The sequence below is a fragment of the Dunckerocampus dactyliophorus genome, chromosome 7 (genome assembly GCF_027744805.1).
Source record: "Dunckerocampus dactyliophorus isolate RoL2022-P2 chromosome 7, RoL_Ddac_1.1, whole genome shotgun sequence".
Classification (NCBI taxonomy): domain Eukaryota; kingdom Metazoa; phylum Chordata; class Actinopteri; order Syngnathiformes; family Syngnathidae; genus Dunckerocampus; species Dunckerocampus dactyliophorus.
In genome coordinates, this window is record NC_072825.1 from 7383821 (window position 1) to 8386495 (window position 1002675).

Here is a 1002675-nt window from a genome sequence, read left to right on the forward strand (position 1 = left end):
TACGAAGTGATTTCTACATTTTATTGTCCACATGTAACATTGGAACGCGAAAAGTGATTTTTGTTAAATGATGAATGTCCCACCAGGTCCAGCAGATGGTGCTATAGTTAAAGTAAAAGGTCTCTTTGGATTATTATTACCGTTATCATTGAAGCAAATCAAAGCATATAAAAACAAGTGCTTTGTAGCAAAATCAACATAAAAATCCACAATTAATTTCAAGGATACTGAAATGAGTAGCATTTAAACCAATGTAACACTAAACTATACAGGAAAAATGCTGCTTGTTCTCATTTTTATTATTGATTGCTTGATTTTACAGTCAATCAAAATGATTCAACCCTCTATTGTAAAGTCCAATTCTTTGCATATTTAAATTGACGAGTAATTTCCAGTGCACCTGCCTATTAAATAGGACAGCAGTGATTTTCATGTGAAAATCAGGCCGTAGAAATATCTTATAGTCCTGATCATTATTGTTCTTGTTACCACAACCACTCGGCGGACTCTGAGCACAGGGGAAAAAGCAGGTACGTTTGCACAATCGCTGCATCACAGTATTGTCCAAATACTTGGATGATCGGAAATTGAGACCGGGCTCAGAATGTTCCTGAAGATCAGCTTTCCGAGCAGGTCCCAACTGGTCTATGAACAAAAGAGCAGATAGGAGGAGGTGATGTAATATTTAAAAAGACTTTTTCTTCCACCCAGGCTGTCAGCAACAATGCGATGCAGTGTGGTGGAGTGCCATCATTATATATTTGAAGTTATTGTATAATATTTACATGATATTCTTCAAATGTCTCTCGTGTTCCCTCGGCTGTGTGTTCATTTCCGATACTGTCTTAATCCTTGAAGAGACATCTTGAGGACATTTTGTGCAATATTTTTTTTGTTATTATTATCAAGCCGTTTTGGCTGTGTTGATTGAATATCAGATGCATTTGCTATTTTTAAACATTAAACTTCTGTTCCAAAATTAGCCTAAAACGGCAATGCTACACAAAAAGCTGCACCTTGAAAATGTTCCATTGAAAACCATTGTAAATGGCATCTTTGATCCCACGTTTATCATCCAATCCACTTTATTTATACAGCACATTTTATAAACACTGTTTCCAAAGTGCTGCACAGACTATTCAAACCATAAATAATAAGTACAAGTACAAATTACTACAGTCAAAATTAAAAGAGGTAATAAAAAAAAGAAACTTAAAAGTAAAATATTTTTTAAAGTATTTAAAAAACAGAAGTAAAAACGATAAAAGGAATAAATACAAGAAGTAGGTAAAAAAAATAAAACAAAATAAAAAACTAAAATAAATAAAACCATTTAAAACTAAAAAAAGAATAAAAGACACAGAGGACCACGCGACTCACACTGAGTTAAAAGCCAGAGAATAAAAGTGGATTTGATCACAACATAAACTAATGCAATGCTTTCATGGGAACTCATTCAATCCCAGCCTTTTTCAATGCAAACGACACTCCATGCTCTCTCACTTCCTCCTTGCTCTCACTTGAAACTGCATGAAACGTTACCGCTTTTATTGTGCACTCGCGTCATCACCTCTTTTTGTCTTTATTTGGTAAATATGCCTTTGGAATTGAATGAGATAAGATTTCAGTTTGGACAACTGGCTTTCAATTGTAAATGTTTACATACAAGGCAAAAGATGTACTCTATGTGTGCGATGTATGCATTTGTGTTTTTAGTTTTTACTTAATTAAAAATACTGGCCTTTAAAACGTTAAAACCAAAATATAATTCATGTTTGATATTCAACCTGAAATAGTTTTAACAAGACAAGCAAAAATGGTCAACTTATGGTTTGGTTTTGTGTCCTAAAATGACTTTTGGTTTCATGTTTTGGGGCTTTTTGTTGTAGGTCTCGTATAGAGCCGACCCTACCCAATGAGGTGAAATTTTATCTTGCACCCCCCTCCATCAGCGTTTACATATGCTTACAAAAGACACTGAATGGTATTGTTCTTACATTTGTCTTTCATTTGTAAGATATTACAAATTTACGAAATACAAATAAATACCAAAAAATCTGAAATACATGATTAACTACATGTCAACCGCTGACAGGCGACAGAGCTGACTCCCGGTTCCTGTTTCCATGTGTTAATAAGCGCTAACAAGGATGTTTTGTATTTATTTATATGCATTTTGCAATTCTTTTCGGCATGTAAAACTATACTTGTAAAGCTATACAAACATGTTTTATGTTCACATTTTTGGCTTTCTTGAACATTTAATTGGATTTATGTTAATTTCTTATGGGAAAAGTCAAACCTTCTGGAGGAGATTAATGAAGCTGACCAATGTTCCACTGTAATAATACTATAATGGATATGGTTTCTTTCCCTCGATGTTTGCTGCCCCCTAGCGGCCACAGCAACCTTAGCCTCCTCCAGTACGTTGTTGCCTAACGGGGTCTATGTTTTTGAAATAAAAGGTGTATTTTGCCAACCCTTCTGAACGAAGATTGAGTGGAGATGAATTGCAGTGTGGCTATGTAGGTGTGGAGCTTATCTACATAAAAAACAAGGAAAGGAGTAGAGTTTTGTGTTTTTTGGTTTCTTTATTCACTTTTATTCACCCTAGACAGCAGCATGGTGGATAAAGCTACATGCTAACAAGCAAATAGTGGCAGATGACAGCATGACTCAGAAAGCACCACCACGGTTTTAAAAAAAGTGTTTGAAATGAAGGACTTGCATTTTGGGTGCATTGATGGTGGGTTCGCCATGTTTGGCCCACTGCGTTCATGTATTTACAACAAAGTGTAGAAAATAGGAAGTGATGACGTGTCAAGATTAGTAAGAGAGCAAAGCTGTAAGTGAAGGCTAGATCAGTAACTCTCAACTTCCTCCTTTCCAGGGTTCTGAGATATCACAGACCCTCTCGAAGTCTCTTTTTAAATAGTGGTGGTCTCCTTGACCTTCTCAATCATGGTGTCGAACTTCTGGCGAATCTGAGTGGCGAGCGGGGAGAAGAGCTCGGTCAGCTCGTCGATCTTGCCCTCCAGGGAGGTGCGCAGCTCCTCGGCGGTGGCCTCCAGCTGGGTCCTGAGACCCTCGGCTTGGCTCTCCAGCTGCTGGCCCAGACCCACGGCCTGGCTCTGCAGCATGGTGGAAATGTCGCTCAGCTTTTGGGAGGCAGTGTCGCCGGCCTGCTGGACGTAGGGCTCCACCTTCTGCCTGACAGTATCCAGGTTCTGGGAGGTGCGGGACTGGATCTCGCCCAGGTAGGTGGCCACGATGCTGTTTTGATAGATGGTTAGCTTTCACATTGAGCAGAAGCGTTCATCTTTGAAAAGCTGAAATCCATCTTACTTGCGGATGTCTTCAGTGTCCTTGTTGAGGCGCTTTCTCAGCTTGTGGGTGTAGGAGCTGATGCGGCCGCGCACGTCGCCGGAGTTCTGCTCCACCATGGACTTCAGCTCACCCAGGTACTCGGTACTGCGCTCCTTGGCGTCCAGCATGTCCTTCTGCAGCCTGTTGGCCAGCAGCTGCAGGTCGGTGGTCAACTGACCTGTGGAGGCGGTGGCATAGGGGCCCAGCTTGGCCTGGATGTCGTCTTTGTACGCTACCAGCTCGGACATGGTGTCGGTGATCAGGGTGCTGCGGGTAGAAGAAAAGTGAGAAGGTACATCTACAATGTATCCTGCCTGGCATCCTCATGCGCTGCAGGTACCACTGGTGCTACTCCAGCTAAATATTTCAATACAATTATATTAGAGACATATGAAATCATTATTATAGTAATACTGTAGGAAGAATAAATAAGTCATTATAATAATAATAATAACAAAATAAATAATAATGAAATTACAGTATTTTACCTGCAACTAGAAGCCCTAAATATTTAAATATAATTATATTAGATACATATGAAATAATTACTATAATAATAAAAATAAATAATAACATAATTCTACCTGAGTAGAATCATAAATATTTAAATACAATTGTATTAGAGAAAAATAAAACAATTACTTTAATAACAATAATAAAAAATAATTTTGTCAATAATAAAATTTGTCAATAATATATTCATATTCATTTAATATGTTATTTATTATTATTATTATTAAAAAGAATAATAAAACAATTCTACATGGAAGTAGAAGGCATAAATATTACAATACAATAATACATGAAATATTAAAGACATTAAATAAATACTATAATATTGATAATAAATAAAAAATAAATGATTTAAAAAAACAAAAATAACAATGATAAAATAAACCTGCCAGTCAAAGCCACATATTTTAGGCTAAACTGCAATGGAAAGTGTAGTGTAGTGTAGTGTAGTGTAGTGTAGTGTAGTGTAGTGTAGTGTAGTGGGACCAAGCAGGGTATTTTTTAGGTGGTGCCTGCAATGCGCTCTCAGACTTTTTCAGGTTGAAGGCAGGAAGTAGGACCCAAACTTTGTAAAATATGTTTGGACATAAAGAAACATTAAGGACGGCTGAGGACATCAATATGATAGCCAACATTTAACTTTGATAACAACAAACCAGTCAAAGTTTCTATCCATTTTGGGTCCTTGACCCTAAGTTTGGGAAGGCCTGCTTGAACACACCACTGATAGTGCTATCAGTGACTCTCAATACTAGTTAACCAAGTAGTTAGTCTACTGTTATGACTGCTATTTTACAATATGTTTGTTACTGTGTGTTAGTCAGATGGACTTACTCAAGCTCTCTGTTGAGCTGAGAGGTCTTGATGGTCTGCACCACGCCATCGGCCTTCTGGTTCAGCTCAGAGACGTACTGCCAGAAGCGCTCCACACCCTCCTCCCAGTTCCTTGGGGTGGCATCGGCCTGGCGCACCACACGGGCGTTGCAGCCTGTGATGGGCCACCGTAGATATATGTGTTAGATATGTGTTGATGTAGCATGTGTTTATTTCCACATGTAACAAACATACCAGTGATGACTGCCAGGGCGAGGACGAGAGCTACGGCCTTCATGGTTGTTGCAGACACGAACACCTGGGAAGAAATCAACAGATGAATAACTACTTCTTCTTTTTTCCATATCGTTTCCTCCTCATCTTACCTGAAGTGATAGAAGTTTCTCCGTGTTCCCCCAACAGTGGCTCCCACCTTTTATAGGCTCGCTGAGGCAGGGGAGGGGTTGCCATGAGGGGGGCGTGGCTAGTTATCGTTGCATCCTGCTGCCTTCTCTCCTTTCCTTCCAAGCATGTTTATGCACTGTCTGCGTGGACAAAGAAGGTTAAAGGTTGCACGTACGGTGCGGGGTAAAGAAAAATGACAACTTAAGATATAAAATTAAGACACGCTCGTCAATCAGGCATTTTTGCAAAGTAGCAATTCACAATATAAAGTACTTTCTCTTTTTTTAAAAATGACCTGAAAAATGAAGACTTGTAGCAATATTATGATGCGTAATAAAATAATATAAATGAAAACAGGAACAAAAAAGCATGTATAAAAACATACAGTTCAATGAATGAAACATGAAACATTTTCACAGTATAATTCACAGTATAGTTATCCAACATAACATTAATAATTATGGACAAAATAATTACTTAAAAATTTAGCTCAAATTGGAGATACAACTACTAGGGGCACACTGAGCAGAAAGAAATGATAAAATCAATACTTTTTGTATTATGTGTATTATATTTCTGTATATGTCATAAAACAGCTTATAATTAAAAAAAATGGAACAAAACAAAGCATGAATTAAAAAAAGTGCACACAAAGATATCTGTTCAAACTGTGAATCAAAGAAAATGCAACATGAAACATTTTACATTATTTAATTCAAAATGATAAATAATAGTAATAATAATACATAATATTAATATAACCATCATCATCGTCTACAAAAATTTATACCAAATTGGGAATAAATGTATTTGTAGTACCTAATTAAAAATAAATAAATACAAATGGGAGCAGAAGTGGAATTAAAATGTCTATATGTATGTATAGAAATATATTTATTAGAGGTGGGAATCTCTGGCCACATCACGATTCGATGCAGTTACGATTCAGAGGCTTGCATGCGATGATAAAACGATTATCACTGCGTCTCCAAGCATCTTTTTTTGTGATAAACACTTTTTTCATATTCCTTATTTTTTTTTCACTATTTAATTTCTTTTTTACTCACAGTGTACTACTAAAACAAAGCATATTTGCAATGATCCACAATTCAAATAAACATGAAACAGATGAATTTACTTCCATTATCTTTTAATAATTGGAAGGTGAATTGGAAGGTCTACCAACATATTTCCCATTGCACAGAACCAACAGGAAAAGTAAAGCGCACCAGTAGCAGCATGTATAAAATGAACAAACTTAGGCATATTCTGAGTAACCAACACAAAAAATCTGCCGTTATTCACAAATAAATAGTAGACTTCTGAATACAAACTAAAATCCTGAGCATAGAATCTCTGACAAAATAATCTTTTTGCCGTATAGCAAAGTCAAAAACAGCTTTCATACAAAATATAGATTTCTGTACCAGCGGCTCTCAGACAAGAATAATGCTTGCAGACGTCAGTTTATTATGAATAACCAAAAAAGCTAGGCTGCCGTTATTCACAAATAGTGTCAGTGAAATAACGTTCCGATGGAACGTTGTATCTGGGTTCCAAAGTGCGCCATAAATCATGAAAGCCCTGCTTCTCAACAACCAAATACGGACCCAAATCCTTCACAATAAAGGTTGCAACTGACTTTGTCATTCGCGTCGCCTTTTCCGAGTTGGGTGGAAAATTAGTTATCACCTGCTCGATGGTTCTCTGGTTGGCAGCAACCTCAGCTGGTTGTTTTTCCTCCTGGTTCGGGTGGAAATGTGCTATGTGGTTTCTCATATTTGTGGTGTTCCCAAAATATTTGAAGCTTGTGTGACAAAGCTTGCATATTGTCTGTGAAAGCCAAATACGTGAAAGCCAAAGTGCTTCCAGACTCGCTTTAAATCCAGCAGGTGCAGGTCGGAGTTCACGCTCAGCCATTCCGGTAGCGTCTTCCACTTAGGTCTTTTTGTTCTGTTTTTTTTTTTTTTGTTCCGTCAGCATTGATTTTTGACGTTTATGAATCGATAATAATCGTCAACGTCCGCATCATGGTGCATCTAATTATACAGTATATGTAATTATGATATAATTATATATTATGTATAATTATTAATGAAAGAAAATGTATCTACACTAATGTGAATCTAATTAAAAAATGGGTCCAAGATGCAATTGCAAAAGTAGTAAGAAGGCACATGCTTTACTACTAAAGCACTCTTTTTTTTTTAGTTTATGTACCTCATATTATATTGTATAATGGTAATTGTTGCCTTAATGTTGCAAGTATGTTTTAATGCATGTATTTTTGTTCATGTATCTCGCTGTTAAACACAATATTGGGCTTAATGCAGCTTCTTTTCTATCCTTCAGCAGGCAGAGGACTCCCCCGATGCCAAAAGGCCACTTGGAGCTCCGCGGGTGTTAAATCTCCCCAACATTTGATCATCAGCATCACTAAAACAAGTACCGTAAGTGTTTTCATGTGAATAGGAACACTCGTAACAGCAGGATGTCAAGTCTTGGCTTTTTTTCAAATGTAAATGTTGCCGTCGACACTTCGGCTCTTTGGCCCAGACGCGCACCTCCCTCCCCCGGAGAGCACTTTGGGGTTTTAGGCACCAAAGAGCACGTTCTGTATTGAAGTAGCACTACACAGTAACTTGGAACACACGGGAAGGAAGTATTGGCCCAGTATAGTTTGACTTGACGGACGTTTACACAGCTGAACTGAGATGATCAAACTACACTAAATAACCATTTCTAAAAAATGTTCAATATTGCTGTGTGTCATCGCCGCTGAGAACCTTAAAATAGTTGGGTACATCATGACTGTTAAAATGGTACTGTTGCAAAGTCGCTTACTTTATTTTGTTTTCACATATGCAATGCTTTTGTTCACTTCCTGTATTGCAAATGCGCTCCTGCTGCTTTGAAATACGTCGGAAAATGGCAAGGTAGCATCATAATGTGGTAAAAAAGTTCACCACAACTACTTCATATGAGAATTATGATCAATGTTAAGTATAAAATAGGCATAACACAACATAGTAGGATGCCGTACGGTAAATGAACTCACGAGAATGAAGCGTTAATAAAAAGTGTAGCGGTGATCAGACATCGCATTGACCAATAAAATAGACAGGACAGGACAGGACATAGTTGGACATCACTTTGTTAAAGTGTGCTTTTTTTGCAAACATTTACATTTAATTTATTTTGATTACATTTTATTCCGAGCTACAGTTCAGGTGTGTGTCATGTGTGTCATGTGTCGTCATGTGTCGTCATGTGTGTCATGTGTGTCATGTGTCTATGTGTCGCGGTCCTTGCCCTTTGAGACTTTGAGATGTTTCTGAACAGGAGCAAAGATTAGTTGAGTTGGTACTCAGTGTGAGGCGTGATAAGACGTGATAAGCTGCTGTAGTGCTCAGGGCGGGGGTCGACCACTGTTACGTCAAACTCCACACACGCCCCCAGTTGCAGTTGTTGTATTGTACTGACTAACTGACTTGTACGTATTTCTCTACATCGGTGGGCTCGATAGCGTGTGTTGTTTTGATCCTGCAGAGGAAATGAAAGTGTCTTTCACAACGCCGACGTGCGGACAAATGGGGAAGGGAGGGGGTGCTGGGAAGTGAGAGAGTCATGACAGTAAAATGTCTGACGAAGTTAAATTGGGACAAAAACAAAGCATGTCAGGAGGGAGCGTGTGCAAAGGCTCGCCTGAGCTAGCGTGTTTTTTGTTGATAGAACGCTGGATGACGTTAGCCTCACCGTCCGTGGTGGGTTTTAGGACGAGTCAGCGAGGTTATTGCCGTTTAAAAGTTCTTCAGTCCTCTGAGTCACAGATTCCATCTTGTCTGTCATTTGAAATCTCAGCTAGATTTGTGTCACTGCTTCTGCCAAGTTAACCACGGTTCAATGAAACGAAAATACACCCTTTAAAGCTGGAGAAGGAACGGCTTGTGCTTGGTTTTTGGTTTTCAGCATTTCTATTGTTGTGCAAGTGTAAAAACGAGTTAACCACCTTAAAATGTAAAAAAAAAATTAATAACACGCCCCCTTGACGCTGGCGTGTTTGTGCTTTAAATGCGCTTATAGGCCCCTCCTTCATTTAAAATAAAGTGACGTGAAATCAATTCAAAGAAAAAGCAAAATGCATACAGTCATACAGCCACCCTCCCCAACCAAGAACACACAATTCCCCCCAAAAAACAACCCTCCCGAGTAGATAATGGGCATCAATGATGTCATGACAGGAAGACGCGTGTCACATGTCAACGCTATGCTGCTCAAAGTATTATTTTTCCCACAGGATGTAATGGATGCACAAAGTCAGTAGCAGTTATTTTATTTTTAACTCATTCAATACCAAAGACGTATTTATACTTGGTTTTTGGGTTTTTTTGCACGAGAGGCAAAAAGAGACGATGACTCAACTGCACACTGGTAGATGTCACTTGTAGAGCGGTTTTAAGCCATTAAAAACAGCCACAAGATGGCAGAGGTGCATTTGATAAGAGCTGGGCGTTTGAATTTGAATGGAAAAAACATACATGACAGCAAGGAGGAAGAGGAAGAGCATGGAGGAGTGTAGCGTGCAGAAGGTTACGCATTGTAGGGAAATTTTAACGCACGTACACACACACACACACACACACACGCAGTTCAGTTGAACAAATGTGAAAATTGTAAATAGTTCATGGAGTTATATTTGCAAATAATTGTTCTTTTGATGTAAACAACACCTTTTTGTGTTGTTTATGTTTTAGTATAGTCGTTTATATATTTGAGCGCTCACAAAAGCAAAATATTTGTGTCAAAGTGAAAGTTATACTTGAAATGTATCTTTTTTAGATCCTTTTTTAGTCAGCAACTGATATTTTCCTGAAACTTACCTATGTTCTACTGCTGATTACTAAACGATGGAAAAAGGTAGAAACAAACTTTCTTTCTTGGTAGGTTCCACGTTTATAGAACCATAGAACACAGCATTCTGTGTGCCTTGGAAGATCAGTGAAAATCGTCTAAAATGGCCGGTAATGAAGGGGTTGTCTTTTGAAAAACGTCTGGGATTGAATGAGTTAATTGTACCTGCATGGCAGGAAGGGGTCTTTCTGTTTCTTTGATTATCATCACAGTTTTCCTTCGGTTGTTGCTGGACCAGCCAGGACACCTCGCATAATGTTGTGGGCGTTAGGTAATTGTTGAGATATTTTTTTTTGTACAGACTTCAAACTGTCAGGGAGATGCTGCAGCTTGGATACACTCTGTACAGTAGAACGTTTATTTTCCTCTTGCTCGCTGGGATAATGTTGTTCCGAAAGCAGCTGGAGGCGGGACAGAGGAATGTTGTTTGCCGCTGTGTAGCGCAGTGTGGGAGCAATCAGCCACGCCAGCCAGGCAGCAGGGATTGGTGGCACAAAATAGACCCAAGAAAGGTGCAAACAGGATGTGTTCATCAACGTTCCGCACGGGAAGAACATGTCCTGTCCAGTCCTTCAAGATGTGGCAAGACTCCTGCTCCGACACAACAAAACCTCAGCTTTTTTTTTTTTTTTTTTAGTTTGTGCTTAAAGGAACTTGTCAGCATGCAACAAATAGGAACAGGAACATTTACCAGTATTCTTTGCTCACTAGGTGGCAGTCATGAGTACAGTCTTCTTTGAGTCGCTGTCCACAGAAAAACATGAGCAAAAAAAGGACTATCATAAAATTCCGAATGTAAAGGTTGTAAAAATGGGAATTTCTACAAAACTGTCAGAAAGGTTGCACAAAAACATGCAATTTCAGCAAATCGTTTAAAACTTTAGCACAGGGGCGTCCAAAATTCAAAACATTTTACAAGAAAACTACAAAAGAGAAACAAAAATGGAAAAATCTGCAGTAATTCCAATAAAGTCAAAATATTTAGAGAAAAAAGTGTAGAGGAAGTTTAGAGGAAAAAGTTGTAATTTTAAGAAAGTAAATAAAGTCCTAATATTACGAAGAACAAAAATGTCATTTTAGTAGCATAAAGTTGAAATATTAAAGAAAAAAAATATTTTTTTTTAAGTCGTGATATTATGAGAAGCAAAACAACATTAATGTTGTAACTTTGTCGAAAATTAGGCTGCAGAAAAAAAAATTCATATTGTAACCAGAATATAATGAAAATATTATGGGAATGAAGTCATAACAAGAAAAAACAACAGAAATGGGGGAAAAAAGCTGTCATTTTCCAAGAATAAAGTCAAATTTTAGAGAATAAACAAATAAACCAGCGTGTAACCCACCTCTTGCCTGAAAACAGCTTGGATAGGCTCCAGCATACCCCCACCACCCTCACGAGGACAAGCGGTATAGAAAATGGATGGATGGATGGATGGATGGATGGATGGAAATTGTCCATAGGTATGAATGTGAGTGTGAATGGTTGTTTGTCTATATGTGCCCTGTGACTGGCTGGCGACAAGTCCAGGGTGTACCCCGCCTCTCGCCCGAAAACACCTGGGATAGGCTCCAGCATACCCAAGCAACCCTAGTGAAGCTAAGCGGTACAGAAAACGGATGGGTGGATCAACTTGTAATATTTTGAAGAAAAATGTCATTCTAGTAGCATAGCGTTGAAATGTTAAAGGGATAGTTGGGATTTTTTTTTATATTTTACTTGATGAGAAACAAAGCAAAATAAAGTTGCACATTTTTGGAAAATGAAGTTGGGCAAAAAGTTTTAATACTATGGTAATAAAGTAATACTAGTAATACTATGAACAGAAACTTTAGGAATATTATTTAAGAAGAAAATTGAAATATTACAACAGCAAAAATAGGAAAAAAAAAAAAGAGCAAAGACTGAAGTCATACCAATGATGGTAAAATGGTAAATGACCTCTCACTCGTACAGCGTTTTCCACCTCCAAGACACTGAAAGGGCTTTGCCACTGTTAGCACATTTCCTCCTGCTGACACAGCATCGCAGCAACTGGGGGTTCAGCATCTTGCCCAAGAATATACTTTTACAACGCCGACATGCAGGTTTTTCTTGAAATATATGTAAGTTGTAAGCATATCTACTTGTGTTGCTTTACAAAATATCTAAGTGGCCCTTGCATCCTTTCATTTTTCAGTACGTGGCCCTTGATGGCAAAAGAACTTGAACTTTGTTCAACTATTACAAAAGGATTGACTCTGCATGTTTTTGGCTTTTGTGTTAGCTGCTCAGTATCTAGTCACCACATGTCGCACATGGAAGGAAAATGGGGGGTTTGGTTCGTGTGTGGGGGGGTCTGCCAAGGATTGTTGGGCTTAAGTGGCCACGCTGTCAATACACTTGTAGTTTAACTGGAGGGTTTCTCCATTAACAAATGCCACCAAATAGATCACAATTTTTGTTTGTTATCAGGCTGCTTCCGAGATATTCTAATTCAGGAGTGGACCGTACCATTAACTCCGTTTGGCGTTTACTAACTAACCAACCAACACATAAAAAGACAACTTGTCACCATGCGGTTTTGTGCTTGGTGGGGGTCGGAAGTCACAAGTCAGATTGTTTTTTGAACACTTTATTTAAATAGCGATGGAAGACTGCTTGGTGGTCACAGACCTAAAACGGAGTACAAATGTAAATGTTTCCATGAACATTAGTAAATACTGATGAGCTAGTGTCACCCCCTGTTGACAAACTATGAGAATTGCATGCTCATGTTTCAGTTTGTAGCTGACTTAGTTGGTTTTAACGAAGGACTCGTAGAGGGCGATCAGACGGGCCTGGAGGTCCTGGGCGTAGGGGTCCAGGGTCTCCCTCAACTCGCCGACGTAAGGGGTGGCCAGGTCTTTCACCTGCTGGGCTCTCTGGGTCAGCTCCATCTGGACCTTCTCAGCCAGGGGGGTCACACTCTCCTTGAAGGTCAGCAGGTGCTGGTCCACCTTCTGCTTCAGGTCGGCGGTGTGGGGTCCGAACTGAGCCTGCAGATCAGCCACGTTCTGCTCCAGGTTGGTCCTCAGCTCGTCGCTCCTCTTCAGCAGCTCGATCTTCAGGGTCTCAGCATCCATGGTGAGGATTTGGTTGATCTCGGCCTGGAGCTGCTCCACCCTCTGCTGGACCTGGACTCTCATGGTCTCGGTGTAGGGCTCCAGCCGATCGCGCACGCTGCTCAGCTCCATGGTCACACGCTCTTTCAGCAGGTCGGCCTCAGTGCTCACTTTGGCGATCAGCTCCTTGGCGACGGGGGGCAGCTGCTCGTGCAGGGTGACAGCGTACTGGTTGGCTACGTCGGTACCTTCAGCCAGACGAGCGCTGCAGGAAAAGGAGAAAGGATCGTGAGAGGACACATCCCCTCAGCCTTAAATGACGTCCCAAGCGTGCTGTACCTCATGTCCTGTCCGAACTGAGACTTCTTGATCATTTGGAGGGTGTCTTCAGCGGTCTGGGTGGCCTTGGCTACGTACTCCCAGAAGGCATCAGTCAGAACCTCCAGCTGAGGCTTGGGGGCATCAGCGTAGAAGAGGTTGGCATTGCAGCCTGAAGCATGGAGATGACAAACATGAGAAGTGCCAACGGCGCCAGAAAAAAACGAATGCTACAGAATTGTGCCACAAAAGTGTCTCTGGTGTTGCTCTTAGGGGTCCTACACCCCAAGGTGGAACTCATTTCCTCTCATGGACCATTTTAAAGTAGCAAAATTTGGAATTCAACCAAAACTTAGAAAAGTACAAGATATACTCGTCACAAAACTGTAAAATCCTTCGAAATTCTGCCACTTTTCTCCTACGAAAGGGTCTCTGGACTTTGGAGTCAAAACCACCTGCTGAATGATCAGTTCAAAAAGGCTTCAAGGATGAACTCTACACCTGTTTGGCTTTTTCGTTTAACCTTTTCACATTGATTACTTCAAAAGGTGGACCAGCCCCAATGAGGGGTGTTAGCGAAGATGTAGCAGAGGTTTAATTAGAACAAAAACGGAATCTTTCAGAATTATGTACAAAATACCAAAGAATCGACTACCTCGTACATGACAGTGAACCCACAAAATCTGTACAGGTTGTATGTGATCTATGGCATCTGTACGTTGGACAGAGCGTTACAGTGGCTAAAGTACACATTAGCGCTTGTGAGAGACACACACTCAGTGTGAGACAAATACCACTCATTGGCATTAAAGCTGCAGACACAAAACAGTGTGTTCCCACTGTGTGTGTACTAAAAGCACTCCAGCATCAAGGTGAGGTTTTGGACATTTCCAATACACAAATGGGTGTCATTGACTCACCAGTGAAGAGGGCCAGAACCAGCACAGCAAGGACCTTCATGGTTGTTGGATCTATATAAAAAAAGATGACAAGCAGGTTAGCGTGTGCATTTAGCAGGCGGAAAGTGTCTTGTCTTACCTGTGAGAGTATCTGCGAGTGAACTCTGCAGTGCTACTGCTCAGCTGATGCTCTCCTCCAGCTTTTATAGCCAAGCGGACGCTAATGATCCCAAAGTCCAGGTGCTTGTTGCCTCGCTGTCACTCAGCCCCGCTATCTTCATTGATGTCCTCCTCACACATACAGTATGCAGCACCACATTCAGCACGTATGCTGTCATCATTGCTTTGCTGTTCATGGAACGTTTGATTCTGTCCATTTTTACTAGAATTCTTTTTTTTTAATCCGTAATGACTTGTGATGTACCGTCACAGCGCGCCAGCTAACACAGCCAGAAATGCATACATTCTCCTTCTGGGTCAAAGTTCCAATGACGGTCCCAATGAGTCAGTCGGCCCAAAGGTCAGCAGACCGTGCCACCGTCAGCCACTCAAGTAGGAACACTGGTGACATCAACACACTTTGTCCCCTAATTCAAACCCATACGGCAAACAAGTTTGATTCTCATTCTTCTTGGTGTTTGTTAGGAGAAGAAAGGCGGGTTTTCTTAGTGACGCTGACAGATTGATTGCAAGATACAAGAGGAGTGAGCCATAGTGAGCCATGGTCGCCATTTAGCTAGCTATTTGGCATGGAAACCCATATTATCATTCTAAGTTTCATATTAGATATCTAGTACAAAAATGTGCATTTCCTTATTGCCATCTTGGCACGTGTTTCCACGATCGAACGTCTTTTGTGTTTTTGGCTGTTTATTTTCATCCATGTCATTGCTTGTGTTTCCCCCGGTCTTGGTCGAGGAAAGATAGTCGGGACGGTTAGTGGTAGAAGCGCCCTCGGGTGATACGCATTCAGTCCCCAAACATTCCTTTTTCTGAGGCACAGCATCCAAACAACCTGTCCTCGAAATGTGCCGAACGCAACACTGAAGAATCTGACACTGCAAATGTGAACAGGCTTACTCAGTGTCCTCAAGTGTTCGAGCAAAAGCCTGCCACACAATGAGCAGGTGCAAAATTCCCAATATATAGACCAGCAACGGAAAATCAACAAACAATACATTCTGTTCCATGCATTTCATTGGTAGTTCCGGGTGGGAGGGTTCTTGAGGCTAAGTCATTTCCTCTGTCTTCTACAGTCACCAAAAGAAGACTGGTTTTAGTGACGAAAAGTGTACAAAACTGTAAATATGCTAACATCCGAGCACACGTCTAACACAAGAATATGCCTTTAAATGTTATTTTCATATCAAGATTAACATGAGCACTTGAGTTTTTTGTTTTGTTTTCCAGCAGTTCACTTTTGTTTTCAACTTGAGAGACAATTCACGTACAAAAAGAAGTGGTTTGACATGACTCACCTGATTATTTAAACGTTAAAGGTTATTAAAAACTTTATGATGGCCACACACACAACTATTTTGTGGTGTTTTCTGCTCTACCCCGTCTCTCACTTTTGTCTCATAGGTAACAAAACGAATCAACACTTTTGTTGCCTTTGCTGCTGTTATTTATCTGTTTTCTTGTTTGTGTTTTTACAATGTGCTGTGCCATTTTGATATTTTCAAAAGGGGCCCCAGGCTGCAGTTTGGGCACCCATGGTCTTGACTAATTGGAGGTTTAATTTGGCGTATTTCATATGTGGAGTCTTCAATTTTCTACCATAACAGTTCCATCAAGAAGGCCGTAAGACGAGCTGGTCTCAACCCTGTTTCAAAGTCCAGTGGTACCAAAATAATAAAAATCGTGCATTATCTGGCCGCCATTTGCGCCCAATGATTGCTATATCCTAAGTGCCTTTTATTTGCCCTAACTACAGCAATCTTTGCTTTTGGATATAAAGAGGAAAAAGCTGCTGTCATCCGTTAAAGTCATTTATTCCAAAGATGGCTAGTACAGGTATGTGTTGTGCGCAACCTCAGTGGTCATGTGACCTATTTGTGACAACATGGCAGGGACTCCTGGACTTTGCCTCCTGGTGTACAACCGTCATGAATGCTCAGTATATATGCACACACACACTCACAGCAGCAGTACACCCTCACACACGCTGTAGCGCAACAAAGTGCGGGTGAGGACTTTGCAGGCCCAGAAGAAGCGTGCATGCAAACTGCACTTCAACTAACAATTCCCTTTTGTTTTTCCAGCAAGACGCAATCATGAGGATCTTTGTGGTGCTCGCTTTTGCTGTGTTCTCTGGTAAGTCTCAAACTCTGTAACACTTTGATGTCATTTTTAACAACAATAATACTCATCAAACATCTCCATGCTTCAGGCTGCAATGCCAACCTCTTCTCTGCCGACGCTCCCAAGCCTCAGCTGGAGGTCCTGACCGACGCCTTCTGGGACTATATCGCCAAGGCCACCCAGACGGCTGACGACACCCTGCAGATGATGAAAAAGTCACAGTTTGGAGAGGAAGTCAAGTAAGCGCCGATAACAACTGTGTTACAGTATCAGTTCACGATATTGATATTTTACAGGAGTTGAATTGTTGTTTTTGAACCAATACAGAATGTCTCCCCCAGCTGGCGCTATTTAATGCAGTATCGAAATGGGAGACTTGATAAAAAAATAGGCCAAGCCCATGTGCAAAAAAAACATTTTTCTCCGTTTAACTATTATTTGTTACATTTACGTTTAAATATTATACATTTGTGTACTTCAATTACAGGTTGCAATGTATCAGTTTTATGTATTGTGATTGCGATACTGTTTATCATGGCCAAATGCATTTGTCAAAAAAAACAAAACAATGTATATATTGTTTAAAAAAACTATATATATATATATATATATATATATATATATATATATACAGTATATAAATTACACAGATAGGTACCGTCCTTTCTTACAGTGCATCAATTACTGTAATCCAGGGATGCTCCAATCAGGGTTTTATGCTGTCGATTTATTTATGATGAGTGCTATTGGCCCGTGGTGCTGTGTAAGGGGGAAAGTTAGTACAATTCCAAGGTCCCCTGACTTCCAGGGGGCCCACAATTTTTTTTTTTAAAAAAGGGACGGAAGGACCAACATGATTTTTTTCCCATGGGGCCCAGAATTCCTGGTTGCACCCCTGCTATTGGCTACATGACATGAAAAAGGGAACCATAAAATCAACGTCATTTAGACAAAAACATATTTGACTTAGTTTTTCAAGAGAACATATATCACTCGTGAAACTTACACAGGATGAGGCGCCTTCTTTAAGGAGTTTGGATGTGAGAGTACTTAGTTTGATGGCTTTCTAGCAGACTGCCAGGTATCAGGCAGCGGGGCTCCCAGTGAAAAAGGCTGGTCATCTAGTCCCATCAATTCAATTCTTTTTCGGGTTATTTGCTTAGCCTTCTGTCATGCACATACGGGCGAGTGTTGACCAGCATTGGCTACATTCAGTGTTAAAAGGCATTTATGGACATATGCCGATCACGTGCTTTTCATGGAAATCGGCAGATATTGATCGCTGGCAGATTAACTGGAGCACCTCTACTGTAATCCAACTGATATTGTTATAACATTCTCCTTCGGTGGACTAATGCCATCTCATTGATCCATCTTGTAGCACTCGTCTGGCTGAGAGTGCCGACATGGCTAGCAGGTACGCAAGCACTCTGAAGGAGAAGCTTCCCACAGCAGCCCATGGTCTGATGACCAAGATCAGCTCCGAGGCAGACGTCTTGAGGAACGTTCTGAGCCAGGAGCTGAGCTCTGTCAGGCAGAAGCTGGAGCCTTACACCGAGGAGATGAAATCCCAGATCCAGCAGAGGGTGGAGCAGCTCAAGCAGGAGCTCGCCCCCTACGCCGACACCCTGGATTCAGACGCCCTGAGAGCGACCATCATGCAGAGGAGCGAGGAGTTGAAGGCCAGCCTGGAGCTGAGTGTCAGGCAGCTGCAGCACCAGATGGGACCCTACACCGACGATCTGAGGGAGAAGGTGGACCAGCACCTGGTCAACTTCCAAGACAGCATCGCCCCCATGGCTCACAACCTCCAGCAGGAGCTGAGCCAGGGAGCCCACCTGGTGCAGCGGATGGTGGCCCCCTATGCTGAAGACCTGAAAGAAAAGCTAGACCCATTGGCCCAGGACCTCCAGGAAAAGCTCATGGCCCTCTACCAGTCCTTTGCCCGCGGCATGTAAAAGTCAACCAAAAGTTAGAAACGTGAAACCTCATCAAATAAATATCTGAATTGTACACTACGTAATATTGTATATGTATATTACTAAGCTCAATTACTCAACTATTTATTGTTTGTATTGCCTTTTCAACATGAATAAACACAATTCTCATCAAACAAAAATGTCACACAGCTCTACTCTTTTCTACACAAATACCGCTTTCATATTTAAATTTCTATGGTTATCATCACACCTTCCCTCGTTGCCATCACCGCTGCCCTTCTACAGAAGCATCACAAAAATCAACAAAAAACAAACTGAATCATAACTTTTAGAAATAATGTAAATACAAAAAAGGTGTTATAAGAGAGGAGTTGTGCTTTCTCTCTGGGAGGCAAGTCTTATTATTTTGACTCCACGGGCTTCGTCCTGACATGTTGTGCACTACACAACAGTTCCTCCTGTTCCTCCCACGGGCATCACATTGTTGACTTTATCCAACTTGTCACGGCTCGCCGTCAATCCACACGCAGCACTCGCTGTCGGCAAGCAGGGCAAACAGTCAGCAACACCGATGACCAATAGGTCTATTATTACGGATTTGTGCCAGAAGCTCAGACGTTATTTGCAGCCAGTTTGTTTTTCAGGGTCAATACAGTTAGTCGTAAACATGTGGTCTTGTTGTGACGCTGTCTGCGTCCAACGTGGAAGGTCAGAGTCCAATGACACTGCTGCACACTCACATGAAAACAGAACAGCAAAAGACTTCTGCTCCTTGAAATTTATCTAGTTTATTCTCGCTCTAACTCACGAGCTGCTGCAGTTTTTTATGTTGCGCATCAGAATAGCAAATAAGAATCCTGACGGTTGAAGTGATATCGTTTTATCAACTATAAATGGAAAGTAAAGTTTAGGGACTGCAACATTGCTTTTTGTACTCATTTGACATTAATATCATATAAGGACACAAAAACATTGTGGGATTATGGTTCATGGTTCAGGGTGGGTTAGGGTTGTGGGGAGAGGATTGGGATTATGGTTTAGGATGGGGGTCAGTTTTAGGACTGGATGAAAAGGGGTTTTGGTCACCTGAGAGTTGGGGGTTATGGTTAGGGTAGGTTAGGGATTATAGTAGGGTCAGGTTTAGGATTTGGACATTAAGATTGGGATTAGGGTCAGGAGTAGGTTAGGTTTAGAGTAGTGGGCTCGGTTGGGCGAGGGCTAAGGAACAGAGTTCCAACAGGTGGTCAGGTTAGCTTTCGTGCCTTTGTAAAGGCCACATTTGTACTTTCCCTAGAAAATGTACAGCGTAATTGCAAGAGTCAACCACAAACAAGACTGATGTGATGTCACGTCACCATGCTCCGACATGTCTTGCCCTCTTGAAGGACTAATCACAACATCAATGCCATAAGGCATCGTAAAAGAAAGCCACGGGCCACTTTCTAATCCCCGAGCCAAGATGGATGTCTGTGATCCAGCAGCAAGGGAGGAGGGGGTGGTTGTTTTTGTCCCAGTGCGCTCTTTGAACAAGATGCGTCTTGTTTGCTCCATTTTCTAGCGATGGATCTGACTCCTTTGGATGTAGATAAGAGTTTGTAAGTGGACGACTGTGGTCTGGCTGTAATCAGCAGATGACCAGATACTCTCTTGTTGTTTTGCCTTGTTTGAGCTGGAGCCCAGACAGGATGATTACTGGATGTGGATATGTTCCAAACAGAACATGAGGCAAAAAAAGGTCACTGTAGCATTCACAAGTTTCACAAGACAATGAAGCTGCTGCCATGATTCAAAATGTGTCACAAAGATTCCTATTCTAGATGTTTTTAAACATGCAATCTCTGCGGTCAACTATCTACAGTAGGGGAGGGTTTATGTGGTTTATTGTCTCTTAGCATTCTTGCATTAGGCAGAACTCCAGGAAAGCTGCCTTGTTGCACTTAGTTGATTGTTTAGTTGTCAGTGTTGCTCGTGGTATAGTTGGTGGGTGGTTAGACTAAAACCTCAATATGAGAACTTGTGGTTTTTCCTGTTTATCGTCTATGGTGCCTGACAGGGGCAAACACACAGCAACGTCCAAACACTCCAAACAGAAATGATCCAAAATCCAAAACACACAAACACCATGAAACAAATGCAACCGGAAAAATGCTGCACATACCAACGACACACACAAGCCCTGAAAACAAAACAGAACAAAATGGAGGTTAGGCTACAAAGGGTGCCTAACTTAAAGACTTAAAGGGCCCCTGACCCCCAAAAAAAGTTTGAAAAAAACAATAACAAAATGAAAGTACTCACTTAATAAAACAGTTGTGTCCTACTGTCGTCAGATAAATAAACAACTATGAAACAGGAGTGAAGTGGTGACTTTGACACAATTTTGACATGCAGCCCCATTTGTACCGCCGCCATCTTGGTTCTGGTGTCACGAGCAGGACACGTCCAAGGAACTAGATGCAAACAAACAGCAAAGCCAAGAAAGTGACATATTCACTACAATAACACATTCAATGGTATTGTGTTGTGATGACTATGATATAAACACACAAAAAATTGGCCGCAAGTATGTTTTTTTGACTATCAGTGACACTGACAGCTCAAAGCACACTACAAAATACAATATGAGTGAGCAGTGATTGCTTATTATCTAGCCCTGGCATGAAGCCCATACTATTACTCTAAGAGTCTTAGAATAATACTTGTAAAAAAATATGGATTTACGTACTGAAAGTGACAGATCGACTGCAAGATAGGCTAGTAAGCCAAGTGACAGTGGTCCATGTTTAGCTAGTAATTCATGTCAAGAATACTTCCCGGCAACCAGGTTAAAAAAAACACTGCCATGAACACACGCAAATAAAGTGACATATTCACAACAACAACAACAACATTCACTGATAGTGCTGTGATGAGTATCACTGCCAGTGATAGCCATCGACAGTTACAGTATCAGCTCGGTCTATGCACGCTGCACATAGCTGAGGACAAGTGACAGCGATTGTTGTTTAGCTAGCAATTTGGCATGAAAACCCATATTATTATTCTAAAATTCATAGTGACGCTGCAATCAAAGACGACCTTTTGGATTTATTGTTGCACTCTACAACATATACCACACTCGCGGCCCATTGCGTCACCAAGCCAGTTACTAATCAACAAGATTCAAGATTCAAGAGAGTTTTATTGTCATGTGCATGGTAAAACAGCAGTTATACCATGCAATGAAAATCTTATTCTGTTCATTCTCCCAAGAAAAGAAAGAAAACACAAGAAAGAATAAGAACATAAGAAACTTAAACATATATACCAATAAATTAAGCAACAACAAAAAGAAGAGACATTAATACAAATAAATATACAAATAAATAAGTAAATAAATAAATAAATGTGCTATGAGTGTGTGTTGTGTGCGGCGTTTGTGAGTGCTTCGTTGAGAAGCCTGATGGCCTGTGGGTAAAAGCTGTTTGCATGCATTAGCCCAGCACTACGCTGGCTACTATAGAGAATATTAGTAGAAAAACAGTGGTTTGACTTACTGCCACCATGCCACACCTTTCCACCTTTCCACAGTTTGGTTTGGTTTGGTTTAGTTTATTTGAACATGAAGGTTACAATGGAATACATCTCATGAGTCATTTTTTTTTTCACAGTTCCACATGTCCAAAAGGAGTAGGAAGAAGCAAAGCTTATTTAATCCTACCCCTCATCCAATCTACGTCTTGTACAGTACATGTTGTTCACTTCCTGCATTCCATGTCATGTTTTCAGTGATAGTCAGAATAACACATAATAGATAACGGTAAGATAGCCCTCCCCCCCAAAAAAGAAAAAGAAAAAAGTTATATATATATATATATATATATATATATATATTTTTTTTTTTTAAATATATATATATACATGTATATATATATACACATACACATACATTAATAATAATAATAATAATGATGACAATACTAAATAAATAAATAAAAAAGAACAAAGCTTTTTTTTAAAACACAACAAAGAAAATTATTTTAAAAAAAAAAATTTAAAAAAAAAAATAATATAACAAACCTGACAGAACAATCAGGACTCTGCCTTGTATTTAGTAAACACCAACTGCTTGTATTGTTTTTTGAATGTGCTCATCTCTGTACTTTGTTTGAGTTCCTTGCTCAATCCGTTCCATAGTTTAATTCCACACACGGAAATGCTGTGGGTTTTCAGCGTAGTTCTCGTGTATAAATGTTTTAAGTTTCATTTTCCTCTAAGATCATATTTCTCTTATTTATTTTCTCTGATTGAAAAATACTTTATTAGGTTTTTGGGTAACGAGCTGTTATTAACTTTATACATTATTTTAGCGGTTTGAAAGAATACTAAATCTGCAAATTTTAATATCTGTGATTTTAAAAATAAAGGGTTTGTATGTTCTCTATACTTGGCTTTATGAATGATCCTCACCCATCTTTTTTGCAGTACAATGAGTGAATGAAGATTGCTTTTGTAATTATTTCCCCATATCTCCACACAATACATGAAATATGGTAATACTGAGGAACAGTACAGAGTGTGGAGTGATTTATGATCAGGAACATATTTGGCTTTATTCAATATAGAAATATTTCTCGCCACCTTTTGTTGTATATATTTAATATGAGATTTCCAGCTTATTTTTTCATCTATTACAACCCCAAGGAATTTATATTCTTCCACTTTTTCAATATCCACTCCATTAATTTGTATTTGGTCGTACGTGTCCTTTCTACTATTACCAAATAGCATTATTTTAGTTTTACTTAAATTCAGAGATAATCTGTTCTCAGAGATAATCTGTTCTTGTCAAACCAGTTGAACGTCTTTTGACTTTTTATTTCCATTGACGGGTCAGTATCGAAACAATTGTCCCTTGAAGTTTGCCGATATGCCGAAGCATCTGAATGGTGTCCTTTGGAAATATGAACAAGCTTCCTCTGTGTGTTCCAGCAAAAGCTCCTCCTTTTCCAGTCTCTGGTAACGGACGGTAAAAATGTCAACATTTGAGCACACATTAAACACAGGACATATGACACAGGTCAATGTTATTTTTCACAGCGAAAATAATAAGATCAACATGTGTTTTGGTGTCACGAACCCTTCAAAACATAACATTTTACAGTATTATAAACGTTAAGTCTTTCACAAAGACGTAAAGAAAATGTACCTTTTCATTCTACCAACTTTCTTGTGGGTATCTCATGCATGTTTTTAAAGACTGATATAGCTAAAGTCTGGTGCCCTCAGTAGCCTGGCTAACTGGCTTGTTCAGAAATTGCAGCATGTCTCTACATGCATGTGTTTTGGAGGTTTGTATGTGCTTTTGGCATTTGCTTTCAATCCTGCAGCACTTATGTGCGGCATTTTTCAATGGCAGCATTTCCCCATTGCATGCATTGTATGGTTTGTGTTTTTGGTTTTGTATCATTTCAGTGTTTGGAGCATTTGTATGTTGACACAGCCTCTGCAATCAAACTTCAAATGAAATGTGAGTTTACAGTTGGACAAAACAGAAGGCTACATTGCCACCTAGCGGTGATGAGCTAAAAGTGCACAGCAACGTCTTACAATTAAGGCCATAAAATTCAATTTTATCATTTTGATCACACCACCCTATAAATATGCAAAAAAAATACTTTATAATATTCTTCTTTCACATTTACTATCATGAATAAAAGAGACATTAAGTAAAAATATAAAATAATTTAAATAAATAAATGATAATTACAATTATTTTAAAAATAGGTATTTTACTTATTAATATTTGATTGTTTTGTTTACTTTCTCTGGTTACGGTAAATAAGCATCGTCTTGTCTACATTCTGCAACAACATGGCCTGTGAAATACTCACCTATGACTGACACAGTGAAAAAAACTGGCAAGACAGTGATTGCAGTAGTCATGTGACACATCATCGTTGCACGTGGGGAGGTGTTTATGCATGCGCGAACCTACCGTTGTCTGTGACTCCTCCCCCGGGACCTCTCGCACCCTATGGAAGAACCATACTCCTACAAGTCGACGTAATGATGCTGTGCAAACTGATGTAATCAACGAGTAAAGTCCTCAAGTTGTACTTCCTGATGTTTCAAACACGTGATTGAATCTTTTAACATTTTCACATAGCACCATGGGAACATGTTGAAAGGGTATGAAAGACATGGCAGACAAATAGTAAATTCTTTTTTTCTTCTATGCTGACAGACGTCCAGACGGGACTATTGTGGCAAAAAACAGTAACCCCACACAGACAGACAACATCCATCATCGTCTGCTGTTGTGCTCATTTCAGCGTCTTTTTGTGCAGTGGTCATAATGGACGTTATGTAACCAGAAATACACTTGATGTTGACCCCAGATTAGACGCTTGTGACGAGTGTGCTAAAGGTTCTTTACGCTTTTATGTTCCATTTGATTTCCTTCGCCACATTGAACACAAATTTAAAGTTGTGCCGTGATGTGAGCATCATCAGAGGATGAACTCCCTTTTGCTTTTTGTGGCTTTTTTTTGAGACACGTAAGAAGGTGCAGACTCAAGAGAAGATGAACATGAAAAGACAAGAGGTGGACACAAAGCAGCTCTGCCATTGCTGCTCTAATGGTTTAAAGCAGGGGTGTCCAAACTTTTACCACCAAGGGCCACATACAAAAAAATGACAGGAAAGGGCCGCTTTGATAGCAGGACATATTAGAAACGTAGTTCCGGTTAGTTAGTGGGGCCACTTAAGTCAAAAGATTGGCTTCACAGCCATCTTCACCACGTAAAAAACAATGGACAAGCGAGAGCGCGCAGTGATACAACAAAAGAAAGTAACACTGCCCGATTGTGAGGTCGGATTTTTTCTAGGAGGCATTTTTGTCAAGCAAATATATATATAAATCCATCAATCCATTTTCTATACCACTTCATCCTCATTAGGGTCGCAGGGGCATGCTGGAGCCTATATATATATACAGTCAAACTTGTCTATAGCGGCCACTAGAGGGAGTCTGCAAAAGTGGCCGCTATAGACAGGTGGCCTCTATAGACAGGTTGGCGTCCAGTTTGAATGTTGACCAGTAGAGGGAAAAAAAAGAAAAAAAAAAGGGAAAAAATAATAATAATGTTGACCAGTAGATGGCACTGCGGACTGCTGATAAAAGTTGTACAGCACTACTAGGCTTGTTATTATCATGGTTCATGATTTTAATCCTGAACATGCATGAGTCAAACAGTAGCACATCACATAGTAAAATTCACAATTTTGCATGTCCAAAAAGGAGTAGGAAGAAGCAAAGCTTATTTAATCCTACCCCTCATCAGTTTCACATCAGTGAAATTCATTGTTATTGTTTATCGATACAACTACAACTACAAAAATCCAAACTATCCCTTTCAGGTACGGTGGATGCATTTGCTCCTTCATGTTTACGGCAAATGCAGTTCAATGCGATTGATGCACCTGGCAACCATGTTGGTAAGCTTGCGATGATTTAAAATGACTTACATTTATCAAGTTTTTAAATGTGCTCGTGCTAGCGGTAGTGTTGTTTGTGTAGACTGGGAAATTGCCCACCTTGTTTATATATGCGTTGAAGTCTGATGAAAGCATAATTTAGCACAATGAAAGAAACACATGTGGAAAAAAGGAAGGGTTTGGCTGGTATTTGTTGCCTTTGTACTTTACAATGTTACACTACAATGGCAGCCATCACCTTCACCTGGCTTAGCAATCATCACCATTATCTCTGCAGCAGCCTCATCAAGCAAACCCTTGTAGGACTTACATAACGCAAGTCAGGATTTAGAGCCTGATAATCACTCTTTTTCTGCATCTTTTATAACTCTAGGCTGTATGAAGGTGAATACTTATCAAATTTAAGCATATCTGGAGATATTTATGCAATGATGGAGAGTATGGCCTACGTTGATCGACAACCATCTCAAAGTGTGCAGAACGATTAGGCAGCTTCTTTTCCTCAGTCAAAGTACGGTTAGAGTTAGTTTAAGGGTGGGGTTAGGATTAGAGTTTGAGTTAGAGTAGGTTTGGGGTTTAGTGTTCAGGGTATGATTAGGGTTAAGATTACACTGCAAAAATTGAATTTCAAGAAAGTAAAAAATGTTCAACCATTTTTTTTTCTAAAAACAAAAAATATTATTTCAAAAATGAGTTCCTTTTTCTAATAACAAGCTAAAAACATTATTTCGATTATTCTTCAACAACAGATTAATATATACAGTCATGGAAATTAGACCACCTTTCTTCAGTTTCTTGTTCATTTTAATGCCTGATACAACTAAAGGTACCTTTGTTTGGACAAAAAGAACAATGACAACAAAATTGCTCATTTTTTGGCAGTACAATGCTATAGCTATTCATTTAAGAACTTCAGTGATTTTGGTTATTATCAAGAAAACCAAGGAAGTTGCTAAATATCAGCTCTTAAATTAAACTCTTATAAGCTATATTTGTTATCATCATTATATTTGTCCTAACAAATGTACCTTTAGTTGTACCAAACATTAAAATGGATCAATAAACTGAAGAAACAAGGGTGGTCTAATTGTATTTGTTTTAAATTAAGAATAAAACAGGTTTCTAAACTTTTTATTTTTGAGAATGGACTCACACACAGAAAATATATGTACACTGCAAAAACTACATTTCAAGAAAGTAAAAAAAGTCCCATTTCTTAAATATTTGCTGATTTCGGGCCAATGGGAAGGCTGCACAGCAAATTTCATAGAGCGTACCAAGATTTATTATATTAAATCTAGTCATAAAATCTGTGTAAATGTGTAAATTTATTCAACTTGATTCAAGAAAATATTACTCTCTATTTATCTAGTTTATAAATCTAAAAACTAGTGAATTTACATTCAAATCATGCCAAAAAAGAATTCTGATAGTGTTTGTGACAATAGGTTTTCCTAAATTTAGTGAATTTTAGGTACAATCACACTTTTTTCTTTTTAAATAAAGAAGTTCCATCCATATAATTTGCTTCATGCTTGTTGAAAAGCTCAGACCAGCGAAGAAACAACCAACATGACAAGAAGAGATGTTAACTGTCCGGTGGATGAGTGGATAGCATATTGGCCTCACAATAGATAACCCATGTTCAAATCTCTGTCCGAACACCTCTGTGTGGAACGCGCACACTCCCCCCATGGGTATTCTCTTCCCCGTAGTTATGAATGGTTGTTTGTCTATAGGAAATTCTAAGAATACTCCTCCATCTAGAATGTGCTTAAATCTACCCTCAAAAAAGCTAATTTTATCTCAATTTACAAATCTTATAAGAGCATCTGGCATACTTCTTACCTTGTAATAAGAACATTTTTACTTAAATGTAGCTATCTGACTAAGAACAACTTGCTTCTTTTCGGACTCATTGTATTCCTAACAGTCACAAGAAAAATATTCGACTTATAAGAATTCTAGCCAAGCAACTTTTACCCCATTGGCAGAATTTTTTGCTTGAAATAAGAAAAGTTGTCTCGTTGTAATATAATTTGGGCTTCTTTCAAGTGTGGCTGTTCGGGATTGGATAAAATCAAAATAACAATCTGATGTCTGTATTTTAATAAACACAAATTCCTGGCCACTACATGAAGAAATACAATATTTTGTTTCCCGTGATGGTTGTTTTGTTTCCCAATTTTGTCCACAGTCACAGGTTTACACATACGATACTTAACCACAAAGATCTTTATTACCATAAACAAAACAATGAACACAATATTTCCCAAATCTTGACAAGTGCATTGATGGAAAAGTCTGTTTGAGCCATCTCGATACTGACACTTTTGCTTTTTAAACTTGTATCGATACTTTCTGTTGTGGTCACGGATCATTTAAGTTGGATAGGTGATGTCTACATGTGAGTTTGGAATGTTTTGGACATTGTGTGCCTTTCAACAGGTGCATATGACAAAAGATGTAATGATGCAGGGAGCATTACAGGAGGCCTTATAAGTTCTCCTCCAGTCCGTTTGGACAATCAAGAAAGCAGAGGTGATTGAGGTAAGGTGGCAGATAATTATAACAAACTGCATCACATTAAATGATGAATGTACTTTAGTGCAGATCAATGAGTTCTCGTGAGTTTGTTTAATTTAGACTTCTAAAGATGAAAGGCTTCATTTTCCTACTGGTGAACATGGTCGTTTCAACAGGCTCGCCTGTACTCACAGTAAGATTTTGTGCTACTTTATTCCAATAGAATGACACAGTTACATTTAATTGCCTCTGATACATTACAAAAATTGACTTTGAACAGATTCCATCAATGATCGTGGGTAAGTAATATTGTTTTTATTTCTAAAGTTATATTTCTTTACCTATATTTTGAGTGCAGTTATTTCATAAATTACCTAGGGATTTGTATGTACATATATATATATACAGTATATATCTTATTTTTGTTTTAAAATAAATGTCGCATTCATCTATTTATTTACATAAAATGAAGTGATTTTTAAAAAAAAATTGTAAGTTGTTCATCTCTTAATGTTTTTTTTTGTTAACATTATTAAATCTGAACATATACTGTAAATATTTACACCGTTATGGGAAAAAATGATTAGACCACCATTGTTTCTTCAGTTTATTGATCCATTTTAATGTTTGGTACAACTAAAGTTACATTTGTTAGGACAAATATAATGATGATAACAAATATAGCTTATAAGAGTTTAATTTAAGAGCTGATATCTAGCAACATCCTTGGTTTTCTTGATGATAACCAATATCACTTAAGTTCTTACATGAATAGCTATAGCATTGCACTGCAAAAAATGTAACTCTTATGAGCTATTTTTGTTGTTATTGTTATATTTGTCCAAACAAAGGTACCTTTAGTTGTATCAGGCATTAAAATGAACAAGAAACTGAAGACACAATTGTGGTCTAATCATTTTTTCCATGACTGTATATACAGATCACACACTTGAATATATATATAAATACACACACACACACACGCCACTATCTGTATATGTGGTTTTTAGTTTTCAAATATATTTGCTAATATGTGTGCTTTAATCAAATCTCATCTTGTGTATTTTTTTGTAGAAATGGGTGAAGAGAAAGACATTACGGAAGCAAACAAGGGTAAAGTTGACATTTTCAACGCTCAGTTTAACCCAGAAACCATCTTCCAACCAAACATTAAATATTGACATTTATCCTATTTTCCTTAGACTTACAGAATGATGACATTGTGGTGAGTTTATCATTTAGCAATTTTTTACGATCATTTTCTCAATTGTTGTGTCCTCTTGTTATTGCTGTTGGCCACAGCAAATACAAAGGAGTGCTATTAATTCTGAGAGTCGGTTGTGGACTTCTCCAGTCCCTTATGTTCTGGATAAAGGCCTTGGTAAATATTGTTTTCTCTTTAAATTACCCACAACAGATACCATGTGACAAAACTATGTAAACAGTCCTCCACACAGCAAAAATATTACAATTCTTTAACTACAAAATGCAATTTAATAGTTTAACTTTTTTGGTTGTTTTTTGGGTTGGTTTTTTTTGGAAGATATGAATGCCAAAGGAGTCACCCTTCGAGCTTTTGAGCAGTTCAGGCTCAAGTCATGCATTGACTTCAAGCCCAGGGATTCTGAGAAATACTACATTTCTGTGAAAAAACTCATTGGGTAAGATTTCTCTGTATGTTCTTCATGTTTATTACTATTTCTCATTGATGAAATGCACCTGTTACAACAAACGCATAAAATATGATTTGCCTCTTTGCTGTTTATTTTTCAGTCCCCTTTTTAATAGTAAAATTGTATTTACTGTATATTGTTACAATGCTAATAACTTGCAGCTGTATTTTAATACACCATACGGACTTGCCATAAATGCATCAACATGATATTGCCCCTTCCTGACCTTGTAGCTGTTACTCGTATGTGGGGCGGATAGCGGCCAATGGACAGGACCTCTCCATCGGACAATACTGTGATGGAATTTCCACGGTGGAACATGAGTTTCTTCACGCCCTTGGATTTTACCACGAACAAGGAAGAGAGGACCGAGACCACTATGTGACCATTGCATTTGAAAACATCCAAAAAGGTTCCACTTTTTTAAAAATCAGATTTCTTCTAAAAAATACTGTATGAAATGGACACCCTGAGAAGACGGTAAATGGTGATAACGATATAATAAGTAAGGCTTTATGTATCTAACACAGGTTATGAGAACAATTTCCAAAAAGAGAAGAACAGCATCACCCAGGGAGTCCCTTATGACTACTGGTCCGTGATGCATTATGGGAAAAATGCATTCAGTAATGGAAACGGCTCAACAATTATCACCAACGACCCCACCTTCCAGGATGTGATCGGCCAACGACTGGAGATGAGTCACAGGGATGTGCAGGAGCTAAACATGCTCTACAAGTGCAGTACGTAGCTAACTTTAGCTATTGTTGGAGATTAAATTCTCCACAACCTCCTGAAGGTCAAAGGACCACTTTGAAAAATTAATTAAGCCAATTTCACCTCCCCCTTGCGTGTTGTTTAACATTCAACATTAATAAGCGGGATATTTTCGTAGTTAGAGCATAGAAAACCCGTATACTGGTTTTAATATTATTAGAGCGCTGTGAACATGAAATAATACCCCAAAACTCACATTTACATCTCCTATTATTCTTTGCTTACATCACATCGCGCAGGCTAGGGGATCTCTGCAGGGACACTACAGACTGCAAAATGCAAAATTGCCGTTGATGTCACACAACTAATTTATTGATACAAAATCTGACCACCTGTCCTTAACCTCACCTGTGTGTGCACTCACCTCCACAGACTCCAGCATTTCCTTCTTGATGTACTGTGGCTTTGTGGATGGCGCCATGTGTGAGATGACTAAGTGCTCTCAGAGTGGACTCAAAGGCTGGCAAATGATGTCCCAGGTTGCCGGCGGTCCCAGCTCTGACCACACCGGTCTGCCCAGTGGTGGGTCACACTGTAAGACCAAAATAAAGCTAAAAAATAGTTTACAGTGAAATGCACTCACCTGTATTGGCTCTCATTAAATGATAATGTTGTAGGTATGCAGCCAGGTTACTTCATGCATGCCAGCACGGCGTCAGGCAAGGAAGGGGACTCTGCTTGGCTGGAGACCCGCAGGGTAAGACCCAGCAGGGAATGTCACATCCAGTGCCTCCAGTTTTATTACCACCACACTGGGAGTCAGTCGGACCAGCTGAACATTTGGATGAGGGAGTTCGACCATGAGGACGATGTGACAGGACGTCTCAGCCTGGTGGGACAGATCACTGGTAAGAAATACAGATGAAAATAACATTACATTTACATCATAAATCATCAGTAAACCAAAAATCATGCACGGTATCTCCAATTGTTACATTATTTAAAAAAATGTTTTATGGGATAAAATAATTATATTTCATATTTTTTCTCTCAAATTTGGATTTGTGGGATTCAAGCCCAAAACACAATGACATTTTTTTAACCTCACACAATTTAGAGATACCTGCTTTATTTGCCAATATCAATATTTACAATGATTTCATAATTCAAGTTTGAGAAAAAAGTGAAGTAAATTTTGTGAAACATAAATATATTCAGGATTTACAAACATATTTTTGTTAAAATAATTTGAATAATTATAATTGTGTGTGCAACACAATATGTACTTACTTATAGAGAGCTGTACTGCCCTACAAAGTTTAGGAAGGACAAACTAAGACATACTTAAAGAAGGAAACTACTCCCAAAACGGCACAATAAGGATTATGGGACACAATACTTAGCAGTTTGTTTTGAATGGAACTGGTACTCTGGATTATACATAAAACATAAATATGAAACTTCTGCCCCCAGGTACCACAACATCTCATTGGCAGATCCAACATGTCTCCCTGAACGGCAACAAGCATTTCCAGGTGGAGTTTCAAGTCCGGAAAGGTGCAGGGAAATCTGGAGGCGGCTTCTCCCTCGATGACATCAACCTGTCAGAGACAGAGTGCCCTCATGTGACGCTGCAGATCAATGACATGGAGAAGCTTCTCAGCAGCAGCTTGTTTGGAACCACCATATACAGCCCCAGGCAGTACTCAAGTGGGGGCTACTCTTACCGCATAGGAACCTCACTCTATAAAACATACATCGGGGTGTTTATGCAGCTCTTGAACGGAACTCGTGACGACAAGCTGGAGTGGCCTTGCCCCCATCGACAGATGACGGCCCAAATGATCGATCAGAACCCCGAAATCCAGCTGCAAATGTCAAAGCAGAGAAGCCTGACCTCTGACCCGAACATGACGTATCCGAATGGTGAGTTCCAAAAACATAAGACTAGGGTAGTTCACGTCAGTAGACCTATGCCAAGGCCCAACAGCTCTAAACGCTCCACAGTGGATCACCGCTATTCACGTGGGTTACTTTCAAAGACCCAACCCTCCCATTATATGCCTCTCACGGTTATTAAAGGTATTTTAAAATTCTGTTTTCCATATTTATTAAACACTCTGAGTGGAATTTGCATGTTCTCCCCGTGAATGTGTGGGTTTCCTCCCACACGTGCAAAAACATACATGTTAGGTTAATCGGTGACTGTAAAAATTGCCCATAGGTATGAATGTGAGTGTGAAAGGTGGTTTGTCTATATGTGCCCTGTGATTGGCTGGCGACCAGTCCAGGGTGTACCCTGGCTCTCGGCCAAAGTCAGCTGGGATAGGCTCCAACATACCCCCGCGACCCTAGTGAGGATGAAGCCGCAGAGAAAATAAATGAATATTTAAGAAACAATTACAGGCACATACTATACTGTATTGTATTTACACAGGGTGGAGTTATACAACAAAACGTCTTAAAGCATCTTCCTGCTGCAAAATGTGAATTGACTTGTGAGACGCTCCCTGCAGATGATGCCATCAAGCCACTTTCAATTTAAGTTACCATAATACAACCTGTATTACTTAAAATTTAAGATTAAAGAAAAATTTAAGAAAAAAAAGAGTAAAGAAATCAGTGACTGTGGGGGATCAGATGCCAAACTGAAAACATGCGGGGGATTGTATCCGATGCTGTTCCATTCCATTCCTGTAGGTGGCAGTCATAGTATATGGGAAGCTTCTTTCACAGTAGCTCTCTCTGCTGAATGTCATGGCTAACTGTTCCATTTGGCCCCAATGTCAGTAGCCTGTTAAAAAACAAAACAAAACAAATTTAACAATGTTTTTCATAATTACACTAAACAACTACCTAGAATAGTACTTTCTAGTTTATCTAAGACTAATGAATGGATAGACCATTCATGTTAAAAAAAAAAAGAAAATCTGCACTTTTATCCAGATTTGCACCAAAGTTTAAGAGGTTCTTTTGCTGATTCATGTACCACTAACTAAATAATCTCTGATATAGAATAGTTTTTTAAAAAATCCACCAATGTATTTCACAAATTAGCCAGTAGCTAGTTTGTTAATAACAAACTAGCAAAAATATTAAAATATACTGTATATATTTGTCAAGACTCACACAAAAATAGGTGCACTGACTAGCTAGTAACGAGCTACTACAAAAATCAGCGCCAATAAATCAAGTACTTGCTCATAATTTCTCATATATTGTATGAACAGGCACATACGTTTGGGACAACCCCCATAAGAATGGCTTCACAGATGTCGATGAGAACAATAAGACAATCTTCGTCAGTCGGAAGCTCGGCTGGTCCTACTTTGCCACTTTGGAACAAATGAAGACCAGAGACTTCCTCAAGGGAGGAAGCGTCGTTTTGAGCTTCAGCTTCGAAGGCAGGCCAACGTCTTCTTTTTTGGAGTTCACTGTACTCTAAGTACCACTAATGCAAAAACAATCTTTTTTTTGTTAGACATTTCTCCTCTGGTGGGTGGACATTCTCTGCCATGTCCCAAAGTTGGACCAGTGGCCATCACACATCCTCCTAAGGACCAGGATGAAGCACCATGTTCTTCACGGTAGGTAGGGCATTGTTGGAGCGTACACTCACAGTTTCATGATGATAATGTTTTTCCACAGCATTGCAACCACCACCACCTCCACAAGGTATTTAAATTTCACACACGCACAATGATTCATTTGTTGCTACTATGACACAAAAATATTAAAAATAGAAATATTTTTTTCATGACATTATTCTCATAAAACTTTAGTACAATTATGAAATTTCACATACTATGGCCTTGTCATAAAATGCCAAAAATGGTAGCTTTGTCACTATATTACATTATTATTAAATTATATTTCTCTGTAAAAAAAACTAAAAAACTTTAAATTATAGTTTGTCTCACGACTTCAAGTAAATTTAAGAATTGTTTTGTTTTTATAATGACTTTGTTAAATTATGAATAATTACTGCCAATATGAATTTCTTGCCTTAATATATTACAATTTCATTCTGATTAAATTACTTTTCTCACAAAATAAAAACTTTCTTCTAAAACTTCCCCAAAATGAAATTTTTCCCCTCATATTACAACTTTTTTCCCTCCATAAAAATAACATAATATATATGGAATAACATTTTCTTGTAATACTATTGCTTTATTGTTGATAAATTATGGCTTTATCCACCTTTTTAATCAACTGTTTTCTAGTAGTAATGACTGGCATATTAAAAGGTTTTATCATAAGTGTATTATGTTTCTTTCATAATATTATTAAGCAAAATTAGGACATTTCTCTTATGACTTTCTTGTAAAATGACTTTTCCCCTGCAAAAATGACAACTATTTTCTTGTGAATTTTATTCTGTTAAATAACTTTTCTCAAAGTTTTCTTGTAAAATTACGACTTATTTGTGTAATATTGCTTTACTCTGATAAAATTATAACTTCATTCTTGTAAAATGACAATTTGTATCATATTCAAATAATTATAACGCTGTTTCATGCAGCGTTGCAACCACCACCACCCCACTTCCTGTCACCACAGATGACCCAAGGTATTTACAACACATTTACATAATATTGCATCATATTAGTATACATGCATACTTACATTACATGACTAATATTTTCCAGAGAACCCACAACCCTTCCTGTTCCTCTCTCCACAGACGACAAAAGGTACGGAGATGTCAATTTTACATGGCCTTTTCACAGCACCTTGTAGCTAACAGCAATACCATCTCTGAACTCCTAACACATTTAATAATGGAATTTACATGTAAAAGTGTTATTTAAACATCTATTACACGAAATGCAGAAAATATAAATAAATATATCAAGGAGTGCGTTTTTAATGCGCAAACTACACGTACAGAAGTGCTAGGCTCTCATTAGCAGCATGCTAACCTTTGCATCTTAGCTAATAATGGCATTTCAATTGGAATCTATTCCGATGGCCGTTGAAACCTCGTAAATTGCTGCCGACATTGCAATTTCCGTTCCCATTGAACCCAAGTCTCTGGTTGGTTGGTTGGTTGGTTTAATTTATTTCGAACACGCATATGTCCGAAAAGGAGTAGGAAGAAGCAGAGCTTATTTAATCCTACCCCCTCTTCAGAGCACATCAATTGCTAATGCATGTGTTTACATACAAACACGTGCATACACAAGTAGGCACATTTTTACATTTACAGTATACAGGTACACAAATTATAAAAAAAAAAAAAGTTTTTTTTTTCCCCCCTTTCTCCATTTTTTCCTCCTTCTCCTTCCCTTTTCCCTTTCTATTTATCCTGTCCTTTCTCTCCTGTTGATATCCACATCGTCTTTAGTGTTGCACTGCTAGTGACGCTGGGTTTGTATACAAGAGTTCCTTTTATTAATTATGTCGAGGTTGTGGAATGTAGTCCTTCTCTGTCTTGTAGGGTGTTTCCTCCATTATGCTTGTTATCATAGTAATATAATGTTTAATATGCATCCAGATCACTGATATCTTGGACAACAAGCACTCTTGCGACTCCTGGACTTCCTTTTAGTTTGATGTAGATTTTCCCGTTAGTGCTCCAAGTGTTTTGAATCTTTCCTTGCTTCCTCAGGTCTCGTGCTTTCTTGGCAATGTCGGAATTGCGTTTTGTGAGATGCTCATTCATGTAGACGTTGGTTCCTCTTAGCTTCTTTCCCTGTTTCAGCAGTGCAGTTTTGGATTCCCTGTTGGTGAACTTAATGATGACAGGTGTGGTGTTGTTCCGGCCATGGAGTGGGACGCAAGTGTCAATACTGTCGACATCCACCTCCTTCGAGTGTAGGAAGTTAGCAATCTGCTGCTTTATTGAAGGAACATCTCTTGACTTGGGTGTGATTTGGAGCCCTGTGAGGACCACATCATTCATTCGTGCCATCTGATCCATCTCGTCAATGAAGTTTTTAATTTGCTCCTTGATATTCTCCTTTGCTTCTTTCTCTTCCTCAAGGGTGGTGCAAAAGTCAGCATTATCCTTCAATAGTGCCTTGATTTCATCCTGTAGAATGTTGATATCATTGCATAATGCTCTATTTTCTTCCCTGGGGTCTTTAGCGTCCTTAAGATCAGTACATGAGGTGGCTTCCATATGGTTTATAGCCTCCTTGAGAACAGTGCGCAAGGCAGCGTTAACTTCCAATAAAGCCCTGATATCATCCTGCAGAGCCCTAACATCCTTGCAAAATGCTGTATTTTCTTTACGGTTTATCGCTTCCTGAAGAGCAGAGCGCAAGGCAGCATTGTCATTCAACAGTACCTTAATGTCGTCCTGCAGAGCCTTGAAATCTTCCACTGGGTATTTAACCTCCTTAAGAGCGGCACCCAGGTCTGCATTTTCATCTTGCAACTTCTTGACCTCTTTTCTTAGTTTTTTGATATACTTGTTCTGTGCTCTATTTTCTTCCATAATGTTTGTGATTGACTTACTCTGTACTCTATTTTCTGCCATAATGTTTGTGATACCATTCCTTATCACTGCATTTGAAGCTGAATGTTTCTCTGCCATTGAATGCAGTTTCTCAATTGCTTGCATTATTTGTGGTAGAGTGATCTCTCTACCCTCGAGGAACTCCTTGGAAGCCTTCTTAAACTCCAGGTATCCTGGAAAAAGGGCTTCTATTTTTATGTCCATGTCAGAGCCTGAATCATTTTCCTCTTCGAGTTCAGAGCCAGTATCATTTTCCTTTGTGTTTGACATTGTTGCTAAGCAACCTCTTTGAACTTCAGCAGTTCGCTAATTAGCTAGACTTGCTAGCAGGTATCAATACTTGTATCTGTATCTCTCGACTCTCCAATTTAAAGGAATTCAGATGGGGGATTCAGCCATCAGCGCTGATCCTGTGCTCATGAAGTGTTGTCAGGAAAGCACCAAAATAGTTAAAATTTCCAGTATCATCAACAGAGCTCCTGCCATACACGTCCTTCCCCGTCAAGGGGAAAAAAAAAAAAAAGTTCTAATCAACTAAATCAATGTATGTTCAGTTTAAACACTTTCACTCACCTGACATTTATGCAAGAACGATGACTGTTGATAAATGCCTCTGTCAGCTGAATTATCGATTAAGTTTTGACGACTCCCAATATCACACTGGTCTCTACTGGTAAGAGGACGTAACTGCAACAGCAGCACTACATTGAAAAACACTATAGGTAATAATACAGTGCTGTAAAAAAGTTGATTATTTTAAGAAAATCCAAACAATACTAATTTTGGAGAGAATCAGAACAGCTTGGTTAGTGGAAATAAAAATATTTCATTCTAGAGTGTGAGGGTGTACCAAATTAAGTGTCCCGCTGCTGTTACACTATCTACTACATACTGTATGTATCCAAATAATGATTTCATTGTATGTATGGAGGTAATAAACATACTTTTACATACATTAGAAAGTAATCTACTTGTATATATGTTTCTCCCACTGCAGCATTTTTGGCTTCTGTCCCGGCATGGCATCATCCCCGGCCCTCATCTTCTTGTTGATCCTGATGCTTGTAATGCATTGATGGGCAGTTGGCACAGTGAAATAAATGTATCTGAGAAAAGGACACCTACCTGCAATATGACAGCGTTTTGGTGGAGGAAGTCTTGATTTTTCATGCAATCTTACAAGCATTTTGCTCTTGCTAATCAGCCATCTTTGAGAGTCTTTACAATTCAAAGGCAACCACTCTGTGACCTACAAAGAGGAGTACACTGCATTAAAAAAGTAATCACATTTATTTCCATCCATCACATATGATCACCATATATTATGTCTAACCACTGTTTGATTTTCACATCACGTTCTCATGCATCGCCCCGATGCCTTTCCGACATACATCTCGCTAACCTCCTGTTTTTGTTTTTTCTTTTGTTGTTTTTTTTTTTTTTAAATACGCCATGAAGTAAAGACATTTGTGCTACACAATGTAGGCATGGCTCGGCCAGTCCTGGCTTCTTGGTGGTTGTCCTTGTCCCTCAGGTCTTCCCCCAGAAATCACAGTAGTAAAAGAGAGTCTCTGAACATAATGTTGGGAAAAACTCAGTCCAGGTTCCTGTGTGTCTTCTCCGTGCCTGTCCAAGCTGAGGCCCGCAAGCTGGCTCCTGGGGGAGGGGGGACAGGGCAGCCTTAAACCTCTCTAACCGATAGTGACACTGAAGCCACACTGGAACTTGTTCTTGCGGTGGTTGAGGAAAGCTCCCAGAGCCAGAGTGAGGGGCAGGGGTAGTAATTTCTTCTCCAGGGTGGCCCCCACCACCCAGTTGCTATCAACAGAACCTGGAGGAGGTACAAGAGGATGGGAAACCATATTTCTGCTGCATCGTTCACATAACTAGTTGCTACGCTACTTACCTTTAAACAGCAAGTTAGCTTTGGGCAGGTCCAGCTGGTAGCCCAAAGATGTTGTAGTGTCCTGCATCCTTGTGCTGGCTTCAAACTCTACTCCTACTTGCAACTGTATAGGATGCAAAACAAGTCAAACATCTTCCATATACGTAGTGTACGCAGCGTTGAGAACCGGTAAGCCAACCTACCTGATCGTTGGCTTTATGATAATAAGTAGCGTGGCATCCTGCTCCTCCCAGAGTCAGCGTGGCAATGTAATTGTTACCTGAGAACAATGGAAATAATCTACTTGCATATCATCTACAATATATATATATATTTTGTTAACATCATGAAAACAAAGCCAAACATCACAAAACTAGATACAACTTATACTTAGTGTGAAAGTATTTGCCCCCTTCCTGATTTGTTATTTTTATGGCATGTTTGTCACACTTAAATGTTTCAGATCAAACAACTTGAAATATTAGTCAATGACAACACAGCTGAACACAAAGTGCAGTTTTAAATCAAACATTTAAGTGTGATAAACGTGCAAAAAAATGAGAAATCAGGAAGGGGGCAAACATTTTCACACCACTGTATATGAATATGAACTTATTCTTCCAAATGATGACTTTAGACTGCTTGGAATATTATGACGTTTCTATAAAACTCTAATTTATCTCATAAAACAGCATTTTTTTCTATGTATGTTTTATGTATATTCTGGAAAATTACAACTTTCCTCATTGCTTAGTTTTCTTCTTTTATTGCCTTAAGGCTACAAGATTTCCCTCATAATATTGTGACCTTATTCAGTCGACATTTTTCTTGTAATTTAAACCATAATGATGGTGAAATTTAAACTTTTTTTTCCTCATAATAGAACGACTTTTACTTGGAAAATGCTGACTTTTCTGTAACAGGGTTTAAAATTTTATTATCATAAAAGTTTTTCCTCCATTCTTGTAAAATGCCAACTTTAGTCACTTTACTCACATTAAATTGCAACTTATTCTCAAAAATAACATTTCGGAAAAATCTAAATTTTTGTTGTAGTATTCCAACTTTATTTAATCCTAAAATAGAAGTTTTCTCTCATAATATACAACTTGTTTTTCTTTTAAAACTTACAGGGGGATAAAAGCTCTTTAACAACAACTTTATTGTAATAAAATAAAGTCTTTATTTTTGTAAAATGTAAATTTTACTCTGAAAAATCACGACTACTCACATAAAATGATTTTTTAAAAATATTACATAATTTAAACATTCTAATTTTATTCTCATTAAATGTCAATTTTCATATGAAAAATGAAAGCTTTTTCTTGTATTACATATATAAATTCATTTTAGTTTTGTTTGACCTAGTGAGGATAAGTGGCATAGAAAATGGACGGATAGTTTTGTTTGAATACTTCTTCATAAAAACACTTGCTGGGTGTGATGGAGTACTTTCGACAGGGTGTCATTTACCTGTGTACCTGCCCAAGAAGGAGGTAACTGTTCCTTCCTCGCCTGGTCTCTGGTGGTATACAAGCTCACCACCCAGAGCTAACGAAGGTGTAATAGACTGGAGATAGTGTGCCACGACAATGCCTGAAGAAAACAAAACGGGAAAGTTAGCTTTCAAGACAAGTAGCAGCAGCCCAAAAGGTATTCAAAGGACAAAAGAATCCAACCTGAGCCTACGAGTATATCAGGGTTCCCCAGCGTCACAGCGGAGGTGAAGTCAGCACCACGGTACTCCATGTCACACTGCCAGTTCACAAACTTATGCTGCTGAGTCTGGAAAACAAACAAACCAACCATAAGTGACTAAACTTGTTAAAACATTGTAAGACGCTGTATGTGTATATTACCTGGATGGCTATTTTGGAGCGGACGGCTGTGCTAAGCTGATGGATGATTTGAGCATTAAGGCTCCCCGTGTTATCCATATCACCCACCATGACAGGGAATGACTGAAGGGAGTAAAATGGAGTTCAGCTTGGGAAACAGTCATCTAAAAATTGCCACTAGCAGTCCAACAAAAAGGATACCTCTGCTGGTCCCGTCTGTTTAGTGCCTACGTAGGTGGACCCAAATCGATAGCCAGAGTCCCCCAGTGTGCTGAGGGTGATGGTATGGCTGACCTGGAAGTGGTTACTCAAGCCCTTGTTAACAACTAGCCGCACACCTTCCATCTGTATAGGAAAAACCTCTGAAACAGAACAGGATGAGGACTGTTTGAGGCTGGAGCAGATTAATTACATTTCCATTATTTCCACTGGAACAACTTGGAAGTCAATCTGCATCACAGAACGGATGGTGTAGATCTAATGAACAGGAATTAATTTGTTTTTACACTTGTATGAGCGTTTGTAACATTAAATATGGCATAAACCCACTGTAGAATGGGGACAGGTTGACCCTGGAACAGATTAGTTAGTTCCATGATTTCCTGTTCGAAATAGTTTTTAAATCAAAACAGATGGAAAATGCATCGTTTTCAAATGTAGAAGCACCACTGTAACTTGACAGTACTCACACAAATGAGGTGGTCTTTACCTTTACATTTGCGATGGCACTCTTCATACGTGCCCGGGTTCGGGAGTGGAGACTCTGTCGCGTCCGTGATCTGCAGCTCGGACGAAGATGATGACAACGACTGAGGGACCGAGGACACTGAGGGCATGGTGAACCCCGGGGGTACTGAAACCAACCCCGGGACCCCTTGACCGCCACCAGCCTTGGCCGGGGTGGGACTGGGGGAGGCGGCAGCCAGCACACTGCCCATACTCTGAGAATTTAACAGACTGAAAGATAAAAAGTCAGCAGAGGATAAATGGCTTGGTGTCACACAGTAGGCAGTATATACAACTAAAATCAAAGGAGTTAATCCTTTAAAAGCTTCATTAGAAATGTAAACGCGCTGGCATTCACTCTGCACACAATTCCTCAAAGGGCAGTTAGCTAAGGAAACATTAGCACAAGGGAGCTGGCTGTCCATGCAGTTAACAGTGTAGCGGCTTGGCTTAAGCTAAGGCCCAATTTTGTCAGTTACTTGCAAGTATAAGTGAACCACACTGGTAGACGTTCATACAATTTAATTTATAGGTTGTTACTGAAGTCCCACGTATTGGTATGGCCACGGGTTAACACCCACAATAACTAATTTAACCCCAAGCGGCTAACGCTAGTTAGCATTAGCAAACTAGCTAGCTAGCTAGCTACCTGGAAAGGAAGCCATGTGGAGTCCGACCGAGAGCCCTGCGCCTGAATTTACAATTACCGGCGATGCAGTCTACAATGGTTGTTCATTCAAAACAAGCAGCTATTATTTTTTACGAAGCTACAAGAGGAAATCCATGATTAATCTACTCACGGTAACGTCTTGGTTCCAGCAGGGGGAAAGGGGGGGGTCAGCACCGGTAAAGTTCACCACAAGCGTCTGTGTCCGGAGTTGTGACAAGTGCCCGCCCACTTCCTGTATTAGTGTCGCTGATTGGTTCTTTTCGAGCCTATTTCTAAGACCATTGGCTGAAAGCGCGTCAGGGGTCGGCCCACTTGTCTTGACGTCACAGCGTTGGGGGTCATTCGCTTATGGGTAGTTTCATTCAATCTTCGCTGAATGACATTCCAAGGGTACGTCTGGATTTTTTTTTTTTGGGGGGGGGGTTACTGCGCATTTAAATATAAAACAAATCTGTTAAACTTTATTGTATTTTAAGCAACACGTTTGACCTTACAAAATTTCTGATGTTAAACAGCAAGACAGGATCAATGAAGAGCAGTTGTCACCAACCTTTTTGAGACCAAGATCCCCAGTCTCGGCCATGAACCTGCACGAGATCGACCACCCCCCCAAACAAGCGGGATATATACATATATATATGTATACATATACATATATATGTATATATATATATATATACATATAAATATATATGTATATATATATATACATATATGTATATACTGTATATACATATATATATATATATATACATACATACGTATATACATATGTATATATGTATATATATACATATACATACACATATATGCATATATATATGTATATACTGTATATATACATATATATACATTAAATTAGTCTCAGAGATCACACAATAGTGCATTGGAAGTATGTTGGCCAAACTCTAGCCATGATGCTGGAATTTATGTCACAAATGCATTATAATAGGACTAAGTGGATTGCTGTATTTTTTTTTTAATCATTTTTGCTGTTTTTTAAATCTTATGTGTCTGCAGTGATGCAATGACAAATGAGCCACGGGCAGCAGATGGCCCCTGAGCTACACTTTGGGCACCCCTACTTTTATTTCTTGGTCCGGGTTGGTATTGTGGCTTCACGAGCAAACCACAACTATGTATTTGGCTTGTGGGCTCATTGTAGTGGACGAGCGATACAGATTGAGGAGAGAGGGGCTGGTCAATGCACTACAATAGTCAGCACTTAACGAGTGGCGTCGTCGTGGCTCAAAGACTTTTTTGGAGGTGCACATCAACGGAGTTATATATGTGCCCTAACTTTGAGGTAGCAAAGGCAGACTTTAAGCCCTATTAACGTGCAATCATTACTATTGTGTGCGCAAGCAAGTCGCTGCAGCTATGTCACTCCCTCCCTCTCTCGCTCGACCTTTTTGTTAACGCGGGGGGCGAGTCGGTGCAGGAGGCGAGACGGTGTACTAGTGTACTTACGGGGCTCGCGGGTTACTGCCTGGATAGTGGCGAGAAGTACGGTCGTGTTCAGTGGACAAAATGCGTGCCTGTTGGTCGCTCTCCGGGAGGTGAGGGCACGGATATAATTTTTTTTTCAAATGTTCTCGCGATCGACCGGAAAAGTCCCAAAAATCGGGTTGGCGACTACTCATGTTGAGGGATATTACAAAAATACTGTACACACACTGGCCAGAATGTTGGCTACATCTGTGCAATCTAATGAGCCACCACAATACCTCATGTAGCTATTAAACATCACAGCTATGAACATATTTTTAATACTTCATATGTCAAAATATTTTTTGACAGCTCTTGATCCTGTGAAAATGTACCTAATGGGAAAAAAACAAGGACGTCTAAAGCTCATGTGATTTTTATTTTGGGCATTGGCATTGACACCATACAGAAAATAAACCTTTGCCATTCTCTTTCACACTGTGGAATAACTTTTGGTCATGACCCTTCATAATTGAACATTCTAAAGGGCAGTTAGACAGCGCCCATGCTGGTGCTAGCTGGTATTGTACTTGGCCAAACAAAGAAATCCCACTTTTGAAATGAAAAAGCTGAAAAGAAATTGTATTTTAAAAAGTCATTTTTTACGATTCTTCTAAGAAATCAAGATTGTTCATCGAGATAAAGCCTTTTTTTTTTAATTAATAAAGGTCTCTGTAAAGATTTGGAAAAATGTCGCCCAAAAAAAAAAGTCAAAATGGTCCTCGTTTGATAAAAAGAAAAAAAATGACAAAACTTGGAGATATCATTTTGTTGGACAGTGACAATATGGTTGATATTACCACATCCAGCAATCATGCCAAGGAGTGCTTCCACTGTGAGAAGAGGTTGTGTTGAAGTCTTACATGTCAGGTGATGAAATATGAAAGGAGAAAAACCTGGTGATGCGTGATACACAAACAGAGTAGGTAACTGCAGTAAACAAAGCGAAAAAAAGTGACATTGGACAATCTTCACATGGTGTCTTGAGCCAAATATTTGCCATGCTAGTTGCCATCAGTTATTCCTGGGGAAAAAAACAAAAAACAGATTTAGAATGAGAAAGCAATTGTTGGCCACTCAAGTGCTGAGAGGCTCTGAGTTGTTGTGCTGGCTGAAGCGAGCAAACCATGACCTTTCACCTCTAAAACCTGTAAAACTCCACCTAATCTTCTTGATGCTAGAGGATACGGTACATTATCACTTGTAGTACACGCGCTCCATTGGACTAGATCACTTTGGCGTGTTAATACGCTGGACTGAAGGGCCAACAAAATGCTCTTAGTCCATCTTCACAGGAGACGAGTGTCATTGCCGTAAAGTTACGTGACATCATTCCTAATTAAAGTGAAAACAACACCTTGCCAAGTTGTCAGTGAGACAGCTTTACATTGGAAGGGCATTGGCTGTTACTGTCAGCTAAACATACTTGTGGTTTAAAAGATCCCATATTCTACCATTCTTTTCATTTCATTTTTTCCCCGTTTTAAATTAGTCTCAGCGATCACACAATAGTGCATTGGAAGTATGTTGGCTAAAATCTAGCCATAATGCTGGAATTTATGTCACAAATGCATTATAATAGGACTAAGTGGATTGCAACTACAACTCTGTACAGTAGATGACAACAGTGCAAAGGGACAGGCACATGGTTATCAAACAGAACGACGGTCTTACTCATGGTACAAACCAAACAAACAGCACAACACCTAACAGGTAAGTTGATACACAACAATCAACTAACACTACCCTGCAACCCAACACCACAAGTAGTCCTGAGATGTCCTGTGGGAAGTATTGAACAGGAGGAGAAACGTTCACAACACCGGCATAGTTACAGTAATGCATGTAACTTAACGGTCTTGTGAGCTACAGTGCTAACATTACATTTAAACAGAATCATCAAGCTCAGTTAGCCCAGTTGCTAAAGAAAGACAAAATGCTTTCAGCTCCCACATCTGTAGCTGACTGACAGATAGTTGGAAGAGTTTCAGGCTTTATTTTAAGATCTGTAGCAAAGCCTGATTTTTGCTTTTTTTAACGAGGCTGTCTTCTGCCAAGTGGTGGGTGTACATATACATGGGGCGTGCTCATTGAGCTAGGAGCAGGTCAGAAGCGGAGCAGTACCACGTCCATGAGAAAGGAACTTCAAAAGCAACAGTCTGAGCACCTCTTCTATCAAAATTAGAGCAAACAAGTGAAGGAGATGGTATATTCTTATGTTTGGTGCTCATAGACACATATTAGTATTAGAACATCATTAAAAAGTCAGTTTTGCATGATAGCGGACCTAGTTTCTGGCTTGATTGAGAAAATGGGCAGGTGTGCAAAGTTCTCATTGAAAAATGCATACGAAAAAGGACTTGGGCGCTATTCCCCTAAAGAAACGTACCACATTTACTCAGGCTGGAGCAAGTTTGGTATTATTGGGTTCATTGTTGCCATGATGGTGGTGGTTGTGGTGGTGGTGGTCGTCGTCGTCGTCTTCTGGGTCCACAGAGTGAAACTCGGCAACATAAAGGCTCTTATCAATGTTGCTAGGGATGGGCTTTATGTCGGTGACCAGCTGGTCCTCGACGCTCTTCAGGGTGTGGCGGTCTTCCGAAGTTATCAGATTGATGGCTAGACCGAAGTGACCAAAGCGCCCTGAGAGAAACTGAATTAATAATCTATGACCTAATAGAGGCTGGTAGAAGTAAGCTGCTTGATCTTCACCTGATCTTCCAATACGATGCAAGTAGGTCTCTGCACTTTTGGGAAAGTCAAAGTTGATGACCACGTTGACCGCCTGGATGTCAATTCCTCGAGTGAACAGGTCTGCAAGGCAAAGCATTTATCATTAACAGCCAATTTGAGGAATGCACAATGAATTCCTTCGTCACACCTGTGCAGACCAGGTTCCTGCACAGTCCATTCCTGAAGTCGTGAAACACGCGGTTCCTGTACTCCTGCATCATCCTGGCATGGATGTAGAAGCACGAGTATCCCAGTTGGGTGATTTTTTTGGCCAGAAGCTCCACCCTCTGAGTGGAGTTACAGAATATGATGGACTGATTGATCTGAAGCTGTAGAAGAAACAGATTAAAGCCTTTGTATGATTTTTAACTTACATTATTTAATTTATTTACATAGACTCTGTCATGTCAAACCTGCCAATAGCAAACTGGTTGAATACCTTTTTACCATGCAATTTTCCACTAGCTTTTCCAATAAAACAGTACTGTAATGTGCCACGAGAGAGGTTGCAGTGCTAAAGCCTTACCCTAGAAAATAGTGTATTGAGACAGTGGACCTTTTGCCTTTCAGTCACGTAAGCATAATACTGAGTGATGCCCTTCAAGGTCAGCTCCTCCATCAGGTTGATCTCATACGGTTTCTGCAAGTGTTTGCTCTGGAGGCAAATAATACATTCAGATTTTTAAATCTGGTTATCTGTACTTTTAAGTCATCGTCATGTCAAATTTTACCATGAATGTTTGCACACTGATGGGGAAGGTCGCAGAATAAAGCAGAATCTGCCGATTTCTCGGTAGGAAGCCGATAATCTCTTCGATGATGACCACAAAATCTTGAGAGAGGAGCTTATCTGCCTAGAAGTTTGAATAATTAAAACAATGTAAAGAAGCACAAAATGTAGAACAAGAAAAGTCAAATCCTACCTCATCCATCACCATCATCTGTGTCTTATCAACTTTAGCCACACCCTTCTTCATCAGGTCCAGTATTCTTCCTGGTGTGGCAATCACTACATGCACTTTTTGTTCAAAAACAGACACAAGCATATTACTGTAAATGCTCCAATTAATGCCTCTATTCAATTAACTACCAAAGCCCCAATAACTGCCGGGGTCTCCACTTGGCCCCGGGTAAAAACGTTTCCACTAACAGCTGTACCTGTGACCAACCTCCTGAACTAGGGTTTAACTAAAGCCACAAGATGGCAGTAGCTGCATTTGAAGTATCACTACACACTCTCGTCTGTCCATTGTTGTGTGTGTGTGTGTGTGTGTGTGTGTGTGTGTGTGTGTGCGTTCCAGTGTTTACATGCGCGGATGGAGACCGCTGCAAAACCGGACAGGCGAGAGCGCGTAGTGATATGAACGGAGAGAGGAGATAACGCTGAGCAACTGAGAGGTCTGACTTTTTTGTTAGCAACGGTTTTGTGATGCAAATGTCTTACTCTTTTGAACGCATATTGTTTTGCGTAGCAAAACGCTTAACTTAAGAGACTCCAGAAACTAACCAGAACTACGTTCCTCCTCACCGAAATCCGACCAGAGCTCCGATCACGGAACAAAGTCGGGGGTAAGTCACCGTTGATACACTACGCTACACATAGGTGAACAAATACCCTGCTATAATTTCAGCATTTACAGAATACAACGAAAGGCATCCGATGCAACTAAAGCCTTAGGGTGGCCATAATAGACACGTGGTGCTCTCTGCAGTTGAGTTAATGCATGCCTGCTGTCACTATATTGGGAGTAGTGTGCCAAGAACAAAACTCATACGGGCACCTGAAATGTTCACATTTTATTCACTTAAGATTTTGAATAAATTCAATCTCTGCATGAAGCTAACTTATTGGACTATTTTCTACTACATAATCAATTTGTGGATCGGTGCCAAAATTTAAAGGGAGGAGTGCCTCCCCCTTATTAACTCACTCAATACCAATCATGTATTTATACGTTTTTATAAACCCAAACACGTATTTATACATCTTTTACATTTCTTGCGCAAGAGGCAAAATGAGGTGGTGACGCAAGTGCACCCTAATAGATGTCACTGTTAGTTTTAAGCCATAAAAACGGCCACAAGGTGGTTGACGTGCATTTGATAAGAGCTCGGCATGGATCATTTGCATGTATTAAGACACTTGACAGCAAAGAGAAAGTGAGAGAGCATGGAGGAGTGTGCGTGCAGAAGGTTACACACTGTAGGAAATTTTAATGCATGCACGCGCACACACAATTTAGTTCCACACGTGAAATTTGTAAATGGTTCATAAGTGTCATATTTGCAAATTGTTATTTTGATGTCAAACAACCCTTTTTTGCATTGTTTATGTTGTGGTATAATTAAATATTTGAGATGTCACAAAAGCAAAAAAATTGTGTCAAAGTGAAAGTTATGCTTGAAATGTATCTTTTCACAAAAACTGCTTTTCTCCCTTTTCTTGTTTGGAAATGATATTTTCCTGAAACTTACCTATCTTCTACTGCTGATTACTAAAGACCAATAAAAGGTTGAAACAAACTTTTTTTTCTGATGAAAGACGAGAGTCTCATCTTTCCTTCGGTAGGTTCCATGTTTATATAGCCATAAAACACTATATTTTGTGTGCCTTCATTCAAAATAGTCTAAAATGGCCAGTACTGTAGGGTTTGTCGTTTGAAAAATGTCTGGGACTGAATGAGAAACAAACCTAGGGTGATATATCAAAAACTGTAGGCATTTTTAAGTACACAAACAAAAGTCTTATTATGAATATAGAAGCCATTGTTAGACATGCCTGTGTCATCTAGGCGCATGATGTCATCCCTCAGGTTGGTACCCCCGGTGGTAGCCATGACCTTGATTCCCCCAAGGTGCTTGCTGAGTTGAATACTGATCTGGCTCACTTGCAGAGCCAACTCTCTCGTGGGCACTATAACTAAGGCTAGATTGAGACACAAGTGGGAGGGCTGATGAAATGTGAGGGTTGATGACACGTGTGGTAAATGGTTAGTCCATTGTTCATCATGATTTTTATTTTTATTTATAAAAGGCTTGAGCAGAGGAGGAAACACACTGACCTTGAATGTGATCCTTTCTCAGGTCTATCCTCTCCAAGAGAGGAATGAGGTAGGCGCCACTTTTTCCCGTTCCATTTTTGGCACGAGCTAGGATATCTCTGCCCGACAAGGCAATGGGGATGCTCTCCTCCTATATGATAATTTAATATCATGATTCAAGTTCACTTCAGGGGCATTTAAATCTATTGAGCTTTAATACAAAAAGAAAACTATTAAATTGTTGATAATGTACATGTAGCATGAAAAAAACTTTCAAAAATTACGTAAGTCATTTTTTCCCAGTAGTTTGTGCGTAATTCTGCTGACCAACTAACAAAACAAACAAAACCGGTGAAAAATATACAATGTCAAGTCCAGTTAAAAATACCATCAACAAACCCAAAAAGTACAGCGATTTTAATATCCAAATGTACCTGAATAGGGGACGGCTTTTCCCATCCCATTTCAAAGATGCCCATGAGAAGTTCCCTCTTGAGGCAGTAGTCTTCAAATTCGTTTCCTTTGGTTGAAGTCACATCCTGTGAAAAAGCAGAAAACAGTCAGTGAAGTTGTCCAGCCAGAATGCACAGATAGCGTTAAAATCTGCATATATTGTATTTATATACTGCTGCTGCTCATTCTCGATGCCTGATGTAAAATATGCACACAATGTAGACATATTTAAAAATGTTTTAATACAGTCTGCTTCTACTGTCCAGTTTGCTGCTGTAAACCAGAAATTTCTTCAAATGTGGAGACAAAGGCCTTATTGAGTTTTCTAAATGTCATGCAGTCTTAAATTTGGAAAACATTAGCTTTTCTATTTTTTTAAATAATGTTTAAAAAAAATATATATATATATAACGGCACATAGAGCTACTTTACCGATGTTTTCATTCGGTTGTCTTTTGGAGGAAGTTCCAGGCACTTTTTCCAATCATCTCCAAACCTTTTTTTTTCCAAGTAAAAAGATCAAAGAAACACAAAGATAACGGATTAAAAATAATCATTCATATCAACCATATTTGCCATAAATTAGAAAACAGTTTCTATAGATATATTTAATATCATATTTAATTGATGCCACCCACTGTTGCATGCATTACAATGTGTAGGAAATTGCTTAGTGGTCATGCCCCAAAAAAAACTCAATTTAGCTGAAGGTGTGATTAAGTGAGATACTTCAAAAAGGGACAGAATAAGAGAATGGATGTCTTACTTAATACCCCTGCTAGTCTGAGGAATACTGCTCCTTTTGGGGGGCTGCTGCCTCCCACTGAATCCCGACTGTGGAGGAGCTGCAGCAAGCTTGGTTAGTTCTGCGAGTTGCCCATTTGCAGCTTTGTTCAAGGCCTGCATCGCTGCAGGGTTTGCTGTCCTTGCTGTAGCCATGTTGCCAATATTCTCTACAGTGATTTTTGTCCCTGATCTCTGAAGCTGTAGAAACTAAAATAATAAAAACTGCACTGCTCTTTGTGACTATCTGGCAACAGGACCCTTGAAAAGAAGAGCCCTGTGTGTGAATTATGTTTATTTACAAGCTATTGCTCCAAAAAAGGAGAAATGAACATTCATATGAATAAATAAATAACCGGACATACATGATAATGTTTAATTTAGGGTGTTTATCTAAAAGGTCATCTTATCTTTGCAGAAAATATCAATCCTGTTCATTGGTGTATGTTACACTGTGGTGTCTTGAGTGCTTAATACATTCATGTGCCAATGGCAGAAATCTTGAGTTCTTTGTTTGCACTGCTCTGTTTTAGTCTATATTGTTCCACCTGGATTCTTTTCACATTATATGTTGAGGGGAGTCTGGAAAGTGCTTCAACTCCAGGTTATCTGTCATGTAAACAAATCAGACGTAGTGTGTTAAAGACAACTCACAAAGTAACTCAAGTACAACTATACGTTCTCAGTGCGACTGTGATGTTATGCTGATGTCTAAACGACGTCAGATACTAGTCGTCAACGTGTTAACATTGGAAGTACATGAAAGTCATAGCTGCCAGTGTATGCTAATGTTCATTAACACGCTGCTGTCAAGTGAAAGTAGACAAACTTTTTTTTTATTAAAACTTGAAATGTCGCAACGCCTAGTTTTAACCCTCCAGTGAGCGAGCGAGTAATGACGAACTCGGTCTTGCTTGTGGAGACGCTTTAATACTGATCATTTATTTAAAAATATGTAAGTAAACTTCTCAACTTTTGTGCCAACTTTTCCTAGCTGAACGAGTTAGCATAGTATGGACGCTGTGTTCAGCTAGCAGCTCACTCGAGTTCGGTCGCCTTACCTTAAGTTTGCTACATCCAGTCAAACAACGATATTTTTGGTTGTTATGCTGTTTAACGTTACATGTGTAGCGTTAAAGTATATATATTTTTTCGGAGGTAAAAAAAAATACCGTCTTTTTTTCCTGCCTTTGGAGAAATCCACTAGAGTTAATAATAACGCTCTATTGTCTTTTCTTTCAAATTATTGACAATTCAACATGGCTGCGCGCTCGCTTTTGGATTGGTCGGTTACTTCGAGGGCGGGGCAACATGTGACCAATCAGATGGCAGCTTTCTTGTTTATGCCTTTACGTTGACCAGTACAATATTTGCAAAATCAGCACACGTAATAAAAAATATATTTTAATACTTTTGACAAACACACAGATTAAAAAAAACGAAAAAACAACTAATGCAAAAAAGTTCCGTCACTTAGTCTCATCATCATCATCATCAGGTCAGTGGTCCATCAACTTTCACTGGAATTACTGTAGATCCAAATCTATGCTTTGTCCACTGTCATTGGGCTACTACATCCACATAGAAACAACAGTAGTTGCTGTTTTAAGGCCAGTTAGGGTCCTGTATTTCCAGATACAGTATAGTCTTTTTTGTTGCAGGTTTGGCAGTGTGGATTTAGTTTCCTGTTGCACAGCACAACTACGCTAGTAAAATGGAAATGGAAGCGTGGATGGAGTCTCTGGGGAGTGCGGGACGGCGTGCTGTATCGTCGACGGTGAACAACCTCGGCTTCGTGATGGGTAGGATACTAAAATTAAAAAAAAATAATAAAAAAATAAATTGAGTTTTTTAAACACTTTTGCACGAATACACACTCACCGCCCACAACATTAGGTACACCTGGTCATTATACAGTAATGCGGTCCATAATGAGTTATTACAGTTCTACACATGCAATACATTACTTTTACCATTTTGGAAGAAGTTGCTCTTATGTGGCGACCTGGTGATGTGCTGCTCTTGAAGTCTTATCGGCCTTGTCCCCCTCCCTCGCAGAATATCTGCTATCTGCAAAAAAAAAGCACCATTCATGTTTGACCGCCAGATGGCGGAATAAACTCATCACTACAGTCCATTTGTTTTTCAGTTAAGTGCCAGTCCTGTGATTGACAGGTGTCATCTTTCACCCGTCAAGCAGAGAGAGGATGGATTATAACAAACAGGCCTCCTCCATTAATGAGGTGAGTATGCCCACTCCCTCACCTTCTTGTTCTTGGCCACCATCAACGGCGTGTCGTTGTGGTAGTTCTTGAGGCTGCTGTCGGCTCCATTCTTCAGCAGCAGGCGCACCATGTCCGCCTGGCCCCGGCCGCAGGCACTGTGCAGGGCTGTGTTGCCGCTGTATGACGGCCTGTTGACATCGCAACCACTCTGTGTGAAGTAAAAGCAGCACAGGGGGACTCAGCTACATTGCGTGTTGTATATAGAGTATGTACCGTACCGTATAGCAAAACAGCGGTGACTGCGCTGCGGCCAAGGTGGGGCAGTGCCCTACCACATCTAGAAGATAGTGCTGTTTTCCCTTCTGTTCAATAAATATCTTATCACCTAGTTTTACAATCCCCGTAGTGCTGTTTTTTATTACGTCTGCAGATCTGGATTAAAATGTGGTTCGAAGAATATATTTACACTCAATTTACATAGCGGCCTAGTGGGGCAGTGATCCACCAGATGGAGCTGGCCTTTTGCTCCAAATGTGTATTTTATAGTTAATGCAGAGTGGTGATTAAATTGCACGGTTTTGGTGCAGGTGTGTCCCAAGAAAAGTATTTTCATTTTTTGCTGTTACAGTCCGATCGGATTGTGGACAAGTGGGGCAGTAACCCAACATGTCAGATCCAGCAGATGTGTCACTACTGCTCTGCCTTTACTAAGACGCATTTTATACTTAATACAGAGTGATATACGTTGATCAAATAATGTAGGTCACCACAATGCAGCCCTCGGTCGTGCATTCTGCTAGCACCGTTGTTTTTTGTTCCGGTGCTCCCTTTGTTTTAACACATTAAAGACTATTTGTGAACTCACCTTGGTCCTCTGCATCTTGGAATCCAAAAGTCCAGTGTTGTACACACACATCGTCACAATAACTTGAGTCATTTCCTTAATTAGTTAGCTATTTAGCTAAATTGATTGAATAGATTTAGGTGTAGAGCTATATTTAGGTGTATCAAGAAATGTATTTGGACTTTTTGCTATTATGGGCCACTTGCACTGGGGCCGAGGGAGGCAGTGACCCACCAGATGGCAGCATTTGTCTTTATGAATATGTATTTTATAGTTACTACAGAATCAGTGTATCTCAAAATTACCGTAGTCATTTGCGTAACTTTGTTAGTTAGCTATTCAGTTAGTTTTGGTGCAGATCTGGATAAAGGTGTGGGTCATGGAATATTCTTTTACTTTTGGTGTTGTGGTCCACTTGTATTGGGGCCAGGGCAGGCAGTGAGCCACCAAATCCAGCAACTGGCACAGTGTTGAATGTAGCTTGCTGTGTGTGGCTGTGTGGCTATGCCACCTCCAGGCCTGGAGTGGAACAGTATTGCCTGGCAGGACCTGCATAGGCTTGTTCGACCAGTATTTGCACTTTTAAGTCAAATTATTTGTTGTGTTTGAACATTCTGGCATCTGATTCTGAAGATGAGAACACAAATAAATAGAATCATTTTCGTCTAGAAATGAGTCATCGCTCTTCCCACACCATCTCGTACCTCAATGAGGAAGTGGACCATCTCTGCATTGTTGCTTTCCACCGCTAGAATAAGTGGACTCTGCCCACTTTTGATGTCCTAATGAAGCCGGGAAAATACATGATGGGAAAAGCTATCACGGGATGGTAGATTGTAAGTAAACTGTGTGGTGAGTCAGTCTCTGACCATTGTGTTGATGTCAGCGCCTGCGTCCAGCAGCATTGTGGATAAATCAGTGTGGCTCCGTATCACAGCCACATGGAGGGGGCTCAGACCTGATGGCGAAAGTTCAAATGTGAACATACAGTGGAACCTCAGAGAATGCTACAGTGATATACAGGAAATGCGTCCTGACCCTCGTAGTTCCTCATCTCCAGGCATGTGGATGATGAGGGCAGCGAGAGCACCACAGACAGACAGCCTCGGTGGTTGTACTCGCAGCAGAGGTGCATCGCCGTCTGGCCGTTTCGGTCCAAAGCAGAGGGGTCTGCCCCGGCCCTCAGCAGAGCGTCCACCATGTTCACTTGCTGGGTTATCACTGCCAGGTGAAGAGGGGTCTGTGGAGAGGGGCATAAAGACCTTTACAGTAGGAATGACACTGTTTTCACAGTGTTACCTATCACTTCATGCTAAACAGTGGTTCACATTTATACCACCCTTCCTGACTTCCTATTCCTTAGCACTTTCGATAGTTTAGTTTTAATGCTATCCAACCATCCTTTTTCTATACTTCTTGACCTCACTAGGGTCGTGGGTATGCTGGAGCTTATGCCAGCTGTCTTCAGGCGAGAGGCAGGGTACACCTTGAACTGGTCATTAATGCTATCTAATAATAATAATAACTTGGATACTAAAAGGCCGGATATCCTGAGGGACAAGCTAGAACGTTCAGGGATGGACCATCACCTTGCATTCTGAATTGTGGACTACCTCACCAACCGCACACAGTATGTGAGGATACGAGACTGTTCTCTGCAGTGTAAAGGCCCACCAGGAAACGGTACTGGCACCGTTCCTCTTCACCCTCTACACTGCTGACTTTTCCCACCTACAGAAGTTCTCTGACGATCGTCAGACGGGGACAACCGGTCGTATAGAGACCTCATTCAGGACTTTGTGAACTGGTGCCTGCGAAACCACCTCCTGATAAATGCCAACAAGACCAAGGAAGTGGTTGTGGACTTTCGTCAGCGCCCCCACACCCCCTCATCACCAGTGAACACCCAGGGAAGGGACACTGAGATGGTGACATTGCTTTGCTTCCATAGAACACCAGTGTAATGCCACTCTACTGCACTGTTTTCTTGCTCAGCAATTAAAAGGTCAGACACATAATTATGCCTGCCTGTTGATAAACAACATGAGTAGAAATCAGTATTGGCCAAAAAGAGAATAAAGCATAGACAAATACAGCACTTGTACAGTATGACTCTACTGAGGGCAACTTAAGCAATGTAGGATATTCCTGTGTGTCATCCTGCTGATAATTCAGTAAACACACTCATGTTTACATAAAGTAGCCATTCACTTGTAAAGGGAAGTCCTTCATGTGGACTTTTTAATGTTTTATTTTTATAGCTCATATATGTGCAGGTTGCTCAAACAGCAACCAGGAAGGCATCGTTATCTCCTAGTTTCACTTTTGGTCTTTGGCCTTACTTGACTGTAGGTGTGTGTTTTCCACCTACAGTACACTATAGGACAACACTATAGAAACCAAACGTGGATATACTGGACTTAAGAGTAGTCAGTGTGCATCTTGTATAGCGATATAGATTCACTGAAAATGAAAATGAAATGAAATGAAAATGAGTCAACACACACCTAGGCCTGTCACAATAATCGATAAATCAATTAATCGAACTATGTAAAAAAAAACAAAAAACAGGTCGATAATTATGACACCCTTGATAAATTGACATGTACAGTATGCTTGTGTTTCACCTGCTCGTCTCTCTGCCACACAGGCTGGATGACAAGAGGGTTCACTCTGCATCTGTCTGTGCACATTGCTTCTATATTGAAATGAACAGAGAGAGTGGGCCTTCATCTCATTTTAAACAGAATGAACACGGTGAGTGCGTGAACACCGACGGCACGGACAGTTTTCTCAACTGGGGAAAAAAAAACTACCGATGCAGGTGCCTCGGGCAGCGGAGCCTTCGTCCCGACAGTAACGCTTACTGAGGCGTTTGGTCAGCAAATATAAACAAAACAGTGCAAAATGGTGCGCTCTCACAATCAGCGTCGCTGGCTACATTGCAAAAATATACGTATAGGCAACTTCTGGGTCGAGCTAATGTCTCACACAGGTACACCGTACACTATACTTGAGTACCACCTAGTGGTTCAAATGTGAAGGACACCTGTCATGACAAAAAAAAAATGGTTAAAAAAAAGTTTTCCGATAAAATCGATTATCGACGATAATTTGTAGCACAATTACCGACCAGCAAAATTTGTTATTGCGACAGGCCTACACACACCCATTATCGTCTAAGTAACTGGCAGCACAAGCAAGTACACACTTAACATGTCCGACTTGTATGCTTGGTGTGAATATTTTGCTTTAGCACCACTGTTATCTACCACTGCCTTAATCTTCTTTGGCATGGAATTCAGCAGAGCTACACAGCTTGTTCCTGGATGTGAGCGGGTGTACTGACTTTTGTTGGATACTGTGTAACAGCCTTTTCAGATGCTTTTTTTGTTGTCAGTGAAACGTAGTTCCATCTAAACTGAACATGAAGAAATTGTGTTTTCTAAGCAGGGCAAAGTCTATGTCCTTCCAGTAAAAACAATAAAGGAATTGAGAGCCTCCTTATGGTCTTAATCCAATAATGCTGTTGCATCTCAGCTTCTGTTTCCTTGAAACATGTGACTCATTCATGAGCACACACACTGCCATCACTGATATGTAATCGCGGTTTATTGTTATAGACAACCTAGTCACATACTGACATCCTGACCTCATGCAACAGGGAATCAAGCAGGAGTGACGAACTGACCCCTCCCACTACATAATTAGGCCTTTTAGGACCTTCAAAATAGACCTCAGGCTTCCTGTAAAAAGCCTTCAGTGTGTGACTAAAACAAAACTGGAGCATCGATAAGAGGAAGCGTGTGTGCGTTTGTGTGTGTGTGTGTGTGTGTGTGTGTGAGAGAGAAAGCTGGAGAGCAGAGAGTCCGTCATAGCGAGGGGAAAATCCCTCGTCTTTCCCTGATTGTGTACTCTTGCATTCCTTGGAGATGAGAGGGAGAACATCAGTGAGAGCGGAAGCAATGAAAAACAGCCCCGAGGCTTCAGGCAGTGCCGAACAGACAACACAGATTGTCCTCCTCGTTCTGCTGCACAAATAAACTTTGGTGCATGTTGACATTTGGCTGGATAGCATCAGGCAGTTACTGACTTTTGACTCTAGTCGATAAAATAGTGACTTTGTGATAGAGACACAAAAACAGAGAGATGTGCAGGCAGGGAAAGTCCCTGTCAACCACCCCGTGAACCTCAGGTATGTTATGAAACAGGCCTAAGCAAGAAGAGGAGAGGGGAGGGCGGGGTGGTGGTCATGTGACTTCCCGGAACGAGGATATCAAAGTGCACGTGTGCATGCATGCTCACGAAAAATACAAGAATAAAAACAACACAATGGAGTGCATATCTTCACTTGTTTTGTCTTGATATATTTGAATAAAATATATATTCATTTATTATATTAATAGTCATACATTTTTTTCCATTTCATTTCTCATTGCATTCGCACCCATTTGTCGTCAGATTTGTGCAACTTGGGGTCCACGGTCTATTTTTTTTTCTTTTTCCTGGGTTTAGCAAGCACGGCTTGAGCACATGATGCCTTATAGGTCAGATCCGTTCTATAAATCAGTCAGGCACAGCAGCATATCATGCATTGTCTTGACTGAAGAGCCTTCAACAGTGACATCAAAATTATGTAAAATATTTTAATTAATATATGATTCATTATACTAATTACATTTATTCATAAATACAAATATTTTCATTTATATAACTTTAACAAACTAATATAGAATATATTAATATATATGTATACACTAATTAAATTTATTAATAAATAAAAATATTTTCCACAGTCTTTTTCTATGTCTTTCTGAGTTCCGCAAGGCAAGCAGCATATACACATTTATAGCATGAACATGTGACACAAGAACAGCACCTCTATTCGTCAGATTTGCTTGAAATTTTAGGCGGGTGTTCCCTTTCTCCTCCTCCCCAGTTCAGCGAGGCATAGCAGCATATCATGCACTTTCTTGACTAAAGAAGCACATCTCTGTGATCGTGACACCAAACTGCAACTATTACATTTGCTGTGTTGTATTTTATGTGTATTTTATAGTACTAAATACAGTATACACATTTACTTTCTTGAGAAATGTTGATTTGTTAGTCAAATAAAATGAAATAAAATAATGCAGGTGTTGCTAATATTGTGGCAAGTGAGTCATTATCGCTGTCATTCTTCAATGTACCTATAAATAATGTGCAAATTTTGTGGATGACTTTCATCTGAAGTTCATGATCAACAGTGGCCTCCCCGAGGGATGTCGTCCCTCAGGCTGCAAGCACACGTGTGTGTATGCGTCTGTGTGCATGTGTGAAGCACTGCACTGACTGCACGGCAAGTGTGGGAGTATCAAACAGCTGCCATACTGTAGTTGTTCAGGGGCAGTCGAGTACTTGCAGTATTGTTCATGAAGGGCACCGATAGTAACACTCTGTCAAAAAGCTCCATGTGCACAACCACAGAAAGTCAGGATTGCTAAGCAGTATTGGAAATATTTATATTCTTTTCGGCTACATTTGTCCGATATAAGTGACATTACAAATTGTTTGCGTTTTTTTTAAATAGCCAAAACACAACAGGAATGCGGTATACGTGCTAAGTCTGCTCGCGTGCAGAGTGTCGTCATACCAAGTTAGCGTGTGAGAAAATAAATGTTTGTTGGGGCGGACAGGATGTCATTGAACCAACAGCAATGTGAAAAGGTAACACCAAGTGCTATTTGGGGTAAGTAAGAGACGTCTGTGAGGTGAAACCCCGACACCATTAAGCTCTGCAAGCTCCAGGTTGGGGTCTCTGAAAAGATGCAAAACAACCCGTGATAGTTGGATTTTAGTAGGGCTTTTGTTACCTTGTTGGCCTTATAGCCAAAACAAAATGATGGCATTGCTAAAAGAGGCAATAAAATCCCTTATGTTTATGTAACCGGAAAAGCATCAAAATAAGTTACCGTTTTCCAAAATAAGCCCACTCAGACAGGTCAAGCTTAGCGACGCTAAACATGTGACGCTAGCATAATGATGTGGCACGCGTGCCACATCATTATGCGATATCGATCTGTGCATATTTTTTTCCAATGTCTTCCCAAGTTAAGTGAGGCATGCGACAGCCCACAACAAGCAGCATATCATGCACTGTCTCAACTGAAAAAGCAAAAAAACCGACATTTTCATCGACTTCTACACACCCGGTTTACCTACTTCTTCCATAGTTTGATCTCATGACATAAAAACAGCGCCTCTATTTGTCAGGTTTGTTCTAAATTTCAACTATCCTCTTCTCCCTGATTCTTACAAGGCATAGCAGCATGTCATGCACTCTCTTGACTAAAGACGTGACATCCAAGTACAAGTTTCACATGTTGTTTTTATTTTCTACATTTAATTTTGACTTTACTTTAAAAATGACATTTTTAAAAGATTAGCAACATGTCAGGCACTGTCTTTGCTAAATAAGAGACAGCAAAGTACAACTTTCGCATGTCGTTTTTATATACGGTAGTTAATTTATTTTCCATGTTTTATTTGGATTTTACGATAAAAATGAACATTTTAAAAACACAGCAGCATGTCATGCGCTGCCTTGACAAAAAAGTGACATAAAAGTACAACTTTCACATGGTGATTTTATCTAGTTACTGTATTGCCTACATTTTATTTTGATTATATGCTAAAAATAAAAAAAAATGTAAAAAGTACAAAATGAAATTAAAAGAAGAGACATCAAATATCCATTTTGAAACGACACTTATCAACGTCTTCTATGGTCTGATTACATGACGCAAGAACAGCGCATTTATTTGTCATTTATTCATTTTTCTTTACAGCATATCATGCAGTGTCTTGACTAAAAAAGCTTAGCTCCGTGACAGCAGTGTCAAAGTAGGACTGGTTTCGTTCCGTAATTGAAAACCCAGCTTACTTGAAAAAGCGTTATTCAGTAGGATTTTCTGAACGCAGGTCTGAACGCAAAAACTACTCAACAGATTTCCACGAAACTTTGCAGACACATTCAATTTTGGTGCAGCTCCGGATAAAGGTGTGTATTTTTTTTCACCATATGACTCAGCGAGCGAGAGCGCGTCGGGTGCTATTTAAATATGGTTCCTTGTTGGCTACATAAAGTTAATGATGGCCACTGTTAAGCGAGGCAGGAGTTGAAAGGCTCAATGATTTTTCTCTTTCATAATATGGTAATTTCCTTAAAAAAAACCTCCTGAAATTTCCATTCAAAGATAAGGAAAGCAACATCAAATACAGGAAAGCGCTTACGATTCTTCGCAGCAATAGTGCGATAAGGGTTGTGGCGAGTACAGGTGGTCAAAGTCACCAAAAAAGGTAACTTCCACTGAAAAATGACGAGTCGTTTTGACCATGAGACAATGTGCGAGCAGAACACGAGGCAGAGCAGGAAACTGAGCTACTTCCTCTTTCATTCTTCTCCATGTCAGCTTCATTAAAAGGGTGAGGCAGGGGAATGTGGTTTACCTGCTGCGGCTGCATGGACACAACATGCATCATGTTGCGTTCGTGGATATGGAGCTGAAATGTATGAACCGAAATGTAACAACAAAAGCAGGATCATTCAAAAGGGCCAGATTCAAAATACAAACATGCACAGTGGAACCCGCTTAATTCGATCACAAGAGCTTTTCTCACCGTTAAATTTGAGACCCAAAGGAGTCGTTGACACAAAAAATTGCTAACTTCCTCATTACAGTGGACACCCCCACAGTCGCCATTCTCAATTCACAGCCCCGCAATGTTGCGGATGCATCGGGTTTTACCTGACGAAGGTTGTTGTAGATGTCGAGGGTTCTTCCCGCCCACAGCAGGAGATGGATCAGTTGGCTGACAAGAGCCAGCTCTCCGTGCACCACCGCTATGTGGAGAGCTCTGCAATAAAGGAAACAATTAAGCATGCAAATCCGTGTATTTCTCTCATAATCTTAAAGCTACGAGGTGTAGGCTGCAGCTTTAATTGAACACGTGCATATTTTCGGAACAATACTCGCCACTGAAACATTAGAAAGACTGTAGAACACAAGTGACAAATTTTCAATCACCATCCATCCACCCATCTTCTATGCCGCTTATCCTCACGCGGGTCGCGGGCATGCCGGAGCCTATCCCAATTTAGAGTCGCCAATTAACCTAACATGCATGTTTTTGGAATACGGGAGGAAACCGGAGTACCCGGAGAAAACCCACGCAAGCACGGGGAGAACATCCAAACTCCACACAGAGATGCCCAACGGAGATTGGAACCCAGGTCTTCCCGATCTCCTGACTGTGTAGCCAACATGCTAACCACTTCAGTCCTATTTTGCAGGCAAGGGGACTTTACTGAGTAAAACATGGAAACATTCTGTGTCGCTATTTGAACCTGCTCTAGGATTTGATATGAAGAGTGCACTAATTTGTAGAAAACTGACATATTCTGGGGGTAACCTGGGGGAAAAAATAGTTTTTCAGGATTTTTCTCGAAAACTACACTGTTATTCATGAAAAACTCACCGTATAAGCCGCTACTTTCTTCTCACGCGTTGAACCCTGCGGCTTGCACAGTGATGAGGCTAATTTAGCGTGCAGCTTCTGGAGGTAGTGATGTGGACGAGTCAAGTGGAAGCTAAAATCGTGTTTTGATGTCTTTTGCAGGGATGCAGGGATGATAAGTGGGGGTTTAAGTGGGGTTTTACTTGTTTTTTTGTGGGGTTTTGTTCACCTAGGTCCTAGTACATTTAGTAGAAAACTGACATATATGGGGAATACTTGGAAAAGCATTGTTTATTTTGTGGAGTTTTCTCCAAAAAGTGCATTGTAATTTTTAGAAAACTGACATTTTTTCGGGTTGAATTTGAAAAGAAATACTTAGAAGGATTTTGTATGAAAAAAGGGTGCTATAAGTTGCCAAAAATGTATCTATTTTGCTTGAAAAAGCTTTGTCGAGTATGAATTTGTCTGAAAAGGTACTTTTTTATGAGCTAGGTTTATTTTGTTGAGAAGTGTACTGCTGTTAGTAGAAAACTTTTAGGGGTTACTTGGAAAATAAATGCATATTTATTTAGTAGCGCTCTCTTTAAAAAGTACTGTTACTAGCAGAAAATATATGTGGGGCTTTACTTTTTAAAAAAACATGTTTTTGTAAGATTTGGTTCAAAAAATGCAATGTAATTGTTACAAAACTCACATATTTGGGGGTTACTTGAAAAAAGGTTTTTATTATGTAGGATTTTGTACACAAGTGTCCTATTGTTAGTAAAAAACTGAGATATCGTGGGGGTAGCTTAGAAAAACTATATTTTGTAGGATTTTGTATGAAAAAAGGGCACTCGTCCGTAAAATGTACGTGAAAAAGACGTTGTATAAAAAGTGCAGGGCAAGCCTTGTTATAGTAGTTATTGATCATAACAAGAGGCAAGCAAGCGTTTGGAAGCAACGTATCTCTTTAAGCGACAACATTTCAAAAGCCTATCACCAACAAAGGGGGACTCCAGCCTGGTACATTTCGCTCAGTAGACTACAATTTTTGGGCAAAAGGCAGGAAGGTGACGAGGCAGCACACCTGTTGAGAAGCACTTTGCCGTTATTTCAATTATTTTCTCTTTTTCTTGCAGCGGCTTCCAGTAAGACTCACACGGGTTTTCACGTCACTTCCTGCCGCCGCTGAGCTGACAATGGCCGCGTTCTGTCTGTGAAATCCATCTATTTCGCTTGAGAAGGGGTTTTTCTTCGGCAGGTTGGCTCAGTCATAAACTGCCACACGACGACATTGTGCAACAGGAAGCAGTTGACGTTTCTTGTGAATTTCTTAAAAGCGGGCCTTGCGCAGAGAACACACAGGACATCTTAAAACGATGAGAGCACATTTAGTCAGTAGATGTAACATATCGATAGTTGCAAATAGGAAGTGTGAGCAAAATGAAGGGAGGGGACCTCGGCAGCGGCAAAGAAAAGCAGAAGATGGTACAATTTATTGAAAAGAGGGAGTGCGGAGCTTCTTGCAGCTGGTACTCGTTCCTGTAACTGAGCTCATCACAGCTGAGGAGATGTGTATCAGCTGCTCATATTTACTGTACGTGCTGTCAGCTGGACTTCACTTCAACATCTTTGCTCTCATAAGCCATGAAATGTGTCCATCGGTTTTTACCATAGGAAGGAATGCAGAGTGAATGAGTCCTCATATGCCGAATAACAATATAGGCAACGTTTTAAGTAACAATTTTACATTTAAAAAGAGGTCAACCACTCGATGATACAACTGCAGTAAGATGCCTGAGAGACATAATGGAGTGTGCATAAAAGGTCAGTTCCCCCCAGGATTTCACAGGCCTGTTTTGAGATGGATGCAGCCTTAAATACCCGACTTCCCCAAAATGGTGTTTGTTTGCAATCAAATTATCAGAGAAAGTGTAACTATAATAATTATAAAAGGGAAATTTGTGGCAGAATAAGCAATTCATGAACGAATATAAAGAAGAAAAAGACTGAGAAAAAGGATCTCACCAACACGGCTCTATTATACACAGGCTTTACTCAGCCACAACAAAGTACTCCTGTGGGGAAAATACTAAAAATGTTATCTCAGCCTTCACATGAGAGAAATAAAAATAAAAGGAAAGACTTTCACAGTTAAAAATCATGGACGCTCAACTGTTAAACTATGCAAGTACTCTTGTTGGACATTGCTACAGTCACGACACTTTCTACACCAGCTGTACACTGACTATTCTAAAGTATATCCAAGTATATCCAACCATAAAAATGGTTGCGGGGTGAGAAACTGTATATGCACATAGAGTATGTTCAATATCGTCTTTATTCATATCTTTACATCTCCTAACCAGCAGTTATCTACAGCGTGTTCCATCTGCTGCCATTTTTACACACGTGACCAGTTCACACAAATGTGTGCATCGTTTGGAAAAAGAACACCACCAATTGTCCACAGTCTGCTCTGTCGCCCGCAAGTTGCAGACATGCTCTGTGTACGTTTTGCGGCTGTTGATGATCACTTTTTGTTTATCTTCCACCACATTGCACTAAGTGTTCCCCAGCTTTCATTGAGAACATCGGGGAACCGTTGAAGGCAATTTATAGAGGTGATTTTTGTTGGTAAATGAGAAATGATGAGGTATTATCATCACACGTCCACATCTCTGTCAATGTAAACAAGGAAGCGAGGACTTGGGTGGGCCATGCAAGGACACATTTGATTGGTTAGACCGTTGCCGTGTGCGCTCCAGCGCTACTCTGGGACAAATTCGACTGATGATTGGCCAAAATGTACGGGAAAGTTGTGGGATTTGGACACATTTGCGCTTAAATTCCCGGGATTTGTTGAATTTGCAAGATTGCAAGATTGTGAAATCCTGGAGGGTCTGATAAGTGCACCCACATGTTTTAGGTTCCATTTGTGGTTCTATGGTTACCATCATGGGTTTTCCGATTTGCCTTCACTGGTAATCTTTTGTGGTGGGATCACAAAAAAGTCAAAGAAAAAGCTAAACTCATTACTGGGGTTATTATGAATACATCAGGAGTGTCCACACGTTTTCCTCTGAGGGCCGCATACAGAAAAATGGAAGAATGCTGTATCACTGTATTCCGATCAACCGTTGGACGGGACTTACGAAAAGTGGATTTCATCCCCAAAAATCACACCTCTTGATTCTACCTCCATCCATACGTCTCATTTTCTGTTAAGGCGAAACTGCCTCTAGTTCCTGGAAGTGGGGCAGACCACAGCCACAGATTCAGCCCAGAGTCGCAGCAAACGAGAGTCCCCGGCGAGCCGCATGAACGCAGCGTCACACAGACTCAGCATCACAAGGCAGCGGTATCCTGTCGGTGTGTTGATCACAACACTCGATGATGAGATTAAAGCCTTAAACGCACACTGTGGTCTGACGAGCAGCGGAACGCTGAGCCAAGTTGCCAGTAAGCAGAAAGCATACTTAGACAAGCACAATGACAAGAAATGAACAGCAGTGATTTTTCGTTGATATTGTGGTGGACAGTTAATACACACAAATGCAATACCATGTGACCGCTCATATACCATAGATGTTGGTATTATAGCCTGGCTGTTTATTTACCGAAACTGCAAAGAGGATGGGGTGTTCATTGGGGGACGTCGTTTCTGACATGTGAAAAGCCATTGTGTGTTGTGCAATCGCACAATGATTGCACAACATAAGCAGCAACAGAACCAATGTTATAACAGCAGCATAAGGAGCAAACTGCTCAGTACCACTGATGAGTTCATTGTGAACAACAGTAGGGCAAGTGTAACACAGCAGCTCACATTTTAAAGCGCATGCAGAGGTATATAAAGCTGCTGGACGCTTCAAATCCAGCTACTGCCATCTTGTGGAGTTAATGACACAATTAAGGCTGTCTAATGATTAAAAATTTGAATCAGATTAATCACAGTTTTTAAATTAATTAATCATGATTAATCACCATAAGCGGCTATGTATGAAATATGCCCATTTTTACTGTATTTAATTAACAGAAAGATAAATGACAGGACAGGATTAGATGTATTTGTATGGATGAACAGCTCCAAATGAAGTGAATATGTCAATCAAGCTAAAAGATACCCCACAAGTCTAAAAATCTATTTGTCTAACACGAGTCTCTTTAATAGTAGCAGAACACTTTCAACCGTGTTATTATGAGCAATGAGGGGTTGCGTTCAAAGACATCATGTAATTTAAGGTAAATTTAGATTTTTTTCAGTGTATTTTCCAGCATACTTAAATGTAGCATATTGTAATGAGAATGAGGGAGTGTCGTTCCCAGGATGAATGGACTAGAGACGTGCGTGAGTTGGAGATACGTACAGTATATGAGGTTGGAATTGTACTGCTGTTGATGTGTTCAGGTCAGAATGAAGTTATAAAAGAGCGTCAGACTGTGTGTGACTGTGTGGGGACGCGCCGCTGTGATTCCGTCTGCAGTCATAACCGAGAGGCTTGCTTGCTCTGGTGCGCATGCGTTAATTACACTAAAAAAACATCCATCCATCCATTTTCTATGCCGTTTATCCTCATGAGGGTCACAGGGGTATGCTGGAGCCTATCCCAGCTGACTTTGGGCGAGAGGCGGGGTACACCCTGGACTGGTCGCCAGCCAATCGCATGGTCCATATAGACGAACAACCATTCACCCTCACATTAATGCCAGTGTTTTCTGACCTAGCGCTGGCTCAGCTTATTAGATCTACACAGCAGATGGCGACATAAAGACCTCAGCTAGAAATGCACAATGACAGCATAGTGTTATTTTCTAACCTGAGGGAATAAAGCCTCTAAAAGTGCTCAAAAACTCTGGAATTCGCCTTGACCGCAGAACTGCAATTGGTTGCCCTTTTTTCCGTACACTGCCCCTAGCGTTTTGGCAGAGAATTGCAAGTCACATGCTCATATAACAGGATCGAGACGCCATCAGAAGAGCCTTCGGACGGGTTGCCGACATAAGCGGGTTCCACTGAAGTATAAGATTACATCTGGTTGTGCAGAATCAGCAAAGGCTCAAGAAAATCCAATTCCAGTCAATTTTGTAGCTTCACTCTATCACGGTTTTTCAAAGATATATTAATAAATCATGCTGTTTTGTGGTTGAATACAGACAAATATGCATCTTTAAACAAATGTTACCTACTTATTTTCCTCAATTAAGCATTAAAACGGCTAAATGAAGTAAAATACATTAATAAGGCATTCAAAAGGCGCATTCAGACATTGATAAACTGTACCCTTATATACTGGTCACTCGGGGCCCCTAGAATGTTACTGTAACAATCAGTGAGGCACATAAATGTCACACTTGATCGCAGGGACAACAGGCTTTTATTTCAGGTTTGAATTATCTCACAAAAGGCACACTAATCCACAATAAAAATCCCCAATAAAAACACGAACTCCTCTACTACCCATGCAAAGCTGAAACTCAACTCTGAAACCTTGACCTCACTTCCTGTCCGCCTCTCTTTGAGGTCTCTCTCTTTCAGGAAACACATTTATTGCAACACACACAAGCACGAGTCTTATTTCATCTTAAATGGCTTACAGTATTTACTCCTATTTTGTCTACTATACTGGGTATCATAAGTGTAAAGGTGACTATAGGGGTGTTATTTCATGTCTTGAGGGCTCTAATAACGTTAAAAAACATACTTAGAAGGTCGCAAACAGGCATTCTATGCTCTAACTACAAAGATATTCCATTTAAAGTCATCCCTCGTTTATAGTGATAAGTGAATTTCCACGAAGTAGGTTTCAATATTAATAAATGGAATATTTTCGTTGTTAGAGCATAGAAAACCTGTTTGTGACTTTCTAACTACGATTTTTACCATTATTAGAGCCCTGTAGACATGAAATAACACTCGTATACAGTAGTCACCTTTAAACTCACATTATTTTTTGTTTAAACCACATTCCAGAGGCTACGGGATTACTGCTGGGACATAACAGACAATTGCTGCTAGCATAGCAAGCTACCGAGCTAACTTGTTAGCCTCTCCAATTTTGTTATTCTAAACTTAAAGTGTTTCAAATGGAGTGAAGAAGAAGGACAAAGTAAGAAGCCAAAAACTTACCACTTCCACACAGAATGAGAGGAGAACCTTTTTTTCCAGTCTGTCATGTCGAGTATGCCACGGCTGACTCCATGCAGTGTTCATGTAATGTAATGTAACGTCATGTCTCATCAATGTAACATCATTGACACCTGGTGACCAAACCTACAAATACTGTAACTTGTCTTTCAATATTTTGGGACTAATAATAGTCTATAGTGAACCACAAAACAGCAATCATTTATTAATTAATACATTTTTGAAAAGCCGTGATAGCATTAGGGAGCGTTATTAGACTGTGATGTAGCGAGGAATCCTACTTTGTGGAAATTCAGTTATCACGGTCAGGTCTGGAACCAATTAACCACAATACATGAGAGATTACCGTAAATGGCAATGAAAGTGTGCATATAAATGAATAAACGCATGACCGATGCCATCGAGCATCCTCTGACTTGTCATGAAGACGCTCTAAACGACAGAAAGGAAGAAGAAGCTGATAAAGAAAGAAAAAGAGAGCGAGAGAGCGGTAAATGAGGAAGTGAGGAGCGGATGTTTGGGTTTTTCGGGGCCCATTCATTTAAAAAGGCCCATATACAGTAGACAAAAGGAGCGAGGCGCAGACACCAGAGAAAAACCACACTCATGTTTGGCACTCCACATTCTTGCTTTTCCCGACACAGAGGGGTCGCATTGACGCAAGTCAAGACGCACGGTGGCTGTCAACGTTATGCACGCACACCCAACAATAACGTGTGTGCATGCAAATACTGTGTGTGTGTGTGTGTGTGTGTGTGTGTGTGTGCTTTGGGGTTTATCACGGTGCAGGATTCTCACAAATTCAACTTCTAGCAAGGGGCAAACATGGTAGAAGGTTGCAGGTGTTCCTCTGTTGCATCGAGAAACCCGAGCACCCTAAACATGTGCTGCAACTTCTACGTAGGATTTCATTTATTCATGACGTATTAACACTCTGGAGACATTTACTAAAAATTCCTAATCACCTTTCGTACGTGGCGCATCAAGTCTTGGTGCCCAGAATGTTTGCAATATTTTTTAACAAAGATCATGTCTGTTGTGTTAAAATGCTAGTCTGAAGACATTTGCTTTAATTTAAAAAATGAAGTTTATATATTTGTTGTCCTGACACTGCACTAGATATTTGCGACACTTTTTTAGCAATATTCTATGTCTATTGCTTTTAGTTTTTAAGTTATTTACTGCCATTTTTAATTAAATAATTCTATTCCTGCACTGAAAGGGATTGGCTATATATATTTTTTACATTATTTCTATTATCCTTCTGCATTGAAATACTACACTGAGGATGTTTCCAGCATTTTTAAATATGAATTTATGATTTTACACTTGTGTTGCATTGAAATACAACTGTAAAGATACTATGGTTATTGCTACAATGTTGAAATGGCCCACAGGAAAGACTCAACGTAAAATAATTTTGCAGGTACTAATGAGTATTAATTGAATGCAATCCCTAAAAACAAGAAAATAATTGAAAAGAAACAAAAATGATTGAACTCAGTGTGGCTAATCGAAGATTTGTCTCAAGTTTGTATGAACATTTTTTCTATACATTTTGCACACACTCTGTTTATAGTCACGTGACTTAGAGATTTCAGTTAGTGTGTGGGTGGATGTAACAAAAAGGCTTGAGAAAAAGAGTAACACACCTCAATGGGTGTGAGGCAACGTCAGCAACCGGGATACCTTTTTATGACTCTATCTGCTGCACAGCCAGGTGAGTCATGTGACAACAATGCAATGAAGATGTTCACTCGTGATAATTTGATATCATGCGATTCTTTCGCTTTGTCGTATTTTCTACGCCACCAGAGACGGTTCCCAGTCATGGCAACGAGGAAAAACATGATGATAACCGTAGAACTTATTGCGACATAGGAAAGTCTGGCTACTCAGTCCAATATGACCTATACAGTTCATTCAGTATCAATTACCAAGCAAATGCTGGTGCAAATAAACATATTATAAAGTGCACAACCCTTAGCAATTCAAGTAATACCGAAGAAACACCTTCCTGTTCCCTCACCACTACGCGTCTTTATTGGGTGCCTTCAAAGGGCGAGTAGTTTTACTTTTAGTGTTATTATACAGTGGTTAACTCTGTTTTACATTTGAATGAATGTTAAGAATGCTGAAATGTTCATTAAAACTAAAACTATGTACAGTTAATAAAGGTTTTACAATGGCGACAGTTTGACTTTGGACGTTTTTTTTTAATTAAAAAAATGACATTTAATTATTTCCTGTGAGGGAAAAAAAATTTAAATTATTTTTTAAAAATGAAAAATATAAATAATAAAATAAACTATATTGAATCCCTTGGCTGTGAGATAAATAGAGAATAACATACAGTATGTGTCCATCAAGCGGGGGTATGCTGGAGCCTATCCCAGCTGACTTCGGGCGAGAGGCGGGGTACACCCTGGACTGGTCACCAGCCAATCACAGGGCACATATAGACAACCAACCATTCACACTCACATTCATACCTATGGACAATTTAGAGTCGCCAATTAACCTAACATGCATGTTTTTGGAATGTGGGAGGAAACCGGAGCACCCGGAGAAAACCCACACACGCACGGGGAGAACATGCAAACTCCACACAGAGATGCCCAAGCGGAGAGTCGAACCAGATCTTCCCGATCTCCTGACTGTGTGGCCAACATGCTAACCACTAGGCCACCATGCGAGCATACGCATCTTAAAGTATAAATATACTACCCCAATATTACATTCTCTTAAGGACTGATTTGATTGTCTTTTTTTTTTTTTTACGCTAACGATAACATAGCTAAAACTGAATTCCATAGTTCGATGTGATCATTTTGCAGCTAGCATATTGACTTTGAGATTTTACAAATGCAATCATGAAAAGGTGAAACACTGTGTCGAGGTTTATCTTAAAAGTAATTAAAACAATCTCTACATACGTGTCCCCATCCTCATCTTGCCGTGTAGCTCGTGCCAGCAGGTTTTGGGTGGGATAGAGCCCAGGGTGGTTGACCTCGGAGTTCAGACAGCACACTGGGTAGTGACCTGAGAGACGAGGGGGAGAATTAAGCATGCACATCAGTGTACCGGTAGCATTTCATCTCATATTGAGTTGATCCAGAGAGCTAATTTAGTCAGATGGGGAATCGCTGACTGGACATTTTCTCAATAAAGACTGCATGTGTGCTGCGTGAGGCCCTGAAGGCACCGCCACAAGCCACGTGCCAAAATGACCAAGGAGGAAACACTTTTCTAGTGAATTTCGGCAGTTCTTCAAGTGTACTCACCGTACACAACGTTAGGTACACCTGAGGTCGAATACAAGACGTCTGTCAAAAATGGTGCCTTTCCAAAGACAATAACCAAAGTAAAGAAAATACTAGCAGCACCTCCACAAGTACAGGAGATGGACCTCGGATTACGAACGAGTTCCATCTCTAGACTGTGATATGGAAGTCGCGTTTTAGTGTAATTCAGAACTTACACCTTTAGACCGAAATTAACTCCTAAGTCGCTCACGCTCTACAAAATACAGTCATAAAAACATTCAATACAAGAATGAAATGAAGCAGTCATAAAAAGAGAACAACTCCTTTGCTTTTATATCTTAAGATACTGTCCCAGGGAAGTCTGGGAAGATAACCGCCTCCCACCTCCTCCTCCCAGATGTCCTTGTAACAGTGCACAAAATCCATGACCCCTCCAGCATTCAATAATCTTTATCCTCAACGGTGGTCGCGACAGTCAGTTGGGACCAAAAGAGAGGCCAATATTGGATGGCGTTCCTCCTCTCTCTGAGCTTTTTACGATGCTCATCAGACCGGGAATCAAACGCGCCAATTGCACGAGAGGAAGCAGCGTGTACCGTTACACCACCAGGGCTCGTAAAACAAAATAAAATTAAAATACAAAAATAAAACAAAATTTGATAGAAAAAATATTAACTCCAATAACAATTAGAACAATAAAAAAGTCAAATCCAGTTAATTAATTTCTAAAAACTAAAAATGTTCAATAAACACTGGAATGAAACAAAGAGGGGACAGTGTTGACATTCTGGCAAGTTTGTGCCTCAAAAAATGTTATCATTTTACAGGCAGGGAACCAAATTTGGTTACTTTGCATTGAAATTGTACCCCTGCTCAGACCCCTGTCATCAATTGATGTCCCTCGGGGTACTGTCCACACCGTTGTACCACATAAGGATAGTTACTGGACTCAAATATGTCTGATTTGTGTCTTTTTCTGGGCTAAAAAGGTAGTAACAAAACAAGTAACGAACAATTTGAGGGTACTACCACCCTAACAGGCCAATAGACTGAATGTTCTGAGTGTATAATGCATTGGACAGCCAATCAGAAAGTAAATCTTAATAACACTTTATAATGAGATTAACAAAGGCTATTGTATGGGATATAGCATGTGGTAAGGCTGGTATGTGAACGAGTGTCATATCATGGGTGGTGAGTGTCAATACTCACTGTAAGCCAACGAGGGCAAGATGCGGATGGGACAAGCAAGATTACTCCTTGCAGCCTCCTCAGCCTGCATTGGGGTTACCAGAGCAACGCCCAGTCCCCCATGGGTGGTGTTCTCCAGCCCGCCTGAGTCACTCTCCTGGTCCGGCTCGGCAGTGCCTCTCGCTGGGGAGTGCCGGTCCGCTCGCCCCGCTCCTCCTGACGCTTGTGTCCGCTCCTCCAGCTCCGCAGCGATGGGCCGTTTCCGAAAAGGAAGCCGATGAGAGGCTTCGTCCGCCGGACGTTTGCGAGTTGAGCTCGCCGGGACGAGTGTTTGTGAAGTATCCGCTCCGGAGCGCGATGGGGGCGCAGGGGAGGCTGCAACCGGCTCTCTCCGGCATACTCTTCTGAAATCCCGCGCCACATCGACAGCTGTAAAGCCACCGTTCCCCCGCTGACTGGTACTCAGATCCAGCGGCGCAGCGGCAACCGAGCCCCGGTCACCGTCCATTGCCATGGCCCTCGGCATCAACCGGGGGCGAGGCGTGCTGGTCAAAGCTCTCAGGTGAGTGTCGGTGCTCAGTGGAAGTCTGGTGGCATCAAACCGGATAAATTAACTGGCAAATCCGATCCCCATTCACAAAAATCCCGTTCCGGCCTTTGGCGTGTGGTTTTTAAGATATCGAACTCAATAATTTTAAGTGCAAAAACAGCGGTTTGTCTGCAGATTGCATCTTTGCGCATCGCAGTGGTTTGCATGTAGTCTGCAGCTGCTTATCTGCTCTTCATCATTGCCTTCCCTTTAAACTGAAAGTGAACGATTATAACTCTCTAGGGCAATTTATACGTGTGCGTGTGTGCGTGTGTGCGCGCGCTGGGGGGAGTACAGACAGTGTGTATATTGCTAACTCGTGTGGTAGCAAATGCATACAAGTTGTGAACTCAACTAACTTTAAGATGGCGAATGAGAGAAGTAACAGTAAAATATAAACGACATCACCAACAAAATGCATTAGAAATTCTATAGGGAGTAGTAACAATAATGCACTGTATGAATAAGATGGGAAACACGCAATGAAATAGGGTTTCCTCATTTACTCAACTGCAGAGAGTACCAGGAGTCTATTAAGGCTAATGTGGGGATGTGTTTATTTATGCAAACATTAATGTCACATGAAATATTTTTTTTTCTTAAATAATGAACTAATAAATACATTATGCAAAAATACTTAGTTATAATGTGTTTTAATACATATTGCACTATAATATGTATTATATAAATATAACATCTAACAAATTCTTGATCAAACGCTATATTTGTAGTGATCTCTTCATTCTTTTTCGGGGGGCAATATCCAAATGTTTAGCAGGCTTCAATCGGCGTTGCTTCAACTTCAGCTTTACAGATGCCGTTGTCACGTTCTCGGTGTGGTTTGGACCCCAATATGCAGAGACGAAGCCACGGAGTGCAAAAGGTAAGGGTACTTTAATTACATAAGCAGGAGAAACAAAAGGCGACAGAGGAAAGGCTCTGTGACAAAAGTGCAAGTACAGGTAAGTAAATTGTTTAAGTTACCGCACTGACTTGGAGACGAGAAGCATGGATAGCAAAGACAATAATAATGAACCAGCGCCGCACATTCGAACGCACTGGCCTTTTATCTGCCATTAATGTTAATTGGCCGCAGGTGCGCGGCCACCGGGCGAGAAGCGGCTGCCTCTTCCTCCCCGGAGAAGGCACAGCCCGCCAAAATAAGAGCGCAGGACAAGGAACACTCGTTCCCGTCCTGCAGAACGTCACAGTATCCCCCCCCCACAAAACGGATACCAGACGTTTCAAATGTTCAAGAATACCAGGGTGGGTGGAGGGAGGCTCGGCGGAGGGTCGCTGGGCTTGAACGCCCCCCACCATGGGACGAACGGCAAAGCCGGGCCAGCCTCCCCACCGCCGGCGAGAAGGTGTCCGGTGGCGACGATGGGTCGTACGATGGTACAGCCGGCGAGCGTGGCAGGCGAGGGAGTCCCATGAGAGGCGTATGGGGCGGCAGGCTCCGCGGCGACGAGGTGGGAGGCGGCCAGGGCGGCCGGCTCCGCGGCGACGAGGTGGGAGGCGGCCAGGGCGGCCGGCTCCGCGGCGATGAAGTGGGGGGCGGCCGGGTCCGTGTGACGGCTTGGTCTCGGCCGGAGGCGAAGGCGGAGCCACGGAGGACGAAGGCTTGCTCTCAGCAGGAGAAACAGCTGCGGAGGACGGAGGCTTACTTTCTGCCGCAGGTGGAGCCAGAACCAGAGGTGATCCCACCTCGGCCCCGCGTGGAAGGATAGCGGGCACCGGAGGTGGCCTGACCTCGGTCTGGCGAACTGTCGTCCCTGCGGCCCGCTCCGGAAGCAGCTGTGCGGCTGAGAGTGCACCGCCGACCATAGCCCCCCCCTCAAGGGACGGATTCCAGACGTCCGTAAGAGAGCCAGAAGGGTGGAGAGGGGGCTGGAGGTGGGCCTTGCATCCGACCACCTGGTTGCGCTGAGCAATGCGGGTCCTCAACTCCCGGAGGCGCTCCATGATCCCTCCGGGTGCCTCGTAGTCCCGCAGTCTACGCTCGTGCCGAGCGGTGATCTCGCGAAGACTGCGGAGCACAGTCTCTGCGGGGGTCAGTTCTGGCTGGTTCATTCTGTCACGTTCTCGGTGTGGTTTGGACCCCAATATGCAGAGACGAAGCCACGGAGTGCAAAAGGTAAGGGTACTTTAATTACATAAGCAGGAGAAACAAAAGGCGACAGAGGAAAGGCTCTGTGACAAAAGTGCAAGTACAGGTAAGTAAATTGTTTAAGTTACCGCACTGACTTGGAGACGAGAAGCATGGATAGCAAAGACAATAATAATGAACCAGCGCCGCACATTCGAACGCACTGGCCTTTTATCTGCCATTAATGTTAATTGGCCGCAGGTGCGCGGCCACCGGGCGAGAAGCGGCTGCCTCTTCCTCCCCGGAGAAGGCACAGCCCGCCAAAATAAGAGCGCAGGACAAGGAACACTCGTTCCCGTCCTGCAGAACGTCACAGCCGTGCCTCAAAGGACTGTGTCGGTCATACCGTCGTAAAAGTAATAAGAGCCACCTCTCAGTACCCACGTTATTTTTCAACCTGAGGTTCATGCATCACAACAATCCATGAAAACATAAAAGAACCTGAATATTTAAAAGAGAAATTGTGCCAGGGTAGGCTTTTGAACGTCCACTAAAAGGATTCAATTGGATTATTAATCCGTTAAAAGTAAAGGCTTACACTGATTTCGAGGGGAGATTGTGTCCATGTTTTAATGTTGTGTATCAGGTCAGTCAGATGCTGTAATTCCTAAACGTCCATCCATCCGTTTTGTGCAGCGCTAGTCCTCAATATAGGGTCAGCTCATTCTACAGTATGTAAATCACATTTAATGGCCTTTTATTTCCACCCCGCTTATTCCCTTCAAGCAGACTTGATGTTTTGCTACTTTCTAATGAAATTGGTGCTCGACAAAAGTGTAACATTGGACTCAACTTTGCTGGTCTGTAGGAGCTGTGGGTGATGCGGGGCCTTCACATGGAGCCGCGTCATCAATGCCGTGCATTGTCTTGTGGCCTTAAGGGTGGTCATGTGCCGCCAGGCTGAAGATGCATAAATAGTAGAAGTTGATCAAATGAAAACAAGATTCATATACACCCACCCACACACACACACACACACACACACGCACGCACACACACGCACACACATCTCCTAATGGAACTCCTCCCACTTAAGAGGTTGGACTTTACCCAGGGCCAATTTGGGACTTTCCTCTTGCCACTGAAGTGTGGTGTAAGTCATCGATTGTCAACGTTTGCTGTCTAAAGTCCCTAAAACATCCTGACAGCACACAAAAAGTTATAAGAATGCACCTTCTTCCTGACTGGACACCGCACACACGCACACATCAGACAGTTTACGGCATGATAACTAACACGCAGACTGTTTAGCACATCAATGTATACATCTATAGGACTTTTGTCACTATCATGGCAACTCGTCGACATGACTGATAACTGCAACAGGGGTCAATTGAGCGCGTCCTGTCACAAAACAATGAAACGAGGCCCCCTTGTGGTAGGAAAATGTTAGAGCCATTTAAAACCCAGCTGCGAGATTTTAAAGCGCTCATGACACCAAAAATGTCTGGAAAAAACAGCAACAAAATGAAAGCACTCGCTTAATAAAACATTTTTGTCATACTGCTGTGAAAGGTAAATAAAGAACTGTGAAATAGGAGTGAAATGAAGTGGTGATTTTCACACAAGCGAGTTTTCTTTCTTTTTTTTAAATTTTTGACTAGCAAGAACACTATCCATCCATCCATCCATCTTTTATGCCGCTTCTCCTCATTTAACTTTGAATGTCACTGTGCATAATATAGCTGAGGTAGCAGAGGTCAAAGATCAACCGAACTTCATTCAGCTTTTAGGGGTTTGTTTTTCGTAAACTCAATGAGGCCCTCTTGTGGTAAGATAGCAAATGTGCAGGTAGTCCTAAACTATGGTACAGCACGGTGTCATTTTGGCAACCAAAGACAGCATTATTATTGCACAGGTCTGCCTGAGATTGGCCACAATAAAAGGCCACTCCAAAATGTGCAGTTTAACTGTATTGAGGGTGGTCCTGAGGGGTCCGAAAACCAGTCAGTATCCGCTATGACCACCATTTGTCTCTGATACCATCTACGCCAATCCATAGCATCTCAAACACACGCAATGGGTGACACGTCGGCTGAGTATGATGGCCATGCAAGCAATGGGATGTTTTCAGTTTCCGGATCCTTGCAACACGAGGCCGTGCATTACCACGCTGCAACATGAGGTGGTGCTTGTGGATGAATGACACAACAAAAGGCCGAAGGCTCTCGTCACAGTATCAATGTGCATTCAAAATGCTAGCAATCAATGTGTTCTATTGATGGCATTTTGAAGATAGCCAGCATGTTTGGGATGCTCTGGATCGGTGTATACGGTATGTCAGGCAAGTGGTGGTCACACCAGATACTGACTGGTGTTCGGACCCCTCCGGACCGCCCCCCAATACAGTTAAACGTCACATTTTGGAGTGGCCTTTTATGGTGGCCAACCTAAGGCACACCTGTGAAATAATCATGCTGTATAATCAGCATCTTGACACGCCACACCTGTGAGGTGGATAGGTTATGGATCATGAATGATCAATGCTCACTAACGCAGATTTAGACAGATTTGTGAACAATATTTGAGAGCGCTGGGCCTTTTGTGTTCATAGAAAAAGTTTTACATCTTTGAGCTCAGCTCATGAAAAAGGGGAGCAAAAACAAAAGTGTTGCGTTTATATTTTTGTTGAGTATAGAATTTTGGAAATAGCTCCTGTCATTATATTGCGCAGGTGTAACCAATGTTGTGGCCTTCATAAAGATTTAAGAGAAGTTACATGTTAGTGTTGGTTAAAACACACAACTGCTTTAAACATATTACCGAAAACGATGTGCAGCAACAGATTGTAAAACTGTAAAAACGGCAAAACCATTGTTATTGGTTTCTAAACGACAGAGAGCACAGGTGCTGGACTTGGATATCTACCTCCACAAACATCCTGTTTGCTTCACGTACACTTGCTTTCATTTTCAGTAAGTGGTTTTCATGCAGCCCTTCCCCTTTTTTTCAGCGCGTGCTTGCTTGTTTGCCTCGTTGCAGCAAAGAAACCAAACCAGTTAGTCAGGCTACAAGAGGAAAGCCAGTGGCTCTGATCGCACGCACACACACACACACACACACACACACACACACACACACACACACACACACACACACACACACACACACACACACACACACACACACAAACACACACGCTCAAAGGTAGCACTAGGGAAAAGGAAAGAACTAAGAAAGACAAGATTTTGGCCAGTGGCGTGGAACGTGTTGTGAGTATGACGTCTCGGATCTCCTATACCCTCCTGCTGTGCACTGACACTACCTGACTACCGACTGTTCCAAATGAGATGATTAGCAGGGGTTAATATGCTACCTACTGTATTGGGAAACAGGGCGTTATTTTTGCAAGTACATTTGGTCTGAGTGCGCTTTTTTGTTAATTTATTAATTTTTTTTTACAAGAGGCTGTAAATGCAAGTGATGCTCAATTGAGATGCTGTTCAACAGATGTGTTGTGTGTGGACGATGGAATACCCTAGGAGGACATTTCTAAGGCGACAGGGACAAAACTTTCTAAATCTTGTGTTTTAAGTTTGATTTTGTAAACATTTTTGATGATTTTTTTTTCATTTCTTTGTGATATTTTATATTGTTTGTATATAAATGAATAATAATTATTATTTTAACTATTCAATTATTACAAAATTAATTATTTTATTATAAAAACAAATTATTTTGCTTTTATATACATTATTATATTATTCTATTATAGATAATTACATGATTTACTGTATTTATTTATCATACACATTTAAGATTGTTGCTGTTTTTTAACAGGCAATTCATTAAATGAGATATTGCTTTTGTATTTGTGCACATTAAAGTATTCTGTGGGGACAAGGCCACTATACCACACATTTTTTATGGTTATCAATATTTTTTCATTGCCTACTGAATGATGGGGTTTGTTTTGGCCACCCACTTAAGTTGTGAAATGTTGTTTCTAGTGTGATTTGGAAAAAAACAACAAAAAAACGGTAAACAGAGATACTGTAGGACTCACATTCAGCATCACAAGGACCGTATCAAACACACCGAAACAGTGTCATCATGGCCACGGCCAGCTCAGAAGACGACAAGTGCCAGCGTCCTACCTGTGGAGACCACCGCCTGGTCAACAAAGCTCTCAGAAGGCTGGACAAGCTCCATGAGTTGTGCACGGACCCCCGGCTGGGCCTCAGGAGCAGCCCGCCATACCTTCCCGAGCTGGTACCGGACACAGCGTCTCTGCTCAGACGGGTCTGGGAGCCCTACCGAGGCCTCGGGGTGGCGCTGGGCCGGGCCCCTGGCGGAGAGGAGGCCACGTACTTGAGGCTCCATGTGAGGAACCTGCTGGATAAGACGGACAGGGCCTTGCTGCTGTTTAAAGACGGGAGGGAGAAGATGTTTGATGAGGCATCAAGCTGCAGGTAAGAATAATAATGATCATGATCATCAGTAATTTGGTCATACGACAGCTGCCACAATTACAGTCCCACCGAGTCACTGAGCATCAACTGATGAATGCACCCTATTTGTCAAGCAATCTGAGAATATGTTTTTGTGTTTTGTTTCTTTCTCAGAAGGAACTTGACCAAGATGTCCTTGCTCTTCAGTCATATGCTGTGGGAACTCAAGGCCATCTTTCCCGGAGAACTGTACCACGGAGACACCTACAAGGTGATGAAAAAGGAAGCACAGGGGTTTTGGAGGACGACTTTTGGCAACAAGTGAGACATCTTTGTTTTTATCTTTGAGGTCTTTTTAGGCTCTATGTGACACTCCTATGTCATGGACTTACAGGTGCATCGTGCAGTGGAGTATCTTTGCAGAGCGGCTGAGGAGAGCACACTCCTTTGAGGAGGGCATGGAGTCCATGGCGCTGAAGTCCACCATCGATCTCACCTGCAACGACCACATCTCCATCTTCGAATTTGACATCTTCACCAGGCTTTTTCAGGTAACACTCACAACGCATTTTCTCATCCTTCATATAAATGCACTAGAACTTCAGTAACTAAACCAGTACAGGTCAGTACAGTAAGCATGCAAGTTAATAAGACACTATTAATAAGACAACTGAAAAACATTACTCGTGCTCGGGTGTTGGGTCACTTCACATAAAGACTACAAGCAGCTAGTTTCCATGTCATTTTTCTTTTCTTATTACTGTCAAGTTAGCCATGTTGTACTGAGCAGCTGGGATGTCTCGTGCGACATTGTGTACAATATGGATTTCAGGCATACAGTGCTGTGAAAAACTGTCTGGGCCATGCCATAATAATACAAAGTTTCATTTAAAAACTGCATTTTGTGTTCAGTTGTGTTGTCATTGACTAATATTTAAAATTGGTTGATGATCTGAAACATCTAAGTGTGACAAACAAGCAAAAAAATAAGAAATCAGGGAGGGGGCAAACCCTTTGAACACTACTGCATGATGTCATACTATTTATGTAAATGACGCAGCCTACATATCTCACTGAACTGAACTGAACTGTACTTAAAAATAATGGAGCCTTCTGATCTCTGACATCTCCCCTACCCTCCGTCTTCTAGCCCTGGAGCTCCCTCCTGAGGAACTGGAACCAGCTAGCAGTGAGCCATCCAGGCTACATGGCCTTCCTCACCTACAACCAGGCTGTAGCTCGCCTGGAACACTACCTGCACAGACCTGGAAGGTGACCACCAGGACGACACAAGAGTGTACTTTACTTGTGGTATTGTGTATTGAACCCTGACCTTTCCTCAGCTACATCTTCCGTCTGAGCTGTACCAGAATGGGCCAGTGGGCTATAGGTCATGTGACCAACGAAGGCTCCATCGTGCAGACCATCCCCGAGAATACGCCTCTCGCCCAATCGCTCCTGCGCGGCTTCAACGATGGCTGGTTGGTTTTGAGCAGTTTTATGTGTGTGTGTGTGTGTGTGTGTGTGTGTGTTTGGGGCGTTTCTCTGAGCACCGTGCGTGTGTTACTTATGTTTTTTCCAGCTACTTGTACCCTGATGGCCGTGAGGTGAACCCTGACCTTACCACCCTGCATGAGCCAGGCCACAAGGGGAAAGTCAAGGTCACACAAGTAGGTGGACTTTATATACAGTAACCCCTGGTTCATCGCGGTTAATTGGTTCCAGACCCGACCGTGATAAGTGAATTTCAGCAAAGTAGGATTCCTTACAGTATTTATAAATCAAATATTTTCATAGTTAGAGAAAAGAAGCCTGTTTCCATGTCATGTGTCGGCACTCAAGTCGACTCCAGCTTGTTGTTACTCACCGTCCTGCGTTGTCATGTTGACCAGGAGCAGTATGATCTTTACTGTGAGGCGGGCACCTCCTTCCAGCTGTGCAAGATCTGTGCAGAGAAGGACAAAGACACTCGCATTCAGCCTTGCGGTCATCTGCTGTGCCAGCGCTGCCTTACCAGCTGGCTGGTATGAGCATGCATTCAGTGAATCAGTCACTGCTCACGGTACCATATGCCCACCTGTATTACTGTATATTCCTTTCACGACATGACATTTAGCAGAAGTCAGCAGGCCACACGTGTCCGTATTGCCGCTGCGACATCAGAGGCACCCAGCCTGTTGACATCGAGCCCTATGTACTTGAATGCAAGGAGGAAGAGGAGGACATCTCTGCACTGAGGAAGGTTTGTGTGTGGCACCAATAGTATCAAAGCAGCAATGATGGACACCTGTGTGTTACCTGGTAGGTGCCAGCGGGTGGAGTCACTCAGCAATGATGAGAATGTCTCTGGGCGACTGGGACCGCCCGTGCCTTCTTCCTCATCTGCATTCCAAAAGGTACGTTTCCGGCCTCAGAAAAGACTAATTTCATGATTAGCAAGGTGTGTCTGCTTATGGACACAGTACAGTACAGTATCATGAAAGTAGTTTTAATTAAGGGTTATTCATTGTCAGTAAAAAATAAATGATGTGTGTTTCTGTGTATAGATGCAGAGAGTTCATCTGATCTCGAGTATGGATGAACACTAAAGTACATCAACGGGTCGGAGAATTCTTCGAATGGATCTCATAAAATTTTCAAATTTACCCGATTCATGTACAGTATACAGTATATTGTGTAAAATACTTCAGCTTTGAATAAATAATTCCAGACATTTTGCTGCGTGTTTCGCTGAGAATGTCACTCACTCACTGAGGCCCCTTACTGTTGAGGGAGCTAAGTGCTGTTAATTATACCGCAGATTACGCACTGACTGAATCTGCTGTATAATTAACAGCACTGAGCTCCCTGAACAGAAGTGTTTGTTCATTTCAGAGCTATTAAAAGAGAGTTGGGTTTTTAAGTGACAGTTTTCTATGTAGTCACAAGAATAATACACTAATAACGTCACAGAAAGTTTGTGAATTAGCGACGAATGATGAACAAAGTAATTAAAAGTACATACAATTGAAATATTAAAATAGATGAATAAGTCTAATTTCTGTTAAATTTATGAAATAAAATTATTAAATGACAAGTAATTTAATTAAAGTTATATTTAATGAAATCAAATTAATTTTAATATTAAACATAAATAAAATATAATCATTATAGTTAATCAACTACAACAACAAATCCTAGTTAATCATACAGTAGGTTATAAATAATCCAGTCTCATAAATATTGTCTCTTCATACTGGCTAATTACAGTTTTATTTGAATTTGAGATAACATGACTTAATATATTACATTATAGCCAATTTAAATGAACATGAATATACAGTAATTAACTGGCTATTTGAAATTCCCATCCACACCCACTGATTTCAGCACCATGTGACTATCTAATTCAACAATCAGGAGGTGTAAGCTGCCTTGCTGTTTGACAAGTTCACTGGAACAAAGTATATGTTTCAAGGATTATTTATTCATTATTTTGTTCAGCACTACAGATGGAAGCTCAAGTGCAAGACTGAATGTCTTGGATGACTTAGTAGTTGGCCATGGTGCGCTCCAGCCAATCGTTGAAGATGCAAACCTAAAATCGGGGACAGAAAAGAGTTTAATTTTGGACAATAACAGTCGAGTATTGTTGGATGGCTATGGTCTTTTTACCTTGGCATAAACACCGGGGTGGTCCTTCTCAGCACATCCGTATCCCCAGGACACAACACCCTGCAGCTCATTGTTGCAAACCACGGGGCCACCAGAGTCACCCTGACATCACAAAGTTACTGTAAGTCTTTGACCCGAGTTCTTCTAAAAACCAGGAAGCTCATTTGGGAAAAGGTAACAGAGCTCTGATTTCAAATACCTGGCAAGAGTCCTTGCCTCCCTCCAGGTATCCAGCACAGAACATAGACTTGGTGATCATGCCGGGGTAGGAGTTCTTGCAGTCACGGTCTGACAGGATGGGGATGTCCAGGCACTGAAGCTTGTTCTTGTCAGCGGCTGCGAAGGACCACGAATTCCGATGAAACTCAAGACTGATGCAGAAACAATGTCTACATGTTGCACAGCGACTCACTGGAGCTCATGGTGTTGCCCCATCCAGAGACTTTGCACATGGTGCCGGCAGGGGCGCAGCTGGTGGGCAGGGCCACGGGCTGAACGTACTGGTTGAGGGTGGCGGGCTCGCTGAGCTTGATCAGCATGATGTCATTGTCGATGTTGTAAGAGCTGTAGTTGGGGTGGCGGATGACGCGGGAGGACCTGATGAACTGCTCCTTTCCCTCATTGACCTTGATGTTGTGCTCTCCGAGACGCACCTCGACGCGGCTGGAAGAGTGTTCCAGGTTTAAAATCATATGACCTGACTTTTTGTAAAGCGTGGTTATGGAATCGGTAGGTTACGTACGACTTGTAGCAGTGAGCGGCGGACACCACCCAGTTCTCATTGACGAGGGAGCCTCCGCAGAAGTGGTAGCCGGAGTTCAGAGACACCTGATGGGGCTGGGAGTAGGGCTTGCACTCATACCCTCCGACGATCTTGTCGTCCTCCGTGGCAACTGGAATCACACGTTGGGGTGGTTACTTCTTGAAAACAATGGGATGGGCAGAAATTTTGCTGATGCGTCACTGGGAAGAATCAGTCGATGATCCATGGCCAACAGATCATTCATCCATTTTCCATACCGCTTATTCTGTCCAGGGTTGGCAGGGGCTGTCCTTGTCCTGGACTAGTCATCATTAAATCATGAATCTCGTAGTGTGCAGGTATCTGCTGTGTGAACCACTACAACTAGCAAAGGTTTGCCTGTAGATCAGTGGTCGAATGGATGCAAATATATTAACGACCGAAATTTGCCAGCCAGGCAACCCTCACTCTATTCGCTTTCCAGTCCGGTCTTACAACTTTATATAATATTACAACTCTTAGTTCAATTTGGTCCGAAAGAAAACTTCTCTCGTCTTGTTGAGTTTCTACAACGGCCCGCTTAGCAGCAGAATAGTAACATTCCTACATTACTTGGTACTTCTTTGGTCTAACATAATACTTATTATTAAAAACGGATTCATCATGCATATCTCTCATATTCTGCTCAGTTGCAGGGAATCCAACAGGAACATCAACAGGAGGTGTGTCACACTCACAAGCAGCTCCGATGAGCAGAACGAAGACCAGAGACCTCATGGTTGCTGAGTGATCGTGTCGATGAGAGGACCTTAGCTGGAGGTACGCTTTATATCTGCTGTAGAGGGGGCACTGCCCTCCTCCATGGCGCATCCTCACTGGTCAGTGGAGAGCCAATCACTGGAGGAGGATGTTAGGATGAGGCGATTCACAAGCTATCTGTGGAAAACCAAGGGTTGTGTTTTGCTTTGTATCAGTTTTTATTAAACCATCCTAGAGGTTGAGTGTCAAGATTGACACAGTCAGAGACTGTCTATCCCCAAAGCCTCTCTTTTACATTTACTGTAAGAATTCATCTAAAATTAAGGTTTACTATTTCTAGAAGGAACCTATTTTTTGTAAAAGGTTTGCTCGAGTGTTTGTGATTGGTCAGACCAACGCCGTATCACCTGTTTGATTAGATATCTCAACAGGTGGTCGTTTCACAGGACACTGTAGCTCAAGTATCTTGAAAAAACAACAATCTTGGAAAAACAAATCGAGAACGAGGTCATTTCTAAATTGCATTAGTAACAGGGCACTTTGCAGTGGTGACAACTGAACACAAGACAACCAAAAACTGACAAGATTGTTTTTGGGGGGAACAAGAAGACTTAAAAGGATAGTTTGTATTTTTTGACATGAAGTTGTACGACATCCTCATCAGCAGTGTAGTGCATTGACATTGACTTACCCCTCACTTCGTTCCGTGAGCCGAGTTCCGATCGGATTTCGGTGATGAGGAACTTAGTTCGGCTGAACTACACATGTGTAAACATTGTGGAACACATACACAAAAATGGACGCGAAGTGATACGACGGTAGAGAAAGTAACGCCGAGGGATTGTGAGGTCTGATTTTTTCGAGAAGGCATTTTTGTGATGCAAATGTATTACTCTTTTGAACGCATATTGCTTTGACAATCCAAACTCTTTACTTAAGTGGCAACTAACCGGAACTATGTTCCTCATCACCGAAATCCACCCAGAACTCTGCTCACGGGACAAAGTGGGGGGTAAGTCACTGTTGATGCACTACACTGATGGGGATGTCATACAAAAAAAAATCAATACAATGCAAGACAATACCATACAATACAAAAAAAATTCAGAACTATCCCTTTAAAAAGACAGAATGTAATGTTGCATTTGTACATCAAGAAAATCAGCATTACAACTAGTCTAGTAGGATCCAATAGTAAATATGTGTACAAAAAGTACTGTAACTGTCTGATTATGGTCAGATATTAGAAGTCTTGTTTTGTAGTGGCAGTATCTAAGCACATGGAGCAAAAAATCAACATCTGAGTTGTGAACGGGCCATCTGTACAGCCAAGTGTCAAGGTCAACCAATGCAGAAACACATCCAGAGATAAATGTATCGTAACTGCTAAATGCAAACCCTTATAGAACCTGCAAGGTGTCCTGGTCTTTCTCCTTCAGATTGGTGAACTCTAAGCATGTACTTAAAAATATTTAATGTGTCAAGTGGATTTTGGACCCACTTAGCAATGATCGTACAAATCACAAAAACAATGTTTGTGCTTTACCTCACCCCGCCCATAACAACTTTTCCAGAATTCTAATTGGTCGCATGCAACCTTGAAGGGGCGTTTCTAAAGTTGAGACAGATCGGCACTGTCCCATATAAACCGAACCTCAATCTCCAAGTCCTCATCGACAGGATCACTCAGCAACCATGAGGTGTCTGGTCTTTGTTCTGCTCATCGGAGCTGCTTGTGAGTAAAACTTTCTCCACTTGTCGTAGGAAAGCCTTCACCTGGTTGATTGGTTGGATGTTTTCCAGTTGCCACGGAGGACGACAAGATCGTCGGAGGGTATGAGTGCAAGCCCTACTCCCAGCCCCATCAGGTGTCTCTGAACTCCGGCTACCACTTCTGCGGAGGCTCCCTCGTCAATGAGAATTGGGTGGTGTCCGCCGCTCACTGCTACAAGTCGTACGTAACCTACCGATTCCATAACCACGCCTTACAAAAAGTCAGGTCATATGATTTTAAACCTGGAACACTCTTCCAGCCGCGTCGAGGTGCGTCTCGGAGAGCACAACATCAAGGTCACTGAGGGAAAGGAGCAGTTCATCAGGTCCTCCCGCGTCATCCGCCACCCCAACTACAGCTCTTACAACATCGACAATGACATCATGCTGATCAAGCTCAGCGAGCCCGCCACCCTCAACCAGTACGTTCAGCCCGTGGCCCTGCCCACCAGCTGCGCCCCTGCCGGCACCATGTGCAAAGTCTCTGGATGGGGCAACACCATGAGCTCCAGTGAGTGACAGCTGCATTTGGTCACATGATACTACCCTAGTTTTTGGGTCATCCTGTTCACTAACACACTAATGTTGCATTTTCAAACGATCTTTTACTGCTTTATCTTCCGTGTTCTAGCCGCCGACAGGAACAAGCTGCAGTGCCTGGACATCCCTATCCTCTCCCAGCAGGACTGTGACAACTCCTACCCCGGCATGATCACCGATTCCATGTTCTGCGCCGGATACCTGGAGGGTGGCAAGGACTCCTGCCAGGTAACGGAACTTCTCAGACTTACTGAACCATTTTGAATTACTGTGAAAAGTTGAGGGTTAACCGTTTGTATCCTCTTCCTATCAGGGTGACTCTGGTGGCCCCGTGGTGTGCAACGATGAGCTTCAGGGCGTTGTGTCCTGGGGATATGGATGTGCCGAGAAGGACCATCCTGGTGTCTACGCCAAGGTATGGCAAAACACACTGGACAGATGAACTAATTAATCAATCAGGGGTTGGAGAAGACCCCTTAGTTCCAACCTGAATCTTAATTCTTCATCTTAACAAGATGTTTTGGACAATATTATGCTTCTAACTTTGTGGGAACACTTCAGGGACGGGCATGTACTGTTCCCTGTGTTCAGAGCACTGTCTGAGACTTAAAGAATGTAGTCAAGATGTTCCAAAGTTCTTTTCAGGACTTCCTACAAGAGCTGAGTGCATACTCATTCCACTTAATCTAGGTGTAGTAGAAAGCTCTCCCAATACTTCAGTCCACTTTTAAGCAAAGTTCTTTACAAAAGATAAGTGAATATTTCAAGTAAACAAACTTTCTTCTTGACACACAGGTCTGCATTTTCAACGACTGGCTTGAGCGCACCATGTCCCGCTATTAAACCCGATCCTTTGATCCAGAACGCATGCCTCATTAACACCGTTGTACCTCCTGGAGAACTGTTGTAGACCTTCAACATGCAACAACTTTCCATTTGTACAAATAAAGGCAGAAAAATGACTCATGTGAAGTTTCTATGCTATATTTTTATCCCAGCTGCATCTCACCACTGCTCTCACATCACACATCATCATCTGGTCAAGGCCAAAACCGAGTGGTCACTATTTCATGCATAAGGGTCCAAGTCAAGTTCAGAAAGACGTTTACAACCAAAGTGTTTTTTTGTGGCCAAACTGAACAGCTCTATCGATGTAAAAAAAAACAACAACTCAGCACTCCTTTAAATGAAAAAGTTTTCCAATCAGCACCATAGTGGGACTTTTATTGGTCTGCAGGACCACAGGTGAGTCTTAATGGCCGGCAGCCAGTCAATAAAAAAGCCTCCTAGCGTCCAATCCAGTCCAATTGTATCCCTGCCAAAAATTTTAAAGTAGTTGTTTCGCAAACTTTTACGACTCAAAATGAGAAACTTGATGTTCCCTATGGCTCAAACTTAGAACAAGAACAGCATTCGAATCATTTCATTTCAACACCAATCATCAACTCTTTAAAAACTGTCTGGCATTCTGTTTGGGATTTTCTCAAAAATAATCATACCAAACAAAATGCATTATACAACCCCAAAATACTGTTTTGTGTGAAAGTTGCTGTAGTCCATGCCCATGGAGGCTAATGCTAACTATCGTGTTGGTTAGTATCAGTTTTAATTGGCTACAGGGTTGGTATAGGTTGTGGACAACATGATACTGTATGTCATTACCAAATAATCAATATTTGATTTTGTGTGGTTTGAATAAACAGCTATTAAAACCATTAAAATATCCTGGTTTTGATTTGCGTTTTTAATCTGGCATGTAGTGACGTGTGAAGTTGAAGTGTTTTTATTCACTTCACTGAACAGGAGAAACAGGATTAGCCGCTCAAAGATGAGACACTTTTTCTTGCACGTTTTGTGTTGTGTTGTTTGATTGTAAATAGTTAGAAATTTGCATGCAGAGATTTGACCTTGTCTATTGAGACGGGTCTTTGTATTTCATAATATATTAATTAAAATAGATTTTTTTGTCGCCGTTCATTGAGGATTTAAATAAATCAATACACATAATTTGGGAATAAATTAAGACAAAAAAGTCTCAGGAGCCACTTTGGGAGCCGAAAGAGCCGCCTCTTTTTCGTGAGCCTAGCCAAAAAACGGGCTCTCTATAAAGAGCCGAAATTTACATCATTTACCTCATCAATTTGACGTAACACTCACTTACTCCAATGTAATTGGTTTAGCCATCTGTCCATCAACATTGTCGCTTCTCCACTATTATCAATTCGAGTTTTTTAAAACCTAGCAACAGAAGACTGATCTGATTGGGAAGAAGTTAAAAAAAACAGTAGCGGAAGTCGTGTCACTTAGGATAAAAAAAAGATTAAATAAAGGAAAAGAGAGCTAAAATTGTTTGCATTTTGGATGGCTCGTAGAAGAGAATTCCTGAATGTGTCAGCAAATACGTAATTGTAACTTTTTAAACATGTTTTTAAAACATTTAATTATTTTCTGATAAATATAAACAATTGCAGATACAATAATTCACGTTATAAAAATCGCTAGTAGCAAGACTAAACTTGTTTTTATATGCGGAACCTTTACTCCCATGTTATGTTTTTCAACACGAACACATTGGTTGGCGAGCCGTCAATGTCACATGAGCTAAACTATACCTTGTTTAATGATATCAAGGATTGCATTTACACATATGTTTTTGTTTGTTACTGTATTTAAGTAATTGTGTATTTATCTTTAAAAAAAAACGCCTTTCGTGCATTCGATCCACTTTAATTTGCAGACTGGATGCGAAACTAAGAGGACGACAAGATGCGCATCACTTTGCAAATGTTGATCTCCCATGGCCGAGTGGCCAGAAGAATGGGTATGGGACCCAAATCCCGGATCGACATGCTTCGAAACATCTTGACCGGGCTGGTCCGGCACGAGAGGATAGAAACCACGGCGGCCCGGGCTGATGAAGTCCGCTTTTACGCCGAGAAGGTGACGACAACTCTTGCTAGCTAGCAAAGCTAATGAAGCTAATGCATCGGTCTCAATGTTGACAACGTAAACGGTTGTGGTTTAATATTACATTTTTTACTTCACAGAATATATTGTATCAGTTAAAAACTGGACAACTTGAAGAATTACTTACATAATTATCTTAATAAACAGTTGTAGTACGTATGGGACCACCTATGTGGCAAACTGAGTAAAATATAGACCTTTTGGGAACTCAAGGACACCGTACAAAGTGTATGAATAACGTGAAACTTCGGATGAAAATCCCTTATAGTTTTCAAAAATGTGTATACCACGGTTGTAGTAGTACAAAACGTATTTTGAAGTGCATAAAAGATAACACGAAACATGTATCTGTACATTTACAACATATTTACATGAAAAGCCTGCAATGAGGTATTCTAAAAACGACAACAAAAGATTTAAGCATATTTGTCATGTTCTTCCGCAGATAGTTATTTCCATGTAGAGCCGCAAACTATGAATTCAAATTAAAGCATACACTTATGAGCAAAACAGTCGTTAAATCTGTTTCAATACTAAAACTTGACATTGTTTAGACAAATAAGGTTGTGTCCGTGCTGTACTAGAAACACATCCAACTGTGTACAACTAACCGAATAATGTTTGTGTTTTATCAGCTGATTGACTACGCTAAAAAAGGAGACACGGATGAGAAGGCGATGAAAATGGCCACTTTTTGGCTGACGGTCAGTGTGGACAACTTAACACTGCAAGCTTCTTTTAGTCTACCTCTAATCAAGTATTTCATATTCATCACCTCTGCAGGAGAAGGATCTGGTCCCCAAGCTCTTCAAGGTCCTGGCTCCGCGGTTCGAGCCCTACTCCAACGCCTACACGCGCATGGCTCGCATCCCCAACAGACAGAACCTGGACCGGGCCCAGATGGCTGTGCTGGAGTACAAAGGCAACCCTTTACCTCCTCTTTATCCCGTCAAGAAAAAGAATGAACTGACTCTCATCAACCAGCTCCTCAAAGCCTACAAGGAGGAGAAGCAGCAGTTAGCAACAAATGCACACTGATGGATCAACCAAAACATGGAAGTATGAATGGACTCTTTAAAAAATGATAATAAATATTTCCCAACTCAAACAACACATTGTCACCGTATTTCCTCAAACCCCAGTGAAAACATGTTGCCCAGGAAAAAAAAGCAGCAAGCGTTAACTTTAAAACAACAAAGTTTCAGAAAGTAAGTTACTAGGTGTCGCCTCACGGTGGCGCCAAAACTCCTGTACCACCTGAACTGTGTAGTTTTCCAGTCAAAAGTATGAAATAAATGACTTTGACAAAGTCAGTATGTAGTGTTCAATAATATTTTTTTTAATTAAAAGGAGGTACCTACAATTTTTGTTGAGTTTCTTTTACCTGAAGTACCAAGAAAAAATATTTGTAATTTTTTAAAAACATTTTCATTGGACACATTTTCTTTTGTCTCTTCGAAGGTTTTTTTTTCGCGACTATTTCTCAGCAAAACCCCATTTTTAATTGTTGTGGAAGCCCGTTCAAACAAACAAACAAAATATTGCAGTAAGGTTATAATTTTCAGATTGAAAGTCGAAACCATGTGCTAAAAAGTCCTAATTATGACTTGGGAATTTTTTTTTTTCCAGTGGCGGAATGGGCTTCCATAAATTGTTACTCATTGATTGCAAAAAAAAAATGAGTGCTTTTTCTGGATTAGTTTATCATTTTACCACATGAATTTAAATTGCAAGTTCTAATTTCCAAGCCATTTTCCCTTTAAAGCCACTTAATCTATTCCAGGGTCAACTATCACCATTCTAAAACCTTGATAATTAACTGTACAGGCATTGTGTGAATGTTTCTATGTTACTGTCATACAAGTATCAATAGATGGGTTAACCAGTCTATAGTAACAGCAAACAAATTAAAATAAAGTAAAAAAACAAACACTCACCCTTTGAAGACGACTCAGACACGTAATGGAGAAAGAACAGGAAACAACATTTATTGGCAAACTTCTATTTCCAGTTCTATGGTTATCATCACACTTCTATGATGGTTTGAACTCCCAAGTTTAACACATTAAAAAGAATGAAGAAACAGACAAGGAGGCCTATAATAAAAGATGTTTTTTTATTAGTATTTTGGCAAAAAAGGTGTTTATCTACAGCATATTTGACACCATTAAAATGCATTTGAACAGTGCTTCAGTGATGTGCTCTTAACCGCGTCGCTCGGAAGAAGCTTACAAAGCTGTGCTCTTCTCTGTCATGCATCTTACATCGTTAATCATCTCCTTGTGTGTGTTCAAATGCACGTCGTCATGCACACAGTTGAAGCAGTGACCCAGTGGAGAATGCTCTATTCATGGCAAGATCAGACAAAAGTGGCAGACATGCCAAATATACTATACATCATTAGACGTGACATCACAGCTAACCACAACAAGTCTTCATTCAAATACAGTATCAACTTTTGGACTCGTGTGTCCTATCATGTAGTGCTGAGGGTGTCCAAAAATTGAAGGATACAATGGAGAGCTTGAGGGGTGGGGGCACTTTTGTGCATTTTGTGCACCGATATAGGTCAGTGTGTACTAATCAACAGTCATGGAAAAAAATATTAGACCAACTAAACAACTAAAGGTACATTTGTTAGTACAAATATGATGATGATAAATTGTGCGCATAAGAGTTGAATTTAAGAGCTGATATCGAGCAACTTCCATGGTTTTCTTAATAACCAAAATCACTTAAGTTCTTACATGAATAGCTACAGCATTGTACTGCCAAAAAATTCAACTCTTATGAGCTATTTTTGTTGTCATTGCTATATTTGTCCAAACAAAGTCTAATAATTTCTTCCATGACTGTATTTGCTATCTTCGCGTTACAAAGCAAATTAGTATAACATCTAATAATTTATCTCATTCATAATTTTCAAATATTCAATTATAGACAACACTTATATGGATATACAATATTATATACTTAAATAAATTATATGTTTTGCAAAAAACAAACAAAACTGCACTTTGGACACCCCTGATGGTGTAGTTGTACAACCAACTACAGTTGGGACAAAAAAATATTGTGATACCAAAACCGATACGCCCAAGATATCAATACTGTCCACTGCTCTTGACATGTGTTACTTTCTAATATGATGTGTTCTTATAAAACACTTGATAAGTGGTGAATCCACCTCTGAATAAAATTTGTATTGAACAAATCTGCTTCTCATTGGACTGGAAAAGTGTATTTTTGTATTAGCTTTTTAAAATTCTTTAATCATGACCTATGCAATGTTTCCCAGGTGAGCCGCTGCAAATAGATTTGGCGCTACCCGTTCGTCCTCGCTCATGATGGGACTGTCTGTGACTGTAGCTTGTCATTCCAACTCCCTACAGTAGATGGCATTGTAACACGTCTGAACACGCCTCACAGGCACCTGCTCTGCCAGATAACAGAAGGAGGGATCTGTGTTTTAGTGAGGATTCAGACCCCTCATTATATCCTTTTTCAAAAAAAGCGACTCGCAACAAACCTAGTGACGAGGCTTTTGGCGGCTCTGACATGAAAGCACGTATCGCTCGTCTTAAAGGAAAACTGCACTTTTTTGGGGGGGAATTTTGCCCATCAGCCACACTCCTCATGTGAGACATCAACACACGTCTTTCACTCTTCTCTGCATTTTGAAGGTATAAAACAGCTAAAAATAGGCAGCTAAGAATGCACGTTATGGGGCACAACTATTCCGCCAAAAAGCCTTCTGAAAAAAACTCCAAAAACCGCCAGCGATGCTCCCTTTACATAATGTGACCTGCATATTAACAAAGCTACAGCGACACTGTTACACCGAAGAACTACTTTACTGGAGTAGTGACACCTCGCCACACCAGACAGGCTAGCTACTAGCCGGCTAGCAACTAGCTTCACCACACACTCGCTCACAATGCCTCAGGCCACTACCGAAGGGTAACGCTACATATTGGAGCTGCCGTCACTGCTGTTGTGTTTTTGTATTTGAGTTTGGAAAAGTTAACGCTAGGTGTAGGCGTTTGTTTCTATGTTGCTATGTGAAATCAATACGGCTAGGAAGGACGCATACTGTATTCCATGTTTCAGTATCATGAATGTGCCTTCTACTACGTGGTCACAGAATGAACATAAAACCATAAAACCTTGTTTGAGGTTTCTGGAGGTGTTTTAATAGCGGTCTCTGAAGGCGGAATATGTTTGCCATTACGTGCCTCTTTTTAGCTGTTTTTGTATCTTTAGAAACCACAGACAAGAGAATGACGTGTGTTTATGTCTCACATAAGGCTTATGGATGATGGGCACAATTCCAAAAAAGTGCAGGTTTCCTTTAAAGCACTTCTTGTTTGTGACATTGAAAAAAAACAACAAAAAGAAGCGACAGAAGAAATTACAGTGGAACCTTGTTAGCATCATTAATCCCTTCCAGAACCGAAATGGACGCTAGCTTAATCAATTTTTTTCCATAAGAAATAACGTAAACCCCAATTAATCTATTCCACAAAGCCAAAAATGTTAACACAAATCACGTTTTTATAGTTTTACAGTTACAGTTTTACATGTACAAAATTCAAAATGAATATAAATATATATAAATGATGAATGAAAGAGATAACATTTAAGGTTACTTTGACCTTAACTGAAGACATGATTCTTAACATGAGTGTTCCCAAAGACACAATGTGGCAGCAAAATTAACACAGAAACCACCTTCCTGTTTTGCCATGAGTTACTTCTTGAACTCAGTAGTGTTTCTCGCCTCAATACTGTATCTCAAAATGGAGCCAAAGAAGTTGCAAGTGCCAGCATTTTCATAAAAAAAAAAGGTGAGAAACACTTTTGAATTCAAGGAATAACTCACGACTCAACAGGGAGATGGTGTAAGTGGGGGGTGTCTCGCTGCCACGTGGTGTGTTTGGGAGCAGTCGTCTTCCATGAAGGTGAAAGTAATATTTATTTAACCTTTTCATTCATCATTTATATGCATTTAGAATTGTTGTATGCATGCAAAACTGTAACTAAAAAACTCTAAAAACGTGTTTTGTGTTCATTTTTGAGAGTCGATCGCTGTTGACATAGACGGGCAACGTAACTTCCGGCTCTAGTTGCTATTTTGTTCGCGAGCTAATAGTTTGCTAACAAGGTGGGAAGTTTTCTGATAAAAATATATATATATTAAGTATACAGATGGACTCATGCAGTGTATTAATAACACAACAAGACGTGTGCGATGTTGTACGCTAACGGGAGAATGCAGGCAAACCGAGGAAAAAGCGTGTCGTCAATTTTCGACATTAACCAAAAAGCAAGTTAACCGAGGTGGATGCTACCCGGGGTTCCACTGTAAATTTGTAATTCTAAACATACTTTTTTTGTTTTTTATGTTGTTTTTTTTTACTCACTTTTTGTAAATGCGTCAATGCAAATTTGGCGATTACGTCAACACCACCGCCAACAGATTGCAGTCCTGTGGGAAACACTGCTATGCTAAACGTTCAAGGCAACGGTTTGTACAAGATTTCCCTTCTTCAATGACATCGATCTCCATTTTCCAATATGTCGATTATCACAAAATCGCTGCAACGTTGACAAAATATCACAGCAATATCTACTCTGTCATTCGTAATACCAGCATGTTTAGGGATCACAAAGAATCACCACACTGTATTACCACAGCTTTGCTTACTTTGTGGTGTATTTGGAATCTTTCTGTTCATTTCTATTATGAAAGGTCGCTGTTATCATTAATAAAGTGGGATGAGCAACTGCATTGATCATATCACTCGTCTCAGTAGCACATCAGGAGTGTATTTACATGATAATAATAGACTGTAAGTACAGTATGCACGTGGAATAGGCGTCTAGCCATGGTAGTAAGCAGTCTCTTGGGGTGACGTCATCACAAATAAACAAGACAGGAACATTAAAGTGCTCCATGCAGGACACACAAAATGTACACTCGTGTTGGCATTTTTTTTTTAACAGATTTTTTTGTAATAGCTTATTGTTAGAAAAACAGAAATATGAGTTCAGTTTGAAGACTTACAAATACTTAACAGGGCTCCAGACTGCGACTAAACGGTCGCATTTTCGACTAAATTATGAGACATTGCGAGTTAATTTTTCATCTACTCGCGCATGTGCGAACAAATAAACGTACGTGTAGACAAGGGACGTCCCGTATTACCGTGAGAATGAAAAATAGTCTGTCAAATGTGGAGTGAATTGACGACAGCTTGTCACAGTCTAAGCCTATCGATGCCAGCGTGTGTAATCGCTCACGCTTGACTCGCATTGCAGTTTGACTATTCTACCATCTTTGTTTACACATTTTGCCTGGCTCCACTGTCTCTCTGGCGGCAGCTAGCTAGCTAGCTTGCTATAATTAGCCATCTAGTCTGTGGTCTACGGACTCCAAATGTGACTTTTGTTTTTTTTTTTAAACCACAGTGACATGTTGTCTTTAAAACTAACAAGCGATGCGGTTCGTACAGAGCCCGTTTTTGTCCCACAGGGAAGCTACGATGCCTATCACATTCATGGGGTACATGCTAACTTACTTTTTAAAAGTGTCACTTAACAACCTTGCTCTCGTTACCATTATAACAATTATCTCTTGTCTTCAAAACACTAGTTGTGTGTCCAAGTTGTCCACCATAAACACGTAGTGTGTCCTCCTGAACTACCAGTAGCTCGCCAACTGATCAGTTGAGTAGCTCATCAGAGAATGTTTGTTTCTACTCTTAGTATTTATTATAACTGTTCAATTCAGACATGATGCCTGTATCTAATGACACATGAGCGCACTGTTAGAGTGGACAGTCACATAAAACACAAATAGCTAGTGCTGGAAGTTGGATACGCCTGCTCTATAATAAACCTGGACACTCAATTTATACTGTTTTATATAAAGCATGGCAGATTTATATAAGAACGATATTTAAATTGCTATGTCATTATGCTGATTGTGTTATTTTAAACAAAATAATACATTATTAAACAATTAACTTCCCATGTATTAGTATTACTCTAAAACAGGCATCAAATTAAATTCAGGTTTGTGTCAAATAGTATAACATTTGTTTGTTGTCGTTTATTGTTTGAGCATTTACCAGTAATACAGTGAAAATGAGAGTAAATATGAATATTTTGGTGTGCACCCCTACATTTTCTGCTTGCTCTCCTAAAATTTTAAGCTTGGGGCCACTGTTCTACTAGTAAAAAAAGGTAGTCTGGAGCCCTGCTTATGTTGTGTTTTTAAATGAAAGACAAGGTTCACTAAGTCACGCAAGACATTCTAAAGCCTTTTGTTACACTTAAAACGACACACTCTGCCTACTTCAAGGCCAGACAAGCTAATATTTGAATTTTATTTGTCTATCTAATGGATTTTAAGTCCAAAAAACAGTATCATTTGATTTTAGCTGACATTTTCAGATGCTACACTCGCTAGCATTAGCCGCCATTAGTAAAGAGCTTTGTAGTGCTCAGACTCAAACACTTTTAATCACTAAAACATTAAATATTATGCTATGCTCATTTTCTTGGGAATATCAAGGGCCACTTGTGGGATAAAGTGACATCTTTGGGGCTTTTAGCTAATGTTAGCTCGTTAGCAAGACCAGAAATGCGATCGTTTGAATTAAGGCTTCATTATTGTAAGAATACTGATTCCAGTAACTTCCACATCACCTGTGTCCTTGTGCCGTTACGCATTCGTACATTCACAAACGTCTCCACGCCCTAAAAGCAACATTCCAGACAGAATTAGGCGGCTATTGTATCAGTAAGCTAGTTTTATATTGTCATCCTGGACAGAACAATGGAAGTGTATTGCATGTTGCTAATATGGCATGGAGCGGATTTATGGATGGGAATTACAATACAAACATGCTTTTTTTCCTTTTTTTTTCATTTTTCTAAGGAGTACCGTAAGAGACGATTTACATTTACACATCATCGTCAAATCAATGCGGAATAACCAGCTGCGATGAAGGCGCATAAGAATATAAATGAACACACTTCCATAACAGTATAAATATCTATGCTTTTATCAAAACATAAAAAAGTAAAATGTGATGGCATTATTTTTGTTTTTGATGGTTACAGCACCGAAATGAAAAATGACACAGAGTGGGAGCTCTGTCAGGTTTAAGCTATTTACAATCTGTGGAAAAAGCAAATTTTTTCCCCCCTGCTATGCTTGGCTATCATTCTATTGCTGCGACCGCGTCCACTCGGTCGTCTGTCTCCCTCTACTGGTCAAATATTTATTGCTTCTTCTACACATGCCATCAATCGGGACATTTCATGTGCTCCTTAAGGACAATTTCCCATCTTTGTCCATCTCTTGTGTCTTTTATTTTGTACTCACACCATCTTGACCTCCTTCGTCCATCTTCCTTGGTGCCATCTCACGCCTTGGATCCAAACGCTCCTCCTCCTCCGCTCTGCATGCTGAAGTACTCGGTGAAGGACGGGAGGCGGACGGGTAGAGGTGGTGAGCGTGCAGCCGGACGAGGCGGGATGGGTGGTGGCGGCGGCGGCGGCAAAATGGCTGCCAGGTCGGCTGCGGCAGTGGTGGTGATGATCTTCTGCTCGCTGTTCCTTGGCACCTCTGGGACTTTTCGGGCCACCGTCTCCTCCACCGTCTTTACGGGATCCTGGAGATGAAGATGGCGTGTTATGACACATGACATCCCATGACATCACATGTCCACTCACTGATTGGATGGAGAACAGCTCGGTGAAGTTGGGCTGGGAGTCTCCCAGGAAGGAACCATTCCCGTAGGCATGGTGAGGAAAGCTCTCCACCCCCTCGCCTCCTTTTGGACTGGACAGGAGGATCCCTATCTGGGACGTCCGCACATGGTACGGGAAGTTCTTGTTGGCCGCCGATGGTCGTGTTATGACCTAGGAGATTATAAATGTATGCCAATCAATCTGAATTACCGTAATTATGGCTTAAAAACTACTTTTCCTACGATGCTTAGAGTGCAGCTTCAGGATGTAGTGACGTGGGCGAGCGAAGTGGAAGCTAATTTTACATATTGAAGTCTTATGCAGCAATCTCTGACAAATCTTAAATAAGTTTGATCAAGTGTAGAATTACTACAGCTTCTGTTTGGACTACTCGGACTGCCAACCATCCACTGTCACCAAGGGGTTGCTAAAGGCAGGACTACGGTGTGATGAAGAGCTTTAGCTAAAGCTAAATGGCTAATGGCTCGAGACAAAAGTGACACAAAGACAGACAATGAAAGAGAAACAGAGAGACTGACAAAGTGTGGGACGAAGGAATGATGGGGCATGCTGAAGAAGACAACTTTAGTGGTTTTAGTTCCAAGGAGGATGGCGATGAATGACATTTCTGGTAGGCTACGGTTTAAATAACCATGTTAGATGCAATGTTCGGCACTGTTTAACTTCCCGTCTTATATGTGCTGTTGTGTTGTTGTAATCAAAAGTTGGAAAAAATCTTTGTGTAACATCTTTCTGTCTACTAAATATCCCATCTTATGACATGGACGCCTGCGGCTTATATATCTACTTTTTTTCTCATTACATCTTTTTTTCTCTTTAAATTCAGTGGATGCGGCTTACAAACCTCTATAGTCCGGAAACTATGCTAATTGTAGTTTATGGTTCTAGACGACCACAATGTGATTAAAGGTTCCCTATGCAAAAGTGACTTTTTAATGTGATATGTGTTCTATGGGCACCAAACATGAGAAAAAGCCATCATCTCTCTCACTTGCCTGCTTCACTTTTCAGAGAAGAGGCGATCAAACGCTCGCTTTTGTTGAGGCTTTGTCATGCCATCATGAAGGAAATATTTTCCTCATGGACATGATACCTCTGGTATCAAGGGCCACTTGTGGGATAAAGTGACATCTTTGGTGACATGATTTTGACATGACATCAAAGTGACATGATACCGCGCATACATGATACCTCATGTATGCGCCCACCACTTAAAAAAAAAGAGGCTTCGCTACACATCTTAAAACAAAACCATCTTTCTTAGCATCAAAGGTACGCACCAGGAAGACGATGTGAGCGTAGAGGTGGATGCCAAGCTGAATGCCGTTGACGATCTTCTCCCGGGCCCAACGAGGGATGCCAAAGTTGGCGATGAGAGCCATCACCGGCACGGCAAAGAACCTGATGGAAGAGGAAGAAGTACAGGAAGCATTCCGGCTACTTAAAGACAGTAAGAATACAATGGAACACCTCAACGTCCAACGCCCCCCAGGTCGTAAAAATCCCAAACATTTCCAAACATTTCATGGAAAATACGCCTCTAAAGTTGGTAGTTCAAGTAAGTTCAAGATGCTCTCTCAAGATGCACAATGTCACACGAGCAGTTCAGCGACAGCGCTCTGATTTGTGCTTTTTCTTTCGTTTTTTTTTGCAAGACTTATTCCAAATGGACTTCAACAGTGGGTGTTGAGAATATATACAAGAAGTTAGCAGAAACGCATTCAAAGCATTAACACTTCACAGTTAAAAGTGTGATGCTTTGTTGTTTTTTTGTGACAGTCAAAAACAAAACGAGATATGTGAGGCACATCTGAGACGCGACTCTCCTTTGCATTACGCCTATGTCACTTGCCATTGCAGTCAAGTCTGAGTGTTTATTTCTGTATAGCGGTTAACTTATTTTTACACTTAAACATTGCATATACAGTTAAAGGATTGACAGTTTAACCCTGCACCAGATTATTTCTATTTCCATTATTTCTTATGGAATTCAAACAAGTCAGACTTTAAGGGCTGCAGTGTGAATATTTTCTTCTGGCTGTGTACAGTACAAAGCAATGGAAATTAACTTGAATCAACGCCCCCCCAAAATCAATAAAGTGGGAGCACAGAAGAAGAGTCCTCAAAGAGATGAATTGAGGGTATTTCCCCACCCGTGTCTGAGGACTCACCATAGGGTATAGGTGGTGAAGAAGGGGACGTAGAAGGGCTGCTTTTCGGGGTAGTGCTTGAGGGAGACCAGCACGGCGTAACAGAACCACACGTAGGCCAGCAGCTGCAGGCCCATCAGCCCGTAGCCGGCCGGGCTGTCGTAGGCGTACAGAACCTCTCCCGGATCAAAGAACTGAAGGATGAAAAACACACATTCATTTCGAGGCTAAGCATTCTAATCTGAGGCCCAATTACCAAAGATGGAAGTTTCATGGTTCGGCTGTGACTGTGTGACACTGACACTGCCCCCCGCCCCCCCACCCCATCCTTACGCACACATCTCGGTCATGTGCTGGTACCAGATTGCATTTCACAGTCCAGTGACTGGAGAGCGCTTCTGGGTTACCTGCTGCTACATAATGCATTGGCCCGACAGCTCGCCTTTGAGCTTCTTGCCATCCAACCAACCAATCAAGCGCAGCCTGTTGAGTTCTAGACTGCATTTTGGAGTCTTGGTGCCGGTGTAACCCAGTTTGTCTTATTTTTAGTGGGAGCTCCCCAGAGTATGGAGCTTTTTCCTTTGCAGAAGGAGGAGAATGACTACAGGGCTCCATGGTTATATATAGCTGGAACACTTCCAGAACCATAATCCCACTGGACCATTACTGTGTTGTATGCCGAGACCGTGCTCCACTGTCCCAATACATGGCACTGTGCTTTATCTACACGCACGTGCAACACTTCTGGGTGTTATTAATTCATCGCCTCATATGCCAAACAGTGGAGTCCTCTCTAAATCTTCACACATGCAGCATAATTAATGAGGGTCTATCTCAGTAAGGCTGCGGTTCAGATGGTTTGCTCCGTCTATGAGTCCGAATGTCAAAAGTTATTAAATGAGCAACAAATAATAGAAAACGATGCGTCAGCAGCAACAACAACAGCAGCTGCTCTCCCAACCATCAGTTTTTAATTTGGGGATTATCTTTCACTTGAGTCAACAAACCCTTGAGGAATTTGTACTACAGTACAACACTGCAACATTTAGCAGTTTGTAAAGAATCAACGAATCATGAAGACCTCATACTTGTAGCACACGTTTTAAATGGGAAGGATGAAGTACTGTGCTGGATTCATTCATGTAATAGAATAGCTGCCCTTTCAAAATGAATATTGTTGTCTTTAAAAGGGAGAAGAGCATCTGATAATCCTGGTTTTCCATCTTGATACAGTAATCCCTTGCCACGCCGCGCTTTGAATTTCCCAGTTTCACTCTTACGGTTTTTCAAAAATATATGAATTACCGCTGTTTCGTGGTGTTTGGGGCATATTTTCCTTATATTTTTGGCCTAAATTAAGCACTTTCAAGAATGAAAATGCCTAAATGAACTACAGTACAAATACAGTGCTGCCTTGGTTAACGTCATTAATCCGTTCCAAGGTCCGACTCAAACTAAAACAGACGAACCAAAGCAAATTTTCCCAAAGAAAATAATGTATATCCAATTAATCTGTTCCAGACACCCAAAAATGTTAACACAAAAAAACAACAATGATAGTTGTACATGCAGAAATGAATGAATGAATGAATGAATGAATGAATGAACAAGTTTTGTTGGAAAAAAACCCACAAAATCACCAGTTAACAAAATAACACAAAATAAACACAGTATTCTTGCAACCACAATTTGCAAAAATGTAAAAAATATATAAAACTAAATATCAACATTCTAGAACCAATAAACATGTTCCTTGCCGTTTGTTTTATATACAAAATGGGAAAAAAAAACAACCGCTGGGGGCAGTGACTTTGAGGAAGTGCGCCGGCGAGGGCTCCTTATAAGGTGTCTGGTGACGTGTACTATGTTTGACTCTGGATGCCGTGAACAGAAAAATGAGTGTTATGGATGTAAAATGAGACAGGCTGAAACATTGAGTGTCACCCTCGATACGCCGCCGAGTTGATAAACTGTTGCGTGGTAACCGGAGTAGATGTGTATGCATGTATGTGTGTGCACCGCAGCCGATGACGGAGCCACTCCGTCATTTACATACCTCTGACATGACGACAGTCTTCTCTGTAAGCCATAAAATTCTTGAACGTATTTTGTTACGTTGTGTATTTCTCTCGCAGGAATTCTGATATAAACAAACGCTGTTGTCCTAAAATGACGCCCACGGCCCACGATGCATTGCGCAATCACATGCAAGTATTGCAAGATTTCGTCTTAGGCGTATGATCCAAGATGGCGGCGTAAACAAACCGGATGTTATTTTGGACACTAAACAAGGGGGCAAAAATGTCAGCAAAATTTTTGGATGTTAGCCGAAAAACGTTCTAACCAAGCTGGACTTTAACCAAGGTAGCACTGTATAAGGCATTCAGAAGACATACAGTAGTCAAAGAAGTTGTGATTTGCAGTGTTCTACACTGGTCATTAGGTGTCAGTAATGTTACACTGACGAGACAATAGCCACTGCAGGACGTACTGTACAGAAACCGGAAGTAAAAAAGGAACAACAACAAGGAAATCTCACAATGCGTGTGGGATTATTATGTCTTGTTTATGCCTTATACGTCTAATTTTCTCTTATTATGTCTACTATATTGGGTAATACGAGTGTAAAGGCAACCATGGGAATGTTATTTAATGTCTAGAGGGCTCTAATAATGTTAAAACACTTATTTAGAAGGTTCTAACTATGAAAATATATAAATAAGGAATAATTAAATTTAGAAATAAGGAATCCTACTTTGTAGAAAAAAATGAGGGATTACTGTATACTGTATTGACCTGAATATAAGACAACCCCTCTTTTTCAAAACAAATCAAATACAAAATGAATCTTTGTTATTTATTGTTAAAGACAGCAGTTTGAAATACATTTTAGAGGTTCCAAAGTAGTGTATTGTGAATGTGTTGTCTACTGCAATTTAAACAGTTGAAAAGTGCTTTTAGTGAGCCCTAATGGGAGGACGGCGTTTTGTATGTCTGTAGTTTTAATGATAATGAGTTGGGTATGAATGTGAGTGTGAATGGTTGTTTGTCTATATGTGCCCCGCGATTGGCTGGCCACCAGTCCAGAGTGTACCCCGCCTGTCGCCTGAAGTCAGCTGGGATAGGCTCCAGCATGCCCCTGTGACCCTAATGAGGAGTAGCGGCATAGAAAATGGATGGATGGAGTTGTGTTTGTCCACTTGTCTCCAACAGTGTGTGCGCTATTGTGAACTTTTTACACTAACTCTGTACTTGTCCACTGCAAGATGCCATATATCACATACAATAATGTATCATTAAGGAGTGGGACAGGAGGACACAAATAGCTATGTGAGCTACGGTGTTAAAATAACACTCACATTTTAACAGCAACATCATACTAGATTAGCTTATTCGCTGAAGTTAAACAAAATGATCAAACTTAAAGCTCCCACATCTGTAGTTGGCAGAACGGCAGGCTTTATTTTAAGCGGTGTAGTGAAGCCTGTTTATTTAAAAACTTTTTACAAAGATGTCCTATGTGAAGAGGTGGACGTATACATGGGGCAGGCTCATTTAGGTAGAGGCATGTCAAAAAAGACTTGAAAACATGCAACTTCATAAGTGACCGTTTTGAGTGCCTCTTCACTCAAAAGTGGAGAAAAAATAGGAGGGAAATGTTAGATTGTAGAGACTGTATGCTGTAGGGACACATATTACTGTTAGGACATCATTAAAAAGTCCCTTTTGCACAATAAGGATCGTTAATGATCGTCATGATTGATGGTGGTGCACGAGTCATGTAGTGTGCTGCTCATGTACCTCAGCCTCGTAGATGAAGAGGATGACGTAGGTGATGGTGTAGACAGTCATGTAGATGCTCAGCTTCACTGAGCCGCTGTGACTGATCCTTGCCCTAACAAACACAAAGGGGGTCAAAGTTCAGCCATCAGTTAGGCCGCAATAAAGACAGAGAGGACACATTTACAGTTATACATGTTTAGGGAAGGGAAGGAGGACACATTGAGATTAACAGTCAAGCAAAAGCAGTTGTTCATGCCACACAACAGGACTGCTTGGCTCACATTCCATGAATCAAAAACGCACCACTATTAGAGCCCTGTTTCCTTAAAGCAGGCTTCGGCAACCTTTAGCATCAAAAGAGCCATTTTGCTTCCTCTTCCAGTAAAAAAAAAAAAAATAGTCTGGAGCCGCAAAACATTACACAGCTTATAAACATGTCAAAGTTGTAATCTTTTTTAAATGTTACAGCAACAAAATTAAACAAATAAAAAGGGCAGCAAGCACAAGTAGGCTTACTCTGAAATCATTTAAATGCCTTTTTCAGTGGTTCCCATATTTGTTTAAAATTAAAACAAAATGTAGACAACTTTATCATTAAAAAGCTCAGAGTTCACATTTTTGCATACGAGTGTTGTTTGCTCAATAGCGTTTATGCCTGTGCTGAATTGCCATCAATAACCATTCTATTGAGCCTGTCCTTGACCGTCTTTGCAGAGAGAGGCATTCTTTCAATTTCTGAATCATTTCTTGTTTATTTTTTAATTAGAAGAATAGATGCTCTGAACGATTTATGAACGATTCTTTCACGTATTCTCTGTGAACGGCTTCCCCCTCCTTACGATCTCAGCCCAGTGCATCCCAGTGTTGCCAACTTGGCCATTTTTTCGCTAAATCTGGCCACTTTCCAAACCCTCTTGGTGATTTATTTTCCCAAAAGCGACTGGTGACAAATGTAGGTACTGGTATTTAGAGACGTAAAAGTGAAAAAACGTATTGTTCTGCAGTCGCAAGCGGGGTGACACCGTCAGCTCCCACAGCACACTATCCGACTCTCCCGGAGTCACCACCTTGGCGATTAGCGTGTCACGGGCTCCGAACACATAGCTACAGGGTGCTTCTCGTTATAAAAATTCTATAGTTTTATTTTACTGTTCAGTAACTTGCTTCAGACTCAACTCCAAACTCGGTCAACTTTTTTCTCTCCAGTGAGACTCACCACATATACTAGCCTACCTCCCCATCCCTTGCTCATCCAATCAGCAGTCAGAACGCAGTCTAGATGCATTCACGGACTTGCGGTGAGTCGGATATTTCAAATTGTTGAGGGGGTTGTCGAACAGATAGTAAACACAACAACATTACTTAACACCCCCTCACCTGGTGACAGTGAAACCTTTGCCCAACAGTATAAGCATGAGGAGGAACACCAGGAAACTGACGGAGAAAAGTAATTTCCCTGGAGGGACAGAGAAGAGACATAGTGAGATGACATGAGGGTAATTAGACTGGAAATGGAAAAAAATAAATAAATCAGGCCACTGCACACACTCACACAAAGAAATACATGATCCTCGATACATGACAGAACAAAAAAAACTATTGGGACTGCCTGCCATGACACCTACAGGAAGTGAAAATGGAAGATATTATGGAGTTGGCTGCAATAATAGATTCCACTCTTTTGGGAAGACTTAACAAGATTTATGAGTGTGTCTGGGGATTTATGCCCATTCATCCAGGCCATGTACATACAAACAGAAGATTTGGGCCTTTTATCCATGTCTGAAACATTTTGGGGTGGTGGTGGTGGTGGTGGTGGTGGTGGGGGGGGGGGGGGGGGGGGGGGGGGGTCTTTAAACAACATCACAAGTGTGAGCTGTTACTGCATTTTAAATATTTTCACAGCAGAACATGTCCATGTTTGTTTATATTTCACAACAGTAATCCTCATTTATCACCGTTAATTGGTTCCAGACATGATCGTGATCAGTGAATTTCCACAAAGTAGGATTCATTTTTTATACGTGGAATATTTTCACAGTTAGAGCGTAGAAAACTTGTTTGTGACCTAAATATTTTTCTAACATTAGTAGAACCCTATAGACATGAACTAACACCTCTATAGTCACATTTTCACTCGTATTACCCAGTATAGTGGATAGATTAAGAGTAAACAAGCCATTTAAAACATAAATAAGACTCATGCTCAGGGAAGCTGAGTGGCAGGCAAAGTCACTTCCTGTCCGCCCGTGTTCAGAGCGTGACAGATATTACTGACCTTGAAGTGGGGAAGATACAGTACATTCTTTTTTTTTTTTTTTAAATACAATGGACCTTCACAGTCCAACCATCCTTTTGTGTGCGCTTTCTGGGAATATTTTGAAGAGTGCATGTAGGAATTTACATCCATTCATTCAGGTCATGTGCATACAAAAAGGTATTTTAAAAACTTGTAACTATTTTTTATGCTTTTTGGTTTTTTGTCCAGCTGTAAAACAGTTTTTGAGATTTTTTTGAGGGGGTGTTATCTGATTTCACAGTGTGATTTCAGTGCTTTGTGCACTGATTTTATTTTCTGTAAGTGCAGGGTACAGTGGTGTACAGTGTGGTGTGGTGTACAGTGTGGTGTGGTGTCAAAAAGTGTTTGCCCCCTTCCTGATTTCTTTTTTTTCCGTATGTTTGTCAAAAAAATCCAAACTTACATGACCCTGTGTGAAAAAGTGATTGCCCCCTAAACCTATTAACTGGTTGGGCCACCCTTAGCAGCAACAGCTGTAATCAAGTGTTAGCGATAACTTGCAATGAGTCTCTTCCAGCGCTGTGGAAGAATTTTGGCCCCCTCGTCTTTGCAGAATTGTTGTAATTCAGCCACATTGGAGGGTTTTCCAGTATGAACCACCATGCCACGGGTCATCCACAGCATCTCTTTTTCACACAGGGCCATGTAGGTTTGGATTTTTTTTCTCTCAATAATAAAAAGTTTCATTTAAAAAGTGCATTTTGTGTTCAGTTGTGTTGTCATTGAATAATATTTAAATTTGTTTGATGATCTGAAACATTGAAGTGTGACAAACATACAATAAAATAAGAAATCAGGAAGGGGGCAAACACTTTTTCACACCATAGTAAAAATACAATGGAACTTTCACAGCCCAACCTTCTGGAAAGATTTTATACAAGATTTATGAGCATGTCTGTGGGCATTCATCCAGGCCATGTCCATATAAATGGTATTTTGAAAAATGTTTATTTTTATGTTTTTGGCCTTTTGTCAAGAAAAACAGTTTTAATGTCGCAATTGGACACAATTATCTCATGATTAACATTTAATAGCAGAACATGTCAAATAATATGTGCACCAATTTAATTTTGTGCAATGACAGATATAACTGCGTATTTTTTGCACAACTAATCAAATGCCTTTTTTCTTGTTTTGAATGGGTAAATAGCACTTTTTATAGTACTTAATTCCATTATGTATGCAGGTTTGACTGGGCACAGACTGACCAGAGAATTATATATATTTTTCAATACAGTAGGACCCAAAAGTGATACAATTTTGAATTTAAGCAACATTTTCTGCATCTTCACTCCCAGAGGCAGTAACGGGGGAGGAGGAGGGCTCACCGAGTATTTTCAGACTGCCGTTGCCGACTCCATCCTGTGCGTAGAGGCCCCAGTAGACACAGTGGAACAAGAGGCTGAGCACTGGAGAGCAGAGAAGATGTAGAGCACAGAGAAAGAAGGTGAGGACGTAGGACGAACAATAGGGTTCAAACAGCAGTGGTGTGGGGGGGTGCATGGGAAGTGATTTAAAGAGGGGACAGAGGTGAGATAAGGAAGGAGAAAGAGATGAGCACAGCTGGTCATTGTGCTTTGCTGAGCACTGTGTAGCACACAGAGGATTTCAGAAGATAAGATCTCTGCTGCTTGAGTGTGGATTACTGCGGGCGTGCACTCATTGTCATCCTGCAGCAGGAGCACATCTTCAAGCATGAAACACTTCCTATTGTGTGTGTGTGTGTGCGCACTCACCCTCTACACCTGCAGCCGTCATAAACATTTTGTAGGTTGTGTGAAAAAGCTGTCTCCCCTTCAAATTGTCTGCAGAGGAAACACATAAAGGCACGAGGTGATGGCAGTGTGTTTATGTGGACTAACGAAGAAAAAAAAAAGGAAAGAATGAGCTGTGCTAACAGATGGCGGCGCAGAGAGAGTGAGGCGCGACAATGAGAAGCTGGCAGATCGACGGGGAGTGAACGTTACATTAGCATACATCCATCTCGCAGCTCTTCTTCGCTCATCTGTGAGAAGATGCATATTTTACAACCTAAAGAAGCTGCAGGGGAGAATTTACAGGTGGGAAGCAGGTCGTAAACATTCATGTGCGCCTGCGGCGGGCAAGTGTACGTGATTTTGTGTCCTTTGGGTACCTTTACAAAACGACGACAATCTAGTAAAGGTGGGAATGTTTCACATCCAGGTGTTCACAGGTAAAAACAACTACAAAACGCTGTAATATGCATGCCAGGCCACCTGTTGGCGACGCAAAACCGCCTTTGATATGTGGTTGCTACGCCATGTGACTACACTAGAGACATTACAAATGCATTGCTGTAGATGACCACAATGTACCCCACAAGAAATCTTCTAGTTTTCCCCCATTCATTTTATTAAACAAGTTGCTCAACCTAGTGGGGAAATGGTGGAATTATAATCATCAACACACACAAAAAGCACGTCAAAACTATGAATCCAATCTATTTCAGTGGGATATAACAACAATGTTATCTTCTGCTCTTCTAAATCAAGTATCGTGTGAATGACTAAAAGTCAAATTTAGCTAAACTACAAAGACAGCAGATTAGATCTTCCGATGATATGGAAATCACCACAGTGTTTGGACCATGAGGTGCAAATTCCCCTGCTAGGATAGCAGGGAACATTTTCAATCCTCAGCTGCATCAACTTTCCAGATAAAAACTATGCCGAGTCACTAACAATAAAACAACAGGATGTCACTGTTGGTAGTAAAAATAAATAAATAATCGGAATACATTGCTGTTCACCTGAGGTGCGGATTGCATCACTGAAATGTTCCATTTAGTTGTTCATGTCGTCTTCAAATGAGACTGGAGCTTTATCCTTGACCTTGGCATCTTTCACTTACGGCTTTTAAGGCGACATGAAAGGATGATTCTTGCGAAATGACATTTGAAAAATGGAGGTTTGACCTGAGCCAGTGACTCCATCTGCAAGGGAAGTGCATGTGATCTAAATGAGAGCTCAAGAGCAACTATTGCAATAAACTAATGAAAAATTGTATTATATTTTAAAAGCCATTTTAAAAGGGTATTCACAACTATATTAAGTTTAGGTTACATTTTGTTCATAATGTGTTAGGTCATGAGCAAGAATAAGGCATAAGCCAAGGAAGAACCCATTTGGTGCAGAACTGGGTAAAGGTGCATCTCAAGTAATTCATTTTAATTTTAGCTCTTACAATCTACTGGTACTTAAATTGGGGCCAAGTGAGGTAGTGACGTACCAGCTATAAAATGTTAAAAATGTTTCTCCATGTAGAAGTTAGCAAGAATTTGTTAACGACCATTACCGCCAACTACAGGACTGGCATGGAACAGTACTGCACGGCACTTCAAATAGCTGAGACAGACAGTCAATCAGTATCGTATTATCATTGTTGTTACAATTATTATCTTGTTATTATTATTATGGACACTATTTTTGTAGCCATTCTAGTCCTGCTGTGGTTGTTGTTGTCTCTCTCTGGTCTTGTCCCCAAAAACCTCCACAGAAGTTAAGTATACTTCACAAATGTAAATACAGAAGGTTTACAACATGAAGCGAACCACCGGTTGCATTCGAGAACAAGGCAGTCAGATTACCGCCACCTACAGTACTGGAGTGGAACAAAACGACTGTAATCCGGATTGTTTGGCCTTGTTGGAGGTCTACTGAGTGCCATTCTAGGTCGCTATATTCTAACTACTGGAGGAGAGGGCTCCATTTCTTATCGCATCCCGTGAGGCCAGCAGGCTTACAAGCATTCTGCAAAGCATCCTTCACCAGCAATTAAAAATTTAAATTGAACCGATATGAAAACAACCTTTTTCTCCTCCATTGTGCTTTCTAAAATCTTTCTAAATAGCAAAAGTGCTGTTCTGTTCTAAATAGCAAAAGTGCTGCTCGTTTCATGACTACAAAGCTCTTTAGCAGCGTACGGGGAGGAGAACATGAGAAGCTACTCTGATGCCATCAAGAAAACATGCTGCTGTTGTAATAGACTAAGGCAATGGCACTTACTGACAGGTACTTACAGGCAAAGTAGCAGGAGAGCAGGAACACCATGGAGAAGATGACCAGGAAGGTGATGTCGGTCTCCAGGATTCCTGAAGGAATAAGCCATGAGATGAGGTAAGGAACAGAAATAGAATCATTAATGAGTGAGGAACAGGTGAGGTGACAGAGTCAATGAGGAGTAGAAGGAGGAGAGAATGACAAAAAATACAGCTGATCGCGCTACTCTTCTCAGTTCAGCTGTTGTCATTAATTCATGTAGCTGTCTGGTCATTATCATCATTTGTCCACTTCAGTGCGCTTTATTGGCTCTGCTAAGTGGCACCTAGCTTGTGTTGTGGCCGATTCACACGGTATTCGTTCTCTCTTACCAAACTCATCTGCGGAGAAGTGCTGCGTCCAGAAAGACTGGCCGTTGGTCAGTTTCATCTCATATTCTAGCTGCAGGCCATCGCCCTGCACAGAAGAGAGTGGGTCTAAGTCAGCCGTGACAGGCTGCAGAATAGCAAAAACAGTTAAAACGTGATCTTGATGTACACAGACATCCATGGGGTCTTCATTTCACTGTGACTGTAAATGACATCTGTGGCACCTTCAATGGGTTGTTCTCAAGATGTACTGGAAGACATGCTAGCATACAGTGCCCTCCATGAGAACTGGAACAGTGAAGTCAATTCCTTTATTTTTGCTGCTGAAAACATTTGAGTTTGACATTAAAATATGAATATGAGACCAAAGATCAATAGTTCAGCTTTTATTTCCAGGTACAGTATTTACATTTGGATTGGATGCACAACTTAGAAGACAGCACCAACCCACCCATTTGCCATGTGAGCAAAAGTATTGGCTGATGTGTATTTTGTTACCCAGGTGTGTCCTATTACATTGTTTAATCGAGCAATAAATAGCACTGGCCGCAGGGTGGTCTAGTGGTTAGCCCGTTGGCCACACAGTCACAGTCTGGAGATCGGGAAGACCTGGGTTCGATTCTGTGTGGGGTTTGCATGTTCTCCCCGTGCGTGTGTGGGTTTTCTCCAGGTACTCCGGTTTCCTCCCACATTCCAAAAACATGCATGTTAGGTTAATTGGAGACTCTAAATTGTCCATAGGTATGAATGTGAGTGGTTGTCTATATGTGCCCTGCAATTGGTTGGCGACCAGAGGGTGTGCCCCGCCTCTCACCCGAAGTCAGCTGAGATAGGCTCCAGCATACCCCCGCGACTCTAACAAGGAGAAGCGGTATAGAAAATGGATGGATGGATAAATAGCACTGAATGTCTACACTCCATTTCAGATTGGGTAGGGTAGACTGAATTTAGTGGTAAAAACAACATGAAAACAAGCTTGACAAACAAGCAATTATGAATCTGAGAGAAGGTGGAAAGTCAATCAGAACCTTGGTCCTAGCCACATTTGGAATGTGCTGCAGAAAGAAACCACTGGTGTACCAAGTAACAGACGTAGAACAGGTAGAGAGCTATAAGTAATCGACCGGTAGCTCACGATTGACGTAATGGGCATCCCTGCTTAAGACCCTAAAACAACTGTTGGTGATATCAGCAACAACCTGCAGAGGGCAGGAGTGAAGATATCACTATCCATTGTTCATAGAAGAGATCCAATACTTGTGGAGGGCACTGTACCTGGTTGAAAATGGTCAGGATTGTACATAAAAAATATTTTAAAAAATAGCTTCTTTTTTATTCACCGTCAACAGCTCCCAGTGATTTAGCATCAAAAACCTGTAGAGTGCTTTTCAAGCTGCTCCTGCTTCCTCCAGACTCACGAGTCACCACTATGCAGCTCTAACGTTCTACTACCTTCAAACACTTGTCGCTTTAGATCTGCTATCATGTATCATAACACACTGACTTTTCGAAACATCCCTATACACAGACAACCATGCCCCTTTAAGAGTTCTGTGTGATTGCGCCATGTTGGCGGCGAGCCCTCCAGCACGTCTGCTGTGTGGAATCCCGCAGGTGTGGACGAAGTTAGCGCATACCAAAAAAATAAAGACATCCGAGAGGCTCAGTTTTCAGTTAAACTGACACAAAAGACTTGGAGGCAAGAGTGGATGGATCATAACCATAGCAACTGCCTCCACTATCAGCGGTCAACAAAATCAATAATCACACAAAGGGCACGGCGTGTGATAGACACAAGAGGCAAAGGCAGCAGGCATGAAGATGAAGAATCACAACATTACAGTCAAAATCAAAATGTAGGTAGTCCAGTATCCTCACATTTCAAGGCCTTCTTGGTTCCTCAAGGAGCTCATTTAGTTTCATTACTGCTAATTCAGCTCGTGATAAAAAGCAGAAGTTGATTACAGCCAATCAAATATGACTCCGTCTGTCGAACAGACCAAAAGCATAAACATAAACCTGCCGGATGGAACCTAACGTCTACTTTTCCTTAGATGAACTTTGCTTATACTTGAATCGTGACCGCCGGAGGTCATTTGAATTTTACTTCTAACGATATAATGGTCTTCACATTGGATGGCACGCTGATGATTTACAGCTCTAAGGGTTGCTGCTATAATAAATCAAGTGTAATGGGCGAAAAGTTAATTGATGATCACCGTCACATTTTTGCATTTTCTGCATTAATCCATCTTGGTATTGATGGCATTGTGGCATTGTAGATGGCATTGTAGAGCTACTTTAGCAACAAAGTAGGGGAACAGAGGAAAAGAAATGCTGCAAGATGGTTGGACAGGTGGAAGAAAACAATTATACACATGTAGAGAGTAAATATGGGATGGCATGAAGAAGAGCGGTGACAAAGAGTTGAAAGACAACAAGATACAGTCAAAGATGGTGAGTGACAGAGAAAGCCAGAACATACAGTATGAGCAAAATTGTAAAAAATAAAAATGGGGAATTTGGCCGATTGACTCAGTGTGAGCATGTTTCCAAAAGTGGCTTTTATATACGAGTCCAAGAGCATTAAGCAGCAGGTCTATTAGCGGAATCTGGCGTGACACTATACGCCACTCTGCTGGAAGCATCTATTCTGATCACATCATGCCTTCGCCTGCACCAAAATAAACAAGGACACTTGGAAGCACACTGGAATGATAAGCAGGTGCACTGCAACTGCAGACACAGCCATAGGAGGGGACTCGAACCCACGGCCAAGTCGACTTGGATGCCGCACACTCAACTATGAATAAAGTAATAATGATATGGAGATCAAGAAGATTTGATTGGGTTTGATCTATCATTATTATAAATATAATGCACTGAAAACATACCACAATTAAAAACCAGTTTTAAAATGTACTACAATAATTATCCGGGGATAACATTTTATATTTAATTACCACTAAGGTAACAATTACTTCCTGGTTGACCTCCCGTAGGAAATACAGGCAAACCTGTCTTAGCGGCCACCTTTATAGAAGGGCCACCTGCCTATAGCAGCCACTGAAAAATCCCCCCCAGCAAATTTACATGTTATAGACCCTGTGTATAGCAGTCACCTGTCCAACGAAGCCAGCAGCCACCCATTTTGTCTCCCTTGGTCAATATCTGACTGCATATAGCAGCCAAATTACCAACTCAAGTAGAAGCTTCATGCACAAAAAAGTTTTGTTTTTCAATCAATGAATGCGTCGTGTGTAGACTTTAATTACTGAGTCCTAGCTCAGTCACACTCATTCACAAGATCCACACAAACTGTCAGTTGTTCCACATAAAAAAGCCATCTTCTTTTGAGCTTGCTATTTCCTGGTCAAACATGTAACTTTAAGAGCATTTGCACCAAAACATTACCGCAAAGTAGGCTGGGAACAGGACGTGCTCCCAGCGACGCTACAATAAAAAAAAAACATATGCTAGCATGCATGCGGCAGCGGGAGCAAAACTGAGTTCGGTTGTACTTAACTGAAATATTTTATCAGTTATCAGTTATTATTAAGCCTCTAGCTTCCTTTTAGTAAGTAAAAACCTTGGCTATGATTGCACTACATTGTCATGTAGACCTACAAAGTACACTTGGAAGAACAAGAGGTGAATAAATGTATTGCAACTGATGTGAAACTGATGAGGGGTAGGATTAAATAAGCTTTGCTTCTTCCTACTCCTTTTTGGACATGCAAAATTGTGAATTGTACTATGTGATGTGCTACTGTTTGACTCATGCATGTTCAGGATTAAAACCATGAACCATGATAATAACAAGCCTAGCAGTGCTGTACAACTTTTATCAGCAGCCCGCAGTGCCATCTGGTCAACATTATTATTATTATTTTTTTCCCTTTTTTTTTCTTTTTTTTCCTCTACTGGTCAACATTCAAACTGGACGCCAACCTGTCTATAGAGGCCACCTGTCTATAGCGGCCACTTTTGCAGACTCCCTCTAGTGGCCGCTATAGATAAGTTTGACTGTACTGGAAATGGCATTCATCTGTTCTAGAGTCAGCACATTTGCTAACACTACAGGCAATGTTTTAAGTAACATTTTGACATTTTTAACTGCTATACAAGTGTAAAAATAAGTGAGTTATTGAAGTTATAGAAAAAGTGCCATACTTATTTGAAACATTTTGTCTCTGTGTGTGTGGGGAAAAAAAATCTAGCTAATCCCTGGATGCATGCTGAACTCAGGTCTCGCAACATCATATTAAGTTTTTGTACAACTTTTGAGGCAGAGGAGTTGTACATTAAAGGTTCCCATATAATATTAAACCCATGAGGGCTAGTATAACCATTGTCTTAACTGACAATCGCAAATCAAAGTGGAATAAATTAATATAAGGTTGACTTGATAAACTGAATACTGTTATCTTATTACAGTGATACCTCGTTAACATCCACCCTGGTTAGTGCGTTTTTCGGTTAACATCCAAAATTTATGCAAACATTTTCTTTTGGTTTGCATTTCCCCGCCTGGTTAGCGTGAAATATGGCGCGCATAACAAACTGTTGTGTTTGTGCTTGGTTTCTTTACGCAGCCATCTTGGCCCAAGACAAAATATCAGCACACTTGGTTCACACTGTACTATGGTAGCCTGTTCAGGCACAAAAGTGGCCAAACAATGGACCCTCTGCGTTGATGACTCCTGCCCATACATTTTTTTCATTAAGTGTGACAAATAAGCCTCTATGAGTCCAAAGAAGGTTGCGAGTGACAGCAACATCCCAAAGAGGGTGAAGACCACTATTGAATTCAAGAAGGAAGTCATGGCAAAGTTCCAAGATAGCGTCCATGTTGCTGATTTTGCCGGGATGTACTAGCAGCCCTCATCAACAAAAAGTACCATCCTGAAGAATAACAACATAATCAAGCTAACGTTGCAAAAGAAGTAACGGTGTGAATCAACGGCTAGAGGGAGCTAGCGGGAGCTAGCGGGAGACACTGTTTCAGAGGCGAGGCTGCTGCATGCAGATATAACAACGACAACGCCTGCAACGAGTGAGTCTGTTGACGAATTTAAGGCAAGCAGAAGCTGTTTTGAAAATTAAAAATAAATTAATGCAAGGGCCGCACGGTTGTCTAGTGGTTAGCACGTTGGCCAACACAGTAACAGCTTGGAGATCGGGAAGACCTGGGTTCGATTCTCCCCTGGGCATTTCTGTGTGGAGTTTGCATGTTCTCCCCGTGTGCGCGTGAGTTTTCTCCGGGTACTCTGGTTTCCTCCCACATTCCAAAAACATGCATGTTAGGTTAATTGGTGACTCTAAATTGCCCATAGGTATGAATGTGAGTGTGAATGGTTGTTTGTCTATATGTGCCCTGCGATTGGCTGGGCTGCCTGTCGCCCGAAGTCATGCCCCCGTGACGCTAATGAGGAAGAAGCGGTATAGAAAATGGATGGATGGATGGAAATTAATGCAAAACTGTGCATGTTAAAAAGTAATTAACAGACCTCTCTGCATAGATTTTTTTTGTGCCACGAGTGCAGTAACAGTTAAAAAAAGATACTTTTATTTGTAATTTTTAATTATTTTGCATCATTTTATGCATGTAAAACTATAATTATTGTCTATAAAATGTGTTCCATCTAAAACTTTTAGAGTGTCTGTAATGGATTAATTGGACTGACAGTATTTTCTACGGGAAAACTTGCCTTGGTTAGAGTCTATTTTGGTTTGAGTCGGACCTTTTGGAATGGATTAATGATGTTAACCAAGGCACCACTGCATCTTCATTCCTGCATACTTGGCATCCACTTTCGTCCAACATTACTAGTCGTTTGGTAACTTTGTGCATAAGTGTCAGCGTCAGTGACAGTGTCAGCCAGGGTTCAATATATTTGCTGCTACATTAGAGGACATCCATTCCAGTTCTCCAATGTTGTTTGCTACAAAAATATGGAAGCGCATACGGGGGATGAGTGGGGGATAAATTTAAGCTGATGTTGAATCTAAATCCATTGCGAGCCAGCATAAAAAGACGCCGGGAAACACGCAGTGATTCAAGCAGAAGCCTCCTCGGGGTGCGCTGGGTGTATATTTTCTGCCTTCGCTTTCCTGGGAATGCTTCCTCCAGAAATACATCTGCAAAGCTTGGTATTGCAATTGCCCAAACGGTGACTCTTCTGAGAAGATGCTACATGATTTTATGGGCTTTCAATGCTGAATATAGCAGACCATCAGAACCACAAACACTGTTTAATAAAAACAATTAGAAACAGTGGAACCACAACTCTAAATGCATGGTGGTAGATGACCACAATGTATCCGACCAAGCATCCTCCAATTGTTTATGCAACTGTGCATACAGTACAAATGGTACATATTGCTGTAAAAGTGCTGGTCATTTTGCAGGTAGCTGTCACTTACTGGACAAGCACTCTTGTAGGCGTGGGTGGAGGTCAGAGGTCAGCACTTACCCCGCACTTACTGAGAGCGATGTACCACCACCTCTCCCTCACCGAGCGAAAACTACGGCCGCCCACGCAGCTCAGGACCTCCTCCTCGCCGTCTCCTTCCACCTGGGAGTGATGTGGGAGATAGAGAGGATGCCGTCATCCCCACAGGATACATCACTTTTCACCGCTGAGGCGCTGATTTAATCGCAGCGGGTTGAGAGCTTGACGCGTGAAGATGGAAACATATTTCACACATCCCAAAAATAGCCTAAAATGTGGCAACGAGATCTACAGAGTGCCAGATCTGTCACACTTCGCTCTGTGATAAACAAATAAGATATGCTGTTTATTGAATACCGGTACATGAGACATGTCTTTTATTTTTTAAGGATGAAGATCGAGGCAGCTTATTTTGAATGCTAGTTTTTCAGTTTGGAGCAGTTGGTTTCACTTTAAAAAGGTATTCTCAACACAACAGTTAGCATGAGATACACTAAGAAAAAAAAAAAACAATCGAGGTGAACGATGGTTATTAGCCACAGTAAAAGATTTTATTTTTTTAAATGTTATTTTATAATTTAAAAAAATCATTTACATATACATTTATTGATTTTGTAAAAAGTCAAAAGTAATTATATATATAATTATCAATATTATCAATATTTCACCTTTCCCCGTTACACAAAGTTTCTTTTATTTGGGTTTAAATTTATTACTACAATGTGCCGTGGACCGATAACAAACAAGCCACTAGCCACAAAAGGCCCCTGGGCCCCACTTTGGACGCCCCTGCTTTTATAGCTCTTTGCCAGGGTTGAGTGCATTACATGACGTCAACTCTGTGTGTTTAGATGTCAAATGTGCCCATGCACGGATGGCTTAGTGTGAGTGCACCATTAGGGCAGCTAGAAAACAATGTCGCAGCAAAGTGATACTGTGTGAAATATTGCGGTCTCCAGAGCTAAGCCCACGTTAGCATGTATGTCTTTTCATGCCGTGTATCATACAGCAGGTCTATAAGTAGTACGCTGTGGAAATGCATCAATAGTGTGAAGAGCCGTGGCGTTAATTCCCTTATGAATCAACAACAGCAAATATCAAACTACTCTGCATCTTTTTTGCACAATACTGGAAAGATGAAACTATGTCTAGTGATAAATAAAAGCATTGATGTCATCATCTATAGCAGTAATTAACTATGGAGGCAGTATCTCCAATGTAATAGACTAATATCACATCGACCACTCCTATGCTAATCAATACACATTTATTACAAGCTGTGAAATGGACTTGATAAATGAGGCACTAAAAACATGTGCTTGCCTCTGTAAGAGAGGAGAGAATTTCATAGCTAGAAAGCTGCTGCTTCATGGATGACATGAAAATCAATAGGGATTCTTGCGCTTACCACACATCCCGACCAGGTGTAGCGGGTGGTGAGGTTGATGACCTGGTTGTTCTCAGGCCTCAGCACCGCCTCCTTCTGGTAGCAGTTCTGATGCAGATGGACGATAATACAAATGAATAAATATATAAATCGTATCCGCTCGCCCTCATTATGTGCACTTCGCACTACATGCATGATAGAAACTGTAGGATAATATTGGTTTCATAACTTGTTAGCTGAGTGAGTAACTATTTATTTCAAGTAGATTTTAGAAGAACTGTTTATTTGATGTTTATTGACTGAATTATTAAGTGAGTGCCCTAATGTAAGTACAGCATAAATATAACTGTTTTATGATTAACTGAGTGAGTGATTACAAGTAGTTTGTAGAAATAATGCTTAATAAACAATTGGCTGAGTAGATGGACAATTGTTTAAGTGTGTCAAAGGTCAAACAGAAATAGTGCGACCTCACACATAGTGTACAATCAGCGAAGGCCAGCCGAGGCCAGCAGCCAGATATGGGAACAAAAACATAGTCAAAATAAGCCTTGAGACAGACTGGGAAGTATGTGCTGTTTGTGTAAGACAACAAGTCAGCTTTTATTTCCAGGTACAGTATTTAATAATAATCGGAGCTTTCACAAGTCAGTGAAAGCTCCGATTATCACCTGCTGGCGTCACACAACTCCGGGAGAAAGTTATCTTTGGAGGGACGGGCACCAATGGTCTGAAGAAAACAGACCATAAAAAGGGAGAAGGGACTATCGATCGGGACCTGTCTCTCTTCCTTCGGCGAGGGGGATTCAAAACTGCAAATTCTATTTTGTCTGATTTATTTTTCAACACATTTTGTAAATTTTGCGGCCACTTTTTGTAAATCTAATACCACTTTGTGAGTCTTCTCTCCTTCTCATAACTGGAGATTAACTAAAAAATAAATTGGCTTAATTAATTTTCTAAAGTGGTCCTTTTGACCTTTAGTAGGTTGCGGAGAATTTCATCTCCAACAACACTTACATACAGATAGGAAAAGATGGCGACATTACAAAACAAATAACGCCAACATAATTTTACACTGGCAAAAGCTGTTGAGAACTACTTTCAATTTAGCTGTGCACTGCTGCATAATGCATTTAAAATGAAATGATCACGTAGCTAATGCTGCTGACAATAACAAGCCTTTTAATTATCTGTTTCTGCTTTATGATTCCGCCCACTCATGTTGCACCGTGCAGCAACAATACGACAATAGAATGTGATCCCGTGCAGGCTGGGTGGTGGTATTAATAGTGTTATTGATTGCCAGGCAGGAAAAAATCCTCCCCACGCAGTGGGTCGTCGATACAATATAACCGCCCATAATTGAAAAATGTCAACGTCAGCGGGATGGAACAGAACAGCTTTCTTTTAAAGCTGCTTGTTTTAAGGTTGCTTGTTAGCGTGTTTTTCGGTTAGCATTGAAAATGTATGCCACAATTTTGCCTTGGTTTGCGTGGATTCTCCGGTTAGTGTACAATATGGCACACGGTTTGTTGTGCGTCCAGCTGTTTTTATGTATTTTTTCCAATCACAAAATGTTCCTTGTTAGCATCCTATTGGCTACCTTACAAAATGGCAACTGGAACTGTAAGCACGCCTATGATGTCATCAGCAGTTGACTCTAAAAAAATGTTACTGCAAAACATGTTTTTATAGTTTTACAGTTATAGTTTTACATGCTTAAAACAATTTTAAATGCATATAAATGAGGAATGAAAGGGATAAATGAAAGTTCAAAGTTACCTTTACCTTCAAAGAAGATGTGACTGCTCCCAAAAACACCATGTGGCAGAGAGATCATCCACCGCCACCGTCTTGTTTTCAGTCATGTCACAAATCACATCTTCATTGAACATAAAAGCTTAAATGTTCATTTATCCCTTTCGTTCATCATTTGTATGGATTTATATGAATTTCATATTGTTTTTTGCATGTAAAACCATAGTTGTAAAACTATAAAAACATGTTTTGCGTTAACATTTTTTATTTTTTGGAACAAATTAATTGGATTAACTATTCCCTTCTGGTTAGAGTCCGAACAAATTTATGATGCTAACCAAGATTCCACTGTAATCTAAAAATATATATATTTAAATTATCAAATTAAATAGTACCCGTGACCCTAATGAGGATAAGCGGCATCGAAAATGAATGGATCAATGGAAATAAAATAGTATTACATTAGATTAAATAAAGTTTAAAATACACATATTTTACAAATTATTTTTTAAGTCTTAGGAAACCCATAGGAAAGAACTAAAAGAGACTTATTTAAAATGTTATACAAAATATGATTAGAAATACTGTATATCAGATTTAGTTTCAAAAATACATGTTAAAAATATAAATTAAAAATAAGAAATTTGATATTTTTTTAAATGTTCTTAAAGTGTACTAAATTCGTCTCAACAAAATGAACAGACTTTTAAAAAAATTGCTGTGTATTTACTCATCCAAAAAAATGTTGTTAAATTATAAATCAGATAAATTCCTAATTTTCTTGGCTAATAGCGTGCCACATGTCAGGCATATCTCACCTTTTCAGGCCTCTTGTACACAGCTGGCCACTGAGAAGCGTCGTCAAAGTAGAGTAATATGTTCTGACAGCAGCGAGACTGCACAGAGGGATGTAGAAGGGATGGGGGTGCGGGGTCGGACAGAGAGAGAGAAAGGAAGATATTAGAAGCCAGGCAAGTGAAGGATGCACAAGGATCACAGAGGAGGCAGCTAGAGATTTAAATAACAAAAAAATGTCCCACAAGTCTGCAGGGCTAAAAAGAGATGAGAAGTGACATTCTAAACGAGAGAGGAAAAACACAACAGTGGAACAGAGGAATGCGGCGGCAGGGAGGAAGAGGAGGGGAAGGGGGAAAGGAGGAAGACACAATGGGTACAGCCAGAGGAAGGAACGAAGGAAGGAATGAAGGAGGAGAGCCTCAGTTGACATGAGGTAAAAGGAAGGGAAGAACTAGTGAATAATCACAGATAGTGAAGTGTGACAGTGACTTGAATGAAAATGAACAAAACACACACATACGCACATAGGCACATACACTTCCAAATGTGTCACGTTACCTTCGGATAACGGAACCGGAAGTCCAGGCGTCCAAAGTCGGTAAGGAAGCAGAAGCGAGTGAGGAAAACCCAGTCCTGTGGTGAAGATAGGCAATCAAGTGTCAGAAAATATTGCCAATTACCTTCCTCAGGAAATTCTGAAGAACTGACGAGAAGAGTAATACCATCAAAAATGGCCATACAATTCGAAATTAGAGCAAAATATTACTAAAGGTGCTGCAACTCTATGCTCCAAACTGCAATTTCTTCAACCAAAAAAGAATAACGCCACCACCAGCTAACATATGTTACCAATTGTGGTTTAAAAGAATACTGTATGTAACTGAATGTGCAGTATGTATCTTATGTATTATGTACTGTATATACACTCCTGATCAAAATCTTAAGACCAGTTGAAAAATTGCAAGAATTTACATTTTGCACATTTGGATCTCAATGAGGTTTAAAGTAGAGCTACAATATGCAAAAACAAGAAGGGGGAGTGAGACAAAAAACATTTGGAACTTGTAATTGAAAAAAGCAACAAAAAAAATGAAATAGGTTGTTTATCACCAGATCAAAAGTTTAAGACCACAGGCTATAAAAGCCAAAATCTGCTCAAAATGTTAATTTTCTGTCAGGCATTCACACTGTCATGCCCTCCTGATGGCGAAAGCTAAGAAGCTTTCTCTTTTTGAACGTGGTCGGATTGTCGAGCTGCATAAGCAAGGCCTCCCGCGGCGTGCCATTGCTGCTGAGTTTGGGCGCAGTAAGACGGTTATTTTACATTTTTTGAAGGATCCTGAGCATTATGGAACAAAAAAGTCAAGTGCTACACCCAAAAAAATCACCACAAGACACAGGGTGGTCTGCGACCCAAATTAATGCCATTACTGCTGCTGACTGCTGCGCAATAACCATGAGACGGCATATGCGGGAAAAGGGTTTTGAAAGTCGAATTGAAAGTCCTCGTCTCCTTCAACGCCACAAAACTGCCTGTTTAGACTTTGCCAGGGAGCATCAAACATGAGAAATTGAAAGGTGAAAAAAGATGAGAAAAAATGCAACCTTGACAGTCCAGATGGCTTCCAACGTTACTGGCATGACAAGGAGATCCCACCTGAGATGTTTTCTACCCGGCACAGTGGAGGGGCGTCCATCATGATCTGGGGTGCTTTTTCATTCAGCGGAACACTGGAGCTTCAGGTGGTGCGGGGTCGTCAAACGTGCAGATGTTGCAGCGGGCATCCCTCATGACTGAGGGCCCTTGTCTGTGTGGTAACAGCTGGGTTTTTCAACAGGACAACGCTGCAGTTCACAATGCTCGCTTGACCAAGGACTTCTTCAGGGAGAATAACATCACTCTTTTGGATCATCCTGCATGTTCCCCTCATTTAAATCCCATAGAGAACATTTGGGGATGGATGGCAAGGGAAGGTTATAAAAATGGCCATCAGTTCCATACAGTTGATGCCCTTCATGAAGCCATCTTCACCACTTGGAGCAACGTTCCCACCGGCCTCCTGGAAACACTCGCATCGAGCATGCCTAAACACATTTTTGAAGTGATTAACAAGAACAGTGAAGCTACTCACTACCGAGTCCTACTGAGAAAACTTTTTGTTCTGGTTTGGAGAGTTTTTTGTTATTTTTTGAGCGATGGTCTTAAACTTTTGATCAGCTGATAAACAGCCTATTTCAGTTTAATTGTTGTTTTCAATAAATTACTTTTTCAAAATGCTTTTTGTCTCACTCCCCCTTCTTGCTCCTGCGTATTGTAGCTCTACTTAAAACCTACAAAATGCTCATTCTAGCAAGTAAGTATCGGACGATTTCTGCGAAAAAGCACGGTATCTGCATATGTGATGCTTGCTTTATAACGGCAATCACCTCCACCGATCATCTCCGCCCCTATAGCGACCGTCTCCCGCCCACTTTCCCTTCACAAAGCCAAAACAAGCATGGCTGCCGTGTGGGACTTACCTGTCGTTGTGAGAGTGATATAGGTTTTGCACCCTGCAAAACATGCCACGAATAATGGCTCGCCAGGGTGGCTCGTTAAAAAGCTTTAGTTTGGTACAGCATTTGGGGGGCGGCCACTTGGCAGGGTGTGGTGAGTTTTCGAGGCTCACGATGTGATCATTGGTCGGGCGGCGGCTAATGTAGCCAAAACCCTGGACACTCGCACATGTATATGTATGTGTGTAGATATATATATATATATATATACACACACACACACACACACACACACACACACACATGAAGGTTCCTGTTCTATGGCTTTCACTACATTTTCCCACATATTGTCATCACTACTATGTTGTTAGCACACAAACAAAGTCAAAAAAGCCCAAGAAAAAACAAAACTCACAAGATTTGGTGAAGTCTTGTGTGATGTCATGCATGATAATGGGTGGAAGTTGAAGTTTTGCATATTTTTCCTGAAAATTTTAGTTAGACTGTTGGGGCATTGATCCCGTATAGGTATATACTGTATTACACATCAAATACTTTTAACAAATATATAACAACGTGGCAATTTATTTCCGTCCAGTGTACAGATAAAGCTGTAAAAGTTGGATGACATTATGATGATTTTATGTTGATGCAACTCCTACTTCCCTCCGAGCTAAACTTGACTCTCCACATTGTGGACAGCACAGCAGCGGCATGCACACATGCACACATGTTTTAGCAACACACCTAGTGGGCCTCCTCCAGGGCTCAAACGTGCTTCTCCTTCCTCACTTATTAAAAGTGGCCTAAAGGCCGGTTGCTATGAACTCCTGAGCCTCGGCCAACACCCTGTGCACTATTATACAGTAATTACCTCTGGCCGGCTACATAAACAAGCAGTGTAATTTCAGTGCTGAGAAGTGAAGTGCAACGGAGAGCAGTGTGGCGTCGCCAGTTTCGCATCCATACATCAACTTGAACAAAACCGCCGCCGTAACTCAGCCACTGCCTGCCAGCTAGCTTCATCCCCGGGAACTTTCAGCTTATAATTCAAACTCTATAAGTCACAGGAGCCCCTCCCTGAGGTCCTGTGACCCCCCCCTTGTCCCCACATGTTGTTCAGGGCAATGCTTTAAGTCCGCAGCCGTGACAACCAAGGTGGAACCGAGCCAGAATCCCCAGAGAGACGGCAGCAGACGGGGGTGGTCTGTTGGTGGATATCATTTAAGTCATCGCTGGGGCCGCATCTGTTTGCCGCCTGCTTGTTGTCATGGCAACAGCAGCATGCCTTAGCTTCGCCGCTGCTATGGACACGGCAAAAAGGCAGAGGCGGTCATTAACGACGCACCAACAATTTTGTTTGGTGAAGCTCTCGTTTGTACATTTGTCTTTCTAACATAGCTCAGCTCACACTGAACAATGGCCTGAAGAGTACTTTAATGATTTCACTTCCTTTTTGGCCAAATAGGCCCTTTCTTTGAGCCTTAAAACACACAGACTCACGAGGATACCACATAACATGAGCTTATTTCATCATGCATACTTTTCTATAGGTTTTGACATTTCCTCCATACGTAAGGTACAGGTGTGGCATAATTATTACATTACTATTATAATTACTATTTATTATTATTGTTACTACTAGATGTCTAGATTTTATAAGAAAAAAAATGGAATTGTTCTGAGAATAAGGTTGTCAAATTAGGAGAAAAAACTGTCACATAATCAGCAGTATTTAATCCAAAACAAGAATAACGTCATAATATATAAAACAATGTCAAAATAATTCGGAATGTTGTGAGGCTGAAGTAACATTGTTATGAGAATACAGTTGGAATGTTACCAGTATGAAGTTGTAATGTTACAAGAATGAAGTCGCAATGATACGACTTTAAAGTTGCCACATTACAGGAAGAAAGTTCCAATGTTATGAGTACAAAGTCATAATGTTGCTACAAACATCGCAAATTTAGAAATGGTAATGATAATTTAATTTACTTTGAACATGGATAGATATTACATTGCAATACATTACGTTACAATTCACAATTCCACAAAAGTGTCCAAATGAAAGAAGCAAATTGGATTTAGTCCCACCTGCTCTCTGTTTCACATCAATTGCCAATACATTTGTTCACTTCCTGTATTCCAAATGCACCCTTTACCAATTCAAAATAACATAAGAAAATGATAAGGCAGTATAAAAGTGTGTTACAATAGGAGTTGATGTTTGTAAATCAATATCAATAAATTATAACATTCATGATAAATAAATAATAAATACAGGTATGTAATAAGTGATGAAAACTGGAGTTGACAGAAACATTGTTCAATGATGAATGAGTACTGAGAAATGAGAAATAAGTACGTAGTCAGAGCAAGCGTGTTTTGACATAGATTTGTATGTACACAGTGGTTCAGGATTCTTCTTCCTTATATTTGTAAACATCAACTGTACTGTTTCTTGAAATGGCTCACTGAGTTCTTTACTCACTACGCTCCACAATTTGATTCCGCATACTGATATGCTGACATCTTTTAGCATTGTTTGCACGTATAATAGTTTTAAGTTTAATTTTGTTGGGAAGAATTGTATTACGTGTTTGGGTAGCAGGTCATTGTTTGCTTTATGTACAATTTCAGCATTTGAAAGCTACCACATCAGCAAATTTTAATAATTGTGATTTTAGGAATAAAGGTTTTGTGTGTTCTTTATAACCGGCACTGTGAATTACCCTAACTGACCTTTTTTGTAGTACAGTTAGTGAGTGAAATGTAATGTAATATTATTTCCCATATCGCCACACAGTAACTTGGAGTGATTGAGTATGTGATGAGTGATGAGTATGGAGTGATTTTTCGTCCAGAACAACTTTGTTCAGCTCATTTGTATTTGTGCATAAACATTTGTGCATAACATGATTTTAGTTTTACTTAGGTTCAGGGATATACAATTGTTGGAAACAGTTGGAATGTTACAAGAAGTCATATTTTTTAGAGTAAAGTTATAATATTACAAGAAAAAAAGTCATAACTTTGCGAGAAAAACCTTGTAATGTAATGAGAATAATGTTTTAATTTTACTAGCTTACGCTGCAATGTTGTGAGCATAAAGTCATAATGTTACAAACTTAAAGTCGTAATGTTTTGTGTCTAATCGTGCTGTTACAAAAATGAAATTCCAATGTCATTAGAGTCATAATGTTGATAAACCATCATTTCTGAAAAAGTTTCTAATGTTACAAGACGTGTCATGTTTTTTGGGAGGAAAGTTGTAACATTACAAGAATAAAGTTGTAATTTTTCGAGAAAAACATTGTAATGTTACGAGAATCAAGTTTTCATGTTACCAGATTAAGTTGCAATGTTACGAGTATAAAATCATCACGTTGCAGGGATTGTTATAACCGTTTCCAGCAAGTTACAATAAAGTGGTAATAATATGAAAAAAATGTCAGTTGTGAGAATGTTAAAAAGCTGTGAAGAGTCGGAGTAAAGACTGTAAAGTAATTTTATTATTTTGAGTAAAGTCGTAATAATAAAGTAATGATACAGGAATAGTCATATCAGCTAAAAATATACAGGTATAATGAGAAAAATTCTGCAAACTATTTTTTCCCCATTTGCCTATGCGGCATAGATGGTAGTGTTCCGCCTAGCAACAAGTGGTCTGGTCAATTTGGCAAAATCAGGAAAAGGAATTTGATCTGTTGTTAAGAGTTTTTGTAATGAAGCCTTTTTTCTTTTCTTTTTTTTTAATAACCTTTATAAATAACAAACAAGTACTCAATAAAGTTATACAAATAACAGAAACCAAAGAACATGGCCAGGGGTTACATCAAATAAAAACATTTAAGTCAAAACAAATAGTTACTGTTTTGAGAGCCTTTTTTGTCAGATTTGGTTATAAGTTGATTATATTGTTCAACATATTTGAGGGAAAAAAATTTAATTGGGTTTTTTACTGCTATATTTGCATTTGTGGGTGAAAAAATTGGCCAAAATAATCAATAGATTTATACAAAAAAAAAGCCTTTTCTTCTTCCTTAGATCTCCTATGAAAGCAAAAAACATTTTCCCACAGCAAAACAAAGTCCTTGAAGATGCGATCAATAATGCATCTGCTGAAATCCTTCCACAGCTTTTTGGAGTGTGGACAATGCCAGAAAAGATGTAAAACAGCTTTCTGGGTAGTCCACAGAAAAAGAGTAGCCCGTATTAATCTCTCTCCAAAATTTGGTCATGTAGTGATTAGCAGGATAGTATTTGTGGATAATTCTGAAAGATACTTCCCTGACCTTGTTAGTGATGAGGTACCGTACTTGTGAGGAATCATCCATACCTTATCCCAGACAATGTCATACACAAAGCCATTCCAGTAAGATATTACATGTGAGGTACAGACAACATCTTTGTCAAGTAAGGCACTTAAGTGGCTATTATTTTTAAGAGAATGTGAAAAACATATCCTTCCGATAGGTGAGTCAGTTGGGTCACGCAGAGAAACCGAAGGGAGTGGAAGGTCAGGAAGCTTTCTAAAAAGCATCAAAGTACCTGAAGGGATAGCATCAAAAACTATGGCAAATTTCTTGGGGGGTACTGGAAAAGTATATGTACCGTAGATAGAAATTGTTTATAAGAAAACAGGAGTCCCTCTGCGTTAAACAGCTGACCCACCAAAGTAGGGTAATGTTGTTAGGAACCCATCTTTCAAAAAAAAAAAAGAGACTTATATTTATATAAAATGTTTCTATTATTCCAAATAAGGTACCTACGGAGTGAGAAGTTATGTTTGCAAATTAGAGACCAAGATAAAGTAACTTGACTATGGAAAGCTGCTAATTTCACAGGACGTTTGTCTACATCATAATTTCACTTCAGAATAAATTTTAAACCACCAAAAAGAGAGAACATTTTTGTAATGAAGCCTTGCAAGTATTCCATGTCTCTCGTGACATCACACTTTTATTGTGAGGACATTTCTCTTTGTGGGGACATTTTGGCATTTGGACACCCAAGAAAAATGCTTGGATGAGCTCCTCTGAAATTGACCTCACCCTTTTGAACTGAACTCTGGATGAGGTTTCTACTGACTCCTCTTTGTAGTCTTATTTTCCAGGGGTCCCTGTCTGTATGTGTGTGTGTGTGTGTGTATACGAATGTGTGCACGCTCATGTGTTCAACGTGCCCCCCATTAATCAAGCACTACGCCTTGATGCCGTATCCAGTCGATTTAGCATCATTTCGTTTTCTCGCTTTCCTCCCTCACAATCTGTCCTTTCATCTCCTCTGTGCCGTTCGCTCCCCCCTCTCTCTCCAGATGCCCGTTTGCTTGCTACGCCTCATTAACAATTAATTACCAATCAGCTAGTCGAGTCACCCCTGGACCGCCGGGCCCTTCAATGATTCATTAGTTAGGGATACACAACACTGCAGCACATAAACACACACAGCGGAAAACACATGAGCGCACAACATAAAACACACACACTTCGTTCTTCACACTGAAGTCAACAGACGACACATGAAAGCACTCCTTCAAACACACAGATTTGTCTTATCATAACACGCTCATTAAAAAGAGATGCAGGGATTGAAATGTTGGCTTGTGCGCACTTTGATGACAAATTGAAGGCTTTTCAGCACCTTTCAAAAAAAGTGCTCTGGCAGGATCTGCCAGAGCTGGCATATTTTTAAGGTAGGACATGACGATAATGAAGTCTGCAAGTCCCATTTTACAGCATCAGCCTATTAAAATGCACAAATATTGCATTGCTGCATTCAGTCAGTCCGCCAGCGTGAGTGATGGACTTCTTTCTCAAGAGTTATTGATGATGGCGTCACTTTTTAAATTAGGAGGGGAAAAACCTACTTTCAAAGGTGTGCCTTCATTTTCATGCATTTGCAAAGCACAAACACCTGAATGGTCTTCTTGGTGAAAGACATATGAACTTACAGCCTTAAATGCACCACTGATACGGCTTTAAAGTCATGTTGTTGTTATTAAGCTTTCTGCATCATTGTGTGTTTTATATTTGACTTGATTACGGAGCCACCACGGGAGCTGAGCTATAAAATAACCCAGTTAAAGTAGGAAGTAGGAATTATGTGAGCAGCTACAAGAATAACGTCATAATGCTTCTGGAAAAAGTCAATGTTACGAGAATAACGTTGTAGTGTGACACTTAAAACTAACGCTAAAATTGTCGCAATACTACTAGACAAAAAAAGATACGTGAATAAAGTTAAAATAAGAAAAACAACTAAATGATACAAGTATCGAGTTTCTTGGGGCGAAAAGTCATAATACGATGAAAAAAACGTTGCAATGTTATGAGAATATTTGGAATGTTAAGAGGAAAACAAATCCTACTTTTTTTAAAAGGTAATGCAAAAAGAATATTGTGAGAATAAAGTCGGGATATTATAAGAATAGCCATATTTTTAAGATGACGTAATCACAAGACCAAAGTCAGAATGTTCAAGAGTATAAAAACGAGAGGGGAAAAAAAAATTGTACGCTTACGAGAATAGTTGGATTTTTTGTGCAAGGTCTTAATATTATGCAAATAAAAGTCCAAGCAAAAGTTCAAAGAAGACTTTTCAGGGGCTACAATCGCAATAAGAGAAAGGCTGTGATGTTATTAGCAGTGATGGTTCTAGCTTCAATGGCACCCATAGCAAGAAACTGCCACTGTTTTTGTTTTTGTTTTTTTTCATTTAAGTCATACTTTTCAAAGGCAATATTACAAAAAAAGTTGCAGGATATAATGTCAAGAGACTTGCATTCTTCGGAGAAAAAAACTCAATACAATAGTTACAAAAGTTGTCATTTTAGTTCTGTTTTAGAACAAGCTGGATCAATGACACAAGAGACGGCCGCCGCTTTTAAAATAGCAATCTAAAGACCTAACTAGTTAGCCTCCAATTATTGTATTTTAATTTAAGAATGGGTTTGAAACTGAGTGGGGAAAAAAGACAAAGTAAGAAGCCAAAACAGAATGGGAGAACTTTTTTTCACTAGTCATGTCGGACTTTGCATCCGTGGCTGCAAGTTAAGGTAATGCAATGTAAGGAAATGTCTCATCAATGTAACATTACTGATGCCTAGTGACCAGAATACCACACATGGCTTGTCCTACAATATTTTTGGACTAATAATAGGTTAATGTCAACCACAAAACGGTGCTCATTAATTAATTCATTTTAGAAAAACGCAATAAGAGTGAGGGAACGATCAGGTCAAAACATTAAGAGAAAAAAGGTTTACAAGAATAAACTCGTAATATTATGAGGAAAATTAGGAAAATATTATGGAAATCATGCCATAATATTACAAGAACAAAATTTACAAAGATTACTTAAGAAGAAAGCTTAAATATTTGGGAAAAAAAAAGAGCAAAGTTCATACTAATACATTTTTTCCACCTATATCACAAAGTGGAGATGCAGTTTTTTCTTGAAATATACAGTATATTACTTCTTAGCATATTTACATGTGTTGGTTTACCAAATACCAGTGGCTCTTGCACCCGTCTTCAGTATATGGCCCTAGAAACCGTTTGGACACCCCTGATATATGTAAATCCAGATAGTCTCAAAAATCACTTGGAACTATCTGAACAGTATGATTTCTATTTTACGTTAACCTATTTTCAATCCTAGCACTCCCAAATAAATCATTCTGTACAGGTCCCCAATTCATCTTTGCTCTGAAAGCAGCCCCTTTACCCACTGTCCCTCTTAGGCCCGCCTCCCTAAAGAGACACTTGTTTCTGATTTGCCAGCTTCCAGAAGCCTTCAGGCGGGCACTCTGCAGCTTGTTTTATGCACACTGACCCTGCACCTTGACCCTGTTTTTAAGGGTCTCTGCTGTCTGACGCTCATCGGATTACTGCAAGTGGAGAAGTCTCAGCTAAAGTGAGGAGATCATGTTTCGTCCCAGCTAGCCTGACAAGGATGAGGGAGATTGTGGAGATTGTCCTCTGAGACAATGGCAGCTAGGATGTTGCGTTACAGCAGCAAAGTGTGTCCACATTCCTACAGCTCCAGCTTTGTTGACAACATAAGCAGAAGTTTTTTCTGTCTCCCTGCCAAGATTTTCCCTGCTGGACACAAAACTGCGACCTTCCCCAGACCTTAACTCTCGCAACTGCCGCTCAATGGGACATTTTATCAGCGCCTACGCACACCATGAGCCACTTAGGCTAATTGTCAACATCGACCAGTAAAGCCCAGTCGGCCACACTGATGCCTTTGGATAACTTTGTTGTTTGCAGCATATGCGCGCTTGCCGGGGGAAATGGCGCGAGACAAAGTCACAACATCATGAAGTCGACTCAGGATGACTCGCACGACGTCAAGGGATGGCAGCGCGTCTTTTAGTGAGTGTGCTAATGTTAGACAGAAGCCAATAGGAGCTGGTAGCGGGTGACCTTGGGGCAGGGGCGTATGAGCAAGACTGATACACATACAGACGCATGCACGCACATAGAATATGCCAATGTGCAGTGCCGCCTGGTGGTATTGAAGGAGCTGCGTTTTGCTTTTCTCCCGAAATGATCCATGACGCGTTCAGGGACGTGGGGAAGGAAAAAAGCCAGCGAATAAATTTAGGCACTTTTTTCCCCCCTTCAATCTAATGAATGCAAAGCCAACTAATCTGGGTCCTTTCATATGAAGACACATTCATTAAGAGCTCTGAAATTCCTCATTTTGTCGCTGGGGCGGTTCATTTACTGAAATGCAGAAACTGTCAGGCGTTTATTAGAGGCGAGGCCTTTATTTTTATAAATGCCTTTTTGTTAGTTTTTTTTTGTTGTTGCTCTGATGTCACCACAAACAGTACAATGGACAGGAGCATTACTCAATTGCAGAGGGTATCAGGCGTTTATTGAGGGAGCGTGGGGAGGGGGTTATTTTTACAAATGCGTTTTTATATTCAAATTATTTTTTGCTCATTTTTCCACAGCTACCGTATTTCCACATACAGTGGGAACATTCATTCATATGAAATTTTACGATTAAAGGGTTATTGCATTTTTCCACAAATAATGCTTGATTCAAATTACATATTACAATATAACTTGCATTATAGAAAATATTATAATAATATACATATATATATTTTGGCAGTTTTTCACGACTGTTGCATTTGTCCCACATGGAATAAATCCTTTCCTTGTGTTTCCTGATCATTTAAAGTGGCAAAGGCAGCTTTACAGATGCCATGTCTGCTGTGCATTATTGTCAAGACATCTCATGGTGGTTTTATCCACAGTACGTGTAATTACAACCACTTCGTGGGGAAAGAAGGAGACGCCTATTTGCAGAGCGGTGTTTATGTTTTTTTAGTTAAAGCACCAAGCATCTATTTGAGAAAATATGTTATATTAGTGAGACAGTCTTACTGCTTGAGCAGTGCTGCAGATTCAGTGTTGTGTTCAAGGACATCTCACCGGTCGTGATGGATGGATGCAGCGTGTGATACAGCCCATCCATCCATCCATCCATCCATCCATCCTGGATCACGCCATCGTCTGGGGGAGGGGGTGCTCAAACTGGTAAATGTCGCATTCTTAATTTAGTCAGCGCGTGTCAGCACTGTAAGTTTTCTGGTCGGGATTAAATTGTGTGTTGGTTGTCGCCTGCCTAATACATTGTGTGCTTTGCATTGTTGTAGCTCAGCAGGTGATGCACACACAGGCTGGTTATCTCCAAGTACAGCCATGTTTTTTGGTTTTTCCTGGCTGCTAGATCAAATACTGGCAAGATACTGGAAGCTGAGGATAGTGCAAAAATATCCTCATTTAAAAACAATATTCTAGTTCCAATAGCAAGGCTGTTTGTGCAGACAGCCCCACTGAGTTCATTGTAACAACAACATACAGTATACAGCATATACAATCACAACATAACAACACAGGCAATTAAGTCTAGAAGTTTGTGAGCAATGCACAGAACCAAGGTATGACCACAAGCTGACACAGCAGGGATTGACTATCTGGGCCTTGGCAGAGGTTTGGAACTCTATTAAGTGCTCATTTATTTACATTTTGTATTAGCCACTTTCCGCAAAGGCAACTATAGTATGTATTTCCTCCTATAGGTCATGGTTGGGAGCCTTTTGCTCAACTGCACAGAGTACCAGCTGTTTATCGGGGGTAAGGCATTTTCTCAGGGTGAGGCTTTTATTTTTACAAATGCATTTTGTATAATAATGTTATATAAAAATATAATAGTAATACATAAAATGATTATTTTCCTTTATGTCCAAATGTCTATTCAAGGTGGGGCATTTATCAGGCAATTAACTGAGGCAGAGTCCACTATTTGAGGAACCGCGGTGTCCATTAGGGGTAATTAGGGGTAACTAGAGTCCTACGCAGAACACACAACCTCATCAAGGACAGCACACATCCACAACACTCATTATTCACACTCCTACCGTCAGGCAGACGCTACAGGAGTTTGAAGTCCAGGACCACAAGACTGGCAAACAGCTTTTACCCACAGGCCATCAGGCTCCTCAACGAAGCACTCACACACGCCGCACGCAACACACACACACACAGCACTTTATTTATTTATTTATTTATTTGTATTAATGTCTCTTCTGTTGTTGTTGCTTAATTTATTGGTATATACAGTATGTTTATGTTTCTTATGTTCTTATTCTTTCTTGTGTTTTCTTTCTTTTCTTGGGAGAATGAACAGAATAAGATTTTTATTGCATAGTATAACTGCTGTTTTACCATGCACATGACAATAAAACTCTCTTGAATCTAATGTATGTATTAGGGCGGAGGCATTTCTTTCTGCAAATACATGTTTATAGTTGTATATATACACACACTTGGCATTAGTAATACATAGTTATGTTTAACTTTATACTCTATTTGAGGTTGGGCATCTTCTCAAGTGGACAACACATACAGCAATGAATTGAAGCACAGCTTCTATTAGAACAGAGGTCACTATTAAAAGATCTGTAGTATGTGGACACACATTTCTGAACAGCAGGCATTTATTCGGGTTAAGGCATTTAATATTCTGATTTATAAGCATTTATTTAGACCAACACATTTTGCAATAACATGGACTAATACTAGAGATAAAGTCACTTAATTTCTCTGAGGGTTAAATTTGAGATGCGGCGTTCATTCATTCAAGTGGTCGCCCATGAATCAGGAAGTGGCATCTCTTAAGAGCAAAAGCCACTATTGTCAACTGTTAATGTCAACACTAACAGCGTAGGAGAAAGGCATTTATTATTTTCATTATCAGTAATTTAGACTAATGCATTTAATAAGTAACAAATAATAGTAGAAAAGTAATACAGGGATTGTTTTTCCCCCCGAGGACAAATAAGGAGGCATCTATATGACGTGCGGCGTTTATTTATTGAAGTGGTTGTTGATTAAATTGGGGTGAGGCGTCTATTAGAGCAGTTTCCTACATTTCTAGGAGTAAGGCATTTATCATTTTTGATTTCTTAAAATTCAGACACGTATTTCAGAATATCAAATAATAGCAGTAATAGTCATAAAACATCAATTTACTGTTGTTGTTTGAGGTTGGGGTATTTATTTATTAAAGCAATGCACATTGCTCAAGGGCACAAGCAGCAAGCTGTCCCTATTTACATGTGGGTTTTTTTCAGTATTCACCACTGCGGCAGGTCTCGAACCTCTGACCACGGAATCTGGACACCACGTGAGCGGCAAATGCAACTTAATGGGAGTCACGTGTCGCACACCTGTAACCGGTCTCATGTCGGCCATGATTATAATGACGACGATGATGATGATAACGTTAAAAAGACGATTCAGAGCCTGCCTTGGATAATGGCAGCGGCGGAAAGAAGCGAACACACGCCTCCGAGGACACACCAGCGTACGTGGCGCACTAAAATGAGGAATAATGTGTTTTTAAATGGCGACAGATGCAAATAACTTAACGCGAACGGAACGGAGCACCTGCGTATCACTCCTCCATCGTCATGGCAGGTGGCAAATAAATAACAACAAGAGATATGCTAATATCGATAATAATATGCAACACTCACCTCTTTGGTGTCCACGACACCTTTGACGTATTTGCCGAGGACTGTGTCCACGCAGAGGACACTGGACATCGCTGCCAGACACAGGAGTCTCCCTCCGACGACCCGCGCCTCCATCTTTCTCTCTCCCACGCCAAGGCTCTTCTGAGCTCCGGGCAGCCTCCGAGCTGGTGTCCGGACGGGAGCGCGCACAGGGCGAGAGAGAGCGCTCGGCGCGTTCACGTAGCACCCCTCCAGCACAAATTAAAAATGCCAAAAGATGTTCTTTGAACACCATTTAGTGCTGTTTCGTAGGATAAGACAATGGGATTAAAAATAGGATAAAAATGATTAAATAAGTGTGTGGATGCTACGTGAAAAGCACACACAATGTTAATTTGATAAAACATGCATTTGTCTGTTTTCGCCTGTTTTAAAGACAGCTTTGTCATTTTTCAAATTATCCAAACTAGGTGGCCTTTTTTTTACCCTTTGGGGGACACCGTATTCTTCATCCGCCATGTAAGTGGGGCACAAGGTTTGTCTGTCTTTGTTTTAGCTAGTTTTAATGACAGCATGTGAAAGCATTGCCATTTCTCGACTCACTCAACTCCGTGGCTAGCTTGGGATTTTGTGGGACTGTCATGACTGACACGTCTCTTCAACATTGCGTGAAAGTCACGAACAATCCCTTAGGATTGGCAGACCGGTGTGGTGGTTCCCCTTTTCAAGAAGGGTGACAGGAGGGTGTGTTCCAACTACCCAGGAATCACACTCCTCAGCCTCCCGGGGAAGTCTACTCCAGGGTGTGAGAGAGAAGGGCACCGCCATTCGTCGAAACTCAGCTACAAGAGGTGCAATGTGGTTGTCGTCCTGGCCGTGGAACACTGGACCAGCTTTACACACTTGCAAGGAGGGTACTGGAAAGGTGGGAGTTTGCCCAACCGGTTCACAGGTGCTTTCTGGAGTCGGAAAAGGCATTTGACTGCCTCTCATGATGTCCTGTGGAGGATGCTCAAGGAGTACGGGATTGGTGGCATGCTACTATGTGCCATTTGGTCCTTGTACAACCAAAGCAGGAGCCTGGTTCACAGTGCCAGCAGTAAGTCGAGCCTGTTCCCGCTGAATGTTGGCCTCCGGCAACGCTGCCCTTTGTCACCGATTCTGTTCATAATTTTATTGGACAGAATTTCTAGGTGCATCCAAGATGTTGAGGGTGTCCAGTTTAGGGGCCTTAGGATTTCATCTCTTGCTATTTCTAGATGATGTGGTCTTGGATGGCCTCCTCAGGCTGTGACCTTCAGCGTTTACTGGGGCGGTTCACAGCTGAGTGTGAAGATTCGGGGATGAGACTCAGCACCTCCAAATCTGAGGCCGTGCTTCTCAGATGGAGAAGGGTTGAGAGTGAGGTCTTGCCCCAGGTGGAGCAGTTCAGGTATCTCAGGGTCTTGTTCACGAGTGAGGGAAGGCTGGAGCACGAAAACGACAGGCAGATCAGGGCAGCATCCGCAGTAATGCGGTCACTATACTAGACAGTCGTGGTGAAGAAAGAGCTGAGCCGGACGGCAAAGCTCTCGATTTACCGGTCGATCTATGCTCATACCCTCACCCTATGGCCATGAGCTTTGGGTCATGACCGAAAGAGCAAGATCGTAGAGACGAGTGGCCGAAATGACTTTCCTCTGTAGGATGGCGGGACTCACCCTCGAACATCTGGTTGGTGCTCAAGACTAGAACCACTGCTCCTTCACATCGAGAGGAGCCAGTTGAGGTGGCTTGGGCATCTAGTCCAGATGCCTCCGAGATCTAGGACACGCTGGAGAGATTACATCTCACAGCTGGCCTGGGAATGCCTCAACTGCAAGAAGTGGCTGGAGACCAGTGTAGACTTCCTTACTGAGTGTGCTGCTGCCGCAACCCGGAGGTAGAAGAAAATGGATGGCGGATTAACTTGGGCCATATCAAATACTAGTACGTAGTCATGTCATGAGCCTTTTTGACTCTTTAGGGCAGGGGTGTCCAAACTTTTTCCACTGAGGGTCACATGAAAAAAGAAAGGATGTAAGTGCCACTTGATATTTTGTAAACCAACACATGTAAATATGCTGAGAAGTTACGTATATTTGATATACTGTAGGTGGAAAAGCACATCAGGATGAATTCCGCTCTTTATTTCCCATTTTTGCTGTTGTTTTTTCCAACATTTTTTTTCAAATATTTAAACTTTCTTCAGGTACATTTTCTTCTGGTAATATTATGACTTTATTACAATAATATTTTGACTTTATTCCCATATTATAACTTTCCCAAACCAAATTTTCCAAAAATTACAACTTTGTTTTGTTTGTTTCGTATAATATTGCAACTTAAAAAAAAAAACTTCAATATTTCACTAAAATGACATCTTTATAATATTACGAGTTTATTCTTGTAAAATGGCACGTTTTTTTCTCGTTAGAATACAACCTTTTTGTCTTAATATTTAGAATTTATTCTCATAAAATAACAGCTGAGTTTTTGACTTTTGTTTTTCTTTGTTCAATTCTATTTTTAGAATGTGCCACAGGCCGTGCTTTGGACACCCCTGCTTTAGGGCCACCATGTTTCTTACTGCACAATGCGAAAGAGACACAGTAGGGTTGTTTGTCTGTTTTAGCTTGTTTTAAAGGCAGTACATGAAAGCATCCCCATTTTCTAGACTAACTCAACCTCGGTAGCTCGCCGGGGCCATTTCAAATAGTTGCCTACTGAGCCTTTTTTACCCTTCAAGGCCACCGTACAGCTGTTTGTTTTTCTTGTAGCTTGTTTGAACTGTAATACATTAAAGCATCAGCATTTCTCAATTAATTCAGACAAGGCGGCTAGCTCAGGCTGTGTCAAATATTTGCATATTGAGTGACTTTTGCCCTTTAGGACTCCCGTATTTCTTACTTGGAAATTCAAGACAGACACATTAGATTTGTTTGTCTTTGTTTTAGCTTGTCATCATAATCGCCATTTCTGAACTAATTCGGACCTCGTCAATTCACTGCAAAATGAGACTTTAGGGTCAGTCAGTGCATTTCTTGCTTGATCATGCAAAGAGACATGAGGTTTGTTTGTGCATCAACACAGAATGCAAATGTACTGATACATAAATGTAGAGGAACAAATCTCAAATCAACACGAACATGCACTCATATATAAGCAATCCAAAGTGTACAGTATCAAATATTTTTTTGTACACCCGAGTGTGGTTGGATACATTTATTTTTTGACACAAATCAACAAAGACATTCAGAGTATGAAACCTGCAAAGAATCAAACCTGATGAACAGCTCCTTAGATAAAAATATCTACACAGATTATACAATGGTAAAAATACATGTCTTTTATATTTTTTAATTCACAGGTTTGCACTTGTGGTGTTTATGGGGAAAAAAGACGTTACTTAAATACAGCTCTATTTTTCCAGTCTATGGCTTGTTTGTTTACACCCTGATTAGCATGTTGCTATTAGCAGCATGTAAATAAAGGAAATTAAGTGAATTAGCAGCTGTGTTTTTACACTAAAACAGATGAACAGGAAAACCGGTCCCAACATTGCGATCTGTGGTCTTTGGTTCTGATTCAGTCCTATGACGCAGAACGTCTTCATTAGTTGAATTGATTCTGGTCCAGCAGCAATGACCTCCTTTGAGGGACGACTGATTTTGAATAAGATCGGACTCTGGGTTGCTAAAGAAAGTGGGCCTCAAATGTCACATCGGCAGGAAATGAGGCAATTTTCAGTATTCAAACTATTTCCTTGTCAAGCAACGTCAAAGTCAAGCAAGAACCCCAATAACTTTAGAAAAACATGTGCTCTAAGACGTGTGCCGTAGCTGGGGTCAAAGATCAGAAAATAAAATCATCATTCCACCGGTCTCTAACGCTGGACTAGAGTTTCATGGTAGTTTTGCAGCATGTCGACATCAGGGTTGAACCGAGGGGGAGGGGAGGGGGGGGACGACAACAGGAAGTTCAGGCAATATGCGGATCAGCAGCATTAAACAATGAAAACACTGACTCAACTAATCGACTGAGTGAAATGTTCTGACCACTAATGCGCGTTTAAAATTGAATGTCTGACTGTCAACTCAAAGACGTTCTGTCTGTAGGCTTGAAATGCTAATGCTAAATACAATGCTAACAACGAAGCAACACATCTTGTGCGTTGATCTGTGCTGGAAACTACAAAGAATGATGTATAAAGACATAACCGACACGCAATCATAACGTGATGCGCGTATACCGCTTATCCTCTTTGCGCAAGAGGGGAGAAGTACAATTACGCGAGATCACAAACCAGTTATGATGAATGGCAGGGCAAAAAAAAAAAAATATCGCAACAAAATGCATTGTTACCGTATCAATAAATCAGCTGATATCGATACTATTAACGTCCATGACGATGATGACGAATATTACCGTATTTGCCAGAATATACAACGGTATTTTTTTCCATAAAATAAGATTGCGAAAGACAGGTTGTCCCATATTCGGGTCCATACACCACTTTCAAATACTTTGCAGTAAATACACTTTGAAAAGCGTTCTAACAAAGTGCATTTTTCTCTTAAATTAAGATTCCTATTTTTTTCTCTCGATACAGCCGTCCCTTGTTTATATCCGTTAACTGATTCCAGAATCGACCACCATATGTGAATTTCTGCAAAGTAGGACCCAATTTTTAAAAACGGAATATGTTCATAGTTAGAGCATAGAAAACTCGTCTATGACTTTTTAAATACTGCTTTTACCTCCACCAAGAGCAGTGCAAGCGCAGCGTGGAAGTTATGTTTTTGCCGGTGTTTATGTGTTTGTTTGTGTTCAAAATAACTTTAAAAAGTTCTGATTGGATTTGGATGACATTTTCCGGAATGGGATATGGGATATGGAAGAACTCATTAAATTTAGGAGGTGATCCGGATCACCGTCTGGAATTAAAGGATTCTTTAACATTGCGATTCTTTAACATTTTCGGCTTTTTTGCATATAACTCCACAAAAAAAGGTCAGAGAACAAAAACACAGGACAAGTTTCCAACAGGTTCCACAAAATATCAAAGACTGATATTAGGACATTATTATAAGTAGGATTTTTATTTTGGTGAGAATCAAAATATGGGGAGCACTATGGCGCTTGGCAGAGGTCTGCACTCTCCGAGTGCTTCTCTAGTTAATATTAGATGTTAGAGACGGCCGCTGCTAGCATAGCAAGCTATCAAGCTCACCAGTTTACTTATTCTAAACTTAAGAAAGTGTTTCGTACAGAGTGGGGAAGAAGGACAAAGTAAGAAGCCAAAAATGGACCACTTCCACATGGAATGGGAGGAGAACTTTTTTTTTTTCCACTCGATCAAGTCGGACATGTCATGGCTGACTCCATGCAGTGCTAAGGTGACCAGAATACTGCATATACAGACCTTTTCCAAAAAATTTGAATGTCATGGAAAAGTTGTTTAATTTCCAAAATTCCATTCAAAAAGTTTAACTTTAGTAGTAGTACTAGTAGTAGTAGTACTTTATTAATCCCACAGCAGGGAAATCCACTTGTTATAGCAGCAAGCAAGATACACAAGTAAAGAATGCATAGTGACATAGTGAATACAACATGGTTCAGGTGGTGCAGGTGTTGTGGAGCCTGACAGCGGTCGGTATGAAGGACCATACATAGATTATAGATTCAGGGCCCACAATTTAAACGATTTCAAGTGTTTATTTGTTTATTTTTACGTAATTTGGCCTTCCAGCTCACTAAACCCACGAAAACAGGAATTCCAAAAATTTGAATACTGTGAAGAAATCAGCCCAAATTTTGCAGGGCATGAATGTTTTAAACTGAGTGTCACACACTAATCATCTACTAAACTCAAATCACCTGCACAGGCTTCCCCAGGTGTCATTAAATTGCTTCAGTTTGGTTCAATTGTCTCAGTTGGGTTCAATATGGGGAAGACTGCAGACATGACAACTGGCCAGAAGACCATCATTGATACCCTCCATAGGATGGGTAAGCCACAAAAGTTCATAGCTAAGGAGGCTGGTTGTTCACACGGTGCTGTGTCCAAGCATATCAATGGAAAGTCTAGAGGAAGGGAAAAATGTGGCAGGAGAAGATGCACCAGCAAAAGAGATGACCGTGGGCTTCAGCGGATTATCAAACAGGGAAGATTCAAGAATCTGGCAGAGATCCAGAAAGAGTGGAATGAGGCGGGAGTCACAGCTTCAAAAACCACCACATTCAGACGCATCCGGGAGATGGGCTACAACTGTCGGGTTCCTTGGGTCAAGCCACTTGTGAACCTGAGCCAACGTAGGAAGCGTCTCCACTGGGCCAAGGAGAAGAAGGACTGGACTGTTGGCCAGTGGTCCAAGGTCCTCTTTTCCGATGAAAGCAAAGTGTGCCTTTCATTTGGGAATCAAGTTCCAAGGGTTTGGAGGAAGACGGGTGAGGAACAGAACCCAAGCTGCCTGAGGTCCAGTGTGAAATATCCACAGTCCGTCATGATTTGGGGTGCAATGTCCGGTGCAGGTGTTGGTAAACTCTGCTTTCTTAAATCCAAGATCACCGCAACAGTCTACCAGAATGTTTTAGAGGACTTCATGATTCCTTCTGCTGAGGATCTGTATGGAGATGCAGATTTCATCTTCCAGCAGGACCTGGCCCCTGCCCATACCGCCAGAAGCACCAAAACCTGGTTTGATGCCCATGCCATCACAGTGCTTGACTGGCCAGCCAACCCACTGGACCTAAACCCCATTGAAAATCTATGGGGTATTCTCAAGAGGAAAATGAGGGGCACCAGACCCAACAACAAAGAAGAGCTGACAGCAAGCATCAAGGAAATCTGGGCTTCCATAACTCCCAGGCAATGCCACAGGCTGATTGCTTCAATGCCACGTGGCATCAAGGCAGTGATTAAGGCAAAGGGATTCCCAACCAAGTATTGAAGATTGACTTATCGTTTTGAAAGTACCATATTTTGATTGATTTGATGTGATCCTAATTTCTTTCTTTTTTTTCCTGCAAAAACTGAGAAGTAAATGGTGATTTCTTCACAGTATTCTAATTTTTTGAATTCCTGTTTTCGTGTGTTTTATGAGCTGGAAGCCCAAATTATGTAAAAATAAACTTGAACACTTGAAATCGTTTAAATTGTGGGCCCTGAATCTATAATATATGAAAGTTTAACTTTTTGAATGGAATTATGGAAAGTAAACAACTTTTCCATGACATTCAAATTTTTTGGAAAGCGTCTGTACTGTAACTTGCCTTTCAATATTTTTTGACTAATAACAGGCCACAGTCAACCATGAAAAAGAAATCATTTCTAATTAATTCATTTTTGAAAAAACGCACTAGAGTGAGGGAACAATGTTTGAACCGCGATTTAGCGAGGGATGACTTTATATCAAGTGCTGTATCGCGATATTAGCATTGGCATAATTTTCACAGTAGTATTGTATCGCAGCTTACTCAACTGAGAGTCCCACCCTATTGTCGTACGACAGTTTAAGAGCTGACACTTTGGTTTTCACAAACGACACCTGACATGACGAGAAATCTACTTTTCTAGTACAATTGAGTCACAATCGTACTTAATTGACAGTGTACACCCAGCTTAAATGAAACAAAAATATGCTTGAGTTTGGTCGTTTGAGCAGCAGGCGATGATTAAAGTGCTAGTACAGCCTCAGTGCAATCGACGTGGTAGGTTCAGGCACCAGGCGAGGACGGACAAAATAACCAAAAATTTCTACAAGCCCTAAAGCCGCTCGCAAACATCAAACAAACCACAGCAAAAGTGCAAGAAGGCGCAACCTTGAGGCCTAGCGCGCTAGAGAGGATGAAAAAAAGCTCAGTCTTCCTCCTCTTTGACGGTGCTGCCTTTCTTTATCAATCCGACAGGGAAATGTTGCGGTAAATATTTCAGGCTGACACAAGCGAGCGCCGTCTAATCCGCTATAGTAAGTCTTCGACTGCTGAAAATCCCTCTCCTCTGTAGCACTTCGGCTAAATCATTCCCCCCTCCATCACTCGAACCTGAAAGACGCCACCCTGCAGTGTGCAGTCTATCGCCACCATTGTTGGCAGTTACAGAAAGCCCCCCCACCACAAAACAATTTTTGTGCTTCTGTTGCAAAACACTCCCAAAAGGCGTGACCTCAAGTTATTGGATGCGGCTTGGAATAAGAGGACTGTGGAGAGGGAACCAGCAGCAAGGGCCCGTGCAATCTCTTTCCTTGGTCAGGGTCCTCAAGCATCAACACTTGGGATTTGTGTGAACAGCACGTCAGGCACGAAATCGGTCGTGTTGACAGAAGTGCGACTTTGACACACTGCGTGCAGTGTGAAGGAGCAGTAAGAAGCAGCCAGGGATTGTGCGGCTGAGGAAAGTGTGAAAATATACTCTTTAGCGTCTTGCCGCTGACACTGAAATACTCAAGGTTCCAAAATGCATTACTTGCATTTATAATAACCGGTGTGGGTAAATATTGTATGAACTAATATTACAGTATGTACTCATTTACCAGCAGAGCACTTGGTCCTTAAGTTCTGAGCACATTCAAATTGTGGAATCAACAGCATGTGGATTAACTACTAAATACATACAGCAAATAGAAAATAGGGTGCTACAGCAAATGATTACCAGGAAATAAAACTTCAGAGCAGCCTCTCCATCTGTTACACTTTTGTTCTAAAGTTGGGTTAATCCAATTTGGCCACGAGTCAACAGTGTTAGTGTCAACAACGGGAGCTGTATTGACGGCAAACGGGAGTAATGGAGAGAGCACAATGCACAGTTATCAAGTGTGATTTGGAGAGACTCTCCACCAGGACAAGGGGCCATTCAGATTGCAATGATTTGACAAAGGAGGGTTTTATCTGATTAGCGGCCTCAGTGAATGATGAATCACACGTCAACGTTTTCGACTTGGAGAAATCATCCACGGTGCCCTGTGTAGGCGAGTGCTGAGCTATGTTTAAAAAAAATCCCTACTGCTACATTACAATTACTCATGGATGACTACGTTATAGTTGCAGTATGGCTTTCATACAAGAATGCCATTGTTTTAAAGCAGAGGAAGAATTCCTCATCATTGTCAATTGCGTTCTCCTTCTGGTATAAGCATTTGCTTGCCTAAATTTCACACACAGAAATTACGCATAACTGTCGCATCAGAGCCGTAACAGCAGACGCGGTGTTTATCTATATTTATCTATAGCGATATTGGGCTTTCACACAGCAACAATGGGATAAATTCAATGAGAATGTGAATACTTGTTGGACAGCGACAATTGCTTTCAACACATGGTGTTAAACTTTGCACCCTGGTCCCAGAATTGCAGAATAAACTTACACACAGGTATTGTCCCGCCTCTGTTACGGCTCTGATTCCACCCCATTCCGTGTCATTGCCATTTATACAGAATAGCAACAGGTGGCAAAAAAATCTGGCCTTTACAGGCAGGTTGAAAGGGGCTTTTGTCTCTGGTGATCTTTACTGCTTGTATGAACTAGAGTCTTATAATATAAGTTTATCTAAGCCTCCACACCCCCAATGTCAGTGCTGCCTTGAGCCACAGTTACAAAATCTTCAGTCGTTTTAGCCCCAACCCCTTCGTCCAGCTCACCTCCGTCAAAGAGGGTAGCGGCATCCTCGGAGGGGGCCAGCATGCCCCTGTCGGTCCGTTCCAGCTTGCGGTGCTTGCGCGGCTCCGGGGGCGTCTCCTCTTGGGTGAAGACGGCGCGGATTCGCTCTGCGCACACATCGCCAGCCTCCCTGGTCTCCCTGGAGAGCTGTGATAGGCTGAGGAAGCCGTGGGGGAGGTCGTCCACCACGCACAGCGTGACAGGCTGCCCGATGTTCCTCAGGCGCTTGGCAAACATCACAGAGTCATCCAGCATGGGGTCCAGAGCACAAGCCTGAGAAGGGAAGGTGGTGGTGGGAGGGGGTGATGAAAAGCACATTCAGATTCCCTGCAGACGTGTCAAGCATCTCAATGAAGGGATGAAGAGAAGGAAGCCAAGTGGCCATCTCTCTTTTGTCCAAGCCATGTTTACCTACTCGCTGAGTCACTGGAGCCATTTTGAAAGGGACAAACAACATCTTCTAGGCTTGTTTGTTGGTTAGTTTACTACAACTTGTTGTTTGCAGTTTTTGATATTATTATAGAGTTTACGTGTTTTTATGATCGGCAAGTATTCTCCCAAAGATGCTCCTATTCAACTTTACACATTAACAAATTACAAAATGTGACATTGGGACACATCTAGTAAGTCACATAGCTGTCTCCACACAGCATCAGGTAATCCTTCACAGTGTGTAGGGACGTGGTTTTAAACATGCTGTACCACTGGAATTCAGACTGTTAACATCCATAGGTGTTGCTGTTTTGATTAGCGACTGATAACTATATCAGCATGCAAGCGATGACGTGCCGGATATCCGGATATCGATAAGAAAGCCTCTAGTCATCTGTGCAGGCCACTTTATGGAAATCCATACACATTGCTAATATTCTTGCAAATATATGCAGACAGTGTAATGGGGACATTAGCAGATTTGAATAGATTAGAAAGTGGGGGCTGCTAGCTGTGTCGTTAGTCCCTTCCAGTTATTCAAGCTCTGTAATGCACAGACAGCTAACACAAATTATCCAAATGGGTGATAAACGTCTAGCCTTTGTCTATGTAAGTGTGCTGGAACTCTTCCAGCTGGTGCATCTCTCTCGCTTACCACGATGTGAACAGGCGGAAGAGCTTTCAGCATGCTATCTGGGGCCAGCAGAGGGGAGCAGAACGGGTCCTTTACCACCGGCGAACTGTGCAACTTCATCTCAGAAAGCTGCTGCGAGCGCAGGGGCTCAAAGCCCATCGGGAACTCAGATCCCTCCTCGCCACCAGGAGGTGGTATTGCCACGGAAGGCAGGTCGTCAGACGGGGGGGAATCAGGTTCATTTGAGATGGAGAAGTTGACTTCTTCAGGCTGCATAAAGAGTGTAAAGTGTCAGTCAGTAAACAAGGCACGGAACACTTGTCAGACACATTTATATATTTGTTATTCATATATTTATCAGAGTCGTCTCCAACTGCAGGTTCTGACGGTATGTATTAGTTTCTTAAGCTAACTCTTCTACTCCGGAACTGCTGTACACAAAGGGGTGAAAATGTGTCAAAATGTGCACATCTACTCTTATACTATTATTTTCCTGACAAATACACCACTTGGTGGTGCTGTTATTAAACCCGATCAGTCAAATTGACATGAAAATTCTCACACAGCTCAATGTGCTCCATAAAACCCCCACTGTAACTTAGGGCGTAATGGTGTTTCATCCACTCACCACACTTTTAGGAGAGTGACAAGCTCATGCTTGTCAAAGTTGAGCAAGATTGGTTGAATAACACCATTTGCATCATGTTTATGAAACGTTTTTTACGTATTATTAGGATATACTGTGGTTAACGTCACAACACATTATTCATTATTCTGCTACAACCACAATTTGCAAAAATGTAAAAAAAATATGTATATCAAACTAAATACCAACGCTTAATACAGAAAACAAAAAACAAACAACAGCTGCTGCCGGCAGCGACGCCACGGAAGTGCGCTGGCAAGGTTATGTGTGCTATGTTTGATTTCCTGCCGCGAACATGCCACGGTAAGTTGAATGCTTGTTTTGTTGTTGAAACAGAAAGTGTCACCCTTGATGCGCTGCCGGGCTGATAGATTGTCACGCTGGAACCAGAGATGTGTCCGCATGTATGTGTGTGCACCGCCACCTCTGAAATGACGACGGTCTTCTCTCTAAGCCGTAAAATTCATAGGTCTTGCACCCTTGTCTTGGTACAGTCCATTGCCGTTCTCTTTGTGCGGTCCATGTATTTTGTTATGTTGTGTATCTCTCTCGAGCGCAGAAAATCTGTTATCAACAAACGCTGATGCTCTAAAATGACCCCGACGGCCCACAATAATCACATGCAAGTATCACAAGATTTCGTCTTTGTCGTGTGATCCAAGATGGCAGCGTAGACAAACCGGACAGTATTTTGGACGCTCAACAAACGAAGGAATTTTAGCAAAAATTTGGCTGTTAACCGATAAACATGCTAACCGGGGCTGACATTAACCGGGGTACCACTGTATGTGTTACATGAATGCTTGAATGTCTTTTAAAGCATTTTGACCACAACCAATAGAGGGCACTACAAATCCATGCTCAATTGGTTGTTGTTCCTGCAGTTCTAATTCTTTGATTACCGGTAATAAAAAACCTGTCAGCATCCTTTTATCTCTTTAAAAGGTCTACTCCATCAAGACAAAATTAAACAGGTTGCAGTGTGACCTACAGTGCGTTCAGAGAGGAGGGGCGCACAGTGGGAGGTGGAATTATGAATTCCCAGGTCCTGGCATGTCTGGCTCTTCCCAGATAATTTCCCAGTGTGGAAGTTTGAGGGCTCCGAGGGCACCGTGGGGTCCACGTGAGGAGAAGAGACTGACGTCTCTGACACGCTCTTCCTCACCGCATCTGAGACAAGGAAACAGAAATTCAATTGTAGCCTTAAAGTGGCGCCATTATAAATTAACTGCGGGGGTGTCAGCTAGTTAAGGGGTCACTGGGGAAATTTATGGTTGCGGTAATGAACAATTACTGTCAAAAGACCGTCTGTTCTGGTGAGGTGAATTGATATGAATGGATTTACAAGAGTGAAAAGCAACAGGGAGAAGATAAGTGGACCCTCATATGCTCACGCACACGCGCACACACACACACACACACACACACACACACACACACACACACAAAGTACACTTTATGTACAGTGCTTTACCAGTGGCTTGTCCAGACTCTGCATCCGTGCTGGGGGGGTTGGCAGCTCTGTTTGAGTCCAGTAAAGCATGGATCCAGTTGGACGCTCCCTGTCGGAAGTCTCGCAGCAGCAGTGCCGTGTCCCTCCGCATCATGCTGAGTGTGCTCACCTTCTCCACCTGCTTCTCCGTCTGCGGCTCATTACCTGGACCAAGAGACGAGGGATGGGGCATTAGATTAATGAGGAAGGGGTAGGGAGATTTAACATAAAAGGTGGAAACGTAATAAAAAAAAAGGTGCAATAGTAAACAAATGTGCTGATTCAATGCCGCCAGAGGCAATTTGTTATTGTTTGTACAGATAACAACAAGGAGGAAATAAAAAAGTAATAGTTATTGGCGGTAAACAAAGTAAAGACAATATCCCTGATAGGCTTAATTAACTTAGTCGTCTGCTATTGTCCCACACTTTCAAACAAACGTTTCTGCGGGTCCTGATTATTTACATGCCGCAATAAGCACATTTCGAGAATAATATAAATGCTAATAAGGAGACTTGCTGGTTTTACAAGCACAACCCTTGATAAGGAAGAAATTATTTAACTTTGACGAGGGCAGACACACCTCTTTGTGATGAATATGACCATTAAAACTAAAAGGAAGGGCGATATGTCCATTGTTCATCAAGTAAAACTGGTACAGGAAGTTGAAGATGTTACAACTGGTTCACATCATGCAGAATCACTTAAAAAACGAAGAATACAAAACTGTATCCTGTAGTAGGACACGCACCTGCATAGGCACTGAGACACTTGGAGAGCACACTGAGCGGCAGCAGGGGGTCCATGAGGGTGAGCAGACGGGAGGGTGAGGCGTAGGCGGTCAGCAAGGTGGCCGGGTAGGCAGCCACAATGCCATCTGGCATTCGAACGCCGTAGGCCGCGGCACGCAATGACGTCGTCACGCACAGGTTTCCTCCTGCACTGTCGCCCACCAGACACACTTTCTCGCCGGTCCAGCCTGGAAGAATTGCGGGGCGTGTTTCTTGGTGGCTGGATTATGAGCACCACAAAGGTGCTAAAAACAACATAAAAAGTCTTTTTCTGTGTAAAACAGAAACATCTATGTGCTGTTGTGTCTCCCTTGTGGCTAAAATCTGCCTTCCTACTAAAACATCTCACAGAAATCACTATTTGACACGGCGTGCTTAAGCGGGCCCATCCCATTTGCATCCAAATAACCTGCATTTTTCTCTGCCTAACTGCTCAATCCAATGAGATCCAATAGCAGAACTTCATGCAGCATTTCTCTCTTTTAATACTCCCATATGATACTATTTTTCGACAATTTTAAAGAAGTCTCATGGGGCCCACAATAATGGCCTTGGAGTGTGCTGGCTAAAATCTACCCTTAATGCTGAAATTTAGCTGACTGAGGACAGTTGGCAGGTGGTAGGCTTCATTCTAGGATGTGTAGCGAAGCCTGATTTTTATAGGCTTTCCTCCGCAAAGTGGTGGCCGTATATATGCAGGTGGAGTCGCATGTACATGAGGAGTGATGTTCTTGAAAACCTTGACCTTTACAACTTACCGCTTGTGCGCCTCTCACAAAAGTGGAGCAAACAGGTGAGGGATATGATAACATTTTTCTCACTTTTGGTGCTCTCAGGACACGTATTACTGTTAGAACATCGCGAAAAAATATTTGTACTTTTGCATAACAGGTGACCTCTAAAGATAATCACAATCAAAACAGTATTATTGTCTTTGTAAATGCTCTGTAAGTGTAGAACTACAAGTGATTTTTATATAGAGAGGTTAAGCGTGTCGTAGGGTGTGTAATGCAAGTACCTAGTAGGTGGTGGTTTCTCAGTGCCCAGCAGTACGCATAGAAGCACTCCTCCAGCGCCCGTGGAAAGGGAGCCTCGGGTGCCAGGGAGTAGTCCACTGACAGAATGGGGACGCCAAGGTCCTGGGACCAGCTCTTGAGATAGGGCTGCACAAGACAACAACACAAGGGTATGGAGGCGGGTGAATTGAATAAAAGGCTAAAGTTTCAAAGGGAATATTTAATATGCAGTTACAGCAATGAGAGGCAACAGCTGCCACAATAAAGAGGAAGAAAGGGATGAGCAGGGGGTGGTGACAAAGTTATGGAGGATAAAAGTTATGAAAAATACTCGTCCCTGTGATGTTGTGCGTCTGCTTTCCGGCTTACTGTCTAGACAAAGGATCACTGGCCCTCTCGGTCACCTCAATTTTCTCTTGTGTGCGTCATTACCAAAAGACTTTCTCGTGTCCTCATTTGGTAGGGGAAAGACAAAAGTGTTGTTCGGACATCAAGGCTTGTCAAGAGAGTATTTTTTTTTCCCCATGTCAGGCCAAGTTTGGTGCATCTATAGTTTAGTGTCACCTCGACAACTGCTGACTCAGACGCTCCAAAACTCAGCGGTGCCGTTGTGAGACTCCCGCTGTCATAATAAATAAGCTCAATCAACTGAGGGTGTGTGGTCAGCAGAGGTGCTCCTAAAACCAGTTCATCAAATTGTGTGTGCGCACCTTTTGACACAGCTCTTGTACTGGATCACACTAAACAGTGCTAGTGTACCTAATGAAGTGTCCATTGCACGTGCACTGTCAATCATGTGTGAACGACAGTCAGTGCTGTAGTCTGCAGTGAGTGTCAACATGTGTCAGAGTCTATGAGCAGCTCTGCCAGTCAAAGCAAGCTCATCACCTACAAGCATGAAGGGAGCAAAACTAATGGCCCACTCGTCAGAGATAAGGGACGCACTGGAGTGTTAGTGTCCGCCCATGGATGGTAAATTTTTCATGAGTGCAGAAACTATTGTGGGGCACACACTTCCTGCCAACAACAAAAAAGCACACAAACACACACATCGAAAGCACCCCATCCCACATCTGTTCTTTAACGGTGCACAAATGGAGCTGCGAGGGACTCAAAAGTGAGATGAAGTCATTCATTTTCAATGTGAGTCAGCATCACTGAGCAGCCAACACCAGAGCAGCTGTTGTATCTTGACCAGGTGTCAGAACGCGAGTCCGGGCAACTTTGTAGGGTAAAAGAGCGATGACCTGCCAACCTGGCCAAATGTAGTTACCTCAGAGAGAGCAATCATGGGGCAGAGATGCCTCTCCTCTTGTTGGGTGTTTGTTCTTTACATACTTAGGTCTAGGAGAACATAAATGAGGTACTACAAAGCTTGGAGAGAGAAAGGAAAGCCGGTTCTTTGTTAATTCAGAACGACAGCGTTACTAAGCCTCTCCTCGGACAGCTCCCTTCTCATCCGCTGGTTGCTTTTGCAGAACCAGGAAATTGTCTTGCGCCACATCATCCAACTGCTGGCGAACACGACAACACAAGGAAGCCAAAAACAGTCTTCTCTCTACCACTGCACAGTCCTCTATTTACATATGGCGACACAAAGCGCAAGGAAAGAGCATTTAGAGGATTTATAGCATTTCCTTAAATAAAGGCCTCCACTCTAATAAGCATCTAGCATTCACTGTAGTTGAGCAAATACAGGTGGCTCTTAATCATTTAGAATGTCGTGCAAAGGCTAATCCATTTCAGGTTTCAGTTCTACTCAGACGAAAAGACCATCTAAAGCAGGGGTCTCAAACTCAATTTCACTGGAGGCCAGTGGAGGTAGAGTCTGGGTGACGCTGGGCCGCAATCAAGTATTGGGCGTAGGGCTGGAAATCTCAGAGTACGTCACGATACTATACAATTCACAATACATCCATGTGATAACACCACTGTTAGTTCAGTGTTGGTGTTCACTTGCCCCTGTAAGTATGTAAGTAACACTAAGCTTGCCCGGATGTTGCGGGCTGCAGTTACACCACTCTTTGATGTCCAGTCGCGGGCCGCAAGATACGATTTGGTGGGCTGCAAATGGCCCGCAGGCCGCGAGTTTGAGACCCCTGATCTAAAGCCACAGGAGGCCTCCTCTGTTAATTTGTTGATTACAGTGAATCCAGTAGTTCACAAAATTGAACTTTTTCACAATATGTGTCAATTTGACACAATTATGAACATTCAATTTTAGGATTTCTCCATTATTATACCCATCCCTAGCTTTTAGTATGTCAAAATAGGCACTTAATCCAATAAACATGGCTGTTTATAAATAAAACGTCGGTTGGAGACAAGAAGCACTAAACAACCAATGAGAGAATAGAAGTAAGGTGAGTAAGACAGGACTCATTGGAGAATAATCAGATTAACCACGCATTACATGTAAGAGTATTAAATAACATCTTATTCCACATGGATGCTGATGAATGCATTTTAGTTGTTTTCGCATGCCAACATAGAAAACAACAAAGTGCAACAAAATCTTTGCTCTTGTGGTCAGGGTTAGGAAAACCTGGAAAAAACCTGGAAAAATCTCACCTCGTGGGATTTGGATGTCTGAGCCACAAAGCCTCCCCCGTGGAAGTGGATGAGGAGGCAGGGGGATGAAGGCAGATGCTTGGTCTTCAGACCCAGTGAAAGGGAGATGGAGCCTGCCTCGGAGCGGGTGAGAGCCAACAGCGTCGGACTGTCCTGGAGAGAGCAGATAGACAAGAAATGACAATCAATTTTGCAGACCAAACAATGGGAATGTCTATAACTTTAGAGCATCACATTATGACAGATAACGACACTGAAAAGGCTCAACATTATAAACAGAGCTGCTTTTACTGCAAGTGTTAGGGCCCCATAGAGAGTAGGAATGGCTACTGTAGCTGTTATACACCTGCATGAACACACTAATTCTCACTGTGTAATGCAAACAAGGAGCGCTGATGAGGCTGCTATTTTGTTTTTAGCGAGATGAATGACTTAGAGGTGTTTGCCGAATTGCTTGTCTGGTTACATGCCAGGCTCCAAACAAGCAGGATGAGCAGAGAAAACGAAAGAGAGGCAGAGTCAAAAAAAAAGTGACAGTGACACCGATGAAGGCAAAACAGCGCGAGAGAGCGAACGATAAGGACAGGGATTTACATTTGGGACAAACTGTCGCATTACTGAGAAGCACGCCAAAGCTTTGCTGCTAAGAAAAAAATAAAAAGTTGAAATATTACGAATCAATTGAATTTGCAGGCATGCCTGAGAAGACCCAGTGGAAAAAAACAGAGTTAAACTAGGTCAGACAACAAATATTTAGTTCAAATGAAATCATGCAAGTCTTTTCATTGAATTTTCCACTGCGCCACCACGCCATGAACAGAATGGCAATACAAGTACCTGTCCTTCCCGTAAGTCATAGGAGATGAGTCTCATCTGAACAGGAGCGGTGCCGATGTGCGCTGATGGTGGCGCTATGGTCACGGAGGCTGTGTGGTTGGCTGCGAGAGGGAGGTCAAAGGACACAGGAGGCACAGAGAGCGCTCGGTTCACCTTGACTGTAACAGAGGTCATACTGGCGAGGCTCTGCATGGAGGAGAAATAAGACAAGGAAAAAAGGGGCTTGTGAGTTACACTGCAAGTCAGGTCACTGGAGGGAGAAAGAGAAACCAGATGAATAAATCATGAACTCTGCAGAATAAATTGAATTCTACTCTATTATTACTAACAGCCTGTCGGCGAAAACGCATAATGATAGAAAGGCTGCTTTTATCAGCAGAAGGAAAAGTATGTCTGATATGGTTTTAATATTAGAACAAGGCAGTACACTGATCATGTGTGCATGGGTCAGCAACGACAACATTTCTACTGCCAAACTGTGAAATCCACGTAATGAAGTAGAACGAGGGTCTCCTGTTCTAATGGCTTCTCTACATGCGGCTGTTGACCATGATAAATTTGATCCAACAGAAGCACTTGCAATGTAACATTAAGGAGTGGGACAGGAGGACACAAAGTTTGGCAAGACTAGCACAGCTTTGGGAGCTGCAGTGCTAACATTACACTGACATTTTAACAGCAACATCATGCTAGGTTAGCCTATTGGCTGAAGAAAAACAAACGGATCAAACTTAGAGCTCCCTCAAGATTAATTTTAAGATGTGTAGTGAAGTATGTCTTTTTCTTTTTTGTCATCCTCCATGAAATGGTGGACGTATACATGGGGCAGGCTCATCTAGCTGGGGCAGATCAGAGGAGGCATCATGTGCACAAGGGAGGAGGGTTTTTCCTCCCTGATGTGAAGACAACGCGGAACTTCAAAAGCAACCGTATCGGTGCCTCTTCCCTGAAAAGTGGAGCAAACAAGTGAGGGAGATGATAAATTTTTCACGCATTTGGTGCTCATAAACAGGCTCTGGGGACACATATTACTGTTAGATGGTCAAACTTTTGCGTAATAAGGGAACTTTAATTGCGAGAGGTCGTGGCGAGCCCAGTGGGCATTGTGCAGTGGAACAGGGGCAATAGAAAGGTGTGTGTGTGTGAGAGACTGCTCACCGAAAGCACTTCAGTCTCAGTAATGTTCCAGAAAGTCTTCCAGAAATGGACATCAAGGTTCTGAGTGATGCGCTCAAATTCTGCCCCTCTCAACTCTGGATCGATGGCGTACTTGCCTGACGTAAAAAGGGAGCTGGCTGCTACACCTAAAGGGGTGGACGTGAGACAAGACGAGGCAACACAAGGAAATCAATGTCAGAGCATTTGCGTTGCAGTGTGTTTGGGAGATGGGAAGTAACTGGGGAATAAAACTAATCAACAGAGATAAATAAAGGCTCAGAGAGAACCAGGAGAAGAAAGGAGGGAATACGGGGTACACAGTGAGTGCAAATAAAACTCATTTAGGTGGGAGAATAGATGGGTAGAAAGATAATCATGAGAAACACGCCAAGTCTTAGAACTGTGTCTAAAAGCCTGAACAAACAATGTTTTACTGACTCACAGCACTGCAAACTTATCACCATATAAATGTTTTATGTCTACGCTGCTCATGCAACATTGAAACCAAAGCATTTCAGTGTATAGCACTTTGATACAGCCTTGCCTCAAGTGTTTTGCAAGGATGGACAGTAAATCACAAGAATTTGTACGTAAAATATGATATACTGTATTTACATAAACTATTTTTACAAGAGTGCAGGCTTCTACATGGACGAGTAAAAAGGTACTAAAAGGTTCATCAACCCTCAGTTCACTTGAGAACTACAAAGAAAGGGTGAGGGTGATCACTACCTAGTACACTCACCATAGGGTGCAATACCTCCTGCCTCCACTGTAGTGCAGCAGAGAGCACAGCAAATACAGTGAGAGTTTAATTATCTTGTTTAAAACATGAAATTTTGTTGATTGTACGCTGAGATTCATGTCTTCATTTTAATCTTCAATACAAAAACACTTAACATTTTAACAGTGTGTGACAGTGACATAATTTCTCAACAAATTTGACCTCAATCCAAGACCTAAATCGGGTAACCGATTTAAACTTCTTTTAAGACGTCGGCTCACAAAAATTTTCCTGCAACAAGAACTCAGGACAGATGAGTACTGCCAGAGGATCATTGCACTTCGGGTGTGTTCACAATTGCCATTTAGTAAGTTTGTTTGGTTATGTGTGAATACAGTCCAGAAGAAAAAGGACTGGACCAAAACAGGGGAATCAAGACCAAGTGTGAACGCCAACTGCACTGACCAGACATGGCGTCACCAAAAGAGACGGTAACCAGGCAATGCATAGCAAAACCCCACAGAAAGCGGAATGAAAATCATCAAAAACCAAAATTTCAATGTCAGCCCAGAAGCATAAATACAGTAGTTAAACATACCTCCTCTTTTCAACAAAAGGGGTCATTTTGCTCATTAGGTGAATTTGTCGGGAACACAGTCTCCTTGCAACACATCTGGGGACGTTTTTGACGTATTAACATAATGTAATAAATTATAATCCTCATTGTCACATCTCAGCCGGTAAAATGTCAGCTGGTATAAATGTGCCATAAAAAGGAAGGTCTTATGATAGTATGCGACCTGGATGGGTGCGTTTTGAATACATTTTGGTTGCGTGAGCTTGTCGGACAATGGACAGCAATGTCACACACGCCCATTTATGCATATAAATGAAACAGTTATTTGGTCCGCTGACAAAAATGAAAAATACAATTGTAAATTGTAGCAAACCATTTTGCACTAAAGTATCTTTTTAACATTTTTTAATTACACACAAAATCATCACCTGCTCATAATCACTAGCGGTGCACGCTTTGTTATATTCTATAATATTTCTATGGCACTTCTGCTCTGATGACATGCAGTATATCAGCATACATATGCAAATTCAAAGGAGATGCGAATGTCAAGTTAGTAGTAGTAGTAGTCAAGTATAAATGTTTCATGAAGCCTCCTTCTTGTGTTTACAAAATTGAAAATCTTACACAGGGCCGCTGGCTAGCACTTATCATTCCAAAGGATGAAAGAGTGTACCATCCATCTAACATAAAGCACTGAAAAAAACGTGAAAGGAGGGGTCAAGGCGCACTGTGGAGGAGGCGAGGCCAGAATGAGAAGAGAAGGGCCTATGAATGACAATGAAGACGATGCTGACCTATTCCCGACTGATGCCGTCTGTAGTTCTCTCCAAAGGCCACAAGTCCTATGGCTATGGTCTGCAGAGAGGGCCGGATGGCTGGCGTGAACTATTGGGAGGAGATGGAGAAGGACAAAAGCAGTCAACGGTGACCTTTTCAGTGCAATAATCACACTTTCATGTTGAAAAAGCAAGCAAGAACAGCTTATGAGAGACAGATGATGTTCTAACTACAGTACATCATAAGGACACTATAAGATTGTATTTTTTTATGTCAGCGTACCCCTAGTGGTAAACGAGCAAATTGCAGTGGGTACATGGAACCATTTAATAAATTATTTCCAATATGGTAAGTAAATATTCTAAGTCATTTCACATTAAGCCAGACAATAAAATGGAACGTGTGCGCTAGAACTAGTTTCCCCAGAGAGACAATAACCTGTGGCACAGTTGCTCCAAAATCATAACAGCTGTGTTACATTCTACTTTTGGAGAATTACCAACACAAATGAGTGGTATAACAAAAAGGCTCTGGGGGTACACAAAGAAGGTTGGGAAACACTGTTCTAGGTAACTAGGAAATTAGGAAATTTTGGGCCTTCGATGAAGAAAACAATGAAATTTCACAGAATTTCATGTCTGTGCATTCCTGTGTGAGCAAATGTACTGTGGCTTTGACTTAGTGGATTATTGGCAGTGTCTGGTTATTTTTATTGTGCTGTTATAAGTAATGGTATAATAAGTAATAAGTTATAGTAATATAATAATAAGTTATAAGTAATGGTATGGGCCCAACAGCTACAGAACATGCAAGGAAGGAATCAGTAAACGATGATACTGAGTAAAAAAAAAAAAAAAAGATGAGGATGTCCCACCACAAACAAATCCAAGCGTATATACAAGTGTATCGTGCAGCCAAGTTTTTGGTTTACATTTAACTTGAAGCTTTGAGGTCAAACCTATGCAGCATATTTCCTTTCACGCTTTTGCATCTTAACTTAGTCTCACACACAGTTCTTCAATACCGCCCCACCTGAAATCCCAGGCAGCGGCCGTAGAAGCAGCCCTTGTGCATGGAGCTGTATTCGCGTACGAAGCTCTCGCTGAGGCCGCACTCGTCCTGGAAGAAGAGTTCACCGTGGCTGTTATCATGCAGCATCCGCTGGGCCAAGTAGAGCAGCGCCCGCAGCTGGCATAGAGCATTGCAGTACGCCTCCATCTCGCCGGCGTTGTGGGCGACACGGAAGAAGATGCTGCGGCGGTTGGCGGTGATGTAGCGCCCCTTGTGGATGATGTGAAGAAGGCAGCAACGCACCACCTTGAAAAGGTGGAGCATACATTGCATTTCATTTTCTGTCGTTTGATCAGTCCATAAAACATTTTCCAACATGCTTTTGGGGCTTCTTGTTTATACGTTTGTTCAATATTTTCTGACTTTCTATGATCACTTCCATATCGACTATATTTCTAATAGTTTTGGAAGTATTCTTAGATAAGATTACATTACATTACATTTATTGGTCCCTTTTGTTTGCCCCCTTAGGGGAATTAAGGTTCCAGTAGCAGCAACACTGCAGCATTCAGGACAATAATAGCATCAAAGCACACAAATAAAAATAAAAGGAAAAAAACAAAGTAGAATAAACAGCTTTGAAAATACCACAAAAAATATATAAAGCAAAAGACAAAATATTGCACATTAAGGGTGTAATGGTACAGCATTCTCATGGTTCCGTATGTACATCAGTATTAAGATCCCGTTTTGGTTCATTTTCGGCACAGTAAGCGTATAAAATACATGCCATAAAACTACTTGGCCAATAACTATCTTAAATAAAAAATAAATAAATGATATACTATATCTATATAATATAAAGTTATTAGATGTATAATGCATGTTGTACATGTATAATTTACAAGTGAAACAAGTAAGTACAGTAGTAAGGGCTTGAAAAGTGTTAAGGATTATTTTATTATTTTATTCTTAGTAAATGAAAGTTCCTCATTGGCTGAATGTAGCATTCATAGTTCCATCTTGTAGATGAACAAAGCCACCTCACTGTTTCGTTTATGATTACAGAGTAACACTTCCTGTCTAATTTTCAGTGTTCAGTGCTCCTCCCCATCTTCTATCTCTGTCTCTTGTCCTCCTTCCTTATACAGTATGATGGCAGGGGGGACAAAGACAGAGGAGTTTTTATTCTCCCACAAATGTACCAGGTAAAATAAAGGGTCAAGCCATCACTAACTCCTTAATTTAGGGATGCTCCGATCGATCGGCCACGATCAATATCGGCCGTTTTCCGTAAAAAACATGTGATCTACTACATGTCTGCCGTGTCATGTAGGGTTGCCAACAAAATGACGCGTGTCGTATTGAGCTTGACACAGGCCAATCGATGCCAGCATGTTTGATCACTCCCTTGCCAAACCTATCTTCGTTCGACGATTGTTGCATCTTTCTATACTTCCTCTGCCTAGCTGTCACTGGCTGTATTTTGCATTGATGGCAGCCAGCTAGATCCGCCTAGCTTCTGGTTTTCTGACTCCAAATGTGACTTTTTACCACAGTCACATTTTGTTTTTAAAACGTTTTTTAAACCGCAATGCGGTTAATTCGGAGCTCGTATTTGTGCCATGGGGAAGCCACAAGTAGACATCACATTCATAGAGTACGTACTAACTTTTTCAAGTGTCACTGAACAACTTTACTCTCTTGTTGTCATTATATTAATTAGGTCTTGTTTAATGAACATAAACACAGTGTGTCCAGCCGTATGATAGTGATACTATGACGGGGGTGTCCTATCTCACCAGCTGATTTTGAGTAGCTCACGGGTCAAAAGGGTCAGAGAATATTTGCGTCAACTCTTTGTAGTTTTTTTATTATAACTGTCAAAGTCAGACTTTATGCCTTTAGATAGTGCCAAATGAGTGCAAAATAGCATAAAGACGATGGCCACACTAAGTGGAGATGCGCTTGGTAAATAAAGTAGTGTACAATTGAAATGTTGCCAGTCATTAATAAAACACAAATAGTTGACAGCTCTAATACTGATGAAAGTTGGAGACCCCTGAAACCTGGACAATGAATTTATTCTGTTTTAAATTGAGCAGAACAGATTTCAATTTACCGGTAATAAAGATATTTATTTGTATTATTTTATTATGTTAATTTTGTTATCTTGAGCTAAAAACTAATTATTGAACAGGTTTTTCCCCATGTAGTCGTATTACTTCAAAACATACATCAAATTAAATTCAAGTTTGTGTCAAATCGTACAAAAATTGTTCCACACAAGCACTCAGCGGTGCCCCTGATGAATAGCACTCATCATAAATAAGTATTGGAATCCGCATTATAAAACCCTGATCGGAGCATCCCTACTTTAATGGCATCATGATTTGGGGTGTCCCGATACGATATTGATATTGGATATCTGTCCGATATCAGTAAAAAAAAAAATTCTATCGGATTATATGGGCCTGTATCTAAAATCTTTGATACGCCGATACAAGCGGTCCATTCCAAACGCCGTGCCAGCACTTTTATCTAGCAGCAGCCCTTGTATTTGGCATGCAGCACCCATGTAATCACAACAGCTTGCGCTTGCGTGTTTTTAGCAAAGTGTAGGAGTGATGTCAGCCGTGTGCCTGTGTTTTTCCGTTTAAGTCCGAACAAGATGTCGCAGCTGAGTGCAAGACTTGTCATGCACACATTTGCAGTGGTGACACAGAACAGGGGAAGTGTATGTAATACGACCAATCTCAGAACGCATTTGAAGAAGGATTTTCACAACACCCCCACAGCTTCCTGAAACATCCACCACCACTGTTTGCAAAACGTTAGAAACTACCACAGGATGGCAAAAAGTCACTGACTGCAAGAGAAAAGAGCCCACCCATGCCAGTGGTGAGTAATGTTGGGTTTAACGCTTCAATGAGCACCTCGAGCCTCACTACATGATGCCCATTGTCGATAAAACTATACACCAGATGCATCAAGGAGTAAATGGGTCAGTTTTTCTCATACATACTGTTGCTGGCTATTATGCTCCGAGTAATATCACTTGATCACACCTTTTCTAACATTCCACGGTACTGAACAAGTATGTATAATCTGTACTGACATCGGATTGGATCAATATCGTTATCGGCCGATATTCAAGGCTGCAATATCGAAATCGGACCAGAAGTGAAAAAGTTGTATCGGGACTGCCCTAATCATGATAACAAAGAAGAACAATCTGGGACTGATTAAAGAATTAAAGATGAATTTGGTAAGTTTGAAGTTTGGGGGGAAAATGGGTTGATGAGCGTAAAAGTTGTTGTAGGCTGTAGGCTGCAGCCTGCGAAGGTCATGATGTTTCATCAATAACTGTGGGTGATAAAATACAGTGCTGCTGCAGGAATTTATCTAACCTGATTTGTAACATAAAATCAATCCGCAAAACAAATGGGCCGACCTTGAAACAAAGGCATATGAATCCAAAGAGAGATTTCTCACAGCGAATGTGTTGCAGTAATGTGGAATGCTCCGACAGACAAATGTATCCTGCATCTTACCTTCACTAGTGAGCGATAGCCGTTGGCGGGTATGTGGGGGTCAAAGTCAAAATGGTGGTAGACAGCCGCAAAGCCAGAGATGACAGGCTCCAGACTGCGAGCGTGCTCCTGGATCAGCTTCATGGTGTCCACCAGGCGCCTGGCAGCGTCACTCTGTGGCCCTTTGGCTCCTCCTGAGAAGAAGGAGGCATTCTCCTCGCAGACGTTGTATAGGGCCACAAAAACCGCCTTGGTATCCATCACTGGAGAGGTCAAAACAAATAGAGAAAGCAAAAGTCGAACTGGGAACATCGCGCTACAAAGTGTTAGGCAGTCATTCTCAAATAGTGGGGCAGACCCACTGGGAGCACTTTCAATGTCAGTGCAGACCTGCCAACATGAACAAATTTGTCGTAATTAACATGCAAATTGACTATTGAATACACTTGTATGCTTCACAGCTCTCCACTTTGTTGCATTTTTCTGGGTTCAGTTTTAGTTTGTACAGTACAGATAAATAAATAGATATTAGCAGTTTCTGAACAGTATTTCAAATCGGGGGGGGGGTGCATGAAAATATTTCCGTCCATCGGTGGGGGCATGACCGCAAATCATTGAGAGCCACTGGTGTAAGCCAACGCTTCTAATCCTGAACTTTTGCACGTAAAATGGGGGAAAATATGTCAAAACATGCACCCCTACTGTGTTGTCTTTTAATGTGTATGCTAGTATGTCTTACCAAGCATTTTGACCGCAACCATTTAGAAAAACCCCGGACCACACCCCGTTACAGGGTATATCCCACCAAATGTGGCTAGAGGCTACAATGTAGTCGAAGCAGAAACAAACAGCTGTGCAGGAAAGGAGGTCAGAGGCCCCGCTACAGGGTAAAAACAAATCATGCAGGGTCAAAAACATCAAAACAAGTACTAATTTGTAGGGATGCTCCGATCGATCGGCCACCAATCAACATCGGCTGATTTCCGGGAAAAATCATGTGATCGGCATATGCCAATAAATGCCTTTCAGTGGCAATCACAAAAGCCGATCACCTGTGGCTAGTACTATTACAGCTCGCAGCCATCCAAGCGTGCAGTGCAGTGTCTCGCCCTAACTAACTTGGGCAGCGTCCTCCTCTCACTTTGTTTCAATGTGCAAGCGTGCCAAAACAAAAACAATCATGTCTGCTATGTGGAACTTAACTGCCAACACATGCCATAAAAACTATCTTGCAGGCGTAGCCCCTTAAAAAGCTTTAATTTAATACGGCATTTGAAGAACAAACACGTCACGGAGCATGGTGAGTTTTCAAGGCTCACGGTGTGATCAGTCAAACGGCAGCTAACGCAGTCATGTATATGTGCGTGAAAGTCAGACGGCTAAGCAAATAACCAAAAAAAACAACTGAATTCATTGGACCAGATGAGCCTCTCAGCTGTGGAAGACACCAGGTTCGCAGAGTGCTCTCTCACTTACCTGGAGTCCTGTTAGAGCTCCACCAATGTCCTCTCACATCCAAAGTCTACTTAAAGAAGGCATTGCATCCTCTAAGTTTCACGAGTGATATATGTTCTCTTGAAAAAGTAACTAAAATGTTTTTGTCTAAATTAAGGTGATTTTATTTTACTTTTTCATGTCATATAGCCAGTAGCAGGGGTGCAGCCCGTCCCCACTCATTATTTAATTACTCACTTTTTTTTAGTAATTACCTATTTTTTGTGTCCCATGGTAGTCAAGGGACCTTGGAATTGTTCTGACTTTTCCCCTTTGTACGGCACCACACGTCAATAGCACTGATCAGACATAAATTGAAAAAATGCATAATTAATCCATGTAATCCGTATCGTATTGACTAATTTCAGTCTTGGATGATTGGCCTTGGAGTCGGCAGCATAAAACCTGAACAGAGCATCCTAATAATCAGAGCCCCAAAGGGATGTGAAAATGGATAAAGCAGATACACATCTGGGAAGTGTTTTGCGTCTATGCCACGTAGCATCGCTTTGATCCCTAATGATCCCACACAGAGCTATCCAGGATCGATTTCCACAACACTACACTCTGGGGAATTCTTTGTAACCTTAAATTCCCTCATGAAAAAAAAGCGTCCTATACATTGATTAGCTATGTTTAATCAGTAGGCTACAGTAGTGAAGACAGAGTGGTATAGAAAATGGATGGGTGTTAAATACCATGCCACAGAGGTATTTCTCAAATATTAGGGAAACCTGCCACAAGCCAAACAGTTATTTCTATTCACAATCAACACAAAGACCTTTTTGTCTGTGCACATGTGGGGATGGTGTCTAGCCTGCAGTCAATGTTCCTACTGGTATCAGAGGCTTTCTGGCGGTGGGTTGAGAGACATACTGTAAGCGTGTGGTTATTTGGCTTGGCTGATTTGTTGCAGAGACGCGGTCAAGTCCATCCCTCCAACAGTAATCCTGCAATGCTTAATGGAGCGGGTTGGGGCCTGCCTTGCTGTGGAGGGAACACGCATATATTGACATTTGCAGTCATCCCATGATTTCACACAAACATTACATTATTCACCTCACCAGTCTACTGGGATTTTGTAGTGTTGCCATCATAGAACTTTAAAACTTCCATTAACTGAACATGCAATGTTTTAAGCAGCATTTTAACATACAAGTGTAGAGAAAAAAAAGTGAACCACGATTAATATTAATCCAGGGTTGTCATCATGTCCATATTACCCTTGGCATAAAATTATTATTAATTAGATATATTAGATATTATTAATTAGAGTGTCACCTTTGATGTTAAGATGTATGTTTTGTTAAGATAACTTAACATATATCAGCCTACATTGGATTGGTTTTCACATCTTTAATGTACAAAATTTACCAAAAAAGCACCCTCTGCATCCTTCAGTTTTTCGGTATGCAGCCCTAAGTGGAAAAAGTCTGGCCACCCCTGTGTACATACACTGTAAACAATTGCGGTAAATGTACGGCCATTTTCCAACAGTAATAAACTGTATTAACGTAATATGGTTTTATACTGTAGTTTGCAATGCATTGTGGGTTGTTCAACGTGAAGCAGTAGCACACAGGTCTTAAACAGTATGTTACTGTGATAAATTACAGTAAGCTACAGTCTTTTTTACATTTGCTGCGGGAAAGTTCTCCTGTCAGAGCATTGCAGACGTGTTGCTACACACGAGCAAAGAGTCCTGCTTCTTTGCTTGCCAACCACCAATAAACAACAACAAGTAGAAGACATCTTCAGGACTTCGAAGTCCGGCTTCTTCTGTATCCATCGAATGGTGCGGCTACAAATAACAAAAAAAAAAAAAATCGAGCTGTTGCTCAGCAAGTTGTTTAGCTAGTGAGTGTGTTATCTTTATTTATTTCTTAATTTTTTGCATTTTACTTTCATATGGTTAACTTTTGGAACTGTTGCCCTTCATTCATGCGAGCAGTCACGCTAGCACAGCCAAGCAATGCCAGCAAGGTTATGATGGGCACGTCTTTGAGCTAGAAAGTATTTACATCTAGCAGAATGGTTAAGGGATTAGGACTAAATTACAGTTGGTGGGTGATAAAACAGTGAAATGACTAACAGAGATGATGTGGTGAGTTTTATTTTACTTTCTGCCACGTTTGAATGGAGTTTGCCATGCAAACTGCAATTAAGGCAAGTAGGCTAACATTAATCCTTGTTGGGTAAAACAACTTTTACTTGAGGTGTAACCATTTTTGTAATGATTAGACTGTGGATATTGATGCAAAACATAACATCTTTCACTGACGGGAGAGTTGGGAAGGAGTGCTTCTGCTGCAGAGATCTTACTCAAAGGTAAACAAATTGTGTGACAACATCAGGCAAATGCCAATGTCACAATAACCAAGAAAATGTCAAACTTTAAGAGGATGTACTGTTGCAGCTTTTCTGTTAAAGAGACACTTGTTAAATTTTTTATTTTTTTTTAAAGCAACCGGTGCAGTTTTGTTTAACCTAAAAATAAGCCTCTTGTGTTCATTCATTGTTTGTAGAGTAAAAACCTTTTATTATTTATGTGAAACTTGGTCCGGTTTTCTTTTAAATGCACTTTAGGTGTGAAGATAATTTAGTTGTATTGAAAGAACAGAGTGGTGTGCAGGGTTTCATTGCATTTCATATTCATATAAGCTAGTCTGTTTGATGCAATGTAAGGCAAAATGAGGTTCGGACCTTCGCTGTGAAAAAAATTGCATAAACAGACCTTACTCAATTTTAACTCAAGACCCCTGTTATAGACTATTCTGATTCAGGCGCTTCATTGGTATCAATCCGGAGAGAGGCTGAAAGAACAGAGGAAAGGGTGCCTCCAAGAAGGCGGGTATGATGGTCCAGTTAAGGTAGGCGTCTCCACACTACTGAAGAAGCAACCATGTTGTAGTCAATATGTATTCTTTACACTGTATTCTTTACTTGCGTATCTTGCTTGCTGCTGTAACAAGTGAATTTCCCCGCTGTGGGATAAATAAAGTACAAATACAATACAAGAACCTGATGGACTTTCAATGGGACTTCATATAGGTCAGTGAGCTTTGTTGTTCTGACAAGATGACATTACAACATTAAACCATAAAAGACTGATATTTTCAACTTTAGAAGCACCTAATAATGTTATTGTATTGCATTGTGTGTTATGAGTGTGTTATGATGATGGCCAAAATTCCAAAAAAGTGCACTTTTCCTTTAAGACTATGTTCTATGTTCTGCAAGTTCTCTATTTCATCTCCAAATGTTTCTTTCTCCTCGAAAACTATTGACACATGTCTATAATCACTGTAACCATCCTCTGTCTCGTACCCCACCATGTTTTTTTACCCGAGTGAGAGTACCTTGTTGGAACAACCCAGATGACATCACTTCTGGAAATGAGGCTGAGCTGCGAGAGCTAGCTCGTCATGGCTGGTGCCATCAACTATGAATGTCATTTCTGTGAGTTTAACGTTATCTTTCAAACCCCGATCTTGCAACTGTCTTGTGTATGTGTATTTTCATAATGGTCATTTTCTAAATCTTGGAAAAGGTGTGTTTTACAAATGTTACTGATACTTAGGATCAAGTGTTCTTCGTGATGCATATTTGCAAACAGCAGAATCAATTGGAGTCAATTTAGATATAGATCATTTAAACAGCCTGTTGAGAGCACAAACACACTACTCACATAATTTTGAAGTTTGTGTTAGTCTGTACTACAGTAGTCTGTACGTCTGTATTAGTCTGGAAACAGTTAGAGTATCGTTTGTTGTCTTTTCATGTTTGGTAAATATTCATGTTGACACTGCCTGTTTAAATAAACATTTGTGTGATTTATACCTTTTGTACGTAGTTTATCGATTACTTAGCATAGGTTTAACAACTTTAATTTTGATTGTAGTAAAAATTTACATTTTAGACATTCTAAAGTGCCGAGTCACTGTGTTATGCCTGTCAAGAGTAAAGAGTGAAAATTTACATTGAGGAAAAACCATGTCGGGGTCAAAAAGATAACTTCTGGGGTGTTTTTTGTGCTCTCCAGATAGTGCAGGGCAGTGAAAAAGTGTACAAATATGTGGAAAAAAGTGCAAAAATTGTAAGTGTAAAAAGACGTCACCGGCAAAGTAAACCATAAAAATACTAAACGTTCTACCTTGGCTTTGTCATGTATGGTGACGCGATACTAGAACACCGCTAATACACAGAAGTACTGAGAGTTATTACAGCTTTGAATGTGAGTCCACTTGTTGAGGTTGGAGTGTTGTAAAAAAATAGCCACAAAAAGCCAAAGAATAAGCAAAATCTTTTAACGCGCCCTGGCTCGCTGAGAGCTTCCCCTACACGCCCAAGTCTCACATGACTAAAAGGTTTGGTCAAATTCCACTGTGCAAGTTTAGGGGTGCTGGACGTTAAGAAACTGCTCTGTGTTAGTTTTATCTCATGATTAAGCAAAAAATAAACATGGGATGACGTCAGGAGCAAAAAATTTTGAACTAGGCATGACTGTGACACACTCGAACCAATTCTGCCCCAAACCCATCCATCCATTTTTTATGCTGCTTGTCCTGTGGGTCACGAGGCTATTGCCTATCCCATCTGACTTTGGCCGCAATTTACCCACAAACCAAAATCCAAATTACATTGCTTGATTGGCAGAACCGCCACTAAAAAAAAAAACCTTGACCAAGGCAAGGCAGGACAATTGGTCTACATATGCTCATATTAAGTGTAAATTTTGAACCTCTGCTGCACAAAATGATACACACTTCTCATTCGAACTATGGTCAGAAACAGTGTTGACCCAGGGTTATTGTCAAATATTATAATGCTTCATTTTTATTGGTGCTAATTTAGTAGGTGTACAACTGGCGTCTCTACTGCAGCTAATAACGTAACGAACGCACCAAAACACCTCTTTGTTTATCAGTTATACAGCTTTTGTATGGCAGTGTTTCCCAACCTTCATTGAGCCAAGACACATATTTTACATATGAAAAATCTCACAGCACACAACCAAACAAAAATGTTGTATGACTGGCAAAAGGCGGATACACAGGTTAATTACAGCATGTATACCTTCTGCCACCTGGAATGGAAGACCATTTAATATACTGTATGTGGCTTACATAAACAGATTAACAAACATACATTATTTGTAGTTGTAAATAAATAATAACTTTATTTATAACTAAATTAAGTGAAACTGGATCATTTCTGCACATCTCTTGATCTCTTATACAAACACTGCTGTGACGCGGCGCTGCGGTTGGGAATCACTGTTGTGAGGGATCTCAGGTGGACCTAATGTTGTGGTCACTAAGTGCAAGAGCAAACTGTACATTTGTGGTCAGCAGACAACTGAATATCTTAAAGGGGTAGTTCAGATTTTTTAACATGAAGTTGTAGTGTAGTCAGCAGTAGTTGTAGTCAGCAGTGTAGTCCATCAACAGTGACTTACCCCGCACTTGTCGGATTTCGGTGATGAGAAACGTGGTGCCTCCTCGAAAAAAATCAGACCTCACAAATCGCTCGGCTTTACTTTCTCTGACGTCGTATTAATGCACGCTATCGGATGTCCATTGCTCTGTATGTGATGAGAATGGCTGCGACCCTCGCATCTTCATCCTCTGTGGAACACATAGGTAAACAAGATGGCTGCAACGTTGCGGCGGATGTATCTTCGTCACACACACAACAATGGAAAGCCAATAGCACGCATTAATATGTCAGAGAAAGTAAAGCCGAGTGATTTGTGGTCTTGATTTTTTTCGAGGAGGCATTTTTGTCATGCATAGGCATTACTCCTTCGAACGCATACCGTTTTGAGAAGCCAAAGTCTTCACTTATGTAACCCCAATAACTAACCAGAACTACGTTTCTCATCACCAAAATCCGACCACAACTCCCCTCACGGGACCGAGTGCGGGGTAAATCACGGTTGATGGACTACACTGCTGATGTCATACAACTTCATGTCAAAAAATCCGAACTATCTCTTGAAGCTGCCCTTGATTTCTTTGGCATAAAAAAAATGAATGACAGCCAGTGTTATACAGTCCTATAAAACCATATTACACACATTTAAGGACTTCAATGCTCCAATTAGTGTGGCCATTTAGCGTAGCATACTAACACTGTGACACTAGAAGCATTAAAAAAAAAAAAAAAAAAAAACAAATGTTTACCAGCATCCGGATTCAAGCTTCTGTCCTTGTCTGTGTCCTCTCTTGTGAGCGTGGAGGAGAAACAGAGAATGAGTGAATGAGAGCGAGCAAGCGAGACACACACGAGGAAGGGATGGCCCACAGGGAAGAGATAGAAAGGATGGATGGGGGAGGCTTTCCTGGTCTGCACTCCCTTCGTATGCGAGTCGACTTGTCAGAAAATTCCCAAAGACAATGAGCTCTCTTCGTACGTGTCTTCTCAGCTCTGTCCCCAATGCTGCTTTTAAAAGTTGCCTGGACCAAAGATCTCAGACACATTCGTCATTGGTAGCTCGCCGCACGTGACTCCCTTTGACATTAAACCCAATTGGCAGATGACATTGTTTTGGGGGTGGGAGGACAAGCCAGTGAAGAGGCCATAAAAACAATCCGCTTGTTTTCCCTCACATTGTGCCCTCTGTTCTCCATTCAGTCATCCTTCACCACAAAGAAACACCTTCAGATATGACATTTCATAGCCATTAAATGGTCATTTAGAGCAGTGATTCCTAAGCACTGTGCCACAGGAAATTATCCAATTTCAGTAAATTGGTCTGGAAATGTGCATTTATTTACTACAAATAGGCCTGTCACTGTCACGATAACACATTTTTAATTAATTGTTCTACAAATTATTGTCGATAATCGATATTATTTACAACAAATTGGATCGGATCAAAAACCAAAAAATGCGTATCGGCAAGAGCTTTTAAATAAATTAAACAAACAAACAACATAAACCAAAAAAAAGACAAAAAATCAATAATAAAATAGACTCAGTCTCTTTGAGCAAAAATTGCACTTCTCAATAATAACCAAAAACAATAAAAAAATAGACCTCTATTAAGAAAAAAAACACTCCAATAAAAAAAAAACACACACACGGTTGTGTAGTGTTATGTGTGTTGGCGGAATAAAAAGCAGTGTTTTTGATGCCCTTCAACAAGTGCTGTTTGTGACATGTACTGTACATTCTCCCAGGCAATTTGTACTCCAAATGTTGGCTTTTCAACTGTATTGAAAGGATGCATTTCTTTTGCAATGTAATGAGCAACACTGTCCGTGAGCGCGCACCATTTTGGGCTCTTTCGTTCTTATATTTACTTTGCAGATCAAACGTCTCAGTAAATGTTGACTGTCAGGAAGAAGGCTCTGCATCCGGCTGTGGCATCCGGCTTGGAAACCATGGCTTTTGTGCGTTTGCTCGCTAACTGCTAGCACTGTGTCTGTTTATACACTCACTAGTAGCCCCGCCTCCACAAAGAGGCTGAATGAGAAGACGGTTCACTCTCTTTGTTCATTCCACTATAGAACCAATGTGCACAGACACATGCAGAGTGAACCCTCTTGTCATCGATGAAAACAAACAGGCATATATGCAAATGTCAATTTATCAAGGCGGCAAAATTATCAACTTTTCATCGTTTCAAAGTACAAGCCTAAGTACAAATAATGAATCTTTGTTCATCTATCAATGTCCGTGATGCATAGTGATAGGCAGAACAATTAACTTTTCTTCCACTAGATGGGAAAAGATACACAAGTAATATGTGAATCCACCTGTTGCCATTCAACGAACAGAGTAAGTCATGGCAAGTTTGAAATCTTTGTTACTAAAAGGTTAGGGGCGTCTCGATCCAACATTGATGTCTGATATGGGGCCGATATCAGCAATAAAACGAGTATCGGATTATATCGGCCTGCATCTATATCTCTTTTATAGGCACTCCAATACGAGCACTCCACACCCGCATGTCATCAAGCAGCGGCCACAGACAGAGCCCACGTGATCACGACAACGTGTGCTAACGTGTTTAGCATGCAATAGGACGATTTTATTAAAGTCCGAAAAAGATGTTGCAGCTGTGTGCAACACTTGTCATGCACTAGTTTCCCATGGTGGCACTGCACCGGAAAAGTTTAATACAACCAAACTCATCGCACAGTTCTAGGGCACCGAGGCTGAAACATCCGCCGCTGATTGACACATTTGCAAAGCCTGAGAAACTCCCACGAGACAACAAGAAGTCATTCGCTGTAACAGAAAAGACTACCAGCCCCTGTCGGTGGTGAGTAAAGTCGGGTGTAATTGAACCTCGCTATATTATGCCTAGCCACTACATTATGGATAAAACTATACCCCACACGTGTAAGGAAGTAAATAGGTCAGTTTTTCCTCATACCTACTGTTGCTGATTATTGTTCTCTGTTTGAGTAAAAACACTCGATCAAGCCTTTAGTAACATTCCATACAACAAAGTAAGTAATAAAAGTAAGTATGATTCGTGATTATATCAGATTGATGTTGGTATCGGCCCATATTCAATGCTGTAATATCGGTATCGGACCGGAAGTTAAAAAGTTGTAAAGGTTTGGAAACACCACTGCAGTCCTTTGAATTTACAGTTTTTAGGCGGGGAGATACCAAAAAAAATTCCTATGTTTTGGTACCACACCACAGCGGTACGGTACCTGGAGGGTAGAGTGAAACATAACGCATTCTTTTGAATGACTGACAGTTCATCACCGCACGCTGCAACAACGAGAAAACAAAACAAGCATAGGTGATATTTGTTATGTTTGTGAGGAAGACCAGGGGCCAAGTGTGGACAAATAGAAAAGTTCAGTTTACAGTGTGAATCCAGGCTGAAGGCATGAACCTTCACCCACTTAAAGAGGTACGTGCATGCACAAAAACACACACAAGAGGAAAAACTTCCAGTTCTGCTGTAAACTAAAAGTGACAGCTCTGTTTCAGTGCCAGCTGGTGAGTTTGTTTATTAGGCCTATTTTTTTCTCTCAATAAGTAAAAACGCAGGTGAATATTAGAATACAAACTCTATTTAGCGATTATAAGAGCAGCATTATCCTTATCCTAATTTCATTATGTCTTACAAAGCCTAGCCTGGTTATTTTCTTTATACAGCACATGTGATGGCACATTATTAAAACTTTTAATGTCGTACAATTTGATGAACCAAATGCTGCCAGAAACATACACCTCTATCATCATCCATGACGTCGCCAAAGACTTCAGCTCCGTGAGCATGTACAGCAGCAGTGCCCGAAGTGTGGGCCAGGGTCACTTTTGCCCTACGTTTTTTTGGTTTTTTTTTGACACATTCTAAACATAAAATAAAAAAAAAAAAAATCACAAATCAAACTTCAGTCAAGGGCGTACAGTCAAACCTCGGTTTACATACTGTACACCCCAGGTTTTCATATGACTCGGTTTTCTTAGAAAATTTTGGCAAAAAATTTGCCTGTTTTCGCACGCTGTCTCAATTTTCATACCATATTGCACCTAACAAACTAGTCCATTTGCACTGTACTGTATCATTCTGCAAAATCCAGTACCCAAGTTGACTCTCTGTCTGTGCATTTTTTAGTGGGCGTGAGTGCCTGCACCATGGGACCAAAGAAAGTTTTTTGTAAAACAATAATTATTTTCTATTAAATTTATTTTTTGTTAATATTTTTGGATGTCTGGAACAGATTAATTGGATTTGGAAAAATTGCCTCGGTTTTCGTACGTTTTGGTTTTCGCCTGACCTTTTGGATAGACTTAATGACGAAAACCGGAGTTTGTAAGCGTGACAGTTGAAAAGCTGAAATGCCAAAGTTTACTTCAAAAAGCTTATAGACAAAGTTTGGACACCCCGATATAAAGATTTAACCTGTGCGTTTTTTGTGACGTTGCCACAGAAAGCTACCAGTGATGGCACTGAAAAGTGTAACCATAGAACTGTACTTTATTGCGCAGCAGGAGGGTAGCATCAAAAAATGGTACACACATACTTCTGCCTCATGAATCAATTACAAAAATCTCAACATGCTATTTGTTAGTGATTGGTCAACATGAAAACCAACAACTCCTCCTTTTGACCTCCGTTTCTGTCCCCATGCACCCAAAACGTGTATGAGGCTTTCCAGACACCTGATCCTCTGCGAGCGTTACAACCATAGGTGGTGGATCTGGGGGGGTGGGAGTCGGGGGCAGAGACAGCTTTAAAAATAGCCAAGGTTGAGTGTTGCATAGGCAAGAGGAAGAGTGTACAGCAGAGACAAAAAGCAGTGACCCCTGTCCCAGACATGCACACATAAGTCCAACCTGAACAACAGGAAACACGCAACAATGGCCGTATGCACACACTCCAACAACACAGTTACACACAACTTTATAATGCTTTTGACGGGGGAGGGGGGCATTTAACAGCATTGCATCAGGGGCACAGTAGCAGCGGAATACAATACAATTAGACGATTACAAAGTGTGTAGCAGTCAAAAACAAGAACCGGGTTTGTAAAACAAACAACAACAATAAAAGCAGATTTATTTAGAGCAAAAAGTATCAGTTTTACGTCGAATCTCAATAAAAGATCATGACTCTAACGTAAGCAACACAGTCAAGACACTAAGTGGCTGTCCCTAAAGACAAGATCATCCAAATGGGTGATAAATAATGTTGTGTGCAGGGTCTAATACAGCATTTACATGAGAGAGAACACATGAATGTTGATGGACAAAAGTACTGAAACACATGGACATTACACCGACAGCAGAAAATATGGAGTGTAGCAACCATAGAACCAGAATGGAAGTCGCTGCGACGTCTGTCCTGGCTGTTCAGTAAAATATAGGTAAACTGACATCAATAATAATTAAAAAAGGAATTTAATTCAGTCTTGATGTGAAGACACTACAGGTGTCACGACACACTCTGTTCAGATTGGGTCTACGAGGTCGAGATGAGACAAGATTTTACTTTTAAGAAAGAACAATGAAAAAATATATTTATATATTCCAGTCTACTAATGTGATTTCTATGTTATAGTCTTCTGCACTCTGTTAGTATGCTACTGGCACTGTCTCCACCCACCGAGACAAACAGACGGTATGACTGACAAAAGGGCTCACTCTGTTCGTGCGGTCGTTCTGGGGAACAAACGCTCCAAGGTGCTGAAAGCAATGCACAGAGTGAACCCTCTTCCTGCCTTTTTGGAAGCATGAGAAGTGGAAAACAGACACGCATGCATCTGGCAGTATCTTGAGTCTGGCAAAATTATCGAGTTCATTGAATGATTAATGTGTTTATTAGCATCCCAAACCTAGTGCCCACAAGACATTTTTTTTCTGAACAAGAAATCTTGTCACGTTTTTATCTTGCGAGATATTGTGACACCCCTCGAAGACACCCACCTGCCAGGCACATGCAATAATTAATCTCCCACTGCATGTTTTGCATTTTTCAACCTTTGATTACTTCTATTACTTTAAAGAATGTTAAAAAGCACAATGCATGACTCATATTCAGCAATCCCCCCCTTTCACCACTTCCTTAAACACCACATGCCTGTTACGCAAGACGTCATTTTATTTTCTTAATTCTTTAATTTACTTCCTGATGACGGCAGCTTGCCCCCGGAAGAGATTAATTCATATTCAACGAGGAGCATGTTTCGAAACAGAACAGATCAAAGGACAACTAGCATTCCAAGGCCTTTGGGGTCCACTCTATGTATTTTTGGAGTGTTTGAAGTTGCTGCGACACGGGAGAGCCGTACATGTGCCTCTGTCCGAGCTGCTCAGTACAATGTACAAGTAGTCCTGGGGTTACAAACAATTGAGTCAGAACTTACACCTAAATTAACTCACTCACACTGTATAGAGAACACATGAAGAAAAAATAAAATAATGTAATAAAAACACTAAATACAAGAATTAAATGAAACGGTAATAAAAAGAGAACAACTTCTTACTTTTATCCCTGTGGTTGACTTGCAGGTCTTTCTACCTTCTTAAAATATTGTCACAGGATAGTCTGGAAGGATAGCCTCCCAGATCTCCTTGTAACAAGCGCACGGAATCCATGACCCCTCTAGCACTGATTAGCATTGAATAATCTCTATCCTGAATGATGGTCACAACAGTTGAGTGGTTGGGATCAAAAGCACGACCAATATTGTGGGCATGTTTCGTCTCTCTGACATGTTTTCTTTGGCGCACTGTCGCTTAGAAGGCATAATAAATTAGTAGTAGTTAACTAACAACCGACGTTCTTTCTCAGTGTAGCTTATTATGCTGATAGTGTGACCGTGGAACAGATGACTTTCCAATGAATAATGTGGTAATTCATATCATTAAGGGTGAATAAACAACTGTACAATAACGCTGCTGACTTACTTTTACACTTTTATAATTACTATTTGGCTGTGCTGCCACCTGGAACAAATGACTCACATGTGCCTCCCGCCTGAGACTTGCATTTGAGTCAACATATAAAAATGCATAGTCCTACTTAATCACATGGACTAGAATGAAATCAATGAGTGTACTGTTTACGACGCACATCCCGTCTCTCTGCCTTGACGTCACACATATCTACAGTATGTACCACAGACCAACATCACTATGACTAACAATGTACACATTCGCACAACCCACATGAATCTTAAGTCTATTTTTAATTTTCTAAATAGGAATAATAGTGATGTACCTGCTCAGGTGACTCCTGTCAGTGTCGGTGGCTGAAAGCAGGGACAAAAACGTTTAAAGGTTGCGCATAAAATCCTGAGTGACTATTCTATCTAGCAACTAATTGGACAGTGTGATGGGATGTCATTAGCATGGAGGGAAAAGAGAGCCTCTTGCCTCACATAATTCATAACATTAAAGCATTCCTGTGAGAGAATAGGCTAACATTACAACAGTTTTGATGTCTGGAGCTAAGCGGCTAACGGGGCAGCTTAAAGCCTGCCTGTGTTGTTAGCTGCTCCGCCAAGCTAGCAAGGAGGCGCTGGACGGAAAGAGGGGATGACAGCTGCAACTAAGAGTAGACGTCATACAGAAAGACCAAAAAACGGCGACACACACATGAGCTCACGACTCACCCACTGGAGCCTCTTTTTGTTTGGACGAGCGTCTCCCGTTAACACCTTTGTCAAATCTGGCGCTCCCGCCGCCCTTCTTGCTCGACGCCATGTTCGCCCACATTTGTTTACGCTCAAGTTTCCTAGTGAACATACCTGCCTAGCTGAGCCCAAGCACCGCCCATAGCGGGTACGGTAGCCAATGGGGGAGAGTGTCGAGGCCGTAGAAGCCAATCACAACATACTGTGGGTTGGACAAAGAACTGCGTTCAATGCGAAATGGTAGATGTACTCTGAGTACTATGACCGTGGCAGTATGAGTCAAGAAAGGTCGTTGTCTGTTATTTATTGAAAGGCATATGTTCTAAACATTCTGCACGTATTTTACAGATGGCTCACTTTGTGATAGAGAGCAGCCAGACATACAGTATGGACGTTATTGACAAATTGATTACTAAAATGCATTGGTTGAAGGCAACCGGGATCTCCCACTTAAATGATAGCAAAACATATGTATGCATTAAAGCATCTACGTGATATGCAGGCACTTAATTTAACCACAACAATAAACACATTTTCTTAATCCCCTCTTGTTTTTGTCTCTTCCTTTCCATTTAAGGGTTCTCCAGCTCGACTTCCTCTGCCACATTGTTGAGCACATCCTGGTAGGGGCCCGCTCCTACATTGGAGCGATCGATCTGATCGTACATTGCGCAACAGTCATCCAGATTGAGGCCCTGGGGATGAAAAAGTTAAGAGAGGATAGGCAATATAAGTTGTCACTGCAAAGACAAAGTACACGTTGAGAAAATGAGCCCAGATCTAAAAATTTTAGGTTAAATTAATGTTTGGTCTTATTCCTTTGACCTGCTAAAAGCTATTCAACCAAAGTACTGAAATTAGTATTTCAATAAGTGTAGATTTTTTACATTTTGATCATTGTTTTTATAATTGCATCAATACTTTTTGCATCAACACAACTAAATTGTTTCAGATCTGAAAACCTTTCATCACGGCCTTTAATTTGAGATATAACTTGATGTGGTTTGCTCGGAATACATTTCAGACCTCATGGACATGTTTGACATTGCTCGGGTATTGACCTTTGACCCTTACCTTTGTTTTTTGACTGGCTAAAAGCTCTGATAAAAGAAAGAACGTATATGGTGAATATGATGTGTTTTTTCGTGCCAGTTTGTAAGCGTGACATTAGAAAAACAACTGTTGCAGATACTGTAGAACAGGGGTGTCCAAACTTTTTCCTGCAAGGGCCACTTTGATATTTAGTAAACCAACACATAGAGATATGCTAAGAAGTTAAATGTAGCTCAAGAAAAAACTGCATTTCACCTTTGTAATATGGGTGAAATGCTACTAAAAATGACGTGTAATACGAGTTTATTCTTGTAAACTTGCAACTTTTGTTCTTCATTCGTTTATGACTTTTTTCTTAATATTTTGACTTTATTGTCATAGAATTACAGTTGTTTTTTTTTCCATTTCCACAATAAGGTATTTTTTCTTTATTTCAACAGCGTTACCAAAATGATATTTTTCCTCATTTTACAACTTTTTTCTCATTAGAAATCATTTTTTTCTCTTAATATTTTGAATTTAGTCTGGTCACATTTCTGCTGTGGATTTTTTCTCTATAATTTTCCAAATATTTAAACTTTCTTTCTTATATTTTTACTTTATTTCTATGTTATAAATTTTCCCTCAACCTAATTTTCCAAAAATCAGAACTTTAGTCATTGTTTTTGGCTTAAAAAAAAAAATCTAACTTTTTTCTTCAATATTTCAACTTCATGCTACTAAAATGACATTTTTCCTCATACTATTACTTTATTCTTGTGAAATTATGTTTTTTTTTTCCTTGCTAGATTCCAACTCTTCTTTTAATATTTTGACTTTTGATTGATTTTCCCATTTTTGCTGCTGTTTTTTTTTTTTTTATTAGTTTCCTTGTTAAATTACATTTTTAGACTGTGCTGCGGGCCGATAAAATCACAGCTGCGGGCCGCACTTTGGACACCCCTGCTGTAGACCAAGACAAAAGCAGATACTGTGTTTCGAACTTTAGATAGAAGTTTAATGAGCTAATCCGTAATGTCGTATCGACACGACGATTACAAATGCGGGCAGCCCTCATCACGACCTTTGACTTGAGGTATGACTCGTTGTGGTTTCTTACAAATTATTTTCCACCTGATGTTGGCTTCTGCACAAAAGTCGTATTCTGCACGTGCATTCCGTATTGTATCAAAAAATCCCCACCTGATAGATGTTCTCCACTTCTCTCTTTGCCGTTGTCTTCTGCAGCGCATGGAGTTTCTTTGACTGACATAAGGAGAAGTCACGTTGAGATTCTTCATTTAAAACATGCTGAACGCAGTCCCAGTGTAGGTAAGATGTGCTAATGCAATCAATGCAGTAAGCAGAGTCAAAAGTTTAGAGACATTATTACTTATTTTCTTTGAAATATAAATGAAAGTACAAATACGTTTTCATTGTCTTTTTTTTAATTTCACCTTTTTACTGCTTATTATTTTCCTAATAACACAAATAAAAACTACAGGTACAGTATGTTATTTTCATTCTCATATTTTATTTATATTTTAATTTCATTACATTTTTGTTTATTATTTTCTTCATAAAAATACAACTATGTAATTTTCATGCAATTTTTTGTTTTCATTTTTTCTATTTTCTTTTGATTTTATTTTTGTAATTTTTTAAAATTCTCATTAATAAAAATACAAAGAATTTAATTAACATAATTTCTTGTCATTTTTCATTTAGATTAATATTTTAATTGAATTTAAATTTAATTATTTTTGTTTATTTATGTTTTATAAAAATACAAATATTAAGTTATATTCATGCATTTTTTTAAATTTTAATATCTTTCTATTTTCATTTGATTTCATTTTTGTTGTTTTTAATTGTCATTATCAATCAAAAATACAGATAGAAATTATTCTTAATGTTAATATTATTGGTTATGAATTTTAGTATTCTCATATTAAATACAAAAAATAAAACAAAAATACCATTGTTATTTTCAGTGTTGCCCGTATTCTTCAAAATGTATTCATTTTAATTGTAGATTATGCTTGCAGGCTTATAAAAAACAACAAGATTCAACCCGCAAATAGCCCCTGTGCAGAGCATGTTGACTCATATTGATAAATTCTGGAATTTATCCATGACTTCACATTCAATTTGTACCAAAAAAGCAGTCCTCTGACCTTGAGGAGGAGTGTGACTGAAGGCACCAGGATGCACAGAAAGAGCAACAGTCCCTCTGCGATCAGGATGTCGTTTTTGGTCTTTTCGCTAAGGTTAATTGTCTTCTCCAGCGGCTCTATAAGACGCACAAATCAAAAAAACTTGGTAAAAGTGCAGTTTCAAGACTCCGAGAGACGTTCAGTACTTTGAGATTTGTTGCCAGATTGCTTCATAATGCAACGATTTAGACCAAGGTCCATAATACCACAGCAATGAATGAACAATTGCTAGTTATGTAAGGCTTATCGCATGCATAATCCCCTCAGCAGTTTTATTGCTTGTTTCACATCTGCACTCAATTAGGTTAGGATAGAAAAGAGTCACTCCTGTGTTGATCAGTCTGTGAAAGGAAAGCACCAGTCTGGACAACACATGAGTTCAATGAGCTGCCACCGCCACTCCTCCATAGCATGACTTTAACAAGATTTATGTCTTATGAGGCGTTAGCGCCGCTTAGACTTGTTTGTTTTGCACGCCGGCTTACCATAGACCTGGAGGTAGGTGCCGTGCGTTAAGACGTCAGCGCCATTGAGCCAACAGCGGTACAGCCCGCTGTCGCTGAGCCGGGCCGAGGCCAGTTTCAGGGTGCCGCAGGTCACGCTGGAGTGGATTTTGTTCCCCACGGTCACCAGGTCTGACACGTTCACCGGATGCGGGCCCGTGGTGCCGTCGTGCCTCAGCCAGGTGGTTTGGACGGAGTCCTTGTCGGACCTGTAGCAGCACTCTAGGACGGCCGTGTGAAAGAGCTTGACCCTCAGCCAAGGCCTGTCCGCCTCCAAGGTCACCTCCCCACTGGCAAAGACCACTACACAGGCACAAGCGCACTATATTTTGTTCATCCATTCACTAGATAGATCAGTGAAACAGCTTACGACATTTCACAAAATCCCGTGACCCTTTTTGGCACCTGACCCTCAGTTTGGAAACCCTCCACTGAATGATGGAGTGAGCTGAACAACCGTGCCATTTCTCCCAGACAATCAGCAAAAAAAGGCAGTAATACTGAAAATGGATTTAGTTAAGGGCACTGTTTTTTTAACGTGCGCACATCCTGTGTGGCCCTTGGCCGACGCCATAGTTTGAGGAACCGCAGTATAACTTTGTTTTTCAGAGAGGTTGTGTACCACAAATACGCACATTAGCGCTCAGTAAGGTCATCAGCTTTGACATTTACGCATTCCCACATAGTATCAGCATTTGGGAGCAAATATGAGGTGAGAGAAAAAGGATAAAAACACAGTACAGTAGTCTATCTGTGCAGCCCGGGAGAATGTAGAAGGTGCGTTCAAGGACCGTCAACCCGTGGGACAAATCGCCGGTTGCATTAAACATTCAAAAACTGCCTAACTGTATGTTATTTTTGAAAAAAACAATGGCCCACATTTCCAAAATTGCAATCCCGTTACATAAAATTTGACGTAGTTATTGTAGTTGCGCATCAAATCGTTTACCACAAAGAGATTTACATCCTTACTTACTATAGATTAAAACTTATTTTTATCTGCCATTAATTATAAGTTAACTGGACAAAATATGATTAATTACGATTAAGTACTTTCATTGATTGACAGCCCTAGTAAAAAAAAAAAATCTTATAATGAACTTCACTATTATAACGTCTTGATGTATCTGAAATATAGTATCTGTAGTATAAAATACACTGAAAAATACACTAGAAACATAATGAAAAATACATATAATGGAATAAAAGATACATCTTTATTACAACTGTACTAATTAAAATAAAATAAATATATTATAAAATGCCACCATGTGACTTCTTGCCAATAAGTGAAGTTGACAGTAATGTTGTAATCATTTCAAAAATATTATATCCTATATTTCATTTTTATAAATAAAAAACAAAAACAAAAAATAGTGTACCATTTGATTTTTCTGTAAATATATTTTAATGATTTATCTGTATAATAAAATGTATTCTAAAAATATATAAACATAATGGACAATAAATATAATGGGAAGTCAGCTGGGATAGGCTCCAGCATGCCCCCGCGACCCTAAAGAGGAGAAGCGGTACACAGGTAGAAAATGGACGGATGGATGGACTAAAGGACACATCTTTATAACAAATACCACGTGACTTCTAGACAACCAGTAAAGTTGATAATAATTCAAACCATATTCTGTTTTATTTTTTATAGATGTAATATTAGAAAGTGTTAAATCAGCCAATCAGCAAATGTAATAATGACCATTGCATAATTTAATGTAATATATTTTAATGACATATCTGTATTATAAATTACATAATATAAAAAAACTTTACAAATAATGGAAATAAATATACTGCAATGAAAAATATATACAGTATATATTTATTACAACTGTTTAATTCATTAAAATTGTAAAAAAAATTTAATTAAAAAAATATTGTAACTTGCCACTATGTGACTTCTGGCCAATTAGTGACACTGATAATAATGGAAGTATGTAAAATGCAAAAATATAAATATTAGCGTGCCATATGATATTCTAAGCCACTCAGAAAATGTAACAATTACTTTTTCTTTTTTATGTTATATCAGTTTTATAAATGATTTTTCAAAATAATGTAAAAATACGATTCTATTATTCATGCACTATACCATGTGATTTCGTTTCATTGCACGCTTCTCCAACAGTGTAACTTTGAATAGGTGTCGTGGCCACTAAAGAGCCTTTTCTAGTTCTAGTGTACATGTGCGTGTTTTCTGATTATACGGTAACTGACTTTTAAATGACCTTATATGGTCATTGTAGCATTGGTCTAACAATACATGGCTCACTATACATTATGGCAGACAAGGGAGATGTGCTTCAGTGGGGCGGGACGCAAGAATTCAATACGCTTCAAAAACAAGCACACATATGACAAAGGCAAACCAACAAGAACACAAAATGTGATCGTTCCATATTGTTTTAACTATTATTATCATTATTGAACAATTATTATAATCAAGAATAAATAAAAGGTGACTTACCAGCCATGCTGCAGATGATAAAAACATGAATCGTTGCCATGTTGTGTATTAAAATATCCTCAAAAAGATCAAACGGTCCTTTACGTGAAATGATCACTTGTGGCTGTGTGCAGTGTAGTGACACAACGTTGTCTTGTTGTTCACCGTCAGGATTCACGCTTCAGTGGGTTTGTTGCATTTGCATAAACAAAAAAGCTCATCTAATAATGAAAATATCATGGTTTTTACAATAACATATTTTCTAATCTACAGTAGCAAAACATAGCATAACATCACAGAACATAACTTGCTATAACAACATGACATAGCATAGCGGTAGATAGCATAACATAACATAGCATAGCATAATATTTGTGGACTATAATTGTCCGATAGTGGTGTAAAAAAGTGTTTGATTTCTTATTGTTTTGCATGTTTGTCACAGCCACATTGGAGGGTTTTCCAGCATGAAGCGCCTTTTTAAGGTCATGCCGTCACAAACAGATGGCCGGATATTCTCTTTCAGAATTTTTTGGCAGACAGCAGAATTCACGGTTCTATTTATCACAGCAAATCTTCCAGGTCCTGAAGCAGCACACTACCACCACCACATTTTACTGTTGGTATGATGCTCTTTCTGAAATGCGCTGTTACGCCACATGGGACACACATCTTCCAAAAAGTCCACCTTTTGTCTCATCAGACCACAGAGTATTTTCCCAAAGGTCTTGGGGATCATTGAGATGTTTTCTCGCAAAATTGAGATTTTGTTCAGCAGTGGTTTTCGTCTTGGAACTCTGCCATGCAGGCCGTTTTAGCCAAGTGTCTCTCTTATGGTGGAGTCATGAACACGGACCTTAACTGAGGCAAGTGAGGCCTGCAGTTGTTTGGATGTTGTTGTGGGGTCTTTTGTGACCTGCTTGGATGAGTCATTGCTGTGCTCTTGAGGTAATTTTGGTTGGCTGGCCCCAGTGGGGGCCGGGGGCAATCACTTTTTCATACTTGGCCATGTAGGTTTGAATTTTTGTTTTTTTTTTGTTTGATGACCTGAAACATTTAAGTGTGACAAACACGCAAAACAATAAGAAATCAGGAAGGGTGCAAACACTTTTTCCACACCAATGTATGTGAATACTGTATGAGATTTGGTCAATGCCTGACAAGTAACATAGTTATTTGACCTTTGACAGCAGAATGTCACTTCAGGAGTCATGCAATGCTGAATTTAATAAATATACATACACATAAGTAAAATACACCTCTGAAGTCACATGCGGCTCTTTTCGCCAATTATGTATGATCTGCATCATGGATGGCATCATGCAAGATAGTGAAAACATGCAAGGCATTAAACAATGTAAAGAAGCACATATGTCATTATAATGCTGTTACTATTAACGGCTATATTTTTTGCTTTTTCCTTTGGCTTTTTGTGTCACACTGATTCCCATCAGCTGGACCAGACTTATGGACAAAATTGTAATAAGTGCACCTCTCAAATCAGCAAGTAAAGAAAAAAAAGTGCTTATTTTTGAGGCTTTTTGTCATATTTGACTGTTCAAAACAGGTGGCAGCCCCAACAAACGGTATCATAAGACGAACAACGTCGACGCACCAGTTGAAATGGAGTGTTTTGTTGTTTTTACAATGCACTGTTTACACTGGTTAGAGTCAAGAATTTAAAAAAGTGACATGCATGAGAGGCGTCTCTGCAGTGGGACTCATCATTTTGTCATCCATCACTGATGTTGATAGTTCATTTCTAAAATTAAATTTCTAAAATTAAATTTCATTATTTCATTAATTTGTATTAAGTTTTAATTAAACTTTGACTTAATTCATTTATTACTATTATTTGTTATCAATAAAATAATTATAATTAATATATATTATACTGTATAAAAATAATATTTATTAAAAAAAAATATAGTATTGCACAAGTGAGGGACACCTTTGTCATAGCATCATTAAAGTTAACATACATTAAAGTGTTTTATTGTTTTCATGTTGGGCGTCTTTTTACGCTTAACTCAGTGGTTAACTCATTTCTACACTTGCAGAACGTTAAAATGTTACTAAAAAGATTGCCAGCATAGTTAATACGGCTTTTATAAGAGGCTCTTTTACCCAGGAAAAGATTCTTTCTATATCCATTAGCTCCTACATGCAAATGTGATCCAAATTTAAAAATCAGATGTACGAAACAAAGCAAGTATTTCCCTGGTAAGTCATGGAAATAATAAACTGTTGACTCTTTGGTGTAAAATGGCAAAACAGATGTACTTATTTCCCCAATTTATTTTTAAAAAAAGAGCTAAAAACACACACACACACACACACACACACCCACACACACACACACACACACAACGTACCACATTTTTTTTCCCTTAAGTACACATCATTGATCAGCCTCAGTAAAATCACAACCCAAAATACACATTATATTTCTTGCTTGCATATTCATTTGCTAGTAGATAGCTACAGAAAGCCTATAGGACAAGGAGCGGTGTCTCTTTTTGAAATAGAATACAAGGAAGCCGCTGACTAAATTCTAATGTAAGCCACTTGGAAGTCATTGTGTGTTACATTAGAAGGCATATCTTGTTTTTTCATCAACCAGACGGCCCCCTATAGAATGTTTAACTGTGAAGAAAACAGCTTCACAGAGCAAAGCAAGGCACCAGTCTGATCACGTGTTCTGTACATTTGCATCATGGATACAACTGGACCAGAGAGACGGAGTAGGACCTCTAATACTTTTCTTGGATCGAGATCATCTTCTTTAAATGTATTGCATATGTTCTGATCATAAAGCTGAACAGCATTCAGAGTTTTTTGCACTTGAACTCCCAAAGCTTGTTTGTAAAATTCAGTCTTGCTCAGTCTCTCTCCCCGTATCACCTCAAAGCACTGGACATATTTGTTTTTTTTGGGAAAAACAATGACAAAAAGTTCCATTTCGGCAAAGTGTAGTAGCGATCAAAAGCTTAGGCGCACTTTCTCATGTTATTTCACGGGTCTGAACCTTTGACTGGTAGTAAACCAAATGAAAGGCATGAAAACCACGCAAGTCCACTTTTATTACAACTCGTTTAACATAATATGTGTACAACCAAAGAAAACGCTCTCTACCAAAGATGAGCAAAGCTACATTTCTGTCTTACTTGTGGTATCTTTTTAGGAAATATTTTTGCTGCAGTAATAATTGACTTCAAACAGCCGCTAGTAGCCTGTGATTGTTTTCCACTCCTGGACCGCAGCACACAAAAAGGGTGACCGTTTGTCAAAGCCCCTACTGTCTTATCTATTTTTCAGACAACGGCGCCACATGGTGGCACACTAAGTGGGATTGACTTGAATGATGTCTATAAAACACCTACTGTAACGTTAGGGTGTTGAGACGAATCGCCACGAAATTTGGAACACTGGACACGTGTGTGTGTGTAAAATTTGAGCAAGATTGGTTGAAAAACATGGCCGCCTTCAAGCAAAATCGACAGGGGCGTTACTTGGCAGCCCGTGTAATTGTCCGAAAGTCACTGATCACTTGTCTATTGATGATAAAACTTTGAGGATATCTGTATTACATGTATGCTAGCATTTATTACAACGCATTTTGACCACCACCCAAAGCGGCCGCCACAAATAGTGGCACCAAAAATGTACTCATTTCATACTGATGACTACTGATAGTCTAGAAGGGACTTATTGTTGGTATACCACTAAAATAAGTTCATTTAATCAAAACAAGCATGGTGATTTTGCTTTTTTGTTGTTTTTACTACTTTTACTGGGCATAATAATCATGAAGTGTGTGATTACTTGTGTATTGGCGCCAGGGAGTGCACCACGTGGCTCCAACCAGCGGAGGCGCTGTTGATTCAGTCTCAAAAGTTGGCTGGCTGCGGAAAAACAGAACGTGGGGTTTGCTCCTAAATGACACAGACGTGGAAGCGGGAGTTCTGAACATTCAGAGAAAAATGAACACTCAATTAATCAACTAATATCGGTATTGTTTAGACCAGTCAAGTACTCATCCCGAATTTGGCCATTTTGTAGTTGTAGTTTGCAGAGGAGGAAGGAGCAGGCACGGCGTATCTAACAATAACAACAATAAAAACAATAATAATAACAAAGCTTAATTAATGAGGTTTTGGTCCTGCATGCACGGCCATGGTTTAAGAGATTATATTGTCATACATGCATTTGCTGTGTAAAAATAAAGGACTAGTGAACTGTTTCTAAGGCCACTTTTAAGATGATCTTATCACCCATGTCAACTAGCGCAGCACTGGGTCCCCTCCAGTGTATCTGTATGTCTTTTGAGTTTGTCCTTATTTGGTAATCACCTACTCTCACATGTTCCACATTTATTCTAACAATCTAAATCTCACCACAATCATCTCTGCTGCTGCTCAGTCGCTCGCGTCACGTTCTATGTTAGCCTTCATCTCTCATTGGGGGCCCAGTGTTCCAGGAGGCCGCTATACTGGAGGGGGGTGGGGGGTAACCCAAAAATAGGAATAAATAACAGTAAATACAAACAATAAGTCTCCATTATTAACAGCTTTTTTCTGCAACTATTTATAAATGTTTTCCAAGTGATCTCATTATTACAATAATTAAAAAAAACCTTGTAACACACATATGCACGGTAGCCCTCAAAAACTATTGAAGAATAGAGTAAAAGTGTGTGTTTTAACAACAAAAAAAAGTGCATTTCTGTTGTACTTTGGCATAGAAATAACAGCAGGAAGTTAATAGTTTTACATTGGCTTCCCAAGGCAAACTTTTCATGTACTTTTTGGCAATAATGTTGTGCACATGTGTCTTACAACAACTACATCTTATGAAGGCAGCATGTCTTGCAGAGTATTGCTTTTTTTTGGCACCTCTCTGCAAGAAAAAACAACATCCCACTCGCTTTTTTTCTTCTTTGTAATCCTTTCTCTAACAAGCATACGCGCACACACACACAAACACACGCGCACACACACACACACACACGCGCATCCCACGTTCCATCAGTGAACCACTGCACTGGCCGCAAAAACGATTTTCCTCTACAGCGTGTTCTTTTGACGGGTGAGCTTGAGGAAGTTCCTGGAAAGCACTCCAAACCAGCACCTTTAAAAGTTTAAATCAGAGAACAGGAAAAGACTGTAAAGTGAAATGTCAATAATAATAATAATGATGTCAATAATAGTAATCAAAATGCTTCTAGAAGTTAGTGCTACCCAACTTTGCTCCAACACCACCTAGAAAATGTTTTAATGTGTTCTCACACTCCTCTAAAAAGTAAAACAGCGGAAATACTAAATTGGGACATCTCTGAGGCCCTACATGTTGGAACTTTCTGAAAAAAAGTCGCACAAAACTATGGACCTCAGTAGGAGTGTCTTGCGGCACCCCTACTTATTAGTATACATTTCATGATCACTTGGGATTTTTTTTCTTCCAGTTATTCATCCTTACTATTATTATTCATCAAGACATTAATTACATTTTAGAATAAAATTTAAGAAAAAATTAATTTAACACAGCCCAAATCAGCATTTTTCTTAATTAAAAAAAGAAATGTTCTACTTAATAAAGACAAACATTATTTTTATAATTATAAATTATTAAAAGAATATTTTGAATATTATAAAGGCTACAATTAATTAAAGAAGGCCAGGATCATAATTAAAGATTGTTCTGATTATCTTAAAGGTCATGATTAATTAAGCACAACCAGCAAAGGGGGATAAGGGCCACACTGAGAAAAAAAAAGAATAAATGTTAGCAAGCTATAACACTAATAGTAACTATTTGCCTGTCATGTATAACACAAAGCTGAGATGTAGGTTGGGTTTTTTTTGATAAAGAAAAGGTAAAAAAAAAAACCCCAAAAAACCCCTACAATTGATCTGAAGTGGCCGACATGTTATGAAATATTCTATCTGACTGCTTGCCCTTACCAAGTGGCCAGCAGGTGGCATGATGGCGTCTCAGGCAAAGTTGCCGCCTTCCAGCGAGAACTTGGACAGGGCCTCCTGCAGCCTGTGGTGTTCCTCTTCTACGGTCTGCAACACATCAATAGTACCTTGAAAGGCTACAACACACACACACACACACAGACATGACGCACCCTCTTATATCCTCTTTGTCTCCCCTTGACACTTTTCTTGACATCCCATGGCCAGACGCTGACATAATAGCCATTTTCAGACAATTTCACAAGGCAATCTTCAGCAGTAATAACAGTAGTGCGTGTGTGTTAAATGTTTTTCTGCTGTTATGTGTCCAAAGCCTGCTCCTTACTTAAGATATCTCCAGTCAGAAATCCTAAACGGTCACCTGACCCTACCTGGAGTCTCTTTATTTGCTCCTCCAGACTGAGGAGCCTCCGACACACTTCCGCCATCCTCTCGTGGGACAGCACCAGCCGGGCGCTCTCTGAGGTCAGACTGTCCTCGTCTGCCTTCACTCCGCCGCCTTCCTTCTCTTCCTCCAGGCCTTGCTCTGTGATCTGACCTTCTTCTGTGGACAGGAACAGTCCATTAGCTTGATTCTGACCAGTACTAGAAACCCATTCTAGGTCGCACTCACACTAGTTGTGTAGTAAAAATCTGATTTTTTGTAGCATCTCACTAAATAAAATCTATTAATTTTGTGTTTAAACACAACTGTTTTTCTTTACTTTTCTCAAGCTGCTGCTGTGCCTCCCCTAAAGTCTTCTAGCGCCTCCCAAAAGAATGCTTGCCTCGCACTTTCAAATCCCCTGATATCAATAACTCTGCCAGCCAATTATTAACAATAACTGCCAGCCTAGAACAAATATAATCTAACGAGAATATAGCCGCCCCTCGCTATATCGTGGTTCGATTATCACTCCATCGCTATATTGAGGTTTTTCATGGTAGACTATGGTCTATTTATAAGTCAGAACATATTGAAATGCTGGTGATATGCAGTATTCTGGTCACTGGGTGGCAGTAATGACACAAAACATTAAGACGTTACATTACCTTAACACTGCATGAAGTCAGCCATGGCATGTTCGACATGACAGAGTGAAAAAACTTCTCCACCCATTCCGTGTGGAGGTGGTAAGTTTTTGGCTTCTTAAGTTTAGAAAAAATTAATTCGAGGTTAACTGGTTAGCTCGCTAGCGGCCGTCTCGAGTCCCTGCAGCATAAGAGTTGAGCTATGTGTTGTAAAAATAGAGTGTAAAGGTGACTCTAGGCTTGTTATTTCATGTCTACAGGGCTCTAATAATGTTAAAAACCATATTTAGAGAGTCATAAACAAGTTTTCTATGCTCTAAGAAAATATTCAATTTATTAACATTGAATCCTATATCACGGAAACCCATTTATCGTGGTCCGGTCTGGAACCAATTAACCACTATAAACGAAGTAAAGTCATAAAAATACCTCAATAAAGTCAAACTATTATGTAATTAAAGCCAAAATAGCACAATATCTAATGTTACAAAAAATTGTTGCATGTACAGTAGTTTTTGCCGCTTGTGGTCACATACAGAAGTGTGTGCGTGTGTATTTATATTTATACAAAATGAGCAAGATTTTACAGTAATACAAAAATCTAATTTTATTTAGGGGGGTATTTTTCCTCTAAATCATATTTCTCATGCATTTACTTAAAAACAAATCTCCACAAAATGTCACTCTTTTTAACAAAAATATGAGGACAGTGTTGTAATATTTAATTTGGAATAAGCCAGAAACCTTGGAAAGTGCTCAAGTAATTAAGTAATCATAATTTAAGTATTCATTTGTCTTCATTGTGGCCTTTATATGATGGGAATAACCAGAAAGACACACAATCAGGGAAAAAATTCAGGCAAATTGTGTTAATAACAATAAAATAATATAGTACAGTACACATATACTGTACAACATATAGTATGTAAAAACATTTGAGTGAAGCACAGTGTGACTACATTGATCATATTTTGAATACATTAAGTTCAGAGGACTTTCCAAAAACTGAAATGGCCACACCTGATTAGAAAAAGGTTGCCTACCACTAAATAAAACTCACATCATTCTGAAATAAAGCAAATACCTGTTGATTGACAGCTATCCATTTCTAGACTGGGCTCATCTCCGTTCTCATCATCTGGCTGAGAGTCCTCCGACAGACTGATGCTCCCGACCAGCAGCCTTTTCAGCACCGTGACTAACAGATGAGATGCGTTCAGTAATGATGTTAAAGAAAACAAACTAGCACAAGGAAGAAGATGTTTCACCTTCATCCAGAGCGTTGCCAGCCACCTTCTCCTGATCGCTGTTGGAGTGGCCCAGCAAGTCAAAGCCTTTGTCCGACAGGAAGTCGATCAGTGAGTGCCTCGGATCGGACGATTTCTCATCTGTCAAGCTGTCCTTATCTCGATCTGCAGGCGCAAAAGATGGGAGGATCGAACCAAAACAAAAAACTACAACAATGCGGACTGTCAGTGGAGTGTCAAGCTGATAAAACGCTGTCTCACCGCCGCTATTTTTCAAACCTCCGTTCTCTGTGGGGCTCAGGGGAGCTGTCAGCCTGACAAGAGAGAGAAGGGGCCACTTTCAGATGACTGATGGATCGACATACACGCACGCACGCACGCACGCACGCACGCACGCACGCACGCACACACACACACACACACACACACACACACACACACACACACACACACACACACAGACACAGACACAGACACAGTTACCCTGAGTGACTGAATGGAGCCCCTCCGCTTCCAGGAGGCAGCGTCAGCCTCATGGGCGCTCCACTCTTCTTCAGATCATCCACTGCCGACTTGATCACATTAGTCCACCTGTTAAAAAGACACACGCGCACGCACACACACACACACACACACACACATACAGTGTTCTTTTAGAAAGAGTTTTACTATTTTCAAGATGTGTTATTGAGAGTGGTTAACTTCTTTTGACACCTGTTTACGCAATAAGATTGGGGGGGGGGCAGTCATTATCACTGAGTGTGACTGAGCTTTGTGTTTTTTTGTTTTACTAGTTAAATATTTGTGGTTCATTTCCTTTTACGCTTGTATGACAGTTAAGCATGTTAAAAAAAAATAAGACGTGTTGCTACTCACCTTCGCATTAAACTTAAGACTGAGAGTGACTCAGTTGTGCGCGTGTTTTACTTAGGTTTTAATATCTATGGTTAACTTCTTTTTACACTTATAACAAAATAAAGCCTCACCTTATATTTACATGAAAGATAACTGTTTTATTGTTTCACTAATTGTGGTGGTTAACTTATTGTTACACTTATGTGACTGTTACTTGTTTTGGCCTAATAGATTGTTCTGATGGCAAAGTGAGGGCACACGAAGACGGCGGCTCACATGCTCGTGCATGGGCTCTGACTTTCTTTTCGATGCCAACTTATTTCCTAGCTTATTCGACATATTTTAATGTTGCATTTTTTTCCATGCTTACTGTAAATACAGAATAAAGTTTACTTCTCCGTAAAGTGTGTGTAAAGGTTAACGGCCACCATTAAAGTCAGCTCACATTTCTGCAAAAGAGTGCACGGACAATAAAGGGCATGTTCGTTTTACAAAATTGGGAGAATCCACAATGTACATTTCAAATTCCAAGTGCGGCCAGGGGGGCCATTTGCGGCTCACAGCTCATTGTTATTTTATCAAATTTTTTTATTCCTGAAAATTGGGAGGGCCGGGGGTATGTCTTCTTGTTAAAATACTACTATAAAATTTATCTGCACAGTCAACAAAATGTTTTCTGGGGGTGACAGTTTGACCCCGGAACCGATTAGTTCTATCTCCATTATTTCCTATGGGAGAAATTGTTTCACACACTCACAATTTCCTCTCGCCAACAGACTGAGCGACAAGCTCATAGATCTGAGCGCCGCTGTCCCAGGTGAATATCACGTAAAAGGCCTTTCGATCTGGAAAGTAACGTACATGAGAGCGAGATTTGGATGCCACACCGTGATGCTGTGTGTGTGTGTGTTGCTAACCTGTGGCCACCTCGCGTAGGAAAACAGAGTCCAGCTTGATGATGGGACTCAGCATCTGCTTGCCCTCCTGTACCGCGATGTTGCTCTTGCTCTGACACTTGAGGACCATCTTGTCATCCTGCCTCTGCAGGAGAACCAGCAGGTCTCCCAGCAGGACACACTGGACCTCTGGATAGGACACAGCAACGTGACAAAACACAGTGAATACTACAACTATGAGAACAGCACTATAGGGCATTTTTGTCTGGACACAGTAAAATGTGACATGAGACATGACATGCTAAAGTCTTAAGCCACCCTTGGAAGTGTTGTTTTTGGGAGGGTATAATGACCAAACCGGCATGTATAATTAGATTCTCATAGTAGAGACCTCCGCCAAGGCCGAACTGTTAACAAAAGGGACAAAAATATTGTGGATCGTTGTATTTGTGCTTGATTGTCCATCTGCTTGTTAGCTGGCAGGCTACTTCCTGGTTTATGGAGAATGACAAACACACAGCTACTCCCATTATGATTCTGGCGGTTTGAAGGGATTCCTGTACTTGCAACAAAATGAGGAGCACCAAGCTTTTCATAGAAATCAATCCACAAATCCATATTTTGTCCATAATCCCCCTAACTGTCTGTGTCCTACTTTTGACTGCTGCATTAAAACACCTCAGCTAGTACTATCTGCAATGTGTGCATTTACCAAAAGCCTTCTCCTTGGTAACCTTCCAAGTCAGAGGACCTTCATACAGCATCTTCTTCTGTGTCAGGTCGATGTTCTAGCAAAGGCAGATGGAGGATAATGAATTAGACATCTCTTCTAAGAACAATAACAATAACTAGAATGAGGAAGAGATGATTTCTTTGTGTGTTAGCGTAACAGCACTACCTTATATTCAGTGTAAAGCTCATTACTGGGCTTGAGTCCTGATGTGTCTAGTCTACGCTGGTAGTCCTTCAGAATCTGCACAAAGAGAAAAAAGAAGTAGAAGTTTTTCCTTAAATAACACTAAAAAGTACCCTATCCCAGCTGACTTCGGGCGAGTGGCGGGGTACACACCAAAGCATACTGTATCATGTTGAGAAATTAGAATTTCTCACCAGGAGGTTCTCCATCACTTTGACCTCCTCGTTGACATGGTTGAGGATCTTTCTGCAGCATTCTGCACTCTGATGGATTCGCTCCTTCTCATTTGGATCCTCTGTGGTGCAGAACAATAAGAAATCTTTAATAGTAATGCCAAGATTGTGGTTGTGTGTCATTTGGAAGTTTCACAAACCCAAGGCCCTCCCAAATCGAGTTGACAAAGTAGAGTGGGGACACACACCTGTGTTTTTAGCAATGTTCTCCAGCAGCAGTGGATACTTTGTGAGCCTCTGCATCTCAAAGGGAATGATGTCCTTCAGTTGAAGCCTCCGGCACTGAGGCTTGCTCTCCGCCTCCTGCCATGAAAGCGTGTTTAGGAACTTGCGACTACTTCTTCTGTCACCTCGTTATGTGTGCGTGGTACCTGGATGAAAGAGTTAAAGCGGGGCTCTTTCTTCTGTCGGCTCTTGATCTGGTCCAGAGCCCACGACTGGTGACTGCAGAAGCGGGCCGTCAGTTTCTGGAACCACTCGCCTTCCGTGCCCTCAAACTGCAACACACAAGTAAACAAACAAACAAGAGTCATCTTATAACTAATGGCTAGAAATGTGTGGTTGTAGACAGCAACCATGTGTAGAACCGGGCATCCTCCAATAGTTCATTATACCATACCATACCAAGGATGGGCATTATACTACATTAATGGATTAATGAATGAATTAATTCATATTTATTATTTTTATATTATTAATTAATTAATATTTTGTCTTTTTTTTTTTTTTTTACTATTAATTCTAGCATAACGTCTGCTTCCATGCCAGTGTTGAATTGAGCAATAATTTGAATGTCATTAAAATTCACAAAAATACAACTATATAACACTATTTCTTCATATGAGAGACAAAATAAACACATAAACGACATAAAATAATGTGAAAAGAGCAGAGTAACAAAGATTGACGAAAAGAGGTGATGGCTTATGCCTCGTTTACACTAGCACGCCATTTTGTCCCCGCAGTGACAATGAGTAAATTGGTCGTAAACAGGAGTGAAGGATGTGTAAACTGTGTGGGGCCAAAATGTTTTAATTTTCAAAATCCACACATAACTTCCGTGAACTTGTTGTCAATGCAACGTGAACGTGCACTGCAACCTATGTGCAAACAATGCAGGCAGTGCGTATCAAAGCGTGCCTTTGCGTGTCTTGAATGGGTACCTTTTTCACCACCTTTTGGAGCAAGACGGGGGGAATTCTCAAGTAATTTCTGTAGCCTCTTGGATCTTCCTTGTAATTTTCTGTTCATAAGTGATCATAGTACCCAAAGCAATGTCTTTTAGTCAGCAATTCCCGCTCCCACACTGTCCGTGCGCCTTTTTTTTTTCTAGTTTATTGCCTCCTTCCTGCTTTTTGCACAATTTCTGCAGCTGCGAGAAAATATAACCCTACCTTTCTTTTTTGCATGAGCTTCTTCTCTGGAGTGCAGTATCTTGTAGGTCCCTTGCCATGCGGGACCCAACGAGACCAAATAATGCCAGGACAGCTTCACGAATGCGGGAAATGGTGGTGACAATGCCTACCCATGCCGGAACAATGCGCGTCGCACGTACTATTGTTGTGCACTAGACGTCAGCAGTACTTGACAAGGTGTAAATAAGTCATGCAGGAGTGTGGTAATTTTGTGCCAATGGGCACCATTTTTGGTCACGAATTGCGTGCCAAGTGCATAATTTACGTGTAAACAGAACCCAAACAGTGTGCAAACTAGTCTTCACACTTTTCTGGCTTTGCATAAATTAAAAAAATAAATGACACGCATTGCCATGGGATAATGTGGAGGCAAAATGCGTGCAAGTGTAAACGCCACTTTATTCTGTTGAGTACTGTAAAACATTTTAAATGTTAAATTTTAAACTTTAGTATGAGGGACCAAATAAATACATGTATAACTGACAAAAAAAAATGTAAACATTTAAAAAAATCGAGGTTGACGAAAGAGCAGCAAAGAAGAAAGACTGTAATGGCTCACTCTGTTGAGTACTGTGGTGCTGATGGACTTGACGATAAAGTTGTCCTCCAGACGCAGTTTCTTCAGGTTCTCGTAGAAGTGATCTACACAAAAGACAAAAATAAGATTTATTGATATGTTCAAAGAAATTGCATGTTTGTGACTTGAGACACACTCACAGTGCATTTCAATGATCTCATCCAGGTTGGGGAAGATGGCAGCCAGCTCTGTGGCGGTCAGCAGCTCCTCCCTCTCTAAAGGCTTAGAGAAGATCATCTGAAGGACACTTAGCATGCGCACGTGGGCATGCTCTGTGGCAAACAACTCTGAGGGGTGGAAAAAGAAGAAGAAATAAGCTTAGTTAACACAAATAAATAATACATTTGCCATCCTCCTCACCGTTGATGACCTCCTGCCTCTTCGTCTCCTTCTTGCTGAGGCTGGACAGAGCTTCCTGGGAGGCCAGCTCCCTCCAGTTGGGCGGGTCCTGCTCAAACTCCAAGAGGCGCGGCTCCATCTCCTCGGGCTGAGGGGCGGGGCTGGCAGGGGAGGAGCCGGAGCCCTCTGGAACTTGAACGGGTCCTTCATTGCTGAGGCAACAAGAAAAGCAGGCGTGGTAAATAAACGATCTTCAACCGCCTCTACACCTTTTTGGTAGACCTTCGGCCTCATGTCTGCCCCTGCTGTGCATCTTACGAATGTGGGTTGAGCGCCGCCGCTATGGTTGACATGGTGGAAGGCAGCTGCAGGTCAACGTCACTACGAGAGCGGGACTGTTTGGCCCGGGATGAACCGCGACGGCGAGAGGGGTGTCGATCCATGCGAGCGCTCTCGCTACGCGTTACCTTCTTACTGTGGGTGCAAGGGACGCAGGTGGACAGAACGGAAAAATGGACGAGACGGTAAGAGGAAGAACATGGAAAAAGTGCGTAAAAGAAATTCAAGAAAGGAAGGAAAGTCATTCATTTGAATTGAGAATTACAGAAGAAGAAGAGAAATGACAGAAATAATAGGCATGCATACTTGTTAGACAAGAGTGTAGTTTGTGTACTCATCAATAAACATCCACTAACAATATTCCAGGGAAACAATACTTAGCTCGTGGTTGTGTTACTCAAAGACTGTATGTGTGTGTGTGTGTGTGTGTGCGTGTGCATGTGTGCGCATGTGTTGTGTGCCTGCAGCATGTCCACGACTCAGCCAAGGCGCCAAGACCCACCTTGTCTTCCGTCTGTGGAAACACGGGAACACCACATTACACAATCTCAGCTGCGAGGCACACTTCCGACAGGTTGCACTCGACAGCTCTAGCGTAAACACGGCCGAACATGGAACTGCACACGCCATTGATGCACAAAACACGAGCAGCAAGAACACATTTAAAACACAACCTTAATAAACTAACTTTTTATTGCAAAAAATGTACAGTGGAGCCTCTAAAGTTGATTATTTCGGATTTAGATTTAATTTTTCCCATAGAAAATCATGGAAATAGAAAAAGTACTGAAGACTAAATGCCGGTTTTCTTTTCACTGTACAATAATCCCTCATTCATCGCGATTAATTGGTTCCAGACAGGACTGTGATAAGTGCATTTCCACAAAGTTTGATTCCTTATTTATAAATTGAAAATATTTTTGTAGTTGGAGCATAGAAAACCCGTTTACGACCTTCTAAATACATTTTTTAACATTATGAGCCGGATACTCGTTCTCATCCCTCGTCGTAAGAGTACAGTACAACTATCTTTACTAGGAATTTGATTAGGAATTATTGTAGTGAGATAATTCACACATGCACTAAAAACCTGTTGTTCCAGCAGTCACGTCTGGTGTTGTGTCCCACCGAACATTACAGAAACATTACTGACACCAGTGTAGAATACTGCATATCATTCACAGCGTCTTTGAATGCCTCTTCTGAATGCCTTCTAAAAGTATTTTAGTTCATTTAATAATTTTTATGCTTGAAAAATGCTTACTTTAGGCAGAAATATGTAAAATTTGCTTAAATATGCATATTTATGACGAGTAATAATAGGCCATATTCAACAACAAAACAGCATGATTTATTCATTAATATATTTTTGAAAAAACGTGAGCGAGTGAAGCTGCTAAATTCGAACCGTGAAGTGGCGAGGGATGACTAAGATAGATTTTTTCCCTTTTATTATTGTTGTACAATTGACTTTTACTGCGAATGAGGTTAGTGGCTCAGTTAAATGCAAAGAAGAATAAAATAATAATAAAATACAAAAAAACACAGAAGAACAATCAAAAATAAAATAAAATGGAAAAATATTAATGTAAGAAAAATATTAGATGTGTATATATTGTATATAAAATATATACAAATAAACATTTTAACAATTATACACAAGAGTATGCTAAACAATACACAGGAGTGTCACTAAAAAACTAACAGTGACTTTGCCAAGGGCTGTACTGCAATGTGTGATGTGCAAATTTGTATGTTATTTAGATTCTTGTGTTTGTAGTCACATAGATATACATGGTAGTGTCATCATTTTAAATAGCGAAATACATGGGTGTGTGCATTTCAGGAGGTGAGGAAATTTAGTATTTGTCAATTTTCTTCATTGACTTGTTTTACAATTTCATTGAACTTTAGAGGTTCCACTGTATACAAGAGCAACACTTAACATTAGCCTCTTTGACAAGGAACGACAAACTCCAAGTATGCTCAGCTGATGCCGGTATGTGGTAGAAAATCAGTAACCAGCTCATCAATAATCAGGCTGCTAAGAACACGTCAACCCCTTGCACACACAGTGCAGTATGATTGTGTATGAAACAAGTTGCACAAACAGGCAAGATAAACTGCAGTGAAGCTCTGCTTCAAACATGAGGAGCGTCAGGACAGCAAACACACAAGTGGGACAAAAGCCTCCAATAAATGGAAAAAAAGGTGTGAAGGAAAGAGAGAAGGCTGGATGTCGTTTTTCTTGGGGTATTTCCGGCCTTTGTTTGCTAGCGAGCGACGGGCAGCATGACAAAAAGCTAGCACACAGCAGGGACAGACAGCTGGGGTGAGGAGTTTTACCAGGCCCCCCCCCCCAGGGCTAAGGACCACACACATTATTCCTAATCATAAATTCATTAAAATGCTGTTGAAACACTACAATACATTGCAATTATACATTCTCATTTATTCTAATCTTCTCTTACCTGTCTTTCTCCAGGGTCTCCTCTGCGAGGACGTCACTGGTCGAGAAGGGTTCCCCGGTGGCCAGCGAGCCTCCAAGACCAACTGGGGACACGTCGCCCCGGTCGGATAAGATTGGTGGCTCTAAACGGTTGCTAGAAAAACCTGGAATGTTATATAAGACAATCATTTTTACTCCAAGATCTCTCCAGGTCACGGGTATATGTGAGTGACAAGAAGAAAAGCTCAGACTCCTTGAAATTGGAAAGTAAACATTTGGTGTGACCCGCCTGTTTGGATTTATATATCTCTGGACCCCGAATATAAGACAATTCATTTTTCTAGGGAAAAGACTGCTAAATCTTTGGCAGCTAAAATTTGGCTAATACATACAAGATATTTTAGCTCCGTCCCCTGATCGTGAGCAATGCTGTCAACTTTAAGGACCTTTTGTGCTTACCATCAGAGTGCAAGGACTCGGGGCTGTTGCTAATGCTGGCGTTGCCGCCTGAGCCATCCGTGATCTCTAATGTCGGCAGGGGGGTGGAGCCTCCGCTGGACCCCGACTTCCTGCTGGGGAGAGAGGGCGCCACGGGGTCGACAAAGGAGCCTCGGGAGGGTGCGGGACCTTTACGCTCCTGACTGCCTTTCTCCGCTAGAGAGGAGGTTGAGCGACATGATGAAGCGCAAACACACCAACGAGCAAAAAAAAAAAAGAGAGGGAGCTGGCGAGTGTGGTGTCATGTGAGGAGGGGTTAGTTTGGTTTGAGGGGTGAGCAACTCAAATTACAACCAAACAATCACTCAACAACCAACACATCCCTTGTAGTCTGATTAGGGACATGCAGACATGCTTCTGGATTGATTAGTAGGGTCTGACTATTCTTATACACAGGTGCAGAGGGAGGTGGGGTTTGGGGGGGGGGGGGGGCACTAGTACCTTCAGCTTCCATTTTAGGTTTGATCTCAGCTGTAACAGGAAAGGGCAGGACAACAAACTGTCACAAACAACTTAATGCTTGACCTAAAGAGGGCAGTCAGGTGTTTGTGGCGTACGTACGGGTGCCTGCAATCCAGCTGGGGATGCCCGGAAATCCCCCCCTGGGCTTGGTCTTGGTGGACTCATCCTTCTTATTCTTAGGACAGAAATAATGTCACGTTAAATGCACTAAAACAAAGAAGAGAGTAGTTTGCATGCAGACTTCTACCTTGACCAGCTGTCTGCGGAAGAAGCCTCCACGGGACTTCTTACTGTCCACCGCCCTGGTCTTCACCCCCAGGTGCTTCATGTAGTAGGCCACCGCCGAGAAGATGGACTGGCTGTAGAACACAACATTTAAACCAGTGAATGACGTATATACTCCATTTTGTAGTCACATTATTTATGGACTGCATGGAGTACCAGGCATCTACTAGGCATTTATTCAGGAGGAGGCATCTGCTTGAGGTGTGGTGTTTACAGAATTTATTCAGATGGAATGACGCATCAGGTGATTAATTGGGGCACAGTTTCTATTATGTGACACTAAGTAACGGATTTGGGTGTAAAAAAAATAAATAAGACGACATATACTGTAGAAACGACGAGCTACAGATCGGAATCAGCCCTTTTTCTGCCAATGGGACTATTACGTCAAAAGGACAGATGCAATATCGCCCGTCAATGTGAGCCTGATTTCATTGGAATACATGGTTGTATGATGAGTACGCAATTGCATCTACCCAAACGACACACCCACCGTGAAGGAAAAAAATCCCCTGCAGTAAATACAGTACAAATACACAGTGAGAGCATTAAATATGGTCTAAATCTGGCCCATAAGGGGTGCATAGACCAGGGTTATTCGGCAGACCAGGGTTATTCGGCAGAGGAAATTGCAAGGAGATTTGAGTGGAGGAGCAGCAGCTGCCACAAAATAATAAAAAACCTCTTTTTTCGACCAGCTTTCCTAATTTCAGTTATGCTTAAAGGCAACATGAATAACGTGCATTCTGGGCGTGTGCACATGGCGATTGTTTGAGGTGTTCAATCAGAATCGGGCATTTAGAGCCGCAGTGTAAACGCAACCTTAGAGTAGATGAAATATGGTATTTGAAATGATCACATGACTGATGACTTGATACGCTCATTCTGACAATCTAAACTATTGTCTCACTGGGTGGTGCAATGCTAAGGGGTTGAGGCTTGAAAGGGGGGAGGGGACAAAATTATGACAGGAGCAGAAGAAAAAGTTGCAACGAGGAGGATCCTCGAGGTACATTTGCACACACTGCACTCCTTTTGTCAAATCACCACAGAGATTACAGTCTGAACAAAAGCAACGTTTTGTTTATGTCCATGGGAACACAACATTTAGACAACAATGCAACTAACGCTGACTTTTTGGTGTCCTTGAGCCAAATTTGTGCAGTGTGACCACACCCAAGCTTAAGAAAAGCATGCAAATCACCCCCGAAACGTTCTTCATAAATGTTTATAAAAGAAAAAACACATTTAACTCACCATTTTTCCTCATCCGAGACGATAGTGGGTCTGAAATGGAAGCATAGGTGATTATTAAAGCGGATTAAAACCCAACATTGCCACACTCACCTCTTCCTTTTAAGTAGCATTTTTCCCTTCTTGCGTGCGAATGATTAGTATTAATGCTAATTGTGTTTTGGGCCGGTGGAACCTAAAGTGACTACGCTTGGCCTGATCCAACTCAAAACTGACTGCTGTGTTATTTTGTTCAGAGCAGAAGCTATTGAACATATTCTAATATTTGCTGAAAAAGAAAAAAAAAAAAGAAAAAAAAATTAACAAAGGTGCAAATGCATCCAAAGCAGCACTTTTAATAAATGTACAACTGAACCAAATTTAAAAAATGTGAAAATTTGTCCAGAAAATTAAATATGCATTAGGATAGGCAGAGTTTCCGTCTCTGGTAAGTGTCTTCTGCAGGCATCCGACGTCAAGAATGCGCCAGCGCAAGCGGAAATGCTATTTAACTACTTTTGAGTCTGATGCAACATGCAGGCAAGACTGTGGAAACACGACACTCATGTTTTGTTATAAACATAAAGGGTGGGAGGGCTTTCCCCGGGATTTCCCTGCACAATCCAATCAAACGGCTCCGTTGGTGTTCTATCACTGGGAGGGAGGAGGAGACGGCGGCTTTGACAGGATGTGGTGTGGAGGGGTGAGCGGGGCCAACATGTGAGGGAATAAAGAGGTGACTGTCTGATGATACAAGGATTTGTTTGTGATGAAGAAGAGCTGAATGACTGACTTAGCAGGGTGTTCACAACATGCTTGAAGTCATGGTGGAAGCCATTTGTGCACTCCTTTATTTAGCTATGAAGTGATAAAGTTGCATGGTAAACAACACTTAAATGCGCCACTATCACCCTCTAATTGTGTGTGAACCAGTAGATACCCAGCATTGACAACCCCTGCCCCGCTTCTCCCTGCCCATTTCTGCTCTCGTCTGCAGCGGGACCCCCGCCAAGCGAGCCAGCCTTCCGCCAGCTGGCCGGATGCCAATGGAGAGACTTCTTGCCAGCGTGGCACTGCATCCGACTTTCTCCTTCTCGGGCCTCGCTGGTTACTTCAGCCCTTTTATAATCGTCTAAATCTGCTGCTGAATGCGTGTCACAATGCCTCTCATGTGACTGATTATTGCAAGATTAACAAAACGTCTCGACTTTTTTGGCCTTTTCATCTGTTTTGTTAAGACTGGAAAATGAAACCTATCTTTGAAGGTTTTTTCCCTTGTCTTTATAAAAAATTGGTCATCTGAAATGGAGTGTTTTATCTTGGTCTTTTTTTCCAAAGTACATCTACACATTGAAGAAAACTTTACGTTACATTGCACGAGACCTCAGCTGGGCACGTTTTGCTTTTTTATTGGCTTTTTGTGTACTTTTTGCAATATTTAGTCCCATAAGATGGACCGTCAGTATGGACAATGTCATGCTAGATGTCGGCGTACCACAAGATAGAGAGTGAAGAATACATTCTATGGTTTTTCTTTGGCCTTTGGGGTTCTTTTTGCAACATTTATTTCTATAAGTTGGACTAGCGTCATGGATAATGTCATGCTAGATGTCAGCATGACATGATTTCAAATCAGCAAGCAAAGGGTATAATTCTTTGCTTTGACATTGTCGTTTTGTATGCCTATAGGATGGGCCGCCGTGATGGACAATGTCGTGCTAGATATTAGTGTACTTCAAGAGACTATAAATCAGAAAGCAAAGCATACATTATTTGCTAAAACCTGTTAATCTTCTAAATACAATTAACTTTATTAGAGCCCCTCTAGACATGAACTAACACCCCTGTAGTTACCATTACACTTGTATTACCCAATATAGTACAGATAATAACAGAAAATAAGCCATTTATGACATAATTAAGACTTATGCTTGTATGTGCTGTTGTAAATGTGTTCTAGGGCTAGGGGAGCTGAGTGGTGAGGGGACAGGAAGTGACATCGGGGGTTAAGAGTTGAGTTTTAGCTTTGTGTGGGTTACAGCAGTAAGAGTAACCCATGTATAATTGTGATTAGTGTGCCTGTAGTGAGATAATTCAAACCTGAAATAAAAGCCTGTTGTTCCAGCGATCAAGTCTGATGCTTGTGTGTCTCACTGAACATTATAGTAACATTACGGACACCTGGTGACCAGTGCAGAATACTACATATTATCGCAATGTATTTGAATGCGTCTTCTGAATCTCATATACGGCATTTTATTTTAGTTCATTTGGCTATTTTTATCCTTGAAAATGCATAATTTAGGCAAAAAATAAATTTGTAAAAAGCAGCTTGAATATGCTATATATATATATATATATATATATATATATATATATATATATATATATATATATATATATATATATATATATATATATTTTTTTTTTACTAATAATAGGCCATATTCAACCATGAAACAGTTTGATTTGGCGGAAGACATTGGATATCGTGCATGTGTACCTAATGAAATGTCCATTTATACACAGCGATGCTCATGGTAGTAGTGCAGTATGTACAGTACAAAAACAATAACACTCACTGCGTCTCAGACATTTTGTCAAGCAGGTTCTCGGCGACAGACTTCTCCTTCATCTCCATGGGGATTCGGTCGGTGGGATAATGGTTTTCCACGTCGATCAGCTCAGCCTCGTTGGGTGTCATTCCCATCATCCTCTTCTGCCTGTGCAGGGGCGATGGTGCAAGATGGTGAAAGGACAGCACGGTAGTTTTCTCAACGAAAGAACAATTCCCACCTGAAGTCTTCCAGCTGTTTGGCCACTTCAACGGCCTGCATAAACTGGACCTCGTAGGCAAAACGTCTTTGGACGTCTTCAGACAGCATATCCGGGCGGGTCCGGTCTAAAGAGAAGAACAGTGTGTCACAAACATGGTGCATGTTTATAATAATAGAAATAATGACCGGGATAATTACTTACCAAGTTCAAGGGCCATCACAGGTGGCAGTGTAACTCTGAGGATCTGTAAGAAAAAGATAATACAGTCATAATATTATAATTGCCAATAGTGTGTAATACAGTAAGTAAATACAGGAGCTAATGTCAGTGCAGTAACGGCAAATCACCACAAGGGGTCATTTCAACATCATAAATGTTCTTCTATGGGCAGGAAGACAGTTGTCTCCAGGTGAAGGTTGACAAGAAAATAATGGAGTTTTAAAAAGAAACAACAACAACAAGAACAAGAGGGGTTTTCCCACCATCCAAAAAGGAAACAAAACAGTTGGATAGCTGACTCACAGCTGACTGCGGTGAGGATCTGGATAAAGGCGCAGATTACACCCATAGCAATTTATTGTCACTTTTTGTCAGTTTGAGCCACTGAAGACCTATAGTCTCTTTGACACAAAATGCTAAAGCAGGATTTTTCCCACCCTTTTTGTTCTGTATGAAACAGCACCGGACTTGGAGAGACAAATTTGTTCTGGCAACATTCTGCCTTCAGAGGTAGTATCAGAGTTGTAACAGAGGTGGGAGACTGCTGAAGGGAACTCCACAATGCCAGGACAGGGCTTTGAAGCTTAACACCCGAAACTCAGTTTGGTGAAAGCTATTGTCGCTGTGTGAAAGCGCACACAGCTATGGCAATATACGGAACCGATGCTGCATTTTAGTGGAGATGTTTGTGTGAAATAAGCTTATACTATCAAGGTTACAATTTTCTGAATTGATTTTTATTGACTGTGTGTACTGTCCATTTTTGTCCTTCTCTTCTACTTACTGCCCCTTTGTCCATGAAGGTGTTGTAGAACTCCACAAACTGTTTCTTGGTTTCTTTGGCATTGAGGTTCTTCAAGAGGTCAGCATGGAGGTAACACAGCTGAGAGAGGACAGACACATAGCGATGATGGGATATTTAAACAGAACAGCAACTGTGTGGGATAGTGGAAACACAAGCAAGCCACCTCTCAGCACTAAAAACCATGATGATGAAGTACTCTTGACTAATGTAGGTGTCTTAGTGTACACTGCCCTGAGAAAGGGGATGTGGTGTGTTAGGTGGAAAGAGGGTGTCACTGTGCTTGGGCGGATCACTTCTGTGTCAGCAAATGTCAGTAGGAACTTACAATGCAGTTTCATGCCTTCTCAAAAGCCAAAAGCTACACATACAGTAGGTATGGTGTATTTCCCTTATCATGGCCTCCATTCTGCCATAGAGACCTTGTCTTTTATTAAATGCTGGGTGCCACTTTCAGTTGAAACAAACAATAAAAGTTATTTTGACTTCTTTCCACCATTGTCTTGATGATTTTAAGCGCAGATAAAAATGTTTGCATTACAAATGCGTTCCCCCCCAAAAAATTATACTACAGTAATCCCTCATTTATCACGGTTAATTGGTTCCAGATTGGTGAATTTCCACGAAGTAGGAGTTATTTATGTCAAAAATTTAACTTTACATTTTTTTATATTATAAAGTTTGTTTATAAAATAAATGCCACCCTAATTAATTGTACAATATATTATTTTAACTAAGCATTTGTAATTATTTTTATATAAATCTTCCTCTCAATGGATTGTACTGTATCTCATTTCAAGCATTAATACATTCATTTAAATGTTTAGTATTGGTATACAAATGGGTGTGTAAAAATAAGAGTAGCCTACTGTACATTTTTAACTAAGCTTTAGTATGTTTTTTTTTTTAAATATACCAAGAAATATAATAACTATGATAAAAATGCATGCGCTTTTTAAAAAGTAAACATGTAGCCCCCAGAAAAGACCATGCCTCTAATAGGCATCCGGTCCTCTCTGCAGTTGAAATAATAAAATAAGCCTTTCCCACTATATGTTTACTAGGACCATGCAAATGTTTAATTAGACAATAGGTCTCACCAGTGGAGCAGGGTCAAACTGGAGGATGACATGTTGCATAAAAACCAGCAGGTGGGTCGGTCGATCCTTCAGAAGCTCAATGCTGCTGAAACACTTGCACTGGTCCTCCACCACCTGGCAGAATTAGGAGTGTGGTTAAAACTGAAGATGACAAAGACCAGGCTGGCATGATGGTGCATTCCGGTGCCGCTGGGGCGACTCACATCATTCAGATCATTCTCAAAGTCCTCGTCCTCAGCCCCGATGATGCTCATGGCTGGGTCTGAGCACTGAGCCCCAAACACACCCTGCTGCGGACACAAGAGAGAATGAGAGAAATTAAGCTCCCAGTGTTCTAAAAAACAGCATGTGTAAAAGCCGTGTTTCCACCTGGCGGTCTAAAAAATCCCAAAGAATTGAACACAAATCACAATCTCGATTCACACTAATGATGACAATAAAAGAAAAGAACTTAATGAGCTGCATCACAAACAAATGCTGCCGTTTTAGACAAGGACTCGCGCTGCGCTGTCGTTGGCATGATGGCAGACACTTCCTCCTCACTCTTCCCTTCCAGCGAACCTCGCCAGCCAGTGTGAGCTGGCTCTACTGCCCTGGACGGCGAGGGCCGCTGCCTATCATTCATGATCTTGTGGGATTAATTAATTATGAAATCTGAAAGAATCTGAATCTCAGTGCTAAGCAGGAAAATTGTGATTCACATTTTTTTGCAGAATAGCGCAGCCCTGCAATGTAATTTTCCATTAGCGTACATCCCTTGCAACCCCGTTGGGCATGTGTTTATTATTATTTTTATCTTGCATGTTTAATGTTAGAGGGTGAAAAGATGAACAAATACCCCCCCCCCTTAAAAAGACTAACAATGTCTTTTTCTCCTATTATCATCTATTTCGGTTTGGAGGTTGACCAAATGATGCCTTCTTTTCCGTCTGATTTTGGGTTGGAGTAATTAAATAATAATGCACTCGGGACACAGGCAAGGCTCTCTATAGGACACGGTCCTGGGTCTCAATTCATAATTACACTCAATGCTTGCCCTTCACTTTAATCCACGAATGACAGGAAAAAGATCGGACAGGGTGACAAATTCACCTCCCTGCAACCTCCTTGCCCCCCTTCCGTACAAATCTGCTGTCAAAAAAACAACACATAGCTTCTTTTATGCAGGGACGCAAGACGCACAGCCGCCTCATGTGTACTGCAACAACTACGCTGTGATTATTTACAAACCAGATCAGTGAAACGAACCAGGAAAAGCAACCTACGGGAACAAAGCAGCTATTATTAACTCACTTCTACAGCCATATTACCTCATATCAAAACGTATGAAGATCGTTCAGTTACCTCCAAGACTTTCTTGCTGGACCGTGAGATTCGACGCTACGGACCGAGCAAGACAAGCCTTTTGTGGTAAGGTCAAGAGCCTGCAGGTCAAGTGTGTGTTTGTTTTTATAAAAGACTTCCCAAGTGGTTCAAGTTCATTACAGCTCTAATTGTGTCATAGAGAATCTACAACACTGAGTAGGAGGGCAGCTTATGCAGACTACAACAGCAAAAACACTGTGGATTAGTCATGTTATGCTGTACAGTGGATCCCACAAATATGTGACAATACAGGCCAAATGTACAGCATACATGTACCATTTTTAAAACAAAGCCCAAAAATGTTACATGTTTATGTCTTTATGCTTCAACTGATGATGTTTTTTCATCAAGCGTTGAGATTTCAGACTTTATTCGGCTGTCCTTGAACGTACCATAGTTACTGTGAAACGTAAAGGTGAAACATACATAATTTCTACACTGTGACTTCAATTCCATCAGCTCATCGATTATCAATCATCTAATAAATACAAAACACTCTTGTAGCAAATGTTGATGTAAAAGCAGAGGAGAAGGTCAATGTCAATCTAGCGGGAGGGTGTAGAGAGGGAGCGAGCGCTCCAAGCAGTGTGTCAAAAATTGATATTTTTATGGGTGTCTCAATTACTTGCATTTTTCGCCATTCATGTGTGGTCCCAAAAGTAACCTCCACAAAAAGCAGAGATCTACCGTATGTCAAAATGGACGGTGGAAACTCTAAAGTTGAACAACTCTGAGATTGTACATTTAGAAATTTGACCAAAATTCTTGAGAAAAAGTCTCTTACGTCACACAAAAGTGAAGAACAGTCTTGCTAGATCGTGGTGTGCATCATAAAACTTGAACTGTGCACGCACTTATTCCAAAAGATGGAACAAGGGGCATTGGGAGAACTGCATGAGGAGAGAACGGATGTTTCATGAATGCAAAGCAATTAATGTCGTAGCCTTTTAATGTTAGTATTGGTTAGCTTATTTTTACAATTGCAATAGCAGTTTATCAATAGTGGTGGGAATAACATACAGTGGGTCAACTGCGATGAATTCCGTCGATTGTGTGGCATTGATTGTCGATTAATTGAGTCATGAAGCAGTTGAACTAAAATGGGGTGCGCTACTTGGTTGCAACCAGCAGGGGCGCTGTTAATTTAGTGGTCACACAGATGCTGTCTAAAGAAGCACAACATGCCGTAAGCTAATAGGAATGTAAGCCACAATAAAAGACCTTGACTATTTTTTTTAATCTAAAAAAAATAAAATAACAATGACTCGATTAAATGATTGTGATTTTTACCATAGTCCATCAAGGAAGTGAAATTAAATTGCTAGTTAAGAATATTAAAATTAAAGCATTGTACAGTTTTTGGTGGTAACAGTTTGACTTTGGAACAGATTATTTCTATTTCCATGTTTTCTTAGGAGAAAAACAGTTTCAAAACAGGTTGGAGAACTGTCCCAGTCAACTTCAGAGGTTCCACTGCAGGGAAAGTGCTGCTTTACAGTCGAATAGAATAGAATAGAATAGAATAGAATAAAATACAGAATTGAACAAGCCTTTATTAGCCTCACCATGGGAAAATGGAAGAATGAGGAAGGAAGGCGTCTAAGTGTGAATGCAGTATGCAAGCAGCAGGCAGCCAGGAGGGATGACAAATGCTTTCGGGTCAAGGTGAGTTCTTCTACAGGCCCAAGCAAGCCAGCCATAGAAAGCCCTCTAAACCAAGCCATCGACCGAGAGGGAAATAATGAATTCATTCATGGTCATTTGCAGTGAGCTGTGGGTTGACACAAGGCCAGTTTTGGTACGACGTGCGTGGGAGGGGGTTAACCAAACAGAGGCGTCGGCGTCCTTGTATTAAACTGAGGACTGAATGCTGAGAACTGGAGCTGAGTATGGCGAAGCTATTAGTAATGCTGCTGTTGAAAAAGAAATACAAGAGTAACATGAAAAATAAATAAGTGGACACTAATTGACTGCAGTCCTGTAGCTGGCAGTAACGCACAGTACACTGTAGAAATCAGCTATGTAGGTGTGACAATCAAACCTTGGTTTTTCAACAAAAAAGTTTGGCCAAAAGTTTGTACACTGTCTCGGTTATTGTACAACATTACACGTAACAAACATGTCCGTTTGCCCTGTAGTGTATCATTCCGTGGAATCGAGTGCCCAAACAAAGTACCCTACGTGTTGCTGACACGCTGTCCGTGCATGTTTTATTGAGTGCGACTGCTAAATAACCCGTCATGGGGACAAAGAACATTGTGAGTGCCAGCAGTTTGATAAAAAAGGTGAGAAACACTACTAAACTCATCATAAAGGGCGAAGGTGGCATGCACATTTTGCAAAGATAACTTGGAGTGTCGCAACATCTCGTGTCACAAGATCGTAAGAATAAAATGTGACAGGATTTCTCATTCAGAAAAAAATGTCTCGTCGGCCCTAAGCACGGGACGATAATAAATCAATTAATCACACACATAAAAATGAACTACAGAATTTTGCCTGCCTCAATATACTGCCATGTGCATGCGTGTCTGTTTTCCTCGTCTCTCGCCTCCAAAAAGACAGGAAGAGAGTTCACTCTGTGCATTGCTTTCAGCACCTTGGAGCGTTTGTTCCATAGAACAACAAAGTGATCGGAGTGAGCCCTTTTGTAACTCATGTCTGTGTCGCGGTGGGTGGAGGCAGGGCCGGTAGCACACATACTGAGTGCAGAAGAGTGTAACATAGTAGGAATTAAATTAGTAGATTGCAATATATTTTTATGTATTTTTATGAAATAAATGACAAAAGTAAATAAAGTGGAACCTTGTTTAGCATGTGCCCTGGTCAGCGTGTTTTTCGATTAACGTCAAAACTTTACGCCAAAATTTTGTTTGTGTACATTTTCGGGTTAGCAAACAATATGCTATGCTTGTTCTTGTGTTACTAATACACTGCATGAGTCGAGCTGTGGTCCTAATGTATTTTTAGCACAAAACGTCCTTGTTAGCAGCTTATTAGCTTGCTAATACATGGAAACAGGAACTGGAAGTCAACTCTGTCGCCTGTCTATGATGTCATCAGCGATAGATTCTGTAGTTATTTACTAACTAACAAGGTTACGCAGCTACGCCACAAACCTCTGCTTTGTTTTGGATCACGGCTGCAAAATAACCCACGGTGGAGTGAAAGAAAGTTGCAAGTACCAGCATTTTGACAATGTAGGTGAGAAACACTATTGAATTCAAGAAATATCACGAAGGTGGTGTTTGAGTGAATCTCGCTGCCACATCACTGTCTTCAATCAAGGTAAAAGGGACATTAAATGTTCATTTATCCCTTTCATTCCTCATTTATAGTAGGAATGCTCCCATCGATCGGCCACCGTATCAGCCGATTTCCGTAAAAAACATGTGATCGGCATATGCCGATAAATGCCTTTCAAAGTCGATCACAATAACCAATCGCCTGCATGTCTGCTGTGTCACGTAGGGTTGAAAACACCCGTATTGAGCAGACAAGGCACGCACTTTGTCCGGTATTGCCGCAAGAATCAACACTAGTCTGTAAAAAATAGTTTGAAAATAGTCAAATAGTTTGAAACGTGATCGGTATCTGTATCAGTATTGGCCAATCTCACACGTGGATGATCGGTATTGGAATCGGCAGCATAAAACCCTGATCGCAGCATCCCTAATTTATGTGCATTTTGATGTGTTTTCTGCATACAAAACTATAAAAATGTGTTTTGTGTTAACTTTTTGGGTTTTGTGGAACGCAGTAAATGGATTTACATGATTTCTTATGGGAAACATTGATTCGGTTAGAGTAAGTTTCGTTCAGAGTCGGACCTTCTGGAACAGATTCATGAGGCTAACAGAGGTTCCACTGTACAAAAACAGACTTTTGCCTCACACAAAGTCAGCCAGTTTGTTTAATTAACAAATTCTTCTATAACTCCGGACAATTCAAGCATTTTGAGTCAGATATCGTTCAAAAGCATCAGCGCTCATGCTCTTATATGGGGAAACAATGGCTAAACAATTGAAGAATAATATTACAATGGACAATAAACACAAATAAAAAAATATCAATATATAGGACGAAGTGGGGGAAAGTGGGGGGAAAAGTCACTGTTGATGCTGATGGGGATGTCATACAACTTCATGTCAAAAAAATCCAAACTATCCCTTTAAAAAAAAGCAAAAACAAGATTGCTGCTGATACGCTCCCCCTGTTTAGCAACGGATTTACTAATAATCAGCTCTGCGCCACTTCAGACCACATGCATCATCACATGCAAACCAATCAGAATGTTTCAAAATTAGGTACACCTGCACAATCAAATGACCTGCAGGAACAAAACAATGACGACAGCAAACAAAAAACATAGCTCTCTTTCACTCCAAGGTCATTTATTCACATGTATACTGCACAACACTGCAGCAACAGAACCAGCATTGTAACGAGCAAACTGTTCAGCCAGCGTTAATACCACTGTTGAGTTTATTGTAAAAATAATAATAATCATCATTTTTTTAAAAACAGCACGGCAAGTATAACACATGATTTTCACACCACCAGCATATTACAGCTCATACAGAGGTAAATAAAGCTGCTGGCCACTCATGATACTTCAAATGCAGTTAGTGCAAACTTATGGTGTTAATTAAAAAAAATAAAAATACATGAGGAGGTTGCCTACAGCCAGAGATGTTAATGCCAATGTTATTGGCGTTGTAGACTAAGCACCCAGCAACTGCAGGAAACTTGTTGTTTAAATGAAAAGAGGTGTTAACTGGAGCATTTACAGTAAATATATTTTTATAGGCATAATTTTGCATTGGACTCAGTAGGTGTTGCTAATATTGTGGCTTTACATTCTGTGGTGTGTGGACTTCCTGTCATCCTATTGTGTGTAAAAGGTGAACAACTGTGACGCATGTGTTAAGCAAGTGAGAAGTGGAGGTCGTCTGGGAGGTCAAAAGGGGGTTGAAGTTGGTAAGGTCAACTACAATCCAGTAGGAGGGGGAGCATGTGGCACAGCTCAGACAACAAATGGAGACGAGGGTTGTTTGTAACAGGCCCCTCTTGTCTCTCAGTTAGCTTAGCCGTGTTAGCTTTGGCTCTTCACAAGTAGCAGGATGTGGTTAAGAAAGGACAGCAACGTTTTTCCAAATAGAGCAGAGCATCCCAGAGGAGATCAGCAGTGGTGCTCCAGAGACTTTGTCCCAAAAACCTCCCCATCACACCTACTCCTCCTCCTCATGGCCGCCCAGCACATTCCAGCGCTTACGAAGTGTCAGGTGGCATCAATCTAATGATAGCCATCAAGCGTACGTGCTTCTGTATGTGTGTGTGAGAGAGTTTAAGACTCGCCACGTATGTGGGAGGGGGCCATTCCTGTGTGATGGTTGTGTTATATGACAACTGGTCTTTACAACACAGCATTCCTCCCTGACCGGGCCGCAGTCCAACACTATTTAGGAAGCAATAGAACAAAAGGGTATCTGATTAAATGCATGTGTCTCTACTGTTAAGACAAAGGAGCAGATCTGAAGCATCCACCTAAAAGACGACTACCAGTGGGTAAAAGTTACTTATACAGGAAGTGAAAAGAGCTAACAATAGATTACCCCGCCCCCTTGTGACTTTAACAGCTTCCACTTTTGGGGGAGTGTGGCTCAGTGGGACGTTTGTGTCCATTTGTGAGGTCAGAGGTCACCGATGTTAGACCTGGCTATCACATATCATCTCTTTTGTAGTTCATCAAAGGTGATGGGCTTCTTCTACACCAAAATCAACCAAGCATGCCTTTGCTATGGGGACTGGGTACAAAAAGACATAGAATTAAGAAACTTTGGGTCTAGTCCAGCGGTTCTCAATTATGTTCTGTCATGCCCACTTGGGATAGAAATGTTTTCGCACCCCCCGATTTGAAATACTATTGAGAAACTGATCTATTTATTTAACTGCACTGTACAGGCTGAATAAACCGTATACTATATGCAATGTCTTGAAAGTGCTTGATTATAAACACAACTGAGTGTAATTAGGTAAATAAAATGTAATATTTTTACATTCATCACTGTATGTTGTACATTTAATGTTTTATAATGTTTAAACAAACGTATGCAGCATGTAATAGGTAATAAAACATGCTTTCATAGGTCGTTCGTGATGACAGTCTAGGACTATGGTTCTCAATTATTTTCCGTCATGCCCCCACTGGGGACAGAATTGTTTTCCGCCCCCCCTCACCCCCATTTGAAATACTATTGAGAAACTAATAATATCTAGTTATTTATCTGTACTGTACAGACTGAAATCAGAACTGAAACCAGCAAAATGCAACAAAATGGAGAGCAGTGAAGCATACAAGCGTATTCAAGAGTCAAACAGCATGACGAGCACGACAAATTCATAAATGTTGGCAGGCCTGCTCTAATACTGAAAGTCCTCCCTGCTTCACCCCCCCGACAGTTCACCGCGCCCCCGCCAAATGTCCTACAAATTATTGTCGATAATCGATTATTGACAACAATTTTTTAGACCACTTTTTAATTAATTATGTGGCATAATAATGCGAGTACATCGTATCAAAAGCAATTAACTTTAATTTGTCAAGAGTATTTAACATTGTAATTGGAATGTCAACAACTTTTAAATAAAATAAACAAAAAAAAAGACAAAACACCAATGAAACACCAATGAAAATAAAATTGACTCTCAGTCTCTTTTAGCAGAAATTGCACTGAAATAAAAATCACAATCATAACCAAAAACAAGAAAAAATAAACCCTGTCTGTCTGTTTCTATTAAGAAAAAAACACAGTCCAATAAAACGCACACACACACCAATAAAAACTATAAATAAAATATAGTATCAAGTCTCTGTAAATAAAACTGCACTTGAATAAATAATGAACAATGGGTATTATTCCTTAACAGGAAGGCTCAACATGTAGTGAAGTGTGCACCATTTTGTGCTGTTTTGTTTATATTTACTTAGCCCACCAAACTCCTCAGTAAGCGTTGACTGTCGGGACAAAGGCTCTGCTGCACCTCCAGCGGTAGTTTTTTTTTTTCCCCGGTTGGGAAAACTGGACAGGATGGTTGTGGTTTATGTGCACATGCAAGTGGCTCGTATTCCCCTTCTTCATGGTCACTACTTTCCAATAAATGGGACATAAAGGTTCGTCTGTGTTCATGCGTTCAACCTGTTCATTCTGCTGAAAGTGAAATAGTCCCACACTGGGGCTGTGGCATTTGGCTTACAAACCATCGCTTTTGTGCCTTCATTCATATATTTCCGTTCACTTGCTCATCCGTTCCCGTCTGGATGTAACTATTTACTAATCCCGACTGCCAGGTGCTACACCGTGAACCTCGAGAACTCACCTTACTCCATCGAGTGTTTGTTCTTCAAATGGCGTACTAAATTAAAGCAATTTAATGTGCTACCCTCGTAAGATATTTTTTGTGGAATGTGTTGCAGGATGCAAACTTTACATCACGCTCACAAATAGCAGATGAAACTTTCATGCGGCAGACATGTTCGTTTTGGTTTGTGGCCACACGCCTGCGCAGTGTGAAGGAGGGGAAGAAGAGGAGGGGCACACTACCCAAAACATTATTAGAGCCGGGCACTACACTGCACACAGGGATCTCTGCAGGCTGCAAGCTGCAATAGTATGCAATAGTATGAGCCACAGGTGATCGGGATTGAAAGGCATTGATCGACATTGCATTGCTTTTCCACGGAAATCGGCCAATACTGATCGGTGGCCAATCAATACATCTAACTCATTTTTACAATCTCCTCTCTGAGCACCAACCTTGGAGGAGTTTGCGCATCCCGATGAGCCTTGGAGCTAAGTTGTCGGGGGGCTTTTATGCCCCTGGTAGGGCCACCCATGACAAACAGCTCTTAGGTGAGGGATCAGACAAAGCGTAGCTCAAATAGACCCCGATGATGAGTAAGACAGACGCAGGTCACCGGGGCCCTCCTCTGGAGCCAGGCCTGGAGGTGAGGCACGATGGCGAGTGTCTGGTGGCCGGGCCTATACCTATTGGCCTTTACCGTTGGTTTTTGTCAGTCTACATGCTGCCCCCCTATGCTGGTAAATTCAAGCACATGGACAGTTGGAACTAGTGGTAGTTTTGAGTGACAATGCAAAAGTGACTTTTTAATGATGTTATGACAGTACTGTGTCCCTACAGAGCTAATTAATGAGCACCAAAACATGAGAAAAAAATCTATAATCTCCCTCACTTTTTAGAGAAAAGGCACTCAGAGGGTTGCTTGCTTTTCATGATGTCATTAAGGATGTCATGAAAAACCTCCTCATGGACATGATACCACCTGTGGCCTGCTTCCAGCTAGATGAGCCCACCCCATGTAAACACCACCACTTCACCAATTCACAAAGGACAGCTTTGTAAAAACAAAAAAGGCTTCGCTACACATCTTCAAATTAAGTTTCGAGATTTGTCAACTAGCCGTCAGTCAGCTACAGATGTGGGAGCTGGAAATTTGATCAAATTGTTTTTCTTCAGCAAAAAGGCTACCCTAGCCTGACATTGCTATTAAAATGTGAGTGTGATGTTAGTACTGTAGTTCACTTAGCTATGCTAGTGTTGCTAACATTTGCGCCCTCGGGTCTCACTCCTTAACATTACATTGTTGTATGTGATGTACGGCATCTGTTATGCTTTACAAAGCCAGCACAGTTACAGTGTAATATTGTATTATAAGGGCCCTCCTTATAATGCACTCCTTGGGGTGGAAGGTGGCAAAATGGGGGATGGAAGCGGGAGGCACACAGACAGGAAGTGGGTGTAATTTCCTGAGGAAGCTATCAGAGCCATTTCCTATGAGCGCCATCAGATTGAGAAAGGGAAAAGCCAGACAGAAGGAATGGAAGAGGGTGGAAGAAATACGAGGTGGAAAGAGCAGGAGCTTGCTAACACACCATGGTGTATAGTTTGCGGCGTTGAATTGAGCGCTTCTCGACCTCTGGGACCCACATGCAGAAGGTGACAGGAGAACAAAACATGCTGATGAACAAAAGAAGAGAGTGTGAGGTAGAGATCGACCGATACGGGTTTTTCAGGACCGATGCAGATACCAATTATTAGCAGTTAAGGAAGCCAATAACTGATATTCATTTGCAGTAACAAATTGACGTAAAAAAGTTGAATAATGCAAACACTTAACTTTGTTTAACTGCCTAAAGCATTTTTATTTAACCAAACAAACCGCTTCAGATTGGCTCTGCCACTAATGCGTGACTGTGGCTTACTTAACCAATCAGATGGCGCCGTGGTTGGAGCAATGCTGAAGACTGAAGTCGCAGCCGGCAGGAGTGAGAGAGAGGCGCGGCTGCATCTGAGCCAAAATAACAGAGTCTTAAATAGATTTCTTGATATCGGCTCATCGGATTTAAATAAAGGCCGATACCGATATACGTCAAAATTCCAGATATCGGCGGCCGATAATTGGGGTCGACCATGAGTGTGAAGAGGAGGGAACTTATTTTAACGAACTAAGGTGGTACACACAAAAATCGCTACCCTGGCTGCTCAGTACAATATGGCATAATAATAATAATAATAATAATAATAATAATAATAATACTTGATGTCATCAGCTAATTTGTGTAATTGACCATAACGCATGTGCACGTAATTTTTATGGAGACTGTGGTAGACAAGTGAGCAAAAAACATGAAAAGCAAAACAAATATGTTTTGAAATACAAATTAACTTTCTTCTGTCCCTTCTTTGCAACATTGACCCCTCCTGCTACATCTTCTTATTCCCACGCAGACCAGGTGCGTATGAGTCGTGTTAAGAAGCAGAGCTAGGATGCCATCTCCTGTATGGAGTTGGAACGACAAGCTACATTCAGTCCAATTATACAAAACAATTTGTGGTGGTCCAAATTTATTAATGTAGCGGAAACATCGTGTCATTCACAGGCCATCAAAGAATTAGTTATTAGTACCTTTAGTTTGGTTAACTTCTTTTTACACTTGGATGACAGTTAAGAATGTTACGATGAGACTTAAAAAATTGCATGTACTGTTAATAAAGTTGTTATGATGTTGAAAGATTGATTCAGAAACGTATTATTTGTATTCCCACTATTTCCTATGGAGAAAGTTTGTTATATGAACAAATAGTTTTACCACCTTCCACGACCTTCACTATGTTTTATAGCTTCTTGGACTTGCGGACTTGGGTGGGGGGTGGGTGGGTGTAGGCGACCCCCATAGACTAAACAAGAGCGAGGGAAGCCGAGGGGGCCTCGCAGACAAGAGAGAAGGTGGAGAAATTAAGGGGGGACGCATGGCAGCAGGAAATGAAAAACAAGAGGGGGGTAAAAACAGAGGAAAAATCACATTTAGCCTGAACAAAAAGGAAGCCTTTGAACGCGAACAATGTTCACTTCAAACTTGCACCTCCTCCCACTAAATGCTTCCACTCGTGATGAACAAATGGTTTTTGGCTGCAGCTGGCTGAGGTGACGTAAGCTAACACCTCGGTGAAAACACACACTGCAGTCTTCTGTTAATGTCTTTATGTTGAAGCGTGCAGTCACAAAGACACGGTTACATAAGAGGAAGGCTCAACTTATGTCCACAAATGTAAGCCACAGTGCCTTAAACGTGTAACGCAAGATTCCTTTTCTACACAATGCATGCATAGACTAACACTACTATTGCAACACAACACTACACACGCAACTTTGAAAAATGCACAAATTGCATGCAAAATATTTTGTCATGAATAGGAATACGTACTTGTAGTACTGTGCATTGATTTGACATAGTAAACAGTAAATAGTAGGACACAGTAAGCAAGCAACTATTGAAGAACCCATGACACTAGTGAGAATCAATGGAACCCTCCACCCTCAGGAGACATAATGGTACTGTCCATTCAATCGTCATCCTCCATGAAGCAGGTCACCTGGAAGTTAACAAACAGAATTTGGAAGCTAGCATTTTGTTCTACCAATGTAGGGCCCTATGAAAGCCGTTTAATTTTTTCCCAAATTCCATTTTAATTTTTTAGAATTCCGCTTTTTACATTTTACGCTTATTTTTTTTTTTTACCAGCATAGAGTGTGTGCTTTATGGGTTAGCGAATAAAACGTCTGTTAATTAAATGCAAAAATCCTTACATTTATTGATGCAATGCATCAATGGACAATTTTGCCCAGTAATTGAGAAGTGGACGTAGCCTGGCTAGCTTTTCTAATGGGGCGTCCGACTCTGCACACAATGTTACAAAATCTTCAACAAACTGTAATGCCCGTGTTTGTGATTCAGGAAGGTGTGGTCACCAATGCAATTCCAACTGCATATGTAAGTTTTGCTTTTTGGCACACTTATTTTGTTTACAGTTAGACGACATGGGCCAAATGACGCTCTTATTTTGAAGGCTATAAGTGTGTGTGTGTGTTGAGAATGTCTGCAAGACGAGCTGAGTGCAAGAATAAATGGGCTTCTGGTCTTTTTTCACTCAGAACCTGCATGTCGTCAACAGGCATCATAAAACGCTCCTTACGTTAAAGCGGTAAAACACAACACCGTGAAAATACACACACATCAACCGCACTAGCATGCTAAACTAAGCTAACCCCGCTAGCTTCCATTCACGCTCTGTAAGAGGAGGTTCCGCCAACTTTCGCCCCCGTGTTTATCGCCATTTCAACATGTTTAGTTCAGAAGGAGACGGTTTTGTGTTGGTAATGAGATTCCCCACATGAACGTTCCTTCTCCTCACAATGACAGCATTTCATTCACATCATGTCCATTTCCGCAAGTAAATTCCGTTTTTATTGGCCAGTTCTACGATTCCGTCCGCACTTCCGTTAATGCAGAAATCATAGGGCCCTACCAATGTGGCCTTGGTGGAGGTCTGCTCTCTCCCGAGAGACGTGTGAGTTGACATATGGTCATTAGAGCACTGATTTGCTAGCTAGGAGGCTGTTTCCTGGTTCATGGTGTATGATGAACAGATGCAAGGTACCATTATGATTCTTTTGGTGGTAGACAGGCCCAGTTTCCCAAAGGAGGGGCTCATGCTTTGTTTCAGAATGTCACAGTGCATGTTGGAATTTGTTTCAGTGAATGAACCGCAGCAACCAGGTGCTGACAGCACTCATGCAGCTCCAGCCCAATGCTAGACTGTAGCCCAGACACAGTTATCTTGTTACTCACTTGTGTTGTCAGCTATTTAGACAATAATGGCTGTGTTGAATAATTTCATTGGACAGTAAATCCATACTGCTATAGAAGCTGTACACTGACTATTATAAAGTACATCCAAGTTTACATTCTACTGTATTGTCGATTGAGAAGAATATATACAGTAATAAATATTCTTGCTTGAGTATACAAAAGGGTACAGCTAACTGACTACTAACGGCTGTGCAGCTTGATTTAAATGCAACGCTTTCAATGAAGAAACGAGGAGCAACAGAACATCTTTCAAAAGGGGCAGCTGTTTCCGGTCTGCCGACTTGAGGGTTCTGCTCCGGCTCAGTGAACGATGTAGCAGAGAGCAAAGGCTGAGGCGGTGTATGGTCAGCTGCAGGGATTTCAACAAAAAAAGTGTTGCTTGGAAAGGAATGGAAGGCTCTGTGATCCTAGTAGATTTTTCTCACGTTTGGTGCTCATAAACAGGTTCTAGAGACTTATGTTACTGTTAAAACATCAAGAAAAAAATCACTTTTGCATAACGGGGGACCTATGTCCTCTATTTATTTAGGTCCAGTAGTTGACGCTTACGACCAAGCTGATATCCAGCACTGCAATACTATAAAACAATTTTTCTTGTACAGACAACACAATGTTCTACTAGGAGTGGGAATCTTTGGCCACCTCACGATTCCATGTGATTACGTTTAAGAAGCCTGCGATGTGATGATAAAACAATTATCTGTGCATTTTTTTAAAATCTTTTTTTTAATGCATAACTTTTTCTATATATAATTTCTTTTTTACTCACAGTGTACTACTAAAACAAAGCATATTTGCAACGATCCACAATTCAAATAAACATGAAACAGATGAATTTACTTCCATTATCTTTTAATAATTGGAAGGTGAATTGGAAGGTCTACCAACATATTTCCCATTGCACAGAACCAACAGGAAAAGTAAAGCGCACCAGTAGCAGCATGTATAAAATGAACAAACTTAGGCATATTCTGAGTAACCAACATAAACAAAATCTGCCATTGTTCACAAATAAATAGTAGACTTCTGAATTCAAACTAAAATCCTGAGCATAGACTCTCTGACAAAATAATATTTTTGCTGTATAGCAAAGTCAAAAACAGCTTTCATACAAAATATAGATTTCTGTACCAGCGGCTCTCAGACAAGAATAATGCTTGCAGACGTCAGTATATTATGAATAACCAAAAAAGCCAGGCTGCTCTTTTTCACAATTAGTGTCAGTGAAATAACATTGTGATGGGACGTTGTATCTGGGTTCCAACGTGCATAACAAAGTACAAAAGCCCTGCTTCTCAACAACCGAATACAGACCCAAATCCTTCACAATAAAGGTGACTGACGCGAATGACTTTGTCGCTTTTTCTGAGTTGGGTGGAAAATTAGTTATCACCTGCTCGTTGGTTCTCTGGTTGGCAGGAACCTCAGCTGGTTGTTTTTCCTCCTGGTTCAGGTGGAAACGTGCTATGTGGTTTCTCATATTTGTGGTGTTCCCAAAATATTTGAAGCTTGTGTGACAAAACTTGCATATTGTCTGGCTCTTGCCCAGCTAATTTTTACCTTCAACTACGGAAAGCCAAAGTGCTTCCAGACGCTCGCTTTAAATCCAGAGGATGCGGGTCGGAGTTTACTCTCAACCATCCTGGTACCGTTGTCACTGCGCAATCAGTCCCGGAAACGCAATCGGTTCCACACATGTGCAAGACTTACGTCAAGGCCTCCTTTAGCAAATTTTTACGACAGCGTTTTTGCAACGTCACGTGGTGTGGTAGTTATTATTTTTTTTGAATGTATGAACATAAATGGTAAATAGCCATACTTCATATATGTAATATATTGGGGCTTGTTTTATTAGTGATTATTATTCAAAGAGTTTGTTAGTATGCTGATGTTTCTATCGTCTTATGACCTCAACGGAGCTACGTAAACAGAATAAAACACATAAAGTGCAGTTATATTTGAAACAACCAAAAGCAGAGTGCAATGATGGATTAATGTAGAGGATTCAGCTAGATTATTATTTTTTTATATATACGGAGAAATACCATCCATCCAAACATATCTTTTATCTGTATTTTTTCAGTGGCAAAAAAAAATTAATATGGAACCGGGAAAAGAGGGCTTATAAATTATCCACTTGCACCATGGATATGATACAGTAAAAGGAAAAATAAAAAGAAGATTGATTATGTTGTAATTTTTCAAATCTTATTAAAGTTTTTGGGTGTGTATGGGGGGGGGTGACGTTTATTGCTGCCATAAAATAGATCGACTGATGGCGTACATTACACATGACTAACGTGACTGCCGAGCGGATGTAGGAGTGTTCTGCACATGCATAAAACCGGTTGCGTTTCCGGGACGGATTGCGCAGTGACAAGCATCTTATACTTAGATGCACCACCATATACTGTCCAGGTGGCACTTCCGCTTTCCCTCTTTTCGTTCCGCTTTTTTTAATCCGTCAGCATCGATTATTGACATTTCTGAATTGATTAATAATCGTCAATGTCCGCATCGCGATGCATCTAAGATTCGATTATTTCCCCCCACCCCTATGTTCTACTTATACTGTATAATCCTGTCTGCAAGCAACCCAAGGGGGAGGACTACTACAGCTATGGCGTCCCTCAGAGGGGTAGGAGGGGGGGTGGCGGCGGTGACCTGATTGTGGATACGGCTGCCCGACGCGAGTCAAGCCAATGCATGCTGTTGGTTCAGCGAGGTAAAAGGGGCAACATGACAGCGGCTGGAGCGGCACACAAAGGGCAAAGTTATCCCAGAAATCTCACCGCCGCTGCTGCTGCTGCTCTGACAGCCAGCAAACAACAGTCATGGAGGGGAGGCAAGCCGGGCAACAGGGAATGCACTACTTGGCTGCAACCAGCAGAGGCGCTGTTAATTGAAATAGTTGGCTGTCTAAAGAAGACCACAACACGACGTTAGAAATGGGAAGTTGGACTACTATGGCACAACTCTTCCAAGCATTATTCTGCACCGGCATACAAACAGGAGTTCAGAACAAACGTCAAAGAGTATTATTACATTAGCAGTCTCCTATAGTCGCCAGGCATGTGGTCTAAAAAAAGCCAATAACTGGCAGGGTTTCTAGTTAGAAAGACGTAAAAAAAAACATTGGCATTAACAGCTGTGGCTGTAGTAAACCTCCTTTTTTTGATAAACTCCACAACATGAGTGGTCAACATCCAGCAGCTTTATCTACCTCTGCATGCACTTAAAATGTCGAGAAACTCATGTGTGTTACAAATGTCGTACTGTTGTTTACAGTGAACACATCAGCGTTATTAATGCTGGCTGAGCAGTTTGCTCCTTGTCGCTATTACAACATTGGTTCTGTTGCTGCCATGTTGTGCAATACACTTCTTAATAAATAATTTTACATTATTAAAGTTTTTAAAAAAAATGGCAAGTTGATGAATATACAAATGAGTTTTCAAACTTGGGAAGTATCAGCCTCTCTCCAATTATCGTGTGCTCTTAATTAACACCCCATTCACATCCAGGCACCAATATACTGCTCAATACAACACACCGGCATGGAAACAGGAGTTCAGAACAAATGTGGCAATCAAAAATGAGTATTATTATGCTTGCAAATGCAGCGTATTTTAACCTCTGGCACCTTCAGTGCTAACAAACAAAGTGCGCTCTTGTGCAGGAAGGGAGGGAGAAGCCTGGGCACCACAGTGATGCATTCATGGCAGTCAGACAAGGGCCAATTATGTCATTTATCGAGTATTACATTGGCAGCTAAAATACAATTAGTTTTTTTTTGTCATGGCTTCACCTTCAAAAACAAATGTTGGATTCTTGCAACCATCATATGCTATTTATTACTTCTCTTTTGGCTAAAGAGGTTCACTAAGCTTCTCTTCAGATGATTCCCCGTTATTTGACGCCCCTTTCCAAATGTTTTCTATGAGACGGAACAGCAATTAAAAAAAAACAAAAACATTCAACTTAATTCAGCCTCATTTTCTCTCTACTGCGCCAACTCATCGACCCCCCGACTCCACTCTACTCCAACCCCCTCTTCCCTCCCTACATAGAGGTCAATGGCTGCATGGAAACATTTGATAGGCCAGGAGCAATCGACTGGCATGGGCTGGCAGTTCAACTAACTACTTCCGTGTGTGTGTGTGTACGTGTGTGCGTGTGTGTGTGTGTGTGTGTGGAGCACTAATTGCTGAGGCTAAACACAAAGACCACTAGTATACGGGACTCAGTATACTCAGTTGTTTATTTGTAAGACAGCGGCTTGTGTGCCTGGAGTTCATTTTATTTTATCTGTCAGTGGAGTTAGCAAATAGTCTAAGTACTAGGTTCCCACAGTGGGGTACACGTACCCCCAGGGGTATGCCAATCGTCATTGGGGGTACATGAATAAAAATGAAAAACAATTAGCGTCGAACACTCACAATTACGAGAGTGCCTGAACGCCTCATTGCAGAGCGCACCTTCCTAGCAGAAAGAAGGAAGGCGATACGGCATGAAGCTCTTCATTGCTCTGTGCGAGTTATATGAATAAGTAAGTTTGATGATTCTGTTGTGTACTAAGAGTGGTTAATCTTGACGGTTTAATTTATATTGGTGTTCCAATCCCCGCACTGTGAAAACCTGTCAAAGTATGTGCCTGTCAGGATGAGAGAGTGGCGATTCCCCTGAAAATGAGGCTTTATCGCCACTTGTATGTATTTTTGTACTTTGGATACTGCTTTATCATGTTTGTTCAACTTTCCCTTTCAATTTGGTATCAAATTAATGTGCAGATTTAAATAATAGCGCTTACAAGTGGACAAAAGTCAAGCTCAAGTTCAACCCATTCAAAAGGGAAGGATCCCGACATCCGGCTGAAATAAAAGATGTAGGACGAATGCTTCGATACTTTATTCATCTCCAAGATGAATTTATCAGTGCTCATGTCATACTTTTATCAAAATTTGACCAATGCACAATACAAATTTTTGAACCAGAATTATTTAGTATAAAATGAATTAACCAATTAATCCTAATGATTGAATTTATTGAAATGTAAAAAGTGTGCAGCAGAAGGTGGCAAATGACTTCGAGTCAAATGTCTGAAGGGGTACACGATCTGGTCTAAGTCATTTTTGCGATTGCCAACACTACATCACTCCCCTAGTGCATTTCCACAAGGGGAGGGAAACAATATCAATATCCTGGTGTATTGTATCAGCGCAAGCTTCAAATACAATCAATATCATAGCTGTCCGACATGCTTTATAATGATTTTTACCTGTTAATATGATGCAAATTTATTTATTATCCTATATTGTTATCACTGCATAGCTGAAGGACCAATGAGAGCAAGTTTTATTACCTATTACATACTACATAGGTTTGTTGAAACATTATAAAACGTTACATGTACAACATGCAGTGATGAATGTAAAAATATTACTTTTTATTTACCGCATTACTCTTAGTTGTGTTTATAATCATGCACTTCCAAGACATTACATACAGAATACGATGTATAAAGGAAACTGGTCTTCAAATACAGTAACACGAGGAAGTACAGTCATCTCTCGCTCCATCGCAGTTCGAACATCGCCCCTTCATTCTATCACAATTTTGCAAAAAATTATTAATTAATAAACGATTGCTGTTTTGTGGTTGACTTTTATTAGTCTGTAAAATGCATATTTAAAGAAATGTTACATATTCTTGGGCTAAATTAAGCATTTTCAAGCATAAAAATGTTTGGATCTGGAACAACTTAACCACGATAAATGAGGGATGACTATACGACCAAATGTTTGACTGGTACTTGATATCAATTATTGCTCTAGCACGACATTATTAGAATAATATCTTGCAACACTATTGTATAGTGGGGTATCCAAAGTGCGGCCAGCAGCTTGTTGTTTCTTGGCCTAAAAATCAGGGCTGTCAAAAACAGCATTAACGCCGGTAACTTATTTATTTCATTAATTACATTAACATTTTTAGCATCATTAACGCATGCGCATCATGTCAAGTCGCATCTCTCAGTTATGAGGGCAGATGGAGCCACAATGGCGTCCGCCCAGAGTCACACAGAGGCTGCCGCTCTTTCATAACTTTATTCTGACATCAACAGCAGTGCAATTCCAACTATTAATCTCCAAGAGAAATTGTATCTCCAACTCACAAACACGTCTCTAGTCAGCTCGTCCTGGGAACGACACTTCCTCATTCTCATTAGACGACAGCGAGATGGATTCACTCACACTCCGAAAATTACGTCTTTATTGTACGTGTATGTGTAGTCTATAAACAGAAAAAGTGGATATTCTTATCTCTCACTCACGTAACCCTTAATGCGGAAGTACAATTTAGCCTGTTGTTCTCCATTTTATCGTTATTGCTATAACTTCCCTTTGAAGATGAAAAGTCTGTTCTTGGTCTCTGATTTTATAAAATAAATTTCCCCTCAAAAATGCAACTTATAGTCCAGTGCGACTTATATATGTTTTTTTCCGTCTTCATTTCAGCTGGTGCGACTTATAGTGTGGAAAATACGGTCATTGTGTTTCTGTTCATAAAATACAGCAAAAATTTGTATATTTCACATGTAGTGGCAAATGTAGATTAATCATGATTAATTCAATTGAAAACTGTGATTAATTTGATCAAAAATTGTAATCATTTAACAACCGTATTAAAAATATAATATTTTATAAAAATAAAATGAAAAATGGCCCACCCCATAACATTCCAAAGGAGCACTAGGGCTTCACTCAAAGCAAAACAACAACAAATAAGCAAAAGGTTATGAGAAAAAGTTTAAATGTTGAATGTTAGATATCACACAAATACAAATCTGTATTTTCTTTGCTATGTGTAACACGAAGCTAAGTGAGTTTTTTCCTTAAATATATTTAATTGCTTGGCATATTTTGCCTTACATTGGATTTTTTGTGCGTTTAATAGCCAATAAAAAAGGTAAAAAACATCAACATTTTGAACTGATCTTTAATGTATTACTTTTTGGTACTCTCCTGTTCGGATCGGTATCTCAAGGGTGGCACTGGACAAGAACAGTCCGTTGATTGCTCAATCGTCACTTTTTTTTAGACATTCAACCAATTTTCTCTACTAGTTTTTATATTACTGGAAGCAGACTTTTCAATAGTGTGTATGTACACATTTGGTTCTCTGGAGAGCCTGCCCAGTCATCAAGTATGAAATTAAACGACAAAGTCATTTTTATGTTAGCTGCTTATGTAAGAAAATGTGTCAGATTGACGATTAACATCCATCCATCCATTGTCTATACCGCTTCTCCTTTTTTAGGGTCGCGGGTGACGATTAACAATCAGGCTAATTTACAATGTCTTAAGTGTCATCTAGGAATATCTAGGAACTGTTTCAATCTGTGGAAAAAAAATCACAATATGACTCATTTGCATGTCGAAATTACATGATTCTCAAACAGCGTTTTTCCAAAATATACACTTTCTCTGCAGGAACATCAAAGGCAAAGGCTAAAAAAAGCAATGATGTGGAAATGATGCCACGGCGTTGCCTCAAAGCGCTCTCTCATCATTTCTACTCCGTTTTTGTGCACGTTTCGACTTAACAGCACAACGTGGAACAGATGAAATGTTAACCATATGCGCCCACATATCCTGCCTACTACATTGGCCCATTTACAATTATAACAATATGCATTCAGGCAGAACTTCCTGAGGGGCTGCATTCTCTAGTTGTTAGCATTAATAAGTTGCTGGTGCTACAAGTATTATGTCCTAGTGTCCTCAGCAAAGTCTCCTCCGAGTGCGACCTTCCACCCCATGTCACACCAGCACAAGAGTAAACATCCATCTATGAAGTCTGGCTTTTTTTCCAGCGCTCCTTCAATGAATGACTTCATTCTCTTGTTGCCGCTCTCACTCGCATCAGCTCGCCCGATCCTCCGCCTCGAGTCTCAGCAGGCTAGACTGGAGTAAGTCTTTCCATGTTGCTGCTTTTCCACCAGCGAGACGGACAGGTGACGAGACGAGGATGGAGAGAACTAGAAAGCCACAAAATGGCATCGAAAACGCTGAAATGAGCTTCTGTGAAGTACTCTGAGGTCTCATGTGACCTCATGCATGAGGTTTTGCATGACTTGAGGCATATTTCCCCCCCAAAAAATTCTAACTATCGACTTCAGAGGTTCCACTGTACAGTTATATATATATATACACCCAAGTACTGCACTGTTGCCTTACACTTAGCTAGACTCACTGGCAAGGATATAAAGCGAGTTGGCCAACCTTCGGCTCATGGGCCATTTACGGTCCGCGAGAGCATTTAATCCAGCCCACCATGCAATTCAAAACAAAAATGAAACCTTAGAAGACAACACAAATGATCATAACATATTATAATAATGTGTTTTCACCCCATTTCACCCACTCAGCTCATCGAGGAGTCATCAGCAGACCTCAAAAGACCAGAAGAAGAGTGTCTGCCTCTGCTTATCTTCCCCCTGTTCATCACTCCACCATCAAGCCAGAGAAGAATACCTGCGATAGCTTTGAAGTCCAAGCCCAACTGCAGTAAATTATTAGCTCGCCTGCGAACGAAGCGCCTCGGGACACCCCCTGGCTGTTCCACGCTAACAGAGTTGATACCTCTCATACAGAAAGGCTGTTTATGCTAACGGTGGGCCAGTTTATGACACGGACCTCCGGTCTAACAACGAGAGACAGAAAGAGAGAGAGAAGTGCCATTAAACAAGACAACATTCCTTTAAAAGGAAGACAAGGTCGCCTTTGGGCTCCACACAAGTCTGCACTTGTTAAAATGTGGGCAGCTCCCTTTGCTCCACCTTTGAGAGCTATGACTGAATGGCAAGGCCATTTATAGCACAGGCACTAATTAGTATATTAATTTCTGATTTGACAGATGGACTAATATAATTAAAATAAATGGAAAATCATAACATATAAAGTACACAAATTATCATAAATTATGTCAGTGTTGTTATCATATCACAATTTTAAAGTGATCTACAGTGATATTAATTGAACACAGCAGATTCCTGAGAGGAAACACTCACTAATCAATAAAACAGACGCTATGAGCTAAAATTATTAAAATAATAATTAAAAAAATATTATCCAGATTATTATACATTATTTCAGTACCAGTGACATTAATTGTACACTGCAGCTTCCTGGGAGGAAACACACACAAGCAATAAAACCCTCACCAATCAATAACATACAGACACTACTTATTGATCATGTCTGCATGAGGAGGCTGGGGGAAGGCCGGGGGTGGGGGGGCAGTTTACATGTTGCACCATTGCAATGCATCATATAATGACGAGCTGTCACAGCACGTTAACAAAAATATCAACAAAACAACCACAACGAAATTACGTGTTCAAAAGTGAGGTATTCAATGTTGCTATTTCCGATTATTTTTAGGGAGGCTTGAAAGCAACACGACCATTGCACTCAAACAAACGACACAAACACGCACACACAACTCGACTATACATACGAGAGTCATTTTACCCCTACACCACCTCCACGTAACTAAAATTATTTCACTTAAGTATTAAGTAATGAAAAGACAAATTAAACTTGCCATGGGTTATTTTATTGAAAAAGCCGCAACTGATGAGGCGATATAGTGCGGCGAGCTGCGGTCGAGACTTGTCATGAATTTGTCGGTTTAAAAAGTACACCTCCGCGGTTACTTTACTGTTTTTTTAAACACTCAAGTCACACATGTTGTGGCGATCCATGCAGTCCACGGGGGGGGTAATGTTTGAAAGCTTTACTCACCAACAAAGAGGGCGAAAACGTCAGGCAGGAGCGTCAAAATAAGGTTTCCTGATCGAAAGTTGTCGTGTGTCAGTAAAGTGAAGTGAGCGGAGTGATGTGGGGGTGAGGGGGGGAGTAAAGAAAAAAAAAAAAAAAACATTGTACGCGGAAGTACACGAGAAGCTACCGTGAGCGCACCAAATAAACCACAAAATGTTTCAATAAAAATAATGTGAATCATGAATATAATCTTTTTAAAACTGGAAATGTTGTACACATTTTAAGTTTGATTTTTATTTTTACGTTTGTAAGACTTAAAATGCTGCTTGCTTCCGCATTGTGTCGCACACAAATCCGTCCCCATTTACTCTACACTCTGCCGGTCCAAAATGATGTATTTTAAAAAAGCGACCTCCTTAAGCATTATCTTGCACCCACGTGTCATTATGCTGCATACTAAGCGCCCTGTTTAACAATGATTGATTTAGTGATGATACCTAAGTAAATTGTCTCGTTACACAACTTCATTTTGGCACGTAAAAATTGCAACTTTAGTGCATGTCTCCCTTAAAGTCTTTACTTTATACTTTATCATTTCACGCCCATTATGTCAGCCTGACAGGATAACGACCTTTAATGGCGCCATAAAGCGCATTTTATCCGCTCTTAGATCAAAGCAACGTTACTTTAAAAGCCTTGGGTTGCCTACGTGTTTTGTGTGTTCTGTCTCCCCTGCGTGGATAAACTAGCACATAACAGGCACGTGAACATAATCGCAGTCTGATATAAACTTTGCTCCAAATACTGTATATTGACTTCAAACAGAAACATATGGAAATTAATGTAAAAGTGAAGTTTAAAGTTGTAGCTTGCAGTTAACGGAAGTGTCTGTAATCATTTTGCCTTCTCTTGTAGCACAATTAACCAAAATGTGTGATATATCTGTACCGTATACTTTATATTGAATAAGGACAATTTGATGTATTTACCGCTGTATGTTACTATCTTTTACATTATTTAAGTTATTTTTTTTTTATCAATTCCTTTCAGGAAATCATATATTTTCTGTATATTCATATTTCAATAACGTACAATAACTTAAATGTACAGTAGTAAGTGTTACACTTCTGTTTTTATTTGCATAATATATTATATTATACGACCTTAATACTTTCTAATTGTTGCATCTACTTTTGCTCATTTGTATAGTTTTGGATACACAGTTATACTGTACACAGTACACATTTACAATAGTCTGAACATATTTTTAAAATTTTACATTGCTAATTTTTTCTACTGTTGTGCTGCAATTAAATGTATTAGTTATTTAATAAAATATAAAAGTAACATTTCAAAAGTAAAACAGAAAATATTTCTTTTTAAGCTTTATTTTATTTATTAAAAAAAAAAAAACACTTAAGCCCAAATATAAAAATGGTGAAATAATCATAAATATGACAATTCTGATCTATTCATGAAACAATAAAGTAAAAAAAAACAACAACTTACAAGACAACAAGCGTGTGATATCCAGAATAATAGTTTATTGCTTTTCAAGATACTAATCTTTGTCTTCTTTTTTCCCCCCACCTTTTTTTGCACCTTCCATGTGACTTCTTTACAGTAAAAACAAAGCATGTCGGATGTGTACACACACACGGAGAGAAGAGACAGTATTTACAGCTGTTCGTGTGTCCACGTGGAGACGTCCCGAAGCGACAAATGAGATTCACATTATGAACTTTTACAGCAGAGATTTGACTGGCCGTGAAGCGCTACAAGGTGGTTTAGTGGGGGAATAAAATACAAAAATAAACAAATAAACAAACAAATAAATAAATAAATAAATAAATGAATACATAAATATGTGTCTTTTCGCTGAAAGGGACAACACGCATTGATTGAGAAATAAATAAATAAGTACATAAATAATGAATGCAAAGACCAATATATTTCACATTTGACTAATTACAGTACTGTTACACTGGATGAATGCTAATTATAAAAATAAGTCTACCAGCATATTTTGTACTCCCAAAAGTGTTTGGAGAGTAGAGAGGACATTTTGAGAAAAAAAAAAAAAAGACCAAAGGGCCCAATTAAAACAATCCCAATAAGCTCACGGTAGAAAAAAACACTTTGTGTGTGAATAATTTAAAACTGTGATACACATCAGCTTTCTTTTTTTTTTTTTTACATTTTAAATACGGAATAAAGTCACAACGATACGGCTAACTCTTATCATCATAGACAAGTAATAATTAAATGTGATGTACACCATATTAAAATATATATACACACGGAAATATTCATACAAATTCTTTACATTTCTGCTCTTCTTTTCTTTCCTTCATTTAAAACTCACATCTTTACACTGTTAAAAATGTGATTTAAATTCAAGTCAATGAAGAAACGATGTGTAGTACAGGATTTCAAAGCGCAGAAGTAGGCTGAATGCGCCACCAGGTGGCAGTATTGCACCGTGTCTTGTTAATCAATGGAGGATCTGTTTTGTTTGTGCTCTTGTCATTTCCTTTAAGTGACTGCGAACAAAGTCACGTAGATTGAGACCGTTTGAGGTGGAAAAAAGTTTGCATGAAAAGCACACACGTGCTTATGGTGTTTGTAAAGAGAAGAAAATGAGAGCACACACACCATAGAAGAAGAAGTATTAGCTGTGGATCATCTTTAGGGTCTCTGTCTCCCTGTGTCTCTCATGCAAAGAAGCCACAGCGGGGGCAAGCGAGGGTGTGAGAGCAGGGGGTGCAGGAGTGATGGGCATCAGGGTCTTCAGGGGGTGGGGGGACACAGACGAGATGGGAGGCAGTATAGCTGTCTTCTTCCCATCCAGCACCGTCTGCGGCCGTCCCCCCAGGCGAGCCTCCTTGGCTGTGGTGAAATCCTGCTCGTTGTCCGAGCTGCAGTCACTCAGGTCTGTGATCTCCAGGTCCGAGTCTGACTCGGGGTCCTGCTTCACGCTCCCCCGCCTCTCCGTGGGGCTCTGACGGCCCACCCCGGCGACGAGGCCCACGTTCAAGCCCGAGCCCGGGGGTGTGACATCCGCCCTTTCCCCCAAAGACGCCCCGTTGCTGATGTCTGCACGCCCCAGCGTCAGGCTCCCCGGGTAGGAAGGCAGGCCCAGTCTGCCCAGCTGGCCCCCTGCCGTGCCGTTTGTCCCGCCGGTGTGCCCTGCTGCTCCTCTCTCGCCCGCCTCCCCCGGGGGGAGCAAGCTGGCGAAGGGGTGAGGCAGCTGGGACAGGCTGCTCTGCAAGGGGCCGGGGTAGAACTGGGAGGGGTAGAGGGAGGCGGGGGGCAGTTTGGGGCAGTTGTTGAGCGAGAAGGCCCCCGGGAGGTAGGGGTTGAAGCCCCAGGGGTAGTCAAAGGGTGGGTTGCGAGGGTAGGGGCCCAGCAGAGATGGGGGCTTGGAGTAACAGGGGGCGGCTACAGGACAGGACAGAGGAGACATGGAGGTTAGCTTGGCTCAAGAGGTCTTCACATAAAACATGTCATCATGTTCACTGATTCTACTCAGTGGCAGCAGCAATTCTAATTAAGGAGCCATAGGGGGCGCTTTAGACACGTCACAGGTCAATCATGCAAACTGTGCAAGTTTGTAGTTTTTTGTGTAATATTACAACTTTATTCCCTAACATTTTGATTTTTTATGGTAATATCCATCCATCCATCCATCCATCTTCTATGCCGCTTATCCTCACTAGGGTCGTGGGTATGCTGGAGTCTATCCCAGTTGACTTCGGGCGAGAGGCGGGGTACACCCTGGACGGGTCGCCAGCCAATCGCAGGGCACATATAGACAAACAACCATTCACACTCACATTCATACCTATGGACAATTTAGAGTTGCCAGTTAACATAACATGCATGTTTTTGGAATGTGGGAGGAAACCAGAGCACCCGGAGAAAACCCACGCAAGCACGGTAATATTTCCTGGTAATATTACAGTTTTATTCCCTAAACCTTTCTGGTAATATCATGACTTTATTATTCTAAAATTAAGGTTGGTTTTCCTGATAATAGTACAACTTAAGTCCTTAACATTTAGGCTTTCTTCTAGTAATATTATGACTTTATGATCATAACATTTTGATTTTTCTTTCATGGTAATATTACATTCCCTAAAAATGAGACTTTTTTTCTGCTAATATTATGACTTTATTATTAGAAAAAATATGCTTTTTTTCCTTTGGTAATATTACAACTTTATTCCCCAGCGTGTTTTATCTTCTTAATGTAATGTTATGACTTTATTATCATTAAATTAGGTTTGTCTTACTAATATTATGATTTGTTTGATAAAGTTCCCATTTTATACTATTACAGAAATGTTAAAACTTTTTTAAATGTTTTTTTTTTAATGCAAATTCACACAGGATCCTTTTTTTGTTGAAAATTTGTAATTATTAAACCATTTTTTAGTCCATTTGTTTGTTAATTACCAGGGTACTTTCTGGTTCATGAAGGATGAAGTAAAAAAAAATTAACCTAAGCGTATGAATTTCTGTAATAACAAAAAAAGCCTTGCATTTGACTCAGTGTGTGCTGGGATGTTGTTTATATTTAATGAACAAACAAAAGCATCCCCCTACCAGCCCAGGGAGGCAGACTTCCTTCCAGCTGACAACCAACTCACTCCCAGATTCCCCCTTCTTTTTCTTCTTCTTTCCTCTCTGCTAGCCCGCTCCTCGCCCTGCTCTGCGTCGTTATTTACTATGCGGGGCTAATTTGACAGTGTGTGTGTGTGTGTGTGTGTGTGTGTGTGTGTGTGTGTGTGTGTGTGCGCGGAGTAGCTGGCAGACACATGAATATTGAATCAGTCAGACGGGCCCGCTCACTTGCTTATGAAAACACAGTAATGGGCGCCCACAGGCCACAAACTGAAGCCTGCACCCTCAATTAGGACCTTCCTGCCTGAGAAGGGATTAGGGCGGCGGGGACACATGGGAGGGAGAAGAGAAGAAGGAAGGAATAAGACCTGAGGACAAACTGTGGAAGGAGGGAAGGAAAGGGGGAGGTCTCGTTAGTGCATCTGTTTGCACACTCTTGCTCTCTTGTTAGCTGTCATGGACGCCAAGCAGCAAGGCAAGACACTGGAGTGACCTCACTTTCCTTCCACTTGTTTTGGACCAGCGCCGCCTATGTATAATTCACAAGCCGACCGCTGCAGGCTGCAAGTGGGACAGCCATCTCTCCTATTTCCTTTAACAATAAATGCTCACGCCCGCCCGCTTCCTCATTCCTCCTGCTTCCTCTCTGCTGCGGCCATTGTTTCCTGACCTTACTCCGCCACGTGTAAGCCAGGACTTACCCCAGGCCTTTTTTCCCCTCCACTAATTTTTCCGCAACCTGCTCACCTGAACTGAGGAAAGGAAATGTGTCCAGTCTGAGCTTGTCTCCTTCCGGCGCCGGCGCTGTTGTCCCCCGATCACACAGGGATGAGGCTCTGCCAGAGTCTGGCAAGCGGGGAAACAGGGACTGTACAGCCTAGAAGATGGAGGAATACCGTGAAAAAGTGCACAACACAGAGTGCTCCTTCAAAAAAGCACTGGTGACATGTCGACAGCAAGCACCCCTGCCAAGTGTGGTGATGCAAGCGGGGACACAGCGGAGGAAAGGACGGGATGGGAAAAATAATGGTACATTTTGACAAGTTTTCACCCCTTTTGTGCCCAACATTTTGGTTCTGACTGACAAAAGTAATCGCTCAACTGTCCCAAAAAAGACACACTTGGTCATAGTTTTAATCCAGGGAGAAATGGACGTTCTAACGTGTGTCGTTCACTTAACGCGGGAAAGAATGATGTTGCATTTTTTTATTTTCATCAGAAGCAATAAGAAAATTGTTTAATAGCAAATTATTTCACAAAAGCACACAACACCACGACTGCTGTTATGCTAATTTAGCATGTGAAACGTAAAAAAAAAATCTTTTCACAGTCATCAGTCTGTGCTAGTGCTTCTCAAATAGTGGGCAGGGCCCCCCTTGGGGGCATGCAGTGAGGTGCTGGGGGAGTGTGAGAGGCAGGGGTTTTTACAGTAATCCCTCGTTTATCGCGGTTAATTGGTTCCAGACTTCACCCGATAAGTGAATTACCGCAAAGTCGGATTCTTCCTTTATAAATCAAATATTTTCGTACTTAGAGCATAGAAAATCTGTTTACGACATTCTAAATACATTTTTTAACATTATTAGAGCCCTTTAGACATGAAGTAACATCCCTATGGTCACCTTCAACCAGTATTAACAAATATAATAGACATAATAATACAAATAATAAATATATAGACTCATACATGTATTAGCACTGGGAGAATTCCTTGTTCTTACTTGGATGGTCTTTTGTCTCGTCAGTGTAACATAATGTAACATTACTGATATGATACTACATATCAAGTGTCTCTCAATGTATGGAGGAGCGATGCAGATTGAGGAGAGAGGGGCTGGTAAATGCGCTACCGGTCAGCCCTTAACGAGCGGCGTTGATTTTTGGAGTTGCACGTCTGTGTTTGTTTCTTAACTTTGAGGTAGCAAAGGTAGACTTTGAGCCCTATTAATGTGCAATAATTCCTGTTGTGCGCGCAGGTACATCGCTGCAGCGCTCTATCACTCCCGCCCTCTCTCGACCTTCTTGCTAGAGCGGTGTGGCGAGTCGGTGTACGAGGCGAGCCGGTGTACTAGTGTTCCTCCAGCCGGGTTTTGGGGACTGTGCTCCTTGCTGTGGCTCGCAGGTTGCTGCCTGGATACCGGCGAGGCGTACGGGCGTGTTCAGTGGACAAAATGCGTGCGTGTTGATCACTCTCAGGGATTTTTTCAAAATGTTCTCGCGATCGACCGGCAAAGTCCCAAAGATCGGCTTGTGGCTCACGATCGATGGGTTGGCGACCCCAGCTGTATACTACAGTATATATATATATATATATTAGGGATGCTCTGATCAGGGTTTTATGCTGCCGATTCCAATACCAATCATCCATGAGTGAAATCAGCCGATACCAATCACATAGATAAAGTGTACATTTTTGAATTTACTATTAGCTACATGATATGAAAAGGGAAAACATATTTGACTTACTTTTTCAAGAGAACATATATCGCTGGTGAAACTTTCAGTCTCTTTCAGGAGACTTTGGATGCGAGAGCACACAGCTTGATGACACTCCAGCAGGAACCCGCCGCCAACGAAAGCCGGCCATCAAGTCCGACGAATCAAACCACTTTTCAGGCTATCAGCCTTAGACTGCCACGCACACACGAGCGAGTGTCCAGCGTTTGGCCGCATAGCCGCCGCCCAACTGATTATCACATTGCGAGCCTCGAAAACTCACCACACCCCGCCAAGTGCTCGCCCCCCAGGTGCCGCACCAAACTAAAGCCTTTTAACGTGCCACCCCGGCGAGATATTGTTCGTGGCATGTTTTGCAGGGTGCAAAATTGATATGACTCTCACAAACGACAGGTAAGTTCCACACGGCAGACATGATTGTTTTGGCTTTGGCACGCCTGCACAGTGTGAGGGAAAGTAAGCGGGAGACGCTCGCTACAGGCTGCATGCTGCAATAGTACAAGCCACAAGTGATTGCCTTTTGTGATCGGCGTTGAAAGGCATTTATCGGCATATGCCGATCACGTGTTTTTTCACAAAAATTGGCCGATTCTGACTGGTGGCCGTGCAATCAGAGCACCCCTACTATATACTATAGTATACTTTACACTTCTTCAAGGGTGGCGAGTCTGTTAGTGTATTAATTCATGCTTGAGTGATGCTGGTGCCTGCAATTCATACAGTTGTTTGTACAGATAAATAAATAAATACAGGTTCTCAATAGTATAGTATTCAAATCGGGGGGCATAACAGAAAATAATTGAGCACTGCATTATGTCATCATCGAGGAATGGCGGAGGCGTAGCCTAAAGAGGAGCTACGAGTTCAGGCAGTGAATGACGATACTCGTTAAAAACATAACAAAACATGTTTGATTGGTTGTTTTAGCATTGGCTGCATCCAAAAAAAAGTGTGGCTTACATGTCGACAGCGAGCGTCCTGCAGTGCGTGATGCAAGCGGGGACACAGTGGAGGCAAGGACAGGACACAAAGGACTGCCATGGGAATGGGGAGAACACATTTGAGGCTCCAAAGGATAAACGAGGAGGGAAGCGGGAAAGATGGCGGGAGATGTGGGGTGAGATCTGAGGGGGGGGTGACAGTCAGTCAGGATGTAGGGCAAAAAAAAAAGTCACCAGGGAGAAGGAGATGAGGTGAAACAAATGGAACAGATGAATCTGGGGTACCACGGGGGACGAAGGGGGGATTTTTCTGGTGTGTGGATCAATAGTAGTGTCACCCCAACTTTGAAAGACTGTACTCCCCGAGCTGCGAGATCTGCGTTTGCTTAACAAACCGCATTAACAACCCGTCCATTGATCTGATCTGACGCGACCCCGCTTTCATTTTTTTCCGATCAATGACACATGGATACGCCACCGAAGATGGGGCGGGGGGATGAGAGAGACAGTCAAGGGATAACGTCGTCTTTGGGAGAGGCGGCTTTAAGGACGAGTTAAAGCCTCCTCTCCCCACGACCTTAAGACAAGTGATGGATGACACTCTGCTCCTGTACTTTTAACTTGGCCGCACTCTGGAGATCATCAGTCACACGGGTACTTTAGATCCGTGTTCATGTGGAGTTTTGTTGCTTTTACTCCTGAGGGAATGGCGTGTGAATGCTGTCGCTAAAGTGAAATGTCAATGAAACAAATGATGTGAGGGCTGTAGTACATCACAACCTATCATAGCAGTCCCCAGCCTCTTTCGCACAGAGGTCCCGCAAAAATGACAAATCAGACTCGATAGAGCGCATGGTGTTCTCATTTTTCTACCAGTGTAAATGACATTTGTGGCGCCCCCTATTGGTTGTGGTTACAATGCTTAGAAATACGTGGTCACATACATGTAATACATATAACCTCCAACTTTTATTGGTCAATGACTTACGGACAGTTTGTTGAGGCGTTTTGTGAGGTCTGATTTTTTTTGAGGAGGCGTTTTTATGATGTAAATGTATTACTCTTTTGAACGCATATTGTTTTGAGAAGCCAAACTCTTTACTTAAATGACCCCAGCAACTAAGCGGAACTACGTTCTTCATCACCAAAATCTGACCAGAAATGGACTTAGGAGACCAGGTGGGGTAATTTGCTGTTAATGGACTACACTGCTGATGGGGGTGTCATACAGCTTCATGTCAAAAAATCCAAACTATCCCTTTAAGGAGATGTTTTTAAAGACAAACAGTATTTAGACATTTATCATGCTGTTCTGTCGACCATCCATGGCAACATATATTTCACCGTAGGACACCGTCTGACGTAAATCTTTAGACGGCGCAGGGGGACAGAGCCTTAAGTCCCATCAGTGCCCCTCCAAAAACGTTTTGCTTGATGGCGGCCATGTTTTTCAGCCAGTCTTGCTCAGATTTGACACACAGGTAAAGGTTAATCTAAAAGGTTAGCAACAAATAGTAAATTTCCCCGCTGTGGGATAAATAAAGTACAAATACATATTTTGTGATGATTTGGCTAGGCAAAAGTTACAGCGGGTGTTTTTTGAGCTGTGCGAGAAGTCTCAAGTCCATCCAATGTACGGGGTTTTAAGAACATCACCACCGTGTAGTGTATTTGTCTGAAAAATAATAGCTTAGGATACACCGTAGGGGTGCATGTTTTCACACATTTTCACACGTTTTACACGATGGGATGTCATCATTTTTTCAAATGACTAAGTTTGCATTAGATCTGCTTACACAAAAAGTCCAACATTTCAGTTGCAACTTTCTTTGGCTTCATTTTGGGTTACAGTATTGGGGTGTTTTTAAGTGTTGGTGTTCTAATCTGGAGAGAAATGCCCGGGATAATTTACATGGATTTATATGGCATTACATGACATTATGATTCTCATTATTCATATATTCATCCAGGTAGCAGCTAGCTGCTCACTCAAATGGCAAAACCATATGAGAGGAATGGATTTTTGTTTGAATTAAATCTGTTTTTTTTTTAATAGAAAATGTTTGAAAAACAGAAACAGCATGTCTGTTTTGGCTGACTTTTCCATCCTAATTACTTTGCATGTAAATGACATTTTTACAGCACTGTGTTTGGAAATGATTTAACATGAACATGTCGTGTTTACCTCTGGGCTGCAGTCCGGTGCCGTGGAGCCCCCGTTGAAGTGGTTCTGGGCTAGGAAGAAGGGCGAGTTGGCCATGTCCAGGATGGGGTAGTTGACCAGCACCACCTTGCTGAAGTTAAACTTGTAGGTGAAGCGCTTCCCTTTGGTTTTGTGCAAAATACGCTTGTTGTAGTAATACCTGCAACACAGAGGGGAGGAAATCGAATGAGGGATAAAGGATAGAGGAACACGAAGAGGAAACCGGGGAGGGAAAGCTTAACATAACACTAGTATCAAGGTTTCAGATTTAACGGAAATGAATTAGTAAACAAGTTGAGTGCTGCAGGCTGAGAGCTATGCTGATTTCCCACTCTTTTTAATACGTCCCCTCCCTCCTCAGATCAATTTATGCCCGAAAGCCTTCGTTCAATACAATATCAACCATTTTTAGTGGGAAGTTAGATTTAGCTGCTAGAAACAGAAGTTAGATGAAAGAACGTGTAAAGAGGAACACTCCTGACGGAGAATTCTGAATTTGGACAGCTACTTGAAAAAAAAAATTAAAATGCCCCTGACGTACTAGACGTCAGTTCAATGGTTTACATTAGATCAGGGGTGTCCAAAGTGCAGCCCGAGGGCCATTTGTGGCTGTGGGCTGTTGAAATATTAAAGAAAAAAAAAATCGTAATATTGTGAAAAACAAACAAAAGAAATGAAATTGGACATTTTGGAAAATTAGGTTGCGGAAAATGTTATTATATTATGAGAATAAAGTCAAAATATTAGAATAAAGTCATAATTGTACAAAAAATACATAGATTATTTAAGCATAAATTTTAAATATTGGAAAAACAAACAATAGCAAAAATGGGAAAAAAAGAGCAAAGACCGAAGTTCATACTAATAATACGCTTTTTGACATTATACTGTATCACAAAGCTGAGATGCAGTTTTTTCTTGAAATCCAGTGGAATATTGGTTAGCATCATTATTTCATTCCAGAAGGTCTGACTCTAACTGAAACGGACGCTAACCGAATCAATTTTTCCCATAAGAAATAATGTAAATCCAGTGAATCCGTTCCAGAAATCCAAAAATGCTGACACAAAACACATTTTAATAGTTTTACAATTATAGCTTGACATGCAGAAAACAATTTGAAATGCATATAAATACGTATAAATGATGGTTGAAAAGGATAAATGAACATTTAAGGTTACTTTGACCTTCATTGAACACGTGATTGTTGACCTGCTGTCTCCGAAGACACGGTGTGGCAGTGAGTTCAACCACCACCACTTTTCTGTTTTGACAGTTGTTTCTTGAATAGTGTTTCCCACCTCAATACTGTAACCCAAAAGTGCCAGCATTTTGAGAAAGAAGTTGAGAAACACTATTGAATTCAAGAAATACCTCATGACAAAACAGGAAGATGGCGTCCGTGTGGTTTCTCGCTGCCACATCGTGTCTTTGGGAACAGTAGTCTACAATGAAGGTAATAATTGTTGTCATAGTTGACATTTATGTGCATTTATATGCATTTAGAATTGTTTTATGCATGTAAAACTATAATTATAAAACAATAAAAACATGTTTTGTGATAACATTTTTGAGTCAACAGCTGCTGACATCGTAGACGGGCGACGTAACTTCCGGTTGCCGTTTTGTTTGGATGCTAACAAGGAAAGACCTTTTCTGACAAAAAATATATATAAAATACAGATGGACTCACGCAGTTTATTAATAACACAAGACACGAGCCATGTTGTACGCTAACCGGAGGATGCACGCAAACCGAGGCAAAATTCTGGCGTAATTTTGACACTGACCACTTCTTTTTACACTTGTTAAAAATGACAGTTAAAAATGCTAAAAATGAGAGTGAGGTTCACCTGCAATGCAAGTCACCTTTGCGTTAGGCCTTCATCACTCACATTAAAGGCTGTTTTACTGTATTTGTTTTTACTCTTAAACAGTGTTTAACGTCTTTTTACACTTGCAGTTAAGAGAGCTAAAATATTACTTGAAAACTTGCCTGTAGGTTTAATAAAGATTTTATGATGGTCATAGTTAGACCCCGGAATGGATTATTTCTAATTGGACAAAATTCAAACACTTTAGTGTTTAGAGGTTCCACCGTATGCTAACTAGGGTCCTATAAAAGGGTTAACTGTCAACATTTGAACATCACATCATATGCAGAGTGTCAGTCAAACAAACAAAAGAATAGGAGAGATGCGGGGGTCTCCGTGGTAACAACTTCAGGCGTGCCCCCAGTGGGCATGTCAGCTTCCTGTGCCACCCACTGTGGTGTGTGTCTGCTTGCCACCTGGCTCTGGTGATAGAGCTCAGGTGCGAAGAAACCCAAAAATCCAGCAGATGCAGTTGAATAGTGGCGACACGTTGTTTTCAATTTCCCTTTGTTCCTTGAAAGCTCAGCACAAATTATGCGCACACACAGATCAGCACGTATGTATCTGCGCTACGTGTGTTTTGCTTTGCATGGCAATGCTGCTGCGGCCCTTAATTGAGCAATTAAGTGAGGCTAATTAAGAAGGCTAATTGAGGCCCCAGCCAATTCATAACAATTAGAGTCTGACGACAACCCCCATTAGCAAGAGGCCACAGGAAAGCAAAAGGAGGAGAAGGCGGAGTATAAGACCATTTGGGATAACTACGACACACTTGATGATGTGGCGTGATGTGTTTAGAAAATGTAACAAGTTGGAAGAAGTTTCAGCGACTTCACATGTTTCGAAATCCTTATTGAATGTCTTTGTGGTGAGGGGCTGCTCTGTGAACTTTCCATTAAGATGTCTGATGGCTGATAAGCAGCAATTGAGGCATATAGACATTCCCCAAGCGAAGGTTCCAAACGTTATCTCTTCATATTTACGAGCACCATGTAAACATGTCAGTTGATGTAGTGGCACAGTGGAAGGTGTCTTTAGCATGTCTGCCTCACCGCAAAAAGGTTCTGGATTTGAATCTTAGGCTTAGACTGGGGATATCCAAACGTTTTCCAGTGCGCGCCGCATAGTGAAAAATGAAAGGATGCAAGAGCCACTTTTATATCCTGTAAACCACGTGTGTCAAACTCAGGCCCGGGGGCCAAATCTGGCCGGACTCTTTGGAAAATAGCCTCATGGACCTTATCAAACAAAGTGCTTACAGCAATCTGTATAATTAAGCGATTCCTTCTCTGGCATTTGAATTTTAAAATTGGAAACAATAATGTATACAGCACGAAATTCACAACCATTCCTAATAAGGGTGCCAGATTCAGACCATAAGTCTAAATTAAAAACGGCAGCGCTTTAACTATTACACCCTGTCTGGTCAAAATAACACCTGAAAGAGGCATAAGACAGTCAAAAGTGATCATTTTAACTAGAACAAAGCATGCTGGGAAATGTGTAATCGGCCAATTCCACAGCTGCAAACTCTTCCGGGTTACACATCTCACGGATTGTGATGTTTCTGTGTTGATAGAAAATACTGTAGCTTTTGCCCGGACATTGAGAGAATGACAAAGAGGTGGTCGAGCAACAATCACTTTGTTGAAAAAAACAACCATGCCAAAACAACCATAGTTGTACATCCTCGGACTATCGGAAAGCAGGAATGGATGGACACAAAACAATGCACATTTCCCTCATCCATCCATCCATTTTCTATACCGCTTATCCTCATTAGGGTTGCGGGGTATGCTGGAGCCTATCCCAGCTGACTTCGGGCGACAGGCGGGGTACACCCTGGACTGGTCGCCAGCCAATGGCAGGGCACATATAGACAAACAACCATTCACACTCACATTCATACCTATGGGCAATTTAGAGTCGCCAATTAACCTAACATGCACGTTTTTGGAATGTGGGAGGAAACCGGAGTACCCTGAGAAAAACCGAAAAATCTGACCATACCAACCACTATGTTTTCAGCCTGGATTATTGGGGCATGTCCTGTCATGTTGGCAACTCCAAACACAGCATCTGTGTGTGTGTGCACTGATGATGCATACTGTATGACTGTGCTACATTCACCAGTTATGTTGCTTAAAAGGACAAGAAGGTTTTAATTCTTTCAATATGCAGAAATATACAAGTGTTGAAAATTTCAGGATAAATAATAAGAAAGATACAAAGTTGAGGGGTGGGGTGGGGGTAATGTCCAATTCGGCCCACAACCTGAAGTAGACTAACCTGAAGTAGACAACCTGAAGTACACCGCTGTTGTAAACCAACACATGTAGATAAGATAAGAAGTTATATACTGTATATTTCAGGTAAAACCTGCACCTCAGCTTTGTGATGTAGGTGAAAAAGGTTATTATTAATGTTAACTTACCTCTTTTGCTTCCCCCCCATTTTTGCTGTTTTTTTTAAACGTTCCAAATATTCAACTCTCTTTGTACATTTTCTTTTCTGATATTATGACTTTATTCGCATACTATTTTGACTTTATTCCCATAATATACCTTTTCCCCCAACCTAATTTTCCAAAAAATTACAACTTTATTTTGTTGTTTCTCAGAATATTACGACTTTTAAAAAATAACCTATTTTTTCTTTAGTATGTCAACTCAATGCTACTAACATGTCAATATTTTTCCTCATAGTATTAGAAGTTTATTCCCGTAAAAATTTGACTTTTTTTGTCATTAGAATACGACTTTTTTCTCTTAATATTTTGACTTTATTCTCAAACAATTTCAGCTGTTTTTTCCATTTCTGCAGTTGTTTTTTTAACCAAAAAATCCAACTATTTCAACTTTCCTCTTGTAAATGTCATCAGTTGTAATTATATATTTAATATGAATGTTATATAATGTATTTACAGTGATTATAACCCTTGACTCCTATTGTACCTCATTGTCACACTGCCTTATCATTTTCCTATGTATTTTTGTCAAAGAGTACAGGAAGTACAGGAAGTACAGGAAGTGAACAAATGTATTGCCGTTGATGTGAAACAGAAAGCGGGGTAAGATTAAATAAGCTTTGCTTCTTCCTACTTCTTTTCGGACATGTGGAAGTGTGGATTGTACTATGTGATGTACTCCAATGTAACTGCTATGCATGTTCAAAATAAATGAAACAATTAACATTACAATTACTATTAACATTACCATTATCATACATTTTCTTCTGGTAATTATTACTTTATTCCTATAATAATTTGACTTTATTCTCATAACTAACCGACATTACTATTAGAACTTTTTCCGCAACCTGTTTTTCCCCAAATTACCACTTTATCCATTGTTTTGTTTGTTTCTCATAATACTGTGACGTTTAAAAATAATAATAAAAATAAGACGTGTCCAGTTCGTCTCAATGTGTTTAGGAATGCTGGAATGCTGTAAATGAATATTCGGTTCATGGAGGACGACAAGGAGGAATATGTTTCAACAAGGATACAAAAATGCGACAGCCTAACGGCGCCAGGACAAGCCACGATCAGAGGGGCAAGTTTGTCCATTTTCAACCCACAGCTCGTTCGTTACCGACCCTTGACATATTCCAAAAATCCAATTAATTAATTATTAGTTAGATATAGTATTAGATATTACACTGATAGCAAGAATTAGCTACTAATTGTCCATAAGTCCTTGACTATTGGTCTAATAATTATACAACTTTGAGGATATTTGTATTTCATGTACTGTACTGTATGCTAGCATGTCCTCCAAAGAATTTTGAGCAAAACCCACAAATGTCATGTACGTACAATGAGTTGGGATAGGCTCCAGCTTGAAAAGGATAAGTGGTAGAAAATGAATGCATGAATGATAGCAGCATACCTCAGTGCCCTGCTCAACTTGTCATAGTTCATGTGAGGTTTGCACTTCCTGATCCCCCACAGTCGGGCCACCTCATCCGGGTCCTTGATGACAAACTCGCCGTAGTCGCCCTGCCAGGCGATCACCCCCTGGTACTCCTCCTTCTGCAGCAGCTCCAGGATGAAGTGCCACAGCTGGATCTGCCTGGATCCGGGGCTCGACTCCGGCTTGTAGGCCCAGTCCGGGAAGGCGAACCCTGCACCAGAGAGGAACGGGGGTTAAGAGGCATGTCGTTTATCCCCATCGCTTGCCACTGGGGATGAGGAGGGAGGGGCGTGGGGGGAGGACACTGTCCAGATGACTGATGAGTGATGAAGGTGAGGGATGATGTGTTTAATATCACAGCGCGTGCCTTGAGCTATGTTAGCGTGCGCTAGTGCCCTCTAGGCTGCACAGATTGGTCAGGTGGGTGATGACACGTCTCTGGGAGAGATGTGATTGATGCTGCGGCGCAAACACGCCAGCCTTAAAGCTGCCCGTTTGCACATCACACATGATGCTTTAACTCATGGAACAATCAAAGTAGCCTTGAAGAGCAGTCGATACGACTATACGAACTTGAGGAGAGGGCAGACCTCCACCAAAGGCAAACAATGCTAGTTTGGATCAGCACCAATGGAGAGCTGCTTTTTGCAATGTTTTTTTATATTGAATGCAGAGCAGTGATTCAAATCAAATCTGTTTTGTCTTCAGCCTATGGGGCAGTCAAAAACAAACGGTCAGGCAATTCATTTTTTCTAACACATATTATTTTGATTGTGACATAAATTATTTTAGATTGTGGTTTTACTTTTCATTGTATTATTTTAAATAATTTATATTTAATTAATTCATTTTTAGCATTTATAAATTATGGTTTATTTGTAAGACAATGTTGTTAATTATTTTAAAATGATTTATTACATAGAAAAAGATGTTATTTTATTTTTTCATCACAATATAACAACATTCAATATTTATTTTTTGCCTTTTGAAATGTGTCGCATTGTTTCAAGTTATCTATTCCATTCAAAAATAAATAAATATGATTTTAAAAATATTCTGTATGTTATATGTTAAAAAAAATAAAATGTTGTTATATTATGATTAAAAACAAAATAAAATAATCTTCTGCGACAAATTTCGGTTGAAATTTTCTGTTGAAATTACTAATAAACAACCGATAATATGGAATGCTACCCCTTTGTTGGAAATTATTTAGGATTACTTTAAAATGATTTTGTATTTTATTTTATTATAGAAAATTATTTATATTATTTTTTTTGTTGTTTTTTTTACCCAAAAATATATATGGTTAATCATTTTTAAACTATGACATGAAAAAACATTCACAACATTTCTAAATGATTTTGTCATTTCATATTTCATGTATACTTTTCAAATCATATTTATTATTTTTTTCCTGGAATCGATTACCCAAAACAATACCACAGATTTCTGTTGAAATCTGTCCAATAGTTGTAATGCTAATAACTAATAAACGATCGATAATATGAAGTACTGCCCCCTTGGCAGAAGCAACAAACTACAACCAGAATGAATTAAGTGTGTTTTTTTTATATTTTATATTTTAGTTGTGGGTCTACACACTTTAAAGCCTCCTCCAAATATAAATCCTGCTAATTGCCGTCAGTCGTCTAATTGGGACTTGGGGTACTCACCTGGCGTCCAGAGGGCGGGCACCGGGGGGAGCAGCAGATCGCTGACGCAGTTACAGTCCATGCCTCTGCAACACCTTCAACACAAACACATGAAAAACATGATGAGTTTTTGCATTAAAACACACAAGTTGCAGCAAAGGGCTGTAGAGTGTGAACTTGACTGAAAATCTTCCTCGGGGGGAGGACTTGAAAACGGAGGTGAAGGCCAAAGATTCAGAACCGTACCTGGTATTGACATGAAATACGGCAAGGTTATGTTTTTTTTCTTGTAGCAATCAGGTGTTTGATGGATGCAATCCTGCGTTAGCCACCTGAGGCTGAGCGTGATGCAACGCTCTGGATCCACACATGCATCGATAAACAGCCAGAGTACACTTGAAAAGCACGTTAAACTTTAATTTGATTTAATAAGTATTCTTGCACAAAGTACAACTGTGGTATACAACTTTGTTGATCTGCCAGATATTCCACATACTGCAACATGTGCAGAAAGGAACTTTTTAAGACTTGGAGTATGGAAACGTTTCTGTTGCAAATGAGAAATATGTAGTAGCTTAAAACTTGTAGACAATATGTACTCCGAAATTGCACGTGGTAGTTTATTTAAAAGCACAATTGATGGAGTCACAGCTTTGTGTGATAATTAAGTTCAATTATGCAACATGGCATATATACTCACAACCAAACATAATGAAACAAAGTTGTTTTTTTTCTGTTTCTATTTATTTTGCTATTTTTTTCCAAACCTCAATAAGAAAGGCACGAACAAAAAGCATTATCATGAAAATTTCCACACGAAATGTAAGTTTGATTTGAATGTGCAAACTTCTGCAGTGACGCCAAAAGTTGGCAGGCCCGGATGTAAGAAAAATTAGTGGACATGGAGCGCTAGCATTGCTTTTTGTCATAAAATTAGTAAGTAGTTTAGGTGTACTGTTGTCACAAAAAATGACCAAAAAATGATTTGAACATTTGTATAAAAAAAAGTAAATATTTAAACAATATTTTCATATTATGCTGAATTCAAGTTATTCTCAGTTTTTCAATTTTGATTTATTTTGCTATTTTGTAGGAAACACAGCACAAAAATGAAACAGTTAATTTTATTTCAATGTGCAAACGTCCGCAGTGATGCGTTCACAAAAGTTGGCAGGCTCTGATGCCAAAAAATCCTAGACATGGAACGCAAGCACTGCTATTACATCATAAAATTAGTAAGTAGCTTAGGTGCATAGTTTTCACAAAAAAATATATTACAAAAAAGGAACAAAAAAATGATTTGAACATTTGTAAAGAAATCTAAATATTTCAACAATTGCAAATATTCTATTTTCAAACTGTATTGTGCTGAATTCCAGTTATTATTTTGTATTTAGTTACCAATTTTGTAGAAAACTCAACACAAAAATGAAACAGTACATCTTATTTGAATGTGCAAACTTCCGCAGTGATGCATTCACATAAATTGGCAGCGCCCCAACGCCAAACAATGTACTTGACTTGGAGCGCAAGCGTCCCTATTCATACTGAAATCATTTTCACAAAAGAATCCTTGACAAGTACCAAAAATATTTATATAGTAACAACAATGAACATTGGTTACAAAAAAAATCTCATTATCCATCCATCCATTTTCTATGTCGCTTCTCCTCATTAGGGTCGCGGGGCCATGCTGGAGCCTATCCCAATTGACTTCGGGCAACAGGCGGGGTACACCCTGGACTGGTTGCCAGCCAATCGCAGGGCACATATAGACAAACAACCATTCACACTCACATTCATACCTATGGACACTTTAGAGTCACCAATTAACCTAACATGCATGTTTTTGGAATGTGGGAGGAAACCGGAGTACCCGGAGAAAACCCACACACGCACGGGGAGAACATGCAAACTCCACACAGAGATGCCCAATGGAGATTCGAACCCAGGTCTTCCCGATCTCCAGACTGTGAATGTGTGGCCAACATGCTAACCACTGGACCACCGTGCGGCAAAAATCTCATTATGAAAATTAAAAAAAAAAAAAAGTATTTTCAATTAATGACGATGATAAACAGTTCGTCCGGGAATGTACTGTATGTATTTTGGTTGTTTTTTGGTATGAAATTTTATAATTTAATTAATTAATTTTATAATTTAAAAGCAGATGGGTTTACTGACGCTACATTTTTTAGCAGAAAATCCTGCAAAATTCTAAAATTCCCCAGCTTAAAAGTAACAGTTGAATTCCAGTATATACTGTATATCCCATCACAAGTTTGCTCGTGTCTGAATGAGACAGCGTTGGCTTGGAGGTGCTCCCATTTCAATGAGCGAATGGCTAATCACAATACTAATGATGTTGCCCACATACTACGTAGATGTCCACAGGCACAGCAGAGGAGGGTTACGGCGTGACCCTGACTGGTCGTGCGGTCGACACATGGTGACTTTTCATCAAGGGTGGCTTTACAAAGCTGTCGTGAAAAAGAAGAAGAAGAAGAAGAAGAAGAAGAAGAAGAAGAAGAAGAAGAAGATGCCCTGCTGCTCTACTTCTTCTTCTGCTATCTTTAATGCTGCCCTCTCCATCGCTCCCTTCACTCTTCCTTCTGCCTCTATTTAATTATGCTCTGTGAATTTGGGATTTTTCCCTCCAGCATTGAAATGGAACGTGAATTATTAAGGTGTGTTTGTATAAATTATTATTGCTAACTCCAGGCACTTCTCTCTCTCTTTTGAGAGACTCCATCTCTCCACCCGCTCCTGGCCTTTGGATGGTAGAAACTTTCTCTCTTTATCTTTGCTGGTTTTCATGCCGCTCCTGAATCCGCCTTCCTCTTATTTCTCTTTTTGTTGTCTTTCTACCATTCCTTGTTTATTGTGTCCCTTCTTCGGCTTGCACTGTCCCTTAATGAGTCACTGGAAGGGATGTAATGCCATTTTATCTTCACCTTTCACAAACCCAAGACCAGGACAGACCACTCAATGCAAGTCTGCGGTATACACACTTATTGCAGCTATACAGTTCTGACAATAGGGGGCACCTTTTTATCTCTTCAGTGCAGGGCCTTCATCATACACAAGATGTTTGATGCATCTCTGACCTCGCAAAGCTAAGTTATTAGCGTCGCATGCTTTATGACGAGTCATCACACTTTGCCTACATGCAATGACCTAAACTGATAATCTTGGTAACTTGGCTTGTTCCATCTGTCTCGTATACGTGGTTCAAGTTTGGTAACAATCGGAGAAAATCTGTAGGAGTAGCATAGTTTGGAAGGACCTCTGGAAATGTCTGCATTAGCTGACGCGTGCGCTCACACTGAGCGTTCTGTGCAACGCATGGACACACTTAATACCTACAAGCCCATTCATCTGACTAGTGTGAGTCCTCTAAGTTGATATAATCCACGAAGTCGTAAGGAACGCTTCAGTAATACAGTGCTGCGTAATGGCACCCGTACGCCTGAATCTTCTCGAGCAGTGTGTGTGCCATAAAATGGCAGCTTCAAACCAAAATGTCAGACTTCCGTGTGTTTTATTATAGTCATGATAGACATGTTTACCAAATTTCATGCTGTTAAGTGAACCTTGCTTCGGGGGCGGAATCATTTCCAGACCCATTCGGGAGGGCGCTACAGAGCATTTATCGGTGTACGGCGATGTCGTGTATGTCACAAAGTATGGCCTTCACATTAAAATGCTGCGTAACGTCCCACTGAAGGCCGCTGTGTGACCGAGCCTTGAAATAAAAAGCCTCCCATTTGAGGTCGTATTCTGTGCGTTTCCCGTCTCCCCTGTGGGCCGCAGGTCATCACTACAGCATCATGCCTTTCATTTTCCGTGTTTTCCGGGTAGGATTCCCGCAGTAAATACCCTCACCTCCTCCGCACCCCCTCTTCTCTATACACCCTACACAGGTGAATCCTCCTTTCTTCATTCCCTCCCACTTCCCGCTCACCTCACCAGTGTTTCCTCTGCCATTCCTTTCAAGCCCCACCCACCCACACCCCGGCCCGCCCCCCCGATACGTGTTTTGCGTCGGCGCAGTAATTTTCTGTTTGATTTCGGAGGTAATGCATTTTTTACAAATCAAAGAGGAAGCAAGGCAACCACCCCCCCTTCTCCTCGCTCCATCCACCCCTCCCTCACCTCCTCCTCCGCCCATCCCACCCTCTCGCCCCCCCCAGGCCAGAGAGGAGATAAAGGAGCCCCCATCATTTCCTTGTTAGTTTTGATTTGGCCAGCGCAGGGCTTTCAAGTTCCCCCCATCACCCCCAGAAACATTATAACTAGCAGCCCAGGGAATAGCGCTGCTCGTGCGCGTGCTCCTCGTGCACATGCCTTACATGCACCGACTGTTAGATGCACATGACACACTGACTGACTGGAAGTGTTGCGTGCAAATACAAAAACATACTCAGGTAGCTGACACACACACACACACATAAAATAAAGACGTGGAGCCCATCGATAGTGACTGAATCAATACGGCAAGAGAGCACTACTTTGTTTGCTAAAAAAGATGCCGGCACGCTGATAGAGCAACAAAAGCAAGAAGGCATTTCATTGGACGCCATAGTCCATAATAACAAAAGGGCCTTTCTCCCTCACCTAAACTCCAGCGAGGGTGATGGATCACACCTTGACAACACTGCGCTGACTGTACACACTAAACTCTTCACTTTCCAGCGTAAAAGGGAGTGAACAGTCACGCTCCCACACGTGTTGCTCTCAACATTTGAGGAGGAAGTGCTCTTGAATCCTCCACAAACATGTAACATCTCAACAGCCCCTAAAACCACGACAGTGAATGTGATTAATAATTGTATTATATTCACGTACAGCAGTCCATCATCTACAATTATTATTGCCTCTAATTGGTAACAAAAAATGTTTACATTTTTTTTTTGTACTTGTAATACTTGTAATAATTGTAAATTATCAATTTGTAAAAAAAAAAAAAATGGTGATGATTTGGACACCACACGATTTTCAGGTATCAGTACATAATTAGCGCTTTATTCATGTGGAGTAATTTGGCCCCACAGCCTAGCTTCTTTGCGGTTTGTGTTCGAAGCAAAACAGAAGGCTTTCAAGGCTCTTTCCACGCTAATTAACCAGTGCGATGGCAGCAGACACAAAAGCTAACCACTTCTATTGGATTTGCAAAGTTCCTGTACTTTGTCTGTCCATCTTCTATGGCGCTTATCCTCACGCGGGTCACAGGTATGCTGGAGCCTATCCCAGCTGATTTTCGGTCGCCAGCCAATGGCAGGGCACATATAGACAAACAACCATTCACACTCACATTCATACCTATGGACAATTTAGAGTCGCCAATTAACCTAACATGCATGTTTTGGGAATGTGGGAGGAAACCGGAGTGCCGGGAGAAAACTCACATACGCACGGGGAGAACATGCAAACTCCACACAGAGATGTCCAAGCGGAGATTCGAACCCAGATTTTCCTGACTGTGTGGCCAACATGCTAACCACGAGGCCACCGTGCGGCCCTGTAGCAGAAATTGTGTGAGTATTTTGCAAACAGCGCATCAATCATGACTTCCACTGCAAATCATTTTAGAGGATGCAATTACAGCTAATACAGGGGAAACCTTGGTTAACGTCTGCCCTGGTTAGTGTGCTTTTCAGTTAACGTCGAACATTTTCTTTCCTCCCTTAATAATAAAAAGTTTCATTTAAAAACTCCATTTTGTGTCAAGTTGTGTTGTGACTGACTAATATTTAAATTTGTTCGATGCTCTGAAAAAAAAAAAAATCCATCTATGCTGCATATATTGCATGTTTTGATGACGAGTGAGTGGGAGTGAATTCTAACACAGCAACAAGTCAGTCAACTTGCAGACAATGTTTGCATTGGGGTTCTTGTGACCTATACAGCAAAGTGCAATACATTCCTACATAAAAATACACATGCATATTTTGAAGTGGACATTATCGCCAGAAGGCTTTTAACAGCTGGAGAGAATGGATTTAAAAAACACACACACAAAAGAAATAGCCTGGCTCTTGTCCTCTTGGAGGCGTTGCAAAGCCTTGTCGTAATGATGTAAACATGTCATTTTTCTGGAATAAACTGTATGAAATGTACTTTTACGGACAAAATTATTGGCACGCTGTCCCCTGCTATACGACACACACTGCTCTACAGCATTTGTGTTATGCTTGTCTACCCGGAGCAGATGCACAAAAACAAGTCGAGAGAACCCATGCCCAAAAATACACAGCAAGTGTGCCCTTTTCATTTGAAGTTGGTACACGCACACTTGTCAAGCAGTGGGGCTTTGGGTACGGGATTGTACAACGCTGTATTACTCCAGCTTTCCTCACATTGTGACTATTTTGGATGAATTTTTGGGGTTTTTGTGGGTTTTTTTATGCAGGATGACACCACTCAAACAAACCGGACTTGACGTGTCAAGTGTGCCCAGGATTGTATGGATGTGTATGGATCGCCTGTGTGTGTGAGTGAAGCCCTAAATCTCTCAGGTCTTCTTGCGATGTCTGAGTTTTTCTTGTATGTTTAAAAAAAGATATTTGTCAGGTGACATCATGCGTGTTTGAAAGAATGCTCCGTCTGATGTCAGGTTTTACAAGTGGGCCCGGTGGAACAAAGGTTAGTGGGCCATTCAGGGAACATTACGTTTAAAGAAGGAAAGAGTGATGGGTCACCGTATAAAAACATAAACTATGAAGTCGGCCTCTCCCACTTTGCCTTTGCAGCACATGAAACGAATTCTGTGCATGTGTCTCATCTTTTTTTTTTTTTTTTGGTTGCCCCATCTTTTCTTTTCTTGCCTCTCGCCCCGTCTTTCCCCCTCTTCTCTCTGTTCCTCTCGCTGGTTAGCTCTGACACACTGCTGTGCCTCGGGGTGCAAGAACAGAGGGACTCTGCGATGGGTTTGTTAGAGGAGGAGAGACGAGGAGGAAGAGAAGCTTGTCCTTCCCCATGTAAAAGACAGCTTTGGAATACGCAATATTGTGTTCACTGGAGCTAATTTGTTGCAATATAAATCACTTTGACAGAAAATACCTCATGTACACAAAATAAAATCATTTTCGTCCAATGATAGTTCATGAAAAGCCAGGAAGGCGGGACTTAAGGTTGAAAATTAGACAATTTTTTGACAATTATCATCAAGTCTCAAACACAATACGTTTCCAGTACACAATAGTACTAGTATTGTGCACTTTATCCACTTTTTACATGTAAAATGTAAGTCTACAGCATATACCATATACAACAACATAACTTTAAGGAGTGGGACAGGAAGAAAAAAGCCAAAAGACAGAGCCAAAATGGGACGCTTGGCAATATTCATTGGGTTGCTAAATGTCAGTTAAAAGCTGTTTTTAAGATTACATTGAGGAGTTGGACAGGAGGACACAAACATTAGCAACACTAGCATAGCTACTGTATGTGAGCTACAGTGCTAACATTGCAGTCACATTTGAACAGCAACATCATGTTAGGTTAGCCTATACTCGCTGAAGAAGAAGAAAATGACCAAACTTACAAAATGTTAGCAGTAACACTTCATGACAATGAAGTTTCCGTGGTAGTAGATAGCAGTTTCTCTCCAAACACAGGCCAAATAAATCCATGTTATGGCGACTATCTCTATCTTCAGATGTATTCATGCTTTAGCAAGCTCTGGCTAAATGCCGAGACTCATATGAAGGGGCTTTGTTAGCAGAATCATGAAATAATAAGAGCTTGCTTATGATATTTTAGGTGCTTATGATATAATTGCTACTGTAAATGTATTGTAAATGTGGTTTTCAAACTCTCCAAGATGGAGATATTCAGCTCCAGTTGTCATTATCATGTGTCTTTTGAAGGGTATGTTCATTTAGCGCTTAAAAAAAAAAAAACTCACCAAGCGGCTGTCAATTTCAGATTTACCGGCTTAGATTTATTTTCCAACATGACCGTTTATACAATTTCGAGCAGCCATCTCAAAAAGGGAGACATCGTGTCCCATCTTGGCTCCTCTCAAAATGTCTGACCCATTCCACCCGAAAACGTTCCTGGGATTTTTTTTTTTTTTTGCAGTTATTTATTAAACAGTCGCATCCAGACAGGAATCGCTCACTGGGTGCAGACGTTGTAATACACACGGCACACCTACGTGTGGCGCTGTAAACAGACACACAGATGGAACCACGTGACACACCGAACTATAGAATAAAAAAAGTCTGTCATCTTCCGCTTGGCTGGCTTGTCTCCACTTAGGATGAAATGGAATTACTTCTGTGGGTCATTTTGGAGAAGAAGACAACAAAATATCAGGTGAACGTCGACTGGGGTGAGCCAAAGTTGTTGACTTGTCGGCTAGTCACTTCGGGTCACGTGACGTCACCGGGGTGGCGACGGTGCTTGCTTGTCTACACAGAAACGACAAGCCAGCGGGATCAGATTTTCCCACTCTGGAAGCAATTTTCAAAAAATACCGTTTCAGGACACCCAGAACTCCGTTTCCTTGTGGATGAAAGGCTGAAATGATCAAATACTTTGTCGTTTTGACCTGTAAATACTCATTGTCCCGCTCGGATCAAAAAGGGTGGTTCTCCTTTGATGTCCCCATTTGGCTCAGGTTTACATGGCAACACATCCTGTACTGATTCGTCCTAAGCCGATCGGGAGACGTTTAGAGGTCGTAAATACCTCTGAACTAGTGTGATGGTTGACTGTATTGTGCGTGATACTTTCAAGCTGAACATTTTACAATTCTATCCTGCAGGGGTCAGGAACCTTTTTGGCTAAGAGAGCCATGAAAAACACATATTTTAAAATGTATTTCCATGAGAGCATGTCATGTTTTTTTACACTGAATACAACTAAATGGAAAAGACCAGTCATTTTAGAATATAATAAGCCTCTAAATGTAATCTTTTTAATAACATTGTTATACTGAAGCTATCCAATAATAAATAAAATACTTCTTACCATTAATGCGACTTCTGGTGCTGCATGGTTTTGCACCGTACTCTGTATCTTTCTTTCTTTTCGCCATCTTCTTCATCAAAAGGGTTGGCTCTGCGGAATTAGCTAGCTGGCTAATTCACTGAAGGAGAGACGTTTACTTCTTGTCATCTCAATGACACAAGGCGAATGCCACAGTCCATGTGGAGGCGCAGCAGAGCCTTCGTCCCGACAGTCAACGCTTACTGAGGCGTTTGATCGGCAAAGTAAATATAAAGCGAAACAGCGCAAAATGGTGCGCGCTCACAGGCAGTTTTGCTCGCTACATTGCAAAAGAAATGCAACCTTTCAATACGGTTGAAAAGCCGACATTTCGGGAAATGTTAGAAATGTTTGACAGACAGTACGAATTGCCTGGGAGAACGTACGAGTCACAAACACCAGTTGTTGAAAGACATCGGAAACATTGCATTTTATTCCGCCAACACAGATATGTTGTCCAGCTCAAATATGACCCCCTACATTAGTTTAACAATACACTACATAACCGTGTGTGTGTGTGTGGTTTTTACCGGAGTGTTGTTTTTCCTTAGCACAGACAGGGTCTATTTTTTTATAGTTTTTGCTTATTTTTGAGATTTTTATTTAAATTCAATTTTTGCTAAAAGAGACTGTATCCATTTTATTTTCATTTAGTTTTTTTTTGGTCTTTTTTGTTTGTTTAATTTACTTTATTATGCTATTTGTTTGTTTAATTTATTTAAAAGCTCTTGACATTCCAATCACAATGTTAAATACTATTGAGAAATTAAAGTATACGATTTACTCTCATTATATTGCCATAAAATTAATGAAAAAATTGTCTCAAAAAATGTTGTCAATAATATCAATTATCGACAATAATTTGTAGGATAATTATCATCCAGAAAATTTTGTTATCGCGACAGGCCTAGTGCACAGGAATGTAATCCACACATTCGTTGTTTGTCCTTAAACGTGACTGGACGTTAATAGATGCATTCAATGAGGCAGATTCAAAGGGAAAATATGCTGTCTTTGCCTGGAATTACATAATAACGATCACGTTAGTTGAATACTTTGCATTGGGACCCATTTTACTCAACACATTCACTGAAAATCTCAAGTATTTTCAAGTCATCAGACTAAAGCCAAGTCCTGAGTCACTGAGGCCAAAGTCCAACTCACGTTGCAAGTCTTTGATCATATTGTCAAGTCCAAAGTCATCGAAATTGTGACTCGACTCTGACTCGAGTCCACACCTCTGGTAGTTAGCATACAAACATAACTACTATATGCCTTCAATGTTAATACCTAAAATACTGCAATTTGTCTACTAACACAAGCAAAAAAACCTCATGGAGATTATCTGTAGCTATGGATGTATACATGTTTTTTAAGCTAGCTTGAGCAAAATGGCAAGGAGTTTTTGGACATTTTAGCCAAGGAAACGCCTTTGTTCACAAAGATTTCGGTAGCAGTAACATAAAATGAGAATCACAATTTCCAAACACAATCGGGGTACTTGTTTTCAGCTAGTTTGAACTACAGAGTCTGAGCATGTCCTCTTATCTTGCTTTATGTCTTTCAATAATGAAAGCAAACAATTTCTCTATAAAACAGCAATAAGTACTTTATTCTGTGGACTATTTTTAACTGGTGATTACCAGGGCAACAGGTGATTACAAGCCTGGAGCGAGCCTTGAGCTGCGTGGCGGAAATACAGTTTTAGCATAATTCCGCATATATCGCAGCGTAATTTGTTACCGGCGAGCTAAAGCAGTAAAGTTTCAAGTGAGTGCTGCTCACAACACAATTTGAGACTTTCCTGGAAGGAGGAGAAGTCCAACAAGTTGACGAGGAGGTGAGCATCGAGGAGGATGTATTAGTAGTACATATCGTATGGATGGCGGGTGAAAAAAAAAAATAAGGAAAAGACGGGGGTAACAGGATGAAGAAGAACGTATCAATCGATACGGTTAAATTATTCATCGTCATTAATTATCGATCGCTCTCCGTTGCCGGCTCGTCCGCCGCGCGCCAGAGTTGAAAGGAGGGAAAGCGCGCTTTAATAAAACCTGCTCGGGCCTCATTGTTTCATGTCCTGCGGCTAAAAAAAGCTCGAGTTTAGTTTGGCCAAACGCGCGCACACACACCCGAGTAAAAAAAAAAAAAAAAATGCTTTAGGGAGGCAGAGGCGCGTGCACGCTGTTGACTGGGCGGCGGCGTCTCGTGCAGATCAATAAGGGATCAATGGCTCACGCTGACTAATAGTCAGAGAGAGCCTTTGATCTCAGGGCTGAGAGATCAAAACGTGCACCAGAGCAGAGGAAGAAGACGGCGAGCTGACCTTCCACAGTTTTGGTTGGTTGGCTAACTGGACACTCATTTCACACAGACAGGGCAAAACTGTCAAATCAGAGTCATTTACAGTGCCCGCTAAACTCATTTAATACGTATTTATACCTCTTTTTGCACGAGAGGCAAAAAGAGGTGATGATGCAACTCAACACTAATGCATTACCGTTTCAGAGCACTTTTAAGCCATAAAAACGGCCACAAGGTGGCAGAGGTGCATTTGATAAGAGCTCGGCAGGGTCACACATGACAGGGGGGAGGAAATGAGAGAGCGTGGAGGAGTGTAGCATGCAAAAGGGTACACATGGCAGGGAAATTTTAGCGCATGCACTCGCACACACATAGTTCAGTTCTAAATGTGACAATGTAAATAGTTGATGGTGTTATATTGCTCAATAAATTGTTATTTTGATGTAAAACAACCCCTTTTTTGTGTCGTTTATGTTGGTTTCGTTATTTAGATATTTGAGCTGTCACAAATGCAAAAAACATTTGTGTCATGGTGAAAGATATGCTTGAAATGTATCTTTTCACATAAAGATGCACTGTTTTTCCCCCTTTTTTAGTCGGGAACTGATATTTTCCTGAAGCTAACCTCTGTTCTAAAGCTGATACAGAACCATGTGACACCAAAACTATAGAAAACGAAAGAACGCATGCGCATCAAGTCCGTAGCCTCCCGATTTCCAAGGCTTGTCTAGACTGACGAAGAAGTGGAATTACTACTGTGAGTCATTGTGGAGTGGAAGACAAAATATATCAAGACAACGTCGACTGGGGTGAGTAATGCCAGTCATAGTACTTAGATATACTACCCACAAGAAGGTAGGGATATTTCAGATACATGTCAGGGTGAACCTAGGATGTACTACTGCTTTTGTCACTTCTGGTCACGTGACGGTGGCATCATCATTTACAGAAAGTAACTGTTTGTTTGTCTACGTGGCAACGACAAGCTGGCATTTTCAGATTTTCCCACTCTGGAAGCCGTTGTCAAAAAAACCAAAACAATTTCAGGGCACCATGAATGCCGTTTCTGTGTGGATGAAAGGTTGAAATGATCAAATATTTTGCCATTTTGACTTGAAAACGTTACAGTGTGGACAGCCCCTTAGCCTTTTATACAGAACTCAGTTTGGCAATGGTGTGCGGTTTCACACAGCGACAGGCATGAAATCTCACACCAGATATCAGGACACAGCTGCCTGCTTGTATAAAATAAGAAGCGTAACATAGAAAGGACGGCATATGTGGCCCTGTCCACACGGGACCACACTGTCCCGGATTAGTAAATAGCTGCATCCAGATGGGAACGGATCACTGAGTGAAAAGGATGTAATACACAAGGCACGCCTACGTGTGGTGCTGTGAATAGACACGCAGACAGAACCACGTGACACACTATACTGTAGAAGAATACTTAAGACACAGTGGAATTACATGTGCGTCATTTTGGGAGTAGAAGGCAAGAAAATACCTGCGGTGAGTCATGACACTGGAAATATTCAGATATTATGTTGGCTTGTCGTCAAAGCTCACTCTTGCTCACATGACGGCAATGGGTCGCCGTCATCGTCGTTTTAAAAAAGCAGCGGATTGCTCGTCTATATGGAAACTACGAGCCGGTGTTTTCAGATTGTCCCTCTCTGCCAGCCGTTTTCAAAAAATATTGTTTTAGGCCACCCAGAACGCCGTTTCCATGTGGATGAGAGGCTGAAATGATGAAATTGAAGTTTTCCGTTTTGACCTGCAAACGTTTCCGTGTGGATAGCCTCTGTGTCAAAGGGACTTGTGTGAAGCCACAACAGTGTTGTGAAGTCAATCCGGGAATTTTCCGGATGGGAGGTGGTACGAGGGGTAACAGAGGCATGAAGGGAATTTAACACTCACTTCTCCCACTCTGTTGTGTTGAAAGCAATTGTTGCTGGCGTCACACACCACATGCTGACAAGAAGCTGAGTTGCTCTGGTATCACAGAGACAAAGCAATATCCCGTTTTGGGCCTCTTTCATACAGAAAAACAGGAAATTGCTTTCCACACCAACACAAATTTCCAGAATCAGCTAAATGCCAATTGCTGCTTTGTGGAATACCCTCACATAAAGGCACTGTTCCGCCTGTGTTGTGGCTGTAATTCTACATCTGAAGGCAGAAAGTCAACTGTTTGAAAAGGTGGAAAAATGCCAGCTACGTCGAGGCATCACTTGGCTGCTCGCACTGTGCAGTCCTGCAGATGGCAGTCATGTACGTTTTCAAGCTATTGCCAATTGTCAGACAAATTCAAGACAAAGAAGACATTCTGTGGATTTGGAATTCTATTAAATGCCCAAAACAAACCAGTATTTGTATTTTTTACTGTTTACTTTTGTTTAGGCATATCAAACATGTCCCTTTACACTCCAAAACCCATGCTTCAGTATATGACCATAACCTGATTCCATGTGGGGTTTTTTTTCTTCCCCTGAACTAGGCCACGTGGGAGAACAAAAAAAAAAATCACAATTGTCACACTTGTATTGTGAATGCAGCTCACTTTATTTTATTTTTTTTTACTTTTTCTAACAAGGTGACGCATTGACAACTAGGGAACCATCTGTTGTTTCCACAGAACAGATGAGTGTCCTGTGGGCTCAACTTCACGCCTGTAGAGAGCTCATTTTGGGGGTCAACGGTGGGGGCGGTTTGTCATACAATAAAATGAGAATGGAGGAACAATACAGAAGCTACACCACCTTTTGACTGTTAGTACAAACATAGTCAGTAAAACAGCTACACAGTACACCACAAATATACAGTATCTCAGTCTTCATCCCTCCCCTCCCCATCCGGCACGGCCCCTCTAGTCAGTGAGTTACTCCCTCTATCGCTCTCACTTCCCAAATTAACCACTCAAGAAGTCACCACCGACTCAATCAATAGCTCATACATAAAACCTGCTATAATCGCTCCCCCACCCTCCTTTTCTCCTAACCCTCCTCTGACGCTCCTCTTACTTGCTCCCTTTTTAAATGATTCCGTACATAATCACCATTTAAAACAACAAAACTATTTTCATCATAAGCTCAAATTTACACCCTGGCAGCAAAGGATCCTCCAAAATAAAAGTCCTGCAAAATAGGCATATGTGCAGTGGAGCCTTAGAAAGGTCGGAAATCACCCAAAAACATGCCCCAAAATAAACACAAGAATGTCGCCCAGGAGTGTGTTTTGCTTTGTCTTTGGCTTTTTGTGTTACCGGTGTTTTTGTGTTACAAGGGTATGAGGGTAATGACAAGCAAAAAAAACAAACATGTAAATGACTGTGGTGTAAAGGGGATTGAGAAGCAACACAAATAGCAGTGGCATCTCTGTCCCGGCTGCTCAGTAAAATATGGTCTAAGCCAACAACAATATTAAAAGAAGGCTAATAATACAAAACTTCGACAAATGTCCTGAGACGTCAGCTCAGTGAGCGTCTAACTGCACAAGTTTTTCTTAGGCTTTTTTGTATTTTATTTTAAGTGATGACGTCACAGCATGGGACCAGTAATGGCAAAGCCGATAAGTGTAATGGTAACCATAGAGCCAGAAATGGAGCTTATTGTTATGTAGAGGGGATTAAGTAGCGACAAAAATAGTGCTGGTGTCTCTGTCCCGGCTGCTCAGTGCGATATGGTTGAAATGACAATATTAACAATAACAAAAAGAGGACTAATAATCCAAAAGTTCAGCAAATGTCCTGAGACTTCAGCTCAGTGAACATCTAACTGCAAAGTCTCTGTCCATACAATCCTTGACATGGAAATTAGCCACTGAGTTAAGTCAATGGTAATAATAATAATAATAATAATAATAAACACACATCATCAAACATATGGGTGAGTATAAACTGTACTGTTTTCATGTCTTCTTACTAAAAGCAGCTATTTTGACACTTGCAAACAATCATTATGTAAAAAAAATAAGCCTAAACAGTTGGTAAAAGTTTTGGAATGGCGGCCTGGAATGGATTATTTCTATTTATAGAAGTTCCTATGGGAAAAAATACAATTAAAGCACATTATACGTCAGGGATGGGAAAAATGCGGGCTTGCATCATCATTTCTGGTGCGTCCGTGTCGCATGTTGCACTAATCTTCCGGTCTTCGAACGTGCCGATTTAATCGATTCAATAAAATTCTATTGATGGAGATTTATGAACATTTTCAACATTTACCGAAGCGGAATCTTTCCCTAGCAAACTAAGGTTGCTTGAAGTGGAGCTACATGAAGAAAAGCAAATGTCTGAGCGAGTCTGAGAGCGAGGTCACCTGATGCTAACGTCGTGATAATTCCGCATCTCCCACGCTTTGGCAAAAACCCTTCAGGGACGTGCTAATTGTGCAGCATCTGTGCAGTGTGGCTATGGTTTTCTTTAAGGGTGTCCAGCCAGAATGGAGCCAGGACTGCGTTACATAGTAAAAGACATCAATATTGCATTATCTCATGTTTAACTGGGAGACATCCATTGTTTGTGGGGCCTTAAAGATATTGTATGACCACTAGAGACAGAAATGTAGGAGTGGGAAAAAAAAAAGACATAGAATTTTAAAAAATGCTAAGGCCTCCTCCTCCTCTGGCCGCTTCTTCTTCTTCTACTCTGCCTGTCTCTCCAAAGTCTTTGATTCATCCGTACAGTTTGATCTGTGAGAGAGCGAGTTTTGTAAACACATTTTTCACGATCATATAGCCACGGGCAAGGGGAGCGTGAGTGAGGCGCCGAGGAAGAAGAAGAAGAAGAAGAAGAAGAAGAAGATGCTCACAGAGGGAGAGAGAGGGTGAGGGACGTTTAATGAGGGGGGGTGGGAGACAGACTGACAGAAAATGCAAGGATAGTGAGACACACATAGAGACACACACCCTGTGGAGCTCAGATTGATAGTTTGGGCTCGAGCAAAGCATCACAGGGGTTGATGTAATGCGAAGCAACAATGACAAAAAAAAGAAAAGTTGTCCTCATCATGCAAGGGAGAGGGGGTGACATTAGGGTGCATTTCCTAATGTCACATGACAAGAAAAATAAAACACATTAAAAAAATACCTACACCTGTATTTGGATATTTATTGTTTTCTATTATGCTGCGTTTCGTGCGCTTCCACACTTCCGGTTGTCATTTTGAGTGCATAAGTGTGTTCACACTGAGAAGGACGACAAAATGCAGTGCATCGTCGGTACCCGGATGTTGCACTCAACACCTCCCAAATGGTGAGCGTGCAGCGATGGAGCCTAACCACACTCAATCATCGCCACCCAGAGGAGGAGGGACTAACTCAAGTGGTTGCAATTCACAATTAAAAGGGAGAGTAGAAGAAGAGCCGCACGGTGGTCTAGTGGTTAGCACGTTGGCCAACACAGTAACAGTCTGGAGATCGGGAAGACCTGGGTTCGATTCTCCCTTGGGCATTTCTGTGTGGAGTTTGCATGTTCTCCCCGTGTGCATGTGGGTTTTCTCCGGGTACTCCGGCTTCCTCCCACATTCCCAAAAACATGCAGGTGAGGTTAATTGGCGACTCTAAATTGTCCATAGGTATGAATGTGAGTGTGAATGGTTGTTTGTCTATATATATAGACTGTCAAAATTTGTGCTCTCCGAAACAAAGTACGCAGTGTACATAGTGTAGTATTGAAGTGGTGGAAGTGTGCCATTTGAAACACAGCTAATATTAATTTACATCTTAATGGCAGTGATTTGGTGTGAGTAGGCATGGTTGGGTCAGGGGCACTTCAAGGGTTTGAGAAGAAAGGAGAAAACAAATGGACAAGGGAAGGTGACGTTGCACTTCCTAATGTGACATGACGACGTCACTTACAGTAGGTTGGGAGACAGAACACTGCTATTAAGTTTTGGCATTGAAAATAAACAATGCAGAATAAAATGCATCGACACTGAAAAAAAGCACTGGCACTGAAAAAGATTTAATCGACACTTTCATTCATTTTAAAATGCCTTCATTTGGATATTTTTATGTTAAGGGTTTTTCAACGTCAGTGTTCAGATTTTTCAGATCTTTTTCCAGTGCCTTTCGTAAATTTACAGTAATTTCACGAGTGCCACTGCAATCAACTCCCTGCTTTGTACAACTTTATGTTATTCAGTTCCAACTTAATGGCAGTGATTTGGCAAGCATGTTGGACGAGAGCGGCTAGCGTGAAAGCGCTTCGAGGCTTTGAGAAGAAAGGAAAAAATAACTAAAGCGAGGAGGGAAGGTGATAGGACGACACTATGGGAGGCAGAACACTGCCATTGAGTTTTGGCATTGAAAATAAACATTTTGCATCGTGGAAAAAAATGTATTGACATTGGACGAGGTACTGAAAAAGGTTCCCTTTTTATATAAAACGTAGACACACACATAAAAATACTTTGTTGTGTGCTTTTAGTCTTATTTTTCCCTTCATGTCCACTTTTTATAGTGTACATTGTTAATTACCAGGTTTTGACTTTTGCAGTTTTATTTTATTCAGTTCCAAAGGAATGGCAGTGATTTGATGTGGTGCAGGGGGGGCCTAGCAGGAGCAGGAAATCAGGAAAGTTCATCTTAATGTCATCTTATTTAGCTAAGTTAAGTGGCTACTTTCTATGTGTCCACGTGCTGGAGATCGTGTGCGTGGGTTTCTGTTCCGCCAAAAATTGGCAGATGTTTTTGTGTTATTATTATTAGGCTACAGTTGCTTTAGCCACATTATACTGAGCAGCCAGGACAGAGAGCAGTGTACATTGTATGCTGGAGCCTATCCCAGCTGTCTTCGGGTGAGAGGCGCGGTACGCCCTGGACTGGTTGCCAGCTAAACTTTACAATTACCCAATACAGTATCACAATACAGTGATGCAAGCCAGTTAAGACATAAATAAAACTTGTGCTCTTGTGTGTCAGTTAAGACGTTCCAGATGTGTGGAGGACAGGAAGTGACGTCGGGGGTTCAGAGTTGAGTTTTAGCTTGGCATGGGTTACAGCCGCAACAGTAGCCTGCGTTATTATTATGATTGTTACTATTACGATTTATTATGTCATGATTACTGCTCCTGTTGTGAGATAATTCAAACCTGCAATAAAAGCCTATTGTTCCGGCGATCAAGTCTGGGGCTCGTCTCACGCCTAGACAAGCCACACCTAGCAACCAGTGTAGAATACTACATATGCGCCTTAATGTGTTGTATTTGTGTTTTAGTTCATGTATTACCATGTTTATGCTTGAAAATGCTTAGTTTAGACAAACAATACGCATAATTTGTTAAAATATGCATGTATTTGTAACTAACACTTGTCCTGTTTGTCATCACTATGAAAGGGAAATCTGAAGACATCGAAATATGTATAATTATATATGGATAATATTGTTTTTTTTTTCAAACGTCTGTGTTTCATTTTTCAATTTGTTTCAGTGTCACTACAACTTTTTAGGACAATTCCAACATTTATTTTCAATGCCTAAATGTAATGGCAGTGTTCTGGCTTCATTGTTGCTGCAGGATGAGGAACCAATAACTTAAAAATAACTACATTTTTTTTAAAAAGTGGTGACGAATACAATTGCAAAAAAGCTCACTTTCTTTTCTTAAAACTTCTTTTTTATCATGCTGCAACTGCTAATTCGTTTTAAGAGGATCGGGAGGATGAAGAACGATGGTCCCTCAAGTCAAATTGAACACAGAAAGCCCGTCCATCCATCTTCTATGTCGCTTATCCTCACTGGAGTCACGGGTGTGCTGGAGCCTATCCTAGCTTCCTTCCACGTTCCAAATACATGCATGTTAGGTTAATTGGCGACTCTATGTGTACCCCACCTCTTGCCCAAAGTTAGCTGGGATAGGCTCCAGCATACTCCTGCAATCCTAGTGAGATAAGCAGCATAGAATATGGATGGATGTGTATCTTGTCTATAATCAATCTACAAAAAACTTTTATTGTTGTAATAATAATAACAACAACAACAACAATAATAATAATGCCTTGTGTTTGGATGCAGGCTTTACATTTTAAGTGTTTGTTTTCCTAAAAGATCTTGCAAAACTCCCAAGCGTCCTTCGTTAAAAAAATGGATTTTCCTTTCATTTTTTCCTTCCTTACATTTCTCCCCTTTGTAACTTAGTCTGTTGCTTTTAAGTAGGAAGAGTTATAGCTGGAAGCGGGAAAGTCATTGTATGTGTGCATGTGTGTGTGATGCAGCGTTTCCTCTTCCTCGCTTCTCTCAGTCTTTTTTTTTTTTTCCTGTTTGGGGAATTTGTTGCGAGCGTCCACAAACACATTGCAAACACCCGCCGGCCCAGCGCCATCGATTTCTAATTAGACGGCAGGATAATCGTTGCAGAGAGATGGAAAAGAGGAGAGGGAGAGATAGAGCGAGAGAGATGGCGAGGGGCCCGGATATATAAATATATAAACGAATTAAGAGACCGGATTAATTGAATGAATATGAGCGTTCTTTAAAAAAACAAAAAAACAATGTTGCATAAAAAGTCGGCCCACGCAGCATCTATAAAATATTACTAAAGTAGGCCCGTTATTATAAAAGCATAATAAGTACAACATATGACTATAAAAATGTTGGACTTGAACCAACTTTGCAGCCTCCTCCTCTCGTTGACTTTAATTAAGGTTTCATCATCCTCTTTGCAGGAGCTCGCACCCGAGGCTAGGTGCATGCACACGCTTTCATGATGCTCCGTCTCTCATCCATGCTCCCCATCCATCCATCCATCCATTCATCATCCCACCTTCTCCTCCTCAAGGCTCACCTCTCATCTTTTCTGCCTCTTCACGTCGCCGCCCCTCTCTCTGACCACTCCGGCGTATTGGGGTAGCTAATTCAAACGTTGCCCTCGCCTTATGCGTTCATGCCCTTTCATTAGTGATTCGTTACGGATGCACTTTTTAGGCAATTTGTCACAATTTCCAAAAACCCAACGGTCGGTGAACGCATCCTGGACGGTTCGTTAGGTACAGACCTGCACAATTTAATTAACAAAACTGCTTTTGCAAAGATGATAATGTTCACTTTTGCGCTATGCTTATTTATTTTACTTTCTTTTGTGATTTATATCATAGTTGGAGCTGTTTCTAATGTTTTGCACATTCCCATGCAGGGAAACAAGCAGGAAGGAGGAGGGTTATAAATCTACTCTGTTTTCATATTGAAACAAAAGGATGAAACATCTGATTAGTCTAATCGGTTTGCTAATACATTGATTAGCTTTTTCTTCCTGTATTTCTATCCTGTAGTTCTCCAGAGATTGAACTTAACTTTCTATGCACTCTGGAGGCATTATTTTTATTATTATAAGGAATGAAAACTTGCTTCTTAATATGAATAATACTGCAAATAACAATGCTAACTTGGATTCATTTTTGTTTATTTCAGTTCTTCTATTAAAATTGGCCCTCAAAGCCAGTTGATTTAAATAAAATTAATTGGGTGACCTTCATCATAATAATAATAATTATTATTATGTGACATGTTTTAAAATTAATTAAACAACCAAAATAATCATTATTTTTGTAAAGGCAGAATTTTTGGAAACAGCTCTTATTAGACGGTGCAGACGCATCTAATTTTGTGTAATTCCGGCGAGACGGCCCAGAAAAGCGTGGGGCGGGTAAAGCAAAGTGAACAGAGTTATGCTCAAGTGTGGTCGGTCTCAGCATGACGCATCCTGGTGGTTGAAATACTTTTAAAACACTTACAGTGGTAACCGGATTTGAGGCCTTGTGGGGTTAACAGCTTGATGAAATCCAAGTGGGTGCGCTGGGAGCAGAGAGGTGAGCGCTCCCATACAAATTGCCAATGATAGAGAGCGAGAGAATGGGAAGCTGTGCCATCACAAACCATAAACCCTATCACTCACATAGCAAACAGGTGCAGACTGCACCTGTTACCCTAAGATACACCACAACTATCATTATCACCACTATCATTGCTAGTGTAGCAGTGACGGCGCTTCTAGCGCCCCCAACTGGGCTGGAGTACGATACAGGTACAGTATATATGACTAAAGACCTTTGTGGTACCCCCTACGCCGTAGGGGTGTCAAACTCATTTTCATTGAGGGCCACATCGCCGTTATGGCTGCCCTCAGAGGGCCACTAGTAAGTGTCAGTTTTTATGAATTTAAATATGAATATAACCTCATAATATTATTAAAGTTGCCCATGCATTAGATTATTATATTTTTACTAACAAATTGATGGATAACTTGCTTCGAAATGAGAAGTGTAGTGAGAATGTCATGGTGACAAGCAGACATTCAAGTATTTGTTTTTGAGAAATGCTTGGAATATCTTGCTGCATGATTAGATAATACTGACGTTTGGAAGAACCGCATGCAGTGCAATTTTTCTGTCAAAATAACACATCAAATACATTTAGAAGGGCAGAGGTGAAGTGCATTATTGACATGCATTATTCCAAGGGTTTCGTGGGCCGCATAAAATGATGTGGCGGGGCCTTGTGTTTGACACTTGTGCCCTACGGCTTGTGGTCAGCATGCTTTGGAAGATGTGAACAAACACGTAATACAGATATCCTCAATCAAATTGTCAGTGACTTATTAGTGGCTAAATTCAAAGACACTTTGCTTAACGGCAGACGTGTTTTCGTGCTTGTTAGCCCCCAGAAAGGTGTGTACCAAATTTTGGTACACACTGGACTCATTTGGGGTTTAATAATAACGCCACCATGTGGTGCATTTGTCACAAACAGGCAACACAGTATGTGGTGCATGTTTTGAAACCTCTTCAACCTTTTGTGTGTAGCGGTCCAGAGGCAGTCGGGGTGTCCTAATTTTTTCCTAATCATGTCAATAAATTGGAATATTGTGCAAAAGTTATTTGATTCAGACTAAGAGAGCAATTAAAGGCTGAGGACGTTATGCAGTACATTTGCAGATTAGAGCGCAACACCGGTAGTTTACAATATAGAACTTTTTTTTTTTTTTTTACAATTTTTCATACTGAATGTTTTTTTTTTTAGCTTTAAGCAATAATCATGAAAATGATTTACAGATTAAGAAATACATTCTTGAAATATTTCACTCTGCGTAGACAGTCTATGAAATACTGTATAAGTGTTTCACGTTTGAATTCAACTGAAATAAATTAACTTTTCAACGATGTGCTACTTTCTGGAGATATACCTGTATATTTTGAGCATTTGTGACTTCCCTGTTGCATTTGTCTTTCGAATTGTATGCCTTAAGTTTCCAACCCCTGGTTTAAACCACTACATCCCTTCTGAATCTTAATTCTTCATTTTTTTAGTAAGGACTTTTCGACGTCTGTATACCGTAATCCCTCACCACATCGCAGATCAATTTTCACAACTTCACTCTATCACGGTTTTTAAAAACTAAATAAATTAATAAATCACGCTGTTTCATGGTTGAATATGGTCTAATAGTAAAATAAATGCATATTTAAACAAGTTTTACATATTCTTAGCATTTTCAAGCATAAAAATGGTTAAATGAAGTAAAAAACAAATACACTAAGTCTCCAACCAGCGAACACAATTGGTTCCAGACGACCGTTCTGAAGTCGAATTGTTCTTAAGTCGGGGAAAAGGTACATATACAGTATATGCGTATGTATGTAAATATGAGTTTGGATGCAGTAGTAATATTAAAACGAGGATAATTAATGAAAAAAACAATAATAAAAGTGATATAATAATACGTAATGATAAATGTTATTTACCTTTGAAGAGGAGTGGTCGAGCATACGTCGTTGTGGTGGAGTTGGAGGAGGAGATATTGAAAAAAAGGACTCTTCTAAAAGAGGTAGTGTTCTGTGGGTGGTGTAGAATTAAGCAGGCCTATTAACTCTTCATAAACTTTAATCACACGCTCTGTCCGGGTTGTATCATACAGCTACAATTTAGCTTTCTCTCCCCAGCGGCTTCCTGTACCTGTTGGTCCCATTAGCAGTGTCACAGTGCATTCTACTGGTCTAGCATGTAGTAGTATAAATAATGGAGTTACTGTACTAAAAGGCAAAATACATGAAAAAATAGACCAGTCGGATTGTGTTTGTATCTCCGAAAGTTCGTATGTCGGATGTTCGTAAGTTGGGGACCTAGTGTACAAGGCATTAAACGATGCGTTCAAATTGTGAATGTTTTATTGTACACTGGTCACTAGGTGTCACTGTTATTGTTATTTTCATGTTCGACGAGACAAGCACTTGGCTTTTATTGCATGTTTGGATTATCTCACAGCATAACAATAACATAATAATGGTGATAATAACAACCATAATATAATAATATTACAATCATCTATACCGCTTATCCTCACTCGGGAGGCAAGGGCCTATCCCAGCTGACTTTGGGCGAGAGGCGGGGTAGTGGTTGCCAGCCAATCGCAGGGCACATACTGTACATACAAACAACCATTCACACATGGACAATTTAAAGTCGCCAGTTTACCTAACATGCATGTTTGTGTAACGTGGGAGTACCGGACAAAATGCACGCACGCACGGGGAGAACATGCAAACGCCACACAGAGATGCCCAATGGAGATTTGAACCCAGATCTTCCAGATCTCCTGACTGTGTGGCCAACATGCTAACCATTAGGCTACCGTGCACGGCTGTATCCCATGCAAGCTAAAACTTAATTCTGAACCCCTGAAGTCCCTTTTGGTCCTCCACACATCCAGAACACATTTACAGCCGCACACACGAGCAAGTCTTAAGTCTTATGTCTCTGTTATTTTCTGTGATTATATCTACTACATTGGGTAATATGAGTGTAAAGGTGACTAAATGGGTGTTATCCCAGGTCTAGAGGGCTCTAATAATATTAGAAATCGTATTTAGAAGGTCGTGAACAAGAATCTGTGTTCTAACTATGAAAATATTCCATTTATAATGAAGGAATCCGACTTCTCGGAAATTTACTTATCGGTCTGGAACCAATTATCTGCGATAAATGAGGTATTCCTGTACTTTGGGGGAACAGTTTGGGGTTTACCCTTTTCTTTTGCAGCATTAGCACAGTGAGGTCCATAAAGGCGTGTTAGGATGAGTTTGGTGTGGCAGAAGTCCAGCAAACACCTCGACTGGAGATTGTGTCATAGCCAGGCCCAATATCAGTGACCTCTGACCTCACAAAGCCCCACAGACACGCATAGTGCCAATACTTTTGCAAAAAAAAAAACATCAAATGAATTTCGATCAGATTGTAATGGAGCTGCAACCTCCATCGTGATATCCTCTATTTGTTATCAATGTCTATTGCATCAAGTCGCTAATATCTCCTCATTGCATCCAGACGTCATGGATTTTTTCCTATCCAAACAACCAGTACCTCATATTGTACATCCACATGCTTACACACACAAAACACAGAAAATTCAATCTCTTCCCCTCGCGACGCCTCATACACAGACACAGAATCAAATGCACACACGTTGTGTCAAATCGAATCTCCCCCTCAGTGCGTGGTACACCTGCTGCGGCGGCGCATAATGCGGCGCATACAGTGCGAATGTGCGATGACGGATTACTGAATTAGAGCAATAATGACAAGTGACACTTGTGTTACCGCTCCCTGAGCCACTGCAGAGAGCGCCGGGGGTGTAAATAAAGAACAGACCCATGAGGGGGAGGAAGAGGAGGCGGGGGACATGAGTGGGAGTGGAACAATGAGACAGGAGACGACGGAAGTCATGGAGATGGATTTGGGAATTTTTCCAGCTTATTCTCACTGAAGTAAATAAGCTTCACGCGAGTGAAACTTCACACGTCCACACCCTTGTTTCCAGGGTGACTGATGATGTTGGAAATCCACAATAGAGCCGTAGATTACATGTGTGGCTTATCCACGCCTTTTTTCTGACTCACTCGCAAGTCTCAGGAGCCTTCGAGCAGGGTTATGATGACATCGACCTTCCCGAGACAATGTCTGTCAAATACGGCGTTGAAAAGTGTCTTGTATCAGTCGACTCACACAGAGGTCAACATCAGAGCCGTGAAAGTGGATGCAGCATGCTTGTGCCTTGTACACAGAACCCAGCAAATGTGTGCACTTTCACACAGTGACGTGACATCCCACGATCAGAAGCTTTGAGAAGCGAGTCGCAGGTGTTAAACATCACAACCCTGTCCCGGCATTACACACATACCCCATTTGGTGACAGTGGCGTTTACACAGAAAAAAGACAGCTTCGGCATTTGATATATAACCCATTGAAGTGGGATATTACAGCAACTGTGTGTGCTTTCACACAGCGGCACGGCAACGTTTTCAACACTACAGCACGAGAGAAGTGAGTGTCCGGTAATCAACCCACGTCCCAGTCCCGGCATTGCAGAATATCCTAACAGACGGCCTTCCTGCCTGCTACGGTTCTAATACCACCTCTAAGGTGGAAAATTGCCGGTTCGATTTCATTCCCCCATTCTGTGTCTGTCATTTTTACAGGACATTCACACAGAAAAATCGTATTGGCTTTCTTCCGTTTATAAACAATATGCACTTTCACACAACAACATCCTGCCACAGAGGCATCCCGCCACCAGATAATTAGATGATGCTCTGATGTGTTGTCAAGTAGCAACAATTGCTTTCACCAAAACGGGCAGGATAAGTGAGTATTGGGATATCCTTACACACAGGTGGGTATTCAGGCTCTGATACTACCTCTGAAAGTCGACATGTTCCCTCATTTTGTGTTGGTGCTGTTTATATAAAATGGTGACGCGTAAAAAGATGGCTTTTATAGGCTGTACAAAAACTATTATCTCTAATGCCATCGACTGTAAAGGTACTGATTGATGAGGTTCTAGCAGCACTCTGTTGGATCACGCCACATAAAGGTAACCCCTTTAGCCAGAATCTAACGTGCTGTGTTCACACTTTATGAATTTACATGAAAAGTAGAGCAGGGTCATTTGTAAGCGTTGTCGACTGGGGCGGTGTATCTGCAGGATGTGCCCCCCTGCCGACCCACCACCACCCACCCCTTTTTCACCTTGATGGGGCCGGGTCTCCACAGGCCTGCGTTGAGTATAGTAAACCATGCCAAATGAGGAAGAGGAGGCGCAATCCTCGCCGGGATGGCATGAATAAATCAGCACACCACCCGGTTGGTGCATTTGTAGTGGGGCAAAGAACGACTACACACATGCGGCAGGGATTCAAACACCGACGGTGGCTGTCGGGCTTGTACTCGGGGCTGATTTCAAACGCCGACGGTGGCTGTCGGGCTTGTTCTTGGGGCTGATTTAATGCAGCGTACATCAGTGAGAATATTCCTGTTGGCGCTTTGTCAGGGCTGTCAACGGGTGCTTGTGTTTGTCTCCTAATGGACAATCACGGGGGGGATACGAGGCTGCCAAGGAACAGCGGGGCCTCGCTTGCACAGGGACTGGGGCAAATGTTGGGATAGTTAGGGAAGAGGCAGCACAAGGGGAAGGAAGACAGAAAGAAATATTGACAAAGGGAAGATACACACATAAGTCACCCACCTGCAACCTGCCTGCTGTGGGTATTTTATAGAGCCGCTCTGCGCCGGCGGAACAGCATGACAGGCCAGTTCCTTCAAGGGAAAATATGGCCCCCGCTCCCGCCTCGCACCGTGCTATCACTCGTGTTTTCTGTCCACGGCGCCCGATATCATTCTGTCACTATACACGCCAGGCTCTTTTTTCCATCATCCCCCCATTTCTTTCCTCCCCCGTCTCCCGCCTTTTATTGGCGCCCTACATCGCACCTGTCATGTTCCCCTCCCTCCTTTCTATCCATCTTCTTGTCGCTCTCTTAATCCCCTCTCATTTGCTACCCCAACCCACACTGAGCCATCACCCCCACTACCATGTTTCTCTTCCTGCTTCCGAGTGCTGCCCCATTTCCGCTTCCTTCATTCATCCCGACTCGTTCCGGCCCACTTATCCCTCCCCTCACATTTTCGTGTGTCGTCTCCACTTTTCATAAGAATTTAGTGGTAAACTATACGAAAAATTAAGCACGATGTCATGTTATGGGCTGACTATTTTCTTCGTTGTGACCATCCAAAACATGGCAGATATGCGAAAAACAAACATTTGCCACAAAATGCAGGTGTTTTTTTGTACACCATTTGGGTAAATCACTTCCATAACATTACATAATAAAAACATCCTACAACAGATTACTGTATGCTTTGGTAAACTCCACCTTAACAACTTCGGGCAGGGATTTTCAACCCAAAAGTGGATCGGAGACCCTTTTTCACGTGGGTCGCAGGCCACTAAGATATATTAACCAAACATAACATTCAATGCACATCAGATGGCTTTCATTTCTTTCACTTTTCAGTGCATTTATTGTACTGACCTTAACATTTCATGTTGCTCCCTTATGATATATCACATTTTGTGTCCTTTTTGTATATTTCTGTGCACTTGCTTTGTTTTTGTTTTTTTTAAATACCTCAGTTTTGCTCAGTTTCTTATAATTATGTACTCTAAAATGCACTTTGCACATGTAGTCATATGCATGGCAATGGTAACCATGAAAACAGGCTCATATCAGTTCTTTCCTCAAACCATTTCACAGTTTTACTCCACATATTGATATGCTACACATTTCAGAGTTGTGTGTGCATATGGATGTTGAAAATTGTTTTTTTTTGTATTGTAAATGTATTATGTTGAAAGGACGTATTTGATTTTTTTTTAAACTTCTTTTTGCCTCAAATTAAAGAGACCGAGTTCTTTACTGAGTCTGTCCCATACTTTTACTCCACATATGCTAAAGGTTTTTGGCGTTTCGCATGCATAGAGATGTTCAATTGAATTGTATTTTTTGGATGATCTATTCGGCTCATATAAGACATTGCTCATGTTCTTTACTCAACGCGTTCCATAGTTTTACTGTCGATATGCTGAAAGTTTTGTGTTGTGCAGGCATGTAGATGATTTACATTCACATTTTTTTTGTTGTGAATGTATTTCTTTTTAAACAGAGGACAAAATTAAATATTTTTATCTTCTATTAAAGTGGGTAATGATTATGCGAAAATGCATAGGGAGCACAACAGGTTGAAAAAAGTCTTGGCAAAAGAGTGAAATGTTTTTCATGTTAATGTGACTGCTTTTAACTGTATTAACTCTGTTGATCCTTGTATCATTGTGATTTTCAATGTGCTGTATGGCGAACTTGAGTGTTCAAACATACTGAGGATTACTACCGCTGCTTTTACGTTTTGCATGAACTTCTAAGCTTTCTTTTAAGATGTATCATTACCTGCTACCTTCAACTGACCTTCTGACCCCTGCTTTTTGCCGTCTAAATCAACACCTGCATAAATTGCCTCTTCATCTGCTACAGGTCTCCACTTTTCCCCCAAAACTACCTTGATTCCTTCCATTCGCTCCTTATCTATCTTCCTCCTCTTTACCGCCGTGCACCCTCTTGCATTCCAGCCGGGCCTTCCCCTCTCTTATCCGCAGCCTGAGCACAGAGCCCCATGTGTCGGAATCAATTAGGGCTGAGGGCCGTCGCCGCCGCTCTTTCACGGAGGTAAATATTAAACTGCGCCAAGCACCAAGGAGGAAAAGAGGGAGGGATGGGGGGAGAGGAGGGGAGGGGGAGTGCGAGAGAGAGGGAGCCCTCCGTCCCTAATCCACCGCATCGATCAGGCGGGGATGAGGGTAATATATTATTTTGACAAGATACGATCCTCCGACGCGCACCGCTATCCCCGGCGATCGATTTCTTTTTTTCTCTCCTTTTTTTTCTTGCCTTTTCTCCCCCTCAGCGAGACTGGGACAGAGTTACTTGTGTGTTACTTTGTGTGTGTGTGTGGAATAGGGCGCGCATGCATTTGTGCACTGGAGTGTGGATGGGTGACAATAGGAACAGCATTAGGAAATGTGAGGAAGGGATGAGGATGGTGCTTGCGCTTTTACAAACAAGCTCCTGTCTAAACAGCTAAATCACACACGGCGGCGGCCCTAAAAAGACGAATGGAGAATTGCGGAATTTCCAGGATTGGGCGCATGCATGTGAGGCAGGGTTGACCTATTGTAAAGTTAAGTGTCCTTTCCCTGTTGTGGCCCCTCTGCTACCCGCTATATGGCTTTGTAAACTGTGTCTAAATGCTAAATTCACGGATCAATTTTTTATTCAACCTCCCATACCCTTCCCCTTTTCAGCGCCCCCTGTCCCTGTCCCCTCCAGCCTTCAAGTCATGCTGTCCTCCCATGATGAAGGGTGTCCTACCGGCCCTGTGTGTGTGTGTGTGTGTGTGTGCGTGTGTGTGTGTGTGTGGCAAAGCACTTCAAATGAAGTCCTACAAAAAGAAGCAGCAGAACATTCGGTAGAAGAATCAATAAAAGAAAAAAGTGTCAGCCTGTTACGATGCAGCTTTTCTTCTTGAAAATGACGACTCTTGTACTTTATTGAGAAAATTCACCTCACTAAGGTGATACAGCTAACAAGACTAAACTTTCAAGATGCTTTGAGCTTTTTTAACAAAAGCTCTTCTTAGTCGTTCCTTGTTAGAAGCCATCAAGCAATCTTCTACATTCAAGCTAGTGCTTAATAAAAAAAATGGTTTTGGTCCAGATTTCTTTGAACGTGTTTGCTTTTGTACAATATGCTCTATAGGAGTGGAATTCTCTAAAAACTCCATTAAAGTAAAATGCCGCCTGCGTTGTTAAAATGTAAGCTGTGCTAGAATGGATACAGCAGTACGTTGGTTTTCTTGGGTTCAGTTTTCGACTAAATTTATTGCCAAGAATATGTCTTGGTTTTCGTACACTGTCTCGGTTGTTGTGCCCAACAATTAGATTCAAGATTCAAGAGTTTTATTGTCATATGCATTGTAAAACAGGTAGTTATAGTACGCAATGAAATTCTTATTCTGTTCGTTCGTTTTCCTGAAAAAAAAAGAAAGAAAACACAAGAAAATGAATAAAAACAGAAGAGACATCAATACCAATCAATTAAAAGCAACAACAACAGAGAGAGACGTTAATACCAATAAATTAAAAGCAACAATAATATGTTCAGTGTTATGAGTGTGTGCGTGTGTTGCGTGTGGCGTGTGTGAGTGCTTCGTTGAGAAGCCTGATGGCCTGTGGGTAAAAGCTGTTTGCCAGCCTTGTGGTCCTGGACTTCAAACTCCTGTAGCGTCTGCCTGACGGTAGGAGTGTGAATAATGAGTGTTGTGGATGTGTGCTGTCCTTGATGAGGTTGTGTGTCCTTCATAGGACTCTATATTTATATATGTTTGCAGTGAGGGGAGGGCTGCCCCAATTAGTCCGTTTGCCTGCATATCATTCCATGGAATCGAGTGCCCAAAGTAAAAATTCCACACGTTGGTGACTCAGTGTTGTCATCTTATTAACACACGGAGTAACATGTCTTTGTTAGCCTGCTCTCCACTCCCACCTGGAGTCATTCCCACTTAGCTCTGTCGCCGCTCTATGACATCATCACCAGTTGACTCTATAGTTCTTTGTTAACTAACACAGTTTCACCACAAGTCTCTGCTTTTTTATTGAATACGGCTGCAAAATAACACAGCATGGGGTTTATCAAAGTTGGCCCCAAGGAAGGTGAAGAACACTATTGAACTCAAGTGGTGTCCAACATATTTTGGAATATTCTTTGTATTCCGTTTGTATTCAGTCTTCCGGACATGTGGGCAAGAAGTGACGTCAGCGTTTAGAGTTGCGTTTTACCTCAAAATAAACGTAATTGTTGTTTGTGTTGTGTTTTTAATCCAGAAATGAATACAATATTAGGTATTGTATTGGACTAAAATGTATTTTTATTTTCAAGAACAAAGAGCTGTACAGTGGAACCTTGGTTAGTGTCAATAATTAGTTCCCGAAGGTCTGACTGTAACTGAAACGGATGCTAACCGAATCCATTTTTCCCATAAGAAATCATGTAAATCCAATGAACCCATACTAGAAAGCCAAAACACAAAACATGTTCTATAGTTTTATTATGGTTTTACATGCAGAAAACAATTCCAAATGCATATAAATACATACAGATGATGAAATGAAAGGGAAAATTTAAAAATGTAACATTTAAGGTTACTTTTACCTTCACAGAAGACGTGCTTCTTGACATGACTGTTCCTAAAGACACAATGTGGCAGCAGGACCTACACCTTTCTCTTTAACACTTTCCTGTTTTGCCATGATTTATTTCTTGAAATCAACATGGTTTCTCGCCACAATAACACAAAACGGAGCCAAAGAAAGTTGCAAGTGCCCGCATTTTGATAAAGAAGGTGAGAAACACAAATTAAATAAAATAAATAACTCAAAACAGGAAGGTGGTGTTGAAGAGGAAAGTGTTGATCCCGCTGCCACATCGTGTCTTTGGGAACAGCCGCGTCTTCAATGAAGGTAAATGTAACCTTAAATGTTCATTTATTTTTCATTTCGTCATTTGTAGGCATTTAGAATTGTTTTTGTGAATGTAAAACTCTAATTCTAAAACTATAAAAACGTGTTTTGTTTTTGAGAGCCAACCGCTGATGACGTCATAAACCACCAACATCAGTGACCGGGTGCCACTTTGTTAGCAAGCTAAGAATGCTAACAGGATGTTTTGTGACTAAAAAAATACATTAACAACACAGTCGGACTCACGCAGTGTATTCATAACACGACAAGACGCGTCATATTGCGCATTAACCGCAAAAAGTATGCAAATGTTGGCATAAATTTCCGACATTAACCGAAAAACACCAGGGTTCTGTACAGATCTTGTGATGTATCGTATTTGGTTTTCATCCAAATTATCGATTGCAGCACTATCGCTGCACCATGACATCATCGGTATCAAAATGTCAGCATAATATCGTGTCGTGTTTATTAGGAAAAAAAAAAACAACTCGTCTCGCACTTTCTGTTAGTTCCCCTCTTTCTTTCTGTAACCTCTTGCTTTTATTGTGCCATTTTCTGCCACTTTGCTCCCAGAAAGGGAGGCCATAATGCATTCTCTCCCCCTCGCCGTCCCCCGCTGTGAGGGAGAGTAGCCTGGCCAGGGAGAAGTGGAGATGGGGTGGAGGGGTGGGTGGGGGGGTCAAGGTGAGCTCTAATACACTATTGATCCGCCCCAATTGAAAACCTGATGGAAATTTTACCTCCCTCCCCTCTGTTCCTCCTCATTTCTGTGTACACCCCCGCTTCTCTCCTTCCCTACTATCCACCTTCCTTCCCCGTGCATCCTTCCTTGTGTCCGGACTCTTCCTCTTTTTCAGCCGGCGCCAATCTCTTTTCCCTCCCCGCTGAATGTCTCTTTCAAGTGTTGACCACTTTCTTCGCCTCTCTAGCCATCCCCGTGCTGGGTTAGCGCTCTGCCTCCATGTCTTTTAAAGCTAATCACAGTCATCTTGCCATCTCCTTTCCCCCCCCCCTTCAACCCCTCCCGCTGTTTCTGTCTCTGTCACTCCCTCATCACAACCACCCCCCCACCTATTCTCTGAGTGTGCATCAGATGGTCCATTTCTCACTAACCCAGTGCATATTGATCCCGATGGCAGTAGCATGCAGGGTGAGGGCTGCGAGGACGGCTGCTTCAGTGTATTAAACGCCACAAACGCTTTGGACGTGGGGGCCCGTGACACGCCTCCGCGGCAGGGCTCTGTCAATAGCTGCTGCCTCCTGTCAACAGCAGCCAAATGGCCACTCAATCTAGGAGGCGCGATGGGACAACCAAACTAGACGGAAAAATAAAGGGAGTCTTCAGTCCAATCAAATGACATACGTGGGGATCCGTGGACATGAGTTTGCCGATTAACGTCATTTAAGGCGAAGTGCAACTGAATTTTGCAGAAAATGTAGTCGCCACTTAATAAGCTTGGCTCGTTTCTACTGTAAGGGTGTGAAGGTGAGAAACACGGACATCACTAGGTCGGGTTTAGCGGGACTTTAGGCCCCTTAAAAAGTTCATAAGGACCCCCCCCTAATTACAGCTGATCAAGTTTTTTCATGTAAAAATGAGTTCAGGCATGCACTTAACACAAACTAGTGAGAATGTGAGGAGACTGCCTATAAACAAATACTGGTAGTCCTCAGGTTACTTACGAGTTCAGTTCCTCGGATCTTATGCCTGAATTATATTATTATAAGTCACTGACATTGTACACAGAACACATGAAAGACATAAAATACGCCCTGTGGTTGTCTTGCACTTGTCTTGGTGAGAGACAGGCTTATTCGGAGGAGGAAGTCTGAATAATGACACCACTACGCTGCTTATGCGGTTGTCACTGTCCTTTTCATAGAAGAAGATCCTTTCACATCCGTAAGAACACCATCTTTATCCTTCATGATGGTCGCCGCCTTTCAGCAGCTTTGACTGGTCGTGCAACAACTGTTGATTTCTCCACTGATCATCTTACAATGTCTAATTTGACTTTCACTTTCACTTTTAAGTGCTGCCACAAGACGAGTCTGCCTCACTGTGTTGGGAGTCATGGGGGAGATTGAACTGAAATAGTGAACTGAGACGAACAAACGTGACACTGCCCTTCCTCTCAGCGTAGCGACCGTGTCCGCTAATGTATTCATCCGCTTATGTATGACTCTGTCGCGCGGACGTCGCTAGTTCTCACATTCTTTTTGTACAATATTACTAATTAATGGCAGTGCTTACGTTACGTATGTAACCATGAAACAGTGACGCTCTGAACACCGTAAATTGAGGACCACCTGTACAAGTTATTATTACAAATAATGAATTCATAGATGAAGTCTGTTAGCGCAATGAAAGATTCCGAGACTCACTAATGATGTCCCCGATGAGAACTACTTTTTTTATTGTAATTGTTCAGTTACTTGGTTAATTAAGCAAGCTACACAAAAATACACACTGAAGGACTTTTGGTGCAAATGTGCCATTATTTTTCTTGTCATTCCTCTCTTTTTCCACGTGCTTATAGTTTCAGTCAAGTTTACATGTAAGACACAACGTGTTTCCTTATTATTTATTGCGAGTTAGCAGGATTACACCAAAAACTCGACGACTGACGTCGCACACAGAAATCTATATAAAACGGAACCTAAATGTATTTTCTGTCTTCGCAGAGTGTTTTATAAGGCCAACTAATGTACGGACAGACAAACCAACAAAAAATTGGCTCAATGATAATTTTTTAACCCCCTATTCGTGGAATTGAGTTTTGCGTTTCTCTTTTAGTGATATCACTCCATGAAAGAAAATGGTAGAGACTAGTGGTGTAACAATACGTGTATCTGTATCGAACCGTTCAATACACATGCGTACCGAACCTGAATTGAACAATATTTGATCCACTTACTGACGTCGCTCTGTGCTGAAAGCTCAGTGTATCTGCGATCAACTACTTTGGCTTAGGTTGCATTGTCAAGCACAGAGCCACTGAGCTCCACGCTCCCACATTCATACCATGCTGAAAATGTTGAAAAATGTTGGTAATTTCAAAAAATTCAAATTAAAAAAGGCAAGGTAATTTAATTTTTGCATAAAAAAAATATGGAACTGAAACACAGACGTATCGAACCAAACCGAACCGTGAATTCGTTGCACCCCGAGTAGAGAGCGACTGATCCTAAAGGCTCGTGTGATTCACGCTAGTCCTCATAAATGTACAAACAAAAGTACAGCGGGCTAAAGTTTTTTTTTTTGTTTGTTTTTTTGGTTGAAGGAATTTATTTTTTCCCCCTCTTTTTTCCCTCCAAAATGGTCAAATCTGACTAATCTAATCATTTTTAACGCCATTCTCCAGAAAGTAATCTCCTAATGGACAAACAGAGATTCACAAATGCTTCCACTTTTTTGTTTCATTTTTTTCTCCAATGTTTTAATAACAATACAAATATTTCCTCCTGCCTCACAATGAAAACGGTATAGCCACATTTGCTTATTCCAAATTTAGCTCCATGTCGGTCTCCGTGACTCAGAACGTGTACGAACATTAGGCAAATATGACAACTCCACATTTGTATTACGACGCCACCATTTCCCCTGCCTCTAATTTAGATGGTTGAGTCCCATCTGCCTAATGTTAACATTTTACATGATCCTCCACAAACCAAAAAGTCATCCGATATACTGTACGTAAAAGCAAAAACACTTGCACTTTGATTCTTTCAACATTTTGTTAACAGGACCACTGAGCTCTTCTAGTTTTCCATGAAAATGCTATGTTTTTAATCAATATAAACCATATATAAACATGAGCAACAGTAAATCTTTGCATATTTGCCACTCAGCATTAGCTAACCCGCAAATTACGATTTTGAAATTAAATAACTCCTTTTTTATTTCTAGGAAAACCCTGTGATTTTTTTCTCCACAAAATAGGCCGTTTAAAGAAAACCCATCTCATTCACACTACATTGGTAATGATTTATAAATATGTGATAATAAAGGATAAAATCTCAGCATATTATACAATACTTAATGGCTGAGCGCTTTGTTTGCAACTTATATTCCCTGATGGTGGCGCCGCATTCTCAGAAAAGGAGCACGAGATGCACAGCTCCTATTTACTCGTTTGCATCTTTAAAGCACCAGCTGGCGTTGTGCCTTACATGTCATCAATTTAATCATCATCATTGTTCATTATCATTCATCAGTGGTAAGTACTTCAAATACTTCAATAAGTATGTGATGTATATTATTGGGCTTTAACTTGGATTGTGCTTTCATGCATTTAGCTCGTTGGCTTCCTTCGTCATGAGTGAGCAATGGCAATAAAGGAGAGGGGGATGTGGTTACCGTAGCTGAATCTAATCTAATAGTTAAAATGTTCACTTTTATTGCAAATGCCCATCCGAAAACAAACGACAAGTCAACCTCAAGCTAGCAGGAGGCTTTGGAGAGGGAGGAGAGAGCCACTGTGGTGCCTTGAGTGTCAAAAATTTTATGGGTACCTTCTCAGCTACAAATAATTAAGAATTGGTCTCGGAAGGTAACCTTTGCAAACAGCAGGGATCTACTGTATTTTCTAAGTTAACCAAAAATGTTAAGATTTCACTAACTACTTTTTGCCCCACAAAATTCTCATCAGAGCCGGTGGTACAATGATGCAGAGGAATACTTGATCTAGCTTCATTAATTACACAAATAGACGTAATAAAAACTCAGCTGGGTCCTGTAGAAAAACAATTGAGCGCGTGTAAGCAAAGCAACAAAAGGGCCCCTATAGCCAGGCCTTAACAATGCCGAAGGCACAACTACCCATTATTTAACAAGGCATACAAACTAGATCTCTTTGACTCTCTATGCAGAGTTTGCCGCTATCACGGACGCTGCTCGGGCGGGAGATAAATGGTGGGAGCGCACCCAAGTGTGTGTTTGATTTATGTACTTTTGTGTACGTGTCACACAGCCCTGCTATCACAAGGCACCATCTCCCAATAGACATAGCCACGCTACAGCGGCGGAGGGACCCCCATGTCGACCCTCCCCCGAGACACATGCGATACACATCTGGAACAGCGGAGGAACACACCGAGAAGGGATTGGAGGAGGTGGAACTAAGAAGGTAGCACATGTTGTTTTCATATTGTTAAAGGCTCACTTTATCCTTCACTTTTGTCTTTTTCCCCTTTTCACACTTTTGACTTTGATGTCACCTTTACTACTTCATTCCACTCCATTTTTGAGTTTGTGCATTGACACACTCTGACGTGTACAAATGATTATACGCAAATAAAATAAAGTTTGATGTAACAGTACTGTGTAGAACCATGTTTACATGCGTAAATGCTCCAATTCACGCCTCGATTCAAATAACCTCTCCGAGTCTCGAGTGTGTGGTCTATGAAAGCAATTAGCTGCCAGGGTGTCAGGCAACCTCCTGATGTACTTTATTTTATTAACTCAATAAGATGGCAGATGACATATCATGCAGCATCCAGCAGCTTTAGCTAGCTCTACATGCGCTTTAAAATATTGGTTGCGCTGCCAGTGTGGAACCCATGTGTGTTACACATGCTGTAAATTCAAGATTCAAGAGTTTTATTGTCATATGCACAGTAAAACAGGTAGTTCTGCTATGCAATGAAATTCTTGTTCTGTTCATTCTCCCAGAAAAGAAAGAAAAACACAAGAAAATGGATAAGAACATCAGAAACATAAATACCAATAACTTAAGCAACAACAGAAGAGACATTAATACAAATAAATAAATCAATCAATAAATAAATAAATAATAAAGTGTTATGAGTGTGTGCGTGTGTTGCGTGCGGCGTGTGAGTGCTTCGTTGAGAAGCCTGATGGCCTGTGGGTAAAAGCTGTTAGCCAGTCTTGTGGTCCTGGACTTCAAACTCCTGTAGCGTCTGCCTGACGGTAGGAGTGTGAATAATGAGTGTTGTGGATGTGTGCTGTCCTTGATGAGGTTGTGTGTTCTCCGTAGGACTCTAGATTTATACTTGTACCGTATACATGTACTGCTGTGCATTAATGTTGGCTGAACAGTTCGCTCCTTACCACTATTACAACATTGGTTCTGTTGCCCCTCTGTTGTGCAATATACAGTCAAACCTCGTTTTTTGTAAGTTTCAGTTTCCGTCAAACATTTTCACCAAAATATCGACTAGTACACTACACGACTCACCGTCCATGCATTCTTTTATTGAGTGAGCTTACTAAATTACCTGCCATAAAGCCATAAAGCCAAAGAAAGCTGCGAGTGCCAGCAATTTGAATTCAATCTCGCCAGGATGTACCGGATGGTGGCATCAACAGAAACTTCTAATGAACTTATGTTTTTGCATTGTTTTCTGCATGCAAGACTATAATCATCTCTATGAAATGTAGTTTTTGCTAATATTTTGGTTGTCTTTACGTAATCAACTTTAGGAAATAATGTATCAGCCTCTCCAGCCATCGCCTGCTTTGTGGTTTAGGTGAAACATCCCTGCTATAATTATAGAGAAATGACGATATGGTACATTGTTTTAGACTGGAAGCAGACCATCCCTTCCCTCTCTGTCCTCAATTCCCGCCTCTCCTCACCCTCGTCATCCATTCCTTTCGCCCTAGGAAGGAATCAGTCTCACCTTAATTGCTCTTAAATCGGATTAATGACTGACCAGAGGACAAGTTGACTTCATCTCTCTTCTGGTAAAGCACTCCCTCTCTCTCCTCCGCCTCTCATACATCACTCATACATTTTCTCTCTTCCCTCCCTTGCGTCCTTCATGTGTCGTCCCTCTCTTGTCTCCAGTCCCTCTTCCTCAGCCTCTTCAAACTTCATCATCCAACCTCGTTGACTCGTTTGTTACGCTCCACTCTGTCCAAGTTAGTGAAATTAGGTTCACCCGCACAAGCTAATTAGATCCAATAAAAGTGCGGCGCCATTTCACACCTCTGCAAACTATACCACAATATTACTAAAAATAAAATAAAATTACAAAAAAAAACATGCTTATACCTGAAGTGATCACATATGCTAACTTCGGTTTAATTCAAAATAGGCACCACACAAACACCATATAAGACAATCAGCAAAGAAAGGTAATGATAGCAATGAAAAGGTTGTAATTGAATAAAATGAAAATAAAATTTAGGGGCTGTACTGCGAAAGTGGCTCAACAAAACCAGGCTTTGTGCTCAAGGTGCAGCTCAACAAAACCCACGTTCCCCAAACAAAGTTAAATGGTCATCAACGTACTTTGTCAAGTACGGTTCTCGGCTTTTGTGCTCAGTGCGCATTCACTCAAAATGTCTACGTCCGTGTAACTCGAGGTGACCACTAGGTGGCAGTGTTGACATGTTTTCTTGCGACCTTCTTCCTTTGTGACATTATTTTCCTTTTTGTTAGAATAAAGAAGTGTTTTTTTGCAGTTGATTGATGCCTCAGAGTGCTTATTCCTCCAGCAAATATTGTAATATAAGAAGACGAACGGGTATTCATGCAAGGACCACTGTGACACATACGTATGCCAACATTGACCAAGTTAATATTTCATGTTGCATTTTATTCCTGATGCACGGCTCAAAAAGTGAGCAAATGTAGCGTATTCTCTCGGCTGAAAATCTATATCTCTTATAGAGAATTTCATCAGAATGCTAGAGAATCTGTGTGATCTCAAAGTAGCCACTCCCGTCGTAGTGCTGCCCGAATTGTTCTTGCTCCCACGTCCACCGGGTTCTTAATAAACGGTGACACCATCTCAGAATGAGTTACACAGTGAAACAGCGGCGCTTTCACAGCCGATTTTAAGCTGAAAGTCTGGTTGAGACCAGGTTATGAGTTCAGCCCAAGTTACCATGGTGATATACTGTAGCTGCTTTAAAAGAGAGCTACCTTCGTTGAACAGGCAAGCCTGGCTTTACACTCAACACACCTCGCTAACCCACTAAACAGGCCTCGCAGAACACCCCTTTGTGTTGTTGCTGTTTTCTGTGCATTCAATGTGTGTTTGAACAGAACAAGAATTTCATTGGATAGCAGAACTACCTGTTTTACTGTGCATATGACAATAAAACTCTTGAATCTTGAATATTTCTGTTTGCCTAGACAACCTGAGTGCCGAGTAGGGGAGTGGCAAGGAGACACACCTGTGGTAGATTGGCAATTAGGCGTACTTAGCTGTTATAGCAGAAGGATGCAGAGTTGTTTTTCCGCCAGCACATGCTAGTGTGTCGACGGCTCTTGACAGCTTGTTGGATTACCTGCGCACATACTCCCTAATTGTGTTCCAGTTCCTTCTATGGCAAGTAATTATTGTTTCTGTTTCGCTCTGGCATCCTCCGTGTCTCCTTTGGACTACTGCTTTTTTTTGTGCTAGCATCCTGCTATGTTTGACTCTCAAGCCTTTTTGCTTCACCCTTAGTTTTGCTATGCCTTTTTACCATGCCTTGTGTTTGAGACTTTTTCCTAGCCACAGTACTACGCTTTACGGTGTACTCTGTTTTTTGTCTCTGAGAACTTAATAAAGACTTTTGGTTTTGGTGCACACACCACTGACTCGCATCTTGGGTTCCTATCTTCACAAAATAGTCTTAAAGATGTTTAAAAAACTTAACTTTGGTGAAAAAAAGTCTTCATCCAAAAAAACTGGGATAAAATGCAGTAAGTCCTTCAAAAACGCCTATTAAAATAATATCTGCATTAAAATATATTTTTTTATTATTATTTTTTTTAAACATGTCGCTCTTCTAAGTCCACCCGGACATTTTTTGGCTTTAGAGCTGTAACAGAAGCTGGACGGCCCACAACTCCCCGGACCGCAGTTTACGTTTACCACCTGACACTCACTTCTCTGGTGTTGAAAGCAATTGTTGCTGTCATACAAATATTTAAAATGTCACACCACATCATCATGCAAAACATTCTCTGAACATGGCATGCGGTGTTGCTGTGTGAATGCGCACACATCCCTCTTTCTTGGGTTTTGTGTGAGAAGTACAAGCGAATAAATCTATAGTACCATTCCATCTCTGATGAGCCAATTTTGCAGGGTTTCAGAGCGTTAGAAGCTTAGAAATTGAAAGGTTTTTTTTTGTTTTTTTTTTACTTCCGTTCCCCCATGCGTCATATGGAAAACACATTCCAGGCATGTCAAAATTAACACATGACAGTAAAGTTACTATGTAGTTTACTTGACTGCAGTAAGAGTCCAAAAATGGGTTTGGGGGGTTCACTCAAAAGCATCTAATGTTCTAGCACAGTGTGTGATGCTGGTTAGCAGCACATAAGTGCAAAGAGATTGTGGCCCTCTCTAAATCCCTCCTGCAGTTCACCATGCTGAGGTAGAAGAAGAGGAAGGCCAGCCCGGTGGACAAAAAAAAAGCTCATTTTCCTCTTGGTTGCACTCTGCTGCAGGCTGGCTAAACATGCCACAGGAGACCGCCAGCACTCATACACCTTTGTTTTCTTCTAGCAAGGAGCTGTTAGCAGGATTACGCTACAAACTACTTTGCCGTTTTTCACAAAAGTTTGCAGAGGAAAGATATTTTGGTGCTAATCCGTGTAATGCTCAACATGCAGCAAACAGATCACGACGAGGGATATTTATATTTAAGGCAGCCCTCTCAGTAGATGTAGTAGCATCTTTCACACAAACATTCCCCAAAAGTGGCATCTCAGAGACCTAACAGGATTCAGTTGACTTGAACCTGAATTTAGTTTAGAATACATGAGGAAACGATACACAACAATATTTTTTGGTGCAAAATACATTTAACACAGAATTTCCGGGGCTGCAACAGAACTTGCACCCTCTGCCTTAAAAGGCAGCAGCTGTACTATTACACCAACAGTGGGTGAATTCTGCCATTTAGTTCTCATTTTGTTAATTGCTGTTAATCATTGTGGCAACAAGCATGGTATCAGATTACATTTTTTCATTTCTCCTGCCTTGGCCTGACCGAGTGTTCTATGCCTAACGGCAGCGATGCACAGCTTTTGCGCATTTGCCCATGGATCGTGAGGTCCTACGCAAAGCACGTGTTCTGCCTGTAGGGTGTGCGATACTGATATATGCAAAGTTTTGTAATCATTAGACAAATGGTCAATAGACTTATGGATAATTAGTTGCTAGGTCCCCCCGTGCCTCTGTTAAGACATTTTGCTTGATGGCCATGTTTTTCAACCAATCTTGATGACATTTTACACACATGTTCCAATTATTGTAGTGATTCGGCTAAACACCCTAAAGTTACAGTAGGTGTTTCTGTAAAGCGCACTGAACTGTGTGAGAAATTTCAAGCCAATCCCACATGTATGGTTTAGTAACAAAGCCACCATGGTGTATTTAGCAAAAGAGTAATAGCACAGGCAACACAGTCGGGGTGCATGTTTTGACACATTTTCACTGTGTTGTGTGCAGCAGTTCAGGACTCGGGAGCTATTAACACTAGAACGTGTTCAGGTCAATACTGCAAAGTGTTTTAGCGCTTCCGCCTCATTCACACGGCAACGGCGCTCTCGGTGCACGTAAAGGATTTAAATTTTTTTTTTTAAACGGCTTCCAAGGGTGGGAAAATCTGATAACGCCATCTTGTCGTGGCCGTAAAGAGAAGTAGAACCGCTGCTTGCTGAAAACAATGACGTCACCACCCCGTTTCCGTCACATGACCAGAAGTGAGCAGGTTGTGTACTGCTACCAAAAAGGCAACATAAAATCTGAATATTTCAACTGGCCTGACTTCTAGTCCACATTCTCCTGATATTTCTTATACTCCAAAGTGACTCGCAGAAATAATTTCACTTCATCGTAAGTCTAAACAAGTCGGAGAAGTGGAAGACGACGGTGTTGTGCACATGCATTCTTTCTTCTTCTATTGTTTTGGTGTGTCGGGTGACTTTGTCTTTGTCTTACGTATTACATCGTTTTCACCCAGTGGTACGTTCCCGTGTGGATGTGACTACTGAGCTGACACTGTGGATACAAATTTTTTTCAACCTGGCAACAAAAAAAAAACAAGAACCCAGGAGCGTTCCCGTGTGGACAAGGCCTAGGAGAGATAGCTTCCACAAACTTTGTTTGTTCAGTAAAAATACAGTGAATAATCCTCCACATATCCAAATAACGGTGGTAGTAAATTTCCATTGTTCATTTCACACAGAACCTGCAATCAATTACAGGTGAAACGACGTCATCCCCAGCTCTATTCCGGCAATACCCATTCCATGTTGGAGCTGTTTCTATACAGAAGAGTGAACACTGACATGCGGAAAGATGGTGAAAAAAGGCAGTGTCAAAGGGGATTTTGAGTCCATGTCTCTCCCAAATCTACCCGTCTCCCTTCCCATCCCTGCATGCCCATCTGCTCGGCCGTGCTCCTCGCCGTGCACTCCGTGGCTACGGCGGCGAGCTTCAGGATTAATCTTCAGCTGGTCCTCAGGCCTTAAACGCCCCGCGAGGATGATAAGAGTTGCGGAGGATTTGTCAAATTGCGCTCCATTGATTAAGTGACCTTTCACGCCTGCGAGTCTCTCTGAGCCACTCCTGCTAAGCGCTCCCTCCGACAGCAGAGATAGATGGATACGTGCCACTGTTATCATTGTGTACAAGTTTGTAGTCGCCTGCTGTGGAGACAACAAGTAGTGATAAAAGATAGACGAGGAGGAGAGTCCTTCACTTGCCCTCCAGGCTCTGGAGTGTAACAGGTAGAGAAGTGTAGTAAGAGAGTCTCCCCCTCAGCCAAATAAGTAATGAACGATGAATAATGAATACTGAGATGCACATTTTAAGACGAGCCGAGGGGCTAATATCAGACAGGAAGACTTAGGAGGGAGGGCGGAGGAAGCCTTTGCGGCGTTGATCGGTAATGGCCGACGGCGATGGCTCACGGACGCATTTGATTAGTCGCAAGCATGCATGTACTTCTTTCAAGAGCAAATTTTAAGGCTTGTCCAAGATAAGCTCCAAAAATTGCCAAATCTACCAAGTTACGTCATCCTTCAGTTGTACAGCAGCACAGGAGATGCCCCGATTCGAATTTTTAGAATGGCCACTGACAGGACAGTCACTTCTGTCGACTTCTGGATGTAGTGGAAGTGGTATGTAAAACCCTCATGTGTCAGCCTTTCCCCCACTCGGGTTAGCTTTTATTGGGTGCCTGAAAAAAGTCAAATTCTATCTTCTATAAGTAGGCAGGCATTCGTCCTGGGGGAGGGCTTTTTGATTGAATTTAGTGTGAATATATATTTTTAAATCATTCATATCTATGGATATGTGGATTTTATGGCAGCACATTATATATTTTAGTAAGTTAGGGTGTAATTTGGGTCTTGGGAAAATCCTGTTCAAACAGAATACAAGCTACAATATGAATTGATATGCAATTTTAGATTTACAAAAAATGTCTAATATTTTAATTGTGTTGTTTTGTCTCTATAGATTAGCTACGTACTCTATAGATTAGCTATTTACAGGACTAGATTGTTGCATATTTTACAGTTTTAACAAATTGTCACTTTGACAATTTCCCCATCCATGCTGTCAATAGTTTCTCATGACTTATTATTCTCATGAATTGTAAGAGAAATATAAATAAACGAGAATTATATATATATTTAAATTGAAAGGGAGTGAAGCGATGAAAGTAAAGTTGACCCACCTGGACCTCCGCGTCGCCCCGCCTCAGAGAAGCACCTGAGGCTGACGCCGGACCGCTGTCTGTCGGCCTGCGCAGAGAGATTTTCTCGCTGTTGCGCTGTGGGGAAGGTTCGCGTTGCAAAACTTCTTCCCTAAAAAATAACACAGAAATGAATTTGACACATTGTAATAGCAGAAAAAATAAAAACAGACTTATTTTGATTTCGGTGCTGAAGATAAATGCATTATCAGTCGATAAATAGCTCTTTGTGTGGCGTCATTCCCCCACTGGACCGCAAATCAATCACCTTATTTACTCTTTACTGTCTTTTTGACAGCCCAGAAAAAGGCAAAACACCTTTGATGAACGACAACTTAGTCCAAAATTCCTTTCAAATAATTTTATTTCATAATTAAACAAAATTAAAATGAAATAAATAAGAGGCTTAAGGAAGCATTTTAAATCATTATAATGATTTACCTGGTAATATGGCAAAACTATTAATTTTTGCACGTGTATGCTATTATTTTGCTATTTTTGAATGCTAAAAAATTATACTTATAGAGTACAAGGCATGAAGTTGTTGCCCTTTGCGGGGAGGCCCCGACGAGGCTGTGCTGACTTGTTATCGACTCACTGGCAAGAATATTGACCACACTAACTAGCCGCACTTTGATCACATGACATTGCTTTCCACATGACAACACATTCAGGGTAGGGGACGTTTTTTTTTAAACGAAACCCCCCCCCCCCACAATCAAACGAGTTGTTACAAGAAGAGCCCCAATGCAGAGGCCTTGAAGGGAAAAGTAAAATAAAAAGGAAAGCAAGAAGTAACTTTGTTATGTAATATACTAAATTAATCTCTCTTAATTATGCATGATTATGCCATTCATGTAATATTGACATTTCTGCAGTAAATTCATTAAAATAAAATGAAAATAATACCTGTGACTCACTGCGATGGTCTGATACATATTCGTTAAAATAAATACACACAACATGAAATACATACGCATAATGTAAAAAATACTTAATTACAATAAAAAAAAACATGAGGATGTAAACGGCAGACCTTGAGACGACAGCCTTCATAAATAAACGATGTTGCTGACTAAATGTTCGATGCAATCATAATTTAACTGCTATATAATACAGTATGTAAATATATATGTCTGCTTATTTTATAGTATTCATAATTACTCATGATTCATAATTGCTAATGGTTATTATTGAAATTAAAACGTTTGAAATTCAACCAAGAGGTGCCTGCTTTAAATCAACATGATACTCTAACGAAATGTGCATGTAAACATTTAATAATAATAATAATAACATGGAATAATAGTTTTATAGTGATAAAGTGATATTTTGGTTGACAGGTGTAATTTAACTGCAATTTAATGGCAAGACATAAATATTAAGCTCCCTCGCTTTAAAATGTACATTTTTAGTGTAGCGAGTCTACAAAAAACACACTTTCAAAGTTTCTGTGAAGCGCGCGATGCTGTGCAAAGTTGCATCTATTGACGGCATGCTGAGGGGGGAAAGCAACAACAACACGGGTGTGTACCCATTGATCGCCCTCTTAATCTGCAATAGTTACATGCATGTATTGATTGACAAACACTGTTTATCTGCAACATATACCGCCACAGATCATTGATGGGAGTGTACATTGGATGCATGCACGGTGCACGTTGATGCGCATCAAAAGATAAAAGAATCCAAACGTAAACAAATATCAAAATGTTTGATTTTTTTCCATTTGATATCCCTGCGAGGAAAACACAAATAATTGATGAAAGCCTGGATTTGTTGGAGGTAAGTAGGAATTCAAAGTTATCCCAATAAAAAAAAGCACTGCAACTTGAGACAATACAGCCGATGAAGACTTAAAATGTTCTAGTTGGTTTTACAGACAGCCACGAATGTAAAACACACACATATTAAACGCTGTATGTGTGCGTGTGTGTGTGAGTGTGAGAGCGAGAGTGCGTGTTTAATTGACTGATGGAGGTGAGTGCTTGAACAAATAGAGACACTTAAAGAGGCTAATCCGGGCCAACGCCGACAGCTCAACCAGCGCACCCTTTTACCTCTCAACCGGGAACATCTCCAAAATTGTACTATTCAGCACGCTGGTGCTAGACATGTACTTCAGAATTCTAAACTTTAAACATGCAAACATGCGAATTATAGCAATCGTGCGTAAATTACGCATGGCTCAACTTTTGTCATCATTTTGTCATCTTAAGAAAAGTATCCAAAAAAACAAAACAAAAGACGCCGATAATACAACACATACAAAACACGTGCCAGGGTACACTTTAAGTAACTCGCAACTTTGTCTTGCATACCAAAATACAGAAGTGAAGCAAAAAGGAGGAATAAATAAAGGAGGATGTGAACGATCAGCAAACATACCTTCTGATGGGGTGTTTTTTAGGGAGCGCACGTAAAGCTGTCAGTCTATCCAAACGCGCGCACCGAGCCTGCGAGCAGAGAGATAACACTACCAACCTGAACCCCGGGAACAGAGCAGAGGCAGGCGGAGGAGGTAGGAAGGGAGGGAGGGAGGTAAGGAGGGAGGAGGAAGGAAGGAGAGCATTTCTCTCTCTCTTTCTCTGGAGTGTGTGCGTGCGTGTGTGTGTGTGTGTGTGTGTGTGTGTGTGTGTATGTGTTCGTGTAGTTAATTAATAAATCCCCATTCGCAGTGCCTCGGGTCGGTTTGTTTTCCCCGGTCGACAAGCCGAGAGGAAGGAGAATTTGAAGTAGGATTCGACCCGTTTCCGCTCCTGTGTCTCATATATGAGGCCTGTGTGTGCGTGTGTGTAGGAGAAGGAGAAAGCAGTGTGATGGTGCTGTTGTGTTCTCTTAGGACCACAAGAGTCCCCCCAATCCTCCCACCTAGCACCAAAGAGTCAGACTACACTTCTGGGACCCGAAAAGTCTCTGCAGTGAATCAGACAGTAAGGACTTGGTTCTAAAAGTGACAAGAAAAGCAACCAAAACAACTATACAGTACATATACACTCACACACATCAACAATAACCTTATAAAGGAAGTACAATTTCTTTTTGAATTTTGAATTAGTTTTACACTTTAAAATACCTTGGTAAACCGACATAAGTCAAACGTTGGGGTCAGCAGGACTTGTTTCATTTACGTCCAGAATGGTTCAAGGCTCACTATACGAACCAAAAAGAGCAGAGGACCCACGACATTCTAAAAAGCAGTACTCCATGACAATATATTTCTTCAAGGGTAATTTATTTCCCAATTATTGTACAGCCACATAAAACAGATTTTAGTCATTTAATGTCAGCAGTGGCTCAGTCAATAAGGACTATAGACTCACAGTTTTAGGATTAGACCTGCTACAGATTCATTTGTAATATTTTCAAAGGTAGTTTGGTAACATTATGAAGTGTTATGATACAGAATTTAGCCATTAAATGTGGCAACGGGGGTTCGGTCAATGAGGGCTAGGACTGGACCTTTTGGGGGCTTAGGGACCAAAAGGTTGTAGAAAACAATGAAGTTCAGAGGGCCTACTATAAGCTAAAAAAAAAAAAGGTACCGATTTTTAAAAAACTTTTTTAAGATTTATGGCACAGCAGTGGCTCATGATATGATATAATAAATATGCTCAAAATGTTTTACAAAGCCAAAAGTTGACTTCCGTCAATCAGTTGATGGGGACAACAAAAACTCTGACTTTGGTCTTTGGTTTAGTCAGGGGTGCCCAAACTGCGGCCCGGGGGCCATTTGCGGCAAATGGCTGTTTATTGGTTTGCCGCAAAAAACTTTAACAAAAACATTTTTCAAAAAAACTGCAAAAATGTGAACATCAGGGGTAATTTTAAAGGATAAAGTCAAAATATGAAGACAAAAATTGTAATCTACCAAGAAAAAGTTTTATAGGTTAATGCTTTTATGAGGGAAAAATAGCATTTTGTTAGCATAAACTTTAAATGTTAAAGAAAATAGAAATATTTTAAAAGTCGTAATTTCATGAAAAACAAACAAAACAAAAGGAAATTGTACATTTTTGGGAAATTAGGTTGTGAAAAAAGTTATGTTATGAGAATAAAGACAAAATATTATGGGAATAAAGTCATAATTCTGAGAACAAAATTGACAAGAGGAACATTGAAAGAGTTGGAAAAAAAATTAACGGCAGAAATGGAAAAAACAGCTGTCAGTTTACTTGAATAAAGTCAAAGTATTAAGAGAAAAAGTCATATTCTAGCAAGAAAATAAGTCCCAATTTTATGAGAATAAACTCGTAATATTATGATGAAAAATTCCGTCATTTTAGTAGCACAAAGCTGAAACATTAAAGAAAAACGTCTATTTTTTAAGCCATAATATTAGAAGAAACAAACAAAACAAAATGTTTTTTGCTGGGTTTTTTTATTTGGTTGGGAAAAAGTTGTATTATGGGAATAAAGTCAAAAGATGGGAATAAAATCATAATTATATGAGACTTAAAAAAGAAAGTTGAAATATTTGGAAAATAAATTTAAAAAAAACAGCAACACTTTTTCACCTACATCACAAAGCTGAGATGCATTTTTTTGTGTTAAATATCTGAAACTTCTCAGCATATCTACATCAAAGTGACCATTGCATCTTTTCATTCTTCAGCATGTGGCCCTCGGTGGAAAAAGACACCCCTGCTTTAGGGAGTGGAGGGCTGTTGAGTCGGGACCGAAAAACTTCAGATGACACACTATGACCTAAATTGAGGTACCACTTTTGAACAAATAAGATTTGTTGGGCCACACGGTGGTCTCGTGGTTAGCACGTTGGCCAATACAGGAACAGCCTGGAGATCGGGAAGACCTGGGTTCGATTCTCCCTTGGGCATTTCTGTGTGGAGTTTGCATGTTTTCCCCGTGTGCGTGTGGGTTTTCTCCGGGTGCTCCGGCTTCCTCCCACATTCCCAAAAACATGCAGGTGAGGTTAATTGGCGACTCTAAATTGTCCATAGGTATGAATGTGAGTGTGAATGGTCGCCTGCGATTGGCTGGCGACCAGTCCAGGGTGTACCCTGTCGCCCGAAGTCAGCTGGAATAGGCTCCAGCATGCCCCCGCGACCCTAATGAGGATGAAGCGGTATAGAAAATGGATGGAAGATTTGTTGGTTGACAGTTGACAGTTACTAAACTGCTCAGTCATTAGATGGGGGAAGCAGGGCCTCAGTCAATAAGGAACAACAAATTTATGACAAATCCCTGCGTCAGCTTGGATAGGCTGCAGTATACCCACGACCCTCGTGAGGATAAGCGGCATAGGAAATGGATGGTGTTCAAAGTGATTAAGAAAGTCCTAGTCGATTTCTCAACTTCTATGAATCAGTCAATGGGCACAGCAGCAGCTCAGACTGAGGAATGTGTTCTTAGTATTTGTCTTTGGGACAAGTTTTAAGGCTCAGTAGGGACCAAACAAAAGTAAGACCCACAATTAACTAAAACGAATACCAATGGACATTATGTGTAGCCGCATGAAGGGAGGACAAAGTGGTCACTTTGGAAAGCCTTAGTCAACTGCAATTAGTCAGTAAGGACTTGGCTCTACATATCGGATCTTACAAGACCCACTAAGAATAGGTCGTAATTAACAAGAGTGCAACATTCATTTGTGAACACATGATAAAGCCTTAATAAACTGGTATTAGTCATTAGGTGGGGGGCGGCAGTCACTCAGAACTGGAAGGTTGTAAGCGCGACTAACTATGAACTAAGGACTTGGCTTGGAGATCGTAAAACAGAGGATTGATACTACTGTGGCAGATAAGGACAGATGGAGGCCTCTTCTTTGTAAAAACGTCAGTTGATCCCAACAATAACGTCAAACAAGCATCTGTTCTTAGGAAACCCTTGAAGTGTGCTAACAAGAGGTCAAGCCCTATAGTGGCTTCAGGCTTGGCTTTCACACAAGATTCGGGGCCGTGGTCAATAAGTTTGTTCAGTTTTAGTGCAGCAGCGTCCACATTATGATGGAGCGAGCCATGCTTCTTCAACTCTGAGCACCCTTATCGACCCTGCTCTTAACTCGCTTTAATTATTTAATTGATCCCTAATCACCGGCTTGATAATCGATTAGGTAAACCAATGGAGTGCAGAGAGCTGGAGTCTATATGACAAGGAGATCAAGGGGAGAGGAACAGCAGGTGAAAGAGTTAAAGGGAGTGCCAGATAGCAAAGGAAGACTGCTGGACTCTGCTGGTTCTTGAAGTTTCAAGTACCAAGCCGTAACATTCGGTAGGATATCAGTTTGTGAAATGTATTTCTATTTAGTGGAAAAGGTTATGATCGGTACCACCGTAGTCAGCTGTTAAGACTGTAGGTACTGTATATACACTCACTGGATCCTCCATGAGCTACACCTAATTTACACCAATTTAATGAGATCCAATACAAGAGGGTGATCTTAAATCCTGCCTTCTGTTTTGTTGGGAAACCAAAGTGGATGGTAAAAGTCGTAATCTTGAGGTAAAAATATGCATCCAAAATCAAATTTGGAGCTTGAACTGCTGCCATGCATGCTACATCACGCAAGACGTCAGCAAATCTTGCAACAATTGAGTTGAGCCTTAGCATCAAAGGATTAACTGCACATTTGCTTTTTCTTTGGATTTTTTTTCAGCAACACTGAAGGCGTCACTGAATGCTACAGCGTCACAGTGCTGGCGTAAGCCACGCTGGCTCGCTTCTCCCCCTTTAAACCCTCCGGCGGAGCTTGACGTGCACCGCCAAAAAAACTAAACATCTAACCTTGTGTCAATGGCAACGCGTACCGTTTTTCAGTACATTATTTCGGGTATGTAGACTTTCCTGTTTTACTATAATGGGTAATACGAGTGTAATGGTGACTGAAGGGGTGTTATTTCATGTACAGAGGACTCTAATAATGTTAAAATCTAGATTTAAAAGGTCGTTAATAGGTTGTCTATGCTCCAACTATGAAAACAATATTTTTATATAGAAGGAATCCTACTTCGTGCAAATTCACTTATCATGGTTGGGTCCGGAATCAATTAACTGTGATAAACGAGGGATTGTTAGCATGTTAACTAAAAATGGTCATGGTTTTATGTGTTTTGCACATGCTTAACAATTTACATTTAGGAATAACAAAAACGGTTTAAGGGCAATGTACAACTTGGTTATCTCCTTAATTGTCATGACATCCTTTATTTCTGTATGTTCAGTTTTCCAGTGCTTCAAGGTAAAGGCTCTGAAATGGAAGTCATCTGGAATCTTTATTGGGACTCTGTTATCGGTCTGCTGAGCTAGAGACCCAAACATTAGCAGGAGAAGAATAGAAAACATTTACAGCCTCTTTTAGTTACAAGAATTTCAACTTATTGCACCTGAAATGTGATTACAGTGGTGCCTTGCTAAACGTCATTAACCCCTTCCAGAAGGTCAGACTCAAACCTAAACAGACTTTATACCAAAACTAATTTCCCATAGAAAATAATGTAAAACCAATTACTTTGTTCAAGGCACCCAAAAATGTTAGCACAAAATACATTTTATAGATAACAATTATAGTTCTACATGCAGAAAATGATGCAAAAATAATTCCAAATGACAGATGAATGCACAACTGAACATTTACCTACTTTTATCACTTTTACCTAGCGGTAGTTTTGTTGGTAATTCCCCACAAAATCATCAATTAACAAAATAACACCTAATAAATACATTATTCTGCTGCAACCATAATTTGCAAAAATGTAAAAAATATATCAAACTAAGTATCAATGTTGTAGAACCATTAAATATATACCTTGCTGTGAAATATAGAAAAAAACAAACAAACAACTAGTGATGTTTGTAAGTGTGGCAGCAAGGATGCTTGATGAGGTGTTTGGTGACGTGTACTATGTTTACCTCTGGATGCCGCGAACATGCTGCAGTAAGTTTGAATGCTTATGTTTTGTTGTTGGAAACAGAAATGAGTGTTATGGATGTAAAATGAGACGGGCAGAAACACAGAGTGTCACCTTTGATGTGCCGCCGAGTTGATAGACTGTCACGCGGGAACAGAAGATGTGTATGTATGTACAGTATGTCTGTGCACTGCAGCCCATGATGGAGCTACCTCTGAGCCATACCTCTGAAATAACGGTCTTCTCTTTATTTTTAAAAATTGGAGGTCTTGCACCCATGTCTCGGTACGGCCCATCGCCTTTGTCTTTTTTTTTTTGTGCGGCCCATGTATTTTGTTACGTCGTGTATCTCTCTTTAGCATAGCAAATCGGATATAAAGAAACGCGACCCGCACAAGTATCACGAGATTTCGTCTTTGGCGCGTGATCCAAAATGGCGGCGTAAACAAACCGCATGGTATTTTTGACGCTCAACAAGCGGGCGAACGCAAGCCAAGGCAAAATTTTAGCAAATTTTTTTTTGGGATGTTAACCAAAAACGCTCTAACCGGGGCGGACGTTAACCGAGGTACCACTGTATTTTGCACTACCTCAAATGCAAACTGTTTTCATGAAAGGGGTAGTTCGGATTTTTTGACATGAAGTTGTATGACATCCCCATCAGCATTGTAGTCCGTTAACGGTTTACCGCCCACTTGATCTCCTAAGTCCAGTTTTGGTCAGATTTCCGTGATGAAGAACATAGTTCCGCTTAGTTGGTGGGCACAATTAAGTAAAGAGTTTGGCTTCTGAAACGAATATGCGTTCAAAAGAGCAATACATTTCCATCACAAAAATGCCTTCTCAAAAAAAATCAAACCTCACAAAATGCTCGGCGTTATACTTGTCTTCCGCCGTATCCCTGCGCACTGTCGCCTGTGCGTTCATGTGTATGTGACAAAGACATTTGCATCTTCTTCCGCTGTGGAGCGCCGAGCGTTTTGTGACGTCTGGTTTCACAGCGGCTAATGTCTGATGGCCTACTTGTGTGTCTGTGTGCGTGTGTGTGAGAGAGAGACACCTGGGTTGGACTATGTGACAGAGTGGGCAGGCTCGGGAAGAGGATGAATAACTGACCTATCACATCCCCATTGACTGAGTTAATTAATATAAGTAGAGGCGAGGATTCTTAGCTCACTTTTCACAGTATGGATTTGCTGTCTCCTCACATTTGGCGGCTTTTATGTCCATTCGATGCAAATCCAATGTCTTCTGTCCCGGGGCCTGATCGTGACAGCTAATTTTGGCACGCCGGGCCGCGTTTTGACGGCTGCGCGTTTTTATTGGGGGGGAGCGCGCACTACGCGAGCCCCGTGTGACGGATTGATATAGCATCTCACGTGAAGGGATGTCCAATAGAGGCAGAGTGAAGTGTTAAAAGGACGGTGGATACCATGCGGTCCTTTGTTTTCCTCATGCGGGGGGAATTAGAGAGAGTAAGGAAGGACACTAAGGACAGACAAGGAAATCTTCATAGAGTCTTTTGAGTCTTCTTCCAGATGCTTTCTTCTTTGTGGGAGAGGGAGAGGGGGGTGATTGGTGGGGTTTGTGGTGGGGGGGTGACACAAGCGGGACAGACAGGAAGACAGGAAGAAGAAGGTGGGAAATGGAGAGAAAATGAAGGGAAAGAAAGCAAGAAAGAGCTCCACTGCCTAGTCTTAATCTGAGCTGTTCTGATCAATAGCCCATTTCCCATTGTTGCCAGAGCCGTTCGATCGCTACACCGCGGAATTAACACACCCACTTTAATCTAGGGGGAGAGGAGCGAGGGGAAGGATGGAGGTGGAGGCTGGGGGTTAAGGGGGCGAGCGGGGGAGCAGCTGTGGAGGCATTCTCAAATGAAATCAAATCTAATTGTTATCACTGTAGCCGCCGCACTTATTACCAGCACTGTTAGAAATTATCCTCTTCTTACGCCGCTCTTCTTGTGGCGCAAACTGGACGTAAATAATCAAAATTAGAGTTTATTCGTTTTGTTTCGCCCCGCCGTAGATTGGATTGAGAGGTTGGGCAGAGGTGGGGGTTTGGGGGTTGAAAGGGCAAGTCTAATTCCTGAGTGGACACAGGAACCAGGGTTTGTGGTCAGATAGACTGCACCGTGATCCAAGAAAACATATTTTACCACATGCAGAAACACTTCACCACGCGCTACAGTGCGGTTCTATGAACAGTGTTGGCCAAAAAAATAATCACTTATAGTTACTAGTTACTTTTCCAAAAAAGTAATTGAATGAGTAACACTGTTACTCCTTCATAAATGCAATTAGCTACCAGAGAAAGCAAGCATTGCGTTACTTTTTTTTGAAAAACCTTCAAATATCTGGCATGTGCTGTAAAGAACTTGTTTTCCCATGTCTTCGCATCACTGTGATTGGTGGAGAATGAGGAAGAGTCGTGTGGGTGTGGAGATGACAGAGAGATAGTGTGCAAGTCGTAGATATACGGCCTTGGACTAGAGCATTGCTGTTGACGTGTTAAGGTCAGAATAAAGTTCAAAAGTCCCCCGGGGACTTGTCTGACCTTTCAGATACATTTCAGCTCCAAGTCTTAGTACATACGGAATGATTTTTCCTAAAATTTTTAACCTATTTTTCACAAAACTCAAAATTATATTTTGCACACATGCCAACCAGACATCTGGGGGAAATTTACTACCCTTTGAGAGGACAAGAAAAGTAATCTCCAAAAAACTCATAACAGATCAACTTCAGTCTTAGTAAAAAAAAAAAAAGACTTTTTATTATTCTAACCCTTTAACAGCTCATTTGATTCAATGATGTCACTGTTTTTATTTTGAAAAATACATATACAATGAGTTATTTTCCATATAATAATTGTTAGGGTGCTGGGGATTTTTTTTTTTTTTTTTTTTTTAAGATCAGACTTAAATATACATACGACTAGTAACAAAATTGCTGTTTTTTTTGGAGTGTCCAGTTCTTAATTTACTACCCTTTGAGGTCGGGAACAGGACAAAAAAAAGTTCCATTGACTCCCATTATAACCACAATTTCTGAACACACAGTCATTACACAATATAGACAGGGGTCAACTGTATGTGTATGTGTCAGTAGTATGTGAAAACAGCTGTTTTTAATCACAGTTTTTATTAAAAAGGGACCCCTGAGTGTTACAAAAAGAGCGCAGACTCTGCGTACCTCCATATAAATCACGTGCAAAAGTAATGGCGTTATAATGTTTAAAATAGTAATGAATTAGATTACCCATTACTGGAAAACAATAAGGCACGACCAAAATAATAAACACTGTTAAATCAGCACCTCGCTGCACAGTATCAAAACTGAGCAACATTGTCTTTGGAAAAAAAAAAAAAAGGAAAAGGCAACGCTACTTTTTCCTACAATCTCAAAATAATTTAGTAAGAAAATTAAAAAAATGAGGGAGCTGCTTTTATATCATTTTGCCACAAAAAAGCTACGCCATCTCACAAGAATTTAGCAGCACATTTTTTGCAGTCGTCTGAAACGTCACTTTACCAATCATTTAAGTACATCATAATCCTACTAATATTGCATTCTATTACATTACGACAATGTAATGGAAGAGTAGAATGCATTCTTGTGATTCGAATTTATTTTTAGTGTAAACATGACATCAAATGCTCCAAAATGTTTTTTGCAGCATTCCTCCGGCAGCTGCTGCATGCCCACTGTGATTGTTCTGCTTTCATTTGTCCATGTTTGGTGTATAAAGTGTATGAGATCGATTGCTGCCTCAATACGGATGAGAATGTGCTTGGGCTTATCGACGTGTTGAGATTTTTTTTGTACTTTGTGACACCACTTTTTTATATTATCAACGCGCTTTATAAGGACTAATTACTTTGTTCAGGTTTCACTACTTTCATGACTGCCTGATCTCATGAATCCAACACTGGAGTTAAGTACGACATACAGTATATCTCTGTTAATCAACTATACTTTCACAAATACTTCAACAACAGGACATATATTCTATGATTTAGGACTTAATTTCACAGAAAAACCAACATTAAATGTCATCAGACATGAATTTCAACAGTTGAAAGTACTGTGAAACAAGCACACCGACACTGTAAAGCAGGGTTCCCCCAACTGAGGGTCGGAAGCCAAAATGGGACGCTTGGCAATATTTATTGGGTCGCTAAATGTCAGTTAAAAGCTGTAAGTCATTTTATAAATCATCAAACTTGCCCGACATATACCATTATACTGTATATCACATACAAAAATGTAACATTAAGGAGTCGGACATGAGGACACAAACATTAGCAACAGTAGCATAGCTATGTGAGCTCCAGTGCTAACATTCTAACAGAAACATCACGCTCGGTTAGCCTAATCGCTGAAAAAAAAACAGCTTCCACATCTGTAGCTGACTTACGGATCGTTGGCAAAGCCCCGGCCTTTTTTTATGAAGATGTTTCGCAAAGCCTGCTTATTTTTTTATTGTTTACAAACTGTCCTCTGTGAAGTGGCGCGTGTATACACGGGGCAGGCTCATCGAGCTAGGGGTCAGAGTGTTACGTCCATGAAGGAGGAGGTTTCTCCTCCGTGACGTCATAGAAATATGCTTCACTTCAAAAGTGACTGTTTGAGCGCCTCTTCTGTCAGTGGAGCAAACAAGTGAAGGAGATGATTTTTCTCATGTTTGGTGCTCATAAACGGGCTCCAAAGACACACAGAACATCTTTAAAGCCAGTTTTGCAAAACAGGGGACCTTTACGTAGAGTACATGTAGGAATAACATATAGTACTAGTCCGATATACGTAGTAACCATCACGTGACTACTGTCTTTGGGGAAAAAAGTTAAGTTTCACTACAACAGAAGCAAAATTACACAGCTTCCACAGATCTACTCCTCCATTACTAAAAAGAACACATGTGCATTGCAAGTGCCACCACTGAATATTATCGTCTACATCTTCAGGTGACGCCAGCGGATTATTTACTCACTGCATTCCACTGAGACAGCTCCAAGGGTTCTTCCCCGCCACCCGCGGCCACACTAGCGCCCAACTTTTCCCCCTCCAATCCATTCTACTTACTCCAGTCCTTTTGAAGTCATTTCATAACAGAGCAATTTTCTCGTTAGCGTTGGGCTTTAATTGTGTGTAATTAAGCATGCTCCGGCGGTATAGGGAGCGCTGTTCGGAGAGGGGGACTTTGATGAGGGCTTGAGGGGGAAATTAGTTGTAGTTCAGCTGTGAAATATGGGGTTAAGTGGGATACCAAGTAGGCAAAAAGAAGGAGCGAGAGGGCGGTCAGTGACTCAAAAACATGGGAATGGAAAAGAAAGCAGCAGCGAGTGCAGTGGAAAAGGAGTGTTAGTGGAAAGATCAGAAAAAGAAAATGCAGAAATCTCCCCCTGAATGTTCTGAACTCCTGTCGTCATGACATGGATGTAGCCCAACTTCACACAGCAAACCAGTTGAACCAGAATCAACAATGCCTCTGGTGGTTGCAGCCAAGCCGAGTACTCCATCTTCCCTCAGCTGACTTAAAAAAACATGATTAATCAACAATTCATTCAACAAAAGCCACGGAATTCTTAATGGATCGTCTTCACTGTTAGCACCAATGTCCCCTCTAACCTGCAGGTGTGCGCAGTCGTGCACTGTTCTCCCGTTTTCAGCGCACAAAATAAAATCCAACTTGAGCTGTAAATGAAATGAACACATACTTTATTCTGTACCATTTTTCAATGGAACTCCGTGACAGCCGACAACAAGCTTCGGCAAGATATAAAGCAATGACGAACACTCTCCAGCCAATGATAACATCCCGTTTGCACGTTTCTACGAACGCAGCCAATCAATTCATGAAGAGCACGTTACGTAGTACATGCCGCTGTTTTGCAGCTTAGCTTATACTGTAGCAGCTGGTGCAGCGCAGTTAAGAGTGCTAAATGCTGCTTGCTAACCCTATCTGAAAACAAAGGGGCGGGAAAAAAAATACAGTCATCCTTCGTTTATCGCGGTTAATTGGTTCCAGACCCGACCGTGGTAAGTGAATTTCTGTGAAGCAGGATTCCTTCTATATAAATGAAATCTTTTTATAGATAGACCACAGAAAGCCTGTTTACAACCAACACCCCTATAGTCACCTTTACACTTGTATTACTCAATATAGTAGACAAAATAAATAAATAAGTAAATAAGCCATTTAAGACATAAATATGACTTCTGCTCGTTTGTGTTACTACAAATGTGTTCCCTAGGGGACCTGAAAGAGAGGCGTACAGAAAGTGGCGCCGGGGGTTTAGAGTTGAGTTTCAGTTTTGCGTGGGTAACGGCCGCAAAAGTAGCTCATGCTTTTATTAGGGATTATTGTGCCTGTCGTGAGATCATTCAAACCTGCATTAAAAGCCTGTTGTTCCGGGGATCAAGTCTGACTCTTGCGTGTCTCACCAAACAGTACAGGAACAGTACTGACACCTATTAAACACCGCAGAATACTACATTTCATCAATGTCTTTGAATGCGTCTTTTGAATGCTTTATATTTGTATTTTAGTTCATTTAGCCATTTTTATGCTTGCTTAATTTAGGCAAAAAAAAAAACTTAACATTTGCTAAAATATGCATATTTTTGGACTAATAATATGCCTGATTCAACCATGAAACCGAATAATTTATTATACTTTATTTTATATTATATATTAGATTTTTGAAAAACTGTGAAAGTGAAGCTACAAAATTCTAACTGCGATATGGCGAGCGACCACTGTATGACGCTTTTGAAAAACTTTGCCCAGCGTAAAGACTTTCCACAACGTCCTTTTTCAGAGATGCCACAATTGTTGATGTTATCTCATTTTAAAAAATACCTACACACAAAAATTCCAATGCCCATGAAACTATGGAAAATTAATTAATAAATAAATGACCGCTGTTTCGTGGTTGACTATGTAAAAAAATAAGTAAAAAAATATTGAGGACAAGTGATACAGTATGTAGTATTCTGGCCACTAGACGTCAGTAATGGTATATTGATGAGACATGACATTAAATTAGATCAGAATTAAAATTTAATTAAATGGAGTCAGCCATGGCATGTCCGGCGTGACATAGTGAAAAGAAGTTCTCCTCCCATTCTGTGTGGAAGTGGTACTTTTTTTTCTTCTTACTTTGTCCTTCTTCCCCACTCGGTTTGAAACCCTTTCTTAAGTTAAGAATAAATCAATTCGAGGATAACTAGTTAGCTTGGTAGCATGCTATGTTTAAAGCGCCGGCCGTCTCTTATGTACCTACAGTGATCCCGTGGCCTGCACAATGTGGTGTAAACACAGAATAATAGGAGCGTAAAGGAGACTATAAGGGTGTTATTGCATGTTAACAGGGCTCTAATAATGGTAAAAATTGTATTTAAAAAGTCATAAACATGTTTTCTATGCTGTAACTACAAAAATATTACATTATTAATATTAAATCCTACTTTGCGGAAATTCACTTATCGGGGCTGGGTCGATCTGGTACCAATTAACTGCGATAAACAAGGCACGGCTGTATAAGTGTTGATTTACTATCCACTATAAATGACTCAACACACAGCCATTATTGAGGGAAAGGCTTCTTGAGACGTCATCTGTGCTTCTGTGAAGAAGGTGTCGGACGTTTCACTCCTCATCCGAAGAGCTTCGTCAGTGAACTAACAAGTGCTCAACCTTGAGGTTTAATTTGGACCCTGTGTTCAGCAGGTTACTGAGACCAAAACCCACAGCTCTTAGTCATGCAAATGAAGTGGAGCCAGGGCCGAGCCAGAACAATAGATGCTAACGAGCCAGTATCAGAGTCGTTCATACCCAACTACAGGGAGCTACACTTCCCCGTGATCGGAGGTGCTAATGGCAGGAGAGGATTAGACCACAACTCCGCCCAGGCTTAGTGTAAGGAACCAATAGGAGGAGGGTGTTGGCACACCAATTCCGCCCACTCTTACTGTATTTAAGGCCTAGGCTACCAGCACTTATTAGTTCGCTGACGAAGCTCTTTGGATGAGGAGCGAAACGTCCGACACCTTCTTCACAGAAGTACAGATGACGTCTCAAGAAGCCTTTCCCTCGATGGACAACTCCTGTACGACTGAGAGCCTACACAGACACACAGCCATTATTGTCTAAATAACTGGCAACACAAGTGAGTACCAGGATAAATGTGTCAAGCATGGTGAAGGGTCATGGTCTGGGGCTGCATGAGTGGTACCAGCACTGGGGGAGATGTGGTTCATTGAGGAAATACATCAATCTTAATCTAAGACTTTATAATTGCTGGTTACTATTTGTGTAAATACAAGCGTCTTCAACCAAAATCCTCAAGTGGCTCCAACTGTCTTAACATAATGTCACCCTTGATGACAGCGTACAAATGGAGCTTCTTGCCCCTTGTATCCGCTAATGATTTTATTCGAAAGCCCATAGCAGCTATAAAAGTCAGCGTGTCCATAAAGCACATGAACGATTGGAGCTATTGACTGTACCGTGACGTGCTCAGCGGATGACAACCAACTCCGCTGGGCCCTTTATGAGTCCTTAATCCCCCGATGGAACAGCCCCCAAATGACTATAATGAACTTGTTAAAGCCTCCATAAATATTGGCTCCCGCGCTCAGCAATCGTTTCAGCAGCTCCTGAAAGCAAACAAGTGGCTGTAGGCGTCAGAGGTATGTTGCGGCTAATGCCTAATCAATGAGGGGATGCTCCCTCGCAGTGTCTTTATTCATACACAGAACTGTGGGGAATAATGTGGCCGGGATGAGCACAATAATGATTCACATTGATGAACATACAATCAGCATGGACGGCAAACATTCTTACAGGAAGGTCTGAAACAGCGGCAATATTGATTGGGAGACCTTAAAAGCGAGTAAAATTCACTATGAAAGTACAGTAAAGAACTCTGATTACTTTAGCTTTCGTCATTAATCCATTCCAAACGGTCAGACGACAACCGAAAGGTATGAAAAACAAATCCTTTTGGATGGAAGGTATCCGTAAAGCAGCAGCAGGTACAATCATTTCACTCACGGGTCCAGCTCAGTACAACGTGTCTCTGTGAAACCGTTCCCCTTGCAACCTGTATTAACTAAGGAACCTTTACATTACAATCCTATGGCAGACGCTGCCTTCGTACTTTGCTACGAGTTCTTTCTTGAATTCAATAGTGTTTCTCACCTTCTTTATCAAAGTTCTGGCACTTTGTTTTTTGCAGCCATTCAAAGAAAATGTACAGAACACTTAAAAACGACACAGTGCGCCTGACATCAGTGCTTGGAAGAAGGAAGAAAGGAGACAGATACATAGTTCATCAGACATATTTTTGCAGAAAGCTGAATCGCACTAAAACTGGAGCATACAAAACAGAGGTTCCACTGGAAACATGTTCTGTTCTTAATGTGTAATCAAAGCTTGTTTCTGTTATTTAACTATTACTGCCACAATTTACCAGTTTTTGTTTTCTTATACTACAGTGCAACCCAGAGGTGTGGACTCCAGTCACTATTTTGATGACTTTGGACTGGATTTGACAATATCATCAAAGATTATGCAACTCGACTTGGACATCAATGACATGACATGACTCGGACTTTAATCAGATGACTTGAGAATAGTTGAGATTTTCAGTGAATGCGTTGAGTAAAATATGTCCCCATTCAAAGTATCCAACTAACGTGATCGTTACGTCATTTCCAGCAAGACAACATATTTTCCCTTTGAATCTGCATCATTGAATGCATCTATTAATGGCCAATCAGGTTTAAGAACAAACACCAAATGTGGGGATTACATAAATCCTGAATGCAATGTCACACGGGTATACGTACATATCACACTGGTCTTATTTTAAATAATATTTTAAACAATAAATCTCAAAACGCATTTATCATATTTGTCAAATAGAACAGACATTACATTAACATAACATTACATTGACTTGACCTGTCTTGTTTGATTTGAGACTTGACTTGGACTTGGACATCTTTACTTGGGACTTGAGATTAAAGACTTGACTTACTCGAGACTTGCAAAACGCTAACTTGCTTCCACCTCTGGTGCAACCTAACTGGAAATTTTCAAGAAAAATAAGCTTTTAAAGTTTGCGCAAAAAAGCAGTTTCAACTGCATGACATCACATGATACCTTAGCAAATCTTGCAAGAATTCAGCCTAGTGAGCATTTAAAGAATTAACTGGACAACAACTGTGCATTTTCTTTGCATTTGTGTGTTTTTTTTTATTTTGATTCCAGCGATCATGAAGTGGAAAAAAATGGGATGATCACCACAGAACTGCAAAGGAAACTTTTGCACAACAATGTGCTCGCACTTGAAGTGTTGATACGTTTCTTGACTTTAATGTCCATGTCGGTGAAAATGGAAACACTTTGTTTCTTCACACTACAGAGGAATTTAAACTGACATTTTCAGGAAAAGTAGGCTTTTGAACCCACACAAAAATCCAGAGTTTCAACTACATGACACCATGTGAGACAGACTTCAGCTCAGCGAGCATGTGAAAAAGTGACTACAAAATTGTGCCTTTTCTTTGGCTTTTTTGTGTTCTTTTATCGCAATGCTGGCAATGATAAAGGGGAAAAAACGCAAAGTCATCTTAGCAGATGGGAATGTGCATGCTTTGGAAGTTTCTTGCTTTTCATATCCATGTTGCTATCTCTTCACACGACACTGAACACCATACCACACATTTTCAGTAAAATGTTGCATATAAAGTCACAGGAAATCCAGTGTTCGAACCACTGTCACGCATGACAGGTCACATGATCTTGATGCATTTGGCTTTTTGTGATGCTGGCAAAGGCAAAGGGGAAATTGATGTGCTGACGACCATACTGTAGTACTGCAACGGGAACTTATTGCAACATAGGTGCATGCATCTGTCCTGGCTGCTCAGTACAATAAGGCTAAAGTGACAATAATACAAATCCGGAAAGTCGGCCGTATGTGAAGACACTCGACTCCAAGGCACATACGGCATTCTCACGCTCACCGGTGAGTACACAATTACTGTTGACTATGGTTATTATTTTAAATGATCATCATTAAATATTATTAATAAAGCAATGCTGAGCTAGACATGTTTATTGTAAGTAGAGATACTTTTAACCTGGTTTAAATAGAGATAATTACATGTGTTTATATGGAGAATGCATCTCACATCAAACACTTCTCTAGTTGGTACCATGTTTTTACACTTTACTCAATTGTCCACCTCTTTAAGGAGATGTATTTCTATTTCTTTTTTGTTTGACAAGAAAAAGGGGGAAGTGCTTACCTTCACTGATGTACCATCATGGACTTGACAGACAGCTTCCTCACTGATGGTAATGCAGGCAATTTCGCACAGAGCCTCTCTGTTGTAAAAGCACGCAGAGACACACCGGGGGGACCTATCAGAAGTTTATCATCGCTTTATGAGGCAAAAAAGTTGATGTGGGAGCCACAAAAAAAAAGTTGAAAGAGCAAAATGAAAAGGTAGGGGGTCGGGGGGTCTCCAGCGCAACTCAAGTGTTCAAAATGGGTTGGATTACATAAGCAAAGCCTTTAAGAAGAAGCAGGGGTGTGTGTGCGTGCATGTGTGTGTGTCTGTAAGAGAAGGAGGGACGGCGGTGGGAGGGTGAGAGAGGGAGGGGATCAGAAAATGCGTGTGTGTGTGTGAGAGAGAGAGTGGATCGATCGGGTTATAATTTTGTCCGAAGTGGGGTAGAAAATAAAGTTCATGGAGGAATGAAATTTGAAAACAGATGGCGAATCTCGCTGTCGTCCCCCTAAATAAGATTCGATCCCTGGGAATGGAGTGTAGACAATATTCGGTGGGACGTTTGATGAAAGTGACAGATTTTTCATTTTGGACATGTGGGGGTGAGGGGTGAGGGATGGGGGTGGGGGGTGATGGTGATGGTGATGGAGGGTTCATCTTATTTGTCCGCAGGATAGACACTAAACTTGGAAGAGTAGGACACGGTGTTTTCCCCCCATCCAATCCTGTCCTAACCCCATGTGTGCCCCTCTTTTAACCCCCCTCTCTTGCAAAGAGAGGCAGCGGGTGAGGCGAAGGGAGGCAAAGGGAGAGAAAACAAGAATACCAAATAAATGAGAAATTTTCGTACAGAGCCCGCTTCCGTGCGTTCCATGCTAGCAATAACAATTAAATATCGACCGCTTTCTCGGCCGGAGAGAACCTGAGATACCCGGAGACTGCCAAGTACCGGCACAACCCCCCCCTCTTTCTCCCCCCTCCCAACATATTCAGTCTGGCAATCACCCCCCCACCCTCCGCCCCCCATATACACCTCCTTTTCCTTCTAATCCAAGTCCATCAAGACAATCTGGTCTAATTTGGTGTATCTCATTTCTCTTGATTCTATCCCCGCAACCCTTTTCAGCACCACTTTTATCAGTGCTGATTTGGGGGTGGCCTCTTCAACAACAACCCCCTCCTTTTGTATTCCCCTTTAAGTAAGAGGACTTCCTAGCACCATGCATGTTAGTTTATCAATATCAATTATGGGATTGGGCCGTTAGCATGTTGGCCGCACAGTCAGGAGATCGGGAAGACCTCCTGACTCCAGATTAGGTTAATTGCTGACTCTAAATTGTCCATAAATATGAATGCGAGTGTGAATGGTCTATATGTGCTCTGCAACCAGTGTACCCCCCTCGCCCGAAGTTAGCTGGGATAGGCTCCAGCATACCCCCGTGACACTAATTAGGATAAGCGGCATAGAAAATGAATGGATGGAATTATGGGATTGAGTGGTGACAGTGGTGGCCTGCAGACATCAGCACATTTGGTTTTCAGCATGTGTCCACTACGCCTATTGAAAATTGTCTTTTAAAATTGGCTTGCTGTATGTCAACATGTTCTTGTGGCACTTCCTATGTATTGACAAACTAGTATACGTGTAATACAGATATCCTCGAGGTTTTATCATCTTTCGACAAACGGTAAATAAATTATAGACACTTAGTTGCTAAATCTCAGTTGTGCACTTCATAGGATGTGTTGCTTCATGGCGGTCATGTTTTTCAACTGATCTTGCTCAACTTTTACAGGCATGGGCTTGTCAGTCCCGTAGAGGTAGGTACCAAATTTCATGGTGATACGGCTAACAGCGTAAAGGTGTCGTGGGATGTTTCATAGAGGGCACTGAGCTATGTGAGAAATTTCAAGTCAATCCGACCTATGGGGGTCAAACTTTTTTGTCAGAAAATATTAGCACAGGCAACACTGTAGGGGTGCACGCCTTGACAATTATCACTCTTTTGTGTGCAACGGTTCGGGACTAAATGTTATCTTTCATTGTGATATATATGACATGTTCTCAGAACCTGCTGAATAAAAACCTAAAGTTGAGGTACACTCAAAAATTGCTTGTTTTTTTCCAGTGTTCAATCACCACCACTGCATAAGAAACATATAAAAAGATAACCAGAATGTTCATGAAAAATAGCGGAAAATAAAAATATACATCAGTGATACAAATGGATTTGGACACCACATGATTTTTACATATCAATACATAATTAACGTAATGTTTTATTCACATGGAATAATTTGGCTGCAAACAAGAGCCGAGCTTCTTGCTTTGCAGATGGTGTGCGTTGGAAAAAAAAAACAGAAGGCGTTCAAGGCGTTGACACGAATGGTAACTGTTCCAAATTCCCCGTACTCCGTCAATATTATCAGCGCAGCAGAAATTGTGTGTGTATTCTGCAAACAGCACATCAACAATGACTTCCACTGCAAATCCTTTTACAGGATGCAACAACAGTTAATGTCAGAGCCACTCAAGAAAACCATAACATTCCTGTCAGCTTTTTGTGTCCTTTTTTTCTCCCCCAGTATTCAGGATTAAATCATCAACAACGAAACAGCAACCATGATCCAAGATTCATTTTATTTTCATGATACCACAATAATGTAACTATTAAAACTATGGAATTTCCATTTACAGTACTTTCCACTTACAATTAATGAATTAATTTCCACTAACAATTTCAAAATATACATAGAACGGAACATCCTTATAAAGATCTGTGCAGGTTCAGAGAATGTGTCATATACTACTTTTACGTGGCAGAAAACACCACGGGTGTCCTTCTTTAGACAGCAAACTAGGTTAGACTGAATGAACAGCGTCTCTGCTGGTCACAACAAAGGAGTGCGCTCCCTTTCGCCTGATCTGCAATCAGTTTCCCACACAAAATTCTTCACAGTCAGTTAATCACCTAGTCAGTTATAAGCCCACTCTTACTACCGATCTATTGAGATATCAATCTATTTGTGGATCCATAAAAGAGTAAAGAATGGAAGCCAGGGGAAAATGTGTCAAAATGTTATCAACAAAAGTAACGGTATTGCTATTTTGTAATAAAATGCATTTTACATGTACCTGCAATTTTATTCAACGACCATGTTTGGTGGAAAGCTGTAGTATGATACCCAATTTACTGTTATTCTGCTGTTATAAATGGCACCCTTTACTGATACTGGTTCTCTTTAAAGTCACGTCACAAGTTAAAGCTACACTTGAAGACAGTAATCAATGGTAACTGTTGGTATTGTAATATTAATGCATGCAGGTGCTTGTGTTGTTTTTGCAGGCAGGTTGTACACATTGATAGATTGGCTTTTTGGACTTTGTAGGTTTAGCTCGGACATGTGCTTCAAAAACCTCACATTTGAGAGGCATGATGGCTCAAAATTGGACTTTCGACCAAAAAAAAAAAAAAAAAAAAGACAAATAGTTGGACTCAATTCCTCTCTGACAAGCACCCTTTTGTTGATTGACATGCGGCCGGGATTTGCACGCCTCGTGACAAGACTCCCAACAGGAGTGGCTTTATGTTGGACTTAGAAGTCCTGATAGCGCTCCAATGCCAACTTTTCCAAGCGAATTGCACAACTATCAAAAAGTTTCTCCATCATTGTCGTAGTGTCTTCTCTCCCTCCCTCCTCTTTATATATTTTTTTCCGCCTCAGAACTTCTCTGTGCTCGCACCCAAGCCTTTCAATTTCTATTTATTAGCCCTCCCCCCCACCACCACCCAACAGCCTCCTCTCATCCAGCTCTCCCACCCAGCCAACATCTCCAAAAACACCCCTGAATTAATAACTGAGGTTGGGGGTTCGTACGTTCCACTATGGATTTTAATTAATACAGAGCAATTAATGTGGCTGCAGTTAATTTTGAACTAAAAACGATTTTATTACAAACACACTTTTACTTTTTCTACCACTACAACCCCAAAATTTTCAACAGGGGTGCACACCACACTCGTAAACCAGCACCACTCACCCCCTTGAAGTCGACGCCACCCCCTCACATATAGTTGGGGGTTGAAACTGTGAATAAAAAGTTTAACAAAGACGACCAGTGTTGTTTTCATCAACAATGACGACAAAATTATTCCGTTGAATAGCCTTTTTTTCATGACGAGACTGGACAAAAATGTTAGTGGGTGGTCTATCAGATGCTTAAAATGCATGACATTTCTGCCTATTGTGTGTGTGCGTAATCTTTCAGTAAAAAACTAAAACATAGCAATGCATCCTATAGCTTATAGCTTAGCATGTAGCGCACTCAACACACCAGTGGCCGATGACGTGGGCAAAGGGATCACTTATGGTGGGAAACAACGGACTGATTTGTGGATATACTTTAAATATAATCCATCTGAAAGAAAACCTGAATGCACAGTGCGGAGAGACAGCGGTAAACGTGGCTGCAATCTCAAGCAGAATCTGAAGGCTCATCACACTGATATTGATTCCAAGGTGAGTTACATCAAGTTGTGTTATCATATATGATAAACATACAGTGTTACTTCACAACTGGCTTGTGATACATTTCATAGTATGTCTAAAGTTTCCCATGTAAGTCTGGGCACAAACTTAGTGATAACTTCAGGCGAAAGTTAGCTTTGTTGTGCTAACCTCAATTCATTAGTTCATGTGTGTTACTATTACGTGACTGTAGAACATGCAGGGATTTCTGGCCGGACAGCAAGTGTAATGTTCAAACATGAATGTGAAGGGAAATGTAGCATTTGAGACCTGTTGCTATTTCCCGTGTGTTTAAATGAACATTACTTACACTTACACTTGCCTTTGGTCCTAAAATGGCCCCGGAGTTGCACTTTGAACACCTCTGCTGGAGACTGTTTTCATTTAAAAACGTCACTGGAAAAAAAACAGTGCCCCCTGGTGTCATGCTTTCTCTGCCCCTTTCCCACATCCTTCCCTTCACCTCGTTATCTCCCTCTGTTTGACTTTAATTGCTTAATGCATTCATTATCTACGCCCCAATACTTGCCCCATTAACATACCCTATCACCCCCGCCCCCCAACTCCATTCCCCCTTGCCTCAGCCCGGGATGGAGATGCTGCAAGGACGCACACAAGCATCCTCTCTTTTCCCTTTTCCTTCCTATAACCTCTTTTTCACTCTATTTCTCACTCGTTCACTCTTTGCCCCCAAACCTCAAGTCATCTCTCTCCCCCCTCCCTGCGTCACTCCTGCCTCCCCATCGTCTCCACCATTCTCTCCCTGCGCCTCCTCTCAGTCGCCTGTGCCGGCTGGTCCCTCTCTCCCCGGCGACGGAATTATGAAAAATGCGCCCATCGACAGAGCGCCTCAGCTTCGATTAGCCGAGATGGGACATGACAGGCCGCGATCAATACTTATACCGTCCTATAACGTGTCAACTAATGAATCAATCTCGGCTAAATTTTCCATTTTTCAAAAGCCGACGCGAGAGACTGGAATATCCTCTTTTGTAAAGATATTATTATCGATTTCGTCGGCAATTTGACATCGGGGGTAGTTAATTCCACTCTAGAATAAAATTGAAAACACTTGAGATTGAAGTGAGAGAGGGATGGGGGAAGGGATGGAGGGCAGGCAGGAGGAGGAGGAGGAGGGAGGAGACGGCTGTTGACTTGATAAAAGAGAATGGGAAGATGGAAGGAAGGAGGGAGGAAAAAGAGATACTAATAGTGGCGTGCAAGCACAGACAGCTGCACTATGCCTGTCTGTCTTTTGGTGCTTTTAGTTGTTCGTACCGGGAGGTGTCTGGGGGTGGAGGGGGGGGGGGGGGGGGGACAAACTTGGTCCCAATTTGGCTGCTGGCGAGATTCCACTTCCCATCAAGTGCTGACATAGTGCCATTGAGCAAGGCACTAAACTACATAATGCTGTGGATATATGTCAAATATATTATACAGTATACAAGATGGATATTTCAATGAATCGGTACAACTCATACCAAGATAGACGGCACGATAGCTGCCGTCTAAACATCCATCCATCGTTCACGCAGTTGACTTGGTCATACAACACTCGCCAGGAGTCATCTATAAAATGACGACGTGGCTGTTAAAAAACAAACCAAAAGCAACATGTTGTGTAATACTGCACAGTATTAAAAAGCAGAAGTATACATATGCACATACAGTATTTACTGTATACATACAGATGTTGTTAAATTGTGATTCCATGCTAAAAGGACAGGAAATGATACTGTTAATAGTTAGTTGTTAGTTATGGGTGTTGTGCCTTCTCTGTGGCTTTTTGTATGGTGGTTTCTTTTGCCTCAACAGAAGGGTACCTACCAGTGATGGCATTGAGGGGAAAAAGTGTGCTGATAACCATAGATCTGGAAATGAAACTTAATGCCACATAGGAAAGCGGTACATACTGTACAAAGTATTAATGTTCTTGAAGTTAAAAGGTGCATAGTTTGTCTATCAAGTATTACTATACCATGCTTAACTTCTTTTCACACTTCTATGACAAAAAATGAGTAGCTTTTGCAAGGAAATCTGTGGATGCTCTGCCAACCTCATGCAACATCACGTTTTACTTTGTCGTTGACTTTGTTTTATACTGGCAAGGGAACTTATTGTGACATATAGGAAAGTATCTGTCCTGGCTGCTCAGTACAATATGGCTAATGAAAAGAACAAAGAACAAGGGCAATGTTGTTTTTACTGTGAACATGGATTAACTTATTTTTACACTCGCATGACAAGTAAAATGTTATGCAAAACATTGCCTGTATAGTTAAATAAAGGTTTTATGATGGCAACAGTTTGACCCTTGAATGTATTAGAACTAGAGGTGCTCCGATCGATCGGCCGCCGATCAGTATCGGACGATTTCCGTGAAAAACAACAGTATCGCCATATGCCGATCCTTGCTTTATAACACCAATCACATCCGCCGATCAGCTCCGCCTCCATTGCAGCATCCAGCCTATAGCGACCGTCTCCCACCCACTTTCCCTTCACAAAGCCAAAAACAAACATGGCTGCCGTGTGGGACTTACCTGTCGTTGTGAGAGTGATATAAGTTTTGCACCCTGCAAAACATGCCACGAAAAACGTCTCACCGGGGTGGTGCGTTAAAAAGCGTTAGTTTGGTGCAGCATTTGGGGGGCAGGTTGTGGTGAGTTCTCGAATCTCGAGATGTGATCATCAAAAAATCACCAGGGGTCACCAATGTGGTGCCCGTTGCCACCAGGGAGCCCCTCAAGACCGCATGAGGCGCCTGCAAGCCTGCTTTTCAGGTAATAATGTGAGAACACGAGAAAGAAATGCATTCTGAAATACAAAACACGAGTTGTGGATACCAGCATTTTGTTAATGTTCTGTCTGGTTAAACAAGCATATTCAGTTTGTTTGGGTTGTAATAAGCTACGAAAATAAATGTTGATCGGTATTGGTATTGGTATCGGTCGATTTCACTCATGAACGATTGGTATGAGTATCAGCAGCATAAAACCCTGATGGGAGCATCACTAATTAGAACCAATTCAAATGTCAAGAAAGTCCAGAACAAACGGGAAGTCGACCAGCATCACGTAACGAGCGGATTGTGGCTGACGTTCCACTATACTTGTTGCATTGAAAGATCACAGCAGTTGCGCATTTGTCACAGTGACACAAGGAAGTTATTTAACTATACGCACATGACTACCGCATACCAATAGAGTTTTTCTTATGTCATTTGAAATATCATCCCGGTGAGTAAATATGTGCATGTGTGTGGGGTGGGGGGTGGTCAGCGTGTGTGTCTGAGTGAAATATAGATGGAGGAGGCCGGTGTGCACGAGGGTCAGCGAGGTGCAGTGTAACTGTCGACAATCACAGCCTTATTTACCTGTCAAAAACACTATCATCCCACACAGCCCCGGCCAAGCAATTTCTCCCATCTCTTCCTCCCCTCTCCTCCTCCTCCAATTACAACCCAGAGGGCTATTTCTCTCCAGGACAAAAAAAAACAAAAAAAAACACTCTTTCCGATAACCCGTCCCCCCCACTCTTCTCCACTCTAGCCTGTTCCTTCCCTGTGCTGAGAGTTGGAGTGGAAACGAACAACCTGTAAACACACCCCACTTATCCCAGTGTATAATGTTGTGTGTTTGTTGCCGACGGCTGGCCGAGTACAGGGGCTTGGGGGGGAAGGGCGTATGCGTGTGTGTGTGTGTGTGAGGAGGCAAGTTGTTGGACCGCATGACCAAACGGGGAGATGTGAAATAAAGATGCAGCCGCAGGTTTGAAAGGCAGTTCGATCAAAGCGCTTGCCTGTCGCTCGGCATATCCGTCTTTCTCCCAAGCAGGTGAACTGTGCACACGTTACAATGTTTACACAGACAGCGCAGACAGTCCGCCTTGTCCTCTTACAACACTCGTCAGGCTTTGAAGTCTGTTAAAGGATCAGCAACGAAAAAGACTAAAAGCAGCTATGAATTGTTGTCAGGCCTCTGTTTTGTAGACTAAAAGTTGATTTTTGAGTTCATCCTGGCTCTATAGGTCAGATAAAAACCTACAATGAACCTCAGTGTGCCTGTTCTCATTTTAGCAGGGTTTTTCACAAAAGTTCAGCTTGGAATACCATGGAACCTGCTTGAGTGACATCGACATAGGTGGTTGTCTACATAACCAAAGCTAACCATTGCTTGCATATTTACTTGTGATTTTCACCAGTGACGTAAAGGAGAATGGGCGATAATAAAGGATTTTGTAGTTTGCTGACATTGTTGTCCTCTATTTGAGCATATTCATAATTAGATTATTCTATTTTCATATGTTCTTGTAAAGATGGGAGTATCGTTTAAGGTTGAGCTGTGATTCAAGGGTTGGGCTATAGGGGGCAGTCAGATCCAAACCGGGAGAGAAGAAGAGTTGCCAGTTTTAGTCAATGGTTCTCAACCAATCCATCCATCTTCTATGCCACTTATCCTCACTAGGGTCGCGGGTATGCTGGAGCCTATCCCAGCTGACTTAGGGGGAGAGGTACAGCCTGGACTGGTCGCCAGCCAATCGCAGGGCACATATAGACAAATAAGTGGATTTTTTTTTTTTCCCAGACAAGTAACTGTTTTGGTTGAAAAAAAAAAAAAAGTAAAACAGCGCTGTAGCATCTCTAAATTTGGAAATAAGAATATATAAATACATATATATAGTACAATACATATAAATACATAATACAATGCATACAATAAGAAATAGTAACCTTAATTAAGAAATAAACTTAAATAATTATCAACTGAGTGCCTTATTCTGAGATTATAATAAGATGTGTTTTAAATGCAAATACAAATTAATTTAGAAATTGTATTTATTATTGTTTTTTTCTGGATTTCCCCCCCACATTCTGTCTCTCAGTTACTATAAACACACTAACAATCCTGTACTGTTCAGACCTAAGGTGGTACACTTACAAAATCAGCAGGTGAAAAATACTTATTTCCTTCCATCAAAAACAATTTAATTTCTAAACTTTACTTAATGTTATTTTTTAATGGATTGTTTTTTTTACATTCTGTCTTTCTCAGTTACAATAAACATACCATAAAATCTTTCTCCGCCAAGTAGGATTCCTTATTCATCAATGGAATATTTTCATAGTTAGAGCATAGAAAACCTGTTTACATCCTTGTAAGCACAATTTTTTACGTTAGAGCCCTCTAGACACGAACTAGCACCCCAATAGTCACCTTTACACTAGATTTGTATATAATAAGAGTAAATAAGCCATTTAAGACACAAATAAGACTTGTGCTCATGTGTGTGGCAATAAATGTGTTCCCTAGAGGAGCTGAGTGGTGGACGGCCAGTAAGTGACTTTGGGGGTTCAGAGTTAAGTTTCAGCTTGGCATGGGTTACTGCAGCAACAGTAGCCCATGTTTTTACTAGGCATTTTTATTACGGAGTATTGTGCCTTTTGTGAGACAACTCAAACCTGCACTAAAAGCCTGTTCTTCTGGAAATCAAGTCTGGCATTTGTCTCTCACCGAACAGTGCAGTAACTGTGTAGAATACTACATACCATTTACAGCATCTTTGAATGAGTCTTGTGAAAGCTTTCTATTTGTATTTTACTTCATTTAGACAATTTTATAGGGCCGCACGGTGGTCTAGTGATTTAGCATGTAGGCCACACAGTCACAGTCTGGAGATCGGGAAGACCTGGGTTCGAATTAGGCATTCTCTGCATGTTCTCTCCGTGTGTGGGTTTTCTCCGGGTACTGCACATTCCAAAATGTTGGGATAATTGCCGACTCTAAATTGTCCATGTGAGTGTGAATGGTTGTTTGTCTACATGTGCCCTGTGATTGGCTGGTGACCAGTCCAGGGTGTACCCCGCCTGTCGCCCGAAGTCAGCTGGGATAGGCTCCAGCATAACCCCGCGACCCTAGTGAGGAGAAGCGGCATAGAAAATGGATGCATAGACAGTTTTATGCTTCAAAATGCTTTATTTAAGCAAGCGATACGTAAAATGTGCGTCAACATGCACATTTTTTTGACTATTAATAGGCCATGTTCAACCACAAATCAGCATGGTTTATTACTTAATACATCTTTGAAAAACCGTGATAAATTCAAACAACAAAATGGCTTGGAATGACTAATTCTAGGATGGTAAAATCTTTAATAACTGTACTGGCAATGTTTTTAAGTAACATTTTAACATTCCTGACTGTCATACAAATGTAAAACGAAGTTAGGTAAAGAAATCCAATTACCTACTTACAGTACTCTTTGATGAGGAGTGATGGACACATAGTGGAATGATGGAAGGCTCGTAGATGTCACAATATTCTTCTTAACTGTTATGAAAGTGTAAAAAGATGTCAACAAAAACATTGTGTACTCACACAAACATCAACACAGCACACTTTGATTTAGTCTTATTATACTGTGCAGCCAGGATGGAGGCGCATATGCCGCTATGTCACTATGTTCTATTTCCGGTTCTACGGTTGTCATCACACTTTTTGTCTTTGCCATCAGCAAGAATCCAAAAAAAAAGCTAAAAACACACTTAGAGCTCATTCTTTAAATGATCATTGACTTGAAAGTCTCACAAGATATGTCTCATGTGACGTCATGCATTAGACCAATATTTAAGGATAATGTTCTAATTGTACGACAAGTGTAAAACGCTTGCTGTTACAGTGATCATTTCTAGTCCACTGGAAACTGAGCATTCAGTCTTTAAGAATAGGAACACGGTTTTATGATACTGCATTATGTTTACCAGAGTGTAACGCACAAAGTGGCATTGGGATTGCGTTGGGGATTCTCATTTGCTGGATGCTATACCATTGTCCACCACCGGGTGAGTTCAAATGCCGTGTATAATATCTGATGTGTGTCCTACTGGATTTTAACAGTGATCATCTTTCTGCAGAAGAATGCATTTAGACAAATAATCCAATATGGCGGCACGCACAAAGTGACATATTTGAACGTCTGTTTTTGTCCTCTGGCAGGGAAACCACTCGGATGAATTCTGCTGATACATGACTGTCGGATACACGGGTGGCCTTTTATTTCCTGCTCTCGCTACTGAAACCTACACGTGTATACACACGCACACACACACACACACACACACACACACACACACGCACACACGGACCGGCAGTAGTCCGCTGTCCGTCTTCATGACTGGCTCTTACGAAAAGGCCATCTGACAAAGCCATTAACAGGGCGGTGTAATACCTGCGTCTGGAGAGGGAGCCGAGTGACACAAAAAGACATTCATGGGCTGCCATGACAGGAGACATGCGGTGACATGTGGCCCGCCAGCTTGATTGAGACACGGACGCTAAATGAATGGAGAGGAGAAACGGAACAGGAATCATGTCAGACTGAGACATTCAAGGTTTTAAACGCTCTAAGAGAGAGAGGGCTGACTGTAATTAGTCTCAACTGGGCATATTTTTAGGCTTTTAGTTTTCTCTTTTAACAGTTGCTGTTCACAAACTATTACATTGCTTAACCACCTACTGTAGGTCAATCAGAAAGGATCATCTTGCCTAAAAAAAACATGCAATTATTAACATGATTCAATTTTTTGGTGCGTTTTCCTGCTAAAACCTTGTGTTGTGTTCATTGCACTCACTGCTGGCAGCAACGCTCCAAGTTCATCCTGCGAGCACATTCGTCCCTCGCTACATCGCGGTTCGAACCTCGCTCCCTTGCTCTAATGCGTTTTTTCAAAAATCGATAAATTAATTAAGAAATGACCACTGTTTCATGGTTCACTATGGCCTGTTATTAGTGAAAGATATTGAAAGACAAGTCATATGGAGTATTCTGTTCACTAGACATCATTAATGTTACATTTATGAGACATTACCTGCATTAAGTCAGCTGTGGATGAAGAGTCCGACAAGACATAGTGAAAAAAGTTCTCCTCCCTTTCCGTGTGGAAGTGGTACGTTTTTGGCATCTTACTTTGTCCTTCTTCTCCACTCAGTTAAAAAAATATTCTTAAGGTTATTATAAATAAATAAATAAATAGTCATAGTGAATATGGATGAGAGGCTGATGTCGACCTTTTTTTTTTTAATGCCATGCAATCGACACACTTTTACTTCAACAAGGAACTTTCCCACACACAAAACAGTGTTGCCAGTAGGGCTTACTCAAAGCACTTTTAAACTGTCTAAATTCCAACATGAATACACTGACTGTACATGGGACCGCTGAGACTTATTTAAAATTGTTTTAAAAGAGTATAACATAGGACCTTTAGAGTTAAGGTTGATTGCTTTGTTGTTTTTACAGTGCTTAACTTTTTTTCCCCCACAATTACAAATGGTTAAAAAAAAATTGACATATGTGGTAAAGCTTTTATTTGAATAGTAAGTGTTTTTAACTTATTCTTGCAAGGGCAAGCTTACATTTCACACAGAATAAAACAATTATAGTTACTGATTACCAAGTGTCATGGCTTTATTCATACGTTTTCCCCGCTCTGAAACAAAATTGTCATTATCAGTTAAGTTTATCAATCTGCTGCAAATGAAAGGGAAGTGAGATGTCACTTTGTGACTCGTGCCGTGACTGGACACACGTAAGGTTAGCAGCTAAGCAGATTGAAAGAGTCTGAAAGCGGCAGAGCTGCTATGAAATGTGAGAGACGAAATGCAAGAGAGCCAAATGAGGAAAAAAAAAAAAAAAGAACGAATGGGAGGAGAATAATGTTGAAGTGAGAGCAAGGCGAGGCAGCTAAGCAGAACCAGCCAGCCCTCACAAGCCAATCAGGCCTTCATTAGCTCGGGCGGGAGGGATCGATGGCCAGCCCGCATCAATTAAACAGCACCTGCACAACAATGTATATACACACACACCTATTCTATAGACTGCCATCAGCAACACACACAACCATATCAACACGTATGGCGAGAACAATCTGAACATGTTCAGCCAAAACTCCTCCATATGCATGCATTAGTACACAAAACCTACAATATGAATATTTTCATGAGAGAACAAATCAATATGAGGAAAGCTTTTACATCAAACCACCAACGAGGGTGACCACTTGCTGCTCGCTGCACACACACACACCAAATATTCCTTCAAATCCATAAATCTCCTAAAGGCATTTTTTTCCCTCCAAACGGCACAGACAAACACCAAGGCCAGTTCACCCTCTGACTGCCAACACACAACACAACACAACATCGATAACACCCAATTACACACACGCTCACACATGGCGGCTCTTGAAAAACACACAATTACACGCGTTCGGGACACACATTTTATTAACAGTCAATTACACACGCGCATAAATCACTCTATGGCTATCCGCAGGAGGAAGCAGACTGCTTTCTTTTGCCTTTTCGCTTTCTCACGCAGACACGTTTTAGGACTAGACACAAAACAAGAAAACGTTCACACACACACACACACACACACACACACACACACACACTAGCCTGCAATGCAATCCAGCATGTCACCTACATAAAAGATAATAGCACGTAAGTAATGTGGAGGGAAAAACTGGTTTAGAGTGTTTATACAGATACACGATACTGTATAGTGGACGCTTCATTAGGTACACCTGCATAGCCTCATAAAATTGAGTTTGCAGTAGTGTAGAACAATACTGCTTGTTCTACTACTATGGTAACATTATAAGGCAGGTGCAAGGGGAAAATGTTAGGACAATTCCAAAAAATAGATAGTTAAATTATTTTAAAAAATAACAAGTGGGGCCCCAAAGTGATTTTTTTCCCCCCCCAAGGGGCCCACAATTCCTGGCAGCACCCCTGCACTCTACTGTAACAGAAAGTAGGACACTTACAAAAATATGCATGCAAATGACAGAAAGTCTTTAGGATTCTTTTTTTAAGTAATTCCAATAGAATTTAGAAAAATAAGTAAAATAACATTTAAAGTATATAAGAAAATATAACATTTAAAAATTATTTTAAAAAAATCTAATAATTTAAAACAATAAATTTAACATAATCAAATATACCTTTAAAAATATATTTAACATAATCGAACATTGCATTGGGAAGAATTGTACTGGATCTCATTTTGTATCTAATACTGTGGCCATAGAATGTTTGCTATGTATGTATGATGTGCCAAAATGTACAATGCAAACCCTTTAAAAAAAAACAAAAAAAAAAACAACACAAACAGTAGACTAGCAATAAACTAAAAAGCAAAAGTGGAGAAACATCCCATTAATAAGGAGGCAAGCATGATGTATTTAATGACAGCGTGTATGGGTTCTATTTGGGTGTGCATACACTCTAAAAGCCCCTTCTTACTGACCACCACACTGTCCCTACCCCTTAATATCTAGTGAAAATATTCAACTCTCTGGAATAAGCAGGCTTTTGTATTGGTTGCTATTACGGGGGGCCACGCTTCCAGAGCCCCCTGCTCACTGTGGCATTGACACATCAGTCTCCTGCGGCTAACGCAATGTGACAGTGTTGAGATTATAATATCTGCCTCGTATTACTAGGGCATTAGTGCCATTATCGCGCCCCGAACCCGCTCAGGTGGGCCCTCACGCCACTGAGTTGAGGAAATTGAGAGTGGACACTGTGGATAGGCGAAGGGAAAGACGGGATGGGCGGGTTGAGGACCAGGAGTTAGATGAATGAAATTAGAGAAAAATGGGGGAAGCGGCTAAGCGGCAATAAAAAGCGCAACCAGCACTGCGCGTGTCATTAGGGAGACAGCATTAACGTCCGGCTAGGAGCTGCTGTTAGTTAGCTTTGTCTGGGCTGAATGGGTATATAAACCTGGTCGGCTTCAGGTCTGGTTCAAACCACGCAACCTAGCTGTTGTCTGTTGTTGGGTTTTAGGATGTAAACAGGAAGGTTTGCTATAAGTCACTAAAACAGTGATAATAAAGACAGCATGGCCTGTGTTTATAATTGTATAGACTTCTACCAAGCTACATTACACTAAAATAGTAAAGTACAGGTCCCCTGTTATGCAAAAGTGACATTTTTGACTCTAGAGCCCGTTTATGAGCACCAAACATAAGAAAAATCTATCACTTGCCTCACTTGTTTGTCCCCAAACATTCAAACAGGCACTTTGGAAGTTATATTTCTGTTGTACTATGCACATGACAATAAAACTCTCTTGAATCTCTTGAATCTTGAATCTTGAATATTTATTGAAACAAGCTTCACTACACATCTTAAAATGTACTATGGAGCTCTGCCAGTCAGCTAGAGACATGGGAGCTGCAAGTCTGTTATTTGTAGTTACGCCATAATTATGTCGGTTTTGGGATTTATGTGACTTTTGTGTGATGTGATGTCTTCCCTGCCCCAAAACTGAATCAAAGTTCCTTTGGAATTGGCTTGGATGCGTTGGTCCGCATCAGAGTTCAAATACTGACCAAATAAACCGCACCAAGGGGATGAAAGAGACTAGTGTTTGAATGGGTGATAGTGTGAAAGCACCTGTAGTCTGCATCGGCCAAGAAAAATAGATTTCTGGGTAATGATGTTCAAATCTGCCATCCACATTATTATTAGAGTACACTCTTTGATTGAGAAGGGGCGGGATAGATGACAGTATAGTATGATAAAAGGCATAAGAAGGCTGAGATGAAGCAATTCTGCTAATGAACAGCTGAACAAGCACCATCACGACACATGATTTAAAGTTTACGCCTGGTTTCATATCGCTTTCCTACCGTATTCATTTGTTTCACCCAGAAAGAAAGAAACCACTTCTCCTCCGCAGCCTTGTTGTTTTAATTAGGGAAGTTAATAAATAAAAATGAATTAATGTGGCCTCCTTCTGCAAGAGCCCGCCCCGCACCCTCAGACTACAGACACCCACGTCTGCCTCCCTGCTCGATCAACTGCACGGGATGTATTTGTGTGCTGTAATTAACGCTTAATAAGTAAGTGATTCATTATGATTAGCGTGCGGATTCGCCGTAATGGCCTCTCTCTGTGCTAGCAATCAACTTCAGTGTGTTTATCCACACATAACCCCTCCGATCCATCTCTGTCTGTGCCCTCCTATCTGCACATTCGCCACTGTACTCCATTCTTCTGGTCCTGATGCAGAGGCCATTTGTCGGGCTGCTGGGGGGCAGCCTCTATCAATCTGGGTGTTGTTGAGGAGGGGGAAGCATTCGGACTGTCAGTACAAGGAATTAAAAAAACGGATGCAGTGGTGAAAGATTTGTTTATCTCTGGGATAGATTTGTCGAGGTTAAACGCGACAAAGGATCATTCACTGGTACTTGGCTGTGATGGGGGCTAATTAATTATTGTAATTTTTTGGGGAGGCATTAGCGTCAAAGGATTACTGTGGCTTTTGTAATGTGAGAGAAAATCATTTGGTTCAAGTCTCCTGGGGACAGTGTGTGTATTCCCATAAAGGATGTATTTAACACAACAGTGATGAAATATCAGGGGAGAAATGCCCGCCTATGATATCACTTAGTGGCTTTAAAAACTAAACAGAATAACGACAGCTTATGGTTTTACAATTTAAAAAAACAACAACATTTGGGGTTATTTAAGGGCCGGTGGTATCATTCCACATTTGCATGTTCCTCCAGGGAAACCAGAACTATCGTAGTGACCTGAATATAAAACGGTATAAGTGTAGAAACTAGTCTTATATTTGGGTCAGTAGAGTACTTGATAGAATATACTGACATAAGGAAAGCACACAGTCCTTGAGAAAAGTCTTAATCTTGTGTATTTGTCCATTACAAAAAAAAAGTTTTAATCAAGTTAAAAGCCTTCCTTTGAGATTACTGGCAACCAATACAGACAACTTCTGTGCTCCTTAAAAAGTATGACTGTAGCTGTGCCTTAGCTTTGGACGCTGCGGTACATAGTCTCCACTTTGCTGCAACGTTGCGTTTTCTTGCTGCCCTCAGTCTCCCTTGGAAATAAAATGTCTCCCTTCAGTGGCCAATAGACATCATATCCAGAAGTATATTTTTCCTCTATTGCGGTTAGTTTCCTGCAGTACCCTTAAAATGGAAAAACAATCAACCGCTACAAACTGACCTAGTATAATACAGTCCAGTTGAAACATGACAATAGTTCCCTTAATTGAGTTGGATTCTTGGTTCTTCATCCACCTGGAACAATTTAGACAATTCTCGGTTTCTAAACACTTTGTGAAAGGCCGTTTTCTTTCTAGTATATTGGTGAGGAAGGACTTGAAATCCCGACCCTCAATCCCACCAAACTATTTTGTGATTAACTACGTACAAGAACGATTGTGTGATACCCTGGTTGAACGGACATGCACCAAATCCTGGTAGAAAGTCTTCCTAGAAGAGCAGAAGCTGCAATGGAGGGACCAACTTTTCTTTCATTTCATTCATTGCCTCCTGTAGCCATAGTGACCAGAGGTGTTCTCCGGAAAACAGGGTAGAAAAGTGCAGACTCATTGACCAAATTTACATTTGACGATGTCAATAAAAAATCATGCGCACTTTTGAACAATTCTGCATGTTCAGTGTTCCACACACACTGGAACAACCAAGCCGGCAAAGAAACGGCAACAACTCCACTTGACAGCCGCTTGCCTGAACCATTTTCAACCTTTTGGGGAAAGGTTTACACTTTCCCTCGGCGCTCTCCCCTTCCCACTCATACCTCTTAGAATGTTCATTGCCCAGAAAATTATTTCTGCAGTCATTTCAGCGCCATTGTGAGCGGCAATCAATTTCTCTTCTCTTCATGATGGTCCCGCGTGTGGGCACAGAAGTTTGACCTTCTCTAAAAGATCTATCAATTTATCCGTCCAACTTGCAACCTATCCATTAATGTGTTCATCTTCCGTCTTTTGTTTTTTTTTTCTTTACCCTCTCTTCTCCTCTTTGGCTGCTAAGTGTCTGTCAGGGCACTAAAGTGGCTTTAAAGTCATGTGCTCATCAAGACCCAATGGGTGTCTGCTTCGGCAATTATACCCCTGTCTCACAGCTGCAACTGAATCAGCCACTGTGGAAAATGATGGCTATTTTGACAGAGGGAGAATATGCACTTGAGACAAAGGGAAACCCATTTGAAGCGCGGTCGCCGGCGTTGAACCCTGCCAGTGGACAAGGTCAGGCTAAGGCTAAATGACATATCACATTACCGGCTAAGGGGTCAGCCAATCTGTTACTAGTATTTTTGTGGCTGCGGAATTGTTCAAAGCTAACCTAGCGTTTACACGTCTGTGTGATAGTGTCAGGCTCTCTGTCTGGTCATGTTAGCATCTGATATCATCACATCATAAAACCATAAATCTTAACTCTCTTCTGTGCGCATTGGCTCTATAGTGGAACTAACAGAGAGAGTGAACCCTTCTGTCAGCCTCTTTGTCCCCCAGTACCTGGAGGCAGGGGTACTAGTAAGTTTTGCACTGTTTCATTTTATATTTACTATGTCGATCGACGGGACGAAGGCTCTGCTGCACCTCCAAACTGGGGCTGTGGCATTCGGCTTAGAAATCATGGCTTTTGTGCCTTCTTTCATATTTTTGTTGCTAACTGCGAGCACTCGGTCCACGTACTGGGGGACAAAGAGGCTTACAGGAGGGTTCACTCTCTCTGTTCATTCCACTATAGAACCAATGCGCACAGACACATGCAGAGTGAACCCTCTTGTCATCCAGCCTGTGTGGTACAGAGAGACAAGGAAAACAAACAGGCATACACTGTATATGCACATGTCAGTTTATCGAGGTGGCAAAATTATCGACTTTGATTTTTTTTTTTTTATCGTTCGATTAATCTAAATTTATCAGTATTGATATTGCCGTTAAAAAAATAAATAAATAACAGTTTGTGCATCCCTATTGTCTACCTTTAGGATATTTCTTTGTCAGTCATTCTAATCCACAGCTGGCAACATAACGAGGTGTCTAAATTTAGTGAGAGGAAAAAGTAGATTACAGTATTTTGGAACATAATACCAGCCAAAAAGGTCTTTCGTGCAGAGGTCCATAAATGCAATGTGAATATTAAAAGTGTGTACTGAGAGAATTATTTCAAGTTAATGCAATTTAATATTGGCTTTGTGGACAAGCAGAGGAGCTTCTCTCCATGGACCTATTCTACACATCCTCTTCCGGCTTTCCACTTTCCTCCCCCTGCACCGAGCCACTGACTTTCCATCCTCATCTCTTCCTCCTTCATGCACTCGTCGCCTGGTTCTCCTCATTGACACCCCTCCTCTCTGTCCCTTCCAATCTACCTCGCCCTCTCAGCGGCTGGCAGGACAGTATTATATATTCCAGTCTCATGCTTTACATGATTTGGGCAATAGATGAAGCCATATCCCCGCTTTCCTCTCAGCGCCCTCCCTTTTCTCGCTTCCCTCGCCTTGTTGTTTAATGTTTCAATTTGGAGGAAGCAAACATTCAATCAGACAGATTAACTGTTTAATGCATGTCATCAGTCAAACTGTCTACGAGAAAGGGGGCCCCCCTCGGCCTTGCATCGCAACCCCCCTCTTGCTCACACATACACACCTCCCTACCAACTGCCGCTTTGTCCTTCTCACTTTCCTGCTCTCCACCCGCACTCCGTCTACTCTCATATAGGCAGGCTAAAGCCCAGACACACACATAATAAAACACAGACAACTACAGTATATGCATGACAAATCACATGAGGATGTCCATATAATGTAGGTCAGGGGTGTCCAAACTTTTTCCATGCAGAAAAATGAGAGAAGAAATAATTTCACATTACATTACACATGGGAGAAATTGTTTTGGATTTGAAAGTTGAAAAAGATTTGCACTGCTACAATGCTACAGTCATGTGGATTTATTTGTGTAAACTGACTTTTATACTCGTGAACCGATTTGGTGAGACACACAAGCACCAGAATTGATCACCGGAGCAACAGGCTTTTATTGCAGGTTTGAATTATCTTGCAAAAGGCACAATAATCCCTAATAAATACATGGGCTACTGCTGCAGCCATGTCTGTAACTGTTTCTCAGCAATACCAAATCTACTAACAACTGGTACCTTTTTGTATTCAAAGAAAAAATATATGGATGCGTGGATTTCTACGAGTACAGGCATTGTGTTTGATGACAAAAGTAGATTTTCATAAGCTCACGGGCTGTAAAGATGTACGGGTCAAGCTCCAGCAGAGTGCAACACACCCTCTTTGCTTTTCTCTACCACTCGCCGTCATTTTTAACTTTATCTCTCGGTGCTGTGGAGCATCTCCTGTATCTCCCTCTTTCCCCCGCTTTCTCCCCCCACCACACACACTCTCCGACCGCAGCGCAGAGGGTGGCCAAACCTGGTAAGTATCGACAGGGAGCTCCAGTGACACGGAGAGAGCCAGTCAATGCCCAGACGCACGGGGCAAGGGTCAATGACAAAAAGGTAGGCCCGCCTGAGAAGAGAGAAAGAAAAGGGGGAGGGCTGGGTGATAGATGGTTGGGGGAAGCCACGAGAGATAAGTAGCCAGATATTGAAACTTTGAGGTGAGATTAATGCAAAGTGAAAGAAGAAAAGTGGAAAATTAACTAATCACGAACACATGAAAATGTCATCTTGGGCGTTTATTTAAATACAATGTACAGTAAAACATCAAACAGCTTGTACGTTTTCAAATTGACACACAGAAGTTCAGAGTTTGAATTCTGTCATGCACGACGCAAGGCCCAAGTTTAGAGTGAGCTTCAAAGAATGAACACTTTTTTTTGCTTTTTATTTGGCTTTTTTTAAAATACATATTGCTGAAGAATGGGTGTTAGGAAAGTGCATCAGGAAGAATATATAAGATACATACACAGGAAGTTATGTGAAGGTGTCCGACTCCTATCCAAAGCGGTAGTTAAGTGTTTAAATGTGTTAATATTTAAAGTGACTAACTTCCTTCTACACTTATGTGATAATAAAGGATGTTTTACAAATTTGATACGACACGTTTGCATTACGCCTTTGCCTATAAAGTTAAAACTGAGTCCCTTGTTTTTACTGTATGTGTTAATGTTAACAGTGGTTAACTTCTTTTTCTACGTGAATGACAGTTACAGTACAATTCTGCTTAAAAATTGCCTATTTGTCTCCGTATGTTGTACGAAACAGATTATTTCTAGTCCCATTATTTCCAGAAGGGTCTGATAGAGTTTCCGCTATAAAGCAGGTAAAAAAAACAATGAGCACACTTTGACAAGCGTGATCACTTTGCGTATCGTCCAGTTGTTGTTTATTTCTTAGAGATTTAGCTCTCTAAAGTCAACCCACAATGTATATTTGAGGCACTTATATCCGCTGTAAGCATTACGTTGATTAGAACGTGAGCTGTATAGTGATACGTACTTCGATTTGCACTCGCTGCACAGCCATAAGAACACACTCATGTGCGTTTCAAGATAGTTTACATAAAAATAATATGACTGATTTGTTTTACTTGGATTCCAGTCAGCGTGATTTGAAAATGGAGAAGATGAATTTCAAGACTAACTCCAAAAGTGGGGATTGACATAAACGTACCTCAGGGACAAGTGAGACTGCGATGAACCCAGCAGCACACACATACATGTACTTGAACATGCAGTGTTTTTGTATTGACAAAGAGAGTGTCAGTATGTATTGAACAGTGGGAAGTTAGCACGCTCCCTCCTCCTCCTCCATCTCTCTATCGGATATCAGTCCCTACTCCTCTAATCATTTCCTTCCTTTTGGCCCTCTCTTCTTTCTAATGCAATTATCCTTTTCCCTCCTTTCCTTTCCCCCCTTTTTTTTATACCTGTCCATCTTTGTTTCTTTGGCTTCCACACTTCTCTTCTCCTTGCTACTTTTTTATTCTTTGTGAACTTTGTTTTTTCCCTTCCTTTCCCGTCTTTCTTTACCGTTCCTGTCTCGTTGTGGCTAACGATGCCGTGTCTACCAGTGTCAGTTGTACTTAGCATAGCTTGTCGCTAGCTGTTCGTCTACATTCTTTTGATCTTGCCCCCCCCAAAAAAGGTTCTTTTTTACAATTACTCTCTCATCTTTCCAATCTCATCTGCAACAGAGGAGTGAGTTGTTATGTGAGCCTAGTAAGAAAATTGTGCTAAAATGATTTTTCAGCATTGCAGTGGGACCTCGGTTAGCGCATCCCTCAGCGCGTTTTTTGATTTACATTGAAAATTTTAAAAACAAATTTTTGCCTTGGTTTGTGTACATTTTACGGTTAGCGTACAATATGGGGCCCGTCCTATCAAGTGCAACTGTATTCTTAATGTCTTTTTTATCAGAAAACATCCTTCCTTGTTAGCATCCTATTAGCTAGCTAATAAATGGAAACAAGTCAGCTCCTTCGCCCGTCTATGATGTCATCCGCGGTTGACTCTGTAGTTCTTTGCTAACTAACACAGTTACGTCTCAAGTCTTACAAATTTTAACACAAAACACGCTTTTGTAGTTTTACAAATACAGTTTTACGTGCATACAACAATTCTAAATGCGTATAAATAAGGAATGAAAGGGATAAATGAACATTTAAGGTTATTCTTACCTTTAGTGAACACGTGATTGTTCCCAAAGACACGATGTGGCAGCGAGATCAACACGGACACCATGCTATGAGTTATTTCTTGAATTCAATAGTGTTTCTCACCTTCTTTATAAAAAAATGTGTGCACTTTCTTTGGCTCCACGTTGGGTTATTTTGCAGCCCTGATCAAAAGAAAAGCAGAGTCTTGAGGTGAGAACACTACTGAATTCAAGAAATAACTCACGGCAAAACACGAAGGTGGTGTCCGTGTTGGTATCGCTGCCACATCGTGTCTTTGACAAAAGTCACGTCTTCAGTGAAGGTAATAGTAACCTTAAATGTTCATTTATCACTTTTGCTTGTCATTTATATGCATTTTGAATAATTGTATAACTATAAAAATGTGTTTTGTGTTCTAATTTTTGGCTTTCTATGAAAATTTGGTTAAAGTATGTTTATAGAGTCTGACCTTCTGGAACAGATTAATAACACTAACAGAGGTTCCACTGTACGGGCTTTTTTTTTTTTACAAATACACATTGCACAAACATTGTGGACATGCCATACAAAAAGTGCTACATTTTTCTATTTTTCAAAGCAGCATGAAGTTTAAGGTTGTAAAGTAAAACCCCAAAATGTTATCTATTTTTAATCAAAATATGCAGTAGTATTTGGCATTACTTTTTGTACAGAATTTGGCCAAATGTACAAGTTTTGAGCATTAACTTCATCATAAAGATATTTTTCCAGAAATATTCGTTACATGGGTTTTGTTGTCTTGGCAAATCCTGGAAATGTACTTTTTTTTTTTATATATACTTACATGTTCTTTTTAATGACTATATTGCAATGCTTCCTTTTTTTTTTTTTTTTACAAAAGGCAAATTTACCCTGCCGGTTGTCTAAAGAACATTCAAGGACGAATTTGTCCCTTCTAGTTGAGAAAACAGATTTCAGTAAACAAAGAGGCATCATGTTAACACTTTGTTTGCATGTTTTATTCTGTGTTCTCCATTCTTTTTGAAGCATGCACTTTATCTGCTGCAGGGCCCGTCATGTCACCTTTGCAGGAGCCAAAAGGAAGCAAACACCTCTACCAGCTATTTAGGTCACATGATGACACAGACTGCACATTAAAGCTCTAACTGTAAAAAGTAGTTGATGCTTTTACATAACTTTGTCATTTATCTGTGTAATAGTTCACTGTGTCATACTGAGTGCTTTGAAGACAAAACAATCATGTCAACGAAACAGTGCATGATAAAGCTCTTGTTTTGGATCTTATTAGCTTTTTCGGCTGGTGAGTAAATTTGCCTTCAGCAGACACTTGGCTTGAATAACGCCTCACTTTAACCATTTGCACCTTATTAAACTGTCTTAAAAACAAATAAGAGCATGTGTAAATTGAGATTGTTTTGACTCTCTGCCAGCTGACATCATCATGCAGCTGTTATGTGCTTGCATTCACCAGCAGTAAGAGTGTCAATTTTAAATAGACATTCACCTGCAGCGCACGAACATGTTGGCAGAGAGAACAAGCTTTCGAGCGTCGCTTCCTGCTCGCCCCGAGCGGGTGTGTGCACTTGCACCGGAAACAGATGGTTCCCGGAAGGTCTTCGAGCGGAGTTCTGAGGAGCTGCTATAGCAGCCGAGAGGCGCGAGAGAGAAGAGGGGAGGGGGCGTTGAGGAATGGCATTTTAGAATAGTTCCACCACACTGGCCCAAATAACTTTATCCACTGTAGAATATACTATAGTGTCTATTTACGCCACAAATAACATGTGACAGATACTGGATCCCATCAGGTGGATGTTTGCTTTATGTTTTCTTGGTTATGTTTCACGGTTTAAGTTTTGGCGCACAAGCATTTCAGCACCAGTTCTGTCCAATTCAGGCCCACACACAGTGATTGCCTCTTGCTGGACACAACATTAGCTACACCAGCAGAATCTAATGAAATTCAATACAAGAATGTATCAAATTAACATTCATTTAACATTATTTGTATTATTAACATTAGATTTATTATTATTGCTTGCAGCGGTGCACAATTGCACTCCATTCCAAATACTCTGGCTTCAATCACTCTTTAAAGAAAACTGGACGAAAAGTGCAAAATAGTCCTGCATACATTTAAATTAGGGATGCTCCAATCAGGGTTTATTTAGCTGATTGTGATACCGATCATCCATGAGTGAGATCGGCCGATACTGATACCATTCACATACATTAAATGTATGTGAATGTAGGGAGGAAAATTAGGACAAGTCAGGGGCTCCCAAAAAGTAGGTAATTACTAAAAATAAAGATTCAAGAGTTTATTGTCATATGCATAGTAAAACAGGCAGTTATACTATGCAATGAAATTCTTATTCTGTTCATTCTCCCACGAAAAGAAAGAAAACACAAGAAAATGAATAAGAGCATAAGAAACATAAATACCATCATAAGAAACATAAATACCAATAAATTAAGCAACGACAACAGAAGAGACATTAATACAGATAAATAATACAAATAAATGAATAAATAAATAAGTGAATAAATAAAAGTGCTATGAGTGTGTGCGTGTGTTGTGTGGGGCGTGTGTGAGTGCTTCGTTGAGAAGCCTGATGGCCTGTGGGTAAAAGCTGTTCGCCAGTCTTGTGGTCCTGGACTTCAAACTCCTGTAGTGTCTGCCTGACGGTAGGAGTGTGAATAATGAGTGTTGTGGATGTGTGCTGTCCTTGATGAGGTTGTGTGTTCTGCGTAGGACTCTAGATGTATAAATGTCTTTCAGTGAGGGGAGAGCTGCCCCAACAATGTTCTGTGAGGTCTTGATCACCCGCTAGAGTGCCTTCCTATCACGTGTTGTACAGTTACCGTACCAAACAGTGATGGAGGCTGTAAGGACACTTTCGATAGTGCATCTGTAGAAGCAACTCAGGATTTTGGTGGACATGCCAAATTTCCTCAGTCTCCTCAGGAAGTACAGTCTCCTTTGGGACTTCTTCAGAATTTGTTGGGTGTTGTGAGACCAGGTGAGGTCCTCGCTGATGTGTGTGCCAAGGAACTTGAAGGTTTTCACCCTCTCCACCTCAGTCTCATCAATAAACAGGGGTCTATGCGGCTCCTTTTCCCTTGTTCTTGGGTCGATGATCATCTCTTTAGTCTTATCTGTATTGAGAAGGAGATTGTTATCACAACACCAAGCTATGAGGTCCTCCACCTCTCTTCTGTATGATGTTTCAACACCACCAGTGATCAGGCCGATGACTGTGGTGTCATCCGCAAATTTAATGATGCTGGTGTTGTTCTGGGAGGCCACGCAATCGTAAGTGAAGAGCGTGTAGAGGAGCGGACTCAGCACACACCCCTGTGGGGTCCCAGTGCTCACAATTCTTGAGCTGGATGTGCGATTGTGGACTCTGACTGACTGGGGCCTGCCTGTTAGAAAGTTAAACACCCAGTTACAGAGGGAGGGTGACAGGCCAAGTGTGAGGAGCTTATTTGTGAGTTTGTGGGGGCTGACTGTATTAAAAGCAGAGCTATAGTCTATAAATAGCATTCTGACATATGTGTCCTGGCCCTGTAGGTGAGAAAGGGCTGTGTGGATGGCAGTATTGACTGCATCATCCGTGGACTGGTTCTGGCGATATGCAAATTGTAGAGGGTCCACAGTTACCGGGATGCTCTTTTTGATGTGGGTCATGACTATCCTTTCAAAGCACTTCATAACAATAGGAGTGAGTGCTATAGGGCGATAAAAAGGGGGACGGACGCCAGCGTGATTTTTTTTTTTCCTCATGGGACGCAAAATTTTTGGCGAAATAATCTGAAAAAGCAAAACATATTTTAGTTACTTTTTAAAGAGAACATATATCACCTGTGCAACTTAGAGGATAAGACGCCTTCTTCAAAGAGACTTTCAATGTGAGAGTACATCGTCTGATGGAGCTCTGGCAGGGCTACATCTGTGAAATACTGCATTTCCTTCCAGGTAGCAGGTAGCGGGGCTCCAAGTTAGAGAGCAGTAAGTCAGCGGAGCCCTGTGTCTTCCGATAAATTAAAGAAGTCAGATAAATTCAATCATTTTGGGCTTATTTGCTTAGCCTTCTGACTTTCACGCACATACGGGCGAGTGTTGACTATATTAGCTGCCGTTTGACTGACTATTGCTGCACCGTCAACCTTGAAACTCACCATACCAAGTGTTTCTTCTTCAAATGCCGCATTAAATCAAAGCTTTTTAACGTGCCACCCCAGTGAGATATTTTTTGTCGGATGCCTTGCAGGATGCAAACTTTACATCACTCTCACAAATGGCATATAAGTTCCACACAGCAGACATATAGGGTTTGCCGCCGCACGCCTGCGCAGTGTGAAGAAAAGGGGAGGAGGCAACAACCCAAGATATTAGAGCGGAACACTACACTGCGTACAGGGTTCCCTGCAGGCTGCAATAGTACGATGCACAGGTCACGTCTTTTTTTTCACGGCATATGCCGATCACATACTTCTCCAGGGAAATTGGCCGATACTGATCGGTGGCAGATCGATCGGAGCATCCCTACTTTAAACCTAAATAAAAACCAGGAAATTGTTCAAATGCACCCCATATAATTAATGCAAACTGTGTGTGTAGCCCTTTAAGAAAGCACATTTGGAATAAAATAAAATGTATATCAGTATAAGTGTTTACATTGCACATGACTTAAATACAATTGATGACGATAATTATTGAACAACAAGAAAAAAAAAACCCTCTTCTAATACACTGAAAACAAGTAGGCTATTTCAGTGAGTGCCCTATAAAGAGCTAAGCAGCCATTAATGGACTGAGTGGTTTCCTTTCCAATCAGCTGCTGTAATCCGCTGCTCATCCCTGACTTTATACGCGCCATTTGTCCTGCCACCGATACTTTGATTCGGACTTGGCTGCACCTGATGACGGCCCTTTTGCTGTCCAGGCGTTAATCTCACTGACCCGACGTAACCCTGACCACCCACTCCACCGGCCTTGGGCTTGGCTCATCACCCACCCGGGACATACAATGTTTCCCAGGGAGAGGAGAAGACAGACGGAGAGAGGAAAGAAGAGAGGCGGGAGGAAAAGACACCACCATGAACTGCTCTCTAGATGGTGTCATCACACCGGGAGCGAGCTGTCGGCCTCCCACTCGTGGCAGAAGCGTGGATGAGGGAAGAGGAGGAGGAGTGGGGTCGATGCAACAGCACCCAGTGATCCATAAACACAGCGCCTAACAAGGGGCCTCATTTGAACTTTATGTAACATGCTTGCTTTTAAAGGCTTAAAAGCCATAAAAATATATGGCTATATACTGTTCAGGCTGAAGTCCATTCCCTTCCATTTTCTTCCGCTTACCCAGGTCAGCGTCGCGGGGGCACCAGTCTTAGAAAGGAAGTCCAGACTTCCCGGTCTCCGGCCATCTCTTAAAGTTCCACTGTGGAGACATCGGGGCTTTCCCAGGCCAGCTGTGAAACATAATCCCTCCACCGTGTCCTAGGTCTGCCCTGGGGCCTCCTCCCATGGGCATGCCCGGACACCTCACCAGTGAGGCAAACTAGATCATCATCTGCAAATAGCAGAGACAAGAACCTAAGGCCTCCAAACAGAGTAAGTGACAAACAGCAGCCTTGGCGGAGGCCAACATTCACTGGGAACAGGCTCGACTTACCCCTGCCAATGTGTACCAGGCTCCTGCTGCGGTTGTACAAGGACCGAATGGCACATAGTAGTGTAGTATCCTTGCAAGGGTGTAGCACTGGTCTAGTGTTCTGTAACTGGGACGAAGGCCACATTGCACCACCTGTAGCTGAGGTTAAACCAACAGCCATACCCTTCTCTCCAGCACTTTGGAATAGACTTTTCCAGGGAGACAGAGGAGTGTGATCCCCCTGTAGTTGGAACACACCCTCTGATCACGCTTCTTGAAAAGCGGGACCGCCAATCTAGAGGTACTGTTCCTGATTTCCACGCAATGTTGAACAGACGTGTCAATCAAGACAGTCCCACAACTGTCCTGAGCCTTGAGGAATTCAGGACAAAACTCATCCACCCCTGCAGCTTTGTCACAGAGGACTTTTTTGACTACCTCAGATACATCAGCCACGGTGATGAACATGTCTGCGTTAATGTCCTCAAACTTCCTCTGCAGAGGGTATGTCAGTGGCATTGAGAAGGGCCTCAAAGTATTCCTTCCACCTCCCAACTATATCCTCAGTTGAGATCAGCAGGCTTCCATCCCCACTGTAGACAGTGTGGACTGGACACTCCTTCCCGCTTCTGTGGCATCAAATGGTTTACCTGAACCTCTCTAGAGCTGACCAAAAGTAGTGCTCCGTAGCCTAGCCAAACTCCTCCCACACTGAAGTGTTTGCCTCAACCACTAGCAGCATGCCGCTTGGCCTGACCGTACCTGTCAACTACTTCAGGATTCCCACAAGCCATCCATGCTTGTTAAGACACCTTCTTCAGCTTGACGGCAGCGCTAACCTCCGGTGTCAGGGTTCAGGGTTTGCCACCATGACTGGCACCGACCACATTGCGACAAGCTCTGATCAACTGCCTCAGCAATGAAGGCACGAAATACTGCCCATTCGAACTCAATATCCTTGTCCTTCCTCGGGATACAGATGAAGTTCTGCCGGAGGTGAGAGATGGCCCATCACCTAGAGGGGAATATTGCCTGGGCACTCAGACCCCTCCCCCACAATTAGGTGGTGATTTTCTCGGAGGAGCAGGCTGAAGTCGTTGGGGAAAAAAAAAAAAAAAAAAGTATACAAAATATGAATGTACAATATTTTTACAGCAGTTTTTGGGACGTTGACAGTTTTTGGCCTTAGGGCCTTGATTGTGAGTTTTACATAAAACACAAATTGTGCATGATGATCAATGTTACTGCCCATTGTTGACCATCTCACGGCCATCTATTAGTATTAATAAGTGAATACTTGAAATGTAGAAAAAAATATCTTTACAGTAGTTTTGGGGAAGCTGACATTTTTTGTCTTATTTTTACAAATATGTTTTATAATATTAATAATATATTTTTAAAAATATAATAATAATTACTTGCATAAGATTTAATTTAAATAAAATATGTGGGAAACATACTGGCCTTTAAAGGGTTAACCACCCCCACCCAAAAAATATATATATTTAATATTTGACATGTTCAAGCTGAATTGGTTTTAAAAGCTTTAAAGAGAGCCACGCTCTATGTATGGCACCCTTTCTAGCCGGGTTGACGTCATTGCAGCATACGTTTTATGGTGTGTTTTTGCCTTTGGATCAGAGCGTTTGGCCAGCTGCGTGTGTATCTTTCGGCCACCGTAGCCTTTTAATGGGTTAATTAAGCACATGCAAACTGCATACATTGCAAAGGAAAACGTATCTCATGCACTTTATATTCTATTAATTTTTTTTATTTATACTGTTTATCTGTGCATGCAAATGAAGTGGCAACAAACAATCCACACATCTACACTAAAAAGTCGAACAGAGGAGCGAGAAGCACCTTTCACGCATCCTTCCTTCCATCCTCCCCCGCTATCCTGCCTCCCCCTCCATCCTTCCTCTCTCTCTCTTTTTCTTTCTTTCTGAGGAGAAAAAAACAGCAAGGAGGCGCGACTCGCAGGGCGGCACATAGCTGATCAATATTCGATTTAGTTGCTAATTTAGGGCCTTTCTATAGCTGTCATCCCGTGATGTATGAGTCCTAACCCGAGGTCGCCGCGGAAAAGAAGAAGACGAAGAAGAAGAAGGAAAAAAACATGAGGAGAGAGAGACAGAGAGACAGAGAGAGAGAGCGAGAAGGAGAGAGAGAGAAATCAAACAGCAGTCAACTTTTCACTTAACAATAGAGCGACTTGAATATTATTTATGGGCGAAAGGGGGCAGTTTATGGGTGAATTGCTCCCATCGCCGGTGTGGATGATGGACCGCCTTAGTATAGTGCAGGCGTGAAGGCGCATGCTCGGGAGGAGCGTCTGTCTGTGTGTGCGCGCGTGTGCGTGTGTATGTGTACGTGTGCGTGAAGACCGCCTTAATATCTTATTTGATTAACAGTTTTGTCACATTTCTCAACGCTTTTAATGTCTGCCAGACCGATCACCGCTCTAAAGGATGTTATCAATAATTTGAAAGCACGATTAACTTTTTCCATAACAATATTTTTAATTAACGCCTTGCTTAATTAGTTCGAGACGGTTCGGGAGGGAGGTGCTTTATTCTAAGTGGGAATCAACTGATGAATGGATGCATCACCAGGACAAGAAATGTTGTGGCGGAACGACTCATAAACATGCATCCATCACAGGGGGACAGACTTGGGACAACGTGTAATTGTAAAGGTGCGTTTTAATTATCTAATTCCTGGTGTTCTTCATTCTTTTGTGCATGGACAAAAGGGAGCAATTTAGAACTGTGCAGCAACAAAAGGCATTTAAAGCATAGCAGCATGTTGACTTTAACTTTTTTTTTGCTAAATGCAACATTATCTTTCTTTAATTAAAGTGTGTGTGTGTGTGTGTGTGTGTTGCAGGACTGCTTGAAGAGTGAAGTTTAAAAAAAAAAAAGGATTTTCTGCAACTGCATGTTGCAATTGATTGTCAAATGGAAGTACTTGGCTGCCATGTAAAGCAGCAGAATGAATAAAAGGCGTTTTAATTAGAATGATTAGTGAGGGAATCAATGAGCTGGCACCAGCACAGCTCACAAGGAGGCCCAGCTCACTTAATGGGGTGATAAAGTAAGCTGTTTTTTTTTGTTGTTTTTTTTTTTTTTTAAAGAGACTTTTTTTGTTATTGGCTGCAACATCCAAATTAGGATGTGGACTGTACAAAGTGGAACATTTAGGCTGTTTGTATTGCATTTTGCATATTCTAATGAGAAGTGAGTTAGCTTCTGTACAAACAGCCGTATGATGAAGAGTCACAGTGAAAAGTAAAAGTTGCGATGTTCAAAGCAAAAAAGCTATTATAACGACACTATGTAGACGTACAGGAATAAAGTCATATTATTATGACAATAATGTTGACATTTTAACAAGTGACTGTAAAAAATGGCTTTCAAACAGCATTTATATTTGGTAAAAACTAGGGATGAGCAAGTACACCACTATCTACATCTGTATCGTTCCCCCATCTAATGTGTATTTGGAGTGGGAGGGGCATAAACCGGACGTGGGCGTGGTTTAACCGGCAATGGGTAGGGATTGCATAGGTACATTTTTAAAGTCTGAAATTGACCTGGATTGATCAGAAGTTGCTGTATTTATTATTATTCAACTATATGTGTACTGTGTATGTGTGTAAGTGATCTGTAAGACTTTACTATTTCATTATTTTTTTAATGATCTGTGTGAAGTTGGTGAAATAATCTGTCAGGCCTATTCGCTGTAGTTTTCTCAAAAGCACCGCGTTCAGTACTATGAGCAAAGTTTTCTAACTGACTTTATATCACCAGCCAAATTAGAAGCAAGCAGACAAAAAAACCAAAACACCGGCAGTGACCGACGCAACACGAGCCGTTTCCAGCTCTGTCTTGTCAAATGTATGTCTCATCCCTAGTAAAACCATTTTTGATAATCAAACTATAGGGACAAACATAATCAATTAATCAAAGAAAGAACTGATTGACTGAAACTGATTGTTGATGACTCACTTACCGTAGTTCCACTTAGTGCACTACTTAGCAGGGGTGCTGTTGATTCAGTCTCAACTACTTTGCGGTCTAAAGAAGAGCATGACGTCATGATAGAGCCAAGATTAAAGGGATAGTTCGGATTGGACGACATGTATGACATCCCCATCAGCAGTGTAGTGCATCAATGGTGACTAACACCCCACTTCGTCCCGTGAGCAGAGTTCTGGTCGGATTTCGGTGATGAGGAACGAAGTCCCGGTTAGTTGGTGGGGGCACTCAAGTAAAGAGTTTGGCTTCTCAAAACAATATGCATTCAAAAGAGTAATAAATTTGCGTCACAAAAATGCCTCCTAAAATTTTTTTTTTTTTTTTTTTTTTAAATCAGACTTTGCAATTGCTCGGCGTTGCTTTCTCTCCCGTCATATCATTGCGCGATGTCGCCTGTCCATCGTTGTATATGTGTTCCACAGAGGATGGAGACCGCGCATCTTCATCCGTGCATGTAAACACTCTATGTAAACAATGTATGTACAGGACAAAAATTTGGCCTACGATAGAGATTTTAATTCTATCGTGATAATGCATGTTGCATCTAGAGACCGACAAGCTGCAACGCGTTGTCAATATGATATAGACCTAACAGAGGGGGCTAGCTAGAATGGCTAAAGTATGTCCTTCCACGATGCGGAGCTGCTCCTCTAAGTTACTAATATTCACCTGAATGGCGTCATGTAAACTACATTTCTTAGAAGTGTCATTGACACAAGGAATAGCTAACGACGAGAAAGAGAAGCCATGCTCGCCGCTAATCTAGCTTCAGTGTAAAGTAGCGAAACAACAGGAGTGCTTAGTACATTTTCACAGAAGCCTAGCTGGAACAGCATTACAGCGGAGTAACCAGCTATGAACAGGATACTAGCAAGCAATTAGTAACAGTCGCCGCATGTGGCTCTTCAGCAACAAGCTGAATAATTATGATTTATATTTCTTCATAGAACGCACACAGAATGATCAACAACTCTGTATCTATCTCCTTTCTTCCTCCTAATAAGCACTGTGTGCACTGCGCTTATGAGGCGTTCAAGCGCACTACGTATTTGCTGAGTGTCAGACAGTCTTGTGCTTTTTTTTTGTATTGAGTAAGACTGCAAAATAACCCACCATGACGCCAAATAAAATTACAAGTGCCAGAACTACGATAAGGCATGTGAGAAGCAGAAACACAATTTAAGAAATACTGTAACTTATAGCAAAGTGACAACGTTCAAGAGAGCAAGTATACAGAATTATGAAGAATAATGGCAACAAACGTCACCAGCAGGCAAACTGTGATATAAATTGTGAAGTGATACTGAGCAGACAGCACTGATATGCAGATATGTGAACTCTGATGGGATTTTTAAATGTAAAAATTGGCTACATCTTGTTTTAATTTTAACACGAGAACAATTCAAAAAGGTCAATACAGTTCAGTGTTTACATTATTTCAAAGTAGGCCTACACGTGCAGTCCACACTTCTGTTAGTTGAACTGTGTTGTTGGAACAGGGGAAATTGAAAAAAGATTAAAACTTTTAAAAGTTTATAAGCTGTGTAATGTTTTGCGGCTCCAGACTATTTTTCTTTACTGGAAGAGGAGGCAAAATGGCTCTTTTGATGGTAAAGGCACACTACACAGCTACGTTGACCAACTACACTGTGAGCACACACGTTCAAAAACCGGAAATGATGAAAAACATTACCGCATATGTCAGCAGCCAAAGGCTGCAATGTATATCGCAATATAGATTTTAGGCCATAATCGCCCATCCCTAATAGAAAAGCAACATACTGTATTTGCGGGCTACCACAAACACTGACAACATATTATTACATGTGCTAAGTGCATATTTGTTTTTGCAGACTTTATTACTTTCTATCATGAGCGTGACTTAAAAAAAAATACACAACCCTTTTTGACAAAACTTTGAGGGGTAGTGTGGGATGGGTCCAGGATTTTTTATTTAAAGTGGAACTGTGTATGAGTCAAGATTAAAAAAAATAAAAATCAGTTAAATTATCTAAACCAATGGTTGTCAACTGGTTTGGCTGCAGGACTCACCACCACCTCTTGATGACCCAAAGTGCGGAAATGTTTCAACTAAAATGCCTTAAATATTTTAGATTTAAAAAGGGCCTGTTTGCAACAATTACACAACTGCACAGAGGGCACTTACTTTCTAATGTGTTGCAAGCATTATATCCTGCTCAGGAACAATACATTTTTATCCACAAATTCATAAATATTTCAACAAAAAGTGTGTGTAAAGATTTTCAGTACATAGTATATGTGAGGAGTTAAATGACAACACCTCAACTTGGACCTGGATGGGAAGTGAGACATTCAACTCCGCTGATAAACAAAAAGTAAGTTGAATAATCATAATAGGAGATCTATTTGTTCTGTAAACTACCCCTCTGCCTGGGTCAATAGATGTAACTGGGCATGAATAGATCGAACTTTGCATGAAACTGTACCTGAGAGTCATCAATGCGGGCGGAATTCCCCAAGCAACACAACGTGAGCTGGAGCGGTGAGACACTTGTCGCTTTACAGCATGCTCTTCTGTAGTCGATGCAAAGGCGCTCAAGCTGTGGTAAGTTCACACTCGATGTACTTCCCCTCCTGCTCAAGCTTGGCCAAGTCGCCCATTAACATGGCACATGTTCAGGGACATTGGGTCATTACACTTTTTTTTTTTTTGGGCAAGACCAGCGACCCATTTTTGGGTCACAACCCACCAGTTGAAAATCACTGATCTAATCAACTCTTCACAAAAGATTGCGGACTTTACTGCCCCCTACAGGTCCACGAGTGTTCAGAAATGGCCAGGCATTTAAACAAGCAAATTCAATTCAAACATGTCTAACTTTGTGTAAATGTTTTTTGTGGAGTTGCCTGACTAGGAATTTTCAAAGGCAGGCTGTCGGATCCGGTGTGTTTCAGTGGTCTCTTTGCATATAAACGAGGAACTATGGTGAGTGGGAGTGTGCATATTGGCTGCCAGCTGCCATGGAGCTCCCCGCTTGTTTGGCAAAAGTTGATTTCCCAAGACCATGCTCTCTCGGGACGCCCGGCTCCCTGCCTGCCATCTCCCCAGAATCCCACCGGTTAAACGGACAGGTCATTGACTCGCGCACACAAACACACACACACACACACACCACATCCCAGCATTTCAATCTCCTCTCCCCGTGGGTCCCCGCTGCCGTATAAAGGCCACATTTCCCTGGTCATTACCGGCAAGTCACATAGAATCTCTCACCTCACGCTATACGCAATAATCAGATCAAACCTGCAATTACCGCCATTAGAAGCACCCCGGCAGACGCATCATAAGGAAACAAGCTCATGAATAATAGCCTGCAACACTTGTAATTGTTGTTGCAAATGCGATTCTTACCCGCCTGCTGTAATGAGCATTGTTTAAACGACCCCAAATGAAATTTATGCCGATTCGCCGAGCATGAACGACAGCTCGTATGAAGATGTGTGCTGGGGGGGCGAGTGAGATACAATGTGTGTGTTGGCCTTGGTGAGGGGTGTCTAACAGTGGTATTAATAATCTCCATGATCTATGAACTCGTTTTGTGTCACTCAGCCATTAAAAGAGACATTCGCTCTGTGTTCTCCACACCTCGTTTCCTCCCCCTCAGCCCGTGTCAGCCCCCCCAAAATAATTGTGTGTTAATGGATTAGGAGAGGGGGGCTATATAGGAGGGGAGCGCGCAACGGGGGATTAGAACCCAGGGAGTGAGGATGGAAGGATTATCGGAGCAAGGGTCCGCTGTTAACAGCGGAGATGATTAGGCGTGATGACTGACCCCTTCCCGATGAAGTGGAGATATGTGCACGTCAGGAAAATATCGCAAATACATAATAGATTTGCTCTTTGGATTTTTGACATTCGGATTTTGAGAAAAAAAAAATCTGTTTCGGGGTCAAACTGTGGCCATCAGAAAACTTTTAGCAACAAGACTGAGTAAAATTTTAAGTCATGGGTGTCCAAACTTTTTACCGCTGAGGTCCACTTTACTTTCTTGCTTGTTAAAATGTTAAAACCAATCTACTGTAGGTCAAGACATGCAAAACTTACACAGCTTCAGTTATAGGTGGCAAAGCAAATAGCAAATTAGTATTAGTTCAAATTAGTATTGTTCCCTTTAACTATGTGGTGGGCCGATAAAAAAATTTGGATGCAAAATTGCAATATGACCCACGGATGGACTTTGGGCAGCCCCGTTTTAAGTGTTTTAAATTGCAAAAACAAGTTAACCAAACGTTAAAAACATGACACTGAGTTGTGACATCAAAGGTGAATGGCAAAGGGGTATAAAAACTAACTTTAGTCCTTTACACAGTGAGTCTAAATGCTGTTTTCCCCCGTGTTGCTCTTCTATATGAACAGCACCTACGCAAAATGGAGCAGACGATTAAGACGCCACAATTTTCCGACTTCTGAGGCAGTATCGAAGCTGCAAGTAACAGAGGCAGGTCGCTACCTGTGTGAAAGAATACTTTGCAATTAAAACCTCAAATTACACACGAGACTATTGTGTTGACAGCATTTTTCACACATTTAATGATCTAATTGTCAGAATCCAAGACACTGTGTAACACACATAGACTTTACCGTTCTGCATAAAAAGGTACAAATTAAGTCGGGATCTACTGATACGATACCGACGCACCAATTTTGCGGGATTTCTACGCAAAAAAGGCTTGTAAGGTGACGGAGTCTTTGTGCTCCTTTGCGTGACTTCCTTTTTACAGTGGTACCTTGGTTTATGTACGCCCTGGTTTTCATAGGATTCGGTTTTTGACAAAAATTATTGCCAAAAATATACCAAAATTTTCCTACACTGTCTCGATTATCGTACCTATGCCCAAACAGTGCGTCTAACAAACTAGTCATTTTTCCTCAGTATCATTGCACTCAGTCACTGCAGAATGGATCGATGTTCTTTTCAAGTTGGGACACTATGATGAACTAGGATGAACAGAATAAGATTTTCATTGCATGGTATAACTGCTGTTTTACCATGCACATGACAATAAAACTCTCTTGAATCTTGAATCTTGAATATAGACAGATTCCATCCATGTAATCCTTTAATCATCTTTATTATGTGTGTGTGTGCGTGGTTTATTTGTTTATAGAACGCACACAGAATGATGAACAACTCAGTATCTGCTGCTTTCTTCCTCCGAATAAGCACTGTGTGCCCTGTGCTGATGAGGCGTTCAAGCGCACTGCGTATTTGAGTGTCAGACAGTACTGCTTTTTTTTTTTTAAGTGCCAGAACTATGATCAAGAATGTGAGAAACACTATCAAATTTAAGAAAGAACTCGTAGGATGAGGGTAGCGTCTGTTACAATATGACTGTAATATAAAGATTCCTAGTTAACACAGGTTGCAGGTGGAATGGTTTTAGGGAGACACGTTACAGAGTGTGAATCGGGCCAGTGTTTTCTATGTTTGGGTTTGTGTCTGACCTTTTGGAACAGATTGATAATGAAAACTGAGGTTCCTCTGTATATTTTATATTATATATTATATTTTGACAATTCCTCAAACTTTGGGCAGTTGGACTGTAGAGGTTCCATTGTAAACTTCAGCAGTCAGTGTGTGATAATGACAGTAAAGGGTAATGCTTGTATCCCAGTGAGATGGGGACTTCCGAGGCCAGGTATCCCAAAGCCATTCACGGGTCCTAATCTGGGTGGAATGAGCTGTGAGAGGAAGAATTTGAGAACAGCTCTCCACTGACCCCCCAAACCAACTCCCACCACCATACTTTTCCTCTCCTCACTCGTTTCCTCTCTCCTTCCCACCCGGCTCTACACCACTTCCAGCTACAAAATGAAGTTGTTTGGCATTGACGGGGCCCTCGAGGCTGTCCGTGAGGAGAGGCAGGGGGAGTCGCCCCGGCAACATGGGCTGGGAGTGAGCGCAGGGAAGTGAGGACACTGAAGCGTTTCTAATTTAAATAAACCCTTCGGCAGACTGAAACTGGCAGCGAGCTTCCCCTTTTGCTCACAAGGAGAAGATGAAGAAAGAAAAAAGGGGGAAAGGCTGCTAAAGAAAAGGAGAGTTAGAAGGATATAGAGATGTCTCCGTGCTGGACTTGTTATCTGCATGCAAGAGTTAGAGGCCAAAGGACAAGGAATGGGAGAACACAGAGGATGAATAAGACAGAGGGCAGGAGAGGGGATGGCGACAGGAATAATGGAGGGAGAAAAAACACTGACAAGACGCCGGTGTTAAAGGGAGAGGAGGAGGAAAGAATGGTGAAACTTTGGTTGAGAAGAGTGTGTGTGATCCATCTACAGTACTTCATCCAAGTTCATCCATCCATCCTCTGCCTACAGAAACACACAAATGAAGACAGAATCAGGGTCTCTCAACAGCCACCTATCAGTCTCTTCTCATCAAAACTTGTCCTCAAGTTTTTTGGGTTGGAGCAGAGCTCAGAGCTACTCTTCCCCGGCACACGGTCTCCCCCTGTCTGTCACAGCCACGCTCAGCGGGCCGCCTAATCAGCTGGCCGTGGCGAGGAGGAGAGAAGCTGCTTGCAACAGCCTTTGTAATCTCAAGTCTCAGCGAGGAGCCTCAGCAAAGGGATGCACACTTTTGTTTTCCAGCTGTTTCTGACGTGCGCGGACAAGAGGTGACCACTTAGGACACAACAAAAACTCTTAAGGATTGAACTAGTTTCCATCATTCCTATCCAATGAGGCTCACTTTAAAACCACTCAGAGGGTGTCCAGTACTTGAAAGTGGCATATGAAATCCTATTTAAACAGACAGTAAACTCAAGGGATTACAATGATCCCTCTTTTTAAGCGGTTAATTGGTTCCAGACTCCACCGTGGTAAGTGAATTTAGGATTCCTTATTTATAAATGGAATATAAACAAAGTTTTTAACATGATTAGCCCTTGAGACATGAACTAACATGCCTTTAGTCACATTTACATTCATATTACCCAACATAGTAGACATAAGAGTAAATAAGTAATTTAAGACATAAATAACACTCGTGTTCGTGCGTCTCTATAAATGTGTTCCCGAGGGGAGCCGAGTGGCGGGTGGACAGAAAGTGACGTTGGGGGTTCAGAGTTGAGTTGCAGCATGGTGTGCGTTACTGCTGCAACCTTAGTCTGTGCTTTTATTAGGGATTTTTAATTAGGGATTATTGTGCCTGTTGTGAGATAATTCAAATCTGCAAGAAAAGCCTGTTCTTCCAGCGATAGAGTCTAGTGAGTGTGTGTTTCACTGAACATTACAGTAACATGGCTGACGCCGCGTGACCAAAATTACATATCATTCAGTGTCTTTGAATGCGCCTCGTCAATGCCTTATAGTTGCATTTTACTTCAGTTAGCCATTTTTATGCTTGAAAATGTTTAATTTAGGCCAAAAATATGTAAAATTTGCTTTAATATACATATTTTTCACCAACAATAGGCCGTATTCCAACACAAAACAGTACGATTTATTAATTGTTATATTATTGAAAATCGTGATACAGTGAAGCCACAAAATTCAAACCGTGAAGGGGCGAGGGACGAATGTACGTGTTTTCACAAAATCAAAAATATTTTCTCAATTAATGGCCTCCCCTCTAATAAACACAGTGCCTCAACAAAACACACGGTATGCTTGCAACGACAAAGCACTGCACCTCAAACAGACAACACCTTTTTTTGTCTCGAGGATACTGCACAATGTGTCGCGTTAGATAGCACAAACCACACTGTCTGCTCTACAGACATGGCATCTGTAAAGCTGAATTATAACATAGCTGAATAAATGTTAAGTTTAAAGGCTGCTAAATATTCCAATATTGCACCAAAAAGGATTAGGGAATTGGGGTATAAAAACCCCCCCACAAAAGAACAAGCTGCCGTTTCCGGACGAGAGCACTTATTAAATTGAAATACATTTAGCGAGTAGTTGGATGGAAACTTTTTAGGCTGAACGCAAAAGAAAGGAGTACTTTCCCAAAAACTAAAACTAAAAAATGATAGCAACGAAATATAGCTGAAATGCAACCTTCAGTGAATTACAGTTTGAAATTCAATAAATTATAAGACATTAGTTTATATTATATTTATTTTATCACCTATTATATTGTAATACATTAATTTCATGAAGTATTTTATTTTTTACAAAAATATATTCTCAAAATGCATTTGTACAAGTAAAAGCCTCCCACAATAAACGCCTTACCTTTAATAGATGCCTGGTAGTATTATTATTATTGAGCATTATTATTCAATTCTGATGCAAATTTGGATACAGAAAGAGGCGTTTTTTTTAATCTTTTTTAATATCTGGCATTAATGTTCAAGTAAATTAGATTTGAATTGTAATGACAAAATTCCGAGGCAGAACATCCGAATTAGGATTGCTGTGATGATGATTTTGGTTGCTTATTTTGTCCTATAGCCAGCCGAAAGGTCATGTGGTGGCTTTTTTTCAAACTGTTAAATGTCATCATACATACATCAGTCAGTTTGATATCTGAATAAGGATGTGGCTCATATGCATATTACAGAGTCAACAAAAGTGTCATGACCGCTGAGCAAAAATGACAAGATGCTCTTACACAGTGTTGAGATTAAAAGGCGTGTGCGTAAAGGTGCGACATGCATGTTGTGTGAAGGCCCACGCTTAGAGGCAAAGTCTATAGGATGGATGGAGAGGAGAAAGGGGGGAACGGCAAGAGCCCCCCCCCCCACCTCCTTCAAACATACACACTGAGAACTGGCTCCAGCACCGGCTCCGCTGGAGTGGAGAACCATAAATCTTCATATAGCGGCTGTTTTGATTAATGCAGCCGAGTCGAGCTAGGGGGCTGGACCTATCCCATTACGGCCTAATGGAAGATGGAGCGGCGCTGTCTCCACCACTAGGCCCCTGTCATTTGTTCCACTTTGCAGTCCATTTGGCCGAGAGACTACAAGCCACTCCATCAAAAATATTTTCAGAGTTAATTTCCGCCCGCTTAATTCGCCTTGATTCGGATTGCGTATCGAATGGCAGGATCGATTTTCGCCTGGCGTCTAAATTAAATAAAAGAGAGGGGGGTATATTTTAAGGCTGCGTTTTCTTTCTTTTCCATTCCATTCATCCACCTATTTCCCGGCCATCCTTTACCCCGGATCGGCTCATTCTTTTTCTGCGATGCATCTCATTTCCTCCTTTCCCTCAGAGTTTGATAGAGCACGTCTGCAGAGGATGGGGGCACAAATCTGAGATCTGATGGTACTTATAGACCAAGCTGCTGAAAAGGGGGCTCAAGTGGATGGATGTATGGATTTGTCATAAATTACAGACAAAAGGAGTTGGTCGCAGGGAGAACATCGGGTAGGTTTAAAGAAAGTGAGATCAATGATGCGGCCCCCACGTGGCCGTGCCACAACAGCGCATCCCGAAGAATAAGATCGGGAAAGCACGGAGGGAAGAAGAACTGGACAGGCCTGCAGAGGGAGAAAAGTGATGTACCAAAAAGAAATGAAAAGAGGTAAAAGGGGGAAAAAAAGCAGTGACAAATTGGTTGAGTGTGTCAGGAATTCCCGTTTAGATTTAAAGCCGCGTGTAGCCTATCGTCATATCTTTCCAGAGTAATTTATTTTCTCATTTCTCTCTCTCTCTCTCTCTCTCCCTCTCCTCACTATGCTTTCTCTCGCTCTCTGTGAATTTATCTGGTGCTCACGTGAAGCAAAGGAGGAGGAGGGAGGGAAAGTCAATAAAAGTCTGTGGCGACAACTGTTTCCCCCATCGGTCTCTTTGGAGCATTATCTCCCCCGCTTGACTTTCTATTTGTTTATGTGCAGAAGCTACTTAGCTCCACCCTGTTTCCTCCACATTCAGTGGCGTTTCCTGTTTCGGATCCTCTTTCATATCACAAGGAGGACTACAAGATATTCCCAAGTGACCCCTATTGATTTCATTCTCCTACTGTGAGCAAGCTTTGAAATTACAAAATCAGGAAGCTGGAGGATGCCAGTTTGTGTATCCATCTACGACAGGGGTCACCAACGTTTTTCCTTGTGAGAGCTACTTTTACAAAATGAAAATGGCCAAGAGCTACTCATTTTTGTAACATTTATTTTCAGAGCTTCTTTTAAACCCAAACAAAGCGAATATGCTTGTTTTACCAGAACATTAACAAAATGCTGGTGTCCACAACTCACATTTTGTATTTCAGAATGCATTTCTTTCTACTGTTCTTTCATTATTAACTGAAAACCTGAATGAAAAGCAGGCTTGTGGGCACCTCATGTGGTCGTGGGGGGCTACCTGGTGCCCGCGGGCACCACGTTGGTGACGCCTGATCTACGATGTCTGCTCAGACATCGGTGGGAATGTTTGTGATAAATGCAAATAATATTTGCCGTACAGACTTCCGGTTCGGGATTTTTTTCTAACCTTTGCATGTTTGCTCTTTTCTGTAGACGAGGGCCGAGCAGTCGTCGGTTGCCTGGTCTACAAAGGCAAATAACTGCCATGATCTGTAATTAGCACCGTGTCAGAAAACATTGGCATTAACAGCTGTGGTTGTAGGCAACTTCCTGATGTATTTTTTTTTCATTTTATTAAGTCCAGACAATAGCAGTAGCTACATTTAAAGTATCGAGAGTGGTCAGCTTTATCTACCTCTGCGTGCACTCTTACTCAGCGGTATTAAAGGAATGGAACCCATGCTGTCTGCATGAAAGGCTGCAGCGTGTACCATGACACCACCAGGGCGACTCCAAATCATTGTTAAAGTTCGAAAAATTCAGTTTTTACATGAGTTTTAACATTTCTTAAATATTGGCCTCTCTCCAATCATCGCTGCTTTCAGTTAACACCATGTACTCTGTGGTTTATGTAAACGCATGCCTCGGCTGTAATTAAAGCAATTATAGTAAATACAATAATAAATACAAGGGGTGCTCTGATCGATCGGCCACCGGGCGATTTCTGTGACAAAACACGATATACTTGCTTTGTAATGCCGATCAGCTCCGCCCCATTGCAGCATCCAGCCTATAGCGACCGTCTCCCACCGACTTTCCCTTCACAAAGCCAAAAACAAACATGTCTGCCGTGTGGGACTTACCTGTTGTTGTGAGAGTAATACGTTTTGCACCCTGCACGAACAATGTCTCACCGGGGTGGTGCGTTAAAAACCTTAACACTGGTGGGACAGGGTGTGGTGAGCTTTTGAAGCTTACGATGTGATCATCGGTCGGGCAGCAGCTTATGTTGCAGTGTGTGCGTGGCAGTCGGAGGCGGATAGCCCGAAATGTGGTCGGATTCGTCGTACTGGATGGCCGGCTGTCCTCGGCAGTGGAGGAATCCGGGTTCGTGTGCTCTCATATTAAAACTCTCCTTAAAGAAGGCATCTTATCCACCAAGTTTCACCAGTGATTTTTAAAAACTAAGTCAAATATATTTTTGTCAAAATTTCATGGTCCCCCTTTCATATCATATAGCCCAGGGGTCACCAACGTGGTGCCCATGAGGACCAGGGAGTCCCCCACCACCACATGAGGCGCCTGCAAGCCTGCTTTTCATTTACATTTTCAGTAAATAATGTGAGAACACTAGAAAGAAATGCATTCTGAAATACAAAATATGAGTTGTGGATACCAGCATTTTGTTCATGTTCTGGTAAAACAAGCATATTCGGTTTGTTTGGGTTGAAATAAGCTATGAAAATAAAAGTTACAAAAATGAGTAGCTCTTGGCCATTTTCATTTTGTAACAGTAGCACTCACAAGAAAAAACGTTGGTGACCCCTGATTTAGCCTATAGTACATTTAAAAATGTACACTTAAACTATGTGATCGGTATTGGCCAATTTCACTCATGGACGATCGGTATCGGTATCTGCAGCATAAAACCCTGATCGGAGCATGCCTACTAAATACATATTTTGTCTAATATCACAAAGTTAAATGGCTTTGCGAAAGCCAAAGAAATGCCTTTAGAAGTAAGTCAACTGCTGTTTTTGTCCACATTATAGCCGAGCAGAACGGGATGATAAATCTGGAGGTACTCTGAACTCAGGCTTCCCTCTGGGGGGCTTGCATTTCCACAGCACACACAGACTGATGGCCAAGCCACCCGGCAATATGACTTGTTCACTCAGCCTATGCAATATCAGTGTCTCTATTACAGTCGCCACATCTGTTATTGTCTGATTCTTAAGGTAAAAAAACAACAACAAAAAGTGTCTGAGCGGAAGATAATGAAATCAAAGCCCAACACACATAGTCAACAAGCCCCTGGTAAGAAACACACGGTGTCAATATTAATCTCCTTGACAGAAAGTCGAAATATGGCATCTGTCACACATCATCTTCCCTCTCTCCTATCTCTGTAGAGTGGAAAAACCATTCAGAGGAGGTCTTCTTGGTTTGAGCGAAGTGAGGGAAATTGAGGACATAGACCAGAAAGGACATTCATTTCATTTTATTTATTTATTTTTGTAGCAAAGTTTTACGCAGACATGCAGCTGAATAATTCAAAGTGGACAAAAACTACATGAAGTACACAAGAAATTTACTTTCTGCTATCATCATTTATCTCTGTGACCAAACGATTCTTGAGAGTCACAAGTCAATACATCTATTAACACCTTTGCTGATAGAGATACGGTCTTGTGTATTGACGCAGTGTTGTCCTAAAGCAAAGGCAAGTTTGAGAAGTTCTTGCTGGTGTTTAAGCCTACTTTTTAAATTTTAAAGCTCTAAGTCAATTTAGTGCAGCACATTTTTCCTTTTTTTTGGTTTGTTTTGCCCCTGTGCTTACCAATAATGAATTAAGCTTAATAGAGCTGCACAAGCATGATCAACCTCTGTCAAGAAATAACTATTTTACTCCAAGAAAGAGATGATAAACACTGCATTGCAACTACAGCAATTCGGTTTGCTAACTGAAGTACGTGCAGTTACTTTCTATGTGTTTTCTATTGGAATCCCTTATGACAGGCGTTTTCAAAGTGTGCACAGTGAGCCACCTCTCAGAGCACATATGTGCGAATGAATCTCGCTGTTGAAACAAAAAATGTACGATTAAGCGGTATAGGAAAATTAATTAAACAAAAAATCTCCTCATTTTGCCTTTAAAAATAGTTGGGTTCAAAAAAGATGTTTTCCCGTATACTTCCCAAGTTGCTGCACCTCACACCAACTCACACTTTGAAAACTACTGCCTTAAGAAAATAGTATTACGTCATCCCTCACTACGGTTTGAACATTGCTCCCTCCCTCTGTCGCGTTTTTTCAAAAATTAATTAGTTAATAAATGATCGCTGTTTCGTGGTTGACTATGGCCTATTATTATCTAAAAATATTGAAAGACAATTTATATATAGTATTCTGGTCACTAGACGTCAGTAATGTTGCATTGATGAGACATGACGTTAGATTACATTACCTTCACACTGCATGGAGTCAGCCGTGGAATGCCGACATGATAGAGTGAAAAAAAAATTCTCCTCCCACTCCTTGTGGAAGTGTTACGTTTTTGGCTTCTTACTTTGTCCTTCTTCCTCACTCCATTTGAAACACTTAAACTTGATACTAAATAGAACAACCCCTGCAGGAGATTGCTGTAGTGAGACGCTCTGGAACCTTCACCCTTTCTTTCACGGACACCTGTTGATTTTTGACTCTGTCTGGACCCGTTCACAGTCGTCTCCAAGGCAACTGTTTTGTTATCGCAATGACTCCTGCGGACTGAGGTAGCAGGACACGGCCGTTTCCATGGCAGTTGCTGTGTTATCGCGATGCCATTTTGTTAACTGAGGCACCATTGTGTGCTGGATAGTGCGACTTCCGCAGGCCTACACACACATGCATCCAAGGAAACTCACACACATACACATACGCTACACACACCCCCCTCATCCTTCCCATGCCTTCATCGCTTCATCCCCCAGCGCTGACAGGCAGGGTCCACGGCACATGCCGAAATATGGCTGCGATGAGTGGCTGGCTGCCGGCCTGCGCTGGAACACCTCCATCTCGTTCTCCCCTCCCCTGGTGCAAGTTTCGAGTTCTTATGTTTTAAAGTGTGCTTATTTGTGCCCATGTTGCCAAGGTTTTTTCTATTCCCCCATAGGAGCAGAGTTTTGGACTTTTTTTTTTCTCCTCCCCTCTCCACTTGTTCTCTCCTTTCTTCGTCCCCTTTTATTGCCCAGTCACCCTGTCCTATACCACCCAGTCATATTGTATAGTATGTTGTGTATGTACGGATGAGTGATTGCACAATTTCTTTTGTACCTCTGTATAAGTGACAAATAAAGGCCATTCCTTCTCTCTCTCTTAATCCTGCTTTGTGGAAATTCACTTATCACGGTCCGGTCTGGAACCAATTAACCGCAATAAACGAGGAACGACTGTACTCAATTTCAAAGTCAAAACGCACGGCCACTTTTTCTCCATTTTGCTGCGCTGAAACTTGAATTTCCCAATTGTGGTACTAATAAAGGCTTATTCTATTCTATTAAGTTTACCAAAAACAAGTTGAGTAAGAGAGTACCAGCTTTACTGACAAAGGTGTAACATGCAATTTTCTCCACAGTTGAGGCTTACCCATCTTCTGGAACCCAAAAAGTTGCAAAAATCCAAATAGGGAGCAAAACATGAATTAATCTGATGCAAGGTAAGAGCTAATCTGATAATGCTCGCTTTGTGCAGCTTTAGAGGCGCATTCTTTCGGAACATTTGAAATTCAGAAGTGTTGGACAACTGGTGTGTTTGCTTTAAAGGATGCACTATAACAGCTTTAGTTTATGTAGATTAATGCAGTGATGTAACTTGACCTTCTCCAGCTGAAGGACATATGTCAAGGTGGAGAAGCAACAAGTGTGGCGGTCATCAAAACTTTGAAAAGTCACACATCTCTTGGTAATGTCCTCCAATAGATTCCTCATGCATACATGCATTACTTCTTTTATCCTTGTTTCATCCTTGAGTCTCTCCTTTTCATCCTGTGATGTCTCTCTCTCTCCTTTCACCCTGAACATTTTCCTCTATTTCATCCTTTTCCCCTCCATCTGCTTCCTTGTCCTCCCACTTCTCTTCCTCCTCTTCCCTGCCTGCCTGCCTGCCTGCCTGCCTGCCTCCCTCCCTCTCTCCCTCACTCTCACTCTCTCTGTCTTTTGGACGTTTCTCTTAGTCCTTTCTGTCCCCCAACCACCGCCCTCCCCAGTTCCCTCTCTTCTTACCGCTGTGATGAATGAGTCTTGTCTACTGGGTGAAGTTCATATTTACTGAGCAGGGGAGCGCACACTGTCAGTCTCTCTTGCCCTCCACATCTCTATCCCGCTGCTAAAGAGACAGAGAGAGCAAGAGGTTACAGTGGGATGAAAGGAGGAGGGAGGCCCTGGTCAAGAGACCAGCAGTCACTCCCGTAGCATAGCCGGCCCTGAGAGAGGGTGGGGGCATGATTGTCTAAACCAGTGCTTGAGCATTTTCAGATAAACAAACACATAAAAAAATGCAAACCACCTACAGTACTTTCCAGATATAGAAAAACAAAGGTCTGCTTACTACTCCAAAAGCAAACTCTTGGACATTGAAGGATTCAGCAGTAAAATAATTTGAGTTGTCTTTAGTTTTACAGGAAAATTTAGCCCAAATGTCAAACAAGAGTCCAGAAAAATAAAAAGGGTGGAAAAAGGAACTCTCAGTAAGTATTTTTCAAAGTGTTTCTTACATGTTCTTTGGCTTTCTTTGTGTTTCATAAGGATATAAGTCAAGTGTCTGTGTGGATTCTCAGTCATGCAGGTCGTAGTATTTGGCAAAGGTTGAATCAAGGCAACTGGACTTCTTGTAGGTGAATATATACAGTATACAGATATACACAAACATGTCAATATAGGTCTGGGGTCGCCAACCTTTACTAATCAAAAGAATCAGTTTGCCCCCTCACCAACTAAAGAAAAATTGTCTGGAGCTGCAAAACATAACAGTTTATAAACTTAAGTTCTAATCTTTCTTAGTTTTACCTGTTACAACTGAATACAACAAACATAAGTACAGTGCAACGGATGCCAACTAATGGGGTTGGTGACACCTCACTACCTGACGTCTCGAAAAATGTGCAGCACAGTGATTGACAGCCTCTTACTTTCAGTGCGCTGGCCAACGCTGCTTGACTTAACTATCAATTGCGTGTGCAGGAGTGTACTGCAGGGATGGCCACTGTTCCGGGTCTAAGTTTACTTTGAAATAAATTGCTACTCTTCAGAAAATGGGTGCTTGTTTTGAAAATGTCGTCTTTTGTTTTTTTCTTGCTACATATCAAGCATCTAGGTAAGCCAGGGTAAGACAGAATGGTTGGTAGAAAAGACAAACAAACTTGTCCATGCAGAATTAAAAGATGTTTGCTTTTTGGGGGGGCATATTAATGGTTAGCTTACTGCTGGCGGAAAAGACGTCTCTGTCACGTCTCAACGAACGCAGGCAGGCAAACACAGATTTGCATTCCCTTCCTCACGCTTATCCAATGACCAGCCAGAACTCAGCCAAGATGCAATGACGGTCAGATATTTTTAACTCTTTTCGAAAATGCTTATTTTCCCCACTCGAGTGTTCAAAAAATATTCGAGCATTGTGAAGGGAGCCAGAACAAGGAAGTTGAAGAGCCGCGCGTTGCCGACCCCTGGTATAGGTGAAGATAAGCCGAAAAGCATAACAATAATTACAAAAAACGAACAAATTTATTGACGAAAGCAATACTTTTCAGAGACATAACTAGCAGTGACTTTTACCATTTTTGTCTTCTCTTAGACGACGATTAATCATGCTAAAATGTTACAACATTACCTGTTAAGTATTTAGAAGGTCGAGTTCAACCACTCAACTCTAGGTTTTTACACTTCGAAATAGACCAACGAGTAATTATGAAAACCACACCACACCAATGACAAGATACACAAACTAACTAACAAAAATGGAGGAGAACGAGGGTCTCTTTACCTTTCAGTCAGTGGCCGTTTTTCAAATTATATCCAAGAGGACACAAGCAGCATCAGAAAAACGTATTGAAAACAGAATATGTGGAGTGTAATTCTGAAACGGACAAAGCTACGAAGCTAGTTAGCATGTGTGTCTATTTTTGTCATTTCTAGCCCATCACCGAGCAAACAGTGGTGATTTATCACCCTTATGGTATCGGCTCGGCACACTTAGAACCCTGGTTGACCAGGCATGAGCAATAGTCCCTTGTAGTACCTGACTTTGCCTGTAGAAAACGTCAATAGGTAATACAGCCCTGACAAGCTGAGTAAGTACCACACGGTGGAAAAGGGACATACAGTGGAGGAAATAATTATTTTATCCCGTGCTAAGGCTAAGGGTATTGGAAGACCGCAATGAGGGGCCAACGATGAACAGGGTCATGTACTGTTGAATCTTGGATGAGAACCTCCTGACCTCAGCCAGAGCACTGAAGATGGGTCATGGAGGGGTCTTCCAGCATGACAATGACCCAAAACGTATGACCAAGGCAACCAAGGAGTAGCCCAAGACGCACATTAAAATAATGGAGCGGCTTCGCCAGTCTTCGGACTCTTAATTTCATCAAAAACCTGCGGAGGAAGCTGAAACTTTGAGTTGCCAAACAACAGCCTCAAAACTGTGAAACGGTAAAAATCAGACTTCATTCATTAGGGGGTAAACAACTTCAGCAGTGGATTAAATCATTATTTCCCACAATGTGAGTTCTTCAAAGACCACACAGGGTTTCGGACCACAGTTTGACAAACACTGCTATAAAGCATCAAAGTTTCTCAATAACAATATGAGAGGTGCTTGGAGGAGAAAAATCTTCCTCACTTTTTGACCAAGCTGTCAAAGAAGCGATACAGGGAGAATAAACAACCTTTCTCCGTCTGCTGTGAGTCCACTTTCAGCAGTCAGTGCAACACAATTGAAGGGCATTTTCTCTCTCCTTTTTTTGTGTGAGCAGTGCTTTCAGGCACATTTTGGACTAGAGAGGCAGAGAAGTAACAAACCCCTACCAGCCACACAACAACCAAAAAGGTCCACAAAAAAATAGCCGGTTTCATCTACGCCCACACACACAGAGCAGTGTGTGTAGTTTGGAGTCAAACGGTGTGTTTTGACCCGTTTTGACCCCTCCTGTAAATGAGAGGAGCAAATGCAGGCCTGCCAGAGCCCAAAGGGACAGGCCGAGAGGCGGCACAAAAAAAAAAAAAATCCACAGAGCCACCGTCTCTTCCCACACGCTGACCCCAGAGGCCAGCTAACACCGAAAACCACAGCAGTGTGACGACACCGCTGACACCCGGCGCCAACACACACACACACACACACACACCATCTTTGCCCCCCCCCGGCAAATTGACAAAAAGTATAGGCAGTAAATACGAGGAAAATTGGATCGCTCAAATTACATCACAAAAAGAAAAGCCCCCTCAGCTGCACTTTTATAAGATTCCATAATTCAATTCCCAGACTGGAGGCCCTAAAACACTACTGGACTGTCTGTCAAGAAAATGACAATGTAGAATGTTTTTGTCGTTTGACTTTTGGACGTAAAAGGTTAAATAAATGTAAGGTTTTATGATTCTATTTGTTGATCATTGCGCAGTGTTATATGGGTCCATATTTGCGCAGGTGAGACAGAGCGCCACTGAAAGCATGCAGCACATGTCATGGAGCCCAATCTAATAGTTGGGGGCGGAATCAGCTGAAAATGGAGCAGTATAGGAAGGGAATGGGATAGAAAACACAGGGAAGGAAAGCATCAGGCCATAATCATCTGAATATTAGGGAAAATTGGATGTGAGAAAGGCGAAAATTGGATACGGTGTATTGGAGATGGGAAGGAGGGGGGGGTTAGCCCAAATGCATCAAATGTGAAAACAATGACCAATTTTTAAAAAACAGACAGAAACCAATTTAAGACCCTCTGGATAAATTGTTGTAAAATATCCTTCTGGGGTTGTAAAAGCCATCTTCCCCGCACTAGTAAGAGGGTCAGAGGTCATACATGGTGGTATGATGCTGCACTAGAGAAGTACATGTCGTTGATGTCTGATAAAAACCCTGTATCGCCACTTAATGGCCATTTGTAAACATAATTTTAGATCCTCTGTGCCAATGTAAACAGGTTTTTAACATGTATCCCCACTTGCTGCCAGAACAACCTCCTATTGGGCACGCATGATTTTTTTTATTCAAGCCAATACCGATAACTTCCTGCTTCTCAAGACCGATACAGATACCTGCTAATTTTTTATATGTATTATTTTTTAAATTTAGATTGAACTGTAGTTTGTGCACACCTGGAGGTAAAAAGGACTCGACAAAACAATAAAATAGGATTTGACAAACTGTACCTGTACATTTGTCCTTACCAAATATCAAGACATTACTACTATTAACAAAACATAAAAAAATAGCGGTGGCTCCAAAAAGTTTACTAGCCAACAAAAGCCGGTATCTTCAACGATGTTAAAGGGCTGGCCAAAGCCATCATTTCCATGAAGAAATCCCAGATCTCTTTAGCCCTCGGGTCATCTCTGGCAAACTTTTTTGCACTTTTCAAATGCCGCGGCGATAGGAACAAGCTCCGGGCTGCAGGCGTCATAGCGATGCTGGCATTTCAGGTGGCTCATACATTTTCATGTGTTGAAGCTAGATTTTTTTTCCCCCTCAACTTTTGCACGTTTGCAGAGCATTTGGAGCATTTCTACTTCTTTTGAAAACAATGAGAAGTCCCACATGATTAATGCCATGTTTTTTTACAAGTGAGCTCAGGGAAAGCCGTTGGCAGCGCGTCACGGACAAGGAGTGCTTCATTTGCTCACGCTAACCCACCTACAGCACAGTACGGTAATCTCGCCTCATTGGAGTTTTTTTTTGTTTGTTTTTTTAAAATCGGTTATCTGAGCTATTTTTTTGTTATCGAATTTATCGGTATGACATCATAATTCCTCATATCGGCCTGATAATTATCGGTCAAATAATTATTGTGCACCCCTCATTACGATTCATCCCACACTACTCAGTTTGATGAGCATAGACAACATACAGTAGTTGAACTGTCTGGTCTACAGTCAAGCAGGGTGGTGGTAGTGTCATTTTCTAGGGCTGCATGAGTGCTGTCGACTGTGGGTAGCTGCGGTTCACTGCGCTGCCACATTGTGAAGCACAGTATGATCCTCTCCCTTGAGAAAGTGGGCCGCATGGCAGTTTTTCTAACATGATAAGGAGCCCAAAAACACCTGCAAGATGACAAGTGCCTTGCTGAAGAAGCTGAAGGTGAAGGTGATGGGAGCGCGCACATATGACAAGCGCAAAACGTAACATCTCTCTGATGATATCATGGAGGGGTGGAAGTAGAATTCCAGTGGGAATGGACGTGAGGCTCAGTCGGTATCCGTGGATGTAGCTCGTCTTCCCATAGCTGACATCATGTTCTTCTTCTTTAGTCCGCACACTACTGACGACTGAATCAACAGCGTCTCTGCTGGTTGCAGAATGGCGCTTCATTTTGCCGCAATTACTTCAAAAGACAATTGCAATTCGTATTGTCCTATGCAATGTTGACCATCAGCGACTTTGCTCTCCAATGAATGATATCAAAAGTTTTCCAAAGCTTGTCTTGTCCCTGAAGTGTCTTTTTTCACAGTTATTCATTTCCCCCTGGTGCCTCAAAAGGGGAACTACTGCTGCTGCTTCAATGCAGACTTTGAAGCGCTATTCATGAGGCCTCAAAGGGAAGAATAAACAGAGGCACCTTTATTCATCAGGGTGCATCTCAAAGACAAACACACACCTCTTCATCCAAGGAACATATTTGTCCATTTGCCTGCCGTGCCAAAGGAAAAAAAGAAGTAGGAGTGGGGGGAAAAAATAGTGCTTTGCAGCGCAATCCATCTCAATTTTCCAAATCTATTAGCTTTCTTTGTGTGGCCGGCCTCTCCTCAAGCCCGATCTTTAAAACGCACACTTGTTCAACAATTATGATAACTGCAACAGGGTGAATTAGAGGATCCACCCATTCATCTCTCGGGCCCCTCCCACGCCTGGACATGACGCGGCCTAAATGAAAAATGGACACGCTTTAAAAAGTATTGATTCCAGCTTTAAACAAAGGTACAGTCAATATTATTTACTCCTAAATATATCTTTGTTATCTGCGCGGGAGAGTCCTGCACACTGCTCAGTCCTCGTAATTGCGGACATAAAAATAATAGAGCAATTGCCGCGAAATTGACAGTGACAGGTGGGGTGGTGGTGGTGGTGGTGGCGTGTTTTCCTGCCATGCATACACTACATGGAGTGCAAATGAATGAAAAGGGCAGATATCAGCACTGATCAAAATGGGAGCTAAAATACAAGTCATAGAGTGCTGCATAAATAATGTACTTCAAAGATGATTTTGTGGCAATCTTCAGAATATTCAATTTTAAACCATGTATTATTATTATTGTTTATAATAGTTACATTTCATAGGAAATCTCTTCTATAGTAAAACAGTACACTTATTTTAATGACGTGTCCTCACAATAAGGTCATCAGAAGAATTTTAAGGTCATGTCTGGGGGCAAAATTAGGCTCTAGTCTGCCCTCTAGTGACAACACATTTAAATACAGTAATTATATATGCGTAAAAAAATCCAAAGCAAACATTTCATCCACATAAAACACGCATTTATGTCTCTGGTGAAGTAAGATTTAGTGGTTAAAATTAATAAAAGTAAATGTAGGACTATTATGTTAGTCTACATGTTTTTGTATGATATGCAATTTATTTTGGTTTGTTAATTTAGCCTTTTATCGGCAAGTACTAAATACAATAAAAAGGTGGAGATTCTCAAACTAACACCGCCCTCTGGTGGCTCAAAATGCACACTACGAAACACGAAACAATACAGTACAGTCAAGCATTTAAGCAGGGGAGTTCAAAGTGGAAAATCAAGAAGACAAATGAAGAAAATGTTATTTTCAAACCTGCTAAGCTAACTTAAGTTACATTTAAAAAGGCCCAATTTTGATTTCTTTGTTCCTACAATAAGCAGGTCAACAGTCTGAGGCGAGCAGAAAACGCCACATATGCTTTTTTAAACAAGTACGCAAGGCACCCGAACATATTATATTCTCTAAGGGGAAGGCTCACTGTGCAGGGCTCCAGACTGTGACTAAATGGTTGCATTTTGCGAGTAAAATATGAGACATTGCCTGTGAATTTTTCATCTACTCGCGCATGTGCAACAAAAGTACAAGTCGCCCTACTGAGTAGACAAGAGACGTCCTTTATTACGGTGAGAATGAAAAATAATCTGTGAAATGTGGAGTGAATTGCCGACAGCTTGCTACAGTCTAAGCCTATCGATGCAAGCGTGTGTTATCACTCACATTTGCCTCACACTGAAGTTCGACTATTCTACCATCTTTGTTTACACATTTTGCCTGGCCCCACTGTCTCTCTGGCGGCAGCTAGCCAGTTATAGTTACCCGCCTAGTCTTTGGTCCACGGACTCCAAATGTGGCTTTTGTTTTCTAACCACAGTGACATGTTGTCTTTAAAACAAACAAGCAATGCGGTTTGTTCAGAGCTCGTTTTTGTCCCGCAGGGAAGCGACGATGGCTATCACATTCATGGAGTACGTGCTAACTTTTCTAAAGTCTCACTTGACAACCTTACTCTTTTGTCACTATTATAATAATTATGTCTTGTCTCCAAAACACCAGTTGTGTGTCTAAGTTGCTCAACATAAACACGTAGTGTGTCCAGCTTTGAAACAGTGACGCTATCACGGGATCTCTACAGGTAGCTCGTGAACTACCAGTAGCTCGCCGTCTGATCAGTTGAGTAGCTCATCAAAGAATGTTTGTTTCTACTCTTAGTATTTATTATAACTGTTCAATTCAGACATGATGCCTGTATCTAATGACACATGAGCACAAAAGAGCATAACAACAAAGTGCACACTGTTACAGTGGAGGCGTGCTTTGTCAATCAAGTACAATTGAAATGTTGGCAGACACATAAAATACAAATAGATCACCTTTTTCTTTTTGTCAAAGTAGTTTTAATAGTGCTACTGGGCACTCAATTTATTTTACTGAATTACATTAAGCAGGACAGATTTCTATAAGAAAGATATTTAAATTGTTATTTTATCCTGTTGTGTTATTTTTAGGTAAAAATATATTATTAAAGAATTAACTTCCCATGTATTAGTATTACTCTAAAACAGGCATCAAATTAAATTCAGGTTGTGTCAAATAGTACATTTGGTTCACACAATTAAAGGCAAATAAAAATAGCGGCGTTGGTTGGGCCTGCCAATAAGGTGTCCCTTATTTATTTTTCCAGAAACTGGCAACCCAACAAGTTAATTTGCCAATTTTATTTGATTATTATTGAATCATTTCTGTTGCTGACAAACTTCACTTCACACTTCAGCCCAGTAGTTGACAGTAAGGCGCAAATGAGCTAGTTTGCCAACCCACATGAACTCCTAAAAAGGAAGAAAGAAGACGAACACCAAGGAAGAAGCTAAGGGGGCGGTAATGGAGTTTAATGTACATGATGCCAACAATGAGGCCTTCCAGAAGTTAGGGACAGAAAAAGGGTGGGTAGAGAAGACAGTTTATTGTTTGTGTATCGGTAATACAGTGGAAATAAGAGGAGATGTGAATATTTACTTTGCAAGTCGATTTCAGTGTAAATTTTCTACTTACGCTCCTAAAATTTTAGGCTAGGGGCCACTGTGCTCCTAGAAAAAAAGTTAGTCTGGAGCCCCTCTGTGCCAACATTCATAAACGCTCTGGTCAAAAAGAGGTTTCACTTCAGTGTGTTCAAGCCTTACTTGCTGTCTTGATGCATCCACCTGCAGGGAAATGAGCATAAAAGCTAGCACTACATAACGAAAACATTTTAAATGTCATACACAAGAGTACATAGAATATAGTACGTTTTAATCCAGTAGAAATAATACAAACACAAAACATTACTACTTTCAGTTATTGTCAAAATGGTAGTGGTGGGCAATACTCTAAAGTTAGGTGTCGAGTCGATACCATGTACGTAAATATAGTGCCAAGCTTGCCAATACAGATGCTGATACCGATACTTTTTACTTGAAATATTTCAAGATTATTCAAAGATATATCCCTGAATAACAATATAACAACAAAGTAACAATATGAACATACAAATACACATCTATTTGTGACAACCAACATAGACATGACCTGAAAAATACCAATTCAACATGCTAGTATCGAACTGATAGTGATACTAGCATTGGTATCGTTACTGTCGCTATTTGTCTGGATCCGCTCACTCCTCCAAAATTGTTTGTACGTTAGCTACCTTGAGTCCATACACTACGTCAACAAATCTTAAATATAGTTTGCAAATGACGTTTTAATGTATTTGTTTTAAGCGATGTGACTTGGAAATAGGTGTAGAGCTTAAATTCCATACTTACTTTCAAAATGTGAGGTTTACTTGTGGTCCATGTCAAGACAGCAGCAGAACGACAAAAAGTTAGCTAAATGTGTTGTGGCCCCAAGATAACCTCACGTACGATGTGTGGCGTTGATAAAATGTACTTTTCCAACCTATTAATTTATTTTGTGACTGTGTCAACCTCAAGATCGATTATTTGCCCAAATGTAGAAATAGACAACTGCTATGCCAGTTTATCTCGCTGTTTCACCTGCGCCAAAAATTACATCTAGGTGTGCTTGTTTGCCCAGCAGGCGCCTCCCACGTGCGCGTTCCTATAGCTCAATTAGTAGTAGATGCGCCCAACCGGGACATTTCTTCTAGTTCAACATACACGGAAGGGGGACGGCAAGCATACCTTATATGGAAAACTTACGATATTCCCACTTCCAGGACACAACATAAGGTACTATAGCACTAAGTTTATTAGAGTGGTTGTTGAACTATTTATTGTATAATTTATTCCGTTATTATTACTAATATACTACCATTTAAGAAAACAGTAGGGTGGTGTGGGCCATGGGCATGTGTATAGCATTTACGCAAACCTACGTCAATATGTCGTCCTAAGACCCACTTTATCATGAGACATTTGTACCATGAAACACCATTAACCGACTGATGGACCACATACAAAGGGATCCCAAATATGCACAAATCATTTATTTATTAATGCTGCCGTGCTGCTTATTACTGACAGCCAAACCACGAAAGAAGTACTGAGCAGTGCTACAGAGTACTCTTCCTATTTTTAATTATTAGGTCACACAACACAGACATTGTTCATGCAGTGGTCAGATAATTTATTACATTTATTTTACAAATAGTACAGCACAGATTAGCAGACGGGATCAGTATTAGTGTTTAAAAACAACAACAAAAAAACAGTTTTGACCTCATGGAATTCCCTAGGAACCCTTAAAAATACAGTGGAACCTATAAAGCCAAATGCCCGTGAATTCGTACAAGTCAGAATTCAACCTACCGGTAATTGTTTGGGAAAAATCAGTACACAGAATGTAGTTTGTTTGTGATATTTTGTGATGTCACTACAGTAGGGTAGCTACCAGAAAAAAAGTATCTTTCCCCAGTACTCAGTATGGCTGATGTGACAATAACTTCACACAATGATAAAAGAAGAACAAAGTGTAGTGTTTAGTCGTTAAAAGTACTTTTTACTTGTATGACAGTTTAGAACCACCATGCATAACGCCAACTCAGCCCCTCTTCACTTAAACATTCAAAGGATGAGGTTGTTTTTTTTTTACTTTTAGTTTTCATATATAGTGGTTAACTTCTTTTCACATTTAAATGACAGTTGAGAATGTTAAATTGTTAAATGTTAGGTGACAGCTACCATTTCCACATGAACACGGACATTATCAAAAATGCACATTTCTCCAGCAAAATCTCTATCCACAAGTGTAATTTTAAAGACATCTCTGTCCCGATGAAAGCACATTCACCAGCTGTCACGCACATTTTGGCCAATCTAAGGCCTGAAAAAGCAACTGCAGCTGTCTTGGTAGCGCATTATAATGGCTATTCATCAGTATAGTAAGGTATAACATGCAGATCCTTGTCTATTCATGGTTCTGCATTCGTGTTCCCACATATTTGCATATTAAATAATAAATAATGTACTTTTTTAAGCTAACGAGAATGGGGAGGAGGTTGGGTATTTGCAGTCGCTATAAATCCAACAGAGGTCTCACCAGTCAAATCAATCAAAATTTTCCAGCTGGAAGATGCTTTGACAAGATGTGTTGATGTGTAAAAGCACATTTTAAACATACATACAGATGTATGCCTATCAATGTTTCTTAATGTGTAGAACTGAATAAAAAAAAGTATAATAACTGTCAGAGGCATATTGTAGGCGTTAAGAGTATTGAAAAAAGCCATTTTAGGGCGTTGTCATTTTAGGGCTTTGTAAGGGTGCATCCTCGCTGTTTTTCACCACTTGCAGGGAACTTGGAACGTAACCTCCATAAATAGCAGGGATCTACTGTATCTTTAAAATCAGCATTCACTAAAATCCGTTTTACCCATCAATACACAAACACTGAAGCCGGAGTTTAAAAAAATCCTCATCCTGGCCGGAGTTTACCATTAACTCTGTTTTTCAGGACAAAACCCTGTTTGCATGTGGACAAAAGGCCAAAGCGCATTGACAAATATGCATTTTTCAAATATCCATGTCTGTGTGACTATAGCCTCAGTTTCCAACATTTCCGACGGGAAAACTTTTTCTAAATTCTAACAAATCGGACGTACCAGAACGGATTTGGTATCAGCGGCTCATAGCCAAGGTTCGTGTAGCTCTGCCTGCGCAGGATCGATTCCTGCTTGCTGACTCTATGTAGGTGTACTTGCAAGTGAGAATGGTTGTCTGGCTAAGTGGACACCCATCACCAAATCAGCCCACTGTCAGCTGAGATAGGCTCCAGCTTTCCCGCAAGAAAATGAATGGAACGGATTGTGTTTGACCTTAGCGGTTCCACTGTTAATTCATGTTAAAACCTAAACCTAGAAGTAGTTCTGTAGCTACGATCCTCTTAGTTTAGCCCTAGCGACATTTAGCGATGTGTCCAGAGAGGTGGTGGGAGCGAGCAAACCTGCGGAGACAGTTGGGGCAGGAGTACGGCTTCTCTCCAGTGTGAGTGCGCATGTGGGTTTTCAAATGGCCGGACAAACGGAAGCTCTTGCCACATTCCTGACATATGTACGGACGCAGGTTAGTGTGTGTCCTCCGGTGCTTGCCCAGATCGCCGGAGGAGGTGTAACGACGGTGGCAGTCGGGACATTCAAAGGGCTTCTCCCCGGAATGTATCCTCTTGTGCTTCACCAGGTCGCCGGACTGCGTGAAGCTCTTGTCGCACTCGTTGCACTTGTAGGGCCTCTCACCAGTGTGCGTGCGCTGGTGGTTCCGCAGATGTGCCAGGCGGATGAACTTGTTGCCGCAGACAGTGCAGTGGTAGGGCCTCTCGCCCGTGTGCGTCCTCAGGTGTATCTTCAGAGCCCCCAGGTCGCTGATCTTCAAGCCGCAGTCGCCGCATTGGTGGGACTTCTCGCTGTTGTGCAGCTTGCTGTGCACACGCAGGTTCTTGCGGGTGTTGAAGCTCTTCCCGCACACAGGGCACTGGAAAGGCTTCTCGCTGGAGTGCGTCCGCAAGTGGAGGTTGAGGCTCGCCTTTAAGCCGAATTCCTTCCCACACTGCGAGCAGGAGTACTCCTTCTTGGCCGAGTGTGTGGTGAGGTGACACTTGAGCTGATGTCCCCTTTGAAAGGCCTTGCCGCACACTTGACACTTGTGCGGCTTCTCCCCTGTGTGGATTCTCTGGTGCTGTCGCCAACTGCTGCGCTCCACAAAGCGCCTGCCGCAGTCCTTGCAGACAAATGGACGGTCACCTGTGTGAATGCGCATGTGGTCGTCCAGGCTCTGAGGCGTGCTCAGCTTCTTCCCACACTCGGAACACTTCAACCCCAGATCCAGACAGATGGGCTTTTCCTCGGATTCTGTGTGTGGCTGGTGACACAAGTGAGGCCCCTGCCCCCAGGTGGTTTTGAAGCTCTTCCCACAGTCAACGCAGCATAGGTGCCCACCTCTAATGACCACTGACATGCTGTGCCAGCGCTGGCAGTGGTTCTTCAGATTCTTCAAGTACTGGAAGCTGCGCACACATGTCGGGCACGGGTGGAGCCGGCGGGTAGGAGCAGAAGGGTGGCTCTCTCTGACGTGGACCCGAAGGTAGACTTTGGAGCTGAAGGTGCTGCCGCAGACGGTGCAGGTGTGTTTGGGGATGAGGCTTTTTTGGGCGTGGCTGGAGAGGCATTTCTTCAGCTCAGCAAGGTACTCTTTTTGGTGGACCCACTTCACGTGCTTCTCCAGGAAGTCCAGGTCGGTGAAAGAGACGTCACAGTGAGGACAGGGGAAAAATTCAGACGACTCTAAGAGAGGAGAGCGTAACAAAGACAGCAGTGCATTAAATACTAAGTGGTTAACGGATTAATTGTGAAAAACAAAGTGCACTATTTGGCTGCAAACAGCGGAGGCACTGTTGAGTCAACCTCAACTCGTTTGTCATCTGAACAACATTGCAAGTCGAGCTACTATGTATTACTCTGCTTGGAAACAGGAGTTCAAAACAAACACAGAGAGGGATTCTCCCATTTTAATTACAATTAATGGTCATTTTTTTTTGTTTTGGACATGCTTAAGTTACTTTAAAGGAACATCACATGTTTACACTTGCACAATTCAACATGTCGCAAAAGAAGTAGGAAGAAGCAAAGCTTATTTAATTCTACCATTATCCTACCATATTCTCCATGTCTATTACAGTGGATCCCCTCACATTTGCAATTCAGCAATCACGACCCTGCAAATTCACAGATTTTTGTTAAAACACGTTTTTCCCCTCTAAAAATAAGTATTTTTTTCTGCAGGAAACATATCTCCTTCAACATAAATCTGTAATAATTTATAAATAAGTGATAATGCAGGTAAACTGTACAGCATACATGTACTACTGTTAGAAAGCCCACCATTTTTACATGTTTATGCCTTTATGCTTCACTCCTTGAATGCACCATAGTTGTGTGCAGTTGTAGTTGTAGAGAAAGGAGTGAGTCGTGTGTCAAAAATTGACATTTTGAATAGACATATCGGATTTTCGCCATTCGCTGGTGGTCCCAGAAATTAACCCCCACAAAGAGTGGGGATCTATTGCATTGATAATTCATACCTAAAGGAGGCCCGGGGGTGGAGTAAATTACACAGACAGTTTGGGCGGGAGGCAGGAAACACTGCAGGAAGAGGTGCAGAGTCTGGAAGATCTAGAAAGCTTTCTGTGCGGGTTATCGTTTGTAGCTGCTCTATAGGTGTCCAGAACTCAATACAAGGGCCCGAAAATTAGTGTAATAGGTCCCCTTTAAGTTTTAACTTTTTAAGTTTTTTGGTAAATGTTGAACTGTTAATTCAGTTTGATTCCTAGTGGGGAAAACTGCAGTAGCGGTTAACTTTGTTTTTACACTTCAGACAGTTGAGAACAAAAAAGCACAGTACAGCGTGCCTGCCTGGGGTGCGCAGTTTGATTTAGTTTTGCGATTAACTGGTTTACTCTTGATTGTCAGCCCAAAGCTCCATCACTTGGTTTCTACGACAACGATATTGACTCCTACCTGTGCAGACCTCCTCTCCATCCTCCTCCTCTTCAATGTTGTCTCGATCATGAGAGTCTTCTTCTTCTTTTGGTAAACTCTCCTCCTTAACAGCTACATTATATTCTGCACTAAACTCACATCCATGCTGGAGGTCCGGCTCCACTTTTACAAGCCCCTGCAGGTGGTGGTGAGGACCATCTGTAGAGGGTGTCCCATCATCACCACCCTCTGGCTGAGAACCTAAATAGCTTAATGTGGCTCCACAATAAACCTCGGTGATCTCCAGGGAGTGTGGCTCCTCTTTGATTCGGATGTCGAGCTCCTCTCCATTGGTACAATATTCCCCAGAGTCTCCATCTTCCTCATTGAAAGACTGCAGCACGTCATTTTCACATTTAACCGTGACGACGTCGTCGTCCGCCTTTGCCGTGTCTTCCAGCGGCGTCTTGACAGACTCCACCTTCATGTTGTGCACCGTGGACGACACACACTTCAGTCAGAAATGATTATTAAGCTACTCGCCGCACAGGGAGGCGTAAGGAGGACAATAACAACGCAATGTTGATGTCACTCTCGGCTAATGTTAGCATCATGGCGTTAGCATCGTGGCTAACCGCATTAACCTGGCCGCGGTAAAGATGTAAGGTCCGAGTCACATATTCTGGCTTTGTCCACTAGAAGACACGCATATATACTCATACTAGAGAGCTGTTATAAATGCGGAGGTGTTACAGTAAGGCCCGTGTTTACTAACCTGCTACATTCGGCACTTTAAATAGAATACAGTACAGAGTACAGCCCGCACTGGATGAGATGGGGCACTTCCGGTTTGCGTGGACAATCAGGGACGTCCCTACTTAAATCCCGAAAAAGACCACGCCTTTTAAATATACTACCGTTCACCCAATTTAAAATTTGTCGTTATGTGACATTTTTCTTCTATTAACACAATAAAAACCAACACCACAATCTTAATTCACAGACTTGTTTTTATTATTTCATCCGACTCATGACAGGTAACCTTAATGCAATCTTCTGTACAACACTGTTCCCTTCTTTGAAGTTATGTACAAAAATAATGCATGTAAAAAAACGCTTACTTGTGATGCAGTTATAAATAGAGACCATATTTAACTAAGCTTGAACGTTTTAGGGTGATTCAGTTCATGATTATAACCTTTGTTGTTAAAAATTCAATTTTAGTGTTTCACCTAAGAAGTAGGGCTCATTGGCTCTGTGCAAAAAAAAAATAAAACATAAAAAATGTCAACCAGTGAACATGTAATTCTGTCTCATTTCATTTAAAAATCACTCTCACCAGGAGAAGTTCTGAAGATAATCCATCCTATTTTCATTGTACTCGCAAAATAACATTTTTCATTTGTTGTATGTATCCATTATTGTTAGCCATTATTTTGAGATGTTTTACTCAACGGCAGCTAATACAATCATCTATGCAGGCAGGTTTGCCCATATTAAAGCAGTCCAGCAAAACAAGCCAAACAGACATACATTACACATACAGAAAACACCATCACATTTGCAAATATCTTCATTTGGATGGACGAGTGCACTTATTAAATTCGCAACAACATAAAATGACTTTTTTTTGTTACAAAACACAAAAAGTACAGTATTTAAAGTAAGCCTGTTGACTCACAGACAAGGCAAGTAAAAAAGGCAGATGTGCAGAAAAAACATTAACCATGTAACAGGTGGATGAGATGCAAAAAAAAAACAAAAAAACCCCAAACACGATTTCTAGAGGCCTGCAACACAAACAGAAAGATAACTCATACTAAGAAATAACTTTTTCAGCCATAACTTGTTGCGCTATATGCTGCACTCATTTTAATTTTAGTCCGAACTGGAAGCTTGATTGTCACTATTGGGCGGCATTAAACCATGTGTTGGTTCCAAAGCGAGCGCAGGCTTCATACCTCCTCAGTGAACACAGACGTGATGTAACTGTGGATAGTCTGTAACTGGTCGCAGTTTTGGTGCATTCTAAGTACAGCTGACTTGGTCGATTGAAACACTGAAGTACAGTATAGCGATACGTGATACAGGACACTTAATAAAGCATTATACAGTGTATGTACAACTGTTCAAATTGCTCACCACAGGTGACGATAAATCTGTCATTGCTTTCACTTTCAAAAGATGTAGCCCAAATAATTTAATTCCTTTCTGTGGATTATACAGTGAAATATTTTGGTTCCTACATAGCCATAGTGGTCAGGTGCTGATGCCCTATCAGGCCCTTGCGCCCGATGCCCGCCCCCGGGTGACCCCCTCCGTTGCCGTGGCCGCAGTATTCTTGCAGGTTCTGACGCAGAGTAACCAGCGCAGAGCCCAAACAGGCACGATTTGGAGCCAAGACCCCCCCGGGCAGCTGGAAAAGGACGGTGGCCACCCCGGCCATGCCGTCGTCCGTGGGCTCCAGGGTGATTGGCCCCACCTTGAAGGAGGAGTAGGAGAAGCCCATGAGCTGAGACAGGAAGGGATCTGAGCGGCAGATGTGCTGGTAGCCGCTGTACGTGGATGGGTGGTGTTGATGTGAGGCCTGGGTGCCAGCGGTGGTGCCGGCGTAGTGGTGGGTGTTCAGGTAGTGTAGTGGCAAATGCTGGCCGTTGTTGCCCCCGCCTGGGGTGAGATGATGGTGATGGTGGGCTGTGGGTCCAGAGCTGAGGTCATGTTTGTAGGATACGCCTCCCGTGCGGCCTCTCTGGGCCACCATCACTCCTCCTAACTTGCTGGAGCGGGCGTGTGCAAGCGAGACAGTGCTGCCTCCCACCCCTCCACCGGAAGATGGCAGATAGATGAGCTGAGGCTCATCCGGCTCCAAGTATATGGTGAGCTTGGCGAAGGGCCGGGATGCCATTTTAGTCATCTCCTGGATGTGCCGGCGCTGCTCCCGCCGAAAGTCCAGGAACTGCTTGACCTTCCACAAAAGGACGCAGACGGACAGGAAAAGGAAAAAGCAGGAGAAGAAGACAGAGAAAAAGACAAAGAGATCAATGTGGGCTTGGTCCTGTCGCAAGAAGAGCAGGCCTTGGGACTCGCCCTGTTTGGCCTCCGTTCCCACCCCTCTGAGAGCGATGTAGAAGCGGCTGGATTTGAGCGAGTGCACCTCGTGCGGGAAGGTGATAACCACGCGGTCCCGAACCCCATGAACAATCAGGACTGTCTGTGGTTTCCACACTGTGATGTAGGTGATGAGGCCTTCAGCACGCTCATCCCTTATTTCCCTCTCGGAGCCTGGAGACTTTGCTTGAAGCTGCAATGGATTGTGGGAAATGACAGGACCGCCAAGTCCGGATGAAGCGTTGGCAAAGACTTTTATAGGAGACGGAGGCGAATCCTTGTCTACCCCCGTTGCTGTCCCTCGAGTCACCGATTCCTCCTCGATCATGATGGCGTGAACGCCCGTACGGCGGTCCACGTCCACGATGAAGGTGTCATGCGAGTTGGATACGTACACTTCCACCTCGCCGAAGGTGACGTCAATGGTGACCCGGATGTCCACGTTGGTGAACTTTGGCTGGGCGGCAAAGAAAACTGTGCGCCCTCGGGGCAGGTTGCGAATGGTGGGGTCATGGAAGCAGTTGGTCTGGGAGGTGGGATCGAAGCAGCACTCTGTGTCCACGTTGAACTGGCGGTAGCACTGACGCCCATTCACCGGTGTGCCATTGAAGGAGTCTTTGCACTTTGCGCACTGTAGGGAGTTTTACAAAGGCAAAATATATATGAATATGGGCGCACATCGTAGGTCCTTGTAGCCTCATTTCCACTAAGTAGTACAGTTCAGTTTGGAACAGTAAACAGTTCAGTGCGTCTATTTCCACCATATTACCACTGTGCTAATTGACACTTTACAGGACCAAAAAGTCATACTGTACAAATAGGATGGGTCTGACTGCAAACCAGATTGAACTGTACTGCTTGGTATAAACAAGGGCTTAATACACCTTCAAGTTGTCTCATAAACCCCTTATTTGAGACTTATATGTTAATAAAAGTGGTACAATTTGTAGTTCAACAATTTTGTGGAAAAATAGGCCAAACAAAACTCCAGAATTCTATTTTTTAAGCCACCATAGAAGCTTACCAGTGATGGCAAACAAGAAAAGAGTGATAACTCTAAAACCAGAAATGGAACTTACTCCAACACAGGGAAATAATACCAGGAGCTTTATTATTTCCAGCAGTCTCTATAAAACACCATTAGGTGGCAGTATCGCTCGGCAAACACAAGTGGTGGGCAGGCATCTTTGATGGGCTAGTCCTAATTCATCATTTTTGTTAGTTGGGAAGGTTAAAGGGTTACTTTAAACATTGCCTGTACAATTAATAATAAAGGTTGATTGTAAGCAAGTGCTTGACCTATCGGAAAATTTGATCTGAAATGACGAAAACTGGGATTACGTTCTGGCTTCTGAGGTGCCATTGTAGCTTTAATTCTAATTCTATTTAATAAGAACCTTTCCAGTACATACTTGTTGTCTGTAACAGTCTTTGCGGTCGCTCTGAGGACTACTAAGGCAGGAGGAGGTCTCTGTGTTGTTCTGGCATGGACACCCTGTGCCGTCATGCTCATTGCACGTATCTGCGTGGCCATTACACTGACACCTGGACGCAAAGAGAGCTAAGTTATTTACTTACAGTATATTGAATTGTTAATACAATGACTTTCTTCTGAGCTATATGATGATCTGATTTTTTTGGTAATGGTAATCAAATATACTGTAGCAGCTACATTGTACTGTTTATCACAACATCAATGGCTGTCACTCACTTCTCACACTTCCCCTGCAGCAGGAAGAAGCCACTGAGGCAGCTCTCACACTTGTCGCCCACACTGTTGTTCTGGCAACTCACACACACCGCATTCTCTTCAGTGGGACCCTCAGACACCCAGTTGTGAATCTGTTGGAAGAGAGACCATGGTCGACTGAGACGTGACAAGGCATAACACAGGAACCAAGACAGGAATGAGACTTACGTTGTTGGGTTCCAGGGGAAAGCGGCGTGGATTCTCCAAAGCTTTCTTGTGTTCATCCCGAGACAGACACAGAGCGCTGTTCCCCCTGCAGAACTCTCGGCAGGGACGACAGGTTCCGCCCCCTTTGGCCAAACCCACAAAGAGTGGCTTACACTTCTCGCAGTGCTTTCCCTAAAATTGCCCGAAGGTGAAACCATCAACACCCTGCCGAGTGTGACAACATCACTAGTAGGCAAATCTTTTAAGAGTGCTACTTACTATGGTGTTGTTGTGGCATTCCAGGCAAACATCCGGTTTGGCAACACTTGCGCAATTGCTGTGTTTGTTACAGCTGCACTGAGAGGAGCAGTTGTCCCCCACAAAGCCAAAGTGACAGCGGCACACGCCGGGGGACACACATGTTCCGTTCACACAGCCTTGTGCACACACTGGCTCACACTGACCACTGACACTACACAGAATAGACAGTAGAGTAATGCAATTAAACACAGCAGTTTAACTCGAATACTACAGTGGAGCCTCAGATGTAGGCAATGAGGTGATTTGTGTTGGTCGGTGATCTCACCTGCTGAGTATATAACCCTGTTTACAGGTGCAGTGATATCCTTGAGGGAGGTCGTGGCAGTCCTGGGTGCTGTTGCAATGGTGATGGCCGTTGGCGCACTCATCCTCCTCTGGACAGTGCAGGAAAGACCAGCTGATGTTTCTCAGGGGACAGACTCCCTCAATCACTCCTGTGACGACAGTGTAATGGTTAAACCTTGTCTCTCCTAAAAGGTCCTCTAGTACGCAAAAGTGACTTTTTAATGATGTTCTAACAGTAATATTTCTCTCAAGACCCCGTTTATGAGCACCAAACACGAGAAAAATCTATTATCTCCCCCATATATGCTCCACTACAGACGTGGTAACTTTAAGTTTGATCATTTTGTTTCTCTTCAGCGAATAGGCTAACTGAGCATAATATTGTTGTTAAAATGTGAGTGTAAGATCAGCACTAGCTCACATAGCTATGCTAGTGTTGCTAACATTTGTGTCCTCCTGTCCCACTCCTTATTGTTATGTTGTATGTGCTATATGCCATCTATCTACGCTGGACAAGTGCAGAGTATATGAAAAATATGGACAAAGTGCACAATAGCTCTTCTTTTTGACCCACACTCTGCAGGAGACAAAAACAGCTCATTAGCATTAAAGCTGAAGACACACAAAACGGCATATTCCCAGTAGGTTTTACTAAAAGCACTTTTAACCGATCAAAATTCCCGCATCTCGTCTAGATTTTGGCAAACGCACTTCAAATACACTATTGTGGGACATCTGAGACTTATTTAAAATTGTGGAAACATGTAAAAATATGGGACCTTTACAGCTACATTAATGTTTCTTACCATCAAGTCCTCCTTGAAGGCAGTATCCTGCCCCGTTGCCTCCCTGAGTGGCGCACCAGCCGCACTGAGGCCTGGCGATACACTGGGAGCACTGGGTGAGCTGGGAGCATTGGGGAGAGCATGAGTCTCCACCCGAGAGAAGACGACCACACTGGCCTGCTTCACATCGCAGTGGCACGAAAGATGGACTCATGCACTGCAGACAAATGACAGTTTAGTCGTGTATCCTCCGCTATTAGTCCAAACAACTCCAGTGTGGACGTCTTACCTGCTGCAAAGCCATGCTCCACACACAGTGCTGCCAGCCCCCATCAGAGCCTCTGGACCTCAGACAGAGGCTGCAGTTAAGGAGGGTGTGGCATGGGGGAGGGCATGGCAGCGGTGGTGAGGATTCCACCTGCATCGGTGAAACGTTGAGGAGGGCGTAGCTGAAGCAGGTCCAGTCATATGTAGGGTTCACGCTCAGGATTCGCCGCGTCTCGCCTGGTGGAAATGACAAAAAGATCAATGAGGTAAATGGTTCAAGAAAAAAATAAAATTAAATAACCTCCAACAGTGTTGCCAGTACCTGTGCGTTTGAACTGGCGCGTCCACATGCATTTGCCAGATGCTGTACACTTGGGACAATCCGATGCCTCGCAGCTGGTTTCGGTGCAGTTGCTGGAGAGGAAGATCTCACGCTGGTTGATGCGACAGTCGTGCTCAGACGTACAGCTGACAGAGCTGCTGATGCACGCCCCTTCTGGACAGTTGGTGCACCACTTGCATTGGAACGCAGGCTGGAAGAGTATCATCAAGAAGACATCCGAGTTAACACAGAGGAGCCACTGGGGGAATAGTTACGCTACTGGGTGGGAACAACCTGTGACAGACTGGAGAATGTTTTGGGATGCTGGGCAAGGCATTCACTGCAGGTCTTAAGTCTGCGGCACTGATCCGGCTGACGTGGGGTTGGAGAACACGGTGACTGGACAGTTAAGCAACCCATTCTAAATCAAATGGAAGGAAACAATTAGCCCAGTATATTCATGTGGTTGTACATAACCTGGATTAGTACGGCCCCCACACTATTACAGTACATCTTCTCAAAGGACAATAATATAAACACTTGTAATATAAACACGTGTAAAGTTTGTACAGCAGTATGGCTTTAATATCCACTGAAAATGAGTCAGACAGCCATTATTGTCAAATAGCTGGTAACATGAATGAACAGCAAGAAAATTGTGTCCTACAGTCAAGCATGGTGATGGTAAGGTTATGGTCTGCACAAGCTGTACACTGACTATTCTACATCATTTCCAAGTTTCATTTGCTGACACGTGAGGGCTGTACTCACTTTAGCCAGATACTGTACATGTAGTCCCATTACCTTTCAGCACTATCAGAAGAGGCACAGGACCCTCTGCACCAAACGCAGCTGCCAGTGGTAGTGTTGCAGGTCTCTGGTGTGGACATCACCACACAGGGGTCGGAGGGCACCATTAAGTTAAGGAGGCGCCCCAAGGTGACCCCGTTGAAGCCCCCCAACAAGAAGAGGCTACCTCCCAAGCTCGTCATGGCAAGTGACACAGAGCGGTTGACTGGGTCACCTATGGCAGAGTCTGGCCGAAAAGAGATTGAGAGTGAAATGGTCAAAATAGGAAATCTGACAATGAAGAGACAAGATGCAGTTACCTGGTTGGATCCAGGTGTTACAGTTGATCTGGTACAAGGACACAGAGTTGCTGTAATCTTCTGCTTCTGTCCGTCCCCCGACGATGACCATGGTGTCTTTCATCAGGGCTGCAGCGTGGAAAAAACGAGATAGCGGCTGCAACGAGAAGAAGATAGTTGACAATATTTCTTGCATTGTGACTTAGCCATGGTAAGGTCTTCTTACCTTATTACCCTGTGAGGGCACCAGGAGAGACCATGTGAGGTTTGGGTAGTACAGGCTGTAAAGCTCGCCTGAGGGTTCCACGGCCTCCACGTGAAAGCGGTAACCTCCAAACACGTACACAGCGTCGGTCTGCTCATGGTAAACAGCCGAGTGGCCGTATAGACCTGTAGGTGGCGTTCCGGTGTGAGGGGCAACTGTCCAGTTTCCAGTGTGAGGGCTGAACTCAAGCAGATGGTGGTTGAAGCCGTTCTCCGGAGAGTAACCCCCGATTAAGAGCACGGAGTTGTCCCGACGTACTGTTAGTGTGTGGCCCGCCACAGGGGGCAGCACTGAGCTCTGTCATAAGATGAGAACATTTTCATTGGTTTGAGGTTAAAATACTACATATTGCACAACAATCCATTTTTTTAACCTTGTGTTCTCTCCAGACTAAACTGCTGAGGTTCAGACTCCAAGTGTCCATGGCAACCGAGTGCTGAATGACACCGCCCACCACCAGCATGCAGTTGTGACTGACACCCATTTCATGACTGGTCAGCAAAGCAGCAGCATGGTGATAGCGAGGGACAGGTGTGGAACCCTCGTCTACTGAGCTTGTCAACATTTGGGTCCAGCGGCGCTCTGACACTGAATACCTACGACGAGATGTAGAAAGCTGTTAGACATCTGCCTTCACTCTATCGTTGTTTTTGAAAAATTTATTCATAAATTATCGCCGTTTTGTGGTTGGATGTGGTCTACTTTTAGTAAAAAAAAAAAAAAAGCATATTGACACACAGCGGCAGTAGAGTAGTATTCTACCCGGGTGTCTAAGTGTCAGTAACATTACATTGATGAGACAATAGCACCAAAGAAGTACGCTGTCAATGCTCACGTGTGAGTCTCTTATCTTATTTAGGTCTAAGACGACTTATTTTCTATTATTATGTCTACTATATTGTATATATATCATTGTAAAGATGGCTATAGGTGTGTTATTTCATTTCTACAGGGCTCGAATAATGGTAAAGCCCGTATTTAGAAGGTCACAAACAGGTTTTCTATGCTCTAGCTACTATGCCAAATATTCCATTTATTAATACGGAATACTACTTTGCAGAAATTCAATTAATGCGGCCGGTTTTGGAACCAATTAACCGCAATAAACAAGGGACAACTGTACTGCATTTCCTCAAATAGTGGCCTTCGTTCGTATGAACGTCAAATAAATTGCATACACCTAATTGTGGTGAGTCATTCACTGCAATTGAATAAATATACTATATTCCTTACACATAACAGTATTTGATCTTGCGATGTTTGCTTACCTATAAATATTTCCCAGGATGCCCTCTGACAGAGAGAGTCCCCCATACATCCAAAGGTTGCCATGAGGTCCAGACACAAGAGAATGGCCCATCCTGTGGAGGAACCTGTGTGCCTGGTTCTAGGGAGTAAAAAGTGTGTTAAATGCTAAAGTCGTGCCTTTGTTTTATTGTGTGTTGTTGTAACCATGTTGTACCACTGTCAGTTGTGTGTCCAGTAGTGTCTCCCAGACAAGGCGGTTTGAGTCCCGGGGGATAGAGCAGTCGGAGCCTGCCCAGTTCTCTGTGCACACACACACTCCGAGGGTCTGAGAGAATCACAATGTATCAATGAGACACTCTTTCATAAGAACCAGAATGACTTAAATTAAATGAACACCGTCACTCTGCTTACGATATTGCAAGCTCCTCTTCCCTCTGCAACGCCACAGTCCTGGGGGCACACAGGTCGGTCGCAGTGGGGTCCTCCATACCCCGCAGTGCACTGGCAGAGCCCGCCTTGGCACTGGGCCCCCCCTGGACACGTAGGCGAGCCCTCATCACCCTCGTCAGAACTGTGGTGACACCGCCGCACCCAGAAAGACGCATTGAAGCCTTGGGGCTTGGTGGACGACACGTTGGCCTCAAAATAGACTGAAATCACACCTGGTAGGAAAATGACGAGACGCAGTGAGGTCAAGACATGATCAGACAGACTAGTTTCAAATGTTTTGTTTTACCTGATGTGGCCTCAACCGTGATAGGCTGAGTCCTTGTGGTGCCACAAAATGCACCGATGAGATTGTGATCCGAATGCACGACGCCGTTATTCAGAAAACGAGGAAGGCCGTCGAAAACATAAACATATGAGCTCTGCAAACAATTTAAAATAATATTCTAAAACCCTTAAAAATTGAGTGTGAATGCCAAGAAATGCTGCCATTGGTCTAAAAAAATGCTTTAAAAAATGAACACAGTATACAGTACTGTGGTCAATTAATTGACTATGGTTTGGACATGACAGCAATGTAACACAGTATACAGTACTGTGTTCATCTTTTTTTAGCATTTGGTTAATACATCACAATACATCATAACAATTCCCAGCTACCATGCTTTTATGCCTCATTTGTTGCTGAATAATGTTAGTCTGACTCATAGAAACTGACATGCTCACGTCTTACTCACTTTACATTGGGTATGGGAGTCAGGGTGGAGTGTGAGGGTGACAGGGGGACACAGCTGTCTGGGGAGACAAGGTCCCAGGTTCTCGGTCACTGACAGGACCCACAGGCAATGAGAGAGTCCTCCTTTCCCCTCTGTGCCACTTCGCCAGCCCAGGGAGGAGGACAGCGGCATAGTGGTGGAGGAGGAGGAAGAGGAGGAGAGCAGCACAGAGCGGCCCTGGCACTGCCGATAGCACGTTCCATTGTTCCTATCGGGAGAAAAGAAACATGTCAACACAGATCATGCAAACACAAAGGATGGACTGAGAAAAGATGTGCTGACCTGGGGTCTCCATAGTAACCAGGCAGGCAGGACTCACAGTGTGGCCCTTGAGTGTTATGTGTGCAGTAGCACTGGCCTGTCTGGTTGTGGCAGTATCCTCGCAGCGGGTCACCGTGGCCGTTACACTCGCATGGAACACAGCCACCGCCGCCAGCCAGGGCTGAGCCAAAGCTTCCTGGCCGGCAGTGCTCACAGTGGGGTCCTGTGGTCCAGTCTAAAAAAGACAACATGTAAAGAAGAGTCTATAGGGCAAATACAGAAACAACTAGAACTAATCCTCCACAACTGTATTTGTGGCATCCCCTATCGGATGTGGTGAAAATGCTTTGGAAGTCATGACAGCAATGTAATACAGATATACTCAAACTTTTATCACCATTAGACCAAACATTTTCAGTCGTGTAACCCCTTCAGACATTTGACCTGAAGCCATGTACCCCCTTACTCCTGCACACTTAAAAAAACATAAACCTCTTAATTAACTTGAAATATGAAATATAATTAATTGGTTAATTAATTTTATAGTAATTCCAGCTCAAAAATGTGTATGTGTTCGGGGGAATTCCCACTCACAGTGAGAGGTTTTCACCGCTTCGCCGTGCAGGGATTGGAAAACCAATATAAACGAAATCTTCAAGATTAAACACTCTTAATGCACAAAAGAATTATCAGACTTAATTGTTCTCATGTTGAACACTGAGCAATCAACAATTCATGCTCCTTTCTGCGCTGTTCTCCTCGCGCCGTGAGGCGCACTCGTAATTGTGAGTGTCAGGTGCTACTTTTGTTTTTCATTTTTATTCGCCTACTCGCTATCACAATTGGTATACCCCTGGGGCCACTTTGGGAACCTAGGCATTAGACAAATGGCCAATGATTTATCAAAAATTAGTTGCAAAGTCCCGCCTGTGCCCCTGCAAAAATATTTAGCTTGATGGCAGCTATGTTTTTCAACCAGTCTTGCTCAAATGTGACATGCATTTGCTTGTCAGTCTCCTAAAGGTGCGTGCTGAGGTTTAACCTTGACATTCATCACAGATCCCCGGAGCAGTGATACAGGTGGAATGAAAGTTGCAGCCGCAGTCCACATCACATTCGACGCCACTCAGAACCAGAGTGGCCGGATCGGACGTCCAACCCAGGGAGCATTCGCACTCAAAGCGTGGGCTGCCACTGCACTGGCCCTCTCTGCATTCATTGTAGCACCTGCAGGTGACAGAGTGTTTAGTTCTGGATTTGTAAACATGAAGATTAAGGTGATCAGCAACACAAAAAGGAGGAGTGCTCTTACGTCTGGTTGCAGTGCAAAGTGCCATCCCCCGTGTAGCCTCGCTCACAGTGGCACTCGTAAGAGGTCGGGGTGTTGATGCAGGTAGCGAAGGGGTGACAGTTATGGAGACCCAGGCGGCATTCTTCTACATCGGGGCAGGTGGGGTAGGACCAGATCGCGTCTTGCTCTTCATCCTCCATGTGCTCCAGCTCCATCTCGATGTCCATGTCCAGAGGTCGAGGCGGGGCAGACGTCTGAGGTTCAGGGCTGGATATGGAAAAGATGAGGCACTGGGTTTAAACCCAGCTATATTCACTCACCTGTTATGTTTGTCTCCGCTGCCCTGGCCAGCTAACATTCAGTGTTTGCATTAATTAATTGACTATGCTTTGGACTTGTCATTTTTGACTTGTTTATTTTATCTTTCTGTTGATTTCAACCGTTCTTTCGGGACCTCCCATGAAGAACAAAAGAAAGACCAGTGTAAATTCCTTTTAAGCAGAACAAGAAAATGAGGATTGTAATAGTAATAATAATAATAATAGTATTTCTTACATATTAATATTTAATCTTAATCTTATACAGTATATCTTCTTAATATTACAAAGAAAAGTAAATGACCCTGAATATCTTTTGTCAGAATTGTGCCTCCCTAGTGGTGTTGTACTTACTTAGCAGCTCGAGCTTCAGCTACAGCCACACTGCAGTTAAACACAGAGGGGTCATCCATTCCAGCCCAATCTCCCCTCAGACATCTGAAAAACAACAGCACCAGAACAGAAAACAAATGTATAATTGTGTGAAACTATGAACGTCCATTAGGATTCTTTGTGTCTTCAGTACTCACTTCCCAATTGTGGGATTATTGTAGTCTCCGCACCAGCCGCACTGGAATGTTCGCAGGCAGTCTGTGCACGTGTTTAAAGCCGAGCATTGCTTACATTGTGGAATGGAATGCACACTGACAAATAAGGAAAAAGAACATGATATATTTGGAACAAGACTAAGGAAGAGAAACAAAAACATGAAAGAAATATTGTATACTTATTACCTGTCATACCAGTCCCTGCACTCCCCATAGGGGTATTTAGTGAGGTAGGCAGCAAAATAGAAGCAAGCCTGGGCCGACTCACACCAAGCACACTGACTAGAGTTAGACAGACACTCGCCACACGTCTTCCGCCTTGGAGGAGCACAGAAAAAAACTGTTTTTGCACAAAAAAAATACTGTATTGTGTTGTAAAAAAACCTTTTCTCCCTCTATGAAGACAATGTTTCTCAACTCACTGGTTGCAGACTCTGGGACACCCCAACGGATGGCGTATCGAGCCGTCCAGTCTGCCTCTCCTGCTGCACTGGTAGTCTCCTTTCTTGCTGGAGTTGATCTGCCACTCGCAATAAAGGTCCTGCAGACCAATGCAATGGATGAGTCGGAAATATAGCAGAAATTAAATTATCTAGCCAACACAGCAAGTGTCCATTGTATTGTACATGAAATACCGGTACTTACTTTGCCAAAATATTGGCATTGGTATATATCATTGTTTGTGATACAAGTAGTATTATTACAGTACTTTATATTTGTAAAATATTCTTTTACATGTTTTTTTTTGTCATATTATGAGCCTATATTTGTAAAATTATGACTTTCTGCTTATAAACTTTTTGGATTTTATTTGCAGAACATGATGGCTTTATTTTATGGCACAATAAAATGAAATGCATACCTGAGTACAAGCCGAGCAGTCTCTGTACTCCTCACACAGAGTGCAGTGCTGGGGTGCCAGCAGTAGATGGCGCTGAGCCTCCCCCTTTCCTTCGGCCAGCTCCCCTTCGGGGCAGGGCTCAAGTTCAGGGCTGTCCCGAAGCAGACAGCGGGACAGAGTCGGGCACCAGCCGCAAGACTGGTCTGACAGACAGGCCAGACACGACATGTACCCTGAACAGGAACCTGAGCGATAGGGCTCCAGGAACAAGAAGGAGATTTCCTAGAGTTCAAAAAGGAGTAATGAGAGATGAGTTGGGAGCTCTTTAGTGTTCTGGAGATGCACAGACAGAAAAAAAAAAAAAAAAAGACTCACGCTCCCTCCAGACAGAGTTCTGTTCCAGATGAGAGCCATCTCACTGGTCTGCCCTGAGCCTGAATTGTTCAGGTAGCCCTCAGCCTGGACTAGGTAATGGTTACCTCTGGTGAGGTTAGAGAAAAGTCTGCTCCCATCTATGCGACCTAGCAGCTTTAACTCTTTCTCCTGCTGAGCCGCCCAGCGACCCACCACCTCCTGCTCAGAGACAACAAAACAATGCCTGTGCCGATTCTACAGACATCTTGAAATTGATATCTCGTGCCCCCTTTTGCTTACCAGTTGGCTGGAGTTGGGGCCCGATGCCATTCGTGCCTCAAAGTGGAGCCTCTGGATGCGGGCCCACATGGAGACGGTCTCAGTGGGAGGCGGCACTGGTGGCGGGGCCCCCCATAAAGGGTGGATGAAGCCCCTGAACTGCAGGGCTACGTCCATCTCGGTGGTCGGGCTGAGAATGATGGTGGTGCTGCGAAGGATGGACACCTGGCGAGAGGATGGAGGACAATGGAGGACGAAGGGGAAGTGAAGACGCATCAACAGAAATACTGAAATACTTAAAAGCCCTCACACAGACAGAGAAAAGGGAAAAGTAGACAAGTTAAAAAGCCAAGAGCACAAAGTGGAAACAAGCAAAATCAAGGAGTTAAGTGCCAAAGCAATACTGGAGGAAGGAAGGACGGATAAGTAGAGGGGTGGGAGAGTACACTTGAGATGGGGACTCCGTACCTTGTCAGGCTGGGAGTCGTTGCGGGGGTGCTGGAAGGTGAGCAGGTGCAGTCCCGGGACAAAGTTCTCGGTGCGACAGGAGTGGAGGGAGGTTAGGAAACGGGTACGCTCCCCCCACCAGCCGTACGCCCCCGAGATCTGGTCCACACGGCACGCACTTCGCTCTGCGAGACCGAGAGGGAGAGGTCAGCAACATAATGGAACACATCTGACCTCGTAAGATCTAAAAATACAGCAGCTGAGCCTGATTGTAGCGTTGAGTGGCGGTGGGGATGTTCAACGGGTGTTAGAGAGAGGTGAAACATGGCGACGTGCACCAGAGCGAGTCTGCGATTGAAGAGGCGATTCAAATGAAGGTTTGAGTGACCTCTACAATCTCAGTTGGGCACTGTCAAGCCGGTGTTGGGGTTTCTCAGTGTCAAGGATACTTCATTCATAGGAGGGCTCCTCTTCAACACATCATAGACAACATTATGTGGAGCTCATAATTTGGCACTTTTACATTAAAAAGCATCAACTCAGTTGTTAGACGATAACATATTATCTTTCTATTGTACAGTTACTCAAAACGACAGTTCTGATTGAGTAAACTTCAATCTAAACCAGAAATGCGTGGCTATAGATGACCACTATATGACTCAGACTCCAATAACAAGGTCTGCTTGAGTTTAAAAGGTGCGGTATTATGCTAAATTTACTTTTTAATTATGTTCTAACAGTAATGTGTATCCCTAGAGCCTGTCATCTATGTATTATCACCCTCACTTGTTTGCTCCACTTTTGAGAGAATAGATGCTGAAACGGTTGCTTTTGATGTCCTGGATTTTCATGTCATGAATAAAAAAAATCGTTTCTCATGCATGGTTATGATGTGACCTACGCATAGTTAGATTAGCCCTCCGTGTGCATACGCCTACCGCTTTATTTCAGAGTTTTTATAAAAAAAAAAAAAAAAAGGCAGGGTTCGCTACACACAAAATAAAGCACTGCCAAATATCAGTCAGCTACATATGTGGGAGCAGTCAGTTTGATCATTTTGTTTTTCTGGAGCGAATAGGCTAACCTCGTATGATGTTGCTGTTCAAATGTGAGTGTAATGTTAGCAGTGTAGCAAGCGTAGCTATGCTAGTGTTGCTAACAATTGGGTCCTCCTGTCCCACTCCTTAATTACATATACTGTATATATGATTATGATATATGGTATTGTTACATTGGACAATTAGTGTTTATGTAAAAAGACAGGCGTGGACAAGGCTCACACAAAACGATGTTTACATGGTAGGGCTTACTAAAAGCTCTGGAGTATCTTGGTCCATTTGAGGAGCCCCTCCTTGACACCAAGAAGGAACACAAACTGTTTCATCTCTGACACACGCCAAACACAAGTCTAGTCCCTCCCATGTCAGCTCCCAACATCTTTCCTTCAGTCTGATGCGCAGCCCTGGTTTGTGGCTACTGCTGCCGCCCCTCCTCCTTCCTCCCTCCCTGGGTCTCACCTGATACCGGGAGGCAGGACTCATTCTGCACACACCAGCCGAACTCGCCAGGAGCACGGGCCAGTGAGGGTGGGGTGCCACTGAACACCAGGCAGGATTGACAGTCAGACAGGAAGCGTGCCAGGCCCAGACATCCGGTACTGCCACACTGTCAACAGTAGAAGGCGACGAGTTGCTGCAGTCATTCTGACAATGCATTGGAGTGTGTGTGATTATGGGTTTCTACAATGTTACCGGATCAGTGGCCTGATATTCTCGACAGCGGCCCTCGCACCAGCTGCATTCTGGGTTCTTCAGACACATGCTTTCATCCAGGGCCTCAGCGCAAACAGCATCCTAGAAAGGCAACACAGACACATACACAAAAATGTAGTTTTCCTCACCAAAGTAATCTTTGAAGGCAACTGTATGACACTTTGTCTCACCCTATCACCCTCATTGCTACTGACAAACAGTGGCATTTTGAAAGCCACCAGGTCTCCAAGGGCAACGCCACTGTAACCCCCTGCGACCAGTAGCACTCGTCCCTCCATTACAGCTGCAACGTGGGAGTAGCGCCCCTTTACAGATTCCCCATCTTCAAAAGTAAAGTATAGGCTTAGCATGTGACCCAAGAACCAGACAAAAGACGCCAATGAAAAGACCAGCAACTCACTCAGAGACCATCTGTCCCCTGCAGACACCCACTGGTGACAGCCCAAATGGTAAAAGAAGATCTCCTCGTCATAGCACTTCTCTTCTTGATAGTGGATATGAACATTCCCACCTGCCACAACATAAAAATCACTTGAGCCAACACACACGACAACAATTCATGCACAGATCGGTCCCTCTGCTCACCGTAGACCACCATGTAATTTCCAATGACGGTAGCCGAGTGGAAGGCTCTCTCTCTGGGGCCAGTTGCCGGGTAACGGGAACGGAACGAAGTCCAGAATCGCTGGTCCACATGGAATACGTCGGTGTTGTTCACCCTCACGCTAAACCTGGGATAAATTGTTTGTTGGGAGCACAGTTTCACAGCACTTTCACTCTCACTGGCTCAAAATGATTAGAATCAGCGATAGTGTTGTAAACAAGAGACAAAAAAACAGCTGGGGTGTCTATACACCTAAAAAAAACACTAAGAGGACTGAATGTCAATTGGAAGTAGGTGATAATTGGAGATAGGATGTTATTTCTGAAATATGAAAACCCATTACATATATCAACTTGATTTTATAACTCTAGAAATGATTTAGAGTGCATGAGAGAGTGAAAAGGAAAATGTGGGTCTCTTTGATCACATGCTCATTTCTTAAAGGGTTTGGATGTTTTGACATGAAGTTGTATTACATCCCCATCAGCAGTGTAGTGCATCAACGGTGACTTCCCCCACTTCGTCCCGTGAGCCAAGTCAAAATGAAGTTTTTAAAATTAACATTTTTCTTAAGGGAAAAAAAAATCCAAACCTACATGGCCCTGTGTGAAAAAGTGATTTTTTATTTCATTTCGGTTGTCATTGCACAGAAAATTTAAATTTGGAGCAGATTTTGGCTTTTATAGCCTGTGGTCTTCAACTTTTGATCAGCTGTTAAACAGCCTATTTCAATTTAATTTTGCTTTTTGTCTCACTCCCCCTTCTCGCTTTTGCATATTGTAGCTCTATTTAAAAGCTCATTAAGATCCAAACGTGCAAAATTTTTCAACTGGTCTTAAGATTTTAATCAGGAGTGTATTTAAATTTGTTTGATGATCTGAAACATTTAAGTGTGACAAAACGTGCACAAAAGTAAGAAATCAGGAAGGGGGCAAACACTTTTTCACACCACTGTACATTTCAGCCTTCTGTTATAAAGTGGTTTTGCTTGGAAATGTTTTTCCCTGTAACTTAATATAGTTGGATACGTTTATGACTATTTGCATCCACAGCAATATGAAGTATTATTATGCTAACACAATATATTTCTCTCTGTACATTAGGTTGTATACCTTGCAGTGGTCGGTCGGTGACCGCCGTACACCAACAGTGTCCTGGAGGGGCTGTGGAACACCATGGAGTGACCAGCGGTGGCCGGGGGCTTCCCACCAGTGGGCTGAATGGTCTCCCACCGCCCAGAGCCCCTCAGGCTGAACCGATAGAGGGAGGAGGAAAACATGTCCTCCTCTGTGCGACCTGGGATGCAAAGAGAAGGGAAAAACATCAGAAGGTACTGAGGTTACATATGTTTTCTCAGTGATTATACAGCACATGATGTAAAAGAATAAAAATAAATCCCACCTCCAAACACATAGAGGTAACTGTCCACTACAGCTGCTGCATGATTGGCCAGTTTGAGAGCGCCGTTGGTGTGTGAAAAGCCGAGCTGCTGCCAGTCATCCTGCAGGGGGCGATACATCCAGACATCGCCTGCCAGCGAGCCATTAGCCAGCTCCCCACCAAAAATGACCATGTTTCCCGCCCACTCTACAGCGGTGTGGGAATGGCGGGCTAGCTGTCAGCACAGAGAGAGGATGAATATATTTACAGAACCTGAAAACACCTTTTTTTTTTTTATTTACTGTCTTGTAAAACTGCAGACAGTAGAGTTGGGCCTTCAAAAAAGTAATTAAAAATTGTATTAAATTAAATAGTAATTAGTTTAAAGTATAACAATTCACATTTAATTACATTTTTTTTAAGTAACAAAAAAACATCTATTAATATAGTAAGGAAAAAAAAATATACATATATGTACATACATACACTAAAGAATGCTAATCTTTCTGCAGTTATTTGTGTGCTAAATACATACTTTTTAAATGTGGATATTAAATGCCATGTTTAAATAAATAAAAGGCAATTTCACACACGTAATATTAATTTTGAATTGCTGTCCTTGATTTATTTTTTAATGCACTGATGCACTCACTTCCAGCCTTGAGAAAGTAAGCCATTTATGGTGGGGCAATATTGATTTGTGAAGTACTGGCCACAAAATGACATGTGCTTTTATGTCCGTTTTCAATCTGTGCTGCAGCTCATTTTGGCAGCAAACTAGTAGGGCCTGAATTACTCTCACCCTCTGGTGGTTGCATCAAGGCATCGCAACTAACCTTGCTAATGATTCTTTAGTTTCAGGAACAGAAAGTCACCTTACTACAAAAATAGCTCAATACAAAGCTCATAAATATAGTAAATGAGAAGATAGCAATAACAATAAGTGTAAGAGAGTGCGAGCAACCTCATATTACTTACAGGTGAGTGACCATAAGACCTGCTCTCCCACTGGTTGGACGTGAAGTTGTATTTGTTCAAGTCGCCAAGCGCTCTATTCAGGTCGAACCCTGGGAGCAGCCATCAAATATCAGCAAGAACTTTCCAATTGCAAAGAAAACATGTCAAATTCTGCATATTAAACATGACCCTCACCTCCAAACAAGTACAATGCCCCAGTGGAGGATAGGTACACGCCAGCAGAGCCAGTCCTGGGCGACATGTAGGGGTCCCCCTGACTGACACGCCACCACTGCCCTGCCCCGCTGTCGTCATGGAGACCCAGCTGACAACTGCGACCCAAGAAACCCGGGTTACAAAGGCAGCGCTCTCCTTTCTGAAAATGACAAAGCGACGCGATAAAGACACAGTCACGTATTCGCTTCAGGTGTGAATTCAAACCTTGTCACACTGGCCGTGCGCGGAACAGGCGTGGGAGCACAGGGGCGCCGCGCAAGCCGCCCCGCCCCAACCCTGATGGCAGTGGCACTTGTGTGTGGACGAATTGCAGCGGCCATGACCACTGCACGCTCCGGGACACAGGGAGAAGGTGTAGGTGGCGTTGAAGCCCAGGAGGTTGTAGTTGGCGTCGCTGAAGAGATGCAGCAGCATCTGGAAAACAGCAAGAGAAGCGTTAGGATCCAAATTCAACACACGTGCATTCCATTCCTTTAGCTGGTAAGTAATATCAATAAGGACCTTTCCAGACTTGGCCTCTATGGGCTGCGGCAGGGTGTTGCCACTCAGGCTAGCCAGCAGGGGGCTTTGATAGGAGTCTCCGTCGTACACAAACAGGTAATCGTAGGTGCACTCTGTGTCCATGAAGGTGAAATTCAACACAATGCGATGGCTGTTGCTGGGTGCTGGAAAATATAAAAGATGCACCAGTTAGACTCAAAGAAGCACTCACATCTGCAAATGTCGCAGTACATGTTGGAATTCACAGAGCTTGAACCGCAGCTCCCCTGTTGCGGCAAAGCACTGATGCAGCCCCAGATGATGCTACCGCCACACTAGACTGTAGGCAAGACAATTATCATACTACTCGCTTATGTTGCCGTCTATTTAAACAATAACGGCTGTGTGTTGACATATTTTCAGTGGATAATAAATATATGCGGCTATTCAAGCTGCAAATTCTAAAGTATAGCCGAGTTTACTTTCTACAGTATTGGCCCTTGAGAATATATACTGTCATACAAATTGTAGATGAAATGTCAAGGGTGTACTCACTTTCGGGTGATCCAATATCAATATGTCTCTTAAGAAAATGTAGCGCACCTAACAGTATTTCATTTCAGCAAACAAGTATTAACTGCTTTGCTTTTTATGACACTTACACAAAAAGATGTGCACAATCCTGTCAAGACAGACGTGTGTGTATACAGTGTTCCCTCGTTTATCACAGGGGACAGGTTCCCAAAATAGCTCGCAATAAGTGAAAACTTTATTTTTTTACAATTATTATATTTGTTTTCAGGGCTGTGAAACCTCACACCGTACACTTTATACACTTTTCTCAGACAGGCATTAACATTTCCTCACATTTCTCTCTTGTTTAAACACTCTCAAAGTTCAAATTTTGTTGGAATTTTTATGACCAACCTACGAGAAATTACTAAGTGACTCACGCCAATTTCACTCCTCTGACCGTGCTTCGTCGTTTTTGTATCCTTGCTAAAACATATTGCTCCTATCGTCGTCTTTTACTCACATGCCAGCTTCTTCCGTTTCCTCTATTGTTTACAGTATTATTTATTTATTTACAGTAAGCAGATCACAGGGTTAGCGAGTTTGGTCGCCATGAGCACAACAGGAGACTGCACGAAGGAGACTGATTGACAATGGTCTACAACCAATCAGGACACAGAAGACAGACGAGAGAGAATAGAGAAACACCACTGCCTCCTGCTAAAGCACAGAACTACAGCACTCAACTTCCCACAGTGCAATTCTTCTTAAAGGGCCAGGCTCGGCCTGTAAAAGCGTTCATGCGCTGTAAAAAAAAAAAACAAACAACAAAAAAAAATACAATTGCACACACACAAAAAAAAAAAAAGCGAAACAGCGAGTCCGCAAAACGTGAACCACAATGTAGCGAGGGGACGGTTAGAAATGGATTTGTTGGCTGTCATTACGTTGACAGGTTATAATAACCCCCAGCTATTGAACTGTAATGAGAGCATTGGCAAGATTGTTTGTGCGTTTGTAATGGCCACCTGTGTTTCACTCCAGTTAGTGACATGGATTGCTTTGACTTCACTCTTGCACCAGATGTCGCTAATGTCGCTTTTCACTGAAGCACCGAAGCTCCAAATCTGTAGTGGCTAGCTTATTTTTACATTTGTAAGTCATGTGGTAACACAATTACTGTAACTTTACGGATGTTTCAATATTTTGTGTTGGTGCCACTTATATAGAACAGTAACAGGGATACAAGGTGCAATAAACCTGGCTTTAATAGCGTTGGGGAAAAATGTGAGACAAACGTAGCGCAGAAAAAGGGCCACATTACATACGTAACAGAAGTCGCGGTATTTGTCTGCCTTTGCCTTTTACACAAACCCAAGCAAAGCGGGGCACTGCCACATACGATGTGACGTGTAAAAAAAAATACCTTTGATAAGCCACTCGCAGTTGCCATTGACAGAGTAGTTCCCTGGTCCATCTGTGACGTAGCCTGGTGGTCCCCTCAAAACCTGCCGGTGCCCCTTGCAGTCGCCCGCCTGGCAAGGTGGCAACTTGGCCAACAGCACAAGCACCACAAGGAGGAAGGAGAAGACGGGGAGGGGGGAGGCCATTACTGGCACTGCCTGGATGTTTGAAAATAAGATAACAGACATGTATTTGTTTCATTTATAACGTATATAACAATGCCCAACCCCTATCTACTCTATGCACCATAACTGTGGGATCATTAAGACTGTTGGGTGGTGCCTGTTTTCTTTGTAGCAACCTCTACAATCTTCCACTGTTGTGCAAGACACTCGAGAGTCGGCATATTGGTATTGTATTATTTAACACCGAAATAATGACAAACAGTATTCTTAGAAATAGACTAAAAAACGCTTAATTTGTGTATTAGCAGTAAGGCTGCTAGCTTTGCACTAGCCCACTCGCGTTACAGCAAACATTCAAGTACATTTAAAGGGAAAACTCACACTACATTATAAACCGTGTTAAATATATGTTAACACCATAATAACTAAATAACAAACAATGTGTCACGATAATAAAATAAAATCAAAGCTAAATTTAAAGGGCTGCTAGGCTACCCCATGCTAACCCCAGTACCGTTGTTAACACCCTTAGCCCGTTAGCTGTCTCTAGTTGTGGACATTTGCAAACATACTTACCAATTCCCGTCTCTCTGGCTCCATAACTATTTACATTTTCTGGCAATATCTTTGTCCCGCTGCTGCATGAACCAAGAGTATGTTGGAAAAGCTAAGCTAAGCTAAATTAGCCACTGGCTAGAGGAAGCCACCGGTTAGCTGACAACGACGATCGGCTGGCTATCGAGCTAGCTAGTTAGCACAGCCTCAGTCAAATCCAGATGCGCAATAATCGACTGCTGCAAAATCAATCAGGATTATTAATTATTTACGACTACTTGTCATTAAAGCAACACATTGTATTATTTTCACCTCATTTGGTCGCTATGCAACCGATAAGGTTAAAATGATAATGAGGCGTTTTTTTTATAAGCGGCGACGCGACTGCAGATGCCCGTTGTTTTGGTGTTGGCTAGCGGTCACCAATGGTTGCCAACACAATAGGGAGGCACGTCTCAGCAGCGCCCACCAGTGGCGATGGACAAAATGGGTTTTACACATCTGGACACTATGCCAGTTAAATTATAGTACAAGATTATTTAAAAAACAAACAAACATATAAATAAATATAAAGTCGATGAAATACTTGAGTCACATCTGAAATACCGCAATAAAAATAGGAATTAATTTATTAAACAGAGTAAATGAATGAAAATATAGCAAATTAATAATACATTCTATGCCGCTTAATCCTCATTAGGGTCAAGGGGGTATGCTGGAGCCTATCCCAGTTGACTTTGGGAGTAGTTGCCAGCCAATCGCAGGGCACAAAGAGTCAAAAAACCTTTCACATTCATACCTATGGACAATTTAGAGTCGCCAATTAACTTAACATGCATATTTTGGAGAGTGGGAGGAAGCCCGTAGAAAACCCACATATGCACCACTGATCTGTATTATATATCTGGATAGCTCATACGTCGCACCCGCCCGTGCAAGCCGCTGAAGCCAAAGAGACGCCATCTTACTACTCACATCGCGACTACATTCGCACAGCGTACAAAGTTTCCAAAGCAGATGAAGAGGCTCGCAGAACATCTATATTTTAAATTAAAAAGCGAGGAGATTCTCCCATTCCTTCAAGGAACGCAACCTTCGTCCCTTAAAAAACGATTTGATACGTTATTCTCTATCTTTTGGCTATCCAAACTCCACTCAGAGATGTCCAATGGAGATTCGAACCATGTTATTGGACCAAACCATTTCATGTAGCTATGGGGGGTGGTAGGTCAATGTGGAAGTTTACTTTTGGTCAATGTGGATATTTGTTTGAATCGTTTTCTCGCAGTATTAAAAAGGAATCACAACCAGGTAGCAAAATTATTTACCTATTTACTGGGGCACTTGTCAGTCATGGTCCCTTGAAATTGTTCTAACTTTTCCCCCCTTCACGGCGCTCCTGCTTCCAGATCTCCCGTCTGTGTGGCCAACATGCTAACCACCAAACGTAAAATAGAATTTGATATTATAACAGAAGTGCGAATGTGTGAATTCTTTTATGACATTAATTAAATTAAATTACATAATATTGTGTAAAGGCTGATATACGATAATGTAAAACAAAAACAACAACCAACAATACAATAATAAAAATGTGACATAAAGACATAATACTGTATAACGTTTTGTATTTATTTTGTATTGTTTGTTTGATGGCACGTTTGGCTTATTTGGGTAAATGCTAAAGCACAAGAATGTACAACAAGATAAAGTTGCATAGAAAACACAGACAATAGCCACATCAAAAGGGTTATTTACACAGACATAGTTTTGTATTACGGTATACTGATAGTGTTTTGAAAAACATCATACAATTTCATTTTACACACACACACACACACACACACACACGCACACACAGACACGTGTTATCCGCAGTGGTGGAGCCAGTCATTTTTAATTGGGGTGGCCAAGGTGAGAGCACATAGAGGTGGCAATAAGTTGAGAACTGAAATGTCTTGGCCAGTGGGGTGGCCGGAGAGTGACCAGCTCCGCCGCTGTTCATTCGTGAGATATTTCATTTCATGAATATTTTTTTGGGTGTAAAATTTCCCATTTTTCCTCTCATCCTGCAGATGGCGTCAAAGGGTTTACATTAAATTAATGTCCACTGGAAGCAACCAACTGATCCAGTGACATGGTTGCGAGAACTGACACACTCAGTGTTCGTTCATTCACATCATTTTTAGATAAAGTTAGACTTAATAAAGTGAGATTGGAATTGATGAAAACACTCTTACTATATGTATTATGCCTTTCAACAAAAGACAACCAAGCCAGTCTTGTGTGCATATGCTAACTTAAAGATCTAGTAAACCTTCAGACGGCTAAAATTATGCATAAAGCAAACAATAACCTTCTACCGAAAAATGTAAAACAATTCTTATCAACAAGAGAGGAGAAATATGATCTGAGAGGAAAATTTAACCTGAAACACCTATATGCACGGACAACACTGAAAACTTTCAGCATTTCTGTATGTGGAATCAAGTTGTGGAATGGATTGAGTGAGGAACTCAAACAATGCACAACAATGAGCGATTTTAAAAAAAAGTACAAGCAGTTGATGTTCACAAAATACAAAGAAGAAGAGACCTGAACCACTGTGTACTTACAATACAACATCTAACCACTACTATACTGACTATTAACTCTTCATTGTGGTGAGTACATGGTCTGTACTCATTCATTATCAATCAAACACTTCTTCAATCATTCTATCAGTTATCATTATGCTGTAGCTTCCTTTTAGTAAGTGAAAACCTTGGTTATGATCGCACTACATTGCCATGTAGCCTTACAAAGCATACCTGGAAGAACAAGAGGTGAATAAATGTATTGCAATTGATGTAAAACTGATGAGGGGTAGGATTAAATAAGCTTTGCTTCTTCCTACTCCTTTTTGGACATGCAAAACTGTGAACTGTATTGTGTGATGTGCAACTGTTTGACTTGTATGCATGTTCAAGATGAATTAAAACCATGAACCATGAACCATAAAGTGCATATATATATATTTTTTTTTTACTAATCCAAACCTGTTCTAGACTATGCATGAAGGCAGTTGGCCTTCATGCACAGTGACATGACGTAAGGTTAAAACATTTGGGGTGAACCAATTGTTGCACAGGAAACCCACAAAAGATGGCAACGTTTGTCTCTCGGAGTGAACCGTCATTATCCAGGTACTCAAAAGTCGTTTTGATTCTTATTATGATTTTGATTCTTTGCTGTTTGCTGATTCTTTGCTTTCGCTTGACTTTATGTGATGGGCGTTTTTTTTTCATCTTGAGCTGATGTCACTATCATAAAACATAACACAACATTGTAGTGAAACCACTAACCAGCCGAAAGATGTCAAGCTAAAATTTCCACTCAACATACCTTCAAATGTTTGTCTGAATATAAGAAATTGAACATTTATTCAATAAGAAGCCAAAATGAATGGAAGCAGAGACTCCAACTGTGTAAAATCTATAGGTAGTATAGGACATGTGCATGCATTGAAAAAAATCTAAAAAATACTATATATGCATACACTGCACACATTTCAGCAAGCATTTTAGTCTATCTTCTCAAGGGACAATGCTGTACTATAAAACGGAGACTTCAGTGAAAGTCAGTGTACAGTTTGCATAGCAGTATATGTTTACTGTCCACTGAAAATACAACACAGCCATTATTGTCTAAATATGTGAGAACACGAGAGTAGGAAGATAATTGTGTCTTGTCAAGCATGGTGGGGGTAATGTCATGGTCTGGGGCTGCACAAGTGCTGCCGGCACTGGGGACCTGCGGTTCATCAAGGGAAACAGTCCATTATTGTCTAACTGGCTGGCAATACAAGTGAGTACGCCTCACAAAGAACATGTCCAAATATTGAGTGGATATTTTATGTGAGCACCACTGTTGTCTAGCACTGCCTTAATCCTCTTGGGCGTGGAACTACTGTAAACTGTTACTGGAATCATCTTCCACTCCTCTATCATGACATCACTGCTGAAGCTGGTGGATGTTAAGACACCATGCACTCCTCCACCTTCCTTCCACTTGAGGATCACATTCAACTTCTCATCTTGGGGGTGCGTTTGGCCTTATCATATTGGAAAACTGTTTCCTAAGGGAAGGGATCATGCTGTGCTTCACGATGTCACAGTAGAATTTGGAATTCATGTTCATTCATCCCTCATGGAACCGCAGCTCCCTGGTGACGACTCATGCAGCCCCATACCATGACCCTATCACCACCCTGGCTGTGACAATTGACAATAATTGACAATAATGGCTGTGTTGAGTCATTTTCAGCAGATAGTAAATCTATACTGCTATACAAGCAGTACACTAATGGCTACCCAAGTAAACATGTCATTCTATGAAAATAATAAGATTCCTAGCTGCACACACAAAGCACAGTAGCAGTTGTTGCAGTTGGTCACAGCTTGTTTGCATTTTTTTGTGTCACACTTTGAGACAAATAGACCTAACTGTACTAACACACATGCCCTTTTTGGTTTCATACTTCCTAAACAATCACACGTTGTTCCTGTCAAGTTTAGTCGTGGGTTAAATATGTCACCTCTCACGGGCCAGGTGCTTTCGCACCCCTGTCAAAGCCAGTGCTGCAAAACAAGAAGTGGAGACGAGAAGGTGCGAAGAAAACAGGAACACACTCAAATAAGCATTTTGCAAAGAAGAAAGGAAACTACCACAATGACAGTCGCCAGTGTCAGGTCTATGTGTGAGTACTGAGGGGGAAAAAAACAAAAAACAAAACTCTGATTTTAATAGAGATTAATACACTTCCACAGAGTGTATAAACAATGCAAAACATCATTGTATTTCCACCATGTAGAAAATAGAGCCTTATGTAACACACTCTAATCGAACTGAGGACTCCATGCTGGTAAAGACATCAGAGCCTATCATAGCAATTCAAGGGTGCCTTGGCAATCAAATCAATTTTATTTATGCAGCGCCACTTCACAACGAAACTTTACACAGAGCAGGCCATATCATACATTAAAGAAAAACAACATGAGCAAGCACAATGGCAACGGGAGAAAAGGAAAAACTTTCTTGAAGAAAGAAACCACCAACAGAACCAGGGTAGCAGCCCAGCATAGCTCTCAACCCTCCTATTTTCCCAGGAAATTCAATATTTTGCTCTTCTTCCGTAAATTTCCCGTGTTCTAATTTTCATTCGAAACAATCCTTTCTGGCACTGCTGATGAGAATGGTGACAGTATCCACGTTTGAGCCACGGCAATCTGTGAGGACAGTAGTGCAGTCCATTGTCGTGGGTGCATGTGGGGGCTTTCTCTGGGTTCCTCCACATCCCAAAATCATGCATGTTAGGTTAACTAGAGATTCTAAATTGTCCATTGGTGTGAATGTGAGTGTGAATGGTTGTATGTCTGTATGCTAAATGATCTTAGAGTTTTCAGAATGTAATTTAGTGTTTCAAGGAATGAGCCAAACCAATGGAGAAAAACTGTAATAGAAGAAGAAAATTATATAGAAGAACATTAAATATATGCACATAATAAATGCAATGCATCTCTAACATATGCATATAAATGTATTTTCATTTTAAAAATGGGGGTAAGCAAGCAATTTGCATTTTGAATAACCAATTGTGTGGCTAAATATAAATAAATAACTAATAACCAATTAATTTCACCCATGTGTCGGCCCACTGCTTAATGTTATACCTACTAAGACAAATGTTTGCAACAGAATTTGCATGCATGAGCCTCAGCACGCCTGCTTTCACTGGTGGTTTTTTTTTGTATAACCTCAAGCTGCCTGTCTTTTGAAGATAGACAGGTTGCTCGTTCTCCAGTGCTGCTAAGTTCTGCTGTGTAAGCCCGCTCACTGAAGACAATGTCTGCTAATTTCAATCTGGTAAGTAATTATCGAATCTGACGATACATTTTTGTACTACTGTGTCGCATACGCTCCTATTTCATTTTAGGGAAGAAACAGTACAAATTACTTATCAATAATTTGCATCTGCGTCAGAGCGTAGGTCATAGAAAGTTCAGCTGTAGTGTGGTTGAAAGTAAGAATAAAACCACCAACAGATAAACATTATGCCTTTAAAATGCAATAACGTCCACTGTTGAATGAGAGGTATTCATTAACTAATGTGTAGTGGAGTAGCTGTAATATTTTGGCCTCTTGTGTAGATAAATAAGGCAACCTAAATATTACAAACGTGTCAAAATGTGTCCACCTGCTGCAAAATTAGTTTCTGTCCTAATCTGCAAGCACAAAGGAACTTGCACTACTGTTGTGTGAAAGAAGTGATTTTTAGGAGTGAATTTAAGGCTCCACAGCGCCCCCATGTGGTTAAATCCGTACAAATTGAATTGTATTGTCTTTAGGCCTCTCTTCTGGAAAGTGGTGAAGCAGTTACCTTTGACATGGATGACTGGCTCTTCGATGGCATCGATCTCCATGAAGCGAACAACTCCGAGCCCAACAATTTGACCTCCAGTGTGTGTGACCTGAAGGAGGGCCGGCAGTTTGAGGCGGTCTTCATCCCAGTTCTGTACTCTGTGGCCTTGGTGGTGGGCATCCCAGGGAATGGGGTGCTTTTGGGGGTTCTGGCTCGAAGCAGGAAGAGCTGGAGTGTGACGGACACCTTCATTCTCCATTTAGCCATTGCTGATGTGCTGCTGCTGATAACGCTGCCCCTGTGGACGGCACAGGACGCCCAAGGGGCCGGATGGACGTTTGGTACTCCCCTCTGCAAGATCACTGGCTCTGTTTTTACGGTATGACTACTTCTTAGAAATTATTGTCATATCAGATTGCTAGATGAAAGAACAGATGGACAGATAGATTGACTGACAGACTTATCAATGGACAGATACACAGACAGACAAATTGGCAGACATATTTACAGACTGATGACATAATGATGGATTGAAGGGGACACAGACAGACAAAGACACAAACTGAAAAACAGCCTGTTGCATAGGTGGACTGACAAGCGACTGACAGAATGATGAATGGACAGACAGATGAATCGACCGACTGAAACCCACAAAGGCTGCTCGTCGGATGGACAGAGAGGTCGACAGACTGACTGGATAGAAGGGCAGATGGGAGGTTAGACTGACTGGCAGTTGTATTTACAAAACTGACTGACTGATAGATAGAAGGACTGATAGTTTAATGAATGGACGAATAGTTAAGTTGACTGATCGATGGATACAAAGACCGACAGAAAGCTTGATGATCAGGTGAACAGATAGACAGATCAACGTACTGAAGGACACACAGGACGCTATAGCTAGACAGAATCAATGGATACACAGAATGACAGATGGATCAATGACCAGAGGGGCAGATGGACTGAAATGCTGGACGGACAGATGAAAGGATAGACAGATAGACTGTTGCACTGACTGATTGACAGACAGATAGATAGAAGGACAGGTTGATGGACAGACAAACAAATCAACTAACTCACAGACAGACAGTTGGACTGACAGATCTATGAACTTATTGACAGACTAATGAATGGAATGACTGACAGACAGGATTGATGGATGGACAGTTGGACAGACAGACAGACGAATCAACAAATTGAAGGACACACAGACAGATAAATGTTTAGATGGAATGAGAGACTGATCAATGTATGGACAGACTGAAGGACACACAGATAGATATACTGTATACAGTAAATAATTTCAAAGCCATATGCTGTCATTTTCAGATCAACTTCTACTGTGGTATTTTCCTGCTGGCCTGCATCAGTCTGGACCGCTACCTGTCCATCGTCCACGCCACCCAGATGTACTCCCGCAGGAAACCCCATCTCATCCAGGCCAGCTGCTTGGCCGTGTGGCTCCTCTCGCTCTTCCTCTCCGTCCCCGACTGGATCTTCCTGGAAGCTGTGAAAGACGCCAGGCGGGACAAAACCGAGTGCATCCGCAACGTCTCAGAGTCCTGGCATCTGGCGTCGCGCCTCCTTTACCACGTCGCAGGTTTCCTGTTGCCGTCACTGGTCCTGGTCTACTGCTACTCATGCATCCTGCAACGGCTGCGCTGCGGCTCGCAGGGCCTCCAGAAACAGAAGGCCTTCAGGGTCATCGCCGCCGTGGTGGTGGTGTTCTTTCTCTGCTGGGTGCCGTACAACCTCACCCTCATGGTGGACACCGCCTTTGCGGGAGACAAGAGTTGTGAGTTCAGAGCGTCTCTGGGGAAGGCCATGATCATCACTCCCACTATAGGCTACCTCCATTGCAGCCTCAACCCCATCCTTTATGCCTTTGTGGGAGTCAAGTTCCGTCGTCAGCTCCTGGACATCCTGAGGGCTCTGGTCTGCAAGCCCAAGCAGAGCGTCAAACTCCAGTCGGCTGTGAGCAGCAGGAGAAGCTCCTTGTGGTCCGACTCTGGGGACACTTCCAACTCCCTGGTTATCTGAGACAGAAGCATGCCACAGACCTCATCAAATCTCCTGAAAACTGTATACAAATACTTCTTCTTCTGTTGCTGTTCTTTGTTTGGGCTTCACACAAGCGCATAGATCTCTTCTTCTGAGCTTTTTTGTGGTAGAAATACAATATTTTTTTCTTAGCTTTGTAAAATGAATGTCTTACTGTGCATTTAAACTGACAACTGTATATACATGTATATCATACTGTATATTGGGCTCCATCTAGTGATACAACAATTTTACAAATGAAATTACACTATAGATACGCATCTAACCATTTTCTGTACCGCTTGTCCTCACTTTTTTCGTGCAGGAGGTGGTGTACACCTGGGACAAACAACCATTCACACCTATGGACAATTTAGAGTAGCCAATTAACCTAACATGCATGTTTTCGGAATGTGGGAGGAAACCGGAGTACCCGGAGAAAACCCACGCACGCACGGGGAGAACATGCAAACTCCACACGGAGAGCCCAACGGATTTTCGAACCCAGATCTTGCCGATCTCCTGACTGTGACTGTGTGGCCAACATGCTAACCACTAGACCACCGTGCGGCCCAGATTTTTGTGTTGTAGGTGAGAAATCATATTATTATTATTATTATTATTGGTATTGGCATTTCAACGTTTTAAAGTTCTTACTGTTCTTTTTCACTGTTTGAAGTGGCCTTTTTTTTTGCATTGGCCCGTGGCACATTTTAATTCAGTTAATGAAGTGAATTAAGTTATGACAATACAGTCCTATATTACAAGAAGACAATCTATAAAAGATTATTTAAGGAGAAAGACAGAAAAACAACAGCAAAATGGGAAAAAATGAGCAAATACCTAAATTCATACTAATAGATTAATACTAATCTCAGCTATATCACAAAGCTGAGATGCAGTATTTTCTTGAAATATGTATAACTTTTTAACATATCTGTTGCTTTACAAAATATGAAAGTGGCCCCTGCATCCTTTTATTTTTCAGTATGTGGCCCTCGCTGGAAGAAGTTTGGACACCCCTGCAACAGACGAATAAACATTATTCTTCCAAAACACATACTGTTGTTGTTTTTGATCAAATAAGAACACAGGTGGGAAACCTACAGCCATCACAGAGCATTAGAGCATTTGATTCGGCTCATAATGTAATCCTAAACGCAAATTTAAAAAAAATTTCGATATATAAATCCCACAAATGCTCCTAATACTGTACTGTGAGCACAATATAAGACTGTATTTTTTTCTCTAAAAAAATAGGAAAAAGACAGGTCGTCTTATATTCAGTAGGCGTACATGTCATGACAGAAGAAATGTCTTGCAGCATTCTGACAGGGAATTGATTTAAAAAAAAAACTGCATATCTTTGCACAATGTGTGATTCATGCAGAAAAAGTGATGACAAGGAAAAAGAGCTGGCCTGCAAACTTCAGCCGTGTTTAATCGTGATCAAACTGCAGCAGATGTCTGTTTTCAACCAAAATGAAGTACTGTAGTCAGACACATGGCTATTTCTACTATGACAGAAATAACACCTCAAATGTAAAGATCCCATGTTAGAGTACTTTTCACCAATTTAAAATAAGAGCCAGACATCCCATAATAGTACGTTGGAAGTACGTTGTCCAAAATCTACTCTCGATACCGGAATTAGGCAGTTTAAAAGTGCTGCAATAGTAAGCCCTACTGGCAACACTCCGTTTTGTGTGTCTGTGGCTTGAATGCTAATGAGCCATTTGTCCACGCCTATCTCCAAGTGTGTGGCTCCAAGAATCGTTATTATGCACTTTATCCACTTTTTACGTATGGTGTTGCCTCGCTTCATTGCGGTTCACCGTTCGCAAACTCGTTGTTTCACAGATTTTTTTAGTGCAATTTTATTGCTTTTTTTTGGTTTGTTTGTTTGTTTGTTTTTACAGCGTATGAACGCTGTTACAGGCCGAGCCTGGCCCTTTAAGAAGAATTGCATTGTGGGAAGTTGAGCGTTGTAGTTCTGTCCTTTAGCACTAAGCGGCGGTGTCTCTCTCTTCTCCACCGCCCATTTTCTTCTGCGTCCTGATTGGCTGTAGACCACTGTCAATCTATCTCCATTGTGCTGTCTCCTGTTGTGGTCATGGCTATCAAACTAGCTAACCGTGTGAGCTGCTTACTAATTGCCAATACTGTAAACTGTATTGTATTGTACTTTATTTTCCCACTTGTTATTGTTTTTAAACAATAGAAGAAATAAAAGATTCTAACCGTGTGAGGAAAATACGACGACAGGAGCAATGTTTTGAGGGGTTCTACTGCCTTAAAAAAATATAGTTGGCTACTTTGCTTTGATTTCACTGATTGAGGGCTATTTTGGGAACCTATCCCCTGCGATAAATGAGGGAACACTGTACTCTTGTCCAACATTATAATATATTTGATACAAAGTAACATTAAAAATAGGACAGGAGGACAGAAACATTGGCAACACTCACATAGCTATGTGAGCTACACTGCTAACATTACACTCACATTTTACCAGCAACATCATGCTAGCTTTGCCCATTTAATAAACAAAATGATCTAAATCAGCTCCCACATCTGTAGCTGACTCACTGATAGTTGGCAGCTTTATTTTAAGATGAGTAGCAACGCCTGTTTTTTTGTTTTGTTTTTCATAAAGCTGTCCTTTGTGAAGTGGTGGGCATATACACGGGTCAGGCTTATCTAGCTAGGCTAGGGGCTGGTCAGAGTTCATACCAAGTCCTTGAGAATGGAGGTTTTTAAGATATAAGAATGACAGAGGCCCTTTGAGCCGAACAGTCAGAAGGAAGAGCTACAGCAGTTGTACAGGAGGTCTTTGCATTGACAACTCACCTTACAAGTCAGGTTGGTCTGGTTGTGCTGTAAAGATGTAGGGCAAGTCTCTACAAACAGACAGGGAGTCAACAAGAACAGCTTTTAATAGTCTGTAGCAGACGTTTTGTCTCACCATCACAAGACAGATGATATCACAACATATCTGTGTCAACCTGCAATGTGCAGACTGAAAAACATGTTGAAACAAAAGAGTGAAAAAATGAAAGAGTTGCTGGAATTGCCGAGGGAAATCCCCTCGCAGTCATACACTAAAACATGCATGTTGCACAATCTATTGCTTTACGGAGACGACCGGACAGCTTTGTTATCACGGATATTAAGAAATTTGTGTCACTGATAATGATTAAAGAGTTGATCTTACACTCAGGTGACATTTAGCTACTAAAACTACTGTAAGACTGTCCAGCCATAAAAAGCTACACACTCAAATACTAATGATGGCACCTTTGAATCATTTCTATATGTTACCACATGTACTCTGGTAAAGAGTTGAATAATAAGGTTTATGGACCGCTGCTTAGAGTCAGCACATTCCAAAGAATCTCTGTGGAGTTACAGTACATGTCTGGACTCAAGGTGATTAATCCACGCATGAAAATGCTTTGTCATGCTGCCAGAAACGCTCTTTCATAACAATCCTGGCGTTTACTCTAGAGTGGAACTCCTCTTACTTTCACTGATAAAACATAGATCGACTGACTGATGGGCAGACATACTGTACTGTAGAGATGGTTGGGTGGCTGACTGATGGACGGACGGCCAAATTGCACCATATTGACCTGAATACAAGGCGACCCTGAACATAAGACGACAGCTCTTTTTCAAGACCCATTTTTAGAAAAATTGTTTTGGAAATTAGCATCACAACTCCTCCTCTGTTTTTTGCATCGCATTACATTTCATTTACCACCATCTTATTGGTTTGTATGCATGTATAATTTTTGTAGGAGAAAAACACTGTCTTATATTCAGGTTAACACAATGCATGGACGGATGGATGGATGGATGGATGGTAATGGATGGTGCAAACAGTCAAACAACACACACAGACACACATCTGACTTTGCACATTTGTTGTGCAGTTGGCTAACAACTCCTGATTATTCACCTCAGATTCTAAAAACGGTAAAACATGGTAAATACAGCAATCCCTCGTTTATCGTGGTTAATTGGTTCCAGACCAGACAGTGATAAGTGAACTTCCATGAAGTAGGATTCCTCCTTTATAAATGGAATACTTTTGTGTTTATGGCATAGAAAACCTGTTTACGGATCTCCAAATACGGTTTTTAACGTTATTAGAGCCTAGAGCCTCTAGACATGAAATAAAACCCCTATCATCACCTTTACACCCATATTACCCAACATAGAGGACGTAACAGAAAATAAGCCATTTAAGACATAAAAATACTCGTGCGTGTTGCTATAAATATGTTCCAGTATTAGACAGAAAGTGATGTCGGGGTTCAGAGTTTTAGTTTGTCCTGAATTACGACCGCAACAGAAGCCTGTGTTATTATTAGGGCTGTCAAAAATAGCGCGTTAATGGTGGTAACTAGTTTATTTCATTAATTACGTTAACATTTTGAGTGCAATTAACACATGCGCACCTCCTGAAGCCACCCCTCTCTGTTATGACGACAGATGGGGGCACAATAGCGTCCCCACACAGTCTGAAGCTCTTTTATAACTTCATTCTGACCTGAACACATCAACAGCAGTGCAATTCCAACGCCATATATGTATATCCAACTAAAAAACACATCTCTAGTCCTCCTCGGAACAACACTTCCTCATTGTCACTTGACTTCATCGAAGTGCATTCAGGGACACTCCGAAAATCCCAATGTCTTTATTATGCGTGTATGTTCGGTCTAAACAAACAAAAAGACAAAGAAAAGTAGATATTCCTATCACTCACTAGCGTAACTCTTACTAAGAAAGTACAATTTGCTGCATTTAAGTATGCTCGGAAATCCTAGAAAATACAATCTACACTCAAAACAGTGCATTCAACTTTAAAAAATTACGTGGTATCTTTGAACGCAACCCCTCATGGCTCATAACAACCCTGTTAAAGTGTGATTAAAATGTTCTGCTACTATTAAAGAGACGTGTGGTGTCTTTTAGGATGACTTACATTTTCACTTCATTTGGAGCTGTTAATATGTACAAGTATATCAGGTAATTAATATTTTTGTTCACAAAATACAGTAAAAAAGGACATATTTCACACATAGTTGCAAATGGTGATTAATCATGATTAATTCATTTGAAAACTGATTAATTTCATTACATGTTTTGATCATTTGACAGCCCTAGTTATTATTATTGTGTGAGATAATTTAACCCTGCAATAAAAGCTTGTTGTTCAGGCAATCAAGTCTGGGGCTTGTCTCCGAACAATTACTGACACCCAGTGACCAATGTAGAATACTACATTCACAATTTGAATGCGTGTACTTAATTCCTTGTATTTGTATTTTAGTTAATTTGGTTTTATGCCTGAAAATGCTTTAGGCAAAAAATACATACAATTTGCTTTAACATACATATTTTTGGACTAATAATAGGCCGTATTCAACCATGAAATGGCATGGTTTATTAATTAATATATGTTTGAAAAACCATGATAGAGTGAAGCCTGAAATTCAAACCACATTGTGGTGAGGGACGACAGTACCATAATTACAATGTAAAACGATACAATAATTACCTAAAAATGTTACCAAGGTTTAAAAACAAAAGCTCACCTTTTCTACCTAATGGGGAAGGTTGTAAATTACACATAAAAATAAAAAAATTAAAAAGAGATGTAACAGAACACAACTGCTCTACCTAGTGGTGAAGTTTATGAATTACAGTTTTCGGAAACTGCGACTCCTGTCCTGTCCTGACCTTATTTTTCGGGGTGTATAAAAGTAACAGCAGCAACTACGACAGTTAAAACAGAAGCAGTGAAACGTGTGTACAAATGTAACAAAGCAGTAATGTGGAAACAACAGTTAAATAAATTACATTAAAAGTCATTTTTATAAATACCCATTTCACGTCATCCTCCTCCGCCTTGGAAGCACATGACATTACCTCCCGTGGTGAGAGCATGAAAAGGTTAAGTCAATCCAGCTATGAGTCACAGGACATTTTTGACTGCACTTGCTGCTCCACACTCGCAACCTGTTTTAGCTCCTCCTCCTCGGGTTTCTGCTCAGGCAGGGCGTCCTCGCCAATGCCCAGGTCCCACACTGACCCCTTGGGTTCAACTTTTGCGCAATTCAGCACTGCCAGTGTCCACTTCCTGAAATTTGCGCACAGGCCAAGGTAGAGAAGCGGCCTGACGCATGCGTGGACGCAGCCCAGCGCCGCCGTGGCCTTCAAAGACATTTTTGTCGAGCTTTTGGTGGATAAACTGTTGGAGGCTTTCTTGTTGCTGCTGAAGGTGTCCACCATGAGAGTAACGTTGTACGGCATCCAGCAGAAACAGAAGACGCCCACCAGGATAAGCATGACGATAGCAGTCCTCTGCTTTTTGAGGCTTTTGGACTGACGCTGGAGCCACGGCAGCAAACATGAGCAGCCAACAACGATGGCTGCGGCCGTGCTTAGAATGTGGTGAGGGAGACGTGACGCCAGTTGCAAGTTGACAGGGTAGAGGCTGGGAACGCACTGGGTCCACCCCTCCTTCCAAGTATGGGGTTCCAACACCAGAAAGAACCAGTCGGGGACGGTGAGGAGCAGGGAGACGAGCCACGCAAACAAGCAGCTGAGGTGGGTCAACTTGGGGTTTTTGTGAGAGTACAACGGCTTGGCGTGGACCTCCGACAGGTAGCGGTCCAAGCAGATGACAGCCAGGAGGAAGATCCCACAGAAGAAGTTGAGCTAGGGAGAGAAAGACAGCAAAGTCACACACACAAACACCAAGAAGGCACTTTCATTTTAATTTCACCCCCATCGAGTGCTCCTTCTTGGAAACACACTCAACTTTCACTTTCCCTCCCTGTCGGTTGCACTCTGCAATATTTCCACTGCAATAGACAAGAATTTTAATATGCTTTGGGAGTTATGAACATGTCATTTCTTTCTTTTCATAACAAAGAACCTTGGAACTATCGGACATAGAGTCAGAATGAAGTAAGGTAGTCAACAAGTTAGCTGCGGGCTAACAAGTCACACCATCTGTCTGTTTGCACACAAATATAATGCAAATGTCATTGAGAGAGATAACAGCCGTACAAAACTGGCACTTGTGGATAATGACTCTTATTTGTCGCGTCATGCATCTGTCTGTCCATTCACATACACATAATTGAAGAGGAGAAACCAGCAGTGCAAGATTGGTACATGACAAAATGACGTGATTAATTGCGTTCATTTGTCACATTGTGCGTCTGTCTGTCCATTTGCACATAAATATAACGCAGATGTCAGCCTGAGAGGGACAAACAGCCGTACAGGGATGGTGGTTGCTGATCATGACATATTTGTTGCATCACATATCTGTCTGTCCATTCACAGAAAAAATATAACGCAAACATCAATCTGACAGGGGGCAAACAGTGGTGCCGGGTTGAAAATAACGCTTATTCATTGCGTTTATTTGTCAAACCGTGCATCTGTCTCTCCATTCACTTACACATCACATTGATTGTTTGTTGCATTACGCATCTATCTGTCCAATTGAATACAAATATAAGGCAAATGCGAGTCTGAGAGGGAAAAACAGCACTATGAGGTTGGTAGTTGCTGATAATTAACTTTTTTTGTGTTTGTTTGTCGCACTGCATACCGATACTGGTCAGTCTATTCACACATAAATACATACAGTATAATGTGGGGCTCTGTTCAGCACAGGTACATGTCTTAAAAAACGCTACACTGACTTTGCAGAGAGTAAAGCAATATTTCAATACGTTTCTTTGTTCACACACATCCATTCACACAAACAAATACTGTATCATGTAAATGTTAAACAAGGGATGGACTTCTGTTAGACAGAGGTACATCGCTGATCTTGCAGAGAGTAAAGTTTCTTCATACATCTGTCTGTCCATTCACACACACAAATCTAATGTAAACATTAGCCTCTTTTGGCACTCTGTTAGGTGCAGGTACATACTGTGGCTTGAAACTAGCTCAACTGCTGTTGCAGAGAGTAAAGTAACATTTTATGACGTTTGTTCTTTCACACATCTGCCTGTCCGTTCACACACACACACACACACACACACACTGCAATCAGTTAGCGACATACCTTAAAAAGAACTCCAGTGATCTTGCAGAGTGCGAGCCCCACGCACCATCCGCAACTCTGCGAGGCCTGCGCGGCCCACAGCGGGAGCGTCATCAAGAGCAGGACGTCAGCGACGCTCAGGTGGAGGATGAAGGTGTCCGACGTCCTCCAAGTTCGCTTCTTCTGCGCCAGAAACGCCAGCAGCAGTCCGTTCCCCAGCAGGCCGACGACCAACACCACCGAGTACACCAGTGGAATCCACACCGCCCGGCCGCCTCGGTACTCCAAGTCGTCGTCTGTGTACACGTAGTCGTCGTTGTAGTCATAGCTGGTGTTCAGGCGGAATAGGCCGTCCAGATTGACGTCCATCTTGGTTCTGCAGATGTGGAGACACCACCCTTCTCTTATCAAATATGCTTCAAAAGCAACAGCTGCAACAGTTCAACCTTCCCCCGTGTGTGTCAAGTGAATTCTTGAGAGTCTCCGGCCTTTTAAAGAAAACAAGCTGAGGTCTCACATGGTACGATGTCATCGGATGAGGCAACAGCAGAGTGGGTTCAAACGGAAGTTCCCCAGCGTCACAAATGCACACATACAGACAGTGAAATGACAGTGAATGACGGCTCTTCTGCTTTTCAGTCCAGATGAGGCAGCTAATGTCATGAGTAATCTGTGTCATGAATGGCAAAAATTATGATATTAGTATTTATCATGCGAAGACCTGAGTTGTGTTATCATTTTTTATTTTTATCCTGTGATTTAATGTTACAGAATGCTGGTAGATGTCTGATATGTTCAGATTTCCGTAACAAGTTTGCGCAAAGGAAACATTTGAAATAATCTGTTCCACGGTCAAATTGTCCCCATTTTATCATTTTTAGCCGTCATACAAGAGCAAAAAGTAAAAACAATAAAACATTCAGTCTTCATTGGAATGACAATGACAGTAATGCAAAGTTGAGTTGTGTCAAAGTCATTTTTTTAACATCTTTAAGTGTTCCACGTGTAAAGAAGAAGTACGTAAGTTAACCATGGTATAACTTTCAAAACAACAATATTCCTTCAAGTGGATAAAAAGTAATAATGCGTCACTCGGCCTCAACTTTAACAGCAAAGACGTAATGCAAAGGTAAATTGCGTCACACCCTGTTCATGTCACTGTGTGACAAGCGCACGAGTTCAGTACTGACTTGTGTTTGCCCGAGCAAATACCTCCTAATTTCCCCAGGCTTTGTGGGCTCCTCTCACACTAAGTAGGGGCCACAAAATATGGTCCTGTAAGCCATAAATGGCCCACAGGCCGCATGTTTGAGACCCACTGGTCTAGATTAACTGTTACTAAAAAATAACAACTCATCGCTCAGTCTTAACTTTAATGACGAAGACATAATGTGAAGGTGAGTTGCATCACAAAAAGAAACTACTTTTAGTCAAACGTAACCCCCTGCCCCCCCAAAAAAACCCAACCAAACCTGAAACGATAACTTTAAGGACAAATACATTATGTCGCAAATGAGCCTCACAGATCTTATGTTTTAACTAGGGCTGTCAAACGATTAAAACTTTTCATCAAATTAATCACAGTTTCCAAAATAATTAATTATGATTAATCGCCATTTGCAACTACTGTATATGCGAAATATGTCCATTTTTACTGTACATTGGTGTGAAAAAGTGTTTGCTCCCTTCCTGATTTATTTTTTTTTTTGCGTGTGTGTCACGCTTAAATGTTTCACATCATCAAACAAATTTAAATATTAGTCGATGACAACACAACTGAACACAAAATGCACTTTTTAGATGAAACTTTTTATTATTAAGGGAGAAAAAAATCCAAACCTACGTGGGCCTGTGTAAAAAAGTGACGGCCCCCTATACCTAATAACTGGTTGGGCCACCCTTTGCAGCAAAAATTGCAATCACGCGTTAGTGATAACTTGCAATGAGTCTCTTACAGCGCTGTGGAGGAATTTTGGCCCACTCATCTTTGCTGAATTGTTGTAATTCAGCCACATTGGAGGGTTTTCCAGCATGAAGCATGAAGCGGCTTTTTAAGGTCATGCCACAGCATCTCAGGTCAGGACTTTGACTAGGCCACTCCAAAGTCTTCATTTTGTTTTTCTTCAGCCATTCAGAGGTGGACTTGCTGGTGTGTTTAGGGTCATATTCCTGCTGCTGAACCCAAGTTGGTTTCAGTTTGAGGTTACAAACAGCCGGACATTCTCCTTCAGGATTTTTTGGTAGACAGCAGAATTCATGGTTCCATTTATCACAGCAAGTCTTCCAGGTCCTGAAGCAGCAAAAGACCCCAGACCATTACACTACCACCACCAGATTTAATTGCTGGTATGATGTTCTTTTTTTTAATGAAATGTGGCGTAACTTTTACGGCAAATGTAATGGGACACACACCTTCCAAAAAGTTCAACGTTTGTCTCGTCAGACCACATAGTATTTTCCCAAAGGTCTTGGGGATCATCAAGATGTTTTCTGGCAAAATTGAGACGAGCCTTTATGTTCTTTTTGTTCAGCAGTGGTTTTCGTCTCGGAACTCTGCCATGCAAGCCGTTTTTGCCCAGTGTCTTTCTTATGGTGGAGTCATGAACACTGACCTCAACTGAGGCAAGTGAGGCCTGCAGTACTTTGGATGTTGCTGTGGGGTCTTTTGTGACCTTTTGGATGAGTCGTCGTCGCGCTCTTGGGGTCATTTTAGTTGGCCGGCCACTCCTGGGAAGGTTCACCTCTGTTCCGTGTTTTCGCCTTTTGTGTATAATGGCTCTCACTGTGGTTCGCTGGAGTCCCAAAGCTTTAGAAATTGCTTTATAACCTTTTCCAGACTGATAGATCTCAATTCATCTCAGTTATGTTTTCACACAGGGCCATGTAGGTTTGGATTTTTTGTCCCTTAATAATAAAAAAGTTTCATTTAAAACTGCATTTTGTGTTCAGTTGTGTTGATATTCACTAATATTGAAATTTGTCACAGTTAAACATGCAAAAAAAAAAAAAAAAAAAGGAGGTGGGCAAACACTTTCTCACACCATTGTGTGTGTATGTATATGTATATGCATACATACATATACATATACACATATACATATATACACACACATATATATATATATATATATACATATATATATATATACACTTAATATAGTATGAAAAGTTGCACACTAACTTATCCTTATCTCCATGACAAGAAATTATGACGTAAGGTACGATACTTACAACATTATTTGACATACTTTTAAATATTAAAATATGAAATACCGTCCCTTCAAGTACATAACACTGCTGATTCATATACTTATGTTGCTTTTTTGCCTGATCTTTTGTGCTAGTGGTCTCATTGAAAGGTTGTTGAGACATCAGTGACAATACAAAACATGTCTTTAAAAGCGTGCTTACCTTTAACAGAATATGTAAACCTTGCAGCGAGCCTTGATGATCGATGCTGGTGAAAATGGAAAACAGGAAAATGCACTTCTTCTCTCCCCCCCAGCAACACGCACACACTTGGCTCGCTCAAACGCAATAGTTCAGTGTTGTTTTGTTGGGAGGCTGCATTTCAAATCCAGGTTGAAAGCGGATAGTAGTTGCAATGTGAATCCGCGCGGTAACACGAGCAATCAAAATAACACACGACGAAGAAAACTAGCGCAATAGTCAACGCCTTGATTTGGTAGATATTGATCCAAATCTGTTGTAATGGCACCAAATTACTAATAATTAGTATGAACTAATTCTAGTCAAGAATCGTCACCCCGACCGCAGAGTGCCTGCTCCACAATGCCAACATAAGCACAAACATATCAGAAAATAGACACTTTTCAAAATAAAACCCAGTCAACGTCTATACACGAAAATTAACACGTTAAGAGACTCTATTATAAATCAAACCACCGTGTAAGACTAAGAAACGCTTTGTAACATTAAAGCACGAAACAATTTATTGTCTTGACGAGATATATGGATGGCAAAAGTTTTATTCTGAAGACTATTTCTTAACTTCAGAATACAGGAAGCGCTGGCTTGACTTGTGAATAAAAGTGAAACAAAGCGCTGCACCAGAAGCACTTGTCCACTAGAGGGCGGTCTTTGTACTATCCTTAAAATTCTATTCTATTCTATTAATTTTGGGCGAGAGGCAGGGTACACCCTGGACTGGTCGTCAGCCAATCACAGGGTATATAATATAATATGATATGATATGATATGATATGATATAATATAATATATGATCTGATATGATATGATGTGATATGATATATGATATAATATAATATAATATAATATAATATAATATAATATAATATAAATATAAATATAATATAATATAATATAATCAAAAATACAAAAATATGTTATATTGTATTGTGTTATAATATAATTTCATTTCATTTAATTTACGAGACTATTTTCAAGTTTCACAGCAGCAAAGGGACAGGTCAGCACACAAGAATAACTATCAGTACAAAAAAACACAAATAATAAAATATGAAATAAAATATAACAAAATAAAACAAAAAATAAAATTGCTATGTACAATACATACGTATATAGACCAGAAAAAAATAGAAGAAAACAAATGTAAAATATAACATACATAGCAAAATATTTGTTGCATAAAATGTCCGCTAGGTCTCGATCCCAAATTAATCAAAAGAGAGTAATATAATTAAGTCAATTAGTCCATGTTTTAGCAATTTTATGTCACAATTTTGACACAATATAGTGGTAGAAATGATAAAATACAAAAAGCAGTATGGATTGCTGGATGAAAGTAGATCACAATAAATATTCAGAAACAACAGTTTGCTTTATTGCAAAAATATTTATAATACAAATCTTAAATTCGTAAATGAGACACATGAATGTATTTTTGGAGCACAAGACTTTTCTGAACATTTTACAAGCTTTAAATGGGAAGAAATGTCTAAAATAGCACCAAAATGTTGGCTGTGTAGACTGCTCGATTTAATCTCCACTATTTGGAACAGAAACATGCATGAAGCAGAGGTATGGCAAAGAACGTGACAAAAAATACAACCAAAAACATTGCAGAGAGCATCTTCCTGACGTAAATTCGGAGCATCTGCGTTTGCTTTTCCAGGGGTCTCCAACCTTTGAGTGTCTAAACAACACCATGGTTATATGGTTATATGCACATATTGCATCCTTTCCACAGCATAGTGCCTACTCGTTGTTGATGGTTTTCCACTGGCAAAAGAAGGTACCATGAGGCCTTATCCCCATCAGTTGGGGTTGCAAGGTTGCGGAGGTGTTTTAAACCACGCCTGGTCGTCCATTGATAGAGTAGATCTGAAGTAACACGGCTAGGAATAACAAGAAAATTACACTCCACAGTCTCCACTTTGCTGTTTTCTTGCTGCACTCAGTCTCCTTTTGAATAAAAATGTGGTTCTTAACCAAAGGCTACATGATAAAAGAAAATAAAAATTCTCCTCCGATTCTGTGTGGAAGTGGTAAGTTTTTGGATTCATACTTTATCTTTCTTTCTCACTCTGTTTGAAACACTTTAAGTTTAGAATAAGTAAGTTAGTGAGGCTAACCGGTTAGTTCGGTAGCATGCTATGCTAGCGGCGGCTGTCGTTTTCTATGCTCTGACTACAAAAATGTTTTGTTTATTATTATCAAATCCGACTTTGCGGAAATTCACTTATCGTGGTCGAGTCTGGAACCAATTAACCGTGATAAATAAGGGACGACTGTAGAGGAGACGGTTGAAAGAGGTGAAGGAGACTGAAAGATGGGTCTTGGTCGATTTTCAAGTGAACTCTTGTGCGGTTTGCTTGAGTTCAAACCAAGTGTGAATGCAGCCAGCTAAGGTGGCACTGAGACTAAGAGACCGCATTGTGCAGTGGAAAAGGTGCATGATTCTTTGACCCTTGTCAAGAATGGTTGGAGAGCTACCTGTTGGAGACCCCTGCTCTAAACCCTCATCACCCCATGACAGAGTATGAGGTGTTTTCGCTCTCGGCAGAGCTGTAGGAGCTTGCGGTTTTCCGCCTCCTGTCCTTCCATTCCTCCATGCCCAGCCAGCCTCTCGCTCCCAGCAGCCCTTTGCACATCCGAGCCATCTCCCTACGGAACTTGACTCCTACGAAGCCGTACAGCAGGGGGTTCAGGGCGCAGTGCGACAGCCCCACACTCTCGGTGACCATGGTGCCGATGTCCACAATGCGACCAAACTGGCATCCTCCGGCCACTGTGCCCAGCCTCTGCAGACTGTCGGCTAGTTGGAAGCAGTTGTAGGGGGCCCAGCAAAGCACAAAGACGGACACCAGAGAGACTATGAGGCGCAGGGACTTGCGCTTTTGTCGACGGGTGGCGTTGCACAGTGACCGGAAGATCCGGATATAGCAGTAAAGCATGATCAGGAGCGGGAGCCCGAAGCCCAGACTCACGCTGACCAGCTGGAGGCTCACCTGCCACTGAATTGGGTTCTCTGTAAACCAAACCTGGCACAGGAGCGGCCCCCGCTGGCCCATGATGTCCACTTCCCCCACCTGTTTAAAGGCTATGTCAATGCCACCGAGGGCCAGGCAGCCCACCCAGATGAGGCCGCAGGCGATCTGGGCCTGGCAGGTGCTACGCTTCCAGCCAGAGCTGACTGCGTGAACGATGGCCAGGTAGCGGTCGAAGCTGATGCACGCCAGGAAGAGAATGCCGCTGTAGCGGTTGAGGGAGAAAAGAGCCCCTGAGATCTTGCAGGCGACCTCGCCGAACACCCACTGGTGAGCCCATTGCACTGCAAACAGTGGCAGGGTGAAAGCCAGCAGCAAGTCGGAGATGGCCAGGTGGAGGAGGAAGGTGTCGGTCAGAGTGAAGGAGCAGGCGCCGCCGCGGGAGATTCGGTAGCGTCGGATCACGCACAGTACCAGCGCATTGCCCACCACGGCAAGGAAGAAGACGAGGCTGTAGACGACAGGCAGGTATCTCTGTGCAAATGTATATACGTCCTCATGGGGGCAGGGGGCTGCATACGTCTTGCTGGTTTCGGGGGACATGGTGTAATTGTCGTAGTCGAAAAACTGGCAGACAGGGAGGATACACAAGACAGTCAGGAGGATGATTCAAATACATAGCGTTCAGAATATATGGAGTAGCTCTGGTTTTTGTTTATTTTTATGAGGGGTACTTATCCCGAAAATGTTCTTTTCGAGGTTCAACATAGTGGGTGTGGCTGTCACACGTCAACTATTTTCACTGGGCAGTTACGATTGAGCCCCTTTAACTCCGCCTGGCAACAAGTGGCGGCACTAATGTATGAAATGACCAAGAAAGAAAATTTGTCTAAGGCTATAAGAAATTAAACTTGAGTTGAGATTTAATGTAAAATACTAATTTTAGGTGCACAGGCATTTTAAAGATGATCAAAACAAACTGAATTTAATGGCATTAAATTATGATTCAACTGAATTTATTGTTGTAATTACATTTAAACCTGTGAAAATTCCTAAAAGAAAAAAAACATACAGGCATTTTAAAGTGGCTAAAGACAAATCATCGGAGCTAGGTTAAATTAAAACAGCATTATGTTAGACATTTAATTTAACATACAAATTTTACTCTATATAAAACAAATATTTTTGTTTTTAATAAATCTTTAAAATTCCTTTTAAAAAACCTCAAAACATACAGACATTTTAAAGCGGATAAAGACAAATCATCGGCTCTAGGTTAAATTTGAACAGCATTATATTTGACATTTAATTGAATATACAAATTTTAGTCTATGTAAAAAATTTTTTTTTTATTATTTCAGTTTTTGTTTTCATAAAATCTTTAAAATTCCTAAAAGAAACATCTTTAATACTAAATTTGTGCATATGAAATTCATCTTTATGGGGTATTGAGAAAAAATATTGTTAAATGTATTTGTAGTGTATTATGACATGCACATGATGCAAAATTGGATTTCTAGCCTTGTCATCATTTACGGGGAAAAAACTTTGCACAGACTTTCAATCACCAATTTTTATAGCATTTTGTTATTTGCATGTGTGCAAAAGCCACTCACCCAGTAGTCTTCTGTGGTTGACATGAATTCATCCATGCTTGTGGCAAACAAGAAGGCAGCAGAACAAGCTGCAATCTGCGGAGCATCGACATATGAAGCGAAAACAACACAACTCTTTTTTAACGTGCACGTCTCAGACAAAAGAAGAAGTTTCCATTTCGGGAACCGAATCTTCACATGTATTTAGCACAGATGCAAACATAGCCGCCGTAGGAATGGATGAGTGTCTTGAGGAAATTGTGACACCACGCTTGGCAAAAGTGCTGCAGCCGACGTGAAAACCCTCTTTAGCTCAGACGGACAGTGTGTGACTGATGTATGTGTGCAAAAAAAATTTTTTTTTAAATGCTATACTAAGGATGATCATTTTGAAGAGGAACACAATCAGTTGGATTTAACCTGAAATGCCAAATGTAATCAAATTGAGCTGTAAAATGACGTTTGGTCTCCACAACGCAGCTTTAAGAAATCATGTAAAATAACAATACATGAAACTATACACCATGTCATCGCGCATTGGCAGGAAGACTTACTTACCTTCTGAAAAGCTGTGAAGAAGACAGGATGCAAGCACAAGTAATGCAGAATAAATAGAATTCTGCAGAACACATGAGGGAAATGAATAGTTGACATCCGTTGGGGGTAATCAGTATGTGAATGCTTTCATGGCACACGGTCAAAAATCTAAAACTTTGGACACCCCATGGATGTCCAGTATTTGTTTGTGTAAGCTACCTCTTCTACTCCAGAACCCCTGCCCACAAAAGGGTGAACATGTGTCAAAAAATGCGCCATTTTCTGGCAAATACACCATATGGTGGCTCTGTTCATAAATCCCATAAATGGGATTGACTTGAAATTTCTCACACAAAATTTGGTACACACCTTAAGGCGGCTTACAAGCACATGTGTGTAAAAATCGAGCAATATTGGTTGAAAAGCATGCCGGCCATCAAGTAAAGCGAGTTATTGTCCAAAAATCTTTGACAACTTGTTTAATGACTATAAAACTTTCACGATATCTGAATTACATGTTCTGTATGCTAGCATGTCTTCCAATGTATTTTGCCACAACTCATGGGGGGGCCATAAATGTCATTTACCGTCATGTCTGTAAAGAGTTTTCCCTCGTTTATCGCGCTTAATTGGTTCCAGGCCCAACCGCGACAAGTGAATTTCTGCAAAGTAGGATTCAATATTAATAAAGGAAATATTTTCGTAGTTAGAGCATTGGAAACCTGCTTAGGACTTTCTAAATACTGTTTTTAACATTATTAGAGCTCTGTAGAGATGAAATAACACTCCTATAGTCAATATTCTGAACTTAAGAAATTGTTTCAACCTGAGTGGGGAAGAAGGACCAAGTATGAAGCCAAAAACTTACCACTTCCACACACTCTATCATGTCGGACATGCCATAGCTGACTCCTTGCAGTGTGAAAGTAATGTAATATAATGTCATGTCTCATCAGTGTAACATTACTGATGCCTAGTGACCAGAATACAACATATAACTTATATTTCAATACTTTTTTACTAATAATAGGCCAAAGTCAAACACAAAACAGCAATCATTTATTAATTAATTAACTTTTGAAAAAAGGCGATAGAGTGAGGGTGAGATGTTCGAACTGTAGCGAGGGACGACTGTATAATAAAAAAATAAAAAAATACCTGGATTTCTCTACGCCAAGGCTTTAGAGCAAAATTAAAAAAACAACAACAAAAAAAACAGCAATGTGTGAACAAGTGCTGCTTGTCGACCACAGACAAAGATATGCTGACTCAACAGCCCCAGTTCACTAAGGCACTGCTTTACAGTTTCAGGGCAGTGATGAGTCATGAAGATGTTTTTTTCCCCCTCATACTTCCACATATCAGACACGAAAGATCAATTTTTTTTTAAGTTTATTTTTTTCTTCTTCACAAACATGTATTCTGTCAAAGTGTGAGGAACTGAATCGCCTTGTGGTGACTTTTTTGTCCCGCCAGAGGGTCTTCTGGTAAAGTCTATTCTTGTGCAATAGCGCAGATGTTTCTCCAACTTCTGCTTCAGTCGAGTTGTTTGTACTTAAATGTGCGATAGAAACGGCTTGTATCTGTGGAGGTGCAAAACACCATCTTGAAGTATTTTCATTTGTATTTCTCAGTGTACTTCGAAGCAATCTAGCAGTAAATACCAATGCCTTTGTACATTTAACAGTTACCATTCAATTAACTGCCAGTCGCCAGGTGCATGTTCTGCAAAAGCAAATAACCACCTGGGTCGCTAGTTAGCACCGGGTCAAAAAATATTGTTATTAGCAGCTGTGGCTGTAGGCAACCTCCTCATGTAGATTTGTAATTGTAATTCTTGCAATTTTGTATCAAAATTCTGATCAGGGGTTTACAATATAATAAGCATAAAATACATGTAGCGAAACACTTTCTCAGGCTCAACAAGAGACAGGATGGCACATTCAACATCTCAATGGCAAGAGACTACTAGCAAACATTGTTGGTCTCCTTCTATGACAGTGAGTTTCAAATAGCACCGCACAGCATTGATAACACACGGCTGCAAAAGTAATCCCTTTCAGAATAAAAGTGCAAGATTAGGACCCGCGACCCAAAGAAAACGGATTCTCACTAGTTGAGAATCACTGCACTAAAGTTAATCCAGGTTTACTTTCTATAGTATTGTCCCTTACGAAGATACAATACACGCCCTGTCAAATGTTTACATGTAGTTACTCAATGCTATAATTAAGGTGTGTCCAAACTTTTGCCTATGAGTGTAGACTGTGATAAAAATGCTTGCTGAAATGTGAGGGGTGTACTCACTTCTGTGCAGCAACGTCTGTAGCGAGATATTAAGGTCTTGACGCACTCGAAGGTGTCACGCCACATGCTCTGCGCATACACGTGAGTTGTAGTACACTCCTCACATGTGCTACTACTGATATGGATAAACACTAGCTACACCTGCATAATCTAATGAGATCCAATACCAGAGGGTCATGGATCATATTCCATCTTTGGGCTATTTCTACATGGTGTGTACACACCACACCTGTTGACACACCTGATCCATTTCTATTGCTGAGATAAAAAACAGCATTACATTCCTACTTTCTTTGTCGGTTATTGCAAGCGTGCACCCTTTTGAATGGTGTGGTACGCCTCAAAATCAAACATTCCAGGTGCGTCCATGCAGTGTGCTCCGCGGTGATGTCACACGGGCGTATAAGAGCCCACCTGAGGGGTGTTTTAGACCGCTTCCAGACCCGTCTCATCAGGCAGGTGAGGCAAACCTCATAAGCTCATGCTCAGGTGAACTCCTTTGCTCAAACTCTTGGTGCTCCCTCTTCCTGCTTGCAGCCATGGCCTTCCAGCCTAATGTGGTGACCTCTCAGTCTCACGTGACCGTCAAACAGTACAGCGTGTCCTCTGGTGTGTCCGACTGGAGTACAAACGTGTGCGGCTGCTGTGACGATTGCGGCATTTGTACGTGTCAAAACCAAACAACATCTCCAAAGTGTTCGACAGCGATGCTTTCGCATGACGGCCTCCTTCTCTGTTTTACCTGCAGGTCTGTGTGGTACCTTTGTGCCGTGCATCTTGGGCTGTAAGGTGGCCCAGGACAACGGGGAAAGCTGCTGCCTGCCCTTCCTCCCTGGAGCACTGATCGCTTTAAGGACCAGTATGCGGAGCAAATACCGCATTGAAGTAAGTGGTGTGAGGTACAATCTGCTCTTAATCAAGTCAATTTGACACCTTTTGATGTAATACTGGACCTCGTAACAGATGTGGGGTGTAATGTTGTGTGAAGTGAACTCCTGACACTAACTTCTCTCGCCTCGATGTGGAAATTGGTTTTGTAGCCTTTGAAATCTTTTAAAGATCACATTTTACGCTATTTTTCAACAGTTTTAAGCAAGTCTCAGAGGTCTCACGATAATGTATTGGAAGTGTGTTGTCCAAAATCTAGTCTTGAGTCTGAAATTTGGACAGTTTAAAAGTGCTTTTAGGGTCAGGGTTAGGGTTTGGAGGTTAGGGTTAGGGGTGAGGGTCCAACCAGAACTGGACTTAGGAGACCAAGTGGGGGGTAAGTCGCTTTTGCTGGACTACACTGCTGATGAGGATGTTAAACAGTTTCATATAAAAAAATCAGAACTATCCCTTTAAGGAGTGCGACAGGAAAACACAAATGTTAGCAACACTAGCATAGCTAACATTACACTCACATTTTAACAGTAACATCATGCTAGGTTAGCCTATTCGCTGAAGAAAAACAAAATAATCAAACTTCGGCCATGTTCACACGAATATGGATACAGTCGTCCCTCACTATGACGTGTTTTGAGTATCGCTCCCTCACTGTATCGCATTAAAAAAAAATAAATAAATGATCGCTGTTTTGTGGTTGAATACGGCCTGTTATTAGCAAAAACATGCATATTTAAGCAAGTTGTACGTATTCTTGTATTTTCAAGCATAAAAATGGTTAAATGAACTAACTAAATGAAGTAAAATACAAATACAAGGCAGAAGAAAAAATTCTACTTGTGGATGTAGTATTCCACATTGGCCACTAGGTCGCCAGAACGTGAGAAGTGATCGCCAGAACAGGCAGTTATTGCAGGTTTAAATTATCTCACACAATAGTAACATAATCATCCTAATAATAATAATAACAATAATAAGACAGGCTTCTGTTGGGGCCATAACCCACGACAAGCTAAAACTCAACTGGCAATCTACAATGCCTGTCCGCCTGGCACAAAGGTCCCCCAAGGAACACGAGTAGAAGTTTTATTTATGTCTTAAATTGCTTATTACTCTTATGTCTACTATTTTGGGTAATATGAGTGTAAAGCCATTTAAAGCCGCCATTACAATACACTGATGAGAAAATAGCCACAGCAGGAAATACGCTGTCCAGAAGAAACACAAGGAACTGCTAACGTGTGAGTCTTATTTATGTCTAATGTCTTATTTTCTTTGTTTATACCTACGATATTAGGTAATACAAATGTAAAGGTGATTATATGGGTGTCTAGATGGCTGTAATATTTTTTTTAAAAAAGCTAAACGTTGATTGTCTGCATGTCTTCACCCCCACATAGGGATCAGTGTGTGGCGACTGGATGGTTATGGCGTGCCTGCCCCAGTGTGGATTGTGTCAAATGGCACGAGAGCAACAGATGCGAGAATAAGAGGAGCACAAGTAATTGACTCTAACTAAAACATGAATTTAGTTTTTACATATTGGACATAATTTCAGAGTATTGTTTTTCTACTGAAGCTGTAACTCAAAAGGTGCTTCAAATTCATTCACACATTTGATCCTAGTGACAAAAATATGTCAGCTATGAAACGAATCGATCTTTTAAAAAAACTGCTGCCTGAAATATGCCACTATTAATCATATTTTTGGAGTTTTTAACCATTCAAAAAGGCAAATATATTTACATAATGCCAACATTTTTAAAACAAAGCTAAAACATACTTTAAAAGACACACCATTCTGCAGTTCGGTGTACAAATATAAAACGTAAACATTTAAAGTCATTAGTCCAAAGTCCATGGAAATCTTAAGACTAGAGATTTCAATTTTTATGTTAAGATAAATGTGAGATCAAAAATAGCATTTTTTTTCTGTCTGGCCATTTTAGGCTAATTTAAGGAACATAAATGACAATTCTAAAACGTTTGTAAATATAAAAAAATGAATATCCTCTGGCAACTTTGACGTATATTCATTCGGCACAGCCAAAATGGATTGAAAATAATAATTAAAAATTAATGGCACAAAATGTTACCAGGATCTCTAATAAGGGTGAAAGGAGCACCTGGAGCAAATGTGTTTCATAACAAGCTCAACAGCGACTCGGTGTGACAAAATAGTGTTAATGCAACATGGAAAGGTGGGAATGGTAGAATTTCTACAAATACTGGCATTGCCTGCAACTGTAATTAAGCACTGTGTTGCATTTAAACCTATTATTTATTTGCATCTGATCACACCTGCATACATGTACCCTTCCAATAAATATTATCCAAAAATGTGTGGCGTGACTTCATGTCTCTACAAAGTTTATGGGCGCCACACACGGGAGGCGACATCGCCTCGACTCCATTCATTTTCAATGGAACCTGCGCGATAAGGCGATTATCGCGTGTCACCGTCCAGCCAAGCGACACGCGAAATTCGTGCGTGTTATCGTGCACACGCTGGCTTGCGACGCAATCCCAAAAAGTTGAAACATTTTCAACTTTTCATAAATGTCGCCCAGACGACGATCAGCGGGAGTTTTGGCCGCGACCACGATTGGCGAAATTTATCGCCAACGCACGCAACCATGCACACGCGAGGCGACAAGCGATCTTGACCAGCTACACAGGTGAGCGACGCATTCAGTCCAGAGCGAATTGTACGAGTCTCCGTTTGATTGGCTGTCAAATGTGGAGGGAATTTCGGGGTATGCCCGTGTAAAAATGATACAAACTTACCAGATATGCTTACTCTGTCGCCAACGAGTTCCCAAGCGGCTGCTTTTTTCTTTATATATCAATATTATTGTCTTAGAAATGTCAAATAGCTCCGGGAAATCTGGCACGGCAAGTATAGCGTAATGATTGGCATCCTGTCCGCTCATTGGTGGATCAATGAAACTCCCGCTGATTGATACTTGTGTGGGCGACAGCGAGTCGTTGAAAAAAGTTGAAACATTGTCAACTTTCTGGGATCGCGTCGCAAGACACGCACGAACACAAACTTTCCCACGCAGAATTTCGCTTATTGCTTGGCTGGACGGTGACACGCGATAATCGCCAATCGCGCAGGTTCCATTGAAAATGAATGGAGTCGAGGCGATGTCGCCTCCCGTGTGTGGCGCCCGTAACTGTGCATGTATATGTTGACCTGCAATTCAATAGTGCTCTTTTGATATGTTGGCTGTTTTGACGTAAGCTGTTTTTTTATATTTGCGAGTGGATATGAAAGGAAAAGCAAGGGTTGTCTTCCTCTTTTGATTTACAAGAGAAAACTCTTGAGGAGGCGAGGCACGATTATTGAAACGGGTAAGTAAAAGAATATCTGATTTAATCTTGTTTTTGTCCTGTTCATGCAACAATATGAAGAGGGTGTGGGGAAAGCCTGCTTGTGTCGCAATAAAACTTGTTGAGTCATTGCCAATTATTTTTTAGTAAACGTTATGAGAATCATGACGTTCTGTGTAGGTGTTATAATAATATGCACTGTGGGAAAATAAGTGCATAAAGTATACAGTGGTACTGATACATACAGTGTATTGAAGTGTATGTTTTGTCACATTTGATAACTTGCAGTGAAGTGTGACAAAAGGTGGGCTATCATGAACATAAAATGAAGAAAAGGGAAATGAAGACTACAGCAATAAGGAAATGAACTGATGTCACGTTGCTGGATTGTCTGACCAGAAAAGGCTCCAAACTGTGGACTTTGGTTCTGGTAATGTAAGGTAATGCTTCCAAAATGTATCAATATGGTTTTTGAAAGGTTAGCATCAAGGCTGAAGATATAACTTGAGATTTGAGAGAGTCTATTTTCTGTCAAGTGTAATTTTGCTTATTTGCTTTCAATATGTCATATTTAATGTTCCCGTATCATACTGTATTAAAGCATTGCTATGTGAGCTAAAGTGCTAACTTTACATTCATATGCTAGGTTAGCGTATAGCCTACGCTGAAGAAATACTAAATGACCGCCTTCCAGCTTCCATGTCTGTAACTGTCTAATGAATAGTTGGCTTTATTTAAATATGTGCAGTGAAACCTGCTTTTTTTCTGTGACAAAACGGTCTTCGGTGTAGTGATGTGCAACTCGATACTGAAATATCGATACTTCTGATACCAGCTCCTCATGCTCTAAAATGCATTCTCAAATCAAAATATCAATACTTTTGATACTTCAGTCAATTGAGGTTTGTCTAAAACAGAACCATGTGTCAATTGTGAATAGTTTTCATTCTTATGTTAGTTCTTAATAATTACTCATTTATTTTAATGGTTCTATAATTTCACTTCACTTTTTTTTATAATTTTAAATACCATTTTCACATATTTCATATGATTTTGTCCTGTTTCTTCTGTTATTGTGTATTAGGTTGGCTACATAATGTGCACAAAGTATCTGTATCACGCTGGTATCACCGATACCAGCCTGAATTTTACTCAGTACCGGATTGGAAACGAAATCGAAATCAGGCAGTAGTGATATGCGATACTACTGAGTTTGTTTCCAATCCAATACTAAGTAAAATTCAGGCAGGTATTGGAGATACTGACCCGATATATGCGCAAATACACCTAATGTGTCTGCTGAAGTTTAAAAAGTAGTGTATTTCAAATCGTAGCGTAAAGAATAGAAGACGTCTGAGTAATTTATTTATTAATTTTAAACCCTGGAGTATACTGAGGTAGCGGGTTGATTTACAATATAGCCAAGCTAATATACAGCAACCAAAAAACAAGAGGACAAAATAATTTAAAATATGTGAAAATGGTAATTTAAACAATAAAAAAATAAGTAAAATAATAAAACCATGAGAATAAATAATGAATTACTACTATAATACCAACTATATAAACCACTATATACCCGATGAAATGGATGTTGCTTCAACAGAGCAACAAATTGTCAGTTTTCTTCAATCAAATGAGGTGGAAGTACTGTAGATATCGGCACCGTCGATACATGCATTCCACTGTATGGCAGAAACAATGCCACACCCGTCATCATAGTCAGGTTTACCAACAGAAAATTCTAAACCGCACTGCTGAAACACGGAAAAAAGCTGAAAGGTACATACTGTATGTCTACATTAATGGGCATCTGACAAAATGCAACCCTGACATCGCCAAGAAAGCACGCAACTTGAGGAAGCAGGGAAAGATTGATAAGATTCAAGGTACTTGGAGCGTCAACTGCAAAATCTACATCAAGCTAAATGGAAGACCAAAAGAGGCCAGGGTGCTTTTTGTCAAAGATATCAAGTATCTGGATAAATATTAAAGACCACATCACCATGCAGGACAGGAAGACCTATCCCGACCACAAACGATTGGATTAGAGCAGGGGTCACCAACGTGGTGCCCGTGGGCACCAGGTAGCCCCCCACGACCACATGAGGTGCCCGCAAGCCTGCTTTTCATTCAGGTTTTCAGTTAATAATGAAAGAACAGTAGAAAGAAATGCATTCTGAAATACAAAATGTGAGTTGTGGACACCAGCATTTTGTTTATGTTCTGGTAAAACAAGCATATTCGCTTTGTTTGGGTTTAAAATAAGCTCTGAAAATAAATGTTACAAAAGTGAGTAGCTCTTGGCCATTTTCATTTTGTAAAAGTAGCTCTCACAAGGAAAAACGTTGGTGACCCCTGGAGTAGAGACTGACAAAGATTCATCCTTCTTAGCAATACATGGAAACGGGAAGCGGATGTCAGCTCTGTCGCCAGTCTATGATGTCTTCAGCGGTTGACTCTGTGTAGATTAGTCTCAAAAATGTTAACACAAAACACGTTTTTATAGTTTTACATGCATCAAACAATTCAAAATGCATAAACCTGATGATGGTAATGGATAAAAGAACAGTTAAGCTTACTTTTAACTTCATTACCTTATGTGATGTATTCCAACTTGTATGCATGTTCAAATAAATTAAACCATTTCCATTACCATTAAAGATGTGATTGTGTGCAAAGACACAATACAGACACCACCTTCATGTTTTGCTATGAGTTATTTCATAAATTCAATCGTGTTTCTCACTCTCTTTATGAAATGTTGGCACCTGAAACTTTTGTTGGCTCCATTTTAGGTTATTTTGCAGCCGTGATCAAAAGAAAAGCTGAGACATATGGTGAGAAACATTATTGGATTCAAGAAATAACTCATGGCAAAACACAAAGGTGGTGTCTGTATTGATCTCACTGCCACATAGTGTCTTTGCAAACGATCACATTTTCAATGAAGGTAGAAATAGTGACTTATTTCTTTCACTGATCATTTATACTGTTGTCTGCATGTGAAACTTGAATTGTAAACTCTAAAAATGTGTTTTGTGTTGACATTTTCGGCTTTCTGGAATAGATTAATAATTAATTGGATTTACATGACTTTTTATAGAATAAACTGATTTGGTGTATGTTTTGGTTAGAGTCAGACCTTCTGGAACCAATTAATGACGCTAACCATGGTTCCGCTGTATAATATATAGTTTCCACAAAACTAATGAATGTTGACCATGTATAACGAATATTAATGTCTTGAGAGTTCAGGTGTACTTCATGGGGGCTTGGCTCAATCAAGTCTTATACAGTATAGTTGCAATGGTCTTTTGCAGGATCTCCATTGTGAGCGACAGACAGGGGAAGAACATCATCATCCCTCCAAGGTGGTTCCAAAGAAGTTCCATCCCAAGTTGGTAGCGGCCCAACACCAAATGTAAATTTGTTTCCCTTTAACCATACATAAACATCTAAATACAATGGGGAGCTTCCATGAAATGTCAGCAGATGTTTTATGAATAGCTTAGCTTCACCTTGTGAATTTTCATTGGGTCAGAGTAAAATAATATAAGGTATTTATTAATCAATCAGGCACACCATTCAGGGCCATCTTCTATTTGCAGCAATACGGTATTACTAATTAATTATATGTACTCATTATACAGTCATAGAAATAATTAGACCACTCTTGTTTCCTCAGATTATTGATCCATTTTAATGCCTGGTACAACTAAAGGTACAAATATAATGATAACAAATATAGCTCATATTAGTTTAATATCTAGCAATTTCCATGGTTTTCTTGACCAAAATCACATAAGTTCTTACATGAAGAGCTATAGCATTGCACTGCCAAAAAAAAGAACTCTTATGAGCTATTTTTGTTGTCATCGTTATATTTGTCCAAACAAAGGTACCTTTAATTGTATCAGGCATTTAAATGAACAAGAAACTGAAGAAGCAAGGGTGGTGTCAGACATACAGTCATGGAAAAAATATGACTGTATGTCTTTAAAATGCTTCAATATTTGAAGTTTCCTTACAAATATCAGTATGAAAAAAAGTATTTGGTATCGTCCATATCTAACTTGTTTCTATTATCCTGTCAGATTCACCTCGATGAACATCCAAAATTAACGTCTAGAGGAGTCCAACTGTTCCAGACACTGCCAGGAGACTGCGAGCACAAGAACAAGAAGCCATGTCTTGTGGACACCGCCAGTTATTGCCACTCGCGGTGGCTCTCATAGCAGCCCAAATGGTCGCAACGTACACCTACAAAAACTGCATCGAAGTGACGGACTCAGAGAAACAGAGTTTCAAATGCATGAACAGAAAGGCCACAAGCATATCTGCCATTTTGGACGACCTCCCAAAGTTCATCCTCAATCTTAGCATCGTGGATAATCCTATCCAGCACATTCCAGACAAGACCTTTGCTAATTTCACCAACCTTCAGTGGCTCCAACTGCACAATAACCATTTGAATGCTATCGACGAATTTGCTTTCCACAATCTAAGTCATCTTAGGTGTCTCAATTTGTCCTTTAACAACATATCCCAACTGAGCTCCTCCCCGTTTAAGAGCCTGCACAATCTCACGTTTCTCTCGCTGAGAGGCAATAAATTAAAGCAGTTGCCTGAAGGGATTTTCTCGGCTCTCCTCAAGCTTGACACTTTACAGGGTGGGCCAAAAGGAGTTACCCATCGCATATCTCTATCGTGTTCGCTTAGGTTTTGTCCTAGAAGCTTAAAATTTTGGATAGTTTCTCTCAAAAGGTATAGCTTTTGATGTACCAAAGTTCAGTTGTTTACTCCTAATGAGTGTCGAGTATGGCATCGAAGGGTAAGCGTGACCAGATTGTGGCCTTGAAGGAGGCTGGACTGACAACAAAGGAAATCATGAAAAAGGTGAATGTTTGTCGTAAGACTGGCTACAATGTCATGAAACGATACAAGGAGACTGGCGAGACCACCAGCAAGCCAATCCCTGGAAGAAAACGTTCAGTCCGAAGCAAAAGGGTTGTTGAGATGGTGAGGAAGAGAGTCCAAAGGAATCCTCGCAGGAGCATGAGGGCAACAGCAAAGGAAGTGAACCTCTCAAGAACTTCATTGAGAAGAATTGTCAAACAGGATCTTAGACTGAAAGCACTAAAAATGCAACACAGACAACTAATTTCAGCCGCTTCAAAGAAAAAACGGCTTCACAGGGGGAAAATGATGCTGCAGGAGATCCAGAGTGCCGCAAACAAAGTCCTGGTTTGGTCTGACGAGAAGATCTTCACCGTTCAGGCAGTGGTCAATTCCCAGAATGACAGGGTTTATGCACATAGTACACAGCACCTACCAGAAGGCTGCAGAACTCATTTCCGTCGTCAGAAGCCAGCTGGAGTCATGGTGTGGGCTGCTGTTGCATCTGATGGCTCAAAATCTCCTTTGGTCTTCATTCAGGAGGGTGTGAAAGTGAACAGCCAGGTCTACATTCAAATGCTTGAAGAAAACGTGTTGCCATGGTGTACCAATGCGTTTGGAAACCAGTATATTTTCACACAAGATGGTGCACCCGCTCACACATCCAATGTCACACAAACCTGGTGCAAGGAGCACTTTCCTGGCTTCTGGGACAAGAACATGTGGCCTCCATCAAGTCCGGACATCAACCCAATGGACTTTGCGATCTGGTCTATCCTGGAGAGGGAGGTCTCAAGAGTATATCACAGCAGTGTCACCGCTTTGAAGAAAGCTTTGATGACATCATGGTCAAAACTTGATGCAGAGATAGTGCGGCGCTCATGCCAGGCAGTGCCAGGTCGTCTCCAGGCTATGATAAAGGCAAAGGGTGGCCATATTGAGATGTAAATCTTTTTGGTGGTTGACAATAAAGTATGGAAACTGTGTTCAATGTGTGTCATGTTTGTCTGCAAGCATTTTTGAATAGTGCAGAAAAAACGATGGGTAACTCCTTTTGGCCCACCCTGTAATACTGCGGCAAAACCTCCTAACCAACTTCACTGGGATTGTTGAGTCTGTGTCGAACTTAAAGAAACTCCAGGAATTGGACCTTTGTTTTAACAGCTTGACCTCTCTATGCCACTCCAATGTTTCGCTCCCTAAATCCCTCGCTAAATTATACATATGTAGAAACAATCTGTCCATGTTAGGATGTGACCATTCCTTCCTTGGGCAGGTACAGATTTTGGATCTGTCCTACAATTCCCAACTCCTCGCAATGGCCTTTCAGGATGTGGACCTGGCAAAAACCAAGTACCTGAAGTTGCAGTCAACAAGTGTGAAGGTCGCAACACTCTTGAACATCAGCAACATTGATGTTTGTCACGTGGACTTTACTGGCACAGGTCTGAATAATACAGGTCTACTCACTGAGCTGTGCAGGCTGCTGAGCAGAAAGGTGGAAAGTATTAAAAAGTTGCGTCTGGGCGATAACGGCATTAGTAATAGTAACCTAAGAAAAGACACACTGTCCCTCTGTCCAAAGATCACTGACTTTCTGGATCTATCACACAATAATCTAAACAGCTCACAGAACAAAAAGAACTTAAATTGTTTTGTTTTTCTGCACAATAGTAGGAATCATCTAAAAAGAATTAATTATGAGCATAACCACCTGACAACCCTTGTCTCTTGCAAGACAAAGAAGGCGGCGCCTTTCTATAAGATGGAAGAGCTAAGCTTCCGCTATAACCGCATCCTGATGGTCCAAGCTGATGCTTTCTTTCACACACCAAATCTCAAAACCCTAAAATTAAACATCAACACAGTTGCTTTTCTCCATCATAAAGCACTGAAGGGACTTAGAAGGCTTGAGACACTCCGTCTGGACAACAACCTCCTAACAGACCTGTACAATGACACCTTCGAAGGCCTGTTTGCTCTGCAAACCCTCAACCTACGCAACAATCGTATAGCAGTCATTTTCAACGGAACCTTCCTTGGTCTTGGCAATCTGACAACTTTGGACCTCGGAGGAAACAAAATCACTCATTTTGATGTATCCGGACTTGAAGGACTCAAAAGCCTCTTGAAATTGTATCTAGATGGAAACAATCTGAAACACATTGAGACTTCTCTCCATTGTGTATTTCAGGATACACTCACAGTGTTGGACTTAGAAAGAAATCAGATTCGCTTCCTCAAACAAAACGTCAGTTCACCGTTTATGAACCTCAGCCAACTTAAAGACTTAAAATTGGGTGGCCAGCGTCCCTATGGCCTCACGCATTTGCCGCACGCTTTCTTCCGTGGCCTCCACAAACTATCTTCACTTTATCTCAGCAATAATCAAATTTCTTACATTTCTCCTGATGCCTTTGACGACCTGACAGGTTTGAAGTTCCTCACACTGGACAGGTGTTGTGATGTGAATATGCCGCTGTTACCAGGAGTCTTCAAAAATCTTCGGAATTTGTCCAAACTTATTTTAGAGAATGCTGGCATTCAGACCTTCTCAAAAAAAGTTTTTGGCAATCTCACCAAGTTAAACACGCTGCAGCTCAACCACAACGGCATGCAAAGCATTGACGTCCGGGTGTTGAAGAGTCTTTACAATCTGCGCTACTTGGACATGCGCAACCTTCCTCTCAGTTGCACCTGCAGCAACAGACTGTTGCAAAACTGGACGCTGAACAACCCAGATGTCCAGGTAGTATACGTTTATAATCTGCCGTGCCAACAAGGTGAGAATCACAGCTTCTACAACTTTGAGACCGACGTCTGCTTCATCGACCTCGGGGAGTATCTTTTCTTTAGCACAGCAGTCGTTACTGCTCTGTTCACGGCCTTTCCGCTACTTTACATCAATCTCTACTGGAAAATGAAGTACGGCTACTACGTGTTCCGCTCCTGGTTTGGTGACCAGTGGCGTAGACTCAAAGAGGAGGAAGAGAATTGCAAGTATGACGCATTTATTTCCTATAACTCCAATGACGAACAGTGGGTCATGGAGCAGTTGCTGCCCAACCTGGAGGGAAATGGCTCATCCTTTAAACTTTGCCTACATCACAGAGACTTTGAGCCTGGACGGTACATCGTGGACAATATCGTCACAGCTGTGTACGGTAGTCGCAAAACCATCTGTGTAGTGAGCAGGAATTTCCTCCAAAGTGAGTGGTGTTCCCTGGAAATCCAACTGGCCAGCTACCGGCTCTTTGACGAGCACCGAGACGTCCTGCTGCTCGTCTTCTTGGAGCCCATCACCGAGCGCCAAATGTCCTCCTACCACCGCATGAGGAAGGTCATGCTGAAGAAGACATACCTACAGTGGCCTGGCTCAGAAGGCTTTAACCCAGTGCAGGCCCAAGACCTGTTCTGGAAACAGCTTCGTAGGGCGATGAGGACCGGCAGCAAAGTGGAAACAGAAGACGATGACATCGGGGAGGGTTGTTTGGCTCTGGAGAACTGCGATTTGGGAGATTCTGATACTCAGACTCTAATTGCTGATGAAAACTTTTATATATCTTAAAATCTGATTAGTATCCCTTTCTACAATATATGAATGCAATGCTTTTCTTGTTGAATGTACAGGGGAACCTTCAAAGTCAAAACCAAAATGTTTAGGTGGCATCCCGTGAGCTAGAGCTGCAACAATGAATACATTTTCCATAATCGACCACTATTTTGGTATTCTATCACTTTTCATTTTTTTATTTAAGCAAAAAAATACATGAAAAATGGTGGTATCCACAACTCGCATTTTGTATTTCAGAATGCATTTCTTTCTAGTGTTCTCACAATCAAAATTTCAGCCTCTCAAACGTGAATATTTTTTAATTTCATGAAAGCACACCTATTATCTTTGTGTTTTAGGCAAAACAAGATTCACACACATTGGCTTTGACTTTGGAAAACAGTGATCAACATTGTTTCATCAAACAACTGTTTTTGTTTGGTTCATATTGATTTGGTCCATCTGGGGCCTAACCGATTACTCGATTAATTGAAACAAGCTTCGGATTAATCGACTAAGTAAATAATCGTTAACTGAAGCCCTATGAGAGACCAAAGAAGTCTTGTGGGATTTTTTTTAAATTTTTTATACAAGACATTAATTCCAGCAGCCCCTATAAAACACTACTGTGTTATAGTATTGCTCTGCAAAAACCTTCCTGTTCCCTCTACATTATATGTCTTCGCGATTAATAAAGTATCTATCTATACATGACACGTTCTCCAAACCTGCAGAGATCTTTACAAGGTTCTATTCTGTTCTATTCTACGTATATTTTGAAATTGTTATTCATAGGTGGAATGAAAATTCCATTGGTTGTAATTGTTACATTATTGAGGTATTGTGATGATAAAATGAATATTGGCTAACGTTTGGTCTTTTCTTGATGATTTAATCCTAGATATTGGGGAAAAGGGACACAAAAACCTGACACAAAGATACCACCCCTATCACACGCGTTAATAAGCGTGGGAAGCGTCTTGAACGCCTTCTGTTTTGTTTCTAACACACATCAGCTGCAAAGCAAGGAGCTAGGCTATAGTTATGGGGCCAAATTACTTTACGTGAATGAAACATTAAGTTAATTATGTATTAATGTCAGAATCACGTGGTGTCTAATCACTACGAATGTTATCACCAACGTATATTTCGGTGATTTTATTTGCCACTTCATGAACTTAACATTGTATAGTTATTTTTTTGTACATATTTTTTTTACGTTGTGGTGGTGATTGAACGCTGCAAAAAATAAGCAAGTTTTAAAAGTTATAAATTTGGGCTTTCTTGTCAAGATTTTAGTCAGCAGGTTCAGAGAACATGTCATATCCATCTGTCATGCGTTTTCACACATGAACACAACCCCATGGTCCCAAACCCATTACCAAGGCAAGAAATTCGGCTAAGTAACCCTGACAATGGACACCTGTGAAGTGAAAATCATTTCAAGTGACTACCTCGTGAAGCTCATTGAAAGAACATCAAGGGTTTGCAGCGCTATCAAAAAAGCTACTTTGAGGAACCTAAAATATAAGACATCTAAAATTATTTCACACTTTTGTTTTAAGTACATAATTTCCACATGTTCATTCATAGTTTTGATGCCTTCAGTGAGAATCTCGTCATGAAAATGAAGAAAACGCATTGAATAAGAAGGTGTGTCCAAACTTGGCCTGTACTGTATATAAATCTATATCTATATTGTTAAATATGAATTAAAAGTAGGGGTGCTCCAATCGATCGGCCACCGATCAGTATCGGCCGATTTCCGTGAAAAAGCACGGTATCGGCATATGCCGATGCTTGCTCCGCTCCGCTCCCATTGCAGCATCCAGCCTATAGCGACTGTCTCCCGCCCACTTTCCCTTCACAAAGGGAAAACAAGCATGTCTGCTGTGTGGGACTTGTCACTATGAGAGTGGTAAGTTTTGCACCCTGCTAAACATGCCACGAAAAATGTCTCGCCGGGATGGCTTGGTGTGGCATTTGGGGGGCAGGAACTTGGCAGGGTGTGGTGAGTTATCGAGGCTCGCCATGTGATCATCGGTCGGGCGGCGGCTAATGTAGCGCCCGTGTGTGCGCGTCAGTTCGAGGTTTAATGAGGATAGCCCGAAAAGTGGTTGGATTCGTTCACTACGACCACATAAGTAGCTATTGGCCATTTTCATTTCGTAAAAGTAGCTCTCACAAGAAAAAAACATTGGTGACCCCTGATATAGCCAATAGTAAATTAAATAATTTACACTTAATCTATGTGATCGGTATTGGTATCGGCCGATTTCACTCATGAACGATCGGTATTGGCACCATAAAACCCAATTGTATAAACAATTATAAACAATTTCAAATAGCTTCCAAATAGGCTCCAACTTGAGTGTTAGCAGACGTGTCTACATATTCTCCACTGATGCAAACAACACACCTATTTTGGATGTTTTTACTACTATATTTTATTAAAATAAATGATCACACTGTGAGGGAAAAGAGAAGAAGCTTCAATACAGTCTCATTGGGGGAAAGGACCAGTGATCAGGACTTGGCAAGGGTGTGAGTGAAGGTGAAGGGTCTTTTTCAAGTATGTAAGATGGCGGGTAATGGATCCTGTCGTTGTGGTGGGAGTGGAGGGAGGTTAATGCGGGGCGCTGACTGAACTGGCTGAACGAAGGAGGGTGAATTTGGGCAGAGAAGGTGGGGGAAAATGAATATTTTTCACTTTCAAATGAGTCCCGTTCGAGGGGAAACTGTTCTACCAAGCATCTACCTGTCAGGTCTCGGCAGCTCCTGTGACACCTTCTCTCGTCTGTGAATCCGTCCTCGAAGGGACCGAATGCGGACAACAATTTGTCTCTGGGCTGGTCGAAGTGAAAGTGCTGAGGTGGCGAGCTTTTTGCTCTCCAGGCGGCAGGCGTGCCAAATAGGTGATGACTCGATGATGCCGTGGAAGAGTCGAAGTCCATGCTGAAGTCTGGAGACCAACTCGGCCTAAAGAGGTCTTCTAAAAGATGGACAGAAGTGTCCATGGGTGTCGTCAACCAGCCGTCCGCCTTCACAGGAAACAAAAGTTATATATCAAGTCACTAAAAGTAGTTGTGCTGATAAAATATAGTATAAAGCGCTTACTTTTTCCGAGGGCTGCGGACTGAGCTGCCAAGGAAAATGCTTCCTTCTTGGGGTTTCCAAAGCTGTAGCGCCCTCAGTGGCAAAACAGGACCGGACAATAGAGTTGATTTGAAATGGTGGTGAGTATTTGTCTGGAAAACATGTTTTAAAAACATCTACAAGAGTTATCTAGTGTAGCCTATGAATGGAAGGCATAGGATCGGGTAAGATTTGTCATTAACATGTAACTTTTGGTCCACAAATAAATAAATCTGTGGATCTATCCATTTTCTATGCCACTTATCCTCACTAGGGTCGCGGGTATGCTGGAGCCTATCCCAGCTGACTTATGGACTGGTCGCCAGTCAATCACAGGGCACATATAGACAAACAACCATTCACACTCACATTCATACCTATGGACAATTTAGAGTCGCCAATTAACCTAACATGCATGTTTTTGGAATGTGGGAGGAAACCGGAGTACCCGGAGAAAATCCATACACGCACGGGAGAAAATGCAAACTCCACACAGAGATGCCCAACAGAGATTCAAACCCAGATCTTCCAGATCTCCTGTGTGGCCAACATGCTAACCACTCGGCCACTGTGCGGCCCATCTGCAGATCGAGGATGTTATATTTCATTACCTTTATTAATAATGCAACAATGGGCTTTCAGTTATAGTCTATCAAGTCTATAATGTGCGTACGCAACTCTGCCTTACGTTACGCCCTTTCCGCACCTCCACTTCACCATAGAAGGTCAACGCAAAGCAACTCTTGAATGTGGCGTCCATATTTAAAGAGCCTTGATTGCATTGGAAACACGGCTGGTGGGAAGATGATGAGGATGAAGAAGCGGGCTTTCACGGAAATGGAGGTGAAAATACTGGAAAAAGTGTCATATTTGGAAGACACAGCAGTGGCATAACAAAATAAAGAGTTACTACAAGGCAAAATACATGAAAATATAGACCAGTCAGCTTGCGTTCGTATCTCCGAATGTTCGCAAGTCGGATGTTCGTAAGTAGGGGACTTACTGTATAGAGTTTCTTATTTTTTGATAAACTGTCCAAAGAAAAGCAAGAAACGGAACACAAAGGACATATTAGCTCTGTGTCTTGTAAACTTAAACCCTGGAATTATTTAATCGACAACCTGATGTTTGTTCTAATTAATATTAATTGAACACATTATCATGATTATAAAATAAAATGAAGTATTCAAGCACTGCGTTGTGTTTGTCATACATACTTTAGTCGGGCTACAATACGCTGATGCGTAACGGTGTTTATGATAAATGACACGTGATATCCATCATTGTCATGCAAAATAAGACTTCCCACAAATGTTTTAAGTCACTGACGGCGTGACGTTTTCAGGCAATGATCTTACTGGCTTCCATTGCATGCTTATTTCTAACATACTGTATAACTTCATGTCACCACTTAAAATGAGCGTGGCCTTTTTGCCATGTTTCCAAAAAGTGCATACGCCAACTGTAAAGGTGGCGTACCCGTGCGCACATTCTCACGCCACGTTGCGTTTTTATATGTGACATACTTTACATGGAAAATGGCGTACGCAAGCTTTATAGATTGAGACCCCAGGCCAGTGAGTGACAGGAAGAACATTTCTGAATTGTTTGGTCCCACCAGTTGATTTGCATGTATAAATCTCTAGACCCCAAATAAAAGCCAGCTATCCTCTTCAGCCTTTTTTTCCCAGGGAAAAAATACCATCTTATGTTTGTGTCAATACGTCATTCTTTTTTTTTTTCTACTACTGTTAAAGGTTCCAAAACATCTAGCTAGCACATGTTCAAGTGTTTATTAGAATAAGTATATACTTATACAGAGTATAAGTCACATCAGTCAAAAAATGTGTCATGAAGAGGGGAAAAAAACACAAGTCGCACTGGAATAAGTTGAATTTATTTAGAATTTTTTTTAAACCAAATTAAAGACCAAGAACAGACATTAACCTGGAAAGGCAAGTTATTCAAGTACACAATAGCAAACAGAACAAAAGGCTTTTAATACGTAGGTGTCCAGTACATTAGTGTAACACATGAATAGTTATTCACCTACATGATAGCATAAAGAACATACCTGGGAGGCTTAATAAGCTAATTAACATAACAGGCCAGCAAGTCCAACAAACAAGTTACCAGTAAGCAAGTGCACCAAGCTCCCGATCTCGTTCCACATCACTGAATCCATTCAACCGAAGCCTGGAGCTCCCACTCTCAGCTGAGAACGGTACTGTTCACTTCTTGGTTCATGTCAGTCAGTATGAACTAACATTTAAGCAGGTTATATATTGATATACTTATAAGTTGCAGGACCAGCCAAACTATGGAAAAAAGCGTGACTTATAGTATGGCAAATACGATATTTACTGTATTCATAGCCAGGAAGTGGTGTAGACTGCTAACATTAGCTACTAGTGCTATCTGAAAAGCTTAGAAAAATACTGTAGTAGAGTTGGACATCACATTTGTGGTTACGCCTTCCTCAGTCATCATTAGGAGTGTTGAAATCTGTTTTATTGGTTCAACGTATTATTATATTAGCGGTGGTTAACCTGTTTTTACAATTTTAAGACAGTTCAAAATATTACTTTAAAACATTGCTTGTACAGTTATCGTTGGTTTTATGATGACAACAGTTTGACCCTGGAACAGCCTATTACCGTACTGACCTGAATACAAGGCAGCAATTTTTCTTTGGGAAATTTCTGCAAAGATCGATCATTTTATATTTGGAGTCTAGAGATTTGTATATGCAAACCAACAGGTGGCACCAAACGACTCAGAGTTTAGACGCAGGTCAAAGTTTTTCTTACCGTCACTCACACAGTTGGGCAAGTTAGCAAACAACTGAGGAGGCGTTATGGTGCCAATTATAAATAATGGTGATCACTGAAGCAGAGTCCTCACACAACTGTTGAGCAGTTTAGAAATGTAATGAATATAATGACGAATGAAATAGGATTTCACATGAATGTAAAAGATTTGTTGAGGCTTTAAAAATGTAGCAAAAACAGGTCTTGATAAGGAGGCATTTCCAATTATTTTAAATCCGAACAAATTGGAAGAGGAGAATTGTGGGACTGTATTATGAGGTTTAGCAAGCATTTGGGGCCTCACGCTGCTTACCTGGTGACCAGAGTCTCTGCTCATCTTTGCAAGCCGCCTTCTGAGTCACGCCTTCCCATCCGAGCTGGAAACTGCAGCGTGTCCTCATGTGGAGGAGGTTCTGCTGGAGGTGCGGCCCATGGGCCTCCTGGAGGGTGCGCAGCAACACCTCCCTGCTCTCTGCCACCAGGTCTCGCTTCTTCATGAACGGAAAGCACAAAGTGGCACACAGACGCTGCCCCAACAAGCTGATGGACTTAGACAGCAAATCTTCTCTTTGTGCGTCAGAGGCGGTTTCCACGGTGACCAAGCTGTGAGGCCAACGGGGGCTTGGGCTGATGCTGGGAACGGGTGGTTGGCGGTCAGGGGGGCCCAGGTTCCTGGGCGTGTGCTCCTCAGAAGCCACCATATGGTGTGGCGTCTTCTCCTTTGGTCCCTGACAGGTAGGCTGTGTGTTTCCGCCGTTCTTGTGCGCTTTTGAGCTTTCACCACTTGCTGATGAAAGACGCTGCTGCTGCCCTGGCGTGATGTCTGGCCCCTGACTGATACACTGAAGCATTTCCTTCTCACATTGATCACCTTTTTCAAAAGGATCATCCTCCACACCGTTGAGAGGAGGATTGTGAGACATTGAAGCTGCTTTTTTCTTCTTCTTGTGAGCATCCGCTTCACTATAGACCCTTTTCTTCTGCTCCAGTAACAAGCGTTCAATGTCGATAGACTTCACCTCGTGGTTGAAGAGCCCGTGGTGACCAATCAGGCGGGCCGTTGTGATGATGCTAGGTTCTTGTGTGGGAAGAGCCATGCCCGAGCACTCCCTCCTGGGAGTGCAGCATCGAACGTGTCGGCAGCTGTTCAGATGCGCCACGTCTTGGCTACCATGATTGTGGCAGTGATGCTGATGCGGTTTGGCCTTGGAGGGTTCCTTACCGCCGCCTCTCAGCTGGCTACGCTCTTTACGGGACTTCAGACGCTTCATTTTGTGCTTGGTGTTACATTTGCAGGCCGATTTACCATCCATGTGGTTCATGCTGACCCTTGTGAAGAGAAAACAGTCCTTCAAACAAGCGAGACATTTCAGGAAGTTTTCCTCAAGGGAGAATACCACAGAAAGTAAACTTGGATAAAGTTTAGAGTAGTCATTGTACAGCTTGTATAACAGGATAGATTTACTATCCACTGAAAATGACTCAACACAAAGCAATTGCCATCTAAATAGCTGGCAACACAAGTGAGTGGGCCTACACCTCACAGTGAACATGTCCAAATTGCCAAACTTTTGTGTGAGCGCCATTGTTTTCTAGTACTGCCTTAATTCTCTTGGGCATGGAATTCACCAGAGCTGCACAGGTTGTTACTGGAATCATCTTCCACTCCTCCATGATGAAATCACTGGTGGATGTTTAGACCTTGCACTCCTCTACCTTCCTTCAGTATGCTTGAGGACGCACCACGGGTGGTCATTTGGGTTCAGGTCTGGATGAGGCATACTTGGCCAGTCCATCACCTTAACCTTCTTCTGCAAGGCACTTGGAGGCGTGTTTGGGCTCTTTACCATGTTGGAAAACTGTTTCCCAAGGGAGGGGACGACCATGTTCTACTTCACCATGTGAGAGTACATGTTGGAATTCATGTATCGACTCAGTGAACCGCAGCTTCCCAGTGCGGCACCATTCCATGACGTACCACCGCCAGTTATTTAAACAATAATGGCTGCATGTTGAGTAATTTTCATTGGATAATAAATCTGTACTGATAGCTGTACACTGACTACTTTAACATATATCCAAGTTTGATTTCTGCGAAGACGTGTTTGAGTGTACAGTGTGGTATTTACTTACAAACTGATAACGTCGCCATCTACAGGAGGTCAGCCATAAGAGCCAAAGACTTCTTGATCAGGTACCTGGAAATCAATCAAATTGACCTAATTTATAATAGCCTCTCCAAATGATTACCATGAACGTTAGCTTGTCATAGTTAGCACACAGGTGCCTTGTTAACAGGCAGCGCACCTGAAATAAGTTACAGCATCTCGTTATATTTTAAAGTTATTTAACAGAGATGACAGGTAACTAACTTGAGCCACATGTGACCAAAGAAGAGTCCATCCAAAAAAATGCTAACTCAACGATAGCGGCTGGTGTGCGTTTAACCGACACTGCAACAAGTTTATAATGAAAGGTTTTAACTGGTGCGTCTAACGTGATTGCGACAGCGCAGCGCAGCAATGACGCTCAATGACGGCATCAAAATAGGCCAGTCCATTTAGAAATCCAAGCTGGGGGGGCGGGTTACGCCTATTTACCATCCATTTTCCAGTTTCCTCGCTTAAAGAAGCAAACGATATTAATATTCAAAATTACGTTTGATTAATATTCTCAATGTTAAACAAGTGACACAAAAGCATGCACTACGACAACTAAAATATGTGTTTTGGGGGAAACAGTGGTACGTGCCGTTTAAGTGAAAACTCACTTCCGGAACAGATGTGCGGAGATGACGGGATTGTGATTCCATGGTACTTAATTTATATATTTTCTTATTCTGTTGTTTATTGTACGATATGGAGTTTGACAAAAATAAGTCTTAGCTTGTGCCATGTTTAATTCCTTTTAAAATCTTGCTAACATAATTAGGCTAGCCGCTATGGCTAATTCCTAGCTGGCAATGCTAGCATACGTTTGATAGTGTGCTGTTTACGTCTCTGTCCGTGTCATTGCTAGAAACACCCAAAGTCATACGTGCCGACTTTCAAACGCAGATAGAGCCGAGACATGAGCGCCGAGGAGCGGAACCCAGCCGCCACACCCACTGCCTGTAAGGACAGCCAAGGAGATGGACGATGGATGTCTCTGGTGTGTAAGACAACGTCAGTTGTATGTGTTGTTTCCGCCGTAACGTCATCATGCCCTCTGTTGTTTTTAGATGTTTACGACTGTCCACAACATTCAGTACAGATTCCACTGTCACTTCACTGAGTAATGTTTGACTGTATATTAGGGTAACGGGCGTGCTGGAGCCCACTCCAGCTGACTTTTTAGGCCTAGAGACGGGGTACAACCTGAACTGGTCGCCAGTCAGTCACAGGACACGTATAGACAACCAACCATTTACACTCACATTCACACTTATGGACAATTTAGACTATCCAATTAGGCAAACATGCATGTTTTTGGACCGTGGGAGGAAGTACCTGGAGAAAGTCGGCACAAGTACTTGGAGAACATGCAACCTCCACACTGATATGTTCCAACTGTGTGGCTGACAGTGGCCTTCACCGACGTAGCTTGCCTATTTAATAGAGGAAGACTGATCATGAAAGATCACCTAGATAAGAGGAGCTTTGCTTACTAGTAAGGAGAAGGCAGTGTGCAAAGACATGTTTGCCAACAAATGAGTGATTGTCTCGCCCTATATAGCAGAGGAGACAGTCGTAAGGTTTTGCCTCTACTGTTGATTGAAATGCAAAATGCTCCTTTTTAAAAAAAAAATTTTTGGAAACCTGAGTACTTGCGTTTTTTCAGGACAGTTTTTCCCCAATATATAATTCTTACTGTATTGTTGTATTTTATTTATACCAGAAGAAAGTTCATTTACATTTCTAAATATATTTGTTGTGCTTTTCATGTTTTTTGCTCAGGGAGTGCTAGGAGTGTCCCAAGCCGATATTGATATTGAATATCGGTCAGATATGACCCCAAAAACAGTACAGTAATCCCTTGCTCATATTGTGCTTGTGAGATCATTCAAACCGGCAATAATTGTTGACTGAATCAAGTTTGGTGTGGGTGTTACTAGTGACACCTAGTGGCCAGTGTAGACTACAGTTCATCAACAGCCTTTAATCCCTTAAACCAGGGGTAGGGAACCTATGGCTCGGGAGCCAGATGTGGCTCTTTTGATGCCTGCATCTGGCTCTCAAACATGTCTTAACACGATAAAAATGTATTTTTGGTTTTTTGTTCGCTGACCTTTTAATGTACATTACAGAAATCACAGTGTTAAAAATAACACTCAAAATATAAAACTTTGTTATGCATTTTAGTCCATCCATCCATTTTCTACCACAATGCGGGTGGCCAGAGCCAGTGCCAGCTGTCCTTCTAATATTTTCCGGGTCAAACACCAAAATTCAATTATCACTGGATAATGCGGTAGCCTATTCGCGGTAGCCTATTCGCATGAACTTCCCTTCCTTAAATCAAATAGTTAGATCGCTAATTCTGGAAAAAGAAAAAGATACGGAGTACGGTGCAAAAGCACGCAGCACCAGAAGTCGCATTAATGGTAAGAAGTAATTTATTTATTATTGGATAGCTTCAGTGTAACAATGTTAATAAAAAGAATAACTTTAGAGGTCCTCCTTAAAAATGCCCACATTTACTTGTATTCAATGTTAAAAAATATTATATGGCTCTCAAGGAAATCCATTTTAAAATATGTGGCTTTTATGGCTCTCTTAGCCAAAAAGGTTCCCGACCCCTGTCTTAAACTGTAATTGTATTTTAGTTCATTTAGTCATTTTTATGCTTGAAAATGTTTAGTTTAAGCCAAGAATACGTAAACATTGCTTAATATGCATATTTTTATAACCAATAATAAGCTGCAGTCAACCATGAAACAGCTTTCATTTATTAATTCATTTATTTTTGAAAAGCCACGATGGCGTGAGGGCGCGATGTTTGAACCGCAAAATGACGCGGGACGACTGCATTGGATTATATCGGCCTGCGTCTAAAATCTCTAATATTGACACTCTGATACAAGCAGTCCATTCTATAGTCCAGGCCAGTGCTTCTGTCCAGCCTCACTACATGATGGCTTTTGTTGATATGATTTGTTGAAACACTGTGTGCTGTTATTGCTACTACTGGCTTGTAAACAGCATACAGTGTTGCTCTTACCGAAACCTTCATTTTCATGGCACACGCCCCGTGGATCAATAAAGTTCTATCTAATCTAATCTGTAGGCCGGAGTTGGGCTCCAGTGGAATAGGCCATCATGTCCTGCCTTTTGCTGAAAAATACTGACAGTTTTTTTTCTTTGTGTCCTTCCACATGTGTGCAGCACAACCGCTTTCTGTCCGACAGCAAAGGCAAAGAACCCGATGTCCTCTTTGTTGGAGATTTTCTCGTGCAGCTCATGCATCAGTTTAGCGTAAGAAAAATCATCGTTTGTACATGTGTGTTTATTAAAAATGTGTTTTACAGCGTGTGAAATTGTTTTCGGCTTGTGCTGCAGGTATGGCGTGAATTGTTCTCCCCGCTCCATGCTCTGAATTTCGGCGTGGGTAGTGATGCGACACAGAATGTGATCTGGAGACTGAGCAATGGTGAACTAGACCACATTAGCCCAAAGGTATTTTACTCACCTCCTTAAACAAAATACACAACCCTGTCAGGACAGCTATGTGTCACACCATCCTCTCTTCCCTTTTTCCAGATCGTCGTGCTCTGGGTCGGGACCCAAAATCACGGCCACACCGCTGAGCAGATCTGTGGAGGCATCATGGAAATTGTTCAAGTTGTCAAGAACAAGCTGCCGCACGCTCAAACGCTCGTACTTGTAAGTGCTCTTAATGCATTCCTTTTACATTATGTATTATACTATCGTATTACCTTAGATTCAATGTGTTTAGACGTTTATTATTGTGGTTTGTTGGTTACAGTGGTGGAGAACTGCAGTACAAGGTACTCAGGGCTCTTTCTAATAATTTGGTGACCTTATTTAAATACACAAGAGGGGCAAAATGTGTGAAAGGCCAATGCAAACTACAAAATGACAAATCTTGTTAAAATACTGTATAAGTTTCCATTACCATTGTAAAGGTCAACAAACTTATACTACAAATGTTATATTTTCAATTCAATTCAATTTTTGTTGACCTTATTTAGTTAAGAGAGGGTGAAAATATTAGAAATGTAAAATAAAGACAAATGCAAACTACAGCATTAAAATAAAATAAAATACAATAAATAATAAATGATGCATACATTTCAAGTAGAAAGACAGAAGCAAACCACAACAATAAAAAATGTATATATTATACAGCATTGTTGTTACCATTGTTTAAAAATAGATTTTGTATTGTGTATCATTTTGTTTTTTCAATTATTGTAGACCTTGTTTAGCTGCACGAAAGGGACATTTTGTCAATTTAAAATCAGTGTTTTTATCTTCATTGTAGAGATAAAAAAAAATACAGTACATATTAGCTTTTACATTATTTTATTTATCCAGTTATTTTAGACCTTATTTAGTCACACAAGAGGGACACATAAGTAGTTAAAAATAAAAGAAATACAAGAAATACATTGCAAACTACAGCAATAAAAAACATATTAAATGTATACAGTAATTTTGCCATTGTAAAGATCCTAGACATCTATTTGTATTTATTAATTATGATATTTTTGTAATTAAATAGAAACCAATTTAGATCTCTATTAGAAATAGAAAGACAATCGCAACCTACAGCAATAAAAATCTGTCAGTTAAATTTCGACAGTATTATTAACATCGTAAAGGTAAAAAACACTATCAATTTGTATTGTATTCATGAAGCTTTATGTTTAATATTATTTTTTGTACTTTTTTAAGATTTTAGTTCCAAAGTAAAAACTAAATATTAGAAATAGATAAAATGCAAACTACAACAATAAAACATGTGTTATAGTCATAATTACCATGGTAAAGGTAAAAACATACATGATACATTTTTACGTTATTTATTATATTAACTTAGACGTTGTTTCGACCAATGTGAGTTCTAAATATATACAGTATATTTTAATTTATAATTACACTTAATGGTGTTCTTTATATTATGTGTACACATGTTTATTACTGTGGTTGTAACTTGCAGATTTCATTAATATTGCAAAGTTGTCTTGCAGGGACTACTACCTCGAGGTAAATCTCCAAACCCCCTGAGGGAGCGCAACGCCAAGGTGAACACACTGGTGCGGGAAGCCGTCACCTCCCTCCCTCATGCCTCCTTCCTGGATGTAGACCCAGGTTTTGTCCACTCCAATGGCAGCATCTCCCACCAGGACATGTACGATTACCTTCACCTGACCCCCCAGGCCTACCAGGCCGTGTGCGAGCCCCTGCACGCTCACCTCAAGTCCATGCTGGACAGGTCTGCTGACAACTAAGCTCCTCACAAGAATGACGAATAAACACAATTGTTTACTACGCGTCCGTGGGGGACAGGGCTGGCGTTCATCACTTGTCCTTACAGGATACAGGACCAAAACATGTTTTAATGAGTCATACATGCGCTTCAATCCCTATCCGCATCTCTGGAAGCTTTCTCTTATTCTTAAAACATGTGGACACATTTTGAAGGATTGCTATGTTCCATTTACATTATTGCTCCATTTTCTAATATTATGCTATACATGATGTTGCTTGTGTTAAACCCTGCCGATTGGAACACTAGGATGCTTGAATTCACCGCTTCCATGCAGTTTAAAATGACGTGTACGAATGAGAGACTGCATTAAAGAGAGACAACAGCATGGTTTTGGTGTGTTTTGTTTTAAAATTAGCCTCCCTGTTACTTTTTTTTTTGCTCCACATGCAGTAAAATGGTACCATTTACCAGCCTGCCTCCTAGTATCTCCTCCACACTCTTGACACTGTGCTGGCCATCGTGTGTGAATGAAGCAAACCAACCTTGAATTTACATTATTGGTGTAACTTGGTAAGTTAAACAGGAAGTGAATACACTATCATCTGATAATTTGTAGGATTAATAATCTCTGCTTCTTCCTACTCCTTTTCGGATATGATGAAATAAACAAAACCATTACCAAGAAATTAAATGTACTCACAACTATGATGCAAAGGCCAAACTCTGAGGTTTTATTGATTAAGAAATAAATACTACAAATCAAAGAGTGATAAAAATTCCTCAATTTCCATTACAATTAAAAGTTCATCTCACATGACTGAAAAATAAAAGTGCAAGTAATAAAAGAGTTGCTTGTCAGCAAGTGCCAAAACTATTGATATTTTAATAATTTTTAATAATTTTTTATTCCACAGAGATCCAGCAAAAGGATCGCATCAGAGGCCTAAGAGAAGATCTGGAAACTATCCGCCTGTGCTTTTTATACAGAAGCGGAATTCCCTCACACACCGGTAGCGCCCGGCTTCTTTTACGGCTCCGATACTACCTCTAAAGGCGGAAAATTGTTGGGTAGACCTCGTCCCCCTATCTGGTGTTGGTGCCCTTCATACAAACATGTTTTCAAAAAAGCTATAGACTATCTTCCAGTGCAGTAACAGCAATAATCACAACATATTGTGTTAAAAAATGATTTACACTGTGTGCCATCATTGCAGAGTTAAAATGCCAACAACTAACAATTAGCTGGTTACCATACATAATAAAACTCTAAAGGTGAAGGCTTGATGCTGGTTCTCATTTCCCAAAAAAATTCTATAATGAAATACAGTTGTCCCTTGTTTATCACAGTTAAATGGTTCCAGACCTGACTGTGATAAGTGAATTTCCAGGAAGTAGATTCCTTATTTACAGATGCAATATTTTCGTAGTTAGAGCATAGAAAACCTGATCTTCTAAATACGCTTTTTCACATTGTTAGAGCCTTATAGACATGACACCCCTGCATATAGTCACCTTTACACTCGTACTACCCAATATACGTAGTAGACACATTAACACAATAACGGTGCCAGAGGAGCTGAGTTGAAGGCGGACAGGAAGTGACGTTGGTAATTCAAAGTTGAGTTTTAGCTAGGCATGGGTTACGGCAGCAACAGTAGCCCATGTTCTTTTTAGGGATTAGTGTGCCATAATTCAAACCTGCAGTAAAAGCCTGTTGTTCCGGTGATCAAGTCTGGTGCTTGTGTGTCTCGCTGAACATCACAGTAGCATTACTGACACCTCGTGACCAGTGTAGAATACTGCATATCATTGCATCTTGGAATCTTCTGAATCTTCATTTTCTGAATGCCTTATATTTATCTTTTAGTTAATTTAGCCATCTGAAAATGCTTAATTTAGCCAACTAACACATAAAATTAGCTTAAATATGCATGTTTTTTACTAATTTCATTCAACCTCAAAACAGCATGATTTATTAATTAACATACTTTTGAAAAACCGTGATAGAACAAAGCCGCAAAATTCAAAGCACAAAGTTGTGAGGGATTACTCTATTGTAAAGTAGATTAATTCAGGCTGTAAGCAATAACATTATTAACTGTTATGTTGATATCTAAGTTAAATTAACCACTGTATAATAAAACTAAAATAAAGCAAAAAAAACTCAGCCATTGATGATATCTGATAAAAAATGGAGAAGGAACAGGTGTCCCCAAGTGGTGTCCTATAGGTACTGAATTAATAAGTGTTGTGCTGAGTGTTTACGTTCTGATTGATAACATGAATTTGTGTTTGTAGTTGATATTTCGTGAATTGTATTGCACATATTAGTATTGGGCAGCCACACTTTTCCTATATTGCAGTATGTCCCATTTCCTGTTCTATGGTAATCATCACATTGCATATTTTTTCCAAAAAATCTGTGTTGAACTCCAAAATTGTGACTTTTGAGTCCTCCATTATACATGACATACTTTCCCATCTTCTTTTTACGACAAAGTTCAAAACAATTTCAGGTAGTCTGGGGTTTTGCTTGGAAGCATTCAGTGGAAAAGGAGTGGGACAGATAGGATAAAAACACCCACGATCATAAGGCCTTTTTGGGATAGGGAAGGAATGGCAGCCGCGGAACCTGAAAGGTAAATAATAGAAGAAAAATTGAACATCTTCGTAAGGGAATTTGTTATTGTTAACTACTGCAGACTCACCAGTGAGGCTAAAGGTTTTGGTCTCTGACATGGTAATGTTGGTCACAGGGTTCATGGCCTTGCATGTGTAGTTGGCCTCTATCAGCAGTGACACTGAGATCTGGATGATACTGCCGATGCCGATGGCCGATGACGGTAGGTCATTCAAGAACCACTGGAACTCGGGTTCTGGATACGAATCGGCGACGCACATCATGGAGAAAGTGAGTTTTTCGCTGTCGAATTCTGGACCCGAGATTTCCACGCTGAGAGGACCGTCTGAAATCAGATGGAGTGATTCAGCGTAATTACTTTTACAGTGTTCCCTCGTTTATCACGGGGGATAGGTTTGCAAAATAGCCCGCAATAAGTGAAATCCGCGAAGTCGCCAACTTTATTTGATTACAATTATTATACATGTTTTAAGGCTGTAAAACCCCTCATAGTTCAAATTTCGTTTTAATTTGAATGCTCAGTTTACTAGGATGGACACAAGCGACCCACGCGTATTCACTTCTCTGACAGTGCCTTGTCCTGGCACAATTCGGCTGTAGCGTTTTTGTATCCTTGTTAAAACATATTGCTCCTGCTGTCGTCTTCTTCCTTGAACCGAAGATTAATTTATCTGGTTAGCTTCTTCTTCCCCTTCTATTGTTTATTGGAGGTTAGCAAGCAGCTCACACAGTTGGCTAGTTTGCTAGGGACTCTTGACCACAACAGGAAACGGCACAAAGGAGATTGATTGACAATGGTCTACAGCCAATCGGGACGCAAAACACAATGGCCGGGTTCTCCTTTAGCCAAAAAGGACTGTTGTGGCTCTATATGTAGTTGACTATTGTCTACTGTGGGTTCCTAATATGCGTGTACAAGCACATAAACACATACTGAGACCAGGTGGAGCTGCACACGTCTTCAATTCTCACATGAGTATACAACACCCTCTACTGGTAGCAGTAGTAAATACAATAGCAGACACAAACAACAGAGCACCGATAGATCTCTGTAATACACAACAGGGATGCAGAACACAATGCGCGTTACTACGGTGTTAAAAAAAATTGCACTTTAAAAAATCTGCAAAACAGCGAATCTGCGAAAGGTGAACCGCGATGCAACGAGGGAACACTGTATTGCTGAACCTCAAAAAAATAGGCAGGGAACGCAGCTCTGCAGCAAAGTGGAGACTACTGCAGTGTCCAGAGCAACACTGTACTCTGTAATTTGTAAAACGAAAATTTACAAAAACCAACACATCAGTTTGAAGCAGACACGCTAACAAACAATGGAGGAGGATGAGGGTCTCCTGTATTAACTTTACTTGAGAGGAGAATGAGAGCTGCAAGAAAGTAAAATACTGCAGAACAGAGCTAAACTGAAGGATGTAAATTTTGGGACACATCATGTAGCCAGAGCAAAGTTGTACTTTTACTAGCAGTGGTTATCCATATAGTATCAACTCTACCAGGCACTTGGTAGTCTGCAAAATATTTAGTAGAACCTGCTTGTTTCCTGTCATTTGTTTTTGAGTCATCAACTTGTTGTATTTGGTGAAATTTCTTCAGTACTCACAGTTCACCAGAAGCTCGTACGCGGGGCTTTGGTGAGGACCAACCAGGTTGCTGGCGACACACTTGTAAGTGCCGTTGTTGTGGAGCGCCAGCGGGGTGAAGTGCAGCCTGTTTTCCTCCATGTGGTAGTAAGAGTGGTTGGCGGTGGACATGTTCATTCCAAGGAGCACGTCGTCCTTCTTCCACTGTATCGAGTCATAAGGCCCATCCACCTCGCAGGTGAGCGTGAAGTTGTTGCCGTCAATGGGGATCGAGTCGTTGCTCACCATCACCGACCTGATGGCCTCTGAAGATGACAAAGCACAGCTGGAGTCAAGTTTGTTGAAAAATAAGAGCATTCAACCTCATGGTCTTAATGTATAACCAGAGCCGCCCCTGGACAAATTGCGGCCCTAAGCAGAATTTTATTTTCTGCTGCCAAATATGACCAAGCCGCTTATCCTCATGAGGGTCGCGGGGGTATGCTGGAGCCTATCCCAGCTGACCTATGGGTGAGAGGCAGGGTACACCCTGGACTGGTTGCCAGCCAATGGCAGGGCACATATAGACAAACAACCATTCACACTCACATTCATACCTATGGACGATTTAGAGTCTTGGGGAGAACATGCAAACTCCACACAGAGATGCCCACCAACAATCGCCAAGAAATCTGTATACAAATATTCTCACTCTGATGAAAACATTGTGGAACAACCCTGGATTCTCACCATTGACCGTGAGCGTCAGGGACTTTGTGCTGTTCATTCCCGTCACAGGATTTTTGGCCTTGCAGGTGTAGTCTCCATTCATCTCCAAAGATACAGCACTTGACACAAACATGGAGCTATTGGCCACTATGGAGCCGTTGTGCAACCAGTAGAAGTGGCTGTCGGGCATCGACATGGCGGAGCAGGTGAAGTTTATAGATTGCCCCTCCACGGCCAGTGATGGTCCATAAACCATAGGTGTTTCTGGTCCAACTGCAACAAAAAAAACATACTGTTTGTTGTGGTCTATCATTTTCTGGGGTTAAAATATTGCATTTCCACGTTTTTAAATTAACCTTTTTATTATTAAGGGAGAAAGAAAAAAAATCCAAACCTACATGGCCCTGTATGAAAAAGTGATTGTCCCCCTGTTAAAACTTAACTTAAGTGTGGTTTATCACATCTGAGTTCAAGTGGAAAAGGTTATACAACCATTTCTAAAGCTTTGGGACTCCAGTGAACCACAGTGAGAGCCATTATCAACAAATGGCAAAAACATGGAACAGTGGTGAACCTTCCCAGGAGCGGCTGGCCAATCAAAATTCAAAGAGTGCAGCGACGACTCATCCAAGAGGTCACAACAGACCAGTAAACAACAGTAAACAGTAAACAACAGAACAGTAAAATATGGCGGTTGTAGTGTAATGGTCTGGGGATGTTTTGCTGCTTCAGGAGCTGGAGCACTTGCTGTGATAAATGGAACTAAGAATTCTGCTGTCTACCAAAACATCCTGAAGGAGACTGTCCAGCCATCTGTTCATGATCTCAAGTTGAAACCAACTTGGCTTTGCAGCAGGACAATGATCCAAAACACCCCAGCAAGTCCACCTCTGAATGGCTGAAGAAAAACTAAATGAAGATTTTGGAGTGGCCTAGTCAAAGACCTGACCTGAATCCTATCGGGATGCTGTGGCATGACCTTAAAAAAGCTAGAAATGCTTGAAAACCCTCCAATGTGGCTGAATTACAACAATTCTGCAAAGATGAGTGGGCCAAACTTCCTCCACAGCGCTGTAAGAGACTCATTGCAAGTTATCGCAAACGCTTGATTGCAGTTCTTGCTGGTTGGTGGCCCAAACAGTTATTAGGTTTAGGGGGCAATCGCCTTTTCACACAGGGCCATGGAGGTGTGGATTTTTTTTCTCCCATAATAATAAAAGGTTTCATTTAAAAACTGCATTTTGCGTTCAGTTTTGTTGTCTTTGACTAAAATCTAAATTTGTTTGATGATCTGAAACATTTAAGTGTGATGCAAAAAAATAAGAAATCAGGAAGGGGGTAAACAATTTTTCACACCACTGTATATCAAAGGTTAACTGGTCCACAAAAGTCAGCGAGAAGTTGGACATGTAGCTTTTAAAGTGGATTGCTTGCAATAATATTCATTATAATATGCATATCATTAAGTATATCAATATATATGGAATACATTCATTCTAAAATTATACTTAATTAAAATAATGTTCATTATAATATGCATATCAATAAATATATCACCAGATATGAAACACATTCACTGTAAAATCATACTTAATTAAAATAATATTTATTATAATATGCATTTCGATTAATAAAAAAAACAAAATTACTTTATATAAAATTAAGTACGACTATCGGTGCAAAAAAGTAATATTATTGGATATTATAATAAAAGTGCATATACGCAAATAAATGCCTTGGCCCTAATAGTTGAGAATTTGTGTAATGACAACACTGATAAAAATTCCTCCTTCTTTCCTAACAAGTGCCCGATACACTTTACATTTAAGTAAAGAAACGTCCTATATGTTAAATAAAAATACAAAACAAGAAATATGATAAAATAATATAAATTAAATAACATAAAAAAAGAGTAATACACGTTTTATATTATTTTCCCCCTGGGGGAAACAGGCGGCGTCACTAGGTGGCAGCAAAAAATATATAGTTTGAAAAAATATATAAATTAAATCCTATATATTATTATATGTATTGAAGTACAAATCATAATACATATTATTTTAATTTCAAAAATAAAATAAAATAATCATAATAAACAATCATATGGATTAATGTTAATTATTTAAAAAAAATGAAAATATGTAATAATTTGATAAAAAGGTTTATGTCCAAATAAATGCTTTATCCTTAATAGTATACACTAGTATAATAGTGACAGTGATAAAAATACCCTCCTCTCTCCAACAGACACCTGCTACTCTCCCCTGTTGAGTAGATAAACACCATAAACGTACGATATGGATTCACAATATCTGTCGATTGTTCCTATTATTTGTCTTTGATTGAAATCAGCTCATTGAAACATGGAGCCTCAATAATCCAGTAGTAAAAACAGTAAACTTGAAAAAATGATAAACTGTCATACTCACAATTGACAAGAAGCAAATGAGGAGGGCTTGCCATACTTTCAACAGGATTCATAGCCCAACAGTGGTACAGTCCGGAATCATTCCGGTCCAGAGGGTCGAAGGTGATGGTGATGTTATCCAGTGACAGTGTGATTCTGTTGTCCGTCGTCAGGTTGAGTCCGTTTTTCATCCAGAACACTTGCTCAGCAGGTCCGGACATATTGCACGTCAATGTGTAGGAATAACCTTCTATAGCAGCTTTCATGGGCACATCTATGCGTACGTTTTGTAGTTTGTCTAAAAAAATAAGTCAATATAAAAAGCTAGTTGGCTGTTTTCATCTGAAAAAAAAAAATCACATTTTTCTTACCGAAAACTGTGAGGGTGGTGGAGGCGGTGCTGTTGTAGCCAGTGATGGCGTTTTGGGCCTTGCAGGTGTACGTCCCGCTCATGTCAGTGGTAAGAGGAGGTGTTTCATACACAGAGGTATTGGCCACTATGGTGTTGTTAAAATACCACTTGTAGTCGCTGGGAGGGTTTGACGCGGCGCTACAGCTGAGTGCCACGCTGCTTTCCACCAGCGCCACAGTGTCTCCTATGATGGTTGGCATTCCGGGTCCATCTACACACAAAGGGCACGGTAATAAATCATGAAACTGCCCTATAAAGATGTTGCCGTCATAAAACAAAGAGCTCACATATGACAGCCAGGTTGAAATTTTCACTGGCTAAGCTGCTGAGTGGGTTGGACGCGACACAGCTGTAACTCCCATTGTGAGACATCAGGATGGGGTCAAAGGTGAGGGTGGTGTTGTCCATGGAGATGTTTCTCGTGCCGTCAGAATACAACATGGTGCCGTTGTGCGACCAGGTGATGTAGTCCACGTTCCCTTTTGTCTCACAGGTTAGCGTGAACGTGTGGTTCAGGATGGGATGAGGCTCCACGTTCGTTATAGAGGCCATTGTCACCGGATCTGTGGGAAGGGAGCAAAATGGGACACATTGCTCCAGAACCAAAGTCCTAATACAGGTGGTCCTCGAGTTCCATATGATGTTTGCTTCTAGACTGTGATCTAAGTCGAGTTTTGGTGTAAGTTGGATCTTATACCTAAATTATACCCAAGTTAACTCCTAAATCACTGACACTGTACACAGAACACATGAAGCCACCTGCAGTGGCTAATGCCTTCATCCATGCATCCATTTTCTATACGGCTTGACCTCAGTTACGTGTACTGTAGTCTTGAAGAGTTTTGTGATTTCCAACCGTCTGTAAACATGACATGTCTCCTGTGTGTGTGGTAGTTTCTAGTTTTAGTACTTGTGTGAGTTTTCTGTTCGCAAACCTAAACTACGTTTTTAATGAATTTGTAGGAGTGCGTATGTTACCATGAGGACCACGAGAACCGAGGACCACATAGTAATAGTAATAAAATACCAAAATACATCAGGAGGTTCTCTACAGCCACATCTCTTTATACTTTTTTTTTGACTCAGAACTAATTACTTATTTGCTTTTGTGGACCGAGTCCCCAGCAACTGTAGGAGACTCAGCAGTTAACTGAGTACAGGCATGAATTAGAGCATTCCCAGTATTTCCACTCCCTTCACTTACCCAAAACAGTGAGCATGTGGTCCGCCGTGCTGTTTTTCCCTGTGATGCTGTTGAAGGCCATGCAGGTGTATGTCCCGCTCATGTTCAAGTGCAGCGGACCCGCCTGATACTCGGCGGTGTTGGCTACCATGGTGTTGTTGAAGTACCACGTATGCTGGCTAGGAGGGTGGGAGGCGCTGGAGCAATTGAGGACCACCTGTGTCTCGGTCAGGGCCAAGGAGGGCGCCATGATCACTGGCGTGGATGGGCCGTCTTCCGAACAAGAAAAATCTTATGTTATATCTTATGTTAGAACAAGAATACTATTGATAGTAAACAATATCCGACACATTATGACTGGGATAACAGCAAATCACTGCATGTCCGAATCTTTGCAATTATGTTAGCGCAAGAACCCTATTGACTTTCAATGATATCATATGTCAAATTACAAATGTTCCTTGTCATCTCTCGACTGGACATGATTTTCTGGTATAATTGCTCTATGTTACAGCAAGCACAGTGTTGATTTTGATCAATATCTGAGACATTATGGCTGGGGTTTTCAAGTCAAATGTCAAATCATTCCATATTCCTTGTCTTCGCTCTACACTTTAAACACCATTGCTCAAGGTTAGAGCAAGAACCCAATTGATTTTGAACAATACCCAATGCAATGGTTGGGTCCACCAAGATCCAATGTCGTGTCGGTGTATGTTCCGCTTAACGGGTCCCAATTTTCAGCCCGTCATCACATTTCCATTAGGATTTGATATCATATCACTGCGCATTCCTAAAGTCATGTTCAACCAAATCTTTACCTTTTCAGGTACGTAGTAAAAGAACCCTACTGATTTTGTGCAACGGATGACACAAGATGTCTGTGGTCATTAAGATCAAACACATAACCGTTCCATGTACCTTGTCATCTCTCTTGTCAAAATGTCTTCACAATTTCCACGGCAATTTGCTGCCTTAGAGCTTGAGCCTTATTCATTTTGATCTGTATACAGTACAGGCAGAATCTTCAACCCAATCCTCACCTTTTCAAACATGATCGCTCTGTATGCATGTATGTATGTTAGCGCAAGAAGCCTATTGATTTTTAAAGCAATTTGTTATTGAAGTCAATTATCAAATCAGTCGATATTACTGGTCGTAGCTTTCAGACGATTTTTGGGGCATGGTTGCTGTCCAAACACCTACTGATTTTTGAATGAAACCTGACACATGACAGTTGGGGTTACATATTCTGCCAATAAAGTTCTACACTAGAACAAGAACTCTTGAATTGATTTTGAGCAATAGATGACATAAGGGCTGAAGCAGAGGTCAATGTCAGGTCACAAATGATATGGTTGTAGGCATTATTGGATATCACAGTAAAAACCATACTGATTTTGCATGACTTATGATTTAATAGGGTCATAGGTCATATTTGCTTGTGATGGTTTAAGTCAGTGGGACCTGGAACATCACTTGAAACAAATACATATATAATACATACAGTATATATGAATACTCACAGTAGACTTCCACAGTGTAGGGGCTGCTGGTCATGTTGCTCACGGCGTTATAAGCCCGACACTGATACTCCCCGGCATCTGAGGGCTGGGCGGGGCTAAGAGTCAGCGTCTTGTTGCCCACACCAAACACTGTGGTGTTGTCAGCAGACACCAGGTCACCGTTCATCCACCACTGAATGAGGTGCACCTCGCCGGTCACATGACACATGAGGGTGAAGGGCTCCTGGGCGATTGCTGGTCCGCCAGTGCGGTTGACCATGACTGCTGTTATTGGCGCTGTGGGTGGATAATTGTTTGTTGTAAAACATCATAAAGGCTTCAAGATGATGTGTTAGATGAATATAGGTCAAATTTGCCAGATTAAGTTGAAAAACTAAATGTTACAATTGTTCCGTAAATTGGCCTGAAATGGCAAAACTAAACAAGCTAAACAAAAACTGACACATTTGTTCCTAATGGCAAAAAATGCCACATCCCATTGTAGACCATTAAAAATCTCACATTTATCTTAAGATAAAGTAATGTAATCCTTTATGTTAAATAATAGAGGCACCCATAAAAATCCTTAATAATGCCTATTTTTAATCCTTCATAATACGCCTCTCACAGTAAACACATTTTAAATTCTGTTTTACACATTCTGTTTTACGCATTGTATCTACAAAACGTGCAGTTACGCAACATCACATCTTGTCAAAGCATCTTCCTGCTAGAAAATCTCTGACGGCAAATTTAATTGATTTGAGAGATGGCGTCTTCTGCTGAACTCATAGCTGCAGCGCTCTTTTTCCCCTGAAGATAGCGCCATCAAACCACTTTCTATTTAAATTACCATTAAGAGAAACAAATTATTTACGATTTAAAGCAGAAAAAAGAAATCCTCAAGTACGTGGGGGAGCGAATTCCGAACCGAAAATTGGTGGGGATTCGCTATACCGGCTTTCAATTTTTTATGTTAATTTTGTTCATCTGATGGTACTTTTTATCTATTTACAACATCAGCAAAAGATCTACTCAATCAGAAAATATGAATATATAATATTTTGTTGTGTTTTTTGGCCATTAGAACCTGAAGTGTGAGGTTTTCATGTTTTTTTCAATCTGACAATGTCAAACCAATAAAAACACATGAAAATAAATCACTGACCCATTTCAGTGCCTAATAATAATAATAATAATAATAGCACATTTGAATAAAAAAACGGTGGAGTTCTGCAGACAGACTGATTTCAAATGGTTAAAAAAACAAATATTTAAGACAGAAATAGTTTTAAAAGACTCATTGGAAGTGAAACAAAATATTACTATATAATATTTTCACAGCAGTTTTTGGGAAGATGACATATTTTGGCCTCAGGGACAAATGAGTGGGGATATTTAAAAAATGTCCTAAGGGTTAATCTTGTACAATAATCAAAAGGTAGACCTTTTCTAAGGGTGTCAACAAGACTTTGGCTAATCCCGAAACTAGTTTGTCACGTAGGCCCGCATGAAACCACAAGTCTTTGTTTATGAGTGGACAATAATAACAGAACCAACATGTGCTATCAGGGCTCCATTGTCAAACAGAACAGTCAAAGATTTGGATGTATACATCTACACAAAACTGCAAATAAACACCTTAAATATGCTTAATACTGCAACTTTACCCATGATGCTGATCATCGCAGTTGCACTGATGAACCTGGATGTGACGCTGTTGTGGAGGAGACACTGGTAGTCCCCCGAGTGGCTCTCTGTGACGTTGGTGAGTTCAAGCTGTGGGTCAGAGTGGTTGATGTTCACCTCGTTGACCAGCCACTGGATGGTTGCGTTGGGCTTGGACTCAGCCGAGCATGACAGGGTGATGTCAGACCCCGTGATGTGGGTGTCCTTTGAGGGGGTGACTGACACTTTTGGGTTTGTCGGGCCGTCTGTGGAAAACGAGAGGATTATTTTGTAATTTTCCAGGATAGCTTTGTACATTTTGTATGCAAATACCGCCCCCCACCCCCCCAAAAAAACTCACAGCTGATGTCAAAAGAGACTTGCAAACTGATTCCCTGGCTGATGCCGTTGGACACGTTACACTTGAACGGGCCCTGGTCATAGCGGGTTACTTGAACGATGGTCAGCTGAGAGCCGTCCTCGCTGATTTGAACGTTTCCGTCGGCTGTCACCTCGGAGGTGATGTTTAGCCACGTAAAGGACAAAGACGTGCCCGTGGAGACGGCACAGGTGAGCACCACGGTATCATTGAACTCCACCAGGTTGCTCTCGTTTGCCATCAGGGTCACGCCTGTGATTGGCTCTGGGGAAAAACAAGACTGAAAATGTAAAACACAAGAAAGGACAACAATCCCATAATTAGAACCTGATATTGTCTGGTCGCAACACAAAACCTGTTATTGCTCCCGCATGACTTATTTACACCTTGTCAAGTACTGTTTACGTCTAGTGCACGACAACAGTACGACCGACATGCATTGTTCCCGCATGGGTATGCATTGCCACAACCACTTCCCGCAGCCGTGAAGCAGTCGTGGCAAAAATTGGGACCTAATTGCAAGGGACCTACAAGATGTTGAACTCCAGAGAAGAAGCTCATGCAATAAAGAAAGGTAAGTCAATAGTTTCTCGCAGCTGCAGATAGAAAATGTGCAAAGAGCAGGAAGGATAAAATAAACTAAAAAAAAAATAGACACAGAGAGTGTGGGTGAAGGAATTGCTGACTACTGTAGAAGACATTGCTTTGGGCATTAGGATCACTTATTAACAGAAAATCACAAGGAAGAGCCAAGACGCTACAGAAATTACTTGAGAATTCCCCCGAACTGTTCCAAGAGGTAGTGGAAAAAGAGACACGCTTAGGTACGCTTTGATACGCACCACCCGCATTGTTTGCACATAGGCTGTGGTGCGTTCACGGTTCTTTCACATTGCATTCATGACTAGTTCACGGATATTATGCGTCAGACAAATTTTGAATATTTCAACATTTTCTTTGCTCTCTGGCACGCAGTTTACACATATTTCACTCCTGTTAACGACCAATTTACTCACTGGCAGGTAAAATTGTGTACCACTGCGGGGACAAAGTGCGTGCAAGTGTAAACAAGGCTTTACCAACAACAACATATTCTACTTTTATTATATAATGTTTTTCAATTTTATTTACCGGTATAAGTAATAATAATAATAATAATAATAATAATAATAATAATGATAATATATAACAATATAATGTAATGTTCTGCTCATTTTTAGAAACATTTGTTTTGGTCATCTTTGTAAAATATATAGAGCTAGCATGTCTGTCTGGGCACCGATTTACTTAAAATAACAATAAATCACAACAACATATAGAATAATCCAACAATGAGAACCTGCTATGGCCAGGTTGAAACGCAAAACTTGTTAGTGATCACTTGTCATTTTAGCCTGAACTCCTGAAGATCCCAAATGGCCACGGAGTTGGCAAGCGAATTATCTCTTGTTGAGTGTGTGTAGTTTGTAGCTTTGCCCGACTTAAAACACCAGAAAGCAAAACAACGTATGGAATAATTCCATAAATGCAATATACAATATACTATTACTATACTATTGTGGTTGCTCACTGTAAACATAAAACTTGTTGTTGATTATTTGTTGTTCATAATCATAAGTGAGCCTCGTCCTCTTAGCCTAGATCCAAAATGGCTGCCGAGTTGTTAACACTTCCACTGTATATGATAAACATCAACAACATCATCTAATATGCTCAGTTTTATGTTGTCCCCATCAACTGAATGCGTTTACAAACATGGCGATATCACCTGAAATGGTACGGTCATTGTTTTGGTCATCTTGTAGTCATTTCGTCTGCTAAAATATATTGTATGTCGCCGTTTCTTGAAAAACAGAATTGTCCCCTATTTAGAAACAAAAGTATGCATCCTGTATTGAGCTGAAAAGGGATGCACTTTGTCCTGTATTACTGTGACAATCCAATTTGTAAAATGTCAGTTGAATTAATGAATGACAGGGCGTTTAATGTTTGAAAAAAAAAGCAGCGGTAAATATGGTACAGTATGTAAAAACATAAAAATCATTATTTAAACCCTGTGATTAAGATTAATATGGGAAAGTGTAAATAATGTCAACATTTTATACCGTTTTAAGTGAAGCAGGACAGAGGTTTGTTAAAGAATGATATTTATTTCTATTTTAGGAAGTTAAGCAGGACAGATTTCTATTTAAGAATTGTCAATTTAATTTGGCAATACCTGGAATAAACCCACTCAATGCAAATATGCACACTCCACACGGAGATGTCTGAGCTGAGATTTGCTAACCACACTGCACTTCCACCGTGCTGCCTCCAGAATTTACATCCCCAGACGTCACAGACAGGGCCACTAAAGGTAGGCTTGACGTGACTAAAAAACATTGTGATGGCCACAGTTGTTCAATTCCATAGCGTCTCCTTACCTTGGACTGACAGCACTAATTGCGAAGCATTAGAACCCACGTCTTGTAACGTGTACGTCCCAGAGTCTTCCACCTGCAGTGACATTATGGTCAAAGATGAGGTGTTTGTATCGAACGTAACCTTGCCCGTCCATTCCGTGGCTACGACGGCATTTCCAGGAAAGATGATGACAATGATGTTATTGTTGAAGAGCCATGCTCCTGTGTTGACTTGGTTTTGGCTGAAAAGTGTGACATTTCTGCCCACAGGTATTGGGTTCTCAGAGGCGGATATACCCTGGCTGTGCACGTCATCTGCAGACAAAGAACAAGCACTTAACAATATAGTTACTGTATGATACAAGACATTGTAAAACTCTTACCTGGTGCACAGGACAACACCGATATGATGAGGAGAAACACCAAAGGAGCCTCCATGCTGCCTCTTTTAGGCCCTTGGTAGACCAACTGCTTATTCAAATCCTACAATCCCTCTTTCTTGATAGCAAATATTTGCTCAGCATGAACTTCTCTGTTCATGCAAAGCAAATGCTGAGCACCACCCTGTCATTGCAATGTCAGTGGACATAAATGGCCACACCTTGTTTTGCCCTGGTCCTCCCTGTGCTGCCACGGGTACACACCGCAGCAGGAGTGTCCATTTACTGTAAACCTCCTGTTGTCCTGCAACTTTCCACCAGTCATGGCAGTTGGCATGACTTAGAGCAGTGATTCCCAACCAGGTGTACGTGTACTCCTAGCGGTACGCGGTTGCAGGGGGTATGTGGAAACATTTAATTTCCAAGATGATAAGTAAATATTCTCAGTCATTTTATATTAATAAAATGGTAGATTTCGAGATAATTCGCTACAGCTAGTTTTCCCAGGGACCTCTGGCACAGCTGTTCCAAAATCATAACAGTTGTGTTGCATTCTACTTTTGGAGAATTATCAACACATATGAGTGAGGGGGTACTCGTGGTACAGTATGACAACAAGGCCCTGGGGGTGCGCAAGACGAAAAAGGTTGGGAAACATTGTATCACAGAACTTGTAAGAAAGTAGTTGCATGGTCTTAAACTTTGAGCCCCTGAAGAGGTCAGTTTTCGGTTTTCAAGCCATTTTGGCTGTGTTGAAAAAATATACGTCGACTTTGCCAGAGGATGCACATAAAAAAATGCCGTCTCTTTTCCTTAATATAGCTTAAAGTGGCAAAACTACACAAAAAACAACATATTTGTCTCTAATGACAAAAAGAGTTTGAAGAGTTGAAAATAATATTTTTGATCCCACGTTTATCTCAACATAAACCCTTTTTTTCACACTCGTTCACCAGATGGTGAATTTTTCCCATTCAAAGCATGCAGCATTTGTGTGTGTATTTGCTATGCATATTTCATACTGAAGTAGTTTTACTTGATTAGGTTAGATGAGATTTTGCAGCCACTTGTGGGAGGCTAACATTTTTTTGTCCTGAGGACTTTGAGTGGATTTTTTTGCTGTTTTTTTTTTATATGACAACATATGAAAGTCAGTGTTGTTGCCAATCACTGACCCATCTCAGGGCTTAATAATGAAAAGTAATTATCCCTTAAAATAAATTCAGCAACATTACAGTAGTTAAAAAAAAAGTGTCATTATGTAAACATATTGTCTTTTAAGGAGTTCAACACTCCTTAATGTTTGATATGGTTATATCAAGCTGAAGTTGTTTTACAAGATTGACTTGTTTAAAAAAAAAAAATAATAACATAATATTTTTACAGCAGTTGTTGGCAAACTGATATTTTTCAAGTGTGAGTTTTTTGTTTATTAAACGACAATGCATGAAAATAAATGTTCCTGCAAATATTGACCCATTTCAGGACCTAATAGTAATAATAATAATATTAAGCAAATACTCCTGACAATGAATTTATGGAAAACGTTGCAGCTTTTGTTTGCTTATTTCAGTAAAAAAAAAAAAAGAAAAAGTGAAATTAGAGTATATACACATACTGGCCATTTAAGAGATAAAACAAACCCCAAAATATTAATATTAATATTAATATTAAAGGGATTATACAGATTTTTTTCACATGAAGTCGTATAACATCCCCATCAGCAGTGTGTCCCGTGAGCGGAGCTCTAGTCGGATTTTGGTGAGGAGAAACATAGTTCCATAGTTTAGTTGCTGGGGGTCACTTAAGTTAAGAGTTTGAGAGTGTTTACATGCGCGGATTGGGGACTGCCGCAACGCGAGAGTCTCCCATCGCAGCAGTCTCCGTCCGTGCATGTAAACACAGTGGAACACATACACGGCAATGGACAGGCGAGAGCGCGTGGTGATACGAACGGAGAGAAAACGCCGAGCGACTGAGAGGTCTGACTTTTTTGTTAGCAACGGTTTTGTGATGCAAATGTATTACTCTTTTGAATGCATATTGTTTCGAGAAGCCAAACTCTTTACTCAAGTGACCCCAGCAACTAACTGGAACTATGTTACTCCTCACTGTAATTCAACCAGAACTCCACTCACGGGAAAAAGTGGGGGGTATGTCACTATTGATGCACTACACTGCTGATGTGGATGTCATACAACGTCATGTCAAAAAATCCGAACTATCTCTTTAATAATAATGTATAATCCCATTTTTATTAATATTGTTGACATGTGTAGGCTGAAGTAGTTTTACAAGATCTAGTTATTTAAAATAGAAAAATATTAATATTTAATATCTTAATAATAGATTTTGGGAAGCAGACATTTTTGGTCCCTAGGACTTCGAGTGTGAGTTTTGTATTAAATCCTTCACTGGAGAAAAATAACAATCCATGAAAACCGATGTTGCTGCCAATCATTTACCAATATTAACAAAAACAAGCAAACCATCATTGAAATGATTTTAGTGTTTTGTTTCATGTTCTCAAATAAAAATAAAAAAATGCGTAATGTAAATATACTCTCCTTAAAAATATTTTAAAACCCCAAAGATATCATTAATATTTGATCATACGTATATTCCAGGCAGAAATACTTGTAATAGATTGAGAAAAACATGAATATATAATATTATTATAGTAGTTTTGGGGATTTTATTGTCATTAAGGTCAAAAACATTGACCTTAAGAAACATACATGCAAACAACAAACATTCCAACCCCAAAAGAACCAAAAAGAAAGGGTTAACGAATGTTATCAACCGCGTCTATGCAAATTTGTTACACAGACATAAAAATAGAGTAACATGTGCAGCCTAGTAACACAACCGGCTGACAAGAAAATAAGGTTTTATTTTTTGTGTTGTTTGTCAGCTCTTTGTTTTTTTAAGCCACATAAGCCCAAATTTGTCCAAGGTTGGTCTTTTCTCTTCCTTTGTCATTGTTCACTGTCGTCAAAATCCTGCAGAATGGACAGCCGTTGACTAGGGACTCCCCCCCCCTTAAAAAATTACTGCCAAATATTTCAATGATGTATATAACATTATAATAAAAAATAACAGCATTAAAGGAGAGCAATGACTTTTACATCTTCAAGTAAATTCAAGTTTGGCACATTTTTTGAAGACTTAAACAGAAGTGAAACCAATTGGTGTTTATACTTGATCTACCCACAAGCATATCTGTGTTTGTGGATGTGCAAAGCAGTTTCTGTTGACGTTAAATACACCATGTCGACCAGATGAATGTTTTATTAAGCAAGAGCGTTACGTCATACAAAGACAGCCCCAAATATTGACATTAGAATATACTGTAATCTGGATCAAATGGGTTACATTGTTGATTTACATTGATCGTACAGTATGTGAGCAGCAATTTGGTTAATTTTACACTATTTGACATGCACATCGTACGTTTCACCATGCGTGGTTCATAGGGGGCCACCAGCATCTGTGAAAGACAAGCAGTCATTTCATTTAAAGCATAGCACTCTATCATAATACTATACAGTACTGTCATTGCTGGCTGGCCACTTGACACTCCTGGGACACAATTATTGTAAGTCTCTCAACCATAGGTGTGTCAGACACCTTATCCATAACACACACAATTTAAGTTACAGGAAAAAAAGACTTCATTGTTACAACTAAATGAGATCCAAAGCAGGACTTGTATTAGAAAGTCACACAGGATTTAATTTGACTATCTGTATATTATCTTATATTGTAGTTACATTTATTGTCCAAAACAACATTTTTTACATGCATTGCACAAAATTTAAATTCTAAATTTAACCTAAAATAGCAAACCTGCACCAAAGTTCAGTGAAAACACAACCATTCTTGACTTGTCCGAAGAAAGTCCATAAATCCTCAAAGTCAACCTGGCAATTTTTTATATAGTTTATACAGAACTGTGACACAGAAAAAAAGAGGAAAAATGCGAGGTACACTTTGTGAACATGAACACCCGCGTCACCTGCCCCTGTTGTATTGAAACCAAGTGCCCCTTTCCGACATGTACTTGCCACCACTCACTAAATTATCTGATGTTGGGATGCTGTGTGTCTGTGTGGAAGATTCTGGGATACCTATGTGAAATAGCCTACAGGCCCCGCCTCTGATACTAATACTTGATGTGTTTCATAAGACATTAAAGTGAATTACGCACACATTTTCGGTAATATCTCACCTTGCTGGGTCCTGTTTAAAAGGTGTAGACGAATAAACACGTTGCTGTTATTGCGGAATTTCCGTGTGAAGGCTACAGGGCGTGTCCTGCCTCTGCATACTACTTGTACATCCCATGGCGGAAATTTGCCGGGTCAGCTTTGATGATGCGCTCTTTAATTTGCCGAGTTCTGTACAAAAGGCTCAATCTACGTTTTGTGGATTCTCTGTTCATAAGAGGCTACTGATGATATTGCAAGTGATGCTACATCTTACCGAGCACCGTGAGGAAGAAGCTGACACACGGCATCATGGGTACGAGCCACACATGGAAGGCATCTTGTTTCAACGCTGAGGTGTGTGACCCTGCAGACGAACGTACATTACACACAGATTGTTATCACTACACTTTTCAATCAACTCACTGCTAATCAGGATGTCTTTGGAGATGTTTCTGCTCATGTTGGTCTCATTGTTGAAGGCCAGACAACCATATGGGCCGCTCTGGTCCTGCCTGACGTCCAACAGCTCCAGCGATGGACCCGTCGTATTTAGAAGTCGGCCCCTGAAAGCCCACTCAAGCAGAGCTGGTGGACTGGACTGTGCCGAGCAGAGCATGGTCAGGTTGGATCCGGTTAGAAAGGAAGTAGCGTTCTGCTCTTTGATGGTGAGGACCATGTTGTCTGGGCCGTCTGAGGGGGAAAAGGAGACTTCAAAGCACTCTAGATTAGAACTTCAGGGCTCTATGTGAATCACTCACAGGTGATGGTGAAGGTTAATGAATCACTGGTGCCATTGCTGACGGGATTGAACACAAAGCACCTGAAGGGTCCACGGTCATGGCGGGTCACGCTAACTATTGACAGGGTGGCATTTTCATCAGTGAGTACAACTCTTTCATTGGAGACGACCTCAGAGCTGCCATTTAGCCACAGAAAAGACGGCGAGGATCCTGAAGAGGCAAAGCATGTCACCACCGCTGATGACAACTCCATCAGATTTGTTTGATTGACGCCAAGAGTTATATTTGAAACAGGCTCTGTGAAGAACAAAAATACAATGACGCTCACCTCAGTGCATGGAATGACATAAAGCTCCCATATTATTAAAAGTAACGTTTTAATGATGTTTAACAGAAATATTTGTTCTGTGAGCATGTTTAGCAACACCAAAAATCACCTCCCAGGGTGCTCTTTGGCTTGCTTTTGACGTTTTCGAGTTTTCATGACGTCATGAATGAAAAACCTCCTTCTTCGTGGACATGATATGAGATGTATTTAAAATTGGTCAAAAAATACCACAATATAGTATCTTAAAGTTGTACTACTGCCTATGGTTATTTTCATGGAGTTGTTGTTCCCTGAGGAGGCAAAATGGAGCGTAACCACACAGGACAAGACAGACGAAAGGCGTCATGTGTCATGTGAGTAAAAAACACACAGACTATCACAATAAGAAAAGAAAATACTTCTGACTTTTTCCTGGTTGTCACTCTAAATATCTCCTTTTAAATGCTTTGTCAATATTGTTTCAGGCTGTTTGTCATTACAGCAGAAACCTGTGTACCTAACTTGTTTTCTTTGCAATGCACCACAGAGGATTTCTGCTTCAATAATTATTTTTATTTCAATATTTAGCCAGGCGAGAGGGGTCAACGTATTACAATCTACAAACTTACGAAGAGCAAATACATTTACAAATACATTGTTATAATAATGATAGCATGAATTAATATTACTGCAACTGCTCCAACTAATGCCTTTATTCACTTAACTGCAGAGTCTCCTATATGCATGCAGTACATAACTAACAAGCCGCCGAGGGTCTCTAATTAGCGCCAGGTCAAAAAACAAATTGGCATTAACAGTTGTGGCGGTAGACAACCTTATAATGTAGTTTTTTTATTCGCTCCACAGATTCTGCATTTGAGGTATCATGAGTGGTCAGCATCCAGCAGCATTGGCTACAGCTGCTTGTGCTTTAAAATGTTGCTACTCAACAGGGAGGGTGTCAAATTCATGGTATTAACTCATCAGCGGTATTCATGTTGCTCCTGACCGATGTTACAACATTGGTTGTGTTGCTGCTGTGTTATGCAATATACTTGTTCACAAGGGAACATGCGGTGAAAGAGCGCTACCTTTTCCTTTCCAAGGTAAAAAGTAAGTTGTTATATGCCATGAGTTTTCAAATTTGGGAAATAACAGCCTCTGTCCGATTATCGCCTGCCTCCAATTAACACCATCCTCAGCTATAGTTAGATCATTACATTTTATATTTATTTAGATTATTTTAGATGAGATCATGGGACCGAAGGTTAGAGTTGACATGATTCTGTGTGATTCTAAGCAATTGTTCAAAGTAATCCCAATGTGGCTGCTTTTTAGACACAGCTGACGCATCATCAGGACAATGTCTCACCCAGGACAGTGATGGTGGTGTTGGCCTTGAGCGGAGGATCACCGCTCTGCAGCACGTACACTCCTGAGTCCTCCAGGGTCACCGAAGTCAGGGTGAGGGCTGCAGTAAGGACATCTACCGATGCCCTGCCGGTGTGGTTGGGAAAAACTGCCTGCTGATTCCCGAGCCAGGTGACGATAAGGGAATCGCCCACAGCCCAGCTTCCACCCCTGAGGGCTGTGGCCGGAGAGAGGGACAGCGTCAGAGTGTCCCCGACTGCAACTGGGTTAACGGAGGGTTGGACATGTACGGCTCCAGACAGCAGAAGACCTGGTGGAGAGTGAAGAATAACTAGTCAACCTAGAACAGCCTAAACTAGACTGCTATAGCGCATCTCTTGGTGGAGTCACCTTGTTGTAAAAGCACCAGCACAGCAGCTTTGGTTGCTACATTTTTCCCTTCCATTTTGAGGTTTCTTTTCATGTCTTTTCTGATAGTTGACCATTATATACGTCCAAGCCCCCCCTTGACAAAACCCACGCTTCTTATCTGCAGGTGGCTTCCGTGTTCCTTCTTGTCTTCATCTTTGTTTGCCATCTTGGGTGAAGTTCTCCTAATGACAAATGATGACAGGGGGTATGTGTACCTCCACAGAAGAGGGAGGTTGTATTTATTGAGGATTTGTAGGTCAGGCATGCAAACTTTAGCAAGACTCTTCTCTAGAATGATGAAATAACACCCCTTTTGTCACCTTTATAGTAGACATAAGACAAAATAGCCATTTAAGACATAAATGAGACTTGTGCTTGTGTGTGTTGCTGTAAATGTGTTCTGAGGCGGAAAAGAAGTGATGTCGGGTGATCAGGGTTAAGTTTTAGCTTGGTGTGGGTTGCGGCTGCAACAGTAGCTTGTTTTCGGGATTACTGTCCCAGTTGTGAGATAATTCAAGCCTGCAATAAAGGTCTGTTGTCCCAGCAATCAAGTGTGGTGCTTGTGTGTCTCATCAAACATTACAGTAACATTACTGACACTTAGTGACAAGTGTGAAATACCACACATCGTCCCAGCGTCTTTAAGTGTCTTCCGAATGCCTTATATTCGCATTTTACTACATTTAGCCATTTTTATGCTTGAAAATGTTTAATTTAGGGAAAAACGTAAAATCAGTATATGTGTATTTTGACTAATAATAGGCCAAATTCAATCACAAAACATGATTTATTAATTACTATATTTTTGGAAAAAAAAAAGAGTGGAGCTGCAAAACTGAAAGCGCGAAGTGGTGAGGGATGACCGTACATATGGTAAAGTCTTCATCATACCAATGTAAAATTGTTGTAAAATAGCAATAAAAGGGCGGCAGTCATCAGTTTGTCGTAACCTATCTTGCCAAAGTGCAAGACAAGGCATGATATTCTGCGTCATGTGTTTCCTTTTCCTCAACCTTTTTGCTTTTCACTTTGATGTGGTCAAAAATCTGTTGCCACATTAAGCCATATCTCAAAGTAAAAGGCCTTGATGAGGGCTGTGGAGATCTGTACACCATGAACTTTCATTTAGCCTCTCAGACTTTGCCTTTCTTCTGCGCCGGGAGAACGCAGCAGCCTGCGGGCCTGGTGAGCTGAATACCCGGTGAGCAAAGTATCCGAGGCGGAAACGAGGCAAGCGGGCCGGCCTGCATGCTAGGCTAAAAGCTAGAGCGACGAGGCCACCGCTACCAAGCCTGCTGCTAGCCAACGTCCGCTCTCTTGAAAACAAGATGGACGAACTACGAGCAAGGATTACAGCTCATCGTGAGATCAGGGAATGCTGTGTCCTCACCTTCACAGAAACCTGGCTGACGGAGGATATACCGGACTCGGCGATCCAGTTGGAATCATTTGCTGCTTACCGGGGAGATCGGACTTTAGCGTCTGGTAAACACAGAGGTGGCGGCGTCTGTGTTTACGTAAACAAACGGTGGTGCACAGACGTACAGACGATGGAAAAGCACTGCTCGCAGGACATTGAGCTGCTGATGGTGAAATGCAGACCTTTTTATTTACCTCGTGAGTTTAGCGCTGTGTATTTAACTGCTGTTTACATCCCACCACGAGCTAACACTGCTAATGCACTAGGCCTCCTGCATGACATCATTGATAAACACGAAACCAAACACCCAGACGCTGTATTCATTATATCTGGCGATTTCAACCACTGTAACCTCAGGACTGTCCTCCCCAAATATTACCAGCATGTGAGCTTTCCCACAATGGAAAATAACATCCTGGACCAAGTCTACTGCAACATGAAAGGTGCTTTGAAGGCTGTTCCAAGACCCCACTTTGGAAAGGCTGACCACATCTCTATATTCCTTTATCCAACATACAGACAACTTCTTAAAAAAGCTCCCCCTGTAAGTACAGCAGTTAAAGTGTGGAATGAAGAAACTGATCAAGTACTTCAGGACTGCTTTGGCTGCACAAACTGGGATGTGTTTAAAACTGCAGCGGGGAGGGAAGATTGTACTGTTGATTTGGATGAATATGCTTCTGCTGTTACTGGCTACATTAGCACATGTATAGAGACTGTTACCACCACCAAGTATTACAGAAAATACCCTAACCAAAAACAGTGGATGAACTGTGATGTAAGGGCTAAGCTACGTGCTCGTTCGACTGCATTTGTCATGGGCACCGCTGATGACTACAAAAAGGCCAGATATGACCTGAGGAGGTCCATACGAGAAGCCAAGAGGCAGTACAGACAGAAGCTGGAGGGCTACTATTCCACCTCAGACCCTCGGCGCATGTGGGCGGGGCTCCAGCACATCACAGACTATCGACAGCAGAGTAGCGTAGCCACGTCCAGCCATACCACACTTCCAGATGAGCTGAATGAGTTCTATGCCCGCTCTGACACCCAAACTCCTGATGAGCAGAGAGGGTGGCTGGGCTTGGAGAGCACACAGGACTCGCACACAGGACTCACCTCTCATGGTGACATCAGCTGATGTGCGCAGGGTTCTAAACAAAACAAACCCACGAAAAGCAGCAGGCCCAGACAACATCTCAGGACGTGCACTTCGGGTTTGCTCATCAGAGCTAGCTGATGTGCTTGCTGACATATTTAACCTGTCGCTTGCACAAGCATCTGTACCGACCTGCTTTAAGTCCACCACCATAGTGCCCGTACCCAAGAAGAGCAATGTGACCTGCTTGAATGACTATCGCCCTATAGCACGGATGATGCGGTCAACACTGCCATCCACACAGCCCTTTCTCACCTACAGGGCCAGGACACATATGTCAGAATGCTATTTATAGACTATAGCTCTGCTTTTAATACAGTCAGCCCCCACAAACTCACAAATAAGCTCCTCACACTTGGCCTGTCACCCTCCCTCTGTAACTGGGTGTTTAACTTTCTCACAGGCAGACCCCAGTCAGTCAGAGTCCACAATCACACATCCAGATCAAGAATTGTGAGCACTGGGACCCCACAGGGGTGTGTGCTGAGTCCACTCCTCTACACGCTCTTCACCTACGATTGCGTGGCCTCCCAGAACAACACCAGCATCATTAAATTTGCGGATGACACTACAGTCATCGGACTGATCACTGGTGGTGTTGAAACATCATACAGAAGAGAGGTGGCGGACCTCATAGCTTGGTGTCGTGATAACAATCTCCTTCTCAATACAGATAAGACTAAAGAGATGATCATCGACCCAAGAACAAGGGAAAAGGAGCCGCATAGACCCCTGTTTATTGATGAGACTGAGGTGGAGAGGGTGAAAACCTTCAAGTTCCTTGGCACACACATCAGCGAGGACCTCACCTGGTCTCACAACACCCAACAAATTATGAAGAAGTCCCAAAGGAGACTGTACTTCCTGAGAAGACTGAGGAAATTTGGCATGTCCACCACAATCCTGAGTTGCTTCTACAGATGCACCATCGAAAGTGTCCTTACCGCCTCCATCACTGTTTGGTACAGTAACTGTACAACACGTGATAGGAAGGCACTCCAGCGGGTGATCAAGACCTCACAGAACATTGTTGGGGCAGCTCTCCCCTCACTGCAAGACATTTATAAATCTAGAGTCCTATGAAGGACACACAACCTCATCAAGGACAGCACACATCCACAACACTCATTATTCACACTCCTACCGTCAGGCAGACGCTACAGGAGTTTGAAGTCCAGGACCACAAGGCTGGCAAACAGCTTTTACCCACAGGCCATCAGGCTCCTCAACGAAGCACTCACACACGCCGCACGCAACACAAGCACACACTCATAGCACTTTATTTATTTATTTGTATTATTTATTTGTATTAATGTCTCTTCTGTTTTTGTTGCTTAATTTATTGGTATATATGTTTATGTGTTTATGTTTCTTATGTTGTTATTCTTTCTTGTGTTTTCTTTCTTTTCTTGGGAGAATGAACAGAATAAGATTTTCATTGCATGGTATAACTGCTGTTTTACCATGCACATGACAATAAAACTCTCTTGAATCTCTTGAATCTTGAATCTCTTGAATCGAAATTATTTTGTAAATATACCTTCGTATGAGGAGGTAATTACCAAAAAACATGCTTTTTGTTCTAAACGGTGGAATCTTCCTCCTATCAGTAACTGACAGTCAAATTGCAGTAAACTAGTAATAAAAGGGACACAATCATCCGTTTGTCGTAACATATCTTGCCGAAGTGCAAGGCAAGGCGTGATGTGCCGCATCATCTGTGTTTTTTTTTTTCCAGTCTTTTTGCTTTTCACTTTGACTTTAGAAGTTTTCAAAGATTCCAGGCTTCGAGGTTTATGTCAAAGGTCATGGTCACGGCAAACACCAGAAGACATGTTATTTTCCCACACATTTGATCTGATTGTCTTCAAATGCTGATAGAAAGTTGATAGGCACTAAGTTGACTGTTTTTTGGTGGTAATTGACGTTGATCTTAAAGCAGTAGCCTTCATCAAAACTAACTTCCATGGAGGTCAAAAATCTATTTGCGGCAGCCCATATTGAGTAATATGTTAAATGAAATGTCTGAATGAGAGCTGTTCAGATCTGTAATTATTTTATAAACATAACCTTGTATGAGGAGGTAATGACGGAAAACATGCTCTTTTGTTCAAAAAGGTGATAAAATCGTCCTCATACTAGCAACTCACCGTTACTGTAATCATCAGTTTGTAGTAGCCTATCCTGCCAAAATTCAAGAAAAGGCATGATATGCTGCATCATTGTACTGTAACACAATACTGATAACATGCTGACACACAGTAAGATGTGAGAGGTTGGGAAATGTGTCAAAACACACCAGAGGCCTTTGTCTCCCTCACCTGTTTGCTTTGTGTGACTCACCCGTTTGTAAAACTGAGGCAGGGAGGCAAAATATTCCATAGAAAAATTCCAGGTTTACACCACAATAGCCTCCATTTACCTTTGAGTGGATCAATAACGCGTTTAGGTTAAAGGTCATCATACAGTCAAACAAAGTCCCACAATGCTAAATCCACATGAGCCAGCCAGTTGTTGCTGCTTTATCATCTACCAACAATGGACCATCAGTCATGTTAAACGTCCACTGAAGACATACAAAGCACAACAGTGCCATGCTGAAAACGCTTTTGTCTTTTTTTTTGTCCTGTCCAGCCATGAGGGCAGACAGTATTGTTGATCTAAATCCCCTTACAACAGACTTGCTCTGCCAGGGAAAAGTGTGAGTTACACTTCCCCTGTTATACAGAATTTATTTAACTTTGATGTTTTGTTGTTGTGCAAATTTGGAGCGGCCGGACCGGAGCAGGAGGTGATAGAAGAGAAAACAGAGGAGGGAGTGCGGGGACAAGAGGGGGACAATAAAGAGACAGACAAAGACAACAGCAATTGCGACAACAATAACCCATCCATCCATCCATCCATTTTTTATGCCGCTTCTCCTTATTAGGGTCGTGGGGGTATGCTGGAGCCTATCCCAGCTGACTTCGGGCGACACCCACGATTGGACTGGGCAGGTAGACAGGCCACATATAGACATATACATCAGCACGTGTCTGTGACAGCTATAAAGACCATGACTAAGGAGACAAAATAATATCAACAACCACAATGATAATAGTGCATTGAAACAGTCATACATATTAGTAGTAATGAAATTATTAACAATGATAGTGATCAGAATGACAATAACTGTAACGCACATAATTGTAAAACTATAATCATATTGCCGACATCACCGTCACTGTAATAAAACCAACAACATAATAACACCCTGGTTAACTGGTGACTTATGTGGGGAAGTACGCATGTACCGTGAGTATGCATATGTACGTCTGTACAGGTGTGTACAGTATCTATGTGTGCAAGTCGTCATGTATATCGCGTGTAATTGTCATTGAGAATGCATGAAAGGAGAGGGACTGCCTCCCACCACCCAGCAAGCTCCACCCAACACAGCCAGGCCGAGCCCCCACCACCAGAAAGCCACCGGGCCCACAGGGGCGGGCAGCACCAAGACCAGCCCGCACACGAGCCAGCCCACAGAGCCCTCCCTCGCGGGAAGACCAGCACGGGGCATCAGAGAGGCAATCCCAACCAGAAACAAGGCGCCGGCAGGCTGTAGGACAGCCAACCCCTGAGACCGGTGAAAGATCACACCCCACAAGGGCAGATGGGCACCTGGGGCAGAGACGCCGGAAAGGAGCTCGCTGACGCCATCCCCAACCCCGCCTGGCGGACAGGCGACGCAGAATAGGCAGGAGGGACCCCAATCCAGCCCGCTCCACCCGTGTATGTGATAAGATGGGATTGTGTCTATTGTGCAATTAAAAATAGAAATAAATAAAAGACTACAGCTCTGTCGGGCTGGTCTCTGATGCGTGATGTGTGTGCACGTATATGATAGGGATGTAGGTGGATGACAGCTAATGATGCAATTAAAATTGGGGTACAGCTGAGGTATTGTGGGCCCCTCATCTGCCCAGCCCTCCCAAACCCTAAGTGTCTATTGTGTGATTAAAATTGAGGGGTGACAGAGTCAGAGGCATGCCAGGGGCAAAGGAACGGCCGCAAGGCAAATCCACTCCCCCGCCACGCCCGACCGTGGACCACCCCTCAAAGTCCTATATGTATGTGAACTGGTGCAGCAGAACAGGAAGGGCGAGGGCCCCACACGCTGTAAAAGGGGTAAATTCCACATTTTCAATTATTAGTTATTTCATTATTATATCATTTATATCATTTTCAGTTAAACAATTTATGTTTTAATTTATAAATACTGAAAAATCTAATATCAATAAATTTAAATAAATCACTAAACATACCGTACTTGACAAAAATACCTAAAAAGTTGAAAAATAAAGTAATTAGAAATTATACAAAATTAACATAACAAAAGTCAATTTCATATCATTATTTTATTATTAGTACATCCCGTTGTTAAATAATAAATTTAACAGTGATCCTGAGTTGCTTCTACAGATGCACTATCGAAAGTGTCCTTACCGCCTCCATCACTGTTTGGTACGGTAACTGTACAACACGTGATAGGAAGGCACTCCAGCGGGTAATCAAGACCTCACAGAACATTGTTGGGGCAGCTCTCCCCTCACTGCAAGACATTTATAAAACTAGAGTCCTACGCAGAACACACAACCTCATCAAGGACAGCACACATCCACAACACTCATTATTCACACTCCTACCGTCAGGCAGACGCTACAGGAGTTTGAAGTCCAGGACCACAAGGCTGGCAAACAGCTTTTACCCACAGGCCATCAGGCTTCTCAACGAAGCACTCGCACACGCCGCACGCAACACATGCACACACTCATAGCACTTTATTTATTTATTTGTATTATTTATTTGTATTAATGTCTCTTCTGTTTTTGCTGCTTAATTTATTGGTATATATGTTTATGTGTTTATGTTTCTTATGTTCTTAATCTTTCTTGTGTTTTCTTTCTTTTCTTGGGAGAATGAACAGAATAAGATTTTCATTGCATGGTATTACTGCTGTTTTACCATGCACATGACAATAAAACTCTCTTGAATCTTGAATCTTGAATCAATATATCAGCAGTTAAAACTCAAACAGTGAAAGTGTAAACAGCACTATTCATTAGTGAGTAATGAGTAGTAGAGCCAGGCTTAAAATAACAGTGCGTAGTCCAGTAAGTTGTAAGGATCCAGAGAGTGGAACACCTGCAGAAGAAAAAAAAAAAAAAAAGATTAGCCTGGACTTAATGCAACCACAGCACAGGTGATGAGACAACATGGGGCGTGGACTGTATTTCTACTACTAGAAACTCTTGTATCCTGACCCGCTGCACACTAAAGAGTGACAATGTATCAAAACATGTATCCCTACTGTGTTGACTGCGCTATTATTCTTCTGACAAACACACCACATGGTGGCGATGTCATTAAACCCCATAAAAAAATTCTCACACAGGTCAATACCCAGCATAACTTTCTTTAGCCAAATCAGCACAGAATTTGGTACACAACTTTAGGGTACGGACAAGCACATGTGTGTAACTGGTCAGAAAACAACAAACAAACAACAATTCTCAGCAGAGACAATGGCGGGACTTAGCAACTATTATACTTGTAACTGTATTACAAGTCCTAGCATGTACTATGAGGCAGGGATTCTCAACTGGTGGTGAGACCCAAAAGTGGGCCGCAGGTCTATGCCTGTACCAAAAAAAAAGGTAATGACCCGATGTCTGTGAATGCACTTTGACTTCTTGTCTGTGCTATTCGCTTGTTACGCTGCCATGGGGTTGCCATGTTTCTGGGGGACTTTGTCAAGCTTGAGCGGGAGGGAAAGGACATGGAGCGGTGAATTAGCGTACCGTCCGTCCAGCACAGCTGCAGATATCTGCTGGAGAAGAACGCAATAGAGAGGACAGCGTCTCACCGCTGCAGCTCATGTTGTGTTGCAAACATCCATTCATCCATTCATCCATCCATCCATCTTCTATGCCGCTTTTCCTCACTAGGGTATGCTGGAGTGACAGCTGACTTTGGGCGAGAGTGGACTGGTCGCCAGCCAACCCCAGGGCACATATAGACAAACAACCATTCACACTCACATTCATACCTATGGACAATTTCGAGTTGCCGATTAACCTAACATGCATGTTTTTGGAATGTGGCAGGAAGCCGGACTACCCGGTGAAAACCCACGCACGCGTGGGGAGAATGTGCAAACTCCACACGGAGATGCCCAACGGAGATTCAAACCGTGTTGCAAACAGTCCCTTTAAGTATAAGATATTTGAGAAGAAATTCTGCAGTTGCGGTAGCCACTTGTCATTGAGGGGTGACGGTGGGTGCCACAGCCAAACCAGTTGAGAACCACTGCTAGAAAGCATTTTGACCACAAGCCATACGGGGCACCACAAATCAACACACCTTTAACTTCCACCATCTTGGTAGCCTCAGCAGAGTGTCCAGCTGCTGCATTTTCGACGAGGCATGTGAAATTTTGGAAGGAGCCGGGCATGGATGGTATCCACAAGAGCTCATTCTGGTGCACTGAGAGGTAACTTCCTAGCGGGAAACCTCCCTTGAACGGCCACCTCACAGTACAGTCCACATTCAAAGTACACGTCATTGTGCAGGTGAATGTGCTCAGCCGACCTGGAAAGACAGTGTCAGGACCACTGATGCTCACGTTCCATGGATTGACTGTAAAAAATAAAAAAAATAAAAAAAATAAAAAGATCAATACTTGAAATTATTGTGATTATTGCTTTAAACAGCTCTACTTACAGTTTAGCAGGTAGCCCAGACTGACAACTCTTCCCTGGGGTAGGAGAGTCACACACTGGTAGAATCCTCCATCAGATGGTAGCAGTGAGTCAAAATGGAGTACATTTTCACCTAAAGCCACTCTATGTCCATCTTTGTACCACCAGACCACCTGCTCCACCGAGAGGGTGGGATACAGGTGTGCAGCAACATTGCACAGCAGATCCAGGGGACGGTTCAAAGACGGGACAGCATGGGGTGGACTGATTTGCACGGACACTGGATCTGGAAGTTTTTATTAGCACCAGGGGGCAAAAAAATTGTCATCGTGCATTTATTATAGATGACAATAGAAAATGTCAAAGTAGTAAGTCACAATATAGCAATGATATATATTTAGTGGCTACTATTATCTGTTCTATTTAGATATGTTTTATTAATACTGCATACATACTGTACAGTATATACACATATAGCAATACAAGTCAATTATTTAAATAAATACATTTATACATATATACACACACAATAAAATACAATAAAAAACAAATATGATAAATATAATTAAAAAACAGTATAAAACTACAAATAAACATTTGGTAAATCTTTTTGCTAACCATGATAAACATGTTGATAAAGATTGAATTAAAGCTCAGATTTGAAAAATTCGATCATCAAAATATTTTGTACATTTTTTATGTTTATTAAATGTAATGTTAGTCAATATAACAAAAATATAAACAACAAAATGGACAAACAAACAATGCAGGTTTTTAAAACCCTATTTATATTTGTATTTTTAAAATAAATAATAGATAATTAAAAAGTTTATTTTTAGTAAATATTTAAGATGAAAATAAAACACACTAGGTGGGATGAATATGTTTGAATTATTGTATTGTATATTTTTAAAAACGAAATAGATAATAAATATATAAAAAATATATACAATAAAAATAAATGTAAACTTGGACACACTGTTATTTTACAAATGTATAAAAAACAATAAAAATAAAACATAAATAATTTAATAAAACCAAACCAATTTTTTAATTGATCAAGTTAAAATGTCTCTCTTAACAAATGCAGTGAGTATTTTTGCGTGTTTAAAGTATGATTCATCTTTAATATACTGTATTACTTAAATAAGCATACATATGATACATAAATAAATATTTGTCTCTGTTCAGTTATTTTTTAAATATATAATTCGATTTTTGATTATTGATTTTTTTAACACGATACTGTAACATAAATGTGTATACAATTATTTTTAAGTCTTATTAAACACCATTTAAGACAAAGTTGCATCTTCACCTGTAACCATCACTACAATCAGTGCCTTGGCTGTACTTACTTGTAATTTCCACAATGGAGGTCACGCTGCTGGAGACTCCCGTTTTGTGACTCAGGACGGTGCACTGCAGTTCCACAGAGGGATCCTTTCCGTCCGGCGCCCAGATGAGTGTGCTCCCGTTGACTGTGAGCCCCTTAAAGGACCAGGAGTACGTACAGTTTGCAAAGCAGGAGGACGAGCACGTGAACGTGGTACTGGAACCAGCTGTCACCGCACCAGGCCAGGAAATCTGCATGCTGAAGGTGTGCCCTGCTACACCTGGATGACATGACGCTGATGATATCACCCTATCATCGCATTCGATTTTGTCTCCCTTACCGTTCAGCGTGACCAGCAAAACGATGTAGAGATTCCTCTTCCAGGCTGGACTCATTGTGTTAGTGTGTCTTGACTTGCGAAAAACTGTGTCTTTCATTTCCCAAGTCAACCTAAGACTCTTGGGCAAGTCTTCATTTCACAAGCAATTAGGACTTGTGGCAATATGACGCCCACAAGTGGAATTTTCCTCTCGTTGTGACAGGAAACCTTGTCACCTGGTGTGTCGTAATAGCTGTAGAGGGAAGTTCATGTCTTGAAACACAAGATGGCGGTAAGTTTCAGCGAATGAGCAGAATTAAAACAGGGCTAGTCAACTAAACTGTTCCCGAAGCCACATTTTTACAAAGTTAAGGAGCCATCACTACTATTTCTAATTAGCATATAATGTCAATGCAATGCTCGCTCATACCTTCACATTTTTTTACTTCACCACATGGATAATAAAGTCATAAAAATCCGAGCGCAATCAGCCAAAGATCCTCGAATTAACAGGAGTGTTCTGTTGTTTTTGGCAACTTATTGCAAAACCGGTAGTCAGAGATCCTCCATATGACCAGATAGCTTTGTTGTTTTAAAATGACCTATTGCAAAAATGATTTATATATATATATATTTATATATATATATATATATATATATATATATATATATATATATATATATATATATATATATATATAATACGTTTGTGCATTAGTGCATAATATGCACTAATGTTTAACATTGATTGTCTTGATTCATAATGACCTTACTTCATAATTACCGTATAGTTCATATTGTACTTATTCCATGCTTAAAATGTTAGTTGTTAGTTGCAGCAGTAAGAGTACAGTAATATGTTTTTTTGGTTTAATGTTATTGTAATACAGTGTTCCCACGTTTATCGCAGGGTTCCCAAAATAGCTCACAACAGGTGAAATCGGCGAAGTAGCCAACTTTATTTGTTTACAGTTATTATATGTTTTAAGGCTGTAAAAACCCTCACCATACACTTTTCTCAGACAGGCAGTAACATTTTCTCAAGTTTTAAACACTCTCACAGTTCAAATTTCGTTTGAATTTTAATGATCAATCTACGAGGATGGACACAAGAAATTAAGTGACTCCCGCATGACCGTGCTTCCACCTGGCACCGTTCAGCTGTAGCGTTTTTGTATCCTTGTTTAGACATATTCCTCCTGCCGTCGTCCTTCTCCTCATCCTACTCCTTGAACCGAAAATTAATTTAACCGGTTAGCTTCTTCCTCTTCTATTGTTTATTGGTGGTTCTTAAGCAGCTCACAGTTAGCTAGACGGTAAAAATAAGTTAACCACTGACTACATCCATTTCTTCTTCTTTTAATATTGACAATGGCTCATTGCTGACTTAGAAATGCTGATGGAGGTTATGGTCTGTCACGGATTGACAAGGTGCGTGACCCCAAGATGCAAAGGCAGAGGTGGCATGCAGGTAAAAAGAGTCTTTTAATAACAAAAGGGTACCTTCAGAAAGAGTAGCACAACTTCCAGTGCTGCAGAGTGATGCAGGCAAACGTCCAAAAAGTGCAAGGAAGCAAAGGAAGTGAATGTTGAGCAACACATGCTAATGGTAACTGAGGCAATAACCCAGCAAATAGCAAGCTCTGCCATGGAAAGTAAATGGACTCATTGTGTGGGATTGTGGACCAGGAACAGGTATGCTTCGAGCGCTACACCGAGAACGGAAAGTTTCCACATGAGGCTGAACACAGGAAATGGGCATGACAAAATAAAATACCAAACAGGAAGTCATGCTGAAAACAAGGAAAAATACAAAGTCCAACTGGTCATACAGGGCGTGACACATGTGCAACTTGGTTGCAGTAATTTCCATTTCTGTCTTTTTGGACGTCATCACATTTTGTTACCATTCTGTGGTGGTTTAACAAGGTAAAAAAACACAGAAAAAGCCAAAGAAGAAGCAAAACACACTTGTGGAGTTAATCATTTTGATGCTCACTGAGTGCTTATTTGCCGTCTTATGACGTAGTTGAAAAGTCTTGTGTGATTGTCGAGGCATAGTTTTCATGAAATTTTGGTTTCCAAATTGTACTTCTTATTTTGATTTTTAGGGTGTGTGAATTTCATATAGACAAATCAAGTCAGTCCGTCACAGCCAAAAAAAATAATTATTAACCCATGCTCAAGTTGACTATTCAAACACAAGCCATTAGCACTCCGTTAAGGGACTGAATCTCCATGACCACAAGTCCACTGTTGACCAGTTTGAGCACGACTAGGTGTCGTGGACAAGAGGTTAAACTTGGACTTCATTAGTATCGAATGGCTGAGGAGCTCGCCTCTTTATCCGCTGCATGTGGACGTTGTAGGACGGAGGGGAGGACGCCGCAGTAGGCTTGCTGTTCACTCGAATCTCTGCGTATACTGCCGAGTTATTCTGGGGCACTGACTGGACTGTCTGGCCGTCCTTTGTGTGGAAAAAATTCAGGTCTGCATAGTTCAGCTCCTGGTCCAAAAATAGAGAGAATAAATGAGTAGTTATGGACTTTAACAACCTCTAGTACCTTAACCTGACACAACTATAAAGATCTGTGAGCTGCATGCTTTCTTCCTGGTTCAAAGTCCTTTCTTAATCAGTAACAACACCAGTAATCGCAGAGTAGACACTATGAGCCATTAATCAAGGTTGCAAAGTACTGAATTGCACATTTATCTTCTCACCGTCTTACAATTCCACTCATTAAAGTATATGCAGTACTGCGTGACTTTGACACAGTACTTTACATTTTGTAAATCTATGTGTATTTATTATGCACGAAGATGACAATCGACTTTAATTTCCTTGTATAACTGCACACTGACAATGTTTACCTCATTTTTTGATTCTGCTGTGATATCTTGCCTCTCGCGCTCTAAAAATAACAAGAAATAAACTGTTACTTGCTTAAAAATACAACAGAAACGTCCCGGCCACATCATACAAGAACAGTATTAAAAATATCTAGTATATGCCTTTTAAACAGACGTTCTAAAATGAATATCAGGCATACCTGTTCTGGTGGAGATGTTTCTGCTGGTGCGATTTGTTGACTGTTTCCTATTTCAAAAAGTATTGCAACATTATTAAACCATTTATGGGTTGAACAAGAACATTGCATTCAGCTAAGTCAGTTATACTGGACCGTTATACTGCCATACAGTAGCTTCTAGAATTGTTTTATTCACAAGAATGATGACCACACAGTCCTGTTTATTTTCTTCCGTGATATATTCTCAAGACTTAGAGGCCACTGGACTTGGAAAAAATGTGCTACTTACTGTTTATTATATATGTAGTATCCTGCACCAGCAGCTGCTGCACAAATGACTAAACTTGCAATTACGATTCCAGCGATACAACCAGCTGAGCACAGAGATGAGTTCTTCTCTGTCAAGGTATGAAAACAGCAAATAACCCATCTCTTTTGCCATGTGCTGGGACTGCATTTGCTCCTTGAGTAACCTACTTACCTGTTACAGCCAGCCTATGTTCAGCAGATACGTTTACCCCCGTTATATTATTTGATGCAATACAGACATAGCTTCCGCTGTCAGAAATGTCAACATTGTTTTTTACAAATGTGGAAGTATTGTGTATCTCGGATTGATTCCTTCGTGTCCAGGTATAAGTGGCAGATGGAACAGATGTAGCAGAGCAGGTTAATGTTAAGGTCTGCTTCACATTTATCTCCCTCGGCCCCGATATTTGGACAGCCTCTGGCCCATCTGCAAGACAGAGTGATGTTCAGTTTAGCAGCTAGGGCCAATGTACTGTATGGACATACCAGTGATGTGCTGTCAGGGCCAGCAAAGCCTTCTCTGCTGGCCTAAACACTATCTGAAACATTGGTCTACATTTACAATTTAAATTCTCAGTAATTGTTCCATGATATTGTATTAATTTACTCCCAACAGTCTATTATTGTGTCTCTTGGCTGCACTGCTTCCAGTAAGTGTGTGTATGTTAGATTTTTTTGGTCCAATCAGATTTCAACTTCTGTGTTTTGCCATGTCCATGTAATCCGCCCAGGCCCTTCAGAATTAGGAGTGCTGGCCCAATGTCACTTAAATGGGGTTGTTTCTTTAACCAGTCAGATTTCAGATTCGCCTCACAGGGCCAGCTAGCAGGCGTACAGTAACATCAGTCAAAGAAGCAAAAGTAAAGCCAAGAAGTAAAAAAAAAAAATGCAGAGAATCAGTCATTAGATGACTGCTGCGGCGAGGTCTTGCCAGATTTGCCGAAGTCTTTACATGATGATGTCATGCTAGACAGCAATTTAAAGTATGTAAACTACAACTTGTGCAATTTAGTTTAAATTTGGTTGCATTTGAAATTTTATGAATTCAGGGTCATTAAACCGCAGATTCCACTGTAAAGAATAGAATAGAATAGAATAGAAAACTACCATATTATGGTATTTTTGCATTCTAGCATTGCACTGTATGTAACACAACAACAGTTGAATTAGTGTTACCTACAGTTGATGGCCATGCCGTATGAGACGTCTTCCATGTTAATCGGGTTGCTAATTCTACAGGAATATGGGCCGCTGTCGGATCTCCTCACATCGCGGAAGGACAAGACCCTGCCCTCATCATGCAGCGCCATGTGGTCATCGAGGACCAAGGCTGAGCCGCTCTTCATCCACTCTCTGGTGAATATGGAGCCTGCAGCATCACAGGTAAGATTCACTGCCATCCCCTCGATCGGCTGACTTGTGGACGCCACGATTGATCCGCCTGAGATGTTCTCTGGATGAATATGTTCATATGACATTGTATTAGACAGGTTTTGTAGCTTTTCATTGGCCTGTGATTGAGCCCTTTGAAATCTGCTCAGCAACAAGTGGCGTAAAGAGTAATCCGAACTAGGCTGTTGATCTACAGTGCCAGCCAAAGTTTGGAGACACTTTTGCATCTTAGTGAATGAGAATTGAGTGTCTCCAAAACTTTGACTTTGCTTCTGTACAGTATATCTGCTAAATAGTTAAATGTATTCAATTGAAGATAAAGTACTGTAGTGTTCCTGGTAGCTGGTCGACTTAAGTCTACTCAAGTCTTACTTACTTAGAACATTTATAGACAAGGGCTGAGATGTCTTGTGTCTTAAAGTTCTGCCGTTAAAGGCATGACAGCTGTATTTTCCACTCTGGCTCTCCTGAATGTTCACCAGTGAGAGGTCTGGTCCGATGTACGACAGCAGCTCTCCATCCAGAGCCCAGGAAAAGAGGGCAAGTGGTCTGGAGGCAGCTGTGCAGGAAAGGACGACGTTTGATCCTTCAGCGATGTATTGTTGCAATGGAGACACTTTAAGATGAATATCATCCGGGCCAACTGAAAGTGGAGACAGCATATTTGAAATATTACTACAGTATAGCCTCAACTACTAGAGTTTTACAGAGTGTGTGCTTGTCCCACACAGCTGACAGTAAGATGCTCTGGATCACTGGTGCCTTCACTGACAGCATTGGATACCCGACATGCGAACGATGCATGGTCATAACGGGTTACACCGACAATGCTGAGAGTGGCGCCTCCGTCCGTGAGCTGAACTCTGTCGCTGACTGTGACCTCGGAGCTGCCGTTGAGCCAGAGGAAAGAGAGGGACGATCCAGACGAAGAGCAGGACAAACGAGCCGTGCTGTTGAACTCCACTAGGTCAGTGCTGCTGACCATTAACTTTACATCGGAGACAGGAACTGTGGGTTGACAAAAATAAAGAAAAAGATGAAAAAACTTCCAGGTGGCTATGGAGGAAGGTATGTCTTGTTTGCAAAATCATGCAAAGTGCAGAGGCAAACAGTGGCCTGTACTCTGAGATACCATGCCCCAATTAATTGAGGAATACACTGTCCACTTTCATAAATAAACGCCACACCTTATATAATAGACGTCTACTTTTTTCTCTTTAGGAAAAAAACACAGGTGGTGACACTAGATAGTGCTACAGTAAGCGTACAGTCTATATCACAACACGCACTGCCTGTAGTGCAGACATGATATCTGTAAAGCTGAAGTTTTGGTGGAGTATAGATAAAGAAAAAGAGTGTGAGGGGGGAGAGTGAATGTTAGTGAACAGTTGGACAGAAATCTTTAATGGCTATTATTTCATATTATATTTAAATATCTACCCCTCACATTTCAGCAACCATTTGTATTACAGTATATCTTCTCAATGTACATTACAATGAAAAGTACATTTGGATGTACTTTAGAGTAGTCTGTGTACAGCCTGTATAGCAGTATAGGTTTACTATTCGTTAAAAATGACTCATCACACTTGCCTACAGTAAAGCATGGGGGTGGTCACGTCTTAGTGTGGAGCTGCATAAGTGCTGCCAACACTATAATTTATTCGCAGAATGTATCTGTATTTTTGAATTATAATAAAATGTGTTTGTACAAATAAAGGCCTCCCATATAATAGACCCCTTACTCCTAACTGATGCCTGGCACCATTTGCAGTTAAGTAAATGTTCCAGAGAACTAAATGTGGATTGTGGTATGCAAGGGGTAATGTCCCTTTAAATCAGCCTTAATATGACACCAGGTATTGTAAATAGTTCCCCTTTATTATACAATTTACTAAAGTGTACTAAAACACGTATGTTATATGCTGTGCTTTTTAAATCACTGCTGCTTTTGTGTTTATTTACAACAATAATGTGAATTTCCTGAATGATTATGTTGCGCACATATGTGCGCACACACCAAGCAAACATATACGGTACGTAACCTCCATAAGACATTCGAAACTGGGAGATTAAAAATTCAAATACATTCACCTTATAGCTTTGACATTTCAAATCATCCCAATTATTACTGACATGAAACATCTGCTCACCAAGTGTCTTCAGTGTGGTGGTTCCTGTGATTTGGTCCCCGCCATCTGTTATGATGCTCACTCTGTAATCTCCACTATCATTCAGAGCCAGGTTCCTGAGCTCTAGAGACCCGGTCTGTATGAAGAGAGTGATCCTGCCTTCATAAGGCGGTTCAGTTTTGTTTACGGTAGTTGATGTTATTATGGGTTTTTCTTCGCTGTTAACAATAAAGGTCCATGCCACAACCAGTAAGGGTGTTGCTGTGGGAGTCAGTTTGGTATTGAGGCTCACTGTCCCTCCCACAGCAGCGGTCAGAGGCCCATCTGGCAACACACCGGATCCTTCGATTACATCTGGGGAGAGACATGTTTGGAATCACTGAGCTTCTCTTCCAAAAATCCTCTGGGAGTATAGAAAGTATCATATTATCCATGCTTATCCATGCATCATTGGTAAATGAGTGAATGTTTGTCCAGATACGCCTGTGTCCTATCATTAACTTTGTCGGCGCACTTAGCTTGTGCACGTCGATAGCTAGTAATAAATGTGATAGCTTGCTCATACTAACAATTTTTAGTGAAAACGTACAAGATCAGAGCTCAAATATTTAACAGCCTTACCTGTAAAAACTACGGCGAAAACACAAAACACTGCTAATGCGTCCATTTAATCTTCTTGAAAACTGTACAACAGCAAAATCTTCATCTCTCAGGCTTCTAGTGTCCTGATAAATGTCCTCGTCCAACAGCTGTAATTATGTGTGGTCATGTCCAGGAAGCAGAAGAAGACTACCTACCTGTGCATTGTGCCACAAGACATGCATGAGGCAATTCAATAACGGAAGGTGCATGTACCATCAGTGAGACAAATGCTGCGGAGCGTCGCCCTCTTGTGTTTGTGTTCATCCAGAAACATTGAAAGGACCGTGTGTCTTCTAGGAAGTATTTTATTTTCCATACCTATAGTTATTTGCACTTTTGTGCAACCTTTCAGGTATATTTGTTGGTGAATTTTTGAATTGTTAGACTTCAGGCGCAGTCAACGTCATAGTTCCTTTTTCTATGCATCTTTGCGGTTTGTCTCATTGTTTGCTGGAGCTGTAATTACTGACACTAGTCATTGGTCCGTTACAAATATCACAGTAAGCCATCCTTGAAAATAAGAACCACAGTAACAATAAGCCTTTTGCAGGACTTGAGTGTGCCTTTTAAATTATGGTCTCATGAGGATCTAGTTGGAAAATTCATGTAAAATTAAGCACTATACTCTTATAATGTTTGACCAAGACTGTTTCTATGTACCATCATGGACATGCTGTTCTCAAAATGAGATATAATAATAAAAAAAAATAAAATAAAAAAATGAAGCAAATGTTTTTCTGCTTTTACTTTTTAAAAATGGTTCCAAATTTACATGATTTTTTCCCCAATGCCATTTCATGAGGTACCTCATTTTCATTTTACGCCACGCTAAAATAGCTTCCGACATGTTATTAAAAGGTTAGGGAACACAACAAAACCAGCCTGTTGAGCAAAGCATCTGTGCTATCCAGACCTTCTAGTATGTTATGCAAGTTTGCAGTGTTAATAGGGGTAATAATTAAGCGTGCTGAGTAGAGAACTAGTTGATATCATCTTTTTTTTTATTGCAGACAATCTCCAAGGCACTCTCTCCTTTGCTGCCCAAACAGGGCTGACACAAGTCAGGCAATAATAGAAGAGGAGCAGACACAGAAATACATCATGATTTCTTACACGTTTTTCAGGGCAACCATCTTTATGTTGCTATCTTCAGGTCTCTGCCACATTTTCCCTGTCCCTTTGATGTGACAGATTCAGATACTGTAACTGATTCTATTTTTGCAGATCTTTGCTTTGGAGCTGGCATAATCCCTGTCGACTTACTTCGTGGGACAGCTGGACAGAGTGTCACCTTTGAAACGTCTCTAGAACCGACACCTGAACCGTTTCTGGCACTGACTTGGAGCTTCAACATTACCACCAGTATCATAACCTCCACCAGTGTAGATGTAGTAGGACCGGGCTATGACGGCAGAATCAGCTTGGATAACAGCACGGGATCCCTGGTGCTCAGGAACCTGACGGAGGAAGACAGTGGAGAATATGAATTAATCGTCATTCCATATGGTGCCGAGCCCATTCATGGACATGCTACGTTGGAGGTGCTAAGTGAGTAAGCTGTATGGAGCCAACATAAGTCTAATGACTACACATGCACCTACAAGGAAAATTGACAACTGATTAAATATTACATTTGTTCAATATTAGTTAATGACATGGGAGAATCTCTGAGTGTTTTGAACTCCTGTCTCCATGCCGGTGTTGCAATAGAATGAGATAATGCTGTCTTCAGTGTAGCTGCACCTCTACGGGTTGCAGCTACGTGGTTCACTCCATTTTGCCTCAGTTGATTTCAAGACACAATTATTGTCGAGAGTAATTGTCGCAGACAAGCAGGCATTACATGATGTTTTGTTTTAAGTGTCGTTAGTTGGTAGGACTCTGCAAAAGTTCCACAAAATGAAAGGGGCGGAAAAAGTAAAGTAAATAAAAATGTATTTATTACTTTTCGCCATTACAGTTCGCTTGCATTGAGTCTGAGTGGGGAAGTGAGCTGCCTGATCTAATAGATCGGTCAGTGGTCACGAAGCTTTTTCAGCCCAAGATTCCTGGTCAGGCAAAGTCTACAATAATTTTGTGATGTAAAAAGGTAATTTTTGCAATTGTAGCGGAGAACTAGGACTGTATGTGATTGAAGCAAATTCGCTTCATCCACAGAGCTGCTAGGGTCAGCGAGTCAGACAAAATGGAACATTTGATGGCCTTTATTAATACACAGTTCAGATTTTCATCCAGCTGGCTGATTTGACATTTATATAATATCTGATGTATTGTCTGGTACCTTTTATCACCAACACAGACAGACATAAACATATATGGGCATTTCAGCAGCAGCTGCTGGGATGGCTGAATGTGCCATTTGTCCTAAGAAGGACCCTTAGCGGCCCTGCAAGGTGCCTGGTGTAAAATAAACATGGAGTCTGCCCTGAACAGTGCATGCACTAAATTTAAACATATAATTAGGGAATTTACAACGCTCAACCTGGCAAGTCCCAACGATCGACTGGTCAATCGCGATTGATGGGTGGGAGACCCATGTAGCAGATGGAGCTACAATGAAAAACGATTGCTATGTGTGGCAGTTGGTGCCAACCTTTTTATGTTCATTTTATGCACCACCTACTAGACTCGCTACACGTCAAAAAAACGACCCAGATCTATAAATCGGCATCATGATTAAAAGCTATTCGTTGTTGGCTTCTACCGTAGTTACACAGCAAAATTCACAAAAATTAGTTCTCAAAATTCATGTTTGACCATTTTTTAAAAATAGTTTCCAGACAGAATTTACAACCAGATCATGATTAAAAATGGATTGATTTATCGACACACAAAATGTTATTTTAATCTCCAAGACCATCTATAAGACTGGTGTAGAACAATATCAGTTCATCAAATTTTAATTTTTTTTTTCAATCAAACGACTTCCAGTGGACAGGATTAGGTTTGTAGTTGTACTACTATTTTAGGAGCTTTACATTACAAATGAGAACAAAATATAACTGTGGTTCTAACATCTATTCTGTTTTGTACCCAGATGAAGTGTCCATACCCAACATGGCTTGCCCCACTGAAAACCTGATCGAAGGTAAAAGCTCTGTCAACTTAACCTGCAACGCTGACGGTGTCGTATTAGACAGAATATGGAAAAAGAACGGTAAACCACTGCACCCCGGGGACACTGTTGTTTTTTATGATGGTGGCCGAGTTTTGTCCATCAGCCCCGTGGACAGGCGAGATTCTGGAGTATTTCTCTGTAAAGTCAGTAATTCCATCAGCTTTGATACTGCCAAATGCAAACTGAAAGTCTTTTGTAAGTATTCCACCATATGTCAAATTACATACACGTCACTTTTATCCTTTGATACCATCATAATCTCCGTCATCTGTTTCCCACCTGCTTAGACGGGCCTGATGAACCAATAATCGATCAGGATCCGATCGGCGCAGAGCTTGAGGAGAGCGTCATTCTGCGCTGCTCGGCCGACTCCCTGCCAAAGGCTAAATTCTCCTGGAAGTTCAAACGCACGGTCATGTACGGTCCTGAGCACTATATCGAGGAGATGGAAAAGCGCCACTTGGGGAAGTACACCTGCACGGCACATAACGAAATCACCGGTCTGGAAGCTTCTGCCGTCCACACATTGCGGGGTATTTGAGCCATCTTTCTCAATTCACACTGGCTCTATAATGTATAGCTGCAAATGGAGTAACTAGTTTCTCGTCCGATACAGACGCTGGCACTCTCATCAGTATGTCCGTGGTGGTTTGCACACTCTTGACGTCATTGGGACTAATGGCGATCTAAAAGACTGTTCCCTTTTTGTCCCTTTTGGCTCATTTTGGTCTTTTATTGTGATGGTCTAATTGCCAGTGAGTTTATCTTCATGTAAGATTGATCAAATACTGTTTGTTGTTTTAAATGCATCAGGAACCTTAGTGGTTTTGATTTGAATTAATTCCAGCTGCAGCAAATGCAAAACAATAGTGGTTTCATCTTAACACCAAACCTTTCCAGAGATACTTTGTTCTTTTATGATCCACCCATCTACTATTGTAGTACAGTGATAAATGTTCTTTAAAGCACTGATGAGGTTCTGATAATGTCTTATCAGAATAGTCACTATCGTAAACATGTGTCATATACTGTAACAAGGTTTGTTGTTGTGTTAATCAACACTTAGTAATACCTCGATTGTTCTGTTTGTCACATGCATGTCCACATTCTTGCATGTATAATTAACAACTTCATTGCGCCTTTACTGTGGAATAAAGAGATAATATAGTCTGTGAAGTAATAAAGTAGTTATATGTATGCATGCCAACTACGCACACACACACACACACACACACACTTGCTAGCACACACATTTGATAGAATTAATGTATTGATTTTTTTTTACCATTTTTCTACTTTGTAATTATTACATAGTAATCGTGTTGGATACAATAATATAGTCATAACCTGGGGTGCCTGTTTGCATGCTTACCATAAAGTTAGTGTATTCATCCTAAAAAAGATCTGGGGAGTCTGGTTAATGCAGCAAGGGTTTTGACAACAAAGAAGTCCAGAATCCCAAGGATGATTGCATTGGAACCAGGCCTGAAGAGAAATGAAAGGCAAATGAGACCCCGCCCCTTCCTCCAGCACTATAACTGTTTATGGAAGCAAGAAGGGTTCAGACATTTTGAAAGAGACCACGAGGAGATGGAATGTCTCTTTCTGAGATGGCCGCTCAAAATTGCATATTTTTGCTTCAAGCAGTCACAATTCTAAGATGGTGAATCTGAAATTGACAGACTTTTTTTTTAGGAAAAAAAAGAGATCTTTCCCTTGATCACTTGTTATGGTTAAAAGTAAAAGAAGGGTCATCAGAATGAAAATTTAAAAAACCTACTACAGTACAGTATACATATGTAATGGGTCTCTGCAGCAGTGTACTCCTAGATGTAGTGGGTGCATAGACCAAAAGAAGACAGCTCATTGGACAGTTTTCTGGCTTTCCAACACATTGTGAGGGACAGAGAAGAAGCACTCCGGAAGTCCAGGAGGAGTACAAGTAGAAGGGCCAGAATGAAGTAAGGTAAACTGTTAGGAAAACGTTAAAAACTCAAATGGATAAAGTTAAAAATTAATAATAGAGATAAAATTCACAAATACACCAGACAACTAAAATTCACACATTTAGAAATACAAATGCATTAGCGACTCCATTACACATATTTATTTGAATACAATTAACCAGTTCTACTAATAATAATACTATAGTTTCATATTGTGCTTTGCTGGTCACTCAAAAACGGTTTACCAGAAGCCAGCTGCAATGTCCAGTGTTATTTACCACTTCAAATGAATCATATTGTTGTAATAATACCTAATAGAATGTAAAAAAGTAAGACCATATTATTAAATGCGATTAAACACCACTGAAAACAAGTGTGACACTGGTGCAGTAGTTTTACTTTATTATGGCTGTCCAAAAAAGGACCAAACAACCAACTAAACATTGAAACGGCTGCAAGCTCCTCCCCTCAAACGTGCATATTAACAGCACCTCCTCTCTGAAATCATTTATTGATACCTGGGGCATGCAGACATGACATCTGTGGTGCTGCTTATCATCCTGGGAGTCCTCTCAGGTGAGCTGTATAATTATGTCCACACATAACAAGCACTTTTTTTGTAGCTTTGAGAGAAAACAATATTTTACTACAGTAAATATATATAAATATATAACTTTTTCTGTTCAGGATCAAGCCATGGAGCTGGTGTGCTTCCCGACAGTCTTGTTGCAATCGTTGGGAATAGGGTGATATTTAACACAACGGTGACTCCCCCGCCAACACCGTTCCTGGTTATCACCTGGAATGTTATGGATGTCCTTGGTACCTCTACCAATGTGATAACCTCAAGCAGCGTAAATGTGACGGCACCAGCGTATAAAGACAGGATCACCCTATTCACCCATACTGGATCTTTGGAGCTGAGAAACGTGACCCTGAGAGACAGTGGAGACTACAAAGTCACTATCATACCAGCTGGTGGCACTCAACAGAGAGGAACATGTAGACTGCAGATACACGGTATTTGTTGGGTACAGATTGGGAACCATGCACTTCAGATGCACTTCAATGTGTGTAACTTTGTTAAGCATTTCAAAAACTAAACCCTGCAAAACATCCCTGGAGAATTTTCTCTTTCACACAAGTTGGTGTTACTGTTTTACTCACCGTAATATCGACAGTTACACAATATCATTATCAGTTTATAAAAGCTGAGGGATTGATACAATGGCAGCGAGTGTTTTCTAAACGACAGTTTTGTACTGAATACAAATCACAGTCATTTCCAGACTTCCCCACTAGGTGAAGCTGCTACGCTAATTGAGCTTTCACATATACCATACTCAGAAGCCAGAATATGTCCATTGTGGTCATCTACAACTATGCATGTATTTTCTCTTCACAGAGCCAGTCACCAATGTGGTTTTGGTTCCCAGCACCACAGACTTACTGGAGTCCACCAGCTCTGTCACTATGTCCTGCTCCTACTCGACCGGATCAGGACTTTCTTTCCTCTGGTTGAACGGAAGCTCTGAGATCACAGCAAGCAACAGAATTCAGTTCACTGATGGAGGCTCCAAGCTCACCATAGTTGGCGTGACCCGCTTTGACCAGGGACCATTTAAGTGTCACGTGTTTAATATCATCAGTAATGGCACAAGCAATCCAGTCAACCTCTCCATCAGCTGTAAGATACTCAGTGAGAACTCTCCGGACTTTTTCTTACATTCTTAATCTTGTTTTATCTTTACACCACCCTTGACTCTACAGATGGCCCGGACAGCATCCATCTGGCTACATCACCATCACTAGAGTACTACAAAAAAGGGTCAAACATCAAGATGTCCTGCTCCGCTTCATCCAGACCTCCTGCATTCTTTCAGTGGTTTCATAACGGAGAGCCTTTAACTGCTACCGGTCCGCAGCTCAGACTGCGGAACGTTCAGGAAAACCAGAGCGGGAACTACAGCTGTCACGCCTCCAATAACAAAACTCAGAAATATCAAACTCAGCTTTCAGCTATAACCATAGTGGGTATGTATACATTTACAGCATTGTCAAAAAACAAAATCAACGAAGAACTGTAATACTGCCTAAATCATTAAATGTTTGCCACATTTTGTTTATTCCCCAGCGCCAATTTCATTTGTGGAGATCAAGGCTAATACCACAGACATTTTGGAATTCAGTGGTTCTGTCAGTCTGTCCTGCTCCTACACTGGCTCTTCGCCCTCCTTCGTCTGGCTGAACAGCAGTTCAGAAGTCACAGTCAGCGAGAATGTTAAAATCACTAATGGAGGCTCAGTACTCACCATAGTCAACGTGACCCGCTATGACCAGGGACCATTCAGGTGTCATGTGGTCAATCCAGTCAGTAATGGCACCAGCAAGCCAGTCAACCTCTCCATCAGCTGTAAGTTCCAACACTGCATACTATTTATTCCATTTTCCTCAATATTCATCTTCCTTGTATTCATGCTACAGTTGGACCAGAGAATATGAATCTGACTAGATCTCCCTCTCAAGAACACTACGATGAAGGTTCAGACATTATCCTCGTGTGCTCTGTTGTCTCTGGTCCTCCACCACTGTTCCGTTGGTTCCGAAATGGAGACCTGCTGTCCCACACTATCCCGAAGCTGCAACTTATGAGGATTCAGATGCATCAGAGTGGAAACTACAGCTGTCAGGCCTTTAACAACAAAACTCTGAGAAATCAAACATCGGCGCCCGTAGCTATTTCTGTGAGGAGATGTAAGTTTGATAAAAGTATTTAGATGTACAGTTGTCCCTCGTTTATCGCGGTTAATTGGTTTCAGACAAAGTAGGATTCAAAATTAATGAATTGAATATTTTTGTAGTTAAAGCTACAACATGTTTACGACGTCCTAATTAACATGATTAGAGCCCCGTAGCTATGAAGTAACACCCCTATAGTCACCTTTACACTCCTATCACTGCAGGGACATAAGAGACGGTTGCCGCTAGCATAACAAGCTACCGAGCTAACTGGTTAGCCTCTCCAATTGACTTATTTTAAACTTAAGGAAGTGTTTCAAATGGAGTGAGAAAGCGGGGCAAAGTAAGAAGCCAAAAACTTACCACTTCCACACGGAATGGGAGAACTTTTTTCACTCTATCACGTCGAATGTGCCATGGCTGACTCCATGCAGTGTGAAGGTAATATAATGTAATATGTCATGTCTCATCAATGTAATATTACTGATGCCTAGCGACCAGAATACTGCATATAACTTGTCTTTCAATATTTTTTGATGAATAATAGCTATAGTCAACCACAAAACAGCAATCATTTATTCATTTGTAAATTTTTTTGTTTAAAAAAAGCGTGTTATAGTGAGGGAGCGATGTTCAAACCGCGATGTAGCGAGGGATGACTATATTCCTTCAAGATTAGTCCTGGAAGCAGCATTACTTGCTCAAATGCTAATGACAAAACTGATGCCGGTAGTGGCTGGTTAGCCTATTTGCTGCTTCTTCTTTGGCTGGGCACAGCTCTACTCGCTAGATTTCTTGTCTTAGCTAGTCTTACTGCTTTTTAATGGGGCATTCAGTGTCTGCTTGTTACATGACAAATACTATGAACTGAGAGATGGTGATGACATGTAGCTTTTTGTGCATTTTTCAACAATGAAAGAAATAGTAGTTTGTCTGCTATTAGCAAGAAACTGATTTTGTCATTGATGGCAATTCAAATGCTTTTTGTTTTACCTGTAGCAGAAATCTCCAACGTGGTGATTATTGCCAGCACCACAGATGTGACAGAGTTCAGCAGCTCAGTCCGTCTCTCCTGCTCCTCCAGTGGATCTTTCCCCAGGTTTGCTTGGCGGAATGGCAGTGCTGAGTTGACGGTCGGCGAACGGGTTCAGATCAACGACAAAGGCGACGTTGTTACCTTAATTAATGTGACCCGTTATGACGAGGGACCTTTCAGGTGTTTAGTGTTCAATAACTTCAGTAACTCCACCAGCCAGCCGGTGAAAATCTCCATCAACTGTGAGTTCAAACTTTAATGTGAACTCACCATTTACTTTCATTCTTCCCTTGTATTATTGTTGGTTTATCTGCTTTGTGTTTTCATATTGCAACAGATGGACCAGAAGGCATCGATTTAAAGCTATCCCCTCCACAAGAATATTTTGCGAGGGGGTCCAACATTAGCTTGTCCTGCTCAGCTGCATCCAGACCTCCTGCCCTGTTCCAGTGGTTTTTCAACGGAGACTTGTTGTCTAATACCAGACCGGTGCTCAAACTGAGGAACGTTAAAGATAATCAGAGTGGGAACTACAGTTGTCGGGCCTTTAACAAAAAAACTCAGAAAGACCAAACAAGCCAACCATCATCCATCTCCATACAGTGTAAGTCAAGATGAAGATGCTTTCTTAACCTCCTTTATATCACCCTAAAACCAAAATGTGCATTTGGCTGTTTTTATCACCCACAGCACCAGTTTCCAATGTGGTTCTCACGTCAAACATCACAGTCATGTTTGAGTTCCACTCCGTCACAATGTCCTGCTCTTTTTCGACGGGATCAGAACTCTCTTTCCTCTGGTCGAACGGCAGCTCTGAGGTCATGGCCAGTGAGAGGGTTCAGTTTACGGACGGTGGTTCCAAGCTCACGATAGTCAACGTGACCCGTTTTGATCAAGGACCTTACAGGTGCAACTTGTCCAATGGCATCAGTGATGGAGTCAGTCGGCCTGTGCATCTTTTCATTCAGTGTGAGTTCATGGTGGAGACTTGAGTATATAAGAAAGAAGCAAGGCTGCCTTTACAAAGACTGTCATGCTCAGTTTTTAATCAACTATTTCAGCTTTATTCTTGTAAATTTTTTTCTCGTAATTATGACTTTATTCCCATAATATTTTGACTAAGTTTTTGTAATATGACTTTTTCTGCAACCTAATTTTCAAAAAATTACAACTTTATGCTACTAAATTGACATTATTGTTCCTCATAATATTACGAGTGCAAGTGATTTTTCAATTTTTGCTCTTTTCTTTTCTTTTTTTTTTTTTAGTTTTCTTGTTAAATTATATTTTCAGAACGCCAGAAAAAACAACTGCTACGGGCCACAAATGGCCCCCAGGCAGCACTTGGGACACCCGTGAATTAACGACTCAAAACAGCTATAGAAAAAGCAGAACACAGTTGAGCTAATCCTTTAGATGCTTACTGCCGACATATTGCATGACATATTGCATGTCACCAATGATAACTGTTTAATTTTGGTTGACCTCTACGCATATTCTTCCACTAAATGTTCATAACAATCAAATGTCACATCACAGATGGGCCTGACAGCTTGACCATCGAAGGCCCGGACTCAGTCCACATTGGACAACACACAATGCTCCACTGCTCCATCATGTCTGTACCGACAGCGAGTTTCACCTGGCTTTTTAATGGAAACGCAGCCAATGTGCACGGGCCTGTTTATGTCATCGAGTCAAGCAGGAGCTCAGACGCTGGGAAGTACACCTGCACTGCCCAAAATGCCATAACGGGAAAGAGTGTAACAGGACACCACGAGTTAGCCGTTTTGGGTATGTGATACACCATTGTTAAATGCCTTTATAATTGTAATTGTATTAGGACAGGCCTCTTAATGATTTAATCGGTCAACCAGGATTGGGCCGCCTTGGTGAGATTGATGATTCTTCATCCTAGTAAGACATTTTGAATGCTTATGAACAATGGACATCTTTTCTAGATTTGTCCAACGGGGACTGCTCAGCTGCTTTCGGAATAGCTTGTGCCATCACCATTGGATGTTGTCTTCTTATTGCCACAGTGAGTGCATTGCTGGCATGGGGGCTAAGAAGACAGAAAAGGTGACTATCACATCCATTACAATGGATACTAGTCTGTTAGGACTTGGCTTTGGACTGGGGACATTGCTATTTTTTTACAACAATTTTATTTTTTACCAAACAGGGTCAGCAGCAATTATCCAACATACAGAACAGGTCAGTATTCAGTCAGTGTTATTTTGGGAAAATACACAAAGTGCTTTAATTATAGCTAGGATGTTTATTTAGTTAAACGCCAACAGGACAAAGGACATTTTATTTCAAAAATGTCAAAAGTCATTATATATAACGTAGTTTCCTAAATTTAATAATGATTTGGACTGCATGAAAAGTGGAATGAAAAATAGAGCTCTTTGACCACACGGTCATTTATTAACAACTATAAGCAGCAAAACAGCAGCAACAAAACCAATGTTGTAATAGCGGTCAGGAGAAAACCTCAGCCAGCATTAATAGTAAAGTACGGCAAGTGTATCACACATTTCACACCAACAGCTGAGTAGTATAACCAACATTTTAAAGCGCATGCAGAAGTAGATAATGCAGCTCATGATGCTTGAAATGCAGCTGCTACCATCTTGTGGAGTTGATTTTTAAAAAGCAGGTTGCCTACAACCACAGCTGTTCATGCCAATGTTTTTTAACTTATTTAGAGACCCCGACAGTTATTTGATTTTGCAAACCATGCACCTAGCTACTATAGGAGACTGGACTGTAGTTAATTGAATAGACGCGTTAATTGGAGCATTTTCGGGTAGCCTAACGTCTCGGTCAGCTATAACGAAGAATTACATCCAATGACACAAAGCTGTCTTATTCCCTCAGAAGAGAAAAGTGTGAAGCTGAAACGCTCTGACACGTATAGGATTGCAGCGTAATCTCAAAGCCAAGTGTAAGAGCTTCCTTTTAAGGTGAGTGCGAGCACTCTGTCAGCATCCAATTGGAAAGACTAATTATGTCTTATTAATCACACAGACGAAGAAGAAATGATGACGTCCTCCGCAGACAAAGCGAAACACAGGCCTCTTATTGTTTTGTTAAAAATGTTTTTCTTTATTACTTTTAAATATCTGAGCGTATTCTGTTTTACTTGACACTATGTATATTTTGTATTTGTGTATACTGTATATTCAGTATTTCAAGTCTGACCTTTTGATGAGCTACAAATTTGGACCTGTTGGACGCTGTGATTTATTTAAAGGTGAAAAGTTTTTGTAGATATCGGACTAAAAATAATGGCATATTGTGAGTTTTTTACAATTAATAATAAAAAAGAAAAATGAACGCAAATGAAAGGCAGTGATGCATTCTTTGTCATCTTTGAAGTCTTTTTAAATGGAGTTATTTTTCCATTCAGGCAATTAAAGCCCCATCTTATCTTACATTACAAAGCAGAGGCCCAGATGGCAATAAAATGATTACTGGCGCATGTGTCTCCTGGGTGGAGGTTGAAAGCGCAGTATGTGTTTGTGTGTCTGTTGCAATATTCATGTGTTTACGTCCAAACACAAAATAATTGAATGGATGAGTATCTCAAAGTCATCTCTACCAGTACAGTCATGTCCAGTTGTAGTTTCAAAAAAAGACAAGTGCAACAGAAAATGTTATCTTTCATGTGGAACGTGTTGTTACCTTTACAGTGCGTAAAGCAATCAGGTGAGAACAGGTGAGATATTATTAAACTGTTTATTAACTGTTGTGCTATTCAGGTTTCTATTTCGTAGGTCTTGCGAGCTTCATTCGCATAAAAGGATTTTAAATTTTTTTTAATATTTGTTTTTATTTTCATTGTTAGTATTATTTTGTGTTTCTATATTTTAAAACTGGTATTTTTGGGTCTCAGTGAAAAAAAATAAAAATATTATAAATGGTATTGCCTAAATATAAATATCATACAAAGTCAAACTCTTACCGTAATATATGGTAGCTGTATATTAATTTAGAAAAAAGTCAGTTTATGTTGTATTTTTCTGAGAATTTTTTTTTATTTTATTGTATGTAACTTTTATTTGTTGAAAAAAAAAGTCATATTTTTTCAATGAAAGAAGTCCTGATCATACAAGAATAACACTGTCATTTAGACCAGGGGTGTCCAAACTTTTGCTTTATACTGAAAAATCAAAGCTGCGGGGGTCCACTTTGATATTTATATATATATATATTTATTTTTCAAAAAGTACAAAAAAGTAAGTGTACACAATGGTGTCGTAAACACTGTTCGTACTTGGCATTAATGTGTGTGAGAGCGTAGGTTTTGGGAGGGGGGCTTGTTTTTTTTTACAACATATGAACACTATTACAGGCCGAGCCTGGCCCTTGAAGAAGAACTGCATTCTGGGAAGTTGAGTGTTGTAGTTCTGTGCTTTAGTAGGAGGCAGCGGTGTCTCTCTATTCTCTCTCTTCTGTCTGCACCGCCCATTGTCTTCTGTGTCCTGATTGGCTGTAGATCACTCAATCTCCTTCGTACCGTCTCCTGTTGTGGTCATGGTTACCAAACTAGCTAACCGTGTGAGCTGCTTACTATCTGCCAATACTGTAAACAATAGAAGAAACAGAAGAAGCCGTGTGAGAAAAATACGACGACAGGAGCAATGTGTTTTAACAACGATATAAATACACTACAGCCGAACGGCATCAGGACAAGGCACGGTCAGAGGAGTGAAATACGTGTGAGTCACTTACTAATTCTTCTGTGCAGCCTAGTAGTTTGATCATTAAAATTCAAACAGAATTTTCACTTTAGAGTGTTTAAATGTGAGAAAATGTTAATGCCTGAGAAGTGTATAAAGTGTACGGTGAGGGTGTTTACAGCCTTAAAGCATATCTAATCATTGTAAAAAAAAAAAAGTTGGCTACTTTGCTGATTTCACTTATTGCGGCCTATCTGTCACGCTTCGCAGGACAGGAGCGTGTACTTCCTGTCCTGCGCCATTATTCTGGCAAGCGATGCTTCCGGGGTGGCGGAAGGAACTGCCACTCCACGCCTGGTGGCGCTGGTTCATTGTTGTTGTCATTTTCATCTTTGACTTTCCAGTGCTGTCACCTACCTGTTTATATTTTGTATTATTTTTCCCACAGAGTTTTTCCTCTGTCACTTTTAGTTTTTTCTTGTCCTGTGCAATAAAATTACTTTTATTTTTGCACTTTGCCGCCTTCTCTCTGCACCCTGGGGGTCAACCTGCCGACAGCTTCAACGAATCGTGACACTATCCCCGCGATAAACGAGGGGACACTGTATATATTTTTTCTATGCTGTTTACTATACTATATATACAGTTATATATATATATATATAGCGTAAATACTCAATACTTTAATAATGAAATACTTGTAGTGGGAAAATATTATGAGCATGAGGATGTTTTTTTCCTTATCCATGGTAAAATTGTTTGTTTGTTTATTTTTTTCCCTCCATGCCAGGCAGAGAAATGCCACTGAGGTCAAAATTTATGATTAGGACTATATTTTTTTTATTACACACGCTGTGTAGAAATAAAAGGACTTTGTCTGTGATTTATTACAGACAGCCTGCAGCGCTGTCTACCCATCACATCGCATCAGTCGCTGATGATAACAACGCTGGGGATACTCTGACCTGTTGTGAGGTGAGACCTTATCTGCTACTTTATTAATATTAAACAGATATTCTGGCACAAGTGGATGATTAAACCCCAGGGTTCAAGCAGACAATGCAGAGGACAAAAATGAGTTGACATTTACATCAAGCCAGGTGGTGGAATCCCTGCAAAACGGTATTTGCAATGTGCAGAAACACTACATGTATTTTAACAATGTAGAAACGTAGCAGAATTATCCTGAAAAATACAAAAAGTACACAATACTGTACTGTACAAAATACTAAAAACCTCAAATGCAGTGGTGATCTCTCTCTCTCTCTCTCTCTCTCTCTTTATATATATATATATATATATATATATATATATATATATATAGTTTACTCAATTTTAATATTGACTCTATCATTTGGTATAAGTAAAGCAGCAATTTCTTAACTTTATTTAGAAATGAAAATCTTAATTTTCTGTAAATCATTGTTTGGAAAATAAAAACATTTTCCTCAAATTCTTTTTTAGTATCAAGAAATTGTGTTATCATGTGCAGGACGGTAAATAACAGGAGATGAAGCAAACTTCGTATACATTTTATTTTATTATTCTGCGATGAGCCATACAGTATATGCTCAGTAACATTTCAAAAACTTTACAAACAAATAAATAAATGACTGTCATCAAGTGACATCACAGGAGGACAAATAGAGCATATCTGATTACATTTGAAGACTTTTTTCAGCTTGGCCTGAAGCCAAACAATCCATTAAGCACTCATAAAATGCATGTGTAACATTGCAAACAATATTACAAGCTCCTCTGCTGGAGTGTAATTTGAGATATCTGCTTTTTTTCATAAAATCGTGAGTTGTATGCAGGGAAATGTGACTCAATTTTAATATACAAGGTAAGAAATACCTCAAATTTCTCCTTTTTGCAATGTAAATAAAGCATTAGTAAGTAAGTACTACTAGTAATAATCAAATCAAATACAATTTCGAAAAAATATGAAATTGAAAATATGTAACAGGAATAAAGAGTATTAAATTGGTTTTGTAGCTCCTCAGTCCATACAGTCAGTTCCAACACAAACAACAAAGTTACAAACAAAATAAATATGCTCAAATATGTCAGGAATATTATTACGGTATGGAAAAAGTAACAACAAATTATGTAAACTACACACAGTATATTAAATTGCAAAAATAAATAAATAAATAAATATGAATACTATACAACTTGGAACCACTAAAACATATTTACAGTATCTATTCAATAGTGATGCTCCGATCAGGGTTTTATGCTGCCGATACCGATAGTGATCATCCATGAGTGAAATCGTCCGATACCGATCACATAGATTAAGTGTACATTTTTAAATGTACTATAGGCTAAATCAGGGGTCACCAATGTTTTTTCTTGTGAGAGCTACTTTTACAAAATGAAAATGGCCAAGAGCTACTCATTTTTGTAACATTTATTTTCAGAGCTTATTTTAAACCCAAACAAAGCGAATATGCTTGTTTTACCAGAACATTAACAAAATGCTGGTATCCACAACTCACATTTTGTATGTCAGAATGCATTTCTTTCTAGTGTTGTCACATTATTACCTGAAAATCTAAATGAAAAGCAGGCTAGCAGGCGCCTCGTGTGGTAGTGGAGGCTCCGTGGTGTCCCCTGGGCTATATGATATGAAAGGGGAACCATAAAATTTAGACAAAAACAGATTTGACTTTTTCAAAATTACTGGTGAAACTTAGAGGATCAGGCGCCTTCCTTAAGGAGAACTTGATGCCGCTCCAGCAGGACCCCCATGCAGTTCACCGAATCCAACCACTCCGACTGCCACGTACACACGGGCGCTACATTAGACGCCGCCCGAGCGATGATCACATCGCGAGCCCCCCAAATGCCACACCAAACTAAAGTTTTTTATCGCGCCGCCCCGGCAAGCCATTATTCATGGAGTGTTTTGCAGGGTGCACTCTCACAACCACAGGTAAATCCCACACAGCAGCCATGCTTGTTTTGGCTTTGTGAAGGGAAAGTGGGTGGGAGACTGTTGTTATAGACCAGATGCTGCAGTGGGGGCGGAGCTCATCGGCATATGCCGATACTGTGCTTTTTCAGCCGTGAAAAAGCATTTGCAGTATCTCCGTGAGTACACCCCTCACAGTTCAGTCTTCAGCCTGTCTACCTTTTCCCTCTATGAACTACAGCAGCACTCATGCAACCCCAGGTCATACACTGTATTAATTGTTTTTTTTCGATGCTGTGGGATAAACCTTGGTTTGTGGTCTACTAGTGGCATACCCTGAAACCTTAACAAGTCTTTATTTTAGTGGCATGGCGCACACCTGCTCTCGCTGCTGGACACGGCACTCCTGCCAATTATTCAGTGACTTCCATCACTCCCAGTTGGATGATATAACAAAAGGTTGAGTAACTGTGTATTTGCGCCCTGCCAGCCACTCACAGAAGCACATTGTTACCATTGTAATCCACCTGTTGTAAAAAACCATCAGGTCATCTCTGACCGAGGTTTCACCTCCCGTTCTGTACATTCACATGGCGGGATTTACAGGCCACATGTGACCTACAGTCGATGCGTCATCGTTTCAGCTGACTGTGGTTGATCAAGAGTTGGAAGAAAGGCTCTGTTACACATAAAGTTGTTATTTTGGTGTATTTATAGCTTAACATATTGTATGTGGACGCTCCTGCAAAGCTGCCTTGAGGTAGGCCCGCCGTCTCCATCAGGTCTTTGATCATCGTCCCGCTCAAGGACTGAAACGGCTGATTGCTGCTTGTCAAACACGACTCCCTGAATCACTCACTCAATAGCTCGTAAAAGCGATGCACAAACCCAACCCAAATGCCCACAATTTCCCATTGTGACTCAGTCTTCTTCTACACTTATTCACAACACTTGCCCAAATATTTTCTTGCGTGGAATAAACAAAAAAATAAGATAAAATAAAAAATAAAAGATTTGTATTCAATCCTTTCATGGGACAATACTATACAAATAAAACTTGAATATAGTTTTGAGTAGTCACGGTACAACTTGTGCAACTTTTCTTTCAATAAACCACAGCTCACCATTGCAGGGAGCACTCATGCAACCCCACACCCCACACTGGAATAATATATTTTGTTTTATTCTCTATAATATACAGCAAAAACACATATTTATTTATATTTAATGAGAGCATTTTAATTTATAATCGTAATGTAATTTCAGTGTCAAATACAGTATATCATTGATCAGAGGACATTTGGTCCAATGAGATGAGTCCATCAAGCAGAACCTCAGCAACTTCTTTCCTCAAGGTGTGCTGGTAAGTGTACACAATGGTGTCGTAAACGCTGTTTGTACTTGGCATTAATGTGTGTGAGAGCGTAGGTTTTGGGAGGGGGGGGCTTGTTGTGAGAGCGCAGGACAATAAAAGAGCAGAGACAACCTGGAATCTCCTTGTTTCTGACTTAGCAACGAGTCACCATGGACGCGAGGCTGCTCTGCACCGCTCTCTTCTTACTTTTACCAGGTAGACTAGAAGTTTCTGTTGTTGTCTTCGTTCAGCTGCTTCATTCATCTTGTGTTTTTTGCTTTGTTTTTTTCAGCCATGTGCACAGCCCAGGGCATTCTACCCCCCGGGCCTTTGAGTGGTGCCGTGTCTGGTACCGTCACCTTCACCACCACCCTCGAACCGCCTGCACGTCCCTTTCTCTCTGTCAGCTGGACCTTCAAAGGGGCCAATATCATCACCTCCACCAGCAGCGACATCATCGGGTCGGGTTACGAAGGCAGGATCACGTTGGACAGATCCACTGGGAGTCTGGTGCTCACGCAGCTGACGATTGCCGACAGCGGGGAGTACTTGGTCACCATCACACCGGACGGAGGGCTGCAGAGTCAGGGGAGGATCACATTGAATGTTTATGGTGGGTTTGGTGTTCGAGTAGAAAATCCATTACAGTTACTTTTTAGGAGAACTAACATTCACTTCTGCTCTTTATTCATCTTTACACAGTTTATTCATCTATGACAGGGGTGTCCAAAGTGCGGCCCGGGGCTTGAAGCTCACGGCTGTTTTTTTTATTGGCCAGTGACATATTTTAAAATACAATTTAACAACAAAACTAAAAAAAAAACAGCAAAAATGGACAAATCTGCAGTCATTTTACAAGAATAACGTCCAAATATTAAGGAAAAAAGTTGTACTCTTAACAAGAAAAAGTCATAATTTTATGAGAATAATGTTGTGATATTACGACATTATTCTCGTAAAAATTACGACTTTTTCTTTGAACTACAATTTAGCAGCATGAAGTTGAAATATTAAAGAAAAACATTATCATAATATGAGGAGAAACATACAAAACAATGAATAATGCTGTAATTTTTGGAAAATTAGGTTGTGGAAACAGTTATAATATTACGATAATAAAGTAAAAAAATGATGGGACTAAAGTCGGAATTACGAGAAGAAAATATTTCAAAGTATTCCAATGAGAAAAAAACTTTTAATTTTATGATAATATATATAATTTTAGTAGCATGGAGGTGAAATGTTAAAGAAAAAACGTCATAATATTATGAAAACAACATAAACATGAAAACAAAATAAAGTTGTAATTTTTGGAAAATTAGGTTGAGGAAAAATGTATAATATTATGGGAATACAGTATATATTATAAGTCAAAATATTATGGCGGATAAAGTCAGACTACTAAAAAAAGAAAAGTTAGAAAGATTATTTAAGAAGAAAGTTAAAACATTTTGAAAATGTGAAATTGGGGAAAAAAAGAGCAAAGGCGGAAATTCATACTAATAATACGCTCTGTCAACTATATTACAAAGCTGAGTTATGCCACTTTCATCTTTCCGTATGTGGAAAAGGTTTGGACATCCCTGGTCTATGACTTTCATATTGAAACGACTTCAGACTTCATCTTTATCAATTGAATGAATCATTTAATGTTGTGAAGTCCAGATTCCATGCCAGCATTGTGTCTATTTAAAGCCGCAGTTCATTGATTAATTAATCGATAATCATGCTCATCCCTGATTTGTAGGAAAATTCATTGAGCATTGAGCACATGCTGTTTTCTTTTAGGTGTTTTACTAGAAATGAAGTAGCCCCATCGGTAGGTGACTTTTCTTCAGCTACCACAGGACCCATCCCCACCCAAAGTGCTGTTCAGTTGTCGTGCGATTGACGAGTGACCAGTCTGTAGTAAAGTCACCCCCCACCACCCGCACCCCATTAAGCACATCACTTCGTCTTGTAACAGTGCCCGTCTCTGGAGCGACCATCCGAGGCCCCACCACCATCCTGATAGAAGACAAACACACAGCCAACGTCACCTGCGAGGCCTCCGGCTCAGTCAGCTCCAGAGTGTGGACGAAGGACGGCCTTCCTCTCCATCCCAGGGCCACGCACAGCTTCTCCGCAGACAACTCAACGGTCTCCTTTCGACCCGTTCACAGCTACGACCATGGCAGCTACCAGTGTCGGGTGAGCAACCCAATCAGCGCCATGACTGCGGCTCTCAACCTCATTGTCAACTGTGAGTACTGCTGACTTCCCGCAGGGCCTTCATAAAAAGAATCAATGAAGCATAGGGATAACCCTAAACGAAACCCAACTAACCTCTAAACCAAACCTAACCTAACTTTATGCATAACCTAAATCCTGTGCAGTTGGACCACATAACATGTCCATCATGGGTCCTTCGGCGGCCCCACCTGGCCACAGGGTGACACTGACGTGCAAGGTGTACTCTTTCCCGCCCGCCACCTTCAGCTGGTTGTTCAACGACAACACAACCCATGTCAACAGCTCGTCGTACGTCATCGAACGGCTGGATGAGAACAGCGAAGGGAACTACACGTGCACGGCCAGGAATGCAGTAACCCGGCTAGAAAACTCCTCAATACTACACCTGAGAGGTAAGAATTTACCTGTTCAGAATTTACCTGTTCATTAATTTTGTTGGCTGACATTTCAAACCTAACTTTCCATTGTCTTTCCGATGTTATGAAGCATCCAGCACTGCCCCCTGCTGGTCGATTGTAGTGCTGACGGTTAGTGCCGCGAGCCGGAGGTGGTTACTGTAGCGCAGTGGAGGATGATCAGGTGACTTAAGCCACTGCATGCTACAAATTTCAACAATTTTAATTGATCATTCACTGTCTAAAAAGAATGTGAGTCTGTGATTTCTCCTTCTATAAAAAAAATCATTGTTGCCTTCCAGCTGCGCTGACTGATGGCATGATGATGAAGAAGATAAGATGGTGTTTTTGTCATCGGACCAAAGACGAAACATATGCATAAAAAACGGAGAAATTATGTGACAAAACTAAAATATGGCAAGAAAAAAGATGCTTATTTTTTTAATCTGCTGTTTTATGAAAAACTTCCAAAGTATACTTTAAGAGTCCGTGAAGGACTAAGCAGTGAACGATACACAGACCAAAGACATGGACCTGCATTAAAATGACAGCAAAGAGCATGCTGAAATTACAAATGTATGACAGAAATATACCTGAACATATGCTGGGTTATCTTTTCCAGACTGTTTTCCAGGGATAAAATACCGCCTTATATTCGGGTCAATATGGTAATACACAAACACTGCATCAAATATCTGGATCAAATATCCAGTATTACATAGTGAATATCACTACACCTGTGTTTATTGAGATAATAGAGTGACATGAAGTCAGGTTAAAATATGCTCTACAGAAATTTCAGAAATTAATTAATTAATTCATGATGATTGTTTTGTGGTAGACTATGGTCTATTGTTAGTCAAAACAAAATGTAATACACCACGACCCTAATTAGGTTAAGCGGCATAGAAATGTAATGGATGGATATTGTAGTACAAGTTATATGTAGTATTCTGGTCACTAGGCGGCAGTAACGACACAAAACATAAATGAAACATATCACGTAACCTTCACACTGCATGGAGTCAGCCATGACATGTTCGACATGATAAAGTGAAAAAAGGTTCTCCTCTCATCTCGTGTGGTAAGTGGGAAGTTTTTGCCTTCTTAAGTTTAGAAGAAATTCGAGATTGACTGGTGAGCTAGCTAGAAGCCGACTTGAGTTGCTAGCAGCATAAGAGTTGCAATGTGGTGTAAATAATGAATAATAGGAGTGTTAACAGGGCTCTGCTAATGGTAAAAAACATATTAAGTTATAAACATGTTTTCTATGCTCTAGCTACGAAAATATGTCATTTATTATTGAATCCTACGGTATATAATTCATTTAACTCGGTCGGGTCTGGAACCAGTTAATCGCTATAAACGGGGGACGACTGTATACCATATGTATAACCACAACCCTAACCTTAAATCCTCAACCAAAACTCCAATGCCTTAACCTAATCTCACCCCTGACCTTAGCTTTAACCCCACCCTAACCATAACCTCAACTCCAATCAAGACCTTAACCCCTAAAATCTAACCACAAACCAAACCCCAATCTCTAATCTTAACCCCACACGTAGCTCACTCACACCTAACTCCTAAAAAGGGAACCTAACCCACCCACTACTCCTCTCTACTTTCTAGGACATTTTGCTTTGCAGAGCTTCACGTCTTGAAGTTGTTATTCCCGTCGCGCCTGTTACACCAGCGATTTACAGGCCAGCAACAAGCTGATTTTAAAGCAAATAAAAATCTTCGCCTCACTGACCTGATTACCCCGCTCAGCACCTGGGGCTAATTTTCGCCAGGGAGATAATTATGTAGCACTCCTCTTGCTGCAGGGGGGGTTAACGTCAGATCGCTGATGGGAGGCTTTAAATAAATGCGCTGTGCTGCTCTTTTAGCGCTGTCTACAAGTAAGCTCATGGGGTTGAGAACATTTGTTACACTGTCGTGTGTCAATCGTGGAAGACAAGTTATGCCACCTGCCATCTTGTTACTCAACATTAAAATTCTAATCCACACTGGTGCTTAGTGTCATTTTTGCCAGGAAATAGACTTGCGCGAGAGCTCCGTATCATTCTGACATTAAAACTATCTGTGTTTAGCAGATCATTTCACTGTTGCAACAATGCTTCTTACCAATAAATGTTGAAAAAGTCCATTTATCAGGATCAATAAGGGGTTAGGTTAGGGTTAGGAGAGATTTGAAACACTGTGGAAAAATATCACTTTGGGTCCCACCCAAAAAAAACAAAACAAGTACAGTTGAACCTTGGTTAGCATGTTTAATCTGTTCCAGGAGGTTTGGGTCTAACTGAAACGGGTGCTTGTCGAATAAATTTTTCCCATAAGAAATAATTAATCTGTCAAGAAAGTCCAAAATGTTAACACAAATCACATTTTTAGAGTTTTACAATGATAGTTTTACATGCAGAAAAAAACCCTAAATGCATATAAAGTACATATAAATGATGAATGAAAGAGAGAAATGAACATTTAAGGTTACTTTTACCTTCACTGAAGAGGTGATTTTTAACATGGCTGTTTACAAAGACACGATGTGGCGGCGAGATCAACACAGACACCACCTTCCTGTTTTGTCATGAGTTATTTCTTGAATTCAGTAGTGTTTCTCATTTCAACGTCGGCATAAAGAAGGTGAGAAACACTGTTGAATTCAAGAAAGAACTCATGGCAAAACAGGAAGCTGGCATCTGTGTTGATCTCGCTGCCACGTCGGGTCTTTGGGAAGAGTCACATCTTCAGTTAATGTCAAAGTAACTTTAATTTTTCATTAATTGTTTCATTAATCATTTATCATAATCATACAACTCCGCAAGTGACAAAAGCCTTCGATACAACTAATTACAATATTTTAACAGCAAAATTAGAAAGGTACGGAATTAGAGGATTAGTTTTGAATTGGGTTAAAAGCTATCTAGAAAACAGGAAGCAATTTGTAAAGCTAGGAGAATATACATCTGGGAGTTTATGCACTACGTGTGGAGTACCCCAGGGGTCCATACTGGGACCAAAACTGTTCAATTTGTATATCAATGACATTTGTAAAGTAACAAAGGACTTAAAGTTGGTCTTATTTGCAGATGATACTACTGCTTTTTGTTGTGGCGAAAGCACACAAGAACTCATTAAAAAGGTCAAGGATGAAATGGTTATATTAAAGTCATGGTTTGACAGGAACAGATTATCCTCAAACTTAAGTAAAAGCAAAATAATGCTATTTGGAAATAGCAGAAGGGAGACGTACGACCAAATACAAATTAATAGAGTGGACATTGAAAAAAGTGAAAGAATACAAATTCCTGGGGATCATAATAGATGAAAAAATAAGCTGGAAATCTCATATTAAATATATACAACAAAAGGTGGCGAGAAATATTTCTATATTGAATAAAGCAAAATGTTCTTGATCATAAATCACTCCACACTCTGTACTGTTCCTCAGCATTACCATATCTAATGTATTGTGTGGAGATATGGGGAAATAATTACAAAAGCAATCTTCATTCACTCATTGTACTGCAAAAAAGATCTGTGAGGATCATTCATAAAGCCAAGTATAGAGAACATACAAACCCTTTATTTTTAAAATCACAGATATTAAAATTTGCAGATTTAGTATTCTTTCAAACCGCTAAAATAATGCAGAAAGTTAATTACAACTTGTTACTCAAAAACCTCATACAGTATTTTTCAATCAGAGAGGAAAAATATGATCTTAGAGGAAAATGAAACTTAAAACATTTATACACGAGAACTACGCTGAAAACCCACAGCATTTCCATGTGTGGAATTAAACTATGGAACGGATTGAGTAAGGAACTCAAACAAAGTACAGAGATGAGCAAATTCAAAAAACAATACAAGCAGTTGGTGTTTACTAAATACAAGGCAGAAGAGTCTTGATCATCACAATGACTGTTCTGTCATGCTCATCTTTTTTTAAATTTTTTTATTTTATATTTTTTTGTCTTTTTACTCTTATTAATTATTACTCTGATTATTATAGAAAATATGAGATGCAATGCAGGAAGTGAACAGCATGTGCAGTACTAGATGTGGAATGGATGGGGAGTAGGATTAAATAAGCTTTGCGTCTTCCTACTCCTTTTGGACATGTGGAACTGTGAAAGGATGATTCATGACATCATGAGATGATTCATGAGATGTATTCCATTGTAACCTTCATGTTCAAATAAACTAAACCAAACCAAACCATTTATATGTATTCAGAATTGTTTTATGCATGTGAAACTATAATTGTAAAATGTTTTTTGCGTTAACCTTTTTGAGAGTCAACCACTGATGACATCATAGAAGGGCGACAGAGCTGACTTCCGGTTCCTGCTTCCATGTATTAGCAAGCTGCTAACAACGATGTTTTGCGCCAAAAACACATTAAGTTTGGCTCACGCAGCGTATAAACAACACAAGAGGCGCGCCATATTGTACGCTAACCTGCGAATGTACGCAAACCGAGGCAAAATTTGGGCGTAAATTTTCTATATGAACCAAAAAACATGCGTATGCTATGTATATGCTAACTGAGGTGCCACTGTATTGTACTATTTTCTTCTAGGACTCCTGTCTTAGAAAGGTCAGCACTTTTCTCTAAACCCTGGGGTTAGCGTGTGGGTAGGTGTTAGGGTTAGGCCTGGGGTTATGTTGGCGTTGGGATCTGGGGTTGAAGTTAGGGTTAGAGTTTGGGCTATAGGGTTGTGGTTACAGTAAATATACAATATACAGTATGCATGCTATCATCACCTCTGTGTGTTATTCATGACACAATGCTGCTGTCACACAGGTGGAAATGAGTCCAACAGCGCCTGAAATAACGTACTAATTCGTACTTATTCATGCACTTGTGCAACTTCTTGTTTTTTCTTCCTGTCTAGGTTGTCGCCTGTTTTAGTGGGATTTTAGCAGTTGGTATGAAGCTTTTTACTGTAGCAGTAGGAGTCTTTGTGCTCACAAAACTCCACTCGATAAAATCCAAATCTGACTAAATACTTTTAGATCAAATAACTGACTATTATCTTTTAGTCAGGGTGGGGAATTAACTTCCTGTTTTCTTGACAAGGCTTTTTTTGTCCAAGTTTGATTCCGCTTGAAGCTGGCACAACTTTCATTTTCATCTTGTGATCCCTCATAAGAAGAATGGGGGACAAGGCAACCCCTGCCATATTATGGTGCATTTACTTCTTCATCTGCGGTAAGTTTTGTTTATTTAAAACTTTAGCACAACAGTAGACTGTTTAATATACTCCTGATCAAAAGTTTCAGACCAGTTGAAAAAAATGTAATAATTTACATCTTGCACTGTTGGATCTTCAGGAGGTTTTAAGTAGAGCTTCAAAATGCAAAAAGACGAAATGGGAGTGAGACAAAAATGTTTTGAATATAATTTTATAGCAAACAACCATTAAACTGAAATGGGCAGTTCATGAGCTGATCAAAAGTTTAAGACCACAGCTAAAAACAAAAACAAACGCCCCCTAAAATGTTCAAAAAGGGCTCAGTAATGAGCAGCTGCGCCATTCTTGTTAATCACCTCAAAAATGGGTTTGGGCATGCTTGATGCCGGTGGTTCCAGGAGGCTAGTGGGAATGTTGCTCCAAGTGGTGAAGATGGCTTTACGGAGGGCATCCGCTGTCTGGAACTGATGTCCGTTTTTGGAAACTTCCCTTGCCATCCATACCCAAATGTTCTCAGTTGGATTTAGACCAGGGGAACACGCAGGATGGTCTGTTTGGAGGCAACAGACAAGGAAAACATGTAGACTATATATGGAGGCTAGCAAAATGATCCAGTTCATTTTCATCTGTGACTAAATGATTTATGATCGAGAGACAGTTTTTTTCTTGTCACGTTGTGATCTCCCTCCTTATTACAGATAAGTTGGAAACATTTAACTTTTCTTCTCATTTCAAACTGTACAAGCAAAATTTTAGGTAACACTTTAACATCCTTAGCTTGTCCGACAATGAGTTAACCGCTGTATAATAAAAGTAGGGGTGTAATTGTACATGTATTTGGAATCAGATTTTTTGGTGTGGGACATTTTAGTATGGGACAGACCAGACCAGACCAGACTGTGATGTGTGAATATTTTCGTAGTTAGAGCATAGAAAACCTGAGCCCTCTAGGCATGAAATACCACACCATAGTAATCTTTACACGTTTTTTATTATATTATATTATATTATATTATATTATATTATATTATATTATATTATATTATATTATATTATATTATATTATATTATATATTATAATATTAACCAACATTTTTTACCAATATAGTAGACATAAAAAGATCAAATAAAACATATAAGACATTCTTCTATTATTTATGTAACAATACTGACACCGAGTGACCAGTGTAGAATCCTAAACATCACATATAAATATCACAATTAACATGCCTTCGAATGCCTCTTCTGAATGCTTTGTATTTGTATTTTACTTAATTTAGCCAGTTTTATGCTTGAAAATGTCAAATTTTGGCCAAAAATACATTAAATTTGCTTAAATATGATTTTTTTTAAAACTAATAATGGCTGTAGTCAACCACGAAACATCATGATTTATTATAATATTTAGAAAAAGTGTGATAGAGTGAAGCAGCGAAATTCAAAGTGCACATTTGCACCTCTAAATAAAACTAAATACCATTTAAATGAAATTAAGTAAAAGTATTCACCCATCAAAGAGTGTAGTATGGAAGGAACAGGACGCTGTTTGCAGAGCAATACTGTCGCCTACTGGGGTGGAGAAGTATGACATTTTAAAAAAATGTATTTCCATTTTTACAGTTTATTTGAAATATGTTACATATTTTAAGTTTATTAGGTATTGTCATGTTAATCAATATAATAATATATAAATATCCTGCGACTCTATTGAGGACAAGCGGCATAGAAAATGAATGGATGAATGAATGAATATACTGTATAAATAATACTATTAAATTTTTTTTTAAATATAATTGTCATTAATACTATTTAAATATGAATATATTTGATATTCATACATAACATATATTAATATAGAATTAATGTGTCTATTATTGAATTGCTCATGCAGGTGTCATTTCCTGTTCTATGGTTATCATCACACGTTTCCTTTTTGCTATAACTGGTATCCCTTTTATTACCACAAGTTTCCAAAATGATTGAAACGCTGTTCAACAATAAGTTGGACAAATTTATAAATACGCAGGCAGCCGACACATGCAGAGCTAACATTTCAACTTCCATGGCACCAATTGAAATTACAGAGAAAATTACCAACGCTACAGACGGCAAAAAGTGCACAGCGGCAGTATTTAAGGATTTGAAAAAACATACAAACCCTTAAAATTTGCTGATCTAGTAAATTTTCAACAAATTATTCTCAAAATTCTCAAAAAGAGAGAAGAAATATGACATTAGGGAAACATTTAACTTGAAACATTTCTACGAGAGAACAACATTAAAAACCTTCAGCATTTTAGAATGTGGGGTGCGTAAAGAACTCAAACGAGGCACTAAAATGAGCGATTTCAAGAAACAGTACAAGCAGTTGATATTTACAAAGTACAAGGAAGAAGAGCCCTACAGCAGAGCACTGTGTACATACAATGCTACTGTATGTCTAACCACTCCCGTACTGACTAACTCTTTTTTTTAGTGAGTACATTGCCTGTACTCACTCATTATCCAACTAGGTTTCTGTCATCTATTAACCCTTTCATCAGTTATTCCATCCATTTTATATACCGCTTCATCCTCATTCGGGTCACGGGGGTATGCTGGGGCCTATCCCAGCTGACTTCGGGCAACAGGCGGGGTACATCCTGGACTGGTCGCCAGCCAATCGCAGGGCACATATAGTCAACCACTCACATTCATACCTATGGACAATTTAGAGTCTTCAATTAACCTAACATGCATGTTTTTGGAATGTGGGAGGAAGCCGGAGTGCCCGGAGAAAACCCCCACACACGGGGAGAACATGCAAACTCCACACAGAGAATCGAACCCAGGTCTTCCTGATCTCCAGGCTGTTCCTGTGTTGGCCAACATGCTAACCACTAGACCACCTTCATCAGTTATTATTATCATATATTTAGTATTCTTTATCATGACTCTTATATCATCTTTCTACAGTGACGACAACCTTGACACCCTTTTTAACACATTGTTATACTACCTTATCATTTTCCTGTGTACTTAAAACTGGCAAAGAGTACATTTGGAATACAGGAAGTGAACAAATGAAACGGATGAGGGTTAGGATTAAATAAGCTTTGCTCCTTCCTTCTCTTTTTTGGACATGTGGAACTGTGAACTGTCCCACGTGATGTATTCCAATGTAGCGTGTATGCACGATAATTCTGTATTAAATATAAAAACTATATTAGAAAAACAATAATGCAACATTATTGCTATTACATTCCTGTCTTTATCTTTGCTCTTCCACCGCAGTACCTTACCGTCTGACAGCAGCGGCAGATTTCCAAGTGCATGCTTCCACCGGGCATGATGTCACTCTGTCGTGTGGTGACTATCGAAAACTATTCTTTCCCTGGTTGTGTGTTTTCTGGTATTTGGAGGAAGCAGATGGAGGAATGGCTTTCCTTATCTCCTATGGTTGCGCTGATGAAGTGGATGTGCGTGACAGTCCACTGAAGGGGAGAGTGGAGGTTGCAGGGCAACATTTGATCATCAAGAATATAAGAGCGTCTGATGCAGGGAATTATACCTGCGTGATATCGCTCTACCGTGAAGGAGAATTAACACAGAAGACAACCACCAATCTTGCCGTCCATGGTGAGTGCGTCAGAGGCGATTGTGTTTGGAATTAGAAACAAAGCAAATAAAGGAAATTAAAATAATCTGTTCCAGGGCACAGGCTGCAGAGGCAATATTTTTTACCTGTCACACAGGTGTAAAAATAAGTTAACCGGTGTACAATGATGTTTGATATTCTTGTTATCCTTCATATAATAAGGGCCTGTTTAAGCGTTGAAGCAAGAACAAATTTAATTTCATTTGAACTAACCTCTTTTGAGCTGGGGTGTCCAAACTTTTTCCGCCAAGGTCCCCATACTAAAAAAACAACAAGGGATGCGAGGGCCCACTTTGATATTTTTATTGAACTGATATTTAATTCATATTAAATCCTTCATTTTGTCCATAGTTAACTTATGAACTTATCTATAAGTGTACCTTTGAAAGATCATTTTTAAAGTTTTTAATACACCTATCAACAGCGGCTTTGCCTGCCGGTAACTGGCAGCTCGTAACCCAAATTTTAGCTCGCAGCCGAGAGACAGCTCGTAAAAAAAAAAAAAAACACTCATTATTTGGGACACTCATATGCCAAGGTACCGCTGTACAAATGACAATAAAAAATACCTGCAGTGCTCCAGCACATTTGCCAGCTTCTTCGGTTTCTCCATCCAGTCCAGCAAGTGGCATTTGAGACTCGACGCACTCCGGTGACAATTCAACTCACAGCAACTGTTGATGCAAATAACTTTGGTCTTGTCGAGGGAGACGCCTGCCAGGTAACGTTGAAGCTAAACTTGCCATTCAAAATACCCTTTTCTTTGTTCGTTTCTGCTCAATATCTGTTCCCGTTTGTGGCTCAACATTAACTGCAATACCGCTTCGTTTTCTTAAACGTGGGCCGAGGGTCCAACAGAACGTGCGGCTGTTAATCGTGCATGGAAAAAAATGGTGGAATTTCCGTTAACTTGGTATTAACAAGTTAATTTTGACAGCCCTAAATTTTATATATTTTTGTAATTTGGCAAATGTTTTCTGTTTTATTACTTTATTATTTATTCTTATTGATTTCATTGATATACAGTATATATTTAAAGACAACGCCTGGTGTTATCATTAATGGTTACTATCAACATTTCAGGGTTTTTTTTGTTGTTTTTTTGCTTAATTTGATTTCTCCAATGTGCTGTGGGCTAATAAAAAGTGAGCTGTGGCTTGCAAATGTCTCCCGGGCAATACCATGGACACCCCTGCCTTTTGAGGGTCACCCAATTTGGATTTAGCCTCCAAAGCAGTGAAACTTATACGGTTAATGAAGGCTTTATTATGACGACTATTGGACACAGAACCAGATTATGTTCAATTATAATTAATTTCTGTGGGGAAACAAAAATGTGAAGAATTGGACCGTAATATGTGTCAGCTTTGACTTTGGATCATCAGCCCAGTTGTGTCTCACTACAGCTTTCACAGATTGGACACCAAGGATGATCGCTTTGGGAGCGTTCCTGCTGATCATAGTGGTCATGGCGGCCACGGCCTATGTCATCATCCTCCGAAAAAGGTCAGATGTTTGAAAAGAGAAATGTTTTTGGGCCAACAGTCATGTGATAAACTACATTGTTTCTCTTTTTCTCAGACGTGAGACGTGTGTCAAGTCCAGTGTGAGCACTGGTGAGAACTAGTATTTGTTCCTCCTCTGTTTCTTACCGGCATTCTCTTTAAGTGAATATCTTGCTGCTGCTGTTGCTTTCACTTCTCTCTTTCACGGCCTGACTGTCTTCTACACACACAGACGTCGCAGCAGATGTGTGACGTGTCCACACAGCTTCTTCACGCAGGAACTTAAAGGCTTTGTTGTCGAGAGTTGAAATCGTCCTCCCCAAGAATTCCCCCCATTAGACGCTTTTGTCACACCTTTTGAGGTAAAGAGTCGACAATTTGATATCAGCCATGTCTTTGACTTCTTGACTTACTATTTGTCAATTAAATGAAGAGCAAATAGTGTTACTTTCATTAAAACCCATGACAGTTCAATCTACCGACTCCAATGGAACCTGCCATTGTTGTTTTAATAATGTAAACACTTCAGTGTAAATTGATTGAGCTGTATATGCAAAATTGAAAATAAAATTAATGACAATGAACAAATTAAACAACATAAATGAAAGCTGTGATTTTTTTCTTGACCAAAGAAAAAAATTGCAGAAATACATATTTATTTATTAAACTGTAAATGCAAAAGGAACAAATATATTACCATAATAAATTAATATGGTTTTTTTTTGCATTAAAATCTATTAGAGTTCAAATAGTTCAACCAAGCAAATCTAATAAGGTCTATGATTTTTTTTCAAAACAAAAATTGAACACAAAAATTATATATAAAAACGATGAATTAATTAAAATAGAGTATAAATGGAACAAAATATCTCAATAACGGTAATTATTAAATGAACCAATACAAATAGAACCTGTGATCATTTTTTTTCAAAAATCTTGAAATTCATTAAAATATATATGCAAAATGAACAAATAAATAATCATAACAAATTATTTTTCGGGGGGTTATTTTTTTGTCAAAACAAAAATGGAATAGAAAAATTAAAACATAAAAAAACTATAAAGTATAAATAGAAATATAAATTGGAAATGAATAAATAGAACAATAATGAGAAAGGTTGATTAAATTAAAACCCATTCAGCCGATCAAAAATGAAAAAAAATTGAGTAAAAATTATGTGCCCTTCGATTGGCTGGCGAGTCTCTCCCGAAGTCAGCTGGGATAGACTCCAGCATACCCGCGACCCGAGTGAGGCTAAGCGGCATAGAAGATGGATGGATGGATGGAATAAAAGTGAAAAAAACAATAAATTATTTAAAACCTAAACGCAACCTGAATGATGTAAAATATAAAACAATTACGAAACAAGAATATAAAATTAAAAAATGTTGCTTTCATGAATTAAAAAAATATATTTGTAAATGTTTTTGGTATGAATGACTAAATGGAAATGTTTTACCCCAGTCTGACTGTTAATAGTTACAAAATTCATTCGCAAGTTTGCAACCCAACTCACACCAAAAATAAAAGCATGTGGCAAAGTGACAACACGTGTGACTGTTGGCTCTGTTTTCATGTTTTTATTGCAAAACAAGTTTATCTGTCTATGAGTTTGCACAACAGGGTGAACGTCCGCCCCCTCCCGTCACCCACACGTACAATAAAGATCTTCTTGTTCTTCAATAGGAATAATATCAACAATGTAATCAGAATATTTATGAATGACTCTGTTCCAATAATCCATTTAGCACTAGTATAGAAATATGAACCAAAAAAAAAATCCATCCCAAAGAAAAGAAGTAAGACAAAGCACTCGGTTTTATTCCAGCGTGACCACTCACGACACGATTTGTTTTGTGACCCTCCCTTTCTGTAGATTTCCATACAGGAACGTACTTCTGATTCCTGCCTCTCCTATCAACTGAGAAAACACCAGCGGAGGTATTACAGGTGTCCTCAAAGTTTTAGAATCATTGGACAAATGGTCGGTGACTTATGTATAATTAGTTGCTAAGTCCCGCCCGTGTCCCTGCACAGGCGTTTTGCTTGATGGCGGCCATGTTTTCAACCAATCTTGCGCACACGTGCTCGTCAAGTCCCCTGAAGGTGCGTACCGAATTCAGCAGTGATTCAGCTGAACACCCTAAAGTTACGGTGGGTGTTTTGTAGAAGTGGGGGTTAAAAAGAGCACCGCCATGTGGTGTATTTGTCAGAAAAACAGGTAACACAGTAGGGGTGCGTGTTTTGACACATATTTGTGTGCAGCGGTTCAGGAGTAGACAAGTCTGTATCACACTGCACCTCTAGACACCTGACTTATGTTTTTTTTTGTTTACTTCCAACGGAGATCCAAGTGGAATGCAGCATTATCGACAAGTGCAAAAAGATGACATGAAGATCATATACAGATCTCATGGATACTGTCTTCTATCATATAAGACAGCACTTGAGATTTGTCCTTGAAGCCGTTTCACACAAACTGCAATAAATGAAAACGTGTGTGTGTGTGTGCGCACTGTAATGATGCCTTGTTTCTCCTGACTACAATCATCAGGAAACTCACGCAGTGCAAATGTTATTGGGCAAAACGCGCAACTGCAGACTGATAGTTAGCGTTCAAAACCCCTTAAGGTTTTCTAAAGGCTTTTTGCCTTTTCATCGGCTTTTTGGGATCGTTTGAGACCGCTTGAAATGGAAATTGGCTTTCGAAAAAGAGGAAAGCACTCGAGAGGCAAGAACCAGATGAGAATCAGCGTTACATTCATAAGCTTGAGTGTCAGGAAGTTCAACCAAAGAAGACAAACACTGAACATTTAAGTTTCCTCCCCTTTGATTAGAATGTGATCAATCAATCCACTGGGAATATCTTGGCAACTAGTTGAAGGAATAACACGGCATTCAACACCTAAACCTTGCATCCATATTCCCCTACTGAAGTTCACCAAAAACCCTCGTTGTCGTTGTGAGTAGAGTGAGTTTATATTTATGTTTATGTTTATGTTTATGTTTATGGCGTTGTAAGGACAAGGTGTCTGTGGGGATGGTGGTGGTCACGTTGTTAAAGAGGTACTTAGAGGGTTTCGGTGTACATTTAAAGGTTTAGGGTTAAGGATCTGCGATTGGCTGGCGACCAGTCCAGGGTGTACCCCGTCTGTCGCCCAAAGTCAGGTGGGATAGGCTCCAGCATACCCCTGCGACCCTAATGAGGAGAAGTGGCATGGAAAATGGATGGATGGATGGATAGATGGGTTGAGGATGTTGGTTAGCGGTTTAGGGAGAAAGTGTTATGATGGTTGGCGCTAGCGATTGTATTTGTAAATTTGACTGCTTTGACTGTTTGAACCCTGCGGCTTGTACAGTGATGTGGCTAATTTATGGCTAAAAGCTACATTTCCTATGATGCTTCAGGGAGTAGTGACGTGGACGAGTGAAATGTAAGCCAATATCACATGTTGAAGACTTATGCAGCGATCTCTGACACATCTTAAGTAAGTTTGATCAAGTGTTGCTACAGCTTCTGTTTGGACTACTCGGACCGCCAACCGTCCACTATCACCAATGGGTTTTGAAAGGCTGGACGGCTGCGTGAGGAAGATCTTTAGCTCAAGCTACATAGCTAATGGCTTGAGACAAGGGCCACAAAGAGAGACAACAAAAGAGACAGAGACTGACAAAGTGTCTCACAAAGGAAATGTGAGGCTGTTCAATTGTGATGCTGAAGAAGATGACTTGAGTGGTTTTAGGAAGACAGCGATGAATGACTTTACTGGTAGGCTTACGGTTTAACTAGCCATCTTACACGCACTGTTTGGCAGGTTTAACTTGCATTGTCACCACCACTTCCTGCATCCGTGAAGCAGTTGTGGCATTATTTGGTTCTGCTTGGTCCTGGGTGACCACCCCTAGCTTCATCAGGGCATGGGGGAGAACTATCCCTCTCTGCAACTTCCGACTCTCCCTCTGACTCGGTTTCTTGCCTGGGGTCTTCCTGTGGCTGTCTAGGGAGGCATCTTGTAGCAGTAGCATTCGTTTACTGACGACTTGGGAAATGCGTGGACGAGGCACACTTTTACACTTTCTTGAGTGTGTAAAATCAATTCATGTCGGGTCGGAAATTGACACGTTTTGATACGCACTGCCCGCATTGTTTGCGAACAGGTTGTGTGAGGATCACGACTAGTTCACAAAGATTATGCGTACCAGAAATTGTGAACATTTCAAAATTCAGCACAGCACAGTTTACACCTGCTTCACACCAGTTTACGACTAATTCACTCACTGGCACGGAAATCGCCGTACCATTGCGAGGACAAAATGTATGTAAGTGTCAAGGCCGCTTAAGGTAGGGGGATCTAAAGTGCGGCCTGGGGGTCATTTGCAGCCTGTGGCTGTTTTTTGTTGGGCTGTGGCACATTCATTTAACAAGAAAAACAATTAACAAGAAAATTAAACAAAAAAAATTGAAAAATCAGCAGTAATGTTACAAGAATAAAGTAAAAAAAAGTTGTAATCTTACAAGAAAAAGTGATAATTTTATAAGAATAACCTCATAATATTATGAGGAAAAATAACTGTATTTTAGTAAAAAGAAGTAGAAATATTAAGGACATATTAATATTAATATTAAGTCGTAATATTATGACAAACATAACAACAAATAAAATTGTAATTATTTGGGAAAATTAGGTTGCGCAAAAATGTTAAGAATAAAGTCAAAATATGATGGGAATAAAGTCATAATTACGAGAAGAATATTTACAAGAAGACAAGTGAAATATTTGGAAAATGTAAAAAGACTGCAAAAAATAACTGTAATTTTACGAGAATAAAATAAGAATAGGAGAAAAAAAAGTTGTATTCTTATGACAAAAAAGTTTCACTTTTATCGGAATAAACTCGTAACATTAAGAGGTCATTTTAGTAGCATACAGTTGAAATATGAAAGAAAAAAGATCAAAGTCATTATATGAGAACCAGACAAAACACAATACAGTTGTCATTTTTGGACTATTACGTTGGGGAAAATGATAATATTATGGGAATAATGTCAAAATATGATGGGTATTAAGTCATATTACGAGACGAAACGTCCATGAATCTCCTTCAGGAATGTAACAAACAAGAATGGACGATCAACGATGCTCCAGTTCCTGGTAACTATAGCAACTCATTCATGTAGCAAAAACCCAATGTAGCCAGCTATCTAAAAAAAAAAAAAAAAAATCAACTTGAGTGCAAGAGAGAGCGGCGGTGACAAGGCTGTTGAATCATCAGGTCTTGCATTGTCCAAACCTAAATCCTCTGCGGCGCATCGATCGGTTTGGGTGTGTAACGTTAACAATGCAATTAAAAGATTCGGGGGAAAACATGTGTGTCCTCTCAATCTATTCATCAGTATGCTCGTCGATGCACTCGATCCTGGCAGTGGTCCCCAGTCGGCGAGGGGAGTAATTAGGCAATCAAAAGCTTGAGACAGTATTGACGAGACTGTGTTGAGTCTATTGTTCTGGCAGCCAGCCTCCCTGCGCTGGACGGCCAAGTCGCCGTGTTAAAACGGCGAGATGAAAAAAAAAAAGAAAAAAAGAAGCTTGCTGGCGCGTTAACAAACCCCTTTAAAAAGATGCCCAGAATTAACAGGCAGACAGATCTAATCATGGAAGCAGTTCCTTTTGTAGCTTCTTTTTGACTCCGATGTAAGGCTGGACTCTTCTACTCCTGTGTTGTCTGTGCTTTGATTTTTATGACAAGGCTGGTATTCACTCCAATGGGTTGGACTGACTTGGAACTTCTCACACCGCTCTAAAACATGCACGGTAACTGTAGGGCGTTTAGTTGAAGCGCCACATAATTCGGTACGCCCCTTTAAGGGACTGACAAGCACATGTGTGTCAAATTTGAACAAGATTGGTTGAAAAATATGGCCGCCATTGAACTTAGCAGCTCATTGCCCATAAGTCATTGGGCGTTTGTCTCATGGTTATAAAACTTTGAGGATATCTGCATTGCATCTATGCTAGCATGTCCTGCAAAGTGCACCCCACAGGGAGTGCCCATGAGGTGTCCTAATTTCCGTACCTCTCCAAGTCTTTCCCTCTCCTCTGGCGGAGCCAAGGCAGAAGCAAGCAGGATAATGAGGGACATTCATTTTACATTTCAAAGCCTCGTGCTCCCGATCTCCCGCACCATTTTGTGTCTTTTAACCTTAATAGGAGACTGCTGAGTTCTGCTCACTTTGAACACACTTGTTAAATACACACACACATACACACACATACACATACAGGTTGCAAACTCTGCTACTGTTTGATTTGTGTGTCATCCATCCATCCTTCAAGCAGGCGGGACACAACAGGGAGGGACACAAAACTCTCCAACACAATTAGCCCGAGTCATGTCATTTCTCGTTGTCATAATCCAGCGTTTTGTCACAAGCGAGGCTTTTTTATTGAACGCCCACTTCGAACAAATGGTAACAAAACGAGACAACAAATGAATAAAACGACATTTAATCATCCTCAGGAAGTCTGACAGGTACAACACGTCCTTTGACAGCAGGATCTTCCTGGATGTGTCCGTGGAAGAAAAGCCTCAGTGAGAGAAGGGCAAAGAAAGAAGCACTTCCGTCAGTTGTGTCCAAAGCGCATGCGAGCAGCCTTTGCTGTTTCTGCAGGCTTCAACAGGTTTGAGTCGTCTTTCCTTTAAAGGTAATCACATTTTGTATCCCCTTGTTAATGTTTGGGTTCCCTCATGTTTTTGGGATCAAGCGGTGTTTCCGTAAGTAAGTTCCCCTCAGGCCTGGTCCCCCAGCAGGTCTGTTTTATTGAGGTTCTGTGGTGGAGGAATGGGGCGGACAGTGTGAGGCGGGGGGCTGTGCAGCCGCCTGGGGCTGGGCCCACCTCCGCCCTCACTGTCCGTGTTGGAGGAGGACGGGGGAGGGGGAGGGGGAAGGCGCGGCAGGGGCGCCGACGAGGGCGGTATCCTCGTCGTGGCCGATCCCAAAGTGCCATCTGATCTCAGGCTCTGGATCCTGCGGCACTCCTGGCAGATCCTCACGTGGGTACAACTGCGGGTAGGCAACATCACCGGGGTGGGTGCCTGCGGAGGAGGGGTGGCATTGGCAATGAGAGGATCATCGAGGAGCCGCTGGGGACCAGGCCCCAAATCAGGGGGCGCCGCCCCTCCAGCGCCACCTGCTCCTCCAGCTCCGCCTGTGAGGGGGCCGGCTCCACTGTAGAGTTTTCCGTTGCTCAGGCGCATCTCCCGAACTAGACGCAAAGGTCGGGGGGCTCCCAGAGCGATGCGGTTTGGGTGGCGCAGCGCTGCCGAGCTGCTGAGCGGCCGACGGCGGCGCAAACGGGAGCTCTTCTTACAGGAGACGGCGTTTCGGAACTCTGTGATCATCTCCTGACAGACAGACACCTGAAGTGGGGGCAGGGTGGGAGGAAAAAAGGGAAAGGGGGCGCCACAGACAAAGAGTAGGCAGGCAGCGGAACGAGACAAAAAGCAAGGAAAACGAAACAGAAAAGGATTGACGCATCACGGCATGGTGAACGAAAACAGGGTGCAGGAGCAGCGAAGGGGGCCGTGGGGATGAGGGGGTGACGGGGAAATGGAGAGTATCCAAAGAGCAGAGAGAGTTATTACAATCCAAAGACAACACCAAATGTTGTTTAGTTCATCATGGCAACATGGATGCTCAAGCAAGGCCAGCATCATCATCATCACACAACAACTACACGCTCATGTCCAAATGAAAAAGTCATGTGCTCACATAAACAGAAACAGTACTCTTTGTCAGAGAACGGAGACTGATGGACAGCGAGAGACAGAGGGGGACGCACAGTGAGATGGGGGAGAAGGAGAAGTAATCCAATGATGGCAAGGTGGAATACCAGCGTACATGTGAGGCATGTAAAAGAAGATACACGGTGACGTTTAATGCCAGGTCACACTGCTGCATTACGCAAGCAAATATTGGCACTTCACAATATTGCTTCTATCTGTCCCGTCACAAACACTACATCAGTGGCACTGCGCTAAAAAAAAGACATGCTCAAGTTCAACTCACATGCACATCAACTGAAGGACGCACAAATGAAAATAAACTCACACGCACACACGTGGCACAGACACACAACACGATAAAAACAAAAAAGAAGTTGGCAGGAGGAACCTACTGGGGTGTGTCTGCGGGTTCGGCGAGGGCAGGTATGGGGGCATACCTCATCGGTCTCAGCGGAGCGACGCGTGGACCACACAAACTCCATGATGGCCACAAAGACGGCGATGATGAGGCCGCAGATGAGCACCACAAAGATGCCGCCGATGTTCTCCATACCCAAACCTGGTAGAGAAAAGGTGAACAAATGTTAATACAAAGTGTGACCGCACCAAACGTCCACTGTGGCACTGGAGGAGCATCTCATAAGAGTAGTTGACATTTGGGGGAGTACGTTATGCTAAGTGGGCCATAAAAGTCAAAGAAGTCTCCCATTATTAACCACCTGTGACTAAATGATGTCATTTGTAGAGTAGATTTGGACTTTTAGTGCCACATTGACATGAGAAACATGTATAAGCTAAAAAAAATACCCAATTACGTATTTATTCCTTCATTTCAATTGAAGTCAAAATATTTACAAGAATAAATTCGAAGTATTCCAAAAATAAAGCCAAAACTCTGAGAATAAGGTTGAAATATTACAATAGACATAACATTGAGGTCAAAGTCCAAATAATCACAGCATAACCGTGTCATTTGACAAGAATTATGCTGAAATATGACAAGAAAACTGTAATGTAAGAATGTAATTGTACCTGAGAAATCTTCTGACAATAGTCATTATTTTATGACCAAAAATTCCTAATGTTAGGAGAACATTTTGTAATGCTACCCAAAAAAACTGGTATAGAATAACCCCAACCCCAACCCTTTAACCTTAACCCTCCTATATAAAATAGAGTTAGAATATTCAGAGAAAAAACTAATTTGAGCAAAGTAAAGCCATGCAAGTAAAGCAAAAACACGTCATTTTACGAGAAGGAAGTTCATATATGAGAAACCCTTGGATATTTTACCTGAGAAATATTCCAACAACAGTCATTATTTTATGGGAAAAAAGTCCAAATGTTACAAGATTTTTCTTTTAATATCGCAAGGAAAAACGGTGTAGGATTTAACTCTCAGAGGATCATAGAGAAGCTACTGGGCGTAAACCAGGGGGGCATGCCTCTGCAGTGCCACCTCCTTCTCCCACTCCACCCACGAGGGGTCTGTAGAGTTTTAGATCGGGGACTTTAGAGTCAAGAAAAAAAATTACCCTATTTTCCAGACTATAAGTCACATTTTTTTTCATGGTTTGGCTTGGTCCTGCCACTTATACCCCGGAGCGCTTATACAGTATATTTTTTTTTTCACACTGAGAGCCACAAGAGGCACTCTAGGCTTGTGTGCCAGTTTCTAAAATGTACAAAGTAAACAACTTATAAAGACAACTGAGGAAGACTGCAGATTACAAGCTGCAAGTAAACTAGTGATGTTATATTGTTTCGGCTATAGTTATCGGAATAACTGTTAATTTGTAAAGTTAACATACCACCTATTCACGTTATGCTAACAGACACCTATTTGTTCACCATTTTATTGTTATTACTATAACTTGCCTTTCAAGATTAAATGTCTGTTCTTGGTCTCTGATTTTATAGGATAAATTTCCCCCCAACAATGTGACTTGTAGTCCTGTGCAATTTATATGTTTTTTTCTTCTTCATTGCGCATTTTCGGCTGGTGTGACTTACACTCGGGAGTGACTTATAGTCTGGAAAATATGGTATATACCACAAGAAAAAAATAGTAATACATAAAGTTGCAATATTGAGTGAATAAAGTCAACTTCTTAAGGAGGTCGTTATTTTATGAGGGAAAAAAAAAGCGCAACAGCTAAGAAAACAAAGTTGTAACATTAGGATAAAGACTCTTACTTTTTGGAGAAAAGAAGTCAGACTCATCGGAGCGAAACACCGTCATTTTACAAGCATATTGTTGAATAATTGCAAGAAAACCATGAAATTTGACCACTTTTACTGTAGATTTTTTTCCAGCATGATTAAGTTGCCAGACGAGAAATATTCTGACTATTGTCATTATATTTCTCACTAGCGCCAACTTCTCCGGCTTCGCCAGCGATTATGAGAATTGTAATATTCCGATAATAGGTGGTTATTTAATGATGAAATAATGTAATGTTGTGTGAATAAAGTTGCAATGTTACAAGAAAAACTTGCAAAACAAATTCTGTATTAGTCAAGTATTAATATTGTGAGAAATTTTATTTTATATTTTTACCAGAATGTCTAAAACATAAAACAACAAAAAAGAAAGCCGTAACATTACGATGAAAATGTCTTACTTTAGGAAAATAAAGTTGATATAATCACAGCAAAAAGTCCCAATTTCAAGTCAAGAGAGAGAGTACTGCTGTTTTATGAGAAGTTGTAAAAAATGATGAGATTAAAGTTGAAATACTACAAGAATACGTCTGTGTAGGCTCTCAGTCGTACAGGAGTTGTCCATCGAGGAAAAGGCTTCTTGAGATGTCATCTGTACTTCTGTGTAGAAGGTGTCGGACGTTTCGCTCCTCATCCGAAGAGCTTCGTCAGCAAACTAATAAGTGCTGGTAGCTTAGGCCTTAAATACAGTAAGAGTGGGCGGAATTGGTGTGCCAACACCTTCCTCCTATTGGTTCGTTACACTAAGATGAGGAATGCAAAGAGCACTACATTGGGGAAACTAAGCAAATGCTCCAAAAAAGGCTTTATCAACATCGCAGGGACAATGCTAGTGGTCCTCAATCAGCAGTACATCTACACCTGAAAGCTACCAATCACTCTTTTCAGGACAGCGAGGTAAAGATTTTGGCCAAAGAAAACAGATGGTTTGAAAGAGGAGTAAAGGAAGCTATTTTTGTCAAACAACAGAACCCATCATTGAATCGGAATGGTGGTTTGAGGTTCAATTTGGACCCTGTGTTCAGCAGGTTACTGAGACCAAAACCCACAGCTCTTAGTCTTGCAAATGAGGTGAAGGCAGGGCCGAGCCAGAACAATAGATGCTAACAAGCCAGTATCAGAGTCGTTCATACCCAATTCAGGGAGCGACACTTCCCTTTTATCGTAGGTGTGAATAACAGGATAGGATTATACCACTGCTCCGCCCAGGCTTAGTGTAACGAACCAATAGGAGGAGGGTGTTGGCACACCAATTCCGCCCACTCTTACTGTATTTAAGGCCTAAGCTACCAGCACTTATTAGTTTGCTGACGAAGCTCTTCGGATGAGGAGCGAAACGTCCGACACCTTCTACACAGAAGTACAGATGACGTCTCAAGAAGCCTTTTCCTCGATACTACAAGAATAGTCATTTTATGAAAAAAAAAAAACACAATTACCGCAATACAGATTTTTTTCCAAACTTTATCTCGGTTTTTCTTTGTCAGCGTGATTGGAATACTCTTGTCGTGATGAGAGTCCTCCACAAGGACATAAAGGACATAATCAGCATCATCATCACTGGACTGACCTTTGGCACGGTGGTCCTCCTCTTTGGGACACTGTCCTCCCTCCCACCACCTCCTCTTGAGTATCTCCAGTCGGTTGTTCTCCTGCAGCTGGAGGATGGCCAGCGTGATCTCGTCTCTGAACGGAGAGCCTGGTCAGGAGCAAGGAGGAGAAGAAGCGTGATGAGCGCGAAGGAAGAAGTGCGAGTGTTCATGGCAGCTTTACGGTGCCAAAGAAGAGGACTGATGACAGATTAAGAGTAAGATTACAGCCGGATTAAAGCAGATGTCAGCAAAAGTGGGCTGACAACTGAACTCCATCAATGTGTTCATGAATCCATCTGTTGTTTTTGTCTTTATAACGGGACTAAAGAGTTCAACAGGGCCACAAATGGTATAGCCTTCATTTGGACCAATTTACAGGTGTAATTCACAAACTTCTCCACTAGGTAGCGCAACTCCACACACTAATTGTGCTGTCATCCATGCTGTGCTGACAAAAATGTAGACGATAGTTTCTGAATGTGTGAATGTTTTTAAATTAAATACTGATACATATATGTGCAAATGTATTTTCTTTTAAATATAACTTAATACTTATATTTTAAACATTGAATTCCTATTCAACATGTGAGTGTATCTTCTATTACATATTTAAATTGAACAGTTATTAAAGGTATAATTTTTAATTTATTCAAATATATGTTTCCATAAAATGTTAGTGTTCTTCAATGTTATTTTTTTTATTTAAATGTTTAGTTTATTATTTCAATGACTTTTTATTTGAATTTATATTCATGAAATATAAATATATAAGTGATTTACATTTATTATTTTAGGAAAATACAATTTGTATTAAAAGGATTATTTATTATTACATTTCTCTTTATTATTTATATGCATTTTTTTGGTTATGCTTAAATTATTATTTCATTTTCTTAGTTATCAAAGGTTTTTCGTGTATTACTTTCATTTAATTTGAAATGAATAATTTATTTTTATTATTTAAAATACCTCTACATAATCTGTATTTTTCGACAAAGTGCTCAGCTATTATTTCAATTATCTTTGTTAAATGTTTACCTTAATGTTGCATTTTTGTATTGTTACTATTTATTAATTTAATTATATATTTTATTATGAGGTAGCTGTTTTCCTATTCATTTAAAATACATGCATTAAATGCATTTTTTATGACATTAAATACATGAATTGTTCTACTTCATTTCCCTTTTTTTTTTACATTCATAATTTATAAATACTGATTTCTTTCCCCTTTTTTTAAGGGCACTTTTGGAGGCACTATGAGGGGGTCGTGTTGATGGGAATGGCTTTAAAAGGGGAATGAATGAGAGCCATTGTGAAGTTTGTAAAAACTTACTGTGCATCACATTTTATTCTAACATTTATGGCAAAAAGACACATTCTAGGGTTTATGGGCTTTTTAGTGTTTATCATAAAGTAGAAAAGAAAAGCAGTATAATGTCGGTGCTCTATGCCAAGAAAAGGCAATTGAGGGAAAAAACCATGCTGTTAGTCATTTGGGCTGCCTGACTCATTTCGTATTAGTGGACATATTGTACACTGTAATGGTACACTTTGTTAGTACAAGAACAGGATCTTTGTGTTCTTTTCATTCAGTTACAACGTCACGCTGCCTCGGAAAAAAGCAATTACCTCGTGTTTATCAGCTCAGACACTTCACAATCCTTTAGAGGGGAAAATACACTGTCTGTTTCAAATGTCTAACTAAAAAGTGTCGATTCAGGGTACTTGAGCAGGCGTCTTTGCATTGATGGAGATGAGTGATAATAAGATGGCCGACTCTAGTGCAGCTTGCTGACTGTGGTAAGGTTACCTAGCGGCATGCCGATGCCGTATCCTTTGGTGTCCAACAGGCCTCCGATCTGCGTGAGGTTGCAGTTGAGGCCGCGGTGGTACTCGTTCATGGTGCTCTCCATCAGGAAGGCGTACTTGGAGTTGACCACGCGGGCGATGCCCTCCTCGGTGCTCTTCACAAACACGCTGGGCTGCTTTGAGTTCATGTAGTTCCACATGCGCTGGTACGTTTGGTAGCGAGAGTTCTGCACAGCAAATGAATAACGTTAAATAAAATACGTATGACCTATCATCTGTGCAACTCAAGAAACCCGTGTGTCCAAACTTTGGACTGATAATGTGTATTTTATAAAATTACAATTACAATTAGCGAATAACAAAAACATCCATACTGTTTTTCCAGATTTCTTTTTCAATTGAACTATTTTTTAAAGTCTATAAATCTATTATTTAATAATAATTTTTTATTATAAATAATTCAAAAAAAGAAATAACTTGAATAACTAAAGTAACTGTGAATAAATAAATAAATAAGACTCAATAAATGTTACAATATATGCAGTATATCTATTGGAAGCTTTTTTTTAACCTACATTCAAATTCATCACTTGTATGTTTTTTCTATTACATTTTCTCATTTGTTTTTATGTTTTACGTGTATTATTATTTTTCATTTAATTCTGATTTACTTATTTAGTGTCGCATTTTTGGGCAATATGATGGGGTCATGGCCACACGGTGGCCTAGTGGTTAGCATGTTGGCCACACAGTAGGGAGATGGGGAAGACCTGGGTTCCAATCTCCATTGGGCATCTCTCTGTGGAGTTTGCATGTCCTCCCCATGCGTGTGTGGGTTTTCCAGATTGTCCAAATTGTCTAAATTGTCCATAGGTATGAATGTGAGTGTGAATGGTTGTTTGTCTATATGTGCCCTGCCACTGGCTGGCGACCAGTCCAGGGTGTGCCCCGCCTCTCGCCCGAAGTCAGCTGGGATAGGCTCCAGCATACCCCCGCGACTCTAATGAGGATAAGCGGCATAGAAAATAGAAGGATGGATGATGGGGTCACGTTTACAGTGAGTCACTGATGGTACAGTGAGTCACTGATGGTACAGTAAGTGTTGAAAGTGACGGTAACGTCGTTAAAAATAACGGCGTTTATTGTTTTCCAGTACCGGCTAATCTGATGAATTACTGTTTCAAACGTTTTCGAAATACCTATTTCATTACGGATGGCGACGTATGGCTTGTTATTATGTACTGATATCTGGATGCTACTTCACTGTTCACGACTACTACCCAGGAAACTACACAGCTAGTCAATGAGCCTGGTTGCTCACTCTCAGGAAACATCTCTCCACAGCACAAACAATATGAATAATACTGGAATAATATTAATAATACATAAATAAGAAATAAAGAGTAACTATGTGAACTAATATGTTGCCATGAAATTAAGATTTGCCAAAATGTGAATTCAAAAATAAAAATTAATTAGGAGAATAGATTAAATGAATTTAATTATAATTATTCTTTTCTATTAATTATTCATTCCCTTTTTTAAAACTATTTTTGATTAATCCATCATTTAATTTTAGCACAGAAATCCCACGATGGCTTCTACCCGATTATTGCTCTTTTTATCTTTCCATCATTTTATTTCCTGTGATTTCTGCACGTTTCCTTAATGTTTACAAACCATTCAATAGCAAATCAGACTAGCGACGTACAACAAAGGCGGGTGTCAAATGAAGCCTTGTGAGTCTTGAAAACAGAGAAAAGACATGCAGGAGATAATCATTTAAAAAAAGATGCATGGCAGGAGGGACGAGAAGACAATCCAGTGTGAATAATGACAAGGAGAGAATTCCATCAGTGGGGGAAGAAAATGAACGCAGAAGAAGACATTATTCGCTTCTAGCTGATGTATCATCTGTGCTGCAGGCGTGGGGTAAACTCGCACACAGGAGGTGGTTGAGCACTTAGAGCAAAAACATGGTGGAATTGATTGTCTGTAGTGCACAATTACATTTATTATCTGTGTGAAGAAACAGGGAACAAAAGTGTGTATTGTTTAGCTTATATTTGGAGCCACACCGGGAGAATACAAACACTGGCGCACTCACAAATAAACACTCACCTACTCACAATCCCATATGTAAACACACCTACACACGCACATGGTAGTCGTGCAAACACAGATGCCAACACAGATGCCCGCGAACGCTCTTGTAAGCAAACAAAGGCAGTCAAGCCCTTAAACGCACACGGCAGCTCTGAGATAAAGAGCAGACAAGCGGACGCTTACAGTGCAAACATTAAGACACAAACGTCAGACTGCATTATGTTACAGATTTGGTGCTGCGTCCAAGAGCCTGCAAACAAACAGTCAAGAAGAAGCTGTACCATGAAGAACGTCATGGTGCTCCCTCCGTGGATGGTGCCGTACTCGATGTTGGTCTGGTCGGCCAAGTCGTCTGGGGACTCGATGGGGACCTCCATCCTCTGCACAGTCAGGAAGGCGGCAAGGTTGGCCGTGTACGATGAAATGATGATGAGGGTGAACGCCCACCTGTACCATGAAAGGAGGAAGGCATGTCACATCAGTTTAATAACACTCATTGGAGGCCTAGGAAATTCTATATTTTAACCTCACCTTCTATTTTATAATGCAAAAACAGTCATATGTGTTCTGAGAGTCTTTTATGAGCACCAAACATGTGAAAAATGTATCATCTCCCTAACTTTCAAGCTCCACTTTTGCGAGGAGAAGCACTCAAACACTCGCTTTTGAACTTCCAGGTTTGGACATGACATCGCCTCTGACCTGCCGCTAGCTCAGGGATGGGCAAACTATGGCCCGGGGGCCACATCCGGCCCGCCAAGCGCTGGAATCCAGCCCGCCAGTTGTATTTAATTTAAACATACAAGCTGGCAACGTGACTTGCAAGTAGTCAGAAGTCAGTAAATCTGAGACAACCTTTTGATGGTTTACGTAGCTTTCCACATGCAGCGATCCATGCACCCATCCATGCTACCTCGCCCATGGTGCCAAACAAACACAAGTCAACAAATATGTGACATATGTACATTCCGGGCGTCTTATTCATGAAAAAAACCTGTAAAATTCAATATCGTCATTTGATGTGGTCCGATGTTTAAAGTGCTCCTGAAAAAGGGACACTAGCACATATAGCAGGGTGTATGACACTTTTACAGATATAAAAACAAGACATATAATTCCAGGTGGACTGTATTATAAGCTTTAACTAGTGTACGTGTATCAAACATATAGTCTGGCCCCCACAGCCAATTTTGTTAACCCAATGCAGTCCGCGAGTCAAGAAGTTTGCCCACCCCTGCTCTAGCTAGATGAGATCAGTTTTGTAAAAATAAATCAAATAAGTAGGCTTCGCTACACATCTCAAACTAAGCTCTGCCACCTTTACAGACATGGAAGCTTGGAATTTGATCATTTTGTTTTCTCTTAGCAAATAGGCTAACGTAGCGTGATGTTGCTGTTAAGATGTGAGTGTAATGTTTGCACTGTAGCTCACATAGCTATGCTAGTGTTGCTAATGCTTGTGCCATCCTGTCCCATAAAGTGCACAGTAGTGCTTCTTGGAGAAGCACCACTCATTAGCATTAAAGCTACAGACACACAAGCTGCATGTTCCCAGCAGGACTTACTAAAAGTACTTCATACTACTTCAGCATCATGGCTCTACATCATAGGAAACACCTGAGGTGAGAGTTTATTGGTTAGCTAGCAAGCTACTTAGTGGTTTGATTGCCTTGTGTGGCAGCTTGCATTTATGTTGTAATGTGCACTACCGCCACCTACAGAACTGGAGTGGAATGCCATGATATCAATCAAATGAGTTTAGGATCGCTTGGCCTTGGTGGAGGTTGCATTGGACTTACCACACTCCACTGACACATCTGGTGGACAAGGCTCTGGGCATGATCTCGGATCCCTGCTGCATGAAGCCACCAACGGGGAACCATAGGCTGTTACCCAGAGTGTACTGGTTCTCCAGCATGTCCCTGCGCTCCCGCAGACACGGGTGAGGATTGTACCACTCGTAGGGGCTCAGCCTGGGACAGAGACGAAAGTCATGTTACTAAAAAAAATTACTGCAAATGTAGATGTAAGAGAGTCATGTTTGTGTGATGTAAGGATTCAAGGGTTGGAGGGTTAGGGGTTACGGTTGGGGTTAGAAAAGGAGAGGGTTTAGGGTTAGGTTAGGTTTAGGGTCATGTTAGGGGTTTGGGATAGAGGTTTAAGGTTAGGGTTAGGGGTTATGGGTTGGGGATGGGGTAAGGGTGTAGGGTCAGAGGGGTTAGGGTTAGAGGGTTGTAGTTAGAGGGTTAGGGGTTAGGATTAGAAAGTTAGGAGTTGGAGGTTTATGGTTAGGGTTTGGGTTAGGGTTAGAGGGTTAGGGGTTAGGATTAGAGGGTTAGGAGTTGGAGTTGGAGGTTTATGGTTAGGGTTTGGGTTAGGGTTAGAGGGTTAAAGGGTTAGGAGTTAGGATTAGAGGGTTAGGAGTTGGAGTTGGAGGTTTATGGTTAGGGTTATCATGTAGCGAGTGACCTTGCAGCCAGGAAGAGCACGCAGCTCACAGCCAGGTAGGCCAGCAGCATGAAGAGCCACACAGCCGGGGAGAAAGGATCCAGGAAGGAGAAGTAACCCGGCTTACGACCCTGATAGCGGACGGGGAGGGGTGTGAGGTCAATAAGGGAACTCCCAGCATGCACCACAGCAGGGCACTACTGCATCCTTCAGCACTTTTAAGAGTGCATCTGTGAGCGCTTTGGCCATGTTCACACTGCAAGTCAATTCCAATTTCTTTGCTCATATGTAACTTGTATCTGATTTTTTGCATGTCAGTGTGAACAGCACAATTCCGATTTATTCAAATGCGACTCCGGCCTGTTATGAGGATATAAATCCAATATGTATGCAATGCGACTTTAGTACGAACAGTCAGGTCGCATATATACCACCTTTACGTCACTGAAAGGCGTGTACGGCCATGCTTACCGAGACTTTACAGGGACTCAAGGTACTCAAAGGTGTAGTTTATCGTGCAAAACTTAGATGAAGGTACTCACCGATCTACGCAAAAGTTCTTCTCATCCCAAAATTATTTTAAAAGGTGTTAGCGAAGCAGCTTTCATCAAAGTCTCACCACTCCTGCCCCCCACACGCACCTTGGAACAGAATTCTTGCCCTCTTTCTTCTTAATCTCCTCCACGGAATCATTTGGTTGAGAAAATATTGACTCCCGTTGCACAAAATCTTTGAAAGTGCCACAAACGCGTTAAGGAGAGCATGATAGCAATGTGCGGATCGGTACTGAAACATCGATACTTCCATACCACTCCTTCATGTTCTAAAGTCGAATCTGAAATCAAAATAGTGATACTTTAGATACGTCAGCCAATGATTGTGTTGTTGTTGTATATTAGCTACCTCACTACCACAATTCACTTCAGGGTTCAAAATAAATCAATAAATGACTATAATGTCTTGTATTCTTTATGCTATGATTTGAAATACTGTACATTACTTTTTAAAATTTAACAGACACATAGTATCGGATCGGTATCGCAGTATCAGGTTGTAAATGAACACTGCCGCAATCTTTACTTACATAAACACACGCAAATGCGAGTGATGTCGTGCTTTTGCGCATGCACGTCACTTTCCAGACACTTCGCGTTCACATTAATAAGTCGCATTTGTTTGGTAATGTGAACGGCCACATAAAAAAACGGATTTAAACAAAAAAATCCGAATTGTGCATCCTACCCTGCAGTGTGAACGTAGCCTTTGATCCGCTAGTGCCAGCAGTCCTGAAGTGGTGTTTTACAACTGCTATTTAGCAACGTAAAGCTGCTAGCCAGACAATATGATGCACACACCACCAACATAAATCTTCAAGATGAAACACTCTTCATGTAGAAAATCATCACCAAACGCACTTGTTTGTTCATGTAATGCACACAGAGCAATGAACAACTTCATGCTCTGTCACCTTTCTGCTCCGGTCTCCTTGCGCCGTGAGGCATTCAGGCGCACTCGTAATTGTGAGTGTTAGACGCTAATTGTTTTTCAGTTTTATTCACGTACCCCCTATGACAATTAGTGTACCCCTGGGGGTACACGTACCCCACTTTGGGGAACTAGGTTGTGAAATCCTTTTTTTCCCGAATAAAGTTGCAATAGTCTTACTAGAATAAAGTTATAAACTATTCAAAACACCCTCCTAATTTCATGACAATAAAGTTGTAATATTACTCTATTACTACCATAAAGTACTAAATTACTTTATAGAACTAGTAGTAGTAATTTACCAACAACAAAGCCACAACAGTGGGGTCTGTTTGACAAACAATTTGAAACGCATGGTAGTAGACGACCAGTACGTATCCCGGTGAGACTTCTCTAATCGATCCAACCAGAAAAATAAGATCAGCTCAAACCATTTTTGGGCTCATTTTGAAATCTCACAAAATTGAAGAGTGATCCAAATAATCCTGATTTAAGCAAGCCTGAAAGACAAGCGTGGAGTCTTTTTCTTTACAGCTCTCACCCTGTAATCTTATCTGCCAGCTTAAAGGCATTACATAAAAAAAATCCACTATGGGGATCCAAAACTCTACTTGCTCACCAGGTGAACCCTGTACAGGATGCTGATTCCTAGGGTCATGAAGGGTTTGGAGAAGTCGATAACTTTCTCCCTCTCTGACGTGATGGTGAAGCCTGCCACCGCCAGGTCTGCTTTCTGTGGGATGAGACAGAAATAGATAAGTACAGAGGATGGATGGATAATCGTGGATGGAAATAAAAAAATAAAAGACAAGTGGTGAGGTAGGTGCAAAAATAAAGCCACTTGACGCAGCAGCAGCATTGCATGAGAGCTCTGATGGTGCTGGAAAAGACAAATAGAGACATTTTTGCAAAAACACACAGCTTCTCTCCCTGTATGTGGAGTATCCATCAACTAAATGAGGCTAATTGCAAGGAAGCACAGCCTGGCAGGTCTTTACACCTGTGCCACCCCTTATGTATGTGTGTGTGTGTGTGGCGTCCCCCTCCTTCCTTCGCCTTCATTAGATCCTAATTGATGAACATGGGCCGCTAATTAGAGCCGAGTGATCAGGCAAAAAGAGGGGCAGAGGAAAAGCATGGAGAGCCGGGGGGGCGCATCACCGAAGTGGCAGAGCCCACACAGGGGGCTAAAGTCTGGTAATTGAAGTGTACCGTATGGTGATTAAGCAGAGAGAGAAGGGGAGGGGCGTCATTAGCCACTTTCCACCAATAAGTGTCAGTCAAATGCACCCTCAGCTTGGACCAGCACCCACACAGGGAAATACAAGCAGGAAAAAAATATGACTCAGGAAAATTTGGGGGTCTTTCAAGTCAGTGTTTGTCCCAGATAAAGGCCTCCCCTCTGGGGGTGGAAGAGCAAAGTGTGTGTGTGTGTGTGTCTGTGTGTGGGTGTGTGTTCAACTCCTTATGCATACAGCAGACAATTTAAAATTTTTCTGGAAAAATGTACCTCCAACGTTTCACCAAACCGTCATATGTGACACCATGCGAGACCTCAACAAATCTCACAAAACTTCAACTCAGTGAGTATCGAAAGCAGGGGCCACTTTGATACATTTTGTACATTAAAAATGCTAAAAGAAATCCAATGTGAGTGAATGTATGCTAAGCTATCTGATCTAAACATCCATATCTTGGCTTTGTGTTACAGGTGACAAAGCAATTTAGTGTATTAAATTATATATCTCATTATTAATGAATGAATTTGACTTTTAGAACATGCAGAGGGCCATCGAGGGAAAGGCTTCTTGAGACGTTATCTGTACTTCTGTGAAGAAGGTGTCGGACGTTTCGCTCCTCATCCAAAGAGCTTTGTCAGCGAACTAATAAGTGCTGGTAGCCTAGGCCTTAAATACAGTAAGAGTGGGCGGAATTGGTGTGCCAACACAACCAATAGGAACCAATAGCCTGGGCGTAGTAAGTACTCCACCCAGGCTTAGTGTAAGGAACCAATAGGAGGAGGGTGTTGGCACACCAATTCCGCCCACTCTTACTGTACTTAAGGCCTAGGCTACCAGCACTTATTAGTTCGCTGACGAAGCTCTTTGGATGAGGAGCGAAACATTCGACACCTTCTACACAGAAGTACAGATGACGTCTCAAGAAGCCTTTCCCTCGATGGACAACTCCTGTACGACTGAGAGCCTACACAGACGCATGCAGAGGGCCATTTAAAAACAACTATCAGACCAAAAATGGTCCCCGGGCCGCACTTTGGACACCCTCAATCAGTGGCAGAGCCAGAAATTTTTCACTGGGGTGGCCAAGATGAGACCATTACTCACATTGGGTGGCAATAAGTTGATACCTGAGAGAGTGACCAGGAGAGTGACCAGGGGTGGCTGTGGCTCCGCCAATGCCCTCAATCTAAGGCACATGTGCCAATGGAGGGCCGAGACAGTACAGGTTTTCTCCCCGACCAGTTTCTCCAGCAGGTGAATTAATTAATGAGAGCCTTCCTCAAATTGAAGGTGGCATTGATCATTAAAATCACCTGCTTTAGTGACCGGCTGTCTCGGCACTCTATAGCACGAGTTCGACACCCCTGATCTAAGGCATCAAACTGTACAAGTGTGTTTTGCTTTCTCTTTTCCTTTTTGTGATGGCCAAAAGGGAAAAAAATGAAAAGCAGTTGCTGTACTGGCTGCTCAGCACAATATGGCTAAAACAACAATTTTCTAAACTAGACCGCAGTGAGGATAAGCGGCATAGAAGATGGATGGATGGATAGTATTTTTATTGAAAAAAAAACTAAAATTTGCAAAAACAAATGCGCATAACACGACAGAGTTAAAGTCATGACTAAAACAAGAAGGGTATGGGAGTGAGCTTTGCAAGATTTGCGATGATAACCATAGAACCAAAAATAAAACTTATTGTGACAGTAACATTAGCATTCTTTGCTATTCGGTACAATGTATCTTAAGTGACAATAAGTGAAACAAATAAAACAAGAAGAATGGAATACATGTGAATGTGAAGAGACACAAACAGTGATCTTATCACACAAAATTCACGTCACAATTGATTCGAATTTTAGACCACAACAACAGAAAAATCTCAGCTCCGTGAGTACCTACAGCAGATATTAAAGTCATTGCAACCGTAACACTAGCACAGCAACATGCTGTAGCATAGCGACAAAAGCAGTCAGGCGTGTATGTCCTTGCTGCTCAGTACAACACGATAACAATAACTAACAATAAGTTCAATTAATAAAATAAAAAGAGAATTAAGAATTCAGTTTTAATGTGCATAGACTCGCATCCCAGTCACAAGCAGCCATCTGCCTCTGTGCACGGTTGTCACTGCATCAGTCACGCTTCACTAACGTTGAGATTGAAATCACTAGACTTCACCTCAGCCAGTATGTAGAAGTCTTTTGTGTTTTCGTTTCCTTTTTTGTGTGTATTTTTTGTGATGGCAAAAAGGAAGAATGTGATGATGACCATAGAACCAGAAATGTAACTAATTGCGAGAGTAACAGCAGAACAGCGACGTAGCATAGTGACGTAGCATAGCTATGTAGCATTATAGCGTAGCATCACAACTTAACATGAATACAAAAGCAGTCGTGCACGTGTCTCAAAATCATAATTTTACGAGAACATTATGAGGATAATGGTGAATTCTTAAAGAAAAAAATATGCAATTTTTTTAAAAAAGGTGTAATATTATGAGAAACAAGCAAAAAAAACAACAAACAAGGTTGCAATTTTTAGAAAATTAGGTTGCGGAAAAAGTTCTAATGTTACAAGAAGAAAGTCAAAACATTATGGGAATAAAGTCAAAATTACAAGACGAAAATTTACAAAACAAAAGTTGAAAAAGCTGGAAAAAAGCAGAAATGTAAAAGATTACTGTAATTTACAATAATAATGTATTAATAATATAAAATATTAACAGAAAAAAGTCGTATTCTAATGAGAAAAAAGAAAATAAACTCATAATATGCAATATTAATGAGGAAAAATAATGTCACTTTTGTATTTTTATGTATACTGTATTTTTTAAAAAGTCTGAATATTATGAGAAACAAAACAAATAAAGTTGTCATTTTTGGAAAATTAGGTTAGGGAAAAAATAAGAATACAAGTGAAAATATTATGGGAATGAAGTCATAATATTATGAAAACATGTACGAAGAAAGTTGAAATATTTGGAAAATTAAAAAAAAAAACAGCAAAAATTGGGGATAAAAAGAGTAAAGACCGAAATTCACACTAATAGTACACTTTTTCACCTATGACAAAACTGAGAAAAAATGCATCCCTCTGTGTTTCTGTACATGTTCACGAGTGAGTTTAGACTTATTCTAGAGTGGTTAACTTCTTTTCACACTTGTATATTAAAATGTTGCCTGTAGAGTTTGTTAGTACACATTTATGGAGGCAGTTTGACTCTGAAACACACTATTTGTAATGGCGTTATTTCTCTGGGAAAATGTATTGAAAATGCAAAACTGTACAGTTGATTATTTAGGGAACACTCACCCTGTTGATCAGTTCTCCCACCATGCCCGTCCAGGAGCCGTTGGGCTCGGGGGCGCCGTAGAGGCCATCGTCCACCAGCTTGATCCTGAAAGAGAACTTGAGGATGTCGGCCAACTCCCTCAGCATGTCCACACAGAATCCTTCATATTGGTCATTGCCCTGGAAGTCCTGGTAGTTGTCTTTGCGCATCACGTACGGGTTTTCCTGTGCACAAGACAATTGACAAATGATTTCATCCAACTGTGAAATGTATAAATACTGTACAGTATATAGGCAAGAAACAATTATCTTGCCATCGTCAGTGGACAAAAAAAGTGATGCTCAAATTCATCCCATTCGAACGGATGGATGCCAACATCAGGCTGGAATAAAAGATATTTAGGATGATTACGTATCTAAAATGTGACCATGCAAAATACACATTTTTGACCTGGAATGACAAAATTCATTAACCCATTAATTACGTTCAATATTTAAAATTAATAAAGATAAAAAAGTATATGTTGGCAGGAGTGTGCAGGAGTAGGGGGGACATGGCTTTGGGTCTGAAGGGGTACATGACTGTAAAAAGTTTGGAAACCACTGCTCTCAAGTATATCCAAGTTTCATTTCAATAGTATTGTCCCATGAGAAGATACACTGTAATAAAAAGCTGGCTGAAATGTGAGATGCTGTATGTTTGACTGAGCCTTGACTAAACTAATTTATAATGTCTTAAAAATGAATCCTTTGAGTTCAAAATGGTCCTTGAAATATCATATCCCTCTGGCTCGCCATGTTTGCGTCCAAAAGCAATCTCCTACCGCTCCCGCTGATTCTTATGACAGCGAAAGTGATTGACGTCAGTTTCCTTCTAAAAAGGCAACCCATTGCTGCACAGTATGGCAGCGTTATACTGTAGTAATGTTGTACAGACCATGTTCGGTGCAGCTAGTTGATGTCATTCAAATGTAACAAAGCACCCCCAGGGTGATGCTATTTTACAGTGAATTTAACATTCCATTTTACAATCTACTGCTGACTTCAATGCCCTTTGTTGACGCTGCATCGCATCAAACTCCTATGGGCTTGTTTTTCTTTCTCTCTAGAAAGAAAAAAGTTGTTTTGAATGACTGGAGCTTCCATGGCTTATCCCTGTTTAGACTTCCACATGGGAACAGTTTTAAGTAATCCTCCAGAGACAAGGAGAGCTCAACACATTGCCAGTCTCTTCTAAATAGATCTTTTTTTTGTAGATCTGACCCAAAAAAGGAGAAGTACTATCCAGGATAACGGTGCAAATGGTGCACACACTGCACAAACTCAATTTCAAGAAAGTAAAAAGGTCCCATTTTCAGAAACAGTTTCTCTTTTTTTTTACCTAAAAAGTAAAAATATATTGACTAGCAATTTTCACAGGAGGAAAAATAGTCTTATATTAAGAAAGTATTTCTAGCCAATTCTTATGCAGATATTTTTGCCAGAGTAGTCATTTTTTTCTAATAACAAGCTGAAAACCTAATTGTGATTATTCTTCAGCAACAGATGAAGAATATTTGTCTTAAATTAAACACTAACTTTCTAAATGTAAGACCGGACTCACACACAGAAAATAGATTTGTTCATTTTGGACCAATTTGAAGGCTGCACTGCAAATTTCCTGTAACTGTAACAAGATTTATTATATTATATCTTGTCATAAAATCTCATTAATCTTGTGTTTGGGATTGCTTCATTAAATACAAACTAAATGTGTAAGATTATTAAACTTGATACAGGAAAGTATTACTCTCTTTATCTAGTCTATAAATCTAAAACCTAGTGAATTTCCATGCAAATCACGTCAAAAAAAAAGATTTCAGATGGTGTTTATGATAATAAGTTTTCTTAAATTAAGCAACTTTTGGACACAATCACACTTTTCTCAAGTTCCATAAATATAGTTGGAGTATGTTTCATGTTTTTTGAAAAGCTAAAATGACGAAAAAGAATGATGTGGCACGTGAGCGTGCATGTATGCACACACAGTATGTTAACATTCCAACAAGGTAAAGTGCTGACTGCACAGTGGATGAGTGGTTAGCATGTTGGCCATACAATCAGAGGAGCTGTGTTCAAATCTCTTTTGGAACATCTTTGTGTGGAGTTTGCATGTTCTGCCTATACGCTCTCACATTCCAAGACTACGCATGCTAGGTTAATGCAGTACTTCTTAAATAGTGGGGCAGGCCCCTCTGGGGGTGGCGTGGTGAACAGTCAGGAGGGTGTGAGAGGTAGGGAGGACATTCAGTATTACTGCAGACCTTGAAACGTATGAATTTGTCATGCTCAGCATGCAATTTGACTTTTGAATACGCTTGCATGCTTCACTGCTCTCCATCTTATACTCTTAAATCTATAATATGTAATAACATTTTGCTTAAATCTAGCCTCATAAAAGCAGATAGCGATCCGATAAGAGCGTTTGGCTTAATTCTTACATTGTAATAAGAACATTTTACTCGAAGAACAACTGCATTTGTTTAGAATTTTGCCCATCATCCACAATCCTTATGTGAGACTTGAACACACATCTTTCTCTTTTCTGGGCGTACTAAAGATATAAAAACAGCTAAAAAGAGACAGTTAAGAATGTACTTCATGGGATGCAACTATTCCGCATATAAAGCCTTCTGAAAAAACCTCCATAAACTGCCAGCAATGCTCCATTTACATAATGTGACCTGCATATTAACCAAGCTACAGCAACATTATTATTCTTGTTATTAGCACTGCTTCACCAAAGAACTACTTTACTGGAGTAAAGTGACACCTCGCCACTCCACATCGGCTAGCTACTAGCCGGCTAGCAACTAGCTACACCATACACTCGCTCATGGCGTGTCAGGCCACTACCAAAAGGTAAATCTACATATTGGAGCTGCGGCAACTACTGTTTTTGTTTTTGAGTTTGGAAAAGTTAATGCTAGGCGTAGATGTTCATTTCTATGTTGCTATGTGAAATCAATGCTCCCACGAAGGAAGTTGCTTAGAACGACCAAAGTGCGGCAAAATACTGTAAGTATTCTATGTTATCATGAATGTACCTGTTACTACATGGTTACAGCATGGATAGAAAACCACCAAACCTTCTTGGAGGTTTTTGGAGGTGTTTTCATAGCGGGCTTTGTAGTGCGGAACAGGGGTGTTTCATTACGTGGGGTAATGAGTTGCCTCTTTTTTATCTGTTTTTATATCTTTAGAATGCACAGAAAAGAGAAAAACGTGTGTTCATGTCTAAGATAAGGATTGTGGATGATGAGCAAAATTCCAAACAAAGTGCAGTTTTCCTTTAATGATTAAGAACAACTTGCTTAAACTTAGACCGGATTTCTCATTTTGGGACGCAGAAAAATACCGACTGATTTTAATTGTGTGCTAAATGAGAGCTGGTCTTCTTACGTAGTGCTGTGACTAATTAGTGCATTTTCTCAGGTGTATGAGCCTTTAATTTGTTTCTTGGATGTTGGAAAGCCCACAGTTTTGCATGTTTAGGTTCTTTATGCTTCACTAATATGCCATTTTCGGGTGTTGCGGGCACTTCATTCAGTCCTTCAATGCATCATAGTTGTGTGTCTTGTGGCACAGATTGCAACTCGCAGAGACAGACGCGTAATTTCTCTTCCTCCTTTCACCTCGTCCTGGTTCCCAAATGTTAATGCAGTGCGTAAATACACAGGTGAGGTTTAGTATTGCTGTTAGCTCTGTGCTGCTCGGTGCTAGTGTGCATTTTTGTCTGGTGCACAATCGCATGCTATTTGATCTGGTATGCACAGTAATAAGTCCCTTATTGAGTTCATTTTCTTATTGATTTCTTAACTTTCTGCACCTTTGTTTTCTTAATGATATATAATTCTGTTTACATGTAACATTAGTTGCATTGTTTGACTGATTATTCCTTGTATACAACAACCGCAGCAAAAGAGCAGAAACATCACAGTTCTTACCACAGCTTGTCAAGACTTGTTATAAATAATGTGTTTAAAATAAACTATGACAGTGCATTTGAGCCTGGCACATGTCCTGATGTGTGTGCGTACATTCATGAAGGGACAGTTAAAGAAGACATGCTCTTCTGTACAGATCTTTACCCAAAATACCGGTAATCAATGATATAATCATATTACAACCAGGGCTGTCAATCGATTATTTGATCACGATTAATCACATTTTGTCCATATTTAACTTATAAATACATAATCGCAGATAGAAAGACGTTTTACACAAACTTACAGAAAAACGATTTCATTCCTGTGCCAGCGGCAACAAAGTTATTACTATCCCCAAAAGTAAATATCAAGACTAACAAATTTCACACCATCTGATTTTAACGAAATTTCATTTGCAGATAGATATTAAAGTGAATTTATAGCCTGCATACCTTTTATCTTGTTCTGAGGCTCCAATCCAGGAGGTTGAAAGCCTTAAAGTTGGACTTAATTTTCAAAGCGCTCGTATGACTCAATGTGGTCCAACACACCAGTACTGTATAAAGCGTGGCAGTGGCATCACAGGCAGACTGAATCGAGTGTAGGGTCCGAGGTGTAGGGCATCTAGAGTCACTCTTTACAGCAGTGGTCCCCAACCCCCGGGGTGCGGCCGCGACCCATTTGGTACCGGGCCACACAGAAAGAAAAAATAATTTCCATTATTTCATTTTTTTTAATGTTTTATTTTGAAAAGTGGCCGGATTCTCTCTGTTACATCCGTCTCACTTGACTCATGTCCATTGTGTGTGTGCTAACTTTCTCTCGCCGCACAGATACTACTACTGTATTTTTAGCATTTTTGGTCTCAAATGCTGATACTATGTGGGAATGCATAAAGGTAAGTTTTGATGACTTATTGAGTGCTAATGTGCACATTTGTGTCAAGTTAATTCATGCTAGCACACTGCCTTTTACCCCACACGTCAAACAGCGATGTAATAATCTCTCTGGAAAAAGTTGGCTGGAAATTCATTTTGTGCTTTTAATTTGATCTTATTCATGTCTTAGTTTTACACAATACATAATAAATAAGATAAATTAGATCACTATAATGTACGAGACACACTGCTCCCTGGATAAACCGAGATATCATAAAACTTATGAAAGAACGAGACCAAGCCAAGCTAATAGCAAATAAAACTAAATCAATTAATGTCAGAGTACGTCTCATGATGTTGAGCAATAAAGTTTTAAGATCATTCAGAGGGGAAAGAGTGATTTTTTTTCTTTCAATTAGGGATGAGCTAATACACCACTATCTGTATCTGTATCTGTTCACCCTTCTAAATGATCTGTATCCGTATCGGTACTCGGATTGGGTGGGGCATAAACCGGAAGTGGCCGTGGTTTAACCAGTAATCGGTGGGGCCTAAATCTGTACATTGTCTGAAATTGACATGAATTGATCAGAAGTTGCTATATTTATTTGTATGTGTGTAAGTGATCTGCAAGACTTTATTTTTCAGTGATGTGTGTGAAGTTGGTGATTCATGCAAACATCCAGTGATGTCAAAAAGGGAAATAATCTGTCAGCCTTGTTCACTGTAGTTTTCTCAAAAACACCGCGTTCAGTACTGTGAGCTGTTTTCCAACTGACGTTATATCACCAGGCAAATTAGAAGCAAGCAGACAAAAAAAAAACGGCTAAAAAGCCGTTTTGTGTTGTCATATGCACCGCGTACCTTTCTCTCTGGCTCAAGGGAGTCTGTCTAGGGAAGGGCGGTCCCTGTGTGTGACTGGCCAATCACAGAGCATGAAGAGTGAATACATAAGTAGTTACCCAATGAGGATATTCCTTCATCACGGTTACAGATAATGACGAGTTGTACTCGTTTCATGCTCGTACTTGGCAAAAATGCATTGTCCGTAACGGAAATATCCGGCTCATCCCTACTTACAATAATTATAAAATCAAATGGTAATGGTAAAATTATATGGAACCAGATAAGGAATATGTTAGGTGTACGCCCAAAGGAACAAAACACCCTAGAAAAATAAATGATCAACTTGTGTTTGAGTTTGTCTTTACATTTTTCCCCTCAAAACAGCTCTTTGAAAAGAGGGGTGATTATATAGCGTTCAATTTGGTACTTGTTGAGCCTCTCCAGTGCACATCAGCAACTACTTTCCGGTGAGCTTCGCTGTCTGAAAGAAGGCTGCAGATGTTTCTGAGAAGATATAAAACAAACATTTGCTTTCGAAACAGGTTGTAAAAATGACTTCACAGCAGGAGTACAAACTGTGTCCTTGATAGATGGGTGGCAAATAGCGGAGGAAAGACAAAGGCCAGCATTCTCATTAAAGGATGTGATGTGTGTTTTTGTTTTTGCACTTCTACACAACATGTACTTGGAATGCTACAGAAGGAGCTCAAAAAAGAGCGCCCGCAATAAACACCACGCTGGCAACGTCACAAAGATAGCTGTCAAAACATGGCTTCCCGTGAAGCGTGTGGAAAGCAGAGTCACAGTGATCACAGTGCTTTGTAAGCACATTACAAAACACCCTATCAAAGCACATTGTCTACTATCGTGACTCAAGTTAAAAACACTTTCAGGGGAGCATTTTATTTAATGCAATAGCAGCAAGACAGCTTTCTTTCTTTTTTTTGAATGTATGCCCACTCCAAAGTACATGTGGTTTGACTGCAAAGATGGAAATAACAACTAGCTGGTCCCACCGTCTAGTAGTTTCTTAGCGCCAAAGCCAAAATAAAAGCAAGAACCTGTATGTTGTGTGTTTGTGTGCTGCTTGACATTTCACAACCCGTATACTTGACACTAGGTAGGAGTCTCGCTAAGTGGGCGTTCTGAGGAAGTGCAGAATTTTGAACGCCGCTTCATGAGCTCTTCTTCCTATTTGGCCTTAAAATAGTTTAAAAAAGCATATTTAACACACATTTACCACTCTATGATGCTAGGATACTCTATTTACTGGGGAAAATTTTTATTCTAAAACGTCTGTAGCTGACTGAGGATTTATTTGGAGATGTGTCACAAAGCCTGCATTTTTTTTTTAACAAATCTGTGTTTCTTAAAGTGGTGAGCACCTCTTCTCTCAAAAGTGGAGCAAACAAGAGAGGGAGATTTTTTCCTCGGTTTTTGTGCTTATTCACAGGCGCTTGGAACGCACATTACTGTTAGAACATCATTAAAAGGTCACTTTTGCATAATGGGGGACCTTTCGTAAAACAAAGTCTGGAAAACGTCTTTCTAATGTATCTAAAACGGGAAACCTTAGCACCACAAAAGTGACACACAATAATGTTGTTACTAATAGGCATGAGCCGGATACTTGTTTGACACGAGTATCCATTAAGGATAATGCATTTTTTCCAAGTATGAGCATAAAACGAGTACAGCTCGTCATTATCCATAATCGTGATGAAGGAAAATCTTCATTGGGTAACTACTTATGTATTCACTCTTCACACTCTGTGATTGGCCAGCAGTAACACACAGCCACCGCATTTGACAAGATGGACTTGTAAATGGCTCGTGTTGCGTCGGTCACTGCCGGTGTTTTTTTTTTTTTTCAGTCTGCTTACTTATAATTTGGCTGGTGATATAAAATCGGTTGGAAAACTTTGTTCGTAGTACTGAACGCGGTGCTTTTGAGAAAACTACAGTGAACAAGGCCGACAGATTATTTCCCTGTTTGCCATCACTCGATGTTTGCATGAATCACCAACTTCACACAAATAATTAAATAATAAAGTCTTACAGATCACTTACACACATCCACAGTACACATATACCTGAATAATAAACAATAAATATAGCAACTTCTGATCAATCCATGTCAATTTCAGACTTAAAATAATGTACCGATTTAAGCCCCACCCATTGCCGGTTAAACCACGCCCACTTCAGGTTTATGCTCTGCCAACTCCGAGTACAGATAGAGATACAGATAATTTAGATGGATGAACAGATACAGATACAGATGCTCATCCGTACAGTAATTACTAAGAATGCTCTGATCAGGATTTTATGCTGCCGATTCAGGTACAAATCATCCATGAGTGAAATCGGCTGATACCGATACCGGTCACATAGATTACGTTTCAATTTTTACATTTACTATTGGCTATAATATATGGAAAAAGGAGCCATAACAAAAATCACCTACATTTAGACAAAAATATTTTTTTCCAGAGGCTCCTCTGGCTCCCTCAGGTGAACAGAGGAAGCTGAATGAATCATTGCAGCTCCCCGGCAGCCATGGCCAAAGAAATGTTTTGCTGGGAAGAAACGCATGATGGGGAGCCTTTAAAATAGTTGCTGCTCTTTATTCCAAACTCGGATTGGTACTTGTATTGTATATTTCTTGCCTACCTTTTGAGTGTTAAGTTGCTGTGTGGTGATTTTACCATTCTTTCTAAGATGACACCGTGAGTCAGACTGTTGAGTAATGACCTCCTGCAATTTCCCATGGGTTGATAAGCTTGTTGTGAGTTTTCTCATAGCTCATGATCAGCTCCTGTCACATAAAGAGCTACCTGGTCCTCATGAACTCGTCTGTGACACAATATGCCACTTTATTACGTGGACATTTGTGGCTCGTCGTCCGGTGCGTCTCATATATGTAAAAATCTTTTTTTCTCTTGAAATTTAGTGGGTGTGGCTTAAACACCAGTGCGTCTTATTCACCGGAAACTGCAATAACTGCAATAAATGAGAGATTTCTGTATTGGAATTATATATTTTTGAGGTCTTGCTTAGCAACAGAGACCAGGACTGTGCATTTACCAGCTAACTAACTGAGCAGCTATTCTTAGTATTCTGGTGGACCACATCTTCAAAAAAACAACATTTAAGAACAAGGTAATGTCTGCTATTTTCTACAATGCAGCTTTAGCGTAAAGTAAAAATGAAAGAAACCAAAAGCCAAAAGGAGCTGTACAAGTACACACATTGTGACCTCAATAGTGTTGTGGTACCCCCCTGAAGGTAGGTGTGACCTTACCAGAATGGTGGTAACAATAAGGGTCTTGTTTGCCAGCGTCTCCGAGACATTAATATCCAGACTGGTGGAGTTCATCGCAAGGGTGTTGTTGGAGTACCAGATCCCAATCTAACAACAGAAGGGGAAAGGAAAAAAAATCAATGGCTATTGTAGTGTAAATCTTGTAAGAATGCTAAACATCATTTGTAGCGGTACGTGACCCTGTTGGGCTATTAAACAGAGAACCTTACCAGTTCTGTGCTGGCCACTTTGTTAGCTGTCATACAAGCACATTGCTTTAATTGACCCCAATGGGGCCTGCAGTACTGTGCAGCATTGTTTGAATGTTTTATTTAGAAAAAACTGTTTACATGAAGAGAAATGAGCTCTGACAAGAAGCAGGTAATGAAAATTCATGAGTGGGAATTTCACTAGCACATCTATTTTTCTTAAAGCACCCGCATACTTCACTTTTATGTGACACTAAAGTCACTTAAGTACATAAGTGTGCGATTATGACCTAACGGCTTTCCCACGAACAGAAGCTACTCTTTGGGATATATGGCCGCTCATCTTTCAACTGGTCACACTCTTTTTTCTTTCTTTGACATTTTGTTCGCGAGTCGCCGAGCTTAATTATAACAACTGGGACGAAGAACCAAGCTTATCAGGTGGCATTTGGCGACTCGCAAAGACCTGCCTGGGCCTCTATTGAAGGGAGAGAAAGTTCTCTTCATCGAGTCAATGAACCGTGCACCCATGTGTGCACTTAGGCTTCATTTAATTCCAATTTTGAAAGACACGGCTGGTCAGCTCAAAGCTAATTTTAGCACACCAGCCGAGCTCGAAAAAATATATTTTTGCTATCCACCAGTCAATCAAACACGCAAAAAAGTGACCCTTTAGTTGAATGTCGGTTTCCTTATGCTGTTGTTGTCAGTGTGAGCCTATCTGCATGCTACTTCGGCAAATACAAACACCATGGCACTCAATTCAACTACTACTGAGTAGGGAGCCTCGATGTCATCTACCGGTCTTTGTTGTTTGTTTGTTGGTTGGTTGTTAACCAAAAAACATACTAACCAGGGCGGACGTTAACTGAGGTACCACTGTATTATTATTACCGCAAAGCGCAATGCAAATGTTATGTTTTTCCCAGCGTTTGTTTGTTTGTCTGTTCGTGTTCAAAATAACTTGAAAAGTTCTAAATGGATTTGGATGAAATTTTCAGGAATTGTTGGAAATGGGATATGGAAGAACTGATGACATTTTGGGGGTGATCTGGATAATCGTCTGGATCCAGGAAAATGTTCAGAGCACTTGAGAAAAAAAAATACAGGACAAGTTACCAACAAGTTATACAAAATATCAAAGACTGGTCCAAAAAGTGGTATATTGGTGTGAATCACAATATGGGGGGAACTGTGGCGCTTGGTAGAGGTCAGCGCTCTGCGAGTGCTTCTCAATAATCCCTAATAACGACATGGGCTACTGTTGCGGCCGTATTCCATGCCAAGATAAAACTCAACTCTGAACCCCCGACGTCACTTCCTGTCTGCTTCTCACTCTGTTCCTCTAGGGAACACATTTATAGCAAGACACATGAGCACAGGTCTTATTTATGTCTGGCTTATTTACTCTTGCAATGTCTACTATATTGGGTAATGTGTAAAGGTGATTATAGGGGTTTTACTTCATGTCAAGAGGGCTCTAATAATGTTAAAAACATATTTCGATGGTTGTAAACAGGTTTTCTATGCTCAAAATACAATTTAAAAAAAGTTTATAAATAAGGAATCCTATTTGGCGGATTACTGTACATGTAACATGCGACTAACCCTCCAGCCCGAGAGACAAAGTCCAGTGCGCTATTTCACAAATTCTGTGTTTATTTCATCTTTATTTAATCAACCTTCAAGTGCAAAAAATAGTTTCCTGACACTGTTGTCATCAGTTTGAGCCTATCCACATGCTCCTCTACAATTTCAATGTGTTGTCTATCTCTGTTTTGTACTCACTGCGAGCTTTCCAATGTGTTCTCACACTCCTATGTAACAAGTACAGGCACTTTATAAAAGAAGAGTTGTGACATTTTTTTATTTGTTTGAACATAATTTGCTCATCCACAGTGTTACTGACACTGGAATGATCTTCTCTGTGATCTCACCATCTCATCAGCTGAGACCAAACTAACATGATTGCCTCATTCAAAACCCTTCTAGACCTTTATTGAGGGAAGAGAAAGAGAAACTCTTCATCCAGTCAATGAACTGTGTAACAATGTGTGCATTTAGGCTTCATTTAATCCCGACTTTGAACGATACGGTTGGTCAGCCCGCAGCTCATTTTAGCTGCAGATGCACAGTGACCACCGAGCTTGACAAATATATTCTGGCTTCCCACCAGTTGATCAAACATTCAAAAAAGGGACTCTTTCATTGAAGGTCACATGATTTATCCATCCAAAAAAATTAAATACATAAACATTAAGGCAGGTGTGGGAGATGATAATGATTATGGTGATTTATTGCCGGGCCGTGAATGCGGCTCCAGCTGATGCTTGGCTCCCTAAAGTCATTAGCAAAATGAAGAAGGGAATTGTTACAAAGAAGGCTGCCTCGCATGATAAAAATCCTCTCAATGTGATAAAATATTGTTTTGTGACATTGCCTTTTGTCCAAAGCAACAGGCAAAAGTGAGCCATTTAATCTTTTGCACATATAATAAGGAAAAAATTATTAACCACCCTTTTTTCTTCAGTTGATTGATCCATTTTAATGCCTGGTACAACTAAAGGTACATTTGTTAGGACAAATATAATGATGATAACAGATATAGCTCATAAAAGTTTCATTTAAGAGCTGATATCTAGCAACTTCCCTGGTTTTCTTGATAATAACCAAAATCACATAAGTTCTTACATGAATAGCTATAGCAATGTACTGACAAAAAATGTAACTCTAGCTATTTTTGTTGTCATTGTTCTATTTGTCCAAACAAAGGTACCTTTAGTTGTATCAGGCATTAAAATGAACAAGAAATTGAAGAAACAAAGGTGGTCTAATATTTTTTTTCGATGAATGTATACAGCCTAATGCAAAGAAGAACCACTGTCTGATATAATTTATCTTGAATTCATCATTTAATACATTATTTAATAGCGTATTATCTATCATCTAATATGTATTTATCTATTTATTACAATCTTTCTGTTAGTCTTGTCTAACATTCAGTATTTATCTCTTGCTTTCATGTATGATATATTCTCTACGTATCTCTTACATATTTATCTATTCAATAAACAATATTTATGTCAGTTTCTACTCCTGTACTTATTCTTTAATCTTTTTATAATTTAATTGTTTATTTTATATATCCTGTAGTTGTGTATTACTGTACAATGTCTCCGCCAAATTTTACGCCCTTATTTATTATTTTTTATTTGTTTATTACTGAATACGCTATCTACAACTTCTATTAACTTTACTAATACATATTCCTTATTATTTTCTCACCCTGTTAGAACATGGAAGAAACACACTGCCGCATGGTTCAAGTGACCCAATTCCAGTTTTCTCTCCCACATGGCCCAGTTTGGAGAGAACTCATAGTATTACAAGCAGGGAGAAAATGCATGGACTCAAATGTCCTCAGATAGGAATGTGGGTAAAAAAGACTACCTATATTAATGATTACAATTTTTTAATCAGATTAACCACAGTTTTTACATTAATTAATCATGATTAAACACCATTTGCAACTATGTCTGTATTTTAATAACAGGAAGATAAATGACAGCACAGGATTGTATTTAAAGTCGTTGTATGTATTAACAGCTCCAAATGAACTGAAAATATAAATCAAGCTATAAGACAGCACACATGTCTGAAAATCTAATTGCCCAACACTAGTCTCTTTAATAGTAGCAGAACATTTGAATCACACTTTAACCGTGTTATTATGTGTAATGAGGGATTGCGTTCAAAGACATCACAAAATTTAAGGTACATTTGCATGTTCTAGTATTTCGGAGCATACATAAACGCAGCATATTGTAATCTGCATTAAGAGTTACGAAGTGAGTGATAACAACATCCACTTCATGTTTTTCTTTGTCTTCCTGTTTATTTAGACCACACATACAGTACAAGGTGCTTTTGTTATGTTTGGACTGTCCTTGAATGCATCTCGCATTCTTGTAATGAAAATGATGTAGCGTCGTTCTGAGAAAAAGATGTGTTTGTGAGTTGGAGTTACATACATGGTGTTGGAATCGCACGAATGTTGATGTGTTCAGGTCAGAATAAAGTTATAAAAGTGCAACGGACTGTGTGCTTGCTCTGGAACGCATTTGTGGAAATTACACACAAAGAAGTTAACGTAATTAATGAAATAAATTAGTGACTAGTTATTAGTTATTTTTGACAGATCTAATTTTTACATTTGTATAAAAGCTTCTGTTGTAGAAGAGTACTTAAAAATTGCCTGTACAGTTAATAAAACGTATTATGAGGATGACAGCTTGACAGCTTGGAACAGACTATTTCTTTTTCTATCGTCATCTAAGAGGAAAATTGTTTAGAAACCTGAAAAATCTGAGTTTGACCGACGTCCCATAATTGATTGATTTAAACCTTTGATGATGTTAATTAATGATTTGATGATGTTACTTAATTAATTTATGATCATTCCAGGCCTACTGCCCACGAGACATTTTTTTCGGAACCAGAAATCTTGTCACGTTTTAATCTCGCGAGAGCTTGTGACCCAAGATCTTGTGAAACCTCTATTAATTGACAGACATTAATAAATACATGTAATACATATAATATTAATAAGAATACAGTCGGTCGATGTATTTCATAATGACCACTATGGTTTCATCTTTTTACATCAAGTTGACTGTAATGTTTAGCCCCTCCCATAGCATCATTATGAACACAACGGTACACAGGTGATTAGAAAAGCAGGAGACTATACTGACCTCTTTGTGGCCTCCTCTGTGTTTCTCCAGAATCCGCAAGGTGTAGTTGGTCCTCTGACCTTTGCTGTTAAACTCCACGTGGCCCGTCAGGCCGTCATACTCCACCTGGCTCACAGGAGACAATGGATGGTGACAGAGGAAGGGACACCATAGGATTTTGCAACTCATTGATGTGATGTTAACTAAAAAAACAATCAGTGGTGACTCTTCTCCGCCTCATAGTGTTGTTTTCAATATGTATTTTTATGTGTAATACAGAGCACAGGTTGATGCAAAACAAACGTATTGAAATAAAGTTGTATTACCACCCTTATTGTGATGTTTTTTTTTATTTCCTCTGCAGGATGAAAGAATATACCTTTTTTAAATTATTCTCAGCAAATATCTGCCTAGCAACGACTGACCAGGAAAAAAAAATTTGAGCAATTTTGTTTTGTGGCAGATTCCTGTTTGCTTTTGGGCACGCGTCCTTTTTGTCGGCCCGGTCCTGATATTTATTTTTGCGGATCGTGTGTGAAACCTCTAAAACATTGCAAAGTTTGAATTTTTGGGTATGCAGAAAGTCCCCAAAGGTCATTTATCTAATAAATAAAATAACATATGATTAAAAGTTACATAAAATAAACTAAATAACCAAAATAAATACAATGTAATTAAAAATAACGCAATACAATGTTACATACGAAATACAAATAAAATAAACAACACACAAGAAGTCCAAGAAGGCCTTCACATACAAAAACCCCTGCATCAGACTATACAAATACTGCTGTTATCCTCGTTCTGTATGTAGCCATACTTTTTCATATACTGTACCAACACAATTGATCACAGCCCATGCCATTTCTGTGTAGACATCACTGTGTGTCTGTGATGTACTCACTCCAGCAAACAAGGGAATGTGTTCGTAATGACAGTTTAATACAGGCATCAATATTCGGCTGCAGTGCATCAATAGCTTATCAAGGGAAGAATTATCATGATAGAGTATTGATATTTTGTCTCGTCCTCCAAGAGAGAGGAAAAGCAAAGAGGAAGTGCCGGAGGCTAGGAGAGACACGGATCAGCAGCTTCAGATCAAGGAAGAGAGACTGTGAGATTAGATAGACGGCGCATCTCTCCCCCCCCCCATACGACATCTAGGGACTCCCAACACCTAGGAAATGTATGAGGAATGGCGCGGATGCTGAGGATGGAGCTCACCGTGACGTTGACTAACAGAGACAGATGTCGGGCCGGTGGGGAGGAGGCAATGAGGGATGGCACCCCGGCTGCTTTGGCAACACACACAAACATGGAGAGAAGCCGAGATGGGAGACGACATCGTGAGGCAGAGGTCGCATGCAACATGAGATGAGGATGATAATGAAGTTCCCATTCATTCTCATTAATCTTCAGTCAGCAAGAGACAATTGGTCACAAATCATAATCACAATAGCATGTCGTTATGCAGCATCTTCTCACCAAAATTTAGTATGAAAGATACAACTAGATAAGCAACACTTTTACGTAAAAAAAAAAAAATTGTTATAACACCCTCCGTAAACATAGAAGGCACCGCTCTTCTGAGACGTGTGTATATGACTAGACAGACACATATACAGTACATTATGTGCATATGTGAATGGGCAGACAGATAATTACATTGCATGTTTATGTGAAAGGACAGACAGATGTAACATTATGTGTGTATGTGATTGGATAGACAGATGTTTACATAATGTGCACATATAAATGGTGAGATGTTTACATTGTGTGTACGTAAACAGACATATTTACATTCTGGGTTTATGTGAATTCACATTGTATGTCAATGGTCAGAAATATGTTTACATTGTGTTCATATGCAAATGGACAAACAGAGATTTATATTGTGTGTGTTTCAATTAATTATGCGTGTATGCGAATGTACAGAAATATATTTATATTACATGTGCATGATGGATACAGAGATGTTGCCACTCTGTGCACATGTAAATGAACAGGTGTTTACATTATGTGCATGTGTGAATGGACAGATGTTTCAACTGTGTTTCTATGTGAATGGATAGACTGATGATGACATTATCTGTGTACATGAATGGTCAAACATATTTACATATATTATGTGGGTTTAAATGGATATGCGTCTATGACAAGAAGAAAGATGTTTACATGATATATGTACGTGTGTGGATAAACAGATGTTTACATACATACAGACAGACATATGTTTACATAATGTGTGTATGTAAACGGACAGGTTTGTTTACATTAGGTGTTTATGTGAATGGACAAATAATATTCATATTGTTTGTATTTCAGTGGTCAGATGTATGTTTACATTGTGTTCATATGAGAATTGACAAGCGGGTGTTTATCAGGTGCATATGTGAATGGACAGACAGATGTTGACATTGTATGTGAACGTGGATGAACAGAAAAATGTTTATATTGTTTGTGTACAGTATGAGAATGGAAAGATAGATGTTTGTCCTGTACGTATGTGAATGGATGAACGCTTACATTGTGTGTGTGGGGGCGTGTGTGTGTGTGTGTGTGAATGGCTAGACAGATTAAAGAGATGGTTTGGATTTTTTGACATGAAGTTGTATGACATCCCCATCAGCAGTGTAGGGCATCAACAATGACTTCCCCCCCATGGGAGAGAATGTAACGCAGAGCGATTGTGAGGTCAGATTTTTTATGAGGAGGCATTTTTGTGATGCAAATGTATTACTCTTTTGAACGCATATCGTTTTGAGAAGCCAAACTCTTTACTTAAGTGGCCCCACCACCTAACTGGGACTACATTCCTCATCACCGAAATCCGACCAGAACTGGACTCACAGGACGAAGTGGGGGGTAAGTCACCGTTGATGCACTACATTGCTGATGGGGATGTCATACAACTTCATGTCAAAAATACAAACTATCCCTTGAATTCGCCTACTTTATCTTACCATTTGGTTTCTGTGGTGGACTCATTTTGAGGTAAATTGCCAGACATTAAAAAAAAGTATCCACTAGTATCATTAAACGTATACCAGTTTTCTACGTATTACAGCACATTGCTTTTCATGCAAAATCCTGCTAAATCCCCATGAGAGCAGAGCCCTTCTGGCGAGTCACATGAATGCACGAACACATGTGAAGCATCCATGTTCATACCATGCGCAGATAGTTCATAAGACTGGTCCCGTGTTGCCAGATCTGAGGCGAGGTGCAGCTGAGCGGCTTCACGCCAATTTCCTGACTTCGGTTCAATTCCCTCACCGCCCCCACCACCACGTGCACCGCATCAAACATCAGCGCTGACGAGAGCTGTGGAAGCAAGAGGAAGTGGGCGTATGGGGAAGGGGACGGGAAAGGTGAAGGGGTCGATGTGGCGAATGGCAGGGGGGTGGAAAGATGGGTAGGAAAAGCAAGTCGTCAATGGAGAAGATTCAAGGAGATGTGAATTGAATGATGGAATGATTAGAAGGGATAGAGAGGAGGAAACACGGATGGATTTATCAATAGCCATTACGTACACGCAAAAGATCTATTTCACTGCACCATGAATCAGCGTGAGCGTACTCACTGCAGGGCCAGGGTAGGTCAGGTCGCAGCCCTCGCTCCACGACAGGTTGAGGCTGCGGATGAACTCCAGGTAGAAGGGATGGGTCGTGTTGAACATGGAGAAACCCACAATGTTAGACTGCTCGTCCACGATGTCATCCAGTCTCAACAGGGGGAAGTCCTACAAGACGCCAGGGCAACAATTTAAGTGAGTGAGTGAGTGACAGTGTCGACATGTGCATCACACCGTCTTGGAGGGGAAAAATACAGTGCAGAGTGGAGTGTGATGAGCAAGGAGTGAGGCACAAGGGAGCGATAACATCTAATCTAGAGGGGATTGACAACAAGGAGAGCAGGGGGGAGTAGAAATACACAGACAGCGACACTTTAGTGGAAAACACTCTGGTTGCTTGCCACTGATAAAGTCCTGTGCAAAAGTCAATAGCGTTGTTGTTTTAATGACCATTTTTCACAGCATTACCAATTACCGATTTCCATGAAGGTGCAATCTATGCACCAAGGAAGAATGAGTTACATTTTGGTGAGGATCTGCATATAGGTACGGAGTGAGTAAGGAACTCAAACAATGCACAACAATGAGCAATTTTAAGAAAAAGTACAAGCAGTTGATGTTCACAAACTACAAAGAAGAAGAGACCTGAACTACTGTGTACATACAATACTACAGTATATCTAACCACTACTACACTGACTACTAACTCTTCATTGTGGTGAGTACATGGTCTGTACTCACTCATTATCAATCAAACACTCTTTCAACCATTCTATCGGTTATTATTAAGCCTCTAGCTTCCTTTTAGTAAGTAAAAACCTTGGCTATGATTGCACTACATTGTCATGTAGACCTACAAAGTACACTTGGAAGAACAAGAGGTGAATAAATGTATTGCAACTGATGTGAAACTGATGAGGGGTAGGATTAAATAAGCTTTGCTTCTTCCTACTCCTTTTTGGACATGCAAAATTATGAATTGTACTATGTGATGCGCTACTGTTTGACTCATATGCATGTTCAGGATGAATTAAAAACCATGAAACATGAACCATAGGTGCCGATAAAGCTGAGTCTCTATAGCATTATTGGAACTGTGAACCTTGCCTTTTCGTTCTCCATGAACAAGGAAGGAGTCTGTTAACTTCTTTTAGACAGAGATCTTGTAAAATAGCTTGTAAAATAGGACCTTGCAAAACGCTATTCAGTGAGAGATCCTCAATATCAAAAGTTCCCAACCTTTGTTGAGCCAAGGCACATATTGTACTAGGTGCCATGACTCGTTCTGCTGTATGAATAGCAGGTGGATACACAGGTTAATGATGTACTTTCTGCCATCTAATGGAACAGCATGTAATTATGCTCCTTGTTACTATACGTCGCCGCCATATATTGCCGAACAAAGATACATTATGTGTAGTAAATAATAACTTTCTTACCAATTAAATGAAATTTACAGGGAATGACCAAGAAGTGCAAAACACTTTAACAATCTGTGAAATACTTTGAAACTTCAGAAAACAACTTAACCGGAGGGCAAAAAAAAAATTGTACTTCAGTTTAGTATGGTGCGTACGCTGTTTATGTTAAATCACACTAGGATTAAAACCAGAGCAACGTCCATGCTGGTGTCCGTGTCTCTCTTTATAAGATTTCATAAAACAAGAACCCTAGATATATTGCACTTACAAAGCCTGGCCTGTTGCAAGAAAATAAAATGGAAAAGTAACATATAAAAAGGGTGATGCAAAGCGATGAAGTTACACCCACAGTGCTGTTGTCATTAACTGCTAGACTACAAGGGAACACCTTCTGCGCTATTGAAAACAAATATATCTAGGCAAAGTGATACAAGTTAATTAATTAAAGATTGCGATCACATCGTTTACAACAAATGATTTATTATTAATGTTCATGCGCCACACCCCCATGGAATAACAGCGCAGCAAAATGATGAAGGACACATACGAATATGTATTCATGCAGACTAGTGCTGTGTAAGAAAGCAGATAGACATATTGGAAGCACTATTTTCATCTGCTACATTCATTATGTCTGACCGCTGTTTGATTGCCTTGTTTTCAGCTACAGTGGAACCTCGGTTAGCGTCATTAATTTGTTCCAGAAGGTCTGACTCTAACCGAAACACATGTTCAATGAATACATTTTTCCCATATTAATGTAAATCCAATTAATCCATTCCAGAAAGCCAAAAATGTTGACACAAAACATATTTTTATAGTTTTACAATTATATTTTTACAGAAAACAATGTGAAATGCATATAAATGATGAATGAAAGGAATCAATGAACATTTAAGGTTACTTTTACCTTCATTGCAGACTTCTTTTTCAAAAGACAACCCCTTCATTTTAGACGATATTGACTGATCTTTCACGGCATACAAAATATAGTGTTCTATGGCTATGTAAACATGGAACCTACCAAAGGAAAGATTAGACTCCCATCTTTCATCAGAAAAATAAGTTAGTTTCTACCTTTTTCTGTTCTTTAGTAATTATCAGTAGAACATAGGTAAGTTTCAGGAAAATATCAGTTGCGACTAGAAAAGGGAGAAAACCAGCTTTTTGTGAAAGGATACATTTCAAGCATAACTCTGACACAATTTTTTGCTTTTGTGACAGCTCAAATATATAAACAACTATACCACAAAATAACACCAAAAAGTTTTTTATTTACATCAAAATAACAATTTCTTTACAAATATAACACCATGAGCTATTTACCATTTTCACATTTGGAACTGAACTATGTGATTTGGAACTGAACTATGTGTGTGCATATGTGTGCCCATGCGTACATACGCCTGTGTGTATGCGTGTGCGCCCGTTAAAATTTCCCTACAATGCGTAATTTTTTTCGTGTAGTACACAATGTAACAGCTGCCTTTATGCAAGGGCTTCCTCTTCCTGTCATGTGTGTTCCTCCTTCCTCTCATGAGCCCTGCCAAGCTCTTATCAAATGCAATTCTGCCACCTTGTGGCCATTTTTATGCCATTAAAATTGATGTCAAGTCTAATCCACTGGTGAGAAGTTGCATCAGCACCTCCTTTAGTCTCTTGCGTGAAAAAAAAACGTATAAATACATTGTTGGGATCGAGCGTTCCGGTTTATAAAAACGTATAATTACATTTTTGGCATTGAATGAGTTAATGAGTTAAAATTCTAGTCAAAGATCCTCTATATGACAGGACCAATGTTAAATCTGCAAATCTCCAGTCATGGTGGCTTCTTCACAGTACTGTATGTACACATTTGAGCGAGAGAAAGAGACGGCAAAGTGAAGGCTGAATTAATTGAAATGCTAAAAAGAGGAGGCGGCCGACGTCGGCATCACCTTCACCTCCATTGCCATCGTTGTTATGCCTGTTCTGTTCGTCCTCTACACTTCCTGCATGTTCGATTCTCACATCTCACCCTTCTTCCCCCCTCTGTCTGTTCCTCCTCTTCTCCTCTGGCTTATCTAATCCTGCCTGCACCTTTTGTACGCTCATAAAGGACCATGGGGGGAAGTGAATTGAAAGACAGATAGAGGAGCTGCTGCTGCTGCTATATGCGCTCTTACCATGGTGGTGAGGATGTACTTGTAGAACGCTGACGTCATCCCCAGCTCTGATGCCTGTGGGACAAAAGGTTGGAAAATGGAAAATGATGAAGAGGCAGGTGGGAACAAAGAGAGAGAGAGATTGATGTTGGGAGGGCAAGTGGAGAGACGGGGAGCAAAGGTGACATGTTGGGGGACACAGCAGGAGAGCATGGAGGAGAGACGGGAGCATACGTTGATCACTGTTTTACATCATGAGGAACATTTGGCCCAGGGCAGGCCGTCGCTCCTGTGTACACGTGTAGTGACTCACGGAGCTCAGATTCAAAACTGCTCCGAAACAAGACATCTTACTGTCAAACACTGCAAGTGCAAGTGATAGCTGCTGGCAGGCCATTCCTGTTCCGCATGTTGGTGCCCTCAGGGTTCGGGAGGCAAAAAATAGACCCCTCATAGGTTTACTGAAGCATACTCTGTACAACTTTAAGGGAATTAAAAGTTGTACTAATAAGCTCACTTCAGGATCTGCTTTTTTTCCCTCCTGAATTCAACCCAACTGGGAACCACATTGTCTAATATCATTATCCTGACATCAGACAAAATTTTCTGTTATATTTAATAATGTATAATCTATCATCTTTTATGTAGTAAGTATCTATTCATTATAATGATTCTGTTAGTTCTATAAAATATTCTGTGTTTATCTATTCATTATACCGTGCAATGTTTCTGTCAGGTTTTTACTCCTGTGGTCATTATTTATTCTTTGTATGATTTAGCTATTATTTATCATATGCCCTGTACTTGTTTATTACTATATAATGTTTCTGTCAATTTTTCCATTATTTATGTAATGTAATAATGTAACTTTATTAAGCATGTTTGAAATATAGCAAGCCATTACTATCACCAAATCACAAACACAGAAAGAGGATGGAGGATGAAGAACTCCTTTACAGTGTTATTGTGTGCTTATGACACACGTGTCTAAATCTGTTTAGAAATAAAAGTCTGGAAATAAACAACAATCGAGTGCTTTTGTAAATTTGACAATAAATGATTATTTATTTAATTCAACAGCAGACACATGTCTGCCGATTTATTTTTTATTTTTACTGCTTATTCTATATCCTACATTTATTTATACATTATACAATATTTTTGTCAGTCTTTACACCTGTATTTATTTACTTTTTAGCTTTTATTTTATTTTCTGTTTATTTATTTATTATTTATTATTTGCATTTATTTTTATTTTCCATTTATACACTTAACCACTCTTCTTTTCATTGTTCTTTTTTCTTTCATTACTGTATAATCTGTCTATCTTATGCTGCACATTCTATTTTCCTTGCTCTCGCTATTAGAAAACGGTAACATTTCAACACAGGAAGTAAACAAATGATCAGTAATTGCTGAAATATGTAGTCGGGTTAGGATTAAATAAGCTTTGCTTCTTCCTGCTCCTTTTCAGGCATGTTAAATCGTGCAAATGTGATGTTCCTTCATATAACTTGTGAAGCATGTCCAAAACATATAAAACCATGACCATTACCATCACCATAGGCTTCGGTCGTGCAAACTGATGCAATGAACCTTCTTGGTCAAAGCAGACAGTTTGTGCCAATGTTAGTGTATCTTGGGAGAGTGGGAAGTCTGCAATTATTGATTCAGCAGAGTGTCGGCAGCTTTACATCGTTTGACACTTCCTGACTTGAGTTGCCTGTGCTTCTTAACACTCGTAAAACAACAAATGCACTTACAGGTGATGGGAAAATATCTAGTCAGGAAAGATATTTTACTTGTTGCAATGGTGTCCTATCACAGAACCATGCTAAAGTTGTACTTTATTTATATTTATACAGTACTGATTGTAGTGCTGTTGGGTGTGAATAGTTGAGTTCATATTTATGACAGAAGCCACTGCTGGGCACTCAGTGGTCGATCCCTCAAGGTAATTTATCAGAATCTGAAACGTTAAGTTACTCTGTTGCTGTCCAAAACAGTAAAAAACTGAAATATATGCAAGATTAAATAATGGAAATCTAGGTTAAAATGCTTATTTTTGATTAACAAGAGCCTTTCTAGTATGTTACACAAGTTTGCTTACTTTAAAAAGTCTTCTACTTTCGACTTGGAGGGTCGCCACAGCGGATCACGTGTTTCCATCTTGCCTTGTCTTTTCCATCTTCCTCTGTCAATCCGACAACCTGTATGTCCTCTCTAACCACGTCTACAAACCTCTTCTTTGGACTTCCTTTCTTCTATTCTTGGCAGTTTCATCTCCAGGATCCTTCTACCAATAAAATCACAATCTCTCTTTTTCACTTGGCCAAACCATCTTAGTTTGGCCTATCTGACCTTGTCTCACAGACGTCTAACGTTGGCTGTTCCTCTGACCTGCCATCTAAAGACCATATATCAGACACGATTGAAAGATCTTGTTAAAATGCCACTCCTGTCTCACCTAAACACTTCCATACCTCCACAGGTATGTCATCATTCCATTAGTCATCCTCTTTAGAGCTGCTCTAACTTCAGCCTTACTAATGCCTGGAATGTCCTCATTTACAGCAGTCACAACTTCCACCCTTCTCTCTCACTCAGTTTCTACATTCATCAGTTCTTCGAAGTATTCTTTCCATTGTGCACTCACACAATTCTTCACACATTCCTAATTCTTTCCTTCAGCACCCTAACCTGCTGCACATTCTTCCCATCACGATGTCTCTGCCTTGCCAATCTGCAAAGGTCCTTTTCTGCTTCTACTGTCTATTCTCCCATACAACCCATCAAAGGCCAGTCTAGCCTTTGCCAACGCAATTGTCATCTTATTTTTCATATGTTTGTACTATGTCTCATATCTTGAGGTTATGTAAGTTGAGTTTGATGTAAGTCGGGTAAATTATAGCTAAATTAACTCCTAAGCCACATAACACATAAAGGTCATAAAACATGTTAATAAAACACTAAATATGAAACAGTGATAAAGTAACAAAATTGAATAAAAAAACAAAAGCGAAAGTAGTAGCAAACTTTCCATCTCAATAATAACACCACTACGCTGCACTACGTTATTACTGTCACTTTCACAGGAAAAGAGCCTTTAGCATGCTCAAAGATACTATAGGAACTTGGTAGTTTTATGATTTTTGTGATTTGTTTTATGATTTCCAACCAGCCTTGAACATGACGGGCAGAGTCCTGACTACGTATGTGTGTGCGTGTTTGGGTGAGGGAGGAGGATGACTCAGAGGATACAGAGGACAGTTGAGTTTTCTGATGTTGTTTTGACAGTAGCCTGTTTCGTTATTGCAATAAAATAATTGTTGATCGACCACTTCCTCGTCATCCTTACAATGTCCAGGTAGTTAAAATATGATCTTTACCCTTAATGATGGTTGCGACAGTCCCATGATGAGAGAAGTGTGGCTGCGCGTGAACCGCACATTGTGTATTCTTGTAACCTCACATGTAACTAGTTTTCGAGCGAGTCTTGTTTCCCGACCAAAATTACGTTTTTAATTAATTTATGGGAGCTCGAGGACCACCTGTACTTGTTTTTACACGGCTCTACCAATTAAAGTATCTATCTAGCTACTACCAGCAGGGGCGCTGCTTGCCACTAGGCAAGGCAGGCAACTGCTTGGGGACCCAGCCCAGTTGGGGGCCCCCAAGGGCCGACAAACTTCGAACTCCTACATCAGTGGTGCTATTAAAATGGATCCCCTGTGAATTTTACCTAGGGCCCCAACATAGTCTAGAATCATCTCTGACTACCAGGTACTGTTCATAATTATACTGAGCTGATACCATATGGGTGACTACAGCTCGTTGCTCATTCCATACTGCTCACGTTTAGGAGCAGTACGGAATGTTAGCCTAGCCCATCGCTGTTCCTTAGCTATGGTTGATGCATTAAACAGTATAAATTGTATAGCCTCCATTTTGCTGCAGTGACCTGTTTATCTGTTCCCCTCAGTCTCCTCTTGGATAAAGCCACAGCCTCATGCCAAGAAGTAAAAACAGTGGTTGTTTCTTAGTCGGTCAATTTTGTACTGTGGTGAGTTATCAGGACTAAAAATAGTATTTTGAAAAGGAAAACCAAATCAAATCCCCCGAGCGACAACAGTGTATATTTAGTGTGTATTGTATGTTCGCTGGTGGAGAGGCCTGACCTTCTTGAGGATGAGGTAGGAGACGGAGGCGTTGGCGTCGATGATGATGGTGGCGACTTTGTCGTCACGTATCTCCTTCAGCAGCGGGGTCGGGTCCAAGTTGTCATCCAGCATTCTGACTGACAGCGTCTCGCGGGAGATGAGGAAGCGACGCACCAGTTCCTCCAATCTCAGCAGGCCTGAGGCAGAGCAACATGGGAGTCAGCCTGCATATCAATGTCTCTATCAGCAGACGGCAGGCAGAAGCCTTGCAGGAACTGTTAAAAATGGTCATATATCACCGGGTTGTATGTGTGACAACCTCGGCTGAGTTTTACTTTGAGTAGAATTGTTTCTTCATATGTTGGCTGGAGCACATAATACATTTCATTATTTGACTTGACTTTAAGACTTTATTTCATACCCTCACCCAAAGGCCATTGTTTTATTTTGGTTGTTTTTCATTACCTAAAGGCTGTGTGTAAAATTGTGAAGTGTAATTGACTTTTAAGATGCTGTAGTAAATACAAATGGACAAAGACATGCGTCAGACCATGAAATTATGTGATGTGGGGTCGCCATGGCAACCACAAAGATGCTCGTCTTCAGTGCGGCACCAATCAACATAATTTTCATGCTGCAGAATACAGTATAATTGTTGCTTTAAATATCTGTCAATCTCTCAAGCTGTTGATCTACAGTCAGAATTTGAAAAATATTATTGGGAAAAATGTGCCTCTAAAGTTCTCTAAAGGATTAAAGGGATGGTTCTGTAAAAGTTTGGCTTCCCAAAACAATATGTGTTCAAAAGGGTAATACATTTAATACATGACAAAAACACCTCCTCAAAAAAAAAACAGACCTCACAAATTGCTCGGCTTTACTTTCTCTGATGTCGTATTAACGCGCGCTATTGGCTGTCCATTTTTGTGTATGTGATGAGAATGCATCTGCCGCGAGCGTCGCAGCCATCTTGTTTACGTATGTGTTCCGCAGTGGATGAAGATGCGAGCGTCGCAACTACATTTCTCATCACCAAAATCTGACCAGAACTGGGCTCACGGGAGCAAGCGGCAGGTAAGTCGCTGTTGATGGCCTACACTGCTGATGGGGATGCCTTGACAACTTCATGTCAAAAAATGCAAACTATCCCTTTAACACATACGTGTGTTAAGCTTTTGCTTTGGCTTTTCAGTCAGTCTTAAGAAAACATGTGATGATAACCACTGAAAATGAAATGAACGCTATTGCAATACATATCAGTGTCCTGGTTGGTCAGTACAATATGGCTACGACAGTAACATTACAAAGTCAGTTGCATTTATGTGAGGCAACTGACCTCCAAAGCACAAGCACCGTGTCAAAGTTATTGGTGAGTATAATTTGGTTTTTACTAGTGCATAATGTGTTTTTACGCTTGTCTGACATTTACGAATGTTACTTAAAACAGTCTTTGCAGTCTTTCTAACGGCAGTTAGACTCTGGAACAGATCATTTGTAATAACATTATTTTCTATAGCAGCGATGTCCAAAGTCTGGCTCGGCGACCATTCGCGGTATACACATTTTTTTTTTTATTTGTGACATAGTGTAGAGCTCCAGGCTTTACTTTAAGATGTGTAGTGAGGCCTTTTTTTTCTTCTACAAAGCTGTTCTCTGTGAAGCGGTGGGTGTCATAGGCAGTATCATGATTTATCATCAAACGTCATATGGAAGGAGGTTTTTCCTTCACGATGTCATGAAAACTTGCAACTTCAAAAGCAAGTGTTTGAGCACCTCGTCTCTCAAAAGTGGAGCAAACAGGTGATGGAGATGATATATTGTGTGGTGCTCATAAACAGGCACACACAGGGACACATGTTACTGTTAGAAAAAGATTGTCCAAATTTTTTCTCCCTAGGGTTCCATACAGAAAAAAATGAAGGATGCCGGGGTCACTTTAAAGTAAAATATTCTACTTGAATTTAATCCAAAAACAAAATAAGGTCTAAATAGGCTATGTACTTAATTACTGTACATTTATTTTGTGTTTAAAATATGCTGAGTACCAATAAAGAAATGAGCTGCAGGCTGCAAATGACCCTCTGGATGGTCTTTAGACACGCCTGTGTTCGAACATCATTAAAAAGAACATTTTGCAAAATAGAAAAAAAAAAAAAAGTGAAGAATGATAAAAACCGTTTCACTGTACCGCACTTCCTTCCTTGTTTTTGCAGTGTCAGCTCTCAATTATTGTTCATTTCTTGGAGCGACACAGTTTTTGAAACCTGAAGGTAAAAAGAAAGGGAGAAAACGACGGGAATTGTGGCGAACGAACACAAAAATTCAGCACTTGAGCTGATTGGTTCTCTGCAAGGAAACTTCTTGTGGGTAATGAGCATAAACGGTGGCAGTGGAGACTCACTTGACACCGACTGGATAGTCTACACTCTGCCTTTTCCTAATTGTAATTCTATAGTAAAGCCCCCACAGCTATGTAAATAAGCAGCAGGAGAAGGAAGGAGGGTGGCGTCATGCATCTGGATGGGAGAGGTGGCGGATAGAGCCCTTCAGCAGGAGAAAGCCTCTGTAAGGAGAGGGGTAATCACTGAACCAGGCCAAAACTTTAATTAGTTTGAGGAAGGCGGGGAGAGAGGGAAAAAAAATCAATGCACTTTACAGCTTCCTCTCTTCCCTCACTCTGCTTGTGTCACATATTTTTCCCCCCACATGTCTCTGCGTCTGTATCCATCTTCTATTGCGCAGCTCCTCCCCCTTTTTTGTGTGCAACATCCTCGCTGTCCTCCACCTCATCCATCTCATGACAACTGCTTTAATGGAATTAGTCTCTGATAGCACGTTGTTATCCAGGCACGGCGAGAGAAGGATGCGTCGGAAATGACCCCAAAATCTTCTGGCCGAGTGAGAATTAATTGCACAGCGGGCCGTTAATAAAGCGACGCGAGCCTTGCCAAAAAAAAAAAAGGTTACTAAAATTGCTGTGGATGGATGGTGTCTGTGTAATAAACGGCAAGAGCGGCTCTAATTGAAAGTAAGGCTGCACTGTGAGGTAAATAACATGATGAAGACAAGTGGGCTGGTTGTCTGCCACCTAATAACACACACACATAGGCTTATACACTGAACACACGCACATGCATGCTGGGTAAAGTGAACAAAAAATCGTGCAAGAGCAGGACAATCAAACACACAAGAGGCGGCGGTGCCACATGTACGCCCCCACAGTCGTTCAGAGTGTGGAAAAAGCTTGGTGAGTGGCAGTTAGCACCTTTCCTGCAGCCATGGCAACCGACTCCATGGCGATAAGATAGCACAGCCAAGTGGGTCAGAGTCTTGCAGCATAACCTTGTAAAAATATAGAAAAAAGACAAAAAAAACACACACCTCGGAGGCAAATATATTGTACTCGGGGTAGGAATCACGGTGATATTAAAGCAATGCAGCGATGACGTGGTATATTCATAGAAGAATTCATGAAGATGAAGAAGATGCAAAGTACTCATTAGAGAGAAGAACAGGAAGGCCAGGCTGGACTTTGCTAAAAAGAACAGACATGAGCCTCAAAGAATCATCAGTCAACAAAACATGTCTCTGAATTTTTGAGGCTCATCTCTTTTTTTGGCAAATTCCAGCCTGGCCTTCCTGTTCTTCTTGCTAATGAGTGATTTGCTTATTCTGGTGTAGCCATTACACTTTTGTTCATGAACTCACTATAAACTCACTATAAACAGTAGATGGTGATACCTTCTCTGTGTTGTTTCCAATCTCACTAACAGGCGTTTTAGGGTCTTTCTTTACAGATCTCACAATGTTTTTGTCATCAACTGCTGATGTTTTTCTTGGGCTACCTGTTCCATGTCTGTTACTTAGTACACCTGTGGTTTCTTTTATTTTCAGGACATTCCAAGTGGTTGTACGGACTATGAACTATGAATGTTTGTGCAATGGTTCTGATTGATTTTCCATCTTCTCTCAGATTCACAATTGCTTGTTTTTTTACCCATAGACAGCTCTCTGCTATCCAAGCAGTTTTCACCTCTAAATGTAGTATACACAGGCAAAACTTATCCTAACCAATATGAAACAAAGTGTAGACATTCAGTGCTATTTATTGATTTAATAAGTAATGTAGTAGGGCACTCCTGGGCAACAAAACACAAAGGAAGCAAGGGAAAGAAATCACTGAGCAAATGAAAAATATAATTGATGGATGGATCAGAATGCAGGAATGAACGATGGAATCCTTACAGGGTTCCAAATTACACCTAGGTCAATAGGGATAGGGTAGTCCAAAACAGAGGAAATGAATGAGCATCTGACAAAACGCAACGCTGACATGGCCAAGAAAGCACGAGACTTGAGGAAGCAGGGAAAAATACTTCGAGCACTTCGAGCACCAATGCCAAAATTTTTCGCATTACATTCAATAACATTTGACTTTGATGTCATCGTTGCAAGGACTTGCTCAACAAAGTACTGGAATTAGGAACCCATGTATCTACAGTCAATGACACTCACAGTACAATCCGAAATACGGCAGGAAGTTGATCCGGATATCAACAGGGGAAAAAGGAAGAACTTTTCTTGTTTGTTTTTTGCAAAAAAAAATGTAATGACAATAGTGATGATAGTTATAATAATAATTATATTATCTGCATGATTGTATGGAAGAAAAAGTAAACGGTGAATTAGTGTATGTTGATTATAGAAAGCAAACAAATGTATTAGCAATTGATGTAATACGGAGAGGGGTTAGCATTATCAAAATGGCCCTGTATCTTTTGACTTTTCCATATGCATATCCTTGGTGGAAAAATATAATTTGGACAGCCCTAGTCTCGAGGCTGCATGAGTGCTGAGGGGTCGTGACTTGCTATTGGAAATGAAGTGGTGTAAGGCTGCAGCTCCACATAGGCAGGGTATGATGTTATTTTACTGATGCACAGACAGCAATGTGATATATTACAAATTGGATATTTTGTGCCACCCTTATGTTCCGCACTCAGTAAAACAAACATCCCCTATCATTGCCTTGAACAAAGGAGGAAAACTGTCATCTGAAAGCTCTTTGAAGTCAATGAAAGACAAGTCATTCAGGAATTGGGCTTATTAAAGCCGCAGCTCAGTTGAAGCCAGAAGATAATGATCGGGGCTCTCAGTGATGCTATCGGCTTTTGTTTGTCCAAAGATCCTCTACAGACATCTGTGGACCTCCACTACACAGTGTGTTATCATGCACCACAGCTTGCACCATCTACCCTTTAATTCCTGTCCAATGAAGGACTGCATAATCAATAATGTGCTCTTTCAAAATGAAAATATAGGGGACTATTGTGACTAACGCACACCCCCTGTGCTCTTAAAGCTGTCTGACTGCCTCGTAATTTTCCTCCAAAACTGGAAAGCATTCCAAAATATTTTTTATTAGATGAGTGGAGTCTGACAACCCTCAGAGGAGGATGAGAGAGACAGACAGTGTGCAGGAGTATAATAAATAAGAAGCCTGCAGCGTGAGCAGAGTTATCACACAACTTTATGATCGCTGTCCAAACGCTGCAAAGCAGTCGAGGCGCACACAAAAAAAGCCAACGCCAACATGCACATTGATCACAGTCACACACACACAAGCTAGGTTTAAAAGCTTTTTTTTTTAATTTCACGCCAAAGAAAAAGCAAAACTTAAGAGTTCATCCTTTAATGCTTACTGTGAACGCACATCATGTCACCACAAGATGGTGGTTCCAACTTGGAAGTTCATTATTTTGTTTTGTTCATATTCAGAATTATCATTTGAGTGCAAAAAGAAGCAAACTGCTGTAAACCATTAAAAAAAATTTAAAATGTTGTTCAAAATCAGAAGTTTTGTGCAACATTGGGGACATATTTTTCCTAAAAATCTTGGTCAAATTCCAAAATCAATTTTACGAGATCCACATCCAAACTTTGGTGCCCTGCAATACCCTGACATCTCATGCAAAAGCTACCATGAAAATAGTCCAAACTTCAAAGTTTTGTGTGACTTCAGATGCATATTTTTCTTGAAACTTTTGGTCAGATTCGGAATTCGACTTCAGCTGTTCCACTGTAGTGCTCAGTTGTGATTGAATAAGCCAAAAAACAACCAAACTTTGGTGTCCTGCAAAATGCTAGCTTCTTCCATGCTAATAGTCCAACCTCCAAAGTTTTGTGCAACCTTAGAGACCTATTTTACCTGATGCTTTGGTCAAATTCCACATTCAACTTTACGGAATCCACTGTAGTGCTCAGCATTGGTTGAAAAAGCCGAAGAACAACTAAAGGTGTCCTGCAAAATGTTGATGTCTCGTGTTGCTTTTTTTGTGCGAACTCCTGAATACGACGGTAAAATTTTAAATTTGTCTTTAGAGGTTCCACTGTCGTGCTTGGAAACAACAACAAAACTGTGGTTTCATTCCTGCAATATCCTATTGTCTCATGCAAAATCTTCCATTAAAATGTGTTAAATGCAAAAGTGTTGTGCAACTCTTTAGTAGAGCTCCACATTTTTTATTAATTATTGTGGTTGTGGTTAGCAGTGGTGTAAATGGACATGTTTATCAAATATCCACATACAGTCCATCAGCTGGACTTACACTTTATAAAGGCATCTACTTACATTCAGCCTTGGCACAGACCAGGCTGGCTGAAGGGTAGCTAAAGGAGCGCAGGATGGCCGCTATGGCCAAGCTCAGGTCTTCGTTGCTCGGGTACAGAGTGACGGAGGCAAAGCGGAGGTACGGTAAGCGTGGCGTCTCTTCTGGACCGATTTTGACATGCGGGATCTGCAAGGAAGGAGGGAGACATTAGAAGCAAACATGCAGTAAATCATCACCGTGACGCGGTTCTTGTAGCTCACCTCCTTCTCACCGCATATGTGACTGACAGTCGAGCCAGAGGCAGGGCTGGAGGCGGGGCCTATCACCGAGACGACGCCTTTGGGTAGAATCTGACACACTGAAAACGGTATTGAAAAAACAAGCAAAAAGAAAACGACTGTTAGATAGACCACGAGAGAGAAAGCGTGGACAGTTTTTCCACTGATCCCATTGTGGCGGCAAAAATCCGAGTCGCTCTAATCTGATTTACTTTGAGACGAGGAATACCCCAAGGAGCAGACACACCAAGTGTTGCATTCTGCTGCGTTAAATGATTTTCACAATTACAGCAGAAGAAAAACAATCCCAAACCCCATTGGGTGTCTTCATTTTTTCACATGACTGTAAATTTGTGGTCCCCAATGGATTGCGTTCAGAATGCTTGCTTGTATGAGATGCTACAATACATTTAATACCAATATCCTTTTATAATTATTAGACAAATGGTAAATGACTTACGTACAGTTACCAAAATTTCCGATGTATAAGCTCTCATGCTTTGAACCCTGTGGCTTGTACAGTGATGCAGTGATGCGACTAATTTATGGCTAAAGACTTCATTTCCCATGATGCTTAAAGGGCAGCTTCAGGAAGTACTGACGTGGACGGTTGAAGTGGAAGCTAATATCATCAAGTCTTATGCACCCATCTCTGACACACATCCTAAGTTTGGTCAAGTGTAAAATTGTTACAGCTTCTGTTTGGACTGCTCAAGACAAAAGTGACTCCAAGACCAACACGAAAGAGAGAGACTGACAAAGTGTGTGACAAAGGGATTATGAGGCTTTTCAATTGTGATGCTGAAGAAGACGACTTTAGTGGTTTTAGTTCCCAGAAGGAGGACGATGACGATGAGTGAGTTTTCTGGTAGGCTACAGTTGAACTGGTCATGTTACATACACTGTTCGGCACTGTTTAACTCCATTTTACAAGCACTGCACGGCACTGTTTGGAAAAAATCATTTATTTAATCAAGAGTTTAAAAAAATCTTTCCGTGTAGCATCTTTCTGTATACTAAATATCCCATGTTACGACGTGTACACCTGTGGCTTATAGACAGCAAGCTCTTTAAATTTTGTGGGTGTGGCTTACATACCGGTGCGCTCTATAGCCTGGACATTACAATAGTTGCGAACTCGCCAGGTCCCCTGCAAAGATGTTTTGCTTGATGGCTGCCATGTTTTTCACTCAATCTTGGTCAAATTTTACACAAGTGCTTGTCAGTCCCCTAAATGTGTGTACCCAATTTCATGGTGATTTCAATAAATATTCTAAATTCACAGTGGGTGCTTTGTAGGGTGAATTAAGCTGTGTGAAAAAGGTAAACTCAGTCACACTTATGGGGTTTAATAATAGCGCCATCATGTGGTGTATTTGTCAGAAAAAGAATAGCACAGGGAACACAGTAGGGTTGTATGTTTTGACAAACTAATACACTGTTGATTGACACTGTCGTGTAGGTCTTACTGTAACATAATTTTATTATTTTAGTAGTTTTTTCTGCAGTTGAGTGAGTAAACGCTGCTACATGAAGAAATACTCACAGCTTCTGAGTTTGACGTTTTATTGTCTGACATGTTAAATGGGGAGTTCATACCTTCTCCGCTGTCTAGGTTCCCACCATGACAAGTCCCAAAATTGACAGCGAAAAAAGTGTATTGACCAGCATGTGCTCAGGTCATTGATCAATAGCAGTAACACAGTCACACATCCGCCTGACAAACACAATTAAAAGAAACATGGTCAGACTTCAAGCCCTAACATCTGCTGCTGGCTGCTGTCCTTAACAAGCAGATGTTTGACAGCAACATAGGACACACACACGCCATACACACCACTTAGCATCCACTTTACAGTTGACAACAGCCTCCCACCCAAAATACATTTCCTTTTATTTGGAGATCACTTCTGACCTATGTCTTCTAACCCCTAGAGGAAGGGGGGAATAAAGAGCAAAACAAAAAAATCAATCGGTGACAAATTGTCCTGTCTATCTTGAGAATAAGAGAAAAAAACAAGCTGTTCCCACAGAAACACAAATACTACACCGGCTTGAATTTGATCACCAGGACAAACCTTTAGGTCAACAAGAGGCGTTATCTCATGAGGCGAGACCAAGAACATTGCAGGGAGAGTCAAAAGAGCTTTGGGGGGGATCTTAACAGCTCAAGGAGGACTATTTGTCTGCATGTCACGATTCTCAAACTGTGTTACAAGGACAATGAATTAATTGTACAAATAGAAATGTATTAACCAAACATTACATTTTCTTTACCTCATACAAACTAATTACCTCATGGTATTAAATCACAATGATAAGAGGAGGTAGCAAAAACAGTGCTTCTTGCAAAGCAAAAATATGTTGAGGCGGTACTTGGTGTAAATAGTTAACAAACCACTGGTGTTCAAAATGTATTTAATTTTAAAAAATACATTTATATATTTTACATTTATATTTAATTTATTTGTAAGGCACCAATGTATGTATCACAGCCACATTTAATGTAATTATTAATTAAATGAAAATAATATGCCTAATGTCTTCAAATCTTTTTCAGTTGGTATTTACATGCCTGTCAGTGATGTTTGTGGGGTGTGTTAAAGCAAGGTTCACCATTTTTGTGAGTGAGGAACATTTTGCTGCAAAAATAGTCTAGTACACGTCCATTAAACTAAGATTTTAGACTTCTTAAAATAAGAAAAAAATGGAACCACTGTATTAAAATAAAGTTACTGGAAAATTTGAATTTTGTACTAAAATCTTGATTTTTTTTCTTATACTCTACAACAGATTCCAGTAATTTCATGGTTTTGTTTTTGTAATATTATGGTTGCACATGTTCCTCATAAGTCATGTTGGTTCGCATCCAACAAGTACACGGCGTACACGCTCCAATTAGAGCTGTGGGCGTTCATGTGATGCGTTCAGGTAATAATTGGTTATTTCGGTTATTTCCTAAATTTGAAAACAAATGATATATAATGACTCCATTTTTTCACTTTAATAATGCTTTGGAGTGCATGGGAAAGTGGAAAGGAAAATGTATCCCTCTTTGGCTTCATGGTCATTTATCAACAAGTATAGTTCACAACACATAAGCAACAGAACCAGTGTTGTAATAGGAGTAAGGCGAAAACTGCTCAGCTAGCATTAATACCTCTGATGAGTTCACTGTAAATGTAACACACATGAGTTTCATACCAGCAGCTGAGTAGCAGCATTTTAAAGTGCATGCAGAGGTAGCTGAAGCTGCAGGGTGTTGACCACTCACGATACTTCAAATGCAGCTATTGCCATCTTGCAGAGTTAATAACAACGCCTTGAGGAGGTTGCCTACAGCCACAACTGTTGATGCTAACATTTTTGATCCAGTGCTATTTAGAAACTCCGGCAGATATTTGTGAATGTGGGGCATTTACAGTGTGTGTTTAGAATGGTCCCCTGACCTGCCAACCTTGAAGAAGTGGACTAGCCGTCCAATCACTGCCTTTCATTGGGCAGCGCAAGGTTCAATATCGTTGGAGGTGCACGGGGAGGAGCAAATGCTGGTGCCTCGACACAGGAGCACCAGCAACTTTGTAACTTTAGGGTGTTGCAGGGTTCATAGACTGAACCTAAAACTGAAACCGGCAAAATGTGTCCATGAACAGCAGCAAAGTGTACAAGCGTATTCTGGGGTTAAAATGCATGCTGAGTACAAAAAATGCTTACATGGTGGCAGGTCTGGGTCCCCATATATCCACAAATACAACATACAGTACATCATGAAAACCAGTGTGCGTTTCTTTGTGAGTGTGTGTGACAGGTAGTGTACATGCAAGCTTCAGACAGTTGTAGCTGCACGATGATGAGCTCTCTGATCCAAAGACCCCAAAAAATGGCTTTCAGCAAACAAGCTTGTCAGAATCTCCTGCCCATTGGTCAAGGACAAACACACACACAGATGCACACATATGTAGACAAGCTTTCTCGTGCACAACTAGACATTTTGCCAGTAGCTGGTGGCGGGGTTGTCGACCTACAGTATCAGAATTGAAGCGGGCCAAGTCTCTCCCTTCATGTAACATGCTGGTGTGTGTTTTTATTGTGTAATATCAAAAGGCATTTTATTGAGCTGCACGGTGCACAGCAGCAGACAGTAGCAGCTGTTACTGGAGGGCACTGGTCCACCGCTTTTAACGAGAGCGGCTTAGCGGGTCATTGGTTGTCTCTGGTGAACATGTAAACTCATCAGCACCAGCTCGTAAAAGAAAAGATGGTGTGCTTTTAACGCCGTTTGATTGTCGCCAGAACCCTGTTTGCCCACTGTTGGACTATAATCGACAATATGGACAAGGGCATTTGTGTTTTTGACCCATATCCGCCAAGTTCTCCTGACGCCATTTCTAAGGGAGAACCCTATCATTTTAATGATATATGACACAAAAGGACTGAGTTAGCTGAGGTGAAGGGTCAAATCAATAAACAACCAACATTTTAAATCCCGATGTTTAGTGTTCTAATTCATGTCAGGGGAACACTTTTATATATTTATTTAGGTATGGAGGTCAAGGAGGTAAAAGGTCAAATCATTACACGCAGGGGCCAGTTTTCAAGTAGTATTTTTTTGTCTTTAATCAAAGCAAGAAAGAGATGTTTTTATGTTTGACACAATTTCAGATGATTTCTCTTCTACTACTGAACCGCTGCACACAAAAGGGTAAATATTTGTCAAAATGTGCACCCCTCATGTGCTACTTGTAAATTTCTCTTGGAGATTATTGAAGTATTTATATAACTTTCTGTGCTATTACTTTTTCAGACAAATACACCACATTGTGGCACTTTTAGTACACCCAAAAGTTTGATCCCCATAATTGTTCTGTGGTTATCATTACACGTTTCCTCTTTGTCATCACAGGCACCCCTTTGTGGTGGCTTTCCTCTCCAAAAACCCCAAAACTCAAAGAAAAAAAAGTCAAATCCCACGATATTCGCAAAAATTTTGGTTGAACTCCAAATAGTGTGACTAAGCTACCTCTTCACTACCTCCTCTAGTCAGAAACCACTGCTGACAAAAGGGTTGCAATGTGTGAAAGCATGCACACTGTCTGTGTGGCCTGTGCTATTGTTTTTCTGACAAATACACCACATGATGGCGCTGTTATTTGGCCCTATGAGTTGGATTGACTTGAAATGTGTCACACAGACTAAACACCCACTGTAACTTTAGGGCAGGGGTCGGGAACCTTTTTTGCTAAGAGAGCCAAGACAGACACATTTTTAAAAATGTATTTCCGTGAGAGCCATATACAACTAAATGTGTGTTATTAAGCATGACCAACAATTTTAGAGCATAATAAGTCTCTGAATGTATTATTTTTAATAACGTTGTTATATTGAAGCTAACCAATAATAAATACTGTAAAATACTTCTTACCATTAATGTGACTTCTGTGCTTGCGGTAGAAAATGGATGCATGGATTAAAGTGCATAAAGAAGTTTTATATTTTGAATGTTATTTTTAACCCTGTGATTTCTGTCAAATAAAATTACAACGAAAACATTTTATTGTGTTAAAGCCAGAGAGCCAGATGCAACCACCAGAAGAGCCACATATGGCTCCCGAGCCATAGGTTCCCTACCCCTGCTTTAGGGTGTTCAGCCTTTAGGGGACTGACAAGCACATGCATGTACAATTTGAACAAGATTGGTTGAAAAACATGACCGTCATCAAGCAAAACATCTTTGCAGGGTCAAGGCGGGACTTAGCAACTAATCATTCATATGTCACTGACTATTTGTCTAAGGATAACAAAGCTTTGAGGATATCTGTATTACATGTATGACAGCATGTGTTCAAATGCATTTTCACCAAAACCCATAAGGGGCACCACAAATGTCATTTACAGTCATGTAAACATCTTTAAAGGTCCTCTTTGCTTGTCAGTGTTCTTTCACAGCTCAATTATCATTCCTTCTAAACGTCATTATTGTCCTTTGGATCCAAGCAAGAAAAATGATAACATAAAAGTCGAGTCCATTGTGTTTGTTCTCCAGTGATGATTTTATCTTAAAAAAAGAAAAGATGGCCTCACTTACTGGTGTCAGTGGTGTCATACTGGGAGTCTTTCTGCAGCTCGTATATGTCCACCTCTACTCGGGCTCGAGCTGGGCCCTCCATAGCGCTGTTGATGTTTTCCCTGGCCAGGGACAGCGCCAGACGCTCACCGCGCCCACACACCGACTGGTCGTCCAAGATGGCCGCTAAAACGATGAAGAGTGAAAGACAGAGGAGACATAGTGAAGGCCATGTTAGCTTTAAAATAAATAATATACAAAACAACAACAACAAAATGAAATTAATGTATAAAAAAAATCTAATATAAAATTATACATATGTTTTATGTTAATTTAAGATTCACTGTAAAGTCAGTTTGAGACTGTGGCTCTTACAACAGGCTAAATATAAAGAAATGCTTAACTTAAATTTTATTCAGTTTTTAAAATGTCAATACAAATCAATATATATTTTTCAAAACAAAACAAGATTTATGGAGGCCAAAATTTAATTAATATAAAGCCCAAAAAAGTTTAATAATAATCGATTCAAATGTGAACCAACTCATTCCGAATTAATCCATGCTTAAATTCACTTCCATTCAATAAATAAATATGACAATTTTAATTAAATCAGTTAATGAAATAGTTGAAATTAAATACAGACAAATGTCATTAAATAGATTTTTAATAAGCCATTAGATAAATGTAAATCTCATCAAATAATTACAAAGGCAAATATATAAATTGATCATAAAATAAATATAATATAATTTCCCTTGTTTTCTGGGAAAAGTCCCTTCTTTTCAAATGCAAATGTTGAAAGGTATGCAAATGCAAATGTCAAAAGGTATGTATTGGACTGTTCTGAGATGCGCATCCTGCTTGTTCTTTCTTCGTTTACAAATGCAAACAGAATATAATGATTTGCAAATCCTTTTCAACCTATATTCAATTGAATACACTACAAAGACAAGATATTTCATGTTTGAACTGGTAAACTTTTTTGTTTTTTGCAAATAATCATTAACTTTGAATTTGATAGCTGCAACACGTTCCAAAAAAGTTAGGACAAGGGCATTTTTACCACTGTGTTACATCACCTGTCCTTTTAACAGCACTCAATAAACGTTTGGGGACTGAGGACACTAATGGTTGAAGCTTTGTAGGTGGAATTCTGTCCCATTCTTGCTTGATGTACAGCTTCAGTCCAACAGTCCGGGGTCTCCATTGTCGCATTTTACGCTTCATAATGCGCACACATTTTCAATGGGAAACAGGTCTGGACTGCAGGCAGGCCAGTCTAGCACCTGCACTCTTTAACTATGAAGCCACGCTGTTGCAGCACGTGCAGAATGTGGTTTGGCATTGTCTTGAAACAGACGTTGCTTGGATGGCAGCATATCCAAAACCTGTATGTACCTTTCAGCATGAATGGTGTCATGGCATGGCCAATGTGCAAGTTGGCCATGCCATGGGCCCTAACACACCCCCATACCATCACAGATGCTGGCTTTTGAACTTTGCGTCGATGACATTCCGGATGGTTCTTTTCCTCTTTGCCCCGGAGGACACAACGACAGACAATTTCCAAAAACAATTTGAAATGTGGACTCGTCAGACCACAGAATACTTTTTCCACTTTGCATCAGTCCATCTCAGATGAGCTCGGGCCCAGAGAAGCCGGCGGCATTTCTGGGTGTTGTTGATAAATGGCTTTCACTTTGCATAGTAGAGTTTTAACTTGCACTTACAGTACATACAGTATGTAGCGACAAACTCTATTTACTAACATTGGTTTTCTGAAGTGTTCCTGAGCCTTTTGGTGATATCCTTTACACATTGATGTCGGGTTTTGATGCAGTGTCGCCTGAGGGATGTTGGTTTTCGGCCTTGCCGCTTACGTGCAGTGATTTCTCCAGATTCTAAGAACCTTTTGATGATACTATGGACTGTAGATGATGAAATCCCCAAATCCCTTGCAAATGTACATTGAGAAACAATGGGCCTCATTCACGAACATCTTCTTAAAAGTCTTCTTAAGAACTGTACTTAAGAAGGCGCGGGTTGGAAACTGTGCCACATTCACGACACGTTCTTAAGTAGGGATAATCGTTCGCACCGGTGTTCTTAGGTTGATGAATGCCAACTGCGATGCCCGTGCATGTGAGCCCTAATTTGCATAGGTCACCGCCTATTATTTCCTATATAAGGTAAAAAATGTGCCGTGCGCAACAGGCAGCTGGAGGCGGAGATGGCAACGCGCAAGGGGGAGACTGAGAAGCAGCTGGACAACAAACGAAAGAAAAACTTCAATTCTACTGAAATAGAGGTGCTTTTACAAGGAGTGACCGAACACAAGACCACCTTATTTTCAAGTGTATCCACCGGTCATCAGGCCATCCAAAAAGAGTCGGCATGGAGCACCATTGCAGGAAACATAAACGCCGTTTTCACGGAGAAACGCACCACCGCAGACGTTAAAAAGAACTGTTTTGACTTAAAATAGACTAAAAAAAAAGATTGGACTGCACCGGAGAGATCTGGAGGAAACGGGAGGTGGGCCATCAATCAGAAACCAAACCATTTCGGAAACTCTAGAAAATATTTACACAATCATGATGGAAAAATAAAGTCAAAATACATAGTTTGTGTGTGACAATGTATTTTTTCTGTGGTTACATTTGATTAGACGCTGCCTAATTAATACAGCAGCCCCGTGCTCTGGCTCAAGACGTGGCTGGGGGCGCATGTCGTTATCTGGGGGTGCTCCGTGCGCAATAGGCACACCACGTTTCATCGCGATGTTATTCTGATTATCCTGCACACCTGCAAGAACAGAGAGGGAAGCCTGAAGCCTGAAGCAAATAAATCTAATGGATTTGTGCGTAAGAACATTTCCCATTGGGCCTCATTCACGAAACGTTCTTACGTTCTTACGCACAAATGTGTTCTTAAAGCCTTCTTACGAAGATTTGTGTTCTTAACTCACAGTTCTTAAATCTAAGAACAAATTCTACGAACGCTCAGGAGGACTCTTACGCACAAGCAAAGCTTGCACTTTCAATGCGCAATCGCCCTCATGATGGATTTTGCAACCTGATCCCAAAAAATGTAGTGCAAATAAAATATCCCAACAATTATTTATCATCAAAACAACTAAAATATACTCCATGGATAAATATATATTCAAATCTGGACGTGCGCTGCGCAGAGAGAGAATGTAAAGGGACCATTAGATTTATTTGCTGAAAGCCACGAATATTTGATGTCCCTCTTCAGGCTTCCCTCTCTGTTCTTGCAGGTGTGCAGGATAATCAGAATAACATCGCAATGAAACGTGGTGTGTCTATTGCGCACGGAGCACCCCCAGATAACGACATGCACCCCCAGCCACGTCTTGAGCCAGAGCACGGGGCTGCTGTATTAATTAGGCAGCGTCTAATCAAATGTAACCACAGAAAAAATACATTGTCACACACAAACTATGTATTTTGACTTTATTTTTCCATCATGATTGTGTAAATATTTTCTAGAGTTTCTGAAATGGTTTGGTTTCTGATTGATGGCCCACCCCCGTTTCCTCCAGATCCCTCCGGTGCAGTCCAATCTTTTTTTTTTTAGTCTATTTTAAGTCAAACCACTTCTTTTTAACGTCTGCGGTGGCACGTCTCTCCGTGGAAACGGCATTTATGTTTCCTGCAATGGTGCTCCATGCCGACTCTTTTTGGATGGCCTGATGACCGGTGGATACACTTGAAAATAAGGTGGTCTTGTGTTCGCTCACTCCTTGTAAAAGCACCTCTATTTCAGTAGAATTGAAGTTTTTCTTTCGTTTGTTGTCCAGCTGCAAGCTGCCCTTGCGCGTTGCCATCTCCGCCTCCAGCTGCCTGTTGCGCACGGCACATTTTTTATCTTGTATGGGAAATAATAGGCGGTGACCTATGCAAATTAGGGCTCATATGCACGGGCATCGCAGTTGGCATTCATCAACCTAAGAACACCGGTGCGAACGATTATCCCTACTTAAGAACGTGTCGTGAATGTGGCGCAGTTTCCAACCCGCGCCTTCTTAAGTACAGTTCTTAAGAAGACTTTTAAGAAGATTTTCGTGAATGAGGCCTATTGTTCTTAAATTGTTCGATTATTCGCTCGCACAGTTGTTCACAAAGTGGTGAACCTCGCCCCATCCTTGCTTGTGAATGACTGAGCATTTCACAGAAGCTCCTTTTACACCCAATCCTGGCACCCTCCTGTTCCCAGTTAGCCTGTTCACCTGTGGGATGTTCCAAATAGGTGTTTGATGAGCATTCCTCAACTTTCTCAATCTTCTTTGCCACCCGTCCCAGCTTTTTTGGAACATGTTGCAGGCATCAAATTCCAAATGAGCTAATATTTGCAAAAAATAACAAAGTTTACCAGTTTGAACATTAAATATTTTGTCTTTGTAGTGTATTCAATTGAATATAGGTTGAAAAGTAAATTGCAAATCATTGTAGTCTGTTTTTATTTACAATTTACACATCGTCCCAACTTCATTGGAATTGGGTTCTGTAGTTTTTGCTATCGTTGCCTTTGTTGTCTTCACTTGCTTCAGGCAGAGTTGTTGTGTTCCTCCAAACAGATTTAACGCTGATACTGACAGCCTGAAATAGCATCTTGGTCCTGAAGTGACTGCACTCTCCTCTAAATTTGCAGTACACTTGCATCGCTGACATTTGCAATGTGATTAAACTGGGACAGTTTTAATCATATCAGCGGGGATGTCGTTAATGATTCATGTTAATTATCATTTAGGTATGGAAGATGTTCATGTCACCTTATTTGTCATGAACCTGTCTGTTGTCACTTTCAAATGAACAGTAAAAAATTAAACACAATCCATTGCTCTTACGGGGTGAAAACCTATTTTAGGACCCCACTCACAGGGGGTCATCAACCTAATGTAGTGTACAGTGGAACCTCTAAAGTGGACTAAATCAGAAATTAAACAAAAGCTCAGACAAAAATCTGCTCAAACTGCGGTAATGTTTGCAAAACTTTTTTTTTTCAATCACTTTTTAAGAGAAATTCTAAATCAACACAAATTAGGTATTGACCATTGCCTCACAACTAAATGGTACACTTTGTTCATTTAATGGACTCAGGTTACTCTCAAGCGATCTGATTCACTTGAGTCAAGGTACTTCAAATCATCTGAGTCTGATGACTCGAGTCAGTGAACCAGTTCAAATGAATCATCTGAGTCGGCTGTGTTTACCGTGAGTCCACTAACTTGGGTCAGTGAAGCAATTCAAATGAATGGTCCAAGTCTATGGTGCTTCCTGTGAGTCTGCTAATTTGAGTCAGTGACCCAATACCAACCATCGGCTGTGAGTCGGCTATGTTTACCATGAGTTCATTAGCTTGTGTCAGCAAACCAATTCAAATCATAGAATCATCTGTAAGTGTGTGGTACTTCCAGTTAGTACACTAACTCCAGTTAGTGAACCAATTGAAATGAATCATCTGATTTAGCTGCGTTTACCTTGAGTCCACAGACTAGCCTGTGCCAGCAAACCAATTCAAATGAATCGTGAGTCTGCCTGGTGAGTGCGCTGACTTTCTGTGATTCTGCTAAGTTGTTCTATGTACTTAACAGTCAGTCAGAGGACTAACAGGAGCCAGGTTCACGGAGACCTCGGACTCATTCTTCCTGATTCAGTATGAAGATTGGGATTATTAATCAGCGTGATTTAGAATCTGATCAGCGGCTCATAACATAATGTGTTTGACATCATAAGTTCCACTGTACTTGGGATAAAGGACATTGACTTCTCCTGTTGACGGCGGTAAACTCACCCATGCGGACGGAGGAGAGCACGGGGGTCTGGCTGAGCGAATGTGGCGGCATGTTGGCTAGCAAGAAAAAGGACAGGAAGTGTATTGACAGCAGCAGTGCTGGCAGAGCCGGCATCTTCTACTGCTCCTCATGGAGAACGGTCTGCTGGCTGCCTGTACCGCCACCTGCAGGAGAGGAGGACACACTGCACGTTAACGAACTCGTCTCATGTTCTTTGACATTGTTTGAAATCGTCACCTTGCTGTTCATTTTCAGTCTGCCCCTACCACAACTATACGTGACTTCCATCACGTCGCTATAAAGAAGAGATTTACTGTCATGTCAGTGTGAGGCAGGCAAGGCGAGTTGCATGCGTGCCGCCTGTCTCATCATAAAATATGATACGCACATCCCTCTTCAAGTCTCTTGTGGAAAGTCAGTCTTTTGGAAGTGACAGGGTTCAGCCTTGAAGAGATCTCCAGAGGCAGTTCAAAGACAACATCACAACAAGTGCACGCGCACCACAAAAACACACACACACACACACACACACACACACACACACAAGCTCTGGAAGACAGTTTCCTCAAATGCATACACATCGTGTTGTCATGAAGTAGGCGAGTGCATCTGACGGACAAGCTTCACAACCACCAATTGACCCCTGCAGTGCTGCACGGAAGGGAGTGCAGAAGAGGTAGGTGGCTGGCCTCTGACCCTGACAGGGGGGTAATGGAATATGAACTGCTCCAAGCATGGACCATTTTACACAGACAGAAGTGACCACTGCCCTCACACGATAAAGCATAATTGACACAATTAAGTGTATGTATATTTCATAATACATCATGCAATGATAGCCCATGTGGTAAAAAAAACACTTCTGAAGCCATCATAGCCTCCTTGGATAGACTGAATGCACACATGCGACACAATCATCCAAAGTAACAAGCTAAAATAAATGTAACAAAAATAAATGAGTAGAGGCCCTCAAAACTTAAATTAAATTACATTTTTAATTTTTTTATTTGAATTTTTAAAAAATATATATTTTACTGTGGCTGTGGTTAGCTTGGTTTCGCTGTGACAAAGTGTTGTAAGTAATTGGGAGACAATCATTAAAAATATACAGTATATATATTAACATTTTTTTCCAATTTTGGCTTTTCCCAGAGCATCAATTGCTTTTGCTTAGTTTTTACACCAGAAGCCCTTCTGTGCGTTCACAGAGAGTGAAGTTTAATACATCGCCAAAGAAATGCTGCTCTTTAATACAGTTGAAAAGCCAGCATTTCAAGAAATGCTGCAAATGTTTGACAGACAGTGCAAATTGCCTATCAGAAAATACATGTCACAAACAGCAATTCCACAACTTTACAGAGTGAAAGATGACAATATATTGCATTATTATGATATATAATGATTATTTTGTATCACAATTACAGTGGTTTAGTTGGTTTCCAAAAATGTAGTTTAGCGTCAATTTGTGGGACAGCAAACATTTCAAAACGCTCCTGTACTGTTTTGTGACTCGGTTAAATAAAGATTGTTTGCTCTGTCATATTTTTTACATTGTCATTTTTGTAAAATGAATGTGAAAATCTCATCTTGCCTTGTCTCATTCTCATGTGCCTAATCTCGTATATCGTCTTTTCTCGTGAGTTGGGTGTATTGTGACACCCGTAATAATAATTCTAATATGAATACATAATAACGATACTTTAAATTTTTTTTAATATAATTTTGGCCATGGTTAGCTGGTGGGCTTAAAAAATGGTTACAAGCATGAGACATTTTTTTGCATTAATGTCTTTGCCTTTTTTTTTTATCTCCATGCAGTTACTGACTTTTTCCTATTTTTTTTCTTCTACTTAGTGCCGTGATTTCCTTGGGTGCCTTGCATGAACAAACTGTGTGTGCACGCAAACATGCCAGTATATAAAACTAATAACGCGCACCATACTGTGCAGATGGTTGCGCTGCCCTCATTACGCTTAGCCCGGCTCAAAGTGAAACGGAGGCAGGCCCGGGCGCAAGGCCATCTGTACATGTGACACGTGGTGGAATAATGGCCGCGCTGTGGGAGTCGTTGTTTTGAATCAATCTGGTGTGTGTGTTAAAACATACAGTACATGCATAATGACTGTATTGCTAAGTGCAATGTCCACCTGCTGTTGCTACATTTATGTGCACGTCTGTATGGTCAATGTGGACAAAACGAGCTACACAACTGATGATTAGTTTGACCCCACAGCGAGATCACCACTATGACTGCTGTACTTCTGTGCCTGTGTGTGGGTGCAGTCACTGTGTGTCAGCGTGATGGTGTATCGATTGGGTCCAGAAGGGGGGGCCGAAGTGGCGGCACTCAGGTGCACTCAATCAAATCGATGGGCGAACCTATCATGAGGAGCTCTGCATTTTCCAGCGCAGCCATCTGATTGGCTATTACTGAGAAGCAGATTGGCACTGTGACGAATAGGAGGCTGAGCAAGGCGACACCTTCATCAATAACCACCACGGAAGCGGTGCTCTTTCATTGTTATTGAGCGCTATTGACAGCATTAGACAGAGAAAATAACTAGTACTTGGCGGAGGAGGCAAGATGAGTATGAGCAAGGAAAGCTGCGTACACCTGGGGGAATTGACTCAAAGAACACGGGGAGTAAAAAAAGCAAAATCGAATACAGAAGCCAGGAGATTGGAAAGCGTTTCACGTGGAATGAGAGAGACACGCAGCGGAAAGCAGCTGGGAGAGACAGAGAAAGTCCCAAAGACAGCTATGTTGACAGTGTCTCCATTCAGAGGTGTGATGCTTTGTCGTCATCAGTCGGGATGTGTATAGAAACTCGACCGATGTAAATGGTAGTAACCGGACCGAAAAACTACGTAGCTGTTGGTGCCTCATGTCCCTGCTAAATTAATGCAGACTCAGCCGCCTGCAACGAGTGCTAGAAAGTGATTGTCAAGGGAAAATCTGCTGCTAGCTCTAAAATGGACAAGAGACGAGACAAGTTCTTTTGAGAATAATGAGAGGTACAATTTAATAAAACTTGCAACGAAATCAACACAGCCTGAACATACAGCTTCGAGAGAAAACATCTAACTTCTACAGAGAGTTGTGTTACTATTTAGGATGTGTATATACAATGGGAAAGGTAATCTAAAAGGAGAGGCTAAAGCTTGTGCCCAAGGCTATATGAATCAGGAGTCAAGCACATGGAGGGCGTCTACACAAAGAACTGTTAGAACATACCATTATATCCTGGCATCTGAAGAAGGCCAAGGACATCATATGACAGAACACGAGGAAACCTATCAACAAAGCACATCTGCTTCACTATAAAAAAATAATTGTATAAGTGCAAATAGAACACCTTTTTCTGACAGTGATATTGTGCAGGTAATGTCTCGTAGGCAATGTAGCATCCCAACAGACACGCACTGTGTCTGACGATCTTTTTAAACTTCATTGTCGACCTTAACACACAAAGAGCAGTGTTCACTTCCTTTATTGTCATTTTAACACTGGTCTGTGTCTTTGGTCCATGTAGCGCTCACTTGTGAGCTCTAATGAGCCGAACCGCAACAGAGTTCACTTGCAAGCGGAGACCCATCTCTCAAGCAGTCTCAGCCCACCTGTTTGGTGTGCGCCAGGGTTTGGATGATTGCACTCACACGTGACCAAAAGAAGCATGTGAGCAGAGCAAACGCACCAGAGGTCCGTTGAACAAACCAAACATGACAAATGTGAATCTCAGTCTCACATAACAAGTGAACATCCCATGCATTCACATACAGTATAAGTGACACTGCTAAAGATATGTATCTACACGTCCGTGTCACCATTTCCACTGTAATTTACACTGAGGAAACGTGGCACTCTCTTTTGTCCTTTTAGTGAATGAATGAGCATACCCAGTCTCGTGTCAGACCTCTCAGCCTAAAAGGAAATTACACTGATGCAAACTTTGACAATGCTATATACTGCACTATGTAATATTGTAGTATGAATGGGAGCCTGGATGGATTGTCAGGCGGGCAGATGGTTGATGAAGAAATTATAGATGAGTGGTGGAAAGATGATGAAGGAATCATAGATAATTTGATCCATATGTAGATACAAGATACAGTATCTGACAAATGTGAGTACACCCTCACATTTCAGCAGCAATTTTTCTAACATTATATCTTTTCATTACTATAGAAAATAAAAGTTGGATATTCTTAGAGTGGTCAGTGTACAACTTGATTAGCAGCATTTACTTATTATCCAATGAAAATGAATCAGCACAAAACCATTATTGTCTAAATAGCTGACAACACAAGTGAGCAGCAAGATAGTTGTGTCTTGGTGCTGGTCGAATTTGGCTTTTTTGAGACTATATTGTTAAAAATATATACAAAATATATACTATACATATATACACCAAAAAGTATGACCACTATGATGTTACAAATGCAAATCTTTCCAACCTCTGATACAAATATGATGCAAAATTGACTAGTTTGATACCCATGTGGCATACTTATGATATGCATTATATGATACTAGGTGGTTGTACAGAGTAAATAACTGCTAAATTTAGTGGACAACCATGAGACACCACTACTTCAGTGACTGTAATGAGAGAAGACTGGAGAGACGGCTGGTTATCAAAATAACCTGAAAAGCTCCTGTAAATAATTGAAGTGTGAAATAAAACTCAAGAAGGTCTACTGGAGTTGAGTTGATAAAGCGTCCCTGATGACCTTCCCGGCCTTTTCAAGTGCAGGCTGGCTTCAGTCCAAAAGAACTTGACAGTGGTAACGTCATGGTCTGTGGCTGCATGAGCGCTTCGAGCACTGGGGGAGCTGCGGTTCATTGAGGGAAATGTGACTTTCAACATGTACGGACATCGTGAAGAAGAGCATGATCCCATGCCTTGGGAAACAGTTTTCCAACATAAGGAACCCAAACCCACCTACAAGATGACATGTGCCTTGCTGAGGAAGCTGAAAGTGATGGAGTGGATTGGACAGTGGATCCCAGTTGACCCAATTGAGCACCTGGAAGGTGGAAGAGTGCAAGGTACCTAACATCCACCAGCTCCACCAGTGATGTCATCATGGATGAGCAGATGGCAATGGTGCTCACACTAAATAATGACATTTTGGACACAATTTAGACATGTGACGTGCACTCACTTGTGTTGCCAACTATTTAGACAATAATGGAATGTTTTCTTCAGTGAACCACAGCTCCCCGGTCCCGACATCACTCGTGCAGGCCAAGACCAGGACACTACCACCACCAGCTATTGAGACAATAAAGGTTGTGTTGACTAATTTTCAGTCGATAGTATATCTATACTGCTACATTGACTACTCTTAAGTGTATCCAAGTTTATATTGTATTGTCTCTTGAATGTGAGGGGTGCACTCACTTTTGGGAAATACCATTGATAGATGATGGAGGGGTTGATGATAATGGAGGGATGAATAGATGATAGGCTGGTCATGGTAGATGGACAGAAGGATGGTTGGTGGATGGAGGGATTGGTGCTAGTGGAAGGATTGGAGGATGATGGACACGTGAATGGATCAAAGAAGTGATGCTTTTGGGCTATGCTGTTGCAGTTAAGATGCAGGACTTCCTCACCCTACAGGAGAACGCAGGTACAATCGACGGCTTGCAGCCATGGTTACACACACACACACACACACACACACACAAAGCAATCACCTGTGGTCACACTCTGGCTGTGTTTAACCATCACGTGTGTGCTTTTGGTTCCTGTCAGTTGTCAGTCTGCGGGGAGTTAAAGCGCCGAGAGCTCAACCACGACCTGCTTCTTGTTGTACAGAGAAACCGTACGCTCATAAGTCAGTCGTCCGACACCACTGAGGAATACACACAAAAGCCAAAACACATAAATATTCCCACTTCCTGCCTGTCTGTGAATGCTGGAGAGAATAAAGGGAAATGCATTCATCATGTGCATATGCATATTTGTGTGCGTGTGTATGGACTTGGCTGTGTTCATATTTCGTCTGCAGAGCCTATTATGGAAGAGAGAAGCGTAAAATCAGAGATCCTAATTATCTAGAGAGAGAAAGAGGTGGGAGTGTGGTAGGCGAAGGATTCAGGAGGAAGAGGAAGAAGGTGGTGGTGGGTGGGTGGGGGGGTTGTTGTATGGAGCAAATTAGAAAGGCTATGTCGCCTTGTAGCCGCAGGACACGAGTAGAGGATGAATGAAGACTAAGGCAAAGAAATACTGGACGAGCGACAGCAGCAGAGGCGGGGGGGTGGGGGGGGGGGGGGGGGGGGGGGGGGAGAAGCAAAGGATGCAGCCAAAGATGAAAACAAGCGGGATGGAGGAAGGCAGCTCTAGGGGAGGAGGAGAGAGGAGGAGGAAGGGTGTCGGTGGGGGGGCTCTGGCGAATCATTTGTTTTCCCCTCTCTGCCTTATTGTGTGACACAACAAAATCTGACAGTCGTCATAATGGCGGGATGAGTCATTCCCGTAATTGAATTTGTGAGCGGAACGGCTTCAGCCTGCTGCAAGATTTTTAAGGAGGACTATAGCAACGCTCATTATGGGATGGCGTTGTTTTGCCGTTTGTGTGCGCGCAATTAGTCGCCAGTTGTGTGGCCACAGTGCTCGCCTTCTTCTTACCGTGACACTGGATGACTTACAATGTGTTCTAATTTCAAAATTCCCAGGGGGATCAATTATTCAAAATGTCATCGTCATCATATTTTTGCACATGACATTTGTGGCGCCCCCTATTGGTTGTGGTCAAAATACTTTGGAGGACATTCTAGCATACATGTAACACAGACATCCGCAAAGTTTTATAATCATTAGATAAATGGTCATTGACTTATGGACAATTAGTTGCTAAGTTCAAAGGCGTTTTGCTTGATGGTGGCCATGTTTTTCAACCAATCTTGATCAAATTTTACACATATGTACTTGTCAGTCCCCGAAAGGTGTGTACCCCATTTTGTGGTGATTCAACTAAACACCCTAAAGTTGCAGTGGGTGTTTTACAGATTGTGCACCGAGCTGTGAGGAATTTCAAGTCAGTCTGATTTATGGGGCGTAGTAACAGCACCACAATGTGGTGTGTTTGTTAGGAAAAACAATTCACCCTTTTGTGTGCAATGGCTCAGGAGTAGAAGAATTAGCTTAATCATACATTTTGGAGTTAAACCAAAAATTTCTGGAAAACATTCCTCTCAAATCACACAAAACTTCCTAATCTTCTTAGTATAACGCATGCCAGTACGTGCAGCTGTTGGAAAACCTCACTCCCTAACACCTTAAGCGTTGTGCTGGACATCGAGTTGACAGTCTGGGCTTTTAGCTCGACGGCTAGCGCTCATAACTCTCATTCTGCAGACCTTGCTTTGAGCCCAGGGCAGAACGTGGGGGTTGGGTGAACCATAAGGTTTACATGAGCATTTAAATCAGGGGTGCCAAACTCATTTTCATTGAGGACCACATCACAGTGTAACTGTCAAGTATATGAATATAAATATGAATATAAATAACCTCATGTTATTATTGAATATAAATATGAATATAAATAACCTCATGTTATTATTGGACAATTACCCATGCATTTGATTATTCTATTTTTACTAACAAATTGGTGGATAACTTGCTTTTAAATGGTAATGGTTTAATTTATCCTGAACATGTATACTGTAGAAGTTACACTGCAATACATCACATAGTACAATTCACAGTTGTGCATGTCCAAAAAGAAGTAGGAAGACGCAAAGCTTATTTAATCCTACCTCGCTTTCCGTTTCACATCAGTTATATTACATTTGTTCACTTCCTGTATTCCACATGTAATCTTTGCCAATTTTCAATACATAGGAAAATGATAAGGCAGTATAACAATGTGGTAAAATAGGGGTCGAGGTTTATAATGACTGGAAATACATTATATAAAAGTCATAATATATTATAATAAATAAATAAATAATAATGACTGATTACAGGGTTAATAGTTGACAGAAACATAGTTGGATGATGAGTGAGTAGAGACAATATGCTCAAAAAGAAATGAAGAGTTGGTAGTCAGTGCAAGACTGGTTAGACATAGCATTGTATGTAATCAGTGGTTCAGGACTCTTCTTCCTTGCATGTTGTCATCATCAACTGCTCGTACTGTTTCTTGAAATCACTCATTTTAATGCAATATCGGAGTTCTTTACGCAATCCGTTCCATAACTTGATTCCACATACTGCTGTGCTGAAGGTTTTTAGAAGTGTTTTAAGTTTAATTTTTCCCTACGGTCATATTTCTCCTCTCTTGTTGGGACGAATTGTATTAAGTTTTTGGCTAGCTTTTTGAAAGTTTAAGATCTGCAAATATTAATAAATGTAATTTTAGGAATACAGGGTTTGTACATTCTCTACAAGCAGCATTATGGATTATCCTAACTGACCTTTTTTGTAGAGATTAGCGAGTGAAGTGTACCTTTATAGTTATTTCCGCATATCGCCACACAATAAGTTAGATATGGTCATACCAGAGAACAATGGAGCGTATGGAGTGATTTTTGGTTTAATCAGTATTGAGGTATTTCTTGCCACTTTATGTTGTATATTTTTAATGTGAGATTTCCACCTCATATTTTCATCTATTAAGACCCCCAGAAATTTACTTTTGTTCACCCTGTCAGTGTCCACGCTTTCAATTTGTATTTGTGCTTAAGTATCCTTTTTGGTATCACCAAGCTTTGCCCCCCTAAGCTGGGAAGTCAAGACTTCCCTCTACCCGGCCACTTCGACCAGCTCCTCCCGGCGGATCTCGAGGTTTTCCCAGGCCAGCTGAGAAAGACAGTCTCTACAACAAGTCCTGGGTCTTCCCCGAGGCCTCCAGATGTGCCCTCCAGGGAGGCGTCTGGGAGGCATCCTGACCAGATGCCAAGACCACCTCATCTGGCTCCTCTCAATGCGGAGGAGCAGCGGTTCTACTCAGAGTTTCTCCCGGATGACAGTGCTTCTCACCTTATCACTAAGGGAGAGCCCAGCCACCCTACGGAGAAAACTCATTTCGTCCGCTTGTACCCACAACCTTGTCTTTTCGCTCACTACCCAAAGCTCATGACTGTCGGTGAGGGTAGGAATGTAGATCAACTGGTAAATTGAGAGCTTTGTCTTTCAGCTCAGCTCCCTCTTCAACGCATGCAGAGTTTGCATAAACCTCATTGACAGCTCGTGCTTTTGGATCGTCTGCGAGCGCTGCTCAACCCTCACCTGTGGACCCTGGTTTACTCCTCTGTCATGTGCAGGGGCAGACCAGTCAGGTTACAATTATATAAAGAGACAAAACACCCACAAACCTACCAATATAATGCCACTCAATGACACGACATGCTATTTAGGGTGAGTAGTTTTATTGAATTTGCATTGTATTTATGATACAGTGGTCATCTTCTGTTTGCGCCCGTATGACAGTTAGTAATGTTAACTTAATACTTCAAACATTGCATGTACAGTTAATAAAGGTTTTATGATGGTGATAGTGGGACCCTGGGACAGATGGCTTAACTTTACATTTGAACAACTTTACATTTGCCTTCCTTAACTATAATGACACATCCTGTTATGTTATGTCCTGTTATGTCATAAAACATCACCCAGCTCATTTCCCAGACTACATTGCATTTTACTTTTAGCCGTATTGTACATTTCCTCCATGAGCTATTCCCTCTATGGCTGTCATCACATTTTTCCTCCATGCCATCATCACTGTTATCCTTCTGTGGTGACATCACAAAAAAGAACCATAAAAACAAAGGACAAGCAAAAGTATCTAACGCTAATACCAACATTGTCAGCTTGTTGTTGGCATTCATTTTCATCCTCTGATCCCTTGCCCTTCCTAATCCCGCCATCACTGCTTGTCTCTTCAACATGACCTTTCCGCATCCATAAAAAAAATGTTCCTTTCTTATTTTTATCCCTTTTGTCTAACTTTGCTGCTGATTTTTAGCCCCTTCCCCATCTCCCAATCTTCCCTCGCTCCTTCTCGACGTTTCTCGAGGCTTTCCGGGAGTCATCCCAGACTTGAAGGTGAGCGGGAACATTTGGAGCAGATGTGATTTATTCATTTGATGTGAGATCTACCTGGAAGCTGGTATACGCGCAGCATGCCATTGAATTACATTTTAGAAGATGTTTACTTGAGTGCAGGAAGCTAAAATGTCATCTTAGCTCAGCCGGATAGAATAAATCACCATATCGTGCAAGTGCAAACAGATTCAAATAGATGGTGGACACAATAACAACATGAACGGCAATGCTGAATATACAATTCAATGAAAATGCAATGAAATCTGAGCAGGATCTGCCAACGTTGCTCTAATCTGATATTGCATCATCCAAAGCAGCAGCTGAAGAAAAAAATCCAACAATTTGAAATGATAAAATGTTGAAGTGAAACCTCTTATACCACAAGACTAACAAAACTCCAGAGAGCATTAAAAGATAGTTATTTTAACATTTAATACCATCCTCTTTTCATCTTCCTTTTAATGTGCACGAGGAGATGCAAAAGCAACACAAATGCTAACTGTTGAATAGCAAAGACGAATGCTTTCTTTTCTTTTGCTATTTGAAGGCAACATGACGTGCTCCATCGCCCCTCGGAATGAATCACGACGGTTTCATAACACGGAAAAAAAGGATTCCAAAGCAAACTGCCCTGAAGTGTATTTTGAATTTTATAATAATATGATTGCATTCATGATAGACTGACTAAGCAGCCGTCGTTAGAAATAAATACAATTGAACTACATTAAAAATGTAGCTAGATATGTATGTTGATATGTGTGATATGATATGTATCTCAAATATGGAAACTGGATGGCAAAATCCAGTGTCTTCAACAGTGGTAAAGGGCTGTAGTCCGGTCATCCATCGTTCATTGTGATGTTAATGTTTCAGGTGGCTGATTAAGTGTGATGTGTTGAAGCTCAATGTTTTTTCCCTCATCACAGAATGTTTGCAGAACATTTGGTGCCAGTGGTACGCAACATGTCTCTGAAACAGTGAAGAAATCCCACTCAATTGACGACGTGTTTGTTTACAAGTGAATTTGCCCACGTCACAGACAAAAAAAGGAGAACTTAATTTGCTCATAACCCACCCACAGTACGGGTCATTGGTGCCCTGATATTTACTGTGCATCCTGAGAAAAAAATATCTAAATTAAAAATGTTTATATTTAAATCAACATATCCTATAATAGGGATGTCAGATAATATAGGCCCACCGATATTATAAGCCCAACATTAGCATATAAATGTGATATCGGTAGATATCGGTATCAAGTTTTTTCCCTATAATGAAAACCAATTTAAAAAAATGCTGTATAGATGGACATTTTAATGTTCCCATGCCCAGGACGTTTGTTCACATACAGTGCAAGCCCACCTCATTTGAACTTTCCACAGGCTCTAACGTTCGTGTCCGCTCTGACCGTGCCAAAGTCCGCTAGCTGCCCATATTAGCATCTGGGACGCTAGCTGTTAGCCATGTTTCAGTGAAGCCAATAAGCTGCACTCCCTGAAGGGCTAGACTTTCTTTGTCAGCTCGTCGATCTTGTTAGGTAGTGAATTCACGTTTCCCATGATAATAGAAGGTACCGAAAGCTTGAATCTCTACTTCATTGCTAGCCGCTTAGCTTTCATCTTAGCCCCCGGCTCTGCTGCCTCGATACGGCTGCTTTCGATGCAGGACCTCGCTCTCATGGCATGGAAAAATGCGCTTGAATAAACAAGTCTCGACGTAGATGAGTCAATAGCCATAGGATAGAATATATTACTTAAAAGATAATAATAGTGTACCCCGCCTGTCGCCCGAAGTCAGCTGGGATAGACTCCAGCATGCCCCCGCGACCCTAAAGAGGAGAAACGGTTTAGAGAATGGATGGGTGGATGATAATAGTAGGAGAACAAACAGAGCTGCTTGAAAGGCAGCCACTGTGGGGGCACCGGTAAAAAAAAAGAAACAATTATCTATGTTACACATCGGTATCAGTATCGGTTGATATCCGAATTGGAAATTGAGAGTTGGACAATATCGATATATAGGATAAAAAAATCAATATCGGACATCCCTAACTATATACTATCCAAATAATGTGCAAAGGAGAAACTACGAACTTCTTTCAAGTAGTATTGTATTAACAACACACACTTTTCCTCTGCATTGCTCTTGCGACCGAGCTGCATGCAAGGTTTTCCTGTGTGCACACAGAAAATAACTCGCATCCCAATTTTCTTCCTACGGGCTTTGCGGGCTGTCTGCGGGTTTGAAAATCTGTGCAGGAAATGTGCGTATCTCTTGCGATTGTCCCCATTTTTGCAAGTAGCCAGCACGTACATCGGGATGTAACTCCCCCTTAAGGCTAATTAATGAAATAATAAATTAGAAGATGAATCTTCCTACTAAGACATCATAGACGATTCTTTCAACTTTGTGGGAACAGTGTGGGGAAGGCCCTTTTCTGTTCCCACTGCACAAACCAATGTCCATTAAGGCACACTTGTGGTATGGAAGAGCCCCAATCAAACACCTTTGGGTTGAAGTAGACCTGTTAGTTCTCTTAATTCATGTATCCTACCAAGACATTTTGGATAACTCTGTGCGTCCAACTTGGTGGAGTTGGGTGAGGAAGAGCCCCACTCAAACACCTTTGGACGAACGTATCCCCTTAATTCTGTAAATCATTTTTTTAAAGAAGACAATTTGGACAATGCTATGCTACCAACTTTGTGGGAATCATTTAGGGGTGGCCCTTTTCTGCTCCCAGTGCACAAAGCAAGGTCCACAAAGGCACACTTGGAGGGGCATGGTGAAAAAGCACCCCAATCAAACACCTTTGGTTGAACTCAAGCGTTTGATTCTCTTAATTATTTTGCAAAGACATTTTGTACAATTCTATGCTTCCAAATTTGTGAGAACAGTGTAGGGAAGGGCCTTTTTTGTCCCCCGTGCACAAAGCAAGGACCATAAAGGCACACTTACAGGGGTTTGGTGCAGAGGAACCCCAATTAAACATCTTTGCGATGAACTAGAACAGAAACTGTGTGATAGCCAAGCCCTGATAACCTGTTGCTGTTATACAGCTTTCTTCCATTCTCACCTTCTGTAGGCACAATGGCCGAGTGTCCCAGTACTTTTGTCCTTATTTGTGTCCCTACTTTACTAAATGATCCCTTTTGCAGTCTTGGCAGGTGGTACAACCTCTAATATAAAAACACAATAGTACTTGTATAAATCACAGCGGTTGTACAAGACTGCAGATGTTAATGTAATCGTGTTCACACCTTCTCTTCACTGTCTGTTCCTTCCTCCCACCCACTTCCTGTTTACATCTTGCATCTTGCCGACCCATCGACCTCGCCGTCTCATCCTGCCTCACTTCTACATGGCTTTCTCTCCTCCTCAGTAAGGAGTAATCTCACTTACTCCAAAGAATGTCTAGTCGCTCACTCTCAGATGGTTTTTTTTTAAAGTTTTTTTGGTTAATGTTGAAATGTTTTTAGTTTATCAGTTTTTTTTGCTTATGCAATATAATGGTAGCTTTCATGTTGAACACAACCAGTAGTCATACTGTCTATGAATTGCACAAGTTTAAACATGTGATACACGTGTATAAAAAATAAAACCATTACCAATACCAATGCTGATGATGCAATACAGGAAATACAATTAATCGTAACTATTGAATCCCCCCCGCCCCCCTCGTATCAGCAGGGGGTACATATTTTAACCACAATTAGTACGGATGCTCTCCTCCAACTCGCTCACCCCTCGGCTTCTTTGGACAGTTGAAACATTTATTTGCATACAGAATATATAACATGCTCTTATTACGCCATGTTAGCAGAGAGGTGCAAGTGCCTGAGCGCAGTGTAAAGAGCGATGAGAGTGAGCTTGTGTCGCAGTGGATGTGGAATTTTTTTCTCCAGGGAGTGGGAGGGTGTGAGTCTTGTTACAGGATATTACACGACAGTATTACTTTCTGCTTTCTTTGCAGTTGTCTCAACCTCTCTTGCAACCCCCTACCACCACAAACGTGGCTACCACCGCAAAAGTCAGCCATGCGGAAAGGAAGGCTTTTTTTCTCTTTAGAACTGCCTCTCCTGAGGTTTCTACTGCTTTCTTTTTCTTAGGGAGAAAATGCTTTTGAGGGTCTTCTTAGAGAGTCCTTTGTGCTTATGTCGTGAGCCTCTAAAGCCCATTAGGACATCTGTGTAAAGCTATGTCCACAAGAATATGGATATTTTAAAATCACATATTTTTCTTTTCGTTTTGGCGTCTCGTCCACATGCAAACTTCACTTTTTGTTCTTAAAAACTCAGCTTTTGGAAAACTCAGGCCAGAGTGGAGATTTTCCACTCTGGCTTCAGCATTCACATTCACATACCTGCATTGTGTACAGGTAAAACAGAGCTTTTTGTCTCGTGTCATAAGAAGTGACATCATCGTTTTTAAACCCTATTTACCAGCAGAACATGATGCGACTGCTTTGTTTGGTTAATTTCTTTAACATTAAAGGCATATGCATGCACGTTATAGAACGCACGGGCGAGTAAAATCATGTGTGATGTTTCCTGGGCTGCATTTTAAAGATAATGTATATCTCACAATATTGATGAATAGAGCCGTTATAATGCTAAGACATTTTTTTTAAACACCACTCGTATGAATGGAGATTTGTTTTAACACTGGAGTGGGGGAAATATGCGTGTTTGGAAAGATCAGTGTGCACATAACCTAAGATGTTGGCCCATGCCGGCTCATTTATTTCACTTGAAATAGTCTTCCTTTTGGAGATTAGGCATCAGCATTTTGATGTTTTTTGCTGGACCTCGACAGTTCTGTCTGCCAACTAATGCAGTTTTTTTTTTTTTTTTTACAAAAAAAACACATTAAAAGCTTCCAAAAGCTGTTATGCCAATGTGCGAATAAAGCAGTCATGATTTTCCTTGAGTTTCTTTTAATAGAGGATATAGTGGATGGAAACTGTTTGGAAAAGGCAAGAAGGCACGTGTTTGAAGTCAAACAAACACATGAAGTCAGACATACCGAAATGGAAATAGGGATGGTCAGGATCACAGTAGGGGATGGAACCTACCCCAGGTGCTATCCCACCTTCACTGCATGAAAGACAGCTATGTGTAGCACTACACTACCAACAGCTAATGTAACCTATAGGGCAGGAGTGTCCGAACTCTCCACCGAGGGCTGCATACTGTAAAAGGGCTAAATAAAACTTTGTATACAGTGCATTTAAAGATAAAGCTTTGTTTCATTATTAGTTATTTGTATCAAGGTTTCATCTTCTTCTGTTTACATTTTGCCTTTTTGCTCGATTTTTTCCATTTTTGCTGGGGGGGGGTTGTTTAATTTTATGTCTACAATGTGATGCGAGCCAATAAAAAACAAGCTGTGGGCTGTGAATGGACGCACTTTGGACACCACTGCTGTGGGGACTTTGATGTCACCTTTTTCTGGTGTCCAAAAGGTACAGATATGTTCCCAAGTATCTAAGATAAAGTGCCAGTGTCGGGTGGTGTACAGGAGGAAACGAGGAGTAATCATCAGCTTCCGACCAGATTATAGGACAATGTGACTACTTCCTGGCAGAAATTTGGTCGTCCTGTACAGCAGGGACTTCGTTTTTTAACATTAACAATGATTTGTAGTGCATGACAAAAGTGGAGACGAAAACATAGCTCTCTGAGCACACGGTCATTTCTTAAGTATATTGCACAACACAGCAGCAACAGAACCAATGTTGTAAAAGCAGTAAGTTCATTGTAAACAGTACGGCAAGTGCCACGCGCATGAGTTTCACACAAATAGCTGAGTAGTGCAACCAACATTTTAAAGCGCATGAAGAGGTAGATAAAGCTGCTGGACGCTGACCACTGCCATCTTGTGGAGTTAACAAAAAAAAATCTACATCGGGAGGTTGCCCACAGCCACAGCTGTTGATGACAAGGCTTTTTGACCCAGCGCTATTTAGTCACACGCCCCTTACCTGCAGCTTGTGTCTCCATGAAGGATGCTGATTGGTCCAGTCAATTTAAAGATGAGTAAAATGGCTGCTAGTTGTTTTGGACAGAAACCAGGCTGTTATGACAAGCTAACAGCAAGGCCCATGCGGATATCTGCTTCTTCTAATCGAGAGCATTGATACTGGTAAGGAGTGGTGGTAGACAGGTTGCATGGACTTATAACAGCATCAACTGGTGTGAAAGAGCATTTATCTTATTTGAAGGGTCAACTGACTAAGCATGTTGATTCACAAAAAGAGAAATTGTTGAAGAAGTTGCAAGAGATCGCGGGAAAGCAAGAAGATACTTTAGTACAAATATTACTGAAACTTGACAAGCTTGAGAGGCTGGAACATATAGAGGAGAAGGTAAAGGTGTTGAATCCCATGCAACAAAACATGGGCTCCATGCAACACAACATGGGCTCCTAATGCAGAAGGTCCAGGACTTGATGGCTGAAGTTCGAAGTCTGAGAGTGGAGAACAAAGAATTACAGGAAAGTAATGCAGCACTCAGAGCCACTCTCAAAAAAGTGAACTGAAATTTTCATTTTCTTTGCTGCTTATCCTCTTTAGGGTCTCGGGCGTATGCTGGAGCCTATCCCAGCTGACTTCGGGCGAGAGGCGGGGTACACCCTGGTCTAGTCGCCAGCCAATAGCAGGGCACATATAGACAAACAACCATTCACATTCATACCTATGGACAATTTAGAGTCACCAATTAACCTAACATGCATGTTTTTGGAATGTGGGAGGAAACCGAAGCACCTGGAGAAAACCCACGCACGCACGGGGAGAACATCCAAACTCCACCCAGAAATGCCCAACGGAGATTCGAACCCAGGTCTTCCCGATGCTAACCACTAGACCACCGTGCAGCTAAATTACTAACTTGCTACCCAAAAATGTTATACAATATACTGTATCTCTATGAGTGAGGAGAAATATGATCTTAGGGAAAAACTAAATTTGAAAGTTATATGCGAGAATGACGCTAAAAACACACGGCATTCCAGTATGTGGAATTAAATTATGGAACGAATCGAGCAAGGAACTCAAACAATGCACAGAGATGTGTGAATTTAAAAAACAATCCAAGCATTTGAGGTTTGGTAAATACAAGGCACAAGAGTCTTGGACTTGCTTTATTATGCTTGTCTCTATTATTATTTATTAATTTATTATACTGATTATTATATTCATTGTTTTGTTATGCTTGTTTCTATTCATTATTATTTTTCTACTGATTATTATATTGTGAAAAAATCGTAATAATTACTTCATCATATTGTTACATTACCTTATCATTATAATATGTATTAAAAATCACATATGGTATACAGAAAGTGAATAATATGTACTGCACAAGATGTGGAACGAATGGGAGGTAGGATTAAATAAGCTTTGCTTCTTCCTACTCCTTTTGGACATGTGGAACTGTGGATCGAATCATGTGATGTATTCCATTGTAACTGCATGCATGTTGAAATAAAATGAATTTGGACCTGCAACAGGACACATGTGATCATAGCGTTTGTCCTTTCATGCCCATAATGAACTGACCCTACACTGCCTTTCTGACACCTACACACACACACACACACACACACACACACACACAGACGACTCAGATAGCATTTGGTCCGTCTCTTGCTTCCTCTTTCTCTCTCTCGTTGTCATGCTTTGCTGCAGTGGCAACAGAGTGGAAGATGAGGTATAGTGGTGGGGTGGGGAGGTGGGGAGTGGTGGGGAGGGTTGCTGGAACAGGTAAATGACACAATGAGTCAGAAATCACTGGTCATGTGAAGTGAGGCTGCGGATGTTCTTTGTTTTGTGCGCCAGTGGTTCTGTCTATGAGTCCAATCAGATTACTGTGTCACTCGGGAATACATGGGGAAAAAACAGCCTGGAATGCGGATGACAATGACAACGATGATTTTGAGCTTGAAAATACGAAAAAAGGCTCTAAAAGAAGTTGATTTTGAAAGCCGCCAGGTTTACCTGTGTATGCAATTGTATTACAGCCAAAACCAAAATAGCTGACCGCAACATTGCGGTTGACTATAACTCCTCTCCGGCAAAGTGTACAACACCATTGCTGCGCCATGCAGGGACACATTACGTGCATACTGTATATGGATACTTCATAGCTAAAACAACAATGGCAAACCACAAAGTTGTTGTTGGATTTCTCCAGTAGAATGCACATTTGAATCACCGCTGCAGCACCCGAAAGAGAAGCATTACTAGCATACACATCACTGAATTTTAAACCTGCAAATATGTGACTACTTCATAACCAAAACAACAATGGCAGAGCAGATGTTGTTGACTTCCTTCAGTTACAGTAAGTGTCAATTCGCTACACAGCTACTGAGTTCAGCTAAGACAAATTAATTGCATATTTCACATTTTAAAGCTGCAGATATGCAAGTGCTTCATGACCAAAACAACAATGGCGGACCACAGCGTTGTTGTGTTTCTCCAGTAGTGTACATTTACAACAAAACTACTGGGCCCAGCAGAGACGCCTTACTTGCATACGCTGATTTTTAAACCTGTAGATAAGCAAGTACTTAACCGAAAACATACATAGCCAAAACAACAATGGCAGACAGACCACAGTGTTGTGTGTGCTTATACCACTTCCCCCAGCAAATCTGTGTACATACGTTTTACTACACAGCTAATGTTGTACACAGGATTACTTACACACTTCAGGTTTTACACAAGAGGATATGGATTCAAGATTCAAGTACCGGTATTTATCGTCATGTGAACAGTAAAGAAACCCGTTTCCCTGTTTAATGAAATTCTTACCACCATAAAAAAATAGTATAAGTAGTATAAATATAAGAATAGTAAAAAAATAGTGTGAAAATAGCTAAGACAAAAGTAAAATAAACCAAGATAAATATTAAGGCATAAAAATAGTATATACAATTGAAAGAACTGCGTGCTGTGCAAAAAGAGAGTATTTCAAGTATTCGGGTTGGTATTAAAGTGAGAGTACATCATAACCAAAACAACAATAGTGGAACACAACATTGTTGTTGTCATTTATGATTACAGTAAGGTTGTCGCTTGCAATATTGCAGTTTGATTATAGCTTCCACGCTATATTGCGTTTTTTCAGAAATTAAGAAATAAATGGTCGCAGTCATTATTTAAAAATTTGTGATCATTCATTTCAATCATTGTATTTACAGTCTCCCACATACTATATATAAAACACAGATCCCATATAAATAGAAATACCCATCTACAGGATAAAAGAGTAATACCTGTACTGTCTGGTGGAGTTATACAGTAGTTACACAATTTCACTCACATCTGCAGTCAATTTCACCTACAATTTTCAGTGATTCATAATCACACTGTGACTACGTTTTCGGAGATGTTAATTGTGTTGGTTAATGTGGATGTGTACTACATTACCCAGAAGGCTTAGCGCTCAAGGGGAAACAGGAAGTATACCTACAGTTTAAGATAGGAGCAAGTAACGGTGATGTGCTAATAAAAGATTTCACAGATATTACTGTACACCGCTGTTCCTGATTTGTTGAAAAAAAAGAAACAACCATAACATTAATTAACTTTGAATTTTAATTATGATGGTTTCAGCGGACCAGTGAGTGTGTATTTGTGCACTACTTGCGCACAAAGTATTGCAGACCGCCTCTGCAATACTTTGCCAAGCTTTCTCTCTTTTTTTATGACTGTGGCGGTGTTTCTTTTTATTTGCTCTTTTACGTCCTGATAAGCCTCTATGAGGATTTCCGCTTCCATCGGGAGAAAGTACTCCGCTCTCATTTCCATGATGAATCAGTGACTCTGTTATCAATAGCGGGGTCTATTTAAGGAAGGATTGCTTTCACCTGGCTTGATTAATCCGTATCTGCTCATCCTGGCTTGGGCTTTGTGCAACCAATTAAGCCCAGATGCTCTTGTTTTGGATTCAGCTCAGTCATCTATCCTGGATGTCTGAATCCTACTTTGGTGCGACTGGTACCTAGTCATAGGCAGCAGTAATGATACAAAACAGTGAGACATTACCTTACATTACATTACCGTAACACTGCATGAAGTCATGAAGTCAGCCATGACATGTCTGACATGATAGAATGGAAAAAGTTCTCCAATTCAAGATTCAAGAGATTCAAGATTCAAGAGAGTTTTATTGTCATGTGCATGGTAAAACAGCAGTTATACCATGCAATGAAAATCTTATTCTGTTCATTCTCCCAAGGAAAAGAAAGAAAAACACAAGAAAGAATAAGAACATAAGAAACATAAACACATATACATAAATACCAAGAAATTAAGCAACAACAACAGAAGAGACATTAATGCAAGTAAATAATACAAATAAATAAATAAATAAATAAGTGCTATGAGTGTGTGTTGCGTGTGGCGTGTCTGAGTGCTTCATTGAGAAGCCTGATGGCCTGTGGGTAAAAGCTGTTTGCCAGCCTTGTGGTCCTGGACTTCAAACTCCTGTAGCGTCTGCCTGATGGCAGGAGTGTGAATAATGAGTGTTGTGGATGTGTGCTGTCCTTGATGAGGTTGTGTGTTCTGCGTAGGACTCTAGATGTATAAATGTCTTGCAGTGAGGGGAGGGCTGCCCCAACAATGTTCTGTGAGGTCTTGATCACCCGCTGGAGTGCCTTCCTATCACGTGTTGTACAGTTACCGTACCAAACAGTGATGGAGGCGGTAAGGACACTTTCGATGGTGCATCTGTAGAAGCAACTCAGGATTGTGGTGGACATGCCAAATTTCCTCAGTCTTCTCAGGAAGTACAGTCTCCTTTGGGACTTCTTCAGAATTTGTTGGGTGTTGTGAGACCAGGTGAGGTCCTCGCTGATGTGTGTGCCAAGGAACTTGAAGGTTTTCACCCTCTCCACCTCAGTCTCACCAATAAACAGGGGTCTATGTGGCTCCTTTTCCCTTGTTCTTGGGTCGATGATCATCTCTTTAGTCTTATCTGTATTGAGAAGGAGATTGTTATCACGACACCAAGCTATGAGGTCCGCCACCTCTCTTCTGTATGATGTTTCAACACCACCAGTGATCAGTCCGATGACTGTAGTGTCATCCGCAAATTTAATGATGCTGGTGTTGTTCTGGGAGGCCACGCAATCGTAGGTGAAGAGCGTGTAGAGGAGTGGACTCAGCACACACCCCTGTGGGGTCCCAGTGCTCACAATTCTTGAGCTGGATGTGCGGTTGTGGACTCTGACTGACTGGGGTCTGCCTGTGAGAAAGTTAAACACCCAGTTACAGAGGGAGGGAGACAGGCCAAGTGTGAGGAGCTTATTTGTGAGTTTGTGGGGGCTGACTGTATTAAAAGCGGAGCTATAGTCTATAAATAGCATTCTGACGTATGTGTCCTGGCCCTGTAGGTGAGAAAGGGCTGTGTGGATGGCAGTGTTGACTGCATCATCCGTGGACCGGTTCTGGCGATATGCAAACTGTAGAGGGTCCACAGTTGCCGCCGGGATGCTCTTTTTGATGTGGGTCATGACTATTCTTTCAAAGCACTTCATAACAATAGGAGTGAGTGCTATAGGGCGATAGTCATTCAAGCAGGTCACGTTGCTCTTCTTGGGTACGGGCACTATGGTGGTGGACTTAAAGCAGGTCGGTACAGATGCTTGTGCAAGCGACAGGTTAAATATGTCAGCAAGCACATCAGCTAGCTCTGATGAGCAAACCCGAAGTGCACGTCCTAAGATGTTGTCTGGGCCTGCTGCTTTTCGTGGGTTTGTTTTGTTTAGAACCCTGCGCACATCAGCTGATGTCACCATGAGAGGTGCGTCCTGTGTGCTCCCCAGGTTCAGCCACCCTCTCTGCTCATCAGAAGTTTGGGTGTCAAAGCGGGCATAGAACTCGTTCAGCTCATCTGGAAGTGTGGTTTGGCTGGACGTGGCTACGCTACTCTGCTGTCGATAGTCTGTGATGTGCTGGAGCCCCGCCCACATGCGCCGAGGGTCTGAGGTGGAATAGTAGCCCTCCAGCTTCTGTCTGTACTGTCTTTTGGCCTCCCGTATGGACCTCCTCAGGTCATATCTGGCCTTTTTGTAGTCATCAGCGGTGCCCATGACAAATGCAGTCGAACGAGCACGTAGCTTAGCCCTTACATCACAGTTCATCCACTGTTTTTGGTTAGGGTATTTTCTGTAATACTTGGTGGTGGTAACAGTCTCTATACATGTGCTAATGTAGCCAGTAACAGCAGAAGCATATTCATCCAAATCAACAGTACAATCTTCCCTCCCCGCTGCAGTTTTAAACACATCCCAGTTTGTGCAGCCAAAGCAGTCCTGAAGTACTTGATCAGTTTCTTCATTCCATACTTTAACTGCTGTACTTACAGGGGGAGCTTTTTTGAGAAGTTGTCTGTACGTTGGATAAAGGAATATAGAGATGTGGTCAGCCTTTCCAAAGTGGGGTCTTGGAACAGCCTTCAAAGCACCTTTCATGTTGCAGTAGACTTGGTCCAGGATGTTATTTTCCCTTGTGGGAAAGCTCACATACTGGTAATATTTGGGGAGGACAGTCCTGAGGTTACAGTGGTTGAAATCGCCAGATATAATGAATACAGCGTCTGGGTGTTTGGTCTCGTGTTTATCGATGATGTCATGCAGGAGGCCTAGTGCATTAGCAGTGTTAGCTCGTGGTGGGATGTAAACAGCAGTTAAATACACAGCGCTAAACTCACGAGGTAAATAAAAAGGTCTGCATTTCACCATCAGCAGCTCAATGTCCTGCGAGCAGTGCTTTTCCATCGTCTGTACGTCTGTGCACCACCGTTTGTTTACGTAAACACAGACGCCGCCACCTCTGTGTTTACCAGACGCTAAAGTCCGATCTCCCCGGTAAGCAGCAAATGATTCCAACTGGATCGCCGAGTCCGGTATATCCTCCGTCAGCCAGGTTTCTGTGAAGGTGAGGACACAGCATTCCCTGATCTCACGTTGAGCTGTAATCCTTGCTCGTAGTTCGTCCATCTTGTTTTCAAGAGAGCGGACGTTGGCTAGCAGCAAGCTTGGTAGCGGTGGCCTAGTCGCTCTAGCTTTTAGCCTAGCATGCAGGCCGGCTCGCTTGCCTCGTTTACGCCTCGGATGCTTTGCTCGCCGGGTATTCAGCTCACCGGGGCCGCAGGCTGCTGCGTTCTCCCGGCGCAGAAGAAAGGCAAAGTCTGAGAGGCTAAATGAAAGTTCATGGTGAACCCTGCCGATGTTCAAAAGTGTCTCCCTGTTGTAATGTACTGCGTGAGTGTGTTGAATGTCCAAAATGAACAATAAGATAGCAAAAAATAGAAAAACACGGGAGAGTGTCACAGAGACGTCTGCCACGGAGGGCGCCATCTGTGTGGAAGTGGAAAGTGGAGGGACTCGCAGGCAAACAGCTGGTGGTCGGGCCCAGCCCGAAGAAGCCACATAGGATCTCCTCCCTGTAGATTCACCACCTGCAGGGGCAAGCATAAGGGCCCGGTGTAATGTGCTTTGGGTGGTGGTCGAGGGGAGGCACCTGGGCGACTGGTCTTCAGAGGGAAAATCTGGTCCTTGGGGCATGGAATGGCGCCCTCCCCGATCTGAACCCGTCCGGTGTGATGTTATTGGATGTCTGTGTGAACCAGTTTGTCCATAACAAACACCATGTTCGAAAATAAGGATGACCACAAGCGCACTTGGCACCAGAATACCATAGACCGCAGGTCTATGATTGACTTTGTAGTCGTATCATTAGACCTGTGTCTGCATGTTCTGGACACGTGGGTGAAGGCTGATCACCACCTGTTGATGAGTTGGATTAGATGGCAGGGGAGGATGCCAGATAGTCCTGAGAGACCCAAACGTGCAGTGAGGTTGTGCTGAGAACAGCTGGCAGTCTCCCGTTCGTCGAGTCTTCAACTCTCACCTCCGGCACAGCTTCATCTGCATCCCGGGGGAGAACGAGGATATCGAGTTCGAATAGACTGTATTCCATGCCTCCATTGCAGAGTAGCCGATCGGAACTACGGCCGCAAGTGCAGGTCGTGGTGGAAAGCCCCGAAACCGATGGTGGACACCACAGGTCAAGGCTGTCGTCAAGCTGAAGAAGAAGTCCTATCAAGCATGGCTGTCTTATGGGGCTCCTTAAGCAGCTGACAGGTGCCGGCAGGTATCGGGTGTGAGAGTTCGGTGAGGCCATAGAGCACGATCTTTGGTCGACCTCTAAGAGCTTCTGGCAAAACACGCTCTAACTTCGAGAATACTCCATTTTAACATTGAATCCTATATTGCAAAAATTCATTTACGGTGGTCGGGTGTGGAACCAATTAAACGCTATAAAAGAGGAACAACTGTATACCACTTACCCATCCAAGTATACATTTACTACGCAACTCATGATTCCAGCAAAGACGCATTACTTACATGTGTTTCATTTTAAACCTGTGAATGTGCAAGTACTTCATAACCAAAACAATAATGGTAGACCACAATGTTGTGTGTGATTATAACGCTTCTCCAAAAACGTGTACATTAACTACACAGGAACCGACTCCAGCGGTGATGCATTGTTTATATAAACCTTATTTAAACCTACGGATATGAGAGTAATTCACAACAGAAACAGCAATGGTAAACCACTACGATTTTGTTGCGCATCCAGTAAAGTGGAATAGACTACGTCACCTCCAGCAAAGTATACATATACTTGACCCAGGAGGATATTTGCATCTCTTTCCAAAGTGATATAGCCAACTACTGGCCTGCCATGCATATTGCAGTGTTTGTCTGTAAACAAAACTCTTGAAAAAACCAAAGGAAAATTCCCCCCCGTCTTTATGAGATTGCTGTTGTGTAATCTAAGTACTGAGAGAGTGACGCTTCTGCTTCTGTGTTCCCATCTCCACTAATTTGCTCGGCACAAAGCAGCATGCTCATTTCGGGTTTGTTTTCGAGGCGCCGCCGCCGCGAGCAAGAGACAAATTCATCCCGACTACACTTGTGACACGCCACATGTGGGGAAATGGGAGGGGGGATACAATAAGTACAAGTACAAAATGTAGGACACGATATTGTCGTCGTTCAGCAGAGGCAAGATTGCACTTGTCGCATGTTAATTAGTGAAGTAGCGTAAGTAATGTAGCGGTGTTGTAACATGACTCTTACATCAGGAAGCTTGTGGGTGATGTTTTTGTTCTTGCCGAGGATGTGCAACAAATGATGCCTTTAATCAGGGCCATGTTGGATTAAGTCTACATTGCAGGTATTCTGGAATGCTTTGAGCAGATTCCACCGCATGGCTTTCCACAAGCGCAACTCCAATAACTTTAATTGAAACCATCAGCAGGGCGGATTTACATAAAAGCAGCAGTTTTATGCTAAGTAAGCGGACATGTTCTTATCTCCTGGCCGATGCAACAACTTTTGCTTTTGGAGAACTGTTCATTTGTTGGTTTAAAGAGCTAGGAAAAGGCTAAACGGATAATAAACAAACAATTTAGAGAAATCAAGGCAAGTGCTGTAATTAGCTTGTTTAAATCATGTCGGCTGGCTGACGTTATTGGAGGATTGTGCCTCGGGATAAATGCTTAAAAAGAAAACACACTTTTACTTAAATGCTGCGGCTAAAATAGCTGAGGACTTCACAGTAGGTGGAGAATGTAAAACTGGAATAGACATATTTGTGCTGACATAGCAACAATCTGTGGCCTGACTGTCACTACATGGATATGACATAATATGGAACATAATCTCATTTGGTTGTAGAATCATCTACTGCTGAACCTGCTGCACTCAAAAAGGTGAAAATTTGTCAAAACGAGCACCTCTTGCCCGTGCTATTGTTTTTTGACAAATACAGCAGTTATCAAACCCCAAAGTCTGACCCCGTAGATGGGATTGCCTTTGAATTTCTTCGATAGTTCAGTGCGCTCTACAAAACACCCACTGTAACTTCAGGGTGCTTAGCCGAATCACCAGTTTGGTGGTTTTGTCAGTTGGTATGAGGTTCATATTGCACTTCCTGTTCTATGGTGATTATTACAGTTTTTCTTTTTGCCATCACTGGCACCCCTTTGTGGTGGTAAACCCCCCCCCCCCCCCCCAGCCATGGACCTCACCGCACACCACTGAACAACAGGGTGCATTAATGTCAAGTGTTAGCCATGCAAACATGCAAACTGCTTAGATAAACCCAGTGTTGTGTTTTGGGCCTGCAGCTGCCACTGTGCAATGAGAAGACTGAGTTACTGGAGCATGCACCTTGAAACATTTCAAAAACGAAGCAATAAACGCCAAATAGCGCAAACTGAACAACCACAGCCGGCATTGTTTGAGAAATTAAAACCGTATAAGATGAGCCCCAATGTAGGGGGTTATCCTTTGACTCACGATCCGCCTGCACCTCAAATTACCTGAAAATGTGCAAAAAAATACCCACTGCAACTGTGACCAAACCAGCATTACAAAAAGTTTACAGACAAAAAAATAAATAACAAAGTGGCATTACAAATAGCAGATAAGATTGAAGTGTACACTTGAAATTTGTTTGCACTGAGAGAGTTTGTCCTCAATTTATTCCATTTATTAATTTTAACTTGCTTGCTTCTCCTTGACATAAACAGTGATTGGCCGTGTTCCGTAAGCTGGTTGCTTATAAAAATATAGCCAAAACCGGATGGAGACATTTCACTTAGTCCCACTGCCTCCCATAATAAATGTGAAAACCTCCCTTTTGAAAATTCCAGACCTTCCAGACAATTTACGACTCTTTTAGGCCTTGATAAACAAAATTGTATTTAACACTTTTTAAGGACCCGAGGAGACCCAGAACAAAGATAATAATGCTCTGTTTAGAGAGAGTTATTGATTTAAAATTAAAGCATTAATTGTCATCAATTCATTACAGTCATTTAGTGCATTTTTTCATCAGGTTAATGTCACTTTTAATCTCTAACTTTACAGTTTTTGTATGCAGGTTGCCCTTTTATAAAATCTGTTTTTATGCATTGTGCTTCTTGTGCTTGACAATGGTCAGTTACACCCTGAAGTGGACATTGACTGTCATTCTGTTTGGGCTTGTTTAGCATCAGCCAATAGTCTTGCATTGTAGTTGGGAGGGCAAGGTGAAGAGCGGTGACTAGTGGAGAGGAGACGTGAAAATATAGGAGCCTCTGAGAGTTGTCGGTCCAATGATTAAGAAAGTTACATTTCAAAAACGCTCCAACAGCACCATTAATAAACAGAGTGATATGCCTACTTTGAAAGCAGGAGTTTGCTCAAGTTTAGCCTACCACATCAACACAAAGCACCCAGCCACGAGTGCAGCCAAAGCTAACATTAGCAGCGAAGACATTAGCAATTTAGTGAGCCATAGCAAAGCTCTTTGGCAAACTGAACTCGAAGAGAACACGCCGCGTAGGGGGTACAGGCTGACGAATGTTCTCGCCAAGTGGATGAACTGCAGGCCGATAAACATAGTGGAAGACAAAAGGTTAACAGTGGTTTTCTAAACTGCGCCCAATGACTCATCATACAAGCCACCATGCAGGACTACAGAGACGGTGAAAAGAAAAACAAACTTGAGACTTTGCTGGAGGATTTAACCACCTGTGTTGCTATAACCGGTGATCACTGGACCTCACCTGGCTCAGTGTTTAATACCTGTATTGCTCAGAAAAATGTTCTTATTGTTTTTTGATGTGTAGCAGTAGAATACGACTGCAATGGCGCAGTGAAGCTTCACACAGGAGCTGCTGTCAGCCTGTCACTGGGACACTCCATAATGCTTACCATGCTAACACTCAGCAACTCTACAGTAGCTGGCTGACGTCACACACGTCACTTCCCAGGCCCCACCTCTTAAAGGTGCATACAGCGTCACAGATATTACACTAGTGTACACAGTATCTACATGCCTTATATTCGTATTTTCATTTATTTAGCCATTTTTATGGTCAAAAACACTTAATTTGGTCCAAGAATACATCCAATTTGATTATATATGCATATGCTTTGCTAATATTTGAAAAACCGAGATAGAGTGAGGGAGCGATGTTCAAACCGCGATGTAGCGAGGAACGATTGGAGTCTCATGCAGTCTCTCAATGCAGTGGAATGTCAATAGCTAGAACTGCATGTGTTCAAGTGAAAAAACAATAACTGACATTATAAAGCCACTTTTTTGTTATATGTCAATATTTTGCTATGCCACAGTAATATAAATAATTTCAATGAAAATACCTCAAAGTGAGGACTTTTCTCAACAGTTTTTATGTGAAATTTAAAATAAAAAGATTAATTACATCAATTAATTACAAAGCATAATTAATTAATCTCTCAATTTTTTTCAATCTCAACATCGCTATGAACAGTATGTTTACTAATAGTGTGGTGTGCAGTGATGTATAACTGTACTGCATCACAGTGAGAGCTGTTTCTATAAGGAACATGTGATATACTGTAGCTGCTGATGTACCTAATGAAGCGGCCAGTGAGCGTACCTACAGTTACTATACAAGACAATAGGGGTGCAACGGTGGGCCTTTATCACGATTAGGAACATATCTCAAGGTTCATTTTGGGTACAGTAAGAGAATACAATGTAAAACCGTGTAAACAGTTTGAATGACTTTTAAAATGAAACATAAAAAACATGTTAGTTGGGAACTCTGCACAATTATGATTACGAATACATGTACGGTTAAAACCCTACAAGACAAATGTTCAAACAAAGATGATTAAAAAAAGTGCACGTAAATGTCTTTATTGAAAATAAGTTCTAATGTCTATTCTCCTTAATGTTTCAAAACAGTCTGAATGCGGCTGTTGGCCTCGCTTGATGCCCTTTCTTCTGCACACTTTATTTTTAGTACGAATGTAGTTTGTCACACTGCTGGGGGACGGCGCAAACTAGAAATGACTTTCCTGCGTCTGTGAAATGATTCCATCAGTTTTAAGCGTACTCCTTCAATTGAACTGCCTACCAGGCCACGACACCATAACTCTATTACACTACGCTGAACATTCAAGAAAAATATGCTCTTCTATTTCATTATGCTAATCCTGAGGCTGTGTATATCCTCCACTCTGGCTGCTTTATGGCCCTTGTAGATTATAATTGTATATAATGGATTAAAAGTGTAATTTATTGGTATTTATGTGGATTAAATTCACTGCTGATAGTTTGTCTATTGCTGATTGATTGGCGTAATTCAACTAGCTGCAGATGAAATTAGTCTTGTAATTACATTTTTTAGATGTGTGGCGTCACTAGAGGGGGCTATTAAATGATATGTAGTCTGCCTGCATGCAAGATGTTGTATATTTGTATTTCTGAAGTTGTCGTCACGCTAATGAAGCTAATAGGGGCTGACTGCAGAGGGGAGAAGGAGGGTAAAAAATGCAGAAATATTCTGCAGAATGAGCCGTGTTGTTGAATGGTTTGACATAAGAATGCATTATTTTCCTCCTTTCCCACAGACTTTATGTACAGTACAATATGATACACGCTAATTACAGTTAAGCTTGAGCTATAAGTACTGTACATGATTGCATGCACTGTATTGTACTGCTTGATATTACAAACAATAGTGATATAATTACTTGCAAATTAATATCTAAAAACAGCCAAAAAGACGCAGCTCAGAGTGCATGTAATGAAAGCACCTATTTTGCCTATAAAGCCTTCTGAAAAAACCTCCAAAAAATGCCAACAACACTCCATTTCCACATAATGTGACATGCATATTAACCAGGCTACAGTGACATTGTTATGCCGAAGAACTACGTTACTGGCGTAGTGACACCTCCCCATATCTCCCCAGCTAGCTACTAGCTTCACCACACACTCTCTCACAGGGCGTCAGCGCCGCACTCACGATGCCTCAGACCACTACCAAAAAGTAACACTGTTGGAGCTGCCGCTACTGCCGATGCTGTTTTGTTTTTGAGTTTGGAAAAGTTAAAAGTTAAAGTTAAGGACCAACATACCGCAAAATACTGTAAGTATTCCATGTTATCATGAATGGGCCTGTTACGACATGGTCACAGCATGGATATAAAACCCTATCAACTTTTTGGAGGGGTTATAATAGTGCCTTTGTAGGCGGCATAGGTGCTTTACGTGCATTAATTACCTGTCTCTTTTGATCTATTTTTATATCTTTAGAACGCACAGAAAAGAGAAAGAGATGTGTGTTCATGTCTCACATTAGGGTTGTAGATGATGGGCAAAACTCCCAAAAATTCAGTTTTCCTATTACACCCTGTCTGTACAAAATAACACCTTAAAAAGGCATAAACCAGTCAAAAATGTTAATTTTAACTACATCAAAGCATTCTGGGAAATGCATAATTCGCCCATTCCACAGCTGTAAACTCTTCCGGTTACACATCTTGTGGAATGTGGTGTTTCTGTGTTGATATAAAATACTGTATAGCTTTTGCCTGGACGTTGAGAAAATGACGAGAAGGTGGTCGATCAACAATCACTTTATTAAAACGAACAACCAGGCCAAAACAACCATTCACAGCCTCAGAGACATTTCAGGGAGGAATGAACGGATACGCACGCAGATATTTTCAAAAATGCACATTTCCCCCACTCAGATATAAAAAAAAAATGTTCATCCATTTTTTAAAAACTGTATGTTCACACAAAAACACATTCACTGGCTGTCATGCGTATTTTGTCCGAACCTGAAAACGCAACCACAGCTACTTAACGCATTCTATTGGTATGCAAAGTTGGTACGTTCCTATCATTGCACCGTGCGCGCATACTTTCAATATGAAAAAATACAAGTGTTGAAAATATCTGGATAAAAAAAAAAAAATACAAAGTTGTCAAAGGGGTCTGGGGTAGGTGTTGTCCTTGTCAGTTATATAAATATATATATATATATATATATTTTGGACCTTTATGGATGCGTGAAACACAACCTAAACATAAAGGCGGGGATCTACCATAGTTGTAAAAACATGATATCAAAACCTTTTCGATAGGGCTGGGCAACCCACGGAGAATGAGCCATAAGCAAAGAAGTTGTAAAACGCCTAAAAAACATCATTATAATAAATGATAATGAACATGATGTTCATAAATTTTGTAGACTTTATAAAAAAGAAACTACCCCCTGATGGCTAAATGTTTACGATGAGAAAATAAACCTGTTATGTTATCTGATAATAAAATAAACAATAACGAAAAGAGTAAGCATATTGCAGACATGCTTTGTTGTTCATTTCTGTATTTTCAAGCTGTAATTTGTCACCTCCAGCATAATTTATCCCAACGTCAGTGTGATGGGATCCAGATGAAGGTCAGCAAGGGAGGAGCGGGAGGGGAGGCTTGGGGTGTTTATATCAGCAATGGAGGCTAGAGGTGTGCAAGCGACACAATGTCTTACATGTTTAAAAGTATCTAATAAATAATTGCTGTGTCCATTTGGGCTTTGATTATGTCTTCAATTCAATATGTAATGTTTCTTAGCAGCCGCAGATGAGCTAAAATGTGACAAATAAACTGATATCTATATTTACGTGCAGGAAACACAGGTACCTTTCAAGATGTGCGTGTGTGTGCATCTACATTAATGGAGCGTAACCTTCAGCAGGTCAATTGCACTTGGATATTCACTCCAGCTTTCTCATGCTAAGTCGGTTCTTACCTCGCCTCTGTGCCTCTATGCTAATAGATGCTAGCATATGCTAACCGCGACGTCTGTCTAAATATTTATGCGGCAGCCACCATATTTAATGCCGAATTAGCATTTGTTTGCTCTATTGTTCAATGAATCAGTAGCCTGGCAAACCAATGCATAATGGATCCAGTTAGCTGCCGGTACATTAGCCTTGGAAGTTTTGCGACTTAATCCCCCTCCCCCAAAATTATGAATATCCCCACGTGTTTGTCGCATCTCGCATTAGCATCGCTCATTCAGCTGACACGATGTAGGTCAAGTTTAGTTTAATTACTATTTGTAGTGCACAATCACCTTTTTCATGCCTCCCGGCCTTTTTTCTTCCACTTTTAAATACACACTGAATGAAGGGAATTGAGATGAACTGGTGCGTGCAAAGAACATACAATGTGATTTCATTTATGAATTAGCATGAAATTACAGGCTATAAGCACCCCGATGGCTCTAGGCGAAAAAGAGTGTGCGACGCGCTGGCATTTACAGGATGTCCTACTTATTAAGAAAACACACGTATGCAATAATTCGATTACCAGACTGGTTTTATACTGTGTATCTCAAAAAGGGGGGCGATATACCGTATGGATATCTTATATACTGCATGTGTCACAGACGTCGATTAAGGGGAAGAGATTTATTTTGTGTGTATTTATTATTAACTCGGGCTGTCAAATGATTAAATTTTTTTATTAGATTAGTCACACTTTTCAAATTAATCATGATGAATCACCATTTTCAACTGTCTGAAATATGCTCATTTTTACTGTATTTGATTGAAAGAAAGATAAATAACAGGACAGGCTTATATATACAGTATATATACTGTATGTATATATATATATATATACAGTCAAACCTGTCTTAGCGGCCACCTGTATAGAACGGCCACCTGCCTATAGCAGCCACTGAAAAAATCCCCCGCAGCAAATTTACATGTTATAGACCCTGTGTATAGCAGTCACCTGTCCAATGCGGCCAGCGGCCACGCATTTTGTCTCCCTTGGTCAATATCTGACTGCATATAGCGGCCAAATTCCTTCCTCTCCTTCCTGCTTGCCCACAAGCCAAAGGTTAAACAAACCCCACTACATAGCTGTCCAGGCAATGCCTGTAACAAGTGACACCGTTTATTTCCTGGTGTGAGACAATGTGCACAATGTGTGTCAATACTGTAATGCCGCTTGTTGTGGGGAAGCGGAGAACACTGCAGGACTTTACATCCACGCCAACATAAACACACTTCCCAACTCTCTCGACACTCACAGCTAGCACTGAGCCTAGCTCTCCTGCTTGGGACGCCCACTGTCACTTCCCGTCACTTCCTGATGAACTAAAGCTGTAATGACACTCTGCCGTATAAAAAGTGTAATATTAAAAACAAGCGTAACAAAAGACATTACAAGCACAGCTTTGTTCTGTGGGTCGTGGATAATAACAAGCCTGGTAGTGCTGTACAACTTTTATCCGCAGTCCCACAGTGCCCTCTACTGGTCAACATTCATTCCCCCCCCTTTTTTCCCCCCTTTTTTCCCCCCTTTTTTCCCCTCTACTGGTCAACATTCAAAATGGCCACCAACCTGTCTATAGAGGCCACCTGTCTATAGCGGCCACTTTTGCAGTCTCCCTCTAGTGGCCACTATAGACAAGTTTGACTGTACACACACATATATGTACAGTCAAACTTATATATATATATATATATATATATATATATATATATATATATATATATATATATATATATATATATATATATGAGTTGAAAATATAAATCAAGCTAAAATACAACACACCTCTGAAAATCTATTTCCCTCACACTGGTTTCTTTAATCGTAGCAGAACATTTGAATCTCACTTTAACCGTGTTGTAATGAGCAATGAGGGGTTGCGTTCAAAGACGCCACATCATTTGAGCTGAATTCACGTTTTTAGTGTATTTTCTGGGATTTCTGAGCATACTTAAATATGTGGTAAAGACTGGCTTTTTCAACTGGACAGCGCTGCAGTTCACAATGCCCGCATAACAAAGGACTTCTTTCAGAGGAATAACCTCACTTTTTTGGACCATCCTGCGTATGATCTAAGTCCAATTGAGAACATGTGGGTATGGATGGCAAGGGAGGTTTACAAAAATGGGCATCAGTTCCAGCCAGTGGATGCCCTCCGTGAAGCCATGTTCACCACCTGGAGCAACATTCCCACTAGCCACCTGGAAACACTGGCATCAAGCATGCCCAAACCCATTTTTTAGGTGATTAACAAGAACGGTGCAGCTCATCACTCAGTCCTTTTTTGAACATTTGATTTCTATCTTTGGGGGTTTCGGGTTTTTGTGAGCTATGGTCTTAAACTTTTGATCAGCTGATGAACAGCCTCTTTCACTTTAATGCTGCATGGTTTACAATAAATTGCTTACTCAAGTTTCTTTGTCTCACTCACATTTTTTCTTTTTGCATTTTGAAGGCCTACTTAGAACCTCCTTCAGATCCAACTCTTTTCTTTTTCAATTGGTCATAACATTTTGATCAGGAGTGTATCAGATATCTGTAAGAAAGCCAATATCGAGCATCTGTACAAATTTGTGTAATATTTAACAACATATCTCATTAATGATGAATTAATTTTATTTTACAATATGCCGAGGGCCAAAACAAAAGAGCTGCGGGTAAAAAAAAAAAGGTAAAATAGTAAAGTAGTAAGTACGTATATAGTAAGTCTAGCTCTCTCGCAGCTCCATGGCTGTATTCATCATAACAATAATACATCATTGTCAGGATTGTGTGCTGCGGTACTGCCTTCTACTGCTTCTCTGTTGCAGCACACTCCTGAGCACCCTGATTGCTGATCATCTTCACCTGTGCCTGATTAGTTGTTCTATTTAAGCTGTGTGCTTACTCACATCCAGTGCCAGATTGTCCCTTTGCTACACCCTGTTCAGCTCCTTCCAGCTTGTCCTTGTGCATTGTGTTTTGGCTTTCTGACCCTCGCTCGACTTCCCTGTAAGTACCTACCTGCCTGCTTGACGTCTTCAGCAGTAGCTGTATTTTTGGTACTTTCTGCTAGTTTTTTGTTAGCAGCTCTTTTCGTTACTTGTTCGTATTTTTCCCTGCTCAGCTCACCTTGCAAGCAGTGTTTTTTGTTACTATTTCCCGCGACTAGGTCCGGATGTATTTTTGTTGTACTTTGTTTCTTGTGTTGTTTTTGGTACCCTTTTGTTGTCCATTTTTGTATTAAAGACTTTTTCTGTTTCACTTATCCGACTCTGCATTTTTGGATTCCTGTCTCACGGCCTTGGCCGTTCATAACAGAACAATCTGGCCAAACATGGAATCCGCAGAGTTCGCACATATCAAGGCCGCATTATCCCAACAAGGTGCGCTTGTCGGCAGCCATGAGCAATCCCTCCGGGGAGTTATGGAGTCCCTGGCTGCCCTCGCCACTAGCATTAGTGCTATTGAGCAGCATCTGGGACTTGGCGCTCACCCAGGACAGTCGGAGGGTGCAGCTCCCTCATCAGAGGTTGTTCGAATCGCACCTGCTGCCAGCAGCAGTAATAGTCGCGAGCCTAGCCTCCCACCCCCCCCACGCTTTTCGGGGGAATCTATGGATTGCAGACAATTTTTACACCAGTGTACCCTGATTTTTGACCAACAACCCAGCACTTACTATTCCGACCAGGCCAAGATAGCGTTTATAATGAGCTTACTTACTGATAAAGCAGCAGCGTGGGCTATAGCGGTGAGCAAAGCTAAGCCGGAGTTGCGCACCTCCTATTCCGTCTTTTTGGAGGAGCTACGACAGGTCTTCGATCACCCTATCCGTAGTAGGGAGGCCGGTAACCAATTGTTGGACCTACGACAGGGCAAACGCTCGGTAGCGGCTTTTTCGGTGGACTTTAGGGTGCTGGCGGCAGAAAGCCGATATGACGAGGAGGCGCTCCGCGGAATATTTCGCAAGGCTCTTGACGAGCGGATTAAGGATGAACTGGCGGTGAGGGAGTTCACCACCACGCTCAACGAGCTTATCGACCTAGCCATACGGCTGGATAATCGCCTCCGGGAACGTGATCGGGAACGGAGTGAGGGACTACCTGCAGGATCAGCCAAGAACCACCGTCAGGAGACTCGGCTGATACCACTAACACCTGGAACCAGCGGAACAGAGGGAGTCCCATCTACGGCGGCCACCGAGGATTTTGCGGAACCGATGCAACTGGGGGGAAGACGCCTGTCTGCTGCAGAGAGGTCACGCAGGCTACGACTCCGCCTTTGCCTGTACTGCGGCGAGCCCAACCACACCATCAGCAGATGTCCAGCGCGCCCGACACGCCGCTCCGGATTCCCTCCTGACGTCATTAAGGAGACTGGAGCAGGATCGACCTCCGTATCCAAGTTAAGGGAGAGTCAGCCTGCTCAGGGCCATTGTGAGTATGCTGAGATGCCTCCGGCGTCGGCTCCAACTCCAGCAGTCTTTAAGAGACTACAGGTGACGGGACTCATTACGGGAGGGGGCGTCAATGTTCAGGTTTCCGCATTAGTAGATTCGGGGGCGGATGATTGCTTTATTGACTCTAATTTTGTTAAGAAACATGGCATTCAGGGGGTTGAGTTGAGGGACCATAAGGAGGTCCACTCACTGGATGGACGTCCCTTGGCGGTAGTCACTCATAGAACCGTTCCGTTATCCCTTCAGTTGTCCGGCAACCACCATGAGTCCATTAGTTTTTTTATCGCTCCGTCTCAATCCGCACCCGTAGTTTTGGGTCTCACTTGGCTGCAAATTCATAACCCGATGGTGGATTGGACGAGGGGACAGATAATCAATTGGAGTAGCCATTGTTTTGCTAATTGCTTACGTTCCGCGGTACCCACAGTTTCTGGTAAGCCTAACAGCCCTGAGAATATTGACGTTACCGGTGTTCCTGACATCTATCATGATCTCCGCATGGTTTTTAGCAAGGATAGAGCTCAGAGTTTACCCCCCCATCGTCCATATGACTGCGCTATCGAACTCCTCCCGGGAGCACCGTTACCCAATGCTAGACTTTATAGCATCTCTGGACCCGAGCAACTTGCTCTCAAGGAATACATTGCGTCCTCTCTGGCTGCCGGACTTATTCGCCCCTCGTCCTCTCCACTGGGGGCCGGTTTTTTCTTCGTCGAAAAGAAAGATAAGTCGCTGCGGCCTTGTATTGATTTTCGCGGCCTTAATGACATTACCGTTAAGAACCGTTACCCGCTTCCTCTCATGGACTCCGCCTTTTCGTCCCTTCATTCGGCCAAGATTTTTTCCAAACTCGACCTTAGGAATGCTTACCACTTGGTTCGTATTAGAGAGGGGGACGAGTGGAAGACGGCCTTTAATACACCGCTCGGTCACTTCGAGTACCTCGTTATGCCCTTCGGCCTCACCAATGCACCCGCTGTATTCCAGAGTTTAATAAATGATATTCTTAGGGATATGATTAACCACTGCTGCTTTGTTTATCTAGATGACATCCTGATCTTTTCTAATTCCCTTCAGGAGCATGTCCAGCACGTACGCTGCATCCTTCAGCGGTTGTTGGAGAATCGCCTTTTTGTCAAAGCGGAGAAGTGCGAGTTTCATACCACATCTGTGTCCTTTTTAGGGTTTATAGTGGAGAAGGACAAGTTAAGAGCCGATCCCGCCAAGATCCAGGCGGTGGTCGATTGGCCTTCTCCCAAATCAAGGAAGCACTTGCAGAGGTTCTTGGGGTTCGCGAACTTCTACCGGAAGTTCATTCGTAATTTCAGCATAAAGGCAGAACCTCTGACAAGGCTTACATCAGTAAAAGTTCCCTTTGTTTGGTCTCCTGAAGCTGAGAAAGCGTTTACCAAGCTTAAAACACTGTTTACGTCTGCCCCTGTCCTTACTCACCCTGATCCTGCCTTGCAGTTTATCGTTGAGGTTGATGCCTCGGATACGGGAGTGGGGGCGGTCCTATCCCAGCGCTCACCAGTCGACCAGAAGCTGCACCCGTGTGCCTTTTTCTCACGTCGCCTCACCTCGGCAGAGAGAAATTATGATGTGGGTAATCGGGAACTGCTGGCCATTGTGCTTGCGCTGCGGGAGTGGAGACATTGGCTGGAGGGTGCAGCCCAGCCGTTGGTAGTTATTACGGACCACAAGAACTTGGCATATATACGCTCAGCGCACAGACTCAACTCTCGCCAAGCCAGATGGTCACTGTTCTTAACAAGGTTTAATTTCTCTATCACTTACAGACCTGGATCACGGAATATTAAGCCTGATGCATTATCAAGGATCTTTTCCCCGGTGGAGTCGAACTCACCACCGGAGACCATCGTACCTGTCGCCCGGATACTCGGCGCTCTCCAGTGGGAGGTGGAGAGGAGGGTCTCTGAGGCGGCGGAGGAGACGGAACTACCAGAGGGGTGCCCTGAGGGGAAATTGTTTGTTCCTGAACGACTCAGATCCGAGGTGCTGCTGTGGGGTCACTCGTCGAAGATTGCCTGCCACCCGGGGATTCGACGAACCCTATTCCTGGTCTCCCAAAGGTTCTGGTGGCCTACCATGACAGCCGACGTTAAGAAGTTTGTCGCCGCCTGCTCCGTCTGCGCCAGAGGTAAAGCTTCCCATCGCCCTCCTGCCGGTTTGCTTCAGCCGTTACCTGTCCCTGGTCGGCCATGGTCCCACATCGCAATGGACTTCATCACTGGATTACCCTCGTCATATGGCCGGACCGTCATACTCAATATCGTAGACAGGTTTTCTAAGATGGCGCATTTTGTGTCGCTCCCCAAGTTGCCCACGGCCCTGGAAACAGCTAAACTGTTGGTGAGGCACGTTTTTCGCCTACACGGGATACCTACAGACATTGTTTCGGACAGAGGGCCTCAGTTTGCGTCAAGAGTTTGGCGGGCATTTAATAAGGCATTGGGGGCGACCGTTAGTCTCTCTTCTGGATACCACCCACAGTCCAACGGCCAGACGGAGCGGGCCAATCAGGACTTGGAAGCAGCACTTAGGTGCGTTTGTCATCGACACCCCTCCTCCTGGTCAACCCACCTCCCTTGGATCGAGTATGCCCACAACTCGTTACCCTGCTCGGCGACAGGTATGTCACCCTTCAAGACTGTGTTTGGTTACCAGCCCCCGCTTTTTCCCTCCCAGGAAGCAGAGATTACCGTCCCGGCTGTTCACGTACACCTTCGACGCGCCCGACGCATTTGGCGAGAGACCCGGGCTGCATTAACACGAACAGCAGAACACAACCGTCGGATTGCTGACAGGCACCGGGTTCCCGCACCTGATTACCGGCCTGGGATGGAGGTATGGCTGTCTTCTAAAGACCTTCCGCTGGCAGGGACCTCTCGGAAGCTGGCTCCAAGGTTCGTGGGACCTTACAAGATCAAAACAATAGTCAACAAGTCAGCTGTCAAGCTGGAGCTCCCACCGGCTCTTAAAGTCCACCCAGTCTTCCACGTCTCCTGCATCAAGCCTGTCGCTACCAGTCCACTGTGCCCTTCGGTCGAGGCTCCACCCCCGCCCCGCATCATCGACGGCCAGCCCGCGTATACGGTGAGAGCCCTATTAGATTCGAGAAGAAGGGGGAGGGGGGTGCAGTATTTGGTCGACTGGGAGGGATATGGACCAGAAGAGCGCTCCTGGGTCGCCTGCTCCCGTATCCTGGATCCCTCCCTCATTTCCGACTTCCACTCCGCTCACCCCAATAAACCAGGTAGGCCGCCAGGGGGCGTCTTATAAAAGGGGGGGATACTGTCAGGATTGTGTGCTGCGGTACTGCCTTCTACTGCTTCTCTGTTGCAGCACACTCCTGAGCACCCTGATTGCTGATCATCTTCACCTGTGCCTGATTAGTTGTTCTATTTAAGCTGTGTGCTTACTCACATCCAGTGCCAGATTGTCCCTTTGCTACACCCTGTTCAGCTCCTTCCAGCTTGTCCTTGTGCATTGTGTTTTGGCTTTCTGACCCTCGCTCGGCTTCCCTGTAAGTACCTACCTGCCTGCTTGACGTCTTCAGCAGTAGCTGTATTTTTGGTACTTTCTGCTAGTTTTTTGTTAGCAGCTCTTTTCGTTACTTGTTCGTATTTTTCCCTGCTCAGCTCACCTTGCAAGCAGTGTTTTTTGTTACTATTTCCCGCGACTAGGTCCGGATGTATTTTTGTTGTACTTTGTTTCTTGTGTTGTTTTTGGTACCCTTTTGTTGTCCATTTTTGTATTAAAGACTTTTTCTGTTTCACTTATCCGACTCTGCATTTTTGGATTCCTGTCTCACGGCCTTGGCCGTTCATAACAATTATATTTGTATAACACTTTTCTAGGTACTGAAATATGACGTCATGTCAACGTCCAAAAGAAATGAAATGGCTTTGTAGAAAAACATTGTTTTAATTGTATCAGTATTTCAATGTCTTCAATGTTGTTGTTTCAATGACCTCACAATATAATATCATTCCACACCAGCCTTCGCTGCTATCTTCCGATTTCGACTCGTTTGTTTTATCGCAGAGGGGTGTTTTTTTTTTTCCTGGGGTGTGTAATTTGAAAGTTGGCCTACATTTGGCTTGTTGGCTTTAAAATGCCTGGCCTGTCAAGCTTGGGGATCTGTCACTCCTGCCTGCCTTGTTTCCCACCCGGCGGCCGTCTGCTTGGTCAGGTGAGTTATTACCAAAGTACCACTCTACACAAACATATATATATATATATACAGTATATATATATATATATATATATATATATATATATATATACACACACACATACATACATACATACATACATACATATATATGCACACACGCACACATGTATATTCACACACTCAAAGTCATCCATTACTGTGCCTGTCAGCTGAGCATACAATCAATACCCCCCCCCTTCCTGCACACACGTGATGGAAGACAAACAGGGGTGGAAGGTGGCGGGAAGAAGAGGAAAAGGGGGCGACGTTGGAGAGACAGAGGGTGTGTACATCTCGGGAGCAGTCGGTGACAGAGCGGGGAAGAGAAGTGAGATGACAAGAAAAATGTCAAGAGAGCAGAGACAAACAACAGAGCGGCGTAATATATAAGCAAACAGCGAGATGGAGCGAGTGTGGGAGTGTGGGAGCTGGAGGACAGTGATGAGGAGAGGCAGGGAAAAAAATAAATGTATGTGTGTGAGAGGGAAAAGAGTAGAGAATGGAGAGTGGGTAGAAGAGGATAATGCTATATATAATGGCAGAGGTTCAGGAATAGATCAGAGTGATTTGAGATTACCTAACGCTCACGTCTGCACATGCTAGCGGTCATCTGCTGACTGCAAACACACACATAAACGTAGCATAAATAGGAACACGTGGCATGATACCGCCTCTGACGCGTCTCAAGCTAGATGAGGACAGTTTTGTAAAAAAAAAAAGTTTTTAAATTAAAGGCTTTGCTACATATTTTAAAAAGCATGGAACTAGTCAATCACCGATGTGGCGGCTGTAAGTCTGATCATTTGTGTTTTTCATCAGCAAATAGGCTGATCTAGCATGATGTTAAAGTGTGACTGTTATGTTAGCACAGTAGCACACATACCCATGCTAGTGTTGCTAACGTTGGTGTCCTCCTATCCCACTCCTTAATATCACATTGTTGTATGTAATATATGTCATCTACAGTGGAACCTTGGTTAGCATCATTAATCTGTTCCACAAGTTCTGACTCTAACCGAAACTTACTCTACTTGAATCCATTTTTTCGCATAAGAAATAATCTAAATCCAATTAATCCGTGCCAGAAAGCCAAAAATGTTAAGACAAAATCATGGTTTTATAGTTTTGTAATTAGAGTTTTACATGCAGAAAACAATTTGAAGTGCATGTAAATGCACATAAATGATGAATGAAAGGGATAAATGAACATTTAAGCTTACATTTACCTTCATTGAAGATGTGACACCACCTTCCTGTTTTGCCATGAGTTATTTCTTGAATTCAATACAGTAGTGTTTCTCACCTCAATAACCCAACATAAAGTTTCAAGTGCCAGCATTTTGATAAAGAAGGTGAAAAACACTATTGAATTCAAGAAATAACTCATAGCAAAACACCAAGATGGTGTCCATGATGATTTCGCTGCCACATTGTGTCTTTAGGAACGTCTTCAATTAAGGTAAAAGTAACCTTAAATGTTCATTTATCCCTTCCATTCATCATTTATATGCATTTAGAATTGTTTTATGCATGTAAAACTATAAATGTAAAACTATAAAAACGTGCTTTGTGTTAACATGTTTGAGAGTCAACCACGGATGACATCAGAGACGGGTGATGCAGCTGGCTTCCAGTTCCCGTTTCCATGTAGTGGCGAGGAAATACAATGCTAACAAGTACGCTTTGTTATTAAAAGTCCATTAAGAACACAGTTGGACTCACGCAAGGTATTCACAACACGACAAGACATGCGCCATATTGTACTCTAACAGCAAAATATATGCAAACGCAGGCAAAATTAGGGTGTACATTTTTGACGTCAACCGACGAAAACGCAAACCAAGGCAGGCGCCAACTTAGGTTCCACTGTATTCCATTGAACATGTGCAGAGTTACAGTGTATATGTATAAAGAGGATTAAAAAACACAATAGCAGTTCTTGGAGACGCACACTCTGTCCAAACACAGCTACATTAGCACATGTATAGAGACTGTTACCACCACCAAGTATTACAGAAAATACCCTAACCAAAAACAGTGGATGAACTGTGATGTAAGGGCTAAGCTACGTGCTCGTTCGACTGCATTTGTCATGGGCACCGCTGATGACTACAAAAAGGCCAGATATGACCTGAGGAGGTCCATACGAGAGGCCAAAAGACAGTACAGACAGAAGCTGGAGGGCTACTATTCCACCTCAGACCCTCGGCGCATGTGGGCGGGGCTCCAGCACATCACAGACTATCGACAGCAGAGTAGCGTAGCCACGTCCAGCCAAACCACACTTCCTGATGAGTTGAATGAGTTCTTGAGTTCTATGCCCGCTTTGACACCCAAACTCCTGATGAGCAGAGAGGGTGGCTGAACCTGGGGAGCACACAGGACTCACCTCTCATGGTGACATCAGCTGATGTGCGCAGGGTTCTAAACAAAACAAACCCACGAAAAGCAGCAGGGCCAGACAACATCTCAGGACGTGCACTTCGGGTTTGCTCATCAGAGCTAGCTGATGTGCTTGCTGACATATTTAACCTGTCGCTTGCACAAGCATCTGTACCGACCTGCTTTAAGTCCACCACCATAGTGCCCGTACCCAAGAAGAGCAACGTGACCTGCTTGAATGACTATCGCCCTATAGCACTCACTCCTATTGTTATGAAGTGCTTTGAAAGATTAGTCATGACCCACATCAAAAAGAGCATCCCGGCGGCAACCGTGGACCCTCTACAGTTTGCATATCGCCAGAACCGGTCCACGGATGATGCAGTCAACACTGCCATCCACACAGCCCTTTCTCACCTACAGGGCCAGGACACATACGTCAGAATGCTATTTATAGACTATAGCTCTGCTTTTAATACAGTCAGCCCCCACAAACTCACAGATAAGCTCCTCACACTTGGCCTGTCTCCCTCCCTCTGTAACTGGGTGTTTAACTTTCTCACAGGCAGGCCCCAGTCAGTCAGAGTCCACAACCGCACATCCAGCTCAAGAATTGTGAGCACTGGGACCCCACAGGGGTGTGTGCTGAGTCCACTCCTCTACACGCTCTTCACCTACGATTGCGTGGCCTCCCAGAACAACACCAGCATCATTAAATTTGCAGATGACACTACAGTCATCGGACTGATCACTGGTGGTGTTGAAACATCATACAGAAGAGAGGTGGCGGACCTCATAGCTTGGTGTCGTGATAACAATCTCCTTCTCAATACAGATAAGACTAAAGAGATGATCATCGACCCAAGAACAAGGGAAAAGGAGCCGCATAGACCCCTGTTTATTGATGAGACTGAGGTGGAGAGGGTGAAAACCTTCAAGTTCCTTGGCACACACATCAGCGAGGACCTCACCTGGTCTCACAACACCCAACAAATTCTGAAGAAGTCCCAAAGGAGACTGTACTTCCTGAGAAGACTGAGGAAATTTGGCATGTCCACCACAATCCTGAGTTGCTTCTACAGATGCACTATCGAAAGTGTCCTTACCGCCTCCATCACTGTTTGGTACGGTAACTGTACAACACGTGATAGGAAGGCACTCCAGCGGGTGATCAAGACCTCACAGAACATTGTTGGGGCAGCCCTCCCCTCACTGCAAGACATTTATACATCTAGAGTCCTACGCAGAACACACAACCTCATCAAGGACAGCACACATCCACAACACTCATTATTCACACTCCTACCGTCAGGCAGGCGCTACAGGAGTTTGAAGTCCAGGACCACAAGGCTGGCAAACAGCTTTTACCCACAGGCCATCAGGCTCCTCAACGAAGCACTCGCACACGCCGCACGCAACACACGCACACACTCATAGCACTTTATTTATTTATTTATTTGTATTATTTACTTGTATTAATGTCTCTTCTGTTGTTGTTGCTTAATTTATTGGTATATATGTTTATGTGTTTATGTTTCTTATGTTCTTATTCTTTCATTTGTTTTCTTTCTTTTCTTGGGAGAATGAACAGAATAAGATTTTCATTGCATGGTATAACTGCTGTTGTACTATGCACATGACAATAAAACTCTCTTGAATCTTGAATTAGCCGGACACACAAAACGGCGTGTTTTGGGTAAGCTTACTAAAAGTACTTTTAAACTGTCTAAATTCCAGTACCAAAGCTAGATTTTGGACAACACACTTTCAATACACTGAGACTTATTTAAAATGATACTGGGTGAAGTAACAGGCCGGAACAGGAACACGTGGCCTCGGCAATCTTCATGCTAAACACGTCTAACGCGCCACTAAAAGGCTCCGGCTGTCTGGGCCGAGTTGATAACGGCGAGCAAAATAAAGCCAAACACTTTAAACACACATACATAAAAAAAGCTTTGCAATAATCATGTCAAAACACACACACACAGACACACAATAACATAGACACAAGGCCGTGTTGGATGCGTGCCACTCTCTCCAGCCACGCAAACACACATAATTGGAAGCTTAAATGCTGTTTTTTTCATTTGTTGTTGCCTGTAACTGTGTGCACCACAACCACTTGCACACAGATTAAGTGGACATGGCACTACATGTGCTCTCAAATGACATAAAATGAAACACTCATATGCTGGTTTGTTTCCTACACTAAGGCAGTGTTTCACATATACAGTCATTCAAAATGTCAGCTAAAGATGTCTCTGATTTGTATTGTGTTACTCCAATCAGTGGCGATTCTGACTTGAATGGCGCCCCCCACCCAACACAAATTCACACACCTAGTTTTCCTTTACAAAGACCATTTTTTAAAATTAAATACTATATTTAAGTTATTTAGTTATTTGTCTGAAGTCATCACCAGCTGAAGTAACAACTCTCGTGTACTGTTTGACACAGTTAACAGATTAACAAACCCTCCAGTTTCACTGCCTTTACAACTCATTTCTATATCTAAGTGCAATGAGTGTGCAATATTCTTTCGTGACAAAGTTCAAGGTATAAAAAATGAAATCATTTCCACAACAGGAATAACTATTCTGCAGCCAGCTAGACACCTCGAGCTGACACATTTCACACCTGCCATTGACAAAACAGTCGAAGAGATCATCTGCAGTCTGAGTCCATCGACGTCCTGCCTTGATGAGTTACCCACTAGATTTCTAAAGTCTGTGCTGAGCAGTTTGCTACCACAACTCACTCATCTAATTAACATCTCACTTCAGACTGGAACATTTCCACAGGCCCTAAAAACTGCTGTCATTAAGCCTCTTCTGAAGAAGAGTAGTCTTGATGCCACAGTACTGAACAACTATCGGCCCATATCAAACCTGCCATTCTTGGGAAAAGTCTTAGAAAAGGTTGTATACCAACAGCCCACTGACTTGTTTCTCTCTAACAATGTGTTTGATACTTTTTACTCAGGCTTTAGGCCCCACCACAGCACTGAGACAGCTCTGATCAAGGTTAAAAATGATATCCGCCTGAATGATGGATGCGGGCAAATCTCACTTTTAGTCGTGCAAGACCAGAACGCTGCCTTTAACACAGTTGATTGACCATGTGATCTTATTACAGAGTTTAGAAAACTGGGTGGGAATCTCTGGTACTGTTCTAAACTGGCTGAAGTCCTATCTGAAAGACAAGAAGTACTTTGTTGGAATTGGTAACTGTGTCTTAGGCCCAATGGCTATGACCTGTGGGGTTCCCAAGGGTCAATCCTGGGACCCCTATTGTTCAATCGGTACATGCTTTCTTTCGGGCAACGAAGTCTGGGCTTCCTTGCTTAGGCAGGTGCCCGGGCGACCCAACCTCGGACAAGCAGAAGAATATTGATGGATGCTTCTGTAGGTTACGCATCTGCCTGGGCCAATAGATTGAATTGGGCATTAAACAGTACTGTCATATTGTACCTGGTAGACTTAATTGTGGGTGGAATTTACCCACTCAACACGTGCGGTTTTGCTTTATGCCACACTTCCCCAGCAGATATCTTCGATTATCTCCGCTGTGTGTCGGACGGACAGCACCTTAAGTCCCCACTCAATGTCCTTCCCCTCCCGCTCAAGCTGGACCAAGTCGCCCATAAACACGGCATGCAGCTAGTGGTGGTGTAGCGAGCGAACAGGACAGATGAGAGGTGTGTTCACGGACATTTCGTTATTTTTTTGGCAAAGACTCAGCGACCCACCAGTTGAGAATCCCTGTTCTATAGGGTTATTTAAGGTCATGTAATGTTTCATACTACTTCAGTGAGTTTTAAATGACAAAACATGTTAAAAAGAGAAAAACACTGCCTCATCTCATTCTGTTGTTAAAATATGGAAATTCTACTGGCCAGCACCCGTCTGCCACAGGGCCATCTGGTGTCTGCACCAAAACAGCCACCTGCCACCTACCAGAATTTTATGCACACACTACAAACAAATTGTGTGTCTTGCAACAGGCATTGCACTAATCCCAAACAGTCTGAACACATCCTGAACAAATATTATTTCTTCACAATGATTTGTATGCGCCAAGTAAGTGCTCTACAGCATACAAAATGTCCACAAATATTTGAAACATCCCTTTTTGTATTTGTGCAGAGATTTTTAAGTGTGTGGCTTTTTCACAAAATCGAGTCACAATGCAGTAATGTGACACAGGACAGTTACAGGTATGTCAAGAATGCATTTCATCTACCATGCGACGGATGAGCATCAGTACCCGTTGAGGAGATCGTAGTAGCTGCTGAAGTGTGTGGTTTAGATGTTTTGAAGGCGAAACATCTCGTACCTTAATGATGCTGTTTTATCTGAACTTTTTTTGAAGGAAAAAAAATGCTTTTATCCTTCTGACAGGCTTCAGCTTGTATAGAACAATGTAGAGTAGCCTTTCACTTGTTGATATGATGAATGTGGTGTTTGTTATTTGGTTAGTTATTTAGTTAGTAAGCTGGACTTTGTAAAAACGGCTGCACAGATTTCCATGGAACTTTGTGGATAGAAGGTGCCCGAGCTGAGCAAGAATCCATTATTTACTACAACTGGGAATAAACTATCCACAGTATCAATCCCAGATGTCATGTACGTTTGTGGAGCTGCTTGGAGCAAGGAACAATGAATTATCATTTTGATAAAGAGCTGTATAAAGTTGGGGATATATTCATTTTTTAAAGATGGTCATTCGCCTCTACACTAAAGTTGGCAGAGACACAACACAACTACTTGAAAAATGTCCAAACAGTCAGGATAATTAATGATGGTGCAAGTAAACATGACATGCAGTGTAGTGTGAGTGCAGGTGATGATGATAACTGCCATACTGAACAATACAAATAACACTACAAATTGAAAAATTTCCAAAAAGTCAGGAAAATTGGAGTAATGCAGTGTTATGAAGTGATGGCACAAGTAAACATGACATGCAGGGCAGTGTGAGTGCGGGTGGTGATGATAACCACCACTTTGAACAATATAAACAACACAACAATTCAAAAAATTTCCAAAAAGTAAAAAAAAAATGCAGTAATGCAGTGTTATGATGTGATGGCACAAGTAAACATAACATGCAGGGCAGTGTGAGTGCGGGTAGTGATGACAACCACCACCTTGAACAATATAAACAACACATCAATTTAAAAAAAATGTCCAAAATGTCAAAGAAATTTCAGCAATGTGGTGTTATGAAGTGACTGCACATAAACTTGACATGCAGTGCACCGTGAGTGAGGGTGATAACTGCCACCTTGAACAATATAAACAATGACATAAAAAATGTCCAAAATGTCAAAAAGTCAGGAAAAGTCAGGAAAATTGCAGTAACATGATGTTATAACGTGATGGTGCACACAAACATGACATGTAGCACAGTGTGAATGCAGGTGATGACGATAAGCACCATCTTGAACAATAGAAAAAACACAATGTGGACTTGAAAAATGTCCAAAATTCAGGGAAATTGCATTGATGCAGGGTTATGAAGTGATGGCACAAGTAAACATGACATGCAGCGCAGTGTGAGGGCAGGCCATTCGTCTTAATGAATGTCACTTTTCTATCCAAACAATGCGAATGTAATTGCTTTTACCATAACTGTAGAATCTTTTGTGTTGATATGCAAAACATCATCTTTCCACCTCGGCGGAGGTTTACACTCTACTTAATGCCTTTCTAGCTTTTGCTGTTTTAGTGGGGAATTATGAAGCCATAGTATGCAACAACATCAAAAACAAGAATGAGAAAAAAAAACTATAATTAGCTAAACATGGTTAGCTAATTAAGATAAGAAGGCTACATTCCAAGGGAAGTAATTATTACAGAAAAACTTGTCTGGAACCGAACAACAGTTTCCTACAACCTCAGGAAGAGACGCTCCCAGACGGCCTGGTCCCTAGCTTCCATCAATTCCCAGCGATGGGCAAATTAAATGGTTAGTGCGCTGCCTATACTGTCTACTTTCAACCTGGAGTGTGTTGCCTCCTGACGGCTTTGTGCATTTCCTCCCAGTCTGAGGAAGACCGAGGAAGGCGGCGGGCTCGCTGGGAATGTTACAGCCGGGGCACACAAGGAGCCTCTCTCCTACACTAAATTGCCAGAGAATGCCAATTATTCCTTTTACGATCTCTTACCGATCTGGATGCTGAGTCGATGTGCGTCTGGAGTCAGGTTTGGACGCTCTCTGCGGTCAGCTACCCAGAGAGCAGTGCTTGGCCCAGGTGATCCCTGCCAGCCATTTTGCCCTGCGTTTAGTATTCATCAAACCTGCTGCCAGGAAGCGGTGAGAGTGCACGACGCTATTAACGGGCTCCAACAAATTATGCTAATGTGTGTGTGTTTGTGTGTGTTGGTGTACAAAACACATCCGCACGTGCATACAATAAAAAGTGGCAGTGCACTCTTTATGGAACGATGTGGGCACATTAATGAATTACCAAACACGTGGCAAGCGTGTACTCATTAGGAACACAGGGATGGGGCCAGCATGGGCCAGGGGCCATCATGGGCTCCCCCCATACACGTAAACACTATTGTGCAGGTTCCTGTAGGAAGACGATGGGAAAAAAAAGGCAGAATAGTAGTAAAAAGGAGGCGAAAACCAAGGGAACTACAATAGCATTAGTTGGAAAACAGCATAGGTGTATATAAAATTGTTATATGGTGTTTTTGTATTGTCTATCTGTGTGTTGGTAGGAGGGTTAATAAATGATCGCTGTTTCGTGGTCGAATGCGGCCTAAATTTAAAAAATGCATATTTAAGCAAATTGTACTTGTTCTTGGCCTAAATTAAGCATTTTCAAGCATAAAAATTGCTAAATCAACTAACTAAATGAACTAAAATATAAATACGAGGCAGAAAAGAACAAGTATTCTAATTGTGAATGTAGTACTGTCCTGTATTCTGTATTGGCCACTAGGTGTCAGTACTTGTTCGGTGAGACAGGCACTAGACTCGTCACTAAGGTTCCTAGGGAACACATTTACTGTGACACTGCTCACGCACAAGTTTTATTTACATCTAAAATGGCTTATTTGCTCTTATTGTGGCTACTATATTGGGTAATACGAGAGCAGGAAGTGTCCAGAAAAAAAACAACAAGGAACTGCTAACGTGTGAGTCTATGCTATCTTATTCATGTCTAATTTGTCATATTTTCTCTGATTATATCTACTATATTGGGTAATACAAATGTAACGGTAACTATATGGGTGTTATTTCATGTCTTGAAGGATCTAATGATGTTAAAAATCGTATTTTGGACATTGTTGTCTATGTCATAACTAACATTTATCAATATTAAATCCTACTTTGCAGAAATTCACTTATCACGACCAGGTGTATAACGAGGGATGACGTCATGGGACAGGACTCTACAATTTGCATTATAATGCATTTGATTTTATATAGCCCTTTTACAAGGTACCCAAAGCGCTTCACATTCAAGTGAACCCATTATTCATTCGCTCCTCAGTCACACACTGGCAAGGTGGATGAAGTGTCTTGCCCAGGGACAAAACAACAGTGACTGGGTGGAGGGAGCAAGGATCCAACCGCCAACCTTCTGGTTTCTGGATGATCTGCTCTACCCCTGCCGACTTACGGGGTGAAGATTTTGTGATTTAAAAATGGCACAAAGGGAGAATAAATTGTTTCAACCAATGACTACAAATATTAAAGTACAATGTTGGTTTTGCTTGTCCCTCTGTTAGGTAGTCAGCAGGCGACGTTCTCGTTCATGAAAAATGGCGTAAGAGGAGAAACAGAGGCTCTATCATTTGGATTACGGATAATTTGTTCTCTTAATATTTTGACAAAATTCTGATCAAATTTCTGCTGTTGATTATTTTTGTATAATTTTCCAAATATTTCAACTTTCTTCTCCTGACATTTTGACTTTATTCCCATGTTATAGATTTTCCCCCAACCTAAGTTTCCAAAAATTACAACTTTATTCATTGTTTTAGACTTTAAAAAACAAAAATAAAACTTCTTTTCTTTAATATTTCAACTTCATGCTACTGAAATGACATTTTTCCTCATACTATTACTTTATTCTTGTGAAATGATGGCTTTTTTTTTCCTAGATTACAACTCTTCTCGTAATATTTTGACTTTTGATAGTTTTTCACATTTTTGCTGATGTTGTTGTTGTTTTTAAGTTAAATTAAGTTTAGCCCTTGTTAAATTACATTTTTAGACTGTGCTGCGGGCCAATAAAATCACAGCCTCGGGCCACAAATGGCCCCCGGGCCGCACTTTGGACACCTTTGGTGTATTTGAATCTTTATTTGTTGTCTAATGTTTGTTAGTTAGCAGGCTACTTTCTGGTTGATTGGGAATGAAATCGAGGGACAGGACTCTAACATTAGCATTCGGAGGCCAGTGGTCAAATCAATTTTTCCCGATTTGCAGCCAAAACTGAATGTGAACGTGTAAACGATCCAACCCTCTGCAAAATTTTGTGAAAATCTGCCACTAAGCTTTTGCATAATCCTGCAAACAAACCGCTCACTTATGTGATTGGCAGAGGTGATAATAAAGAGGTGAAGATGGAGGGAGCGAGGATACTGGGGAAGGCGAGACCAGGAGGGGAGTGAAGAAGAAAGTGAGATGAAGCAAAGCTGGATGGATGATGAGAGAGGGCAAGAAGGAGGTTGGAGTCTCAGCCTCAGTGCCCTGGCAGGCAAGATGGCTGCAGGGGACTGAGCCCCCGGCCAAATATGGTCAGCTCTGTCCTACTTTCTCTAATGGGCTGAGCTAGGATGATGAAGGGAGAGGCATAGAGTATATGGCCAAAGGGGAAAAGGCTGCATTGTCTTATCTGTATATTATTCAGTTGTTTCTTGCTATGAGTGATGTAGCATTAAGGTGAATATGAGTACAACACACACACACACACATACACACACACACACACATACACTTTCTGCCCAGGTTGCATTCATCACCTGACTGCAGCAGTGAGCTGTCCATGAAGACTCCCCTCAGGTTTCACTTGAGGCTCCATAAGTGTGAAAGAGCAGAGCATAAACACACCATGCGGTCGGGTCAACAACCTCCAGCCATAATATCTGTATGCAGGCACAGCAAGCAGGGCAACCAAAGGCCTTGGACACACTTAACTGTAGCTTGAGAGCTAGAGAGGCACTATATGGGCAAAAGGATTGGGACACACATGTTAATTAATAATCAGGAGTTAGATGTGACACCTTTGGTCCACCTGAGTCTTAATTCTTGATCTTAACAAGACATTTTGGACAATTGTATCCGTCCAACTTTGTGGAAACAGTCTGAGGAAGGCCCAAGCATTACTGAGAATTACACTAACCGGAACTACGTTTCTCATCACCAAAATCCTACCAGAACTGGGCTCACGAGACCAAGTGCGGGGTAAGTCACTGTTGATGGACTACACTGCTGGGGATGTCATGGAACTTCATGTCAAACTATCCCTTTAATGATGTAATGTAACTGAACGTGACGAGAGCAAGCAACTTGCCGATGGAGGCAAGGAAGAAACCTCAAACAGAACACAAAATGACCTTCAAAAACAGCACTACAAGGATTACAACTAGACACATGTAAACAATTAAATCAGTCCTCTGTATTAAATATAAACTAGATATTGTACATGGTGGAGGACTGGCAATATGTCGTGAAGGCAGGCAGGTAGCCTTCCATCAGCACAAAGCGCCGCTGCTACTGATTTAACTTATTCCAGGTGTCCTTCACAGGACTTGTTGCTATGCGAGATGCCATGACTGACCAGTAGCACGTACACATACACACACACACACACAGAATAACGACAAATTCCATCCCAAGCCTGAATTATGCCATTAAATCAGACATGGTGCTTCAGAACAAGGGAGCCTCTTTGGCTGTTGCTGCTGCGACATGAGCAGCATAATAACAAGCACATTCCTGCAGCTGCACTTCTATATTGTAGCGTACATCGCTGGCTTTAAAAAGGCTCTAAACGTGACAGCATGAACAACCTTTGTACTCGTCCATACACTGACACATGAAAGACAGAGAGACAGACTCTCGTTATCGCTGATGGCGAACAGGTCTTAAGAGAAGCCAGTCTTGAAGGGCCTGCGGGCTTGAGCGGCACAAAACGCTGACAAAACGTACCAGAGCCAATTGGGGGCAGCCAGGAAGTCAGAGTCAGGCATAGAGGAAGGAACATGCTGTGTGTTTCATGGGGGCACTGAGATATATAAACGCCCACATTGGATAAACATTGGCACAACAGAGGAACGCTTGATTTATGTAGCACCAAATACTAAAATGTAGTCATTATCATCAAACGTTGGAGTTTTAGAAACATTCCACATCTAAACAACCATAGCCTGATAGTGTTTGCGTGTTGAAAAACGAGCAGAGCAATCAGCAGCAGTTGAGAAGAAAGAGGTGGCACAAGGGGGCATGGTTTAAATATGGTAAAAGTGCCAGCTTGGTAACAACAGCGCCTTTCACACAGAGATGCAGGAAATTACAAAAGACCTCAAATTTATCCTCCTTCACCATTTACACTGAGCCCAGCAGAGAAATTTTACTGCAACTGTGTGCACTTTCACACAGCAACATTAGCACTATACTTGTCAGATGTTGACAATAGCTTTCAACACAACAGGGCAGGAGAAGTTTTCTTTTCTTTTCCATTTTGCACAGGTGCCGTCCCACGTCTGTTGAGGCATAAACAGGTTTTTACTACAAGTGCGTGCCCTTTCACACAGCAACACAACATCCCGCAATCAGATAGTTAGATATGTGTCTATGTCAGCATCATGAATGGCACACAGAGTGTAAATGTGTTTTTTTTATTTTTTTTTATACAGAACAGCAACACAGAAAAGTGTCTCAGCTGTTCTGACCGAAGTTGGAATATTACGGCTTTTAGGTACAAGAAAAAGCTTGTAAGAAAAAGGCAAGGAATTTGCCAAAATTTTCTTTGAGTATATTGAAAGATGTTGTCATTTTAAACGTAATTTGAAGTGGATCAGAGAGTCTTTCTGAATGTTCTGAACTCCCTTTTCCATACAAGTAGAATGGAGTTGTCATGTTCTCCTTCTTTAGACAGCAAACTCCTTGAGACAACAGCGCCTCTGCTGGTTCACCCCCAGCGTCGACTCCTGAGCCTGTGCTGTGCATTCATAACAAACCCTAACATGGTTGCTGCCAGGCCTGTTAGCTTCATATTCAGCTATACTGCAGCTCAACAACACCACAGAGACACCTAAGCCTTGTATTGAAGCATAGATTGTGCGCCAAGATTCTTCACAGCACGTCACTCTTTAAGCGAGGCACGCGCTTTCACTCAGAATCCCCATGGAACAAGGGCAGAAATTAAACTCTTCCCCAAGAAGACGTGTCCTGGTGATCAATTTGGTTTTAGGGCTTGAAAAAAAATTGTCACACCCTTGAAGTGTGCAAGAAATGAGGAGAAGATGGTACAAAATAAATGTTCTACTTGACATTTGAATTAGTCTATTGTGCAGCAAGGAAACATGGAAAATATATACGCCAAAGTTGAATATTTTGCCAAAACATATATACAAGATTTTAGTTTACCTTTTTTTTGAGTCACTATGGTGTCAATGGAAGCGTCCACCCCTCTAGAATCATAATGGTGCCACCCGTCTGCTCGTCGTCCTCCAGAAACCAGGATGTAGCCCGATTGCTAAGAAATAATCTAACATAAATCACCATGAAGGAGGTCTGCATGCTAAAAAATCACAAAAAAGTGAGTATTGTGTTGCCTCTTTTATCAAAATAGCCTGCAATAAGTGAAATCTGCCAAGTAGCCAACTTAATTTTTTTTTTTTACAAATATTATATATGTTTTAAGGCAGTAGAACCCCTCCCCATACACTTTATACACTTTTCGCATGAACATTTTCTCATATGATTAACCTACGAGGTTGGACACAAGAAATTATTAAGTGACTCACGTGCATTTCACTCCTCTGACCGTGCCTCTTCGTTGTCCTGGTACCGTGCTGCTGTTTTTTAATCTTTGTTAAAACATATTGTTCCTGTCATGGTATTTTACTCCTTCCTTCCTCCTTCCTTCCGCCTTCCGTAATGGCGCCCTACAGCCACAACTTCTTCTTCCTCCTCTGCCTTTTGGGTGCGACTGCAGGTGCCTTTGACGGTGCAGAACGTTTCGTCAACATTGTGGGCGTTGTCAGCGATAAAACATGCAAACATATATCACTTCGGAGTCACACTGCTAGCGATCGAGCATTTTTGTAAATTTGGCAAGTCAAAAACGCATTTTGTACTGCACAGGAAGGCATGGGGGAGACTGACTGACAATGCTCCACAATCAGAATACAGAACACAATGCATGGGTTCTCCCTTAACCAATCAGGACACAGAACACAATACACGTTCATACACTGCAAAAAAAAATTCTGTCCCCTCCCCTCCTGGAGAGCGACCAACAGGCATGCATTTTGACCACTGAACACGCCCGGACGCCTCGCCGCCCTCCAGGCACACAAGCCGCAAGCTCCAGCCAGGAGCCAAAACCCGACCAGAAGTATCAGCGCATGTACAGTGGATCGCCTCGCCACAAGGTTAAGCGAGGGAGAGCGAGTGAGTGACAGAGCTCGCAGCGATGTGCCTGAGCACACAACAGTAGTTATTGCACGTTAATATGGCTCCAAAGCTGCCTTTGCTACCTCAAAATTAAGGCACAAATATGGAAAGCCACAATGAGAAAAGGCTGACATGTTGACACCAACAACCAATAATGACACAAAGCTTTGTATTTAAAGACAAAGCTTTAAATATCTAACTCTTTTTACGTTCTACAAAATAAATAAATATACACACACACACATACAGTAAAAATATATACAGTAAATAAATATATATAAATATATACAGTATGTTTACTGGGGGGCTAAATCTTGAACATGTTCACGGCCGATTGGTGTCCACTGCTATATTGCATACCCCTCATATTTCAGCAACCACAAGTCATTACATTTCCTACCTCTATGAACTGCAGCTATCCCACTGCTGGCAGCACTCATGCAGCCCCCACACCCCTGGCGACCCTTAGATATAGGCAAGACACAATTATCTTGTAACTCACTTGTGCTGCCAGCTACTGTATTTAGACAATAATGGCTATGTTGAATAGTAAATTTACACTGCTATACAAGCTGCACACTGACTACTGACTATGTACATCCAAGTTAACGTTTTACAGTATTATACCTTGAGAAAATATACTGTGATAAAATGCTTGCTGAACTGTGAGAACATCTGACTTGTGTAGCTACTGTACCTGTATATGGTCTAAGCGTATTTTACCATATACAGTGCTGAATCCTATTAAATTATTGTGTAGTGAATTGCAGCAATCTGAAAAAAAGCAGTGTGGTGTCAGCGTTGGAAAAAACACTATGTATGTGTAATTGTACACATTCCAGTGGTAATAAAGGTGTGTGTATAGGTATGTGTGTGTGTGTGTTAGTGCTGATGCCTGAGTTGCGTGGATGACACCTCCTGGTGACTGCGAGCTTGCAGCGAGGACTCTAGTCATAACATAACAGCAGGAAGGTGGGAGGACATTACCTCCGAGCGTGCGCGCACACACACACACATGCAGAGATGCAGACACAATATGACACAGTGTTAAAGTCATATCAAGGTCCTTATTTAGATTGGCTATCATCTCTGACCTCCCTCTCCATCCTCATTAGTGGGACTAGACAGCCTCCGCGGGCCAGAAGCCGCCGCAGGCCCACACACAAGATGTCACATTGCTTTAGCGGCGCTGCACTAACTGATGCACGTAGCCGGCAGCGCAACACACTCCACTGCCTGTGAATTTGCCGCGGTGCCATAATTGACTGATTGATTGACGTCCCGCCCGGACCCCCGTGATCGTCTTTTTGCTAATATGGAACACGACTCCAAAATAAACTCATCCGCGCTGACCTCTAAGAATCAATACGGTAACACACAGGGAAGGTGTTAGGACCATGGATGTTGTAAACACCAGCCTCTTTCACACACCTCACACACAACTGCAGCATTAGAGGTCTGAAAACAGAAGGTCTGGCATATTTCCAGTTGTGCTTTTTACACAGAAGACAGCAGGATCACAAAGCCACACAGCATCCCACAGTCAGTAATTACATGAGTCCGATACTTGTCACACAATTGTTTTTCAACACAACAGTGTCAGGTATTAAACTTCTGTCATATACAGCTATCATCCCTCCTCTGTTACAGCTCTGATACAACCACTGAATGCAGAATATTGCTGGTCTTCTTGGTGCCATTCATAAAGAACAGCAACATACAGTATGTGTGAATCATAGATAGATTCCTTCCACTATATCAATTCTTATTTCATAATCCCTGCATTTCTTGATATTAACATTATTGTTGGCAAAATGTTATCATATTTTATGACTTTCAAGATAGGTGGCATAGAAATACAAGAACCCGCTGATAACATCAAATATTACAAATAATAAAAACAAATATCAGCTTGGACAGGTGTAGCTTTGAAATCTAGGTTCCTCATTTGTTTACTGTACATCTTCACTGTGATTAATTCCTTCTATTGCTTAATATGACTTGATATTTTTGTTGTGACCGCAGTTTTATGCGGGTTTTTGTTTTTCATTGGCTATTGTCACATTTGTGTGATATTTTTTTTGATGGACCATTGTTGCTGTGGAATGCCGTGGGAGCTGAGTACAGTGCACTTTAAAGGTTGCTTTTCCTTCGGCATTTATTGTAAAAGAAAGAGCCACCACAGTAAGCGTAGTAAGACTCTGGCGTCACAATACGCATTGTCACTTCTTATTTTGTTGTATTTATCTTTTACAGCGGTTAACTTCTTTTTACACTGAATGAATGTTAGAATTAGGGCTGTCAAAAATGACGCGTTAACAGTGGTAACTAATTTATTTCATTAATTACTTTACATTTTTTTGAGTAATTAACGCATGTGGGTTCGACTCTCCGTCTGCATGTTCTCCCCATGCGTGCGTGGGTTTTCTCCGGGTACTCCGGTTTCCTCCCACATTTCAAAAACATGCATGTTAGGTTAATTGCCGACTCTAAATTGTCCATAGGTATGAATGTGAGTGTGAATGATTGTTTATCTATATTTGCCAGTCCAGGGTGTGCTCCGCCTCTCGCCAGAGGTCAGCTGGGATAGGCTCCAGCATACCCCCGCAACCCTCATGAGGATAAGTGGCATAGAAAATGGATGGATGGACAACACATGTGCACCAGAGCAAGCAAGTCTCTCTGTTATGACGACATACAGGGGCACAGTGGAGCGTCCCCACACAATCACGCAGAGTCTGACGCTCTTTTATAACTTCATTCTGACCTAAACACATCAACAACAGTAAAATTCCAACATCATATACTGTACGTATCTCCAACTCACACACGTCTCTAGTCCGTTCATCCTGGGAACGACACTCCCTCATTCTAATTACAAGAACGCGAGATGCATTCAGGGACACTCAGAACATCACCACAAAAGGCTTTATAATGTGTGTGTAAATGAACAGGAAGATAAAGAAAAATACAAAGTGGATATTCTTATCACTCACTTCGTAACTGTTAATTCGGATGTACTGTACAATTTGCTACATTTAAGTATGCTGGAAAATACACTGAAAACAAGTACATTTACCTTAACTTACCTGATGTCTTTGGACGCAACCCCTCATTGCTCATAAAAACATGCAAGTGTGATTCAAATGTTCTGCTACTATTAAAGAGACTACACTTACATACATGTAAATAGATTTTTAGACTTGTGGGGTATCTTTTAGCTTGATTGACATATTCACTTCATTTGGAGCTGTTAATGCATAATACAGGTAAGAAATCGTCATATTTCAGACATAGTTGCTAATGGTGATTAATCATGAATAATTCATTCAAAAACTGTAATCAATCTGATTAAAATTTGTATTCATTTGACAGCCATAGTAAGAATATGAGATATGTGAGATAGCAAAAAACAAAAACGCAAAAAAACTACAATTTCAGACTCGTTTTTGTTCTTGTTCGAGATTCTTGTTTAGACCTCAGTTCTATGCACGTTTTGCTTTTCTAAACGCCACTATGTGCGTCATCATCAAAATCACGGTAGAGTATATGGTGGCATATTTACAGTATTTACATTTCCTTTACAGTGGTTAGTTAATGCCGAGCCACTTTGCCTCAAAATGTTCATGATTGGGATTCTTGTTTAATTAACTTTTAGAGCAAATATTTCTAAAAAATTTTGGTTGATTTCCAAAGGTATCCTGCTGTAGTTTTAGTGTTTAGTGTGTCTTAGTATTTATCTCACTTTTCAATTACAAAGGATGAAACATATGCACCTTACTGACCTGAATACTGATTGCTGGAGATGTTGTTTTGGTGGAGAAACACGTCAAACCAGAGCGAGGTGACATTATACAAGTCCGGAAAATGCCCAAGTGAGGTTTTCTGTTGTCTGCATGCTCCTTTTTTTAAATGTCAGATGTCAAATGGGCCTGCAGTACGACCTTAAAAGCCAAATTGAAGGTTGACGCCGGCGTTATCTGAGGACATCGCCTGCCCTCGCCCGGCCAACCAATCCGGGCTGGACTGGCCTTTAATTATGAATGTTACCATGGATGACAGAAAAGAATTCATGGCCTCATATGTGATTAGGTCTTTACCTGGAGGACAAAACCTTACATTATCTCTCTCGGTCTTTGCCTTTGTTCGTAACTCCATTTCTCTTTTCCCCGTTATGGTCTCCTCCCCCGCTTTCTTTCGACTGGGTTCAGTTCAAAGGCGCTTTATTAGCGTGGCCGGGCCTGTGGTGAAGCGCCGGCTCAGTGAAAAGGAACGCTGAGATGGAACATCAGCAAACGGCAGGAATCTCTGCACAGCTCATCAGGTAAAGGATCTCGTATCACATTATAATCCAAGCTGGTTTAATTGAATAAAAGGCAGGAGTGAGCGCTCACAGATGCACACAAGCTTTGACTGGCACATTTATTGTAGACTCTATTCATTACGTCGACAAGGAGGACACATTAGCAGCATGCCAAGCAGCTCGCGCCATAAAGACAGCGGGATAGTGGTGCCACGGAGATAGCCGGCATGCTCATCGAGTGTAAAATCAAGGATTAGCATCTGTGACATCACAAAAAAAAGGTCTCCGATAAGAGGTTTTCGAACCCTGAAGTTGGATTAATAGCTTTTCGCTCTGATACTCGAGCCTGCTCTCGGAAATTGACAATAATCACAAGTGAAAGCGGCGGCGTGAGGGACGCATCTTAATTGAAATCTTCATTTGCCTTTAATTGAACAACAGTTCACTTCCCACAAAATGCCAAATGCTTGCAGCAGCTGTTGTTTACGCTTGTACCTTTAATGACATTTACCAGCTCTTTGCCACCCATCTCTCTGCCGTTATGTACCCAACACTGCAGCAAAAAAAAATGGGGGGCCATTAGTGATTAACAAAAACATACAAACATTACACACTGCAAATACCAAGTAGCCTATCTGCAGTCCAGAATATATCCTACAAGGGCTGCATCAAAAGCTCTCAGTGTGACGCAGTGCGGACTACAACAACAATAATAAACTGAGGATTATTGTCATTGCCGAGGCATAATTTTTCATATATAGTCGTCCCTCACTCAATCGCGAACATTGCTCCCTCACTCTAACGTGGTTTTTCCAAAACTTTATTTTTGTTTCAAAAATTTATTATAAAAGAATCGCTGTTTGTGGTTGATTACAGCCTATTATTAGTCCCAAAAAAAATTAAGCATTTTCAAGCATAACATTTTTTGAAATGAAGCAAAATACCAATACAGTTTAAGGCAATAATTAAGGCTTTTAATGTTTTATAAATATTTTTCTCAGAACAGGCACAATAATAACGTAACAATAACAATAGTCATTATCATAATCATAATAGCACGGACTACTGTTGTGGCCGGACTGCAGCTAAAACTCAACTCTGAAATCCCGACGCCACTTCCAGACATTTATTGCAATGCACACGAGCACGACTCTTATTTGTTTCTTAAATGGCTTATTTTCTTTGATTATGTCTACTACTGTATATTGGGTAATGTGAGTGACAAGGTGACTGACTATAGGGGTGTTATCCCAAGTCCAGAAGGCTCTAATAATGTTAAAAATCGCATTTAACAAGTCATAAACAGGTTTTCTATGCTCTAATTACAAAAAAATATGCTGTATATTAATATTGAATCCTACTTCGGAAATCCACTGATCGCGGTTGGGTATGGAACCAGTTAACCACGATAAACGAGGAATTACTGTAGCTCTTAGATCTTATCAGATAGTGCAGGTGTAATGTATAAATTGTTGCTGGCTTCGCCACATATCTTAAAATAAAGGCTGGAGCTCTGCCAACTAGTCAGCTACGTATGTGAGAACTGTAAGTTTGATCATTTATTTTTTCTTCGGTGACCACGCAAACCTAGCAAGATCCATCCATCCATTTTCTATACCGCTTCATCCTCATTAGGGTCGTGGGGGCATGCTGGAGCCTATCCCAGCTGACTTCGGGCGACAGGCGGGGTACACCCTGGACTGGTCGCCAGCCAATCGCAGGGCACATATAGACAAACAACCATTCACACTCACATTCATACCTATGGACAATTTAGAGTAATGCCTAGGGGAGAATCGAACCCAGGTCTTCCCGATCGCGATTGGCCAACGTGCTAACCACTAGACCACCGTGCGGCCACCTAGCAAAATGTTGCTGTTAAAATGTGTGTAATGTATGATGCCGACTAGGTGTGTGACAAAGTATCAATATATTGAACTATCGCAATGTTTAACCCTACGATGGATTATTGACACGCTTATGACATGTATTTTTTTTTTTTTTATTATTATTAAAATACAGCCGCTATAAACTTCTTTTCCCCTTCCTCCTCAGTGAGTCTGCTCACCATTTATGTGTCAGCTCAGAAGGTCGCCCAGAAACCGGAATGTTGGTAGTTCAAAACCCCGCTTCCTTCATCAGTCCATTCTTGTGTCCTTGGGTAAGACGCCGCCCACAGTGGTGTATGAATGTTTGGTTGCAGATATACAAGTAGGTGACGCCATGCTATGTGGACTCGAGCATTGAAGTTTTTGCACCATTGCTGATTGTACCCTGGTTAAAATATGCTGCAAATTTAAACTATAAGTGAAAATGAAATATAAAGCATGAACTTTTTTTTTTTTTTTTTACCAAGCTGGCAGTAGGCTATTGCTGTATCAAGATATTATGGTGAGCCACGTATTGCGAATCGTATTGTATCATGAGGCACCCTGAGATTCCCAGTTGTCATGGTGACAGTTGATTTAATAGATTATTTCTATTTCCATGATTTCCTTTATGAAAATAGTCTTGAAATCCAGACAAGTACTGTTTTGAACATAAAACTTTCCACTGTACAATAATCTCTCGTTTATTGCAGTGAAGTGGTTCCAGACCCGACCGTGATAAGTGAATTTCCACTCAGTAGGACTCCTTTTAAAAATATGGCATAGAAAAGCTGTAAATTACCTTCTAAATATGATTTTCAACATTATTAGAGCCTTATAGACATGAAACAACACCCTTATAGTCAACTTTACACTAGTGTTACTCAATATAGTAGATATAATCAGGGAAAATACGCCATTTAAGACTCATGCTCATGTGTGTAGCAATAAATGTTTTCTGGCCGTGTGGCGAGGAAATTACTTCGGGGTTCAGAGTTGGGTTGTGGATAGATTACGGCCACAACAGTAGCCCGTGTTTTTATTATGATGATGAATATTATTGTGCATGTTAGAGATCATTTAAACCTGTAATAGAGCCATGTTGTCCCAACTATCAAGTCTGGTGCTTGTCTCAACAAACAATTAGTGACACCTAGTACCAATGTAGATACTAAATTCACAATTTTGCGTCTTCTTAATTCCTTGCATTTGCATTTTAGTTCATTTTGCCATTTGTATGCTTGCCGATGCTTAATTTAGACAAAAAATACCTAACATTTTCTTCTATATGCATACTTTGACTACTAATTGGCTGTATTCAACCACAACCACATTTATGAATTAAATATGTTTGAAAAACCGTGACTGAGGGAAGCCGTGAACGACTGCATTCTGGTTCTAAGAAAGTGACGATGCTCAGTCTTAAGTGTGGACCATGAAGGCAGCATAACGTATTGTTGAAAAGGTTCTTTGCAGCCAAAGAGTGTGTTAGAATGAGGGATGTAAATGTCAATGAGGCAGATTGCCGGGCCTCATCAAGAAGTCCACATGGGTTCATAGGACTTTACTACACAACCATTGGTTGCTATCAGCTCTACCTTTAGAATACATAGTGACTTAGCTGATTAAATAAGGGAAGCATAACTTTGCTTTGTTTACAAGAAAACTCCTCGGGGGCGCCTTTAAGATGCAGCTGCTGCCCCGTTCAATTTATGCAAGTTGAGATTCTCTGATCTCAGCACACGTTTTTACAAGCGCCGCTACAAAAGGGCCAAGTCCTGCACCCCCTTTTGTTGCCTTCTTTGTCAACTTTGCATTCATGACGCGGCGACGGTGGCTCTTGTAATGAGCCGATATCATCCTTAATAGCCTAATGAAGGCCACCTCAGGCAGGTGTCAGCGCACGCTGCTCGTGCCTGTCAAATGCGCTGTGAAGCTCCTTTGCACCTGCACCGGGTGGTCCTCCTCTTCCTCTGTGTGTCTCACGCCAAGCTTCCCTTGTTAGGAAACCAATCATGGCGCACACCTGGGCCTACAGGCGGGAAGAAAAGCCGTAAAACCTCCTGGTATTTTCTTCAATATGCTTCCCTAGGCTGAAAATATCACATGTGTCATAGCGGGGACATTCAAAAACTCTGGTCACGAGTAAAAAGGGCTTGTCAGATTGGTGCTGTTGTTACAATACAGTCCAATCCTTTCTCTGCACTGAGCAGGAAGTCACTGTGTGCATGTTTTAATGTTGTGTAGCTAGTTGTGTTAGAAGTTATGTTGCTGTTGTCGTTTTGTGCTGCTTCGTGACAATAAGAAAGTTGACAATACTACACTGCATAGTATAACTACCTGTTTTACTGTGCATTTGACAATAAAACTGTTGAATCTTGGAACAATTTTTCATATAAAGTCCTTTGCTTCTCAAATTTCACATCAACAAAAGCAGTGGACCCTATATGCCCACCGCCACATGAACACACTTTTTAGTAATAATAAGAACACATTAGACTTGATGAGTTGGTTGACATAAGCAGGACCAACTTAAGTAGGTTCCACGGGATGGCCAATTTTGTCTGTTTACACATTTTGCCAGGAAGGCAAGTGATTAAAAACAGTAAACTTTCACAACGGAAGAGTGTTTTCATTCTCTGGCTTCTCCTTGGCACTATCGCTAGCCAAAGGCTGGGCTACACTACATCTGTTTACTTAGTAGACTTGAGACGAAATCACGCAGCAGTTACACTTCCTGTCCCTCACTCAATGTGTACCGTGTGGGAACACAGTGCTCCGAAAAATCTGATTACGAATATATGCACCGTTAGACTGCTAATAAATACAAATATTAATATAAATGAAGTCTACAGTTTATAAAAAAATGGGCTTTATACATCACCATTTGTAGCTCTAATCATTCAATGAATTGGTTATCATCACTTTTCCACAACGCAAGGTACACCTGCACCATCTAATGCGATATAGTACTAAGGCGGCACCAAACATTTTGATTGGTATCATTATTGTGGATGTAGTGTCTATCAAACTGAGAGATGCTTCTCATGGGAAATATACAGCCTTATGACGATAGCATTGAGCAATTATAGAAGCAGGTTTCCTTCCAAACTCTTAAAGGTGTTTTAAGAGACCCTGCAGTCTAAGGACTCGTTGTCATGGCTACATTAACAAATGCACAATTTCCTGTAAGGTGGATTTGCCACAGAATAACTTGCATAAAAATACAAAACATTTCAAATGCATATGCTTGCCAATAACACATAGTGAATATGCTGACATTATCAAATTCTATCTAATTGGTTGCTCTGCATAAAATTGCATTATTCAAAACATATTGGTAGTGTGCTGAATATAAGACAGCCCGGGACATCATTTGTATTCATACTTATTGTCAAAGTGTGTTTTTGCACGAGAGGCAAACATCAAGAATTTTTATTATTTCGTTCTTCTACCAGGATATGATGCAACGCACAAGCAACTCTTCAATTTCCTCAGTGGATTACGTCTTATAGACTTAAAAAGCAAGCATTCTTTGTCTGCTGCACAGTGACATGCTGCAGCCTGTTAGGGTTTTTCTCACTACAGCAGAACCTCAAAGGTCAAAGGGAATCCATTACGGGACGCTGCTTGCTTTGTTCTGATATTTTTCCATTTTTTTCCCCACAAGAACAAATAGAAATTGAAATAATCTGTTCCAAGGTCAAATTGTCACTATCATAAAAATCTTTCTTAACGATACATGTTTTAAGGAGGTGTCACACAAGTGTAAAAAGAACCATTGTAAAAGGTAAAACGTAAAAACAACAATGCGTATGGAGATGCTGGGGTCTTACTGATTTGAATGTGAGCCCGCATATTCGCACAAAAAGCTAAAGAAAAAGCTTGTACAAAAATAATCTTTGAGTGCTGATGCACGCTGAACCGAGGTCTTACGCAATATGATTCAAAGTCCAAAGTTTTGTGCAACTTAAGAGGTATATCTTTGGCAAAAATGTGGATCTAAATTCTCAATTGTCGTGAATAATGAGACAGTGATTCGCAAATTCCAAACTCTGAAGGCTTGTGCCACTTTAGCAGCGTTTTCCCCAAAACTTTGGTGAAGATCTCAACTTTCATTTAAAAATATGAATATGCATCTTTTGAAATAATCATATATTGTGAATGAGTGTTTTCTGTGGAAAAAAACTGCCTATTTTCTGAGAAAATAAAGAAAGAAAAACAATGATTTTCAACCAAAAATCTGCGAATGCGGAATCGCAAATGTACGAGGACCCACTCTACTTCGGGGGTGTATTTTTCCCAGATTTTTTTGGGCCAAATCCCTCAAGAACGTGCACACTTTTCCCGCAAATTTTGGTTCTCACTTGTCTCAACATCAATGACAATCAAATGTAATCGTAATGTGATGGAGAGTGATGTGAAGTCACGCGTGATGGCGGTTTGAATTTCCATGTTTTTAGGTATAGTTTTTTCCAGTTTGCACAATCTTAGGGGCCCTTCAACTCCACTATAGTCTTCATAGGGCGTCATCAAGGCAAGCTCATCAGATCGCTAAAACACAGACACGTGACGACTAATTAAACACACCCTCAGTGACACCGAGGTACTGACGCGCGCTGCCCTCAAATTATCCGGGGCTGTAAATATGCTTGTTTTCCACACTCGGAGCTTGCAAATTACACTGTGGCAACGCACGCGGCCCTAAACACTGCTGATGAGAGATGACACGCCGATGCCTGCATCCTTTTTGCCGCGCCCCCTGCTTCACCTTTCACCTGTCACTCAACATCATAATCACTCCCCCCCTACACACTCATTGTACACCACCATGATTGGATTGCACCAGCGAGGGACATAGGAGGCAGACAGATGCGGCGGCAAAGTGATTAGCTTGACATCACAGGGAACAAGAGCATGATGGAGGAACGAAGAACGAGCAGGTGAGCACCGCGAGTGGAGAACAAAGCTAACAAGAAGCAGACAGTGGCAGAACACAGGCATGCTAATGAGCCAGAGCTGCCATGAAAGGCAACATTTAAAAACACACACAGGCAATTCTGGCCTGCACGGTGGTCAAATGGTTAGCACGTCGGCCTCACACTCCCGGTTCGAATCTTCGTTGGATCATCGTTTTCATGTTCTCCAGGTACTCCAGCTTCCTCACACATTCCAAAAACATGTTAGGTTCATTGGAGACTCTCAAATGTCCATAAGTGTGAATGTGAGTATGAATGGCTGTTTGCCTGTGTGTCCTGTAGTATGCAGGCAGCTGGGATAGGCTCCAGCTTACCCGTGACCTAAATGAGAAGAGTCGGTACAGAAAATGAAGCCACAGAGCCATAGATGGCTATTACAGTATTTGACGCATTTTCTCTTAGCATGCATTTCCGTTGTCCCTCTCCTCCATTAAAAGGGTGCAGATCGGGGAGGATAGCTCCTGGGTGGGTGGGGGTGTGAGGGCTTGGATGGCGGCTGGGGGTGGGAAGGCAGCAAAGACCGCCCTCGTCCCCACATCCCTCGGCCCCCAAGTCACCCATCCTACCACCAGCCACTGTCTCACGTGTTTTCATTCAATCATCAACATTTCTCCCTCCCTTCACCATCTGCCTCGCTTCCCTCACTCCCTCGTCTCCAATCCCCTCGTCTTCCTCCCATCAACCACCTCTTCCTCTTCACACAAGAGGGACTCCAAACCTCCTCTACCGCCACCGCACACTGGACCCCCGAAGGGCCTTTCTCCCTCCCTCTACCTGTTTATTCGCTATAAACGTGACTGAGGTCAATAATGCGATGTCTGTTGATGTGTGTTCCCAGGCTGCAGCATGTCGTATGCAGGATGCATGTACAGCCCCTTCTCCATTATTAATAGCTTACTGATACGAATATAAACTATTTGTAAAGCATTAATAAATAGCATTAAATGACAGAAGTGTTGGCTCTCGACATGGCAACCTTTAATCAACGGTTACACTTAATGAGACTATTACCTCATATTTTAGCGGCGAGTGCTTCATTACTCAACTGCAGAGAGTACCTAGCCTCTCTTAGGAGCAAGGCATGTATTCTTTCCAAACTGAAATAATAATATGAATATGAATATATATATATATATATATATATATATACATATATATATATATATATATATATATATAATAATACGTACTACTTCTTCTACTACTACTACTACTAATAATAATAATAATAATAAAAATGTTGATAAGTTTTAAACAGATTAAAATTAGATTAGAACTAAGGGGAGCTGTTTATTTGTATCAAAGCATTTTCATGAAAAAATTCAAAATTAAAACATTTTCCATTTTCAAATTATCATTGAAAATTAAATCTACATTTAAATAAACACTTAAACATAAATACATAAATTATGTTCAAGTTATTTATTATTACAAAAGTATTTTTCTAAAAATATAATTTTTGTACAGTACAGCATTAATTATTTAGTAGTAAGTAGAGAAATATGTATTATTATTATTACGGTACATATTTTTTATATTATTCTAGATTGTAAACCCATCAAACCCCTATACTCTTTCTGATTTATTTTTATATTATACAACCATTGTACTGTTTTTTAACTGTCCAATTCATTGATCATGGTTATATTAGTCCTTGTACAGATATGATTTTTTTAAATTCATTTTTTACCTGTTACTTTATGAAGGCACCATATCAAAATGTTATTGTGAAAGTGGTACCAATTCCAATTATTACAACAAGCCTTCACAAGAACAAAAGAGCAGAGAGAGAGAGTAATGGATGTGTTATTTGAGTGATAATGAAAAATAAAGTCACATTGTATTCTGTGTTGAGCAGATGATGAAGATTTTGAAAAATGTGGCAAGGTTGTTTGTTTCTATGTCTGCCAGGTCGACTGTGTTGCAATGTCCTCTTCAGAAAAACTGACAAAACTCACGCTTGAGTTTCATTCCGGGGCTTTATGGATATGTTAGAAGATTGGTGAGTCCAGTTTGTGTGAAAAAAGACTAAGATGTGTGAGAAATGTGTTTTTTCCATACCACTAATCAGTGATGGCCTGTCAGGGTAATACTAGCACTAAAACTGGTTGACTTACTGGCCTTCATAGACTAGATAAAAGATAATTAACATGCTTCTACACAGTAGCTGCCACACGTTGTGACTAAATAAATGATGCGGCGTATTAACATGACAGCCGTCAGCACCTCTGGCGGTGTGCCCTTTTGTGCTATGATGAGTGTGTGTGTGTGTGTGTGTGTGTGTGTGTGTGTGTGTGTGTGTGTGCGTGCGTGCGTGTGCGTGCGTGGGTGTGCGTGTCTGTCAGGATGTGTCATGCTGCAGTTGCGTGCACAATCGTGCCACACAGGAGGACTTGCTTGTGTGTTTATTGTTATTATCATTTCAATTCACCCAGCTAATGCTGTGCTGAAGGTAAGCATTTCAGCAGTTTCAAAAGCAAGTGGAAATGTTGCATTAAGGGCAAGTGGAGGCACATAGGCACATGACTTATGTATGCCATTTTTATTCGGCTAAAAGGCATGAATTCTCCCTAGCAACAAGTTGCCACACCCTATATATGACTTCTGATATACTGTATGTTGCTGCTCCTGATTGCTCACAAAAATTCCATTTCAGCCATGAACTTTTTTTTAATGAATCACTTATGTTGGAAGACAAGCTAGAGGTTGAGAAAAAAAGCACATCAAGAAGATCCTTTTTTTTTTTTGCTCATGTAAAAGTGACAGCCCTGCTGAATGTGACTATGGCTGGTGTTAAGCCAGCCATCGCCAAGGCAACCAACCCTCAGATGGGCACCTCCGCTTGGCGTCGTCTTTTATTGGTCCAATAATGCCTGGACACAACATCCCTGCTCGCTTCGACTAAATGAACACATGCCTGCATGGACGTTTGTGTAGCTACACATTAGCATGAGAATAGGATGTTAGTATGTGTGTCTGTGATGTACAGTACTGCGTCATATCACATTAAAGGAGTGCTTCTCAAATAGCAGGGCAGCCCCCTGACCTGCCAACATGTACAAATGTATCGTACTCAACATGCAGTTTGACTCTTGAATACGCTTGTACTGTATGCTTCACAGATCTCCATTTTGCATTTTTCTGGTTTCAGTTGCGAGTTCAGTCTGTACAGTACAGATAAATAAATAGATATCAGTTTCTCAAATTAGTATTTCAAATCGGAGTGGCGTGAAAACATTTCTGTCCCCTGGGGGGGGGCATGACAGAAAATAACTGAGAACCGGTGCATTAAATGCATGGCTTCACTCACCAGCAATTTCCCCTCGCACCATCAATGCGCCCGCCTATCTCACCCGATCACTACTGTCTCACCAAAATGCATTTCCCCTTCCCCCCCTTAAGCCTGTGTCCACATGGATGTGCTGACACAAGGATATTAACCCCCCCATCGCCAGCATCTAAAGCTTGGAAATCAGGACTACAGTAGACACCCACATTCCACATATACAGGTGACAAGCATGCAAGGGGAAAAAAAAATCGAAGATGCCGCTTTTCCCCCCTGAAAATATTCGCTCATAGTCGCCCTTCCCTCCCGCGCTCCCTCTTGGCACAAAGGTGAAGGGCACTGAAATGTGGGAGGAAAAGAGAAGGGAGACGCTAATGGTCATGTTTTTCAATTGGCTTGATTTATGGTGTGCTGCTGCCATTATTTCACCATTTACTCCTTGCGGGCTGGGGGAACCAGGACAGGCTGCTCCAGCTTGCTGGAGGTGCGGGTAGAAAACGTTTTAAAAAAAAAAAAAGAAAGAAAGAAAAAATCAGAGCCACAGGGACATGATGTTTGAAGAAGAAAAGATGGTCGTACAATGCTGCATTCCAGATAGCTGGGAAAATATCAGGATTGGAACTTCCCAGGCCTGACCTCAAGGCTTTCTTGAATATGAACAAAAAACGTTGGCTATCAACCTTGAAAATTGTTTAGCATTAGAGTTACATCATAGTTGATGATGCTGAAAATTCTAAACAATTCTTTGTGGCTGCAAAATGTTGATGTCTAATCCAGTTAATACATACAGATACTGTATATATAATTATATACACTGTACTTCCTCAAATAGTGACCATCATTAAAACAGACGTTGTGTTTACTAAAAAGGACAATAGATTACTTTTTTCACCAAAAAGAGGAAAAACAAGAAGTAATTCTAAGATTATACTGTAGACCGAGGGTGTCCAAAGTGCAGTCTAGGGCCCATTTGTGAACTGCAAGTCGTTGTTTTATTGGCCTATGGTATATTCTAAAATAAAAATTTAAACAACATTTTTAAAAAATCCAGCACAAACGGGAAAAACAGCAAAAAGGCAGAAAGTAATATGTAAATGGACTTTCACTTGTATAGCGCTTTTCTAACTTCAAGGTACTCAAAGCGGTTTAACAATGTTACCACTTTTACCTACTGATGATGCAGCATCGGGAGCAACTGGGGGTTCAGTATCTTGCTCAAGGATCCTTCGACATGGTCACGGAAGGACGGACGATTAAACAAGCAAACTTCAGGTTGAAAGGTGACCACCATCTACCACCTAAGCAATGCCAAATGTCAGCTATATAAACGTTCATGGCATATCTATGTTGGAGTGCTTTTAGCCCATTTACAAAAGTAATAACATTTCAATGTCTTTGATTTTTCAGGATGTGACCCTCTGTGGAAAAAGTTCTCTACCTCTGGTAGAGACACTATTGTTCATACACAAGCTTTAAAGAGTTAGCCGTTGAGCCCAATTGAACTATGCTGCAAACCAAAACAGCAGCACCTACAGAGACACATAAACACGTATCTCGGATTTTCCCGGTGGGGAATTTAGATCTAATGTAATGAGGGCACAGTGTCTTTTCCAGCAATTAGTATTCTATTATGACAGGTAGTCATTGCATGGGTCCATGTTCAGGTTTCAGGGGAGCTATACGTCTTATTAGTAAATTGTTTGTGACATATATTAGCATTCCAACCAAGCATTACTATTTATCCGTGAAAAAACGTGATACACACACTTACATACATATATACATATATATATATATACACATATGTATGTAAGTGTGTGTCATGTTTTATACATATATATATCAGTATTATTCTAAAAAGAAGCTCCCCCATTAATAAAAAATATATATTGAGGTCCCCCTGCAAAAGAGACTTTTTAATGATGTTCTAACAGTAATATATGTCCCCAAAGCCTGTTTACGATAAAGCTATCATTTCCCTCATTTATTTGCTCCACTTCTGAGAGAAGAGGCACACAAATAGACATTTTTGGAGTTGTGGCTTTTCATGACACCAAGAAAGAAAAAGATATGACATGAAACCACCCCTAGCTTGATAAGCCCGCCCGTGTATATGCCACTTCACGGAGGACAGCTTTGTAAAAATAAATTAATTGATTTAAAAATAAAAACAGTTGTAAAAAAAAAAAAAACAGGCTTCACTACACATCTTAAAATATAACGTGAAGCTCTATCCATCAGTCAGCTACAGAAAAGTGTGATAATTTTGTTTTTCTTCAGCAAATAGTCTAACCTAGCATGATGTTGTTGTCACTGTCAGAAACATCCCACTTTGAAAACAACAAGAGGGAAGAAGGACTACAGGAAGTGGGAGAAAGATACGGTGGCACCGAGGAGAGAGCGAGCAAGCGATGGCCTTAATGACGCTAAAGGCTATAACGATGAAGCACGCTAAGTTGTCCATTAACTCAACAATCTCTCATGCGTGTGTTGCCTCACCATAACAGTCCAATTTAGCTGGTTACACTCTGATGCTTCCCAACTGGAGACTCCCATCCACAAGGAGGTGTGTGACTAAAGGGAGTGATGAAGGTGGGAGAGTTGTGGCAGTAAGATGGAGGCCTGCAAGATGGAGAAAGTATAAAGTCCAAAAAGGGGGTTGGTTAATTCAGCTGGAGAGGAGCAGACTCTCCAAAGGGAAATGGGATAGTATCAGCTCATGAGAGACAGCGGGGACGGGGATGAAGATTTCAATACGGACCCAAAAGGAAGAGCCAGCGCAGCATTATCACACTGCAAAACACTTATTACTTTGGACAGCTCCTGAGAGAGAAGGAGGGGGTGGGGGGACAAAGATGAATAAGAGTTTGGGCGATGGTAATGCTCCGTAAATGACACAACAATCGGGGGGCAGAAAGTGCTTTTGCTGAATGGTTCATTTTAATTGGCCTGTGCAATCAGAGTGTGCAAGGAGGAGGATAATGACAATGAAACGGGATAAAATGACTACTAACCGCCCCATCCCCATGCTACCCCAAACCCTTCACCACCTCTTACTGAGCCTAAAAGGCTAAAATGAGTCAGTGGCGTTAAGGGGATTCAACAGCGATTTGATGTCACAAAATTAATGGATACCTTTTTTCATCAGCTGCATTTGCTGCTATTGGCAGTGTAGTGGTTCACAGAGCTCACCTTTAATGAGGCTGTGATTAGCGACTTTTACACAGAGATACTGCAAAATGGGCACATCAGGGACATAACAGTAAATCCTGCATTTATACATCTGTGTTTTTCACACAGGCCAACATAACACGGTGTGACGTAAAAATACTTTTTGGACAGAGACAATTGCTGACAACACAACAGGACAGAAGAAGTGAGTTTCAGGAGTTCAACTGTCCCATCCCGGGACTGCGCGTTCCACTTTCACAACAAACAGCAGCCTGCCTCTGTTAGGGCTCTGATACTACCTCCGAAGTTGGCAGACTGTACCCTCTATACCGTGGCGGTGCTGCTCAAACAGAACACGTGAAAAGGCACATCAGATATCCCACACTTATTTGTCCCTGCATTTCACAAAGAACCAAGGGAAGCGGAACATTGCCATAACTCTGTGCGGCACAACAGACAGACATTAGCATGCTGGATAGAAGAAGGGAGTTTCAGGTGTTTGAAACTTCACCTCATTTCCTCGTCATACCGCCTCTGTTGTGGCTCAGGTATTTCCTCTGAAGCCATAAAATTGTCGGGTGGATGTTGTACCCCACATCCATGATGGTGCTGTTCACACAGAACAACATGATGGCAAAAAGCCGGCTTTCAAGGACAGTGTGAAAGGGACTATTAACTAGCTATTACTCCAGCCCAGCATTAACTTGGCTGTGCATTTCACACAGAACCTAGAGAGGCAGCAACAACCTAACATGTACTTGTCGGAATACAAATACTATGTTTAACACAGGCCCCAGCATTCCCAAATACCCTTTCAGACAGGCATCATCTCACCTCTGTACTGCTCTGATACTATCTCCAAAACCATGAAATTGGCAGGTCGATGTCATCTGTGACGTTGCTATTCACACAGAAAAGCTAGACAACAAAAAGCCGGCTTCTCAGGACAGTGTGAAAGGGTCAGTGGGTGGCTAACAATTCAGTCAATTACTTGTGCATTTCACCCACAACCCAGAGAAACAGAACTGTAACTCTGTGCATGTTCACACGATGACGCAACATAGTAACCGGTAAAATACTCAGACAACAACAATAAATTTAAAAACAACAGGATGGAAGAAGTGAGTTTCAGGTGTTGAACTTCACCTCCAGTCTTGGCATTGTCAATTATCCTTTCACACAGGCATCATCCCGCTTCTGATCCTGCTCTCGTACTACCCCCAAAGCCGGAAGAGGTTGACGTCACACCCCAAATTCTGAGGTGATGCCAGCTTTTAAGAGAACTGTGAAAGGGGCTATTGACTGATCAGTTCAGGGTGTAGCCTGCCTGCAACCCTGAATTGGAGTAGCAGTATAGCAAATGGATGGCTGGGTGGCCACTGCAGTCCAGTGCACCTCGCCCTGCTCATTCCACCACAGCGTCAGGCATTTGGCAGCATTTCAACGCAGCCAAACGGCAAACGTGAAGGGACATCTGTCATCAAGGCTTATAATGACTTCATTTGGTGTATGAGCAACAGTGGCACAAAGTCTTTTGGAGCAGCTTTTTAGCCTGCAAGCGTAACTTTGAGTAATAACCCCTGGCCGGTCTCTGGTGACGGATGTGCTGCTAGATGATTTATTTGGCTTTTTTTCTTTTTTAAAGTTGGCTTTTGTGGATGTCACTTGACGAGCCGTTTCAATTAATTATCACCAGTTCAGAGATGTGCATTCATCAGCTGAGTGAAGATGATGAGTGTTTATCAATGTGTGCCCTTGAAGTGTGTGAATGCTTTTGAATCTGTGCCTGCCTGCCTGCTCGCATGTGTGTTTGGCCGTTAACAGTGTGTGTGTGGAAGGAAAGACTCACACTGTATAAAAAGGATTAGCTTGCTATTATGGAGGAGGTGTCGGATGCCTGTAAGACCCAAAAACATTTGCGCCCCTCCCTGCCATCTCCCTTTAACCGATGTTGTTTAATCTCCGCCCCAATCCGCCTCAGAAAGACTTAAAGGCTGTTACTGATTCCTCTAATGCTGTCACACCAACGGCGTGCTGCGATATGCATTCAGTTAACCTCAGAAAGAGGGAAAAAAAGGCTCAAAGTACACCGACTGCGACGTATTGACAGCCATGTTTGGGTTTGGCGCATGTGGGGGAGGGGGCCGTGATGCAAGGGGCTATTCATAACCAGCATCCTACCATACTGGAGGCTGGCCAAGTCCAGTGAGAATCAGCATGCGGGGATTCTAATCACGTTGCTGGTACAACGGCTGGAAGGGCTTATAAAAGGGGGCCACTTCACTTATGGGCTTTCGGGGGAACAAAGGGTTAATGTTATAAATGCTAATGGTTGACATGAAATCCAGAGCTGGGGCCTATCCCAGCTGAGTGTGAGCGAGAGGAGGGTGGGGTACACCCTGGACTGTTCATAGGAAGTCAATCACAGGACTCAAATATACACATAAGCTAATTCAGGCTGCATCACAGTACACTGGCCATGACTGTGCCTTAGTGTACAAAGCACTAACAGGCTTTTAAGGCATGCTTGGAGGACTTTGATGGGGGTTTGAGGTCAGGGCTCCCAAATTCTACATCTTTTCAAGAACATTCAACAACAAAAGAATGTAGGCCAGGCTCTCTCACGCTTAAACTTGGGCCGCAAAATTCCAATGACTATGGTTGTACTGTGTTGCCTGCGCTTTAGTTTTCTGGTAAACACACCACATGGTGGCGCTGTTATTACACAGCTTAAGTTAGATTGACTTGGGATTTCTCACACAGCTCAATGCCTCTGACAAAACACCCAAGCGAACTGACAACCACATGTGTGTGAGCAAGTCTGCTTGACAAACATGGACATAGCAACTCATAACACATTGGCGCACAAATGCTTTTTAACAGTCATGTGGAAAATAAATAGAATGTCAATATTCAGAATTTACTTAATTTTGAACTCCTATTTGCAGATTTGTTATGATTACAGTGACACAGTACAAATAATCAGAAGGTAACTTGCAGTAAACATGATAATGTTGAGTAACAGTGACTCAAAGGATCAGTCGTTACAGGCAATCTGAGAGGTCGCTGCTTCTTCATGGTCCTCCATTGTTCATCTTTTTGGTGCATGTGAAGGGTCATGACCACCGCTCTTTTAACCAGCGGCAGCCTCTTGGTCGCTAATGAGCCTTGCACCAGTCAGTTCAAAAAGTAATGCATTGATCATGTTTATTCATCATATGCCAATATGGGCCACTTCAAACGTGTTGCACTCTCTCTTTCTTTGAGTTACTGTAATGGTACTTTGGCTCGGCCCGTTGCACCTGTCTCCCTGCCAGAACTCCGCTTTTATTTACAGCAAAAGCTCTCACACAGATAAGCAGCGTAGCAGCAGCAGTAGCAGGGGCAGATGTCGTGCACGCGCACCTTCACAGATTTTGGCTCGAGATCAGAGCGACACAAGCCACGAGTGTTTGAGGCTTCTTTTTTGTGGACTACTCTCATCCTCGGTCACTTGCTCATCTTGTGTCCGTCGTACCTGTACCTACCTTCCCCCTTCCCTTGTGAGAAATTGCTGCAGGAGGTCAAAGGTGGCGGGAGAGGATTAGCAGCAGAGTTAGTCCTCCGCTGCATATCTAGCTCACCAGCTAATCAATGTGTCCCGGGTCCCCCCTGTGGCTCCTGTGGTTCAGACGCCATGGGGGCTCAATGAAAAAAAACAACTGCCCCTTAAGCCTGCTAGATTAGCTAGCAGCCAAAGGAGTTTACACCTTTCTGCTGAGCTATCGCTTCTTATCGCCTCTCCCACACACTATCCCCACCTCCTCTTTCTCTCGCGCTTACATCCCCTCACCGGGAAAGCCTCAGAGAATGCACAACGCACATACATCCTCTCATTAGCATTATTCTGAATAGGGTTTCTTTTAAAATGGATTATTGTACAATGGTATTTTAATATTAAAGCCTTTGTAGGAAAGTAAATCATCTTGAATTAGTAATGCGTTTTATAAAAGAAAAGCCCTACAGACTGAGAATAAAGTACATAATAATACCATCGGAGCGGGGGCCGGTTGCAGTGGTACACTCCAGTATGCCTTGTGGAGGGCAGCGCTTAGTGGCTAGCTAACTGGTAAGCAGAAGTCACAGAAAAATTTTAATCACAGCTATTTGTTCACAACGAGCTGTTCGATATGTTCCAAGAGTCCTAACCCGATGGTGTGTAGTGGTGTTGACAATGGACCCCTGAGCCGTTCCATGTTTTGTACGACTTTATGTACGCTTTCCTAGCGAGCCCTTGGGAGTGGCGATCACAGTGGTGCACTTCAGTGTGCCTTGTGGACGGTGGAGCTAAGCATCAAGCGGCTAGCTAGCTCGCAACATACACATTGGAATTAATACTAATCACAAAAGATCCAAAATCAAAGTTCTTTGTTCACAAAAAGCTGCTCCATACCGTCCGAGAGTCGTATCAAGCCTTGATTTCACCAGTTCGGTTTAGTATTTTATTTATTACCATTGCAATAGGCCCAAAAATATACAATCCAAAGCGTCCTGGTGCTCTGTAGCAAAGAAAGCTAACAATCTAAATGCATAGAAGCGCGAGGTTAAGCCCTAAATATGCCTCACACACTTATTAAACTCAATTTAAATTCTAAAATGTAAACGTACTTACCACTAAAGCATAATAATGTAAGATGATCAATAGCACAGAAGAAATCAGAGTCGCGGTGTAGCCTTTAGCCTGGTCGTCAGGCAAGCGTTACAAGCATGGAACCACCTTCATCTCTTCACATCGTACATGTATGCTAGACTGTACCATATGTCACATATTTATAAATTATTACAGACTTAGGCTGAATGTTTTCTGTGGGGAAAATGTAAATGAAATTTTTTTTTACCCAAAATCTGCAAATTTGCGGGTCCACGAATGCTGAATCGCAAATATGCGGGGATCCAATGTACACACGCGCCAATCAAAAAGGCTATTTAGTCTTCCAAGCTGTACATCTGCAGTGGGATAGCCCGGCAGTCCAGAGAGCCCAAATGAAAAGACAAGAGTCGTGTACACAGCTGACACACACCATCAGTTACAGCCAGCCCGAGGCCACAATGATCACCTGCTGTATGTAAATCCATTGAGCAATAAGACAAGTTATCCCTTTACGGCACGCTGCTGTTATTGTCGTCGATGAGATATCTCCCCGAAAAGCGCCAGCGGCCAACCACAAACGAGTCATTATGTCGCGCCGAGATGCGTCGGTGAAATTGGAAAAAGGAGATGATGTGATCTTCAAGCGGAGCCAAGGAGGACAGCTTTGTGTTTTGTCCTCGTTTGGTGACGGTGGCGTAATGGTTGACATAGTGGAGTCCCGAGTTCCCCCGGCGTTGTGAAATTGCTGCATTTTTTTTTTCCTTTCTCCCCCTCTGCCATGACACAATAAAAAGAACAGACATTTACTTTTCTCGTGTAGCAGTCAGCTTAGTTAACCTTGCGGTGGTGAGATCCCACAGCTTCAAAGCGCGGTCGTGCAGAAAATAATTGTGTCAGAAAATAACCTGAAACAATCACCGTCCTTTGAGAAGATGGAGGCAGCGGGAATGGGCGTAGTTTAGGTGTCAGGAGAGTCCAAACTTGTAAACATACCAAACCATAGAAGAAGGAAGATAAGTCCGTCTTCCGCTTTTAGACTTACGAGAAGTGGAATTACTTCTGCGAGTCATTCTGGAGTAAAAGACAACAAAATATGAGGAGAATGCTGACTTGTGTGAGCTATGCCCGTTGAAATATTCACATATTATGTTGGCTTATCATCACAGCTCACTTCTGGTCACGTGAGGGCGACAAGGCAGCGGCGGTGCCTCTGTGACATCATCGTTCTCGTATAGCCTGTCTACAAGGTAACAACAAGCTGGGGTTTTCAGATTTTCCCACTCTGGAAGCCGTTTTCAAACAATACCATTTCAGGTCACCCAGAATGCTGTTCCTGTGTGGATGAGAGGCTGAAACGATCAAATACGTTTCCATGTGGATAGCCGCCCAAGGAGATTAATATAAGTGTTCATCATAGTTTTATTGGAACTGCGCAAGATATCTTTAGACAAAACAAAAAACAGTACTGAAGTCTTAAATGAAAAAAGGGTTTACAGTAGATACTTTACTCCATGAATGTCTTTTGCTTTTTCTTTCACTTTTTGTGTGATTTCGAGTGTGATGATATCCATTTAACAGTGTTCCCAGTTTTTCACTGAAATTATATTTCCAGGACATTTTACCAATAGGTACCAATACCATCGACACTTTTCAACTTATAGTTGCTAGTTTTGTCTCTAAACGCTAAGTCTGAAAGGTTATCCCAAAACAGTTTTTTTTTCCCTTTAAACTAGGGCTGTCAAAAATAGCGTATTAACAGCGGTAACTAATTTATTTCATTCATCACATTCATTTTTTTGCGTCATTAATACATGCACATCATGTCAATCTACATCCCTGCTGTTATGGCAAAAAGTGAGGAAGTTGTAGCTGGAGCCACAATAGCATTCCCACAGAGTCACACAGAGTCCGCCGCTCTTTAATAACTCTATTCTGACCTGAACACATCAACAGCAGTGCAATGCCAACACCATATATGTATCTCCAACACATGCATGTCTCTAGTCAGCTCGTCCTAGGAATGACACTTCCTACATGTAGTATTGTGGTCACGAGGCATCAGTAATGTTATGAGACATGACTGGGGTTGGGCATCCAGTCTTGAGAATCGATGGGAACCAGGACTAACATTGCGATTCTCCAGGCATTGTTAAAAAGTTTTTATTTCGATTTCTAGTTTTGATGCCCACGTTGTCAACCGGAAGAAACAGCCACAGACACCAACAAAGAAGAAGCTAGCTGGCGAGCACCATAGAAGAAGAAGCAGCTAAAGAGTTTGGCTTGACATCATAAAAAAGAGAGGTTGGCTCAGTGCAACATTGCAACACAATGATATCATGCAAAAGAGGGTGTACGATCACCATGATTTATGCTCACACATTCATGATGTAGAAATAACACAGTACCTCGTCTTTGACGCGCTACCTCGGACTTCCTCTAAGTCAAGGGTGTCAAACTCATGCCATGGGGGGCCGAGATACTGCAGGTTTTCTTTCCAGCTGGTCACTAAAGCAGCTGATTTTCATGATCAACACCTCCTTCAATTTGAGGAAAGGAGCTCATCAATTACATCACCGGCTGGAAAAAACGGTTGAAGAGAAAACCTGCAGTGTTTCGGCCCTCCATTGACACATGGGCTCCAAGCAATCACAACCAGGGAAGTCAAACAATAAATGCCATCTGTCTCATGCCAATGTAACCGAGGGTTTCAGGGTGCTCGCTGATGTGGGAGTTCCGTGTAAATAAAGGACGGGAACTATGGCTATGGCTAGGCAAGTTTATTATTGGCACAGTCTGTGTCTGTTCGAAACAGTAAAGGGAACTTCATAACTCACACAACACACTTCCGGCCTTCAAAATAAAAGCGCTATCCTGTTTTGTGTTAAATAAGGGTGTTATAAAAGATAGCTTACGCAAACATTGTACAAACAAAGTACTATAAAGTATATATATATATATATAAAAATGGGAATTCAACTTAAGTTACGTGGTGTCTTTGAATGCAACCCTTCATGGCTCATAATGACGTGATTAAAGTGTGATTCAAATGTTCTGCTACTGTTAAAGAGACTAGCGTTAGGCAAATACACGTGTGGTATCTTTTAGCTTGATTTTAATTGTCAGTTCATTTGGAGCTCTTAATACATACAAATATATATAATTGTGTCCTGTCATTTATCTTTGTGTTCATAAAATACAGCAAAAATTGGCAGATTTCACACACAGCGGCAAGTGGTGATTAATCATGATCGTTATTGGAAAATTGGCCAATTCTTTTCCAGGTTTTCCATGATGTGGCAACCCTGATAGAACTGTAAATGAAATTTATTGCTACAGAGAAAAGGCCAATGCAATCCATAAAAAAAGTATCTGTGAGGCATCTTCAAAAGCATGAGTAGATTTACTTTTATTTAGTCATGTTATACAGTGGTTGACTCCTTCTTACACTTGCAACTCATTTTAAAATTCTACTTAAACCACTGCCTTTATGTGTTAAATGTTTTGGTTGGCTCTTTACCTGATGACTTTTGCTGGATGTATTTTACCTCTTTGGTGAAAAAATGGCACATTTTTTGTTATATTTATCCTTGTATGTACACTTTTTGCCTCCATAAAAAGCTTTATAAAGCAAACCTACCATAACGTTCAGTAATCTGCAAGTAGAACTAAACCTGAGTTATAAGAAGGGTGAAAAATGGGCTTACTCAACTGCAGAGGAAAAAAAGCAAAGAAAAAATCCCACCAAATTAATCGTAATGTTCCCTTGGGTGTTAAAACATGCAACTGTTTGCCTGTTACCTTTATGAGGTAATAATTACTGCGTGTTTCCACTGGCGTTATGAGGTCGCAATCAGTTATTAGGGAGGGGGTTAAACATAATGAAGTGAAGTGATGCAGCACCTGCTATGTAATACCAACAATCTACTGCTAATACCCAATTTGCTGGCTAATACCCAACGCTTAGCCGCTGGAATGTAGCAGCTTTCCAGATAAGACAAAACAGAACGTGCTGACTTCTGTACACGAGTCGCGACCAGTCTTCACAGCGCGCGAACCCCACGCAGTAATGGGGCCGGATCGGCTGTGTGGATCAGAGGAAGGTAGGTCGTCCCGGTCTGCTCTACTTTGGATCAAAAAGCCATCTCACAAGCTTGCCTGAAATCATCTTCACCACTCAGCAGGACTGCAGCTCCACTTGTCTAAGAAAAAGAAATACATCTATTCTGGCATCTTGTACAAGCTAAACCGTAAAATTGCTCTTCATGTATGTAATTTAGAGGCATAAGGCAGAAGCACAACGGGGGCCCTTCGCCTTGACAGGTCACTCATCTTGACACAGGCAGAGGAACGCCTACTCCGCATTAAGCATATATGCAAACACAGCATGCATAAACCCAGCACACAAAGCTCTTGTCAGACAAACAAGCTACTTAAATCTTGAAAACATTTGAAGCATATGAATAAACATATCTCAAAAGACACATTGTTGCATGATGATAGTTAAGTGGGAATTTTAATAAAGGCATGAATCACTGAAAGAGAAAACACATTTCTTTATTTCTTTGTCGACACAAGCAGAGCAACCTGAAATGGGTTTCAGCACGGAACACTTCCTCATGCACAAGCACATGGAAGGGCAACCACCCTGGACGTGTCGTATAATCATTGAGAACCTTGCCTTTCACCAGTTATTAATGGTAACCGCCAGCTTACATAACAGAAATACATATAATGACTCAAAAGCCAAAACCCACAGTAAGCTTGCTCGTGCATGAGCACACTAATACACACCCAACCTGCAATCATCGCCTTCCACTAGTTATTAATAATAACCACCAACCTGCATAATAGAGATAAACATAACAACACTAAATGACTCTCAAAGTCAAAGCCCACAGTATGTTCACTCATGCACAAGTACACGCACAGGGGCCCAACCTGGACGTGTTGTACGTAAAATCACTGCAATCGTTATTAATGGTAACCGCTGCCATACATAATTTCAATAAACAGATAATCCTGAAAGTCAGATCCACTCAAAATAAACTTCAAAGTCCACGGTACACTCGCTCATGCACGAGTACAAGCACGGGGGCCCAACCTGGACATGACGTATCATAATTGTCAAAGTCAAAGCCCACAATAAGCTTGCATATGTACGATGACATGCAAAGGTGTCCAAGCCGGACAGCTTGAATAATCAATGCAATTGCAATGCAAACTCACAAATAAGCTCCTCACACTTGGCCTGTCTCCTTCCCTCTGTAACTGGGTGTTTAACTTTCTCACAGGCAGACCCCAGTCAGTCAGAGTCCACAATCGCACATCCAGCTCAAGAATTGTGAGCACTGGGACCCCACAGGGGTGTGTGCTGAGTCCGCTCCTCTACACGCTCTTCACCTACGATTGCGTGGCCTCCCAGAACAACACCAGCATCATTAAATTTGCGGATGACACTATAGTCATCGGACTGATCACTGATGGTGTTGAAACATCATACAGAAGAGAGGTGGCGGACCTCATAGCTTGGTGTCGTGATAACAATCTCCTTCTCAATACAGATAAGACTAAAGAGATGATCATCGACCCAAGAACAAGGGAAAAGGAGCCGCATAGACCCCTGTTTATCGATGAGACTGAGGTGGAGAGGGTGAAAACCTTCAAGTTCCTTGGCACACACATCAGCGAGGACCTCACCTGGTCTCACAACACCCAACAAATTATGAAGAAGTCCCAAAGGAGACTGTACTTCCTGAGAAGACTGAGGAAATTTGGCATGTCCACCACAATCCTGAGTTGCTTCTACAGATGCACCATCGAAAGTGTCCTTACCGCCTCCATCACTGTTTGGTACGGTAACTGTACAACACGTGATAGGAAGGCACTCCAGCGGGTGATCAAGACCTCACAGAACATTGTTGGGGCAGCCCTCCCCTCACTGGAAGACATTTATAAATCTAGAGTCCTATGCAGAACACACAACCTCATCAAGGACAGCACACATCCACAACACTCATTATTCACACTCCTACCGTCAGGCAGACGCTACAGGAGTTTGAAGTCCAGGACCACAAGGCTGGCAAACAGCTTTTACCCACAGGCCATCAGGCTTCTCAACGAAGCACTCACACACGCCGCACGCAACACACTCATAGCACTTTATTTATTTATTTATTTATTTATTTGTATTATTTATTTGTATTAATGTCTCTTCTGTTTTTGTTGCTTAATTTATTGGTATATATGTTTATGTGTTTATGTTTCTTATGTTCTTATTCTTTCTTGTGTTTTCTTTCTTTTCGTGGGAGAATGAACAGAATAAGATTTTCATTGCATGGTATTACTGCTGTTTTACCATGCACATGACAATAAAACTCTCTTGAATCTTGAATCTTGAATTGTTGCCTCCCACCAGTTATTAATGATAACTGCCACGTTGCATGTACAATAAACAATAAACACAATGACTACGTTTAAGCCACCAAAGTAGAAAATCAGTGTTGTATCATGAATTGATGGACCAGTATGAGGGCTCGTTTAGATACAGTAGAACACCTCTGAGATTCTACCGTTTGAAATTCAATCAAAATCTTCAAAATATACCTCAAAAGCAACACAAATCCGTGGAGTTTGAACCAGAGTTCTTTGTAAAATATTAGCAAGACCTCAAGGTCAGCGAGCATCAAAAGTTTAAAGGATTTTTTGACATGAAGTTGTATGACATCCCCATCAGCAGTGTACTGCATCAATAGCGACTTTTCCCACACTTCGTACCGTGAGCCAAGTTCTGGCCAATTTTTGGTGTTGGATAAAGTAGTTCCGGCTAGTTGGAGGAGTCACTAAGGCCCTGTCCACACGGCAACACTCCTGAGATATTTTTTTTGGGTGGGCTGGAAAAAATGTGCATCCACAGTGCGCCAGATTAGTAAATAGTTGCATCCAGACGGGAATAGATCACTGAGTGGCGTTATGAACAGACAACACACCAAACCATAGAAGAAGAAAGAACGCATGCGTATAAGTCCGTCATCTTCCGCTTTCCAAGGCTCACCTAGACTTAGGAGAAGTGGGATTACTTCTGCGAGTCATTATTGACTATAGTACAACAAAGTATCAGGAGAATGTCGACAAGGGTGGGTCATGCCAGTTGAAATATTCAGATATTATGTTGGCTTGTCTTCAAACTCACGTCTGGTCACGTGACGGCGACGGAGTGGCAATGGGTCAGTGACATCATTTTCGTGAAGACAGTCTACACAAAAACGACAAGCCGTCATTTTCAAATTTTCCCACTCTGGAAGGCATTTAAAAAAAAAAGAAACATTTCAGGGCACCCAGAACGCCGTTTCCGAGTAGATGAGAGGCTGAATGATAAAATTCTTTGTCGTTTTGACCGGAAAACATTTCCTTGTGGATAGCCCCTGAAGTAAAGCGTTTTAATTTGCATCAAAAAGTCAGACCTCACAATCGCTCGGCGTTATTTTCTCTCCCTTTGTATCACTGTGTGCTGCCACCAGCTTTCAACTGTTGCTTCACAATGTTTACTGCTGGGATTGTCAAAGTAAACACGTCTGACTACAAAACAAGTCATGGTGACATTCCTTTTAGCACAAAGCCATAGGGATACCTTTATGAATCGGAATACACTGATGTAATACATCATGTCAGCTGTTTTTAGAAACGCGCATACAGCTAACATACATATTGTGACCGGAAGCACAGAAATGTGGAGACGAGCACACTACCACGCGGCAGTCTTCATATAATGTTATGTTATGTAGCCGCTTCACTGGTAATATGACATTTGGTGATTTGCTGCACACAACGCAACAGCACCAAGCTCAAATAGTGGCCAGTCGTTAAATACTCGGTTGGCCACGGCATTGGCCACCACCAGGGGGCGCTTCACTCGTGGCTAACCGTCTAAAATAGTGGCCAAAACAATTTTTTTTTTAATTTTAATTGTTATTTAAATATTTTAGATTTTATTTTAGAGCATGAAGAGCTGGTATCAGAAGTATTAATATTTCCGTATCGATCCGCACATCACTACTGGGGAGTTTAGAGTGTGTGAGTGACTGGCGTGAGTTGTTGCCGACAGCAGCTCCTGTGTGAATGTTCACTGCTTTGTGTTGTCTGCTGTTAAATAAAGCAATTGAAGTGCATCGACGACGTGAGTCTCTCCTTGACCACAACAATTGGCATTACATTATTACCTTTATTCTTCATTTTTAATCATTTGGCAGGTGGTTAACCATCCGGTTGGCCACGGCATTAGCCACCACCAGCTGGCGCTTCACGTTTGAGAGTTGGGTAAATACGGTACATACCGGCTGTAAAATAAAGGAATAAAGGTGTAATAGTGACAGTTTGAGCCTGGAGCGGATTATCTTGTTTGCTATTATTTCTGATGGGACAGATTGTTTAAATAACGACCAGCAGAATGTGTTCCAGCTTAGAGGTTTTACTGATTTCTTTTTTTTGCAACTTGCCTGATGTTAAAAGTTGCACTAAAGAAGAGTTATATTGAAGATATTATTCTAGCGTTTCAGTCGCTGCACGGGGAGGCTGCAGGGGGTTGTCACTGCTGCCAGTGGCTTTTAAGCTGAAAGGAAACTGCCATATTTTCAACAGCGGACGTCTAAAAGCCTATAAAAACAACAAATACGTCATTAATCACAACTGGCGGGTTGTTTGAAATCAATATCCCTATTTCATCCAGCCAAGCAATTAAAAAAAATCCTGCCTAAATCGGCGTAGAGGTCCATAGTCCAATGCCGCATGGCCATTTGGACGGAAGGCAGGCGGGCTGGATGTGACTCACGCGTTATCATACTTGTGATTGATGGAGACGATTGCAGGATCTTGACTCACAGTCCCAAAAACACTGCCATTGTGAAAACAGAAAGAGTGACGCAATTTAGCAGCAAAAAAAAAAAAAAAAAAAAATCTCACAAAGACTAAGCCTCAGTTTGAAGAAATGAAATAAGAACATGCTTTCTGAAGTACTGTATTTTAAGCTATTATGGAATTTAATGAGGGATGCCGTCGCTCGTTCTCTCAGCCAGACCGACTTATCTTAAATTAGATTGACTTAATACCATCTTATTTATTCAAGTATGGGACGATAATTCGCAGGTGGCTGGTTTCATTACTAGCCTGCGAGGACATAAAGGTTTATGCCAGTATATTTTTATTGTCAATATCACAGCTGCAATGAAAAGCTGACGGATGTGCTCGAAGGCGTACAAATACAGCAGAAGATGATTCAGCTGTGAAACATACTTGGCGAGATGAAATTGCGTGGTTTTTTTGTAGGCTTGTTATTTAAATTTGTACAAAACAGTGACGCGTTGGTATCGCGCACAAGCCAACAAAGTATGAATATACACAATCACAGAGCCACTTCATTAGGTAAATCTGGACAACAGAATGCAACTTTTGAAGAAGGTGCGTGTGAATGCTTGTGGATGCGTGGAATACCAGGAAAAAGTGGGACAAAAAATGTAAATTGGGGTGAATATTTGGACACTGGAAAGGTTAGAATGGATTGAGAAATGTGGAAGTAGTACGAATTTCTCAAGTTCAGAGGAAATTTGTGTTATGGAAAATGTGGGATGTCGGGAAAAGCGTGAATGTGCATAATTGCTAGCACTGAATGGCCACAATATCCTGAATGAGCTGCATGTTATGATGCTGGGATGGTTTGAATGGGCTGAGAAATGTGAAACTTGGAAATACAGTAATCTCTTGTTTATCACAGTTAATTGGTTCCAAATCCAACCATGGTAAGTGAATTTCCGCACAGTAGGATTCCTTATTTTATAAATAGAATATTTACGTAGTTAGAGCATAGAAAACCTGTTTACGACCTTCTAAATACATTATTTATTACATTATTTCTATGCTTGAAAATGCTTAATTTAGACCAAGATTATGTACAAGTTGTTTAAATAGGCATATTTTTTACTAATAGTAGGCCGTAGTCAACCACAAAAAATAATTTAGCAATAATTGATTTCTTTTGAAAAACCGTGATAGAGTGAATGCAAAATTCGCAAAGGAATGCGTTGGCGACAGAGCAAAAACCTGGCACGCACTGTGGTGTTGCAAACCCATGCAAAACAATGGAATTTTCCAACACACATCACAGAAGACATCAACGAGGTCACGCATATAATTATCTGGATTTCTGTGTGAAAGCGCACACTTGCGACACTGTTCCATTCTGCAGCAATGGCTAATAAATTGGATCTGCTTTTACGGCTCTGATGCGGCAATTGTGGGGGATCTGACAGAACAGGTGGCTAATGTTACACCTTCGGAGGTAACATCATAGTTGTAACAGTGGCGGTGAAGGCACCGGCGTAAAAAGGAACGCTGCAAAAGTTTAACACTCGGCACACACATCTTCCCTGCTGTTGTGTTAAAAACGATGTTGTCACACATAGCATTATCTGATTCTGGGCTGCTGTGATGCTGTGTGAAAGCGCATACTGTTGCGGCAATACCCCACTTTGGCTGAGTTCTGTATAAAAGGGACAGATAAATACTGGATCTTCTTTTGCGGCTCTGATATGGCTATTTTGTGGTCATTAAAAAAAGAACATCAATCTGCATTTTCATCACGACATGCATCTAGGCTGTGCACGGGATGATGAGGAAAATAACATTTCAAGGTGACAAAAGGGCACCTTTTAATCTAATCAGTATTATATGCAACGCAAAGCATGTCGCAGTAAAATGGCGTCTCAGCAGGGTACGTAATTACGCAATCACTGATCAAACCTCACGCCCCTACGGGGGTCATGCTGCAAATGAAGAGAACGTGTGCGAACGAATGCGGAAAGAAGCCTCACGCTTTGATCAGATGTGGCAACGCTCGTTGCGGTATATACACTCAAATTCATTAAAATATGAAACAACACTTCTTGTGTAGTGTTGTGTTGTTGCCGCATAGAGCAACTTTAGCATGTTGTTCCCACATAACACATAACAGCATTGTCTACTGCTAAGCTCTTTTGCATTTTACTGTTCCGCTGTTGCTCGTGCTTATTCGCGCTAGTTAACCTGACAGCATATTAACAGCACTCATTAGAACATTTACTGCTTTTTCATCTGACTGAACTATTAATGCATGTTTGTGGCTCAGCGCCTCTCGTCTACACAGGACTCCCCGCAATCGAAATGAATACATGTGAATAGATTTGCTTGTTGTTGGCATGCAGCCTTTGGAAATTATATATTAGCAGCGCATATGACCATTATTAATACAATACAGTCATACCTTGGTTTTCAAATTCCCCAGTTTTCATGTGATTCGGTTTTCAATTACATTTTTCACCAAAATTTTGCTCCGGTTATCATTCAATATCTAACACTTTGGTACGTTGAACAATCGTATGGTATTCTGTAAGGCAGTGGTTCTTAACTGGTGGGTCGCAGGGTCTGCTGGGTCCCAATGTCTGTGAACGCACCTCGGGTCGGTGCTATTCACTTGCTATGCCACCATGAGGTGCGGGACATGTTTAAGGGCAACTTGGTCAAGCTTGAGCAGGAGAGGAAGGACATTGAGTGTGGCCTTAACACGCCGTCTGTCCGACACATAGCTAGACAGCTACATACAGTATCTACTGGAGAAGAGTACAGCATAAAGTGAAAGCTCTAGTTGTGTTGCATGGGGGAATTCCACCCACAATGAAGACTACCAGGTACAATATGACAGTACTGTTTAATGCCCAATTTGATCTATTGGCCCAAGCAGAGATGTGGTCTACAGAAGAAATGATCCTCCTGTTCTTATTCTTAATTTCCCCGCTGTGGTATAAATAAAGTACATACATACATTAAACTTACCAATTGAGTGTTGAATCAAAGCAACTGGAATCGCTTGATTTTTAACTTCTTGTTTCACTTCTCATCCAGGTCCACTTTTTTCAAATAATTTTTTAATTTGTTGATAAAAACGTATTGTTGCTAAACTGATCATGAAACTTGATTTTGTGCTGGCACACCGTGTTATTTTGCACTACCTGCACTTTAATGTCTTTTCATGAAAGGGCCTGTTTGCAACTGGATCAAAATTACAGCTCTAGCGCTTAGCAAATGTTCCCGTGCATGTGTGTGTTACCTGGGGCGCAGCTTACCAGCTTTCCAAAAAAGAAGACAAAGATCCTTCTATACATATAAGATCATTCTAAAATCATTCCATAAAACATCAAAGTAAGAATTAATTAAAAGCAGAGGGTGCGGATAAAATACTTTAGGTTGTCACATGCACAGCTAAACAGAAGTGAGCTAAACTACATTTAAACTAGATTTGAACATTGTCAAAGTTCAGGCCTGTCTCACACCTTCTGGAAGACTGTTCCATATTAAAAGCATAAAATTTAAACGCAGCCTCACCATGGTTCGTCTTGACTCTGGGCACCTGCAGGAGACCACCCCCTGAGGTTCTCACAGCCTGACATGGTTCATATGGCTCTTACACGTCAGTGATGTATTTTGGCGCTAGACCATGAAAAGACTGCGGAGCTGATATGGTCATATTTCCTGGGTCTAGTCAGGACTCGAGCAGCTGCATTCTGGATGCACTGCAGCTCGTTTAGACAGCCTAGTGAGAAGGCTGTTACAGTAGTCTGGCCTGCTGGAGACAAAGGCATGGATTAGTCTTTGTAAATCTGGCTTAGACACCATTTCAGATGCAGACAGAATTTGTTTTGTTTTTCTTTTGCAATTTTTTAGTTTGGAATGCAAATGGAAGAGGCCTGACTCACGCTAGACCAGGGGTTTCCAAGGTGCGGCCCGGGGGCTATTTGCGGCCCGTGGCTTGTTTGTTATTGGCAGAAATAAAATGAAACAAAAAAATTATAAATTGGAAAAATAAAGCAAAAAAGCAGAATGTGAAGAGAAAAAGCTGAAATGTTGATACTAATAACTAATAATAACATAAAACAATCAAATAGAATTTTTTTTTTTTTTGCCTTTTTACAAAATAAAAAAAATAAAAATGACAATTATAAGTGGCACCCTGCATCTTTTGAGTTTTCAGTATGTGGCCATCAGTGGAAAAAGTTTGGACACTCCTGCAGTAGACCATTCGTACCGTGCTGGAATTGGGGGTGACTCCTGGCGCCGTTAGCATGTGCCCGCATACACTGACTTTGTGGATTATTTACTATCTTACTCTAAGCCATTCTGAGTATTTCTATTGTGCAAGGAGGTGGTTGTTATTAATTGCTTGCAAGAGAACCAAAAACATGTCTTTATTGTGCACATGAATGTATGGATTTTGACTTTTGGATTATTTTAAGTGTTTCTATTGGTGTTATGAAATGTGACAGTTATCATTAAGAACTGAGGAGGAGTGACCACATTACCGTCGAGCTATGACTGGACTACGTTGCACGCAGGCATGTGCGTTTAAACATGCAATCGTGCTATGCCCTGGCCTACCTCTTACAATCATGCCAGGCGAGAGAAAGTATACCGAACTTGAGCATGGAACCGTACCTCACTTTAGGTGTGAAGTGGTCCTTAGTCCGCCCTTGGATCATTCTCCACAATAGTTACCATAGAATCAAACATGGCAGCCTACACATGTAGAATCAGGTCGATTTTGAGCCTGATCCCTTCCTTTTGAAACCAAACATGTTCAATATGTACAATACAAAAATTGATTGAGAAGCAAGCTGACTGAAGAAGACTGAAGAAAAACAAACAAACATTAGCCACTGGCTAGCATGACTGGCTAATGGGACCGGCTAGCGCAAAGATAAAAGTGAAATGAACTTCCGAAATTAGAACCAACCTGATCGGTTGTGGCCTTACCGCAAAAGAGTTGGCAAAAAATCCCCACTGCAAATGGATTCAGCAAATGAGCAGTTCGTAAAGATCATCTTCCTTTTATATTCCAGCAGTCTCTGCTGCCTCTCACAGATGAGTCGAGGCACTACGTCAGGTCAAGTGTTTTGAGTCAGACCAAACATTGCTATCGACTGCCTCATTCTTGCCAGAGCACACACTGCTAATTGCAGAAAATGCCACTCGCCAGAGTCAGGCAAATAATGAAATACGGAGCTCCAGGTTTTTTTTTGTTTTTTTTTTAAATAAACAGTTCAACCTTGGGTCTACTCTCTCCTGAGTACTATTCTAGCTCTGGAATAGATTTCATGCAAATGGACTTCCCCTGTGGTCCAGCAAGGGCACTACAGCCACAGCACTAAACTGCAGCTGAGGCCAAAGACGCGACGAGCACAGTGACATAAGCAAAAGCCTCCGGACAGAATCAAGAAATTGACACAGACTTGAGCAGTCATGCCACCATGTAAACAACACGCGATGTTACCCAAAATGCCTTTTGCCTGCCTTGCCATATTCTTGCAGGAACTGGTCCCTGAATGACCTCAAATCAAGCTCAGCATCCTTTTGTCACACACACGCACGCATATGCACGAGTCTGCTCCAGTGCTGCATCACGGGCCAGACCGAGGTCAGAACGCATCACCTGCGCCTCAGAGCGAGCGCCATTTAGAAGGACGCAAAGCTGACGCCATCTATTATCTAATGCAGCGCTGCCATTTTTGTCCTGGGTGTTGCTGGCACAGCACTAAGTCTGTCCAAGCACACACAACCAACAATATCTATACAAACGATCACACTTCCGACCGCTTTTTGCACACACTACACACATTGCTTTTAACTTCTGACTATTCAATCTTAATGACTCCATTAACCGAGAGGCCATTAGCGGCCTTTACTTTATGACTGACCAAACAGCCCAGCCGGGAGCGCATTAAAAAAAAAAAGCAAAAAAAACATGCATGTGTGTCCAATGAAGTCCATTTTTTGTCACCCTGCTTGACTCACACACACGAACGAACATACGCACCCACACACATACACACACACACACACACACACACACACACACGTATGCTCACTCCATCTTTTCCCTGAGGCTGAAAGCAAGCAGGAGTGGACAAACAGCTAAGCAAATAGGGGCTATATTTTGTGCTCCATTAGGCAATGATGAGCCAAGCTTTAGCGCAAGCTGGTCAAGCACCTGAGGATTGAGGGGAGGAAGCAGGAAGCGCAAGCAGCCGCTCAGCTCAGCTTGAAAAGATCTCCCTAAGTGTCCAGGAAAAGCTGCCCGAGCGCACTTTTATGGAAATGGGCCATATGAACGGCATCATGGGATATAGAAACTGCCGCCGAAAATTGCATGTGGGTGGTGAGCTTAAATGCTAAAAATGTTAAAGTCAAAACTCCACAGTCATAGGCCCTGAAAGTCAAACAATTTGGAGTTCAACTAAAAGGTTCATAATTGACATTAAAGTAAAAGGTCTGGCTGCACCAATTAATTTGTATGAACATTCATTTACATGAACAATACATGCAGTTCTATCTGCTGAAAGACATTAATTCCAGCAATATCTAGAAAACACCACTCGGTGTCAGTATTCTATGCCTTCGAAGGATTAGTAATTTTGCTATATTTTAGGAGTGAAACAATTCCTCGAGTTATTAGTGTACCTTGATAAAAAAAAAAAAAATTATAATTTTTTTCTGGTTCGAGGAATCGTAACGCACTTACGTCACCCACGCAGAGGGAGAAGGAAGCGCGTGTTTGGTTGAAGGAGTGTGACGATGGAAGAGCCAAGGGGAAAAATGACAATGACGACAGGAGAGAAGGAAAAGAAAATAAAAAAAGACAGAAAATATCGAAAGTGTGGGAGCATTTCAGTCTCAATAGCATGATGAGCACCGTGATATGCATCCACTGCAAAGTGGCACTTGCGTACCACAACAGCACTTCTTCCATCTTGCAGCATCTCCTTCGAAATCCAGAATCAAGAGAAAGACCGGACACAAGGTAAAAAAAACCATAGAATTAATTCACTTAACATTAATGTACGTACCTTACGAGCATAACGTTAGCCGTGTGAAGGGCTAGCTTTCTCTTCACTATGAATACTGTAGAATTATTTTACTTCATCTGAAAAAACACAGCACTGCGAGTTAAGAAGATGGAAAATAAAAACATTTTAGCTCACTAAGCAGTAGCTGGTCATATCTAGCAGACAATACCATGTAATGGAACAAGAAAGTGTGTGTCTCACTCGCTTGGTTGACGAATATCAAGCAGTAGGCCTAATGCGCTATACCACAGTAGGTAGGTACTAGTAGTAGTAGTAGTAGTAGTAGTAGTAGTAGTAGGTGTCTTAATTTTAGCTTGAACACTGCAAAAGCTCAAACATATAGAGAATATTTGTATTATTTCTAACCAATCTGTCTAAGTTTTGTTTAAAAATAAACAAAAATGATGTTGTCACAATTATTCCACGTCTTGATGTATTTTGGAGAACATCCCCTGTCCAAGAAGGAGAATCCACTGACTTGGTGGGAAAATAAAGCAGCACGACATCCAATACTGGCAGAACTGGCAAGGTCTCTGCTGTGTATTCAAGGCACATCCATGCCAGAAGAGCCTCTGTTTTCAGCTGCAGGTAACACCACTTCAAAGAAGAGGGCAAGCCTCAGCCCTGAGCACATTGGCATGTAAAAAATAAAAATAAAAAATCCTATGCACAATGTGAATTCAGGAAATAAAACTTGATTATCTAAAAAATGAAACCAATCGGTCATTCATTGTTAAGTGAAATGTCTTAGTTTCTCGGCATGGCTCAGTAGGTAGAGTGGTCGTCTCCCAACCTGAAAGTTGCGGGTTCGATCCTCCATCCTCTCGTGATCGTGTCGAAGTGTCCTTGGGCAAGATACTTTACTGGATGCTGTGTCATCAGTGAGTAAATGTGCAAGCATTGTGTCTAGGAGGTGGAAAAGCGCTACAGAAGTGAAAGAACATTTACTCGATTAATTAAAGGAATTTTCAGTAGATTACTCAAATATTCAATAGCTGCAGCCCTACTTTAATTTATAGTTTTTAACTTACTTTTATACTTGTACAACAGTTAGGAAATTACCTAAAACATGCTCTGTACAGTCAGTAGAGGTTTTATGATGGATTCAGCCTGGAACATATTCATTTACTGTTTCGAAATTACAAGAACTTGGTAGCCAAACAGCGTTTCTGACTTTGGAGTTTCCACTAAAATAATTGAAGGCTAGAATACGCCACATTCATCCTAAATATGCCCCCAGTGGCTGATAGCCGCATCACTGAGAGCAGAGGGATGTGAATGGACAATTAATTAGTGGTTTCAGGCAATGCCATAGCATCATTTTCCCATCGGTGCATTTCTCTGTAGCAGAAAACAAGTACAGTATTTTTGAAAGGTTCGGTAAGACAAGACCCGCATTCTGTTTTTACGCACAACAGCAATGAAATCTAATGAATGTCTCTCTCAATCAGCATTCCCATCACAATGATAGGCAATTGAGTGCAACTCAAGAAAAGAATGTTGCCAAACAGCTAAAACAGAGAGAACAGTTGCTCATTAATAGCACAGGCATGTGTCTTAACAATGAGATTATTTGGAGGAGGATTTCATGTAAGTCTTTGGATGTTTGCGGATGCATTGTGACTGACGCTATGCTGGTTCCACGCACTGAGTCATAAATCGCGACTGATGTGCCTTCCGATGGCTGAGGGCCCGGAGGGGGAGGGCAAAGTTCACATACTGTCATTGAAGCACACCCCCCAGATAGATGACAGTCTGGAGAGTGGAGCGCTTGGTTGCGAGCCACGGGGCTACTTTAATCGGAATGTTTGGTGTGTGTGTGCGTCATCAGCCTCAAAATTCACTCTCTTCGTTACTGTATGCTACACCCGTGTGTGTTTTCCCCATTTCTTCAGCTAATCTCCAGCTCTGCGGGCAAATGATTCCTCCTGCTGCGAGGCGAGCGCAGACCCTTCATATCTGAATAGAGGGGGGGACTTGAGTCCAACCCAACCCTGTTATTAGCTCACTACGCCGGGAGATGTGGTGGTTCCGCATGCTTTATTTTGTACTCAGCAGGACCGGGGTGGACCTTTCTGCTTGCCTGCTTGCTCTTCCCCACTGCTGAGGTGGTGGAAGACCATTTATCAGATACTGCATGAGAACAACACACACAGCCTGGGAATTCAGCTTTTTACTACACTTTTAACAGCAAGGTCAACTTCAGTCTGTGGCCACTGCCAAAGCTGTCAAGTGCAGAAATGTGAGACAAACTGACCACAAGATGGATGCAGTGGCATTTTTGTAAGGGAAAAAATAGTGGGGGACCAGCCACTTTGCTAGGTAAGAAAAGGCACAAATTCATCGCTATTCATGATCACATTTTACGCTTTGAAATAGAGCTAGCGGGGTGTAACAACGTCAACAGAAGTGCCTGACTGAGCGACTGTCTTGCTAGCCGGCCTATGTGGAGCACAATCCTTTGTGCCCTACAGGCCGATGAAAATAAATTTAAAAGGGAGGAAGTCGGACAGAGGCACAAACTTATCGAATCACTCCTCTGTATTAAATACAAAAAAGGAGAAACACTCAGAGAGCTTCCAAAAAAAAAAAAGTGCCCAGTGGAAGTGGTTACATCTGCTCACTCATCCATTTTTCTTCCATTTTGAAGTTGCTGCAAGAGCCCATGCACCCAAAACTTACAAAAACACATCTCCATAATAATATTCATGAGCCATAATATCAGAGCAACAGCATGAAACACATTTGCACAACCACTTGTTGCTGGGCAGGGTTCATAGGGCTCACTCATAAAAGGCTGGATGAATGCAACTCTAGGGGCTGACAACGCTGTGCCTCCCTGAACAAAGAGCCAAGAGAAACAGATTCAGAGACATTCATTTTGCATTGAACCTGTGCAAAATATTGAAGCATGTTTGCACACTTTTTTCACGGGGATCAATCAATCTTTACCAGACGCCAAAAGCAAAGAAAACATTGAATACAGGTCTTTTACATTTTGTTTTTTGTAAAGAAAAAATACATTTAATTCCATTTAAATTTAGATTCATGTTTAATATTTGCTAAACTCATTGAAAAGAATATATAGAATCTAAATGGTCCCTGTGTCCTAACATTTACGACCATCGTAGTTCTTGCTTTTTAAAGAAATTGACAAGGCACATCACCAAAGACCAATGAAAAAAACTAAACATGCAAGCCACACCCACTAGGCTGTGCAGACTAACCACTACCAGCCTAGCTTCTTTTTGTCTATGGCCATGTGACACCCGCGCTTTTCCACTACTTTCCAAACAGAGAGGGCATCCATGTTGCGAAGCCGATGGCTCTCCTGACACCGCTCATGCCATCGAAGCTTTGATGCCATCACCCCCCCCCCCGTCTTTCCCTGGGTGAGGGTGGCAGTATGTTATCAGTGTGCAGCTGCAGTAATCGTATTATTTAGTAATCTTAGTGGTGAAGGGCTGACCAGCAGTGCGAACAAAGCAAGGCCTCGCTAAAGCCATCAGAGTGCTCCCATGGATGGAAGGTCTTTGCTTGCTTGAGGGCCCTTCTAATACCCAACACACACACATTCTCTGCATCTGGCCCAGCCTCCCCAAGTGTCCTCTTTGCCCGTTGCATTCTGCCTCCCCCACCACCCTCCAATCTTTTTTCCTCCCTCCCAACCTTTCTATCTCGCTCCAAGCTGGAAGTCGGTGTAATGGCGTTATTTGCAGCTCATTGGTCTGTTTGACGGGACTATCTTGATTGAGCGTCTCCCGGGTGCGGGGCCCTAGCGACTGTGACAGTGTATAAAGATGTGCATGTGTCTGAGGAGATAGATGGGGGGCTGTAATGTGCGGGACGGTGCGGGGCTCGGGCCCAACATCCGATGCGACACGCGTGGAGATGAAAGAAGGCGGAAATGATATGCGGCCGGGGCGCGACGCTCCGGGCGTGAAATGGAGGCGGCAAAGTACAAGTCAGGGAATCAGAGTGGCTCTCATTAGCTGGTTCACCCCCATCCTCCATTCCATTTTTCCTTCTTTTGACAGAAAAGGCAAAAATGCTCAGAGAAGCAAAAAAAATTGAGCACTAATTAGTTCAAATTAACCTCAGGACCAATATGAAGGCTTCCACACACACGTACTGAGAGAGGACCTCTCCTTTGCCTCTTTCTAGACTCTTACACACAGCGATACTGCAAAATGGCCGCATGAGGGCCGGAACCAAATGCAGATCAGCGTTGATCAGACTGAGCCTTTTAAACACAAGGGTTCTCAACTGGTGGCTCACGGCCCAAAAGTGGATCACTGAACTGTTTTGAGGGGCTCGTAATATACTAAAAAAACTAATGTGCATTCCGTGTTGTTTGATTTTGAAAGTCATTTTATTTTGAAAGGCAAGTTCACGTATGTGCTGCTGTTCTGAGGCAAGCGTAAATGTATTTAAAGTGTGTATTTTTTTGCACATTGAGGATAAACAAAGTGCGTGATATGCGGTATATTGCCACAACTGTGTCTCCTTTCACACATCAGAGACTACCTCCAAAAGGTGGAATATTGGCAGAGAGCGATTATGGTTCCCCGTTCTGTGTCGGCAGCCTCTTTCATACAGAGATCATAATAGAAGATTCTGCCTTTGCCTTTTACAGAGGACCCAGCGAAGGTGGGATACTGCCACAAGTGTGTGCTCTTTCACATAGAAATTAGATCAATAGATCAGAATCTACTTATGAAGGCGACTTGCTCTCAAGTTCCATTTTAGAAGCTTAATTGCCACATCAGAGCTGTTATAGAAGAGTTGGGATTCAACCGCCATTTGCCTGTTACACAGAACACAGCAACAACTGTGTGTCCTTTCATCCTAGAATCAGATACTACCTCCAAAAATGGAGCGACTTGGTACCCTGCGCTGTGTCAGTAGCTCTGTACAATTGCCACATGGAAGATTTGGCTTTCAACTATCTTTGCCTTTTACACAAGACCAAGCCAAGTTGTGATATTGCCACAACTGTGAGTACTTTCATACAACATAACATGCCGCCATTATTGGCAGGGAACGACATGATCCCAGTTCCGTGTCAGTAGCCTCTTTCACACAGAAATCCTGCACAATCAGAATCGTAACAGAAGAGCTGGCATTTAGCCACCTTTGCCTTTTACACATAACCCAAAAAGGGCTATTGCCACAACAATGTGCACTTTCACAAAACGATACAACATACTGCAGTCCGCTAAGTAGATGTAAGATGACGTCGGTAGCAGCCCTTGGGGTGACGTATGAAGTACTTGTCAGATAAGAGAGCAGGAAAAGTGACTGTCTGCACTGCGGAAAACCCTTTCACACAGGAAGCGTTCCACCTCTCTTACCGCTCTGATTGCCGACAAACTGTCAGGTGGACTTGGTCCCCCCCTATTCTGTGTCAGTGCTGTTTATACAGAACAGCCACAAGGGGAAAAGGGTGAAAAAAAGCCGTCTTTTAAGGGAAGGCAGTGTGAAAGGGGCTTTTGACACCACCCTGATGCCCATGTAAGCTTGGCTGTAAGATCACAATCTTTGGTGCACAAACACACACACACACACATACGCTGAAATAGCCTGGAGCAGAGGAAGCGCAGGAAAGCAAACATGCTGCCAAAGACGTCAGGAAAAAAAAAACACACTGCAGACAAAAAAAAAAAGATAGGGAGCGCTTGATTCTCATCACACACAAGCTGAAACAACACAGAAGAAGTGAGAAGCTTCTACTTACAGAAGGAGTCAGGAACGCTGGGGAGAATGGGGAAGTGGTGATCGGGAGCACTTCAAGCTTCAGCCAAGGCCAGAGGGCTTCATGGTGTTATGGAGGGGGGCAGAGGGGCATGGGGAGGGGGACACACTGAAGGAATCTCCGGTGCTTATCGTGCGACGGAAACAAAAATAATCCCTTTTCTTTTTGTTGTCTCCTTTTCTTGTTTTCCCGAAAAGCAATCACCTTGCCAGCTGGCGGGAAGCAAAAGGGACATAAAAGAGTAAATGTCGTGCAGATGAAGAAGAAGAGGAGGATTTTCACACACCTGCTCTTTTGCCACCTGTTTTATGAGTGAAAAAAGCAGGCCAGAGCAACAAAACAACAAAGCTGCCCCCTATTCTTACGCCTCTCCCCCTCTTCCCCTTCCACACGCGTCCCTTTCCGCTGTCTTTCCTTCTCACACGCCACTCAGAATGACAATGAGTTGCATGCTGTCTGCTGCTCCTGGCTCCACATCCTGACGCTTGCAAAAGACCTGTCTGTCTGTCTGTCTGTCTGTTTACTCAGTCATCTTTCCATCTGCCTTCAAGCCCAAAGAGACAGTCCAAGCAGGTGGTGGTGGTGGTGGGATGGTGGGGCGGTCTTTTAAACCCTAGTACCTCCAGACAATCCCTCCCCGGCACATTGCACTCCAATACAGCACCGACGGGCTTTTTAAAAAGGCTTTTAAACAACCCTTGTTAATTCTCTCTCTCTCTCTCTCAGTTTCCCTTTCTCTCTCTCGTCTACCTGTTTGCTCGTTATCTAGTCTGGACCGTCTTATTCCTCCATCAATGCTAAAAAAAAAAAAAAAAAAAAGTGGGATAAAATTGTTCCTAATAGAAATGAGCTCTCCTCCTGCCCTGACAAGGGAATCAGGACACAAACTTTTCCTTTTCCCAGAGCGGAAAGGAGGTTTTTCAATTACTCCCCACTCGGCCGTGCGCGCCCACCAAATGTTGCAATCTCAACGGGATATCCGGGGGATGGTTCCGGATGTGTCCGAAAGCTCCATCCCCTTGCTGGGGCATCACGGCAAGCCTATTTCATTTCTGATGAGGCCCCCAACAAGCTGAATTATCTGCTCAAAGAGTTGGATCGTGGTTGTCGGTGAATATGGACTCCTGTCCAAAGCAGCCCACACTTGACTGGTGTGAATGTAAAGGGGGTTTGCTGCTGGTGGTACCGTTTAGCTTGTCGTCATGTCGTCCGCCAAAGACGTCACATCTAGGGGAGATGGAGAAAGAGTGCATAAAAGGTTAGCACGCTGACATTTGTGTCACTCTGCTTCATCAAACGTGTCACTCGTCGTCACTCTCCGGCCTGTCTGCTATGCCCTTGTCACTTTCGCCCCCACCCACACCCTCCGACTCCTTTACACCCTTCTTGCTCTGCAGTTTTCTCACTTCTAACTTATCATCTCATTTTGGAAAAAAGGCTTGACCCCCATCACATCCTTCAGTTCCCTCAGATTTTCACATTCACACCTGATAATTAAACTTTCTTTTATCCCTCGTTAGCTGTCCGTCATTCTCAAACCGTGCCCAAAATGCGATGACACATAATGACACCTCTCACTGGTTTGAGTACCTCAGAGGAAAGGAGCGTTTCAGTCACTGTTTGCTGGTTTGCCTGATAACGCATGTCCATAAGAAAACATTCAAATTTTCTGTAAATTTGGCATAACATACAATTATTTTTTTCATTTTTGGAACCTTTCCCTCTGCCCCACAATATAAATGGGGGACTCCTAACATTGAACCAGGAAGTAGCCTGCTCGCTAACAGAGTGACAACTGAACACTAATTATGGCGATTACAATTTTTGTCATTCTCATAGGAGTTCAATTTTAAAAAATTACAATTTCTCACACCCGCGAAGGCAGATGGTAAAATCCGTTTATTCCTAATGTCTTACATCATTGGCCATGAACCTGGAAGTACCTGCTAGCCATAGCATACAGAAAGTTCCACAATTTTTAGTACTTTTGTTGGAATTCATAAACTATTTTGCCATTTGAGTGAAAACATTTCTCCCAACGTAGAATGCAAAAGGTACAAGCTGTTAACTCCTAAAAACTTGCATCATTGGCCATGAACCAGAAAGCAGCCTGCGAGCTAACACCTATTAGCAACTATTCTTATCATTTTGTTTTTTTTCGTCGCCCCTCGCTACATCGCAACTATGGCCTATTACTAGTCAAAACATATTGAAAGACAAGTCATATGTAGTATTCTGGTCTCTAAGCATCAGTAATGTTACAGTGGAAATACACTTACAGTATCTTAAATCCAACAGTACATGGGGCCAGCCATGGAATGTCTGACATTATAAAGTAAAAAAATGGTTCCTTGTGAGAGTGGTACGTTTTTGGCTTCTTACTTTGTCCTTCCCCACTCCGTTTGAAACATTTTCTTAAGCCTAGAGCAAATAAATTGGAGGCTAACTAGTTAGCTCGGTAGCTTGCTATATCGTATGAGTCTCTTATGTCCCTGCTGTAATCCCATAGCCGTTTATTAATATTGAATCCTACTTCACGGAAATGTACTTACCGCTGCCGGGTCTGGAATCAATTAACAGCAATAAACAAGGGACGACTGTACTATTTTCACCATTTTTAAGTGGTGATGGAAGCACTGCACTCTCTCAAGTCAAAAATTAGCGTTGACTAGCTTTCGGAAAAAAAAACAAAAAGAAGTCTGCTCGCTACTAGAACGGTCAGGCAGACACGAATGAAGCCATAATATTTTCACTTGTGTTGGATTTCACTTGGATTTCTCTCACCTTTGGACGCAAATGGTAGAATGTGTTTATTCCTAACATCTTATGTCATTGGCCACGAACCAGGAAGTTGACTGCTAGCTAACAAACAAACACAAACCGAGGGAGCGCCGTGAAGCCATGTAACCCCTCCTCCTGCACACTTAGAAAACATAAAGCTTTTTGAAACTTGAAATATTGAGCATAATGAACTGGTTAATAAATTTTATAGTAATTCCAGGTCAAAAATGGGTATTTAGCCTGGTCACATTTTGATAAAGTTGTAAATGAGAGCTAATAAATAAGTACCGGTAATCATCCTACATATCTTTTATTCCAGTTTGATGTTGGCCTCCTTCCGTTTGAATGTGTTGAAGTTGAGCTTCACTTTGTTTTGTCCACTCACAATGGCTATGGTTTAAGTTCTGCATATTAATTTCATGTCAAATTGAAGGGAAAAGTTTAACAATCATGATAAAGCAGTGTCCAAAGTACAAAAATACATACAACCTATGATAAAGACTCGTTTCGGGGAAATCCTCACTCACAGTGACAGGCTTTGACCGCTGCGCCGTGCGGCGAACACCAATATAAATGAAATCTTCAAGATGAAACACTCTTAATGCGTAGCCCCTTTGACTATTGGTGAACCCCTGAGAGTACGCACACCCCACTTTGGGAACCTAGGCTCTAGAGTAAAAAAAAAAAACAAATAGTACAGTCCCTTCGACCTACGTATATTCTAAAACTCCACTCCTCGTCATTGTCGGCCTGTCTGCTATGCCCTTGTCACTCTCGCCCCCACCCGACCCACACCCTCTGACTCCTTTACACCCTTCAAGCTCTGCAGTTCCCTCACTTCTAACTTATCATCTCATTTTGAAAAAAAAAAGGCTTGACCCCACCACATCCTCTTTCAGTTCCCTCAGGTTTTTCCATTCTTTTTGTCATTTCAGTCCAAAAAAACTTTGTCTCTAGCCCTAGAATGCAAAAAATAGCACGGTCACGTCCATAAACAAGAACAGTCTGCAAGATAACAATCGAATGCTAATGCAATTTCCATTTGTGTTGATGGAATTTATTTTCTTTACCTTCTCGCTTGCCGTTTAAGTAAAAAAAATACACAAAAAAAAAAATACAAACCCTCCCAAATGGGAGCTTCCGTTTATTCCGAAGATCACTGGCCATAAACCAGAAAGTAGTCAGCTAGCTAACAACTATGGAGGATTGACAAATAAACACGACAATTCTAGATTAATAAATGTAAACACAAATGAATATCGTCTTCCTGGCATCAAATTGAATGTGCGTTTTTTAATCGTGACACAGGAGACGATATACTTGACATGTCCTATTTTAAATATCCAGTGAAAAATGATTACCTTTGTAATGTACCGTGATTAATCCCATTTATTTTCATCATTATTTTCGCTCCCACTTATTAGTGTTTGTCACAATCATGTGTCCCTTTTAACAGGTGCCAAGACATGGAGACTGACAGGTACGAGTTCCGATGACAGATGGCGAAACCACCGCGGGCCTCAGCCTGTACAGACTTGGCTGCTGCCGCTGTCATTTTTTCTTTCTTTTCTTTTTTTTTGGTTTATTCATACAGCTTTTTATATCTAAAATTAGCCCTCGGATGTCAAATCTTCAGCTCCTCAACAGGTTGCCTTTCCACTCTGTTACTATGCAACAGTTTGCACTTGTTGAATGTCTAGCAGCAATCCTGAGGCAACAAAGGCACCCTGAGCTCAAATCTAGAACAGAACCTAGATCCACTGCATACTCTGACGACATCATCTATTTCAGGGCAGCATTTAGTGTGTGTTTTTCCCACACCAGTAAAGGGGATGGTCCATTTAGAATGAAACATCGATGTGAATGTACGCGCTCCGACCAATACTGCTATGCGTACATACGTGACCCTGCAGTTATACGCGTATCCTCATATGAGACGTTAAACTCAGGGTCGCGATCCAAAATGGGTTATTCATTCTGTATATTAGCTATTTTATTGATCATATATGGAAAAGGGCCTTTTGATGCATGTTCTGTTCCTGAGCCGCTGCACACAATGAGATGAAAATTTGTCAAAACATGCACCCATACTGTGTTGCCGGTGCTATTATTTTTCTGACAAATGCGACACACGGTGGCGCTCTTGTTGAACCCCAAAATTGTATTCCCCGTGAGTTAGGTTGCCTTGAAATTTCTCACACAGCTCTATAAAACGCTCACTGTAACTTAAGGGTGTTTAGCTGAATCGCCACAAAATTTGGTTCACACGTTTAGCGGCTTGAAAAGCACATTGTCCATTTGTCTAATGATTCTGAAACTTTGATGGTATCTGTATTACATGTATGCTAGTGTGTGCTCCTATGCATTTTGACTACAAATGTCATTGACAATTTACACTTATTTCGCATGACTATACCTCCCTCGTTTATCGTGGTTAATTGGATCCAGACACGGCCGTGATAAATGAATTTTCGCAAAGAAGGATTCAATATCAATAAATGAAATATATTAGTATTTAGAGCATAGAAAAGCTGTTTATGACTTTCTAAATACTAAAAATTAAAAAAATTAAAATTTTAACATTATAGTCAGCTTTACACTCCTATTATTTTTTGTTTACACTACAATGTGCAACTGTAATGCGCAGGCAAAGGGTTATCACTGCAGAGACACAAGAGACTGCCGCTGCTCATAGCATAGCATTCTACCAAGCTACCAAGCCTCCAATAGATGTATTCTAAACTGAAGAAAGGGTTTCAAATGGAGTGGGGAAGTAGGACAAAGTACGAAGCCAAAAAACTTACCACTTCCACACGAAATGGGAGGATAACTTTTTTTCACTGTGTCATGGCGGACAGGCCATTGCTGACTCCATGCAGTGTGAAGGTAATGTAACGTGTGTGTTAATGCCTCATCAGTGTAACATTACAGACGCCTAGTGACCAGAACATAACATATAACTTGTCTTTCAATATTTTTTTACTAATAATGAGCCATAGTCAACCACGAAACAGCGATCATGAATTAATACATTTTTGAAAAACTGTGATAGAATGAGGAAGCGATGTTCGAACCGCGATGTAGCGAGGGACGACTGACTGTATACAGCAAGCGGCTTTTGTTGGAATAAATCCATGCCTATCATGTTGTTTTTCATTAGTTTATGTGCGTTACATGTCAATACATGATGTTTTTCAATGAGTGAACATCCCAGGGAGGAACCACATTTCGGTCTTGAGCTGAAAACGTGCTTCAGTGTCATTGTTGCCCCCATGAACGCGCCATTGAGTCACAGGTGTGAAGGCATGTAGGTGGGCGTGAATTGGTGTGCAGAAGGTAAGTCAGCAAGATATGCAGGGAAAAAAAGGCAGGTGTGTGTGTGTGTGTGTGTGTGTGTGTGTCTGTCTGTGTATACATATGTGTCGCAGCTGTCATGCCTGAGGCTGTTAAACACATTGATCTTCTAATCCCACAGGCTGATACTCAACACACACCTCTGCACTCTTTGCATTGTCTCTCATACACACACACACACACACACACACATGAAAGAGAATCAAAATGATTGGCAGCTACTCAGAAATAGAATGCCTTTGACACACACACACACACACACACGCACACAGAGTCATTCATTCATTCATTCATTGGCAACGTCAGAAAAGAGATTGAAACATCTGAATTCTGTTTGAATGTGCAGAGAGAGAGAGAGAGAGAGAGAGAGGCAGATGCAAGAAAGCGAGTGGGGGGGGGGGGGGGTGTGACGAGGCAAGATTGGTAGGGTTGGAGGTGGGAGAGACAATTGAAGTGAGACGTCCCACGAAAATCTGGGACAAGCCTGCTTCCATACTGACATGGGCAGTAAATGGAGAGAATGATGCTGGAAGAGGACACAAGGAACAGAGGACAGAAGGAAGGAGAGATGGACGCTGCTTGAAGAGACTGAAGAACAAGAAGAGGATGGAGGAAGGAAGCGGAGACATACGACATGGGGACAGACCAAGAGAGGACGGAAGACAGAAGCAGTGAAAAGACATAATGAGGGACTGGAATAGAGGCTGGATGAAAACATTAGGATTGAACAGAGGACATAGGGAAGGACTGACACTGCTTGGAGAAATATATGTAGGCCTGGATGAGAAGAGGACACGTGGGATGCATGGTGGATACAGAAAAGATATGTGGGGGGGGGACTAAGGAGGCTAGGATGCTGAAGGAGGAGAGCAAAAGAAAGGATGGACACTGGTTGAAGACACATACAAGGATGCGATTGAGGACTGGTTTGAGAGACATACACAGGGCTAGATGGTCATGTGGAGGGATGGATGTCGGCTAAGGAGAGGGCATAGGAACTGAACAGAGGACATATGAAGGGATGGATGCTAGATGCAGAAAAGGGTGGATAGATGCTGAAGGAGGAGAGGACATTGGAAAGGACAGATACAGGTTGAAGAGATATACAGGGTGGAAGAGAAGAAGAAAAATGGAGGCATGGGTGCTGATTACAGAAAAGGACAGAAGCGAAGATGAGGACAGGACATACGACACAAAGGGGGATGGACACAGGTTTAGGGCCAGAGGGGAGGAGGACACTGGGCCTGAACAGAAGACAGGAAAGGATGGATGCTAGCTGAGGAGACATACATAAAAATGGATGAGAGGAGGACATATGGAGGGATGATGCTGGATAAGGAGAGGACATTAGGATACAGAGGGACACTGGTTGAATAGACGAACATAGCGGTGTTTCTAAAGAAGAGAAGGGAAGGATGGATGCTTGATGAGGAAAGGACAGAAGGAAGGATGGATGCTTGATGAGGAGAAAACATGAAGATGGAGGAGAGCAAATAAGGAGGGGTGGAGGCAAACAGGTGGGGGGGAGGAGTGGGTGAGGCAGAAGGAAAGACACCGGTTGACGCTATGAGGGAGAGAGAAAAAATCTCCGGACAGAGGGAGCAGACTGAAGAGGAGGAGGAATTAGGAGGAGAAAGATGAGAAGAAGAAGGAGAGGAGAAAGAGGACGGACACTCACCCATTTGAGGGGGGCTCTCCACTGGCTCGCACAATCGCCGCTCTGTGATCCCATTCTGGGGAAAGGCGCAGTGAGATCGTGGAGCTCCCTGGGCTGAATACCAATGCGCTCGCTATATGGACACACACTCAGCTGTGGAGGAAACACACACACACACACACAACATCAAGCCTGGAGTAGTTCTCATGTCAATGTAAGTGACATGACCGCAATGCATTCACTGACTGTCAGTACTCACCAGTTTGAATTCCCTCTGTCTGCTTTTTGACGAGGAATAACTTGTGAGCTGTTTTTTTTCACTGCGGCTCTCTCATAGGAGATGCTGATGCGAGGGCAAACGACTCCTGGGTTTCTCGCTTGTACGCACTGCCAACATTCAGCGTATCCATGTGTTGATCCGGCTGGCATCTATCCATCCATCCATGCATCCATACATCAATCCATGCATCCATGCATCCACCTGGTGGACTTTTCCCTGTGATTCAGCTGCATTCACTTCGCCGCCTCTCTCCTCCTCTCTCTCTCTCTCTCTCTCTCTCTCTCTCCAATCTAATCATCTCTCTCTCCGCACACTCCCCCCACCCACTGCCGCTCTCTCTCTCTCTCTCGCTCTAAGGTATTTTTCTCAAAGATGAATATCAACTGCCCCCCACCCGCTCTTCTTCTCTGTCAAGTCTGTGCGATAAGCCTTTGAAAGAAGAAGAAAGGCACAAAAACAAAGAAATGGTCATGAGGCGGAGAAAAACACACTTGCATGTGCATGTGTTCCACACCCCCCGTCTGAGTAAACTACACAGAGACAGAGTTTGACATGGCTGCATGCTCGGCGTGATAAACGTTATCACACCATCACGCCTCGCACACATTTCTCACTGAAGATCTCGCATACACACACACACACACACACACACACACACACACACACACACACACACACACACATAAGCCGGTTTCTGGAGATTTTAGTAGGATCTGAGACAAAAAAGTACTCCTTTTACAAATCAAAGTTATTTATATATGGTTGTCTTCAAGGTCCACTATTATGCAAAGGGTACTTTTAACCAGTAATATGTGTCCCTAGACACCAAATGTGAGAAAAATCTGCTACACATCTTAAAATAAAGTCAACTATGCGTCAGTCAGCTACCAACGTGGGAGATGTAAGTTTGATCGTGTAGTTTTTCTTCAGTGAATAGGCTAACCTAGCATGACGTTGCTGTGAGTGTAATGTTAGCACTTTAGCGCACATAGCTATGCTAGTGATATAAAGACTGTGTACTCCTGTCCCACTCTTAATGTTACGTCTTACGTGGTGTGGGCCTGTCACAATAATCAATAAATCAATTAACCACACGACCAATTGAAATGAACTCGGTAATTTTGCCGGCGTCTATTGACGTGCGCATTCATGTTTGTTTTCCTCCTCTCTCTCTACCAAACAGCCTGGATGAGTTTTTTTTTCATGGGGCCCAGAATTCCTGGTTGCACCCTTGCTACTGGCTGTATGATATGACGAATACACCGGAATTTACGGTACGTTCCAGAATGCCAAAAATGTTAACACAAAACAGGACTTTACAGGTTCACATGCACAAAACAATGTGGAATGCATAAAAATACAAATGAATGATGAATGAAAGGGATAAATGAACACTTTAGGTTTTCGTCAACGAAGACATGATTGTTGACAAAGACACAGTGTGGCAGCGAGATCAACACAGACACCACCTTTGTGTTTTTCTATGAGTTATGTATTTCTTGAATTCATTAGTGTTTCTCACCTCAGGTCTCTGATTTTCTTTTTATCGCAGCTGCAAAATAACCCAAAATGGAGGCAAAGAAACTTGTAAGTGCCAGCATTTTTACAAAGAAGGTGAGAAACTCTATTGAATTCAAGAAATAACAATGAAAGTAAACGTAACCTGAAATGTTCATCTATTCCTTTCATTTGTCATTTATATAAATTTAGAATCATTTTATGCATGTAAAACTATAATTGGAAAACTATAAAATCGTGTTTTGTGTTAACATTTTTGAGACTTGTGGCATAACTTGTATGCTGATGATATCATAGACGGGTGACAGAGCTGACTTCCGGTTCCTGTTTCCATGTATTAGCAAGCTAATAGGCTGCTAAGAAGGACGTGTTGGGATAAAAAAACATTTCGAACAGAGTTGGACTCAGGCAGGACGCGCGCCATATTGTACATTAACCGGAGACTGTACTCAAACCGAGGCAAAATTTTGCCGTAAAATTTTACTTTAACAGAAAAACATGCAAACCGGGGTGTACGCAAACTGAGGTTCTGCTGTACTTATTACCATTTTATAGTCTTGTATTTTCTATTATATTTTTGTACTTTATGTCATTCATGTGTTCTGGCTTTTGAGTTAATTTAGATATGATTCGATTTCAACCAAACTCGACTAACATCACAGGATGGAAACAGAACTGATACGTAACCTGAAGACCACCAGTATATGTAAAACATGCACAAAGTACACAATAGCACTTCTTGGAGCCACGCAGTCTGTCGGAGACACATGTGGACAAACACAGCTCATTAGCATTAAAGCTACAGACACACAAAACGGCGTGTTCCCAGTAAGACTTTTAAATTGTCTAAATTTCCAGCTAGTTTTTGGACATCACACTTCCAATACTGTACACTATTTTGGGACCTCTTCTTTAAATTGGTTAAAAAATACTATAATATGAGACCTTTAAGGCACCTTAAACACTCCTCAAACATGAAATAAAACCAACGTGAGCAAGCACTTTGGTGACAGAGGCAAGGAAAAACGCCCAAGTGGGAACAGACCCCAAAAGGATAGGAAGCATGTTTGTCGAGATAACCACATGCTAGGAACAAGTATGTAGACCTCCATGCTGGGCACACGCTTTACTAAAAAGTCATCTCATCTCCTCTAAGCCGGCCGACACGTCGCGTGGGACTTCCTTGAAAGGAGCTGACGTCCTCCTCACTATTTATAACGCTCAGTCACACAAAGCAACAACACCACCGCCGCTGTGGCGAGCAGACAGCGGTCTCCAGAGAGGCCGCTATCAGATGTCGCCGGCCAAACTTCTATCACGCCACGCTGTCTCATCGCCTCTAACAAGACGAGAATGTTGGCCCCGGCCGTGCGCTCGCTCGTGCTCCGAGTAGCCTTTCTATACAGATCTTTTTCTCTTAACCCCCACCAACCTCCCCCACGGGAGGCTCCTGCAGCGTTTCACGTTCTCTGCGGGTGTTACTCACCACACCGTGTTGCATCATTGATTTTGTCACTCAGATCACAAGGTGGCTCTTTAATTGCTAGTGACAACATTGTGTGGCCTTACAGTAGTATTTTAAAGGGGCAGTAAGGTGACAGGCAGCCTTTTTCCAATCATAAAATGAGAATAAAGAGCAGCTTCTGGCGCATAAATCCGTCTAAAATGTTCACTTGCCTCTGCAGGTTATATGACACAGCAGCGCAATCATGCCCTTTTGATGCAAGCCTCATTTTGGTGCACAGTTCATTGTATTTCCGCTCCCAAAAAATCCAAGCAAACCTCTGTTTAGTAACCTTTCATTGGTACACATGTACACATGTGGAGGGTGGAGCTAAATACACAGCTCTCTGCTGATTGGTCAACAAACAATGGTCCGCCTTCTTCTATGTTAAAATGAATGTTGAGGTGGAAAACAAACAACACTGATTGGTCTACAAAGCTATACATGGAAAAACAACAGGTGGCAGCAAACTTCTCTCAAAGTGAGTTTTTCTTCCCGTCACTCACACACAGTCACCTTGAGAGATGCACCTGCCACACAGAGACCTGCTGGAAAGGGTTTGGTAGTTAGTTAGTTAGTTAGTAAACAGTAATGATGCTAAATTTAAAGGAAAACTGCACTTTTTTTTATTTTGCCCATCATCCACAATCCTTATGTGAGACATACACACACGTCTTTCCCTTTTCTGTGCGTTCTGAGGAGAGAAAAACAGCTAGCACGAGGCAGCTAACAATGCACATAATGGGAGGCACCTATTCTGCCAATAAAGCCCTCTTAAAAAAACTCCCAAAAACCCCAACAATGTTCCATTTACATAACGGGATCGGCATATTAACCAAGCTACAGCAACTTTGTTATTGTAGGCGCTAACACCAAAGAACTACTTTTCTGGCGTAGTGACATAGCATCATGCTCACAGTGCCTCGCTCACAACGCCTCATGCCACTAGCAAGACGTAGTGATAACACTGATCCGATACTGAGTAAAAATCAAGCTGGTATCGGCGATACCGATCTGATATCAATACTTTGTGCAAATTCATTCAATGTGTCTGGTAAATTTTAAAAAGTAGTGTATTTCATATCAGATCATAAAGACATTTAATGAATGTATTAATTAAATACATTTTTAATTGAAATACATTCATAATTACGTAATTTTTGAATTTATTTGAAACCCTGGAGTATATTGAGGTAGCCATGTGTTTTACAATACAGCCAAGCTAATATACAACAACTGAAAAAAACAGGACAAAATCATATTAAAAAATCCTCATTTGGGTGTTGGGGTAAACCTGGAGCCTATCCCAGCTGACTTTTGGGCGAGAGGCTGGGTACACCCTGGACTGGTTGCCAGCCAATCACAGGGCACATATACACAAATCACATTCATAACTATGGACAATTTAGAGGCGCCAAATAACCTATGTTCTTGCAATGTGGGAGGAAGGCGGAGTACCCGGAGAAAACCACACACACACACAGAGAGTATGACACAGAGATGCCCAACGGAGGTTTGAACCCAAATCTTCCAGATCTCCTGACTGTGTGGCCAACATACTAACCACGAGGGCACCGTGCGGCCGTGTGATAATTGTACTGTAAAATTAGAAAACAAGCAAATTCCTAAAACCATTACAATAAATAATTAAGAACTACAATAAGAATTAAAACTTTATTCACAATTCACATATAGCTCCGTTCATGATCGGTCACCAAACATCACCTTAAATGACTGAAGTATCAAAAGTTTCAATATTTTAATTTGAGTGTTGATTTTAGAGCATGAAGAGCTGGTATAGGAAGTATCGATGTTTCAGTATTGATTCGCACATCACTACTGAGAGGTAAATGTAAGCTAATGAGTTGCTGCATCGCCTGTGAGCTTGAATTGAATTTACCAGTTCAACGGGGAGCACAAGTCTTGTCCTGAAAGATACAGCCATCCCATCAGTCGGCACCCCAGTGAAAGCGTACAATATACGTGACTGTTTCATTATGGTTTTGTCAACAAAACGTTCAGCATTAGTGCTACATGCTAACGCTCTGACAATGTCTTCAGTGTTTCACTATAGCGGGATCTCCCTAGCACCCAGCAATATTATTCTCTGCCTGGGGGGAGTCAGCTCTCACAAAGTCTGCCATGATTAGTGGTAGCTCTCTCTGTGTTGCTGTTGTTGACAGAAGTAGCGTTTGTTGGTATGGGCTATGTGAAATCAATGCGCCCAGGACGAAAGTTCTGGTAATGCTTAAAAGGGCCAAAATACGGCAAAATACCATAAGTATTCCATGTTATCATAAATGTGTTACTACATGTTCACAGCATGGACATAAAACAAAAAAAAACGTTGCAGAGTTTTCAGAGGTGTTTTAATAGAGGGCTTTATAGGCGGAATAGGTGAATTCTATTACATTATTAGCTGCCTTGTGTTAGCAGCATCAACATTTACAACGCACAGAAAAGAGAAAGACGTGTGTTCATGCGTCACCTAAGGATTGTGGATGATGGGCAAAATTTTTAAAAAGTGCAGTTTTCCTTTAAGATAGTGGTGATCAATAAAGTAGCTACAAAATATAATATAATTTTTATTGTCATCGGCCAGTTGTTCTTTCAATGGGTAATGATGTTACAAAAATATCAACTTTACGTGTCTTGAAGAGGAGGGGGGGTCTTATATTCAGATAAATACAACAATACTGTGGATTACAACAGAAATAGCCATTTTTCTTCTTTCCAGGTATTCAGGTCAGCATGCTACATTGGATCATGTTGTGTTTGTTTTCTTTTGTTTAATCAGTTTGGTGAGTTCAATTAGCAACAGGCGAGCATCAGAATCCACAAATAATAACCGCAAAAAATTTTACACAAAACCCAGCAAACCGTTTTGCTTTCACACAGCGACACAATATCCTGCAACTATCTGTTACAGCTCTGATACTGCCTCCGAAAGCGGGATACTGTCATTCTGTCTCTGTATACATACAGAACAGAGGCCTGGGGAAAAAGCCCCCTCCGCCAAAAAAAAGTCAAGCACATCCCCATCTATTTCACTTTGCGTCTCATCCAATGATGTGCAAGTGACAGAGCTGGGCCACCTATGACTCACTTATTCAACCTTGAGATGATTAGACCATGGCCGAGTCACACCAAAGGCTCCCTTAGGCCAACTTTTTTTACATGTGCGAGCGTGAATACAAAATTAAAACCCAATTTTGGTGGCTTTGGGCCTAGAAATTGCTCAAATCACAAAAATAGCACACCTGCAAACCAAAATGGCTGACTAGTCTATGCGTATTGCAGCATAGGTTCTTTGATCATTTCCGTGTAACCTGATCAACATGCGTCCCGGAGGGTGGGGGGTGGGGGGTGGGGGCCTTAGTGTTTCACGATGAACCAGCAAACTTTGCCATCAAGGTCCACGCACACTTTATGGAGAAAGTCACACATTTGGCAATTTATCATCGCCCACCCGTGCAGTAGACATGGCTGAACAATTGTGGTGGCGATCAAATGATTTACTCAGGAGGAGTTTGTTGGTTCAACTCTGTGACAAACGGCACCTGCAAAGAAAATGGCATGTGATACCTATGACTCTTGCAGCATAGGTTCTTTGATGATTTTTGTGCATCCTGTCATAGTTAACGTGCGTACCGAATTCCGTGTCATTGAACATACTGGAGCCAGACGCTAATATTTCAGAACTGGTGTATGAACCCGCACTGCCCTTAATCCTCTTGGGCATGGACTTCACCAGAGCTCCACAGATTGTTACCGGAATCCTCCTCCACCTTCCTTCCTTCCACTTAATGCGCCGCAGGCATCTGTCAACTATTTACCCTTTTATCAGTTATTATCTATTCATTATCATTAAGTCTCTTATATAATTTCTTCACAGAAAGTACATACAGTACCTTGACTGTCATTGCACCACACTGTTACATTGCCTTAACACTTTCCTATGTATTTACAATTGGCAAAGAGTACATTTGGAATACAGGAGGTGAACAAATGTATTGCAACTGATGTGAAACGGATGAGTGGTACGATTAAATAGGTTTCCTTCTTCCTACTCCTTTTTGGACATGTGGAACTGTGACTTGTGCTATGTGATGTACTCCAGTGTAGCTTGTATGCATGTTCAAAATGAATTAAAACATTACCATTACCAGGTGCTCGTTTGGGTTCAGGTCTGGAACGCAAGGGAACATGCTAACTACTAGACCACCGTGCGGCCTGACACACCTGAGAGCAATTATTCATCAAGCCTTCTTAAGCTGTACTGTGGACTGCATTCATGCTACCCGCTCCTCCCAGCACTGTAGTCGTCTGTGTTTTGCTACCTTCTGGTCAAACTTTTTCTGCGTTTTGTGAGTACCTGTTGTCTCCCTGCCGGGCCACCTCCTGCAATGCTTCTGTGCTATCATTAGCAATTAATTCCTGCTTGGTTCTCTGCAGCGTCCTTTGGTTCATCAGTTTTTTACCCGACAGTTTGCCATGCATTTTGGTTCTAGTTTTTTCCTTCTCCGCGACTAGGTCTGGGTAGTTTTCTGTTGTACTTTGTATTTTTGTGTTTCTGGTCTTTCCCTACCTTGTGAACACTTGTTGTTCATACATTTTACAGTCACACAGACTGTCTTGCCTCTGCTATTGGGATCCAGTACTTTTGGCACCGGCCACACGTAACAATATATATATAATAATACAAACAATAGAGCAATTCAAAGAGGCTCCGAGCACCTCTGTGGTCATTACAAAAAGAAGAGGGAGCAGGATGGGGGATTGGGGGGGGGCCCCACACACACACACACACACACACACACACCATCACCCCCTCTCCACAGCTGCCGTTTCCAAGAAGTCAGGTGGAGCCTCCATGTCCTGCACACTGACACACACCCTCCAGTCCCGTCTAATCTACCTCTGGTAAAATTGCCCCCCCCCCCCCTTTACTTTCAAACACGTAGTAGCAACGCACCGCCCGCTGCCTGCTCGAGTCTCGTCTCCTGTGGCAAAATGTGCATTCGGCAGCAGTCTATCGCTCATCTTCCATCCCACACCACTTTGCTCTTGACAAATTGATGTGGAGCGCTTTTACATAACGGCGCACACACACACACACACACACACACACACACACACACACACACACACACACACACACGCACACACACACACACAAATGAACAAGCGCAGCATATAAACTTTACTCAAGCATTACACGTGTGCTCCACTGGCTATGGTGTGGAGAGCACACTATTTTGGAAACAGCTATTCCTTGGAAAGCACAGGAGGGATGGCGGGACGTCGCAGAAAGGAGACAGGATGGAAGGGGGGAGCGGGGGGGATTGACATTCAGGCCGAGCACCACACTCTTGTTGCTGGAATAATGATTAGCTCCTTAGCATTCTGCTCACATCTGCTTCACTATCAATGAGAGAGGGAGGGAGAGGAAACCTGAGGGAGGGTAAGGAGAGGGAGGAGACAAGCTGGAGGAGGGAGGGGGGCCGGGGTTGGTGGGTGGGTCACACAACGGAAAACAAGGTGAATGAGAGAGCAGGGGATGAAAGGAGCGAGGCTAATGGAGGACAAAACAGAGGACTGTATGACATGAGAAGCAGCAGATGTAGAAGTGGTGATGCTGCAGTGTGCACACACCTTAACACACACACTTGCACACTTTCAACTAAAGCTGCTGCAACCTCAAAAGAACAAGGAGCTACAAGCATTGCACGCACGCACACACACACACACACACACACATGCACATGGAGAATGCGTGCCGGGACTACTTTGTCAAAGTCAGAGCAAGTAGCACCGCCTCAGCAGACAAGAGGCGCGAAGGATGATTCTAAAATGGAGAGAGAGAGGAAAATGGGGAGGGTGGAAAGGACGCACACGCCGGCCATAAATTAGAATAATGTGAACACAAAGCAAAGAGAATGGGTCAGTCCCACTTTAATAACGTAGTATATGTTCGTAGAGTCAAGAGACAGGTGCATACACCACTGGAGCAAGCAAAGACGCTCTCTTTCCCTGCCCCCTCAGGTCTTAACTGAGGCTGTTTAAAATGGAAATATTAAAGTAGCATGATACCCTTGTGAGGACTTGGAGTGTTTAACGCAGCTTTAAACCAGCACCTCAGCGTGTGGCTTCACTTCAACCTCAGAGCCCTAACAGAAGCTTTCATTCATTCACTCACCAGTGCCTTTTACACAGAAGCTACTGTAACTGTGTGCACTTTCACACAGGGACACGCCCACCCCCTCTGAAGTTGCACAAAAATCTTTTGAGTTGAACCACCATCATATGAGATGTCAGCAAATTTTGCAAGACTTAAGCCTCTCCCACAAAAATGGAGATCCAACACGTGTCTTTTACACAGAACCCTAACATAGCTGTGTGCACTTTCACACACAAACAGGCCCCACCCCTTTAAAACTGCACAAAAATCTTTGAGTTGAACCACCATCGTGTGAGATGTCAGCAAATTTTGCAAAAGTTACAGCATTAGAAGATCCCGCATTCATTCGTCTGCGTCTATTACACGGAACCAAACAAAGCGGGGCGTTGCTGCAACTGTAAGCGCTTTCACTCAGGGAGGCGACATCTGGCTACATACATTAAAAAAATAAGGCTCTAAAGTTGGACAAAAAACTTCCCTACTTGGACCAAGACGTCAGCAAATTGTGCAAAACGTAAGCTCACACGACAGGACACGAGACGCGAAGTGAGTCTTGGGCTTTAAAACGTGTATCTGGTATCTCCATTTTGAGATGATACGAGCTTTAAAACACAGCTTTTAACCAGCAGTCTCTATCACACACAGATCCAGCTAAATTGGCAGATCAGAGGCTGAAAAGATATTGTTGTAACTGTGTGCCGTTTCACACAGCAACACAGCATCTCACAATCAGATACTGTACTTAGTGGTCATGCACCACCAACATTTAGGGCGAGAGTGTTGGGTACTTTCCGTGCTTCCCTTTCAAAGAGACCTTTTCATTTCTAATATCACCTCAGAAAGCAGCGTTTGCTCTTTACACAGAATCCAGCAAGGGTGGGATACTGCCTCAACTGTGCATGCTTTCATACAGCATAATGCGTACAATACAATGCGTGATGATGACAGCGCCTGGCGTGATGGCCAAGCAAGAATTACTTTCAACACAAAATACAATACCGAAAATATCCTTTTACACAGGTGGTATGCCGCTTCTGTTCATCTCTAAATGGGAAAAATTGCCAGTAAATGTCGTCCAACCATCCAGTCTTGGTACCGCTTACAGTCTACAGAACATCCACACAAGAAAAAAAACAAGAAAATGCTGCATGAAAGGGTCCTGGTTTGAAGGTGAGCAAAAACAATGGGGTTAATTTGTTTGATAAAACAAGTGAAGACAACCTGTAGAAAAGATGACCAGGCAAATATCCGGCTTTGGCGTCGGTATCAAAGGCTGACTACAACCTGTGAGTAAGGATAATCCGCAGTGCCAGAACCAAGATGTCAGATTTCACGCCCGACACTCGAATCTAATTATCTGATTGCACACCCAATCGCACCAATGTCCCATTTTGCTGTGTAGAAGGCAAAGGTAGGAATAAATGCAGCATCTTTTGTTATGGCTGTAATGCTGCAATTTTGCCAGTTCTCTGTGTGAAAGAAAAAAGTAAAAAGACATATTGTGCCCTCTGATGGGGTGTGAAAATGCTCCCCTTATACGCAATCTAGGATGAATAAGGTTGTTCCCCGCTAATAAAAAGCTGGCTAATTTTTCTCACAGGGACATATTGTTCAGTGTAGCATACACCCAACATCGACCGCAACATGATTTATTGTATTTTCCCTCCTCCTGTGCCCGTGTGTGTTGTTTACATTGTTAAATCTATTGCAGGTTTTACTGCTGTGCGATAATGGTACGGATAATCATAAGCAGCTCCTTTCTAGAAGGACATGTGTGGCCGCAGGAGGAGATGGGGATCGAACCGGTGGTCTTGCGATAACTACCAAGGCCGGTCTTGCGGCACCACCCGCAAATATACAGCAGTAATGAATGCACTGTATTAAGGGTTTAGGACATTTAGTACATGCACACATTTAAAAAAAAAGTGAGTAATTATGGATGTGCTGCTTGATGATAGACTATCACTGACTGTACCTACACGATGCATTTGCAGCACATGCTCATAGCGCACATCCTTCCCAAAAAATCAATAGTAGCAGTACACATGCTGCATTCAATAAGCCTCACTCTCAAGATTTAATGGTATGACTTTTGTTATTTTCTCTCATGTTATCCAAGGAGAAATTCTTCTCATCAAGGATTCCTGGAAGGAAAACATCCTCAAGGCATGGGGCGAGGATGGAGGGAGGAACATCAAAAAGCTACAGTACTGAAATGACAGACAGGTCATTTTCAAACAAACTCAGAATTAGATTATCTAATAAAGTAAAACAGGAAGAGCAAAAATGACCTCCAGCTTGCCAAATAGTGAGCTCATAGTGATTTATATCGCCTAACCCACTTGCTTGTTATTAATTAATGATATCGTTTCTCTTTATGACCTCAGGTTATTACATTTAGAATAGATTGGCTATAAATGGCAGCTGCAAAATAGTGTGTCCACTTACTGCTGAAAACATAAGTATTAATGATATATAAATGGTTTATAAGGTCATTATTCACCTGTTTGTATTTTTTTTCTTGATAGCTTATATTGGAGCTTATTCTTAGATGGTGCCTCATTGATAAAAACATTACAATTAAAAATATTGATTTTTTTTGTTACATTTGAATTGAATATTTATTGTCTTCTGTTATTGTCCTGTTAATTGTATTAAAAAAATGAAATGTATACTTTTTTTTTGCTTCTTTTTCTACATATTTTTGTTTGTATAAAACAAACTACAATGGAACCTCATTTTTCATCACTAATTTGTCCCAAAAGGTCCCACGTAAACTAAAATGTACAAAAACCTGGGCAATGTTTCCAATAAAAAAAAATGTAAATCCACTTAATCTGTTTCAGACACACAAAAATATTAACAAAAATACATCTTATAGAGAATAATTATAGTTTTACATGATGAAAACAATGTGAAAAAAATTGTACATAACAAATGGATGCAACTTATTGATGCGGACTTCCCGTACATCCTGGCAAGATCAATTCAATAGTGTTTCTCACCTTGTTGATCACATTGCTGACAATCGCAACCTTCTTTGGCCCCATGGCAGGTTATTTAGTCGTTACACTCAATAAAAAATGCACTAACAGTGAGTCAGCAACGCATGCGGTGCTTTGCTTGGGATGATTGTTTTGGACTTGATTTTGTGGAACGTTGCAGTACAAAGCAAACGCATAAGTGCAATACTGTACTAAAACCGGGAGAGTGTACGAAAACTGAGGCCGAAATCCACATCATATCAAAACTGGGGTGTATGAACACAGAGAGAGTGATAGGTTCCCAAAATAGCCCGCACTGAGCGAAGTCTGCGAAGTAGCCACCTTAATTTTTTTAGAATTACTATATATGTTTTAAGGCTGTAAAACCCCTCGCCATATACTTTATACACTTTTGTCAGACAGGCAATAACATCTTCTCACATTTCTCTCCTTTAAACACTCTCAAAAAAGTTCAAACCTTCGTTTGAATTTTAATGATCAACCTACAGGTCGGACACAAGAAATTAACTCACTCACACGTATTCCACTCCTGTTGTAGGCCTCCTCCTTCGAACGAAGAATCCATTGCTAGCTAGCAAGCAAGCAAGCTAGCAATGACACGGGAAACAAGGCATTGATTGACAATGGTCTACAGCCAATCGGGATGCAGAAAACAATGGGCGGTGCAGATAGAGCGAGAGGAAAGAGACACTCAACTTCCCACAATGCAATTCTTCTTAAAGTGCCAGGCTCGGCCTGTAACAGCTTTCATAGCTGTAAAAAAAAAAAAAAAAAAAAAGGCACCAAAAATATCTGCCCAACAGTGAATACGAAAAGGTGAACCACGTTAAAGCAAGGGAACACTGTAACTGAATTTTTTTTTCCTCTCGCCCTCTTTCCTGAAATCCAGTTTTAAAAAAAATATATTTATTTCCAAAACATTCCCAGAAATGTTACTTATTTTTTGTCAGTTTGGTTTTATTTTGTGTAATGTACATGTCTTGTATGGATAATGGTTTTGTGACAGTATGCAGAAATGTTCCATCCTTATGCTCACTTGCTGCATGGCTGCTTCATCCGGTGTTGCAGCAGAGCAGGTGGTGCAACCTGGAACAAGGAGCGTTTGTTGTGTTGTCCTTCACCTGCACGGGATATTGTGATGTCAGCTTGTTTACTGCTGAGAGAGCTGAACATTACACGTTCTCTCCTGAGGGTCACTTTGGGTATTTTTAGTGTTCATGATATCAAGTGAATATCAAGGGATGCAAGGAGGGGTGGGGGTGTTACAGCTGCTGTATGCACTTTTTTCGGCACCCTACTGGTAAAAAAAAAATCCATGCAGTTGTTAATCTGATGGTCATTCCAGGCCATTAATCTGGATAACAGTCCGTTTCAATTGGCTGTATTTGAAGATAACAGACGTTTTTTCTTCCTATCACCAGTTTCTATAGCCTAGATTGCCATGAATATTTTAGCAGTGAGGCACATATGCATGCATGCAGTTTATACTACTCTCAGCTCCGACACATTTACTGTACTTTAGTATGTCTGTGCTGTCACCGACAGTGTACAAAACCAGGATAAAGGGCATACAATAGTACATTTTGGTTAGAGGACCCAATTATGCAAAATGGCCCCCATGCATGAGGCCATCACTTTAAAAAAAATACCCGTCAGTCAGCTACAGACTTTAAATTTGATCATTTTAACCTTAGTCACACTAAAGGCGGAATTAGTCGGAATGTCATCGGAATAAAAATTCCTGGTTTATTCCTGGATAATCAAAAGTGCATTCTAAAAATGATGACTACATTCCAAATATCCGGGCCCATTCTTGTGGCCCGCTGAATGTTTTGCTAAAAACTTTTGAAGTCCATTCGAAGTGGAAAAACATTCGAAAGGTACTCTAACTGCACTCTGCGTTTTAAACACTAAACATTCTTACGGTATTTCAACAGCATTCCCAACATTCTAATTGCATTCCAGGGAGAACTGAAACAGCAAGATATTTGAAATCCTGCCAGAATGTCTCCAAATGAGCCTCAAATTAGCCGGAATAAAGCTCGAATGCATCTCAATTGCTGCTGGAATACATTTGGATATTGAAATAATTCAGTGGGAATGCACTTCGAATGCCATCATAATCTTTCGATTGCTGCAGCAAATGCAGTCAACATGTGCCAATTGTCTCTCGAATGAGTCCGGATGTAATTTGGAACACCGCATAATCTGCTGCTGCTGAAACGTCACTCACCATTGAAGCGCCACCTTAATCACATTACATCATGCCCCCGAGGACCCAGGGTGAGGAAGTCCACCACCAGCCGCCGGCGTGGACAGGGCAGAGGTGCTGCAACCCAAGAAGCCCCTGAAGAGCCAACTCCTATTCGATGATGCTGCACCATCCGACCAGTACGCCGTTTGAAGTGCTTTCTAAATATTCTGACTGTTTTCTTAATATTTCTACCGTGTTTCAACTTCATTCCAGTCAAATGTGCAAGAATGATTCAAGACAGACTTGAAACATAATCTACACATTTGAACGGCATTCTTACAAAGTAGTAATTGTCTCCCGAATGTGGCGCAAACCTTGAACATTTTTCATTCCGGCTGGTTCTGCTTGACTCGTGCTGATTCTGACTAAGTGTGACAGAGGGTTAAGGTTTTTCTTCAGCAAATAGGCTAACCTAGCATCATGATGTTGCTGTTCAAATGTGAGTGTAATGTTAGCACTTTAGCTTCACATAGCTATGCTAGTGTTGCTAAAATCCGCGTCCTCCTCTCCCACTCCGTAATGTTACGTTGTGTGTAATATATGGCATATATTACATTGGACAAGTGCAAAAAAAGCACACAATAGCATGTCTACAAGCTCACAAATCATAAAAATGCGTGTGTATGCCCTATGTCTCCTTATCATGTTGTTACACAATTGACGGCTAAAACTGATCGATAACTTGGGGAAAGAATACAAGGTTTGGAAAGAAAAACATTTTGTTTTTGTGTTTTTGTGAAGAATGATGAATAACAGCAGTTTGTAGAGCCTGCATCTCATCATTTATTAAAACTATGATAAATGGACGCTTTGACACTTTAATGGGGAGGTTTCATCTTACCGTTATTCCCCCGCCATCATGCCGTTTATTTACAGATATTCATTTCCTCATTACCCGTATTACTGCTTGGGAGTAGGCGGGAATTGTTTGCCAGTAGCTATTACACTCTCCATCCAGCTTTACAGGTGGAGGAGTGTTTTTATTGGGTGACAAAGTAGCATAGTTGGCACCTGACAACAAACACAAACGTGCAAATAAAAGCCATCAGATGTTATTATTGACTCTGGGAGACGCGGTGTCATTTGAAGGCACATTGAAAGCAGTGTGACAAGACTTGGTAGAAATGAAGCAAAGCATGTCCATTATCATTTTCTTTTGTTTGTTGGCTTCTTTATCAGCAATTTTAAACACAAATCATGACAAACGTCTCTCCATCAGAGTATCAGTTTTCAAGACTGTTAGATATTATTACTTTAGATTTATTACGATTAGCTTTAGAGTCAGTCAGTGCAGTCTAATGGCTTCTCACAAGGCTTTCTTGACACACATACACACACACACACACACACACACACTCACAGACCACCCCTGGAAAAGTACTGAGAAGAGCAAGTAAAGAGACACGCTATCGGCATAGTTAGGGCTAGTTCGAGCCAGTCTCTCACACAAACTTAACTTTCCAGGCACACAAGCTTAAGTTTCACTTTCTAGAGTGGCACTGCATCTGCTCTATAGACTCTGTCTACTTTAATTCTGAGCTCCTTCCTCATTTGATGACACAGTCCAGCACTCTAATCAAATATATTGCTCTTATTTTTAATACAATTTGAAAACCTTTTAAATAGTGTGATCATTGACTACTTCTCCGTCCCAAGAAACGGGAAGAAAGGCTCAAGAGAAGGATTTGCCTCGACAACATACAGTGGGATGTATTTGCTTATTAGCTGTTGTCACAAATAAGGGAATAAAGAGCAGATAAATTGCCGCCATGCGATTGTTTTTGCACCTCAGGAGGCCAATACGTACGCATGTTGCTGCCATTTCACTTCCCCTCACCATCATCAGCATCCATGACATGGAGACAAACCAAGACAAAGTGGGTCTCTTTGGTTTCTCGCTTGTGTGTGCTCACACCCTCTGTCAGCAATCACTGGGTGGGAGACAGCCATAAACTCTTAGCTTGGGAAACCCGTAATGGGCCACTGCAGCGGGGGCAAAACTTGTATTACGCTGCTTGCCATGGGACTGTAAATAGGATCATTATTTATGATTTGGAATGGCAGCAAGTGTTGGATAATTTCATCACACTCAATGCCACTGCATTATGTAGCACAAATCATCACAAGTGTAGCATGCATGGTTTTATAATAATAGAATTTATTTAATTAGAGGACAAAAACAATCAATAACAATGTCCGCCAAATGACTGCTGATCTATACGGTACACACTACTTCACACACTCCTCCGCTAGCAAGTGACAGTAAGGGGGGTGATGGAAGATGCTCTCTGACTTGGACTGCCGTTGAGCTGGGTGCTATTTCTCTCCACAGTGGTTAGCCAGAAGAGGCAAGTGACAGCAGTAAAGGCTCCTGAGGAGCTGCTGAGGAGTTTTATTGGAAGGAAAACAGGGGACACTTTATGAGGTGGTCTTCCCTCGTGAAAGCATGTCTGTACAATTGGACTCTGATGTTTAACTTCATGATGTGTAAAGCTGCAATCCAAACACGTTTGGGTTTTAAAATGCAAAGGCCAGAGATTTCTTTCACACCACCTGCGCTCATATCGTCTCCTCCACGATGAACTCGATGGCGTGCTGCGGGGACTGTGTAGCTTCCACCATGGTGATCTCGCCGCCGTCCATGGTGATGGTGGGCAGGCTGATGCCCTGCGTCCCCAGCATCGACGAAGGCAGGATGACCATCTGCGACGCTCCCTCTATACCGCTGAGCTCCTCGGCCGGTATCATGATCGCCTCGCCGCCCCCCTCGCTCGCCTGCAGCACATATATCGTCTGCACGCTGCCGCTGTCCACCTCCACTCCGGTGGTAGCCATGGAAGAGAGCACTTTGGCCCCCTCCAAAACCTTCTGGACCTGCGCCTGCTGGGTGGCGTTGGCCAGCTGCTCCGCGGCCTCCGCCGGGAGGTCGCCATGCTGGCGGATGTGCTTGTCCAGGTTGGAGCGGGAGCGGAAGGCGGCAGGGCAGTGCGGGCAGGCGTAGGGCTTCTCGCCGCTGTGGGTGCGGGCGTGCTCGGTGAGGCGGGCAGCCACACTGAAGCTCTTGCCGCAGATCCAGCAGCAGAAAGGCCGGACACCGCTGTGGATGCGCTCGTGGTCCTGCAGGTGGGGCAGCTGGCGGAAGCTTTTGCCACAGGTGGTGCACTGATGGAGGAGGGTGAGGGGAAGGATGGCGGGAACAACAAAGGAGCTCAGAGGATGTACAAAAAATGCACGAGACGGCGTTATACCAGACACAGGTTGTATATTTGTTAGGGGTGTAACGGTAGTACATCTATTCGTAATCGGCTTTTTCGGTTCGGTACAGAGGCATACCGAGGTACCGAAGGTTTCATATTAAAAGTGCGGTACAGGAAGTGTACATCGGACATAGCTTGCACCTCCACAAGCCCGGGGCGTGTGCCTCCAAGCGGACGAAAAGACGAGGCATTTGACGCAGAAGCGAGAGATCTATGGCTACAAGCAGACGAAAACAGTGTAGCCCAACCTTTGCCTTAGCGGCAATCATGGCTAGTGGGAGTGCCAAGGAAAAGCCAGAGCTTAAAAACCCTCCAATCGTAATTTTCCGCCATTTTTTATTGTTATTAGCCAGATTAGACATTACGCCAATTAACTTTGTCACCTGTAACACAAAGTTGATATGGATTATAATACAGTATATTGAGCTACAGTGAATTCGTTTTATCATCTTCAATGCAGGGCCACACTGTAAACCTCGTGGTTAGCATGTTGGCCGCACAGTTAAGAGATTGAGGGATCGCCGTTTACGTGATTATGGCATTCATACTGTATTTATGATGTGTATTTATGATTCATTATGAAGAGTTAAAGATGTTTTATACTGCTTTTTACGAGGTGGGAAGTACATAACAACTACATAATAATGTGCTGCTTTGATTCCCATTTGGTGATTTTTCATACTTTATGAGACAAAACTACACAAACCCAGTCTTGGTTTTGTGCTTTCAGTATTTCTTAGGATCCAACTGCATGCTCCTCTTGAGTATGCTTCTTAAATATATGACACATAAATGAATATTCAGCACTGTGTTGGAGACCCAGTGCATCAAACATCCGTCTTTTTGTGCCTGATAGCTGCTGCAACGGCATAAACATTAAATCAAATTCCACAGCGGCCCGGTGCAACGGGCCTGGGTGGGTGGGTACCGTGGATGTCACCAGCACGGCAAAGATGGAGGGTCGTCGGTGGGGATGGTGGGTGGGGGAGAGTCCCAGAATAGTAACAGGAGCTGACAGGCCCTAATTCAGCCCTGCCATTAATCACTAGTACAGCAAGGGAGGAAATACCCGCAGGCACGAATGGCCGCGGTCCAGAAGCGGTGAGATGGCCACAGCTGGGGGAGGGAACATGTGTGACCGTGATGGGTGAGCCAGCACTGGATTTGAAATGCAGGTAATAAAAAGGGCTTCCGAGCCGTACATAGAAATAGGTTTAGTTCTGATAGCCAAGAAAAAAAAACTTACCTCGAAGGGCCTCTCGTTCGTATGGGTCCTCATGTGAACCTGGAAGGTGGAGTTGTAGGCGAACCCCTTCTGGCAAATCTGACACTCAAAGCGGACCTGGCTTTTGGACTTCCCCAGCTTGCCTTGGAAGTGGGCCACCACGTGCTCCTCCAGCGCCTTGTTGGAGATGAAGCGGCGCCGGCAAGGCCTCACCGGGCATTTGAGCGGCGTCTGGCCCGTGTGGGACAGGCGGTGGAGGTCGAGGCTCTCCTGGGTCATGCAGCGGTGGCCGCACAGGTCGCACTCCATCTGAAGATGGGGTTGAAATTAAGAGAAGACAATAAGTCCCTCATTTTAATGCAGCAGATGTTTTGCCCACCATTTAGCCGATCTCCATATGAGCCATATGAGTCACAATAGCATTCGAAATTCAATCGTTCAAAGCGCCGAATGTGATGATGACAATAATAATTATTATTCTTATCAGCAAAATTTCTGGTTTATAAGCCGCTACTTTTTCTTAAACTTAACAGTGAAATAATAAGAATGAATCAAGAGGTTTCCTGTGCAGCTAACCTGTCCAGTGGAGCGACCTCTGCCCTGGCCCCGCCCACGTCCGGTGTTCCTCTCCTCCGCAGAGGTCGGGCAGCGCTGCAGGTGGATGTCCAGCACAGCCTGGTTTATAAACGCTGATGAGCAGTGAGGGCAGGTGACGGGCTGCTTGTCTGCAAAAAGGGAGGATGGGCTTACAAAACAGGAGGTGCTACCATACACCGTTGTTTTAAATGAGTACCGTCTCTGCATTCATTTCGTTAGTGATGATTTGTGGAGCACTACCTTGTATTAAATGGACTATGTAAATGCAAGGTATGAGTGATACCGACCCATCAAGCTCAAGTGATCAAAGATCCACTTAAATTCATTAAGCTGGTGATTTGACTCCATCTTTAGAGCCACAGTAATCATCTCAACTTTCACGAAGTCTACACATTTCAATTTAATAAGTGATGTTTGCATCATTAGAGTCTCCTGCGTATTGGTTATGGGAGACACTGTGGCTCATCGACACTTTGCCGCTTCATTTGCTTCTAAATGGAAAAAAAGGGGGTGTTTACAACGTACAGTACAAAAATCTAAATTAGACAGAATAATTTGTCACTGGGATCTTCTAAGAAAACTCTTTCACATCTCCACACTAAACAGATTTATCAGTTGCTGAGGCATATAGCAGCAGACTGCGCTGAATGAAAAGAACCATTAATTGTGCGACAACTGACACGTCAGCTGTGGCAATTTCTGCTTGGGATATGTGTTCTGACATTTAAGTAATGCTCAGAGTCATTTTCTTCTTTTCCTATTGATCCCTCCCCATCAATGAATCTACTCAAGCCAGTTGCTGTCCTGCATGTATTTGGGCAAAGAAACAGCCTCCCGCTGGGGTGAAAAGCTGTCCGGGAAATCGCTGACACTGATGGTTCATCAGCATGTCGATAGGGAGTCACGCCAACAGCTCGCAATCTGCTAACCATGTGTACTTTTGCACCAGTAGGGGCAATCCCTGCGGACGACCCCTTCTGTGATCAACCAATTAAACCTTTAACAAGGACAATCTCGCCCTACAGTCCTGGGCTGATCAATGGATCAATCCCTCCAATCATCTCTCTCCGAAGGACGCCGTACCTCTGACCTCTGCCGCATACAGACTGTTCGAGCTTAACTAATGAGGGCCCCCACCCTTGTGATTAAGATGAAGTGTTGGCATGTTGACCCAATTCATTTACCTCCACATTCCTCCTCCATTCCACTTGAGACGCCGATCGATAGAAAGTCATTGACCTAATGCATCAGCGGAACAATGCACATATAACATGGATGTATGTTTGGGAATAACAGCATAGGCCCTGGCTGTGCCTGGCAATGGTATTTATCGTAGACTCTGCATTAGTCAATAGTAATTCGCTGTGAGTTGTACTAATAAGAATATCATAATTGATTGGCTTCCATTAGGACGGCGGAACGGATTTCTCGTTATGTCTCCACAAACGCACTCATCCCTCATCTTCATTCCCACTGAATTACAGGAGCTGTGCGGAAACACCAATGACTGACTGTAGACAATAGACGTGCACACATATGCGAGATATGTGCAGGAAATGCACAAAGAGAGATTTCACAAGCGACACAAAGCTTCCAGCTTGGTGCATTGTTCCTGCTGACAATACAAGGGTGTGGGTGAATTGTTCCCGCAGGGTTGGAGCCCCTCGAGTCTGACCTTGATGAGTGAGAGAGTGCAGGTCGAGGTCCTTCCTGCGGCTGAACGCTTCTCCACAATCTGGGCATGGAAATGGGTGGCTGGTGTGGAGAAGTCTGATATAAAAAAAATAAATACACATCGGCATTAAATGCACAGGATTTAACAGCACGGTTCGCAACATTTATCTCAATATAGTCTTAAAATACACTTTTAAAAAATCTGCATAAATACAGTGCACCTATCAGGAAGTGGCCGTGCTTTTTGTTAAACAAGGGACATTAGCAGGGTGTCTAATAGGTGGAGATAAACGAACAGCAGTAAACTAAAACCAAGACTGTATTTATCCACTGCTTTATGTTCCGCTATACATCAGCTCAAGTGGGCAGAGTAGTATTTAGATTGGCTGTTTAGCAGCTTCTACGGATAGAAGGTGAGACAGAAGGATGTATTTACCACAGATGATTTGTGCTAAACAGACAAGGTTGACAGAAAGAAATCAATATTTCAGAGACAGCTGGCCCAGAGGTCACCTGAGAATTACAATTTGCACCAGAGTCATCGCTCCTAAGCACCAAATGTGCTGTAATGAGCAGGGGGACAACAACACGGGTTCAGTAACATTATGACGCAAGGCAAAAAAAAGCGCTTTTCTTAAAATTATAAGACCATAAAAAAACAGTCCACTGGGTCATTGGTCAAGCGCGGGTGACAAGAGGTCACAGCTGCCGAGGGACTGGCAAGTGTAGTCTCAAGTAGGAGAGGGGGGAACCTTCCAAAGTTGCACCTAAAGTAGTTATATCTTGCACTTTTTGGGCACTAGCATAGCTATGTGAGCTACAGTGCTAACATTACAGTCACATTTTAACAGCCAAATGATGATAGGTTAGCCTATTCACTGAAGAATAACCACATGATCATATTGCGCCCACCCCATAGCTGACTAGAGTTGGCTTTATTTGATTTATTTTGGTCCTCAAGCTACGGGGTTACGAATTTCGGCATTTCATGTTTGCGTACAAGCTCGTAATTATTAATTTAAAACTTAATTTTGGTTTGTAAACGCTCGACTCACTCGAGAGCTAGTTTCAGCACACAAAGTGGAGGAATACGGTGCTGCGTGCTGCAAGGACGTGGTGTATGTCGGATCTCGTGGACTGCGGATGATTACAGTGTGTGCCTCATTCGAACCTACATGGAGTGAATAGCAATTAATTAATTAATTAACTTTGCGCACTTCATTGTCTCCTAAGCGTAAAGCAGGCTCTTTCGGTGGAACTGCACCACGGAAAAGAAAACCACAGGAGAAGCAACCGCCGATATTGGCAGCACTTTTGGTTTTAAACTATTACGACCATCATTAAAGATAAAGATCGTGTCCTTCAGTGTGCTAAAGCATCTGCTCTTATTAAAGGGACAATAATAACTAAGCGCAGTGGTCTTATTTTATTTGTTCTTCTGTCTCTTCTACCTCCTCCTCCCAATAAGCCACACATTAGTGTAGAGTACTGTAGTGTAGAGTTCTATTTTTTATTACCAATTCATTTTATTCTTGTATTTAGTGTGTTATTACTGTTTTTATGTCCTTTATGTGTTCTGTGAGTGACTTACAAAAAGGAGTTAATTTGGAAATAAGATCTGACTTGTACCAAAACTCAACTTATATCACAGTCTAGGAACGTAACGCATACGTAACGCGATGAAGACCACCTGTATACAGATTTCTCCGCACATTTTGTCTCTAGAGTAACATATTTCTGTTAGAACATCATTAAAAAGTACATTTTTTTATGATTTTTTTTTAAACAACAGACAATTATATACAGTGGTGTGAAAAAGTGTTTGCCCCCTTCCTGATTACTTATTTTTTTGCATGTATGTCACACTTAAATGTTTCAGATCATCAAACAAATGTAAATATTATTCAATGACAACACAACTGAACACAAAATGCAGTTTTTAAATGAAAGTTTTTAAATGCTTGTGGACTGTCATGGCGAGTGGACTCGCTGCCGCCGCGCAAATAGGGTTCCAACTCTTCAAACTCTGAAACTTTGCATAGAAACACGCCCGCTCAGATTGAAGTTACAGATGTCCGCCTTCTCCTGGTATAAAGTAGTGACTACATGAGGCTATCGCTTGTGTTGCTTGTCGCAATTTTGCAACGTTGGGGCTTAAAAGGTTAACTGAGGCAAATGAGATCTGCAGTTCTTTGGTTGTTGTTGTGGGGTCTTTTGTGACCTCTTGGATGAGTCGTTGCTGCGCTCTTGGGGTAGGTTTGGTTGGCCATTTTTGGTTCCATGTTTTCGCCATTTGTGGATAATGACTCTCACTGTGGTTCACTGGAGTTAGAAATGGCTTTACAATAACTTTAAGTTCCATTTTGTGATCAGCTCTCTTGTCAATGACTACTAATAAAATTTGTTTGATGATCTGTGTGTGTGTGTGTGACAAACGTGAAAAAATAAAAAAAAAAATCAGGAAGGGGTCAAACACTTTTTCATACCACTGTATAAAAAACATTGAATTGATAAAAGGAGTGTTTTATGTGCCAAATCCTACTAAATTCTCCAGAAACAAGCCTATGTGAAGGGAAGACAAAACAATCAAACATACAGCTCACTGTAGCTGAAGACAAATAGTGTAGTGAAGCCTGCTTTCCTTTTTCCTTTTTTTTTTTTTTAAACACAAAGCTTTCCTCTGTTACGCGGTGGGCATAAACACAGAATGGGCTCATTGAGCTAAGCGCTGATCAGAGGTGGTATCAGGTCCATGAGGAAGGAGGTTTTTACTTCATGATGTCATAAAAACCCGGAAAAGCAACAGTAGTGCAAGTGAGGGAGAAAAATTATCACATTTCATACACAGGATTTGTGGACATATATTACTGTTGTAACATTATTTAAATGTCAATTTTACATAATGTACCTTCAAAGTGTTTACACACTTTATATATAAGCGACAAAGGTTACTTAAATCGTTGTATTGTCGATAGTAATTAAAAGAAAGAAAAGTGCAGACGGACATGTCGTACATTGTTCCTCTTGCTCGACTAGGCTGGCTGCCTTGTCCTGTCCCACATCCTCTTAATTTACTTGGCCTCTGTCTGTCAGTCATATGAGGCTGAAATTCAAGGACAGAAAGATATCGAGGGCACGCTGTGTTCGGAAAGCTTAAAGGTCCTGCTACACGGCTCAGCTGGTACAGCTCCAGGCTAGCGAGAGGACGTTTATCTAAATCCCAGCCCGTGCTGTGCAAGGATGAGTAAATCAGATGCTGTTTAACGGGGTTACCAAGGCTGAGTGCTTTAGCTAAAGACTCTCTGGCCTTACAGGCTGAAAAGAAAAGGGTCTTGCATAAAGACATGCCGTTTCAATGCCAATAAAAGCTTAGGATGATAACTGCGGACAAATTCTTGTTACTTGTGATGATTCAGCTGTTCCTCAGTATTGAAATGTGAAGGGCAGAGGGGGCACGAGAAAGGAGCATCTCCTCCGTCGGTGTCCACGTCAACCACCTGCAGGTAAGAACACAGTCAAGGACAACATTAAAAAAAATGATTAGGCAGCAAGGTTTAAAAATACTTACAATACTCAATATTAAGGCTTCAGCACAATCGTCATTATTCATCTTTTAAGACGTACAACTATCTTGCAGGGTCGGTCAGTGATTATAAATACATTGTGTGGTTCATAAACCTTTGCAAGACATCTAATGTTAATTCTCAAGCTTTTTCAAAATGTCAGTAAATGGCATTTGTGGCGCCCCTATGGGTTGTGTTTCAAATGCTTTGGAAGACATGCTAGCATACATGTAATAGATACAGTATATCCTCAGAGTTTTATCTTCATTGGACAATTACAGAGACAGAGACACACACACATACGGTACATACATACATACATACATACATACAGGACACCGCAGTGAGAGTGAATGCAGTAAAAACAACAAGAGCTTTACAATAACATTTAGTGTCTGTATGAGGCAGTGTAAAAACGGTACCGGTTTGCGTCCACGCTTGCGGCGAGGCTGCTCCGATGTGTGAATGAGTTGGTGCCTCTTCAGGGTTGCCGCCTGGGCGAAGTTCTTGCCGCACACATTGCAACAGAATGGCTTGTTGCCAGAGTGGTTCATGGTGTGACGCAGCAGGCTCTGCGAGTTGGTGAAGGACTTTGAACACACCTGCACAACAAGAAAGACATCGCATCACTATTTTATTAAGCAGCGTGCATTAAACTAAATGGAGGGCAAACTCAGACTGACACCTTGCAAGTGAAGAGCTTTTCTCCTGTGTGACTATAAACGTGTGTGCGCAGGAAGACACGTCGAGTGAAGGTTTTTCCGCAGTACGGACACACATGGGGCAGAGCTGTGCGGGACCAGTCCTGCAGCAATTTGGCTGGTGGTGGGAGGTTTGCGGTGTCTGAGGCCACTAAAGCTGCACCCTCCATGTCCTCCTTTAAGCCTAAATCCTTGTTTCCTGAACACACAAAACATGAAAGTTGCTGCAATGCATGCATGCAATTTTTCCCTCCAAGCAACACCTGTCGGCTTACCTTTGCTCACAATCCTGAAAATCGGCCTGCTTCTCTTAGCAGACGGTGCATCCAACTGATTAGCAACAGGTGAGGAAAGGGGACGCTTTGAGCTCTGCGGTGCATCCTGAGAGGTGGCCATTTCATCACCCGTGTCCACTTCATCTATGGGCCCAAACTCCATGACGCGGTGTTGCCTGCGATGGTACAGGTACTGGGTTGTGTTCATGAAGGTCTGGTCACAGTAAGAGCAACTGTGAAGCGGCGTGTGCAGGTCGTGCTTCCCCTTGCGATGCGTGGCCAGCTCGGTCGCGTCTTTGAAGCTCGCCCCGCACTGGATGCAGAGGAACAACTCTGCTTGCTGTACGGACGAGGCAGACGGAGTTCCGCCTTGGTCCTGCTCGTCTGACGCGCTGCTCTGTTCGCACAGATTTTCCACTCTGGTCGTCGCCACCGTCGCACTTCCTTCGCCTTTCTGCCGGTGTTGCTTGCGGTGGTAGAGGAAGAGGGTAGTATTGAGAAAGCTTTCTCCACACACCGTGCAGTGGTGAAGGGCCTCCTCGAAGCCGTGTGTCTTGCGGTGGGCCACAAGCTCGGACACAAGGCCGAAGCAGGAGCCACAATCCACACATAGGAGCACAGGCTCAGGCTTGGGCTTTTTTGCTGTCCCTCTCCTCCTGGGAGATTCTTCCTGTGTCACATCAGGTGCTGTTGGGTCTGAATTCTGGGTAGAAGAACTCTCTCCAACTTCTTGCAGCTGTTCCTCCTTTACTTTCAGTCCCTCTGCTTGTTCGGGTGTGCAATTGCTAACTTCACCCTGTGAGATAGCCTCATCGGTTTGTAAAATGGAAAGCGAATTCATCTGAAGCTCAGACTGTGGCTCAGGAGGCAACTGGCTTTCAACGCCGACCTTTAGACAGGCGCCTTCTTTACGGTGACTTTGCCAAAGGTCCAGGCTCTTAAAGAGCTCCTCGCAGTCCCCGCACTGGTAGAGGATTCTGGGCTGGTCTGTCACCTGCTCTTCACTGACCTCAGGCTGCACGGTGACCACTGTCTCCTGGACCGCATTATCAACAGGCTCTTCAGGGGGCGACTCTAATTCGACTTGGATCTGTGGTACTGCAGTCTCCTGTGTTAGCTGTGGCTATAGATACATGAATGGATTAGAGGGGGATAATATACAAATGATTAAAGTTTGTGATTGAGATTATAATTGTGATTCCTGCATCATAGGATATTCTGGACAAGGGTCTCCGAAACAGTCTCAGCTCAAGAACCTAATTACGTAGATATTTGGGAGCTTGCCACACAATCAACATACACTATCTCCCAAAAGTGAGTTGTGTTGCCAGCTACAGTATTTAGACATTTCTGTGTTATTGTCCGATGAAAAAGTATGATAAAACGGATGCTGAAATGTTAGCGGTGTACTGACTTGATATCTGAAATACTGTACATAAATGAATGAAAGAACACAGGAGATATTAATTCATAACAAACGTGACTCAAAAAACTACGTTCAAGCTGCTTACAGACGTTTTACTCGCTCGGCAAGCTAATGAAAACTGACCTGTGACTTATTTTGAGCACCGACCTATATTTGGGACTGGACCAATAACTAAATAGAAGGGTGCTGAAGTAATGGCATTTATAACTTTTTCAAGTGTGTTGTTAAAGGTTGCCTCTGCAAAACAGAAAATTTCACATACGATGCAAAAAATGTATATTGTTATTGGTATCATAAACCATAAAGGTAGTTATACGTTTGCCAAGGCACTGAGGCGTTCTGTGCTACAATTATAGCTCCCTTCACACGCAACAACGCTGAATATAAATGCTTCTTTATCTTTAGAAGACATTAACAGCCACTGTTGTGTGTAGTAACGACTCTTTTAATAAACAAAGAAATTATAGCAAGGCAGCTAATGAAGTGGAGCTGCAGTAAACCAGCTTAATATGTCAAAGCACGGGGCTTAAAAGCGCCACGTAGCAGGTTTCCTAACCCAGACGAGAGGTTTGTCAGAGGAAAGAATGGAAGTGACGGACAAATTTCTCACGCTCGTCTTGCCATGGGATGCAATCAGTCTGTCGGCTGTGTCACTGGGCTTTATAGACAAGTGTTGAACCGTTTGAGTTAAAGCAGTCTGGGCACAAGCTCGACCTCAAGAAAGCTGTCCGCCCACTCCTAAACGAGGACCCATACATGACTTGCTGCTTTCAACCCTGAGGGCTCGCCTGAGCTGTCACAGGACGCAAGACGCTGCCACTCAACACGTTAGTTTTATGCACCTTTCAGTGAAACTGCAGCACTCAATTAACACTGCTGTCCATGTCGATGAAATTGAGAATTAAAAAAAAAAATTGGCTAAGGAGCGAAATATGGAGGCACAATGAAGAGCTGTCAGGTTCATGACTGGTGAACGAGGACCATTCTAGTGATTCAGATGGCCTCGACAGATAGCACGTATGTGAAGCAGCAGCTTGGGCTTCAGTCTGCTCTGTGACCTCATTACATGCCTTTCCCGCCTGCTCCAAATATTCACATCGATTGCCATCTTGCTGGTATGAAATCCTTTCTCCAAACTGAGATCAAGCAGCCATTTCAGTGTCATAAGAACAAAAACTGCACTTAAGGAATCCGATTTAGAGCACTTTCAACATTTCTGAAGGAAGGATAGATTTGGCTTTGTGATTGCTCAACAGAAATATTATGAATATGACAACTTCCTTAGTAAGTTCTACAAAGTCATACAAATATGTTATCGTCTATATTATTATATAATGTGTGAGGGAGGATGTAACCAATTGGGTTTGGATTTATTGATGTAATACCGTTTTGATGCGTTTCTTGGCCAGGTCATTCTTACATGAGAGACACACTTAGGACTGAAAAAGTCTCACCCAAGCACTTTTATCCTGTCTAAATGATCACTTATCAACATGAATGCTGTAATTCTAGCCCAGGCGTTTATTTACCCAAATCGCAAAGAGCATTAATTGGAAGCCGCCAATAACTGGAGAGAGGCTGTATTTCCCACAAAATGTAAAACTCATTCCAGATAACAACGTTTGTTTTATTTTAATAGTAACATGGAGTGCAAGAGATTCCAAACCTATTCTTGCATCTTTGCTTGCACGCTTTGCCTAGCTGTCACTGGCTGTACTTTGCACAGGTGGCAGCAGGCTAGCGGCTAGCTGGAGCTAGCCGCCTAGCTTCTGGTCTTCGGAAACCAAATGTGACTTTTTACTACAGTGACATTTTATTTTTAAAACATGCAATGCGGTTAGTTCGAAGCTCATTTTTGTCCCATGGGGAAGCCACAAGTGGATATCACGTTCATGGGTTAAGTGCTAACTTTTTAGGTGTACCTTCTTGTCTTTGTACTAATTATATCTTGTCCTCAATGATTTTGAGTAGATCACAAAGGCTCAAAGAATAGTCAAAGAATCAACTCTTATTAGTTTTTTTTGTATAAGAGTTGAATTCAGACTTTATGCCTTTATATAATGACAAATGACCACAAAATAGCATGAAGACGATGGCCACACTGTTTGAGTGGAGATGTGCTTGTGCTTGTAAATGAAGTACGGTAGTTGTAGTCATAAATAAAACACAAATAGTTAACAGCTCTAATAGTGATGGAAGTTGGAGACCCCTGCGACCTGGACACTGAATTTATTGCAATAAATTGAGCAGGACAGATTTCTTAAAAAATTATTATTGAACAGTTTGTTTCCTACGTAATCGTATTCGTATTACTCCAAAACATGAATCAAATTAAATTCAGGTTTGTGTCAAATAGTACAAAAATTGTTTCACACAAATAAAGGCAAAAAAGACAATCCGCCCAAACATTATTTTTTTAATAATTACCTATTTGCCAGGGGCCCTTGGAATTGTCTAACGGTGCCCCTGACCAATACCACTCATCATAAATAAATTGAAAAATGTACAGTTAATCCATGTGATCGGTATCAGAATCGGCAGCATAAAACCCTGATCGGAGCATCCCTATTTAGAGTCGGACATTCTGGAACGAATTGATGACTCTAACCAAGGTTCCACTGTATTTTCATTGTGAAAGGTGGAGCTTGTCAATAACTGGCGGGAGGAAGCGTCACATGGATTACAGTCGTGCATGAGCAAGTCCTCTGCGGGACTGTACCAACTTTGGGAAGGGACCAACGGTGCCAAATAATGGGATTGAGGCCATACTATTCACATTCCGGGGTGGGAGGTTGACAGTTGAGCACAAAAAGCGACAAGAAAATCTGTTCTTCATTTTTATTCCATTATACACCAAAATGAAATGGGTTCTTAATATGGCCCAGTGACATCTAAGCGCAAAGTTTAATGGATATCAGTGTTGTAGTTTTGCATAATCCTGCTAACTAAACAACAGGTTAAATTAATATGGTCTCTCTCCCCCTGCTGCTTCCACACTCGATGGAGCAAATACGTGACAATGACTTGAAAGCAGTCTGTAATTGACTTTTTGTGCTGTGCATTTTCTGTAATATCTCCAAATTTCCAGCATTGACAGGCCCATCAGATGCTGTGCAATAACACCGTCAGCAGGACAGAGAAATAGTCTGTACCCTCTGTGGAAAACAGTTCAGCTCCTCGCGTTCCCGCTGAGCTAATCAATTTTCTGCCCAAAAGAGCACATCATGCAGCCCCAAATTGTTGCAAACAGCTCTGCGTTTAGTGCTCATCTGAGAGCAACTGTTACCATTAGAGATTTTACTATTAAATATATCAAGAGGAATGCTGGCACCTCGCGTCAACATCAGTCACCAACAATGATGACTGCTAAATAAAGTTGAAAGCCCGACTAGGATTCCACCAAAATATTTTTTTTTAAACTAGGGCTGTCAAATGATAAAAAAATCTTAAGCAAATGAATCACAAGTTAATATGCCAAGTATTAGAGAAGACTTTGAAGATGAGGAGCTTTATTTTCAGCAAGATGGGGTCCCCAAACACAACCAACACCATGTTAGAACCTTGTCAAACAGATGGATTGGACTGAGGGGTTTTGTTGAATACCCTCCACATTCACCAGACCTCACACCACTAGACTTGTTTTCTTTTATGGAGACACCTAAAAGACAAAGTCTACGCTATGAGATCTGCAACAGTCGCTGAATTAAGAGCAGCACATTGAATGTGAATGCACCCAAGTACTAAGGGGATTGTTTCGTCTTCTTCTCCGTTCGGCTTTTCCCTTCAGGGGTCGCCACAGCGAATCAATTGCCACCATCTAACCCGGTCTTCTGCATCCTCTTCTCTCACACCAACTACCTTCATGTCCTCTTTCACTACATCCATAAACCTCCTCTTTGGTCTCCCTCTAGGCCTTCTGCCCGGCAGTTCCAAACTCAGCATCCTTCTACCTATATATTCCCTATCTCTCCTCTGGACATGTCCAAACCATCTCGGTCTGGCCTCTCTGACTTTATCTCCAAAACCTCTAACAAGGGGATTGTTTCGTGATGTGTGCGATTCCATCGCTTCGCCTTGTCAGCAGTGTCTGGACCAGAACGGCCGTCAGTTTGAGAACAGGCGGTGACAAAACAATGAAATGATGGTTGTAAATTTTTATTTTAGAACATGCAAACTCCACACAGGGATGCCCAGTGGAGATTCGAACCCAGATCGTCCCCATCTCCTGACTGTGTGGCCTGTGTGCTAACCACTCAGCCATTTTATTACATTTTGAAAATTGATTGAATTATAATAAACACCTAGTTTACAATTATTTCAAGTGTGTATACTACGTTTTTTTGGGCCACCCTATATGTTTCACATAAGTGTGGAGCCACATTAGGCCTTTTGTGCAGCAATATCCACTTGGCGTGAAGGACACCATATGACACAATGCACTTTGACCTCTGCAAGTGCAGTATTTACCTGCGTCTGGAGCACTGGGACAATAACAGGGGTGGTTCCAGATGGGTCTGTCTGGTCTTCCTCTGCTGTGCACGTTAACTGGTGCTTGAGCACTTCCTCCAGAGTGTTGAACTCCTTGTAGCAGGGGAAGCACATGTACACTGACGTAGTCTCCATGGCCCCTATGGAATTACAAATATGACATCAAGCACATGTACAATCAATTCAACAATGCAGCAATGAAAAGTTCATCTTTTGGAAGCTGCAGCCAAACAAGGCTGGATTTTTTTTTTTTTTTTTTTTGAATATGAAAGTAATGATACATCTAACTGTGGGCATTGTGCACGTTACTCCACAACATCGACGTTTGAGGATGTAAACATTGCCCCCTCCTGATGAAAGATCAAGCCAACAGCTTAGATATAAAACGACACAATGTTAAAAAATGAATACAGCTTGCATTCATTGTTGTTGGGACTTTCTAGCCTGCGTTTATACTGTATATTTGTGGTGACATTTTTATTACAGCGTCGCACATATTCAACAGCCATCTGGTCCTTCAAGCGTCCACCACAGGACTCAGCGGTTACATCAGTGTAGCAACAACACAATGGGCTTAATATGGCTCCTGGGTAGGCTTTGGGATGATTCACATTCCACTTTTCAGTATTCCATGAATGCTTTGAGCCTTTATTAATGCCCCTGACAAAAATGGTTACATTTTTACATTAAGTATTGCCTGCTTTGGCAAGTAAAATGATCTATTAGGAATGCACCATGTATGCACCATAGCCACCAGCGACACCGTATAATCAAGGGGTACTACTTAACGTATATGGAACATATTGTAATATGTGCAAACAGGGGAAGCAGCGGTGGCCTAGTGGTTAGCATTGCCTCAAACTCAGGAAATCTGGATTTGAATTTGCTCTGGCTTCCTACCACTACTCAAAACACATGCATGTTAGGCTAATTTGAGACTCTAAATTGTCCATAGATGGGAATGGTTGTTTGTCTATATGTGCCATGTGACTGACAAGTGACCAGTCCAGAGTGTACCCCGCCTCCTTGCCCGAAAGTCTGCTGGCATAGGCTCCAGCTCATGCGTGACCCTAATGAGAACAAGCGGTATGGAAAGAAAAAAAGCATTTCTTAGCATATGCACAGCAAGGAAACAAGTTTCCCCGTAGAAAGAAATCCTTCCTTTGCCTTCCATAATGAATACCAGTAGCACTAGAAGTAATACAAAAAGGTAAAAACAAGTATATTCAGTAGAGGCAGTACTTATCCGTAAAACAAAATATCAGAATAACTATGCTATAAAAATAAATAAAGCTAAAAGGAAAACTGCACTTTTTGGGGAATTTTACCCATAATCCACAATCCTTTTGTCAAACATGAACACACGTCTTTCGCTTTTCTGTGCGTTCTACAGAGAGAAAAACGGCTAGCATGAGGCAGCTACCAATGCAAGTAATGGGACGGCACCTATTCCCGCCTATAAAGCACTCTAAAAAACACTCACCAAATCTGCCATGATTAGTGATAGCAAACACTCACTCTATGTTGTTATTGTTGACGGAAGTAGCATTTGTTGCAATGAGCTCTGAGAAATCAATGTGTCCAGGAAGGAAGATCCAGTAATGCTTAAAATGACCAATACATGGCAAAATACTGTAAGTAGTACATGTTATCATGAATGTGTCTGTTACTAGGTGGTCACAGCATGTTTATAAAGCAATAAAATGTTGTTGGAGAGTTTGTAGAGATGTTTTTAAATAAAAAGGCTTTATAGGTGGCATAGATGACTACCATTACACTGCATTGTTAGCTGCCTCGTTTTAGTATCTTTCCTTTAAGGAGAATAGACTATGCAGAAATATGTGCATGTGTGCAAAGTTTATGCGAGAGGTCAGTCAATGAGCAATGTGCAACCAGAATGTGAAAAAAATGCATGAATGGATGCTTACATGACTATTTTCTGCTCTCACAAGCAATACAATCACCTACTAGGCACATTCAAGCATCAAATCCATAAATCACATAGTAAAAAGGTACTTCATAGCTCAAATATATTGTAAATATATTTTCTTTTTCTTAAACTGTCCACATAGTAGTTTGTAATCTAGTGGCATTAATCGGGAACAGATCAGGCATTATTTGCTTTTAATAACGACGTATATGACCAACCACAGGCCATTTTGTGTGTATTTTGTTGTTTATCCAACATTTGCGGTTTGTTACCATACATTTAATGTAATAATATACTATACACATAATAAACAGCCAACACATCTACAACCGATAATTCATTGTCGTGACTTTTTAGCCTCTGTGTGTTCAAGACAGAGTGACCTAGTCCTTCGAGCTTTCACCAAATGGTCCAACTCAGCAGTTACATTAGCGTAACAACACAGCAGCAGTTCATATTTTGGCAAGCTCGTCTATTGGGCACATTTGTGAAAGCACACTACAGTCAGCCATGAAATCCAGGGACAAAGTACTTAAAAGTTGCAATATAGTGCAAAATGTACAAAGTGAAATTTGTGACACTGACATTTAAACTGAAAATCACAAGGTATTAATATTTGTTTTTGATAACCTCACTTGAGAACAAAATGATTTCCTTCCACACTCTACTGTGGACAGAATAAAAGTACAAAAGTGGGAATATTAAGAAATGTAACTATATGATATGTATTTATACCCTTTGTGGATGGACACCACACGTCATTAAGAGGTATGAACTGTTCTTTCTCAGCTACTTGTGTACTGTGTACATTAATATAGTTTATTTGTAATGCACTTTTCTCTCCTCACAAATCTCAAGTGTTTTGTTAATGTAAATATTCAGTTACTTTTCCACCTCCAGCTAATGATGCAATGTGGACTTATGTGGATTATTATAAGTGTCGAACATCACACTCTAGGAGAAAAGCGGCCAAATAAAGGTAGATTTCACCAAAGGAGCTGAACTTTGATGGAGTGTCCTTTTGGTATGACGTCTACATGGCATTTGAAAAGGCATGAATCGACACTTTTTGCTCGCATTTTCTCTTTCAGCCTAACTCAACCATATTTGCGTTGTTGTCGTACCTAACAGTAAACATAATTAAGTTGTAAAACGCAATATCAGCAGGGCTCTTATTCGCAAATCCAAGTCAAGAGACGGATCAAAATGGGTCTGATTCAAGCTAACCAGTTGCTAGCGGCTAGCTGCTAGTTAGCCATAGCTGTTGTTATAAACCGGTTGGTGATCAGTCAGAAATGGCTGTCTTAGCAATAGCAACATGGCTGACAGCATGGTGGTGGGCTAGCGAGTTAGCCCAAAAGCTACTAAAACGTCCGCCTATTCATCTATCAACTACGGCTAGATCATCCAAACCGGCTTGCACATGGAAGCCCTTAACCACCTGGACCACTGTTGCCTCCCTGCTTACATTGCCGCATCAATGAGAAGAAGAAGAAGAACATACTTAAGACCGAGGGCGGGATACCCTTCTTCGGTGGTATAATGGCGGCGATTGTCTTAAAGTGACGATTTGCTGTCTCCCCTACAGTCGAAATTGTCCATAAATCCACACACTATGTCAACTATATAACAAAAAAGCGACGTTTACATGGAATTAGAAATAATAAATGTTGAGAAACGCTCACCTCTGTTTGACGTTCCGTTTTGACGTCGAGGAAATAGGATAACAAGTTGACTTGTGGCTTCATTCTAGAAGCGCGGTTCTGATTGGCTGTATGAGCGACTGCGTCCGCCAATTGCGTTCCACGACACTGGAATTTGTAGTTTAAAAGCGCGGAAGTAAGTCTGTAGCGTTAGCAGCGTCGCATTTATAATATTAAACACAGTTACACGTACTTTTGACCATATACTACCTTCTTGGAAATCAATGCAAATATTAAAACAGTTGCCCATTGATTGGCAATGCAAAAAGATGAGATTGAAGATGATTGTTAGTGAATTATTAGTGAACGTTTCTTGCATAGAGAGAGATTCCAGAAATAATTAAATCTGCTTCAGATTTCAGTATGTAACCTATGAGAATCAGGATACATTTTTCACAAATAAAATGCATAAAAAAGAATACACCAGGTGATCATACCAAATAATAGTCATAGTACAATGTATTTATTTATATAACTTTTCTTAACACAGTGCTTTACAAGTAATTACATCTTTGTTTTGTTTATCTTATTTTGAATGGGAAAAAATACAAAATACAAAAAATATATATAAATACTGACAAACAATAAGCATGTTTGGGTTATCCATCCATCCATTTTCTATGCCACTTCTCCTCATTAGGGTCGCAGGGGTATGCTGGAGCCTATCCCAGCTGACTTTGGGCATTATTTTTTTTAAACATGGGCAAATCCATAAATAATGCAATGAATTAGGAAGGAAGGTAAACCCTTCATTATCACATATAATATGACAATTACCATGTCCGGAAAAAAATAGGACTAATTCAAACTGAAATGAACACAATAAAAGTCCAAAAAAGCAAATACAAATGCTGCTTAAACACATCCAAAACGGAGAGATTTCAATATATCTCTTACAGGCTGCCTTCGGCCCTGAAGCACATTTGTAAGTTCGCCTTCATCCATTAAGTCCTTGTGTTGGTTGAGTGAGGCAGGGTGAAATAAACTGAACAGAGTGTGAAACACACAAAAAAAATGGCCTTGTTGCTCTGCGCGTCAAGTGTCGAGGCTTTTTGTCACTTTTGATTTTCTCCTTTCTCCTGCAAGCAACGTTTACTAATGCTGCCAAATACAAGGAGTAGGTATATCTATCTATCTATCTATCTATCTATAGCAGCTTTTTTAAAATGCTGTTGTACTTTTCTGTGAAGCCCCTACAAGATGGGAGAAAAGTGTAACCATAGAACATGGAATGGCTCTTAAGCCATCCAATGATTTAAACATCAATGACATCAATACCTATAAAAGACCACTAGGTGACACCTTCCTGTTCACTCTCCATTGATTGTCAGGTGACTTCAAAAGTAATTTATATTCACAGTAAGTATGACAAACCTTGCCTGTACATTGAATAAAGGTTGTGTGATGGCGCCAGTTTGAGCCAACTATTCTTCACTGATCTTTAACCATACTTTGAGAAAAAGTGGAAACTGCAGGGTAAAAAGGCCTCAGCACACATCTTTAGTACATGATTATTTAACCAGGGCCAATTTTCTCACGCACACTGCCTGGAGGGCAATGATTTTTCATGCAGACAAGAATCTTGTGTTTAAAAAAGAAAAAAAGTATATTTTAATGAAGTCTCATGGTGTGTGGATCTTTTCCCACCCTTTTATAGAAAGAACATATTTATACCACACTGGTTCCATCTCTGCTGATGCTGTTTTTTTCTTATTATTTTAGGTATTCAGCATGCTAAATTATCCATTTGTCACTACATGGCCCGACCTATTCACTGGGCTTCATTCATGAATTACAACAACTGCAAGTCATTTTTCACATCATTTATTAGAAATGAACACTAACATAAAGAAATACAGATGCCCTCAAAGTTTTGTGATCATTACACAAACGGTCAATCATTTATGGACAGTTAGAAGGTAAACTCAAAGATATTTTGCTTGGTGGCGGCCATGTTTTTCCACCAATCTTGCTGAAATTTTACACGCATGTGCCTGTCAGTCCCCCAAATCTATGTTGCAAATTTTGTGATGATCATTCTAAAATTACGCTGGGAAGAGTAATTGTTTTTGTTTTTTGGACATGCCTGGCAAGTTCCATTAATGAATATCACATGTTTATGTAACACGCCTGATGCACACTGCCCACGCCGGGGCTCGAACAGAGGACCTTCGGAATGGGTGTCAAGAACGGCTTAAGCCCGGGCTTGGATCCCAAGATGCAGAGAGAGACACCAATGAAAGGTTCAAAGAATATTTTTATGACAAAAAACCCCCATAAAAGGCAAAAATGAAACTAACGATGTAGCGAAGACAAAAGCTAAACTAGAACGCTGCAGGAAAAACTGGCAGGAACTACAAAAGTACAAAGAACAGAAAACGCTGCTGAAAACCTAGCAGGAAGTGAGCTAAGGGAGCCACAAACAAAAGGCGCTGCTGAGGACTTAGCAGGAAAAACAACTAGAGCATAAACAGAAAACACCACCGCTGGAAGACGCCAAGCAGGGAACATGAGTACTTACAAAGGGTGACCAGAAAGCGAGGAACAAGGCATAACGTGAGACAGGAGTTGGTGAGCAGGTAAGCATGGGTACAATCTGGCAACAGGTAACCCAGGCATGGAGTCTAAGTAGCACAGGCAGTAATTGTCAACAGGTGTGTTTCTCCTGGCTCCGATTCTGCAGCAAGGAGAGTGGCAGGCAGCAGCAGAGTGGCACTACAGAGCATTACGCTATCTCCCCCCTTTTATAAGACGCCCCCTGGCGGCTTACCTGGTTTATCAGGATGAAGAGAATGGAAGCCGCAGATAAGGGAGGGGTCAAGGATACAGAAGCGGGAAACCCAGGAACGCTCCTCCGGTCCATATCCCTCCCAGTCAACCAAGTACTGAACACCCCTTCCCCTGAACACCCCTTCCCCTCCTTCTGGAATTCAAAAGGGCCTTCACCGTGTAGGCGAGCTGACCATTGATCACGCACGGCGGAGGCAGGGCCTTGATCGGAGGGCACAGCGGGCTGAAGGTGACTGGCTTGAGATAGGAGACTTGGAACACTGGGTGGACATTGAGAGAGGGTGGCAACTTGAGCTTGATGGCGGACTTGTTAACGAGGGAGTCAATGACATAAGGACCCACAAATCTGGGTGCCAGCTTCCACGGGACAACAGCCACACCTCCTAGCCTGGCTGGTAGTCCGGTGCGGGGGCCCTGTGACGATCCGCCAGCTGACAATTGCAATCTGCCATCCAGGAAAGCGCTGCCCGAGTCTCCCGCCAGACACGGTGGGCCCGACGGAGATATAGCTGGACTGATGGTAGATAAACTTCCACCTCCTGTGAAGGGAACGCTGGGGGTTGAAACACATATGCGGCGTTAAAGGGGGACTTAGCTGTAGCTGAACTGATGAGAGCGTTAGTGGCGTACTCAACCCACGGGAGGTGGAGCAACCATGAGGCGGGATGTTGATGGCAGACGCAACGGAGGCCAGCTTCCAAGTCTTGATTGGCCAGCTCTGTCTGGCCGTTCGTCTGAGGGTGGTAACTGGAAGACAGACTTGCCGTTGCCCCCAAGGCCTTGCAGAAACATCTCCAAACTCTGTAAGTAAAAGGGAATACCATGAAGCCGGAAAATATGTCTCACCAAAAGTCGAGCTGTCTCCATAGCAGACGGACGCTTGGTGAGGGCGAAGTGCGCCATCTTGTAAAATTTGTCGAGGACATTCAGGATAACAGAGTGACCACGAGAGGGCGGCAAACCAGTGATGAATTCTAAGGCAATGTGTGACCAGGAACGGGGTGGGGCAGGCAATGGGTGTAGTAATCCTGCAGACGGCTGATGAAGAGACTTGCTCCTGGCGGTAGTATATACAGGTTGAGATGGTATTTCCTGCTGGACATTTTGCCTGTCGCACCTCCTCCAGTGCACTTTGGGTCAGATGCAGGATCGTCAGCTGGTGCCACCTTTCACTGATGTTTCGCCCCCTAGCCAGTACATCTCCAGGTGGGGGGGCAAGTGGCATCTTGGGACGTCTCCCTACCACTCCCTGCATCCAACCCTATTGGGGTGTCTGACCCCATCTGCTATCTTTCCTCCTTAACCACAACCAGTAGCTTGCTTTTTCGGCCTCTTCTGCTAGCTCCTTGATTGCTCGCTGTAGTTTTGCCCCTGTTGTTCCTAGAGCGCGGAGAAGCTGGATCGCTGACCTGCCAACGAAGCCCCTGCACCCGACCTCCACTGGGTGGATGGATGCTGCCCACCCTGCCTCTTTGCACTCTGCTGCCAGCTCGGTGTACTTGAGCCGCTTGGTCTCGTGTGCAGATGGTATTCCCTCTTCCCACGGCACAGTTAACTCAATGATGAGGACCCGCTTGGCAGCTGTGGACCACATCACGATGTCTGGTCTTAGGGTTGATTGCACAATCTCGCTTGGGAAGATGAGCTGCCTGTCCAGGTCAACACGCATTTCCCACGCCTTCCCAGGGGTTAGCAATGATCTTGCCTGACTGCCCTGCGCCTTTTCCTGGGTCTCCCCTGGTCGTACGAAGGAGATGCTAGTCGTTTGGCCGCTTGCTGTTGCGTTAGCAGCTGTTCTTCTTGTCTCCAGGTGCTCTGCCAGCTTCCTCAGCACTTGATTGTGCCGCCATCTGAGACGTCCTTGTGACAGTGCCACTTTGCATGATGCCAGGATGTGTTGGAGGCCTACTTTGTCACTTTCACACAGCGAGCACCTGTCCTCACTCCCAAACCACGTGGAGAGGTTCTGAGGGCACGGGAGGGTGTCGTACGCTGCCCTGACCATGAAGCTGAGCCGTGCCTGTGGGGCTTGCCAGATGTCTTGCCAGGTTATGACCCTGTGGACAGTGTCCTCCCACCTGGTCCATGCCCCTTGCTTGCCCTGGGACACCGCTTTGATGAGATACTGCTCTTGCTCTGCTCGAGCCACTTCCTCCACAATCATGGCCCTTCTCTGCTGTCTTGAGGCTTTTGACCAGAATCTCATTGGTTCCCCGAAGCCGACTCCAGCCCGGCCTTCCTGCACTCTCCCGGTGATCTCTCTGTGTTGTAGCCTGCTGACAGCCTGATTCACTTCTGGTTGGGCCCTCCATTTGCGCCCCGTTCTGACGGCTACTGCCGCGGCTCTTATCGCAGGGTCCCTGGACTCCTTGAGTTCAAACACCAGGCGGGCCTTTTCCTGTTTGTACCCAAGGCCCACTGACTTCAATGGAAGCTGAAGTGCATTCTTTCCAAAGAGTCCTGCGTTGGAGAAGCAGCGAGGGAGACCCAACCATTTCCTTATATAGGTGTTTGCAATGCTGTCTAACCTGCTGACCGTGGTGGATGGAATCTCGCAGACTTTAAGTGGCCACATCACACGCTGGAATAGTGTGAACTGGTAGCACCACAGTTTGAACTTCCCGGGGAGCTGGCTGCTATCAATCCTGGCCAGGCCGTGCCCCAGCTGCTGTTGTACCCGCTTGCCCATCTGCCTGTCAGAGAGGTCAGCAGTGTATTCTCTTCCGAGGCTTCTAATAGGCTGCTCTGACAACAGGGGTATCCTCTCCCCCCCTACCATGAACACCGTCCCATCGGTCCTTACTCCTCTCCTGATTGACAGGCTCCGCGACTTGGCTGGCTTTATCTTCAGTCTTGCCCACTGCGTAAGCTCATCCAGGCGTTTGAGGACCCTTGCTGTACATGGAGCGGTCTGTAGGATGCTTGTCACATCGTCCATGTACCCTCTCAGGGCGGGAAGTCTTTCTCCAGATGGCAGCCTCACACCTCCAACCACTTGTCTTGCTCCACGGAGAATGAGCTCAAAGGCAGCCACGAAGAGTATGGGCGAAATCGCGCAGCCCATTGCAATGCCGACCTCCAGCTGTTGCCACCTTGTTGCCGAACCTTCTCGGGTGAAGCACATGTGGAAATTGCTGAAGTATTTGGCTATGATGGTGCTGACAGCTGTTGGGATGTGAAAGAACTCCACTGCATAGTCAATCACCTTGTGTGGTACTGACCCATACGCATTGGCCAAGTCTAGCCATACCACATGGAGGTCAGTGCGCTCCCTCTTGGCCCGCTGGATCTGCTCCCAGATCACGGCTGAGTGCTCAATACACCCTGGGAACCCTGGGATCCCCGCCTTCTGGCAACTTGTGTCAACATACCCATTGCCCTTAAGGAAGTTGGTCATTCTCCTTGCGAGAATCGAGAAGAACAGCTTCCCCTCCACGTTCAGTAATGCGATGCTCCTGAACTGATCGATGGTGGTAGAATTCAATTCCTTTGGGATGAATACGCCAGCTGCCTGCTGCCACTCGGCTGGGATGGACTCCTTCTTCCAAGCCACCCTCAAACGGAGTAGGCCGCCACAAACTTGACATTTGTCAGCAGTGAGGGCCACCAGAACCTCTGATCCACCACGAACATGGTCTGCTTAATCCCAGGGTGGCATGCCATCTTAGATGAGTGTCCCCACTGTAGTACCTCTGATCTGAGTTCCTCTGGCACGAATAGTCTGCCCTGGGTGGTGCCTCGGACACTTTCCTTTCCACATACTGGAGCGCCCCCAACACTCTGGCTACAGACACGTTAGTCTCTGGGGTCTTGTCCACCTCCGCCGAGCCAAACATCCTGGACAGGACATCGGGCTTGACGTTGCGGGAACCGGGTCGGTAGGTGATAGAGAAATTAAATCGGGTCAGGAACAACGACCAACGGGCAAAGCGGGAATCAAGTCTCTGGGCTGTCCTAATGTAGGCGAGTTTCTTGTGATCGGTCACCACCACAAACGGCAAGGCTGCGCCCTCCAGCCAATGCCTCCACTCCCGAAGCACGAGATGATGTCCAGCAGTTCCCTCTTCCCCACGCCGTAGCTCCCTTCAGCTGAAGTGAGGCAACTCGAGAAGAATGCACATGGGAATCTCTGGGAAAGGACCGCTCCACCCCTATATCCAACACGTCAACCTCAACAAAAAATTGCAAAGCAGGATCAGGGTGAGAACAGCAGTAGTAAACAAGACTTTGATATTAGCAAACGCGGTTTCGGCCTCAGGGGACCACACAAAAGGTATGTTAGTGGATGTAAGCCTTGTCAGAGGTTCCACTTTGCTACTGAAATTGCGAATGAACCTTCTGTAAAAGCTGGCAAACCCCAGGAACCTCTCCAAAGGCTTTCTTGCTGTAGGAGTAGGCTATTCGACCACCGCCTGGATCTTGGCGGGGTCGGATCTAAGCTTGCCTTTCTCCACAATGTACCCCAGGAAGGAAACAGGAGCGGAGTGAAAGTTGCATAGAGTAGAGTCGGTTTTCTAAAAGATGCTGAAGCACCAGTCAGACATGGAGGACATGTTCCTGTATATCACGAGAGAAAATTAAAATATCGTGTAAATAGACAAAGCAAAACTTATTTGGCATATCTCTCAAAACATCATTAATGAGACTTTGGAATACGGCAGGTGCATTGGTAAGCCCGAATGGCATGACGAGGCATTCAAAGTGCCCTAGAGGCGTGTTAAAAGCAGTCTTCCACTCGTCCCCTTCCCGGATGTGCACCAAATGGTAGGCATTACGCAGGTCGGGTTTAGTGAAGAATTTGGCAGCGTGTAAAGTCGAAAAGGCAGAGTCCATCAAAGGCAAGGGGTAGCCATTACTCACCATAATCTCATGAAGTCCCCGGTAGTTTATGCATGGGTGTAAGGACTTGTCCTTTTTCTCCACAAACAAGAAGCCTGCCCCTAATGGTGATGATGAAGGGCGAATGAGTGACAAGGAGATGTACTCCTTAAGAGCCTGTAATTTGGGCCTGGAAACGTTTAAAAAAAAAAAAAAAAAAAAAAAAATTCACATAAGTGACGTTTTAAAAAAAAAGTCTGTCCACACAAAAACATTCACCAGCTGTCATGTGCATTTTGTCCCAGCCTGAAAAAGCAACCACAGCAGTGCGTTATACTGGTATGTTCCAATTCCTGCACTGTGTGTGCGGGGAACGGGAATAAAAGGTATGTAGGCTGCTTACTTATTGTCAGTGCTAATGTGACATTTTCTCAAAATCTGACCATAATAACTATTTGTGAGCCTGGATTATTGGTGCATGTCCTGCCATGTTCGCAACATTAAACAAGCATCTGTGTGTGTGCATTGATGATGCATATGAGTGTGCTACATTCACCAACAAGAAGGATTTTAATACTTTCAACGTAGGTAGATAGATACTGTAGATACTTACGTAGAAATACATAATTGTTTCAAGATTAAATAAGAAGCAAGATACAAAGTGGAAGAGCGGGGGGGATGTTGTCTTTTTCGGCCTGCGACCCCTGTGTGATTGAGTTTGACACTCCTGAAGACGCTTTATAGAACAAGGGCAAACAGAGTGACACCTCTTGTCAGTCATACAGGTACAGTCACTTTGTCTCTGTAGGGGAGGCGGGGCCGCTAGCATCCACACAGCAAAAGAGTGGAGTCACATGAGGAGCAAAGCAAGGTAACATAGGAGAAATTAGGAAGGAAAAAGATACTTGCAAAGCCGAATGCCACAGCCCCCGTGTGGGAATATTAATAATGAGCAAGGTGAGCCTATCAGCACCGTGCTAATATGTCAAATTTATTTGAAAGTGGTAGCAACATAAAAGGCAACAAAACAAACTTGCACACCTCAAACATATCCACCCTTCCCAGTTTTCTCATCTGGGAAAAAAAAACACACATCGAGATGCAGCGCCTTCGTTCTGACGGTCAACAATCGCTGAGATGTTTGGTCGGCAAAGTAAATACAAACGGAACAGCACAAAATTGTGTGCATTCCAAAAGAAATGCTGCTCTTTAATACAGTTGAAAAGCCAGCATTTGAAGAAAGGCTGCAAGTGTTTGACAGACAGTACGACTTGCCTATGAGAAAATACACGTCACAAACGGCAATACGATGGCTTTACAGAGTGAAAGATGACAAGAAATATTGCATTACTATGATAGATTATTATTCATCGTTATTGTTTTTATACTCTATGTTATAACAGTGGTTTACATTTGGTTTGTATTTGGTCTCAAAAAATGTTGACAATAATGTTGTTTAGCGTCAACTTAAACATTTGAAAATGAACCTGCATTTGTGACTTGGTTAAATAAAAAAGTTTGTTTGTCCACACCTATTTTTTCCATAAAATCTCGTCTCGTCGTGTCTTGTGGGCCCAATCCCGTGCAGCGTCTCGTCGCTTGAGCTGGGTGTCTCGTGACACCCCTCAGGCAGCCAATGCAGTCATGATGGAAAAAGTAAGGAGAAATGAAATCATAAATAAGTGGAATACATACAGCATATGATCAGAAAATGATAAATACTCAAGGAGTGAAACATGTCTAAATAAATGAGGTCATAGCTGATTGTAATGTTCAGTGCATGAAGCCGATTGCTTGACTTGGTTGGCTTTAGCACGCGAGTAATAAGTCATGAATGTTGCTGCTGTATTGTTCCTAAGTGTGGTTTTACACTTCCAGTTCCAGATCTTCTTTTTCAGCAATCCTTTGTGTTGCAATGTTTGTATTGTCGACTGTTGATGACTTTAATCCACCAGACTGCATCATTCTTTGTGTGGTTCATTTTCTCTGGTCCCCTAAAAAGACAAAACACCACTTACAGTATGTTAAGTCAAAATGTTTATTTTAGTGCTCAGCAGAATGCTTGAAAATGTGCTGAATCCCAGCAAGCATGACTTGCTGATGTGATGTTTCTTCTGCAAAGTGACAACATTGACTGTCCTCTGTGACTTTTAACTACAACTTTAAACATCCACTAGACTTTTATTCAATCTGCACGACTGTTTATCCACTGCCTTGACACTTATCAAATTGGCTCTCCTCTGCAGCGAGCGCAGCTGGCTGCATCCCCACGGTGCTGCATTGACTATTATATTTACAGAAGGAGAGTCAATCCCGCCGTGCCCCCGTGTGCCCCGACGACCCACCGGAAAATGAGCGACTCCTCCAGACTGCTGAACCAGACGCCAAATGGTATTAAAGAGCTGGAGTGCAGCCAGATGGGCCGCACGTCGCGGAATAACATTATTCAACCTTGGAGCGAAACATGAAGCTTGAACAGAGTGCTGCGGCTCAGTGGAGGCCATCTTTTGTGTTGTCTGTTGTCTGCTCCCTTCATTTTGTTGTCGGGCTGTTTTCTTAACATATATGGAGTAGCGGTGGAGTTGAACCTGTAAGTGTGGGAACTTAGCCACAGGGCCGCCCCTGGCCAAATTGGGGCCCTAAAGGCAGCAGCTATACCATTACACCATAAGGGACTAACAGGTGAGTAAGTATTTCTGCCATTTTATTCTCTCGTTCTGCTGTGTGCTGTCAATCATTGCAGCAACAAGTGCGAGTGTCAGGTTATTTGTTTCTTACTTTCCCTCCTGCCTCGGGCTGACTCTGTGCATTTGCCGAGAATGCTCCCCCTTGCCCAAAACGAGGCCCCACCATCCCTACACAGCACGAGTAGTGCGTGTAGGAAGGGGTGGTCCTGCTTAGCCGTAACTTTGTCTTACTAAAATGATGAACAAGACTGTTATTTATTTCCGAATTTTTTTTATGTTGGTTACTCAGAATATGCTGGAGTTTGTTCATTTTATACATGCTGCTACTGGTGCGCTTTCCTTTTCCCTGTTGGTTCTGTGCAATGGGAAATATGTTGGTAGATGTAACCTTCCAATTATTAAAAGGTAATGGGAGTGAATTCATCTTTTTCATGTTTATTTTCATTGTGGATCGTTACAAATATGCTTTGTTTTTTACTTTTTAATTTTATTTTTTTATTATTTTATATATATATTTTTTTTTACTATATATATAAAAAAAGAAAAAAAAGGAAAACAAAACAAATATGCTTTGTTTAGTAGTACTCTGAGTAAAAAAATGATATATAGAAAAAAATTATGCATGAAAAATCTGACAAATTATTGATCACAAAAGAGATGCATCCAGAATCGTTTTATCATCGCATCGCAGGCCTCTTTAATTGTAATCGCATCAAATCGTGAGGTGGTCAGAGATTCCCACCCCTAATGTGTTCCTGGCACACACACAGACGGAACCACGTGACACACCAACTGTAGAAGAAGAAAGAACACGTGCGCATGAGTCACTACTTACTTCAGAGGGTCCCTTTGGAGTATAATACAACTAAATATCAGGAGAATGTTGACTGCGGTGAGTCATGCCGGTCCAAATCAGATGTCACCAAAGCTCACTTCTGGTCACATGACGGCGACGGGTCGGTGGTCTCATCCTTTTCAAAAAGCAGTGGAGTCTACACAGAAAAGACAAGCCCAAGTTTTCTGGATGCCGCTTTCATGAAGTACCGTTCCAGGGCATCCAGAATGCAGCTTCCGTGTGGATGAAAGGCTGAAATGATCAAATATTTGCCGTTTTGACCTGAAAACATTTGTGTGGATAGCCCCTAAAACAGTGCTCACCAACCTTTCTGAGACCAAGATCCCTGGTCTCAGCTGTGAACAAGCACTCCTGCTTAGAAAAAAAAGCTGCAACAGAAGAAAGTTCATTTGTATTTCCAAACAGTTGTTTGCTTTCATGTTTTTTGCTCATTTTTGTGTCTCCCACAGCGTCCATGAAAATGACATGCACATGCATCATGGCCAGTTAAGCAAATTAGACGATGGCGTCACCCAATATCCAGTTCTTCTTTTCCACACAACCTGTTGTCTCTGTGCAGCTCGGAAAGATGGCTAGATAGACCAGAGTACCAAACCACAAGTGTGAACGCAGCCATGTTGTTTTTTTTTCCCCTCGGTACCGCTGTCCTCATGATTTACAGCAATTGAAGTTTATGAATAAGAGCCAAATACCAGGTCTTTGGAAGGACAAAGTATAGCATGCCCTCAAAAGGAAAAAAAAAAAAAAAGCGTCAAACAGCGGAGATTTCTGCCAATGGCCATAAATATTCTCTCCAAAAAGGATGGAGGATATTCCCACACGCACACTGTGAGACTTCATTAAAAGCTACTATTCTTTTACACAAGACTCTTGTCTCAATGAAAAATGATCGCCTGGAGACGGTTAGCACACGAGATTTACGGTGCTGTGTGTGCTCAAGCTGGAAACCTTAAACCTTCCTCACACATTGGATATGATTAAAAGGTTAAAGATCTCATCAATCAAGGTTGGAAATACACCCACAGGTATCCTTGCGCAATTCAATCACAGATCGCACCTTATCAAAAAGAATCGTGCTCAAATTTGATTTGGTTATAGTGGTTATGTTTTAGATACAGAATCAGCAAGCATTTCATTAGATCCTCTCAAGGCACTACTATAGAACAGTGGTCCCCAATCCACGGGCTGCGGCCCGGTCCTTTGGTACCGGGCCGCACAGAAGGAAAAAAACATTTCCATTATTCACATCCGTCTCACTTGACGCATGTCCATTGTGCATGAGCTAACTTGCTCTCAAGCCGCAGATAGACTACTACTGTATTTTTTACCATTTTTCTTTCACCTCATTTGGTCCCAAATGCTGATACTACGTGGGAATGCATAAAGGTAAGTTTTGATGATTTATTGAGTGCTAATGTGCACATTTGTCAAGTTAATTCATGCTAGCGCAGTGCCTTTTACCACACACATCAAACAGCGATGTAATAATCTCTCTGGAAAAACTCCAGGCTTGAACTGGTGGATGGTGGGTCGGCATTCATTTTGTGCTTTTAATTTACATTGTTCCTGTCTTAGTTTTACACAATACATAATAAATAAGATAAATTAGATTGCTATAATGTACGAACACCCCCACCCACTCCCCTGGTCCGCGAGGGATTTGTGGGAACACAAGCCGGTCCGTGGGTGAAAAAAGGTTGGCGACCACTGTCGTAGATTACACATGCCTAACGTGGCTGCCGAAAAATAAGCTGACCGGATGTAGACGCATTCTGCTCATGCGTAGAACCGATTGCGTTCTGGGTACGTATTGTGCAGTGACAGGGATGCTAAACAAGCGGGTGGACGCAAGCCAAGGCTAAATTTTAGTGGAAAATTGTGATTGTTAACCGAAAAACGCGCTACCTCGGGGCGAGCGTTAACCGAGGCACCATTGTACTGTTTTATAAACTGAAAAATATTTGTGTTCTTACCTTTTGGTGTAAGTCCTTGTCCAGGAAAAGTCTGATCCTCTCCTGCTGAGGTTGGGTATATCATCCTTGGCAATCGAACTCATTCACTCACTTCCTCATTCAACTGAGCATAAAAATATCTCTGCTCGCTAGCTAGTGTTAGCAGAAAGCAAAAAAAAAAAAAAAAACGCTGTTTTTTCTTCTGTGGAAGGATGTCCGTGACAAGCACATTCCAGCTCACGCACGCCCCCACCACTTCAGGATGCAGCGGTACTGCAAGTGCCTCCATATGACTTCTACTGTATGGATTTTATGATCTAAATCAGAAAGAATAATGCCGCCACACTTACAGTATATGAAGGACATTACACAAGCTGTGGAACGCCATGGTGTGTAATAAATGTTTATGCTAAATTATATTATTGGCGACATGCTGACAGAAACTGGCAGAAACCAGGCGTCAATTTATCAGACGGTAGGCGGGGCTTGTGCGCTGCTGAGAAGCCACGCCCACGGTAGCCTTACCTTATGTTTCTTCCCTGTATTTGTTGATTTTTACTTAGGAAAATGTAAACGATTGGAGTCATACAGACATACACTTATAATACAGTTCAATTGGCAAATATTGTTTTATGTCATTCGTTTTGGGGGGTTCTTTGCCTCCCCTGACTGCACGTCACTGTGTCTCACGTAGGGGATGTCAAAAAAGCAAAAACAGAAAATGGAAAACTACTTGACAAAGGCAAAAAGGTGACAAACATTTTGTCACAAGTGTAAAAAGAAGTAAACTCCTGTACAACACAAACAACTGCACAGCATAGGGTCTCATGTGAGCAATGGCGTCAAAAAAGCCAAAGACAAAGTTAAATGTTAAATGTTAAACAGTAAAACATTTGACAAGGGCAAAACTTTTAAAAGTGAATATTGGGAGGCTTAATGGTGCTCATCAGTACTTTCAACGCTTCATTTCCTGACATCATGGCATCGTCACAGCCCAGTTTTGCCCTGACATCCTGACGTCTTCCTGCTCCCATATTTTTAACTTCAGTAAAAATAAAAATCCTGGGAGGCTTGTTATCCTTAAACAAGAGCAGTGTCAGACACAGGCGCTTTTTTATGGTGTTGTTTTGGGAGTTTGTGTATATGTGTGTTGCTGACATGTTCCCCACACTCTGCCACCGCTCGGAAATACTCGACAGGGGAAAAAAAAAACTAAGTTAGGAGCTCAACAAAGATAAGTTCACGTAAAAAGGTAAGCCCATGTCAAACGCCAATAACTGCCTAGCGATTGTCTCGGGTATGCTATGGTGTCAAACGAGCCAAAGATTGACAAAAGATACATTAAAACAGCCAACGATTAAACATTCCTGGCACATGAGCGTAAAAAGAAGTTAAACACTGTAAAACAAATATACGGCATCATGAGGTGTTGCGTATCACGGGAAAAAAGCTCAAGAAAAAGCACAAGAAACCTTTAAAACAGTAAAATACTTGACTACATAACAAGGAGTCTCGCTTATGTTGTCAAAAACGCCAAAGAAAAAGTAGAAGAAATGTTAAATATGTACATATGTGTCAGTCTTTAGTTAAAAAGGTGTGAAAATGAAGAAAAGAGGTTCCAACACCCGAGCACACAGATATTCCCAGCGTGAGCTGGACGGTGAACCAAATCAGACCATTCCACCACGTGTAAAAGGACTTCCCGTTTCCCTTCCTGCAGTAAGACAAAAGTAACGGACAAACATCGATCAGACGCAAAAAGAGCCCCAACAAAACAATTGGGACAATTATTTTCTATGTAATGTTACGAATGACTTGTGTGTCTGTTATACGTTGCAACAATCAGCAGCCAAACAAAACACAATGGCAGCTATTGCGTCATTATTGAGGTCCAGAAACACTAGCTCTTAAAAATCTTGTGTTCCTGGTCCATTGTTAACTATTGATAACTCCCTGGCTGCGTTCTAATATTATGATGCATGCTTTACTTGCAGGCCCATAACAAGCAAATTGAATGTTGTGGGTTTCTTCACAAGAACATTTGCGTCCATAAGGATTTAAATGTGTTTTAGACAGATTCAAAACTTAACATATTCATGTCGAGACACTTTTTTTTTTTTTTTACAATTATCACATTCTTATTTGTGTTACAATGACATAGGCCGAGGTATTCTTAGATTGACTGTTCGCTGGCACTGGGGAGCAGGGGTTCACTGACAGAAACATTCCAGTATTGTCTAAATAGCTGGCAACACAAGACCACCTCAAAGTTAACATGTCCAACTAGTGTCCAAGATGTGAATATTTAGTGTGATCACCATTGTTATCCAGCACTGCCTTCATCCTCTTGGGCATGGAACTGACCTGAGCTGCACAGGTTAGTGGAATCCTCTTCCACTCCTCCATGGCGTCATCATAGGTGGACACCTTGTGCTTCCCCCCCTCCTTTCTTGTACTATTAGAGGAATCACTGTGGATGCTCAATTGGGTTGAGGGTCTGAAGGAGACATACTTACAAGGCACTTGTCATCTTGGAGGTGCTTTTAGGCTCCGTAACGTGTTGAAAACTGTATTACCACATGAGGGGATGATGCTCTGCTTCAGTGTCACAGTCCATACTGGAATTCATGTTTCCCCTTAAGGATCCACAGCACAGGGGTTGGCAGCACTCGTGAAGCCCCAGACCAAGACGTCATAAATGCTGAAATGTGCCGGGTGTACTCACCTTGGTGAAATACTAAGTATTTGAATATGATGCAGTGCAGTTTTGCAGCACACACGTTCACATTCCTGATGGTTACGGCGTGAAACGATTTAACAAGCACAAATAATGTCGCCGACACGTGTCCCCGCATGCCATCACGTACAAACGCATCCTCCATTATCGTGGCGCAATTAGAATCACGGATTTGAGACAGAAAGCGTTTCATCACTTTATTAATGAGCTTAATTATTTATATCAACAAACAAAAAAACGGTCTCTCTCCCCCCATCCCTCTCTCTCATCTCCTTTATCCAACCATTCTGTTCGCGACAAAAGACGCTATTGGAACGATTTTTTTTTTAAAGGAAAATTGAAATAGCACATTTTGTCAGCACTTCAACTATAGGAGGAAAGACGGGAGTACGAGACTAATATCTATGGGTTTGCCACCATATACACACACACTCCCTGCAGCTGTGCTCAAAAACAACATACACACTGTTACACTCATACAACAATGGAGTGGAAACAGGAGACGGTAGGACACAGGAGATGGGTCAATGGAAGATTCATTTTTCCACCTTTTTCCTACACACACACACACACGCGCACACACACAAACAAAATCCGGATGCTTGTAACATTCTGTTCCCATTGAAGCTCAATGATAACAACTAATAATAAAAGAGTTGGCTCGCATGTGCACCTGCGCGCAATGTACACACAAGTCAATGTACAGTATCTTGGATGTGACAACTGCTCCACTACATCATTTTTTGGAAATATACAAAAAAAAACAAAAAAACACCCCACCCATTTCTAATCACACCTGTGGAAAAAGACCCTCCCTCCACCCCCCCTTGAAAAAATACAATAAATAAAACAGTTAAGACAACAACTATGGTGGAGGGGGGAAAAGGGAAAGTCATGAAGAGAGAAATGGAGGAAGAGAGAATAAAAGTGAGACTTCTTCTTTTTTTTGTTCTGTTTTTGAACCTCCGGAACAAAATGGGACAAAAAAAAAACAAAAACAAAAACAAAAACAAAAAACAAAAAAAACGAATCAATCGTATTTACAGACTGCTGCGACGGAGGATAAAACAGGCTGGCGACTGATGCGCCATCTACTGGAGAGAGGGGAAAAAAAGACAATATAATAATAACAATAATCATTAAAAAAAAATAAAAAGGTACTTGATATTTACAGATTAGCAGTGAAAAATAAAAGGGGGAGGGGGTGAACGCAACAGTGGACTCTTGAAGATCAAGGTCCGACAACCATTGCACGACAGGAAATGAGGCTATTTGGGGAAGAGAGCGCCCTCACACACGTCAAATAACCAATCATGTCGTCTATTGTGTACACAAGGTGCTCTCTGCACCCGATGCCATACTTATAGATTACAACTGGACCCAAAGCAAGCTCCCTCCAGAAAATGAACACCCTTCAAGACCAACCTCCTCCTCGAGGATGTGCAACCAATTACCGTGAAACACTTCAGCTTACACAATGAATACATGAGCTTAAAACGAAGAAGCCCTTAAAAAAAAGCGAGGAAAAGAGAAAGAGTAAAGGCAGGGCTGCAGTGTGCTCCTTCTTTGTAATAAAAGTTTTAAAATCTTATCTAAAATGACACAAGACACAATCAGCAAATGGTCTGTCTGGTAACAACCAAGGATTGTTTGTTTAAAAAAAAAAAAAAAACTTAAGTGGGTGATGACTGCGTGGCGCCTTAGGTTACAAAGTGACAACAGACGCCCCCTAGTGGACAGAGAGGGTATTGCCCCATCAGAAACATCCAGTACATAACATTTTTTGGACGATTTTGGATGATTGTCAACACCAATCTGGACCACCCGTGGCTGCACATAAAAAAGGTAAATAAAATGAACATAAAAAATGAATTGGATAAAAATCTGAATCTCCCAGAACATTCCATGTAACCAGTGGGATCTTTTTTTTTACCCTAAGAGGACTTATAAAGTCAGTTAATACATAAAGCCTAAGAACAAGCTCCTCTAAAGGCTCACAGACATCATAATTCAGAGAGGGTGGGGGATATCAATGCATGAGTATGGAGGTTGTGTGTCTATAGTCTTTCTAACTTGGAGCCAGGAGGATGAAATAGTGAGAGGAAGAAGAGCAGCAGAGGAAGTGTGAATGAAGACAAAAAGAAAATGATGGCAGGGTGGTTGGTGGTAGTGGTAGTAGTGGTGGGGGTGGGGGTTTGGGGGGGTGTATGCGTGTGGTGTTGGCTGCTCAGGTACTGTTGCTGATGGATCCAGGCGCTGAGCTGGGCTGGGCGGTACTGTCCGACACGCTGCCATCTGCAGAGACAAAGGACTACACGTCACGGCACACTAAACATGAAGCAAAATGGTGTTACTGTTGGTAGAAGAATTTATTTAAATGTCACCTCACACATGCAGTGGGTTTGAGGAAGCATTACTTGATTATTATGATTAGAGCTGCAACAATTAATCGATGGTTAATCGATTACTCATTTAAATCAACAAATATGTTGGCAATTTTTGATTTGAATGTGTAATAATCCTCCGTTTTCAGCCTTTCAAATGTGAATATTTTTTAATTTCCTTGGTCATCCATGAAAGCAAGACCTATTAACTTTGTGTTTTAGCCAAAACAAGATATTCATACATATCAGCTTTGACTTCCAAGTGTTGCGGACCCAACCACTAAGTGTAGGTGTTTGCTTCATATTCATTTTGTCCATCTATGGCCTAACCGATTACTCCAGGAATTGAAACAACAAGCTTCAGATTGACTAAAGAAAATGATCATGAATGTGCTTTTGTGTACATTTATTGTTTTACTGAAGCAATTTGACAAACATTTTTTTTTTTTTTTTATCATTTAACATTTTAACAGAATATTCAAGCGGCAACCTGGTGTTTGCGCACTTATTTGCTCGGTCAGTTGAAATATTAATTTCTGAATACAGAGGAGGAAATTACAAGTGTTTTATAAATCCGATTCATTGATTAATCGTAAAAAAAATCGGCCAATTAATCGGTTATTAAAATAATCGTTAGTTGCAGCCCTAATTATTATTATTATTGTCGTTGTAAGAGTGAGCACTTTCAATGTCAAATCAAAGCATTTCTAGCATCTTACAAAATAAAAGGTTAAAAAAAATAAAAAAAAATATCAGAGCAATCCCTTGTTTATTGCAGTTAATTGGTTAGAGACGTACGTGAATTCCCATGAAGTAGGATTCAATATTATAAGGTCATATTTTCGTAACTGGAGCATAGACAACCTGTTCATGACTTTCTAAATAAATTTTTTTTACCATTATTAGAGCCCTCTGGACATGAAATAACATCCCTATAGTCACCTTTACCCTCATATTACCCAATATAGTAGATAGAATCAAAGAAAATAAGCCATTTAAGACATACGTAAGACTCGTCTGTGTTTCAATAAATGTATTCCGGATGTGCAGACAGGCAGTGACGCCAAGGATTCAGAGTTGAGTTTTAGCTGGAGTATGGCCACAACTGTAGCCCGTGCCATTTTTATGATGATGATTATTATTATGTTACTGTTATTATTATTATTGTGCCTGTTGTGGGATAAATAATTCTAAAATAATAAGTGTCGTTGGCAATCAAGTCTGCTGAGTGTTACTAGTGACACCTAGTGGCCAGTGTAGACTACAGTTCATCAACATCTTGTAGTGCCTTAAACTGTATTTTTATTTTAGTTCATTTACAACATATTTATGCTTGAAAATGCTTAATTTAGGGCAATAATATGTAAGATTTGCTTAGACATGCATTTTTTGGACTAATAATATTTTAACATTCTAAGCCCTTGAGTCACGTGTAAAAATGTTAGTGTATATTTTTGTGTGCTGCTGTGCATACCATGTGTAGCAGGCGTCGTCTGTGCACGGGCGTGAGGAGGAATGAGTGTTGAGTTCAACTGAGGCTGGATAGACAGCTCTGAGAATGTCAAGGCCATTAAATTGCATTATTATGTTGCATTGTTATTCTGGAACATAATGACGAGTTGGCTGAGGAAACTGACCGACGGGACTGAAGTTGAAGAGGAGCGGCAGTTCCCGCCCGCTGGGCAGGCGAGTGTTGGGCTGGCGCAGCTCGTCGAAGAAGGCGTGTGCGCAGGCCTCCAGCGGAGACAGACGGGTGACTGGCGTGTATTCCAGTAAGCGAGAGCAGAGAGCGATGGCCTCTGGTGGCGTGCGGGGTTTAAACACCTGGTTAAAGGCAAGAATATTGAACATTTTCAGGTCAAACAAGACTATGGAACATTTTTGACATTTCTCAGCATCAATCACAATGACGACACAGAAATGTGTGTGTACACTTTGGTGCTGGTCCAAATGATGCTTGCTCAGCATTAAAAGTGGAGGTCTGCTGCTCCACTGAGTGCCATTGTAGTTTCTTTAGTGAGATAAAATGGCCTGAAAGGGGATATTGATCTCACTTCTACCAGTCATTCAGCACTAATTACCTTTGTCCAAGGGTGAGCTTTAATCTGTGGGAACTTGAACTCTGTGTAGTTGGGGTTCATCTCTCGGATCTGCTCCCTTGTCGGTGTTCCAAGAACCTGACACAGGAGAGGTGGAAAACAATGGTTACAGATATGAATGAAAGCTATCATTAAAGATACATGACAATGTAAAAGCACCTTGATGATCTCTACTAGCTGGTCCACTCCGCTGTCCCCGGGGAAGATGGGCTGCCCCAGCAGCAGCTCTGCCAGCACGCAGCCGGCCGACCAGATGTCAATGTTGGACGTGTAGTCGGTGGCTCCGAAGATGAGCTCCGGGGCGCGGTAGTAGCGCGAGCAGATATAGGACACGTTGGGCTCCCCCCGAACCAACTGCTTCGCACTGGGGGACAACAGTGGACACCCAATTAATAACACTAACTTGCTTTATCAGCAAAAGCACAAAGCTAAAAGGTCAATGTTAGGTTGCCTGACCTTAGCATGTATTGACCTATTTGGATTGATTTTTAGCATATTTCATGAAAAATAACCGATCAAAGTGCCAACCCCGTCCTTCAATATTTCTGTATGTGGCCTTGGTTTAACCACCATCATGAGTGGTCAGCATCCAGCAGCATTATTTACCTCTGCATGTGCTTTAAAATGTTGCTTGCGGTACTCAGCTGATTGTGTAAAACTCATGCGTGTTACACTTGACCTACTGTTGTTTACGATGAACTCATTCGCTGTCAGAGCAGTTTGCTCCTTACCGCTGTTACAACATTGGTTCTGTTCCTGTGTTGCACAAAATACTCATGAATAAAACAACCGCGCAGTCAAAGAGAGATGTTTCCCTTTCCACTTTCTCATGCACTCCAAATCATTATAGTTCAAACATTAGGTTGTTATTTATAATTCATTTATAATTAATTTTCAACTTCGGTAAATAACAACCTCCAATTATCGCCTACCTCCAAAAAACATCCCACTTGCATTTCAAGTAAATAAATGACGCGGCTATAATATTACAGTATTGATGATGGTTTTTCCTACATATTTTTGTATTTTTTCAAACATAATTCAAGATTACAAAGTATATGCCATCAACACCCTAAATTTTATTTATAAATCATTTTAGGGATGCCCTATATATTTTTTCAAAACGATACCGATAACTTCCTGACCGATACCAATAACTTTTTATATCTATTATTTTTAAAATTTAGATTTAACTGTAGTTTGTGCACACCTTGCGGTAAGACTGACTCAAACAAAGTTGGATTTGACGCTGTACCTGTAGATATGGTCTTACCAAATATCATCAACATCACTCATATTAACAAACATTAAAAAAAAACAGCAGCAGCTTGGAAGTACAAACGGCCGATGGGGTCGGTGTCTTCCGCAATGGTGGAAGAACGCTGTGGCGATGGGAGCGAGCCACGGGCCTTTCTTTGCGGCTGACTATAGGGCAGCTTCATTGGCGGCGTGGGCTTTTTCATGGTCTTGCAGGGCGCCGTTGTGACGATGCTACAGTCTCGAGTGGCTGGTGGGGTTTGGTGTGTTCAGGGTTGATCGTTTTTTTTCTCCTGTTGTGAAGTGTTTGCAGAACGCTTGGTGCGACTAGCGGGCGAGGTGTCTGAGGCAGTGGGGGGATACTACACCATCGACTCCATGTTTGTTTACGTGTTTATAGCGTGTCACACGTAGAAGAAAAGCAGCGCTTGATTTGCTCAGCCTAACCCACCCACAGTAGCAAAATCTTGTCTCAGTGGAGCCTTTTTTTTTCTAATTACCGGTTATTTGAGCTATTGTTTAATGTTATTGGATTTATAAGTACCGTATGATGTCATAATTCCTCATGTGTGTCGGGTATGTATCACACACCCCTAATAATTTTAATCCCCAGTACTGTATTGCAATATTTACAGCATTAACGTTTGATGTTGTCAGACCTTCCTGTATGATTTCTTTAGCTGCCCATTTACAGGACAAACGAGTTGTGACTTATTTGCCACGCTGGTGCCACACTTTTTATTTATACCAACAAAGTGTTGGAAATAGCATTTGTGAGGTTAGTAGTGTTTCTAATGTACACAAAGGGGAAATGGACTGCACAGCATTGGAAGAAATGATGGTGTGTATTTTTGTGGTACTAACCTGCCAAAGTCACAGAGTTTGAGGATGGCTGTCTCTGGGTCCACCAAAAGGTTTTGGGGCTTAATGTCTCTGTGACATACGCCCTGGGAATGGATATACGCCAGGCTCCTGAACAGCTGGTACATGTACACCTGATGACGAATACAAGAAGACAAATGTACGTGACCTTAGAACTTAAGCTTCCAACCAAGGCTGTGGGTGGTGGTGATGAATTGTCATTCAACTGTTGACTCATACTTTCCAAAAATTGACCACTCCCTTTTTCTAAAATGCATGAGTAGGCACTTGTTTAATCACCATTACTAGCCTGATGCAGCGATTGTGGGCCATGTACAGATCACAACATTATTATAAGCTAAAAGAAAAACAAGTGGACAAGGAGAGCGGTAGAAGACCTCAGACATGCTGTGATGGAAATGTAACCCTGGAGGTAGAAGAAGAAAAAGAGGAGGCTGCATAGTAGAGTGAGTAAGATGTGTGTGTTTGTGTCTCAAAGCCTCGAGGGAACCTCAGGCTGAGAGAGTGAAGTGGGCCATGAAACACTTGGAATGTTCTCCCTGCTGCTGCTGCTGCTGCTACACACACAATAAATGCCCTTTAGAAACCAACCAGCTTTATGACAGGGCGCTAAGTGGCTTTCTTTCCTGCTTCCTACTTCTATAATCCTTAAAAACAGCCACTGTTCATTACCTAAAGCTAAAGACACTGTAAAAAGTTGTAGCCTGTTTTATTACACTTAGCAGACTTTAAGTGAAATACTCATTCACGACGAAAAGCTAGCAGGACTGAAATGTGTTGAATATGGCCTAACAAGCATGGACTTACCTTTACATAAATGATAGGGATGGTGGTCTTGGCCTTGTTGAAGTGCCGGGCCACCCTGTATACCGTCTCAGGGACAAAGTCGAGCACCAGATTCAGATAGACTTCATCTTTCTGCACAGGAACACACAAACTGAATGTCTTACACAACTTATATAGACAGGATTCTATTAAATACTAATATCTATAACTTTAACTCTGCAGGTGCACCTCGTAAAGTGTCAGGTGTATGCATCGTACATTACCACAAATGTTGTCATTATAGCCGGGGCATTTATTTATCTAAATCGCAAACAGGACAGGGTGTTAACTGGAAGCGAGAGATAATTGGAGACAGGCTGTTATTTCCCAAATGTGAAATGTGCATTTGATTTGGAGTGTATGAAAAGTGGAAAGTAAAGCGTAGCTCTCTTTGACCACATGGTAATTTATGTTACAAGTATATTGCACAACACGGCAGCAACAGAACCAGTGTTGCAATAGCGGTGAAGCGCTAACTGCTGAGCCAGCGTTGCTACTGCTAATGAGTTCAGTGCAAACAACAGTATGACAAGTGTAACACGCATGAGTTTCAACAGCTGAGTAGTTTTATGCAGAGGTAGATAAAGCTGCTGACCACTCATGACACTTCAAATGCTGCAGTTACAAAAAATCTACACTAGGAGGTTGCCTACAGCCACAGCTGTTAATGCCAATGTTTTTTTCATCCAGCACTAAATATAGAGGCACTGGCAATTGATTGATATTTGTATTGAGAACATGATGGCACACACATACCTTCTCACCACTGGAGTAGAAGAAGTAACGTAGCCTCACAATGTTGCAGTGGTCCAACTTGCGCATAATTTGCAGCTCTCTATTCTACAAGGAAGAAAACAGCAAAACTGTGAGAAGGCAGAGTGTGAATTCTTTATTTCATATATCGATAAATAAGCAAGGCTTAGTGGCATATTCAACAAAGTCATTCAACAAAGTCGGTAGGAACTAAATCCCTTCAACTCACTTTAAACCTTTTGTCTTGCAGAACTTTCTTGATGGCCACCATCTCCTGGCTGTCGATGAGGCGAGCTTGGTAGACCACTCCAAAGGAGCCATTTCCTATTACTTTAATGTCCGTGTAGGACACTTCCTGTGGGCGGTCAGGGCCTTGGCCGGGCGTGGCCACCACTGTGGTCACTTTGCCACTGTCACCTGTGAGTACAGGCCAGATATAGACAGTCAGTGTTTTATTTAAAAATAAAAGAAATGTTCTATTAACACATACATACATTAATTCATGCCTTGTTTACCTACACTTACATGAACCCCACACTAATAAAGTCTTCTTTCTATAAATGTCTGTCACCTATTTCAAAACAATTAACTCTGGGTGAGCATTTTGCTTTGTCTTCGTCTTTTGTGTGACCTTTAAACCAAGAAAAGGAGCTGTCAAGAAGGAGTGTGCAGAGAAGACACGGGAAGTTAGAAACTTGGTAGGACTTGCAAGGACTCCAGATAGATTTTGATGTTTAACTATTAACAGTGGTTTACTTCTTTTTACACTTGTGTAATTAAAAAATGTAAATTCAAATGTGGGCCGCTTAAATCATCTTTGTGACACAACTCATCTTTGCAGTCAGGCCTTGTCATTTAGTTTTATTGTTTTTACATTTTCCTAACTGGTTTATTTATTTTTTGCACTAGTATGACTTAATGTGAAAAGCATGTTGAAGTACAGCTAATAAAATAAAAATAAATCTTTTTGCACATGTATGACAGGTAAGCATATTGCAACATTACTTAAAAACACAGTCTGTAGTTAATTCTTTTCTTATTTTAACACTGGTATGACATTTCTTAAAACACAGCCCGGACAGCAAATTTACTTATTTTTAGACTTGTATGACAGTAAGCATGTCAAACGGTTACTTAAAACATAGCCTGTACGATTAATACACTTACTTTTGCACTTGTAGGATGGGTAAGAATGTTAAAATGTTGCTTAAAACACAGCCTGTACAGTGATTACACTTCTATTGTATGACAAGTAAGAATGCTAAAATGTTACTTAAAACACAACCTGTAGTTAATACACTTCTTTTAACACTCGTATGACAGTAAAGCATGCTAAAACCTTTCTTAAAACACAGCCTGGACAATGAATGTACTTATTTTTACACTTGTATGACAGGTAAGTAGGTATGTTAAACGGTTAAGTCTAGGTTGTTCTTTTTCCCCGTGGAGAACATACACTGTGTGTACAATAATTAGTCAAGTCAGTATTTTGACCATATTCTCATTTTTATGCATATTTTCCAACCCCAAGCTGAATATACTTGAATGCCTATTGGGTTCAAGCATACCAGGTGATGTGCATGCGTGTACTAAGGGAGGGTGTGGCCTTAGGAGATTAACACCCTTTATTAGGTGGGCACAACTATGAGGCGGCTTCTTTTCCTCAGGCAAAACGGGCCAGAAAAGAAGTCAGGAACTGAAAAACATTTTTCATATGGATGCAGCACTCTTGAAATTGCCAAGATATTAGGACGTGACCACAGAACCATTAAATGTGTTGTTGCAAGTGCACAAAAGGGCCGCAAGAAACGTGTCCCGAGAAAAACATGCGCAAATTGCCTAATAATTGTGAATGCAGTGTAGTTGTGGTGACCATGAAAGAGTAAGATCTCGACACGCATGAAGGACGTACGAAATATGTGAAAGTGTGTTGGCCGCGCTATTACGTATGTGGGGTGCACGCGTGGCACATGACAGACATAGGAGTCCGCAAGTGCGACGTCCAAACCTGACACCAACAAAACGCACTAAAAGACACATGTTGGCCATGCAGACAATGCACAAAGCCGCACAAAGGGCGTAAGTTTGTCTTGCAACCTGAAAAAAAATGTAAGTGCCTGTAGAGTTTGTTTGACATGACAAAGCAGCTCTGCTGTCTGTCTGTGGCCAGTCTTCAGCTCAAAAATCAGCATGTCACGAGCGCCCTGCATGTATTTCGTGCACCGGTTGTAAAAGCCCGTACGACCGGTTGTGACCTAGGCTTTACTTAAAACACAAACTGTTGGTTAATACACTCATTTTTACACTTATACAATGATAGGTAAGAATGCTAAAATGACACTTAAAATGCTATTTAAAACAACGCCCTTATCCTTTAGAGGTCACATAGATTGGCTATTGCACCAAGCACTCAGACTAGAGTTGTCCTATCTAGTATGGTATGTGTCCCACTTAGTGTTTGAGCATGAACTGATGAAGCCTGCTTGGATGAGAGGTGAAATGTCTTCTAAGACAACCTGAACAGTCCAGGTGCGATCGACTGAATGCCCCGAGAAAGCCTGTAGAGTTTAATAACCAATTTTTTTTCCATTTTCATGACAGATAAGCATGTTAAAGCGTTACTAAAAACAGTTACTAAAAATGATGTGTACAGTGAATACACAATATACAATAATTCTTGCACTTTGAATCACAGTTAAAAAATGAAATGCTAATTAAAACACTTTCTTTGTTTTCCTATAGCGACAGTTTGACCTTGGAGCAGATCATCTCCATTATGTCTTCTGGGGAGAAAAAAAAGAGTCAGTCAGGAATACAAGGTGTGTGTCTAAAAAACTAGTCAAACAGTGTCACTGTCAGGGCTGATGTTTGACACGGCGGAAAAACGAGCCTCCCCAGATCAAACACTAACTGACAGGGCTGGTAGGTGGGGAAGGGGGGTAACAGTGTCGCCATTTTTTTTTTTTTTTTTTACATGGTGCATGTGCCCGTTCGGAGAGAGCGATTTGATGAATCAACACCAGAAGCAATGACATTGGGAAGGATAGAAGAGCACACAGATAGAGAGATAGAGGGACAGAGAGAGAAGGAGAGGCCCGTCCCCAAAGCGCTTGTCAGAGCCTGTGATGAAATTGTGTGGACAGCAGCACACCCAGAAGTGCTACCATATCCTGGGCTTGTTCACTTCTTTGCCTGTCTCAACAGGACCCCCCTCTGGATCACTGCCACGTCTCCTTGACTCAAAATAGGAGGAAGACGGTGCATCATTTCGCTCTTTTGACAGACAGCGCCACGTCTTCATCATTCATGTAATTTTGCGCAATACACATACAGCTGAGATAATGTTTGCTAAATAACTGAACAATATATCCTTTCCTGCTTTTTTGATAAGTACACTAACTCTCTTTCCATTATGTTTACATTTAGCAGTCATCATAACATAACTAGATGAATATCCTAGATAACACCATGTCTGCAGGAAATATTTCACACTAGACTGCTGCATAGAATATACTTCTAAGACCACTAAAATCTAAAATAATCAATAAGGACGCACATTTTGTAAACCGACCAAATGTTAGACATTTTGATTGAAGACTAGAGTAAACCTTACCTAACCAGAAGAGCAACTGTATGAGAAGTACAGTGCAAGTGTACAGATATTGAGATTTTTCATATCTTCAGGATATGTAACAGCATATTTACATGTGATTAGGTGGCATGGTATAACTGGTTATACAAATGTTAGAAGTTCAGGCAAGACAAGTCAGTGAAGTGGCGCGTACAAGAAATACTGTGTCTTAAGGGGAAAGTTCTGATTTTTTTACATAAAGTTGTACGACATCCCCATCGGCAGTGGACTATAACAGTAGTGACTTACCTCCCCTTTTGGTCCCGCGAGTCCAGTTCTGGTTGGATTTCCGCGACGACGATCGTACTTCTGCTTAGTTGCTGGGTCATTTAAGCAAAGAGTTTGGCTTCCCAAAACAATATGCGTTCAAAAGCGTAGTACATTTGCATCATAGAATTGCTTCCTCAAAAAAAAATAAATAAATAAATAAATAAAAACCAGACCTGACAAATCGCTACGCTCCTCGTCACAAACTGGACTTGCGGGACCAAATGGGGGGGGGGGTTGTTGATATAGTCCACTGCTGATGGAGATGTCATACAGCTTCATGTTCCCTTTAACTAGGGGTGCACCCATTTACATTTTTTCACGTGTGATCCGATCCCGATACCTGCATGCGGATATCTGTCGATACCAATGAAATTCTGACACCAGAGCTCTCTTTGCTGTAATGTGCAAACACTCCAAAAGAATATCAGCAAATGTAGCTGTTTCGACACTAGCATAGCACATAACATCGGGGTCGCTTGATTATCATTACAGTGGAACCTCGGTTAACTTGTTTTTTGGTTAAGGTCGAAAATGTAACCTCTGTTTGCACGCATTCTCCAGTTAGCGTACAATATGCCATGCGTCTTGTCGTTGTTAATACACTGCGTGAGTCCATCGGTATTTTTTTTTTTTTTTTTCTAAATCAGAAAATGTCCTTCCTTGTTAGTATCCTTTTAGCTAGCGAACAAAATGGCAACCAGAACCGGAAGTTATGTCGCCCGTCTATGATGTCATCAGTGGGTGACTCTCAAAAATGTTTTTATAGTTTTATAATTGTTTTGCATGCATAAAACACTTCTAAATGCATTAGCCTATACCAGCTAACTTTGGGCGAGAGGCAAGGCACACCCTGGACTGGTCACCAGCCAATTGTAGGGCACATATAGACAACCAATCATTCACACTAACATGCGTACTTGTGGACAATTTATGGTCTCCAATTAACCTAACATGCATATTTTTGGAATGTGCGAGGAAGTCGCAGTACCCGGAGAAAACCCAGGCACGGGGAGAACATGCAAACTCCACACAGAGATGCTGAAATGGAGATACGAACCCAGATCTTCCAAATCATACGACTGTGTGTAACCACGAGGCCACTGTGCGGCCCCAAATGGTGACTATTAAAATAGCTACATATATGTGCAACTACCTCTAAACTTGCCCAAAAACCCTGAGGTGGAACTTCCGCAACTTCACACAGATATACCTAAAAACACGAACTCCCACTGCGCCTGTGCCTTTTATACAGAACCCAACAAAGTGGGATATTGTCGGAACAGTGTGCACTTTCACCCAGTGGCACGCCATCCCACAGATGTATAATTAGTCAGCTGTCTGGCGTGACGCATAAAATACTTGTCAGACAGCGACAATTCGTTTCAACACAACAGGTCGGGAGACACAAGTGTTGAGTGAATACCCTTACATGCAGATAGCATCCCGCCTCTGTTACAGCTACACACTACCTCAGCAGCCAGAAAATTGCAGGGTGGGCTACCTGTCTACTTAAAAATTGCACAGACATGGGAAAAGCAGTTTTCATAGGCTGTGTAAAAAGAGCAAATTCAACAAAAGCACACGTATTGGCAACAACAAAGTGTGAAGATAACCATAGAACCATACAGCATTTTGACGTAGGAAAGGGGTACACACGTCTCTGTCCTGGCAACAACACACATCCTGGGCATACTAACAATCGTCCCCCTGCACATTTGTTGTATGTGATGGTGACAGTTTGACCCTTGAACACATTAGTTCACTTTCCATTACTTCCTATGGCAGCAATTGTGTGAAACTGGGCCTGTACTGTAGCCTGCCCGTGTTTGATTGTGTTAAGACTGTTAAAGGCTCCGCTATTATCACTTTCACACAAGGTGTCTCAAAGAGAGAACGGTCTTTAAACGTGGAGGAGCTGTGTCATTGCTGCTACGTAAATAATGAAAGCAACAGAAAGAGTCTGTTTTGAATTCATCGAGGGGGAAGGGAACACCGACCTCCATCACTGCAGCACACCAAAACAGGTTATCTTAGAGCTTAGTTTTAAACAGCAAAGATGAGCAATTATTAATTGATTAGTGTCTGTGCAGCCTCTGTTGTTCATATCCTCTGTTGAAAATAGGTTGCATTTATATGTAAAATAAGCATAGAGCAGTTGGATAAGCTATTGTATTACAAGTGGGTGCTGTCGTAATTGAACGTATGCAAAATTAAATTAAAAGAGGTATTCCGCTGTAAACCTGGGAGTTTGGGTAACTCTTAGGCGTCTGCAATATGAGCCATTGCCACTTACAAATAACCCACCGTTTTAAAGCTAATACACGGTTCATGATAAATGTGGTAACCCATTCTGTGATACACTGAATTGGGCAATTTATATTACAGAAGTATAAAATGAATCTGTTTCATAGCGACAAAAAGAGGCGCTAGCTTCCACCAAATTTTCACTCAGATGCTACTGCTAATGTTAGCGCTTAGCATGGGGTGACGTTAACGGGGCAGTAATCGAATTTTAATAACGAACAAATGTTTGTCACCAAGTAGAATGTTGTCAGTCTTGTAACTGGTAATAAAAATGGAATTTACATGTAAATCACATCATAAAGAGGTTATTAATTGGGGAAAAATACGGCTAACGCTAGCCTAACTTAGCTCACAGCCTGCTATAGCTAAGATTAGCCCAGCGACCGTGATCGACATTATTTTAACAAACACGTCACCTAAATTAAACCCACAATGTGTGTTGTTTGTAAAGAATCGTCAAAAGCGCCGAGTTGTAATGTGGTTAGCAAACAACTCACGGGGTAGCTTTAAATTCCCGAAGCTCGTCGAGCTGCTTCCACTGGCTTGCGAAGCCCCAGCCTTTCCCGTCGAGCTTCCGCCGGCGACTGCTGATCCGGCGCCGGCTACAGCGGATCCGGGAGCTCCGGGAGGCTCAGCAAATGAGCTGGTCCTGGGCCGCCCGCTGCCGCTCATATTTTTGTGAACTAAAGCCAGGATTAACGGTGAACGTTATTGACAGCCAAGCAAATGTAGACAAGTTAGATGTAGAAGAGTGTTTTCAAAATAAATAAATAAACAACTACACTTACAGCGTTCTATACAGGTTGCCCGTCTCCCCCTTTCTTCCTCTGTAGAACGATGATGGTGGGGGACTGGGGAGTTGACGCACGATGACGTCACACTCGCATGGGTTGATGGTAAATAGAGTTCCTAGACAGTATTGAGTGTTCAGTGTCGATTTCTTTTTGTTGTTGTTCTTCTTCTTCTTTGTCGTTTAACGGCGAGTGTTGATTGCCGTTGCTTTGTAAACAATTTATTGCTGTAAATACAGGATGACAAAAAAGTGTTCCAATACATATTTTTGGTGAGGGAAAATGTTTTTTATGTTTACTGTATTTTTGTTGTTGTTTCTTTACACAATTTGAGTTCATTTTACTGCATTCAAGTTCAATCTGCATTTACTATTCTCAGTGACAGTTTGCATTTTTCTATTGCCCAATGATGACGCCCAGTTTATTGTGTATCATGTACTGTTCTGTAATATGGTAGTTTTGGCAGCTGTCTGTCAGTTAGCATCGTCTTGAGGTCACCAGCGTTAAATTAAACAAACTGCATTTTCTCTTTTCAAATAGGAAATTACAATGCAAAATACATATTTTGACTATTTGACAAAACGGCGGAATCCCTCAACGGTATATATTTTTAAATGGCCCAAATTTAAATGACCAAATTTCTCTTGGAGATCAATAAAGTATCTATCTAGCATATCAGTGGGTTACAACTACAACATCCATGAAGCATAGCGCATTATGATTGACAAGGAAGCTGTCCAATCATGACTTTTAGGTTTGAGCACTACCGCATTAGGCGGGGCTTTGCGTCACGAAAATGGAGGAAAACGGCGGGTTCAAGTCTGACTACACGCCTTGAATCACCATTCCAATCGAATATCATTCACATATATTACTCCCATGCCGGACACGACGACGGAGGACTCTTGGTCGAACGTGTGGACATGTGAGTGACGCGCCGTGATGTCACCGTCCGACGACAGTAAATGACAGGTAAGGATAAAAAAGGAAGGGCCTGCCGCCATTGCAGCCGGAGAGCTTCGGTGAAAAGTGGCTAGCGCCGCCTGACGGACCGCCCAACGAACCTGGAGCCGCTGTCAGGAAATCGCGGTGCCGAGAAACAGGTCTGCGTTGTCCTGGGGAGCGCCTCCAACTGCCGTGTAGACGCCATCACAGCACATTTTAATGAATTAAGATTATAGAGAAGCACGTTGAATTTAGCATGCTAGCAAGTGTCGAGGTTGTGTCGAGGCTAACAGCAGACAGGGCCATGCTGTTTGCTAACTGCTAGGTCGATTCATATTTACATGAAAATCATTAAATTTAGCCCATATAATAAACAGTGATATGTCAATATGAATTATTTGACAAATATATAAAAGTCACAAGCGACCTGTAACATGGTCAAATGAATTAAAGTGTTCCTTCTGTATGTGTTGTTTACAGGGTTGCTCAGTCATCCAAAATAAGACACAGTGACATGATGGAGGCTGAACGCGTCTATGTGGAGGCTGAACAGCCAGACGAGGTCTACATGGAACACCAGTACATGTGCAGCGAGTGCCATCAGCTGTTCAACACCCTGGAGGACGTGCTGGTCCATCAGCAGATTCACACTAGTCAAGAAGGCGAAGGAGAGACCGGCGAGACGGACCAAGTCCAGCAGTACCAGTGTCTGGAGTGTGGGACCATCCTCTTCAACTCAGAGGAGCTGCTTCTTCACCAGGAAATGCATATGAGGGAGGCTGAGCAACAAGGTAAGACATTCTGGGACTAGTGTCTCTGTGCTTCATTTTTTTGGCAGTATGGGGATTTTGCAGCGTTTTCACACCAGAAGACCCTTTTTAAACCAAAGTCAGGATGATACCATCTTCCAAGTTCATCACTACCAAATTTAAACAGTCCAGAAATTCTAAATCAAAAGGTCTGCACTGGAAAAGTAAGATGACGTCTGAGGGACACATTGAGGAATAAATAAATTACAAGGAAAGGAAAAAAGTAATCATTCTAATAAGTTATGAGGTGGAGAAAAAGAAAAATGACAAAAGGTTAGAATTTTTAAAAATATTATTCAGAAAATATTCTTTTATGCAACAACCTGTCATACAAATGACAGCCGCCAATCCGTTTCGAGCCGTCAATACGCGCTGTGACGCATGGCGCTTCTAATGTTATTGGTCACGTGGTATTTGCAGAATAATATTGTCATATTTAGTGGGGAAAAATGGGAATGAACATAATACAAAATGCATATTGATAACATCGCTAGCACATTATCATCAGTATTACAATTTGAAGGAGCAATTTTATCTCACAACCTTCTGTGTGATTATTCCTCAGAGCTCAATGAGGCTCTGGTGCCTGAAGATTCTGGTTCTCAGATTCCCAGACCAGTCCAGTACCAGTGTCTTGACTGTTTGGCCCTGTTTGACTCACCTGATACTTGGCTGGAGCACCGCAGAAGCCACAGCACGAGCACCACACACAGCCACATGGAGACCATGGTAAGGGACACAGATGTCCTTCATGAACTATGACTGTTAGAATTGCTAAGTAGTAGCCTGTAGTTTTTTTTCCATGCATGTGAGGTCCAATACAAAGGCTGTATGACTGACAATCACAGAGGTATTAATTGCATGTAATTCCTGCCCTGGCAACAGGAGTACATGCTCCAACCAGACGGGACCGTAGCTCCTGTCAACAACATGCAGAACTTCGTGCTGAGTGAGCGTCAGGCTGGGGAGATCTTGGCACAGGTGCTTGAAATGAAACGTGTACATCCCTAATTAGACAAGAAAGGTTTGTCCATTTTACTTTGCTTTGTGGCTCTTTCAGGTGTTTGCACAGCAGCAACAGAAGAAAGGCTACTCTCAGGTCTCCAAATCTGGCTCACGCTCCTCTCTGCTGCCTCCAGTGACGCCCACCCCGGGCTTGGCAGCTATGCAACTTCAGATTCTGACTGCTCAAGCTTTGGCTGACAGCTCCGGCTTGCTCGGTCAGAGAAAGCGCAGCGCCCGCAGAGTGGAACTGAGTTTGGCTCCCAGCGGCCGCAGTGACACCCAGCGGCAGGCGGCTGAGATGGTCGTCATCCACCCGTATGAATGCTCCGAATGCTCCCTTCTCTTCCAGACCCCGGAGGACCTTCTACAACACCAGGAGGCGCACTTCCTGGGTCAGGACAAAGAGAGTGCAGAGGCAGGGCTCATGAGCGGCTTTGAGGAAGCAGACAAGACCGCCGACAGCTTGACAATAACACAACCAATAGTGGAGAAGAAAGGGGCAGTGTGGTCCAAGCCACAGAAATGCACAATGTGTGACCGCACATTCAACTCTGCCAACCGTCTGAGCGCCCACCAACGTGTGCACGAGGTGGGTACTCACGAATGCAGCGAATGCGGCAAGGTCTTCAAGAAGGAGGCATCACTGCAGGCACACATGCGCACTCACTCAGGCGTGGCCAGGTATCTGTGCGTGGACTGCGGCCATGGCTTTACCACAGAGATGACCCTGATCATGCACAGGTGAGCACTGTGAGTGGGACCACTATTTGGTGGCGACCCAACCTGTTCCTGCGTGCTTCATCTTTCCTTTCATCTTGCAGGAAGTCGCACACTGCAGATCCCTTTCACAAATGTCAGTTCTGCAACAAAACCTTCCCGAACATGACCAAATACCTCTACCATCGGCGAACACACCTCAGCCTTGACGCCTCTGGCGTGCTGACCCCCAATGCTACCACCAGGGTACTCCAAATCCTAATTTTTAACGGTCCGACCTGTAAGCGGTGTCTCATTAGGACTCAGCTGTTGTCTTGTCTCTCCAGGTGGATGCTGCTCCACGTCGAGCCTCTCTGTCTACTCTGGCCATCCTGCAGAGAGTGAGGGAGAAGAAGAACGCTCACCTGATAGCCCCCCTCACAGAGGAGGAGATGGAGAAGATGGACCAGGATCCCGCGGGGGTCTCTCAGAGCAGAAGTAAGGTGGCCAAGCAAGCAGAGAAGATGATTGAGGATGCAGTAGTGGCAGCAGCTGAAGAAGGTTCAGCTCCCAAACCTCCTGAGGAAGTTGCATCCAGCTCAGCAGGAAGTGATCAGGCTGAATTGTCATATAAACAACCATTCACTTGTCAGACCTGCTCCAAAACGTTCCTCTCGCAGCTGCAGCTCATCCATCACCGTCGCACAGCACATGCCCCCGAACGCAGATTCTTGTGCGGCATCTGCGGTAAGTCTTTCAAGAAGCAGATCCACGTGCGCAATCATATCCGCACACACACAGGCGAGCGGCCGTTCCAGTGCGCCGACTGCGGCAAGACCTTCTCGTCCCTCGCCAATCTCACGCGACACAACCTCATCCACACTGGCCTGAGGCCTTACCGGTGCAACTGGTGCCACCGCTCCTTCTCACAGTCATCTAACCTACACCAGCACAGCCTGCTCCACTTTGGGGGGGCCGGGCTGAACTGCCCCGACTGTCCCGCCACCTTCCGCTGGGCCAAAAAGCTAGCAGCACATCGTTTTATGCATCACCCGGGATCTCCAGCCCCCTTCCCGTGTCCTCACTGCGATGACGGCTTCCTAACGAAGAGGCAACGGGACAGCCACTGTTTAGAGCAGCACGCCGTCCTGCCCCTAGGTGGACATACCGGAGTGGTGGGCGCCTCCTGCAGCCAACAAGACGTCAAATCAGAGGCGTCCACCTCAACAGCATACAGCGGCAAATTAGAAGATTCTAGTAGTGTTACACAAGGAGGCCTGGACTGCAATATCTGCGGCAAGAAGCTCAACTCTGCCACCAACCTGCGACTTCACAAACTAAGCCACTTTGGTGCTGGGCGGCCACGCGGCGCCTTGGGGAAGCGGGCCAAAGCCCACCAGTGCCTTGTCTGTGGCAAATTCTTTGCGTCCACCTCCAGCGTAGCGCTGCACCAGAGGGTCCACACTGGCGAGCGCCCTTTCCCTTGCCAGGAGTGCGGCAAGCGCTTTCGCCAGAACACACACTTGCGTGAGCATCTGCGCACACACTCCGGGGAGCGGCCATTCAGCTGCGAGGAGTGCGGGAAGGGCTTCATCCAGAGCATGCATCTGGCCGAGCACCGCCGCACACACACGGGCGAGCGGCCGCACATTTGTCCCCAGTGCGGCAAGGCCTTCAAGACCTTCTCCAACCTGAGGAACCACAAGAAGACGCACAGCAGGCAACAGAGGTTGGACAAGGAGGCCGCCGCCCAAGGTGCTGTGGCAACAACCAGCTCGACTGTGACTGTGGTGGAGGGTTCTGCAGTGGAACTAGCCAAGGGGCAGCCTCACCTCATCCAAATTCATTCATCTGATGGTCAAAAGGTCAGTGTATTTGTTAAAAGGAAATGATCCAAAGCATACCACGTCGGTGTGAATTAAACGTGTCCATCACTGTCACAGGGCACCCCGACTATCATGTGCAACGAGTTTGGGGAGACCATCGCCATCATTGAGAGCAGTGAGGGTGGGGCACTGCCTCTTGAGCAGGCCCTGGAGATCTTTCACACTGCGTTGGAGAACGGTCTCGCCGTGGAAGGAATGCAGCTGCTCTGAGGACAAATAGCTGTCAACCCCAAAAAAACAAACATAATAAATGCGTACAAATGACTGATTAGTAGCAGATTATGTTTTTTGTTGTACGTCACATATCGAGGACAATGTATTTTAAATGTAAAAATAAGTGCTTTTAAAATGGTTGAGCTTCTGTATAAATGAGTTGTACCTCAATACCTTTTTTAATGATTATTTTTATTTTATATTTCTGTGAACCGGATGTGACAGCTGCCACCAAAATGTGTTAACTAACTCAAATGTTTTTGGTTTGCATCACCACCATCGTTCACCACCTTGTCCACCTAATTGCTTTTTTATTGGCATACTGAAAGTTACAGATACAAAAAAAATGTTTTTGTCTCTTGGATACTGGAACAGCAAAAACAAGAAGTAAAACACAAAAACATTTAAAAGCCATATAAGTGTGTGTGTTTTTTTTTTTGTTTTACCTTTTAAGGAATGGGCACCATTTAACAGTTCAATGTGTCCATAAAGATAACAGTATTTATCCAAGACGTGATCAGTGATTTTGATTGCGGTTGCGTGTAGGAGCTCTAAGACGAGCAATAAAGTGACAAAAGGGAAGAAAGAGGTACTTGTCTAAAAATACTTATGAAATGAAAAACAATGCCTGGTTTGTTAAAAAGGTTGAGGGAAGACTGGAGCATGGAGGGGGTGTGCATGCGTGAGGCAGAGTCCTAAAAATGACAAGGCAAGACGAGACAGCGGATGCAATGACAGGAGGATTCATTAATAAAATTTCAAAAATAATAATCACAGGAACAAACCCACTAGAAGTCAAAATACTGAATAAAAATAAAAAACGTCAATCCCCCGCACCCCCACCCCAAAAAAGGATAATGGCCGATGACACACTAACCTCCTTCATGCTTAACTGACAAGAGGCACAGGAATGTTTGCTTCCTTTCTGACTGGTATGCGCAGGGGAATAGCGGGAATGATGGCACAGCCAGAAAAGTCAACTTTGCAGGCGCTCAGACCTCTCTGTAAAAGGTCTTTAGAATGAACATAAACGAACCACAACGCAGATGGTTGCAGGTCCATGGATGTAAAGTGTGAGGGCCCAGCCCCCGAGTGTATGCAAAAACTTCAGAGAAGCTTTCCTGTCTTTCTCATTCCAAACAAATGTCTTTTGAAAGCCGCTGGCTTTTCCACACTGATAAAATGTCTCTCCAAGGTGATCAATACAAAAGGTGTTTGCCACAGTTTCCACACCTTTTTTTTTTTTTTGGTATGAGGGTCTCACATCATCACAAAAAGAGCATCTCTCATGTCTTCTGGGGAAAGGAAAATAACTGAAACACATCCGCCATCCTCATCTCGAAGAGTCCTGCGAATCGCCGGGATCCTCCGGGCTCCCCTCACCCCCTTCCTCTTCCACGTCATCTTGCAAGTCCCCGCTCCCTCTCCCTCCATCCCCTGATTGGGCGCCAGAGGGTCCGGGCAGGGCGTCGGGGGGCACGGGTAGCCCTGAGGCGTCGGAGGGGGTGGCCGTCTGCATGATCTTCTGCCGAACCTCCCTGATCTTGAGCTGCAGGCACACCTTTGTGGGGAATATGTCGGAGTATCTCGTCTGGAAGGCTGCGGTGGCTTGAGCTGCAAGTGGGGACAGAGAATGAACGTGTACGTCCCGAGTGGGAATGTCCATTCGCTTGTCCTCATTAAGGTCAAGGGTGAGATGGAACACATCCCAGCTGACTGGTGACACAATGGTCACCAGTCAATCACAGGACACATATACTGTACCACTTTGTGGCCCCTAGTATGACCAAGTGTGATTTACCTGATGGAAAGAAGCCCTGCTGCTCCTGGAACAGTTGCATGACCAGCGCCCTCCTCTGGTCTAGCGTTCGACGCAGGGACGAATACGGCACTTTGTCAAACTCCAGCTCGGCCAGGATGTCCTCACCGTCTGTACCCGCCGCTCGTTCAAAGGTGAAAATGTCACCCTCGCACTTAGCGGCGCTTTTGGGCGTATTGGGCTCCGAGCTGCAGCTGGAACGCCGTCGACTCTTCCTCTTAGGGGACGCTTGGTCGTCAGTGGCAGAGTCCAAATCTGGACCAGAGGGGGAGTATGGAAAATGATGAAAGGTGATTTTAATGCACTATCTACTGGGAAAAAAATAGGTGGACCTAAATAATATTCCCGACTAGTTGCTAGCATACGTAAACATCCATCATATACCACTGTAACTAAAGCTCTAACGTTTAGGTTGTGAAAACATAATTGAAAATAATATCAAAGCTGATATGCCCATTGAAAGTATTATAGTTATGCAAAAGTGAATTTTTAATGATGTTTTTACAGTAATATGTGTCCCTAGAGCCTGTTTATGAATACCAAACATGAGAAAAATCTATCATCTCCCTCACTTATTTGCTCCACTTTTGAGAGAAGAGGCACTCAAATGCTCATTTTCCATGATGCCGTCAAGGAAAAACCTCATGGTACCTCCTCTGACCCACCCCATGTATACGCCCATCACTTCACAGAGGACAGCTTTGTAAAACAATTAAAATAAAAATACAGGTTTCACTTCATGTGGTAAAATAAAGCTCTGCCAACTATCCGCCAGTCAGCTAAACATGTGGGAGCTGTAAGTTAGCCCAATTTGTTTTTGTAACCTAGCATAATGTTGCTAAATGTTGTTCAAATGTGTTATAATGTTAGCAATGTAGCTCACATACTGTAGCTATGCTAACAGGTGAAAAATAGTAACATTTACAACGTTTATTTGTTGTGACTCAGACCTGTGGAGTTCTTCCTCTTGCGTCGATAGCTTCCCAAGATGGCACGCGGCGACGTGGCAAGGCTCTGAAGCGTGGGCGAAGGCAGCACCTCTTCCGGTCGAAACTCAGGCAGCTCTGCGAAGCGTTCCTCAAAGTAGACCTCTGACAGCACCCTTCCCGACCAGCAAACACAAAGACACACACACAAAAGTATATATGCACCTTCCGCCGTGGGAGTCCACTGCTCGTACACTACTAAAAACACTCACTTGTCCACAGAGTCAAAGGTCTTCTTCAGTGGTGGGGGACGGGCTTTGACCTTCTTTGGTGCAGGCCCGTCTTTGTCAGTGTGGGGGGGCGGCAGGGTGGGCTCTGTGGCAGATGGAGGTGGTAGAGGAGAGGAAGGGAGGGATTCCTTCCATCCAGCCTAAAGAAAAACACCCATGAAGACTTACTGTAAGTACAAGCTGGTTGTATACATAAAAGGCATCAATTCTCTCACCTCTCTGGAGGTCTCTGCTGTACTGGAGCCCTCTGGTGGCCTCTCAGAGGATGGCAGCTCTTCTGCTGAATGTGCAGCAGGAGACTCCATCTGTCCTGCTGGTTCGGTGTCGAAAGAGAAGTGGCTGTTCGATGCCGCCTCTCTTTCTCTTTCCCTTTCCCTTTCCCGCTCTCGCTCCCTTTCCCTTTCTCGTTCTTTTCCTCGACCCCCTCCCTCGTAGCTGCCCACTGGGATGCTGGCCAGTGTTGCCTTCACTTTCTGGGGGGGCCTGACAGGAAGTTGGCTGAGCTTGGGTGTGCCAGGCGTACTGCCTGAAAAAAAGAAAAAAAACCATCCAAATGAATTAGAATAAAACTATAGAAAATACTATAAGAAGGAACTGTCGAATCAATCGCAACTACCATAAATATGCCAAATAACACGTCTATTCAATTAACCAATTAGCCAAGTCTCCTTTAGTCGGGTATATGGTCTACAAAAGCAAAAAACCACCAGGGTCTGTACAAAAAGTTAAAAGTTATGAAATTCAACTCCACAAGATGGTAGTAGCTGCATTTGAAGTATCATAAGTGGTCAGCATCCAGCAGGTTTATCTACCTCTGTGTGCTTTCAAATCTGGGTGGCGCTACTCAGCTGTCAGTATTAGTGGTATTCATGCTGGCCCAGCAGTTTGCTCATTATTGCTATTACAACATAGGTTTTGCTGCTGATGTGTTGTACAATATACTTGTCAATAAATGACCACGTGGTCAAAGCAAACTACGTTTCCCTTTCCACGTTCTCATGCAATCCAAATCCTTTCAAAAATACCTTGTTATATAAAATGAGTTTTTAATTTCAATTGTCCATAGGTATGAATGTGAGTGTAAATGGTTGTTTGTATGCGTTCTGCGTCTGGCACCCGCCTCTCGCCCAAAGTCAGCTGGGATAGGCTCCAGCGTATCCCCACGACCCTAGTGTGGTCAAGCGGCATAGAAAATGGATGGATGGATAAACATATCTAGGTGGAAAAACACATAGAAAAGCAATAGCTTGCCTGTCCCAGACGAGACACATTCTGTCCTTTGAGCAAGTTAGAATCATTTGAGCGGTATATATATACTTGTATATATATATATATATATATATATAAAAATACTATTAGTACGAATGCTTGAACAAAACTGGAGGTGCAGGGCTACCTGATGTTTGAATTTGAAGAGGAGGACTGTATGGCCTTGGACAAACAGCAGACCCACTGGGGGGCACCGCTGAGCCACTATTGCCAGAGCTCTGCACCTGGCGCTCCGACTGCACAAGCGCTGCATCCATCTGCCTCTCAGCCTGCCTGTCGCTCACTCGATCTGCAGGTCTGTCTGCAGGCAGGTGTCGCTCCGGATGGAGATGAGCGAGGGCGGCGGGGGATGCTGCGTGCTTTTGGCTGGAAGTGCTCGAGGGGCTGGAGATGGCGGAGTAGACGGCCGCGCTCGGGGGCACGGCTGCCATGGAGACTACCCCCGTTGCCATGGTGACACTCTGTGAAGGAGGGTAGATGGCGGTGACGATCTGGCTGCCTGAACCAGAGACGGGGGCTGAACTGTGGGGCTGTGAAGAGGGTGCAGTGGCCAGGAGTGGAGGTTGACCTGTGGGGGGGGCACACATTATTGAAAGCATGGTTCACATTTATTTTCGAGAGACTTTAGAGCCCTAAAAATTGTATGACTAAGGGAGCATTCAGACATTTTCCAAAAGATCAGGAGACTACGAAGTCCACCTCTAAGCTACACTGACCTGCAATCAGTGGTTGAACCAGAGTCTGGCCGGGTGGTGGGATTGTTGTGAAGCCTAGGGTGGCCAGGGGAGGTGGCACATATGCGGACGCAGGCACTGGCAGGGCTTGCTGGGCGGGGGGCTGGCTGGAGGCTGTTGTTGTGGACACCAGCGGCAGCGACGAGGGGACCCCCGGAGTGGACTGGACATAGGTGATCCTGGACACATCAAGAGATGATTGGAGATTCTGATCATATATTATTTACGACAATGAAGAACAAAAAAAAAAAAAACACAGAAAGATGGCTTGTGCTAATGGAAAAGGTCGACTTGGTTGCAGTGGAAGGTGACTGGGTTTAGTAACAGAACAGAACAGGAAGGAAGAACAAAAAGAGAACTTGTGCAGAAGGGGTCAAAGGGCGAGTAGCACTGCGCTGGATGACTAGTGTTGTAAGTGTGCATCTGTGAGTGTAGCTAGAGAGGTAGTGTGGGGGTGGAAGGCGGAGGCAGCTCGGGCCACCAGTAGCATGACTAACACATCCAGAATAGAGCTGTTCTACCACAGCACCCCTGCTGTACTTCTTTTTTTCCCAAATGTCTGCTCGCTGTGCTCCAACAGAAATGAAACAATACAACTTCCTGGTGAATATGCCATCATTTATCCCATCTAAACTCAATCAAGCATGAAACTTAACAGACCTCCTCAATAAAGCACAAGAGAAAGTCGTTTCTTTTGTTCAAATTGGCACAGAAGAATTAGAACTACAAAAAAACATTTGTTGACACACATAAATTCGACCTTTTATTGTGTTAGAATAAACAATAAGCCTGCACAAACGGTGAAAATATAGAAATTGTAAGGATAAATGTTCTTTCAGTGTGTGAAACAACTTACATGTGAAAAACCTTACATGTCAATGTTTGTAGGGCCCTATGAAATCTGTAATATTTTTTCCAGAAATTCATTTTTTTTCCCCCCAATTGCTGCAATACATCATGGGGTAATTTTTCCCAGAATTTCAGAAACAGATGGAGCTTCACTAACATTTCTAATAGGATGTCAGCCTCTGCACACATTGCTACAAAATCCTCAACAAATTGTAAACGTCGTTAAGGAAGACGTCCAGGTGCGTTATTAATGTAAGCTATTTTTATGACACCCTTGTTTTGTTTGTACAACTAGACAGTATGTAGTGCAAAGTGCTCTTATTTGGAAGGACTCAAGTGTTGTTATGTGTGTTAAGAATGTCTCTCCGACGAGGAACTCACTCAGAGCTTGCATGACATCAGCGTGCATTTTAAAAAGCTCGCTTACATTTGTGGTAAAACACCACACGGTGTAAACACTCATACAGCCTGCCTCGTTGCACTAGCATGCTCTGCTAAATAGAGCTAACCAGATCGGCTTCCGCTCAAACTGTGTAAGAGGTGAGTTTTTTAAGTTTTTTCGCAAACTTTAGCCAGTGTTTCAGATGAACATGTTTAGTCTTGGAGGGGGGCGGTTTAGTGTTTGTGGGGCGATTCCGCCAAGATTGAGCAGTCCGCTAGGGAAATACTTCCCCACACAAACGTTCCTCATTTTCTGCAAGATTCCAGGTTTAACAGTACAGTGCCTGACAAAAGTCTTGTTGGAACAATAAATAATAACTTCACTTTTCCTAATCCTTTATTTTTAAAATCACAAACATTAAAAGTTGCTGATTTAGTACATTTTCAAACCACTAAAATAATGCGTAAAGTTAACAATAACTTGCTACCCAAAAATGTCATACAATACTACGAGAGGAGAAATATCATCTCAGGGAAAAACTAAATTTGAAGCACTTATAAGTGAGAACAACGCTAAAAACACACAGCATTTCAGTGTGTGGAATTACATTATGGAGCGGACACAAGGCAGAAGAGTCTGGAATTTGATTTATTATGATTGTCTTTATTTTATTTATTTATTTATTATTATACTAATTATTATACTAATTGTGAAATTTTTTTAATAACTACATCATCATATTGTTACATTACCTTATTATTATTCTATGTATTAAAAATCACATATGGAATACAGGCAGTGAATAATATGTACTGCACAAGATGGGGAATGGATGGGGGGTAGGATTAAATAAGCTTTGCTTCTTCCTACTCCTTTCGGACATGTGGAACTGTGAAATTAATGATGTGATGTACTCCATTGTAACTTGCATGCATGGTCAAAAAAATTAAACCAAACCAAGGTTTTAGGTGAGTCACTTGGAATCAGAAATAGCTTATATGAAAAAGGCAAAAGCCTCTAGATTATGCTGATTATAGCAAAATAAAGTCTTGTATTATTCGTTCAGTTTTATCATTTAATTGGGACAAAAAGGTCAGATTGTGCTTGGACAAAAGTCTTGTGGCATATCAAAATGATATACAGTAGAAATTAGATTTTCCTTTGAAAACACAAACATGGTACAAAAACATCCTTGCTGCCTTGTTAAAAAGAATGAATAATGTGTATGACTCCCATGAGCTTGGAGGACTCCATCCATACATCTCAGCAATGCGTCTTGCACGACTCCCAGACTTTATGAAGATTTGATTTAATCTTTCAAGCCTCCTCCTTCATCTAACCCCAAACACGCTCAATTATGTTCATGTCTGGTGTCTGGGCTGGCCAATCCTGGAGCATCTTGACCTTGTTCATTTGCCAAGGCCCCACAGCATGCAAAAAGGATGAACAGCGGAAAAGTGGCAGAAGGTTGACTTTTCTGATGGATCATTCATTAAACTGCATTAAACAACCCAAATCATCGCAAAAACTGCAAAACACCTGTTGGAACCCGCACAAACCCAAGATTCACCCACAAAACAGTCAAGTTTGGTGGAGGAATATCATGGCTTGCGGTTACATCCAGTATGGGGGAGAGCAAGTAACAACTGCCTGAAGTATCAAAAAATAATGCTGCCCATTATCTTCCAAATCACAAGAGAAGGCAAATTCTTCAGCAGGACGGTGTTCCTTGTCACACTCTAGTCTCCACACCAAAGTTCCCCGTGGTGAACAATGTCAAGATGCTCCAGGATTGGCCAGCCCAGACCCCAGACATGAACATTATTGAGCATGTTTGCGGTGAGATGAAGGAGGAGCCTTGGAACATGAAACCAAATCATTTTGATGTCCTAAAGTCTGGGAGTCGTGAAAGACTTTTTTTTGCCATTCCAGATGATTTGATCAATTATTGGAGTCATTGAGATGTATGGATGGCTTCCTCCAAACTCATGAAAGTCATGCACAATATTAATTCTTCCAAGCTCAATCTGACCTTTCTGCCCTAATTAAATGATAAAACTCAAAGATTGACACCCAAATTTATTTTGCGATAACAAGCATAATCTAGAGGCTTTTGCTTTTGTTCCTACAGCTTGGATAAGTGACAAGACTTTGTCAGGCACTGTAGATTCTGTTTTTGTGGAAATCATAGGGCCCTACTTTAGATAGTTTAGGAAATATTCTGGTTTAGTGATTCACTTGTTTGTCTGTAAAATGTTGCTTCAGCAGCATTCAATACATGTGGTCCAATTCAATTAAACATGTTTTATTTTGGATTTAAAAAAATATGTTTACCATAAATTCAAATATTTCTTCCAGAATTATGCAGTATAATGGCTTTTATACATGTAAAATGCATTTTCATGTACTTGAGTGTTGCCTATCTTTAAGATGGGCAGCCAACCCCATTGGTGACGCTGAAGATCAGTTTGGTATAATTTTCAGTACCTGGTGGGTGCAGGGGGTAGTAGAACAGTCTGCGAGGGGGCTGGCCCCGGAGCCATCACCGCAGCGGTGGCCACCGTCACGGGCAAGGGGCTGGCGGGGTGGACTGAGCCCTGAGACAGCTGAGACTGGACCACTGGCATGGGGGCTATCTGGATGATCTGGAGATGGAAAAAAACCCAAACAAAACACAGTAAGCGCTGCGAGTTGAGAGCTATTGATGTTTCTTAATTAATGTGGTCACCAAACCTTGCTTCCTGCCTGAGCGCCATTCTGGACAGGAAGCGGAGGGGCCACGATGGGAAACTGCTGGGCGGGAGCCGGTGCGGTTCGAACTGTTGCCATGGGAACAACCATTTTACCCTGGAGCACTGGGGACTGGGTTTGCACTGAGTCAAAGCAGGGAGAGAATATATTTTTTAATTATGGAGTCAACAAAGATTACTATTATTAGAAATGTAGCTTTGTTGTCACCTCTTGTTCCTGGGCTGACCACGCCCACTGCTGGGCTGGACGAATAACACGTCTGCTGCTTCCCATTGGCCAATGGTGCGTGAGTGGGTGGGGCTGCAGGCAGGTTGAAGATACTGGTTGGCTGGCAGAGCTGCTGCTGCTGCTGCTGCTGTGGCGGACTCTTTGGATTGGCAGGGAGTGTGGGCAGTATGTACTGGACTTGTGTGATGGCCTTACCACCAGGAGGTGCCAGGGATGAAGTGGGAAGGAACTGGGGCTGCAGCAGGGGCAGAGGCAGTGGTCCATTGGAGTGGCTGTGCGGTGCTGAAGCAGCAGTGGAGGACAGGGACACTTGCTGCTGCTGGGGGGGCTGAGGCTGGGGTGGTGGAGTGATGAGCTGCACTGCAGGTTGGCCAGACAGGGCACCCCCTAACACAAAATTAGTCACCACCCCAGCCCCTACAGGGTTGGGTGATGATGAAGAGTAGTACCCACTTGGTGTGGCACTGCTTCCTGATCCAATCAGAAGCTGCGGTTGCTGCTGGAGGGCAATGGGCTTCCTCTCGGGTGGGTGCGGGCTAGATGAGGTCCCCCTCTCTCTGGGTTTGTTGACGATTGGGAGAGGTGTGCTGATGACGGGGCGCATTACGTTGGTCAGCACTGTGGAGGCCACCCTCACAGCACCGATGCCCAGGTGCAAGTTTGCAACCACGGACGAGGAATGGGGAGGTCCTCCCCCTGCTGGAGAAGGGGAAATTACGGACTGTCCAGAAGAAAGGGAGAGAGGCGAGGCTTGCACTCCTCCCGCCTCACCCCTTAAAGTGTCCTTTATGTCTCCCTCTTCCCTCCTCCTTGGGTCAGAAAAGACTCCTGGTCTCCCCTCGTCGTAACGCTTGCTGCTGGAATAGGAGGAAAGTGATACACTCCTGCCATGAGGGGTCGCATGTGAGGAAGATGAGGATGCGGTGGAGCAGATGACTGGAGCAAAGACTCGCTGAAAAGCCAAACAGACCAACAATGATGACCAACAATAGAGAGTAATTTACCTTAAATACTCCAATTATAACTAAACTGCAAAGATGACAGGATGTTAATTGGAAGTAGTCAATAATTAGTCAGAGGCTGTTATTTCTTTAATTTGAAAACTCACTTTATACTGTATAACAACTTATTTTTTAAACTTTAATAATGTGTTGGAGTGCATGAAAGTGGAAAATGTAGCTCTCTTTTACCACATGATAGTTTATTAACAAGTATTAACAATGTAGCAGCAACAGAACGAATGTTGTAATTGTAGTGAGGAGCACACGGCTCAGCCAGCATTAATACCCCTGACGAGCTCGTAAACAACAGGACAGAAATTGCAACACGCATGAGTTTCACATCAACAGCTGTGCAGTGCAATCAACTTTTTAAAGCGCATGCAGAGGTAGATAAAGCTTTGTGCTGGCCATTCATTAAAATACAGCTACTTCCATCTTAAGCAAGTTAAGTCAAGTTAATAAAAAAAAAAAAACGACATCAGGAGGTTACCTACAGCCACAGCTGTGTTAATTTCAATGTTTTTTGGCCTGGCGCTAATTAAAGAACTCGGTGGTTGTGCGTTTTTTTCCAAGACACACACACACACACACACACACAACAACTATAGGAGACGCTGCGATTAATTTGAGGATTTATGATTTCTGACAGTATTTCTGTCATTTGTTGTGTAATAAAAAACAATTAACAGGTTGGTCACCTTCTGAACGCTTTCGTCGCCAGAACCCCTCTCGCTGTCGCTGTCAGTCACCCGCTCCTTACACTTGAGGTCAATGGAGCTGCTGGGATAAGGGTCCTCTGGAAAAGAAAATAAACTACAGCTACACTTGACATGCAAGGCCACTACAATTTGCAGACAACATTTATTTCCTATGTAAAAGAGAGCCAGACATCAGTTTTTGCACTATTATGATGTAAACCAATCGTCTTACCAATGACATCATCATCTCCCTCCTCCTCACAGATGACCATGCGCTCCTCATCACTGGTCATGTCCTCGCTGACCCCTCGCTGAGACTGGGACAGGGGTGGGGCATGGCTTGAAAATTGACTGCCTCCATCTCCACACATCTGGGGGAAAAAACGGTCACAGCATTGCTTTTGAAACGCAAAAGAATGTGTATAATATAGTAAATTAGAAGCCTAGAAAAGACTAAGATGCTTTAGGATGAGAAAGCACACACTTGTACTGTGTAAACTTCAAAATGTGCCATACTAATCTGCAGTCACACTCTCTTACTGTACCTGTGCCAGCTCCGCCAGGGCTTGTGTGTTGCCCCTGTCACCGCGCTCCAGGTTGTGCATAGCACTTTGAGAGAACGCTCTGGGCCGGGTCAACTGGCTCATGTGACCCTCTGCTGCACTCCTCTCAGACACCCCCACCAGACCCGGCGCCACCCCCTTCATCTCCGCAGAATGCGGCTCTACCAGGTGGAAAACAAAAGGCATGTTGAGCAAAATGACTGATAAATGTTTGTTCATGTGGGTTCCACGAGACCAACCTGTGGACTCAGACATGCTCCTCTCCCTGATATCTTTGCCTCCTGGGACGCCACGACCTTCAGAGCTGGACTTCTTCCTGTCTTTGTTGCACCACTTCCAGTCAGGGTGGGCCTTAAAGTGGGCCTCTTTCACCTGGCAACAAGAGGAAAGGACAACTCTTAGCATGTACACACCAAAACATAACACCATGTCTTTTTTTTATAAACCCCATTACTGTACCTGGAAGGCCAAGTCATGGTACTTTTGTTTCTCTTTAGGTCCAAGAGCATACCACCACTCCCCCAGGATCTTGCTGACGGTCCGGTTGTCCTGGTTGGGGTGGCGCTGGTGCACCAGAGCTCGATGGCGCTTGCTGAAAATCATGAAGGCATTCATCGGTCGCCGGATGTGGTCCTTCTCTCTCTGAGCAGGACAGACAGGAAGACATGACGTTAAAATGACAGCTAAAAGATGGGCAATTGCAACATTGAGTGGAACCCCTGAAGTCAGAATTAGGAAATCAACACACACACAAAATTTTCTTTTTCTTGCTTGCTTTTTCTTTGTCTTTTCTTCAACAATGACATCAAATGGTTAAAATGTGATAAACCCCATATAACTTATTAGCGTTTCTGTTGTGGCTGCTCAATACAATATTGCTAAAATGACAAAAAGCCAACACAGAAATTAAAATAAAGAAAGCAGAACCTTTCTTCCAGCTGCTCATTCGTCGCTGACATACAGCGGCTCGTTTACATGTTATAACATGTAATGTGGGAAATTGACTGCAGGTGACTAGTTTTTTGTGGGTTTTTTTCAGTTGTATGTCAGTTACGAATATCAGAATTTACTTAATACATTGCCTAGACAGTTAAAGGTTTATTATGGCCACAGTTTGACCCTGGAACAGATGATTTCCATTCCCATTATTTCCTATGGGAAAAAATTTACTATAAATACAAACAGATCATCCCAGAAGAGTGAAAAGATTACCTTTCCAGGGCTATTCTTGTCCCCATCTTTGGGCAGGGCACTAAGAGACTGCGTGCGTCTCTTTACAGGGGATGTCAAGAGGGGCTGCTCTGGTACAACTCCTGGAAGGAAGCTACAGCAGGACAAAAGCAGATGTCACTACACATATGCACCAGTCCAATTCAAGCACCAATTTTATTTTAAGTACTGAAGGAACTAAAGCACACTCAATTCAAGACGCTGCCTTTTATACAGTGACAGAGAGCTGCAAAGGAAAGCTTTTGTTCTTCTCTGCTTTGTTCTGGCATGGAGCGCGACTGCCCAAATTAGTGCAAGAAAAAAAAAAAGACAAATCACACTCACTCACTGTATGTCTGGGTACACAGCAACGTGCCAAGAATAAACACATAAGGCTAACACGAACAAATGCATAAGCACTTTTGTTACATGCACAGATTAAAATGTGGACATACGGGTCATCTACGTCACTCTCTGTTTCGCTGTCGGGCCTTTCTCTCTCCCCGTCCCCTTTCTCTTTTTCTGGCTCCTCGGGAGCGGGGGCATGTCGGGTCAGGGGACCTCTCTCCACAGTGGGAGGTGCCTCGGCTGGCTCGGGAGGTGGTGCGGCTCCTCCCTGACAATCTGAGCAAACACCAGACATTATTTGTCCCGATCAAGTCATCAAGACAGTATATTTATTCAGCATCAGTATCAGTACAGTACCTGTCTTTAGACTGGCCGCATGGGGGTGATTGACAGGATGCTGGCCCTCCCCCGGCTGAGAAGCTGCATCTGATTGGGTGGGAGCCAGGAAGGGAACTAAAGAATGCCAGGGGAAAACTGGAACGGACCGAGGTTCTACATTGGTCCACACTGTGCAGAGAAAACAGTATGCCCGCTTAGTCTATGTGCAAAGACAATAATGTCTGATCAGAAGTCTGATATAAAAGGACCAGGCCTTTTCTACATTCAATTACCAGGAACTTACTTCTTCATTCGGGCAATAAGAGATAACGCCAAATGAATCAACATATGTTCTGAACTGAACCTTAATAGGATCATTGACATGAATGCAAAAAACGGCAAAATGAAAATAAACAGTGAATATTTCATAAAGTCATATACTGTACTATCATTCAAAACACATAATGGGGATGTTACTATCAAATCCCGTGATTCAAATGAACAAAGGTTCCAAAAATAGCGCCAGATTTGTAATTGTGACATAGAAAAATGAATGACAAGACTAACCAAACATGCTTAATCCTTGTCGGAGATACTGAGGATTCTCTGATGAGAACATGATAGATGCTGTAGCAAGAGTGATGGTTCTCCACACACAAAAAAACCCCAAAAAAACAAATGATGTGTCCTTTATTCTGAACAAGCTCTTCTACAGGAGATAGGAAATCAGAAGAGGAGAAGAAGTTATTCCACTATGTTGATTTGCTATTGATGAGAGGTTGTTCGTATCCGAGTCATTCTTCACAGAAAGATTATGAGTCATGTATAGGTATTATTTAACCAATGTTCAATATAATATAATCCAATAAAAGTAGACTGTGTATCAAAAGGCTAGGTCCCCTTGCTCTATTACCCCCAAAGCCCTCTCTGCCTGCTTGGATGTTTGTTTACATTACTGCTGCAGCATGGCGGTGAAGGGGTTAAAGAGGCCTCCTCTACATCCACGGCCTGGATTACAACATGCGCCTGGGCGCTACGCAGTCTCTTTGGGCCATAACTCAACTCGCTCACTGGGGTAGCAGGAGGGTATTACAAAAAGAGGCCAGTGCAATCAAGAGTGTACACGCTGGAAGAAATTGAGAAATGGTCCAAAGTGGGCTTCGCTAATATATACGTGGACCTTTTTTTTCTACGTATATATTTCACTTGCGAACACCGGAGCCCCAAAAGGACAGAGCCCTCGGGAACGCCCCTGGTCGTGCACACGCCGCACAGACAGACGCCAAAGCAACGCAACTCTTCTCATGTCTCAATTACAAAGGCGTATTTGACTTGAATCCCTCCAGGCGGGGACGCGGCGTCCACAGCAATAAGACACTCTGTGCTAACTTGTTGTTTCCCCCACATAACTGAATTAAACCCCGGTCTTGGTAAGAAGGACAGCAATACAGCTTCTGCGTGTATGCTTGTTTACTAAGCGGATGGCTGTGGTGCATTCATCCATCACGCACTGTTGCAACGCGCACTGTTCATTAAGAAAAGCAGCCAAACAACCGTGCATGCAGCCTAGCTAGCAGACACTAGTATACCTCCTTAATTTGCCATTTACACGCTACTATACCGACAAGAAGACGCCAGGTGAATTTTGTGTTGATTTTCTCACTTCCTCTTCAAGGTTTAACGCTTTTTACAACCAAAGCCAACAGGGGTTAGCGGAGAAGAAGACCGTCTACTGCAGGTTAGCTAGCCGCTTCTCATGGATGACATCGGCGCACACATCGTCCAATTCGGGGTAGATTCTCGCTCCCAAAACCGTGTTTTTTTTCGTCCACAAATGTCTCCCGAGTCGAGTCGACGTCTCCCTGATTGTCTTCTCCTTTTTTCCCCTCTCCCTCGTCTTCCTCTTGTTGTAAACCAGGCTGCTTTGCTTGGTCGCTTGCTTGGCCCCCCTCCTGCGTTCTCCTTACCCTCCCCTTCTGCTCCTGTCAACCTCGCCCTGCCTTTTGTCCCGCCCACCCTCAGCCAACCATGTCCAACTATTGGCCAGAGAGGCCCCCTGTCATGTGCCCGCCGACGACTCTGATTGGGCAGGGGTGCAGTGGAATGCCAGTCATATGCAAATACCGTCGAGCTCTGTAGTCATCGGCCCTTGTCGGTGACATAATCTTCAAATTTTTTTGCAGGGAAAAAAAGTATGTTAAAAAGCATTGCAAATATAACATACCTTCATTATAACTACAGGGCAACACTAATTCCTTCTCGAATAAAGCTCTGAAGAGCGTAGTATAGTTTATTTTGGTTAACCCCCCCAGCTACATAGTGAAGGCATCATAGTGAAGGCATCGTAGTAAGAGCAGGTCGTAGAAAACGGCCAATCAAACATCGACAATCATATCTAGGCCAACCAATGGGCTGACAGCTATGTCACAAGCCCCCGCCTTAGTATACAAACACTAGTGTTCCTGATGACCGGTCAATGCAAGGTGGCGCTAGTGAGCATTCTACTGTAAAGCTAGTATGTGAAATATGAGCTTGTGATTAATGTTAATGAGCAGTCTGGCATAAATTCGACTCTTCTTTAGATATAGCCAAAGTTATTTATGTGTTTTTGCTGTTGCTTTTGACGTCAAAACTACTAGGAATGAGTTATCTGGGAAGGCAGAACCTTTTCTTTTAGAAACCAAGAAAATTATGTCATTCTACACACCATTTCAAATCTGACACATTCTCACACATTCCTATCTTTCCATGATGCGCTTTTGCCAAAACAGCTTCTCATGCAACATTCACATGGGGAGGGATAAAGAGAGAAAAAGAAAGGGGAAGGTTCAGAGATTTGGAAAGAGAAGGAAACGGCTGAAACAGTCCATGAGTGGAGAGGGCTGCAGGGTAAAAATAGAGTCATTTTCACCAGGGGAGGTAGGGAGGGAGTAGAGAAAACAACTTGTGAAAACACAAGTTCTCTCAAACAGTGGAAAGGGTAACGTATGGCGGCCACAGACAAAGAGAACAATGCTAAAAGTGTTTATTGAGTGGTGCGATACGGCGAAAAGGTCCCTGATGAGAGTTTCTCAAGCAAAGATGCATGAGTCATGCTTAGCTAGCTCATGCAGACAAATACAATACTGGGAGGGGTCTCAACTACCAGCAAACCAGCCCAAAAAGTGCTTGAGATACGACTGGACCTTAACCCCCTCACTGCCAACAAGGCCCAACAACGTGAATTGTACACACACAACATGCATACCTTTAAAGGTGTACTGCTCACGTTGCAAATGAAGGGAAACAAAAACTGTCAAATCAAATCCTGGATCTCAACAAGCTACTATGAACTAACCAAAACACAAACTCCTTGGCAGAGGTAATGGAATGACAATAATGCGAAGATGAGTTATCATTAAAAACGAGAGGGAATATACAGTAGAAACACTATCAGAGTTGGTCATATTTGACTTCCGACTAGTTCTGATTTCATAAAGGAAATGGAAGTTATCTGTCTGAGTTTTTTTTTATGATGATGATCAATCACAGTTTGACAGCTGTGATCATCATAAAATTTGTCATTCAAGTGTAAAAACAAGTTTCTTTAAGCAACACTCTGTCTCACTTTTATTTCCCAATATGATTTGCATTGCCTTGTTGCTCCTCATGCAGTTTATTGTTTAACATACGTAATTGTCACACAACTACGGTAAAACGCAGAAACGACAAAACTGGAGAAAACTTTGTGGAGTCGTACTGCTTTGAATGTGAGTCTGCTTAACTTCTTGTGTGTATTCCTCTTCTTTACTCACATTGTCTTAACACCCTGGGTTGTGGTTGTCATTAAAAAGCCAAAGAAAAAGCTGCACACACAGAGCTTATCTATTTATGATCACTGAGCTGAGCTGCTCAGTTTGCTGAGATATGATTATCGTAAAACTCCATTTAATGCCTCTGTTCAATTAATTGCTCTCCTATGGCTGCTGGGTGTGCGGGTCAAAAAACATTGGCAACAACTGTGGTTGTAGACAACCTCCTAAGGTACATTTTTTTTGGACTAACTCCACAAGATGGCAGCAGCTGCATTTGAAATATCATCAGTGGTCAGCATCAGGCAGCTTTATCTACCTCTGCATGCACTTTCGGTGTGAAACTCAAGCGTGGTACACTTGTCGTACTGTTTTTTACAATGAAGTCAGTAGCGATATGAATGCTGACTGAGCAGTTTGCTCCGTACTGCTATTACAACATTGGTTCTGTTGCTGCTGTGTTATGCAAGATACGTGTTAATAAATGAACATGTGGTCAAAGAGAGCTATGAGTTTACCGTGAACTATGACATAATGAATTATATACAGCTATAATTACAGAACGCATGTGTTGCAAAAGACGTCTTGTGCGGCAGCATCTATGTACTTTGAGACTTTAGAGGCCGATGGTAATAGTAAAGGTTTAATTCATTTGAACATGCACACAAATTACAGTGGAGCTCATCACATAACACAGTTCACAATTCTGCATGTCCAAGAAGGAGTAGGAAGAAGCAAAGCTTATTTAATCCTACCCCTCATCAGTTTCACATCAGTTGCAATACATTTGTTCAATGTACAAACGATTTTATCATGGTAAGAAATTGATAATAGCTGATGAAATAGTTGACAGAGACTCAGTTTGATGGTGAGTGAGTACAGTACAGACAATGTACTCAGCGAAAATGAAGAGTTTGTAGTCAGTCCAAGACTGGTCAGACATAGCATTGTACGAGCACAGTGGTTCAGGTGTCTTCTTCCTTGTACTTTCTAAACATCAACTGCTTGTACTGTTTCTTGAAATCATTAATTTTAGTGACTTGTTTGAGTTCCTTACTTAATCCGTTACACAACTTGATTCCACACACAGAAATGCTGAAGGTTTTTAGTGTACTTCGTGCATATAAGTGTTTTAGGTTTAATTTGTCCTTAAAATCATATTTCTCCTGTTTTGTCGGGAATAATTTTTTTACGTTTTTGGGTAGCATGTTATAGTTTGCTTTATGCATAATTTTAGCTGTTTGATACTTTACCAGATCAGCAGATTTTAATAATTGTGATTTTAGGAATAAAGGGTTTGTATGTTCCCTGTAAGTGGCATTATGGATCACCCTAACTGAACTTTTCTGCAGCATAGTTAATGAGTGTAGTGTACTTTTATACTTGTTTCCCCATATCTCCACACAATAATTTAGATATGGTAATACCAGAGAGCAGTAGAGAGTATGGAGTGATTTTTGGTCTACAACGATTTATTTATTGCTTTATTCAGTATTGAGGTATTTCTAGCCACTTTATGTTGGATATTTTTACGTCTACGTTTCCGAATAGTACAATGTCAAGGAGTGTTAACTACTGTATGTTTGCTGCAATAAAACTATTGTGCATCTTTTCATGACGTTCACCTCATGCACAGTAAACTATGTCTTTAAATGTTAAATAACTTGTATATATTTTCTACCATCAAGTTACTCAAAGAACTTTAACACTGTTACCTCATTAACCCACTGATAACGCAGCATCAGGAGCAACTGGGGGTGCAGTATCTAACCCAAGAATACTTCAACATGATCATGGGGGGACTGAGGATGGAACCATGACCACACACCTCGACCAGACCAGAGAAGAAGAGACAGGAGAGAAGGCTGATCAATCACAGACAAATCAATCCAATCTGTTAACAGGACGGAAGAAACAGCCTAGCAATCAAAGGCGTCAAAAACAGCCTGCAAAAGGGGACGGGGTGAAAGTTACTCAGCTTTTGCAACGCTGACCTCTATAGCACGGCTTTACATTAAGCCTGGTTTAAGTTTGGATTAAGATACAGCAAATCTTTTGATCAGGTTAGAGATGTGTCAACGTCTGCATAAGGCGGTTAAGCGAGAGGGGGAAAATACCCTGCAGCTATGCCTTACTATGTCTCCCTGCTACTGTGCTGTCATGTGGAGGTGTTGTGCAGATTTCCATTGGTTGACATCAACTTGTAGTGTGTGTGTGTGTGTGTGTGTGTGTGTGTGTGTCTCAAACGCCACGTGATCAAACTTTTCCTCCCACTCGTTACCTCCGCTGACACGGCGCATGAGGCGAAGTGGCACCTTCCATCGACCCTCCCGTCCCATCTCGCTCTCGGTCTTAATTCATCTTCCACCTCTTGTGCTCGGTGTCCCTCTACCCTCCCTTCCCTCCTTCGCTCCCGCCCTCCCACCATTTACTCTGTCCAATTATAACTCCATGCACCAGTCCTTCGCAGTTACCGTGGCAACAGTGATATTGGGCGCAGGTCCCCGCATCACCTGCCGTCCTGCTACCAACCATCGCCACCTGTCCCTTCAAATTGGACCTCGACTTGCTCAAGAGCATCCAGAGGTGCCACTGTGTAAGACCCCCCCCCCCACACACACACACACACCAAAAATAACTGGAAATTACTGGGTAACAATGGATGATTGAGTAAAGCGACAATATCGGACGAGACACTCATCCCCACAATTCGTCCTCATAGTGGACCATTATGGGGAAAACAAGCTGGAGTGAGACCCCCTCCACAATCTTTCTTGCACATGTAATGTTCATGTTTGGCCATTTGGGGGCACTACTTGCCTGCAGATAAATGGCCAACAGGATGCAAGTACCAGCACCATTGAAAAGACTACATAGTGTGGAGCAAAAGCAGATGAAAGAGACACATTTCCTTGCATGCAAACAAATACAAAGACCACATTTTTGCAAAAGCTTGGATTCCAACCGAAACTATTTTAACGACACGTAGGTCAAATTTTCCAGCCAACTCTTTTTGGAGCTGAGGGAGAGTATATTCCTTGTTTCACCTAGAATTTAGGAATAATTTGTGGAAAGTCTTGAGATGGGGGGGGGGGAGAAGAGGCTCACGTGTGCCAGTCTTGAGAGGGGGGGGGGCTGTGCAATCCAGATGTGGTTGTTGCCATGGCCGGCTAGGATATGCGGGGCTTTAAGCATTACGTAAAGCACGGGGCAGGCGGGAGGGAGCGGGGATGTTATTCCCGGGTATCCGTATCCGGGTAGACCAGGATGAGGAGAAGAGAGGAGGGGAAGCCACTGCAATGCGATGGAGTAAAAGGGTTAAAAATTAAAAGCATTTTCAAGCAAAACAAGAAAATGAGATGAAGGAAGACAAAACAAGATGTGAAAAAGTGAACTTAAAAGACTGTGATGTTGTGTACAATATACATGAGGTGACAACAGCTGCCGGGGGGCCCAATGTGATTCGTTTTTCATGGGGCCCAGAATTCATGGCAGCATCCCTGTGTGCTGGCCACAAACAACCTTGAATATGCTGCGATTGTATGTGCCATTTCCCAAATAACAACTGGAAGAACATCAACTTTAAGTGCAATTTTGAGGTTGCTGCCCTGAGGAAAAGAAGACAAACACTCATGCATGCAAGAAGTGCAGTAAAAAAAATAATTCGGGCTATAACGGTGCTCACTCTCAATTACGCAGCGCCAAAAGTGTCATCATGCATAAAACGTTTTTTTTTTTTTTTAATTTTGAAGGAAAATAAGCTCATGCCATTAAAAGGTCTGGAAACCGACTTCCCTTCTTTACTTTTAGAGATACATTTATCATACAAATGTAGGAAAAATGTTAGTACTAGAAGTGATATAAATAATAATAGTAATACAGAATAAGTGAGTGAATAATAGAATAAATAGAAGTGCTACGGAGAAAAAAACTACTAAACGTTGACTAGAAGACAACAAGAACGACAATGTTTTGTTACACTTACATATGAACATGTGTCACCAGAACACATGCCAAAAACACACATACACGCACAAACACATACTGTCATTTTTTTATACGAACAAGGGCAAAATGTCTCAGCAAAGAAAAAGTGTCCCCACAGTAAAGGTGAGAGGTCAAGGGTTGGGCCACATTCATACACCGAATGACAATTTCTTTCCCACTCACTCACGCACACACACACACACACACACACACACACTTATCCTCGTATTTTGTTTGTGTGGACCATCCAAAATGTCCTCACAAAGAAAATATGTCCCCACAATAAAGGTGAGATGTCAGCAGTAGTTCCATATAAACAGAAAGACAACATCTTACACGCATACGCACAAACCCAATCTATTTGAGTGGTTCAACCAAAATGGGAAAAAAGGGTCCCCCCGATAAAGTTGAAATGTTAAGAGTTGTGCCACATAAACATAAAAAGACAAGATGTCTCTCTCTCTCTCTCTCTCACACACACACACACACACACACACACACACACACACACAGTCTACTAAGATGAAACGAGCTCCTCGTAGTGTTTTTTGTGTAAGGGCAAGCCAAAATGTCTCTGAAAATAAAACATGTCCATACAATAAAGGTGAGATGTCTAAAGCTGTGCCACATGGAAAAAAAAATATCTCTCTCTCTTGCACTTTCTCACACACCCACACGCCTACATACACACACATCTAATTGGGTGAAAGGAGCTCATCGTAGTAACTTTTGCGCGGACATGTCCCCACAATAAAAGTGACATGTCAAGAGCAGTGCTACATAAGACAATGCTACATACACACGTACACACATCACACACACACACACACAAATTCTAATATGGTCTAATATGGAGCACCTCCCAGTATTTTGTTTGTGTGGACAAGACAAAATGTCCTCAAAGCAAAACATGTCCCCACAATAAAGTTGAAATGTCAAGAGTTGTACCACAAACACACACACAATAGTCCAATATGGTGAAAGGAGTTCCTTCTAGTATTTTTTGTGTAAGGACAAGCCAAAATGTCTCTGCAACGAAAAAGCGTCCTCACAAAAGCTGAGATGTCAAGAGTTGTGCTGCTGCAAAAACACAGAAAGACAAGATACAAGATCACACACGCGCGCAGACACACGCACACACAGTCTAATAGAGTGAAAGGGGCTCTTCCTAGTTTTTTTTTCTTGGTGTGGACAAGCTCAAATGTTCCCGCAACAAAAACATGTCCACACAATAAAGGTGAGATGTCAAAGGTTGTGCACACAAACACAGAAAAACAAGATATCACACACGCATATTTCGTGAGTATTTACTGCATCTATGTTATATCAGTGTTTCATTAGTGTGATGTTTGCTTTGTTGCCATGGCAACAGACATTTGCTGCTCATGCACATCATATCCGGCACTCAACGATTGACGCCTGATTACACCGGCTCACACACACGCACACACACACACACACGCACACCCACACACACACGCACACCTTGCTGCTAATTGTATTCCTGCCTGTTCTGTTTTTATGGAAAGTTGGGAGAAGACATTTATTGACTCATTAGCGTAGTCTTTTTATGGGTGAGCACGTGCACGTATGACAGACGCTGTGTAGATTGTGTGACAGTCAAATGGCTTATTTGACACGAGAGCTGGCGACAAAAAGCAGGAGAAAAAAAACCCACATGAATTTAAGGAACTACAAAACAAAAGAAAAAAAGTTGTTTTTTACTGAACACTTGTCTACACAGAGTGAAATGTGTCCAGATTACTGTACTTTGTCTGACACGAACAGTGTTGGAGACAATATAGAGCTGCTCTGTTGCCTTACACATAGTGTCCATGATAACGGGCTACACACACCTACACAGAACACGTGAGACACATGTGCACACATTCCCTCAGGTTTACATGTACGCAAAGTCTTTTTAAGTCTACACAGAAAACACCCACATGCGTGACGCCGGCTCAGAGAACATCAAAATAAATGCACATGCACACGGGCAAGCATGCATGATTCCACACAAAGGGACGCTATTCATTCATTCGGCGTCCTTTCAGACGCATAAAAGGGGTTCTGCGGCGGGAGCATACACTCAAAATGACAGCGCCCCTCTTCCTGTCCACTTCTCTGTCACACTTGCACAACGTCTGAACACCAAGGCCAGAGACATGGAGGCAAAAGGTCCCCGCTGAAGTGAATTACTATATGTGCATATGCAAGGAAAGAGTCCAACTTGGAAGAAGACCTGATGGTGAATTTAGTAGGATTTTGTATAAAAAGTCATGCACTGTAATTGGTAGAAAAGACAAAGACAGACGGCGTGCCCCTATTAATTACGGGGTACATCATCCACTTGAATAAAAACACTGCACCTCCAGTAGATGCCATTTTTCACCTCAAGATAAAAAGTGGTGTCACTACGTGGCAGTAATTAGCTTTACTTTACTTTATATGCGCCTTTACCACAACAAACATTGCCCGCAGAACACAAGTGGCATCTGTAAAGCTTGACTTTAAAGAGAAAGTGCTTGAGTGCAGCAGAAGCATCTAATCATTTCAACAATAAAAAACAAAAAAAAAAATATGAAAAGAAGGATCCAATGTTTAGGAAGGAGGGTACGAAAAACAAAGTTAGAGAGAAGTTGGATAGAACTCTTTTAAAATTGATTTATTCCAGTGCGGGACAAACACTACCGATCTGTCCGAGACAATGATAAGAAAGAAAGCAAAGTGATGGAGTGCAAACCTTATTGTATTATTTATTTCGTGTTACACTCCTGATTAAACTTCTAAGACCCATTGACAAATTGCAAGAATTTACATTTTGCAACTGTTGGATTGTAAGGTTTCTAAGTAGAACTTCAAAATGCAAAAAGAAAAAATGGTAATGGTTTAATTTATTTTGAACATGCTACAGTTTACATTGAATGCTTTATGTTATGGGAGTGAGAAAAACATGTGAATAAGCAATTTATTGCAAATAACCATTACACTGAAATAGGCTGTTCATCAGCTGATAAAAATTTTAAGACCGTAGCTAAAAAAAAACCCTGAAACCTCATTAAAATAGAAATAACATTTGGACTAATGAGTAGCTGCGCCAATGGTGACTCTCTAAGTCACCTCAAAAACTGGCTTGGGCATGCTTGATGCCAGTGTTTCCAGGAAGCTATTCGGAATGTTGCTCCAAGTGGTGAAGATGGCTTCATGGAGGGCATCTGGAAATGATGTCCATTTTTGTAACCTTCCCCTTCCATCCCTCCCCAAATGTTCTCAACTGAATTTAGATTAGGGGATGAATTAGGGACGCAGGATGGTCCAAGAGTGAGGTTATTTCTCTGGATAAAGTCCTTTGTCAGGCGGGCATTGTGAACTGCAGCGTTGTCCTGTTGAAAAACCCGGTCATTACCACACAGACGAGAGCCTTCAGTCACGTAACATCTCCACATAACCAGCTGCCAGTTGACACCCCTGCACAACCTGAAGCTCCACTGCTCCAGGAAAAAGCAGTCCAAATCATGATGGTGCCTCCTCCACTGTGTCGTGTGGAAAACATCTCGGGTAGGATCTCCTCGTCATGCGAGTAACATTGGAAGCCACCAGGACTGTCAACGTTACATTTTTTCTCATCAGAGAATAAAACTGCCTTCCACCTTTCAATGTCCCATGCTTGGTGCTCTTGCGCAAATTCCAAATAGGCTATTTTGTGGAGTTGAAGGAGACGAGGCCTTTGAAGACGCTTTTTGTTCTTAAAACCCTTCTCTTGCAGATGCCGTCTGATGGTTATTGGAATGCACTCGGTACCAGTAACAACCTTCATTTGGGTCGAGGATCGTCTCCTCTCTTGACGGACAGCTACATGGATCCTCGCCAATCAGTGACATTTTTTGGGCCTACCATTTGACTTTTTGTTCCATAATCCTCAGGATCTTTTAAGAAGTTTCAAATGACTGTCTTCCTCGCTTATGCAGTTCAACAAGCCAACCACATTCAAAAAAAGAAAGCTTTTTTGCCTTTGCCATCAAGAAATCATGACAGTATGAATACCTAAAAGAAAATGACACTGTATCCACATTTTTGTCAAGATTTTGGCTGTTAAAGGCTGCGGTCTTAAACTTCTGATCAGCCGATGAACAGCCAATTTCACTTTAATGGTTGTTTGCAATAAATTGCTTACTCAGAAATGTTTGTGTCTCACTCCCATTTCTTCTTTTTGCATTTTGAAGCTCTACTTAGAACCTCCTTAACCTTTCCTTAACCTCCATCCATCCATCCATCTTCTATGCCGCTTTTCCTCACTAGGATTGTGGGGGTATGCGGGAGCCTATCCCAACTGACTTCGGGCGAGAGGTGTGGTACACCCTGAACTGGTCGCCAGCCAATTGCAGGGCACTCCTTAAGAGCCAACAGTGCAAAATGTCAATTACTGCAATTTTTGAACTGGTCTTCAAATTTTGATGAGGAGTGTATATTATTTTGTAATATGAATTATTTTAATGACCATAAATGCCCTAATTACAGATGGGGCGTTAATTGGAGACAAGATGTTATCTACCAAATATGAAAATTCATAATATTTAACCATTTTTTTTTACTTCATTAATGAAAAATCATCACTTTCATTCACCACATGGTCATTTATTAACAAGTAGCAACAGAACCAATGTAGTAATAGTGGTAAGAGTCAGCCAGCATTAATATGGCTGATGAATTAATTGTAAATAACAGTATGGCTTAGTTTAACACACAGGGGTAGCACCACCGACATTTTAAAGTGAATGCAGAGGTAGATAAAGCTGCTGGATGCTGACTACTCATGATACTCCAAATGCATCTACTGGATCTTGTGGATTTAATTTTAAAAAACTATCGCTCCGGAAAATAAGTTGCATCAGTCAAAAATTGTGTCATGAAGAGTAAAAAAAAACAAATATAAGTTGCACTGGACTATAAATTGCATTTATTTAGAATTTTATTTCAGAAAATTTAAAACCAAGAAGACATTTAATTTGGAAACGCAAGTTATTCAACTACACAGAACAACAGGCTGAATAGGTGTCCACTATGTTAACGTAACACATTAACAGTTATTCAGCTACACAATAGCATAAAAACATATCTGGGAGGCTGATTAGGCTAAATTAACAAAACAAGCAGCATATAGTTGTCACAGGCCTTAGAGCGCCCTCTCACTGCTGCCACGGTACTGTTCTCTCCTCCTCCTTCATGTCAGTAAGTATGAATTAACATTTAAAAACGTGTTTTATATCGTCACGTAACCAACCAAACTATGAAAAAAACTGCAAAACTTATAGTCTGTAAAATACAGTACATTGGGAGGTTGGCTACAGCCACAGCTGTTGATGCCATTGTTTTTTGATCTAGTGCAAATTGCTTTTATAGACCTTATAACCAAAAACTATAGGAGACTCTTAACTGAATAGAAGCGTTAATTAGAGCATTTGTATACCACCTTACCAAAATAGACTCCTGGTACTCTTTGCAGTTGAGTTAATAAACACTCCGGGACACTATAGGTGGATAACGTCCAAAGAGCAATAATGTTTGTGGAGTGTGTTGTGGCAGGCAACAACATTTTTTGGAGTGTGTCGCAGTGAAAGTGTACAGTTTAATTTTAATAATGATTTCTAGCTAAAACTCTCATGACATCAAGTCGGACACATCTCACAAGAGCTTCACAAAGCACATTCTGACACAATAGCATCTGAAGCAAATTCTGACACAATAGCCTGACACTTAAATTGTCCTGTATACTACTCACACACGCACACACACGCACACACACGCATTTAGAATCAAGTCACTTCGCTATACCTGCACACACATTGCTCTACTATGTCTTTACATGAGTCACAAATCAAACAAACATCAAACATCAAACAGTGGAGATGTCAGCAGACTTACACGCACTAAATAAATTTGTCGGTCAGGTTGAGGGCAAAATATTGACACACACATAACGTCGCCTTTTTTTATTCCGTGTGCCGTCGTCACTCTCTCTCTCTCAGACTAATCTAAACTCCATTTTGTCTCTCTCCAAAACACCAAAAACAAGCCCCATAAGTGGCCTACATACACAGTACAGTACCTTCCGTAGACATTTCTGCTATTGTCATGAAATGTTAATTGCAAGTCAAGCACTGCTTTTGTGTCCCATTCGTAGTCGGTGTTAGAGACCATGAATATAGTCTCTAAAACTGACATCATATTATTTTATTTTTAATCTGTTTAAATTTGCCTGTTTCTTTTTAATCTGCGTCATTGCAAATATAATGAGTGTCTATTATGGCTCCAATTACGGTACAATAAAGTTAGTCAAAGTTAATCTTGTTGAATGTCTACAAAAATCACAAATACACTAAGGGCTGTGCACACATATGGCATAAAGGACTTTTCCTCTCCTTCACTGCAGATACACACATGCATCTATAAAACAAACAACATTTTAGTAATTTTACATCTTATATATATATATATATATATATATATATATATATATATATATATATGAATGAGCTCCCTGTCTTTGCAGTGCCATGTCAGCAAGCATTCATTCCAACATTGTAAGAGCAGTGTGGTTTTTTTTGGTCATCAGCTGTGCAATATCGTGCCGATATGCGATGAATCACAGGTGCTTACATGTTTTCAGCGTGACCATGCAGAGAGGAGAGGATTGCGGACACACAAGAAGGAACGCCATATGGGACGACAGCATGTTGGCTGACGGGAGATGCTTTCGCTGGGCATCGCCAATGTGCCACCTCCGTGCCTTTTAGAATGCGGGGTAATCTCATATGAGATGTGTTGCGAAAATATATAGTGCAATTTAGCACTGGTTTGCATAAATAGCGTATTTATCATTGTTATTAGTATTTTAGGATAAAAGATGGAGATAAAGAATAACATTTGGCACTTTCTTGTTTATGCATGATATAATTGGATTATCTGCATATATGTAAGTCATTTCTGAGTCAGACTCGGTGACAGAATGAAACAGATGAATTTTATTTTAGGGTCGCACTGAGAAGAAAAACAGGAAATTATGAGAAAAAGGTTGTAAAGCGACGAGAATAAGGTTGTATTGTTGAAAGAATAATGTCATAAATATTAATAGAAGAAAAAATCATCACAATGCTAAGAAAATGGTAATCTTGCAAGATTAAGACGCAATTTTAATAAATGAATGTCAAAAATCCCACAGAAATCGTCTGAGATATTTTTACTTTATTTATACTTTATCAACATTTTCAGTTACTCTTGTAGTACCATTATTTTTATGAATGTCAAAAATTCCACAGAAATCGTTTGAGATATTTTTACTTTATTTATACTTTATCAACATTTTCAGTTACTCTTGTAGTACCATTATTTTTAGTCTGCTCTTTATACTCCTTTGTAAAAAAAAAAAAAAGTCTTAAAACCACTTATGATTTGGTCAGCATGTTTTTCAGTATATGTTCTCTATGACTTAAGCACCATTAAAGAGCAAGATATTTATTAAGATTAAAGACATTTGTCTAGTTTGCAGCATCCACAAAAAATGAACTTCTTAAACAGGAGTATTTTTCCACTACATGCACAGAGCTTCAATTTGTCTTGTGCAATTGTGCAATTGTCTAGAACAATATTTCTTTCTGATGATCTTGTATAACAATTGCTCACTTGCAATAAATTGCATTAATACCTTTTGTCATACAGTGGAACCTCGGTTAGCGTCTGCCCCAGTTAGCGTGTTTTTTGGTTAACATTGGTTAAGACGCCGGTTTTGCGTGCATTCTCCAGTTAGCATACAATATGGCGCGGGTCTTGTCATGTTGTTAATACATTGTGAGAGTCCAACTGTGTTGTTAATGTATTTTTTAAATCACAAAATGTTCTTCCTTGTTAGCATCCTATTAGCTAGCAAAACAAAACGGTAACGGGAACCGGGAGTGACTGTTACGTCTCCCGTCTATGATGTTATCAACGGTTGACTCTAAAAAATGTTAACATAAATCACTTTTTTAGAGTTTTACAATTACAGTTGTACATACACAAAACAATTCTGAATGCATATAAATGACGAATGAAAGGGATAAATGAACATTGAAGGTTACGTTTACCTTCACTGAAGATGTCAGTCAGTCATGTCTCCAATGAAGGAAAAAATAACCTTAAATGCCCATTTGTCCCCTTTATTCATCATTTATATGTATTTTGAAATGTTTTCTGCATGTATAACTCGAATTGTAAAACTATAAAAATGTGTTACATGTTAAGATTTTTGTTTTTTTGGAACGGATGAATTGGATTTACTTTATTTCTCATGGGAAAAATTTATTTGGTTAATGTCGTACCTTCTGGAATGAATCAATGATGCTAACCAAGGTTCCACTGTATGTACATTTGCATTTTCTTTTCTGATCTTTTTAAATTATAATATTGTAGCTGCATTAGTTATTGCGTGTTATCTGCTATACTTATTCAAAAACACCCTCTGGAGGTTCTGCAATCTGCATGCTTTCAAAATGTCCCTGACCTTGTGTGAACCTGCACAAGTGAAAGAGTTCTCACCTGTGCCGGGACGTCCCATGATGATGTCCTTTCGTGGTGCAGGGTGAAGGCTCTCCATGGGCAGGATCAGGGGCAGCAGCGCCGTGGGCGATGGGTGGCAGGGCACTGGCTGCTGCACCTCCCCCTCAAAGCCTCTGTTCTCCACTCGTTCCCCAGTGCTGTCCACACTGCATGGAGCAGTAGCAGTGATCGTTGTGCCCACGGTGACCGAGAGGGCCTGCAAGGGTGCAGCAGGGGTGTCCGAGGTGGGTAAAGAGGACGGCGTCGGGGACACGAGCAGCAAAGTTTGAGCAGGACTGCGCAAAAGGACTGTGCCGTTGGGGACTGGGGCAGCAGCGTTGATGGGGACGGGAACCTGGAGGCCAGGAATTGGCTGGGGTGTGAAGGTGGTGATGCCATTGGCTTTAGATAAGGTAGTTTCAACCCCTCCCTCTTTTTCACCTCCTTTTCCCAAGGGACACTCTATAAATTTTGCCAATGGAACGTCAGGATTCCTCACAATGACGGGGGAGTCTCGCAAGGCCTGCTGGGATGCAGGGACTACGCGACGGGGCCCTCCATCAGGAGTGAGAGGAGAAGGGGGTGTTGGTGACACGAGCAGAGGAGGAGGGGAAGCAGTGGTGGAGGACGGGGGCCTGCTCGAGGAGGGGGTGGTTGCCCCTCTTGGCCGTGAGAAGGTGGGTGTGTGGGAATGTGATGTTGGTGTCTGCGGGGACAGCACCCTGAAAGAGTTGTTGAGGTCGCCCTGCTCTAGCTCTGTCTTGGGTGTGTAATTGTGGTGGTGGAGGGGGAGAGGTGGCGGGGGGTGCACGTCTGGCTTTCGTTTACTGGGGCTCATCGGAACTGTAAATGTCAGGTTGCTGTGGAACGAGGGCTGGACACCTGAAGTGTGTCTCTCCCGTTCTCCACCACCGGCTGGAGTAGTTGCCTTGCTGCTCCCTCCCCCTCCTCCCCCCGTACCACTGAGCTGTCTGTGCTTCCGGTGCTGAAGAACTGGGGAGGCGGTAATCGGGGAAAAGTTCGCCGGCCGAAAGCCAAACAGTGGGGAGGGTGAGGGAGAGGGGGCTGGGGAGAAGGGGGACTGGTTTGAGATAGGAGAAAAGGATGGGGTTCCAGAGCGCGAGCTTCCTAGCGACACAAGCATGGTAGCTGCCTCGCACTCGTCGAAGTCAAAGCGCGCTGACAAGTCATGTGGGAGGACGGAGGGCAGGAGCAAGCGAGGTCTGGAGTCTCCCCTGCTACTCGTCTCGCTGCTCTCCCTTGATGTGTCGTCCCATTCAAACTCACTGCTCGCTCGACCCCGCAGGTCAGAGGGAGTCACTGTCCCTGAGCTGCTGCCTCCTCCCCCCTTTCCCCCTGCAGCAGCCTCCATCTCCTTGGTCCTCATCGACAGGTGTCTGGAGCAGTAGCCACGTCGCTGAGACTCCTTCATGCAGCCCTCCCTGGAACACAGCCTCCTCCACTGCTTGCCATTAAACTTTTTACGGATGCCATTCTGTGTGCACACGACATCACCCTTCTTGTACTTCTGCTGAGCCAAAGAGAGGGGTGTCCTGGAGCGAGAAGAGGTAGAGGAATTCCCCCCCAAAGATAACGGAGTCGGGTTGTGATTGGGAGTGATCTTGGTCGGAGGTAGATTTGGAGTATTGTTCATGTCAGAACCGAGTAAGGCAGGTGAAGGAGGAGGCTGGGGGCTTGTGAGGGTGGGGAAATGAGGGGGGCCCAAACCCCTCACCACAGAGAGGTGGGGGGAGGATGAGTGGTAGCTACTGGACTTGGATATTATGTTTATGTGCTGTGAGGGGGCAGAGTTCGACTTGGGTGCTGTGGATATTGCCATATTAAAACGAGATACCTCAACATCTTCTTCTGGGATGTTGGCTTGTTTCTGCCTCTTTCTGTCTAAGAAGTCCTCTCTGCACCCGTGGACTGTGGTGCCCCCCCCACTAGCAGTAACAGTGGAGGAATGGAGAGGTGGATGCCCGTTTCCATAGGGATTCCCAGCAGTAACCCCTTGATGAGACAAACCATGGCTCAGCCTTGCTCCCCCTCCCAGTACGCCCATTCCACTGCTCAACTGACAAACCTCTCTCTCCACCTCCATCTCCTCCCTCCACTCTCTCTCTTCCCTTTCCCTGTCCCGCTCTCTCTCCCGCGCCCCTCCTCCGTCCAAGTGTGGGACATCCCAGGGGGGGGTGAGCAGTCTCAGGCTTTGTCGGGAAACCCACACGGTCAAAGCTTTCCTATTGTCTCCACCCTGACGGCCCGCTCCACCACCCAGGGGCTCTGTGTCTTCACTCAGGATTACCTGGTAAGGGAAAGAGACACCAGGGTGGGGGTCCACCTGAGACACAACTCCTTCCCTGTACAGTAAAGGACCCCCCTCCTCTCCACCAAAGGGCACACACACTTTGGTACCGACAGCAACAGGCGACATACCGGGTGGAGGGGCATCCAAGACTAACTCAACAACACCTCCTGATGATGTCATCATGGTTCCACCATCAAAAGGATATTTAACAAGAGTCCCCTTTGCTTGCAGCTCTACTTCGACAGCACCTCCGTTGACGCCCCTCACCACTCCAGGTCTGAACACTGGGGACAACGGGCACAAGTCTCTCTCCTTGAAACCCCCTCCCCCTGTAGGCACGACAGGGGCATCCTTGGAGCTCCTTATCTGACGAGCCAAGACTCTCTGGTTTTTCAAACCTTTAGCAAGAGCTTCTGCATGACCCCCTGCACTGCTGACCCCTTTGGGCAGTGAATTAAGAAGGGGCGTTGGGCCGTGGGTGCTCTTTTGATTGCTTGGTCCGTTTGTGTCTATCACGTCCATATCAGATGAGTGCTCACTGGCTGTGTCGGTGGAGGATGAGCGCCCTGAGTTAGGGGCCTGTTCGGATTCATTCTCGCCTACTTTGGACTCTCTTTCTAGGGGGGTTACTGTCCTGAGTGGCCCATCTTCTATGGAGACTTGATTTTTTTCTGTTGCTTTACTGTTCACGTGTTGAACTGATGGCTGATTACCTGAGCAAGCATTACTTCTGCTATTTACACTGCTAGTGTTAGTACTACTGTTCATGCTAGCATTAACTATTTTGTTAATTAAATGACTAATATTGTTGAAGTTATTGACATTATTCATGGGCATAGTTACACTGTCACCGATTTTGTTGTTGCTATTGCAGGAAGTGTTGCCTGTGGTTGCAGGGCTGGAGGTAGGAAGGGTAGTGGGAGGAGTGGCGTTGTTCACAAAGTGCTCATACGTGTATTTCTTCTTGGGAACCCGAGCCTTGAACGTGGCTGTCTTTCTGCTGGAGACGGAGGCTGGGCCGGGATTGTGGTTGGTGGTCACTGGAGGCGTGATGGGAGAGGTAGGAGATGCTACGGAGTCGACGGATGAGCTTCTGCATGCCATCGCTTCTTTTGCCGTATTGGTCGCATCCTTCTCAACTGACTCCATGAGTTTCTTCGGCTTAGTGGACTCACCCCTCCTGGGGGCGTCGCTGTCTGTGGCGGGCTCCTCCAGTAGGTTGGTGGCTAAAGGTGGACACGGCTTGGACAAAGTGCTGGCTGTGCTCTGTGGGTTTTTTCCAGTTGACTCCCTCTTGATTCTTTTACAGTCTTTCCCTTGGGAAGGCTGGACGTCCGCCTTCCTTCGTCCACCTCGGCCTCTGGACGATGAAGGGGATCGTCCCCGTTGTTTTTTTTGCGGTCTCATTTCTTCTGTCCTGCAGATTATATAGCGCTCGTCTTCTTTCTTTCCTTTAAGGCACTTTGCTTTTTCTCTCTATTGCAGAGCTACAAGGAAGAGGGAGAGGGAGACATTTGTTTAATATCTTTACGCAAAAACAGCATCATAATTGTCATGGATGAACATTTGACATTTGCTCTGAAGCATCCTCTATAATTGCAGCGCGTCGGCTTGTGTGAGGATTTATAAACTTGACTCATAAAAGCTTTCCTGCAAAAAAAAAGAAAGGCTATCCAAGGTCAATCCTCTTCCTTATTTAAGTATCCCAATATCTGTTTTTAGAGTCCAAAAGCATGCCGGAACAAAAACTGTCTTTATCTCATACTACAGGTCACCTGATTTTACCAAGTCCCTCCAGCTATAGTCAGACATGCGACGGAGAGGCTTTCTCACGCAGCACGTTGCAAACACTCCTACTTCTTCAACTGCGCAATAACAAACAGTTTAGCTTGCCTTCCATCAGGGAGTAAAGGGGTTGGCAGCGGCCTGGGTGAGGTCACCCAACAACGTGAGTGTGTGAGTGGGAGAGGTAGTAGCGTGCGGATGTTTGTGAAAAAGAGACTGCTCTAGAGAAGTCGCTGGGAATTTCCACAGCCTCGCTCGGCATGGCCGGGCTTCTCTCTTCGTCTTGCTCACTCTCACACTTTTCTCCGTGCCTCAGTCTTTCCCAGTCAGGCTTTTGGCACAAACATTTCGTCAGAGGAGAAAGCGAACGTGAGCGTGTGTGCTGTTGTCCTCCTTATAATTAAACCACACACTGAATGCATACACACATGCATAAGGTGACCTTGTTGTTAAAACACAATAGGTAACAAATCACCTCGCTTGTGTTCAGCATTCTCAAAAGACTACAATACACACTCACTTTTTTTTTACGGTACCTTTGACCTTACATTTAAACAAAAGAGTTACATCGTCAGATACATTTTCAGTTGTGATTGTATCATCTATCAGAGTAATGCCATGATGGCTTCACAACCAGTGCATATAGAAAGTGAACACACACTTGTTAAAAATGAAGCCTTTTCAAATATGAAAAATGAAATTGAAAGTAAGCTTTACGTGGCCATTAGAAATATACTTTAAGAATCCCACTGGGGAAATTCATTAAACTATAGAATTCAATTAAATTAAAAAAAACAAAGACAAAAACAACAAAATTAAGTGATTGCAAATGTGTGAAAGATTATTTGGGCCCAACTGAGAAGAATAGGAAAAAAAGAAGTCAGAACGTTAAAAGGATAAAGTCATAATACAGATTTATTATTATAACATTACGTCGATTTTTTTAAATTCTGTTACAATTTTATTCTTGTAAAATCCTAACAACCCCTTTCTTTACTTTCCATTTGTCCGACTGTTGCTTTCAACACAACAATGCAGGTGATGTGAAGGATTGCAACTATCTACCTGTAGCGCCATGGTCATTTCACAACCAGCGGATATACAATATGAACACACCACAGTTAAAACAGCAGTTTTGTTTGTAATATAGCTTTGTAAATAACATAGCTTTGCTCAAAAAATTGTTTGACCTCTAACCTGCAAAATTCATTTGAAAAAGACACATTTGTTGGAGGGGGGAAATAAAAAAAAAAAGTACAATAAACTGAGTGCATTAAGAAGTTGGGGCCACAACAAACATCAAAAAGTTGGAGCATTGTGAGTTATTTAGGGTTTTTTTGGTGAGTTGTTTTTTTTTGGTATTATTACAATTTTATTCTCGTAACATTTCAACATTTTAACTTTTTACTTTTCACTTGTCGGACAACTACTTTCAGCACGATAGGATGGGAAAAGTGAGTGTCGGTTGTTGCGGAATACCCTTTCACACAGGCGCCGTCCCGCCTCTGTTCTGGCTCATTTACATGACAAAAAGCAGCTATTTTAACAGATGCTGTGTTCACTTGCTATATCTACTGTATTATGAACATAGTACATTCATGTTCAATATCAACATGACTTCAAGCAAATGTGTATTATCATTGTAAATGTATGCTGTTTCATAACACGTCACTAAAGAGAGAAAAGCAGGAAGAAGTCAGCTGTTCTCGACTGACCGACCGACCGACGGCATTGCTCGCTAGGATCTGATCTTAGCTCGGAAAAATGTGTTCGGCCACGCTCGTGGTGCCGTGTGTGTGTGTGTGTGTGTGTGTGTGTGTGTGTGTGTGTGCAGCCGAGCGTGCAAGTGCTGGCATTCTGTTGTAAGAGAGAGGCTGATTTTTTTCTGGCATCTTGACCCATCTCTTTATTATTTTCACTGGAAAGTATTTGGGTGGGTACAGTGGTGTTACTGTTTTTCCCATAACAGCCTTCTTTTACTTCTTACCAGTAATCTAAAAATCTGTCGCAGCATTGCTCTTGTTCACTCAGGAATAAAAAAAAGTTCAGAGATTGACAAAAACCATGAAAGCAGAGTTCTACCCTTTTTCCCTATTAGGAGGCCATACCAAAATTGCAAAGTAATATGACGTACGGTTTACTACTGTGTTGACTCGAGTTTAAGACTTTCACTCCAACAAATTCTGAAAAAGAAGTCAGTGGAATTGAGATAAAAACACCCAGAATGATCGCAATACTGTACTAACCCAAATATCTGACAGGTCTGAAAAATACAAGTCATTTTATGTTTGGCGTTTAGAGTTTTTATACATGCAAACAAACAAGGTGGCGCAAAATGACTGCTCCCTAAAGCGATAAGTCATAGCCTTTCTTACTGTCACTCACACACACTAACCTGGAGAGACGCAGCAGCAACCTAGCAAAGACTGACTCAAAGGTTGTTTGCACGTTAGCAAACAAGGGGGGGAGAGTTACTATGCTAATTTGAAGATAATGGCAATCAATTCAGCAAAGTCATCACACAACCGTCGAGCAACTAAGAAGTATCGTCCTGTTTATTGCATTACCAGTTGCGGTTTCACTCATATTGAAAACATTTTAAAACTTGAACATTCATTTTGTCTTAAAAACGTGTCTTAAAATAGAGTGGCCATCTTATAATCAAGGTCGTCTTATGTTCAGGTCAATACGATATCACAATGGTATCGAACTTTTTACACCAATTACCACCTCAGAAATATTTAACTTTGCAAGTGCCACAGTTTTTGCAACCCCTGTTTGCCATCACAGTGTAGCTTAGAGTATGTGGCTTTTACTTGCAGGTAAACTGGCTTGTGGAGTATGAGGTGATTTAAACATCAATATTTATCTATAATTATTCGTCTTTAGTTTATCCACTTGTATTTGTAAAGTTATTTCATATGTATACGTCGGTAGATGTACAACCAGTGGCAGTTTGTGAATCAATGCAATATTACAGCGCAATATTGTATATATTAAGCATTTATGGATTTAATACTTTTATAACAGAAGTGGTCTTGTGGGCCATATATGGTCCATCGGCCGCAGGTTGATAGAGGAAGACATACAGTATAATGACTACATATTTTAAACAATACAAATATGGAGTATTTCAATTTGGCCTTCAAGTCTGGAGTATTAACCCAAAAGAAGGTCAAAGCCCCTCTTGTCATGTAATATTTGTGATGACTGTGCGCTGCCAAGCGATGCCTCCGTGTTCAAGCTTTGACAAGACAAGACGACCGGCGGCTGTCGTTTCCATGGCGTTGGACCGGACAAACACTATAAACAATGTAAACCAGCTCCCTTGTCCTCTGCATGGCGACGACGTCAAACTTTACACACACGTTTAAACACTCTCTCGGTGCTCTGAATTTACAGTGCAGTCATGCACGCGTTGTTAACACGCGCATCTACTGCGTCGTTTAAAAAAAAGACTAATAGCGCACATTTTTGCTTCAATCCACACATTTAAAGACATATTATTGCTTCCAAATAAAGAATGCAAATGTAGGTGCCAAACAGGACACTTAAGTGGGTTATTTTGCCTGCATGCAACAAACGCACAACATCTAACATATCACTCCACTATGATGCCCTAACCTAAATGACAAGCAAATACACACAATATTTCAATAAGGACAGAATAGGTTAGTGTATTTGCAAGATACTGCATGCAGTGCATCCTCCTTGAAAGTGTATTATGGCTGCAGTCAGTGACGACGAGGCAAATGACAAGCTGTGATAATGGTAGAAGACCACCACCACCACCACTGGGCTGCTTTTGCTCTTAACTGGGTCACCCCGGGGTCCTGTCATTTGGAGGATCTTTGACTCACGTTTTTGCAGTAGGTCCTAAAAAACAGCAGACTGCTCCTGTCATTTAGAGGATCTTTTACTAGCGTTTTGGCTGCAGGTCCTTAAAAACAGCAGAGCACTCCTGTCATATAGAACTTCTTTGACTGTCATTTTTCAAGTTGGTTCTTAAAAACAACAGAGCACTGCTGTTATGTAGAGGATCTTTGACTCGTGCCGTAGGTGCTTAAAAACAGGAGAGTGTTCCTCCTATCAGTTAAAGAATCTCTGCCTAGTGTTTTTGCTTTTGGTCCTTAAAAAGAGCAGCACACTCCTGACATACAGAGGATCTTTAATGTACAATTTTTGCATGAGGTCCCTAAAAACAACATAGAGGTCCTGTTCCACTGAGGATATTTGACGATACTTTGTGGAGTACATCCTTACAGACAGCAAAGCCTTCCAGTCATATAGAAGATCTTCGACTCACGTTTTTCAAGTTGTTTTTTAACAACAGCAGAGCACTACATTCATGAAGAGGATCTTTGACTCGTGTTTTTGCTGTCATTTCTTAAAAACAGCAGCACATTCCTGTTATTTAAAGGCTCTTTGACAAGCGCTTTTGCCGTCGGTCCAAACAGCAGTGATCAAGTGTGTGAAGGAAGAAAAATGCGACAAATCACTGCTGATTTCTTGGGACCAAATGCAAGAATGGACATACTATGACATCCTAATGACATACCAATAACATAACTGATGACTGTTAGTAAATATGTCGATTTTTATGCCAAACAGGGCAAATAAGTGGCTTATTTTGCTTGCATGCAACACACAGAGAGGGGAGTGGAATCTCAATGTCAACACATATGCATCCTCCTTTAAAGCGTTTATGGATGCGGCCAGTGACGACGACGCAAGTGACATTCCATAATGATGGCAGAAGACCACCACCATCACCTCCACAGGGTAACACTGGGTTTTTTGCCCTCAACTGGGTCACCCTGGGAGGTGGGAGATAAGAGAAATGTGTCTAAAAGTAGTTCTGTAAAGATATATAAAGAACATAAGAGTTAGATTCCAATCATTATTAAGCGGTGGCAGTGTGCAGGAAAGTCCCAGTGTGTTGATGTGCGAGTACTACTACTGCACTATAATAACATGCTATGACTCAAGGCTGCTGCTCCAGTCTGCATACTCGTAAACAAAACAAGGCAAATCTACAGGAGTTAAGTGACGTTTCTAACAAAACAGGCCGGATTCATTCTCTTCCTCCTTCATTCTTTTTTATTACTGAACACAACATAACCACTTATGCTAGCGAAAGTTATTAAAGTGACACTTTTTTTTTTAAATCAGCTAGCTTAAAACAGAAGGGAACATGCTAGTAGTGATGGTCGTAACCTTCGTAGTACGCATTACTACACAGCCACGAGCCACACTAAATCACCAAAGTGGGCTCTTTAATGGCGACATTAGCGACATATTACCCCGAATTTGTATGTATGTTTTTTAATCAACTCTACACGCTCAGTCTCGGAACCGCAGTGCTGCAAATAGGGTCGACTTGTTTATCTACTCGACGCCAACGCGGAAAAGGTAGCGAAAAAGTAGCGAAAGCGTGTAATTAAGCGGGATTGGTGTTAAATGGTGGTCTGGTTGTCATGTAGGACATTTTGGGAAAGTTTTAAAGCAGTCGTCTACTCGTAGCCTTCCTCACAAGCGGTTGCTCCGGGTAGAACAAACACGACAATAACACAGTAGTGTGGCATTTATTAGCGTGTTAGAAATTAATTAAGGGTCACACTCCCTATATTTGTAACTTTTAGTGTAAACTCACCCGAGTAGAGCTTCACCAGGAGAGAAGAAAAAAAGATTTATGGTCTTATTTTGCGGATGAGGCAGCTCCCCCACACCCGCTAACATCCCTCGGCTGTCGGCTTGGCACTTTCACTTTTCCTCTAGGGAACATAGTCTGTCTCCCCCACCAGCAGCAGCACAACACACAAACTCCAACAAGGATACGCAAAAGTATCGCTCGTCTTTTTCCACTACAGTCACAAAATGGTGAATGAACCACTAACAGCTGGACGAGGGGTCCAATCAGAGCTCGCTGACAGGTACAGTAGCCAATCAGAGTAGGTGTCCGTAGATGAGGGGGCGTGGCGGGCTGTCAAGGTCCGCATGACTGACAGCGGGTGCAGGCCAATGGTGGTGGTTGATGCTAAGCTTGACCGGTGTACCTTCCTAAAGGTTACAGTAACCAATGGGAGCTCTGGGAACCATAGGAACAGCACGAGGGGAGGACTAAAGGGCGGGACTTAAGAGAGGAGCGCCAATAGAAAGACACAAATGCCTCCTCCCTTTATGGGAAAGAATAGCATAAGTGACAGCAGAATCCCTGAGGAGATGCATCAAATAATTTGCACTATTTGCTGCCAAACTGTTCAAAGAGTCAAGCTATTCTTTTACACCATTATTCGCCCAAATTCTTACAAAGTATGCCGACATACAAAGCTTCGTGTCGTTCCTACAAGTTCGCTTCAGGAAGTGACTGCAAAACTTCTTCCTCTCCTTTTCCTCTCTCAGCAACAAGAGCAATGCTTTTCACCTCGCTCTAGCCAATCACAGCGCAGCATCTCACTCCTTCTTTCCGCTCACCCCGCCCCTCGCTCGTGTTCAAAGCGAGCGGAGTCGACGGAGTTCGGTGACGTCATCTCACCTGAACCAGATTGGACAGGGCCAGTGACGTTACCGGGCCAATGGCGAGAGGTATGGGTGACGTCACCGCGAGTGTTGCCACCATCTGGTCGTAGGGGGCGTGGCCTAGCGTAAACTCAGCTGACCTCTTGTTTGTAAATTGGAATGCGTGCTTGAGAAAGATGCATGTGCTCATTTTGACATTGATTGTTATTTTTAAGGTTGTTATTGACGAAAAATAAAAACACGATCCACTAAAAGACAGGTAGGAGACATTAATGTCCATATTACATAATCGCCTTGTTCGTGTAGTCGTGCAACTAGATTAGAGGAAACAGCAGCGCCCTCAGTCGGTAGAATTTGCGGTGGGGTGGGGGGTCGGGGGGACGTGCCAATTCTAAACAAAACAAAAGTCAGAGGACACAATATATCTGTATATGTATATTTAAAATATAATCAAAATCTAGATGTATTTTTTGTGTTTAGTTGCTCGTTGCTAGTCACGAGTTGATGTGTCAAGCAAAAGGTTGGATGTGCTGCAAATGTTGGTGTTAGGGTGACACCTAGTGGATTTTATTTAGTATTGCAAAGGGTAGTGTTCAATTCTATTTATCTCATTTATTTACTTTGGTTAAAAAAAAAGAAAGAAAATCGCTAAAGTATAAGTAACAATATAAAGTAAAGACAATACAGAATAAAATTGGGAATTATTTTCAGTCAATTATTTTGTATAAAGTTGTAACTATATTTAACTATTGTCCATTAAAATATAAATACGACATATTTATAAATACATGTATAAGATACTATATATTATTCAAAGGACATTATAACAGCTTTACAGATTCTGATGAAATCAAATCATTTTCTATTCTTCAAATTTAATTTTTCTCTTTTTCAACATATAAACGTGATTTAAAACTTTTTTACGGGGCACTCAAACTCAAAACGTAATAAATATATATTAACTGTAAAAGCAATTTAAAATATTCAAAATATAAATGGAAAGCGTGAAAATTTTGGAGCACCTTACTGACACCTACAACTTCGGCACTTTTTTCCCTTTTTTTTTTTTGGAATAATGTCATTTAAACTATACTTTTTTTTACATGAATGTTACATTGTATATGTATTTTCAAGTTTTAATTATATTATCTATTGTAGTGAAATATATCAATTTGCATTTTACATGTAATTATATTCCATACATATACTGTATGTACTGTACTGAATCACAGAACAATGATAAACATTATGCATCAAGTATCATCATTGTTGTTCTGCGATTGGATGGGACAAGTCACATGGTTCAACTATAACCAATTGCAAGTCTGGTTCACTTGATAAAAGTGTTCATATATACTCGTGTAGCACACTGAATATTGAGTAAGTGTACTTTGAATTGGCCTATAAAAAGGGCCGTAATGAACGTCCAAATTCCACATTTCCCTCTTCTGCGTATTATGTTGTGTTATGTTATTATATTTGTACAAGCTTCTTGAAACCGGCCTTTCCGGCGTAACCCCCACCAAGTGCCCCACCTCGTTAGCATGTGTCAGTTTCCTCAACCCTTCACCTCCCCCTCTCTGTGGGACACTGACCTTTCACCTTCACCCTTCACCCCGCCCTCACTGTGCTCACAGCAGGGGCCTGCCAGTCAAACACAAGAGAGGGTCGCGTCCCCCCCCCCCGCCCCCCCCCCCCCCCACCCGCACAAAAACACTCACTGAAGAAACCCAAGAATGACAAATATATGAAATGATGGCATCATCGGCGGTTAGCTTCTTTTTACACTTGTGTGACACTTGAAGAATCTTCAGCGTTGTACGCGGGCAATCAAAGATCCTCTATATGACAGGAGTGCTTATATGGATGATCTTTGGTGGGTGTTTTTTTGCCAGGAGGTTCTTAAAAACGGCAAGCACTCCGGATATATAGAAGATCTTTGCAGGAGGTCATTTAAAACAGCATGGTGCTCCTCTCATATAGAGGATCTTTGCAGTCGGTTCCTTGAAAACAGCATAGAGCTCCTGTCATCCAGAGGGTCTGTGAGTGGTGTTTGTCAAGCAAAAACAGCACATCTCTCCTGTCACATGGAAGATTTTTGAGTGGTGTTTTTTTTTTTGTGGTCATACATCCTGAAAAAAAGCTCCAATCAAATAGTTGATCTTTGTCAAGTGTTTTTGTGGTAGATGATTAAAACAGCAGTGCGCTTCTGTCAAATAGAGGATCTTTGACTAGTGTTTTTGGTGGTAAGAGCATTAAAAACAGCATTGCGCCCCTGTCATTTTGAGGATCTTTGACTGGCCTTTTTCCAGTAGGTTCCTAAAATCAGCACAGCTCTCCTGTCATTTAAGGATCTTTGAGTGGCATTTTTTTTTGCAGAGGGTCATTAAAAACAGCACAGCAGTCTTAGGTAGATCATTAAAAACAGCAGTGTGCTCCTGTCACATATAGGATTGTTGATTGGAAGTTGTTCAGTAGGTCCTTAAAAACAGCAGAGGGCTGCTGTGAAATAGACAATCTTTGAGTAGTGTTTTTTTTGTGGTAGATCACTGAACACAGCAGTGTGCTCCTGTCATATATACGATCTTTGACTGGCGTTTTTGCAGTAGGTCCTTAAAAACAGTAGAGCGCTCCTGTCAAATAGAGGATCTTTGACAAGTTTTTTTTTTGTGGTAGCGCATTAAAAATAGCAGTGCGGTCTTAGAGATGATCATTGGTTAGCATTCTTCCAATAGGTTTCGAAATACAGCAAAGCTCTCCTGTCATATAGAAGATCTTTGAGTGGTGCTATTTTGCAGGATGTTCTTAAAAACAGCATAGCACTCTTGTCAAATAGCGGATCTTTGACTAGCGTTTTGGTGTGTTTGTTTTGGTAGATCATTGAACACAGCAGTGAGCTCCTGTCACATATAGGATCTTTGACTGGCTCTGTTTGAATGGTGGTACTGTATATACAGCATGTGTACAGCACAGTACTTCCGAGGGTGCAGCCTTTGGGACCAGATGAAGTTAACGAAGGAACGGAGAAGCTGAGATGTCCACGGAGGCCACGTTTCATTCTGCGGTGGTGACACTACACAAGGTTAAGGATTTAAGGGGGACCATGTGATGGAAGGAGGAGACACTTCCACATCTATTTATCACGCCCCCACGGTCTCCTTGTACACGGCAGGAGACAGAAGACGTCACACTTTGATTAAAGTCTAATAAAGTGGGTGCAGAAAGCGTCCCAAGCTGCGCTGAGCACAACAGTTGTGGCCCTTGTGCTCGCTACATTCTTGTAACTTTACACTGCTCAGCTGTTCCTGGAGGTCCTCGTCAAGTCCACCAGCACAAGACAGAGGACTCTGTCTTGGACAGGTGTCCTTGGATCGCTGCCTCCAGTTAACTCTTTCACTCCACAAGTTTTCAGCATAACCGTGCATATTAATATTAATATTATTATTATATGTTCTGAACATACACACAATGTTTTAGACTTTTTCTAACAGTTCCTCCGATGCTTTATTGGTTTTTAGAACTACATGGCGAGCCTGATTAAATGCTCTTGTGGGCCGTACACGGCCGACGTACTACAGGTTGTTCACCCTTGCTTTAAAAAATAAAACATCAGAACCTGGAACGTTGAAACAAATACACATTTTAAAATAATAGTCAAATACGTAACAATAAAATGAACTCTTACTTGTGCTCATCTGACAAAAAACCTAAATATGTATCACATCAAATGATTCTAATCATTTACTTGTGCCCTTTCCACACTTCAGCTAAAACCTATGATGAAATATAACTTAAATAGAGCAATACATAAATATATATTTGAATGAAATATACAAATAACGTCTAAAATCATGTATTTTCTGTAAATGAATATCCTTTTACATGCGCACAGTCAGCTAACACAAAAAAATGGACAAAAATAACACCTAAATATGAATCAATAAATACAATATACATACAAAAATATAAAACTAAATCAAATAATATAACTTAAATAGATATAAATATAACTAAATTAAACTGTCATAATACATTGAAAATACAACCAAAATATATACATACAAATATAGAATTCAAATAAAATAATACAAATAATATAATCTAGAGGTTATTGCCAGTAATCAACTAAAACCAGTGGACGACTTTAATAAGTAAACTTCATTTTTAAGTATGTCGCTCGTGTCAAACTCAAGGCATCATTGCATGTGGCCCGCGGAAGCCTGGAAATAACGCGCGTCAATAATGCACTTTGCCTTTTTATACCTTCTAAATGTATTTGTTCTTTCCTTTTGACAGAAAAACTGTCCCGCGTGCCATTCTTCTAAACTTCAGTGTTATCTGATCGTGCAACAAGACAGTCCCAGCACTTTTTGTTGTCAAAAATAAATACAAGAATGTCTGCTGAACACCTTGACATTCTCACTTTTCACTTCAATGCAAGTTGCCCATCAATTTGTGGTGTAATAGAAAAAGGTCATATTCATAGTTACACGTGGCCCTCTGAGGGCAGCCATAACTGCGATGTGGCCCCCCATGAAAACGAGTATGAGGTATGAAGCACGTATGAAGTAAGTCGTCATGACAGCTTCGACAAGGCTGCAACTCTGTGTATCACCAACAGGGGGAGACATTGAAAACAAAATGAGTACGAGTTGTTTTGACAGTTAAAAAAAAAAAGTCACAAAACAGTGTTGTTATGTCAGACAGTCAAAAAGGAAACACACACCACAACATTGTGGTCGCACGACTAACGTGACAAAGAATTGCAATGTGTTTTTTTTCCCCCTTTGAAGGAAGTGGCGAACTAGCAAAGGATGTCTATCTTGTCACCGTATCGGCGCTCTTCCAACAAATGTGCTGTCCTTGCATGCATCGTGTTAATTGTACGTGTGGCGGTTACCTGCAAGGTGGGCGTCGTATGTTTCCACGAAAGCGGAGGCCGTGGAGAGGAAGCCGGAGTGCGCCGAGTGACTGAGAGGTGTTTCTAATATTTTGCGTCTTTCATGCAAAGAAAGGAAAGTATGAGAAACAGCACAGTAATAAAACCGCAATAACAAACATGAAGATTTGGGTGTTGAACTAACGAAATGCCATGTGTGTTGGCAACACTGGCATAGATACGTGTACGACGGAGTATTAGGACCACATAAAAAATGTTAAAAATCGGAGATTTCAAGAATAGTCGTAAATTTATGAGAAAAAAAGTCGTAATATTACCTTTGCCCAAGGCCAAGGGTCACATAAGTCCCCCCTTTTCATAGCTGTCACAAGCAACGCCCGTTACGACGGAGTATTAAAATAATCAGAGATTTCGAGAATAAAGTCGTAAATTTACCAGAACAAAGTCGTACATTTCCGAGAAAGAAAGCCATACATTCATTAGAATAAAGTCGCAAATTTATGAGAAAAAAAGTCGTAATATTACCTTTGCCCAAGGCCAAGGGTCACATAATTTCCCGCTTTTCATAGCTGTCTCTGGCAATGCCTGTTACGGAGTATTAAAATAATCTGAGATTTTGAGAATAAAGTCGTAAAGGGGACGGGTAAGGAAGGCGGACCTGAGAAGGGCGAGACATGCTAATCTGTTTGTGCTCAACTGCTGTTTTGCTGCCACGTTATAAATAAAAGCTTGCCTGAACCAAGAGGAAAGTTTCCTTCCTTCCCGAAGAGCGATGCTCTATTTTCCCTCTGACACGTATGACATGTGATGTCACGACTTTATTCTCATAAATTTACGAGTTTATTCTCATAATATTGCGATTTTTTTTCTCAGAAATGTACGACTTTATTCTCAAAATCTCAGCTTGCTATTTTTTTTTCCCGATGTGGCCCTAATACTCCGTCGTACATGTGAGCCACAGTGCTAACATTACATTTTTTAACAGCAACATCCTTCGAGGTGTTGTGGAAAAAAATGATTTCTTAAGAAAAGATAATGCCTGAAATAAAGACAGGGAGTTTGCGCAGTTTATTTGTTTTGCAGACGAGGTCAGACATCGTACAGAAACAGACAGTACAGCGTGCGTGGCTGCAGATGTCCTCCCCAGAGAGGCTTCCTGACCACCAGTCTTTATCCTCCATAGCAATGCAAATGAATTACGTCAACACTCTTAATTCACTGTGTGCAAATGAATTATATTTTAAGGGAAAATGATCAGTTCCTCGATGCAGTCTTGTCCACGGGGGTAGCTTACACCCCAGAGTGACTTCCTCTGGCGATGTTCGTCACACCCATGCTACAGACAACGTCCTGCTGAGAGGACAACTAAGTTTGAATGGACTGCAGGAATGAGCTCAGACACAATTCACATGATAAGATAACGTGATACCGAAGTTACACCTGTAAACTATGAATGCTCCCATCACACCAGGCTCGCGTATGGTATGCATATGGTAAGAATGGTATGCGGGATGATAACCCCCCGCGATTTCTATGGCGCTGGTACGTTCACCGTGAGCTCTGTGGTTACTCTGCTTGCTAAATAAATCGTAACTTCTTACTCCCAGGCTTGTGAGCGGCACAGTATTAACTACATGATGCAAAGCTGTGGATGTTGCAATATACAGTATATACTCTATATATTATCCCACATTTTCATCAATTTGCCCCTTCAGAATAACGTTATGAAGCAAACTAGCACTGTATATGTAAACAAAGAGGTCAGGGGTTAATCCATTTGTTTATAAAAATCTGGGTAATTAAATTTCATTGTCTGACTGGGGAGGAATAACAATAATAGCAATAATAATGACAATGCACGTGCATATAAACAAGACAAGCAGACATAAACAAACAGTAATAGCCAATGTTTGGGGTTTTAACTGGTTTTAATTAACCCTGATTACAACTTAATTACAAGTTTGGGCAAAGGGAGGAAAAAAAATAAACAACTCATGTCGGGGGGGGGGGGGGGGGGGGGGTTAGAAATGCGATGTTACGTCACAGTATTAACTCTCATCTCTCCATCGGAGTGTTACGTAACAGCTCGGGGGAGACGAGGTGAAAGAAGATAGGACATTTACAAACAATACACGTCTTTTCTCTCAAAAATGATGCAACCTTCTTCCCTGCCCCAAGGAATAAAATATACAAAAGCCAGAAAAGAAAAATGATAATTAAAAAAAGATGAAACCGCTCTGCTTTCCAAATGAATAATTACACATTTTAGTTATATTACAACAGTAAAAACCGCTGGGATCGATGAGGAGGGAGAGGTGATGTACACAACATAAAAAGTGATAATAATAGTAGTAGTAATAATAATGCCAAGTCGAGGAAGGGGGGTGGGGCTTTAAGAGCAATATTAACATCAGAAAAATAAACTAAGAAAACTTTATTCTGTTGTTTGTGCTGTTTTTTTGGACTAGGGTAGGAAAAAAGTCAGTAATAAGGCAGCCGTTAGTTACATACAGACGGAGGAGTGTGTGTGTGTGTGTGTGTGTGTGTGTGCATGCGTGTGATCTGATGAGTAAATTGATCAGCTGAGCTACACAGACTGCCTGGAGGCCGTCCATCTATAGAGCTGTCTGCACCGGGACAGTGTCAAATATGGTGGGACTGTTAAGAGTGTCTTTCTGATTTCCCCACATGTCAATGACATTTGTGGTGCCCCCATGGGTGGTGGTCAAAATGCTTTGGAAGACGTGTGATTCAGATACACCCTTCATCCACGGCCAAGACTTAGCCACTAATTGTCCATAAGTTATTGACCTTTTCTCTATTATAAAACTACGAGGATACTGCATATGTATCAAAAAGTACGTTAGCATGTACGCCAAAGCATTTTAACCACACCATTGGGTTGTATGCTGTATGTATGTGTGCATAGAATGAGCAGAGGGTATTGGAGGACACACTGTCTTACACTAATGATTAACCCCTTAACACCTTGCTCTCTTCCCTTTTACCTTCTGTCCTGACCTGCTGCAAACTTTGGAGCATTATGCTAACTGGTCCCAGTCCTGGAAAGACACGCCGAGCTCTCACACACACACACACACACACACACACACACACACACACACACACACACACACGTACCTGTATGGCCAGGAACAATGACGAGGGCCATGAAGGACAGATTGGACCTCATAGGAACTGCTCATATTGAAGACAAGATGGCTGCTTCACTAAAAATCGAAACCCTAAACCAACGTTTAGCTCTTCCCGTCACACACGCAGTCACTCACGTGGCCTGCAGAGATGTCAAAGGCCACGAAAGGCCCATACTTAAGTGTGGGAGGGCAAATCTTTGCAACTGATCATCTTTTCCCCGTCAGGAGTCGCTAGGAGTCAATTGCAAAAATGGTTTTGATTTCGTTTTCACGCTGGAATCGAACCCATGCGTTCTGCCGTTCATGCGCCATTACACCACCAGGGATGCTTCTGCTAAGCCACACAACAAGAAGAAATACAGTCGTCCCTCGTTTATCGTGGTTAATTGGTTCCAGACCCGACCGTGATTACTGCATTTCCGTCAAATCGGATTCAATATTAATAAATGGAATATTTTCGTGGTTGGAGCATAAAAAACCTTTTTATATATCCATCAATCCATTTTCTATGCCGCTGATCCTCTTTAGGGTTGCGGGCATGCTGGTGCCTACGAAAACCTTTTTATGACATTCTAAATGTTTTTTAACATTGTTGGGTAACAGAGCGGAGACCGAGGACAAATATGAAGCCAAAATCTTACCACTTCCACACAGAATGGGAAGAGTTTTTTCACTCTCTCATGTCGGACATGCCATGGCTGACTCCACGCAGTGTTAAGGTAATGTACTACAATGTAATGTCTCGCTACTGTAACATTACTGATGCCTAGTGCCCAGAATATGACGTATAACTTGTCCTTCAATATTTTTGGACTAATACCAGGCCATTGTCAACCATGAAACAGCGTCATCATTTATTCATTCGTTTTTGAAAAACCACGATAGAGTGAGGGACAACTGTACGAGGCTCTGCCTCATGTTACAAACAAAATGCAACATTCTTTAATATCCCAGGAGAAGTTAGACCAGGGGTTTCAAAGTGTGGCACAGTGAGCAAATAAAAATCCAATCATTTTGCCTTTGACGTGTTTGTAAAGTTAGCTTAGCAGGTTCGCTTTTGCTTGGTTTTCTTTATTTTTCTCAAGTTGCTGCGCCTCCCTTGAAGTCTTCTGCCACAACGCATTTTGATCACACATCCCTGGCTTAGACGCACACGTAGGTGAAAGAGTTCCGAATAAAGAGAAAGAGCGAAAGGGGAGAACGTGTCAAAGAGCCAAAGGCAGTGTCGTGCATGTTTGTGTGTGATGTGCTGGTCGACGTTAACACTATCGTGTGTTGCTATGATTGTTAGACAAGCTTAGGCTGGTGAACACGGCTTCTGTGCTGCTTGGGCTTGGATGTTCTCAGTGGTCCGCAAAAGAGACAGAAGGGAGAAAGCAGGAAGGGAGCTCCGAAACCACAAGTCCATTTCACAGCTGGCTCTTTTGTTTGTTTTTGTACATGAGTCCAATAAACATGCAGCGACAGGCTTCCCTGAGTGGAGTGGGCTGGGGTTTTAAGAGATGTCGGCACCCAACAGCCCCGCCCTCCAGTCTTCAAGACCCACATTCCTGTTCATCCATTTTCTTGAATTGATACAAGTCCTGCATCTGGAGCTGAGGAGTTGTCAATACAGGCACTTGTCAAAGTCCTCTATTCACATGTGGTAGCATCGCAGGTTAAGGGAGGCGGTGGGTATAGGTTAAAGGGAAAATGGGTCCCCTGAGGAAAACTGACAGATAGGGGGTGGGTTTCCAAAGGCGGGAGGTGCACTTTAGAGCATCACTGGCCAGGTGGGAGGTAAAGATCCTAGAAGGAGTCTCTATCTCTCTCTGATTGCAGCCCGGTTCATGCCATTCTCCACCAAGTGATGCTGTTCAATTCAGCTCGTTTTGGTACATAGGATTCTGGTGGTAAAGGACCACTTTTAGGCAACTGTCCGTTGGCGCAAGGTCTCCAAAGAGTAGACCTAGACACATAAAGAATGGTTGCGACATCAGGAATTAAATGCAAAACCTTGGATTAGGTCGAGAGACATACATAACTGACCTAGCTACCTACACACACAGAAAAGCCAGATGATGGTTTACAGCTCCACAACATACCATGACGAGCTGAACTGAACCGTGCTGCTCAGTGGAAACATGGCTTTACAGTGCCTGGGACGGCTGAATCTCAGTATCCTTCCTCCCAAATGAGCGTCCCAAAAGAATACCCAATCCAGAGAACTTGTTGGGGGATCTGGCAGAGTCATAGTAAGGCGGTTTTTGAGGTGTACAAAGGTGTAGAATTCAGGGAATCATGTACGTCAGAGGAATGACAGAGCAACTGTTTATAAGCTCTTAGAGATCCTCCTGTGTCCCATCCCATCAGCAGTCTTTGTTCTCCAGAGACAGCTGCGCTGTAGCACGATGCAGCTCAGCACTCACCTTCCGATGTGAGGCCAAACGAGTGGCCAAAGAGCTCTCGTATGCCAATGGAGGGGGGCTGTCACCCTCCCCACTGCCGGTGCCCTCCTCCTTCATCTCCATACGCCCGTTACTTTGACTTTCCCTCTGCTCTTGTGGCCGAACTTTCTTGTCGTCCGACTCCTCCTGCGAGGCCTCCATGCGCTGGTCTTCGCTCCAGCGCCTCTTGAAGCGCAGCTTGAGTGGTATGCACTTGGTCTGGTGAGCTGCCGTCTGGGGCGGGGGAGGGCTCCCGTCTGCTGGCTCACTGGGCTCCGTCTTAAGGGTGGGTGGCCCGCGGTGAGCGTTGGAGTAGCCGTGCTGTGAGCTGAAGAAGGGCATGAGGCCGGGTGGAGGTGGGGCAGGGGCTTTGAAGACATCCTCGTCCAGGTCCTCATCTGGATGGGACGGATGGGGGTGGGCGGCTGAGCCGTTAGAAAGGTGGTGGTGGTTTGAGGCTCTAGAGAGGCGAGGTGCAAAGAGCTCAAAGTCTTCATCTCGTTCGTCAGGGTCTTCATCACTGATGTCAGTCACCTCTACCTCTTCCTCTGACTCGATGTCTGAGATGGGCTCCACCTGGACAATCAAATTACATTTGATTACCAGATCCAAAAATCCTAAAATGCTCATATGGGTGTGTACTACTCACCTTTATCTTGGGAAGGCCTGCACTGTTGAGGGACTGCGTTGAGGAGGAGGCAGAGATGAGGCCAGAGCCGCTTGCAGAACTCAGGTCACTGCCAAACGACAGTGAGGAGCCGAGGCCAGAGGTGGACGACATGGACCCGGATCCCGAGCCTGAGGAGAGCGAGCTCTGTCTGGCTTTGCTCTGTCCATCTCTCTGCTTCCGGCCCAGCGGCGGCGGCTGCAGCTTGAACTTGAAGGGCGACAAGTGTGGGGGCTCCTCACCCAGGTGGAGTGTGTGGTGCATGGGGTGCGAATGGGGATGAGGATGGGCAGAGTGAGGCGGATGGGGGTGGTGGTGGGTGGGGTGAGACAGAGGGGTGTGGTGGTGGCGCTCGCCTCCCCTCTCTCCCACCGCCGCTCTCTCCGCCGCCGCTCGGTCGCTGCTCAGACCCACCTTGTCGGCGGCGGGCCGTTGGGGCTGAGGGATGACGATGTTGGGGTACTGCAGGAACGCTCGCGGGCTGAGCCCGTAGTTGTAAACCGATTGGGTGTGGGCCTGCAGGTAGCGCTTCATGTCCTCTGGGTTGAAGGAGAAGTGGGAGCCCAGCATGGGGGACAGGGTGGGTGAGGGAGTGTAGAGGTGAGATGTGGGGGCCATGCTGAGTGCTGGGGACAAAGGGGGAGCCAAGAGCCCTGCTCCCCCTGGCCCAGGCAGCGGGGACACAGGGAAGGGGGACAAAGGCTCAGGGTGGATACGGTGACCGGCAGGACCACGGGAGCCCGGGTGACCACCAGTGTTGCCCGCTCCTCCGTAGATCCGGAACAGAGATTCATGAGTCAAGCGCGGATGGATGATGCTCCTGTAGCCTCCTCCTCCAACACCGGGTCCTCCTCCACTCACTACCCTCTCTCCCCTCTCCTCCCCCGCTCCCGTATTACCATCCTCTATCTCAGAATTGACGGAGGTGCCGTCACTGCAGTCGCTCACGGAGCCGCGTGCCACCCGGCGGGTTACTGAGCTGTACAGGCCTCCGGGGCTGCGCAGGTCCTCGTTCGGGGAGAGGACTTCCGAGGGCGCGGATGGGGGGAAACGAAAGTGGGTCCCTGCACCGGTTGGGACAGGCGGGGCGCTCTGAGGGACTCCATTTCCTGGAGCAATGGAGAGAGCGAGCCACAGGGAGAGAATAGTGAGAAACAAAAGATTTCCCATCTAATCCAACATAATCACGGCATCATATTGTGGGATTAGGAGGCACATAAACACAATACTACACTATGCCATCTTACCAGTTGAGCCCATATCGATGAAGGGGTAGTTGACCAACACCAGCTTATTGAAGTTGAACTTGTAGGTGAATCTCTTGCCTTTGGTCTTGTGGAGGATCCGCTTGTTATAGTAGTATCTAAGGAGGACCACAGTGAAGATTAAGAGTGGGTATCGCAGTAAAGATGCCATGTGATATTTTGACGATACAGCGATTATGAAGTTGAGTTACTGCGCAACTAAAGCGGGACATAATCATACAAATGTAACAAGAATAAAAGAAAAAAACAAAATGTTTGAACACATCTTGGAGTATTGACTCAAAAAAAACAAATAGGCGCCTGCTATTTAAAGAAAATATTGATGTTTGACACAAGTGTATTGATATTGTATCACAACAGTTACGCAATACTTTGTCACACTGATAGGCTATCCCATCCTTACTGAAGATACCAAGCTGGAATCAGTTGTTTTTTTTTAAAGTTGCGCACCTAATGTGAATCTGAATTGACCAAATTAGCGACAGTTGCACACAGCACAAATCACACAGCAGTAAATCTGTTGAAGGCGGATGTTACAGGGTGTTGCATACCACAGCGGCAGAATACACAGGAAGAGTATGGATGAAAAGACAGCAGGTAGCAAACAGTTAGCAGGTCAGCAGTCAATTGTCATAGTCAGGGAAGGCTATTTCGAGCATTTGCGGATTGTAAATGTTTGTGTTGATGTGGCGTTGTCATACGACGTCTCACACCACCAAAACATTACGGTTTTATGTTGCTGAATGAAAATCAGCTTTTTATATAACACCAAAGAACCCAATAATTCGTCCAATCTTTATTTGTTTATGTAACATCCATTCTGTTTTTTTTTCCTCCCTCCTCTCTCTCCCATGGCGATTGCCTACAGTAGAAGGCTGCATTTTTATTAACCTTTGTCCAGCTACAGCTCTTTATGTAACATCTCTCTAGCTTTTCTTCCCGAGATCCACATCCACTTTATGTAACCTCTAGATCCCGGGCCGCCAACCCTCACACGCTCCGGGAGACGCAGTGAGTAATAAAGAGGGTCCAAAGGCATCAAATGCCCATCAAACCCACCATGCTCGTGTCTGCCTGCTTTCACAGCGTAATATGTCAGTGTGCTTTGAGAACACCACCATGCAACATGTGGCACTCTGCTGGCACGAGTTAAGTCCAGGCACACAAAGACAGGCTATGTAGGCGAGTTAATCGGCGCCCATTGACTATCATTAGTGGAGTGTGGAGTGTGGATAGTGGAGTGTGTGTGTGTGTGTGTGTGTGTGTGTGTGGGGGGAATATGTTACACTTTACCCCCCTTTTATTAGGACTTTTACACACAGCTATTTTTTTTTTTTTGCGCTGACTGACTTGTTCTCCTGTCGCTGTGTCTCTTTTTGACTCATCAAACCTCCTCCACGGTTCTACGCCATCTCTCTGGGGCGAAAACAACAACACGACTGCAACAGTGAAGGTCAACAAGCTGCCCCATGTAAATACTGTGAATTGCAAAGCATCACTGGATCAACTATTTTATTACATTCTGAAAAACATCACTGCGCATCACTGTCGCTCAAACCTCGCGCCCTCACTCTATCGCGGTTTTCAAAAATGAATTAATTAATAAATGATTGCTGTTTCGTGGTTGAATATGGTCTATTATTAGTAAAAAAAATATATATTTAAGCAAATTGTAGAGTACAGTCCAGACCTGACCGCGATAAGTGAATTTTCGCAATATAGGATTCAATGTTAATAAATGAAATATATTTGTAGTTAGAGCATAGAAAGCCTGTTTGACTTTCCAAATATGGTTTTTAACATTATTAGAGCCCTGTAGACATGAAATTACACTCTTATGCTTCAGGGACTCGAGACGGCTGCTAGCTAACAGGCGAGCAAGCTAACCAGTTAGCCTCGAATTTCTTCTAAACTTAAAAAGCAACAAAACTTACCACTTCCACACAGAATGGAAGGACAACTTTTTTCACTCTTATCATGTCAGACATGCCATGGCTGACTTCATGTAATGTAATGTAATGTAAGGTAATGTCCCAATGTTTTGTGTCATTACTGCCACCTCGTGACCAGAATACTACACATCATTATTTGGTTAGAGTACATCTCAGTTTGAGTCTGACCCTCTGGAACAAACTAATGGAGGTTCCATCGTATGTGCCTCTCGTTTGGACAGCGACGCTAATCTCAACATGTTTTTTTTTTTGTTTTTTTTTTAGATTAAAGAAGAAAAGCACAACATTTTCAGATCCATGCTTTTCATACATGGTCATCGCCACATTTTTTGCAGAAATGTACACCATTTGGAGTCCTGTACATGCTTTAAGTGAGACAGCTACAGCACTCCTGAAAGACAAACATGCCTTTTTGAGTCCAACTGATAAAATTTCATCATAAAAGTGAAAGCACTAGAATCTCGAAGAAAACCGACCACTCTATTAGAGCTAATGATGATGTTCGGTACATCCGCAGAGGACTGAAATGTTTAATATGAACTAGACAACAACTTGGCGTAATCCAAGCTGTGGCGCCCGAGGCCAGGTTTTGGAGCACATGTTCATCCACTCTCACTCTTTCAGTGCAGTCCCCCTAAACTGGCCCCCAAACCCCAGCAACCGCCCCCACCCTGCGCCATCATACGGGCAGACGCTCTTTGAAGAGCATTTGAACTCACTTCAAAAGAGAAAAAAGGGACATTCTTGGAGTGCCTGTGTTTAGCAGCACACCACAGACTACTTACACACCTTTACCGCATCCTGACTACATACGGTTAAATCGCCATGATGGATCCACAGGTGCCCCTCCCTTACAAAACTTATCACCCAAGAAATGCAGCTTCATCCTGCTCTGTTTACCCAAAAGACCAGATTGAACAATCAATTTGAACGAGGATTTAAGTAAAGCCTTCAGGGGAAACAGGAGAGAAATGTTCTATGGAGTCTGGAGTGATTCTAGGCTACGGATTAAGGCTGTGATTACATAGAGCGGCTGTGGTCCAAACATGATGATCAAAGCAAGTAGAGAAGCACATCGGTGTATATTTATATCCAGCTGCTTTGTCAGGTTGAAGGAAATTGGGCATACCATGTGACACAAGACTGTTTTCAGGACAAAGACTTATTCTGCATGTGCTAACATTGTTTTGGAATGTGTTTTGTGCATGGGTCATTCTCCTCAGAGGGGTACCAAAAGTGTGGCATAGCAAGAAAAAAAAAATCAAGTTGTTATTTTCTCATCAATTTGCAAAAGTATCACATATTCAGTTTCAGTTTATGAAGAAAAACTTGCAAGAAAATAACACATTTTTGTATATTTCATGACAGCAAGACACTGTTCACTGAAATCTCAATTGTAACAATTACATTAAAAAATGCTCTATTTTATTTACGTACTCTTTTTTTGGGGGGTGGGGGGGAGAAATGCTTGATTTGCACTTTTGTATGAGTCAATTAATGAGTTTCAAGTGAAAGGGGTTTGAAAAAAACGATTGACATTTTTACATGATTGAAGACTTGATTGCTGACAACTTCTTTGGTTTTGTTATGGCATTTTTTGCAGTGGTGATTCCCCCCCCCCCAAAAAAAAAGCAGAGACATGTGTCGTAACTGTGTTAGTTAGCAAAGAACTACAGAGTCAACCGCTGATGATGTCAGGTGGGACAATGACTTCTTGTTCTGGTTTCCATGCTAACAAGCTGCTGTAAAAAAAACAACAAAAAAACAGTTTTCAAAAAAGGTACAAACAGCCTTAATCTGCCACACTTCTTCCAGAATGTATTTCTTTTACACCATCTATTTTCCAACACATGCAACATGTACGAGTGTGCCTCAGTGTCGCTCCACCAATGCACAAAGAGTGTGCCTTTCCCATTGTTGTGCCATAAATAGGCGACGAGTGTGACAGGAAGTCGGGATTACAATGCTCCCATATGAGCCTGTTTATTTTCTGCCTCTTTCGTCAGCGTAACACACACATATCCTCACCAAATCTTCCAGGAACTCACAACTCAGGTGTGTGCGTGTGCGAAATGAACATGTGAGTGTTTCATGTGTGAGTCAGCAGCAATGACGAGTGTTGTTTACCAAAAGAAATGTGTGGCCGTGGATGTGGGCTAGGTGTAGTGTGTGATTAGTCAAGGTGTCACATGTTCTGTTCTGTGTGAGTGGGTTGTAGAGAGGGGTGGGGGGTCGAGTGAGCCCAGCGAGGGGTCCGATTAGGGTGATCATGCGCTCTGCGAATGCTAATATGTACTGTGCGTGTTTGTATGTGTGTTCCTCCACCCTCGCAGAGCACACGACAAAAGCCTCATTCATTCGGCGGACAATGATATACATACGCCGCAACGCAAACATGCGACAATGGGCGGCTCACTCGCGCACAAAGTCGTACAGTGCAGCCGTGAACTTTCTCTCTGGATGCTTCCACACAATGAGCTGCAATGGCGGCATTTTTGACCCATAAAGCGAAGCGAGATGACTGACTAAACACTGCATGCTTTCTGCATTTCCTGCAGCCTGTTGTGTGGATGTGGTCACTGTGGTTAGGCCAGTGTGTGCATCCGTTTTAGTTTGCGCTAAAGCAAGAAACAACAAGGGAATCTGAAGACAGAAGAATGGCAACATCACACCACACTTTGTGTCAGACTGCCATCCATCCGTTTTCTACACCGCTCATCCTCATTGTTAGGATTGAAACGGCACTCGCTTTGGGCTTTGCGTTTTCTCTTCTTACTGTACCGAAAATTAACCAAACAGTGATTATGGCGTACCGTTACACCTAGACTCATTCGAGTCGCGGGTGAGCTCAAGCCTATCCCAGCTGACTTTTGGGGGAGAGAGGTGGGGTACACCCAACAACCATTCACACTCAAATTCTCACAAATGGACAATTAAGAGTTTCCAATTAAAAAGAAGAAGAAAACACACGCAAGCTCGCGGGCAACATGCAAACTTTGTTTCATTAAGTATTTTTCATCCTCAGTGGTGGTGCATTCATTTTGTAAATGAAGCAAACTCACCAAGCGGGTGAAAGCCTGCATGCATGCATGGGTGAGGGCCCGGTACAATGGTGCACTTGTAACTGAACGTGCACACGTGTTGGGTTGTTAATCTTTGCCAGCTGTGCACGGAAGCCAACCCCCCCTCTGACCTCTGACCACCGTGTAGGAACCGACGCGGGCTGCTGACCGTAAGACGGGGAGGGCCAGTGAGCCTCTGGGCCAGAGGGGTGCTGGGAGCTCTTAGTGTGATTGCGCTCATTAAGTCGAGCTTTTGCTGTGACTTACTGGCATCGGTTTAGGCGGGACATGATCCGGGAATGACAGCCTTTTTACTTGTGTGAACACACGATGGGTTATATAGGTGGCCATTGTTTAAATAATACCCTTTTTCATCAGAATTCCTACAGTATCCGGTTTGTTGTCTTTTAATGTGAGCTTGTGTATTTGTATGTGTTACCTCCTCAGTTTTTTTTATGCTTCACAACAGATTTTCTTTTTGGAAGCAAGTTTTCTTCAAAGGATGTTACCAAATTGGCGAGGAACACATTTTATAATCTCTGTCAAATCTTGTCCAATTTGAAGTTAAACTTGCTCTATGTATGCAGGGACAAATCAAGTTGAATCTGGAGCAGATCTAGATTGTATATTTGGCAGCAATTCTGATTCAACATAGAAAATCCAGTTGAACAACATCAGTTTAGATTTTTGTCAAGTCTCATCAGGCAAGAGGGTTGTAATGGGTAATGCTGATGTTAGATCTTGCATAACAGAAGGGAGGTAACGTTTAATCCACATCTCTTTTGGATCCAAGACTACTGTGTAAACAGTTGAGGTGCTGGTATAATTGAACAGGTGGCACATGTGTAGTTGAGTTCCTATTCATTTATAACTTCAAGTTCACTCTCTTTTGATTCATTTGTGAATGTGGCCTGATTCCTTTCTGATTCCATTTCTTTTCAAAAGGTTAAAACGTATCACAATACATCATCATTGCCTTCTCTTATTGGGCGCAAGAATGTAAACAGGAAGAAGGTACAACCAAGCGAGTAAAACTATTAACGTATCATGCAAAATGGAGCAAATAGTGTACTTTGTTGATCATTTGAATCTGGTTATGTGCTGCTTTCAGACGACTTGCTAAACCAGGGGTTGGCAACCTTTAGTATCAAAAGAGCCATTTGGGCCTGTTTCCACCAAATTAAAACCCACTTAGATCCACAAAACCTATTTGACCACTAAACTGAAGCTAACGCTACATATAGAGTTTCCCTAAAGGTACTGGCATGTTCACTTTTCTGTCTTCCCGTTCCTCCTGGTGGAGTGACGAGCCACACCTGTTGCCACCTGGAAATTAGGATGCTTCTTAAGCCTTTTCTAAAGACTTCTCCACTGATTTTTCGGAACAACAGTCGCAATAAAAGTGCTGTTACACATTGTTTAGTTCCAGTTTCTGTATCACTCTTTCTACCGCTTTAGTTGCCATTTTTCATTTGCGACAAAGCAAGCAAACAAGCTAAATAGTTGATCAACGTCATGGTTTCCTCACAGAGTTGACTTACCAGAAAACACTGCCCCTAGCACTTTGGTGGAGAACTGCACGGCAATCACTCAACTCCGACGCAGAACTTTGAAAGGCTCATGACAGCGACAGAAGGGACAGTGTCGTGACTACACAGACGCATAAATCAGCTGGAACCACAGCAGAACAATAAGAAAGCCGCATGCGGCACCATCATATCGTTCAGGGTTTTAACTGATTGGTCCATTTGCTAGTTCTGATCAGAGGTCTGATCGTTTTCACACTAAAACGGCAAACTTGGGAAGTGGTTTGGGTGATTTGGTCCCCACCCGTACTTGATTGCTGCGGTCACACCTGACCAAATGAACTGCACCAAGAAGGGGAAAGCAACTACATTCTAATTAAAATGGATTAAAAGCAGAGATGGACATTTTACAACATTTCCTTGATTTTTAATGGGAATGAAAAAATCTCTCACTGATGGTTCTGAACTCCTATTTCGAGGCACTAATAAATAGACACTAATAAATCAAATGTTATGACAGCACAACACATCATTTTAGCCGCACAAAACAGCACAAATAATTGCGACGATTTTTGTTTAATTTAGAGAAAATGGGAGGCTGGGTGAACTCTGACTGACATATAAAATAATGTACGATAACTCAAAAACAAAAACAGCACAAATGACCATTTTAACGACACAAACGAGCGCAAACCCCCACGCAGGTTTTCGTGTCGAGCAGAATAATGCTGTGCGCCGACAGACTCAGCAGCACCACTGTTGTTTGTAGCATAGTGTTATACTTCCTTTTATCTCAGTTGTTTCAAGATACAATTAATCACCAATCTGTTGACTGTTGAAAAAAAGAATAACAATCAGTGAATTGATGAATCAATGATTATGCCCGCCCCTACAGTCCAGACTATCTGTCTAACCTTTCCACCATGCCCACTTGCACAAAAACACACAGTGTGAGTGTAATCCTCTCAACAGGAGCGGGAATGTCACCGCGGCCGTGGGAGCGGGAGCTCAAGATGACGCACAAACCGAGCCTGCATCCCTTGTACTCGCATGTCCGCATACGATGCAGCAAATAAGGGGGCAGAGAAAAATTCTGCCATGTGTACAGCAGGAAGGGAATAATAATTGAGGATGAAAAGCACACTTCAAAACATGCAACCCTTTTCAATTATAGGTGTGGGGATGCTAATTGCCACATGCGTTCCATTATTTGCAGACGTCAGGTTTCCTCCACATAAAGGACACAAGTCAGCCTGGCCTCCAGCCGCTCACTCCATATGCGTACTGTTAACAAGCACACGTGCGCGCCTCCTTTTATTACTTCATTAATCTTTACTGGCACTAATCCTCCTGCCACATTACTATTGATGTGCACCTTAAAAGGATTCATATCCTACTCGGAGACTGAGGGCAAATCCGGTGTCACGTTATGTGGCGACGTGGGCGAGGGGGCGTTTTGTTGCCCGCCCTTGTCGCTTTAAGCCCCCGAGGTGACTTTGTCCGTTCATCTGCACCTGACCAAACAAGAAAGGAGGAAGAGATAGACAGTGGCTAAGTTGACAGGCGGCCTCTGAGGCCAGTGCATCAGAGCGCACTAAGACTTGCTATATTTAAGCACTTACTCTAGCTTAAGCTTCAAATCTGTCACAGCTCGAGAGGATGGACATGCTATAAATAATCGGCATGGCCGCAGCACACATTCTTTGTCTCTCTAATTGAGGAATTCTAAATGCAGACTCTTGACATTGCATGGACGTGTGCGCGTGCCTGTCCCACAAGTGCACTTCTGAAACAGATGCTACCTTAATCACAACACTTCCAAGTTATGTAGCTCTTCTCCTTAACCACTTCACCCAAAAGGGTGAAAATTTGTTAAAACATGCACCCCTACTGTGTTGCCTGTGCTACTATTTTTATGACAAATACCCCAAATGGTGGCACTGTTATGAAACCCCAAAGTCTGACCCCCATAAGTCAAAGTATTTTATAATTTCAGCCTTTCATCCACACGGAAACAGCGTTCTGGGTGCCCTGAAATGGTATTTTCTCAAAACGGCTTCCAGAGTGGGAAAATCTGAAAACGCGTGCAGACAATCAAGCCGCTACTTTCTGAAAACGATGATGTCACCACCCCGCGACCACCAGAAATGACAAGCCGACAAGCCAACATAATATCGTAATATTTCGACTGGCATGACTCATCCCAGTCAACATTCTCCTGATACTGTGTTGTCTTATACTCCAAAATGACTCCATCCATCCATTCATCCATCTTCTATGCCGCCTATCCTCACGAGGGTCGCAGGTATGCTGGAGCCCATCCCAGCCGACTTCGGCCGAGAGGCGGGAAACATCCCGGACCGGTCGCCAGCCAATCGCAGGGCAAATACAGACAAACAACCATTCACATTCACATTCATACCGATGGACAATTTAGAGTCGCCACGAAAGTTGAAGCACAAAGTTGCGAGGGATGACAGGGGCTGTACAGGACCCAATGTCAAACAATAGAGGCCAAAGTGTAGATATACAGTACAAAATGCAAAGTAAGGGGGCACTACAGGAGTCCATATACAGTACGTGCCTCCAATGATCACTCTATACTAATGTACCCAATAGGGCTGATTATTGGACTCCAAGGCAACTTCTTTCCAGGGCTAAATGTGTACGTACTTGAGTGTTCCCAAGCATTAAAAGCCAGTACAAAGCATATATTCTATGTTTTGGCCTTCTAAATACAGTAGAACCTTGGGAAAAGGAAAAAGCATGCCACATTGAACACATCAGTTGAAATGAGATACGCTAACAAACAACAACAATGGAGTAGAATGGGGGTCTCCTGTAGTTACTTCTTGAAATGCAGCTGTTGGTAAGGAGAGGTATTTTATCCAAGAGGACACCGAGGGCAGTGAGAAAACGGATCGCTGCTGCAAAGTGAAGACTGTGGAGTCCAATAATGCAGTGTCCAGAGCTAAATGGAGTTAACATGTTTGTTTATCACTTGTCATTTCGCGCCATGTATCCCCAAACGTACCTGCTTTTGCAAATGGAAAGCAGTCAGTTGTGTGGAGTAGGTAACTGTGCAGTGGAGAGGGTACATACTCCTGACAGTAAAGTGCAACAGATCTAAACTGCTGAAAGAATGTCACTAAATAAGCACTTTAAAATTAAAAGTAACAAAAGTACAAGTATTCCATATGAAAGACTGAACAGGAGATTACGTACTTCCAAAACAAAGCTAAAAGCTATGTAAGTCATTAGAAAGCCCTGCCAAATCACTGTTGTAACGCTAATAGATTTGGCTTACAGTGCCTGCTGCTTGTGGAAGCGAAAACTTCACCCAAAAGGCGTTGAGGTGTGACTTGCCCAAACACTTGAGTGTTTTACTTGGCACAACAGCTCTAAGCTCACATAGGTCAATACTGTGCGAGCCACGTGGCCACGCAGTGTTGGGTCATTGCTTTTTGGTTGTACTTAAACAGACATGACCGGTGGAATGTCTGGGGTGAACGAGTGCCAAAGTGTAAAAAGGCACAAGCGACTGGGTGGAGTCTGAATGAAATGCTTCCAGTCAGGTTAGTTCGCAGAGGTGGAAAAGTCTTCCACAATTCTGCAGTGGCATTCAGTAATGGGGATGAAAAACTGTTCCCATAATCATAGATGGTAAACTGAGGGAAGATTCAAGGGGAACTTGGGACCTATCAAAATCTCTGCTTGGTAAAATAAATGAAAAATGAGTGTGTCCCAAGATTTTTGACCATATCTGCAGGCTATTGTTTAGTTCCTAGGTCATAGTGACAAGCCAATGAGCAGAATATACATGTTGGAACATGGTAAATACTGTACTGACCCAAATATAAGAAAAAAAACAACTGATAGACTGCAATAAAAAAACAATATATTTCTTAGCTGCTCAACAGTGATGACCTGCTGAGTCTCTTCATAGATTACTGGTTTGTGTGAATGACAGGAAGAAAAGTTCTGAATCGCTTGGGGAAAAGTCGTGTGGTGAGTATTGAGAGCATTGAGACCGGCTATTCGCGTCAATACTGTATTGTAATAGGACAGAAAAAGGTACAATATTCATGACATTTTACCTCAGTGCCCTGCTCAGTTTATCGTAATTCATTTGGGGTTTACACTTCCTGGCCCCCCAGAGTCGGGCCACCTCGTCTGGGTCCTTGATGACGAACTCGCCATAGTCCCCCTGCCAGGCGATGACATCGTGGTACTCCTCTTTCCTCAGCAGCTCCAGGATGAAGTGCCACAGCTGGATTTGCCTGGATCCCGGGCTCGACTCCGGCTTGTAGGCCCAGTCTGGGAAGGCGAACCCTGTCGACAGGAGGAGATATAGCTGTGAAGTAATCATATGCGGTGGTTTGTTGAACTACGAGCGTAGCTGCGTTTAGTTTCAACAATGTCGAGGAGTTGTTTGAGGCTGGATGCAATAAGAGTCAGCAGTTTTGTAGCTGTTTCAGGTGAGTGCAATCTACAAGAGCAAAGAGGATTATGAGTGTCTAGCCAAGTATAGATCACACATAAGAGCGCAGCTTAGTCAAACTCGGAGTAGAGTGGCCTCATTCATATTTCAGGTTGCACATGAATGTCTGCTTGCTAACCTTTCCCTCTGCTTACCTACAATGTCTGCTCCAGCAATTTTTTGCCATGTTTCCACTAGTAGCTTAGGTAAGCAATTTATCTGATCCAAACCACAACATTTTTAGGTACACTTTGCCCACAGTGGTACTTAAAGGGTGGAACTCAACACGCAGTACGTTGATGGGCACTTCCATATCGAAGATGTCGGATGTTGCACTAATAAACCATTCCAAACTGTGTCATTGTGAAAATGTGCCAATGGAAACCAAAGCAAGATTTAGACAATATGTTTCTTGACACAATTCCATTTTTTGGGGTCACGGTAGCGCACAGAGAAAACCGGGATTGAATTGTATGTCCTCAGATCAGAATCAGTGTGGATCTAAATTGGATATAAATCAACCACAAATATGTTTGGCGCTACCCATGCGCCCTCACTCATAAACACATTATAGTGGGACTGTCTGTGTAACTCGGCTTGTGAACACACCTCATACACACCTAGTCTGCCAGATTTGTTGATACTTATGTCGCAATACAGTTCCACTCAAAATTCCTCAACTCCCATTGTAATTTCTATTCATTTGCACTTCAGAAGTTTATAAATAAGTTAAAAAACAGTCACTATTCATGAACACTAATCACCTACTGAATGGGAGTTTGAATCATTTTGACTGTGCAACTATATTGGATATGGATCACTTATTACAGCATAAAAACAAAAATACGTTATATAGAGCATATATAGATATTGACAATGGACTAAAAGAATAAGCAGCATGATTCCCTGAACTACAGAAACAAGGAAGGCCACAAAAAACTTCTCAGTAAGTCTCAGTCCTTACTTTTACCTAAAAATAAGTCACAGTGGCTCCTTGCTGGAAACATACTAACACTACTGTACTTCTAAATTGTGTTAGTGCGACCTACTCCACCTCTTTCCTCCCGATGCAGTCACACTTTCCCATGACCAGAGGGGAAAAACCGTCCAGTCAGCTCTCATCTCGATACACCTGCTGCACAGTGAGACTGTGGCCGTGAATATACAGCATGTATAGTGCACTACTGTTTGCCTTTTGCATGAGCAACTAGGTTTAAGCCACACAGAAAATGACAAATCATCAGATTATAGATGTACGGGCCTGTCAGTGGATTTACCGGATGACAGCCTTAGGCGCGATGGATCACTGTGATAATCTAATCGCTTTAACCTGCCCGTAACCATTTGGTGGCTTGCATAACACAATCATGTCGGTGGCACATCTGCCAGACTTTTATGAATCTGCACACTCATTTTTATTTATTTATTTTTTTCCAGGGCTCTTACATAACACCAATAGAAGCGTGCGCTTTCTGCTCTCCACTGCTTATGTTATTGACAACAGGCTGCACAGAGGTGTAATTGTGAAGACCGTGACTCACTCGCTATTACCACCTACTCAGGATTCTATGGCACGATTTTGAATATCCGAATAACACTTTGTGGAACAAGATGCCTACACTGTTTCCATCTCGAGATTCCAGACGGGATTTTAATAGCGCTGAAGAATGTGCAGCTTGTGGGAGGCCAATGAGGCGGTCAAGAGCCAAGCCTGTAGGTCACTATGCAGTCATATACAAGATTTCATCAAAACATTCTGTTTCTGTTGCCACATTCTATCAAACATTCAAACAATCACTGGCTTGCCTGATGTTTGCCAGCCACTCAAGTCAAGTGGTAGTTGGTCCAATCTCCAATCAGGCTGAGAGGAATAAACAAGCACTGCTTATTGGGACATTAAAAGCTGGAGTTTCTGCTATCTGTCTGACAATGATTTATTTAAATTTGGGGTAAAATATCCCTCTAAGGCCTCACCAGAGAGTTTGAAACACATGCATGACGTCACGGGAGACAGCGCTTCAAAAAGAATCAAAAGATGAAATTTGAGTGTGTGTTTTTTATTAAAAAGATGGTGGTCATGGATGACATCCATGTGTCATGTGCTTTGGCTTTTCCTGGCTGCCCTCGCTACATTGCAGTTTGAAGATCGCTCCCTCACTCTATTGCGTTTAAAAAAAAAACCAAACAAATTAATTAGTAAATGATTGCTGTTTCGTAGTTTGGCACATTACTCGTCAAAAAATATTGAAAGACAAGTTATATGTAGTATTCTGGTCACTGGGCATCAGTAATGACACAAAACATTGATGACACATGACATTAGATTACCTTCACACCGCATGAAGTCAGCCATGGCATGTCTGATATGATGATATGAACTGAAAAAAAGTTCTCCCACTGAATGTGGAAGTGGTAAGTTTTTGGCTTCTTACTTTGTCTTTGTTCCCCACTCCGTTTGAAACCCTTTAAGTTTTTTGGAGGCTCACTAGTTAGCTCGCTAGCATGCTATACTTAAAAGGCGTGGGCGTCTCTTGTTTCCCTGCAGTGATCCCGCAGCCTGCTTATTAGCAATGTGGTGTTAACATCAATAATAGGAGTGTAAAGATGAGTATAGGGGTGTTATTTCATGCCTATAGGCCTCTAATAATGGTAAAAAAAAACGTATTTAGAAAGTCATAAATAGGTTTTCCAATGCTCCAACTTCAAAAATATTCCTTTTATTAATTGTAAATCCTACTTCACGGAAATGCACTAATCGTGGTCGGGTCTGGAACCAAATAACCGCCATAAACGATAAATAAAATTAATAGTATAACTTCTTTTTACACTTGTGTTACACTTGACAATTGCTTTTTGGTCATTATCTTAAAGACCTGGTGTTTTTGTTTGTTTTATTGTTAACAGTGGTCACCTATTTTTTAAAAATGCCTGTACAGTTAATACAAGTATCATGACTGTGACCGTTTAACCCCGTAATGATGGCTCATTTCTCTTTCTATTATATCCTATGAGGAAATTGTTTGAACAAATGTGAGCGGATTACGTTTGACCCTAGCTGTTCCATTGCATTAAAAGAAAACAACAACAAGCTAGTCGACCCAAATGAGCGCATGCAGTAATGCGAGTCGCTGAGAGTGTAATGATCTCTTTGACTTTGCCGTTGGACCACAGAGGTCAGCACTGTGAAGTGTGGTGCTCACATACACCGTCCTGGCCCATCACTGACGCAATGCAAGTGTGAGAGAGTGAGAATAAAGGTTGCTGCGGGTGAAGACAGCATCTACTTACTAGGGCAGCTTTAGGACACCTTTGGACTCGCTTGATCAGTTTTTGTATACAAATCTGTGTCCAAGTGAAGGAGAGCTGCAAAGATTGTGACCTATCCTCAACCACCACCTTGTCTTTGACCTCTACACTCCCTCTGTCAGGCTTCTTTCCTCCCTCATCAGTCCCGGGGGGAGACACCAGATAGCCATTACCGCATACACACACACACAATCTGCATCAATAATGTAGAGACGTGTGTGTGGAGCTCTGGCGAGAGGGGTGCGTCTAATCTCTGCCCTGGGACACTGGAGAGAGTGCAGCAAGTGAGGGGCAGGTGGTAGAAGAAAGTGACGCAAGAAGAGGGGGTGTGAAGGAGATAGGAGTGAAATAGAAGAACGAACAAGACTAGATGGGGCGAGCGGCAAGACAGGCGGAGAAATTGAGAAAAGAAAAAGTAGCGGGACGAGGGGGTCGCAGGGGGACATTGGGAAACGAGTGGGAAGGGAGCCAGACAATGGCCGGAGTCGGAGAGGAGAGAGGGGGAGGATGAGGAGAAGGGGGGATTAAGGGCGTGATGAGATCATAGCTCGTCTGCTAGTCTGTTGTCATCCAGGTCAGATTGCTTCCCCACCCCCTCCATACACACTTCCCCCTTTCCTCCCCTCCTCCAGCTCTCTGGGAGTTCGGATGCCTCTTTTCCTCAGTATGATCCTGTTGGCTGGACCCCTGCAACATCTCCACATAGCCAACTACCGTTTGACGCTGCTGCACAACCCAAAACTCCATTGCTTTGGGAAAAAGCACCCCAAATCACGATGGGGGCACCCTCCACGGTGCCATGTGGAAAACATCTCAGGTGGCATCTTCTTGTCATGCCAGTAACGTTGGAAGCCATCAGGACCATCAAGGTTACATTTTTTCTCATCAGAGAATAAAACTTTCTTGCATCTTTCAATGTCCCATGTTTGGTGCTCTCGTGCACATCCCAAACGGGCAATTTTGGGCGTTGAAGGAGACAAGGCCTTTGAAGACGCTTCTTAAAACCCTTCTCCTGCAGATGCCGTCTGATGTTTATTGGACTGCGCTCGGCACCAGTAACAACCTTGATTTGGGCCGAGCATCGTCCCGTGTTTTGACCAACAGCCAATTAGATTCTCCGAGTCAGGGCCGGTGACATTTTTTGGGGTCTACCACTTGTCTTTTTTGTACAATAACCCCCAGGATCATTTAAGAAGTTTTAAATGATTGTCTTGCTGTGTCCAACCTCAGCAGCAATGGCGTGCTGCAAGATCAGCCATCAAGAGGTCGTGACAGACTGATAAAAAAATGGCATTGAATCCACATTTTTGCCAGGATTTTGGCTTTTAAAGGCTGTGGTCTTACACTTTTGATCAGCTGATGAACAGCCTATTTCACTTTAATGCTTGTTTGCAATAAATTGCTTCCTCTGAATTTTTTTTTTTTTTGTCGAACTCCCATTTTTTCTTTTTGAAGTTTGAAGCTCTACTTAGAATCTTCTTAAGATCTGACAGTGCAAAATGTATATTCTGGTCTAAAAATTTTGATCAGGAGTGTATTTGTTTGTGTAAGCTCTATTGCCGAAACGCTTGAAATTTCTCACAAAGCTCAACGAGCTCTACAAAACACCCACTTTAACTTCTTTGTGTTTAGTCGAATCAGCACAGAATCTGGCACACATCTTTAGGGGGCTGAATAGCAAATGTCTGCAAAATGTGAGCAATATTAGTTGAAAAACATGGCCGCCATTAAGCAAAACGTGTCCTGACCCAATAACACGTCTTTGACATGTTAGCTTGACAGCTGATTGCAACTTTGTCTTTTCTTAGGCTGGTGACTGGAACCTCTAATGTCGAACATTCTGTGAATGGATTTACGAGATGACGTCGTTCTGGAATGTTAGTGGATTTCAGAACAATTTCAGCCGTTCAAGGGTCAACGTGCGGCCATTGTAAAGCCTTTATTAACTATACAAGCATTCTTTACTGTCATGTAAGTGTAAAGAGGTGCCCTGGTGGTTTAATTGTACACACTGCTGCCTGCTGTGCAAACGGCACCCAGTTCCTGGTGATTTCCAGTGCCGGTCCCAAGCGAAGACAAATGTCACGAAGGACATCTAGTGTAAAAACTAAGCCACAACCACTCATGCGATTGACTCGCTGTGGCAAACCTTAACAGGGAAAAAGCAGCAAGAAAAAAAGTGTAAAAAGATATTGTTAACCGCTGTTTCGTAAAATGCGAAACCGCTCAGTCGAAGGTGCAATGTTTGAGTCATGCTGCACAAGTCTAACGTTACCATTAGCAGTTAGAACTGAGTTTTTGTGCGACTTCTTGGTAAATTTTGTAGAAAATGTAATTCAAATTGTACGACTTTAGGAGGTTCCTCCGTAGTTTGTAATGTTTTGTTTGGCATGACTCAACTTGCGAATAGCCAGTTACATAATAGCTAGTAAAAAACGTTTGCTAAAGTTTATAAAAACATTGTTAACAGTTTCAGGAATACAGAAGGGCATTATACACATTTTAGAGATCACATTCTTAGTCCTAATCAGCAGTGTATTTGCAGCTAAAAATAATCCCTAGTGTCTACTTTTGTGTGTTCATATGTCACTGTGAAGCACTTTGAATAGCCTCGACAGAATGGTGCAATACAGTATACATGAAAGCAGCCTCGCAAGCAGTTCAAAGAAAAAGGAAGACTGCCCGGAACACAGATTTAGAACTGAAGTACCAAGTGTATGTCGGCCAAAGTGCTGACGGGAAGAAGACCGAGGACGTGAGAATCTCTGAGCTGCAAACCCGACTCAACTGACAGACCTGTGATAAACTAACAGCATAGGTGCACATTCAGGGTGTTCATAAAAAGCCCAGGGAGGTAATTAACAACTTAAATATCTCCTTCTATGCAAAAGTGACTTTTTAAGTATGTTCTAACAGCAATATGTGTCCCTAGAGCCTGTTTGCAAGCAAGTTTATGAGCACCAAGCGTGAGAAAAATCATATCTCTATCACCTCTCACTTGTTGGCGCCACTTTTGAGACAAGAGGTGCTCATTTTGAAGTTCCAGGTTTTCATAACATCATGGAAGAAAAAACTCCTTCCTCATGGACATGATACTGCCTCTTACCAGTCCCTAGCTAGATAATCACTTCGCCACACATCGTAAAATAAAGAAACAATACGTCAGTCAGTCACAGACATGGCAGCTGTAAGTTTGATCATTTTGTTTTTCTTCAATAAAGAGGTTAACCTAGCATGATGTTGTTGTTAAAATGTGAGCGTAATGTCAGCACTGTAGCTCACATAGCTGTGACGGTGTTGCTAACGTTTGCGTCCTCCTGTCCCACTCCTTAATATTAAGTTGTTTTATGAGATACAGTATGTGGTATGTATTATGTGGACAAGCATGCAGTGTATACGTAAAACGTGGATAAAGTGCACAATGATGCTTCTTGGAGACACGCGCTCTGTGGACAAGCAGAATTAATTAGCATTAAAGCTACAGACAAAGAAAAATTGTGTGTTGCCAGTAGGGCTTACTGAAAGCACTTTTAAACTGTCTAAATTCCAGTGTCAAGGCTAGATTTTGGACAACACACTTCCAATACACTATTGCGGGTCCTCTGAGAATTATTTGAAATTGTTGAAAAATAGTATGGGACTTCTGAAAGTTCATCGGATGAGGGAGGGGAGGGACCTATGTATGATGTCATTGTAGGGGTCCCTAAAGAGCATTCAAATGTGAAAGCCAGACAGTAGTAGCCGTTAGCGCATTCATTCAAACACAAGTAAACACATTCTTGCTTTTGTCACGCCTGCTCGGATGAGTGAAACCGCCTGAAGCTTCCAGCTCCAGCAACGGAGGAGACGGAAACAGGAGACCGGGGCGGTACAGAGGGATGAGAAGGTGGCATAATAAAAAGACCTGACAGATGCTACATTAAAAAAAGGAGAGGGTGGGCTCGGCATGTTGAGGTAATCAGAGATGGGATATGCATGAATCCAAAAGTGGCCGGACTCTTCCCACCATGTGCATTAAAAATTCATAGTGGCTGGTACATGAGGAAGACAAGGGTGGGGGACAGAAAGACAAAATGCAGCACTTTGGGATCTGGGAAATGGGCAGGCAAAATTACGGTTCAGTATCAATTTGGAAAGTAAACTGGACAAATCCGACAACACATTTAGGATAAGTTGAACAAAATAATCAGCTCCAGGGTCAAACTATGGCCATTATAAAGTTTTTAACTGACAGTGTAAAAATAAGTATCAACATTGTTAATATGACAGGCGATCCTCGGTTAGCGTCCGCCCTGGTTAGAGTATTTTTACATTTTGCTTCGGTTTGCGTACATTCTCCGGTTAGAGGACAATATGCACTCTAACCTATTCATCTAAAATGGCAACCGGAATTGTGAGTCTGCTGTGTCGCCCGTCAATGATGTTATCAGTAGCTGACGCTCAAAAATGTTAAAACAAAACACGTTTTTATAGTTTTACATGTATAAAATGATACTAAATGCATGTATATGACTAATGAAAGGGATAAATGAACATTTAAGGTGACTTTTACCTTCACTCAGGACATGACTGTTCTCAATGACACCATGTGGCAGTGAGATCAACACCTTCCTCTTCAACACCACTTTCCTGCTTTGCCATGACTTATTTCTTGAATTCAGTGGTGTTTCTGTAGTGTTTTGCATCTTCCTTTTGAAAATGCTGGCTCTTGCAACTTTCTTTGGCTCCATTTTGGGTTATTGAAGTGAGAAACACTATTGTGAATTTAACTAATTGCAATAGGAAAACTATGAAAACATGTTTTGGTGTTAACATTTCTGGCTTTCTGGAACGGATTCATTGTATTTACCTTATTTCTTCAGGGAAAAATTGATTCAGTTAGTGTCCGTTTCGGTCGGACCTTCTGGAATGAATTAGTGACGCTAACCAAGGTTCCACTGTATACGATAATAACGCTTAGTCATGACTTACAAATGGTGAAGGTGTAAGGTGCCACACACACATCTCACTTTTGAGCATGGTTAATTGTCACTTCTTATCAAGGCTGGTCCGTTTGGAATAAGTATAAAATAAAAGTCACAAAAAGCCAATGAAAAGCAAAACCCTGGCTAAACTGAGCTTTCATGAGTTACACTGAGGTCTCGCACACTCTTATATGTGACGACAGAGGCTGTTTTGTCACCAGAAAATTAATTCCTAATTTTTATGGACATGTTTAAGAAGATCCCCAAACTACTTTCCATTATTTTAAAAGAGCTTTTCAAAAAGTCCTATTGTCCAAGGAATACTTTCATCCTTTAATTCAAAAGCTACTGTCAAGGTAATCGTAGCTGATTTAGTTTATGTCGGACATGTTACATTACAGGGTTCCATTAAAGTACATCACACATTCATGAAACATGTCCGAAAAGAAGTAGGAAGAAGATGAGCCTTTTTTTTTAATGAAAGTCTTTTATTAGTCTGGTAACATGTTCTAAAAGAGAAAAAAGATAAAAGAATGTGTAATAGAATGGAGCGTTGGCTAAAACTACGTAACTGAGCTACACAAATTGTTGTGTGTAGCCATTCAACTTGTAAGACGGATCTGTATAAAGGAACATATTGATCTTTGTTGACGTAGCTTTTGACGTAGCTTTTGCCATACAACATTCATTGAAAATGTGCAGGAAGTGGGTTTACAATTTGGCGCCCATGAAAAATGGAAGAGAGCTGTGCACTCTACTAAGTAGTCCATGCTATATGTTTCCTTTACATTCCACAAAACCTGAGAGTGATATGTTGGCTCTTGGAGAAATATATAGGCTAGTTTTTTAATAATTCAGAAGCAGAAGCATGAGAAGGGGTAGGTTTTAACACAGCAAAAATACAGTATGTAAGCTTAGAAGGCTGCTCAAGCATTCCTAGAGGTCATCTACTTTGTCCGTTAGCTTTTATTGGTTGTCATGCAGATGTAGACGAGAGGTCTTTGTGGCCTTGCAAGTGGAGAAAAATAGCACCATACACACACACACACACACACACACACACACACACACACACACACACACACACAACCACACTGTTGTTATTGTTCAAATGAGGATGAAGGGAGCACAGCATGGATGGCAAGAAAGGAGGGGAAGAAGTAGAAGAAGGAGGAGGAAGAGGAACAGAAAGATTTAGGAGGACATGATGTAATATGTGGTCACTGCTGGACAGTGCCACTTCCAGCCAACGGGAATTAAAGAGGAGAGCATGTGGGGGTAAAAATAAGTTTAAAAAGATCCCCTTTTCCCGGACATTCAGCGCATATGCCCGGCTCTAAGCTTCAAATAACCATTAGTTGAGTTTTGAACACTGAAAGTGGAGTGTGGTTGTTTGGAAAAAAAATGTTTTAAAAGCCACATTTTGAGATGTAGTTACCAGCATTAGGCTTTAGAGTGCTTAAGAGTACACTTTAATGGTTTGGAGGCCCAACTCGAGTCCGGCACTGGATTGGGTACCCAGCTTCATTAAATCAGGTGCATTTGTGGTAATTTGTGTGTAAATAATTGAGTTGTGGTAATAATATTTTCAAGGTTGCCGGTTGGAAACATGCAATATTGCCTGACCAGTCGGATCTGGAATCATTTATCGGGGCAGGAACCTACGCCAAACAACGCAGAATTGAAGCTTTTAAGCAAAAATGAAACCAATAAATTCCAGCAACTTAACAAAAACAAGTCAAGATGATACAAGGCAATCAAGTGGTCTCCCACGCAGTATATTAAGTGTTTTTTTTTTTTTACATTTTCCGTTAATTATTTTTCAATTATTTTGATCTGTATTGTTACACATAAAGTATCAGCGATACCCAAAAGACTAATGTGTAATAATGGTAATACGTCACAATCCTTACTCTTCAAAAGTAAACTTTGGTAGATATTATTTAAAGTTTGACTATTTGCTTTTTGAACTTAATTAGTTGATTAAATGGTGAAGTATTCTATCAACTACGTGGAACTGAATGTTGATTATTTGCATCATGAAGCAACGGAGTACAGTACTTGACTGCACACAGTAGAGGCACTGCTGCTTCTGTCTCAACTTGTGTAGTCTAAAATATGACAATTAATTGTTTTTCCCTCCCCCAAAGCCAATGAAGGATATTTAGTCAAATGCCCATCCTTAATGTAAAAGTTTGCAAAAGTTCAAGGCCCGAAACGAATTAATTTGACGTTCAAACTCCAACCAACTTGAAGCTCCAATAACCTCCACATTTTATTTATTTGTATTCTATTATTATTACTGAATTTTGATATTATCTAACGTCTCATGTTCTCCCCGTGTGCGCTTGGGTTCTCCCACATTCCAAAAATATCCATACTAGGTTAATTAGAGACTCTAAATTGTCCATAGGTGTGAATGTGAGTGTGAATGGTTGTTTGTATGTACAGTATGTGCCCTGCGATTGGCTGGCGATCAGTCCAGGGTGTACCCCACCTCTCATCCGAAGACAGCTGAGATAGGCTCCAGCATACCCGCGAACCGAGTGAGGACAAGCAGTACAGAAAATGGATAGATGGATGATATTATCTGTATCTTTATGTACTGTATTCATCTATATAATTAATTGTTATTGTTTTTAATTAACTGGTTCCAAACAACCTGAGCAACTACGGGCGTAAAAATTCGTTGTGGATGCTTAAAATCCTTCCTTATACAATATGTGGCTAAGAGAAGAAAGAAAGCATGGATGCCTCAAGAGTAATGATAGACCTGTTGGGTAAAATGAAATCAATGAATATTTAAACACCTGTTTTGAGCATGATCTCACTAGCAAGACCGTATGTGTGACAACCCAGTGGTCTGGGACCACTTGGGAAGACTAAACACACACCAACCACCCCATGCAACTAGCAATATGTACAAGTACACACACACACACACACACACAGAACAGGCACTCCATTCCTTGGGGAACTCTAAGAAAAGACACACATGCACATGCACACACATACTGGCCGGCGTTTTCACACGGGAACTGCAAGGCTAAAAAGAGCACAAGCAGTGGCAACACTTCGCTTGCAAATACACGCCGAGCCCGACGGCACTGCACCTGAGGCAGCCCTCAGATGTGCGCTGGACAACTGGGCTTTTTTTTGTGCATTATCACACTCATAAACAAGCCTGGTGGGAGTGTGTGTTGTGTGCCAGTGTGCTCCCCTGAGTGCGTTAAGAGCGAGAGAACAATATTGTGTGACTGGGAGAACACTCCTCTCTCTATATTTACTCTCACCAAAGCGATGACATCATTAACCCTTCTCAAACCAAGTTTACTTTGGAAACTTAGTAGCCACAGTCACAGTTTTTGCCGAAAAAATGTATCTTTGTAACATGAATGAACATCATTCAGATCTGCTCATGGGCCAATAATTATACCTCTCCTCAGTTTTGACGACGTTATGACATGAGTCAATGCCGTTCAAAAGTGTCTTAACATTGCAATTTGATTGTTTTTTGGAGAACAGTATCAAAATGTGGTCGTCTACCAAGAAGCGCTGCTGTGCACTTTATTCACTTTTTACATATGCTGTACACTGTTGCTGTACTCTGCGCTTGTCCATCGTAATCGATGCCAGGAGGACACTGACGTTAGCCACACTAGCATGTGAGCTCTAGTGCTAATATGTGCTCTGTAGGTCTGGGCCCCAGATGCAGAGGCGTGAGGCCGATAAACAGTTATAGTCTCTTTATTGAGAGTCACACAAAGTACAACAAAACCAACAAAGGAGGGAGCAGCAGGGCTGACCTTTGTCGTGAGCTGGCAAAAGGCACCATAAAAACTTACTGTTATATGTAAAACAAAGAAGAGCAGAGGAGAAACAACTGGGCATACTGCTAGAAGAGGCAACAACTATTAAATGTCCAAAAAGTAGAAGTCCAAGAGAGCACAACCTCCGAGCATGTTTGAAAGAAGCGGCAACTCCCAGCTGAACAATCGGTTTTAAGCAGCGAAGTCAATGTCTTCTGTAAAGTGGTGGGCGTATACATACGGGCTCATCTAGCTAGGGGTGGGTCAGAGGCGGTATCACGCGGAAGGAACTTCAAAAGTCACATATAAACAGTGTTTTCCTTATGATGGCCTCATAATTTCCTCCAAGGTAACTTTTAGGGAAAAGCTGTTAAAGCCTAACAGGAGCACGTTACAAGCCACAGGCGCCTGTATCCCCCCCACATCCCCACCCCCTTCGGTCGGCCGGTCTCCCCGGGCTTGAAGGCGGGTGTTAATGCACTTCTCCAGCCAGCAGCTTGAGAGCTGCCAGTTGACACTTCACCTCTGGTTCAACAACACGCTGCCTACACTCACTGCTGCCGCCGCCGCCTGTGCGCACACGTTCCGCTGAGTGCTCATTTTAGTGCGGAGGAGAATGTAAGGACTCCGATGAGCACCCCACATTGCAAAACATGTGAAAATTTAGATAATTTCAGCCATATCACACGTGTCACTGAGAGAGTGGTGAACAAGCATCTGAATTGTATTTTTCGCTCTACAGTTGCGCAAACAAACTAACGTGGGTAACAAAATGACACATTTCTGTCTGTCACATAACAGGTATGTCAAACTCAATTGACCTAATAACATAATGAAATATGCTTAGTAAATAAAAATTAGAAGCACATTCTGAATATGCTTTGTTTCAAACAAACAACATGGTTTGATGGACACTTGGCACCCAATGGACATGTTCTAAATCCATCATGTAGAACCTTTGCAGTTTAAAATTCAACCTAAGCAAACTTTTGCAACGAAAGTTTGCAAAACTTCAGTTTCCACCATCATGCATGACCTCGTGAAAGATGTCAGCAAAGAGGATTGATTCTGAAATCTTGCTTTTTTTTGCCAAGATAGATCATGCTAGACAACTGCCATGTGGCCCACAATGTCACAGTACAGTACGTGTTCAAAGTCCTGTTTCTCTTCTACTACTACTACTACTACTACCATGCTTGGCTGTAGGCAACACTTGTAGACTATTTCGACACAATAATCGCTATGTGTTGAGTCATATTCAGTGGATAAGAAATCCATGCGGCTTTACAAGCTGTACACTGACTACTCTAAAGTATATCCAAGTTTACGTTCTATAGTATTGTCCTTTGAGAAGATGTGTGAGGGTGCACTCGCTTTTGTGAGGAACTGTACAAGGAAGTGGACTCTCAATCAAAGCAGTAAGAATCTAAACATCAGTTTCTTTGCTTTGTTTTCTTAAATTACGCCTATGACATGTGCAACTAAATTATGAGTGAGTTTTTATTGTTTTTTTTGTCTTAAAATTAACTAATTATTTTTACACTTGCATGACAGTTACAAATGTTTAAAAATGGCAACAGTTTGACCCTAGAATAGGTTAAAACATAAACAGTTTTGAAATCTGTAAAAAAAAAAAAAAAAAAAAATTTAAAAAGCATGTACCGTATCTTGATTGTGAAAATCTACACTAACCGACTCTGCGGCTGTCAACTTCTTGGGGTTAAAGGTGACTTTGCCACTCAGATGCAAATTAGACAGCGTGAAGGAAGGTTGGCATGCATGTCTGAAACAAGGGGTGTCACTTGGGGAAGTGGCTTCCCGGAATGTGCCACCAGAGCGGGACAGGAAGTTAACGACTGCTTTTACATTGCAGCGACACATCTGTTTCCTGCGTGGGGATGCAGATTGTTGCATTCAGTGCAAACACTGAAGTACGGAGGCACAACAAGTTCCCAGGTTTGCATTCGTTTGTTTGTTTTTGGTGAACTATGACATGAATGTACAGTATAGCAGGTAAAAGGGGCCGGAATTCCCAAAAATGAGTGAGAGGAGGCGCAGAAAAGAGCAAGAACAAGAAAAACAAGTCCATACAGCAAGCAAGACTTACAGACCCAAATCCCTTTCAAAACCCCTATGACTTACAGACCCAAATCCCTTTCAAAACCCCTATGTGTGTGTTAATGTTTGTGAGCATGCGTCAGTGCTGACTCAGTGCGTGAACGCGTTTGAAATTTGGTCTTGACAACGCAAACTCTTCTCCATTGGCTTGCCTCTGCTTCTCACTCACTCTCACACCGTCTCCTAGCAACCGGACACTTAAAGCCTAAAAATACCCCCGGCCCCCCAACCCTCCCAGAAACACAGAGAAAAACGCCAAAAAATTATAATAAAAAAAGAAACATAAAAAGGTTAATCCTTTCAAGCAGTTAAAGAAAGTGGGAGATGTAATGAAAGCGGGAGGCGTAGTCTGCCAGCAACAGGTAGTCGTCAGGAGACAGAGTTCTGCACTACATAGTCTGTGTACGAGGTGTGTGTGTGTGTGTGTGTGTGTGTATGTGTGTGTGTGTTAGTCTATGCTCTGAACAACGGCGAACCCTTCAACCCTCCCAGACGCTGGTGCTGCTCAAGGCAAACAAGCCTTCCGCACTTTAACAAAGACCTTGGCAAAGCCACTCCTCGTTTTCCTCTTAGCACATTAATTCTGTAATTTCTCTCCTTTTCTTCACCCGATGTTATGAAATGTAAACCAGTAGGGAACAAGACAACTGAGTCATGAAAACATGCTGCTGTCTAGCACCCAACTCTTTTTTTAAAAACAAAAAAATCACGATGACAAAGCGACAGGCTGTGCTGATTGCACGTCAACCAACATGTGACTCCAAATCCTAAACAAAAGGTGGTCAACTTGGAAAGAAGGTTTAGTAGTTTACTTGAGTTTTTAAAAATGTCCCGTATTATGCAAAAGTTCCAACATGTGAGAAAAATCTATCATTTCCACTTTTGAAAGAAGAGGTGCTCTTTATTTGACACAATGAGCTTGCCAACCCATTGGAAATCACAGGTGGTCAGTATATACCGTAAACAGCATAACAATATAACAATATAACAGTCTCACCCACGGTGTCATCTTACAAATAAGACTAATAACACAGCAACTTAAAACTCAAACGGCATACCTGATAAATATACAAACATCCACCAATACGAGTTGAACATGGAAAAAAACCAACATATTAACATTTTCCCATAAAGCATTTAATTGGAGGACAAGCAGCATAGAAAATGGTGGATTGCGATGCAGTGCTGTCGCTGTCTACCGGAGAGAGCCAGAGGAGCCCAGAGCCAGAGGGAGGCTGACGTCATTGCAGCGTCCCAATTAATGCTTCCTTGTACGGCACTCGGAGCATCATGGAAACTGTAGTTCTTTTATTGTAAACATAAAACTAATCTACTGCAATCTACAATCTATTTTACATGTGTCTTTACATAACTACACATCAGTATAAATGATTAGTAGTAGCTACAACTGCCATCATTATTTTAACTTTTAGAATTTTTCGTTTTTGCTTAAATTTGTGGAAAGAAGTTCAACAGTTAAAAGCATCATGCATTGGTCATGCATGCAAAGTTATAAAACATTTCAAAATGTACCTGCATTGTTTTGTGACTCAGTTAAATAAGTGTTTTAATGCATAATGCATTGCATCTGAGCAAAGCATTAATTGCCTGCCGGGCTGCAATGGCATCAGCCTCCCTCTGGGCTCCTCTAGATCCCTCTGGTGGACAGAGGCAGCATTTCAGCGCTATCCATCCATCCATTTTCTATGCCGCTTGTCCTCCAAATCATGTTTTGTGAGTTTTTTCATAGCTGACTGGCTCCTGTCAAATAAAGAACTGCCAGTCCATGACACAATATGTCATTTTATGACGTGGACATATGCGGCTTATAGTTCAGTGTCAAATCTGTTTTTTCCTTCTAAATTTAGTGGGTGTGGCTTATACACTTGTAAGGCTTATAGATCACAATTTACAGTATATATGTAAAATGCAGTCAAATTCCTAAAAGGAATGTCACTACTTCTTACCTTTTACCTATGAATTGTCATTAATTGCCATTAATTCCACACATTTGAGCATCTAGAAAGGTAAGCATTTTACCAGACTACTTTTTTTTCTTGCTGCAATAAATGATTTTTTTCAAAACATGTGGGACAAATAACTTAAATATTTCTGTTATGTGGCCAATAATCAGTGATTTTATTTCTTATGCTACAAGTAACGCTGGAGAAGCAAAAAGCAGATAAAAACATCCGTCAGCTGCGACCCTGCGGATGCATTCAAAGCGCCTGTGTTGCGAGTGCTTCTTGTTATGAGCGTCGCGCTGTTGTTCAGACAAGGCGACAGCAGAATAGTTGGCTGGCCCTCGGGAATCGTGTTTTTCTCACTGCTCCGGTGTGCCGGCGACGACTCTCACACTCATAAGGTATTCAGCGTGAAATGTGAGCGAGGCAAACATACAGTTGCCTGGAGTGGTTTCTAAAAACAACAATACAATACACCTCTATGCAACACTAATGCCCCTATGAGGAAAACAAGGTGGAAGTGATACTTGTTGATCAATCCCATCCATCATCAGGGGAGTCAAGTTAAGGACTGAAAGGCTTGGCACTTTTAAACGGGGCCCTTGGGTGCTGAGAGAACAGGCGACACAGGCGGCTTGCCAACCAGCATTGTTGTCCTTAACACTTTCCTGCTACTTTGGGGGAAGCGCCGGCTTCATAAAAGGCACTAATAGAAGTGTAATTAGAAAAGGTGGAGATGAGAAGTTTTCACGGCAGCTTTGCGTCATGGTGAACAGACAGGATGAGAATTTGAAAGGGTGTAGTTACACAAAAACGCATTTTTACTTTTGGAGAACTTTCCATATAGACGCCGCCAAAACAATGAATACTCCCACAGACCTGCAAAACAACTGAAAACACTGTAATATGCAAGCCAGGCCAGGTGATGGCAATGTCACTTTTAGCCACTCTGTGAGCCGCAAGAACTGACTTTGATGAATCCCTTGATTGACAATGAAAGGGATAGCTAATCATAAATTATAGCTGGGGCGTTTCTTTACCTAAAACACAAGAAGGACTGGGCGTTATTTGGAATCAGGCAATAATTACAGGGGAGCTTTTAAGCTTCCAAATTTGAAAACTTCTATAACAAACAATTGTTTTTACTTTAATAATAACTTGGAGTGCATGAGAAAATGGAAAGGAAGATTACTCATTACGGGTGTCACGAGACACTCCGTTCACGAGACGAGACGATACACAAGATTGGGCTAACGAGAGCGAGACGGGATTTTAACATGACTTTTAAGGCTACACTCTTCTGCACTTTGTGTGTATGCTATGCTGCTCCACCCACGGAACAAATGCGGCAAGGTGCTGAAACCAATGCACAGAGTGAATCCTCTTTTTACCTGTTTAGGAGGCGAGAGACGAGGAAAACGGACACGCATGCATACGGAGGCTAATATATAGAGGCTGGCAAAATTATCAAGTTCATTTTCATTTATCGTGTGATGAATTATTATGGTCCCAGTCCTAGTGCCCATGAGACAGTTTTCTTTTCTGGACGAGAAATCTTGTCACGTTTTAATCTTGTAAACTCTTGTGACATGAGATCTTGCGACACCCCTATCATTCATGAAGAAGTATACTGCACAACACGGCAGCAACAGAACCAGTGTTGTAATAGCAATCACGACCAAACTGCCCAGCCAGCGATAGAAGCGCTGATGAGTTCATAGAAAACAACAGTCTGGCAAGTGTAAAACACATCAGGTTCACCCCAGCAGCTGAGTATCGCAACCGACATTTTAAAGTGCATGCCGAGGTAGATTAAGCTGCTGAGTGCTGACCATTAACGATACTTGCATCTATTGCATCTTGTGATGTTAATTTTTAAAACATCAAGAGACTGCCTACAGCCACAGCGGTTAATGCTAATGGTTTTGGCCTGACGCTGATTCAAGACCATGGTGCTTCTTTGCTTTTGTCGACCCGAAGCACGCAACGAATATAGACTCGCGACTCAGCAGCTAATTGAATACAGGGATGGTAATTTTATTGTTTTTGAATGTTCTGAACTCCTTTTTCCATGCTAGGATCGTATTGACCAGGATAATGCCACCTGGAGGAGTTGTAGCATAGCATGGACGTAGTTCAACTTCCCATCGATGGCACCATATTGTCTTCCTTCAAGAGCAAAAGAGTTGAGACTGAATCAACAGCACCTCGGCTGGTTGGAGCCAAACAGTGTAATAGTGTGTATTTTTTGTGCCTCAATTGCTTGTTACTTATTGGAAATCACTTTGACAGTTATCTCATATAATTTCACATAAAACATAATGAGGGTAGTAAATGGCGTCAGAACTACACACATAGAATTTCAAATTAAATCTATTTTTCACATGGCCTGACTAACAATGAACGCAATGAGCGCCCAATGGCAGTAGCGTCTGTGCCCTCCGCAGTTCCTGTGCGTCAGCAGCGTGTCAACGTTGCCAAAAATACATGCTACTTCACCATCAACCTGTTCCTTCCTCCATTTCTCAGTCCATCAATCCAGCCCTCCTCCCCTCTCCTCTGTTTGTGTTTCTTTCCTGCCATTCTTTTATTGCAGCTAATTTTAGAGGAGGGAGAAAGGTCTGTCCACATCTGCTATCCATTCTTTAAGAGGTGTGTATGTGCATGTGTTCAAAGGTGGAGGTTAATCGAGAGAAATTTAAACTGGGAAAAGGTCAAAAGGAGGGAGGAAGAGACAGAGGGCAGATTGTGAAAAGAACCAGGCTGCGGACAAATAATCAATTTGTAATTAAAGTGTTTAAAGTGAACCATATTAACAAACACGTGCCATCAAAAAGAATACAAGAATACGCGACAAGAGTGAAGACTTTGGCTTTATCGAAAGTCTAAGGGGGAGGGGTGGTCATGGTGTGCTTTGGCTTCGTCCTGGGGTTTCGCCTGGGGGCCCGATGTCCCTAGGTCTTTGTGAATTATGTATATTGAATACAGGAAGTGAACAAATCCATTGGTGATTTCTGTGATATTGAAAGGGGGTAGGATTAAATCAGCCCTGCTTCTGACCACTTCTTTTCCGACATGTTGAATTGTGGAACTGTAAATATAAGATCTACTCCAACGTTGACTATTTGACCGTTCGATTCAGGAGTCTGATTCGACTATTAATCTCGCCGTCAAATCATATAAAATGTCGTTTGATCAAGATTGTACCATTCTGACTACATGATGGATGCTGCTAAGCATACATTTTTTAATACAAAGAATGAAGAATTTGTTTCTGTTATAAATACCCTATTTTGATACAAAAACAGCCTTTTCTGCTTTCTGCTAATAAAGAATTGAAGATGTGCACGTTTTAACACAGAAGACCTATACTTTCCACAAATGAATAAAAATCACCCGCTTTTCAATGCCAAAATCCAAAGGAGTCAAGGTGAGCGGCGAGGTTTGAACGTTAGCAAGACCGTTGACACTGACAGACTTGTTGGCTCATAATGGCTACCAAAAAAACATCATCCAAAAAGTGTGGAAGTATTTTGAGAAGGTTAAAGATGACTCTAGAAAGTGAAGTGCAACTTGTGTCAGCAGCTTCTTACATAACACGCCACAGCGGCCACCACGGCGTATCATTTAAAACAGGTAAGGCTGTTATGTCAGCTTCATTTTATATCCCGACAGCGAATTTTAATGTAAGAAAAGGATGCAAACAGAGCGTTCTAAAAATTTGGGGGTTTTTCAAACCTCGTTGTTCCTATTTTGTGCACACTTTTCTGATGTGTGATATGCCCAGAGACCATGTTTCGGTTTGGTTCGTCTCGCTTCCTGTGTCACTAAATAAATTAAGGTACTGTTATTGCACACCTACCATGTTTTTTGTTTATCTATGTGTTTTAGCATGTTTCTATGAGGTGGAAAAAGTCGCAAATGAGATCTGTTTATTTTTGCACAACTCCTGTACAGTGTTTAAAAGCTTTGTGACAGCAAAACTGTAACCGCTGCAACAAATTAGCCTATTCCAGTGATTTCTAATGGGGAATATTCAAATTTGGAACAAGTTGATATGTACCCAACTAAACCTCATTGACTGATCGGTAATTTGGAAAAAGACTTGCACTGACGAGGGAGGGCAAAACACACACACACACACACACACACACACACACACACACACACACACTCAACGGAAATGCACATTAGCAAACACACACACACACACACACACACAAGCATGCAAATGCACAGCGGACAGCGATGGCAACACAGAGGGCAGAGCGCGGCGTGTTTACGCGCCTGCGTTGATCCCGTCGTAAACACGGGCAAGAGTGGTGTCACCGCCTGTCACCACTTTCCCTTCTTGTGCCAGCGTCACCCTGTCACCCCACCTCTTTCCCCCCTTATTCCCTGCTCCTATACCCTTGGCTTCCTCCTTGTCCAGGCTCCAACCCACTCGGCCAGCTTGTTAAGCGTGTCTCTTAAAGCTGATTAAGTAGTGTTGATCAGCCTTACGTAACACTCACCTCGCACAGATATCGCTGCCAGCCAGCTAGCCAGCTAGCTAGCCAGCCAGCATACTTCCCTTAGTGCTGCTGTGTTTTGTTTTGAAACACATTGAGAGGAATCACAGAGGGTGCTTGAATGAACACTGCTTCAGTGTTTGCAGCTGCGCCACACGTGAGAACACGCGCACACACACACACGCACACACACACACACACAGCAATGCTTGTGAATGTGGTTTACTCTAAAACCAAGCTGGCTCATTGGGAATGTACACAAGGTCGCGGCCATCCACAGGTGTCTGTGTGCATCCTCAGGGCAGTGGGGATGATCATTGCTGCTTATTGTCCACACGCTCGCTTCAGCAGTAGGGGGTAGGACACACACAAAACACACACACTGGACACGACACACTAGCAGTATTATAACTACACATACACAAGGTAGTACTGGGAAACAAGACCCCCTGTCTAGGTCTATTCTAACATTTTTCTTTTTCATGTGGAATTGATTAATGATGGATGGAACGCGCTACTTGGCTGCAACCTGCGAAGGCGCTGTTGATTCACTACTCAACTAGTGTGCTGTCTGTGAAGAAACACACCAAGGACGTCCGCTATGGGAATTTGCAGTACATCTACACTATGAAAACTCCTCTTGAGCGCATTTCTCAGGCTTAACACAACACTGGCATGGAAGCAGAATTTCAGGACATTAATAGACTCTCCCATCCCATTACAATTATTTAAAAATAAAGATTGTTTTTCCCATAGTCCATCTATTGTCTTATCTTCTTCAGTGAGGCAAAGAAGCTGATTAGCCACAATACATCAAAGACAGGTACGTGGACCACTACACTACCGATAAGGGGTTTTGCCCATGATTACAATAACATCGGGACAGAGGAAGGAAGGAAACTTGCGTAATTCGTTAAAATAGTAAAATAATAAACACACAAGAAAGTTTCTGTCATTCTTCTTTTATTTGGTTGTTTTCCCTGAGTTGCTGTTTAATTTGGGTAGTAGATCACTTGCACATGTTATATAAAAACGTGTAGCTATCGGATGCTGATATCATGGTATTACTAGTGTATCACAAGGGACAACAAGTGATAACAATATTTTGTGGTATCACCCAGGGATGAGGAACATTAACTATCAATTAAAATATATATATATTAATACAAATAATGAGATCATTTATCACCTACAGTATATATTTGTATTTTTTTCTTTAATTGTTTTAACTCTTAAACATTAACTCTCTAATATCGACATTTTGTCCCACCACTTGTTAACGACGCAGTGGAAGGTCCAGCATCTCTGCACTCCTCTGACTCATGGGCAAAGATTAGAATCCTCAGATGGAGGAAAATAAAGCTGGACATTATGCAAGAGCCCTAGCGGAGTGAGAGCGCGAGAGACAGAAAGGCAGATGATGATGTAACCAGGGAGCAAAATAGAGAAATGGAGGGAAGGGTGGGTAGTAGTGGTGGTGGGGCTTAAACAAGACAAGAGAAGAGACAAACAGGAGAGGTGTGTGACAGGAGGCCAGCTGACCTAACATGGACGTCCCGTACTGTGCCGTACCTCCCGGTGCCGGTCTCATCAACCTGCCAGACAGCTGAACAATGGCTGTTAATGCGCTTTGCTAAGCAATGAGCTCAACAGTACACACAATCACACACAGCTGCACAACAATGGTGGACAGCAGCACTCAACACTTCCAACAAGACTACATCATCTAAGCTTGAACTAGATACTACACCTGGTTGGATTCTGGCCTGTGTGGCACAACTACTACACTACTTTGAACAAAAAATAAGGGTGGTGTTATTTTTATGCAGTTATCAACGCAATCGATCACTTCTCATAGGAAATAATGCAAATCGGTTCCAAGGCTAAGCTGTTGCCATCAATAAAACCTTTATCAACTATATAGGCAATTATTTTTTTGACATTTTAACTAGGAGTGTGAAATTAGTGCGTTAATTGCGATCAAATAATTGCTGGTCATATTTAATGCATTTTTTTATCGCGTTAATGTCATTTTTAATCTCTAGTTTTACAGTTTCTGTCTGCAAGTTGCCTATTTTGTTATAAAAATCAGTTTTGATGCCTCGGGCTTCTTGTGCTTGAGTTGTTGGGAGTGGAAAACAATGGTCAGTCATACCCTGAAGTGGGCATTGATTGGTTGTCATCGTGTTTGGGCATAAGCTGATAGGCTCCCATTGTAGTCGGTTGGGAGGGCAAGGTGAGGAGCAGTGAACAGCCGACATGAGAAGTGAAAGTAGATGAACATGTGAAAGTTGTTACTTCTATTACACGGAAAAGTGTTGTTACCGTTTCTGATGTGTTAACTTTAGCACTTTACATGGGCCTGATGTTTTTGATTATTAGTATTTAATTTTTATTTTCAAATTATTTGGAGATTTACGAAAGAACACAGCAGTATTCCCCCCTGAGGGACAAAACTAAAGGTTGCAGGCAGCACTTGGGACTAGTCTCAAATACAGCGGAATGACTAGGAATGCATTTGCTCAAGTCTGTTAAAAACTTATTGTTTTTAACAGACTTGAGCAAATGCATTCCTAGTCACAATTACACAATTACTTAATACAGCCACTTTTTTTGTTATATATCAATAATAGTGGTAATCTGCCACAATGAATTTAAATGAAAATACCTCAAAGTGTGTGCCTTTCTCAGCAATATTTAGGTGACATTAAAGAGATTAATTAATTAAAATCCTAATTAATTAATCTCTCATTTTTTGTTCTCTTGACAGCATTTTAACATTCTGCCATTAAAATGGAAAAGGACATTAACCACTGTAATAATGATACATAAAAACAATACAACCCTCTCTTAACTTTAACGACAAAGGCGGGTGGAAAGAACGTCATGTCGCAGATTTTCCTACTGCATCTCATTGTGTAAAAATAAGACAGACAATGTTACTCTTGGGACGTAAAACACTCAACACAACTCACAAAATAATCATATACTGTACGTGCAAAAAGAAGTTAACTGCAGTGGAAAACATTAAAACAACAAAACACTCCACATTTGAGAAGTGATTTTTGAGTTTCTTGAAAAATAAATGAAAGAAAACATATCATTAAAACAGAAAAGCAGCACTGTCACACTTTGCTGCTTTACAAGCAACAAAAATGAAAGGGTTATGTAATGGAGGTGGCGAGCCATAGCTTAATGGTTAACTATGACGCCAATGTGGTAATGAGCAATAAATTCATGGTGGAAGTGTGGCGAAAGTCTTTTTAAATAACATCTGAAGTCATGTTTCATGCGTTTGGGGACATAGGCGGGTATGGCTGTAAATTTACATGATGTAACGCATGAGGCAGTAAAACCACATTTTCATTTAAGATATAGACTGAAAAGACAATTCATCATATTATACGCACTGATCTAAAAGTATTACGATGACAGCGTGTGTTGTGAAGAAAAACACAAAGGCAGCAGGTGTGAAGACAAAGGAGACAAAGCAGGAAGTAAATAAGCAAAGTGAATGAGAGGGAAGGAAGTTGACGCAGATAAAAGATTGACTGGCAAACACGGAGATAGCCAGCGTTGAACTTTCTACCCTCTGTCAGTGGCTGCATGGTCTTATGTAAGAGTCCAGTATGTACACACACACGCACGCACACTTACACACACACACAGAGCACCAATTACCTACGCATGGAAGGACTCACAACAGCACCTCGCTTTGTATGATAAATGCGTGAACATGCACACAATATGCCACTGAGTAACATTACATGCACACACGTCTACATACTTTTTTTAAGCATATCTTGGATTTGAACAGGCTGCTTTAATTAAGCTCATCAAATTAGAAGCTTAAATAGTCACATTATTAGAAATGTTACAGCGCGCAATGTGTGCACAATCAATTGTTTTCAGGAATGACAAGTCTGTGGGAAATGAATGGCATCCAGTCTGTGGTAATGCGGTTACTGCAAACCACGTTAACCCATGTGAACAAACTTGTACAATTAATTTGGTTGTCTGACATTAAATCCGATTTACCCACCTTGTGAACCACTAAGGGGCTGTCCACACGGTCAAGTATTTGAAAATGATAGTATTTTAACGTTTCAGCCTTGCATCCACATAAAAATGGCCGTCTGGGTGCCCGGAAAGTGTAGTTTTTAAAAAACGGCTTCAGGAGTTGAAAAATCTGGAAACGCTGCCGTGTCCCTTCCTTGCAGACAAGCAAACCACTACTTTCTGAAATTGAAGACGTCTCCGCCCCTTCGCCACCTTGTCGCCACCACGTGACCAGATGTCAGCGTTGCCGACATACTATCTGAATATTTCGACTAGCATGACTCACCCCAGTCGACATTCTCCTGATATTTTGTTGTCTTATACTCCAAAATGACTCGCAGAATTAATTCCACTTCGTCATAAGTCTAGACAAGCCAGCCCAGCAGACGACGATGGACTTTATGCACAGCCGCGCTTTCTTCTTCTATAGTTTTGGTGTCAGGTGGTTCTGTAAGCGTGTCCGTTTACACCGCCACAGGTAGGTGTACTTTATGTATTATATAGTTTTCACCCAGTGACCCATTCCCATCTGGATGCGACCCCTTACTAGTCCGACACAATGTGGAGGCAATTTTTTTCAACCCCCCCTCAAAAACAAATCCCAAGAGTGTTCCCGTGTGGACAGGGCCTAAAAAAAACCAAAACAAAAACAAACTGCTGCTTCTGCTGTTAGACAGTAGAGAAGTACACAGCTCTTATTCAATGAAATCATCCACTTAGGGTTGAACTAGAGCGGGGGTTTTCAAAGTGTGATGCAGGCCTCCCCTCAGAGGTGCCAGATGTCTTCAAAGGAGGCGCAGCAGCTTGAGAAAAAGATTTGTTTTCTAAACAAGCTAAACTACATATTTTTAATTCCTACAGTGAGAAAACATGACAACATATGCTCTAGATCGGTGAATCTCAACCGGTGGGTCGGGACCCAAAAGTGGCCGCTCTCAGTTGGTTGCGGGACTATGCCTAGGCAAAAAAAAAAAAAAAACTGTAATGATCCAATATCTGTGAATGCACCTTGTGTTCTTGTCTGTGCTATTCGCTTGCTACGCCGCCACAGGGTGTGTGTCATGTTTATGGGCAACTTTGAAGCTTGAGTGTGTCTGTCCAACACACAACTGCAGATACCTGCTGGAGAAGAGCTTCTGCAGCACACGTTGTGTTGCAAATAGTTCCTTTAAATAGAAGATATTTGAGAAGGTTGAGTTGAAAAAATTCCGCAATTTGGGTTGGTACTTGCCACTGAGTGGTGATGGTGGGTTCCGCAGCCAAACCAGTTGAGAACCACTGCTCTAGATCAGTTTTTTGCATGGGGGGGCATTAACCATACTATGTTCTCTCTCTCACTGTGCCACACTCTGCTTTGCAGTTTTCCTTGGAAGACATTTTAACCAATTGTATGCTTCCAACTTCGTGGGAACAGTCTAGGGAAAGTCCCTCTTCTGTTCCAGGACGACTGTCCGTCAAGGCTTGCTTGAGTTTGGCATGGAAGAAGTTCAAATGATGTTGCAAAATAGCAGAGGAAAAAGAAAAATACATACGATATCACACAAAAATGAGCGTATCCCTCACATTTCTTCAACCATTCCCAAGCTATAGATTTACTATTCACTGAAAATGACTCAGCACACAGCCATTATTGTCTACATAGCTGGAAACACAAATGAGTAGCAACATAATTGTGTTGTGCCTACAGCCAAGCATGGTGGCGATAGCCGTGTCATGGTCTGCAGGGACCTGCAGTTCATTGAAGAAACATGAATTCCGCCATGCACTCCCTTGGAATACTGGGACGCATAGCAGTCTAACAAGATAATGAGCCCAAACACCTCCTATACTTCTGTACATACAATTTAGCTTGCATAACCAGTTGATTAAATAGTGCCATCAATTTCAGATTTAATGCAGGTGATGGGAACCTCTTCCTTTTGCCTTTTCCTGAACTTACACACCAATAAGACAAGTACTGATTCCGAGATGCTCAGATCCCACACTCTCACAGACCTCTGTACGCTGCCTCTCCTGCCAACTACCCTTAAGGAGAATGAGTCCGACAAACCTGGCTAATCCTTGGGCTAGACAAAAACAATAACCCTACTAATACATAAAACACCTACACGTGCAGGGGTGTAGGCTGTATAATCAATAACAAGCCTGCAGACACCCTCCTGTTGAATCACTAAACTTGGATGACTAGTTAATAAAGTTCTTTTTGGCTTGGATCCTACTTATTTATGCACTTTTATTTGGCGAACTAAAAGCAGTTATGCCTTATAATCCAATGATATTTAGCATCTTTCTACTCCTGATCGAACTAAAAGCCTTCAGTTTCTCTGCCCCCTATGCTTGGAATGCCCGCCAATCTGACCTGAAATTGTCCCAGTTTGTTTCAAAGGAAGCCTTTCACTCTATCTTAAGAAACTGACAACGGAAATCCTTTGAACAGTGCCTGTACGCTTAAATTGTTACTGTACTAATAACTGCTGCACTTTTTAAAATTGTTGGCTCTTAACATCTCAATATTTGTTTTGTTATTGTGATTTTTCCGCATTTTTCATTGATGTATGCTGTTGCCTTTATTGTGAAAAGAGGTCTTGATCTTAATGAGTCTTTTATCTGGTTAAATAAAGGTTAAATGAAAAATAAAATCCATCCATTTTCTATACCGCTTCTCCTCTTTAGGGTCACGAGGGCATGCTGGAGCCTATCCCAGCTGACTTCGAGCGACAGGCGGGTACACCGTGGACTGGTCGTCAGCCAATCGCAAGGCACAAATAGACAAACAATCATTCACACTCACATTCATACCTATGGACAATTTAGAGTCGCCAATTAACCTAACATGCACGTTTTTGGAATGTGGGAGGAAACCGGAGTAGCCGGAGAAAACCCACACACGCACGGAGAGAACATGCAAACTCCACACAGAAATGCCCAAGGGAGAATCGAAACCAGGTCTTCCTGATCTCCAGACTGTTACTGTGTTGGCCAACATGCTAACCACTAGACCACCGTGCGGCCCTGAAAAATAAAATAAAACATATAATTCAGAGTAGTCAGTGTACAACTGAGTCAACAGACAGCCATTACTGTTTAAAAAGCTGGCACCACAAGTGAGCAGCAAGACAACTGTGTTTTTCATGGTGATGGCAGCAGCATCAAGGTCGGGCTGCACTGCGGTTCATTGAGGGAAAACATGAATTCAACAAGTATTGTGACACTGTGCAGCACAGCATGAACTCCTCCCTTCGGAAAATGGGCCACATAGCAGTTTTACAACATAAGGAGTCCAAACACGCTTCCACACTTGATGGTGCAGCTTGCTGAGCCTTGCATGGACCAAATAACTGAAATATATTTCAGATTCAACACGTGATGGGAGCCTATTCTTTCTGCTCTTTGCTTAAAATACACAGATCCCACACACATAGACCTCTGCCTGCCATGTCCTCTAGCAAAAAAACCATAGGATGAATGAGCAATAAGACCATGGCTAATCTTTTGGCCAGACAAAACCTACAGTATAACCCTACTAACACTAACACATAAAACACCTAAATGAGCAGGAGTGCAGGCTGGCTAATCAATTCAAAAATCAATTCAATTCAATCAAAAAAAAAAAAAATAAATATATATATATATATATATATATATATATATATATATATATATATATATATATAAATAAATATAAAATAAACAACAGGCATCTCAAAGAGAACCTAACATGCCGGCTTAGGACTTGTTTCCAAGGGAACGTGTATACAATGTGTTATTATTAATTGCACGCATGACATCTGCTGGAGTGCTGCCCGATTCATCACGCCTACTGAAAAAGAGTCATTAAAACATTAAAGTGCTCATGACACCAAAACACATCTTGTTATTTTCACCGTGAAACTAACGTTGAAGGGCATATTTCTTGTGTTGAGTGTGTGCTCGAATGTTGGAATATTTATTTATTTATTTATTTATTTTTCCATCATGAAACCAGTCTACTTCTGAAGACTGGAGGAGGAGAAGCGCGTGATGTTTCGCCGAGATCCCTCCCACCCGGAAGTGCCCATGGACTCTATTAGATTCTATATTGTTGTGGTGCAGTGTTGGTTGAATTTTGGTTGTTTTATATTACACCCGCTCATTGTGTGGAAGGCTTTTGCTCAAACACTGGAGGAGACAAAAAACTTGTTCGCCTTTCCAAAAGATGGTATTTCTGCACATTTCGAGGACAGTTATTTTGATCCTGCGCCCTCGGGTGTAGGAAAGTTTGGGACAGAATGTGTGTTACCAGAGAGTGTTCCTACCATCAGCTGTCCCGACTATCTTTCCTCAACCAAAACCAAGAAAACACAAGCACTCTTATAAACAAAAGTCAAAAACCCAGAAGACAGACGATATCCCCTTAGAATAATAATATGGGTTTTCAATATGGGGGTTGAAAATCACAACTTTATTTCCCTCGTATTTTAATAGTTGACGACCACAGTGGAACAAAAACTTTTTATTAAGTGAGTACTTTCATTTTAAAGGCTTTTTCCTTTAAATTCCGTGTTTTTCAGCATCCCAGTGACGTGAAGTACCTCTCATCTTGATTGCTTTTTTTAATATTAATCAGTGGCACTAGTCACAATCTGACCTGGGGTTTCTAATAAAGTGGTTGTAGAGAGGCTGAACAGACTCTAACAAAAACATGCCTGATCATGCACTAGTCATTCCCTCTTTCGTATTCCATCTCATTGTTGCCCCCTCTTTCCTTCCATGATCCACTACTTGCTCCTTCCTCACACCCAATCACCTCCCTTGATCAAATGATGGACCCCCCTAAATCACAGTGTGTGCCCATCCATTAGGCCTATACATACCAGGGTGTGATTGAGCACACTGGAATGCAACCGCCTGGTCGTTACATAATTTCACAAGGCCAGATCTGATGCTAAAAATGGATATGGATACAACTATTGTATCCATATTGCACGTGCACACGCGCGCACACAATGTGGGCAAACCATGCTGCTTGACCTGATGTCATGGGCCGCTCACGCCAAATGCTTTGCTTATTAAAGTACTAATGGATCATGAGGTCAAATACAGTGGAACGTCTAATGTCAAATGCCAATGCAAAAAGTGACGATAACCATAGAACTTCCTGCAACATAGTGGAAAAGTAGCAACAAAAACTAACATAGCAACAAATGTGAGTGAGTGATAGCGACAAATAATAATAAAGAGAAGGACAGAAAATGGAAGCCGGCTGTGTTTATTCTGACTGGAAAACTGCACTTTTTAAAAATGTTTTGCCCATCATCCACAATCCTAATGTGTAACCTGACCACACGTGTCTCTTTTCTGCGTGTTCGAAGCCTTTCCATCGATGGCAACAGTACTGTATGCCACGCAGTGCAGCAGCAACACTCCATTTCTGTCGGCATGGCTTGACAAGCTCCACATTTACACCACCGAGTCATGCCAGTGTAATGACTTGCCCCTCATCTGCTACAAAGTTTCACTCGCTCTTCTTGCAGGCTCAACTTCTAAAACCTGTAGCTCATCAAAACGGCCAGCTTTGAATATTTAATATTTTAATAATAACATAATAAAAAGAAATACTACATTATAATAAAATACCAATACTTTACTTATAATTTAATAATAATAAATAATACTTTAATAATAATGCACAAACTAATTAATTCAATAAAGCAACTCATTCCCTGCTATACCTTTGAACACAAGTTTAGAGTCCAGAAATGTAAAAATATGGTGTGTCCTTCACCAGTTTTTGTATTTGCTCCTAATTGGCAGCGCTTGGTAAAGCCAAGAAAAAACATTTTCTTTTTACTCACTTTTTTTTTTTTTTTACTCAATTTCTTGACTTTACCAAGTGCTGCCAATTAGGAGCAAATACAAAAGGCCATGGGAAAAAAAATATTTTACAACTTTTATTTCACAAAAATGAAGTGTCAAAAATAAGATATACAAAGCCGTGTTATAAAATTGTACATATAAAAAAAATAGAGACCGTTAAACACTAAACAGTAGCACTAAAGGTACATTTGCAATAAAACCAAAAGGTGACACAGTGTAAGGCACTTACTGACATCATAAAATCAAGTCTCAGATCAAATGAACATTGTTTTAGTAGCTGCCTTCTTTAACTACCAGCACATGCCTGGGCGTTGAACTCTAATCCCATTCTGCAATAGCACTCAGCGATGGAAGGCACAAAGTGACTTGCTGTTACGCACAAAGAAGTTTTACTCGACCAGCCAGTTTCCAGGTGTGCGTCCATTTATGCGTGTGTACTGGTGTTCATGCATGCGTGTTTATGTTTGTGCAGGATGCTCCACTTCCATGATGCTCAGCACTGATGGCCGGCATGGTCATTAAACTTTAATCATTCTGCTTTCCTATAAATACCTTTCCAATGATCTGATGCATTATTCAGTTTCTCTTAAGCCAGCACAGACTAACACATACACAACACCTGAAAAGCAAAAACAAAAGAGCCTTTTTGAGAGGATGATGGCTAGAGAGGAAAAACATTTCCGAGTTTGCATGAAAGCATTTTAGTCTTTAAACTTTTTTGGGATGTCCCAAGCGCTGATCCACGCCGACAGTGACTGACAGGCCACTGCACAGTCTGAGTCACGTTATCAGTCATCAGCGTTGTATCTGCTCAGTGAATCGTGCCAGCTCGTAAATCAGAGACAGAAAAAAGGAGCAGGATAGGATATGAAGCCAGAAAGAGGAGGAGGAGGAGGTGGTTAATGGAAGAAGAGCCGCCACTGGGGTATTCCAGCACGGATTGGTGACACAGGAGTGATAGCGAGAATCCGCAGAGGATGGTGGGACGGGAAGGTCAATCGATGCTTTAAAAGGGTTTCACGTCAGTGTATGCGTACAATACACACACACACACACCACAGTTACTTCCAAACAAAAAAATCTCCTTCTGGCTCGAATGCGTGGTCGAACGGCTCCATCTGTCACGGACAGTCAGACGCCTGGCTAGGGAACAGAGGCAGACCTGCGTGAGGGTGATTAGCGATCATTTGGGTTTATTTAGCCCGATGCATCAGCTTTGCAAATCTCGTGCAATGAGACAACGTTGGCATTTGGGAATGAGGAAGTATCAGCTGATGAAAGGCAGATGGTGTTGGTTTGTTTTTTCCTTTCAATTCAGTTTCAAACAAGAAGTATACAGTCACCCCGTGTTTGTGGCGGTTAATGGGTAATTGGTTCCAGTCCATACCGCGATAGGTGAATTTCTTTTTCTCATTATTCAATGTTAATAAATAAAATATTTACATAGTTTGAGCATAGAAAAACTGTTTATAACCTTCTAAAAACATTTTTTAACATTATTAAAGCCCTGTAGACATTAAATAAAACCCCTATAGTCACCTTTATACTAATATCACCTGTTGTTCTAGTCCACTGCTGATGGGGATCAAAAAATGCAAACTATCCCTTTAACAATGGCAATCTATTGAGCTAACTAGTTAGCCTCCAACTTATTTATTCTAAGCTTAAGAATAGGCTATTACATATACACATATTTTTTGACTAATAATAGGCCATAGTCAACCACAAAACAGCAATCATTCATTAATTCATTTTTAAAAACCGCAATGGAGCGATGATCGAACCAAGATGTAGCGATGGATGACTGTAGTTCAGTTTGCCACGGTATGCTAATTAGTTTAAAATTCTAACAGGTCTAACAATAATACATGTCAGTATAGCCTGTTTATGAGCACCAAACATGAGAAAAATCTATCAACTCTCTCACTTGTTTACTCCACTTTTGAGCAAAGAGGCACTCAAACGGTTGTTTTTGAAGTTTTCGTTTTCATGAATGCGTCATGAGGGAAAAACCTCCTTCTTTAGAGATATGATACCACCTCTGAGCCACCTCTAGCTAGATGAGCCCGCCCCGTGTATACTCCACTTCACGAAGGAAAGCTATGTTGGGGGAAAAAATATCGGGCTTTGCTGCACATCTTAAAGCCTGGAGCTCTGCTAAATATCAGTTGCATCGTTGTTGTTGTTGTTGCATCTGTCAGTTGTGTGGCGTTTGTGTCATTACATCTTGTAATTGAGGCATAATGGAGCGCACTACTTGGCTGCAACCAGGAGAGGTGCTGTTGCGTCAACTAGTTTGCGGTCTAAAGACAAACAACAACACAGCTACAGTAATCCCCTGTTTATCACGGTTAATTGGCTCCAGACTCGACCGCAGAAAAGGAATTTCCGCAAAGTAGGATTCCTTTTTCCTGTTTACAATCTTCTGAATACACCTAGTGACCAATGACCAATACTACATTCACAAGCTGGTGGTCTTAATGTACACTATTTGTATTTTTTGTTTCTAAAAAGGTACACTTACTCAAAGCAAAAGATTGTCTTCCTCTAAAAAAAAAACAAAAAAAACAGCCATGAGGTATTGAGAAAGACTATCAAAGGTGTCCATTGTTGTTCTGTTTTTATTTATATGCTGGCAGGTTACAGAGTGCCGAGCTGTTACCATGTAGCACTATTTAAGCTGACGTAGCTCTCGCCATCCCGCTTAGACACCCCATAGTTGAAACTCAGATCAGGCTCATCAAGCCAGATTAGGCTTTTCCATTCCAAATAATACCGTCAACTAGTGGACCCCTTGGTGGAAACGTAGCTATAAATACTAGACCGGACAGGTGGCATTTTTTGGGCTGTACCTGGACCTTCAAACAGTCCAGCTGTTGTTGAAGGCTCCTTTTCCATTTAGGTAATGTTGACTGAAATCCTTTTTTTTTTCTAAATTAATGACTTGTTGACATTTTACCTTTGTCACAGCACAGGCTGGCGCTTAAAGCCTCACCTATAAAAAAAAATGCTTTGTGTGTGAGATGCTGGCTCAAAGTTCAACATGATCACTTAAGAGAACAAGTCTGAACATGGAGCATGGAGGTAGAGAAAAGACAAAAAGGTAAAAGGAGGAGAGTGGGGGGGGGGGGGTCCAAACGTGAGCTCACATTCCTTACATGGGGTGGCGGGATGGAGGGAGAGAAACAAGGAAAAGTGAGGGAGGGCTTGGGGAGGGATGAAGGGAAGAGGTGACAAGAGAGAAAGTTTAACTTGGCGCCAGACGGCATTTTATTACCCCCACAGTCAACCGCACGTATACACACAAAATGTTGCCACTATGCGAGCACTTGGCTGAGGCTCTGTTCGTCACTTCCCATCAGCCAAAATTAGATTAGATATTTGTCCTACACCCCCCACTTCCCCCTTCTTTCTTCCCCAGGCCAGCACAGAGGCAGATTCCCAGATAAAAATAGCCAGAGAAACTATTCAAACACTGCTGCCTTTCTACAGGGTGTGGACCAGAGAGGGGTGAGAGAGGGGTTAGGACCGTCACACTCAAAGTCTTGAATGTGAAGGTCCAGCACAGGTCCGTATGATCGCGGTCACATGCACACAACCACAAAGAAGCTCCAACTAGTTTGCATGCATTACTCCACATAATCATAATCTGTAATGGGCCATTGATAAATACAGTGGCCGATCACAAAAAGCGATCGGTGTGCGGCAGCAAATCCTACGTCTGCTTTGTCGCGTAGGGTTACCACCAGTCTTTAGACTCAAAATGTGACTTCTCACCACCGTGACATTTTCTTTTTAAAACAAGCAATGCAGTTAATTCGGAGTTCATTTTTGTCACACGGGGAAACCATAAGTGATAACACATTCATGAAGTACGTACCAACTTTTTCAAGTGTCACTGAACAACTTTTCTCTCGTTGTCATTATACTAATTATATCTTGTTCTCAAAACACTAATTGTGTGTGGTTGTTTAATAAACATAAACACATAGTGTGTCCCGCCTTATCATGGTGATACTATGACAGGAGTCTCCGCGCTTGCCAGGTGATTCTCAGTAGCTCAAGAGTCAAAGAATATTTGCTTCAACTCTTTAGTAGTTTTATGTTACAACTGTTTATATAATGACAAATGACCACAAATTAGCATAAAGACCATGGCCACACTGTTTGAGTGGAGATGTGCTTGGTTAATAAAGTCATGTACAATTTAAATGTTGCCAGTCATAAATAAAACACAAATAGTTGACAGCTGGACACTGAATTTATGCTGTTTTAAGTTGAGCAGGACAGATTTCTATTTAATAAATATATTTGTATTTTAATCTTTCAAGTTTGTTATCTCGAGCTAAAAAATAATTATTAAACAATTCCCAGGTATTTGTATTATGTCAAAACATGCATCAAATTAAATTCAGGTGTGTGTTAAACAGTAAAAAAATCATTTCACACAAATAAAGGCAAAAAAACAAAGACAATCCGTCCAGACGTTTATTTTTTAATAATTACCTATTTGCCAGAGGCCCTTGGAATAGTCTAATGGGGCGCCTAACCAATACCACTCATTCCAAATAAATTGAAAAATGTACAGCCGGCAGTATAAAACCCTGATCGGAGGTACCGAAGGAAGTCAAGAGGGATGCTTCATGCATTGCGCCTTTTAACGGTCATGCAAGTGTAAGAAAAAGTTAACCACCGTATACCAAAGCTACTGAACTAAAAGAATAAGTTCAAACTACTCACGCTTTAATGACAAATGACACAGGTGCAGTATTTAAGGAAGTGGAAAGAAGAATGCTTAGTGAACAAAGGTTGATGTCATGCTTTGTTTGCGGGTTTTAACATTCCCAACTGTCACGTGTAATAAGATGTAAACTGTGCTACACCAAGGCAATACCAAAATAAAATGAGTTGATGAGGCATAGCAAGGAAGCAGCAAGCTGATTTCATGCGTCGCACCTTTTTGACATTCTTAAACATCATACAAGTGTAAACAGAAGTGAATCATTGTTTAATAAAAAGGTATATAAAAACTTTAATGGTATGGTATATTATGGTATGGTATGATACATTAAAACTTTACTTTAATTACATCAATGAATGACTAAGTGACAAGCATGCAGAGGGTGGATTAGTGTGTATGCCTGGGAGTTGAGTTCTCTTCACTTTAGGCTAAACATAAGTTTCTCTTTGTCACTTTAGCCATATTATTTCCAGGATAGTTCATGCATTTCCCTTTTGACAGCACAAAAAGTAAAAAAAAAAGAAAAAGAAAAATACATTGTCTGATCGAGGAAAAGGCTTCTTGAGACGTCATCTGTACTTCTGTGAAGAAGGTGTCGGACGTTTCGCTCCTCATCCGAAGAGCTTCGTCAGCGAACTAATAAGTGCTGGTAGCCTAGGCCTTAAATACAGTAAGAGTGGGCGGAATTGGTGTGCCAACACCCTCCTCCTATTGGTTCCTTACACTAAACCTGGGCGGAGTAGTGGTATAATCCTTTCCTGCTATTAAAACCTCCAATAAAAGGGAAGTGTCGCTCCCTGAGTTGGGTATGAACGACTCTGATACTGGCTCGTTAGCATCTATTGTTCTGGCTCGGCCCTGGCTTCCCCTCATTTGCAAGACTAAGAGCTGTGGGTTTCGGTCTCAGTAACCTGCTGAACACAGGGTCCAAATTAAACCTCAAACCACCATTCCGATTCAATGATGGGTTCTGTTGTTTGACAAAAATGGCCTTCCTTTACTCCTCTTTCAAACCATCTGTTTTCTTTGGCCAAAATCTTTACCTCGCTGTCCTCAAAACAGTGATTCCGCCCACTCTTACTGTATTTAAGGCCTAGGCTACCAGCCCTTATTAGTTCGCTGACGAAGCTCTTCGGATGAGGAGCAAAACGTCCGACACCTTCTTCACAGAAGTACAGATGACGTCTCAAGAAGCCTTTTCCTCGATGGACAACTCCTGTACGACTGAGAGCCTACACAGATACATTGTCTGATGTCTCTCAAGCTGAAATCTCACATGACTTTATAGGCGTATTATTCATGACATTTGTGGTCCGTTTTCATATTGCACAACCTTTGGACAGTGGGAATTTTGAGGTTCCACTGTTATTGCATCTTTTTTTTCCTCCGTGTCTTAAATTGTCAATGGTAGAAGATGACTGTTGCCCTACTCAGTTCTCGCCTGGAATGCACATGATCAGCCTGGCTGTTTGCTGATCCCTCACTGTGTAACGATACCCTCAGCATGACCAGCATTATTGGGGCTAATCCAAGAAGATTAGGAGTATACATTACAACAGCGCCACCGCCCCGCTACTGTGGGGGCAGCGCCACCAGGGGCAGGATTATGAGCACCCAGAGGGGCTGTGATGTCATTAGGGACTATGTAATAAGACTAAGTGATGTGACACTCTTGATTATTATGAAGCGACTCTCAGGGCTGCAACGTGAAGGCTGTTGTGTTGTTTCCCCATCCAAAAAGGAAAGCTCTCATCTGGAAGGATCAGAGGAATAGAGTTACCTGCAGGTCGTCACGTGTGCCGATCATACTCGGATCGGTTTCAGTGACGCCTTGGTCACCGAGAACCTGTTATGCACACCCTTGCACACACACACTTTGTTCACAAGTAATACCTTTCACGCGCACTCTCTCATGCATGTCACAGCTGCCCACCCAGAAAACTACCCAGCCTCCTTTGTGTACACACTTGATATGCTTTTACAAAAACATGCCGCTGTGTGTCCCTCACACCAAGTCTCCTCAGCGACAATGCCGCCACGTAAAATCCCTGTATAACGTTACAATACACACACACACACACACACAAGGGCAGCTGCTGGTCAATCTTGCTGCATTCGCCACACGTTTGCATTGAATAAGAACTTGTTTCTGTATTAACCCTAAGCTACAAAGTTTTATTAGGGCCAAAAAAAAAAGTCTAAATGCACCAAATTTTGCAAGCGTCATTGTGAAACTTTATTTGGGATGGTGGGACGTGACCTCCACAAATTAGCTCTGTAGTGTGCCCCTGGAATCTTTTAAAAATATCCCAAATACCCCCAAAGCCAGTTTTACTAAACAATATGAAATTTGGTAGGCATGTGCATCATGAGTACACCCACAAAAATGTCTCTAAAACCTATGCCCGAAAAGACACAGGAAGTCTATTACTTTGGTTTGAAAGAACAATTTTGGCAATTTTTCTGACTCCTTCAAAAAAAGTACTTGTCCCAGAATTTATGTCCGATCGCTACCAAATTAGAACCATGGCAACTTGACACGTGGGTGATGCTGAACTGTGAAACAATTTCGTTTTTGTCACTGTGTGTGGGCTGAGTGTTGCAGAGAAGTTGAATTGCTCTGCTCTAAAAAGCATTACTACGTAACTACAACATCGCAAGGTCACGTGACTGAAAATGCCATTTGTGTTGCCCTCTAGGGGTTGTGCTCCAAATGCTTTAGCAGGATATGCTAGCATACATTAAATACAGTACAATCCTCAAAGTTTTATAATCATTAAACTTTTGATTTATGGCCAATTAATTAGTCGAGTACAACCAGTGCCCTTGCAAAAACATTTTTTAAACCAATCTTGCTCAAACTTTACAAATATGTGCTTGTCAGTCCCCTAAAACTGTGAACCAAATTTCGTTGTGATTCCAATAAATACCCTAAAATTGCAGTTGGTTGTTTGAACAGCATTAAGTTGTGTGAGTCAGACTTATCAAACTTTGGAATTTAATGACAGTGTAATCATGATGGTGTATTTGTCTGACAAATACTAGGGCATGCACTGCAGTAGGGGTGCATGTTTCTTTTGTGTGCAGTGGTCCACAAGTAGAAGAGTTAGCTTACACAAACACATAGTCATACAGGCCATTTATTTAATGATGATACAACTTTGAGGCTATTTGTATTACATGCTCACATGTCTTCCTTGTTGTTGGTTGTTCTGAGGAACAACCAATAGTGCATCTGTGTGCAAACGCATGCGTCTGCGAGTCGTTGTGAGTGGGTTCTGGAAAGCCTTGCAGAGATACTGACTGTTGTGTTTCCCCTCATGCGTAATGCAACACAGCCGGCAACTATTAACCTTCTAAGCAGGAATGTGGGAGGTCCAAGAATTCCAATAAAAAGCAGCAGCAGCAGTGTGTGTATGTGTGCTCTTACTCACATGTATGCATTGGCCAAAAGTTATCAGTCAACAGCCTGTCCCGCACAGACATGCAGCCAGTAACTAATAGAGTCAATATGGGGTCATGCTGTGGTTGCAATCAATGATGTTCAAGTAAAACTGGCCTCACAGACAAAAAGCCTCGGGACATATTTAGCAAACTTTTAATGGAGGTTTTCACTTTGCAGCATTTGAAATAATATACTACTCACAAGAAGTTAGGGATATTTCAAATACATTTCAGGATAAACCTAAAATGTACTACTGTATAACCTTTACAGATCGTCTAATTATGAATGCACATGTCCAACATTTTCTATACGCACAACTTGCTGTTCTCTAACATAACAGTTGTGCACATCCCTAACTTTTTCTGAGTAGTATATAATCAATCCACAGGACTCGATAGTGTGATCTGAGGTTAATGTGGAGGGCAGCACACGGGTCCGTCAAGGGTAATACTGCCTTGCCCCCATGCCCATGGTCTTTATGGTCAAGGGCGACACAGCACTAATAGCAGGGAGGTCCATTAGTGTCGACTGGCTGAGCACATTGTTCCCTTTGGTCACATTCCTGGCTAAATACAGACATTTTCACCACTGGAACGAGCCCCCCACAACACGCCTCTCTTCCAGAAGCCATTTGTCAACAGAGGCCACTGGAATACAAGTATTTTTTAAAACATCATTTTATGTATGTGATGTACCATGTGCTTGATGTCACTGAAATAAGACTTTAATGTGAAGTTACAGTACGTGAAGTAAGCAAACTCGTATTTAAAACAGCATCGAAGGCATTGTCAACGATATACAGTCATCCCTTGCCACTTTGCCGTTTGAATTTCACGGCTTCACTTATCCCGATTTTTCAAAAATACATGAATGACTAAATTATGCTGTTTTGTGGTTGAATACGGCCTACCATTAGTAAAAAAAAAAAAAAAAGCATATTTAAGCAAATTCTGGGTATTTTCTGCCTAAATTAAGCATTTTCAAGCATATAAATGGCTAAATGAACTAAATACATATCAGGCATTAAAGACGTTGAAGATATGTAGTATTCTACACCGGTCACTAAGTGTCAGTACTGTAATGTTACTATAATGTTTAACTGGAACAACATGCTTTTATTGCAGGTTTGAATTACCTCACAAGAGGCACAATAATGCCGAATAAAAATCCCTAATAAAGAACGGGCTACTGTCGCTGCGATAATCCACATCAAGGTGCTCAACTTCCTGTCCACCCGCCACTCAGCTCCCCTGGGGAACAGATTTCTAACACACATGAGCGCGAGTCTATTTCTGGCTTAAATGGCTTATTTAATCTTATTATGTCTTATTATATCTACTATAATGCGTACCTCTACTATAAAGGTGACTATAGGGGTGTTAGTTCGTGTCTAGAGGGCTCTAATAATGTTAAAAACAGTATTTAGAGGGTTGTGAACAGGTTTTCTATGCTCTAACTAAGAAAATTCCATGCAATTTGTCAAGAATCCTACTTCATGGAAATTCACTTATGGTCGAGTCTGGAACCAATTATCCACGATAAACAAAAGATTACTGTACAGTTTATTGATAACACCATAACATGTTGGAGATGTTTTGTCAGATTTCAAATTGGATTATCCTATTTATTGTGACGATAGGCTATAACATCATTTACTGTGCTTAGTGTCTAAGAGTCAATCAAAAGTTGTTACCTAACTGCACAAGAAGAAGTAGAAAAAGTTGTCTGATGTGATTCCCAATAAATTAAGGAAGCCACGCATCAGAATATGCAACAAATGAGACTGTTGTTCCTGTCTGAAAGCTTCTGACTGGTTAAAATAACTCTTGCTTATGCCATTTGTATGAAACACAAACAGTGTGGACTTTATTCTATCCCTGAAAGGGAAAGATTAGACATTTTTCAAATACCAGTGTACTTAGCGTCACTGACAGCCCAAACTTTTTTTTTATGAAAAACCGTTGTGACGACCAGAGCTCCAGGGCGTTTGTATTACAACTCCATAAAACGCACACTTTGTGTGTTCTCTTGTGTAAATATGACACTGATAAAAACATGGCATTGTCAACCTCCGGTTTGTCAGGGGAGGAAAAAAACGGCCGTTCCTCACCGCTGATTAAACAGAAGATAACCAGTTTTCTTAAAAGGCACCATCTATTTCAGGCGTGTAGAGCCCGATCGCAGCACGGCCTCTTACCATAAATCAGGTCATAAAACTGTATTGGGATAATGGGAGGTAGTGGGTTTTTGCTGTGGTCAGCAATGTGAGCCTGATTTTACTGATCATCTCTGCGGCCGAGAGCATTTCCTTTTGTCTCCTGCTTTGCCACGTTTTGGTCAGTTTGTCCACGATATATGTCAATCACAGTGACGCTTTGGCGAAGAAGTTGATGGTCAACTGTTGAATGATGAAAATTCACGTGTTCTCAAAAGACAGCACACTACCAGCCACACTGCACCATTACGAGGACAATAAGAGGTCCCTGGCCCCCACAAGTCCATGCACAATCGGCCTCGGGGGCCTGCCCCACTCCCACCATTGTCCCACACTCCACACACACACACACACACACACAATGGCCACTCCAGAGCCAGGGGTCCGGCTACTATGCAATTCCATCGCACAAAGACGCACACCAGTCCTTATCCCGTCAGAGACAGAGAGATGAATGAATGAGGAGGAAAAATGGGGATGGAGTGTGTAACCATGATAAAGCCTAGAGAATACAGCAGGATAGTATGTCGCTATAAACCGTCAACAACTTTGGAGGGATTGATGATGACGACATTGCTACCCGACTGACTGATACAACCTCTGGAGTACTTCAAAGCAGCAAAAATAGGTTACAGTAAGTGTCCAGTAGTGGCACCAAAACAAAACAAGCTCCACAGAAGCAACAGTTTACGCCGCAGGTTTTTTTTTTACCTGACATATTTCCACGACACACACCCAGAGGCTATGGGTTAAAATTTCTGTTCTGATAGCAAATACAGTACAAGTACAGCAGGAGATCAGACAGATCAGGAAAGGACAGATTAAATACTTCAACAAATGCTTGAAAAATGTTGCTTCAAAAAGGTCAGATTTGTTGTTAGAGATGTGCCCACCAGGGATTAATCAATGAAGATATCTGGAGATAAATACAATACAAAATCGTACCTTTATTATTGACTGTCCATATGTAACCCTTTGACATTCTTAACCGCTGTACAAGTGTAAAATTTGATAAAATATGTGCTCTACGATTGGCTGGCCTCTGGCCCAAAGTCAGCTGGGATAGGCTCCAGCATACCCGCAACCCTAGTGAGGATAAGCGGCATAGAAAAAGGATGGATGCTTAGTTTGCATTCTCATTCATACATTGCCATAATTTCTTGTCTGTGTCCCAAAAAAGCTAAAGAAAAGCACATAAGTCCGGATTTGATTACATTGCTGCACGCTGAACTGAGGTCTCGGGGATATGATAACATCATAAAAGCAAAACAAAACACCATACTCACCCAGAGTTACTGCTTAGATACACACTGGTCTGAGATATGGCGAAGTCTCACGCAGGATGGAATTATACGACTTTAGGGTGAGTCACTCTTGATGCACTACACTGCTGATGGGGATGTCATACAACTTTATGTAAAAAAAAAACTATCCCTTTAAATGTGATGTTTTGCAGAATAAAGGACAATTTCAAGCGGCAATTTAGGGCATTGTTACCTCATCGAGGCTATAGAAATTTGAGCAGTGTTAAGATAGCTAGCCATGGTGTTTACACTCTGTATTTTCTTGTGTGCGGCAGAAAAAAGCTAAAGAAAAGTACAATATTGATTGATTTGATCCTCTAATTCTTGCTGAATTTCTATCTTGCAAGGTATGCGGCGATATCTTTTGGTATTTAAAAGAAACAGGCACAGAAAGCCAAAGGAAAAGCAAACTACACACTGTTGATGCTTAGATGCACGCTGATCTGAGGTATGGCAAAATATATTGTTTTTAGCTGTTTTGAGAGCGTCTTTTCCATTACAAATTATACAACTTTAAGGTGAATTGAGGAAAATAATTAAAAGCACTTTTTGACACTGAAATGTAATATTTTACAGATAAAATGACAATTTAATGCATCAAATCGGCACATTATTATTTCAAGGCCGCAGCACTACTTCTACCCCTAACACACATGGGAAGGATGAAGGAAAAAGACATTCTTGACATTCACAGTGCGGCTGACAAGCACACACGCTGCATACATCAGACCCATAAACACTATCAATATTTAGTAGCTTCCCAGAAGAAGGACTCGCGCTGCAATGCAAAAGGCATACAAGTTCATGATGGGATGCCTGGCCGCCTCGTCGGGTGCAGCGCAGCGAGGAGTGTGTGTGTGTAGGAATGTGGAGGGCTGAGGGGGGGTGAACTATGGGTGCAGTGAGAGTCATGAGGGGACATGGCACATGGGGGGAAGGGAGTCCCAAGTGGAGGAAAAAAATGACCGAATGTGCAGGGAAAAAAAAGTTATTACTAAATTTTTGTGACATATATAATCTGTACTATCCACCTGTGACCTCTAGACAGGGCTAGTTTATTTGTGACAACTTGCACCACCAGTACAAATGCTTGCACTTCCTCTTTAGTTTCTCGAGGTGGGGTGGGGGTGGTGGGGTTTGCTTTGGCTTTCAGCACACAAGAAGAAACTTATGCAAGCATTTCAGAAATTAGACACACACACAAACCTCAGCTGACTACCGGTAAGCCCCAGTTGCTGCTCTCATTAATACTGGGTTAATATCAGCTACCGGGAGTTTTCACTACTTTGGATTGTCAATTTTTATTGATATAATTATTGTTATTGCTTTTCTTCCTCTGGACTCTTTCCTCTATCTACCCCGTGTCTTTCCTACTCCGTCTCTTTGGTCAAGACAGATGGCCACCACGCGCTTCTCATGCATGAACTGTTCTAAGTAAATATGTAAAATGTTCTAAGTAAAGTGCTTTGAGATGAGTTTTGTCATGAATTGACGTTATATGAATAAAAACTGACTTGACTCTGGCTATACAGAAGGATGCAGGGTAGCTGTTGGATGATGGCATTGTGGTGGGTTGCCAGGGTGACACAACCCTACTGTAGTATAACCACTTCCTCTATAAAATAGTAATAGAGAGTACAGTACAGTTAAATCTGCAGCAGATTTATTTTTGAGAGGGAAGCAGAGTCAAATCAACAGGTTGTTAGTGGAAAAGTACAGGAAAGTATATATCACTTACCGCTATCTCCAGGTGTCTTCATTCTTTATGTGTAAAAGTTGGAGAAACTCCGTCAACTGGGGTCTGGCCTTTTCCTCAGTCTCTAAACCGGGACAACTTGTGGCGCGAAGCCGACCGAGGGGGCTCGCTCGCAGTTGAACTCGTCGTTTGGAGTCCGGGCGTACAGCGGGTGGTGGAGATTGGCTGCTTCTTCTATTTCTCGTCCCCTCAAAGTTGAGGAGGGGGGAGGCGGTCGACCGTCCGAAGTACCGTCCCGACTCAAGCAGAAAAGCCCTTTCAGTCTTCCAGTAACTTCTTTGGCAAACTCTGCAGCGGCGAGTACTGCTTCTTACTCCGCTTCGGTCGCATCTTCGTCACTGTTCGACATGTTGCCGCCGAGCTTTGACGTTACTTCCCCAAACCAAGACTTCGCTCCTGACGGAGTCTTTTTTTTCTCTCTCTACCAGCCTCTTCTCTGGCGCTCACGCCACTCTTCGTCTTCTTCTTCTTCTTCTTCTTCCTCCGTCCCGCCCCCTCCCCTCGCCCCGTCACGCCTCGCTCAGTCCTCCGGGTGTTGTGTTTCGCTCCCTCGCTTCCGCGTAAGGCCCGCCCACATTGACGGAGGCGGAGGGAGAGGAGGAGGGGAGGCGTGGTGAGTCACGCCCACTTATAAGCACGAGTCAGGGGCCCACTACGCAGGCATGCGCGCGCGCTGTTGTCATGGACACCACCCAAGCTCGCCGACGTGGTGACGTCTCATCCAACGTGTGCGCGATTGACGTCAATCATGACACTCAGGTTGGTGACTATTAGCAGACTAATTGAATGTAATATCAGCACCATTTTATTGTTATTTAAGAGAAAATATTGCACTATTGCACTAAAAATATGAATATAGTGATAGACTGAGTATTTTTGATTAGCATGGATTATACAGATGTACTTTGTTCACATGTATCGTGAAACTGAAATTAATTAATTTGTTAAATTGATTAAACTGATCAATTGAATATTTAATCATTTAAAAAATACTTTTAAAACAATTTCTAATAGTAAAGTAAGTAAGTAGTCAAAAATAGTGTTTTGTTGACATATATTATTAAAAATGAAATTAAATAGTTGAATATATTATTTGAAATGATTATTTAAAACAATACATAAAAGTAACAACAAAAATTGGACTTGTTGTTCAAGTTTAGAAATGATAGTCAGTAGTAGTTCACATGCATCAAACTGAAAGGAATTAATTTGTTAAATAGATTACTTGAAATTATTAAATATTTAACCAACATTTTTAAACATGAAGTAAAAGTAATCAAAAATATTACAAGTGATAGTCAGTAGGACTTTTTCTGCTCACATGTATTCTTAATGATTAAATTATTCTTATAAATGAATTAATTAGCTCAAGAGATCATTTTAATTCATTAAATGTCTAATTTTCAAGACTTTAAAACTAGAGGCTGCTGGCAGAGTACAGTGTAGTCAATGCTAACGGGCAGAGAGCACACAAACATAACACTGATGATAAAAATGTGAACTTTGAGCGTAGCTAATACAACTAATATTGCTCAGATATACTCAATTTCCGGGATATTATTCTTTTTTTTTGACAGAATGATAATATCTCAGACGCCACAAGACTGTGCAAAGATGCGATTGCAACACTCCACGCCAATTCAACCAATCCCCGTCAATTGTGAACTCTGTCCAATCCCTGAAAATTCCCCGCACAATTTGTCCAACCATCGTCATTTTCGCCAATCGAATTTGTCCCCGAGTAGCGCTCAAGCGCGCATGTCAACTGTCTAACCAATCAAATGTGTCCCTGCATCGCCCACCCACATCCCCGATCCTTTGCTGACACTAACAGAGATGTAGACGTGATGATAATCTCTCTCATTTACCAACAAATTCCCCAATGTTTTCAATGAAAGCAGGGGTGAACGCTATACGATGTGTTGCAACATAAACAAATGTTTATGATTGACAAGCACTCACAGAATGTCTGCAATTTGTGGCCGACAGAGAAGTGGACAATCAGGTGGTGGTGTTGGTGTTCGCTTTTCCACACTATGCACACATTTGTGTCAATTGGTCACGTGTAAAAATGGCAGCAAATGGAACACAATGTCGCTACAGCTACACTAATATTAAAGATACACTTCATGAATAAGGAAGATATTGGAAATGATCATAATAGGCATTTACGGCACTTCACCCCTCAAGCATTTGTATTAGAGTACAGCTGTCATGCGAGAATACTAGACATGGCTGTAGCTTGGCTAAACTGCTCAGACGTCATCAAATGTCCACCACGTTACATGGATCAAACCATCGTGAGCGAGGCGGAGGAAGGGTTGACCGCTGGGCCTCAGCCCTCAGGTTAATTACAAGGTAAAAAAGTAAATTAATTGCTGAAAAATAAAATATATTTCATTCTTATTATATCAATTATATCGCGGGTGAAGAGTCTTACACATGTTATTTCACTACAAAAATGTGAAATAAAAAAAGACGGTATTGTGAGTCAGTGTGAGTTGGTTTACCCTTGACTGCAAATTGAGTGACAGTGGGAGGTGATGATGAAGTGTCCTTAATTTTTGTCAACAAAAGATGGAAAAGAGAAAGTCAAAGCCATCGGGGTGCAAAATTTAGAGAGAAGAGAAAAGAAATGTACCAAAGATAAAAAGGTATTGCGCTATATCAACACTTTACTGTATATCCACCACATTATGGAATACATGTGATCAAATAAGCCAAAGGTGTCAAACTCGGTTTCCTTGAGGGCCACATCATAGTTATGGCTGTCCTAAGTTAACTGTCAATATATATATAAATAGAAATATGAGTATAATCTTATTATTATATTACACAATTGCCCATGCATTTCATTTTTATATTTTTACTAACAAATTGATGGAAAACTTGCTTTGATTCGGTACACCCAGGACATCAATCAAGCCAGAACCGCCACAGCATGTTGGTAAAGATGCGTTTCTCAGTCTTTTTGTACTTTCTAATTGTTCATTAATCATTTTTTTTTCAACAAATTTCCCTATGCTAATTACACGGAAGGAAAATCCCAATAATTTATTGAAAATTTCCCTATCTCGGGCAATTTTATTACAACAAACACCTAAAAACCACTGCAACTTCCATCATAATTTCTGGGAAAAACTCCAGTGGAATTATCTCAAAAAAGGCCTGTGAGATCCCGGTGGGACAGAAATTGTTGTCAGTGTTCAAAAACTTCCACTTCCACTACAGTGGATCCTCGGTTAGCGTACCCCCCCCGGTTAGTATGTATTTCAGTTAACATCGAAAATTTACGCCAAAATATTTGCTTTCCATTAACATTCCGGCAGAGACAGTTTTTTCTGCACATGAATGAACATTTTACAGACACTGAAATTGTTTTTGATGCTTTACTGCATGAATAAAGCTTGAAATTTGTGTAGTTTCACATTTGTAGACTTATTGTCATTGTTAATAAAACAATCAATTATAAAATTATTATAAAAAAGTCATTATTATTATTATTATTATTATTATTATTATTATTATTAATAGGCTTTATTCTTGCATTACAAAATACGTTGCGTGAGTCCAACTGTGTTCTTCAGGTAATTTTTAATCATAAAAAAAAACGTCCTCGTTAGTAGCCTATTAGCTTTGTAATACAGGAACCGGAAGTCTGCTCCGTCACACGTGATGTCACTCTGTAGTTCTTTGCTAACTAACACAGTTATGCCACAAGTCTCAAAAATGTTATATAGTTAAATAGTTTTATAATTATAGTTTTATATGCACAAAACAATTCTAAACGCATATACCATAAATTACGGTGTGTAAGCCGCACCCAATAAATTTAGAGGAAAAAACAGGTTTGTTCTTATCTAAGCAGCACCGGTGTATAAGCCACTCATGAAAAAATTCAAGATGAGCGTGTCAACCCATTGGAAATTGCGGGAGGTCATTACTAAATGTAACAGTCTGATTCACGGGGTCGTCTTACAAACACTAAACTCATCACACAGCAACATAACACTCAAAAGGTATACAATGTTCCCTCACTCTATCGCGGTTCACCTTTTGCAGATTCACAGAATTTTTTTGTGTGCTTCTTTTTTTATTACAGTAGCAGAGGAAATGAATATATGGTACTGCAATGCTGCCTCTGACCACCAGAGGGAACCAGAGGAGCCCAGAGGGAGGCTGACGTCATGGCAGCGGCCCAATGAATGCATTGCTCAGATGCAATGCTTTATGGGAAAACTTTAAAAGAGTTGTTTTTTTCATTTTAAACTCGTATTGGTCGATGTTTGCATATTTCTCAGGTATGCATTTGGTGTTAAGTTGCTGTGTGATGGGTTTAGTGTTCTTAGGAAGATGACACTGAGTCAGGCTGTTATATTGTCATACTGCCAAAGAAAGCTACTGTTTCCTCACTGACTCACGAGCGGCACAGTATTTAAACAATTAGTAGTAGTTCTGAAGTAAAGGAGATGTCACGAGATTAGATTTAGCCATAAATTAGCTGCACCGCTGTATAAACCTCAGGGTTCAAAGTCTAATAAAAAAGTAGCGGCTTATACACCGGAATTCACGGTAAATGACGAATGAAAAGGCATAAATGATCATTTACGGTTACTTTTACCTTCATTGAAGACATGATTGACACAAATTGAAAGACACAGTGTGGCAACGAGATCAACACGAACGCCACCTTTGTGTTTTGCCATGAGTTATTTCTTGAATTCCATAGTGTTTTTCACCATCATCAAAATGCTCGCACTTGCAACTTTCTTTGGCTTCACTTTGGGCTATTTTGCAGCCGTGATCAAAAGAAAAGCAGAGACTTGAGGTGAGAAACACCGTTGAATTAAAAAAATAGCTTACGGCAAAAATTGAAGGTGTTGTCCGTGTTGATCTCGCTGCCACATCATGTCTTTGGCAAGAATCACACCTTCATTTGTCTCTCCCATTCATCATTTATATGCATTTCAAATTGTTTTCTGCATGTAAAGCTATACAGTAAATGTAAAACAATAAAAACGTGTGTTTTGTGTTAACATTTTTGGCTTTCTGGAAAAGATTAATTGGATTCACATGATTTCATATGGGAAAAGTGATAAGCGTACGTTTCAGGTTAGAGTCGGACCTTCTGGAACGGATGAATGAAACTGACAAAAGGTTCCACTGTATGCTGTTTGTTTTGTAGAAATCCTGTGCTTTTTGGCATTAAGGTTACAAAGAGCACTTAAATCACAAGATGATGCAATGTTATTGAAAAAATACGCCCCAAAACACTGCAACTTTGTGGAAAAGCTGCCATGAATTCATGCACCGCTAAGCCACAGCAATCACCAAAAGAATCCAGCGAAATCCTGGAGGGACTGATATCAGTCATTTTTACGAACAGATAGTTTTGATAACGGGGATACGGTGCAAAAAAAGGGTACAGATTTGCCCACTGATCTATTTTGGGTCTTCTATCCTTCAAATTGTACAGGATGCGGTTCTTGTTTTGACAGAGTGACCAGATTTGAGAATTTTGACCATTTTTTCCAAATGCTGGTTGTGAAAAAGAAAAGTTGACCTCACTACCTGCATGACAACAAACATTGACTACACTGTTGGTGATAACAAGTGACATGCAGCGGCTGTGCGTTTAACAAATACAGTATATTGTAAATAACCAAGCGTGATATTCCAGTAAAGCGCAAATTAACTAAAGTCCACAACCTTAATTTGCATCTCTAGAGTAAAAATGTGATCAAAACACACACACACACGCAACTCATTAATTCAAATTGTTACGACAACAAACGTTTTTGTGGTTTTAATTTAAATATGAACCTGCATCTTGTTCCACTGCAAATGTAAAACGCCCAGCGGCAGGCAAACTCTTGAGCTGCAGCCAACCACACTGCATCAGTGTATCTACGTGGCCTTTGACTGGGAATAAGCGCAGTAACTGTGCAGCGTGTGTACAGCGCGCTACTTTAAGTGCATGTGAAATGCTCAGGGAGGGCAAGAAGACATCTGGTCATGGCAAAACGCCACACAGAGTGCTATGAGTGCATCCTGTCACCACAAACACGATGACCTCCCGCTTCCTCATACGCCACTGACGCAATGATGGTGTTAAACGCTGGAAGGTGGGCGAGGCGTCATGCACAGGAGGGGAAGTGCATCCCCTCCTTTGCGCACTCTGGAGCACAAGATGGATAGATGGATAGATGGAGGCCCTGTGTGTGTGTGTGTGTGTGTGTGTGTTTTTCATTGTGTCGTCACATCAATGTAACGCACCAGTGCCTTGTGCCCTGTCAACAGGATGAAACGAGTGGTAGTAAAATAAACAAAGTCCCCTAGCAACGGGAGCAGTTTCCCCGTGGTGTGATTTACAAACAGGATTTCGCTGGCTATTCTCTGACCGGCTCAGGAAACCAGCTCTGTGCTGCCTGATAAGAAAACCGCAAAAAAACAAAAAGGGAATGCTGGACCTTCACAATTGGGAAACTGCTACATAAGAAATGACATTGTGTCGCCCCCTATGGGTTGTGATCAAAATGCATATATGTAATACATGGTTCCCTCGCTACATCGGATTCGCTCTTTTGTGGATTTTTTAAAGTGCAGTTTTGCACGTTTTGTTTTTAACAGCGTATGAACACGCATTGTGTTCTGCATCCTAGTAGTGTACTAAAGTGCTCTATCGGCGCTCTTTTGTATGTGTCTGTTATTGTATTTACTACTGCACCCAGTAGAGGGTGTTGAATCATAGTTTATTATTTGTTATTGTTGTTGCTGTGACTGTTATCATTATGATTGTTGTTGTTGTTGTTGTTATTTGTATTGTGCGTCTTCACTTTTTGGTTGTTTTGTGTGTTTTCTTCGGGTGTCGTGGAGCTGGACTACGGTGAAGCTGAGCTGTTTTTGTTCTCTATTAATCAAATAAATACATTTTTTTTTTTTTTTTAAATGGTGGCGATTTACAGAGGGTGTTTTGCAGAGTGCATTGGGCTGTGTGAGAAATTGCAAGTCAGTCCCACTTACGGGGGTTTAATAACGGTGTCAGTGTGAAAAATAATAGCACAGGCAATACAGTGGATGTGCATGTTTTGACAAATGCTCGCCCTTTTGTGTGCAGTGGTTCAGGAGTTGTACACTAAATACAAACAGTCAACCACAAAGATCGTTTGCATGCTCCTTTTTTTCCAGCATAACCTGAAAACTACTTGACTGATTTCTGCGGCATTCTGTGGAGGGGTGTGATGCAATTACGCTTCACGGACACACAATATTTTTTGTTCCTATCCCTGTTAAAACTCCAAAGGCTTCATCCCCCTCGGTTATTTTGCAGTTGCCAAACACTGCCACCTACAGGACTGGAGTGGAATGTAATAAACCATAAAATGCGACTGTTCAAATCTCCAACCAGACAGAAGGACCATTTTACAAACTAATATCTTGTTTTTTGTGAGCAGAAAATCAAACATTTGGAGGTCTGTGCTTGATTGAGCCATTCTAGTTTAAAAAAATGTTCATCTGCTGCAGTTTAAAATACACAAAGCAGACATAAAGATGAAGAGGATGACATCAGGCTGTGTCTTCTGGCAGTTGGACAGGCAAGCTTGAAAATAAACAAGTTTTCAGATGACAAAGAAGCCATTGACTCTCTTGTGTTCTCTCTCCCACTCCTTATTCTCCTCAGCTTTGCTCGCTTTTACCCCTCGCTCATTTTGTAGGGGTGAGGCTGGAGGATGAGTGTGTGTGTGTGTGTGTGTGTGTGTGTGTGTGAGGGGGGAGGCATTAACCGCCACCCTGACGTACTTGTTGTCCCCTCAGCTGCTGCCGGGGTTTTTTTTGTTTTTTTTTTATCTTTTCATCCGCACTCTTACTGAACGCTTTTTTTTTTTTTTATCCGAGTGAGCCATCTTTGCTTTGCTATTCAGGCTCAGTTGAACTTTTCTGTCCTTGATAAAGAAATGAATGTGAACCAGGATTTGACCTCCCATGCTGATTTGCTGTGGCAATGAAGGCATTACAAGAAGAGAAAAATGTTTGTTCATGAATCACGTAAGCCTTTGGCACACTTTGCACCTCTGTTGGTTGCTGCCTGGCCTCTGCTGATTGCTCAAATCAGCTTCTGTTGTGTTTGTACGACGCCTGTGGTGCCGCTGGTTAATGGACTCCACCACACCCAGTGTCCACACTAATTACACCGACTCGGAGCCATCTGTGTCGTAGAGACCATCCGAGGTTGGTTCTTGACCTTCGAGTCCCTGCATGGATCTGTCTTCATAGGTTGTGAAGTTGGTGGAGGATACACGGGTGTAGGGTGGGTGTAACCGAAACGCTAGTTCTTTGAGCCTTTTTGACCCTTTTGCCACACCGTACGTCAAGCTTCTTTTTTTTTGGCAAAGTAGGAAGAAGTTGTGTGGTGTGTGGACATTACGAAGAATAAGTTTTGCCAAATTACAAGATAAAAGTTATGAGAACAGCCCTGCGATTGGCTGGCGATCAGTCCAGGGTGTGCCCCCACCATAAAATTATTATTATTTTCTCTAATGCAACTTTTTTTCCACATAAAACTCAGACAATCTCATGTTTCCACATAGCGGTTCAAATTTTGCAGCTTTACTGTATCATGGGATTTAAAAAAATAAATAAATTAATAAATTGTGCTGTTTTGTGGTTGCATACAGTCCATCCATCCATCCATCCATCCATTTTCCTCCACTTATCGGTGGGGGCAGCAGTCTCAGTAGGGAAGCCCAGACTTCCCGGTCCCCAGCCACCTCCTCCAGCTCCACCGGGAGGACAGCAAAGCGTTCCCAGGGCCAGCTGTGAGACATAACCCCTCCAGCGTGTCCTAGGTCTGCCCCGGGGCCTTCTCCCGGCTGGGCATTGCCCGGAACACCTCACCAGGGAGGCACCCGGACTAGATGCCCGAGCCACTTCAACTGGCTCCTCTCGATGTGAAGGAGCTCTACTCTGAGCCCCTCCCGGATGACTGAGCTCCTCACCCTCTCTCTTAGGGTGAGTCCAGCCACCCTACGGAGGAAAGTCATTTCAGCCGCTTGTATCCGCAATCTCGTTCTTTCAGTCACAACCCAAAGCTCATGACCATAGGCGAGGGTGGGAACATAGATCCCTATAAGTATTTTTACTTCATTGTCAAAATACTTTGATTATTTGTTTTACTTTTTTTCCAGTGTATTCCTAATACTTCAGTTATTTGATCCTTTTGGGCCACCATACCTCAAACTGATGATGGGAAGTGTAGACATGTCTGACACATGGGGCGTTGTGGCTACTTCTGACAAGGAGTATTGGGGCCACACTAAAAAGAAAACAAGAGTAGAATTACATGAAAAAGTCATTAAAGCTGCTGTATGTAATGGAAAGCGGCTGCCTAGAGGGCGCTAACTTTTGAACGTACTGCAAGCATTATATCCTGCCCTCTTCCTGCTTTGAGTATGTAAACCACACCCGACGTAACGCGCGCACTAGTTATGTTTGTTGTCAGCTAATGATAGCCTTTTGGCAGGTTGCCGTGAGTGACCAAAAATTCTGGCATTTATTATCCTATTGGGTGCCATTTATTTATTCATGTTTTAAGTAGACATGCATGTGTTCATTGTTGCGCATATGCAGTGCCACAGGTAGTCGCAGCACCTTATTTTGCACTCTTTGGCATCACGTTTTTGTTGTTTACATGGTACAGCATTGTCTTGTGGGCGCTACACACGGGAGGCGACAAACGACTGCGATTGGGGAAACTCATCGCCAACGCGTAACAAACCATGCGAGAGGCGGAGAGCGTCTGTGACCAGCTACACCCGTGAACGACGTGTTCACATCCAGAGCGAACTGTACGAGTATCCCACGGTTTTGATTGGCTGTGAGATGATGAGGGAATTTGGGGGTATCAAAGTACTTCAGAGGAGGAAAAGCGGCCGGTGTTGATTGAGTACTCTTACTAGTACCTGATCTTGCTAGTATTGAAGATAAACTTGTAATGTCCGTGTTAATTGATGTAATCTTACCCGACGAGTTCCCATGCCGTTTTTTTCTTTATATCTCTATATTCTTTTTTTTAGAAATGGCAAATAGTTCCGGGAAATCTGACACGGCAAGTATAGCGTACTGATGAGCATCCTGTCCGCTCATTGGTCGATCAATGAAACTCCCGCTGATTGGTCCGCGTCTGGGCGACAGCGATGAAAAGTTGAGCATTTTTCAACTTTCTGGGATCGCCGTTGCAAGCCAGCGTGTGCACAATGACATGCACAAACACAAACTTTCACATACACAAGTTTCGCGTGTCGCTTGGCTGGACGGTGACTCGCGATAATCGCCCTATCGCGCAGGTTCCATTGAAAATGAATGGAGTCCAGGCGATGTCGCCTCCCGTGTGTGCCGCCATTAGTCTTATATTGTAAGTGGTGTACTGTAGCTGCAGTGTGGGGGAATGACCCAAGACAAATTTCTCTCTGTCAGACAATAAAGTTCATCTTGAATCTTAAATAAAACATATGTAACTCTCTAGGCCACCAGATGGCACTACTTTTTTTCCTTTCAATCTTTCCATATAATACAGAGCAACTATTGGAAAATACATCCATCCATCCATTTTCTATGCCGCTTCTCATTAGGGTCACCGGGGTATGCTGGAGCCTATCCCAGCTGACTTCGGGCGACAGGCGGGGTACACCCTGGACTGGTCGCCAGCCAATGGCAGGGCACATATAGACAAACAACCATTCACACTCACATTCATACCTATGGACAATTTAGAGTCGCCAGTTAACCTCACCTGCATGTTTTTTACCCGGAGAAAACCCACGCACACACGGGGAGAACAGGCAAACTCCACACAGAGATGCCCAAGGGAGAATCAAACACAGGTCTTCCCGATCTCCAGACTGTGACTGTGTAGCCAACATGCTAACCACTAGACCACCGTGCAGCACATACATACCGGTACATAAATTAATAGATCCTTTACCATTGTGTTTTTTTAGTATTTTTTTTGTGCGTCGGTCAGTCCCTCAACGTGTGTTTTTGCGTCGGCCTATGAAGAAGCTGTGATTGAGCCCTGTGAACTAGCAACAAGAAGCCAAGTAAGTATTGTATATGGTGAGCCAAGAAAAAGAATCAAAGCAATTCTGCTCCTTCTAGATAGAATTTTACTGAACTATTTTAATGAATAACAAATGGTGAGCATTAGGAGTATTAGAGTTCAAAAAGCACATGAGATAGTAATAGAAAGTACTGTACTTTTCCGGGTATGATGGCAACCTAAATAGTGAAAATCCCCACTATTCTTCCTCATATAAAAACAGGAGTAATCCATAGGGAAGACATGTGGGGACGATCAGCACCCCGCCCTACTGTGAACATTTACATAGACACTGACAAAGTCTTTTACTCTCCCTTTCATTCTCTCCGTCTTTCTGTGCCGAGCGTCTGTCTGTCACTGCGATTAGGGACGGATAGCGGCGCATAAAGCCAGCATGGGATGAAAAGAGCGGGACGGGACACGGAGGGAGCGTAGCGGCGATGCGGAACCAACGGGACAAGGCTCTTCTTGTGATACAATCTGCTTGTCAAGCACATCAGCAAGTTTACTCGGCAAGCCACATGGAACTGGAATGAGGGGGGAAAAAATCATCATCTGATAAAGAACAAAACAATATTTTATCATATTGAATTGTGGCTAAACACTACTAATATATGACACTATTTGAAGTCAATAGAGACGTTTAACTTTTGTAGATAAAAACAAACTGTTTTCTGCATAACATCTTAATTTTCATGTTTGTACCATTTGTTTGCTTTGACTACAAGAATAATCCGACAAAAAGTCTTCATATTTTCATATTCATATTATATTTTTGCAAATATACAAAAAGGCTTTTTGAAAAGTTATTCCCTGAGACGTAAGTAAAAATACTGAATCCAAGCAATATTGTCAGCCACTTTTTCCCAACACAAGACAATTATAACATTAAAAGACTACTTTAGTTGAGTTATTTTAATCATTTCTATTTTATTGATGAATCATTATGAGTATATTTCATTCAATGAAAAAAAAAAATACTGTTTGTTGGCCACACAGGAGATATGGAAGGTTTGTTCTCACCGTGCGTGCGTGCGTGCGTGCGTGCGTGCGTGCGTGCGTGCGTGCGTGCGTGCGTTTTCTCCGGCTGCTCCGGTTTCCTCCCACATTTTCCAAAAATATGAATGTTAGGTTAATTGGAGACTCTAAAAATTGTCCACAGGTCCAGTGTGTACCCCTCCTCCTGGCCAAAGCCAGCTGTGATAGGCTCCAGCATTCCCTGCGCAACGCTAGTGAGGAGAAACGGCATAGAACATGAATGAATGAATATTGTGTGTGTGTTTATAAGCACCAAAAGGTGAGAAAACTCCACAAGCTCCATCACGTGTTTGCTCCAGACAGAAGCGATGTGCTTTTGAAGTTTCAGGTTTTTAATGACATAATGAAGGACAAACCTCCTTTCTCATGGACATGATACCGCATCTGTTGTGATGAAACAACAACAAAAACAACTAAATCCTGAGGGGAGGAAGAGGTGGCAGAGGATGGAGGAGGGTGGACGCGTGGTGAAAAAAGTATGGGAGGATGAGGAGGAGGAATGAAGCGTCATGTTATTAGTGTTCAGAATGTACCGTGCTGTAAATGCGCCTTTAAATGTCAGCCGCTGTGCTCGAGTTCCACTAGAGTGCGCTCACACACACACGCACGCACGCGCGCGCACACACACACACACACACACACACACACACACACACACACACACACACACACACACACACACACACACACACACACACACACACACACACACACACACACACACACACACAGTGTGTCAATGCTTCACTTAATGGCTCAATCACTCTAATGTGGCTCTTTATCCGCTTGTTCTTTCTTTTTTTCTCCTGTGAACAAACTTTTAGTGGGCAGGTGACTATATGAGTCAAAAGTATTGGGACACCTGACCGTTCCACCAACAGTGAATGGAAATAGACCAAACTATGGAGGTGTTCCTTCCACCCTCTACTGTGAAGACTCTGTACAAGATTTTGGATCGTAAATGTCAGAAGACCTACATCAGGGGTGTCCAAACCTTTTCCAACGAGGGCTTTGTACTGAAAAATCTAAAAGGATGCGGGGGCCACTTTCACATTTTCTGAATCAACCCCGTTTTATATTTAAATGAAAAAACATCTCCACTTTGTGTTATCGGCGACAAGCATATTATTTGTATGAATAAACGTTGCTTATGTTTTACCATTTTTGCTGTTTTTATTTCATTTTTAAAAATTTAAACTTTCTTCTTGTACATTTTTTCTCTTAATGTCTTCATTCTCATAATATTTGACTTTATTGCACTAGTATAACTTTTACCCAACCTAAGTTTTCTAAAGTTGCAGCTTTAGTCTTTGTTTGTTTCTTGGAGCATTGTAGCCGTTCAAAAAAAAAAAATTACATTTTTAGTTTAAAATTTCAATGTTATGCAATTTTTTTCTGAATATTATGACTTCATTCTCCGAGTATTTTGTCTTTATTCTCGTAAAATTACTGCTTTTTTTTTTCCAATTTTTCCCCCCCTTGTTTATTGTATTTTTTGAATGTGCCGAGGGCCAATTAAAAACTGCCGTGGGCCGTAAATGTCCCCCGGGCCACACTTTGGAGAGCTTGGTAATAGATGTATGGACCACACATGACAACATACAGCCAGAGTATGTATTTACTTGTCTTCTACTCCTCAATTACTGCACACAAAAAGGTGAAACCTTGTCAAAACGTGCACCCCTACTGTGTTGTCTGTGCTATTATTTTCCTGACAAATACACTGCATGGTGGCACTGCTATCAAACCCCATAAGTGGGATCGGCTTGACATTCTCACACAGGTCAATGGTTCTACAAAAGCACAGTAAACATAAAAGGGATAGTTTGGATTTTTTGACATGAAGTTGTATGACATCCCCATCAGCAGTGTCGTCCATTAACAGCGACTTACCCCCCACTTGGTCTCCTAAGTCCAGTTCCGGTCGGATTTTGGTGATGAAGAACGTATTTCCGCTTAGTTGCTGGGGACTACAAATACTAGTATTTTGCCATATTTTGGTCCTTTTAGGCATTACTAGAACTTCCTTCTTGGGTGCATTGATTTCACACAGCAACATAGAAACCAACGCCTACACCTAGCGTTAACTCTTCCAAATTCAAAAAGAAAAAACACAGCAGCACTAGTGGGATCTCCATTATGTAGCGTTACTTTTTGGTAGTGGTTTGAGGCATTGAGATCGCGGTGCTGACGCGCTGCGGGTGAGTGTGTGGTGAAGCTAGTCACTAGCCGTAGTTTGAGCGGCGCAACAATGTTAATAATACAAATAATAATAATAATGATAATAATAATAATACTGTCGTTGTAGCTTGGTTAGTATGCACGTCACATTATATGCAAATGGGGCATTGTTGGCGCTTTTTGGAAGGTTTTTTTTCCCCCCCAGAGTGCTTTATAGACGGAATAAGTGGTTCCCATTACTTGCATTCATAGCTGTGTCTTTTTAGCTGTCTTTATATATTTAGAACGCACAGAAAAGAGAAAGACATGTTCGTGTCTCACAAAAAGGATTGTGGATGATGGGCAAAATTTAAAAAAAAGTGCAGTTTTCCTTGAAGGGGACTGATAAGCACATGTGTGTAAAATTTCAACAAGATTGGTTGAACAACATGGCTGCCATCAAGCAAAATGTTTTTGCAGGGACTTGTCCATAATCTACAAGTCTAATGATGATAAAACTTTGAGGATTTATGCATTACATGCATGCTAGCATGTCAGATTTGTTTGAATTTCAGTGTCTAACCTCCTTGAGACTGGAGGCCTCCAAACAGTCATCTTCTGTCCACATTCTCCCTCCCTTTTCCTCCCTCCCGCTCTTCCCCAGCTGGTCTTCACACATGAGTAATGGGATTACCACAGAGAGAGGTGTGGTGTGGTGGGGGGGGACATTGGAGGACAAGCAAGGATGGAAGATGGCGCTAGAAGAAGGTCCACCTGGTAGAACAATTTTAAGTCCTTTTTAAAGTTCATTTTAAGTCTTTGAGGTCCCACAATAGAATACTAGAAGTGTGTTGTCCAAAATCGAGCCTTGATGCTGGAATTCAAACAGCTTAAAAGTGCCTTTAGTAAGCCCGACTGGACACACGGCATTTTGTGTGTCTGTAGCTTTAATACTAATGAGCGGTGTTTGAGTGTGTGTCTCCAAGAAGCACTACTGTGCACTTCATCTACTTTTTGCATAAACAGTAATCCCTGGTGTATTGCGGTAATTGGTTCCATACATGACCGCGATGAGTGAATTTCCGCTAAGTAGGATTCCTTCTTTTTAATATTTTCGTTGTAAGAACGTAGAAAACCTGTTTACGACCTTCTGAATACAGTTCTTAACATTATTAGAGCACCCCAGACAAGTAATAACAGCCCTATAGTCACCTTTACACTCATATTATCCAATATAGTAGACATAATAATAGCAAATAAGCCATTTAAGACATAAGACTCATGCTCATGTGTGCTGCTATAAATGTGTTCCCTATGGTATGGTATGCTTTAATTTATTTTAAAAATGCAAACAGGTTACATTGGAATACTTCATGTTTTAAGTCACAATTCCACATGCCTGAATAGGGGAGATGAGTGGCGGGCTGACAGGAAGGGACGTTGCGGCCGCAACAATATTGTGCCTGTTGTGAGATAATTCAAACCTGCAATAAAAGACTGTTGTTCTGGCGATCAAATCTGGAGTTTGGGTGTCTCACTGACACCCAAAATGACACAGAAATGGGAGTGAGATGAAAAAAATGTTGAGTAAGCAACTTATTGCAAACAACTATTAAACTAAAGTAGGCGGTTCATCAGTTTGACCTTAGCTTAAAAAATAGAAATAAAAATACCCCTAAAATAGAAATAAAATGTTAAAAAAAGGACTTAGTAATGAGCCATTCCACATTCCAAAAACATGCATTTTAGGATAAGTCAGCTCGGATAGGCTCCAGCATGCCCCCACGACCCTAATGAGGAGAAGCGTTATAGAAAATGGATGGATGGATATCTACTATATAGGGTAATATCAGTGTAAAGGTGACTATAGGGGTGTTATTTCATGCCTAGAGGGCTCTAATAATGTTTTTAAAAAGTATTTAAAACAGGTTTCTCTGCTGTAACTACGAAAATATTCCATTCATAAAGAAATCCTACTTCACGGAAACTCACTTGGGTCTGGAACCAATTTACCGCAATAAATGAGGAATCAATGTACAGTATTTACAACTTTTATTCATATTGTAATATTATAAAATGTAATATTATGAGAAAAAAAAAGTTGTATAAAAAGAAGTCTAATGTGACCAAAAGAAGTTGTGCATAAATTTTGAGTCACATGGGTAAAGTTTGAATTTTAGTGAGCAAATGTCAAATTTGAGAGACTGTCATGTCTGCAAAGAAGGTAGGTTTTTCCTTCATGACCTTTTGAAAAGGCGCAACTTCAAAAGAATGGATTTCTCATCTCTCAAAAGTGGAGCATAAAGAGGCTCTAGGAGTGCATAAAGTATTACTGTTAGTTTTATAATACTTTTATATAAGAGGTTACCTTTAAAAGTTCCCATGTGAAACTTCCTCATGTGCAAATGAGCCATGGTTGATTTGTCAGATCAGGGCCACTCCTGAAACCTGTTGTGAAACCTATTTTTATCAAACTCGCTTTCTGACGGATCACCATGGCGATGAAGGAGCTATTCAAGAACAAATAAAGGTGTGTTTTTTTTTTTTCTTTTTTAGAAGGCGAGCAGCCTGTGTCCATATGATAGCATGGTGGTGGGAGTCGGAGAGGGATGGTAACGCGAGAGCACGTTATATTAAACCGATGTCTTGGCCTGGTGTCAAGTTGTAATATGTTGCACACAGCAGAGTGGCTGAGGAAGATGGAGATCCATTCCTGGATGTGACATTGATGGACGGTTGGGAGGGGTAAAGGAAAAAATGTGCCTGGGAAGGTGAAGGAGGTAGGTGCTGGTGTCGGCATGGAAAGGAGAGAGCGGAATGCCTGGCCGGGTGACAGTTGCTATATTGAGCTCAGCGTGAGTGTTGACACTATCTCCTGTATCTCACCCAGGAACAAAGTCTTCCTCTCCTTCAGGAACAACCAATAACTTCCTCTTCCACAACTACATATTAGGCCTAGCATACAAGAAACACTATACAAAGAGCAGCATCGTCATTGTCGTCAACAATGTGAAATGATATTTGTGGCGCCCCCTATGGGTTGTGCTCAAAGTGCTTTGGAAGACGTGCTAGCATACATGGAATACAGATATCCTCAAAATGTGATCGTCATTAGACAAATAGTCAATCATTTATGGACCACTGCAAACATGTTGTGCTTGATGGCGGCCATGTTTTTCAACAAATCGTGCTCAAATTGTACACACGTTCTTGTCGGTCCCCTTTGGGCGTGTGCCAAATTTGGTGGCGATTCCGCTGAACACCCGAAAGTTACAATGTGTGTTTTCGGGAGTGTGTTGAGCTGTGTGAGAAATTTCAAATCAATCCCATATATGGGGTTTAAAAACAGTCCCGCCATAAATTGTATTTGTCAAAAAAAAAAAAAAAAAAAGGATCTTCTCCCTTCTTCATACAGTAATCAGTACACACAGTAATCCAAGTAATCATTTATCACGGTTTCCACCAAAATAACATTCCTTATTTAGAAATCAAATATATTTTGTAGTTATAACACAGACAACATGTTTACGACCTTCTAAACAATATCATTTAACATTATTAGAGCCCTCTAGATGTGAACTAACACCCCTATAGTCACCTTTACACTCATATTACCCAATGTAGTAGGCATAATAGGAGTAAATAAGCCATTTAAGACTTGTGCTCATAGTGTTGCTAGAAATATGTTCTGATCGTGGACAGACGAGAAGTGACGTCGGGGGTTCCGAGTTGAGTTTCAGCTTGGCCTGCGTTACGGCCGCAACAGTTGGGATTATTGTGAGATCATTCATACCTGCAATAAAAGTTTGTTGTTGCTGTTTGTGTCTCATCGTGCATTACAATCATGTTACTGACAGCTCGTGACCAGTGTAGAATACCTTTATCAGGTCTTCTGAATGCCTTATATTTGCATTTTAGTTCATTTCGGCATTTTTATGCTTAGAAATGCTTAATTTAGGCAAAAAATATGTACAATTTGCTTAAATATGCATTTTTTTTTACCAATAGGCTGTAGTCAACCACGAAACAGCATGATTTATTCATTAATATATTTTTAAAAACAGTGATTGAGTGAAGCGGCGAAATTCGAAGTGGAGAGGGGTGACTGTGTAAAGAAACAAAGGCAAGTAGGTGACCTTAATCCTAATTTTAAAAACCTAATTCAAAAGAGATGAATGAATGGAAGCGTAGCTTCATTGCAGCATGCTATGCATCTGCTGTCGCATGTGTGTTAGTGTGTCACAGCAAACCCAAAATGAGCCTCCAACGCTGGGGTGTGCATGTACAATATACTGTATATAAATATACCGTATATCCCAAGATATCCTCGTCATATCCAATTACAGCCTCGGTTTCACCACCTCAAAGCTCCGACACCGCGTATGCCAATGTGAACAGCCGTGAGTCCGTGACAGATGTCCCTGCTGTTGCCACTACATTACACCACCAGGATCCTTTCACACAGCACGCACATGTACGCTCATGGAACCACAGCACTAGTGCGCTGCCATGTTGTCACATAGTGCTCTGAGACAGTTCACCGAGCCACGGTATGATTTGGATAGGCCAACATAGTGTCAGCTACGTAAATAGCGTCATAAAAAAGGACTTTTTTTTTCCCCTGGTCAAAACAGCCACTTTTTGCTCGGCAGATTTAATAGGGCATAATCAGAACTGCCCTACAGGACAATGAAAAAAAAATAAAAAATGCCAGCCAAGACCAGGAAATCAAACACATACTCTGTAAAGTATTTCTACATTTTGACTTTATGAAATTATACTTTTTTTTTGTAACGCTACAATTTGTAAATTACATGTAGTTTTGTGTAACATATCTACTTTGCCTCGTAATTTTATAACTTTTTTTTCCTGAAAACATATATATTTTTACATTTACCCGAAACATTACATAACACAATATTTAAACATTTTCAAATAAAACACGTGGTTGTTTTCAAAGTAAATGACATTTTTTTCTAAAAATCACAACTTTCTTTTTGAAGTATTACCACTACGTTTCTCGTAATACCGTAACTTTAAAAAACAAAACAAAACAAAACAAAAAACGACTTTATACTAGTAATATCAATATTACGAAACGGCCGGAAGGTATGAATAGCAAAAGCTAACAAAAGTACTCACAGTGTGCAGGAACCATCCATCCATCTTCTTCCGCTTATCCGAGATCGGGTAGCCCAGACTTCCCTCTCACCAGCTACCTCGTCCAGCTCCTCCCGTCGGATCCCGAGGCGTTCCCAGGCCAGTTGAGAGATGTAGTCTCTCCAAAATGTCCTGGGTCTTCCCAGAGGCCTTCTTTTGTTCAAACGTGCCCTGTACACCTCCCCAGGGAGGCGTCCGAGAAGTATCCTGACCAGATGCCCGAGCCACCTCATCTGGCTCCTCTCAATGCAGAGGAGCAGCGGTTCTACTCCGAGTTTCTCCCAGATGACAGTGCTTCTCACCTTATCTGTAAGGGACACCCCACCCACCCTATGGAGAAAATTCATTTTGGCCGCTTGTACCCGCCGTCTTGTCCTTTCGGTCACTACCCAAAACACATAACCATAGGTGAGGGTACAGGAACCAAGGTTGCCCGAAAGGCTGGGTGGCTGGGTGGCTGGGTGGCTGGGTGGCTGGGTGGCTGGGTGGCTGGGTGGCGTAGGAGAAACAACAGTCTGTCGACAAAGGTGAGTCCAAGTACAGCTAATAAAGGCCTAATGAGCCGATTGCTTCCAGGTGTGACCACATGGCTCCGCCCAGACACGCCCCTTAGATGCCCTGCAACAGAGAGGAGACAGATGGCAGCAGAGCGGCACAAGCAACACTTTTAACACTTTTTTGGTAACATTACATCTTTATTCTCACTAGGTTACTTATTTTTTCATTAAAAATTTACACTTTTTGATTGTAATATTGCAATTTTTTCTCGTAAAATTTCAACTTTTGTCTTGTAACGCTCATCATTTTAACATTCGTGGAAAAAAATTCTCATTAAAGTATAAAATAGCATGAAGTATAAAAGTATAAAAAGTATAAAATCACTGCAACTTTTTTCTTACAAGATTAAGACTTTTACTCATTGCTGATAATTGAATATTCTGACTTGATTGATGATTTTTCTCCCAAAATGAAGACTTTATTTGCACAGTGCCTTTTTTTCCCCAATAGTGTAGCATACACCTTTATGATCACTTCCACCTTTAAATTGTAATATCAAAACATGCGTACAGTATTTGCCTTTGCCCCTAGCAGCATCCTCCTGACGATGATTTGCGTCCACGCACATCAGGTCTGTAGGTGTGTGAGTTGTGTCATGCATCACATGCCAGCGTAGGAAAAAACCCGCCGACAGAGAGCATGTGTGTTACGCAGCTCCGTCTGATGCACGCATGCCCTCCCTCGCACAGCCACCGCTGTGGGAGGAATAGTTATGTGTCATAATCACCACCGGCTTTTTTCCAGTCATCTCTCATCTGTACGCCATTATGCCGCCACACTCGGCCCCCTTGTGGAGGAGAGGCGTGGTGAGCTCATTCGCAGTGTGGGTGATGCTCTTCCACAGTACGCCACTCATTCACTACACGAGACTGACGCTCCGCATGCGACACTTGGCCACATGAAGTACTATAATACTATCAGCATAAGGAAGTGTTTTTCACTCATTTTCCCTAATTCATTCATTTATTATTGATGTCATGCATATCTAAAAATGATACATATTATACCTATTCTGACATGAAATTAAATTTAAAATAAAATAATAATGATTTTTCTCATAAATCATGTCATATTTATTAATATGTTAACTTTTTTCTCCAAAAATACAACTTTTTAAAATAATATAATTATTTTTTAATGTTTTTTTTCTGTACAAAATATTCTTTTTTTCTGAGCATTACAAAATTATCACTGTTGTCTTTTTTCTCGTAAGATTAAGACTTTTTAATCGCAAAACTGCTACTTTTTTCATGACATCAATACTTTTTGTCGCAACACTGCTATATTTTTTTTATTGGACTATTTATGAGTTTTTTTAAATTCCCCAAACTGCTACTTTTTTCAAGAAATATTAAGACTTTATTGCAAAATAGCTACCCTTTTCTCCTAATATTAAGACGTGTTCTCGTAATAGTAAGACTTGTAATAATAAGACTAAAAATTGCTACTTTTTACAAAATATTGCGCTAATATTGAAACTTTTTTTAATTAGAAAATTAAATTGCTACTTTTTAAAAAAATATAATTTTAAACAGTTTTTCTTGTAATATTGAGACTTTTTTTCCACAAAATTGCTATTTTCTTCTCCATCAGAATATTAAAACATTTTTTTATCACCAAATTGCTGCTTTTTTATTGCAAAATTCCTAAATTTTTAAGGGAATATTGCTACTTTTTTCTCCTATGATTAAAACATTTTTCCTTGTAATATTAAGACTTCTTATTGCAAAATTTTCTATTTTTTTTTTTACAGAATATTGAAGATGTTTTCTTGTAATAATGACACTTGCTATTTTCTTCTCCTAATGTTAAAACTTTTTTTTAACTGATGCTTTTTTCTATAATATTAATGATATTTTTGCCACTTTTTTTCTCCTATTATTAAAACTTTTTTATAAATATTTTTTAATAATATTAAGACATTGTTATTGCAAAATTGCAACTTTTTTTGCAGAATATTAAACATTTTTCTGATAATTTTGAGTCTTTTTTTTTAGCTTTTTTCTCCTAATATTAACTTTTTTAATTGCAAAATTGCACATTTCTTTGAAAGAATATTGCAACTTTTTTTCTCATAATTTGAAGACTTTAACACAAAACCGCTCCTTTTTTCCTTATAACATAAAAAAAATGTAATTGCAGAACTGCTGTTTTTTTCTCGTAATACTAAGACACTTTTCTCGTATAGTACAATTTTTTTCCTCATTAAATTAAGAGTTTTTTTTCGCATAACATTAAGATTTTACACCAAATTAAAATGCATAAAAATTACATTATTCTCCAAATAATCCAACCATCCCCCAAACATATATGTATATATACTGTATATATATATATATATATATATATATACACAGATATGTGTGTGTACACACAATGTAGAGACACAGCATTCTCTACTCTGAAATTCAAACTTTTTTCCAATGATTTTACTTTTCCTAAAAAAAAATATATATAAATATTTTCAGAGTATTCCTTCACATTGGCTTAAGTATTTATTACACCCTATCTTGGGGGGTTGCATACATTCAACACACAGGATGCAGTTTGATTAAAGAAACACAAATAAGTCTTCTGTGTGCGACTTTATGAGGGGGCAAGAGGTCAAAGGGTGAGTTAGCACGAGCACACAAACACAACACCGAGACACACACACACACACGCACGCAATTGTGTTGAGGGGATGGAAACCAGATCTGTCTCGTGGCACTTCATCACTGTCTCTCACTGGCATCGTTCACACACACGCACATGCACGCACACGCACGCACTGGTTAAATGGTCAGCTGTTGTGCTGACGTGTGTGTTAGCAGAGACACAGTGAGTCGTTATTCTCAGCACCTTTACTAGAATCCATCCAGAGCTAGGAGAATGACTCCAGTGTTGGATAAAGTGACGACTTATAAATGACTGCAGTATGCTCCTGCACCATACTCTCATGCTCACAAACATACCATAATAACCAATGGCAGGATACACCTGGAATAAAGCCTTTTCGCTAGCTAGCAGACACAGCAACCAATAAAATTGATACACTTATTTTTCCTGTTCGCACAGACATCTGTTGCTAGGCAGAATTCATTCATTCATGTTCTAAGCATAATTGAGCTGGGCCAATGGGGGAAAAAAAAACACAGACTAGCCTGTTAGAATTGGAAATTATGGTGAATGGCAGCGCAGGAACATACTTACATTACTTTTTCATACTGGCTTACATTTTCGACGACGCGAGAGAGTGAACGACACGTACTGTATCTGCCCCGAGTCACCCTGGTGACGGGATCACATGATCGCATGTCCCCCACGGTGCGTGACTCAATGTGGAGGTTGGTGTCTGAAAGCTGTCACAGGAACATACACACTCTCTCCAGCATCCTACCTAATCATCCACCTACTGTGACACACAGCGGTAGGAGGAGGAGGAAGAGATGGATAGAGAGGAAGAGAGACAGTTCATCAGGGGATGGAGATAACAAGGTCCACCAAATATTATAGCTATCTAAGTTTAGGTATGAATACACTAACATGCTTTACCAGAATACGTTAGAACACCAGGTTAGGAACTATACTGGTGTTCCTTATACCACCGGTTTAGGGTATAAACCCTATTCTATTGCACTTATAGTACCTCAAGGTAGGGTATATTCTGTGTTAGTATACTTTATATTGCCTGGAGGTGAGTGGTATTACCTAATTCCCTTTGGTTTATGGTGTATTCTGTGCTTATAGTTTATAAATGTGGGCTGGGGTTCAGGTATATTCTCTTCAAGTACACTTTATGACCCAAGTTAGGGTATATTCTGTGTTTGTAATATACGCGGGGTGGGTATATTATACAATTATACAAGTTAGGGTTAAGGTATATTCTGTTGTACACTTTATAACCCAATTAATAGTGACGTTTGTACCCCAGGTTCGGGGTATGTACGGTATATTCTGTGTTAGTGCCCATTATTTCACCAGGTGATTGGGTATATTGTGTACTATCGTAGTATTCCCAGGGTATATTCGGTGTTATTAAAAAAAAAAAGAAATGTTGGCATGTTTGGGTATACACAGCATATTCTGTAATAGTATAGTTTATCGGGTATATTTTGTGATATTAAAATTGATATACCACAGGTTTGACTGTGTACATCTGTACTACCGGGATGAAGCTATATCCTGTGTGCAGTTTACATCCAGCATGAGGTTGGGTATGTCATGTAAGGGTACAGTATATTTTCTACAAGCATACTTTACACCCTGAAATAAGGGTATATTATGTGGCAATAATGCAATTTTATCCCCAGGGGTTGGTTATATTCTGAGCTAGTACAGTTTATACCTCAGGTAAGGGTGTATAAGACATGTTTGTACCCTGGGTTAAGGGTATATGAAAGGATGCAAAGGCCACTTTGATATTTTGTAAAGCAACACATAGAGATATGCTAAGAGGCTACAGTATATGTGGCTCGAGGAAAAACTGCATTTCACCTTTGTAATACAGGTGAAATGCTACTAAAAATTCAGTTTTTCCATAATACGGGTTCTTCTTCATTCGATTCTGACTTTTTTTTTAATACTTTGACTTTAATTCCCGTAAAATTACAGTTGTTTTTTCCATTTCTAGCGTTATTTTAACTTTCCAACTATTTCATTTCGGCGTTCCTCTTGTGCATTTTCTTCTTGTAATTATAACTTTATTCCCATAATATTTTTTATATTTTAAAACAATGTATTTTTTCTTTCAACATTGTTACAAAAATGATATTTTTCCTCATTTTACAAGTTTATTCAACTTTTCTCTCATTAGAAAACTTTTTTTTTTATCTTCATATTTTGACTTTACTCTGGTAAAATTTCTGCGGTTGATTAAAAAAAAATAATAATTATCCTAATATTTCAACTTTTCTTTCATATTTTCTTCTCTTAATATTTTGACTTTATTCCCATGTTATACATTTTCCACCAACCTAAGAAAAAAATTACAACTTTATTTATTGTTTTTGACAATAAAACTTTTTTCTTGAATATTTATCTGACTTTATTCTTGTGAAATTATGGCTTTTTTTTCTTTGCTAGATTACAACACTTCTCTTCATATTTTGACTTTTGATTGATTTTCCCATTTTTGCTGCTGCTGTTTTTTAAGTTTCCTTGTTAAATTACATTTTTAGTTTGCGGGCCGATAAAATCACAACCGCGGGCCGCAAATGGCCCCCGGGCCGCACTTTGGACACCCCTGGATTAGGGTATATTCTGTATTGGTACAGTTTCTATCCCACAGGCAATGGGTGTATTTGAAAGGAAAACTGCACACTTTTTTGGACTTTTGCCCATCAACCACAATCCTTATGTGAGACATGAGCACACGTCTTTCTCTTTTGTGTGCGTTCTAAAGATATACTGTAAAACAGCGAAAAAGAGACACCTATGTCGCCGACAAAGCCCGCTATTAAAACACCTCCAAAAACCTCCAAGAAGGTTTGGTGGTTTTCTATCCATGCTGTAACCACGTAGTAACAGGTACATTCATGATAACATGGAATACTTACATTTAAGCATTACCGGAACCTCCTTCCTGGGTGCATTGATTTCACATAGCAACATAGAAACGAACGCCTACACCTAGCGTTAACTTTTCCAAACACAAAAACAAAAACACAGCAGCAGTTCTGGCATCTCCAATAAGTAAATGCACCTTTTGGTAGTGGTCTGACGCGTTTTGGCACGGCTCTGACGCGCTGCTGGCAAGTGTGTGGTGAAGCTAGTCCCTGGCCGGCTAGTAGCTAGCATATACTGTATATAGTTAGCAATATGCCAGTACCGTAGTTGTTACCGGGGTAACAGTATTAACCATAATAGTAATAACAGCTTTATCGATGGAATAGGTGCTCCCCATTATGTGCATTCTTAGCTGTGTCTTTTTGTTTGATTTTATATCAATAGAAGGTACTGAAAAGAGAAAGACATACGTGTTCGTGTCTCACGTAAGGATTGTGGATAATGGGCAACATTCCAAAGTGCAGTTTGCCTTTAACTTGCCTTGCTTGCTACTGTAGCTATGACAAAATGAGGTCTTTTGCTCCCTCTGCTGGTTATATTGTGACAAGACGGCTTTTTTTCTTCCCTATGCGACTTGAATGGGGTGTTAAAGGTCACGGAGAAGAGCCAAGAAGCAGTCAAGAGGGGAGACGGAGGGATGGGGGTGGGGGGGTCGTCTGTACAGTTTTTGTCTGCTGTTTTTATTTGGATGAATGAAACACATTCAGTTACAAAAATGACTTAAAATGAACAACACTGTACAATGAACAAGCAGAGTTACTTTTTCTTTGTCTTTTTTTTGTTTTCAAGGTAAACACACTAAAACCCGCTACTACGAGGGGGGGGGGGGGGGGGGGGACTGCTCACACGATGGGAGACACAAAAGGAAATTTGAGGGGTGGGGGTTTGGGTTGCAATAATGGCACGCATTCATACAGCATTAAGGATACAAGGTGATAGGGGCAATTAAAGCTACATGAACAAGGAAGATGGCAAACTTTACCACCCCCAGGGAAACCCCTTACTCACAAATACACAGCCGTAGACAGGCGGGGGTCAAAGGTCTGGACCAAACATTGGGTGATGGGGGAGAAAAGGGGAGGGAGGGGGTTGATGGTAGTTAAGCAGTACTCCGGCAGAAAGAACTTAAGAAGGATCAGAACAGCTACAAAGATACCAAGAGAAACTTCATTATCATCATCGTTGTCAAGATCAGCATAATTCAGATTATTTTCCCAATGACAAATACTTAAAAAATATACATTTCATCATCTTCATTAGCATCATTAGCATCATTATTAGTAGTATTATTTCCCTTTGGATAGCTGAGGTTGCAAAGACCGGGCCGCTAGGTGACGCTTTTGGCGACAGAAGTGGAATGATGAGAGTGGTGAGAGGAAAAAAAAAAAAAAGGTCAAGTTAAGCTCTTTGGTTTTACTTGTTTATTTTTAACATCTGACTCTTTTTGCTGAGTGGCTGGAGAACCTTTGGACTAAAGCTGCATTGCAGAAGACAGATAGAGAAGAGAAGAAAGGGGATGGAGGAGTGCACGAGGCAAGATGGAGGGAAACGTAGCAGCTTTGCTAGTTGTCTTTCTTTGCTAACGAGTCCTCCAACAGCTTAGTTCCGTTGAGCCCACAGATGTTTGTCCCTGATGTCACTTTCATATGTTAAAGCACTTATTCGCATCTGTTACGGGAATAGTTAGAGGCATCAGATGGTTCTCTTAGCTTAGCACGGGAAAGATGGCGCCCTCCGTGGCAGACGTCTCTGTGACACTCTCCCGTGTTTTTCTATTTTTTGCTATTTTATTGTTCATTTTGGACATTCAACACACTCACGCAGTACATTACAACAGGGAGACACTTTTGAACATCGGCAGGGTTCACCATGAACTTTCATTTAGCCTCTCAGACTTTGCCTTTCTTCTGCGCCGGGAGAACGCAGCAGCCTGCGGCCCCGGTGAGCTGAATACCCGGCGAGCAAAGCATCCGAGGCGTAAACGAGGCAAGCGAGCCGGCCTGCATGCTAGGCTAAAAGCTAGAGCGACTAGGCCACCGAACTACGAGCAAGGATTACAGCTCAACGTGAGATCAGGGAATGCTGTGTCCTCACCTTCACAGAAACCTGGCTGACGGAGGATATACCGGACTCGGCGATCCAGTTGGAATCATTTGCTGCTTACCGGGGAGATCGGACTTTAGCGTCTGGTAAACACAGAGGTGGCGGCGTCTGTGTTTACGTAAACAAACGGTGGTGCACAGACGTACAGACGATGGAAAAGCACTGCTCGACTATCGCCCTATAGCACTCACTCCTATTGTTATGAAGTGCTTTGAAAGAATAGTCATGACCCACATCAAAAAGAGCATCCCGGCGGCAACTGTGGACCCTCTACAGTTTGCATATCGCCAGAACCGGTCCACGGATGATGCAGTCAACACTGCCATCCACACAGCCCTTTCTCACCTACAGGGCCAGGACACATACGTCAGAATGCTATTTATAGACTATAGCTCTGCTTTTAATACAGTCTGCCCCCACAAACTCACAAATAAGCTCCTCACACTTGGCCTGTCTCCCTCCCTCTGTAACTGGGTGTTTAACTTTCTCACAGGCAGACCCCAGTCAGTCAGAGTCCACAACCGCACATCCAGCTCAAGAATTGTGAGCACTGGGACCCCACAGGGGTGTGTGCTGAGTCCACTCCTCTACACGCTCTTCACCTACGATTGCGTGGCCTCCCAGAACAACACCAGCATCATTAAATTTGCGGATGACACTACAGTCATCGGACTGATCACTGGTGGTGTTGAAACATCATACAGAAGAGAGGTGGCGGACCTCATAGCTTGGTGTCGTGATAACACTCTCCTTCTCAATACAGATAAGACTAAAGAGATGATCATCGACCCAAGAACAAGGGAAAAGGAGCCACATAGACCCCTGTTTATTGGTGAGACTGAGGTGGAGAGGGTGAAAACCTTCAAGTTCCTTGGCACACACATCAGCGAGGACCTCACCTGGTCTCACAACACCCAACAAATTATGAAGAAGTCCCAAAGGAGACTGTACTTCCTGAGAAGACTGAGGAAATTTGGCATGTCCACCACAATCCTGAGTTGCTTCTACAGATGCACTATGGAAAGTGTCCTTACCGCCTCCATCACTGTTTGGTACGGTAACTGTACAACACGTGATAGGAAGGCACTCCAGCGGGTGATCAAGACCTCACAGAACATTGTTGGGGCAGCCCTCCCCTCACTGCAAGACATTTATACATCTAGAGTCCTACGCAGAACACACAACCTCATCAAGGACAGCACACATCCACAACACTCATTATTCACACTCCTACCGTCAGGCAGACGCTACAGGAGTTTGAAGTCCAGGACCACAAGGCTGGCAAACAGCTTTTACCCACAGGCCATCAGGCTTCTCAATGAAGCACTCAGACACGCCACACGCAACACACACTCATAGCACTTTATTTATTTATTTATTTATTTATTTGTATTATTTACTTGCATTACTGTCTCTTCTGTTGTTGCTTAATTTCTTGGTATTTATGTATATGTGTTTATGTTTCTTATGTTCTTATTCTTTCTTGTGTTTTTCTTTCTTTTCCTTGGGAGAATGAACAGAATAAGATTTTCATTGCATGGTATAACTGCTGTTTTACCATGCACATGACAATAAAACTCTCTTGAATCTCTTGAATCTCTTGAATCTTGAAAGCTAGCATGTATAAACGTAAATACGGTGATTCGGCAACTGAGAAGCAAGTTATTTACAACAAAACCAACACATGTATCGCTATGTGTTTGTTAAAAAGTTCCCGTTCCTTGATGCTATGCTAACTGTAAGGACGCGATCGTGTGACTCATATCACAGTTCCTAAGTGGTACATGTAGTCGAAAAGTCGCCTCTCAAGTCCCATCAGTTTGGAAGGTGTTGGCATTGCTTTTTCTTTTGTTTTTACGTCTTAATATTAACAGCGTTAATGTCGTCATTCTTAAGGTGACTTTTGGCGAGAGAAGTGGGATGCAGTGGAGAGAAAAAGCTCCCATTTGAGCACTTTGGTTTTAATTCTTTTGTTTTAACATATATTTCTGGAGAACATCAACATTAACCAGTGGCGAACTTATTGTTACACTTGTATGACAATTAAAAATGTAAAAAAAATGCCATTTTACACCCTTGTCATTAAAGCGAAGACTTTTTTTTCTCTACATCTTAACATTATCAGTAGTTATTTTTACATCCGTCTTCATAATGGGCCCGCAAGGTGACACTGTTGGCGTGAGAAGTGGGATGCACTGGAGAGAAAAAGCTCTCATTGGAGCACTTGGGTTTTTAATTCTTTTGTTTTAATGTCAATTTTTGTTGCGCGGCAGGAGAACATCAACATTAACCAGTGGCGAACTTATTGTTACACTTGTATGACAATTAAAAATGTTAAAAAATGCCATTTTACACCATTGCCATTAAAGTGAAGCTTTTTTTTTTTTTTACACCTTAACATTATCAGTAGTTATTTTTACATTCGTCTTCATAATGGGCTCGCAAGGTGACACTGTTGGCGTGAGAAGTGGGATGCAGTGGCGAGAGAAAAAGGTCACATTGCAGCACTTTGGTTCTACTTCCGTGTTTTCCTACAGGAATAAACTGTCGCTGGTGATATTGACATAACTTTACAAGAAGAATATTGGATTGTAAAGCTTCTTTCATGTGTAATGTTGGATTTATCTGCGGGCACGTTTTTGGAATAAACCTGCTGAAGGCTCATGGAAGGGAAGCGGTCTTCCTGAGCACTCAGGTGGACGTCAGGATCTTGAAGGGTGTGGATACTGGGCCTCGTGGAGGGGCATAGACTTTGGTATCATACACTTAAGGGGGACATCCCCGCCACAGAGGGCAGCACCTTCCACTTAGACACCCTGATGTCCACGATAAAGTGACCTATCAGAGTGACAGCGCTCCACGCCAAAAGCAAAGAAAAGATCACCTCCGTCCTTCCCACTGCACAATGATTCGTGGAGAGATGCGTCACCTAGCAACCACAGCCCAGGCCGATTACCGATGACCCGATTACCCCCCGTCCCTGTGGTGCTTCGTCATAAATGGCCATGGCGATAAAGATGCTCTGAGGACTCAGCTTTTCAAGCGCTAAATGAACAGATTTGGGCTTCCAGAGAGCAAGCTTTAAGTCCATGTTTGACAGGAAGGCCGCCTGGAGGGTGGGGTAAGATGGGAGGGCAGCGTTCAAAGCTCAGCACAGACAGCAAGGGCAGGGGGTCGGGGGGGTGGGGATCTCTGTATGTGTGCAGGAGGGCGGGGTTATCGAGGGAGAGCAGGTTGTGTGTGTGCTAACTGGAGGATCAATCATTTCCCCACCTTTCTGTATCAAAGTCGATTCGAGGTTATTCCGTAATGTGAAGTTTGCGTTGAAGCAGTTGTCGCTGTCTGAGGGGTATTTTTGATTTGCAAGATGCCATGCAAATGCCGTATGACGGCGCGCACTCGTGCCCCAAGATCTGCGTCCTGTATAAAAGGCACAGGTGGACAAATGCCTGATCCTCTGTTGAGTCTCTGATGCTATTTTGCAGTGGCTCTGTGTGAGATCATCTATCCAATAACACGTCAACACAACACCCTGTCACCCCCGTACTGCCCCTTTTCCCCTGCACTTGAACCCCCCACCCCCGGTCATTTTTAAAGCATTCATCTATTTGGTTTATCATCAGAGAATATGAGGTATATGATGAACTATCTCTCTTTGACATCCAACACTGGATGCAGTGAACACAATCAAAATAAGATTGAGAGGTAAAAAAAGAAGGTGGCGTTCTTTTTTTTCTCCTTTCATGTAAAAAAAAAAAGAAAAAAAAAAAAGGTAGCCTACGCCCCTGTTGATCTTCTCTTGTGTTTTGCTTATTTTTTTTTGGTAATGTAGCAGTAAAGCTTTTAGTAGTTTCTCCCCGTGGAGAAAGAGAACAGAGGCAGTACTGTGCAGGCGACAAGGGGTAGGCAACCTGCGGTACAAGGGCCATGTATGCCTCGCAAGAGCGTTTAAAACGGCCCAGAGACATTTAAACCACAAATGCTCATCATGCTCAATCAAATGCGTTCGATTGTTGCATGAGTGATTTATAAAAATGACAGGTCGCCCACCCCTGACCTACAAGAACGCTGAAACGGTTGGTGGTTGATGGTGAAAAAAAAAAGATGGGTTAAACCCCAGCTTCACAATCGTGAGGGTCCACACAGTGCTGCCTCTTAAATGTGAGGAAGATGCCGTCTGAAACTCCAGATTCCTTGTTGCATTTCTGGAATTATTTGGTTTCTAGAAGAAAGAACTTCAGCAAAAGGTGGGTGGGGGGGTGGGTGGGGTAAGAACATCAAAGTCACATCCATCCCAGAATTTGAAAAAAAAAAAAAGCACCTCTAGGAATAATTTAACGAATAAATAATAGCAAGGGAACACGCAAATCAAATCGACCCTACCCTGAATAAATAGTACAATCAAAAGTCTAAATCATCAGTTCAAAATAAAAAAAAAAAGAGAGATAGTTTAAAATTTTTGGTCTAAAATCAAGTCATCAATGCGTTTAAGAATCTTTTTTTTCTTTGAATTTTTTTTTTTAATACATTGGCAATAAGTAAGCAGTAGAACATATATCTTTTTTTTTCTTTTTTTACTACAAAATCTATAGAAGCACTAACAGATACATTCCGTCTAAAGAGTCAATGTGGACAAAAGGCGTCACCTTTGAGGCGCAGACCTCCACATCTAAAAGTTTGGTTTTCGGGAACGATTCTCGTGCGTCGACTGTTTTAACGGATCGAACCAAATCGTCTTTGGCTAACACCCGCGTCCGAGGCCTGCTTGTCGTTAGAATCGCGGAGCGAGCGCCTCCTTTCTTGTATCTTGGCGCCCTCGTGTGGGCAAGACCGTCACTTCTGTATGTGGTTTGGTTTTGTTTTTTTTTCGGTGTTTTGAAAAAAATCCGGAAGCTAAATTTTCACAGTATTTTTTCCTTTTCCCAACCACCTGATAAAAATCTCTAGCACGACTACAAAAAAATAAGGAGCTTTTGTGTAGTTGAAGTGAGCGTTCTTCCAAATGAGTCATGGTCATAATAATAATAAGCACTAAGGTACAGTACAGAAAACATCAGCATCAAGAGACACAGCAGAGATAAAAGAACCGACCGACAGAAAAATAAAAGATTCAGTTCAGTGAGGTCGTTTGCGTTTGGTTCCATCCAGGACCAAAGAGCTGGGCTGGAGAGAGAGGCGGAGGACGGGGGGCGGGGGGATGTACTGTCCTTCATCAAGGCCTCTTCCCCCGTCCCCGTCTACCTGCCTGCCTTTTTTGGGAGCCTCACCTGTGCTACACACTTTAAGGTGGGGCCTGAGAGTCCTCCCCTCCTCCCTCCAGACACATTTGGTTTGGTGTTCTTTATTTTTGGTTTGCTTCGGTCATTCCTCAGGTTGTTTTTTTTGGTTTGGGTTCATTTTTGGTATCCTCTTAGAAAAGATGCGACGCCTGCTTTGCTCACGTCCATGTGCCCCTCCTTGCTTTTGCCTTCCAAGTAAAGCATCAGTCTCCTACAGGCAAACTTTTAGACATTTCAGGAGGAGCTGATTTCCCAGAGGTGAGCGCGGGGTGTCCGTTGGGTAACACCGGGTCCTGGTTGGTCGCCCTTGCACCCCCAGCCCCTGCTGACCCCTCAGGGTGTGTTAGTTCAAATGTCTTAAAGATGAGGCTCTTGAAGAAGCCTTGAAAAATGCTTTGGTTTCCATTTTGAGAGTTTAATGGCAGTCGGACATGGCAGTGACGAAAATGACGGATGATGACGGGACGATGGCGTGATGATGAAGAAAGACAAAAACTTGATTGATGAAGCAGGAAATGAGAGGCCACCAAACGAGGCTTTTTATCAAACCTTCACGCTCAAGTCTTCCTTGCCAAGTGCCACCTCAAAAATAAGTTTTGCAAGTACCGTCATTTTGGCTACCCCTACTTAGTATTGTGGCAGACACTCGTCACGTCCCGCTTGAGACCAACACTAAGTGTTCCTTTTAACTGCCACACTGGATCACGTTGGGGTCACCATTGTGGCAGTTGACAGGAATGTGCAGTGTTGGTCTCAAGCAGGACTTTATTGTATGGACCACGCAAATGAAGGCGAGCAAAATGGACACCATCAGATTCGTGGGTATTGTGTTCAGCACACTTTGAGGACAATCGTTTTGATACTATTGCTCAGTTAAAGGAAAGTTTGGGAGTGAGTGTGTACTGCCGGAGGGTGCTTCTACCAGTGAAAACACAAGCACCAACGCACACAAAAAGTAAAAAACCCAGAAGACATTCGACCGTGGAAAAGCGTGCCAAGGTGACAGTAAGTAAATCCACATTTTTGTTCTAGATATATCTTTGAATATGTGTTTTCATGTCAAATTTCAACACTAGCATACAAGCTAAACAGTCATCAGTTTTCCTCAATCACTGCTCAGTGGTCTAGTCTGCATATATCTATTCAGCAATCACTGCCAGCAAAACAACATTCCTGTTTATTATTATCAATTATATTAGTTTTTGTGTGTTATATCAGATGACAGTCTCCCACTGTCAGCTGGTGTAGACACATTCACATTGCCCCAACGATAGTTATTGTTCTGCCGGGTCTTCAGATTCGTCACATTGCATGTAAAACCTGGCTTTTTTCCATCAACTGAGTCAAAGGTGCATTTCTCCACCTTGCTAGGAGTTATCAGAGCCGTAACAGAGGCGGGACGACGCCTGTGTGTACGGGTATTCTGCAAAGTTTTACATCGGAAACTTGGGTATCCCGCCTTAACGTATCTAAAAGTATTTTTTTTCTATTTTTGGGTCATTCTTGCCGCAATATCCCGCCTTTGGTTCTGTGTAAAAGGCAATTCAATCGTCTGTTACGGCTCTGGCACGGCTATCTTGTGGCATTTCTGCGTGAAAGAGGCTTCTGATTACGAGCATATTTGGAGCGTGACCTCAAAACCTGTGCAAAAAAGGGGGTAATGTGATGTAGACGACCATGATGATGATGAAGCAATGAGACTGCATGATAAATAGTGCTAGTATAAAGCGAGGCTATGCTAGGTAAAGCATCCTGGTAATGAGGAGGTATGAGAGGACACAAACAGGATGATGTGTATGTTTAGCTGTGGAGTCCTGGTCCTGGATAGCTTCAGTATTTATTTACATGTCCTTTTTGAATAAAGCTTTTCTCTCCGTATTTTTTGGTATTTGGGATTTGGTATGGTTGTCTTTTTTTTTTTTGTCATTGTGTGTTCCACCGTAGCCGCCTTTCCTCCTCTTCCTCCTTCTTCTTCTTCTTAGGTTATATTTTTGGTTTAAACTTCTCCTCCTCTTCCGACAGACCCGCAGCTTTTTACAAACAAAACAAAAAGAAGTCCTCCTCTGTTGAATTCTTCTTGTCCTTTGCCATGTTTAGTCATTTTTGGTTTTAGGCTTCTCTGCTTGTCTTAAAGAGTCACTTTTGTTGTGGATGGAGAGGTGCCATGCTGACTGTTTGGCTAGATAAAGATTTTTGGTTTCAGTCTTCCCATCATTTCCGCCCCCTTTTTCCCCTCTTCTATCGCTCCCTCCTTCCCTCCCTCTTTCATTCTGTGGATTTTTGGCATCGTAAGACGGCGAGGGAAGGATGGATGGCGTGAAGAGCTGCCGGAAGAAGAGCGCAAGAGACAGAGGGAAGAGCTAGCTTTGGTGTGAAAGGCGAGATTCTTCCTTCCTTCCTTCCTTCCTTCCTTCCTTCCTTCCTCCGCCTCCTCCTCCTCTCTGATTGGCTGCTCACCGGCTGCCATCACTCCATCTTGGACCCGCCCAGGGAGGTGGGGCTGTGTGCCATTTCGATGGACGAGCAGGAGGAGGCGGGGCTGGAGCAAGGGGAAGGGGAGCAGAGGGAGGGGCTGATGCTGCTGGCTGAAGGAGCAAAGGGGGAGGGGAGGGAGGCTTTGGCTACGGCCGCGTTGACCAGTCCGGCGCCGGGGTTCTGGCCCATGTGGAGGAGGGCGGGGTGGTTGAGGAAGAGGGAGGACGCCAGGTTCCCTGCCTGGCCACCCGACGCCCCCAGCATCATCTTACCACCTCCCTCAAGACTGGAAAGAGGCAGCTGGCCACCACTGGCTGCTAGGGCTGAGGAGACAAGGACAAGAAAGGCTTCAATCAGACAAAACACTCGTTCACCTCATGACACGTGTGACGACATTTAATAAATAGAAAGACAGTTAAATTAAATAATTAAAAATATACAGTATATATGTATATATAAAAGAATGAATTCATTAAAATGCTAAATAATGTATTAAATTGTCCATTAATTAGTTAAAATATTATTAGATATTATTATTAAACTATAATTGCAAATAACGATGGTTATTAATAACAACTGGATTTATTTCATGACCTTTTTATCTATTTAATAATTTATCTATTTAATATTTACTTCATCACAACTTTATTTCATGAAATGTGAGTTTTCATGGGCCCCTGCTCTTGAGGGTTTTTTTTTTGTTGCAAAAGTAAATAAATATAAAGTCATCAATTAAATGTGAATTCATTTATTAAATGCTAAATTGTTTATTCAATTGTTCCATTCACTGAAATTAAATAAAACATTAGTAGTAAGCCTATTTTTAAAATTTATTTCATGGTCAATTTACTTAATACATGATGGATTTATTACTTATTTTAACTGACCAATGCATTCGTTTAAATGACCCCTGCAATGAAGGCTTTCTTTAGGCAAAAAATTCAAGTCAGTGAAGTAAATAAATACAACTGGAATAAAGCGGAGAATTAATAAATACAATATTTGTATAGCAATTATACCAAAGCTACTTATTAATGTAGTTGATGAGCAATTTATTTATTTAAGAACCAATGAACAATTTATTCATTCATTTATTCCATTATATATTTAATTAATAATGAATTAATAATGAAATAATGATTTATTTCATGACCGCTGCATCACACACAATGAAATTATTTTACATTAATTTGGTTTAAGATTATTTATTATAACTTTTATTATTTATTTATTACTATTTATAATTTTTATTAACAAATGGGCAATTTAATACATTATTCTGAATTTCAATGAATGAATTATTTTACATGTTAATTATTTATTTGATCGACGTCATATTTATTTAATATTAGAAAAAAGCCTAAGAATCGAATGACATCTTGTCGAATCATGCACATGATAGCTACAGGCGTGAACAGACAGTTGTCACGGTAACATCTCTCCTCATATGATGCTTCCGTCATTTATTTACCTGCAGCCTGCTGTTGAGATGCACTATTATCGTTGTACTGCCTTACGGACCGTTTAATGGAGACACTTTTTGGACGAGTTATGGTCCTCCAAGTCCCATAAGAGCGTGAAATGTGCTAGTTGCTTCTAAAAATAGTTTTCACCTTGCCTCTATTGCGGCTGCACATATAAAATGTTTTAGGGTGACGTTTTCCTTTAACAACTCATGCAGGGAGGAAAGGATGCAGATGAAGAAGGTGAACACACTCACAGGAACACATTCGCCCAAGCAACATCACTCACACTCATGGATGTTAATGACGTAATTAGCCTTGACTTGTGTATTTGATGGGGTGTCACAAGATCTCGTGCCACAAGGCAACAAAACGTGACGAGACTTCTCGTGCTGAAAAAAAAAAACGTCTTGCGGGCAAGATAATAAATAAATTAATTAATCACACAATAAATGAAAATGAACCCAACAATTTTGCCATCTTCAATATATTTCCAAGTGCTAGTGTGTTTGTTTTCCTCGTCTCCCGCCCCCAACCAGGCAGGAAGAGGGGTCACTCTGTGCATTGGTTTCAGCACCACGGCATGAACGGAGTGAGTCCTTTTGTCAGAGATACAGTCTCTTTGTCTCGGTGGGTGGAGGCGGGGCCGGAAGCATACACAAACAGTGCACAAGCGTGTAACGTAGTAGAAATTATATTATTAGATTGCAATATATTGTCACATTTTTTAAACATTTTTCCATGGTCATTCTCAAAAATAATGTTAAAATCTCGTGCATCGTCTTGTCTTGTGAACTGAGCATCTTGTGACACCCCTAGTATTTGAATCTATTTATCCAGAGTGAGAAGCTTCTTTTTTCCTCCTATCTTTGCAGGGATAAAACCACTGGTCTATTCACACACACACCTTGAATAGTGGCCAGGGGATTGTTACCGAGGAGAGCTTGGTTCATCCCTGTGTTAACCCCCATCACAGTGTTCCTGTTTGTCACACATGCGCACACACACACACATGCAGCACCATACATGTAAGCATACATACACAAACACACACAAGCAGAGGAGAAAAAGGGCAGGAAATAAGCAAGTTAAGCAGCAAGAACAAGCAGAGGTTAAACTGAGTGTTAAAAAAAGAAGGGCAGGATGTCAAACACTTACAGTGGAACCATTAAAGTCATACAATTCACATTTCAACTACGTTTTTGTGGATAAAATAGTATCTATAGTTGCCACCACAAAAAGGTACCAATGACGGCAAAAAGGAAAAGTGTGACGACAACCATAGAACGGGAAATTGAGCTTATTGCAACATACTTGTCAACAGAAACTCAGCAAAGAAACTAAATGTAAACTGCATATCTGTCATATACAACCTGCGTATAGTTCATTTTACCTTCAACTTCTTTTTAAACTTGTATGAGAGTTAAGAATGTTAAAAAGTTTGTGTCACCATTCAGTGCTTAAAGGAAAACTTTTTTTGGAATCACCCATCATCCGAAGTCCTTTTGTGAGACATGAACACATTTATCTTTCTCTTTTCTGTGCAGCTAAGGAATGCACGTAATGGGAAACACTTATTCCGGCCATAACGCGTTCGGAAAAAATCTCCAAAAACCGGCAAACGCTCCATTAACATATAATATGACGTGCAAATTAACCAAGCTACAGCGACATTGTTATTACTATTATTACTAACATTGTTACACCAATCGAACTACGTTACTGGCTTATTGACACCTTGCCACACCATACCGGCTAGCTGCTATCCGGCTAGCGACTAGCTGCACCACACACTTGCCCGAAGCGCGTCCCCGCAGCGCTCTCAATGCCTCAGACCACTACCAGACGGTAACTCTGGAAACAGCAGCTGCTACTACTGCTGCTGTGGTTTTGTTTTTGAGTTTGGAAAAGTTGCTATGTGAAATTAATCCACCCAGTCAGGAAGTTCCGGTAATGCTTAATAGGACCAAAATACAGCAAAATACTGCAAGTAAGTAAGTATTACATGTTATCATGAATGTACCTATATGTATATAAAGCCTTGAAGGAATTTTGGAGGTGTTTTAATAGCGGCCCTTGCAAGCGGCATAGGTGTGTCCCATTACATGCAGTAATGAGCTGTCTCTTTTTATCTGTTTTTATATCTCTGGAACACACAAAAAAAGCGAAAGACGTGTGTTCATGTCCCACACAAGAATTGTGGATGATGGGCAAAATTCCCCCCCCAAAAGTTTTCCTTTGATTTATCTTTACACTTATATTAGTGTTAAAAAAGTTAAAAAGTTAGTTTTACCAACCAGAGCTTCACTTCTTTTTACACTTGTACAAGAGTTAATATAATCACATTGTTACTACAACACTGCCTGCACAGTTGATAAAGGGCTTTCATACAGTATAGTGACTGTTTGACCCTGGAACAGACTCATTCTACTTCCATGATTTCCTATACGGGAAAAACAGTCTTCAACCTCAGAGTGTATATCCACACACATAAAGCACTAAGAAAAGTTGCATGGTGTTCTGACGACAATTTAGTAGAAAATGGTCCAAATTGATAAGCACTACATTACACCCTGGAAGCACTGAAAAGCTCCTGTAGCAACATCTCACGTAATGCAGAGTTCTTCCAAAAAAGCACAGTATAAAACCAAATAAAAGATGACATGCCCTTTTGGCATAATTCCATGAATATTATTATTATTATTATTAGGTAAGGGTTAGGGCACACTATTTTCAAAACACAACATTACAAATTGTACACAATCCTAATAAATTATCCAGAGTATTTTGAGTTTAGCCTATGTGTGTGTGTGTGTGTGTGTGTGTGTGTCTGTGGGTGTGGGTGTGAGTGTGAGGCATTTCGTAGTCACCTCAAGTTTGCAGCGAAATCGGTGATGTAGCTAGACACGTCACCGTTCTTTTTACCCATACGCCACAAGCTGTGAACACACACAAACACACACATAGTTAGCATGCACTGCTGCCGCTGAGCACCGACATGTCCGGATATGTGTGTGTATTACTTTATTCAATGAATTACTGCAGGTGAGACACTTTGATTTGTATTAAAACGCTTTGATTGGCGATCATCTTACCCAGCGTTCAGATTGAGTGTGCTGTGGCTGGAAGTGGCGGGGCTGGCCGTGCTGCGGGGAGGACCAACAGGAGTGGCGGGAGGAGCTGCAGCTGGAGGAGGAGGAGGAGGAGGAGTCACCGGGGAGGGTACGGAGCTGTGAGAAGGGTGGCTGGAGGTGAGGGAGGTGAGGCTGGAGGTCAGAGGGCAAATGGGGGACATGGTGGTCGCTGCCGTTGTGCTGCTCAGACTGGTCACTGCCTGTGAGAGCTGACTGGACATCTGTTAAAAGAGTGAAACAGGAAATTAAACATTTTTAGGTTTCCAAATGTTGACTCGTCATCTCCACCACGCACCATGTGAGGGCTGTAGCAGGGGGGCTTGTGTGGCGGCGGGGCCGTGGCGGGCTGGCTGGGCAGGGGTGGGGTGGCGCTGTTGGGATTGATGCGTTTCTCTTTCTGCCGGCGGTTGCAGAACCACACTCGGATCACCTCCTTCTCCATGTTGAGCTGCTCGGCAATCAGCAGAATCTCCTCTGAGGTAGGCTTCTGGTTCTGCATCCCAAAAGAAAGCAGCTGACTCAGCAAGCAGTTATGACCTCATCAGAAAATTCCCATGTTTTCAATCCACATTGGACTTCATCATCGAGTTCCGTTTTCTTCTTTGATGTTGAGAAACAGCAAGAAGATCAATATATATTCTGGTTGCACAACAGCATCAGCTTAAAATGCGTCTCTCAGCACTGAATATTCAGTCAATATACAGTATGTATAAATTTAAATGATTACTAACGTAATAATGATAACATGACTAATAATTCTAACAATTATAATTATTAATAGGATTATCAATGTTATTGTAACATTAATACATGTACTGTATAAACATTCATACATCTACTGTACTGTACAGTATGTACATATATACAAAATAATGGCACTCAATTATAAAATACAGTATACTATTCATAAAATATTAGAACTAGGAATATTTTCATGGTATTTAATATAAAATATATTATATTATACTCATATGTAGGATGCTTGCTTGCATTGAAAGTAACCCATAATATTATTTAAAATTGTTACTATTACTACAAGCAATTATTATTATTTATGATATTGACTGATATCGTGATTCGTTTTTAAATACATAAAATGTGTATTATAATAATTACATGAATTACCATAGTATACATACTGTGTACAGTAGTATATAAAAATTTTATATTGATTAATATTATTTCTGTATCTATTTTTAAAATATGTTTTGAAATGTACATACAGTATCCGAAAATATTACTATGATTTCATAATTATACTTTTAATTTTAAATTATTTTCTAATTATTCTTATTGTAGTATTGTAATTGTATTGTCAATTATGCAATCGTTGTTAACGCTGAAATAATATATTAAATTTGTAAATAATCTACAAATAATTGTTTTTTTTTTCAATCAAATGTACCACATTCCAAAAATGACACTATGTTGTCAACAAGCCTAATTACTACCTAAACAACAGACAGAGAACTGACTTGAAGGCACATGCAGCTACCAGGCAAACCCTTCTGTTTATTTATTGATATACTGGGAATTCTTACCGCAGACTTTCTTTGAGGATTTCAAGAACCCGAGGGAGAGCTCGTTGTCTTACCGTCAAGAAAGCACGCTCCAGGGCAACACGTACATTCGTCTCGATGCTGGTTCTCTTCTTCCTGCGGCGGCCGGGCACCCCGTCGAAGCCCAGTGAGGGGCTTGACAGTGAGCTGGGGCTGGGCAGGGTGCTGTCTATGGACATGGTTTCTGGAGGGGGACAATCAACAACACACAGTCAGTCAGTCAGAAACTTCTTATAGATGCACACTAAGGAGGACGAGGCTTCACCGGCGTCGTTGAGCCACTTCTCCAGCAGCGGCTTCAGCTTGCACATGTTCTTAAAGCTCAGGTTGAGGGCCTCAAAGCGAGAGATGGTGGTCTGGCTGAAGTCGTTGCCGTACAGCTTCCCCATGGCCAGGCCCACATCTCCCTGGATGGGTGGGAAAACGAGACTCAACAACAAATAATGCATACATACTCATGCACGCGCGCACACACACACACACACACACGGAATGTTGTCACTGCACCTGTGTGAAGCCCAGTTTGATGCGTCTCTGTTTGAAAGTGCGGGCGAACTGTTCCAACTCCTCCAGGTCACTGGGCTCCTCGGGGTGAGAGGTCACTGAGGACACCGTCGTCATGCCTCCTCCTCCGCCGCTCACCTCCATGCTCTTGTCTCGCTGAAGAAACACAGTATCCAATGTATTGTTTTTAAGTGTGCCCCCCTTTGCTGAACCCTGCACTATATGGTCCTGCTGCTGCCTCACAGGAAGTAACCAAATATGGTTCCACGCCCGATTAAGGGGCTATGACAGCAGGAAGTCTTCCGCCTACCTGTGCTTGCAGTCCCATTCTAGTTGGAGCAGACAGCAGACTCCCTTGGTTTTGTTGAGGTAGCGGAATAAGATTTGGTGTCGACAGGAGTCCTGAAAAATACACACGTTTTTAAAATGATGCAGTTTTCTTTTGGCACATTTGTAATGCCATCACACAGACTAAAGGGTCTGGCTGCTCGGTACAATTAATCTGGTAAAAATTACAGACAGTACACATGTTAAATTTAGCATGCAGGTGCTCACGTAAACACACTTATTATACACAAAACAAGTTATGAATGCAGCAGTTCCTATAGAATGATACAGTTCCTATAGAATGACAGTATACACCTCCCTGTACCCTCTCCATTACATGCCTTTAAAGGATTTTTTGACATGAAGTTATATGACATCCCCATCAGCAGGGTAGCGCATCAACGGTGACTTACCCCCCGAGTTGTGGTCAGATTTCGGTGATGAGGAATGAAGTAAGTAAAGAATTTGGCTTCTCAAAACAACATGTGTTCAAAAGAGCAATACATCTACATGACAAAAATTCCTCCTCCAAAAATTCAGACCTTACAATCACTCTGCGTTACTTTCTCTCCCGTCGTATCGGTGCACGCCTCACCTGTGCATTTATGTGTACTGTAGGTGTTCCACAGTGTTCACATGCGCGGATGGAGACTAAAAACCAAAGACTGCGACACGAGAGTCGCAGCGGTCTTCATCCGCTGTGGAACACACACACAACAATGGAGGAGCGACAGCACGCAGTGATACGACGGGAGATCAAGTAACGCCAAGCGATTGTGAGGTCTGATTTTTTTCCAGGAGGCATTTTTGTGATGCAAATGTATTACTCTTTCGAATGCATATTGTTTTGAGAAGCAGAACTTGGCTCACGGGACGAAGTGGGGGGGGAAGTCACGGTTGATGCACTACACTATACTGATGGGGATGTCATACAACTTCATGTAAAAAAAATAAGGCGTCTTCAAAAGGCAAGTGGATTTACTTTATTTTTAGTAGTATTTAGTTTATTATTGCAAAGTTGTTGACTTATTTTTACACTTGTATAACAGTTATTAATGTTAAAATGTCACTTTAAACATTTGCCTGTATAGTTAATAAAGGGTTTATGAAGGTGTCAGTCTGGAACAAATTAATTCACAAATTCACACATTATTTTCTTTGTTTTGAAATAAATAGATAGCTGTGGTGTATAAATATGACAAACCCATTTTTTTCAAGACCCAGTGATGTTTCTATGTCAAAAGTGTATGTGAGTGACAAGACAAAAAGCTCTGAGAAGCCATTTGGCCCCACCTGTTGGTTTGCATGTTATATTATGCATGTTATATCTTATATTCGAGTTAATAAGTTACTTTAGTAGTGACAACCGGAAGTCAGCCGGGGTCACGTAAAGTATTGTGTTCTACTTTGGAGGCAATTATGACGTCATTCCAGAATATTTCGGTCACACTACCTTGCTGTCCCTGCTGCGCTTGTGGGAGGAGGAACTGGGCAGGAGACGGGAGGGGGTGGCCAGGCACCAAAACCAGCTGCTGGATTTGCAGCAACTGCTGGATGTCCTGATGATGACAAGAACATTTGAATGAATTAAGAATGAAGGAGCAGGAACACAAAAAGGGGAAAAGGAGAAATGCATGCGAGGTGCAACAAGGCTGTAGGTTGGCCCACGACTGCTTCCTCAATCGTGAGCAGTTCATGAGCGAAGGGCTTTTGTTTGGCTGCCAGTACCTGGGCGGTGAGCTGGATTGGCTGAGAGAGGGTAAGATGGGGCGGAGGAGGTGGGGCAGGGACGCTTTGGGCAGTGTGTTCCTGTGTGCTCTTTCCCTGACCCTGCGCCTGCTGCTGGCTGGTTTGTCCTGCCTGCTGTGTTTGCTGCTGCTGCTGCTGGGTTTGCTGATTGGCTGCGGCGGCCGCCTGAGCTTGCTGATTGGCCTGGGCGGCAGCGTGGGCCGCATGAGCGGCATGCGCTGCGCTGGACTGCTGCACGGCGGCAGCCAGGAGCTGCGCTTGAGCCTGCTGCAACAAGAGCTGCTGCTGCGCTGGCAACAGAGCTGTGAGCTGCGATGCGAAGATGCAAGAAAGGTAGTGTGCAGAAAGTGTTAATGCAAAGTTTGCAGCAGGGAAACTAAGCGAAGCAAAGCGTCATTTGAGACGGCTCACCCCTGCGAGCTGGGAGCCGGTCAGCATGAGTTGTGTGTGTTGCAGGGCAGTCTGGGAGGGGGTCGGGCCGTGAGAGGGAGTCAACGCCGGGGACATCTCGCCGCACTCTTCCATCTTATTCTAAAAAAGGGAAAACATGAAGTTACACCTAAAAAGCTGTTTCATCTTTCCCCGAGGAGGAGGGGACTCCTCTTCTTCCAGCTCACTTATTTGCATTCTCCCGCAGCGTATGCAAATTTGAACGAGTTATAGCATTACAATTTATTTAAGCGCTGCATGGGAGTTCTGGGAAAAAGGGGAATGCCATCAGTCTGTTGGTTTATTTACACTGAAAACCGCAAGGGATGGGACAAAAGAGCGATTCAGAGCTCTCATGCTGCGAACATACAACTTAGTGTGTGACGTTGAAACACAAAAGGTAGGCAAACACGGGGCCAGACATGCATATACACACACACACATTGAGTCACAAAACACACTCACCTTGCTGCTGCTGAGGCTCGGCGACAGGGAAAATGGATTGACCTTCATTGATTGAGCCTTGAAGAGGAGAAAAAGACTGTTGTTAATAACACAAAGGGGAGAAAGAGCAAACAAATACAATACAAGGAAATGGTATTTACCTACATTTATTATGAGTTTTAAAGTGTTTTGTGTTTGACATCATGTTTACTTCTACAATATGAATTCAATTCAGTTTCATCTGCACAATCAACTGAGACCCGACTAGCATTCAGTTACAATAGGGCAAAATCTTAGAAACAGTGTGATGTAGTTATACACCATACACTGCAAAGTACAACCACAATAACAAACATATATTGTTAAATTAACACATTTCTATTTCTATTTTATTTAGTCATATTATACGCTTGACATCTCCATGTGGAGTTTGCATGGTCTCTCCGCACGTGGGTTTTCTCCGGGTACTCTGGCTTCCTCCCACATCTCCAAGACATGCATATTAGGTTAACTGGCAACTCTAAATCGTCCATAGGTATAAATGAGAGTGTGAATGGTTGTTTGTTTACAGTATACATATGTGCCCTGTGATTGGTTGGTGACCAATCCAGGATCACTTGAAGTTAGCTGGGATAGGATACCCGTGTGTTTTGTTTTTTCTCCTCTAAGAAGAAGGGTACCACTGAGAATGTGTGCTGATAACCATAAAACAGAAAATGGAGCTAGTTGCAACATTGTAGTAGCATTCGCCTATCTCTGTCATGGCTGTTCAGTGCAATATTGCTACAATAATACGATAATGTAATCAGAATATGCACCAACAATGCGTGCGTCCCCGCAGTTTGGCAACACAACACAATGGCTTGGTCATTTATGCAAATGTGTCCTGTGGTGGGTTGTTTTAACATGCACCTCTGTCCTGGCTGCTCAGCTCAACATGACTAAGTTGACAATAGTAACAGAATAATGGAATGTACAACTGTGAAAGTCTTCATCAATTCATCAATATTTGATGTAAATGACATTTTATTAATTTCACATATTGTTATTGTTTTGACATTTGAATGAGTTAAATATTCAAATAAAGTCATCCCTCGTTTATCACAGTTAATTGGTTCCAGGCCCAACCGCGACAAGTGAATTTCCGCCAATGAGGATTCAATATTTAATTAAATGGAATATTTTCGTAGTTAGCGCATATAAAACCTGTTTAGGACTTTCCAAATATGTTTTTTAAAATTATTAGAGTCCTCTAGGACATAAAGTAACACCCCTATAGTCACCTTTACACTTGTATTACCCAATATAGTCAACATCATAATAAAAAATAAGCTATTTTTGACATACATAAGATACGATAGACTCACACGTCAGCACTGACAGAGTACTTCCTGGTGGCTGTTGTCTCATCAATGTAACGTTACTGATGCGTACAGACCAGTGTAGAATACTACTCTACTGCCACTGTTTGTGGTTACGAAGAGGTTCACGATGCATTTCAATCACTTTATTAACAGAGAACATATACAGTGAACATTCACACAGGAGCTACTGTCGGCCACTCTCCACACTGCTAACCTGCTGCCAGCACTCAGCTAACAGCCAACCCTACTTGCTGATGTCACACAAGTCACTTGTCAGGCCCCGCATTTTAAAGGCAAAAACAACAAGTCCAAGATACTGTATTAGACTTCATATCATGTCTTTTGAATGCCTTACATTTGTATTTTCGTTCATTGTGTGCTTGAAAATGCTTAAGTTGGGCCATGAATACGAACAATTTGCTTACATATGCATTTTTTTTTTATTTTTTTTTTTACTAATCATAGACCATATTCAACCACGAAACCGCAATCATTTATTAATTCTTTCATTTTTGAAAACCGCGACAGAGTGAGAGCGCGATGTTTGAACCACGATGTAGCGAGGGACGACCGTACTACTAAAACATTGCCTGGACAGTTAAATGAAAAAAAATGTTTTGAAAAATGAACAAACAGGCAGAAATGATGAGTTGAATGTACCTGGTGATTAGATTCAGATCCATTGGGTTCTGATTCTGCATGGAAAGGAAGGGAAAGATGTGAAGAATTGCAATTGCTACCTTTAATACTGTTGATGTAACATGCTGTCAAATAATTACTGCAGTTTTCAATATTATGCAGTGGTTATTATTATATTACTTATATTATTCAGTGGAAGATGCTCTCACCTGTGCTGTCCAGTGGTGAGTCAGCGCCTAGTTTGTCAACCTCAGCTGGCCTTGACATCCTGATATCTGCACACACACACACATGGCAAGGAGTCAGTCAAGATGAGAATACTGAGTCAGGTAGCGGCTGGTGACACAATGCTGTGTGGGAGAATAAAGAAGCCTTCAGGTGCAGCGTGGGAGGGTTCACACTGTACGCTCAGTCAGTCACGAGTCCAATCCAGCCCACTTTCATTCATTCATTCTTTCCAATTAGCGGTCGAAGCCAGAGTAGGCTGACTGTCTAAGGTGTCGGCTGGTTCTAAATTTAGCTTGGGGTGTTTGTGTGGGAGTTGTTTTGGCGCTAAAAATGTCTCACAATGTGTGTCGTGTCATTCAATACAAGTTGTGGTGGCTTGCTGGATCATACTCGCCATGACGACAGCCTGAGTTATTATTTTGCTTATTATGGGCTACAGCAATTTTATTTAGTCAACCAAACTGTGAGAGAAGTTTATGTTGCAGCTATTTCATAACCTTCAATGCACACACACACACACACACACACACACAGCTACTTCCCTTTTGTGAAAACATGCAAATCTGCCCAACGACCAACTAATTATATCTGCCACCTGCATAATAACCCCCCCCTCCTCTTTCCATAATACAGTTTTAGTACCAAGCAAAGCCGCAGCAATGCAGATGGTGATTTAGCTATAAGTTTTTTTTAGGGCAAAGCTGAGCCAAGGGGTCAAAACGTGTGTTTCTCACCACTGGGGGGCAGCGGTGAGCCACGGTCATAAGCTGACCCACTGATGACTTCAATGGTCAACACAATAAATAATGTTCAAAATTAGCAGAAAGAGAAGTGGACGTGTAATAAAGCGTACATACACACTTAAAACACTGTAGCCCCTTTCACATTGCTTAAAAACTGGCTTTTTCCACCTTTATCCAGAATAGTGACATGGAATAAAGGTGGAAAATAGGTGAATGTCCATCAGAACTGTCCGAGAGGCGGGACAGCGGCTGTGCAATTGTCACTATCCGAGTATTTAAGCAAGCATTTTGCATAACACACCAGAGACTCGCACTGATGTCACTACTTATCGAATTATCTGATAGCAGGATGTGGTGTTGCCGTGTGAAAGTGCAAAGTTACAGTTATATTCTGCCATCGTTGAGTAGTGTGTAAAAGGCACCGGTGAAGGCCAGATCTACTGTTAGGACCCTTGAGTGACTACAGCCCCTTTCATACTGCTTTTTTCCCTCCCTTTTTACCATGATTGTGCCATTTATACAGAACAAACAGGCGATGAAGTTGACCTGGCAATTTTCCAAATCCAATTTTGTGTTGAAAGCAATTGTTGCTATCCAACATGTATTTTATACATCTGGTGCTGGCCTTGACTCTCAATCAAATAATGTCGGGTGCTGTGTTGTGTGAAAACACACACTGTTCCAGTTATTCCGCCTTCTCTGGGTTCTGTGTAAAAGGCACAGGTAAATGCCGGATATATTGTTAAGGCCCTGATGCAGAAACTCCCTGTAAAAGTTAAAAATTTGCTCTTTTTACGTCTTTTTCCCAGTGTCCGTGCCGTTCATACAAAGGTTCATACACAGGTGATGATGTTCATCTGGCAAATCCACCTTCTGAGGTAGTATCATAACCGGGACAGCGCCTGTGTGTAAGGGTATTCTGCAATGCTGGGATACGGGTGTGAATTTATCACCCGACACTCATATGTTCTCCTGCCATGTTGTGTTGAAAGCAATTGTCACTGTGGGACCAGTATTAGCTGCTACATCAGACACATCAAAATGATCTGATATCAGGATGCCATGTTGCTGTGTGTGAAAGCACCTTTGTTGGATTCTGTGTAAAAGACACATGCGAATAAATTCCAGACCTACGCTTTGGGCTTCAATTTCTGTTAAAAAAAAAGGCTAACACTCATTGTTTTAAAAGCTGAGCCAATTGGTCTTCAGAGGTTTGCCACTTCTTCAATATACTCCTGAAAAATTAAAAATAACTGTTCATATTATATTATAGAACATTTTTAAGGCACAAATAATGTTGTCATAATCGGAAGGATTACTGAATAAAACTTTCAGGCATATTGGCAGCAAGCCCAAGCTTGCTAGACGCTACATTGTCCTACATTTTTACTGCAATGCAAACTGACAAAATGACACTGATTGAGTTTTTCAAGCTTTCAAGTACAACAGAAAAAAGACTGCGGTAATAAAACAGCCATAATAGCAACTCTTGCATAGTACTTAAAGTGGCGCCCCTCGTATACAGAGGTGCTTACAGTACACGTTGGCAGGACCCACGGTGAAAAGTGTGTATTGATCGACATACAGTATATACGACATGGAAATGGCAGCATGGTGGATAATGTGGTTGTTAATACTGTGCTGGGACAGTATATCTAGATGCACTGTCTTTTCTCTCACTTCCCCCTCCTGACTTCCCCTTGCTGCCACTCCAATACAGTAGTGTGCTTGTGTGTGTTTCAGCCAACTCTTAATATTAGCCGCACACACGCTTAATAGTGCTATTTAAGGCGTGCGACCCTCACTTCATCGGAACCCGCTTTAAGAAATAAAACAATTCATAAAAATGACTGTTTATGTGGCACACAGTGAAGCCAATGCAGCGATGCGTGCTATCGCTGCATCTCAGCACCAGTGTGTATTCGCAATACACTCACTTTTGTGCTGCATAATCCTGTGTCATGAAAACATGATGCAACACAGGCTGGTGTCAGGTTAAAAATTAAAAAAATGATGTCCTCTGGCGGGAGTTGAAAAAGAAACTTTTTTTTGGTTTTACCAGCTATGAAGCACTAGAACAGTTAATAAAATTGTTTTTGATTGATGATTAGAGGTTTTTTGTGCTGTATTTTGTAAGTATTTCGCTTTTTTTTTTTTTAGCTGGTTAACTTCCCAACAATTTTGGATCAATTGTTGTGTTTAACTGTCGAACCATGTGATTCATTCCAGCCAGTCAGTGAACAAAGGTAATAATTACCATAAAGATATAAAAACATACCAGTAAATAGAATTTACTAATATTGCAGTTACAAAAAAAGTTTAACTGTTTGTTTAATTTTGGAGAGACCTTTTATTGTGGCCACCCGAAGGCACACCTGTGCAATTATCATGCTTTCTAATCAGCATCTTGATATGTATGATGGCTCACTAAGATTTTGGCCGATTTGTGAACAATATTTGTGAACAATATTTGAGAGAGAAACAGTTTTACATCATTGCCTTTAGCTCATGAAAAATGGGAGAAAAAACAAGTGTTGGATTTATATTTGTTGAGTATATACATATACTGTATGTATATATGTATGCATGTATATATATATACACATGCATACATATTCATATATAGTGTATATATAGATACAATTATAGTGTATTTAAATATTTATATAAAGAACTAAAGTAAATCGATTTCAAATATTATTCAATATTGGTATATCAGGGCCAATCTGGCATATAATCACAGATTTTATGAAAAAAAAGTTTGTAAATTCATAAAAAAACACTAACGTGAATTTCCAAGAATATTAATTAGTGCTCTATAAAGCAGTGATTCTCACCTTGTGGGTGGAGAAAGATTTTGCGTCCGTTTTGCCACACACTCATTTAGTCAAAAATTACTTTTTAAACTTATTTATATTAAGATGTATGCATTTTACTATTTATTTGTGGTATTAGATGAGAGGAGTTTTGACATTTCATTTTCTTTACTCATCTTCATGCATGTTCCTCCTCATTTATTCAATAATGTTCTATGATACGCACTTTGCACATCTGATTATGTGTATTTAGCTTTAAAAAGATGACCTAGGCTACTTTGAAAATAGATAAATACGTAACAACCACTTGTAAACTTAATGATCACGGGGAACTGGGTTTTCCAGGTTGAGACCAGTTAAGAATAAAGGGTTTTCAAACTACTATTATTGTATGTTTAACATCTGGCAGTTATACAACTGCTTGGGGGCAATTTACTGTAGCTGGCTCATTCCAAGAATAGAGCGACAAATAACTTATTAATGATGGATTTTTTTTTAATGAAAGAAACTGCCTTGATTAGTGAAATAACATTTCTGCTGAGGGCGACGGAAGACATTTCAGGGGTAATTGCTGAGCAAGATAACAAGCTCGACCTGAGCTGACCATCAAAAAAGGTTAACTGTTATGTTTTGCATTTGGTCTTTTTCGACCCATTTTTCCCCCTAATGTGCAACACTGACATACTTCTAAAGACATGTGAATTAGAATTAAAAGTGGCACAACACAGGTGCACATTATTTGCGGGCTTCACACTGTGGACGGCACTGGAGTGCAACCTTCTCATACTAGAAGCAGGACACAAGACTTGCATTCCACTCTCAACATAAACATTATGGTGTCTGACCTTTCCTGACTGGTCTCCATCTTTCTCCCCATGCTCTCTGGTGATCCCTAATTAGTGACACGCACACACACACACACGCACACAAGTTAAGGGTTGCACGCTCACCTGGCAACCACATCGTGGAAAAGAAGTCGTTCTTGGTTGCTATTGCTGTTGTTGCTGCCTTGGTCATTTAGTTTGACAATGTATATACTGCATGTGTGTGTGCAAAAAATCGACAATATGAGCATTTCATCTCCCCCCTACGTTCACTGTGTGTCTCTCTCTCTTTCTATCGCACTCACGTGCTCACCTAAGCCCCGCCTCTTCCACCACATCCTGCATTACAACAGGAAGTGAGGGTAAAAAGAGTGGGGACGCTATTGCGCGCCGTACAGAGGGAAGAAGGAATGATAGCGAAGAAAGGTGGCTACGTGAGGCTGTGTAAGCAAAAGACGGGGGAGAGAAAAAGAGGGGGCTGCTGGAAAGTGCCGCTGGAAATTACCACTCACACGCGCACACACACAGATAAAAAAAACTGGTTTGATATTTTGACCTCAATGCTCCCACTCTCAAGTGCACACCATGATAATGATTTTTTGTGTTTAAGTAAAGATGCACACTCTAAACATGCATGGAAGGAAAGAGTCACATACACACACACACACACACACACACACGCTGTATGTATTATGCATGGATGTGATGCTGACCATCCCACACAACCCGCACGCGCCGCCGCAGCAGCATCGTCACCCTCGGAAATTTGATGAGACACGATCAACGCAACCCACGAGGCTGCTAAAAAAAGAAATATAAATCAGTGGGAGAGATGTTCCAGATTTTTTAAAACAGAAACGCTAATAAAAAGAGATACTGTATGAAGTGCTGCGCCAATAGTAAGTGGTGCTGACCACAAGGTGGCACTCTTGAACCTTACATGAAAGCTATCGTCAGGCTGATTGGCCGCAAGAGATGACCTCTCCTGCCTGGTCACTAATTCACAAGAGAACAGCAGCAGTGGCGGTTCCCAAATTCAACAGTAAAAATACTTAATGTGGTGTTTTTTGATTCCAAATATGCATCAAATTGGACATTTGCTGTAAAAACGACAGTATGATGCATTATAAGGCACAAGATGCAATTAGATTCAAGAGATTCAAGAGAGTTTTCAAGAGAGTTTTATTGTCATGTGCATGGTAAAACAGCAGTTATACCATGCAATGAAAATCTTATTATCAATTATTCACTTACAGCATTTTAGCTCTTGTATGCGAGGTGGCCATTAGTCTTTTATGGTTATTCTGTTTTACTTGTCCTTTACTTTTCGTGTGCTATTTATTGATTTTATGTTTCTTCTTGTGGTTTTATTTGGGTCCTAATTTGTGTTTAACGCCAGGAAAGCACACTGGTCAACTCTGTCCTTAAAATTCACTCAAACATTTGACTCAAATGACACAAAATGACAGCTGAGATGGGTCAAATTTTCACTCCTACAATTTTTTTACAGCATCGGATTTAAAACAAAACGTCACCCTTGGTGTCCTAAGGACAAATTTTCTGAAAAAATGCTGTAAATATGTCAAAATGCTCTTCCCATTTTAAACAAGTCAATCTTTTAAAAACTACTCTACTGACTGAAATATACATATCAAACACTAATTACATTTTGGGGATTTCAACCCTTTCAAATAACTCCACTGTTTGTTTTTTATTAATAACATATATTTCAAGGATTTTGCTTATTTTGTATAATTAATATGATTATTATCAGTAGTATTACTAGTGCTACTGTGTCAGTGTCAGATGTAAAACACAAACTAAGGACAAAACATTCCAGCTTCCCAAAAACCGCTGGAAATTAATTGAAAATACTAATTATATTTTTCCTTAAAAGCCAGTATGTTAACATAGCTTGTCTGTTAGCTAAAATAATATTACACAAACGTACATTCACACATTCAGTGGCAAGACGGTAGAAAATGAAAATCTAGAAAATCTAATTTTGCTGCATGCTTTGAATGGGAAAAAGCAGCACCATCTTCTAGACAAATACAAAAATGTAAAATTGAAAGTGAGCATTCCAAATTGAAACTGTAATATTCCGGATGGCATTAGTTTATGTTAAGTACATGTGGGATCAAAAACTGCATTTTCTATGGCGTTAGGACAAACGTAGTGCTGTCAGTTTCGGCTGACTTAAGGACTAAGATGACAATTCTAAGATGTTTTGTAAATGAATATCCTCCAGCATAGTTCACTTATATTCATTCAAGACAACCAAAATTGCTTGAAAATAAAGAAAAATAATGATACTAAATGCGCCTGGGATTTCCTTAAGGGTTAAATAAAGATTAGAAAATTAAAATCGGATAAAATAAAAGTAGAGTTGGAGGGTACATGGGAAGACATTTTCAATTAATGTCAACATGGTTAACAGTGACGTCATACCGAATGTGATGATGTCAGCTGACGACGTATTTGGCAGCAGATGCGTTTGTCTAATTGGACGTGACCCCTGCAGCAGGCGTGTTTGTTGACGTGTCTGTGTGTGTGAGTGACTGCACTTGGGGTCAGACTTGGGGTGGCGGTGGTGGTGTGGGGCGCATCTCTAGGTCAGAGGTCGTCTGGGCCGTCCGGCTTTGGCCGTGACCTTTGTTCAGACCTCAATCTGTCCTCATAACTAGCAAAGTGTGTGTGTTGTGTGTGTGTGTGCATATTTGCCATGGGTATCGCTACTATCAAAGCCTGCTACTCCACTTGCAGTTCATGACCATGGAGGGTCTTCCTGCCCCCGGGGGGAGGTCTCAGCCTTGGTTGCCATGGAGACCAGACCTAGCAACACTGCAGCTTTGCCATTTAAGATGATAGTAGGCTCGATTGTTGTAGGAACCAATGGGAGCATTTTGGGACTCCAGAAGTAGAAATATACTAACAAGCATCATTTCAAGCGGGGGTAGGCAACCTGCGGCACATGGGTCATGCAAGGCCCGTGAGGGCATTTTGCAAGGTATGATGCCCAATTCGGATTTTTTTTTTTATACCTCCGTCAAGCGCAGCACAATGCGCAAGTGCAGCGCGAAGGTTATGTTTTTGCCGGCGTTCATCTGTTTGTTTCTGTGCTTGATTTTGTTCAAAATAACTTTAAAAGTTCTGAATGGATTTGGATGAAATTTTCAGTAATTGTCAGAAATAGGATATGGAAGAACTGATCCAGGATCCAGGAATTTTTTAAAGGATTCTTTAACATTGCGAGATAGGACCATTTTCGGCATTTGTGCTAATAACTCCACAAAAAATGGTCAGAGCACTTGGAAAAAAAATACAGGACAAGTTTCCAACAGGTTCTATAAAATATCAAAGACTGATCCAAAAAATGTAGGATTACTATTTTGGTGTGAATCACAATATGGGGGGGAACTGTGGCGCTTGGCTGAGGTCTGCGCTCTCAGAGTGATTCTCTAGTTGTTGTTGTGTTTTTTGGTCGTTCACATTACCAAAAAAATGCGACTTGTCAATGCAAAATGTCCAGGATGTGTCACACATACGCAAAAGCAAGACGCACACGCGTGTGTTTACGGAAGTAAATATTGCAGCAGTGCGTGCTCTCCTTCGCGCGTTTGTGGTAATTTCAAGGTTTTTGTGCAACAGGAGTCAATATTTTCTTAACCAGACTGTAGTAGATCGGATACATATTGGATTTATGTACATCTACATATCAATGACGCCTGAGTTGCATTTGAAAAAATTGGAATTGTACTGTTCACATTGACATGAAAAAATCAAATACAGATCACATATAAGCAAAAAAATAAATCAGAATTGCCCTGCAGCTGTGAACATAGCTTGAAATGCAATTTGAAAACAAACAAAACAATAAACCTGTTCCAAAACATTGGGGCGTGGCTGTGAAATTTATGTTGAATTTGAAAATTAGAATTTTTGCATCAGTAGAAGAATGTAGAACTGCAAGTGGGACTGGTACAGTTTATGGAATTTTTGTCGTGGAAAATGTGGCAATGCAAAAAAAGCATATGGAAAATAGAGCTGACGTCCTAAATGAGTCAAACATTTATATTTTTTTAATTGGTTAATAAATGTGTAATTTGTAGTTATTCATTTCAACGGGAAATTGTCAATAAAAGGTGGAATTAAGGAAAAAATGGGAAGATTCGGAATTTGAAAATGTGCAAGTGCCCATGTCCTGAATGAGCTGAACAGTTTGACATTGGAATGACTTGACTGGGTTGACAAATGTGGAACTTCTTCTCCATTCATTTCAACTGAAATTTCTGCCATGGAAAATGTGGCACTATGGAAAACGTGGGAGATTTTAAAATGTGAAAAATAGAGTAATGTCACTTTGCGACAAATTCACCATTTCTTTCAATGGCATTTTTTGTCACACAAAATGTGGACTTACAGAAAAAGGTGGAATTTTTGGAACGCAAGTATGAATGGTTGGAATCGGTTGAGATATCTGCAACTTGTTGCGATCCCACATTCATTTCAATTACAATTTTTGTCATGGAAAATGAGAAATTTGGGGCATTTTGGAACGTGAAAAGTCCTGAATGAGCGGATTATTTTGAATAGTCTGAGAAATGTGGTATTTTGTAGCAATACTCCATTCATTTCAGTGCAAATTTGTGTCATCGAAAATGTGAAATTAACAAAAAAGTGGAAAACAACAAACGTGAAAACACCGGCTGAACATTTTGACACTAAAATGATTTGAAACGGTTGAGAAATGTGGAACTTCTTTTCATTTGAAGAGGAATTTTTGTCATGGAAAATGTGGAATGACTGTTGAAGTAGGGATTTGTGGCATGTCAACAACATAAGTGCCCAATTCCTGAATTTTGAAATTGGAACGGTTTCAAACAGTTAAGAAACGTGGAACTTGTTCTCCACTTATTTTAATTGGAATTTTTGTCATGGAAAATGTGGAATGGCAGAAAAAGTGGGAATATTTGGAATGTGAGAAATACAAGCAATCATGTCCTGAATGAGACAAATATTTTGACGTCTGAATGACTGAATCGGTTGAGATCACGTTTGACTATCTGAAACTTGGAACAATTCTCTAGTCATTTCAATTGACATTTTTGTGGAAAATGTGGAATTAGTGGGACAGTAGGAATTCGGGAAAAACACAAGCAGCTGTGTCCTGAATGAGATGAACATTTTGATGTTCCAAGGGTTGGAATTGGTTGAGAAAAGTGGAAGTAGTTAAGCATAAAAATGGAGTGAACTAATAATAAATCCAATGCATTTTAGCATTGACACAATAAACATTCGATCATTCATGATATTTTTTCAGAAATTTTGTATGATTCTGAGCTAACACGCACACAAACACACACAATCTGATAGTGGGACCCCAGGGAGGAGAATGGGGGTAGGCTGAGGCCTCTAGAGCGCCATCAATCACTCCACTGTCACAGAGAGGACTGTGGGGGTATAGGGAGATGTTACAAAGACAGAGGGACAGAATGGTAAAAAGGAGGGAAGCGGAAAAGGATGGAGGTAAGGAAAGTGTAGGATGTGTGTAATGGGTCATTGTCGAACCTATTCTGAGGTCTTTAAACTAGTCCAGTGGCCCCCCTTCTCGGGCTCAGCCTTCCTATTTCTAGTGGCGCCACAGGCCCGCGCCTCTAATTCACCTAATCCATCACATTCCTCGTCTTACGGCGGGGACTCGTGTGGAAGTCCTCTACGAGGAGCAGCGACACTGCAAGGTGAGAGATTAAAAATCCAGTCTAGTGTTTTGGGCGGGTTGCAGGTTGCGGCCCCATGAGGAGCGGCAGGATTATAAACAGTGTAGAGAGGTTTTTTTTAAGTACACCCTCGCAGTGTTGGCCACCACGGGAAAACACCTCACGCTGCCGACACACTTGCAACACCTATTCCGCTCCTGTCCAAACACCTTTTTACCTGCGGGCCCTCTATAGATCACATGGTCAGCCCATTGGGAACCGGCTGGAGACGGACGCTGTTGTCTCCCAAGGTTGACACTCAAATTGTTTTCTGGAAAAAAGGGGACAACTGGGAGGGACAAGCGGCCTTGAGGAGGAGGAGGAGCAATCATCAATTAGCCTTCATCTTAAAACGATGACAAATTAGGATTGTTGTGCGACCTTTCTCTCATTCAAACTTTCCCTTTTTCCTCAGACCTTGCTGGTCAGCAGCAGCCGTGACATCACCGGCCACTCTTCTTGCCTCCGATTGGACACTCGGCCACGTTGCTTGGCAACAGCAGTGAAAGGTCTCAGAGTGAGCGTGCACGCCTCTGTGTGTGTATGTGTGTGTGTGTGTTTGTGTCTGTTTATAGCGGCGCCAGTGAAAGGTGTGCGAGCCATTTTCCACGCCTTTGCCCTTTATCCGTGCATGAGGAATGATGGCGGCTTTATCTCGGATCAAAGCATGCAGATGATCACAGAAGAGGGAAGATCGGTGAGCGTGTTAATGAAAAATGAAGAATCCAAAGAGTGCGTGTGGGTGTCTGCAACTTACGTCTCCACAAATAAATGTGTATGTTCTCATTGCATATATGTGTGTGTGTGTGTGTGTGTGTGTGTGTGTGTGTAAGCCCCCGGGAGTGGGTGGTTATTGTATCTGACACAGCGGCTCTTTCTTGCGCCTCATATTTCTGGGCCGATCGATTCCTCTGACTCCCGACAAGACAATAATCGCACCTCCCTCTCTCACTCCATCACTACCATTATTACTGACCTCCCCGGGGAGTGAGCAGGGTGGAGGGTGAGGAGAGAGAGAGAGAGAGAGAGAAAGGGAGGAAGGAGAGAGGGAGGAAGGAGGGAAGGGTGAGGGATGAGAGGGAGACACGGAGTTGACAAAATGAGCCAATGATGATGAAAAAGCAAACAGGGACAATGTTGAAAGTGAGACAGGACGAGTTGGCCCAGGAAAAAGGAGACATCGGCGAAGTGGAGAGGGAGGGAGGAAAGGTGAGGTGGAATAAGGAAGGAGAGGAAGAATCAGAGATATAGGAAGAACAGGCATGCTACAAAGATGGTCAACAATGAGGCTTTCAAAAGCAAAGGGAGATGACAATGAGCAGAAGGTGAAGGGCAGAAAAAGAATTACAGTATGTTTTAAATGCATTACTCTTCATGGAGGAAAGGAACCGCATTTGGTAACGTAAGCGTTCAAGTTCAAGATGAGGCAGTATGTGACGGTGAACTCTCACAATCAGCAAAAAAATGAATAGAAGTTTTCTTTTCCTTAAATATAGCAAAAAAAATGCTCATAAAACTGAAAAATATTGCCTGTGACATATTTTCAATATTATTTTTTTTTAAATAAAGAACTGTCTAGGGTGGACATTTTTACATTTCCAAACTTTTTAGTGAGTGCTCTATATGAAAATAAAATAAATAAAATAGAATAATACGTGCTAGTAACCCATCCATCCATTTTCTGCATCACTTGTCCTCACTAGCGTCACGGGTATGCTGGAGCCTATCCCAACTGACTTCGGGCGCGAGGCGGGGTACACCCTGGACTGGTTGCCAGCCAATCGCAGGGCATACAGACAAACAACCATTCACGCTCACATTCACACCTATAGACAATTTAGAGTCTCCAATTAACCAAGCATGCATATTGTTGCAATGTGGGAGGAAGCCGGAGTACCGGAAGGAACCCACGCACGCACGCACGGGGAGAACATGCAAACTCCACACGGACATGTGACAAGGGAGATACAAACCCACAGTATCCTGACTGTGAGGCCAACATGCTAATCACTAGTCTAGTGCTAGTAATGTACATTTTAAATTACATATCAAAAAATACACCAAAAAAAGACAAAAAGTCACAAAAGTAAAAATAAGGGCGGCGCAATAATTGAATTTCACAAAAGCCTGTAATACACCTTGCTGATAACTTGCTGATTTTTGAGTTGTTGATGTAAACTGAGATTGTTGATATCAGAATTATACTTCCACATATTTTTTTTATATTTACTGTATTTTTATTTCCTTACTCCAGACACTTGGGAATTCCTTGTTTATACTTTATTTAACTTACATTTAATACATGTTTTATTGGTCATTTCATTTCAGTGTGAAACTCCACAATGTGTATATTTTGGAAGTACTAAACTGTATATTTGTATCTTTTTCGTTTAAAAAAATCTTTTCATTTTGCAGCAGCAAAATACTTGGGACTGAACTATCAAGCATGCTATGCTTGATGAAGGATTTTAATTGAGGAACCCTGGGACAGAATATAGAATAATGTAGGTTTAGTGGCCAAAACATTAGGTACACCTGCACAACCTAATGAGAGCCAAAACAAGAACTACAGGTATATTTAAAAAATGTTGCCTTTACAAAGATAATAATGCTCTGTTTTGGTGAGCCAAGATTCAATAAGAATTCAATGCGGCGCAGTTGCACAGTAATAAAGGAATACATCTCAACTGAGCATGATTATCTTGCCATATGCCACATGCCATATAGTATTAATGTAATGCGGTGCAAGTTGGACTTGGTAGAGTGAAAGCTACAAACTACAACAAAACGAATTAGCGGAGGGGAGATGAAGGATTTGCTGTCTTGTAATAAAGGAGAGAATGAAAGACAGGGACGTAGGTGGGCGGTGGGGGGGGGTGAAAGCAAGAAAGTCTGAAAAATATATAAGAACACGCACACACACGCACACATATATGTATAAATATATATATATATGTGTGGAGATGTCGAGGAGAAGTGCCGTGGAGGTCGGCGCTCAGAATTGTTATTAAATTGACAAGAGCACAAGTTGATTGGCAGGCAAACTCCTGCGCTGCCATTCAAGCAGAGAAGAACGGAATGCACAAATTCACGGACAGAACAATCAACGCAGCATGTCGAGACACACACACTCTCTTGGTCACCCTTTGTGTGTGTGCACGGCGGCCTGTCACTGCTTGCTCCTCCTTTGAATCCAGATTACAATTACAGTAATTGGCTCTCAATTCCAGGGATTGCTGTTTGACCCCTTCACCTTTTCCTCCCCGGCGCCTTCATCAATATTCCTATGCCGCTGCCTCCTCGCTACACCTGTATCGCCACATCCATCTTTCTCCTGGTGCTACCCCCCACCCACGCCCCATCCCACACCGCCTTTCTACACACTGCATCCATTCCTTTTCATACTTTTCCTCATCACATGATCCTTTTGGGCTCTCATAGTTGGGGGAATCTATTATATACTTTATTCATGCTGCATTTATTATAGAGAGATGTGCTATAGGGTGCGGGGTATATTTTCTGCATTGGGGAGGGTAGAGGTGAAAGAGCAATAGATAAAGAGGAGGAGGTGAGAAAGGGAGGGGTGATGGAGGTGGTGCTGGTGATAGTGATTGTGGTGGTGAAACGAGCGAGGAGGAGGAGGAGGGTTAGGAAATTGGTCTGGCTAGCGGAACAGCTTTTCACCTCCCTCTCTCTCTCTCTCTCTCTCTCTCTCTCTCTCTCTTTCTCCCCCCTCTCTCTATTCTGCTTTGTATTCTGCAGAGATGACAGGGGGAAAGCTTTATTGCTCCGAGTTTGTATCGATCGGGGCCCCTCGCAGGGGGGAGGCCGGAGGACGCGCTGAACGGGCCCTTTTTCAACGACCGACGAAAAAAAAGCCTCAACAAAAGACACCCCACACCCCCCACCCACCCACCTACGCTCTGCACACACATACTCGTCTCACTCGCAAGTCAGAATTTCTAATTCATTGCTGTTGTATTCTCAAAGGTTAGTAGAAAAAGGATGGAGAAGCAAGTGTCCTTGGATGTGATAAGCAACAGCGCTCAAACAAACTGAGGCATAAAGGAATGCAAAAAATGTCACTCTTTCTAATTTTTCCACATTCCTCCTTGTTTATCCTCCTCCTGGTGCATCTCTCCCATATTTACAGTGTGAACTGCTTCCTTGCTTACATTCAAAGTGTCTAGAAACCTCTTTTAATAATCAATCCACTTGCTTTGCTTCGCTGTTAATGACAAGAGGGCGTGGGCAGGCCCTGACGCCAAAGCCAACTGACCAAACACTTGACTCACACAGGGGCTGTTTATCCGTTAATGGCATGCACAGCGCCGCAGTGGGAACAGATTGTCCATCAGGGAGGGGTTACGGGGTTCAAGTCCATGACCAGAGGGCTAGAGAAAGGTTAGGGGGTTGTTGGTTCAACTCCCCAAGGGGGTGACGGAGAAGAACAGCATCCCTGCTGTCTCCCCATCTGACCCCTCCCAAATACAACAATAAACAAACCCCCTCTTCCACCTTCACCGGTCATTTTCTTGGCCCCCCTTGTCCTGCTGCTGTGGCATGTCCCTTCAAGCAACCTGAGTAGTCCCCAAAACAAAAGCCGGCATTTTTAGCCTTGTTGTTCTCTCTTAAAAAAAACAAACAAACAAAAAAGGCACCAACAAGAAATACTTGGGGAGGAAGTCAACCTCGAAATGTTCCCCCTTTGGAGGCACTAGCAACACCATAACAGAGGGAGGATATGGCCTGTGTGTAAGCCCAATCCGTGTTGCTGTGTGACAGCGTGCACAGTTGCAATATCCCGCCTTTGCTGGGTTCTGCGTAAGGTGCATAAATGCCAGATGCAGATGTTTTTTTTGCAGGACATCCAAAACCAAAACATGTATTGTATACACAAACAAGTATTGTTCACAATGCACGGGATGCTTTCACACAGAAACAAGGCACTAGTATACGATGTACCAAACGTTGGCACTGGCATTGTTGTTCATTTAATTATCTGATTGCTGGATGCCATGCTTCTGTGTGAAAACACACATTCTGTAGTTGCGGCAATATATTTCACTAGTTTCTGTCTAAAAGGTACAAAGACCCCGCAATATTGGTGTATCTGAACCAGAGGATCCCACATTTATTCATCATAGAATTCCTTTATGATACATGTATTTATGTGTAACATATAAAATACTTGTCAAGAAGTGGGACATGAGCTGTGTGTAAGGGTTTTCCACAATGATGGGGCGGGGGTGTGAAGTTGAACTCACTTTTTCCCCGCCCTGTTGTGTTGAGCAAAAGTGTCTGACAAGCATCACGCCAGAGTTGTCACACATCTAATTATTTGGTTGCTGGATGCCTTTTTTCGGTGTGAAAGCGCTTTTTGTTTGGGTTCTGTGTAAAAGGCACTGGTGGATAAAGAATGGAAAGAAACATTAAATAACACACTCCCAGCCCCACAGAATCCTGCAAAATTGGTCCGTCACAACAGAAGGTCTCACATTTATTCATCTGAGCATTGTGTACAGAAACAAGTGGAATGTTGTCGTAAATGGAAGCCGGCTATCATAAAATTCCATCAACGTCTGATGTAACATATAAAATACTTGTCATACAGCAACGATTGCTTCCAATGCAATGGAAGAAGTAAGTCTTGGGTGTTAAACTTCACAAACCTGTTCTGGATTTTTACTAGTCCCTTTCACACAGACAACCATACCGCCTCTGTGACTACCTCCAAAAAAGGAAAACTCCTGCTGCTATTTCGACCCCTCCATTTCATGTCGGACAGGGGTAAAAAAAACATAAAAAGCCAGCTTATCTGGCCAGTGAGTAAGTTGCTATGACAAATCTCCAGTCCACCTTTCAATTCAAACACAAAAAAAATATTGGCAATATAGCCCCCCCCCCTTCATCTTCCCTCATACTGGAGCAAATCATTCTATTGTGACCTACATCATGACTGATAAGTGCGCCAATGTTTCCATCTCACATACTCCCCTTGCAGAAAAGACCAAATACACAAGCCTATCACTTGAAAGCAGATGTGAATGGATATGAGATATTTGTGTAAACATTGGTTATATATACCCAGGTATAGGCTCTCTCTTTTGCTATACAGATATATTGGCGTTGATATTGCTTGTGTGGTTTCAGTGATAGAGTATACATCAGAGACTCACACATCTGACACACACACATAATACCTGCAGGCCCTTGTGGGCTGGATGCATTATTAAACACACAGTATTACACATGTACAGACACAAAAAGACAGTGTGCAATCGTCTAGAATGTTTACTCCAGTCTACACTTGCAACTCTTTAATTTATCTCTGCTTAACTGCAACCCTTGATTGTGTATTTTCTTTAGTGGCTGAATCATGCGTGTATTAATGCAACATGCATCTTTTTACACAAAACTAGATTTGACACACAATCACAACAATGGAGTCAGAGTCAGATCATTTTCCTTAACATAGAAAACATAGAACAGAACAAGAATTTCATTGCATAGTAAAACTACCTGTTTTACTGTGCATATGACAATAAAACTCAAAAACTCTTGAATTGAATAATGCTAAGTTATGATTGACAATTGAATGCAGACTACAGCCTCGATAATATACAAATTGTTCGATGATGACCTTTATCTTGAGCAATTAATAGTAGAAGTTGACAGACTGTCAAGGTCTCTGAAATTTCTGAAATGTATTACCTCAACTAGTCGTAGTAGTAGTACTTTATTAATCCCACAGCAGGGAAATTCACTTGTTACAGCAGAAAGCAAGATACACAAGTAAAGAATGCATAGTGACATAGTGAATACAAAATGGTTCAGGTGTTGTAGAGCCTGATAGCGGTCGGCAGGGGCCGTTTATTTACTCAGGTTCAGAGAGTACTAGGCATTGATTATAGGTGAGTATTTAAAAAAACAAAAACAAAAGTTCATTTTCATAATATTGAATAATGTTATATCCATTTATAGAAATGCAGATGCCTGATAAAAATAATATACACTGCTCAAAAAAATAAAGGGAACAGTAAAATAACTCATCGTAGATCTGAATGACTGAAACATTCTTATGAAATACTTTGTTCTTTACATAGTAGAATGTGCTGACAACAAAATCACACCAAAATTACCAATGGAAATCAAATTTCTTATCATTATTATTAATATTATTATTGGGGGTGTCTTGCTGTCCACCTGTTGTCTATTCCATTTGCACACCAGCATGTGAAATTGGCTGTCAATCTGCGCTGCTTCCTAAGTGGACAGTTTGATTTCACAGAAGTGTGATTGACATTGTGACTGATTAAGCGTTCCCTTTATTTTTTTGAGCAGTCTAGATTATAATATAACACAAGGTGACTCCTCACTCTCTGCGTGTCCGTGGACGTGAGTGTTTTTTTGTTGTTGTTTTTTTTAATAATTTAAATCAACACTTCTCTGTAAACTCCACCTGTAAACTGCAGCTTTACAGATGTCATGTCATACTCTGCAAGGCGGTCTAAACCGCGATATATGGCGGTATCAGTCACAGTAAACGTATGAATAAATTAATTTCAACGAAAACACTTTTATTTTTGTATTTCAATGGGGGGGTGTTAAGTCGTGCTAGAGCCGTTTTATGACAAATTAAGTTGTGAAATTGTGATTAGATTGCGAGTAGACTAGACTATGTTGCTTTTCACTTGTCTGAATCATTTTGTGACTTGAACCTTGAGTTTAATGTTGGTCTCCGGAATATTTTTGAATCAGTATTCCATTGCCGGGTATGGATGCTAATGCTAACAGGCTATTATAGCCTACCACAAAGTGGAGAAGATACACACCCCTTCATTCCACTCAAAAACCAGGACAGCACACACACATACAGACCTATGTAAAAGTAACTACAGCCACCTAGTTATTTACGTAAGGTGGGAAAAGGGACGTATTTGATTGTAGTGAGACCTATGATTATGACCTATGACACCCTAATTGTGGTATGGCGCCTAATACTGTAAAGCAGTGGCCGCTTTAAATCAACATGCTCTACAAAACATCAACTCTAACTGTAGGATGCTTAGACCAGGGGTGTCCAAACGTTTTCAAACCAAGGGCCACATACTAAAAAATGAAAGGATGCAAGGGCCAACACATGTAGATGTGCTAAGAAGTTATATCTATTTCAAGAAAAAACAGCATCTCAGCTTTGTAATATAGGTGAAAAAGCATATTAGTATGAACGTCGGTCTCTTTATTTCACATTTTTGCTGTTTTTTTTTTAAATTTTCAAATATTTCAACTTTCTGCTTAAATAACCTTTTCTTCTCGTAATATTATGACTTTATTCCCATAATAGTATACATTTTTCTCTAATCTCATTTTTCCTAAAATGACAACTTTATTTTCTTTTGTTTGTTTCTCATAATATTATGACTTAAAAAAAAAAATTACTTTTTTTTGTAATATATCAACTCGATGCTACTAAAATGACATTTTTTCCTCGTAACGTTACGAGTTTACGCTTATAAAATTGCGGCCTTTCTTGTCATTAGAATACTTCTTTTTTCTCTTAATATTTTGACTTTATTCTTGTAAAATTACAGCTGTTTTTTTTCCATTTCTGCTGGGGGGGTTTTTCTTACATTTTTCAACTATTTCATACTTTCTTCTTGTAAAGTTTCTTCTCGCAATATTATGACTTTATTTCTCATAACATTCAAACTTTTTCCGCCACGTATTTTTCCAAAAATTACGACTTTATTTGTCATTTCTCATAATATTGCGTATTTCTTGATAAATTACAACTTTTTTTCTCTTAATATTTGTTAATTTCTACTGTTTTTTTTTATCTGTTATGTTTATTTTTTATCTTATTTTTAGAATGTGCCGCAGACCAAGAAAAATACATCTTCGGGTCGCACTTTGGACACCCCTGGTTTAGACGAATCACCATAAAATTTGGTACACGCCTTTAGAGGTCTGACAAGCACATGTGTGTAAAATTTGAGCAAGATTGATAGAAAAACATGGCCGCCATCCAGCAAAATATCTTTGCAGGAGCACCGGCAGAACGAATTCTCATTGACTATTTGTCTAATGCTTAGAAAACTTTGAGAATATCTGTTTTGCATGCTTGCATGTCTTCCAAAGCAACCCACAGTAAGCGTCACATATATCATGACAAAAAAATGAGGACACCCCCATGGGGTTTACAATATACAGGGTGGGGGAAGATGGCGGTGATATGAGGGGGTGTGGGAGTTGGCACGGTGGTCAAACCACAACTAAACCGCAACATGAGCACTGTGCATGTTTACATCTGTAGGGCGGTCAGGCCAGTCCCTGACTCTCACGGTAATCGATGAACGGAGGGAGGAAAAGGGAGGCAGGGAGACAAGGGTGGGTGGGGGGAGAAAATCGGTAAAGAAAGCAGGTTATCTTCCGTCATTAGGGGAGGGGGAATCCCTGTCTGCGGGGAGGGCGCGGCAGTCGAGGAAAGACTTGGGGTTCATTGATAAAAAGGGAGGGAGAGGGGAGTGGGGGAGACTATGTTTGGCATCGGGAGAGAGCAGACAATTATCTGTATTGATTAGAGCAGCTCTGCACTGTGAAGACTGAGAAAACTATGACTGGATCAATAGAGAGAGAGAGAGGGGGGAGTTAGAGGATAGACAGACCAATAAGAGCAAGAAGTGACAGAGATAAAAGACGTGTATTATCACAAACATGAAGAAATGGAAACAGTTTATGGTGCAAGTTGAAGACGTGAAGGTGGCATAAAAGTAAGCAAGGAGGAAGAGAGGCAGACATATTAGTGAGTAAATGTCGTTACTCTTTACCATTGATTTGTCTGCATGACCGCGGAGTTCATTCAAAAAGCCTACTAGGGCCCCCAGAACTCCACCTCGCTTCACCTTAGCTAGGAGAGACATTAACTCGACACCCAACCATGGTTACATACAGTAAGTAAAAATAGTTTGCTTCATTCATTTATTCAACTGCAGAACATACCAGATATCTACAGAAAAAGAGGTAATGCTTTTATTAGTTGGAGGACTTTATTTTTTTACAAATGTAGATACGTAATGACACAAGAATATGCACTACAATATAAAGTAGAATTATGAACTAGTCCTTGCTTATTTACCATTGTGAACTTCAGCTTTACGGCTGACATGTCTACTTTTGTACACGTTCTACTTTTTTGTTGAAACCACAATAGTTAAAGTACAGGTAATTACAGCTTACATCTGTTATTTTGTTAATATTCATTAGTGGGGAAAAGCAGGCGTCTATTAGAGGCCATAATTCTACTGGAGAAAAAGCCTTTCTTTGTACAATTGCAGATAAATAACTTAATACAACTAATATACACTGAGATATAACATGTGATGATGAAATGATCCCTGCTTACGCTACATTGTGAACGTCAGCTTTATAGATAACACGTCTGCTCTGGAACGTGGTGTTTGTGTTACAGACTGTTCAAGTCAACAGCTAACATTAACAGTTAAAGTAAAGGTAATTACAGCCAAATCGTGGCACTTTGTTAATGAGGAAAAGGGGGCGTCTATTTTATTTTAACCAATGAACACGCCTGTACGCCTCGCCGCCCACCAGGCACAAACCCGCAAGCTCCAGCCAAGAGCCCAGTCCCCACAACCCGGCCGGAGAGACCTGCTCCTCTCGCCGCACTAGCAAAGGTTGAGTGAGCAACGTGCAGAAGGGTCAAGCAAGAGGGAGAGAGGGAGAGAGGGAGCAACAGAGCGCAGCGATGTGCCTGAGCAAACAACAGTAGTTACTGCAAGTTACTATGACTCAAAATCTGCCTTTGCTACCTCAAAATTAAGGCACAAATACAGTATAACTCCATAGACGTGCACCGCCAAAAAAAATCTTCGAGCTGCAGCTCGTTAGGGCCGACTATTGCAACACACTGACCAGTGTCTCTCCTCACCACTGCTCGCCCACGACACTGAGCCAACAAGCCGAGTTGTAATTTGTTCACAGAGCCCATGCCACAAGTCCGACCCACAAAGTAGGGGTGACCAAAGTGCGGCTTGTGTCTCATTTGTCATTGCATAACTGCAGAAACAAAATAACATTTAAAAAATGGCGAAAAATAGAGCAAAAGGCACAATGACAAAAAGCTGAAATGTTGAATAATAACACAAAGCTTTGTGTTTAAAGACAAAGCTTTAAATATTTATCACTTTTTACTTTACTGTGTACAAAATAAAAGTAAACCTTTCTACAAAATAATTAAATAAATATATAATTTAAATATTTTCTTTAGATTTTTTTGGGCATTAGGATTTGGATATATTTATGTATATATATCCTAGTTGGGTGTTGGGGGGTACATCTTGCGCAGGTTCACGGCCGAGGCCAGAGATCTTGGGCTCAAAAAGGTTGGTGAGCACTGCTCTACGTAGCATGGAAATTACAATTTGCTATTTTATATACCATTGCCAGGTTTTTACAAATAAAAATACATCAGCAAAATGTAAGGAAAAATAGCTAAACATTTGATGAAACGTATTATTGTTTTTACCATTTTTTTACTTTAAAACTTCCTAAATGTCAACTTTTTCCAAATAAAAATGATCTGCTTTTTGCATATAAAATCTATAGTATATATGAAGTCAAATAAATCAATATTACAATCAATTGATATAAATCCATTATATACATGTGGGTTACACAGTGTTTGAACTTTGTCAGGATGCGGAAAAAGTAATAAACAGTATCAATACAAATTGGATTAAAAAAAGTGCACATTTTTTAAATATAAAAAAACTCAATAATATGGCTAAATCCCAATTCTACCCCTTACCCCTTACCTTACCCCTTGTCCCTAGGTTTTGCGCATTGACGAGAATCAAGTGGTGTCCCGATTCTATTTAAATAAAGGGGTAAGTGCTAAGGGGTGAACAGCCCTAGAAACCAAGTGTGGTCGAGGACCAGACTTGAAAAGAAGGGGTAGGCGGAGTTTACTCGGATACAACACTCCAGCGGCAGAGCGGAGACGGAAAGAAGGATGCAAATGTAAGTAATGAAGCATAATTGTTGATTTTCACAGTAACGTCACTCATGTTTTATTAGATATTCAATCATTTGCTACTCCAAGTAAATATTCGCCATGTTTTGAATTGTTGATTGTCGCTAGTTATAACTAGCCGGCTAACACCGATATCTAAGTTCCCTGCAATCTACTGCATTTCATAAATGATTAGACAATGATGAGATGGCGACCACATTAGCCTGTTAATTGTAAGTTGTACTGTATTTTAAAATCGCTCGCCAGCTTGCTAGTGTACATTACTGAACTGTGCTGTGACGTTCGCGTTTTATATTAGCTATCTCATCACTTATGTAACGCAGTACATCGTAGTCAAGCGATTCCTCATTTCGATTTCGGTTCCTTACGATTCTCGATTGGGAAGTTTACAAAAGGTAGGGTCACAAAAGTTGAGAAGGTCCCTTGACTGCTGCTAACAGATACGGACTGTGCCAATAATAAACTTGCCTAGCCTTAGCTCCTGCCCTTTGTTACACCAAATGTCCACATCAGCTGGCATCCTGAAACCCTCGGTTACATTGGCATGAGACAGACGTCATTTTTTGTTTGACTTCCCTGGTTGTGATTGTTTAGAGGAAGTCAGACGTAGCGCATCAAAGACAGGTACTGTGTTATCTCTACATCATGAATGTGTGACCATTAATCATGTTGATCGTGTGCCCTCCTTTCATGCTATCATTGTGTTGCAAGTGTTGCACTGAGCCGACCTCTCTTTTTTAAAGTTAAGCTGAACTTTTTAGCCACTTCTTTGCTGGTGCTCGCCGGCCGGCTTCTTCTTTGATGGTGTTTGCGAACTAGGAATCAAAATAACAACTTTTTAACGATCCCGGGAGATTCAGAATGCTAGTCCTGGTTCCCATCGATGCTCAAGACTCAATGCCCAACCCTAGACAGCACACCAGATTATCCATATTTATTCAACTTTTGGAATCTAACATTGACCCATCTATTCTATTTTTTTTTTTTTTACCATTACTCTAGATTTGTTTTCAGCACACTATTACTATTATTATTGTATTTACAAGGAGTTAATAGTTGTAGCCCATCAACCATGCATATGTGTAATTTCTGCAGGAGATGCTGAGCCAACTGAAGTCAGCCCTCTGCTACACCACACAGCACTCCAGGACCATTCAAAGGCTGCAATCCCAGTATGGAAAAGTCAAATGTAACAAAATGCCATTCTGGACTTTCTTCCAAAAGAATCTGAGGGAGAACATCAACGCCAGGAGGAGAGCGAGCCCAAAACAGGGAGGATTTTAAACCTTGAAATAATGCTTGATAAGTTTTATACATTTGTTGATGGTCATAAAGTTTGTTTTATTGTTATTTTTATTTAATACTGTATGTATATTTGATACATTTTCTATTTTTATGAATGTTGTCACAGTGCTGGTTGTAAGCTGTTCTTTATTAGAGTTGTTTGTTGTTCCACTATCCATGTCACAGTTTGAAAAAGGTGTTTTTTTGTTGTTTTTTTAAAAAACGTGTTCAGAGGTAGGCTATATAACATTGAAATAATGCAGAAATATATGCACCTTACTTTATGGTAGGAAACATTTATTATGAACAATTTAATTGCCCCAACTGCCTGTCACAGCCAGCAAGCGGTGAAGGGTGATGACGAATCAAGTGGTGTCCCATTTCTTAGTGGCTTCTTCCCCTTGGCTCTCGGTTTTAAGGGGTAGAGGAAGGGTTAAGACCAGGGGTAAGACAAAGGGGAAGGGCTAAGGGGTACATTTACAGTCATATTACCCAATTTAGTATATAATCTGAGATAATAAACCATTTAAGACATAAATGACACTCGTGCTCTTGTGCGTTTTAATAAATGTCTTTCGGATGTGTGGACAGGAAATGACGTACGTGATTCAGCTGAGTTTTAGCTGGAGTACAGCCACAACAGTAGCCGGTGTTATTATGATGATGATGATGACGATGACTATTATTATTATGGTATTATTGTGCCTGTTGTGGGATAAATAATTAAGAAAATAATAAAAGCCTGTGGTTGTCAAAAAAGTCTGGTGCGTGTTACTAGTGACACCTTGGTGGCCAGTGTAGACTACATTTCATAAAGGTCTTCTTGCATTGCCTTAAACCAGGGGTCACCAACGTGGTGCCCGTGGGCACCAGGTAGCTCCCCACGACCACATGAGGTGCCCGCAAGCCTGCTTTTCATTCAGGTTTTCAGTTAATAATGAAAGAACAATAGAAAGAAAGCATTCTGAAATACAAAATGTGAGTTGTGGATACCAGCATTTTGTTAATGTTCTGGTAAAACAAGCATATTCGCTTTGTTTGGGCTTAAAATAAGCTCTGAAAATAAATGTTACAAAAATGAGTAGCTCTTGGCCCTTTTCATTTTGTAAAAGTAGCTCTCACAAGGAAAAACGTTGGTGACCCCTGCCTTAAACTGTGTTTGTATTTTAGTTTATGTAGAACATTTTTACACGTGGAAATGCTTAATTTAGGCCAAGAATACCTAACATTTGCTTAACTGAAATTTCCCCTTGTGGGATTAATAAAGGCATATCTTATCTTATCTTATCTTAACTATGCATTTGTTGGACTAATAATACTGTAGGCTGTAGTCAACCACAAAACAACAATCATTTATTAATTAACGCATTTTATAAAAAAACGCGGTACAGTGACGGAACGGTGTCCGAACCTCAATGAAGTGAGGGATGACTGTATATTATTTTATTTATGTTTAGTCAGATCAAGATATTGGTAAGTAGGTCATTTTGTGTTGGAGAAAACTCAAGATGGTGGACGGATGAAAAGGCACACTAAGTAAAACATTCTGTATGAAAACACACACATGCCAGTCAGACTTCACTGGGTGTGTGTATGGGTGGTGAATCTCCCAGTTACAATTGACATTTGTACAAGTAGGAATCCTTGACTCCACTTCCCAGGCAACCAACATTCACACACAATGGGGAGGACATCTGTCATATGTTAGTGCATTGAAAATTACACAATGATAGTATTCAGACGCCTCTATTTTTCCTGATGCGTTGTGGCACTGGAGCCAAATGTGTTGTCACAAAAGGTTTACACAAAAACCAAACAAATAGATGAGAAACATAAATTCTGATTTGGAGGAAGCTGGCTCGAGATATTGAGGAAACCTTTGGTAAGGGCAGAAAATGTCAGATTTGACAAATGACCTTTTAAACATGGAGCAGATGTAGAGCGTCATGTACACTGTGGACAGAGGGCAGCTCCACTGCCGGGCTCTTAACAGCCGGGGAGAAGATAAAGCGCCGTAAAAACACAACTACTCTGTGGCTACGGGTTTAAATCCGAAACAAATCAGACAGACTGCTAAATAAAAAAGAGGGGTGGAAATTCAATGCACTTGCACCGTCAACTGCAAAATCTACATCAGGTTAAATGGAGAACCGGAGGAAGCCAAAGCACTTGCTGTCAAACACATCATGGAACCGGGCAAATTTAAAGATCACATCATCTCGACTACAAGGAAAGTGAAAGGCACAACACATAAAAACAGGGACTGATGCAGACTGATGGAACAAAGTCATCAACGTTCACCAACAACAGCACCACAATACAAAGGCCTGCAGAGCAAGAAGATCTGGAATTGGAAACTTTTCACCACTCTGAGGAACAACAAAGTAGCAACATTAAACTTGAAGAAGCATGTATGCCAATGTCAACAATATCAATCAATATATTCATTAATCATGATTAATTGTTTCATCCATACCCTGCATTTATTTATGCGTTATACATTGCTTATGCCATTTTTTTAATCCTGTATTTATTCATTTTTTCACCTTTAATCTCTTTATTGTAATTCATTTTCATTGAATTTTGATTTGGCCACACGGTGGTCTAGTGGTCAGCATGTTGGCCAACACAGTAACAGCCTGGAGATCGGGAAGACCTGGGTTTGATTCTCCCCTGGACATTTTCTGTGTGGGGTTTGCATGTTCTCCCCGTGCGTGCGTGGGTTTTCTCCGGGTACTCCGGTTGTTTGTCTATATGTGCCCTGCGATTGGCTGGTGACCAGTCCAGGGTGTACCCCGCCTGTCGCCCGAAGTCAGCTGGGATAGGCTCCAGCATACCCCCGAAACCCTAAAGAGGAGAAGCGGTATAGAAAATGGACGGATGGATGAATTTTGATTTTCTTTTGTCTTTACTTCTAATTTATTCCGTATTTAATGTTATTTTTATTTCCCATTTTCAAACACTTTGTTCATCACTGCATAAGCTATTTATCTATTCTTACACATAGTGTGTTCTTTTTGTTCCTCATTAGAAAATTCTTAGAAAAAAAATAACATTTAAAACATAGGAAGTGAACACACTTTTTGAAGTGTCAACATGTTAAACACAGGATGTCAATAAATGATTACTAATTGCTGAGACAAGGAGAAGGGGTAGGATTAAATAAGATCTATTTCTACATACTCCTTTTTGGACATGTTGAACTGTGCAAGTATAAAATTGTGATGTTCCTCAATGTAACATGTTAAGCGTGTTCGAAATAAATAAACCATGACCATGAAGAGGGTTGGAAAGGATAATGAAAAGAATAACAAGAGTGTGCAATAAGGCAAATAAATGAACATTTTAATGCCTATTAAGGCAGAAATTAATTAGAGATGTGGAATTATGCCTGCATCACATCACTGGACACTTCAGCCTTTGGGAATGGGCACCTTGGAAACGGTCGCTAAGGGAACAGCTACAGATAAATGGACAAGATGCTTGAAAGAAGAAAAAAAAATAAAAATCAAGTGGTAGGACAGTTAATGAAACACTGATCCAAGCCTTGGTACAAAAAGCAAGAACGGTTACCTTTTTCCTTGGCGAAAAAGCACGCTCCGTACAGCCATACATCATGGCTGAAGCCTACATCGTGCTCCTCCCCCACTGTACTCCCTGACCTCTCAAGCACTCAAGTGGTTTTGAGCGAGGAGATTTAGCACAGTGGCGAGGGTTACCAACAACAACAACAAAAATAAAGAATAAGAGCGATAGGCAGAAGATGGCCTCGGGTCTGAGAGTTAACACATGGAGAAATATTGATGGAGACACATGTTGATGGACAAAGAAAAGCTCTTAAAGTGATGTGTTGGTTCTTAATACGCGTAGGAAGAAGGAGGTCATCTCTGACCAAGATGCCTGAAAACTGGATTTGCGTGATGTAGGCGTTCAATGTTGGTGTTAGAATGTGGCATGGGGGGGAAAAAAACACATTCTGACCTCAACAACATTACTGAAGACAGGGTGATGCCAGTGCTTGTGAAAAGTGGCCGATTGGCTGCGATGCGACCCGACCAGATAACCATCCAAACTCCGCTCAACTGACACAAGTGAAACCGCAAAAGAATTTCGGCCATGTCTACATGAATAGGGGTGTTTTTAAAAGCCTAAATTTTTTCAATGGGATTTGGCAACGATAACTGACTATGGCTGAGGTGACAAATTCCTTAGCATGATATCTCTTTATGTTTTCATTTTCTTAACTTTATGCTCCAGTATAATATTCAGGAGTAACGAGTCAGTCTGCATGTATTATTCCCATTTTATCCGCAATTGCGCTGTTATGGTGCCATCCGGTATGCCTCTGATGTGGTGTTGGTTTATTTTGAACGTGATTAACAAAAGGTGCTGGGAAGTACATCACATTGACAGTTGCACAAATCAACATGTCAGAAAAGCAGTATAAGAAGCAGAGTCCCTTCACCATGTCTAAGCAATTACAGATAGTTTGTTCTCTTTCTGTGTTTAACATGTTCCAGGTTACCATTTTCTTACAGGGAAAAGAAGAGAGAAGAGTAAAAGAGTAAAGCTGACAGAAACATGGGACAGCCATAAAATTGCGGTAGTGTTAAGATTCATTTATGGGTTTGTTTTTAAATCCAGAAGTGGAAATTTTGCATGAGGAGACTTTATAACCTGGCAAAGCAATGCAAGCAAGCAGCCTCATTAACATATCAAAGGTCTGGTCAGGGGGAGGTGATGCAATATAGATTTGTATGTATGCATAATATGTGATCAATATCCCTCCGCTGAATAAAACATGACGCTGTCTTTTGACAGGTCGGATTTGAAATGGATATGCTATGCTAATACAAAAGGCTGCGGCGAGATCGGCCCTGAACTCTCCACATAGCAGCAGTTCACATTTAGACGCTCTCACCTGCACGCTCCATAATGCATGAGCTACCTGAATATATATCACCCCACTGCGCGGCTCTATCGCTTGCGCATGTACGTGCGCGTGCACACACACGCAAGAATCAACATGCACGACGATGGACAAGGACAAGGGCCGCGTATACTGTAGACGTTACATACATTAGACTGTGCAATGAGAGTTTGACAGGAAACAAGCTGCGAGGAAAGATGTGCAGCAAGACAAAAAAAACTTGGATGGGGAAATGTTGACATTTAGTGATAATATTATGATGTAAAATAATATTAAATCAGTTCATTTGTATGTGTGCAACTGTGTGTCTGGATTGCTTATGACTAGTAAGCATGGTGAAATCGAAACATGACTACAAATACATGGCTGCAGATTACCACCATGTATCGCACCAGACATCGGAGAGCAACTCTACTCCTTTGTACTTTCACCTACTTGCGGAACGGAATGCACGAGACAACTGTGAAGAAGTTACACTTTGACAATTAAAAAAAATATTAAAAAAAATATAAAAAAAATGTAAGGAAAAAATATAAAGATTTAATGATTTTTTTTCCACACATGCAAACAATGAACGTGTTCTAACTTAAAAACTATAAAGTTGACCAGTATTTTTGTTGAGTTTTTTTGCACAAGACCAAAAAAATCTGCAAATCAAATGTATCAATGTGGCTTAAAAAAAATGTTTTAACATTTTAATTCTACAAAAGCAAAATGTGAACAGTAACCTGTTTTGGGGGGATTTTTTTCTTTGCACATTAAACATTTTCTGTGGTGGACTATCAACTAAAAACTCCATGTGGGTTAAAATAATAAAAAAAAAAAACTTTTTAAGTCTGTTTTAAGCTTACAAAAGCAAAATGTGAACTTGTTCTTAATAAAACCATTTTTTTTCTACTCTAAAAAATATCTGCTGGGAACAAATAATAATAAATCCAATGTATTATTTAAAAAAAATCTTGAGTGGGTTTTAATTTTACTGAGAAAAAATGTAAACTTTTTCCAAATCAAACATTAACCTGTTTTTTGTCCCTCATTAGGGTCACGGGTGAGCTTGAGCTTATCCCAGCTGACTGTTGGGGTGAGAGGCGGGGACACCAGTCAATCACAGGGCACATATAGACTAACCACCATTCACATTCAAACCTAAATTTTAAATGTGCAGTTAAGCCAGTGGTTCTCAATTATCTTTTGTCATGACGCCCCTAGGGGACAGAAATGTTTTCACGCCCCTCCGATTAGAAATACTACTGAGAAACTGATAGGGTATCTCAGTTTCTGAATAAATATCTATTTATTCATCAGTACTGTACAAACTGAACTCGAAACTGTAACCAGGAAAATGCAACAAAATGGAGAGCTGTGAAGGATACAAGAGTATTCAAGAGGCAAATTGCATGTTCAGGTCATGGCAGGTCTGCACTAACAATGAAAATTCTCCCTGCCTTTCACGTCCCCCTGATAGATCACCACGCCCCGCCCCCACTATTTGAGTGGTTAAGCTAACATACATGCTTTTGGATGTTGGTAGAAAACACTTATGCTCTTGTTATTTCCTGTGGTTGTTGTTTAAATTTGGACCAAGCAAGGAGCAGTAAGCCATATCCTCACCCTCTGGAGGAAAAGAATATCAGGGTTAGAGAAAGGCAGCTCTGTGTGCACTGGTGTATAGTGTGTTTGTGTGCAAGTGCGGCCCAATCAACGTGGCTTGTGAAGGGTAATAGTGAGCCTAGCTGTACGGAAAGTTAAGATATTATGGCACAGGTAATTACAAGGAAGGGTGGGTGCGGGGAGGCTATGATTCATATTACATTATTATGATAGCCACTAGTATGATATGCATTTACAGCGCACTATGTCTGTTTTACAAGACAGCTGAATTTACTTAGTGTGTCTCTTGTTCTGTCTCACTGCCCCAGCTGGTCTTTAACCTTGGCCTCTGGTGCTTCTGCCTATTGCAATAAAGTCAGCCATCCTCCTCTGTAGCCCTCCTCCTCTTCTTCTCCGTCTGTCTCTCTGTCCCCCTGGCACCACTGTTGTCCACTGTTCCACTCATTCATAGTAAACACTATTGATTTTCAGCAGGGAAAAATAAAAAAAAGAGGGGGGCCATGAATTTTAATGCGCCTATCTGTCCCCTTCGCCGTCTCTTCCTCCACCCCTTCTTTCCTGAGGGGAGGATAAAGAGATGGGGATGCTATGGATGTGTGTGTGTGTGTGTGTGTAAGGTGGCGGTACAGGGATGGATAGAGGGATGGATGGGATGGAAGGGGGGTTTGCATTTCTCATTTCCCAGCTGTGCCTCTCTCACACAACTCCCCCCACTGCCACCTCTCCTTCCCGTCCTTCCCCTTGTCCCTCTGTCTTATACTCCCAGGAGAAGGAAGAGGAGGAGGAGGCCGTGGATGCTCCTCGTATGGCCAGATATAGAAGCTATCCCGTCTGTATTTGCTTAAACAATCACACACCAGTGGTACAAGCCCCCCTCGGCCAAGGCAAACATACATATAAAATGCTGATTTAGCCTAACACATGGGAGCAATGAAGGAAAGATGTCCACTTGAGCCGTGACGCGGGTCAAGTGTTCACATTCCCTTCCGTGTCACTCCCTTCCTTCCTGCCTCCTTCCTTATCTACCGTCACAACCCCTTCTTACGCGTCCCTCATCCCGGCCTCTCCTCCTGGCTCTTTCGACTCTTGCGTATTGATTTTGCTATAAGCGGTGTCCCGGTTGCGACAGGTTAGCGCAGGCAGACAAAGGCAGACTTCATCAAGCGGCGTTAAACACAGGAGCCACGTCCTCAATAATCACTCCATCACGCAAAAGACAACGAGAGAGAGAGAGAGAGAGAGAGAGAGAGAGAGAAAGACAGACAAATGTATGAACAGAGATAGAGAAAACAAATTAGAGAAGGAGTACAGAAGTGTTCCACAACCAAGAAGGAAGAGAATTAAATCACAGAATACACTTTTACAAAGATAATAACGCTATCAGAGAAGAATTAATTCAACGTCATATAGTCTATTACTGTGTTGTACATTGCAGTCATGTCCAAATGCAGTGCATCATACTGACAGCTCATCTTAACACAGTGGAACCTTCAAAAGCAGCAACAATTGGGAGTGCAAAGTACATTTTAAGAAAAAAATATTCCTCAAATATAAAGCTTCCCAAGCGTGTTTTGCTTTTTCTTTGGCATTTCAAAATGTGTGGGTTTTTTTTTTAGGTGACCACAGAAGAGTACCAGTGATAGGCTCAGGAGGAGAAGTATGACGATAACCATAGAACAGAAAATGGAAGTTACGGCTGCATCAGAAAAGGGACAGTAGTAGCATGCGCAATATATTAGTTGTCTTTTGGCTCACATCGTTTCTTTTGGCAATTACAAAACCAAAAAAATGTTTACCATATCATATGCTAATGTGAATACACTTATTATGCATCACACAACACAGCTAACACAGAAAATAAACCATCTTAGACATAAATAAGATAACACACACATTAGCATTGACTTCCTGTTGGCTATTGGCTTATCAATGTCAAACAATACTGACACCAAGAGACCAGTGTACAATACTACTCCACTGCTGGTATGTATGGTTACGGAGAGACTCACGATACACTTCAATCGCTTTCTTAACAAGCAAAGAACACATGCAGTAAACATTCACACAGGAGCTGCTGTCGGCCACTTTTCTCTAACCGCTAACAGTCAACTTTAGCTAGCTGATGTCACACACGTCACTTCCTAGGTTCCGCTTCTTAAAGGCGCACACAACAAGTCACAGATACTGTATTACACTTCATATCATGACTTTTGAATGCCTTATATTTGTATTATCGTTCATTTAGCCATTTTTATGCTTGAAAATGCTTAATTTAGGCCAAGAATATGTACAATTTGCTTAAATATTTTTTCCTAATAATAGACCATATCCAACCACAAAACAGTGTTTATTTATTAATAAATTTTTGAAAAACGGCAATGGTGTGGGCGTGATGTAGCAAGGGACGACTGTATAAAAAAGGCTTAAAAAGGCTATTAATAATAATATTTTAATAATAATTCACTTTACATTATTCCCTATGAGGAAAAAATGAATTGCATTACATTAGAACATTAGAAACAGCTCTTTTGTTGCAGTTGTACACCACTGCAAAGTACAACAGCAATAATAAACATACAGTGTAAAGAATGATGTTGCTGATGTTGAATGATGTAGCTCTGGTAATGGATCTTATTACATTGGATCTTATTACATGTGTGCATAATGTTATGTCCAGTGGGTGTGTATCTTCAACTATAATCACTACACCATATCTATAAAGTATTATGTAACACAACAAACTTCTAAATAACTACTTTTCTAAAGAGAAACTTGCTTGCTGCTCCATGCAACACACTCTAATTAGTATATTTTGCAGTCTGCAGTTACAGGGGGAATTTTCTTCTCCAAACTTCATTATGTGGATTTTGTGGGTCCCAATTTAGAATGGTGTGCATGTGTGCGCACATGTTCATCTGTGTGTGTGTGTGTGTGTGTGTGTGTGTGTAGACGGTTTTTCATCTGCACTTAATCTCCCGCTCCTGATTCAGAGTGTACACTGAGCCGCCTAATAGGATGTGACTGGGGCTGCGGCTAGCTCCGCCGCTAATGAGCGGGCCGCCACAGCCGGGGAATCAAAGCGCTTCATCAGCACTCCTAATTACTGTAAACCTCGTTAGCAGGCTGGCTATAGCGTCCGTTATAAAGCTAGAACAAAAGTGGAGCCAAATATAACACGGGGCTGTGACGTTATTGTTGTGCGGTGTTTGTGCTGTGATGTGACTGAAGGCCAAGTTCAATGCCATTTACATTAGAATACCCTCCGTCTATGGAGCAGCAGGTGTGTGGACAGCAGGTTTCCATGTAGCTCTGTCTGTTCACCCCCCCCCTTCATCTTTATCTTTGATCAAAGTACTTCCCTTCTCGCTGGCCTCCCCCATCGTAATTTGACTGATGATTACACTTGTCACTCAAGGCAGCATGTGGCCAATTAGGATGAGGAGGAGTGACAGAGGGGAGGGGCAGGAAAATTTGGCTTGAAACTTGGATTGTGCCCACTCCTTCGTCCGCCTCAATCAGGTGGGCTTTTTAGCTCTTAAGGCCAGACAAACAAATATTAGTTTCTGTTCAATTTTCTTTTAAGAGACTGGAGTCAGAGCAGCAGCGGCGGCGGCGGCGGCCTTGTCTCACACTCTCTTGGCCACTTCTGTGTCTCTCCATGTTCCAAGGTAATCACAGGCTCATTTAAAGTCACTTTTGTACACTACCTCTGACTGGTGCCACCACAAACTAGGCTTTTATGGGCCTTAATGCGTCTTACAGACACTTTGGCAACCGGGCCGCTACTGTCGAGGATGCAAGGAGAAAGAGAGAGAGGACAGAAGGACGATGGAAGGAGAGACGGGACATGTGAGGCCAACAGCCATGGAGACTTAACCAGGCTGAAAAAAGGGGGAACAAAATAGGATGAAAGAGGGGGAGGAAAGGGGGGGACGTGCACAACCCCAAATAGATAGAACATGGGCACGTCAAAAGAGAGGTCACTTAGTCATTCCTTCAGCGGCCCCCGGCTCTGCGCCTCCTCCCTTGTCCCCTTTACAAGCAGACAAAGGGACAGAGGAGTGCAGCCCTTGTACAGAAGCAGGACGGACGGGGGTACGCCCACCGCCACCAACAACACTGCTGCCTCTGTTTTTTTCCCCCATGCAGCTGCCCCTTTAGATTGACAATATAGCTGTTTTGATGGAGTAGCATCATCATTAGCACTGTAAAGTGAAACAGTTAACTGAAAAGTCTGTTTACACTTAAAGTAGCTAAAAATACATGGTGTGTTGTTCACACTGGCATTTTCATCATACCACTTGAGTGTACCGTGTTTTTGACGTATCATATGACAAAACTCCAATTTCCTAATCAAAAATGCTCGCTGGGTTCAATACCTTCGTTTTTTTGCACTGTAGTTTTTTTTCCCCCCAACTGAGATGTCACAAAAAGCTTTGTTGAGCTCAAGTAAACCCACACTTCATGTAGAAATCCGACTCCTGTGCACACAGATTAGAAAAAAAAGGCTGAACACAATGTAATATGCTGTGCAGGCCACTAGTTGGCGATGTCACTTTGTCAGGAAACACTCAAGTGTGTGCACCAACTGCAAAAATATCCACTGAAACATTAAGGCTGTGATTGAAACGATAATGCTACTATTGTCAAAGCTTAGGCTGTGTTCACATTTAGCTCAGTTAAAACAGACTCTGGTGAGATTGCTCTCCTTGTACATATCATTTGGTCAAGTTTGAACCGAACTGTGCTGGAGTTTCTAAGTTAACTCTGGTCTGTGCAGCATTCACACTTACTGTAACCTCAAGACAACCAAACTGTACTGGAGTTTACTTGCAAGTGGGCCGAGGCCCACCTTTTGAAGCGCTGTCGTTCCACTTGCAAGTAAACTCCAGTACAGTTTGGTTGTCTTGAGGTTACAGTAAGTGTGAATGCTGCACAGACCAGAGTTAACGTGCATGTGAGTGGCAGGAAGAAAAGCTCTGGCTCACTTGAAGTCGTTTGGCATAAACCTGTTGCTTTACATGTAAAAAATCTCTAAACCCTGAATATACGACGACCTGTCATTTTGGAAGCGTTTCGTTACATTTCAGTTCGTATAAAAATACATACTCAATTATGCCTTTTTTTTTTAACGGGCTAGGGGAGTTTTTGTCCAGTGATACGCTAAGGCTAAGTAAAAGGCAAAAGATGCTCAACATGTATCTATGTTACAAATATAACTATATGTCTACAATTAGTATTCATTTTTAGTATTCAACTTAGCAGATGGCATTTTTGTTCATAAAAAGTGGACTTTTGTCGTGTGACTATATGGGGATTGCAGGTGGGGACTATATGCATATGTTTTTTAACAGGCAATTTTTGTCCAACTGATTAGAAAATACGCTCAACGTGTATATATGTTATGAATATAAGACAACCCCTCTTTTCAGACTTTATTTAATAAGAAAAAAATATCCTAGCGGCACATTTTACAAGCCTTTTGTGATGTGAACATAAAAAAAGAAACATTAAACTTGGCGGTTGGCATTTTTGTTTGTAAACATTTGAGTCTTGTCATGTAAAACGTCATGAAAGCTTTCCATTCAGGGGCCTGTTGCACAAAACTAGGATAAGGGACTAAGCCCAGATTTCTTGGTTATCCTGGCTCAACTTATCCATAATCCGGTTGCACAAAAGTAGAATAGTGGAAAGTGGGATATGTTCTGACATAAAATATCATGGATATTTCTTCTTTGGATTAGCCTGCTCCAGACCAGGCTAAGGTCCAGGATCTATTTAATCTCATCCCTTATCTCAGTCAGTGGTCACCATAAACGGAAACCAATAGTTAATCCACCGCCCACTAAACACTGTTATCACATTCAACTAAACCCACTGTCATTACTTATAATTAAAAAGTATTTTTCATCATTCATTTTAATCAATGCACATAAAGGATTTTAGACGATGTTGCAATCATTAGATCATTTATTAGATCATTTACCCAGTTTAAATTAAGCGCTGATACCTAGCGATTTCCATGGATTTCTTGATTAAAAACAAAATCACTTAAGTTCTTACATGAATAGCTATAGCACTGTATTTGTCCAAACAAAGGTATCTTTAGTTTTATCAGGCATTAAAATGATCAAGAAACTGAAGAAACAAGGGTGGTTTCACATTTTTATCCATGACTGTATCTGACTACTTTTGGTCCTCGCCAGAGTCTTAAAGCCAGTCCAAAACGGCATGGTCATGTGCGGACGAAACAGTTTTCACTTATAAGCTGTCTTGCGTAAACAAGCACAAAAATCCTGCAAATCCAGCAGCATGACAAGTTTATACGAGCGAGTCCTCGCCAACTAAGTCGCTTTAAATATCCCGACGCATGCTTTTCTAAGCAGCGACAACAACCGCGGCCCCTATACGAGCCGACAAAAGGACGCCCGGGTGTAAGAAAGATTGCACAAGAGAATTAGCGGGCGAGAAGGTGGTCGAGTACAGCAGATTAATTTCACAACAGAGCCCTCCTGTCGAAAAAGGAGGATGAAGAGCAGGAAGGAGAGAGGGGATAAAGAAACGGGAGAATGCCGAGAGGAGGGAGATTAAACATGTATTCAACTCTTTCAAAAAGAGCTGAGCTGCTTTTGGTGTGTGTGTCTCAGGAAGGAAGTGTTGGCTACCTTCGCTACGATCGTTGACTCTCATCCACCCTCGCGGTGAAGGACAGCAGTGGAAACCCAGAGGTTAATAGGAGCCCTTCATTACCATAAATCTTATCAGCTAAATGAAATGGGGGAGAAGGACCCTTGATTTAGACGTCCGCTCTGCCAGTGCTAAGGGGAGACACCCAATCAAACCTCTTGGTTTTATTGGGCTTTTTTATTATCTAAATGTACTTGCACATGAGCGGGGTGCCAGAGGTGACAGCCTGCAGCAATCAACAACCAAAAAAAAAAAATGAAGACATGAGGACGGTAAAACTGATTGTGGCGTGTTTATGAGCGCTCAGCCGATCCGGACCTTCAGCTTTTGATATGAAGAAACCAATGACTGGGGAATGTCAATAATGTTGCAGTAGGTAGCAAACCCCTACCAAGGACAACCTTCCTAAAATGCCTGAAATGAGAATTTAAGAAAAAATTTTGAAAATTACATTTTTTAGAAAATTACATTTCAAGTGAAAAAATTGAGCAAAAACCTCAGACAAGAATGACGAGCAGAATGCTACTGTAGCGGCTAGAGTGATGCCTAGAACAAGAGAGATAGTGGAACCACCATGTTCAGTGATGCTGGTTGACCAAGTTTTTTCCTTATTTAAATTTTTTTTCCATAGTAAGGAAAAGTGCTTCTTCTGTTATTTTGATGTTAGCCATATTGTTTTTAGCTTCATGCTATCTTTAGTATGGCTGTTTTTGACTAAGGATTTTCATAGTAGAATTTCATTTGTTGAAAACACAGTCACTGTCGGCACACATAAGAAAAGTGCACCTAGAATAGGAACAACATGGCTTGAAAAACAACAACTTGCCAAAACTCTCAGTTATCAGCCTTGTTTCTTGCATTAAAATTCACTGTCGGGATAAAAAATGTAGTTGGCGTAACAGCCTTACCGGCTTTAAATGATACGCCATATGTATGTTGTGTAATATGTTGTGTCATATTGTGTCATATTTAGGGAGCTGCTGACACAAGCTGCATTTCACTTTCTGAAGTCATCTTTAACCATTTTAAAATACTTCCACACTTTGGATGATTTTTTTTAGTAGCCATTATGAGCCAATATGATAATGTCCTCAGCTCCTTTGGCCTGTGCCACTGAAGTGGGTGATTTTTATTCATACGTGGTAAGTATAGGTCTCCTGCTAAACCCACGTCATTTTTAATTCTTTAGTAACACAAATTAGACTGTTTCGGAATCAAAATAGGCTATTTATAACAAAAACTATGACATTCTTTGTAAAAATGTCAGCAGCAGCCGTGGGCACCCCCCCGTGTAGTCTGAATGGTACAATCAACAGCGAGATTGATAGCGGAATTAGACTCCTCCGAATCAAACAGTCAAATAGTCTAAGACACCCCTATACATTAGTACGTGGTAAAACTGGATAAGTTCATTTTCTGGTTCTACGGTTATCCACCTGGGGCCGCACAGTGGCCTAGTTTTGTTGCATCATAAAAAACGTTTTCAACGGTACAGGCTGAATAGCTTAACATTCTTATAAGTATAGTTTTAATAAATAAGCACTCTACAATAAAACTAAAATACAGTAAAACTACTCATCCTTTGAAGACTTTAAATAAAGTAAAGGGGAAACTCTTTATTTTGACGCCAGTCATTACTCATTATGCTTTTGGCTACATGTTACATATTTTAGCATCTGCTAGCACAGTTTACCTCTTTCCCATGACTGGTGCTTCAACATCACACACACAAAAAAGCCACACTTCCGAGATTTCGTCTCGTGTGTTGATGGTTTGAACTCCAAATTTTGTCTGACATTGGTGAATAATTTGAGAAAATAAATAATAAATACAACAAAGCGAAGTCAGTGTCGATGAAGTTCCGCTGTAATCCGTCTTCCATGGAATATAGTAGATAACATTTAAGATTCTCTGTCAAAATTCCCCAAAATGTGATTGTTTCATCTAGTTTTTCTGGTATGCCAAAGGGTACATTCTTCCTTACGCCTGTCCTGTCTACAATGTATTGTTTGTTTTTGGGCGCTAAAACATGTTAAAAAACAAACAAAAAGCTCCTGCGGTGACGGTAATAAGCAATCAAATAAGCAAGTGTTCAATGATCAGCTGTAGCTCACAACAATCACAGCAACCAGTGATTGGTAGCATGTGGCGAAGCCCACTCCAGGCCCTGATCAAGCCAGGCGACCACTGACCAAGCGTCCACACACACACACACACACACACAGTACAACAGGATGTCCCCCATGTAGAGGTCAAGTACGCTCCAGTTCTCCCTCCACACCATACGTCATCTGGATGCGAGCGAAGGCGAGAGACGACAACAGAAAGAAAACGGTATAAATCAATAGCCTAGAATGGAGTCAGGTGCTTTGAATGTGTTGATTCCTGCTGATGTGTTGATTAACTGCCTACACACAGACACACACACACACTCACACATACACACACACACAGAGTCCATTTATGGCTCTCCAGGTGATAGGTCTGATTAAGTGGCCTGCTCACCCAGCCTCTGATTAGGACTAATGCTGGGCTGTATTTCACTGGACGTGACTTAACCAGCATTATTGCTGGTGTGCGTTATAATCCAACCACAGAGGGAAACACAACAGTATGCCTTTCTATGTGTGCTGTAAGTGTTTTGTGTAAAGGTCATTGTTTGGTAATGGTCATCAATATGCTAGCGGTTGATGTGTGTCCTGTTCCCTTGGAGAAACTCAATAGCGCTCGCTACTGCTAATGAGCTGAGGGACCTCATCAGCATTAATACTACATTAGTCTCAGTCTACACACACATCACAGTGTGCACATTCCCTTCCAAACACGTACATGCAAGCTGTAGTGCACCTGTGCGTGCCCATTTGAAAAGTAAGCACGGAGAGGATTAAAGGGAATTTTCAAACCCTGTTGATATGGATTGTGATACTGATATTTGGAAGAATACAAAATCCTGCTGCATCCAAGTGTGATCTGTAATTAGCAGCATAGGGGAAGTAAAACCAAACACACACACAGTATGTCATCTTTTTAAAACATAAATACACATGATTACATACGCAAAGGGCATTTCACATCACATTATTAAGAAAGGCAGGGCAAAAATAAAAATAAATTAGGTTTTTACTTTTCTGATGTGTGCTGACAACGACTATGTTTTGGGGGTTTTTTCGTCTTGCTTCTGTGCCACTAAATAAATTAATGGACCGCTGTTGCAAACCGACCATGTTTTTTTGTTTATCCAAGTGTTTTAGCTTTCATTCTTTGAGACGAAAAAAGATCTGTTATAAGATCTGTTTTATTTGTCGGGATCACCAATGGGTCTGCTCTTTGTTGTCGTTTTAGTATGCTTACAGCGGTTAACTCCTTTTTACGCTTGTATGACAACTGTATGACGAGTGCTGTGCGTGCGGTGACTCAGCAACGCAAATCACCTACAGATTACATTATTGTTATTTTATGGTTTTACATCTTCCTGTTTACCGCGGTTAACTTCTTTGTACACTTGCATAATAATTAAGAATGTTAATAAATAAAACAAATTTGGAACACGTAAAATCTGAACAAAAGAACATGAACAGATGTGTGTTCAAGCTTAGAGGTTCCATTGTATATTTTTGCAAGACTACCCGTTTAAGTCGACGCCCCTCGGTCTAGCTGACTGATGTCAACATAACCGTAATCTAAACCGAAACTGGCCATTACATTAACATTTACTTTTGTCCTCAGAGACATAAGGAGAATGTGCGATAATAAAGGATTTCGTGACCAACGGCAGTTTGTTGACATTGTTTTTCCTCAATATACTCTTATCTAACAGAGCTGAAGCTGTAATTTCGTCGTGCTTCTTGACTGCAATTACAATAAAGCTTTCGAACATTGCATTTTGTTAGTTGCTGCCACAGAATCCAGGTTAATACTGGCATACTTTTATTTGGAAGCTTACTTTGCACTCAACAGGAAGTCACTGTATGCACTTTTGAATGCTGTTAACTCAGCAATAGCTATGTTGCTGTTGTTTTTTCAAGTTCACAATACTACAACACATGTAGACAAAAATCGACCGATTTTTCATAGACGCCTTTGTGTCTCAAATTTAATGTCGAGAAAAGCAGACTGTATGTCGACGTTGACCTAAGCCGGCACTTTAAAGTGATAGGAACAAAGTGGATCGGGACTTGAGTTGGTCAACATAGACGGGTTGTCGATATAAGCAGGACTGACGTAAAGCGGGTTCCTTTATACCAACATATTATCATATACTATGTGGACAAAAGTATTGGGTTGGCGTCCCAGTACCAACAAAGCTAACTTTAAGCAGACCTCTACATCGCCAATCAGTCCAAATCACACTGTCAAACGGTGCAGGGGGAAGAATCCATACCATCCTAATGTACGCAAAGAGCAGAACCAAACAGCTCATTAGCCACTGAAGCATTCCGCCATCAGTCTGCTGCGTTCTGACTCGTGCGGTCATATTCTTCAATCTAATTCTATACGAGCACCGTGAGAGGGGAGAGAATGATATTGTGACAGTGAGAGAGAGGGCTATGGAGAAGGAGAGAGGTAGCTTAATGCAATAAAGCATGTAGTATTGACATCTTTCTCGCGTCTATTGATTCCCCATTATGTCGCTAACAAACCCAGGTTGACATTTTGTCATTTGCAATCATGTTAACACTGCGACTTGCACGCTCCCCTCGCAACAGGCCGATCTATGCCTGCATGCACGCTCGTTTGCACGTGTGCCATCGCGACACACACACATACACAGACACACACAAAGTGCATCAGGTATAAATGGTCATATTCCATGGAGATAGAGAACTGCACGCGTGATTTGGACTTAAGGCCTAATTGGTCCTCTGTCTATCATGCTAGTGGAGCATGGGAAGGTGAGGTGGAAGATGGCGGTTAATGGTGTGTGACCAAAGGTGCATAGCTGAAATGAACTGATCTAAGGTGTTTATGTGTGTCTCATTGTATCATATCAAGTCCCGCACTCGGGTGGGAAACCTGCTGTTTCTCCAGCGTGTCCTATTAAACTTTCATATAGCAGTTAATGCTGATGGCTCCACCAAACCACTTGACTACACACACGGACACATACGTAATGGCAACTAGACACAATGCCATTAAAAATAGAACAAAACCATCCGGGTGGAAAACAGCCTAACATGCGTGATTTTATGTCATATGATGGCCCATCTCTTTCATGATAGCGCGCGCGAGACGCCGACCGAGGCTGAGTGCTTCAGGGCCGTTCAAACATGAAACAGGGCAAAAACACCAGGGGGTGGGTGGTGGGGATAGGGGTGCAGGTGGAGCTGAGTCAAGTGCTCCCTGTGTGACCCATGAACCCGGCACAGAAAGAAACCAGTAAAGTGAGAGCTCAAGTCCAGAGGAAAAAGAGGACGGTTTTAATTGCCAATTGGGAAGAAACTAAAGTTTTGCCTATAAAAGTTTACACACAAGTGGCATTTATCAGAGGGACATGAGTGCTCTGCGTCATCGATCCTCTATATGGCAGTAGAGTTCTGCTGTTTTTGAGGACCTACTGAAAAAAATGTGGTACAGATACTCTACATATGACAGGAGCACTCTGCTCTCTTTAAAGAACCTACTGTACTGCAAAAACGCTACTCAAAAATCTTGTAAATGACAGATGCTCTGTACTTGTGGGCCACTGTCAGCTGAAGAGCCCGAGCCGATACACACGGGTATACTGCTTGACATCAACTATTGGCGTGGCATGCGTAATAAGCCATTGTTTGTACAGGTCAATGTTGGGCTTTGTCCGATTGACTGTTACTGTAAGTCATTTTCAGTGGATAGTGGATCCTTTGTTTTCGAACGCCCCGGTTTTCGTAGGATTCAGTTTTTGATGAAAATTTGACCTTGGTTCTCGTACACTGTCTCGGTTATCGTACAATATTGCATGTAATACATTTGTATTTTATCCATAGGTATGTTGAATCTTAATAAAGATGTGGACGGACTGCTCCCAGCATTGCTTTTTTTATTCAGCCATCTTGGACCACACACAATACTAGGTTATCCTGTAAGGCTCATTCATTTGGCAAACTCAAATGAGATTGACACACAAGCTAGTCTTTTTGCCGCCGCATTTTTCGAGTGCCCAAACAAAGAATTGCATGCGTTTGTGACTTAGTCTACACTGTGTGAGTCCAACTCCAACTGTGTTTGTAACATTACACAACTTGCCTGTTAGCATGCGCTAAACTGGAAACCGGAAGTGGAACCCATTGTGCCCCCTATCTATGACTATCTATGACACAGTTACACCACATTATTTTATTGCTCATGGCTGGAAAATTATCAACAATAGAGCCAACAAACATTGAAAGTGTCAGCAATTTCATCAAGAAAGTGAGAAACACTGTTTAATTCAAGAAATAACTAATTCCGTGTGGCTATCTCCTCCCCACATCTGTGCCTTGCCGCTGCCTTATTGGAGCCTTTGAGTATTAAAAATGTTTTGTGTTAAGATTTTTGAGTTATTAATTATCAGTTGATCAAATAATCGATTACTATGCCCATCCTTAGTTTGTATGTGAAACTGTTCAACTTAAGTGTCAAGTGCGTTGATGCTGAACTAAAAAAACAACAAGACTTACAAGAAAAGGACTCACAGCGACGTGGTATCAGCATAGTGAATCCCTGTTATCTCGTCATCTTACACATTCAGTTATTCAGATGCCAGCCCAGACTCGGGCAACATAATGGGCTCATCCGCCGCTTTTTAGTCTCACCTCAACGGCTCAAACTGGGTTTTCCACCCCCCTCCTCATTTTTCACCTTGTCATCTGGTCTTACTTTCACCCTCTCCCGCTTCCCACATTTTTTTTTTATCTCCTTCTGACATTCGCAATTTTTCAACACCAAAACTCCTCCTCCTGATCCTGCTGCCTGGTTCTTTGCCTCATCCCTGCATGGCTCCATCCCCCAACCCTCTTGTCCTCTCCCCTCTGTGCGTTTAGAGATATGCCCCCCACCCCCCCACCTCCCAACCCCATCCTCTCCCACCTATCTCATCAATGTCACACCCCGTGTACCCGCTGACTGAGGATGTGCAGGAATCAAATATGCTTGAAGTGATTTGGAAATGAGAGGTAAGCCGAGCACCAGGAAGGTTTGGTGCCGCCCGCCTGGCCCTTTAAGAGCTCCATCCTCTGCCACATGGACGTAGCTGCGGTAAAAGATGCACACCAGTTACACCTATGATGCTGGTGATGGAGGTGTTTCTCTCCCACCATGCTGCCTGTTATTCCACCTCATATGAAACACCACCTCCCGTATCACCGCGCAGCATCAGCGGAAGAGCTGCTTCCTTGCACACAAACTGCAACAAATCACAACCCAGTTAGAAATATAACAAACAAATAAGAAGAGACAGAACATTGCACTGTTCTTCGAGTGCGCTTCTCCCTTTCCCACCTCCCACCCCTCTCGCTGCTTCCTTCAGCGGCCCCAAGAATCGATCCCCGCCAGGATCGATAAGTTGGCATGAATATTCCCTGCCTTTGCCGGAGAGTCTAGTCGGGGAGAGACGGGAGCTGTGGCTCAGGCGCGGGCAGCGGATGAGAGGGGAAGGACCGCTTCTCAGAGCCGGGAGAGGGCTGTTGAAGGTGTCTTAAACGACCAAGGGGGAGGAAAAAGAAGCGTCTTACCGGAGTTGGAGCGAAGAGCCAGGGGGGACTTGAGACGCCAGGCGCTGAGGTCAGGGGCAGCTCTCTGAAACACGAACGGCACCGGCAAGGGGACAAACATGATCTTCCTTCTTCTTCTTGTTTGGGTGCAAATAATAATAATGGTGATTATGATGAGACGGCGGGACGACGAGATGTGTCCTCCTGGGAGTCTTCGTGGGTGTCTTCGGCTTTGTGAAGGCGGCTTGGTGCGTACACATGAAAGCAGCCCGGCAGCGCACTTTGTTTATTGACTTAACCCGGCATCAATGTGGCGTAAATGTGCATAGAATCTATTTAGGTCTTTAATGGAGGCACACAGACGGATAGACGAGTGACTCGATGGGAAAGTTAAGACGTATTTTTGGACTTAAATGGAGTCCCTGTTGTTTAAAAATGATGCTAATACTAAAGGCATGAAAACAGTCGCTAGCTTGCTGTCCCTTGGCTTTGGTTATTAGCGTCAATAAAGCACAAAGATCACAAAATGTCGACTTTTTTTTTTACATAAAAAAGTCTTATTCTGTGTGGTTATATTTGGTTTGAAGCTATTTTTGAGTATTTGGTTTTATTTAGCTTATTATTTAGCTGCTATCTGCTAACACATTCATTTGTTTGCTAGCTCACGCGCGCATTTAAAAAAAAGAAAAAGCTTTAATAGTTAAAGGCGATAACAAACAAACAAAAAAACACACTTCCACTGCACTACACTGCACACACGCGCGCACACACACACTTGATCCTGACGCTCCTCCCTCCCGCTTGTGACACACTAATTAAAATCAATCGATAAATAAATACGGTGAGAGAAGCACAGAAAAAAATGTTAATCGCAACACTTGCCTATAATATGTCCGTCCATCCGTCTGTGTGTCTTTCTCGCTATATTCTTTTTTTATGTATATGGATATATATTGGGAAGCCCAGCAGCTCACTCGACCCGGCTCCCTCCAGGATTGTAGCGATCTGCCACACCAGGCTGGCTGCAACATTGAGGCGAGCAAGGAGCTGCTACTACTCACACATCACCCCCTCCATCCCTCCCCCAACCCACCATCTACCTCCTCTTCCTCCCTCCCTCCCTACACACACATACACACATCCTCATCTCCCTCGTTTTCACTACTGCTGCAAAAGGTATCCTGTATTGATTTTTGGATTTCGTCCCCCCCTTTGCCTTCCTACCATGCACACACACACACACACACACACACACACACACACACACACACACAAACACACACACACACCATCCTCTTAATAATGCTGCCTATAATGATGCCAGCAGTGATCGGTGCATTAATGCTTTGGAAGAAGAAGACGAAGAAGGAGGGATACATAGAGGTGCTTAATGCTAAGACCCTCAGCAGAATATCAGCATGTACACAATGAAGTTATCTCATCTGCTTTTGCTTTTAATAAGCCATATGAGAGGGCTGAGGGGCTGCATCATTAGCTTAGTCATATTATGTGGGCAAGGCTGCTAATTACGGCAATAAGATGTATTCTGTGGTATTTTCAACCATTCACACTCACATTCATACCTATGGACAATTTAGAGTCTCCAGTTACCCTAACATGCAAATTTATGGAACGTGGGAGGAAACCGGAGTACCCGAAGAAAACCCACGCACGCACAGGGAAAACATGCACACTTCACACAGAGATGCCCATCGGAGATTTGAACCCAGGTCTTCCAGATCTCCTGACTGTGTGGCCACCGTTATTAAAAATAGACTGTCCCCAATCTATCGATTATTATGGAACGGCTGTATCATATTATCATCAACTACTCAGTGGTGGGCAATCGGGGCCAGCAAAGCCTTCTCTGCTGGCTTAAACACTATCAGAAGCACACTTTACAATAAGGTACACAAAAATACAGTAGTTACTGAGGAACTAATGAAAAACTAATAGGAACTAATGACTAATGCAGGAACTAATGAAAAACTAATAGGAACTAATGACTAATGCACATAAATTTAGACTAGTTACTGAGGAACTAATGAAGAACTAAGGAGGAACAAATGACTGGAGTAGTTACTGAGGAAGTAAGGCACATACAGTTAGAGTAGTTACTGAGGAACTAATGAAGAACTAATGACTAACTAATGAGTAGTGGTAAGGGTTAGGTAGGTTCCTTCCTCATTAACTACTGTAATTCTGTGTACCTTTTTGTAAAGTGTTACCTTGACCTACATTTACAACTTAAATTACAGTATTGGTTCCATGAAGTTGTGTTGTTTATTCCCAACAGTCTATTATCTTCATTTTGTAGCGTGTTTCTTGGCTGCACTGCTTCCAGTACACGAATGTCTGGTAGATTTTTATTTTTTGTCCAATAAGATTTCAGATTCTATTGTTGCCATGTCAAGGCAATCTGCCCAGGGCCTTCAGAGTTAGGAGTGCTGTCACTTGAACTACTATGTTAGCAATGGGGCTGTTTTTTAAACCAATCAGATTTCAGATTCACTTCACAAAGCCAGCTAGCAGGCGTACTATAACGTAAGTGTTTTTTCCGTCAACAAAACAAAGGGAAGTTCGACAAGGAGAAGGTGGCGGCAATGCACACCAAAAGTTCAATCAACAAACGAAGAAGAAGCTAAAGAAGAAGTTTGACAAGCTGCGTAGTCTGGAGTAAGCATGGCCCGGGATGATAACGGTATTATAATTACAGCTCTAAAATGTGTTATTTTGAACTATCTTTATTGAAAAGAAGAGGAAAAACAACTTCTCTGCTGAACAGTCATTTTTAAACAATACAGTAGAACATGATGGAAGTGGAATATATGTAATAAAAATGAATACAAAAATAACTGAATTATTTCTAAATAAATAATAAATCAAATGCAGTTCTTAATGCAGTCTGCGTTGGCTAATCCTTTGACTCATGTCACAAGACCATAAATATTTTCTTATTAAAAAAAAAACAAAACAAAGCAAAATACAAAGAAATACAATCAGTGGCTCAAAAAGGGTCACAACATGGATCATTTTTTTAAAACTATGTAATGTTACGTTATAATTTCAGGTCACAACTTGTCCACAAGTGTTTCGGAATTGTTGGATTGTGTGTTTTCTGAGTTTTATTCATTTGTTTGAGTCACAAAGTTTCACTTCCGTTTCGCTGTGATATGATTGTTGTTAGCAACTGTTGCTAAGTGGTTGTTGCTTGTTCGGTGGAAAGTAAATGGTTATACCACTTATCCTCGGCTCCTGTCTCGTTCTGAATCACATCTCCACATTTGGTCACCCTCGACTTGAGTAATATGTTGACTGACAACGATGACAACAGCGTTGAAGTACCAGTGGAATGATGAGATGTGTGCCTTGGAGTTGTGCCATTTAGTGCTACTGCGTATGTACAGGTATATACAAGGAAAGATGTTCTAAATGGAGTAAATCCACACGCTTCTGGATGCGAAACTCTATGAGGGCACACGTCTTCTCACACCGGCGCCGCTTGATGCTAACGTCAGTGCTATCTATGCCGCGGCGGTTAAGTTGCCGACTTTTGGCAACACACCTCATGCCCGTGGTTTCAGCACATCAAAGCCCAGTTCCAACTGTGAGGAATAACACAGGACATGACAAAGTATTTCCACATAGTGGCCGCACTGGACCTCCACTTTCTCTCTTACGGTATGACAGATTATTTCAACGGTTTTGAAACCGTGACATTTTCATACCTTGAAACCGGTAACTGGCCCTTGCCTAGTCTGGAGCAATCACAACGGCTGAACGAGGGGAAGATATTGACTTGGTAGTCTTAAAAATCCATTTTCAAGGTGGACTTTTCCAGAAAAGCACAGGAAAGGGTTTGTTTGCCACTTCCAGACCAGTGCTTATGAGCGAATGGTGAGTATGACGTATTTTATTGTCACGTTAATAGATAAATATTAATTCTGAACCGCTCCAGATGATGTTGTGGTGTAGAGGTTTGAAGTTTGGAGTTGTTCTGAGCTGATGTATTAGTAGGTAAAAGGTTAGCTGGGTTTCTTGGTCCTTAGTATGCAAAATGCCTCTTTCTCTGTAATGCCACGCCATGTTATATAGTCTGGAGGTGTTAAGAGGTGGATTAAGTCCGTTATTGAAGGCTCAGGTACAAAATGCGCCGCTTGCCACTGCCACTACTAGGGGTGTAAGTGTAACGGTGCATGTATTTGTAATCAGGTTTTCCGGTACAGTACAGAGGCGTACCTAGACACGATAGCCAAGCAGATTCATACTATGCATTTTGTTCCCTTACTGAACTGTGACCTTCAAATTGAGGTACGCACTGAACTGTCATTATGTTGTACCGTAACAGCCCTATAATTACCACATTGTATGATATTTTGGTCATTTCTAACAATTCTAGTGATAAAATGCCCTTGTAAGAACTGCAATTAATGTTTGGAACGCACACAGAATTGTTGGGCGATCTCTTCCCTGATAGAGGTCATCACCCTCCTCTCATTCGCCCGAATCGTCTTCCCTCCATCTCCATCCTACTCCCTTGCCCTGACCGACATGTTCCACGCTGTCAATTACTAGCCTGCATCAGTCAACGCCAGGCGCTTACACACCAGATTATTGTCCATATAGATTTTTAAATAGAAAAATCTATACTTTAAACATCGCAGTCAATACGAGTGAATCAATAGGAACAAGCCTGCAGCTCTGTCTGCACGGCCCTGTCCTACAGGCCTGCTTGACGCCGGATGCTGGTGATCAGTGCTGCTTTTCATGGATATTGCCAAGGAATGATAAGGAAATGGATGGAAAGGAGAGAGAGGCTCATCCGCTCACCAACAGATTAGTCATCTCATCACCAGTGCTGTGAGCTAAACTGGCCTTAATTAAGAAAAATGTCCTGCAGTGGACACGCAGGGGTTTCATAGTCCCTCTGCCTTCGGAGCGTCACGTATGACAGATGACATCCGCTGGTCCAATGAGGAAGAGAAGAAGAGGGGATGGAAAAGAAAAAGGGGGAGGAAGAAGTGACTAGTTGTCCTTCAAAGACCCCCCTTTCCTCCACAAGGGGAGCCGTGTGCGCACCCCCTTTCCCTCCCCGCCCTCCTTCCAGACAAAAGCAATTATTTCTTGCAGAATGTAGTGCGCTTGTGCGTGTACGAGAGGGAGAGATTGAAGGAGGGGAGGAATAAGACGGCGTTGGAGGGGAGGTGATGCTGACACCTATACAGCATCCCCCCCCCAAAAAAAAAATTCAACAGCAACAAACAGAAACCATTAGCAGCTGTTTGCATGTGTACAAACTACACATCAAAGTGCTTCATTTGAAAGTGTGGGGGATGACAGATGAGTGGTGATGAGGTGACAGGTGGACGAGGGTCTAGTGCAGGAGTGGGATGCAGTGAGGATACCCTAAGAGGAAATAAAACAGCCATGTCCTCCCCTATTCTGCCATATATACTGTACACACTTTAAAACGTGCAGAAATCAACTATATGAGTGTATATACCTTTTCTTTTGGTGCAGGATAAGCAGACAAATGAACTATATGAATGTGTGTACATGCTTTTTATGTTTATATAAATGTACTGTATGGTATATAAACCAATTGAAGTACTTTCCATATGTGCAGGTGTATAAATGCTTACATAAAGAAGAGTATCGGGTGGGTATATAAGCCCATGTATGGTTTCAGTCATGTGTAAATGATCATGTTCATTTTATATTTGTAGACTGCGTCTTTTAATCTGTGCTTTTTACATGTATTGCTGATCAGCATACAAATAAAACTTAGAATAACTGAAATTACAGTATAGTGATTATTATTGTTGTTGATACTGTACAGTTTTGGCATAAAAGTAATACATGTCATTTATGGAATCTATAAATATTTAAAGTATTGAAATTAATTTATATACATTTTAATGTTTATTTTATTACTTATTTTTTATTCATTTAGACAATATTTTTATTATTATTTTACACTATATTCATATTGTTTTTTATATTGTATTTTACATTTATTTATAATATTTTTATTATCTTATCCTGTGTAATTTATGAATTTTATCCATATCATAGTATATTTTATATTTATTTAGATCATATTTTTATGATATTTGGATTAATTTTTATTTATTTAGATACTATTGTGATGTTATTTTTACTATACTCTTCTTTTTTTTTTGTTTTTTTGATGCGTGATGTCAACTTTGTGATGTTTTTACTTTATTCTAGTTGTACCGCATTGTATTTTATTTACAGTGTACAAACTTATTGCAGTGTTGGGAAATTTTTGGGGACATATTAGAGACCAAAAAAATTGCAATATATCACAATTTAAAGTATAAAATCAATGCAACATAATCAGACTCCCAAAAATCGCCCCACAACCCATTACAGCACTGGTAGTTTTGGAAACCTTGAAGAGCAACCCAGTTTCCAAAGTGTGCGTAAACGTCCTCACTGTGGGACAAATAAAGGATTATTTGATCAAGTTCACGACTAAACAGGATAATTACAACAAACCCTACAGCCAAAGCCTCCCAATGACTTACAGCAAGTGGTGTCCAAAGTGCAGCCTGGGGCCATTTATGCACCTCATTTTTATTTGATAACAAAATTAAATACTGCCTGCATTAGAATATTACACAAAAAACTAAAAATGGCCCAATATTCGTACGTTTGACTACAGACACTACCCTATTTAGAAATAATTGAGTTAAGAACATTCGGACATACGAACCGACTGCCGCGTTAGTTAAAATTTTGTTTGGAATACTTCCGCAAGTCCACCTTTTGAGCTGCGTGCCTTCAGTGTAGTACCACGTTTTGCCACAACCCATGTCTGAAATCCTTGCGAAGGAATGATGAGAGAAAAATGATGACATGGCAAGATAGCGACTTACGAACAATTGAAGATACAAACAGCCTTCTCGAACGTACAGTGGTACTTCTGTTTTTGTTGTTAATTTTTGCAAAAGGTCCGACAAAACCCAAGGCAACTTTTCCCATAAGAAATCATTTAAATCTAATTAGTCCGTTCCAGACATCCAAAAATATTAACAACAAATACATTTTATAGAGAATAAGTAGTGTTTTACATGTAGAAAACAACGTTGAAATAATTCTAAACAACAAATGGGTGGAACTTATTGTTGATGCGGACTTCCCACACATCCTGGCCAGATCACTTTCAATCGTGTTGATCACCTTCTTTATCAAATTGCTGGCACTCGCAACTTTCTTTGGCCCCATGGTGGGCTATTTAGCAGTCCAACTCAATTAAAAAAAAAAAATGTGAGTCAGCAAAGCGTAGGGTGCTTTGTTTGGGCACTCGAATTCGAGGAACGGTACAGTACTTGGCAAACTGACTAGTTTGTTACGTGTAATACTGTATGAAAACCGAGACAGAGTAGAAATACTGCTGCAACTTTTTGGTGTAAATTCCAGACAAAAAACGAGGTTACTGTAGTTTGCAAGTCGGGGGAGCGTCTGCATGTTAAAGGCTGGACACTCCTGACTTACAGTTTTTGTCCACATGTCGGAGTGTGACCAGCTAAATTCACCAAATTTGTTGTAGCTGCCTATAGGGCCCCCACCGCTTGAAGGCGCAGCAGGAGCAGGAGGCTTGTGCTCCCCAGGGATCCTGGACAACCCAAAGGGGAGAGAAAAAAGGAAAGAAGGCCCCTGGGGGATGGTTCTGGCCAATAACCTCTGCTGGACTGCTGTCATCGGTGGCCCGCATCACAGCCCTGATTGCCCTCCTCCATCCCTCCCCTTTCAAGCCCCCATCTTAACGCCACCAGCAGCACGCCTACAAATACGCCACTGCATCTTTCATATAGCGAGCGCTGTAATGGATGTAATGACAGCAGAACGATTATGGATGATTACTGTCAACTACATACAGCATCTACTGTATAATCACTGACATTATGTTGCTAAAGGACTACCATTTTATGGAGAAATCTATATTTACCCCATGTCCCTGCATGAGAGCTTTTTAGAGCTCAGAAAATGTGCAATTCACACATTTAAATGAGGTCAGAATGCCCTAGTTAGGCTGTATATTTTGTGTAAAACAATATTACACATTTGTTTAAGTATTAAATAATGCTTTTGTTAAAAAAAAAAAAGGTTATACGTACAAATCATCATTTATAAGTCTTACGATTGACCACATCTTTAAGTACATGGAAAACCATGCATTGTTATTATTATTATTATTTTTATTATTATTAGAAAAGGCAAATGCTTAATGCCAGAATATTGTTCTAATCTTCTACATTATTAGACTTTTTTTTTTTTTTTTACTTTGTAGCTTAATTTAGAAATAATTACCAGTAATAAATAATAATAATGTTGCAAAATTCTGAACAAGACATTTGCTTTGATTAGTTGTAACACGAATTCACACTTCATTCACACTAATGACATCAACATCTGGATAATATATTTCTTATTATTAGATTTAATTCATTAACTTGGAGGGGGGAAAAAAAAAACAATTTAGATGGGCAAATATGGTTCATTGCTTATAAAGAACAAACAAAATGATTTCAAAAAGGATTTTAAAAACTACATTTAAATGTTATTTTGTTGCATGCTTGATGCATCTTTTCTGCATTTCAGTATCATACAGTATATTTAAGTCCAAAATGTTCAAAATGATGATCACGTGAGAGGAATTACAGTGAAATTGTAAATGACATGTATTTGTAAAATGTTCAACATAGCGGCCTTCATTTAATGCAAACAACTTGTATTATTAGATGTGTTGAGATCACTTTTTTGTAAATATTACAACCATTTTTAATACAAATGTACAATACAAAATGAATAATTGTTAGTAAGTGTGTAGTCAGGGTAAATTTGTTAAGTGGTTTTCGACTTCCAAAAAAAAAAAAGTACAAATCTATTCATGGAAGGCAATTTGCTCGATCCCTGGCCTCATGTTTTTCCGCCATCATGCGCTGTAGGACAAGAGCGTGGCATGAAATATTTATCCAATCACAAGGAGCCTGACGTGTCCTCAGGCTATACATTAGTCTTAAACAGGGCCTGCTGTTGCACTCCCGTCTAATATTCATCCGGAATGACGCTGCAAACGATGCATATGTAGCAGGAAGCTCTCTAAGAGGTTGAAAATGATTCCGATCATTCCGTGTGCACGCATGGGGTGGCGATCCGCGCTCGTTCACATCCATGTCATGGCTGTAGTTAAACACCGATGTCATGTTGACAAACGAGCCAGCTGAATTAAATTCTCACTCATCAATAACGCCGCCGCTCGTGAATCAATAGGGGCTGTGTCAGCGGGGCCTAACGAGGCCCCATTAGAATGGACAACGCTCCCGCCGCTGTTCTCGCCACCCCCCCGCCCCAGTCCTGTCCACCGGGCCAAAGCGCCTCTGCTCATATCCTTTCCTGTACACAACAACACACAGCTACATGCAATATTCACATACAGCCATGCTGTGACATGATTTATAGATTAGTCAAGATTATATGAATATGATACACGGCTTTTTAACACATTGGCGTACCTCCGTGTTGGTTACATTTCTACATACAGTAAGCCCCTTTTACACAGCCAGCATGTTTTTGCCTTTTTCCATATATTCCGTATAAGTGGCGCCGACTGGGAATCAAGTTGACCTGCAAATATTTCACCTTTCGAGGTAGGACCAGAGGTGTAACAGAGGCGGGACGGTCCTGTGTGTAAGGGAATGATGATGATAATGCCGGGATGGTTGTAAAGTGCATGTGCGACACTCACTTCTCCCTCTGTTGAAAGCCATTGTCGCTTATCTGATTGCGGGATGACGTGTCGCTGTGGGAAAGTGCACGCAGTCAATCTCCCATATAGCCAGGTTCTGTGTAAAAGGCACAAACAAATAAATGCCGGATCTTCTGTTAAGGCTCTGAGGTAGCATTTTTGTGAGCTCTCTGTGTAAAAGAGGCTACTGACACAGCCTATATTCCACCTTTAGAGGTACGATTCGTGGTGGAACAGAAGCGTGACGGTGCCTACTGTGTGTATAAGGGAATGAGCTGATGCCGGGACGGGGCATCCTGTTGTGTCGAAAGCAATTGGCCCTCTTCAACAAGTAGAGGCGCTAATGTCGCCACGGACTGTATCTAATCATCTAATTGCAGGATGTCTTATCACTGTGTGAAAGTGCGCACAGTTGCAGAAATATCCCGCTGTAGTGGATTCTATGGTTCTGTGTAAAAGGCACAAGTTAATATATTAAGACTCTGATGCAGAAATGATGAAAAATTGTGTGAAAGAGGCAACCGACACAACCAATATCCCATCTTTAGAGGGAGGACAAGAGGCGTAACAAAGGCGGGATGGCCCCCGTGTGTGAAGGAATGACATAATGCCGGGACATGAAAGTGACGTTTAAACACTCATTGGCTGAAAGTGAGCATTTTACACACCGCCACTGAGGTCATCTACTTGTGTGATTGCGGGATGTCGTGTGTCCTGTGTGAAAGTGCAGACACTTGCAGCAATATCCCACTGAAGTGGGTTCCGTGTGGAAGAGGGACATGCCGACAAATAAATGCCGGCTCTTCAGTTACAGCTCTGACGCAGCAATTTTTAGAAATCGCGCCAACATTGCGGTTTGGGAGGCGGAATCAGTATCAGTATTACATGTCTGTCAGGTGTTATCTTCAAAGGGCGAGTAGTTTTACTTTATTGTAGTTTTATTAGAGGGTGATTAACTAGTCACTTTTCACTGATAGGACAGTTATGCACTTTTTAAATGTTATTTAAAACACTGCCTGACACTTACAAAGGTTTTTATAATGGTGACAATTAAACCCTGGAACTGATTCATTCACTTTACATGATTTCCTATGAGAAAGAAACGGCTTTAAAATGAGATAAAAACAACGTAATCATATTTATTTTACGCTACACAATACCTGTAAAACATCACTAGGTGGCAGTATCGTGCTGCATATACAGATTTCTTCAAAATGTGAGTATTTTTACTTTATTTTAGTTTTTTTCCCCAAACTTGTATGACAGTTAAGAATGTTAAAATAGGCCAATAAAGGCGTTATTTTGGTGACAGCTTTGACAGATGACACCACTTTGCATGATTTCCAAAGGGAGTTTTGAATAGCATGACAGCGCTTCCTGTCCACCCAATCCCGCTCCCTCCTCGAAAAGCATTCGATACCCTGCTAAAACCCTTTTCCTTATTCCGCGTCTCTCTCGCTCTCTTTTTTTATTAGTTTTTATTAACTTTGCCTCTCTATATGTCAGCACTCTTAATAATCAATGCTGATATATTGTCAATATCCACCTCAGTCCCCTTGTGCCATCTTTCACTCGGGCTGGCGTTATTTGGCCCGATAATAATGATATTTATTATAGATATTTATTATCTCGCTTTGTGGCATCGCTGCTACATGCTGGCGAATGCACGGATGCACACACACACACACACACCCGCACACACGTGCGCAAACACACACACAAATGGTCTCTCTGGGGCGCTTTAATTTACACTGGTAATATCAGGCGATTATTCCCCATACAGATAGTGGAGGGTTATCAGCACGGTGAGCACACAGCGGCCATAACCACGTTATAGAGGCCATTTGTGTATGTGAATATGTGTGTGTGCGTGTGTGTGTGTGTGTGTGGTTCACCTATATAGTCGTGTTTAGAAGCCAAGGAAAGGTTGATGGGAGGGGTCAAGATTCAAACAGCGCTTGGTCAGGGGAGGGGACTGGACTGGACAATCCGGCCTCTTCACCTTTTATACACATACACACACACACACACACACACAAACCCCCCCAAGCCTCATCTTGAACCCCCACCCACCACCCCCGCCCCTCTCTATCTCCCTCCACTAGCCAGGGCCCCAGACGGTAATCCACCCCAGTGCTCCTCATCCTTTCACGTATTGATTTCCTCTCCTGCGCCACGGTTACATGTCGCACCCACGTCTGCTACTAAATCCCTCCCTCCCTCACTCCATCGCCCGCCTTCCTCACGAACCCACCCACCCCCAACACCAGCAACAACAACTAAAAAAAAAAAAAAGGTGGGGAGGTTTGGAAAAAAGTGGTCTGATAAAGCACTGCAGTATTTCAGCAAAGCAAGCAGCATTTTACAAGGATAGAAACAAACAGGATGGAGAGAGGAGTAAATGGGGGGGGTGATACTTGTGGTGGGGCGGGGTGGGGGAATCTGCCCTGGGGGGTGTTGCAGAGGATATTGTGGAAATTATCAGAGTGCGACACACGCTGGAAGTCTGAGGCGAAAGATTTATTTCGAATTTGTCTTTGACAGAGAAATTCATCACCGAGGAGCGCACGAGTCACACAATTGCAAGCTTTCCTCAAGCTAATTATTCACCTACACCGCGCCAATACATCGAACATGTGGCTTCCTGTAGCTGTGTTCTTGATTCTCAATCACCTCCAATGAGAGCGGGGGTCAAGGTTATGCTCGGACAAAGTGTGGGTCTCTGATCCCAGTGACACTTTGCGTGTGTGTGTGTGTGTGTGTGTGTGTGTGTGTGTGAGTGCATGCATAAGCTAATAGGTATATGTGTTTGTGTGTGTGTGCTGAGTTTGCAGGTTCCCTAAAATTCACTAAAGCATGACCATTGGGTTACTTAATCTGCAAGTGCATGCGCTTTAATGTGCACCTGTCATATTCTTCTAAATCGCAGTGAAAGTGGGAATTAAGAGGTAAGAGTCACTCACGACAGAATATTAGCGCAATAGTTTGCCAATAATAACTAAAAATATGCAGTACTAAGTGCATGACTAGGGTCCAGGGTCAAACCATAGCCATCATAAAACCCGTACTGACTGTGTAGGCAATGCTTGAAGTCACATTTTAATATTCTTAGAACTAACCCGGCAACCCAACCAGTCCAGGGTGTACCCCGCCTCTCGCCCGAAGTCAGCTGAGATAGGCTCCAGCATACCCGTGGCCCTAGTGAGGAGAAGCGGGATAGAAAATGGATGGATGGATGGATAACCCTGGCAACCCTGGAACACCCTAAGAAAGTAGCAGCCTTTTAAATTCAGATGTTTAACAACACTAATTTAATAGTTTCATAATTTTTAAGACAGAAGGATTGCTTTCTACATACAATTTTAGTAAAACAATTAAGTTTTATAATATTATATTTGAAAGTGGCCATTTATCACTTTCTGAAATGTTATCATGTAAGCACTACAGGCCATGGATGGGAAATAAATATTAAAATAAAATACAGTGTACATCATAAATTCAAAAATTAAATAAAAATCTAAATAGCATAAAAGAAAAAGGCCAAATTTTTCTCCTTGTGGCTTTTTTGTGATACCACCACAGAAGCATACAGGAAAAATTGTGATGATGCCCACAGACAGAACAGGAAGGTTACAGGAACAGGAAATAAATAAGTAAACGGCACATAAAGGTTATTTTGTGTGCGGCCGCACGGTGGCCTAGTGGTTAGCATGTTGGCCACACAGTCGGGAGATCGGGAAGATCTGGGTACGAATCTCCGCTTGGGGATCTCTGTGTGGACTTTGCATGTTCTCATGTTTTCTCCGGGTACTCCGGTTTCCTCCCACATTCCAAAAACATGCATGTTAGGTTAATTGCCAACTCTAAATTGTCCATAGGTATGAATGTGAGTGTGAATGGTTGTTTGTCTATATGTGCCCTGCCATTGGCTGGCGACCAGTCCAGGGTGTACCCCGCCTCTCACCCAAAGCCAGCTGGGATAGGCTCCAGCAGCACACCCACAACCCCAGTGAGGATAAGCGGCATAGAAGATAGATGGATGGATAAAAGTTACTGCGACTGGCAACAACACAGCTAAGGAATTCAATATCACAAAGATGTATTCATTCAAGCAATCCCTATAAAATGGCAAAAATTGCAGTTCCTGTTCGTTCTCCATTACGTGAGCTTTATTTTGGTTTATTGCCCAGTTAAAAATGTTACTTAAAACACTGCCTGTATGGTCAATAAGGTTTTATAAGGATCACTTGTTATGAAATCGGAACAACATTACAGAACAAATTGTGTTAGTTCCACGGCACTGGGGGGCCACAGTCATCACTTGCAGGTATCAATAACTGATGTTGCCGTATCAACACTGATGCAACATATCGATATATATTGTATTGATATGTTGTACTCCCCTGCGCTACGGGTGCAGGCCATGATGCATCGCCCCAGGCAAACATCCGCTGAGGTCAGGGCGTGCTGTAAAACAACATGCTATACATGTTATCAACTATACTATTTTTAAAAACATTCCACATTTGACGCTATTATATCAGGAGTTTAAGTGTTCTCCATCCTCCTCCTGTGCGTCACAACAGTCACTTCTTCTGGTCGGGCAATTCAAAAGCACTCATCTTAAGTGGATAGAGATACAGACTACATTGTAATTGCAGCACATTAATGTCACGTATGGGTCATTACGTGTCCATACATTGTGCGTTATTACTTGGGCCGCTCGGACGCACAATGGCATGCGACAAAATGACTTGAGAAGAAAGGTTAGGACAATTTAGTGGAGGAGAAGTAATGATATCCATCCATCCATCTTCTATGTCGCTTATCCTCACTGGGGTCGCGGGTATGCTGGAGCCTATCCAAGCTGACTTCGGGCGAGAGGCGGGGTACACCCTGGACCGGTCCCCAGCCAAAGTAATGATATGTGATTTTTTTTTTTAATATGCCAAAATGCGTGTCTTAACACAAAGAACTATGAAAAGGTCTCTGGACACTTCATTAGGTACCCCTGCACCAGCTCATCCAAGACAAAGACTTGCATGTAAGTTAATAACGATCTGTTTTCATTGACATTTAGCAATACAGTGTTCCCTCGTTTATCACGGGGGTTAGGTTCCCAAAGTAGCCCACAATAAGCGAAATTTTGCGAAGTAGCCAAGTTCAATTTTTCGCAATGATTATATATGTTTTAAGGCTGTAAAACCCCTCACCATACACTTGATACGCTTTTCTCTGACAGGCATTAAAGTTTTTTCACATTTCTCTCTTGTTTAAACACTCTCAAAAAAGGTGAAACCTTCGTTTGAATTTTAATGATCAACCTACACGTCCGACACAAGAAATCATGAAGTCGCTCACTTGTATTTCACTCCCGTGACCGTGCCTTTTTGTCCTGGCGCCGTTCCGCTGTACAGTAGCATTTTTTGTATCCTTCTTAAAACATATTCCTGCCGTACTCCTCCTGTTGGAGTCGTCCTCATTTGAACCAAAGATTCATTTACAAGCTAGCGATGACACAGGAGACACGCAGGGCGGCACCAAGGAGATTGACAATGGTCTACGGCCAATCAGGATGCAGAAAATAATAGGCGGTGCCGACAGACTAGAGAGGGAAGAGAGAGACACTCAACTTCCCACAATGCAATTCTTCTTAAAGGGCCTGTAACAGCGTTCATACGCTGTAATAAAAAAAAAAAAGAAACCGCGATAGAGCGAGGGAACTTTGTATCTGGATTGTTTTGGTTGTAGTTTGAAATATGACCTCTTACATGTAACTCAATAACCAACATATTCCACACAGCTGTCTGATGATGGATGATGCAGTGCAGTTTAAACCATGATGGTAGGGCTTTAGTGCAGCACTTCAAGGCAGTAGAACCATGTGATTACTCCAATCAGCATGTAATGATAACATTCAGAATAATTCAGTATCATGTAAGAGAACAATACTTGTATGACACAGATATACAGTATCATAATTAAAAACTATTACTATTAGTCATGATAACAAATATAATGAAATAGAACTCAAATTGTCGTAAATAATAATAATTATTATTATTATTAGAAATGTGTAAACGATAATGATTGTTTTGAAAGCTGTTAAGTAATTAGTAAGTATTGTATTGTGAATGAGAAAAATCATATAAAAATATGAATCATTTATTATAATATTTATTATAATATTTTGTCGCCTTGTTAAAATAATTGCCTAAGTTATTTTTTCAGAAAACACAAAATGCTGAGACACATGCCCACGTCACACTCTGGACATACTGTAGGCCTTGTACAAGTGGAGAAGCACATGATCTTCTAAACTGAGCATGAAGGCAACATTACTACTGTAGAGGTGGGCAGCATCATCCATCCCTCCATCTTCTATGCTGCTTAACCTCACTAGGGTCGCAGGGGTATGCTGGAGCCTATCCCAGCTGACTTTGGGCGACAGGCGGGGTACACCCTGGACTGGTCCACAGCCAATCGCAAGAGCAGCATCATAAAGAGTTAAATTAGGCAAAAAACGAATCAAATATTTAAACAAGGTGACGATTTATACTCCACAAAGAGTGAATAGCATTGTGTGCAGACAAAAGTTGGTAGGTGATGCACAGTTTAGCTTGCACAGCAACACGTTTTGTTGCTGATGAATGCATGGAAACACACACACACTAACGCAAAGACACAGTAACACTAACATGGATACAGCCAATTAGGTCCACAACCTTCAGAGAAACACCAGTGGGCATGGAGTCCAGCGGGTCTCCAATACCTAACACAGTCATAAAACAGAAATAACACACACACACACACACACACACACACGTATATATAGTGTGCGACCACAGCGTGCTCCACACACACACATGCACACATCCCATGTGAAATAACAAGGCAAAGACAAAACACTGCATTCCATCTCTGACATTTCCAATATCTGTCTATCCCTCATAAAGCTGGCTTCAGCCATAAAGTGACTCATTTTCTCTGTGCACACATGAACATGTTCCATCATGGCGGCCAGCAGCCAGACGACCCGCTGACCATCCCTGCTGATCCCGCTCATAATTGCAAAATTATTGATTCTCCCTACCGGCCTCAATCCGCAGCTTTTGGGGCCCCACACATGCGCGCTGATGTGTGTTTAAAAAAAAAAAAAAAGGTGTCTGAAGCGAAGTATGCACTTTGTTCCGCTCCCTGCAGTGAGCGACAGCAGGCTGTGATGACTTGCTATTGGCTACTTAGGCACTATTTTACACTTAATAATTAACTCTAAATCATTAATACGCTATTTACTTCAACATTATGTGTCACTAGGCTCACTATTTGGTAGCTTAAAGACGTTAATGATGTCTTCATAAAGCATTAACAAACTAGTTCATAAACCCTTCATAAGGGTAATTGTAAGGAAATGCAACTATCATGGAAATGGTGCATTCGGAGCAGGTGGGGCCCACATATTTTACATATACAGTGTTCCCGCACTCCATTAGGTTCACCTTTCACGGACTCGCTGTTTCGCGGATTTTTTAAAGTGCAATTTTTGTGCTTTTGGGTTGTTTTTTTTTTACAACTTATGAACACTATTACCTGGCCCTTTAAGAAGAACTGCATTGTGGGGAGTTGAGTGTTGTAGTTTTGTCCTTTCACGCAAGGCGCGGTGTCTCTCCAGTCTTCTCTCTTCTGTCTGCACCGCCCATTGTCTTCTGTGTCCTGATTGGCTGTAAACCACTGTCAATCAATCTCCTCCGTACCGTCTCCTTTTGTGGTCATGGCTCCCAAACTAGCTAACCGCGTGAGCTGCTTGCTAACCGCCAATACTGTAAACAATAGAAGAAATGCAAGAAGCTAACCGTGTGAGGAAAATACGACGACAGGATCAATATGTTTTAGCAAGGATACAAAAACGCCACATTAGAACGGCGCCGGGTCGAAGAGGCATGTTCAGAGTGAAGTAACGTGAGTCACTTAATCATTTCTTGTGTCCAACCTAGTAGGGTGATCGTTAAAATTCAAATAAAATTTGAACTTTGTGAGTGTTTAAACGAGACAAATGTGAGAAAATGCTAATGCCTGTCTGGGAAGAGTGTATAAAGCGTACGGTGAGGGGTTTTACAGCCTTAAAACACATAGAGTCAGTGTAAAAAAAAATACAGTTGCATTTATTGCGGGCTATTTTGGTAAACGAGGGAACTCTGTAATACAGAGTTGTAATTCAATTGCACGTAAATGCGCTGTTCTTGCCGCCTCTCCCTGTCCTGTCACTGTTGTGTGGGGCAGCCCAGTCCTCTCTGATGCATGGGTGGGTTACAGTTGATTGCACTCACTTAATTCTGCCTAGCAACAAGTGTTCACTATTGCAAACAGCTCAATATTGTCTTCTTATTGAATGAACGTTGAATTTCTCATATTCAGGCGACTTTTTTAAGGTACGTTGAGTGGAAATTTGACCTTGACATGATTTGACTGTCGTCTGCAGTCTTTTTCAGACACCAGGAAGCGGCGGCAGTCGCGGCCAACCGGGTGGATCTGTCAGGTTCGCCTGGTTGGCCACACCTAGGAAGTACAGCTGATAAGCGCCGCGTCACAGTGGGCAGCTGACCCTTGCGAAGAAGACTGCAGATGATAGCCGAAACATGGCAAGGTAACGTTTCCACTCCACATACAGTCCCTTAAAAAACTGTGTCTGAGCACAAGAAACTGAACATCCTAGCAAGCGTGTGACCAGACCACACCAAAAAAACAAAGAGCAGTAGTGACAATCATTGCTGCCACTGCTTGCTAGTTAAAAAAAATGTTTAAAATGTTCTAATGAGTCACATAATTATTTGTTTTGCTAACGTGGTTTTTAGCAGGTGGCACCTGTAAAGTCCAACTACCCTAAAGTTCAACAAACACAAATATGAAGGAAAAATACGGCTCTTAAGCCGTACAAAACCACACGAGTATAAAAGTGGACTGTTTTGTAGTTTTTACGATTTACAGTGCCTAACTTCTTTTTACACTTGTATGTTAAAAAACTCCCATCTGCCACGCAAGCCACCTTCAACACTTTTTGATGTTGTGCCATTAACAGTGGTTAACTTCTTTTTACGCTTGCATGACACTTAGTAATGTGTCTTGAAATACTGCCAGATCAGTTAATATAAAGGTTTTATGATGGGATGTATTTTTCTAGTTCCACTCATTCCTGTGTGAACGAGTGTCTTGCGGAGTTGCTACATGCCACTGCACCGTCAGCGGCCCACACATTTACATAACACAGTGCTTCCTGACTTCCTCTCGTCTTCCCTCAGCCCTTTCCTCCATCTGTGCCACGGAAACCGGCAAGCCCGCCAGTGAGAGTGCAGGTGATTTAGAGCGGGGATCAATAAGAAATTTAAAAATCAATGCACTTAGCGCCAGGAAATCAATGGGCCTAATCGGGATGCCAATTGGAGCAGTCAAAACAATTAAGAGGGAAGAAAAATGTTTAACAAGCTTTCCTCTCCCTGCGCGGACACGGGGCTGTGGAGGGGGCGGTTGGGCGAGCGGAGCGAGCAGCTGAGCCTGAGGACGAATATCAGACGGAGAGGGATGAGATGGAGTGATGTATGGGAAGGAAAGGCTCAGCGGGGAAAGCTCAAAGCTTAGACTCCAGGAAGGCGGGAGAGGCAGCAAGGAATGGAGGTGAAGGACGGTTATGGATAATGTCATCACAACAATCCCTGACATATTGTTACAGCCTTATTATTAATTAACACTTGGTTACATGGCCACTGCACAAATGCCGGTCAAAGATCGTCGGTATCACAGGATCACACCGCTGCTTTTAAGGACCTACTGCAAAAATCACCAGTCAAAAATCCTCTATATGTGGCAGGAGCGCTGCTGTTTTTAGAAATCTTCAGCAAGGAACGCGAGTCAAAGATCCTGTATGTGGCAGGAGTGACCTTCTGTTTTTAAGGAGCAACTGCAAAAATGCTAATCAAAGTCCTTCCAGATGACAGAAGCGCTCTACTCTTTTTTTTTTTTCAGGATCTACAGCAAAAATCGGGAGTCAAAGAGTCTCTTTATGACAGGGGTGCTTTTGTTTTGAAGGACCTACTTGAAAAACACAAGTCAATGGCAGGGTCACTCTGCTGTTTTTAATGATCGACTGCAGAAACGAGAGCAAGATCCACCAATGATAGGAGCGCTCTTGTTTTTAAGGACCTCCTGTAAAAAAGCTCGTCAAAGATCCTGTCCAGTGTATGACAGGAGCGCACTGTTGCTTTTACGGAACTACTGCAATACTTGCTGGTCAGAGGTCCTCTACATTGCAGGTATTCAAAGATCCTCTACATGACAGATGTCCAAACTTTTTGCAGCGAGGGCCGCATACGGTAAAATCACAGCATGCGGGGGCCACTTTGTCATTTTACAAAGCAAAAACAGCCTGCACCTCAGCGTTGGGTCATAGGTGACCCATAGTGTACTTGCGTACATACGTGTACTGTTTCTCCACCACCCGTTTTTCCATTTTTGCTGTTGTTTTTTGTTGTTGTCATTTTTCAATTTTACAAATATTTCAACTGCCTTCTCGTAATTTGTTTCATCACTCTTTCATAACTTTATTTCCATATTATTTTGACTTTATTATTTCAAATCCAACCAATCCAAATCAAATTTTCCCAAAAATTGCAACTATACTCTTTGTTTTGTTACTATTATTGCCAAGATTATGACAGAAATTATTACCTCAATTATATTTTTTTGCATAGTATTACAACATCGTGCTCATAAACAATTGTTGTCGTAATGTTACAATCTTTTATATCAATATGATGACTTTGATCCAATATTTCTACTTTATTCTCATAAAAACGACTGCTGTTTTTCCATTTCCATTTTTCGTGTTGTTTTTGTTTAATTGTATTTTTTTATTAAAATGTGCTGAGGAACGCTAAAAAACTAGCGGCTGGCCTCAAATGGCCCCCGGGACGCATTTTGGACACCCCTGAGCTACAGAAAAAAATTGCAAGTCAAAGATCCTCTATATGACAAGAAAGCACTTCTGTTTTTGAGGGCCTGCAGCAAAAACACTCAACAAAGATCCTCTATATGACAGGAGAGCGCTGCCGAACGGAACTTTCGAGCTGGTGGGTTTGGCCGAGGAGCCGCCGGTCGAATGGCCGGGTAACACTTCCTTGTCAAGAGCGTCCCAAATTGACATTCGTGATGTTTGTCAGCACTCGATGAGGATGCTGCAGCTGGGGGCCGGAAGGAAGAGACCCATTGATGGTGATGCTGGTGGTGACGGTGGAGGGGGGCTAATTTGGGGTCAATCAATAGATCTCCCCTCTCTCTATCTTCTGCCTGCTCACCACGCTAAAATCAATGACAAAGCCAATAGTTCCCCGCCCCAGTGTGGATTAGTGAACACACAACTAATCAGCCAGTCACTGAAACTGACATCTCGACTATTAACCTATTGATACGGCAGACACGTGTTGAACACACACACACACACGCACACACATTCCGATACAAACATCTGGGCTGACCAAATACGGAGAGCTCCTACTTGAAAACTAGCGACACAGCAAAAACGAGAGAGAGAATGACATGACGGCGAGTGAGAGACTGCTAGTGTGTGATATCAAGATATGAAATATGAATCTTTTTTACTCAAGATTCATCATTATTTATCATTTGTTATCCATACTTGATTGTTGTTTTTTGTTCAGGAAGAATGAGGGTTTCTTGAAGGAATATTTGTGATTTAATTTAGAAACTGCATGAAAACACACTCCACAAACATGGCGGACGTGATATCAAAACATGGCAGGAGGCACCTTAACACACTCCAGAAATACGCCGCACTAAACACGGCCGACCTGATAGAACACACTCCACAAACATGGTGGCTCTTCCGAAATGATGGTGGACACAACACACTCTACAAACATGGCGGACATGTCGCTTTACATTATGAACCACAAGCATGGCGCCCCAGAAAGACGCCATGGGAGCCTTTCAAAAACATGGCGGACATGCAACAAGACACTCAACAAACTGCAACACACTCCGCAAACATGCCGGACACGCCGGTGAATCACTCCACAAACATGGTCGACGCAGCACAGAACACTCCACAAAGATGGCCGACACTAGGGATGTCCTGATACACGTTTTTTGGCTTCCGAGCCGATGCAATTTTTTTTATAGTCTTGCCGATTCTCTCTGATTCGATCACAATCCTTTGGGTTTTTTTTAATAATAATAAGCTTTTGTTACAACCATGAATGTGTGGAATTAAATATGGTTATGAAAATAGCTCTTCAAAGCGTTAAAAATAATGCAACCAAAGTATTGCTGAATGTACTTTTTTATTACACAGCCTGACCAACAATATTGTTTGGCTTTTATAACAAACCTCTGTGAGTCATGTCCCTATGAAATCCATCCATCCAACCATTTTCTATGCCGCTTGTCCTAATTAGGGTCACGGGGCATGCTGGAGCCTATACCAGCTGACTCCGGGCGAGAGGCGGGGTACACCCTGGACTGGTCGCCAGCCAATCGCAGGGCACATATAGACAAACAACCATTCACAGATGTCGTCACAGATGTGATTCTAATCGCTTTATTAATGTCAGATATTTTTATGACGCCCTTATTTTGTTCAAACATTTAGACACATTTGACAAAGAGCGCTCTTAACTTGAAGGCTGGAAATGTGATGTTGGTACGCGCTGGGTGCAGGAATAAACGCGCCTCTCGTCTTTTTTCCACTCAGAACGTGCACGTCGTCAGTGGGCATTGTAAAAGGGTCCTTGCATGAGAGCGGTAAAACACAACACGGTGAAAATATACTCATCCAGCGTGAGCACACGCACGCACGCACGCACGCACGCACGCACACACACACCCGCAGCTGCACTGCTAAACTAAGCTAACCCCGGTAGCTTTCAGTGACGCTCCGTAACAGAGGAGCTACGGAGCCGAATATCCAACGTCCAAAGTAAAACAACTTCCCCACGGTACAGTGCGGACATGTCTGCTCTGTGGTGTTCCACTTTTTCTTCTTGGGGGTGGCGAGAGTCAAGGGGCAACCAGCTTTGAGGCACATTACTGCACCTACCATGTTGGAGTGTGGCAGTAACGAAAGTTATATGGCAAGCGGATCAGGACGATCTTGTGGCGGAAGCCGATATTATCCCATCTTCAAAATACAGCGGATCGGCAGCCGATCCCGATCCAGAAGATCAGATTGGAACATCCCTCGCGGACACTGTAAGGGGCTATCCAAGCGGAAATCTTTTCAGGTCAAAACGGCAAAGTGTTTTGTTGTTTCAGCCTGTCATTCACACGGGAACGGCGTTCTGGGTGAGCTGAAATGGTGTTTTTCTTTAAACGGCTTTCAGAGTGGGAAAATCTGAAAACGCCATCACGTGACGAGAAGTGAGCTTTGACGACAAGCCAACATAACATCTGAATATTTTGACGGGCACGACTCACCTCAGTCGACCTTCTCCTGATATTTTGTTGTCTTCTCCTCCATAACGACACGCAGGAGTAATTCCACTTCCCGTAAGTCCAGACCAGCCTTGGAAAGCGGAATATGACGGACTTACGCGCACGCATGTGTTCTCTCTTCTTCTATGGTTTGTTGTGTCACGTGGTTCTGTTTGCGTGTCTGCTCACAACGCCACACGTAGGTGGACTTTGTGTATTCCAACGTTTTCACTCAGTGATCCGTTCCCGTCCGGATGCAACTATTTACTAATCCGGCACAAGAAGTGTGGATGCACATTTTTTTCAACCTGCCAAAAAACGTTGCGGTGTGGACAGGGCCTAAGACACGGTGAACAGGCTTCTGCTACGATACGCTACATAAACACGGCACACATGCTGTAAAAAATAATCCACACACCATAATACACTCTACAAACACGGCGGACACGCTGCGCAACACACTCCACAAAGATGGCAGAAGCTGTAAAACATGGCGACCATGCTACTGATACAATACAATACCCAAACGTGGCATGTATTCTGTAAAAACACGCCACGAACATGGCAGACACACCGTATCACACTACAAGCATGCCGGAACCAGTCCACAAACATGGCTGACGCAGCACAACACACTCCACAAAGATGGCAGACATGGTGAACATGCTTCTCCTACAATACACTGCATAAACACGGCATATATGTTGTAAAAAATTATCCACAAACATGGCCGACACACCATACCACACTAAAGACGCTGTGGAAGCCTTTCACAAACATGATAGACGTGGCACAACACACTCAACAAACATGGCTGACACAATGTAACACACTCTGCAACCATGGTGGACTCGCCATTGATTCACTCCACAAAGATGGCAGACATGTTACCCAACACACTCCACAAAGATGGCAGACACGTTACCCAACACACTCCACAAAGATGGCAGACATGTTACCCAACACACTCCACAAAGATGGCAGACATGTTACCCAACAAACTCCACAAAGATGGCCAACACTGTGAACCACGCTACAAATAGAAAAAAAAAATCAGGTTTTCATTAGGGGTGCTTCGATCGATCAGCCACCGACCAGTATCGGCCGATTTCTGTGAAAAAGCACAATATCGCCATAAGCCGATACTTGCTTTATAACGCCGATCGCCTCTGCGGATCAGCTCCGCCCCCATTGCAGCACCCAGCCTGTAGCGACCGTCTCCCGCCCACTTTCCCTTCACAAAGCCAAAACAAGCATGGCTGCCGTGTGGGACTGAGCTGTCGTTGTGAGAGTGATATAAGTTTTGCACCCTGCAAAATATGGCACAAAAAACATCTCGCCGGGGTGACGCATTGAAACGCTTTATTTTGGTGCGGCATTTGGGGGGCAGGCACTTGGCAGGGTGTGGTGAGTTTTCGAGGCTCGCAATGTGATCGTCGGTCGGGTGTTGGCTAATCAGCCAAAACGCTTGACACTCGCCCGTGTGCGTGTGGCAGTCGAAGGTCTAAGGCACACAGCCTGAAAAGTGGTTGGATTCGTCGGACTGGAGGAAACCGGGTTTGCCTGGGGGTCCAAATTCTCCTTAAAGAAGGCGCCTGTCCTCTAAGTTTCACCAGTGATTTTGAGTCAAATACGTTGCCTAAATTTTATGGTTCCCCTTTCATATCATATAGCCCAGGGGTCACCAACATGAGCCCCCCCACAACCACACGAGGCGCCTGCAAGCCCGCTTTTCATTCAGGTTTTCAGGTAATAATGTGATAACACTCGAAAGAAATGCATTCTGACATACAAAATGTGAGTTGTGGACACCAGCACTTTGTTCATGTTTCGGGAAAAACAAGCATATTCGCTTTGTGTGGCTTGAAATAAGCTAGGAAAATAAATGTTGCAAAAATGAGTAGCTCTTGGCCATTTTCATTTTGTAAAAGTAGCTCCTCTCCCCCCCAAAAAATCAATGTTGGTGACCCCTGATATGGCCAACAGTACATTTAAAAATTAAACTTAATCTATCAGCCGATTTCACTCATGGATGATCAGCAGCATAAAACCCTGATCGCAGCATCCCTCGTTTTCATCACTCTTGTCACTAAAATATGTCAGCTGTCCACTAATTAGGCTGCATTTTGTGAGAAATCCTACTAAATTCCTCCCGAAATATCTAACTTATTCCTGAAAATATATTAGACAGGCACCTTGAACTTGAAGCGCACGCTGAAAGAAAATGGCTGCAAAGACAACAAATGGTAGCAGGGAAAAAAAAGAGCCAAAACACCTCTGTGAGGCTCCTCGGGAAGACAAAATAAAATGTAGCTGCTTCTTAAGAGGAGCAGGATCATTTGTCCAAAATAACAGCCTGACTGGCTTTCATCCTGCACTTTGGAGAGTCTTCTTGTTTTCCCCCCCTCCTCCCCATCTCGCTCGCTCTCTGTCATGTTTGACTTTTCATATGTTGGGTTTGTTCTTCCTCTTTCCTCAAAAATATGAAATGAAAGGCTTGGAAATGAAATGAGTGAGGGGTTTGGTGTGTGTGTGTGTGAGGGGGGGGCATTTCTAGCCACAAAGCCGTCCATGTACAACAGTGGCTGACTCGCCAGTGTGTCATCTCCCAGCATGACAAACAGCATTGATCAGCTGCATAGACAAACAGCCTTTAAATCACATTCAGGCGTACAAGACGTTTCTGAAAAGCTGACAGCGTCCCGTGCATGTTTTTTTTGTGTGTGTGTGACGGACTAGAGAGCCACCATGCACATTGTAGTGTGACCATCCTCTACAGACATACAAAGTGGGAGTGGATTTTAAGGGTTTTTTTCTCCCCCCAGTATTTTCTATACACACTTCATTTCCACGGTGGACCATGCCTCAATTCTACATGTCGGCCTCTAATCCACACCTCATCCTCCCTGCCTGTCACGCTCCTGATGGAGACGGAGAGATGGCAAACTTGGGGGAAAGGACTTGGACATGTTAGCGCGGATGCATTGGTTCCATGTAAACTCCCCTATTGGACGGAAGACCAGAAGCCATCATGGATTTCTTGCAGGAGACCCAATATGTGCACCATACAAATGGCAATAGGATACGGCATGAGTATGGCTCTTTCCTCTTATCCTGCTCAGCCATATTGATGGTTTTTTTTAGCCTTTCATCCAAAATGAAGTCTTTGAGGACTATTGGCAGATTAGGAAAACATATCCTATTTTGCCGCTGCTCTTGTTATCAGAATAATATGAGCGGTGCTGAGGAGGCACAGATACACCATTTGTCACAAGACGCGCTGAAATTACAGCCTGATCTCCCATAAGGAAGAAGTGGGATGTCATTTGTAGGGGTTTTTTTCTCCCTCCCACAAGAGAATTGATAAAAGGAGGGTGGAAAAAGCCTAAATGATATTCCCCTCCTTAAGCCACCCAGAAGGATACAGAGAAAAAAAATGTTGAGCTATGTGGCATCACCTCACAATGACGGGCGGAAAATCACACAAAATTGATCACATCCCACAAAATGGCCGCAGTGACCAAAAAAAAAAAAAAGGACAAAAAAACAAAACAAAAAAGTGAAGTTGCTTGCTTTAGACAGAGAAGGAGGAGGCGAAAATAGGATGGATAGAAAGACAGCAGTTAATCATTCTGCATCGTGCAGCGTTCAACATGTGACTGCAGTAACGTCACGGTCAAAATACTCAATGTTTTTGTTGGGGGGGTTATAGAAATTTTCCCTCATTTAATTTTTTGCATATATATTTTTATGTATACGGTTTCTTTTGTACGAATACGAATATGGATGTATTTTACTTTGTTAAAATTCCTATGCAAGGATGCATACTGTTTGGAAAAAACAAGAAAAATACTAAAAAAAATAAAATAAAATAAAATAAAATAAAATAAATGTAATAATAAATACAAAATAATAAAAATAATAATAATAAAAATAATATGCTCCACTGATAAATTAATAAATCATAATCTGGATTCTGTGAGAATCCAGATGAATAATAATTCTTAATAATAGAAATAATTTCAATAAACTAACAATATTCCAAGAACATATGGCACATAAGCATATTTTTGACAAAAAAAATAAGCATACAAAATTATTTTACTTAAAATTTCTAAAAAACTAACAAAAAAAATTCAAATTAAATACAATGAGTCTGTTTGTTTTACTTTCCTCTCCTATGTTTGGTAAATTAAACACATTTAAATATAATGACTATAAATGAATAAGTAAATAAATAAAGAGGACTGCAAAAAACTGGACAAAAAAAAAACCCCTAAAAGATATAATTCTATTTAACCAAAAGCACTGTACAGGATATGTTCTTTTCAATGCAGCATCTTTTGACAGAACAACTGTGTTTGGAATTAAATACAACAAAACAAATTCAAATAAAATAAAATACACAAAAAACATAACATACCAAAAAAAATAAATAACATAAGAGCAAATAAAGAGAGATCTGTTTTGCGTATCGGGGCTGAATAAAAAAAAGAAAAAAGAAAGAAAGAAAAGGCAACGGGAGAGACACACAAAAGAAGAGAAGATTGAAGGTGGAAAGTAAGGTGTAAAAGGGTTATACTGAGACGTTGCGTGTTCACAGGCGATAGAAAGGAGAGGATGGAGGAGCAGCAGGAGGAGGAGAGGAACAACTGCAAAAAAGGAGGAGGAGGAAGAGATTTGGGATTAAGGAGTGAGTGTGGGGTAAAAAAAGGAGGGGGATTAGATTGGGCAAGGAGTGGACAAAGTCAGAGGTGTACAGCAAGGAGATGAAAAGACTGTCCTTCTTCCTCTCTTTTCCTCCCCCTCTGTCTGTCTGACACAGCTGGAAGGAAGACAGGTGGACCAACCTTATGTAGCAAACAAAACAAAAAACTAAAAGGCTGCCTGCTCTCTGCTGACACTCTCAGGTGGACAAAGTCACTGCAGCACCTTAGCAGGCCATCAATCCAAGCAGCAGGCCCTCTCTGCAGCCTGGAGGAGGCTGGGAGGATGCAGGATGGGCGGAAGGGATGGATGAGACACAGGGTCCTGCAATTGTCTTGTTCAATGGCTATCACCAAGCACTAACACCGTCAAGAATTAAGAGTGGGAAACGCTGCTGGCCATTCAGGGGAGAACGACACAACGGTGGGACGGAAATGTGGATAAGCGAGAGCTGAAATGATCGATATCGTAGCTGGTCGCCATGCTGCTGAGTCACTCTCATCACCTGAAATATGACGATAATCTATTTCTATATGAATACTACTATTATTTGTGCTATGACAATGACTAAGAAGGGAAATAAGACACACAAAAGCGGATTCAATGATAAACATGTTGCAATATTAGAATGGTTTTCAGTGTTTACTGTCCTTAGTCAAATAAAAGCTAGTATTATTGGAGGGATTCTTTTTATTTTACTGTCACTTTCATGTGAATTATGTGTGTATTTTTGCGGTATTTAATAAAGCACAGGCAAGGTGTCCTCCTCGGGGTTTAGAAGTTAAATTATGAATTGAGAAATAAAATAAAACAAATTGAAATGAGAGAGAGAGGACAACAGGAGGCACACGCACAAAAGGTAGAGGCTAGAAAATAAGAGGTTATGCTGCAGAGACAATTCCTCAGGTCACTATTTAGGAGGAATTCATGGATGATTTCAATAGACGTTCATATTTTTTAATAGAAGCTGCCATGTACGTGTGAATTTAATGTGTATTTTTGCTGTTATATCAAAAATGAACATACAAAGCAAGGAAGCGTTGCACTAATCGGGTTTTTAGAAATAAAACATGTAAATAATAATAATTATGAATGAATATTCTTATAGTATCTATGTACTGTACAACACATTTTAATATAAAATAATTAACTGATAAGCACTTTCTCGACACCACTTCAATGATACACGCTCGGCTTTGACTGAAACTGTTGAGAACTGTATCCATTATAAGGTTTTTATTCTAAGAAGAATCTGCAAGATGCACTGCATCCGCGTGAGGGCTGTTCCTAATATTTTGACTGTCTTATTTTGCGACACGACATGCTCTCGGTGCAAACAACTACCACAACGATACACATATTGTGACATTAATGCCGCAAAATGAACATTGTTATGTTTAGAAAGGCTTTTTCGATTGTCCTAGTGCACCTAATTTTATAGTTCAAGGACGGGGGGGAGGAACACACACACACACACACACACACACACACACACACACACACACACACACAGAGGGGAAGAAGAAGGTGGAGAGGATGTGCAAAAGGTTGTATGAGTGGCCACATTGTTTTTATACTGTTAGCGTGTGGGTGTGGAGGCTAGATAGCACATATTTGCTAATGTGGATGGGGTGGGGGGGGATAAGGTGGGGGGATTATAGTGGCGGTCACTGCGTCAAAGCAAGAAGATGGACATAAAGGGTACACTGAAGGTCCAACATGACCCCACCCCAAAACAAAAAAAAAAAATCCACCTTCTTCCTTCCATCATTCTTCTCCCCTCCTCCTCCCGTGGACCCCAAAAGGTCAGCCAGTCTGCGGGGTCATCAGTCTGGGATGAAACCGACCTTTGAACCCAAGCCCTTGATGTATTCCAACCACAAAAAAGGCGCAGACACTCTCCCATAATGGCAATGTGTGACCCCCCGCCACACCCTACCCTCCACCAACCGCCGCCGTGGTCATTTTTGATCAATTTATCATGTCGCTGGTGTCAGCTTATTGAAGCCCTGACCGGCCAGCGACCACCACCACCAGCGCCGCCATCTTGGCTCACGGTCACATTATAGAAGGCGGCATCTTTTGCCGGAGCATTGATCCAGCAGTCACCATTTATCAGCTAATCAATGCAGCTATGATCGGGAATTGCCCGCTGACTCTATTCAATAAGCACTACATGTGACACGCCACATTCATTACCCTTGGAAGCAACATGAGCACATGCTTCTGTGCCATTCCTTTTCCTTTCATGTTAGCGTCACTGTGTTGAAAAAATATGTCGGTGACATTTACCAGAGAATATTGATTTTTAACACCTTTTGCAATCATCATCTCTATTGCTAAAATTAGCCTAAAAAGGGCCACGCCATACAGAACGAGACACATTCCTTCCTAACGGCAAAAAAAATGTCCCACCGAAAACCTTTTGATCCCACATTTATCTCAACATAAACTAATACAATTCTTATTGTGAAGGTTTTCATCTGGACTGGACACATTTTGAGATTTGTCCACAAGGTGCCGCTACTTTTTCCCTATTCAAAGCATGCAGCGAAATTTCTCAGCTGTTTTCTGCAAGGGTGCATTGCCACTGGAATGGTAAGTGTGTGTCTCTACCGTGTGGAATGGTGTATAGGTAAAAACTGTGTGTGTGTGTGTGTGTGTTTGCTTTTGTTTTTTGTTATAAACGCCAGACATATTGATATTATATACAGTATGTACATTTCAGACAGAAGTAGTTTTAAAAGACTGACTAGTTTAAAGCACTTTTTTTAATGTATAATATTTTTAGGGCCGCACGGTGGCCTAGTGGTTAGCATGTTGGCCACACAGTCAATTGATCTGGGCTCAAATCTCCATTGCGCATCTCTCTGTGGAGTTTGCAGGTTCTCCCCGTGCGTGTGTGGGTTTTCTCCGGGTACTCCGGTGTCCTCCCACATTCCAAAAACATGCATGTTATGTTAATTGTCCATTGTGCAAATGGCCGGCGACCAGTCCAGGGTGTCCCGCACCTCTTACGTGTACCCCTACGACCCTAGTCAGGACAAGCGGCATAGAAAATGAATGAATATTTTTACTGCCGTTTTTGGGAAGCTGTCATTTTGAGTCCCAAGGACCCCAAGTGTGACTTTTTGTTTTAAATCTGACATTGTAGAAAAATACAAAAATAAAATATTATCAATAATGGATTTGATTTTATATTGCGCTTTCCAAGGTACCAAAAGCCCTTCACAGTGAAGTGAACCCATTATTCATCCGCTCCTCAGTCACACGTTAGTGGTGGTAATCTACATCTGTAGGCTCAGCTGCCCTGAGGCGGTCTGACGGAAACGTGGTTGCCAAGTCACGCCTGCGGCCTCTCCGACCGCCGCCAAACATTCATTCACATTCATACACCAGTGTGGGCAGCACTGGGGGCAAGTGGGTGAAGTGTCCAGCCCAGGGACAAAACGACAGTGACTGGGTGGAGGGAGCGAGGATCGAACCGCCAACCCTCCGGTTGCTGGACGACCTGCTGAGCCACTGCTTCCCTGAATAACAATAACAACAACAATAATAATAATAATAATAATAATAATAATAATAATAATAATAATAAATGTATTTTAAGGAAACATTTTTTGTTGTTTTAACATTTTCAACAAACCTATAAAAACAGGCTCTATACACTTTCATGTTTCAAATGTATATTTCAGGCTGAAGTTGTTTGAGAAGATGGATTTGTTTAATGTGGAATAAGATATTCTTATTGATTTTTCACAGAACTGACAAACTGACGTTTTTTGTCAAATCTGAGTGAATTCCTCTCAGGACCGCTTAAGGATGAACTCACTGCAAATACCAGCCATATAATTAGGTACACCTGCACACTCTAACGACCTCCAATGCAAACAATTCTTACAATCATAATAAAGCTTATTTCTTTGAACATTCACTTAAAAATGTGCTTATTATTGCGGTTGTGTCTATCGCTAATATTTAGTATGTAGCTAAATAATCCGAATATTAGAAACACAAGGACAATTTCAAATGAATCAACTTATCATTTCATTCCAAAGTGCGCTTGTACCTAATATTGTGACTGTGTGTGTGTTTGTGTGTGTGTTTTGCAGACCAACACGCTGCTAATGTATTCTGCCGGTCACTGCTGGCCACCTCTTGACACACAATACAGAGGAAAAAACGACACGTCGTGCAACCGCAATCTCTCCGCATTAATTGAGAAACTGGCCGAGCGGCCTTTGACCGCTGAGGTCATTATGGTATTGTGCAGGAGGGGTGGTGGTGGGGAGCAGGGTCGGGTGTGCGGAAAATGGATTCATTTCGGTCTCACGTGTTTTGCCATTGTACAATATGTGTATGAAGAATATACAGGAGGTGTGCGGAAGGACTCACAAACAATGTGCGACTAAAATGTGACGGAAGGAGACCGTTTTGGGATGTCATCAAATCCGCAGCATGTGGGCTTCATACGTGTGTGTTTCTGTTTGATAAGGTGCGGCGCACACGCACGCACGCACGCGCGCGCGCACACACACACACACACCTCTTCAATGTAATATATATTAATTTTGACAACGTTTTGCAACCTGTCCAAATCAATGTAGGAGTACAAAGACAATTAAGTAATAATGTAAGGTGGTGCAAAAATAGCATCCTATATTTTATTTGAAATATTTGAAATATTATCAAACACAAAACTGCAAGCCGTCATTATTACACGGCTTGAAATCAAGCGTTGTTGTTGTTGTTGTTTCTGCTGCATAATAAAGTATTTGTCCTTGGCCAGTTATTTACATGTTTTTTAAGGGAAATTAACTGCACCTTTCAATAAGTTCGTTTTTGTCTCCCCTAAAAAAAAAGAGAGACGATTTTGCATAAGAAGTGAAGAAGAACAGCTTTGAAATGCGCAGGATCAAAGCAGAAGTTGATGTTTTAAATGCACGCGAGTTGCAGTTTCAATGTCGAAAACTATTTAAATGTTTAAATAACTATTTGAGAGTGTACTGAGAGTGAATTTGTAAATGCATATATGACTGATGTGTTTGAGGTCGGCACACACACGCAAACAAAATGGCTACATTTAATAAACATGCAAAAACCTGCGTTAAGTATCCTAATGTGAAACACTGACGGCTCAGAAAAGTCAACTGCGTTCTGTTAATTCATTCATTCAGTGACGTTTAATTGTCATTAAATATTAAACATGTTTTACATGTTCTGTAAATGAATATTACGACGTCGTATTTTA

General features: G+C 41.5%; 39 protein-coding genes across 87 annotated transcripts; 13 read left to right on the forward strand and 26 right to left on the reverse strand.

The window, feature by feature from the left end:
- Positions 1-2571: 2571 nt before the first annotated feature.
- apoeb (apolipoprotein Eb) lies at positions 2572-5156 on the reverse strand. Its single transcript, XM_054781607.1, has 5 exons — positions 5079-5156; positions 4948-5011; positions 4714-4867; positions 3346-3633; positions 2572-3273 (listed from the first exon to the last, which is right to left on the reverse strand). The coding sequence occupies exons 2-5, from the start codon at positions 4988-4990 to the stop codon at positions 2928-2930; spliced, it is 831 nt and encodes a 276-aa protein (XP_054637582.1). The 5' UTR covers positions 4991-5011; positions 5079-5156; the 3' UTR covers positions 2572-2927.
- A 7584-nt stretch (positions 5157-12740) lies between these two features.
- On the reverse strand, positions 12741-14954 carry LOC129185225 (apolipoprotein Eb-like). Its single transcript, XM_054782021.1, has 4 exons — positions 14449-14954; positions 14331-14381; positions 13432-13582; positions 12741-13357 (listed from the first exon to the last, which is right to left on the reverse strand). Exons 2-4 carry the CDS (start codon positions 14368-14370, stop codon positions 12784-12786), a joined length of 765 nt encoding a protein of 254 aa, XP_054637996.1. The 5' UTR covers positions 14371-14381; positions 14449-14954; the 3' UTR covers positions 12741-12783.
- Positions 14955-16441: 1487 nt separating this feature from the next.
- LOC129185138 (apolipoprotein A-IV-like) lies at positions 16442-18737 on the forward strand. Its single transcript, XM_054781856.1, has 4 exons — positions 16442-16497; positions 16574-16625; positions 16702-16852; positions 17995-18737. Exons 2-4 carry the CDS (start codon positions 16586-16588, stop codon positions 18569-18571), a joined length of 768 nt encoding a protein of 255 aa, XP_054637831.1. The 5' UTR covers positions 16442-16497; positions 16574-16585; the 3' UTR covers positions 18572-18737.
- An 11366-nt stretch (positions 18738-30103) lies between these two features.
- On the forward strand, positions 30104-38490 carry LOC129185637 (meprin A subunit beta-like). Its single transcript, XM_054782964.1, has 12 exons — positions 30104-30219; positions 30465-30643; positions 30762-30974; positions 31381-31542; positions 31626-31856; positions 32422-32874; positions 34179-34352; positions 34430-34535; positions 34597-34623; positions 35474-35521; positions 35601-35645; positions 38412-38490. Exons 1-12 carry the CDS (start codon positions 30104-30106, stop codon positions 38488-38490), a joined length of 1833 nt encoding a protein of 610 aa, XP_054638939.1.
- A 195-nt stretch (positions 38491-38685) lies between these two features.
- On the reverse strand, positions 38686-42757 carry tomm40 (translocase of outer mitochondrial membrane 40 homolog (yeast)). The gene is made up of 9 exons (XM_054782963.1): positions 42664-42757; positions 41847-42094; positions 41339-41499; positions 41159-41260; positions 40979-41084; positions 40773-40895; positions 39503-39579; positions 39321-39423; positions 38686-39245 (listed from the first exon to the last, which is right to left on the reverse strand). Exons 2-9 carry the CDS (start codon positions 42073-42075, stop codon positions 39106-39108), a joined length of 1041 nt encoding a protein of 346 aa, XP_054638938.1. The 5' UTR covers positions 42076-42094; positions 42664-42757; the 3' UTR covers positions 38686-39105.
- Positions 42758-44381: 1624 nt separating this feature from the next.
- Positions 44382-52268, reverse strand: LOC129185687 (probable ATP-dependent RNA helicase DDX6). Of its 2 annotated transcripts, XM_054783045.1 has the most exons (13): positions 52093-52268; positions 51015-51640; positions 50681-50744; positions 50230-50334; positions 49817-49946; positions 49534-49680; positions 47678-47772; positions 47486-47608; positions 47281-47409; positions 46903-47083; positions 46734-46835; positions 46411-46664; positions 44382-45045 (listed from the first exon to the last, which is right to left on the reverse strand). In XM_054783045.1, the coding sequence occupies exons 2-12, from the start codon at positions 51185-51187 to the stop codon at positions 46420-46422; spliced, it is 1494 nt and encodes a 497-aa protein (XP_054639020.1). In that variant the 5' UTR covers positions 51188-51640; positions 52093-52268; the 3' UTR covers positions 44382-45045; positions 46411-46419. The 2 variants fall into 2 exon arrangements, with proteins under 2 accessions (XP_054639020.1, XP_054639021.1); XM_054783046.1 differs by having other exon boundaries at positions 51015-52268.
- Positions 52269-52460: 192 nt separating this feature from the next.
- Positions 52461-74450, reverse strand: bcl3 (BCL3 transcription coactivator). The gene is made up of 9 exons (XM_054783009.1): positions 73208-74450; positions 71666-71771; positions 61891-61999; positions 55139-55340; positions 54970-55058; positions 54805-54882; positions 53297-53464; positions 53005-53101; positions 52461-52841 (listed from the first exon to the last, which is right to left on the reverse strand). Exons 1-9 carry the CDS (start codon positions 73710-73712, stop codon positions 52738-52740), a joined length of 1458 nt encoding a protein of 485 aa, XP_054638984.1. The 5' UTR covers positions 73713-74450; the 3' UTR covers positions 52461-52737.
- On the forward strand, positions 73323-77812 carry LOC129185664 (uncharacterized). The gene is made up of 2 exons (XM_054783010.1): positions 73323-75912; positions 76733-77812. Exon 1 carries the CDS (start codon positions 74855-74857, stop codon positions 75503-75505), a length of 651 nt encoding a protein of 216 aa, XP_054638985.1. The 5' UTR covers positions 73323-74854; the 3' UTR covers positions 75506-75912; positions 76733-77812.
- A 74-nt stretch (positions 77813-77886) lies between these two features.
- Positions 77887-85530, forward strand: cblc (Cbl proto-oncogene C, E3 ubiquitin protein ligase). 3 transcript variants are annotated; one of them, XM_054780765.1, is made up of 10 exons: positions 77887-80336; positions 80490-80636; positions 80710-80866; positions 81466-81587; positions 81659-81796; positions 81898-81985; positions 82208-82339; positions 82432-82557; positions 82621-82711; positions 85401-85530. In XM_054780765.1, the coding sequence occupies exons 1-9, from the start codon at positions 79978-79980 to the stop codon at positions 82648-82650; spliced, it is 1299 nt and encodes a 432-aa protein (XP_054636740.1). In that variant the 5' UTR covers positions 77887-79977; the 3' UTR covers positions 82651-82711; positions 85401-85530. The 3 variants fall into 3 exon arrangements, with proteins under 3 accessions (XP_054636740.1, XP_054636739.1, XP_054636741.1); XM_054780764.1 differs by lacking the exon at positions 85401-85530 and adding an exon at positions 82862-83137; XM_054780766.1 differs by lacking the exon at positions 85401-85530 and adding an exon at positions 82862-83136 and having other exon boundaries at positions 82435-82557.
- Positions 83762-85600, reverse strand: LOC129184650 (trypsin-2-like). The gene is made up of 6 exons (XM_054780768.1): positions 85449-85600; positions 84712-84862; positions 84382-84632; positions 84169-84305; positions 83970-84071; positions 83762-83892 (listed from the first exon to the last, which is right to left on the reverse strand). The coding sequence occupies exons 1-6, from the start codon at positions 85579-85581 to the stop codon at positions 83845-83847; spliced, it is 822 nt and encodes a 273-aa protein (XP_054636743.1). The 5' UTR covers positions 85582-85600; the 3' UTR covers positions 83762-83844.
- Positions 85601-87086: 1486 nt separating this feature from the next.
- LOC129184651 (trypsin-2) lies at positions 87087-88745 on the forward strand. The gene is made up of 6 exons (XM_054780769.1): positions 87087-87205; positions 87274-87424; positions 87504-87754; positions 87875-88011; positions 88097-88198; positions 88579-88745. Exons 1-6 carry the CDS (start codon positions 87166-87168, stop codon positions 88624-88626), a joined length of 729 nt encoding a protein of 242 aa, XP_054636744.1. The 5' UTR covers positions 87087-87165; the 3' UTR covers positions 88627-88745.
- A 1614-nt stretch (positions 88746-90359) lies between these two features.
- mrpl17 (mitochondrial ribosomal protein L17) lies at positions 90360-92062 on the forward strand. Its single transcript, XM_054780770.1, has 3 exons — positions 90360-90723; positions 91386-91454; positions 91534-92062. Exons 1-3 carry the CDS (start codon positions 90550-90552, stop codon positions 91786-91788), a joined length of 498 nt encoding a protein of 165 aa, XP_054636745.1. The 5' UTR covers positions 90360-90549; the 3' UTR covers positions 91789-92062.
- Positions 92063-96559: 4497 nt separating this feature from the next.
- On the reverse strand, positions 96560-137371 carry tmem145 (transmembrane protein 145). Its single transcript, XM_054780763.1, has 15 exons — positions 137118-137371; positions 123113-123187; positions 122575-122652; positions 120017-120103; positions 118630-118731; positions 112157-112241; positions 111806-111877; positions 109503-109571; positions 109095-109175; positions 106845-106923; positions 105486-105579; positions 101706-101878; positions 100815-100935; positions 99496-99684; positions 96560-99434 (listed from the first exon to the last, which is right to left on the reverse strand). The coding sequence occupies exons 1-15, from the start codon at positions 137229-137231 to the stop codon at positions 99186-99188; spliced, it is 1668 nt and encodes a 555-aa protein (XP_054636738.1). The 5' UTR covers positions 137232-137371; the 3' UTR covers positions 96560-99185.
- A 2953-nt stretch (positions 137372-140324) lies between these two features.
- On the reverse strand, positions 140325-178132 carry lipeb (lipase, hormone-sensitive b). Of its 8 annotated transcripts, none has more exons than XM_054780821.1 (16): positions 177563-178131; positions 177169-177199; positions 170654-174646; positions 165345-165455; positions 162996-163237; positions 159463-159747; positions 158448-158538; positions 156350-156495; positions 155192-155377; positions 154355-154507; positions 151786-151930; positions 150728-150955; positions 149959-150141; positions 149476-149654; positions 147860-148108; positions 140325-147045 (listed from the first exon to the last, which is right to left on the reverse strand). In XM_054780821.1, coding segments are annotated over exons 4-16 (2472 nt in total). In that variant the 5' UTR covers positions 165346-165455; positions 170654-174646; positions 177169-177199; positions 177563-178131; the 3' UTR covers positions 140325-146661. The 8 variants fall into 8 exon arrangements, with proteins under 8 accessions (XP_054636796.1, XP_054636793.1, XP_054636791.1 ...); XM_054780818.1 differs by having other exon boundaries at positions 170654-176279; XM_054780816.1 differs by lacking the exon at positions 165345-165455 and having other exon boundaries at positions 170654-170694; positions 177563-178132.
- A 52-nt stretch (positions 178133-178184) lies between these two features.
- Positions 178185-185892, reverse strand: cd79a (CD79a molecule, immunoglobulin-associated alpha). Of its 4 annotated transcripts, XR_008571934.1 has the most exons (5): positions 183814-185892; positions 181317-181637; positions 180793-180908; positions 179819-179957; positions 178185-178278 (listed from the first exon to the last, which is right to left on the reverse strand). XR_008571934.1 is itself a non-coding variant. In XM_054780826.1 (4 exons), the coding sequence occupies exons 1-4, from the start codon at positions 183851-183853 to the stop codon at positions 179804-179806; spliced, it is 555 nt and encodes a 184-aa protein (XP_054636801.1). In that variant the 5' UTR covers positions 183854-185892; the 3' UTR covers positions 179362-179803. The 4 variants fall into 4 exon arrangements, 3 of the variants coding, with proteins under 3 accessions (XP_054636801.1, XP_054636802.1, XP_054636800.1); XM_054780826.1 differs by lacking the exon at positions 178185-178278 and having other exon boundaries at positions 179362-179881; XM_054780827.1 differs by lacking the exon at positions 178185-178278 and having other exon boundaries at positions 179362-179957.
- A 202-nt stretch (positions 185893-186094) lies between these two features.
- arhgef1b (Rho guanine nucleotide exchange factor (GEF) 1b) lies at positions 186095-230947 on the reverse strand. Of its 7 annotated transcripts, none has more exons than XM_054780812.1 (32): positions 230835-230947; positions 207631-207717; positions 207428-207541; positions 206310-206408; positions 205508-205550; positions 205325-205430; positions 205111-205251; positions 202553-202582; positions 201258-201369; positions 201110-201185; positions 200990-201019; positions 200510-200704; positions 200073-200214; positions 198104-198115; positions 197581-197736; positions 197284-197474; positions 197064-197210; positions 196906-196988; positions 195303-195428; positions 195120-195234; positions 194893-194993; positions 194681-194755; positions 194495-194570; positions 193804-193971; positions 193644-193731; positions 192515-192622; positions 192293-192345; positions 192053-192196; positions 191869-191982; positions 190145-190314; positions 189756-189860; positions 186095-188922 (listed from the first exon to the last, which is right to left on the reverse strand). In XM_054780812.1, the coding sequence occupies exons 2-31, from the start codon at positions 207679-207681 to the stop codon at positions 189786-189788; spliced, it is 3141 nt and encodes a 1046-aa protein (XP_054636787.1). In that variant the 5' UTR covers positions 207682-207717; positions 230835-230947; the 3' UTR covers positions 186095-188922; positions 189756-189785. The 7 variants fall into 7 exon arrangements, with proteins under 7 accessions (XP_054636787.1, XP_054636788.1, XP_054636785.1 ...); XM_054780810.1 differs by having other exon boundaries at positions 186099-188922; positions 190145-190317; positions 207631-207714; positions 230835-230898; XM_054780811.1 differs by lacking the exon at positions 230835-230947 and adding an exon at positions 229563-229695 and having other exon boundaries at positions 186099-188922; positions 190145-190317.
- Positions 230948-232350: 1403 nt separating this feature from the next.
- On the reverse strand, positions 232351-360022 carry erfl1 (Ets2 repressor factor like 1). Of its 4 annotated transcripts, XM_054783062.1 has the most exons (8): positions 359983-360022; positions 306371-306436; positions 292849-292978; positions 248505-248578; positions 246805-247039; positions 241023-241200; positions 236187-236316; positions 232351-234254 (listed from the first exon to the last, which is right to left on the reverse strand). In XM_054783062.1, the coding sequence occupies exons 4-8, from the start codon at positions 248563-248565 to the stop codon at positions 233485-233487; spliced, it is 1374 nt and encodes a 457-aa protein (XP_054639037.1). In that variant the 5' UTR covers positions 248566-248578; positions 292849-292978; positions 306371-306436; positions 359983-360022; the 3' UTR covers positions 232351-233484. The 4 variants fall into 4 exon arrangements, with proteins under 4 accessions (XP_054639037.1, XP_054639038.1, XP_054639036.1 ...); XM_054783063.1 differs by lacking the exons at positions 306371-306436; positions 359983-360022 and adding an exon at positions 312065-312128; XM_054783061.1 differs by lacking the exons at positions 306371-306436; positions 359983-360022 and adding an exon at positions 295255-295359.
- Positions 360023-368563: 8541 nt separating this feature from the next.
- Positions 368564-375236, reverse strand: LOC129184999 (oocyte zinc finger protein XlCOF6). Its single transcript, XM_054781613.1, has 3 exons — positions 374439-375236; positions 369235-373205; positions 368564-368631 (listed from the first exon to the last, which is right to left on the reverse strand). The coding sequence occupies exons 1-2, from the start codon at positions 374884-374886 to the stop codon at positions 371824-371826; spliced, it is 1830 nt and encodes a 609-aa protein (XP_054637588.1). The 5' UTR covers positions 374887-375236; the 3' UTR covers positions 368564-368631; positions 369235-371823.
- Positions 375237-375391: 155 nt separating this feature from the next.
- Positions 375392-398087, reverse strand: megf8 (multiple EGF-like-domains 8). Of its 2 annotated transcripts, XM_054782561.1 has the most exons (43): positions 397655-398087; positions 396916-397111; positions 394998-395161; positions 394701-394910; positions 394455-394635; positions 394281-394369; positions 393324-393537; positions 393035-393218; positions 391904-392049; positions 391719-391829; positions 391489-391640; positions 391298-391399; positions 391064-391211; positions 389568-389731; positions 389121-389324; positions 388842-389039; positions 388488-388748; positions 388048-388166; positions 387812-387943; positions 387608-387721; positions 387432-387515; positions 386782-387027; positions 386512-386696; positions 385491-385704; positions 385170-385416; positions 384722-384854; positions 384397-384647; positions 384200-384310; positions 384006-384124; positions 383111-383333; positions 382699-383034; positions 382494-382629; positions 382189-382420; positions 381679-381805; positions 381385-381595; positions 381085-381299; positions 380817-381012; positions 379991-380159; positions 379684-379876; positions 379426-379596; positions 379219-379349; positions 378920-379052; positions 375392-378138 (listed from the first exon to the last, which is right to left on the reverse strand). In XM_054782561.1, exons 1-43 carry the CDS (start codon positions 397676-397678, stop codon positions 376642-376644), a joined length of 8673 nt encoding a protein of 2890 aa, XP_054638536.1. In that variant the 5' UTR covers positions 397679-398087; the 3' UTR covers positions 375392-376641. The 2 variants fall into 2 exon arrangements, with proteins under 2 accessions (XP_054638536.1, XP_054638537.1); XM_054782562.1 differs by lacking the exons at positions 396916-397111; positions 397655-398087 and having other exon boundaries at positions 394455-394591; positions 394998-395146.
- A 4526-nt stretch (positions 398088-402613) lies between these two features.
- LOC129185536 (C-X-C chemokine receptor type 3-like) lies at positions 402614-417955 on the reverse strand. 3 transcript variants are annotated; one of them, XR_008572085.1, is made up of 7 exons: positions 417568-417955; positions 414178-414532; positions 411969-412805; positions 408924-408973; positions 405885-406069; positions 404052-405808; positions 402614-403124 (listed from the first exon to the last, which is right to left on the reverse strand). XR_008572085.1 is itself a non-coding variant. In XM_054782734.1 (3 exons), exons 2-3 carry the CDS (start codon positions 414523-414525, stop codon positions 412053-412055), a joined length of 1101 nt encoding a protein of 366 aa, XP_054638709.1. In that variant the 5' UTR covers positions 414526-414532; positions 417568-417955; the 3' UTR covers positions 408992-412052. The 3 variants fall into 3 exon arrangements, 1 of the variants encoding a protein (XP_054638709.1); XR_008572084.1 differs by having other exon boundaries at positions 402614-405808; XM_054782734.1 differs by lacking the exons at positions 402614-403124; positions 404052-405808; positions 405885-406069; positions 408924-408973 and having other exon boundaries at positions 408992-412805.
- On the forward strand, positions 403446-407129 carry cxcr3.1 (chemokine (C-X-C motif) receptor 3, tandem duplicate 1). 2 transcript variants are annotated; one of them, XR_008572083.1, is made up of 4 exons: positions 403446-403537; positions 404020-404412; positions 405363-406664; positions 407062-407129. XR_008572083.1 is itself a non-coding variant. In XM_054782733.1 (3 exons), the coding sequence occupies exons 1-3, from the start codon at positions 403517-403519 to the stop codon at positions 406071-406073; spliced, it is 1125 nt and encodes a 374-aa protein (XP_054638708.1). In that variant the 5' UTR covers positions 403446-403516; the 3' UTR covers positions 406074-406922. The 2 variants fall into 2 exon arrangements, 1 of the variants encoding a protein (XP_054638708.1); XM_054782733.1 differs by lacking the exon at positions 407062-407129 and having other exon boundaries at positions 405363-406922.
- A 797-nt stretch (positions 417956-418752) lies between the features above and the next one.
- Positions 418753-428823, reverse strand: cxcr3.2 (chemokine (C-X-C motif) receptor 3, tandem duplicate 2). 2 transcript variants are annotated; one of them, XM_054782520.1, is made up of 3 exons: positions 428699-428823; positions 422204-422278; positions 418753-421214 (listed from the first exon to the last, which is right to left on the reverse strand). In XM_054782520.1, the coding sequence occupies exons 2-3, from the start codon at positions 422237-422239 to the stop codon at positions 420123-420125; spliced, it is 1128 nt and encodes a 375-aa protein (XP_054638495.1). In that variant the 5' UTR covers positions 422240-422278; positions 428699-428823; the 3' UTR covers positions 418753-420122. The 2 variants fall into 2 exon arrangements, with proteins under 2 accessions (XP_054638495.1, XP_054638494.1); XM_054782519.1 differs by lacking the exon at positions 428699-428823 and adding an exon at positions 423307-423477.
- cnfn (cornifelin) lies at positions 425487-427920 on the forward strand. The gene is made up of 3 exons (XM_054782521.1): positions 425487-425689; positions 425775-425911; positions 427312-427920. Exons 1-3 carry the CDS (start codon positions 425566-425568, stop codon positions 427399-427401), a joined length of 351 nt encoding a protein of 116 aa, XP_054638496.1. The 5' UTR covers positions 425487-425565; the 3' UTR covers positions 427402-427920.
- Positions 428781-438458, forward strand: tlr21 (toll-like receptor 21). The gene is made up of 5 exons (XM_054782522.1): positions 428781-429268; positions 429536-429687; positions 432571-432671; positions 433345-433918; positions 435218-438458. Exons 4-5 carry the CDS (start codon positions 433437-433439, stop codon positions 437712-437714), a joined length of 2979 nt encoding a protein of 992 aa, XP_054638497.1. The 5' UTR covers positions 428781-429268; positions 429536-429687; positions 432571-432671; positions 433345-433436; the 3' UTR covers positions 437715-438458.
- Positions 438459-440163: 1705 nt separating this feature from the next.
- On the reverse strand, positions 440164-446490 carry si:dkey-250k15.4 (uncharacterized). 3 transcript variants are annotated; one of them, XM_054781567.1, is made up of 5 exons: positions 446017-446490; positions 445778-445842; positions 443958-444973; positions 440817-440947; positions 440164-440740 (listed from the first exon to the last, which is right to left on the reverse strand). In XM_054781567.1, the coding sequence occupies exons 3-5, from the start codon at positions 444964-444966 to the stop codon at positions 440192-440194; spliced, it is 1689 nt and encodes a 562-aa protein (XP_054637542.1). In that variant the 5' UTR covers positions 444967-444973; positions 445778-445842; positions 446017-446490; the 3' UTR covers positions 440164-440191. The 3 variants fall into 3 exon arrangements, with proteins under 3 accessions (XP_054637542.1, XP_054637543.1, XP_054637544.1); XM_054781568.1 differs by having other exon boundaries at positions 445952-446490; XM_054781569.1 differs by having other exon boundaries at positions 440196-440351; positions 440458-440740; positions 445778-446490.
- Positions 446260-451463, forward strand: pafah1b3 (platelet-activating factor acetylhydrolase, isoform Ib, gamma subunit). 2 transcript variants are annotated; one of them, XM_054781577.1, is made up of 6 exons: positions 446260-446457; positions 446701-446794; positions 449008-449097; positions 449182-449298; positions 449383-449505; positions 450837-451463. In XM_054781577.1, exons 2-6 carry the CDS (start codon positions 446714-446716, stop codon positions 451095-451097), a joined length of 672 nt encoding a protein of 223 aa, XP_054637552.1. In that variant the 5' UTR covers positions 446260-446457; positions 446701-446713; the 3' UTR covers positions 451098-451463. The 2 variants fall into 2 exon arrangements, with proteins under 2 accessions (XP_054637552.1, XP_054637551.1); XM_054781576.1 differs by having other exon boundaries at positions 446261-446457; positions 446663-446794.
- A 325-nt stretch (positions 451464-451788) lies between these two features.
- Positions 451789-466553, reverse strand: LOC129184977 (carcinoembryonic antigen-related cell adhesion molecule 5-like). Its single transcript, XM_054781564.1, has 13 exons — positions 466365-466553; positions 466003-466296; positions 463562-463843; positions 463203-463466; positions 461554-461829; positions 460049-460300; positions 459132-459407; positions 458804-459055; positions 458455-458730; positions 456047-456298; positions 455338-455622; positions 453787-454044; positions 451789-453710 (listed from the first exon to the last, which is right to left on the reverse strand). The coding sequence occupies exons 1-13, from the start codon at positions 466417-466419 to the stop codon at positions 453622-453624; spliced, it is 3111 nt and encodes a 1036-aa protein (XP_054637539.1). The 5' UTR covers positions 466420-466553; the 3' UTR covers positions 451789-453621.
- A 2716-nt stretch (positions 466554-469269) lies between these two features.
- On the reverse strand, positions 469270-478151 carry LOC129184980 (carcinoembryonic antigen-related cell adhesion molecule 1-like). 3 transcript variants are annotated; one of them, XM_054781571.1, is made up of 8 exons: positions 478131-478151; positions 473381-473583; positions 472992-473300; positions 471331-471609; positions 470996-471262; positions 470847-470936; positions 470593-470761; positions 469270-469851 (listed from the first exon to the last, which is right to left on the reverse strand). In XM_054781571.1, exons 2-7 carry the CDS (start codon positions 473451-473453, stop codon positions 470640-470642), a joined length of 1140 nt encoding a protein of 379 aa, XP_054637546.1. In that variant the 5' UTR covers positions 473454-473583; positions 478131-478151; the 3' UTR covers positions 469270-469851; positions 470593-470639. The 3 variants fall into 3 exon arrangements, with proteins under 3 accessions (XP_054637546.1, XP_054637545.1, XP_054637547.1); XM_054781570.1 differs by lacking the exon at positions 478131-478151 and adding an exon at positions 474792-475680; XM_054781572.1 differs by lacking the exons at positions 470593-470761; positions 478131-478151 and adding an exon at positions 474792-475680.
- A 2367-nt stretch (positions 478152-480518) lies between these two features.
- Positions 480519-492115, reverse strand: LOC129184978 (carcinoembryonic antigen-related cell adhesion molecule 5-like). Its single transcript, XM_054781565.1, has 15 exons — positions 491859-492115; positions 491259-491591; positions 489835-490113; positions 489482-489748; positions 488894-489166; positions 487886-488140; positions 487694-487802; positions 487426-487472; positions 487247-487287; positions 485879-486881; positions 484397-484628; positions 484079-484336; positions 482743-483006; positions 482383-482658; positions 480519-481164 (listed from the first exon to the last, which is right to left on the reverse strand). The coding sequence occupies exons 1-10, from the start codon at positions 491902-491904 to the stop codon at positions 486672-486674; spliced, it is 1860 nt and encodes a 619-aa protein (XP_054637540.1). The 5' UTR covers positions 491905-492115; the 3' UTR covers positions 480519-481164; positions 482383-482658; positions 482743-483006; positions 484079-484336; positions 484397-484628; positions 485879-486671.
- On the forward strand, positions 486578-496057 carry zgc:198329 (uncharacterized protein LOC557409 homolog). 3 transcript variants are annotated; one of them, XM_054781574.1, is made up of 9 exons: positions 486578-486863; positions 487767-487810; positions 488953-489096; positions 489588-490072; positions 492890-493032; positions 493104-493427; positions 494917-495192; positions 495285-495530; positions 495614-496057. In XM_054781574.1, exons 5-9 carry the CDS (start codon positions 492981-492983, stop codon positions 495685-495687), a joined length of 972 nt encoding a protein of 323 aa, XP_054637549.1. In that variant the 5' UTR covers positions 486578-486863; positions 487767-487810; positions 488953-489096; positions 489588-490072; positions 492890-492980; the 3' UTR covers positions 495688-496057. The 3 variants fall into 3 exon arrangements, with proteins under 3 accessions (XP_054637549.1, XP_054637548.1, XP_054637550.1); XM_054781573.1 differs by having other exon boundaries at positions 489837-490072; XM_054781575.1 differs by lacking the exon at positions 487767-487810 and having other exon boundaries at positions 489837-490072.
- A 1419-nt stretch (positions 496058-497476) lies between these two features.
- Positions 497477-513974, forward strand: LOC129185256 (carcinoembryonic antigen-related cell adhesion molecule 5). The gene is made up of 15 exons (XM_054782074.1): positions 497477-497519; positions 497631-497963; positions 498349-498630; positions 498714-498977; positions 499078-499356; positions 499428-499697; positions 500491-500559; positions 500682-500960; positions 501056-501322; positions 501409-501687; positions 502258-502512; positions 509976-510266; positions 511650-511925; positions 512059-512307; positions 513943-513974. The coding sequence occupies exons 1-15, from the start codon at positions 497477-497479 to the stop codon at positions 513972-513974; spliced, it is 3468 nt and encodes a 1155-aa protein (XP_054638049.1).
- A 4051-nt stretch (positions 513975-518025) lies between these two features.
- Positions 518026-710868, reverse strand: grik5 (glutamate receptor, ionotropic, kainate 5). Of its 7 annotated transcripts, XM_054782523.1 has the most exons (23): positions 698094-698433; positions 697856-697987; positions 690329-691269; positions 690025-690254; positions 590654-590818; positions 584855-585019; positions 578752-578849; positions 578512-578677; positions 571899-572077; positions 567742-567795; positions 564165-564323; positions 563753-563905; positions 560603-560707; positions 555640-555747; positions 546665-546868; positions 542731-542844; positions 540648-540757; positions 539978-540151; positions 538460-538625; positions 536074-536299; positions 534239-534367; positions 530838-531004; positions 527616-530079 (listed from the first exon to the last, which is right to left on the reverse strand). In XM_054782523.1, the coding sequence occupies exons 5-23, from the start codon at positions 590766-590768 to the stop codon at positions 529450-529452; spliced, it is 3222 nt and encodes a 1073-aa protein (XP_054638498.1). In that variant the 5' UTR covers positions 590769-590818; positions 690025-690254; positions 690329-691269; positions 697856-697987; positions 698094-698433; the 3' UTR covers positions 527616-529449. The 7 variants fall into 7 exon arrangements, with proteins under 7 accessions (XP_054638505.1, XP_054638498.1, XP_054638503.1 ...); XM_054782530.1 differs by lacking the exon at positions 527616-530079 and adding an exon at positions 518026-518067 and having other exon boundaries at positions 530883-531004; positions 690025-691269; positions 698094-698432; XM_054782528.1 differs by having other exon boundaries at positions 530883-531004; positions 690025-691269.
- A 3802-nt stretch (positions 710869-714670) lies between these two features.
- Positions 714671-733470, reverse strand: znf574 (zinc finger protein 574). 2 transcript variants are annotated; one of them, XM_054782855.1, is made up of 10 exons: positions 733217-733251; positions 729762-729922; positions 723869-724991; positions 723578-723792; positions 723315-723494; positions 722732-722826; positions 719331-719425; positions 717635-717783; positions 717080-717367; positions 714671-715738 (listed from the first exon to the last, which is right to left on the reverse strand). In XM_054782855.1, the coding sequence occupies exons 2-10, from the start codon at positions 729915-729917 to the stop codon at positions 715136-715138; spliced, it is 2904 nt and encodes a 967-aa protein (XP_054638830.1). In that variant the 5' UTR covers positions 729918-729922; positions 733217-733251; the 3' UTR covers positions 714671-715135. The 2 variants fall into 2 exon arrangements, with proteins under 2 accessions (XP_054638830.1, XP_054638829.1); XM_054782854.1 differs by lacking the exon at positions 733217-733251 and adding an exon at positions 733398-733470 and having other exon boundaries at positions 714674-715738.
- Positions 733471-735286: 1816 nt separating this feature from the next.
- Positions 735287-746895, reverse strand: LOC129185756 (uncharacterized). Of its 5 annotated transcripts, XM_054783186.1 has the most exons (8): positions 746540-746895; positions 744546-744702; positions 742556-743017; positions 741066-741213; positions 736845-737006; positions 736586-736758; positions 736186-736465; positions 735287-736092 (listed from the first exon to the last, which is right to left on the reverse strand). In XM_054783186.1, exons 4-8 carry the CDS (start codon positions 741066-741068, stop codon positions 736063-736065), a joined length of 648 nt encoding a protein of 215 aa, XP_054639161.1. In that variant the 5' UTR covers positions 741069-741213; positions 742556-743017; positions 744546-744702; positions 746540-746895; the 3' UTR covers positions 735287-736062. The 5 variants fall into 5 exon arrangements, 2 of the variants coding, with proteins under 2 accessions (XP_054639161.1, XP_054639159.1); XR_008572131.1 differs by having other exon boundaries at positions 735287-736758; positions 742556-742647; positions 742894-743017; XR_008572129.1 differs by having other exon boundaries at positions 735287-736465; positions 736548-736758.
- A 3977-nt stretch (positions 746896-750872) lies between these two features.
- Positions 750873-764558, reverse strand: gsk3ab (glycogen synthase kinase 3 alpha b). Its single transcript, XM_054782559.1, has 11 exons — positions 764449-764558; positions 764158-764343; positions 757685-757872; positions 757459-757542; positions 756685-756795; positions 755860-755990; positions 753898-754102; positions 753721-753816; positions 753277-753463; positions 753114-753191; positions 750873-751550 (listed from the first exon to the last, which is right to left on the reverse strand). Exons 2-11 carry the CDS (start codon positions 764330-764332, stop codon positions 751483-751485), a joined length of 1323 nt encoding a protein of 440 aa, XP_054638534.1. The 5' UTR covers positions 764333-764343; positions 764449-764558; the 3' UTR covers positions 750873-751482.
- A 683-nt stretch (positions 764559-765241) lies between these two features.
- Positions 765242-770413, forward strand: znf526 (zinc finger protein 526). Of its 2 annotated transcripts, none has more exons than XM_054781219.1 (8): positions 765242-765423; positions 765877-766187; positions 766771-766934; positions 767091-767186; positions 767266-767951; positions 768032-768173; positions 768254-769771; positions 769850-770413. In XM_054781219.1, exons 2-8 carry the CDS (start codon positions 765911-765913, stop codon positions 770000-770002), a joined length of 3036 nt encoding a protein of 1011 aa, XP_054637194.1. In that variant the 5' UTR covers positions 765242-765423; positions 765877-765910; the 3' UTR covers positions 770003-770413. The 2 variants fall into 2 exon arrangements, with proteins under 2 accessions (XP_054637194.1, XP_054637195.1); XM_054781220.1 differs by having other exon boundaries at positions 765410-765554.
- On the reverse strand, positions 769680-809723 carry cicb (capicua transcriptional repressor b). Of its 2 annotated transcripts, none has more exons than XM_054781218.1 (20): positions 809489-809723; positions 799740-803537; positions 783430-783579; positions 783180-783348; positions 782728-782839; positions 781975-782157; positions 781755-781887; positions 781498-781676; positions 781185-781323; positions 780953-781050; positions 779233-780205; positions 779008-779147; positions 778762-778919; positions 775026-775222; positions 774437-774877; positions 773256-773566; positions 773023-773180; positions 772775-772926; positions 771807-772079; positions 769680-771619 (listed from the first exon to the last, which is right to left on the reverse strand). In XM_054781218.1, exons 2-20 carry the CDS (start codon positions 803455-803457, stop codon positions 771339-771341), a joined length of 7965 nt encoding a protein of 2654 aa, XP_054637193.1. In that variant the 5' UTR covers positions 803458-803537; positions 809489-809723; the 3' UTR covers positions 769680-771338. The 2 variants fall into 2 exon arrangements, with proteins under 2 accessions (XP_054637193.1, XP_054637192.1); XM_054781217.1 differs by having other exon boundaries at positions 772775-772933; positions 773021-773180.
- A 4129-nt stretch (positions 809724-813852) lies between these two features.
- On the reverse strand, positions 813853-878535 carry erfl3 (Ets2 repressor factor like 3). Its single transcript, XM_054782725.1, has 5 exons — positions 877818-878535; positions 833405-833639; positions 822750-822865; positions 821485-822611; positions 813853-821411 (listed from the first exon to the last, which is right to left on the reverse strand). Exons 1-5 carry the CDS (start codon positions 877837-877839, stop codon positions 820758-820760), a joined length of 2154 nt encoding a protein of 717 aa, XP_054638700.1. The 5' UTR covers positions 877840-878535; the 3' UTR covers positions 813853-820757.
- A 21734-nt stretch (positions 878536-900269) lies between these two features.
- pou2f2a (POU class 2 homeobox 2a) lies at positions 900270-970518 on the reverse strand. Of its 2 annotated transcripts, XM_054782722.1 has the most exons (16): positions 969485-970518; positions 925072-925137; positions 924884-924918; positions 922881-922937; positions 922398-922517; positions 921966-922295; positions 921691-921796; positions 920221-920312; positions 919914-920066; positions 919672-919813; positions 919442-919590; positions 918143-918340; positions 917809-918068; positions 917584-917652; positions 915621-915694; positions 900270-913573 (listed from the first exon to the last, which is right to left on the reverse strand). In XM_054782722.1, exons 1-16 carry the CDS (start codon positions 969582-969584, stop codon positions 913242-913244), a joined length of 2283 nt encoding a protein of 760 aa, XP_054638697.1. In that variant the 5' UTR covers positions 969585-970518; the 3' UTR covers positions 900270-913241. The 2 variants fall into 2 exon arrangements, with proteins under 2 accessions (XP_054638697.1, XP_054638698.1); XM_054782723.1 differs by lacking the exon at positions 915621-915694 and having other exon boundaries at positions 913383-913573.
- Positions 970519-1002675: the final 32157 nt, after the last annotated feature.

What these genes read in the sequence shown, in the direction of transcription:
- apoeb (XM_054781607.1), bottom strand. Translation starts at nt 4,990, where the DNA reads ATGAAGGCCGTAGCTCTCGTCCTCGCCCTGGCAGTCATCACTG. An exon ending in CGCCCTGGCAGTCATCACTG is followed by an intron (nt 4,868 to 4,947) that starts GTATGTTTGTTA and finishes GGCCCATCACAG; the next exon opens with GCTGCAACGCCCGTGTGGTG. An exon ending in GACACTGAAGACATCCGCAA is followed by an intron (nt 3,274 to 3,345) that starts GTAAGATGGATT and finishes CTATCAAAACAG; the next exon opens with CATCGTGGCCACCTACCTGG.
- LOC129185225 (XM_054782021.1), bottom strand. Translation starts at nt 14,370, where the DNA reads ATGAAGGTCCTTGCTGTGCTGGTTCTGGCCCTCTTCACTG. An exon ending in GGTTCTGGCCCTCTTCACTG is followed by an intron (nt 13,583 to 14,330) that starts GTGAGTCAATGA and finishes TCCATGCTTCAG; the next exon opens with GCTGCAATGCCAACCTCTTC. An exon ending in CAGTTCGGACAGGACATGAG is followed by an intron (nt 13,358 to 13,431) that starts GTACAGCACGCT and finishes CTTTTCCTGCAG; the next exon opens with CGCTCGTCTGGCTGAAGGTA.
- LOC129185138 (XM_054781856.1), top strand. Translation starts at nt 16,586, where the DNA reads ATGAGGATCTTTGTGGTGCTCGCTTTTGCTGTGTTCTCTG. An exon ending in CGCTTTTGCTGTGTTCTCTG is followed by an intron (nt 16,626 to 16,701) that starts GTAAGTCTCAAA and finishes TCCATGCTTCAG; the next exon opens with GCTGCAATGCCAACCTCTTC. An exon ending in CAGTTTGGAGAGGAAGTCAA is followed by an intron (nt 16,853 to 17,994) that starts GTAAGCGCCGAT and finishes TCCATCTTGTAG; the next exon opens with CACTCGTCTGGCTGAGAGTG.
- LOC129185637 (XM_054782964.1), top strand. Translation starts at nt 30,104, where the DNA reads ATGAATGCCAAAGGAGTCACCCTTCGAGCTTTTGAGCAGTTCAGGCTC. An exon ending in GAACATGACGTATCCGAATG is followed by an intron (nt 32,875 to 34,178) that starts GTGAGTTCCAAA and finishes TTGTATGAACAG; the next exon opens with GCACATACGTTTGGGACAAC. An exon ending in GAAGCACCATGTTCTTCACG is followed by an intron (nt 34,536 to 34,596) that starts GTAGGTAGGGCA and finishes GTTTTTCCACAG; the next exon opens with CATTGCAACCACCACCACCT.
- tomm40 (XM_054782963.1), bottom strand. Translation starts at nt 42,075, where the DNA reads ATGGGCAGTGTGCTGGCTGCCGCCTCCCCCAGTCCCACCCCGGCCAAG. An exon ending in GTGCCATCGCAAATGTAAAG is followed by an intron (nt 41,500 to 41,846) that starts GTAAAGACCACC and finishes GTTCTGTTTCAG; the next exon opens with AGGTTTTTCCTATACAGATG. An exon ending in TGATATACTCGTAGGCTCAG is followed by an intron (nt 40,896 to 40,978) that starts GTTGGATTCTTT and finishes TGTTTTCTTCAG; the next exon opens with GCATTGTCGTGGCACACTAT.
- LOC129185687 (XM_054783045.1), bottom strand. Translation starts at nt 51,187, where the DNA reads ATGGCTACAGCAAGGACAGCAAACCCTGCAGCGATGCAGGCCTTGAAC. An exon ending in CATGCGCCTAGATGACACAG is followed by an intron (nt 47,773 to 49,533) that starts GCATGTCTAACA and finishes TTGAACAAAAAG; the next exon opens with TGCATGTAGTGATTGCCACA. An exon ending in TCAATACACTATTTTCTAGG is followed by an intron (nt 47,084 to 47,280) that starts GTAAGGCTTTAG and finishes TTTCTTCTACAG; the next exon opens with CTTCAGATCAATCAGTCCAT.
- bcl3 (XM_054783009.1), bottom strand. Translation starts at nt 73,712, where the DNA reads ATGCCGAGGGCCATGGCAATGGACGGTGACCGGGGCTCGGTTGCCGCT. An exon ending in TCTACAACAACCTTCGTCAG is followed by an intron (nt 55,341 to 61,890) that starts GTAAAACCCGAT and finishes CCCTCTCCACAG; the next exon opens with ACCCCTCTTCACCTGGCAGT. An exon ending in GCGCTGACATCAACACAATG is followed by an intron (nt 54,883 to 54,969) that starts GTCAGAGACTGA and finishes CGGCTTCATTAG; the next exon opens with GACATCAAAAGTGGGCAGAG.
- LOC129185664 (XM_054783010.1), top strand. Translation starts at nt 74,855, where the DNA reads ATGTTAATTGGCCGCAGGTGCGCGGCCACCGGGCGAGAAGCGGCTGCC.
- cblc (XM_054780765.1), top strand. Translation starts at nt 79,978, where the DNA reads ATGGCCACGGCCAGCTCAGAAGACGACAAGTGCCAGCGTCCTACCTGT. An exon ending in GGAAAGTCAAGGTCACACAA is followed by an intron (nt 81,986 to 82,207) that starts GTAGGTGGACTT and finishes CATGTTGACCAG; the next exon opens with GAGCAGTATGATCTTTACTG. An exon ending in ACATCTCTGCACTGAGGAAG is followed by an intron (nt 82,558 to 82,620) that starts GTTTGTGTGTGG and finishes GTTACCTGGTAG; the next exon opens with GTGCCAGCGGGTGGAGTCAC.
- LOC129184650 (XM_054780768.1), bottom strand. Translation starts at nt 85,581, where the DNA reads ATGCGCCATGGAGGAGGGCAGTGCCCCCTCTACAGCAGATATAAAGCG. An exon ending in GAGGCAAGGACTCTTGCCAG is followed by an intron (nt 84,072 to 84,168) that starts GTATTTGAAATC and finishes TTGTGATGTCAG; the next exon opens with GGTGACTCTGGTGGCCCCGT. An exon ending in ACCCCGGTGTTTATGCCAAG is followed by an intron (nt 83,893 to 83,969) that starts GTAAAAAGACCA and finishes CCCCGATTTTAG; the next exon opens with GTTTGCATCTTCAACGATTG.
- LOC129184651 (XM_054780769.1), top strand. Translation starts at nt 87,166, where the DNA reads ATGAGGTGTCTGGTCTTTGTTCTGCTCATCGGAGCTGCTT. An exon ending in GTGGCAAGGACTCCTGCCAG is followed by an intron (nt 88,012 to 88,096) that starts GTAACGGAACTT and finishes TCTTCCTATCAG; the next exon opens with GGTGACTCTGGTGGCCCCGT. An exon ending in ATCCTGGTGTCTACGCCAAG is followed by an intron (nt 88,199 to 88,578) that starts GTATGGCAAAAC and finishes CTTGACACACAG; the next exon opens with GTCTGCATTTTCAACGACTG.
- mrpl17 (XM_054780770.1), top strand. Translation starts at nt 90,550, where the DNA reads ATGCGCATCACTTTGCAAATGTTGATCTCCCATGGCCGAGTGGCCAGA. An exon ending in TCCGCTTTTACGCCGAGAAG is followed by an intron (nt 90,724 to 91,385) that starts GTGACGACAACT and finishes GTGTTTTATCAG; the next exon opens with CTGATTGACTACGCTAAAAA. An exon ending in TGGCCACTTTTTGGCTGACG is followed by an intron (nt 91,455 to 91,533) that starts GTCAGTGTGGAC and finishes TCACCTCTGCAG; the next exon opens with GAGAAGGATCTGGTCCCCAA.
- tmem145 (XM_054780763.1), bottom strand. Translation starts at nt 137,231, where the DNA reads ATGGAGGCGCGGGTCGTCGGAGGGAGACTCCTGTGTCTGGCAGCGATG. An exon ending in ACACCTGGTCGGGATGTGTG is followed by an intron (nt 118,732 to 120,016) that starts GTAAGCGCAAGA and finishes CATCACTCCCAG; the next exon opens with GTGGAAGGAGACGGCGAGGA. An exon ending in ACGCTCACATCGTCTTCCTG is followed by an intron (nt 99,685 to 100,814) that starts GTGCGTACCTTT and finishes ATAATCTCCTAG; the next exon opens with GTCATAACACGACCATCGGC.
- lipeb (XM_054780816.1), bottom strand. Translation starts at nt 177,695, where the DNA reads ATGTTCACTAGGAAACTTGAGCGTAAACAAATGTGGGCGAACATGGCG. An exon ending in GCTATCGCTCACTAGTGAAG is followed by an intron (nt 159,748 to 162,995) that starts GTAAGATGCAGG and finishes CACCTTTTCAAG; the next exon opens with GTGGTGCGTTGCTGCCTTCT. An exon ending in ATGACTTACGGGAAGGACAG is followed by an intron (nt 154,508 to 155,191) that starts GTACTTGTATTG and finishes TGCTCTCTCCAG; the next exon opens with GACAGTCCGACGCTGTTGGC.
- cd79a (XM_054780825.1), bottom strand. Translation starts at nt 183,853, where the DNA reads ATGGCAACGATTCATGTTTTTATCATCTGCAGCATGGCTG. An exon ending in TATCATCTGCAGCATGGCTG is followed by an intron (nt 181,638 to 183,813) that starts GTAAGTCACCTT and finishes GTGCCTGTGTAG; the next exon opens with TGGTCTTTGCCAGTGGGGAG. An exon ending in CACCTACCTCCAGGTCTATG is followed by an intron (nt 180,909 to 181,316) that starts GTAAGCCGGCGT and finishes TGCGTCTTATAG; the next exon opens with AGCCGCTGGAGAAGACAATT.
- arhgef1b (XM_054780810.1), bottom strand. Translation starts at nt 207,681, where the DNA reads ATGAGCATCATCGGGGCTGAGGACGAGGACTTTGAGAATGATCTGAAT. An exon ending in TCCGCAGACAGCTGGTCAAG is followed by an intron (nt 201,186 to 201,257) that starts GTAGAAGTCTGC and finishes TTCTGTCCTAAG; the next exon opens with AATAAGAAGGATGAGTCCAC. An exon ending in AGCAAATAAAGAGACTCCAG is followed by an intron (nt 189,861 to 190,144) that starts GTAGGGTCAGGT and finishes GATGTGTTGCAG; the next exon opens with ACCGTAGAAGAGGAACACCA.
- erfl1 (XM_054783062.1), bottom strand. Translation starts at nt 248,565, where the DNA reads ATGGACTGTAACTGCGTCAGCGATCTGCTGCTCCCCCCGGTGCCCGCC. An exon ending in AAGTTGAGCAGGGCACTGAG is followed by an intron (nt 241,201 to 246,804) that starts GTATGCTGCTAT and finishes TCTGTGTTGCAG; the next exon opens with GTATTACTACAACAAGCGTA. An exon ending in ATTTCCTTTCCTCAGTTCAG is followed by an intron (nt 234,255 to 236,186) that starts GTGAGCAGGTTG and finishes CCTGTCCTGTAG; the next exon opens with CCGCCCCCTGTTACTCCAAG.
- LOC129184999 (XM_054781613.1), bottom strand. Translation starts at nt 374,886, where the DNA reads ATGAAGGTGGAGTCTGTCAAGACGCCGCTGGAAGACACGGCAAAGGCG. An exon ending in TGGAGAGGAGGTCTGCACAG is followed by an intron (nt 373,206 to 374,438) that starts GTAGGAGTCAAT and finishes CTCCTCTCTTAG; the next exon opens with AGTCGTCTGAATTTTTCCCC.
- megf8 (XM_054782561.1), bottom strand. Translation starts at nt 397,678, where the DNA reads ATGGAGCCAGAGAGACGGGAATTG. An exon ending in CATTCTCCAGTCTGTCACAG is followed by an intron (nt 381,596 to 381,678) that starts GTTGTTCCCACC and finishes ATACTCTTCCAG; the next exon opens with CCTGCGTTCCAATGCAAGTG. An exon ending in AAGACTGTTACAGACAACAA is followed by an intron (nt 378,139 to 378,919) that starts GTATGTACTGGA and finishes AACTCCCTACAG; the next exon opens with TGCGCAAAGTGCAAAGACTC.
- cxcr3.1 (XM_054782733.1), top strand. Translation starts at nt 403,517, where the DNA reads ATGTCTGCTAATTTCAATCTG. An exon ending in TGTCTGCTAATTTCAATCTG is followed by an intron (nt 403,538 to 404,019) that starts GTAAGTAATTAT and finishes TATTGTCTTTAG; the next exon opens with GCCTCTCTTCTGGAAAGTGG. An exon ending in TCACTGGCTCTGTTTTTACG is followed by an intron (nt 404,413 to 405,362) that starts GTATGACTACTT and finishes TGTCATTTTCAG; the next exon opens with ATCAACTTCTACTGTGGTAT.
- LOC129185536 (XM_054782734.1), bottom strand. Translation starts at nt 414,525, where the DNA reads ATGGACGTCAATCTGGACGGCCTATTCCGCCTGAACACCAGCTATGAC. An exon ending in TCACTGGAGTTCTTTTTAAG is followed by an intron (nt 412,806 to 414,177) that starts GTATGTCGCTAA and finishes TTCTCTCCCTAG; the next exon opens with CTCAACTTCTTCTGTGGGAT.
- cxcr3.2 (XM_054782519.1), bottom strand. An exon ending in CAACCACAGAAGACTACTGG is followed by an intron (nt 421,215 to 422,203) that starts GTGAGTGGCTTT and finishes CCTGTCTGCCAG; the next exon opens with TTTTTCGACTACGACAATTA.
- cnfn (XM_054782521.1), top strand. Translation starts at nt 425,566, where the DNA reads ATGGCCTTCCAGCCTAATGTGGTGACCTCTCAGTCTCACGTGACCGTC. An exon ending in CTGTGACGATTGCGGCATTT is followed by an intron (nt 425,690 to 425,774) that starts GTACGTGTCAAA and finishes TTTTACCTGCAG; the next exon opens with GTCTGTGTGGTACCTTTGTG. An exon ending in GGAGCAAATACCGCATTGAA is followed by an intron (nt 425,912 to 427,311) that starts GTAAGTGGTGTG and finishes ACCCCCACATAG; the next exon opens with GGATCAGTGTGTGGCGACTG.
- tlr21 (XM_054782522.1), top strand. Translation starts at nt 433,437, where the DNA reads ATGTCTTGTGGACACCGCCAGTTATTGCCACTCGCGGTGGCTCTCATA. An exon ending in CTCAAGCTTGACACTTTACA is followed by an intron (nt 433,919 to 435,217) that starts GGGTGGGCCAAA and finishes CCACCCTGTAAT; the next exon opens with ACTGCGGCAAAACCTCCTAA.
- si:dkey-250k15.4 (XM_054781567.1), bottom strand. Translation starts at nt 444,966, where the DNA reads ATGAACCACATGGATGGTAAATCGGCCTGCAAATGTAACACCAAGCAC. An exon ending in GCAGAGACTCTGGTCACCAG is followed by an intron (nt 440,948 to 443,957) that starts GTAAGCAGCGTG and finishes CATGTTTTCCAG; the next exon opens with ACAAATACTCACCACCATTT. An exon ending in GTCCGCAGCCCTCGGAAAAA is followed by an intron (nt 440,741 to 440,816) that starts GTAAGCGCTTTA and finishes TTTCCTGTGAAG; the next exon opens with GCGGACGGCTGGTTGACGAC.
- pafah1b3 (XM_054781577.1), top strand. Translation starts at nt 446,714, where the DNA reads ATGAGCGCCGAGGAGCGGAACCCAGCCGCCACACCCACTGCCTGTAAG. An exon ending in ATGGACGATGGATGTCTCTG is followed by an intron (nt 446,795 to 449,007) that starts GTGTGTAAGACA and finishes ACATGTGTGCAG; the next exon opens with CACAACCGCTTTCTGTCCGA. An exon ending in TAGACCACATTAGCCCAAAG is followed by an intron (nt 449,299 to 449,382) that starts GTATTTTACTCA and finishes CCCTTTTTCCAG; the next exon opens with ATCGTCGTGCTCTGGGTCGG.
- LOC129184977 (XM_054781564.1), bottom strand. Translation starts at nt 466,419, where the DNA reads ATGGAGGCTCCTTTGGTGTTTCTCCTCATCATATCGGTGTTGTCCTGT. An exon ending in GGTGTTGTCCTGTGCACCAG is followed by an intron (nt 466,297 to 466,364) that starts GTAAGAGTTTTA and finishes CTTTGTCTGCAG; the next exon opens with ATGACGTGCACAGCCAGGGT. An exon ending in CCACATGCTCACTGTTTTGG is followed by an intron (nt 459,408 to 460,048) that starts GTAAGTGAAGGG and finishes CCCTTCCCACAG; the next exon opens with ATCCGGTGACAATGGCCTCT.
- LOC129184980 (XM_054781571.1), bottom strand. Translation starts at nt 473,453, where the DNA reads ATGAAAAGAAACCTCAAAATGGAAGGGAAAAATGTAGCAACCAAAGCT. An exon ending in GCTGGTGCTTTTACAACAAG is followed by an intron (nt 473,301 to 473,380) that starts GTGACTCCACCA and finishes ACTCTCCACCAG; the next exon opens with GTCTTCTGCTGTCTGGAGCC. An exon ending in ATTAACCTTCACCATCACCT is followed by an intron (nt 471,263 to 471,330) that starts GTGAGTGATTCA and finishes TTTCCCCCTCAG; the next exon opens with ACGGCCCAGACAACATGGTC.
- LOC129184978 (XM_054781565.1), bottom strand. Translation starts at nt 491,904, where the DNA reads ATGGACGCATTAGCAGTGTTTTGTGTTTTCGCCGTAGTTTTTACAG. An exon ending in TTTCGCCGTAGTTTTTACAG is followed by an intron (nt 491,592 to 491,858) that starts GTAAGGCTGTTA and finishes GTCTCTCCCCAG; the next exon opens with ATGTAATCGAAGGATCCGGT. An exon ending in CACCACACTGAAGACACTTG is followed by an intron (nt 490,114 to 491,258) that starts GTGAGCAGATGT and finishes GTCAACCCACAG; the next exon opens with TTCCTGTCTCCGATGTAAAG.
- zgc:198329 (XM_054781574.1), top strand. Translation starts at nt 492,981, where the DNA reads ATGATTTCTTACACGTTTTTCAGGGCAACCATCTTTATGTTGCTATCT. An exon ending in CTTTATGTTGCTATCTTCAG is followed by an intron (nt 493,033 to 493,103) that starts GTCTCTGCCACA and finishes CTATTTTTGCAG; the next exon opens with ATCTTTGCTTTGGAGCTGGC. An exon ending in TGCTACGTTGGAGGTGCTAA is followed by an intron (nt 493,428 to 494,916) that starts GTGAGTAAGCTG and finishes TTTTGTACCCAG; the next exon opens with ATGAAGTGTCCATACCCAAC.
- LOC129185256 (XM_054782074.1), top strand. Translation starts at nt 497,477, where the DNA reads ATGACATCTGTGGTGCTGCTTATCATCCTGGGAGTCCTCTCAG. An exon ending in CATCCTGGGAGTCCTCTCAG is followed by an intron (nt 497,520 to 497,630) that starts GTGAGCTGTATA and finishes TTTTCTGTTCAG; the next exon opens with GATCAAGCCATGGAGCTGGT. An exon ending in ACCGGACGGAGGGCTGCAGA is followed by an intron (nt 510,267 to 511,649) that starts GTCAGGGGAGGA and finishes GTCTTGTAACAG; the next exon opens with TGCCCGTCTCTGGAGCGACC.
- grik5 (XM_054782527.1), bottom strand. Translation starts at nt 590,768, where the DNA reads ATGCCGGCTCTGCCAGCACTGCTGCTGTCAATACACTTCCTGTCCTTT. An exon ending in ACATATGCGGTGAGAAGGAG is followed by an intron (nt 578,678 to 578,751) that starts GTGAGCTACAAG and finishes CCTTCCTTGCAG; the next exon opens with ATCCCGCATGTCAAAATCGG. An exon ending in GGAGGACCACCGTGCCAAAG is followed by an intron (nt 531,005 to 534,238) that starts GTCAGTCCAGTG and finishes TTTCTCTACCAG; the next exon opens with GTTTGGGTATGGAGAACATC.
- znf574 (XM_054782855.1), bottom strand. Translation starts at nt 729,917, where the DNA reads ATGGAGACTACGTCAGTGTACATGTGCTTCCCCTGCTACAAGGAGTTC. An exon ending in TTTCAGGATTGTGAGCAAAG is followed by an intron (nt 723,793 to 723,868) that starts GTAAGCCGACAG and finishes TTGTGTGTTCAG; the next exon opens with GAAACAAGGATTTAGGCTTA. An exon ending in GAACAGCTGAATCATCACAA is followed by an intron (nt 719,426 to 722,731) that starts GTAACAAGAATT and finishes TTTTTATATCAG; the next exon opens with ACTTCTCCACACCAGCCACC.
- LOC129185756 (XM_054783184.1), bottom strand. An exon ending in TCATGGTTGCTCCACCTCCC is followed by an intron (nt 736,759 to 736,844) that starts GTGGGTTGAGTA and finishes TTCAACCCCCAG; the next exon opens with CGTTCCCTTCACAGGAGGTG. An exon ending in ACTACCAGCCAGGCTAGGAG is followed by an intron (nt 736,466 to 736,585) that starts GTGTGGCTGTTG and finishes ATGTCCACCCAG; the next exon opens with TGTTCCAAGTCTCCTATCTC.
- gsk3ab (XM_054782559.1), bottom strand. Translation starts at nt 764,332, where the DNA reads ATGAGCGGCAGCGGGCGGCCCAGGACCAGCTCATTTGCTGAGCCTCCC. An exon ending in CGGGAATTTAAAGCTACCCC is followed by an intron (nt 757,873 to 764,157) that starts GTGAGTTGTTTG and finishes CTGTACTCACAG; the next exon opens with GTGACAGTGGCAAAGTGACC. An exon ending in TGCAAGACAAAAGGTTTAAA is followed by an intron (nt 757,543 to 757,684) that starts GTGAGTTGAAGG and finishes TCTTCCTTGTAG; the next exon opens with AATAGAGAGCTGCAAATTAT.
- znf526 (XM_054781219.1), top strand. Translation starts at nt 765,911, where the DNA reads ATGATGGAGGCTGAACGCGTCTATGTGGAGGCTGAACAGCCAGACGAG. An exon ending in ACAGCCACATGGAGACCATG is followed by an intron (nt 766,935 to 767,090) that starts GTAAGGGACACA and finishes CCCTGGCAACAG; the next exon opens with GAGTACATGCTCCAACCAGA. An exon ending in ATTCATCTGATGGTCAAAAG is followed by an intron (nt 769,772 to 769,849) that starts GTCAGTGTATTT and finishes TCACTGTCACAG; the next exon opens with GGCACCCCGACTATCATGTG.
- cicb (XM_054781217.1), bottom strand. Translation starts at nt 803,457, where the DNA reads ATGAGACCGCAAAAAAAACAACGGGGACGATCCCCTTCATCGTCCAGA. An exon ending in ACAAGAATAGCCCTGGAAAG is followed by an intron (nt 782,158 to 782,727) that starts GTAATCTTTTCA and finishes TGTCCTGCTCAG; the next exon opens with AGAGAGAAGGACCACATCCG. An exon ending in CCCTGGCGGAGCTGGCACAG is followed by an intron (nt 781,324 to 781,497) that starts GTACAGTAAGAG and finishes TTTTTCCCCCAG; the next exon opens with ATGTGTGGAGATGGAGGCAG.
- erfl3 (XM_054782725.1), bottom strand. Translation starts at nt 877,839, where the DNA reads ATGAAGACACCTGGAGATAGCG. An exon ending in GAAGACACCTGGAGATAGCG is followed by an intron (nt 833,640 to 877,817) that starts GTAAGTGATATA and finishes TCCTGTCGACAG; the next exon opens with GGTTCGCCTTCCCAGACTGG. An exon ending in CAGGCCTTCCCAAGATAAAG is followed by an intron (nt 821,412 to 821,484) that starts GTGAGTAGTACA and finishes TTGATTGTCCAG; the next exon opens with GTGGAGCCCATCTCAGACAT.
- pou2f2a (XM_054782722.1), bottom strand. Translation starts at nt 969,584, where the DNA reads ATGTTTGTCCCCTTGCCGGTGCCGTTCGTGTTTCAGAGAGCTGCCCCT. An exon ending in AGCGCAGCAGGGACAGCAAG is followed by an intron (nt 920,313 to 921,690) that starts GTAGTGTGACCG and finishes TGTATTTTTCAG; the next exon opens with GACTCCTGTCGACACCAAAT. An exon ending in ACACTCAATCTGAACGCTGG is followed by an intron (nt 917,653 to 917,808) that starts GTAAGATGATCG and finishes GTGTGTTCACAG; the next exon opens with CTTGTGGCGTATGGGTAAAA.